Source organism: Sus scrofa, chromosome 13 (genome assembly GCF_000003025.6).
Source record: "Sus scrofa isolate TJ Tabasco breed Duroc chromosome 13, Sscrofa11.1, whole genome shotgun sequence".
NCBI lineage: Eukaryota > Metazoa > Chordata > Mammalia > Artiodactyla > Suidae > Sus > Sus scrofa.
Genome location: NC_010455.5, coordinates 49150981 through 50141757, shown reverse-complemented (window position 1 = coordinate 50141757; position 990777 = coordinate 49150981). Strand labels below are relative to the sequence as shown.

At 37.8% G+C, this 990777-nt stretch overlaps 1 protein-coding gene across 3 annotated transcripts; it reads right to left on the bottom strand.

Annotated features, from left to right (window-relative positions):
* FAM19A1 (family with sequence similarity 19 member A1, C-C motif chemokine like) lies at positions 170998–698032 on the bottom strand. Of its 3 annotated transcripts, none has more exons than XM_021070830.1 (5): positions 697078–698032; positions 695014–695323; positions 292669–292809; positions 179727–179851; positions 170998–174277 (listed from the first exon to the last, which is right to left on the bottom strand). In XM_021070830.1, the coding sequence occupies exons 2-5, from the start codon at positions 695129–695131 to the stop codon at positions 174260–174262; spliced, it is 402 nt and encodes a 133-aa protein (XP_020926489.1). In that variant the 5' UTR covers positions 695132–695323; positions 697078–698032; the 3' UTR covers positions 170998–174259. The 3 variants fall into 3 exon arrangements, with proteins under 3 accessions (XP_020926489.1, XP_020926490.1, XP_020926488.1); XM_021070831.1 differs by having other exon boundaries at positions 695014–695134; positions 697078–698030; XM_021070829.1 differs by having other exon boundaries at positions 292669–292806; positions 695014–695134; positions 697078–698029.

The following is a 990777-nucleotide window of genomic DNA, read 5'->3' as shown; positions in this document are numbered from 1 at the left end:
GCAGGCCCAGGGGCATGAATACTACAGCCCTGTGTTCTGACCTCAGTGGATCTGCACTGGTGGCCAGGTGAAAACAATGCCTGAGAGACACCAGGACCAATTACCAACACATATATGGTCAAGGTAGGATCCAAAGCAGTGCCAACAGCAGTATACTTTGTGAGCCCACAGAATGAGTGAAAAGTGACCCAACAAAACACACACACAGATGGACAGCTCCAGTGGAAGAATACTTAGTGGCTCCTATCCCACTGGGAGTGCTGTAATCCCTCCTACCTCACACCTCAGGTCAGTAACATAGTTCAGAAACAGATCTGGGGGCTTATACTCCAACAGCTAGGGAGCAGACACTGCACCTTATAGGCCAGTGACAACCACAGATCAAATAAGAGGCCCTGTTCAATAGCCAGTACAGGCTTTGATCACCACATATTCAGTCACATCTCCTGTCAGGAGATAATGGCCAGCACACACCGAGGGAAAAGGTAGCAGGCATCTAAACTAAAAACAGCCCTTGCATCAACAAAACATTAAACCCAGACAGGCTGCCTTAAGTCATACTGAGCCAACAGCTACCTTTAAATACACCCCTTGACATAGCCCTGACCGCCAGAGGGACAAGTTCCAGCTCAACCCACCAGTGGGAAGGCACCAATCCCTTCAACCAGGAAGCCTGCACAATCCCCTAGACCAATCTTACCCACCAGAGGATAGACACCAGAAAGAAGAGGAAATAATACCCTGTGGCTTGCAGTAAGGAGACCACAAACAGGAAGGTAGGCAAAATGAGATAATAGAGAAATAAGTGTCAGGCAAATGAACAAGATAAAACCCCACAAAAACAACTAAATGAAGAGGAGATAGGCAATCCACCAGAAAAAGAACTCAAATAATGATAATAAGAATAATTCAAGATCTCAGAAAAAGAATGGATGCAGAGATCAAGAAATTATGAGAAATGTTTAACAAAGAACTGGAAGATTTAAACAGCAAATAAACAAAGACAAACAATACAATACAATATCTTAAATGAAAATACTCTAGAAGGAATAAATACCAGAGTAACTGAGGAAGAGGAATGAATAACTGAGGTGAAAGAAAGAGTACTGGAAATCACTACCACGGGAAAAAAAATAAAAAAGAATGAAATGAGGACAGTCTAAAAGACCTCTCAGACAACTTTAAATGTATCAACATTCACATCATAGGAGTCCTAGAAGGAGAGAGAGAAAGGTCCTGAGAAAATATTTGATGAGATTATAGCAGAAAACTTTCCTAATATGGGAAGGGAAAGACTTACTCAAGTAGAAGAAGCACAGAGAGTCCTATAAAGGATAAACCAAAGGAAGAAATGCCAAGGCACATATTAATCAAACAGAAAAAAATTAAATGCAAAGAAAAATAATAAAAGAAACTAGGGAGAAGCAATACATAGCATACAAGGGAACCCCCATTAAGGCTATTAGCTGATTTTTCAGCACAAACTCTACAAGCAAGAAGGGAGTGGCAAAATATATTTAAAGTGATCAAAGGGAAAATCCTTTAACCAAGGATATTCCAAAGAGCAAGTCTCTCATTCAGATTTGACAGAGAAATCAAAAGCTTTATAGACAAACACATGCTAATAGAATTCAGCACCACCAAACCAGCTTTACAACAAATGCTAAAGGAACATCTTTAGGTTGAAAAGAAAAGGCCACAACTAGAACATGAAAATTACTAATGGGAAAGCTCACCAGTAAAGGCAAATATAAAAAAGTGGAAAATCATCCATGGACAAATATGATATCAAAACCAGCAACTGTGAGGACAAATGCAGAATTTTGAAAATGTACTTGACATTAAGAGACAAGCAACTTAAGATAATTTTATATATATAGAGAGAATGCTATATCAAAACCTTGTAGGAATCACAATCCAAAAAGCTACAATAGAAACACTCATAAAAAAGAAAAAGTGATTCAAGTATAACTTTAAAGATAGTCATCAAATCACAATAAAAGAGAACAAATAAGAAAAATATCCAACAATAACAAATCCAAAACAATCAAGAAAATGGTAATAAGTACATACATTTCGGTAATTATCTTGAACATAAACAGATTAAATGCTGCAATCAAAATACATAGGCTGGATGAATACAAAAACAAAACTAGTATATATGCTGTCTATAAGAGACCCATTTCAGATCTAGAGACACAGATAAAAATGAGGGGATGGGAGAAGATAGTCCACACAAATGAAAATGAAAAGAAAGCTGGTGTAGCAGTACTTATCAGACAAAAATAGAATTTAAAGAATATTACAAGACAAATAAGGACACTACCAAATGATTGAAGGATCAATCCAAGAAAAAGATAGATATTTGTAAATATATATGCAGCCAACATAGGAGCACCACTATATAAGGGAACTACCAAAAGCCATAAAATGAGAAATCAACAATAACCCAGTTGGGGACTTTAACACTCCACTTACATCAATAGATCACCCAAACAGAAAATCAATAAAGAAATACAGGTCTTAAATGACACATTAGACCCTTCAGACTTAATTGGTATTTATCGAACATTCTATCCAAAAGCAGCAGAATGTATTTTCTTCTCAAGTGTACATGGAACATTCTCCAGGATAGATTACATCTTGTGCTGCATATCAAGCCTCAGTAAATTTAAGAAAATTAAAATCATAGCAAGATTTTTTTCTGACCATAAAGTTGTGAGACTAGAAATCAAACACATGAAAAATACTGCAAACCCCACAAAAACGTCAGGGCTAAACAGTATGTTACTAAACAACTAATGGATCACTGAAAAAATCAGAAAGGAAATAAAAAAATACCTAGAGACAAATGGGAAATGAAGACATGATGATCCAAAACCTATGGGACATAGCAAAACAATTCTAGGAGGGAGTTTATAGAATTACAATCTTACCTCCTCAAACAGGAAAAATCTCAAATAAACAACCTAATTTATACTTAAAGCAACTAGAGAAAGAACAAACAAATCCCAAAGTTAATAGAAGAAAAGAACTCATAAAGCAACTAGAGAAAGAAAAAACAAACCCCAAAGTTAATAGAAGAAAAGAACTCATGAAAGATCAGAGCAGAAATAAATGAAATAGAAATGAAGAAAACAATAGTAAAGATCAATGAAACCAAAAGTTTGTTCTTTGAAAAGATCAACAAAGCTGATAAATCTCTAGCCGGATTCATTAAGAAAAAAAGGGGATAGGGCTCAAACTGATAAAATTAGAGGGGAGTTCCCATTGTGTCATAGCAGAAATGAAGCTGACTAGTATCCATGAGGATGCAGGTTAGATTCCTGGCCTTGCTCATTGGGTCATGGATCCAGCGCTGCTGTGAGCGGGGGTGTAGGTTTCAGACACGGCTCGGATTCCAAGTTTCTGTGGCTGTAGTATAGGCTGGCAGCTAAAGCTCTCATTTAACCCCTAGCCTGGAAACTTCCGTGTGCCACAGGTGTGGCCCTAAAAAGAAAAGATAAAAGGAGAAATTATAACAGATACCACAAAATTACAAAGGATCACAAGGGACCACTACAAGCAACTATAGGCCAATAAAATGGACAACCTAGAAAAAAATGGACAGATTCTTAGAAAAGTACAACCTTCCAAGGAAGAAATAGACAATATGATTAGAGTAATCATAAGTACTAAATTGAAACTATGATGTTAAAACTTCCAACAGCAACAACAACAAAACTCCAGGGCCAGAGGTCTTCATAGGCTGTCTCTGAAACACTTAAAGTTAACATCTATTCTACTGAAACTATTCCAAAAAATTGCAGAGGAAGGGACACTCCCAAGCACATTCTATGAGGCCACCATCACTCTGATACCAAAACCAAAGACACCACAAACATACACACAAAATTACAAGCCAGTATCACTGATGAACATGAATGCAAAAATCCTAAACAAATTATTGGCAAATCAAAAATTCTCAACAAATTATTGATCATACCACATGATCAATTGGGATTTACTCCAGGGATGCAAGTTTTCTTCACTATTTGCAAATCAACCAATGTGATACATCAAATTAACAAACTAAAGAATAAAAACCATATGATCATCTCAATATACATAAAAATGTTTTGACAAAATTCAACACATGTTTATGGTAACCCTCCAGAAAGTGGGCGTAGAGGGAAACTATATCAACATAGTAAAGGCCATACTTGACAAACACACAGCTAACATCAATCTCAATGCTGAAATGTGGAAAGCATTTCTGCTAAGATCAGGAATAAGACAATGATGTCCACTCTCACCAGTTTAATTCAACATAGTTTTGGAAGCCCTAGCTAACTGCAATCATAAAATAAATAAAAGGGATCCAAATTGGAAAGGAAGAAGTAAAACTGTCACTGTTTGCAGATGACATGATACTGTACATAGAAAGACTTAAAAATTCTACTGGAAAACTACTAGAACTTATCAATAAATTCAGTAAAGTTTTATGATACAAAATTAATACACAGAAATATCTCACAATGCTATATACTAACAACAAAAAATCAGAGAGAAATCAAGGAAACAATCTCATTTATCATTGTATCAAAGAAAATAAAATACCTACCAATAAAACTGCCTAAAGAGGCAAAAGACCTGTACTCTGAAAACTCTGAGGCACTGATGAAATAAATAAAAGATGACACAAAGGGATGAAAAGATATGCCATGCTCTTGGATTGGAGGAATCAATATTGTTCAAAATGACTATATAATCCAAAGCAATCTACAGATTCAGTGCAATCTCTATTAAATTATTAATGGTATTTTTCACAGAACTAGAACTAAAATTTTAAAATATGCATGAAAACACAAAAGACCCCAAATACCCAAAGAAATCTTGAGAAAGAAAAATGGAACTGGAGGAATCAGGCTCCCTGGCCTCAGACTATACTACAAAGCTACAGTCCTGAAAACAGTGTGGCTCTAGCACAACAATGGGCATATAGATCTGTGGAACAGGATAGAAAGCCCAGTTATAAACCCAAGAACCTATTGGTCAATTAATATAACACAAAGGAGGCAAGAATATACGATGGAGAAAACACAATCGCTTCAATAAGTGGTGCTGAGAAAACTGGACAGCTACATGTAAAAGAATGAAATTAGAACATTCTCTTACACCACAAAAACAAACTCAAAATGGATTAAAGACCTAAATGTAATGCAAATATTATAAAACTCCTAGAGAGAAACATAGGCAGAATACTCTTTGACATAAATTACAGCAATATCTTTTTGGATCTACCTCTTAGAAGAATGAAAAGTTAATAATAATAACAATCAACACATGAGACCTAATTAAATTTAAAAGCTTTCACACAGCAAAGAAAACCATAAAAAAGACAACCCAGAGAATGGGACAAAATATTTTCAAATGAAGTGACTATGGATTAACTCCAAAATATACACACAGCTCATACATTTTATATATATAATATATATAATATATAAACCCAATCAAAAAATAGATGATCTAAATAGACATTTCTCCAATGAAGACTGACAGATGGGCAAAAAACACATGAAAAGAGGCTCAACATCATTAATTATTAAATAATTGCAAAATAGAAACTATGATGAGGTATCACCTCACATCTGTCATATAAAAATCTACAAACAATAAGTACTGAAGAGGTTGTGGAAAAAAGGGAACTCTCCTATACTATTGGTGAGAATGCAAATTGGCACAGCCACTATGGAGAGCAGTGTGGTGATTCCTTAAAAAACTAAATGTAAAACTACCATATGACCCAGCAATCCTACTCCTGGGTATGTTTCTAGAGAAAACCATCAATTTGAAAAAATACTTGCACCCCCATGTTCATTGCAGCACTAATTACAACAGCCAAAGCGTGGAAGCAACCTAAATGTCCGTCAACAGAGGAATGGATAGAGAAGATGTGGTACATATATACAATGGAATATTACTTGGCCATAAAAAGAATGAAATAATGCCATTTTCAGCAATATTGATAGAACCAGAGATTATCATTATACACTGAGTCAGTCAGAGAAAGATATCATATGAGGTCAATAATATATGGAATAGAAGAAAAATGATACAAAATAACGTATTCACAAAACAGAAACAGCCTCAAAGCTTTCAGAATTACACTTACCATTTCTAAAGGGGAAATGTTGGGGAGAGGGATAAATTGGGAGATTGGGATTGACATATTCACACTGCTGTATTTGGAATGGATGATTAGCAAGGACTTACTGTACAGCATAGGGAAATCTACTCAGTACTCTGTAGTGACCTATATGGGAAAAGAATCTGAAAAGGAATGGATATGTGTGTATGTATGACTGATTCACTTTGCTTTATACCTGAAACTAACACAACATTGTAAATCAACTATACTGCAATAAAATTTAAAAAATAAATCCTATATTACCATCAGAAGGGGCTGTACTTTATGATTCTGACCACAGTGCATTCCATTTTACACCTGCTGATTTCAACAGTAATTCATGCACAAACCACATTCAAAACCTGGTAGTGTCAAGGATGGAGGGCAGGCAGACTAGCTAGGGACCTTGGAACTCAACTGCCAACTGAAAATTGTCACTTGCCATCTGATTCTTTAAGATTGAAGTCATTAGCCACTGCAATTGCCTAACCTTGAAAGGAGTGCAGGGCAGAGATCAGGAAAGAGCACTCTGTGTTTTGGGAAAAACTGGCAGAATAAGCCTTCATAAAGTTGAATATTTTCAGGAGATTTTATGAGCCCAATTTCTGGCATCTTCTTGTATCTAGAAAACACTAAAATCATTAAGGGAAACATCTGCTCCTCATGACTAGCAGCAACCTTCTGCCAAAATGTGTGCTTAATTGCATGTATCCCCCTTCACCAAAATCACATATATACTGACCTACCCCCTTACCTCACCAGAGCAGTTCCTCAGAACTACTGGGAGGCTATCTCCTAGGCTCTAGTCCTCATTTTGCCCCCAATAAAACTTAACTCACAACTCTTTACTCTCACATTGAGGTTTTTTTTTTTTTTTTTTTTTTTTTTTTCCCCCCAGTCAATACAAGGGGCAACTCAGCAATGAGGTTCTGGGCTTTTTTTCCCCTTATGTTGTGTGTAGCCCAGCTAGGGTGTTGGAAAAGCCTGGAATGGAGAAATGCCAAAGGGTGCTGAAAAAATATAGCACCTCCCCCTGCCAAAAATAAACCTATTTTCTTTCACACAAAAGATTGAGAAAAGGGATCCAACAGAACAAAAACCTTTAACCATATCTGCCTGTTCGTGAGTGAATGCCATGAAAAGCATCTGCAGCCACCCTCCCCCCAAATAGTTACGGCAGCTGGGGGTCTTCAGGTGGAACTCTGACCTGCATTCCTGTCTCCCAGTGTTGAGTCTGTCCTTCCCATCACGGGTGATGGATGAACTTAGACTTCCTTCACTCTCTTGTAGTGTGGTCAGGAAGTGTGCCCCACTCCTATGTAGCCTACGGGCAAAACCCTGCCTCTCACATTCCCTATGATAATCAGACAGTACTCCATCCCCACAGAGCCTGCTGGTAAAAATTTGATCCTATGGATTCTGCTCTAAATAAGAAGGCAACTCTCCTCTTTCATTAGCATATATCTGACTTGTAGCCTTACTTTACCACAACGGGAATGAGGAGATACTTTGGCTCTGTGGGCAAGATTGTGATTCAATTCTCTCTGCAGGACGAAGGTGACACACCCCACCCCAAGTATGTCATCACATAACACTCTGTCCTCTTTCTCCATTTGGCAAGAATGAGACATGTCTCTCCCCTTCCCACGTACACCCACAACTGAGGATACTTTAGGGCTGACTCCTGTCATCTCAGTAACATTCAAGTGGGGGAAAGAGAAAGGCACTACAGAGGCTTTATAAACTAAACTGGCATTTAATTCACGAACCACAGAGGGAACTGGAATATTTATATAGAACCTAATAGGCTGATTAGAAGATTTAAATAGGGACCAGAGTCTAATAGTATAATATTCAAAAGTCCATAATGCAGTCCAAAATTACTTATCATATTAAGCAAAAGGAAAATATTCCATGAGAAAATGTGATCAATAGATGCCAATACCGAGAAGACACAGATTTTGTAATTTTCTGATGTTTTCCAAGCAGCTGTCATAAAAATGCTGCAACAAGTAATAATAAACACTCATGAAGCAAGTTTAAAAATATCCTATTTCAACAATAAAATAGAAGATGTAAAGAAGAACCAAATTAAAATTTTAGAATTTAAAAATACATTAGATAAAAAAATTTTTAAAATATCATTGGATAGGTTTCATTGTGGAATTGAGATGAGACAGGAGACTCAGTGAATTTGAAGACCGGGGAATATAAATCATCTAATCTGAACAAGAGAGAGCAAATTGACTGAAATAAAATAAATTGAGCATCAGGTACTTGTGATACACTAACAAGAGATTTAACATTCATGTCCTCGGAGACCTATAAGGAAAGGAGAAAATATGGAACTAAAAAAAACCCCTAAAATATAGCTGAAAATATCCCCAAATTTGGCAAGAAAATATAAAATGACAAATTCAAGGGTACATATGTGAATGTAAGTTTCTGTTTCTCTGGGATAAACACCCAGGAGTACAACTGCTGAGTTGTATGGTAAATATATGTTTAACTTTATAGTGAAAACTGCCAAACTTTTTCAGAGTTTTGGTACCATCCTACATTTCCACCAGCAATGTGTGAGAGATTCAGTTACTCTATATCCAGGACTGTCCAGGTAACTCTGATTATTCATGGTAGGTCTGATTTACAATGTCACTAGGAACACTGAATTAATGAATGCTGAATCAATGCTCCTGTGAGTGATATAACACTACGTTCCTATGAGCCTCACATCACAGCATTTTCATCAAATGATCAATACAATGCCTTGCTTTACAAATATTTCTCTTTACGTACAACTCATGTGACACATTAAGATTGGTCTGTTAACATTAAACTCTTGGCCAACAGTACTATACCTTGTGCTCGAACGAAGCTTATTTAACAAACACGTTTTCTCCATAAGGCTTATCACAGCCTTCTTGTGTGTAGGAGCATGAGCCAGCACTTGAGCACTATGCTAGGGGGCCCTCAAACAATGAATTAACCAACAAAAAGCATAAGGATACAAGAGAATGTGCTGCTAAATGAAGTGAATAAAGGACACTTGTTTACAGTATGAGAGCTGAGACAAGAAGGCAGAGTGTCTTCATGTTCAATCTCTGCTATGAACATTTGGTTTGAACAACTAAAATTTTTCACCATTCTGTGCAGATCCATGTCCATTTGGACTGTGAAAGCATTAGGAGTACTACTGAGATGGGGTGACAATATTTAGCCAGTTGACAAATTCACAAATTTGAAAACTTCATTATTCAGAACCCATAAATACTTTCTGGCTTTGACATGGTATTATACTTATGTCAGACATCATTAGTGGAAGAATCTGGTTACAAGCTACACATAAACTCTATTTTTGATAAAAACAAAAATAAACAAATGGGACCTAATTAAACTTAAAAGCTTTTGCAAAGCAAAATGAAACCATAAAAGAAAAAACGGAAAAGACAAACCACAGTATGAGAGAAAATCTTTGCAAAGTGACCAATAAAGGATTAATCTCCAGAATGTATGAACATCTCATACAGTTTTATTTTAAAAAAACAAAACAGCCCAATCAAAAAATGGTCAGAAGATCTAAACAAACATTTCTCCAGTGAAGACAGACAGCAAAAAAAAAAACAAAAAACAAAAAAACAAAACGAACCAACCAAACAAACAAACAAAAAAAACCCACACGAAAAGAGTCTCAAAAACATCACAAATTATTAGAGAAATGCAAATCAGAACTACAATGAAGTATTACCTCACACAATTTAGAATGGCCATCATCAAAAAGTCTACGAACAATAAATGCTGGAGAGGGTGTGGACAAAAGGGAACTCTCCTGCACTGTTGGTGGGAATATAAGTTGGTGCAACCACTATGGAGCATGTGGAGGTTCCTTAAAGAACTAAATGTAGAATCACTATATGCTCTAGGAATCCCACTCCTGGGTTATATCTGGAGAAAGCCATAGTTTGAAAGGATACATGTACCCCAATATTCACTGCAGCAGTATTTACAATAGCCAAAACATGGAAGCAACCTAAATGTCCACTAACAGAGGTTTCTATAAAGAAGACATGGTACATATATACAATGGAATATTACTTGGCCAAAAAAAGAACAAAATATTGCCATTTGTAGCAATATGTATGAACCTAGAGATTATCATACTAAATGAAGTAAGACAAAGACAAGTATCATATGCAATCACTAGCATGTGGAATCTAAGAAAAAATGGTCCAAAAGAACTTATTCACAAAACAGAAATAGACTCAAAGATTTCAAAACCAAACTTATGGTTACCAAAGGGGAAATGTTGAGAGAAGGGATAAATTGGGAGGTTGGGATTGGCATATACACACTGTCATAGACAAAACTGATAGATAATAAAGACCTACTGTATAGCTTGGGGAAATCTATTCAATATTCTTTGATAGCCTATATGGGGAAAGAATCTGAAAAAGAATGGATATATATGTACATGTATGGCTAATTCACTTTGCTGTATACCTAAAACTAACATAACATTGTAAATCACCTATACTCCAATAAAATTTATATATATAAAATTCTATTTTTGTGAGTCAAACCATTTCAAAATAAGAAATTATAGGAGCTCCCACTGTGGTGCAATGGAATTGGTGGTGTTTCTGGGACACTGGGACACAGGTTCAATCCCCAGCCTGGCACAGTGGTTTAAGAATCTGGCATTGCCATAGCTGTGGCATGAGTCTCAACTGTGGCTTGAATCTGATCCCTGGTCCAGGAACTCCAAGTGCCATGGGGTGGCCAAAAAGGAAAAAAAAGTTATTATAAAGAAGGGGTGGCTAAATATGGTATCTCCAAATAATAAACATTGTAGAGCCATTAAAATGGTATTAATGTATACTGAACTACCTATTATAATCCCAATTTATTAAAACATGCACCAGGATCTCACATATAAAATGCTCTAAGGGGGGATTTCCCATTGTGGCTTAGGTTAAGAACCCAATCACTGCTGTCTCTGTGAAGATGTAGGTTCGATCCCTGGCCTTGCTTGGTGGGTTAAGGAACCATTGTTGCCACAAGCTGTGGCAAAGGTAACAGAAGCAGCTTGGATCTGGCATTGCCGTGGCTATGGCATAGCCCTGCAGATATAGCTCTGATTCAACCCCTGGCCTGGGAACTTCTATATGACACAGGTAAGGCCATAAAAAGATAAATTAAAAAATAAAAATAAATTTGTCAACGGGGGAATGAAGGGTGGTTTTAAGTTCTTTCTTCATATAATCTTTGATACAGGTTCACTAATACATTTACTCTCAAACTGGTATCCCTTCAGATATTCTGTTGGTTTACCGAGTCATTCTAACTTAAACTCAGTTATTATTCCATGGCAGGGAGAACAGTCTGGATAGCAAGAAATGACATCTTGTTTGACTGTCAAAACTCTCCAACAAGAGTGCTGCAACTTGATCTCTCAAATGTGAGTCTCACCAACCCAGAGATGTCATGTACCAGCATGTTTGGAAAGATATTTGTGTAGCCATCAGAATGCATCCATTACCTTTCTGTATGGTCCCTCACATTCTAGATTTGGATGCAAGCCTAAAACATCTTTGGCTCCAGTGTACAGAAGTCCCTAGAGAGAGAAACAGAACTGGTATTTCTTGAACACCCAGTATGTGTAAAGCGCAACACCGCAGTTCACCAGTATTTCTAAGTGAAAAGAATGTCTTAGGAAGAGTGAAAAGCTATCCTCAAGACAAAGTATCAAGCTGAGAATCACACTTTTGTCAACGTCAACCCCAGGGAAGGCATGGTAAAAATAAAGCCACACCAGGGTGGTGAAAATAGAAATCAAAAGGAGAAAGATTTGGAGCCTAATGCTGTAATTAGTTTTGTAATTACATAAGACTGTCCAGAACTGGGAATGTGAGCTCTTAGAAAGTAAATAAATTTAAATGAGAAGTGCTTAACTAAAAATTTTATAAGACACTAATTGATTTTAGTAAAAAGGCATTATGTAAAGTGTAGTCAGCAGGATTACTGAAATGGGGAAGTTCGCATCTTAGAGTTTAATGGAACATCATTCTAATTGCAGAAACCCAGTCTCAGCAGAAAATAGGAGCCAACAGTATGTGATTAGCTAGAAGGAGGTTGTTTTTCATGGCTGAGAGGAAGAGAAGGCAGGGCCTGGGGGAAAAAAATCTCTTCTGGTTTTGCAGCTACACAAGTGATAACCAACTGATTTCTGACCTGAACACCAAACTCAAGAATTCCATAATCAGTCAAACATTTCTTGGTGTTAGAGAAAGGTATCCCTTCAATCTGGGCCACTGGTTCAAGCATTGGTCCAGAGAAGCAAGGACAAAGTCAAGACGTGAGAGAAAGTGAGGCATATTTTTACTTTTTCTCCTATAAAGACTTGAAGCCATATTTATTTTCCAATAAATATCCTCATTCTACTTTCTCACAATCTTTCTCTAACAAAGGATAATTCCCTGTTATCTTTTTATCTAAAAAGTTCCTCTCAAAAAGGTAGTAAAATTGTTGTGTTAACATGAGCAATACCAAGTCAGTTCTAATGATTGAGTTTGAAATGAAATATAGTTATTCAGAAGGACATATTACAAAGCCGAGCTCTGTTTTATGGTATCCCTAGGGAGAAACCCTAGTGGATATTGATTTAATGAGTCAAAGTAAAGGCTTTGTAGGTAAAATTGCCTAATGATATAATTAGGCATTTGATCAAATGTAATGTTTGAGCTCTCCTTTAGTATTGCAATGGACATGTAGAAACAATAGTAATTCTTTGGTTCTCAATTAAAAAACAGGATGGGTCAATAAACAAAAACGTTTCCTTTTGTTTTCTTCTGATCTTTAGAACATCTGTGATAAGGTATAGATCAATTACTAGAGATGCCTTTAGACCTGACATGTGTTCAACAGGTACACTGATTTAATCATTCAGGATAATTCTGTGCTCACCTAGTGCAGGTTAGGATTCAGATTGATAGATACACACTACTAATAAATAACAGATGGGTAACAAGGACCTACTGTATAGCACAGGGGAATTTACTCAATTCTATGTAGTAACCTATATGGGAAAAGAATCTGAAAAGGAATGAAATATATCCATATATAATATATGGATACATATATACTCATCTATAATTTACTTCACTATGCCTGAAATTAACACAACTTTGTAAGTCGACTATTTCAATAAAAAATTTTTAAAAAGATACTACAATCTTCATTCTTTCAATTGTATCCGAAACTTAATTGTCTGGACAGCACCAAGATACCAAGGAGAAATGTACTCAATTTACCCGTTAGACTCTGAGAGGTTTTGAAGGGTAGGCAGATTAAGCTCAGGAAACTTGACTCTTTGAATAATGGCGACAGTTGTTAGGAAAATTGTATGTTGACAATCTAGCCCCTCCAGGGTGATGAATGGTTTTCCCTTGGATTTATTTTTTAATTTATTTTTTAATTTTTTTAATGATTTTTATTTTTTCCATTATAATAAGCAAACTATTTTTTCACTTTGAGATCATTACAGGGGTTACCAAGATAGCAGAGATCTGGGTCCCTTCTATCTTTTACCCAGATTATACACAGGTTCCATCTAATATCTAACACATCGAAAGCAGGAATTTCACATTGGCACAATGTCTGTGTGTGTGCACTGTGTTAGATAGAAAACTATTCAATTACCACAGATCTGCCACTCTCCATTCCTAATCCTTGACAGCTGCTAACTTCAAATTCCATCTCTATAAAAATTCAGCCTGATGCCCTTGAAATCCATCATGTGTCAACAGTTCAGGCAATTTTATTGCTGAGTGGTGTCCCATGTACAATGATACACAGTTTGTTTAGCCTATTTATCTATTAAGGTGTATTTGGATTGGCTGTTACAAATAAAATTGCCATGACCAGTCATGTACAAGTTTTTGTGTGAACATTTTTCCATTTGTATGTGACAAATGCCTAGGAGTACAATTGCTGGGTCACATGCTAAGGGTATGTATAATTTTTTTTTTCAAGAATGGTTACACCATTTTACAGGGTGAGTTTTGAGTGCTCTTTATGCATTATAGATATGAATCCTTTGATAGCTATGTACTTTGCAAATATTTTCTCCCCATCCGTAGCTTGTCTTTGCCTAACTGTATCTTTCACAGAGTACAGGTTTTAAATTTTGATGAAGTCCAATTTATCAATTTTTCTGTTTGATCATGCCTTTTGTGTCAGGTCTAGCAACCTTCCATCAAGCCCTAGGAGGTCCTAAAGATTTTCTCTCATGTTGTCTTCTATAAGGTTAATAGTTTCATGTTTATATTTAAATATATAATCCATTTTGAGTTAATTTTTCTGTAATAATATGTGAGGTTTAAGGTTCATTTTTTTTTGCCTATGGATGTCTAATTACTCCAGTACCTTGTGCTGAAAAGACTATACTTCCTCCACTGATTTGTTTTTGCAACTTTCTCAAAAATCATTTGGCTATAACTGTGTGAGTCTATTTTGGGATTCTATATTCTGTTCTGTTTATCCATGTGTCTATCCCTCCACCCAACATAAGTCCTGATTGGCATATGCATACTATGTTATATGGAATGATGGGTCAGCAGGGAACTTCTGAATAGCACAGGGAGGTCTACCCAATATTCTGTGGTGGTCTCTAAGGGAAAAGAATCTGAAAAAGAATGGATGTGTGTATATGTATAACTGAATCACTCTGTTGTTCAGCAGAAATTATCACAACATTGTAAATCAACTATACTTCAATAAAGCTTAAAATGTTGTAATTACTACATAATCTTGAACATGATAAAGTGATTACTTCCACTTTATTGTTTTTTTCCAGAATTATTTTTAGTTATGTTAGTTGTGTTGCTTTTCCATGTAAATTTTATAGTTGTCTCTATCTACAAAACTATGATTTGTTAAATCTGTATGGTAATTCTAGGAGAGCTGGTTTTTACTAATGGGAGTCATATTCTGTGAACATGGAGTATTTCTCCACTTATTCAGATTCTTTTGTAGCATTGTTTTTAGCTTACAAGTCCTATACCGGTTTTCATAGATTTACACATTAAGTGTTTCAAGTTTTTGGAAATTGTAATTGGTATTGTATTTTAAATTTCATTTTCCATGTATTCATTGGTAGTATATAGAAATATAATACAGTTAATTTTTGTGTGTTTATCATGTATTTAACACCTCATTAAACTTATTGCTATTAGGAGGTTTTGTGTTTGTTTTATAGATTCTCTGGGGTTATCTATGTAGAACATCATGCTTTCTACAGAAGAGACAGTTTTAGTTCTTCTTTTTTGATACATGTGCTTTTTCTTTTATTTCCTTATCAAGCTGGATAAAAATCCCTGTACCGTGGTGAAGAAGAGTGGTGAGGTCAGTCATCTTTGTTTTCTTCCTGATTTTAAAGCACAAGCATTTAGTCTTTCACCATAAAGTACAATATTAACCTTAGTCGTTGTTGTTTTTGTAGATGTGCTTTATCAATTTGAGGGCGTTCATCTCTATTCTTATCTTTCTGAGAGATATTTAAAATTATAAACAGGCACTGAATGTTGTCAGATGTTTTCTTCCTGCCCTGACTGATACGATCTTGTCATGTTTTCTTTCATCTGTTAATAGGGTAAGTTATATCAGCTGCTATCTGAGTATTTTGACAACCTTGCATCCCTGGAAGAAACTGCAATTGGTCATGACATATATTTCTTTTCATATATTACTGAAGCCTATTTGTAAATATTTTGTTAAGGAATCTTGGGTTTATGTCCATGAGGGATACTGCTGTATACTTGCTCTTTTATATCGCCTTTGTCTGGTGTGGATTTATAATAACACTAGTTTCATAAAACGAATTGAGAAGTGTTCCCTTCTGTTTTGTGTCAGAGACTTTTTTGTGTTGATATTAGTTCTTTTTAAAAACTTGGTAGGGGGAGGTCCCGTAGTGGCTCAGTGGAAATGAATCTGACTGGTGTCCATTAGGATGAAAGTTTGATCCCTGGTCTTGCTCAGTGGGTTGGGAATCCGGTGTTGTTGCAGGCTGTGCTGTTGGTCACAAATGCAGCTCGGACCCTACATTGCTATGGCTATGGCATGGCCGGCAGCTGAAGCTCTGATTTGACCCCTAGCCTGGGAACTTGGTGGGGCACTTTAAAGCAAAAAACAAAAACAAAAACAAAACAAACCCAAACAACAAAAAAAACCCCCAAAAAACTTGTAGGCTTCCTAGTGAAACAATGTGGGCCTTGCGATGTCCTTGTCTGCACCCATTGGTGTACCCAGCTTGCTGGCTTCTCCAACAGCCAGTATGAGATGTATGTGAGGCAGAGAGAAAATGCAGGGAACTCACTACCACATTCCTGGATCCCATGCTCCCTATTTTGTTTGCCTTCTTCTTTCTACTTTCTAGACTTTGGTTATATTTTCAGTTTTTATTTATACATATTGGGAGAAATAAGGAAAAGCATATATATTCCATCTTCCAAGAATTGGAAGTCTCCCACAGGATTTTAACCTGATGGGTATCCTAGAAGAAATATGTTTATAGTAAGAGGAACAATGTAAATTGTTCTTAATTATGTATAAATGGATGGTGAGGCTTCGAGTCCAATGATGAACAACTTTCTCCACCTGCTTTTTTTTCTAGTAAGATACAATTCATATACCATAAAATTCACCATTTTAAAGATGTAATTCAGGGTTTTTTTTAGTATATTCAAAGGGTTCTATAACTACCATCACTATCTAATCCAGAACATTTTGTTACTGTAGAATGAAAACCCATATCCATTTATAGTTACTCCATATTCCTTCCTTCCCATACCCCCAAGTAACTTGCTGTCTTCAGAATTGACTGTTCTGGACATTTCCTATATGTAGAATCATAAAACATGCCAGGGTTCTTTTATCTAGCATAATTTTTGAGGTTCATCCATCTTGTAACATAAATATTTTATTCTTTTCATGGCTAATTAATATTTCATTGGACAGATACTATTTATCCAGATTTTTGTTTATTCAATCAGTTGATGGACATTTACATTGTTTCTACTTTTGACCTGTTATGAATAATGCTGCTATGAAGATCTGTGTTCAAGTTTTTATTTGAACATATGCTTTCAGTTTTCATGGGTGTGTACCTAGCAGTGGAACTGTTGGGTCCTGTGGTAACTCTATTTTTGAATTTTTTGAGGAATTAGAAAAGTGTTTTCTAAAGTGACTTTATTATTTCACATTCCCACAATGTATGCGGGATCCAATTTCTCTACACATTCTCATTTTCCTTTTTTTTTTTTTTTTTTTGATTATAGCCATACTCATGGGAGCGAAGTGGTATCATCTGTAGTTTTATTTGCATTTCCCTAATGACTAATCATGCATTTTTTCATGTGCTTATTGGCCATGTGTATATTTTCTTTGGAGAAACATTAAATACTTTCAGCCATTTAAAAAAACAATTTTTTTTTATATTATTTTCCCACTGTACAGCAAGGGGGTCAGGTTATCCTTACATGTATACATTGCAGTTACAGTTTTTTCCCCCACCCTTTCTTCTGTTGCAACATGAGTATCTAGACATAGTTCTCAATGCTATTCAGCAGGATCTCCTTGTAAATCTATTCTAGGTTGTGTCTGATAAGCCCAAGCTCCTGATCCCTCCCACTCCCTCCCCGTCCCATCAGGCAACCACAAGTCTCTTCTCCAAGTCCATGATTTTCTTTTCTGAGGAGATGTTCATTTGTGCTGGATATTAGATTCCAGTTATAAGTGATATCATATGGTATTTGTCTTTGTCTTTCTGGCTCATTTCACTCAGTATGAGATTCTCTAGTTCCATCCATGTTGCTGCAAATGGCATTATGTCATCCTTTTTTATGGCTGAGTAGTATTCCATTGTGTATATATACCACTTCTTCCGAATCCAATCATCTGTCAAAGGACATTTGGATTGTTTCCATGTCCTGGCTATTGTGAATAGTGCTGCAATGAACATGCGGGTGTATGTGTCTCTTTTAAGTAGAGCTTTGTGCGGATAGATGCCCAAGAGTGGGATTGCAGGGTCATATGGAAGTTCTATGTATAGATTTCTAAGGTATCTCCAAACTGTTCTCCATAGTGGCTGTACCAGTTTACATTCCCACCAATAGTGCAGGAGGGTTCCCTTTTTTCATGTGCTTATTGGCCATGTGTATATTTTCTTTGGAGAAACATTAAATACTTTCAGCCATTTAAAGAAACAATTTTTTATTGAAGTATTGTTGCTGTACAATATTATGTAAATTACAGGTATATAATATTGTAATCCACAATTCCATTTTTAGTTATTATAAAATACTGGCTATATCACTTGTGTTTTACATTATATTCCTACACCTTGTTTTACACATAAGCGTTTGCACCTCTAAATATGCTACCTTTAAATTTCCCCTCCCTTCTTCCCTCTCCCCTTTGGTAACCACTAGTTTGTTCTCTATATCTGTGAGTTTCTTTTTTGTTATATTTACTATTTTGTTCTTTTTTTTTCCAGTACGGTGATATCATACAGTATTTGGCTTTATATTGCCACAAATGGCAAAATTTCCTATTTTTATGGCTTAGTACTATTCCACTGTATATACATAACACATCTTATTTATCCATTCATCTGTTGATGGACAAGATAAGTTTGCTTCCATATCTTGGCAATTGTAAATAATGCTGGTATGAATACTGGGATCCATAAAATTTTTAATTGTGATGAAGTTCAAATGAAGTTCAATTTATTTTTCTTTTGCTGCTTGAGCTTTAGATGTCTTATCCAATAAACCATTACCTAATAAAAGGTCCCCAAATTTATGTCAGTGTTTTTTATTTATTTTTCTATTGCTTTTTAGGGCCACACTTGCAGCATATGGAAGTTCCCAGGCTAGGGGACAAATGAGACCTACAGCTGCCAGGCTGTGCCACAGTCATAGCAAGGTTGGATCTGAGCCACGTCTGCAACCTACACCACAGACCATGGCAAAGCCGGGTCCATGACCCGCTGAGCAAGGCCGGGGATCAAACCTGCATCCTCATGGGTGCTAGTTGGATTTGTTTCCACTGTACACAATGGGAACTCCCTACGTCAGTGTTTTCATTTAACTGCTAAATAGTCTGGACTTTTGTATTTTAGTGTTTGATCTATTTTGAGCTAATATTTGTACATGATGTAAGATAGGCCTAGTTGTTTCTTATGGCTTCTGTAACAAGTTATCACACTCTTGGTGGCTTAAAATAATAGACATTCTATCCAGAGAAAACTGTAAATTTGAAAAGATACATGCACCCTAAAGTTCATGGCAGAGCTATTTATAAGAGCCAAGACATAGAAGCAACCTAAATGTCTATCATTATAGGAATGGATAAAGATATGGTACATATATACAATGGAATATTACTCGGCCATAAAAATAATGAAGTGATGCCATTTGCAGCAACACAGATAGACCTAGAGATTATCATATTATGTAAAGTTAGTCATATTGTGAAAGATAAACACTGTATGATATCACTTATACGTGGAATCTAAAAAAAGGATAGAAATGAACTTATTTGCATAACAGAAACAGACTTTTAAATCCTTATGGTCACCAAAGGGGACAGGCAGGGAGGGAGGGATGGACTGGGGGTTTGGGATTAGCATACACACATTGACGTATATGGAATGATTGGCCACTGGGGACCTGCTGTGTAGTACAGCGAATGCTACCCAACATTCTATGATAATCTATATGGGAAAAGAATCTGAAATGTATGTTCATGTGCAACTCAATTACTTTGTTGCACAGCAGAAATTATCACATTCTTGTTAATCAACTATACTTCAATCAAACTTTAAAAAATAAAAAAACACAGAAATGTATTCTCTTATTGTTCTTGAAGACAGATGCCTATAATCTGTTTTTCTGGGCCAGAATCAAGGTGTCACCATGTAGTGCTCTCTCTGGAAGCTCAAGGACAGAATTTCTTCCTTTCTCCACCTCTGGTATTTTTTGGTTTGTGACTGTGTCACTTCCATCTCCACCCTCATGGTCTCCTGCCTTCTACTCTTCTGAGGATGTCAAGCTTCCATCTGCTGCCTTTTTTTTTTTTTTTCCTTTTTAAGGCCACACCTGTGGCATGTGGAAATTCACAGGAATGCAGGATCCATTTGAACCACATCGCTGACACAGACCACAGTTCACAGCAACACTAGATTCTTAACCCACTGAGCAAGGCCGTATCTTCATGGATAGTAGTTGGGTTGATAACCCCCGAGCCACAATGGAAAATCCCTCATTCTGTTGCCTTTTTATAAGGATATATGTGATTGCATTTTGGGCCACCCTGATAATTCATAATCTGCACATCTTAAAGTCCTAATCACACCTGCAAAGACCCCTTTCCCAAATAAATAACATTTCCAGATTCCTAGGAACAGGACTTGAATTCTTTGGGGGTCATTATTCAGCCTACTACAGTAGGGTCACTACTTCACTGTTTTTGCATGTGGATATCCAGTTGTCTTGGCATTTTTTTTTCCTTGTTGATTGTTTTGTCATGCTTATTGATAGCCAGTCAACCATAAATATGTTTATTTTTCTGATCCCTCAATTCTGATATACTGATCTGTATGTCTCTCCTTATGCCCATACCACACTTGTCTTGACTATTACCTAGATTTTTATTAAATTTTGAAATATGCAACTGTGAGTCTTCCAATTTTGTTACTCTTTTTCAAGATTTTTTTCCCATTTTTTTAAGGTCCTTTTCATTCCCTTATGAATTTTTGGATCAGCTTGTAAATTTATGTGAAACAGTCAGCTGAGATTTGATATACAAATTGAAAGCAGATCTGATTTGACCCCTGGCCCAGTAACTTCCATCTCCCACTGTTGTGGCTATAAAAAAAAAGAAAGGAAGAAGGGAAAAAATTGAATGCAATCTATCAGTTTGGGGAACATCATCACCTTATTATTAAGTCTTCTAATTCACAAATATGAGATCACTTTTCATTTATTTAGGTCTTTTAAAATTTCTTTCAATGATTTTTTATAGTATTCCATGTAAAAATCTTACACTTCTTTTGCTAAATTTATTCCTAAGCATTTTTTTTCATTTTCATGCTGTTGTTAAGTGAAATAGTTAATTTCAATTTTTTATTGTTCATAACTAATGTATAGAAATACAACTGATTTTGAATAATGATCTTGTATCCTACAAACTTTGTTGAACTTGTTTATCAGCTATAATACTTTTTTGTGTGGATTCCTTAGTATTTTCATTATTTAAGATTTTGCTAACTGCACACAAAGATAGCTTTACTTCTTTCTTTATAATCTGGATGCCTTTTATTTTCTTCCCTAATTGCTCTGGCTAGAGCTTCCAGGACAATGTTGAACAGAAGTGGAAAGAATAGACATCCATGTCTTGTTCCTGATGTTACGGGAAAAGCTTTCAGAGTTTGATCACTGAGTACCATGTTGTGAATTTTTCATTTGTGCCCTTAATTAAGTTGTTTCCTTCTATTTCTAGTTTGAGATTTTTTACATCATGAAGCAATGTTGGAATTTATCAAATGCCTTTTACATATTGATTGAAATGATGATGTATTTTTATCGCTCATTCTATTAATATAGTATAATTACATTGATTAGCATATGTTAAAGCAATCCTGTATTCCCGGGGTAAATCCTGGTTGGTCATGGTATACAATCCTTTTTATATATTACTGGATTTGGTTTGCTAATGTTTTGTAAAGTATTTTTACATGTATATTCTTAAGAGATTTTGGCCTGTTAGTTTTAATTTCCTGTGTTGTCTTTGTCTAGTTTTAGTGTTAGGATAATTCTGACTCAAAGAATGCGTTGGAAAGTGTTCTTGTCTTTTCTATCTTTGGAATAGTTTGAGAAGTGTTAATTATTCTTTAAATATGTGATAGAATTTACCACTGAAGCCACTTTCTCTTTGACTTTTTACTGTGGAAAGTTTCTGAATACTAATTCAATGTCCTTACTTGTTACAAGTCTATTCAGGTCTGTTTTCTGTTTCTTCTTGAGTTAGTTCCAATAGTATGTTTCTTTGTAGGATTTTTAAAAAAATTTCATGCAGGTTATCTAATATACTGGCATACAATTATTTATAGTATTCTGTTATAATCCTTTTTCTATAAATTTCATAGTGGTGGCCCTTCTTTTATTTATGAATTTAATAATTTCTTTTTTTTCCCCTTAAAGCTATACCTGCAGCATATGGAAATTCCCAGGCCAGGGGTAGAATTGAAGCTGCAGCTGCCAGCCTATACCACAGGCATGGCAATGATGATCCAAGCTGAATCTGTGACACATGCTACAACTTGCAGCAATGTGGATTCTTAATCCACTGAGTGAGGTCAGAGATCAAGCCCACATCCTCATAGACTCTTAGTTCTTAGCCCACTGAGCCACAGTGGAAACTTCTGAGTCTTTTTTTTTTCTTGGCCAGTCCAGAAAAGTATTTGTCCATTTTGTTGACCTTTTGGTCAATTCTTGGTTTTGTTGATTTCTTCTCTGTTTTATTCTACTCTCTATTTCATTTATTTTGGCTCTTATCTTTATTTTTCCTTCCTTATGTTTGTGTTGGGCATAGTTTGCACTTCTTTTTCTATAATCATAATGTGTAAGGTGAGGTTATTGACTGGAGATTTTTCTTTTTTAATATAGGCGTTTACAGCTATAAATCTCTCTGTTGAATTCCATAAGTTTTGGTACATCCTGCTTTTGTTTTTATTCATCTCAGGATATTTTCTCATTTCCCCTGTGATTTCTTGTGACCTCTTGGTTATTTAGGAGTATGCTGTATGCTATCCACGTATTTATGAAGTCCCTAAACTTTCTTCTGTTAATGATTTCCAATTTCATTCCATTGTGGTTGAAGAACATATTTTGCATGATTTCAATTATTTCAAATTTCTTAAGATCTATTTTATTGCCAAGCATATGGTCTATACTATACATTAGATTTCATGTACACTTGAGAAAAATGAGTATTCTTTTCTTCTTGGTGAAATGTTCTATAGGTATCTCTTATCTTAGTTGGTTCATAGTGTTTTTTTCTAGTCTTCTATTTCCTTTTTCATTTTTTTTTGCCATGGCATGGCATGCAAAAGTTCCCAGGTCAGGGATTGAACTTGAGCCACAGCAGTGACATTGGATCTTTAACCGCTAGGCCACCACAGAACTCCTCCTTGTTCATCTTTTGTCTAGTTATTCTATCCATCCCTTAAAGTAGAATATTGAAGTCTCCATCTATTATTGTTGAATTTTGTCAGTTTTTGTTTCATATATTTTGGGGCTCTGTTCTTAGTTCACCTGCCTCCTCTCAGCACCTATTCTGTGGTAAATGACCCTGTTGTGGCTTAAATATAGATACTGCAATATTTAAATGTATTTTTATGTAATTATTTATACAACAATAATTTAATAACCAGTGTTCTAGATCAGGGGCCTGAAAAACCTTTTCAGTAAAGGACCAAATATTATTTTAAGTTCTGCCAGGCGTATGGCTTCTGTCACAATTAACTCAACTCTGTGGTTGTAGTGAGAAAACAGCCATAGATAACATGAAAGCAAGTTAAGTGTGATTATGTTCCAGTGAAAAATTAACAAAAACAGGCAGTGGGCTGAGCCATATTTACCACCCCCTGGTCTAGATAAACAGTTTTTGGGAGCGTGATTTATTACCAGAGTCCTTTATCACTATCATTCTCTCTGTTATTTTGGGCTATTTCCTCTGCATAATTCCAGGAAGTAATTTGATTTTGTAAAATTTACTGAATTGCAGAGATTCTAACCTACCAATTAGTAGTGAGTCTGTTTATAAGAACAATTCTTCCTTCTATAGTGTCTCCAGTTTTGAAACATGGATGTGAAAATACATTTCCATTTTCTTTGCAAGCCATGTCTATGTTACTGAAAATCTGCATATTGACATTTGACATATAATGAATCTGAGACAACGTAATATTCTCATCTCAAACCAAAACATCCTTATGTGTGGATTTGAATGAGTCGCATCTGTTTTCAGAACAAATCCCAGAAAATCAATTACAAAAGAGCATTCTAAGATGCAGCATATTTAGCTGAGAATGCATGAAATCATGTGTTAGAAAATATTTGGCAAGTACTGAGCCTTCAAGATTCCAAGAATACTCCTGAGGTTTCAGAGGTGCAAGGCGGGGAAACTGTGCCCATTCCAACATACAGGTGTGACAACAGGAAAATTAAGTGCTAATTGATTACTTGCTGTTCAGCGGTATGAAGCAGTCTGTAGCAGAGTCCAAATGAATAAATAATCAAATTCCACCTATCAAGTAATGGGATGATAGATTGCTCAGGAAGTTTCTGTTATCAAGTCATGTTAGAGCAGCAAGAATACCTTTATGCTTTGGGAGGAAACTAGAGACATGGATACTTAACACTACATGATTATCCCATGACATATTTTTTCCTTGAACTTTGATCTGCTGCTGCAAACTTCCTCAATGAAAGGAGGTGTAGGGAGAGGCTGTCTCAGTTTAACAGACTTGAAAATGAGAGCCCATGGAGCTTAGCGACACACTGGAGAGCTTATTCACTTCAGGTCTGGAGCACCTCCTGGGACAAAACCTGGCAGCTTTCCAAGCTACCTGCCTTATGTTACAGCAACAGGTATTTATCTGGCTTTAGCTGTGCCTGGTGTAAAGGGTAAGGAGGATGATGGCCAATACCAGTTGTTGCTTACCTGGTACCAGGTCCCGTGCTAAGGGCTTAGCTTACATTATCTCACTTGTTCCTGTATAGTGAAGAATAATGCTGTATAGTGATGAAAATGATCCCCATTTTAAAGATGAAGAGACTGAGGTTATGAACAATTAAAAGATTAGAGAATGTTGGAACTTTCTCTCAATTTCCAAATTCTTTCTGCATTTACCTCACACAACACAACAGTTTTGGTCTGCCTGGTGGTATTATTTTGTGCCAAGATAGTGATGTCATTCTTGCTTACTCTTGTGAGCCTGGGTAGCCTACATTCCACTTTCAGAGACAAAGAGATGACTATATTATGTTGACCCAAATGGTAGCCTGTGGCTTCTTATGACCCACATGAATGAACTTGTCTTTAGGGATTAAGAGCTGCCCATTTGTTCTCTCTTTTCCCTTGAGTACTACTGTGGGAAGTTCTCAGATGCTAAGTGCTGTGTAAACTTAAAAGACCAAAAACTCAGGACAGGTAGAATTCTGCGATGGTACCACACCCCCAGGTGAGATTCCTGCCCCTGGTACACACACCCGGTACAACCTCTGCCTTTGCATAGAAGCAAGATCTGCGGATATGATGTAATATCACTCCTGTAATTACCTTATGTGTCCAAAAAAAAAAAAAACAAAAAGAGAGATTTTACAGATGTAATCAAGGCCCTGATACAATTGGTCTTGAATTAATCAAAAGGGAGATTGCTCTGGCTGGGCCTGACTTAATCAGAGGAAAGAACTTAAAAGAGCTTCTGGCCTGTTCTGAAGAGACAGATTCTCCTGCTCATCTTGAAGAAGTAAGCTGGCATATTGTGAGAAGTTCACACAGCAGGGACTGCAGGCACTGAGGATTAGCCCTAGCTTACATCCATTAAGAGAATAGGGATCTCAGTCCTACAATCAAAAGGAACTGAATTCTGGCAACAAGCAAATGCACTTAGAAGAATACTCTGAGCTCCAGAAAAGAATGTAACTCTGTCAACACCTGAATTTCAGCTTGGTGAGACCCTGAACATAGGACTCAGATAAGCCATCCTGGGATGCCTGACCCATTGAACCTGTGAAATCATAAATAAGGTTGTTTACAACCACCATGTTTGCATACTTTTGTTACGCAGCAACAGAATATGAATACAGAAGACTTTTTGGATGAGAGGTGTATTAACCAAGGATCCCCAGAGAAAGTCCTTTAATCTGCTGTTTTCGAGCGGGAGGACCAGGAAAGCAGGTGGTTCTCAGACTGAAGACTCAAGACCAGAAAGGCCATTGTCCCAGGGCAGGAACAGATGCACATCTCAGTTCACACAGAGGGCAACTCTGTCCTTCCTTCACCTTTTTGTTCTATTCAGGTCCTCAACAGATTAGATGACACCCACCCACATTAGTGACAGTTATTTTTATCCAGTCCACCAGTTCAAGTGCTAATCTGTTCTAGAAACACCCTCGCTGATGGCATCTGGAAATACACTTTGCCAGCTATCTGGGCATCTCTTAGCTCAGTCATGTTAATACATAAAATTCACCACCACAACTGGCTTTCTCCCTTGTCTCTCTCCAAACCAAATGTTCAAGCATCAGCCAGAATGATGTTTCAAAATTGTACAAAACACCATTTCTCTCCTTGCTTAAAACTCTTTAATGGCTTCCCCTTGATGAGAGTCAACTCTCAACTCTACACAGCTTATAACTCAGTGTACTACATGGACCTCTCTCCACCTGCATTCATAATTCCATCCCCTCCCTGGCAATTCCAACCTTCCAAGCCTTCCATCACTCCCTCTAAGGCACTACCAACTGCTTTCCTTCACACCAGTTCTACCCTTTGTCTAAAACATTTTTTATCTAACTCTGAACCACTCCATACTCATCATTCAGTTGTTTTCCCACACTTTCCTACTTCCCTAGCTAAACTATGGCCTTTATTTACAAGCCAGTTATTTTGACCCAAAGATATGTAACCACACCTTTAGGTGTGCATTTTTTATTTTTATTGATTTTTTATTGTTTGCACTTAGGGAAAAAGAAATCTGATTTATTACATAAAGGTAAACCGTATCCAAAGACACAGAATCATATAGTCTGAATTAACAGTGACTATAACCTACCATTGAAACTGTAATGAAATAGCTTAAGAATGTAATAAAATTTCATTAAATTAATCACCCCCATTTTACTTACTCAATATAGAACTAGGATTTGAATCCAAGTCAGTCGGCTTCAAGAGCCCAGTCTCTTAATCACATTTAAAGCATGGTTAAGGAAGTTGTGTACTTTAAATGATCCTCTTGTCCTCTTTCCTGTATTTGACCCTAAGCTCCAGGAGTGCTGGCTCATGTTTGTTTTACTTTGCACTGAATATCCAGAATGCTGAACAGTGGTGCTGTGTAATTCATGAGTGCTTTCCACTGATACTTTTGTTTCTCCTCCTCCAAGGGCAAGATGGAACAGCTCTGTCTTCACCCCTGGAAACTAGATGTGGACATGGGTCTTTGGCATATTAAATGTGAGACAGTGTGGCAATTATTACTTCTGAGTGGAAACGTTTAAGGACCAGAGTGTAAGTGTCCATGTTTCACTCTCCCATAGTATCACATGATGATTAACACCCACACTTGATAAAATAGTAGCCACTAGTCAATAGTAGCTGCTGAAATCATACTGAGTGAAGTAATCCAGAGAAAGACAAATATCATATGCTATTGCTTATATATGGAATATAATAAAAATAATACAAAGGAACTAATTTAAGAAAAAGAAACAAGTTCACAGATTTCAAAACCAATCTGATGGTTACCATAGGTGAAACTGTTTGGGGGAGGGAAGAATTGGGAGGATGGGAATATCATATACATAGTATTATATAAAATAGATTAACAAGAACCTACTACATAGCACAGGAAAATCGACTCAATAGTTTGTAATAATCTATATTAGAAAAAAGAATGGATATATTTATATGTATAACTGATTCACTTTGCTGTATGCCCAAAACTAATACAACATTGTAAATCAAATATACTTCAATGAGATTAAATTAAAAAGTGAAATTAAAGTAAACAAAGTAAAACAAAAGTAAAATTCTGTTCTTCAGTCACATTAGTCACATTTCAAGTATTGAATTGCCACCTATGGCTAGTGGGTACCATTTTGGGCAGTGCAGATAGAGATCATTCCCTTCATCACAGAAATATTTACAGAAAACAACTGCTACGGATATTGAAGACTGAGTTTCTGAGTGAGGAGGTCATGGAGCAGAGCCCCCAGCTGATTCTAATATACATTTTATATGAGTATGAAATAATCTGTCATCAGCCTCTTATATTTTGGGCTTGTTACTGCCGCAAAATCCAGCTTATTCTAACTGATAAATGTAGTTGTTAAATAAGAGCACATTTACTAATTTGATTATTGCTTTTCTTCTGGGGGTTTTGGGAGAAGAAGGAAGGGAGAGCTTTTAAGGGATGTCAGCCACATAAGCAAAGGCTTGGATCTTGGAAATTAATAATAAGATGTCCAAGAGTATCAGGGTTTATATGAAGAAGCTTCTGACAAGAGAGAAGTAGGGAAACTAAGAGTAAGAACTGGCCCATAGAAAATGAGGAGAGGTAGATCCTCAAACTTCCATCTGACTTAGATCAATTGAGTAGTTATAATTTACTGAGCCTGCTACTTGAACCCAGTCTGACACTGCTTTGCTCATTTAACAGCTGGAATATAGACATCAGAGTGTGTTACCTCCCCAAACCACAGCATCTAATTAAGACAACAAGCCTAGTTCATAAAGTTAGTATTTGCTGAGAAGAGCATATATATAGAAACTGGATGATGCTTGGTACCTAGGAGACTGCCCTCATCATGCCAGCAGTATGACTAAAGCCCACAGCTGCAGAAGACTCTGGAAGTATATTATGTACTGAAGTCAGAATTGAAGAGAGCAGCTATTTCCATGCAGCACTTGCTTAAGGGCATTGTGGTGGAAGAAGTGCTCTTTTTCTCCACCTCCTCAGCTGTGTTACCCCCCTCTGTGAGACAGGTACAGCAAGAAGAGCTATTTCTGGGGGCGGTGGGGAGGGATAAATTAGGAGGATGGGATTAACAGATACACACTACTATGTATAAAATAGATAGCCAACAAGGATATACTGTACAACACAGGGAACTCTTCTCAATAGTTTGTAATAACCCATAAGGAAACAGAATCTGGAAAAAATAAATATATATGTATATATAACTGAATCACTTTGCTATACACCTTAAATTAAGACAACATTGTAAATCAACTACACTTCAATTAAAAAAGAAAAAAAAACACCAAAAAGCTATGGAAAACAGTATGGAGGCACCTTAGAAAACTGTACCTAGAACTACCACATGACCCAGCAATCCCATTCTTGGACATATATCCAGACAAAACTTTCCTTAAAAAAGACACACGCACCTGCATATTCATTGCAGCGCTATTCACAATAGCCAAGACATGGAAACAAACCAAATGTCCATCGACAGATGATTGGATTAGGAAGATGTGGTATATATATATATATATATACAATGGAATAATACTCAGCCACAAAAAAGAACAAAATAATGCCATTTGCCGCTACATGAATGGAACTAGAGATTCTCACCCTGAGTGAAGTAAGTCAGAAAGAGAAAGACAAATGCCATATGATATCACTTATATCTGGAATCTAATATATGGCACAAATGAAACTTTCTGCAGAAAAGAAAATCATGGACTTGGAGAATAGACTTGTAGTTGCCAAGGAGGAGAGAGGGGAGTGGGATGGCTTGGGAGCTTGGGGTTAATAGATGCAGACTATTGCCTTTAGAATGGATTAGCAATGAGATTCTGCTGTGTAGCACAGGGAACTATGTCTAGTCACTTATGATGGAGCATGATAATGGGAGAAAAAAGAATGTATACATGTATGTGTAACTGGGTCACCATGCTGTATAGCAGAAATTGACAGATCACTTTAAACCACCTATAATGGAAAAAAATAAAAATCATTATATATAAAAAATTTTTTAAAAAACCCACCAAAAAACCAAAACCACCAGAAACCTAAAACAACCAACAACAAAAACAATGGGGTTGTGGAATGGAAATCCCATAAAATTGGATTGTGATGATCATCGTACAACTACAAATGTAATAAATTCACTGAGTAATAAAACAAAAAAACAAACAAATAAAACAAAGGAACAAAAGAGAGCTAATACCTCTACTTTTCACCAGGGGTGGGTGGTGGAGAGTATTTCCTCTCTGTGGAGTCAAGAGACAGTCCTTCAGGAAAGTACTTTTAAAACTTTTGAGCAAAAGAACTACTTTCTTTCTAGATTTGGGAGAGGTTCAAGACAGAAGTTTCTCTCCTAAGGCTGGTGAGATCAGGACTGGGACAAAGAGAAAAAAAGATGAACGACACTTTAAAGCAACCAGGACTGAATCTCCACACAAATCCCCAAGAGACTGCTAGAATAAGTAGAAAATAGCTCCTATGTGTGGGATTCAGCTTAGATACTAAGGGAGATGTTACCCAGCTTGGAAATACTAGAAGAGGTTTTATACCTGCTCCTTGAAGGATACTATTAGGGGAAAAAAGTTTTCCCCTGAAAGTTACCCCAATAACCTGTAACTCTTCAATAAGCCAATTTATACTAGGGTGATGCTTGAAACATAGAAAGCCCTCAAGATATTTCCAGGTGCTGCTGCTGGAGAGATATTTTAAAAATTGGCTCTTGATGGCTCTTCACTCTCATCCTTTAAGCTCTGAGTTGGTGAAACAAAGTTATTATTAAAGGAAAATGTGAGGGATACAATTTGATATTCTTAGAGTATTTCTAGTTTTATAATTAATTCATGGATGAGAGAGCCATTATCGGATAGCATCCAGAAACGAGGAAACTACTCGTTTCAGACAGGCACCCCTGGTCCTGTTATAGGTTTTGATTAAAATGAAAACTTACCAAGTTTTATTTCTCAAAATATGATAGCTTCACGGGCAATTGGAATCAGCTAGTTCCATTGTTGGGTTTCTAATTCCAGGGCTTATAATAATATTTTTTGGAGTCAAACATGACATAATTGCTAGGACTCCTGGAGGTAGCAAAGATGATAAAATGTTTTAGCCTCAGCAGGTGCTCTGCAGAATCCTTTATTAAAAAGAGCTGCCACACACAGGCTCAGAGTGTGATGGATTGTATAGAAATTAGGAGTGACATGCTATGAATTTACAACATTAAATTTTTCCTCTAATTAAAGCAACAGGAATGGCCTCCAAACAGAATCTGGCTGGAGCTGGACAAAGAATGATTGTATTCCCCAGCACTCTAGAGTAAGGATTCTTGACCCAGTGTTTTCACAATGAGTGCTTGAATTAAACTATGAGCTGACGGCAAAAGATAACGGACATTATTTAATTAAAATCCTTGCTTTTCTGTTATACCTTGACTTCTCTTTCCTCTTGATATGTGGACATTTTCCTTTTTTTTTCATGTGTGTAATTAGACTCAGTAATGTAGCTGTCCTGTTGACAGAGCAAACTCTCCTAACAGTAAGGGTGGCCAACTTCCAGACATTAGAAGGATTCACAGAGTAATTCAAACTGTGCCAGTGTGTGCATTAGCAGTGACTAAGAAAAGCGCCATGGTTGCTGGGGCTGGTGTTGCAAGACTTGGCTTCATTGGCATGTTTTTTCACAGAGGGAAATGAAGGTGTATGTATGTCCCTGGGAGAAAGTATTTAATGAGCTGCAACTATGACGCAAGAACAGACAAATGTACTTTTCGAAGGTTTTGGAAGAGGTACTTGTACCAGGTAGATCATGTCTGGTACAAAAGTTACTCAGAAACAATAACTTTATCCAAGAACAGACTGAGACTAACGAGCTTACTTCCCCTCTCAGTTGTGAATCTCCTAATTGTTTTTCCCAGACTGATGCATTTGGGGACACCAGAGTGTTTCCTTCATCCAGCAGATTTATAGTCTTTTTTTCTCTTCCTCAGAATTCTGAAAAGAGGATCACTAGGGAAACACACTCTTAAAATCTTCCATCCACTCCCATCCACATACACAGTAGATTTTAATTTCTCACTGTTCCTTAAATACATCTATATTTCTCATCATGATAAATCATTTATTTAATTACCTTTCTCTACTAGGATGAACAGCATTATTATTCATAGCATGGATTTCAGGGCCAAGAATCTCCATGGTTTTCTAGCTAGATGATCTAAGGCAAGTTACCTAAGTCTCTTTTGCAAAGGAGGGATGCTAATAGTGACTATTTTCAAGGAGTTGATGAAATAAAGTTACACAGGTACACTGAACATGTGGGATGCACCCACTAAATGTTAGCCCTGAATATTTACCATTATTATAATTATTAATAAACTGAGACCTGAAATCACTCAAACTAATAAAAAAATTACACAAGAGGAATGCTGAAATTGGTAATGAATTATAAAAATAGTTTAGGAAGATGAAGAGAGGCCTCTGACTTTATTCTTAGGCCTCTCTTTTCAGTAGTTTCATTGTTAGGGATGGGTGATGAAAAGAGAAGACAAGAAAAATTGGAAGAAAGAAAAGGGGGAAAAATTGAGAAGATGACTTGGATAGGAAATTCCAGAATGTGGGGAATAAGACGTGGGAGTTTCTGCTATGGCACAGTGGGTTAAGAATCCATTATTGTCTCTGTGGTGGTATGAGTTCAATCCCCAGCCTGGTGCAGTGGGTTAGAGATCCAGCATTACCACAGCTGTGGTGTACATTATAGCTACAACTCAAATTTGATCCTTTGATCAATGTGCACCCCCTCCAAAGAAAGAAAACAGTGGGGGTACATAATTCTAAGACTACACTCTGATACTTTCTTCAAAACTGCAACTTCTCTGATTGGTCACTTGTTTTAACAAAACCCCAGATTCTCACGCACATGCTTTTGAAATCTTCTCTGCATACACTCCATTCACTATCATTTTAAGGTGTCACTCTCAGACAAACAATATCCCTCTTGCTACCAAACCCACACCTACCCATTAGGCTAGTCTCTCCAAACCTCTATGACCTCTGCAGTCCAAGGATGGCAAAGAGAGTACATCTCAGATATGTTTTCCCATTGAGTGGTTATGGCCACTTGCATTGCTTTGTTGCAAAGATTTCTGAGTCCATGTCTGGGTACAGCAGGAAAGAGTAACATGACTCCTGTTTTGTCTGCCTCAGGCATGGGAGTGGGGAGTGAAGGTGACATTGTTAAGTATTATTGTCCCTCTTTTGACCCTTACCATCCATTGTTATCACCTTAATTGGTTATAAATCCCATCCTGCCTTGAGCTTACTCTTAGGTAAGATCATTTCACCTATTTCTCAAACTTGGAAGAATTCAGAGAAGAGTTTTTCCTCCCTTGTATTGAGCTCCACATGAATGCTTTGCATGTTGTAAATAGTTGGCAATTATACATTAGGTGATTGACACCCAGGAGCAGAAATAAAGTGTTTGAGAGAGGAGAGGCAGCCATATGACATCTATTCCTTTCCTCTAGAATTTGTTCTCTCTCAATACCCAGAATGTAAAACCTTACCAGCTCCCTTGGTGCTTTTCAAATGGAAGATACCTACCTCATACCTGGAAAGAAAGATATTTCTGCCACATTCTGCAGAATTAGTCTCTGGAACACAGAGTTACTGATTCTGAATAGTTCAGTGCTATTTTCTCTGTCCTGTAAGCCATCGGGAATGGCAGGGAGAAATGTAAATCTCCTTAAAGAGGGAAGTGACATACACTCATCTCCACAGGAACCACACTGAAAGGGTATTCAAAAGCGAGGGGTCCATGAGCTGAAGCTTGGCAAGAATCACAGCTAGCCTTGAAAAGAAGCACCTACTTACAGTAGTGTCACTGTACTTTCCCTATTCCCCAGTGCTTCTCTCACTGGGTTCAATAAAAAGTCACAACCAAAACCAAAGATACCACAAAAAAAGAAAACTACAGGCCAAGTTTACTGATGAACATTGATGCAAAAATACTAGCAAACCTCATCCAACAATACATTCAAAGGATTGTACATTATGATCAAGTGGGATTTACCTCAGGGATGCAAGGGTTCTTCAGTATCCACAAATCCATCAGTGTGATATACCACATTAACAAACTGAAGAATAAAAACCATATGATTCTCTCAACACACACGGAAAAATCCTTTGACCAAATCCAACACCCATTTCTGATAAAAACCCTTCAGAAAGTGGGCATAGAGGTAACCTACCTCAACATGATAAAGGCCGTATATGACAAACCCAGAGCTAACATCATTCTCAATGGTGAAAAGCTGAAAGAATTCCCACTGAGATCAGGAACAAGACAAGGATGTCTGCTCTTGCTGCTACTCTTCAACAAAGTTTTGGAAGTCCTAGCCACAGCAATCAGAGAAGAAAAAGAGATAAAAGGAACCCAAATTGAAAAGGAAGAAGTAAAACTATCACTATTTGCAGATGACATGATACTATACCTAGAGAATCCTAAAGACTCTACCAGAAAACTGTTAGAGCTCATCCATGAATTTGGGAAAGCTGCAGGATACAAAATTAATACACAGAAATTGATGGCATTTCTATATACTAACAATGAAAGGACAGAAAGAGAAATTAGGGAAGCAATCCTGTTTACCATCACATCCAAAAGAATAAAATACCTAGGAGTAAACCTACCTAAAGAGACAAAAGACCTGTACTCTGAAAACTATAAGACATTCATGAAAGAAATCAAAGATGACACTGATAGATGGAAAGATATGCCATGCTCATGGATTGGAAGAGTTAATATTATCAAAATGGCTATACGACCTAAGGCAACCTACAGAGTCAATGCAATCCCTATCAAATTACCAAGGGCATTTTTCACAGAACACGATATTTTAAAGTTTGCTTGGAAGCACAAAAGACCCAGAAGAGCCAAAGACATCCTGAAAAAGAAAAATGGAGCTGGAAGAATCAGGCTCCCGGACTTCAGACTATACTACAAAGCAACAATCATCAAAACCCTATGGTACTGGCACAAAGACAGCAATACATATCAGCAGAACAAGATAGAAAGCCCAGAATGAAACCCACGCACCTACAGCCAACTCATCTATGACAAAGGAGGCAAGGGTATACATTGGAGAAAGGACAGCTTGTTCAATAAGTGGTGCTGGGAAAACTGGACAGCCACATGGAAAAGAATGGAAGGAGAATACTCCCTAACATCATCCACAAAAATAAACTCCAAATGGATGAAAGACCTAAATATAAGACCAGACACCATAAAACTCTTAGAGGAAAACATAGGCCAAACACTCTCTTGACATAAACAATAGCAACATCTTCTCAGATCCACCTCTTAGAGTAATGACAGTAAAAACAAAAAAAAATTCAAATGGGACCTAATCAAACTTTAAAGTTTCTGCATAGCAAAGAAAACCCTAAACAAAATGAAAAGACAACCCACAGAATGGGAGAAAATCTTTGCAAGTGAATCAACTAACAAGAGATTCATCTCCAAAATTTATAAACACCTCCTACCACTCAATACCAAAAAAAAAAACCAAACTACCCCGTTAAAAAATGGGCAGATCTAAATAGACAGTTCTCCAAAGAAGACATACAGATGGCCAAAAAACACATGAAAAGATGTTCAACATCACTCATTATTAGAGAAGTGCAAATCAAAACCATTATGAGGTACCACCTCACACCAGCCAGAATGGCCATCAACAAAAAGTCTACAAACAGTAAGTGCTGGAGAGGGTGTGGAGAAAAAGGAACCTTAATACACTGCTGGTGGGATTGTAAACTGGTTCAACCACTGTGGAAAGCAGTATGGAGATTCCTCAGAAAACTAAACATAGAACTAACCATTTGATCCAGCAATTCCTCTCCTGGGCATCTATTCAGAGAAAACCATGACTCGACGAGACACATGTACTCCAATGTTCATTGCAGCACTCTTTTCAATAGCCATGACATGGAAACAACCTAAATGTCCATTGACAGAGGAGTGGATTAAGAAGAAGTGGTACATATACACAATGGAATATTACTCAGTCATTAACAGGAATGAAATACCGGCATTGTTAGCAACATCGATGGACCTAGAAATTATCATGCTAAGTGAAGTCAGCCATACAATGAGACACCAACATCAAATGCTTTCACTGACATGTGGAATCTGAAAAAAGGCCAGCCTGAATTTCTTTGCAAAACAGATGCTGACTCATAGACATTGAAAAACTTATGGTCTCCGGAGGAGACAGTTTTGGAGGGTGGGGGGATGTGCTTGGGCTGTGGGATGGAAATCCTATGAAATTAGATTGTTATGATCATTATACAACTACAGATGTGATAAATTTATTTGAGTAATAAAGAAAGAAAATTAAAAAAAAATTCACAATGAACCAATAAGGCAGGAGTGAGCCATCAGCAAGTCAGAATAATCGTAGCAACTTTTGGGCCGCCTGGATGTAGGTAAGAGAGATAGGCTCTATGATGGGGTTCAGTGTTTGTGTGTGTGCACGCGCATGCACATGTACCAGTGAAGGTATAGATTGGATCAGATCAACCACTTCTGTTTCTCAGGACATTGCTAATTTAGATCATGCCAGAGAGGGATGCACCATCCAATATGTAGCTGAGATGCTGCTTGGGTAGCTATGACAATGGGTAGTAGCTAGAGGAATATGGATGTCCACACTTCAAGTATATGAAGGAGATCTATATTCTTCAGATCAGACAGGGGTTTCTCATCCTTACTGCTACAGGTGGTTTTGGACAAATAATTTTTTGTTAGGGTGAGGAGCTGTCTGGTGCACTGTAGAATGATGAGCAATATTCCTGGTGCCTCTACTCAATGGATGCAGTAGTACCTACTCCTTAGCTGTGATAACCACAAGTGTCTCCAGATTTTGCAAAATGTTCCCTGGGGTAGAAAATCATCCCTGTTGAGAACAAGTGGACCAGTTCTCTTTTAGTTACCCAATAGGGAGAGAGACACCAAAGCAACACAGGTTCCTTGGTGATAATTTCATAAATTATATACCTCTAATTTGTATTTTACCACCCAGTACTGCCTTAGGAGAAATTTGAATCTGTTCCAAGCAGCAATTGCGTTAAAAATGTCTTTAGCATATTAAATACTTGCAAAGGACATGACATTTTAATTTTAAAACATATCAGCCTACATTTATCAGAGCATTTTTTGTGCAGATAGAAATATATATCCCAAATACAGAAGTTATAACCATAAATTATGGGAAAGATGGCACTGTAACTAAATTGGAAATGAGTTTACAAAATAAATGAAAACACAAAAACATATTATAGAATAAGCATGTCCCTTACTGCATTCTTTTTTGGGACTGTTATAAATTGGAAATAAAAGAGAAATGCCTACAGTAGGAGTTAGCTTACAGTACATTCCACCTGTCAAAACTCATTAACACAAATACATCTATAAGCAGTTGTAGCTAACTGCTGCTGTCATTAATCTGGATTTACAAACATCGTGACTTTCCTATGAAAAGGTGAAGAAAAATTAGTGAAATCCTCATCAGTATTAGTTGAATGATAAAGTAATGTGACAGTTACACTATATTACAAACTTTCAATCAAAATCTGTCTCCCTTTCATTACTAGACATTCATTCAAGTTCTTTAAAGTTTGGCTATTATTAATTAACTTACTAGACAGGATGTAAAAAGAGGATGAACATAGGCAAATGACTTGAAGGAAGCTTTTTAGTTCACTGATACATTTTCTCTAGTATAAAGATAAGCATTTAGTCAAACTGTTTTGCCAAGTAAATTGACTCTTAATTTAGCAGATTCAAGGCTTGGATAATGGTTGTTTCAAATGTAGTTCTTATCACTAGAAAAAAAAAAAAAGGGAAACACACAAAGTCACCTGAACATTATGATGAAATTGGATAATTTAACTGAGTAACAATTCTATCAAATTCAATCTATATTGTTCTTTCCCATTCTAAAACTAAGGACATTTTAAAAATCTAAGTTGAATTTTTTCTTAAACTCCCAACACCTCTTCTGTGCTCACAGTTTAAATCTTTAGTTTTTTTTTTTTCCATCATAGGGGAAAGGCTTCCCACTTTACCTGATTAAATTATAGACTGTTTTATTCTTGTAGTGTTTGGTATGTTGCTTGATAATCAGGCATCTGTAATTTAAGGAAATAATCCCTGTACTACACTGGTAATCTGTTTATGCTCTTATTATCCCATGTTTGCTGAAGTATCTCCTATGCCTCCACTCCAGTTATCAGTATGTGAAACTATTAACAAACTCTTCCCTTTTTCTAAGAATGCAGCCAGCTAGTCCAATTCAACTGCTAATGTACGTGTGAAATTTCATTTTATTTTGCTGACTGATGTAATGTCTTCCATGAGTCTTAGCACATGACCAAATGACTGGAGTTAGAAATGGAAGTAATCCCTCCAGACTGAGCTCAGAGAATACTGTCTCTACAAACCACCAGGGGCAGCGAGCTCATCTTCCCTCTCACTGTAGCATTTTGAATACAACTCCTGCTAGCATTTAGCTAATGGTATCAGGACTATTTATTTTCATGTCTATCTTCCCTAACAGGCTGTCAAGTCCTTGAAAGCAATGAATATATTTTATTCATGGGTGTATATCTCAGAAACTTCCTAATGGTTAGCATGATTATGGTAACTTGTCTAGTGCCCCTCTTCTCTGCTGCACTATCACAAGATGGCAGATGCTGAAAATAATAACTTACACTTACATGGTACTTAAAATGTGCTAGGCATTGCTAAAATATGTTGATACATTTAATTATATTCTATGTAATACAACATATGAGATAAATACTATAATCTTTGTGTTATTATTAAGAAATCTGGGTCCAAGTAATTAATTAACTTGCTTAAGGTAGTGCAGCTGCTAAGTGACAGGGCTAGGACTTGAACCCAAGCACTCTGGCTTCAGAGGAAACTGTGCATAATCATTGCATTATGCTACATACCAGGGTCCTCAACAATACTTGGGAAATGAATACAAGAAACAAAAAGAAAGAAAGAAAATGAAGAAATAAAGAAAGGAGAAAGTGAATAGGAAACAGGTAGTTATTAAATCTTGGTTTACATACATTAAAAAGATCTTACAACATCATCAAGTAGCATTTATCTCAAGGATGCAAAGATTTCTCAATATCTACAAATGAATGTGATACACCACATTAACAAATTCAAGAATAAATGATCACATGATCATCTCAATATAGGCAGAAAAGACTTGTGATAAAATTCAATACCCATTTATGATAAAAACCCTCCAGAAAGTAGGCATAGAGGGAACATACCTCAACATAATAAAAATCATACATGAAAAAACCACAGCTAATACCATACTCAATGCTGAAAAGCTGAAAGCATTTCCTCTAAGACCAGAAATAAGACAAGGATGCCCACTCTCACCACTTTCTTATTCAACATAATTTTGGGACAGGATTACAATGGCAGAATAGAAGGACTGGAGCTCAACATCTCTCCTAAAATCAACAAAATTACAACCAAAAGTTGAGCAACCTTCAACCAAATGGCCTGGAAACTTTCAAAAAGATATCCTACTCCAGAAGACAAAGAGGAGGCCACATCAGGAGGTAGGAGAGGCGATTATGTGATATAAGCAACCCATACCTCCTGGGTGGGAAGCCCCACAGACTGGAAACTAACTGTATCACAGAGATTCACCTACAGAAGTGAGAGAAAAGAGTCCCACATCAAATCCCCATGCCTGGGGATCTGGCATTGGAAGAAAGAGCCCCCAGAGAAACTGGCATTGAAGGCAAGTGGGGCTTGTGCACAGGAGCTCGATGGGACTGGGGGAAATGGAGATCTTCTTTTTGAAAGGTGCACACAGACTTTCATGTGCACTGGGTCCCAGGGCAAAGAAAAGGCTCCATGGGAATGTGGGTGGGACCTGACTTCAGTTCTTAGATGATATCCTGGGAAAACAGGGGGTGACTGTGGCTTGTTCTGGGGGAAGGGCATTGGAGACAAAGCTTTTGGGAATATTCATCAGTGTACATTACTCTGGAGGTGGCCATTTTGGGAAAATCTGGCCCCACCCATCAGCACTGAGAAGCCCCAGGGCAAACAACCAACTAGGTGGAATCACAGTCCCACACATAAGTAAAAAGGCTGCCTAAAGACCCCCCCTACACACATAGCTGCCTCTAATCTCACCCAGAGACAAAGCCCCACCCACAAGAAGGATAGGAATCAGCCTCACCTAACAGTGGGCAGTCACCAGTCCCTCCCATCAGGAAGCCTACAGCAAGCCCCCATACTGACTTCAGCCACAAGGGGGAAGACACCAGAAGAAAGGCTACAACTCTATTATCTATAAAAAGGTCACCATACCAAAAATCTATAAAAATGAAAAGACAGAGAACTATAACTCAGATGAGGGAGAAAGAAAAAACCCCAGCAAAACAGTTAAGTGATCAGGAGATTCTCAGCCTCCAAGAAAAAGACTTTAGGCTGTTGAAGATGATGCAAGACATTGGAAATAAACTGGAGGCAAAGACGGATAATTTATAGGAAACACTGAGCAAAGAGATACAAGATATAAAACTTGAAGAAGAGATGCAAAATATAATAACTGAAATAAAAAAATCATTGGAAGCAGCCAACAGCAGAATACAGGAAGCAGAAGAACAAATAAGTGAGGTGGAGGACAGATTAGTGGAAATCAAAATGCAGAACAGAAAAGAGAAAGAAGATTGAAAACAAATGAAGACAGTCTCAGAGAATTCTGGGACAATGTTAAATGCACCAACATTCATGTTATAGAGGTGCCAGAAGGAGAAGAGAGAGAGAAAGGGACAGAAATATTCAAGAGATAATAGCTGAAATTTTCCCTAACATGGGAAAGGAACCACTGACTCAAATCCATGAAGCGCAACAAGTACCATAAGAAATAAACCCAAGGAAGAATACACTGAGACACATATTAATCAAACTGACCAAAATTAAAGACAAAGAGAAAATCTTGAAAGCAGCTAGGGAAAAGAAACAACATACAAGGGGCCCCCAATAAGGTTATCAGCAGATTGTACAGCAGAAACTCTGCAGGCCAGAAGGGAGTGGCATGATATACTTAATGTGATGAAAGGAAAAAAACTCCAAGATCACTTTGCCTAGCAAGGGTCTCATTCAGATTTGAAGGAGAAATTGAAAGCTTCACAGATAAGCAAAAGCTAAGAGAATTCAGCAACACTAAACCATCTTTACAACAAATACTAAAGGAACTTTCTAGGCAGGAAAGAAAAGGCCACAACCAGAAACAAAAATTCCACAAATGACAAGACTCAACTGTAAAGTCATATATACAGTAAAGATATGAAATCATCCATGCAAAATTATGCTACCAAAATCAGAAATCAAGAGAGGCAAGATGGCGGAAGAGTAGGGGGACATGCTCGCCCTTTCCCACAAAAACACACACAAAAAACCACATCTACAGGATAAACAACTCACACAGAACAACAACCAATCGTTGGCAGAAGAACCTAAACTCCAACAATGGCAAGATTCCGTGACATTACTAGGTAAAACAAGAGAAAAGAGGAGAGTGAGAGAAGGTGAATCTGAGCTCGACGGGTGCTCCTGAAAGGGAACTGTGGAGGAGAAAGGGATCCCACACCCTGGAAAGTCACCTACTCAATGGAAAGATCAACCAAACCAGAGGAATCTCCAGATACAGAGAAGAGTGCAGCAATAAGTCTGAGATCTGAAAAGCAGAGTGAGAATTGAACAGATCATCTGAACTACTGGCACAGTCAACAAAAATTGAGACACCTGGGTGGGGGCTGGGCACTGAGACCTCACCTCCGGAGGTTAGTCCCCAGGAAAGGGCTGGGGGTACGGAGTGGAGAGGAGACTGCTTGGGAGGTCTATAAACTGGTCTGTCAAATTTGACTGGGCAGAGACTGCCTGGGAAACTAGAAAACAGAGCATCACAGCAGGAGGGAACAATATGCTAAGGGCGGGGAAGTGGAAAACCACATCAGAGGGAACCTGGGAGAAGAGCTGAGTCTGCACCAAGGTTGGGGAGGGGAGAGAAGAAAGGGTGGGCCCCATAGAATACTCCCCATGCCACAGCAAGCTTACTGGCCCACTAACTATTACAAAGCTATGCTTCCCAGTGCATCCGCTCCCCCCGCCCCCGCCACCCCTTACACACACGCCCGATCTGGGTCGGCCTGCCATCCAGGAGGGCTGGCCTCAAAAATTTCTAGAAGACTACCACTGCAGGGGCTGTCCCTGCCCTGGCCTGCTTGCCCTTTGGAGGGGCTACAACCCGCAGAGCAGCACCAAACACCGCCAGCCCGCAGGAAAAGGCCTGCAGCCCAGAAAAACTAGAACAAGCTTGACCAGGCCATGAAAAGATCTGCCTAATTCTCGGAAAGTCCTTCCCAGTCTGGATGCCCTGAGGAAGAGCCTCTTGGGTTCTCAGTGACCCAGATAGCTGCTCCAGCCCTTGGAGGGTGCTGCACTCCTGTGGAACAGCTGCCCAGCACCACCAGCACCCTGCAAGAGTCCCACAGACCAAAAACGCCAGAGCGAGCTCTGCCCAGCCGAGTGAAATCTGCTCCCATAATGGTGTGGACCTCCCAGTCCTGTCTGCCCTCAGGAAGTCCTTCTTTGCTTCAAAGAGACCCTGTTAGCCCCACCAACACTCCAGAAAAGCCACACGGCCTCAAAAAAGATTGACCAACAACGCCAGCCCTCAGAAACATTCCACAGCAGTGACAAGGCAAACCCTGCCCAGCCACAGAGTGGACAACTCTACCAGGAAAAAGAAAACAACAAGCAAGATGAAGAAGCTGAGAAATCACCCCCAGTCAAACCAACAGGAGAACTCACCTAAAGCAGTCAACAATGAAACAGACCTCTGCAGTCTGACAGACCTGGAGTTCAAAAGGGAAATAGTGAAAATACTGAAGGAATTAAGAGAAGATATGAACAGTAATGCAGACGCCCTCAGAAAGGAACTAGAAAATATAAGGAGGAGCCAAGAAAAACTAGAAAATTCATTTGCAGAGATACAAACTGAACTAAGGGCAGTAAAAACCAGAATGAATAATGCAGAAGAATGACTCAGTGATATGGAAGATAGAATAATGGAAATCACCCAATCAGGACAGCAGACAGAAAACCAAATCAAAAAACATGAAAGCAATATAAGAGACCTATGGGATAAGATAAAGTGGGCCAATCTACACACAATAGGAATTCCAGAAGGAGTAGAAAGAGATAAGGGGATGGAAAATATATTTGAAGAAATTATCACTGGGAACTTCCCAAATCTAAAGGATACTGAGTTCAAGATACTGGAAGCACAGAGGGCCCCAAACAAGTTGAACCCAAATAGACCCACACCAAGACACATCATAATAAAAATGGCAAAAGGTAGTGATAAAGAGAGGATCCTAAAGGCAGCAAGAGAAAAGCAGAATGTTACCTATAAGGGAACCCCCATAGGGTTATCAGCTGATCTCTCTACAGAAACACTACAGGCCAGGAGGGATAAGCCAGAGATATTTAAAGTGCTAAAAGGAAAAAATATGCAACCTAGAATACTCTATCCAGCAAGAATATCATTTGAAATAGAAGGGGAAATAAAAAATTTTTCCAACAAAACCTAAAGGAATACAGCAATACAAAACCCAGGCTAAAAGACATATTGAAAGGGCTTCTCTAAACCAAAAACAAAGAAAAGAAAGAAAGGGAGGAAAAAAGAAAAAAAAAAAGAAGAGGAAGATCTAGGATTGAGGAAACCACAATCAGAGAGCAGTCACTCAAATAAGCAGCATACAGATTTAATTATGAACATGTTTCAAACAAAATAAATTTAAAAAGAAAAAAATAAGAGTCATCAAAATCATAAAATGTGGGCAAGGGATATTAGGAAATAAATAACCCTTTTTGTTTGTTTTGTTTGTTTCATTTGTTCTCTTCTTAATTTTAGTATAGTAATGAAATGTTTGAACCTACAGACCATCACATTAAAATACACAATTATAGGAAGGAGTTAGCATACTTGAAAAACAGGGCAACTCAAGCCAAAACCAAACATTACATTCGCAAAAAATGAAAAAAAAAAAAACCCACTCAAGCAAATAATAACCAGACACCATCCAACCAAAAAAAGAAAGGAAGAATGGAGAACCATAGAATCAACTGGAACACAAGGTTTAAAATGGCAATAAATAATCATCTATCAATTATCACCTTAAATGTCAATGGACTGATTGCTCCAATCAAAAGACACAGACTGGCTGAGTGGATAAAAAGGCAAAAACCTGCAATCTGCTGCCTACAAGAAACTCGTCTTAGACAAAGGACACATATAGATTGAATGTGAAAGGGTGGGGAAAAATATTTCATGCCAATAGACATGATAGGAAAGCAGGAGTCGCAACGCTCATATCAGACAAAATAGACTTTAAAACAAAAGACATAAAGAAAGACAAAGAAGGACACTATTTAATGATTAAGAGATCCATCCGAGGAGAGATATTACTACATCAACATATATGCCCCAAATACAGGAGCACCAGATACATACAATATTATTATAGCCATAAAGGGAGAAATTGATGGCAATACAATCATACTAGGAGACGTTAATACCCCACACACCCCAATGGACAGATCCTCTAGACAGAAAACCAATAAAGCAACAGAGATCATAAAGGAAACAATAGAAAAGTTAGACTTAATTGACATCTTCAGGACACTACATCCAAAAAAATCAGAATACACATTCTTCTCAAGTGTGCATGGAACATTCTCAAGAATCGACCACATATTGGGACACAAAGCTAACCTCAATAAATTTAGGAGCATAGAAATTATCTCAAGTATCTTCTCTGACTACAATGCCTGAAATTAGAAATCAAGCATGGGAAAATAAATGAGAAAAAACCTACTACATGGAGACTAAACAACATGCTACTAAAAAACCAATGGGTCAATGAGGAAATCAAGAAGGAAATTAAAAAATACCTTGAGACAAATGATAATGAATACAAAACCTCTCAAAATCTATGGGATGCCACAAAATCAGTGCTCAGAGGGAAATTTAGAGTGACACAGGCCTTCCTCAAAAAGAAGAAAGACCCCAAATTGACAACTTAACCCTCCATCTAAATGAATTAGAAAAAGAACAAAAAAGACCTAAAAGTCAGCAGAAGGAAGGAAATTAAAAAGATCAAAGAAGAAATCAATAAAAGAGAGATTCAAAAAACAATAGAGAAAATTAATAAAACCAAGAGCTGGTTCTTTGAAAAGGTGAACAAAATTGACAAATCCCTGGCTAGACTCACTAAGAAGAGGAGAGAAAGAACCCAAATAAACAAAATTAGAAATGAAAAAGGAGAAATCACAACGGATACTGCAGAAATACAAAAAAACAAAACAAAACTGTAAGAGAATACTATGAACAACTATATGCAACAAGTTTGAAAATCTGGAAGAAATGGACAATTTTCTAGAATCTTACAGCCTGCCAAAACTGAATCAAGAAGAAACAGACCAACTGAAGAGACCGATCACTAGAAATGAAATTGAAGAGGTCATAAAAACACTCCCTACAAATAAAAGCCCAGGACCAGATGGCTTCACAGGTGAATTCTATCAAACACACAAAGAGGATCTGGTGCCCATTCTCCTTAAACTTTTTCAAAAGGTTGAAGAAGGAATACTCCCAAAGACATTCTATGATGCCACCATCACCCTCATTCCGAAACCAGACAAAGATACCACCAAAAACAGAAAACTATTGGCAATATCTTTGATGAATATAGATGCAAAAATTCTCAACAAAATTTTAGCCAACCGAATATAACAACATATCAAAAAGATCGTACACCATGACCAGGTTGGGTTCATCCCAGGTTCACAAGGATGGTTCAACATACGCAAATCAATCAGCATCATACACCACATTAACAAAAATCAAAAACCATATGATCATCTCAATAGACGCAGAAAAAGCATTTGACAAAGTCCAACATCCATTCATGATCAAAACTCTTGCCAAAGTGGGTATAGAGGGAACATTCCTGAACATAATCAAAGTCATTTATGACAAACCCACAGCAAATATAATACTCAATGGAGAAAGACTGAAAGCCTTCTCACTCAAATCTGGAACAAGAGAGGGATGCCCACTCTCACCACTGCTCTTCAACATAGTTTTGGAAGTCCTGGCCATAGCAATTAGACAAACAAAAGAAATAAAAGGCATCCGTATAGGAAGAGAAGAGATAAAACTGTCACTATATGCAGACGACATGATACTATACATAGAAGACCCTAAGGACTCAACCCAAAAAACTACTTGAACTGATTAATAAGTTCAGCAAAGTAGCAGGCTATAAGACTAACATTCAGAAATCAGTCACATTTCTGTATACCAACAATGAAATGCTTGAAAAGGAATCAAAAATACAATACCTTTTAAAATTGCTCCCCCAAAAATCAAATACCTTGGAATACACCTGACCAGGAGGTCAAGACTTATATGCCTAGAACTATAAAACTTTAATCAAAGAAATCAAAGAAGATGTAAAGAAATGGAAAAATATTCCATGTTCCTGGATTGGAAAAATCAATATTGTGAAAATGGCCATGCTACCCAAAGCAATCTACAGATTCAATGCAATCCCCATCAAATGACCCACGACATTTTTCACAGAACTAGAACAAACAATCCAAACATTTGTATGGAACCACAAAAGACCCAGAATTGCCAAAGCAATCCTGAGAAACAAAAACCAAGCAGGGGGCATAACTTTCCCAGACTTAAAGCAATATCACAAAACCACAGTCATCAAAACAGTGTAGTACTGGTATCAAAACAGACAGACAGACAGACCAATGGAACCGAATAGAGAACCCGGAAATAAACCCTGACACCTATGGTCAATTAATCTTTGACAAGGGAGGCAAGAACATAAAATGGGAAAAAGAAAGTCTATTCAGCAAGCATTGCTGGGAAACCTGGACAGCTGCATGCAAAGCAATGAAATCAGAACACACCCTCACACCATGCACAAAAATAAACTCCAAATGGCTGAAAGACTTAAATATAAGACAGGACACCATCAAACTCCTAGAAGAGAACATAGGCAAAACACTCTCTGACATCAACCTCATGAATAGTTTCTCCAGTCAGTCTCCCAAAGCAACAGAAATAAGAGCAAAAATAAACCCATGGGACCTCATCAAACTGAAAAGCTTTTGCACAGCAAAGGAAACCAAAAAGAAAACAAAAAGACAGCTTACAGAATGGGAGAAAATAATTTCAAATGATGCAATGGACAAGGATTTAATCTCCAGAATGTACAAGAAACTTATACAACCCAACAGCAAAAAAGCCAATCAATCAATGGAAAAATGGGCAAAAGACCTGAATAGACATTTCTACAAGGACGACATACAGATGGCCAGCATCACATGAGAAAATGCTCAACATCGCTGATTATAAGAGAAATGCAAATCAAAACTACCATGAGATACCACCTCACACCAGTCAGAATGGCCGTCATTAATAAGTTCACAAATAACAAGTGCTGGAGGGGGTGTGGAGAAAAGGGAACCCTCCTGCACTGTTGGTGGGAATGTAAGCTGGTACAGCCACTACGGAGAATAGTTTGGAGATACCTTAGAAATTTATACGTAGAACTTCCATATGACCCTGCAATCCCTCTCTTGGGCATCTATCCGGACAAAACTCTACTTAAAAGAGACACATGCACCCGCATGTTCATTGCAGCACTATTCACAATAGCCAGGACATGGAAACAACCCAAATGTCCATGGACAGATGACTGGATTTGGAAGATGTGATATATATACACAATGGAATACTTCTCAGCCCTAAATAGAATGACATAATGCCATTTGCAGCAACGTTGATGGAACTAGAGAATCTCATCCTGAGTGAAATGAGCCAGAAAGACAAATACCATATGATATCACTTATAACTGGAATCTAATGTACAGCACAAATGAGTATCTCCACATAAAAGAAAATCATGGACTTGGAAAATAGACTTGTGGCTGCCTGATGGGAGAGGGAGGGAGTAGGAGGGATGGAGATCTTGGGGTTATCAGATACAACTTGGAATGGATTTACAATGTGATCCTGCTGAGTAGCATTGAGAACTATGTCTAGATACTCATGTTGCAACAGATCAAAGGGTGGGTAAAAAATGTATACATGTAAGGATAACTTGATCCCCTTGCTGTATAGTGGGAAAATAAAATTTTAAAAAATCAGAAATCATGAGAAGAGGAGGGTACAAATCCAGGACACTGGAGATGCATTTGCAATTAAGAGAACAACTAAACACAATCTTGAATATATATAGCCTCCTATATCAAAACTAAAGAGCAACTGCAATCCAAATATCTACAACTGATACACAAACAAGCAAAAAAATCAACTGAAATACAACACTAAAGATAGTCATCAAACCAAAAGTGGGGAGAACAAGAGAAGAAGGGATGAAAAAAGAGCAACAAAAGCAAAACAAATTAATAAATAGTCAATAAAATGGCAATAATAACATACATCTCAATACTTACCTTGAATGTTAATGGACTAAATGCCCCAACCAAAAACAAGATCCATATTTATGCTGTCTTCAAGAGACCCACTTTACTTCTAGGGACACATACAAATTGAAAGTGAGAGGATGGAAGAAAATATTCCATGCAAATGGGAATCAAAAGACAGCCGGAGTAGCAATACTCATATCAAACAAAATAGAGTTTAAAATGAAGAATATTTTAAGAGACAAGGAAAGACACTACATTAATGATCAAAGGATTAATCCAAGAAGGAGATACAACAATTTTAAATATCGACTTCCCAACATAGGATCACCACAATATATAAGGCATCTGCTAACAACCTTAAAAGGACAAATAACAATCCCTGCTTACAGCAATGGACAGATCATCTAGACAGAAAATCAATAAGGAAACATAGGCACTGAATGATGCATTAAACCAGATGGACTTAATAGATATCTATACGACATTCCATTCAAAAGCAGCAGAATATACATTCTTCTCAAGTGCACACAGAACATTTTCTAAGATTGACCACATCCTGGGCTACAAATCAAGCCTTGGCAACTTTAAGAAAATTGAAATCATCTCAAGCATCTTTGCTACAACAACACTATACAACTGGACATCAACAACAAGGAAAAAACTACAACAAACACAAACACGTGGAGACTAAACATGCTGCGAAACAACCAATGGATCACTGAAGAAATCAAAGAGGAAGTTAAAAACTACTTAGAAGGAAATGACAACAAAGATATGACACTCCAAAACATAGTGGATGAGGCAAAAGCAGTTCTAAGAGAGCAGTATATAGCAATACAAGCCTACCTCAGGAAACAAGAAAAAGCTCAAATAAACAAGCTAACTTTACATCTAGAGCACTAGAGAGAGAAGAACAGACAAGACCTAAAGTTAATAGAAGGAAAGAAATCATAAAGATCAGAGCAGAAATCAATTAAATAGAAATGAAGAAAACCATAGAAAAGATCAATGAAATGAAAAGCTGGTTCTTTCAAAAGATCAAAAAATTGATAAACCCTTAGTATGACTTATCAAGAAAAAAAGAGAGAGGATTCAAATCAATAAAATTAGAAATGAAAAAGGAGAAGTAACAACAGACATCACAGAAATACAAAGGATCATAAGAGACTCCTATATGCAACTATATGCCAGTAAAACAGAAAACCTAGAAGAAATGGACAAGTTCTTAGAAAAGCACAGTCTTCCAAGAATAAACCAAGATGAAATAGAAAATATGAATGGACCAATCACAAGTACTGAAATTGAAAATGCCATTAAAAAACTTTCAACAAACACAAGTCCATGACCAGATGGCTTCACAGGCGAAGTCTATCAAACATTTAAAGAGCTAACACCCATCCTTCTGAAACTATTTCAAAAAATTGCAGAGGAAAGGACACTCCCAAACTCATTCTATGAGGCCACAATCACCCTGATACCAAAATCAGACAAAGATACCACAAAAAAAGAAAACTACAGGCCAAGTTTACTGATGAACATTGATGCAAAAATACTAGCAAATCTTATCCAACAATACATTCAAAGGATTGTACACATCATGATCAAGTGGGATTTATCCCAGGGATGCAAGGGCTCTTCAGTATCCACAAATCCATCAGTGTGATACAACACATTAACAAACTGAAGAATAAAAACCATATGATTCTCTCAACACACACGGAAAAATCCTTTGACCAAATCCAACACCCATTTCTGATAAAAACCCTTCAGAAAGTGGGCATAGAGGTAACCTACCTCAACATGATAAAGGCCGTATATGACAAACCCAGAGCTAACATCATTCTCAATGGTGAAAAGCTGAAAGAATTCCCACTGAGATCAGGAACAAGACAAGGATGTCCTCTCACCACTACTCTTCAACATAGTTTTGGAAGTCCTAGCCACAGCAATCAGAGAAGAAAAAGAGATAAAGGAACCAAATTGGAAAGGAAGAAGTAAAACTATCACTATTTGCAGATGACATGGTACTATACCTAGAGAATCCTAAGGACTCTACCAGAATGTATGTATGTATGTATGTATGGAGATTCCTTAGAAAACTAAATATAGAGCTACCATTTGATCCAGCAATTCCACTCCTGGGCATCTATTCAGAGAAAACCATGACTCGACGAGACACATGTACTCCGATGTTCATTGCAGCACTCTTTTCAATAGCCATGACATGGAAACAACCTAAATGTCCATTGAAAGAGGAGTGGATTAAGAAGAAGTGGTACATACACACAATGGAATATTACTCAGTCATTAACAGGAAGGAAATACCGGCATTTTTAGCAACATCAATGGACCTAGAAATTATCATGCTGAGTGAAATCAGTCAGAAAATGAGACACCAATAGCCATTGCTATCACTTACATATGGAATATAAAGAAAGGACAGACTGAACTTCTTTGCAGAACAGACAGTGATCACAGATTTTGAAAAACTTGTGGTTTCTGAAGGAGACTGTTTGGGGGGTGGCAGGATGTGCTGAAGGTCTGGGATGGAAATAGTATAAAATTGGATATTGATGATCACTGTATAAATATAAATGTAATAAGTTCATTGAATAATAAAGGAAACTGAAAATTAAAATAAAATATATTTGAAGAAATAATTTCCAAAAACTTTCCAAATCTAAAGAAAACAAATATCAAGATACAGGAAGCACAGAGGGCCCCAAACAAGTTGAACCCAAACATGCCCACACCAACATTAAAACTGCAAAAGTTAAAGATAAAGAGAGGATTCTAACAAACTGAAGAATTCAAAAAAACCAAATATTTTTCTAAATATAGTTTCTATATGTAATAAAAGCTTTAGACAAAATTCAACTCCCATTTTTGATAAAATTCTCCAGAAAGTGAGCATAGAGGGTACAAACCTCCAAATAATAAAGGCCATATGTGACAGCTAACATCATTCTCAATGGTGAAAATCTGAAAGAATTTCTGCTAAGATCAGAAAAAAGACAAGGATGTCCACTCTCACCACCTTTATGCAACACAGTTTTAGAAGTCCTAGACATGGCAATAAGAGCAGAAAAAGAAAGAAAAGAAGCCAAATTGGAAAAGAAGTAAAATTGTCATCGTTTGTAGACAACATGGCATTATACACAGAAAATCATAAATATGCTATTAAAAAACTACTGGAGCTCATCAATGAATTCAGTAAAGTCACAGGACACAAAATTATTACACAGAAATCTCTTGCTTTTCCTATACACTAAGAATAAAAGATCAGTGAGAGAGACATTAAGGAAACAATCTCATTTACTATCTCATCAAAGAGAATAAAATACTTAGGAATAAATCTACCTAAAAAAGCAAAAGACCTGTACTCCAAAACCTATAAGGAAATTATGAAGGAAACTGAAGGTGACACAAAAATATGCAAAGAATTACCATGCTGTTGGATTGGAAGAATCAATTTTGTCAAAATGACTACACTATCCAAGGCAATCTACAAGTTCAGTGCAACTACTGTCAAATTACCAATGACATTTTCACAGAACTAGAACAAAAAATTTTAAAATTTGTATGGAGAACAGACTTGTGGCTGTCAAGCCAGAGGGGTGAGGGAGTGGATGGATTGGGAGTTGGGGGTTAGTAAATGCAAACTATTACATTTGGAATGGATAAACAAGGTTCTACTATATATCACAGAGGACTATATCTAATCTCCTGGTATATAAATGCGTAACTGAGTAGTGTTGCTATAGAGCATAAATTGGTACTACATTGTAAATCAGCTATAGTTTCCTATAAAAAATCCAGTTAAGAAATTAGAGGTTCTCATTGTGGCGCAATGGGTTAAGAATCCAACTGCAGTGACTTGAAGCATGGTTTGATCCGTGGCCTGGGAATATCCATATGCTGTGGGTGTGGCCATAACAAAAACAAATAACTAAAAATTTTATTTTTTATTTTAAAAATAATTGTTATTTTTTCCATTGTAGTTGGTTTACAGTGTTCTTCCAATTTCTATGGGACAGCAAAGTGAGCCAGTCACACATATATATACATTCTTTTTCTCACATTATCTTCCATCAAAAGTGACTAGATATAGTTCCCTGTGCTATACAGTAGGATCTTATTACTTATCTACTCCAAATGCAATAGTTTGCATTTATTAACCCTAGACTCCCAGTCCATCCCACTCCCTCCCCCTCTCTCTTGGCAATCATTTAAAAAAAAATTGTAAGGAAACACAAAAGACCCTGAAAAAAAAAAAGAAATTACAGACCAATATAATTCAAGAACATATATGCAAAATACTCAACAAAATATTAGCAAACAAAATACAAACGTATATTAAAAGGGTCATACTCAACAAAGTATTATCAAACAAAATACAAACATATATTAAAAGGGTCATACACCATGATCCAGTGGGATTTATCCTGGGGATCCAACAATACTTTAATATTCAAAAGTCGATCAATGTGATACACACATCAAACTGAAAAATAAAAACCATATGAGCATCTAAGTAGATGCAGAAAAGGCTTTTTGACAAAATTCAACACCTGTTTCTGATAAAAACTCTCCAGAAAGTGGGCATAGAGGGAACCTGCATCGATATAATAAAAGCTGTATATGACAAATTCACAGTTAGCATAATTTTCAGTGGTGAAAAACTGAAAGCATTTCTGTTAAGATCAGGAATATGACAAGGATGTTCACTTTCACCACTATTATTCAAAATAGTTTTGGAAGTTCTAGCAACAAAATACAGAGAAGAAAAATAGATAAAAGGAGTCCAAATTGGAAAAAAAGAAGTAAAACTATTACTTTTTGCAGATGACATGATACTATATTTAGAAAATCCTAAAGACACTAAGAAGAAAATTGTTAGAACTCATCAATGAATTTGGTAAAGTTGTAGGACACAAAATTAATACATAGAAATTGATTGCATTTCTATATACTGACAATGAAAGATCAGAAAGAGAAATTAGGAAAGCCATCCATTTACCTTCACATCAAAAAGAATAAAGAACCTAGGAATAAACCTACCTAAAGAGGAGTTCTCACTGTGACTCGGTGGTAATGACTCTGACTAGTATCCATAAGGATGTGGGTTCAATCCCTGGGCTCACCCAGTGTTAAGGATCTGGCATCTCCATGAGCTGTGGTATATGTCACAGAATCAGCTCAGATCCCATGTTGCTGTGGCTTGGCATAGGCTGGCAGCTGCCGTTCTGATTCAATACAGCAAAGGAAACCATTAAAAAATGAAAAGACAACTCACAGAATGAGAGAAAATCTTTGCAAATTATGCCACAGGCAAGGGCCTAATATCCAAAATATGCAAATAGCTTATACAACTCAACAACAACAAGAATAACAATGACAACCCAATAAAAAAATGGGCAGTAGACCTAAATAAGACATTTCCCCAAAGAAAACATGTGGTTAGCCAGCAGGCACATGCAAAAATGCTCAACATCACTAATTATTAGAGAAATGCAACTCAAAACTACAATGAGGTACCACCACACACCAGTATGAATGACCATCATTAAAAAGTCAACAAATAACAAATGCTGGAAAGGGTATGGAAAAAAGGGAACCCTCCTTCACTGTTGATAAGAATGTAGACTGGCACAACTACTGTGGAAAACAGTATGGAGGTACCTAAGAAAACTAAATATAGAACTACCATATGATATAGCAATCCAATTCCTGGGCATATTTTCTGGACAAAACTTTTATTCAAAAAGATACACGAACCCCATGTTCATTGCAACAATAATCACAGCAGCCAAGACATTGAAACAGCCTAAATGTCCTTTGACAGATGAATGGATTAAGAAGATGTGGTACATATATATAATGGAATACTACTCAGCCATAAAAAAGACAAAACAATGCCATTTTCAGCAATATGGATGCAATTAGAGATTCTCATACTAAATGAAGTCAGAAACAGAAAGGCAAATACCATATGATATTATTTACATGTGTAATCTAAAATATGGCACAAATGATCCTACCCACAAAACAGAATCAGATCACAGACATGGAGAGCAGACTTGTGGTTGTCAAGGAATAAGTGGGGAAGGAGTGGGATAGATGGGGAGTTTGGGGTTAGTAGATGCAAACTATTACATTTAGAATGAATAAGCAATGGGATATTACTGCATAGCACAGGGAACTATGTCCTATCTCTTGGGTTAGAAAATGATGGAATATTATATGAAAAAAAGAATGTATATATATGTGTGTGATTAGGTCACTATGCTGTATGGCAGAAACTGAAGGAATAATTGTAAATCAACTATAATAAAAATTTAAAAAATCAAAGAACTAAAAATTAAAATTCTATGGAAACACAATATACCCCAAATAGCCCAAGCAATCCTGAGAAAGAAAAATGGAGCTGGAAGAATCAGGCTCCCTGATTTTATACTATACTGCAGAGCTGCAGTCATCAAAACAGTATGGCACTGGCCACAAAACAGAAATATAGAACAATTGAAGAGGATAGAAAACTCAGAGATTAACCCAAGTACCTATGGTCAATTAATCTAAATCAAGGAAGGCAAGATTATAAATGGACAAAAGACAGTCTCTTCAATAAGCATTACTGGTAAAACTGAGCAGCTACATGTAAAAAATGAAATTAGAACATTCTCTTAAATGAACAAAAAATTTCAAAATGGACTGAAGACTTAAATGTAAGACTGGATAGTCTAAAACTTGGAGGAAAATTTAGGCAGAATACTCCTTGACATAAATTGCAGCAAGTATCTTTCAGATTCACCTCTCAGAATAATGAAAATAAAGAACTTATACAACTCAAAAGCAAAAAAGCCAACACCCAATGGAAAAATGGGCAAAAGACCTGAATTGACATTTCTCCAAGGAAGATGTACAGATGGCCAACAAGCACATGAGAAAATGTTCAGCATCACTGATTGTTAGAGAAATGCAAATCAAAACTACCATGAGATACCACCTCACACCAGTCAGAATGGCCATCCATTAATAAGTCCACAAATAACAAGTGCTGGAGGGGTGTGGAGAAAAGGGAACCCTCCTGCACTGTTGGTGGGAATGTAAGCTGGTACAGCCACTATAGAGAACAGTATGGAGGTGCCTTAGAAATCTATACAGAGAACTACCATATGACCCAGCAATCCCACTCTTAGGCATATATCTGGACAAAACTCTACTTAAAAGAGACACATGCTCCCGCATATTCATTGCAGCACTATTCACAATAGCCAGGACATGAAAACAACCCAAATATCCATCGACAGATGATTGGATTCGGAAGATGTGGTATATATACACAATGGAATACTACTTAGCCACAAAAAAGAACAAAATAATGCTATTTATATCAACATGGATGGAACTAGAGACTCTTATCCTGAATGAAGTAAGTCAGAAAGAGAAAGATAAATACCATAAGATATCACTTATATCTGGAATCTAATATATGGCACAAATGCACCTTTCCACAGAAAAGAAAATTGTGAACTTGGAGAATAGACTTGTGGTTGCCAAGGGGGATGGGGAGGGAGTGGGGTGGATTGGGAGCTTGGGGTTAATAGATGCAAACTATTGCCTTTGGAATGGGTTAGCAATGAGATCCTGCTGTGTAGTACTGGGAACTATGTCTAGTCACTTATGATGGAGCATGATAATGTGAGAAAATAGAATGTGTACTTGTTGTGCAACTGGGTCACCATGTTGTACAGGAGGAAAAAAAATTGTATTGGGGAAATAACAACTTAAAATAAATAAAATAAAAAAAGGAAGGCTATCCACAAAAAAAACCCCTGAAAACAAACAAAGAAAAAAAAATGGGACCCAATTAAACTTAGAAAGGTTTGTACAGAAAATAAAACCAAAAAGACAACCCAAAGAATGGGAGAGAACCTCTGCCAATGAAGTGACCAAGGGATTATCTCCAAAATATACAAGTATCTCATATAGCTTTATATTTAAAAAAAAGCCCAATCAAAAAATATTAAAAGGTCTAAAAAGACATTTCTCTAAAGGAGACAGACAAGTGGCCTAAAAACTCATGAAAAAAGGCTTGACATCACCAATTATTAGAGAAATGAAAAATAAAACTATGATGAGGTTATTGCCTCACACCAGTCAGAATGGCCATCATTAAAAGGTCTACAGACCAAAAATGCTGGAGAGGGTGTGGAGAAAAGGGAACCCTCCTTCACTGTTAGTGGGAATGTAATTTTGTGCAGTCACTATGGAGAATAGTGCAGAGGTTCTGTAAAATACTAAATATAGAACTACTATATGATCAAGGAATTACACTCCTAGCATATATCCAGAAAAAACCATAATTCAATAACATACACAAATGTTCATTGTAGCAGTATTTACAATAGCCACGGCGTGGAAGCAAACTAAATGTCCATTGATAGAAGAAAGGATAGAGAAGATGTGTTCCACATGTATGATGAAATATTACTTGGCCATATAAAGGATGAAACAATACTATTTACAGCCACACGGATGGATCTAGAGATTGTCATTCTAAGTAAAGCAAATCTGAGAGAAAAAGACGAATACCATGTGATATTGCTTATGTGTGGAATACAAGAAAAAATGATACAAAAGAACTATTCACAAAATAGAAACAGACTCAAAGATTTTGAAACCAAACCTATGGCTACTAAAGGGGAAACTTTTGGGGAAAGAAACAAATTGGAAGTTTGAGATTGGCATGTATATAGTGCTATATACAAAACTGATATTGCTTTTGTAAAGCACAGGGAAACCCAATCAATACTCTCTATGTATATGTATGTATAACTTATTATAATAATAATCATTATATATAATAAATTATAATAATTATAATATGTATAGGTATAACTGATAGACTTTGCTCTAACATAACATTTTAAGTCAACTATACACTAATAACATTTTTTAAAACTCAAAATGATTACAGATCTAAATTTAAGACCAGTTACAATGAAACTCCTAGAAGAAAACATAGAATACTCTTTGACATAAATCATAGCAATTTTTTTAGATCCGCCTCTAAAAGTAAAGAAAATAAAAGAGAAAATAAATGGAATCTATCTAAAAGCTTTTGCACAGCAAAGGAAACTGCTGACAAACAAAAGGACAACCTACTAAATGGGAGAAAATATTTGCAGATGGTGCTACCAACAGGGGATTAATTTCCAAAATACACCAAATGCTCAAACAACTTAACATCGAAGAAATCCAACAACTTGATTAAAAAATGGACAGAACTGAATAGACATTTTTCCAAAGAGGAATTGCAGATGGTCAAGAGGCACATGAAAAGATGCTCAACATGACTAATTATCATGGATCAGCAGATGAATGGATGAATAAAATGTGAGATATATATAGAGATGACGAAATACTATCTAGCCATGAAAAGAATGACATTTTTGCCATTTGCTGCATTATAGATGGATTTGGAGAGCATTATGCTAAGTGAAATTGAAATAAGAGAAATACAAATACTCTATGATATCACTATATATATGTAATGTAAAAATACAGCAAATTAATAAATACATTAAAAAAAACAGACTTACAGATAAAGAGAACAAATTAATGGTTACCAGTGGGAAAAAGGGAAGGGTAAGGGCAATATAAGGGTAGTGGATTAAGAGGTACAGATTATTAGGTATAAAATAAGCTACAAGGGTATATTGTACAACAGAAGGAATATAGCCAATATTTTATAATAACTAAAAATGACTTTTAAAAATTGTGAATCACTATATTATACATGTGTAACATATAACATTATATAGCAACTGTACTTCAATAAAGAAGCCTATAAAATTCCTAAATTTCTATTAAGTAATGGATAATTAAATTATAGAATATTCCTAATTAAATTGATATGAAGCTATTAACAATGTTGAACTAATTCTACAGACATCATCAGGGAAATTAATTGTTCTTCCAAGTTAAAAAAAAACAGGTTAACAAGTATTATCAACTTATTTATGAAACATACATTACATCTGCATACCAAGTCTAAAAGGAGATATTTCTCACATATAAGAAGTGTTTGGAGTTAGGAAAAATATCAATACAGCAATTATTTCTATGGCACTGTACTGTTTCCTTTTTTCTTGTATTTTCTGATTATTCTTTAATAAAGTTTATAGAAATTATTTTATATAAAAATCTGTTTTAACAGTAAGAAAGGCAGCAAAAAATGATGAAATATGCTAGGAAATCAGTTATCTCAGAATATAGCAACCTTGTTAAATATACTCAGAATTCAGGCAAAATAAACAGATAAAAATGGGAGAAAAGGTTAGAAACATGGAGCAAGACATATGAGGATTCCCTGAAAACAAGAGAATTGCTGAGGCAGAATGAGTAACAAAGACAACAGTATGTAATTTTCCTGTCTTTAAGAAAGGCTTGAAGAAAAATTAATGAAAAGAGCAGAATGTCTAGGCTTAACCTGTGACATCTTTTGAATTTTATAGATTTAATAAAGCATCTTATAAATAACCAGGAAAAAATGTCAGTTACAAAGGAATGAAATGGTAGCTGTATACAGACTCCATAATACTAACATTAGACAATAGGTGAATCACCTGCATTTGAAATAAACAATTCAAGAAATCTACTTCTGCTTAAATTATTTTTCATCTCTGAAGACAATAGCAAGATGGTCTTAGATATTTATGGGCTCAGGAAGTATACCCACACATACATCTTCATTTAAAACAATTACATATATATATATATACACACACACACACACACACACTGTATATATATATATATATACACACACACACACACTTAAATTTAGATGTATATGTAAAATTTACACATATAGATGAAAACTTGAAATGAATTACTTATGGTATACAAACAATTAGCACTGAAATAAAGCAGGAATGCTACATAACTAACCTTAATGTGGTCACAAAACAATGGAGTATTAAATATAAATCTTGAAAGAGAAGATGTATAGTATTTAAAAAATCAATTTAGTAGGTAGTAGATAAAGAGAAGATATAAAAGTATGCTTAGCGATTCATTTCCATAGAGCCAGGGCTTTTTTTCATTTCCAATACTGGAAAAATTCATAGTAATAACTTAAAATTTTTTTAATGTTAAAAGTAATAATTAGTCAGAGGGCAGGGCAGAGAATGAGGAATTTACATTAGGCCATAAAGAAAATGTTCGCTGCAGCTTTATTTACAATAGCCTTGATATGGAAGCAACCTAAGTATTGAATGATGGATTAATGGATACAGTGTATACACACAATGGAACATTAGCCAAAGAAGAATGAAATCTTGTCATTTGCAACAACATGGATGGATCTAAAGGGTACTATGCTAAGTGAAATAATTCAGAGAAAGACAAATACTATATGATCTCACTTATATGTGGTATCTAAAAAACAGATGAACTAAAAACAACAACAACAAAAAAATAAAAACAGACTCATGGATACAGAGGACAAATGGGTGGTTGCCAGAGGGGAGAGGGATGAGGATGGGTGAAATAGGTGAAGAGAATTCAGAGGCACAAGCTTCCAGGTATAAAGTAAATAAGTCAAGGGGATGTAATATACAGCATAAGGAATGTAGTCAATAAACTATAGTAACTCTGCATGGGGACGGGTGGTTATGAGACTTACCATGGTGATCATTTTATAACATATTTAAATGTTATACATGTGAAACTAACATAATACTGTACATCAATTATATTTAAATCAATAAGTCAGTCATTTCCCAGAAGTTTTCTAAACACCTGTAACTACACAATAGATTTAATCCAACCAAATGGATGAATATTTATACTTTTCCTCCCACTTGTAATTAGAGTGGACTATAGTTTTTCCATCAGATTTATTAAGCGAGTTGAGAATATAGGGATTTTCCACCGACCACAAATGATGGAAATGATCTTACACACTCCATCATGGTTTATTAACAGTGAAACATCCAATGGGGAAACACAAAAAAAGTAGAAGACAAAATTGGGTGATTTGCTTAGCTGACCAGTTTTTCTTCCAAGGTCGACCCAAATTAAAGTTGTGTCTAGAGCATAATCACGAAAGAATGACATAGAGAATTATACATTTAAAACAACAATAAATCAAGAGGATGTCTGTATCAAGTTTTCTATTTCAGTCTCTTGAGGCCAAAGAGCAGGTGTTTCTGAAATGGCTAAGTAAAAAATCCAGGGATAAAATTTCAGACAACTCTTCTCAAATTCCAAACCTTTTCAATGCCACAGTTGTTTCAGGGTAAGTAGTTTCTATCTCTACAGAAGTGAACTTCCCACAGATATTTTTTTTAATGCAGAGAACTATTATATTGAATTCACACAAATGGGAGCATCACTTAGAAAAGCAAGGCTTATACTTAAAGAATAAAGATCATTCCTAATTATCAGAATGCCAATTAAATACATTAGTGTCTTATATAAATGAGAAAGGGCACTGATTTTAAGGATCTAAATTTTTTTGTATTTTGGAATTGCAAGCTCCAAGCCCTGGCCTGGGAGATTTGAAAGTCCCAGGGGTAGGAGTTCGAAGGCTGGCCTCAGTTTTGGGGCCGTCATTGGGTGGACATGAGAAAATTAAGTCGCCTTTCAACACCTTGGTTCCTAAATCCCTGTTATTGTCTGCTTTCCAAAAACTCCCAAAAGGACCAATGAGCACCCATCAGTACATGGTACTGGATAAGAGATCAAGAATTTTGTTCAACAAGTTTAGTTCAAATCCCATTTGACCACAGGGTAGCTGTGAGCCAAGAGCAGTCATATAATTGATCTCTTTGCACTTCATTGCTCTTATTTGCAAAGACAGCCATCACCCCAATATTATCATTACATATGGAAAAAAACAAATATTACACATTATATAGATTGAAAGTTAGCTGTTTAATAATTTAGTCTCTATCAGAAGGAAAATATTCTTGAAATAAGAGAAAATCACTCATAAATTCTTTCTTATGTGTAGGCCAGGCACTTAATTATTACCTAAAAAAAAAAAACCCATTAGAAATTCTTATCATTTCCATTTTACTTATCACAAAACAGACTGGAGGGGATAAGAAACTTTCTCAAACAGTAAACAGAGGCACAGAGTTTCTATTCTACTCCATGGCTAACTTATTCCAGAGTTCAACTTTCAGTTACTACTATTTAATGTCTTAATAATTACGTATGTAAGATTTCTGCATACATTACACATTTTTACCTAAAATGACATTGCTGAAATAAAGGCTCAATTTTCCTTTCCTGATCTTAAATTGAGGCTGCTAGTTCAGTGGTATGCAAAGCTGGTTCCTTAGAGAGTTAGGACAATTACAAGCCTCTAAGGAATCAGTAAATTAAATTTGCCAAAAAGTAAAATTTTACAAAGGCAGTTGCTATTAATTTTTAAATAATTGCTGGGTCCTAGTTCCATCAGCAAGCAGCTCCATATCTATTCTGCCTAATTTGATGGGGCTGAACTTCAAAAACAGATTAAGTCTCTTTGGTTTTTCACCTCAAAGATAATTAGCTTGAAATATAGGAGATGAGAATAAATCTCAGATACTGTTATTTCAAAGACATTTCCTTTCACTTGATCCTGATTTGCTTGACGTTTCCATGCCTGAAAAATAATGTTCCATCTGTAGGCAAGTTTTGCACATTTTGCTCACAAATACCATTCTTATATTTTAGCCCTAGATGGTAATCTCTAAGGTTCATCTCCTCTCATTTGACAGCTCTTCAGCAATTGCTTGGAATCTCAAGAGTATAAACAGCCAGTAAGGAAATGTGGTACATCTGAGAAATATCAGGAGGTCAAAGATGAAGTCAGGGGTTTTTCTCAATAAGCATGAGAGAAATAGTGCAATCTCCTTTCTGCATGGGAAGACCAGGAGCCATTCCCAAATCCTTCTCCTGTGGTCTGCTTGTGTCAGCCTGAACTCTCATTGGCCTAAAGGAAGTTCAAGAGGACATATATGTCTGCTTGAGAGTTTCAAACAAAATTTCCCCCAATACACCAGCAAGACATCTGGGCAGTGCTTGGAAATTGAAATGAACATTTTGTCAACAAAGCCCAAAGTGTGCCTTAAAGGACTACATTTTTCTTGGCTTATCTCATTTCTAGAAAAATCTCTGTTTTGAGATTATGTTTAGGGGCCCTAGACAAGTTCAAGTCAATTTTTCTTTGTCTCTTTGCATCATGCTCTCTCCTCACTGTTCACCCCGTGTGAACAATTATTTTAGCCATTTCAAGAATTACTCTGAACATCCTTTATGTATTTGATCCTAAGGATCACTGCCAATAACAAAATACCAAATGGAGTAATTTTCTCAGTTTGTCATTCCAGTTGGACTTACCAGCCACATGCTTACAGAAGTGTTGATATTTGGTGGCAACAATGGACAAGAAGGGGAAAAAGTAGCATATATTTGCCTTGGAAAAATTATCCACCATTTTCCCAATTACAGACTGTTTGCCTGCCCTTTAATGCAACATTTCTAAACCTGACCAAACTGCTGCAAAGAAATCTGTAATAAAAGCTTGCCTTTTGTATTTTTTCACCTCATTATTATGAGAAAAAGTGTCTTAGTGTCTGAACTCTCATCAGTTCTGGGAAATGTAGCTGCAGGCAGTTCATAAAATGGAAACTGGTAACTGGTTGGATTCCTTATTTGCATGTATACCACACCAAGTATATAATTTGCATTGAATTTGCACACTTTGTGCTCAAATCTTATACATATGTACCGGCTGCAGGGATGGGATTGGTTGGAGTTGATGGAAGGAGGGTTTTTTTTTTTTTTTTTTTTTAAGGCCACAGCCCCGGCACATGGAAGGTCCCAACCTAGGTGTTGAATTGGAGCTGCAGCTGCTAGCCTACACCACAGCTACAGCAATGCCAGATCCGAGCTGTGTCTGCAACCTACACCACAGCTCATGGCAACGCTGGATTCTTAAACCACTGAGTGAGGCAAGGTATCAAACCCATGTCCTCATGGATACTGGTTGGGTTTGTTACCACTAAGCTACAATGGGAACTCTGGGGTATTTTAACATATAGTTTGAGAGTTGATTTGGTGTTGCATATACAATAGGCAAAAAACCAAAACATACAAAATATCCTACTATTCTAAAGTAATATCTTATGTGTCCTCTTCTTTTATCACTGGTAATTATATTTTAACTTCCCCAATTCATTTTAAGGCTGCATTGAGTGGATTATTCCCCTGAGTGGATCAGATAAGGGAATTGTTGCCTAATTGCCTACTTGAAGTGTTAGGGTAGAAAAAAAATTGATCATGATCAGATTGCTCTGCATAAATCATGGAGGCAACTCTAAACAACTCAGTTTTTTGCTTCTGTGTCAGAGCTCTAACCAGACAGGTAGGGCCACAAAGACCTTCACAATTCTCTCTCTCTCTCTCTTTTTTTTTTTTCCTTAGGGCTGCACCTGTGGCATATGGAAGTTCCTGGGCTGGGGTTGAATCAGAGCTGTAGCTGCAGGCCTATGCTACAGCCATGGCAATACCAGATCTGAGGCACATCTGCAACCTGCACCACATCTTACACCAAAGATGAGCAAGGCCAGGGATCTAACCTGCATCCTCACCGACACTATGTTGGGTTCTTAACCCACTGAGCCGCAATGGGAACTTTCACAACTCTTGTAACACAAGGTATGTTCTTTTTCAGCAAAGATTTTCTATAGGATGGCAGACAGTCACTGTGGTATCTTTACTACCTCCTACATGGGACAGGCTTTGCAGACTGCTAAAATGATACACACATTTCCTTACATCTTCTTTGATTTCTTTGATTAAAGTTTTATAGTTCTCAGCATATAGGTCCTTTACCTCCTTGGTCAGGTGTATTCCGAGGTATTTGATTTTGTGAGGTGCAATTTTAAAAGGTATATCTTTGTATTCCTTTTCTAATATTTCATTGCTGGTATACAGAAATGCAACTGACTTCTGAATGTTAATCTTATATCCTGCCACTTTGCTGAATTTATTAATCAGTTCAAGTAGTTTTGGGGTTGAGTCCTTCGGGTTTTCTATGTATAGTATCATATCATCTGCATACAGTGACAGTTTTATCTCTTCTCTTCCTATATGGATGCCTTTTATTTCTTTTGTTTGTCTAATTGCTGTGGTTAGGACTTCCAAAACGATGTTGAAGAGCAGTGGTGAGAATGGGCATCCCTGTCTTGTTCCAGATTTGAGTGAGAATGCTTTCAGTTTTTCCCCATTGAGGATTATATTTGCTGTGGGTTTATCATAAATGGCTTTGATTATATTCAGGAATGTTCCCTCTATACCCACTTTGGCGAGGGTCTTGATCATGAATGGATGTTGGACTTTGTCAAATGCTTTTTCTGCGTCTACTTACAGAATGGGAGAAAACAGTTTCAAATGATGCAACCGACAAGGGCTTAATCTCTAGAATATATAAACAACTTATACAACCCAACAGCAAAAAAACCAATCAATCAATGGAAAAATGGGCAAAAAGACCTGAATAGACATTTCTCCAAAGAAGATATACAGATGGCCAACACACACATGAAAAAATGCTCAACATCGCTGATTATAAGAGAAATGCAAATCAAAACTACCATGAGATATCACCTCACACCAGTCAGAATGGCCATCATTAATAAATCCACAAATAACAAGTGCTGGAGGGGGTGTGGAGAAAAGGGAACCCTCCTGCACTGTTGGTGGGAATGTAAACTGGTACAGCCACTATGGAGAACAGTTTGGAGATACCTTAGAAATCTATACATAGAACTTCCATATGACCCCGCAATCCCACTCTTGGGCATCTATCTGGACAAAGCTCTACTTAAAAGAGACACGTGCACCCGCATGTTCATTGCAGCACTATTCACAATAGCCAAGACATAGAAACAACCCAAATGTCCATCGACAGATGATTGGATTCGGAAGAAGTGGTATATATACACAATGGAATACTACTCAGCCATAAAAAAGAATGACATAATGCCATTTGCAGCAACATGGATGGAACTAGAGAATCTCATCCTGAGTGAAATGAGCCAGAAAGACAAAGACAAATTCCATATGATATCACTTATAACTGGAATCTAATATCCAGCACAAATGAACATCTCCTTAGAAAAGAAAATCATGGACTTGGAGAAGAGACTTGTGGCTGCCTGATGGGAGGGGGAGGGAGTGGGAGGGATCAGGAGCTTGGGGTTATCAGACACAACTTAGAATAGATTTACAAGGAGATCCTGCTGAATAGCATTGAGAAATATGTCTAGATACTCATGTTGCAACAGAAGAAAGGGTGGGGGAAAAAATGTAATTGTAATGTATACATGTAAGGATAACCTGACCCCCTTACTGTACAGTGGGAAAAAAAAAATTATAAAAAAAATTCCTACCTCTAACAGAAAAAAAAAAAATGATACACACACCTATATCCAAATATAAGCTTTGGCATTAGCTTTCCAAAAGGCCCAAGGTGGGGTGATTACCCTGACTTATGTTCTGGTGAGTAGGCCTGTATTACTATACCATCTCTGATAATTCCAAGTGATTATGGAAGGTCTCAGGACATGGATGTGTTCTCCCATGGTTTCTGTTCTTTGCTTGCAGACTTGTGGCCCTTCATCATATTGTTTGTCCCATCAGCAAAGTTGCAAGAGTTGTAATCAATCTAAGCTGTTGCCAATCACCAAAACTTAACTTGTACTAAGCTGGGGGTAACCTCATTCCCCTCACTTAAGGGTGAGTGAAGAAGACACTGCATTGCCAACTTACTGACCAACTTACTGTAGAAGGATGGGGACAGGTGGCTCTGGGGGTTCAGGAGCCTGAGAGCCACAAAAAGTAGTTACTAGAGTTATGCGGGGCAGGCACTCATGTGTCCCCTAGATGCCTCCTTTGTGTGTTAGGGCAGCTCAGGAAGGTTCAGTGTTAGACCATAAGTGACGGTGACAGAGATAGGGAGCTCTGAGCAGCTGAGAACTTCATAGCAGATGAGAACAAGATGGATAAGTTGGTAATAAATTTCCCATTGAAGAAACTGGTGATTGGTTCCGCTATTTTTGCTTTGGTAAACCCTCAAAAGGAGAAAAATCTACCCTAGTGAAAAGACTTCGAAAATATTAGTATCGAGCTAATCACCCTAAGGGGGTTGGGCCGGGTGGACTCATGTTTTGGATGGACACCAATCTATCTCAATGTTTAGAAAGTATTTTTTTCCCTTTCAATTTAATTCTGTCTTGCTTTTTCCCTCCTTGACAGAGGAATAAAATTTATTCCATTCCATATCCAATGAGCCCACAAGTACTACATGACAGAGCTTTCAGTGGATTAGCCTATTTACTCCAGAGAATACAAGATCATGATGCTCAAAGGGATGGATAGATGAATAAAGAAAAACTTGATACTCAGGAAACAATGAATTAGAGAATAATAATTATGATTTATGGGTATTTCCAGAGATAACTGCATTCTGGGGCAGTCAAAAAATATTTCATAGACTGTTGGGAATTGAGCTTTGAAAACTAAATAGAATTTAGGTAGGCATTTTATTGCTCTATTTTAACATCTGGCTGGCTCTACTGTAATTTACCTGGTAACACAGTAATTTACCAAGTTACATGTTTCTCACTCCTAGAAAAGTGATCTCAAACTTTGAGTGTTAGGGTCATCTGAGGAATGGGTTAGAAGTACAGTATGGGGTACTCTGATATTGATGTGCCTTCTCATATTCAGAAGCATCTCTGAGCCTCTTCTTGAGTTATAATCTCTTAAGAAGACACGAAATATAAAGTAAAAATTTCTCCTCTTAACAGAAATACAAAAATATTAATGTATTTCCAATGGATTGGAAATCTAGTATTCAGATAAAGATCCTGACTCTGGGTTGCTCATCTTGCGTAGCTGGTTCAAGGCTGAGCAGGGCTCTCTGGGTGGGTTGTTGCTGAGAGGCAGAGGAGATGTGCCAACTGTGAATAGATGGATCAGAGAGGGGAAAGGAAGGGCCTAAGGGAATTTGGTGGGACACATTTTTATTGGGAAGTGTCAAAACTCAACTCTCTATGTGAATACAGACTGCTGCATCCTAGCCATGTGACCCTGTGCAAGCTCCTGAGCTTTTCTGGAAGGTAGTTCCTTCAAAAACTGGATTTCCATGCTGCTTCTCTGAAATTAGTATTAATATGAGCAACATTTCCTCAAAAGTCTTGTTGTGCCCATGAAATAATGTAGCATCTAGGAAGCTTGGTGGAATGAAAGTCAATTATATTTACTTTGTTTATTTAGTTCATTTTAAAATTTTCAAATAGTCTATATCAATGCTTTTTATTTCATTGTATTATTAAAAATGTTTATATGGCATGCAATAGATGTGTTCCGTTTTCAATAATTAAAAAAAATTTAAAGTAGGAAAAAGCAAGTTCAATTTCTTGTTGATAAAATATTTAGCAGCATCTCTGACCTCTGCCACTATATGCCAGTAGCACCCCCTCCAGTTTGATAACCAAAAATATTCCCATGTATCTCCTGGGGGTGAAAACATGCTGAGCTTAAGACCACTGTCCTAGACTGATGCACAGCAAAAGGGAAAAACCCCTAGCACAATGTGTGTCACCTAATAAACATTAAGCAAACACTGGCACCATTGCTCAAAACTATTTGGGATGTTGAATTACTGATGAATTGGAGGAAGCTCAGACTTGAACATTCCAAATGGAAATTGCTATGTGGTATTCTGCATGGTAGTTCTGCAAGCCTTCTTATAAGGTTATGTAATAATTTTCTCCTTCAGACTGGTTATCTGAGTATGGTCATAAGAAAAAAAATAATTTTATTTTGAGCATCCCTAGTGGATGTCTAGTCCTTTATTTAAAAAAAATATTATGTTGTAATTTACCAGTGTGATTCTTATTAAGTCAGTGGGGAGTCAATGAATAAATCCATACACAAGACTTGAAAATGTAACCTCAGATGTGATCCACTTGTTATATTCATCAGAATTATAACGGATTGCCTGCATATGGACACCTGTTTCTCCACCTTCCCCTTTAAAAATTTAAAGCCATACATGTTTTGCCAAAGGAATTCACTTGGTTAAGAAACACAAAATTGAAGTAGAAGAGATTAGTGTCATAAATATTTTCACTTCATTCTTAAAACATATGGCCACTCCAAGAGTTTCAACCAAACATACAAGTTTCCCTGGGGTCAGGGCAACTGACAGCTGAGGGTGTGATGTGAGCTTCAAGGAGGTGTGGCTTTGTTCTTGTCCATCACAGGAGAACAATGGTGATTAGGATCCTTGTAGAAGCACACACGGACATGGATCTCAGAGAGAATTCTGCCTTAAAACTTAAGAGTTCAAAATAATGAATTTGCAACTCCAGTAAGACAGGTAAAATGCAAGAAACCCTCAACAGAGAATTGAGCCTGAGTTCTGCCCAAACTCTACCCCAAGAGGAGTGACTGCTAGAACTACAATGATATCCCAATGATATCAACAGCAACTGTGACATCAACAACCACCACCAACAATGCCTATTTCTCTTACAAGAGCTACCCCAGCACTATAAATTTCTCCACTACAACTGCTGTTACTAACACAATCACAACATGCACTATCATGACTGTAGAGCTGCAAAAGCAGCAGTTGCAATGACAACAATAACCACTCCTCTAAAATTGCTACTACTTTTTGACTACTGCTGGGGAAAAAAACCTATTGAGAAGGCATTATATTCCATTCATGGCTGTTAAATAATACTGCGTTAAATACTGTAACTCCATTTTCCAAGACTGAGTCTTAAGAATTTGACTACTGAGCTCACAGAACTCAGTTAACCAGTGTCCTGGGGAGTCCAATCAAGAGGTGATCTTGGATCTTCAGTTCACAGAGGTGCTGCTGCAGACTGGGGCAGGATGACTGCAATTTCCTGGAATGTGGTCATCTTGTTTATAAAATGCAAAGGATGGATGAGATGATGTGTTAGTAGTTTCCTCTTTTCTCTCAGGTTAACTGCATCACATCATGTGAGCTCAGAGCACATGGCATTACACAGTGACACAAAACTGCATGTTTTGCTGTGTCCCCCAGGTTGATCAGAGTCCCCTGTGTCCACACCAAGGCTGTCTGTAGACCGTTTTTATTTCAACTTTGAGAGTAAGTAATGATGACTATGGAAACATCATAGACACCCTTCAAAAACATGTTGTCTTGAGAAGAAAGCCTCTAAAGGAGGATTGGATAGTTGGAAGAGAAAGTGAAGGCCTGTTTGTAAATAACAGAATTGGGAATGACAGCAATATTCCTGGTAGGGTTGTTTATAATAGCAAAAAAAAAAAAAAAAAAGGATACCACTTAAGTGCCCATCGTAAGGGGAATGGTTAAATTATGAATCCTCTCAATATTGCACAGCCATTAAAAATGATGTCTAGTTTTACATTTGACACAGAATGGTACTCATTTTACACAAACGACAAGAGCAATTATCGTAATAATTCCATTTACAAAGGAAAAGTCCTCATTTCATAAGGGGTATGAATAAGTAATAATTTGTAAAGATATACACCCGAATATAAATCAGAGATCCCTCTTTGCAGTGGGAAAACACTGGATTTTTATGTTTTCTGTATAAATTTTAAGTAAGCAGAAAAAAGAAAAGATATAAAACTATCTCTAACTAGGGGGAGATCTAGATGTCAAAGATTACAATTACATTTTGTGATGATTTTCCATCATATCTCAATTGTTGTAGATTTAAGCCTTCATAGAGAACAGACTTGTGGTTGGCCAGGGTGAGAGAGTGGGATGGACTGGGAGTTTGGGGTTAGTAGATGAAAACTATTACATTTAGAATGGATAAGCAATGAGGTCCTGCTGGATAGCACAGGGAACTATATCCAGTCTGTTGGGATAGACCACGGTGGAAGATAATATAAGAAAGGGAATATATACATATGTATGACTGGGTTACTTTGCTGTATAGCAGAAATTGGCACAACAATGTAAATTAAGAATACTTAAATAAAAAAGAAGATATTAGTAAAATTATTCCCATACCCTTAAAAAAATAAAAAAGAAACCCTCTTTTCAAAATTTCAAATCTCCTAACTGATCAGCCATGTTATTTGCTAGCTTTGACTCTGAACAAGTGGCAGCTTCTCACTGACGTCAAATCCCTCAAAAAAGGAAACATACTGTGAAGCTGAGAGGTACAAAATGATGTAACCTAGTAACCTATGTTATGACAACATCTTACATGACCATCACTCAAGTAATTGCTCAACTTCAAAGGCGACTACTTTGAAGGAAACAGCTTATTTGGATACATATATTACAAGGGGTGAGGTAAGAAAAGCATTCTTTTAAAGGACATAAGGAATACACAAAAAGATAGTCAGCTTTTTCAGCCTAAGTTTTATATGATTTTCAATCTCTAGTCTTGCCTCTCAGACCCGATTTGGTTTGCAGATCTATTTTCATCCATCAATTTTCTCTCTGACTACAGCGTGTTTGGGGCTTAGCTCTTAGAGGCCTGGAGGCATTTTAATAGGATGAGTCAACAAGTGAGCTTAATTGATCCTGTTGGGCCTTCCTTTATGCAAGGATGCTGAGAAGCTGCTGGCTTAGACCTGCTCTGAAAATGATAACTTTGGAAAAATGCATTTCCATGTCATTTTCTTTGCTGAAGGGAGAGTCATCTATTATTCAACACATATTGACCACTCGATTACAAGCATCTCCCACTTTAAAAGACAAGTTGCCCCAATCCTGTTGGTATTAATGCTGGAACAGCCCTTGGTGATGTACAGCAGTTGTTCTCCAAAGAGAGTCAATGGCATTCACATCCCTTCCCACAGATACCCCTCAAGAAAATTTTGGCGTTGTGAGGGCAAGGAGGAAAACCTTATATCCCAGAGGATTAAGAAGTAGCCCAAGACCAATAGCAAACTTAGCCCATAGAGCAGAGCAGAGCAGGATATGTATATATATATATATTTTTTTTCAGGGGCCTCCAATTCTAATTTTGCCTGCCAGTGTTTGCTCTCCCCACCATACTTTGCCAAAACTCAATGAATTCCTTAGTGTGTCTGGAACACATTCCTCAAACCAAAGCCCAGTACCAAAGCCTTTACCCTGTCCCTGCCTTATTCCCAACACAACACAGAAGGAAGTGACTCCATCACTTTCTTATTCTTTGACCCACCTTCTGGTGTTAAGCCATACTCCTGGCATTAGTACCACATCATTATCACTCCCAGTTGCCTCCTAACATCTCCTCCCTTCTCAAAATGCTAACATCTCTGTCTGCTCATCATTCTTAGCAGATGACCTGGCTGTTTCCTCCTTTGAGAAAATTAACACAATAAGAATAGAACTTGCACAAACTCCCAGGGCCACAGGCACTCACCTTCAGTGTCTTTCTTCTTGTCCTTGCAGGTAAATGTCCCATGCTCCTCTCCAAAAACAACACATTTCCTCCTGCACAGGAGCCCCGACCCTCTCTCCTGCTTGAAAATGCCGCTCCTGCGACTCCCTCCTCCCTCCCTTATACGTCATCAGTGCGTCCCTTTTTACTAGATTGTTCCCAGCTGTGAAAACATGTGGACCTCTTTCCCACCTTAAAACAGTCTCGCTCGACACCATTTCTCCTTCCCCCTTCACTTTTCATTCCCTTTAGCAAGCTTCCTCTAAGAACTGTTTCTGCTTATGGTCTTTACTTTCCCTCTCAACTTATTCAAACAGTTTTGCCAGGCTTTTGCCCAGATCAGACACTGAGAGCACTCTCAGTGAAGTCACCCATGAATTTCTTGTAACTGCTTCTCATAACCTCCTAACTCGTCTGGCTTTTCCCACTCTTGCCTCCCTTACAGTATTTTAAACTTAGCAACAAGACGTTAAGTCATATCATGTCACACCGCTGCTCAAAACATGCTGCAGGCTTCTCATTGTGTGTTGTCCATTTAATTTTATACAAGGTTCTATGTGATATTCTTCCTGCCCCACCAGTAACTCTCAGCCCTCATCCCCTCCTCTTCTCCCTCTTGCTCACTCTGCCTCAGCCATTACATCACCTTGATACTCCTTGAGTACGTCAGGCACACACTCACTGCAGGGCCTTTGCACTGGCTCTTTTCTGTCTGATCTGCTCTTTCCTATGGTGCATGGAATACTTCCTCAAATCCTCCAGGTGCCTGTTCTCATGTTACTCTCCTGTTGAGGTCACCCGTCTACTCCATTATCTCTACTCCTGGGATTCCTCTCTACCATCACTCCTGCCCCCCATTAGGTTTAATGTTTCTCCATATCACTTACCATATTTTATTATACTACATAATATATGTGTTTATTAGGTTTATTGCCTGTCTCCTCCACTGGAATGAAAGCTCGCTGAAGGAAGTGATATGGGTATTTTTTCAGAACAATTCTTGGCACAGTACATGCTCAGTAAATATATCTTGATTGGAGGAACTAGTGGCAAAATGCCCAATAGTGCTCTATAGAACTTGGTCTCAAAGTGCTTACAAAAAAGGCAAATTCACACATGACTACTGAATTATGGTCTCTGGAGGTGGACCCTGAGAATCTAATTGATTCTTATGCATCATGATTCCTTATAGTGATGCTTCTAAGAAGATTAAAGATCCGATCCAGAGCTACAGGATTCTGAATGGCTATTTGGTAGTTAACCAAGGAGATGAAGGCCACTCAAATGGCTTGACTAGGCCAATGATTCTGAATCAGGGGCAATTTTGCCCCCTAGGAGACATTTGTCAATATCTAGAGACAATTTTAGTTGTCCAGCTAAAAATGGGGGAGGTGGGAGAGGAAGACTACTGGCCTCTAGTCAGTAGAAAGTCTAAGGGCAGACCTATGAATAAGGCTTGACCAATGAGCATCTTATTCTGCTGACCACAGTGACTGAAACTAAGCCAATAGAAATCTTGGAATTTTTGCTGATGCTATTGGAATACTGAATCTTGCCTATTGCTGATGAAGCTGGGACCATGTGACACTGTGGCTGTCAGGTGTCTTCACATATCCGCCAGATAGGGAAGCAGAACTGAGAGACAAACTTAATCCTGATGACTTGTAACCAGTTAAGTCCTGCCTCTAATTTCCTTGATTATAAAATATAAAGAGGTAGATTTATACTGCACCTCAAAACTGATAGGATGCATTAAACTGCATTGAAGAGCCAGTAGAACTAATAGGATCACAGGCAAGTTGAGCTTTGGTCCTGAAGAAATGATGACCGGGGATCAATTTTGAGGCATAAGGTGGGGATTCAAAGACATCCCAGGATTCTACCCTTTGGTGATGGTTAAATTGGAAACAGAAGGGGCTCTTGTAATATACACAAAAATTAAAGTTCAGGTGGTGAGGAAAGCCAACTCTGGCCTGTGAGAAGAATAAAGGAAGGAGGAGAAGAAATACAAGAGTCAATTATTATTTAATGTGTGGTAGGCCAACTGGTGGTACTGGTAAGGAATCATGTATTACATACCTTCCATGATGGAGCCAGTGTGGAAAGATGGTTTATTGGCCCAGAGAGAAGACAGTCATAACTCAGAGCTATTAACAAGAAAAATAGGGCTGGGCCCCAGAGAAGATTTTCTTAGAATGCCTGCACACATTCTACCTAACCTAATTTAAGCAATGTCATGAGTCAGAACATATCCTCATCATGTCTGTCATGCTTGTCATAACACGGCGTTTGAAAAGAAGACATCCCGTCCCAGGAGATATTCCTGCTAAGGAACTGTGTTATTTAATGGGGTTTAAAGACTCCTTTTAAATTTCAGGGTCTGTTTGTATGAATCTGTATTGGAAAAAAAAAAAAAAGCAAATTTGGGCTGAACTCCACTTAAATGGAAACAAGATTTTTCCAGTCTAGGGTTCAGAGGGCAAGCTCTACAGCTCTAATGAGCTAATGATGGCCAGGGAACGGAGTGTGGAAAGGAATAGGGGTTTTGGTTTGAATTTGGAATTATAGACGTGGATTTTGAAAAGCTGCCATCTGTGATTCTGAATTACTTCCAAAATTACCCTGTGGTTATCAATTATGATGTTTGTATTTCCAGGTGTCGCCCATCTTGATGAGTTGACTAGATCAGAGGTGAATATCTAGCCCAGTTTGGGGCATCAGATTCTCTCAGGATTTGGAAATGAGACCCAAGGCATGCTGATCTGTTTAAGGTTATCGTTTCTTGAACTTGAGACATACACATTTCAAGAGACATGGGCTGATGTTGGCTTCAGTCCTGCAATTCCATTTAGCTTGGAGGAAGAAACAGAATTAGCTTTGGAGCCTTTGCAGGAAGCCCTGGAAAAAGTAGAAAGGGTTCTAAAGAGAGAAGGTTCCAGTTACCCTTAGAAACCATAGTCTCTGGTTTCTAGACACATAGCAGATTACTTACTAGGTTAGTGATTTTGAAACTAGTCAGTGTTGAGGAAAAAGAGCCTGTCTAATGATCAAACACACTTTATATTTTCACTTCAAAAAGCACCCTTCCAAATTCTTTTTTTCTTTTTATGGCCACACCTGAGGCATATGGAAGTTCCAGCCACAGCTGTTACCTATGCTGCAGCTGCTGCAACGCCAGATCCTTTAACCCGCTGTGCCGGACAGAGATAGAACCTATGCCTCTGCAGCAACCCAAGCCACTGTAATCAGATTCTTAATCCACGGTGCCACAGAAGGAGCTCCCCAAATTCTTTCTTTGCATTCCTATTGGCATAAAAATGATAGAGTGTTTGGAGTTACTTAAGCAAAGAATTATGGAGGCATCTACATCTTACCCATCTTTCCTTCTTATCTAAACTTTTTGAAAGGATAGTTACTCAGTCAGGACACACATACACACACACACACTTGCTTAAAATGTAAATTAACCAAAGTTGTACCTAAGTAAGAAATATTGCCAGAATAGAACAGCAGAATTCATCTGACATAATTCATTACATAATTCACAGAGAAGGGTATCCAGTCACAGAAAGGTAGATATTTATGGCTTGGTAGTCAATCCTGGACCCAAATATTGCTGATTCCTAAATACCTGCACTTACCCTGATGTCTTGGGCTGGGTCAGTATCCAAGTGATTCATTATTCCTATGAACATGTTTTTCAAAGTTTATCTGGTAGTTGAGTAACAAGATGAAGTTACACTTTTCACATCAGGAAAAGTACATGAATAAAATGAAACCTCTTCTTAGCAACTCTCTAAAGGCTATGTTGCCACATTTATCACAAATCACAGCAGCACATCCTGTAGACCCTATGCTCATACTTCTGCTTCCCTTGCTTGCTTTTCTGACCATTGTGTTATCTGTTTGTGTCATCTTTTCTGTCCATTGTTTAACCTCTATTATTAGAAAAACTTTCAAATACTAAAATAGAAAAAGTGCTGGCTGGGCCTTCTGAAAGAGACGATGGTTGAGTAGAAGGGAGAAAAGTAGTAACCCCTACCGTTTCATGTTTGAGGGACTTCAGGCAGCAAATAATAGCTGGAATCTTTGTAGATAAATAAAATTATGCTATCTCTCCATCCTCTACTCAGTGTCACATGGAAGCAAGGAGACTTTTCCTTGTTTATTAGAAAGAATGCCTTAGCCTTAATAGTTTTGAGAGGGTCAGGGCATTGTTTGTCTGACAGTGAAACTTTACAACTAGCACTGAGACAGTGGCTGTGGGTGGTTTCCCAGCCATATTAAGGTGGTAGTAGGAGCTCAGTCATTAGTACACACTCTCTACAAATTAGCCCTGGGGTGGTTCTAAGTGCATTTCAACAGGAGCTATAGAGTCTACTTTTGGCTGGGAAAACAAATTTCCGAACACAGGTAATCTTGCCCCAAGATGAAATCCTGAAACACTTGTGGGGCAGTATATTTATCAGGAGGCTTTCTGTAGGGAGTGAGAGATAGCGAATTCATTCTGGCTTAAGCCTAAATTGGTTCAAACCCCTGGGAGATCAAGGGACCATCAAGGCTTCAGGAATAGCTGGATCCAGGGGAATAGTTTCTATTAGTTTCTCCCCATCTCTCAGTTCTGCTTTCTTCTACCATGACTTTTAAGTTTCATACTAGTCTTCTCATCATGGTGGCCCCAACAACTCCAGGCTCATGCTGCAATTATAATGAGAAATCCCAGCAGAGAGAGATCTCCACCTCTTTTAAGAGTTCTAAAGGTTTTTTGGTAGTGTCTTAAGGATTTTCTAGGTGTGTTATCATGTCATCTGCAAACGGCAGAAATTGGCACAACAGTGTAAAGCACCTCTAATGATAGATAAATAAATAAATAAATAAATAAATAAATAAATAAATTCTAACAGTATTCTTGAGATTGGTTCATTCTGGTCTGGTTTGCGTAATGATAAATAAACTCACTGGCCAGACTCACGAAAGTGTTCTTTCCTGGAGTTAGGGGTGTGTGTGTGTGTGTGTGTGTGTGTGTGTGTGTGTGAGAGAGAGAGAGAGAGAGAGAGATGGATGTCACCTTCACTGAAGCCCATAGACAGAGAATGAGTAAAAGGACTCTTTTCAATGGAGAATCAAGGTAAAATTACCAGGAGAATGGGGCTAGAAAATGGATTTATAGAAGCAGTGTTTTCAGATATTAACCACAAGAAGACCCTTACAAGAACTACCCTTCATACCTGAGTACAGTAGAGTTGATAACTATCCAAATGAGGCATAAATTTTCATACATATGCTCATTCACATTCACATGGTAGCTAAACCTGCCTCATTTAGGTTTGACGTGTTTTAAATGGACCAGGATGAGGCTAGATGGAAGGGCAGCAGTCTTATCTTTACTGGCTGTCTATCACATGCCCATCACTTTCATACATATGATGTCATTCTCTTCTTATGATGCTCTTTCAAGACAGGTGTTATTATTTCCATTTTAATATGGAAAACAAAAAGGGAAAACAACAAAGTGACCTGCCCATGTTCACACAGCTAGTGAGAATTTAGTCCACAACCTAGCACATTCTTCTCATGCTTGCATAATTCAAAGAATGCAAGAAAAAGCCAGAGGTCTTATGTTTGGGAGTGATGGTATGGGTCCTGCCAAGAGACTCCAGTGGGTTGGTATCTTTCTAGTGCTTGATAAAATTTCTGTGGTTCGGTTGCTCATCTTAGTCTGCTCAGGCTACTGTAACAAATAACAGAGAATGGGTGGCTTAACAATAACATCTATTTACCACTGTTATGGAGGCTGGAAACTATGTTGGCAACCAGGGTGCCAACATAGTTTTTTCTTGGTGAGGGCTGTCTTCCTGAGCTTGTAGGTGGTCAACTTTTTGTGGTGTCTTTGCTTGTTGGGGAGTGAGAGAGTGAGCTCTGGTCTCTTATAAGGACACTAACCCCATCATGGGGGTTCCACTCTCATGACCTCCTGAAAAGCTAATATCGCCCAAGGGCCACATTGCCACATACCATCACCTTGGGGGTTAGGTCTTCAACAGGAGCATTTTTGAGGGGATGCAAATATTCATCTATAACATCATTCTATGCTCCCATCCTAGCTGATCTTAACTCAGAGTCATTTATTCTCTTATCCTTTCCCCACTCCTGACTGACTTATCTCTACCAAACCTATCCATGGCACAATATGCATTTCTTTTGGAAAATGAATTATTTCTCCTTCTCTCTTTCCTATATTCAGGCATTCTTTGGCAGATATGTGAACCCAGATAAGGGAGAACTGGCTTTCTAGAGGCTGCTTCCTTCCCCATCCAATAAGGCCCACATATACCTTGGAAGCAGGGGATGCACAGACCCCAACCTCTCCTTTACTCAGACTTTATCATGTTTCCTCCCAATATATTTTGGGATTTTTGAACCAATAATAGTTATGAATTGGATTTCTGATTAACTGCCAGGAATAATGATGAGGGACACAAAGCCACTTCATTCAATTTGATAAAATGCTTCTGTTTGGCATTTACTGAGAGTAACAGGCTTAAAGTGTTAGCTGGCTGGACTGAGTAGATTAATAACTGACCTTGGGTTATCAGTGGAGTTTTATCCACCTAGAAATCCTGTCTGATCTCTTGGTACAAGCCATGAAATTATTCTATATAGTCTAGAGGCAAGGATTTTTTTCCCTTGTAATAGAGCAGCAAAATGACTGATTAAAGCATATTTTGTGTGTTTTAGAGTTTTGCTAATTTATAAATTAGGATCATGAGAGAATGATGGCTTGTTCACTTTCATTGGAAATTTTACAATCAAGAACTATAGGACCAAGCTAGAGCAGTGGTTCTCAGCCTGAGGGCAATTTTGCTGCTCTTCCTCTCCCCAGGGGGGCTTTGGAAATGTCTGATTGCCATGATTGACAGGAAGAGGTACTATTGTCATCTACTGGGTAGAAGCAGGGATATTGCTAAGCATCCTACAACACACAGGACAGTCCCTCAAGGAATTATCCAGCCAGAATGTTAATAGTATTGAGGTTGAGGTGCTTGAGAACCTTAAATCATAAATAACCCAGGATAATATTCAGGCTTCCAATCAGATAGAATATTTTCTGAAGCTTATATCAGAAAATACCCTCCTCCTGCCCCCTTCCCGCCCTTGGGGTATTTTATCAGAGGCTGCTGATGAGGGTCTTAGCTTTTTATGTTAGTTAGTTTTTATATTAATTAGTTATTAGTTTTCTTTCCTTCCTTCCTTCCTTTCTTTTTCTTTCTTTTCTTCCTTCCTTCCCTCCTTTCTTTGTTCTGTCTTTTTAGGGCCGTACCCATGGCATATGGAGGTTCCCAGGCTAGGGGTTGAATCAGAGCTGTAGCTGCCAGTCTACACCACAGCCACTGCAGTGCCAGATCCCCGCCATGTCTGTGACCTATAGCATAGCTCACAGCAATGCTGGATCCTTAACCCACTGAGTGAGGCCAGGGATTGAACTCGTGTCCTCATGGATACTAGTCACATTTGTTTCCCCTGAGCCACAATACAAACTTCTTTGTTTTTTTTTTGGGGGGGGGGAGAATTTAAAAAAAATTATTAGTGCATAGTTTATTTGCAATGTTGTGTCAATTTTTTTCTGTACAGCATAGGGACCAGTCATACACATATATACATCTTTTTCTCATACTACCTTCCATCGTGTTCTATCCCACGAGATTGGAAATAGTTCCCTGCTGTACAGTAGGACCTCATTGCTTTTCCATTCTAAATGTAATATTTTGTGTCTACTAACCCCAAGCTCCCCATCCATCCCACTCCTCCCTACCCCTTAGCAATCACAAGTCTCTTCTCTATGTCCGTGAATCTGTTTCTGTTTTTTGTAGATAGGTTCATTTGTGCCAAATTTCAGATTATACATGTAAGTGATATCATATGGTATTTTTTTTTCTTTCTGACTTACTTCACTTAGTAGGTGAATCCCTAGTTGCATCCACTTTGCTGCAAATGGCCTTGTTTTGTTCCTTTTTGCTTGTCGTAACAAATTACTATAAATCAGGCAGATTAAAGAATACATGCATTATGTTATACTTGTGGGGGTCATAAGTCCCACTATATTCCACCTGGAGGTTTCAGAGGAGAAACCACCTCTTGCTTTTCAGGGCTTCTCCATGCTGCTAGCATCCCTTGGCTTGTGACTCTCCTATCCTCCAATCTCATCTCTCTGACCTCTGCTCACATCACCTTCCCTAAAATTTGCCTCTGTCTTAGAAGGATCCTTGTGACTGAGCCCATCTGGATAATCCAGGAAGATATTCCCATTTCAAGACTGTTAACTTAATCATCTTAAATCCTTAAACATCTGCAAAATCCTGTTTGCCGTGTAAAGGTAACATATTCACAGGCTTAGGGGATTAAGACATACATATCTCTGAGGAACAATTAATTTGCTTACTTTTCTCCACTGAAAGAATCTATAAACAACCCCTGATTTTTCAGACACCTCTACCCCAAACTCTCCTATGTTACTAGAATCCTTTGATAACAGAAAAATGAAAAGAAGTTCTAGAAAGACAAAATCAAAACGACCACACTCCTAACCACAAAAAGGATAATTCTCTTATAGAAGTTTCTGGCCACTGGTCCAAGCTGCTAAGCCAATTCCACATAAGGGTGACTAGAACAATGATTATAATTTCAAGATTTTAAGATGATGGGAGAATTAAACCATTCTTTTGAGCTTCCACCATTTCTAATTTCTGTATATGGATTTGCAGTAAACAGAGTTTTGTTTTTGAAGTTTCAGTCTCTAGTCTTTATCCTCTCAATCCTGCTTCATCAAAATTGCCAAGAATTCAAGCCAACTGAGTGAAAGTTTATGGAGCATGTACTTTATACCAGCTTAGCATAAAACACTAGAATGTAAAGATAAATACACTGATGCTTCTCTTGAATTTAGTCCCCAAAGGGATTTTCCCTAATCTTTATCATTGGGTCCTCTTTTCTTAGATATTTCCATAATAGCAAGGCTTCGGTGTGTCCCTATCTCTAAAAAAATTACATCACTACCTAAATGTGACGTTGTGCAAAGAAAATCAAAAGCCATTTCCCCATAATCGGGGCTTCATATCCTAGACTTTCTCTTGTTGTCTCTTTTTAGAAAGGCAGCATGATGTGGTGCGCAGTGTGCTGGCTCTCACATACACAGACCCCAGTATGAACCCCACTTTGGCCTCTTACCAGGAAATAGGACCTTGGCGGGATCACTTACTATCTCTCAATACTAGTTTCCTCATTTGTAAAATGGGGTCCATAACGGAACTAAAGCAATTTAGGAAGAACCAGAAAAGATGTTGGGAAGGACTTTACACAGAACTAGGCACACAGTGGGTAGCGGATGAGTAGTGACTAACCATCTCTGGTCACCAGACACACTGCTTACTTACATGCAGACTTAGCGAGTTTAAGTCAGGTGGCTTGCTTATCCTTCATGGCTTCTTCACCTCCCCATAGGCTTGGGAAGAGCTTAATATGAGGAATAGTAACAACTACTCACACTCCTCATTTCACATTTGAAATCACTATTTTCAATACCTTTTAAACGTAACTCACTTGTCATGTAACCGACCCCATAAGGGCCTCCACTATTTTTTTTTTATTACCAACTGAGTGTTTTCTGAAAGTGCTGACTCTGCAATTTTTAAAGCCTATTACTAATAGAGTAATTTTTCACTTTGAATATGAGCTCTCATTTTCATGGAGCACATAGGGTTGGCCTTATGGCCACCTGGGAACATTTATGATTCTCATTTCATTTATGCAGTGCTTCATGTGGGATTATTTTGTTTTGAGAAAAAATGGTATTGGCATTTTGGATCCATCCTATGTTTCTAGAAAATTTCAGCACCGACGTCTTCATTTTATGGTGCAATATTTGTGTGGTTTTCAGTTGTTGGGCAATTGAAAGCTTGGGGTCTGGAGTTGGGAGGATGGAATTTGAACTCTAACTCTGCCACTTGCTAGTTGTGTGACTTTAGGCATAATGTTTACCCTTTATGTATCTCAGTTTACACATTTGCAGGATAGAGATTATAACAGAACTCACTAATAAGGTTTTGTCAGATTAGACATATTACTGTAGTGTTAAGTGCACAAATTATTGTTATTATTTTGGCCATTATTATTAATACTTTTATCATTATTGTTTATTATTACTATCACACTACTGTTTATGTTTGGGATAAAATTATCTGTTAAGTGCAAAGTGCTTAATATAAAGTCTGGCACAAAGTAAATTCTTACTAAAAGGCACATATTATAATTATTTATTACTATTCATACTTACTCATTGAACACTATAATAAACATTAACTTGTATAATCATTACCCTATGTGTATGTTCCATTATCCCCATTTCAAAGATGGATAAACTTAGGCATAGAATGGCTAAATATTTTCCTCAGAGTCACACAGGTATTAAGTGACAAAGTTAGGATTTGAACTCAGGTGGTTATTAAACAGAGATCCATTTATTCACATGGCTGCAATATTCTGCTCCAAATAAGATCTCTCTGCTCATCATCACTAATTATTAGAGAAATACAAATCAGAACTACAATGAGCTACCTCCTCACACTGGTCAGAATGATTATTATTAAAACATTTATAAGTGATAAGTGTTGGAGAGGTGTAGAGATACTGTTGGTAGAAATGTAAATTGGTATAATCACTATGGAAAACAGTATGGAGGTTCCTCAAAAAACTAAAAATATAGTTGCATATCCAGCAATCCCACTCCTAGGCATATACCCAGACAAAACTATAGTTTGAAAAGATACATGCATCCCTATGTTCATAGAGGCACTGTTTGCAATAGGCAAGATATGAAGCAACTTAAATGTCCACTGACAAATGAATGGATAAAGAAAATGTGGTACACATATACTATGAAATATTACCAGCCACAAAAAGAATGAAACAATGCCATTTACAGCAACATGGATGGAACTAGAGTTTATCATACTAAGTGAAGTAACTCAGGAAGAGAAAGACAGATACTATATGATATTATTTATATGTGCAATTGAAAATATGACACAAAGACAAAACAGAAGCAGACTCACAGATGTAGAGAACAGACTTGTGGTTGGCCAGGGGGGTGAGGGGGTGGGAATGATTGTGAGTTTGGGATTAGCGGAAGCAAACTAGTATTTATAGGATGGATAAATAACAAGGTCCTACTGTGTAGCATAAGGAAATATATTCAAATCCTGTGAGAAATATAATGGAAAAGAATATGAAAAAGAATATATAATGTCACTCTGTTGCACAGTGGAAATTAACACAACATTGTAAGTCAACTATACTTCAATACAATTAAGAAAAAACAAGATCTATTAGGAAAATGCCCCTGGTGTCTCACTTAAGTTGAGCTATGCTGAAGGGCCAGTTCAATTATCTCGGGCCAGGCAAGAGAAATTGACCATAAAAATATTACTGGACTTAATGTGGTCCCTCTCCTTCCAGGGAAGCACACTGTACAGATGGCCTAGAGAAGATAGGATGTCATCATCCTTAAAAAGCTGGCACCCTCAGTGTGGAACAGCCATGAGTTAAGCATCCATGGAAATGAGTCAAACAGACCAGTTCTTTAGTAAGAATGACTCACCTTTTCATTTTTTTTTTCTTTCTAGGGCCGCACCTATGGCACCTGGAAGTTCCCAGGCTAAGGTCGATTCTGAGCTGTGGCTGCCAGCACACGCCACAACCACAGCCACAGCCACACCAGATCCGAGCCATGTCTACGACCTGTACCACAGCTCATGGCAATGCTGGATCCTTAACCCACTGAGTGAGGCTAGGGGTTGAACCTGCATCCTCATGGATACTAGTTGGATTTGCCTCCTCTGTGCCACAGCAGGAACTCCCATCATCTTTTAATTGTTTTGATGGCAATTTTAAAAACTCAAACAATAGCAGCCTCACTCCTTTAGAAGAAAAATGTCCTTAAAGAGGCACGTGAAGTTTAGGAACACAGCTTTTGATTGAAGCTGAGGGGAGAGATGACTCATGATGCTGATTGGAGACATCTTAGTGAGAGTGATTGGCTGAGAGAATTCAGAGGGCTCCTGAAAATCAACAGGCTGGGTAACTCTGCAGGATGGAGATGCTGCTTTTCCCAGAACACTGCTTGGCTTGATGTAATCTTCTGTGGGCACAGACCCTGCATTTTATTTTATTTTTGCCTTTTAAGGCCACACCTGCAGCATATGGAGGCTCCCAGGCTGGGGGTCAAATCGGAGCTGCAGCAATGCCAGATCCTTAACCCACTGAGTGAGACCAGGGATCAAACCTATGTCCTAAAGGATACTAGTCAGCTTTGTTTCCACTGAACCATGACAGGAACTCCCTCTGTATTTTACAGTGCAGTAGCAATGATTAATTTCACAATATTATTTGTAATGGACATCATTTAAAGAGTATTTACCAAATGCTTGGCCCTTTCTGTACTAATTCTCACTGAGCCCTCATACTAGGGACTTGAAGAGAGTAGGACTGTTTCTACCATCCCACAGAGGAAGAAATGGAGCCACAAAAGCTAGAACACTCCCATGTAGCAGAGTCAGGATACAAACCTAGGTGTGCCCGACACCATCACCTGCAGGTCTAATTATTACTCAGCTGCACAGGAGGCAAAATATGGCAGAAAGATATCAGAATTTTAGCCTGCCAGGAGGTTTATGGGATGGTGCTTTGGTTTTCTCATCCCTACAAGAAGGAGTTTCTGTCATGAACATCTTTTCTCAGTCTGTCTGTTCTTTAGAGAGCTGTTCTGGGGAACAGAAATCACCATATAAGTCAGTTGTTATGGAAATATAAAGGAGGATTCTTTTTTTAATTTAATTACGGTTGATTTATAATATTTTGTCAATTTCTGCTGTACAGCAAAGTGATCCAGTCATAAGTATATATACGTGTATTTTTTTCTCATTATTTTCCATCATGTTCTATCACAAGTGATTGGATATAGTTCCCTGTACTATACAGCAGGACCTCATTGCTTATCCATTCTAAGTATAATAGTTTGCATCTACTAACTCCAAACTTCCCAGTGATCCCACTCCCTCCCCTTCTCCCCTCCTCCTTGGTAAACATAAGTCTATTATCTATGTCTGGGAGTCTTTTTCTGTTCTGTAGATAGGTTCATCTGTGCCATATATTTAGATTCCACATAGAAGTGATATTGTATGGTATTTTTCTTTCTTTTTCTGACTTACTTAGTATGAGAATCTCTAGTTGCATAATTCTAATTAAGGCAACTTAACTAATTTTCCAACTATTAGAACAAAATGATTAAAGTTAGAATGAGAAAAATAAGAACCAAATTTGGACCATCTTTACTAAGAAAGGCATAGGTGGGTTTGTACACTGAGGACCTTGGAATAATTGTACTTGAGTTGAAACAGCTGACTTCCCATTAGCATGCTCTATTGGCCAACAGCAGTGCTTCTCCGACTTTAGTATGCATCCGATCCCCAGAAAGCTAATTAAAATGTAGATTATAAATCCACACAGAGTTCAGAGTCAGGAAGCCAGAAGTGGGTATCAAATAGTTTGCACTGTTAGACAAGTTCTCAGAGAAGGCTGACTTTGCTGGTCCAAGGACCGCATATGGGAAAGCACTCATTGAGAGACTGTAGTATATTCCAAATGAGGTTTCATGCAAAGGCAGAGACAATGTCACCACCACCCAAATGTCTCTCCTTGGTCTGGCACTTCGCAGAAATTTCTTCACCTTTGGACTCTGCATTTGCCTTTAGCACCTTTTCATGCTAACCCTAACCCCAGCAGGGTTTCTATAGCAGAGCTTGATTCTACCTGCTCACACCTTATTTTATAGGGACTGAGAAAGCCAGGGTTGTCATTCCCAGAAATACCCTCTCTCCCTCCAAAATACTTTCCTATATCTTGTTGGCTCTGATCTGGTCAGGTGCTCAAACTTGAGCCAATCCCTTGGGGGTTGGGGAGTTGATCTAGGCCAACCAGAGACTCTGATTAGAAATAAAGTGTGAGGTGAAGCCCACCTAAAATAAGTGACTGAGAATGGCTGAGGGATAAAATCCCCAAAGAAAAATCAGAGACTTGATTTTTTGTGGAGTAAAGTAAGAACGGAGAGTGGAGAGACAAACAACATATTCCCACAGTTTTATAACATGATGAGATCCCTTGACAAAGTCAGAGCTAGTCCTTGCCATGCAGGAATTCCATCAGGGAACACATCTGACTCTTCTTAGAACACTAGCTGTGCTCAGGTGAGATTCTGCTGCATTTTTCTCACTTATTAACTGGGTATCACTGGCTCAAAATAAACTTTCTCTTTTCCTTATACAAAGGTCCAGAGTACTAGAAAACAGAAAGAGATTTTCTGGCCAAAAGGTACAAATTTCTAGGTATAAGATAAATCCTGGGAATGTAATGTACCACATGGTGACCCTAGTTAATAATACTGTATTTTATATTTGAAAGATGCTAAGAGACTAGATCTTAAAAGTTCTTGTCACAAAATTAGTAGCCTAAAGAAACATATGTTCATTATCACATAGTATCTGTTGGTCAGGAATTGGGAGCAGCTTAGCTGCAGATAACGTAATGACCTGTGCTGCAGTAATCTGAAAGCCTTGTAGTGAATGGAAGATCCATTTCTCAAATTACACACTCACATGGTTATCAGCAGGAGGTCTCACTTCCTTGCCTGTCCATAGGGCTACTTGAGTTCCCTTCCAATATGGCAGTTGGCTTCCCCTAGGGTGAGTGAGCCGAGAAAGAGCAAGACAGAAACCACGATGCTTTTTCTGGTCTAGTCTCGGAAATCATACTTCATTCTTTCCGCAGTATCCACTGGCACATAGGTGGGCCCAATTCTCTGTGGGAAGGGACTACACAGCAGGGTCACTGGAGGTCATCTTAGAAGAGTGTCACCACATAGTATGAAACTACCTACAAGATAAGCTTTCAGCAAGTGGGAATGAATGGTAGGCAGAATATGTTGTCATTCGTCCTAATTTTATGGATACACATACATACATACCTGTACACACACGTGTCTAAAAATCTCTCTGAAAAGACATCTAATAAATTAATAACAGAGGTCACCTCTGGAGTTGGACTTAGAGTAGCAAGGAATGTACATTAAAAGAGTAATACCTGGGAGTTCCCTTCATGGCTCAGTGGTTAATGAACCTGACTAGGATCCATGAGGATTCAGGCTTGATCCCTGGCCTCACTCATTTTGCGGAGTGTGTATAGGTTCGATGCAGCTCAATCCTGCATTGCTGTCTGTGCATAGTCAGAGCTGTAGTTCGACTCGATAGCTGGACTTCATATGTGATGTGCACAAAAAAAAAAAAAAAAAAAAAAAAAAATAATACTGATTTTTTTCAAAATTTTTACTTTTGATTTTACATATACTGATATAATGAAAACTCACTATTTTTTTCACTAAATATTTATAGACAGTGCACATATATAGATGTAGCTTATTCATTTTCAAAGATGTGTATTTGTTTATTTCTCTAATTGTGGACATTCCCAGGGTCTCATTTTTTTTTCCTATTATAATTTTCAAGGTTTAATGGCAAAATTTTCTTTAACTAACAAGTTCTTCTAGAGGCCTGGCATGACTTCAGCCAGTCACTTAAGCTAGATTTCCTTTAACTTAGTTTCTTCTTTGGAAAATTATTCATATGAACCATGTAGTGCTCCAGCAATTAGCTAATTGATTTTGCAAGTGTATTAGATTCTACTTCCCTCTATTTTAAGCAGAGAAGGGAAGGCCATATAGTCTCTTTTGTGACTATAGTTTCAATGACTTAATAACATTTTCCTATTCATAATAGTAATATCTTTCATAATATATAATTTTATACAATTGGATTGATGGATCTATTGACAATGTTTAGTGAAATGAAAACACTATTTTTATTAAAAAGCCAACCAAAAATAATCAAATGACAACAAAGCAACCAAAAACTGTCATCCAAACTTGAGTCCAAGATATAAGCATTCCTAAGGAAGCAAGCTAGTGTTAGAATTTGAGCTTGCTCGTTTTGTTTTTTTTTCCTCAGACTAATAACTGAGTCAAATAGTATGTTATTTCTACCTAAAAAGCAGTTTCCCAAAGCAACAACTTCCTTGCAGAGTTAATATCTTTGCTGTAATGCACAAATAATTGAAAGTTGAAGTCGGAAGTGCAGGAAAATACATGGTGTCATCAATAGCAAATATGTTCAGTATGCAGATATAACTAAGAAACATAATGAAACTTTTAGAAGAACAACTTCTATGTCACCAAAGGCATTTAAAATGCTCTTAATTGATACGGTTTCCATCTTGAAACAAAGCAGCCCATGTCTACAGAATTGCAAAGTTATTTGCAAACAATGAACAAACTCTGTTCCCTGAGAGTTTATTTTAGATAGTGTTCTTCAAAAGAAAAAGGGAGATCTTGGAATTATGCATAATACTTAGTTTGCAGAAAGAATATCAATTCTTTGTTTAGGACCCAAGGGCTGGGTTATGTAAATAACTAGGGAAAATTCTGAGATGGCAAACTTTTTTTTTTTCCATCTGTGACAATTCACAGCCTGTTAGTCATGTCAGTCATCTCAGATGACCTCTGAAGTCAAAGTGTTTTAAAACTTTCCAATCCATGGTATGACCAGGGCCACAATTGACACACCAGATCAGTTCAACAACATCCAAACCAGCCTATTGCCTTTAAAACAAAGTCCACTGACTACCTCCTCCAAGGCAATGGAAATGGAAATGTCTAGATGCTGTGGAAGTTTCTAAAAGCTTAGTCTATTTCTATACTTATCATGTCCAAGACCTAATCAGACAATTCATAAAAGGCATCTGTCACCAGGCCAGACACTACGTAAAAGTGAGCTAACTCACGGTTAAATGGCTGAGGGGTGATTTGGCCCAAACAACTTATGGTTGGATGTGTTGTGTTTGTCTTCTATAAACTCTTGTAGGTTAAATTGCTTGCCCTGAAAAGATACAGTCAAGTCCTTACTTCCAGTACCAGTGAATAAGACAATTTGGAAATAGGGTCTTTGTAGCTATAATCAAGTTAAGATGAGGTCATAACGAATTGAGGTGGGCCCTATATCCAATGATGGGTGTCCTTATAATCAGAGAGATGAGAAGACAAAAGGAAACACAAGGACAAAAGCCAGGTGAAGGCAGAGGCAAAGAATGAACTGATGTAACAGCATCTCCAGGAACACCAGGACAGCTTTTTATGGCCAAAAGAGTTTAAGTAAAAAATTAAAGATTTAATCTCCATAACATTTCAGGGCTTTTTTAAAATTTATTTTTTATTTTCCCACTGTACAGCAAGGGGATCAAGTTATCCTTACATGTATACATTACAATTACATTTTTTTCCCCACCCTTTGTTCTGTTGCAACATGAGTATCTAGACAAAGTTCTCAATGCTACTCAGCAGGATCTCCTTGTAAATCTATTCTAAGTTGTGTCTGATAAGCCCAAGCTCCCCATTTCAGGGCTTTTTAGCATAACATTAGCAGCTTCTGTTGACTAAATTCTCTCTTCTCAGAAGGTGTGTCACAAATGCTACGCATGTTAACTCATCTGATTGACCCTCTGAGGTTGTGGAATATGAATCTCCCCATTTTAGAGATGAGGAAAGTGAGGCACAGAATGGGAAGATGACTTACTTAACCACTGAGGGACGGTGGAGCCAAGATTCAAAGCCAGCAAGTCTGAGTCCAGAGTCTGGGCTATCCTGGCATGTAAGTGGCATTGGGTTTCCTATGGTGGTGGCAGAATCTTTTTATGTGTGTGTGCAGAAGATTCATAGGCTGAATGTTCAGTGGGAAATAAATGCAGCCCTGTTACTGGATAAATGCTCTACTGCTGAAAGCATTCCAGGGATCAAGCAGTTTAGTATCTCTGGGAGATTAAGTGAGATGATCATCAATGGCCTCCAGTGGTGCAGACATATTAAAAGAGCTGAACAATTTATTTTTATATCTAAATATTCCTGTTTGGAATTAGCACTTTTTTTTTGTCTGCAGGATTTGGGAATCGAACAGGGAGGCACATGTTGGTTAGCAACATGTACATCATGACAACAGCATAAGAAAAAAAAACCTGCTCTAACAAATGGAAGAAGGAGCTAAAGCAATGGGCCATGAGAACTGGAGGAAAGTGACTCTGGTATGAAGAAACAGCATGGGTATGAGTCATGCCACATTGTCAGTAGGTGAGCTCCTAAGAAAACATGAATGAGGCAAAAGAAAACAGGGAGACCTTGATGCCTGACCAGGAGGATACAACTACTGCAAAAGGGAAGTAAAGTGAGATGTGGCCAGTCTCAAACATTTCAAAATCTACCTGTTCACTGAGGAGTGAAGTTGGGGGGATGACTACAAAGGAGAAAAGGATGGCATTAGAAGGTCAAGATCTTTTCCCCAGTCTCAGATGATGACCTTGCTACTTAATTCATTAAGCATAGCAGAGAAACCAGAAAACAAACCCCTCATGTTTCCACCATCAAGTCTACCACCCACCTGCATCTGTACCTGTTTCCTTTCTTTCTCTCCTGATACATGGGGTAAACTGTCCCTTCTCACATTCAGTCCTTCTATCTATGCACTAGCTGTGGTTGCTTTTCGCCCACCCTAGGACTTTCCTCCCATGATCTTTCTCTTTTCCTTTTGTGTCATTATTTTCCCACTGCCTGCAGGATCATACCTATCAATTTATAATCACACTGAAATTATTTCCTTCCTTCAAATGCTTTCCCTTAATGGAGTTCCCATTGAGGATCAGTGGGTTGAGAACCCAACATAGTGTCTGTGAGGATGCAGGTTCAATCCCCGGCCTTTCTCAGTGGGTTAAGGATCTGGCATTGCTGCAAGCTGTGGTGTATGTTGCAGATGCAGCTTGGATCTGGCGTTCCCATGGCTGTGGCATAGGCTGGCAGCTGCAGCTCCGATTTGATCCCTAGCCTGGGAACTTCCATATGCCATGGGTGTGGCCATAAAAAGAAAAAAAAAATGCTTTCCCTTAACTTTACTTCTCCTTTCAGCCACAACCCCACTCCTCTCCCTTCCTCTTTATAGCAAAGGAAAAGAATTCTTCCTACTCCCCTTTCCCACTTCTTTATTTCCAGTCTATCTTGAAAACACTTAGACTAGGTTTTCTATCCAAACCATCCCCCTGAATCATTCTTGTCAGGTTAACCATGATTCTGTATTGCCAAATCTAAGAATTACCTCTTGTTCTCATTGTACTCAAACTCTCAGCATACCTAAATGGCTGATCACTTCTTTGAAACTATTTCTTTCTTGGATTTCTAAAATACCAAATGCAACCAGTTTTTCTTCTAATTCATTGGTTGCATCTTTTTGTTTCTTTTAAAAAATTTTATTGGAGTATATGTTGCTTCTTTTTCAATCTCCTTAGTTGGATTCCCTTCCTTCTGACCTCTAAATGGTAGGGCTCAATCCTTAGAACTCTTTTCTTTGCTATCTATACTTACTCTGTAAGAGTTCTCATCTAGTCCCATGGCTTTAAATACCATCTATTAAGTTGTTGTTTTCCAAATTTGTTTCTCCAGCCTTGACCTTTCCCTTGAGCACCAGGCTCATATATAGAATTGCCTCCTTGGCCTCCCCCCACCCTCCAGCTGTCTAATAGATACTTTGCACATATCCCACCTAAAACAGAACTCTTCGTTTTCCTCCCTCTCTGCCCTCAAACCAGCTCATACAGGTTGCATTCTCTGTGATGTTGAGATGGAGTTTGGTGAGCAGGGTATTTATGAGGGATCCATGTCTGTGGGTGGGAAGGGAAAGAGGGTGAGAGAAGCATGACTGAAAAAATGGAGAAGTTATGCTGTGAGGCAGGCCCAACAAAGTCTCAGCCCATCTGGTATGGAGCTTTGGAATGCTTGAGACCCAGAGGCATTGTGCCAGGCTGGGCCAGGCCTTTATTCTCCCACTACATCCATCACTGAAGGTCAGCTGCCTGTCCCTTTGGATGGGGCATCTCTCTGCAGGTGAGCAAAGCATGAAGATGATGACAGCTGCTACTTTGTATCTCTCACTCACTGTCTCTGTCATCACTAGAAACATTTTGGGTCACCTAACACTTTTCTAGAATATATCACCTTTGTAGCTTAGTTTAACAGGCAGCCCATGGACAATCCAGATACTTTGCTAATTTTGGATATTTTATCCCAAGCTATAAGAAGTCTTTGCATACTTAGGTCACTGCACTGACTACACTTGGGATTTCCTCAATACCACTACTCTACTTTATTTTAAAGAGATTTTTTTAAACATATATTTATGACACTGAAACTTTGTTTTCATGAGGGACATACCTCCAGAAATACTCAATATGGGTATAAAGACAATCAGAAATTAAATGTAAGAAAGTAACCTTGCCTAGGGACCTCTATAAGATTCTTAAACTAGAAACAACTGAGTGTCTTTCAGGATAGGTTTTCACCAAGTTATACTTGGTTGCTTTTTTTTTTTTTAAAGCTATTTAGAAACATTGTATGAACTTGTATTGTAGGGTGATTCCCTATTTTCTGAATGGTGAATTTTGAAGAAAATACCTTGCCTTATATTCAGGCACATATGTTATTTAAGGTTACATAAAAACCAGATAGATAGATCTGTCATAGTAGATGAAGTAAACTTTATATACTGAAGTTGATTCCACAGACCCAAATAACAAAATCACTTTTCTTCAAAGCAGTACATCTGAAGAAAATCCTTCATTCCTGTTTCACCTCTATTTCATTTGCCACAGAAAGCCTCTCTTGAAAACACAGGCATCTGAGGGAACCAGTGACAGGCCCTTAATTCAAGGCCCAGATTTACTATTCCCGTAACACATGGGCCCAAGAAATCAATTTCATATTTTATAACCTGCTTTTAGAAAACTTTGTCTGTCCCTTCTCTTCTGGGGTTGGTCTCCTCATCTAGGACATTCAGGTTGTCTTCTGAAGTCAAGATATAATAATGAGAATGCCTGGGCAGGGGGGAACTCCTGGCTTTAGCACAGGTCTCTGAAGCCCACACACAGTACACTTGGTTTCCCAGGGAAGTTATGAATATTTTTGCCACCATACTCTGCCATCTCACAACTTGTCAAGACCTCAGAAAGGGATGAATATAGAATTGAGAGATGAACATGTAGAGTATATATGTTCCTGATTAGTAAGTTTTATTTTTAAAAAGTTAACACATTAAGAACTTTTAAGCCATTCTCTGCTTTTTAAAGCTTTCTCCCAAAAGAAATAATGTTTTTAAGTGTCATTCCTGGACTTACCCCGACTTCACTCTGCCTGCTGTTACTAAAAATTTAAAAAGTAACACCACAAATAAGAATGGGTTATATGATGTAATTTACCACATGATTTCCCAGGATGGCCTGAGGTCACATGGACCACCATGACGCCTGACTGGGAGCTCACCACTGCCCAGCATCCTTTTCATATGAATTGTCTCCTATTTTATTTCTCTTCCATCGCATCACTGGTTCTAAAAACAGAAATCAGTCATTTTTACAGAAGGACTGAAAGAATATCAGCTGTTATTTATTGACTATATATTATGTCTCAGGGGGCTTTAGGTAAACTATTTCCTTGTGAAATGGATGCAATTATTAAGCCCATTTACCAGTAAGAAAACAAAGTCTTAAAGAAGTTAAGAAACTTCAAGACAAAGCTATTTAAGTTGGAAGGCTTGGCCTATCTGCCAAAATCCATGCTCTTCTGCTTATTGCCCTGTGCTTAGAACAAAAAGGCACCCAGCAAATCATCTATTCTAGTTGCCTCATTTTCAGGACAACAAAATGGAATCCCAGAGGGATAGAATGTCTCATTTCTGGTTACATAATAGTGAATTCAGACCATAGCCTTTATCTTTTTTAAGTCCAGTGATCGAGATACCATATGATGCTGCCTCCAGCATGGTTAGGATTCTGAAATAAGGGACTCATGGCTCACACTGGCTTGCGACTCAAAGAAAAAAAATGACTTGGAATTGTCATAGAGTTAAGTACAGGCAGACACTTAGGAGAGAAAGTAGTGACTATTCAGTTCTAGTGAATGTTAAGCTTCTTTTAGTTCATTCCCATTGTGAAATGGTAAAATGGTACCCTGTGGTGATGCCTATATAAAGTGCTCTCACTGATTTAGTATCCTAACTGTGGATGTTTGGGGACAACTAGGAGGAAATTCCTTTTGCTCATCTCATCCCTTATGGTTTTGCTCCAACTTCATTCATTGTGCTTGTTCAGAAAGTGAGATAAGTGGAGTCACTAAAATGAATTTTTGATATATTTTATATGCTGCATCTTAATGCTAATTTTCCAAGGTTATATAAAGTGTTTTCTCCCTCCAAGCTTCATATCGTGTCCATCCAATATCTATCTATCTATCCATCCATCCACCCATCTACTGATATATTTCCTAACCTATCTGTGTGTAATTATATTTATATTTCTGTGATGGCCAGATGAGAAAACAGATTCATATACAAGACCAAGTATGATTAAACGAAAATTGGTTGTCTCATAGAATTAATAGTTGGCTTTCTACACACTCTGATTCTCCTATGTTTTTGCTAGGCTTTTGCTGGAACATTTCACTAAGCACGATGCAGAATTTCAGAACCACTTGTGAGGATGACTGCCGAGCCCACAAATTAATAAAATTAACAAGGACAGTGACTACATGCAGTGGTGGCACAAGAAAGGCAGTGTCACAAAGTATGCCACAGATTTTCATCTGCAAAATGTTGCCTGGATGGAATTTCAATTCTTATTTGCCATAGTGTGAACACATACTATTTTTCATGGATGAAAACAAATGATTGTGTTGAAGAATGATTTGCCATTTCAAGTGGAGTTTGATAGAACTATTCAAAGCCATGTGATCAATGAATTATTTATAAATGACAGTACTAACGTCTGATAGCAATGCTATTGTTAAGGGTCTCTCAGGCTTTCCAAAAGAGCTTGGCTTTATTTTATTTTATTTTTCTCCTAGAGTGGGGATCACTTGCCCATTTTAAATTGTAACAAGGGGAATCTTGGTGGAGAGAATGATATTTTATAACAAAAATCACCAATGGCTCAAGAGATAGCAAAGAAAAATTGCCCCCCCCCATCACATTTAAATTCCCAGGCACACAATGTTTTTAGGTAAAGGAGTTGGAATAAGCACATGTTTTCCTTAAAATAAAACCAAGTTGGTTTATTATCAAGGATAATGATGCAATATGTTTTTATATAAAATTTAAGGTAAGGTGAATATTCAAATAAAATTCTAGGCAAACTCATTCTCATGCTACTCTTTCCACATTTATAGGGATCATTGTCCCCTAACAGAGAGTCAGACCTACATCCTAAATTCTCTCAAGGCAGTATTCCCTAACAGCCCCTTTTGTGAACACCTTGAACTGCTCTTCTTTAGGAGGAGGAAAATGAGATGCCCATGGCCATGACAGACATTACTTATCAACTGCAGCACTATTACCACCTTTGCTGCTGAACATGGCTTGGCCAGAAGGTAATTAAGCTTTGTCAGTTGTCTATGCACTGGTATTCACTGAAGATGCACTCCACTACTTCCATTTTATAAGAAGGGCAAACAAAAATTTAAAAGTTTTACAGCCAGGACTGGAAGCAATGTCTAAATCCTACTTTAAGTCAATTTAACAACTACCCTAGACACTGTGAAGATAGGCACTGTGGGGATTATGGGAGAAGAACAAGATATTATCCCAGTGCTCATTAGCACTACATTATTGTCTATATCTGAATCTCTACCTATATAGATATGGATACATATATAGATCTATTGTTTATGCTTGTATGTATGTGTGTATATATGTATGTATGTAGCTATCCATCTTACCTTTTTAGAGTAAAGCACCTAATTCCTGACCTTAAAATCTCGGATGCTCAAATAATAATAGGAATAAATAGGATTTGGACATAAAGGCCAGGCCCTTGGGAGTCTGGTTTCAAAAAAGAGTAGCCAGGTATATTAAAATGAACTGAGTTTCCTTCATTGCTCCCCGAATTCTACCAAACCAACCATAATCTAGGCCATCATCATCTCCTACCTGGAATAATGCAATAGTATTATAACTCATGAATTCTTTTTCTTTTCAGTCAAACAATTTAATTTTTAAAATTTTATTTATTTTCACCTTCTCATCTATTTATTAGCTAGTCCCAGTAGAGTTGTGTGTAATTCAAGGTCTTTTTAAAAATGATATATTGATATTTTATTATTATTATTACTATTTTAACAAGATGACCTGTGGTTTCTTTTTTATTTTCCTGTTTCATTGAGATATAATTGATATATAAAATTACTCTTGTCCAAGGTACACAGCATAAGTAATTGATGTATGTCTGCATTGGGCAATGACAACCACAATAAACTGAGGTAACATCAATCACTCATAATTATAGAAGGTTTTTCTTGTAATGAGAATTTTTTTTGGCCATGGCCATAGCCTATGAAAGTTTCTGGGCCAGGGATCAAACTCATGCCACAGCTGTGACTCAAACCACTGCAGTGAGAATACTGGATCCTTAAGCTGCTGTACACAAGAGAACTCCATTTCTTATAATAAGAACTTTTAAGATCTAATCTCTTAACAACTTTCAAATACATGATACAGTATTTTTTTAATTTTTAAGGTAATAATCTATGGATAATTATTGTAAAATATGAGCTATATTTCCTGTGTTGTAGAGTAGGCCCTTGTAAGTTATTTTATACCAAATAGTTTGTAACTCTTAATTTCTCACTCTTACATTGTACCTCTCCTTTTCCTTCTCCCTGGTGGCAACTACTAGTTTGTTCTCTATATCAATGAATCTGCTTCTTTTTTTGTTACATTCATTCGTTTGTTGTATCTTTTAGATCCCACATATAAGTGGTAGAATATAGTATTTGTCTTCCTTTATTTGACTTATTTTACTTAACATAATGCCCTCCAAGTCCATGTAGGTTGTATAAATGGAAAAATTTCCTTTCTTTTATGGCTGAGTAGTATTTGAATTGCATATGTATATCACATGTTTTTTATCCATTCATCTGCTGATGGACACTTAGCTTGCTTCCATATCTTGGCAATTATATATAGCACTGCTATGAAAATTGGGGTGCATGTATCTTTTCAAATTAGTGTTTTCATTTCTTTTGGATATATTCTCAGGAGTGGAACTGTGGTGTCATATGGTAGTTTTATTTTGAGCTTTTTGAGAAACATCCACACTGTTTTCCACAGTAGTGGCACCAATTTATATTCTCGCCAACAGTGTCCACATCTTTGCCAGTATTTGTTCTTTGTCTAACTCATGGATTTTTAACCTAGGTTTATGCAGAGAATTCATAAGGGAGCCCTTGAACTTTAATGGAAAAAAAACACATCTTCATTGTTACTAATTTCTAAATGAAACTGAGTAACCCTTCTATCATGTCTCTAGATGGCAAACCACAGTACTACAGGTAGAATCTGTGATTCGCTATCAATGAAAAACACAGAAATTTTCATATGTTACAGATGTTGAAGATCCCATGAAATAATCTTTATGTATATCATGTCTCTGAAGGTGTGGTAGACTCACCACCATATTCAGTTATTTAATGTCTTCATGAAGAGACATATATATTTCTCAATGGCAGTTTTCTTTTAATATTTTGCTAACTTCATTTTGTAGAACAGTTTCCTTTGGGAGCCTATGTTTTGTTCTGTGTGTGTGTGTGTGTGTGTGTGTGTGTGTGTGTGTGTGTGTGTGTGTGTTTGGTCTTTTTAGAACTGCACCTGTGGCATATGGAAGTTCCCATCTAGGGGCTGAATCAGAGCTGCAGTTGTCAGCCTACACCACAGCCACAGCAATGCAGGATACTTAACCCACTGAGAAGGGCCAGGGGTTGAACTCATGTTTCCATGGATACTAGTTGAGTTTGTTATTGCCAAGGCAAGACAGAGACTCCTGAGCCTATATATTTACAAACAAGTAAAAACATTTTTCTGAGAGCTCAGATGTCAAAGGGACACATAAAGTTCAGACCCTTGTTCTTAATGGTTTCCCTGTTGTCATCTCCCTTCTTTGTTGTTTATGCTCCATGCTGCAATCTTGGTGAATTATTGTAAAAAGTGAGCTACATCATATCTTTCCATTGCTTCTGTCTTCTAATGGCTTCCCACCAGAGAATGAAAGCTCGAATCCTGGCCATGTTCTACATGGGACCCTATGTGACCTACCTCCACCTTCCCATCTTCTCAGACTCCATCTACTGTGTCTTTTGCCCACAATAGCCACTCCACCTGAGATCCCCGCACTGACCCCTTAACTTTTCCTTTGTTCTTGCCTCCAGCTGGAAACCTTGTCTCCTGGATATCCTCATGGCTCCCTCTCTATTTCCTTTAGATCTCTGCTCAAATATCTCTTTATCAGAGGGACCGCTCCTGACAACCTTATTTAAGGTTCTTCTGCCAGCGATTGGTTGCTGTTCTGTGTGAGTCATTTATCCTGTAGATGTGTTTTATTTTTGTTGTTGTGTTTGTGGGAGAGGGCGAGCGTGTCCCCCTACTCTTCCACCATCTTGTCTCTGAAAAATCACAACCTTATTTAAAATAGCCCTTCCCACCCCATCACTATCTTTCCTCATCCTTCCTAATTTTCTTCATTGTTTTATCACCCCCAACATATTATGTATTCTTAGTCTCATCCGCTGGATGCCAGGAACTCAACTTTATGTCAAAAAAAAAATGAAATGGTAAATAATGTAGGGAAAATAAACAGGTCAGTAATGTACAGGTCAGACACAGCAATGGGATGCTCAAGGGCCAAGAAAAACAGTCTCACTATTTCTGTAGAGTGTCCTCCTGCCCAGGAGGAAATTCAGGTGATATGATGGTTCTACGACAGACCATTTTACCTCGGTCCTTGGTATGGGGAATTCTGAAAAGTCTGGGCTGGATGAGCATGTGGCCTGGGGAAGAACAAGGCTTAAAAATATTGACTGGGGGTGAAGTTATAAAACCTTTCAAAGGCCCTTTCTCTCAGTTGAAAAATGGGGATAATAACACTACCTAATCCTCTAGGGAGTCCAAAAGGGAGATAAGGCAGGTAAGACGTTTAGCCTGGTGTCTAGCATGTGGCAGGTGCTCAGAAAAAGTTTAGTTGGAATTTTATTGTTGTTTTTATGAAGGAAATGAATAGTCTGTCTACTCCACTGTAAGCTTTAAACCAAGTATTCTTCACCCAGGAACCTGCAACAGGCTTCATAGAAGGTCGCATACTTATGGCATGAGCATGTCTAGATTTATATAGATGGAGTTCCTGTTGTGGCTTAGCGGTAACATACCCAGCTAGAATCCATGAGGACTAGGGGTTTGATCCCTGGCCTTGCTCAGTGGGTTAAGGATCTGGTGTTGCTGGAGATGTGGTGTAGGTCATGGACACATCTCAGATCCCATGTTGCTGTGGCTGTGTCATGGACAGGCAGTTGCAGAATCAATTTGACTCCTAGCCTGGGAACTTCCATATGCCACAGGTGCTGCCCACACCTCTTTTTTTTAGACCAAAAAAATAGATTTACCTAGAAAAGAGAGTATAATCAACCTCTTACCTTTTCTGTCCTTTCCTGACCACTAGAAAGGTCCAGAATCAAGATGAAGGCATAGAGGGACTGTCAGGAATGGCACAGTAAGTGATGCACAAAACTGCTGACTCAGAGAGTTCCTTGGTAGTCTGGTGGTCTAGTGGTTAGGTTTTGGAGCTTTCACTGCTGTGGGCTGAATTCCATCCCTGGTCTGGGAACTGAGATCCCACATCAAGCTGTTACACACAGCAGCCAAAAAGAAAAAGAAAAAAAAAAAGAAAGAAAAGAAAAAAAAAAAAAGCTACTGACTCAACGTAGCAGATGATCATCAATTTAACTAAAAGACTAAGAGAAAATACTTGTCTTTGATGTATCAAATATATTGTGGAATAGAAGGCTAAAAATACTCACTCCAGGAGTTCCCGTCGTGGTGCAGTGGTTAACGAATCTGACTAGGAACCATGAGGTTGCGGGTTCGGTCCCTGCCCTTGCTCAGTGGGTTAACGATCCGGCGTTGCCGTGAGCTGTGGTGTAGGTTGCAGACGCGGCTCGGATCCCGCGTTGCTGTGGCTCTGGCGTAGGCCGGTGGCTACAGCTCCCATTCAACCCCTAGCCTGGGAACCTCCATGTGCTGCAGGAGTGGCCCAAGAAATAGCAACAACAACAACAGACAAAAGACAAAAGACAAAAGACAAAAAAAAAAAAAAAAAAATACTCACTCCATAGAGAAAACACTAGAAGTCAAAGAAACTTCCTTTTGTAGAGCTTTAGAATGATGTGCCTATTTCCTCAGAGAGTAGAGCACCCCTCATGGTTGCTAAGGGGTGGTGACGATGGGTGCAACTGAATATAAGAGTGGGAGAAGTAACAAGGGTGCTTTGCATTTTATTATGCATCAAAATTTTCTGTGATATCCAGACATTCCAAATCAGTGGGTGAGAGGTTAGACCCAAGAATCTGCATTTGTAATAAGCACACTAAAGAATTCTGATACAGGTGGTCCAAGGTCCACTCTAATAAAGATGAGCTGGAAGGAAAGAGTTTATAAAGCAGGAGTCTCAGCATATCTCAGCTTACCAGAAACAGACACAAAAGAATTTAGGGCAAAATCCATAGGTAACAGTAAAGAGATGCATTTGCATGGAGTATCTTTCGTCTCTACAGTGTTGGAAATCTGCAGTAATGAGAGGCTAGGAGATCTTTACCCTCTCCTCAGTGGGGACCTAGCTCATATCCACTGCATTTCTACAATTCATTTGTAGTCCTTTTTTTCCAGAATACCTTTTGCTCTGTGTAGTAATCCACAAGTAAGGTCTGAATTATTTCCCAGAATCCTGGATTTAGGATTCTAATTCTGAATTCTAGCATGCAAACGCTACCAAGGAAACAAAACAAAGTGTGGTAGATAAGGTTATTATTCAACAGAAATCACTTGTTTTTACTCTTCCCTGACATCCATGAGAGCAGTATATTTCCCAGCCCTGTTTTGTTTTGTTTTGGACCATGCTTGAGGAAGGAAGAAGTTCCTGGGCCAGGGATCGAACCTGAGCCACAGCAGTGACAATGCTGAATCCTAAACTGCTAGGCCACCAGAGAACTCTCAGACCTATTAATGCTGGGTTTGACTCAGGGACTTGATTTGGCTAAGACAAGGTAGGTAGATGTGATGTGTGTGAATACCAAAGATATGCTCTAATATTTGGTATGTTTCTACTCATTTCTGTATGTATTAGTTTTCTCTGGTTGCAGTAATAAATAACCACAAACTGAGTGTCTTGAAACAAAAGGTTTTTGGTTTTTTTTTTTCCTTTCACTATTTTGGAGGTCAGAAGTCTGAAATCAAGGCATCAGAAGGGATAGCTCCTTCTCAGGTTACTAAGGGAGAAGACTTCCGTGCCTCTTTCTTGGGGCCCCAGGCGTTCATTGACTTGTGGCTGCATCACTCCAGTTTCTCTCATCTTCACTTAGTCTTCTCTTTTGTGCCTGTGTCTTCTCTTTTCTTGTGTCTTATGAAAGGTTAGGACATGGACTTGTTGTTTTGGGGGCCACATTCAATTCACTATATGCTGGGAGCTTCTTATTTCTATGATGACTATGAGAATATGACTCAGTTCTCCTGTCTAGGCTTCAGGGGACTTTAACTTAACCTATAGTTGGAGTCAAAGCACACCAGATCTAGGAGTTCTTACTGTGGCTCAGCAGAAATGAATCCAACTGGAATCCATGAGGATGCAGGTTCAATCCCTGGCCTTGCTTAGTGGGATCCAGCATTGCTGCGAGCTGTGGTGGAGATCACAGATGTGGCTTGGATCCTGTGTTGCTGTGGCTGTGGCTGTGGCCAGCAGCTTTAACTCTAATTTGACCCCTAGCCTGGGAACTTCCATATGCCCTGAGAATGACCCTAAAAACAAACAAACAAATAAACAAAAACCAAACAAAAACAAAGCACATCAGATCTGCTGAAACTGAAACAAGAGATAATTGCTAATTCTTGTGTGCCACTGAGACACTATGGTAACTTGTTATGCAGCAAAAGCTGACTAATACAGGAGGCATGAAAAATATAGCCACTTCTTTCTCTCTTGCCAACCCAGAATTTATAAATATGCCACGACATAGCAGCAGTACAAAGTGACTTTGTGTCATGGACGTTATTAGGGAGCCTGGTTTTGGGCACCAATAATTTTTTTTTTGCCAGATAATTTGCCCCCAAGGTGGCCTGAGAACATTTATTCTGCCTGAATATTCATGTAAGATGATATAACTGCCAATTTGGTGGGGGTGGTGGAAAAAGTTATTTTAGCACTCTTGCTTGCTTTGGCAAAAAGCTACACTTAGGTACAAATAGTGATAAAGTCCCTTTGGATAATTCTTTACAGAGAGAGAAACTTGCCTTTGAAATCTGATTAAATATGTTTTGCTTTTAGCTGAATATATACCAGTCCTCGTTCAGCCATAAGAAAGGAGTTATTAGTCAGATTAGGGAAAGTAATGGATGAGACTGTGAAAAATGTGTTTGCCAGCAAGCAAGCAGAAGACAATATATAGGAATAGTGGGGGCACTCAGCAGTGGACTAAAATTATAGCCTCACTTATTCACAATCCATGTTCTTCCCATGGACTGAATTGAATAAGATATTTACTCATTTTCATAGCAACTTGTATAAATAGCTGCTGCAGAGTCCATGAATTGAAAAAAGAAAACAGTTTTTTTTTTTTAAATTTGTCCCTAATACATGGCCTTGAGCCCGATACTAAATGTTTGCTCACTAAGCATTTTTCAAATAAACACATAGGAATCGAATGAACTTCTTAAAATATAAGACCTAATCTGTCTCTTTTCTGCTCAAAACCTTTTAGTGCCTTTCATCTCATCCATGGGGACTTTCAAAGCCCTGTGTGGTATGACGTTGAACTCCTATTCTAGGTTCATAAACTCATTCATTCTTCCCCAGACACACATTCCTACCCTTGTTTCTCAAACTCACCAGGCTTATTTCTGCTGCAGGAACTTGGTCCTTGCTACCTCTTCTACTGGAATTGCTCTTTCCTTAAATATGTGCATGGCTCACTTTGCTACTACCCTGACATCTTTGTCTTCCATTTGATCTTCCATGGCCACCATGTATAAAATTGCAACTCCTGGCCTCACTTTCCAATACTTCCTGCTCCCATTGACTGATTTGCTGTTTTTCCTTTTTTCTTACCCAATATAATAGATACTGATATTTATCTTTCTTTCTAGCTAAGTTGTAAGATTACCTAAATGAAGAAATATTTCTATTTTTTGGTTTATTGTTAGATCCTAAAACAGTCCTTGACCTGGAACAGTCATACAATACATATTTGTTAAATGAGTGATAAAGTAGCAGTTTATGCCACAAGCTGGAGGTGATTCTGTGAGCAAATAATGCATTTTGGCAGTGAATTCTATTGCCTTAGCTGAGGAACAAGACTGTTTCTGCAGAACTCAATGTGAAAGGAATGCTGGCCATTTTGTTTTTTTTGTTTGTTTGTTTTTGCCACAGCATGTGGAAGTTCTAGGGCTAGGGATTGAACCCATGCCAAAGTAGTGACCTAAGCCACACCAGTGACAAGGCCGGATCCTTAACCCACTGAGCCATGAGGGAACTCCAAAAGGAATGCTAGTTTTAAGACAGGTGGAAGGTGTGTAAGAGGTAGTTATTCAAATTGTTTGTGATTATTGAACCCTGACAGCTGGAATAATAAACCAACTTGGTGCTAATGTGCAGCGTAGTGGCAGCAAGTGTGTTTTAGCTCAAATTACAGATCAGTCTACAACTTTTCACCAGTCAATGGGAAACAGCCAGGTGAATGTTGTGACTTATTAAATGAAATAGTTAATGCATTAGTATTTTCCCTCTCTGCTACCTGAGTTTTAGGAAGAAGAAATCCAGTGAGAAATAACCACATCCCTGCTCCAGATTTAATGAATTATCCTAAGATAGAGACTTTTGAAAAGCTGATTCTTTTCAGATGGAAAAAGTAGTTAGAGACACCCTAGAAATTCTGAGCTCTGTAAGAGATTGTGGTTGTATCTTTGCTGTTATAAGAAGTTTTATAATAAGGCTCTAAGAACTGATGTTACTTTGCTGGATCTCTCTGAATGGAAAAGATGGAGACTCAGGTAAATGGTTCAGAAAATGCATTAATGTAGATTTCTCCAAGTCAAACCAAACCTGAGGGGAAGGGACCACAGAGCCTTGTTTACCATCAGTGTCTTCTATCAGTTTCATCTTTTTCTTTTTCTGTTGCATATATATCCACACATTCCTTGAATTAGCTTTCTTGAATATTAGGATTAGAAAATGCTTAATGGGCTAAAGAAAACTCAAAGACACTGTAAAGTAATTTTGAAATAAGCCAAATGATACAGTATAAAATGAACAGTGATGTAGTATGCAAAGAGAAAATTCCAATCTATCAAATCCTGGATCATAGACAGGAGATTTCTCAAGAATTCAGGGGAAGTATCAGCACTTACATTTATTGAATATTGGCAATGTATGGGCCAGGTGCATTCAGCACTTTATCTAGCATAATTCTCCTTATTACAACCTCATTAAGGAGATAATATCATCTTAATTTATTGATAAACAACATAGGTTAATTATAACTTGGCTAAGTTATTATAATCTTATTTTTTTACCAATTAGTAAGCATTTGTAGTGAAGCTAGGTAATTTGTTAAAAGTCAAACAGTTGGAAGTGGCAGAGCCATGATATAAACCTGGGTCTTTCTCTCCTCACCTTCTTGTCACTATACCCCATCATTTCATGGCAACGTAAGAGGACTAACTTGACAGAAATTAAAAACAACAACAACAAAAAAACCATTACATAGAAAATTGTCCATTATGAAACTCATCTTTTAAAAACAACATTATTGGAAAGTTCAAAGTCTCAAAAAGTGTTCTGAATAAATTCAACATTTATCTACATCTTTGACCATGTGTCGTATCTTATTTAAATCTCTAGCTGAATACTGTTCCCACAGGACTTACCATCTCTATGTCACTGTATGGAAATTATTCTTTCACACAGGATGGCTCAACCTTCAATCCAAAGGCTACATATTTTCCAAAACCCAGATAAAATGTCTGTCTTTGAAGCTGTCCTATATTTACTCAGGAACTTAGATACTTGCCTGTTGATATACCTGATTGAGACCCAGATTTCTTCCCCTGATTTATTGTTGTGCATAGTAGACACCAAGAACATGGTTATAATATGAATGTATGAAAACAGATGCAATACTATGCTGCAAAGAGAGATGAACCACAGCTGTTTTCGTGGACATTCCCCCTGATCAGCACCTTGGAGAGCAGCCAGAATGTTTGTGTGGACCACTGGCTTCATCTCTATTTACATCTGTGCGTGCCCTTCTAAAAATTCTCATTTGTTATTAAGGAGGTACACATAAAATATTGACTATAATTTACAAAGTTTTTTTTCCCCACTGCAAAACATTGCATCTATTGATCAGTGTTTTTGTTGCCATGGTTTGGTTTACATCAACACATGAATCAGAATTCAGAGAAATGCTCTTCTCCTAGAAGAATGTGAAGAAATTTTGTAGAAGGGAAATAACACAGGTGTAGTAGTCAGGAGTTATAACTGCAGATATGCAAGTTTGAGCAATCATTTAATCTTACTAAACTCAATTTCCTCATTTGTAAACAAAATTAATCATAATTTTTTCCTGCCTACTTTAGAGGATGATTCCAGGAAGCTTATAAAAACTTATCATGTTTGTTATGCTCTGTATAAGCGTAGTTTGTTTTTTTGCCAAGTAGTAAAACGCCATAACTCTTGTTAAGACAATCATGATCCTGTAAACGCCGACATGGATTGACAAGCCAGTCCATTAGACAGTTGGGATTGTGTGGGTGGGAAGAGAATAATTAAATCACAAATCAGACTTCTTTCAAATGAAGCACTGTCTTATTCCCAAAATTGTCTATTGCTAGTAATACTACAGCATTAAAATTCAAAGAGTTACTCTTTTTCTTTTTGTAAGTTTTACATATCTCACAGGTGAATTAAAAGGAAAAACAACTCCATGTTTAATGTAGTTTCCAAGCCAGCATTTAAGACCTTGTCTCAAATATTTCAATGGAAGGTGAAACTTTGCTAACTAGGATGTAGGGAATTTAGTTATATAAATGTAAGGATCTTTTCAGGAAAGGGAGATGCTTCCTTGGGAAGCTCTTCACTCAAGTGGGAGTGGAAAAAAATACATTGGGAAAGTAATAAAGTTTTACTGCCTTATGAAGCTATATTTAGAAGGCACTATTTCCCCTTCTGCTTGAGGAAGATTTAAAGTTGTGACCAAGACTCTGAAGGATTTCTCAGGGGTCTGAAATCAATTGATAGTCCCCTATCCCTCAATCTGCTGTGTAACTCTTCCCTTATACACACACAGACACAGACAGACAGACACAGATGTCCCTCTGCAACGCCTTTGATCTCATTTTCTCCATTAAGCCTGTGTGCATGAGGATAGCCCTGCATGTCATACAGAACTCATCAACCTTCTTTATCACCCTTTTTGTTGCTCCTCCCAAGAAAATGAAATACTCATTTTTTTTGTCTTTTGTTTTACTAGGGCCGCATACATGGCATATGGAGGTTCCCAGGCTAGGGGTCTGATTGGAGCTGTAGCTGCTGGCCGGCACCACAGACACAGAAATGCATGATCCAAGCCTTGTTTGTGACCTACACCACAGCTCACGGCAACACTGGATCATTAACCCACTGAGCGAGGCCAAGGATCAAACCCAAAACCTCATGGTTCCTAGTAGGACACGTTTCCTCAGTGCCATGATGGGAACTCCAAAATGGAATATTCATTTTATTGGTCAGATTCTAGATTATGTTAAGGAAATTTATCAGCAGATGGAGCTACTGCAAAATAAGAGGTTACACATATGATACTGAGGAAAAGTAACAAAATTCTATCAAAATGGGTACCTGCTTTATAGCACAGGGAACTCTACTCAATATTCTGATAATCCGTATGGGAAAACAATCTGAAAAAGAATAGATGTGTGTATATGTACAGCTGAATCACTTAGTTGTGTAGCAGAAATTAGCACAATATTGTAAATCAATTGTACTTCAATAAAACCTTAAAAATAAAAAAAATTATGAAAGTTCAATGTTAAAATAGACTTTGAATGAACTAAGGCAGATTCTAAATCTCGAATTCCTCCCATACTATTTCTCACACGTCTACAAAAGTGGATCCCTTATAGCAGCCAGACGATGGCAAAATCAGTTTTCTTGTTTTCCTTTCCTTCCCAGATAACTGAGTTTGATTTTCTCCGTTATTCTTATTTTCAGTCCTGAGACTTAATTACAGGCCACTGTAAACAAGGGTTTAGGTGTTAAATGTGAATATAAGTAAGTTTTCCTGCTTGAGGAATTTATTTTTATTATTTTATTTTATTTGCTTTTTTTTTAGGGCCATACCTATAGTATATGGAAGTTCCTGGGCTAGGGGTTGAATCAGACCTACAGCTGCCAGCCTACACCACAGCCACAGCAACACAAGATCCAAGCTGCATCTGCAACCTACACCAGAGCTCACAACAATGCTGGATCCTTAACCCACTGAGTGAGGCCAAGGATTGAACCTACATCTTCATGGATATTAGTCAGATTCGTTTCCTCTGTGCCCCAACCAGAACTCAGAAAATTTTATATTTTTGAAGTTTTATTATTGGATTCCAAGGAGTTTACTCTTCTATCTTTGAAATATTAAGTGATAAGCTATCTCAGGCTTCCTCTTCTCATTCTGTCTTAGAGATGTGGGCATTTACAGTCTTTGGCTGAAGGAATTAGTGGGAACAAGTATGTTACTTGCTATCAATGCAGAGTTTATAAAATTCTTGTGAAAATCTTTATTTCAGAGTCAGCCTGGGATTGGTAATTTTCTTGACACTTATGATGCAGGATATGCCACTAGGAAGAGCAAAGTCCAACTCCTGCTAAACTCGTGGTCTCTTTCTTAGGGACGTCGACTGGAGGGGAAAGGGTGGTACATGTGTTTCCTTAGACATGACAAGTGCTTGCAGCACTCTCTCTGTTTTTCTCTCTCTCCTCCTCCTCCCTCTCCTCCTTCTGTTCCTCCTTCTCCTCCTCCTCCTTCTTTTATCTTTGAATGGCCTCACCTGCAGCATATGGAAGTTCTGACAAATGAGAGCTACAGCTATGGCCTACGGCACAGCCACAGCCACACCAGACCTGAGCTGCATCTGCAAACTATGCCACAACTTGCAGCAATGCTGGATACTTAACTCAATGAGTGAGGCCAGGGATCAAACCCATATCCTCACAGAGACAACATTGTGTCCTTAACCTGCTGAGCCACAAAGGGAACTCCTACTTTTCTCTCTTCTATATCTTACTCCTGAAATAAATATGTATACAATCACTGCAGGGATCTTGTTAAAATATAGGTACTGATTCAGGAGTTTTGTGGGGAGGAGAAGGATTCTGTATTTCTAACAGCCTCTCATGTGATGCAGATGCTACTCATCTGTGGACTACACACAAGAACAGCCCAAAGCTTCAGCTGAGCTTGCCAGGAAGTGCAGCTCTCTGCTAGGGTAGCAGGCACAAATTCACTGACCAGGCATTTTGTATGCTTCTTTCTTCTGCTTCTATTCCTTGTATGTACAACTTGCTCAAGCTCTTTTTGTTATTGGGAAGGTAGGTAGGGCCTCCTGTTCTAAGTACTATACTGTACTTTCAGGATGTTACTACTCTTCTTGTACTTCACTATTACATTAAAAATACAGATATAAAATAGCAGTAGTGAAGTACTTACTATCCAGAGGATGATGGCCAATGGCCAGAAGGATGTCATTGTTACTTTTATTCTTTTTCGCTTGATTTACATTTGTTTCTTAAGACATCCAGTCTCCATGGAAGCTATCATCAGTTAAGTTGCTGATATTTTTGGAGAATCCTATGCAAGGGCTAGTAAAGCCTTTTTCAAATTAATGGCACCTGAATGAAAATAACATTCACAAACACAGCTTTAAACAAAAATGGAAACTCAGCAAAGCTGTAGAGGCACATTAACCTGTTTAACGAGGCAGGTGGGGAGTTAGAAAATTATTCTCGTTGGACTGAGAATGTTAGCAACCTCCATCAAATGCATTTTCCTTGGTACCAGTAATAATAATGAATGCTATTTCTTTATGGGGTGGTTCTTTTCATAAACATTACTGAGATTTGCTTTGTGTCAGGACCATGAAGTATTATGGGAGTGAAAAATATAAATAAGACAAGTACCTGGTTTCGAGAGATCTACATGTGGGCCAGAACTAACATATTAATAACATGAGTTTTTAAAGGATTTAGTTGGACATGATTGTATTCATCTAATAGATGTTTATTAAGCCACTACCATGTGCCAGGACACATTAATTATCATCATGTCCCTTATTTTCCTTTATATTCTGAGATCAGGTCCTCTGAGGAAATGTGAGTTGAAGAAAGAGTTTTAGAGCATGTCCTCCAGTAAAGAGTGTGGGTTTTGGAAATGACTTAAATACACAATACATTTTAAGCTATCCTTTTGGGTAAGAACAATGCACTAAGTGTTGGGGAACTTGAGTTCCCATTCTCATTCAACCATTTGTTCATTGTAACCTTGGGCAGAATACTTCTTTTTCTCATGTAAAAAGGAAAAATATTGAAATAGGTAATCTCCAAGGCCCTACTCAGCTATGAGTTTTTTCTGTGGAAGTCAGCAAGGGGTTTGGAATCAGAGAACCTGATACTTCTGCTCACTAGCCTGTGACCTTGGCAAAGTGACCTGAGGTTCCTGAAACCAGGCTTCTCATCTAAAAATGAAGAGAGAATGACTCTATCTAGAATTGCAGACTCAGCGTTTTTGCACAATGCCTGGCACTAAGAACTACAAAGCTCTTTTCTTTTCAACAGATGGTCGCTTTTCCAGCTTGTGGAAATTAAATGAGATCATGAAAGTGAAAGAAGTTTGGAAACATTCTAGCACTGTTTCAATAATGGCCATATACTTATTATTAACTCAATTTACATTATTTATTTTTTAAAAAAACCTCTCTGTGTTCTGAGCTGAGCATGGCTCTTTATACAGCATTATTTGCTAAAATGAGGGTGCATCTCCAAATTCCACAACACACATTGAAAGAGCAAAAAGTAAGGGTAGGAAAAAAATGACAGGCTTTGCCATTTAATGAGCTGCTAAACTTCCCATCAGAAAGCCAGAAACTCAGAGGGAGTCCAAAATAGCAACTTCTGCATAACTAGCCAAATAATAAACTATATTTAAAAGCCAGCAATCCATTCTTAACATGTTTACAAGATAAATTAAACAGGAAAAAAAAAGCCAGCTTTGACTCAGAGAACTCCCTGTGAGGTAACTGTATTCATCACCTTTAACTCTTCCAATTTCCAGGTAACGGTTTCTTAATATGAACTTGCAGGTCTCATATGAGAATGACAAGAAGTTTAAGGTATGAACAGTCGTTTCTATTGCAGAGACTTTGTCTGAATGGAATTTTTCTGAAATGATGGTTTGAGTTCAGTCTGTCAGTGTTAGTTTAATGCTGGGGTAGTTTTATACCCTGGTCCCCACCCCCTATCCCACCACTCTAGTGTTTCAACTGCTGCTTTCGTCTTCTTGAAAGGTTTATAGGGGGAACCAGCTGTAGTTTGGTCTGGCTTTAATGTTCAGTAGACTTCCCATGTTTTCCATGAATGATTTCTCTCATCGAGGGTTGCTTTGAGCTTGAGGGAGAGTTGAATGGTCTCAAAAGACTAAAAAAAAAAATTCCCTTAGGTATGTGTCATAAAGAAAGAACATTACCTCCTTATTTCTGCTCCAGTTCATCTATCTAGAAAGGCAGGCCAGTGGGAAGGCTGGAACAAAAGTTAGGCTAAATAAACACTGGTTCCAATATTCACTATTTATATATTGTACCAGGAAACCAGCTGGGGGCCTCATGGGGTGGGCTGGAAAGGAGAGAAGGCAAAGATGGCTGTGAGTAAAAAGGGCATAAGAGATAAGAGCTAATGTTTCCTCAGGGGGTAGTATGGGCTAGATATTTCACTGGTAAGAACAGCAGCAAAAATAGAAGCTACCCCAGTAACAACAAAGCAGCTACCATTTAACTGAGGGCCTACTATCAGTCAGGTACTATAACAAGATTGATTATATACATTGGTTTGCTTATTCAAGAAAAATAAAAAAACATGAGATATTTTCACAGATGAGGAAATGGAGGTAAAAAGAGGTTAAGTGATTTGCTCCAAATTATGTAACTAGAATAATATAGAATTAGACCTCAAGCCAAAGTCCATCTCAGTCTATATAGCCCAGGGTCTTTCCATTTAATCATGCTATAAAGTATGAAGAAGGGTCTCTAAAACTTGTACAGTGGCCTTATCTTTCTCACGCCTTTGATTTTCAGGGCTTATGTGAGAGAGGAAGGAGTTGCCTTTTTGCTGACAGAATAAGAGAGCTTATATATTTTTTTCTTGTTTACAGCTGAAACTAATCTAAAAGATCAGATTTTAGCAAAAGGAAAGAGAAGTGGTAGTAAAAGTAGAGAGCATCTTGATGATGTTTGCAATATAGCAGCAAGTGCTAATATACCAAGTGTACATATGCTTAAAGGGGAGACACAAAGCCCGTGGGAGCATTAAAAGCACAGAGATAAATTATATCTGGTTAAGTGAAAGTTATGAACTACCAGAGGAAGGCAAGATGGCAGAAGAGTAGGGGGACACTCTCATCCTCTCCCACAAACAAAACAACAAAAAACACATCTACAGGTTAAATGACTCACACAGAACAGCAATTAATTGCTGGCAGAAAACCCTAAACTCCAATAACAGCAAGAATCTCATGATAAATGGGTAAAACAAGAGAAAAAAGGAGAGTGAGAGAAGGGGAATCAGGGCTGGATGGGTGCTGCGGAAAGGGAACTGTGGAGGAGAAAGGGATCCCACACCCTGGAAATCACCTACTCGACCAAAAGATCAACTGAATTGGAGGGATCTCCAGATGCAGAGAAGAGTGCAGCAATAAGTCTGAGATCTGAAGAGCAGAGTGAGAATCGAACAGATCATCCAAACTACTGGCACAGTCACCAAAAACGAAGATGCTTGGGTGGGGGCTGGGCACTGAGACCTCAGCTCTGGAGGTTAGTCCCTGGGAGCATGCTGGGGTGGGCGGTGTGGAGACTACTTGGGGGACTAGGAACCAATTGGTCAGGTTGGGTTGGTAGGGCAGAGAGATCCCCAGGGGACTAGGAAGCAGTCTGTTGGGTCGGCCGGGCAGAGACTGCCTGGGAGACTAGAAAGTTGAGTGTCATGGGTGGAGGGAGCAATACCCTAAGGGCTGGGGAGTGGAAAGCCACATCAGAGGGAACCTGGGAGAAGAGCTGGAACTGCAGGAGAGACAAGGCGTCAGTGTTGGGGAGGGGAGAGGAGGAGGGGTGGGCCACCATAGAATACTCTCCACAGCACAGCGAGCTCACTTACCCACCAGCTATCAGAAAGCTGTGCTTCCCAGTGCATCCCCCTTCCTCTACCCTGTGCATGCCCTGGACCTGAGACTGCCTGCCATCCCTGAGGGCTAGCCTCACCATTTGCGGGAAGCCGACCACTGTAGGGGCTTTCCCTGCCCTGGCCTTCCTGCCCTCTGGAGGGGCTACACTTCTGCGGAGCAGCACCCAGCACCGCCAGCCCCCTGGAAAAGGACTGCAGCCCAGAAAAGCTAGAACAAGCTCGTCCCAGCCATGCAAAATATGCCCTCATTGCAAGGCGGTCCTGCCAAATCTGCCTGCCCTGGGGAAGAGCCCCTTGGGATCTCAGTGGCCCAGCTAGCTGCTTCCACCTTTGGGGGGGTACGTCACTCCCATGGAACAGCTGTACAGCACCACCAAACCCCTGGAAAAGGAACGCAGCTCATAAAAGCTAGAACAAGCTCAGCCCAGCTGTTCAAAATCTGCCTCCATTTCGGGGCAGTCCTGCCAAGTTCAGAAGCCCTGGGGAAGAGCCCCTTGAGTTCTCAGTGGACCAGCTAGCCGCTCCCACACTGGGGGTTGCTGCACTCCCATGGAACAGCTGCCAAGCACTGCCAGCCCCCTGGAAAAGGAATGCAGCCCAGGAAAGCTAGAACAAGCTCAACCTGGCCATGCAAAATCTGCCTCCATTTCAGAGCAGTCCTGCCAATTCTGGCTGCCCTAGGGGGGAGCCCCTTAGGTTCTCAGTGGCCCAGCTAGCTGCTAAAGCTCTTGGGGGGTGCAGCACTCCCGTAGAACACCTGCCAGGTACCTCTAGCCCCCTGGAAGAGCCTCACAGCTCAGAAACACCAGAGCTAGCTCTTCCTGGCCACGTAAAATTAGCTTCCATCTTGGTGCAGACCTCCCAGTCCTGTCTGCCCTTAGGAAGTCCTCCTGTGTTTCAGAGGGACTCTGTCAGCCCTGCCCACCCTCAGGAAAAGCCATGCTGCCTCAAAGAAGACCGACCAACAATGCCAGCCCTCGGGAAACATTCCATAGCAGTGCCAAGGCAAACCCTCACTGGCCATGGGGAGAACAACTCCACCAAGAAAAAACAACAAGCAAGATGAAGAAGCTGAGAAACCACCCCCAGTTAAACCAACAGGAGAACTCACCTAAAGCAGTCAACAATGAAACAGATCTCGGCAGTCTGACAGACCTGGAGTTCAAAAGGGAAATAGTGAAAATACTGAAGGAATTAAGAGAAGATATGAACAGTAATGCAGACACCCTCAGAAAGGAACTAGAAAATATAAGGAGGAGCCAAGAAAAACTAGAAAATTCATTTGCAGAGATGCAAACTGAGCTAAGGGCAGTAAAAACCAGAATGAATAATGCAGAAGAATGACTCAGTGATATGGAAGATAGAATAATGGAAATCACCCAGTTAGGACAGCAGACAGAAAACCAAATCAAAAAACATGAAAGCAATATAAGAGACCTATGGGAGAAGATAAAGTGGGCCAATCTACACACAATAGGAATTCCAGAAGGAGTAGAAAAAGATAAGGGGATGGAAAATATATTTGAAGAAATTATCACTGGGAACTTCCCAAATCTAAAGGATACTGAGTTCAAGATACGGGAAGCACAGAGGGCCCCAAACAAGTTGAACCCAAATAGACCCACAGCAAGACACATGATAATAAAAATGGCAAAAGTTAGTGATAAAGAGAGGATCCTAAAGGCAGCAAGAGAAAAGCAGATTGTTACCTATAAGGGAACCCCCATAGGGTTATCAGCTGATCTCTCTACAGAAACACTACAGGCCAGGAGGGAAAGACAAGAGATATTTAAAGTGCTAAAAGGAAAAAATATGCAACCTAGAATACTCTATCCAGCAAGAATATCATTTAAAATAGAAGGGGAAATAAAAATTTTTTCCAACAAAAGCTAAAAAATACAGCAATACAAACCCAGGCTAAAAGACATATTGAAAGGGCTTCTCTAAACCAAAAACAAAGAAAAGAAAGAAAGGGGGGAAAAAAGAAAAAAAAAAGAAGAGGAAGAACTAGGATTGAGGAAACCACAATCAGAGAGCAGTCACTCAAATAAGGCAGCATATAGATTCAATTATGAACATGTTTCAAACAAAATAAAATTAAAAAGAAAAAAGAGTCATCAAAATCATAAAATGGCAAAGGAAGTAAGGAAGTAAATAGACTCTTTTTTTAAAAAATTTTTCTTTTCTTTTTTTTTCCTCTCTCTCTCTCTTTTTTCCTTTCTTTTTCTTTCCTTTTTTTTTTTGGTTTCTCTTCTTAATTTTAGTATAGTAATGAAGTGTTTGAACCTACAGGACCATCACTCTAAAACACACAATTATAGGAAGGGGTTAGCATACTTGAAAAACAGGGCAAGCACAAATCAACAACAAACATTACATTTGCAAAAAGAAGAGAAAAACAGTGAAGCAGAAAATAATCAGAGACCATCCAATCAAGAAATGAAAGGAAGAATGGAGAACCATAGAATCAACTGGAACACGAGGTTTAAAATGGCAGTAATAATCACCTATCAATTATCACCTTAAATGCAATGGACTGAATGCTCCAATCAAAAGACACAGAGTGGCTGAGTGGATAAAAAAGCAAAAACCTGCAATCTGCTGCCTACAAGAAACTCACCTTAGGACAAAGGACACATATAGATTGAAAGTGAAGGGGTGGGGAAAAATATTTCATTCCAGTAGACATGACAGGAAAGCAGGAGTTGCAATACTCATATCAGACAAAATAGACTTTAAAACAAAAGACATAAAGAAAGACAAAGAAGGACACTACTTAATGATTAAGGGATCCATCCAGGGAGAGGATATTACTATCATCAACATATATGCCCCAAATACAGGAGCACCCAGATACATACAACAAATATTAACAGACATAAAGGGAGAAAATGATGGGAATACAATCATAGTAGGAGACTTTAATACCCCACTCACATCAATGGACAGAGCCTCTAGACAGAAAACCAATAAAGCAACAGAGATCCTAAAGGAAACAATAGAAAAGTTAGACTTAATTGACATCTTCAGGACACTACATCCAAAAAAATCAGAATACACATTCTTCTCAAATGCTCATGGAACATTCTCAAGAATCGACCACATATTGGGACACAAAGCGAACCTCAACAAATTTAGGAGCACAGAAATTATTTTAAGTATCTTCTCTGACAACAACACCATGAAATTAGAAATCAAGCATGGGAAAATAAATGAGAAAAAACCTAGTACGTGGAGACTAAACAACATGCTACTAAAAAACCAATGGGTCAATGAGGAAAACAAGAAGGAAATTAAAAAATACCTTGAGACAAATGATAATGAATACAAAACCTTTCAAAATCTATGGGATGCCACAAAAACTGTGCTCAGAGGGAAATTCATAGCGATACAGGCCTTCCTCAAAAAAGAAGAAAGATCTCAAATTGACAACTTAACCCTCCATCTAAACGAATTAGAAAAAGAAGAACAAAAAAGACCTAAAGTCAGCAGAAGGAAGAAAATTAAAAAGATCAAAGAGGAAATCAATAAAAGAGAGATTCAAAAAACAATAGATAAAATCAATAAAACCAAGAGCTGGTTCTTTGAAAAGGCAAACAAAATTGACAAACACCTGGCCAGACTCACTAAAAAGAGGAGAGAAAGAACTCAAATAAACAAAAGTAGAAATGAAAAAGGAGAAATCACAACGGATACTGCAGAAATACAAAAAAAAAAAAAAACTTTAAGAGAATACTATGAACAACTATATGGCAACAAGTTTGAAAATCTGGAAGAAATGGACAATTTTCTAGAATCTTACAGCCTGCCAAAACTGAATCAAGAAGAAACAGACCAACTGAACAGACCGATCACTAGAAATGAAATTGAAGAGGTCATAAAAACACTCCCTACAAATAAAAGTCCAGGACCAGATGGCTTCACAGGTGAATTCTACCAAACATATAAAGAGGATCTGGTTCCCACCCTCCTTAAACTTTTTCAAAAGGTTGAAGAAGAAGGAACACTCCCAAAGACATTCTATGATGCCACCATCACCCTCATTCCAAAACCAGATAAAGATACCACCAAAAAAGAAAACTATCGGCCAATATCTTTGATGAATATAGACACAAAAAGTCTCAACAAAATTTTAGCCAACCGAATATAACAACATATCAAAAAGATCACACACCATGACCAGGTAGGGTTCATCCCAGTTTCACAAGGATGGTTCAACATACGCAAATCAATCAACATCATACACCACATTAACAAAAGTCAAAAATCATATGATCATCTCAATAGATGCAGAAAAAGCATTTGACAAAGTCCAACATCCATTCATGATCAAAACTCTTGCCAAAGTGGGTATAGAGGGAACATTCCTGAACATAATCAAAGTCATTTATGACAAACCCACAGCAAATGTAATCCTCAATGGAGAAAGACTGAAAGCCTTCTCACTCAAATCTGGAACAAGACAGGGATGCCCACTCTCACCACTGCTCTTCAACATAGTTTTGCAAGTCCTAGCCATAGCAATTAGACAAACAAAAGAAATAAAAGGCATCCATATAGGAAGAGAAGAGATAAAACTGTCACTATATGCAGACGACATGATACTATACATAGAAGACCCTAAGGACTCAACCCAAAAACTACTTGAACTGATTAATAAGTTCAGCAAAGTAGCAGGCTATAAGACTAACATTCAGAAATCAGTCACATTTCTGTATACCAACAATGAAATGCTTGAAAAGGAATCAAAAAATACAATACCTTTTAAAATTGCTCCCCCCAAAAATCAAATACCTTGGAATACACCTGACCAAGGAGGTCAAGGACTTATATGCCTAGAACTATAAAACTTTAATCAAAGAAATCAAAGAAGATGTAAAGAAATGGAAAGATATTCCATGTTCCTGGATTGGAAAAATCAATATTGTGAAAATGGCCATCCTACCCAAAGCAATCTACAGATTCAATGCAATCCCTATCAAATCACCTACGACATTTTTCACAGAACTAGAACAAATAATCCAAACATTTATATGGAACCACAAAAGACCCAGAATTGCCAAAGCAATCCTGAGAAACAAAAGCCAAGCAGGGGGCATAACTTTCCCAGACTTAAAGCAATATCACAAAGCCACAGTCATCAAAACAGTGTAGTACTGGTATCAAAACAGACAGACAGACAGACCAATGGAACCGAATAGAGAACCCGGAAATAAACCCTGACACCTATGGTCAATTAATCTTTGACAAGGGAGGCAAGAACATAAAATGGGAAAAAGAAAGTCTATTCAGCAAGCATTGCTGGGAAACCTGGACAGCTGCATGCAAAGCAATGAAATTAGAACACACCCTCACACCATGCACAAAAATAAACTCAAAATGGCTGAAAGACTTAAATATAAGACAGGACACAATCAAACTCCTAGAAGAGAACATAGGCAAAACACTCTCTGACATCAACCTCATGAATAGTTTCTCCAGTCAGTCTCCCAAAGCAATAGAAATAAGAGCAAAAATAAACCCATGGGACCTAATCAAACTGAAAAGCTTTTGCACAGCAAAGGAAGCCAAAAAGAAAACAAAAAGACAGCTTACAGAATGGGGGAAAATAGTTTCAAATGATGCAACGGACAAGGGCTTAATCTCTAGAATATATAAGCAACTTATACAACTCAACAGCAAAAAAGCCAATCAACCAATGGAAAAATGGGCAAAAGACATGAATAGACTGTTCTCCAAGGAAGATACTCAGATGGCCAACACACACATGAAAAAATGCTCAACCTCGCTGATTATAAGAGAAATGCAAATCAAAACTACCATGAGATACCACCTCACACCAGTCAGAATGGCCGTCATTAATAAGTTCACAAATAACAAGTGCTGGAGGGGCTGTGGAGAAAAGGGAACCCTCCTGCACTGTTGGTGGGAATGTAAACTGGTACAGCCACTATGGAGAACAGTTTGGAGATACCTTAGAAATCTATACATAGAACTTCCATATGACCCTGCAATCCCACTCTTGGGCATCTATCTGGACAAAGCTCTACTTAAAAGAGACACGTGCACCCACATGTTCATTGCAGCACTATTCACAATAGCTAAGACATGGAAATAACCCAAATGTCCATGGACAGGTGATTGGATTAGGAAGATGTGATATATATATACACAATGGAATACTACTCAGTTATAAAAAAATAATGACATGATGCCATTTATAGCAACATGGTTAGAACTAGAGAATCTCACACTGAGTGAAATGAGCCAGAAAGACAAAGACAAATTCCATATGATATCACTTATAACTGGAATCTAATGTACAGCCCAAATGAATATCTCCACAGAAAAGAAAATCATGGACTTGGAAAATAGACTTGTGGCTGCCTGATGGGAGAGGGAGGGAGTGGAGGGATGGAGAGCTTGGGGTTATCAGATACAACTTCGAATGGATTTACAATGTGATCCTGCTGAATAGCATTGAGAACTATGTCTAGATACTCATGTTGCAACAGAACAAAGGGTGGGGAAAAAATGTATACATTTAAGTGTAACTTGATCCCCATGCTGTACAGTGGAAAATAAATAAATAAATAAATAAATAAAATAAATAAATAAAAGAAAGTTATGAACTCTCAAAGAGCTTCATGGAGGAGGTATTATTTGAAGTGTTCTTTTAATGGGAGGCCGAATTCTGGGAGGCAGAAATGGATGTATTCCCCAAATCTAATAATGGGACTCTTAATTGCATTCCAAACAACAGAGTGATTTTAGGTAAGAGAAACTCATATCATTAAAGCAATTTTTTTTTCTCAACAAAAAGGTAGTCCTCAGCACCCTGAGCTCACACTCCTTGCACAGCAGCTGAGCTGCATCTGGGCCAGGTGAGCACCCAGAAACTTACCATCCTTAGGCAGCAACTAATTCACAACCAGGCTGGGCAGGTGCCTCCAGCCTTGCTCCTTCTTTGCAGCTGGCAAGCCATTAGTGGGATGGGCAAGCAACTCAAACCCTGCCCTCTCCCTGTAGTGGCTGAGCTATAGCCAGAACAGATCAGCGCCCTGAGCCCCATCTGCCTTGTGCAGCAGCTACAGCCCTTTAAGCTGGTGGGCACACACAATGCACATGAGTGCCTAGCCCTGGTGGCCAGGGAAACTGTGCTTCTAGGCCACATGGAATAACTCTTACACAAGAAATGCTCACTGGTATCAGAAGAAGAATGAATGAATACAGAGAGAACTTCAATAAAGATAAAATATAAGAAAGTAGCACACAGAAGTATAATTGAACTTAAAAATACTCTAGAGGTGTTCAATAGAAGAATAGAAGAAATAGAAGCATGAATTAGCAAGCTGGAAGACAAAGCAAAGGAAATCACTCAGAGCAGCAAAATTAAAAAAAAAAAATAAAAGAATGAGGGTACCTTAAGGGATCTCTGGAACATTATCAAGTGGAATAATATTCACATTATAGGGATCCCAGAAAAAGACAGAGAAGAGGCCAGAAAAACCATTTGAAGAAATAATGGCTGAAGAGATCCCTATTCTGGGAAGATAAACAAATAGCCAGGTTAAGGAACTCCATGTGTTGCAAATAAAATGACCCCCCCTGCCCCCCTCCCAAAAAGCAACAAAAAAATAAAATTACAGGGCAATATCCCTGATGAACACAGATGCCAAATTCCTCAACAAAATTTAAGAAAGTCAAATTCAACAGTACATCAAAATGATCAGAACCATGATCGAGTAGGATTAATTCAAGGATGCAAAGATTTAACATCTGCAAGTTAATCAACATGATATACCACCACAACAAAAGATAAAAATCATATGATCATCTCAAAAAAAGCATTTGACAAAATTCAATATCCGTTTCTGATAAAAAAAAAAAAAACTCTTAACAAAATGGACATAAGGCATGTACCTCAACAAAACAAAGCATACATGTGACAAATTCACAGCTAACATCATACTCGACAGTGAAAAGCTGAAAGCTTTTCCTCTAAGATCAGGAATAAGATGAAGATGCCCACTCTCACTACTTTTATTCCACAAAGTACTTGAAATCCTAGCCATAGTTTTCAAATGAGTAAAAGAAATAAAAGGAATCCAAGTTGGAAAGGAAGAAGTAAATCTATCACTATTTGCAGATAACATGGTACAATATTTAGAAAATGCTAAAGACTCCACCAATAAACTATTAGAACCAATAAATGAATTCAGTGAAGTTGAATACCAGCAGGATACCAAATTAGTGTGAGCTGCAGTGTAAGTCACAGATGCACCTTGGATCCATCGTTGCTATGGCTGTGGCATAGGCTGGTGGCTACAGCTCTGATTCTACCCTAGCCTGGGAACCTCCAATAGGCCGCGGGTTTGGCCCTAAAAAGCAAAAAAAAAAAAAAAAAAAAATCCCGCTGAAAGTATTTTGTGTGTGTGTGTGTGTGTGTGTGTACGCGCGTGTTTGCCACTTCTTGGGCCACTCGCGTGGCACAGCCACAGCAACAGCTGCAGCAATACGGGATCTGAGCCACGTCTGCAACCTACACCACAGCTCACAACAATGCCGGATCCTTAACCCACTGAGCAAGGCCAGGGATCGAACCCACAACCTCATGGTTCCTAGTTGGATTCGTTAACCACTGAGCCACGATGGGAACTCCTGAAAGTATTTTTTTAATGTGAGTAAATCTTTAGACTCTGGCACTGCACATGAAATGGAGCACTGAAAACAATGCAGGGGCATAGGGAACATGAATTGAAATTATTTTATTTATTTTTTAAGTTTTTCTGTGTTTAGCAGGTAAGATAGGAGTTATGGAAAGATGGAACATGCATGTATTTAATCTACAAGCTGAATTTTGATCTTTTTCCCAGCTCTACCTCCCCTCCCCCACCATAACCAGATTCTATTCTATAATCTCTTCAAATAGGTTAATGTTAGGTAGTTTTAGTGGGAAATTGGCTCAAACTTTCAACAATTATGGGCATTTTAGAGGTTTTTTCCCCTACATATCTCACCTTCTGCTAAGGATTTTTTCTAGTAGTATTAAATGTGAAGGGTTTGAATGTCCAGGGATCTACACAGAACCTTTTGTTTCTTCCATCAGGGGTTCTTGGATTTTAATAAGTATATAATTAGAGTGTGTCATCTAATGTTCTTAACATCCAGATATGGCATCTGGAAGCACTCTCACTTTCCTACTTGATTTTGCCATGCTTTGAGCATTACAATTTTGGATGTGTTCATTAGTTTGGATTTCTAAAAAGTGTCATTCCAAGAATTTTATTCATAATTCACAAACCTGTCTAGACACAATGGCTTAGGACCTAGACAGCTCTCAGAAAATATCAGCTCTCTTTGACTTTGTAAAATTGTGATCAAATGCTAGGTTGGGAGTTTTGTGCACCAATATTACAGTCTATGTGGTCTAATCCCAGAAGCAATAATTGCTGTTTGAAATCAAAATCAGGAGTCTGGTGACAGTCTTCAGTTTAGAAGATATCAAAGCGATGTCATAAGATTACCAGTGTGCCTGACTCCTTCACCTGTTTGCCTTCAATTTTTTTTTCTTTTTAGGGCCACATCCACAGCATATGGAAATTCCCAGGCCAGGGTCAAATTGGAGCTACAGTTGCCTGCCTATGCCACAGCCACAGCAATGCATGATATGAGCCTCATCTGTGACCTACACTGAAGCTCACAGCAATGCCAGATCCTTAACCCAATGAGCGAGGCCAGAGATCGAACCTGCAAGCTCATGGTTCCTAGTCAGATTCCTCTCCATTGGGCCACAATGTGAACTCCCCAAATTGTATGTACAATTAATTTTGGGTACAAGTGATGGCTCACGTGCATATAGCGATTTCTGTCAGATATAAGGTTGTGATGAGTAAAACACTTAGGAAGCTTGTAAGTAGAGAAAACATGCTGACAGTCAGAAGAGGCTAATCATGATATCAAGTCAGCATGAAGAGAAGAGCTTGGGTTTCTTAGACTACTCAAGAATTTGCCTTCTGGGTCTATTAGGGACCTAAGTCAGGTAAGTAAACAGTCTGCATGAGGTGGAAGAACAATCAACAAAGAGGAAAAAGCAATGGTTATTTTGGTATACATTGAAATAATATCTAATAGAACCACACTGTAATTATTACAGACTTATTGTTGTCCTCAATCTCTCTCTCTCTCTTTTTCATCTTTTTTTTTTTTTGTCTTTTCTAGGGCTGCACCCACAGCATATGGAGGTTTCCAGGCTAGGAATCTAATCAGAGCTATAGCTGCTGGCCTATGCCACAACCACAGCAATGCCAGATCCGAGCCGTGTCTGAGACCTACACCACACTCATGGCAATGCCGGATCTTTAACCCACTGAGTGAGGCCAGGGATCGAACCCACAACCTCATGGTTCCTTTTCGGATTCATTAACCACTAAGCCATGACAGGAACTCTCCTGTCTTCAATCTCTTAATTGCTTTAATATGTGGCCAGAATTTCTGGGATTTTAAAGGTTGAGAATCACTAACTCACTACCACAAAACCTTTTTCTTCAAAAACTGTAGAGAGTAGCTCAGTATTTACCCAGTGAATTGGGGATGTATGATTTTGGTGCTTATGTGTGGAATATTCCAGATTCTTAGGAGGGTTTAGGGTTTGAGGAAATGCAGAAGTACTGAGGAATGGCAAGTTTGGAAATTCCTTGTATTAAAAAGTTGGGAAAGTATGACAGGAAATCAACTGCTCAAAAACAATAGAAAATAATACATAACTAATAAAAATTTCTCCATGCAGGACTTTGAAGGGGCAGAATACCAATGGTATAATATGCAAAGAAATTAGTGAGTGTGTCAGTGAATAAATAAGCTTTACCATGTATTGTGTATTTCCTATGTACCTTACATGTGTATGATCTTACTTCAGGAGGGAGGTATTATTATGTTCTCTCTGCTGTCATTAAGAATGTAAGACAAGAAATTATGTAACTTGTCTAAGGTGAGCTAGTAAATGGTAGAACTTGGATCTGAACTCAGAACTGCTTAATCACCAAAGCCTATTCTATCAAGCTATTACACATTCGGCATAAGCCAGAGATCTGTTTACTACAGATCAGTTACAACTTATTAAAAAGATTAAACTGGATCATATCCTTCTCCCACTAAATGCCTGTGATGATTTTCCATCATTTGGAGAATAAAACCCAAAACCTGATTGTGGCCGTGAAGGTCATCCACCTCTGAGTCCTAATTTTTTTTTTTTTTCTCGGCATTGGATGCTTTTTGTTTTTCTAACCAATCAAGCTTGTTCCCACCCTCAGAGGGTTGCCTTTGTTGTCCTGTCTGTCTAGAATATTCTTCCCCCAAATCTTTTCAGATCACTGTACAAATGTCACCTCTTAGAAAGGCATTCTATGGTTACCCTAATTGTACACTATATTTCTTTTTCACTGTATGAAATTAGATGTTTTAATTTGCTTGTTTATTGTCTTTCACTTTTAGTGGTAAGTGATTTCCAAAGATTCCCTCAGTATTATCGCTGCAACTGTAGGGTCTAAAATAACACCTGACATATAGTAGGTACTCAACTAATGGTATGCATTAAATGAATAATGAATTCATCCTCTCAAGCAAAGACTGAATACTGGTTCTAGTCCTAAAGACATTTCTATTGTCTAGAAGATAGATAATACCTTGTAAGCTTAGGGAGGTGAAAAATAACGTCTGGGTAAAACACTGTCACTTTATGAAAGCACAAGATTGATCAAGGAACATAACTCCCCAGCCTGTAAGAACAAGGCAGCCAAAAGATGAAGTTGAAACACCGAATTGAAAAGGGTTGAAAATGTGTGGTTATATTCTCACCTGTCAGGTTAAACTTCATGACCTCAAAATGGTGCAAGTAAAAATGAATTTTGACCAAAGTTAGCTGATGACAAATTTGGCCACAGGTTCACAAGGCAGACATCATTTTAATGTAAACAACCTTCCTCAGAGAGTGCAGTGTCCTATTTGTGAGTGTGATGCCAATGTAATATTTTAAGGAGGTGCAGCAATTTTGGCCGGACAGAACTATACATCTCTAGTTCAGTTGAAACAACTGCAGAATGTAGAATATGCCGTATGAGTGTCAGTTTGTGAACTCTTAGCATTTATAAGTTTTAAAAGATGACAAATCAATTCCCATTCAGCTACCCATCCCAAGGTTAAGGGATCTCTGAGGCACGATGTCCAAGACTCAGATAGAGTTGGAATTTAACAGTTATTGTTTCAGGTTAGAGGTATAATCTAATGAAGTGTGCAGTAATATCCTGCGGTGAGCACCTGAACGTTAATCTGCTTGGAATAAGGCAGTGGGTCTCATCCGACCTTGTCATCTCTATTGAATTTAACACTCCCAATGAACACATTTTGAACAGCCCACCTCAAATGGATGCGATCTGTTTCGATTTTTATTCTTCCTCTTAATAGTTTAATACAGCTGAGCAACTCCTGGGGCCTTGGTACAAATCAGCAGTGTTGCTCCCTGCTGCCAGAGGCTGGTGCATGATGTAGCTAGAAATTGACCTTCATACAATACCTCTCTATTTCTGTCTCAGATCCTAATTCCAGGAGGTGATTGAAAAACCCAAGAGAGAATTTTCCCTCAAGGGTCTCCCCCCACCAGCCCGTGGAGGGCCTTAGCAGATGTAAGATGTGTGGGAGATAGGAACGGGCAACATCTGTTTCCTTTTATAATTAGAGCTAAACTGCTTGGAGAAGGGGTTTAAAGCTGTGGGGTAACATTACACAGTAGTGTCTGCTTTCCGTATTTGGTAGAGCATAGAGAATAAGGTATAATTTAACACGGATCAATTTCATTTTCCTAGATGAGCTGGTTACTGCCAAAGGCTAAGACACAGCATTTACTTTTTCAGGATATTTGCATGCATTCTACAGGACAGACTCCATCCAAAGTGTGGGAATGATAGCTTTTTTCTACCTCCCATCCCTGTAATTATTAAAGAATTTTTTAACTAATCTTACTGCATAGGCCAACTGGAGAATTCAGGTCTTAAGAAAGAGGCTGCTTATATGAGTTTTGTTGAGAACAAATGTCTTTTTTTTTTTTTTTTTTTGTCTTTTGTCTTTTGTCTTTTTAGGGCCGAACCTGTGACGTATGGAGGTTCCCAGGATAGGGGTCAAATCAGAGTTGTAGGGGCCGGCCTGCACCACAGCCAAAGCAACATGGGATCTGAGCCGTGTTTCCAACCTACACCATAGCTCATGGCAATGCCGGATCCGTAACCCACTGAGTGAGGCCACGTCCTCATGGATACTGGTCGGATTCATTAACCACTAAGCCATGATGGGAACTCCAAGAATGAATGTCTTAATCTAGAAAGTGGAATGAGTAACTTTGGCCAAAATTCCCTCTTGGGACTTTAAGGGGGATGTGCTAGTCTCTTTGTAAAAATTAAACTGTATACATTAAAAAACCCCAAAAAAACAGAAAAACAAAAAAACCACTTTTCTTTCTGATATACATTACAAAGGTTTACTCTCTCAGGGAAAAGCTGTAATCTACTTACTCAAAAAGACAGCAAAAATGGGTTAAAAGGTCACCCTAATCATTTAGGGAGAAACTGTTTTGGGCTAAACTATGTTGGATATGACAGGGGAGAAGTCTAAGGCTGGGAAAGGTTAAATGACTGCCACAGTCTCATAGCTAGTCCCTGGTAACACTAGGATTTAAAGCCAAGTTCTTTCTGACGCTAAAGTCCAACATTTTCCCAATATCTATCTGCAATTGAGTTTTGGAGTTCTATCTACTAACCATGATCTGAATCCCTAAAAAGATAAGCTGTTTCTTAGGAGGGGGTCTGAAATTTCTTTCCCAGGTACTACTGTCAGGTGCATTAGGCACTGAAATATTTCGAGAATAGTCTCTGTATACTCTTAATTTCCATTCAAATGGAACTCACATCTGTTTTACCCACTATATATTCCTCGTGTCTGCCACATAGGAAGTGCTTACTAAATAAGCACTAAATAATTGTGTGCATGAGTAAACAAAGGAATGAATAAACAAATGGTCCACACAAGCAGAGTCTAAAATACCTCCCTAAGTAGGAAGAAGTTACATGATCAGATCTGGGTAAGGGGCACTCAAAGTTGAAAATGAGAAGAAATCAAGCATATCCTTAGATCAGGCTATTGGCTCTACCCAGATAATTGTACAAAACTTTGCATATCTTTACTTTTGTTTTTTATTTTTATTGTTTATGGCTGCACCTGCAGCATATGGAAGCTCCTGGGCCAGGGGTTGAATTGGAGCTGCAGCTGCTGCCCTATGCCACAGCAAAGCTAAATGAGATCTGAGTCACATCTGTGACCTACACTGCAGCTCACAGCAATGCTGGATCCTTAACCCACTGAGCGGGGCCAAGGATTGAACAGGTATCCTCATGGACACTACGTTGGGTTCTTAATCTGCTGAGCCACAACGGGAACTCCAAACTTTGCATATTTGTCTCGTTCTCTCCCTTTAGAATGTATCTCTAATGCCATCTCCTCAGAGTTCCTTTCCTCAACTCTGTCTCCATGTTACCTCAAATTTAGTTGCTTGATGTACCCTGCCTGATTCACTTGCTTTAGAAAGCTCATCACCAGGTGTCTTTCCTTGACTATTGTTTTCCTACCTTAAGAAGACCAGCTACCATAGTGCTTGTTTTTATTACTTTATCTCCAGGGCCTAGGCACACAGTAGGAAATTAATAATTATTTCTTGAATGAATGAAGCCAAATTCTGGGAAATGGGCTCAAATATGAATTTCAGAGGTCCAAGAGAAGTGTTCATTTCCAAGACACTGAAGATTAGCTAATGCTGGAGTTCCTGTCGGGGCTCAGCAGTAACAAACACGACTACTATCCATGAGGATGCAGGTTTGATCCGTGGCCTCACTCAGTGGGTTAGGGATCTGGTGTTGCTGTGAGCTGTAGTGTAGGTTGCAGATGTGGCTGAGATATGGCATTGCTGTGGCTGTGACTGTGGCTGGCAGCCATAGCTCCGATTCGACTCCTAACCTGGGAACTTGCATATGCTGCAGGTGTGGCCCTAAAAAGAAAAAAAAAAAAAAGATTAGTTAATGCCTTCAAAGCCCTATACAGCAATCTCTCTGGGAGCTGGGGGACCTACGCTCCATCTCACACCCTCTTTTGGAGCTGACCTGCTCTCCAGCACCTCCTTCCCACCAAGACTGCTTGGCCTAAACCATTTCCATCAGAGCCTTTCCAATTATTCCTCAGTAACTGAACACAGGGATGTGAGAACAGATTTCACCCCATGACATCAGCATCTTCCTACGTCAGTCCAAAAGGGATAAGGTCTCCCACTGGTCCCTGGCTGGAGAGAACTAAAGCTCTCTTAGCAGACTGCTGTTTTTGCGTTCCTGAACTTCAGGAGGTATCACCAGGATGGGTTCATCTAGAATCATCATCTCTGACCATTGTTGCCATTTTGGTATTTTTGTTTTCTCTTTATAAAAATCCCTTTTTTTATTCCCCACAATAACCCCCATTTTATACAGGGAGAAATGGAGACTCAGAGAGGGAGCAGAGCCTGGCTTACAGTCACCGGGAGGAGTTTGAAACCAAGTTAATCTAACTTTAAGAATCATATTTTTCTACATCAACCTGTAGATTAAAGGCTGCCCAATTCTGTGATAATCTATGTGGGAAAAGAATCTGAAAAAGAGTGGATGTGTGTGTATGTATAACCTAAATCAGCTTGTCATATAGCAGAAATGATCATCACATTGTAAATTAACCATAATTCAATAAAACTTAAAAAAATAAAAACAAAACAATAAACCTGAAAACAGACAATGGGATGGGGGCTGTATAAAACAAAAAATGCATAAAATAGACACTTTGAAAAAAGTATGTTATATATATATGTATGTGTGTATATATGTATTTGTACATATATATATTTAAAATATGTAAAGTATATAATATATCTATAGTTAAAAGAAAAAGGCTGCCCAGTGCTGACCTTTCCACTTAGTCCCAGTTGCTTCAAAAGTCTGGTAGACTTCATCCTGCTTTGTTCTATATCCTTTTTGGAAATGTAAATTGAATGGCTTTCTGTGTTTTCCTTAGCCCTAAGCTCCCTAACAGTAGAAGTCATTACATATAACTAGTGTTGAGTCCAGGATGCTGAAAAGTGGGTGGTTAGATGACTAAATGTTCCAACACTGAGTAGTCAGAGGGTAGATGGGAGACATTTTCCAGGGGCTGAGTGACCTAACAGATCCCACATCAGGGCTGCCCTTCATGCAGTGGAGCCTGATCTTCTCACTTCCCCATCCTGACTCCTCAGCCAGATGGATGGCCTCATCTTCCACTTGTGTTACCATGCTGCCTTTCTCACCCTGGGATTCAATAAATGAGTCTAATCCAAAGAAATTTGATGCAGGATGGCTGGGTTGACTCAGTATTAGAGAAGCAAATGCCACCGTCGATCATCGTTTGGGCTTTTCTTGAGAAAGGCTGCAGGTTCGGGGGAGAGTTTTATCATTTTCTAAAAGGCACATTCTGTTCTTCAAGGAAAGAAGGCAGGTTTTTCTAAATCTGGTTTCCCCTCAAGATAGTTTTATTTTCCTGGAGCCTGATGGTCTAGGAACAAATAGGACTGTGTCCGTAGCGCTTTAGTCATACAAGGTGAATTGATAATAATAATGATTGTGATTAGTGTTACCAGTGCTGACGTTTATCAAATGTTTATTAAATGCCAGACTGCACATTACATTACTTTATTCATTCTCAAACTGATCTTCTGAGGTAGGTATTATTGTCCCCACTTTTCAGAAGCTCAGAGATGCTAAGGAATTTTCTCAAGGTCACACAGTGGTAGATGTGAAACTTGATGTGAAATATGCTATAGCCATGGTTCTCAGCTTGGGACTCCTCTGCTTCCCATTGCAACATTTGGCAATATCTGGAGACATTTTTTTAATTAGTTTTTTTTTGTATTTTGTAATTGTTTCAAATTTGTAGAAAAGTTTCAGAAATAGTAAGAAATTTCCCATATATCTCATGCCCAGTTCCTCCTGTTAACAACATCTTTCATTTTAATAACAAGTATGGTACATTTGTAACAGTTAATGAGTCAATATCAATACATTATTATTAAATAAATTCTATACTTTATTCAGATTCTCTTTGCTTTTATCTGATGTCCCTTTTCATTCCAGGATCCAATATTAGGTTTAATCATCCCACAGAGATTGTCCTTGTTTGTGATGAACTTGGACAGATTTGAGGAGTACTAGAGAAACAGTTTGTAGGCTATCCCTCAATATGGATTTGTCTGTGTGTTTTCTCATGATTAGATGTGGGATGGACTTCAGAAGGAAGACGACAGAGGTAACATTCCATTCTCATCATATCCTATCAAAAGTGCATACAGTCACCACGACTTATCACTGCTGATGTTGACCTTGATTCCCTGGCTGAGAGGTGCCTGTCAGATTTCTTCACTGCAAAGTTACTCATTTTATCCTTCCTTTCTTTATTGTGCTCTTTGGAAGGAAGTCACTAAGCACAGCCCATACTTAATGAGGGTGGGAGTTACACACACCATCTTCTTGAGGACTTGAGGATGACCTAACTTATTTTATATATATACTCATGAAAATGAGTGTCAACATAAATTACTTAAAATTCTTCTGCAGAGGAGACTTATCCATTATCTCCATTTGTGTAATTGTTCAATCATTTATTTATGTCAATATGGGTTTAGGAATATTTATTTTATAATCTGGGTTATAACCCCATACTACTTTACTTTGTTGCTTATATTGTTCCAGCTTTGGCCCCTGAGAGCTCTGCTGTGTCCCTATGACATACCCTATCACTGATTTTGTGTGTGCGTGTGGGTGTGTGTGTGTGTTTGTATGTGTGTGTGTATTATTTTTTGGTTTTGTTTTTTGTTTTTTTCCTTTTTTTTTTTTTGTCTGTGTCCACAGCATGTGGAGGCTCCCAGGCCAGGGATTGAATTTGAGAAGTGACAATGCTAGATCCTCAACTTGCTGCACCACCAGGGAACTCCATGTGTGTGTTTTGATAACTATCATTTTTCCCCCTGATGCTATGAGATGCACTGGACTCAACATGTATATTCCTTTCCTGGCCATAGAATCACCCATTTCTGCAGAGGCATTTTTGATGGTCATGACTGAGAGGAGGGTGCTGTTGGCATCTTGTGGGTGGAAGTCAGGGGTGGGTGGAAGCCTGTGTGTCTTGTGATACACAGGACAGCCCCCACAGTTAAAGAGTGATCTGGTGAACATGTCAAGAGTGTCAAACTGAGTAGCCCCAGTCTACTTCCAGAAATCAAAATGTATTGCATTGACAATTACTACCTACTCTATACAGTCCTTCTAAGTGAAAAGGCAGGAAAGGTGTGCTTGTAATCCATGGACACCACACACTGTTCCAATGAAAAGGAAAACATCAGGCTGATTCAAAGATTCTTTTGCATTTGCATGGATTTTCCTTGCATTTTGGCTTGTCTTGAAGAGTGAGAATGTATCTGACAAAAGGAGAAAGGGTTTTCAAAGAAAGCACAATGAGGAGTTCCCATCGTGGCGCAGTGGTTAACGAATCCGATTAGGAACCATGAGGTTGCAGGTTAGATCCCTGCCCTTGCTCAGTGGTTTAACAATCCGCGTTGCCTTGAGCTGTGGTGTAGGTCGCAGATGCGGCTCGCATCCCGCGTTGCTGTGGCTCTGGCGTAGGCTGGTGTCAACAGCTCCGATTAGACCCCTAGCCTGGGAACCTCCATATGTCGCGGGAGCGGCCCAACAAATGGCAAAAGACAAAAAAAAAAAAAAAAAAAAGAAAGCACAATGAATGGAAACGTGGATTTAGCATCTGCTAAATTAGAAATAAAGCTGTGTCCCTGGGCAGCTCTAACTGCCTGTCCCTCTTTCCTTCTAAAAAATTCTCTCTAGTATGAAGAAGTAAGACTCCTCCTCCTACAGAGGAGGATATTTTAGAATTTACTCTGGGGAAATCAGATGGCTTGGAAAATACAACCCAGTTCATGGTAAGAGGAACGGACACATTGCTTTTCTGTGCCTTCTCTTGATGAAGTACCATTAGTATAGAGTGAGCAATGATAACCTCTTTAGGTTTGCTTGTCACAAGTTCCTAACACTTGTTCATGTCAAATTTGTCTTTGTAATTGATTTTCAGGTCCTTACTTTTGGCTGATAGAGCTTATGAGTTCTCTCCTTTGTGTGCGTTCTCTCTCTCTCTATAGTAAAGGATGGGTGCTCCATCTCTTTCTCCATCTTTCTCCTACCACTACTTCTACTTATAGAACATGAAAATTCTTGCAAAGAAAAGGACAGAAAACAAAACTACAAATGAAGACAAAGCTGGGTCATTCAGAGAAAGCTCATGAAGTTCCATCACAGGGACTTCCACACGTGTCTATAGCAGATTGAAACAGATTCAGAGAGAACAAATTACCATCTAATGTGGATAATCCTTACCCTTCACCCTTACTCCAACACATGTGATGACTCGTGATTAGAAGCTGTCTATTTGGAGGGAAAGGTCCTGAATATAGACACATTTCTAATCCTATGATTCTATTAAATATGCACTGAAGTAATGAACATTAGCTACTTATGACTGATATATAAACATACATATATAATTATTATTTCTATTATTTATCATAGGGATATCCATAGATCTTACCCATCCTTATAGCTGCACCAAAAGAATGCATAATTCCAGCTCATATTTTCTCTTTACCACCCCCCCCCTTCTCCACTTGTGATCCACTCCTTGCCTTTCAGCTGGGAGACCTGGGGATAGAGATTCAGCAAAGGGCAGAGGAGGAAAGACCCAGAGGGGTTTGAAGGGAGAAGCAGAACTTGGTGAGAGGTTCAGTGAAATCATGGGGGAGAGGGAAGCCTGGGTTTGCAGAGGGTGGGAAGAGGGTAGACAGTAAACAAACGAGAACTCCAAGGAATCTCAGGTGTGGGGAGAAAAGAAAACATGGGATATAGAAAATGTTGAAAGTTTTGGATTGGATCTCTTGAGTCTTATGGATTTAGGTATGGGCAAGGCCTCTCACTTTGAACTTCAAATAGTATATTTAGGAGCTCATTCTGTGGTGCAATAGGATCAGTGGTGTTTCTGGAGCAATGGGATGCAGGTTTGATCCCTGACCAGCATACAGTGAGTGAAGCATCCAGGGGTGCTGCAGCTGTGGTCTAGGTTGCAACTGCAACCTGGATGTGATTCCTCCCTGGCCCAGGAACTCCATTTGCAATAGGGTGGCCAAAAAGGAGAGAGAGGGAGGGAGGGAGAGAGAGGGAGAGAGAAAGAGAGCGAGGAAAACAAAACAAAAGAAGAAGAATATATGACGGTTTGTTCTACTGTCTTAATTCATTTGTGCTGCTATACCAAAATATAACAGACTGGGTAGTTTATAAACAGCAGAAATTTAGTTCTTACAATTCCAGAGGCTGAAGGTCCATCAAGGTGCAGATATGATAGCATTCTGGTCAGGGCCCTCCTCCTGGTTCATTGCTGCACATTCTGGCCATATCCTTATTCAGTGCAAAGGGAAAAGGATCTCTGTGGGGTTTCTTTTATAAGAATGCTAATCCCCCAAAAAGCGGAAAAAAAAAACCCACAAAAAAACTAATCCCATTCATAAGGGCTGCACCTTCATGATCTAATCCTTAAGGCTCTAGCTCCCAACATCATGACAATAGGCATTGAAATTTCACCATAGGAATTTGGGGGAGGAAGAAGCACAAATTTTTTTTGTAGTTATTTTATTTTTTAATTTTTTATTTCATTGTATATATATTTTTTCTACTGCACAGCAAGGTGACCCATTTACACATACATGTATACATTCTTTGTTCTCACATGACATGTTCCATCATAATTGACTAGACAGAGTTCCCAGTGCTACACAGCAAGATCCCATTGCTAATCCCTCCTGAAGGCAACATTCTGCATCTATTTACCCCAAGCTTCCAGTCCCTCCCAGTCCCCCCACCTTCACCCTTGGCAACCACAAGTCTATCCTCCAAGTCCATGATTTTCTTTTCTGTGGAAAGGTTCCTTTGTGCCATATATTAGATTCCAGATATAAGTGATATCTTATGGTATTTATCTTTCTCTTTCTGACTTACTTCATTCAGGATGAGAGTCCCTAGTTTCACTGATGTTGCTACAAATGGCATTATTTTGTTCTTTTTTATGGCCAAGTAGTATTCCATTGTGTATATATACCACATCTTCCTAATCCAATCATCTATCAGTGGACATTTGGGTTGATTCCATGTCTTGGCTATTGTGAATAGTGCTGCAATGAACATGCGGGTGCATGTGTCTTTTTTAAGGAGAGTTTTGTCCAGATATATGCCTAAGAGTGGGATTGCTGGGTCATATGGTAGTTCTCTGTATAGATTTCTAAGGTACCTTCATACTGTTCTCCATAGTGGCTGTATCAGCTTACATTCACACCAACAGTGCAAGAGGGGTCCCTTTTTTCCAAACTTTTGGACCTTTGCCTCTACTTTGCCACTTGGGTGTCTAATAAACCTTTTAATATCATCTGTCCAAAACAGCCCCTATTCTTTCCCCTGAACCAGTTTCTTTTCTCAGTTGGGGGCAACTTAGGACAAAGTCTTAGAGTCCATCCTACTGTAATCATTCTTCCACAGTCACAGGTAATCAGGAAATTTACTCAGTGCTACTATCAAAAACCAACTTAATTATTGCTCAGAGTAATAAGAATCTGGTAATTTATCACCACCTCCACAGTTACCAACTTTGTCCACACCACCATTACCTATTTCCTGGAAAACAGAAATAGCTTCATAGCTGGTCTCCTTATGTCTATGTTGGCTTACCAGTTAGAATGATGTGGTTAACACATAAAGCAAATTTTGTCATTTCACTGTTCAAAACCCTTTAATAGCTCTTTATCCCATGTAAAATGTGGTTTATTTGATGTGTCAATTTGACTGATTCACATGGTGCTTAGATATTTGGTCAAACATAATTCTGGCTGTTTGGTGATGGTATTTTTGGGTGGGTTTCACATTTACATTGGTAGACTGAGTAAAGCAGATCATTGTCCTAAATGTGGGTGGGCCTTATCCAATCAGTTGATGGCCAGAGTAGAATGGAAGGGCTGATCTCCCCTGAATGGAGGGAATTCCTCCTGTATGACAGCCTTCAAACTGGGTGAGATATCAGGCTTTCTCCTGCCTTTAGACTAACATTGAAACATTGAGTCTTTCTTCAGTTCAAGGCTGCTGGTCTTCAGACTGGAAATATATCCCTTGCTTTCCTGAGTTTCAGGCCTTTGGATTTGGTTTGGGGTGATACCATCAGCTCTCCTGGATCTTTGACTTGTCAACTGTAGATATGGGTACTTGTTATATTCACACACACACACACACACACACACACACACACACACACACAGATCCTATTGGTTCTGTTGGTAAATTTCTCTGGAGAAACTAACATACAAAGTAAAATCCAAAGTTATTACCATGATGTATATGGCCCTGCACATTCAAACCTCATTACCACCTACCTATAACTTTAGACTAAGGTCTGTTGTCTTTGGCAGCTTTCATACCACAGTGCTTGGGTTGAGGGATTATTATGGGGACTATATTGCCCTCAAAGCTGAAAATCTTTTACCATCTGGTTCTTTATAAAAAAGTTTGCTGATCCCTGCTCTAGTTGTGTATTAGCCTCCTTGCAGTTCCAAGAAAGGTCCAGCACTCTCCCACCTCATGGCCTTTGCACTTGCCAGGTATCTACACGACTAGACTCACCCCTCACCTCCTTTGGGCTTTTGCTGAAAAATCATCATCTCAAAGAGGCCCTCCCCTCCCAGAACTCCTGAGTCATTTTTCTTGCTGTATTTTTCTACATATCACTTACCATCATCTAATTTATTACACATTTTATTTATTTTGACTATCACCTGTCTTTCCACAGTCAATGAAAACTCCCTGAGGATATGATTTTTATTTAGTTTGTTTACAGTTGAATCACTAGTGCCATGAGCAGTGGCCTTCATAGAAGATGTTCAAGAGAAATGTGGCTGCATGAATGGAATCCATCTTAATCTATTTCTACACTGATGAACTGTGACTGCTGAATAAGACACCATAGATTAAACCACACGGGTCACAGGTTATAAAGGGTTTCATACACTTAGCCTAAGTAAGCATGGATAAGCACAGAATCACATTGAATGAAATGGCAGTTCAAATAAAAATATAAAAGAAATGTACTCAATTTCCTGAGAGAACACACAAAAGGGGAAGTGTGTGCTCAAGGCATTATAAAAATTTTTCTTTTGTCTTTTTTTTTTGACCCCGTTACCACTCTCATAATTGTGTGTCATCTTTTGCTTATTCCCTTGACTCTCTGACTTTCCCTGAAATGACTACATTTGGTTTTCCTGGTCTTATTATCTTCTGATCCTCTTCTATTTGTCCAGACCATCTCAACTCTAATCCTTTAATTCCATTCGGCAAATAGGAATGGAAAAATGAGAAAGATAAACCCCAAGCACAGAGGTTGTGGACAAAAATAAGTGCTCATGAGGAATAGATATTTATCTCTTTTATTAAACAGTTTCTGAGAGTCTGTGGGGCAACTTTGCACAGTTCCTTCTTTTCATGGAAGCAGGCATTGATGGGCTTTCGGTTGTGTATAGATGGAAGGATTGCGGAGATGTGTGACTTTTCTCTGAGCTCCCTCATTAATTATTATTTAACTCTTTGTGTACCATTAAAAACCAACATATTTATGTATCTCTTTCCTGGATGCAGCGCTGACCCCCTCCATATAGATATAAAAGCAGATAGAGATGCTATATAGGCTGTATCTATATGTAATACTGATGATACATGTGATCTATATTTGTATATCTATATCTATATATACTCTAAGGAATATTATATACCCCCAAATATTTATCAGACTATGTGATGAATCAATAGCAGTAGAAAATAAATGACAACTTCCCATGTGTTTTCTTTAGTCCTTGATTTATACAATAAGAAGCTTGGCTCATGTTGATTTAAGCAGTTAGGAAATTTGTTGGCTTATGTTGCTAAAATGTCCATGAAATGACTTCAGGTACAGTGTGATTCAGAGGGGCAAACTGAGTCAAATAAGGCCCTGGTTTCTTCAGAAACCTAAGACGGAGACTAATGAAATTCTATGGTAGGAAAAATGTAGATACTCCACCCAGTTCCCTATGGATCTTACATCAGTGCAATAAGCCCTGACTTCCACATTCCAGCATCTGTATCTCTTTGCTTGCATTCATCCCTTTGTGGCTGAAATATCCACTCTGTTAGTGCTCAGGGCAGGTCAGAAGATGTAGGGATGAACCCCTGAGGAGTAGCCCTCAACCAGTGACTCCTGGGGTTTGTATGTGCACCTGCAGTGGGTTATCTCTGAGGCTCCTGTTCTACACTGGCTCTCAGGGTCCCCAGCAGAATGAAGCACCAGTCCCTTCAGTGGTGCCTTGCTGACATCAACCTGCATTTCCTAGGAGTACTTCTCAACAACAACGACAAAAAAAACCCAAATAACTTACACTCAAACCTTTGTCTCTGGGTCTGCTTTGGAGAATTCCTCCTGGTTGAACACATCACATCCCTCACTCTGATTGGACAAGTTGGGACCACTTCCCCATCTCTGTAATAGTCACTGTGGTGAGGGGGATAGTTGTGTTCCTTGGTTAGATTTGGATCATATTCTCTACCCATGAGGCCAAGAGTCCAATCCAAGCAAAAGCATGAGGGCTGAGAATGGTGTAATCATGGTTCCCAAAGGGCAGTAAGGAAAATAGATCCTAAGGAGGCAGTGAAACAAAACCAACACTGCCACTGTTACCTATGTCTGCTATATTCACCTATCAGTCAAGTACATGCTTCTGTCCACACTGTTATCTAGGCCAGACCAATATACTTCGGTGCAGGTAAACAAGTCTAGAGGTCAGAGGTCAGCAAACTGACTTGTGAGCCAAATCCAGCTACTGATTGTTTATATTTTGCTTTTTTTTCCTGTATTTTTGGTAAATAACTTATTATTGGAACACAGCCATGCTCCTTTGTTTATACTGTCTATGGAAATTTTCATGTTGAGTAGTCGCAACAGAGGTCTTATGACTCACAAAGCCTAAAATATTTACTACCTGGCCTACTATGGTCTGAACATTTGTGTCTCCCCTCACCCCACCCCATCCAAATCCATATGTTGAAATTCCAACCCCCTTATGAAAGAGGCTCCTCAGAGCTCCCCAGCCTCTTTTGCCATATGAGGATATAAGAAGTTAACCGCTACCCAGAAGAAAGTCCTTACACAACCACCACGGTGCTGGCACCTGATCTTGTACTTCAAGCCTCCTGAACCATTAGAAATAAATGTCTGTTGCTGACAAGCCACCCGTCTGGGATATTTTATTACAGAATCTCAAACTGACAAAGACATGCCCCTTTGCAAAACAAAAAACAAAAAACAAAAAAAAAAAATTGCCAATCTTTGAGGTACATAGTAACCACTTTGATTTCTAGGAGTTGTCTCCTAGGTTCCAGAGCAAGCACATGGACAATTGTTATTCTTGCCCTTTGTTTTCCTTTTCAGTTCCTTCAGACTGGCCTCCACCTGAGGAGGAACACTTGAACAAGAGGTGATTAATTTTCCAGATTCCACTTGTCATATTTCTCCAAGCAAAAACTATGCCTTAAGTTAACAAGCCCTAGTGAGTCTTTTCAATAACCCAGTACCTATGTACTTCTAATGGAATATACTGAATCTAAAATGAAACCTGAATGCTTCTAAACACAGCTGTCACAAGTACAATTAATTCAGTGAAGTCCCCCATTTTTAGCCGGAGAAAATGAGTTGCAGAAAGGCAAATGTTGGTGGGTTATTCACCTGAGGTCATGATCTCAGGTGTGTAAAAATGAACTTTATTTAGACAAAAATTTCTCATTTTATGATTCAAGAATTCCCCAGTGAGAAAAATTAAACTAACCCTTCCCAGGGTTTTCTCAGGCCAGTCCACAGATTTTTATTTACATTACCTCAGGGTTAAAACTCAGGATCATTCAGAAAATCCCACACAATCATCTTGAGGTTCTCTCATTCTCCTTCATTCAATACTGATATCTTTTTTCCCTTCCTTTTCACAGTTGCACCTCTGGAATATGGAAGTTCACAGGCTAGGGGTCAAATTGGAGCTGCAGCTGAGGTCTACGCCACAGCCATAGCAAGCATGACCCAACCCGAATCTGTGACCCATGCTACAGCTTGAGGTGACACTGGATCCTTAAACCACTGAACGAGGCCAGGGATAAAACCCACACCCTCAGAGACAACGTTGGGTCCTTAACCTGCTGAACCATAATGGGAATTCGCAGTACTGATCTTAAATATCCCAGGGCTAAGACAATTGTTGTAAGATGCCAGATCTTAGACATATTCTATCTTGGTACTTTGTTAAGAGTTTTTAAATATGCAAAAATTTGAGTCCTGGGTGTGCTAGCCAGTGTATGATGACCTCCATAGCTTATGGTCATTGGTTTCTAGCAGCTCTATCCCTTGAGATCGTCAAAGTTTGCCCTAGCTCTGATCCTTACCCTTTCAGGTCACTCTCCATTCTTCATGTCCATGACTCCAGAGTCATTCATATTTTTCAGCCTAACCTCTGTCTTTTGGAATCTCTCCTAAAGGTTTAACGGTTGTCCTTTATCTTTTGGAGGTTCCCAGGAGATGGAATTACTCTTTCCCTAACTTCCATTTTCAAGTATTTGAGACAATTAATGACCTGAGTTTAGAACAGAATTGGTAGGTTGCCAATCCTCTCCATCCCAGATCCCAGATTAAAACACATTGTGAGGTCGGTTCCCCCCCCTCCATCCTCAGGATTTGTTCCAGTGAGGGGAGACAGAGTAAATGGCATCTGCAATGTCTCATCTCCCTTCTCATCCAAATTTTCTTCTCTATCTGCAGCTTACAGGAGGATCTTTTAAAGAATGGGGGGAGGAAGAAAACATTTTTTCTGCTCCTTCCTCCCTTTGGAGGCTTAAGTAGTGGACTGTGTGTCTTCTATCACTGGTGTTCATCTGTTGGGCTCCTAACATGGATGGTCAGCAACTATACTGGAAAGTAGTAAGTAGTGCTTTGGTAAATACTTTGAAATTTTATTCTCTTATATTGAGTAATGACTTATTTTTAACATCTGAAAAAAGCAAAGGATTATCCTAAATGATAATTATAATTAGCATTTCTTTGATGCAAAGAATATGCTAGATCTTAAGCTAAGCTCTTCATAAATCTCATCTAATTTTCATCAATCCCTGTGGGATAGGTGTGCTCTTAATTCCCATTTTCAGAGGGGAGGGTTTTTTAAAATTCAACTTCCTCTGGCACTTGTTTTGTTTAATAAAATACCAAAATGTCAACCAGATTTATAAAAATACATGTATCACTTGATAAATAGTAAACATAGATTATTCACAGGCAGATACGATGCAGAATAAAACAATCCGAATTGATATGATTTTTGTTTTCTTCCCCATTACAGAAGTAGTTAGTATATGCTTATAAAGTTTAAAAATATATATTTTTTCTTTTTTTGTCTTCTGTCCTTTTAGGGCTGCACCCACAGCACATGGAGGCTCCCAAGCTAGGGGTCAAATCGGAGCTGTTGCTGTCAGCCTACGCCAGAGCCACAGCAATGCCAGATCTGAGCCTCATCTGCGACCCACACCATAGCTCATGGCGACAATGGATCCTCAACGCACTGAGCGAGGCCAGGGATCAAACCTGCAACTTCATGGTTCCTAGTCAGATTTGTCTCCGCTGAGCCATGATGGGAACTCAGTGTTTAAAAATTTATTTTCCAAGTTGACTAAGGCATAATTGGCAAACAAAAATTTTATGTATTTAAGGTGTATAACCTGACGTCTTGATACTCATGTGCATTGGGAAATAATCACTGCAATCAAGCTATTTGACATATCAATCTCTTCACATAGTTGTCATTTTCTTTTTTTTTCTTTTTTTGTGGTGACAGCACTTAAGATCTACCTATGACACTGTTAGCAAATTTCATGTATGGGGTATATTGTTGTCAGCTAGAGTCACACTGCTATAGGTTAGGTCTCCCGAACTTATTCATTCTCTGCAAGTGAAATTGTGTGCCCTTGACCAATATGTCTTCATTCCCCCTGCTATACCTTGGAACCATCTTTCTACCCTTTGCTTCTATGAGTTTGACCAGTTTAGATTCCACACATGCAATATTTGACTATCTGCTTTTGGTGTATTTTATTTAGCATAATGTCTTCTAGGTCTACCCATGGCACAGATGTCAGGATATCCTTATTTTTAAAGGGTGAATAATATTCCTCTGTGTGTGTGTGTGTGTGTGTGTGTGTGAGAGAGAGAGAGAGAGAGAGAGAGAGAAGAGAGAGAGAGAGAGAAGAGAGAGAGAGAGAGAGAGAGAGGTTTGAATACATTCATCTGTTGATGAACATTTAAGTTGTTTCCGTATCTTAGCTACTGTGAATAATGCTCACGTGAACATGGATGTGCAGATATCTTTTTGAGATAATAATTTCATTTCCTTTGGATAAATGAGGAGGATTTTGAGAACATTAAATTAGATCATTTAAACAAGACAGCATGACTCCTATGTGGCAGAGATAGGGCTTAATCCCAAAGCTCTGGCTTTCTAACAGGTGTACTTAACCACTACATGGCACTACCTCCTCAGAGACACTAACAACCTATAGTTCCTCCCTTCTTTATAGAAGCATGGCTTTTCAAAGAGCCTTCATGGATTCCAGAAAGGCATGAAAAATGGTTCTTTCATTTATGAGAACAGCACCTATTACTTTTGATCATTTGCTGAGTTCATATATGTCTGCCCTTAAAACAGACAGCTCCTGAGTGGCAAAAATGTAATTTCTCTTTATGGCCCTTGGACCTGACACACAGTAGGTAGATAACATTAGAGTGTTGCATGACTGAGAAAATCAAGCACTGGTAGGAAAAAGGCTCTATGACCTGCAATCATTCTTACCTCTTGCAGAACAGTGTTTACTCTTGGTGTATTCAAACTGTGCAAACATCCTTTTAGTCACATTAATGCATTTGTTTAAAATGGCTATGGACACTATCATCTTTGAATTGGGATAGCAATAGTTTTCAAATATGTGATCTTTTACTCCACCCACACAACCTTCAGCAAATGCCTACTATTTACATGGTTCTGGGCTGGGTGCTGAGAATATAAACCTTGCCCTTTAGAAGCTCTCATTTGATTTGTGGAGCTAGAAAGTAAAGAGAAATTTAAATGCAATATGATAAGGGCAAAGGAGAAGTATAAATTGAGGGTTATGGGAACCCAAGAAAGGAGCAGCTTCTTGTTCATGAAAATATTCATAGGAAAATTAAAGAAGGCAATTTCCTGTAGAAAGTTGACAAAATAATACAGAAGTTAGGAGAAGTACTGAAGTGGGCTTCCCAAAGATGTCCATTTCTATTCTTCAGAACACGTGAATATGTTTCCTTATGTGGTAAAAGGGATTTTGCAGGTGTGATAATTTAAGAGATGAAGTGGGGAGAGTATCCTGGATTATCCAGTTGCACCCAATGTAATAACAAGGGTCCTTTTAAGAGAGAGGCAAGAATGTAGAAGTCACAAAAAGGGATGTGACCATGGAAGCAGCATCAGGGAGAGAGGGAGAGAAAGAGAGAGAGAGGGGTATGCTGGCTTTGAAGATGGAGGAGGATATCGTGATTTCATGAGCCACAGAACCACAGGCAGTCTAGAATCTAGAAATGCCAGGGAAAAGGTTTCTCCCTTAGAGTTCCAGAAGGAATGTTAAGTGATGCTGTGTGCCTAGCACTAAGATGATCAGTAAAATCATCTTAACACAGTAAAACTCCCTTTGAACTTCTGCTCTGCAGAACTGTAAGATAACAAGTACATGTTTTTTTAAGCTACCTAAGTTTGAGGTACTTCTTACAGCAGCAATAGGAAACTAATACAGCTACTCTGGAGTCAGAATCCCTGATTTGAATTTTCACTGCCCCTTCCTGAACATCTGTATCCTGGATGTGAATCACTTTGTTGGGTTCCATATTGCCAAACCTCAGACACCTTCTTACACCTGATAATTGTACTACATCATAGAGTTGTTGATCATCTTAGTGCTGGGCACACAGCAGCACTTAACAAATATGAGCTAATAAGGTGACCCTTGACCAAATCTTTGAACCCTCTGCAGGAACATTCTCGGCAAAGAGAAGAGAATATAGAGGGCTTGATGAGCAAGTGGGGTACAGTGAAAAATTTTCTATGGCTGCAGTAAAACACTCAGGGTGGGAAGAATACAGATATGCAGCTGAAGAGGTGGGAGAGGAACAGACTGTAATGCATTGTATGGCAGCTTAAGGAATTTCAACTTTACTGGGTTGACTAGGAAGCTAGGAGTGATTTTTAGAGAGGGAAAGCCATGATGAACTTGGGTATGTATTTGGAGAGATGGCTCTTTTGTCCACAAAGGGTGTAGGTATGGAAGAGATTTGTCTGAGGGAAATAAGAATGTAAAATACCTTACAGTTTTACAAAAAATGATGATGGTAATGATGATCTGATGATGGTTTGTGTCACCATCATCATCAATATGCAAGTATTTCCTGAGGGCTTCCTCTGTGCCAGTCACTGTACTAATTCCTTTCCAAAGGTTATCTCATTTAAAGATTCCCAGCAATCCTAAAATTTGGTACATTATTACCCTCAATATACAGAAGGAGAAATGTATATTTAAAAAGATTAAGGAGTTCCTTTCGTGGCTCAGTGGTTAATGAATCTGACTAGGAACCATGAGGTTGCAGGTTTGATCCCTGGCCTTGCTCAGTGGGTTAAGGATCTGGCGTTGCCGTGAGCTGTGGTGTAGGTCACAGATGAGGCTTGGACCCTGTGCTGCTGTGGCTCTGGTGTAGGCTGGCGGCTACAGCGCCAATTGGACCCCTAGCCTGGGAACCTCCATATGCCGCGGGAGTGGCCCAAGAAATGGCAAAAAGATAAAATAAATAAATAAATAAATAAATAGATTAAGTGATTTGCCTGAGGTCACCCAAGTAGCAAGGAATGGAGAGAGAATTCAAGTCCAAGTTTTCTGATGCCAAGGGTTATTATTTTGCCTGCTGTAAAATTTCACTCTCCTAAATGGAACCATCTTTTGATGAAGTCCTTGGGTCCTTAAACAGTAGATCAAGGCTCCATGAAGGACCCTCATTCCTTATATTGAATCCCATTCTTCTGAGAACAACATAAGAGCCAGGTTTCAGTGTAATAGTTTCTCTATGAGCTCATCCTTCAATCGAGCAGTCATACATTCTGGAGAATATTTAACCACTGCACACCTTTATTGCTGTGGATTTATGCCCTCCTCTGCATTCGGCAGATGAAATAACAGCCATTGATGAACCAGCAAAGCACTGCTGATGGTGGCATTCTAGAAATATAGCCAATTAAATTCATTGGGTATAAATGAATGCTATCATAACAGTTGATGGTGACAGAGACTGCTGTTTGTCTTAGTGTAGGAAATAAACATAATCAATTTTGTATTATAAAAGTGCATCAAAGATAGCATCTGCCCTTCTGGGTGCAGAAGATGCTGTGACAGTAACTTGGGATCTTTCCTTTGGTAGAATGTGTAAGACAGGAGATGAATGGAAGCCCTTGGGTTATAGGGATCATATAAGATGCCATTTATTAGGGGTTATTAAAGATAACCTACCCAACTTCCATCATATGGCCTTAAACAGTAAATGTACCAACCCCCAGATAATCAGAGGAAGAAATGACAGTAGGGAATCCGAGGTAACAAACTTAAGGCCTAAATATTGAAGAGTGACTTCAAAAACAAGGGAAGACACTTGTGGTTCCTAATACCAAAACAGGTAGAATGCATTGAAAAAAGAGAAATAGAAGAAAAGAGAGTGAAATATGGAGTCATGGACTTTAGAATTAGGAAATTTGAGCTAATCCAGTCCAGGATTAGCAAATAGAGGACATTTGGTCCATCCAATGCAACTCTGCAGGGAGGGATCTGGGGATTAATACTCTAACCTCATTTTTCTCCTTCCACTTTCCTGTTCATGCTGTTGGCTGAGCCAAATGACTGCCAGAAATTAGGTAAATGTACAGGTCAGCCTTGAGGCAGAGATGTGGTAAAAAGTAGACAGGCAAAAGTGGGATATCTACAATACTGTAGTGGGAAATTAATCTCTACTCTAATAATTAGGATAGATTCTTGAGCCCCTAGTATAGTGAAAGGGCTGTGTGAAGCCCTCTGATGACCTGTGTATCTCAGTTATGTAAGCTGGTCACACTAGGATGGATAGTCAGCATTTTGGTAACATCTCCCTCCCCTTGTAGAGAAGCATGTAGTACTATGGTGCCTCTCTTTTAAGACATTCATCTTAATAAATAATTGGTGACCAAGATTTTACTGTTATTCATGAAATAGACCCAAAGTCTGACCCATGCTAAATAAGTTACAGAGCCTGCTTGCCTTGAAGAGTTGATAATTCAAGAGCTACAGACATTTAGTCCCTGTTTCCATCTCCCCTTAGCTCTACCTCTTGAAAATTTCCTCAATACATTTCTACCAAACTATTGTCTTCTTCAGGCTAAGCTGTGTAGCTGTTTTTGAACATAGAAAGCACTTCTTAAACTTATGGGAAGAAATGAAACCCTACCATATAATTTACAACTATGCATTTGTGAAATGTGTACATGGATGCATATGTATACATATTCTGCCTCAATAAAAATTTTAAAATATTAACTTGAAAAAAGTGATGCTTCCACATAAAATGTATGTACACATTGTTCTAAACCTTAAATGTGGGTATTTTAATGTGGGTTATCTAACAGGATATACATCTGTTAGAATCAAGAAATATGGATATTAACTACTCATTGGTCATATTATTTGCAAATATATTTTCCCAATCTGTAAAATTAGTAAAAATGTCTTTTCATTTCATTGATGATTTTCTTTGTTGTGCAAAAGCCTTTTAATTCAGTCCCATTGATTTATTTTTGCTCTTATTTCTTTTGCCTTAGAACAGATAAAAAAATATTGCTAGAATTTATGCTGAAGAGCATTCTGCCCATGTTCTCCTCAGATTTTGTGGTTTCAGATTTTACATTTAGATCTTTAAACAATTTTGATTTTAGTATTGTATATAGTATATGGAAATGTTCTAATCTCATTCTTTTGCACATAACTGTTCAGTTTTCTCAGCACCACTTATTCTTGCCTCCTTTGTTGAAGATTAATTGACCACAGATGTATATTTCTTGGTTTTCTATTCTGTTCCATTAATCTATGTGTCTGTTTTTGTGTCAGTACCATGCTATTTAGATTACTGTAGCTTTGTAGTATAGTTTGAAATCAGGGAGCACGATAGTTCCAGCTTTGTTCCTTTTTCTCAAGATTGCTTTGGCAATTTGGGGTCTTTTTTAGTTCCATTTAAATTTTAGGATTAATTTTTCTAGTTCTGTGAAAAATGGATATTTGACTGGGATTGCATTAAGTCTGAGATTGCTTTGGGTACTATGGACATTTTAACAATATTAATTTCTGGTTAAGTTTATTCTTAGTTTTTTTTGATGTGATTTTAAAGGGGATTGTTTTTTGCCTTTTTCTTTCTTATAGCTCATCATTTGTATATAGAATTGTAACAGATTATAACATATTTTTATATTAATCTTGTATCCTAGAACCACACTATATGCATTTATTAGTTCTAATAGGGTTTTCTTTGTGGCAACAACTCAGTATAAAAAAATCCAAACAACTCAATTAGAAAATGGGCAGAAGACTGAATAGACAATTTTCTGAAGAAGACATACAGATGGCTAATAGTCACATGAAAAGATGTTCAACATCATTAATTATTAAAGAAATGCAAATCAAAACCACAATGAGTATCACCTAACACCTATAAGAATAATTATCATCAAAATGTCTATAAATAACAAAAGTTGGTGAGGATGTGAAGAAAAGAGAACCTGTGTACAAAGTTGGTGGGAATGTAAATTTATACAGCCACCACGAAAAACAGTATGGTGAGTTTTGGGTTGCTAGATGCAAACTATTACATTTAGAATGGGTAAACAATGAGGTCCTACTGTACAGCACAGGGAACTATATCTAATGTCTGGGATAGAACACGATGGAAGATAGTACAAGACAAAGAATGTATATATATGTACGACTGGGTCACTATGCTGTAGAGCAGAAATTGATTGGCACAACACTATAAATCAACTATACTTAATAAAAAAGAAAAAAGAAAAAAAAGTATGGTTGTTTATGAAAAACCTAAAAATAGAACCACTGCATCATCCAGCAATTCCTGTTCTGATTATATATCTTAAAAAAATGAAAACAATAATTCAAAAAGAAACATTCACCCCAAGGTTCATAGAAGCATTACTTACAATAGTCAAAATATGGAAGCAACTCAAGTGTCCATCAACTTATGAATGGATAAAGAGGAAACGGTATATGTACTTATGATGGAATATTACTCAGGCATAAAATATAATAAAAATTTTCCATTTATAACATCATGGTTGGACCTGGAAGATATTATGCTTAGTGAAATAATTCAGACAGAGAAAGACAGCAAAATAGAAGTAGACTCACAGATATAGAAAATAAACTAGTGGTTCCCACTTGGGAGAGGGAAGGGGGAGGAGCAAGAGAGAGTCACAGAATTAAGAGATAGATACTACTATGTGTAAAATAGGTAGGAAACAAGAATATATTATATAGCACAGAGAACTAGCACAATTATTTTTAATAACTTTAAATGAAATGTAATCTATAAAATATTGAATCTCTATGCTGTACACTTGAAACTAATATACTATTGTAAATCAACTACACTTCAATTTAAAAAAAGAAAGACAGTTATAGTGGACCCTTATGTTTTTGTCTTCTTAGTTCCACTTTCTTGTGGGACCATCCCTCTCTTTTTCTATGCAATTTTGTGTGTGGCTTCCTCTGTGTTCTGTGCCCAAGGATGACCATATTATCTAGTTCTGGACAGCACAACTTCTCCCTCTGACTGCAGTGACTGGTGTGGAGATAAATATACAACTTAAGTAGGCCAATAACATTTCTCCTTGGACATCTTTGCTGAACTTTGAAGAAGATGCATCCTCTTATGCAGGGATCACACATTGTAGAAATGAATGATCTACACCTAGGAATGCTGGGTGTCATCTATCCAATTATGTGATAGGAGAATAAAAATGAGGCCAATTCACATTGGAGGTAGAACTAGAGATGGAGAGACAAAGGCAAGTGCACATAATCTGAGCCCCTGGAATCGACTCCCTAACATGTTAATATACTCTATGCCTATGTCCTCTCCTTGACTTCAAAACTTAAATGAGTTAATACACTCTTTCTCTGAATTAGAGTCATTTATTTCATCAGTTTTAACCAAAAGAATCCAATCAATATACTGGTATCAGGAGTGTTACTGTACATAAACTTATTAGCTTTATCCCCCCAAAGTTTGAAATATATCTCGGGCCTCTACTTTTCCTTGGAAATAAAAATTAAATAATAATTGCCCCCATATCATCTAATCTCATTGTGCCTCACATTGAAAGGAGAGTGATCTTAAATATATTAGCATAAACTAAGTCCAGTTTCCATACCCCAGCATCATTATTGTTTAAAGGTAGATAAAACCCTAACAAAAGCACAGAGCCTTTGAATTTCAGATTCCATGAAATATTTTTGAGACTTTTGACTTAGAACTTGCCTCTGAGACCATGCCTCTCAGAAGCCATTCAACTCAGTAGAACTTACCTCATGTTTCTGAATTTGTAGGGAGAAAGAGAAAGGAATACCCTTCAGTTGGAGAAAGAGAAGAATGCTTATAAGTGGCCTCCACTGACAGCATGAGGGAGTCAAGCCCCTAAGAGGAGAAGATGCATGAATGATCAGCAAAGATATCCCAATGTGTGGAAAAATCAACCCTTAGGATCTGACTAAGAGCCTTCATGACAACAGCTGGCTGTTTCCTTAGGCTCTTCCCTCACCTACTCATGTCTGCTCCAAAAATCCCTAATTTCTTGGAAATCCCTTTGTTCTTTGGCCTACATTAACCCCTTAATTTTTCTGTTTAAAAATTGCACATATTATTGGATTATTTCTTAGAATAATTGCAAAAATAATTGCAAAGAAAAACTTATTTCTTTCTCACAGTTTGACTGTTTTCGCAACAGAGCCTACAAATAAATATCTAAGATGGCAGTTCATGAGAACATGGTTTTGATCTTAAAATAATTCATAAATCCTTATCTTAAGGGGTTTACCTATATAGAATGTGATTTCAGATATTAACATTTATTTTCTGACCTTGGCCTTTCTTTGAGATCTGTAGATTCTTCTTTTAACACATTTTCATCATTTTTGGAATAAGATGATGTTTCATATGGATCGGTATATTGGAGGAGTTTCAAAACTGGTTTTATCCTCCTCTGGCTTTTTATAGCCTCTGTTTCTTACTACCCTGTATTAATCAGTTTAGACTGCTGTAGCAAATTAACATAGACTGGGTGGCTCTAACAACAAACATTTATTTCTCTCAGTTTTGGAGGCTGAGAAGTCTAAGATTAAAATGCTGACAGATCTGGTGCTTGGTGAGGGCCCTCTTCTTAGTTTGAAGATGGCTGTCTTCTAATTGGATCTCCCATGGTAGAGAGCAGGGAGAGAAATCTTACATCTCCTCATCTTTTTATAAGGTTAATCATGCCATCATAAGGTCTCCATCCTTATGACCTAATCTAACCCTAATTACCTCCTAAAGCCCCTACCTCCAAATATCATCACTCTAAGGGCTAAGATTTCAACATATGAATGTGGGGTTGGGGATATAAACATTTACTCCATAACACACCCCCACACCTACCCCTCTATTCTGGGCCAACATTCTATCTCACCTGGATTGGATCTTAATCTCCTAACTGGTCTAACTGCTTCTATCCTTATTCTTCTCCCCCTATAATCTCTTTTCAACAGTGAGACTAGAGTGATTTTGTCTTCAAGAAACTCAGGCAACATCACACTTCTGCTCACGACCTTTCCACAGCCTCCCTCTCACTTGGAGTAAAAACCCAAGTCCTCATTATAACCCACAGTTCACATATAAAGAAGGTCCTCTTGGCCTTCTTGCTCTTTTTTTCCTTTTTCTTTTTTTGGCTATACTTGCGGTGTGTGGAAGTTCCTGGGCCAGGGATCAAACTGAGCCACTGTCACTGCAGTGGCACAAGCAGATCCTTAATCCTCTGAGCCACCAGGGAACTCCAGATCCTCTTTAACTTCTAAATGCATCTGTGCTGCTCTTTTCCTCGTTCACTTTGCTTCTGCTACATAGATTTTCCTGCTACCTTTGATCTTGCTTAGACTTACCAAGTATACAGCCACCTCAGGGCCTTTTCACTTTGTACTCTCTCTATTCCAGCAAGTCTCCCTTCAGATGTTCTCAAGTCCAGCACCCTTATTTCCCACAGGTCTTTCCTCAAGGCTCTTTCTTCAAGAGTCACTGTCTCACTGAGCCATCTACCACCAGATGATCTCAATTTCAAGCCCTACTATTTGACATTTCCTTCCTTGCTTCATATTATATTTCACTTGTTGGTTCTGTTTCTTCTACTAGAATGTAAGCTTTATGAAGCAGGAATTTTGGATTCACTCTTGAATCCTCAGGATTTAGAAGAGTACTCAATGTATAGCATGTGTCAAAAAGAATTTGTAGAGTGGATAAACAAATGGATAGATGTTGAAAATAGAAGACAAAGACAGACGGTTGAAAGCTAAACTAAGGACATGTGTGGGAGAGTCTTCAGAGAAGGTGTTGCTCTAAACTGAAGAGAAGGCAATGACTTTGTAGATACGAGGGATAGAAAATATATATGAAATACTACTAGGAGTCAAAAAAGAAGTTGAGAAAATATACTGACTTAGAACAGTCTTTAAGATATACTATTAAGTTTTAAAAAAGAAAGTTGCAGAGCAATGAACAAATACAACCTCATTTCTATAAATATAAATATATAAATATAAATGAAACTGTGTGTCCATTTGTGTCTTTATATGTCCACACACAGATACACACCTAGAGAAAGGTCTGGAAGTCTGTATCAGTAAGCAAATATATTTTCTGTTAAGGAACAGATAACTACTTTAGGCTTTTCAAGCCATCTAACAGTTTCTTTTGCATATTTTTATGTTTTTGTTTTTAAACAACTCTTTAAACATGTAAGAAAAGTTCTTAGTTCAAGTAATATATAAAAATAAAATACTATGGGTTCACTGGTTGTTGACTTCCAATCTAGGTTTAATTAGTTATGATGAGGGCAGTGGCATTGAAAAAAGTGAATGGAGATTCTATTTTTTTTTTCTTTTTTAATGAATTTTATTATGGTTATAGTTGTACAACCAGCATCACAATCTAATTATCTTTTTTTTTTTACTACCGTACAGCATGGTGACCCAGTTATACATACATGTATACAATGATGGAACATGAAGGGAGATTTTAGAGTTTTTTCCATCATATGCTTTCTATTGTTTCAATTATTTTTTTTCAAGGAATATATTACTGAAATGCATGGGCAAATCTTATGTGCGATGAAATAAATGAATGGGGAAACGCTTGGTGTGTAGCAAGTATTCAAATAATATTTGCAAAAAAAGTGAATGAATTTTGAATGAATGAATAACTAAATGTTCACAGGAATAAATGAATTCATAGATTCGTGTGTTTCTGGTTCCTTTGCTATTCTCTGTGTGGAAGCAAGGAAGTGGTATGTGAATGTCTTGGACTAAAAGAGCAGGCCTTAAGAAAAATCACACAAGATTTACAAGTCCAAGCTACCAACTTTACATTTTTCATCACTATCAGTTCTTCTACTATTAATATTGGAAAACCTGTTAAGTCAATTCTGTGCAATAAAAACCCTTTTACCTAATGCATTGCATTAACCTTTGATTTGCATCAAGTTTTGGTAAAAGACACCAGAGAAAATCTTATAATAAATAATATTTGGTTACTTTCACATTTTGTTCCAGGCTTAAGTGGGTATTGGTCCATGAATATTTATTCATATTAAACCCACTTGTCTAGGTATGAGCTGCTTTATAGGCTCAATATATCAAATACAGTGTAAAATAAACATTTAAACCTTAGATTTTTGCAAGAACCTGTTGTTCAACAGCCTTTTGCAAAGAAGCAAAGCAAATCACATACACATCTGTGTCCTTGTGGAGAGAGGAGTTTATCTTCATTTTCACTTTAAAATGCTGTTTAGATTTTAATAATAATATAAATTTAAAATTGTCCTTGAGATTAGTGTCTAAATTGCTCATAACTGTATAAAACATCCCTTTACCATGCTTTAGTATCTATTCCACATGGTTTCACAAAATAGCATATTTATCATTGTCAATATAAATCTAATTAAAAACACACATTAGGCACCCATCTGCACTGTTCCAGTACTGTACCCAAGGATTTGGGGCAAAAGAAAACCAATAATAAGTCTGGGGAGGCCTTTAAAAAAGTCACTATCAAGATTTATTTTAATTAATTAATTATTTATTTATTTATTGTCTTTTTGCCTTTTTCTAGGGCCACTCCCACAGCATATGGAGGTTCCCAGGCTAGGGGTCTAATCGGAGCTGTAGCCACTGGCTTATGCCAGAGCCACAGCAACGTGGGATCCGAGCCACATCAGCAACCTACACCACAGCTCATGGCAAAAACAGATCCTCAACTCACTGAGCAAGGCCAGGGATTGAACCCACAACCTCATGGTTTCTAGTCGGATTCGCTAACCACTGAGCCATGATGGGAACTCCTCAAGATTTATTTTAATTTCTGAAGGATTTTAGTCTTTTAAATATATTTAGATCCCCCCAGCTCTACTGAGATATAATCGACATATTACATTGCATAAATCTAAGGTATATGATGTCATGATTTGAAAATTAAATACCTAGATTTTCTTTCCTATATTTGTACAGAGTTTTCACTTTCTATTCAGTTGAGTTCCTAATTTCATTTTCGAAAAAGTGTTTGATTAAAGTCCACATTCCACTGTTTTAGGCTAGAAAGTTAGCATTGTCTTATGAGAGTTTCCTGTGGCTTTAACTGAAACTGCCAAATTTGATGCACTGAATTTCCCTCAAGATAAATGCTAAAACACAGTATTAACTATCTATGAAAAAATATCCTACTACAATATGTGAACTACTCAAAATTTTCTTATCATACTAAAAAGTATGAATTAAATTATAATATAATGAAAAACTAACAATTTGTTGTAATTCCAAATGTGGCAAATCTTCACCAGTGCATAAACATTTTCAGTGACTGTGAAAAAGCAGAATGGTTTGAGCCTTGAAGCTTTCTCCCAACAACCAAAAAAGGACCCAAACAAGCAAGCATAGCTAAGCATTTCATCCTGGAAGCCGCTTACTGAATTAATAAGACAAGTCAATTAATGTAATACTCTGCTGCTTCTGGATAAAACATGAAAATGGAAAAATGTGGAACTATTTACCATATTGAGATCAAGCCCCCAGAAAGATTTTGAACAAAACATCCTCTTTTCTCTTAGTCTTAAAGAAGAACTTAGCACGGCTTCTGCTACGGACTGAAATGTTTTCCCAAAATTCATTTGTTAAAAGACTAACACCCATTGTGACTGCATATGGAGATGGGGCCTCTGCAGAGTAATTAAGTTTATCTGAGGTCCTAAGAATGGGGCCCTGAACCCGTAGGATTAGCGTCCTTCTCAGAAGAGATACCAGGAATCTCATTCTCTCTATTGTCCATATGAGGGCAGTGAGAAGGTGGTCTTCTACAAGCTAGAAGGCGGGTTCTTACCAGAAGTTGAATAGGTAGCATCATGATCTTGGACTTCCAGACTCCAGAACTGTGAGAAAATAAATTTATATTATTTAAGTCACTCATTCTGTGACATTTTATTATGGAAGCACAAACTGACTAATACAGCTTCCTAAGGTCTTCTATTTAGTGCTTGGACAAGATGCTGTGGTACAGAACAGCTGAGGGTTCACCTAATGAGTTTCTTCTTGCCAGAATGGGACTGCATTTCCCAGCCTTCTTTGCAGGTAGGTGATCCATAAACAAGAGCTCTGCTTCATGGAATGTGGGCTGTTGCATTTTCTATCACTTCCAGGACTGTCCTGTGCTTACTCTCTCTTCCTGACAACTGGTGGGAAGCAGAAGCTCAAATGGGAGTTTCTGTGGGCCCAGAAATTCTCTCAAGAATTTTTAACCTTGAGTACATGGATGTCTGATTTATAGACAAAGTTCAAGAATACATGAGCTTGGCTAGAAAAACATTACATCTCTGTTTTCATGAAACTCTTAATTTAAATTTAGCATTATTTCCTATTATGAATGTTGATAAATAACCCTAATGATTTAAACACTGTCCATGACTTGGTCATCTCAAGAAAGCACAGATTTTTCATCTCATGTTGCAGTTGCTACAGACATTTCAAATTTTTTTACACTTATTACTGTTTTAAAATTATGATAGTTATTAAACCTGTGGATAGATTTTGTTACTTAATTCTTTAGTAGAGAAGAACATATATAATTGGCACATTTCAAAAATATTTAGATTATTGGATTATGGGATAATTTTCTTAAATCCTGTGTATTTTGTTTTATGTATTTAAAAACTATTATCTTGAAAAAGGGTTGACAGACTCCATCAGACTGCTCAAAGGGTCTGAAGCACAAAAAGTTTAAGAATCTTAATGCCACATGGAAGGAACCTGTAACATTAGAGAGTGGTAAACATTTGGGTTAACCCAACGAGACTTTGAAGTAGTTTATTACATTTGTTAGTCTTTTCACATAATAGCCTGCACCCTCCAAGATGAGGGTTGGCAAAGGTTTTCTGTAAAGGGTCAGATAGTAAATATTCTGGGCAGTCCACACAGTTCCTGTTACAATGATTCAACTCTGCCCTCTCAGTATAAAGGCAATCACAGGCACTATATAAATGAACAGGCATGGCTATTTTCAAAAAAATTTTATTTGTAGACAGTGAAATTTGAAGTTCTTGTGATTTTGATATGACTAATATTTTTTTAGAATATAGTTGATTTGCAATCTTCTGCCAATTTTTGCTATACATCAAAGTGACCCAGTCATACGTATTTATATATACATTCTTTTTTTTCATATTATCTTCCATTATGTTCTATCCTAAGAGACTAGATATAGTTCCTTATGCTGTACAGTGAGACTTCATTGCTTACCCATTATAAATGGAATAGTTTGCATCTACTAACCCCAAACTCATGTTCCATCCCAGGCCCTCCTCCCTCCCTCTTGGCAACTATAAATCTGGCCTCTATGTCTGTGAGTCTGCTTCCGTTTGTAGATATGTTCATTTGTGCCATATTTTAGATCCCAAATGTAAGTGATATCATATAGTATTTGTCTTTCTCTTTCTGACTTACTTCACTTAGTATGAAAATCTCTAGTTCCACCCATGGTGAAGTAAATGGCATTATTTCATTCATTTTAATGGCTGAGTAGTATTCCATTGTGTATATGTACCACATATTCTTAATTCATTTATCTATTGATGGACATTTAGGTTGTTTCCATGTCTTGGCTATTGTAAATAGTGATGCTATGAATATACAGGTGCTCATATCTTTTTGAATTGTAGTTTTGTCCAGATTATGTTACTAATATCATTTTTAAAATTTTTTTCAGCCATTTAAGAAACCATTCCTAGATCCCAGGCCATACAAAAGCAGACAGTGGACTGTAGTTTGCTTACCCCTGATTTAAGACATGGGTCAGATGGCAATTTTGGGAAGGATTAGGGAGTGTAATTATGTTAAGCACTGAACTTGCTGAATGATGCCTCTAAACAACATCTTATTATTGGAGACATCCCTGAATGGCAATCTGAAACAATTCTGCATTGCCTGCCTTTGTAAACCTAAATATTCTCTTAATAGAACATTTGCCCCTAATGTTTAGATAGTATTCTCTACCTTGGTTGTGCTTTTGAATAACATGGAGGGCATTAATGAAATCTAGAGGTCTGAGACTCACACTGGACCCATTATATCTGAATCTCTGAGCTCTGACTGCACAGTGAGGTTCTTACAAAACTCCCAGATGAGTCATACATGGCAAGGGAGAGAATACTATTATACATGCACTGAGGCTGAATTTCGATGTTAATGTCCACCATGGCGGGCATACACAAAAATGGAAAAAATCTCCCCCCAGGGCCTTGGTCTTCACTTTATTTCATTTCTAGGAAGTTGAAAACAGAACACATCAAGACATCTCTTTTCCAACACATACCTTGTCATCAGGCCAGTGCAATTGCCAAATATGAATGACTGGGCTGTAGCTCAAAGTTTGAAAACTGGTGGTTTAAGGAATGGTGGTGTTCACTTGTCTCCTTTTCATCTTTTTCTGCATTTTCCCCTTTCTCCCCCCTCCCCTACTCTCAGCCTCTCTGCCTCGATTCCTCTTTCCTTGTTGGTTTCCTCTACTTCCTGCCCTTTAAAGATGTATTTATTTAGAATCTATTCTGTGTCTAAGAGATACTTTTCTGGATGCCCTGAGGTTTGTTTGGGTTTGCCATTGCATTGTCTTAAAAATGTTTATTTTTCCAACATTTAAAAATAGGGAAATTCCACTGAACCATTAGAGGAGATGGAGACGATAGAAATTTCCACATGGTGACAGTCAGGTACAGCTGAATGACAGGGTCCCTTTCTATGGAGAGAAAGAGTCTTTCTCCTTAGTCACATACTCACCACTTCCAAAGATTTTATACATACCTATCTATGTCTCTTCGTATAGCTGAAAGTTTTCACCTTGTGGAAGTTTGAGCTGTGACCTCCTACCTGAGCCATTTTAAAAAATTTCTATAATCTGCACCTTCTCACTCAATGAACTGCCAAATTCCCACATGAAAGCAAGATTTCTGTCATCATCTATATCAGAAGTCTGCCAACTATAGCTTGCACATCAAACCTAACCTGTCGCTTGCTTTTGTAAATAATTTTGGAAATCAATAATATTGGGATACAGCCCAGTCCTTTTGTTTATGCATTGTATCTGCCTCCTTTCCTGCTCAGACAATTCAGTAACTGCCTGCAAAGTAATCTAAAATGATTACTTTTTGGCTCTTTACACAAAAAAGTGTGCTGACCCATGATCAAGCTATTTGGTGTGAACATTTTGTTTATCTAAACATCTGCTAAAACCTGGTTGGTTTCATTTTTAGCCTTTTCTATTTCATATTGTGTGATATCCACTTTTTTCCATGTAGCACATTAAGCAACCCAGAGGTCCCTGGTAGGAGATGCCAGCCTCACTCTCCCATTTATTAGGAGATGGTTTTAGTAATAGGGAATGAATGTGGAGAGACATTAGTAGCATTTGTTGTCATTCTTTTCCTGAACTACATTTTTGCCTTCATATTCATTTGTCACAGTTATTTTCTTCAGTCATTTGTTCCTTCAAAGAGTCATTAAAAGAAACATTTGATTTCATCTTATTATGTAAATGTTACTTTGCTAGAGGAACAAAATCATTGCTTGACTTGACAACAAATTCCCACTTACTTCCAAACTCGTCTAACCATACTGTGTAATAGGAACTGTGATGGAGGAAAAGAGCTAATGGTTGAAGAGCATTAGACCATTTTAAACACTAGGACAGCGGCTGATCTACTTGAAACACAGTTAAGATATTGTGCTTACTTTATATCTCCAGTCAGCAGGGAAAAATTCTGTTTATTGGGTTAGAGCAAAATGCTTGACACTGGTATGAGACCTATCATAGGGCTTAATCCTCTCCCAGAAACAGCTAGTCTGACCTAAAAAAATTAAAGTATTTTTTTTTTTATCATCTCCATCTTCTCTCTACCTCTGCTCAACCAAAAAGGGCTTGCGAAAAAATTATTTGTTCCCTATAAGTGCTGACTCAGTAACACATTCTCAATCTTCTTCCATCCTAGGGAATGGGCTTTTTGATGAACTTCATGGTCTGCGGTTCTAATTAAAAGAAAGTATAACAGGCTATAATCTACCATGTTCATTCACACCAACCCCCCACACCAATTAGTTTGAAGCAAATCACACCTTCAATCAATTGTCATGGTTGTAATTCTTTGAATCTAGACTCAAGCAATTTAGTGAAAAATTAGAAGACAATCAGTAAAGGACAAATATTGATGATATTCCATTATTTTTTAATTTATTTTTTGAGGAAGGCTTGCAATTTTATTTTCCTTTTTTTGATTATATTTTTAACTTATTTTTTAAACTAAAGTATATAGTTGATTTACAATGTTGTGCCAATTTCTGCTGTATGATGATATTAATAGCATTAATTGTTTATTAGTTTTGATAACCTTGTGATTGTTTTTTTAAAATAAATGCCTTATATAGAGTCTGATATAATTACAAATGAGATGATATGATTTGCTTCACAATAATCTGGGAGGAGGAGTTGGTGGGGATATGGCTGAAACAAGATAGGCCATGAAGCAGGCCTTGTTAAAGCTGGATGGTAGGTAAACAAGTGCTCATTATATTATTCAATCTTCCTTTGCTTATGCTTAAAATTTTCTGTAATAAAAAGTTAATATAGAAAAAGAGCTCTAAATTGATTTTGAAATCTGTTTGGTTATCATAACTGCAACCATTGGGGAGAGGGAGGAATTGGGTGGGAATAACATATACACTCTGCTCTATAAAATAGATGATTAATGAGAGCTTACTGTGTAGCAAAAGAAAATCTACTCAATAGTTTGTAATAATCTATATGGGCATAAAGAATAGATATATTTATATGTACGATTGATTCACTTTGCTGTACACCTGAAACTAATACAGCATTGTAAATCAACTATACTCCAATAAATTTTTTTTTTAAAGACAGAAAAAGAGTTTCAGCAGGGAACAAAATGGAACTAGATATCCTTCACCATATTCAGGGGCTTTGGCCTTAGAGATGGTAGTTTTAAGACCATACAGGGTAAGGTAAGGACTTGAAAGACTCACTTTTTTCTTTTTCTTTTTTTCTTTTTTTTTGCTTTTTAGGGCCACACCCATGGCATATAGAAGTACCCAAGCTAGGGGTGAAATCTACAGCTGCCAGCCTACACCACAGCCACAGCAACGTAGGATCTGAGCAGCATCTGTGATTTACACCACAGCTCACAGCAACACCGGATCCCCAATCCACTGAGGACTGAAACAGCCCATCCTCATAGATGCTAGTCAGATTCGTTTTCACTGTGCCATGATGGGAACTCTGGAGAGACTCAATTTTTAATCAAATGCTTGATTTAGATTTTCAGTTGCCAAATCCAAAACACATGGAGTTTCCAAATCTCCTCTGTAAAATCCATGTACACATATTTCAAATGTCACTGAAATCTGTTAACTATCTCAGAAGTTATAAAATCCACATAATGATCACTGTTTTCTTACAAATTGAAAGACTCTCCCAAGAGACCTTCAGCCTATTTTGAAATTCTCTAAGAATGGGTTTGATCTGACCCAAATCTTTACTATTTCAGAAACATGGGGAAGGAAGTGGGATGAACAGGGAGTTTGGGTTTGGTAGATGCAAACTATAACATTTAGAATGGATATGCAGTGGGGTCCTACTGTACAGCATAGGGAACTATGTCCAATCTCTTGGGTTAGAACATGTTGGATGAAAGTATGAAAAAAAAAAGAATGTATATATATATATATATGACTGGGTCACTTTGCTGTGTAGCAGAAATTGAACGAAAAAATTAACCATAATAAAATTTTTTAAAAAAAGCAGTTATCTTGAACAAATGTGAAATGCTGAATGAGCAATTTGAAAGCTAGATGTCACCTTATTCAAGGAGGTAATGAATTACATGGTCAGATTAAAATACTTAACAAAAATAGTTCTTATTTCCAGGTGTAGAATTCATAGTGCTTAGGTTAGGCACCCAAATGGAATTAGCATTGAAAAATACCAGTCTGGTTTCTAATCCTACTATGGAATTTAAAAATCCAATATATGTTTAGAAAGAGAATGACATTTTTTAATGCAATGCCTTCTTTTTTCCCTCTTTGGAACTATAATCAATGTGTAAGCTGAATAAGAGTTTCATCAAAATCCCATCCCTCAAGTGGAAATTGTTCACAGGAAGCTGCATTCTCACAGTGATTTCAGTCAGTGGCCAGCAGGCTGGGATATTGCTTTTGAGAAAATCTGGGATGCATTGCATTGCCCACCTCTTCTAAGTTTCTCTGGGGCATATTTTATTTTGAAAATGATTGCAAATGAAAATGAAATATTTTGAGAAATTTATTTTATTTTGCCTTTTTTTTTTTTTTTTTTTTTTTTTTTTAAGAGCTGCACCCATGGCATATGGAAGTTCCCAGGCTAGGGGTCAAATTGGAGCCAGCCTAAGCCACAGCCACAGCAACAGCAACACCAGATCTGAGCTGTGTCCATGACCTACACCACAGCTCTCTGCAATACTGGGTCCCTGACTTACCAAGCAAGGTTAGGGATCAAACACACATCCTCATGGATACTAGTCAGTTTGTTATCACTAAGCCACGATGGGAACTCCAAAATATTTTGAGAATTTTAGACTCTCCTTGAAACCATTGGAGATCTCCTTATGTGTCTCAAAACTTGGTTGGGAATTGAAGTTGAAAGAATCTGACTTCAATCCTGATTTTAAGCCTTCAGCAGTTGGAAGGGGCCAATTCATGAAACAAAAACCTGAAAAATTCTTTTCTTTGTGTGTGTGTGTGTGTGAGGAGAGAGAGAGAGAGAGAGAGGAGAGGAGAGAGAGAGAGAGAGAGAGAGAGAGAGAGAGAGAGAGAGAGAGAGCAGAAGCCTCTGGTGCTTCTTCATCTCTGCAAATAGATATAAATTCAGTTTCACAATTAAAGCCCTTCCCATGCCTTGAGGCTCTCTTAACTGCTGGTTTAAATGCAAAATCAAGTAAGAATAAAAAATCTTAGAGAAACAAAAAAAACACCCTAAATACCTGGGAAGCTTTGTTTTTTTATCCTTCTACCTCAAAGCACCATTGAACTATAAAGTTGCTGAGCACCTTCTTGAGAAACACAGCATCACTGAACTATAAAGAATGTTGCAAGTTCTGAGAAATACCACACATAATATTAATTTAGAAAAAAAAACCATACAGAATCTTGCAAATTATTTCATGGATCACCTGGCTGGGGTATATTTGGGACTGCTGCCTTAAAAGTCAGAGGGAGAGTTCCTGCTGTGGCACAGAGGGTTAAGAATCCAACTGCAGCAGCTTGGTCACTGCAGAGGTGTGGGTTACATCCCCATCTGGTTCAGTGGATTAAAGGATCCAGCATTGCTGCAGCTGTGGCAGAGGTTGTGACTGTAGTTCGGATTCCATCCCTGGCCCAGGAATTTCCATATGCTTTGGGCACAGCTATAAAAGGAAAAAAAAAGTCAGATGTAATGGGAAGGAGAGGCAGGTGAAAGCACCAACTAATACAGCTTGAATAGTCCTTGAAGTGATTTCTAAGTGATGGTGAATGATGACTGTCAGTTTGGAAACCCAGAAAGTCATACTTCAAATTATATGGTTTGATTATTTTGCCTGCTATTATGACTGTAGTTCTCATCCAGGACAGTACCTTACCCTCAAGGGACAAGTGGACATTTGTGCAGTGATTTTTTTGGGTGTCACAAGGGTTGTAGGCTGCCACTGATAAGAGGTGGTCAGGGAGAAATGCTATGTGCCCTGAAGTGGAAGAGATACTTCTGTTCACGATAGAATTACTGCCCAATGAATTATTAGTGTTGCACTGAAGATTACTATCAGTGAAAAACCTGTTTATAATGATCTGAGCCCAGAACTGGACTCAGATGCAAAAAGGAATATTTTTGCATATTAAAGAAAATCAAGGCATAATTAGCATTCTATAAAATTCACTCTTTTAAAGCAGTGTACAAATCAATCGGTTTTTAGTATATGTACAATATTGTTCAACTATCACCGCTATTTAATTCCAGACCGCTTTCATCAACCTCATACCATCAGTTAGCAGTCACTCTCCCATCCTCCCTTCTCTCCATCCCCTGGAAACCAATCCACTTTCTGTCTACAGATTTGCCTCTTCTGGGCATTTCATAAAAATAGAATCATATAGTATGTGACCTTATGTGTCTGGTTTCTTTCACTCAACATGATTTCCAAGTTCATCCATGTTGTAGCACAGTAGTTCATTTCTTTTTACAGATGAACTGTATTCTACTGTATGATAAGCTACACTTTGTTACATCTCTTCATGAAGTGACGGACATTTTTGCTGCATGATCTTGATATATACTAAAATTACTCAGAAGTGTGACTACCCTGTAAGTGAGGGAAAGACTGTTCTGTTTCGCTCTGAATTTTACTAAGAATTAGTCACCATTTTAGAAAAATCACATTACCAATAGGAACCTGGATTATAGATTTGAGTTGGTAATAACACTATCTGTTTCAATTTATATTTCTAGATGTTGTAGTTTAGTTTAAGGTATGCAGACCTTTTCTTTTATTTAGTCTGTATTTAAAAGTAGATGTACACATCTGCTTTCACTTAGCCTGTATTTGAAATGTAGTATGTTGACAGTGTCTGGATAAATTTTACTTCTCTTGAGTCTAAACTTACTATGCTCAAATCTTTAAGCATTTCATTATGTCTTCTGATATTATATGTTAGAGCATTTACCCATTAAAAGAAATACTTTATTATAAATCGATTTTATTTCATTTCTATTATGTTTGTGCATTACATCATTTTGCATTTCCCACTATCCATACATCTTATTGCCTTTTAAAATCTAGTATGTAATTAGATGATCTCTATATTCTGATAAAACACTATAAAAGGTAGTAGAGACAGTCTGGGCTAAAATATTCAGTGACTTTCTCAGTTTGACATTTTTAAATCAATTCCTGCCTGTAACCATTTTGTTTTTAACCTATTTGGTTTTGGTTTGCTTCTGTTCTTAACCTTCCAGCTGGTTCCTCCTTGCAGTTGTAAGTTTTACCTGACAACATCCCTGGAGTCTTCTGGCCAGTCTCCATAACAAGGACTGCTGATTTATTATAAAATTCCTATGACTTCAACTCATTTCCATCAGCACCCCATTATTGCTCTGACTGATTCATGTCGAAGCTGGCTTATTCTATGTGTGGCCAGCTTGCTTTGCAGAAACAGATGCCACTGAAAGTGGGAAGGTGGACATTTTTTTTTTTTTTTTTTTGCTGGTTAGCCATGCTTCTGAGGCAGTTAAGGGACATCTGTACATCTAAACCAAGCAATATGCATGTAGGCAGTTTGAGCTACTCTTCAAAACTTAAGAATTTGTTACATCATATGTATCTGACATTACAGAATATTGCTAATTCTATTTTCACTCTATTCATAAGAAATCAGACTCAGATAATCACAAATCCTGAGAAGTACAAGATTCCTTAGGCATGAATCCTTCCCCAGTACCCTACAAGTTCTCCTGGTCTGTATTTGAATACCATTCCTAACAGGAAATGCATTACTTACTAAAGAAAGTCAACTGGGCAAATTGTTCTTAAACTGATATGTTTAGTTATAAATTCCACACATTCTCTAGAAACTAATTTATTCCCTCTTCTAAATGAAAGACTTTAGTATTTAAATACAACTTCTCATTTTTGATCCATTATTCTTTTCCCATGAATGTAAGCATAAACTTCCTTCAACTGCTTCTAATCACCACAAATGCTTTTCTCTGTCTACTTGCTTAAACTTGATTTAACCATGCTAGGTCGTCAATGACCAGTTCAACTGTGGATCATCTGCAAAACTAGTCTACCTAATATGTCAATACTCTCTTTTACACAGTTGATAATAATACAATGCACAGAACACAGCCAGGACAGAACCTAGGATTCTGTGACTAGAAATCTTTCTCTAAGATACAATTATTCTATAAATTAAGAACATGTAAGTATGACTATTCATTATGGTTATGAGCTCACACAATTTTTACTATCATCCAGCCTTCTCCAGAATACACAAGCAAAATATAAAGAACCAAATATAAATATTTTAGACTTTCTGAGCATAAGATCTCTGTTGCAGCCAATCAAATGCTTGTAGCGCAAAAACAGCTATAGCCATTATGTAAACAAGTGACTGTATTACAAATAAAACTTCATTTACAAATCAGACAGCCTACTAGACTTAGTGTAAGGGCCATAGTTTATTGGACTTTAGCCTAGAATCACACCTTGCTAATGTCTAGCCATCATACATCTATTAATTTTTTAAAATAATAAATGCTGGAGATGGTATGGAGAAAAGGAAACCTTCTTAGACTGTTTGTGGGAATGTACATTAGTGTAACCACTATGGAAAACAGCATGGAGTTTCCAAAAAAAACTGAAAATAGAACTACCATACAATCCAGCAGTCCCAGTCCTGGGCATCTATCCAGAGAAAACCATAATTCAAAAAGATACATGCAACCAGATGTTCATTGCAGCACTGTTTACAATAGCCAAGACATGGAAGCAACCTAAATATCCAGTGACAAAGGAATGGATAAAGAAAATGTGCTACGTATATTCAATGGAATATTACTCAGCCATAAAAAGAATGAAATAATGCCATTTGCAGCAACATGGATGTACCTAGAAATATCATATTAAATGAAGTCAGACAGTGAAAGACAAACATCATATGATATCACCTTATTTGCAGAAAAGAAATAAACAGACTCAGAGACTTTGAAAAACGTATATTTACCAAAGCAGACAGGTGGGTGTGGGAAGGATGCCTGGGGGTTTGGGATTGGCATATGCACACTGAGGTATATGGAACAATTGGCCAATGGGAACCTGCTGTGTAGTACGGAGAACTCTGCCCAGTATTCCGTGATAATCTATGGGGGTAAAGAATCTGAGAGAGAATGGATGTGTGTACGACTGGGTCACTTTGTTGTATAGCAGAAATGATCACAACCTTGTAAATTAACTATACTTCAATAAAGCTTAAAAAAAAACTAAAAAAAAAAAAAAGTTTAGGCTAGTTAAAGAAAACAGTGAGGTTAATGAAAAAGTTGTCTGGCCTGATAGTTTTTCTCAGTGAATCCAAGTTGGCTCCTGGTGATCGTTGTTTTTCTAATTATCCGAACTCCCCAACCTCGCCAGCCTTTCCTTAAATGATCTGCTCTGGGATCTTTTTGCCCTAAGGTTGACTTCAGGCTTCCTGGTCTACAGTGTTCAGAATCCACTTTCTCTTTTTCACTATTGTAACTATACTAACCCATGCTAGATTTCTGGTATGCCTCACCCAGATAGTTCTCAGTTCCCTAGCACTATTGTGGTGATTTTTCTTTTTGGTCCTGAGGATGTGATTTCCTTTAGGCAGACAGTGATATGCTGAAGCTGGCCCTCACTAGCTTGTGATGGCCAATTACGTGATCGAAAGTTGGTAGCTTTAAATCAGTCATAGTGGGAGTATTTACAGCTCAGAAATCCTAAAGTGTACAAATCTGGGCTTTATTCCTTTTCCTGTCACTGCACCCAGGATACTGGCATCACTAGGAGAATTAGATGCTGTCTTAAAAATCACAAATCTCTTCCCCAGCACGAGTTTATTTTTCTCTCTTTTTGGCTGTGCCCAGAGCATGTGGAAGTTTCTGGGCCAGGGATCAAACCTGAGCCACGGTAGTGCCAACGCTAAATTCTTAATAGCTAGGCCACCAGGGAATTCCTGTTTCCCTCTTAACTCTATCCCTTTCAGATATTTTAGCCAGAAATACATTTTACTGACATAGAAAACAAAACAACATACTTGCTTGAGAAAAATCTGAATTCTCTATAACCTATACATTATCAGCTTCACGCAATACGTGTCCTCCTTGCTTTGAAAATAGCTACAAAAAGATTTTTATGCTTACGTTAACATTTCTGATAGTCAATTTAAGTCATAAGTCAATGTAACTGTCTAACTACTATATTCTTAGAGGTCTGTCACTTTTTTTTTTTTGGTCTTTTGAGGGCCCACCTATGGCATATGGAGGTTCTCAGGCTAGGGGTTGAACTGGAGCTGTAGCTACCAACCTACATCACAGCTACAGCAACGCCAGATCTGAGCCACGTCTGCAACCTAAACTGCAGTTCATGGCAATGCCAGATCCTTAACCCACTGAGCAAGGCCAGGGATTGAACCTGCGTCCTCATGGATACTAGTCGGGTTCGTTAACCACTGAGCCATGATGTGAACTCCCTCTGTCACTCTTACCCATAGTCTTTCTGATTACTGCCTTTGTAAAATCCTTTGCCTATGTCCTTTAAAATTTCAAACTGGTTTAACTAGTTCACCTTTCCCCCTGTTGTGAGAATTTGCAGTTGCCTGCACACAATGCTATTTCTGAGAACCAGTTCAAAGTGTTTAAGTAATTTCCTAATTTATGGCTAGAGATCAGGGTTCTAAAACATGTGTTTTAGAATGTGGTTTTTAGAAAATACTAGGATTAGAGACAAATGAAATTTTCTCCTTAATAATTCAATTTGAAATTTTTTCATTGGCAGTGATGCTAGGTATGTGGAAAGAAGCAGAATCAGAAAGGACTAAAGCTTTCCCACTATCACTTACTTCTAAGAGATGCAGTACAGCCTTACTCTTATTTCATCCCGATGGCCTTGGAGGACTGGGTCGATGAAATGGCAATTGACTGATGTAGCTGAGACCTGAGTCTAAGCTATCAGCTCCTTCATGAGAGGAAAACATGATTCAGGGCTTTGTCTTTGGGTTCTGACAAGGAAGTCCTTCATATTTGTGTACTAAATACTATAAAAACCTCCTTAATGGCCCTCTCAGCTCCATGTATGTGTCCTGCCCATTTTTCTCCATTCTGGAAATAGAGTGGTCATGGTAAATGATTATGTTATGTGAATCTCTTCCCAGGAAGGCCTTGAGACAGAGATTTCAATGTAAGTGGTGCATTTGAGAGGTGAATCCAGGCAGCACTGGTAAGGTGGGAGGAAGTGAAACAGGAAATAAAAGGAAGCCAATACATCAAGTCCTATCTGCCAGTGGTTTCTGGTGACTCTTCTAATTCCCTGCTACATCTAGTGTGATTATGGGCAAATGATGGTTTAGGGCAAGTAGGGCTCAGTCTCACTTGGTCCCTCTATAAGACAAAATAGAACTGTGTTGTCCAATAAGAAAGCCACCTAGATGCATCTGGCTATTAAGTTAATAAAACTAAATAAAAAGAAAAATCACTTATGTCACAGTTGACACATTCCAAGAGCTCAGTAGCTGCATGTATCTAGTGGCTACCATGTTGGACAGCTCGGCTATAGAACATTTTCACTCCGCGGAAAGTTCTACTGGACAGCCAGGGTATAGACCATGCCTAGCAGTGGGAGTTGTCCCACTTGGGAGCATGGAAGCTGGGCAATGTATACATCAAGTCTGATCTGCCAGTAGTTGCTGGCGGCTCTTCTAATTCCCTGCTGTATCTAGTGTATGGGCCTACATGTATATGGGACCAAGGAGTGACTATGGGTGAACACTAACAGTGTTTGCTATACGGATAAATCATATTGTGTCTCTCCTTGTTTAAAAACCCTGTTTAGGGAGTTCCTGTTGTGGTTCAGTGGTAACAAACCTGACTAGTATCCATGAGGATGCGGGTTTGATCTCTGGCCTTGCTCACTGGGTTAAGGATCCAGTGTTGCTGTGAGTTGCAGTGTAGGTCACAAAGGTGGCTTGGATCTGACATTGCTGTGGCTTCAACTTAGGCTGGCAGCTGCAGCTCTGCTTTAGCCCCTAGCCTAGAAACTTCCACATGCCTCAGGTGTGGTCCTAAAAGGCAAACAACAAAAACAAAAACAAAACAAAACCCCCAAAACCAAAAAAACCCAACCAACCAAAAAACAAACAAATGCCCTGTTTAGAGCTTTCTGCTACAATTCAGACAAAACTCACACAAGTTTATCATGCTCTATGTTGTTCCATGACTCCAAGGTTATTTCTCCAATCTCAGACCACACTGCTCTAATCACACTGCTTTGACAGTAAACTAAAAGAGACTTTCTCTCAGTCTGGAAAATACACTGCAGTCTTCATTGGCTAGGGTCTTGGCACATACTAAACTGTGGTCTGGCAACATGCTCACTTCATCACTCCCCATGCCCTCTTTACTCTCTGCATGGCTATTTCCTACTGTTCTCTTGTTTTCAGACTAAATGCCACTCCAAGAGATGTTCCCTGACTATCCTACATAAGATTCATGTCTCCCTCACAGTATTTACTTTCCTGGATCCCTTTGCATTTCTCTTATCATGATTTATGATTATTTGTTCCCTTGCATTTTTGCTTTATTCTCCTGGGATAAAGTCCGAAATCATTCCCAATATCTAGTACTGTGCCTTACACATAGTAGGTGGTCAGCAGTGTTTGGTTATGGAATGAATGAGCAGGTGAATGAATGAAAATCATCTTTACCAGTAAGGTGGGTGTAAGATCTGGCATAAAAAGTCATACCTCTTTCCTGATAAGGTGAATTTGCATGGATATTTAGCCTGAATGACAAAAGGACTGGGAGTGGGAAAAGAGAGGCCTGGTGACGACATTGTGTATAATTGCCGAACATTGTCCTACATGCCAGATGGCTCAGGCCATTAGCAATTTGAGTTCTGAATAAACATTCTGGACACAAGCAGGGTGTCTTCTCCAACATGCAACTACTTGCCTGTGTCAGTGGAAATGCTCAAATATGGGTTATGTTGTCATTTTCTAGTGGTTGAAAAACATCAGCAATAGTAACAGCAAATGGAAAATTCTATAAACCAGAGCAAGGATCTGTCTAGTTTTTGAGCTTTCTAGAAAGAGAGTGTAAAATAATATTTGTGCAGTTTCTTTTAAGTTTTTCTTTCTTTTTTTTCTTTTTTCTTTTTTTGCTTGCCCCAGGTGAAGCTAGCACTGACAAAGGGAGCTTCTAGGTGACACATAGCAGGGGTATTCTGAGAATAATAATAATAATAATAATAATAATAATAATAACAATCAACTTACCTATTGCTTTATGTTTATTGAACATTTCTATTTTCTCTATTTTCCTAGTCTTCCCATAATGTTTATACTATGTACAATGATCTGCTTTTTTTTTTTTTTTTTTTTTTGTCTTTTGTCTTTTTAGGGTCACACCTGAGGCATATGGAGGTTCCCAGGCTAGGGGTCTAATCAGAGCTGTAGTCACCAGCCTACACCAGAGCCACAGCAACATGGGATCTGAGCCGCGTCTGTGACCTACACCACAGCTCACTGCAACTCCGGATTGTTAACCCACTGAGCAAGGCCAAGGATCGAACCTGCAACCTCATGGTTCCTAGTCGGATTCACTAACCACTGTGGCATGACGGGAACTCCTGATCTGCATTTTATAAATATGAAAACTAAGAGAGAGTGGTTATAAGCTTTTCTATGTTGTAAGTGGAAGGCAAAGACATGAATCTTTGGGTGGGGTAGTTGGGTTACAATTCTAGAACTCTTTTCAATAGGCATAGTGCTTTTCAGGACTGCCATGTGAAAGGGAGAAGAGGAAATGGGACAAGGGGTAAGCTGAATGACACAGGTGAGAGGGAAGGAAGAGAGGCCTGGGGAGCATTGACAATGAGCCATCCTGAGGAAGATCCAGATCAGTGGACAAGAAATCAGGAATTCACATGAACGGGTGTGGGAGGGTATGTAGAATGAGGAAGGTCATTTGAAATGGGCAACAAGTATCAAGTTTTTTTTTTTTTTTTTAACTAGATGTACAAGTTCCTCAAGCCTTTTAGTAGCAGCTGGCCTTAAACACTTCTTCCTTCCAGTCCCTAAAATTGGCTCCCACACTGGATTGGTGACCCCAAGTGTAGAATCTATGGAAGATGAACCCACTTACTCTATTCTAGCAAAGTGGCTGATCTGTTTTTGTGACATTGGTGTGACCCAATCAAGCATTACTGCTATCAATTGCTGCATGCAGTGTTCTCAGTGGCCCAAAGTAGGAGAGATTGCAGATTATATGCAATGGATTAAAAACCAGCTCTACCTCTTTTGTTTTATTCTGGCCAACAGAGGAAGCACATGAGGATGCAAATCCATAAGAAAAATGTCTAGGAAACTGAACTTTGCCACTGCTGCATGGATCCTGAGTCCCCACATTCCTTAGGATGCCTTTTATCTTGTTTTCTTATATTTATAAACTAGACGGAAGTGGCTTGAGCCCTAGAATTTTCTAGACAATAAATCTTTTATTTAGAAGGTAGATAGCTCATGAAAACAAACATGACACACTTCTTTGTCAAGCAAACCCGGATAGAATTTGAAATGGGACTGTCAAATTTAATTAAAAGAGAACCTCATATTATGACACAATACAGAACCTTCTAGGAAGAAGTGCACACACCCTGTAGGTGAGGAAGGTGTGGATCTCCTCATATAAACAGCTTTTATACCCTCCATAACTTATTTTACCAGTGACAATGGCAGGATGGCAATAACATACTACACTATAAAATCACGGTATTGCTTGGTGAACGTTACACTAGATTTGATCAGTAAAAGATGTGAACTGTGGGTTGGTGAAACCATTCTTCATCATTCTATGATGGAAAAAAACGATAGTAAGCTTTGCAATGTGCTTTCCAAGTCCACTACTGGATACATGTAATTACATACAAAAAGTCAACAAATAAGCTTTCCCTTACATAAAAATCTTTGTCTTAAGAAATAAGCCATATTTATCTTTTTAACCAAGAGAAAGGCTCTGGATGAAACCCTTGGCATGTGCTGTAATTATGTTATAATATTATTCACCGTGCTTGACGCGAAAGCTCGAAATCAGTATTAGTCATACCACACTGAGCTCTTTATTAACTAGAAATACGTAATACAAGTTTTTAAACCATAAATGTTCAGATTCAATAGGCAGATGGTAGCTACTGAAAATTTCCTAAACTGGTGCACATTCAATTTAAACACAAGTTGATGGTTCACACATTTGTGTTAAGTGACTCGGATAACTTGAAACTGAATTTGATGACATTTACAAATATTTGCACAGTTTTATTGGATGGCTGCTTGATTCTCATGTGGGCTTTTTTCCTCTTCTCTCTTCTTTTGGGTCTTTCCAGGAAAGCTATTGCATCATGTGACCAAAAGGAAATGAACCAACAGACCTGGATTTCTAGACTAGCTCCTCCATTGACTTACAGGCTTTGCTTGCAGAAAAGAAAAATCTGTAAGCCCCACATATGGTAAATTATAAGAATAGCCTATATGTTGAGGCCATAGAAAAGAGAATATCCTTTTTTCTTGTCATTGGATTTTTATTCAGGATCAACACTTTTCAAAGGGTATTCTGGAAAACACTCATCTCATAGAAAAGGCCACATAGTCCGGACATCTTGGGCAATAATAGCGCTTGCAGAGGGTTTTTTTTTTTATGGAAATAATCTCATTTTGGTTAATCTTAAGGATGTTAGGATGTTAAATGTAAAAATCAAGATTTCTGATTCTCTTGAAAAAGTCAAGGCATGACAATGCAGTGAATAGATCCTCATACAGAAATAATACCTTTTTCTTTTGACTATTCCTGTGGCATATGGAAGTTCTTGAGCCAGGGATCCCCAAGCCAAAGCAATAATCCAAGCCACAGCAGTGACAATGCTGAGTCCTTAACTGCTAGGCCACCAGGAAACTCCCAAAAATAATTTCTTGCAGCTTCCCATTAGGCAGGCAATGAATTTTCTATTACTCAAGAAACCATCCAACATGCCTGGATTCTGGAAGTTTTTTACTAGGCTTCCCCTGATTTAGTCTTTCTTGAAGACACACAGGATATTTTGATATATTAAAGGCTCTGAGAATCCCTCAGTAAATATTACTATTTTGCCTCCTAATATATTTGATTGTAAATTTTTTTCTTCTACATTTTAGGATGTATGGTTTTAGATAAGACTTTGGGTTTAATATTTCACTTTTGGAGTTCCTGCTGTGGCACAATGGGATCAGCAGTGTCTCTGCCACCAGGATGCAGGTTTGATCCCTGGCCCACAAGGATCCTGCATTGCCATAACTGCATCATAGGTCACAACTGCAGCTTGGATCTGATCCCTGGCCTGGACAACACCATATGCCACAGGGAGGCCAAAAAAAGAAAAAAAAAATGATTTCAATTTTTATTCTCAAATTTACAGATGAAAATCAATATTTAAAGTATTACTTGATACATGGATAAAGACCATAATATTTAATGAATTCTGGTTTGTTGATAAGAATTTTACTGGCCTTTTGGCAAATATCTGTAAAAGTATTTGTGAAGCTCAGATTTTGCAATGAGGATTCCATTTCCATTTTTGGTTACTTTTGTAGGCATTCCAGATGCAGAATAAATCTACTTTGTGAGAATGTTTATACATTCAATCAGACTTCAAGGTATATTGATAGAGATGAAGGAGCTTCTGGATTTACCTGAAAGTTTAAGTTAAAAAAATCCATCCTAAGGGACCCACTGAGCTGCTTGATCTAATAACAGCCCATAATAACATGTATTCTGGAGAAAAATATTTGGAGAACAATCACATACACTTGCAATATGATAGGGTAAACAACAGGAATGTTTAGTACTATCACACTTTACCAGGTCAACTAGAACACTTTTAAGTAGATAGTTCCTTCTTATAAGCATCAGCTGAGTAGTGCTCATAAAAAGAAGATGGACACATTTATTTTTTGGAAGGTGAGCCTAGTGTATATCATCTAAGTGATCACTACAGAAGCCTGATAATAGGAGTTGACATTTCATCTTGCTGGCTGGAGACACTGAACTTATAGTAATGCACTTCTAGTTTTCAAATTATTAGAATTGCAAACACTGCTTGTAATAGTAGCAGTGACTCATGCAAAATATTGTGGCAGACAGCGTGTTCCTAGGTGGGTGTTCTCTGGATCTGGCTAAAGTTGATTCAGGAAAAACAAATGGCAAATAAAGAGGACAAGTAGATTTATAAAGAAGTTATTTACCACTTTAATAGGGCTGTCCAACATTTGGTCACAGAGATCATTCTGAAACCTAATTGCTTTAATGGTCTTCCCATCTTACCAGAAGAGATCGGAAATAGTCTTAGAAAAAGCGAATCAAACATAGAAAGAGGTGCCATGAAAAGACTTGTTGCTACAGCACTATGTACTTAATGATGCCAGACTTTGGATTTAATCAGAGGACATTTCTGCAGTCTAGGACAGCTATACAAAGCCTTAAGACATTGTATTTACAAAACTTAATGCAGGGATCCATATTCTACCATAACTCTGCCAGAGTCTCTATAGCATCGAGCGGCTCCCTCAAAAATCCTCATTTTTTTCTTATCTGTGGAAAAACTAGTAGTTCTAAAAATATTTTCCTGGAAGAGGTTAGAATGGTTATTATAGATCAATTGAATATAAAGGATGGTTATGTAAGCCAAGCTTGCATGCGGATATTGCACAGGGTAGAAAGCAATAAAACAGGATGATGTACTTCCTTGAGCCATCTGGTAGAAACAGAAGGACGCTCTTGATTCATATTGTTATGACGCCTCAGATTCCAGGAGTCCACCTGTAGCTGGCCTTCCCGTGTGAGTGCCAAGTTGACCTCTCAAAAGGGCACATGTTTTCCTTGCTGATAGAAAAAGAAATGACAAGAAAACAAAACAAAACATCCCTAAACTCAAAGAGGTACACCAGCCGCCTCAAACTGTGGTACTGTTCATTTTTTGAAGAGAATATATAATATTTCAAAATATTATATATATACATATATTTCAAATGGTATAAAGTAACTATAGATCCAAATTAGAAGATAGTTGATCATTCTTCATAATCCCAAAAATTTGCATTGAGAAAATCCTTTTTTTTTTTTAACCTACTTTCCATGGTGTTGCCCCAAACTCTGGGTCTTCTCACTATAGGATACTTTGTGACACACAGTAAAAGCACTGTGATTATCTGGTAATCAGTCAAAGTGCAAATAAGAAATCCATTTGGCTTCTAATGTATAAGATGTTTTAAATTCTTAAAATGTATTTTCCGCAGAGTTGGTTTTCCTTTGTTACTATAACAAATGCTTCTGTTAGGTTCTTGGGTGAATCTGAAACCAAAGAAAGAAAGAAATTTCAGGGAGAAAAGAACAAAATGAAGGCAGAGAGAAAGGTGATTAGGCAGAAAAAGAGGACTCCTTGAATTTTTAGGAGGTTGCTTCTTTCAAGTGAACTGAAGTAAAAAATATTTAAGTCTACAGCATGAGTTCTCAAATGGTAATCAAAGCACATAGACAGGCCAACATATATTTTTATCAATTTGTTAAATTAATTTTTCCACAGTTGAGGAGACAGACTCTTGGAGAATGTCTAACCAGGACTGAGGTCATGGGCATGTGACCTACATAGTTGCAGGGAACCCTGTGCTAAAAAGGGTCCCACATTTGGTTCAATGATCTGTGGTTGTCATCTTGAAATTATTAGTAATTTTTGAACCAGGGGCGCTGTGTTTTAATTTTTCACTGGGCTCTCCCTGTAAATTATATAGTCTTTCCTATGTTTGTCTGATGAGAATTTCATGAGTAGAAAATTCCATGGCCTTGTCATGTTGGTCTCTTGGAAGATGTAGGGGGCAGCATAAGGTGAAGTCAATATCAAGGTAAGACCACATTTGTTGAGGAACATGAGACATTTGTAAAGTGAGAAACTGTTCCACTCAGACGATGACACAGTGTTGAAGGGCAATCAAGGGTATATTCCTATAACTATTGATGTTATTTAACCCATTCAAATATGGTGCCAAAGAGTCATATTCAGAAGGATGCATGCACAATCACTGGTTTAGAGCATGAATGATGGTTCTATAGAGTTGAAGGTTCTACTTTAGAGTTCTAGGACATAAGGCATTTTTCTTCATCATCTCAATTCTTTATAATCTTATTAGAAATTGAGTTTTCTGAGCCCAGGAGTGAAGTCCATTTTATAGCTTTCAGGGTTAGGTAGGAACAGAAATACATTCAAATTTTGCATTGAAAATTTCGTTGGGCCAAGAATGTATGAGAAATCTTCACACATTTATTTTTTTATTCTCTCTGTATAAATAACAGATCCTTCCAAATCTTGGTTTCCTATATTCCGATGGTGTTTATTGCATTTTGTTTTCATTGTCTTCATTTTCACCAAAAGGAGGAAAAAGTGACATTTCCAAAACTGAGCTGGAAATTAACTATCTTTTATCTGTATTGACCCTCCACATCCCCTGTCCCACCCAACCTTAGACCCTAGCCTCCAAGAAAGACCAGGGGCTATGTCCAGTCCACCACCACATTCCCAAGACTTTAACTCTAATAGTAGAGTTTTAATATTATTTATTAACTAAAGAAATGAATGAGCACACTTAGATCCAGGGGCAACTGTGAGAGCATAGTTTATTCTTTAAGATAGTTTACTTTTCCTTCCTGCAATCTCAATCTCTAAATAACCCCTAGATCTCTCTCTCTCTCTCACTCTCAAAGGCATTTTGTATAAAATGAATGGACTAGAAATCAATATCAGAAAGGCTCTCAGACCTGGTGGAATTTTGAGTGAAGAAGCTGGAATGTGTCAAAGCTGGTAATTTACCCTTTAGAAATATAAAACATAAAAAGCATAGCAGTGATTAGAATGGGCAGATATATATAATGTCAGAGTTGCCATTAAGAAGATGGCCCAGGGAGCTGTGGACAAATGATTATGGTGAATTGTGTTAGGCTAACCACACAGAACACCAAATTTCACAAGATGGGTATTGTGGTTAGGCATGTAATCTGAGGTCTATAATTTACTCTTTTAGAGAATGAAACTTGACTCTGTGCACTAACTGTTGATTTTCCTCATTAGTCTGAAAGGTAAAAACATATTGGGTTGAAGGAAATCCCAAAATGCTTGCTGCTTCACCAGGTTTTGGAATAGATTATGTTCTGGTCTCTTAACCTGCTAATTTTTCTTTCCAAGTAACTTTGGTTTTCTCCTCATTTTATTTCCCTCCTCTTCCTGTTCTCAAATAACCCATGTTCACTTTTTACTTGTAAATTATTACAGCATTGCGAAATAACCTACTTCCTCTACAGGGAAGTCTATCTTTCTAAATTAAGTCATTGTTCCTACCTATACAGGGTATAGAATTGTTCCAGAATGCATGGAATATAACCTCCCTACCTTTGGAGGGAATATAGCCTCCCTACCTTATTTTTGATATATAAGTTTAAAAAAAAAAACATATAAACCAATGGGTAACTAAAAGTATAGGAAAAAATCTCTAGTCAGTATTTAGGTTAGTTAGTCTTGCTACAAACTACCGACAAAGCAATTTAATGAAATAATTAAAGCCATGGTCAGGTAGGACAGGGTTAAAATGTAGTCAAGAAACTTCACCCAAATGTACCAGGCTTCTCCCTGGAATGTATATGTAACAAGCTTAATTATACCCCAGGTTGGGTTTTTGGGAAACCTCTCAAGCCTGTCTATTTTATCTCTGAAGGATGGCATTCAGAAAGCTTCCCTTTTCCCTATTATTTATTCTTCTGTATCTTCTGAAAAGGAAGCCCTTGCTTAATTCCAATTATCTTTTCTCCTTCCTTCTGAGTTATACCATCACTCAGGTCCAATTCCCCCAAGGCTTTCTCCTTCGGATTGTAGCCAGAGAGCCTGCCAGTTCACCTTGCAGAGCCTCTGGTTATTTAAATGAAACACTGAATTTCTACTCTCCTCCTTTCTTAAAAAAATGAGCATCATAACAATTTAAATTAGGCCACATTTTGAACCATCTTTGGTTTATCCAGTTTCAAAGACTGCTGAGAATTTTGGCTTAGGGTGATTAGTTGGAAAGTAACCCATTATAACAGGAAGATTTTAGAAAAAACGACCTAGGGAGAGAGAATGACATCTTAGGAAATTTTCTAGCACATTTCTTGACATTGGAGTTATTTTTAAAAAATAGCAGTGTGAAGGAAACTCCCAGTCAACATTAGCAATCTGGGCGTGTTTCTTCAGTTTTTGTTTTGGTTTCTGTTTTTTTTTTTTTTTTTTTTTTCCTGAGAAAACTCTTTGACTCAGTCTTACACATAAGAAGAAAAGAGGTGATTTTCTTTATTCTTCCTTTTACTTTAATAAGATCTTAAGTTTTTTACCCTAAAGTCCACCTCTTAAAGAATAATGAAAACATATAATTTATAATTAAAGTACTCTGTGAACTAAACTGTTTTAAAAATTAAATTGCTAGAGTCCATATCCGAAGTGTGTGGGCATATTTTTACTCTGACAGGGAAAAATACACAGGGCATACTAGAAACATTCATATAAAACCTATTTTTAGATCATATGACCTAAAGGCTGGTGTTGGCCATTTATATAGAATGGACCTCCTGAGTGTATCATAGGGACTCAATTAGTGCCTTTTGTATTTAAAAATGTTTATTTCATTGTGAATTTCTTTGTAAGGAAGTGGGGAGAGAATGTGAGTCAGTGGTAGCATTTGGGTTTTCCTCAAGGCTTAAAAAAATACAGATTTTTCCTTCTCTATAGAGAGGTGAGAATTCTTAATTGACTGATGTGCCACTCTCATAGCTGTAGAGTCCTCTCTTATTTCCTTGCCTGAAATATATGCATATGTCAGAACAGGTGCATCCTCTGCATTTAAACTGGCTGCAAGATTTACTTTTGCTCACTTAACTGTCTTGATTGTGTTCAGCCCACCCAGGGCTGTAGCAAACAGTGTGTATTGGCCTCTGTTACCCTAATCAGATTCCTCACCATACTTCTATGATGCTGGAGAATGTCCAGGATATATTCACAACACACCTGATGGTTTGAAAACATACTCGACAAAGGCCAAATAAATAAAGTGACAGGGGTCACAAAAAAAGGAGCACTGACAATTTCTGTGTTTCGTGTGTTTACTTTCTATCTACCACAGAGTCTTTGGAATTTTCTGTATCTAAATCCTGCAATATTTTGACTAGCATTATTGCTCTTTATGGAGTTTCAAGTCTGGAGGCACCGTTTTAGCAGGGCTGACCATCTATAAAAGGTGGTCAGTTATCATTTGGAATAGGGAATAGAGGTTTGCAGAGGATATGTCAGCAGTGTCTTTAAAACAGTGGTGACTGGATTCCAATGATAATGGCCAAAATTCAGAGTAGCTTAAAACTAACTTGTGAGGATATCTTCCAATTATTTGGTAAAATCATCTTCAGGCAAAATATTACCAAAGGGAAATCTAAAATCCATATTCCACCAGCTAATTAAGGTGATTTGGGGGGTAAAAAGCTCAAACTGGGCACATTTTTGAATACTCTCTTCTGTAGGTGTTTCATTGACATACAATAATCCAGGCTGAGCCACTAGGCACAAACAATTTACATGTTAACAAGCTAGAGTGGTTCAAGCTCCTCTCCTGGCTCCAAGCCAGGGGGGTATGGCCATTTACTGGCTAATGTGATCAATGCAGGCAACTACATTTGACACACAGAGTCTCCACTTACATGTGAAAAAAATGTTTATTGTTATGTTTTCTGCATCACAAAAATGCAAGAACCAGTGCTATTTTTTGAAAAGCCAATGGTGAGAAGAATGATCAAGTTAAGACTCATAACACAGGGACTAGAAACAGAAATGCCCTTTTAAATTTGGCTCACCCTTTTAGAAGCCTCTAAGTTCAACATATTGGAATTTTAACCAGTGGATCTTGCTTTAAAAAATACCCAATACTTAAAACACATAGACATAACAGGGCTGATATTCACATGGTACATGTACATATCATCATATTAGTTTTTAAAATATTGATGTATTTTTGTATTAGTGAATAAAGAGTTCTCTCTGAAGGGCCCTGAGTAACCTCCCTGCATGTCCCCATTAGAGCTTCCAGACTTTCCTATGGTTCAGTATCCATAGGGTCAATGGCTGGCCTAGCTGGGCTTTGCCATCTTGTTCCAGCCTCATGACACCAATTCTAACAGGTTGGGTAGACTCCTATATATATTTTGTTATATATTTTGAAGCCAACTCTCAGTTTAACCACAGAAAGCAAGGGATGACTATTCACTTGAGAAAAATCTTTCACTTCCCTAAAAGAACATGAAAGTATTACTTTAAAGAATTTAAAAAAAAAAAAGATGAGAAAAAAAAAAGAATCTTTAGAAGATGACTGTACTTAAATGCAGAACTTTTCAGCAGACCATCTGGATGAACAGGCAAGACCCTTATTTAATATCTATTCTGAGCACCATAGATGTTGGATGAATTATCCAAATTACTCCTCACTGCTCCTCTTCTATTTGGCTTTGGCAACCTAGCTTATTCATGAGTCAGTAACAGAAACACTAAACCCTTCAGTGTAGAAAAGTCAGGTTCAATCTTTAACTTCTCTTTGAAGGATAGATGCTGATCTAAATTATTAAGAATAGTTTCTGTTGGGATAAAAGCTTCCTTTTCTTCTGTTTGTGGGTGTTGTTTGTACAACACAAAGGCAAACAGTACAGTTTGTAACATGCATGAGACATTTGAAAAAAATGGACTTACTCTTGTGGTCTTAATTTTATTGCCTGTAGCACACATCCATCCAGAATTATCAGGGAGTGTTTTGCATTCTTCTCCTTCTAGACAAGGCTCCATCTCACACCACCATTTCCCAATCACTATGGAGGCTGTGTCAAAACAGGAAACAGCTGTGTTTACAATTCATCCAAAACACCTGGGCACAAGGCTCTTTCCCCCTGGAGATGTTCACGTTCCTTGAAATACTTTAGGTCATTTTTAACCTTTTATGATTGGCTAAGTACACTCAGTGTAATAAATTCATTGAGTAATGAAAAAAAAAGAAAGTTAAAAAAAAGAAGAAGATTTTTAACTTACACATCTACAGTGCAAATCTAATTATGCTGTTTGATTTTATCCCAAGTCTCTTTGTATGACAAAAACATACTGAATGGGGACACTTACTTTTTGAGAAACCTCTGAGCTCATTTTATAGATAAAGGACCTGGTACTTCAGTGAAAAGGACACAAGTGCTAAATGTTCTTCAGAACCACTGACTAAGCTATTCTTTTCAGAAAGGTAGTTTATCCACCCAGCATTAGGGTTTATCTCCCAGTTTATGGCCTTTGAGAATTTCAAAGGTCTACCAAAAGAAAAAATGAGTTGACTGCAAGGACAAAAGAAAGTCTGCAAAACAACCCAATAGTCATAATAAATGAAACTATTTGTTTATAGTCAAAAGTATATTAGATATGAGCTGTGATTTCCTTTTAATATGTTTGATGTGATATGAATGGAACTTTCAAAATTTGACCCTCTGATAAAACAGCCCTGCTTTTTAGGGTGATATAAAGGGTGACCCCATTACAAACTGACAATGAATTGAGTGGATGTATTTATAGCATGCTGTTTTTGATATTGAGATTTTATAAAACTATTGACTAGATTAACCCAATACAGATAAAGCAGTTCCACTTCTTCCTTAATGCCTTGCATGGACATTATTTCTGCATAAGCACTGGTCACTTCTGAAGCTACCTAAGGCATTTGTTTTTCACAAATCCACCCTGGCTTTTTTGGCAAAATCTTCAACATGTCTGTGAGTGTTTTCTTCTGTGATATCTTCCAAATGGCTGTCATTACACGGGACTGGAAACCTAGTTCTTTAGATTGTCACATTCCAAGCCCTCCCATCTCAAAGATGAGTCTCTTCCATGATGTTTAATTCTCACAACAACAAAGGACTCAAATGACCTCTCTTACCATCACTGAGGCTTGATATTAAAATGAAATGGAGTCCACGTTGTGGCGAAGAAGGAGTGCAATAAAATTCTCTATCTACTTGGCATTCACTAGAGGAATTAGATTGCTACCTTAAAAGCAAGATGGTTTAAACATCCAGGTATCTGTATTCAGGTTTCTTCTTTTACAATTTTCTTATTTGTCTTTCCCTATTTTATTTATTATTATTATTATATTATTATTATTTTTTAATGGCTTCCCCCTCAGCATATGGAAGTGTCTGGTCCAGGGATTGTATCCAAGCTATGGCACAGCTGCGGCAATGCTGGATCCTTTAACTTACTGCACTGGGTTGGGGTAGAATCCACACCTCTGCAGTGACTCAAGCCACTGCAGTAGGCTTCTTAATCCACTGTGCCATGGCAGGAACTCCTCTTTAGAATCCAATCTTCCTTAAACTTTCTTTTGAATAAAAATTACTCTGCAGGACTATATATGCAAAACCATGTCCACTCTATTACATGGTCAATTTAAGGAAATTTTCAAGGGTAACTTTACCTGTAGCTGATGTCCACCTTTTATGTGGACCATACCAAATCACATAAAATGCAACTCCATTGGATAGGACAAACACAGGAAGTAAAATCTTGCAAATAATCCTATCCATATGCAAGACAACGTCATATTTTGGTAAAACACAGACTAATAACAAAAAACACAAATCCTCCACAGGGCATGAGTATGAACTTTTTATTTTTTTATTGTTGCACTCTTGTATATGGAAGTTCCTAGGCCAGGGACTGAATCCGAGCCACAGCTATGACCTAGGACCTATGCCACACCAGATCCTTTAACCCACTGCACCACAATGAGAACTCTGAGTAGGAATGTTTTGAATGATTTTCTTTGTAATAGCAGGGCTCAGGATCAGGACGTGGAGTAGAGAAGATTCTAGTCTTGAGTCAAGAGGCCTTATTTGTGTAAATGAAAAGGTGACGATACTAAATAGAGAAGCATATATTTGGACAGCAAGAAAAACATATGTAACACCAAAGGGGAACAAAGGTAAATGGCAAAGCTTCCAGTAATGTAAGGTACAGTCAGTGTTTGGCAGTGTTTACTGAGAACCTCCAGTTTGAAGTTCCCTTCCAGCTAGAGCTCAGTTACAAACAAACCCATCGCATTTGCCACACTTGTCCCCTTAAAGCTCAATTGATATTTTGATATTGCTGTCCTGAATTTAGACCATCCAGAATGGAAACCCTCTGATCTTAGCTCTGAGGGGAAACTGCCTTTTCCAAGGTCTTGCATTTAGCATTTGTTCCTCTCTCTCTCTCTCTTTTTTTTTTTTTTTTTCAGAGAGACACACAAGCAATGAACAACTGCTGGTAAGGTCACGTGTTAGTATCTCTTTCTAAAGGACTCCATTCCCTACTCTTTAGGCTGCTTTCTGCCCTCTCACAGCTGACCTGCTTTGCTGTAAGCCAACAAAGCAGTTCCTCTTCTTTCTCTCCAGCATTAATGTCTCCTAAATGAAAACATAAACAGTTGGGCAATTTCCCATTGTGGCTCAGGAGTAATGTGCCCTACTAGTATCCATAATGATGTGGGTTCAATCCCTGGCCTTGCTCACTAGGTTAAGGATCCAGCATTGCCATGAGCTATGGTGTAGGTCCCATATACAGCTGGGATCTGACATTGCTGTGGCTGTGGCATAGGCTGGCAGTTGCAGCTCCAATTGGACCTCTAGCCTGGGAACTTCCATATGCTTCAGGTGCAGCCCTGTAAAGCAAAAAAACATCTCAAAGCCTGCTATAACCTTTAATTCACATTTATAAAGACCCACTGGTTTAGGGGGAAAGAGAAAATGCCTTCTAAGAATTGAAAGTGTCCCAGACCTGCCTTGAGTCTCTAAAAATTCATATCACTGTTGTCTTTCCTCAACAGAGTTTGAGGACTTGGTACTACCCTCTGACTTATTAGCCTCTAGTTCATTTTTCCAACGTTGGTTTTTCAAAGATGCTATTAGACCTACTTTGTTTCTGATTTGGGCATTACACAGCCATCTTCATATACATTATTTTATGACCTGTAAAACTAGAGTCTCTTATCCTATTTTTTTTTCTTGTGCTCCTATTTCATGCAATCTCTTCTGTAAAAATTCATGGAAAGTGGATTTAAAAATTGTTCCCTATTTTTCCAAATTGGAAGCTACTGAAAACTTTTTGATTATTGAACAAGGATTGATCAATTGGATTTAATAAAAAAGAGCTAATATTAATGCTATTTAGTTGTTTTGTAAAATATTTTTTCTTACATGGATAATTATAAGAAAACTGTAAATACAAATAATTCTAAAATAATTGGAATTATAATGGTCAGTTCAATTCTGAAAATGGTAACTGACATTTCTGAAAATGCTTCTCATGTATTTCTGTATTAGGTATTTTTAAGTGTGTTATCTCAGTCTTCAAAGCAACACTATAAAGTTGATATTATGAGCCTTTTTTTTTTAGATGAAAAATCTAAAGCCCAAAACAGTTAAATAACTTTCTTAAGCTTACACAGGTAGGAAGCTTGGCAATTAACACAAAAACAGACTGCTTAATCAAAAAATCCATGTTTTCCAACATGATAGTTCTAATTCTAGCTTTGTGTTCAAAATTCACAGGTCTCTTTTAAACAACTATTTACTGCTGAGTGGACAAATTCTATCTGCTCTATTGTTTTTGAAGATAAATTTCATGTCAACACAAACATTCAGTGAAAATATAAACATTTAGTTTCTTATAAAATTAATTTTAAAAAATAATTTGTGCAAGAGACAATTGATCACACTCATTTCTTTCTAGTCTGAGTATTCATTGTAGCATTTTAAAATTCTCACCAGTGAACACTTTCTGAATCCATGAGATATTTTTGAGGTAGATGTATAACAGCTCAAAGAATTTTATACTTTAGAAAAAGATGAGTTAATTAAATGTCAGCTGCAAAACTCAACTCTCTCTTATCTGTAGTGATTATGAAAGAGGGTCTTAAAAGTTCCTTTTAACCCTGGGTTCTGGGATTCACTCTATGAATGTACCGTGTTCAGGAAAATATCTGATCTTCAACTTTATCAAGAATGTTCATCTTTCTTGAGAGATTCTTAAAATCATGAGGACCACTTTAATCATGAGTCTTGATTTCGCCCTTATACCAGGTCATTGCTGTTGAGCAGAAGAGAGACTGTAAAAGGAGAGTCAATCCATCTTCCAGTGATAAACCCTAAATTGAGCAGAAATCCTTTTTTTTTTTTTTTTTTTTGGCTGTTGTTCACTTTGAAGAAGTTTCCCATGGAAAGAGAACAAGATATAATAAGCAATGGGCTTAATAAACGTAGAAATAAATATCATATTATCTAAGAACTTGTGGTCCTTTTTTTATCATTTTAGTAGATAACATCTGAGATGCAGTTCAGCAAGTAGTTATTAAATGCTTTGCATAGTCAAAGCACAACCTGATTACTGAGAGGAATAAAATAATGACCATGACATTAGTTCCTGCACTCAGAGCTTACAATTTAGCTCAGGGTTTCTCAATATGTACTATTGGCATTTTGGCATGAATTATAGTAAAGAGATCTCAATGAACAAAACGTGCTCATCTAGTAGTAAGTACATTACTGTGCTAGAAGAGCAGGCTAACAACAGAGATTAAGAAGAGAAACCCTTAATAACACTGTAGAAATTCCTAAAAGCATGGACCTTGAGCTTCACAAATTTACTGTTAATTAATTTTTTTAAAAAGGAAAGTAATTTATTGAAGATTCTGTATTCTGGGCAAAGGGAGGATATGATGACAGAGGTAGCTGGGGAAGATGAATTTGGCAGTGATGTACCAGACGGAAGAAGGAAGAAGCAAACCACCTGAAATGCCACATAAGCACCACTGCATTCGAAAAGACAATGGGGGAGTTCCCGTCGTGGCACAGTGGTTAACAAATCCGACTAGGAACCATGAGGTTGCGGGTTCGGTCCCTGCCCTTGCTCAGTGGGTTAACGATCCAGCGTTGCCGTGAGCTGTGGTGTAGGTTGCAGACGCGGCTCGGATCCTGCGTTGCTGTGCCTCTGGCGTAGGCCGGTGGCTACAGCTCCGATTCAACCCCTAGCCTGGGAACCTCCATATGCCGCGGGAGCGGCCCAAGAAATAGCAACAAAAACAACAACAACAACAACAAAAAGACAAAAGACAAAAAAAAAAAAAAAGAAAAGACAATGGGTAGGTCTTGAATTTTGGATGCCTGTTCTAGAATTGTGAAGAAGGGCAGAGCTGAAAGCAATATGAAAAACAATGGAGGAAACATTGTTGCCAGCTCCTCAACCATATTCACTGTAACTCTAACCACACTGAACTCAAATTATTAGCTCATTAGCCAGGTGCCTGCCTTCTCACTAAGTAGTGACCTCATCCAGGGCATAGATCATATTGCATTCATCTTTGAATGACATAGAGTAGCTCAAGACAGGTTTGCTTTTGGTAAATGAATGAATAATAAAAAGAGACAAGGAGTTCCCAGGTGGCTCAGTGGGTTATGGATCCAACATTGTCACCAAAGTGGCTGGCTTGGGTTGTTGCTATGGCAAGAATTCTATCCCTGGCCCTGAAACTCTTGTATGATGTGGACACAGCCAAAAAAATAAAAAAATAATAAAGAAGAAACAAACATAAGAAACAAAAAGACAAAGAAAAAATAGTGCCTCTATCAAAGTATTGTGAGGATCACACGAGAAAATCCATATCATCACTTAGTAGAGTGTCTGGCATTCAGCAAATGTTTAATAGTTAATAAACATTAGCTATTATTGTCATCATCAGCATCATCACTTTTATTATTCTAAAGGTAAAATCATTCCCAAAGAGAAAAGGCCATTCTTCACAATGTTTGTGAGTACACCATTTTTCTTTGATATTATAACCAACTCTCAGCTCACTTCTATGACTTATGAGTTCGAGCATAAATTAAATGATTGAACATATGATTGCATTCATATTCCCAGAAGTAGATTATAAGTACATCAATCAAGACAAATTTCCAGGCTCATTTTTGTGCAACTTGTCATGCAATTTAAAGCAATGGCTGGATTTCCACAGAGGAATGGGACAGCTCTCCAGCCTCCCTTTTTGCATAAGTTTTTGGAACAGCTGTTTCCATGTTCTTCTTCAAAAGACCTGCAGCGACTCCTTGTGTGTGATTGTTTTTATCAAAACAAACAGAAAATTAAAGGCATTGAATAACATTGCCTGTAGAAATTCCAAACTCCCCTGTTCCTGTGAGCACACATTTAAGGATAGGATCTAGTTTGGAGGCATTGTGAAACAGTTAAGACCCTGAGCTCTTGGGGATGTGATAGAGGGAGCTAGGTTTGAATCTTAACTCTACCTCTCACTGGTAGAATGGCTTCAGAAAATTCTTTGGTTCAAGTCTTGGGATTCTGAGTTATAAATGGAGTTAATAAAAATCACAAGTGGTTTTTGCAAATTTTAGATGAAATAAGGGCACTAGCATAATACCTGATAAACTTTATAGTCAGCACATGACAATTATTCCTTCAGAGGGAGTACGTGCCTTATTTTTAATAGATGTATATCCTAGTTCTGGGATGTATAAATATATTTTTTAGCTGATTAAATATATTGTAAACCTTTGTAGGGTTTACAATATATTTCAGTATATATACACAATATATTAATTTAAGGAATCAATAGATGAGGATAAGGTTGATTAGTGTTGATTCTCTTGTACAAATTCTATTCTAGTGCTTTTCAAACTGGGGCAATTATATCTTAGTGAGGGTGTAGGTGGGGATGTGGATTGTGAAATGGGTAGTACTTAAAGCCCCAAGATAAGTGTGGTACAATTTTCCTGAGTGATAGTTCTCCTTGAAGATATTTGAAACAACTCTTCTCTTTTATTCATTCAAAAGCTATTCATTAACTACTGTGCAGGACATAAAAGAGGCACAGTTCCTACATGAAAGTAGCATACAATCTTTGGTGGGAGATAAACATTATATGCAATGATGGGATAATGTGTATTGACAAAGTGTGATTTGTAAAATGTAGGATGTGCTTTAAGGGAAAGTAAGTGGATCTGATTTAGAGTGTCAGGATGATGTCAGTAAAGAAGTCCTCAGTGAGGAAGTAATTTAACCACCAAGTAATCAGCCAAATTATTTTCATGTTAAAACAAATAAGCATATATATTAATATTATGAGGTCAAGGGTAACTTCACATGAATTTTAAGATAAAACCCAAAACATAAAATAATATTTTACTTGTCCTGGGTTATCTTAATAGAAGGCAGGGTTACAGTTCCTACTGCTTTGATAAAAGCTGTGTGCTGGGTGAGGCAGAATTTCCAGACTTTTTGCCAACTTAAGGGAGCACTCTTTATTCTTGCCAACAACAAAATTCCTCTTTGTGTGCTGGACACTAGGGCTGGAGTCCCTGGCTTAATTTGCACATTTAATACGTGTTAATTCTATTCATGTGTCCACTCATAATTCAAACACTGGATATTGGTCTTGCTTTTACTAAATTGATGGTTTTATTTTAGAATTAAATTCAGGGTTTTTTTTTTTGCATTTGTGTACATACCTAATTAAAATATCTGTTTAAGAAGGGATGCAAATAATCACAGCTATTAGACAAATTTCCTACTGTCCATCCCTTGTATTTTCAAATTTAACATTCTATGTTAAAGAGTAACCCTAAAGTTTACAGTAGAAAGTAAGTGTAATTTTGTTGAGACAAAAATATTTTGATGTTCTTATTTTTGCCAACCATAGAAAACTTAACATTTTTCCTCCCATAATTTAAAAGTAATATATATTATTTTCCAAAATTCAAAGTATGTGGATAATTAGTGAAATAAAAATAAACATAATTGCATTAGGTAGAGGTAAACTGCTATATTTGGGTATGTTTTTCCCAGATTTTCTGATTATTCCTGACACAGCTTATAGAATGGTCTTTAAAATTGCAAATAATTTCATAGCACTCATTTGCTTAAAACTCTCCAACCATTTCCATCTTTCTATTTTATTCCATAGACTAAGTTATTTTTTTATTTTTTATTTTTTTGGCTGTGCCTATAGAACTTCCCAGGCTAGGGAATTGAACCCACACCACAGCAGTTACAATGCCAAGTTCATAACTGCTAGGCCACCAGGGAACCCCAGAATTCTTAATGATTTCAGTGATACATGAATTTGGCTTGTCTTTCCGAGGTGCAGAAACATGTTACTTGGCTAGTGAGCCCAGCTAAACAACAGCTTTCATATTCCAATTTGCCTATCAAAATAGAGACCTAATATAGTGAAAAGGCCTCAGTTTCTTTTTGAATAATCCCTCCTCAAAGAAATCCAACTGAGAGAGCTGTCACAGAATAAAGAGAATAAAGAGGGCAGGTGAAGTGAAGGCTCTAAGACAAAACACTATGTGGTATTCCTTAGCTGTATTGATATTTCTTGGAGGTCCCTAATGAATGGGATGTACCTGATATATACATGGATCTCTCAGGTTTAGTCAACTCAGTGTGGAGAATCTTGCTATTTCAGAATAAAGGCATTTATGTGCTTCTGGAATTCTGTATCCCTGTGGATGTAATTCTCTTCTGTCCATTTGCATTCATGGCAATAAAATGGGGAGGGGGTTAACCTTGATGTGAGTATAAAGAAGAACTCTAAAATGACTGTATATGTTATATTATATTATTAGTTTAGTTGATTTATAACATTGAGCCAATTTCTACAGTACAGCAAAGTGACCCAGTCATACATATGTATGTTCCCTTTTTATGTTATCTTCCATCATGTGCTGTCCCAAGAGAATGGATGTAGTTCCCTGTGCTACACAGTGGTACCTCAATGGTTATCCATTCTGCGTGTTAACGGTTTGTGTCTATAATCCCAAACTGCCAGTCCATCCCACTCCCTTCCCCCCTCCCCTTTGGCAAGCACTTATCTGTTCTCTATGTCTGGGTGTCTGTTTTTGTTTTGTAGAAAGGTTCATTTGTGCCATATTTTGGATTCCACATATACGTGATATCATTGGCATTTGTCTTTCTCTTTCTGACTTACTTCACTTAGTATGAGAATCTCTAGTTGCATCCTAACTGTACAATTTAAAACAAAGGAAAAATCAAATTTTAAAATGATATTTACAAGCAACTTTTAAGCCACGTATCAATCCATCTATATACATTTTGGGTGCTAGCGCTCCATGTTCTTACAACTTCAGAAATGGCTCCTTTGAGGTATGTGTTTATATCCAAGTATTTTCTTCATTTGAATAAGCACCTTATACGGTTATTATTAGATTCTACTATACAGTTTTTTTTTCCCTATAATGGCTATAGATTTACCAGAATCAAATAATATTAGTTAAGTACCTGTTTTTCTTTTCATGTAATAGGTAATCACTTTTATAGTTACTTATATATAATATCACTTGTGGTTGATTCATTTTGCAACCAACCCCAAGTATTAAATTATTTCCAGGAAATTCTTGGCATCAAGTGCCTTTGTGAAACCAATGGTTGCAATCTTGGCAGTAATGGGAAAGTTGTACACTGATTTTGAGGTCTTTCATTTTAATCTTGCTTCCACTAGAGAAGATTGATATAAATAAAATTTAAATAGAAAACACATTTCAGATGCCAGCAGTGAAAAAGACCTTGTCAGCCTAATCAAAAGGTATCAATTCTCTTGATTTTATTCCATAAATTGTGAGTCATTTTCTAAATGGATTAGATTAAATGAAAGTTCAAACTCCCAGTGAGATGCTCTTGGTGCTGATGAAAACTAGACAAGGCAGAGAGAACAGGGCACATGGAACCTCTTGGGCCTCTTAAGATCTATAAAAATGGATGGCAAGTAGAAGAGAAGTGTCTCTAACCCTGAATTCACCTACTGCCTTAGAAGCCAAATCCTGTGGAATTGAATGGAAACACTGTTTCTTTTATTTTATTGGGATGTCATGCAAGGTTGATCAAATTACAACTGAGAACATGGAAAATTTGGAAGGAGTGAGGTTTAGATGAAAATCCTGTGGTTCTCAGTGCCTTATATGCCTGTCTCACAGATGTTTGATAAAAATAAGACAAAAACACTCTACCATGCTACTATGCTCACAAAATCTTCCAGGAAGATTTGATGCCTTCTGGTTAATTACAATTAATTTTAGCTTTAGAAAACATAACCCAACTTTTATATGAGGAGGAAATGTGTAAACCTTGATCACAAAGCATGCTTGACTCTAATTTTATTTGGGTGTATGTGTTTGAAATGGAAAAATAATTAGATAATTGGTTACTTGCATAATTTGGCAAGAACTATCCAGGATCTTTTTGGCTTATGCCTTCACTCACTAATTTCTTGAGAAATGGAAAATAATAATTAAGTGCTTCCTTTATTTTCTCTTACACAATGTCATACAACTAGCATGGTTATTTCGGTGAAACTGTCTGGATGGTTTGGAAGAGTTCAACTTTACTTATTAGAAAATATTATAAATATTATCTGCTCCAGGCTTAGCACCACTTAATATAGGCAGTCTAAGTGACATAAAAGCATGTCAAAGCTTTCACATGAGTTTTAAAGTAGATGAGCAAATGAAAGATGATATAAAGTCCTTAAGTTTTAACACTTAATTTCTACATCAGACAACTTTATTTAAACAACCAGATTGAGCCTTGAGAAGCTGCCAATATACATGGGAAAATTCACCTTATTGGCACTTTGCAAACTATCTTGTTCATGTCAATGATGGGATCAGGGAAAGTAAGAAAATCAAAGAAAGCCAGGAACATAAACGTAACAATGTTTTCAATGCATCTAATTTTAAAAAGTTCAGTCAGAGTTCCCGTCATGGCGCAGTGGTTAACGAATCCAACTAGGAATCATGAGGTTGCGGGTTCGATCCCTGCCCTTGCTCAGTGGGTTAAGGATCCGGCGTTGCCGTGAGCTGTGGTGTAGGTTGCAGACGCGGCTCGGATCCCGCGTTGCTGTGGCTCTGGCGTAGGCTGGCAGCTACAGTTCCGATTAGACCCCTAGCCTGGGAACCTCCATATGCCGCGGGAGCAGCCCAAGAAATGGCAGAAAGACAAAATAAATAAATAAATAAATAGTCCAGTCAGAGTTCTACTGCCTCAAGACACATATTCCCTACTCTTGCAATTTAGCAAGAAATTTAGTTTCTTTCAATTTAGAAAAACTCTTAAGTTTAGCTAAATCAGAAGCAGGGTGTAATGCATTCCCAAAGTTCAACGGCAAAACCTAGAAACTAGAACTTCCCCATCTGAGGGCCAATTATCTCTGAAGAAGGAGGGGAGGATTATGGTTTCCATGGTAGTTTTAAAAGCTTTCTTAAATGGCAATAGTCCCTTTGTGATTCTGATTCAGTTTTATTTTTGTATTTTCCTTCTCTTTATGTCAAGTGATATTAAATTTTCATTTTCCAATATGGAAATGGTCATACATTCATCCTCTCCCTCTCTGTCCATACCTTGTAAAGTGACTTTGTCTTCATTAGGAAGTGAAGTCTATTTCCCCAGTCCTTCTATCTGGGTTCGGCCATGTGCTTTGTTTGACTAATTAGAAGTCAGCAGACATGACACAAAAAGAGGTTAGACAGTATGTTTGCTTGAGATTGCTTCTCCTTGGAACCATGAGCTGATCATGAAGAAAGTTCACATGGAATAGAGAGTAGTTAGCCCATCTGATGCCCTCCTGGACTAATTAGCCTGCCAACCATTACACACAGAGCTGAGGCCATCCTAGACTCCAGCTCTACAAAATTCATGCTAGCCTGGTCAATGTTCCCACTTCCTGTCTTGAATATTTATATGATAGCTGCAGTGTGAATGGCTATCATGAAGGGAAGTTCAGGAAAATGCCTGCAATCCTGCACTTAGGTTGTTAAATCAATGTCAACAACCCATACCTCTGGACTTCCTGTTATCCAAGAAAAATCAATTTCTATTACTTAAGCTATTACACTTGGGCATTCTATTACTTGCCACCTAATACAACCCAAAGTAAGACTGAAGATACTCAACAAATATTTGTGGACTAAGTGAATGAAGGAATGAATCTACATATTCGTACCAAGGCCAGATCACTGCCATTTCTATCCAGTTAATACTAAATACTCAAGAAGGTTAAAGAGGATTTTTTTTTTTTTTTTTTTTTTTTGGCATTCAAGTCCAGAAATTCAACTGACCTATAGACAATCCTGAGAGTGGCTTCTGTCCTCATTATGTGTCTCTCCAATTTGCATGCATAATCACACTGCACCAGATGTGGAAGATACAGAACTGTCATAGCTGTATGTAAATTAGGCATTTTCCCAGAGCATTTCAGTGTCAGTGGTAATGCCAAGTTTTCTTAATTACAATCCAGATATGCTCACAATGGAGTCATACTAACTGTTATGGTCTAGAGAAGCTAAATTCAATTTTACTAAACTATTAAGATTCATTTGGAAGTACTGTTTGGGCAAGAATAGGACAGCATATAGAAATTGCTCTCATGGTGAAGCATTTTCTGAAGCTTGCTGTAGCAATGAAAGAAATTGGGAGAGGCCTGAAAATCAGCCACCAAAAGAGAAAGGGGAACAGAGCAACTAAAGCAAAGGCTTTTCATATTTATTTTTTGTTGATTTAAAATCATCTCTGTTCTACCTGCAGCAGCCTGAAATATATCTCTACCTGAGTCTGATCCATTGGGTCAGAGTCTGAAAATCTTTTTGAATTGATATGATTTTGGGAAAAGACAGACCTCAAGAAATTTTTTTTTCTTACGCTCTGAGTTTTTAAGTTAGTTCTAGCCCAAGACCCAAGCTCAAAAACTATTTTTGTTCCACTCTCTGAGATGACAAGTTTTCTCAAAGAAAAAACCAATCACTGGAACAACATAGCTTAACATGAAATTTTGAGTAAAGGCCTATTGCTTTGTATTACAGGATTTTTTTTGGGTCATAAGAGCTCTTTTTCACAGGAAGGAATATACCAAAATTATCTCCTTTCAATTATGAATCTTTATTATGCAAACTTTCCTGAATGATTTCTCCCCTCAATTCAGAAAAGTAAAGCACATAGAGTACAGGCAAGCTGATATCAATTCATTTTTCAAATGCATCAGGCTATGCAAAGGAATGATACAAAATGATGAGGCAATCACTAATCTTCTAATTAGCCTTTTCCCATTTTGTAACTTAGACCAAGAAGCTCAACATCTTGAAACATATAGACATGTATGAACTATTATTTGCTAGTTGAGAAGAATTATTGATATTCAGAAATTAAATTCAGTCTCATCATTTATATGTATTACTAAAGCTGTTACCATGTAAAGATCCAAGAAGCAGGCTTTATGAAAAAACAAAAATTCATCTGAAACCAGTGTTGTTTCTGTTATTTGGCCTCCTCAGCAATAATTCAACATTTTCCCCCCTGATAATGATGCTTGGGTTTACCGTAGGGGAAACAATGTTCTCTTGCTTTTTCAGTTCATGTGGTCATGTGACCTAGTTCCAACCTCTTCGCATATTCCCTTCTCTTTTGCCTCAGCAGCGGGTTCAGATGTGAATGAAGTTAGTCAATGAAGTGATTCTGGGACTTTGACTGGCCCTTTTGGGCAAAAGAAGCTCACTTTCCCATAAGGTTGCTAAGCTAATAAGTCATAAATCAAAAGTGTACTGGACCCCCACTTAGAATGATGCTACTTGAGAATAAAAACATACAGGAAATCACAGCCAAGAAATGGTGACTGTGAAACCAAGTATTGAGCTCTGCTTGATGGCCTGAGTGCAAATATACCTGAAGATATCTTGACATTTGGGCTTTTTAGTAGGAAGGCACTGAATTTCCTATTTTGCTTAAGACTGTCTGGTATCTCTGTAACTGACAAATTGGAAAGAATCCAGACGAATATAATTAGGACATGCTTTTGATGCAAATAGTTGTATCACTGTGAGCCTCATTTAAAAGTTTATCATCTGAAAAGTTGACAACAATCTGTTACATATACTCACATAGACATCTATGTATTCTTTGAATTTCCTCAGTAGTAAATCGTTAAATCCTAGTTGTTTAGAGTGAAATCTCTGGAATTAGATTCTCTTGCTTCAGATCCTGGCTCTACTGTGTAATCTTGGGAAAAACATTAACTTCTTTCTGCCTCAGGTTTTTAAATCTCTAGGATGGGGATAAAAATAGAATCTAGCTTAAAGGGTGGTACAGTTGAAGGGTTTAATAAGGTGTCCCCCAGTATCCTTGGAAGATTTATTCTAGGAATCCCCAGAGATAACAAATTTATAGATGCTCAAGTCCCTTATATAAAATGTATATTCATGTAACCTACACATATCCTCCTGTATACTTTAAATCCTGCCTAGATTACTTATCCTAATACAGTGTAAATGCCACTTAAATAGTTGTAAATACAATGTAAATACTATATAAATTCAATTCTTACATCTTGAAACTTTCTGGAATTATTTTTCTGGAATATTTTTCATCTGTGGTTGGTTCAATCCATGGATGTGGAATCCATGGATATGGAACCCATGGACATGAAGGGCTGAGAGTACACATAAAGTCACAAATCAATGCTGATAAAAAGTAAGTGCTCAGTATTTAAACATAAATATTTTGGATTCCTGGTAATATACTGGGGCTGAGGACAAAATGAATATATCTCAGTTCATGCTGCTAAGGAGTTCTCAGTTTGATAAAAGATAGTATAACTTAATTGCAATCAATGTAGTCAGTACAGTGACAAAATACATATTTTGAAATCACAACATTTATGGAGAATTTACTGTGGGCCAGGCGCTGTGCACATTGAATTGTTTGGATTCTATAATTTAATCTCTGGGATGTGAACAATGTTATTATTCCATTCTAGAGAGGAGAAAATTAAATCAAGGAAAACTGACATAATTCGCCTATGCTCACACAGTAAGGGGTAGAATTCTGAATCAAATGAAGCAACTTTCCCAGAGCTGATTAAGGGTTTGGGAAAGTGATGTCTGAGATAGGTACTGAAGGGTGAACACTAATTTTCAAAGTAAGCAAAGGAGAGATGGGTAATCTAAGTGGAGGCAAAGCTGTGTGCAACCCAGAAGTGTGAGCTAGAATGCTGAATTCCAGGGACTATTGGTGATCTAGCACTTCTTGGGTGAAAATGCATGTATGTTTGTGAGTGAGGGAGGGAAAGTGAGGCTGGGTTTGTTTTAGATAGTGCAGGATTTGATTAAGGTCTTCTTAATTAAGTTGGCTTTTCAAAAATGCAACTGTAGGATGTCATGAGGATAACGGAAAGGATCGATCACTTTTATCCAGAGCAAGCTCTCTCTCATTTTAGGTGATATTTTTTCACTGTCAGATGAATTTCTTCTCCTGGGTCATTGTTCTGCATTTGGAAAGTACAATTTAGTAGATGGCCCTGGGGATGAATTAATTCCTTTGGCAGAAACAAGCAGCCTGCCCTCACCAAATATTTCCTTCAGTTCAGATCTCCATCAGGAGTAGCCTGGAGGATGTCTGTTCAGCATCTGTACCAGGCCTCCCATTTGAAGTCACATGACCCCAGGTTTCCACGGCTTCCCCTGTACCCAGGATGCAAAACAAACTGGATATCCTTGGATTATAAACAAGGAACCAGGAAAAAAAGTGCAGGAGGCCATGACCAAGTAAAGAGCTCTATCTGAGTTTTAAATCATAGGGTGTCACTTTTAGGAATTACTCCTTTTATTTGAATCTATATAAAAAAGTAAGTTTATTTACTTTCTATAAGTGGTAAACTGGTATCATTTCTTTTAAGGTTAAAATATAGACTCCCTTCTCCCCCCCGCCCCCCGACTGCCAAAGAAGTTTACTGCATCCAGTTAGATACTACTGCTGACCTAAATGTCATGGTTCGTGCATGTAGGTTGGAAAAAGAATTTTCCAGCATGGCTGGGTAAAGAGAAAGAAGTTTAATGAGATAAGAGATGCTGCTTGTGCAGTCTTATGATTTCCTTATAATCAGGGAGAGCCAACCTGGGGCTCCTGGTTGTGTGTTTGTATAGCCCTGGGACAAGAAGAGGTCTTGCAATACACCTGCTAAACTTCTCCACTTGCTGGGGAAAGATGGGGTCTTCTGATACACTTGCTGGTTGGTTGGGGTGTATAAAGCCCCTATGGGGCAGGGTGAGGAGTGGGCCACATATCTTTTCTAGTAAAGGGCAGAAAGGAATAGGCCAGGTTGCTCAAGGTTGGGGAGAGGGGATTACAAAGAGATGGGTGAGGCAATGACAAGGGTATGGTAATTCTTGTCTTGGCCAGAGGCTTTGAGTTCTACCTCCTTGAAGGGGCCTTAAAGTCCACACTAAACTGAAGGCTTCAGTCTGCTTTTGAAAAATTCGTGATGAGTCAATTTTGGAGAGGTGTTAAAGGCACATTACTACCAAACTGAGCTCTTCTCCTTCGAGATATTGGAGCAACAGAAAGAAACTGAAAAATGAGTATTAATTACACTTTCTTCATTTCTATTTAGTGCTGAATCTGTTGTTACCTAAAATGATATCATTTATCATCAGTGGTGTGACCCTTGTACACTAACACAATGAAATAATCTCTGTCTCTCTATTTCAGTCTCTCCCCTTTTATTGCCTCTTTCAGTAGTAGGAAGGAGAAAGAACTCCTACTATTCTAAAATACCTTACAATATCCTGCTTTCTTTCAGTACAAGACCACTTTTATTTAGATCACATTCAAGAACTAGACACATTAATTAGAGAGAGAAATAAATGAAATTGTAAACCATGAAAGAGCTGCAACATAAATAGCTTAAGTTTTTCAGCTGGCATTCACATTAAAAAATGGATTAACCAAGGCTAACATTTCTTGAAGGACAGCTCAGTTTCAGCCCTGTCTCCATGATGAAAAGTACCAGACTGAGAAGTCATTGGAATGGTATTTTAAGACACATTTAATCGCTGAATTTTGAAGACAGCTTCTACTACCTGAATGTCTAGGAAAAAATATTAATCAATCAAGTTTTATTAGTGATGACCAATAAAAGAGGAAAACTAAATTCAGCCTTAAAATTTCATTATTACAATGGGTTGAGTGGCCTCCAATATTCCTTAAAAGACTGATGACCTTGGATGCTTAGGATTCTGACAGAATGGATTTTGAGGATGAAATAGGAAATAGTATGTCACTGCAAAGATGCATAGAGTTACTCTCTCACATGAACAGAGACCAACCTGTATCTGCTTTTATTGATCAAAGTGAACAATGTGAATTAGATTTTGGAAAGTAATGGCTGGTGTAGCCTGTAAACAATGCTTTGTTTCTATACATTTGAAACTCCTTAGGCTACTGTAATCTACGCTACTCTCAAAGGGGGTACAAATTTCAATAGAAGCTCATGTCCGCAGTTGAAAAGGTTTCATCAGAAAAGAAAAAGAAGGGATAACATTTGTTTAGTAAATATTAAGTACTTTTTACACAACATTTCATCTAATGCTGGTAGCAACTATGGGGAAGTTGTTATGACCCACATTTTACAGATGAACAAGGTAAGATTCAGATTTTAGGCAATTATCCCAAGTTAATGACTGGCCAAGTTATGACATAAATTCAGTCTTTTATGTGAGCCAACATTTGATGTAATTTTTAAATTCTAGAATATCTATTGAAATCACAGATTTGGTGGTTCCAACATCAATATGTGATAGAGCTTGTGTTTCTACAAACATAGCATTTGCTTCTCTGACTTCTGGCAAAAATAGCCTGATTTTCCTTAGGGAACTAGTCTCCTCACAATGTTAGTCTTCTGTTTCAGATGGAGCTGGCCCCACTCTTTGGAAACAGAGACGGCCCTTGACCAAGTTTGTCCAATCACGTCACTCCACCTCACTGGAGGTTAAAGATTGCTGCAAAAAAATTAGCTACTTCTTTTATTGGGAAGTAAAGTATCATTTCCCTTCTGCTGAACCTAGGATGGCCTTTTGTAACTTGCTTGACTAACCAAATGCAGTGGAAGTGACATTCTAGGATCTTATAAAGTGGTCATCAAAAACCTTTTACATTCTATCTATATTTCTTGAATCTTGCGTCTCATGTCCTGAACCATCCTCTTAGAAGTTCGCCTACCCTGAGAATACATGTTGGAAAGGGCATAGACATCATGTTGCTAATCCCAGCTGAACCATCCTTCCAGTCATCCACTTCAAGCCACAGTAAATGAGCCATTTTGGAGCAGACCAGTCTAGTCTAGTCACCAGCTAAATGCCATGGAGTGACCTCTGTCATGCCATGTGAAACAGAAGAATCTACCTACTGGCACATCCAAATTATCAACTATTAAAATCATAAGAGGTAATAAAACTCTGATTGTCTTAAGCCACTAATTTTGGGGGTCATGATGCACCATTAGAAACAGTGTCTTTGGCCACAATGATTGGTTTGGAGATGAGCTGTGACCTAAGTCAACCAATGACATTAATTCCAGGAATTTTGTTAATTCTATTGGGGATAAAGATATTCTCTTTTCATTGTGAGGTGGTGATCTGGTAAGATATGAAAATGGGGCTTCTGGCAGGATTTTTATTACTATTGGAGCACCACTTATTTGAGACTGAGGCCAATATAGAAGAAAATGGTATGGAAAGAGACTGACGTCTGAAGAGAGTCACAGTCTGGACCTATTATTTCACAGCAAAATAAACTTTTGGTTTAACTCAGTTGAATTTCATTTCTTGCCACTGAAGAAGTTTCAACCAAGAAAAGCTGTACTGGGATACAGGCGAATGAAAGTGGGATACAGGCGAATGAAAAGGAAAGGTTGCCAACAAAGAAATTAAGGACCTCTGTGTGTATATTGGTTCACATATTTTAAAATTATAGGAAGGGGGCATTCTCATTGCGGCTCAGCAGAAACAAAGCTGATTAATATCCATGAGTATGTGGGTTCGATCCCTGGCCTCGCTCAGTGGATAAAGTATCCAGCATTGCTGTGACCTGTAGTGTAGGTCTCAGACATGGCTTGGATCCAGTGTTGCTGTGGCTATGCTGTAAGTCATCAGCTGCAGCTCTGATTCGACCCCTAGCCTGGGAACTTCCATGTGCCATGGGTGTGGCCCTAAAAAAATTAGTGTGAGGTCAGAGTGTCAGAGGGGGAGTCATTTTGCCAGGCCTACATAGGAGGGCTCCCAGTTCAGAGGTCATTTTGATCTTTGCAATTGTACTCCTAAACAGAAAAGTATAGATGCAATGTTTGATCAAAAGTTATTGGAGGAAAAATAAACAAGTGCGATAGTAGGATGGTGAAAGCCATTAGCCTATGTCTCAGTAGGCAAGTTACTTGGATGATCTACTCAGGCAGGATGGTTAAAGGCTGTAACGGGACTTCAGATGGTGGGTAAAGAAAATTACAGACAGCTAATGAAATGAGTATCTACTTTTTTATGAAGTACATTTTCTTAAGCTGCTTGCTGATTATGTTTCATGTTGATAAAAATCTCTACTTTTAAAAGTTAATGAATGATGTTTTTTAAAAAGTAAGTTTTTTGAAGTCCCTCAGTTCTATTCTCTAAGAAGTCCACTATATAACAAAAAGAACGGGATGAACTTTTAAAACAAATTGATACAGGTCACACGCTCTGTGGCAGCATGTGAAGTGGTTGAAACTTTAATGTGGAGTCAGTGAGGTCTAGGTTTACATAACCTAGGTTAAGTTATATGACTTCTATAAACCTTGGTGTCCTCTTTCATTAAATGGAGATACTCTCAGTATTCTTACCTCATAGAATTATTTGAATGATTACATATTAAACAGTTAATATAAAAGAATTTAGAAGGAGCCCTGCCATAAGTAAGTGCAATATATGTTATTAATTATAATGACCACCATAATGACTTATATTTCCTAGAATCATTCCTGGTGTATAACATGTGCCCAATTAAACAGTGGATATCACTTCCAATTATCTATCATAATTTTACAATAATATATTTGGTTTTAATTTGAATAAACCATATTGAGAGTTGTAATAAACATAGAAAAATGATTTCAGCAAGTTAAGTTTTTCTGTGGTAACTAAAATGACCAGGAAAAATTTAAAAGACTGTATATTTGGGCAAATATTAATCTATATTTAACTAATAATATTCTTTTAAAATTTGAAACTATGTATATTTTAGCATAAAATTCTTAACATCTATTTTCTTAGGGTAATTAAGAGAGTCCTGTGAACCGTTCTGCAGGATGAAAATGCATATTTACCCAGACCACACACCATTGCCTCTGTTAAATTGATTTAGATTTTATTGTTCTGATAAAAAAAAAATGGTTACCTTTTTTCAAGTATTTCTAAGCAAGTTCCAGAAGAAATAAGTAATTTCAACTTGTCTACTAGTAGAAATATATGGTTAGAAACTTAGTGAAGCTATAAAGATAATTACACTAATAACATTTATGGCAGCTGCATTTGCTAATAGTATTATTTCTGCATTTGTTTTCATACCTATTCATGTTTAAATTTGTCATTGCAAGAGGCTGAGCCTTATTTCCATATTTATTGCCATTCAGATATTTATACTATATGTTTATTTAAAAAACAGCAATGGGTGTAATCTTGAATGTGCAAAGCAAATGAGATATGATTACAAAAGATCTAATGAGTTTTTTCCCCTTTCAGGGCCAGGAAATAGCTGGCAGGGTAGAGAAAAGCATTTGCATTTGAGTCTTCTTAATATATGTTCTGGAAAATCAATACGATAGATACCTGACCTTCCTCTTATTCTGAGTAAACAAGAACACAATGACATCAAAAGGTATAATAGCTTAAGGACTGCAATGAGCTGATTTACATCAGAGAGCAAGTTTCTAATGTATATTTACCTGACAGCCAAAGAAGAATAATAACTTGCCTTTTTCTTCCCTTTACTCTCTTGTAGAGCTCAATAAATCTGTCACTTCCCTACATTTTTATTTTTGTTTTATTAATATTTTCTCTTCATAAGGCAAAATGATATAGTGGAAAGAATATTGACTTGGGAGTCAAAATTCCCCAGTGTAAGTCTATACGCTGTTGTTAATTAACTCTGTCACCTTGTTGACTTACTCAACTTTGCAAAGTCTCCATTCCTTTATCCTAGAAGTGGGTGAATGTGAAATTTTAGATGTAGTATAAAATTCGGTAGCTTCATATGGATAGTTGGGTGCACAGATGCTCTGAAACACAGAAGTGGAACATGCAATTGTGCGGAAAGTCAACCATGTGTGGCTCTCTGGGTTAACAAGAAAGCAAGCTACTTATTAGGAGACAGGAGGATTAAATTGTGCTTCCTATAGCTCAAGGTGGCATGGCTTGGCCAGAATTTTCTCTTGAGAAGTCTCCACTTTCCGAATGGAAGGAAAAATAACAAAAAGGGCTATGTACATGTGTGTCACTGTATTAGTATGTATGTGGTCAACTGATCACCTGAAAGCCTACTAGTACCAGGAAAATTATTAAGCACTGGGAATACAGTGTTGGTCAAAACACTGTTTTCTCTCTTTGAGTTCCTCAAAGTCTAATGGGGGACAGTCAAGTTAATGGACAATTGTGGTTTAGTGCAGTAAGTTCTACAGCAGAGTAATCAGGACAGATGAAGGGCACCAAACTCAGCCTTGGAGGGTGATTATGGAAGATTTCCACTAGGAGATAGTTATGCAAAGGAGGAAAGGAAGGAGAACTAGAGGCAGAGGGACCACTTTCACATATGTTTGCATGTGAGAAGAAGCATGGAGCAAGGAGGTGAGTACATATCATTAAGGATATGAAAAGGCAGGATATGGCATTGGACTTTATCCTAAGATAATATATGTCTTTCCCACCTTGAGTCCAGAAAGAACATAAACTAATTGTAATAGCCCTCAGAAGCCAAGTGCCTTGGCAAAATGGCTCTACTTCCTTTCTGTTTCATTTTATTCTCCCTTTCAAGACCCTATTTCCTTGTGGTTTATCTCCCATTCTGGGGACCTTTCTTTGCTTTTCTTTTTATAGTTATCTGTCACTTTCTGAAAGGGAATGAACCAAGAAAATACTCTCGTGATAATGGCTGATACGTCTAGATAAGTCATATTTACAAGGTGCTTTGGGTTTTTAAAAGATACATGCACCCCAATGTTCCATTGCAGTACTATTTACAACAGCCAAGACATGGAAGCAACCTAAGTATCAATTGAGAGAGGAACAGATAAAGAAGAAGTGGTATATATAATGGAATATTACACAACCTTAAAAAAGGAAGAGGAATGGATAAAGAAGATGTGATATATGTGCAATGGAATATTACACAGTCCTAAAAAAGAAACATTGCCATTTGCAGCAACATGGATGGACCTAGAGATTATCATACTAACGGAAGTTAAGATAGCAAATGACAAACATCACATGATTATCACTTACATTTGGAATCTAAAAAAAGGATACAAATGAAGTTATTTGTAGGAGAGAAACACATTCACAGAATTTGAAAGCAAACTTATAGTTACTAAAGGGGACAGGTGGGTTGGGTGGAGGGATGGACTGGGAGTTTGGAATTGACATATGCACACTGTGGTATATGGAATGACTTGCCAAGGGGGACCTGCTATATAACACAGGGAACTCTATCCAGTATTCTGTGATGATCTATATGGGAAAAGAATCAAGAAGAATGGATGTGTGTACATGTATAACTGAATCACTTTGTGGTACAGCAGAACTTATCACAACACTAGAAAACAACTATACTTCAATACAACTTTAAAATCAATGAAAAAATAAAGCAATGAGGATAACATCAGTGATGATTTTTTTTAAATGTCCCCTATTTTTCATAGTATCTATTAGTCTTTGTCCTTAAGTGTATCTAATTTTCACATGACTTAAATTGAAATTCAGATAATTCCATAAATCTTTTCCTGTTTACCTAAATTTAGGAATGTTCTAATATTGTCTCACTAATGGCTTAACCTAGTGGAGAGTGAAATGTGAGATTCCAGGGAGGTACACCTGGATAGGACCGTGAGGGAAATCTGTCCAGTGGCCTTTGGTGAAATTTACAACTGCTTTTCCCACGACCTTGGAAAAGGGTAGAATGGACATGACATGAGATTTAGTAAGGCTACATATACTGATGACATCTCACTGATTAACTTGTGTTTTTTTCTTTCCCCAGGACTATATAACACACTTTCCTCCAGGCTCTCCTGGAGACTTGTTTGTGAAAAATATGAAAGAGTATATAGAATACTTAGCACAGTATCTGACACATATTAGGTGCTCATTAAATCATGGTCATAGAATAGAGCCATGATATAATAGTCTAGGATCCTTATAAGAAGAGACACCAGAGAGCTCACTCTCTCTCTCTACCTGGGCATGCATGGAGAAAGGTCATGTACAGATATAACAAGAAGGTGGCCATCCACAAGCCAAGGAGAGAGGCCTCAACAGAAATCAGAACCTTGAAATCAGTAGAGGGGTATTTCTGCCTCCACCCCATAGCATCACTGTTTTCCATCAGGCTATTTGCTTCAGAGCAAATTTAAGTTATCTTTAATTTAACATAAGGCCCAGAGGTGGCTCTATAGTAATAAGGGTTAGGTGGTTGTCTAGTCAACAGGTGTCCAAGAGGCTTAAACTCAAGTTTTAATCCGGTCATTGCTAGTGGCTGCTGGGGCCACAATTTAAGACCCCAAAGGGGAGTCTAGACTTGAGGAGAAAGAGTCCTGTGATTATCAGTGTCTGCCATGGTGAGAAGGGCAGAAAGGAAGCAAATTCATAGCTCTGGATTGCCACGCATGTTCTACAATGTCAAATATCTGAGACCCTTCCTGGATCACAGGTCTTATGTGAGGCCTTAATAAACACCCTTCCAGCTCATAAAAATAAGGTAGAGTATTTTACTGCCACAGGAATATATATTTCTAATTCATTTGCAGAACAGCTGATTTTGAGAACAACTCAAATGAAAGGAACAGGCATATTTCAGTCACTTATAAAGGACATTTTCAGGAACATTTCATCTGGAAAATTCACAAAAATGGTCATCATCAGGCACTAAGAACAACCTACAAAACTAACTTTTATGAACAATATTTGAAAACATACAACATTTTCTCAATCCAAGAGGAATTATTTTATCCCAAATTACTGGGCATTATCCAGTCAATCAGATCATAGCCAGATACAGAGCAATGGAGCTCAGTGTTGCCCTTATTATGTCCACAGAGGGTTTACACCACTTATCAGCTGGTGGAAACTACCATGGAGTGTAAGCAGATACAGCATATTTGCTATATGTGTGGTGTGTAGGGGACACACCTTAAGGTGACCGCTAATGATTCATGTCTTTGTGCAATCCCTTTTGCTTGAGTGTGGGCCTGACCTGAGACTTGGTTTTAAGAAATAGAATATCGTGGCAAAAAAAAAAAGGATTTGTATGCCACTTCTATGACTGTACTTAAATTCAAAGGACACTATTTTGGCCAACTGGAGAGAGAAATTCAATCCTGACCTGCCTATGGAATTGCCACATGGTAGGGAACTACAATTAACTTTTAATATGCAAGAGTCACTTCCATGTGGTATCCATCAAGAGGATAGGTAGGTGGAGTTCCCATAGTGGCGCAGCGGAAACGAATATGACTAGGAACAATGAGGTTGCCAGGTCAATCCCTGGCCTTGCTCGGTGGGTTAAGGATACACCGTTGCCGTGAGCTTTTAAGGATCCAGCTTTGCCGTGAGTTGTGGTGTTGCTGTGGCTCTAGCATAGGCTGGCGGCTACAGCTCCGATTAGACCTCTAGCCTGGGAACCTACATATGCCTCAGGTGAGGCCCTAAAAATACATTAAAAAAAAAAAAAAAAAAAGAGGCTAGGTAGGGTTCCCTGTCAGACAGCTGTAAGGAAATAAATTCTCTCAACAGCCTGAATAATCTTGGAAATGGATTCTTCCTTAGTTGAACCTCCTAATGAGAACAAAGGCCAATTAGCACTTTGATTGACCCTGATTAGACACTGAGCAGAAGATCCAGCTAAACCATGCCTGAACTCCTGACATAAAGAAATTTTGAGTTAATAAATGCATGTTAAGTTGCTAGATTGTTAGGCAGAAATAGACAATAACATAAGGTAATCGAGGTAAATTTAAAATGTAGTTCTTGTAGTTCACTTTGTGGTGCAGCAGAAATGAATCTGACTAGGAACCATGAGGTTTCGGGTTTGTTCCCTGGCCTTGCTCAGCAGATTAAGGATCCGGCGTTGCTGTGAACTGTTGTGTAGGTCACAGACGCGGCTTGGATCTGGCATTGCTGTGGCTGTGGTATAAGCCAGCAGCTGTAGCTCCGATTGGACCCCTAGCCTAGGAACCTCCATATGCCACGGGTGCAGCCACCAAAAAGCAAAATAAAATAAAATTAAATAAATAATAAAAAATAAAACTCAGCTCTTGGCGTTCCTGTCATGGCTCAGTGGAAATGAACCCAACTAATATCCATGAGGATGCAGGTTCCATCCCTGGCCTTGCTCAGTAGGTTAAGGATCTGGAGTTGCTGTAAGCCGTGGTGTAGGTCAGAGATGTGGCTGTGGTGTAGGCCAGCAGCTGTAGCTCATAGCCTGGGAACTTCCATATGTAGCACATGTGGCCCTAAAAAGTGAAAAATACATAATGAAATGCAGTTCTTGAACTTGAAAAATGTGATTATAAGGTAATGGGTTAAGGTTGAATCAAAATGTCAGGGAACATGAGAGAACCTGTTAAAAAGTAAAAGACTCTGGAAGAATATACTTGCATCATGTGTAACTAACTTCTGGGCATAGGTTCTTAACTTTTTGTGTTTGCTAAACACTTTTAAACACTAGACATTTTGGTTAAACACTTGAAAGGATTAAACTGACTCTGCCTCTGCAGTTTTCTCATTTTCCTCTTGGGCATCCTCCAAAATCTTGTCAGTGTTTGGGTAAAGCCACTTGCTGCCCTGACTCCCCTCTCTTACATCCAAAGGAGGTGGATCTCCCATGTTTCAGGAAACACACTCTGACCTTTGGTGTATGCCTAACAGAATGCCACACTTATTTTTCTCTTGCAGCAAGATGCACTCTGTTCTTACCATTCCATACAACCCACACATTATGCAATATGACAGCCCTTCTCATTGTCATCTGTGTTTTTGAGTATATATTCTCAGTTTAAGCAGGAATAACATTTGTATCTTGATTGTACGTCAATTTTGAAGGGACTGTGATACCTGTGTACCACAGCACAGGGTTCAAACTAGCATCCCTTGCCCCTTCTACCTTTGGAGAGACTTTTACTTTTACTGGCCTTTTGTATTTTTGTTGATGAAGATGGGAAACATTTTAAAGTTCATTAACTTAAACATTAAGAAATTGGAAGATAACTATGTAATAAAAAAAGAATTGGTAGCCACCAATCAGATTTGGTAGAGGATTTCCTTTTGCTTTTTTGGGGGGGGAGGATTTGAATCAAAAAATTTTTTTATTAAAATATGATTGATTTACAACATTCTGTTGATTTACAATGTTCTGTCAATTTCTGCTGGACAGCTAGGTGACACAGTTATACACAAACATACATTTTTTCCCTCATATTATCTTCTACCATGCCTCCATTATGTTCTATCACAAGAGATTGGATATAGTTCCCTGTGCTATACACTAGGAACTCAATGCTTATCCAATGCAAATGCAACAGTTTCCATCTACCAACCCCAAACTCTACTCCATCCCCTCATTCCTTCCTCCCCCTTGGCAACCACAAGTGTGTTCTCTATGTCTTTGAGTCTGTTTCTGTTTTGCAGATAGGTTCATTTGTGCTACATTTTAGATTCCTCATATAAGTGATATGATATGGTATTTGTCTTTCTCTTTCTGACTTGCTTCCCTTAATATGAGAGTCTCTAGGTTCATCCTTTTAAAGAGATTGAGTCAATCTGAAGACACTGATACACAGTAACATGGCAAGGAGAGTGGTAGGTCTCTTGTGACTGTGCACTTAAACGGATTGGATAAAACTAATCAAGTCAGTTGAAAGTCCCAGTTGCAGACACTGCAAGACAATGTGGCTTCCATGCTTAGAATCCTGGTTACAATCCTAGCTAAGATGTTCCAGGAACACAACCTGAGTGCAGAGAGGTCCTTCGCATTGTGGTGGCAGACAAGCACGTATGGCCTGCTCTGTGAACAATCTGGTTGCTTAGAGCAACCCAGCTTAGGAGGGCAGCAAGGGAGCTCTGCTGGTTTTCAGAACAAAGACGTAGTATGCATTTTCTCTTCGGCTCAATGTAGAGAGCTGGGCAAGGAAAGCTTGGATGTATAAGAAAAAATCCTTATGGGAAGTTGCCTATGGCTGACTAAGAGGATATACAAACTCCAGGACTAGAAAGATTTACCCTTTGCCTTTTATTTGGTTATACATAAATGAGACCTAAATATGATTATTCTTATTTTCCTTGTCCCTTCACCACAAATTTATGTTTTAAATATAGAACACTCAAAAAGAAAGGAGTCAATTAAGTATGCACTAAAATTCAGTTTGCTGGGAAGTGGATTACTTTGTTGTGTGATTTCAAGTTTATCCAGATTCTATGATGATGGTGATGATGTTATAAAGATGATGATTATGACCACTGCCTTCGCTGTCATGGTGGTCAACGTCATCATCAACTATTTACTTCATCGCTCTTTCTACACGGAGCTTTTAGTTCAAACACAAAAACAAATCCATTAGGGCAGTTTTACTGACATCCTTTCCATATTAGAAAATGATGTCTCTTTCTGGGAAAATGGACACATATTAGTTTCTTGCTAGAAGGACCTCCCTAGCAGGAATGATTTTTTTTAATTCTTAGAGTAAAATTCACTTAACTAAAACACACCATTTTACAGTGGATTTTAGTGCACTGATAATGTACTTAACACCACTATCTAGTTCAAGAACATATTCAGGATTCCCAAAGGAAACCCTGTACCTATTAAGCATCATTTCCTATGCCCCTCTTATCGCAGCCCAGGACAACCCCTAGACTTTTTTCTGTCACTAGGGATTGCCTATTCTGGAAGATAAACAGAGTAATACAATATATGGCCTTTTATGTGTGGATCTTTCAAAAAACTTTCAAAGTTCATCCATGCTCTCAAAGGTAATCCATTTTGTAGCATGAATCAGTACCTTATTCCCTTTTGTGGCTGAATTATATTCTATTCTAGGTTATATCACATTTGTTTATCTGTTCATCCATTGATGGACATTTGGGTTATTTCTACCTTCAGGCTATTATGAATAATTCTACTAGGAGCACTTGTGTAAGGAATTTGATTTGAATATATATCTTCAGCTCTTTTGGGTCTTAGAATGATTTCATGGTTTGATTTTGAGTATTTGTATATAGTCAACACCAGTTTTGGGAACACTGACATTTTTTGCATGTTTATTTCTTTTTTTATTTCTATTTTTAAATTTTATTTATTTATTTTTTCTTTTTATGGCCACACCTGTGGCATACGAAAGTTCCCAGGCTAGGGGTTGAATCTGAGCTGTAGCTGCAGGCCTATGCCGCAGTCATGGCAACAATGGATCTGAGCCACATCTGCAACCTACACCACAACTTGCAGCAATGCCAGGTCCTTATCCCACCGAAGGAGACCAGGAATCAAACCCACATCCTCCTAGAGACTATGCTGAGTTCTTAACTCATTGGGCCACAATGGGAACTTCACATGTTACATTTCTAAAAGGATCAAGAAATGCTCTTTGGACATAAAGAATGGACTTGTGGTTGCTGGAGGCTGGGGATACAAATTATTATATATAAAGTGGATAAACAACAAGGTCTTACTGTACAGCACAGAGAAATATATTCAGTATCCTGTTATAAACCATAACGGAAAATTAAAAAAAAAATAGGTAATAGAGAAAAAAAAGGAGCTAAAGAAGCATTTGATTTGGCAGATTGAAGGTAGCAGGTGAAACTGCATGCAGAGGAGTCAGGAAAGGAGGGAGAAGCATGCAGAAAAAGGAGTCTGGGACCTTTATGAATAAATATAATTTCTCATAATCTGCCATAGTTGTAGTATTTGAGGTAGTATCTACTTGCCTATGAGAATTAGTTTGACTGTCTATATTCATTTGTGTTTCCAGGAATGTGTTCTATTTTTATCCAGTTACTCAGTATTTAGTAATCCACCAGCAGTCTGAGATAATTAGAATTAATAATCACAAATTAGGATTTTAGGCACGGTAGCCTATGTTCCATTAACAATGATTTTCTGTTTGATGGCATTCTTGGTTGTATGTGTTCTAAAGCATAAGAAGACCCATGCTGATTTTTCCTAGCAGGCAATAAAAAGTGTAATTATAATACTTATTTGTAAGTGGAGTTTATAATAGGGTTAGTGTGAGGATTAAGTAACTTAATACTTTTCACTTAAGAGACATTGTCTTTAATGAATCAACCATTATTATCATTATTATTACTCATTCAATACACAGCAATAAAAGTGATATTTTTAAAGTAAATCAAAGCATGTCATCCATTGGCTTAAAACCCTTCAATGCATTTCCAGTTTACTGACTGAGTAAAGAATTTGCATGTACTAAAGAACTGCCTGAATGATTTGGCTTCTAACTTCTGAAATGTTTTTGGAGTACTTTTCTTCTTGCTTACTCTGCTCCAACCACACTGGCTTTATTTCCTAGAACAGATCAAGATTTCCCCACCATGGGAACTTGGCTCCTGCCTCTTCCTCTGCTGGGAATATTTGTACTCTACTCATCTCTTGGCTAGTTGTTCCTTTTTCCATGGGACTTTGCCTCAATGCCATTTTCTCAAAGATGCCTTTTGCTAAAGGAGATCCTCCATTGTTAATCCCCATTTCTTCTTCCTTTTCCTATCATCAAATGATAGCTGAATTATAACCTGTAATTATTTTACTTAATTACCCACTGACTACACTTTTTGTTTGTCCTTCCAAAACTCTTGAAAGGATTAATATCTATCACAGTGTTTAGATATTCATGGTCTATATTTATTACATTTTTTTTCATTTTTAAAGGTTTTATTGAATTAGAGTTGATTTACAATATTGTGATAATTTCTGCTGTACAAGTTATTCAGTTATACATGCATCCAGTCTCATATATTTATTACTTAATTTCTAAATAAATAAAATCTCCAAATAGTTTTTATTTCTGTTTCTGAAAATTAGAGTTAAATAAGTACTTTCTAAGTATAATTACTTTACACATGGTGGGTCTCATTCCTTCTTTTATTATGATAATATTATTTATTTATTCCTTGGCATATTTTATTCTTTTTCAACCCTCATAGGATTTGAGATGACAATTCCTTCCTCCCATCCCTCTTTCCCCCCTTCCTTCCTTCCTTCCTCTCTTTCTCTCTCTTTTTTTCCATATCTGTGGCACATGTAAGTTCCCAGGCTAGGGGTTGAATCCCAGCTACAGCTGAGCCTAACCACAGCAATACTGAATTCAAACCACATCTGTGACCTATGCTGCAGCTTGCAGCAACTCCAGATCTTTAACCCACTTAGCAAGGCTAGAGATTGAACCTGCTTCCTCAGAAAGACTATGTCAGTTCCATAACCTGTTGAGTCACAACAGGAGCTCCAAGATGACAACACAATTTACTTAAGGCATGTTTTGACTTTATAGTATTCACTTTTAAGTAGAATAAAAAAAAGAAGAAATTCAGGGTAAAAAGATATGAATTTCTGTAACAGATATTTGAAGGCACTTAGCTTCCTAGAATAATATTCCCATTCTTCATTTTGGCCATGTCCACAGCATACAAAAGTTTCCAGGCCAGGGACTGAACCTACACTATGGCAGTGACACAAGCTGCTGCAGTGATAATAGATCCTTAATTTATTGAGCCACAAGGGAAGTCCAATATTCCCTTTTTTTCTGGGAGAATTTTCTTTGAAGAATCATCCCATTGCTATTCCCCAGCCACATGCTTCAGGCATGGGCATGTAACTTTTTCTTGGCTGATCATTAATCATGGTACTGTAGTCACAGTGACTGTTTAAAGTCAGAAAGAGGAATTAGGGAAGCAATCCCATTTACCAACGCACCCAAAAGAATAAAATGCCTAGGAGTAAACCTACCTAAAGAGACAAAAACCTGTACTCTGAAAACTATGACACTCATGAGAGAAATCAAAGGTGACACAAATAGATGGAAAGATATACCATGCTCGTGGATTGGAAGAGTTAATATTATCAAAATGACTATACTACCTAAGGCAATCTACAGAGTCAATGCAATCCCTATCAAATTACCAAGGACATTTTTCATAGAACTCAAAACAAAATATTTTAAAGTTTCATTGGAAGCATAAAAGACCCAGACGAGCCAAAGACATCCTGAAAAAGAAAAATGGAGCTGGAAGAATCAGGCTCCCAGACTTCAGACTATACTACAAAGCAACAATCATCAAAACCCTATGGTACTGGCACAAAGATAGCAATATAGATCAGTAGAACAGGATAGAAAGCCCAGAATGAAACCCACACACCTACAGCCAACTCATCTATGACAAAGGAGGCAAGGATATACATTGGAGAAAGGACAGCTTGTTCGATAAGTGGTGCTGGGAAAACTGGACAGCCACATGGAAAAGAATGGAAGGAGAACACTCCCTAACACCATACACAAAAATAAACTCCAAATGGATTCAAGGCCTAGATATAAGACCAGACACTATAAAACTCCTAGAGGAAAACATAGGCCAAACACTTTCTTGACATAAACGACAGCAACATCTTCTGAGATCCACCTCTTAGAGTACTGACAATAAAAACAAAAAAAACCAAATGGGACCTAATCAAGCTTCAATGTTTCTGCACAGCAAAGGAAACCATAAACAAAATGAAAAGACAACCCACAGAATGGGAGAAAATCTTTGCAAGTGCATCAACTGACAAGGGATTCATCTCCAAAACTTACAAACACCTTCTGCAGCTCCATACCAAAAAAACAAACAACCCCATCCAAAAATGGGCAGAAGATCTAAACAGACAGTTCTCCAAAGAAGACATACGGATGGCCAAAAAACACATGAAAAGATGTTCAGCATCACTCATTATTAGCGAAATGCACATCAAAACCACTATGAGGTACCACATTACACTGGCCAGAATGGCCATCATCAAAAAGTCTACAAACAATAAATGCTGGAGAGGGTGTGGAGAAAAAGGAACCCTATTACACTCTTGGTGGGATTGTAAATTGGTGCAACCCCTGTGGAAAACAGTATGGAGATTCCTCAGAAAACTACACATAGAACTACCATTTCATCCAGCAGTCCCACTCCTGGGCATCTATCCAGAGAAAACCAACCAAGACTCGCAAAGACACATGTACTCTGATGTTCATTGTGGCACTATTTTCAATAGCCAAAACATGGAAACAACCTAAATGTCCATCGACAGAGGAGTGGATCCAGAAGAACTGGTACATATACACAATGGAATATTACTCAGCCATTCAAAAGAATGAAATACCAGCATTTTTAGCAACATGGATGGACCTAGAAATTATCATGCTAAGTGAAGTCAGCCATACAATGAGACACCAACATCAAATGCTTTCACTGACATGTGGAATCTGAAAAAAGGACAGACTGAACTGACTCACAGACATTGAAAAACTTATGGTCTCTGGAGGAGACAGTTTGGGGGGTGGGGGGATGTGCTTGGGTTGTGGGATGGAAATCCTGTGAAATCACATTGTTATGATCATTATACAACTACAGATGTGATAAATTCATTTGAGTAATTTAAAAAAATTAAACAAATAAAAAAGTAAATAAAGTAGGACTTGGCAAACTTTTTTTTTTTCTGTAAAGGGCTGGATGGTAAATATTTTCCCCTTGCAATCTACACAGTCTTTGTCCATTTTCAACTCTGTCATTGTATCGTAAAAGCAACATGGACAATATGTAAAAAAAAGGGTATGGCTGTATTCTAATAAAACTTTATTAACAACTGGTAGGGGACCAGATTTAGTCTGTGGATTGCAGTTTGCTGGCTCCTGGCTGAGAGCACTGGTCCCTAAAGTGTGATGGTATGTTTCAAGTCTACAAGAAAATAAGTGCCAAAATCGAAAGTAAATGTTTAGAAAATTTTATGTAACTCTGGCAGAGTAATTCTATGTTTGTGAAATCTAATAATAATTTGGGCTTATATTTTATGTCTATTTATGTTCCTTCTCTTTTCATGCTAATTCATTTTTAATTATATTTTATAAAATTATTGGTCTATGACATATTGACTGTTATAAAAAAACATAATAAAAAGGTCCTCATGATGGCAAGTTTAAGAAGTACTGGCTTAGAACCCAACATAGCTTAAGCCAAACTCATCAGCCTGAACCAAGCTCATCCCAAGACTTAGATGAAGAGACTAATTTTCCCCCTTGGCACTTAAACCCAGAAAATGTGAGCCTAGAGCTGTCCAGGGCCACTTCAAAGAGCCAAGCAAGGAGGGCAAGATATTGGGAGACACAAATAATTTTCTATCCAGAAGTTGACCATGATGACATCATTTGAAACTTTGATAAAAACTGCAGTTTGTTACTGTTTACTTGTGCTTTGTCTGTTTTCCTAATAAGTTTTACCACTGAACATTACTTGTATATAAGCCAGTACATCCCTCCACCTCCTTAAAAAAAAAAAATAGCAGTTTTCATAGGGGTTTTGGTCGCTTGCTACCAAGAAAATCCTGACAAATGTAAGTTTGCTTACCTTTCATTTCCATGAACTATGAGCTATTGGGAGAGTCACCTCCCTTATTCATTTTTTGTTTCCCCAACTATAAAAATAATGGCATTTTACCAAGTTAGTTCTATGAGAACTCTAAGATATATTATCACATTTACATTTTTATGGTTAAAGTATTTATGGCCAAAATTTAAGATGTGAACTTAAGAATTTTGGTTTGTAGTGTGTATTCTAAGGAAAAACAAGGAAGGAGGAAGGAAGAAAGGAAGGAAGGAGGGAGGGAGGGAAGGAAGGGAAAAGGAATCAAGGAAGGACCTCAAAACAGTAAACAAGACAAAAATAAAAATAACCTCTTTCTGGAGAATTTAAGTTTCAGTTTAGTCATGTAATTTCCAAAATATATTAAGAAGGATTTGAATTCTTCAATAAACAATAGGCTTAAAAATTAACATACAAAGAGTTTCCAGAGAAAATACTGCTCCAGATATTTGTTATTTCTCTCAGTTTAGCCCTAACAAGTAAAATGAATTTCTTAGTATAAGTGAAAATTCTTCATGGATCTTAAAAAATATTTTAATATCCAGGCTGCTTTATGAGAGTTGGAAGAAAAATGTATCTCCTGGATAATTTCTCCAGTTCCATTTTAATGATACGACATTGACGATTTGGCTTCTACCTGGATAAAGGGGAAAGATTGTGGCAAAAGCAGGGGAGAGAAATTTACTTCTAGGCTCCAGCTAATATATGTCAAAAATCCCATTTGCTGGAGACAGGCTTTCAAGGCCCCAGTTCCCAAGAAATGTTAAAAAATATCTCCTGTACTCATGAAATTCCCTAAAGACCATTTCAAAGTCAATCACCCTGGCAGCTGACCTACTAGACTCAGGCTCAACTTCAAATGTTTCCTTCTCTATGGTGGCCACTAAAATAATTTTCTCTTAAAAAAAAAAAAAAGGCTACCAAAAAACTTTCGGAGGCATTTTATAATCCAAAATAGCCTTTTAAAAAATCCTCCTCTTGAAGCAGCTTTTGAAAGAAAACCATCTTCATGTCTTGACATCATCTCGCATTTCCAGTGACATCTTGGGCTTTGCAACTACCACGTTTTCTTAAAATGATAAACTCTGCCTTAGAGAGATGCAGCCTCTTGGACCTACATAGTTACAACGTGCTTTTCAAACTTGGTATTTCTGGCAAAGCTGAAGCAGTATACTCGGCTCCCAGCACCATGCCTCCCTGTGATTTATTACCCCACATTTGTAGACTGTCAGCATCTTTGAGAGTGAAGACATGAACTAATTCATCTTTGAATCCCAGTGCCTGGCTCAAGATATAGAAGTAGAATGAATGATAATAAAATAATAATACTTATCATTGAAGATTCTCTCCATTCCAGGTGCTATTACAAATATTTTCCATACGTCTAATCTTCACTGAAACCCCACTAGGTAGACACAATTCTTATTTCTTTACAGATGAGGAAACAGGCACTGAAGTGATTTTTCCAAGGTCATATAACAACCAGTAATTGCTGAGCCAGGATTTAATGCTGACTCAAAATCTTTCAAACGTTTCATAATACCAAGGACTGAATTTCAGCCATCATTAGTGATGAGTGTGCTTAGTACCAAGCAAGGGACTAGTAATCAGAATCACTAATAGGTGATGTTGTCTTGAGTAGCATCATATCCAAGTGGATCCTTTGGAAAAATTACATTAGTCAGCTACCAATTGGGGATAATTGTCCACTGGCAGGGGACTCCTAAGTATTTCTCTCTGCCCATGCCGACGCTTACTAGTCCAAGCTCTTATCCTCATCCTCCTGGGCTTCAGCTATTTCCTCTAGTATTTTCCCCTCCAGTCCTTTCTATATACAGGAACCAGAGCCATTAAAACACACAAACAACACACCATTCTAGATCACTTTCCTACTCTAAAAAATTCATTACAATGGACATACCCTTAGGAAAAAGTCAAAATCTTCATCTGAGTGTAAGAAGTCCTATGTTGAATGATGCTGTTTACTTCTCCAGGTTCCTCTCAAGCTTCTTTTCCTGTATTCAGTCACACTCTACTTTCATTTCCTGGAGGAAACACGCTCTTTCCTAGCTGAGGATGATACTCAGGCTGCTTCTTCTGCCAGGCACACTACCACTTGATGCTTCTGTCTGCCCAACTCTGTCACCTTGACCTGCTCTCATATGTCTTTTCATCCTTCCTTTTGGTCTCAGCTTGGCCAGAAAGGACCAATCTTTTGATGCATTCCAACCTCAGGTCATATTAGAGTCCTCTAATTTATAAAAGCACAGATTTGTCTTACTTCTATTTAAAAAAAAAAAAAACCTATCATTATACCCTTATAGTTACTTGTTGATTATCTGCCCCCTTTCCTTTCCATATCTTCAGTATCTACCCTAAGGTCTACCATCTTGCTGATTCATGGTAGTTGTTAAATGAATTAATGAACATATATTAAATAATTAAACTGTGCCACTTCTAAGAATCATTGCCTTAGAAATGATAAAAGGTTTAAATACATGTTGAAAATGTGAATATTTGGTAGAGTCCTGGATTGGTTTACCCAGGAACATTGACAATTAGAAAAGAGTGGTATTATAATAATGGCTACATATACCAAGCATTTACTATGTAAAAGTTACTGTTCCAAAAATTGAAGAAAATTGCCATTTTGGTTTATGTTCTCACTGGCTTTTTCCTGCAGACCACGTCAGAGATCTCTTTTTCCCCCTAAAAGCTGGTAAGAAATGACAACGATATCAACAGTAGTGGTATGTTGTTAATAGTAAAGATGATGATGATGGTGGTGATAATGATTGTGTTATTGTTGGCATCTTCCAATATGATATGCTATGTTCTTTATATGCAGCATAATCATATGTAGTCCTAAGGGTCACTTTGATATAGATAGTATTATTATCCACACCATTGAGATGAGGAAACTGAGACACAGCAAGGTTAAATAACTGTATTTACATAGATAATATGGGCAGAGTCAAGATTCACATCAACACAGGATTCCCATAAACCCAACATTCACTTAGTAGCTGAAAGCAATGATGTGGTATTTCCATTTTGTGGGTTGACTGGGCCCAGCTGCATGGCTCTGGCTTAGTGTCTGTCATGAAGCTATAGTCAAGTGGGGTCTTCAGTCATCTAAAGGTCTTGACTGGACATACAGGATGGCTTATTGGGAGGACCAGCCGCTGATGCTACTGTTGGTTGGGAGTTGTCCTTGAGACAGTTGGCTGGAAGACTTACACAAGGCCTCTTCATGTGGCTTTGGCTACTCACAACACTGAAGCTGGACTCAGACAGGGATCATCCCAGTGGGGGTATTCCATGACAGCAGGGAAAGCTGCAAGGTTTCTTATGACCTGGCCCTGCAAGTTCAGAACATGACTACTTTCATGTTCCATTGGCTAAGCACACACTAAGGAAACCCTAGGTTGAAGGGGAGAAGAATTAAACTCAACCTCAGAAGATGAGGAGCAGCATAAGTGCCCAAAGAGGGAAGAAAGTGATGAAGACTGTCTTGGCAACTATCTACCTTAACATGCTATGGTTTTTCCTAATTTATTTACACTTAGTGCTGATAATCTTAAATACCGAACCTGTTGGATAAGAAGGCAAGCCTTTCTACCCTTCTTCCAGGTTTCACAGGAGAACAATTTCAGGCATCCTTTAGATGAGCCATAGACACAGTGGTATTTGATTTGAGAAGGTCTGTTGTCTTTTTTTTTTTTTTTTTTGCTTGAGGGAAAGAAGTTTCATGATCATTCTATTTCAAGAGGCAAGTGGGAAAATCCTGCAGAACAAACAGGAGCCCTTCAAAGGATGCCTCTTAAACCACTGTTCATGGAGATCTCTTTTTCCTTTAAGCCTGTGAAGAAAGTTTGGCATTGCCTAACTTGCTTTGATGTAAATTCCTTTCTCAGTTTCCTTTATTTCTTGATCCACAAGGGAGCTCAGGGAGCATGTGTCTTTCTGAACCCTCGTCAACTGTGAGTTGCTTTAGATATCTGTCCTCGGGCAATGCCTACAGCAGTGTGGACTCTGGATGGGACTGAAAAAATGTGCCCCCATTCAACATGATGGAGAATGGCAGTTAGTAAGTGGGATGAAAAATTCAGTGAAAGCTATAAATGGCAAGTTGATACACACACATCATATACATCTCTGTGTAACTCAACAAATTTGGAACTTATTTACCAACTTCAAAATGTAAAGCCAAGGATTTTCTGGGATTAAGAGTCCAGATTTCAAGGTTCCAAGGAGTCATTCTTGCATAAATTACATTTATTTTGCATCATCCTTGATGCCATTTTTGTTTTAACATGACAACTTAAGGCAGAACACAAGATACTTCCAAGTTTTTAAAAGTTTCCCATGTGCAAAAGGATAATGTTTCTCTTCAATGTCACTTTTCCAAAAATTATGTATTTTATATAAAATTCAATTATGTATTTCAGTAGCAAATGCAACAGGCATGAACAGATTTGGAAACACTGAATCTTGCTAAGTAAATAACTCATTTGGTGACAAAAGCAGTGCTCAGATGAGCTAGAAAGGGACCTGCTAGTCAGAAGTCTCACTGTGTTGCTGGTGTCTGTTGGGATTTTCAGAGAGGGAATGGAGAGTCTCCATTCACTTGGTGTTTGGGTTAGAAGTCAGTAAAGAGAGCTTCTGCAGTGTTCTTCTGTTTATCACTGTGGAATCAAGGCCTAGTTTAAGAAAAAATTTTCAGTTTCTAAAGCATGTCCTAGAAGTCCCATTTTGGCTCAGTGGTAGAAAATCTGATTGCATCCATGAGGACTTGGGTTTGATCCCTGGCCTTGTTCAATGGGTTAAGGATCCGGCATTGCTGTGAACTGTGGTATAGGTCAAAGACTCAGTTGGATCTGGCATTGCTGTGGCTGTGGCTCTGATTTGATCCCTAGCCTGGGAATATCCATATACCTTGGACATGGCCCTTAAAAAAAAAAAAAAAAAAAAAAAAAAAAAGCATGTCCTATATGCTACTGTTCTAAGTGTTTCACATGCTTTATATAATTTTATCCTTACAAAAGCCCTGCATTAAACTCCTAGTGCAGGAATAACAGGGGCTGAAAAAGAAGTTTGGTTGTCTTGTAAGGAAAGTAACTTAAAAGGTAAACAACACAGGACTTGGAATTAGGAATTCATTCATCATGGATGACTTCCATTTTCAAGATTATTGCATGAATCAAGATGAAAATTGGTATCTTACTATCTGTTTTCTGGCAGAAAATGGTAGAAGAGAGGACAGTCCTTTGGGAGAACTATCTAAGAGTTATCTACTATCTCTGTTGTACAGAGAAGGGAACTGAGGCTTATCAATTTAGATCTTGATCACCAAGGCAGTTAAGCGAAAGCCTGGATTTATACCAGGCGTGGTATTATATTTAATCCTTACCAACTTTGTGCGTTTGATAGTATCACCTCTAATTTTCAGGAAACCTAGCCTTAAAGAGGTTAAGTCCACAATTACATGCCAAATAAGATCAGAGATGAAAACAGAATCCTGGAGGATCAGATTCCAAAGTGGAACGCTAAACCATTATATTATACTAATACCATTGGGTGCTTTGGGGAAGAGTGAACAAAAATACCTGATACCATCTCATCCCTCTGTGCATGAAGCACCCCTGCCCCGAGCATGTTGCTCAGTGCAGGAAAATATTGTGCATTTACAACATGCAATTAGCAATCTGGTTCATTATCCTTAAATCTGTTTTCAAACTTTCCAATCACTCAATGTCCAAATTTCTCTGATCAAAAAAATCACCTGAAGTATTTTTTCAAAATATTAATTCCCAGTTCTTTTTCCGTAGAAATATAGTCAGTAGATCTGGGATACAGCCAAGAAATCTATATTCAAAAAATGCCCCAGCTCATCCATACGATCAGGCTAATGTGGGAAATAGAACTTTTACATGGTTTAATCAAATGCTTTCTCTTTTACTGCTATATCTCAGGAGCTTGAAGGTGAAAATGTCTTCCCAGAATAGATTTTTTTTTTAAGGCTTTCCTTCCAACAAAAAGAAAATAGCAACAAAATGTTGTTTCTTCTTGATCCTCTGTTTTCTCTACAAAATAAAAATAAATATGGAAACATCATAAGCAAACTGTCACTGAAACTCCAAAGTCCGCTTATCTTGAAACTTCAGGATTAAAAAGTCATTCATGAATAAAGTCAAGAATGAGAGACTAGAGGGAAACAAAAGAGAACTTGAGAAAACACTCCTTTCTGATTCATTCATGGGTTTCTTCTTTCATTCATGGAGAGATCAGATGAATTCAGGAGAAAGGAGGGAATACAGACTATCAGAAAAGCACCTTACTCTGAAATTCTCTGTGTAGTCTGGCTTCTCTTTGCTTTGTTGCCTTAACTTTTTATAAAACAGATTCTCAGTGACAGAGAAACCTCCTCTGACTGTTTTCGAAAAGGCTTGATGCAAAAAAGGGCATTGGTTGAAAAAGAACAGGGTCAGAAAGGGGCACAGCTTCTTAATTTATCAAGACTCAAGAGGAAAGGGAGTTTTTACAAATTCATTTATGGAGCAATGCAATTATAACTGGGCACCCACATGGATCAATCTCTATATAGAGCTGCAAAATACAGAACAGAAAATATCTCATTCTCTGATTTCTATTTTTGTGTGTGAATGTTTCAGTTTCTATCTGGCATTCATAAAATATTAGTACAGAAGTGCTATTCTATAGACTAGATAAATATATACATAAGTATACATAAATTGACAGCATGTCCTCAAACTTTTTTTTTACTAATCAAGTAGGTGACCAACATGGTTTGATGCATAACAATGCTTCATCCAAAATGAGCTTCAGCATCACCTGAAAGTCTTGTTAAAATGCAAATTTCTGGAACTCACATCCAGAGATTCTAATTTACTAGGTCTAGGATAGGGCCTATGAAATTAAATTTTTAACAATTTCCTAGATGGTTCAGATGCTGCTCGTCCATAAACATTTTGAATAACACTATTCTAAAGTGGCAGTTATATGATTTGGTCTCAGGATATTTTCATATTCTTATAAATGGTTGGGAATCCCAAATAACTTTATCTACTGCTATTTATTCCTACTTAATGAAATAGAAATGAAAACTGAGGAATTTTCAAATATATTAATTTCTTAATTCATTTAAACATAATAATAATAAATTTCATGTTAAAATTTATTTTAATGAAAAATCACATTTTTCAACACAAAATAATTAGCAAGAAGAGTGGCTTGTTTTCCTACATTTTTTTTTTTTTTTTTTTTTTTTTTTTTTAGGGATGCACCTGTGGCATATGGAAGTTCCCAGGCTAGGGGTTGAATCAGAGCTGCAGGGGCAAGCCTACGCCACAGTCATAGCCATACCAGATCTCAGCCACATCTGCCAAATATGCTACGGCTTGTGGCAATGTGGGAGCCTTAACCCGCTGAGCCAGGCCATGGATTGAACCTGCATCATTACAGATACTACATTGGTTTTTTAACTCACCAAGCCACAACAAGAACTCCAGTTTGCGAATCTTTTTAATGTCTGGCTTAGCAGAAGAAAGTTGTAATTTCCTATCTGCTTCCATACTCAATCTGTTGTGAAATGTTGTTCTGCTTGAAGCAGAAAAAGAAAATCTGGCTTCCCATAGATATGTAATAGGAAAGGGTGAGACAGGATATTATATAATACTATCGTAACATCAGAGCCTTTAAAGATAGTTTTGGATATCTTTGGATAATCAAAACTCAGAAAGCAGTTATTTCTTAAAGTTAAATTTCTCTATAGCTCTGGAACTGTGTCATTGAACTTCCCATACTCATGAACAGGCTCCTTCATCTATCTTTCACTTTGAATGATCTTACCCCCATGCAAGATTCAGTAGCAACATGAATTGTTTACGGGAATATATTCATTTACTGAGTTGAGAAGATTTTCCAAATGTTCCTGTATGTCATTATGCTATATTTTAAAAATTGCATTTCTTAATAAAACCAGCAATCCCACCAGTAAAGTCTTTAAGTATTGGGAATCTGCCAAGCTTAACTTTTCCAAAATTTTAATTTTTCACTTGAAAACTTGAGCTTTAGCATTGGCAACAAATATTGTCAGTTGTTTTCCTTGAAAGTGACAGGCTCATTTTTTTTTTTTTTGAGAAAATATCTACCAAATATCAAATCTGAATGATCATAATTTGTCAACATTTTGAGTAAAAATATTGTTCCATAAAAAAGGTGATTAGTTCAGCTTCCTATCTGATCAATTACTTTAGTACTTTTCCTAAATAATTTTATATAAACTTACCATTTTATCACATGGAATATTTATTTATTTATTTATTTATTGTCTTTTTAGGGCTGCACCTGTAGCTGTTCCCAGGCTAGGGGTCTAATGAGCTGTAGCTGCCCGCCTACGCCACAGCCACAGCAATGTCAGATCCAAGCTGAGTCTGTGACCTACACCACAGCTCACCGCAATGCCAGATCCTCAACCCATTGAGCGAGGCCAGGGATCGAACATGCAATCTCATGGTTCCTAGTCAGGTTTGTTTCCACTGTGCCACAACAGGAACTCTCACATGGACTATTTAAAAGATATGTGCTCAAGGGTTTAGATTAAATAAATAAATAGTTTTTGCAACTTTACTAGTGGTATTCTTAAGCAAAACTGGCATTTAAAAAATTTTACTGTGAGCATGTTGGTGAATAAAACAATGGTTACTCATATGTTCTGGTGAAATTGTTTTAATTCATGCTAAGGCAACACCAATTTTACCCATGATTTCTTTTGTACTATTAATGCAAATGTAAATGCAATAGAAAAAATATTTTACTGATACTGTGAAAGAAGTTTGGAACATGCAGTCACCCTAATACGATCTAGGGGACCATCAGTGGAGCTTCGCAGATCATACTTTGAGAATCACCATTCTAGAAAGTAATATAGTGCCAACATAGCAAATTGAATTTTGCCTGCAGATGTATTTTCTTTGGCCATCATGATATTTAAAAATAATAGAAATAGTCTGTAAGCATTTAATAATCAGGAGATTTCATATCAAAACTTGAGCTCAAGGCTTTTCTTGAAGGATCACAGACCTGATAGCACTAGATCCTCATTCCTTCATGGTGATAATGAATTGGTTACCACTTTACATGTAGCAGGCTCCTTCCCATTTGCAATAATCCCCACTCAACTTACTTCATTCATTACATTTACCTTCCGAGTGACAAAGCAGTTTGAGCCTGTAAATCCAGGTATTATGATAAAATGGTAAAAACCAAAAGCTTCGAAGTTGTGTATGCAAGAGTTAAAAATCCCAGTTTTTCTATGGACTAGCTATGTGACTGGTGAGGTTAACTCAGTCTTTCTTGTCTCAGTTTTTTTTTATCTTCCAAATGGGGATAATCCTGTGAAAGTTGTGAGAATAAATGAAATTATGAAAGTAAAGAATTTTCGTCAGAGTCTGTCAAATCCATAAGCACATAATTTAATTTAGTTCTATTGGTGGCACCAATTATGACAGAGCCATGTACTCAGTCTTCACAGGAACCCTATAAGGTATGTGATCTCATTTTAGAGATGAGGAAGATAAGGCACAGAAAGGCAGTCAATAACCAGTAACCTCTCTAATACTCCTGACATAAAAACCAGATGAGAATAAATGCCAAGAAGTGAGCACTAACAATATAGCAGGTATTATGCTAATTATATTATATCCATCATCTCAGCTAATCTTTTTTTAAGGCCATACTGCAGCATATGGCTGTTCCTGGGCTAGGGTTCGAATCTCAGCTGCACCAGCCAGCCTACGCCATAGCCACCATGCTGGTTCTGAGCCACATCTGTGACCTACATCACAGCTTGCAGCAACGTCACATTCTTAACCCACTGAGCAAGGCCAGGAATGGAACCTGTGTCCTCAAGGACACTATGTTGGGGTCTTAACCCAATGAACCACAATGGGCACTCTTCAGCTAATCTTTACAATACCCTGTGATAGAGGTATTTTATTGCCGTTATACAGATGGAAAAAAAATGAGGCTCAGAGAATTTAAGGAATCTGCTCAAGAACAACAGTAGAGCCTGGTTGTTAACTCAGGGCTCTGAAGTTTTTGTTTTTAAGAGCTCTACACTGGTAGGTGTTGAATATATATCCATCTATCCAGTGTGCATCCATCTCTACTGGTCACTGATGATCAATGTTGTGGGTGCTTATAAGGAAGAAATCTGTGCTAATTACTGCAGGCTTGTGGAAGTCAATCCGCAGAGATTTTTTTTCCTATAGAAATTCTCCAACACACACCAATGAAAAGAACAAGCAGAAACATCTGAAAGACTCTACATGTTCCAGTAAGATAGATTTATAATTTATCGCATCATCTTTTTTGGTAGAGAGAACAGTTTGACACTGACAGAAGTTTCAACATTTATAGAAATAAACACACACACTTCCACCTTCACAAATATGCCAGTTTGTGAATCATATAACAATGCATAATTAATTGGCTGTGAGAAATTAAAACCATGAAGATGCTTTTGTGAAATAAATAATGGAGGGAATTCACAGTATGTTAAAAAGATCTATCTGTAATTACAATCACCTGAACTTTGTTGTCACGTACTATCAAATTTCCCAAAACCTTTCCTGACATTGTAATATTTTGGATTTATGTCACATTCCTGGGCAACTGACATTCTCTCTTATTTGCAATTAAATTCTGAAGTTTGCAAATATTCTCTGACCCATCATAACATTTCCATCTTTTCATAAATTTAACAATAACTTTGCTTGGGTTAATTGGATCCCAAAGGGTTGTAATTTTTTGGTATTTTATTTCATTTTGTCCTTGGTCGCTTGTCAAAACTTACTGGAAATAAAGCATTATGATAAAGTCATATTTAGTTGTAAATGCTTTCAGAAGCATACCAATAACACATAGGGTAAGACCAAACAGCTTCTGAAAAACCTTGTAAAAAGCCCTGGTTATGATGACAAAATGCCAAGTAGCCAAATGAGAAATAGGTAGTTCAATTGTCCAAATGCCCAGATGTCAAGACATCTGAGTAATTCACTAAATGTTTAGTGAACGCTTAATTCACTAAGTATTATTGCTGTATTGACAGCCTTAAACACGAATCTGTTTCACAGATTTGAGAGGTCATCATTGTTAGGCGCTTTGCTATGTGCCCCGTATTGGGTAAAAACAATGTACTCTCTCTTATAACAATGACCTTCCTGCTAAAAAAAGGTAGTTATGATCCCCACTTGATAGATGAGAAAACTAAGGCTTAGAAAGATGAATAAAGTTTGCAGAAACCACTGAGCTAGTAAATGGTAAGGCTTAGATTTGAACCTGTGTCTATTCAATTTCAACGCCCAGCATTTGCTTAGGGTCAATGCATGGTGTGACTCAAGGGCGGCCAATGGAAATGCTCTCATGGTTCAAACAGATGGCCTGAACTTGGTTGGGAACATGGTCATGTTTCAAACTACAGAGAATGGCCAGAACTTTAAGGAACTGGAGATTTCATACATTGACTAATAGCTTTCAAATCCAAATTTCGTAAAATCACTCTGTAGGCAAAATAAAACCTAATCTTCCCAGTTCTTTAGTTTGTTGCTCTGAAGTAGATAAAACAAAGCCAAAACAATCTCATAAATATGAGCTGCTTTTTTTATTTAGCAATTTTCACTTAGCCTAACCTAGTTGTTTAGGCAACTGAAATCCATTTTAATAAGAATTTAGCAATGAATAAAAGGTTTTCTTGCACCACATTTGAATGAAATGTAGGTTAAACTTTTTAAAGCAGTGCCAGGAGTGGAGTCAGTGATAATGAGCTCTCTTCTTAAACCCTTGCACTAATTTTTTTTTTTTTACTGTAGCAAAAAGCCTCTTTCTGTATTTAAAGTTTCAGGGGAAATTAGAGTTCAAGGTGTTAATCAGTGGTGAACTGCCCTCAGGCAAGCGACCAATGAGGGGGCCTGAATCAACTAATGAATGAATAACTGGGCATTCTAATTTAATGGATTTGATAATGAATTCTCTATCTGGGAGATACAAATCCTTTTACAATAATTCTAGTTTGCCTGCATTATTTGGAGTGTCAGAAAAGAATGAAAACATCTTAGATATTCCCTGATAAATATGGTAAGTATAGACTGGGTTTCAAATGTAATATCAAGACTAGTTCAGTACATTTCCATCAGGTACATCAGTCTTAATATCTAAATCCTGGCTTTGTCAGTAGGGGGAAAAAGGATTGACTTTTTCTAATTCTCTAGCCAAGCAGAAGCCCTGTAGCCAAGCAGAAAACAAAACAAAACAAAACATGTTGAGATTTATTTAGGCCATGGTTACAAACGCAGTGGCAGTGTGTCTGGGGCTAGAGTGACTTAATTTTAAAAAGTGGTTATTTTGAAAACAACTGGCTGGGATCAGTTAAACATCTGGTTAAACCAGCTGGTGGGTTGACAGCTTTTACCCTTCTCCCCTAGCTGGCTTCTGTGTGATAAGATAGTGGACTTGACTATCAAGAGAGATTTTGTAGCCTGAAGCTGTGGAAATCATTAAGAAAAGAAAAGACAGTTATCTGTTCTGGGTGGATTAGAAGCCCTAGAGACTGGGAACTGTAACCAAAGAGGCCTTTTATGGTTTCTTCCAGTGGGTAGATCCAACTGCATCTTTCTCCTGGAAATTTCAATAATCCCTCTACTTTAGAGAGGGCATGAGTTGCCAAGGAAGGCAATCAAGGGATGGGTGAAAATAGACCTGGTATGAGTCTTGCCGGCAAACAAATTGTTTCCTTTTTCCCTCTGAGAAGATTTTTAAATCCAATTTATTTGAGGTTTCTATTTAAATGGAAAATACTGTAGAATCTCATGCAAAGTGAAATCAGCCACTTTAGGAACAAGAGGAGGAAAAGGGAAAAGGGGAGAAGGTGAGCCAAGTATATCTAGATTAAAACTTGCTTTCTCAGAGATTTTTGAAATATGAGAAACCACCTCTGCCTCTAAAATTAATGATGGATCTTTGGGACAGAACCACTCTGTTTAACTGCTGTCCTGGAAGCCTAATAGGCATCTGGAACTTAATATAGCTAAGCCTAAATTCTTCATTCTACTTCTGCCCAGCTTCTTTCTCTCCTTGGCTGTGCTTACTCAAGAAAATGGACCCAACAACCTAGTGGTTTATACCAACCCCTACAGAGCATTTTTGATTCCTCTCTTCACCCCACTCCCCAAATCCAGTTCCTTAGAACTTATCTCTACAACACATCCCAAATTAATCTCTCTGCTGCTATAACCCTGGACCATCCCTTTTCCCCTTTCATCTGGACCAGAGTAACAGCTTTCTAACTGAGCCCTTCCCCTATGACTCTTGAGAATCCATTCCCTGCCCAGCAGTCAGAGTGGTCTAAAACTGTACTATTCAACATGGTAACCCATGTATAGAAGTGGCCATCAAGCCCCAGAAATGTGGCTAGTTCCACATGGGATGTGCTGTAGGTGTGAAATATACTGGATTTTGGAGAATATGTACAAAGGGAAAAAAAATGGAAAATATCTCAATGATTTTTATATTGATTATGTGTTGAAATTCTAATATTCCAGATATGTTTGGACCAATAAAACTATATTATTCAAGTTAATTTCATATGTTTCTTTTTACTTTTTCCTGTGGCTAGTAGAAAATTTAAAATCATATATTTCTATTGGATAACACCATAATAAAATAGATCAGGAGTTCCCACTGAGGTGCAGTAGAAATGAATCTGACTAGGAACCATGAGGTTGTGAGTTCAATCCCTGGCCTCGCTCAGTGGGTTAAGGCTCCAGCATTACCCTGAGTGTGGTGTAGGTTCAACACACAGCTCAGATCTGGCATTGCTGTGGCTGTAGTGTAGGCCGGCAGCTGTAGCTGATTTGACCCCTAGCTTGGGAACCTCCATATATTGCAGGTGCAGCCTTAAAAAAGAAAAAAAAAAAATAGATCATGTTCTTATAATGCCTTCCCATGGCTCAAAATTCCAAGCCATATCACAATCTATAAAGCACTAAGTGACCAGACTGTTGACTTTCTCTTTTGTCCCTCTATGAACTCTCAGCCCTAGTTACACTGGCCTTTTTCCTCCTTTTTATTTTATTTACTATTATTCTTACTACTTTTTTTGGCCTTTTTGCCTTTTCTAGGGCCGCTTCCCAAAGCATATGGAGGTTCCCAGGCTAGGGGTTTAATTGGAGCTGTAGCCGCCAGCCTACACCATAGCCACAGCAACACAGGATCCGAGCCGAGTCTGTGACCTACACCACAGCTCACAGCAACGCCAGATCCTTAACCCACTGATCAAGGCCAGGGATCGAACCCACAACCTCATGGTTCCTAGTTGGATTCGTTAACCACTGTGCCATGACAGGAAATCCTTGCCTCCTTTTTAAATGTGTGAAAGATATTCTCTTAAAGTTTTCTTGCCATTCTCTCTACTTTTAAGGTTTCTCTCCCAGGCATTCACCAGTCTGAACCCTAAAGAACTTTTTTTCAGAGAGTTAATTTTCCAAACCATTTCAGCTAAAGTAAGCCCTTGACTCTTCCAATCATATCACCCTGCTTGCCCTTCTTCACAACAATCAGCATTATCTCAAACTATTTTGTTGGTCATTTGTTTGCTGTCAAATGAACCAGAGCCCAGCCCATCCACAACCCATGGAAACTGGGACAAAAAGCAGGACATTGTGTGTGATAAATGTACCTTCACAGCTAAGGGCTACACAGAATCTGTTGTATAGCAAGTGTTCCAACAATACATTCGTTTAATGGATTAATGGACCATTTGTAAATGTGCTTTGTGCCCCATGAAGTGTTATGAAGATCAGGGGTTGATAAATTATGACTCACAGGTGAACTCTACCTTGTCATGTTCCCCTCTAGCCAAGCTCATCTGTTTACATATTCTTTAATGGATTCTCACCTGCTGCCAAGGGGAGTTTATTACTTGTGAAAAAGACCACGTATGGCCCTTGGACTGAAAATATTCACTATCTAGCACTTTACAAAATATACTTTTAAATAAATTTTACCAGAGTATGGTTGACTTAGAAAGTTGTGTTAGTTTCAGCTATACAGCAAAGTAAATCAGTTATACATATGATAGGGATGGGGTAGGCACAGGTAGTTGTAGAAGTCCCAATAAGGGACCATAAGATAGGGAGGGAAACCGAGAGAACTTTGGGAGATCACTGTAAGTTAATAACTGCTCAAGAGGGCCATCAGAACAAGGCAGGCTTGCTTGACTAGTGAAGGTGTGAGATATACCTTAGGTCATTGGGTCGGGGATGGAGTGAGGCCTGCGTTCAGATTCAGATCAAGGGCAGGAGTTTAAGGACCATCGTCCTTCTATTGATTTGAATAAGCACTGTGACAGTCCTAGTCTGACCTCATAGGGTCAAATACTCTCTTCCAAGATATGAAGGAGGAGCTACTACTAAAAGAAAGAGGAAGAGATGGTCTTTTCCCACTCCCACTCCCGTTGGATGATAAAACTGTAGCCCACCGGATCCTCGGGGCAGAGCCTTCCTTCCTGCCAGCTTGCGTGTCTCACAAGCATCCTGTCTTAATAAATCTATTTCTTGCCTATCACATTGTCTCTTGCTGAATTCCTTCAGTGCTGAGGCACAAAGAACCCGAACCACAGTTAAGTCAGAAACCAGGTGAGTGATTCTAGTTTAAAAACTGTGGATTCAAGTCCCAATCTGGGTTTAGGCTGTGTTCAAGACCCAGCTTGTGGGTTCAAGTCCCAGTCCAGGTTCTGGCTAGGTTCAGGTTATTAGTGCTGTCAGTTTCACATATACATACATCGATTCCTTTTCAGATTCTTTTCCCATATAGATTATTACACAGTATAGAGTAGATTACCCTGTGCTAAGCAGTAGGTTCTTGTTACCCATCTACTGTATACACAGTATTGTGTACATGTCAATTCCAACCCCCAATTTATCACACCCCCCCACACACACACATTTCCCCTTTGGTAACCATAAATTTGGTTTCAAAATATTTGAGCCTGTCTCTGTTTTGTAAGTTCTTATAAGGTTTTGCCGAAGTCCACATATTAGTGATTTTAAATGATATTTGTCTTTCTAGGTCTGACTTACTTCACTTATCATAATTTCTAGGTCCATCCATGTTGCTGCAAATGGCATTATTTCATTTTTTTTCTATGATTGAATAGTATTCCATTGTTTATATGTACCACATCTTCTTTATCCATTCCTCTACTGGTGGACATTTAGGTGGCTTCCTTGTCTTGGCTATTATAAATAGAGCTGCAATGAATATTGGGGTGCATGTATGGTTTTGAATTATGGTTTTCTCTGTGTAGATGCCTAGGAGTGGCATTGCTGGATCATATGGAAGTTTTATATTTAGCTCAGATAATGTATGTTGACTGCTAATACCTATTTTTAAATGTAATACAAGATCCTTTATGAGCTGGCTCTGTCTCATCTGTGTCTTTTCAAGTCACTTCCTCTCTTCCATCCTATGCTGCATCCAACCTAGACCACTCACAGAGGCTACATGTGCTATCCTCTCCCCAGGTGTAACTTTCCAATCATTTCTGAAATATTTTTCTTCCCTACATCTGGTAAAGTCCTATGTTAGCTGCAAGAGGCAGCAGAAATGATTCTGACTGGTTTAAGAAGCAGGTTGAACTTAGTGGTTCCATTAAACAGTCTGGGAATAAGAGTAACTTGAGGCACCAACTGGTCCAGGAGTTTAAACTATGTCAACAGGAGCTGGTTTCTTTCTCTCATCTGCTGTGTTTTTCTTCCTGTGTGTTGGTTCTCATCTCAGGCAGGTTTTCCTCTTGTGGTTGCAGAAAGGCTTCAGAGAGCTCCCACAGCTATAAGGTTCTAGAAGTCCCAGGGAGTGTGTTCTGAATTGGTTCTAATTGAGCCATATGCCCACGCCTGGACCTGGTGCCCATTCCTGGACAAAGAATGCATTTCTTTAATTGGCTCAAATCTAGGTTAATTGTCAGCCTGCTGACTGAGGTCTGTGGCCCATTCCACCTGAAGGGGGAGAGTAGGGAGATGATCTTCCTGAGGAAATATCAGGATGGTGTAATCAGGGGAAGCAGGAAATGAAAACTGTGTGGCAATAATCAAGAACGTTGTTTTTGAAGTCTTAGTGGAAATGCTATCACCTTCTTTTGAGTGTTTTCATGAAGTCTTTAACCACTGTTCCAGCTGACTCCTAAACCCAGTCCAGTCTCCTATGGCCCTGGGCTTTCCTCTGTGTCAGCACTGCTCACCCTTCATGGTAATAAGTAGTTAACTGGCCTGTTTCCTGCAAGGGCTTCCAGCTTCTTGAAACAGGACTTTGCTCTTTGTATCCAGAGTTTCCAAACACAGTGCTTAGTATACAGAAGGAGCCCAATACATGCTGATAAGATATTTATAAATATGTACTTTAACCACTCTTTTCTTATGGCATATATGTGCAAAGATTGTATTTTAGGAGAATCACTCTAGCAGTGACTTGCACAGTAAATTTGGCAAGATTGTAGCTATAAGACCACTAATAAATTATGGACTGAGATGAAAAAGGGATGCGAGAAGCTGGGCCATGACAGTAGGAAAGGAGCTGAAGGAACTTGATGTCTAGAAATTCTCTTTATTTATCACTCATATAGAAACAAATTTTCTAAATTCTTGATCTAAAACTTAGACCAATGAAAAAAGCTGCTGTTCATTGGTATTTGCCTATGTGTTTGACACATGTATTTGCTTTATGTAAGCAAATAATTTAAAGTCTCTTGAAACCTCCATGGGCTAAGGAATTTTAGGGAGTTTCTGTCATGGTTCAGTGGTTAACGAATACGACTAGGAACCATGAGGTTGCAGGTTCAATCCTCGGCCTTGCTTAGTGGGTTAATGATCTGGCGTCTCCGTGAGCTGTGGTGTAGGTCACAGATGCAGCTCTGATCCCGCGTTGGTGTGGCTCTGGCATAGGCTGGTGGCTACAGCTCTGATTAGACCCCTAGCCTGGGAACTTCCATATGCCATGGGAGCAGCCCTAGAAAAGGCAAAAAGAAAAAAAGAAAAAGTAATATTCTAATTTTAGAGATAGAAAGAGAGTTTTAGTAACTGTCCAAAGTGAAGTGGGGTAAAATCTAGATCTGAATGAAAATCTGCCTCCAAAGATTGCATTGTTGATAAGGCCAAAAGAGGTATGCAATTCTTCTAAAAATCTAAGTTCCAAATTAAGTGACTCTGGGATTGATAGTCCACACTAGTTTCAATAATTTGAACAATACATAACTTGTTTGTGGTAATGTTCTTTGGAAGATTGATCAGAACATCCACTGCTTATAGCCTCCCCAATAATTGTTGGTATAATAAGACCTCAGTAGATTTCCTTGATAAAGTCAGAATTCAAAGACTGGTGGTGAGCTTATCCATTCTTTTTTTTTTTTTGGCTTTGCGGCTCATGGAGGTTCCTAGGCTAGGGGTCGAATTGGAGCTGTAGCTGCTAGCCTACATCACAGCCACAGCAATACAGGATCTGAGTTGCATCTGCGACCTACACCACAGCTCATAGCAATGCTGGATCCTTAATCCACTGAGCAAGTCCAGGGATCGAACCTGCATCCTCATGGATCTAGTAATATTCATTTCCACTGAGCCATGACAGGAATTCTGATTATGAGCTTATTAAAGAGCTCATGGTTTGTTGTCACAGAATCTGAGACTGAGTATCAGATCCAGCAATCAAAGAGACTCTGGAAGTCAATTACACAAGTTCAAAAACATAATTTTTTTATGAGGTATCCAAGTTTTTATATTATATTTGCCTTCATTATTTGCTATGTAAGGGCAATAGTTACTAACAATTAATGGGATTTCTGGCCCACTTCTTATTCTCATAAAACTTTTAATCTAAAAGGAAGAAAGAGACATTTAGGGTCTTGAAGATTTGAGAAGTTTATAGAACAGAAGAGCTGGAAAGTATTTTCCAGATCATTTAGGCCAGTGATTCTCAGACATCAATGTTCTTAAGAATGACCTCAGGATTTTGATGAAACACAGACTGGGCCCCTGAGTTTCTGACTCAGGTGGTCCTGAGCAGACCCTCCAAATTTATACTGCTAACAAGATTCCAAGTGATGCTAATGTTACTGGTATGCAGACCACTCTTTGAGAGCCACTGATTTAAGCTAAATTTCTCATTTTGCAAATGTGATAATCCAAGCCCTGAGAAGTCTAAGACTTGTCCCAAACTATATTAGCTAATGTCACAGATGAAAATGAAGCCAATGAAAATGTGTGCTTCTCTCTAACACGGAGATGTGTGTATATGAGTTTGTGTATGTGTGTGTGACAGTTTGAATATCAATGTACACATGTATATATGCATGTGCTTATTATTTTTTGGCCTATGAAATATCCATTACTCCTTTTGGTCAAAACAATGCCTCTCATTCTCTTTATTCCTACAATTTGAGTGGAGCTGATATTATGCCCATCAGCATGGACAAGCATGTGAAGAAAGCCTGGAAATATCTCTAAAGTTCATGTAACTTCTGATAGAGCATGCAAGTTTTTCAAAATCTATTCTGAAAATAGTGTCATCCTATATAAAGATATCAAGTATAGAAGTTCATCAGAGCATTGTTTTAATAGGAAAAAAACAATAAAGAACCAATAGGTCCATCAAGAATAGTGTTCAGATGGATTATGACAGATGCCTGCAATGGAATCTTATGCAGCCACTTAAAAAATGAGACATGTACTGACACTGATTTCTAAAAGTCTTACAGAACTCTTATTTAGGGCATTAAAAGAGCTATAAGATCTAAGAGGTGAGAAAAAGCAAGATATAACAGTGCATAGAGCTATCATTTATACAGGGTATAGAAATACATGTATTCACATAAATACATAAATAACATCTAAGTGTATATGTATGTATGGAGCTACAATTTTGTAGGGTAGAGCATACATATTCTGTTTTTTCTTTTTTCTTTTTGTCTTTTTAGGGCTGCACTCATGGCACATGGAAGTTCTCAGGCTAGGGCTTGAATTGGAGCTGCAGCTGCCAACCCTACATCATAGCCACAACAACATGGGATCCAAACTGAATATGTGGCATACACAACAGCTCATGGCAACACTGGATTGTTAACCCACTGAGTGAGGTCAAGAATTAAATCACATCCTCATCGTTAATAGTTGGGTTCGTTACCGCTGAGCCACAATGGGAACTCCCATTTCTTATAAGCATTTTTATATGTATATGTATGTGTATGTATATATACACACACACATACACACATACTTACATAACATAATATTTGTGATTCATGTGACAATGTATTTCGTGAGTTAATTTTATTTCTGGAATCTCTTACAGAAGTACAGAGTTTGGTATTTGCATACATGACATTTGCATGCATTTTTCATTTAATTATTCACTCATATATATAGTATTTTTAAGCTTTTGTATGCTAACATGTTAGAGTTCAGGGTGTCCTTCCATTAGTGAAAAAAATGTACTGGTTGCTTCAAAGCGGAACAGAATTTGAGGACCACTTGTAATAATGCCTTAGAATTCCTAGGTTCAATCTACATAAACGCATATTTATTCATTATTTCGTATAGCTTATAAACTACCATAGCACAGAGATGATTCCAGAATTTGAGGGACGAATGATTATTTCAGCTTTTGGCATCTTATGGGAGGTGAATAAATATACATTGAGAAGAGTTCCGTGCTTTGCAGATTCTAAGCCTAACTGAAAATAATTTTCACTTGTCTTTTTTTCTCACTTCTCCTTCATGTCCTAGAAGTTGCTAGATTTTTTTTTTTTTTCCTCAAAAAGATTGCTGAAAGTCTTCCAGATCTCTCATTTAGGAAGGGCCTGCTGACTTTCTTTCTGAGGAGCATTAGCAGACCAAATAAATATGCACAGGTGTCCTGAGCATATAATAAGCATCACTGAGAATTCTCCTGAACATTACTGTGAACGTGCCATGTTCTAATTTGTTAAACAAAGAAAGTGGCAAAGTTGGGAATACCTAATGAGAAAGTTCCCCCAGTCACCTGTGAGAATCCAGGAATCACAGGGAGTGGGTTTACTCAGACCTCCAAGTACCAACTTCAATCTTCATCTCTGAGGTTCCTTCTAGCTCTAAAATTTCATTTTATGATTGAAAAATTCCCTCCCTTTTCTGGTGACTCAAGCACAAGATCCAAATCTCTAACAGACGAATGTTTCCTAAGCCATTTAGTAGAATGGCTTTTGCATTACTGATGGTCCATGCACATCATTCTAAACTCCAATTCTAAAACTCAAATTAAAATGACAATTGGATACTGTTATACATGACCAATATGAATAATTCCTCCCAACCAAAGTGGTTAAAACCAAGTATTGGCAAGTATGTGTGGTAATTCGAACTCTCGTTTACTGCTGGTAGGACTACAAGTTGGCAAAAGCTCTTCAGAAAATTGTCTGGCAGTGTCTTTTATTTTTAAATTTTTTTTATGACTGTACCCTTGGCATATGGAAGTTCCTGGGCCATACATTGAATACAGATCCTTTAACTCACTGTGCTGGGGTGGAATCAAACCAGCACCTCTGTACCTCTACAGCAACCTGAGCTGCTGAAGTTTGATTCTTAACTCACTGCACTATAGCAGGAACTCCAGGTAGTATCTTTCCAAGTTGAAAAAAAAAAAAAAGTGTGTTTTTTTACCCATAAATTTCACTCTTGGGTTTATATCCAAAATAAATATTTACATATGTTTGCAAAAAGGCATGATTGTCTCTCAACGTGCTATTCATAATAGTCTCAAAGTGGAAATTCCTTGAATGTCCAAACAAAAGTAGAATAAGTCGTTAAAACATGGTGTGCTCATTTTCTGGAATAATACTACAGAGCAACAAGAATTAAGACACAATTACTCTCCGTAACATGGATGGATCTCACAAAGTTAAAAAAAGACATAAAAGAATACATAACCTCATTCATATAAAATTTTAAAAAGAGTTAAAAGTAAAGTATGATGTTAGAAATCGGGAGAGTAGATAGTCTGGGGGAAGGAGAAGTTGAAAGGAGACACAGGAGGCTGATAATGTTCTGTTCTTCACTCTGGAAATATGGTTGTGTTCACTTCATGTAAATTATAGCCGCTTTTTAGTATGTATGTTATTAATTAAGATAACACAAAATGTACTCATTTCTAATAACCGTTAATAACATTGGTATAACATTTTTCAGGTTACAAACATGTTTTATATCTATAGCAAACATTTTTTTTAAATCCTGACCCCCCCCCCAAAAAAACTTTCTATGAACTTTAAAGGACAGATATTAGGAAACAATCTACTCCGGGTTAATTTAGGTGAAGCACAGGTCATATCACATATTCTAGCCTGAATTCTGAACAAGAGTCAGGTATCTAACTATGAAGCCATCCTAAGCTAATTCAGAAAAATGGGATTTATTGGGTTTTCTCAATCATGTGAATATATTTATTCTTACTGTATACTTTCAGATATGTAGTGAATGGGAAATAGGTATAAATTTTGAGATGGTTAAACTTGAATACTTGGCATATTTGCATTTCATCTCCAATTCTCTGGTGCCTGGTCTCTATTTTAAAAGGCCAGTTGCCATTTGCAACAATGTGGATGGACCTTAAGGGTATTATGTTAGGGAAATAAGTCAGATAGAGAAAGACAAATACTGTATAGTATCACTTATATGTGGAATCTGGAAACAAAAAAAAGACATAGAAACAGAAAGGAGAAAAGTGGTTATATGGCCTGGGGAGGGGGAGGAAGAGGGGAAAGCGGTCAAAGGGTACAAACTTTCAGTTATAAGATGAATAAATTCTGAAGGTCCAATCAATGTAAAACATGGTGACTACAGTTAATAACATTGTATTATATAATTAAAATTCGCTAAGTGAATGGAACTTAAATATTCATACCACCAAAAAAGAGATATTTATGTATATCAAATTGCCACAACATTCACCTTAAATTTCTTACAATTTTATTTGTCAGTTATACTCAGTGAAGTTGGGGAAAAAGACTAGTTGAGTTCCATGCTTCTCTTTTATAACCTCTGTGCCAAATAGGACAGGTTCTAAGCACTTTCTTACTCTGTTGAATGGCTGCATGTTTGTGAAGACAGCAGTTATCTCAGACTTACAAGCTTAAGGTTAGCCTTTTCAAATGAGAAACCAACATTGAAAAAGTGGCTCTAGCAGGTGGTACCAGAACCTTTTCACATTTGTCCCTGAGCAAGAGAGATATTTCAATTTCAACATAAATAGTAAGTCAAAGGCACAGATATGTACCTTTATGATATGAAAGTAGAACCTTGGGTACATGGTTCATCAGATCACATCGTGGCTATGAGAAACTCTCCACATTTCCAATATTCAACAGGAAAAAAAACCAAAACACAGTCATGCAAACAAACAAACAAAACCCCACAGCCACACTAATGTGATAAACAAGACTTGTCCTAGGAGTCAGTTATTTTTGCTACTTATATTGCTTCTCTCTCTTGTGCTATTCCCCCCCCCCCCCCGCTAGAGACCCTATCTTAAAGATGATTTATTTGGCTCCTTTGTCTTAATATTTTGTGTGCCATTCTATGAATGACCCCTGTCTAAATTGGTTTTCCATGTGGATATAATATAAATGGTTTGAAATATAGTTAGGGAAAGAATCTTTAAGGATTTATGAAACTAAGATGCTCAACCTGCATTATGTCCATGTAAACTTGGTTCTCTGGACAACCACTGCTCCCTGGAAGCTGCATTTAACTATTTCTGATTAATGAAGACCAACTTTGCACAGTGAGTTCATATCTTACTCAGCTTGACCCTGGTAGTGCCTATCAATGTCTAAAGCTTCTGAATGAGGATAAACTTCTGATATCTGGTTAGCTCTGAGGTCTGCCTATGGATGGTACAGACAACCACTGCTTCAGTTTTAGGACACAAGTGTAGAAATAAAAACTTAGACCAAACCTCCTATTCCAAATGGATGGCTGGACAAATATTTCATTCTTAATGCAATCCCTATTTCTAGCCCCTTCCAAGAAGTGATGCAGCTTGGAAAAATGGTGAAAATACAGGTTTTGGAAACATACAGACTCATATGGTGAGTAATTTTAGTAACCTTGATTTATTTAATCTCCTTAACCTTTGTTATCTACATATGGGATCAATAATACCTACATAGTGGTACTATGATATTAGAAAACACCTGTGTAAAGTACCTAGGAAATGGTTAAGCACTTACATTGCAGTTAAGACTTATAATCATAGCTTTACATATTATTTATTTGGGTGGTACATTTTCTTGCCAGTGTACCACTTCATATTAGGCCGTCAGCCAATCCACCTTGTCTATGGTGACTTTTCTTTATGCAACAAATATTTATCTTGTACCTCCTATGTTTCAGGTGTTCTAATCACTGGAGATTTAGATTAGAAAAATTTAGAAAAGGTTACACCATTCATGGAAATTATATATAAGGGAGGACCTGAAAACTCAACACACACATAAGTAAATAAAATGATTACAGATTGTGATAAGCTCAAGGAAGGGAATAAACAAAAATAAAAATTAAAACAAAAAAACTATTGTATTTGATAGAGTAACTGTGTTGGGGAACTTAAATAGGGAGTCTTCTCTGTGCCTGTAGCAAATTGAAAGCCAGGTAATTGAGACTTGGAAAAACATTTTCTTTGCCTGAGGCTCTTTGCTTGCCCAGTTTACCATGGCAGGTAGATTATAACCCGAGGTTCCTTAATTCAGATGATCATTCTACTTTTGACCAATTCCACTTGGGAAGGAGGCTAGCCAAACAGGTAAGGCTATTGCTATGTGATGACAAATCTCATTATGGAAACAATGCCATCCACTAATAAGACCACTAGATCCTTGGTATCTGGTGATAAATTCTAAATATGAGAAGAGATTGGAAAGTAAACAATCCACTTACCAAGTTATGCCATTAGAGACATGGCAGAAAAGTCTTCATTTTCTATCTGTCCTAGACTTCCTGTCATTTATTGACATCACAATCATCATCACTATCATCATCATCATTGTTGTCCTTGCCTTTATTGTCATCACCATCAATTATCATCATCCCTTTCTACATTTCCTATTTGTCACTGGGAAGAAATTTAGAACACTATGTTTTAGAAGTTCACTTCCTATATGTGTTCTAATTAGTTACACTCAGTGAGAGGCATTTGAATGCATTTATGAAGGTGGAAGAGAAAGAGAAGCCATCATTGTCTGGTGGAAGTTTCAGACAGACAGTTCAGATCAACAGCTTTCCTAGGCTGCTGAGGATTCCCATGTAGCTGAGGTTTGCTTTATCAACTATGGGTTCTTCTGAAAATCAACTACTTTATCTTGAAAGCAGATGTGATTTTTGGCCTGCTTTATCAGCTGTGGGTTCTTCTGAAAATCAACCACTTTATCTTGAAAGCAGATGTGATTATTGGCTTCAATTTGTTGCAAATATTTCATGATTTCTTGCAAGTGGTCTCCTAATCATTCCCTCAATCCCTGCCACATGTCCCTCACATCACTTGGGTAAGCCTAAAATTCCTGTTATTAAATGTCTAGCTAGTCAAAGTACCTAGAGTGGCTTCTATTTTTTTCTTTCTTTTTTTTTTTTTTTTTTGTCTTTTTAGGACCACACCCACGGCATATGGAAATTCCTAGGCTAGAGGTAGAATGGGCGCTGTAGCTACCAGCCTATGCCACAGCCACAGCAATGCAGGATCCGCACCACGTCTGTGACCTACACCACACAGGTCAAGGCAATGCTGGATCCTTAACCTACTGAGCGAGGCCAGGGATCGAACCCATTTTCTCATGAATGCTAGTCAGATTCATTCCCACTGAGCCATGATGGGAATGCCCTATTTTTTATTCAAAGCCTGACTGCTAGATAGATCATTCCTCATTATTTGTGTTGTATCCCATATATGAAGTAATCTTAGTGAAAGTAATTCATTTGACAAGCAGACACTTGGCTTAAAAGTAGCTAACATTAACTGAGGACTTAGGAGGTTTCAGGCATTAAGCTAGTTACTTTATATGATTTTTATTACTTTTTAAATTATATAATTGTATATTTACATGCACTTTGTAAAAAAATAATTGAAAGAGATCCCATGTATCCACTATGCAATTTCCTCTAATAACAAACTACAGTACAATTTCACAACCAAGATATTGATGCTGATACAATCCATAGATCCTATTCAGAAATTCCTAGTTTTTACTTGTATGCATGTGCATACACTTGTGCATTTACTCTAAGCAATTTCAGCATATGCTCTAGGCTTGGATATCCGCCACTAGAGTCAGGATAACAAACCATTATCTCCATCACTATGAGGACTTGTTATGTACTTTCAAAGTTCAATCCTTATTGTGTACCTATAGATGCTCTTATTATCTCCATTTTTCAGGTAAGAAAACTGAAACTTAGATACTGTAAGTCAATGGTCTAAGATTATATAAATAAAAAGTATTAGAACTGGAATTTGAATCCAAGTGAACATCAGATCCAATAGGAGAGTGGAACTGCCCCTCTAAGACAGCCAGTGAAGCTCCTAATACCTCCCTGAACATCTGACTTCTCAAAAAAGAAAACAAGAGAACAGACTTGAAAGTGAGCAACAAGCGATGGGTGAATAAGGCTTCATGGTTAACATTCATCTTTTCTATTTGGAGAGCAATTAAGTCTCCTGACTGTTCTTTAACAAAGATTTCCTTTCAACATCCTTTACTACCCAATCAAATCAAAATGAAACATAAAAATAACCCCAATATACTTTTTTCTCTGACTTCTTAAGCCTTTTCCAGCTTTGATCTTAACAACTGCTTGGGAAAGCATTTCATCTTGAGCTGTTGCAGTGTATTACTTATTTCATCTTCTTCTTTTCTTTCTGTAACTTTCCAATGAACCAATCACTTCAACAAGGAATAATTTGACACTTTGTGGAATTCATTTTTTACTAAAAATGATGTAGCTCTTGATGAGTTGGCAGTTTTCAAAGTCATGCAGGCAGCACACATATGTCTTTCTTAGAAATCGGATTTGAGGACAATAGAACTGTGCTGGTAATATGGGGCCCAGCCTGGGTGTAGCTAACCAGTGAGGAAGCATCATAAATCTCAACAATATTGCCAACTTTCAACTACTGATGGTAATAGGGGTCTAGGAGAGCACAAATACTGTAAATGAAATTCAGTGATAATCTAAAAACTTCATTTTATTCAATAGTTTCAGTGCCCTCTTGGGCCAAACTCTTGACAGGAATGGATAATAAGTAGTCAGAGTGACCGATTTGAGTTTCATCTTCTTCTTCTTGTCTTGGCATAACCTAGCAGAGGAAGTACTTAGCTGAAAAAAAATGCAAAAAGCAGGAAGAAGGGTCTAGTGTTGAGGGACTGGGAGCATAATTTGGCTCCTATCCTACAAGTACAAAAGTATCAAGAACCTTAATATCAACTTTTGAAAACATCTCTGAATAAATTTTTGTACACATAGTCACAATGTAGGATTGTAAGAAGAAGTAGGTTTTTTTGTACATATTTAAACTAATATGCCCTTTCCAGACCACCACCTCCCTAGTCTAAGTACCATGAATTAATGCTTTTTATATTTCCCATTATTATGGTGTGAAGAATACAATTATATTGAATTACTTTCATTTTGCATTTAAAGTTTAGATCATTAAATAAAAGTCTTTAGGGTATTCTAGAAATTCTGAAACTCTTTCTTAGTATCTATTTTTTCATGTGTCATAACAATCATAAGATAAAAGTGGCTTGTGACACTAGAAGAAAATTTAAGAGAATTTAAGAGTAACTGAAATAATTATTTCTTGGCATCACTGGAAGGTATATAGTTATCTTTGCTTTTCCAAAGATGGAGGCTACCCATTATATCTTACTATAATTAATGTAAGATTTATAAAACATGTGCCAACTACATGTTGGTTGAAGTGTCTGTTCCAACTCATTGTTGTTCATACTCTAATCATCAGACCAAACAGAGCAGCCATCCTCTAGGATAACTACCATGGCAGAGGAATATGCTCTCTGTATAATCTTACATCAGTAAATGGTGCCTTCTTAAGAAGTGAAGCATGTCACTTCAGACATACCTTTCTCAACCTCAGAAGTGTGAGGAAGTTCATAAATCTACCATATGCCCAGAAATAGAGAGAGAAGTCAAATAATTGGCAGCCAGTTCAAGTACAGACAGATTCATCTATGGTAGCTATTACCATAACAGTTCCCCAATATAATCAGTTCTCAACATATTGATAATTGCTAGCATTTGATACAGGTGTCTGTGGCAGAAAGACTGCCTGCTAGCCCCCTATTCCCTCAATATGCTATCTTATCCTTCCTTTTAAAATCAATTCTCCAAATATTACTCAATACATAGCTTCCTAGCTAAAAGACAACATTTTCCAGCCTTTGCAGCTTCATGTGACTAAAGGCAAATGGGATGGAAATGGAAATGATTTCTCTTAAAGGTAAAGGCCATATCTTTTCTTTCTCTGTCTTCCCTCTTTTCTGAGAGTTGAAATATGGACCTGGTTTCTGCTGCTGGAGCAGATACCTTGTTCCACAGGTAACTTTGGAAGAGAGTTCAGCAATGGTAGGAGAACAAGATAGAAAACCCACCATTTTAGCTTTGGAATATTTACATCTAGACTTTAAATCACAAGTAAACTGCTATATTTTTTAAATCACTACTCTCTGGGGCTTCACTGTTCCATTCACTGTCAATTATAAAGAACTGGACAGGGTTTAGAAAATTTACTCACAGATATACCAACTAGAAAGTATTTGGCAGAGTGATGTAAGCATTATAGCAGTGTGAGTTTTTCCTTTTTTTCTCTCCCCTTTGATTTACAACTGCACATGCATAACCAAAAAACAAACAAAACACGACAACAACAAAAAACCTGGTACAGCATATCAGGTCATTCAAGAGATCATACATCTATGAACCTAAAAGTGGACCATGAAGGAGGCAGTGGAACAGGGGGAGTGGTGGCATAGCTGGAGGTAGCAAAGTTAACAGTGGCAGGTCCAGCAGCAGGAAAGTACAATCTTTCTGACAGAGGAGGTGGAATGTGAAGGCAGTGAATGGGGTCTATGTAGTCATATGCTTTGCAGCTGGAGGGACCTATTGCTATTTCTGCAGTAACTAGGGGGAGGAAAAAAAAGAGAAAGAGACAAAGAGATCTAAAGTAAAATGTCTCTTGCTGTCTGCCCCAGCATTTGGGCCAATGGACTTCTGGGTTCTCCCCATCAGAGGATTCCCTGACTGGACAAGCCTCCAGGTGCTAAATAACACCTTTCTCACTGTGCCACCACTCTTTATTTTAAAAGTGCACTCCCGCTCCCAACTTCAGCGGTAGGTCAGCTCTGGTAAGAAAAACCCCAAAATGTGCCATAGCACCATCTCCTATAAAATAATATAATATAATGATAATTCATCAGCAATCCGTCCAACTGTAAGAATCAAAATAAACAAAACTTTGCCTAAATACGAAAAGTGTTTATTACTTCAAAAACAAAGAGATACTTTTCATCAAATAACATGAAAAAAATTACAATAAAATATCACAAAAATAATTTTCTAGCAATTGAGCCCTAAAAGATGGAGTACTGCAATATTACTAATAAAGAATTTAAAATGTCTGTTATTAAGAAAAAAGATAATTATAAGAAAAGTCAGAAAAGCAATGCAATGACCTCAGGAATAAAATTAATTAATAGGAGGAGATAGAAATTCTAAAAAAGAATCAATCAGAAATTCTGGAGCTGACAAACTCAATAAATGAGAAGAATGCAACAGAATGCATTGGAGATAGAGCAGATAACATGCAAGAGAGGATCAGCAAACTGGAGAATAGAAATATAGAAATGCTTCATGAGGCAGAGGAGAAAGATGTGGGGATTTTAAAATAGCAAAAAAACCCCTCAGGAACAAACAGACTCCATTAGAAAAGTCAATACAAGAATAATGAGTATTCCAGGAGGAGAAGAGAGAGAGAAGAGGTCAGAGAGTTTATTTTAAGAAATAGCATTTCTATACACTAACAATGAAAGAGCAGAAAAAGAAATTAGGGAAGCAATCCCATTTACCATCGCATCCAAAAGAATAAAATACCTAGGAGTAAACCTACCTAAAGAGACAAAAACCTGTACTCTGAAAACTATAAGACACTCATGAGAGAAATCAAAGGTGACACAAATAGATGGAAAGATATACCATGCTCATGGATTGGAAGAGTTAATATTATCAAAATGACTATACTACCCAAGGCAATCTACAGAGTCAATGCAATCCCTATCAAATTACCAAGGACATTTTTCATAGAACTCAAAACAAAATATTTTAAAGTTTCATTGGAAGCACAAAAGACCCAGAATAGCCAAAGACATCGTGAAAAAGAAAAATGGAGCTGGAAGAATCAGGCTCCTGGACTTCAGACTATACTACAAAGCAACAATCATCAAAACCCTATGGTACTGGCACAAAGACAGCAATACAGATCAGTGGAACAGGATAGAAAGCCCAGAATGAAACCCACACACCTACAGCCAACTCATCTATGACAAAGGAGGCAAGGATATACATTGGAGAAAGGACAGCTTGTTCAATAAGTGGTACTGGGAAAACTGGACAGCCACATGGAAAAGAATGGAAGGAGAACACTCCCTAACACCATACACAAAAATAAACTCCAAATGGATTAAAGACCTACATATAAGACCAGACACTATCAAACTCTTAGAGGAAAACATAGGCCAAACACTTTCTTGACATAAACGACAGCAACATCTCCTCAGATCCACCTCTTGTGGTACTGACAATAAAAACAAAAATAAACAAATGGGACCTAATCAAACTTCAAAGTTTCTGCACAGCAAAGGAAACCCTAAACAAAATGAAAAGGCAACCCACAGAATGGGAGAAAATCTTTGCAAGTGAATCAACTGACAAGGGATTCATCTCCAAAATTTACAAACACCTTCTGCAGCTCCATACCAAAAAAAAACAAACAACCCCATCCAAAAATGGGCAGAAGATCTAAACAGACAGTTCTCCAAAGAAGACATACGGATGGCCAAAAAACACATGAAAAGATGTTCAACATTACTCATTATTAGCGAAATGCACATCAAAACCACTATGAGGTACCACATTACACTGGCCAGAATGGCCATCATCCAAAAATCTACAAACGATAAGTGCTGGAGAGGGTGTGGAGAAAAAGGAACCCTATTACACTCTTGGTGGGATTGTAAACTGGTGCAGCCACTGTGGAAAACAGTATGGAGATTCCTCAGAAAACTAAAAATAGAAGCATTTGATCTAGAAATCCCACTCCTGGGCATCTATCCAGAGAAAACCAGGACTCACAAAGACACATGTACTCCGATGTTCATTGTGGCACTCTTTTCAATAGCCAAGACATGGAAACAACCTAAATGTCCAGAGGAGTGGATTAAGAAGAAGTGGTATATATACACAATGGAATATTACTCAGCCATTCAAACGAACGAAATACCAGCATTTTTAGCAACATGGATGGACCTAGAAATTATCATGCTAAGTGAAGTCAGGCATACAATGAGACACCAACATCAAACGCTTTCACTGACATGTGGAATCTGAAAAAAGGACAGACCAAACTTCTTTGCAGAAGAGATGCTGACTCACAGACATTGAAAAACTTATGGTCTCTGGAGGAGACAGTTTGGGGGGTGGGGGGATGTGCTTGGGTTGTGGGATGGAAATCCTGTGAAATCACATTGTTATGATCATTATACAACTACAGATGTGATAAATTCATTTGAGTAATAAAGAAAAATAAATAAACGAATAATAAAAAAAAGAAATAGTAGCTGAGAACTCCCCAAATCTGGGGAAGGAACAAAATATACACATCCCTGAAGCTAATAGAATGTATTATCTCAATGCAAAAAGACCTACTCCAAGACACCTTATATTAAAATTGTCCAAAATCAATAATAAAAGACTTATTTATAATGGCAGCTCAGGAAAAAAAGACAGTAACCTATAAAGGGACCCACATTGGGCTACCAGCAGATTTCTCAGCAGAAACTCTATAGACCAGGAGAAAGTGGAATGGCATATTCAAAATGCTGAAAATTTATTTTAAAAAATGCCAGCCAAGAATAATCTTACCTATGAAATTATCTTTCAGATATGAAGGAAAGTCTGTTCTGAACAAAAAAATCTAAGGGATTTACCACCACTAGACTTGCCTTATAAGAAATATTGAAAGGAGTTCTTTAGCTGAGATAAAAAGATGAAAATACACAAAACTCTTATTAAAGTGATATGGTCGGAATTAGAAAACTGCAACTATTTTTTAGAATAGTATATTAAACTCTTAACTATAGCATAAACATTAAAAGAAAACAGCATTAAAATAACTATAGCTACTATAACTTGTTAATAAAATCACGGTTTAAAAAGAGAATTTTAGAAAACAAAAATATAAAGGGTAATGAGTAAAAGAATGGCAGCTTTACACATAAACAAAGGTAAATTGCTATCAGCAGACAAAGGACTAGTCTACCTATAAATTTTCTTTTTCCTTTTTTCTAGTTTTTTTCTTTTGGTAAACCTCATGGTAACCACAAAGAAAAAAATTTAGAAAGAGACATACAACCCTGAAAAAAGGGGCAGATTGAGCAAATCACCATGGAAAACCACCAACTTACAAAGGAGGACAGAAACAGAAGAAACAACGAAGAGGAAAAATAACCAGAAGGCAAAAGGTAAAATGGCAGTAGTAAATCCTTACATATCAATAACTACCCTAAATGTAAGTGGATTAAACTCACTAATCAAAGATATAGAATGGCTGGCTTTTTTTTTTTTTTTTAAAGCAAGATCCAAACCTATGCTACCTACAGAAAACTCATCTCAGCTCTAAATATATACATAAGCTCAAAGTGAAAGGGTGAAAGATAATATTCAGAGAATATCCCAAAGAATGCTGTGTAGCCATACTTATCAGACAAAATAGGTTTCAATCCAAAAAGGGTAACAAAAGACAAAGAAGGTTTGGATATAGTGATAAAGGGGTCATCAAGAAAATATATATGTCCTCCAAACTGAGCATCAAAATATATTAAGCAATTAATAACAGATTTTAAGGGAAAAATAGACAACACAGTAATAGGAGAGGACTTCAATACACCACTATTAGCAATGGATATATCATCCAGACAGAAAATCAACAAGGAAATGTTGGAATTGAACCACAGTTTAGAAAAAAGAGACTTCATAGAAATAAACATTTCCTCTAAAACAGCAGGTTACACATTCTTCTCAAATGAACATGGAACATTCTCCAGGTAGAATCACATGATAGGCTACAAAAGAAATCTTAACAAATTTAAAAAGACTGAAATCATACCAACTATCCTCTCTGACTACAACAGTGTGAAACTAAAAATAAAAAAAAAATTGGAAAGTGAGAGGATCTACAAATATGTGGAAACTAAAAAACATATTTCTAAATGACCACTGGGTCAAATAAGAAATCAAAAGGGAAAAAGATTATCTTAAAACAATTTAAAATGGAAATACAACATATTAAATACTGTGGGATGAAGGAAAAAACACTTCTGAGAGAAAAATTTATGGAAATTAATATTAAGAAATAAGAAAAAATATTAAATAAACAACTTTATACTTCAAAGAACTAGAAAAAGAACAGATTAAGTTCAAGTTTAGTGAAAGGAAAGAAAATTTTAAAATAAGAAAAAAAAATAAATGAAATAGAGACCAGAAAATGATAGAAAAGATCAATAAGACTAAGGGCTAATTATTCAAAAATATAAACAAAATTGACAAACCTTTAGGTAGACTAAGAAAAGAAGAAAGAAGACTCAAATAAATAAAACTAGAAATGAAAGAGGTAACATTACAACTGATACTACAGAAGTACATGGAGCCATTAGAAATTACCATGAGCAGTTATATGCAATAAAGTACATGGACTAGAAGAAATGTGTGCATTTTTAGAAACACATGACCTAGTAAGATTGAAGCAGGAAGAAACAGAGAATTTGAACAGCTTGCTAATGAGTAAAAAGATTGAATGAGTAATAAAAAAAAAAAATTCCCAACACAGAAAACCCCAGGATTAGACAGCTTCACTGGAGAATTATATCAAACATTTTAACATCAATGTTTGCAGAATTAACATCCTCCTCAAACCCTTCCAAATTATGGAAAAGTAGGTAACACTTCAAAACTTATTCTACAAAGATAGCATTACTTTGATAACAAAACTAAATAAAGATAGATACTGAAAGAAAAATATAGACCAATATCCCTGAAAACAGATGCCAAATTTCTTAACAAAATATTGGCAAACTCAGTTCAAGAATACATTAAAAGGATTATACACCATGACCAAGTAATATTTATCCCTGGGATGCAAGGAAAGTCCAACATACACAAATCAATAAAGGTAATACATCACATTGATAAAATGAAAAACTGGAAATCTCAACAGGTGCAGAAAAGTAGTTGACAAAATACATCATTTCATGATTAAAAAAGCCTTAATGGATTGGGTATAGAAGGAATATACCTCAACATAATAAATGCTATACATGACCAACCCACAGTTAACATTACACCCAAGGAAGATCAATTGAAAAAATTTTCTCTAAGAGTAAGGAAAAAAAAACCCACTCTCATCTCATTATTCATTATAGTACTGAAAGTCCTCATTGGAGTAATTAGGTAAGAAAAAGAAATAAAGGTACCAAAATTAGAGAAAGAAAGAAGTAAAATTGCCACTATTTGCTGAAGATATTATCTTAAATACAGACTATTCTAATGAATCAGTCAAAAAACTGCTGAAAGTAACAATTTATTAGAGTGGTAGGATACAAAATCAATATGCAAAAATAAACTGCATTCCTTTACACTAATGATGAAACATCTGAAAAATAAATAAAACTATCTCATTCACAATAGAACAAAAAGCAGTAAAATATTTAGAAATAAATTTTACCAAGAAGTGAAAAATCTATACAATGAAAACTACAAGACTTTGCTAAAAGGAAATGAAGAAGACACAAACAAACGGCTAGACATTCCATGTTTGTATGTTGTAAGAATTAATACTGTTAAAATGGCCACATTACCCAAAGCCGCCTACAGATTCAACTCAATCCCCCATTGAAATATCAAAGACATTCTTCAGAGAAATAGAATAAACAATCCTAAAATTTGTGCAAACCACAAAAGATCCCAAATAACCAAAGCTATATTGAGAACAAAGAACAAAGTTGGAGGTGTTATGCTTCTAGATTTCAAAAAATATTACAAAGCCTTATCAATAAAAACAATATGGTACTGGCACAAAAGTACATCACTCAGTGGAACAGGAGAAAAACTTGAGAATTAAATCCCAGTATTTAGAGTCAAGTAACATTTAACAAGAGAACCAAGAATGTCTCATGGGGAAATGATAGTCTTTTCAGAAATGGTGGTGGGAAAATTGGAGAAGCAGAATGATAAAACTGGATCCATATTTCACATCATTGCACAAAAATTATCTTGAAATGGATCAAAGATTCGATTAAACATAAGACCTGATACCGTGAATTCCTAGAAGAAAATGTAGGAAGAAATCTCATCAATATTAATTTTGGCAATGATTTTTTTGAACATGATGACAAAAGTACAAATAACAAAAGCAAAAATCAACAAATAGGAATACATCAAACTCAAAAGTTTTTCTACAGCAAAAGAAACAACAAAATGAAAAGATAACGTACAGAATGGGAGAAAATCATATATTAATAAGGGGTTAATATCTAAAATACATAGACAACTCAGTTAACAAAAAACACACACACCAATCTTATTTAAAAATGGACAAAAGAACTAAACACATTTTTCCTAAGAGGACCTCAAAGTGGCTTATAGACACAAGAAAGGATGATCACTATCGCTAACCATCAAGGCAATGCAAATCAAAATCACAATGACCTATCACCTCAAACCTGTTAGAGTGGATATCACCAAGAAGGCAAAAGACAATAGATGCTGGCAAGGTTGTGGTGAAAGGGAATTCTTATATTTTGTTGATGGGAATGCAAATTGGTCCAACCATGATGAAAAACAGTATGGGATTTCCTCAAAATATTAAAAATAGATTTACTATAAGATCCAGCAATTATACTTCTAGGTATATACTGAAAAGAAGTGAAAACAGGACTTTTATGAGATATATGCATTCCCATATTTATCTTAATGTTATGTCCAACAGCCAAGAAAGAGAAAAAACCCAAATGTTCATCAACAGATGGATAAAAAAGATGTACTTTTTAAGAAAACTATTCAGCCAAGAGAAAGGAGGCTATCCTTCCATTTGAAATAACATATATGGACCTTGAGTATATTATTTTAAGTGAAACTAGAAAGAGAAAGACAGGGCTGTATATCACTTATATATGGAATTAAAAAAAGTTAAATCTGTAGAAAACAGAAAGCAAAATTGTGGTTACCAGGGAAGGGAGAAAAAGAGTGTTTACGGGCACAAACTGGTAACAAATAGTAAATAAGATGTAGAAATCTAATGCATAGGGTAATTATATAGCTAATAATAGTGTACTTTTAGTAATATAATAAAATATTGCTAAAATGGCAATCATATTATAATATATACATGTATCAAAGTAACATGGTATACATTTTAAGCCTCTACAATGTTACATGTCAAATTTATTCAATACAATGAGTGAATGTATAAATGCATTTTGTTGCAAGTAATGCAACACTCAAATCAAAAATGACTTATATAAGAAAGACAATTAGAAGAGTCTGGATGTGGACAATTTCACAGTTTTGATGCTCCATGGATGCCAATTCTTTCTTTCTGATCTATGAGCCTCAACATTTGAGATTTGGTCACTGTATGGTTATAAGATGGTTGCTGCAATGGCAGTTATTTTTTAATAGTACTCAAGGCATAAAGAGGAAGGGGACCTCTTGTTATACATATTTTCCAGGAAGCAGTATCCTTTACAGGAGTTTGTTACTGCTCTCTGCTCCTCTCCTTTCCACCTCACAGGAATCTGCTTTCATATTTAGAATGAAGCTACTTGGCTTCCTCTAAAACAATTATTAGCAAAGGGGACTGGAACTCCTCTATATGGCTTAGGGCATCATGACTCATCTCCCAGGCTGGAGAATGGATGCAGCTCCCTGAGCAGACAGATGTTCAAATGAAATAAGGATTCTCTAAACTAAGGCAGGGGGGGAAACTGCTGCCTCAGCAGTTAGAGAAGCTCTTTGATTCTCCTCTCCTACACTTAACAAGTCATATATCTATTGTTTTTATTTTTTCCAAATACAGAGAATGACAAGAGAAGACAGAGACTTAAGTTAGACTACCTCATTAGTGCCTTTCACCCATCCTCCTCCCTTTAACTTATTCTCAAACAGCAGGCATTGGTTACATTGGGGTTTTTTTGGTTTTGTTTTTAAATCATATTATCTTACTGCCCTTGCTTAAAATCTACCTAAAACTTCCATTTCCTGGATGAGAACAGCCTCACCTCTGTGTCCTCCAAGGTCCTATACCATGTGACCCTGGCTTCCCTCAATCCTACATCTCATGTGCTCTCTCCTTCTCCCACTGTGCTCCAAACAGCAAGAACTTGTGATTGTACTTCAAAAGTTATGAACTCATTCCAACCCTGGAGACTACAAGCCTGCTATCATGCCTCCCCACAAACTTTTTACTGACTTCTTGTGAATTCACCTCTCACTTCAAATTAACTTCTCCAAGAGATCTTCTCTGGTCATTCAAGGTAAATTCTCTATGCCACAACATAGAGGTAGTGTTTTCTTCATGGTAATTTCAGGATTGGAAATAATATTAATTATTCACTTATAAATTGTTTTGCATTCTTACTTATTGTTCTATCCCCACCAGACTGCAAGCTAAGAGAAAGCCAGGGTGTGTTCAGTTTTCTTTACTTACATAACTCAAGCACGTAGACCATTCCCTTGTATGTGGTAGGTCCTCAACAAAATGAACAAAGGAATAACAATTTGGCTGCTAATGATGGTTTTCATAGATCATCCCTATCTGGCTAAAGAAAATTGTGTGCAACAGAGTTTCCTTTGCTTACACAAATGAATTGACACACCCTTATCAAAAGTGTGCTGACTCAAATCTATAAAGGGTTAGGTGAAGCACAGTGTTTTTTTTGTTTTGTTTTGTTTTTTGTTGTTATTGTTTTGGTTTGGTTTATGGCAGTGCCTGCAGCATGTGGAAGTTCCCGGGCCAGGGATTGAACCCGTGCCACAGCAGTGACCTGAGCCACAGCAGTAACAACACCAGATCCTCAACCTGCTGTGCCACCAGGGGATACTCAAGCATAGCTATTTTTGAAGTAAAGTGAAAATCATAAGCCTATCCATTCACTTAAGAATATTTTTAATACAGGTATCTCACTGAATTTGTTTTCAGCCCAATAATCTTTTAATTACTTATTTTTAATAGCAGATATCTTATTTATGATGGCCATTCAAGAGACTATGAGATTATTATTAAGCTATACCCCATAATTCAGCAGGAATGGCTCAGGGAAAGGAAACCTGAATGCCAATTCCACAAATAAAAATGAAATAAGGCGAGTTCCCGTCGTGGCGCAGTGGTTAACGAATCCAACTAGGAACCATGAGGTTGTGGGTTCGGTCCCTGCCCTTGCTCAGTGGGTTAACGATCCGGTGTTGCCGTGAGCTGTGATGTAGGTTGCAGACGCGGCTCGGATCCCGCGTTGCTGTGGCTCTGGCGTAGGCCAGTGGCTACAGCTCCGATTCAACCCCTAGCCTGGGAACCTCCATATGCTGCGGGAGCGGCCCAAGAAATAGCAACAATAACAACAACAACAATAACAACAAAAAGACAAAAGAAAAAAAAATGAAATAAGATTTTAACTTTACCAGATACCACCAAATACCAAGTGGCAGAGTGTATTCTTGGGTATATGGACATGCTCAGTATTTTATATTGAGCTGTCCTTTTCTGTGTCAATATGGAACACAGGACACAGATTCAATGTGGAGATGGAAAAAGAGACTACTTGGGACAAAGATAGAGAAGATTAAGTGGTACAGTCCAGCAGGCAAGCATAGCTGGGGGCAGCTCTGAGGAGAAAACTGATTATACAACTAGAATTTCCATTTGCTTGTCAAGAAAGGAGATGAATTAAAAAAGCAACAACTAAAATGAAACTTTTTGATAAGAACCTGGTAAGTCACTGAATTTGAAATGCAAGTTGTTTGCATCAACTCTGAGATGAAACAGTGGTTTTTCCATTATGCTCCAGGAAATAGATGCTTGGTAAATAACTCCTTTAACTTTTCTCTGGCATTTATTGATTACATCCATAGAAATTAAGAAGAGAAGGCAATTAAGTTTAAAATTTAATGGTGTTCTGCTGCTGTTAATTTACTGGCTGACTCAATCAATGCGTCACCGTGGATAGAAATCTATGCCCCCTCCATGTACTGGAAAACTCTATGATGCCCTTTCAGCTAAAATTATAATAATCACAAGAAATCAAATAACCAAGAAGCAGGTACCACATAAAGAGGTGAGAGAGTGACTACATTTGCTTACAATAGTTTAATCCATAGTTTTAAAGAGGCCAGTTAACTTCAAAATAACAAACCTTTGAGTGGTTTTGTTTACTTAAGTACCTGCCACTTTGGAATTCATGAAACAGTACCTCAGCTACACTCATAACAAAAGGTAAATTTTCTCTACCAAGGAGAGTTGAAATATATATGTGCCATGAAGTTTCAATTTGCTTGTCAAGTAACAAAAAAGAGTCCTGGGTGTATGTCATGATTTAATCTGGTAATGCATGGTTACTCTCAAAGGAGATTATTCTATTTATGAAAAGATATTAGCATATTAGATAAGCCCAAAGCTTAAACAATTCATTTTGTGAAATTAACTTTCCTCATGATGAAATTTAAGACAAAACTATTGGTAATTATAAATAACTAGAATATCTTACTTTCTACAATGTGAATCTATTATCTATTAGGTTTACCTAAGTTTTATTTTCTACTTAATTATATTTTATTAAAAATCAAGTTTATGTTTCTATGTGTATATATTCATGAATATTCAAAAATATACAGAAAAAAGAAAAAAATCATCTAGTCTCCTAAGCTCCCCTTTTTACCTACCACTGCATTGAGAATTTTTCCTAAAGTCTTTAAAATTTTACCTTCCATGAGCCAAAATTTATTCTATCTTTTCAATGCCTCATAATCACTAACTTTTCTACTGCTGCACAGTGTGGTTTTTCCCATTTTTTCCTACCAGGAACTTCCTTATTGCAACCCAGAAAATGGCTCTAGGAACAACTGTTTCTTTTCTCCAAAGGAATTAACCCGTTATGCATTAATAGACAAATGTGCCCCCAAACCTCTGACTGTCAAAGGAAGAGCAGGCAGACAACCAACAGAGATGGATATATCTACTGTTCTGCTCTGAGTCACAGGACAGCACCACTGGAACTATCCATGATTCCATTGGAAGAAGGCAAACAGGACTGTAAGGGCAGCTGCCTCCTGCTTGAGAACAGATGAACATAACAACCAAGAGAGTTTTCATTCTTTACGACCTCATGCTGATATGTTGCCATAGGTTTGTGCTCTGTCTAGCACCAGAGTTTCCACAAAAACCTTAGAGGCTATTGTTACTGAAGGGACATAGAAATAAAGTGAGGGAGGTAGATGGTTCAAGGCTTCAATCCCTCTTCAAACTGTCACCCCATTGAGATTTGGGATTCAGCAAGGACAACCAGGGAAGCTGACAGTTGGTTAGACTCCAGTGGGGGAAAAAAAAAAATAAACAGACATAAAAACTAGGTCTCACAACACTAGCTAAAAACTTTACATGGATGTGTACATATAAGTGGTGAAATTAGTGTAGAGCCTTGAGGACATCCTTGCCAGGTTATTTTTAATTCTTTTTTTTTTTTTTGTCTTTCCAAGGCTACATCTGTGGATATGGATGTTTCCAGCTAGGAATCAGAGCTGTAGCTGCCTGCCCACACCACAACCACAGCAACATGGTTGGAATCCAAGCATCTACACCACAGCTCACGGCAATGCCAGATCCTTAGCCTACTGAGTGAGGCCAGGGATCAAACTTGCATTCTAATGGACACTAGTCTGGTTCGTTACCACTGAGCCACAGTGAGAACTCCCATACTCATTTTTCCCCTCCTGTCTTGGACCCTGAAAGTAGATCTATATCTGTTTTATACTTCGGGTTTTGGAGAAAGATTTCCCTTTAAGATATCTTTTTATTTTTAAATCTATCTTTAAATTATTTGGAGAATTTCTAATACACTGGTTCTGTGTGGTCTCAGGCTGGAAGCATCAGCATTGCCTGGGAACTCTTTGGAAATGCAAATCCTTGTTGGAAATGCAAATTCCAGCTTTTGGGGGAAACAGAAACTCTGGCAATGGGTCTCAGCAACTTGCCTGTTAACAAGCCCCTCAAAGTCGTGTCTTCCCTTGTCCCTGGCATCTCTGTGTGTTTCTGGGCTCCACTCTTAGACTCTTAGGAAAGAGCTTGGGATGCTTTGAATCCAGAGCATAGAGGAGAGGAAGACATTCACACAGAGATCTCGCCTCTGAATGGAGCATCTAAAAATATAATTCAACTCCTTTTACTGTAATTGTTATGCTCCCACTGGCATCTACCTTGTACCTTATTATGTGAAAAAGTCAGCCTCTTCCCTGTGACAATGTTGAAAAATAAAAATCCCTTATTTGTGGAAGAACTAGACCCCAGAAAGTGAATCATGAGGGGAAAAAAAAATCATCCTGCAATCCTTACAGTGATTTCTTCTGTGAAGTTATGAGGGAGAAGCCTAATGCATCAGATGGGCTCCAAGGTTTCCTTCCAAATCGGAAATTCTGAGATTTGAAAATGGACATTTTGTTTCTTTCCTTATTTAACTTCATCAAATCTACCACTAACCATTTACCATCTAAATTATTTTTTAAAACATTTTTATTAGACTATCGTTGATTTACAGTGTTGCATCAATTTCTGCTGTACACACAGTGACTCAGTCATACATACATATTCTTTTTCCCATACTATCATCCATCATGTTTCATCCCAAGAGACTGGATATAGTTTCCTGTGCTATAGAGTAGGACCACATTGCCCATCCATTCTAAAGGAAATAGTTTGCATCTACTAATATCAAACTCCCAGTCCATCCCACTTCCTCTCCCCTCCCCATTGGCAACCACAAGTACCTTCTCTATGTCTGTGAGTCTGTTTTGTAGGTAGGTTCATCTGTGTCGTATTTTATTTATTTATTTATTTATTTATTTACTTATTTACTTATTTACTTTTTATGGCCACACCTGTGGCATATGGAAGTTCCCAGGCGAGGGGTCAAATCAGAGCTGCAGCTGCTGGCCTATAGCACAGCCATAGCAACCCTGGACCCAAGCCACATCTGAGACCTATGCTGTAGCTCATTGCAACACTGGATCCCTAACCACTGAGTAAGGCCAGGGATCAAACCCATATCCTCATGAATACTACTTGGGTTCTTAATCTGCTGAGCCACAGTGGGAACTCCCTATGTCATATTTTACATACCACATATAAGTGATATCATATATTTGTCTTTCTCTTTCTGACTGACTTCACATAGCATGAGAATCTCTAGTTTCATCCATGTTGCTACAAATGGCATTATTTCATTCTTTTTATGGCTGAGTAGTATTCCATTGTATATATGTACCACATCTTCTTAATCCATTCATCTGTTGATGGACATTTAGACTGTTTTCATGTCTTGTCTATTGTGAGAAGTGCTGCAATGAATATAGGGGTGCATATATTTTTTTTAATGAAAATTTTGTGTGGATATATGCCCAGGAGTGGGATTCCTGGATCATATGATAGTTCTATATTTACTTTTCTGAGGAACCTCCATACCATTTTCCACACAGATTGTACCAGTTTACCTTTCTACCAAAAGTGAAGGAGGATTCCCTTTTCTCCATACTGTCTCCAACATTTACGCTTCCAACTAAATTTTTGCTGTAGGTAGAAAAGGCATGAAAAATAAGATTCATTTCCCTTTCCTCTGAGACCTAAAAAAGTTATTTCTAGGAGTTCTCACTATGGCTCAGTGGGTTAAGGATCTGATGTCTTGATGAGGATATGGGTACAATTCCTGGCCTCACTCAGTGGGTTAAAGATCCTGCATTGCTGCAAGTTGTGGCATAGGTTTCAAATAGCAGCTAGGATCCAGTACTGGCATAGCTTTCGTGTAGACCTCATCTGCATCTCCTATTCAACCCCTGGCTCAGGAACTTCCATGTGTCACAAGTACAGCCATAAAAGGAAAAACAAAAATTCTAAACTGGCACAACAGTGTAAATCAACTATACTTTAATTTTAAGAAAGTTATTTCTTAAACCCACTTTGAGATTTGGAGAAAGGCTCTGAAGTAATCCTTTCAGAGGTTATGGAAAAATTGTTCATTTCTCAAATGCCAATAAAGGGCCTTAAGTGCATTTGTTTACATAAATAACAAAGCAGGGGTTAATTACTGTGTGAATCTGAACAAACTAATTCTGAAAACACAGAGCAGGTTTAAAGATAATGAGTCTATCATAGCTTCATTATGTTTTCCAGAGCTTTAGGTATTTCTGATTACACATGAGAAGTTCAACTTTATTTATCATTTTCTTTTATTTCACCGGGGATGATATTACTTCGTGAGCATTTGACTGGGGCATCTTCAAATCAAAGTCTTATATCGGCAAATAGGGAATTAGGGAAAAAGCAGCAGTGAGATTTCTTCGTATTGATCTTATCACTCATTTCAAAGATGAGATAATACTTTCTATCAACTGCAAACACTTTCATTTAGCTCCCATAAAACTAGTATTAGTTCCATTTATTTTGTCCTCAGAACTAGGATTTAGATATATTTATTCAATTCTCAGAACTTGTATTTGGCAAAAATGAACATTCAAAGCTGAACCATTGCTTACTTCTCCTAGTGCGTTAAAAGACAAAGAGAAAAACAAACACACAAAAACTCATGCCTTTGAAATTAGTCCCTGCTTTAAAATATGTATTTATTTGTCTCTAAGATGTAGATTCTGAACTCAAGATCAAAGTATAGCATACAAATTTTTCAGTAATTTCAAGGGCTCAATACTCTAAAACTTATCTATTATTTTTCTATTTAAATGTGGTTAATACTTACTGTTTAAAGATTAGGGACCTCTTACTTGGGGTGGATACTGGGCCTCAGCTTCCCCCCCTCCAGACCAAGAGGTTCATTCACTTGGCTCCTGAGATGACTGAGAATTGCCCTTGGCTGAAGAGAGCTTCCTTACCCAAATTCATACTTCCTCCCAGGAGGCAACCTACATTCAATGCCTGGCAAATAAAAGGGCCTGCCTGATTCCTTGCCTAAGAAAGTACACTTCCGAAGTGCTGTCCCTGTGGGTTGGCTAAGGCTTTACTATGGCTGTCTTGCCACCTAAGTGCTCCTTCTGCCAGTCCTGCTTCTTTACCCCACCTCTCCCACAGATGTTGATCCTGAAGACATTACTTCAAACACCTCTTGCAAGCAATTGTGTCTTAAAGTCTGTTTCCCAGGGACCCTACCTAAATTATTACTAAATATAACATGATTTACCCTTTCTTAGAGGGGTAGGGATAGCATTTTGAAACAGTGAAAAACACTATTCAAATATGTCTCTACTGCAACCATATACAATTCTTACCTAAGAAGCTCTAAGTGACCTGCAGCTCTAAGTGACCTACATCTCTCAGTTTGCATATAAAACATCTGGAAATGGCACAACATTTGTTATCATTATGTCAATAATTCCCAGTTGAGAATCTATAGAGCCTCTTAGGAAGACTGGTGTGAATGATAAACTTAGAAGCAAAGTTCTGGGTTCTGGTACTCAGAGACATAGAGGATAGACTTATGGTTGCCATGGGGGAGGAGGGAGGGAGAAGGCTGCAGTGGGAGTTTGAGGTCAGCAGATGTCAACTATTTTACATAGAAGGGATAGGCACAAAGTCCTACAGTATAGCACAGGGAACTATATTCAATATTCTGTAATAAACCATAATAGAAAAGCATATAAAAATGTATATTTATGTATAACTGAATCACTTTGTTGTATAGCAGAAATTAACAGAATATTATGAATCAACTCTATTTCAACAAAAAATTAAAAAAAATTTAAAAAACCAAAGTTCTGTCTCCTAGTATTGAATTGAGTTGATGCCTTTGGAGAGAATATTAAAGACTATTTAACTTTCCTGAGCTTTCTTAGAAATGATAAAACAGCAAAAATGTATGTTATCCTTGGGAAAAACAAAACTATTCTAGCTTATCAAATATCCATTTACTAATTCATATAATATGCTGCTATTGTAGAATAAGAACAGATGACTAAAATGTTTCATGGGTAAGAAGCCATAAGGGTGATAGGGTAAACTATTTCAAAGCATAGTCCACAGGAAAACTTGATCATAATCTTTCAGCGTGTTTGTTTAATATGCATATTCTTAGATTGTGAGCCTACTGGATCACAATTTCTTGGTGGTTGTGCTAGGGAAATAGCATTTTAAGTAAACATTCTTGATGACTCTTAGGCAACCTGAAAATTTACAGAACAGGCGAAGGTGTCCTGGCTTAAGGAGGGAAAGAAGGTCAGAAACAACTATTAAGGATTAGCTACAAAAATAGCAAAGACTTGCCACTGAGAGCAGAAGTGAGGATAGATGAAATCCTTTTACATAGTGTCCAATGGGTTACTATATCAATAGGATACAGTGATAGAACTTAAATATGGGCTGCCACACTCATAGTTCTGGTGCAAGGCTGATGAAAATAGCTGATGCTGAGATTAAGACTGACCAATTGGGAGCTGATAGATTGGGGAAATCCAGAGGGGCCAAAGGGCCTCAGGAGTGGTAAAATCAAGTACAGTAGGAGTGACAAAGGAGATGAAAGGAACAGAAATTTAAAGCCAGAGGAGAATATCTAAGAGTCGAAATACATATGGCAAACACTACTTCTTATACACATGATGCTAGAAGACTGGAAAAGCTCCCACTCTTTTGTTGCAGTTCCTGGGTTAAGTAGATCTCACATTTTGAGGTTGCAGAATTCTCAATTTAAAACATGATTGCAGCCACCATTATAAATTTCCAAATTGCTACTGGTTCCCCGTTGTAATGAACATCTGTTAACCTGCTTCTACTTCCATGGGATGTGCGAAGAATTAATTTTTCATTTCAGTCCTTCTCCCTAAGCTTCATTTATTCAGATGCACCTGAGAGATGGGTTCAGATTTCCAGCAGAGTGCCAAGGTGAGAAACTATAGAAATTATGGCATCTTTATGAAAAAAAAAAAAAAAAAAGCAAGCAGAGGACCATGGGAAATGTGCAGTACTCAATTGCAATGTAAACCCGGTGGCTAATTGTCATTTAAATCATGGGGTTGATGAATAACATCCCCAGAATAATGAGGATTCAGCTTGACAAACAGTTCTTTAAAAATTATCTAACACGGTTTTGGCATATTGCTGTTTGTCAAATTATTCCTGTGCCAGATGCTTACACAAAATCTGTTGCCTGTTGCCAAATGGCCTAGCTGCACATTTTCTCATTAGATAGCATTGATCGCCTATGTGGAGAATTTATCAAAATATAATTGAGGACAAAGAGATTTGTATTTGTATTTGATACTGACAATGCCTGTTGTCACTCTACCCCTGTACTCACCTGGGTGTTCCAGCACACAGCCCATCTTCTTCTCATTTGGGGCATCCAGAATGTACCAGTCAGTGTTATAGGGCCATAGTGTGCATGTTTGATCAGAATTGGAGTGAAAAGTGGCTTGAAGAAGAGGTGTGTTTATAACGTGCACAATTTCTGTCATTTTTGAAACATGCTGTACTTTCTGATTGGAGATGTTTTCAGATCCTCACATAGGAGCTGTCACTCCCCAGCACAAATTACACAAGGGCAAAGCAGTCTGCAATGGCTTTCTTGTCAAGACAGAGGATTTGGGGCACTACATCCGACCCAGTCAAACCCCATCACTATTAGAAAGAATTTGAAAATCTTGAGTTGGGTAACTCTCAGGGTTAGCAAGCACTTAGGTCTCTCTAGAGATTAATTCATTTCTCCAATCTTGGTGAAATAAAGCAAAGCCATAGCAAGGAGGGGAAAAAAATGAGTATCTGGCTACCAGAGTATTTCAAATGAATTTATATTATCATTCAGAGGTAAGTAGATGAGCCCATGATTGACAACTACAGTATTCAACATTTACATTTCTCTCTTCAGGGATATTCAGAATCAATTGGGAAGGATGTAATGTTTAGGAACTACTCAGGGGTACTCTCAGTAAAATACTTTAAATAATGACTTCCCAAAGCTTGCTGGACACTTTGCAAATGTTAGAAACACATTAAATATGTTGAATGGGCAAGTTCAATATCTAGGAAAAACGCAAGTGATTTACAATTTCACACTTGCCCAGGAATGGCTACTCAATACACAACAGGGGGCATTATCTGGAGAGTAAGATTTATGCTTTGGAACTGAATAAAATTCGAGCTTCAGTGCACCCTCCACAGCTAAGTAAGAATAGTAGTAGATACATTCCACTGAAGTAGGGTGTGAGAGAAAGTCACTTGCCCCCTTGGAGTTAAATTCCTATTCTCTGACCATAGAACCTTCTCCTTAGGGCTTTCTCAGGCTCTTCCTCTCACCATTCCTCCTATTCACCATCCTCAAGACACTTGGGTACTTGGTCCTTTTGTGTTTTCCAAGTCCATCATCCTTTCTTCTGGCTTCTTCTTTTTTTTCTATTTCTTGGGCCGCTCCCGCGGCATATGCAGGTTCCCAGGCTAGGGGTTGAATCGGAGCTGTAGCCACTGGCCTACGCCAGAGCCACAGCAACGCTGGATCTGAGCCGCGTCTGCAACCTACACCACAGCTCGCGGCAACGCCAGATTGTTAACCCACTGAACAAGGGCAGGGACCGAACCCGCAACCTCATGGTTCCTAGTCGAATTCGTTAACCACTGCGCCACGACGGGAACTCCTCCTCTGGCTTCTTAATCTTTCTTGGGTGGTCATATAAGCCACCCTATCATAAGCCATCTGGATTCCTTTGCAGTTCTAATCTACCATCACATGAAAAACCTTGATGCAGAAAAAGCATTCAACTCATCTTCTTACCCTAAAATATTTGGTTTCCCTCCCCAGGCCATCAGAACTGCCCTTCATCAGTCAAATCTCCATTTCATTTTGCAGTGGTCACTGACTATTCTTAACAACCCCTCTCTCTCCTCAAGCACATATGACTCTCTCTTGGCAAATGGCTCTAACCCCTTTCTCATGGAAAAAAAAAATGTAATTTATCAGTATGGTTTTCTTCAGCTTTCTTTCCTGTGTCTTCATATGTCTTTCCCTGTTTTACCTGTTGCAGAAGTTGAGTTTTACTTCTTTTTGATGTTAAATCCAACCTCTCTATGCTTAGAATATTATAAGTACTCAATAAATATGTTTTGAATTTATAGACGAATGTACACATGAAGAGAGAAAAGTTCAGAGATAAAGGTCTAATAGCCTTTATTTTCTTTGTGATGTAAGACAGCCTTTGTCACCAACTCTTTCTCCCTTTGAGAAATCATGAATCAGTCACTCTCTGGTGTATTCTCACTAGTTTCTCCTCTACTGACAATTTCCTTTAAATCTTAATATGGTCAAGACTTTATCATTCTAGGTACCAATTTCTCTTCTCTTGTAATTGACATTTCTCACACATTGCTTTAACAAATGTTTCTCGAGAGCTGATGAACTGCGACGCAGCATGGTTTAAAGAGCCATCAAGGCTCACAACACTTATTTCCTGACTGCCCATTCATTTCATGAGTGATGTGACCAGATGTAATTTATCATCTCAATTTGGAGAGTGCTGCTTCTTAGATGGACAGCAGCCATAAACTGAGTCGCCCTATTTATTACCCACTGTGGTATGAAAAGATGGTTTAGTGATAGGGATGGAGTAAGATAGTTACACAGGTAGTTGTAGAAGTCCCAATAAGGGGCCATAAGATAGAGAGGGAAAACTAGGGAACTTGGGGAGATCACTGTAAGTTAATAACTGCTCAAGAGGCCATCAGAATGAGGCAGGCTTGCTTGATCAGTGAAGGCACAAGATGTGCCTCAGGTCATTGGATGGAGGATGGGGTGAGACCTGCATTCAGGTTCAGACCAAGGGCAGGAGTTTAAGGACCACCTTTCTGCTGATTTGAATAAGCACCATGTCAGTTCTAACTTGAACTTATAGGTCAAATACTCTCCTACCAGATACCAAGGAGGAGCTAAGAGGAAGAGGCAGTCTTTCCCCATCGCCAACTCCCCTTGGATGATAAAACTGTAGCCCACCTAATCCTTGGGGCAGAGCCTCCCTGCCTGCCTGCTTGCATCTCTCACAAGTGTCTTATCTTAATAAATTTATTTCCTGCCTATCAGTTTGTTGCTAAAGTCCTTCTATGATGAGGTACAAAGAACCTGAACCTCAGTAAGCCGGTGGAGTGATTCTAATTTAAAAATTGTGGGTTCAATTTCCAATTTGGGTTTAGGCTGGGTTCAAGTCATAAGTGCTGTCAGTTTCAAAAGAACCTGGACTCTGGAGTTATACTACCTGAGTCTGAAACTTCACTTAGTTGTTGTTTCCTTAGAAAAATTACATAAACATCTCTGTCCCTCAGTTTCCTTGCTGTAACATGGGGATAACCATAGCACCTCATAAGCTTACTGTTTTAACTGGGTTAAAATGTAAAACACTTAGGATTCTGCCTGCCATGTATTAAGTGCTATGTAGTTATTGTTATCTGGCATTGTCATTGTAATGCCAATGAAATTGCTTTTGCTAAGATTAGCAAAGAACTCCAAATTTCCAAAATGAATGAATCATTTTCACTTCTTTTGGCATTTGACACTTCTTAAAAATCTACTTCCTTGGCCTCCTCAATATCCTCATGTCTTGATTCTTTTCGTTCCTTTTTTTTTTTATCCTCTGGGTTTATTTTGTGGGTCCTTAAATATGAAGTTTCCTGGGTATGGGCCCACGAGCCATTCTTGAATCTCAGGCTCTCCCTGGCAGACAGAAATCACTCTTAGAGCTTCACCTACCCATAATATGTTGCTGACTAGTTAAATCCAACCTTTAACCTGAACCCTCTGCTTATTTCATACTCATATATCTAACTTTCTACTCAATATCAGTACTGCGTGACCCAATTTACCTCCAACTCTATCTGTCCAAAATGGATCTCATCTTCTTCACCCTAAATCTCCCTTTCCTTTCTTATTCCCTGAGTTAACTGAACCACCAACAACCTCAGTGTACAAAGTAGAAACTAGAGAAATCATCCATTTCTTCTCTTACATTCAAAGCCGATGGATGATGAATCCTGTGATTACATCACCTGTGGATTTTGTTAAGCCGCACCTCCTTTCCAGGCTCAGCACCATAGTTTTAACTCTCTTATCATTCCTTGCCTGCTTCATAGCAATCAGACAACTGTTCTGCTGTCTCCAGTTTTGTTTAATGAAATCCATCTTTGAATCCATCAGTCCACTCTGTCTTAGGGGCTGCAAACTCAAGTGTCAAGCTCAAAGGCAGGTACTGTGAGTGAGTGAAGCACACTAGGATAAGAAAGGAAATACTGTATCTCCCATATTTCTTGAAACTTATGTTCCTCTTGATCTATCTTTCACTTTCCTCCTGTTGACACAGACACGAGTACGGAAAAATATTTCTTCACTATAAGAAAAGCATGCTGTAAGCCTGTTGACAAATGGCCTTACTTGTATGGGCTCAGTGTTGGCAAGGATACAAAGACTGGTGGGAGTAACGCCACCTGGAGAGCCCATGTCCAGTCTAACTGTGACAGTTACTAGTTACCTAAGGTCAATAGATGCTGTATGGAATAGGAATTCAGGGATGTTGGATCTTTCTATTTTTTGGAGGGAGGGTAGCCTTCTGGTTTTTAAGTATAAGAAGAATTTGAGGCAGTTCCCATTATGGCTCAGTGGTAATGCACCTGACTAGTATTCATGAGGATGTGGGTTGCATCTCTGGCCTCTGTCTGTGGGTTAAGGATCTGGTGTTGCTGTGAGGTGCAGTGTAGGTCACAGATGTGGTTCAGATCCTGCATTGCTGTGGCTGTGGAATAGGCCAGCAACTGCAGATCCAATTCAACACCTAGTCTGGGAAATTCCATATGCTGCACATGTGACCCTAAAAAGCCTAAAATAATAATAATAATAATAATAATAATAATAAATTTGAAAAATTCAATATACTAAATTCATATGTAAGCTAGATTTTTCCAGAGGGTTACCAATTTACAATCTCTTTCTAAAATGTAAATTTGACTATGTATTTCATTTATTCAGAAGACATGGTCTATGATCCTCAGCACATCAGGTAAAAACTTCCATATTCTGATCTCAACCTCTAACCTCTTATTTCTCAAGAATCTCTCACTAGAACTTTATGCTCTTGCAACAGCAAAATGAGTCTAACTTTCTGAATTCATAAGCGCATATCTTACTTCTCTGCTACTTTTTATGCTCTCCCTCTAACAGTTATGCCAATATCTCTTTTTGTTCCCCTAATTTCTATTCAATCTAAGTCTTGGTGCATTCCTCCTACAGGAAGCCTTCTCTGCCTTTTCTCTGTGCATTTCCTCCTCACTGTACTTTCTTCACTATTTAATAGAGATGTGTCTATATTTCCCTCAGTAGACACCGACCTCCTGAAACAATCTGTTTCATTCATTTGTACTTGAGCATGAAACTTAACCCAGTGTGGACACACAGTAGCCATCCAATTAAAACTTTTTTAAATTGTGAGAATGAAAACTGCATAATAGGTAACTCAAATTCTTATACTACCTTGTAGTTGCTTCTCGAGTAATCATCAAGATATCTTAGAATTAATAAAGGGATTTATACCTGATAGACTCATTTTCAGCTATGTTTTTTTCTTTACCACAGTCCTGTGAGAGAGGTTTATTCCCATTTTACAGTGAGAAAATGAAAACCCAGAGAGGTTAGGAGACTTATTCAGGTGATACAATTACAAAGAAGTTATTAAATTCTACTTCTTTTGCTCTTCATATTTGGTTTTCCTTTTATAGCATCAGAGATACTCTTAATGTAGTTCAAAGTTTCAATGGATAAAATTTAGAGTCTGTGACCCTAAGTGGGAAAAAATGGTATCTTCACTTTCATTAAACTTTAACTGAAATTTAGCACCTCCTTAAATTATCTAAGCAGGAAACAAATCAAACTAGACTCAGCAGCCTATGACTTTGTTGCAAATGGAAAAATCACAAAGACTTTCATATAGTACAGTTGTTTCAGATTCTTTGAGATACTGTTTTATGCTCTTCATTATTCCAATTATGGCTGCTATTAGATTCACTGATGGGTCCGGAACTAAATGCATTAATGACTGTTTCACAAATTTACTTCTTAAGATAAAATGTATGGAATGAAATAATGGCATTTGTAGCAACATGGATGGACCTGAAAATTACCATGCTAAGTGATGTTAGTCAGACAGTGAGACAAAAACATCTTATGCCATCACTTACATGTGGAATCTAAAGAAAAGGATGCAATGAACTTTTTTGCAGAACAGTAATGACTCACGGACTTTGAAAAACTTGTGGTTATCAAAGGAGACAGTTTGAAGGGATGGGGATGGGCTTGGGGTTTGGGATGGCAATTTTGTAAAACTGGGTTGTGATGATAATTATACAACTATAAATATAATAAAATTTATTGAGTTAGATGTAATGTGTGTTACTCTTTCACAAATTTATTTCTCAAGACATAATTCAACACCTGTATTTTAATATGTGCGACTTTCTTAGCTGCTCCCTGTGTTTTGTTTTATGCATTTAAAACATTATTCTGAGAAAGTGAACTGTGGGTCTTCCAAGATCATTCAGGGCTCCATGGCACAAAGCTGATTAGGAAAGCCTGAAACTTCCTTCTTTTGTTCCCTCTTCATTATCAGGGTACAGCAGAGATGCATATCCCCCCACTCCCCACTCCCTCTGGCAGAAATGATCACACACTCCAGAGACTGCAGCAGAGTTTCTGGGCTCACAGCCCAGCTCTGCTACTTAATACGACTGAATTTGTGAACTGGGCAAATCATTTAAACTTGGTGCTTCAATTCTCTCATTTGTACCTATTTTATAGGATTGTTTAACGATTAACCAAGTGAATATGTTTAAAGTGTTTAGTCCCATACCTGGCAAGTTGTGTTTTATGTTTGATTCTTCTGATTACTAGTTATCCTGCTCTTTCCTTCCAAGCCAGACCATAGCTTCAGAATCCTTCTCAGTACAGCATTGCATCAGCCATGAACAATTGATCAGAGGTGACTGGAGAAGTAGAAATTACTTGTCAGCCTTGGAGTTACTCTGTTGGTAGGCCTGGCTATACTTCTCCACATTTTTGAGTTCATATTTTCAGTCTATGAAAACACACACTTTTATAGTTTTCAACTACCATCTACACTCATCTACATACTACCTCCATCTTTGAAATGAACTGTTGGCTTGTTAATGATCGGTCCAGAAACTAGAGAGTTTAGGGGCAAAGGTCACAGGGGTCTGGGGCCAGATATTCCTGTAGAGTAGATAAGAGGCTCACTAGTACAACAAGGAGAACTAGAGAAAATAATGCATTGTGGGTGAATCTAGCTATCACATCCAGAATATACAGGGTTGGAAATTTTCAGTGGATAGAGCAGAACAGCTGTAAACAAGCAGGACCCTGTGGGGCTCCTGGGCACAAAAGTCATTCTGTTTCTCCCATTTCTTTTGAGGAAATAGGCCTTATCCTGCCTCCATGACCTTCCTTGAGTTCAAGAGCAGGTTCAAAGAGTTGCTGATCAGGGAAGGAAGGAGATGCAGAGACCAGGGAGGAGCAGTCAAGAAAAAATAGTGCAGACTTAGGGCAGGGTCCGGGTACCTCATCAAGGAATATACATAACAATATCTTTGCACTCTTCTGTAGAACTACAACCCCTAACAAATGGAAGATTTAACTACTTGATGAAGCATTCTTCATTCCAGAAAGAAGGAGGACCATCAGAACCAATCCTGGAGCCACTAAACACCATCTTCGAAAAATAATAAAAGCCTGCATCTACCCTGATCCTTATCTGCAGACCAATTTTCTACTTCCAAACTATGAAACCACTTCTTATTCCCTTCCAAAGAGGGCACAGTCTTTAAGGCATTAACTGCCTCCTTAGCCTGGCAAAATAATAAAAACCATCTTTTTCTCCTTCACCCTAAAATCTGTCTCCTCATTTCCATTCGGCACTGGAGGACAGAGGCTGAGTTTTGGCAACACAGCCAATTGTTTTGTTGTTGTCAGTTTGTGGTTCAATCTGGCTCTGGCATTCACTTGTGGGTGAACTTCAGGAAGTCCATTGAGCAATCTAAATCTCAGTTTTCCTTTCTATAGACTACAATAATAATTCTACAACAAATGCATCATGAGGCTGCCATGATGTGTGTTGGATTTGATATCCCAAGTACAAGAAGAGGACATGGCATATTTAGGGTTTTTCAACCAATGCTTGTTTCCATTCCTACTCCTCACTTCAAAGCATGGACATAATTCCACATCATAAAATCCTCAATTTTTTTTTAAATTCAAATGGCAAGAGCAGATGAATTAATACCACCAAGAAGAATCTGATTCCTCAATGTTTACTGATAGACAATATCAAAAATGCAATGGACAGATATTTGATGTCTATAGGTATGGCAATCAAAAGCCAAGAAGTCACCACAAGGAAAAAATACCTCCCTTTTTATTACCCACACCACCGAAGATAACCTCATAAAGTAGAGATTGTCAGATTACCTATTCTGTCCAATGGACACCTTGTTTTACTTCTTGTGCTTCAGCTAGAAATGAGCATGTGTGTCTAATTAACTGGACATGGCAATGAACCATTTGTCATCTTGTTGGAGCCCCCTTGTCATTTCAGGAGGGAAATTCAACCACTGTGTCTTTTCCATGAGAGAAAGGATTGAAAGGAAGGTTGACTTTGTGATTCTTTTTAGATATCAGTTTTCAATCCATCTAGTAGAAATTGGGTACTGAAGTGTGTAATTCAATTCCCTTTAATTTTCCCTCCTTAATGACAGGCATATATAAATGATTTGTCCTTATAATTGACTGTGCTGCCAGGAGCTCATAGATATTCCCTAAGTCAAGGCAATAAAGGGAACTTAAATGAACTGGAAATAAAGGGGCCAGGTCTCTCGCCATCTTCTTCTACACCCGCTCCTCTATTCTTTAGCCAGGGCCCAGCCAACATTCTGCAAAGGAAGTGATATTAAACAGTTTTGGATTTGCAGACTGTATGCTCTCTGTTGTGACTATTCATCTCTGCCATTGTAGTGTGAAAACAGCCCTGGACAGTGTGTAAACAAACAGGAGTGGCTGTATTCCAGTAAAACTTTATTTACAAAAACAAATGGTGGGTCACACTGTGGGTGTGAGATGTAGTTTGCTGACCTTGGCTTCAGACTAGTCTAGAGAGATCTCCAGAGCAGCAGAAGTAACATCACTTGAAGAATTTTTTAGAAATGTGCATTTCTGAGTCTAGATATTTAGAATCAGAAAACCTGAAGGTGAGGTCCAGCACCCTGTGTTTTAAGAAGCCTCCTAGGTAATCCTGATGCACAAGAATTACTGCTTAACCTAGAGAACCATAGATCTGATCCAGATTGAATCGCCTCTTATCCAGTTTATAGTGAGAATTCATTTCAAAAAATTTTCATGCTGAATGATAATTTTAATGTCTGTAACTGCATCAGTGTTTTTATATTTGTTCAATATAAATTATCCATGGAGAATTCCTCAGGGAAAATTAATTTGCCCACACTTCATTGCATAGATCATTTGTTCATTTGTTGACTGATTACAACAATAATCTTGTAAAGCAGATAATCCTTCAGTGCTAAATTTTACAAAGGTACACATCTTACCACCACACAAATTTGGACCAAATTATTCACTGGTGTGCAGACAAAAGATTTTCTTCTAACTGGCTTGGAGTTGTTCATACCACTTTCATAAAATGCAAAATTAAAAATGGCAGAAATAGACCATATATCATACATAGTCTGCTGAACAGGTCTTAGTAAATCAGTTAGTTTTGCAGTAAAGGAAATAAAATACTCAAAATGAAAAGTTTATGAAACATGAAATACCTTAAAGATGTAAACAGCACATCAAAGTCTTGTCTAGTTATCATTGGGTTACTACAAAAACTAAACACAGATAGTGACTATAGTTATCAAGATAATGTCACATTCACTTAAAATTACTGGAAGTTACTTGTTAGATAAAGAGATCATTTTAATACATTACTCAATAAAACAATTTTTTAAAATATGTGATATTCAGAAGGGATAGAGTAAAGCTTAAGCTTTTAGGGCTTACAAATGGCAAATATGGAACTTGAACCCAGATTCATCTAATTGAAAGATGAGCTAGCAATAGTAGCATCTTCTATTACATGTACATCACAGAGTATTCTTATTCCTGCAAATATTCTTAGATATGGTTCATTGGTAGGCTCTTCACTGAAGATTTGTACTCCCCTCCATGGTGTAGCACTGTTACAATAAAGCCCAGGCAAGGACTACATTTCCCAGGTTCCCTTCATTTACGAAGGGTCATGTGACTGCTCTTGGCCAATGGCATGTGAGTAAAAACAGCGTGTGTCACAGGAGGGTGAGAGAGCAAAGAAATAAAGAAGACTTAAGAACTATTTCTGGGAACTAGCATTGGAAGTAATTACTGAGTGTTTGAGGGGAAAGTATTGCCCCCAACAAGAGCAAGCTCAGACTAAAAAATAAATTTAATTGTTTGAATTTAAAACAATTCTTGGGCTCCCACATTAGTGTGAATAAGACGTATGCTATAAAAGCTGCAGAGCCCCAAGGAGAACATGTGGCCTGCCACTCCCTTCAGATAAAGCCATGGAGGATGATGGAGAAGGAAAACCTGCCAGAGGGCAGGGGCAGGGCCATGGAGGAAAGGGACCAGGAGGTTTTCCCACACTCCCAAGGCAGGCATCCCAACAGTGCCCACTGGGCAAGATTTTAGATTATTAGGCAATAATGATTACCTTTTTTCTCCTTTATTTTCTCCTCTGAAAGGGAGTTTTTAAACTAATTCTGCTCCTGCTCCAACATCTATATAGTTGGATGCGTGGTGGGGTGGGGTAAGGAGCAGGTCCCTGATGTTAGGGTTTCTAGGAGGCCAGCCAATAAAAGGCATCTCATTTAGACCTGATGAAGAAGCTACTCATGACTTGGAGACTCTGAACTTTGGGCTGTCTCTCTCGGAGAGAAGAAGGGTGTGCTGTGTATATGGGGAGACACTGGGTGGCTGGAGATAAATATTGTGAAAAACACAGACAGCTGCCTCCCAGAGCCCTTGTTCTTATTCCATAGTGGAGGGATGTGACTGAAAGAGACTGCCTTGCTGGGGACTCTATTTTCCAGCTGCCTTGTGGGATTATTCACCAAGGCAATGTGAAGAGAAATGAGGTGGGTCATTTCTGGGCCAAGGTGGCTTAGAAGTTGGTGGGCCTTCTTCCTTGGTTGTCACTTGATATGGATGCCCCAGCAGCCACATATGATAAAACCACAATGGGGAAAGATGGAGGCTTCCGAATCTCCACGTGGCCGAGAATCACCTGTCGTTCAAGTACACATGAAACATAGACAACAGACTTGTGGTTGCCAAGGGGGTGGGGGTGGGAAAGGGATAGATGGGGAGTTAGGGTTGGTAGATGCAAACGACGTTGTTTAGAATGGTAAGCAATGAGGTCCTACTACACAGCACAGGGAACTATATCCAATCTCTTGGATTAGAACTTGATGGAAGATAGCATGAGAAAAAAATAAATATAGATGTATGTATTACTGGGTCACTATGCTGTACAGCAGAAATTGGCACAATACTGTAAACAACTATACTTTAAATAAAAAATACATTAATGGGAAATTTCACATGCCATGGGTATGGCCCTCAAAAACAAAACAAAACAAAACAAAACAAAACACTACATTAAAAAATACACATGAAGCAGGGGTGATGTGAGTGAGAAGCAAACTGCTATCACGTTAAGCCCATGAATTAGGCACCTGGAGTTGCACAGGAGTACAACATCTAATTACTGCCCCTCAACCCTTACTGGCTGCCTGGCAGAAAGTCTTGAGGGAAGTCTGTGAGAGACTTAATCTATTCCCTCTTCTAGGCATTCAAGTCTCTCTCTGGTTTCAGTCAGCCTAGCTGACTTCTGATGCCTGCACCGGGTCCTTTTGTGCACACAACCTGTCGAGAAATATTCTTATTGACCTGTGGGGGGCCATCAGCCCACACTGAGGAATGTTGGCAAAACATCCTTGAATGTTGTGATATATAGAATAGGTTCCCTCCCCACTTCTCTTTCGTCTTCCTTTTATTCACTAAAAGTGTACTGGCAGCTTCCACGTATCATGCACTTTACTTTGCGGGTGTTGCGGGTGGTGTTGGGATGTGATGGAGGTATTACTATTTTACACAGTATCCTCTTGATTTAAACCCGGAGTGAGTTCTCTCCTGCATTGTTCCAGAAATAGCTGTTTCTCTCTTCAGCAATTGCCCGGATTAAGCTGGGAACCTTCTAAATCTTGTAAGCAATCTTGTTTCCCTCTTTGCACTGCCTGTTAGAAGTCTTCGTGCCAATTTGTGGCCCACTGCTGGCAGATTGATAGGTCCCTATGGCCTACTCTTCAGCACATTCACTTCCCTCAAGGCCTCCTCTTACATCTCCTACCCTCAGATTCCCTGCACCCTGACTGCTTTCACATTTGTATTACATTTTATCTCTCCCTGCTGTGCTGGGTGCATCCCCTTTACTCTTATTTTCCCCCCAGAAAGTTTATAAATGAAAAAGGAGAACAGTAGCAATTTTCAGCACCATTTAGAGTTGCCAATGAAGTGGGCTGAGTCTGGACAACAGAAGTGGAGTAGGCTCTGTCTGTGAATGAGAGCTGAGGTGTCATGAAGATTAGCATCTGCCTTCCTGGGCACCAGGGATTGTGAATGCCCAGTGACTAGCTATTCAGTTTGGAAGCTCTTTGTTGACTTAATGTCAACTTTTCAGAGATATCTGTTGGTTCTGCATTTGCATTATGGTCATACCAGAGCCCAAGTTTTGGAATGGACTCTGAAGAGTCCTTTAATTTATTCTATCTGGTAGCAGATACACCTACTTGCCTCCTATTTGGGGACTATGTTATTAGATGATCAATTTATGAACACTTGCTCAAATTTAAACCTTAGCCTGGAACTCAAGAAAGCAATTTGGCCCCAACTTGCCATTCCAAATGTTTTTTTCCTATTACTCCCTGAGGCACCAGCCAAACTAATTGGTGTCCTTGGAACATGCCTTATGATATCCATCTCTCTGTCCTTGTTTCTCCTATTAACTGCATCTGGGTTAAGAACAATAGCTTACATTTATTGAGTACTTGTCTGCCAGATACTGTAAATTACTTTACTTGTTAACTCATTTAATCCTTGCCTTGACTCTCTCAGGTAGATGCTACTGTTTTACCCATTTTTACAGATGAGGAAAGAAAGGGCAGAGGGGGAAGAGCTCAATTCCTTGCATGTCTCTATTGCATTTTATAATATGTTGTGTTGGATATTTATATAAGCTACTTTTAACGTTTTATGGAATGTTTACAAATTAAGCAAATTAAAATTAGAAGAGCAAAAAAATTTGCATTTCCAGAAAGAGCTGGAATTCCAACTCACACTGCCTGCCTTCCCAGCCCATGTTCTTGGCCACTACATCTTTGATTCTCAACTCTGGTTATATCCCTCGCAGAGCTTTAGAAAAATACAAGGGACCCACTTGAGCTCAATTAAATAAAAATATCCAAGGATGTGGTCAAGACACTGATATTTTTAAGACCTTCTCTGGGTGATTGGAATGTGCAGCTGAGTGAATTTATTGCACTCTTCATCCTTGAAGCATGAAGAGTCTCCCTTTCCCATGGTTAAGACATCTTCATTTTAGTCCTTCTCACATTTCCTAAGTGGAATCAACTCTCTCCTTGACATAGTGATTCTGCTGCATTATCAAAAGTTTTCCTGAAGAATTTTGGAATCTTTTACTAGACCTTCTGAATATGCACAAGGTAGGGCTTTCCAGTCCTGCGACTAATTTGATGCTAAGAGTTTCTTCTGGGAGGCACATCCTCTTACATAATCTTCAGTCTGAGTTTTTGCCTGCAGATCTGATGTAGTTTGCTGACTGAGCGCTGACTTAAATGTCAGAATTGACCTGCCTTTTTTGGGCATTTCTTGGGTTTATTATCTCTGTTGCTTAGAAATATAAGCCTAAGTACAATGAATACCAGTTATAGTAGAACCAATTTCTTTAATTCCTTTGTTAGGCAATGATAAGCTCTAATTATGTTATTTTCTAGTTATGTTATTTATCCACACAAAGTGTTTTAGTGCCTAAGTCTATTGCTTTTGGACAGTTTTCCAACATCTCAAAGTGGCTACCAGGGTGCTGCATGAGCTCACCCTAAAGACTTTTCTGGTTTTACCTCTTCCAGATCTATCAAATGCTCTTCTCTCCCCAGGCTCATTGAACATCTTTCAGTTCCTTGGACTCATCAGGCTCCTTGTTGACTCCAGACTTTTATATACACTACTCCTTCTGCCTTAAACGATCTACCATATCATTTTTTTTTCCTTTGTATGGCTGTACCTGTGGCATATGGAAATTCCCAGGCTAGGGGTCGAATTGGAGCTGCAACTGCTGGTATATACCACACCCACAGCAATGCTGCAATCAAGTTGCATCCTCAATCTACACTGCAAGTTGCAGCAATGCCAGATCCTTAAGCCAAAGAATGAGGCCAGGGATCAAAGCCACATCTTCATGGATACTATTTCAGGTTCTTAACCCACTGAACCACAATGGGAATTTCTCTACTGCATCATCTTACCTGGATACTTAGGGTCTCTGTTTGGATGCTAATTCCGCTGGGAAGCCAGCCAGAGTCTTCCCCTGTGATGAATTAACACCCTCACAGCTGTGGTCAGATCATCCTGGGCTAATACTATGGTTTTAAGATCACAAATTTAATTGTCCTCTCCCCTGAATCTCATCATCATTAAAGTAAGGACAATATCTTGTTGGTCACTCTGTCTCTGAGGCTCAGCATCAAAGAAGATGAGTCAGTATTTGTGGAATGATTCTTCTGATTTGGGAGTTTTCTTAGGCCCTTTTCTCTTTTATTTTTGGTTTAGACAGGAAGTAGTATTAGATATTTTGCTATTGAATTCTACAGATCCTGCAAGATGACATCCTCAAAAGTGACAAGATTTTGACAAATGCTGTTAACTCTGAAAGACAATCCAAAATTCTGCCTGTCAGTCAGCAGGCTGCAAGGCCATTTGTAGGGTTTACCCATCTGAACAATTGTTGAGGATATTGAATAATTCCACCTTTGATCAAAATTTCTGCCTAAGTTTTATCTTTGTATTTGTTTTGTCTCCACCCAGAACATCAAGAACAGTCAATGATGGAATATACTTCTGCTTGAGATCTTTTTTTTTAAATTTGCATTAAAATGTAATAAAAATTTTCAGCATAGGAATACAAGAAAAGCAGTAAATAATGTCACATTCCATAATGTCCTTTAAAACAGCCATGTGAAGTTCAGGATCTGATGAGGTTCTATGGATGAATCTTTAATACACAATTTCTTTTAAGTAGTGGCCAAGAGAATATTTACACCATCTTCTAATGAGCTTATAATAATCTCATATCTAGAAGAGGCTGCATTTAGACAAATGCAGAAGCAAGGGATAGACAGACCTTCCACAGAAAAAATCCTCTAAAATTGCTGCAAAACTAGTCCACACTTACCCAAATTACCACAGCACACAACACTAGCAACTTCAAAGTAACACAACATATAAACTCAAGTTTAATTTTATATTATACAAATATTTAAAAGAGTTTAAGTAAGGGTCAATTTAGTTTTATTGATAGTGATTATTATCATCTCTACAAAGTTAAAAAAAAACACCTTGGCTTCACCCAGTACAAAGACTTGGTGTTTCCTCTGCTTTCACAAGGGAGAAAAATTAAAAGAGTGGAAGAATTCATTTGAATATGTACACTATTCAGGCCAAAAGAATGTCCTATATTGCATAAAGAGCATATCCTCAGCTATAAGTCTGGGAGTTGCTGTGTTGTTTTATCTTTCCATACTAAGAGTAGAGTGCCCCAGAGGTTGACCCCTAAATTTCTACCAACCAATCCTCTCAATTCTTAGAGCTACTATTTATTGAGAACTAGTTTTTTTCATTTATAATGATTTTTATTTTTTCTATTAGAGCTGGTTTATAGTGTTCTGTCAATTTTCTTTATGTATATATTTTTTCCCCTACTGCACAGCAAGGTGACCCAGTTACACATACATGTATACATTCTTATTTCTCACATTATCATGCTCCATCATAAATGACTAGACATAGTTCTCAGTGCTATAAAGCAGGATCTCATTGCTTATCCATTCCAAAGGCAATAGTCTGCATTTATTAACCCCAAATTCCCAATCCATCCCACTCCTCCCCTTCCCCCTTGGCAACCACAAGTCTGTTCTCCATGATTTTCTTTTCTGTGGAAATGTTCAAATTGTGCCGTATATTAGATTCCAGACATAAGTGATATCATAAGGTATTTGTCTTTCTCTTCCTGACTGACTAGACATTTCTCCAAAGAAGATATACTGGTGGCCAATAGGCACATGAAAAAATGCTCAACTGATTACTAGAGAAATGCAAATCAAAACTAGTATGAGGTACCAACTTACAACAGTCAGAATGGCCAGCATTGATAAATCCACAAATACCAAATGCTGGAGAGGGTGTGGAGAAAAGAGAACCCTCCTGCACTGTTGGTAGGAATGTAAATTGGTACAACCACTATGGAAAATAGTATGGTGGTACCTTATAAAACTTATACATAGAACTACCATATGACCCAGCAATCCCACTCTTGGGCATATATCTGGACAAAATTTTACTTGAAAAAGACACACGCACCCAAATGTTCATTGCAGCACTATTCAAAATAGCCAGAACATGGAAATAATCTAAATGTCCATCAACAGGTGACTGCATTAAGAAGATGTGGTATATATATACAATGGAATACTACTGGGCCATAAAAAGAATGACATAATGCCATTTTCAGCACCATGGATGAAACTAGAGACTCTCATACTAAGTGAAGTAAATCAGAAAGAGAACTAATTCTATCTTAAGTGTGTTCTCCATGTATTTCCTCAAATAACCCCCATGATCATACCATGAAGTTATATTCTTTTGAATCCTGTTTTCAGATATAGAAACAGGTTTCAGATCATAGTAGAGCCGAGACTGGGACAGAAATCTGTCTGATTTTACTACCTAGGTGCAAAAAGGCACGAATTATTGGAGGATTTAAGCCAGGCATTGTGTTAGGCACTGGAGTATAGCCATGAAAAAGACATTCGCATAGCGTCCATTGTACAGCAGTGAAGATAGCATTGAAATTTAATTTAAAGTAGGAATTATGTGACAAAAAAAGGACAACACTTCATACATCAGGAGGAATTAGATTCCTTTCTAGAGGTCACATACAATAAAAAGTTTCAGGCAATAAGAAGGAAAATCTCTCAGTAATCACAGCGAGGGATGACAATGGCGTGAGCTTGGTTGTTGGAAATGGGGATGGAAAAAAAGAGAAAAGACTGGATAGATGTTTAGCCATGGAATCAAGGAAGTCTGATAGAATGGAGGTGTGCTATAAGGAAGTAAGAAAAGGCAAAGACGTTTCTCATGAAGATCACTTGAGCAAGGATCTGGTGATCTTAGCCCTTTCAGGCTGCTATAAAAAATATCATAGATTGGGCATCTTATAATAGCAAAAATTTATCTCCCACAGTTCTAGAGGCTTGAAGTCCAAGTCCAGGGTAGAAGCATGGTCAGGTTCTTGTGAAGGTCTTCCTCCAGGATGCATTCTGCTGACTTGTCCTTTTATCTCATGTGGCAGAAGGGGTGAAGCTCCCTTTGGAGCCTCTTTTATAAGGAACCTAATTCCATTCATGAGGGTTCTGCTGTCATGACCTAATTGCCCACAAAAGACCCTGCCTCCTAATACCATCACCTTGGAGCTGAGGATTTCAACATATGAATTTTGGTGAGAGGACAAAAACATTCAGTCCATTGAAATGCAGGTGCTAATGTGAGAATGATGAGTAGGTTACCAGGTTGATAAAAATATGTGCTCTATTTTGAATATCCTGAATATGGGTGTCTTTGTGACATCCAAATGGATATGTCTAATAATTGCCTGTACAAAGGACCTGGAGTTGGAAAAATGGATTAGATTAGATGGGAGCTGTTTGGGTCTCTGAAGCCATGAAAAATGAATGGATCAAGTCACCTAGGGACAGTGTCTATAGTGAGAAGAGAAAAGACAGCTGTCCTGTGAGGGCTGAGAGAAAACCAAAGGCAAGGGCAAGCCAGTCTATACCAAATGAACCTCGTTTCGATGAAATGCACCCTCCTTGTCCCTTTCTGAAATCCATCATGTATATGAGATTTTTTGATGTCAGAGATGCTTGGGTGTATCAATAGGCACTTGGAAAAATGAGTGTCTTCTTTCACTTGGATTGGGATTAGAAAAAGATGTCCTCAATATATTAACTTCTTTTTTCTTTTTATGGCTGCACCTGTGGCAAATGGAAGTTCCTGGGCCAGGAGGTGAATCTGAGCTGCAGCTGCAAGCCTGCATCACAGCCACATCAATACTAGATCTAAGCTGCATCTGAGACCTAAGGCGGTTTATGGCACTCCACTGAGTGAGGCCAGGGATTTTACTTGCATCCTCACAGTGACAACATCAGGTCCTTAACCTGATGAGCCATAAGAAGAATTCAAATATTCAAATATTTTCCCTCCCTTTTTTTTGGCTGTCAGGAATCAGATCTGAACCACAGCTGTGGCAATACTGGATCCTTAACCCACTCTGCTGGGCCTGGAGATCGAAACCTTGCCCCAGAGCTCCTAAAATGCTGCCAATCCCATTGTACCACAGTGGGAACTCCCAATATCTTCACTTTTGAATGGAAAACAAGCATATGACACAGCTTGTCTTCTCTAGTCATGCTTCAATGGAGACAATGTAATATATTATGATCCAACATGTTTTTGTATCCCCGCACACATTTTTAGATGTTTGAAAGCCTTGCTTATGGTTGCAGTATTCAAATGAGGAAGAGATAAGTAAGTAAAAGTGTTACAACAAAAACTGCCATTCTGACTCGTGGTTTCTTAGCTCCAAATCTAGATGTGCATGCATTAATGAAGACATCAATTTAATATTATTTTCTTAAAATAATCATGATTTCATTATGGCTAATTAAGGACTCACTATATGCCTGGAGATTGAATGACAGATTTGTAGTTTTTATGAATTATTTAATATTCCCATAGACTCTTTGACCTCACACTCTTTTCATTTCCTTTTTATAGGTGAGGAAACTATAGTTCCAGGGGAATAACTTCCTGAAGGACTAATGAGTGGCAAAACCAGGGTTGAAATCCCACTCTGTGTGTTCCAGGGTACAGTGACTCCATATTGCTGTAGAAATTTCCATCTGTCTATTTGGGAACAAATGCCATCTTAACATCTTCCATGGATGCTTCTAACAGATGTCCTAGTTTGAACCCTGGTGCTATGTTCTGGAGCTTTGTGACCATCAGCAAGCTCCTTCTCATTCAATTTCCTTATAAGTAACATGGTGCTAATACTCACAGAATCCATCTCATGTGTTGTTGTAAAGATTAGATGTGAAAAGGCTGGTAACATTCTCAGTGGGGTGCTTGAGACACAGTGCTCCACAACTTTGAGTTCCTGTAGTCATTATCATTTTTCTATAAGAGATGTTAGTCCAGTAGAGAATTTTTATAGCATGGCTTTATTACATTGTTTCTTTCTTTTCTTTCTTCTTTTTTTTTTTTTTTTTTTTTTTTTTTTAGGGTCTATACCACAGCCACAGCAACACAGGATCCAAGCGACTCCTGTGACCTACAATGCAGCTCATGGCAAAACTGGATCCTTAACCTCCTGAGTGGGGCCAGGGATCAAACCTGCATGCTCATGTATACTAGTTAGGTTCATTACCACTGAGTCACAACAGGAACTCCATTACATTGTTTCTTAGCCACATGTGCTTGAGGAGTCTGAAGGGAGCAGGGCTTGGCAATGTGAAAAATAACCATTTTTCCATTATTTCCTTCACAAAATAGACTCATATAAAGCTGCATACTCATCTGAATTTTACACAGTACCCTGGATTTCAGGAATGGGTTTGTCAAGCATCCTTAGGAACAGACGTTATGGAAGTTTGTTTGTTTGTTTGTTTGTTTGTTTTTTTTCCCCCTGCATAGAACGCGATATTGTCAGTTAATAAGGAAATGAATTGGGAGTCAAAGAAGATACATGTTTATCAGGAAGAAAACAAACTGACATGAACATGTAGTTATCAACCATGTTTAAATACATCTCAAGTTATCAGTCCTTTACCCTGATGCCCTTCACTCTATAATGAACCTAGTAGTTGAAATGTTATCTAAGGTCAGGCAGCAGAATTGAGAAGCAGTGACTGAAAATTTCTGTCAAAGAGTTTGGCTTGTTTGATTTGGGGGTGGGTGTGAGCATTCCTTTGCAGCAGTGTGAGTGGCTGAGCTTAGAGATAGCATGGGACATTTAGGTGACAGCAACCATGTGGATGGCTAACAGTGTGTGTGGAAGGTGGTGATATCAAAAAGGCATTTTGATGTGCTTTGCCTTGGCATTGACTGAAGTGCTAGAATAGGGGTTTTGAAATCTGTTGTGAGACACTACACAGGGAGATTTTTGTCTGTGTAGAGGGCTCTCAATGCTCTAGCCTCACTCACAAAATTCCAAGTTGACCATCCCATTTCCCACAGCAGATTCCCACATTGCTACCTCCTCTAAGGACTTGATTAGCACATCTCACTTGCAAGAACTCTACTAGGAACTGGAGATGCACAGCTCAGTTCCAACACTATTCTTTGCTCCCTGCCTATGTTTTTAGCCTCTTCTGGTAGATTATTTCATTGTTCTTTGAGTTTCAGCCACCACAGTTTTCTCAAACTATTGATCAAAACCCAAGGCTTTTGCCTATGCTGATCTCTACCTGGAACACTTCACCCAAGTAGCTTAAGTCATACCTCACATCTTAGACCTCTTGGCACTTCTCCCCAGAAGTCTCAGCTTCCCGGCCTCCTTCAGAGTCTTTGTTATTACATCCTTTCCAAGGACTGAATTCCTTTGCTTCAGAACATGTGGTTTCTACTTAAACAGTTTCACGTATGATTAGAGTATGGTCTGTCTCCCTGGCTGAACTGTCGGCTCCAAGAGAGAGAAGATCTAATTTTGTTCATCATTATGTGACCAAATGTTTGGCAGAATTCCTGGCACATGGTCAATTCTCTGAAAATACCTGCTGAATGAATGGGTGAGTCTCTCTAGTAGCGAAGATCACAAGTCAACAGAAGATTACACTACATTAGGGTAAATTATTATAAATATTATACAGGCTGTGCCAGGGAGGTGGGGGGAGGGAGCATCTGTTCATTTTGAGTACAGAGGTTTGAAGGAGGACCTCTGGAGTGGGTGATGAAACTTGGTGAATGAAGTGGGAGTCAGATGGAGCAGGGAAGCAGGGTTGAGGGTGCATGTGAATCAGAGGGATTAATTAGGGGCAAGAGAAGAGTCTGCATTGCAGCAGCATTAAAATTAGGAAATGGTGAGAAAATGATGGATCTGAAATATATGGAATGTGAATGAGGATATGTTGCAGAGGATCCTTAAGTAAGAGTTAAGCATACCTGCATGGTAGTGTCATTCTCCAAGGAAGGGAAATACAAGAAGTGGCACATGTACTCTGAACATTTGCTACCAGTGTTTCTAATGCTACCTTGTACCCATCATTTCTAGCAGTTCTTCATTTGAGGTCTTATATATCCTGATTAGATGATTTAACTTCTCTAAGGCATGAAGTTCTTCCATAAAATGGAGATAAGAATAGTATCTATCTTATAAGGCTGCTGTTGTTAAAATTACGTAGAGGAATACATGTAATGCACCAGGTCTGGCACATAGAAAGGATTCAATTATAAACCAGTACAATGATTACTTTTAAACTAGTGCTATAAGTAGTATCCCATGTACTTGAAAAGACCACTGTCAGCTGACATGGGCAGACTTAATCTCTCTCATTTTCAGATAGAAGAATGAGGCAGATATCAAGAAAGCACCCAAGCAGAAGGGTAAATATCATCCATGACTACTACAATAATGAACACTTTAGGTCAATTTTAGCAGCTTATAGGTCTTTTATTGTGCACCCTCCACTCTTGGATACCGTGACCCCTGTGTATTATCATGACAACTTCTCTTTTCACTGGAGCCACTATTGAGAGGGTAGATGAGAATAGGTACCTAGTATAAAGTGCAGTTAGTATGTAGGCACTAAAGGAGATCATAAATTATCCTTTCTGAGTTGGTGCAAGTATGCCACTCTCAATTTGAAGACATGCGATTGTCCTTTGAATTGACCACCCAATTATTTAACCAGAATAAGTAATATTAACTGACACTGAATTTGAGTCCACTGAATTTTGCCATTAAATTTTTTAAATGATGCAATCATGAAAGTACTAAGCAGCGTCAGTAAGGGGAAGGTGAGAATGTTCTTCCAATGTCCTAGCTCAAGTAGAGATCTTGACTCCATCTGGTCTTGTTTATTTGGTACATAGAATTTCCTTTCTATGTCCATGACCCCATTAAGGAGCCCAGATTCCTCTTCTTACTTCCTGGACTTCTTAAGGATCTTAGAGGTCATCTACGCAGGATGGAAAGGTAAGGAGGCTTTAGGATAATGGTGGTTAGGACTCCTGGTGGACAATCACTGTGCAATATGCTAGCTTCTATTCCTAGACAGTCTTCACTGGAAGACAACCAAAAGGATATAAAAAACATGTTGATCTATTGTGTACAGGGCTCTCTTCCTGGCTGGAAGCAGGAGAGGTGGGTCCAGAAGTGGTAACACATGTCTGTGGTAGAAACGGCAGATAGCCTTTGCTCAAGTGGACCATATTTTTTCCCACCCCTATGGTCCTTCCTTTCTCCTTCTCCAGGCTCATGGCATCCATATGAGTTTGGGGGAAAAAAATCCTAATCCTTCCATTTTTACCTCAGTGTCTAGATAGATTTTGAACTGACACACTACATATTTGGGCCTTATATTCTCTGATTAGTGGGTAATTCCTGTCTTGTTGTTTGGTTGGGAATAGGCCCTCAAAAATTCAAGGAGCTTGAGAGGATAGAAGAATGCATTATTGCATTTTTCAAATATTATTCATCTGCATACATTTCTACACAGGACTCAGAAGGGGACATAAGTTTTACCACTTCCTTAGATGAAGTTATCAAAATCTTCCACATCAAAATGGGCCAATATCCTCAGCAGCTTCTAAGGGCTGTTGCAGAAGGACAAGGCTATAGATTTTCCTAGAAGTGTGAAGTAATTCACAAGCCTTGCTCGTTATTCATATGGACAGCACATTAATAACACAGGGCCCCTAGATCTTGCCTTATCTAGGCTAGAGCCCAGCTAAGGGGATGAGGAGCTGACTCCTTAGATTTAGAACAACATTTTTCCCCCTTTCTGAAAAAAAAAATGATTAAAAGTGCTCTCATATCAGACAAGAACAGGTCTTTGAAAACACCTGAGCTCTTTGGAGATAAATGGAAACCAATAACTCTGAAGCTGTGTTAGGGAAATTTTCTTGTTGATGAATTTGGAGTTCTGTGTGACCAAGTCAAGATCAGTGACAAGGATTTGGGATGAGATGCACCATAATTAGACACACACACACACACACACACTCACTTACACTATATACACCATGATAAATGTTTGTGCACAGAGTTTTGTATGCTCAAGTAGCTACATAGACAGGTTTTAGAATGGGGCTTAATATATTTAGATGCAAGTATATGCACTAAATATACTTTTATATTTACTTTCCTCTCTGAAAAGGACATTGAAACCCTTAGAAGATTTCTTAGATAATATCCAGATTCACAAACCCAATCCTACTGAGGGAACACAGGGAATTATATGCCTAGGAAATGTGGCTAAATAAAGTCACTGTAAGGAGTTGTAATGCATGTGATTTGTTTTATGCTCCCCAAACATCCAGTCTCATTACAAAATCTCCAATTTATCTTCTTCCCTTTCGGTGAACCAAATAAAGAAAAGTGGCTAACTAATTGAGTTTGTAAGCCGTTTATCATCAAGTATGATTTATATGTAATTTTCTTCTCCACCCTCCTTAGTACTGGGTATTACCAAACTTTTCATCTCTGCATATATTTGACTGATGAAACATTACATTTCAGGGTTTAATTTACATTTCTTCACTTGAGTGATGATGAGCAATTTTTTTTCCTGTGTTTACCAGCCATTCTTTCATGAAAAGAGTGAAGTATATAAGATACTGCCTTATGCTGAAAAAAAATATAGGTTCAGAGCATTTTTTAATAAGCTGACATCATTTTGGCTTGTTGAGTTGTGTGTGTATGTCCATAGGCCTGCATGTGTAGATATTCTCTGTATGGCTGCACAGAAAGCTGGTAATGATGGTTCCCTCTGGCAATCAAGATGTGAGGATTAGTAGGAAAGGAGAGGAGAAGGAGGGTTGGCCTTATTCTCATCCTTTCTTTGCTATTTTGGCATTCATGTATTTCCATTTACAAGGGGTTATAACTTTTTTGAAGAGAAATTCTTTTTCAACAAATTAATTTGCTTATTAACTTGAGAAGAGTAGAAAAATGACTGTGTGAACCAAGAAACACACATGACACTGTCTCTAGGAATCAGGTAAGTGACATTGATGTTCCAGAGCCAGGTGTGTAAGGGAGTGGTGAGGCCTGCGGGAAACCGGACTGTTCCATCTTAAGAGCATGCAAAGTCAGTTTTTCCATTACTCTCCAACCTAAAGAACAGGACTGACTGTAGTTTCTGCCAGTGGGCTGTCAGTTGTAGCCTACTGCTTTAAACTGAAAAGAAAAAAAAATTACATCTCCTCTTAGATGTATGGGAATATATGAAGACTGAACTCCCATTCTTTTCATCATGACAAGGAACAAAGAGAGACAGCCTTTTATTAGACAGTCTAAAAAGCTTTTCCAGTTCTTACAAATCCTTCTTCCTCTTACTAATGCAGACTTGGATGTCTTATGTACCTGGGTAAGAACAGGTGCCAGTAGGGAAGCAAAAGAAAATTTATATATACTTCAGAAAAGATGCCTGAAATTCCACAATTTTACTAATGGTGCCATAGAAGATCTTCATCTAATAAGAACAATGGACTCTTAGCGATGCCTTGTGATGGAGCTGTTGAGCTCAGCATTCCATCTATTAAACAAGGTAGAGTTTGCCTTGAAAGAACAAGGTAAGTTTCAAATAGAGATGGTAATAAAGGGGCCACAGGCAGTTATTGTGGCATATGGCCCTGACTCACCATAGCAATTCATTATCTTGGTATTTTACTATATGTGGATGACTAGTAATAAATGGTAGAACCAAAACAGGTCATCTTCCCAGTCCCCTAAAACATTTAATATTTGTGAATAAAAAGGCATAAGCTTTTTCATACTACATTCCTCTGGAAGATCTCTGGATGATTTGCAAACTGCAGTTGCACCTGACCTTGCACTAAGATATTATAAATCACATTAGTACTGGGACCCATTGGGTAATGTTTGGTCAGCTAGTCTTAGGAAGAACACTGAGCTCTGGGCACAGGAATTACCAGTAGGTCTCAGAAGACCACTGGAAACAAAAATAAAACCAAAACAGAGTCCATATAGTCTACTATTAGCATAGCGAAGTCCATTTCATGGAACAGTGGTTCTGCAGGATGTGAATATATGTTACATAAGAAAAGGTTCTATTGTCAAAAATGTTTGGAAAATATTGGACTAAAGTTCTACAAGTTTCTTCTCAGAGAAACCGCAGAACTTCTCAGAGCCTAAAATATGCTATCATGATTTGAAGGCTAAGAGAGAGTTATTATGTATTTCTCATACATAGTGCATGATATTCTATAGAAAACTGTTACTGATTTCAAATTTATTTCAATTCTCAGACCTTTTGTCCACCGTGGCCATCTCTAGGGAATACAATGGTATGCAGTCAAGAAAATTTTATTATGTATTTTCCAAAGCAGCAATCTTCAGAAACAATTGTTGTAAAGACTCTGGTGCTAGAATGTCATACAGTGCAACTTGAAAAAAAAGTTCCAGTATCAATCTACCAAATACATTTTATTTTGCTAAAATTAATTATATACTATGAGACTGAATGTAGACAAGTTATCTGGAAAAATGAATAAAGTCATTTTATGGGCAAATGCTTTAATATTCCTGCTAAGGATCCATTGTTTTCTTGCTCTCTTTTATCCCTTTCTCTCTAGTTTCTCTTTCTCATGCCCTTCTTTGTATGTCCCTTTGTCTCACTGACTGTGGGTCTCCTTCCCTGTAATTCTGTCTGTCTTCCTGGGTCTCTTTCTGTATCTTTCCTTTTGTTGCTTTTGTTCCTGTCTTGGAGACAAAGTAGGATAAGCCAGGAGCAAAATATCCTGGTGTATTGCAGGGGTTTATGTTCACATAAATATCCAGGAGTATGATGGCTTTTTCATTATATTAACTGTTTATTTATGGTTAAAAACAAAAAATCTAGGGTTTCTACAGCTGTGGAAGTTAGAAGGTTTTTGTGATGTAAGCTGATCTCTTCTTGCTGCCCTCTCTGGCTGTTAATCCAGCATAAGAACACAAGAATATCAGGTAAAATTTGCTAGGAATCAAAGTCATTGAGATGGACATTAAATTCTACTGAATGAGAAGGGAAGGCCTATCAGCTTATTATGGATATTTTTCTTAATTAGACAAATGTTGAAAATCTACAGTGAATTAAAAGACCTCCTCTACTCAGCAGTAGTGGTAATGATTTTTTTTCACATATTTGTCTAAGTTAGGCCTATACATAAATTATATGAGAATGAAATCCTAAATAGATAAAACTGCATGAAAATTTATCCAGCAAACTGTCATTTTATCCCCGAATGCCTTAAACAATGATACTACTGTCATTCTACAAAACTGAAATCATTATTTATAAAAATGATTCCAGTTACTCAATGACAATGACTTTAGGAAGGGGAACCAATCAACATACTCTAAGACACAGAAAGGGAACAGGCAGGTATTGTCCAAAGTACAGAATGTTTCTGTAAGTAGACACATGGGTGGACTTCCTTTCTCTTCTCACCTAATATATTGGCATCTTGCAAGAAAGCCTTTGGACTGGGAGTTCCCACCATGGCTCAGTGGTTAATGAACCTGACTAGGATCCATGAGGAGGGGGGTTCAATCCCTGGCCCTGCTCAGTGGGTTAAGGATCTGGTGTCACTGTGAGCTGTGGTGTAGTTTGCAGATCCAGATCGGTTGCTGTGGTTGTGGCTGTGGCCGGCAGCTGTAGCTCCTATTTGACCCCTAGGCTTAGAACCTCCATATGCCATTGTGTGGCCCTGAAAACCAAAAAATAAAAATTAAAATTAAAAAAAAAAATCTTTTGGACCACAGCATGCATTTATGTTAGAACTTGGTTTGCCTATGCTTGATAAATGGAGGCTTGGAGTCCACCCAGGTGAATCTTCCAGCTCTGCTATAAGATTTTAAGGAAGTTATCCCATCTCTATGCCTCAGTTTCTTGGAGAGTTAAAATGGAAATAAGAGAATGCTACATTTTATGGGGTTGGTCTTAGAATTAAGTGAATAAACAGACTTGAAGGACTTATAAAAGTGGTTTAAGGTAAGCCTTTAAGAAAATGTTAGTCATTACTTTTATTACTGTTATCATTATGTTACTAATTATATTCCATTATTTTTAAAGCTGAGATGGATACTCTTTTGATGCTATCAAAGATCAGTTAGAACAATAAAACATCACTAACCCTAGAAATTTTTTATTTATTTGTTTTACATCATCTGGCTTCAAAAAACTCTTCCCTTAAATAAATAATTATGTCTGAATCATCATCTTCTTATTTGTAGTTTATTTTAAATGTGGACCCTGGAATAATCAGAAATTATGGAAAGACTGTACATGATATTCTTAGTTGGTATCAAAGATATTGAGTAAGATAGTCTCCCTTCTATTTTGAGTTATAGAATAAATAACAAAACACAACTTAATAAGAATTCAAGTATGACAACCTATATTCCCTCAGAATACTGCCAGGCACACCTCCAAGGGCAAAAACCTTTTTAAAATATTTGTAGATGACTACACCAAAAATTAAGTTGTTGTGAATTTTTTGGTATTTTCTGTTATTAGGTAACAGAATATCACTTTTAAACTAAACATCCACTACTTATGCATTTCTCCAAATATCATGTACTATAAGTTTCTAAGATTATACTTCAAAATATATGTCCCATCTGAAATAATCTAGTCTCAGATTTTGAATCTTAAAACAAGTCAATACAAGCTTTTTTAAAAAATCAAGCTGTTCTTCTGTTTTTGGAATCACTATAAAAGGCAACTGGCCTGCAATTTCAGAGGAAAGCAAATAACAGTAATTGGAAAACTTACTATGGCAAATGCAGTATATAGAACCGAATATATTTAGGACAAATGTGGTATATGGATTGTCAACTGCCGTCATGGAGAGAAACTGGTTTCTATCTGTTCTTAAGATAAATAGGAAAACGCATGAAACATCATAAATGTGTCAAACTGGAGAGGATAATTAGATAAATGAAATCCTATGTAGCAATTAACAATAATGTTCTTTAAGGGTATGTATTAAGTTGGAAAATGTTCACCATGTATTAAAGGAAACAAGCTGTCTATAAAATAGTACCATAATATTTTGGTTCAGTAAAATACCTACTATGAGAATTTCTTTTCAACGATGGGTTAAACGTCGAAGGACATATATTTTTTTACGAAGCAATGATAATCTGAGCATGGTGATTTTAATGCATGGATGTATTTCTGTACTATTCAAAGTCCCTATAATGAATGCACATTCTTGAAGAAGATTACCATCATTACTGATTCCCAGGCTAATTAGTTAGAAGCAGTTCCAAGAAAAGATGGTGGATAAAATGCTACTGTATTGAATTCATAGGAGAAACAACTTCAAAAAATAATGTCTAAGCATTACACATACTTATTATATTAGTGAGATAAAAAACTGTTACCATCATTTATTAAGCACTTGAGGAGAACTAGATACTATGCAAAAACACATTATACACAGGTTTCCTCCATCCTCACTACAACCTCATGAAGCAGAAACAATCGTTATCCCCATTTTACAGATGAGGAAACAGGTTAGTAAGCAAATGTGACTTGCCCAAGGTCATTTTATTAGTAACTGGTACAGCTGGGATTCCACTCATATCTGTCTAATTTCACAGTTTGTGGTCTTAATAACTATGCTGGAATTGTTCATTTATATACCTACTTCATATTTAATTTGCATGTGGAGATCTAGGCCATTAAAAACAGTTTTGATCAAAGCAACACATAGACTTTTCCCACATGTGCCAATGGATTTCCAAGATTTTGGAGGAGTAGAATGCTATGGAAATTATAAACAATCCACTTGAGACTACAGAATACTCTACACTTTATTGACTTTTGCCTGGAAGATTGACACTAATAGCTCTCATGCATACACCTGCCACACTAAGCAGCTCCGAGTTTGCAAAGTCAAACTTGTTCTGAGAGACAAAACGTTATCATTAGGTGGCTTAACTTCTCACAGGAACATAGAGCCAGACACCATTTTCCCCCTCTGCCAGCATAGACAATGCATCATTCTCTGTGCCTTGCATCCAAATCCTGAAGGCAATTCTATTTCTAGATCATTAGTGATAAAAATGAACTGGAAATAAAATGGAGATTTATAGCTAACAGACTCAGTGCTTTCTTTGGCAGAGAATAGGAGAAATAATCATGGTTTTATAATGTTTATTCGCTTCTAGGGCCAAGAGTTTCCTCCTAAAAGATGGTGAAATGGCTTTTCTAGTTTAGCCTGCCTTCCCCACAGTGGAAGTGCTTTATGGCACCAACTGTGACCTAGAATAAGTAAATAATTGTAGTGCAAGTTTCTCAACATCAGCTCCACTGACATTGGAGGCAGGATAATACTTTTTTGCAGGGCTGCCCTGCACATTGTAGGACATTTAGTAGCTTTTCTGGATTTTACACACCAGATGCCAAGAGCACCCCGCTTAGTTGTAGCAAATGTCTAGGCCGAAACTGACTCCAGACATCGCCAAATGATCCCTGAGAATTGCCCTGATTAAGAACTACTGATCACAGCGTATTCCTAAACCTGGCTTTTCCACATTTTTCAGATGTATAAGTATGTATAAGTAACATGCACTAACCGATTGGGGCACTGGAACTGCATTTACATCTTTTTTAAAAAAGCTTGACCTTCCAATGGTATAGAATACCCTAATCGGTTTGTCCCTCTGGCTGCAGCTGATTGAGCAAAAGTGAACCAATGTGACCCAAACTGGGTCAATCCTATTTAGTCTTTCAGGAGAAGGCATTGGAGATACAGGGAGTGAGTCAGGTCTATTTGGGCTATACCGTACTGCTGAGTGAATTCCAAGTTGATACTACAAAACAAAAGCTTCACACACCAATTCCTAAGTTATGTGAGAGCAAAAGCTAAAATGCTTAAAGAGGGAACCCATCTACATGGAGGAGAATGAGGGCAAGAAAGATCAGAAACAGAAAAAAGACGAAAAAAAAAAAAAAAAAAAAAAAAAAAAAAAAAAAAAAAAAAAAAAATTCTTAAAAAAAAAAAAAAAAAAGAAACAGAAAACAAGACGGAAGCTGCCAGAATAGTTTATGAATTCAACGAGGTTTGACTGAATTTCCTGTAAATGGGTTCCCTAGGAATCTTCTTTGTTTTTTTAAAAAATAACTTCCTCCTTCCTTGGTCTAGCTTGAATGTGTTTCTTTTCTAACCACCTAATGATTTATAATAAAAATACATAACACAAGCCAATCTAGAAGATATCCTTCTCTTTCTATATCTAGAAGTAGAACCATGGACCCTCAGTCAAGAGATTTAGATTCTAATTCCTTCTGTGTGACTGACTGATCAAGTGACTCAATTCTCTGCGTCCTCATTTTCTTACCAAAGAATTTGAAAGTCAGCTCATATCTGGATCTGAAGTTATGAAAGATGAATTTGGGGAGAGATATTTGTTTTCCCTTTGAACTTTGGACTCTCTGTTTGACAGGGCATATAAAATTGTTTAAAGGTAGTAGTCAAGCCATGGTATTAGAGTCATTTACCTTCAACTCCCATGCTGACTGATAGGGCTGACTTAAATAACCAATAAGACATTGTAGAAACAATGAAGGATAACTCCTGAGGTGGTATCACAAAAGAAAAAGTCACTGTGGTGTCTACATTGTTCTACTGAACCACTCACTCTGGGGGAAGCCAGGCGCCATGTTGCGAGGACACAAATCTCCTTTGAAGAGGTCCATGTGGCAGGGCACTGATGCCACCTGCCAATAGCTATGTGCTTAAGCCATCTCAAAACCATCCTCCAGCAGCACTCAAGCCTTCAGATCTTGACTGTACCACAGAAGGGACCCTAAGCCACAACCATTCGGATAAGCTGAAGTCCTGACCTATGGAATTTATGAGACAATATTTGCTGCTTAAAGTAGCTAATTTTGGGGGCAGAGCGTCAATTGGTATTGTTACACAACAAAAAATAGCAAAGACGGGGTTGGGATGAATGCATAAAATAATGTATGAGAAAAGTTTAGGACAGGGCTTGGCACATGGTGAACTCTCAGAGCACTTCTATCTGTTCATGAATATATGTGAAGCCCTGGAGCAGTGCCTGGCACATAGTAAATGCTCATAAGCATCTGTGGGATGAATATTAGATACCAGATCATCAGCATTATATACAAAATCAATTCAAAATCAATTCCCAAATGAAATGGCCTCTCAAATTTATTGACTTGAAAAAATTCCTTTACCTTATGTTTTCTAAAAAAAAAAAAAAAAAAAAAAAACACACAAAATTTCACATACAGCTATTAGAAAACACCAAAGCCAGAAGAACAAGAATTCAAACCCTATGCAGAGGGCTGATATCTGTCTAACTTTCCAGCACTTTCGATGCACCTTCTTCATTATCTTGAACAACATTTAGATGAAACAAAGCATGCATATTATGCATGGTGAAGATGAAGATGAATCCCCAAAAAGAGGTGTGAGACCAGCTACTTACCATCAACACAGGAAGGTCGGTTTCTTGTTGTTCCAGCCACTTTCCCAGGTAGACAGGAACACTTGACTGTTTGTGACCGCTCCTCAATGCGATTCTTATTACAACATCTGTGTGCGGCAATCACTTCACATGTCCCTCCTTCTGGCAAGAGAGAAAAAAACAGGATGCTGTTTAGAAATAATTCAGTGGCTGTTCAGGCCTGTAGGGGTATGTGTGGAGGGCTTGGGGAAAGGGAGTTGCAATTGCTATGGGATTCTCTCCTACAGCAGGTATATATACATGTATGTAAGATTACATACAATGGATGTGTAATCTCGAAGATAGGCATCACAGCACAAAACTTTAAATATAACAAAGAACCCCAAGGAAGAGCCCTCAAGAGGCAATACTTTTGGGCTATAAGTACTGAGAGACAGCAGAGCAGTCAATGCCTGGGGTTAATACAGAATAAAGATGCTACCAGATTTAAATGCACTATATTTGGGGAGCTCACCCCTGTGTTATCTTTGCATTTGGAATTCTCTGCGCTCCTGTTCATGACAAGCAACTGACACTCAAATGATACAAAACCTGCAGTGGCAAGGAAAATGCCCAGAAATGAGCTCTCCCTCCCAGCACCTGCTCAATCTCAAGGGGATTGAAAAGAAAATCTAGTTGGGGAATCATTTCCCAAAGCCAGATTTCATGCAAAAGTGATAGAAGGAATCACTGGAGAAATTCCTATGTGCTTCCAGTGGAATCTCAAATGACAGACAGAGGCACTGAGCATCACTTAATTGTTAGAGGTCAGCCATGCATTCATCAGCATTTAGTGACAACTGAATGTATGCCACTTTCTGCTAGGTTCTTAACAGGTACTCTGCTGACTCTGTCCAAAGGCTGGTAAGAGCCAGGCAGGTCTTTCTGGCCTGCGGGACACCAGCTAAGCCAGTTCTCCAGGGACACAAGAGATGTTCCAAGTGGTCAGAAACCAGGAATTAACTTTCCCAACATCAAATTTTGCATTCAGGAAGGATATGTATAATTTGACAAGAATGGGTCATAACGCTTATGATTCATGTCATCCAAGAGTCAGTTGGCAGCAATTCCTCAAGCATTTGTCAGGCAACCACTGTCTGCAAGGGATTGTGTTATAAACTGTAAGGAATATGTATCCAGCTTGTATATCGAAGGCACTTATTAAACATTGAAAAAAAAAAGAAGAGGGGTGGAAGACAGGAAAGAGGGAAGAATTTAAATATAACTCCATTCCATCCTGAGAACTTAAGCGTGTTAACTCAGTGGTTCTCAATGCGGGGTACTGGATGGGGTGATTTTGTTGCCCTTCACATGCGACAAAGTTGGAAGATATTTCTAATTGTCATAACTGGTAAAGGGTGGGAGCTAAGGCATCCTGTAGGGTCGAAGTGAGGCAGAATATTAACTTAGGTAGGTATTGTAGAAGCATGGCTCGGATACATTCTTTGATATGGATCTTGATTAGCATTTGTGACTTAAGGGCTTGAGGGAGTAACACCTCCACAGGCCTTGTTTTATTATAGGAAATGCGCATTCCCCACAGGCTTTGTTTACTATAGGAAATTTTAATCTCTAGCCCACTCCTCAACTGATTAAAAGAAATGAGAGGAATGGTGACTTAATCTAAGGAAAGAAAAGGACAAAGAAACCATAAAACTTACAGGACATTTCCAACCCTAAAAGCCTCTGTTGGACCAGGACTGATACAGGTAATTGAGCAAGGCCAATGGGAGAAAATTACATCTTTCCAGGCCCATGTTGTTGCCCCTCCCCACCTTTAAGAGATAAAAATCCCTATAGGACAATAGAGAAGGGGGCTCTTCTCTCCATCCCAGCAGCCCTGGGAGCTATTTGCTATTCTTTAATAAAGACTTTGCTTGCTTGCTGCCTGTGTGTTCATGAACAAGAACCTGGATTCCGGTATCAGAGGGCACTTCACCAGGTATGCTCCAACATCCCACAATACACAGGACAGGCTCCACAATAAAGAATTTTCTGGATCCATATGTCAATAGTGCCAATAACCCTGGTTTAATATGAAGGGAACACTCATAAGAATCTCTGACTGAAGGCAGATTAACTGTGCATCCCTAAACAGGAGGGAAGAGCTTGGGCTTTCACACCAGCCTGTTCTAGTCTGAATCTCAGCTCTGTCACTATTTAAGTTCCTCAGTTTCCTTATCTGTAAAATGGAAAAAAAAATAACACTGCCTCCTTGGGTTGAGTGAGTGTAGACCAAGATAATACAAGTATAGGGATTAGAATTGAGCTTGACACACAGGGAGAGTCCACAATGCTACCTCTGATGATAATACCCAGTCACGCTGATGTTATATTTCTCTGAGGGTGCATCCTTCTTTCTGCCTCAGAAATGGGCAAATAGGATTTTTTCTGGAATGCTCTCTCTTTCCTTCCAACCAACTATCCCCAACTCAAACACGTATACTTAGTTCTTCTTTGAACTGACAGCAAGTTTGTTCCTTAGAAAATATCCCCTAACTTCCACCATAGTTCATTCTCTTAGCACACTACACATTTCCTTGCACAGTTGTAAACATGTGTCTATGACCCTAGGCAATCTGTAAGCTTGGTCAGGGTCAAAGTTGTTGCTCATCTCCTCACAGCCCTATTGTCAATAACTGGTATAGGTAGTCCAGAACTGCTGGTTAAATGAATGAAAGAATCAGTACATTAATGAAAATTAGCACCGTACCATAAAGATCAAGTTCTTCAGACACAGAGGAAAGGAGAGATCCATTCATTTTCGAAGAATTATGAAGGTTTCTTAAGTTATGAGATGAAAGGTAGGGCTTCCACAGGGAGTGAGGAAGGGGAAGCATTTCATTCATGTGAGAGTGTGGGCATTATTTTAAAACAACATTTTTTTTTTTTTTTGTCTTTTTGCCATTTCTCGTGCCCCTCTTGCGGCATTTGAAGGTTCCCAGGCTAGGGGTCGAATCGGAGCTGTAGCCACCGGCCTACGCCAGAGCCACAGCAATGCAGGATCTGAGCCGCGTCTGCAACCTACACAGCTCACGGCAACGCCAGATCCTTAACCCACTGAGCAAGGGCAGGGACCGAACCCACAACCTCATGGTTCCTAGTCGGATTCGTTAACCACTGCGCCACGATGGGAACTCCTAAAACAACATTTTAAACATGGAACAGTTTTAGATTTATAGAAAATTTGTGAGGATAACTCTAGGAATTTACATATATGCCACACCCTATTATATAGTTCCTATTTTTATTCCCTTAATGCTAACATCATGTGCTACATTTGTTACAATTAGTGAACATATGTTGAAATATTATTATTAAATAAAGTCTAGGCTTTATTCAGATTTTCTCAGCTTTTGCTTAATGTCCTTTTCTGTGCCAGGACCCCATTTCAGGATCCCACATTAATTTTAGTTATTTTATCTCCTTAGGCTCCTCTCGGCTATGACAGTCTCTCAGCCATTCCTTCCTTTTTGATAACTTTGACAGTTTTGAGCAGTGTTCATCAGGTATTTTAGAAAATGTCCCTCAATTGGGGTTTATCTGATGCTTTTCTCATGATTAGACTGAGGTTATGCTTTTGGAGGAAGACCATGGAAGTCAAGTACCATTCTCATCATATCTTATCAAGGGTACATACTATCAACATGAGTTATCACTCTTGATTTTGACTTGATTTCAAGGCTGAGATAGTACTTCTCATATTTCTCCACCATAAAGTTACTCTCCTTCCTCATTCTCCATACTGTCCTCTTTGGAAGGAAGTCACACCCTTAGAGAACAGAGAGTTATGTTTCATTTCCATCTCTGTGAGGAAGCAGTATCTGCTAAAACCTTTGGGAATTCTTCTGCATAGAAGATTGGTCTCTACTCTCCTAATTATTTACTCATTCAGTCATTTATATCAATAGGGCCCATGACTCACTGATATTTATTTATATTTTGGGTTATAATCCTATACTGTGTTGTTTATTTTGTTGCTCAAAAAGGTACAGCTTTGGCCATTATGAGCTCTTTCAGTTGGTTTCTTTGTCTTTTTTTTTTTAAAGCACTTCCTTACTTTCTGGTCCTTTAAGAGGCTCCTGATTCATCTTGTCTATTTCCTGCCCCAGTCCTAAAATCAGCTATTTCTCTGAGGAGCCAAGCCAGGGCATTTGAAAGAAGACATTGGAATAGACAGAAGTGAGGACCTGACATAGGATTGAACAGAAGAGGGTTTCACTCTCAAGGGTGAGGCTGCAGTGTGATTCACAAGCATAAATAGGGATTGTGAAGCTAAGCACTGTTATATGGATATTGCTCTCGAGTGATGACTGTGTCCACTGCATTCAGGAGGGTTCAGAGAGGGCAAAGCAGAAGAAACAAGAGGCTGCAGCAAAATTCTGAGCAGAGGGTAAGCAGGCTTGAACTTGGATCATGGGCAGAGTATCTCCCTCTCACCACTTGCCCATCACTGGGATGACAGTTATGGAATGACAGGGCTAACTGCATATTTCACTCTGTAATCCAGACATCCACAAACAGGTCACCTTAGCTTGTAATTATCAGCTGCAAGTATCCCCAATCAAGTCAGTAATAGCTGGTTCTATACTTCATGAAAATCCCTCCAATTTTAAAGTCACCACTTGGCTTTAATACAAGACAAGAGCAACATTTCTGATTGAAAATGGCATGAGGCATAAGAAATCTCCCTGGATGTAACTTGAATCTCATTTGATTTATAGTCAAGCCAGCTGACGCAGAGACAGATATGCCAGATCATCTGAATTACTGACTGAGTTAAATAATTTGGAATATGAGGTGGCCACTGGTGGCCCAGAGTCAGTTCCTCACTGCACTATTGCAGATGACCATGAACAGTTCTGAGTCATCTCAGCCCTCACTGCCATTTTCTGAGTTCTGATTTGCATGTTGTATGTGGGCACTTTGCCTATATTAGCTGTAAACCTCCTAGAAATTGTACAAGGCATTTCCCCGCTTTACAGATGAAAGGGAAGTTGAATAACCTGCCCAGAATCACACACGTGTGACCCACATCTGCTGGACTCCAAACTCATACATTTTTTACACCTTGTCATAAGCAGTCATTCTTTGTTGATGCTGAATTTCCAAAAGGAAGTCTCATAGTTTTCTTAGGATAGATATCAAGGTTAAGTATCTAACCTGCCCCTTCTTCCCTAACTGTGCCTTTGACTGTGTTCTTCCACCTTTCTCTCCATTTCTCTGCTCCAGGGACAATGGTCGTGCAGGCTATTGCCTGAACATGGCAGGCAGGATCCCCCTTGAGGGTTTCTCTAAACCAGGTTGCTCTAAATAACAGACTCATCTGGTTTCAATAAGTTGAACCATGTACCACCTAGGGTACCCTTCTAGTGGGTCTCTGGCTCATTCTCAACTCTTCCACATCTTTTCCCAAATGTCATTTTATCACAGGCACATTTGACCACCCTACTGAAATCATAATTCCTTTAGTCAGCAGCCATGATTTCACTTTGTGCTGCCCCCATAACCCCACCCCCACAGTACCGTTAACATTCAAATTTATTTATTTATTTATTTATTATACTTACTGTGTCTTCCTCACTGAAATGTAATTTCCCCAAAGGTAGGAATTCCTATTGTTTTCCATTAACATTGCCTGGCATATTATAATGATTTCTGAAGTACTTTTAATACATATTTCATTTAAACTGCAAATTTATTTGAGGACAAAAAAAAAGAGGACCACTATTATCTGTACTTTTTAGTGAGGATGAGGATTTAAAGCAGCCAAATGACAAAGCCATAAAACTAATGGTGCTAATAATAGTATTATAGGACTTAACCATTTGTTGAATATTTACCAAGTACTTAACATCATGGTAGATACTATATAAACCTTCATTTATTTTATGCTCACAAAAGCCCAATGAGATTGTAATTACCTTCATTTTACAGAGAAGGCAACTGAGATCAAGAGCAGCGAAAACACTTTCCCCCATTTTACTTAGCAAGTACCTGGCATTGTCGGGACCAGAACCCATATCCTCTGACCCATATAAGTGTTCCTTCTGCAGTTCCACCCTGGCATCCATACTGCCATTTCCCTGAAAGGGAGCCCAGTGACTGGGAATTTACGAGTGCTCCATTTTCATTAAAACCTTGTATATAAAGTCAATGACCCCAGACCACATCTTCCTCAGGCTCATGGATGATGGATTTGCACACTGGAAGCCAGAGAGGTGGTGCTCTAAATAACAAGCTCATCTGGTCTTGACAAGTTGAACTATGGCTTCAATTACATCTTCCTCTCAGGTACACCAGTGTGAAGCCCAGAGCCTAGTCTTAGAGGACCACAGGACCCTGCCATTTAGAAAGTCTGATTGGCCCTGTCATACCCAAATCTCCTGATTCCCACTTTATACTTGTGACTGACCTAGCCATAGTCAATCAGAGAAATTGAATCTTTCAATTTATTCTAACTACAAAACCCTAGTCCACTGACTTATAATGACAAAGAAAAAAATAAAATAATTAGAACTTTGATAGGAAGAATCTCATATATGTAGTCCTTTGATTAGAAATTTTCAAGTCCCTAGTGGGGCTTCACAGAGAGATAATCTATGACAGGGAGGGCTTAGTTACACCCACTGGAGGAAAGGAGAAAGCAACTCGAGATAATTTATTTTTGAGATTCAGTATAGGACTTCAACATTTTGTTTAAATATTTATATAATATTCAGTATACTCCTTTCTCTATTTTTTAACATTCAGTATTATCCTTCAAAGGGATTCCTCGCCTAAGGAAAAGTGAAAGCAACTATACTTAGCTAATGATCAGCTCTAAAGCTAATATCAAATGAAAGTACTTGTTGGATGGATGGATGGATGATTGATCAAGATGGAGAAGGAATTACAAACTTGTCGTAGATTATTGCATAATCAAATAACAATGAAACACTGTTTCTTGAGATGCTTAGATATCTAGTATAGTAGTATATAGTAAGCTGGTAAGATACACACTTCCTTTGCAATTTCCATGTGTTTTTTTGTTTTGTTTTGTTTTGTTTTTGTTTTTACTTCTTGGTTATATCAGAAGCATATGTTTACTTTTGTCCACACAAGACACTGGACTTCTGTAATAACACAGGGATACAACTTTTCAAGACCCTCTGGTACTGCCTATAATCTTACTTACCTATTGTCCTCAGTTAGCTGGCTGCTTGAAAAGGGGACTAGAAATCAGAATAATCTCAGTTTTGTCCCCCACAAAAGACAGGAGTTAGGTTGGTCACAAACAAAAGTTTTGCCACTCTTTCTGGGAACCAAGAAAGTGTTCCTATAAATCTATTTTATTTGCATTTTCAGAATTACCTAGTGAACTGTTCTTTCAAACCTGACTGTCAAGGTTATTGCAAAATCAGAATGATAATATTTGTCACGTAAATGCCTTTCAGTCTTTTCTTTGGTACCAATGCCTGTCCATTCCTAAATTTTATCTCATCCAAGTCAAAATCATTTCAAAGTGATCTATGACCTCTCAAAGCAAAGTCAGTTAAGTGCTCAGAAAACTGAGCTTTCCTCTCCTGCATATGGATTACCTGGAAACTCACATCTTTTCTGGATTTCACCCAGCATCTGTAGATATGGCAAAGATGACAAGAAGTAACGTATTAGCTAATGGCAGAGAATGTGTCATAAATACAAGTCAGTATAGAATTTGTCTACTATTCAGTTTTCCAGACGGTTGTTTATATCTTCACTTTTCTTTGTCTATAGAAAACACACTTAAGGTAAAATATAAGAAATTACCCTTATACCCTAAATCTGTATATTAGACACTAAATCTATTCATTTTACCCTATAGTTATATATAATATCCTAAATCTCACCGTATAAGGGGACCCAGTATTCTTTCAGATTAGAAGGTAAATACAGATTACAAGGTAAATATAGATTTGAAGGTAATTATCTGTCAATAAGAGCCAGTCTAAAAAGTCAGATGTGTTTGATATCAATTTGACAGTTGTCCCTCCATCACAAATTTTTTAAATGGTAACCTTGCTTCCCACTCCCTTTGCCTGTGTCCCCAGGTGGTGACAGGAGAGTGCCCTGCAGGGAAGGAAACTTTCCACTTCCCCTTTTTGCTCTTTCTCTTGGATTTGTCAGAGCTCAGAGTATATTATCAAAACTTATTTTTAACAGAAAGAGAAAGTTTCTAATATTAAAAAAAGACAGCATTTCAAGATTATTTCTGGCAGCAGCAACTCTCTGAGTTGAAGTTAAAAAAATGCCAAGCCCAGTATGCTCCCAGCCCTGATCCCCCCTTCCCACTTCAATGAATCACTGTCTTGCCCTGTGCAAGTGAGGAAATACAAAGAAGATGAATTACTAAGGATAATATTTCTTTTAAAAAAGAGTCCCCATGGATGACAATTATATGTCATGATGGAAAAGAAAGATGAGATGGGGATTGACTGGCAGGCAGATGGCTAAAAACTTGAAGGCTGGCATCGTAAAACAGTTTGGCCCACAAATGAACATCTCATAGAAATAGTTTATCCCAGCCAATGTGCTTGCTCTGAGCTGCAAACTGGGTCAACCATTTGAAAATGGACATTTGTGGGAGATTGCTCATATCTGCCATGGAATTTGGCATTTGGTAGTATCTTTTGGTGTTGATAGTTTCATGTCCATGACCAAACATAGCCAAGCAATTCAAAATTATCACAAAATCAGGTCTTCTAGGAAAGAAGATGCTAGGGTAGAATGTAAAGTTGAAATGGAAGAGAATTATCTCTTTTTTTAAAGTTAACATGAGTCCAATCTCTGTATTTTTTTTTGGGGGGGGGTGGTCCCTGTATTCACTATTCAGGTCTTCTTTTGTTGGTCCCTGTACTCGGGTCTTGCTTTGGTGGTCTCCTTGAATTAGACTGTAAGTTAGATTCCCCCTGCTATGTAATCCTACGATCTAAAATAATTATTGCATAGTAATATTCACCATGCTTATTTTGACATTTTTAAAAGAATGTGTCAGTTTTCTTGTAGAGGGTAAGAAAAGAAAGTGTTCTGTTCCCCAATATTGAGTCTACATTTGCCCTATAAATATTTGTTGAACGAACTTTTTCCCTAAAGGATAGCTTTTGGGCCCCCCCCCCCGCTCCCGCACCCCATATTCTCTCTTAAGTGAGCTAGAAATTTTCTGTTTCAGCATGTCTCCTAATTGGAATGATTGGTTCACTACCTTTCCATCTTGTTGGGCTGGATACTCCATGATGGCAGGGAGCACATATTATTTACTTTTTTATCACTAGTGTCTGGCATACATTCACACACTTGCTAAATTACTGAAAAGTTATATGACTGAATGATGGATAGAAGAAAGGGAAGAAGCAGAATAAGAAAGAAGGAAGGAAAGGAATGAGATGAGAGAAAGAGCAAAAAAAAAAAAAAAGAAAAGGGAAAAGAAGAGAAGAAAGATTAAGAATAAATTAGTCCTCTCTGGGGAAATTTTCCTGAGTATCCATTATGTGGTCTTTTCAGAAAAAGAACTCGAATGATAAATGTAGCTTTTGCAAAGAAGTGACCTTCTAATACACCTCAAAAAATCAACTTGGAACTTTGGTTTGGGGGAGAGCCAAAATGAACAAAGGAAAAGCTTTTTATTCTAAGTGAAATGACTGGAAAAATGAAATAGCAATTAAGAGTAACCATAAGGAAACTTCAGCCCTCATTAATAGTTAAGCCTATATATCTGCTTATAGCCAAGGCCAACTTTTGGAGGAAATGAATAAAATGTGATTACAGATTGTTAAGACTGACATGATTATTTGGATCCTTGCATTTTCACTTTATTGCAAATGGTTGTTTTCTGTAAAAGCTGTTAAGTGTAAGAAAAAGCACAGGTGCTTTTGAGATTCACTTTTATAGGACTTCTTGATCAAGGCCTTATAAAAAGCTCTCTTGGAATCTATTGTAGCGGATGTCAGAAATGCATATTTAAGACTGTGTTAAAAATGCTTTATTGACCCAATGGACTGGAAGGAAGCTCCAAGTGTCTTTGTAAATCATTGACAAGAGAGACACTAATGGATCTTTAAGCATGCCTTGGTGGAGGAGGGCAAAATGTCTTCTTGATTTGTTTATGCTTGAGATTAAACAAATTATCATCTCCTCTGTCCTAAACATCTGGGGTATACAGAGGATAAACAAATGTTGGAAAAAGCAACAAATTCTAGGCTGGTGAGCCATGTTTGAGGCTATATAGCAAAATGAATTTTATATATATATAATGTAGATTTGGGCCCCCAAGTTTCAAGTCCTAAATCATCTGCTTCCTCTTATTTTCCATCTGATGTTCCAGGGTTCTCCTCTGTGAGGTGTGGAAAGTAATAGCATTAACTTATTAAAGTTGCTTTGAGGACTAAATGGGTCTGAGAATTAAGTGAGCACAGGCGAATTAACTATAAAAATACTTGGTTCAGAGTAGTACTAAAACATATTCTGTTGTTCGTTATATAATTGGGATCATTATATTTGACTAGACCAGGATTATTTGTAGGAAAAAAAAAATTGGACTGTTCTAATTTTCCCCTTCTTTTGACCAATGTGGACCATTTCCTATATCCTACACCTTACTCTTACCCCAGGCCAGTCGGGGGAAACAACATTTAACCTTACTATTCCCCAGAGATAAGATTGCTAAAAGTAATGTATACTGCAATAAACTGAACACATATCCCCTAGATTTCTCCTTTATGGTTTTTGAAAAAGAAAATGGTTCAAGCATTGACTATGTTAACTCTACTGTAGAAATTATTTTTAATAACTGCTCTAACAACATGGAAGTATATTTTGCTCAAAGATATATTGATGAAGTTACAAGAACATTTCTGAATCATTACTGTTCTTGGTGTACTACAGAACTTTTACTTTTTTTCAGGAAGGATGCCTTGGGTAGTAAGGAGGGGAACCCAAGTAATGATTTGAGCATCTGACTGTCGATGTGCTAGTCTCAGGTCTACCTGAGATTTTTTATTAAAATCAGCGTGAAAATGTAATATCTCCTGTCTACTTTCTGGTCCCAAATTTGCTTGCCTGATCTGGATTTGCCTTTAATCCATTGCAAATTAATGCAATCATGGGAATGAATTGCTGCCCAGTAGGGAAAGCCATTGAAAGGCTGGGTGGCTGCTGAAATGAGTGAAGGGGAAGTTTCTACCTCAAATTCAGGCATTCACCCCAGATGATGATGTAAGTTTATGGAAACTAAATCACAGTATTAGTGCCCTTCAGCTTCCCTGGGCCATGATTTAAAAGAATCATCAAGTTCTATTATTATGATTAGGGAAAGAGTTGGAATGAGATAAGGCTCAGAAAGATAGCTATGTCCACTATTCCCCTCTAAAGTAAAACATACTCAATCTAAATCCTGCTTGGATTTCTCCCAACATTATCCTTCAGCTGACATCATTGATCCAGCTGGGTGATAGTTTATCAGGTTTTCCTTCTCCATTGCTAGCCTTCAAGACTAAAAACAATAGGCAAACAATTTATTGGAAAGAAACAGGAAACTCTCTTTTCTAGGAGACATAGCCCTGCCTATGTTAATTTCAAATTACCTGAAACACTAACATGAAAGGTTGATTATAATCATATTTAAGTGATATTTCCAATAATCAACATCACCCGAGTTACTAGCTGGGTAATTTGGAACACGATGTAATCTCTAAGCCATGGTAGTTTATGACTAAAATGCCTAATTTAAGGAATGTTGTGAGGATTAGAGATGGTGTATTAATATTAACTAATACACTGAGGAGAACACAGTATATATAAGAGCTAACATTCTTCTTACTGTTAACATAAAAAATGAAACCCAGTTTTAAAGAAAATACCAGAGGCAATTACATGTGACATGAGTTTTGATGGAAGGCTAGAATTCTGAAAGGCTGGAAAATAGAGGCATTTACCTTTCAAGCTCCAGAACCCTTCTGTCAAATGTCTGAACTCTTTGTGCAATGGTGGGTGGTCTAACATGCTTTCCACTTTGCATCTTTTCCTCATCTGTTTTATGTCTTTTTTCATTTTTATTCTATGTTTCTCTATGATGTTTACTTAATGGCATACAAACAGGAATACATTCTGTGGAGGGAGTGTAATAATAACTATAAACTTTAAAAAATTCTCTTGAAATGAGATTCTCCTACTGTCCTTCATGGGTAAGTGTCGTGGATGTTAAAAGGAACATGGATGATGTTAATACACAAACTCCATTATTAAAACCTAAAAGAACAGCAGGCAATGTGATAACTTGAAATCCATCATCTCTAAACCATAACTATTGTATGACATTTTCCCCTTGAGCTAAACCAAAATATACACCCATGGAATAGATTCCTGAGTTGGCTTCGAAGGAAGCAAAGACGAAAAGATCAAGGTACAATTTGAGATCATCAAGGGAGAAATGGCTGTAAAGTACTATTCCCTGAAAGAAACATTTTCACTTCAGGGTCTGAGGTGCCCTGGTGTGTTCGCTTGCTGAGTCTTCAACTGATCTTAAATTCTAACTCCCTTCTTGGATACCCATAGGAGAACTGCATGAAAATCCACTGATAGCAACTTTTACTTCTGTCTATGGTCTAATTACTCCCAAACTCCTAAGTGAATTATTAAGTGTTATGGAAATCTGTTATACAAACACTAAAATAAGTATTTTGTTTGTGTCTACTAAATTCTATAATTAAGGGTTTTATGAAGAAATGGTCTCCACAGAGGTCAATGGCTTGGACTTTTGTAGGTCCAAGAGGGTTCATGTGTGGGAGGAAGGTTAAGAGCTTAACATCTGAGATTGCGGAGTTCCGTCATGGCACAGTGGTTAACCCATCCAACTAGGAACCATGAGGTTGTGGGTTCAATCCCTGGCCTCCCTCAGTGGATTAAAGATCTGGCATTGCTGTGAGCAGACATGGCTCGGATCTGGCATTGCTGTGGCTCTGGCACAGGCTGGCAGCAACAGCTCCAACTAGACCCCTAGCCTGGGAACCTCCATATGCCATGGATGTGGCCCTATAAAGACAAAAAAAGCCAAAAAAAAAAAAAAAGAGTTTAACATCTGAGATTGGATTTTGGAGTCATAGTGAATGGATTTAAGTACTGCCTCCGCCCTTTATGAGCTGTGTTATCTCAGGAAAATCATTTGAGCTTTCTAAATTTCCTCATCTGTAACATGGGGAAAATAACAGTCCTTTTATAATGAGGTTCCTCTGAGTGTCAATGAGTGAAAACTTACAATACACTTAGGACAGGGTCTGAATTCTAACAACAATTCAAGTATTTGCTATTAAATATGTTATTACAGACTCTATCTTTTGTAACCTGAGGGCTTCTCAATGATTATCTCTGATTTCCTTCCTCCTGGCTTATGGTAGTTCTTAGTCCCTTTGGGGTGGGGGATATGTGACTATTACTTTGGTAAAGGAAGTGATGTGTCACCTTAATACCAAGCTTTTAATTCCTTGTGGAAGACTCTCAAGGGCTCTCTTCCTGCCAGTGTGGCAACTAGAAGTATTTTCAATCAGGGATCAGCAAGCTTTTTCTATAAAGGTCCAGGTAGAAAATATTTTTGGCTTTGTTGGCCAACTCATCTCTGTGGCAACTACCAAACTCTGCTGTTGGAATATAACCATAAATACATATAGACACAAAGTGTGACTATGTGCCAGTAAACTTTTATGTATGGAAACTGAATGTTGAATTTCATGTAATTTTTAGGTATCACGAAATATTCTACTGATTTTTTTCCAGGCAATGAAAAAGATCAAGATCATTCTTAGTTTATAAGCTATAAACAAACAGTGAAACAGATATGGCCTATGGACCATCATTTGCTCATCCCTATTTTGGATATCGGCTGCTTCAGCAGTTCTAATTCCTGGGTATCTTCTCCAAACAGAAACCCACTGATGAACCACAGTGGGAATGCTGCTTGATGAAGAAATAAACCTTCATTGTTTTAAGCCAATAAGAGTTGGGAGTGGTGTGTCGTTAGAGCTTATTACAGTCTCATCAGACTAACATATTATTCTTTAAGGTGATGGGAATAAAAGATGTCTATTACACCTTTAAGAGTGGTTAAATAACTTCTGTAAATATGTTTAATGATAACGAGAGTGGAACTATTCCAAGACTTTTACCTGTGAAATACAATCTTTCAAATCGATGCCTTCCATGAAGAAGTGGAATGAGATATAGCTGATCAGCTCCCTCCTCTGTGCACATACCTCATCCAAACCAAGGATCTGGCCCTTGTCGTCTTGGTATTTTATTGGTTTAGCTGAGAGGTAATCATGAAAGTATATATTTATTTATATCATGAGATTGTGCCTCTTATCCACAGTCAGGGAGACCAGAAAACACATATTTAGGGGAAAAGAAGGCAAACAGAAATGCTGATTTGTGTTACACATTGTAGAAGTCATTAACTATGACTCAGGTAGAAAAACATATTACTTCTCTTTTTTGACAGTGATGACAATTTAATAGTTTTGACTCTACTGAGTTACATAAAGCGTCCGGAGGCACTGAAAGGGACTGTTTATCAAGATGATAAACAAGGTTTCATTTCTTCCCTGGCTGCATGGATGTGATCAGAAGTCTAAGGGCATCCGAAATCACAGCTGAACTACTTGGGGCCATCTACACTTGAAATGAGCTTCACTTAATGGACCTGCTCCATCAGGTCAGCACCAAGGGAGGTATATTTGCATGCATGCATGAAGGAGCACTGGGGCATTCAGTGTGGACCTGGGGGCAAGGGAAGGGTATTTGTCCTACTAAAACCTTGCTTTCCGGGAATCTCATACTCACTAATATGGAACCATAGAGCCAGTTTTATTTTCTGGGTTGGATAAAGTAGGCTCCATAAATTATCAGCATGCTAAGAATGTAGAGTGAGTTTCTATGGGTAAGTAATAAAAAAACACATAAAATATTTTATTTATAATAAAAAAACACATAAGTATTTGTTCTTAGTGTTATTGTTATTATTGCTATTAACTGTGGCAGTCATTAATGCCATTAGTTGTTTTTACTCTGTTGTAGGTCCCTGTTCTTTTCTTCTGCCCAGCAAACACTCCCACCTCTGTTGCTGACTGCTTCTTTGTTTTCCTCAGGGAGCAAGGGCCTTCTTCCTATTCTCAGCTCATGGAGTTTTAAAGTTGTTCATTCTACCCCTGATCCAGGAGAGGGCACAAGACTCAAGACTAGTTAAGTGAATTATGTGCTCTCTAGTGACCAAGTGATTGCTATATGGACCCAGTACCGAATTCAAGCTGTACATAGTGAGATCCAATTGTAAAACATTTGTTCTTGGGAAAACAAAATTATTTTCTACAAGTGTTTCTGATGAAAAGATATAAATATGGAGCTTGCCACTAGCTTAGTACCATGACAGAAAAGTGTGCAAGTGAATGAAATCAACAGAAGGAAGCCAAGTTGAAAAGTGGAGAGCTTACTGCCACTATAATTAGTGCTACTTGATATAGCTATTCCTGAAGCTGGGAAATGAACTTTAGCCAAATAAATAAATAAAATAAAACTTTTTTTTGAGTTTGAATTATTTTTCTACCACTTGAAATAGCCATGAAGTAGTTATACTAAAGGCATTAAAAATTTTCTGCAATTATCCTTTCCTCTATTCTACAAATTTTATTATATGCAGAACATTATGGAAGGCACCAAAATTGAACTAGATATCACCCCATCTGAGTGCTACTTCCTGAGAGAAACATCCCTTTACTTCCCTTATTATGTCACTCACATACCATACTTCCCATCCTAGATTCTCAGAGCACTGTGTCCTTTCCCACTTCAGCACATTCACAATTGAAATTTTACATGTGTTTATTAAATACTTTTTATTATTGTCTATATCCTCTAAGTAAAATGTTTTCTGAGGCAAAGATCATATGTACTGTCATTGATCATGTTACCCTAAATTCCCAGAACAATACCTAACTGGGAAATCGATGTGGTACATTCAATTCTTATTCTCCTCTTTTTCATAGAGTGAGAATAACAAATTTTTTTTTTTTTTGCTTTTTAATTTTTTTAGAACTTCACCTGAGGCATATGGAAATATCCAGGTCTACACCACAGCACAGCAAATGGATCCGAGCCTCGTCTGCCACCTTCACCACAGTTTATAGCAATGCCAGATCCTTAACCCACTGAGCAAGGCTGAGCAGGGAACCCACATCCTCATGAATACTAGTCAGGTTCTTAAACCACCGAGCTACAACAGGAACTCTGAGAATAACAATTTTGATCAGAATGACCAAATACCTATACATTCAAAAATATCCTTTTCTTCCCCTTATAGATATGATGGACACAAGGCACAGTTCTTATCAATGGGATATAAATGAAAATATACTGAGACTATCTAGGAACACTTTGTTTTCTTTACATAATAACTGTTCCTTCCTATTTGCCATTTTTTGCTTCTTCCTACCTGAAATGCAGGCTGATGGCTGGAACACTCAGTAGCCACTTTGTGCCAATGAGAAAAGGAAGGTCAAAGAAAAAGGCCTCTAGCATTTTAGAGTTTGGGGCAACTGAGCCAAAATACCTCCAAACTGTCTATTTCATGAGAAAAAATAAATATCTGCCAATTTGCTTAATTCACCATTCAGTTCAGGTTTCTATTACTTGCAACCAAATGTAGTCCTGATATATGGTTACATGTTAGGATTTTGGTAAATACCTTTAAAATATATGAGTAAATAAAAGGAAGGAAGAGTCCTGGGCTTCAAACATCTAGACAGAGAGTTAAGACAAAGAACAAAGATCTAATCAGAGATTTAAGACAGAGAGAAAATAAAACTCAATAATTCAACGTAGAAAGAAATAAATAAATGTTATGAGAGTATAGACTCTCTCCGTTATTGGAGATTTCTGCAGAATTAGAAGATACTACCTTTATCCTAATAGGTTAACTAAGACTTGTTGGGGTAAAAGAATTTGATTCAGGTACTCTGTCTTTCAAAGACGATTTGTTCTTGAGGTGATGGGATATGGACTCTTTGGGTATAGAGAAAACTTTGATCAAATGCCCAAGGATTGAGCCTGTGACAGACTCTAGAGTGGTCCTCTGTTCATGCTCTGTCTAATCCCCTCCCCAGAGTGAGGGAGTGAGAATTCAATTCTGTCATGAACTGCCTGGAGTTAGAGCAGACCCCATAGGTTGAAGGGATCAGTCCTACAACACTGACCTCACTTGAGACAAGAGATGCAAGTGGGGTGTCCAAATCACCTGCACTTGTGCCTGACTTTGTGATAAACTCAGGAGTTACTAGGACCTGCCAGATTCAATAACTTGCCAGAACAGTTCACAAAGCTCAAGAAGACAGTTTACTTATGCTTTCTGGTTTATTATAAAGGATTCAACTCAGGAAGAACCAAATGGAAGACATGCATAGGATAAGGTATGGTCCAGGGCAAGGGGGAGGTGGTAAGTGGAGTTTCTATACCTGTTCCAGGTGCTACTCCCTCCCAGCATCAATGGATTTACCAACCAACAAGCTCTCAACACTTCATTTTTTTTTTTTTTTTTTTTTTGGTCATTTTAGGGCTATACCCTCTGCATATAGAGGTCCCCAGGCTGGGGGTAGAATCACAACTGCAGCTGCTGGCCAGCACCACAGCCATAGCTACATGGAATGTGAGCCACATTTGCAAACTACACCACAGCTCACAGCAACACTGGATCCTTAACCGACTAAACAAGGCCAGGGATTAAACCAGCATCTTCATGGATATTAGTTGGGTTCATTTCCACTGAGACACAATGGGAATTCCCACCTCATTTTATAGAGTCTTTATTACGTGGACATGATTAATTTCAATACCTGGCAATTGGTGATAAACTCAATCTCTAGCACTACTTTTCTCCAACACTATACTTAAGCCTTGATCTTTCTGGTGATCAGCTACTGTTCTGTACTATCTAGGGGTCCCCAATCACCAGTCATCTCATAAGTACAGAAAAGACATGACTTACTTTAGCGAATCCAAGGGCTTTAGCAGTTATGTGCCAGGAACCAAGTACAAAGGTAAAACATTTTTCTATAATAACCCAGGAATTACGTTTTAGGGTTCTAACATTTTAATTTATAGAATCCATGTAAAACAGAATTTTTAAAAACATACATAAAACATTTAGAACTGGGTCAATATGCTGTAATGGAGAAATTGACACAACATTGTAAATCAACTTTAATTAAAAAAAAATAAATTCCAAATAGCCGAGCCATGAAAGGCAAAATACTAGAGTGAGGACTCCCGGGCTCAAGAACCTGCCAAACACAAGTCCCAGTCCCAGCTCTAAACTTACAGGTCTTTTAATGGATGCATTTCTTAAATTTTCTAAGCTTTGTAAAATGGGCTTTCAGAGCAACTTCATAAGATAATTGGGAAGAATAAAAGGAGTAATAAATATCAACAGCTCAGTACAGTCTGATTCAAATTATAAAACTTCATAATCATCACTTTTTGATGTTTTATTATATTGACTGACAAGAACACACTAGTGCAACTCTAAAGTGATGTAAATGAGACCTTAACATTTTTATAAGCAAACAATATTGATTAACTGTCATTTGAGCAATGTAGAAGGACCATGTAGAAATAGATTAATTTAGACTTTAAGTTATTTAGATTAAATGAGAGAGAAAATTTCCCACCAAATGTAAAAGAATGCCATCTTTTAGAGTCTTGACTTAGGTCTCTAGAGAAGTCGTACATAAAGAATTAGTGACCTTGCAGTGAGAAACCTGTAAAAAAATCACCATTTTTCTTTGGTTAGATGTCAATTTGTCAGCAAACATTTTATAAGTGATAATCTGAACAGCAGAATGTGGTTATCGAAGTTTGGAGCTCCCTGAAGAAATAGCCATGTAAGGTAAGGATCATAATGAAATTAGGGAAAAGCTGGCCAAAAAGTACATAAATTTCAACCTAAGGCTAAAGTTTTCTTCTTCACAGCAAATTATATTCAGTTTAATGGGGTCAACATGGGAATTGAAGCTATTGAGGAGGCCTCAACAGCACATACTGAATTTCTGCTGCATTCAACAATGCATGAAAGACATTTGGAAGGAGATGCTTTCCAGATGGTGCATGTGTGAAAATGCAAAGTCTTCAGAGAAGAGACTTACAGAGGAATGTCTTTCTCCTTTTTCCCTCCATAGATTTGCTTAGACCTTTGTCTTAGCCTAGACTGTCTTCCTGTTCAATTACTTCTTACCTTGTAATCTCCCTCCCGCAAGCTCTCCACTTCACTTGGTCCTCTGTTCAATCCTTTGTCTTTGGATGCTTAGAGAAGCATTCTAAAATGGTAGCCAAGAGAAGAGATTCTGACTATTTGAGGTGTTGTGTTCTCCTCAGTCTGGGGATTAATTTAGCTAAGGAATCCTTGATAAACTACTCTAATGGTTAGTTTCCTGAACTGTTAAGAAAAAAGTTAATTTTAAAAGCACACAGAAGAATAGCCAAAAAGAATATTAGGTCAAAATTACCTTAGAAAATCATTAAACTGGAGAGATGCTAACAGAGTAGGAGGCAAAAAGAACTAAGAAATAATCCCCTAGTATACAAAAAACTCATACAACTCAACAACAACCCAATTGGAAAATGGGCAGAAGATTAAATAGATTTCTATGGAGAAGACATACAGATAACCACCAGGCATAAGAAAAAAATGCTCAACATCACTAATTATTAGAGCAATGCAAATCAGAACTACAATGGGGTACCCACCTCATACCAGTCAGAGTAGCCATCATCAACAAGTCTACAAATAACAAATGCTGGAGAAGGTGTGGAGAAAAGGGGACCATCCTACACTGGTGGTGGGAAGGTAAATTGATACAACCACTATGGAAAACAGTATGAAGGTTCCTCAGAAAACCAAATATAGAACCACCATATGATCTAGCAATCCCATTCCTGGACATATATCCTGACATCTTTATTGAAAAAGATACATGCACCTCTATGTTCACCACAGCAGTATTCACAATAGCCAAGGCATAAAAACAACCTAAATGTCCACTGACATATGAATGGATAAAGAAGACATGGTATATATATATACCATGTGTATATATATATATATATATATATATATATATATATAATGGAATATTACTCAGCCTTAAAAAAGAATGAAATATTGCCATTTTTAGCAACATGAATGCAACTAGAGATTCTCAGACTAAGTAGAGTAAGTCAGAAAGAGAAAGACAAATGCCATATGATATCACTTATACAGGAAATCTAAAATAAGGCACAAATAAACCTATCTACAAAACAGGAACAGACTCCCAGACACAGAGAACAGACTTGTGGTTGCCAAGGGTGGTGGAGGGGCATGGTAGAGAGAGTGGGATGGACTTGGAGTTTGGGGTTAGTAGATGCAAAGTTCTACATTTAGAATGGATAAGTAATGAGGTCCTACAGTACAGCATAGGGAACTCTATCCAATCTTTCAAGGTAGAACATGGTGAAAGATAGTATGAGAAAAAGAATGCATCTATATCTATATCTATCTATATGTATGTATGCCTGGTCACTATGCTATACAGCAAAATTTGACACAACACTGTAAACCAATTATACTTTAATGAAAATTAAAAGAATAAGTGGAGAAGAGTAGACTCAGGCCTACCATCCCTTGACCACTCAAGTTTACATTCATTCCTGAAAATAATTCTAAGAGTGAGCACTACATAAATTGTTATTCATTTCTGTTGGCTCAAGTTCTTTTTCTTGACCAGATGCGGTTGAACTGAGTTAAGTTCAGTGCATGTAGAGAGGCAGTGAGGCTATTTGTGTAGGAAAATTACAGAGAGAATCAGTTTTACTCTTTCATTGTATTTTACATTTCTCCAATAAAGGTTTTGTGGAACTGTGGTTTCTCTTTACCACATTACTTAAACATCTACTTAACTATCCTCGCTTTTGCTTTTGGCCCATAAAGCCTAAACTATTTTTATCTTGCCTTTGTAGGAGACAAAAACTTTCTCCTTCTTTCCTTATAGGTTTTTGGGCTAGTCTAACAATTAAATTGGCATAGGAAGATTAAGAGGAGAAAAACAAGTTTAATTTCATGTGTACAGGAGCTCATAGAAATGTGAGACTCAAAGGGCAACAGGGTAATTAAGGTTTACAAAACATCCTGAGCTAAGGAAAAGGGTAGGGATCTGGAGTTACAAAAGGAAGCTACAAAGGGCCAGTCACAGGACAAAGAGAGAAGTTATTTTGAAGAGAGAGAAGTTGTTTTGAAGACAAAGCTCCAGCAGGTAAATTGTCTAGGTGAACAGGTCTCCCTGGTGACTGCTCTCTCCCTGGTAAGGACCCCTTTCAATGTAAATTTAGGCAGTTAATGTTGAGGAGGTAATGAGCTGTTCCTGAATCTGCTGAGTTTTGATTGCCTTAGCTCAAAATAATCCTTATGCAAAGGTGATATATTTGGGAGTAGCCAAATCTAATCCTTTTTACCCATTACAAACAAAATTTTGCTGTTTCCTGTTCTAGGTGAATTCAAACTCAAGACTTTTCCTTAGGCATTGGATAACTGGAGTATAGACAGAGGGAAATTATCATTTTTGCTGTGGAAAAAACCACCGATCTGCCCTATTCTTCCTCATTTCAGGGTGTGTGCCTGAAGCTAGGAGAGCAATGGTGACCATTAACACTGGTAGATGAGGGTGGTTTAACTATTCAGACTCTAATTCTTTTAATACTTCAACAACCTGTAGACTTAGTTACTGTTATTATGTGTTTTGTAAATGGGGAGACTGTGACTCAGCAAGACCGACTCAAGGACACAGTCAAGATTAAAACTGGGATTTTAACCCAGTTCTTCCATCTACAGCCGTAAACAGTAGTGAAGTGGTACAAAATTATCTCTTCACAGTGGTCTAAGATTTTTAGCACTTACTTTGTATGGGGTATATTATTACATTCGGTTTAGTGAGAGAGGGTTGGGAGCTACAGAGCATAGTGAGTAAGCAATGCTGGAGGGGAAAGTAAAATACAAGTGAATGCACATTGGAGTTCCCGTTATGGCTCAATGGAAACAAATCTGACTAGGATCCATGAAGATAAAAGTTTGATCCCTGGCCTTGCTCAGTGGGCTAAGGATCCAGCATTGCCATGAGCTGTGGTATAGGTTGCAGAAACAGCTCAGATCTGATATTGCTGTGGCTATGGTGTAGGCCAGTGGCTATAGCTCTGATTCTACCCCCAGCCTGGGAACCTCCATATGTCATGGGTATGGCTCTAAAAAGACAAAAGATAAAAAAAAAAAAAAAAGAAAAAAGAAAGAAAAGAAGAAGAAGTGAATGCATAGAAAGAGGCACCCTGGAAATGTTTTCAGAAATTCAAGTAGAAGAATTAAGATGTTATAGGTCCTTATTTTATCCAGCAGTTCTAGGCACTGAGGCATGTAACTAATTTTTGCCTGTTCCTTTACACAACCATTCACTCAGTATGTTATAGCAGGAAGATAGTTAGGCATGAGGAGACAAGGTGGGCATGGGGCCAGGTGGCAGGAAACTGTGCATCATACAAACTGCACTGTCCATGGGCAGACAAAGAAAAGCAGAAACGTCCAGACTTACAGGAAACTGCATATTTTGGAGTGATAAATGCCATAGAGGCAAAAAAAAAAAAAAAAAAAAAAAAGGTAGAAAAGGGCATGAATCTCCAGAGTCCAAATGTAACCTGCTGCTCCTTATGCCCTCCTTATAATAAAATTATAATAAAATTAGCTATGCAGATAAGAAGCACCAATCATGCACCAACATGCATCATGACACTTCCAATAAAAGCTAAGTAAGTACAAAAATCCCTCCTTTCTTTGAGAAGGTGGAGCTGGGATAGAAATTAAGAAATATGATCTAATCCCCAAACTCCACCTTCCCAGTGAATATCCCATCCATGCAATTGGATGCCCCTCATAACTGGTGTGCCAGAAAAATACAGGACAACTGCTTGCCGCTCTCCCACCTCTTTTTAAGAGGTGTATTTCTCAATTAAATAAATCCTCACTTTTCTTTTTCAATTTCCATCATGTCTCTGAATTCCTTCTGTGACAAGACAAGAACCTAGACTTTGGAAAAAATTCAACCACTATCTTGATGATAAGCTACTCTTTGCCCTCACTGTGCTAGGCAGGAGGATACAACAATATAAATATCTCCAAAGTATTTTTTTAGTTTAGGGGGAAATACAGACAAGGAAATCTAATACAGTCATCTAAATGCTATGAATGTATTGGGGAACCAATCTGTTGGTTGGAGAAAGACATTTACATATCTTAAGACCTGAAAGAAGAGCCAGAACTTCTAGGCAACAGGGTAAAAAAAAGAGATGGGAACTTCCTAGGAATGGTACCAAGTGAGGATTTTTGTCCTGAGAAAATTGGTATGGCTGGAGATTAGAGTGCTGAGGTCAATATGAGGGAGGTGCTATCAGAGATGAAACTAAGGGAAGGGATGAAAAATTGACTTGGTATAAAATCCTTAAAAGCCTCGATAAAATGTTCTTAGTTTATTCTAAGGACAGTGAGTAAAATGACCTGATGGAAGTAGTGTTTTAATAGAATTGATTAAACTCCTGTGGAAAATTGTTATCTGTCTTCTAGGCATTATATGGGAAGAGAATTGGCTGCTCCAAAATATGCCTCTTTGGCATATGGATTGTTTTAAGAAGGTATTTTTAAGAAACTGGAGGCAAAGAAAAGTTCTGAAAACCAAGTAGAAATCACTTCATAAAAAAATAATTACAATTATAAGAGAAGTCTCCACTTGTGGGGGTGTCTTCTTTGCTGCACCAGGAAGGAGAAGATGACTCAATCTCTAAAAACTATCAGTGGAGAAGGCAAGAACTTGAATCAGTGGAGAAGGCAAGCACCCTTATCCTTGCTTATTGTGCTTTTCCTGGTAATCTCCCATATCTTTGCCCCCAACCCCAGTATCTTTTGTCTTTAGCTGAAGATGTTATGAATGTGATGGCTTTGACCATCTTGGAAAATTAATCAGTTTTCCTGGGTCTCTCCCAGGTATACAGGAGGTACACATGTAATTAAACTCAACTTTTCTCCTGTTAATCTGTCTCAAGTCAGTATGGTTATTAGACCAGCCAGAGAACCTAGGAAGGCAGAAGGAAAATACTTCTTCCCCAATAGTATATACCCAAGGATAATTAATGCATCCATCCAAGAACTGTTCAAGAATGTTTATAGCAACTTTATTCATTATAGCCTCAAACTGAAATAACTTTAATGTTCATCAGCAGTAGAATTAAATTGTGATATATTTATACAGTAGAAGTGATCTCAGAGAGATGGCAGTGAGTGATGGCTTTAAGAGAGATCTTAATTCCCTGCTCAGGAATTGAACCTGGACAGCCTGGGTGAAAATTGGAATCCTAGCCACTAGACTACCAGAGGCTAGAGGCTAGAAGCAGAGTTGCCCTGATTTTTGCCCCCATTGAGACCAAGAATGATTCAAGGAGGCAAAGACTATAAAAACAGGTACAAAGTTTATTACTAGAGACATAATACAACGTGTGGGAGAGTACACAGGGAAGCAGTTTAGAAGCAAAACAGGAAGTGTGGATGCTCCTGCTAGTAGGAAGCATGCCAAATTGGTGATTTAAGTCACTTATATAGGGGCAATTCTTCTGGGTCTTTGTTTTCCTTTGGTCAATCATCTTGCTTTGTTTCTCACACCTATTGAACCCAAGACCTTTCCTAAAATGCATGTGCATTTTTGGCCAAGATGGATTCTAGAGCAAGGTCCTCTGGGAAGGTTACCAGGACCTATCATGGTCTGGTGCCCCCTACATTTTTGACCTCAAAGACTCTATGTGCACATGTGTAATTGGGGGTCTCCCTGACCCCAAGGATGAGAAATATGTGACCTCTTGATCTTAGCCCCTTTCTGCCCCTGCCATTACCACTATTTAAAGGGTCCACAGAAGGCAAATACCAGTTATTTACTTTGTGCCTATTGTTATTTCTATCTTGAAGTATAAACAGATGGCTAGTTGTAAATGTATCCTGGAGCCCATCTATCTCCTGCTTCAGGAGAGTGCAGAGAAATGAGAATAAGCCATCTACCACTGCATGCAACAAAGTCAATGAAAGCAGCCAGACAGCAAAGAGAATGCAGTCTATTAAATGAATTTAAATTAAAAGTTTTTTTTTTTTTTTTTAAAGACAGCACCTTTTGATGTTAAAATTAGGAAAGTAGTTACTTTGGGAGAGGGAGAAGTGACTGGAAGGAGTCACTAGGGATGTTTGGGAATTGCCGGTAATGTTCTGTTTCTTCATGCAAATTGTTGTAAGCAGCTTTTGGTAGGAAAAGGCTCTCTACAGGGGAACCCCTTTTGTCTTGTCAGTCTTGTCACTAACCTTAAGCCAGGCACTAGTGCACCTTTCAAATCCTTTGATCAGAGAATATCTTGCCTAACATGTTGGTTCTTTTTATAGATCAAAGTAGAAAATGAGAATACGTGAAGATCGCTTTTCAGGCTTCCCCTTTAGTAATCCCACAAACAAACTGTGTGAACAATATAGAATCTAAAGAAAGATTCACAAGGAGTTAACAAGTTTGCACACACGACTGCATGCAGTGGGGGATGGCGAGGACTCTGACTCTTCATCTCAGTGATTAACTGAGGTTACCTCCCTCCTTCCCTATAAAGCTTTCATGGTGGAGCAGAATATTTAGAGATGGTTTTGGGGGGAAGCTGAGTCCCCATCTCCCCATATGTGCTGGCATTCTGACTCAAGGCAACTTTCTGCCAACATTGTGAGCATTCATTTTGTAAGCAGTGAGCAGCAGGGCCAATTCGACAATATTGTGGCATCATGGATGAATTCAGTTAATTAAAGTTCATTGAGCTGTTCACTGGTGACTTGAATGCTTTTCTTAATGTATAGTATGCTTCAATTAAAAAATTACTTTAAAAGGAAGCAAACGCTGGAGCCTTTTAGATTTCCTACTTATAAGACACCACACCATCTCAACAGAGTTTTTATTCTAAAATAAGCAAAAATAAATAAATAAAAAAGATCCACACTTATAACAAGGAAACATAAAAAGATAGAAGTATTTTTTCCTAATCAGTTTCATAAAGACAATAAAGAAGGCTAATATCCAGACTATATGAACTTATGTAAAAATACATACTCTCAAACACAGCTACAGATTTATTAACAGACATTTTGTGGGTGATATTGACCAATATTTAAATGGACATACTCTTTGGCCTCATTACATCAATTCTAAAAGTCTCTTCTACTGATAGACTTCCAAAAGTTTACGGAGCTCTGTGTACAAAGTTATTCAATGTAGGCTTATTCATCATAGAAAAATGAATAGTGATTAAAGATAATATAAAAATGAAAAGAATTATGACGAGGCCAGACTGATGAAAACTTTTTATGTTTCCTCTGGTAAAAAAAAATATGAGCTTAAGAAGCCCTGTCAAATATCTACTATGTTTAGGCACAGGTGGAATAGTTAATAAATCAAGGCAAAACCAAACACAGACTTAAAACTATACCCAAGGTCTCCTTGATGCAAGTAGAGATCGTCCAGGCATACTTTGAAGGATACATACATACATACAAGTATAAACTTTAAAAATGTAGAACTGTCCTTATCAATATGGATTGCAGGCTAGTTGGTAGAATCCACAATGTTATTTTTAATTAAAAAATTATTTGTATCTTTTGACTCCTGATCAGAAATCATTGTATTTTCATTATAGAAAAAAATTAATGTAAAAATGTAATTAAAATGACCTGTATTACAGTTCATTAACTTGCCCAATTGAAAAGCCTTTTCTAAACTACCAATGTGTAGTAACCCACTGGGCCAGTTTCCCAGATAAGTAAATATCACTTATCAATGCAAAAAAAACAATAACCCAATTTTCTACAAAACAGATTTTCTAAGTAAAGCTAAAGCATCGATGGATAATCACATGGAGATCTATATTCCACTGTGATAACATTGTTGGCTAATTATAAAGCTTTAGAAACACCATTCAAAAGGCCACTTTGGCCACTTAAATCTACATTCAAAAGATAACATATGGCCATAAACTCTAAAAAGGAGCATGTTTTTATTTATTAAAAATGGTTTTATCTAGTGGCATTTTTTGTCAATTTCACAGTTTGGGGATATAGGCCCAAAGAAGTCCAGGACTTGATGTGATGAAGATCCAGTTGCCATACTATCTAAATCTGAAGATGATGGCCATCTATGAAGGGAAGCAAATAAATAGGATGCTGGTGGTAAGATTTGAAAAGAAACTCATAGGCGGGATGATGAGCTGAACATAGAAAGAAGAAGTGATATAGAAGAATGTTAGATATGACTGTGTTAGAAAAAAAGGTGTGCATATAAGGGGAAAGAGGCTTAGCAACACCCTTAAAAAGAGAGAAAGAGAGGTTTAAACTGACAGTGAATTCAGAATGAGGTCTCTGTGTTACATGGTTACTAAAATTGCTAGTGTGCTTTTGGGCTCCATTAATGAAAGTTTAGGACCTAGACTAATGATTCCAACCACTTTTCCCCTTAAATTCATATTACCTTTTTAAGTCTAGTGATTCTACTATGCATTGATTCAGGGGCATATTTCCTGTGACCCCCGAATCCCTTCTAAAAAAGATTTTTTTTTTTTTGCTTATTTCTTCCAGCTAAGATTTATTTGACCCTAACTTTTTGTCAAGTTAAGACATTAGCAATTGTATTTGATTTGAAATAATTGTGCCTTTGAAAATTATATTGAATATACTTAATTTGTGATTAATGTTTACTCTTTTTGTTTTGTTTTTTGTTGTTGTTGTTTAGGGCCTCAGGTATGGCATATGGAATTTCCCATGTTATAGGTCAGATTGAAGCTACAGCTGCCACAGCAATGTCAGATCCAAGCCTCTTCTGCTACCTACACCACAGCTCAAGGCAATGCTGGATCCTTAACCCACTAAGCGAAGCCAGGGATCAAACTTGCTCCTCATGGATACTGGTCAGGTTTGTCACTGCTGAGCCACAATGAGAACTTCCAATGATTACTCTTCATTAATAGAATAACACGAGTTTCTTTCATGGAATGAGGAAATGTTTTCTTAATTCTAAAGCATGAGTTTCAATGAAGGAGTCAGAGAGTGTGTAATACTTTAAGGAATATCCTAATTGTTTTGCATGAAAACCCAGAGCTGAAAGAGGTGCGTATTATCAATAATGTTCCAAGGCCTGTGGTTTCAGAAAGCAACTGTTAAGCTCCTTCACTAAAAATAGTTTTGTTTTGTTTTTTTAAGTTTTTTATATTACTGTCAAAACTAATAAAAAAAAAAAAAAAAAAAAAAAAAAAAAAAAAAAAAAAAAAAAAAAAAGTTTTTTTTTATATTACTGTCAAAAACTATGTGTGTTACTAATGACCGGGTCAAGGAATCCTTAACTAAGGAGAGTCAAAAAAAAGTGATTTTGAGGCAGGAGATAGCTGGGCTCCAGGCCAGATATTTACAACTAGCCACCTATCTATACTTCCTGATAGAAAGAACAGGCACAAGACAAATAACTGGAATTTGCCTTCTGTGGACATGTGAAATAATGGTAATGGCAGGGGCAGAAAGATCAAGAGATCACAAACTTCCTATTTTCAGGATCAGGGAGGCCCCAAGTCCACATGTGCAGAAAGACCTGTCTAGGTCAGAAAGTGAGGGAATGCCAGACCATAAGAAATCTAGTTAACCTTCCCACAATGCCTTGCTTTGGAATCCATCTTGACCAAAAGATGTGCACCCATATCAGGGAGGGCCCTAGGTCTCACCTGCTGTGAGAAATAAAACCAGGTAATTGGCCAAAGGAAGACCAAAGACCTGGAAGAACTGTCCTATATATGGTGAGCTCCTCATTCAGGAGGATGCATGCCCCACACTCCTCCTTTGGGTGTGTATTACTGCTTTGTTTCTGCTCCCATACGTTGCAATGTGTTTTCAACAATAAATTTGTACCTGTTTTCACAGTCTTTGCTCCTTGAAATATTCTTGCTTTCAAAAGGCAGCAAGAATCAGGGCAATTCTGCTTTAGGTCTCTAGTTGGTCTAGTGGCTAGGATTCCTGATTTTCAACCAGGATGCCCAGGTTCAATTCCTGAGCAGAGAAATAAGATCTCGCTTCTAAGCCATCACTCACTGCTGTGTCTCTGAAATCAGTGCAAGTTTCAACTTTGTTACTTATCAGTTGTGTAAATGGTTATGATTTTACATAATAACTCTGAGCCTTGGCTTCTTCTTATGCAAAATAGGGATAACAATCCTAACCACCTAGTGTTATTAACAGAAAATATTTTTTATGCTGTGGAGATTAAATTTATTCAGTGCCTTGTTTATAGCAGAGGGCAGCAAGCTTTCTCTGTAAACAGCCAGCAGCCAGAGAGTAAATATTTTAGGCTTTAGGGTCCACGTGGTCCCTGTCCCAACTATTCAACCTGCTCCAAAGCAACAAGACAATACATACATGAATGGTGTGACTGTGTTCTCATAGAACTTTATGTACAAAAAGAGAAAGTAAGCTGGATTTGGCTCAGAGGCTTTAATTTGTAATATTAATAATAATATTATGAATAAAACTGATGATATCACATCTTTGAAATTACAATATGCCACATGCTAAGTGTTAATATGCTAAGTGCTTCACCAGGACCAATTCAGTTGTCATAAGGTAAAAACTATTACTGTCTCCAATTTGACAGGACGAAACAGGCCCAGAGATGTTAGGGAACCTGCTTAAAGTTATACAGGTAACAAGCTGAAAAGTCTGGGTATGAACTCATATCCTCAGGCTTTGGCGTCTGTCCACTGTGACATTGACTGTTATCTAGTAACTCCTCTAATAGAATGCAATTAAATGCCAGGGAAAAAGCTAGTTTGTAATTGAAGTTCAAGCAAAACACTAATGTAGTTCAATTTTGAAAAAGTGCATCACCCATATTTATGATGATCAGGCAGGTGACTAATTTTGATGAATTTCAATTAGCTTTATCTTTGATTTCTACCACCATTACATAGTTTTTATGGGAAGGCAGTCTACCTGTAAGTTACTGTGTTTTCGCTCAATGCTGCAAAATTAAAGGAAAATGAACTCATGATGATATTAATAAAGATGGAGAGGGCTAGTCCAAATTAGGCCAAAGAGAACTTTAAAATGATTTATTATAGAATATTTTCACTTGAATAAAACAATGTTTAATAGTTTAGAATTCATTTAAAAACACATAATAACATTTATTTACCAAGTGCTTGATTCTTTGACAAGGATTTATCCTAAAGAAACATGAGAGCTTTTACAGCCATTGGAAATGTTTCAAAATATAAAAGCAAAACATTCTCCCTTCTGTGGGCAAACAATGTGGAAGTTAGTTCTTTCTTTTTTTTCTCCCTGCATCCACAGCATGGAGAAGTTCCTAGGTCAGGGATGGAACCCGCGCCACAGCAGTGACCCAAGCTGCATCAGTGACAATGCCAGATCCTTAACTCATTGAGCCACAAGGGAATTCCCCCTTGTTTTTCATAACAGCTTATGTGCACACATTATCTCATTTAATACTCAGGCTCTCTTATTATCTCCATTTCACAGATGAGGAACATGAAGTTCAGAGAGGTGAACTTGGCCAAGTTCACATAGTAAATTACAGCGCTGGGACATAACCCCAAGATACTGGGTTCCAAAGTTAAATGTTGAGCACTTAAACTCCGCACTGAAGTGTCTCTTTTCAGTTCAAGAATTTCTTAATTGATAGAGATTGAGAATTTGCCACCTTCCACTTAAAACCAGAAGACAAATTAAAGATAGTTTGAAATGGAGCAAAAGATCAATGCGAAAACATCACCTCATTAAGACGGTGGTTCTTAAGCACTCACTGGGCAATGTCTCTGAGAGGCTTTAAACATATATTGATGCCTGGGCTACGTGGCCGGAGATTCTCATTTGTTTTGGACTGGGGTGGAGTTAAAAGCAGAAGATTCACCCTTGATGATACACTGGAATCATCTGGAGGATTTATGTATTTAATGTATACAAATGGGCTACCACAAAGGTCTCAAACTTGACCACACATTTGAATCACTTGTGTATGTAAAGTACTTGGCACAGAGCCTGATACATAGTGCTCAAAAAATATTAGTTAATATTGTTAATTAAAAAGGTTAAAAATGAGGAAGAAGATCTCATATCTGTTTTAATGAATCAAGTTAAACCAGGAAAAATAATTCATAGTTGTCCTTAGAAATTGCCTATAAGTTAACCCGATATTGACTATTTCCAGACAGGAGAGTTGACTGGACTTATTTATATATACAGAAGGTGTAGATTATGATTGCCTTAAGGTCAGGGACAACATCTGATTCAACTCCATTCTTTTTGCTCAATAACCTGTAAGGCATAAGTACACAGTACATACTCGTTGAGTTGATTCAAAATGTGCTTTATGTAGGGAAGCCAGAACCTAGGATTTTAATTAACTATATCAATCAAAATAGGTTTAGAAATTATTTACAAGGTACAAGAAAGTCCTGTTAAGAGATTACCATCTAATAACATTGGTGTCTGGAGGAGCATACACAATGGAAAGCTGTCCTTTCTGGAACAAAAGGAAGCTCTCAGCTTAGATGATATTAGCTGATCAGAAAGAGAGTGAAAAACAGATGAGAAGCCTAGTATGTTTGGGAGGATTAGAGATCAGCTGGGTGCACCTTTTGAAAAAAAAATCTGGTTGGTAGTGTCATGTCAAAAGAGGATCTTCCACAAAGATTCAGTTTTGATAAGATCAGCACCATATAAATTTATCCCTAAATACAATGATTCTGAAACGAGATTAGCTTGTGGAGTCGACTGCATCATCATGAGAATAAAAATGTAGTTGTAGATAAGTTTTTTTCCTAAGCTTTTCTACTGAAGGGGGATGATTTTACAGGCAGAGAGATAAGGAGATGTTGAAAATAACAAGATCCATCCCAAATATACAGAGACAGAACTCCTGAGATCATAGAGAAAACACTAAAAGGCTGAGCTAGAATTCCTAGCAGGGTTAAAGACATTTATCTCACACAAAAGCATGGTAAGTAACATAACAACTAGGAGACCTGGAAGTAAGTGATTCTCATCAATACAAAACCAAAATGCATGCTTACTATGATCCTGACTCATTATGGTGATTCTTAGAAATGGATGAGGGGTAGTTATATATATGGTTGTGGAGGATTTTTAAATAGTTATTTTATATATCAAGGCTCACTAAATCCTAGAGTGTTCAAAGAGCCAATTTATCTTAATGAATATTAATCTGTAAAAATCTTTACAATCAGGAAACTCTCCGAGTTCCATTCTGTATTTGATTGGACATTGTACAGATATTTTTCTTTTTATAACTGCATATAGATAACAGCACAGAGGGCAACAGAATCCATTCTCCCTCGCTCCCCTCCTTTCAAGCCCCAAGCCCCTTATTCTTCTACTCTATCCATAGGGTTACAGTGCAAGCAAACATATTCATAAAATATGACCTCTGTCTCCCCAGTTGATTGGCCAGGAACGGGCAATGGACCCAAATAGACCAAAGGGAAGATGGAATTCTTATATCCACATGGTTGGTCTCTTGAATAACTGGATTTAATCACAGAAGGTGTGGGTTGAGAAGCAGAGAAAGCTAGTTTATAGAGTAGAGAGATACAGAGAGGAGGGTGACCCCATCTTTATTCTATTTCTGAGTCTTAGATGCTTCCTGCCCTTGGGTTTGAGGAGACACTCTATTTCTTTATAATAAATTTCCTTCTTGTGTTTTATTCTTGCTCAAGTGGGTTTCTATTCCTATCAAACAAGAGTCTGAATTAACACAGAAATGGGCTCTAGCTGTTTGCAGAAGTCATTCGTTTCTGCTCATGAAAGAGGGCCCCGAAAAAATGAATGTTTGCCAGGCAGAGTGACCCAGGTTTTCAGTTTGAATGCTGATAAGTATTTCCCTCATACTAGAACAAGATTTGAAAATTCAGTTTCAAATTAAGATTGGCATATCTGGTCTTCCAGATGGTGGTTCGTGTCTTAATGTAAAATGAAATGACTTCTGTCTCTTATGGTAGCTCTGACATCAACATTTATTACACAGCCAGCGTTTGCTCGTGGCTGATGTTTATTTACAACATGCTAAAAAGGTACTGTTTGCTGGGATTTCCTTGAGGAAAACAAAGCAGCTACTGGGTCTAGGATTTAAGGGCAGATGGGTTAGAATAGATTACCTGGATTTAAGTCTTAGTCTCTTTCAATAGTTTAAGCCACCCCACCTAAGCTTATCTGAATGAAGCTGAACAGAATGGTGTAAAGAAGTATGCTTTTAGAGTTAGCAAGTCATTGGTTTGAATTGCACTTCTACCATTTACTAGTAGTCATGTGACTTGAATTCAGTCCCTCACACTTTCTTAGCCTCTGTCCTCTGAAAATCATAATAAGAAACACAGGGGGATTTGGGCCCGTAGTAGTTATTCATCACACAGTAGTTACCATTATTAGGCCAGATGGAGCTGTTGGATTTATTTTTTTAATTCATTTACTTATTCATTCCACAAGTTTGTTTTTTTTTTGTTTGTTTGTTTTTGTTTTTCTATACCCTCTATGTGTCAGGCCCTGTGTGAGTGGCTGGAATTGAATCAGTGAGTGAGAGCAACACCTGTGTCCTCTTGGTACTTAAAATCCAGGAGGCAATAGAGACATGAGATAAATGTAATGAAAAGTCAAACTGCTTGGTCTTTGGGGACCCCTATGAGATTCTGTCTGAGCAGGCAGTGGTTTCCTTGTTTGTCACTTTTTTTTTAATTTTAGTGAAGTATAGTTGATTTCCAATGTTGTGATAATTTCTGCCATACAACAAAGTGATACATGTACACACATCCATTCTTATTCAGATTTTTTCTCCATACAGATTATCACAGAATATTGGGTAGAATTCCCTGTGTTGCACAGGAAGTCCCTGTTGGCCAGTCATTTCATATACTACAATGCATATGCCAATTCCAAACCCTCAGTCCATCCTTCCCCACAACCTATCCCATTTGGTAACCTTAAGTTTGTTTTCAAAGTCTGTGAGTCTGCTTCTGTTCTGGAGGTCTGTTCCTTTATATCCTTTTTAAAGATTCTACATATAAGTGAGATCATATATATTTGTCTTTCACTGTCTAACTTCACTTAGTATAGTCTCTAGGTTCATCCATGTTCCTGCAAGTGGCATTATTTCATTCTTGTCATAATTTTAAAGGTGATGTGTACAAACTTTTTTTCCCTCATGCTCATTTTCAAGCACCTGCATGAGGGTTTAATCATTTGGATGATTTTCTCTTGACGACAGTTGCAAGGCAAAAATCTGTATCTTCTTTGTAGGTAGAACCCTGGTACTTAATAGATAGTAGTGGAAACTTGCAATTTAAAATGGGAAAGATACATTAACTGTGAACTTTACATATTGAGGGGCCAATTTCTTCCCACTGCGATGGAAGCCAAACAAATCCATTTCCACCCCTAGTGGGAGATTTGCCTGCCGGCAGATTGGGGACCTTGCACACTCTGCTTCTTTTATAAACTTTGACAGTTTTTCAAATAAGTTTTGTATTTTCCAATATACAAACAGCATCCCTGGGTTTAGCTTCTCATTGTGGTTATTCCTTTGTGTCTTCCACTTTTTTTTTTTCTAATCACCGATTTCTTCAGTGCTGTGTTTATTTTATTTTTTTCCCATCTGATTGGCTGTGCTATTTCATTTCCTTAATTCAACCTTTGTTGTGGGCAGGTCTTTGCAGTTTATTCCCCAGATTGTGTTTTTCTTGTTCAGCTTTGATCTGCCTCTATCTGACAAGGCTATCCTGTGTTATGCTCTCAAATCTCTCTGCCTGGCAATTTTGCATCACCTGCTGGTTCCACATGAGGCTATTCATCATGTGATTAGCAATTAGTAAAAATGGCATTTTGAGCACATGCCCAGAGGAGCACCAAAGATTTGTAGTCCATCTCCAAATCCACCTGGCCCCCTTCATCAAAGTGCTCATTAGCTCACAGTTTGGGGTTCCAAGCCGTCAGATTCTGGGATTGACTATTTTTCATTTGTATCTAGATCAGCATCCATGACAATCTTGCTCTTTACTTGCATGTACATTTTCACCTGTGGTTGACCCATTACACTGCCACCAGAGTCTAAAGGATCCCCCAATACTGCAAAGTTATATTCTTCTATTGGGAGTTGGCCAGACCACAAACATTCCAACACTGCCCTCATATTTCCAAAAGCAACAAACATCCTTTAACTTGTTTGTATTTCTGGTCTCTTATTTTTAACATAGAGGGACATCTTAAATAACTTAAATATTTAGCTGATATTCAAATAAAAGTGAGAGAAATAAGGAGAAACTTTAATTAAATACCTTTTATGTTTTCAACCTCAGATCTCCAACTGCCTACATAAATTGGTCCATTAGATACTGGCTTGCTTTGACAGTTTTGAATGATTTGGTCACAATCTAATTTCACCTAAGAATCTAGATTTCAAGTTTCTCTAAAAAAATATCTGAATGTTTGCCAACCTTGGGCCATTATGCCCTCAGGGGAATCATTAGCTGGTGCTGAAGCTGACTAGCAGCCCCCTCCCAAAGAAAATTACCATGTGCTCTCTTGTTTGCCATAGTCTCTACCACTCCCTTCTGTCTTCCATTTGGCCACTGGGTTTACCTTTTAATTTTTTGCATTCTGTATGCATTTGAGGTGGCAATATCTGCATTAGGTAATTTCAAGCATTTCAACTTAGGCTCAGGGAGGATTTGTTTCTGAGAACAGTGGACTCATGCTTATTTATATTTTATCAATGGGGAGAGGAAAAAAATTACAATCTTCTCTTAACAGAAGAGTCAATAAAGAAAAATAGCATGTTTTTGTCTTCCTTAGCCTGCTTATGTGTATTATTCACCAATTTCTATATTATTACACTAGTTTAGTATTACTGTTACAGGAACAAATAACTAAGAATAGCTAAAGGAGGGAAGATGAAAAGGGCAGTTCTGGAAGATTATAGCCACATATATCTTCTTCAAACCAGAAGAGTCAATCACATGATGAGAGCCAATTAAGTTAATAGTTTTTTTTTTTTCTTCCTCCACTGGGTCAGACCACTCTATTTATTTCCTCATTGGTTAGAAATTGGAACTGACTGAAAGGCATTTCAGCAAACTATATAAGAGGAATAGTGTTAGCCTCAGTTCTAAGTGTTCCCAGCCTTCTCCCAAGCATTCCATAACTTATTCAGTGATCAGGAAATTCAGGCAATTAAACAAACACAAAAAAAGGAAGGAGGTTTAACAAAGAGCCATATTCTCCAATTTCCTAAGAGAATTTTGGTGGTTCTTACATGTGGTTTCGTAAACACAATTCCTAATTCCTGTAAGGTTTTCGATATCACTTCCCTTCTTTCTCACACTTGAAAAAGAACTCCACTATCCTGTATATAACATCTATTTCCTTTAAGTAGTCAACAATTCATTTAGAGTTTTTGGTAAAGTTCAGCTGTTTCTTTTACTTTGGTTAAATTCATACCACAAAGATTAAAAAAAAAAAAAAATGAATGGTATAGGAGTTCCTGTCGTGGTTCAGTGGTTAACAAATCTGACTAGCATCCATGAAGATGCAAGTTTGATCCCTGGCCTTGCTCAGTGGGTTAAGGATCTGGCCTCGTCATAAACTGTGGTGTAGGTTGCAGACTTCAGATACAGCTTGGATCCTGTGTTGCTGAGGCTATGGTGCAGGCTGGCAGCTGCAGCTCCAATTTGACCCCTAGCCTGGGAACCTCCACTTGGCAGGAGTGCAGCCCTAAAAAGCCAAAAAAAAAAGAAGGCTCTATAATTTAAAACAAGTATGTATTCAGCCACTAAATCTCATGGGTGTTTTAAAAGCATGTGGGTGGTCTTATCTTCTTTTCTATCATCTTAAGGAAGGATTTCTTTTATCTTTTGAAGGCATGGCACTTGCAAATATTTTGAGAGGGAACCTAACTTGTTCTCAATAAGAATTCTAGAAACCAAAGCCCTTGTTTAACAAGAAGACTATTTGGAGAAACAATGCAAGAGGCAGAACCAATTTATACTGAGATTGAAAACAATGTGAGAGAGAGTGATGGAAAATCCCTAAGAAATTGAGGATTTAAATGGAACAAGAGCTATAAAAATAGAATCAGCCAAGGTACAAAGATCACTCAGAAACCAGATAGGACAATATCATCTTTGATCTGTGACTACTGTTTGGCTAATAACCAATGGCATAAAGATGTCGATGGTACTGATTTTTAAAATCGGATCTTATAAATATTTTTCCAATTTAAATAACTTGTTTAAATACTTATAATACCTTCACTGAAGGCATGATTTCTTTGCAAAGAATAAACAATTCCATTTATTTTTACACAATTGTGCAACTGTGTTGAACTTCACCATTAATGTATTGACATATAATGTGTGCCAATAATCACCTTTTTTCTCACAGCCACTATGAAAGAAATTCAGACTGAAGGATTTGTCAGAAGCTCATTAAAATGTTACAATGGCTGTTGATCTAAAAACTTTCCATTACAAAACAATTTATATATCAGATGATTTAGTTCTATTTTTTTGGGGGAGCGCATATATGTGTGTGTGTGCCTGTCTCTGTGTGTGTTGTGTGCACACATGCATGCTATACTGATGTCCCAGAATGTCTTTCTCCAGATTACACATGCAGTTTTAGGATTACAAAACCTACTTTAAGAGAAGTGAAGCATTTGCCATAATAAAAGCTACATATTATACATGGTATCACAAGTTCATATCAAGTAATAAAATAGCCATTTGTGTATAAATGATGGCCTTGGTGTCTCCTACACCATATTTTTTTTAGCTTTTAATAGAGCTTTTTTGAGATATATTTGGCATATAAAAACCATATATATTTAAGGTGAGGAATTTTATGTTTTTTTTTACTTGCATAGTTTACAATTTCGTGCCAATTTATGCTGTATAGCATATATATATATATATATATATATATATATATATATATATTCCTTTTCTTAGATTATCTTCCATCATGGTCTATCACAAGAGGCTGGGAATAGTTCCCTGTGCTAAAAAGCAGGACCTTGTTGTTTACCCATTCTAAATGTAATACTTTTCATCTACCAACTCCAAACTCCTGTCCATCCCACACTGTCACGAGACATGTTTCTACAATATTTTCTTAGCCTCTTTGGTGAAAACTCCATCTTGTCCTGCTTTACTTTACCCCATATTCCTGCTTGAAAAATAGTCACAGTGCTGGTAAATGACTTAAGCTTAAGCACAAAGACCTAAAGGATAAGTTATTCATAGGGTCAGCTGATGAGGACATAATACATTGGTCTAGGCACGCTGGACCTGTGCAGATTGGCACACCATTTGCACAGCATGATATGTCCTCTTAAGAATAAGAGAAAGAGGGACCTCATGGCCCCAAGTAGTTTATGAGCGGTCATTAGCAGAATATACATTAGCAAAGAGAACCATGGTGCAAACCTAGACACACAGGGTTGCTGCAGATAGGCATGCCTTTTCAGAAGCACTGTGATGACTCTCTGGAATGCTATGCATAGATAGCTAACCAAGCTTCCTCAAATGCTAATGATTGTTAAAAGACTAAAGGTCAGAGTAAAAGCTTAACCATCTACCAGCTATGTGACTTTTAAAATAATAACAGAACTTATAAAATAACTAAAAAAACTATATCCTGCACCTAGAGACCCCTCCTCACTTGACGCAATCCTAAAGAGCACAATAAAAGCAGTGTGGTTTCTTGAGGCGGTGCTCTTGGTCCCTAAGACCTTGAGTCCCCCTGTTCCCACCTTTACTTAAGATAAATGTCTGTGTCTTGTTTTATGTTAAATTTTTTCCTTAAGTTTTATAGCACCCGTTCTTCAGCCCCAACCTGCTGAGCTGGTCCCAGGACCACACCCTCTCCCCACCCCCTGGGCAACCACAAGTCTGTTCTCTAGGTCTCCTACACAATAAATTAATTTTCCTCAGATACTTTTCTTAAGTCAGTTTGTAACTGTTCACCACACACGTGTTCTGGATCTAATACAAAGTTACTCACAGGGGAAATATTAGCGATGAATAGGTGCAAATCAAGAATTCAGAATACATTCATGCATAATGATGACTTCTAAATTTCAGCTGATGCCACTGATGTGTTGCCCCCCATTTCCATGGGTTTGGAAAAGGGTTTGTTGAAGAAGCTTCTTGTGGCACAAATGGAATAGATTATTATTTTGTGTTCTTCCATTTTTACCTGTGCAAATAAGTAGATCTAAAACTGATTCTGAGGAAATGAAGGAAGGAGTATAAAAGACAATCTAGAGTTCCATTTTTTCATTACAAAGAACACTAAAAATCTCAAGATATTCTCAGATTATTCATAAGCTGGACATTCCAACTGTCCTTAGAAAGTACTTTTTTTGACCTTCTGTATAAAGGGGTTTTATTTCCTCAGACTATATCAAAAAAAGGAAGGATGTTTAACAAAGAGAAGAGCCATTCTTTAGGGGATACAGAAACATAAGGGCTTTAAGGCACAATGGAAATGATTTCAAGGTCTAGTAATGAGGTCATTGATACTTGTGACTCTAAATATTATTTCTCACCAGGAACTAAGAAACTTCTGCTCTTTTCATTGGACCAAATTCTGTTAATATTCAGTGCTTCCCTAGACAGAAGGATAAGAAACTAGAGAAAATCTATGTTAATGTTAATGTACTAGATTCATTTCATCTAATACATTTTTGGGGGGTAATAAATTATAAGAGGAGTTCCCGTCATGGCACAGTGGTTAAGGAATCTGACTAGGAACCATTAGGTTGCGGGTTTGATCCCTGCCCTTGCTCAGTGAGTTTACCATCCGGCGTTGCCCTGAGCTGTGGTGTAGGTCTCAGACGCGGCTCTGATCCAGAGTTGCTGTGGCTGTGGCACAGGCCGGCGGCTACAGCTTCTATTAGACCCCTAGCCTGGGAACCTCCACATGCCCCGGGAGCGGCTCAAGAAATGGCAAAAAGACCAAAAAAAAAAAAAGAGAGAAAGAAATTATAAGAGACAATAATGAGGTTGAACACGTTTTCATAGACTACCCAGGTTGTCTGTTACTTGGGGGGTAAAACTCTGAGCTGTTTCACTTGGGAATGTGGACAACATGAAAATTCCAAGCAGTGAACCAGCAGAATTGCACGACTATATTCACAGACGGGATGGCTTCTTTTTCATTGTAATTAGCTTTTAGAGCATCACTAGGGATTGAAATAAATGTATGGGAATGTGTACATGTAAATAAACTGTTTGCGTTTGAGTTCATTTGCTTCACTATAAGACATAGTAGCTAAGTGAGCCATTAATGTTGAACATTTGTTTTGCAGACAAGACAATCACTCCCTCCATCCAAGCAGTTTCCCTTTGTTGTTTTGTCTCTATCGTAGAATCTGCCTTACTAGGACTCATGTATCCCAATTTGTAACTTTTTCTTAATCACTGAAAGCACCTGGGAGCTTTACAACAAATAAACAAACCAGCAAATGTAGGTCCTACCCCAGAGAGCCCTGTGTTTTGTTTGGGCTGTGGTTGGGCTATGGTATTTCTTAAAAAGCTTCTCAGGTGATTCTCATGTGTGTCTGAGGTAGTAGACCACAGAATCTCACTTTGAGTTTCATCAGATTTTAGAAACATCACCTTGAAAAGCACAGTCCTTCCATTCTAGTCTCCTCACTTGGAGGTAACTTGTGTTGTCCTTGACCAGTTTATCCTTTGCCTCCTCATGGAGAAAAATCATAGCATATGAACTGAAGGACACTATAAGATATAACTATACTAGATGGTTAGAAGCTTGTTTGAGATAATTTTTGTTTCCTTTGTCCCTATTTTAATCTAACCATTGCAACATAATTAAAGCTAAAAGAGATCATGCATGCTTGTTAAGACAACTGTACCCAGTTAAGCAAGGGGCTGCTCAATGGATTGTGATGACTCAAGACTGGCTCCAGTCATTTATGAGAATTTCCATTTACAAAGGGGGATCTATAAGACACTAGACTCTGAGAGACTTCTATGCCAGAAACATCCCATTTAAACTTCAGGTAGGACTTTAAAACAGACAACATGACCATTCACATGCTGGCATTGTCTAAAGTACTTTATATGTTATAACTAACTCAATATTTACAACAACTTCCAGAGGTAGATTGTCTCTGTTCTAATTCCTCTTTAAGAGGCAATGAAACCAAGGTTAATTCAGAAGAAGTAGAAGACATAGTAAGTTCCAAAAGTTTGGCTGAGTCATGGTCAATGTTCAGGGTGTAATAACTGACAGAGAGGTCAGAATATAAACACTCTTAAATATATCTGGCTTCCTAGTTTTCCCTTCTAAATCTTGCTGCTAATAATTACAGTGGGTCCTACTGATTGAGCATGTACTATTCCTTAGGCACCATACTAAGCACTTCATATTCATTATTGTATTTACCTCCACAAATCCTAGATAAGTAGCATTATTCTTCTTAATATACTGAAGAAAAAAATTTAGGTTTAGAAGAACCAAGCTACTTGTCCAAACTGCTCAGTTGGGTTTAAACTGTCTGGACTTGAAACTTGTATTTGGAAAATGCCACAGTCTTGTATTTTGAAACTGCTATAAAGGAAGGGACTAAATAGATCTGTATCCATTATATTTCACTATTTCCTGTGTCTTTACATTTCCATCCTGTGAAGTCCTTATTTCCATTCTGAAAATGTCTGCTTAAGAAGAATCAACACAACATTGTTTAATAGTCTGAAAACAGGGAAATGATGTAAAGATGTTAAAAGAGGGCTGTTAATTTCTAGGTTTACACCCAGGTCATAGGGCTTGTTACCTTTTTCTGGAAGTGAGGATTCAAGCCTTTACTTCATGTTCAGTCCTGCAACTACTTTGTGAGGCTCAGCTACCAATGCCAGAGAGAGACTGGAAAGGACTCTGACCATCTTTATTTGAAATGCCCTGCATGGTAACTTACATCCTTGATATTCTGGGTCATTGTCCCCTCTCCCTCCTTCTACAACCCTCCCACGGCCAAAAGGTTTCCTATATTGTTGATAGAGCATCAAAACCACACACCCTACCTTCTTCTGTTATTTGGAAGTTCCACAAACTCATTCAGATATATAGATGCCCTTGGTAGCCATGGTCCTTGCATTAAAAGTCATGCATAACTCTTGTGTCTCAAATCTTTTCAGTGCCAGTATTAATTCTTTAAGAAGCAGCAATATAGTGTCTGAGAGAGCATGAACTTTGCAATAAAACAGACCTATATTCAGAACCTGGATCCATCATGACTACCTGTGTGATCTGAGAAAATTTACTGAGGATCTTAGAAAAAAAGTCTCAGTTTCCCCATCCGCAAAAGAGGCCTAAGCATACTTACTTCACTGGGTAATTCATAAGACAATGCATATGAAGTTGTTAAGTATAGTGATTGTTTAGCATATTTTAGATGCTAAAACAAAAATGACTACAATTGTTATTATCCTCCCATCTCCACCACTAATAAATGCGTCTTTTAGCTTTATGATCAAAATTAAAAGCATAAGATCCTTTATAAACAAGAGGATGATCATCCAAACTAAAAATTTTATGCAGCAGACTCCAGAGCTAGATGTCTGGGTTTCAATCTCTGCCCTGGTTCTATGTGACTTTTGTTTTTTTGCTTTTTAGGGCCACACCCAAGGCATATAGAAGTTTCCAGGCAAGGGGTCAAATTGGAGCTACAGCTGCCAGCCTCCACCACACCCACAGCAACACAGGATATGAATCGCATCTGTGACCTACCACAGCTCACAGGCAATGCCCAGACTCTCAACCCACTGAGCGAGGCCAGGGATCAAACCCACGTCCTCCTGGATACTAGCTGGGTTTATTACCACTGAGCCATGATGGAAACTCCCTTTCTGTGTAACTTTTGATAAGTTAATTAAATTTTCTGTACTTTAGTTTTATCATCTATTTAATGAGGATAAAAATACTTACATCATAGGGTTGTTCTAAAGATTCAAAACCTAATATGAAAATTAACAGGATTAAAGGCACATGAAAAAATGCTCAACATCACTAATTATTAGAGAAATGCAAATCAAAACTACTATGAGGTACCACCTTACACCAGTCAGAATGGCCATAATTAACAAGTCAACAAATAACAAAGGCTGGAGAGGGTGTGGAGAAAAGGGAACCCTTCTTCACTGTTGTGGGAAGGTAAATTGGTACAGTGTGGAGGAACTTCAGAAACCTAAATATAGAACTACCATATGATCCAGCAATCATACTCCTGAGCATATATCCAGACAAAAGTTTCATTTGAAAAAGGTACATGCACCCCTATGTTCATTGCAGCACTATTCACAATAGCCAAGACATGGAAACAACCCAAATGTCCAACGACAGATGAATGGATTAAGATGTGGTGTATATACACAATGGAATACTCCTCAGCCATAAAAAAAAAAAAAAACAAAATAATGCCATTTGCAGCAACATGGATGGAACTGGAGACTCTCATACCAAGTGAAATAAGACAGAAAGAGAAAGACAAATACCATATGATATCACTTATATCTGGAATCTAATATATGGCACAAATGAACATTTCCACAGAAAAGAAAATCATGGACTTGGAGAATAGATTCATGGTTGCCAAGGGGGAGGGAGTGGGATGGCCTTGGTGTTTGGGGTTAGTAGATGCAATCTATTGCATTTGGAGTGGATAAGCAATGAGATCCTGCTGTATAGCACAGGGAACTATATCTAGTCACTTGTGATAGAATACGATGGATGATAATATGAGAAAAAGAATGTATTTATATGTACGACTGGGTCACTTTACTGTACAGCGGAAACTGACAGAACATTGTAAATCAACTATAATAAAATTTTTTTAAAAAGAAAATTAACATATGTGAAGTCCTTAGAATATTACCTGGCACATAGTAAGCCATATGTCAGTGTTAGCTATTTTTATTATTTCAGTTACTTTCACTCCAGATTTATACTGCAAGAGAGAATTGAAGAATATATAGTCTATGATATTCTTAGGTACATATCTAAGTTTCCCTAGAAACCTGTATGTTTGTAGGTTATAAACTTTTATGCCTATACATTTATAAGCTTAAAATTTCCCTAGAAATATTTTTCCCTTGAAATGCACCCTTTTCTTTATTATCCTTACTCACTTTAATTAAGTCTTTGTTCCAAATTATTCTTTAAGGTGCTCATCCCTGTCACTTGGTAACTTATTTTCTGAAATGTTGGAGATGTGCTCCAGGTGTCACACACAAGATCCAGCCTATGAAATGCATATTAATTTCCATGGATCATTGTTTCCTAAAATTATCTGCCAGGAATCATCAAAAATGCTTGTGTAGTCCTCAGATTACCTGATCTTTCCCTGGAATATCTGACCTCAGCAAGTTCATGTTGGATCCCAGGATTTTTTTTGTATGTGTGTGACTTTTTAGGGCCACACTCCTGGCATATGGAAGTTCCCAGGTTAGCAGTCGAATATAAGCTACAGTTTCCAGCTTCCACCACAGCTATAGCAATATAGGATCCGAGGCGCATCTATGACCTATACCACAGCTCAAGGCAATGCCAGATCCTTAACCCGTTGAGCAAAGCCAGGGATCAAACCTGCATCCTCATGGATACTAGTTGTATTTGTTACCACTGAGCCATGAGAAGTACTCCCCAGGAATCTGTATTATAAACAAATACCCGAGGATACATATTGCTAGATCTTTCTGTTGTTAACTGCTAACACAGAGCTGAAGTGGGAAATGGTGACAAGACCTCCAGTTAGAGTAAATCTCAATTCACTCTCTGTTATTACTCATCCCAGCCCCAATGGGTATATTTCTCAGCTTTTTTCTGTGAGCAATTACTCTCAAACACACTGTGCAATCTTCGTTTCTGAGCATCTTAACCTCTGGTAGCTCATGCTTTTGAGCCCCTCAAATCCATCAGGTGGAAACAGTTTTCTTGGCATGTTGAACAAGACTGAAACAATGTGACTCCCAAGGCTCAGAGAGGAGGAAAAATAGGTAAAAGTCTTATGTTGGCATCATTGCAACCTTGACAAATCCAGCAAGTTTGCCTGTATCGAATTGGGTACCCATAAGGAAAAAAAGCTATCACTTGCCTTCTGTTCAGGTGCACTGGAAAATTTCATTGGTTATTCTAAGCAAGAAAAAAGACAAAACAAAACAAAACAAAATAAGCTAGTGCTTTCAAGAGAAACAGGATAAGAACTGGAAGCAATCTTCTCAAGAAAATCAGTCAGAGGCATTTAAAAAATGGTGAAAAAAATCTTTGTTGTTTCCTTCAAATTGCCTTTTCTAATGAAATGATTGGAAGAGGCAAGGATTTCTTTGCCTTGCTCTGGGTAAGACAATTTAGCTTAGAGATCAAGAGAATGCCATGATTCTATGCATTAGCTATGAGACCTTAGAAAAGTCCCTTGGTTTCTCTGAGGATTGGTTTGCTCATCCACTAAGTTGGTACAGTATTATCTACCTCAGAAGATTTTGTTCAAATTGGATTTTGGATTTAGACAAGTCTGCAGCTCACTATCTCTGCGCAAAATTCATGATCCTCTCAGAGACCACATTTCATGTGTCAGATGAGAATAAGAAGACATACTTCACAAATGCTTTATATCACAAGTAAATGAAGTAATGTGCAAAAATCATCCAACATAGTAGGTCACAAATTGTTCATGCTCATTATATGTTGGCTCTTTTGCTCTTTTTCTTATGTCTTACCCAAGTCTGATGTTACAGTTTAAACATGTTTATTCTGACCCAACACTTACTAGAGGCAACCAGTGGATCTGACAACTCTCCTACAATTATTTATATACTTGAAGACTGTTGGGAGATCATTCTTCAGAGATATTAGTATTAATTCAAGTTTCCAGGAAAAGTATATTTTGCTGTATTCCTTTTTTAGCATAAAATTCTACCACACTTTTATCCATCACCACAATAGAAAAGATGGGAATCTTATTTCTTGTGAACATTCAATGTAGTGATTTAAAAGACCTTCGCCGGCTCTTTCTACTCTTCAATGAATAATAAACTGATATGAATAAATTTCACTTTTCATGAGAGTACTATAAAATATTTTCAGGGTCGCAACAACACGTATGGTACAGTGATTTCTGATTTAGTGTAAAATGTAAGCATTTCCATGAGTCAGTGATTAGAGCATTGTTGTATCTTCACATGAGGCCAAGCTGTGAATTTAGATAGTAGCATATGCCATACTTATGTGTACAGATAGTATTTCAAATGACTAACTGTGACAATATTAGTGGTACCCATTTGAAGTTTTCAACACTAGTCAATATTTGTGATTCAAAAAATCTACACTAAATGACATAGCCAATGAGAAACTAATAAGGTGAATTTTGCCCTTTTCCTTCCACTTACAGCTTCTTTCTCTGTAAGTGTATGTGGAGTTACAAGGGGAATTGGCATCCTACTCTGGAAGGAACACTGGAATTAGTGAGCCGACAATAGTCATGGGATGTCATGATGTCTGGCTTGTTACAAATTATGACTGTACCTAGGAAGACAGACTTGGAGAAAGGATAAGCCTGATATTCCACAAAGCATTTAGATTGTTAACCATATAAGCTTTGCATTTACTAAAGTGGTTGTTCAAAAGGGCTGCTTTTAGTTGTGCAGTCAAGATTCTCTGGATGTTGTGGGCTTCAATGAGGATATGTTGAATAAACATTCTTTGGCAAATGACCATGTCAGTTAACATCAGGAGGCATGGAATTGAAGAGTCATTGAAGTGGTTATCCACTCATATCATTTAAGGAGGGAATCTGTACCAATATGCAGTCATAGCTGTGAATAATACAATGGCATGGATTGAATTCTGAAAAATATAAACTGGGGTCTAAAAGACATACACAGCTACCAATAAGAATGGCAAACTCACAGTCTTGATGTAAGATTTCATAAGAGAGAGAAGACTTGAATCTTCTTGTTCAAGTTATGTTTTGTTCGTACATCTAATATCAAGGTCTCCACTAATGGGATCCAGAAAATGGCTCATTACAAAAACAGAAAAATTCCTTGGCTTTGACAGTAAAATAATGTTTAGCTCTTGTTATGGTCTGGTAATCTATGAAGGGGTTGTCTTACTTTCCTATTGCTATTGTGACAAAGTACTTCAAACCTGGGTGTTTAAAACAACATGAATTCATTATTCTACAGTTCTGAAGTTGAAGTCCATGATGGGTCTCACTGGGCTAAAATCAAGGGGTTGGCAGGGCTGTGTTCCTTCCCAAAGCCTCTAGGGGAGCATCTATTTCCTTATCTTTTCCAGCTGTTGGATGTTTCCTTATTCCTTGGCCCAAGGCCCCATTACTCTATCACCAAAACTGGCAGCCACACAGTGAGTCTTTCTTATATCTTATTACTCCCATCTTCTTTTCTGCCTCCTTTCTCTATTTTCAGGAACATCTGTGATTACATTGGTCCCACCCAGAAAATCTAGAATAATCTCCCTATCTTCAAGCCACTTGATGAGCAACCTTAATTCTACCTGCAACCTTAGTTTCCCTTTGTTGTTTAAGGTAACATACTCACGGTTCCTAGGGTGAGGAGGTGGACATTTTGAAGCGGAGGGCACTATTGGACCTACCACAGTGGGCAACCTAAGAATTACCAGAATCTCTTTGACAATTTCTGATAAGCATGATTTTATGAGTATGCAGTTTTTTCCACAATACATAGGGAGAATTTCACATATATGCACCATATGTGAACAATAAAAAAAGGGGATATCTTCATGGAGAAGGGTCCAGTAATGGATATATATCTGGTCCAAAAGTCATCAGTGGTGCATTGGGCACAAGATTTATGTTGTCAACTGGATTCATGCAAGAAAAAGACTTCTTTAAAGCATGAGACCCAATTCTATTTCAGGGGTGGATTAGACATAACCTTTACAGAAGAGAATACATGATTAATTCCATATGTTAAAGGAACTTCTTCCTTAGGTGGGGTTAAAGGAAGACTAAAGTTGAGAAGAAGAAAAATCAATTCAAAGAACTAAATGGGTACCAACAACTTAAAGTAATGATTGTGGAAGGATTCTCATTTTCTCCATTAATGCTCCTGTACATTTTCTACATCTATTTCTAAGTAACATAACAATATCACTTAGCTATGTCACAGGGGCTGTAATTTTGAAGGTCATGAGATTTTATTTTAAAAGAAAAACAGCATTCATTTATCAGCAGTAACTGCAGTTCAGAGTGGCTGCACTGATGTGGGCAGAGACTGAAGTATAGAGTTGACTAGAGATTTAGGGGGTGGGAGATGAGGGCAATCAGGTGGGGAATGGGGTTAGTCCAAATCATGGGGTGAATAATGAGACATCCATATATATGATGGAATAATATTCAAACACGTAAAAAGTAAAGCCATGTCCTATACTGTTTGACGGAGTCCATCAGTTACTAGATAGATGTGTCTTTGAGCAAGTTACCCTACTATCTAAGCTTCAGTTTCCCAGACTGTAAAAGAGAGATGATAAAACTGGGATAATCCTCAGATGTACTAAAATGTTAATGAGATATTTGATGTACTTATCTCAGTACAGAATCTGACATATGGTATGTCCTTAATAATTACTGGTTGTTTTGGGCATTATAATTATGAATATTGTTATTAGCTCAGTAAGAAGACACGAAAAGACACTCAGGATAGGAAAGTAAAGAAACTTAATGTAAAGAACTAGAATAATTATATTTTTTATAAAAACGACTTAAAATTATGTATACACAAAGCTCATTTATGTATAGAAAAATGTCTGAAAATATACACACCTGTTAATAATAATCCTTGAAGTAGTGTTGGATACAGACATGTTTTTATTACCAATATAAGAATAAACAGCTTTGTTGAGTGCTAACTCCCTGAAAATATCACCAAAACAACATAGATAAGACAATCTGTTTAACATGCACATAATACTTTTGTAAAAACAGTCACAAAGCACATAGACCAATATGTAAAGTATATCTAAAAAGTTTTGTGGAATATTTGAAGTCTTTCAGAATCTGATATCCTTTTATCATCTTTCAAAGAAAAACCTCTCTTCAATTTACAGGATTCAAAATCTAAAACAAAATGGAGCACCTTCTTCATAATTCCTTGGGAACCAGAACAAATATAATTGGAAATCCACAAGTTGAAAGAACATTTGCATCTCCATCAAGGATATTAAAGTGCTTGGTCATCGCACCCTCAGGCTGCCTTTTGAACAGCAAACAAAAATCAGAATGCTTGGACAGAATGAAACTGCCAGCAGCCATTTTCTTCCCTTGTGTTCAGTCTCAGCAACGCCTCTTTAACTAGCCAATTGTGTAGTTTATGGCTGATTTAGCAAAGAAACTTGCACTGACTAGCTTGGAGAGATCTATTTTCACAATAGAAGGGGTAGAAATTGCCTAAAAGTAAACAAATGGCATCTAGTCTTTTTTTTTTTTTTAAGTCTTTTTAGGGCCACAGTCACAGCATATGGAAGTTCCCAGGATAGGGGCTAGGGACTAGGGACTAGGGGTCGAATCAGAGCTATAGCTGCTAGCCCAGACCACAGCCACGGCAATGGCAGATCTATACCATGGCTCATGGCAATGCCAGATCCATAACCCACTGAGTGAGTCCAGGGATAGAACCCATGTCCTCATGGATGCTAGTTAAGTTGGTTACCGCTGAGCCACAACTGGTACTCCTGGCATCAGAGCTCTTTAAGGAATTAGACAACAGCAATAAAATAAAACAAAAAAAGTGCCACCAGGTCCTTTAAATGCTAGGTGTTTTCCTCCTTATACATAGCCCTAGTTTTCTTTCTGAGAACAGACCTTTCCACCTCGATGATAGGCATCTATCAACAATTAAAATGATAACAAATATACACATAATGAGTGCTGCTTTGCTGAATAAGAAACATTTCTTAGTAAATCTGTCCTTTTTTTGAGAATTTACCTGCATTTAACTAGGAAAATATTCAATTTGTGAATGTTCTGCAAAGTTCTGGGACACACTGATGAAACAAACGTTACCTATATAATTCTAGTCTACCAAGAGTTTGCAGTACCATGACAAAGTCCAGAGAGACATTGCCCTTAAAGATTTTTTTGCTCATTTATCTTAAAAACAAGGAGGTTAGGCTAGGGGCACAGTGGTTATACCCCTGATACTAAAGAGGTTTGGGTCCATATGCCAGCAGTGCCAGTTTCTCTATATAAATTGTTAGACAGGGTATTTACAACTCCAGAAAAAAAAAATTGCCTATAAAATAGCTAGAGGAACTAAGTGAGATGACACATTCACTGAGGTATATGGAATGATTAGCCAACAGGGACCTGCTGTATAGCACAGAGAATTCTACCCAATATTCTGTGAGAATCTATGTGGGAAAAGAACCTGAAAGAGGAAGGATGTGTGTACATGTATAACTGAATCACCTTGTTTTACAGCAGAAATTATCACAACATTGGAAATCAACTAAACTATAATAAAACCTTAAAAAATGAAAAAAAGATGATGCAGTAATATTCTTAGCACAGAATCTGTCATATGTAAAAATCTATGCATATATCTTGATAGTTATATATTGCAACCCCTTGAGTCAAAAAAATCCACATTTGAATTCTGTATCCAGAATTGGGCACATCACACAGCCTTGGGTAGATCAGATTATCTCTCTAAACTTCAGTTTCTTTAGTATGAGGATGGTATGATAGGCCACCTCACAGGGTGGTGTGGGGAATTCAGTGAAATAATAATATAACAAAGAATTTAGCTGTGAACCTGGTATGCACTGATGATAGCTAATGATTCTGGAAACATCTTGCTCTCTGGGAGGTTGGCACAAAGTGGCTGCTTTGCTGGACTGGAGATCACTGCCTCTACAGGATTCCTTCCCTTCAGCTAAGGAACGAAGGCGAGCATCTGTGTGTCTTGCTTGTGCCAGACGCCGAGTCTGACTTTTCTCCACTTACACTTATAACCACGCTCTGGGGCAAGTTTTAATTATACAGCTGGGGAAACTGAGACTCAAACAGTGCTTTACCTGGAGCCATGCACCAGTATGAAATCCAGGAGTCCATGAGCAAGTAAGCTTCATAGCACTCATGATCTCAATTCTTAAACCAAGCAGGGGCCCGCGGGCTCCTGGGTGCACAAGCCTTTCTGTGTCCCCCATTTATTGTTTCTGGGGAATAAACTTCAGCCTTCATGACCTTTCCTGAGTTCCAAAGAGCAGGTTCAAACAGTTTCTAATTAGAGAAGGGAGGGGAAGCAGAGACTTGGGAGGAGCAGTCAAGAAACAATAGTGCAGCTTTGGGGCATGGTCCTGATGCCTCCTCAAGGAATAGAGATAACAATATCTTTGAGTTCTTCTAAATAAGTAACCCTCCCCCTCGACAAATAGAAGATGTTAATGAAGTATTCTTTATTCCAGAAAGAAGACCACTGAACACCAGCTTTGAAAACAATGAAAGATTCTCTTTATCCTGAATCTTATCTGTGGCCCTATTTTTTCACTCCCCAAACTATAAGATCACCTCCCAATCACTCTGAGGATGGGGGCACAGTCTTCAAGACATTAGTCAGTTGTGACCCTCCTTTGCCTGGCAAAGCAATAAAGCTATTTTTTTCCTCCTTGGCCCCAAACTCTGTTTCCGAGTTTCTATTCGGTGCTGGTGAGTAGAAGCTGAGTTCTGGCAACAATTCTTTCTTTATTCCTCTTCCATGCTCCCTAAACTGACCTTTACCAAATTGACAATTTCAGAAATCCAGTGCAGGACATCCCTCTGCAATGTGCTGTTCCATGGAGCTTTCTGTGATCACGGAAATGCTCTATGTCAGTTCTACCCAATAAAGTAGCAACAAGCCACCCACGGCTATTTTTATTAGCACTCAAATGTAGTTATTATAATTGAGGAGCTGAATGTTTAATTTTATTTAGTTAAAATTTTTAATTTTATTCAATTTTAAACAACTAATTTAAATACGCAGATGTAGCTCCTGGCTACCAACTTGGAGAGTAGATCCACAACATTCCTGGCAGACAATCATCCAGTCTGCTCAAACAGCATGAAGGATGGGTTGTTCATCAGCCTGACAAAGAGCCCATTCAAGTGCTGTCTATCTATGAATGTAAGAAAGGCTTTTGTTGGGTTAAACCAACATCTGTTTCCCTCTAACTTTTACCTACTTGGTCTGAATTTTCCCCTGGAGCTACATAAAGCATGCTCTATCAACTCTGCAAAATAGTAACCCCTAATACTCTTCACCATGTACATAACTTCATAATGACAAAGCATTCTGGGATCAGGACTTTTTATGGGGTTACTGTGGGGTTTCATCATCCTGGGATGAGGATGACATAATGAAGGTAATAATCATTACCATGTCCTAAGCACTTGGTAAATGCTGGCATTGTTTTGATCCCTTTACATAGTTTAGCTCTTCCATCTATTACAACAACCTTAGAGGCTAGGTCCTTTTTCTTAGCTCAATTTTAAAGAAAGGAAGTGAGGCAAAGAGAAGTTAAATGAAGTGACCAAAGTCATACCCCTTGGAAATGCTGAAGTCGGAATTTGAAACTGGGTAGTTTGAATTCAAAACCCATAGTCTCAACCACACTGCAATCTGGCTTCTTGAGACCCAAGTTAAAGGAAGTAAAAGAGTACAAAAATCACACTGTGGTGATTTAGGGCTTGGAACTCAAAAACTCCTATGTTCAGTAAGAGAGGGTTTAAAAAGAAAACATAGATTCAGTGTGCAGGAAACTTATATTTCCCCAAGAACTCTGGCCTGACTGAAAGCACTACTCTCTCAAATGGCCACAATGAAAGGAACTAGAAAAGTTTCATTTGCTCAGGGATTTCAAACCAAAATGCCTACAGAGGCCAGGAAGCTTGAGTACATGAGGGAAGTGGGTTGGTTATTTAAATGTGTCTTTATTTTTGTCATTTCATTTTTGTCATTTTTTTTTTTTCTAGAATCAGGCTGTCTTCTGAATTCTCACTTTTCATAGAGTTATGCGTACAATGAATGGTCCATAGCCTTTGATTATACTAAAACTGGAGGTGGCAACTGATGGTAATGGCTACTGTCACATTGCCCCATTGCTCTGGAGGCAACAGAGAGTAGAGTAGACTGTGGCAAACTAGAAGGCACATCCCCTGCCTACAGGGGCAGTGGCAATACTACTTTAGCTTATCATTTATATGATTAAGCTTATTAAACCTTCTGCACAGGCTCTTGACATTAGATCAACTGAGCTTTCAAGGGACGTGTGAAATCTGGATCTTTTATGTGAAATATTTCTTTTTTTTTTTTTCCTTTTTAGGGCCACACCTAAAGCATGTGGAAGTTTTCAGGCTAGTGGTTGAATTGGGGTTGCAGCTGCAGTCCTACAACACAGCTATAGCAATTCAGGATCTGAGTCACATCTGGTGACCTATATCACAGCAATATAGGATCTTTAACTCACTGAGTGAGGCCAGGGATCAAACCCATATCCTCATGGGCACTATGCTAGGTTCTTAACCAGCTGAACCACAACAGGAACTGTGAAATATTTCATTTTTAAATACTGATAATTCCACTTAAAAAAACCACCCTGTTCTCACTGAACGCATTGTGGTAATCTAAACTAGATATTGGGATAGAGAAAGGACACTAGTAGAAAAAAAAAAAAAGGAATTTGTATTAAGTCTGGAGTTTAGTTTTTAAATATAATTAAACAACAACAACAAAAAGACCCTGTGGCCAAAACTTGAGAGTCACTGCATACATATGCAGCCCTCGGGCACTAATATGTCATCTCTAATCCAGTCCAAGTGTCACATTTAATGATGAGGAAGCTGAGGTCCAGAGACCAAAAATACTTCACTCAAAGACACATGAATTAGCTGCAGTGTTTTGTCTAGAAACCCTATTTCGTACTGCTCAGACCAGGCCTGATTAATTCTGGAATTGTAATAGAACCTTCTCTTTTTTATTCTACACTAGGTATAAACAGAGCCTTTTGCATTTCACTTGTGAAGTACTTCATGCAAGGTAAGACATTATGTGACCGAAATGTGGTGCAATTTTGCTATAGTTGAAGATGGTTCCTCCTCTTCCTTCCCCAGTGGCCTTCCTCCTCTGTTCTCCGCCTCAGGCTTGATTTTTCTCTTTACTACAATTTTGTGAATATTTAAAATTTTCCTTCTATTGTTCCCTCTTTCCCTATAGCCACTGTTGCATGAAAAGCCAGATTATGCAGCAAATAGTAGCTATGAATACAAAACGATGTACTTATCCATAAACATAGTTCAGAAACACTCATTCCATTAAAGTATCAAGAAATTTTCAAGCCACCAAGAATTATTACTAGAGTGCTCATGCTACAAGAGTCACAACATATGCCTAGGCAACTGAGTATAAAATGATAAGGTCGGGATCAGCTATAAATGGTTAACAGATATATGCAACTTCACTTAGGATAGAGAAGCTTGCCTGCAACTCCATCTTGACAATGTGACTCCTAGGAAACAGAGAGGACTTCAGAATATAGACTTCTCATTTGTCCAAAGATGGAGCAGAGGATTTAGTGAATTGCCCAAAGCAGGTGGGAGACAAGAGAGGGAAAATGCAGAGCCTGGGGTAAATGGCTTGATTTCAGTGGATGAGAGAAGCAAACTTATGGAGCCAGTTGTTCTTCTCCACTGGGCACAATTCAAGAACAGAGAAGGGATGAGAGGATTAAGATGGCAGATTAAAAGGACTAGAACTCAATTTCTTTCCTAAAAACAACAAAACTCACAACTAAAGACTGAGCAATCTCCACCCAAATGGACTGGAAACCTTAAAAAAGATATCCTACTCCAGAAGAAAAAGAGGAGCCCACATCAAGAGGTAGGAGGGGCAATTTCATGATATAAACAACCCCATACCTCCCGGGTAGGAATCTCCACACACTGAAAACTAACTGGTTCACAGAGACTCACCTACAGGAGTGAGAGTTCTGAGCCCCACATCAAACCCTCATGTGCAGGGATCCGCACTGGGAGAAAGAGCCCCTGGAGCATCTGGCATTGAAGGCCAGTGGGACTTGTGTGCAGGAGCTCCATAGGACTGGGGGAAATGGAGACCCCATTCTTAAAAGGTGCACACAGACTTTCATGTGCACTGGGTCCCAGGGCAGAGCAAGGTCTTCTCCATAGGAATGTGGGTCAAACACGACTGCAGTTCTTGGAGGACCTCCTGGGAAAAGAGGGGTGAATGTGGCTTGTTGTGAGGGACAGACATTGAAGGCAAAGCTCTCAGGAATATTCAGCAGCTGCCTTTCTCTGGAGGTGGCCATTTTGAGAAAATCTGGCCCCACCTGTCAGTTAGCCCTGAGAAGCCCCAGGGCAAAGAAAAACCCAGGTGGGAACACAGCCCCCCTCCTCAGTAAATGGGCTACCTAAAGACCCCTCAGCACACAGCTGCCTCTAATCCCAACCAGAGATAAAACCCCACCCACCAGAGGAATTAGAATCAGCTCCACCTACCAGTGGGGAGGCATCAGTCCCTCCCATCAGCAAGCCTACAGCAAGCCCCCATTCTGACTTCAGCCACAAGGGAGGCAGACACCAGAAGTAAGAGAGGCTACAACCCTATTATCTGTAAAAAGTTCACCACACCAAAAACCTATAAAAATGAAAAGACTGAGAACTATAACTCAGATGAGGGAGAAAGGAAAAACCCCAGAAAATCAGCTAAGTGATGAGATTCTCAGCCTCCAGGAAAAAGACTTTAGAATGCTGATGCTAAGGATGATGCAAGACATTGGAAATAAACTGGAGGCAAAGATGGATAACACAGGAAACACTGAGTGAAGAGATACAAGATATAAAACTTAAACAAGAAGAGATGCAAAATACAATAACTGAAATAAAAAATTTGCTAGAGGCAGCTAACAGCAGAATACAGGAGGCAGAAGAACTAATAAGCGGGATGGAGGACAGATTAGTGGAAATTATGGATGCAGAACAGAAAAGAGAAAGAAGATTGAAAACAAATGAAGAGAGTCTCAGAGAACTCTGGGACAATGTTAAACGCACCAACATCCGTATTATAGGGGTGCCAGAATGAGAAGAGAGAGAGAGAAAGGGACAGGAAAAATATTCCAGGGATAATAGTTGAAAACTTCCCTCACATGGGAAAGGAGCCACTCACTCAAATCCAGGAAGCACAAGGAGTACCATATAATATAAACCCAAGGAGGAATACACTGATTTACATGTTAATCAAACTGACCAAAATTAAAGACAAAGAGAAAATCTTGAAAGCAGCTAGGGAAAAGAAACAAGTAACATACAAGGGAACCCAATAAGGTAATCAGCAGATTTTTCAGCAGAAACTCTGCAGGCCAGAAGGGAGTGGCATGATATACGTAACATGATGAGAGGAAAAAACCTCCAACCAAGATTACTCTACCCAGCAAGGCTCTCATTCAGATTTGAAGGAGAAATCAAAACCTTCACAGAGAAGCAAAAGCTGAGAGAATTCAGCAACACTAAACCAGCCTTACAACAAATACTAAAGGAATTTCTCTAGGCAGAAAAGACAAGACAGCAACAGGAAACAAAAATTCCACAAATGACAAGGCTCACCAGTAAACGTATAGATACAGTAAAGATACAAAATCATCTATGCACAATTATACCACCAAAGTCAGGAATCCTGAGAACAGGTGGGTACAAATGCAGGACACTGGAGATGAACTTGCAATTAAGAGAACAACAACTTACAACAATCTCATATACATATAGACTCTTATATCAAAACTTCAGAATAACTGCAAACCAAAAATCTACAATTGATACACAAACAAGGAATCTCTCTCTGGAGAAGAAATACATCTCATCGTAAATAAGTGCATAATCCACCATGAAGGAGGTCATTTGACATCATTCTTGGAATGCTGAAGTCTTCTTAGATCTGATTCTGATTTCCTCTCCATCAAAGAATTTATGATAATTATAATTAAATAATGCAACTGTACAATTAAATAATACAGTTCTACAATTGTATTATTAATAACCATTTCTCTCCATGGTACAATGTAAGGTCTATAATGTTTTGTTTATCACATCACCTAGAATGGTGTAATGCCTATATTGAAGAATCAATAAGATGTAACAAATTGCGTGGACATATTTATATAGTTACACTGTTTTTTAACCAATTTATGCATTTTATATTTTACTTATTTTCAGTGGGTGTATTATTTTTGTTATTCTTACCAGCTAAGTTATTCTTTTTATTATGGTACATAAAATATTTAATGGTATATAAGGCTTTCGTCTTTATAATTTTAGTTGCTTAATATACACAATTTTAATATAATGTTAATTTTTAAAGAAAAATTGAATGTAATAGATAATACTAAATAGTAAGGATGAAAACCATACAAAATGGGATAAAGTATAGAATAGATTTCCCATCTGTCTCAGCATATTTTCCATTCTACTTCTCTAGAGGGAGTCACTTAATCTGTTTCTTAAGATCCATGATACAATAATCTGTATGAATGTAATTGTGTTTAAATATATGTATTTTATTCTGTAAAAAAATTAAAAATAAAATTTCAAAAAATAAAAAATAAAAAATCATAAAAGTCAGCATTTTGACCTTTTTAAAGTGAAAAAAAAAAAAAAGAACAGAGAAGGTCATGAGGCAGGGGATAGGTGGGCTCCAAGATAGACATTTATAACCAGCCACCTATTTTATACTTCGAAATAGAAATAACAACAGACACGAGGCAAATAATTAGTATTTGTCTTCTGTAGACATGTTATACAATGGTAATAAAAGGATCAGAAGAGGGGCTGAGCCCTGCTTGGACAAAAGACCAAGAGGTCAAATACTCCCCAACCTCATGTTCAGGGAAACCCCAACTCTACATGTGCAGAGAGATCCCTCTGTGTCATAAAGTGAGTGGATGCCAGGTCATAATAAGTCTGGACAACCTTCCCACAAGGCCTTGCTTTGGAATCCATCTTGGCCAAAAGATGCACAGGCAGTTCGTGGAGGCCACCGGGTCTCTTCAGATGTGAAAAGATAAAACAGCATAATTGGACAAAGGAAAACAAAAACCTCGAACTGCCTCATATAAGTGGTTTAAATCACCTTGCTGGTGTGCTCCCTATTTAAGAGGTTGAACATACCCCTACTCCTCCTTTGGGTGTGTATTACTGCTTTGCTTCTACCTTAGATAAATAGACTACTTCTCTCTGTGCTCTCCCACATGTGGTACTGTGTTTCTAACAATAAACTTTGTTCCTGTTTTCATAGCCTTTGCCTCCCTGAAACATTCTTGCTTTCAACAGGGGGCAAGAATCAGGCAATTCTCCTTTTAGCCTCTAGCTGGTCTAGTGGCTAGGATTCCTGGTTTTCAACCAGGCTGCCCAGGTTCAATACCTGAACAGAGAATTAAGATCTCACTCCAAGCCATCACTCACTGCTGTCTCTCTGAAACCGGTAGTAACTTCATTTGTGAAAAGGAGTGAAGTTAGGGTGACAAAGAAGGAATTTTCTAAGTGTGGTGGTTTAGTGCCATGTCACCTTGGTTAATCTGGAACTATATTTTCCAGATTCTCCTTTGCTTTTTGACTCTAAGTCACAGTTTGTCAGAACAGAAGTATGAGTGAGATTCTGAAGCCATCATGGCTAGAGGTCATCAAAGACAGATGTGGACTCCTGGTTGTCCTTGCCCCCCCCTGCTGACCTGGATGGTCATCAGTGACTCAACCATGAGACTCTGGGACCACAGTCTTTCTTCCATGGGCTTCACCAGTGCTAAGGGAACCTGCCTTCCCATCTTCCCATGCAAGTGCCTCCTTGTTCAACTTCACAAGAGCTTCATAAGAACTGGTTAGTGACTTTTCTCAGATCTTCCAACTCCTTCAAACCCTGACCTCTCCAGCTTCTCCCACAATTGTGTAGCCATATTCCTATTACACACCTCTTATCCTCTAATCCATAAAGCAGTTCTCCCTCTCACATTGAACTCTGCTTGATACACTAGTGAGAAATAAAATATTGCCTGTCCCTATAAGTAAACAAGGGATGTCACAGTCATTGGCAATTGCCAGCCACCTCTGAACTGGTGAGCCCTGAGGGAATTCAGGAAGGAAACAAAGAATATCTGCCATCTACCAGACATCAAATGGCAGTCATTCCTTACAGGGAGATCGTAGGATGTGAAAAGTACAGGACACTGTCCCCAGAGAGCTGAGGTGCCTATCAAAGGAATGATTTCAGTGAGCCCAAACTTTTGCATCTTCCCATAGGTAGAAGAAAAGTGTTAAATTTCTTACCTTGAGATGTCTAGTTTGCTTTTATTAACAGTAACCTTTTGTTCCAACTACTTACCTAGCTCTCTGCCTTGCATTCTCAGAGCAGTTTTTTCAGGGTTGCTTGAGATGCTGCCTCCTGACCTTGAGTCTTCAGTTTTGCCCACCAAATAAACCAAAACTCCCAACTTTTAGGTTGTACATATATATATATATATATCTTTGGTTGACACCAGACAATTCTCTGGATGATCCTTCCTCACATTCACTTGACCATAACAATCACTTCAGCTACTTGTTTATAACACAGATTCCCAGGACCCATCCCCCACACAAGGGATTAGAATGTCCAGGACAGGGGTTTGTGTATTAAAAGCATCCCAGGTAACTCTTGTCATCAAATAACCTTTTGGCTGTACATTCAGTACCTTTGGCTGCACATTAAAACCACCAGAGGATATTTACCAAGAAATATTGTTGCCTGGGTCCCCTGCCCAGTGATTTGGATTGAGCTGATCTGGAGCATGGCCTGGGCATCAGGATTTTAAAGATCTTGTGTATGTCATTGTGAGGCCAAGGGTGAGAGCCCTGTTCTGCTAGAACAAAGGTGAGATACTTATTAAGAGGGAATCATTTTTTTCCAACTTTCTAGCAAAATATGACAGGCACCATATGCTCCAACATGGGATTTCTTTTATAGAATTTCAAATTCAGTACTCCAACTACACAGGGTCTCTGTGGTCATTTAGCAAAGCCCTCATTTCTGCCCTCAGGTTAGAATAGTGAGGACAGGGAGGTTAAGGGGCTGTTCCAAAGCCACACAGCTAGTTATTAAAAGACCCAGCACAGAGATCTTTCTGCCACAGGTAAGCAACCTTTTCATCAATGCTTAATTGTGTCTGGAATAAATGTTCTTATATGTAATTGACTCTGTTCTGAGAAGTGCTCTACTGTTTTTCTGTTAAAAGTCAGTTTAAATTACATTTAATAAACAAACAGGAAGTACGGTACCTACATTTGTTTCATAGGAGCAGTTTTTTAAATCCTGCCACATATATAAAACACCTTGGGACTTTTCAAAAATGCAGATCTTGGAAAGTTCTTTCAGAAAATCTGTGTTGGGCCTAGGAATCCACAATTCCTCTCCAACTATAAGCAAAACCTTCCCAACCTTCCTAATTCTGATGCAAATAGTCCAAGGGCCAGATTTGGAGAAGGTCTCTCCTGTCATTTGATTTCAAACACTGGTATAAAATACTTAAATAAAAAGAGCATCTATCTCATTGTATATCATACAATAGTCAACTTTCTGTTTTGCCAAATTTGGGCAGAATGTTAAACTCTCAGCAGTTCTAGATTTGACAATATAACCACAACTTCTAAAGTAATGCTTTATCAAAAAAAACCAATTAAATCACTGAATGAGTATATATAAATTTCTCCCTAACAGCATTTTTGCCATCATTTGTACTTTGGCTCACCAGCATTTTAAAATAATGTTTGCTATTTATATACCAGTATTTCTGCATATGCATGATTCAGTTTGCAACTCTTAAACCAGTCAGAGACTTCAAATTCTATGGAGGCCAGAGAAGCATTGCTAAAGAATCAAGCCAACTGGGTTGGGAGTTTCATAGGAAGTAGTGGGGACCGTGATAAATTTACAGCTCAGTTGTGTCTAAAATGAAGAGTTCATTGGCTCAGGGCTGTTATAGTACTATGGGAATACAGACCCAGAGGTGTTGATCTTTTAGTTCGTGCCCCCAAAAGAAAGTGATAATCTAAATTAAGAGTGTACAAACTCAGGTCTTACAGCCAAATCTAATACTCCATCTTTATTTTTGAATAAAGTTTTATTGAAACACAGTCACACAGCCTATGGCTGTTTCCTCCCTCCAATGTCAGGGAGAAATATTTGTAGCTGAGAACTATGGCCCTCAAAACCCAAACTGTTTACTTTCTGGCCCTTTGCAGTTAAAATTTTCTGATTCCTGACCTAGACTTTTTTTGTGTGTGAAAGTTTTCAATGCCAGGTCAAATTCTAAAAACACTATATGGCCAAAGAAAATAGATAAAATAGATATGCTAAAGAACTAAATATAGGTGATCCTTAAACAATTTGGAGGTTGATTTACATATAACTTACAGTCATCACTTCAAATCAACACTTCCTCTGCATTCAAAGATTCAATCAGCCTCAGATGGTATAGTACTATAATATTTCTATCGGAAAATATCCACATATAATTGGACTCATATAGTTCAAACCCATGTTGTTCAAGGGTCAACTTTAATACTCTTCATGAGAATGTAAATTGTTATATCCACTATGGAGAGTAGTATGGAGGTTTTGTAAAAAAGTTAAAACACACAGCAATTAGACAAACAAAAGAAATAAAAGGCATCTAAATAGGAAAAGAAGAGATAAAACTATCACTGTATGCAGATGACATGATACTATACAAAGAAAACCCTAAGGACTCAACCTAAAAAATACTTGAACTGATTAAAAAATTCAGCAAAGTAGCAGGATATAAGATTAACATTCAGAAATCAGTCATGTTTCTGTATATTAAAAATGAAATATTAGAAAAGGAATACAAAAATACAATACCTTTTAAAATTGCACCCCCAAAAAATCAAATACCTGGGAATACACCTGACCAAGGAGGTAAAGGCCTTATATGCTGAGAACTATAAAACATTAATCAAGGAAATTAAAGAAGATGTAAAGAAATGGAAAGATATTCCATGTTCATGGATTAGAAAAATTAATATTGTAAAAATGGCCATACTACCCAAAGCAATCTATAGATTCAATGCAATCCCTATCAAATGACCCATGATATTTTTCACAGAACTAGAATAAACAATCCAAAAATTTATATGGAATCACAAAAGACCCAGAATTGCCAAAGAAATCCTGAGAAACAAAAACCAAGCAGAAGGCATAACTCTTCCAGACTTCAGGCACTATTACAAAGCCATAGTAATCAAAACAGTGTGGTACTGTACCAAAACAGACAGATAGAACAATGGAACAGAATAGAGAACGCAGAAATAAACACTGTCACTTTTGGTCAACTAATCTTTGACAAAGGAGGCAAGAACATAAAATGGGAAAAAGAAAGCCTATTCAGCAAGCATTGCTGGAAAAACTGGACAGCTGCATGCAAAGCAATGAAACTAGAACACACCCTCACACCATGCACAAAGATAAACTCAAAATGACTGAAAGTCTTAAATATAAGACAAGACACCATCAAACTCCTAGAAGAGAACATAGGCAAAACATTCTCTGACATCAACCTTTTGAATATTTTCTCAGGTCATTCTCTCAAGGCAACAAAAATAAGAGCAAAAATAAACCAATAGGACCTAATCAAACTGACAAGCTTTTCACAGGAAAGGAAACCAAAAAGAAAACAAAAAGACAACTTACAGAATGGGAGAAAATAGTCTCAAATGATGCAATGGACAAGGGCTTAATCTCTAGAATATACAAGCAATTTATACAATGCAACAGCAAAAAAGCCAACAACCCAATGGAAAAATGGGCAAAAGACCTGAATAGACCTTTCCTTGAGGAAGATATACAGATGTGCAACAAGCACATAAAAAAATGCCCAACATCCCTTATTATTTGAGAAATGCAAATCAAAACTACCATGAGATACCACTTCACACCAGTCAGAATGGCCGTCATTAGTAAGTCCACAAATAACAAGTGCTAGAGGGGATGTGGAGAAAAGGGAACCCTCCTGTACTGTTGGTGGGAACATAAGCTGGTACAACCACTATGGAGAACAGTATGGAGGTACCTTAGAAATCTATACAGAGAACTACCATATGACCTAGCAGTCCCACTCTTGGGCATATATCCAGACAAAACTTTCCTTGAAAAAGACACATGCACCCGCATGTACATTGCAGCACTATTCACAATAGCCAAGACATGGAAACAACCCAAATATCCATCAACAGATGATTGGATTTGGAAGTTGTGGTGTATATACACAATGGAATACTACTCAGACCCCAAAAAGAATGACATAATGCCATTTGCAACAACATGAATGGAACAAGAGACTCTCATACTGAGTGAAATAAGTCAGAAAGACAAAGATAAATACCGTATGACATCACATATCTAGAATCTAATATATGGCACAAAGGAACCTTTCCACAGAAAAAAAATCATGGACTTGGAGAATAGACTTGTGGCTACCCAGGGGGAGAGGGAGGCAGTGGGAGGGATCGGGATTTTGTGGTTAATGGATGCAAACTATTGCTCTCGGAATGGACTAACAATGAGATCCTGCTGTGGGAGTTTCCGTCATGGCGCAGTGGTTAATGAATCCGACTAGGAACCATGAGGTTGCGGGTTCAGTCCCTGCCCTTGCTCAGTGGGTTAAGGATCCGGCGTTGCCGTGAGCTGTGGTGTAGGTTGCAGACACGGCTCGGATCCTGCGTTGCTGTGGCTCTGACGTAGGCCTGTGGCTACAGCTCCGATTGGACCCCTAGCCTGGGAACCTCCATATGCTGCAGGAGCGGCCCAAGAAATAGCAAAAAGACAAAAAAAAAAAAAAAAAAAAAAAAAAAAAGATCCTGCTGTGTAGCTTTGAGAACTATGTCTAGATACTTACATCACAACACAACAATGGGAGGAAAAAGTATGTATACATGTATATGTAACTTGGTCCCCATGCTGTACAGTGGAAAAATAATAAAAATAAAAACAGGGCTACCATATGATCTTGCAATCCCACTCCTGGGCATATACCCAGAGAAAGCTATAATTCAAAAAGACATATTCACCCCAATATTCACAGCAGCACTATTTACAATAGGCATGACATGGAAGCAACCCAAATGTCCACTGAAGGATGACTAGATAAAGATATATATCACACACACCACACACACACATACACACAATGGAATATTAACCAGCCATAAAAAGAATGCAATAATGCCATTTGTGCAACATGGATAGACATAGAAATTATCATACTAAGTAAGACCAAGACAAATATCATGTGATATTGCTTATATGTGGAATCTAAAAAAAAAAAAAGATACAAATGAACTTATATACAGAAATATACCCACAAACACAGAAAAAAAATTTAAGATTATCAAAGGGAGAAGTGTTAAATTAGGAATTTGGGATTAAGATCTACACACCACTGTATATACAATAGATAACCAACAAGGACCCACTGTATAGTACAGGGAACAATACTCAATATATTTTTTAATAATCTATAAGGGAAAAGAATCTATATACATAAATATGTATAACTGAATCTCTTTGCTGTACACCTGAAATTAATAGAACATTGTAAATCAAGTCTACTTCAATTAAAAAAAAAGAAAAAAAGAATTAACTGTAATTATTATTCACCCTTCCCTTGTCTACATTTATTCAAATATGACTCTATAAGGTATAGCAAAGATAGTATATTTCTGTAACATCTTTTCATAAGAGAGTGTCATATCCAGAAAAATGGGCACTTAAGTACTATGCTATTTAGTGGAAAATTTTGGCAATTAGAAAATATTTTTCATGTGGAAACAAAGAAAAATCAAGTAAAAAGGACTTTGTGTTTGAAGGTAGTAATGACTGATTTAATAAAAAAATTAAAGAAAAGGTAAATTTAGATAACAGAGCCTGTGGGAGAATTTACCTCAAATTTTATGATGCCTTAGGAAAATTGGCAAAATTTCCTGAGTACATAAAAAATGACTCAGGAGAACTTTCCAGAGAGTAAAAAAAAAAAAAAAATAAATAAAGGAACAAGAACAAGAACAGGTTGGTATCAGACTTCTAATAAGATTTTAAAATATTTTTTCCAGTTTTATTGAGAAATAATTGACATACATCACTGTATATATTTAAGGCATACAGCATGATGGTTTGATTTATATATTTTGTGAAATGATTACCAGTAGTAAAGTTTAACATCAGAAATCCAGTCTGGTTTTAGACAGAAAAGCCTCCTAGAACTTTTATCAACCATGTTGTAAAATGATTAAAAGTTGTTCCTATTGCTTTACCTCCAACCTTCTATTTTATAAGAGTCCTTGATCTTTTCTGCTGCAGTTTTTCCACTCATGCTACTTTTCATGAAGGAACGTGATCCCTGTGGCTGGTGGGGGATTGCAGTAATTCATTCTTACATTTCATGTGGAGTTTTAAAAATTACTTTCAGAGGTTTTAAAGGTGGAGGAGAGAGGAAAGAAAACCAGGGTTATAAAGAAGCTCGGGTTGAACTATTTCTGAATTGTAGCAAGAAGAAAGTCCTTAATAATACTTTCCTGTTTCAGGATCCAAACTTAAATTTAACTAATAGTTAAGGGAAAAAAAAGTCTAACTTAAGACTTATAGTCTTATGTCCCTCTCAAATATACCCAAGTTTAAAATTAGGAATAAAGATCCCAGGTAGCTTGAAAGAAGTATTCCATTCCCTTAATTTCTAGCTCAAGAAAGCATTTGAATATGACAAAATAAGCCCTGTTATTCAAGAAGTCAAATATATTTGATGGTAGAAGATAAGTTAAGCAGCTGAAAGTATACCAGCTAGAAAAAATCTAAACAAGAGGAACACTGAGAAACATGTCAAAATCTGTTCTCTGACTTAGAAATTATGAAGCATTTCATCATTATAAATAGAATGACAAATAAAAATAAGTTCTCTTAGACTTACTATGTATAAAGCTCTGCAATAAGCACTCTACATATGGTATCTCATTTAATTTTTACCAGATATTATCCTGTGTTATTGGCAATGACACTGAGGTCTAGAGAGGTAAAGTAACTTTCTCTAGGTAGAGCTTGCAACAGGTAGAGGCCAGAATAAAACAAACAAACAAACAACAACAAAAAAAAAACTCTTGCCCTTCATACCTTTACTTTTCCACTATCCTAAGAAGTATGTCTGTTTTACAGATAAAATATGCAAACACTCTGAAGCGTCAACATTGTGGAGTTTGTAAATGGCAGGACCAGGAATAGAACCTACGTCTTTTGACACTGGTACCTTTTCCACAATACCACCCATTTCCCACCTGAAAATCTTGCAGGCAGCCATTCAAAACAGAGAGGGGTAGAGAGACAGAATTTCAACAGAAGATTAGCTATTCAGAGACATGACCTGTGAAAAAGTTGCAGAGAAGGATAATAGTGGAGATTCCAAAATAGACCCTTTCAAAAGGCAGATCATGATGTACTGTTGCTGGAATATATGTGATTAAAAAGTAAGACTCTTACACATACACACAAAATAATGCCAGAGTCAGTGATTCTAGAGAGGAGATCAGCAATCTGTAGTTCCATGAACCAAATCATCTCCCTGGGCCAAATGAAGTTTCAGATCTGCTACTGTGAATAAAGTTTTATTGAGCTGTTCATTTACATATTGACTGTGGCTGCTGTCACACTACCACGACAGAGTTGTGCAATGGCAACAGAGAGCATATATCCTACACAACCTAAAATATTTCCTGTCTGATCCATTACAAAATAAGGCTACCATGCCCTGTCCTAGAGAAATTCTAAATGTGTCACACAGGAAGTGTAATGGTACTGCACAACAGGGAAACAGGAAGTGTTATGGTGCCCTATTTCACAGGAACTGTTTTCAGCTTGGATTGAAGCCAGAAGTGAGGTCTCCTGCAAAGAGGAACGGAAGCAAAAACCTCATGTGCTAGTGCTGGAGCCATGGAAAGCACTCCGTCTTTGTAGGATGAGTGTGAAAGCAGAAGCGAGCATGCATGAGGCATTCCTATTAATTGGTAAACAGACAACTAGTATTTGCTGATTATGTTAAAAGAAAGCAAAACCTTTCATAAAGGCTCATAAAGTAAAGATTGTACTTTCTGCTAAAGTATAAGCACCAAGAACATTCTAGATGAATATGATACACAATGATGGCTGTAATTTTAGAACTGGACATTTCAGGGCAGGTGGCATGGGATAAGGGTAAGATCCCAGAACTCAGTGGAGAAAATAGACTGGAATACTGCAAAGAATCTTCTTTAGTTAAGGAATGATAGTTCTCCCTTGGAAGATCTGGGGATTTTTACCAGGATATTTTCCCATGCTCTCTATAGTCTAAAAGGTGACTCCATACTCACCTTTTTGTAGGTGAGTATGTAAAGTAAAATGTTTTCTGTTCTTCCCCCTCAACTCCCCACCCCAGCCTGAACTGAGAACTTGGAAAGTTACATCACACAGATCTTAGTAATGATACTGATTTCATCAGCTTAATTTTGTGTGTGTGTGTGTGTGTGTGTGTGTGTGTGTGTGTGTGTGTGTGTGTGTGTGTGTGTGTGTGTGTGTGTTTTTAGGGCTGCACCTGTGGCATATGGATGCTCCCAGGCTAGGGGTCTAATCGGAACTCCAGCTGCTGGCCTACGCCACAGCCACAGCAACACCAGATCCTGGCCGTGTCTGTAACCTACACCACAGCTCACAGCAACGCTGGATCCTTAACCCACTAGCAAGGCCAGGAATCAAACCCGCAGCCTCATGGTTCCTAGTCAGATTTACTTCCATTGCATGACGACGGGAACTCCCTTATCAGCCCTTTAAGCTTCCTTTATTAACTGAATGATTTTACCCTAACTTGTTATAAAACATATATAAATTATATAATACACACACAGATTATACAATTACATGTTTACAAATTATAAATATATATATTATAATTTACATATAATAAAATGTAAAGTATATATTTCTAAATAAAAGTATATAATGCAAATAAAATATGTAAATATATATTTTATATAATAAAATAAATAAATTGTACCAATATACATAAATATATCAGGGAAAGAAGTTGGGAAGCAGGTACGGCTCATAATTTAAGACAATGGAACAACTCTGGTCAGAAAAGGTAAACCTGTGGCAGTTATTTTGTGGCTTGGAGCCTCTGAAGGCTGGCTTGGCATTTACATGAGATGATGTGTACCAAGCGCTGAGTACAGCAATGGTCAGAAAACAAGGGTTGAAAAAATGTCAGCAATTGTTGTCAATCAACACATCTACTGTCTTCAGAAAATCGTGACTTAAAAGAAACTTGCCAAGGACTGTTGCTTGGAGATGTGTATGCTGAGAGGCCCCTTTGTGTCCATGGTGGTAAGGATTCTGGGGCTCAGAGAAGAAAAATGTCAGGTAAAACAGCATCCCTGCTGAAGAGTGATAGATAAAATTAATTCCATTTTGGTGAGTTAACCATTCCTCTAGTTCTTTTAATTATTTTACCTTCTCAATTAGACAAATCTATGTGTAGCTAAAGAACCCAGAAACTGTGTGTAAAGAAGAGCAACTAAGCAGCCAGCCATTCCTTCTAAAACAATTCTAAGCAGATTTTTAGTTGGCTGGTAAAGCCAGATATGTAATGTAACAAGCTACTCTCTCTGGCCAATATTTCCCATCTTTGTCTCAAAGAAGGAAAATGTACATTTCATTATCTTCTAACTTACTTTTTCTTACTTCTACCCTCTTCCACCCCCACCTCTAAAGGTACAAATTTCCAACAGGATACCTCTAGTTTTCTCAAATCTTCATTAAAAAAAATTTCAACACAGTCATTTAGTAAACACACTTTTTGACTGAGGCCTGTTTTTTCTTCTTTTCTTTTTCTTCCCCCCTCCTCCCCTGCTTTTTAGGGCCACACCCACAGCATAGGGAAGTTCCCAGGCTAGAGGTCAAATAGGAGCTACAGCTGCAGGCCTATACCACAGCCACAGCAATGTGGGATCTGAGTCATGTCTGTGACCTGCAACACAGCTCATGACAGTGCCGGATCCCCAACCCACTGAGCGAGGCCAGGGATTGAACCCACATCCTCATGGATACTAGTTGGATTTGTTTCTGCTTCACCACAATGGGAACTCCTTTTTTCTTTAAAAAAATATTCCAGCTGTAAGAGTATATTCCAGGACAGAACAAAAATTTGAAGGAGATGGTATCTCTCTGCATTAACGAAATGCTTGAACATGACCTCCTGGGTCTCCTTATCAAGCGTAGATGTCACTCTACCATTCTTGTCAATGTACGGCTGGTTTCTTACATCCTTCAGTTCTTCTCTGAATTCTTATCTCTGAGTGCTGTTAATCCCTTTTCTATTTTCTTTGAGTCTTAGGCTTTTCCTGTTTAAAAGAACAGCTCTCTTTCTATACCGTCTCAGTATGTAAGGAAATGTTGCAGTGATGAAAACTATAGGCAAATGGGAAACAGCAGTGATCACCTGGTCCTGGATTCAGACTTCTTCTCGGCTCTTTGTCTGACATCCAGTCCTGCTTGCCCTCCGTGTTCCAATCCATTGCAGCCTCCCGCCTGGATGACATGTCCATGGGGAAGCATCAGGATGCACTGTCTAGAAAAGTCATCACTTGGTCTCATCCAAAATGATGATCTCTTCCAGGCCCTACATACAGACTATAAGTGAAGCTAACATTTTATTAGACTCCATGTGCTATCAGTCTCCTGAGATCTAAATATTAATGCGGCACACGATTTTACTTTTTCATTTTAAAAACCATAAGGGAAGCTAAATCAAAATCAATTTATGTATTACTCTAATAGTCAGGGATTAAGAGCACATGTTCTGGTGTGGAGGAGCTTGTGTTAGCTATACATCTCTATTTGCACGTGTGTGAAATAGGAATAATAAAAGAACTGAATTCAGGGATACTTGAAGATTAAACAGAAATAATGACACAAAGCATTTAGCAGAGAGCCTACCAGGTACAGGCACATAAAATGTTTATCACTCTTCTCTTTCCTATCTCTGTTATTAACTAGGATAGACTCAACTATAATCTAAAAAGCAGAGAGGCTAAGTGACTTAGCCCAAGCCACACAGCTAGATAAGAGCGAAGTCAGGGCTAGAATCAAGGTTACTTGAAATTCAGTTCAATCTGACCATTTGTGGTAGATGGGGGAAATTCTTATGTTAATGGCCCCTCAGAGCCAGCTCATATACACACCTCTACTCTGGAAACCCTTGGTGAGATTATGATACTAAGAAGCACTGGCAGAGAGACAAAGCATGTAGAACTAGGTAGGCTCAAGTTCATACATCTTTTTCCACAAATTCATGCCTTAAACCAGAGGTTCTCAAATTTGTCAGGTCATGTGGTAGCCACAGTATCTTAATTGTTTCCCGACAATTCATGCTAGGTCCAAAGAATACTTAACATTTCCATTTGTAAGTAGTTAGACCAAACAACCTAACAGATGTTATGCCACAATGGCTTATCAATCATTTGAAAATATAATATTCATAATCAGAAGATAAATATTATGAAGTGTTGTATTTTATATACAACAAAATAAGTATTTCACATATTTTAATATGTAAACATATATAAATATACCCAAATTATAACATATGTACACTATATGTAGTATGTGTGCAATATTATAAATGTATATTATATAAATATGTAAATATTATAAAATGTAAAATAATATTGCTGCCTAATTTCTCAGATGTCAGAATCAGATTAGACCACATCACTTTTATTTCTTGTCCCACATTCATTTTCCCATGGTATGTGCTTTGGATTGTACCAACTACTGAAAACAGAGCTATACAAAGATCATCAAATATATGCAGCAAAATATACAAAAGATGAAGTTTGAAACAGAACTACCTTGAGCTGGCAGTTGGTTCAATATTCAAGAGATGTCAAGTATCACTGTATCTTTCTGGAAAACTTAAAATATCCTGCAGTGGCATTCCCATTGTGGCGCAGTGGAAATGAATCTGACTAGGAACCATGAGGTTGCAGGTTCAATTCCTGGCCTTGCTCAGTGGGTTAAGGATCTGGTGTTGCCATGAGCTGTGGTGTAGGTAGCAGACTAGGCTTGGATCCTCAGTTGCTATGGCTGTGGCATAGGCTGGCAGCTGTAGTTCTGATTTGACCCCTAGCCTGAGAACTTCCATATGCCGAGGGTGAGATCCTAAAAAGCAATAAATAAATACATAAATAATAAAAAAACTAAAATTAAAATAATTAAAATAAAATATCCTGTAGAGTCTATGAGATCAGTGCAGTGCCCAAGGGTGACTTGGTACACAGTTTGCAAACCATGGACTTGAGCCCTTCTTGACCTCATTGTCCTTCCTATACAAATATGTGTGCATGTATTTGTGTGTGTGTGTGAGTGTGTGTAGTGTTTGTGAAGATAAAATTAAATAATGAAACTGCCATGTACAGAAACTAGTGTGTCTCAGCTGTTAATGTGCCTAAGAATCCCAGGACTTCTTTTTTTTTTTTTTTTTTTTTGTTAAAGTGAATTATTGGCGCTCTATCCCCAGAAATTCTGACTCACTGGGGTTGGGAGTGATGCCAGGAATCTGCATTTTTATTCTCACTAGGAGATCTCTGGGTAGGTGGTCTGAAGACTATGCTTTGCAGAAAAACTGGTTGAGATACCGCATTTATTTGGGATGCATGAAAATGCCAGCCACTTAAAGAAGAGAGTTAGCCGATGACATTTTCTTCTTAATGGGTAATGAGAAAGCTCAAAATGACTCCAGGGGTTTGCTAAGTAAGTTTCTTTCATCGCATTCCCCAGGTAATCAATCTATAGATTCTCACCCCCTTCTACATCATTCACCTGATAGCACTTTGTAAAAACAACTAACCTATAGGAAATTTGATCCGTGAATAAGAAAAGGCCTTGAAAGAAAAAAAAAAAAAAAGACACTTTGAGTGTGTGAAGAATCTACTATGAAATCTTAAAGGCTGCACTGCATAAAGCAAAATTATTGTTATTAAATTTGCCACAGATTACAAGGTAGCAGCGGCTCCCATTGTCAAAGCCAGATTGGGCCTTTGTGATGCCTAACACTTTAAGCACAAGGGAGGGGACTTGGCCTCTTGAAGGATATTTGCCTACAGCGTAATAGCAATAATGGAAATAATATCAGATCATATAAAGTTGAGGCTTTTATTCTCCGCAGAACTGAGAAATGATGAGAGAAGCTCTCTGGGAATTTTCCCTTTAGATTAAATATTTGAATCATGACTGTCTGAGACAATCACATTCAGTTTGAAAATTACTTTGCTATCTCAAGCATGCTGAGAATAAAAGATACTTTCGGTATCACAATTAAGACATGAAAATCTTATTTTCTACGGGATTTGTACAGTTAAGGAAAGAGAAAAAAAAATACTTGAGTGGTACTTAATGTTTTAGCTAAATTTAACTAGCTCTATCTTGCTGCTGTGATATGGGAATAAACAGGCTCGCAGGCTTTTGGAGGTGATTAAGGATATTCTGCTGAAGCTCTTAGTTCTAAAGAGGATCAGACAAGAGAAACAAAGGCCAAAAGGTTAACTATTTTGCTTTTTCTGCATCAAGGTGGCAAAACTTAGATTTTCTAGCATCTTGTCATGTATACTCCCAAATTGGATTGGGTCTCCAACGCCGCTGATATTGCTACTGAGGCCATGGAGGGCTGGAGCAGCACTTACATCCTGGGTTTATCCCCTTTGTCATATATACATATACATATGTAATATTTTTTTTGCCAAGGTCAGTTGACATTGCTTATAAAGACCAGTCGCCTTGCAGAAGAATTGGTCAAAAGTATAGAAACATTCCATCTATCCATCTGTAAGTGTGACTGGTTTTAGGACAAAGTGGTAACCTTACATGATGTGATTTCTTTAGCAAGGTACATCCCCTTCCCAAATGCACCCTTACTCAACTATCAACGCTCAATGTACTCTGTTCCCAAATCACCTTGGCATTAAAGGTAGAACTTTAATTCCACATCTCCCCTTTGCCTTTAGGCTACAGCCAACTTGAATAAACAGAATTTCTTGGTCTTTACATGCTAGTCTCCCATCTCTGGACCTTTACCTCTGCGACTTTCTCTTTCGGAAGACAGTTGTTGTGCAGTGGCTTGATATGACTTCAAATCCCCTTGTTGATGACCAAAACCATGTTGTTTTTACAAGTAAAGTTGTTTTGATATAAAAGTGAAATTATTTTATCAGAATATCATCACCAACAGGTAAAATTGCTGGTCAGCACTCGTTAGCTAAGCTGCTGAAAGGCACTGCTAGGGCCTTATCAATTAGAACACATGAAGAAGCAACCATGGTGAGAAGACATTGAAACTATAAATACTCAGATGTTTTGAAGTCTATCTAGGAATGTTCAATCTTTGCAGATCTAGATAGCTCTCTGAACAACTTGGGGCACTAGCTCCTACCTGGGAAAGATGACTGCCAGCTAGCGGTGAAAACCACACAAAAGCCCCCACAAATGACATCATCCTATCTTGCCCATCAACACATCTTTTTTTCCCTAGAAACATGCTCTTAGCAATAGAGGGGCTTTTGCTTTTGCACTGCCAACTGGATGTCAGCTTTTGGGTGGCGAAGCTATCTCTCCTGAGAACCAACTCATAAAAAGGTACACCTCAAACCAAATTTGGACTTTATTCCTTCCATTTCCTTGCCTGGAACAGGAGTGTAATTGATCTATCATTGGTTTAAAGTACATTATTTATTTATTGGCTTATTAAGAGACATTATCATTTATGCTATTAGCTTGTGAAATTTTTATAATTCCTGCAGTGAACCTGTACTAGACAAAACATTGGCAAAGACAATCTCAGTCTGTGAGCATAATTTGCTTTGAAACAAAAGTCATATCACAGTTCTGCAGCTTCTCTATGTTAACATCTTACCCATTATTAATGCTACCTCTTCCAGGAAGGCTTCTCTGACTCTCAACAACCCCATGATGAAGTCTCTGATTTCTTTGATCTGAACCCAGAGCCCTGATCTCAATGGGACCACTGCTTTCCTCTGGATATTATGGAAATATGGGTAGAGGTCAGATTTACACCTCCTCCATTGGATGATAAATTTTTCAAAGGTAGAATTCACTTTTGCATCTTTTCCAACAGATAAGACAGGGCATGCAGTATGCTATCAATAAGTGGTCAGTGAATTAATGAATTACAGAAAAGAACTGATCTGCAGTTACCCCTGGAAATCCTTCAAAGACTCTAATATACCCAAGCTATAAATGAGTGAGCTTTCCTGTTTCTGTGCAAGGAAATACTAATGGGAAGAGAATAGGAGGAGAATACAAAGAGTATGAGGCCAGAACTCAACACCAGGAAGTGTCTGTAGAAGGAAATTGTCATAGGGAGAATGTTTAAATGTTAAACTTAATCTAATTTAGTTCTTTTTCTTATCACCTGGCAAAGAAGTGATTATTTTCCCCCATTCTGATCTATGTCCGTTCACATAAAAAAAGGCAAGAAGGCGTAGATATATATATCTATAGTACTGACCACATCCCTCAATTTAATCAGAATTAGTGATCTGGATTTCACATGGCCCATCTCAGATGTAAAAAGCAGGTAGAAAAGGAGAGATCCTCTTTTGGTCTCCTGAAACCTTGGCTACTCAAGTTCCAAGAGAACATTAGTTTCTTTCTTACACCATGAGGAACAGGTACCAAATTTCATGCCACAATATTTTATAATTCTAAATTACCTTCTACCAGAGAATATATAATTTGCATGTATATCAAAAACATAGTGGCTTATTTGCAAGGCTTCAAGCACAATACTTTATACTGATTTTCAAAAATCACTTAAGCCCAATGCAGTATTTTGATGGAGTGTGGGAATAAACTCGGGAGATATGAAAGAATAATTAGAAAGAAATGAAAGAGATGAAAAAAATTTCTCAGTGGAATAAGTAGTATTATTTATAATAGAAGAGGTTTGTGAGCAGGTTGTTAAGTCATTGGCAAATTGAAAGCAGCCATAGTGAGAATATTTACACCATAGAAATTAGCAAACATTACATTTAAAAGTCTATTTTTAAAATTTTTTGGAGAGCTGGTTTACCATCTCTCCATCACTGAGAACAGGCTAGCAGAGTCATAGTTTGCAAAGAACAAAGTAGATAAATATTCTTACTGATGTTTTGTTTTCTCAGAAATCTCCATAAAGAACAGTGTCAGTGATTACATATTTAAGAATACTGACAATGCTTAATTAAGCACAACTGTACACACTGCAAAAGTATGATTCTATTTAAAACAAGAGGATTATGTCAGCTGTAACAAAATAAAGCATCAAAAGAGCTTTTAATAAAATTCCTTTTTTAGTACTCAAATTTCCTATTTTTCTTGTTTTATATATATATTCAAAAAAAGAATGAAACATAAATTAACTTTCCCTATCAAATTTAGTTAGCCATTATCATGCATATTGTCATCATCATCTTTGTGACAGTAATCATGGTAGATACTGAATTTCTGTTTCTAATAATACAATTCTTTATATCTTTGTAACTAAATTTTCTGTGGTAAAAATGCTATAAAATTATGATGGAATAACTTTAATAAGAATCACAAAATAAAAATCCTATTATGCCTTATAGGCAAATACAGTTCTGGTAATGCTAGGCTCGTTAGAATCCAATCACGTTTCTTGAACAGGGAGGAAAAAGAGGGAAGGGTCGTTCTGGTATATTTCCTCATTTCTGTGATTCTTTCAGACCTGCCCCTCTCCCAGTATTTACATTCATGTCCCTATTTCCCATCACTCTGATGTTGTTCTTGACCGTATTGAAGGGGGGAGCCCCGGTGGAGCTTACAGTGTGTTTCTTCTTAGTCCAAGTCCTCAAGAGCCATTGTGTATTTATCTTCTCTTCCTACCAATGACCATGAGAAGACTCTGCCTTTGGAAGAAGCCATCCTTTATCCTGAGCCCCGGAGTGAGAAACATGGCATAGACATAAATCCAACTGACAGCGTGGATCCAAGCTTAGACAAGACTAGCTAAGATCAAGGAGACTTCAGGCAACTCCATGAGCTTTGAATGTCCAATAAATACTTATTTACAAAAATATTTATTTTAAGCAGATGAGTTTTGAAGTAAAGTGTTATGTAATAGTGTCATACCAACAGCTGATTAATATAGTTACCAGACACTAGGTGGAAGTACAAATTACTTGAACATTTTTTTTAATGACAGGTTATAGAAATCAGCCCTGTTCAGGTTTTGGAGGGCAAGGGCAAAGTTTTGGATCCTCGTTCAAATATTTATAGCTCGTCTAGCCTTTGTTTTGTCATCAATTAAAAGAGGACAATAATACTTATTTTACAGGTTTCTGGAAAGGATGAATGGAGAATCCTCACCAAAAAATGATCCTTAATAAAGGGCTCAACATACAATATAGGACATAATAAAAGCTGAAAAAATTGAGAGCTGCTAAAGTATGATTTTTATTAAATAGCATTCATCAAACATTTACTATTTATAAAAGCACCAATAATAACTGAAATCCGGAAAAAGCAAAAAGGATATTTTTGGTTTAGAGTCAGAAATCACTAATAAAAAAATCACCTACAAGGCAACATATTCCGTATTGACTGTAGAACATGGCCAGAGGCAATTGCTTTGGAATTAAACACAGGTTTGGAACAGGAATTTATTTTTTGAACACTGCTAAGCACTGACCATATCAAAAAGTCTCTGTGAAATGTGATGGATGAGTTCCATTATATAAGTAAAAATTAAGGCATGGCCTTGTCTGAGTATTGTTAACAACAGGCACTAAAGATCCATAACAGGTAGCCCAGAGCTCACCAGGGGAAGAGAGTTTTCTGCACAAGCTGGTACAGCAAAAACAAATACCCACATCATTAAATGAACTCCAAGCCAAAGGACTTGAAGCTTTTTACTTGAACATAGACTAATCTAATTTGACAGAAACCCACTAGGTGATTAGAAAACCCAACCATGTGGTCTTCGGTGAATTAATGAAATTGGTCAGGAACTCCACATCTCAGACTTGCCCTAATGCTCTTTTTCAGATGGAGGAAAGAAAATACGTAAATAGGAAAGAATGTAAATTTAGGTGGATGCGTGCCTCATTTAGTAACGATTCTCCTTAAAAGCCGCAATGTCCCCTGTTCCTGTCTCCCAAATCCTGTTTTGTGATTACTTTTGAAGGGCAGAACTTCAACTAGTCTAAGCTGTCAAACAACAGAGGGCATAGGATCACCTGAAAGTTTATTTAAAATACACAGCCTGCCCAGCACCTGGGTATCCTGATTCAGTGGTCAGAGTTAAGTGAACTGGAGTGATGATGGGGACTTCCTTTTCTTGCCACATGTACCAGGTAACTGTCAAGCAGATAGTTTCAAGGCTGTATTTCAAGGAGTACTGAACTAAACTTAATTGGGGGTCACAAACTAGAGGTCCATGAGCCTAAGTTGGTTTTTTTGTGCCCTACAGATCTGGTGTTTGTTTGTTTGTTTGTTTGTAATGGGTGCCAAAAAGTAGGAAATTTTACAAAAACCTATTTCTGGCTTTTCTTTAAAAAATAAGGAGATATGGCAACTCTCGAGCCAGGTTTTTGCATAATAAATATACACTGAAGGTGAATAGTGTCAAGGAGGTCAGCTGGGAATGTACTGAAAGCGTAAAAATGAGAGACCAAAGGTACTGTCCTGCTATAGGATGTCAGGGTTGAAAGCCCAGATCACATGACACTAGAATAATAGCTACATTTAAAGATTGCATGTCATGAATTGGACCTTCTGCTACAGGGTTTATGTACATTGTTTCTAATCCTCACGACTGCCCTGGAAAATAGATATAACATTCTTTATTATAATATTAAAACTCAATCATCAGAGAGATTAAGTGTTTTACCTAAGGCCACACAGCTGACAAAGGAAGGTGCTGGCTAGTCTGCCTAGATCCAAGACTCCCTTTTCTTAATGATCCATTGCTTCTCTAACTCAGTATATTAAGAAGAAGATCAATGCAAACCAAATGTTGAAAGCATTAGGTTGGAATTTAGGAACTGCAAAAAAGGTTCACAAATGAAAACTTGAAAAGGCAACTAGGAAATATTTTCCGTAACTAAATTTTGTTACGGTCATGTGATTTTCTTCCCTTCTACCAGCATTTCTGTTTAAGGAAATAAGTCAAAGGCAGTTTGGTGCTCATTCTGGGTAGTGACGTCATCCATTATTATCATGCAATTTTTAGAATGAATGGAAGTTCTTAGAATAAGTAGACTCAAAGACCAGCCAAGCTTGGAATATGATTATGTGCCTTCTGATGCCATCATGTGTGTTTACCTGTGTGTGTAAAATCATTTGTTTAAATTCTTTTTTTTTCTCTCTCTTTTTTGGCCACACTCACAGCATGCAGAAGTTCCCAGGCCAGGGATTGACCTCTGTGCAACAGCAGCAACCTGAGCCACAATAGTGACAATGCCAAATCCTTAACCCACTGGACCACCTGGGAACTCCCATATGTCTTAAATTTTGTAGGATATCCTCCAGTTAGAAACAGTTAGTCCCATCATGCCCATAAACCATTGGAATGACCTGGAAATTTCAGTAATTCAGCATCTAAAGTCCATTCTAATTCAACTATTCTAAAATTAAAAGGGACACAAAGTTCTTTATAAGATCATGTGTTCTAACCACGAGTATGGAAAAGTTGGTCTCTGTTCATTCAATGCCACTGATCAGAGTTATAAATTGGTGAGAACTCAAATTGCCAAAGCAAACCTGAGGGAAAAAAATAAAGCAGGGGACCTAACTCTCCCAAACTTCAGACAATATTACAAAGCTACAGTAATAAAAACAGTGTGATATTTGTACAAAAACATACATATGGTTCAATGGAACAGAATAGAGAGCCCAGAAATAAAACCCAGACACTTACAATCAATTAATCTTCGGCAAAGGAGGCAAGGATATAAAATGGGAAAAAGACAGTCTCTTCAGCAAATGGTGCTGGGAAGACTGGATAGCTGCATGTAAATCAAAGAATTAAGAAGACACCATCATGCCATGCACAGAAATAAACTCAAAATGGCTTAAAGACTTAAACATAAGACATGACACCATAAAGCTCCTAGAAGGGAACACAGGCAAAACATTCTCTGACATAAATTATACAAATGTTTTCTTAGGTCAGTCTCCTGAGGCATTAGAAATAAAAACAAAAGTAAACAAATGGGAACTATTCAAACTTACAAGCTTTTTCATAGCAAAGGAAACTTTAAAAAAAAAAAAAAAACTCTACAGAATGGGAGAAAATAGTTACAAATGATACAACTGACAAGGGTGTACTCTCCAAAATATACAATAACTCAAAAAAAAAAAAAAAAAAAAAAGCAAACAACCACCCAACTGAAAACTGGGAAAAGGACCTAAATAGACATTTCTTCAAAGAAGATACATGGATGGCCAGAAGGCACATGAAAAAATGTTCAACACCACTAATTATTAGAGAAAAGCAAATCAAAACTATAATGAGGTATTACCTCACACAGTCAGAGTGGCCATCATTAACAAGTCTACAAATAACAAATGCTGGAGAGGGTGTAGAGAAAAGGGAACTTTCCTACAGTGTTAGTGGGAATACAAGTTTGGTATTTTTTTTCCTCTGTCCAGAGTCCCTTCCTTCTTTGATTATAGAAATCCTCTGCACAGTAAGGAATACATTTTATGTAGTTTGATGAGACTGGCCTCACACTCCAGTAAAAGGAATAAATACCTGAACAAGCTTGGCCAGTCCAGGTACTATCACATCAGGGAATGGCCAAGCTGAATGGGAGTCTTACATGAGCCTTTTTTTTCATAAGGACTCTGGCAGAGAAAAGCATCTCTAGCATCTCCAACCAGAAGAAGAATGTAACATGTAACTTCTTTGGGTCATGTGACTATGCTGCATGGACAAAGCCAGTTGTGGAAAGAAAGAATTAGGGCAACACACACTTACAAGCAGTACTGAAGGATGAAGTTGGAGAAGCCATTTTCAGAGTCCTGGAACCGACTATGACTAGCTATGCAATTAGACACTAAGAGATACCTCATTTACTTGAGTTTATGTATGCATGTATTTATTTATTTTGTTTAAGTCAGCTTGAATTGAGATTCTGTTACCTTGAACTTAAAAAGCCAAGACTAATGAAAATTTAATGCAGAAGCAGTAAATTAGCCTGTTAACATAATTCTAAATTCATGAGGAATGAGAAACCTGCTATCTCTCCATCTCTCTGCCCAGAGCATCATCATAAACTTGACAGTTCAGAGATCATCACACACTGCCACAGCCTATGGTTCTCCTGTTTTCAGCTTTACAAATGTAAAAGTCTTCCAAAGTAAAGGGTGTAGCTGCAGCTAGTACTGAAGATTTGTGCCCAAGGCTTGTGGAAAGCCAATGGCATCATGTGAGAATGAGGGCATTAAAACTAAAACAAAATAGCAAATATGCAGGAATTTTGGTTAAATAAAGGAAAAAAAAAAAGATTTTGAAGGTCACTGTGGCTTCTGAGCTTTCAAGTCAGTCCTTTTATTTTATTATTTTTTTAAGTCTTTTGTCTTTTCAAGGCCACACCTGGGGCATATGGAGGTTCCCAGGCTAGGGATCAAATTGAAATTGCTCCTGCCGGCCTTTGCCAGAGCCACAGCAACATGGGATCTGAGCCATGTCTTCAACCCACAACCACAGTGTGATGCCAGATTCTTAACCTGTTGAGTGAGGCTAGGGATCAAACCCACAACCTCATGGTTTCTAGTCGGATTCATTAACCGCTGAGCCACAACGGGAACTCTTTCAAGCCAGTCTTTAAAGCATCTATCGCCATCGCCACCTAGTGCAGACTTAGCCAGTGACAGGACCTGGTTTGAATGACTGTGCTGGTGCAGATTACCCACAGGGCAGAGTTTGGAAGGTGAGGCATCAAATGTGGTAGATTAAACCTTAAAAATGGCCACAAGTGAAATTATGTTCTGTTTCTCCAAGAATAGCATCATAGTATCTAGCAGCATCACAATGTTCTAGTTTTCCCTTTTTGCACAGCTTGGAACCAGCCTGCCATTTTGTTTTTGCCTTCCTACATGGTTTTTATTTCATTACATTCTCTCACCACTTTGGTTTACCACTAACTCTCTTATTTATTGGCTTCCACACCATACCTTTGTTTCTTACCATTAAGTTCTAATTTCTATTTCAATTTTATAGAATCTGTAAGGCTATACACTCTTTCATTATATATAACAAACTTATTCTCTGAAATGAATGAAGAAATAAAAAGTGCCCAGAAATCATTGTTATCTGTGAGTTGATGTTGAGGCCGAGAGAATTCCAAAGCAAGCTGCCCAATAAAAACTAGGTAATGTTAGCCTGCTGGTTTCTGCGAGTTCCTGGAAAATGCTCTAAACAATTTGTGATAATCCACCAAAGTTGAAATGTGTACAGGGCAGCCACACTGGTTTGTTACCTCTCAGCAAACAGCTGAAATGCTTCAACTAGCTTCCTGACCCAGCAGACACTTTCCTCAGCAATTTCAGCTCAAGGGGCTTCAAAGCTATGTAATAACTACTTTCCCCAAATACAAATCTGAAACTAAATAGGATCATCAAGAAAAAGAGACTGTCCTTCTGAAACTGGGTAGCAATTGCCATATTCAATAAAAATAGCATCTTACCCAACATCAAAAGCAATTTTATGAAATTGGTAATTTGAACACTCCACACAGCCCAGGCCTGACACTGGGGAATGTATTTGTGACCATGGCACAAAACCCCAGTTGATCACCAACCAGCTGATTCATGAAAATGAGGCATGTAGAAAAAAAAAGTTGAGGATAGATTTGCAGTTAACCCAGATAAGAAAACTGAAATCTTAAGCAGCAAAGGGTAGCATCTTTCCATACCAACAGAGTCATAGGTCAATAAACTATGTTAACCGAGATAAGTGGTGAATATGCCCTTGAAGACACCATATTTTTAAAAAGTTAACACTCTATAATCAGCTATTTCAATATCCAGAAGTGGCCATTTAAAACTTTCCTCATATTACAAAAAGCTAAAGTGATAGCTGTCAAGGATTTGAAGGATGTCTAGTTTGTAGACTATCTTTGTCCATTTATTTTTCCTGATGGAGACTGTTAGTGGACTAAGGCAGCCTCTGAATTGCTTTAAATGATACAATCTATTTTAAAAGAACTCTTCAATGAAAGTCCTATCATTAATGAGAGGTTGGAGATTTTCATGCATTTTAGCTAATTACAAATGAATGATATCGAACTTTTCACAGAGCAATAACAACACTTCAGTTAATACCCTTTGTTGAGTACTTATTTTGTGGCCAGCATGGTGCCAAGGAATTACATGAATTAACCCATCTAATCTTCTCAACAAGCCTATGAAGTTAGTATTGATGTCTTCAGCTTACTGACAAGAGAGTTAAAGCCTGGTGATGTTAAGTATTCTGACCTGAGTTTTACTATGCTAATAAGTGGTAGAGCCAGTACTTGAACGTAGGATGGTCTAACAAAAAGCTTTTGTAAAATTTACTTCTAGCTAAGACCAAGTGGTAGTCCTCAAAGGCTTAAAATAGTTTCCCCTTTAATATCAAAATACTCTTGAGGAAGATGGCAATTTTGGCAACGTATCCTCTGGTCTAACAATTGGAACTCTCTCTATATTTTTTTTTCATCTTTTTTTTGAGGGTCACACCCATAGCATATGGAGGTTCCCAGGTTAGGGTTTAAATAGGAACTGTAGCTGCTGGCCTATACCACAGTCACAGCAAAAACAGATCTGAGCTGTGTCTGCAACCTACACCATAGCTCACGGCAACGCTGGATCTTTAACCCATTGAGCAAGGCCAGGGCTCAAACCTGCGTCCTCATGGATGCTAGTCAGATTTGTTTCCACTGAGCCATGATGGGAACTCCTGGAACCCTATATTTGAAGTATGGTATACAAACTCTGTTTTAAGGTTTTAGGGTTTGTCACATAACGTCTCTCAGCCCTATGTCTTCATCGATTCAAAGGAAATGATAATACCTGCTTCCCAGAGTTGTGAGGATTAAATGAGATAATATTCATAAATATATCTGATAATGTGTGTATCTGGTAATAAGAAACTCTTTACATTTTAATTTTCTTTCCTTCTGCCATGGCCACTCCATGATTAAAAAGTTCATGTATCTTTTTAAACATCAGATTCTGATGATTCGCTGGCCATGGACAGGGGGCAGTTAGCTAAAGGGTGGCATAGACTGAACAGATATACAGGGCAGCAGAAAGGGTATCTTCAACATAAACTCTCAAGTAATCTTACCCCAGGCTGATGTGAATATAAGGATAATTTGAATGGGAAATAACTATGTGGTACAGATAATATTAGTGAACCCAACAAAGTCCCAATTATTCTTATTCCTTCTATTCTGTTTTAATCCCTCCCTCTTCCCAGGCTTACTTTCCAAATGTGATTGTCAATGACATAAGCCAAGCATTGCAGGAACCAAAGCTCATTTAAAATAATGGAAAATACTTTTAAATTCAAGCATGTAATACAAGAGGCACTTCACGAGTTGGTTTTATTCAACACTGGCATCAGCAAATGTGAAATCCAGTATTCTCTATCAGCCTGGAAATTTCAATTTCTAGTTTGTCACATGAAAATAAGAAAATAAGCAGCTTCAGAAAAACAGCATTTGGGATTTGGATGCACGATAAATTCTGCTAAAGCTTTCACTTATATTTTCTTTGAAATGGCCATTTTCTTGCATTCTCAGACATTTTAACTTGTCCTAAATCTATTTCAAGTGACCTTCTTCAATGCTATGACCAAAAAAGTCATATCAATTCCCCTGTAATGCAGCAGCATCATAGTCACAGAGGCATGATTGAGAGCACGGGATGTGAGTTCAAGACTTGTTTATCACTTGCAAGATGTACGTCATTGGAAAGATTATTTAACTTCTTTCAAGTCTTAGCTTCTTCACTCAAGAAAGCAGGCTTAGAGGAGCCTTTGGGGTGCTCACAGAGTTATGAGGAAGGCATAAAGAGATGATTGCAAAATATGTCAGATATTACACATGATTAATACAACTATGATATTAAAACCTCAACTAGTTCATCCTAAAGCTCACTGCCATTGTAGCTTCCAGAGGGGAATTTGCTAGGCTGTCCAGCCCAGCACTTGAAACATAATAGGTGCACAATTAATAACTACAGTCATCTACATAATCACCATCGTAGTAGTAGATGCAAATGTATTCTGAGCCCTTAGTGCTAGGCACTGCTCTAAAACCTTTACATAGTCACCTAAAATCACCTAATTAAATCATCAAAACAATCCTTAGGAATAGGCACTAATGTTTTCATCAGTTTAGAGATGAGAAAGAGGTTAAATAACTAGTTCAAAGGTCACACAGTGTGTGGGGGTCAAGATTCAGTGTAAACAAGGGCTCTTCCTCACACTCTTAACTACAGGAATTTACAGGGAATAATATATCTTTAATTCAACTTCCTCCTACAACAGATGACATCCAGTGCCATTAAATAACTATCCTAAGATTACACATCTAGCAAGGGACAGAGAGAGACTCAAACCCATCACTTCTAAGATCAGACTTCTCTAAAGCAAAGTATCCCAAACTTGGATTTCATGAAAAGTTGTAATATTGAGAGTTGAGAAACAGACAAACAGAAAACCCTGGGTCATATTCACGTCAACTTGAATAGATCTAGCTCTAAGTGTTAGACTACATGGTTTTCCTGCTGAATATAAACAATTCCATGGAATACCAGCCAACATTGGGTAAATGTACTCTGTGACCATGAAGAACAAGAAAGAGTCCAGCCTCTCATCACACCTGATCACAGATGAAAACAAGAACATGATCTAAACAATTGTCATGGCCAAACCTGCCTTTGCCTGACCCATATGACTGCTATTTCTTTACTGACTACTACTTTAGCCCCACTTTGTTCCTCCCATCTACTTATGCAACTTTTCGGGATATCCAATCATAGAATGGCTTGTACATTCTGAATGGACCCAATCCAGAGCAAGACCATGAAATATGCCCCAAATAAAATACCTAACAAACCCAGTGTTAGGGCCAGCCCTTCTTCCCAATCCTGCTGCAATGCCCTGCACTTTCCCCAAGGTGTGTGGTCTCCCAAGAAGCCCAGGTTTTATTGCCATAGTATCCTGCTATCCTTGGGTGCTCTTTGGCTGTACTGACAGAAAATTTTGAAATAACAGTTGTCCCCTGGAATCGGTGATGCTACTGGCTCTAGGATACCCTGAGGATACCCAAATCCCCAGAAGCTCAAATCCCTTACATAACATGGCATGGTATTTGTATATACCTTAGGCACATTCTCCCTAACCTCTTAAATCCTTCTAGATTACTTATAATATCTAATACTAAATAAATGCTTCATAAATATTTGTAAATAAAATGTAAATTCTATGTAAATAGCTGCCAGCACATATCAAAGTTATGCCTTTTGAAACTTCCTGGAATTTTTTTTTCCCAAATATTTTCCCATCCATAGTTATTTGAATCCATGGATGTGGAACCCCTGGATAAAGAAGGCTAACTGCCTATTTTCTAGTAGGTGAAGATAGGTTTAAACACCTTACATTTCCTATCTCTGATCCTAATTCCTAAAATAGAGCACATTTATCATCAAAACATAGTAAGCAAATACTGTCTGCCTGCCTCAATTAAAAACCACTGCAAAATTATGGTTAATATTATTAGCATAGCTTGATGACAAGGTCTCTATATTATTCTTATTTTTCCCATTTCATACTGGCAGAGCCAAATCCTTATCACAGACCAGCACTGTCAGGAAGGGATCTGGGTTTTCAGAAATCTAAAACTAAAATTTGGGGGTGGAGGGAACTCTTTAAGAAAAATACAAAATTAGATAAGAAGGGTGATGTTTACTGAGAATGAGAAAATAAGTACAAGAATTCCTGGGGTCTTGGAGATAGAAGTGCCCTTTTCCTGATATTCCTTTAGTCATTTCATCAAAGATGCTTAGATAGAAATTACTGCTGGTGGCAATGTGGCAACCCTGCCCAACCTGGAACACAATACAGGGGTCTGTGCAAGCAGAGGTTCCAAAGCTAAAGTTTCATTTGTTTCATAGCAAATCCACCAAGTACTGGCATTTGGTAAACATTGCCTTATGTCATGCTGCTTTTGAGAATTATTTTTCAAGAAATGAATTCCAACTGATCTCACAGGATAAAGAAATAAACAAATATCTGTACCATTTGATTCACTTTCAGTCTCAGATACTTGGCTTTTCTTTCCCCTTCCCTTTCAGCTTAAGACAACCATAGGCATTTCAGTCTTGAAAAATGATAATTTTGACAGCCCAAATTACCTAGTTTCATATACGAGGACAAGAAATTCAATAAATTTTGACCCGCAAACTGTCAATCACTGACCCATGGCTAACTTGGATGTTTTTGCTTCTTTTCTTTGTAAAATTCCACAAGATTTTATCTTGTTTGTTTTCTAACTGCCTGCAGTTTTTCATTGCATTTGTGTTGGCTCCTATTTCCTGTCTCTTCAACCTGTTTCCAAGTTCTGGCCATTTAAATCTATTCATTTCAGTGAATTTTACACAGCTGGGTAGGTCTGCAGGTGGCAGCTGATGTATTATACAGGTGGCTGCATAAATCCTGATTCATTTCATCTGGAGGAGACAGTGTCTCTCACTGGGATATGTTTAGTTCACTCAGATCTAGGGCAGACAGCTCTAGTCAGAGTGAAGCCAGTGTTCAAGGTGAGCTGAAACTTGGCAAAATTGCATTAGGATTTTATGTATAATTAATTTCTCAAAACACCTTTTCATATCAGTACTAGTGATATTTCATATGAGTACCACTTACATTATATTTAATATAAATATCATTTCCCAGGCATTATCATGATTGATTATGGATTCCAACTGGTTCTGATTTTCCTTGAAGCAGAGAGGCTCTGTGATGTAATGGGAGAAATTTAGAACTTACTTAAGTCACTTAATGTACTTCACTCTTGTCCAAACTTTGTCTCTAGTCATACGAACTTGATTGGGCAAGCCACCTCACTTCTCCAAATCTGCAAATGCCAATAAAACAAAGACAATGGCACTGATATCTTAGGATTATAAAAAATTAACTGATATAATGCTTCTTTGGATTTCTTGAGGGAAGTGTGCCTTTCTAAAGGAATATGATGGTTTTGAGAAGAATAGGAAGACCTGGGTACAAACTCAGTAGAATCTTATTGAAGTATTAATTGTACTTAAAAATGGAGCTCTAGGTCATTTAATTAGTAGGTAGGTTGAAATCCTATTTTTGTACTAAAACAATTATTATTGAGCTTGAAGCAAAATGTGAATGCTTTCGATAAATATACCTAGTAGGTAACTTGGGTTTATGGCCCCAGGCCCATGAAATTAGATAAGTAGCCTTCTCTGCCCTTAGGCGTTATTTGTGATTTGTGTTTATAAGGTACTATGTGAGGTTCTGGAACAATCTTAATGTATACGTGGCTGTGGAAAAAGATCTCTCTGCCTTTGATAATGGATAGAACTGAAATGCATGGGAACTCATTTTAAGATGGAAATATATCTTTTATGCTTGATATTACCCAAGGGGAGGAGAAAGTGATTATTCATATTTCGGGCTTTTCAGAAAATCTTGGAGTTTGCTGTAGGTTATTTCCTTTGAAATGACAAGTGACATCCTCTTGTGGTTTTCATAATCTCTAAGTCCTGATAAAGACTAGAGTGGCTGACAGAGGTAATAAACTTAGAAGACAGGTGGGAGGAGGTGATGGGGATGGATTAAAAATGGGGGAGAAGTTGTGGGGTGAGGGTCAGAGAAGGAAGGACCTAGAGAAGAAAAGAGAATAGTATCAATAAATAGTAGCAACACAATGTCTTCCTGTTAGTCAAATGCTTAGAAAATGTGCAGTTCCCTGGAAATCCATAGGATTTTTTATTTTATTCTTGTTTTATTATGATAGACCATTCTTACCTAATGATTCTGAGATAAACCAGGGATGCTTTCTTACACCTCCAATGTGAATGAGTAAAAAGAAAAGTGTTAAATATTCAATTCTTATGTATTTAAAATTTTAATTAATCAGTTAATTATTATTTTTTGCTTTTTAGGACTGCATGTGTGGCATATGGAAGTTCCTAGGTTTGGAATTGAATCAGAGCTGCAGCTGCTGGCCTACACCATAGCCATAGCAATGTGAGATCAAGCTGCATCTGCAACCTACACCACAGCTCACAGCAATGCTGAGCAGAGCCAGGGATCAAACCCGTGCCCTCATGGATACTAGTCAGGTTCATAACTGCTGAGCCATAACAGGAACTCTGTAAAATTTTAATTTATTTATTAACATACTTTTACTTTCCTATTTTTTCTCTTCACCATCAAGAGGAATATATAAATATTTTTTGTCTTTTAAGGGCCACACCCACAGCATATGGAAGTTCCCAGACCAGGGGTCAAATTGGAGCTGTAGCCTCCAGCCTATACCACAGCCACAGCAACTCAGGATCCAAGCTGTGTTTGTGACTTATACAACAGCTCACAGCAACACTGGATCCTTAACCCACTGAGAGGCCAGGGATGGAACCCACTTCCTCATGGATGCTAGTTGGGTTCATTAACCTCTGAGCCATGACAGGAACTCCAGGAGGCATACCGATTAAAGACATTCCCCAATGAGGGGATAATAATAACAGCTCATTTACTGAGTACTCATTACATGCCAGGCACATGCATTATCCCATTAAGTCTTATAAATAACCTATGAAATAGGTACTATTATCATCCCCATTTTACGGGTATGACCAAGAGGGATACTAGAAGCTTATTTTATAGGGGTTCGCATGTGCCAGGCAATGATCTCATTGCCATTGTGTAATAGATTATTAAATATCTTGAAATAATCCTGTGAAATAGGCCATATTATTCCCTATTTTATAGAAAGAGACTGAAGTAAACAAAGATTAATTTACTTGTCTATATAACATAGCCAGTAAGAGGCAGGTCAGAAGTCTGAACCCAGATAGTCTAGATTTGGAGGTCATTCTTGTCTATGTCTTGACCATAGACTATGGTCTATGTTGTCCTCAAAGCAGAAGAAACATGCAAATTTCCAGCTCACTCTCTAGGAGGAGATCAATAGAGCAGAGCTTCTTCAGCTTCACCGTAGCACCTTCTCTCTTTGTCCATGCATGAAGAGGGGTTCTTATGTGATTGGAGAATCCAATCTGGGGTAAGAAAAGGAGCAGGCACATTTCTTCTGGCTCCCAATGAGAAAGAGCCTGTTCTCAGGTTGTACACTTTCTCTTTTCAAGATGCTGCCTCTGTGGGTGCAAACTTGAGATCTGGGTGAGTGTAAGTGAGAAGCTGTAGGTGAGTATAGGTCTGAGACAGTCTTTAGCACATGGCTTTTACCAGAAAACTGGTTAGAGAAGAGAGAGAAGATGTGTGAAGCTACAAGAGAGATGGGAAGTGGAAGCAACAGAGAGTCCCCTCTGGTCTTGGGTCCAGAGAGTGAAAGGAAGTGCTTTTATGGGGGCTTGAGTTCCAAAAGCTCTCAGTGGCAGGTGGAACCATGCAGGGTCTAGGGCTGTGGAAGGGAAAGAGCTGCTGAGGAAAATACTACAGAGGCAGAGAGGGAGAAACACCTTTGATTTTCTTTTCCCAGCACTTTCCAACCTCCTATCAATTGGATCCAGTTGGCCCAGGAGCCAGGTAAATGTATCCTCACTACACAGAGCAGAGCAAGGGAAGGATGAGGCACAGAGCTGAGGGTAGAAAGAACCTGGACCCACACACTGGGCAAGTTTAACGGGGAAGGAAAGATGTAAAGAAGGCTGACTGTGGCCATGTACCTAAGATCCGTGTTCTGAATGTGGTTTTACCATTAATAAAGCTAAAGTAGTATTATGATTTTCATTTGTATAGCTTATTTCTCAACTGACTTGGAATTTAGGAGAGAAGAGATAGAGTTTAATTATTACTCTCCATCCCCAAACTTATGGTTAAACTGTAAGCATTGAAGGATTTATTTTGCTCAAATATACACACACACCCACACACACACACACACCACACACACACATACATCCACACACACACACACACACATATATGCACATGTATATATATTTAAATTTGACATGAAGTATTTAGGTGAAATCATTTTAGAAGAAACACTGTTTTAGCAGTATTCTCATTACTTGCTTTATCAAAGCTAGCAACCATTCTAATGTCACTATGAAAATACCAATTATTTTTATGATAATGAAGAGTTTAAATAGCTCAGTAGGATAAATTGGATCCAAACTATGGCTTAGCTAGTTCCTTCCATCTTTGGAATGCTAAACTAGAGTGAGGATTTAATCCTTCTAATATAGAAATGTCTCTTTTGAACTATAAAGAAAAGAAGAGCTACTTCTCATTCTGTTTTGAGGATGATGAATTCATTGTGAGATGGGAATGTGAAAAATTGGTTTTTACTTGAGGGACAAAACTCAGAAGGATTTAACTTTGCCACACCCTCAGCGGCAATAATGACAGACATCACCAATGCATATCCAGGTGGTGTCACTGGATACACTTTGACAGCCTTTTTATAAGCTACTCCTTGATGCCTCAGATGGAGCCTCTAGGTCAGGGTTTCTCAACCTCACAGTAATAATAATAATGAAGTCATTGCATACTCCCCGGAGGCTGGAATGTGCTTTCTTGGTTCACAATTAGGTCCCCCAAAACTAGCATAGTAGCTGGAACATGCCAGATGCTCCATAAATACTTGTTGATGACACAGTCAGCTACATTTTCAATTGTTTGTGTTGCCTAGTGCAAAATGAAAATGCAGGGCCCTTTACTTCCAATCTGGGGGGTAAAATACTGTTAGAGTTATGAAAATATAAAATAATTTCCTTTCTCCCCACCTCTCTCTTTATCAATCTCTGACATGGTGATTTTACCTGCTTTTTAATGTCAAGGTTACTCAGGCACAGGGATTATTGCTGGAAGTAACAGACTTGCACATGTGCCTGGGAAACCAAATCCATAACCAGAAACTGCTCAGTTCCCCTACCTACAGTATTTGACTTTGACTTTCATCTTACTGCTGAGGAACCAAAATCCACAGAAGAGTAACATATCTGCAGTCCTACTATAATGCTATGGATAGACTTGACAAGGATACAGTTCTCCTGACCATCTATCTAATGTTACACTGTTTTTATTTCTTATTCTGTTTTTCTTCCTACTGGAGTATTAAATTTGTTTCTTTTTATTTCCAATTTCCATTAGAAGTTACAGGAGAGAATAAATATTTTTTAAGCCATTTGAGAAATTTGCTTTACATGAAACCTAGTTCTTTGCACATCTGAAGAATATGCTTTTCCTTATGATTGCTTAATGGATTCTAAGTTAATCTGGTGTGTATAGGCTTGTTTCTCTGAGAATTAATTGAATTTAAGCCTTTTGAATTACATCTTCCTCAGTGGACATTTATCATGTAATGTGCCTACTAATAAAAGAAATGAATCCAAACACTGCAACTCATAGCTAGGAAAGAAAACACATAACATGGATAAAAGTCCACTTTTGTGAGGAATTACTCCAATGGAACTATCTCAGAAGACAGCATTTTATTTGAATATTTCTCCTTCTCTTCCTTTTCCCTTACTACTTAAGCATCCTCAGCACATGCATACTTTTTACATGAGGTACCTTGGGTACCATTAGGCACATTCAAACTAAAATTTTGGTCCACTTTAACAAATATGGGGTAATTATGAAAACATTTAATCCTACAAAGAGATTTCTTCCTTGGATAGTACATCTGTAATTGTAGAATCCAGTTCAACATGTAAGATTTTTCAAGCTAAAAGCTGAATTAATGTAACAGCCAACTATAACATGAATGAGATCACTATAAATACCTAGAACAGAAATTCTCAACTGGGGATTATTTTGCCCCAGTCCTCCCACCCTCATGTCAGGGGACATTTAGCAATGTCTGGAGACAAGGTTGTCATGGCTGAATGGGGAATACTACTGTCATCTAGTGGGGAGAGGCCAGGGATGCTGTGAAGGATCCTGTGTTATGAAGGCCAGCCCTCATGGCCAACGAATATCTATGTGACCCTGAAATGTCAATACTGTGAGATTGATAAACAGTGACTTAGAGTTCTCCTGACACTCCTGGTCAAGATTTCTGATAAAGACATTCCTTCCATGCTGATGAGAAATTACAAAAATACATTATGGTAGACTGAATTACTAGCTTATCAAATACTCCATTTCCATTTCTGTGTATCCCTCCCAGGAGCAGGAATTTACTTCCTCTCCCTGATGAACTTAAAAGTGGCCATACAGCTTGCTTTGACTAATGAAATGTGGGCAAAATGTTGTTGGTCACTTAGGGACACAGGCTTTAAGAGCCAGCACATAGTTCTCCAGGTCTCTTTTATTTCTGCTGTGGTGACCGACAATATTCTTAAAAGGTGTTGGTCCTTTATCCTGGGTCCTAAAGGGAAGAGACACAGAGCAAAGCTAGGGATGACATGTAACTTAATTGAAAAGAAAATCTTGGTCAAGGCAAGTAACTGAGATAAAAGGGTTATTGGTTAATGCAGCATAACCTAGCCTACTCTCACTCATCTATGGCATTTCACTCAGAGAGAAGAACCTCTATAAAACCCCCAGAAATTTAGCACAGAAAATGGGACCTCTAAACACATCAGGTCTCTAATATAGTAGAGAAAACAATAGCCTTTTGAGTAGAGCATCGAAATCCTTTTTTCCAAATAATCACTTCACATCAGTCATCTTTATAGGCATCTCTTTCCACACCTCGTCACCAAATTACTGATTTCTCAGTGGATATATATTTAGTTTATTTTTTTTCTTAGCTAGCACCATCTATTTCAAATGTTAATTTGACTCTGGGTCACACACATGCCACTGAGATGTTGTAATGGAAAAAATACCAAAGGAAATAAAGGAAGCATAAGGCTATTTTCCCATTAATCAAAATACTTGTGAAATGTTTATTTATTAACTATGTTCTCTCTACTTTTTTCTATATCTTAAAAAAGCAGACCAATAATTGATTCAAGTTGTCAAATTCAAATAATGACACAGAGTTCTACTTCACTGATTCATTCCATACATATCTACTGAGACCTACTATGCACCAGGCATTGATGTACACATTGAACACTCCAGCCCCACCCAGTGCCCAGTGCAGCATCATGTGTGCACAAAGTGGTCAATAAATATTTGTTTAAAAACTGAGAACTGAATGAATTTTAGTATATAATTAAACCACCTCATGAAAACTAATATGGTTTTTCAAGATGTTCTCTAGAAACCTTACTTTTCCTTGTCTGAAAAAAGACAACAAGAAACAGGAGAGAGAAAAGTCCAGAACATTGCAAGATAGTAACCTAAAAGGCAGAGCATTATGAAAAACCCAAACATTATGAACACATTATTCAGTGGAATATTTACATCTAAAGCAACATGAAAGAGCACTGGCAAAGAATTAGTTTTGTTTCCTTTCCACCTGAGGGTAAATTGTGAGTTATTTTAGGGCAGGTGAATTTTCCAGGCCACTGTCATTTTATTTAATCATCTGGATTTTTTCTAAGGAAGAGCATTCTCTCTGGGGGATGGGGGGTAAATTGCTCCACCCCCAAGGAATTGTTCAGTTTTTTCAACTTTACAAGCCAAGCAGTGCAAGGCATATTTAAAATAAACCATCTTAAAATGTGCATTAGTATGGTGATGGAACAAAATAGTCTTTACTCAGCTTAGATTAGTGAATCCCTCATTTAATTACAACTGGAAAGGTTAGAGACTTTTTATCATACACACACATTCTCTGGGAATTATCTGGCTCTGAAATATAATTAATCATTCTCTGTCATGCTTTCACTATATGCACTAATCTCCAGAGCCATCGCTTTCTTCTTTCTTCATTCATATTCCTCTGACCCTCCTCCTCACTGTTACCACAGACCTCAGGTGAATTCTGTCAACAGCTCAGAAATGACTGGATATTGTTAAACCCATTTGTCAACCACATTATCAGCTCACCAACACGAGATTTCTGCATATGTTTAGCCTTTCCCATATAGAGCAGTCCAACTATTAACATGGATGGCATCTGTCAATGTTGACAAAAATTAAATTTTGAAACTACTGTAAATAATAAAGCAGTCATATAAAGATTATTTCTCTGGAGCATAAGCTACTAGTAAACACAATTTGCATATTGTGCTTACAGCTGTTTCAACACTAGCTGTTTGCTGTGGTTCATTAAAATGATTTGATTTGTCAGATTCAAGGAGAGGTGGAAGTTTGATGTGAAACTCTTTAAGGAAGTTCAGTGAAATTTTTGATTTTTAGAGTTGTTCACATCTGGCATAAGAAGAATAAAATGAACCAAGCAATGGATCTCAGGGAGAAATCATTAGAGTTTTAAGGCATGAAGATTCATTATTAACTTGATTCTGAAGTTTCGGGGAAAACCAGGCTCATCATTGAGCAAAACTCATGCCCTTACCACACACAGTTCATGGAGTAGGATGGCTGAATTTTCCACTCTTACCTCAAGGTGAAAGGACACTTTGGCTTTTCAAACCAAGCACTGAACCTGAAAGAAGCAAGCCTGTGTTCACCAACCTGGGAACCACATAAATTTTTCTCTGAGTGTTTTGTGTGAAACTGATTTAATGTGACAATTCTGTAGCTCTCCTAATTCTTCACTTTCCAATCAAAAATCATAAACTCGAATTGCCCCCCGTAAGCAATAAAAGACATGTGGGTTGACATTCTCTTCCAGGAAGAACAGAACTAACTTTTTTAGAAAAGTAATTGAAAAGTCTGGTTCTCCTCATTTTCAGGGAAGAATATTCCATGGTTTCTTACTTACTGAAGTCCTCTTTAACACAGAAGAAAGATTTTCTATGTCTAATGGATGATTTTCTTAATATATTTTATTCTCTTACTCAAATGTTGATATATATGTAGGTGTATATAATTATCACTGACACTGTTTATTTAATTATCCTGAGACCCAAGAATAATCAGATTAAGTTTAGTTTTAGCCAACTGTTTCAAACTATGGACCTGAGTATATCTTTATTATTTGTGGTCTTCTTTAATTAGAAGATGTAAAGAAATGGAAAGATATTCCATGTTCATGGATTGGAAAAATTAATATTGTAAAAATGGCCATACTACCCAAAGCAATCTATAGATTCAATGCAATCCCTATCAAATTACCCATGACATTTTTCACAGAACTAGAACAAACAATCCAAACATTTATAGGGAACCACAAAAGACCCAGAATTGCCAAAGAAATCCTGAGGAACAAAAAACAAGCAGAAGGCATAACTCTTCCAGACTTCAGGCACTATTACAAAGCCACAGTCATCAAAACAGTGTGGTAGTGGTACCAAAACAAACATACAGACCAATGGAACAGAATAGAGAACCCAGAAATAAACCCTGACACCTATGGTCAATTAATCTTTGACAAGGGAGGCAAGAACATAAAATGGGAAAAAGAAAGTCTATTCAGCAAGCATTGCTGGAAAACCTGGACAGCTGCATGCAAATCAATGAAACTAGAACACACCTTCACACCATGCATGAAAATAAACTCGAAATGGCCGAAACGCCTAAGTATAAGACAAGACACCATCAAACTCCTGGAAGAGAACACAGGCAAAACTTTCTCTGACATCAACCTTACAAATGTTTTCTCAGGCCAGTCTCTTCAAGCAACAGAAATAAAAGTGAAAATAAACCAATGGGACCTAAGCAAATGGATAAGTTTTTGCATAGCAAAGGAAACCAAAAAGAAACCAAAAAAACAACTTACAGAATAAGAGAAAATAATTTCAAATGATGCAACTGACAAGGGCTTACTCTCTAGAATATGCAAACAACTTATACAACTCAACAACAAAAAAGCCCACAACCCAATTGAAAAAATGGGCAAAAGACCTGAATAGACATTTCTTCAAGAAAGATATGCAGAGGACAAACGAGCACATGAAAAAAAGCTCAACAACTCTGATTATTAGAGAAATGCAAATCAAAACTACCATGCGATACCACCTCACAGCAGTCAGAATGGCCATCATTAATATGTCCACAAATAACAAGTGCTGGAGGGGGTGCGGAGAAAAGGGAACCCTCCTGCACTGTAGGTGGGAATGTAAACTGGTACAACCACTATAGAGAACAGTATGGAGGTACCTTAGAAAACTATATAGAGAACTACCATATGACCCAACAATCCCACTCATGGGCATATATTCGGACAAAACTTTCCTTAAAAAAGACACATGCACCTGCATGTTCATTGCAGCACTATTCACAATAGCCAAAACATGGAAACAACCCAAATGTCCATTAACAGATGATTGGATTTGGAAGTTGTGGTGTATATACACAATGGAATACTACTCAGCCATAAAAAAGAATGACATAATGCCATTTGCAGCCACATGGATAGAACTAGAGACTCTCATACTAAGTTAAGTAAGTCAGAAAGAGAAAGACAAATACAATATGATATCACTTGTATCTGGAATCTCACATATGGCAAAAATTAACCTTTCCACAGAAAAGAAGATCATGGACTTGGAGAATAGACTTGTGGTTACCAAAGGGGAGGGGGAGGGAGTGGGATGGATTGGGAGCTTGGTGTTAATAGATGCATACTATGGCCTCTAGAATGTATTAGCAATGAGATCCTGCTGTGTAGCACAGGGAACTATGTCTAGTCACTTATGATTGATCATGATAATGTGAGAAAAAAGAATGTGTACATGTATGTGTAATTGGGTCACCATGCTTTACAGTAGAAAGAAAATAAATACAAGGTAAAAAAAAATAATATTTGTGGTCTTTTCTGTACTAAATCTTCTGTTTCATTAAGAAGAAGAAGACAGGCTGAAGACTTTTATTATAGATCATGCATTTAAAAAGAATGTTAATATTTTGAATATAAAAGCACTTGATAAACACATTGGCAAATGAAGTAACTAATATTAGTGACAAAATGACTGTCATTAATTGACTAGTAGTGACCTAAATAGCGACTTTATGTGTGCACAGTCTCCTACTTACGTGCACAGCAATGCTTTCTCTTGTAAAAATTGATCTCATCAAAAGAAAAACTTAGCAACATTTTCTTACCCAATATTATATAATTTTGCTTGTAGACATTAATTTATGGAACATTAATAGCAGGAGAATCAGAGGACAAAGGACGGAGGAAGTTGCAGGAATGGTTAGGTGTGGACAGGATGAGTTTGCTGTAACTCTACTCTAAAAAGGCAGATATTGATTTCTTTTATGAATTAAAGTATCCAAATAAAACTCAGCTCTGAACACATGACCAACTCCTATGTGAACAGGAACAGGTGTTCCTATTTGAATTTTATAAAGAAACATGTATTTGCCTACTTACCCACATGTCAACTATTGCTGTCTAATTGGACCAGGTGTTCAATGTACAGGGTCGTTTCTTCCTAAAGATCTTTCAGAGTCTATCATGGGAAAAACAATGCTCCAACAACAAACTAAACAAAACCCTCAAGTCTAGGAAAATAAAAAAGAAGAACTGGAATCATTTTAATCCCATGCAGGGAGACTCAGAACTAATAGAGTGGAAATTGTGGTTTTACTTCATGTCGAAAAATGATTCCTTCCTCATTTCTACTTATTTTTGTAATCAAAGATGCAAGGCACATTTATTATTTCTGCAGGCTAATATTTATGCCCCTTTCTTAAAATGAGACCATCCCTCTACTCCTAGGCCTTGGGCTTCTACTAAAACTGACAATGACTCCAAACAGAGTAGAGACAAGGGATATCACAAGAGTCCATGTCCCAGCCTTAGGGATTGATTTATGCAACTGACCCAAATCAGCTAACTGGGGCCAAAGAGATTGAGTTGGGGGGCTTTTTATGCACTAATTTCAGTGCAGTTGTATACACTTACCCAGGCTGTACAATGAAGAAGGACATTAGATCTGAGGGGGTACCATTTATATTGATACATCTTCTTTAGTTTGACTTTAGATAGTATTTTATCCTAACTTTGTTAACTTTAGCGTAAGTGATTTACATATTTATTTTAAAAATTTGTGAGGGCAGATGGTGCTAGGATGCCTTGTTCTAAGAAAAGTAGCATATTAGGGTAATTTTTGAACAGATCAAAGTAAGACTACAGTTCCAAGGGTGTAGATATAGATCATTATGCTTTGACTTATGAAGGATAAGCAAGTATGAGAATTAAAAGACTACAAATCTAGCATCAGCAAAAATAATGTGTGATTTTAAGCAAGGAAGAATAGATTTAAAAAAAGATAGATTTGGGGATGTAAGACAACACTGTACTGGAGTTCCCTTAGTGGCACAGTGGAAATGAGTCTGACTAGGATCCATAAGATTGTGGGTTCAATCCATAGCCTTGCTCAGTGGATTAAGGATCTGGTGTGGCCATGAGCTGTGGCATAGGTGGCAAATGTGGCTTGGATCCCACATTGCTGTGGCTGTAGCTGTAGCCAGCAGCTGCAGCTCTGATTCAACTCCTAGCCTGAGAACCTCCACATGTCACGAGTGCGGCCCTAAAAAACAAAAAAAAAAAAAAAAAAAAAAAAAAAGACAACACTGTACTTCCAAAATTATTCACTTACGAATATATTTGCTTAATATTAACTTGGTATGTTATTTTATCTTATTATTTTATTTTTTTATCCTTTTGCCTTTTCTGGGGCTGCCTCCCGCAGCATATGGAGGTTCTCAGGCTAGGGGTCTAAACGGAGCTGTAGCTGCCGGCCTACTTCACAGCCACAGCAACGTGAGATCCGAACTGCGTCTGCAACCTACACCACAGCTCATGGCAACACCGGATCCTTAACCCATTGAGCAAGGCCAGGGATCGAACCCACAACCTCATGGTTCCTAGTCGGATTCGTTAACCACTGAGCCACGACAGGAACTCCGGTATGTTATTTGAAACAAAAATAAGGTGATAAGCAACATGAGGAAACCAAAATTCAGCATATATAAAGCATATAGAATCACTAAAAGAAATGAATTATTTGGAGAAAGATGAAGTAATGTTTTAAAAATACATACAATTGAAGGTACATATGTGTCAAATGTTTTAGCATTAACATTGACTTTTTCATCATAGAAAATGTGAAACATTTCAAATATGAGTATCATGATTATAATTTCTATGATTCAGAACTAGATTTTAAAATATATTTCTCATTATACTATATTTTACCTTTAAAACACAAATGTGTAATAGTTTATCATACTGTTTGATATTGATATAATTTGAAAACTTGCAATGAATATGAACCATTATAATGACACAAAGTATAAACTTGAAATTGAGGAACAGAGAAAGAATGTGATAATGAGGAGACATCAGAATAAGAAAAGCTAAACTTAAACATAGTTCTCTAACATTTGGAATGGATCTTGTTACAGTAAATATTCATGATAATAAATCACCAGAAAAAAGTTCCAAATGCTTTTATTTTAAAACATTTAGGATATAGTTAACTTAGTCAATATTGGTCACTGGTTAAGATGGTGACTTCCCAAAATGAAAACTACTTAGTCTCTACTATCACTAAAACAATGGTGAATCATGGTTTGTTGGTATAGAGAATCTCTGAAACTATCCTGTTTTGTTCTTCTGAAAGAAAGACACGTAATTGAGCATACTAATTAATATATGGTAGTGTCTTTGGATTTTTCATTTTGGGGATTAAAAATTTATACCTTCTACTGTATTATTTTCAATAGTATGGTTTGTGTTGCTTTTTAGAGGGTTTTATGTATGTTCCAATAATTATTATTGATAAATCATTCACCACTTTTGGAAATTTGAGAAAGGGGTCCCTGTTTTCTAATTTGCACAAATGTGCCATATGGGCTGGCAGCAGTCTTGGCTACTGGAGAAGCAAACTTCCTCCTTCCCACTGTCATGAAAGGGAATATCTAATGCCTGAAGCTGCTGGAACTACCCACCTGCCATGCTAACACCAAGGAAGTGGAGTGTAGAAATGAAGAGAAAAACTGGGTCCTGGTGATATAATTTGAGCACTAGATCAAGCCTCCTTTAGAGCCATCCTTCCAATCTGTTCAGTTTTCTGGGCTGATACATTTATTTATCTCATTTTATATTTTAGCTCAAGCAGATTTAAGTGGAAAATTCTGGCACTGTTCACAAAAAAATATGAGACAAATTCCATAAAGAGAATTCATTCACAAATAACCATCTCTGGTGGCTGGAGGGAAAACTGTTAGGTATATTTCTTTTTGAGTTTCCTATTGTACGTATGCTAGTTTTTCTTTTTTTTCTCACATTTAATGACATAGTTTTGTCTTAAGACAGACATGAGTTCAAATCCCTGTAAGCTATTTATTAGTGCTATGGCACTGAGATGATGTAAAAATTAAATGAGATAATTTAGTCATAATACCTTGGTTTTAGTAAGTGGTCAGTAAGTGTTAATAATTACAGTTATTTCTTTCTTTCCTCTTCAAGATACTAATGTATTTGGACATACTAGGACTGATTATTTTACTACTAAATTATAAGTTCATTACTGCATTTGACAAATATTCCATGAACCCCAACTATATGTTTGGTATGTTCTAGATTGAGGATATAGCGGTGAACAGAACAGACAAGACACACTTTCCATGTTCACAGAGCTTCCATAGAGTGGGTAAAAATGGATAAGAAAGCAAACTAACAAAACTTCAAAGAGTGATAAGCATTATAAATATAATAAAACAATTATGTGATATTTAGAGTGTCTGGGGTAAGGAGCCCTTTAAAGTGCAAAGACTTTTGAGCTTAGATATAAGTGGTATACAAGAATTAGCTAAGTGAAGATCTATGATGAGAGTATTTCAGATCAGTGTCAAAGGCTCTGAAGCATGCTTGGCTTTCTAGGAAGAGTAAGAACTGGTGTGGCAGTTAACACACTGAGAAAACAAGATGATAAAGATTAGCATTGTAGGGAGATCATCAAAGCTGTATAAAGACCAAATTTTGATTCCATTTTAGTACAACCAATGCTTCTCAACAATTTGGTATTTTTCATAATTGTAGGTGTATGTCTGTGTGTGTGTAGGATGGTTCAGATAACTTACTACTTTCTAATAGCACTTTTTTTTTTTTCCTATGTGGGAGTGACAAGCTTCTATGCCTATGTGGAAAGTGATGGGAACAGTCCCATTGCTGCTGAAGGTAGAGTGTATCATGGGGTTTTATGAAAAAACTGGTAAATGAGAAGCTTTTCTTTTCTATATTGTTATAAAGGCATCAACTTACTACACTACCCATTTTATGCAGTCTGTACAGGAGATAGAAAAATTCAGTAGGAAAGGCATGAGGGAGTATGGGGGGAAAAACACAAGTACAAAAATATTCTTTTTATTACAAAATGAACATAAGCTCCTCTTTAAAGAAAAAAAGACAAAAGATCAGTAACTCAGAGTATGACCACTTGAGGGGTGGGGGCATTTTAATGATGATAGAGTACAACAGAGAAAGTAGATTTTAGATATCAAGCAGTATATATGAGATGGTTACCTTGTTATGAAATCTTCATGGGGTCTCTGAATTCACACAATATTAATGGTTTGTAAATCCTAAGTTTTCAGTACATAAATGTTCCATTATTTTAAAGCTCATTTCAAGTTAGAAAGTAAAATTTCCATTCATGTCACCCAATTTATTACTATATTTGATATTTTGGGGAATGACTTCACATGTTTATCCAACACATCAATATTAAAAATTAGTACTCTCTTTTTAAAGTAGATAATTATTTTGGAACATTTAGTAATACTAACACAGTCGTATTAAAAACCAATGAAGTAACAAGGGCAATTATGGGTCTCTGGTGCAATGATTAGCCATTTCTTATGCCTCCATACATATTTCTAACCCTGACCTCAAGCTCACCATCTCATATGGAGTTCATGCCCTCATTATGTCTTTCCAGTCCTGGGGAAGCCACTCTCATGAATGCTTAAATTATCCAGACTGAAACTAATATGCTACATCAGGAAAGGAGTCTGGGGTGTACTTCAAATTTCCAGTCCTTTCAAATGTTTTGCTAAGCAAAGTAATGATGAGGTAAAACAGATAAAATACAAAATTGTTTTTCAAGGCAAAGTGGAGTCTCATTTCCAAAACATTCCCACAAATGGGAACTGGATGAATGATAATCCAGTAAATTTGAGAAAATTAAAATGCTGTATTATTCAGATGTATCAGTAGAAGTTACCACTAAATGCAGTAGATGTTACTGATCCAAACATCATATTGGTGGAACTGTAGAATTTGTAGCTATTCTATATTTATATACTTGGAGATGAATTTACAAGACCACTCTAGAATGGCAAAGGGCTACTAGGAAAATTATTCAAACTCCATCTTCTTTCTCATTTTGCATTCCAAAATCTGGCAAAATTTCTTCCTCATACCAACACAAATAATTCTCAATTTGTGAATAATGATGTAAACATAAATACTATAAGAAATATGCTTTTATCATTATGTCATAAGGTGGACTTGGAAAATGTGGGATGAGAAATAATAAAGTTAATGATGATTAAAGGCACATTACTATGTGCTGGGGCAATATTTTAAACTTTTAACATAAATTATTACAATTACATGATTATTATTAGAATTTACAAATAGAGAAACAGAAGCCCATATAAATTAAATGGCTTTCCAATCTCATATGGCACAGCTAGCATTTGACCAGTCCTTTCTGGCTCCCAAGATTATATTCTTAACCACTATATAAATGCTGCCTTGAAATGTCACCAAACATTTAAAGAAAGGAATGTACAAATATTTGGCACAAAATACTTGAAAATATGCAAATTAACCATAATTGGTCTTGTGGGGAAGCTTGAGGTGAGGCTGGTGCTGGAATGTGGAACCACTAGAGAAAGACCCCTTCTTATACAGTGAAGATTCAGCACCAAGAATACCAGGGCTGCACTGGGCAGGCTGGTCCACAGGAGTCTGCAATGTAGTTCAAATACTGGAGACAAATAATGCTGTTGTTGGGACAGGTTTTCACATAATATGGCTCCAGGGACTATCTGTATCTCCTCTGTTATCTTGATGTATCCAGTCAATGCAATTAATTAACTTGTATGAGACAAAATTTAAAATGTTCGGTCAAAATATATTATTGACAGCAGGTAAATTTAAACACATGCACACACACAATAGTATGTTTGAGTTAAAAAAGAGTGTTTCTTCAAGTATGAGCATTAAGCTCAGGCAAATTTAGAGGTACAAAAGTCTTGGATGTTTCAAAGTTAATAGCAGCCTGATAATTAATGTCATTTAATTACATTTTTTGCAAGGTCAGACGCACAGAGTTACTTGTTATTTCCCTTTAGGCACTAAGTCCACTGAAAAAACAAATCCCACTCAGTAAAAATGAGGTATATTGTAATACAACTTAAAAAAAATGCAACCACTTAGGTAACGAGCCATGAAGTCCCTGACTAGACAATTATCAAGTACAATTACACTATCTCTAGTGAGCTCCCAAAAGCTGGATCTCCGCTTGAAATCTGCAGTTTTCTAGTTTATATTTTCTCTGCAGGAAAATCTTAAGACTTTCAGAATTTTCCTTTTCCCTAAGCCTTTGTTACAGGTTCAGTTGTGATCTATCACCACCCCCGCCCCTGCAAAAAAAAAAAAAAAAATGGTATATTGAAGTCCTAACCTCTGGCACCTGTGAATGTAATTTAACTTATAAATAGGGTCTTTACAAATAGATTCAAGTTAAGAAGAGGTCATTAGGGTTGGCTCTAATCCAAGATGATCAGTGTCCTCATAAAAAGAGGAAAACAGCAAAAGAGACACATTGAGAAGTTCCCGTAGTGGTGCAGTGGAAACAAATCCAACTAGGAACTATGAGGCTGCAGGTTCAATCCCTGGCCTCACTCAGTGGGTCAAGGACCCAGTGTTGCAGTGAGCTGTGAACAATAGACATGGCTTGGATCCCGCCTTGCTGTGGCTGTGGTGTAGGCTGGCAGCTATAGCTCTGATTTGACCACTAACCTGGGAACCTCCATATGCTGTGGGTGCAGCCTTAAAAACCAAAAACAAACAAATAAACAAACAAACAAAAAAAGACACAAATAAAACAACATGCAATGACAGAGGCAGAGATTAGTGTTATGCAGGTACAAACTCAGGGATGCCAACAACTGATAGCCATCACTAAAAGCTACAAAGAAACAAGAACAAATTTCTACCCAGAATCTCAGAGGGAACGCGTCCTAGCCAACATAATGATTTCTTATTTCTAGCCTTCAGAAGTGTGGGAGAGTGAATTTGTGGTGTACTAAGTCACCCAGTTTATGGTACTTTGTATTGGCAATCATAGGGAAATAGTACAGTCTTTTTCTATTTTTGCTGGTTTGCATGAGAGGTAAAATGGAGACATCCTCTTAGAGGTTAGCTACTATTTTATATGGTCTTCTCCAGTGACTTTTTGCTTGGCCAGCCAAAACACACAAAACCAATGAAAATAGCCAAACAACCAAATAACACCTTCTTTGGCAAACTTTTCCCCCAGTAACATCATTTTTACTTCCTGTTATGTACTGACTAAATGATTCATTAGCATCAAAGATAATTTTATTTTCTTGGTTATCTATTTTAAAATTGTGACCTTGCCATGTCTCTCTTCAACTTATTTAGGTAGTTAAGTATTCTTCTATTATGTTTCAGTGGATGTTTAAATGTTTGAAAAGAATAAACCATAACAATTTTATACAAGATTTATCTCATTCCGGGATACCCTAGGAACAGTTATCACTCCATTATTAGTACACAATTATCCTCAAACTCCATGGATATTCCAGTGTCTAGAGGGAGCACAGACATACTGCAGATCTAAATCCCATCCCTAATTTATATTACTTATAAAAGAGCTACATACTGAAAGAACTAGCAATAATACAAGTTAAAATGGTCATCAGGAAGAATTTTTAGCTCAGCTCATATATAAAGAAAACTTCAAAAACCTTTCTCACTATGGTTAGATATTGGCTTATGTTAACTTGGGCTTTTACAAATAAAACATGAAGCATTTGGATTTTAGATGGTTTATTCTAAATGCAACCTTCTTCTTTATATATGCTCACATCAGGTATATATCATTTAAATCACGTAGCTATTGAATACTTTCTACTTTAACATGAGACAGGATGAAAACATGGTAAGAATGCTGCCACATGTTTTCAGACACCTTCATTTGGCCATATTTAAATATCCAATTTCAGATTTCTATCACTTGGAAATAGCTTTGCCTTATTTTTTGTGGGTGAAAGTATTATCATACACCTCAATTTTTCACTAATGTAATGTATACCTTTGTTAAGCAAGAACTATATTGTTGGTGCAGCCCTAATGTTTAAAATTCTAGTAGGTATATTTTCAAAATAATACAAGGAAATTAAAAAAAATATTTTTTTCTTTAAAAATGTTTTAATAAGAGGAAGGACTATGGTTTTCTAACTGCTTTTCAAATACATGTCAGCAAACCAGGGGTTTCCTGTGAGAACTTTGCCTCTTTGTAACATATTTTGAATTTTTCTTAAGAATCTCCATAGCCAGCAGAGTTGGATCAAAAGGCATTTTTTTTTGTAGCTCTTTAGACAGGGTAAATGGCTACCTTTGAAATATTACATTAGAGCTGATCAAAAGCCCCTTTTTCTAAAATTTCACACAATCAGTATGCCAGTATTTGGAAGGGTCTTCATTACACCTACGAGTTTTGTTAAAAGCACTATGGTTCTAGAAACCTAGTACTAGAAGACAAATGTGTGTCCTTGAGAGGGGTAATGCAGTCATAATGAAATACAGACCTGTGTAGTTACTTACATAGTGAAAACACTTTCACTACATTTCATATGATTCTCACAATAATGTTGGTCATAGGAGTGGCTCATATTTATGGAGCATTTACTATATTCCAGGTACCTTGCAACATATGGTGAAGGGACGATATGGTCCTCCCAATAATCTTATGAAGCAGATTATTCATATTTTCTCCCATTTGAAGAATGAGACAACTGAGGTAGCGAGTTTTAAGTAGCTTGCTTACATTCATACATAGCTAGTAAGGAGCAGAGTTGCGATAGAACTTGGATACTCTGGTTCTAGAACCTGTATTTTGGGCTTGAGTCATTGATCCCATTTTATAAATGTGGAAACTGAAGCTTACTTTCTTTGTTGGTTTATATAGTTCACAAATGTCAAAAAGGGGATGGGAATTAGGTTGCCTGGAATGGAGGTCTTTTCTTCAGATAGACTGCTGCCTCTGTCTTATTAATTCAGAGGGACTTATTGAGTGCCTTTATGTGCCAGACTTTGTCCTAGATGTGGCGGGATGGGATAGTGAACAAGACTGGAATGGACTTTGTTCTCTTGGAACTTTCATTTTCATGTGTGGGAATAAATGATAGGTAAATAAATGAATAAGAGAACAGAGATTAAAAAAAAAAAGGCTACAAAGAAAAATTTAAAAGATGATGTGTTAAGTAGCTGGGAAAGCTCATTGCCATTGTCACCCACCAGCACATAAACACCACTCATTTGCTCAGAGTCGTTAGTTATTATTTGGAAATAGCAGCTCTGCTTGAAAAGGTCGTGCTAAATTTTGGTGGAAGAGACCTGGGGATTCTTTGAATAAGAAATTCCCCCTTGGACATGTGTAAATGCAAGAGGTGCTCACAAAGATTCATTAAAGTTAACTACCTTTCTAGGGAAGTGTTGGAATCTCTACAGCTGTAAACAATCACTGGGCTGGGCTGAGAATGAACATCTCTCTTACTATAGTCTTTAATTAATGAGTTGAGGTTTAATAAAGTATTACCTTACCCTTTCCAACTCTAAGAATATGTATCTCTTCCTTTCTAACAAGATAAAAGAAAACATCTGATCTTTGGTAGTGATCACCAAAGGTTTTATTTTTTTTTTAATTATACAATTTTAAAATATTACTTTCCATTTTAGTTATTGCAAAATATTGACTATATTCCCTGTGTTGTATAATACATCCTTGAAACTGTAATCCCAGCAGTTTATACCCTCTACTCTCCCAACCCAAAGTGGCCCTCCCCCAACTGGTAACTACTTGTTTTTTCTCTATATCTGTGAGCCTACGTTTTTTTTGCTGTTGTTGCTATAGTCACTAGTTTGTCCTGTTTACTACATTCCACATGTAGGTGATATCATATAGTATTTGTCCTTCTCTGAAGATATTTGAAGCAGATTTAAGTTCATGTTAACTATAAATATGCATATACATTCAAGAAAAGCTTTAGAATAAATCCTGAACACCTTTTATCACAAAAATATAGTAACAAAATTAAAGTGATTAAGGAAAAATGAACTAGGATAAGATGAAAAAGAACACAAAGGGACTAAATGTACCAAAAAAGTCTCTCTCTTAAATATGTACATTTGTTTCATCCTATCTTTCTGAAACACAATCTCTCTTTCAACTTGGCCTAGGGAATGAAGTGATATTCTTTTCTGCTTTCCCACATAAGCACCAACTGTCAGTCATCAGCCAGACTTCTGAAAATGTTCAGAGTGTTGGCTGAGTGCCCAATGCCAATTCTTAACTCAGTTATGATCCCATTGTCTTAAATGGTTCAGGTGATGTTCTCTTTGATTTTAAAAAAAAATCATCTTTTCAGTACAGGGATATATTCTTGCCTTTAATTCTGCTTTACTTTTCCTGTTCCAGCCAGGTAGCCACTTTGCTCCTCTCCATCTGACAGAGTTGTCCTAGTTTACTAGGCACATTTGGACAACTTCTCTTGAGCATTCCTGAGACTCTTATTTTGTCAGATGTACTGCATCTTGGTTTTCTGGCATAAAAAGCCACTACAAGTCTACTTAGGTAAATTCAAGGTGCAGTGTACATGCAATGGGATACTGTGTACCCATAAAACACACAAGGAACTCTGTATAAAAATATGAAAAGATCTTCATGGTACATCAACTGAAAATAGTGAGGGGCAGGATTGTTTCTATGAGTGAGATAGCCATTATATAAGGAGGATAAAAATAAAAATACACATTATTTGGCTTTTTCTTTCAAGAAGAATGAATGGCAGGAAAACAATAGAAAATAGTAAAATTGACCATTATGGCAGGGAACAAGATGAAAGGGGGTGGGGGTCCAGTGAGGATTTAAACGTTCCACTGAATATCTTTTAATGTTATTTTATTTTGTTTTTTAACCAGGTGAATATATCATCTTTTTTAAAAAAACAATGTGACAGATTTTAATAATGGTTACATGAATCCACGTCCTATTTTTTTCCAATTTCATGAGTCTAAAATTATTTCCAAAGAGAAAGTGAAAACACCCAATGTTACAGAGTTAGCTTGGAATTTCAAGACAAGTGATGGCTTAAGTGGTCCCAACAGCATTAGTCAATGAGAAGGAATGCCTTATTAGAATGGTTTTGGAATGAAAATCAGATTAGATTTAGATGAAGACTGAGAATAAAGATCAACATTTGAGACAGAGACGACCACATCTTGCAGAGTCTCATCCCTGCCTACCCCTCTGTGTCATCCTGTGTCATACTTCTTCTTGCTCCCTAAATGCCAGCTATCTGGGCTTTCTTTGACTTCTTTGAATGAGCAATCAGGCTCCATTCTACCTCAGAGCTTCCACGCATGTTATTCCATGTACCTGCCAAGATCCACTCTCCTCCTTTCTCCTTTGACCTAATTAGCAGTTTTTCATACTTTGGATCTTAGTATAATCACAGAAGCTTTCAACATCACTGTTTGCCTCACCTTTTGCGCTACTTATCACAGCTTCATTTTTCCATTTGATTATTTAATGGAAAGGTCCACCAACAATAACAAGCTTCCTAAGGGCAGCAGTCATGTCTGTCTGTTCACTATGTGTCCTGAGTACCTAGAACAGTGTTTGCACATAGTTAAGTGCTGAGGACTTAATGTTCCCTCAAAATTAATATGTTCAAGCCTAAATCCCCAGCATGATGGCATTAGGAGGTAGGGGGTCTTTGGAAGGTAATTAGGTCATGAAGGTGGAGACTTCACTAATGGGATCAGTGCCCTTTTAAGGAGAGGTCAGGAGAGGGATGACTGCTCTCATGCTCCCACTATTTAAGGGTACAATCTCCCCACCAGGAGGAAGGCCCTCACCAAGAACCTGTTCTTAGTGGTACCCTGACCTCAGACTTCTAACCTCTGAAATCATGGGAAGTAAACTGATGTTGTTTAAGCTAGCCACTCTATGATCTTTTCTTAGAGCAGCCCAAACCAAGGCAGCACACAATTTTGAGTATATTAATATGAAGGAACACAGGTGAACAACGTGTATGGTAAATGTGGAAGAGTTTTCATCTGGACAAGTTAGTTCAATAGAGACCAAAGGGCAAAATGGCTGAAAGCCAATGCAGGGGGTATTTTTAAGCAGACATTTTCGTCCTTAGAAAACACTTGTTATCTTGTATTCTTTTCAAAGATAATCTAAATACATTAAGTTGATTTTATCTTTCTGTAGCTGCTTAGCATGAAAACACCTAGGTGGATTGTCATCAAATTCCAATGTAAATGTTTGGGATTATGTGGTCTAAATAGAGATTTCAAGGTACATGTGACAGAAATCCATTTAGCAGGCTTTAGGGAGCAATTCAGCTCAATAGGTAATAACTCTCCAGAGAGGCAAAAACTGAAATTCAAGAAGATATACACATGGAGAGACATGTCACATGCCTTAAAAGCCTGTAGTGAACAAAAAACATGGATGTCATAAAAACTCAAAGAAAAAGTTAAGAGGGCAGGTGATCCAAATATTAAAATTATACATTTGGCTTACATTTTACTTCTCTTGGGTAATGTTATTCTGAATTACACTGTCCTATTGATTCCTTGACCACTTGGAGAATTATGAATCAAGTATTAAAATTTGAATTTTTTTGTTTACTGCATACTTAGACAAGTATAGATATTCTTTTTTTTATTAATTGTTATGTCCCCAATACAATTTTTGTTCTACTGCACAGCATGGTGACCAAGTTAAGTATAGATATTCTAATGTGCTCCCTAAAGTAAGAGAAGATTGATCCAAGCCAGAATCAAATCAGAGGCAATTTTCTAACTGCTGAGAGGATGTTTTAGTAACATTCCTCTGCACCTATTTCATGAAAAATCAGCAAAAAATAAAAAAACTCTAAATCTTAATTGATAGATTGCAGAGAGTTTCTCTGTGCTTTGATCAAGTTCTGCTTCTTTGCGTTTTTCAACAAGGTTCGTTTTTCTCCCTGACTTTATTCATAAGAGGGCTACAGGGAGAACCCCGTGGTTGGCCTGGAAATGAAATGAAAAGGGCTTTTCCTACCACAGTTCTTGACCTGGAAATTACTCTTCAGATTCCCACAGAAGTCTCCAAAGACCAGTTTCTTTGCCCTGGCTTCCATTCCTACTGAAAAGCCTGAGACACTAAACAAATACAAATGCTTTATGAAGGGAATAATAGCAAACAGAGATTAACCCCTGTGCCCAGCAGCAGCTATGCCCTATTATAAGCAATATCTCACTGAATCGTTATGGAAACCCAAATACACAGATGCTAATATTAACTAGAAAAATAGGAGCAGATAGTGTATCCATGATCACATATCTAGAAAGAGTAAGGAGGAAGCTATAGTCCTTGTCTGTCTAATATTTTTATGGCAAATGATTATCTTTCCCTAGGGAGAGGGCCTATGACTTTCATTATGCTATTATAGCACCTTATCAGCTAGGGAGGATTAAGTACCATCGGTCTATGGAGAAGTGAATCTTCCAGTCAACTCTTTCCGCTATCAGGTTTCAGTCATTAGTACCAACCCAAGGCATTTAGAAAAAAAGAAAGGCATCCTTTTATACCAAGAGTTTAGGGAAGTACAAAACTGAATATGTAGATTTTTGGAATTCATGAGGGAGCAGAAAAGAATTAATCAACTACACAACCTCAGATGTTCTGAAACATTTCTGGGACTGATGTATGGTAAATGAGCAAAAGAATTCCAAAAAGAAAAGCCGTAGAGAAGATGGTATGGGAAACAGATGATGCCTGGTCAATCTTTCCATCTCTAGGTAGGCAAGAATAAACAAGTGCACACAGCTACTAACAATTACATAAACAGAAGTCAACTGTGAACTAAGTATGCTTAACTGGGTATTTAGAAATACAACAACTGATGTAACTTGTATGGAAGAAAACCACAACTGATGCCTAGGTTGATTTTGGCTGGCAGAGAAAATGATAATTAGAGAGTATATAACATGAATGAAAATTGAAACCATATTTGCACAAGTGCAGAAATAAGGTTCTAAAATTTTGAAGGGTATATTTCTCTGGAACATTGCTGAAATCTGTTAGAATTCTTACAAAGTTACAAGTCAGGGACATTGTGCAACTTAAAAAAACTTGAAGAGCTGGTTTTCCATGAAGTATGAACTCCCTGTCTTGGAAACTTCATTTTTGCTCTTGCCTCCTAATGGATTTACCCCCAGGCAGGCTGATTATCTTGTTTCCTCAGGACTAATGATAAGTCCACACTGTAGACACATTCTTGTGTACAATTACAGCCAAACTGTCCAGTTAGCTTACCTATTCTAATTTCATTCAGATGAAGGGCCATCTATTCTAAAACACTTTTAGAAAATACCCAATTTCTCCTTGTTCATGTTCTGCTGAGAGGATGTTGACCTAGAGAAGGGTTTCTCTACCTTATTATTATTATTTTTTTTAGTATTCCTGCATTTTTAAATTTTATTATTATTAGAGTTGATTTACAATGTTTCATCAAATTCTGTTGTACAACAAAGTGACCCAATCACACACATTTCCCTGTGCCATACAGTAGGATCCCTTTGCCCACCCATTCCAAAACTAGCAGTTTGCATCTCCAAAACCCCAAAAATGCTCATTCATTCCACTCCCTCCCCACCCCTCCAAGCCCCAAGTCCGTTCTTCTTGACCATGATGTTTCTGTTCTTTGTTTGTTTGTTATTTTTAGATAGGATCATCTGTTCCATATTTCAGATTCCACAAATAAGTGATATCATACAGTATTTGTCTTTTTCTTTCTGGTTTACTTCACTTAGTATGAGAGTTCTTAGTTCCATCCATGTTGCTGCAAATGGCATTAATTTGTATTTTTTATGGCTGAGTAAGTTTCCATTGTATATATGTACCCCTCTTTTTAATCCATTCATCTGTCTTGGCTATTGTGAATAATGCTGCTATGAACATAGGGGTGCAGTATCTTTTCAAAGAAAGTTTTATCCAGATATATGCCCAGCATTGGAATTGATGGGTCATATGATAGCTCTATATTTAGTTTCCTGAGGTACCTCCATACTGTTTTCCATAGTGGTTGTACAAATTTATATCCCCACCAACAAATTTTCCTCTACACTCCCTCCAGTATTTGTATTTGTTGACTTGTTAATGACGGCTGTTCTGATTGGTGTGAGGTGGTACCCCATCATAATTTTGATTTGCATTTCTCTAATAATTAGTGATATTGAGCATTTTTTTGTAGGCTTTTTGGCCATCTGTATGTCTTCTTTGGAGAAATGTCTATTTAGGTCTTCTGCCCATTTTTCAACTGGGTCTTTTATTTTTGTTGTTGTTGAGTTGCATGTATATTTTGGAGATCAGGCTCTTGTTTGTTGCCTCATTGGCAAATATTTTCTCCCATTCTGTAGGTTGTCTGTTCCCACTTTTTTTAATGGTTTCCTTTGCTGTGCAACATCCATTGAGTATGATAAGGTACTTTGGTTTATTTGTGCCTTTATTGTCATTATTCTTGGAGGTGAATCAAACAAGATGCTGCTGTGATTTATGTCAAAGAGCATTCTGCCTCTATTTTCCTCTGGGAGTTTCATAGTGTCTGGCCTTATATTTATCCCAGGGATGAAATAATACTTCAGTATCCACAAATCAATGTGATACACCACATCAACAAACTGAAGATTTAAAAAAAAAGGTATCATCTGAATACATGCAGAAAAGGTTTTTGTTTTTTTTTTTTGTCTATTTACTATTTCTTGGGCCGCTCCCGTGGCATATGGAGGTTCCCAGGCTAGGGGTCGAATCGGAGCTGTAGCCTCTGGCCTACGCCAGAGCCACAGCAATGCGGGATCCGGGCCGCATATGCAACCTACACCACAGCTCATGGCAACGCCGGATCGTTAACCCACTGAGCAAGGGCAGGGACCGAACCCACAACCTCATAGTTCCTAGTCAGATTCGTTAACCACTGCGCCACGACGGGAACTCCAGAAAAGGCTTTCGACAAAAGTCAATACCCATTTCTGATAAAAACTCTCCAGAGAGGGGCATAGAGGGAATCTACCTAGACATAATATATATATGTGAAAAACCCACAGCTAATATCATTCTTAATGGTAAAAAATTGAAAACATTCTCACTAAGATCAGGGAGAGGACAAGGATGTCTACTTTCACCACTATTATTCAACATAGTTTGGAAGTTCTAGCCACAGCAATCAGAGAAGAAAAAGAAATAAAAGGAATCCAAATTGGAAAACAAGAAGTAAAACTATCACTGTTTGCAGATGACATGATACTATACTTAGAAAACCCTTGGAGTTCCCATCATGGCTCAGTGGTTGACGAGTTTGGCTAGCATCCATGAGGACACAGCTTCGATCCCTGGCCTTGCTCAGTGGGTTAAGGATCTGGTTTTGCCATGAGCTGTGGTGTAGGTCACAGATAAGACTCAGAATTCCACATTGCTGTGTCTGTGGTATAGGCTGGAAGTTGCAGCTCTGATTTAACCCGTAGCCTGGGAAATTCCATATGCTGTGGGTGTGGTCCTAAAAAGCAAAACAAACAAACAAACAAAAAACAAAACCCTAAAGACAGCACCAGGAAACTGTTAGAACTCATCAATTAATTTGGCAAAGTTGCAGGATACAAAATTAATACACAGAAATCAACTCCATTTCTTCATACAAAAAATGAAAGATCAGAAAGAGAAATCAGATAAACCACCCCATTTACAAACATGTCAAAATGAATAAAATACCCAGGAATAAACCTATCTAAAGAGACAAAAAATCTATAATCTGAAAACTGTAAAACGTTGATGACAGAAAACAAAGATGACACAGATGGAAAGATATACCATGCTTTTGGATTGGAAGAATCAATATTGTCAAAATGACTATATGACCCAAGGCAATCTTCAGATTCAATGCAATCTCTATGAAATTACCAAAGACATTCTTCAAAGAACTAGAACAGGATATTTTAAAATTTGTATGGAAACACAAGAAAACCCGAATAGCTAAAGCAATATTGAAAAAGAAAAACAAAAATGGAAGAATCAAGCTTCCTGAATTTAGACAATACTACAAAGCTAAAGTCATCAAAACAATATGTACTGGCACAAAAACAGAAATCTAGACCAATGGGGAATTCCCATCATTGCTCAGTGGAAGTGAATCTGACTAGTATCTGTGAGGATGCAAGTTTGATGCCTGGCCTCACTCAGTGGGTTAAGGATACGGCATTGCCAGGAGCTATAATGTAGTTCATAGACATGGCTTGGATCTGGCATTGCATGGCTGTAGCATAGGCTGGGAGCTGCAGCTCCAATTTGACCCCTATCCTGGGAACACTCAGGTGCCATGGGTGTGGCCCTAAAAATACCAAAAAAAAAAAAAGAAATATAGACCAGTGGAAGAGGATAGAAAACCCAGATAAATCCCCCAGTACCTATGGGCAACTAATCTATGACAAAGGAGGACAGAACATATGGTGGAGGAAAGATAGCCTCTTCAATAAATGGTGCTGGGAAAACTGGAAAGCTACATGTAAAAGAATGAAACTAGAATGCTATCTAACACCATATACAAAGATTAACTCAAAATACATTAAAGACATAAATATAAGTCTAGACTCTACCTTATATTTTACATGTGTTTATATTCTTTTTGTGTGTGTTGGTCTAAAATGACCACATTCATATATTTATGGAGAAAATAATATGTGTCTAGCAATGATATACATATCCCTACTAGACTATTAACTTTTCAAAGGAAGGAAAATATATTTTATTTATGTTATTCCTTGTATGGCAGCTGACCCAGAATTTTCTAAATAAACATGTATTTATTTGAAAGGAAGTATCCCATTGAGTGGGATTTGTGGTTCTATGGATAACAATATCATTCCGGTGTATAAAATTTTAAACATTCTTTAGGCATGATCCAGATTCTTTTTGTGGGTAATGGACATAGTCTTTCCATTTGCACTATTTGAAAGTGTAGATCCTTCTTGGCTTCCACTTCCTCTTTTATACAATGACTTATTTTCACAAGATTCTTTCAGTAGTAGTAAGGAGAGGGGTTGAGAGTATACGGTTTTGCAGGCTGAGAGACTTAGGTCAAAATCTACCTCCACTACTTACTAGCTCTTTGGTCTTGGGTATGTTACTTGGGGGTATGAGTTTATTGTTCTTGTTGTAAGATGGAATTAGTGATAGTGTCCATCTCATAGGGCTCTTGTGGATATTAAGTGAGACCATGTCAGTTAAGGGCTTAGCACAGCATTAGGCAAGTTAAAGTACTCTATATGCAGAAGCCTTAACATGGTTCTCAAAAGCATCTTCCAGATCCACTAATTGTTCCTGATTACATTGCCAATTGTGTCTAGGGCTAGATAACATCCCCATGACTCTGGTTCTAAGTATGTCTTAGTTTACTAATGTAATAGGGGAAACTTCCAGGTGAGTTTACTATTATTTCCATTGAATAAATATTTATTGACTCACATTACTGTCAGATACAAAAATCTTGATAACCGAGATAGACAAAACTAACATTCCTTGAATGTTTGTTATGGGCCAGATTCTGTTCTAACCCTTTTACATGCATCATTTTTACTTGATGTTCATGGTCACCCTAAGATTATTATTTTTCCCATTCTACGGATGAGAAAAATAAAACTTAGCAGGTGAAATGAAAGATGTAAGAATATATAGCTCTTAAATGGAAAATGAGGTAGATATTGAAGGAAAAGGGGAGTTTGCTTAAAAAAAGGATTCAATGCACTGGAGTTGCAGATTTTAGATTTATCTATTATTGACATCATCATGGTTGATAATATGAGTAATTTCTCTTTATAATTATTTCTCACAGGCAGATCAAAGGTTACAAATTAATAGTTAAACATAGTAGAGGAGTGCAATTTCTTTTTAAAGCAGCAATACAGATATCAATTAAATAGCAAATTAGATATACCTTTTGACTTATGTGCAAAGAAGAGAATTGCTACAGTATTAAAGAGTTCTTAACTACTGGGTAGTCAGGTAATTAGGAAGCTGTCAAAGCTTGTTATGTTATCTTGCAGCTGTTGGCGTTCAGAATATTTCTTGCTACTCCTGTCTGAATGGGATGTGGTTAATATGCAGCTTCAGTCAACAAAGGTTCAAAGGGGACAATTTAATTATAACTCTGTAACTTCTTAATTTTCAATTATTATGACATAGAGGAACTGCCCTTGAGAGAGGGAAGTTAAAAGACGTTTCACCACTTGCATGAGATTGCAGAAATAGACAAACTCAAACAAAAATGATGTTTACTGCTTGCACATTTTTTTTTGTGTTGCAGTAAGGACATAGTCTCATGTATGTGTGCATTTTGACTGTTATCATGGTAGCAAATTGAGGCAAAACTTTTCCTCAATGTCATTCCATAGAACGTAGAACATTAATACTAGTTTTGTGGAGATTTTAAAATGTCATCCTCTAAAAATGCCTTTATGGAAAAAAATCTGAGAAATATTGGGTGAAATGAAGACAAAAAAATATTTTTTCTTGCAGAATTTCTTGAAGATTTAAGTAATGTATATATGAAATCATCAATGGACTTAATATATTAAGTCCATTAATTATCACAAATTAATTGACTATAAGAACTTTACTTTGTTTTTCTATAATACTTTGAAACTAGACTTCAATGTAATAGTTTCTGGATTATGTTGGGATAATGGATAAAAATGAAGCACTTGGCTACTCTAGTTCTACCAATGACTTGCTTATTTATCATGAATGAGACCACCCGTTCACTCACTCATTCACTCATTTTTTCATTTCCATTTAGAGGAGTCATCTCAAACTTACCTGAACAAAATATAATTCTGCAGTTTCTACACATCCTTTCTTTTGGTCTGTTCAATGACAGTCAATAATAGTATCACTTACCCAGTTACTCAAACCAAGAATCAAGGACACATTCTTAATCACAATTTCTCTCTCCCTCCTTCTATAAAATCTGAAGGTTCAACTTGTCAACCATACAGCAAATCAGGCCAGTCCTTTCTACTTTCAATGCTACCACCCAGTTCCTACCCCTAGTCATTTCTCACTTGAACTATTGAGGCAGAATATTCAAAATGTTCTCTGTGCCTCAAATCTTGTCCACCTTCCAAGTTGCAGGCAGAAAAGTCTTTATAAACTAGCCATGCCAAACTTCTTCTTCGAATATTGTAGTGTCATCCTGTGCCTCTCACACTAAAACCAAAATAAATTTCTGGGTAAATGAAGGTCTAACTACAGAAGTCAGGTAGTAAATCTTCTAGAAGTAATAGTGAAGACTAACTTCATGACTATGACATAGGGAAAGATTTTAAATACAGGATACAAAGAAAACAAAAAACAAGCAAAAAAAAAATCACCCACTAACCATAGGGGAAAAGCTTGATAAATTAAATTACAATAAAATTAAGAATTTCTATTCATCAAAAGTCACCATTACAAGAGCGAAAATGCGGTTTACATAGTGGGGTTTTATTAACACATACAATAGACAGAGGATTCATATCTAGGGCTTATAAAAATGTATAAAAACACCAGCTATAAATCTTACAAAAAGCAGAAACAAGCCAATAAAATATGGGCCAGAGACATGAACCATGCCCCTTAAAATATGCTATTTATTGACCATTTACTTTATGATAATTCACTGAGCAATATACATTTATGGTATGTGGTTTTTACTTTGAAAATGTTTAAAAAAAAAATTTATGGAGTTCCCGTCACAGCACAGCAGAAACAAGTCCCACTAGGAACCATGAGGAGCGGGTTCAATCCCTGGCCTCGCTCAGTGGGTTAAGGATTTGGCACTACCATGAGCTGTGGTGTAGGTTGCAGATGCAGCACAAATCTGGTGTTACTGTGGCTGTGGGGTAGGCCGACAGCTGTAGCTCCAATTAGACCCCTAGCCTGGGAACCTCCATATGCTGCAGGTGTGGCCCTAAAATGCAAAAATAAATAAATAAATAAATAATGTACCCATATACTTCAAGACATGAGTTAACTTCCTCGGAGACTGAACTAACTTGGCCTAGTTTCAATACTTAGTTATCTCTACAATGGTCTTCACAAAGCAAGTCATTTTTTTCTTTGAAAAGATAGACATATTTCATTTTTTCCCTACAGGGTAGTACTAGCAGAGCATTTCTGAATAAGAATTGCATGATTATATAAAGCCCTCGCTCTCCATATGAGGGAAAAGTCATTAATAAGTCATTGAATCTGCCCATATAGTAGCATTTAATACAGATGGAGGTCTCAGTGTTGTGTTTTGCATAAGATGAATAAACAAAGAATCAAAGAGCAGGGGATATTAATATTTTAAGTACAATATTTAATTTGAAAAACAGGACAGGGAGGCATTAGCATTGAAAGCAGATAGGGAAAAATGTCTGAGTGAGAAATGGAGTAGAGACATCATTAAAAACATGGGCTAGGTAAGAATACAAATACAAAGAATTCTACCCTCCCTTGACAAACAGCTGCTCTAACTTCGTGCAAATGGCAGCATAATCTTCCATGGGCCAGCACTCTGGTAAGCAGAGCCAAGAAGATGGAAGTTTCCCAGAATCGATCTGCATTTTATTTGCCTCATTTCTGCTTTCGCCGACTGCTTTAGCACAAACACTGGCCCAAGGAGATCGCCATCTTTGCAAAGCTGCTTTAAGAAAAATAAATGTTCTTTCTGTGCCTGTGGCAATGTCAGGGATCACACGTGGGCCTGGAACCACATTCTCTTTTGCACTGTGACAGGTGAGCAGCCTCAAACTGCAGAAAATGATTACCTTAAGGAGCCTACTTTTCTATTTCTGCTAATTCCGAATTAGAAACAGCTGCGAACTCTCAGCCCTTCAAGGAGAGGAGAGATCACCCATAACCAGAGAAAAAAGTAACAGGAACTGAGACCAAAGGGGCTTTCAGAACCCAAGGAAAGAGCTTCACTAAAGGAAGTCTGCAGTAGCTCCTACAGTGCACTATGAAAACTGGTGTTAAAATAAGTGAATTCTACTCAATATTCTATATTAACCTATATGGGGAAAGAATCTGAAAAAGAATGGCTATATGTTTAACTGAATCACTTCACCTTACCCCTGAAACTAGCAACATTGTCAACCAACTATACGCCAATATAAATTAAAAATCAAATTAAAAAAAGCTAAAAATCAATCAATCAATCACTTACAGGCTCTCAGAAAAATAAGAAAAATAATCCTCTTCCTACAGGAAAAAAACATAAACAAAATCACTATCACCAAACAAAAATCTTCCAGACATGAAAAATGGACCTGGTGAAAGATCTAAAAATGTCCTTCATTTTCCAGGAATAAGCAGATACAATTAGATTTCAAAAATAAGCCTTGCTTCAGGGCACGGTGGAGGGAGGGATAAATAGTCCTAATTGGAAGTATATATAGTGTGCGACACAGGCCGGGGAACACCCACTCTGCAAATCATTTCCTTGGCTATATTTTTAACATACTTAAAATGCATAGGAAAACATCAGGAGGGATCCTTAAAGCCTTCAGCAAGAGGGACCATGCAAAGCTGAGGTCCTTTGGTCTGAGTGTGTGATAAGATGGTCTCAGAGGGTGCCTAGTAGCCAGGGGCTCTGTTTTGGACTTTTAAGGGACAGAATGCAGTGCTTAATTCTTCCTGTCCAATCAAGGCCAAGGAAAAAAGTCCCCTTGCCCCTAAATGTGATTTTCATGCACAATAACTTCAGCTCCAAATGAAACTTATCTCTTTTCTTACAAGCGGGGTTGGGGGGCAGGAGAGGGGGACAGCACAGGTCAGGGCAGAACAGCTGTCCTTAGAACAAAGTGGCTTGATTAGGTTTTCATAGTTAGCAAGTGATGAATGAAGGGCAAACAGAAGCCTGTTCCTCGGGTAATTGAGTGATAACAGGAGCCTCATTTGGGCTGCTCCAGTCCACTTTGGCTGGTGTCAGCTCTTCCATTACACTGCGCAGCTTTTCGGGGAAGGTGATGATCATTCAATCAGGAGTAAGGAAAAATAAAATGAAAGTAAATTAACTGTGGGCTGGTGCTTAGCAAATAGGGTCTCTACTTGGGCATGCAGAGCCCAGGGAAGTATGAAAGCAGGTTACTTTTAATTCTCTGCTGGAGAAAGTACTGTTTTGTGGCTTTTTTTTTTTTTTTTTTTTTTTAATGTGGTGTGTTGACTACAGGGCCCTCGGATGAGTTTCCCTGTTTGGAACACAGTGAGCCTCTGTTCCAACTGTAGCACACTAAGGATGACCCTGTGCAATTGCCAAGGGGCTCAGCCCTTCCAGTAATGTGGGCTCTTCTTGTATCAGCTCAAGGAGTAGAGACCACTTTCAAATTTCCATCACCAGCTCACTCTGCTTTCTCTCTCTGATAAGAGTTAATATGCCATGTCTTAATAGCTCGGTATTGCTGCCACTCCATGCTTGTCCCTTAACAGCTCACTGGGACGGCTCTGGGAAGATGTCAGTGGTGATCTTTCGACAGCCTAATTCCAGTGCCTAGATAGTAGGTGCTCAGATAATATTTGCTGAATTTTGGAAGATAGCCTTTTTGCAATTCCTCACTTTGCTGGGCTTTCTGCCTTCTGCCCACCCCCACACTTGTCAGTTCTTCCTCATTAATCCTTCTTAACATCCTTGAGGGGCTCTTATCCCCATTGCCTACTCATTGAGTACTGAGGGGCTTCAGCATCTGCTTGCAATTTGTTCTCCGTATTTGATTTCCTTCCTTCACAGAGTTGCACCGTGAAGGACTGGAGATCCTACATCTTCCTCTCTAGTCCAGACCTCAGTGATGAGCTCTTGGTCCATATAGCCAAGAATCTCCTCTTGAATGGCTCTTGGGAACATTAAGTTCTGCCTCAAAAAATGGACTAATTCACCCTTTGTGCCACTTTGATACCACTTTATAATTTCTGTGCCACATATTTTAGTCACTCATGTCATATAACTGGGCTTTAATCCTGAAATTCAACATTTGGCCCTTCTTGTTTCATTTCTCTGCCCTCATTTGGTGAGTTGAAATATTTGGTGCAAATCCCAGATAAGCTACCGTCTCACCTTGAGTCACACTACCATTATCACACCCAAACAAAATTAATTCTATACCCTTTATATCATTTAGTAACCAGTCTATGTTCTACTTTCCCCAACGAATCAAAAGTAACTTCAGTTTAAACAAAAATTTGGAGCCAAACAAAATCTACATAAATTGCATTTGATTGATGTTCATGAAACAATATTTAATCTCTAATAGTGGTACTTTATCCTTTTTTTTTTTGGGCAATGTATTTGTTGAAGAAACTGGGTATTCAGAGGGTTTTTCATATAAAGTCATTAATTCCCCATGATATATCGGATGTTAACAAATCTCATAGTTCAATGTATAAGTTATTTGAATTTTTTGAGATATAATGTGGATATAGTAAAACCTACAAATCTCTAAAGCACATCTTTATGAATTTTTACATACTGGTACCATCTAGATGAATATTTAGAACATTTTCATCCCCCAGAAAGACCTCTTGTGCCCCTTCCCAGTCATTAGCTACCCTCCAGAGCAGATATTATTCTGACTGCCAGCAGTGTAGATTGTTTTGCCTGTTCATGTAATGTTAATGGGATTATTCAACATGAACTCTTTTGTACCTTCTTTCCTTCAACATAACATTTTTGAATTTCATATATGTTGTTGAGTGCATTTGTAGTTTGTCCTTTTTTACTGCTGCAGAGTTTTCTATCATAAAAACACATCATCATTCCGTAATGATTCTCCTGTTAGTGGACTTCCGGATAGTTTCCAGTTTTGGCTATTGTGAATAAAGCTGATGAAAACATGCATGTTCTTTTTGAAATCATATTATTGACATCTTGTGGACATATGCTTAGTAGTAGGATTTCTGGGTCATAGGGGAGGGATAGGTTTTGTTAAAGATTGCTAGTTTTCTAAAGTAGTTTACCACTTGAAAGTCTTGCCAGCAAAGTACAAAAGTTTCAGTGATTCTACATCTTCTCCAACAGGTATATTATCACCTCTTGAAAAATTTGTGCATTCTGAAGGATCTGCACTGCTTAATGTACGTAGAGTGCTAGCATTTACTTTTAATTTCCAAAGTCATAAAAAATTAAGAAAAACCTAACAAATTTCTTAGGTGTTGAGACTTTAGTAGGAACATACTCTTTCAAGTGATGTCCTCTGGCATTAGTAAAAGTGCAATTAAGGTTGATGGGGCTGAAAAACCCAGAAAGACAAAAACTCAAATCTAATCTAATTCTTCCCTCTCTAAAAATTCTTTGGCTGGGAGTTCCTGCTGTGGCACAGTGGGATAATGATCTGCCATTGTCTCTGTGGTGGCTTAGGTTTGCTTCCCAGCCTGGTGCAGTGGGTTAGGATCTGGAGTTGCCCCCAGCTGAGGCAAAGCTTGCAGCTGCAGCTTGGTTTCTTTCCCTGGCCAGAGAACTTCCATATGCCATGGGTGCAGCCAAAAAAAAAATTATTTGGTTGACATAGGCTTCTATGCAGAATCAGTATCAAAAGCTGTGAGCCTGGTCAGCTGTAGAAAACATTAGACAGAACAGCAGGTGTTCTCCTGGGGAGATCTCAGGTCTTGGCTTCTGGTTAGAGTTGTTGTGCCCATTTTTTTTTGTTTATATAGTGTTTACCTATCTTGAAAAGATGTGCAAAAATACAGAAATATTTATCCAACAGGGGATTCAACTAAACAATGAGTATTTTGCAACTTATGCAGTTGCAATTTACAGGCAACTGAAAACAGCTACATGCTCTTGAACCCAGGAATGACTCCTGCTTTGTGGCACTGAATGGATTGTAGGGTGTAAACTGGGAAGGGAATTAATATTTGCTAAGAACATACAGTGTGCCAGCCATTGAGCAAGAGCTTTTATTTAGATCTAATCTTGATTCTAATTCTAATCACTAAAATATTTAAGGGGGGTTTTATTAATCCATTTTACTGAAAAAGTATCTGAGGCTCAGAGGTATTTAAGTACATACTCAGGCCAGAATATACCCAGGAATGTGGTAATTCCATGGGGTTTTTATTACAAGGAGGATGAAGTATAAATAAATTCAGAGATTAACAAAATTATGCATAAAGTATTTTTAAAAATCCTACAAAGTAGGGCAAAGTGGCTTGGTAGATATAAACAGTAATACTTAACACATACTAACTAGCTTACTGATTCTCAAGTTGGCAGACTAAAAAATCAAAAGATATCATATGAAGTTTCAAATCTCTCTGCCATTTTTTATTTTAAGGGACTTATAAAATCTTTGCGGTGAACAGGTATGGCAGAAGAGTCTTCAGCATTCCTCTTTGTGGGCAAGGTTTACTCATTTGGTTTAAGTATTTATCCTCTATAATCACAAAACTTATTTCACCTATTTGTTATTCTAAAAATTTTACACTATAGTGGAATCACAGCTGCAAAGAAGATTATCTTCCAAAATCAGCCCAGAAATAAAATACGCACACAATATGATTCCTTTGTATTGCTACTATATTATGATTAAAACTGAGGTTCGGGGAGATTTAAGTTATGCGCCCAAAACTTTAGTACATACTAGGTGAGAAATTGATCCCAATTATCTACTGTAAGCTCAAATTGAAGGCCCTTCCCAGGAATGAGGCAAAGCTGGAATCAATTACCCTAGAATATGATACACCTCAAACCATCTCACCAGAAAAAAAAAGGTGGTAGAGGAGCTTACACATGGAATGATGGTGCACATTGGGCAAACACTTGACTGATGAGAGAATGAGGACCTACACCTCTCTGGACTGATTAGATGCTTTGGGGCAACTCTTCCCAGCCTTGATTCTGCTATGAGGCTTGCAATGGCTGGTGCTATTCAGGGAGCAGGATATGGCTCCCTGGGTTGCACTTAGGCATGAGTTTCATGACTTTGTGCTAACTTTGAGAACAGAGTCAGACTGATTAGATTAAATCTCAGCTCTGTTTTGGACTAGCTGTTAGACCTTTGGCGACTCAGTTCAACTTTTAAGCCACAGTTTCCTCATCTGTAAAATGAGGATACAGTCGTGCCTACATTGCAAGGCTGTGGTGAAGACTAAATAAAATAACACACATAACATGCTTAGAGTGCTTAGCACACAGAAGTGTTAAAAGTGATGAGGAAGAAAATGGCGCATGGCAAAAACAGAGAAGCAGAAGGAAAAATTGGACAGAACCTGGCCATCTTAAGTTATCAGCCTTAAAGAGACAGCCCACACATTGAAAAGAACCTTAAGACAGTTTTTATTTTCCTGATGCATGAAGGGGTGGTTAGAATGACTTTGATAAGAAAGAAACCAAGAAACAAACATATGATCATAGGATACCAGAATCAGAAGAGAATTTCTTTAAGTACTGAAAAGGCCCACAGCTTTGTTTTACATTATATCAGGAGAGGCAGCACAATCTAGTCTCTAAGAGAATGGGTGCTGGAGCCAGAAAACCAGGGTATGAATCACAGTACTGTCATTTACCTGCTGATTCAACTCGGACAAGTCTCCGAGTTGACGCAGCAACTACCCCTTAGTCTCCGTTTCCCCCTCTGATACCTGTACCCCAGAAAGCAGTTGGGAAGATTAGGTACACATATAAACACAGCAGTCAGAACAGTGCCTGATCCACAGCAAGTTCTCATCATCTGTTGTCCATGTTCATCACCATCAGGCATCAGAATGAGATGCTAAAAAGTGATCTCACTCCTTTCCAAGGATCAAAAATAATACCAATAATTTACTCTAATGGAAATCAAAAAAGTAGAATTATGGTGCCACACATCTATCTGCACTTATAAGTATCATGAGCAATAGAAAAACTTACCATGAAGATGAAAGCACAAATTTATCTACACAGAGATACCCCATTAAATAAAAGGTCCCCAGGCCTTTAATTGAATTTCAGAGCTGATGACAGATTCTTGTGATCAATGGCCCAGATGATTGGAAAATCTGACTATGAATGCAATGTGTATTGCAGTTCACGTCTATCGCTATTGTGCTATACATAGAATAGAATTAAATATCATAATTGCATTCTCATGTTCTTTCTTTCACAACAGTAGCTGTATGCTTCATTAGAATGGCTAACGTGGAAATTGGTGCCTAGCAAATCAAAACATCTTAAATGATTCTAGGGCTTGATGTCGCAGCATGTTTTCAGGATTTCTGATTTGAAAAACACTAAATATAAAATCTCAGTATGTTGGAAAGTTAACCTCAAAGGCAAAATTGTCTCGTGAAAAAAGCACTGAGTCAGAAAATGAGGGTTTTAGCCTCATAACATCATTTCTTCTTGTGCAATTTTTAAGTTGTTCTGTAATGTATTTGGCTGCCAGTTTAGTACCACTCTTCTCTTTAACTTCTCTGAGCTGCAATTTTACTCATCTGTAAAAACCTCAATTAAAACATTTATCATGCCTATTAAATAGGGCTGTCATAAAAATGGGAGACTGTATGTATAAACTTTAAATACTAACATAAAGTGTTTTATGAGAAAGCCCTGGGTTTCTAATTCTTTAAGAATATTCCAAATATTAAGAAATAAGTGCATACCAAGATCAAAATCTTTCTGACCATATGACTGTGTAGCAAAGAAAATACAACCAAATCAAGGACTTGATCAAGACTAGGTCAACTCCTTATCCTGCTGTGTAGCACTGGGAACTATATCTAGTCACTTATGATGGAACATGATAATGTGAGAAAAAAGAATGTATACATGTATGTGTAACTAGGTCACCATGCTGTACAGTAGGAAAAAAAAAAAAAAGTAAAAACTCAAAAAAAAAAAAAAAAAGTGGAGGCAGAATTTTCTAGTGATGCTTCCTTTTAACTAGAAAAATATTCTGCCTACACATCACTCTATACCACCTGAAGAATTTTCCTAATTCTCTTACCAGGCTGCATTCCTTCAGACAGAGCATTTAGACTGCCTAACACTGAGAAAAACAGGGCAGAAGGAATGCCACTAACATTGTAACCTACAAAGAGTGATTGCCAGCCAATGCCGTTAAAGGGATCAATGGTATTGAAAGAATGAATTGTGGCGAGTGGAGTATCGACCATTGAAAAGAGTGATGGACAATTACAGTCCCAGACCAACAGCAGTGTTATAAAGGTCAGTGCTGAAAGATGTCTCAGTCCCCCTTTGAAAACTCCTTTGATGCTTGATTACTGGTCTTTTTCCTCTCCATTATTCTGTTTTCTCACAATCTCAATGACAGTGAAGAATATCATCCAGGAGATGGTGACCATATCACTTTACATTATTAGCATTTCGTGATTTTTATCACCTTGTATAGAAAGCTATGTAAAAAGAGAATCTGAGAAAATAAGAAGATATGCAAGACTGCAACTGACATATTACTTAAAATGCAAAAACTACGGTCGTACATTATTAACACTAAAAATTGAAATTCTCCCAAAGTCAAGGAATGAAGGAAGTTATGGTTCTCTAGGTGGTATTCATTTCTCCACTGCAGTATGTGCTAGTAATGAACAACATGTGTTAGACTTCCAAGCCTAGGTAATAATCAGGAATACAACTTGTGTGTAAACCCCATATTATGACTTAATGTCACATGAAAAACTATCCCCTTGACATTGCTGTGCTTTTTGTGACATTTATTTTTGTAATGGGAAATTTTCTATTAAATGTACTGAATAAAATTCCAAAAAGGAGGAAAGCAAGAAAAGATTTTCTCTTCCGTGATTTCTTATATGTGTTGTGTATATATTTTTATGTTTGTATCTTTAACTAGATAATCAGATATAGAAAAAGAGGGACATCTCTGATTCAACTCCTGATTCATTTCTGCATGGCCCACAGCATCCAGCATAGTCATGTAAAAGGTTAATGCAAATACAGGTGTCTTGATAAGATGGATGTTTTGGAGAGGGATCAGATGAATCCAAGAAAGAACACCTGTGCATCATCATCTATGGCTTGGAACTCAGTGGCTCAAATACTTTATCTGTGCCCCCAAATTGACAAAAGAATGAAAAATAGATCCTCAGGCCCCACTCCAAACTCCATCAAGCAGAATTTCTCATTATAGAGTCCTGCAATCTAAATTTCAAGAACATTTCTAAGGTGAGCATTTTGTAGCTTGTTTGGTTCCGGTCTGCACAGTAATATTTAGGAATCTTTAAGATCAAGGAGGCCTTTTTGTTTAGGTCAGGCATAGCCAATTGTGTCATCTCAAAAGCCATCCCTGATAATGGCCATTGAAGACCTAGATACTCAAAGTGGTTCTCAGGACCAGAAGTATTACCCGGAAGCTTGTTAGAAAAGCTGAATTTTAGGCTTTGTAGCAGACCTACTGCATAAAAAACCCCCTGCATTTTAACATGACCCCCAATGACTATATACACATTAAAATTTGGAAGCACTGCTTAGAAGAGTAGACAGGAATTATCAACACTATCCGGCGGGTTGTTAAAAATGCAGAATTTTAGGTGCCACCTCAGACCAACTTAATGAGGATCTATGGTGGAGGGATCCAGTTCTGCATGTTTTAACAAGCATTCCAGGTAATGCTTAGACATGTTAAAGCTTTAGACCCACTGGCCTAAAGCACTGTGCCAAAACGAGTTGTAAAGATACATTTGGGATTACAGTGAACCAATGGACTCATCTGTTAATGACAACTATCCCAGTGAAGAAGGGGAAAAGTGGTAACACTCATGCTGCATGTTTATCTCTGCTCTAGAAAGAAAGCTGGCCTCATGGATATGATGCTTTAAAATCGAATAGGACTAATCAGAATTGGTACCAGGATGAAAAGTGAAAGATGAACAACCCCACCTCCCCACAAAAAACCCAACCCAGAAGAAATAAAGAATATGGCAGGAAAATTAAGGAAAGGATTAAACATGAAGAAGACAAAACAAGTATGACACTGTATTAATAATTGTTGAAGCTGGATAATGGGTAATGGAAATTTATTATATTATTTATTCTATTTTTGAGTATATGTGAAGTCCTTTGTAAGAAAAAGTGTAAAAAAATATAGTCATCCAGAGACACATTATTGCCTATATAGTTAGAAAACAAAAGATTGATAATATCCATTGCCAATGAAGGTATGAACAAAGCAAATTCATACACTGTTGGTTGGAGTATTCATGATTATGACCTTTTGAAAGACAATTTGACAGTAAATGTTAGATTGTTTAAAAATGTTTCACACACGTTGATCCAGTAACTCTATTTCTAGAAAGTGTACCTACAGAAGAAATTACCCATTTGCATAGGGATACAGTACAGAGATGCAGATGATGGCTTTATTTGTAATAACAACAATTTGGAGTCTATATTTCTAATAAGAAGAGACACATTCAGTGAGGTCTATTGTACAATTGCTATTCCTAAATGGCATATCCAACTGTATTGATCTACAAGGTGACCAATGATATACTGTTGAGCAGATGAAAATGTCTATCATACCATTTTAATGGGGGAAAGATCCTACTGCTTAGGTGTGTGGCTCTCTTGGTATGTAGATAGGCAAGCACCTGGAAGTCTAACACTGAACAGCTAATGATTAACTTGGGAAAGGAACATTACTTTTGGGAGGATGTCTCTATTGCTTTTGACTTTGTACTATTTTTACTTTTGGTATCTTGGTCTATGTGCCAGTGTTCCTGCCCATGAGATAAATGGATGGCAAAAAGAAAGTTTTCTTCAGTTCAGGGAAAGATGGGTGATGGGGTCAAATTCAGGTGACCCCTGCCTTTTTCTCTTTGCCCTTCCCCTGTCTTCCAGTTTGGAATGTGAAGGCATACCTGAGATGGAGAGGCTGTTTTGTAAGCATGGGGATAGTGGATCTATGCTTAGAAATGGCACAGTGGAAAGCCAGAAGGAGGCTCGATTGAAGTGTAGAATGAATCTGTCCTGAATGGTTCTTTTTCAAACTTTGTATTATATAAATAGGAGAAAGCCATTAACTTGTTAATAATTTTTCATATTTCTGTCACTCACAGTCAAACAATTCTCCACTCAAGCACTATTTACCAATTCGTGTATCCAGGTACTTCTGGTAAAAGTAGAAGCAGGATATATACAAATAGGTTTCACCTAAAGAGATGACTTGTACATCTGATCCACCATGAATTCTCAGCCTCAGTGCAGTGCTAGGTACATAATTTAGTTAAAGAGTAAGGGAAATATACAAGAGTAATGCACATAGTTACCTCTAGATTGTGGGATTATGGATGATTTTAATTTTCTTTTGTATATGTGCCTATATTTTCTGAATATTTAAAATCAGAAAAAAAAAAACCCAAACTATTTTTAAACATTATTAAAACTGTATAGGAAAGCTGTGTGGTACAGCTTAATGATAAGAACTGTGTTATTCCATACATTTCAACATATTGCAAATCAAATTTTTCCCTGCTCCTCCCTCCCTCCACAAAGTACTTAAAAAATAGAATAGAATCCTGATAAAACTCAATATACAATACGATTATTGGAATGATCCCCCATCAGGATGATAGAGGAGCTTTACTTTACAATTATATTATATATTTATAAAGAAAATTTTTGAAAGCGGTTTCTTTTACATTGATGGATGTCTGAACACTCACCATAAAAAATAATAAAAAATTAAGCGTCTTTGCTTTTTGCAGCTACAAATGCATGTATAATGTACAGTATTTCAATTCAGGGACATATTTATCATACCTCTTGGGAAAAGTTTGCAGACAAATCTAGTGAAACCCCCTGGGTAGTATGGCAACTTACGAAACATTTCAAAAAGCATCATGGCACGAATAGTTTTACATAAGTGGTCTCAACTGGGCCATAAGGCACTATCTGGAGATACCTGAGGCTGTCACTACTGAGGGGATGCTATTGGTAGCCCATGGATGGAGCAAACAATGCTGCTAAACAATGCATGGGACAGCCACAATGACAAAGAATTATTCCATAAGTTTAGTAGTACTGAGGTTGAGAAAGTCTGCTTTATATATATTTCTCCTTGTCTTGTTGTTTAGGCTCTATTTACACCTAAAGCTTTGACGTTTGGATTTTTAATTCGGTTATTAGATTACTGATTTTCAACATCGAAGTTGTTTTCCAGTCGTAGAATCCTAACACTAGATAGGTGCCCACTTTAGCTTAGAGATTCTTTCATGCAACCTACATTCTTTACCCAGTGTCTGGAAAGTACTAGCCAGTGCTCAGGCACTGAGCCTATAGCTATGTGTAAGCAGACATGGCCCAGTGTCCATGTATTGAGCATGCACTAGGACAGGAAATGCTCCTCAATCTCAGGGGGCAGGAGGCCCAGTCAGTTGATGGTGTTTGGGGGTAGTAAAATGAACTCTGAATGTGGACTCAGGGCCTAGGTCCAAATTCCAGTTAACCGTTTCCTCATTTCTGTTTATTAAACACACAGGGCTGTTCAGCCCATGTCCCGGGCTTTGCACCCTTTACACTTCTGCTGGAATTACTCTTTTTCACATTTCTTCTCTGTTGAACCTTCTGTGCCACTGAGGTCTCTGTGCATATGTCAGGCCCTCAGAGAGGCTGTTCCTGATCATCCCAGCTACTGTCTCCTCTAAGCTTTTTTGTCCCACTGCCTTGTTTTGTATTCTCTATCTAAAAATCATCTTGCGTGGTTAGCCTCTCCATCAGTGACTTTTCAGAAAAATGTTGTTCCCTGATCCTTCAAGCCCTTGGATACTGTAATATCTGAGGACTTGGATATTAGACTGGAAGGCTCTGCTGCCTTCCTTCTCTCTCCTTTCCAGCCACACTGGTCTTGTTCTAGTTCTTCATCCGAACATGCTGTCTCTGAAACTTTGGACATCTCTTCTCTCCTCCAAAAACTCTCTCCTCATCTTCTGACTGTTATCTATTCAGCAATTACGTTTCTTTTTTTAAAAAAATTAAAGTTTAGTTGATTTATAATGTTGTGCCAATTTCTGCTGTACAACAAAGTGACTCAGTCAAATATGTATATACACACTTTTAAAATATTATTTTCCATCATGGTCTATCCCAGGAGATTCAAGAGAGTAGGACTTTATTGTTTATCTGTTTTTTTTTGTTTTTTTTTTAGGGCTGTACCCACGGCATATGGAAGTTCCCAGGCTAGGGGTCAAATAGGAGCTATAGCTGCCAGCTTACACCACAGCTACAGCCACAACAACATGGGATCCAAGTGGTATCTGCAACCTACACCATAGGTCACAGCAATGCCAGATCCTTAACACACTGAGCAGGGTCAGGGATTGAACCTGAGTCTTCATGGATATGAGTTGTGTTCGTTACCACTGAGCCACAATGGGAACACCTGTTTATCCATTCCAAATGTCATAGTAGCAATTACCTTTAAACATGACTTCTTCCACTATCCACAAAGATTGCTCTCTACATTTCTCCCAAACATTACTTATTATGCTTTAATATTTGGCCCCTTTTAATTGTCTGCCCTATATTCTGGCTAGAAAACCTTAGGAAGGCCTGTGCCTTTGGGTTCACTGCTGCCACCCCAGTTTCTATCATAATTATTTCCTTATGTTAAGTGCTCAACAAAAATATCCTGATTAACTTACTCCATCTTGCAGATCTGAAACTGATTTTTTAAAAATAAAAGCTAATAAAGCATTAAGTAACACTTTTATCTAGTCTGCTTTTCTCATGAAATTATAACTCTATAGACCCACTTGTACTGCAATTCTGTAAATCACCTATGGACTAAATATTAATTTTGCAATAACAACAAAAATGGTAAAAAGGTCCTTTGCTAAAGGAATCTTTTCTAGAGAATATAACTAAACAAGAGAGAAAGAGAGTGCATATTGAGTCATAATCTCATTAAACTGAAGCAGAAATATATAACTAAACTTACAAGGCTGGAGCCACACACACAAGTTATATGCGAAAAAAATACAAGCAACAAAACCCTAGCTATTTTTGTGTGGTTCTGATGATTAAGGAATGATGTAATTATATAATTCCCCAAAGTCCTTCCACTGGAAAATATCACTTCCCATAGCAATCCAGGCAAACTCCTGGAGTAGTCACATCTCATCCCTGAGGATATCAGTTGCAGAACAATTTTCACAGCACACACTGAGAAGCTCCCATTGATCTGCCAAGTGTTTGAATCTGCAGGCAGAAATGAACTTTGGCTTTTTCTCAAAAGTATTGGCATCCCATACTGTTTTGCTCTTCCATTAATTTACTATTTTCATCTGAACACCAGAAAGAGAAATACTGGAGGAGGTTTGGAGAATTTTCTCTTTCGGATCCTTCATTTGATGAAACTTTCATCGTGGCTCTTTTTCATCTTTTGCTCTTCCTCATGAAAACAATCATCCTAAATACCATGAGTGGAATTTAACATTCATAATCTGGATATACGAAACTTATAGTATGAATTTGGAACTGGAAATGCATTTGTGTATGTGGCATAGTGGACTGTTTTGAAGCCGTTTCAAGTGTAACAGAGAAGATAACCACATTTCAAGGCCAGCTAATTCCCACAGTTCTCAGTAAGATGTACTGATGATGATGGACACATATTCCCACATCTGTGCCATGGCAAGGTGGGGGGTACAGGCAACTGGTCATAGCAAATCACTGTCCGCTACCAAAGTCAAACGGATATGATGGAAGTGTTAACCTGGCTTGGAAATATCCATGATCTGATACAAAATCTTGATCTAAGAGTCTTTAGAGGTTGCATTCTACGTGCTTATATTACGCTAAAACTGAGTCCCAGATATGGAAAGAAATTTATTTTATTTATTTATTTATTTTTTTGTCTTTTTGCTATTTCTTTGGGCCGCATCCGCGGCATATGGAGGTTCCCAGGCTAGGGGTCCAATCGGAGCTGTAGCCACTAGCCTACGCCAGAGCCACAGCAACGCGGGATCCGAGCCACGTCTGCAACCTACACTACAGCTCATGGCAACGCCGGATCGTTAATCCACTGAGCAAGCGCATGGACCGAACCCGCAACCTCATGGTTCCCAGTCGGATTCGTTAACCACTGCGCCACGACGGGAACTCCCGGAAAGAAATTTAATCAAGTCACAGACAGAGGTAAGGCTGAAACATTTGTTCCTATGCATTGCATTGTCACACTTAATGTAATCCCCCACACTTTCTTCTGCTGCTTTCCAACTGGTCTCCCTGCTTCCACTGTGTATATGTTCCCATCTGTTTCTCTATAGTACCAAGAGCAGTTTTATTTATTTATTTATTTATTTTTAGGGCCACACTTGCAGCTTATGGAAGTTCCCAGGCTAGGGGTTAAATCAGAGCTACAGCTACTAGCCTATACCACAGCAACAGTAGTGCAGGATCCAAGCAACCTACACTAAAGCTCACAGCAACACGGGATCCTTAACCCATTGAGAAAGGCCAGGGATCGAACCCGCATTCCCATGGATCCTAGTTCAGGTTCGCTGAGCCATGAAGGGAACTCCCCCAAGAGTGGCAAAGAGTATTTCAATGCAGAAAGAAAACAGTGCAAGTTCTTGACACCACCACAAGGTCAGGTATCATCTGGACCCTTCCTTTCTCCAATCATATATCACATATCATATTACTTTGTCTTCCCAACTCACTACCTTCGGCCATTCTTGCTGTTCAGTTCTTCAAATATATACAGATCTTTCTTACCCCAGGACCTTTGCACTTGCATTACCCTTTGCTTGGAATGCTTCTTTCTTTTCTCTCTTTTGCATGTTTGGATTCTTTTTACTTTATATCTTAGCTTAAGTAGCACCTCCTTTTAGAAGCCTTGCTAAATGAACATAAAGCTGTCCCCATTATTAATATTTATTTCTCTTGTTTTCTTTCATAATATTTAACATAATTTATAATTGTTTTCTGTTACATATCTTGACTCTCTTACCCTTGTTAAAATATAACACCTGTGCTTATCACCGAGTGAGGGACAGAGAGGCCCTTATTCACCCTTGTAGAATAAAGGAATGAATGTGATTTGAAATCAAAGCTTTGACTTCCCAAACCAAGGCACATCCAACTGCATGGGGGCAAAGGTATTAATAGAAATGCAATTATAATATTTCAGAAACCCCAGCCACTACTAAATCAATGCTTAACATGACATAAATGTTAACTCTGTTTCAGAAACATTCAGCATGTTTTTACAATGCACAAAAACTAAAGCTATCAAAACTTTTCACTGAGCATCTTAAGAGTTTTAAAGTCTGAGAGTTCCTAAAGGTCATATTTGAATCTCTCATGTCATAGATGAGCAAACTGCAGTCCAGATAGATGAATTACAAGTGTCACAAAATCTGTATACTCTCTTAATCACTTTTAAAAAAATATCTAGTCAGTTTCTGAAAAAAGAGATTGAAAGTACTATTTTTCCTAACTTGGACTGAAATATTGTAGTCCATTTACTGCATTCCCATACACCTAATCATCACATACTCATCCATTACCAATAGTTTGTGTCTTTTTAATATGCTGCATCCCATGTTACATGCTTGATGGGTTTTATCTTGTTTCTGTCCTCATGACTCCCTTTGGTTTAGGTAACTTGATTGTAATCATTGAAAAGATGAGAAAACTGATCCTTATCCAGCTGAGCAAGTCCTTAGGGGAGAAAGGAGCAGTTGGTACCCAAGTAGATAGTTCTAAACTTTCTACTCCCTGCCTCATTGAATGGTGCTCCAGTGGCTCACAGGAGCTGATGTGCTTTTCCAGAGTAGTGTGCTTTATTATAAAAGAGAAGTTTTTCATCTGGTGAGAATAAGGCTCTTTTTATGTAAAGTGATTTTTATCTTTGGCAGAAAGTAACTGCAATACAAAGTCATATTTCACTCTGCTCAGAGCTCAGATCTCCTCATACATCTCCATAAGTCAACAGGATCGGGGAAAGAGAATTCTCCCCTGAGCACCTATTTATAGTTACATAGCACAAATCGCTGTAGACTTGAAAATCACTTAACCACATTTCAATCATTTGGGTAAAACCCACTGGCTAGCATCACATGGGGAAAGAGAATTCTCCCCTGAGCACCTATTTATAGTTACATAGCACAAATCGCTGTAGACTTGAAAATCACTTAACCACATTTCAATCATTTGGGTAAAACCCACTGGCTAGCATCACATTCCCATTTCTGTGGTGAATAAGTTTTTTATATACATTAAATGTATATATACATGTATGTATGTATATATACACATATTACACACACACACGTGTGAGAGTAAAATCTGATATGGAAATTGACAGACAAAATACAGGGAGTTGTTACCCAAATATTTCCCCCACCCTCATCTTCTGAACTATTAACTCTTTGCAAACACTAAAGTACTTGCTAAAGACAAGGCCTTTGTGACAGACATCAAAGAATGCTGCTCATTCTCCTGGTCAAAAAACCTTGGAATCTCTATCTCTTGTCCAAGTTCTTTAAAGGAATATACACCTTTATTCCCTTTTGGATCTTAGAAATGAATTGTTTCCTACCACAATTCATTCTTTTTTTCTTTTTGGAACAATACCCCCATTTTATTAGGAAAATCATCTTTGTCCCATTCTTAGTGATACCATTTATGTGGCCAAGGCCTGGCCCTCTACTACAGGGAAATAATTCCATTTGCTGATCCACAGAATTAGTTCAGGGATGCATGTGCGACAAAGCCAGACCTACAAAACTTGATCTCAGAACTTCTATGAGCCCCTCGGGAAGCAGGAGTTCTATGTTTTGTGGGAATTTTATGACCTGGTGGAAAATAGACCTGGAGTGGCTAGTGGCCATTCCTTCCACTTCATGAAGAGATCATTCCTGAAGTTGAAACCAATACAAGAGATTGAAAAATAGGGCAGAAGTGGGTGGTGATAGTGGAGAGAGAGATGTGTGTGTGAGAAATGGAACATGATCTGTTTGATCCCTTACATTCTGCATTATCCAAACCAGAGAACCTACTATGTAATCTCAACTAATTCTACATTCCTTTTTTTAAAAAAAACTTTTGGCTCAAGTAGTTTTGTTTTGGTTTATATTATTTCCAACCAATACTCTTAATATAGATTGAGAATCAGTGTTTTAAAGACATCTTCAATAGAAGAAAGAAATTCAGTTATTTTTTTTATCACTCTGAGTTAATTTCTAAAAAGCTCATATATGCTCAATGGCTCCTAGGTACTTCCCTATTGAGTTTTAAATTGTGCAAATGTTTCTGTTTAGTCCATTGATATATCTTACAACAGCTGGTAAGTTAGTGTACCACATCTCCCAGGAAATAAAATTATTTTTGACCTTCCTTCTGATGCCTTTACCTAAAGGATCAGCTCTAATAATGGAACCTCCAGGCCAAGGGGAAGGGTATTTTTGGTTGGATGAGCCTTTTGATAGTCTCACATTATACCTTTGTACTTGGTCCCCAGATACTCTGGTCTTCTTGATAAATCCTTTACATCTACACTAAGCAAATTTCAAATAATTGTACTGACGGGCAATCAATGACACATAAAAATATCCAGATAGCTGTAATACATTGCAAATTATCTAACTTTTGGTTCACGGAAGATAACACTAAATCTTTTCTTCAAGTATAGTCAACATGAATTATTTTTGGAATGTTCTCCAATCATCTTAACTGGACACAAACGTTATCAAACATGAAAAAAATCACTTCAAAATAGTAACAGTTTGCATTTCTGTATTCTGATGCTTGCTAACCCTTGAGGCCCTTATACAACCTTATTAGGTAATAACTACTTTCATCCCTATTGTTAACAGGTGCTTAAGTAAGAAAGTAAGAAAATGATGGAGCAGAGATTCAAATTCACCATTGTCTGCATCTAGACATCTCAGATGCTTCCATTCTGCAGCACACCAGAAGGGAAGGGTACATTTGACTGGGGTTCCCTGTAGCCTGCCCTCAGCAGTGGGGAAAGGAGGCACAAATTTGCCAGGGTTGGCATGAAAATTGTTTTACCAGATGAAAATGGAGCATGGGTTTCAGCACAGTGTTTGGTTGGGTTAAAAGTGGTTATCTCCAACAGAACTAGACATGAATGGAGAACTGTCTGAAACCTCTCAAAGTCCAGTCCCAAGATCATTGTCACCATCATCATTTCCTGGAACATGGATAGAAAGGCAGAATCTCAGGCCCTACTCTAGATCTACTACATCAGAGTCTGCATTTCAATAAGGTCCCAAGTGATTCACATGCCCATTCAAATTTAGAATAGACTGTTCTGGAACGTGCTGCTCAAGTGTGGTCCTTGCACAGGCAGCATCAACTTAAATGGGAGCCTGTTAGAAATATGGAAGGAAGGAAAGAAGGGAAGGAGGGAGGAAGAGAATTATAGGGTAGTGAATGGAAGATAGGAAGAAATAGCTACATTAGCTGAAAATTCTTAGATGCCTAATGCTTGGGTATGGGAATTAATGTTAGTTCAGTCAAGCAAAGCAACTTAGTGTAATGAGTTAGTGTCAGCCACTCTGAAAGTTTACATCTTTTTTAATTATCATGATTACCCAACTGACTGGTTTCTTTCTAACAGCAGGAAAATGCAAGAAACACATGAGTTAAGGCCCTACAGCACAAGGAAAGCAGAGTGGAAATGTCAATCAGGCAAGAGGTGGCTATTTTTAAGTTTCTAGAAGAAAACCAAAGGGCTTCATTTGACCCTCCTCTCCTGATGTCAGGGTATTTGGCCTCTACTACTATTCATCCATTCTCTTCTTTTCTATCGCTTTCACCTTTCATTTCCTTCACTGTCTATTCTCCCAGTGGGGGGAAAAATGATGATAATGCCCATCAAAGAGAGGTCAAGTAGCACAGGAAGAAAATACCTCAAGGACTCTAATATTCAGCTGACAATTGAACTGTCCACCCACCCTCTCCACTTCTCAGAACCCACAGCACACTGAGTCTTCGGGGCCAGGTGTTTTTGGTCTCTGGTTTGGATCCGTTAACCCTCAAAATGTCAAAGTTTAGGCAGCACTGGAAAGTATTACCTTTCCTCATTGAAACTGCAATGGTGCTCCTTCTTATTTTCTTATATCTTGACCTGGCTCATCCATTTTTAGAATATTATCTTTTGGAGACCAAACTTTAGACCTCTTTTCACAATAACAAGGACTCATAATGGCAGTCAAATACTTAAGAACTCTATTTTTGGAGCTGGTGTTATAAAAGTGAATGATTCTGGAAATAGGCCTCACCTTTTAACACCTCTTCAACAGAGTCAGAAAATTCCAACACAAAGAGCAAGTAAAATGCATTGTCTGGACTGCCAATGCCAAGGGACTACAGCTTTTCTAATGAGTTCATGACCATGAACAACTCCAGAACAAAGTGATCTTTGCCAGCTCATATGCATAGTAGCACCCAGAAATCTTAATAATACCTGACAATTGTCTAGCAGAGATTGATCATGTGCTAGAAATGCTCTCATTGCAGGCTCTGTATGTGAAGAAATGAGTTGCAGAAAAGGCACTCAGAGGAAAACAAAAGGTAGAATGAAAAAGTTACCTATACAAAGAGTATGGTAAGCCTTGGATCTTCACTCCTCTGCCTTTAAATATTCAAAAAGAAATCCTTCAAAGAACATGTGCAGGATGGAACAAAATTTCTAGGGTCAAGAGATAAATTGCAACAGAATTAATTAACTTTTCATGAAGCAAAGTCTGCATAAATATACTACACAAACTCACATAAATCAAGGTGGTGATAGAAAGCTTTCCAGCCTTAGGGTGGAAGCATTCCTGTACACAGGCTCTAAGATCCCACAGCTGCACTTCAAATTTTGGCTTCACTTTTGATTTTCTGTGTAACATGTGTGAGTTACCTGTGGTTCTGAAGATCGGTTTCCTCATCTAAAAGGATAGTATTGCATCTGCCGTAGCTCTGATATGGGATTGTTTTGACTAAAATAATACACATGAAATGCTTAGTCTCTAAGTATGAGTTCAGCAAGTCCTTCCCTATGTGTTCTGATGGATGAGTTTACACTGATGCATGGGAATAAATATGGGTGAATGTGAGGGGGAATTCAGCTTTCTTTGGTTAATATAACCCCTGGGAAGGAGGATCCTTTGCATGCAGGAAGTTATCAACGACAAATACGTTTTTACTGCCACCCAACGCCCCCCACCCCACCCGATGCACCTTTGCAATATTCACAGGAGAAACTCGGAGTATATTAATCCACAGAAGCCTCTTTTGCTTGACTGAGCCCAAGAGTGGATGTGCCTCATTAAAGACTAGTCAGGCAGGACACATAGCTTCAAATTATGGTAACAAGCCAATTAAAACCACACACTTATTCTTGGGAGCTGGGGAGCATTCCCTAGAGAGGAGGGTTGCAGAAAGCAGATACATTGCAGGACGAGGGCAGCCAGACCCTTTGGCATTTCTTTTTCCATCCTGTGTATGACCCCACACATCTGGGAACTGTGATTTCCCCAACTTTCCCCATGGACTGCTTCCTGTGTCACTTGGAATATCCCAGGCTCCCAATCCACATGAAAGTGTTTGCAGTTCTACATCCTAAAAATGCAGACTTTTAAACCTGAAACAGATCTTAGTAAAGAGAGACTAACAATACTGTGTGTACTAAAGAGGTGTAAAGTGAAATAAGCTTTTGTTTACGAAAGCTCTCTGTAAACCATTAAAGAATGAACCAATTGTCAGCACCATTAAAGATGAGATGAATGTAGGGCAGAGAGTTACTTAGGGCAACTCTTAGGGTTGCTTTTAGGTAAAGACGGTAGTTATTTGTCTTATAAAACTCTCGACTTCACCACACATGCAATCCACTTCTCTTCAATTAAAGGTTTTTTTTTTTTTTTTTTTTTTTTTTTTTTTAATCTCAAGCACATCCTTTAAACCAAATATCAAACTTCCCTCTCCACCAACTGCAGGGACAACTTTATTACAGGGTATAAAAGTTTAAATGATCACCCTGGCCAAGGATTAAATTGCACAACCTGAAAAAAATGCCGTTCTGTTTCCGTGTCAATTCAGTCTCAACACTGACCACTTTTTAAAACCATTATCCTTATCTTAGGTACTCTCTTTTCCTTATTTAGGAAATGTTTTATGTTTCAAGTGCAGCATCCAGGCACATGCAAAAGCAGTAAGAACTTGCTGATTATGTCTAGGAAGCCTAATCTAAGGACGCTATTCAGTTTAGAAACTCAAGGTGTTAGCATTCCACTGACTGCATAGTTTTTTCCCTTAATATTCATAATTTCTACTTCCAGATATAAACCTTTTAACAGGACACTCTAGGGCTGTGAAGAGTCCTGGAGAAATAGCCTAGTGCTACTCAGTGCTACTGGCACTTTAATTAGACATGTCCTGGCCAGGCAACCCATACCTTTCCAGAGGGCTGAGTTAACTTCCTTGGCACTGGGTAGCACACACAGACCAGGGGAATAAAGGGATTTGGGCATCTCAGACTAGTTCTTTAATAAGCCTCACAGAGACACTCCTTCCCACTGTCTACAAAGCAATGCTTTTCTGTTCCTGTGATGTTTCCCAGGTCTGGAGATTAACCCAGTTAGTTCAAGCTTGATGTTGCACCTGTGCCCCAGGAAAGTTCCTGTCCCCAGAGGGACAGACCAAAAATATCTTCTCTCTCTCTCTCTCTCTTTTTTTTTTTTTTTTTTTTTTTTTGCTTTTTAAGGTCATACCTGCAGCATATGGAGGTTCCCAAGCTAGGGGTAGAATTGGAGCTACGGCTGCTGGCCCATGCCACAGCCACAGCAATGCGAGATCTGAGCTGTTTCTGTGACCTACACCACAGCTCATGGCAATGTCAGATCCTTAACCCACTGAGCAAGGCCAGGGATTGAACCTGAAACCTCATGATTCCTAGTCAGATTTGTTTCCGCTGGGCCAAGACAGGAACTCCCAAAAACATCTTTCAGAGACTTCCAAAATCAGAGAAATTCCCACCAGGAACATCAAGTGTGATGTGGCCAAAGGGTCAATAGGCTAGTCTCAATAGGATGCAGGGTTGGTGTGCATAATCATCTTTAATTAAGGGATGAGTTGCCCTTGATAGTGGGGAGTCATTTTCACATGAAAGGACCTCTCAAACGAGGTTGATGCTGAAAGCAGCAGGGCCAGGGCCCCTTTGGAATACACAGTGAGAATGCGTGGTTAGATTTCCTAGAAAGAAATGATTAAGACAAAGAAAATAAAATCAATGCATAGTAATAATGGCTGGGGAAAATTAAATAGAGATCTAAGTGACCAGAACCTCTGAAAGGGGTTTTGATGAGACTTTGAAAAAAAGGTTCCAAGTTCAACAGAACCATGATGAGATGAAAATAAAAAAACTGGGGTGATGGAAATTATCCTAAACTGACCAAGTTTCTTATATTGTCAGCTAAATAGCATGTGAGTTTCTAACTTCAATATTTTATAAAAATGCCCCAATTTGGGTTTACATTTTCATAGAAATATGCTAACTTCATATGTTATTATGCAGATTTTAATAATTATCAAAAACTCTTAACCTTTTTCCCTAGCATTGAAGTATAATTGATAAATAAAATGCTAAGATATTTAAAATGTAATGATTTGATATGTGTATACACTGTGAAAGAATTCCCCTATCACATTCATTATTATTTAACATATTCACCACTATACATATTCATACTATACATCTGTATCTCTTTTTGTGTGTGTGCAGGAAACATTTAAGTTCTACTATCCTAGCAACTTTCAAGCGTACAACACAGTGTTAATCAACTATAGTCACACATTATACAGTAGATCCTCAGAACTTACTGATTCATTGCAGCTTCTGACTCAATGATTACAAGGTGGGGGTCTGAGGTTCTTAATTTCTAGAAAGCTCCCAGGTGCTGATGGTGGACTCTGGAATGCATTTGGAATGGAAAGATGCTAGGATATCTTTCGTAATATCCTCAGCAAAGCATATTGTAAATGATGTTGGAGAAGATGCCTTCCAACATTTGGCATACATTTATATAGTTGTTATATAACTTTGAAACCACACCCTCAGCAGTTGGTTTTTCTTGTGCCCTGGCATTCACTTTATTAGAAATTTTGATTTAAACACATCAATTGAACACTTAGATTCACCATGACGACCACTCTGTTAAAGAGAATGACTAAAGTCATGTAACAGTTTATTGTTCTGAACAATGTATTTTAAGGAAAATATCTATAGTAAATAGAAAGTTGATTATATATATATATTTTTAACAAGAGATAAAGTAGTGCATACTTGTAATATTCAAAGTCAGGGACATGCTACACAGGAGCCATGATTAATCATAATCAACATGAACATCAACTTAAATCATGGCAGCCAGAAGCAACTGGTGTATACTAACCAAAGGTCACCCCTAGCTTCTGACTCAATTTAACTATTTAATTTTTTTTTTTACTTTATGATAAAGCTTAGATTTACAGAAAGTTTCAGAAAATACTAGAGAAAACTCTTCAATAACCTTTTGTGGTTTGCCATCATATTGGCATTCTATGTAACAGAGTATATTTATCAGAACTAAGGAATTAACATTGGTACCATACTGTTAACTACAGATTTTATCTGGATTGCATCCGTTTTCTCACTTTTGTCCTTTTCCTTTTATAGGATCACACACAGTATTTAGGACCTATGTCTTCTTAGTCTCCTGATCTCTGACTGCTTCTGTCTTTCCTATTTTTCATGATTTTGAGAGTTTGCAAGAAATATTTAGTAGAATGTCCCTAAAGCTGGGCTTGTCTGATGTTTCCTCATGATTAAGCCAGGGTTATGAATTTGGGAGAAAGATATCTAACAAGTGAAGTGCATGATTATCAACACATTAGCACTGATTCTGCTAAGGCAGTGTCTTTCTGATTTATCCACTGTGAAGTTCCCATTTTACCATTTTTTCCCTTTACATACTCTATTCTTTGGAAGCAAGTCACTAAGTTCAGCCCATACCCTACAGGTAGGGTGGTCACTTTTTAGAGGGATCTAACAATCCCTTTCAATGCCCACCGTGTGAAGATATGTTATCACTAGTAAAATGGGGTGGGTACAACCACTACCCCATCTGTCTGCTGCCTCCATCTATAGTGGTAATTAACTCAAAAGGTTACTGTGTGTGTGAAATCAAATCATGAGTGTTGTGCACTTTGCCCAGTGCTTGGCACACAGCAAACATTCATGTATCTGAGGCATTATCCTGGGAGTCAGGATACAGGTTTAAAAAAACAGATTCAGTCTCTGCCCTTATGGAGTTAACTGTCTGTATTAGAGGAGACAGATGTTAGCAAACACATAGAAAAGCATAGCACTAAAGATTAGAATAAGTCATACAAAGGAAAATGTCAGAAAATTAACATTATGGGGGGACTAGGCTTCAAAAAAGTACTAAGAAAGCTATATTTAGCTTAGGACCGAAGGATGAGCAGGAGTGAGAGGTAGAGGCATTGGAAGACCTCCATATAGAAGAACAGATGTACACATGTGCTGAGGCTAGAACTGGGACCAGGTCTTCTTCCAAAAACCAGGGAAAAGGATGGGAGATTCAGAGCTTTCTGATTGAGGGGAGATGGGAGATGAAGCCAGAGAAGAAGGAAGAAGCTTGCTGCTTTCTTTTTATCCAAAGTCTAACCAACGTGTGATATGTGATGCCAAGTATGGTAGTGATATGAGGTGGGGGACAATCATAAGAAACTACACCAGCTGCTGTGTGGGAAGCAGGGTGGAGGAGGAGATGTGACCATTGGGCGAGTACAAAGATTCACAGGAAAGATGGAGGCAGAAGAAAGAGAGGGAGAAGTGGATGTACCCCCTTGATAAACATCCATTAACTCTCCTCCAATCGTCTTTTCCCATATCAACTAGCTTGACTTATATTATTATTAACCCACTGAAATTACAGCCCTGCAATTAAAGCTGCTGTCTTCCTATCTCACAGTCTCCAAATAACATTCTTCACAAAGCCAAGGCCATCTACATTTAACTAGATATAAGACCATGTACTTGAAAAAACTCAAAAAGAATTTTACAAATAGGATGCTCTCCATGACATTTTTATCTCTTAGAATAGGCACCTGAGGCTTTTAACAGAGAGTCCTGTTCATCATCTCAACAGAGAAATTATTCTCCCAAAAAGACTGTAACAGCACATAAAAAAACATTATAGGTCAAGCACTGTTTTAAATGTGATTTTATACTATGATACAAGGAGATGAGTACAATTATCACTCCCAGTTTACAGATGTGCTGAGCTACAAACCTGGGAAAAGACATAATCAATGTCTTGATCTTACAGCCTGTCTATTTGCTCTGAACCAGTATGACCTATCTCAGTGCTAAGGGAGTTTTGGTTTGAGAGAACCCCTAATATTTCCCTGTGGCTAAAAGTAGACATTCTAAGGTGAGAAAGTATATTTAGAAAATGTGGAAACAATGTAGCAATTGGGCACCAAGACATCAGGCTGGAAGTCATCTCCAGACCAAGGGAGAATAAAAGTCCTCTGATTCTACTCCACACCTGAAAGGATTGTTCTAATATCCCAGCTTAAAGGTAGCTGGTATAGCCATCTGGCCTGATGTTGGAATATAATATTTGGAAAATATTTTCATGAAATTTTCTAGCTTTGAAAAATAGGAAGCATTGTAGCAGAGGTAGTATTCTGAAAGTGAGTCATATTAGTAAATAAATCATTTACAAATGGATTCATTAGCCACTTCTCTAATAATTAAAAATATGTTTGGTGAAACTGAAATTTCAGGGGTTTTGGGTTTGTTTTTTTGTTTTTTTTTTTTGTTTTTTTTTTGTCTTTTTGCCTTTTGAGGGACACTCCCCCAGCATATGGAGGTTCCCAGGCTAGGGGTCTAATCGGAGCTTTAGCCACTGGCCTACACCACAGCCACAGCAACTCGGGATCCAAGCCGCGTCTGTGACCTACACCACAGCTCACAGCAACACAGGATCCTTAACCCACTGAGCAAGGCCAGGGATCAAACCCGCAACCTCAGTGGATTCGTCAGCCACTGGAGCCAAGATGGGAACTCCAGGGTTTTTTGTTTGTTTGTTTGTTTTTTTAAACAGATTTAACTACCTTTGTCAGCCGTAGAAAATGGATGACTGTTTCAATTCCTATCAGCCTGCCTCCAACCATTTCTTCTGCAGACACATCAGACAAAAGCAAATTCCAATAAGCTCAGGGTTCCCTCACAAGTAAGTCATTATCCCTTACAAAACAGGCAAACAAACAAACTGTAAAAATCTCTAGCATGAGCTTTACTTTTTCTGCAGTGATTTCCTATACATTGACCCTAGTAACCTCTAAAGGAACCTGTAGATAAATGGATAGCTTCTCAACAGTAGAAATAAAGTGGGGTGTATAGGTTCCTTCCCAACAGATATCACATTTTAGAAAAAATAAAATACTGGAGACTGATGATGACACATCGAGACCTTAAACAAAGTCCTCAATTCACAATTTTTTTTTGGTTCACTGAATAATGGGCCAGTGTCCTTAATTATCTAGATTTCATGTCCACTTACAATCAGAATCAAGCCAATAAATGTAAATGGATTATGTTTCTCTAAATTATACATAAACCAGATTCATAAATTCATAGAAGATATTAAAAGAAAAAAGAAAAATATTTATTTAATAGACAGTTATTTGAGGACTAGAGGGTTTTCTTTATTTCTACCCAATCATACTTCTCAGACTGGACCATTCTATTTAATCTAGTAGTTTGGGGTTATAGACCTAAACATGAATGAGTATTCTGCATCTGTTTCACTAGCACTTATTTGATTTCTTGCTTACTTTTTGGCAAAATGACCTCTCTTTGGAAGGGGTTATTATTTCCTACTGTAAAACCAAGTATCTTTTGAGTGACAAGTAATTCATTACAAACTTCATTTTCTCCCCACCTTTTCAATGGGGTCAAGTAGCTGTCATTTCCAGAACTAGGTTTAGCTAGAGTATAAAATTACCTTTTTGATTTATTTTGCTATTTAAGTTGGCAATGTGGGTTTGGATTGCTGCCAGCCGGATTAATTGGGCATTCTCTGATTCATCAAAAAAGCTCATTACTCCCTTCTCTCTGTATGGTACCATGACCCTTGACAGAGTCAGACATGAACATTCTAGAAGGTCACTTTCAGAAAACGAGGACTTAATTGTGGAAGACCCACTGCTAAAACCTAAGGTTATTTGTTTATTCCTGTATATATTTCACTTTCCTCCACAGAGGTAATAACTGTTTATCACAGGATATCTTTAGTTCCCATATGGATAAATTCCAGCAGTAGCATTTAGAAAGTGGCCCCAGTAATTACAGCTCCACTCCCCACCATTACGGCATATGGAAAAGTGTTTTATTTCAGAGATTTCTGCAAATGATGGCACATATCTTCCTTTCAGCTTTAAATAATTCTTCTGAGAGTTGACTGAATTTTAGGCACTCATTCACTGACATGAGTGAAAAAGTATACTTTGAAATTTCCATCCCCACTAACAAACGTCTTGTTTGGTCCAATCTTGATATAACTGATTTTCACACTTTCCCAGTAACTAATTTCATTATCTCCATTTTATAACCTATTGTATGTTGAATTCTCATCTTTTGCTTTTATCCATGTTGAAGACCAAGGCTTGAAATGAATCATACTAATTGCTCACCATTAATATACTGTTTCCTGTATAATTTTTAGATCTCAAAGAAACTCATCCCCTGGTCATTCTTACAGATTTGCCAATTAGGTTTGTAGCTTTTATAAGGTGGGAAGGAAGTAAATCACAACACAATTACTACATGATGATGACCTTCGATTTAGTAGTGTTACATAGAAATGACCTTCAATTCACATCACACTATATTGGAAGTGGTGAAAAACTGTTTCAACCTCATAACTGTGTTATTTATAACTGGCTATTTCACCATTCCACTGATTGGACAGAAACCTGACCTTCTAACTTCGTTTTGTTGCCCAAGAAAAATGTCATGATAAAATTCCTCTCATGAGATTTCAGAAAATAAATTTTGTATTCTGCAACATTGGTGCCAACTCTCTGCCAGCAAGTTGAAACATGACCTAATCATCACCTGTCATGCATCTCCATTAAGATGCTCCAATCTGGTTAGAAAGATAAAATATCAACACATGACAGTTAAATGCTAGTGCAAAGGAATAGGTGAGTGTACAGTGGGTAGCACACAAAATCAGAGGTCAGGCAGTGAGCAATGATGAACAGCTAGAGTGGTCAGTGAATGCTTCATAAAGGGGAGAAAGTTGATGTAGATTTTAAGAGATGGATAGAATTTGGGAATCACAGAAGATTGGGTAGGCCATTTGGAATAGAGGATTAAGGTACACAAGGATAGAGAGATGTGACTGTAAAAGGTATATTCAAAGGGTCAAGTACACCAACTTATATACAGCAGGAATTATAAACAGCAACCTATAGAATACTTTCTATGTCCATCCCTTGTTCTAAATGTTTGTATTTGTATTAACTCAATTAATTGTCACACCAGGGATGTGAAGTAGATATCACATCACCTACATTTTACCAGGCAGCCGCAGAGAGTTTAAGTACTTAGTCAACTTAGGAAGGTTACTAAGTGTTAAAGGTAGAATTTGAACCCAGGCATTTTGGCTGCAAAAAGTACTTAGAGCCTATTGCCAAAATATGTGAGAATGCCTATGTATGATCAGGCCACCCAAGATATTCTCTTGCTCTGTTTACATCCCCTGCTCAGCCTTACCTACACCCTACTCACCTAACTGAACTTCCCTCTTAAGCATAGAGACTAATATATAAATGCCTATGCACTTGCCCCTAGTCCCAGCTAGTGTATCTTCTAATCTTTAGATCAGAACATCTCCATTGCAATAGCTTATCAAAGAGGTGGTAATGGGTATGACCCTCTCCTGATTCTGTGGTAACCAATGAGCCAACCTGAGTCAATTCCTTCTAAAATCAGTGATTTCCTTCTCCCCTATAGTTAATACTACTGTCATGTCCTACCTCCCATGCCCCAACCCCCATATGCCACACACAGGTTTCCAGACCTTGCTTCAGACATCTAAGATCCTCCTATCCATTAAACTGCTGATGTCTCCAGGCTCTTTCTTTGGTCCTAGGGCTGGGCAAGCACAGAGCAAGTATGTCTGCAGGGTGCAGCCCCAACAACCAGTGAGGACCAGAGAGATTATAAGTGATACCTGTGGGTGTCTGACTATGGTCAATGGGGAAAACTGGAGAGTTCCTGTCCACACAAAACTGGCAGCCATTGCTCAGATTTGATCTTATAGGAACACGGCCTCAGTATTGTTACATCTGATTTTTATCAAAAAAGAAAAGCCAGGAAATCTAATTTTGTATGTGTGTTTTTTTAAAAGAGCCTAGGATCAGAATATAGCCTGCAGGTGACCAATATGGGACATCAGGCAATAAGGAGGGGTGACTTTGAAAAGGTACACTTGTACCAAAATTTTGAGAGTTCAGAAATCTTGAGAAGATGGGCATATACACAGCTTGAAGAGTAAATAGTGGGAGGGCCAATGGAAAATTTTCTAAGAAAAAAATTGAGCCTGTGACTGGAGGAAACTTAAGTAATGAGAAATAAGCCAGGTGAGATTTGAATAAGAGATTATCAATAGAAGAACTAGTGAGTTTCAAGGGTTAAGCTTATTTTTATAGGCAATAACAGAGCACATATACATGGAATTACCTCCTGAGTAACTGCAAAAGTTATGCTGTGGTTAAAAATGACTAAGGCCTTAGTATTGCATAGATCCTTTCTCAGTTCTCAGTTTCCCCAACGTGTGCTATCAATGAGTTATTTAATATTTCTTTAGTTTCAGTTTCCTCATAGGTAAATCACATCACTCCTTTGACATCAGCGATGTACGGCTTCTCATTATCCTCAGAAAGAAATCCAGAATTTTTAACTGGCCTATAAGGCCCTGGATGATACCTTCTTATAGTTCACATCCCTCCCACCTTCTCAGCACATTTCATTCACAGAGGCTACATTCTAATCTGACCAACCCTGTCTCTACCTCAGGACCTTTCCACATGATGGTTTCTGCCTGGAATACTTTCCCCTTGAGTTCATGCCATTGCTCCATGTAGGCCTCTACTCAGATAGCCTCTCTCTGACTCTTTCTCCCCCTCCTTCACTTTCTTCTTCATCTTCCATGTACTGCCTTTCTTCCCAACTGAAATGCAAGCTTTAGTTCTCATTGCTCTATCCACAGCACCCAGGGTATGGCCTGGCATTCTGTGAATATTCGGATGTGTATGAATGAATGGAAGGAACATGCCAAAGAAGGGAAAAATAGAAATCCTAACAGAAGAGTATGTAGATTAAATCAAACAATGCATGTAAAGCATTCAACAGGTAGCCCAAGAAAATATATGTATTTTTTAAAGTAGGTGAAAAGGATAGGAAAAATCAAGATGGGGGCAGGGAAGTGGAGGTGAGCCCTGGAGCTTGGAGTCTGAGATTGTGAACAGGCTTCTGGGCAGCTCAATCTGGATTTTCTGTTGCCACCCAAACTCTCCAAGGCCTATCTTCTGAATTCTGGGGGATACTTCTGAATATATGTTATCCAATGAAAAGTGGATTAGCCACAATGTTGTTATTAACTAGTCATTCTTTTTGTTTTGCTTTCTTGTTTAAAGATAACCTACAACCTGCCACTTATTACTGCTTTGTGGTAAATTGGAGATTTGGGAATGATATGGTATTAAATTAAAAGCAATGAGAAGTTGAAGCAAATGGCATTTCTATCACATGCATTGTAGTTCTTAAAAAATTACTATTACATTACCATAATAACAGAAATTTGGTTCCTTTTCTGATTTTTATGTAATTATGCCCTTCATGAATAGTAATTTACTTGAGAGAATTGTGCCTTGTCCTACAGGGTCCGGCTCAAGAGAAGAAAGAAATTGCTAAAAAAAAAAAAAAATTGGTCAAAGGATCACTTAGGCTTGCCCAATTTGACTAAGAAACTCCCCTTTCTCTTCCAAATTCCTACTCAAGCAATTTTCTTTTTGCCTTAGAGGCTAGTTGCCTGAAAAAGAAATAAGAGGTAAGAATTTTAGAGTAAGCAAGATAACTTATCATTGAGTACTTGAGAACTAGTCTCTTGAAACTAGGAAATACCATTGACTATCCCTAGGAAGCCCGGGCAGATAAGGTGAGGGCAAACCTTGGGATAAAATAGGTGTCAACAGTCAGGTTGAGCTTGGAGTAGTTCAACTCTTGGTGAAGTTATCAAGACCCTAAAATTGAACATCAGTTTACTACAACTTCTTGGATAATAAGCAAGTATGATTTATTAGTTCTGAGACCATTTCCAAATGAATCTGAAATGCCTCAACAACAATTACAGCTAACACAGGATTACCCTCTGTCAGGTACCATGATAAACCTCTGCAGGGGGTATTATCATTATATCCATTGGATAGATAGGCAAACTGAGAGCCAGTTTTCTCACGGGTTACACAACTAGCAGGTGGGAGAAGTTTAGAATTTGGGTTATTACACAGACAATGAGGAAGGAATAAAACTAGAGGTGATGGAGTTCCCGTCGTGGCGCAGTGGTTAACGAATCCGACTAGGAACCATGAGGTTGCGGGTTCGATCCCTGCCCTTGCTCAGTGGGTTAACGATCCGGCGTTGCCGTGAGCTGTGGTGTAGGTTGCAGACGCGGCTCGGATCCTGCGTGGCTGTGGCTCTGGCGTAGGCCGGTGGCTACAGCTCCGATTCAACCCTAGCCTGGGAACCTCCATATGCCGCGGGAGCGGCCCAAGAAATAGCAACAACAACAACAACAAAAAGACAAAAGGACAAAAAGACAAAAAAAAAAACAAAAAAACAAAAAAACTAGAGGTGATGAGACTTCATTCATTGAAACAGTTTTACCCTATAATGAATTTATTGTATGCTTTAACATGAATAAAATCATCTCAGTATACATTTGGGAGATAGAGAGAACTGAAGGAACAATAAATGTTTAGAGAGCCATTTTTCATAGTTAGTGTTATTAAGATATGTGGCCTTCAGAGGATATGTGCTGGATACAAAAGTGGTCCACAGTTGACTCTGGAGGGTACTTAACAAAATACCCAATCAATCTCCTAGTCATGGATTCACTTCAGGACAATAGTGTGTGTTCTATGCTTTCAGCAACACTAATTTAATTCTTTCCTTTATTTCTAAGTAGGTGAAATGATCTTGAGGTCAGGGGGCTTCCTGTTTCTCTCTTCTCAGTTTTATTTTCCTTTATGTGTCCTACTTGCTCATAGCCTTACCTTCTCCTGAAGTCTGCCTTTCCAATCCAGCCTTGACAGATGGGGGGTGGAGTTCCATATTGTTTTATATCCTGAGTGGCCCATTCCCCCCTTTCTGATAACAGAACCTTAATTTTCCTTTGGCCAAGCACCATTCTTCCATTCTTATGCCATTAGTGACAAGGGACAAACAGCATTGAAATCAAGCCTGGGCATCTATGAGTTTCCTGGGGATGGTCACTTGACCCAAAAGAGTTAACTGACACTCAGGCTCAGAATTGTTACTAGCACACATGGGAAAGATATCTTTCCCAAGTGGGATTGCTCAGCATAGTAGTAATAGTGGGGTTTAAGTCTCAAACTCCCTGAGTATCTTGACTTGAGAGGAAGGTTCTTCCCATTAGTGAAACCCACATAAGGAAGGCACACTTAGGGAATGGAAGAGGTCAGGCCCCAATGACATCATCTAGTTCCTAGGTCTGGATATGTTTCTGGTTTCTCTTAGTTACTTGAGCTACTACATTCCTTTTGGTGCTTAAGCTCTCTTCACTTGGGTGTTGGAAGGCAAGGGGCTTAAGCGTGGGTGATCTTTTGACTAGGCACGCTGATTTTATTTTATTTTGTTTTGTCTTTTTTGCTATTTCTTGGTCCACTCCTGCGGTGTATGGAGGTTCCCAGGCTAGGGGTCTAATTGGAGCTGTAGACGCTGGCCTACGCCAGAGCCATAGCAGCGTGGGATCTGAGCTCCGTCTGCGACCTACACCACAGCTCACGGCAACGCCGGATGGTTAACCCACTGAGCAAGGGCAGGGATCGAACCTGCAAACTCATGGTTCCTAGTCGGGTTCATTAACCACTGCGCCACAATGGGAACTCTGGCATGCCGATTTTAAAAAGATGTTTACTTTGAGGTCTGGTTTCAGTCACTTGATGAAGTTCTTTCTTTCCAAGTGATTTATCTCATCCTAAATCTTTTCTCAATAATTTAATTCTAGAAATGTCAAGCCTAAGGAAAATTGAAGTCTTCTCTCTGCTAGCTACAATTATGTAGCTTTATCAAGTGTTTTCATTTAGTGGTTCTTATTAGAGTTTTGAATGAATGGAACTGGGAATTTCTAGGTTTTATACGGAAGTAGTCCCAACCTCAGACATTACAAATAAATCTTTATGTGATACTGCCACTACATAATGGTTGTTAGAAATTCATATGAATATATTTAGTGTTTTATAATCATTTTAGCTTTTCTTTCTAATAATCATGCATTGATCGTTATGTTCTAAAGGCTCACATTTACCCTATGCTCAATATCCCGATCTTAAAAGGATTTAAAAATGAGGTCTCCCCCTGCCCCAGTAGTTTTGCACCTAAGTACTCCAGATGGGGTCATTCTTAATGCTTTCCAGTAGCCATGAATGGTATGAAAACCAAATTATCTTCATTTTATAAGGAATATAGACCACAAATCTGAAATTTTAAGTCATCTTTCCAAAGTTACCTGCATTATTAACAAGGACAGAATTTTGACTCATTTCCACACAAATGAAGAGAAAGAGTGATCAGTTTAATTGATTTGGACTTAGTGCACAATACTGCAGAGAGCTCAGAGCCCAAAACACCCAGCAGAACTTGATTTAATCATCTGGTTGAGATTTCCACCCCACCTCCCACTTCCCACTCTTTGGTAGAGTCACAGATGTGTTGATTTAAAAATAAAAACAAAACCCAAGACACTGTACTATGATATATCTTTCTCCCATAGGGCTGTGTTCTGACCCTCGCTAAATGGAACTTGTAAAAATGAAAAGAATCTAGAAAGTTCATAAAAAAATGGTGATGGGGGTGGGGGTGTTAGAGAGTAGAACAGGACCATACTTAAAGCACTGCAGAAACTGGTCCCCGTGGGAGTGGATCCTGATGGGCCCATCACCTGGCTGCAAAAGCTCAGCAAGACCTGGGGAATGAAGGATTTCAGGTGGCTTCAGGCAAAAAATACTGCGGAAGTGACAAAGTCCCAAATACGGTCCTTTTGAGGAAGTCCACCAGAGTTCCCTAGAGCTGAAACAAGGACAGGTGTGTGTTCTTTTTTTTTTTTTTTTTTTTTTTTTTTTTTGTCTTTTTTGTCTTTTGTTGTTGTTGTTGCTATTTCTTGGGCCGCTCCTGCAGCATATGGAGGTTCCCAGGCTAGGGGTTGAATCGGAGCTGTAGCCACCGGCCTACGCCAGAGGCACAGCAACGCAGGATCCGAGCTGCGTCTGCAACCTACACCACAGCTCACGGTAACGCCGGATCGTTAACCCACTGAGCAAGGGCAGGGACCGAACCCGCAACCTCATGGTTCCTAGTCGGATTCGTTAACCACTGCACGGATTCGGGAACTCCTCCAGGTGTGTGTTCTGATGATGCTTTGAGAAAAGAAATAAATAATCCTTGAATATAATTTTTTCTGTTTTTTTTTAAAGCAAAATAAATTTGAGAATTTCTAACATAAGGGAGAGAATTTCCTCCAAAGAAACCATGAAAGAAAGGGAATTAGTTAGTATATGATGGAACATTCCAGGTGGGCTTTCGTCAAGATGATACACAACAGAATTCTCTGTGTTTTGAATCCCATTCATCTTGCAAGTTCCAGGGAGGAGGAGAGAGAGCCAGGAGGTTTTAATAATGGTAGTATCATAACTCATATTTATTGAAGTTTATTTGTGCCAGGCCTTCTGCTAATCATTTTAGGCCATTTCATTTCATGCTCAGGTCAACCATGTGAAGAAGCTTATCATCTGGGACTTCACTGACAGAGGAACGGAGAAGCTCAGTAAGCAGCAGGGCCAAGCTTTGAACACAAGCAGCCTGATTCCATGTTCTAATATTTATCATCCTTCTGAATACTTAGGTTTATCCAATCTTGGCAGTATTTTACATCTGGGAAAAATGAGACTTTACCCATTTTCAAAGTATTTTAATACTGGCCTTATAACCAAGATGTGAACCAGTCAATCTGAGTAGAAACATGGTTCTGATGCTACGTCACTGTCACAACAGTGACAGTCCTCTTTAGAACTGGGGATAGCACTTTGTCATTTGGAAAATCCTTTTGCTGCACAATCTCATTTCATACTTTCAACAGACCAGTGAAGTCCAGAGTCATTTCCTCTCTTTATAGGCAGAACAATGAGACCACTGGAGGAAAAATTGATATGACTAAGATCATCCAAGACTCCTTTGACTTGGTTCAATTTTGTTTCCTCAGGAAGGTCAGGACCACTTTGGAGGTTTTGAGGGAGGGGGCACAGTGAAGGCAATAGATATCTGGGGAATGGAGGAAATGCCTAGGGATGGAGTGTGTAGTTCTAAGGCCCCTGTGGCTTATAAGAACAAAGGTGAAAGAGAAGACAGAGGGGTGTGCCTGATACTGTTGAGGACTCTGGAGGTAGAGCAGGGAACAGAACAAATGGATCTCTTGTCCTCAGCTTCCATTACTGGAGACTCTTCTGTGCCATAAATATATTTTCTTTCCCCCCCCCATGTCTTGCTTGCTGCCTAGACTGGCCCTCTCTCATGGCTCTTATAAAAGACCCACTTACTTACTTACTCTTGCTTCCAAAATTCCACCTTATCCATATCGTAAAACAAGCAAGCAATCAAAGCTAACTCTCAAAGGCAAAGCATTTATTTCCTCTGTGATCCTGCACTGGCAAGATGAGCAAGTGTAGAATGGGAGGTTACTCAAGGTCACTTTAGCCAATAATCAGTAGAGGAAGCAAAGCAATTCATCTTCTGATTTTTTTGCTTTATTCAGGAGATTTCCTATTTGCTAAAGGTGACCAAGTACCAAATGTTTATGAACGAAAGTAGAACCATGATTAAAAAAAAAAAAAAAAAAAAAACCTGCTAATCCCCTTCCAAGCAACATATGGCAGTAAATGACCCTGTTGTTCACTTTGCTTTAATATGTAACATCTAAGCAAGCCTCCATGAAATAAAGAGTAGCACATCAGAAATGCATGTAAATTGAGGGTGTAACATGTAAATCACAAAGAAATCATTACTACAGGTTAATGTCCAGGAAAATAGCCTATCAAGATTTTTAGAGAAAGAATTAGACTCAATAAATAAGGAAAGTCATCCTTAGCTATGACCTTTGTTAAAAATAAAATGACTCTGAAAGAAGTTCTGTTAAATTACAAACTGGATAAAAAGAAGCCAAAATATATCAGATGCTCTGACTGTCCCTGTTGGCATAGCAAAGAGTACTGTTAAAAAGTGATACTGGATGGAGGTACCATTTCATTTTCTAAAATGGTTAATATGGCAAATGCTTGGTCAGATTTCATGACCGGACTCCAAACTTCCAGATCAGTTCTTGAGCTAGAGAAGCATATTTTTAAGTGTCTGCCAAGAAGGTCATCGATTTTTACTATACAACATAGTAAGGACTTGAAAGATGAAAAACTTTGAGCTTCCTTTGGTGAGAAAACATTTTACCATTAAGGATGGTATGTGCTTTCAAGTCAGACAGACCTAGATCCTAGTTCTTCTATCTGTACTTCACATCACCTTTGTGACCATGAGCATGTCAATTAATGTTTTTCAAACCTTTTTTTTCCATATCTCTAAATGAAGATAATAACATTGTCCATATGTTTTTTTCCCTACAAATAATAAATTAGCAATAATGTAAGTAACATGCCTGCACAGTTAATATGCTTGGCACAGAGTAGGTGTTCAAACATTTCTGTTTGTCATTATGTACTACATGTAAATTATTTAAGGTTTTATATATATATATATATATATATATTTTAAAAAACATGCTAGAATTCAGTGGAGGAGGAATAGCCTTTCAACAAATGGTACTAGAGTAATTAGATATCATAGGCAAAAATAAATTAGCTTAAGCATAAACCTGATATTGTATATAAAAATTAACTAAAACCGGATTATGGACTTAAGTCTAAAACATAAGTCTTTAGAAAAAAAAAAAGAGGAAATCAGGAGTTCCTGTCGTGGTGCAGTGGTTAATGAATCCGACTAGGAACCATGAGGTTGTGGGTTCGATCCCTGGCCTTGCTCAATGGGTTAAGGATCCAGCGTTGCCGTGAGCTGTGGTGTAGGTCGCAGACGGAGCTCGGATCCCACGTTGCTGTGGCTCTGGCATAGGCAGGTGGCTACAGCTCCGATTAGACCCCTAGCCTGGGAAACTCCATATGCCACAAGAGTGGCCCTAGAAAAGGCAAAAAGACAAAAAAAAAAAAAAAAAGAGAGAGAGAAAATCTTCAGGACCTAAAACTAGGCAAAGAATGCTTAGTTAGACTTGACATCAAAAGAACAATCAATTAAAGGAAAAAATTTAAAACTTTTGTTTTGCAAAAAGACCTCTTAAAAAGATGAAAAGAAAACAGAGACTGAAAGGGATTGTTTGCAAATCACATGTGTAGCAATGCACTTGTATAGAGAATAGATGAAGATGCTCAAAACTTAACATTAAGAAACAATCTAATTAGAAAATTGGTAAAAGACATCAACATACTTCACTAAGAGAAGGCTATCCTCTTCAGTAAAATGACAAGTAAGCACATGAAAAGATATTCAACATCATTAGCCACTAGGAAAATGCCAATTAAAACACCAGTGAAATATCACTACACATCTATCAGCATGGCTAAAATAAAAAATAGTGATCACACCTAACACTGGTGATCACTCAGAGAAATTGGATGACTCAAACAATCCTGTTGGGAATGTAAAATGGCAAACCCATCTGTAAAACAACTTGGCAGTTCCTTTAAAAATTAAAAGCAGGCTTACCATATGATCCAGAAATTGCACACTTAGATATTTTCCCCAAAGAAATGAAAAAAAAATTTTTGAGAATGTTCACAGCATCTTTATTCCTAATAACCAGTAACTGGAAACTACTCCAAAGTCCTTCAAACAGTGCCCCATCCATACCACGGGATGTTACTCAGCAATAAAAAGGAATGGATTATTGATACACATAGCGTTCTGGATAAACCTCAAGGAAATCATGCTGAATGGAAAAAGTCAATCTCAAAAAGTTGCATACTGTATGATCCCATTTATGTAATATTTGTGGAATAACACAGTTATACAGATAGAGCAGGATTTGAGGTTGTGAGAGGCTGGGTGGGAGGAAGAGTGCCTTGACCATAAAGGGATTACATTAGGGAGCCTTGTGGGGACAGTGCAATTCAATTAAGCATCTTCATTGTCGAGGTGGTTGTTAGTGAAGCTATATATGTGATGAAATGGCAGTGATTTCTACACATATACACAAACACAAGAGTATTATGTAGAACTGGTGAAATCTGGATAAGCACTATGGATTGTAGCAGTGTCAGTTTCCTGCTGTTGATAGACTATAATCATGTATAAGGTGAACACTAGGGGAAGCTGGGTGAAGGGTCCATGGGACCTCTCTATGCATTTAGTTACAACATCCTGTGAATCTATTATTATTTCCGAATACAAAGCTTTTAAAAATTATGTGGCTTTCAAAGCTATCCACATTATGCAAAGTTCCAGTATGTAGCCTGAAGCTTCCTAGGAAACAGGAGATAGAAAATGCAGCTTGTTTCATTACACCTCTTCCACTGTACGTGCATACACATCTCCACACCTCACATCGTCACTTAAGTGTCACCATATGCTCCATATGCTCCATGTTATGTACAACACATACAAAAAGATTTTATGTAGTCTATATCAAATTACAAAAATTACAGTTTATATGACAATACACGCCTGCACTTAATTCTCACCAATAACACTGACATAGGGGAAAGAAACCACATTTTCAGTTTTATAACTCAATTTGTGATGATAGGTGAATCACTTCAGCTCTCATATAGTTTCAATGTGGTAATTACATTAGGTGATATTTAAGATTCTAACTGTAATTAAATAACACCTAATTACTAGGACTGAAAATCCATTAGGCACAAATACCAGTGATATACTATACTTAATGTACAGTAAAAGCTCATTAATTAGGACTTCCATAATTTAGAACTTGCAACAAGTTATGGTGGTTCCTATACATACCACTCTTTTTAATGTTTAAGAAAAGGATTTACTATCTAAACAGATTGTGCACAGAAGTATCTAAAAAGAATTTTTAAAAGGAGCCAACTTTTTAAAGAATCAATGAGCACTTTAGAAGTTCCTATGTGTATGCAAGAATGGAGGGGTTATTAGAAACCCTTCTTATTTATTCATTGGGTCATAGTGTGACTTAGGAAAATAAAAGAGCAGGGACCAAACTTTAACAAGATATTCCCCTAAACTCCTTCATGCCAAAGGAATCCCTTACTCTAAAAAGCATCTCCAGGTTACCAGTGGACCAACACGGCCTCAGGCTCTATTATTGCACATTTGGGCAGAACAAAAGGTCTGTCAGGCCAAAACTCAGGGCTGGTGGGATAAGAAACAAAAATGACAGGACAAAAATGACAAAATGAAATCTCTGAATCCAAATTTGTAATGTGGCACTCCTTGGATAATTAGAGAAGTTGCAAGATTTTCCAGTTACCAATTTTTTTCTTTCCTTTCCTTTCTTTTCTTTTTTTTTTTCTTTGTCTCCTTTTTTTTTTCACAGGCACCCATGTCATATGGAAGTTCCCAAGCTAGGGACTGAATCAGAGCTGCAGCTGCCGACCTAGGCCACAGCCATGGCACACTGGATCCGAGCCACATCTGCAATTCATGCCACAGCTTGCAGCAACAATGGATCCTCAACGCACTGAGTGAGGTCAGGGGTGGAAACTGCATCCTCAGGGAGATTATGTCAGGTTCTTAACACTGAGTCACAACAGGAACTCCAGTTACCAATTTGTTTATGTCTTTCTCATACTCTACGCTTCCTATTGGTCTTGGTTTCAACTTTGGCTTAAATTAATTGGACTTGTTATGGGGGGGTTCATTCTGTTGGGGGAGAAAAATAAAATTTTTGAATCAAGCGTTACGTTGTTAAATTGACAGTGCTGCCCACATAACTTCCACACTCTTTTCTCTGCTCAGTCATAGATTTGCCTAACTATTGACCCCCAAATAGGAACAAAGTTAGGTCCTTCTCTGAAAAAGAGTCCTCTGAAATTTGAATGGTCAATTCACAGAAATCTAAGATGTTAACAACCCAAGTCCCACCCAAGCCATGTTGGAAAAAGACTAATTATATCCCTGGAAGAGCACTGTCAATTGGAGTTTAAGGTCATATTTTGTTTCAGTTAAAACTGCTATTATCCTTTGCACTAATTTATTTGTGAGCTGAAACCAAACTAATTAAAATTGTGAAAAGATGGGATTCTCAACGGTTTCTTCCATTACATACTGCGTCTAGAGAGTCTTAAAATGTCATTGGAAATCAGTGTCCAAAAATATCCCCAAAAGATACTTGTGCAATCTCAGGGTATCTGGAAAAAGACAGAAGATCACCAAGAAGCTGCTGCATTCTTTTTCTTCTACTGAAATCTATAAAAAAACAGACATCACTTATTTTGTGCTCTTTCCGGTAGAATTAAATAGCACATTTTTATAGGGAGTAAGTATCCTAATAGGCAATTTTATGGAAAAAAATAAGGTTATTTGCAACCCCAACTCTTTCCTTATACGTTTGGAAACTGATCTAACTGTGGTGAATCTGTAAAAATTTCATACTAGGCAAGCCAAAAATAGACTATGATGGTTTATGTCTGTGGAGATCTTTCCCCCATCCCACTCTCATTCAAAGAAAAATATGAGAATATCCACACCAGATATGATTTTATAATCTCAAAGCTTCCTTAGGCAGAGATAAATGTGGCCTAAACTCAGAATTATTCAATGTGTCTTACAATTCTGTATCTGTGGCTAAGTTGCTTTCTGTCTCTGGGCAACAAAGCTTAGACTCAGAAATAGAGGCAATTCTGTGGGTTTTTGTTTGTTTGTTTATTTGTTTTTCCCTCCAGGCTAGACAAATAAATAAGGGACAGTCTATGAGTCTTTGGGGGGAAAAAAAAGTCTTATAAAAATACACAGCATCTTCAGAAGGTGTGCTGAACTCTAATGAAGGGATGCAACCAAGGTTTTTCCTCTCCTTATTTCCTGCCCACCTTGTTCCTCATCAGAGAATGATACACAATCAATAGATCAGATTTCGGGACATACTATGTGTATGTTACAGATCCAGGACTCCTGAGCTCCAATAACTAATAACCTTCCTAACATTAGCTTAAGTTAGCGCTGAACCAATTCATGAACTTACTTTCTTCTTTATTACATTTATTAATAGTAAATTCTTACCAAATAAAAAGTGAGGTAAAGGGGAGAGATGGAAAACTAAGAAGACTTGTTACCTCCTGTTTGATTAACGTCTTCATTCAAGTTAATTTTTGTTCAAATAAGTATAAATACACACCTTCTGCTGTTATTCAAGTCTGTGCCTCACAAAATCCCTCTCTTGCAAAAATTTAATATGCCAAAGGCAATATTTAGCTTAAGTATATTCATCTGGGAAAAACTTCTTCAAAATTAGCCTAAATCAAGCCATAAATAAGAAAAAGTGGGGCATGTCTTAAAGTTTTCACCCCCAAAGAACTCCACAGACCATTAATTTCCACATATTTCAAAGCTAAATATCTATCTAAGGCAAATTAACCTTAATCTATGGATTTAAATCATCATTCAGAAGGTAATATTCCCTTCGGTGTAAAATTTTCTCTTACAAAAATTAGGAATGTTTTAATCTGAGAGCCATGGAGAGAAGAGAGACCAAAAATGGATTGAACATTACAGTTATCTGAAATGTCCATGGTTCTGTTAAGATATTACAAAATATTTAATCACCAACCATCATTTTGGCAAAGAAAATGATTAACAAAAACCAATTCCACTTCTCTCTTTGGTATTTAGTCACTTTCTGCCAGCATCTCATTCTGCCACAGTCTCATGAAAACCTCTATCCAGTTTTTATCCTCAGAAAAATGAAATTTTCAAAAATTAGCTGAATTACTGGCTCACATAATGTATTACACATGCAACATAAAAGCTTCATTTCTGGACAATTCACCTGAAGGAAATGCTTTAATTGGCGGTAGATTCTTACTGCCTGTCATGACATTTAGCATCAACTTGCCAATCCGTCAAAGAGGAAATCCTGAGTTTCTACTCCAGCAAGTGTATGTAACGAATAAGGAAAATTAGCTGCTGAAATTAACAAGGGCCATGAAACCCAGAAAGGTCTAGATCTCAGCCTGTGGGGAGGAAGGTTCTTCCCTGGTGCTCTCTCATAGCCCTAAGGGTGCTGAATGTTCCTTATGTCTGCTATTCTGATATTAATTAGGATTCTCTTTAACTCTTAGTAACAAATCCCTTGATACTCCAATCTCCTCTTACAATGCATAGATTTTTATATTAAACTTCCTGTTCCAATTACTGTGTGGTTTCTCTTTTCTAATTGGACCCCTACTAATTCAACATCTTTGGAAATATTTTTTTTTTTTACAGTGAGTAAGGATATATATATAATTGAACAAAAACCAAGAAAAAATTTAAAGCAAAAAAAAGGGGGAGGTAAGAAAAATACAGATTCTAATTTTATGTTTATTATGAGATAATTTGCCTCTCAGAGGTGTCATTCCCCAGAATGTCATGAGTTACCTTTAAATACACATGAATTCCAAACTATATTTAGAATGCATAAGCAATGAGATTTTGCTGTATAGCACTGGTAACTATATCCAATCACTTGGGATAGAATATAATGGAAGGTAATATGAGAAAAGTAATGTATATATATGTATGACTGGGTCACTTTACAGCAAAAATTGACAGAACATTGTCAATCAACAATACTTTAAGTAAAAAATTTTAAAAAAATCCATGAATTCAAACATACATCCTGAGTTATCCTTAAGTACCTGATGTGTGGGTGGCATTTAAAACAAAACAGGAGAGAGGACAAGATGGCGGAGGAGTAGGGGGACACGCTCGCCCTCTCCCACAAACACAACAAAAAAAGCACATCTACAGAAGAAATGACTCGCACAGAACAACAACCAATCGCTGGCAGAGGAACCTAAACTCCAATAACGGCAAGAAATTCGTGACATTATTGGGCAGAACGGGAGAAAAGAGGAGAGTGAGAGAAGGTGAATCCGAGCGGGACGGGCGCTCCCGAAAGGGAACTGCGGAGGAGAAAGGGATCCCGCACCCTGGAAAGTCTCCTACCGGGGGAAAGATCAAACGAACCGGAGGAATCTCCAGATGCAGAGAAGAGTGTAGCAGTAAGTCGGAGTACGGAAAAACGATCAAGAACCCAACGGACCATCTGAACTACGGGCACAGTCACCAAAAATTGAGACGCCTGGGTGGGGGCTGGGCACCGAATCCTCGGCTCCAGAGGTTAGTCCCCGGGAAAGGGCCGGGGGACGCCTGGGTGGGGGCTGGGCACCGAGACCTCAGCTCTGAAGGTTGGTCCCCGAGAGGGGGCCGGGGGACGCCTGGGTGGGGGCTGGGCACCGAGACCTCGCCTCCAAAGGTTAGTCCCCAAGAAAGGGCCGGGGGACGCCTGGGGGGGGGGGGCTGGGCACCGAGACCTCGGCTCCAGAGATTAGTCCCCGGGCTAGGGGGGCGGGGAAGAGCGGAAACTGCTTGGGAGGTCTCTAAACCATTTGACGGGGCAGAGACTGCCTGGGAGACTAGAAAACAAAGCTGTCGCAGAGGAAGGGAGCAATACTCTAGGGGCGGGGAAGTGGAAAGCTGCCTCAGAGGGAACCTGGGAGAAGAGCCTGGTCTGCGCCCGTGCTGGGGAGGGGAGAGAAGAAGGGGTGGGTCCCCATAGAATACCCCCCACGCCACAACAAGCTTACAGGCCCGCTAGCTAGCAGAAAGCTGTGCTTCCCAGTGCATTCCCTCCCCCCACCCCCGCCACCCCCTACGCTCTCGCCGAACCTGGGGCTGCCTGCCATCCAGGAGGGCTGGCCTCAACAATTGCCTGAAGCCTACCACCGCAGGGGCTCTCCCTGCACAGGCCTGCTTGCCCTTTGGAGGGGCTACACTTCCACAGAGCAGCACCAAACACCACCAGCCCCCTAGAAAAGGCCTGCAGCCCAGAAAAGCTAGAACAAGCCTAGCCAGGCCGTGAATAGATCGACCTAATTCTCCGACGGTTTTTCTGAGACGGGCTCCCCCGGGGAGGAGCCTCTTGAGTCTCCAAGGGCCTTGCTACACGCCCAAGACCCCAGGGGGTGCTAAGACCTAGTGGACCAGCTGCATAGGACTGCCAGCTCCAGGCAGGACCCCCTGCAGCCCAGAAAAGCTGCAACAAGCCTGGCCGAATTGGGAAAAGATCTCAGACGGTCTTTCGGAGTTGGGCTGTCCTGGGGAGGAGCCTCTTGAGTCTCCAAGGGCCCTGCTACCCGCCCAAGACCCCAAGGGGTGCTGAGACCTAGTGGACCAGCTGCATAGGACTGCCAGCTCCAGGCAGGACCCCCTGCAGCCCAGAAAAGCTGCAACAAGCCTGGCCGAATCGGGAAAAGATCTCAGACGGTCTTTCTGAGTCGGGCTGTCCTGGGGAGGAGCCTCTTGAGTCTCCAAGGGCCCTGCTACCCGCCCAAGACCCCAGGGGGTGCTGAGACCTAGTGGACCAGCTGCATAGGACTGCCAGCTCCAGGCAGGACACCCTGCAGCCCAGAAAAGCTGCAACAAGCCTGGCCGAATCGGGAAAAGATCTCAAACGGTCTTTCTGAATCGGGCTGCCCTGGGGAGGAGCCTCTTGAGCCTCCAAGGGCCCTGCTACCCGCCCAAGACCCCAAGGGGTGCTGAGACCTAGTGGACCAGCTGCATAGGACTGCCAGCTCCAGGCAGGACCCCCTGCAGCCCAGAAAAGCTGCAACAAGCCTGGCCGACTTGGGAAAAGATCTCAGACGGTCTTTCTGAGTCAGGCTGTCCTGGGGAGGAGCCTCTTGAGTCTCCAAGGGCCCTGCTACCCGCCCAAGACCCCAGGGGGTGCTGAGACCTAGTGGACCAGCTGCATAGGACTGCCAGCTCCAGGCAGGACACCCTGCAGCCCAGAAAAGCTGCAACAAGCCTGACCGACTTGGGAAAAGATCTCAGACGGTCTTTCTGAGTTGGGCTGTTCTGGGGAGGAGCCTCTTGAGTCTCCAAAGGCCCTGCTACCCGCCCAAGACCCCAAGGGGTGCTGAGACCTAGTGGACCAGCTGCATAGGACTGCCAGCTCCAGGCAGGACCCCCTGCAGCCCAGAAAAGCTGCAACAAGCCTGGCCGAATCGGGAAAAGATCTCAGACGGTCTTTCTGAGTCGGGCTGCCCTGGGGAGGAACCTCTTGAGTCTCCAAGGGCCCTGCTACCCGCCCAAGACCCCAGGGGGTGCTGAGAACCAAGTGAAATCTGCTACCATCGTGGGGTGGACCTCCCAGTCCTGTCTGCCCTCAGGAAGTCCTCCTTTGCTTCAAAGAAACACTGTTAGTCCCATCAACACTCCAGAAAAGCCACACTGCCTCAAAAAAAGATTGACCAACAACGACAGCCCTCAGGAAATATTCCAGGGCAGTGACAAGGCAAACACTACCCGATAACGGAGAGTACAACTCCCTCAGGAGAAAGAAGACAACAAGCAAGATGAAGAAGCTGAGAAACCACCCCCAGTCAAACCAACAGGAGAACTCACCTAAAACAGTCAACAATGAAACTGATCTCTGCAGTCTGACAGACCTGGAGTTCAAAAGAGAAATAGTGAAAATACTGAAGGAATTAAGAGAAGATATGAACAGCAATGCAGATACCCTCAGAAAGGAGCTAGAAAATATAAGGAGGAGCCAAGAAAAACTAGAACATTCATTTGCAGAGATGCAAACTGAACTAGGGGCAGTAAAAACTAGAATGAATAATGCAGAAGAACGAATCAGTGATATGGAAGATAGAATAATGGAAATCACTCAATCTGGTCAACAGACAGAAAACCGAATCAAAAAACTGGAAAGCAATATAAGAGACCTATGGGATAATATAAAACGGGCCAATCTACGCATAATAGGAATTCCAGAAGGAGTAGAAAAAGATAAAGGAATGGAAAATATATTTGAAGAAATTATCGCTGGAAACTTCCCAAATCTAAAGGATACTGGATTCAAGATACAAGAAGCACAGAGGACCCCAAACAAACTGAACCCAAACAGACCCACACCAAGACACATCATAATAAAAATGGCAAAAGTTAGTGATAAAGAGAGGATCCTAAAGGCAGCAAGAGAAAAACAGAATGTTACCTACAAGGGAACCCCCATAAGAATATCAGCTGATTTCTCTACAGAAACACTACAGGCCAGGAGGGAATGGCAAGAGATATTTAAAGTGCTCAAAGGAAAAAATATGCAACCTAGAATACTTTATCCAGCAAGAATATCATTTAAAATAGAAGGGGAAATAAAAATTTTTCCCAACAAACAAAAACTTAAAGAATACAGCAACACAAAACCCAGGTTAAAGGAAATATTGAAAGGGCTTCTCTAAACCAAAAAGAAAGGAAGGAAAGGGAAGAAAAAAGAAAAGAAAAAAAAAAAAAAAAGAAGAAGAAGAAGAAGAGGAAGAACTAGGACTGAGGAAGATACAATCAGAGAGCAGTCACTCAAATAAGCCAGCATACAGATTTAATCATGAACATGCTTCAAACAAAATAAAATTAAAAGGAAAAAAATAAAAGAGTCATCAAAACCATAAAATGTGGGCAAGGGATGTTAGGAGGTAAATAATCCTTTTTGTTTGTATGTATGTCTCTCTTCTTAATTTTAATATAATAATGAAGTGTTTGAACTTACAGGACCATCAGGCTAAAACACACAATCATGGGAAGGGGTTAGCATACTTAAAAAACAGGGCAACCACAAGCCAAAACCAAATATTGCATTTGCAAAAAATGAAAAAAAAAAAATACACTCAAGCAGATAATAACAGGAGACCATCCAACCAAAAAAAAAAAAAAAAAAGAAGAAGAATGGAGAACCATAGAATCAACTGGAACACGAGGATCAAATGGCAATAAATAATCATCTATCAATTATCACCTTAAATGTCAATGGACTGAATGCCCCAATCAAAAGACACAGAATGGCTGAGTGGATAAAACGGCAAAAACCTTCAATATGCTGCCTACAAGAAACTCACCTTAGGACAAAAGATACATATAGATTGAAAGTGAAAGGCTGGGGAAAAGTATTTCATGCCAATAGACATGACAGAAAAGCAGGAGTTGCAACACTCATATCAGACAAAATAGACTTTAAAACAAAAGACATAAAGAAAGACAAAGAAGGACACTATTTAATGATTAAGGGATCCATCCAAGGAGAGGAGGTTACTATCATCAACATATATGCCCCAAACATAGGAGCACCCAGATACATACAACAAATATTAACAGACATAAAGGGAGATATTGATGAGAATACAATCATAGTAGGAGACCTTAATACTCCCCTCACATCAATGGACAGATCCTCTAGACAGAAAACCAATAAAGCAACAGAGATCCTAAAGGAAACAATAGAAAAGTTAGACTTAATTGATATCTTCAGGACACTACATCCAAAAAAATCAGAATACACATTCTTCTCAAATGCTCATGGAACATTCTCAAGAATCGACCACATATTGGGACATAAAGCGAATCTCAATAAATTTAGGAGCATAGAAATTATCTCAAGTATCTTCTCTGACCACAATGCCATGAAATTAGAAATCAACCATGGGAAAAGGAAAGAGAAAAAACCTACTCCATGGAGACTAAACAACATGCTACTAAAAAACCAATGGGTCAATGAGGAAATCAAGAAGGAAATTAAAAACTATCTTGAAACAAATGATAATGAAGACACAACCTCTCAAAATCTATGGGATGCTGCGAAAGCAGTGCTCAGAGGGAAATTTATAGCAATCCAGGCCTTTCTCAAAAAAGAAGAAAGATCCCAAATTGACAACTTAACCCTCCACCTAAATGAATTAGAAAAAGAAGAACAAAGAAGTCCTAAAGTCAGCAGAAGGAAGGAAATTGTAAAGATCAAAGAAGAAATCAATAAAATAGAGACTCAAAAAACAATAGAGAAAATTAATAAAACCAAGAGCTGGTTCTTTGAAAAGGTGAACAAAATTGATAAACCCCTGGCCAGACTCACTAAAAAGAGGAGAGAAAGAACCCAAATCACCAAAATTATAAATGAAAAAGGAGAAATCACAACGGATACAGCAGAAATACAAAAAACCATAAGAGAATACTATGAACAACTATATGGCAATAAGTTTGACAATCTGGAAGAAATGGACAATTTTCTAGAATCTTACAGCCTGCCAAAACTGAATCAAGCAGAAACAGACCAACTGAACAGACCAATCACTAGAAATGAAATTGAAGAGGTCATAAAATCACTCCCTACAAATAAAAGCCCAGGACCAGATGGCTTCACAGGTGAATTCTATCAAACATATAAAGAGGAATTGGTGCCCATCCTCCTTAAACTCTTTCAAAAGGTTGAAGAAGAAGGAATACTCCCAAAGACATTCTATGAGGCCACCATCACCCTCATTCCAAAACCAGGCAGAGATACCACCAAAAAAGAAAACTATCGCCCAATATCATTGATGAATATAGATGCAAAACTTCTCAACAAAATCTTAGCCAACCGAATCCAACAACATATCAAAAAAATTATACACCATGACCAGGTTGGGTTCATCCCAGGTTCACAAGGATGGTTCAACATACGCAAATCAATCAACATCATACACCACATTAACAAAAAAAAAGTCAAAAATCATATGATCATCTCAATAGATGCAGAAAAAGCATTTGACAAAGTTCAACATCCATTCATGATCAAGACCCTCGCCAAAGTGGGTATAGAGGGAACATTCCTGAATATAATCAAAGCCATTTATGATAAACCCACAGCAAATATAATCCTCAATGGGGAAAAACTGAAAGCCTTCTCACTCAAATCTGGAACAAGACAGGGATGCCCACTCTCACCACTGCTCTTCAACATAGTTTTGGAAGTCTTAGCCACAGCAATTAGACAAACAAAAGAAATCAAAGGCATCCATATAGGAAGAGAAGAGATCAAACTGTCACTGTATGCAGATGACATGATTCTATACCTAGAAAACCCTAAGGACTCAACCCCAAAACTCCTTGAACTGATTAATAAATTCAGCAAAGTGGCAGGATATAAGATTAACATTCAGAAGTCAGTTGCATTTCTGTATACCAGCAATGAAGCATTAGAAAAGGAATACAAAAATACGATACCTTTTAAAATTGTACCTCACAAAATCAAATACCTCGGAATACACCTAACCAAAGAGGTAAAGGACCTATATGCCGAGAACTATAAAACCTTAATCAAAGAAATCAAAGAAGATGTAAAAAAATGGAAAGATATTCCATGTTCCTGGATTGGAAAAATCAATATTGTGAAAATGGCCATCCTACCCAAAGCAATCTACAGATTCAATGCCATCCCTATCAAATTACCCATGACATTTTTCACAGAACTAGAACAAACAATCCAAACATTTATATGGAACAACAAAAGACCCAGAATCGCCAAAGCAATCCTGAGAAACAAAAACCAAGCAGGAGGCATAACTCTCCCAGACTTCAAGAAATACTACAAAGCCACAGTCATCAAAACAGTGTGGTACTGGTATCAAAACAGACAGACAGACCAATGGAACAGAATAGAGAATCTGGAAATTAACCCTGACACCTATGGTCAATTAATCTTTGACAAGGGAGGCAAGAACATCAAATGGGAAAAGGAAAGTCTATTCAGCAAGCATTGCTGGGAAACCTGGACAGCTGTATGCAAAGCAATGAAACTAGAACACACCCTCACACCATGCACAAAAATAAACTCCAAATGGCTGAAAGACTTAAAGATACGACAGGACACCATCAAACTCCTAGAAGAAAACATAGGCAAAACACTCTCTGACATCAACATCATGAATATTTTCTCAGGTCAGTCTCCCAAAGCAATAGAAACTAGAGCAAAAATAAACCCATGGGACCTCATCAAACTGAAAAGCTTTTGCACAGCAAAGGAAACCCAAAAGAAAACAAAAAGACAACTTACAGAATGGGAGAAAATAGTTTCAAATGATGCAACTGACAAGGGCTTAATCTCTAGAATATATAAGCAACTTATACAACTCAACAGCAAAAAAACCAATCAATCAATGGAAAAATGGGCAAAAGACCTGAATAGACATTTCTCCAAGGAAGATATACAGATGGCCAACAAACACATGAAAAAATGCTCAACATCGCTGATTATAAGAGAAATGCAAATCAAAACTACCATGAGATACCACCTCACACCAGTCAGAATGGCCATCATTAATAAATCCACAAATAACAAGTGCTGGAGGGGCTGTGGAGAAAAGGGAACCCTCCTGCACTGTTGGTGGGAATGTAAACTGGTACAGCCACTATGGAGAACAGTTTGGAGATACCTTAGAAATCTATACATAGAACTTCCATATGACCCTGCAATCCCACTCTTGGGCATCTATCCGGACAAAGCTCTACTTAAAAGAGACACATGCACCCGCATGTTCATTGCAGCACTATTCACAATAGCCAGGACATGGAAACAATCCAAATGTCCATCGACAGAGGATTGGATTCGGAAGATGTGGTATATATACACGATGGAATACTACTCAGCCATAAAAAAGGATGACATCATGCCATTTGCAGCAACATGGATGGAACTAGAGAATCTCATACTGAGTGAAATGAGCCAGAAAGACAAAGACAAATACCATATGACATCACTTATAACTGGAATCTAATATCCAGCACAAATGAACATCTCCTCAGAAAAGAAAATCAATCATGGACTTGGAGAAGAGACTTGTGGTTGCCTGATGGGAGGGGGAGGGAGTGGGAGGGATCGGGAGCTTGGGCTTATCAGTCACAAGGTAGAATAGATTTACAAGGAGATCCCGCTGAATAGCATTGAGAGCTATGTCTAGATACTCATGTTGCAACAGAAGAAATGGTGGGGGAAAAACTGTAATTGTAATGTATACATGTAAGGATAACCTGACCCCCTTGCTGTACAGTGGGAAAATAAAATTTAATAAAAAAAAAAAAAAAAAAAAAAATAAATAAAACAAAACAACTAGGGGTCTTTAGCCACTTTAAGATCAATAGTCTATCTTAGTTACCCTGTATTACAATGCTAACATTTGCTAGTGCTATTATCGAATGGTTTACTGTTTAGTGAACACAATCTAATTTTGATTAGAGCAACTCATTCATCTCTGAGATTCCTGTTGAGGCCACATTAATTCCACCACTCATTTTATAAGCTCCTATTGATGTGATGTCAATAATCTTCCACCGAGGATTCCATGGCCATGATCTCCTGAGAAAGCACTGTGTTTCCCAGCATTCCTCAGCTCAGAGGTTCAAGGAAGCAGTTTAAGCATTGACATCCTTCCACAAAACCACATTTATGCAACTAGACAGGGACAGTCTCATGGAGGAATAACTAAAATCCACTTTAAGAGGCACATTTTCCCATGAAAAATATTAACTTGCTCCGAATATGAAAGACTGCAATTAAAATATCTGGTGCAATGAAGAGGTTTTCAGCAGTTCCACCCTATCATATTTTCCCATCATGGTACTTTGTTAGCAAATATCAGTTAGCTGAGTAGGTTGGGTCCATTAAGATTTCCTTTCAGCTCATCTTGTTGTTCTATAACTCCATCACAGAGTATATTATCAAAAAATGAAAGGGAATGGGTTTAACTGATCTCAACACAGTATTTTAGTCTACGTAAGAATGACCTTTCCGAATTCAAGTAATCATACTAATTACAAATTCATTCTGAATAAGCTAGTTTGTGGAAATAAACTTTTTTAAAGAATGAACTATTGAAATCAACCTCTAGCCAAAACAATCTTTCCAGTTTTTCTTTGGTTGTTGCTGTTAACCAAAAGCTTAGAGTATTATCCAATATGCCTTGAGGAATTAGAGGTATGAAATATTAAGGGGCTCCAGAATTTCCACCTTTTTTTTTTTAAATAATGTGATTATTTCCCTTGGTTCTCCTCTACTTAACTAGGAGGTTTTAGATGATCAGACTTTATGAATCATCAATCTTGCAGAAGCCAATAGGTTGACAGAGGCATGTGATGCTGTGGTTGGTTCACTATTAGTAAGTAGAGCAGTTCATTAATGAAGAGTCCCAGTTGCAGATGCCCCAAACCCAAATCAAACTAACTTAACCAAATGAGGTAAATTATTTACTTATTTATTTTTGTCTTTTTGCCATTTCTTGGGCCGCTGCCGCGGCATATGTAAGTTCCCAGGCTGGGGGTCGAATTGGAGCTGTAGCCACCAGCCTACTCCAGAGCCACAGCAATGCAGGATCCAAGCTGCATCTGCAACCTACACCACAGCTCATGGCAATGTTGGATCCTTAACCCACTGAGCAAGGCCAGGGGTTGAACCTGCAACCTCATGGTTCCTAGTCGGATTCGTTAACCACTAAGCCATGACAGGAACTCCAAATGAGGTAAATTTATAGTGATCAAAATGAAAAAGTCATTTAATGTTTCTAATTTTCATGAGTGACTCTAAGACACTTAACCCATGTGATATGGAACCCATCTTTCTCTTGGCCATATCTCAGCTCTAATTTTCTGTGCTTTATCTTCACTCTGAAGAAGTTTCAAAGTATGCAGTGGTCCTTGGAGGCTCCAGGGTTATGCTCTCCCAGTTTTACATCCAGTGGAAAGACAGTTTTCTTTTGCCAAGATATCAAGGAAAAGTCCCAGGACTGAGTCTCACTGAGCTACTATGGGTCAGAGGAAGATGCAATTGGCCAGGTATGCTTGATGAATAGAGTGCAGGTATAACTGCACCAACCAGATCATAAGGTCTACCCACTCTTTGGAAAAAAATGGAAACAGATTTTGTAAAAACCTAAACAAAATTCTCAATTTCAACCAGTTGTAATTTATTTTAGCTAAGTATCAATTTACAGGGCAACATTTAATCCTCACAATACCACCTATTTCTTAGACTCATTCTATGTGATTTAAGGATGCTCCAAAAATATTTAAATAACATATCCAGAATTTCATAGCTGGTACATGTTAGCATTGCCATCAACATCATAGAGGCAAAGTGATTACTCCTGAGGAGCTCTAGTCCATAAGGGCCTGATCACCAAAACACTTTCTGCAACTAATATGGTGCAATATGAGAGGGAAAGGTGTTTACTTTAAAATAATTCACTTATATTGATTTCAATAAAAGAAAGCTTCTATCCAACTAACTGAACTCAAAGTCTTTCTATAGAGTTGCCATATTGAGGCAGTCAAATACTATGACCCTAACAAAAGCAGCAGACAGCCCCTTCACCTTAAACTGAGATGAAAAAGCATACTGGCCTTTAAGAGCTAGACCTTTAAAACTCCAGGGAGCGTGTGTGTGCACACATACACCCACATGCACACTTGTGGGGCAAGGAGTCAAGAGTGATTCAAGTGTTTATTCAATACAATGGAATGTTCATCTGTAACTCTCACTCATTCCTTCAAGGGTGTTTGCTGAACATAGATGCTATGCCAGAAATTCAAAACCAAGTGGCACAAAATAGACACTAAAGCAATACTGCTTGAATCAAAATTGACTGGTTCTGCCACTTTGATTTTCACCCTGCAATTTTTCAGAGGCTAATTAGTCAGAGGAAATCTAATTACACTGATCATGACCATCATAAATACTGTTTTTGTTTGTTTCATGAGACTTTTGTAGGTTCTCAAGGTTGAAAAGAAAATACGGGAGACAGAACATTGTAAATCAACTATACCCTTGATAAAAATTTTAAAAAGGAGTTCCCACTGTGGTTCAGCAGGTTAAGAACCCTACATAGTATCCATGAGGATGCCAGTTTGATCCCTGGCCTTGCTCAGTGGGTTAAGGATTTAGCATTGCCATGACTGTGGCATAGGTCACAGATGTGTCTCTGATCCAGTGTGGCTGTGCCTGTAATGTAGACCTCAGCTGCAACTCTGATTTTACCCCTAGCCTGAGAACTTCCACATGCTTCAGGTGTGGCCATAAAACAAACAATTTTAAAAAAGGAAACTATGGGGAAAATTAACCTGTTAGTGAAAATGTGGGCAGAGATGACTCTATCTTGGAAGGTAGCACTTTGATGGGCCAGGTGACAGTCATGAAAGGGAACCCGGGACAGGGTCACCTGTGAATGAGTCAAGAGCCAATATTTTGAGAAATAGAAAAATGGGAACCTTGGAGGCACAGTAAGCTGGAGGGATTGGTGCTTTTTTGGACGTTAATGGCATCCAGAGCTGATAAATCCTAAATAGTCTCCTTTGGGTTAGAGCTGACAATTTTATCTCCAAAAGAGAAGATACTCAACCTGTGAAGTTGATATTCCTACAGCTCCCTCTCTCCCCCATGCCTATCTTGGGGGGATTTTAATGTAAAAGAAATCTAAATCTGTCTGCTTGGAATCCTGCCACTGCAGTAACTGCCCTCTGAGAACACCATCGACATCCCTCATCACCCACCAAGTCAGCATCTAGCTCCTTTCTGTAGGAAGACAATTTCAAATGCCATTTCCAAACACCTGCCACTACTGTTCTTTGACTTCACTTGCAAATACCATCCTGGGCAATATGTTCAAGCAATCACCACCCCAGCCAATAACCCACAGAAATATCAGCAGCTGGATGATCTGTATACATTCCCCCCTCTAGTGATGCTTCATAGAAGGACAATGATACTCAGCAAAGCAAGCTTCAGAGTAGTGAGCAAAGTGGTAAAGGAAAGTCTCCTGGCTAGATCCCACCACTACCGAAGATTTCTGGCCACTTTCCGTCTTCCCTACCCCGCTTTCTTGACTTATTATCTTCTTATCAGTAAAATCTGCAAACAGATTTTTCCAAATACAACCTCTGATTCATGAAAAAAAAAAAAAAATGAGGTCCCTCTGGTTTGAGACAGTTTCTTCAAGATCTTTGTAATCCTGGGAGTCATAGCACAGAAGTGCCCCACAGATCCTTGTTGTGTTGGTTGAAACTTATGGCCTTTCAAATCTATAGAGATGAGCAAAGTAGATGAGCAGTTGCCTGGGGCTGTGGCTGAGAAGAGGAAGCAGCTGCAAATGGGTGTGAGAGATCTTTTTGAGAAGATGGGAATGTTCTAAAATTGGAGAGTGGTGATGGCAGTGCACTCTGAAAATTTGCTAAAAATAATTAAGTTGCACATTTAAAACAAGTCAATTTTATGGTGTGTAAATTGTATCTCAATAAAGCTGTTAGCAAAAATAAGATGGATTGGGGGATGGATAGATTGACCAAAATGTGGTAAAGCGAGTTGAATAAAATGTTAATTGTGCAAGCTAGGTATTTGTAGTGGTTATTTATGTTATAAATTTTGTATTTTATGAGTATTTGAAATGTTCATAATGAAAATTCAGGTAAAATATATTATAAAAATTGGTGTCTCTGCACTTGGTGGAAAGTATTGGATCATCTACTTTTTATTTCTATGTAAATACACAAATACATATACTTAAAGATGTAAATAAACAAAACTCTCATTGTCTGAAAAATACAGTAAATATTGTAAGATGTTTTTGTGGTTAGAGATGGCACTCAATAAAGAGAGATTGACAGGTTGAGGGAGGGGTGGACTGGAAGTTTGCAATTGGCATATGCACACTTAGTATAGGGAATGATTGGCCAATGGCAACCTGCTGTATAGAACAGAGAACTCTACCCAGTATTCTGTGATCATCTATGTGGGAAAAGAATATGAAATAGAACAGACATGTGTACATGTATAACTGAATCACTTTGTTGTACAGCAGAAATGATGACGACTTTGTAAATCAACTATACCTGAACAAAACTTAAAAAAAGTAGAGATTGAATGATACTTAAACAGTTACTTATTACAGCACTGCCATATCTTCTTTGCTGTTCCAAGGATTTTACATACATTATCACATTAGTTGCCATTAATAGCTGTTTAGGGAAGGCACTATAAATATCTCCATTATACAGATGAAGAAGCTGAGGATTTAAAGCCGAGGTTTAAAAATGCACAAGTAAGTGGAGGAGTTACAATCAGAAGATAGATCTGACTCAAAAGAATTAACCATACTCTGTTCTAACGAATGCACCCTGGAAGCGGCTAAAATCATAATGATCTCAATTTCATCAGTCTACTCTTTCCCCGTCCACCAAAACTTACGATTAATAATGTGAAACAGAGCCTTGTCACTGTATTATAATGATTTTGGTCTTGCTATGGTTCCAGCCCATGTTTCTATGTGTGAAAATGTATTTTGCAACATTGCCAATTACTTTGGTTACTGTGGGGATTTCCCCCTATTTCAACCATAAACCAGGGAGAATGGTAAAGAGATATTTTAGACGGTGGAGCATCAGGGGAGGGGGTTTGTTTGTTTTAGAGTAAGATACCCTAGCAAGAATTTACATTTTTCCATCTAGCATATAAAACTATCTTATACATATTTATTTCACAGATGTAAAACTGTTGTTTTTGAACTTTGCAAAAAGATAAGGAAGAGCAATGAGAAATCCTAGTTACGGGCCTGACTGCCAATAAAGAAAACCAGTGAAGAAACATTCAGTATGACTTCCAAATCTACTACCACACAAAATGTTGCTGAGACTCTTGTGTCTACTTGGTTCAAAAATCTCAAGTCAGTAGCCAAGATTTCTCGCCTATGATGAATATCAAGCCACCTGTTTTTCAAAAGTTAAGTCAGATGCCATATTTGAAGGGGGCAGAGAGTAGGCGGCCCTAAGGTTAGAGGAGAAAAAGTGAGTGGTAAACTATCTTGGAGAAAACACATTCTTCTGAGGCAATCCTTCTGCACACAGTCCCGCACAGTGTTCCTTTTTCCTTCTTTCTCTCAATTCTTCTCCTTACTTCAGCTTTCACTCAACCATAGGTCTTCAAATGAGACCCAGGGTAAGTAAAAGAAGGGATGCCATCTTGAACTGTTTCCATTTCAAGCTTGACATCAGATCAGATGGTTTTATTCCACTCTTGACATGTTTTCCCAAACCAGTTTTACTCAGAAGGAAAGAATTGCTGCTTTCAAGTCCATTAAACTTGAGTATACTGGGAATAAGTAAATGCTAAGCCCTGTGCCAGGCAATGGGACTGGAGAGACAACAGGAATAAACCTAGTTCATGGAACATTCATAGAATAACAGGGGAGTTGGGCAGATCAACAAATTACTAACCAGATAAGCCAGAGCAAAAGAGACAAAAGTGTAGAGCTATATGATAGTACTCTATAAAACAGAAAATATATGGTAATAATGTATTTATTTCCTATAGAACTATTTTTGAGTCTAGTTATCAGGCAACTTTGATTTACTATCAGTTAATATTTCTCAAGGGCTTACACTTCTCAGGTGATGTGATGATGCTTTACATGCATGACCTCATTTTATTTCCACAGTTACCTCAATAGGTCACAACTTTTATTTTCTTCATTTTTGCAGATGAGCAAGCCTCAAATATGCATGCTGAATGAGGCTGTGTTCTCTCCAGCCAACCTGGAGGCCCAGTTGCAAGCTGGATGCTAGTGCACTCGGTCAACCTGTCTCCAAGTTCAACCCTTTGCTGTTTTCCCCACAAAGCAGCCTCCAAAATAAAGTATGTGCTCAACTCTGAGTTACAGCTCATGATAAAAGATTTCCTTCTGGGGATCACTTTTCACTTATAATATACAGACCTTGCTCCATGAAGTGTCTGTCTTGGGGAAAAAAAATTATTTTAATAAAATGAAAAGCCCCAGATGCTCCCAATATTGAGTGAAAAATTACACCTGTTTGGGAATTCACCAGGGATTTAAGCCAGATCTGAAGGGAGAAAGTTAATATCTCTGACCAAATTTAGAAGAAAAAATCCAGGAGCTCCCACTATGGCTCAGTGGGTTAAGAACCTAACAAATATTAATGAGGACAAAGGTTTGATCCCTGGCCTCACTCAGTGGGTTAAGGATCTGGCATTGCCAAAAGCTGCAGCATAGGTCACAGATGCAGCTCAGATCTGGCATGGTTGTGGCTGTGGTGTAGGCTGGCAGCTGCAGCTCCCATTTGACCCCTAGCCTGGGAACTTCAATGTGCATCAGGCGTACCAGTGAAAAGAAAAAATAACAAAATTCAACACTCTCTTCTATAATACAAGTGATCAGTATTATTTTTTTCTATTTTCCATTCAGCCCTTCACTTATTCCCCCCCTATCTTGTAGTCTTTTTATGATTCAGAATTTCCCCCAATTTGCTCTATGGGGTCTTGCTGTGTGGGAGGTGGCATTCTGAGTTCCAAGTACTCATCCTCCGAGTTCACCTGGAGATTGGCTGTCTCCAACCAGGCAAAGCTTGAAAGGGCCTGGCTGAATCCCAGCCCCTGAATTATCTTCTAATCTGTCTTTATTCCCTCTGTTCATTCTTCATGTAAGGTTCTTAACACAGCTAAAACCACAATTTCATTGCTTTTTAGCAGGAAGGGAAATTAATGGATGCTGTGAGATTCTCTAATAACATATGATTTATTTTTAGTCCTACTCCTGTTATATGAAACCTAAACTGAGCTTGATAGGATACAAACTAATCCATGTTGAAAAAATAAATATTTTTCTATATGAACTATATTAACATTGCATATAACTAAGATAATATATTATACAATATATGCAATTATATGTTTTATGATATGTGCCCCCCCGTTTTAAAAAAATCTTAAAATATTTAAGGAATAAGTGATACCACTTGACTCCAGACTTACAGCAGCTCATGGTTCTATTTGTGTGCCTCTTGGCTTCCTCATAATAATTCTCTAAATGGCAAAGGCCAAATCAGTTTGTCTCATGTGCCCTGAAGAACCTAGGACGAGGCTGGGTACCATCTGCTCACCTTAACTTCCAGTTGACTTCCTGGAGGCACTCCTTGGTGGTTGCTGCCCTTTGAAGAAATCATTTTCCCAAGTGTATAGGTGGTGGGTGTGGTAAAATAAAGATGCACTGGCAGCAGGAGGGGCTGAGTGGGGACGTAACCAGTCTCTTTGTGTGAATTATCAGTTCTATGACTTGGACCAAAACACAAGTTTTTCATATTTCAAGACAAAGATCATAATTCATCCTCTGTTTATATCTCAGTGCAATTGAGAATCTTAAGTAATAGCATATACATCAGGTAGCTTGTCAAATGTGCTCTACAGTAAAAGTTACTCTGAAGAAGAGGAGGGCGAGGGAGAAGGGAAGAAATGGTTAAGATCTCCTCTCCTATTTAAATTACAAGCTCCTTAAGGTCAAGGGGAATATAGTTCACACTTTATTTTTTGTTAATGCCTTGTGTCCTGTATTTGAATCTCATAGAAAGACATGATAGAGATGGGAATAAGTGGTGGTGGTGGGGGGGAGCAAGGAGGGGGCAAGAAACATTTTGCAATGATGATTCATAAGCCCATATAAACCTACATCCCTCAGAAGCATGGGAGTCATTTATGTGGATATGTAACACAGGAACATAAATCCTGTGGTTGTGAGAATATGGTTGGATCCTCTCTCTCTATAAATGGGCAGGAAATGTGGCCAAGCACTTCTTACATCAGCCTGCCTAGGAGTGGAAAACATGTGTACGTGACACAATCCTTTCCTTCTGAGCTATAACCTGACCCTTGCTTTTAATTGTTTGATCAAAAAGTGCTAAGGGACAGTGGGGAAAGGTGGGCCACTTGAGACCAAGAAAAAATCACAACGGGTTGCCATCAATTAGTCTATCTTTCTTTGAAGGCAAGTACATTGAGCTCTGAAAATGAAACCTGAATTATAATTCTCTCAATGACAGCCGGCCAAGGGAGTGTTTTCATATAACTACTCCTTTTTGTGAAACAGCTTTCTCCATCATGTTACCACTATATGCTATCAACAGGACAATATTTTCTCTCTCCATAGGGCTGGATGGTTTTCAAAGAATTTTCACATGAATTATATTGATTTGATGCTCATAGTCACACTGAGATGCAGGTATTATGGTTTCCCTTTCACAGATGGTTTATCTGATGCTTAGAGTTATAAGAAAGCTGGCTCAAGATTCCACAATTTGCCCACAAAGAATGAAGACAAATTGGAGATGTGGAAAGTCAAGCAGAGAGAAATGGTAGACTCATCGGTAGTAAGTAATAGAAGCAGGACTTGAACCCAGAGAAACTGATTCCATGTCCTACTCTCTTCCCACACTTCTACCTACTCCTGAATCCTGGAGACTCGATAGGCACCCAGCACACAGTAAGGACTCAGGAAATAGGCATATTCTATCACTACCGGCATCCACACCCTGAGACAAAGAGGGCAGATCTGTTTGGAGGAGATATAACATCTTCAAGGTCACCAGCTGGCCCTCCTTCTGTGGTACCACATTGCCACCACAGGAAGGAACTCTAAGGTGATCTATTTGGACTGTTGCCCTCGATGGATTTGTTTGGTGGAGGTAAATTTATTTTAAAAAAGATGACCCTGTATGAGATGCATAGGATCCAGATAAGACATTGCAGATTATTGCAAACTCCCCCGGTAAGTAAGCCTACCTAAGTCAAACCTAGCAGTGTTCACTGCCACCCAAACACAAAGTGTCAGAGCCCAAAGATCTCTGAAATGTGAAATACCCAGGAGCATGATCACAGACCCACTCAGCCCTGTCCCCCACCACCTGCCCCATTACAAGACTGAGATCCCTTCTTTTACTACTGATTATCCATAATTTCAAGGCCTTCCTTCCCAAAGTCATCTGGGCTAAATGGCTTATTTCAAAGAGGGAGAAATTGAGGCCCAGGGCAATGAAGGGAAACAAACCTGACTAGTATCCTTGAGGACGCAGGTTTGATCCCTGGCCTCACTCAGTGGGTTCGGGATCTCGCACTGCTGTGAGCTGTGGGATAGCTTGCAGAAGCAGCTTAGATGCTGCATGGCTGTGGCTGTAGTATAGGCCGGCAGCTGTAGCCCTGATTAGACCCTTAGCCTGGGAAGCTCCATATGCCAGAGGTGCAGCCCTAAAGAGCAAATAAATAAATAAATAAATAAATTAAATTAAATTAAATAGAAACAGCCTGTGAAACTCAGCTGGGAGGGTGACTGTGACCAGTCTCTTGGCCTGATGCTCCTACCAGGCTGTTTGCTGTACCTTGCGACAATAACAAAAAAAAGCCACAGGCCACAGAGTTATCAAGATACATTGGGATCAGCAGTGTCTTTGGAGCACTGGGATGCAGTTTCTATCCCTGGCCCAGCATAGTCGGTTAAGGATCCTCCACTGCTGGCCTGGGAACTCCATATGCTGTAGTGGGGCAGGGGCAGAAAAGAAAAAAACAAATAAAATAAAATAAAATAAAGAAACAAGCACATATCTCATAATACCTCTTCAACTTCTAGATTTCTAAAATGTCCAAGAGTTTGCCACAGAACCTCAAATTAAAGAAGTCCCCCTTGTGGCTCAGCGGGTTAAGAATCCAACCAGTCTCCTTGAGGATGCAGATCCTATCCCTAGCCATGTTCACTGGGTTAAGGGTCCACCATTGCTATGAGCTGTGGTGTAGGTCACAGATGTGGCTTGGGTCCCTCGTTGCTGTGGCTTTGCCTCCATTCTGACCCCCACCCCCAAGAAACTTCCATTATGTTGTAGGTGTGGCCATGAAAAAAAGACTTAAAAATTTTAAAAATCCCTAAAATTAAATTAGTAGCCATTCAGCTTAGATTACAAATTTTTTAAAGCAGAGTTAAAATTTATTCAAATGACGTGATTGCTTCTGTCACAGCTGGGACCCTCAAGAATTGGAAGATCAGTGTAATCTTTCACATGTGAAGTTGAGCTAAATGAGCTGGGGGTCAGTGTACTGGGAAGGTAGAAACCCACTTGAAGAAGAATCAGTGCTACTATTAATCTTAATTCTTTTGTATAAGCTGGTCTTAAACTTGCCTACATTTACCTTTATTTACTGAAGGTGATTTGGACATGCATTTAAACCTTTCTAAAGTATTTTAGATTTTATGTTCAATGTGAGCAGTAAACCAGCAAACACTGGTCAGGGAGGGAGATATAAAACACCCTAAAATACTAGCAGTTTGTCAAGGCTCACATGGTTAATGGCCATACAATTTGTGCTCAATAAATTTTATTCTCATTAACTACATCCTGGAAAAAGAAAACAAGGGATTAAGGTCTAGTCAAATTAATTTCCTTGATGTTGAGGCATTCACATAAACATAGCCTATACAGCCTTGCACTCAATTTTAAATACAGAAGTTAAAATAAACCAGGGTAAAACCCAGAATGCCTTGATCCATCATAAATTTCAGTCCAGGATTGCTAATAACTTGGGTGGTATCATGAACTACGTTTTCCCTGACCAACATCCATCACAGCACAAGATGAGTAACCATTATTGATAAGACTCTGCCATTTGTCTAAATTTTCTCATCCCATCAATGTTCATGAGGGAAAAAAATATTCTTGGATGGCTGCATGTTTGGGACATCATATAGGAAGCTTGGGGTATCTCTTAAAAATTACATGCTATCTATCTCTTTGTAGGTGAAATTATGCAAAGACTTAGATTTTTATTACAAGAACATGGCCATAACATGAAATGTACATAAGAGTCTTATGTGTGTATATATATATGTGTGTGTGTTCTATGTATGCACACCTTGAAAAAAATTAGTAATGATTTTAAATTTGCTCTGTTTCTATGGTTCAGCTACCTTGGCTATAAATGCTAGATGATACCAAGAAATAACACAATATGTATAAAAAGCTTGGCATTGTGTCTGGGACATTTTAAGTACTTGTTTATTGAAAGAACACTTTGGGTGGAAACTATAGTTTGCTTATCAGCAGAGATTTCCTTCCAAGTGCATGTGGAAATTTTGAAAGGCTTGGGAAGTTATCTCGCCTTAATGTATTTTGCAAGTACCTAAAAAAATCCTTTCATAGGCCCTCAAGAAAATCACACTGATTGATCACCCTTCTTGATTACCTATGTTCATCACCAAACTTGGCTCTGAAAGACTTGCTTTCCTCCAAAAAGGAAATCAAGCCTTAAGGGTAAAAAATAATGCCATAATTAAGGATGCTCAAAAGAAACTGTAATTGTAATGTATACATGTAAGGATAACCTGACCCCCTTGCTGTACAGTGGGAAAAAAAAAAAAAAAAAAAAAACATGAGTCCTATTTTAAAAACCAATATTCTTTACTGCTGAAAAAAAAGGAGTAATTCTAAAGATATGGGTTAAAGTAACAACCTATCAGGGAATTAAGATTGCGAAGGAAAAAGGATCCTCTGCAAATAAACTCAGGTAAGTTAATTCAATGACATTAATGGATCAAATAGATATTGAATACCCTCTAGGTGGAAAAAAGAAAAAAAAAAAAAACTAGGCTAGGAACAGCAGGGTTAAGATGGCATGGAAATACAGAGAAATGTAGCCCCACTCATCATAGAACTCAGAAGCTGTCAGAGAAGGAGACAATCAGGTAAGGACATACTTTAATTGCCTTACTTGAAACTCTGCAAATAAAGATATATCAGAAGAGGCGATGGGAAAGACAGTGGAGTGCTTTCCTATCTGGCATGAAATTTATCTTGAGAAAAGAACAATTATCTAAAGGCAGACTTCTTTCTCAATGACATCAGATAAAGTTTGCTCTTAAGGGCAGGAGGAACCATGTCAGCCTTTATTCCTCAAGTTTGTGGCAGTTCTTCTAAAAATGCCTGGCACTGCCTGTGTTAACTTTTCCCTTGTAAATCACAAGCATAGCCTTAAATAAGTCAGGCTTTCGCTTGCATTCTTGACACCCTTAATATAATCATGAAAGTAAAATGAAAAAGTTAGAGTGTTTGAGGCTTGCTCAAGACCAACAGTTATTCAACTTGAGAGAATAAGCTCTCGACAATTGGCCCCAAAGCAACCTCTAGGTGTCATTCCCCATCAGAGTTCCGTGTTCAGCAAATACACTGTGAATCCTCATTCTGCTACACACATCGGTAACAATTCTTGTGTTCAACTTCTATGGCAAATTATTATGATTTTTAGTGGTGCATCTTACGGCAGTGGAAGAATCAAACAGCACAGTCACACCATATTTATTCGATATTAGATTCACTAAAAAATCTCCACACTGTGGATTTTCTCATTCTGCTCTGGCTCCCTAAATACTTGGCTAGATGAGATACTATTTACCCCTCTTTGAAAGCATTTTCAAAAATATGAATCTGCTTTTCCTCTTTTCACTTTGACTTTTTTTTTTTTTTTTGCCTTTGCTCTCAGTTGGTTCCAGTGCATCAGATTATTTTGAGGTAAAAGAGGAGGGGTGTTAGGAGTGTAAAAATAGAAGCCAGACAGGGAGAAGTTTAACTTTTTGCTTCTGTTATTAAAAAAGAAAATCGATGTAGTTGCAGAACACTTGTCTTCCAAGCCAGGCTATTTTCTTGAGAAAATATAATCAAAATTATTTTATTCCTCCTTTAACATACCAAGAGGCAATCTAGTTTCTTTGTGGCAGGGTTTTATGAAAGGAAGATTCAGACAGAGGAGGAATAGGGGCAACCCTACCCCTTTTTTAGGCCCTAAGAACGAATGGGAAAGAGAACAGATAAGAGAAGAAGAGAAAAATTGGGCCCCAGTTATTGTTACTCCCGCCAAAGCCCAGTGAGGGGAGGTAACCAGATAAATAAATGAAAAATTCTGACAGCACAGAGAAGAATGTGAATGGGAACATTGATGATCAAGGGAACCAACTGTGGAGTTCCCTGGTGGCTCAGTAGGTTAAGGATCTGGCATTGTCACTGCTGTGGCTCATGATACTGCTGAGGCAAGGGTTCAATGGGTTCAATCCTTGTACCGTGAACTTCTGCATGCCTTGGGCACAGCTAAAAAAAAAAAAAAAAAAGAGAGAAAGAAAAGAAAAATGGCATTCCATACTAGAGGCATTTGGTACTAGAAGAAGATGGCCTATGGGGGCCTTTTCCACACCATTTTGAGGACATTGTGTGACACAAGTGAAGGTAGAGAGAAGTCTTGAGGCTTAGCATCCCTGAGCCACATTTGATTCTTGTGTGGTAAATATAGGACTAGAGGCTGCTAAGGGTGTGACTGGGGATGCTGCTGTAGTGGGGGTGCAGTAGCAGGAATAAGAGCTCTATGGCTAGGACTCGAATGCAAACTGTTAAAGCTGGATCTTGATGGAAGTTGAAGCTGATCTGCTCCTTGGTGCCAGTGGAAATGATATAAGGCTAAGTCAGCCAAGAGCACCAGTCAAGCTGAAAGAGACCTTGTCAAGACGACCATCAACCACTCCCCCAAGCCAGAAGCACAAGCAAGAAAGAGATGAAGGACTGTTATTCTGTGGAGAGAGGAGCCTGAGAACACCTGACCCAAAGGCTTCAACGCATCTTCTTCACACGGAGACTGAGTGAACCATACCCCTCCATCCACACACCAGGTATCATCTTGGAGAGTATCTTGGAGGTAGTAGTGGAGACCTGAAAAGCTGAGTATTTTTCCCCCTGGTTATTTCTGTACAAGATACTGAACCCTCCCTACAGAAACTGTTTGAACAAATAAATCGGATAGACCTGTAAACTTTATTGGACAGTCACCTGGGGTAATTTCTTTTGCACTTCACTGAGTGGGTAAAGGATTTAGGAAAAAAGACCATATTAATTATAAACAAATTAAAGAAATGACATGTTCTCTGCACATTCAAGGTACAGTGAATATTACACTTGTTACTCTGTTCTGTTCCCAGCCTCAGCACAAATGTCCACACCCCCATCACCTGTGGGAACTAACTTAGTTTGAATGAATCACTTTCTCATCTGAGAACCACAAGATCTTACTTTACCACTGATTTCATTCAGCCCTGTATTGCAGATAATATTTATACATTTATGTCACATAATTATAAGCTCTCTGAGGGCACTGATCCCAGTGAACATACAGTATTTTGTCTTACTGAGTTAATAAATTAAGTGAATTTAAAAGCTAAATGTCATTCTAATTAAGAATGTTTGGTTTCAAAGGTCTAATTCATGCTCTACTACAGTTCACATTGTGACTTGTATAATCAAGCACCACATAAATGATATAATTAATAAATAATTAATGGGCCACATGGAACTTATAAACTGATTTATCATACTAAATCCACCAATGATTGGGAGAACAAAACCTCCTTATGCTTTGATAACAATTGTAGCTCTTGTTTACTGGGTTTGTGCAGTAGGTATAAGGTCTTCTATTTGTCTGTTAACAAATTATAATTCCCAGACTCACAAGCAATGCTGAGCCAAACCTGGTGCCCATCTGAGACAGGCAGCATTGAGACTGGCCTCTAAGGTTCCTGCACTCTGGTGGATACACCCTGTATAATCTTTCCCTTTGAGTATGGGCAGGATCAGTGAATATGATGGGATAGCATTCCCTTATTAGATTACTTATCAGTTGACTCTGAATTGATCCAAAGGGAGATTACACTGGATCAATCTGACACAATCAGGTGAGCCATTTCAAAGGCGAAGCATCAGAGACACTTTCTCTGGCAGGCCTGGAGACAGACAAACAGCCCCATGTGAAGAGAGGGACCCCCTAGGGGCGGAGAGAGACTCCTGCATTACAGTCAATGAGAAAGCTGGGTGAATGGACCCTGATGTGGAAGTAGGGCTAATGTGCGAGGTTATGAGGGCACCTGCATTTATGGACAAGTGCTGTTGGCAGAGCTGACAAACCAGAGTCCAAGAGTGTTATGAAATCACTACTTCCTAAGTACTGTGCTTTCTAAATTATATTTTGATACTCAATAATGTCTGTATTAGTAAACTACATTCACAGGTGGATTTAACTCCTTTGGGTTTTATTTTACTATAGTTCTTGTCAAATTAAAATACTTTTAAAAAAATGTCTTTGGGTTAGAAGGAAACCTATTTTGGAGAGGAATATAAATTCATCTCTCCCTGGCAAGCTCTGCCTATGATTTATTTTTTTAAGATATAATAGCTGCAGCCATATTTCCCTAGTGAAAAAAGAAATTCCCTTAGTAATCCCTACAAAATCCTAAAGTGCTAAAATGCAATGAAGAGGATTTCTAATGGTAAGTTATAAATCCTTTTAGAGAACATCTTGGTTTAAAATAATTTCTGAAAAAAAAAGAATGCTTAGAAATTGAGTAGTACTATTTAGACATCCTTCAGCAACATCAAGGACGCTCAAAAGGATTTCACATTCCGAGTCAAAATGATGAAATGAAGTTGTATTTGTGATAGTCATGGGTAGTAAGAAACTAAAGTTACCAGAGAAACACAACTGTGCACTCAAAGCTTGAAGAAAAGCAGGGGCCATTCTTCAGTTCATCCCAAATTCAGATAATCCTCTATACCTGCCACTTCAGGCAGAGATCTACACCTCATAAGTCAACATATTCCTCAGGTTAATTAAGTGGAAACTTAACTCAATGTAAGCGCTAAACTTTATATATAAATTTTGCTCTCTGGCACTTGAGAAAGTTCTCTATGTGGAAGCACTTCAAATATTGGAACGTAGCTGTTACTAACCTTCATCAACTGGACACCTATAGAGCCAGGCAAGAAATTAAACACAGACAAAGGTACAAGATATAAAGATTCAAGACAATGGGAGTGACTAGCACTGTGGCAAACTGTAAAACCAACACCACCTTCTAAAGGAGCAGCTGCTACTCATTCCCCACCCACAGGTGGTAATTCAGGGATGAATCACAATAAACCAGAAATCTGGGTTATCAAGAATAAAATTTTCCCTTTAACAACAGTCATAATTAAGGAGTTCCTGTTGTGGTGCAGTGGAAATGAATCCAGCTAGTATCCATGGGGATGTGGGCTCAGTCCCTGGCATCCCTCAGTGGGTCAGCAATCTGGTGTCACCGTGAGCTGTGGTGTAGGTCACAGTTGTGGCTGGGATCCCTCGTTGCTGTGGTTGTGGTGTAGGTGGGCAACTACAGTTCCAGTTCACTCGCCTAGCCTGGGAACCTCCTCATGCCACAGGCGTGGCCCTGAAAAGGCAAAAAACAAACAAACAAACAAAAACAACCAAAAAACCTGTCATAATTAGCCTCCATATATGGGCAACAGGGCCCTACTCTACAGCACATGGAATGGTGTGTGATTGGTTCACTTTGCTTTACAACACAAATTGAAGAAATATTGTAAATCGACTATACTTTAATTAAAAAAAAGTCACATATGGTTCCCCTAAACACAGTATTTCATCAAAACGTCCTGTAAGCTGAAATTTTAGAACACCATTTATATCTTTTTTTTTTTTTTTTTTTTTTTTTTTTTTAATGGCCAAACCCATGGCATATGGAAGCTCCCAGCCCAGGGATCGCATATGATCCATAGCTGCGAACTACACCACAGTTGTAGCAACGCAGAATCCTTAACCCACCATGCCACAGAGGGAACTCCACCATATATACCTTAAAGCTATTTGTCACCCAAGGTGAAGACAACCTGAAATCTATATCTATTTAAATATGTAGAAATGGAAACTTTAGAAGCCTTCATTAGGTTGCTATGTGTAAGACCTGGAAAGCAGGAATTTTCTTTTCCTTTTTTTGTCAGCTTGCAGTTGTGGTCTACGGAAGTTCCTGGGCTAGGGAGTCAAATAGGAGCTACAGCTGGCGGCCTTACACCACAGCCACAGCAATGTGGGATCTGAGCCATGTCTGTGACCTACACCACAGCTCACGGAAACACTGGATCCTTAACCCACTGAACGAGGCCAAGGATCCAAACTGCCTCTTTAAGGATACTAGTCGGGTTCGTTTCTGCTGAGCCACAACAGGAACTCCCTGGAATTTTCTACATTGAATTAATGCTGAAAATTGAAACATCAAATCCTGTGGATCTTTAAATTGCAAGGGAACACATTATTTAAATACCTGAAGACCTGCTAAGTGCTTTGGGCACTCTCCCCTGAAAGCTATACAAGTACACAGCCTCTAGCCTATTTTTGGAGATTTACCTTAAAGGGTATTCATTTTCTTCAAGTGGCAATACTCTTCAAAATAAAAAGGGTAATAATAATACCTCCTAACACATGTTAGGCAATGCAAAGTGTTATCATGAAGGTTACATGAGATATAAGTTCGCTTAGATTTTGCATGAATGAAATAAATCCATGCATGTAAAATATTTAGAAAATACGTTTTATTAATTATACTCTCTACTTGTTTCTCAAAATTAACTATTTTTTGAACAGAAAAATTATGACTATAGTACAGAGTTCCTACATGGTCCATATCCAATTTTCCCTCTTATAATTATCTTTCATTAGTATGGCACATTTGTTATAGTTTATGATTCAATATTGACACATTATTATTAACAAAAGCCCAAAGTTTAATTAAGTTTCCTTTGGTTTTCCCCCAATATATCTTCTGTTCTGGGACACCATCCAGGATCCCTAATATTTAAACATCCTATCTTCTTAGGTTCTTCTTGGCTGTGACAGTCTCTCAGACTTTCCTCGTTTTTTGATAGTCTTGACAGTTTTGAAGAGTACCAGCCATATAATTCATAGAACACCCCCAATTTAGATTTATCTGATGTTTTTCTAACGATTCAGCTGGCTACAAAAGCTCCTATTCCACAGTGCTGGCACAAGACTGTGAGATCAAGCTTCCTGATGGCATGGTCCAACCAGACCCATTCCTGACTGCTTGTCTCTTGCCACCAGGTAAGAGACATCTGCCTCTTACATCCCCTTGTTCTCAGGTTCTTTTGCTCCCTCCTGACTAAAACCCAGGAAAGTCCACACATTTCAAAAGATGGAAACCCATCAGTAACTGTTAACCTGACTATGGACAAGGAAAGGAAGCTGTGTGCTAAGCATTGGTTCCCAGTGGCCTCTGCTGGACAAGAGTCTGGAGGTATGGTGAGTGTCTTCCTGAAAGAAGCTATTTTGTCTTTGGAGAGTCTTTCCTTAGACTAATCTTCTTATCTTGCCCCGACCCCACCAGGCACCACTCTGCGTGTCATCAGCTGTGTTGCTTTCCAGCGAGCCTCTTCGCCCCAGCATTAAATGATCCTGTCTCACCCCACAGTTTGTCCCCTTATCTTGTCTTCCATTGTCAAAAAAACTTTCACGTTCTTTCATTTTTAATCAGATCTCACTTCATTTGTTTATATTAGTATGGACTCAGGAATATTTATTTTAATCTTCGGGTTATAATTCACTACTATTTTGTTTTCTTGCTCAAGTTTTTTCCAGTTTTGGTCATTGGAGTTTGACTCCGTTAATGCGGGGTGTTTGCTTCTTTTGGCACGCTTCTTTACTTTCTAGAATAAGATGTTCTAGGCTCATCTTATCTATTTTTCTGTCCCAGTCCTTGGTTTAGCCAATTCTTCAATGGGCCCTGGATCCTTTTATCAGAGAGTGGTATAAAGAACCAAGATCTGAGCATTAAATGTACTCACTGCCAGGGCAAAAAAAAAGTGTTTACAACATACACCTATGAATATAAATATTTAACCATAACTCGTGTGTATATATATATATACACACACACACACACCTATATACTAGAATAGAATATAGCACTTTCATATTTTTTTTTATAAATTTCACTTATTTCCAATATTCCTTAATGTTATTTCCCTCAATCCTTTCAGTGAGGCTTTTTTTTTTTATAAATTTTAATATTAGTTTTTAAAATCGTTTCTATAGTCATCCAGGATTACCCTGACCTCTCCAATGATGTCTTTAGATTTGCACACATTAAGGTTTACTCTTTGTTTTGTAAAGTTTGGTAAGTTTTGACAAATATGTAGCTTAATGAATCCACAAGTAGAGTATCATACAGAATAGTTTTAGTGCGTAGAAGAAACAAAACAAAAAAAAACCCTGTGCTTTACCTGTTCAATCCTCATCCCTCCACAATCTCTGTCAACCACTGACCTGTTTACTGTCTCTAAAGCTTTACTTTTTCCAAATACCATATAGTTGGAATCATGCTTATAACTTTTTCAGACTAGCTTCTTCCATTTACTAATATGTATTTAAGTTTTCTTCATATCTTTTTGTAACTTACTAGCTCCTTGCTTTTTATAGGTATGGCTTTTGTGGTATGGACATAACATAGTGTGCTTATACATTCATCTGTTGAAGGATATCCTGGTTGCTTCCAGTTTGGAGTGATTGTGAATAAACTGCCATAAACATTTATGTGCAAGTTTTAGTGTGGATACAAAGTTTCAAAACAGTTGCGTAAATATCTAGGGGCATAATTTCTGGGTCATATGGTAAGACGATGTTTAGATTTCTAAGAAACTGGGTCATATGGTAAGATGATGTTTAGATTTCTAAGAAACTGCCCAACTGTCTCTCCAAGGGGATATACCAGTTTTTACTTACACCAGCAATAAATAGAGACTTCCTATTGCTCCATGTACTTGCCAGCAGTTGCTAATGTTGATTCTTAGGATTTCAGCCATTCTAATGGTTTGCTGTCCTTCACTGGATATTTGTTTTGCACCTATTTTCTCTCAGTCTGTGGTTTGTCTTTCTATTCTTTCAACCAACTCTTTCATAGAAGACAAGTTTTATTTTAATAAAGCCGAGTTTATCAATATCATCTTTCATGGATCAAGCTTTTGGTGTTTCGTCTAAAAACTTGTTGTTAAGCCCACTTATATTTTCTTCAACCCTCCATTTTTCAAGAATTATATACGCCTTTGTTCAGATGGCAAAAATGGAATATGAAGAATAACTGGGCCAATGCTACAAAGCCTGAATTGCAACTCAGATCACCAGATCCTCAAATCCTATGTTCTTAGTATACTTTTATATCGTTTGAGAAACATGTCACTTAGTGTGGCTATTAAGTGAGATAATGCATGGAAAATACTCTGAGTACAATCTGTCATTCTATTTATTATTATGTTTGTTTTGTTTTGCTTTGTTATTATTATCACTCCTCTTATGCATGTACATTACCTCTGGTTTTGATATCAGTTATAACAACACTAATTCATAATGAAAGTTCCTTGGCACACCAGACTAGTAATGTATCTCTGAATTTAAAGTAGTTTTATGGAGCTTTATATTGATACAATTAAATAATGCAGAAATCTGAGTGCCCTTCATTTCACAGATCAGCAACAGTATATACAGCCTCTAAGCTAAACTCGAACTTTCCTTCTTATTATATGACACTTGAGTTAAGATTGCAGCAAAGTCCTCACTAGGGTCTCTCTTTCCTCATCACTATCCAAAGAAAACATCTGGGATTTATTATTTAAAAGACTGGGGCAGTGGATTCTCTGAAGAGTGTAATGAATAACCAAAGACTGTTTGTCTAAGAGAAGACTGGGAACTTCATGTGAAGCATGTTATAAGGGAAAACTGAAGTGGCTTCTGCTAACTTGAAATATTTTTTGATCTCTCACTGTGTGCTAGCCACAGTAATAAGTTAACATACATACTATTACTCAGTCTCAGCAATATTATTTTTATTTGACAACTAGGAAACAGAGGCCCAGAGAAAGTAAGTAACTTGCCCGGGGCACACTGTGAGAAAGAAATGGCTTAAGGATTTGAATTCATATCTCTCTAAATCCCAAGCCTGTACTCTGAAGCACTCTGTTCTTCTGCCAGTGGATGTCATGTTGTTAGAAGGTTAAACATTTATGATCCCAAGGTTTTTTTTTTTCAAAAGGAAATATCTCACAGTGCCTATGGAATCGAATGGAGCAATTTTGGAAACTATCCAGAATGTTTCACTAATGCCATGTGGCCAAGAGAGTGACAAAGCACAACAGCTTCTATACACCAACTTAATTCCTAATTGGCTTTATAAGAGAGCTATATTGTTGCAAGAATGCTTGGCAGGTTAGAGAAACAATTATATTCTACAATTAACTAGAAGGAATGAGAAGGCAAGCAAAAGGACCTGGGCCATGTTGAATGGTGAGTTGTCAATGTGTGTCAAAGAAAGGATTAAGAGCCTAGCTGATCTATTCTTTCTAACAAGTGAATCCATGAAATCAATCCTCATGTGTTTGACTGGGATAGTTAGAATCAATTGAGAAACTGCTTGAATACAACCCCATGGTATAACACAGTAGACACATGTATAGATGATACTGAGAATAATATTATCTATTTTGAAGTTAACTCTTTCTCAGACACGTTTTATATATAATAATACCCATCTGAGGTCAAGATAGGAAAAAGTCAAATACTTTTTTATTGAAGTCAAAGTTGAATTGATTCAATATTTGAAGAATGTGCTAAAGGCTCTTCTGGATTTAAGGAGAACTTTTTGGGTGGCTGTAATGGTAAGAAGATTTAAGCTGGGCACACCCTCTGGTCTCAAGCATTTACTGTGGGTAAAATTCCTAAATTGGAGGTTTATTGCACAGAAAGTGTAGCATGTGACTTTTTTTTGTAGTTTACTAATCAAATTACCTTGAAATGTAAATTGTGCATCTTCCTGGCTGGGCATGGAATGAAAAGAATCCATAGCCTTGATGACATTTTCCCTAAGTTTTAGAGTATTTTATACACCCAATATCCTACCTCCTTAACTTGTAGGCATTTAAAAGTAGAAGGTAGCAAAGTAAAGGAAAAGTATCACTTCTGGTAACAGAACCCTGATTTCCTTCTGAAACATGGCTTATCTAAACTACATACTGCCAAGCTAAATAAGTTCTCTATTAAGATGTTTAATATTAAAAAAAATGATTTTAAAAAATGACAACAGGACATTCCCGTCATGGCTCAGCAGTTGGTGAACTCAACTAGCATCCATGAGGACATGGGTTCGATCCCTGGCCTCGCTCAGTGGTTTGGGGATCTGGCCTTGTCCTGAGCTGTGGTGTAGGTCACAGATGTGGCTGGATCCTGCATTGCTGTAGCTCTGGCTTAGGCCAGTGACTACAGCTCCAATTCAACCCCTAGCCTGGGAACTTTCATGTGCCATGGGTGCGACCCTAAAAAGACGAAAAGACCAAAAAAAAAAAAAAACAAAACAAACAAACAAACAAACAAAAAAGACAATAACAGCAAAAATGGTGGCATCCATTCATTCCAGAAATGACAATTTCAAGAGATGAAACTAGGTGTTATATCTTAATTCTTGGACAGAGGCTGATTTCTGGCTTATGTTTTTTTGATTTTTTTCCCCCCCTCAAAGTTGTATTTCCAACACTCTCTTCAATTTCTCAAGTCTCATGGTAGTCATCCAATAAATTAATTTTCTACTTGTATTAGCTAGAGTTGGTTTCTTTTATAACGGCAACAAAGTACCAAAACTGATTATATCACCCGACAGTATCAAGTAACAATTTCTGTTGAAGTGCAGAGTAATTAGTAACATAACTAGGTTTGTGTCATATTTTTCTCTGCCTAAAATATTTTTACACCATTTGCAATTTGGAGATACTGAACCCCAAAGGAATGTTATTGAGGGAGAGTATGGAATACCCCCAGAGCTTCTAAAGATGACACCTCCCCCTTGGACTGGGAGGGTGTGCTATAATCTCATTTTACAGCTCAATGTCTGATCAGCCACAGGGCTGAAGGAACACATGCAGAACCAAGCAAAGATGCTTACCTGGTTAAGTGATGAATATCTCCATAGCAACCATCTCCTTTCTCCAACCTCCCAGCATTACCACAACTTCTCACTTGGACTGGCCTCATTTAGTGACTGATTTTCAAAAGTGATTATAGATATAACAGTATGCTACTATCAGGAGGAAAGGAGTGACTGCACATTGCAAGGTGAAGATGTCTCATTCTAAAGCTAAAGACACATGAACCTCTAAGAAGACAAAAAGAAGAAGGAAGATAGCAGCTGAAACTGACCATCTGTTTTCTACCTGGTGGCAAGACTATCAATCCAAAATATAAAAAAACATTTTATTAAAACTTCTCAATGTTTCCCATTGAATTTAGAAGTGGCCCACAGTGTCCTGTGGCACCTGGCCTTTTTCTCCAGTCTTATCTCTTCCCATTCTCCCCTCCATGCAGTGTACTTTAGCCACCCTGTTAATTTTTCAGCTCTTGAACAAAGCTTTTTCCCAGAAAGCACATGTCTGTGCTATTTTCCCTGACTTGACCCTACTCCCCTAAGCCAGAGTTGCCTGTTTTTAGATCATAGTTTCCATAATGATGATTTTCCTCTTGGGTTAAGTGTTACCTATTCATCTATGGCTATCCTATTTCACGGAACCTCCACTTCTCAGTTATTTCCTTTCTTTTTGTCTTTGTGTGTGTGTGTGTCTTTTTAAGGCCACACCCATGGCATATGGAAGTTCCAAGGCTAGGGGTCAAACTGGAGCTATAGCTGCCGGCCTACACCACAGCCACAGCAATGCCAGATCCAAGGTGCACCTGCGACCTATACCACAGCTCATGGCAATGCCCGATCCTTAACCCACTGAGTGAGGCCAGAGATCGAACCTGTGTCCTCATAGTAGTCGGATTTGTTACCACTGAGTCATGATGGGAACTCCCATTTCTCAGTTATTTTCTATTTCAGCACTTATTTCTTTTCATTATGATCCTCATCTTAACATCTGTTTACTTGTTTAGATTCCCTCTCCCCTTAATTATAAGCTCTATGAGGGCTGGTGTCCTGTCTACCTCAATCATCGCAGTATCTCTGGTGCCTAGAATGGTGAGTGGCAGTCAAATTTCAGTAATTATTTTTAAATACCCAGGTTTACACAGATTCAGGCATTAGTATCATGAAAGAAAAGCTGCTAATTAGTATGTTCAGAATATGTTTTCTTAGGTACATCCTTCAAGCCAGGGAAACTATCTAATCATTGAGAAGAACATGCACAAAATATACTCTGTAAGCAAAAACTAGGATATATCTACATCTGGTAGTCATCTTCCAAGATGGCCCCAGTGAAACTTGCCACCCAGTTACTTGCCTGTGTTCTCTTCCACACCGAGTACAGCTAGCTCATGTAATATTATAGAAATGGTGGTGCACTATTTTCAAGGCTAGGTTACAAGATATAGAGCTATGACTACCTTGCTCTCCCTTGGATCACATGCTTTGAGGGAAGCTAACTGTCACATTGGGAAGAGCCTCCAGTAGCTCCATGGTGAAGTCTGTCAATAAGACCTTTTCCCAGTAACTGACATCGACTTGCCAGTCAGGTGTGTAAGTGAATTTAGAGTTGGATTCTCCAGCTCCCATCAAGCCTTCAAAGGACTGTGGCCCTGGGCTCTCTCTTGACCGCTACCTCTTCAAACACCCTGAGCTATAACCACCCAGCTAAGCCAGTCCAGATTTTCAACCCAGAGTAGCTGTGTGAGGTAGCAAATGTTAGCTACAAGTTTCAGGGTGATTATACAGGGATTGCTGATTGGTATACTACCAAAAAGTGTCTGGAACATAATAAATATTACAAAAATGGTAACTAGCAGCTGCTGCTGCATTAGATAGCCAGGACAGCAGGGCAGCTACATGAGACTGGGAAAGAAGTGGATGTGTGTAGGGCATAGAAGTTTTATAGTCCTGGTCAGTTCTAGGAAGCTGAGACAGTACATGGCAGACATCACATTGGCTTCCTGCATTATGCCAAGTCAAGGGATAGAAAGAGGTGATACAATGGAACCTCCATATGGTTCAGTCTATCAGGTGATCCCACAGGACATGATCACCTGGGGAGAAAATGCCAAGATGACACCCATGAGATTCCACCAAGGGATGAGCAGCCAGACAATCCCTTGATCACACAAGTACCCAATGACTGTTTATAAATGTTGACGATCATGGTGCTAAAACCTGGACTCAAAGGATGGTCCCCTGAAGTGACATCTCTTTAGACCAATTGTCATTTTAGAGAAAAGGCCTGAAGAAATAGGCCTTGTGATGAGCTTGGTTTTCCTGACTTGAGATATTTGTGATGAAATCTTCTAAGATTCAATTTCTTCAGATTCTGATAACTGAACCACACTTATGAGGTAAAAACAAATGGAAGGTGATAAATAATAGAAAAATCTTCAGAAATCAGACTTGGTGGTAAAAGGAGGGAGACCTCCAATTATTTTCTCCTTTTCTTCTTCTCTCAAACATAAGCTCATTACAAATACAGGGCAGCTAAATATAATGGAGTATGGTACTTTCAAATCATGGTTAACCATGCTGAATGAAAAAATTAAAAACTGATAATAAACTTAAATTCAGGCCTTACAACTTCAGAGTATAGGTTTCACGTCTTTTAATTTGGACTAGGATTTTTGAATTTCAATTGGAGACATTAAATTATACATAAATTGTGTTGGATTTTATACTTTTTATTATGGTTTTCTCTGTATTACAAAACAAAAAAAATAAGTTCTCTAACACAGATAATATAAAGGAAAAAAATCTTAGGGATGCTAACAGTAATTGTTGGTAAAATGACAGCATTTCGACAATTCAAAAAATCAGAATATAATACTGCAATTTTGAATCATTTCTAAACACCATGTTGGAAGCCAGAAAATCACAAACTGAAACTGCAGAGAACAGACATATAATGTAATATTGCATTGGGAAATGACAAGTAAACAGGTTAAGAACCAGGAAGGGACAACAGATAATATGATGTGCCACCCTCTTAACTTAAGTATCTATGAGAATCACAACATTTCTGTGTTGCATTCCATTTGTTACAAAACCACATTATCTAGTTTTTGTCTAAGAATCTTAGAAATTACTGCTACATAATATAATATTCTGGATTGACGTTTAAGCATGGTGAACACTGTATTAGTTTTCCATTGCTGTGTAACAAATTACCTCAAATATAGCAGTTTAAAACAACACGCATTTATCACCACAGTTTCTGTGTCAGGAGTCTGGCACATTTCAGCTGGGTCCTCTGCTCAGGGTCTCATACAGAGGAAATCAAGGTATTGGCTGGATGTGTCCTCATTTGGAAGCTTGACTAGACTAAGGTGTGCTTCTAAGCTCCCAAGATTATTGGTATAAATCATTTCTTTGCAGCTGTATGATTGAGGCTCATTTGGGGACCTCAGCACCCAGAAGTCATAATCAGGTCATTTCCACAGGAACCTATTCATTAAATAGTACTTTAAAAAGCATATGTCCCCCTAGCTTTGAATTCTCAATTTTTTTACTCTGAAAATTAGATCCTCTTTTAAAGGGCTTATCTCATCAGTAAAACCTACCACACTTTGGGGGCATGCACATGGGGAGTGAGGATCTTTGGGAGCATCTTGGAATTATGCCATCCACATAGGCATATAGCTTGGAGGGAATTCTGCACATAAGGGCACCACATGCAAGCAGGAGACCTGGCTTGGCCCTTTTTTTATTTAGGGTGATAGGCTTCCTGGGACACTGAAAAGATGGAGGTTAAAATATTATTCAGGGACAAGTAACATTGCTTTCTTCTCACAATAAGAACGAAGTTCTGGGGGAGCTCAGGTCAGCTCAAGAGCTTACCATTCCCCAAATGAAAGAATTCAAGTTGAGTTGCTTCTCCCCATTGCTAACAAAAGGGCAGTGGTGCAAAGTATCCTTGTCTTTCCGCAAATCTGGCAGGACCCTACATGCACAGAAGGGGTTCTCTGGAAATACACACCCTGAAGGGGACTAGGGCCAGAAGGAAAGCTATGTGCAGATACACTGCACCAATGCTGCTTGCTAAAAGAATGTGGGAATCTCCTTGTCAAAAGAAGCGGGAACTTGGCTAAACCTTTGCTCCAGGCAACATGGTGCACCTTATTACCATAAATGCACAGTGGGCTCTGCTGATGCTGCATGTTGCTTAAATAAAGTGACTAAGTTTGTACTGATGCACGGGTCACAGACACATGGAAAGGGTGGCTCTCGACTTCTGCATCCTCTCCACAGCAGTGACTGCCATAGTGCATCTTACAAAGGAAAATAAAGTGTTTACAAATAACTCCATCTTCTCTGTATCCATACAACTAAAAAGATAAGTGGACAAGGTTTACATTCAAGTGAACATAAAGAATAAGAGTGAGGGATCTTTATACCTCTAAAAATCTGAGTCTATAATTACTCCTTTGCTACTTGAGGAGAGTTACCTTTCCAAGGGACAAAATTATAGAGTGGATGATAAAGAAATGATATTTGCTAGCTCTGTGATCTTGAATAAGCACTTCCTTTCTTTCCCTCAATTTCCTCTTATGTCAAATGGGAAGAATAAGAGTAACTAACTTCTACAGGTGTGCTGATCAGATGAGATATGCACCATGTCTGACATACTGTGATATTAGTAATGAATTACTACAACTGCTACTGTACTATCAGAAAAAAACTAATGGAATTTTTATTGCTATAAAATTGGTGATAATAAGTTGCTTGTTGATGCTCAGTTGGTGGCTCTTAAACCTTCATGTTCAGTGGAATTACGTGGAGGTTTTGATTAAACAGAGATTAGGGAACTCGCCTGGAGTTTTTGACTCAGTAAGTCTGAGGTGTAACCCTGAGAACCAGCAAGACATGTTCACCATCACTATCTTACTCTTTAACATTTGTCTCTTTGTGAAGGGAATAGGAAAAATTCCAGTAGTCAGATGATATTCTACTGCACAGGTAAACTTTTATCATGTGATATTTTTCACTTGTATTAATTTTTCTGATGGTGTATAGAAACAGTACTAGTTTTAATTACCTTAACATTTTAGTATCATTTAATTTCAAAAAAACACAAAGCAAGTCTAGTGCACTGGCTCTTGAAGCCCTGCTTAAGAATAGAAAAATTTCAATGGTAAATTTAAGGATCTTGGTTATCAAGAAGTCACTCTATATTATCCCATAGAGGGCAGCATCCTCATTTTTGGTAACATGGGGCTGACAAACACCTATTTTCTAAAAACCATCCATCATACAGTTTGGTAACACTCAGTGTAGCTGTTACCAGACAACTTGGTATTAGCTTTGATCTTAAATGTTTAGTTTACTTTACACTATATCTAATTTCTGGATTTTATTGATGGGAAACTACTACACCTTCTTGGAGAAAGCATCTCTATCACTTTGAGAAAGTCATCTCCACTGTTTGTCCATATGATTTGTGTGTGACTGACCCCAGCTCCCAGCTTTTGTGGAAGTTATGTGACTTATGTCTGACCAATCAGCATAATTCATTCTTCTAACTACAGTAACTGGTTCAGGCACGTAGCCCAAGTTGGTTCAATGAGATATAACACCAGTACTCTGGTTAGAATACTCTGAAAAAGAGAAGTTCTCTTAGGGTCAAGTAAATTAAGATGATAGGTTGTAAATCAGGAACTGAAAATAGCTGTCTTGTGTTCATACAAAAAGACCTCACCAGGTAGCAACACTAACTGAGAGGATAGTAGAGCTCAGAGATGGAGCATGATTCATAGTAACATTGAGTAACTGGATCCAACTATACCTGAAGTCATGATATCAGTTTTATTTTTTTCATTTATGTGTATCAATAAATCCTTCTTATTAAGCCATTTTAAGCTGATTTTTCTATCTGCAACTGAAAGGTCCCTGAATAATATCATTTAGAAATTGTTTTATCGTTTATAAAACATGAGTTGCTTAATATCTATGCATTAACAACACTATTTTATAGCAACACTGGGTCCTTAACCTACTGCCCCAAACCAGGGTATTGAACCCATGCTTCAGTAGTGACCTGAGCCCCTATTGAGACAACACTGGATCCTTAACCTGGTGTACCACAGCAGGAACTCTGTGTATCTTTTCTTATGTCATAAAGGTAGACCTATTTTAAAACCTACCCCCGAATTCTTTACTACTCACCAAAGGCTTCTGGTTATTTATGTGTAAACCTGTGGTTTTAAAATAAAACACAGAACAAAGAATGACAACACTTAAAATAATTTCAATATTCTGGGGACATGTGGAACAATAAAAAAAATTTGGACCATATCCTTAATCACATGGTTTCTGTGTCAGGGTGACAGTATTCTCACTTCTGTTGCAAAGAATTCCAATGGACTGTAACCACAAAATGTTTTTGCATGTTTCCTGAAAGCTGAATTCAACTTAAGAGCAAATCTGTACATTACTTAATTTGTACCCTTTCTCCATCTTAATATTTTGCTACTCAATGTTTTTATTTTTAATGATTTTTATTTTTCCATTATATTTGGCTTACAATTTTCAGTGTTCTGTCAATTTCTACTGTACAGCAAAGTGACCTAGTCAAACACACACACACACACACACACACACATATAAATATCATATATAAATAAATAAATATATAAAATATTTTATTAGAGTGAGGAGGAAAATTTATGACTAATTACTCTTTATTTTATCCATCCCTGGGTGAATGGCAATGTTGGTTTTATGGTACATGGCTTGTAATAATTTATGTTATTCATAATCTATTTCTGTGGAAATTCACATCAATTACAAACACTTACAGTGGTTTGAGGAAAAAATAAGCTAGGGATACTTTCCAATTGCCATAAGTCTAAAGTCAGACTAAGATCACCTTTGCCTGATAATAGGAATTTAGCTACCAAATACTGATGCCCAACATGTGTGTTTAAATATGCACATTTTACAGATGGAAAAGTGAGACTCAGAGGTGATGTGCCTTGTCCAGAGTCACATAGTTGTGAGGGACTCCCAGCCCTACCTTCTTTTCCATTCCCTAAACTCCCTTAGTTATCTACTGCTTCATAAAACTTTGAGGACAAAGTCTAAAATATAGCCATGGACAACACAGACTGTTAAGAGGGGCTGGAAATGAACACAGCCAGAGCCTTGTTCCTTGCAATGATTTCCATTGGGTTTATCGACTAAGGGTTTCAGCTCATAAAGCACAAACTCCCATTATTGAACCAATTTAAATCATCTCAGGAAGAGTGTGATGTCTAAAAACCACCCATATCTTATAGAATAAGTTAAAAAGAAATCCTCCTTCACATAATCCTTGCACAGCAGTATTATTAAGTCATGGTTCATTTTCTTGGGCTTACCCAAGTTATGGAATTCCAACACATTATATACAAGGTCAGTTTTATACTGTATGTGGAACTGCAATTGGACAATCTACTTTATAATTCTGTAATAAGATATGATTTACTAAATGGGAATAGTTATGCTTGAAGTGAAAGGAAAAAAGGGAAGTGAGTTTAGAGGGCAACTGGAAGGCCAAGTGATACCATGGGAATAGGCTTTAGACAGGAAAATGTAGATGTTGGTTATCTCATAGATTAATCATTAACTTACTAGATGACCTTGAGCAAATCACTTAAGCCTTGACAATTTTGGTTTGTTCATAAGGCAGTTGGAAAAGTTCACCATCAAAATCAATGACAACTTTACACGGGGAGCTTATTAGAGGGAATATAATGGACATCTGGACATTTGTGGTTGTTGCCTTTACTTTGTCCTTACTTTTGGGATCGGCCCCTTTCTAATCCCTACCCCAGTGATGACACATGATTTAGGCTGATCTACCAAAGTACCCCACCCTTCCTCCCTCTGGACATAGTTATTGGTTCAGAGGTGAACAATGTCACAAAAGAGAGCCAATCAGAGTCGCTTTTGGAAAGGCACATGTATCTATGGTATGAAGGACTGGGATAATTTCTCTGAGATCACTAACTGCAAGGCTACTATAAGCATGGACAGTCCTACCACCATCTTTGCTATCAGGTGAAGAGATTCTATCCAATAATTAAAACAACCCAGAGAAAAGTAGAAAAGAAAATGGAAAGAGAGAATCAGAATCCAAGTTCTATCATTAGGACCTCTGGACTCAGCTATACCTGAGGTCATTTGTTCCTCTCCAGATTTTCCAAAATGCAACCCATAAGCTCATTTTCTTCACTTAAGATAATGTGAATTAAGTTTTGGCCTCTTGCTTATGATCAAGTTCTGATGGATATGTTCAGAAATTATGTTATTTAATCTGTAGAAATGAGAGCCCTGCTGCCATGAAGTAGTTACTCATTAAATATATGCTGATAAGTGGAATTAATTCAAATATGCTATGAAGGGGTCTATGGATCTAGGAAATATACATATGTCCAATATTTAAGTCTATGTTATTAAGTAGCATGTGAAGATCTGTGTTTTAAAAGACTAATCAGGAGAGAGGATTAAGATGGCAGAATAAAAGGACTAGAACTCAATTTCTCTCCTAAAAACAACAAAATTCACAACTAAAAGCTAAGCAATCTCCACCCAAATGGACTGGAAACCTTAAAAAAGATATCCTACTCCAGAAGAAAAAGAGGAGGTCACATCAAGAGGTAGGAGGGGCAATTTCATGATATAAACCCCATACATCCCGGGTAGGAAGCTCCACACACTGAAAACTAAGTGGTTCACAGAGACTCACCTACAGGAGTGAGAGTTCTGAACCCCACATCAAACCCTCACGTGTGGGGATCTGGCACTGGGAGAAAGAGCCCCTGGAGCATCTGGCATTGAAGGCCAATGAGGCTTGTGTGCAGGAGCTCCATAGGACTGGGGGAAACGGAGACCCCATTCTTAAAAGGTGTACACGGACTTTCACATGCACTGAGTCCCAGGGGAGAGTGAGGTCTCCATAGGAATGTGGGTCAAACGTGACTGCAGTTCTTGGAGGACATCCTGGGAAAACAGGGGTGAATATAGCTTGTTGTGAGGGACAGACATTGAAAACAAAGCTCTCGGGAATATTCAGCAGTGTGCCTTTCTCTGGAGGTGGCCATTTTGGGAAAATCTGGCCCCACCCATCAGTCAGCTGCTGTGAAGCCCCAGGGCAAACAACAATCCAGGTGGGATCACAGCCCCGCCCCTCAGTAAACAGGCTACCTAAAGACCCCTCAGCTCACAGCTGCCTCTAATTGCATCCAGAGACTAAGCCCCACCAACCAGAGGGATTAGAATTAGCTCCACCTACTAGTGGGCAGGCATAAACTCCTCCCATCAGGAAGCCTACAGTAAGCCCCCATTCTGACTTCAGCCACAAGGGAGGCAGACACCAGAAGTAAGAGAGGCTACAACCCTATTATCTGTAAAAAGGTCACCACACCAAAAACCTATAAAAATGAAAAGAAAAAAACCCAGAAAATAAGCTAAGTGATGAGGAGATTCTCAGCCTCCAGGAAAAAGACTTTAGACTGTTGATGCTGAAGATGATGCAAGACATTGGAAATAAACTGGAGGCAAAGATGGATAACACAGGAAACACTGAGTGAAGAGATACAAGATATAAAACTTAAACAAGAAGAGATGCAAAATACAATAACCGAAATAAAAAATTCACTAGAAGCAGCTAACAGCAGAATACAGGAGACAGAAGAACAAATAAGCAAGGTGGAGGACAGATTAGTGGAAATTTCGGATGTAGAACATAAAAGAGAAAGAAGATTGAAAACAAATGAAGAGAGTCTCAGAGAACTCTGGGACAATGTTAAATGCACCAACATCCGTATTATAGGGGTGCCAGAATGAGAAGAGAGAGAGAAGGGGACAGGAAAAATATTCCAAGAGCAAATAGCCAAAAACTTCCCTCACATGGGAAAGGAGCCACTCACTCAAATCCAGGAAGCACATGGAGTACCATATAATGTAAACCCAAAGAGGAATACACCGATGTACATATTAATCAAACTGACCAAAATTAAAGACAAAGAGAAAATCTTGAAAGCAGCTAGGGAAAAGAAACAAGTAACATACAAGGGAACCCAATAAGGTAATCAGCAGATTTTTCAGCAGAAACTCTGCAGGCCAGAAGGGAGTGGCATGATATACGTAACATGATGAGAGGAAAAAAACCTCCAACCAAGATTACTCTACCCAGCAAGGCTCTCATTCAGATTTGAAGGAGAAATCAAAACCTTCACAGAGAAGCAAAAGCTGAGAGAATTCAGCAACACTAAACCAGCCTTACAACAAATACTAAAGGAATTTCTCTAGGCAGAAAAGACAAGACAGCAACAGGAAACAAAAATTCCACAAATGACAAGGCTCACCAGTAAACGTATAGATACAGTAAAGATACAAAATCATCCATGCACAATTATACCACCAAAGTCAGGAATCCTGAGAACAGGTGGGTACAAATGCAGGACACTGGAGATGAACTTGCAATTAAGAGAACAACAACTTACAACAATCTCATATACATATAGACTCTTATATCAAAACTTCAGAATAACTGCAAACCAAAAATCTACAATTGATACACAAACAAGGAATCTCTCTCTGGAGAAGAAAGATATCTCATCGGAAATAAGTGCATAATCCACCATGAAGGGGGTCATTTGACATCATTCTTGGAATGCTGAAGTCTTCTTAGATCTGATTCTGATTTCCTCTCCATCAAAGAATTTATGATAATTATAATTAAATAATGCAACTGTACAATTAAATAATACAGTTCTACAATTGTATTATTAATAACCATTTCTCTCCATGGTACAATGAAAGGTCTACAATATCTTGTTTATCACATCACCTAGAATGGTGTAATGCCTATATTGAAGAATCAATAAGATGTAACAAATTGTGAGGACATATTTATATAGTTACACTGTTTTTTAACCAATTTATGCATTTTATATTTTACTTATTTTCAGTGGGTGTATTATTTTTGTTATTCTTACCAGTTAAGTTATTCTTTTTATTATGCTATATAAAATATTTAATGGTATATAAGGCTTTCTTCTTTATAAATTTTAGTTGCATAACATACACAATTTTAACATAATGCTAATTTTTAAAGAAAAATTGAATGTAATAGATAATACTAAATAGTAAAGATGAAAAACATACAAAATGGGATAAAGTATAGAATAAATTTCCTATCTGTCTCAGCATATTTTCCATTCCACTTCTCTAGAGGGAGTCACTTAATCTGTTTCTTAAGATCCATAATATAACAATCTGTGTGAATGTAGTTGTGTTTAAATATATATATTTTATTCTATAAAAAAATAAAATAAAATTTCAAAATAAGTAAATAAATAAAAGACTAATTGCCATGCATTCATTGAGTACTGAACAACTTACATATGCTACATCCTGAGGCTACAGTACTGAACAAAATAGACAGTCTGTGCACCTACTAAGCTCATATTCTGGCAGGACCAGACCCACACTGTATTTAATTGCATACAGTGCACATCTCATAAACATTCAAGGCATCCATATTCAGGAATAATTAAACCTAGAATACATAGCAACACTATATGATTAAGCTTTTGAAATGATTTTCTTTCACCAGTGAATTTGGAACCAAGTTTACCATCAGAGCCTAAAGGTACAATATTTGCTATATTTTTAAACAAAGAACTCCTGTTTACCATTTTTACAAAGATATATTCATGCCTCTTCTGATTGCACATTTCTGTAGGATAATCTTGAATAATTTCTGTCAACAAAGTTAGATTTAATACAACTACCCTGCCAACAACAACAACAACAACAAAAAAACAAAAATGACCTCTCCTTCTTTGTCATTAGATGTTGCCATTGATATGGAGGACAGGGACACAATAGTTCTGAATTTCAATGGTTGCCTGGTAAAGTACTCATTTCATTTCATAAACTCCAGAGGAGCTTGACCTGGTTAACTGTCTAAAACCTATCAGGTAAAAATCAAATAACTAAAATACCCCTGATCTGACAAAGGCAGATGTTCCATCTCATGTCCACTAAGTTTTCTTCAATTTCACCATTGCATTATTAAGAAAAGCAAAACAGCATGCTGAGGAAGACCTGTTTTAGCAGAGCATAAATGTTCTATTTATGGGCTAGAAAATTTTTCATGCACTATGCTGGCAAAACATCCTAAATAAACCACTGTGTTGGCAACACCTAACAGAGTAAATTATTACACATTTCTTCAGTTGGTGGTTATATATATATTCACCAATTACTGCTGGGGAATAAAGTATGATTTCAGGCTTTGCCAAAGGCATCCACTATGCTTTCTTGTCCAGCAATTTTGTACTTTCTCCTAGTGATGAACACCTCTTCCTTCTCTGAAATCCACTCCAAGCACTTGGCTAGAGTTATCTCTACCTGTCCCCACTACCAGTCAGAAGGATGCTCCTGTAGTTGGCTCTGACCCCATGATACCATCCTTGTGGCCAATGTGATTGGCACAACTGCTGATGAATGACCCACATTGGGTGACTTAACCTTCTTCTTAGGACCGTTCTAAAAAAAGTTATGGGGCATTATTACTGAGCAAGGACTGACCATCTTGCCCACTAGGTAGAGAGCCAGTCTGTGAGTTGGGCAGAGACAAGGAGAACTGCCAATAGCAATTTGAGCCCTTTGTTCCAATTAGAAATAAAATGTAATATAGAAAACCAGGAGGAGAAGGAGAAATGAGAGACAGAACTATGGCAGCATCATTTTTTGCTCCCCGCATGCAATCACATGCTGCGTCTTCGAGAACACCTGAAGCAATAATCCTCCCTTTATTTTTCCCTTTGGTTAATTGGAACCTTCTTTCCTCAGCCAAAAGAGTGCTGAACATACACTGGGAAACAGGTGAGCCAGAACAAATAAAGACCCCATGTAAATATCATCCAAATTGATGGATTCATTTACAGATTGAATGCCTGCTTGATTGATTCACCCATTCAAATATGCACTGATCACCTACTTCCAGGTACTGGAGAAAATCTTTACTTACAAAGTTAAGTAAGATACAAGCCCTTTAGGAGTTCAGTGTGGAGAGGGAAAGGCAGACATACCAATAATTCATTTTAATATAATGTGATGACAGCTTTAATTGCAGCGTGTAGAGTAGACTGAGGACTTGAGGGTCTGATGAGAGTGTTTCTAGAGGCGGAGAATGCTTCTAGGAGGACAGAGGCACAGGGCAACCAGCTAAATCAAAGTTATCCACTGAGAGGAAAATATTATTACCACTGAACTCCTGTTGAGGGACTGGAGGAAAGGAACAAGTTATATATAGCAGAGGAATGTTTGGGTGTGATGGGAATGACTTCCACAGACGGGAATAGGAGAACCCCATGCCTGATATTTAATTTACCAACTTCTGCCCTATCCTTGCTCAAGGATCATTTTCCCCCTAAAACCTCAGCTATGTGATGGTGACCCACCTTCTAAAAATCCTGATGCTCTGAAATTCTATGCACTTATGATGCTATTTAAATCCCAAGAAGAGAGAAAATTGTTTCTCTATCTGTGAGTGGCCCAGTGTTATGGGCACAGGTCATTTTCATAGCAGTAAATCCCATCTATAAATGATTACTGAAATCTACAATTTTCCAGGACCAGTGCTAGGAGCTAAAGGAAATACACAAATGCATAAGATATAGATTTACACAGAGAGAAGGATGAAAAAAATCAAACACATGGTAATGACCTTAATGAAAAGTAGACATCTCTAATGGCCCAACACAATCAAACACAAATTTATCATCCTGGGCCTGGCTTAGAGAAGGGTTTCTCAAACTTAGCACTGGTGACATCTTGGGCCACATAATTTTTTCTGTGTGAGACCATCCTGTGCACTGTCAGATGCTGTAGAGAATCTCTGGCCTCTACCCACTAGATGCCAGTAGCATTCTCAGCTTTAACAACCAAAAAAGCCTCCAGACATTGTATCTGTCCCCTGGGGAAACCAAGAACCCCTGGTTGAGAGCCCGTGGCCTAGAGGTACTGATGTTTATAAACAGAAAGGTCATAATCTGGAATTCCAGTTAAGACATGATCATAAACTTCTATAGAGAAATTCTCAAACGCTAATTACCTAACTAGGATGTTGATAAGCCCAGGAGTTTACAGCAGTGCACTAGGGGTAGGTGGAATGAATAGGAAAAAGAAGCCTTATATTATAACTTCCCAGGGCCTGAACACTTCCTTTGAGGATTGAAAAAGAAATTAAGCAATTTAGGTAGTTATTCAGAGTGCCTGTATTTATATTTAAATGAATGCACATACATTATAGAGTAAACTCTTACTTACCTGAAGCTTGAAAGATGATTTCTAAATTCTGTGGGCTATTTCTGACCATATTCCAAACCCCTTCAAACACACACTCATCTCCTCTGCCATCAAGAGAAGCACATGAGAACACAGACATAGATTAGCACAGAGGGGACAAGCCTACTTTCCACAGATTGGTAGGAAAGTAAATGGTTGTACTTAAAGACTGATTATCAGAGAAAGGTCTGGGAGAAGGTAATTACCACCAATTGATGATGATGGCTATGGTGATGATGTTGATGACAGCATCAAAAACTTCACCTGTAATGAATATTTCCTATATGCCAATCTCTAAACTATGCACTTGACCAACAAAACCTTACACCAACCCAATGGGTTAGCTACTGGTATCACTGAAATTTAAGGAGAAGAAACTAAAGTTTCATGTATTGAAGTGTGAGCCCTAGAGCTTCTATAGCAAACCACCCCAAACTGGGTAGCTAGGAAAAACAGAAATGTATTCTCTCACAGTTCTGGAGATAAGACATCTGAAATCAAGTTGTTAGTGGGGCCATGCTCCCTCTGAAGTATTTAGGGCAAAATTCTTTCTGTATTCTTCCTAGCTTCTGGTGGTTGCCAGCAGTTCTTGGTGTTACTTGGCTTGCAGCTTCAACATTCCAGTTTTTCCCTCCCTCTTCACACAGGGCCTTCTTCCAAGTGTGCATGTCTAACTCCAAATCATGCTCTCCTTATAAGGACATTTGTACCCCTGGAGTCACTGGACATAAGTCCCACCACTAATCCAGTACAACCTCATCCTAACCTGACTACATCTGCAAAGACTATTTTCAAATAAGATGTCATTCATCGGTACCAGGAGTTAGGACTTTAAGATACCTTTTGAGGGGACACAATTCAACCCCCAATAGGAAGTCAAGGTCAGAACAAGGACTCCCACTCAGAATTCGTCTACAACCTCTACCTGTAAGCCTTACTATTTAACAAGTACTTATTTATTAAGAAACATTGCGTGTGAGACGTTTTCCTAAGTGTGTTATAAGAATTCATTATATTAATCCGTGCGATAGCTCTGAGACCCGGGTGCCACCATTATCACCACATCACTCAGGAGGTATGTGACACACAAAGAGATCCAACACTTAGCTAAGGTCTCTCTTAGTCTGGCTTATAGCCATTCTCCCATCCTGATTGTTCAATTTGCAAACTAAATTATAAATCACAATTGAAACCTGTGGAACATAATTGAGGGTCACTGCAGGTAAATGATATAGATATTTGCAAAATGTAATAAAATAGTATATAGGTAAATGGAATCCATGACTAACACGCAACCAAACTTAATTCCCTCTTTTTTTTTTAGATCAGTTTATCCGTAAGGTGACTCTTAGTCCTGACCACCTCATCACTACTTTTAAAAGCTTCCACTCTCTTAAAGAGAACTAGGAGAGTGAATTTATTGAGTACTACAAGAGGCTACCCATGTCTGCCCCTTCAAAAATAATCTTGATTTTATTATTCTTCAGGAATCCTAACTCAAACTCAATCTTCGTAAAACGACTTACATTAGCTTAAAGTGACAAGCTTCTTATTTGAAAAACTCTCCTGATATTACATCATTTCTGAAAATGATTCAATTCTGATTTTACATTTCTAACTGATTTACAGCACACACATATTCTTTATTCTTGGAATAACATACTTTTTAAAGTGGATATTATGTGGCTGCAAATCAAGCTGTTAGATCATAAGATTTAGTTAAAATTTTTGAGTGGAGTGTATCTTTGATAATGATTAGCACAGCTTTTGTTATTTAATCATTGGACATCAGATTATCCATTAGCATACCTGTAAAGATAATTCTTTGATTAGTTAAATCTCTTCATTTTTTTTTCATGGTGGTTAAAGAGTTCCAGTGTGTGCAGTGGGATAACCTAAGTGGAGAAAGCAAGAGAAACTTCTATTTAAAAATACTTTAGTCACCAAGGTAGAATGGGTTATTGTTATCAGTGCCTCACTTTCTCCTTGTGATAGAATTGTACCTGCTCTTTGTCATATGACTTAGTAGTGAGTCACCTTACTGGAGACAGTTATTATCCCTGTCCTACAGATTTTGAGTCTGGCCATTTTAATTGCTTTAAACCAGTGGTTTAAGCCATGGTTTTAAGATGCACTGCAAGATTCCATCAGCCCTCTTGAGCGCCAACACTTTGCCAAAGGAAAAAGCATATCCCAGATACATGTTAATCTTTCCTAAGTCTCAGAACAAAGACACATAAGATCGATTGAACTTGAAACCAAGCCTGAAATACAGCCTAGCCCAGTCATTGTCAACCAAAACCAGCTGAATCACAACTGAACTGCAAAGCTATGAGCCTGTAAAATAAATGTTCACAGCTGTCAGAAATCGGGATTCAGAAGATTGTTACACATCATAAGAACAGAAATCTGACTTATAAGTAACTGTATAAGATAGATACAGAGGTGACTTGCTCACTTTTTGCAAAGTGAGCTTTAACGCCTAGGTAATCTGAGAAACTTAGGAAAAACAGAATTTCTGTAAACAAAATCATATTTTCCTATTGACTCACGTAATTACTATGGAAATGTTTTTGCTTGGGGGAAAATGTTGTCTTCAAAATAACTGTGAGAGCCATACTCTCAAGAATAAAGAATACAGTCAACTCAAGAACTCTGCCTAAGTCCTTGACCTTGACAGTGCAGAAAAAATAAATGCTGAGAATCAAAACATGCAGAAAGGAGAAGGCCCAATGAAAGAATACATAGTCTGACTTTCTTTTTTTTTTGTTTTTCTGCTGTTTAAGTTTCAGAGGAAACTTTGGGGGGGCAAGTTTTCTCTGAAAATTCTATTTAACTTCTTTGTTCCTTTCTTGACATTTTGGTGAAAATGTTGAAGCTAGGGGACAATGATTTAGTATCTCAAACTTGACTTAAAGTTTTTTTGATACAAAGATAATACATATTTGAAACATAGAAAAGTGCTTAAAGTAAAAATTTCTCTCTCACCAGATCCCATCCACCAAGTGCCACTATTAATACCATGAGGCACAGATTTAATACTTGTCCAAATCTCCTGTTACCCTGACATACACTGAAGTTTATTTTCTGCTTAGGAGGAAGAGGGAGGTTTTGTGACTGATGCCTCATGCTTAGAACACTTAAATAACATTTCTGCCCACTTAAGACAAAGCTTAGCATCTTTCATAAAGTTTAAGAAGCCCGCCCACCACGTAGACCCATCCCAGCAGAGTCTTTGCTATTCTTTGTACTATGTGCTTTTCAGCCACCCTGGACTTCTTTGGGTATACTGTTATGCCCTGTTCCCTCTGATGGACTATATCATAGCCCAGTCCCTCCATGCCCGAGTTAACTCTTAGTCAAGATTTAGCTGATCAATCACACCCTCCAGAACCACATCTTTCATTTCTTTGGTCTAAATTAATCCCCTTGTTATCAGCTTTCAGAGCCTCTTCTACTTCCTTACTAAAGCATCCATTATAATTGTAATCATATTTGTTTACTTTTTTCAAGCTTTATTGAGGAAAAATTGACAAAAGCCTATAGTATATCTAAGTGTACAATGTTATTTGATACATGTATACATTGTGACATGATTCCCACAATCAAATTAGCACACCCATCACCTTACAATGTAACCTGTTTCTGTAAGAATGCTTAAGATCTTCTTTTAGCAAATCTCAAGTACAAAGGACAGTTACTGGCTATAGCCATCATGTTCTACAACAGATTCCCAAAACTTGCTAATAACTGAAAGACAGGTTTTTAAATTATAATTGCCCTCATGAGAATAGAAGCTATGCTGCTTATTCCCTTATAGTACCTGTATTTAGTACATAATACTAATAAATAGTCATTGCGCCAGAGGGAAGAGAACCCTCTTTGCTCAGAAGACAAATACAAATTAAAGTGAATGATACTTTTAGGCAGGGCTTTGTAAGGAAAGGGGACTCAAAGCAAAAGCAGAGAAATAATACAGAAGGAGGCAATGAAGGAACAATGAGAATTCATCTAAGAATGACTGAGGCAAAGGAAGTGAGAAATTCCTTCAACACTGAAGAGATGACTCAACACCATCAATTCAGGCCCTGAAAAATGATTACCATGATCAGTCCTCCTAAATTGCTCATAGCGAAAACCAAGTGCCCATTACCATGTACCTTATGGACCCCAAACCAACATGACATAAAGTTTACCTGTCATGTTGGGACTTTAAGCCAATTAGAAGCCTTGTGTAATGAACCTTTTCTACCCTTGTTGATTTCTACTGTCTCAATGTAATAAAACATACTGTGGTGACTAGAGAATTAGGCTGAGCCAATGAGTAAAGTCCAACTCACTAGAGTGGAACCTGACCTGTCTACAAGTGTTTCCTCAGATGTTTCACTCCATGAGTTCTGCAGTCAACTACACTAAACCTAAACCAGTATAGATACAAAAAAGGCAAAAATACTTAGATACAACACTAATGTGGCATCGTTAGTGTACCGCAAGATACAACTTCAGTTTACCTGTGAAAATGATTCACTTTGACTGTAGTCATGGTTTTTTCTGCTTGAACAGGCTTAATAAATGCTTCCATAGCGATCATGTGGAAAACGTTTTTAAACTCCAAATTATTGATACATGCTATTCTGAGTATACCCTCTGTTCTTTGCTTTGTCATCAGATATTCCATAAGAGGGATATTAGAAAAGAAAATACATCATACAGGTAAAAAGCACTCATACATTTGCCACTAAATTTAGAAATGAAGAAACAGAATGAAACAAACCACACCAAGACTCATCATCAAACAGCACCCATTATTCCATTTTCTAAGTTAGTTGGAGGACCACTCGCTGGGGTTTTCTCTGGGGCATGTTTGAAGGTCCCACCTCAGACTAGCTGAATCCAATTCTTAAATTCAACCAGCTATATACATGAGTTTTTAAGGTCTCTATTATGTGTATGCAACAATATATGCAATGACTGAGACTACTAAGAAGACAATGTGAGGTAGAAGCACTTGATAAAATTGTATCTTAGGATATGTACTTTATGTTATTCATAATGCGGTCTCACTGGAAGTTCTTATTACTTTGAAGAAGCACCAGATACATATAAAATCAGAAATAAATGAAGAATTAATATTTCCTGATTCACAAAGATATATTAAGAAAAATATTAACAGCCCATGTGGTGAACTTCTCTCACAAAATCCTCTTGGTGCACAGAGATTTATTTACTACTGTCAAGGGTTAAGGCTTTAGTTCTCAAAATTAATCTGCAGCCGATTGCATGGTGTCTACTCCCACTGACAAAAAGCAGAAATGGGAAGACTGGAGCACAGCCTAGAATTGGGGCATTTCACTCCTATCCCAAATGACCCTGAGGCAAGTGGCGTGAAGAACGTACTGTAAGAAACGCAGACTCTCTAAGAGGGTAATAATATTCCTATCTCAGTATTTTCTCTTCAGTTCAAAGGGATGAGTGGAAGCACCTGAAGAAAATATTTGGAAATGTTTTCCCAATGACATGCTGGTATCGTCTAAAGCTTATCCAAAAGTGTAGAGAACCTCTCCATATCAGAAAGGCTGCCAGGCTGTAATGTAGTAAATGCTAGATAAGCTGTGATCTAATTAATCATTTCTTTCACTGCAGAATAATGTAGCCACAAAAGAAACTGTGGTGACTGACAGTGAATACTGAAGGGGTAAAAAAAAAAGAATGACAAAATGTTAGGATCCGTTAGTACCTCTTTCCGACACAATTCAAAGCAGAGAGCTGGCTGATTCCACATGAGTAATAGTTGTTCTTTTGACAGAATCTCCTTCAAGTGGAGGAAGGCAATTTACTTAGTCACCGTAGCTTGATATAAGTATATGTGAAGTTTACCAGCTTCCTTTGTTCTAATCCATGCTCCCCAAGCAACCTTCTTTGTAACTGGGTCTTCAAAGCTCACTTACATGCTAGGAGAAATTCCCTGCTACAGATGACTAATTATGCCAATGGTGCCAATAAGAATTACCAAAATGACAAGAGCAATATTAATAGGAGCTCCCTTTGTGCCAGGGAGCCATATCTTGCATTATCTCATTTCATAGTCAATACATCCTCTCTGAAGAAGGTAAAATTATTATCCTCATTTTAGAGATGAAGAAACTGAGGCTCAGAGAGATTAAATAATTTGAATGAAGGTCACATAGTAATTAAATGGATGAACCAGTGATTCAGATTATTTTTATCTAAATTTAGAAAATACCTAGCTTAAATCTTAAATTGTTTCCCCTTCCTTAATACAGTACTGGTCATTGACTCATTCTGTGAACTTCTAAAGGGCCAGTTCTGGAAGTAGGAAGCTTTCCCTGAGGCTAAAAAGTCAGGGTGTTGTGTAGAGCCTTGTATGGGAAGCCATATTTGATACATGTAATGGGTGGCCAACCCCAGAGCTAATATTTAAGCTGGGAGTACAGAGACAAGAATTAATGGGAAATGGACATAAAAAGAACAAGAGTGTGTTGTTATTAAAAATCAACACAAAGCAACATTTAAAATAAAAGTTGCTCCGTGGGGCTAGATTTCTTTGCCAGAAAACAGTTGCATGAGAGTATGTTGAATTTAAAGAGTGGAGGATAGGATTGGCAGTGCTAGTACATCATGCTTTCTTCCTTTCATTGAGCTAACACTTACTGACCACCTGCCACGTGACTAACTATTGGAGATATAATGCTGAATAGGACTTGGGCCCTCAACTTCTTGGAACATCCATCCTATGATTTAATTTTCCAAAATTTGAGATCATTCTACAAGGATTATATCTGGTATAAATCAGCTCCTGAATACAGATTCACTAGTGGTAATCCAATATGAAATTTGTCTAAAACTGATAACTACAGCCAGGACCTAGAAAGACTTGGACATGGTTATAAACCCCCACCTATGAATCTCATGGCATATACCTGTCCCATATCCATTAATGAAATAGAAATGGCAGACCAAAAAGTATGTATTTGACTAAAATTACCTTGGACAATAAAATTAACCAGAATAAGCATCACATAAGATGTTGGTCAGTGTCAAAAGCTCATCTTTCTCTACCCATCTGTGATTTTGTCCTTGACAGGTAAGAGTATGGAATTTAATTTGTAGTTTTTTTTTTTAAAGAAACCTATCCTTCTTTCTCTCTAAACCACTTAACGTATAATGGACATCTGAGGACTGCTTTGCAAGAGTCAAGATTACCTTTAACAACATTAACCAATATGAGACACCAGTTTCAAGTGACTATATGGAAAAATATTAAGAAAGATTTCTTTTATTTGCTTTAAAACTCAAGAAAGAATTTTAAAACATGCAGAACAGGATTCAAGGGAAAATAGTCTATTTCAACATTCAATTTTTTAAGGCAAATGACTTTCATCACCTAAAATAATTAACCTACTAAATGATATGGGGGACAAGCATTGTAAACTTCCTCTTACCCATGTCCAAGAAAGTTAGGCAGTGTTCAAATTAGTTTTTCCTAACACAGAATTTCCTACACAGGATGTATAGAGTACTTAGAAATTTAACTGCATTAAAGTTAAAAATTTTTCATTTATTTTAAAAGCAAGCAAGCAAGAAAATACCCTTAAGACAATGAAAAGGAAATCCACAGAATAGAATATGCAACACAGATAAGAAAGGTCTTATACCTAGAATATAAAGTAACTCCTACAAATCAATAAGATAAAGCTAGACAACCCAAGAGAAAATGGGCAAGAAATTTAAAAAGAGATCTCACAGAATATTCCAATAGCTGATAACTACATCAACAAGTGCTCAACTTCATTAGTAATTAGTAAAATGTAAATTAAAGCTGAAATACCACTGTAATACTCACTAAAATGGAAAAAACTAAGACCGACAGAACCAAGCACTGACAAGAATGTAAAGCCAAAATAATTATAATATTCTGCTTCTAGCATAAAAATAAACTTGCACAACATGTTAGAAAACTGCTTCCCATTTTCTACTAAACAAATGCTTATCGCACATAATGACCACAAACCCCACACCTAAGTATGCACCCAATAAAAATACATAATTCTAATACACATACAATAAAGTTCATGGCCCTGTTATTTATAATAGCCCCAGACTGAAACTGAATATTATGGAGGGTATCTAGAAACTACTATGTAATCATAGCATGCAATGATGAACTGCACTGCTCAAGATAATCAATTTCACAAACATTTGGCTGAACAAATGGAGCCACAGTGTGTTAGCCCATCATATAAAGTTCAGAAATAGATAAAACTCATCTGTAGGGTGAAAAGTTATGATAATACCTTTGGCCAGGGCTGGGGGGTGATTAGGTGGAACAGGAGAAAGGTTTCAGAGTCATGAACAGTGTTTGCTTCCATGATCTGTATATGCTTACTTTATTATCATTCATTAAGCTTTATGATTGATACACTTCTATGTGTATTATATTTCCATAAAAAAATTTTAAAGATATCTTGAGAGGCCGCTTATATAGCGAAAATGATGTTAAATTACGTGAGAAGTAGATGAGATGGCAATGCTCATGTTTTATTCTTTATCCATACCAAATAACAGTAGGCAACATGAATTAAGCATGGGGCTGAGGGCTTCATTATTGCAAACATACACCTCATTTCCATGAAAGTTTGGCCTGAAACAAAAAGGGAAGACTTAAAGATAGAATGGATAGTTGGGCAACTGGCCTAACTGGTTGCCTTCCCAAATTTTACACATTTCAAAGATCTGCTAATTACACACAGAGGCAAGGGTGACAGATGATTTTTAGGAGTATGCTTTGTGGGCTAGGTTGACTGGTATGTTTTGAAGGAATCCATGCCTAGCAAAGGGGAAATTAACATGCCATTTCCTAAAGCTTGAGCTTCCTTGGCAGCCAAAGAATTCAACACATCCTGAGCACTTAGTAAAGAGTCTGGCATATGTTAATATTTAATGAATGAATTCATGAATGAATGAACTTGAGACAAGGAGAAAGGCAGAGAGGGAAGCATGGGAAAAGGAAGTGAGAAAGACAGTAGGAGGAAGAGGAGGAGAAGGAAATAAAAAAAAGAAGAAAGGAAATAGCCCAGGCAAGTTAGGTCCCTGAGTAAAAGAGGAAAGTGAACAGGAGGTAGACACCTACAGCAGACTCAACAATGATTTCCAGCTCCAAGTGGGGGTGAAACAAGTACGCTTTTCAGCAGTGGACACCTGATCCACAATTCAATATGTGAAACATAGAAGCTGAGTTGCTTTGGTTAGAGTGAATAAGGAGATAGGAGAGTTCTGCTTCCTTAGTAATTGAAGCCACCAAAGACTGCATAGAAGCATATTTTAAATATAGAAGTATCAATGTACTGACAATACAAAAGCATGTTTTCCTTCAGTATGAGAAACCTAAAAATGTATGTGTTACAGATCTCTAAAACTTCTCTCTAAACACAATGAATGTGTCCACTTATTAACATCTATTCACTGAACACTGCTGTGTGCCTGTCTCTGTGCAAGTGATGAGTGGTACATTGGTGAAAGATCTCTGTGCTCACATTTAGCAAAACAGGTTTTACTCAATGGTTTATTATTATTATAATAAAAATGGCCTGTCTTGTGCTTTAAAGGACAAGATCACATGTGAATATTGAAAAGAGAGCAGAAAGCATGAGAACTCAAACATTTCAATTTGCTTCTCTGGCTTCAGGCTGTTCTGGGCACTTCTCTGGAAGAGTTAGAGAAGCATACCATGAACTGTTTGAAAATCCTCCAATGGTTTCTAATTACCTTTGGGACAAAATTCAAAATCTATAGGATTTATAATAATTATGCCCCCATAGTGAGAAATGTATTATAGAAGACCTTCAAGCTAATAGTCCTCCAAGGGGGTGTCACTATTTATGAATTGCATGATGAGAAAGTTGTTTGGTTTTCAGCTTTCTTTTACATGCACAAAGTCTCCTAGTGGTGTTGGGATAACCTTAACTCCTTCCTTACACTTACTTGCTTTTTGACAAAGAGCAGCCTCCATGCTCAGCATCTTCCAACGGTGACAACGTTGAGTTACAATTTAACACCTCTGTTTTAGATGAGTTCATATTAAAAGTGACCTTCTGTTTATATGAGATGATACTGGTACCACATTAATGTAGTGATGTGAAGCTTTCTTTCCAAATAAATTCATTTAACAAGAGATGCATGGACTGGGGTTTGGGGGCTGGCATATGGACACTGTGGTGTATGAAATGATTGGCCAAGGGGGAACTGCAGTCAGGCACAGGGAACTCTACCCAATATAATGTGATAATCTATATGGGAAAAGAATCTGAAAAAGAATGGATGTGTGTACATGTGTAACTAAATCACTTTGTTGTACAGCAGAAATTGTCACAACACTGTAAATCATTTATACTTCATTAAAAAGTTTTTAAAAAGTAGATAGACAACAGTATATTAAGGAAAATACAAGTGGCACTCAGATGGACCAAGACCATGACAATGTTATGAAAGTACCCAACACTGGTGAACACAGGTTTATAATCTCCAGTAGTTTTCACCTCTATCCAATGCTTTTTATGCCTCTTCTACTCTTCTTTTCCAACCATTAAGGCTTTCCCTCTTTCAAATTTACTGTTACTATTAACTCTGACCCATGAATGTGATTTTCTCAATTTGGCAAAATCCCTTTTCTTTCTCTTCTCCTCCTTGCCTTCCCTTGACTGGCTTCTATGCATCCTTCAAGAGCCCTCTGAATGTCACACCTTTAAGGCTGCTTTTCCTGCTGTCCCAGTGAGGATTAGTTCATGTTCATGTTTACTGTGTGTTCAGATGTTTCTCTTCCCTAAGAGCCTGGGAGTTTCATGAGAACAGGGACTTTGAGACTACTCTGGGGAGAGTGCCTGTTACAAAGCAGAGTTAAATATTTATCAATTTGAATTGAATGGGGAGAAACAGCACCTCAAGGAGGAAGTGAATTGATACCAATGATTGCTCAAGTGAAGGATACAGAATGATTTCCTTGGTATCTGATTAGAATACACATTTCCAGACTTCTGTCCCTCTGAATCTGCTTCATTAAGTTGGGTTCAGTGACCAATGAATTTTAGAAGTACAACAATGGCCCACCAGCCACTGTGGGAAATGTTAAGTCTATACATATCACAGTTAACATACTTTGGGCTTGATGTCTTTCTTTTCCCAGAGCAATTCCACATGACGGAGTAGTTAATCTTTGCTCATTTACTTAAACCTAATATTTATTCAACACCTGCTTTGTCAGCCAAGGGGAGTTTCTAGTTCCAGGTCTACAGTGGAGCTAATCAATAGTCCTGATATAGGGATAGAAGAAAAGACATCCCTTGAAATAGCATTGTAGCATTTTAGATGACTTTCTTGGGGTAAAAGGTAATTTTTATACATACAAAGGATAAAATCAACTCTCATTCTGTCTTTCTTATACTGACACATACATGCACACACAGAGATCTTTTCATCTTAAATGTGAAAAAATATCTTCTAGCCATGGTGTTTCTAAAATATCAACTGTAATAATTTCTAAGCCTCCAGCTGAGCAAGGCCCATCAAACCCAATATTTGCTTTTGTGTAGGATTTAGGATGAGATTGCTGTGATGTATCTTGTGGAAGTGATCTATTTCACCAGCATAGCCATCCTCTGTCAATCATCTGAGTTATAAATGTTGGTGTCAATTCAGCCATTTGATTCCTTATTCACAGAAATGCATAGAAAAGTTCAGGGAGACCATAGCACATAAAGCACTTTTTACTGTCCATTTACTCTCTGAGGCATATGAATGGAAAGTATCATATTGACATCCTGGAGAAAAGCAGCTTAATGTTAGTGTTTGGATAAGATGTTTGCATATATTGTTCAGGTTACGGATTAGGAGTAATTACACTAAACTGTGATGAAGGGCAGTATCTTTTCGAGTCTATTAGCTTTGCATTACAGAAGGCCAAGATTAGCTCATTATCCTGCATTGGGTTTATCTCTGAGGCACATGGCTCTACACTACACATTTGTGCATCCATTTCCCCTGACATGTTAACTATAGTTATGACTGTTCTCTATGCATGGATTCCCATTCTCAGAGCAAAGGGAAACTACAGCACTGACTCTCATCTAAATAGGATGTGCTCAGCAGCAAATACTCTATTTTAATCCCTTGCATTACCAAACTGGGCTTGAAATCACCACACAGGAAATGAAGAAATGGACAGTCGCTAAATTCAAAAGTGATGCATGACCCCAAAGCTATGTCTCATGTGAATGGCACAAGCTCTGAATGAGCAAGTAACCTTGTCTCTCAAGGTTGAGGGCAGCAAATAAATAATAATAAAAGGTCAACAAGACCCAATAGCATCTTCCAAAGAATAACCATTCAAGTCAGCAGGTCTTCATTACACCAAAAAATATAGTTCATTCTCAAAGTGGGAACTTGACCAAGCTATTAATATGCACCTCACTTTATACCTCACTTGAGACAATACACCTGAAACATAATAAGGTGCTCGAGTGTTCTAATGCATGATAATGCATGCCTTCCAGTTCATTATTTCCTGATGTTATGACATTGCTGTCCAATTGCTGTCCAATCCTGGGGCATAATGAGAAGCTCGGGATCTTATATTATCACTTAATGAAGTCCAATTAAGAATCGTTAACCTTTGATCTACTCTGCATACTTAACAGACAATGAGTGGTCATGGGAAAACTTTAAAAGGTGAACTTGGGCACGATTAGTCAGTAGATTTTTTGAAGAGTGAAAGCCCTCTCAAAGTACCATTTTCACCCAAAGTAAGTGCCTGATGATGCTGTTGACTGATGATAAAACTACATACACACCCTTCAGGTCGGATGTGCTGAATACTGCAAGGATATTATGGTGGGATAGTTATTTGGGAGGGTTTGTAAAACCAACTGATAATACAGAAGCATGATTTTGATGATTTATATTTTTAAACTTTTATCTGTGAACTGCCTGCACTTATATACAAATCATATTTCTTTTTATTTTCAACTAAACCCACCCATGTTTATCACCACTGCATATATGCATAAAATAATAAATACCATTCATAAAACATGATACTATTACTAAGTTAGAAATGATTGGTCAAAATTACTAATAAATATATATAATGCATAAAACAAGATGCTTTTCATAATGTTTATAGGATTGCAAGGTTTATACAAGGAAATAGTTTGAGGAGTATAAGACACGGCATTAAAATACACATTGAAATCTGTGTATATGAATATCATTGCATCTTAAAAGGATGTTCAGATAATCTAAAAATTTCAATATTCTATAGGATCATAGAAATTAAGTAATAACAGAGATACAACTGAAGCAACAACCTAGCACTAATAATTCCTCTCCAATTCTGTATTCAAATATTTGTAGCTGTTGAAGTAGTTTTAAATAAAATACTACTGCATTGTATGCAGCCTTTACTCAAATATCACAGCCTCATAAACTGAAGACATTATACAATGTGCTCTATATCTTATTCATCTTTATCTCCAAACTGAATACAGTTACTTGTACAATGTGGGGTTTTTACAAAGCTTGCTAAATACAAAAATGAACAGCACCCTATTTTCCAACTGAGAAAGTGATACTGAGTAATCCACTAGGGTTACTGGGCTTATCAGCAAAGAATCACACCCAGATCTTTGTCGACTGTGTTTTAGCCTGATCTCCTTCTTTCTTAACTTAGATTTTACCCTATTCTACAGACTGAAGGAATTGCAACCTCCACTCTTCTCCCAGTGCTTATAGCATGAGGCCATCCCAGATGTCTGGACCGTTTCTAGGAGTCTCCTGGAAGAGTCTGGTATTCTGAGAATTGTCATGATCAATAGCTTCCAGCCTTTTTGTGTCTGATACATACTTTTGATCATTGGAATATTTGGAAGCAAATTTTAAAGAACTTAAAGAACAAACTCAAACAATAATGAAAAAGTAATACTTACCTCCAAGCAACATTTTAGTGTAACAATCTCTTGCAGCAGTTAACTCCCCAATGGTCCCCCTTTACTCATTTCATAGTTCCTATAAGCAACATTTTATTGTAACAGTCTCTTGCAACTGTTAACTCCCCACTGGTCACCCTTTTCTCATTCCATAATTACTCAGTACCTCCAACATCAGCCATGATACAGTCATAGGAATAGAAAAATTTTCTGCTCTGATTTATATAATCCTGAGGCAAGTTTTTTGGTCTGTGCTAGTCAATGCAATGCCTACCTCTAAACTATTTCTTCTTTATCTATTGTTGCATAACACATTACTCTAAAATTTAGCAGCCTGAAACCACACAGAGTTTCTGTGGGTCAGAAATTTGGGTTCTCTGTTTCAGGGTCTCTCACATGGCTGAACTCAAGGTATCAGCCAAGGCTATGGTTCCATCTCAAGGCTCAACCAGGGAAAGGTCTGCTTTTCTGTTCACTCATGTGGTTGCTGCCTAGATTCCATTATTTGTGGGCTGTTAGACTGTGGGTCTGGATTCTTGACTGGTTCTTGGCCAGAAGTCACCCTCAGACCTTATTTAGTGTGTTTCTCCAACAGGGCAGCTTGCTTCAAGAAAACAAGCCAATCGCTTCTCGGCCTTTTGGCTAAGATCAAGTGAAGAAAACAAGCCAGCTGCGAAGTCAAGACAGAGAAAGCCAGTCAAGGCCTTTTATTGACTAATCTCAAAAGACAGATCCCATCACTTTTGCTGATTCTGGTTTTTTGTTTGCTTGTTTGTTTGTTTTTAGAAAGTGGTCACTAGGTTCAGCCTACACACAAGGGGAGGGGATTATACAAGGGCATGGCAACGAAGAGTAGAGAATTGCTGGGGGGTCATGTAGAATCATAGGTGGTGTTAGTGTTCTGTTGGTCAGACAAATACTGTAAATAATTAAAGCCTGTCAGGTATTAAGAGAAATGAGGGGTGGCAGAAACTATGGCAAACTAGTGGGTATGTGCCTCCTCTAGAGGGGGCCCATACTACACAGCTCCTGATGATGTTAGCCAAGTAGGAATCACGGCTCGTTTTTGCCAACTGACTGAATTTTCTAGGGAGACTGTAAATCCTAACTGCTGTCTTAAATCATCTCAATCTCAAATGCTGGGACAGTATGGGCTGGCCAAACAAAACTTGCCAACATGTCCTTGTTCAGCATTTTTTTATCTTGTATGTGCTACAAACTCCTCTGACATTTCTGCTTACCCATTTACCCAGCTCAGTATGAGTTTCACAGCTATAATTAAAATCTATGTCCTCAGCTCTAGTCAGGAATAAATCTTAACTATCAAAATTTGATGTATTGTTTGACTTGCTTATAGTGCTTAAAAATGGTTGATGATTCAATTGCGTTCACATAAACACACGAAAGAATGGGTAAGTTAGATAAAGAACATGCAGGAGGCGTTGTCCCAAATTTCAAGAGGATTTCTCCAAGCAAACTGACCTTATTTGACTCCCAACCCAATTCAAGAGAAGCCATTTTCTACTCCAATGAGGAATATCATATAACTCAGGTATCTGATAACTAATAAATGGAAAATTCTAACATTGTGGGCACTGCATCAAAAAGAGAGTGATTAGCTGATGTGCCTTTGGAAACTATGAAGAGAAAACATTTTCAGTGTTCTCCTGCAAATAAGAAGTCCTAGAATAAAGCACTAGATAAGTGCTTTTATTACATTATTACTTAATAATTCAGTGACCTAGAGTACAAAAAAAGAAAACCCTCAGTTCAGTTTTCACAACTTCAGTTTCTCTAAAAATATGAGCCAAAGTAAAATAAGTAATGAGGAAAGACAACAAAATAAACAATGAAAATAAACTACAGTAAAAGAACAAGTTACAAGCCAAAAAAAAAAAAAAAAAAAAAAACCTAATGACTCCTAATATGACTATGTGATACTTACACACTCAAATTAAATCTTGAAGGTCATTGAATAACAGAGTTTTGTAACATGCCTAAAAATATTTTTGACCTAGAGAGGAGAAAATCAGAGGAATTGGCTGGTCTGTTACATGTCCTTGAATTTTAAGTTAGAAAAAGCCCAAAGCGACGTTTCTGTGCAGGTAAGATGGGGGATGTAAAATACAGTTTTCCTGGAAATAAGATATAATCTAATGAAATTATGAATGATGTGTTGAGCCTGAAAACAACAGTTAAGAACAATCTTCAGTGGTTCTGTTATAAAAAGCTGCTCTTACTTACTAAGTAAGTGCCTTCTGAGCACCACCTTCCCCATTTCCTGATACGTGCATAATGAAAACATCTAACATCTGAGAATTCATCAGCTACAGAATAGCCCCAGGCATGGAAGTTTGAAGATCTTCTCTGTGATCAGTATGGAGAAAGCCCAGGGAGACATCTTTGAGGTTCTCTAATTTCTAAAATTAAAGTATAGTGGATATACAATATTATATGTTATAGCTATGTAAGAGTGATTTACCAATTTTAAAGGTTATACTCCATTTATAGTTATTATAAGATATCAGCTATATTCTCTGTGTCGTAAATAGATCCTTATGGCCTACTTTATACATATTTGTTCATATCTCTCCCTACTGCTGTATTTTCCCTCCCTCCCACAGATACACAGTTTGTTCTGTATATCTGTGAGTCTGTTTCTTTTTTCTACATTCATTAGTTTGTTGTAGTTTCTGGAGTCCACATACAAGTGGTATGATATAGTATGTGTCTTTGTGTGACTTATTTCACTTAGCATAACAGCCTCCAAGTCCATCCACATTGTTGCAAATTGCAAAATTTCATCCTTTCTCAAGGCTGAGTAGTATCCCACTGTGGTGTGTGTGTGTGTGTGTGTGTTCTGTGTCTGTAAAAGAGAGCGAGCGAGAGAGAGAGTTTGCCACATTTTATTCATTTGTTTATGGATATTTAGGTTGCTTCCATATCTTGGAAATAGTGAATCATGTTGCTGTGAACATTGGGGTGCATGTATCTTACTGAATTAGTGTGTATAAACTTCTTACATGGGTAACAAAGCCCTTGGCTATCTTGCCCTAGTTTCCCTCTTCAAACTAATCTCATCATTCTGACTTACCTTCACTGTGGTAGGCCACCTGTTCTTCTTCTAGATCCTTGGGGATACATGTAAGTTCTTTGCACCTCAAGGCATACACACATGCTGATCCTTTAGCAGGAATGCTTTTCCCTGAGCTGTTTTTCCAAGCATTCTTTGTTCCTCAGTTATCAGTTTTATAGATACTGGAAGTCTTCTCTGAAAATTCAATTAATTATCATGGCTCTCTCCCCTTGTTAATTTCCATCTTAACCCCTTGCCTACCCTGTTCACCCTTGAACTAGCATCTAATCAGTATCTGGAACACTGGAAACAATTGATAAACATGTGAATGAATGAATGAATAAATTACATACAAAATGCTCACTTTGTTTAGGCTACCAAATAACAACATAACAGCCCTTGTGTCCCAGGCATTCTGCTTTGCAAGGTTATCTTTTTAACTTTTTTAACCACCCTCCGGAGTAGCTACTATTATCACCAATTACATTATAGAAACAGAAACAGAAATTTAAAGGCTGTAAGTTACTTGCCCAAATCCCAGGCAGACACTAAAGGGAGTAGAAACAGCGTCTGAAACTAGTTCTGTCTTACTCAAGATTTCCTATTGTAGCTACTACACATGCCATTAATGTTAAATCCCTCATGGAAAATCAGGAGTTCCTAATTGTTTAGATTGGGACTACCTTTTAGATAACCACATTTAAACTTGTCCCCATGATCACAATGTGTCTAATCACAAATTGATTATAGTAAGAGTTCACTCCTATTATATTCTTCATTACTACAGATAGAAGTCTCAGGATGCCAAGTTTCTCTCTTCAGAAGAGCAAAATGATAGCCAAGGAGCACAGAACCCCAGCATCTCTCTTATTTAGTGAAGTTTTCCTTTTAGTTACTAGCTCTGTAACTACATCTAAGGGAAGTCAAATGTGAATAAGCAGTTTTCTTAAAAAGCTAGATCTAAACTTTTCTAAGAATTAATGTTGATGTACCAATTAAATATCCCCAAACAGTCTATAGGAGTACGCCTTGGTATCTCCTTGGCAGAAAAATACAGGCAACTAAGGAATTAACTGCAACCTACTTCAATGAAATATGTTACAGTTTCTGCCTAATTAGAATTAGTCCTTTTCCCTTTTAACTGCATTCCTATGCACATTCGTCCCCATGTATGTACTATAAACAGTGGCACCGTCTGAGTTACTGTAATATTTACAGTTTGAGTAAGGTCTAGGAAGACATTCATGAAAATACCAGTTCATGATGATCACCAGTCCATAAAACATCTTAATTCAAATGCCATGGAGAATCAGATGAGAAGTATAGCGAAGTATAAACAAGAAAATGAATTTTCCTCCACATTCCTCCCAGATCTGGCAAACAATCTACTCCCAGGTGGAGCCTTTGTGCTGAGTTTCATTCTAGATTACAACTTTGCAGCAGAGTTATAAACCCCTAAATTGCTGATATAGCCTTAATTATTGCTATGCTGGTGACATTGTTCTAATGAACTCTTTGCTATTTTATGTGGCCAGGGTATCCCAGAAGGAGCATTGTCTAAATGTATAAACGCACTGGTGAGGGTTTAGTGGGATATTTTTGGAATAGAGTATTGGTAAGAGTGAGTGTGGGCATGGATGTGTAGCTTTTAATGCAAATATGAGTTATGCAAATTTTAATAAGTGATATCAAAATGATGACAGTGTTCACCATTATAGAAAACACTTGAAATAATATAAATCCCCTCAATTAAAAAAATTTACCAAGATTAAAAAAGAGACTAAATGATCTGTAGATTGTATTTATATTTCCATCATTTTCTCTATTGCCATCGACAGCAATAATTTAGCTTTCAAACTGTAACACCAGCCACCATTTTTCAGTTCCATGCAAAGCAGTACTTCTCAAAATGAAATGTGCTAACCAAGCACAATCTGATTAAAATTCAAATTTTGATTTTTGCTTGTCTGTAATGTGGCCTTGGACCATGCATTACTCCCAAGTAGCTGGTCCATATTACTGTTTACTTAGAATGTAATTTTTATAGGAGATTTTAGTTAACTGTTGTACTATTTTTATAACATTCAAAAGTCACTTTGGAAATATGATAGGTCACAGATTCACAAGGAAAAATACATTTTATTGAAAATTGGAGGCACTTTTTTTAAAAAAAAATTAAAATCTTACAACTTGTTACCTAGACATTAGTTTAGTGATTCTAGTATTGTTTTAAAAACCCACATTTTCTGAAAATCAGTGACTCTGGAAATGAAAGGAGTTACTTTAAAAAAATCATGAAAAAAAGGCCAACAATCAGTATGACACAACACATTGCTACATAGGAACAGACTCCTAAGAAAAAAATTAATGTCAAGATGACAAAAACAGGACGAAAGCAATTATTTGAGGATTCCCATCCCCAATCCCTTAAATATACTCTCATAGGAAAATGAATCTTGAATCCTTGTAATCTTGAATCTTGTAGGTTTATTAAGTATTTGAGGTTTTCAAAATATACTTTCTACATAAATACATGGGCCCTTATAGTCTGAAAATCCAGCTAAAGATAAAATAAGGAACCTCACAATATACTCTTTCTCTGGTCCTCTTTGTCTCCTTTCAAGTTTGATGTCTCACAATGATTAAATGTTCTTTTACAACCTTAGGATATCCCACTGCCTTTAAGGAAATTTTAGCAGGTGGGTTGACTGAAAAGCTATAGTCCTTGAGCTCAGTGTGAAAAAGCATCACATTGAAATGAGCCCACATTCTGTAACTACTGATTCTTTCATTTCTACTCTGAAGAAGAAAAATAAAATGGAAGCAATGAACACAGAACACTGCTTTTAAACTTGAAGGGTTTGTTCCCACTATGTACCTTTATTCACAGATAACTAGAAGATTCAAAAATCAAGCTACACAGGAATGTGAAGAGGCTATTAAGTGCCCTATAGATATGAATATGTGTTATGTTGTATTTATTGGACGGATTACATCTCCAACTTGTCAGGAAAACACAGAGATTTCTAGGTGTGAACTGCCACTCAAATATTTGCAAAATGGCTTTCAAATGGTTTGTGTAATTCACAGTGTTGACACTGCATCAAATGACATGTTAGTGACAGAGCAACACACACATTAATTAATATTATATGCATTCAAAGTTTCTGGCATTTCAGATAGTTTAGTTTACCTTTCAGGGACCATGCACTTTTGTTGAGAAGGAATGCAGGGATTTCAAGGAAAATATTCGAAAGTGTACAGATATATTTTTTAAATAGAAAGTCCTTATAGAGAGACTTGAGAGTAATACAGCTGAAAAATACTTCAGAAATTATCTAGTCTGGAAGGTCTTTTTTTTTTTTTCCTTTTTTATTTTTCAGGGCCGCACCCACGGCATATGGAGGTTCCCAGGCTAGCAGTTTGATTTGGAGCTGTAGTTGCTGGCCTATGCCACAGCCACAGCAGTGCAGGATCTGACCCTACACCACAGCTCACAGCAACACTGGATCCTTAACCCACTGAGCAAGGCCAGGGATCGAACCCATGACCTCATGGTTACTAGTCGGGTTCGTTATCCACTGAGCCACGATGAGAACTCCCTAGTCTGGAAGATTTTTAACTTTTTTTTCAGCCAAGAAAAACATTGTAGGATACCTACAACAGATAAAATCGGATTTTCTTTGAATGGAGTACCTTCAGCTCTCTTGCCCTCTCATAGTTTTCCTAGAATGTGACATCTTCTTCAGCTGCTAAAGATGACAACCTGGAATACATTGTTACACCACTAATCTAATGCATCCCCCGTATTTTACTACAGAACTATGAAATGAGTTAACCAATAGCACAAATGTACTTGCTGTCAAAACTTAAACTAGAATTCTTTGCTGGGTTGTGCTTATTCTTGGTCTACAGCTGTGATCCACCTTGATGCTACGTTGCACCAGTGGATAGGACAGTTTTAAGTCTCTATGGAGAATGTTCAGTAAGGCAGTTTGCTCAATGTACACATACACCAGGGCAGTGATTTCATAGCTTTGTTCTGGTAACTGAATGCAAATGGTTACACAATCCAAATTACTGGTTTTAGTGACATATTAGTGAAGAATTTTAAAGGTTTTTCTTTTTTAATAACAGCTTTATTAAGATAGTCAGAAACCATAAAATTCACTCTCTTAAAGTATAAAATTCAGTAGTTTTTGTATAATCACAGTTTTTCATCCATCACTGCTATCTATTTATAGAACATTACCACCCCCAATAATTGATTGGCCCCTTATCAATTACTGCACCAGTCACTCCCTATTCTTCCCTACCTTCAGCCCTGAAAATCTACTAATCTACTTGCTATCTCAATGGATTTGCCTATTCTAGGCATTTCATATAAATGGAATCACATATTATGTAACAGTTTTGACTATGTTCACTTGTCATAATGTTTTCAAGGATTATGCTTATTATCATGTATAACAGCATTTCATACCTTCAGATGGACAGTTCATATTTGTTCTAGGATAAACCACCTAAACATTCAGTAGTTGATGGACATTTGGTTTACTTTCAGTTTTTTACTATTATAAATAATGCTGCCATAAATGTTTGTGTACAAGATTTCGGGTGAATATATATTTTCAGTTCTCTAGGGTATACACCCAGGAGTGGAATTGCTAAGTCGAAAGGTAACTCTATTTTTAACATTTCAAGGAATTACCCACCTACTTACAAAATATCTAACCATTTTACAAGATAATCAGCAATGTATGTGTGGATGAGGGTTCCAGTTTCTCTACATCCTTTCAAATCTTTCTGTAATTGTCTTTCTTTTTATTTTAGCCATCCTGATGGGTATGAAGTTGTATCTCATGGTAATTTTTACTTCAATTTCCTGAATGACTAATGATTTTTGATCATCTTTTCAAGGGCTTACTGGTAATTTGTAAATCTTTGGAGAAATGTCTTTTCAAAGACTTTACCTATCTTAAACTGAATTGTCTTTTTATTGTTCTCATTGATGAGTTATGTATTCTCTCTATATTTTATTTTATTTTGTCTTTTTTGTCTTTTTAGGGCCGCAACCACTGCACGTGGAGGTTCCCAGGCTAGGGGTCAAATCAGAGCTGCAGCCACTGGCTTACACCATAGCCATAGCAACATCAGATCCGAGCTGCATCTGTGACCTACACCACAGCCCATGGTCAATGCCAGATCCTCAACCCACTGAGTGAGACCAGGGATCTAACCTGCAACCTCATGGTCCTAGTTGGATTCGTTGCCACTGCACCATGACAGGAACTCCTCTCTCTATATTTTAGATGCTAGGCACTTATCAAGTATGTGATTTGAAATTATTTTCACCCATTCTGCAGTTGTATATTCACTTCTTGCTGGTTTTCCTTAACCATAACATTTTATTAATAAAAATTGATAAATTTCATTTTTTTCTTTGGTTGCATGCATATCTGAGAAAATATTGCCCAACATAAAGTCACATAGATTTACTCACATTTTTCTTCTAAAACTTCTGTAACTGGTATACATAATATATATGGCATAAGGATGGAAATTATGTAGTAATTCTGGAAACACACTGTCTTGTTTTGGCTATTCTGGATCACTTGTATTTCCATATGAATTTCAGGAATCAAATACTTGGAATATACCTCACCAAGGAAGTAAAGGATTTATATGCTGAGAACTATAAAACATTAATCAAGGAAATTAAAGAAGATGTAAAGAAATGAAAAGATATTCCATGCTTCTGGGTTGGAAAAATTAATATTGTAAAAATGGCCATACTACCCAAAGTAATCTACAGATTCGATGCAATCCCTATCAAATTACCCATGACATTTTTCACAGAACTAGAAAAAACAATCCAAACATTTATAGGGAATCACAAAAGACCCAGAATTGCCAAAACAATCCTGAGGAACAAAAACCAAGCAGGAGGCATAACTCTCCCAGACTTCAGGCAATATTACAAAGCCAAAGTCATCAAGACAGTGTGGTGCTGGTACAAAAACATACATACAGACCAATGGAAGAGAATAGAGAACCCAGAAATAAACCCAGACACCTATGGTCAATTAATCTTTGAAAAAGGAGGCAAGAACATAAAATGGGAAAAGGACAGTCTTTTCAGCAAGTATTGCTGGGAAACCTGGATAGCTACATGCAAATCAATGAAACTAGAACACACCCTCACACCATGCACAAAAATAAACTCAAAATGACTGAAAGACTTAAATGTAAGACAAGACCATCAAACTCCTAAAAGAGAACACAGGCAAAATACTCTCTTGACATCAACCTTACAAATGTTTTCTCAGGTCAGTCTCCCAAAGCATCAGAAATAAAAGCAAAAATAAACCAATGGGACCTAAGCAAAGTGACAAGCTTTTGCACAGTAAAGGAAACCAAAAAGAAAACAAAAAGACAATTTATAGAATGGGAGAAAATAGTTTCATATGATGCAACTGACAAGGGCTTAATCTCTAAAACATACAAGCAGCTTATACAGCTCAACAGCAAAAAAGCCAACAATCCAATTGAAAAATGGGACCTGAATAGACATTTCTCCAAGGAAGATATACAGGTGGCCAACAAGCACTTGAAACAATGCTCAACATCACTGATTATTAGAGAAATGCAAGTCAAAACTACCATGTGATACCATCTCACACCAGTCAGAATGGCCATAATTAATAAGTCCACAAATAACAAATGCTGGAGGGGGTGTGGAGAAAAGGGAACCCTCCAGCACTGTTGGTGGGAATGTAAACTGGTATAATCATTATGGAGAACAGTATGGAGGTATCTTAGAAAATTATACAGAGAACTACCCAGCAATCCCACTCTTGGGCATATATCCAGAAAAATTTTCCTTTAAAAAGAGACATGCACCTGCATGTTCATTGCAGCACTATTCACAATAGCCAAGACATGTAAACAACCCAAATGTCCATTGACAGATGATTGTATTAGGAAGATGTGGTATATATACACAATGGAACACTACTCAGCCATAAACAAGAATGAAATATTGCCATTTGCAGCCACATGGATGGAACTAGAGACTCTCATGCTGAGTGAAGTAAGTCAGAAAGAGAAAGACAAATACCATATGATGTCGCTTATACCTGGAATCTAATCTATGGCACAGAAAAGAAAATCATGGACTTGGAGAATAGACTTGTGGTTGCCAAGAGGGAGAGGGAGGGAGTGAGATGGATTGGGAGCTTGGGGTTAATAAATGCAAACTATTGCCTTTGGGATGGATTAGCAATGAGATCCTGCTGTGGAGCACTGGGAACTCAATCTAGTCACTTATGATGGAGAATGATAATATGAGCAAATAGAATGTGTATATGTATGTGTAACTGGATCACCATGCTGTATAGTAGAAAAAAATTGTATTGGGGAAATAACAATTAAAAATAAATTAATTAATAATAAATAATTAATAAAATTATTAATTATAATTAAAATTTATAATTAATAAAAATAATTTCAGGAACAACTTGTCAAAATACAAAAAAATGGTAGCTTGGAATTCTGATAGAAATTACATTAAATCAGTAGATTAATTTGGACAATGACTTTCAATCATGAACATATAATGCTTTTAATTTAGGTATACAATTTCTTTCAATAATATTTTTTAATTTTAGTATACAAGTCTAGCACTTCTTGTTAAATTTATTTCTAAGTATTTTATTCTTTTCATTGTTAGTGTAAATGGAATTTTTTTTTTTTAGGGCCACTCATATGACATATGAAAGTTCCCAGGCTAGGGGTGGAATCAGGGCTACAGCTGCCATCCTACACCACAGCCACAGCAATGCAGGATCTGAGCCACATCTGTGACCTACACCACAGCTCATGGAACTGCTGGATACTTAACTTGCTGAGTGAGGCCACTGCATCCTCATGGATCCTAGTCAGGTTCATTACCACTGAGCCACAATGAGAACTCCTGTAATTTTTTTTTTAATTTTATTTTGGGACTCTTCATTACTAGTACATAGAAATACACTTGACTTTTTAATATTGATCTTATATCCTATAACTTTTCCATACTCATTTATTAGTTCTAAAAGGTTTTAATGGAGTTCTTAGAAGTTTCTATATGGAAATCATATCATTTGCAAATTGAAATAGTTTTACTTCTTCCTTTCCAATCTATATGCCTGTTATTTCATGTTCTTATATAATTTCCGTGGCTAGAACCTCTAAAACAATATTGAAGAGAAGTGATGAGAACAAATATCCTTCTCTTATTCTTCAAGGAGAAATATTTGATCTTTGGTTATTAAATGGGCCGTCAGCTGTGGGGGTTTTGTGTATATAGTTTATTAATTTTAGGAGATTGCTTTCTATTTCTAGCTTGTTTTTTTGTTGTGAAAAGGTATTGACTTTTGTCAAGTGTTTTCTTCCTGTATCTTTTAAGATGGTCATATGATGTTGGCCTCCATTCTATTAATAAGGTTTATTACACAGAATTATGTATATTAAACCAACCTTGCATTCTCAGGATACATCCTGTTTTGTCATGGAGTATAATCCTTTTCATATGTCCCTGACTTTTGCTTGCTAATATTTTGTTGAGGATATTTTCATTTCCATTGATATGGAAGATGATGTCTCCTCTTTGATCTATGATTTTCATAATTTGAATTTTCTCTCCTTTTCTTGACCAGTCTAACAAAAGGCTTGTCAATTTCATTGACTTCAAAGTACCAAGTTTTGATTTTTATTGATTTTCTCTAAGGTTTTTATCCTCTCTATTTATTTCCACTATAATCTTTATTATTTTCTTCTTTCTAGTTACTTTAGGTTTAGCTTACCCTTATTGTTCTTGTTTCCTAAGGTGGAAAGTTCGGTTGTTGATTTAAAATCTTTATTTTTAAATATAATTTTTGTCTTATTCCTGATCTTAGCAGAAATTCTTTCAGGTTTTCACCACTGAGAATGATGTTTGCTGTAGGTTTGTCATATGGGCCTTTATTATGTTGTGGTAGTTTCCCTTTATGCCCACTTTCTGGAAAGTCTTTATCAAAAATGGGCATTGAATTTTGTCAAAAGCTTTTTCTGTATCTACTGAGATGATCGTATGGTTTTTATTCTTCCATTTGTTGATACAGTGTACCACACTGATTGATTTGCAGATACTGAAGAATCCTCGCATTCCTGGATAAATCCAACTTGATCGTGGTCTATGATCCTTTTAATAGATTGTTGGATTAGATTATATACTCTGAGAATTCAGAGGGTGAGAAATGGCATTCATCTTCTTTAATGGTGGATTTGGACTGAGAGAGATTTTGGCTATGACTGAGCAATCAGAAAACAGTTGTCTATGTATTAGTCCAAATAAATTCCTTCTCAGATAGAAAAGAAAATGTGCTTATTTGAATTTCTTGGGTCAGAAGCAAATTTAGATCCCTTGAACTAAGGTTTTGTCAAATGACTTTCAACTTCATCGTAGACAAGGAAACTTCAAACTACCACACATAATTTTAACTAAATCATCGATACCAGAAGTCATTAATCTGCCACCAGGATCTAAAGAAAAACTAGTATCTTCTGAATTTCAACTTTCCTAGACTGGAGTAGAAATTAACCAGGTATTGTTTATAACCAATTAATATCAAATTATGACACTTTCCAGAAATGTAAGGCTGTGTAGTATTTAACTTTTTTCTTGGAAGCTTGGAAATTATATAAATAAAAAAATGGAGAATGAATGTGTGGTTATGACATTATCAGTTTGAACATTCTGATACTTCAGTAAATGGTTTGTTCCAACAATGTTAAGTTTATTCACAGGCACACACGTAATCATCCAATTTTGAAATAAAATAACCTGTAGTTACAGCAAACGCTTCCAGACTAAGAGAAACAGAGCTCAAAATAATGTGTAGTGATTGTTACAATTTGCTATTGAACGTGGCAAATCAAGCCTATTTTCTTTAGTATCTAAGGAGAAGTTCATTAGGACCAATAGACAAAGTATTTCAAATTCATAAGAGTAATCAAATGCTCCTAAAATCAAAAATGTTTGTCAAAAAACTGAGTAAAAGAGGACTCTGTTCTCTGACTAATGACATGGAAAGGAACCTTTAGGTCTACTCCAAGTTGACTGCCATTTTATAAGCTTCTCCTTGTTTTTTAAGATTTATTCTGGGAATAATTTTAGACTTTTAGGACTTTCACTAAGTATCTCAGCCGATGTTAGGTGTCTTTTGGTACAGTCGTTCTCAACATTTTCTATGGTAACAATTCTTTGCAGTGTTGTTTTTAAAAATGCAGATTCCTGCGACCCTATATTCATAGAGGTTGTTAGGTGAGGGCCTCAAATTTGCATTTTACCTCCTACCAGGTGAAGCAATCTTCTAATCATCTACTGTATAGCAGACACCCGCAGGGCAGAGAAGGAACATCATATATACTTTTTTTATTTTATTGTCACACCTGCAGCATGTGGAAGTTCCTGGGCTAGGGGTCAAATTGGAGCTGCAGGCCCACACCACAGCCAAGGCAACACTGGGTTTGAGCCACAACTGCGAATTATACTGCAGCTTTCAACATCAGATCCTTAACCCACTGAGCAAAGCCAGGGATCAAACCCACACTCTCATGGAGCAACATCAGGTCCTTGACCTGCTGAGTCACAATGGGAACTTCCAAGGATCATCTTTTATTTTGATCCAGCAGACCTGAGTTCATGTCCCAACTACAGTACTAATGAGCCATGTGACCTTCAATGGTTCACTTAAACTTTCTAGAACTCCTAACCATGGGGAAAATTTCTGTCTTTTGCTTGTTACTGCTGAAGTCAAAACAGACAATGTTAATGAAAGCCTTTGTAAACTGTAATGCTTCCCTAAACAATATTAAGAATATTCTTACTGCTGAGGCATCTGCTGTAAGTGGCCAGTTTACATCCTTGATCTTATTTATCATTTAGAAGGTATTTACTGCCTGTCTTCTCTGCATAAGGCTTCATGGCGGATGTACTTCCCCTGGCCTTTATACAACCCCATAAGGGGATTTCAGGACTCACAAATGGGCAATTAAACCCCGGCCTCTTCCTGTGAGTTCTGTCTTCCATTTGATATGCAGAACTTCCCTTTAATGATTACATTGGCACCCTAGTAAGAAAACTTTCCTTTCCTATCCTGCAGGGAGGGGTGCTTTCTCCCATTATCAGCTCCACAAGGGAGGGGCGTGGCAAGCTTTGCTGTATATTGCACACTGTTAATATTTAATGTGGCAAGCCAGACTCTGCCAGCTTTCTTTATATTGGCTTTCTTTATATTACTGATTGTGCTGTGGACCTTTCACCCACTATGTGATTCATTCCTTTAGCTGTTCCAGAAAGGTGGCTTTTCCTTGCTAGAGATCTCAGGATGGCAAGTTGTTTAGTTATTGTCCAAACAAGTGGACACAGGGTGGGACTCTGGGTCATTGCAAGGGAATGGTCTGAAAAAGCCTCAAAGGAATGATAGGTTGTATAAGTGGCTGAGAATAGAGAGAAAAAAATGCGCTAACAGAGAGGAAAAAACACCACCAACTATTATGGGTAGAGTGACCCAGGAAAGCAGGAACCCTTAAATGTAAATAGGTTCAAGATACACCCTACTTAAAAACCTTCCGGTGTCTCCAATCGCTGTATAATAGCAAAAGCTAGTTCCTGGCAAGTAAGACCTTCACAATTAAGTTGCAACCCACCTGTCTAGCCACCGAGCTCTGGTCGCAGTGAATTTTAGTGACTGAAATGAGCTATAGTCATTTTTCCCCCCTTTTATGGCTGCCCCACACATATGATCCTGTGCCAGGGGTCAGGTCTGAGCCGCAGTTGTGACCTACGCTGCAATTGAAGAAATGCTGATCCTTTAATCCACTGTGCCAGGCTGGGGAATGAACCTGATGGTGCTGAAGATATGCCACCAACCCGTTGCACCACAGTAAGAACTCTAGAGTTATTTGACACCTGCCTTTGCTTGGACTTTTCCCTCTTCCATCAGCCACAGCTATTTCCACTTTTTTTTTTCTCTGGCCCCTGCAGACAAAATGGACTGTTTCCACTTCAGTCCTCCCCAACCACCTTCACCAGATCAAAAGTTCCCCTTCTGAAGCACTTGTAGCCCATGTTTTACTCATAATTATGTGTATCCAAATTTTCCAAATATCTGCTGAGTACATAATATGTGCCTGGCACTGCCCTAGGTGCTGGGAATATAGAAGCGAACAAAACAAAGCCTCTTGCTTCCCAAACAATGACTTCTGTCTTGCTTGTTTTTCCTGGGAGACAGGAGAGCAGGGTCTTGCTGTTTAGTGTATCACTGTATTGCCACAGCCTAGGGTAGTGTCCAACACATGAAAAACAATGAATTTTTGCAAAATTAAGAAGCTTTACTTTAATACTAAATTGCACTAAAAGATGCTGGTCAGGTATCTGTTTTGTGTAACAGACTGCAGGCAATTTGAGGGCAGAGGCCATGTATTCTTTACCTTTAGCATCTGCAGAGCAGAGTCAAGTACCTGGCCCAGATCAGATGTCCTTGAATAAATAAACCATCTAAGCTTATTGTTTTACTTACATGCATGCCCTTTATATTCAGAAGTTAGTTGGCCAAGTTAGGTGATGATTCATCCTGAGGCAGCTTAAGATCAAAGTGTTACCCTAGAAGTCTTTTTCTAAATTTAGGATTTCAGACAGATGTAGAAATAAAGAGAATCTATGTGTGTGGGGGGGGGGAGTGTCACAGCTGCCAATTAGGCAGCTTGGCTAGCTTAGGGCTTTGGGGCTTTCCACCTGTTGCTCTAGAGCCTGCTGCAAACTCATCACTATTTTTCAGTGTTAAGAGGGGTTTCTAGATTTGGGGCATCACTCATTCCATAAAAGATTGTAAATTTCCAACAGGCGATGGTTCTCCATGAATAAAATTACATTGACTTCTTGGCTATCCAATTATCTTCAAACTCTTTTGCCCTGACATTTATCCTCCTTCCTATCCATCAGGAACACTTATGCAAAGAGTTCATGTATGATTGGTGTAACCACCATGGAGAACAGTATGGAGGGTCCTTAAAAAACTAAATATAGAACTACCATATGATCCAAAAATCCCACTCCTGGGCATATATACAGAGAATACCACAATTTTTAAAAAATACTTGTACCCCAATCAATGTTTGTTGCAGCACTAATTATTTTTTAATTGTTATGTCCCCAATACAATTTTTTTTTCTACCGTACAGCATGGTGACCCAATTATACATATTTTCTCTCACATTATCATGCTCCATCATAAGTGACTAGACATAGTTCCCAGTGCTACACAGCAGGATCTCATTGCTAATCCATCCCAAAGGCAATAGTTTGCATCTATTAACCCCAAGCTCCCAATCCATCCCACTCCCTCCCCTTCCCCCTTGGTAACCACAAGTCTATTCTCCAAGTCCATAATTTTCTTTTTGTGGATATTTAACATAGCCAAGACAGGGAAGCAACCTTAATTTTCAGCAACAGAGGATTGATTGGATAAAGAAGATGTGGTACTTATATAAAAAGGAATATTACTCAGTCATTAAAAAAGAATGAAATAATACCATTTGCAGCAACATGGATGAACCTAGAAATTATCATAGTAAGTTAAGTAACTCAAAGATAAATATCTCATGATATCACTAATATGTGGACTCTAACAAAAAATGATACAAAAGAACTTATAAAATAGAAACAGACTCAAAGATTTTGAAACCAAATTCATGGTAACCAAAGTGGAAATGTGGGGCAGAAGGAATAAATTAGGGGACTGGGGTTGACCTATACATGCTATTATATTTAAAATAGGTAACAAGGACATACTGTATAGCACAGGGAAAACTATAAATACTGTGTAATAATCTATATGGGGAAAGAATCTGAAAAGAATGGATATATGTATGTGTATAAGAGATTTACTTTGCTCTACATAGGAAACTAACACAAAAATTGACTATACTCCAATAAAACTTATTTTAGGTGTTCCCATTATGACTCAGTGGGTTAAGAACCTGACGTAGTATCAGTGAGGATGTGGGTTCGATCCCTGGCCTCACTCAATGGCTTAAGGATCTGGCATTGCCACAAGCTGCAACTTAGGTGTTGCTGCATAGGCCAGCAGCTGCAGCTCTGATTCAACCCCTGGCCTGGGAATGTCCATGTGCTGCAGGTGTAGGTGTAAAAAGAAAAAAAATATTAATAAAAAAGAGTTCATGTATCAAAGTCACCCTTTGGTTGTCACAATATGTAAGGAAGAGGACCCAAATACTACAAAGTAGTGGCACATACACAGCAGCATTTGAACAAGTGCCTTTCAATGCATTTTATGGAGTTTGGGGGACAAAATATATTCCTGAAATAGTACATCTCAGACGATCTACAAAGGTCTTTTCAACCACTCAATGTGTATTAAAGAGGTGATTTGGTTACAATCCAGATAAATGGGAAAAGTAAAATTGCAGAAAAAAATACACCATAGACATTTCACCAAGTGGTTAATCATATGTGGACATTAGAGAGCAGACCATCAGCACTATATATTAATTTAATTCTCCATGTAGAGACCTCTTCTACACACATTTTGCCAGGAGAATGAATGTGGTAGGTGCGATCATTAGGAAAAAGCTGACTAAGAGCAAAAGCCAATGGAAAAGTGAGAGAGAATGTAATGAAAAAGAAGAGATTTTGCAAAAATGAGAATCTGTTGAGTTAACAAAAACTGGACATAGTCTACATAATAGACCCCAGGCAATGAGCCAAGAGGGTAGAAAAAGATCTATTCAAAACTTGCCTGATGACACCCCCATGACAAAGTGTCAACGTTTCAGCTAACAGTTTAAGTTACAACACCTTAAAGGTCCTTTTCAGAATTCCACTGGAATGTTTTTGAACCCCCCAATAGTTCACATACATTAAACAAAGTGCTTTGAGATTCTATTTGGAAAAAAAAGTTCAGAATAAAGACCTCCTATGATAAGTTCCTACCCTGAGTGAATTTTTTGTTTGTTTTTTGTTTTTGTCTTTTTGCCTTTTCAAGAACCACTCCCACAGCATATGGAGGTGCCCAGGCTAGGGGTCCAATTGAAGCTGTAGCCTCTGGCCTATACCAGAGCCACAGCAACACAGGATCCGAGCCACATCTGTGACCTATGCCACAGCTCACCTCAACACCAGATCCTTAACCCACTGAGCAAGGCCAGGGATTGAACCTGCAACCTCGTGGTTCCTAGTTGGATTCGTTAACCTGAGCCACGACGGGAAATCCCTGAGTGAATTTTTATGGCCAAATTAGAAACCCTGGAAGAGAGAGACTGTAGGGAAGGTGCTGACTCAGGAGTGAATTGCAGAATGCCAAAGGGATTGTAGTTTAATGATGCCAGAGCTGAAATGCATCATCCCCAAGATTAGCATATCTGTTAAAAATTAAAAAATAAGAACATTCGGCCACCCAAGCTAAAGCATTTTGCCAGCGGTCAGCAGAAAAGGGATTTTTGCATAAAAAGAAAAACTAGGAGATAAGGTCAGGAGATTTAAAAGGGATTATACAGTTTATACACCTAAGCATTTAAGCTGTGAAACTCCAGATTGGATTTAGTTTCTTTTTGCCTAATATGCTCCAGAAGGTGTTTTTTAGCACAGTTCTTGACTGATTTTCACACTGCTTACATGGTCATTCCTATCCTTACAGTGGCTCTTCCTATTAGCAAAACCACTCACTTTATTCAGCTCATCTATCTGAAATTTATTTAGCCTCTGCCATATCCCAGATACTTGGGATACTCTGATAATCACAATTAGCTCCTCCCTTCATGAACGTCATGGTTTACCAGGGGGAATATAGCCAAAACAAGTGATTTCAGCCCAGAGTGGACTAGGCAACAAGAGCGGTGAGTAAGCAGAGAGGACTATGGGAATGCAATTAAGATACTTGACCTGGTAGGTCAATGAACTGAAAATTTTAAGCCTTGACTTAAGGACCTTAGGGTTGACTTGGCCTTTAGCACACTTTTCTAGAATGATTAACAGGTTCAAAGTGCAGCATCCACTTCAGACTTTAAAACCAGTTTAACACCTATATATGGGTAGAAACAGTGATGAAGAGGAGGAGAATATGCATTGGCCTTAGAATCAGACCATGACTGCAACCTGGTTCACTATTTACTAGTTGAATGATCTTCAGCAAGTTTCTTAGGCTTAAGTTCCTATGAAATAGGAAAAATAAAAATACCAATAACACCAATTTTAAAGAAAATAATATATGTGATGCACCCTATGGAGAGCACTAAGAATGTATGCAATAAAATGGTAGCTGCAGTACTGCATCTGCTACTGAAGTTGCTATGTTAACCAATAATATTAAGACATAGGTAATTGTGGTTCTGCATGGTGAAGTCACCAGGTGCAGGAGAATTTTTAGAGCTCGCTTCTACTCCTACATTTCTTAATGTAGGGTGGAAGGACACTGCTCATCAAAATAGTTTAAGGCAGTGCTTCCTGATAAGCTTTCTGCTGATAAAATTATTTGAATAGTAGTTATTAGCTACACATGGTTACTGAATGCTTAAGATATGGTTACTGAGAATGAGGAATTGAAGTTTTCATTTCATTCATCTTAATTTAAATAACCAAGAATGATTGATATGTTGTAGATCCCTCCCTAATTCACTTGTTGAAATCCTAATCCCTAAAAAGAATGCTTACAGGAGGTGGGGGCTTCAGGTAGGGGTGAATTCATGAGGGTGGAGCCTCGTATGTTGCATTATGCCTCCTAGAAGAGGCTCTAGAGGGATTCTCATCTCCCATGCTGCTATGTGAGGATACAATGAGAAATCTGCAGCCCAGAAAGGGGGACTTACTGGATCACGTTAGCACCTTGATATCAGACTGCCAGTATCCAGAACTGAGAAAAATTAATGTTTATTTATCAGCCACCCTATTGGGAGGTATTTTGGTACTATGACCGGATGAACTAAGAGAAATCATGTGTAGCTACTGGCTACCAAAGCAGACAGTGCAATTTTGGGGTGATTGTTAAACACAGACATACTCAGATCCCACTGTAGACTCAGTCAATCAGGAAGAATGATGAAAAATGTTTAATTAAGCACACCAGAAAATCCTTAATCACCCAGATATTCAGGACCACTGCCCTCTGGTTCCCTGTGGTTTTAATGTCATAGCCGTGTCTTTGTAGAAAGGTCCTGAGGTTATTAATTAAAATAAATATTTTTCCTTGAAGGGTATTCCTATGTCACATACTGTAGGCAGAACAGATCTCAGTTCTAAGATCTGTTTGCTATTTTAAAGGAATTATTGGTATTCCATAGCCTAGCTAAGGCTTATGCAGGTGGACAGATACTCTGCTGTGAAGTAATGAGAAAAGCCATCTCAAGGAGGCAAGAATGAAAACAGAAACTCAAAGGGCATGAGTGAGTGTGATTAGAAAGCTAATTCAGAGACAAATGCAATAATACTAACAGCCTTTATTGTCTCAAGTAAATAAATGGAATAATTATAGTAAATATTAATTGATCATTTACTTTATACTGAGACACTTCACATGTTCTAACCTCATTTCCCCAATGACCCTAAGTGTAGGTACTACTATTTTCCATTTCACATCTGAGGAACTGAGCTAAGTAACTTTCTCAAGATCATAGAGTTTGACCAGTAAGAACTATCAAAGGCAGCCAGGGAAAGCAGTAGACCCAGAGTTCAAAGGAAGCCATTAAATCTTTTTTTTTTTTTTTTTTTTTTGTCTTTTTACGGCTGTATCCATGGCATATGGAAGTTCCCAGGCTAGGGGTCAAATCAGAGCTGTAGCCTCTGGCCTACACCACAGCCATAGAGACGCAGGATCTGAGCCGCATCTTTGACCTACACCACAGTCATGGCAATGCCAGATCCTTAGCCCACTGAGTTAGGCCAGGGATTAAATCTGCATCCTCATGTATGCTAGTCAGATTTATTTCTGCTGAGCCATGAAGGGAACTCAAAGCCTTTAAATCTTAAATGTGCTGAAATGAAATACCAGTCGAATACTTGTTGCAGAAGAGATAATTTAAAGACATAAAAAAATGGAAATGGCAACATTGACAACAAAATAATAGCTTCCACTCATGGAGCACTCACTACTGCAAGGCACTGTGGTAGGATTTATATTCATTATTCACAGATTTCTCCCAACAATCTCTAAGATAGGAAGTGAACAATCAGAGAAATCAAGAAAATTAGCAATTATGCACCACAATTGACATGGACGGGAACCATTTCAGACGAAGGGAATTTTCTCTCACAGTAGTGGACCAACGTGTTCCTTGATGTAGGACTTCAGTATAGAAAAACACACACCAGTTAAGAAAAGCATGTACTCATTTAATAGTGCTGACATTACAGCTCAGTTCAAGCTTTTGTGTTCAAATGATACATCTTGCTGACCTTTTAAACATTTGGTGTATCTGTCACCTCTGGGTCATGAGTGAATTCAGGAACCTCTGGGAATTTCTTCTGTTATACCAACATCTGCATGTAGTTTTCCATCATTTGATAGTAAGGGATTCCTCTGCATCCCCACCCAATCCAATAAAGAAAACTGGGAATAGAGACATAACTATAAAATAGATTTTGGATAAATTGTATTTTTTCAGTAAGTACATGACTATTTATCTTAAGCTATGGTCTGTATAATAAGAAAAACAATTTTACCGAGACACTTAATATAGCTTGGGGTTAGTTTCTTCATCCCCACAATCTTTTCAACATTATACAAGATTCTCCAATATGTTAAGCACTGGGCTTCAAACAAAATATATAATATTTAATCAGGGATGCGTGCCAGGCTCATGCTTCAACAGCAACCAATGCTAAGTCTATTTTAACAACTGTAATTGCTGTATCTCCCACGGCTCCTAGGAATTTCTTTTAAGGACCAGGCAAGGTATAAGCTTTCATTGTAATTTTCTTCTCCCCAAAATAACTAAAGAATAACTATTCATTCTTCTGGTTTCTATCCCCATCTTTACAGTCTTTAAAACATGCGATTATAAGCAGAAGGTGAAACTAGAGATTATAGATGAGAAAAAACACATTCTTATGATACACCACATCATCAGAGAAACCAGAGACCATTTACATTTTATTGGCAAATGGTTTCAGTTTACATAGTAGCTCCTATTCCTTTATATAAGCTGCTCACAACACACAATGGAGAAAAATATCAAGATTGGTTCTGTGGAGAAAAAAGATCTTGGTTATCAATGTGTGATATCTGCCACGGTGAAAGCAATAGAAATGGTGTGCCATTGTTTTATTCTCCTTGCAACTGTATTCACACCTTTCCTTACAATTATGAAATGACTATCACATGGAAATGTAGTCTAATCAAGATTCTAGGGCAAGACGACAGCAGAAATGGTATAAAGATCCCTGATGACAAACACTCACAACAAAGTCTGGCCCACTGCATCAAGCGGTAGTCAATCTTTCTTTTTCTTTTTTTCTTTTTTTTTCCAAAATCAACAGTACTTTGTTATAATGCAACTAAACACACTGGAAAAGGCTGATCAATACATATACAAGAACAGTCCTTTAGAAGATTACACAAAAAGGAAAATAAATTGCTATGCCCTTGAAAGAAAAGCTACTTTTATTTACGTTAATAAAGCTTTATTTGTTCTCTAGCCGTTAAGTTTATAGAAATTAAAAGTCTTGACTATTTGTCTTTTGCCAACATGAATTTAAAAGTGGCTTTAAAAAATCTCATTAACATTGTGCTTCTTTTTTCTGTCCCAGGCTGATTCAATACAAAACAGATTACCTCCTGTCTGTGCCACTAAAGTGCACATAAATATTTCACAAACCAATTTATCCAAAAATTTTGTCATTCCTCATTCTGAGTCTGGACACAGAGCTCACTATAAAACACTTTAGGTTTTTCAGATAACATAATCATTGAAGCAGGAGTATATTTCCTTATTTGATTCTTGCCTGGGCTTAAAATATTCCTCTTGGAGTGTTTTCAGAATTTCACTCTGTTGGATTAAGTCCACACATAGTTAACGATATAATTCCAAAGAAAAAAATGGAAAAAACTGAGGTCATTTGATGGTCAAAATGCTGATAGAGTCCACACTACCGAGCAATATGGGAAGCAGAAAATAAATTTAGCTGTTACTGATTGAGGTGGAAAAAAAAGATAGCCCTTACGTGAACACAGTCTCCCAGCACACTGAGAAACACACAGATAAGAGCTGAGGAACCTTTGTTCCTGAAGTTACCATCAGGAAAGTGTCACTTTTTTCCTGCTATTTTACCTATCAAAAGTGATGTCAGATTATCTGCTGCCCCAGACTAGTGATTGGCCAACATTTTTTTTCTGTAAAGGTCAAAAAGTAAAGAATTCCTTATCTGTTCCAACTATTCAGTTCTGCTCTTAGTTATGGTGTGTAGCTAACATGAGACAGTTGCTCACGATACATACAGACTACTGTATAAAAGAGGTAATTAACAAGAACCTAATGTTTAGCACAAGGAAATCTACTCAATAGTTTGTGGTAACCTATGAAACAGAATGGATATATTTCTATGTACGACGGAATCACTGTTGTAAATCTGAAACTAATACACATTGTAAGTCAAAGATCAAAATAATGCCATTTTCAGCAGCATGGATGAAACTGGAGGTTATCATACTAAGTGAAGTAAGTCAGAAAGAGAAAGACAAATACCTTATGATATCATTTCTATGTAGAATATAAAATATGGCACAAATGAACCTCTCTACAAAACAGAAACATACTCTCAGACATAGAAAACAGACTTGTGGTTGCCAAAGGGGAGAGAGGAGGGAGTGGGATGGCCTGGGAGTATGGGGTTAATAGTTGTGAATTATTATATTTAGAATGGATAAGCAATGAGGTCTTGCTGTATAGCAAAAGAAGTATATCCACTCTTTTGGGATAGACCATATTGGAAGATAACATAAAAATTTATATATATGTATGATGGGATCACTTTGCTGTATAGCAGAAATTGGCACTTTGTAAATTAACTATATTTTAATAAGAAATAAACTATACTCCAATAAAATTAAAAACAAAACAACTGCTCTTAGACAGTTCTTACACAGATGAGTGTGACTGTGTTCCAATATGTCTTTATTTACAAAAACAACTGGGGAGTCAGAATGAGTCTGCAGAGCTGCCATTGGCTGACTTACACACCTGAGGACTAAATGTCATGAATTTCTAGGGGTCCACTCCAGCCCCAGGCTCCTACTCTTTACTCTTTATCCAGGGCTCCCCAGACTAATCTAGTCACATAGCTTTCTTGCTGTCCACCTACTCTTTCTTCCTTCAGAAAAGACTGTGAGATCTTGGGGACCAGAGTTTTTATCCTTCTCCCTTCAGTCCCCACCTAGCAAACTCATCAAAGCTTACAGTATGGAAGGTGCTCAGGAATTGCTTACTGAGTGATTAGGTGATTGAACAAAACCAAGCCAATATTTGGGTTTTCTCCCTTCAGTCAGCAACTGGCTCGGCTAACTTCAAAGATGCACATATTCCCCACGCAAACTACAAGATTCTCTCCTTACCTCAATGCATGCAAAATACCCTCTCCTGATATAAAATACAAGTATCAAGTTATAGCATATATTTATTTAAATTACATGAAATCAAAAGCTCTTACTTTGTAAAAGAGCAAAAGAAATCGTGAGTGGAAGAGAAAAAGCAATGAGAAAAGCAATTTAATTTGATTGCAAAAACCTGAACTCAAATTTAGGCCATCTCATCAATGATTCCAAGGCTTAAGGGTATATTTTTATACTGCTTAACCCTCTGTGCAAGCCAACAATGTCATCTTATATTTAATGGAAGAAAGAGTAAACTTGACTGACCTGAATATTTTTCTGGGTAGGACTTTCTGACTGATGAGCTTTCATAGACATTTCCAACCTGGCCATAATGAATCTAGTATCTATGTCATCGAGATTCAATAAGGAGAAATTTACATCACCTTTATGAGCAATTGATTTATTTTCCCCATTGCAAGTTGAATTTGAAATCGACAGCTGCAAGAGAAGCAATTTCACAATACTATGTGCATCATATGTTCAGGGTTGGCTGAGGTAGGAATACCACTTGGAATTTTGGAAAGCTAGCTGCTCGGACCACGCAATAGAGTGGGTGACACTTCTGAACTGGCAATGCCGCAGAGCAGCTTCAGCAGGATGATTGCCAATGTGAAAGATGTGCTACATACAATCTGAAGCCTATTTCCCATCAATCTCAGTAATCTGTCAGGAGAAAAAAAGGACCGACCAAACCATTTGACTGGAGCCTGGAACTTTGGGCTGCTCTTCAGGGCTGGTTTTGTAAGGGGGGTTGGGTGAAGCCTCAACACAGATTTTAATTTCAGCTGATGCTTACTGAAGCTATTGATCTTTGGAACTTGTTAAATCTAAGGCAGAGAGGATGCATCTGAGAGTGAAAATGACTCAAAAATGTGAAAGCTTTTCAGGTATCATGGAGGCTCCCTGTGGACCAAAAAAAACAAGGCACATTTTTTCAAGATCATAACCCAAAGTTTCGTTATTTTTATAAATAACGAAACTAAAGGTGATGACTTGCTATCCACCAAGCAGGTGATGGGGGATAATGAAAGGTCTAAAATGAAATTTGCAGCCAAAGCCATTTGGAGATAAACTAAAGATGCCAGGCCTATTTGGAATGATTGAAGAGACCACATATGAGTTTTTATTATCTTGGTTAAATAAATGGGGAACATAAAACCTGTGAGATGAGACCATAGGATTTTTTAAGTCATTTCTATTGATTGGAAGACAGCACCAAAAGGACTCCAAACTATTTAAAAACAAACTGTATTTTTCCAGTTTATATGGCTTCTAAACAAGATTCCACTCCCCTCTCTACAACAGTTGGGAGAATTCCATTTCCAGTAAAGAAAACATTTATTTATCAGATGTTCTTGATAGAGCAATGATCACCTTTGTCACAGTTATTTTTAACATTCTGGGGCAATGACTTTCTGATTTAAGATCACAGACCCAGCAAAGTTTCCGACCCATCACTGAATACTGACTTCAGCAGGTGTTTCGATGGAATGATCTTTGTTTTAAAGCACAAAGATAGCAAACAAAAATAGAGAAAATAAAATAAATAAAATAAATAATTTTTCACTAAATAAAAAGAAATGAAATGAAAATAAAATAATAATCTCCCCAGATCCTTTCTGAATATATTCTAAACATACATTTTCAAAACCATACTGATTGCCTGTGAAGTCAGTCTGAATTAAAATATACATGTTAAGCTAGCATTGTCTGTCACCTCATCACAAAAGCTTGCTAATACTGCAAAAGAGAACTTGAGAAAAAATTTACCCAGGATTTATGAAGTCAGATAAGCCCAATAGTTAATGGTGATGGACTTGAGATATATAAATTGTAACTCATCTTCCTCATTTAGTACCTAAAAATAGGTATAAACCTGAGGAAAATAACAATCTCTCTGTACCTCAGTTTTTCATCAATAAAATGGAGATGTTAAGGATAACATGAATTAAATGTAACTATACTTAATGTTTTCCTTGGTACAAACTTTATACTTAATAAATTATGGCTATTATTATTTTTAAAAGGAAGAAGCTAATATTTGGTATTTCAAAGTTTCAATTTATTCTCAGTCAACTTAGTTCCAACTATAGGTCACTGAACTGTTTTCTCTTTTAGAGAAAATATAGGTAAACAGGTTAACATTAAAGGATCAGTTCACTGGACAGAGGATAGCAGTCAACGTGCTAAGCAGTGTTTACTCATTTTCTCATTTAATGGGAAGAACAGCCATATTTTTCCTTTCCATTTTGCAGATGAGAAAACTGCGGCATGATAAAGTCATGCAATTTGCCTAAAATCTCACATTTAATACAAAGCCAATCCAGGAAGGAAAAAAAAAAAGCCTCAAACAAGGGGACAAGCAAACAAAATTCTGCCTGATTTCAAATCTGACATATATGACCACTAAGTAACATTGCCCATAAAGTCAGATTATATGCCTACCTTTGAGTCTTCATCCTTCCTTGCTCCCCAGGCTCTGCTTTGAAGGGGGGGTAAACCTGAAGGTCGAAAACTCAGAGATGAACTGTCTGCTGGTCTTGTTGTTTCTCCCTTCCTCCAGACCTTATCTCAAGATCTTCCCCAATCTGTCCCATAAAGCCAGTTAAGTATTTGTGCTTTTTTTTTTTTAACCCTATTCTCATCTAGTGGTGTGTTCCACCACAGCTCTTAGTTTCTTCAGAAGAACTCCAGAAAGAGAAATAGTACCCTTGGATCAAATACGACCTGCCTGACCTGGGGGATTGGGCCACGTGATACTCAAAGGGGCAGGGGGAAGTAATAACCTAATTATTGCAACCACCTGCCTGCCATCATGGTTGTGTTTCTGACTGCTGCCAGGTGATAAGCTGGCAGGCTTGGATCACTCAGTAATTGTAAATGAAGCTGAATGCAATTAATCATATAACTTTTGAAACTATCAGTTTATTTTTTTAATTTATTTTTTATTGTTATTTCCCCCAACACACCTTTTTTTTCCCCACTGTACAGCATGGGGACCCAGATACACATACATGTGTACATAATTTTTTCTCCCATTGTCGTGCTTCATTGTAAGTATCTAGACATAATCACTTATGAAACTGAGATGTAACATAGCATTGCAGCAAATAAAGGAAGATAGCTATGAATAAATCTCTTGTAAGTATTTTCTTCAGGTTTGCCTCTAATTTAATCCTCATATATCTTGTGCTTGCCCAACTCATAGTTTAACTCTTACTGATAAAATGATTTGTTAATTTCCAACTTTTGGCTCAAGACTGAAAAAAGATGTAGTTATTCCTCTCATAGATATGAGGGAGGGTGACTTCTCTCTTGGGCCATGCTGTGATAGGTCTTCAGGAAAGTACAGGTAGGTGGAACTGATTACAGACAACAGGTCATAGAGTTTAGGGTTTGAGCCCTGGCTCCAAACTTAAATAAGCAGGCAAGTGATGACTTCACTCAGACTCCATTTTCCTCCTCTGTAAAGTAGGGATAATACTAACTCTGGAGAAACTAATCAAGACAGAGTCTACAAATTGATTGACCCAATGTCTGGCAAAAAGTCAATACCTGACAAATGCTAAGGTTCTACCACTGTCTGCTAACCTCTGCATAGTTCAGGGGATTGGCAAGCTTTCTATTGAGGCTTTGTCATTGTTATAGCTTCTACACTGGCCAGGTACTATAGTGTGATAAAATTATTAATGACTCAGGAGTCTAGTATTCATGAGTTCTTGCCAACTAATGAGGTGTACATCCAAGGACCAGTAACGTAACTTCTTCAAGTCTCAATTTCCACATCTGAAAATGAAGAGGAATGTTACCTAGTTCTGAGGGTTGGTTTGATGATTAAATGCAGTAGGGCATGGGCCTGATCTATGTAACCAATACATGCTTATTTATTGTATAATACTTTACTAGAATTATAATGTACATATTTTTTCCTTTTGGTATTTTCCCATCTTCATTCCACAATGGGAGCCAAGGCCTTCTGTGATTCTTCCTTCAAGGCTTTTAGGACAGAAAATAGAATTCAAATTAATTGTCCCAAGTGCCCAGGAGAGATGTACTAGAAGTGTGTGTGTGTGTGTGTGTGTGTGTGTGTGTGTGTGTAAGCCTTGGGGAAAAGTTATTTGAGAATGTCAATAGTTCAAAGAGAGACAGAGATAGGAGAAATTAGCTTCAGGACAGTAAAGACAAAGGACATCTGTGGGCCGCCAAAGCAGGCAAGCACACACATTTTCCTTGGCAAAGCCTAGAGCAGCAGCAAGAAGACTAGATAGATTGCTACATGGCTCCTATAAGAAGGATGGACCAAGAGGATCGTAGTTTCCATCCTTGGCATGAATCTCCACATGGGGATGAGAGGAGAGAAACATGAATCTCAAGAAAGTAGCATGGGCTTGGATCAGAGGATAAAAAGTTTTCTAGCTGCAATCATAATAGGCTACAGGGCCCCCATTTTGAAGCTAAATTCCCTAGATTTCACTGTAATCTAAAAACAGAAGAAAGCCCCAGTAATAACTACAGCAGGAACTGGCTGAATGCTCACTAAGCCCATTTCTTTTTCTTAGATGGACAGAGACATTAACTTTATTAGCTTTCCTTGTAGTTAAGGTGGGCCTTGCAGCTAGATCTGTCCAATGGACTATGGGCAGAAGTGATGTACACAATTTCCAGGCCTCTAAAACTCTGAAGGTGATGTACTATGCTCTCTTCGCTCTTTAGCTGACTGAATGCCTAAGATGCAGTAGAGGAATCTGAGGATGTCTTAGAAAATAAATGGAAGGATCCAGGGTCTCTGAACCACAACATGAAAAGTCATTTGCCAAATATGCAATCAGACTATGATAAAACCAAAACATATAAATGTATATGATATTAAGCTACTAAGAATTGGATGCTGTTTATAAGAATGGCTAGCATAATATTATGACTAATAAAATGCCTGACATAGAATTTTTCATTGGCCCTAAAAGGTGGAGGATAAAAAAACAGAATTAATTTAAGGGAAATGTAGACTATAACATGACTTACATCTAAGTTTGGGTATAGCTTTATTATTACAAAAACTAGATTTTTCGTGCAGCGATCTGAGTAACAGGTAGGCAACAGGCATTACAAAAGGCAGGTTTCTGACACCATGGGTTGTTCTAATAATTACTTCATTAAAGTCATATGAAAGGGTTCTCTCACTCAAGAAAAATGTCAAGGTTAGAGTGGGCTATCTCAGCCATCTCAGCAGGAGAACACCATCCATTGCTCAGACCAGCATCTGAATCTTAACCACCCCATGAAGTCCTCTCTGCAAATATGCATGATGCTAATACCTGGAGGTTTAAAATAAATAAAATATGAACAAACAAAATCAACCTGTCATTGAGAGCTCAATTCCAAAGCCCTTCAAGGCTATAGGAAAGCTTTTCAAACACATCTAAGAAACACTATTCTCTGTCGTTGTCTTTCAGCTTTCACAACAAAGTTCCCATTCTCTCGAGCCCCTTAGCTCCCTTCTTTCTCAGCCTCTAGTTATGACCAACCTGTTCTCAATCCACAGCAGTTTGTACCTGGTCTATGAACATGTCCTCTGTCCTGTCATAAACCACTTTATCCATGTCACTGATTTGAAGCATCTGGGACATAAATTCCATTAGAACACTAATCAGTCTGCTGGGAATTGTTCACTATTGATATATAGGGAGACACCTCATAGAGCAATGAATCACATTAGATTTTATGACATTTTAAAATATTTGCTAAGAAAATCATGCTACATCAAAACACCTAGGAGTGGAGCAGTGGAGCTATGAGCAGAGTGTAGCTTATTTTATCCATTCAGGGATAAGAAGGATATCTGCTGATTAACCTTCCCATCATTCCCCTTACTTGCAGTACTAAGACTCAAGTTTCCTTTGTGGAACCAAGCCTTCCTCATTCTCATTTGCTATGGTTCATGAGTGACTGATCTCATCTTTCACTGCCTCTTCCTCCCAGTTTCAGGACGGTGGACAGGACCCAAGTTTGGCCAAATGTGGGGAGCATGCCATCCCTGTCTTCTCTTTGGTTCAAGGAGTTTTGGGAATAATCCAGCTTTTGAAGGAATTAAGTTGAAAGATGGACTCTTCCAATCAGAAAGTCTATAACCTGGCAGAGTGAAAGCCTGAAGGTAGTGAAGGCCACCTCATTACTACTGGAAAGGGGCTGCCTAAAGTGAAGTCAAAACAGAGGAGAGGTGAGCAGAGGCACAATTCACAGTGATAGTGTTTGAGCACCTGGGTCTAGGTTTGTTGTATGGAAGCAAATACAGTTGGAATTAGGTTTCCCTAAAAACATCAAGTCTAATATCAGGGGACTGAATTAAACTGATAGCATCAGGGTCTGATTTTCATGGCATGGTGGTGTGTATTAGTCATTGTATATATTATCTGTCCAAAACTGGTACTACTTTGTACCACTGTAACCAGAGTAGTAGTTACTTTTGAGGGACTTTCCCAAAAGTCATGAACTCTTTGCCTGAGTAAAAGTTATATGGATTCCAGGGAAACTAAAATTGCAGATTTCCTAAACCCTTTATGGATAGATTCTGACTTAGGAGGTCTTTTGAGCACCCTACCAGTCACATTATTAGCAAGCAGCCTAGAAGATTCTGATACAGTTAGCCACACTTCACAAAATCATACTGTGACAAGCAGATCAGAAATCGGTGACTAAAATGATATACAAATGAATTTAAAATTGTTTTTCTACTGCCTACAGGCTATACTTTGGACAAATGGTTTAATCTTTCTATGCTTCAGCTTCCTAATTTACAAATGAAGATAATAAAGCCATCATAGAGGGCTTTGCAAGATAAGGTTTATGAAGTATTTAGCACAGAGCCTATCACACTACAAGGCACAATAGATGGTATCTCTTGGTAATTAATTTACATGGATTATCCTCTCAGATAAACCAATTATTATTAACTACAATCTAGAAACATATAAGGCCTTGTAGCAATGACCCATAGGATATATAGGTTTTGGCATGGAAAATAAAAAGCAGACTCTACCTCTCAGCCTGCTAAATGTTCTGGTATACAAAGGACAGAAAATTACCAAGAAAAAAGGTGTGCCTTACCTATTATCTTTCCTAAAGCCACTTAGGACATTAAGCTTACCAACATAGATTTAGCCCTGAAAAGACTGAAAAGTTTTGTTCATTAAATAACAATGGCCTAAACATGGAAGTGAGTAAGGCAATGGAACTTGTTTAGCAGCCTGTTTAACAGGCATAGCTAACTATGGAGGATGTTGATGGCAAAAGCTGTGGAGGAAATAAGAATACCTGAACAAGGTACACAGCTACACAGCATTCTGATATGGAGGGCAAACTTTGAAGGGGATCAGTTGTCCTGGGTTTAAATTACTGAAGCCCCATTTACTTGATGAGACATCACATGGGTGAGTCACTTAGCTTCTGGTTCTCAGTGTATAAACGGAGGAAAATGAAGCCAATCTTGTTAGGTTGTGTTGAGGACTCAACGAAATACCTGGTATAAAAGGTTTAATAGAATGCTTGACATAGATGCATGTGCTAAAATGCAATCCATTATTATCACTTGTTGTTGTTACTGTGGCTTTATGCTGGAGATCTTATTTAAAATAATAACTGGGACAATTAGGACAAGTTTTCACACAAAAAAATACAAAGTATTTCATATTGAACTTCCCATGTGGCTCACAACATAACTACTTGGCGTTGCTTCTACAGTGGATGTGGCTTGATCCCTGGCTCAGGAACTTCTATGTGCCGCAGGTGAGGCCACCTGTTAGAAAAAAAAAAAAAGAACAAAGTATTTCATATTTCTACAGACATGTTAGTGAGGAGAAAAAACAATCAGAATGAACCCAACCCATTCATTTCAATGAATGTCAATAAGTAGAAAAAGAAATGAAGAAAAGGAAGGCTTAAAAGAGTACTTCCAGCTATTCCAGTGTTGCACAACCTCATCTCCTAGGTCACCGTTTGCCTGGGGGCATGGTGGAGCAGCAAGAATCCACCAGCACCAACACTAGCTCTGATGTTAATGGACTTCCAATGGTTATTTCCAAAATCCATTTTTTAATGATTAGTCTTCACTGCATAACAGTCGCAAAAAAATCAATTCCACAATTTTCTCCTTTTCCAAAATGCCTGGGCTTTGGCTGATAAAACAATGATTTAAGTCAAGGGCTGAGGTGGGAATTTGAGTATGTTCTTAAAGGATAATCACAGGCTCCTTCTTGGGATGCATCTGTTTTTAACCAATTTCTCAACCTCTTAGTGTGGTAATTAAACACAGAGGTGTATGAAACATAAATAGAGAAAACAGAAAACCAGATTCATTAGTCTCTGTATCTTAGGTAACTGCAGGTGCGTGTTAATGAATTACGCGACTTGTAAAATAAAATTAAAGGCAGCTGCGTGTGTTTACAAAACTGCAGCCGCAAATTACAGGTATCTGTAGCATCCATAATTCATCAGTAATTGACAATTTGCGTATTACTGGAATAAAGAATCAAGTCATGCAGATGATTACAGTATTTGCCTCTCAGTGCTAGAGAGTTTGCTTCATTTCTTCTGCAGCATCTGCAATGAAATAAATCACAGTTTTTCAGGTGGCAGCGAATCTCAAGGTAAAGAACCAAGATATTGCAGACAACCTGGACCCCGTGTTTGTCTGTCTCCCATGCCATCAACTTCTAGTTTCCCTTCAAGAGAAAAGTGAGCTCACACACAAACTTTAGAAACACACAAGCTGGGTCCCATTTTGACCTTGCTACCTAGCTCTGGAAATCTAAGTTTCCTATTGAATAAGATTGAATTAATGCATTAAGGTGCCCCAGAGTAATGCCTGCACTGAGTAAGCAACTCAGTGAATATTTAACTACGAATGACCCTAAGCCTCAGTTTCCTTAAGCATAAAATGGGGGCAAAAACATCATTTGTCACATATAGTTGTCAAGACAATGAAAGGGCCTAGTTTACTTCCAGGTATATGTGAAGCATGCCATATTCTAGTCAGTAGCTGACACCATAGTAATGGCAGAAGCAGTATCTCAAATAGACAAAATAAAATAATATTGCTAATTTATTAAGTGTGTAGATGTGTGTGTGTAAAAATCCAAAGTCTTGGACTTACAATTTACTTAGAAGACTTCTTTCATGTAGGTATTCGGATGCAGATACTCTTGGGGGATTGGGGTTTTACAAATTTTATCTTTGGCTTGAATAAATGCAATCTTGGTAAACATCTGCTGTGTGAGGGATTTCCTGTGCATTGCTGGGAGGCCTTCTAGCCCCACCTTCCCAGACAAGGCTGACCAGAGTTAAACACAGGCGGCTCTGCTACTTTATGAGGATGAATCGGGAAACTGTTATAGAAAGGCTATCAGATTTGGAAGGAAAGCTGAACATAGTAGGAGATGTGACAGAGACAGAGCTGAGAAGCCAGAGGAACACAGGCCAAATGTTTTTCTGAAATCTCTACAACATTCCCTAAAACTGACTTTCTCAAATGCCTATCATTTCATAGATGACAGGTAGAGGGTCTGCCTTGATGTTCAGTGTGCTGCTTCCTATCCCTGAAATTTAGGAAGAAAGGATAACACAAATACACAGCAATGCCAACACAAAATTTATTAAAGTAATCTGAACATGCGTCAAAGTTTATTGCCCGGTAATGAGGGACCCAGCAGGTAGAGAATGCTTATTCAAAATGACCTTGAATAGAGAGGTTAAATATATAAGGCTTCTAGCAAGGTACAGACTGCTGTGTTACTTCAAATGGTCATAAAGGGTCATATTTTTGTCAGTGGTGAGGTAAATCTGTGGCACAGTATAGAGCTATCTTGGGACATGCCATCAGTCAGAAACCAGTAATCTATAAGAGAAGCAAGTGATAAGCAAATCTAACTATGGCTATTTCTTAGACACACCAGGTAAAAAAATTATCCTGCCTATTCCACATAGGGAAGATTTGTTCCCCAAGCACTGGGCAGAAATCAATTACAAGAAGGCTGGCAGAAGCAGAGTCATGCCTTTTTTTTTTTTTTTTAATGGCTGCACCCACAGCATGTGGAAGCCCCTGGGCCAGGGATTGAAATCGAGTCACAGCTGTGACCTATGCCTCAGCAGAAGAAATGCCAGACGTCTTAACCTATTGCGTTGGGCAAGGAATAGAACCCATGGCTCTGCAGTGACCTAAGCCACTGCAGTCAGATTCTTAAGTCACTGGACCACAGCGAGAACTCCCAGAATCCTGCTTTTACTCAAATACCTGATGTATATAATCAAAGATATCAAACAGTGTACTTAATTCTCAGAAAGGAATATGAAATTTTTCTTTCATGATAGGAAGAAAATTTCTTAACATTTTACATGTGCTTGGTACAATATTTTACCAAGTGTTTTCTTTGCACAGGGTCACACTGACTTTGTACAATAGGTCCGAGAAGCAGACAGGGCAAGTGTAAGCCCTACTGTAGACCCAAGAAACATGACACCAAGAGGAGCACTAGGTCTTTGATAAAAGTCTACTGTTAAATGGATAAAAGAGCTGGGAGAGCTTATGTCCAGTATAGCTATGAAAAGTATTTCTCCTTCACATGTTTTAAAGATGGTAAGGAAATTCTCAGATCAGAGCCTAGAGTAAACCCAGAGACATGCATTCAATAGCATAGAGGGTTTTGAGGGTATTTAAAGGTCCTTGTGCTCTTTCCCTACCTAATGTGTCAGCTCCAGGGTCCCCATATTCCCAGCTTGATTTAAGACATCTGTCTCTGTTTAAATGACACCTATTGTAGAAACATAGGCCTAACACTTCAGGAGTTATCATCATTCACTTTTGACCAACAATATGTTTTAGATGAAGTATTTCAGCTAATGGGCCACCCACAAGTGAGCTGTCTTAGTAGAATCACCTCCTCCTGCCCATTGTCCTTGCCTCACAATGGAATTGTCTGGTGAGTGTTCAAACACAAGAGATGCCTGGTGCCACCCCTAAGACTCTGATATGATCAACTGAGTCTAAAGATACTTGCATTATATGTAAAGAAACTCTACATTAAACTATGTACAATGTGTTTGTTTGCTACTTTCTTCCTAGTAGGATTTCTCAGAGCTTTTAATAAATCCATGCATCAAGTAGGTTCCTGGATGGGAAGTTTGTAATGACTGGCAAATTTATTTCACTGTAGAGTCCTTTGGGTGATGAACATCTCCTAGGATTCTTGTTCCACAGTGACTTAAGGAATTCTGGCAGAGGAGAAGGGATGTTTTGATGGTGTTAGAATTCAGTAAGAGCCATAAGGCACCTCCTACAAATCTGGACTGCTTCTAAAGAAAAAAGATAGGATGAAGATAACATTTCTAGTCTAGAATCTCACTACACTGTATGGTCCCTGCACCAGCCTCAGTGGCACCCAAGAAAATTATTAGAAATGCAGAGTCTCAGGTCCCATTCCGGACCCTCTCAACCAGACTCTGTATTTTGACAAGATCCTCAAGGGAGTCAGAGACATGTTAAAATTTAAGAAGTGTTACTCTTCCACCATTTTTAAACCCCTTTCTTGATTTCATCACCCTGGTTTTGAGGGCAACTTTATACATCAATGGTAGGTACCTCTGCAGCTAATCTTCAACATTTCACCAAAAGGTGGGAAAAGCCATAACTGTGGCTGTACAACTCCAGGGGGCACCAGTAACATAGAACATCATGTGCAAGGGGTCCCTAGAGTAATATAAAGAGTTTATATAAACCAAAGAAATATGCTGTGTGGAGGATAGAGACTTTGTATATCACTTTTCTCAAGGAGTTTTTACTAACTCAAATTTATCAATAATAAACACTTTTTGAGTACTTAATAGGGTTCAGGCATATTGATGCCACTTTACAGTCTTTATATTATATTATTAACATAACACTCTAAGATATAATTTATTATTAACCCTGCTTTCTAATAAAACATGTGGATTCCAAAGGGTTTATAAAAGATGTCACGCTCAAATTCAAAGAGCATAAAAACAGCAGAGTCAGTATTTGACCCTAAATGTAACTCTAGAAAGTATGTTCTTACTACAGAAAAACTTGAATTTTTAAAATCTGTAGGATAGGGAGTTCCCATTGTGGCTCAGCAGATTAAGGATCCTACATAGTCTCCATGAGGATGCATGTTTTATCTCTAGCCTTGCTCAGTAGACTAAGGATTTGACATTGCCACAAGCTGCTGCACAGGTCGCAGATGTGGCTCAGATTCACTGTCGCCATGGCTGTGGCACAGGCCTCAGCTGCAGGTCTGATTCGACCCCTAGTCTAGGAACTTTCACATGCTGCAGGTGCAGCTATAAAAACAAAACAAAAAATATCTGTAGAATAGATTACTGAGGTGGGAAATTACAGGAGAGTTTAAGAATTACATTTGGCAATAGTGATTGATTGTAAAAAAGTGTGGCAAGAATGTGTTCTTAGGGGACATAATCTTGCTTTTCCCTAATTTTTAATGAATAAACTTTCATAAATAGATGATGGGGAAGCAAGCATTTACTACATGATTACAATGTTTAATCTTATTGATGAATAATTTGCATAGTCACTTTGAAATCTACAAATAGCGACAGTTTTATGCTCAAAGCGGTCTGATGGAAAGTTTTGCCATCTCCATTTTAGGGACGGAGTAAGGCAGAGAGATTTAAGAACATTTCCTAAAATCTCCATCCACATGTGTTGGTGATAATGTTCATAACCAGGTCTTTGCTTTTGGCCACCTTGTGGCATGTGGAGTTCCTGGACCAGGGATCAGATCTGTGCTGCAACTGTGACCAGCACCACAGCTGCATTAATACAGGATCCTTTAACACACTGTGCTGGGCCAGGGATCGAACATTTGTCCTGGCACTGTAGAGATGCCACTGATCCCATTGTGCCATGAAAGGAACACAGTGGAAATTCCCATAACCAGGTCTTAAAACTGTAAAATCTTGAGCTTCTTGCACAGTATCACAACCCTCTTCCCAACCACTGGATAAAGGTAAGGACCTTAAGAACAGAAAACCATAGGTACACTTCTCATATTGGCCTGCCCAGCCTGGACAGTGGAGAGACAGCAAACAAGAGGGTCCATGGAAATGAACTGAAACAACAAGGACAAAATTTAGAAAATGCCTTCCAAGAATTTTTCACACTTTAGCAGACGTTTGGTTCTAACAAATGGTCGATTTTGGTACCTAAGAACACAGAAAGTTATTTTTCCACAGCCCTTAGATTTGATTTTTTCTCTCTCTCTCTCAAAAAAAAAAAAAAAAATGTTTCTGCCAAGTTTTCTCAAAAAATCAAAATAAAAAAAAAAAAAGAGAGAGAAAGACTCCTCCGGGCTTCCTGTCGACATAAAGGGCATGCTGCATGGTGAGACTGCCTGACAAGCACCATCATTAGTATAGGCCCGCAGGGATAGAGAGAGAGGAGAATTAGGCCAGGTCATGGGTAAACAGTGTCCAGGACTAGAGTCAGCAAAGATCTTGGGAGGTCAGTTAATCCACCCCTCTGTCTCCAGGAATGACTCCCCTTTCTCCATGAATTTCGACCACCTGAGAACAAATTCATTCTCTTTTAGAGAATATGGGAAGCAGATTTTTCTGTGAATCAGCACTAGAAAACTCCACTCTTACACACCCACTCGGGGTCTTAATTCTCAGCTGGGGGTGACCTTGCCTTCCTCCCCTCAAGCTAGGGGATGTTTGACAATGTCTGGATACTTTTTTGATTGTTGCAACTGGAGAGGAGATTGCTACTAGCATATAATAGATAGAGGCCAAGGATGCTGCTCCACACAAGACAATGCCCAGGACAGCCCTACAAAAAGAATTATCTGATCTCAAAGTGAATATGCTGAGGTTAAGAAACTTAGAGAAGAGAGAAAGGGAGGGTGCATTCCTGGCATATTGCTATACAACAGAAGTACCTAACTAGTGTGGGAGTAAAGTACTATGGTTCAGAAACACATTGCTTCATAAAATAATGTGAATTCCCTTCTTTTGTTTTTATTTTATCTATTTGTTTATTTTTGTAAATAGAATGATGTAACTCTCTACCGACTAGCTCTTCTTAGCTATTGGATGGTAAGTTTCATGAAGGCAGAAACCATATATGGTTAATTTCTATTTCCCCAAGGCCTATCACAGGAAATGGCATAGAACAGATATTTTTTGTACCTCTCTATGCAAAAATTCAAATCGCCTAGTTATATAAGAACAGCCAGAAAGATTTTCACAAAATTAAGGGCATGTGCTAGAGATGGACTATCTTACACTTACAGGCTATTTGGCAGACAGGATGTTTTAGAGGTCCCTGGGCGAGGCCTGTCACAAAGATGGATAGTTGTCCAGAGCAGTTAAAACCAAGGAATCTTTGTGATTGTAAATGGGGTACAATGTGCCATACATATGAAAATTTTGCAGAGTAAAAAATAATGGTGCTTTCCAAAGTGAGTCCCAAAATTAAAATCACAGGGCCAGATTCTCCAAATGTGGACACTACTCTGCTTGCCACAAGGGCAACCCTATTTAGTTATGAACTGGTCTACTCCTTGGAAATGAGCCACCTCTGAGAGGAATGACTTAAAGAGAATCAGAGCTGAGCAATTCATGGCACGGGGTATATTTAAAGTGCTCTTGGAAAGCTACCAACTACCAATATCACAGACACAACCCATTTCTGTTTTAACAGGAACTGCTTTAGCCCATCCTGTTAGAGTAGGAGGTTTCGCCAACTTCCTTTAGACTTTAATTGATAACACACAAATCTGTTGCCACAGATGGTTGGGTGGGCAGCAGCTGAAGCTGAGGTCTGGAGAAAGCCTTCCCACCCCCAGCAAACGCCAGAATGTTCAAGGAATGTAGGGTGCACCATGGAAACAGAAGTGGGGAGAGAGCTCTGGGCTCCACACTAAAGCATAAGGTCTGGATTAAAGGTGCCCCTGCATGAGGAAGGTTATAGGTTTCCAGCTTGCCTTTCTGTCACATGCAAATAAGATTATATGGTTTTGAATCCCAAACACACCAGCTAGTAACTATGTCATCTTGGGTAGCTTATTCAACTTGTTTCAGTTCTGCTTTTCCCCACATGACATAGAGATGGATATTCATACTTCTCTTTTGAGACATTAAAGACCTTAAATGAGATACAAAGAAATTTTCTATTAACTATTAGTCTTTCTTCATGTATGAAATAGGACTATCTCTATTCTTTTTATCATAAAGACTTTTCACTTTTTCCCAATATAACTTGTGTGAGCTCAGAAATACTGAGCAAAGTCCAAGAGTCAAGAAGCTCAATGACCTCAGATTCTTCAAAGACAACTGATAGAATCTCATAATTCCAAGTGCTACAAGATAGAAAATTACCATGGAGGATAGATATCTCAGAATGAAGGTAAAATTTGCTGAACCAGTCTCTTTCAGTGGCAGGTGACTGAAAGTCTACTGAAACTACCTGAAGGAATAAATAAGACATCTATTAACTCTTATTGTAGACGAGAAGCCCACTGGAAGGTTTCAGCTAGGCAGTATTCATTTATCTGCCTTTCCCTCTCTTGGATTTTCTTTATTTGGGGTTGGCTTCACTCTCATCAAGGCCCTCTGTGGTGGGGACCCACATGAATTCCAAACACACATTCTTCTACTATCAAGGCCAGCAGACCTAAATGTATCTTTCCTAAGCCCTCCAGTGAATGTCTCAGGACTTGGTCTGATTTGCGCAGGCCTAGGTCGTGTGCCTAACCCTGTGGTCGGCACCACACCTGGGCCAGGTAAACTGCGAGGGGAGAGGAGTAACCAGAATAGATGTTAGGCAAAGACAGAGGCTTCCCCTGCACTTTCTGACCACCAAAGTTCTCCTTCTTGATTAAGGACTTACCTCCTTTCATTCCTCCTTTTATACAATGTGGGTGGTTACAGAATTGAGTTGAGCAGGAGAGAAAATGAGAATAGATTATGCAAAGCTGGACTGGAAGAAGTTTCTTGTGAGCTATTTAAGTCTCACTTTATACTGTCTTCCTTGGAAATCAGTTTCATGGGACATGTTGCTTGTCTCTCAAGGAGCAGTTTGGCTACATGGGAAAAGTAGACCCTTGCAAGTTCCTGCCATTCACTTACTTTTGGCTTCCCTTTGGTTATTCTCAGACTCTAAAGGGCTCAGGCTATCAAAACAAGAGAGGAGACTTAGCTTAGGTACAAGATGCCAAACATAAATTCATGGACTGATAACCTCACAAGTAAGGAGGTATTTGAACTTGTTCTAGAATGTTTCTGCTATGTCTTTCTCAAACATAGGTTTTACGCATTTCTTCTTAAGCTCACTGGGGTCACTGCAACTGGCATCAAGGGCCTTTTAAGGATGGTAGTCCCTGGATTCTTAGTTACTACCATGAATGCTAGGAAGCAGGGCAGTAAAAGAGCTAAATGCTGAGATTTTAAAGGCAAGCAGAGTGGTCTCTAAACTCCTAAGCAAACTCTCTAACTCTCTTGGGACAATTTTCTCTTCTTTAAATAGCAACCATGGTAATAATGATTACTGCCCCCAAGCATTTCCAGTGTGGCCCCCACTACTCTAAAATGTGCTTTCATGCATTCAATCTCCTACCAAATTCCATGAGATAGGTACCATTATTATCTCCATTTTACAGATGGTGACACGGTGGGTTCAGGAACTTGACCAAGGTTGCACCTCTAGTAAGTGGCAGGAAAGTACTCAGCACATAGTAGGTGATCAACAAAAGGTCACAAAAGGGAAGAGTTAGTGATACACACACTTCTCATTAAGAAATGTACAATCCCAAAGTAGTAGATATCATTTCAGATGACCGAGGAGCAAAGGGTATGATTCTTGATTGGGAAATGTGGCAGTTTAATCTGGAAGTGTTTTCTGGAAGAAGAGATTTGTTTGATATTCTAGTAAGACTGAATCATACTCAGATGCCTCTGAGAAAAGCCTTGTCTTCTTCCTTCAAAGTTTGAGGAGCATATCCCCTTTATATGCAGTGAGTGAGAGGGGCACTGGCCCCCAACCTGGCTGCATCTTCTGAAGCAAATTTGAGGATCAATGTCAAGCACTGCTGTCACCATATATAACCCTCCCACCTAAGTAGTGAAGAAACAGATGGTATGGCAGCTGAAACATGCGACTGCTTTCAATCATATCTTGTGTTATTCACTGGAATTAGAGATCCAAATCTGAAACTCAACCCAGTATATAATAGGCAAGCAGCATTTGAGTGGCACCTAGGGTTTATGGAGGACTTAGTATTTCACATGCATCATTTTACTTAGTCCTGAAAACTGCCCCATGAGTTAAGTACTATTATCATCCCCATTTTGCAAATAAGAAAAATGAGGCTCACTGAGGGATCTGGTCAAAAGTTACCTATAGCTAGCAGGCATAGGAGCCAGCCAATCATGAAGAGGTTGTACTCTTAACTACTACGTGCTCAACTTCCCACCTTGATATCAATTAAGCTAGAGTAGGAGATGAGTGCAAATAGGTAGAGTCTTGCTATTAGGATTCCTAGTCCAAACTCCAGGCATAATCAAAAGGTAAAAGCCAAATCTGGGATAATTGTGTGAGCTCAACTTTTTCATGACCTTAATATATCCAAGAAAATTTCTAGTTCATTCCATCAAAGGAAGCAATATAAATGTTCCAATTACAACAGGTAATTCCAAATATTCGGTTTTTCAAAACAAGAATAAAATGAGAGAAGAAATGGCCACAGACTCTGTCTTTATCATAACTAAACTCTCTGTGCCCACAGTGAATCAATATTTTCCCATAATGTTACTTGTCTCCCACTGAATTCCTGGCAAATTCTATAGAAGAAAACAATGCTTACAGTCCATTATTACTTTGGTTCTTTCAAGGGGAATTATTCATTCCTACATATTACTGAAACAGTGTTCACTTTACAGAACCCATTCCCAACTCTAATTTGCAATGGTGCATATTACTCCACTTACTGCTATTTAAATACACAATTAATTCCCAAGGTTAATTGAGTTGGTATTTGGTATGTCAATGTTTGCATATGTTAACATAAATAAAAATGATATATAAGATGGATGTAGTAACAAAGAAATTCATTTCCCAGCAGAACTCCTTAACAATTGAAATATGTTGACAGTTCCCAGAATTCTACAGATACATTGGTGCAAATCTAAAATATAAGACAAACAATCTGATTCTACATAGCTACACTCAACAGCAGGAACTTAAAATGCAGAGGAACTATTACATCCTGATTAGTTCAAAATTTCTCCCTTTGACAGTAGCATTTAGAGTCCCAATTCCACCAGTTCTAGAAATGTCAATATATAACAATGTCAAATATATACTAATTCTACACTGAAAAGGTTTGCAGTGATTGAGTTTTTGATTAAATGCAATGTCATTATAGAAACAGACTAGTGAAAGTAACAAGGACAACTACCAATATAACAATACACACCACATGTTCAGCACTAAATTCTAAGTGGTTTACACTAGTTATTTCAAATAAACTGCTCATGTGTTAGGATTTTCTATATTATACATAAAGTAACTCAGGCCCTGAGATAGTAAATAACTTGTCTGTGGTTGATCAACTCATAAATTCGGATTCCAATCCAGCTCTGTTAAACACGTTTACAATATTAACAACTGCTCTATGCTTCCTTTATACAAGTGGCTGAAGAAATTCAAACTTGGTAACAAATGTTTCAGGTTTATTAGTGAATAGGAGAAACTGTGCTATGGTAACAGGGAAGCTCCAGAATCTCTGACAACACAACCACAAAATCTGATGCAAGATAGGCACATTTTCCAGACTTCTGTATTCCATACTCTTATGTCTGTATTTTCAACCTTCTACCTTGGGGCTACACCATGTGTCATGATTCCCATGGCAAGGGAAGTAAAACCTGGAGGATTTTGCATTAGCTCTTAAATGCTTCAGCCCACAAAGAACACACTGATTCTGCCTTAGCCCATCAGTGGAAACTAGTCACATGGTTCTGCTCAACCCAAGGAGATTGGAAAATATGGGTATGGGGCATATGGATATCCAATGAACATCAAATGTCTCTACCATGCAACTCTTCATGATCCCTAGGTAGGAGGAGACTTATTCATTGGGCACATGCAAACATATTCCATTATGCATGTTCAAGTTCTTTGTCCTAATATTTGAGAGGTAAATATCTGTTCAACGAATTCACATTTTTTTTTACTCTAAATGTTAGCTTAGTCATGTGGGTTAGGATATTTGGTGACAAGAAAATACCTGTAATAAAGGTATTGGTGAGGAAGCAAGAAATGGGTTTGGACATCTTTATTACTCCATTACCAACGTAGCAACAGTCCCATTTCTTGCCAAGTATCAGAGATCCAATTTTCACTCAACAGTTTTTATGGGAAAATATCAAGCTGAAGTGTCAGCAAGATGTAAGGATGACCCAATTGGGCCTTTCTTACATCCCTCCTATGATTTACTGTTCATACCCTCCCTTTCTAACTATACACAGCAGACCAGCATGACTACAGGTCCAAAAGACATTCATATCAGGGAGATAACTTGTATAATAAGCATCTTTTCCATCTATTCTACCATTTTTCACTCTAGAGCCAAGTATTCCAAGTAGAAAAACCTCTGCCTCCATCGATTTGCTGATTTGAATTTCTTTTGCTTTTTGTATACCCCAGGACTTCCTATTTTCTAGAAATTTCTACCGTGCAATATTGCATCTCCCACTGCTGTTGTTACTTACAAGCATGCTGTAATGTGGGATGCACATTCTTGCTTTAAAATCCAACTCTCTTTCACTGAATATAATCTGATAGGATAAATTATTTAAGAAAGCTATAGTATTGAAGGAAGGTCAAAACTGAGTCAATGCTTGTTCCTCCATTTAATCATAAAATTGAAAGACTAATGAAAAATAGAAGATTTGGAAAGAAAAAACCAGGGCTATTTCACTGATTATATGCAATAATTTGAAGTGACTGAATTTCTTGAGGGTTTTCATTTGTTTTGTTTTTCTGTTTAGAGAAGCCTCTTAACTTATACCATGTGAGCGACAAGATTTTCCTACAAAGTACTCCTATCTCTAGACCTTGGGGAAAGAGTTTAGCAAATATTCCCCTGACATAATCAGAAAATCATTCATTACGGTGCTGTTACTTTTCTCTTTTGAACACTTACATCTTTGAAAACACCAGTCTAAGATGTTCCCCTCAGCGAGGTGCTCTGGGACTGAGTTATTGTCCTTAATGAAGAGGTGAAAAGGAGACTGAATATCCTTTGAAATATCAGCAAACCACTGGGCCAAAGCTTAGTATCAAGAGCAATACAAATTAATTGATCCAAACCACATCTCATCAGGAAGTTCACTGATGGAAGAGAGAATCCAATGTTCCAGGTGATTTTTAATCACTTTTTTTTTTTTTTTTGACCCACATCAATTCAAGGAGGAGGAAAACTGAAAGAAAGAAAAAAAAAAAAACAAAAAAACCCTCTGTTCTTTCCCCAGTGTCTGTAGTTCCCTCCCTTTCTCCTTTATGAACTCAAAACATATATATTCCACTCCCTTTCCAACGTGTTCGTTTTAAAAAGAGAAGAACTGAAGCACCCTGTGAATGGGGTTGCCATGGAGAAGCTGTTCCAGGTGAAGAATAGTCACTACAAAAAAGTGGCGTGGAACTTGTCAGCAGAAATGCTGGAGCAGCCCCAGAGAGATCATAATTTCTGCCCCCACTCATTTAACTAAACATAATTCTGCAGGGCTCCAGAAAAAGACTCCTTCTGTGAGTGTGCCTTGCTTTACAGAAGAGTCTGTGTCCTGACAATTTGGATTTAAATCAAAGCACACTTCAAAAGCATGTACACAGTGTCATATTTATCAGAATCCTAATGGCAATCCTTTGTTTCAAGACTTTTCCCTTCCTAAATAGGGTTTCAGTGTATTGGGTTTTCTCATGATGAGATTAGCCTATTAAGTTGCCTCCTGACCTTTCTCAGCATGAAGAAAACATGGGCCCATCATGTGCTGCCTCAGTTATACTTTTTTTTTAAAATTTAAAGCATACTTCCTTTTTTAACAGAAGTATAGTTGATATAAATATTATGCAATTTACAGGTGTGCAATCTATTACTTTCTCATTTATCATTATTATTACTATTATTTATTTATTTATTTTTGCTTTTTAGGGCCACACCTGTGGCATATAGAAGTTCCCAGGTTAGGGGTTGAATCAGCTGCAGCTGCTGGCCCACACCACCGACACAGCGACATCAGATCCAAGCTGTGTCTGTGACCTATGCCTGTTTGTGTCAATGCTGGATCCTTAACCCACTGAGCAAGGTCAGGGATCAAACGTGTGTCCTCATGGATGCTTGTCAGGTTCATAATTTACCAAGTCACAATAGGAACTCCCATTTTTAAAAAAAAATTAAGTCATAATTTTAAAGGTTATATTCCATTTATAGATGTTATAAAATATTTTCATTGATCTCCATGTTGTACAGTATGTCCTTGAAGATTATTTTACAGTGCTTTGTACCTCTTAACCTCCTACCCTATATTACCCACTTCTCTCTCCACACCACTAGCCACTAGTCTGTCTCTCATTCTTGAAAGGAGGTATCAGCCAAAATCAGAGCAATATATACAAGGAGGCATCAGCCAAAATCAGAGCAATATACACATGTTCATCTTTCTGAAATCTTATCTTTTCTCTGCTGGTTGAGACATTTAAAGAATATGTATGCAAAACTTTCCTTTATTACATTTCAGCATAACTGCCTGGTTTTAGTGAAATATATTTAGGTGCACATGAGACACAGGCATACACCCCAAATATGTGTGAAATATCCATCTGTAATCATGCCTATGGTTGTCTAAATATAAAATGAAACAGAGAATCTTGATAGATTGAAAGGAAAGAGGAAACGGTGATTGTGATTCAATAAGAACTCTTTAAATAAACAGCTATTCAGTCAGTTCAAAAGATTTCAGCAAGCTTAAAGAATCAGCTTCCAACTCAGAGCATTCAACAGATACTACTGAAATTTCTTAAGCATCTATAACATTCCAAGCACAAGGCCAGATCCTTTACATTCAGAACTGCATCTGCTCCTCAAAGTAACTCTAGGAGATGGTGAATTATACATAAGAAAATAGAGACTTTGAGAGGTTAACCAATTGGCCCAAGTTTATTCTGTACTACAGTCACACTGCAGGTTTGAACCTGAGTCTTGGACACTCAGAAGTCAGTGCTTCTTCCTCCATGCTACCTGGAAATCAGGAAATGCCCAAATTTAAATGCAAGACCTCAGAAATGCAAAGCATGTATCGTGCCCCATCACTGAGTATTGGGACAACATCAGAGATGAAATTATAGCCTTTGTTTTGACAGAAGTAAGTACCCATGGCTGATATTGGTAGAAGACTCTCCAAAACCATCCCCCCTCTTTTTTTAGTAAGAGGTGGAAATGCACCCAACTAAACAACTGCCTTTACCAGGCTCCCTGATGCACATGTTTGCTGAGTGAGATATAATCAGAAGCTTTGAAGTAAGTTTTTCAGCAAAGCTTTTTTTTTTTTTTTTTTTGGTCTTTTTTTGCCATGTCTTAGGCCACTCTCATGGCATATGGAGGTTCCCAGGCTAGGGCTCGAATCGGAGCTGTAGCCACAGGCCTACGCAGAGCCGCAGCAACGTGGGATCTGAGCCGTCTGCAACCTACACCACAGCTCATGGCAATGCCGGATCCTTAACCCACTGAGCAAGGCCAGGGATCAAACTTGCAACCTCGTGGTTCCTAGTCGGATTCGTTAACCAATGAGCCACGACAGGAACTCCAGCAAAGCTTTCTAAAGTGTTCTATTTGGTGGGCATGTGCCCTTTGAACTTTTCCACCTGCTTTGGTCTTACTGTCTAGGACACCCATGCAATGCTGAAAGGTGAATCATCATCATCATCATCAAAATCATAAAACAATAAGGTATAAACCACACAATAAGAAACTATACAAACCTGAGGACAACGATTCTTCAAGTCCAAGCTTCAAGTTACACAAAATAAGATTACCTCTATCTTATTTAAGCCACTATTATTTGGGGTTTCTGATAGACAAAGCCAAAAACTGATCCCAAGTAAAATGTATGTTAGAATAGGAGAGAAAAAATTAGGATTCATGTTCTTGTCTTCCAATTCAAATGATACTCTCCTGGAGGTAAGAGACCTGCCTCTTACATCTACCTTTATATCTCTCTCAGCACCTAGAACTTTCCATGGAAACCATATGGGGTCTACGGTTACTTGTTTACTTAAACCAGGTAGATAGGTTAGAAGCAACATTGAGGAAGGTCTAACTTTCTGGATGTCATTTTTTAAAGCTAAACCCAATTTAAATACTCTAAGAAAACATATTCTGGACAGATTCAAGCAGGCTGCTAACACTGACTGATCGTAAGAACCAACTGTTCCGCAACCTGAAGATAACACAGCATCAGATTTTCCCCTAAATGACAGTGGCTCACAAAGGAAGTCTTTGGATCTTCAAATTACACCTGACAAAGAAAGAACATTTTATTCACACACACATATACACACCAGAGGTCTTTTCAGAAGCTCATCTCATTAAGAATTTTAATGCAACTTGAGTATTGGTCTCCTGGCTTAACCCTCTCCTTTCTTCAGACCAGCAGATCTATTTGCTGTTGAAATCTCCAAATTCTCCTCCACCCCAGTGCCTCATTTGCATTCTTTCTCTTCCATTTTGCACATGCCATTCTAGAAGGATTTCCTCTACACTTATAGAATCTTCTCAAAAGCTACATTATCCCCAACAGTAATGGGAACACCAAGAATACAACCTCATCTCTTTGACGGGAAGATTAGATGAGGTCACAGATGAAATTGCTTGGCATTGCATCTGCTACATGAAATCAATCAGGAAATATGGTGGCCTTGATTATACAACTCAATTAAAATCAATTCTACTGGGTCAAGCATTTTAGCTTTCTTCAGCTCCAACCAGTCAACTTATCAATCAATCATATGTTCTCTACTAGTTATTATCCTGCATTGCCCATTTCAACTAATTCCCACCCCTGTTCTGAGGTTCAGCCCAAATCCAGCACTCTCCAAGAGGTTAGTTCTGACTACTATAACCTCAGAAATCTGTCCATCTTTTGTCATTCCTTCTTTCCTTAACTCTCTGTCCAATCAATTGTATTTTTACTTAGACCTGTCCTTTTCCCTCAGAAAATATTATGTCCCCTCAGCTGGTTTCTAAGGCTTTTGAAGGGAGGACTGTCTGCTTCACATCTTTGACCCCCACTATCTGGTGTGGTGCCTAATAACCCAATAAACTTTGTTAACTGAGAGCAATTTGATTGTTTGCTTTGGGGTCTTACTTTCAAGATTGAGAACAAGGTAGCTTTCTGTGAGTGGGAAGTAGAAACACATATGATCCAAAGAAATGTCTGTTCACTGCTTCCTAAGTCACATTTTGAGTGCTTAGTGTATGCTCTGTACGGTGTTAAATGTTTTCTTTCATATGCTGCCTCTCAGCAGATGGGGAGAGGCACCCCCCCATAATTACAATTATTTCTGCTTCACAGAAGAAGAAACTCAGGCAGGAAACTAAGTAACTCACCCCATTCCACACCTAGCAAATGGCAGAGCCAGAACTCCCATCCAAGCCCTTGGGTTCTAACAAATGATCTCTAACCACAATGCTATAGTGATTCTAAGGTAGGAGCTTGAAAGCTGAAGGTTTTGTGCAGCCCAGCGCCCTGCACTGGGACTCACAAACCATCCCAACCAGCCTGCTCTATAGCTATGCCTGTACTTTTTGTGGATTTAATAGCTCAGAGTAACACCTAAAAAGTTTGCTTAATCTACTTCAGAGCAGCACTAATAAGTACAGTAGCAGATTAAAGAAGGGCAACAGCATGGTGGTGAGAAGTCTAAAAATAAAAATAAGGATGCAGAAAAGGTGAGACTTGGAGGTAATTAACCTATGCTCTTCCTCTGGGGAGAACAGATATCAACTAACTGGCCAACTTTAACAGTCCTGACAGCCATCTTAAAGTCAGTCTCTCCTTTAGGGGGATGAGTGTGTTTCCAGGGATGATTGTGGAAAGATGACACTATACATCACCCAGGGTGTGGGGAGAATGAGGATTCCCCTAAGAGGAGCTATAACAGAGTCATCGATGAATAAGAAAAATAACCACCACATAATGATATTTTCAAAGATAACATGTATGACCAGTCATATATATATGGTGCAAGTAATTACCTTGGGAAGTCATAATTCAGCAATTCATTCATTTAAAATGGATTTGTTTCCTAAAATATTTATTAAGAGCCACAAACTATGTAGGTACTTTGATGAAATGGTGAAGAGTCAGAAAAAGTCTCTGCCTCCATGGAGCTTGCCTTTTCTTTGGGAGAGGTAGTTAACAAACTAGCCAGACAATGGATGAAGAAAAATAATGCTGTTATGAGGGAAGGTACAGGGCAGTGGGCTAGACAGGGCCTGGGGAAGTGACAGGCAAGATTTTATGAAGGAGGTAATATTTGAGCTGAGATGTCTAGTATTCAAGGGAGCCACGTGTACAAGGATCCACTGTGCAGAGAACCTTTCAAGCAGAGTGATGCAGAGGTGTAAAGGCCCTGAGGCAGAAAATCAGATGTGCCTAAGGAAGAGAAATGTGAATTGAATAGGAGGACAGGGAAACTGACATTAGGGGAGTTGGAAATGGACAGGAGCCAGATAGGAAGAACTTTGTAGGCCGGGGAACAAAAGTAAGGGTTTATTCTAGGAAAAGGGAAGTCTTAGAGAGTCATATGGGAGAATACCACACTGCTGTGGACCACTATTTAGTCTCCGGATGGAAAATGAGTATTCAGTGGAGAAAGAAGAGAAACATGGAGACTCATTAGGAAGCTGCTGTGGAGGCCCAGGTGGTGTGGGTGACTGTGGCAGCAGCAGAAGTGGAAATAAATGAAAAGGCTTTAACTGTATCTTGAAGAAAGAATAACTTGTATCTTTTGCCCAAAGGCTTCACTACTCCAAATGTCAGCAGCAAGCTGCTCAAATGCCTGAAATTTAGGGAATTAAATAATTAAAAAGATAATGAGTTATGTTCAAAACTAATTCAAGATAAAGATGTTAAGTAGTTTTGCTTCTAGCTTCAGCTTCCTACATGAACGGCTGCTTTGTTGTAGGCTGACTCTTTAACCTCACTGAAGCGCCTTGGGCTCTACATCTACAATCCTAGTTACCTGGTAGGGTTGTTGAGAAATTTTAATTTAGGAATAATAAATAAAGTAAAAACCTTGAAGCCTCCATGCCAGTATTTCTCAAAGTGAAACATGTTTGCTCAAAGAAATATGAAAATAAGAATTTTAAAATCAGGAGCTCCCATTGTGGTGCAGTGGTTAACAAATCTGACTAGGAACCATGAGATTGTGGGTTTGATCCCTGGCCTCGCTCAGTGGGTTAAGGATCTGGCATTGCCGTGAGCTGTGGTGTAGGTTGCAGACGTGGCTCAAAAAGAGAGAGAGAGAGAGAATTTCAAAATCAAATACATGTCTAGGCTTCCATGTTTCAGGACTTATCAGGGCCTTTAATGAGCTAATGAGTATGGATTTTTAATGAATTAATGAATGAGCAATAAGGTACTTCATTTCTCACTTATTTCAATAAGGAACTTTTTTTTTGTCCTTCAGACCAGCTGGTTAAAACTTCTGTGGAACACATCTTGGCAAACACTGTATTATAGAGATATAAAAGATTCTTAATGATACAACAGGGGATCTTCTAAAATTCAAAATCTTCCAGCAGAGGAAATATATCCCACATATATTATAATCTTTTTTTGTGCTTTGGAGAAGAATTACTAGGTCAGGGAGCCAACATCTTGCCTAGGTACCAAAAACATAAGGTACTGATCACAGAATGAAATAAAAAGGGAGGCTAAGGTAAGATATCTTGGGAATTCAGCCTTTCCAATCTAATAAGAAGCCATGAAGTAGGCATTATGATCTCCATTTAACAGATGAGAAAACTGGACTTAGAATAGGTTGAGTTCCTCACATAATTTCCTCCAACTGATCGGCAACCAATATATGTAGTTCTAAGCAGAATACCAGATGGCTCCTTTTAAAGTCTGGGACTAGATATGGCAATACTTAGGTGAGTGTGACTTCTGTTCTAATTCTAACCACAAGAAGCAGCAGAGAGCAGAACAAGGCAGTCAGGGCTTTAAATTCTAGTTTTAATTTAAAAACTATCTCCTGTGTCATATTAGGTGAGTCACTTAACCTCTCTGATCCCTGGCTAACTTATCCCCACCTGACACATGACAGCAATAACCCCACGCACACTTAAATTTGTCATGAGGATGACAAATCAAACACTTAGCCCTGCTTCTGGCCAAATGGAAGCCCCTCTTCAATGTTTGGTCTTACTATTTTCTACAGCATCGTTTGCATTAATTTGGTATTTTTGAGGGGATGATAAGCCTCAGGTTGGGTACCAAAAGATGAGGAAAATTTCTGTCCTTTGGAGTGTCTTAATGGAATTTATTCTGATGTCAAATTCTGGGCTTAAATGACAACAGACAAAAGCTGCACAAAATCGCTTAATCTGGTGAAACCACCTTTTGCTAGAAATCAGCCTTGAGTAAAAGCCTTTCTTTTGCTTTTTTCTGTTCTTCTTTTTTCAAATCTGGGAGTACTTTGTTTGGGGTTAACTCTCTGAGCCTGAGTAATATGAGGAAAATTGGAATCCCAGTGAGAGTTAAGGGCAGAGCTGCTGATGGCTAAGTGCTTCCCAAGATATGGCTCTAAGTACCACAGATTTCCTCTCCATAGAGGGATCCACATTATCTCAGGTGGTGATAAGAGCAGGGAGGGCAGATGATGAGACTTGCCAGACAATCAGGAAGGACACCTGTGCCTGTGTGAGGAGGGGGGAGTCTGCTCTGACTATGAAGAAAGCTGCTGATTTCAAATCACACTTTGTTCTTGCCTTTGTTCAATCTACAGGAAACCAGTTTTTGACCTTTAAAACACAATACCGTCTTGCTCACAGTCCCTCTGCACGTTGCTTATCTGCGTAATGATTGTTGCCTGGATAATAAAGTTTTGGTTGAAGTCCTGCCTTTTAGCCATTAACTTCAGGGTCTGAGCATAGTTTTCTATTCATGACACTCTTAAATCCCTTAGCTGTGGGATGTAGGGTCTTGCTGAGAATTGAATTTGGATGGTCTCTGATCTTGATGAGTTTATATTAGAGCACAAGATGTTGATTTGTATAAAGACTATGAGGTTTGGTGTTAGTAGATCCAAACTATTGCATTTGGAATGGATAAGCAGTGAGATTCTGCTGTGTAGCCCAAGGAAGCATGTCTGATCAGTTGTGCTGGGACATGACGGAGGATAATGTAAAAAAAAGAATGTATGTATATGTATAACTGGATCACTTTGCTGTACAGCAGAAATTGACAGAACATTGTATATCAATATTTTTTTAAAGACTATGAGGAATTAAATGTCTGGCATCTGGAGTCAGCCTGCCTAAGCTTGGGTCTTGGCTCCATGATGAACTGTGTGACTCCTCCAAGCCTGTTTTTTAAACTTTAAAACTTGAACAATAACAATAATAATGATGATACCTATATGCTTTATAAAAATTATAGGAGAGACAGTGGCTGGACTGTAAACACTAGCTGTCACTGTTATCACCACCATCATCGTAACCATCACACTATCACCATCACTACCACCATCATTACCACCATAATCAGCATCAGCATCATCATCACTACCATCACCTTCATCACCACCATCCTCATCATTTTCATCATTACCATCATCAGCATTATGAGTAGCAGCAGCAGCAACAAAAATGTTGTGGTCCCCCCAAACCCATTAGATCAATTCTTCATGACCCACTTAATGTCTTTTTCTCTTCTTCACCACTGTCAACAGCAGCAGCAGCAACAAAAATGTCATGATCTACCCAAATCCATTAGTCCAATTCTTCAAGACCCACTTAATGTCTTTTCTGTTCTTCTTGAATCCAAATATTTTTCTTTTCTACCAAATCCATTTCACCTATGCTCAAATTTTTCCACATTACAACTAAAAGCAGCTTTAAAGCTAACAAGACATTAAGCAAAAGCCATTGTGACAGCTAGCTGAGGTCATTTAACTCATCCAATTTTTGTCACTTTAAGATAGCATACTTCAAATGTTCTGCCCTTGGTCCACTTTCTGTCTCTCATATATTGTCAATGGCCTGAATATTTTATTATAAATCACGAAGTTAGACTCATTCTCTTTTTAATGTTTATCTATAAAGACTTAGACCTCTTCTTCAGTAACCCAGTGAGTCATAGATCTGCTCAGGAACTCCAGAATTCTGATTTGCGTGTGTTTCCAGCAATCTGATCAAGGCAAAAGTCAGTTAATAAACCTTACTAATGGGTTTCCAGTTTATCCGAATTGTTCGTTCAGTGAAGCTGTGTTGTACACATTTTATATATTTGGGCTAGGTAGAAATGTCATTGTTTGCAACCAATATATAAAACACTGAGCTCATCAGATTCTGAAGATTAAATGTTCTAAAACCTAAATCTTCTCCATTTAGGAGAATGAAATTATGACCCTATTGCATCAAGGAGCTCATGCAAATGAATTTGTGTAAAGAAGCAGGGACATCATGACCACACATCGCAGAGTATTCCACATTCTCAAGTAAAACTGGGAGGGCTGTTATTATAGTTAGCAAGTGAGTTATGTGGTCAAATAAGCTCCATAGAACATGATATCCCTTATATTAGAACCTCTTAGTGCCCAAATATTGCCCCATGATGTAGTATTGACTAGGTATTTGAGCTATAATCTCCCTCTTAAAGTGTGCATCAAACAGTCCATCCTTGAAGATAATATAAAAAAAGGAAGGTATACTGTCTATGTATGTATGACTGGGTCACTTTGCTGTATAGCAAAAATAGGCATAACATTGTAAATCAACCATTCTTTAATTAAAAAGTATTTAAAAACAAACAGCTCATCTTTTTCTCTTATCCCAGCCCAGGGTGGGGCCCAAAACAGAAACCTGATGAATATTTGTTGATACATAAAACACTATTATCTTTAGAAATATATATAGCAAGAGGACCATCAAATTCACCATGTTTTTCCTTCAGGATTTCAAGGGAAAATGGAACGTTTGCCAGGACTAAAGATGGAAGTAACCAGTTAAGACATTAGAAGTCTCCAAGCAATACTCTGACAATTCTGTTGCCATGTTTCTGCCACAGTCTTTAGTAAATAAAATTCAGTATTACCCAAACTATGGGTTCATTATCAAGTTCTAAGAAGAAAGTTTATTCATTTGTTCACTGATTCTGTTATTCAACTACCATTTACTGAATGCCTGTGGTATGTAGATGCTGTGCTAGGCACTGGGAACTTAGCAGCAAAGAGAAGAAACAGAGTTTACAGATTTGCACAATGACACTGGCTTCAGTATTAAGGCTTTAGAAGAGCACACGTCTTAGTTTGGATCCCAGAAATCAGAGGCTAGACAGGACTTATGTGCAGGTAGTTTATTTGTAAGGTAATTCTGAGAGACAGAAGGGAAGTAACGGGAGGTGGTACAATAAAAGCACAAACCAGTATTAGGGAGTGTCTTGGGTTTGGGGATTTTTTTTTTTTTTTTTTTTTTTTTTTTTTTTTTTGCTTTTTAGGGCTACACCTGTACGTGCGAAATTTCCCAGGCTAAAGGATCAGAGCTGTAGGTGCTGGTCTACACCATAGCCACAGCAAAGTAGGATCCAAGCTATGTCTGCAGCCTACACAGCTCATGGCAATGCCAGATTCTTAACCCATTGAGTGAGGCCAGGGATAAACCCTCATCCTCATGGATCCTAGTCAGGTTCATTACCACAGAACCAAGAGGGGAATTCCCTTTTTGTTGTAATTTTATGGTCTCACCCACAGCATATGGATGTTCCTGGTCCAGGGACAGAATCTGATCTGTAACTGCTACCACAGCTACCACAGCTATGGCAACACCAAATCCTTTCAGTCACTGTGCTGGGCCGGGGATTGAACCTATACTTCCACAGCAACCCAAGCCACTGCAATTGGATTCTTCATCCACTGCACCACAGTGAGAACTCCTATTAGGGAGTTTTTTGAATGTCTCAGTCGCAGACAGTGGGTGCCTCTTAGAAGCATGCAAGCACCTTCTAGAATTGTCTGTCTGTAAGGTGGGGAGTAGCCCCCTTGGTGAAGGATTGCTTTGGGCTACCCTTACATACAGGCTCCCTAGGTGTAGGAAATGACCTTGCAGCAGACAATCTGAGCACCTGTGGCAGGTGCTGCCAGTATGAAGTGATTCTGAGACCCCAAGGCAATGCCCATCACAGCTTTGGCTAAAATCAGGGTTAACCTGAGGGACTGAGACATGGGACACGAAAGACAGAGTGACAATCATTCTTGCACCAAGATTTTAATGAGGGCTGCTTCACTGACTGGCCCTGTGCCAGGATCCTGTATACAAGCTTAAAAAGACAAAGGGCTTCCATACCTCAGATCCTACATGTCCGTGGGCAGGGACCATGTTTCTCTAGCCCATTTAAAACACTCTTCAGCTCACAGCCATGGACCAAATAACCAGGTTTAGCGATAAGATTCACTTTCACTTTTTTTTTTTTTTTTTTTTAAAGAGAAACAGGTTTATTTTTTTTGCTACTTGTTAGTCTGGCTTTTTCTATGTACAAAAATATCAAGACCTAAGCCAAACAGAAAAATACAAGAAACCAAACACAACTTATTTTTAACCTGATTTTCACAAAAGCAAAACAAAAGTAATAATAATAGCAAACATAAAAATAGCGGCACAAGTCTCTCTATGTACCAGGCTCTGATCTAAGTGCTATACATAGATCGTCTCTTTTAATCTTCACAATAATGCAGTGACATAAGTACCATTATTAGCATTCCCACTTTACAGATGAGAACACCAAGGCATAGCAAAATTATAGATAAGCCCAGGATGAAACCGCTAGTGAGATACAGGGCAAAGTTTCAATCTCACACAGTCAGATTCCAGATTCTATACTCAATACCTCTTTCTATTTGTCTAAGCCTAATGGAAAACCCAAGCATCACCCCTATTCCAATCACCTGCATCCTTTTCCTATCTATTTCTAGTATATAACCAAGAGTTTTCAGATATCACAAGAGCCCCAGTCAACATGTGGTGAGGGCAGATTTAGTTTGGTTTTATGCCAGAACTGAAAGGAGAGCTCAGTGAGCTCTTCCACTGAGATTGCAACCAACCCTTCACCCCTTATTCTTACCCTCACATCAATATTAACAGATGCTACCAGAAAGCAAAATTTCTGCTCTTTTGAGTAGTGACGCATCATAAGTGGGTAGTGTCAGAGCAGGTGCCAGAACCTTTGTTCTATTAAGGGGCTAGGACCTCAGGCTCTAGACTCACATTTTCTGGGTTCAAAGCTTGATTCACATTAAGTTATCCAAAGCATCGGTTTCCTTACCTACAATATGAGCATTATAACAGTGCCCAATGTATTAGATAATATTTGTAAATTCTGCAGCACATTGTCTTAAATGTGGAAAACATTGGCTATTATCATTTTTTCCACTGCCACACATTCTTTGTGGAAGAAGCTCATGCTCTTAACTTAGAGGGCCATGTCTCCATTTAAGGGTTCATGATGCTATGGACAGGCTTCCCTCACAAATGCACATATACACATTATTTTGTACAGTCTCAGAGACACCGCAACTCACTAAACAGCCCTGTGGTCCACATAAGGATATTTGCCTGTGAAGACATTTCCCATAGTGGCCAGTCCGCAAGAAATCTTACCCAGGGAAGTGCTGCAAAAAATACAGGATGACCAGAGTCTGCAACTGCTAAAAGCAGTGGGAACAGTAAGGAAAAAAAAAAGAGAGAGAAAGAAGAAGCTAAGAAGCTTCTCTCATTTTTTAGTCTCTACTAATTATGAAACCCCTGTCGCCAGTGAGTGGTGAAGCCAGCACAATTAAAATTTTAATTAATTAAGCTGAAGGCTACATTAACTTATTAAAAAATACCCTCTTTACATAGTGATTAACATAGGTCAGCAAATCAGTAAATATTGCAAGGGTTTCAACATTAAAAGGACTCTGAATCCTCACACTTGACTTGTCCAATAGTTTGACTTAAGGAAATTATGACAAACTCAAGAGAGCTAAAGGACAGCAATTCCTAAAGTTTCTAGTGAATCAAACACACTTTTTAAAAATGTTGTTCTTCATCAGAGTACAAAAGCAGTGTAAATATTCCTATAGCATAGCTGGTTAAGAAAGCAAAGTTGGTCCAAGGCAGCAGTACAATCACTCTTTATTATCAAATTTACAACCAAATTTCAGGCAAATATCTCTATGGCTTTAGAAGTATTTCTAGTGGACATACCGTTAGACCAGCTGGTTATTAAACCAAGTCTAGACAAGCCATTATATTAATTGGGAATTGATGAAATGAAATATATTCAAATGTCGAGTTAAAATTATCATCAAAAACAGACCATCTGCCTTTTCAGACAAGTAAAGATGTCTTACCAGACCTGGAGGTCACCACAAACATGACTATCCATCATACTATCTTGGGCATACAGTATGGAAAGTTCTGTATCACTTCAGACAGGATCCCTCTAGGCCTGGGCAGGTTGTGCAAGAGGACATGACTGTTTTCTATTCTCCCTATTTTCTCTTTAGTTCTCTTTCCATCTCTCCCTATTAGACAATATCCCTCTTGGTTCTCTGAGAAATATTTAATCTACATGGAGCCTTTGTTAAACCTTTAAATGGTATCCTAAAGGCAACAGCACAATTTTTCTATGCTTCCTGTCAACCTTGCCCCCCAGTGAGTACCTCTTACCATCTTAACTTTTCTGCACTCAAAACACATTTTAGCATCTAAGGAAAAGAACCTGAAAATGAGCTTGATGGAGAGTTGACAAGGGAGAAAAAGAACATACTTTGCTACAGCAAGAGGAAAATCTTGTGCAAGAGTTGTCTGGGGGAAGGAGGGGAGGAAGAAAGGAATAAATCTACAGAAATATTTCTGAAGGAGAAGGTTCTAAGCCTTGTTATTTTCTTTACTGCTGTATCTAGTGGGTCAGGACCCACTATCCAATGAGTCGTGAAATTTCAATTACACACACACACACACACACACACACACACACACACCATGAAGTAAGTCGCAATGAAAAAGAGCAGCTAAAATCAATATAAAAATAAATTTCTCATTTATTTCATGTTCTGCTTATGGAATTTTAAGCAGCTTGCTTTTTTTCGGGCTTTGCATTTTACAATAAACATATAAACTATGCCAATGGCAAACTACTAGGCTTATCTTGACACTGGTTTTCCTTAGAACACGGTCCTAAATTCCCATTTAACTCATTTGCTCTCCTCACTCAGGAGTAAGTGTCCCTGCCATGTGGATTGCTTAAGCTGCACATTACATTTAGCTCCATATAATCTTCTCTTTCTATGATCTTCATCTCATTTATAATTCTTTTCCAATCTGTGTTTCTCCAAGACATATGGGATTATTTAATCTTTTTCTAACGTAAGTTGCAAAGAAGGAAAAACTCCCTCTGGGCCAGTGCATCTATACAAAAGATGAAATTTATAAATGATAAGGATAACTCCTCTGAGTACTGGTATCATGAAAGAGTTGAAAGACTGGCTATATACTTGAATGGGAAATCCTCAAAGTCATTAGGAGAGTTAAATTATGTTGAGAGACTCAGAACTAAATAACACAAAGAAAAGTTGTATCAGAGACCCAGATATAACTTGAAAATTTGACTCTGGAGTTAGATGAAATTAAGCCTGAATTCCAAACCCATGATTATGAGCAGACCTCAGTTTTCTTCTTTATAACATGGAGATTTAAAAGAATGCTTACTTCATGAAATAGATGTGAATATAAAAAGACTAAATACCTAAGGGCCTAACAGAATGCTTGGCACATACTGAGTACCCTAGAAATATTAGTTGGCATTATTACAGATACAAAGGGCCAAAATATTAAACATCCCACAATTCATCTCATCTCTATGCTTTCAAATGATGATTTCCTACAAAATTCAGGCTCATATCAAGAATCATACTTAAGCTTCTCAAGTGAAGGACACTCCATTTTAAATGCACTGTCATTTGTTGTTAGAAATCTCAGTGCATGCTGTATTATAATTGATCTAAATGACAAAGGTGTAATATTGAACTAAATAGTAAATTATGTCCATTTGTGTTAATATTTTCATATTCAACCATAAGCACTGCCTCATTTTGAAAGAAATGGAAAACACATGATTATTGAATTAGGGACACCATGGAGAACTTTGTGTCCCAGCTGGTTCATTCATACTCCAAACACATACTGTTCTTATTCAATTACAGCCCGTACATTCAGTTCAAGAGTGTTCTTCAAAAATCTTGTTAGTGAACTTCAGATTTCTTGGAACACTGAAAATAAGCTTGCATATGTGAAAGATCCACTGACACGGAATAATGAGTTCTGCTAGGGTTTTAAAAAACAGATGGAAAAATTTTTATTTCTTCACTATCATTTAATAATTATTGAGCCAAAATGTCCTAAATTCACTCTTATGAGGCCCCAGCTCTAGTAAGGTCTGTATGTCAACATTCATGTACAACATGTGAAAATTCTAAATCAAATCATATCCTAAGAATAATTAGGACGAAACACATTATAAAAAGCATTGTTAGCCTACATTGAAACATTTTTACAAGGGAACTAAAATAAATAGTTCTTTATTAAGACTTGGATAAATTTGCATCCTGGTTTGTTATTCCAATAGTGCTAAGCTAGTAATGGAGATGAGCTGAAACAAAGCAAAAAGCTACTGGAAGAAAGAAGAGATTATTGACTCCATGCAGGATTCCAACTGTGACTTAGCTCTCAATCCAAGCTGCAAATAAAGTTCTTAAATGGTCTTTAATTAACTTTTCAAGCACTTGTCAATAAAAAAATGGAGCCAGACCCTCACATTCCTAAAGGTGATAGATAGGTCTTTGGGAAAGTGTGTTAACCCTTTTGGTACTTCATACAGTCCTTTACATTCTCTTAGGAGAACCAAGTCCCCAGAAAATATCTATTATCATAGGTTCTAGAACAATGCTCCCCAAAGACTCATGGAAAAATAAGCTCCCTCTAAGAATTTTCATAAAAGAGTAAGCCCATCATAAATATCTGTTGTCTATAAACATGAAGATGGACAGCGATGTCTCAAAAGGTACTTTACCCCAAGGTTATGAACTTCACTTCACTTAGGGTGGAGTTATATCATTTCTATAACCCAAGCTAGTGTAAACAGATTTAGACAAATGTTAAGTCTTGGAGGCTTAGTATGAAAACTGACTTTCAGGATTTTGCAGGCAAAAAGGGCTACTTGAGGACACTCTTCACCCACAATTGGTATTAAGGATTTCACAGTTCTCTTAAAGGAAAAATGAATTGAAAATTCCTACTAGACATTTGCATATGGACCTCCCTTTTCCCCCTTTTTAAATTCAGGTCAATAGTCCTATAAAAACCTAAATTTGCCTTATAGGTTTGCAAGAAACTATGCGGATTAAACTTATGGGTGACTCCAAATATCCAAAAATAATAGTGAAAAAGAAAAACAAAGAGGTCGCATGCTTACTGATTTCAAAGTGTATTACAAAGCTACAGTAAACAAAATGGTGTGCTGGAAAAAAGAAAGAAAATTCTGACACATTCTACAACATGAATGAATTTTGATGACATGATGCTAAGTCATATAAGTCAGTCACAAAAGACAAAAATAGCATGATTCCTCTTATAAGAATGGTTCCTAGAGTAGTCAAATCCATAAAGAGAGGAAGTGGAATGGCTATTGTAAGGGGCTGGAGAGAGAGGGAAATGCATATTGTTGTTGACAGCATGGCATTTCAGTTTTGAAAGATGAAAAAGTTCTGGAGATTGATTACACAATAATGTGAATATACATAACTGCTGAATCACACAGAGAAATTGTTACATGGTAAATTCTATGTGATGTATCTTTTACCAAAATTAAAGAAAAAAACTTTGTGGGTCACTTATGAAAAAACCAAAGGTAATTTTGACCAAATGAAAATTTCCAATATGCAGTAATGAAAACCTCTACAATCTAACCCTTACACCAAACTGTGATGCTGCTATATTTTCTGGCCATTACCAAGTTTCCTATTTATAAAAAAATAAAATTATAAGGAACTATAAACATAAACTAACCTAGAATTTTATAGTTCCTAAAGAAGAAACCAAAAACATTCACTTGGAGAAATGGTATATAGCCCAAATTTACAAGCAGCTAATGAGATTACAAACCCAGAAACCAGTCCACGTGGTACTTCCTGTTAACTACCGATTAAAGACACTGTACTTCATCCTGGATGTTCATAAACTATCATTAAATACAACTGGGGATTAAAACAAATGATACTTACCACTCAAACACACCACATTCCATCCTTATTAACTTGGCTTTCCATTTAACTCATAATCTGATACACTATTGAATGATACACTTCTGAATGTAAGAGAGGTAAGAGCTGGAACAAAACTCATATAGAGTGTCATTAATGTGCTCCTGTGAAGTTGTGTTTAAACTGATTGACATACTCCCATATCTCATTATACTTGAGCTCAACCAAAACCCCAGATTGGCTCCAAGGGAAAGTGAAAGGCACTTAACAACCCAGTGAAGGGAGTAAGTTTCCAAAGAGAAACCACAGTATAAGAAAGCAATTAATTGAGGGTAATATGTAAGAAACTTATTTGGGGGAAAAAAAGGAGTTGCTTAGAGACACTAAGTAATTACTACATTTATTCAATATTTAACACCTATGGAGAACTCACTGTAATATAACCATTTTTCTAGGTCAGGGATCAGTAAACTGTTTTTGTAAAGGAGCAGATAGTAAATATTTCAGGTTTTTCAGACCAGATGATATTTGTCTCCAATTTATTCAATTCTGCTACTGTAGCATAAAAGCACCCATGGATAATACTTAAATCATTGTGCAATTCTATATTTCAATACAATTTTTTTATAAGAATAGGCAGGTGGACTGAATTTGGTCCATGGTCCATAGGTGCCAATTTCTGTTCTACATATTAGAAAACAGTTGTGAACTACGTCCAGAAGACTTTTTTTCTTGAAGCTTATACTTCAACAGAAAGATAAGGGGAAAGCAGAAATAGGGAGCGGGAGAGGGAGGAAGGAAGGAAGAAAAAGGAAGGAAGAAAGAGAGAATGAAAGAAACAAAGAAAAGTTTCAAATAATATTAAATGAAATGGAGTTACCTCCTTTTAAAAAGAGATTGCTCCAAAATCTTCCAAATGAATGGTTTTCAACCTGGCAATTCAATAGGCTGTCAGAAATTCACATTAAAAGACTTCAACTGGGAAAATACTTCACTTAATCAGTTCAGGGTAGAGCTAAGGGAGCATTACTTTTTAAAAAGTTCTGCAGGTAAGAAATCTGAGCAAACAACATTTGTTTCTATAGGTATGGTTGAGAATGATTAAATTATTAATGCTAATTTCACTGATGGAGAAACAGAGAAAAAGCAAAACTGAATCAATGATCTACTCATGAATTAGTTTCCTTAACACACAAAGGACAATACATCTGCACTGTAAATAACATGGCTAAGCTAACAGGAATACTTACACTTCACTTACATAAGAAAGCTAACTATATTTGCATTACATGTATGATGTGAACTCCATGTTAGTATTTAAGATATTTAAGAATTTTGCAAACTGAGATTTTTTTTCTTTCTTTCTTTTTTTTTTTTTTTTTTTTTGGATGAACCCACAACATGTGGAAGTTCCCAGGCCAGGAACCGAACCCATATCAAAACTGTAACCAGAGTCATAGCAATAATAATGGCAGATCCTTAATACACTGAGGCACAAGGGAACTCTGAGGTATTTTTATTAGATGGTAATTTTACATATAAATATTAGAGCGTAATCACCCCCACATTTTGATTTTACCAGGACTGTTTTATGGTGATGAGAGGACACATGTTATGTAAGTATTAAAGGCAGTTCTAAATCACCCCTAGATATGCTGAGAAGATTTTATCTTTTTTTTTTTTTTTTTGGTCTTTTCAGGGCCACACCCGCGGTATATGGAGGTTCTCAGACTAGGGGTCTAATCGGAGCTGTAGCCACTGGCCTACGCCAGAGCCACAGCAACGCTGGATCCAAGCCGCGTCTGCGACTTACACCGCAGCTTGTGGCAACAATGGATCCTTAACCCGCTGAGCAAGGCCAGGGATCGCACCCGCCACATCATGGTTCCTAGTTGGACTCGTTTCCTCTGAGTCACAACGGGAACTCTAGTACTGAGCAGATTTTCAATTAGAAAAATAAAAAAATGTTCTTGTCACAAAAAATAAAATAGAGGAGCAGCATGTGGGGAATGAACTATTCAGCTATAGGCACCTTCTGATATGCCTCCTGCCAGGTTTTCTGCTGACAAGTTGTGAGCCTGGAAGGCAGGGAGGGACATAGCTGTAGCATGACTCAATCCGCCCAGGAAGCATGGACCAAAGCCCTATAAGGACCTTAGCTAATGAGGTTGTTGCTCAGATCACAGCAAAACCTCAACCTTATCCATTAGACGTCATTTCTCACTAATTCTGGGGAGAATTTTTGGATTGTGTGTTAAAACAGGACCCCCCACAAAATTTGTGGATGCTGAAGTCCCTTACATAAAATCATGTAAAACTGTCCACATGCCCTACCCACAGATTCCACATCTGAGGGTTAACTGAATCCTTGAATATGGTGAGCCAATTGTACTAGCATTATACTTGAGCACTTAACATCCCAAATGCTAAAGACAGACTTAAATCCATCTGGTCAGCCAAATGTCTACTTGGTGGACAAAGTAGTAGTGGTAACAACACAGGGAGCACTCACAAGGTGGTTGGGTTTCAGCAAAAGATGTACAACTGCCACTCGTGAATTCCCGAGAGGCCTCTCTGTCTCTAATATTTCAGGGATATAAAACACACTGACAGCAAGTGCCTAAAACATTACTGTATTAATTAATAAATTACCATATAGCATGTCTTCATGAAACTTGCTCAAATTAAGAAAGAAAACTTTGCCAGCATCCCAGAAGGCTCCTGGCTGTCCCTTCCCAATTACAGCCCTTTCTCTCCTTGATAAATATAATCACTGTCTGACTTTCAGGCTTACCATTTATTTGTTTTTCTTTATATGTTAATCTCCTATGAATTATAAATTATACTACAGTTTGATTTTGCCTATTTTTGAGCTTTATGTAATTGGAAGACTATATATATATATAAATAACTATATACATAAAATATGTATCATAAATATATAGTATATGTTCTTCTAATTATATAATATATAGTATATATCTGATTTCTTTTACCCAGTTCAAGTTTCTGATTTTAACAGCAGTTTCCTTTTCCTAGCTATAGTTTTTTTCATAAATGTATAGTATTCTGCTGTAACAGTGTATCCCTATATTTTTATAAATTGATGTATACTGGGTTCTCACTTTGAGACTATTATAAATTATGCTGAATTAAACATTTTTGTGTATGTCTCAGTATACAAATGCATGTTTTTCTTTTAAATATGTATGTAGAAATGAAATTGCTTATTCACACGACATTTATATTTTCAGTTGTGTTAGGTAATGCCAATCTGTTTTTCAGTGTTTTTTATGTCAGTCTACACTCCAACTAGGGCTGTATGAAAACTGAAGTGCTGGAGTTCCCTTCATGGCTCAGTGGTTAACGAATCCAACTAGGAACCGTGAGGATGCGGGTTTGATCCCTGGCCTCACTCAGTGGGTTGAGGATCTGGCGTTGCTGTGAACTGTGGTGTAGGCTGCAGACGATGCTTAGATATGGTATTGCTGTGGCTGTGGCACAGGCCAGCAGCTACAGGTCTGATTAGACCCCTAGCATGGGAACCTCCATATACTATGGGTGCGGCCCTAGAAAAGACCAAAAAAAAGACAAAAAAAGGACAAAAATAAAATAAAATAAAATAAAATAAAAAATTACAAAAAAAAAAGAAAAGAAAGAAAACCGAAGTGCCTACACAACTTTATCAGCACTGGCATTGTTCTATTTAATTTTAGCCATTTTTAGTAGGACCCTCACTGTGGTCTGGTATTTCCTTGATGAGTAATGAGATTGAGCATCTTCTTATGCTCAATTGGACATATGCTTATTAGTCATTATAATGCTCTTTTGTTCAGCACGTGTTTAAGACTCTTGCCTTTTTGCATCAGTTAACTCTTTCTGAAAAACGTCTACAACTTAGTAATTTAAACTCAAAGGAGACATTTTCATCCCTTACCATTTAGTATACATCTACTTGTGTTTTTTGTGATTAGAATGTATTAAAGAAATTCTCTTTTTGTTATTCCCTAAGAATTTTTTAAACGATGAAATAACATTTGATTTTGTTTAGTTTCCTTGATGCCTGGGTTCTTTCATCAAGTAAATCAACCAAACATTTAGAAAAGAATTAACAGTCACCTTAAACAACTTATTCCACAGAATATAAGAGACGGCTACAATACCCAGTTCCCAAAGGAGGCCTGTTAAACTAGCCAAAACCCCAAAAAAGGAAATTGCAGAAGAGAAAAATTATAAAGCAGTCTCATTCATAATACAGATGCAGAAATCCTAAACAAATATCAGCAAACTGATTCTAGCCATATATCATAATTAAAACTTGTTAAAGGTAAATTTTTTTTTTTTTTTTTTTTGCTTTTTAGGCCTGCATGCGCATCATATGGAAGTTCCCAGGCTAGGGGTCGAATCAGAGCTGTAGCTGCCAGCCTATGCCATAGCCACAGTCACACCAGATCTGAGCCATGTCTGTGACCTACACCACTGAGCAGAGCCAGGGATCCAACCCGAGACCTCATGGATACCAGTCGGGTTCGTTACCGCTGAGCCAGAACAGGAACTCCAGTTGATTGATTTTTTTAAGAGTAATATACCGTATCAGCAGAATAAAAAAGGAAGTGATTTTAACTAATGCAGAAAAGTGACAGAATTAAATGTTAACTCACAATTTAAAAAATTCTTAGGAAACAACAAAAAGAGATCACCTTTAATCTCATACGTAGATCATATTTGTCTAAAGCACAAGTATATAATTTACTTATTGGATAAGTGCTGAAAATTTTCCCTTTAAGTTTGCTACCATTTGGTTCTCAATTTATATGTTAATTAAACTCTAGGCAGAGGACATATACCTTATACATTTATTTTTTGAAATTTGTTAAGACAGTATAAAATAATGTATATGTTATAACTGTATTACATGTGCTTGGAAAAATAAGGTTTCCTGTAGTTATTGGGTCCTGAATTTTTCAAATCTTCTTTACCCTTACTGATCTTTGGTCTGCACACTATATTAGTTACTGGGCAAGAGGTGTTAACACTTCCCACTATTTACCAGAACCCACTGATTAATCATATGCCTCATGAGGAGTTGCAATAAAAAATATACAGTACCAACCAAGAAGCAATCTACTGTAAAATAAATTGAGCCTGAGTCAAATCATGTATCCAGAACTATCTACCTACTTACTTGGAAAAGAAAGGTAGAAAAATAAGAGTGAACAACATTATGAAGAAGTAATTAGTCAAATACAGAATATAGGCATTTCAGAGGATGAAGAATGCTGTTTATTCACAAGAACAATGGCATGGAAAACAAACAAAAAGAACAAGGATTGTGAAAGAATAGAATACACTTGAGACAAGTTTTTAATCACTTACTATGATTATGAGTGTGATTATTTCTGCTTGTAATTGTAACCATTCTTATGTATTTTGAGCCATGTTCCTAAGTGCACACATATTTAGAAATGTTATATCTTCCTGGTGATTTGAGTGTTTTATTATGCTACTATTCCCCTTTTTGCCTCTGGTAATGTTGTTTTATAGTTAGTTTTATATTTATGATATTACTATGGCTTATACCAGATCAATTTAATGTTTTATGAAGTATCTTTTCCTATTGTTTTAGTAAAATAATCATCCCCAAATTTATTGCCCTTTAATTGGGTCACCTAATGCCATTACTGATATATTTGTGCTTAAATAATCTACTGTCTTGTTAGTGCTTTAAATTTGTCCTGTCTGGGAGTTTACATTGTAGTTCAGTGGTAAGGAACCCAACTAGTAACCATGAGAATGGGGGTTCAATCCCTGGGCTTGCTCAGTGGGTTAAGTATCTGGTATTGCTGTGGCTGTGTTGTAGGCTGGCAGCTGCAGCTCTGATCCCCTTCCTCTCTTTCCTTCTTTTTGTGTGTTTACTATTCTTTTTAAACATCATATTTTTGCAATTATTTTAATGGTTACCCTAGAGATTAAAACATATATTTTAGCATACTTTAATCTAATGTTAATTGGTATTTTAATTTGTACCTTCTTCCACAGAAATTCCAGAGTTTTAGAACACATTAACCCAACTAACTCCCCACATAACCTAGACACTATAATTACCATTTATTTTAATTCTATATATACAGTTTATTCTCATAATATATATACCACTTCACTTATTCTTTATGCCTTCTTAAGTCTCCAACATTCTCTCTGGGAACATTTTTTTCTGTCTGTAGAACTTCCTTTAGCTTTTAGTTTGGTATTAGTGACAAAATCACTCACTCTTGTCTACTAATATCTTTATTTTGTTTTTCCTTTGAAGGCCATTTTTATTTGCTATAGAGTTAATTATTGTCAGATTTTTTTTTCTTTTGGCATTTTGAGGATATTATTTCACTGTTCTCTGGCTTCCATTATTTCTGTTAAGAAGTATGCTGGTAGACCTTTCATTCTCAAAATGTAGCCCAGGAACAGAAGTATATCATATCTTCCTATATGTTTGGTTATTTTTTATTGTGTTACAAGTTTTTTATTTAAAATGCAATTTGTAGAGATGATTTGGGCTTTCGAAATATCCTCTATTTCTATAGGAAAGACAATCATTTTTTTTTTCAGCCAGGCATCTGGACCATAGAAATTTAGCAGCCTGTTATTTCCAGTGTTAGTGACTGAGATTTGAGGGGTGACTCAAACATTTCATACTATGATACAGTCTATGTGATGTCTTATGGCTCAATCCTGGGATGCCACCCTTCAGGATTCCAGTCCAAAGTAGAAAGGGTTTGCAGTGGACTCCACCCCTGGTGGATTCTGGACTCTGACTCTTTCCATCTCCTAAATACTATAAACTTTTAGAAGTACTTCTCTATCAGAGTAATTCCTTCTTGAGATCGAAGAAGGATACAATTCATCTCTGTCCATCAAACTTCACAATCAGTTCATCAGCAAGTCCTATCTAACGCTTGCAAGATATATCCTTAATCTTTGACTCCCCTCCATCTTCAACGCCCCCATCCCCTCTTTGCTGCATGACCTCAATATCATCCTTGTTTCCACCTTGCCTTCCTTGACCATTCACCAAACATGTAAAATCAGCTGCACAGTCACATAAACCAGATTACGATGCTCCCCATTCAAACATCTCTAAGAGCTTCCCACTGAACTTGGAGTGACTTGTTTTTCTAACATCCAAACTTTTTACTCTGGTCTTCAAGACATTCCATTGTCTGGACCCTGTCTTCCTCTCTAGACATATTACTATATTTTTTTCTACCAATAATACAAATTAGTTCCTGCCTTAATTGTACTCATAATTTCCTTTATCTGAAAAAGTAATTTCCTTGTATAACTCAGGGATGCTCCTCTTGGTCATTCACTTTCTACTTCAATGTTACCTCTTAAAAGAGGCCCTCACTCACCATCCCATATAAATTACTGTTCCCTCAGCAGCTCTTATGCATTATTTCATTTGATTTTGTTCATAGAATCTATCACTCTCTGAAGTTATGCTTTTTGGTTCATGTAACAAACCTCAGCCAAAGATAATGTGAAAAGATGTATTTTTTACATAGAGAAGACACTGTTGAAAATGTCATAATTATTTATAAAACTAAGTCAACAAAAAGAAAGAAAAGCATGTGACACAAAATTGGCACATAGAAGATATTTTAAATACATTTGCTGAGAACACAAAGCTCTGTATATCAAACATAAACATGAATCCAACCATGGTCTTAGGAATTCATTCTTCCCCTTTATCCTTCATTCCAAATCTCTCTTTTGATACCACCCAATTTCTTTCTCAAGAAAACACCTTTTTTTCAACCTAAAAGGGCCTGCTACTAGTAATATATCCAAAGAAAGAGTCACATTAGTAAGCAAATAATTGGTACAAAAATATATACTGTGATAGGGAAAAATGGAAAAATTAAATCTTTTCTAACAGAGGTTCAGCTAAGTACATCATAGTGTATCACAGAGCTTAATTATATGCTGCCTTGAGGAAGACCTGTAGGTATTTTTATGAAGGAAGTTAATAAGTTGTTCTCTGAAAAAAAAAAAAAACTGTAGCAGTAGATATACAAAATGATAAAGCTTTTATTTTAAAACAGATTTCTCTATATATGTCTGTATATGTAATTTATGTCTACTGAGTGAAACTGGCATTGAGTAATGATGAATATTTTCTATTTCTACATCTCTGTTTTGTTTCCATAGTTTATTCTACGTATTTTTTTATATTAACAAAAGACCAAAAGCTACTCAGAAATTTAAAATATCCTATCCTAGTTAATTTTCAACATCTTATTTAGCCGTATTTTTACGTCTTCATCTAATCAGTAATGACACAATTCTCAAGGTGTTAAAAATTACAAATGCACTTGTAATGCTTTTGCTGTCTAGATTAATTTGTTCTTCTCACTTCACATCTAGTATGGTAACCTCTTCCGGGAAGCTTACCACTCACCAACCAATGCTGTGACATTCCAGACACAGATACATAAGCATATTGTAGTGCTTAAAACTCTATTGCATAAAAACATTCAACTCAGATATTTTCCCTACTACTTTAGCTTTGTTTTATTACACGGATATTCCAGAGGGAAAAGTTACCTAATTTCAACATATTTTGATCTATTTGTGGGAACTAAAACATTAGAAAAACACATTACTTACTACAAGTCAGTTCAACTGGTATAGCGCATTAAAAAATAGCTCCCACTTGTCTGAGCAAGTTTCTACATCTTACGATTTTAAATGAATACTTTAGAGAACATAAATAATAATCTAGCATATACTATCACATACATCCCATAGAGCTATCCAATCATCATTTACTAAAAGTGACTTTGCTTTTATTAACACAAAATTCTTGAAAAACTTGGACAAAAATATTAAAACACAATATGATTGGGAAAATCCAATCACCCTGTTAATCTTTATATCCGTGATCCATACATTTTAGTATTGAATCACCAGGGTTAGGCATCAATAGATAATTTGGTTCATAATAAGTGTTCAATAGAATGAGTATCCTAATAACTAAGACAGAACCACCCAACCACCCAAGAACCCCTGTAAAATCTATAAAAACACAAGCAGTAAACTGGAACAGACACTAAATTATGGGCTAAAATACTTTAGACCTTTGAATTTAGATCTGTAAATAGATTTTGTTATTTGATACTATCTTCTTAGTATCAGAAATCATATGAAATCAAATCACTCCCAGAAACTTGATAAAGGAGAATTCTGAGCTCTCAGTTTGATATAAGATGTGACGTCTTTAAAAACCCACTTGAGGAGTTTCCACTGTGGCATGGGGGGGTAACCTGGTGTTGCTGCAGCTGTGACCTCTACCACAGTTGGCAGATTTGATCCATGACCAAGGAGTTTCATAAGCTGTAGGTGTGGACAAAAATTAAAATTAAAATTAAAAAATAAAAAAAAACTCACTTGATGGATTAATAGCAACTATAGCCTGTCTGGTAGCTTAGGAATATGTTTCATGCTCAAAGAATTGGGACAATGTGGAAACTATTAGAAGAAAATATTGTAGATTCAAGTCCCAAGGGCAATATTTAGCTTAATTTATGTTTGCAGTTTTATTTTTAAATCAGAGGGGCAAAGACAGATTTCATTATCAAATTCTTGACTTTTATTATGCATTGTGGTTATCATGTAAATTTGCAGAACAGTTTCTCTGCAAGAGAACCAAAAAGTACAACACATATTTTTACAAAAGAAATTTGTTTTTTTCTCAAAGTGAGATTTAATGAGAATATACTTTAGATATAATAAAATGCACCTGTTTGAAGCATACAGTTCTTTACATTTTCACAGAGGTATAGAGAGTATATTTTCATCACTCCCAAATTTCTTTGTGCTCCTCTTAGTTAATCTTCTTCCCTGACTCCCAGACATTGCAACTACTAATTTGATTTAGGTCCTTATACTTTGGCCTGCTCCAATAGTGATATAAATGGAATCATAAAAAATGTTATCTTTTGTGGCTTCTCTCACTTAGCCTAATCCTTTTGAGATGCATTTATGTCATTGCATTTATCAGCAGTTCATTCCTTTTTGCTGTTGAGTAGTATTTCATTTATAGATATACCAGAGTTTGTTTATCCTTTCAGCAATTGATAAATATTTTGTTTGTTTCCAGTTGGGGGCAAGTATGAATAAATCTGCTATAAGCATTAATGCATAGGCCAGATTTTTAATTTATCTAGGATTACAATTTCTAGGTGATATGCAGGAACATGATGACAGATATTTAATAATGGTTTCCCTTCAAAAAGACTTTTATTTGTAGCATTTGCTAATTCCTACAGTGTAAATACTCCCACCCTAACCTATATCAAGCTTCCAAAGTGGCATCTAAATGTGGAGTTGGATGAATGGTTTTCATGAACTGGTAAGGACTGACTCCAACCTAGCACTGGTAATTTAATTTATGAGAAACTGACCAACTATTTTCCAAATGGGCTTTGACATGTCATTTACACAGCAATGTGACAATTCCAGTTGCCCTACATTCTAGCTGGCATGTGTTATTGTCCAGATTTTTAAACAATTTATTTTAGCCATTATATCAAGTATGTAATACTATGCCATTGTGGTTTTAACGTGACTTTCTCTAACAACTAATGATGTTGAACATTTTCTGTCATGCTTCTTTGATATTTGTATCTCTTTTTAAGTGTCTATTCAAATCATTTTCCCATTCTGTTTTCTTATTGAATGTTGAGAATTTTTTATATATTCTTAATACAAGCCTTTATGAGGTATTTTGTTGTAAATATTTTTTTAGTTGTGAATTATTGTTTCATTTCTTATCAGTCTTTTAAAAATCACAAGTTTTAGTATTGATAAAGTCCAATTTGACATTTCTTTCTTTTATTTTTTCTGTTTTTTCATCCTAAAAAAATGTTTGCCACACATCAGTTACAAATATTTGTTACTGAAGTTTCTTCTACAACTCAGATGTCCAGTATAATAGCCACCACCCACATGCAGATATTTTAAGTTCAAATTCATTAAAATTTAATAAAGTTAACACTTCAGTTCCTGAGCCACACTAACCTCATTTCAAGTGTTCAGTAACCTTATTGGTTAGTGACTATGATATCATAAGAGTAGCTATTGTACACTTCCATCATGATTTGCTCCTCCGTTGGACACTGATTTTCTAGAAATTCCACAGTTTTAGGTTTTACATTTAGTCTCTGACATTATTCAAGTCATTTTTGTATATGGTGTGAAGTATGGATAGAGTTTTTCTTTGGTTTACATATAGATTTCAACATTTTCGAAATCTACTTTGATTTTTATTACCATAACAATTTATGCATGTGAAAGTTAGACACAAGTTTTTAAAAAATTTCTTCCAAAAAAGGAATACCTGAGGATAAAATATTAGAGACCAAAAACTGTGCCTGTGTTAGGACCACCAAATTTACTAGGTGAAAATTGCATTCTCTACTGCTTTCTGTGTCCTGAACCAACATCTTTTTCTGATATCTTGTTTTCTAGGCTTTTGGGGATTAATCTGTGAATACAATTGAGGCCTGCTAGATAAGGCCTGGTTGACATGGGGAGGTAACTCAAATGCAAGGGAAATCCTACCTCTTGAAAAGAAACTAATTGAATGATATAATAAAACTTGGAAAATACCACTTTGCCCCTTCATTGTTTAGAAATGGGCTTCTGCAAACGGACTTTTATTATTGGGGAAAAGGTGCTTATTTACTTTAAATAAGTTTATTTAATAGGAAAGATCTACTTCTTACATGAAATAGATTGGTATTTATCTTTTCCCATTTTAATTCTGCTTTGGAGAAAAAAGTAAATACTGGATTCTGGTTTTATCACAAAATTTCCTATGGGTTTTATAGCCTTTCATTTCCCTTTAGTAAGCAATTTGATAAACATATTTTTGCTTAAAGAGCAGCTGTAGGATTGAGGTAACCTCACCTGGATTTTGCAAGGTTTCTAAGATCAATGTGGCAAGAAAATAAAACATGGTTTTTCTTTTTTTAAAACTGGATGAACATCTGAGAGTCCAAAATTTGTTTTGACACAATTGTGTTTTAGCCTATTTGGAACACCACCTCCTGTTGGATGGGAGTTTTACATCAGTACTGAAATATATATCAACAAACATTTCAGTTTGGAATGTTGTTTAGAATATGAGTCTTCAAAATTTTCTACAAAGGACTGAATAGTAATATTTTAGTCTTTGGGTGCCATATGATCTTTATCACAAGTACTAAACGCTGCTGTTGAAGAACAAAAGAAGCCAAATATGATATGTAAACAAAGGAGCTTAGTTTTTTTTCCCCCCATAAAACTGTATTTGTAAAAAACGGGCCCATGGGCCTGACTTGGCCCATGGTTCAGAGTTACAGTTCTTCACTTCTACTCCATCAAAAGATAGAAAACTCATTCCAATGAAATTTAGTATAAAATAAATGAAATGTAAAGGTAATTAATTTCATTGAAAGGTGACTGTGAATATTTTGGGACTATGATATTTTTAATCATAATATAAAAATAATGAATTTTTCTGTTAATGTATTTTTACAATTTTTACATATCTTTTTCTGATACAAAAATTCTATGTTTCCCCTCCACATTTAAAAACAATAAAAACTTAATTGAATAATTCTTAGGGAACTATCCTTAGAAAATTTTTTTTAGTCTTTTTAAAAATTTTTTATTATGATTGATTTACAATGTCCTGTCAATTTCTGTTGTAGAGCAAAGTGACTCAGTCATACATATATATACATTCTTTTCTTCCATTATACTCCATCATGTTCCATTACAAGTGATTGGATATATAGTTCCCTGTGCTATACAGCAAGACCTCATTGCCCATCCACTCCAAATGCAAGAGTTTTCTTCTACTAACCCCAGATTCCCAATCCATCCCACTCTCCTCCCCCTCCCCCCAGCAAACAGGAGTCTGTCCTACATGTCCATGATCTTTTCTGTTTGTAAATTATTTGTGCCATATTTTAGAATCCACATATAAGTGATATCATATGGTGTCTGTTTTTCTCTTTCTAACTCTCTTCACTCAGTATGAGAGTCTCTAGTTCTACCCATGTTGCTGCAGGTAGCATTATTTTGTCCTTTTTATGGCTGAGTAGTATTCCATTGTATATATGTACCACATCTTCCTTATCCATTCATCCATCTATGGACATTAGGTTTGTTTCCATGTCTTAGCTATTGCGAATAGTTCTGTGATGAACATACAGTTGCATGTATCTTTTTCAATGAAATTTTTTTATGAATATATGCCCAGGATTGGGATTGGTAGGTCATATGGTAGTTCTATATTTAGTTTTCTGAGGTATTTCCATTCTCTTTTCCATAGTGGTTGTACCAATTTACATTCCCACCAACAGTGTAGGAGGGTTCCCTTTTTCCCACACCCTCTCCAGCATTTGTTATTTGTTGCTTTGTTAATGATGGCCAGTCTAACTGGTGCAAGGTGGTTACCTCATTGTAGTTTTGATTTACATTTCTCCAATAATTAGTGATGTTGAGCATTTTTTCATGTGCCTGCTGGCCATCTGTATGTCTTATTTGGTGAGATGTCTATTTGGGTCTTCCTCCCATTTTCAACTGGGTTGTTTGTTTTTTTGTTCTTGATTTGTAAGTGGTTTTTGTATATTTTGGAGATTACACCTTTATCAGTTGAATTTGCAAAAATTTCCTCCTATTCTGTGTGGTTTCTTTTAGTTTTTTAATAGTTTCCTTTGCTGTGCAGAAGATTTTGAGTTTAATTAGGTACCACTGGTTTATTTGTGTCTTTATTGTCTTTATTCTTGGAGGTGGATCAAACATGATGTTGTGATTTATGTCAAAGAACATTCTACCTTTTCCTCCAGGATTTTTATAGTGCATGGCCTTACATTTAGGTATTTAAACCATTTTGAGTTTATTTTTGTGTACAATGTTGGACAATGTTATAATTTCATTCTTTTACATGCAGCTGTCCAGTTTTCCCAACACCATTTATTGAAGACACTGTCTTTTCGCCACTGTCTCTTCTTGCCTCCTTTGTCATAGATTAATTAGCCATAGGTGTTTGGGTTTATTTCTGGGCTTTCTATCCTGTTCTGTTAATCTATATTTATGTTTTGTGCCAGTACCATACTGTCTTGATGATTGTAGCTTTGTAGTAGAGTCTGAAATCCAGAAGCCTGATTCCTATAGTTCCATTTTTTTTTCCTTTTCAATATTGTTTTGGCTATTCAAGGTCTTTTGTGTTTCCATATAAATTTTAAAACGTTTTGTTCTAGTGCTACAAAGAGTGTCATTGGTAATTTGATAAAGATTGAATTGAATCTGTAGATTGCCTTAGGTAATATCATCATTTTGACTATATTGTTTATTCCAATCCAGGAGCATGGTAGGTTTTTCCATCTATTTGTGTCTTCTTTGATTTCTTTTATCAGTGTCTTATAATTTTCAAAATACAGGTCTTTTGTCTCTTTAGGCAGGTTTACTCCTGGGTATTTTATTCTTTTTTGAATAATGTTTTTTATTTTTTTCATTATAGCTGGTTTACAGTGTTCTGTCAATTTTCTACTGTACAACATGGTGACCCAGTTACACATACATATATAGATTCTTATTTCTCTCATTAACAACCTAAATGTCCATCGGCAGATGATTGGATTAGGAAGAGGTGGTATATATACACAATGGAAAACTACTCAGCCATAAAAAAGAACAAAATAATGCCATTTGTAGTCACATGGATGGAACCTAGAGAGTCTCATGCTAAGTGAAGTAAGTCAGAAAGAGAAAGGCAAAAACTATATGATATCACTTATATCTGGAATCTAATATACTGCACAAATGAACCTTTCCACAGAAAAGAAAATCATGGAATTGGAGAATAGACTTGTGGTTGCCAAGGGGGAGGGAGTGGTGATAGATTGGGAACTTGGGGCTAATAGGTGCAGACTATTTTTTTTTTTTTGATGCAGTGGTAAATGGGATAGTTTCCCTGATTTCTCTTTCTGATTTTTTTCCTTGTTAGTATAGAAATGCAATTTATTTCTGTGTATTAATTTTGTATCCTGTGACTTTACCAAATTCATTGATGAGTTATAATCATTTTTCTGGTAGTGTTTTTAGGATTTTATAGATATGGAATCATGTAATCTGCAAACAGTTTTACTTCTTCTTTTCCAGTTAAGATTCCTTTTCTTTTTTTCTTCTCCAATCACCATGGCTAGGACTTCTGAGACTGTGTTGAATAACACTGATGAAAAAGGACATCCTTGTCCTGTTCTTGGTCTTAGTGGAAATGCTTTCAGTTTTCACCTTTGAGAATGATGTTAGTCATGGGTTTGTCATGCATGGCTTTTATTATATTAAGGTAGTTCTCCTCTATGCCCACTCTCTGGAGAGTTTTTTTCAGGAATGGGTGTTAAATTTTGTCAAAAGCTTTTTCTGCATCTATTGAGTGATCTTATGGTTTTTATTTTTCTGTTTGTTGATGTGGTGTATCACATTGATAGACTTGTAGATATTAAAGAATCCTTGCCACCCTGGGATAAATCTTACTTTATCATTGTGTATGATATTTTAAATGTATATTTGTATGAGATTTGCTAATATTTTATTAAGTATTTGTGCATCTATGTTAACCAGTAATACTGGCCTGCAATTTTATTTTTTATGGTATCTTTGTCTGGTTTTGGTATCAGGGTAATGGCTTCATAGAATGAGATTGGGAGTATTCCCTGCTCTGCAATTTTCTGGAAAAGTTTCAGAAGAAGAAGTATTAACTCTGAAGGTTTGGTAGAACTCAGCTGTGAAGCCATCAGGTCCTGGACATTTTTTTTTTGGAAGGTTTTTAATCACATTTTCAATTTCAGTACTTGTGATTGGTCTATTCATATTTTCTATTTCTTCCTGGTTCAGTCTTTGTAGGTTGTACCTTTTTAAGACTCTGTTTCTTCAAGGTTGTTCATTTAATTGGCATACAGTTGCTCATAGAAGTCTCTCATGATCCTTTGTATTTCTGCAGTGTCAGTTGTAACCTCTCCTTTTTAATTTCTAATTTTATTGATTTGAACCCTCTCCCTTTTTTCTTGATGAGTCTGGCTAGCGATTTATCAATTTTGTTGATCTAGTCAAAGAACCAACTTTTGGTTTCATTCATGTTCTCAATTTTCTTTTTCTCTATGTTATTAATTTCTGCTCTAATCTTTATGATTTCTTTCATTTTACTAATTTTGGGCTTTGTCTGTTCTTCCTTCTCTAGATGTTTAAGGTGTAAGTTTAAGTTGTTTATTTGCATTTTTTCTTCTTTCCTGAGATAAGATTTTATTGCTATAAATTTCCCTCTCAGAACTGCTTTTGCTGTGTCCCATAGGTTTTATAGTGTTGTATCTTCATTATCATTTGTTTCTATGTATCTTTTAATTTCCTCTGATTTCTTCAGTGATACATTGATTGTTTAGTAGCATATTGTTAGGCTTCCAAGAGTTTGTCGTTTTTGCTGTTTTCTTTTCTTGTTTATTTCCAGTCACATAGCATTGTGATAGAAAATGCTTGAAATAATTTCAGTGTTGTTTTTTTAAAATTTATTGATGCTTGATCTGTGGCCCAAGATGTGATCTGTCCTGGAGAATGTTCCATATTCACATTGAAAAGAAACCATATTCTGCTCCTTTGGTGTGAAAAGTTCTATAGGTATCAGTTAAGTCTATTGGTCTAGAGTATGATTTAAGGTCTGTGTTTCCTTGCTGATTTTCTGTTTGGATGATCTGTCCATTTCTGTAAATGGGGTTTTATTTTATTTTTTTTATTTTCCCACTGTACAGCAAGGGGGTCAGGTTATCCTTACATGTATACATTGCAATTACAGTTTTTCCCCCACCCTTTCTTCTGTTGCAACATGAGTATCTAGACATAGTTCTCAATGCTATTCAGCAGGATCTCCTTGTAAATCTATTCTAGGTTGTGTCTGATAAGCCCAAGTAAATGGGGTTTTAAAGTCCACATTGTTATTGTATTACTATCAATTTCCCCTTTTATGGCTGTTAGTAGTTGCCTTATATATAGTGCTGCTCCTGTGTTGGGTGCATATACATATTTAACATTATTATTTCTTCGTGTTGATCACTTAATCATTATGTAATGTCCCTTGTCTCTTGTGACCTTCTTTATTTTAAGATCTATTTTGACTGATATGAGTATTGCTACTCCTGCTTTTCTGTATGTGTGTGTAATATTTTATTCCATCCCCTCACTTTGAGTCTATATGTGTCCTTACATCCGAAGTGGATCTCCTGTAGTGAGAGTATGTGTGTGTGTGTTTGGTCTTATTTTTTTTTTTGTCTTTTGTCTTTTTAGGGCCACACCCACAGCATATGGAGGTTTCCAAGCTAGAGGTCCAATTGGAGCTTTTTTTTGTCTTCTTCCTTTGTCTGAGAGATGCTTGTTTAACATCTCAGAGCCACAGTGACTTGGGATCCAAGCCACATCTGTGACCTACACCACAGCTCACAGCAACACCAGATCCTTAACCCACTGAGTGAGGCCAGGGATCAATCCTGCATCCTCATGGATGCTAGTAAGGTTTGCTAACCACTGAGCCATGACAGGAATATATATATATATATATATATATATATATATAAATTTTTTGTATATAATATGTCTTCCTTTTGAATCCATTCAGTTAGTCTTTTTCTTTTAGTTGGAGCAATTAATCTGTTTACATTCAATATAATTATGGATAACTATGTATTTATTGTCATTTACTGAAAAAAAAATTTGGATTGCTATTTTGGGTCTTTTTTCTTCCCTTCCTCTTTTTGATGTCTTTTCTTGTGATTTGCTATGTTTAGTGTTATGTTTGGCTTTGTTTTTCTCTTTTATGTGTGAGACCATTATAGTTATTTGACAATCATTCCCCTTATATATATATATATATATATATATATATATTTGTCTTATTGCTATTTCTTGGCTGCTCCTGCGGCATATGGAGGTTCCCAGGCTAGGGGTCGAATCGGAGCTGTAGCCACCGGCCTACGCCAGAGCCACAGCAACGCAGGATCCGAGCCGCGTCTGCAACCTACACCACAGCTCACGGCAACGCCGGATCCTTAACCCACTGAGCAAGGGCAGGGGTCGAACCTGCAACCTCATGGTTCCTAGTCGGATTTGTTAACCACTGTGCCACAACGGGAACTCCCCCTTATGTTTTGATATATCCATCTGTATGTGTGAGGAATTGACTTGTCTTGCTTGTCTCCTTAATTTCAAATGCATTTTCAATGTTCTGCATTTGTACTCTCCTCTTCTCATGCTTGCTAGTTTAGATATCATATTTGTTGTTGGGTGATTTCCTACTTTTAAATTATCTTCACCTTTACCAGTGAGCTTCTTCATTTTCAATATTCTTGTTTCTAATTGTGGCATTTCCTTTTCTGCTTAGAGAAGTTCCTTTAGTACTTGTTGTAAAGCTGGTTTGCAAGTGCTGAATTCTCTTTGGATTTGCTTGTTTATGAAGCTTTTGATCTCTCCATTAAATCTGAATGAGAGCTTTGCTGGGTAGAGTATTCTTGGTTCTAGGTTCCTCCTCTTCATCACCTCAAATATATTTTCCCATCCCCTTCTGGTGTGTAGTGTTTCTGCTGAGAGATCCAACTGTTATCCTTATGAGAATTCCCTTATATATGATTTGTTGCTTCTCACTTGCGGTTCTTAACATTTTTTCTTTGAACTTAATTTTTGTCAGTTTGATTAGTATTTGTCTGGCTGTTTCTCCTGGGGTTTATTTTGTTTGGAATTCTCTGTGCTTCCTCTACCTAAGTGAATATTTCCTTTCCCATATTTGGGAAATTTTTAGTTACAATCTCTTCAAATATTTTCTCTGTCCCTTTTTCTCTCTCTTCCCCTTCAGGAATCCCTGTGATGTGAATGTTGGTACATTAAATGTTGTCCCAGATGTCTCTTAAATGCTCTTCAGTTTTTTTTTCATTCTTTATTCTTTTCCTTAGCAGTGATTTCCACCACCCTGTCTTCCACCTCACTTATTTGTTCTTTTGCCTCTGTTAACCTGCTATTGGCTCCTTCTAGATTATTTTTCATTTCAGCTATTGCACTATTCATTTTGGTCTTCAAATCCTCTATCTCTTTGTTAAACATTTCTTTTAAGTTCTTGATTTGTGTCTCCATTCTTTTTCTAAGATCTTAGATCATCCTTATTATTATCACTCTGAATTCTTTTTCAGGTAAATTGCCTATCTCCTCATCATTTAGTGGTGTGTTTTTGTCTTCTTCCTTTGTCTGAGAGATGCTTGTTTAACATCTCAGAGCATCTATCCTTCTGTTTATCATCCCCTTGACAGTTGGTATGTAAATGTTGAAGCAAGTGCCAGTAGTCCTGGAGTTCTCAGGGATGGTAGTGCTTCATGTGTACCTCTTTGCTGGGTAGGCTCTAGGGACTATTCTCACTAGATATAGGAGCAGGTTACACTGTTCTGCCAACATTCTCCTTGCTTGGCCTCTCTAGGGATCCCTCTCTAAAGCCTCAGGTGTGTGTGTGGGGGGGGCATCTCCCTAGTTATTGCTCACAGGTTCTCTCTGTAGCTGCAGGACATGTGTTTCTGGCAGTCCCTCCCTCTGCCTTACTGCTGGTAGGAGTGCTCTCTGTAGCTCTGCAGATTGGAATGTGGGTTAATGGGCCTCCACTGGCCCCCCTGGTGTGGTGTGGAAAGAATGCCAATGATGTGAGCCTTCACAGGACCACTGGCAGAGGTTCTGTATCTTGTGCTTTTTGCAAGGTGGGCAGCCCACAGCTCCATCAGAGAGCGGGCACTGGCACATCTCTTGTGAAAATGGGTGTTGCTACCGGCAGTTTTTCTGGCTCTGTTTTGCTGGTGCAAGTTTCTGTAGATGCTCTGGGCAGAGTCAAGGTGCCTGTGTTTTCTGTGATCAATAGGGAGTGGGCACCAGCAGCCCTCTCATGGAAATGGGCACTGTCGTGCTTGTACGAGCCTCTATAGATTCTCTGAGCAAAGCTGAGACACCTGTGTTTGCCTGTGATTTCCCTGCTCTAGCAGGCCACTGCTTTTGCAGGAAGTAGGCACTGCCATCAGCAGTTTTTCTGGCACTGCTTTGCTGACATGAGCCTCTGTAGAATCTCTGGGTGGAGTCAAGACACCTGTTTTCCCTGATCGGCAGGGAGTGGACACCAGCAGATCTCTTGTGGGAATGGGTGCAGCCTCTCTGGGTGGAGCTGAAACTCCTGTATTTTCTCTGCTAAGGCAGGTAGTTGCTTTTGCAGGAGGTTGGCACTGCCACCAGCAGCTTCTCTGGTGCTGTCCTGCTGATCAGAGCCCCTGCAGATTCTCTGAATGGAGCCAAAGCACCTGTGTTTTCCCTGATCTCTCAGGGGATGAGCGCTGCCACCACCAGCAGGTCTTCTAGCTCAGGTTGGGCTCCACTAGTGCACCCCCACCAGGAGGAACTGGGAATTTGTGTTATTCTCCCAGGTGGTTACGCCACCTGCTCTAAGAAGTCTGTAGCCCTGCTTCCCAGCCACTATGGCCAAGTAGCTCCTGAGCTGAGGAAGTCAGGGTCCTGCAGCTTAAGAAAGTGGGCATAGGGAACAAGGCTGTAGGGGTGGATCCTGTCCCTTCCTTCAAGCACCCCCAAACAATAGCATCTAGTCTCTAAGCCCAACTGGGTTGACTCTGCTTAGATGCTCTCCATTGTGGTCACTTTATACTCTAGTCCCTCCAGGCTGTTTCCACATGGACAACCCTGTTTTTTCCCCCACATAGTCAGCCCCAGCTCCCTCTTTGGTTTGATCTCAAAGGCCAAAATTTTAGTTCCCAACTCCTGCTAGCACCCACCTACAGTTGCCTATTGCACTGACCCTTTGTGGAGAACTGTCTCCTTCTTAATTGCTTCAGGCTATTTGTCTGGAATTTCTCCTCCATTTTCGGCTGGTCTCATTGCAGATGGGGGAACTTCCTGGGGTGCAGGAGCTATCCCTTTTTCCAGGTCTCTCCTGAGAGAGGAGGTCCCATCTCATTTCCTTTTGCTACTTTTTCTCTTTTTCTTTTTCCTCCTTCATTCTTATGTCCTATCTGGTTTTATAATGTTTTTCTTGTTCTATCATAATCTTGAGGTCTTTGGTCAGTTTTCCTCAAATTTTCTGTGCAAATAGTTCCACATATAGTTGTGTTTTCAATGTATTTGTGAGAGTAGATGAGTCTTACATCCTGATACTCTGCCATCTTAGACATCCCCCCTCCCTTGGAATTGTGTGATGCCAGTCTGTCACTGTGGTGGTTAGCAAAATAAACACAGCACACCCATATTAGTATAAATGTTGGCAATCTCCCAAGCCTCTTAATGACCAAAATAGGAGACTGGTATAACAGTGGCTACTGAGTTTAGAATATGACAATTATAATAATAAAGGCAATAAAAATTATTATATGCAAGATGGCCTAATGTTAGACTTTAAATTCCCACAGTGCCATGGAGACACATGAAAGATAAATCAGTAAGTTGGGTTGTCAAAAGACACACGCAAATAAAGTGGGAGCCCTAAGCAGACAGAAAGGAATAATTGAAGATGTGTGTTCAAAATTTGACACCACTACTTATTAGCTCTGGGATTTTGCAAAATCATTTATACTCTCTGTACCTCAGTCTTTCTCAACTTTACACTAGAGGTAAGAACCAACCCTTAGGTTCCATGAGGATTGAAAGATTCGAGGCATGTAAGGTTCTTAGAACAGAACCTGATACATATCAAATCCTCAATGGATATTAACTACTGGTGCTCCTAATCATCTTAGTGCTAAAGCTGCAGCTTAGAAATTCAGGAAATTCCAAACTCTTCCAGATACATTACTTCACCACCAATAAAATTTACTAAACCTAGAGCATTTCCTCTGAGCCTTGACAGGGGATTGGTTAATGGGACAAATACATACAAAAATGTGAATTACTGCTGGTGAGAAATATAGATGTATTTTCACCCCTGAAGAATTATCCGTTTTTCAACAAATAGTCAATGTCAAAACTCCAGGAATGCATTTCTAAGGCTGGCATCACTGTGACATGTAGTTAATATGCATATGTGGGAACCAGAAAATTTTTAAACACACCCCATAACACTTCCTCCACTAAAGAGTCCGGCTGCCCTTCCTGCTGCTAATTCCCCTTCATCTCCTCCTAAAGGGTGAGCACCTTCAGGGCTGAGCATGCTCATCACCACCCTCACAGGGCTAGATACAAAAGTACAAATGGAAATCTCCTCTCCCACCCACCTCCTTCCCCTTCTCCCTCCCTAATAACAGCCTCCACTCTACAGAGTTGAGCACGTGATTTCAGACACCAAAGCCCTTCATCTCTGCTCCACTCAGAAATATCTATCCTTTGGTCACACCATTCATGAACACCCTCAACCACCTTTCCTTACCTTGAGATAATAAACTCAGGGAGAAGAGAGCCTGAGAAAAGGTTCAGGGCCATGTGTACTGAGACTCCTAGAATCTCAAATATCCAGAGCATGGTGTGAGAGGGAGAGCATGGTTCTAGATGGACACAGTCCTTGGCCCAAAGATTCCCATGGGGATGGGCACAACTGGAAGAGGGCAGAGCTAGACCCTACAAGCCAAAGCTAGAGCAGGGCTAGTTGACCTTGGTGGGAGGGTGGTATTGGCTATAAATAAGTGATGAAAAATCAAAGAACCAGAGAATTATATGACCTTTTTCCTGGCAAGTTGTTGAAGTAATTACTAACTGAGATGGCTTGCAAGTCCAGGCATCTTTTCCCCTATCTTCCAAGAAATTGATCAGTAAAGATTTGATGTAGAAAATAGCAAATTACAGATTTTTAAAAATATAAGTATGGGTTTGAGACTCAGTCTTAGCTAAAGTTTTATGCGTGTATATAGCAATTTAGTATGAGGGAGAAATAATGATAGTCAGTTTCCTATGTATATTAGTAGTTAACTGACATTAATGCTTCTACCCAGTTCCCCTATTAGTTAGAATAGTGTAAAAAAATCCTGTCATATACATAACTGAATGCTTGAAGAGAACTATAGGATATTGCAGGATTGTACTATCACAGTTACCTGAGAGAGAGATAATTAAATGGTAATAAACCAGCAGGTTTTTAAATCCTGAGCACAGGATATTTAAAAAATTGGAAAGTAATTTTAGAACTTTTGTTGGGGGAGAGTATCTAAAGCTTTCTAAACTTGAAGAGATACCATCAGGCTCACAGTTCAAGACAATCCTAATGTTTCTACCTGAAATTAATTAGTACAAAAGGAAATAAAGAGAGCATTTCCACTGTAGCTAAGCCATAACTTTAGAAATGAGGAAAAAGTTAGTAGTTACTGTAACACTTTTTATTTTTGTAAAAAGTAAAACAAAGTCTGGGATGCATTTTTATCTTGGACAAGGCATTTGATGCTGACATTAGTCTGACCCTAAATTCTACCCTGAAGAAAAAAAAAAAAAAAGGCCAGGGGAGTCACTTAAAACTCCTCAGGCAAGTTCAAGTTCCTTCACTTCAGATTTGACCACATTGAGATCTCTGTGAACCTGGGCCCCAGAAATGTGTTCCAGGAGGAACTGTCCAGCTGGGTATTGGGAGCTGTCCAAAGATGAGAAATCGTCTGCTTGCATGTAGGGAAGTTGCCCAAATCCAATATGGCTCTACTTGGAAATGCCTAAAACTCCCCAAGAGAAACCCCCCCCCAAACAGGACTTAGCAGTGACACTATTCTTAGCTGTACTTCAGCCTTGGCCTTCTACAAGAGCTGAGCAATGCTGCTTTCCAGCTCCACTTTTGCTCCTCTTTCCTCTCTGCTTCAAAAATGTGGGAGACTCTTTCTACGGCATAACCTGTCTAATTTGGCATCTGATGCCTTTGAGATCTCCACTGCCCTAGGGCCTCACCTGTCTTCTTTCCCATAGCCAGAACCGCACCTACCCTTCCAGGTGACTAAGCACATGGCACAGGCAAGATATGAAAACACCAGCTTATGTTGTTTCTCGACCTTCTGCTTCTGCTCCCAGTTTTACTATATTCTGACTTGGGCTGTAACAATCTGAATTTTCCTACATGATTTCTTAACCTGGGAGCTTCTCAAGGAGAGCGACGGGATTTTATTTAGCCCTTATTTCAGAGCAAAGTATGGGAAATGCAATACATGCTCAGGAAACATCTCTTTATTGATTCATTGAAAGGAATATCAGGAAATATCCCTTTATTGATTAATAGATTGATGTTGGGTAAGAGATAGCTGGAATAATTAATGATAACCAGGGAAATAATTGCTTAGCATTGAATTGGGCTGAGTACAGTCTAAACATTCACAGCAGATCTACTGACAAGTAGTATCAAACACTGAATTTAGGGTTGGGATTAGGAAAGTACAGGATCCATTTGGTGAACCTGACAGTCCCAGGCTAAGCCAAGACCCTTTTTACATATGTCTATCACTCTTAGGATCTCTCTCTGCCATAATTATCCTCCCTTATAATAATGTACACGTGTCTGTTTCCCCCACCTCCCTACCACATGCTTCTTCAGTGCATGTATCCCATCTTATTGTGGGCATGAAGCACTGCATGGAATTAGTAACCAGTAAAAGTTTAATGAATAGACGAGTCAATGAAAGAGACCCTAGGCAGACAGAGGTTCCTAAAAACTCTTTAAGATAGAGACATAAATGCCTTTATACATTTATTTTTATTTTTTGTATTTTATAACTTTGGGAACTGAAGCTTAAGGAGTTCTGGTAGCTACCCCCAAATCACAAGGGGGAAGCCGCCTAGCATAATAGAAAATTTTGCTCTTCTCAAAAAAACGCTAGTCATTTGGATGCATTCAACAGAAACGTTTAAAAAACAGTCACACTTGAAAATATCTTGAGTTGGGAGGTTGTGATTTTTTTTCCTATCTGATGCATTCAATTATCAACCTCTATCATGAGTCTGTTAAGACACGGACTCCACTGCAAAGTTTCACTGAAGGGAATAACATGATTCTGCACAATGAGAACTCAACCAATCCTTTGTAGTCAATGGCAATTATGAGTATTGACTACTTGGCATATGCTGGCCACCTAGGGCATCACATGAGTCATTTGCCATTCTACATGTGAGAAAATAGGAGGAGCAGCCTGTCAATGATTTCTTGCCTAGCATGTGGGGAATCAGGATCTGGATCCATATTTTTCTGACACTGGAGGCATGTTCTGGACCGCCATGCCATAGGGCTTCTCTTCCAGTAAGGCTATCAAAAATGGCAAAGAGACCTTCTGCCTGGGACCGCTGACAGGGAAATTGGTCCAGTACCATACATTTTGATGGCTGTCTGGTCATCCTTCTATCATAGTCCTTACCATAGTTCACTGTGAATATACTCATGCAACAAGTATTTAATGAGCACTTATTAAGTGCCAGGCACTGGGCACAATAGTCAACCAATAAAATTTCCTGATCTGTCCTTCTGCTACACTATAAGCTACATAAAGGCAAGAGACACACTGAAGGAATGAGATGATTCATTCTACATATTCAAAGCACCAAATAACTGTTCTAAGACAACAGAATATAAGCCCAAACTGAGCATAAAGAGGCATTTCATCTGATGCTCCTTTTAGGACAAAGGTGAAATGTTGACTATCTGTGTGTCATACAACGAACACAGGATCAAACACAGATTGTGATGGAAGACAGAGAAAATTTATTGTGTTTATGCAAACATAAATAGAAATGAATTGTTCTTCAACCTGAACCTAACTGTTGTGGCTGTGTGGCCAAAAAGTGTTTGTTTCAAATAATGGTTATTAGGGCAAAGAAGCAAAAGCATGGTGTGTGTGTGTGTGTGTGTGTGTGGTGTGTGTGTGTGTGTGTGTATGACAAGGTCACTATGCTGTACGACAGAAATTGACACACTATTAATCAACTATAATAAAAATAAATATTTTTTAAAATTAAAAACAAAGAAAAAATCCACTGTGTTAATGAAGCTGAAATCTGTCATTATCTTCACAAAAAACCCACACAAGACCACACTTCCCACTGTGCCCTCTACTGTGCTTATGCATCAGGTGATCACATCTCTGAAGGTGCACAGACCATGAACACAGGCTGGGAAATGCATATATGGTGACGAAAGATACAACTCTTTTGCTATAATAAGAATGATCCCAGAGCTTCAGTTTTTAAATCCTTCAGCTCACAGAAACACGGTACATAGGGAAAGGCACATTTGGGTAAGGAAGTCTTTGCTCAGGTCCCCAGACACCATTTTACCTACTGAGTGTGCCTGGGGGTATACACCTGCTGGATGGGAATTTGATGTTCTCAAAATCCTCCTCTTCACCATTATCTCTGAGAATCACTTCCTGAAATGTTCACCTGTAACCTACATAAAAGTCCTCTGTCATTAAAATTCTCTGAAGGTACAGGATATGTACATGTGCAAACATACTATTTAGACATGTTCCACGGTGATACGGTGTTTTTAAATTGAAGTATTGATGTATAATATAAGTTATAGGTACCCAAAATAGTGATTCAATTTTTAAATGTTATACTCCATTTATAGTTATTATAAAATATCAGCTATATACCCTGTGTTGTAAATATACCCTTGTAGTTTATTTAATGCATAGTAGCTTGTACCTTCTAATTCCCTACCTCTAAATTGTTTTTCCCCCTTTCTCCTTCCTTCTCCCCACAACTAACAACTGGTTTGTTCTCCATATCTATGAGTCTACTTCTTTTTTGTTACATTCACTAGTTTGTTTTATTTTTTATATTCCACATATGATATCAAACAATATTTATCTTTGTCTGTCTGACTTATTTCACTTAGCATGACATCCTGCAAGTCCATGCGTGTTGCTATAAATGGAAAAATTCCATTTTTAAATTTTTTTTATGGCTAAGCATGTTGTGTGTGTATATATATATATATAAATAAATATAAATAAATCATCTTCTTTATCCATCTTCTTTTTCCATTCATCTGTTGATGCTTCTATATCTTGGCAAGTATAAATAATGCTAAGAATAGTGGATTGTTTTTATGGAGGAGTTAGACTTCAAACTCTTATAATAGTTTAATCTAACTTTTTTGTTTGTTTTTTAGGGCCATACCTATGGCACAAGGAAGTTCCCAGGTTGGGGGTCCAATTGGAGCTGCAGCTTCCAGCCTATGCCACAGCCACAGCAACTTGGAATCCGAGCCATGTCTGTGACCTACACCACAGCTCATGGCAACACCGGATCCTTAACCCACTGAGTGAGGCCAGGGATTGAACCCTCATCCTCATGGATCTTAGGTTCATTACCATTGAGCCATGATGGGAGTTCCTAATCTAAAATTTAAGATTAAATTTTAGGCTTTGTTGTTTCAAATTCTAGCTCTGCCATATAAACTGTGTTATCTTGGAGGCATTATCTAACCTCTCTGAGCCTTAGTATCCACAGCTAGAAAATGTAGCTAATTATCCTATCTCACAGAGTTGCTGGAAGAACTGAATAAGATAAAGTATCCAAATCATTTTTAGTACAGTGAGAGGCAGGACATTCTCTGAAGTCTGCTCTACTATTTTGGCAAGTTATTTAGCCTCTTTGAGCTCAGTTTCCTCATCTGTGAAATGGGGCACTAATATCTAATGCATTGGCCATTTTGCCAGGATTAAATTAATTCATGCATGGAAAATATTTAACAGAGTGTCTGAGACACAGTAAATGCCCCATTAATACTGCTGTTAATGTTACTATCATCATCATCACCATCACCACCAACATTATCTGATAATCTTCTGGAGGGCAGGGACCATGGCTCACAAAGGTTTCTTCAGCTCATATCTTGGGGAGTTAAGATTTTTGAATGGTTATCATGGGAAGTGGAGGGTGAAATATCTATGGAGTGAAGGCATGCCACTGGGGAAGGAGGGCCCTGACATTAAATAATCAGACATTAAAATCATAATATGAAAGCCAATGAGTTCCAGGACAAATATAACAAGTCTGAGTGCCCACAGGCTTGAATAGCATAAGGCAAAGGTATCTCATTGCAAAAATACCTCTAATACTACTCTTTGAATTAATAAAAACCTTTTATTTGAATGGCAACACCACTTAAAAGAAACTCAAGCATCTGTCCATTTGAACTAATATCAAGATCCAGGAATTTTACCTCATGGGAAGGGAGAAACAGAATCTGCAAGCAGTAGAGTTCAGAGCTAAGAGCACTATAAAACATGGGCAGAACAAGAGTGTCCAGGGAGCTGTAAACACACTGTGTAAAACAGCTAATCAGATCTTTCTGGCTTGAAGATGAGCAAGAATGCTGCTTGCTTGAGGCCAAGCCATTGAGGAGCTTATGAGAGGGTCACAGCGCACTGTCTATGATGGGTGACCTTGTTCACTGCCATAGAAGTAATTCTCTGAGATCAACAGTTACACTACAGGACAACTCCTCATGAAACAGAGAAAAATGACCACTAAGTGTTAAAAGCAAATTCCAGTTATGGTTAAGGACAAGAGTCCATGTTCAACTTTTTTCCTCCATTTTTTCCTCTGATTTTTCATATCACTTTATAGACTGATACTAGGGAATATTAAACAAGGAAATTAAAATTTACTGAGTACCTGGGATATGCCATGTTCAACACTATAGGATAGATAACCCTACCTTCAATTTACAGATTCAAATACCAAGGCTCATAGGGTTCAATAATTTGCCTGGTATCACAGAGATCATTACTGGCAGGGCCAGGATTAGCATAACAGTCTCTCCTTCTCTTCTTCCATGAGAATTGGCACGTGTCTGTTTCACATTGTAACTCCAGTACCTAAAAGACACTTTCTAAACATCCTTCAATGAGCATCATTAAGCAACATACTTTATCACCTACACACAAGTGCTGACTTTCATTTTAAAATTTGTTGCTAAATGTGCATAGGGGAATCTGTTTCTTTTTTTTTTCTTTTTTCTTTTTTAAGGCTGCATTTATGGCATATGGAAGTTCTCAGGCTAGGTGTCTAATTGGAGCTGCAGCTTCCAGCCTACATCACAGCCACAGCCATGCAGGATCCAGACCTACACTACAGTTAATGGCAATGCTGGATCAGATCCCTTAACCCACTGAGCAAGGCCGGGGATTGAACCCACATCCTCATGGATACTAGTTGGGTTCATTACCGCTGAGCCACAACAGGAGCTCCCTGTTTCTTTTATTCAATCATTATTTATTCCACAAACAGGTATGCGATCCCACTATGTTCTAGGCACCAGAGATACATCAGTGAGTAAAACAAAGATCCCTGCCCTTGTGGATCTTATATTCTAAAGGAGGAAGTGAGACAATAAGTAATACTCAACAAATTATTAAGACTGTCAGAAAAAGATTCATTGACTCAGATGAGATGAATGATTTGAACATCCATGAACCCATCAAAGTTGGAAATCATGACTGGATGGAATTAGAGTTTTGATAGATATAACATTTTTGAAAATATTAAATTAATGTACTTTTCATTCATCTTAAATCACAATACCCTGGGGCTCTCCTACCCTAATGGGTTTCGGTGCCTCAGAGAAAGGGCAGGCACTATCTAGAATAACAAAACCCATGCTTCATGTTGACTGTCAGATTAGATTTATTTTGAGTTCATAACAAGATAATAGTTCTGACAGTCAGGCCTTGTCAAAACAGAAAGAAAAAATTCTCAAAACTCCCTCTCCACATCAAGAGACAAGTCTGGTGACTATATCCATGGGGTTTTCCATACTCCTTGGGGAGAGAAAATTCAGGCTAGAACATGATATAAGTCTCCATCTAAGGGGAAAGAGAATGTTTTCAGGGAGATCAGAAATTAGGGTTCTTATTTCTCATCAGCCCCTATCTACCTTTGGGGACCATTTCACAAGGAGAGTAAAAAAACACAAGATGTATTGACATGGAATTTCAAAAGCAGATTTGTACCTGCAACTTGAAAACATACAGCTAGTAAGGTACACCCTTCTGATAGGCAGAAACTGCAACAGAATATAAACGGCCACATGGCACAGTTAGTCAGAAGGTAACTTCTTGGGGAGGAGATAACTCCTTGGGGAGAAGGTAACTTCTGGAGAGGTAACCACTTCCCCAGAAACCACCACGGTATATCAATAATTGCTTATGATATAGGAAAGATCTGAAAGTATCTCTTGAGTAATAACAAATGGTACTGATATTTAAGAACCAAGAACCTGCCACGGATCTGCTAAGGTAATTTTCAGGGTCTGTCTTAGAGTTGAAATGAGGTGGATGGACATCAGTTTAACATTATCATGGCAAGAAAAATCACAAGAGCCAGCAGGAGCTAAATGGGACCAAGTTGTAGGGTGGGAAATTGAAAGTGGAAAGGAGAGCCACTAGGGCCCAGTGCATGGAAAGAAGAGTTTTACCAGCTGAGAACTTTAAAGACATACAAAGAACAGTGCTCAGTCACCAGGCTGGACAAGTATGATCTCAACAGAGGCCAACCTGAACCCAAGGGAAATGTGGCTACATATATTCACTTCAGCCTTCCTTTCTCCATCACCGTGGGTACCCAAAATCTTTTTATCTATACCTAATAGCACCTTGGATGTGGAGGAAGGAGAGAGAAAACTTTTGAGAGAAAATAAACATATATAAAAATGACTTTCAAATATTAATTGGTGAATATTTTGTCTAAAAGAGACTGTATAAATCTGAAAAAAACTGTTGAAAATTAGCAGTGAATGAAATACCTAAAATTAAGCTATTCCTAGCCAAACTTGTTCAGCTAGAGACAACAGAGACAACAAAGCTGAGTTATAGTATATAAATCTTTTGTTTGTTTTTTGGCCACACTTGTGACATATGGAAGTTCCTGGGCTAGAGGTAAAATTGGAGCTTCAGCTGAGGCCTATGCCACAGCCACAGCAAAACCATATCTGAGCTACATCTAAGGACCTATAACACAGCTTGCAGCAATACCACATCCTTAACCTACTGAGCAAGGTCAGGGATAAAACCTGCATCCTCTTGGAGACAACATCGAGTCCTTAACCCACTGAGCTACAACTGGAACTCCTGTAACATATAAATATTGCTCCCTGGATAAAAGAGCTACTTACTCAGCTATTATGATTTATCCTGTCTTATTCTGTCTGTGGATCTAGCTGATTTTATTTTGGCACATTTGGGGAGTGCAATTGCTATTCTGGTAGGTGTCCAGATATTAAGAATTTCTGTTTATGACTTCTGAGAGATGTCTTCTGGAAGGAAGAAGTGCTCTTGTGCCTGTCAAAGTACTTATAAACTCTGAGAAAAAAAAATGCTTAATAAGCCCCATGAAAGATTTACTTGAGACAGAAGGAAGAATATACAGGAAGAATGTGGCTCAGTTCCTTTCTTCTCTTGCTTGTTTGTCACAAGAGATCTCTCATTGGTCTAAAAACTTTTCTTTGAATAAGTTGAAATCTTTTCCCATGCTGGTATCTATTCCTCATAGTATTTACCTACACCCAGGCCAACTTCTTCTCAAATCATATACTGGTCTCCACCTGCTCAGAGCCTTCCCTTCTAAGAATCACCTAGGCCTTCAGGTCTTTCTGACCTTTTTTTTCCTATAACAAGTTACTGTTGACTAAGCTATTTGCTTCTTTATGAATATTTACACTTTAGTAGGTTTTATTGCAAATCTGACTCAGCAATTCAATCAGTGAAGACATTTTTGCGCATCAGAAAAAAAGTTCTGTCTTGCATTTATCAAAGACTTCAAGGCAAAGAGCAGCAGGAACACATTTTATTTTATTTTATTTTTGTCTTTTTAGGGATGCACCATGGCATATGGAAGTTCCCAGGCTAGGAGTCTAATCAGAGCTGCAGGACCATCCTACCTCACAGCCACAGCAATGCAGGATCCGAGCCGTGTCTAAAACCTGCACCACAGCTAACAGCAAGGCTGGATACTTAACACACTGAGTGGGGCCAGGATGGAATCCACATCCTCACAGATACTAGTTGGGTTTGTTACTGCTGCACCACAACAGGAACTCCAGGAGCACATTTTAATTGAACAATGTTAGGTTCATTATCTTACTGCAAGGAGAGAGTGCTCAAATTATTGGAAACACAACAGCTAAGTGGGGTGGGGAAGTTGTTGGAAAGGGCTTATTATAGAATTTGGAATTCAGTCATTTGGGAGATAATTCCAGGAGCTGGGACTTCGCTTTGCACTGGGAACTGTCAGGATGCTGGGGGTAATTCTTTGAGGTATCGTAATAATTATTATCTAGAATGTGAGAATCCAGTGCAAGGCTAAAACTGATTTGTCAAAAAGAAGCGGTCACTTACATTAAATATTATAGAGAAATATTTCATAATTTTTGTGATTTGGACCATGTTTGTGATTTTGTGTTCAAAAATGATTACAGGGCTATTGCCTTGATCAGTTACAGTCATGGAAGACCTGGCCAGATGATGTTTTATGTAATTCTTTATGTTCAACATCAGCAAACCAAAGCCCACTTGTGTGTTGAGGCCAGTTCCAGCTTCCCAGTGCTACTGTTCTTTCTGTGTTTTTATTCATTCACTCACTTGTAGTAGTTTATTAAAATTGATAATTATTTAATTTCTTAGTCAGATTATTTGATATTTTGTACATTCTTTATTCTAGAAAACAAGCTCTTAGATACCATGTCTCACTGGCTCTTCATTTTATCCCAAGTGACTGCCCAGTGCAAAGGAACAAAGCACCCATCAGAGAGTAATCTTGGAAGGTCTCAGATCAGATCCAGATAATCACATTAAATCTGAAGGCTCAGAGCACTGAAGAAATGATAATGGCTAGAAAGTCAGCCAGTTACTCCACACTCCCAAAAGCAAAACTTTTCAATGCAAAGTTTTTAAGATATGTTTTTATTTATTTATTTATTTATTTATTTATTTATTTATTTATTTTATTTTATTTTATTTTTGTCTTTTTGCTATTTCTTGGGCCGCTCCTGCAGCATATGGAGTTTCCCAGGCTAGGGGTCTAATCGGAGCTGTAGCCACCGGCCTACGCCAGAGCCACAGCAACGCGGGATCCGAGCCACATCTGCGACCTACACCACAGCTCACGGCAACGCCGGATCGTTAACCCACTGAGCAAGGGCAGGGACCGAACCCGCAACCTCATGGTTCCTAGTCGGATTCGTTAACCACTGCGCCATGACGGGAACTCCAAGATATGTTTTTAGAAGCTAGCTATTAGGGTATATATTTTTTATTACACTATTTGTGTCAGATAACCTGACAAGTTATTTAAAATGCCAAATTATCAATGTTCCCCATAATCCCTAGAGAGAAGCCTGTGGGTGCCCTGGATGATCATAAGGAAGATTTGAGGTTTTAAGTTATATTGACATTTAAGAGAGGAAACCATTAAGCTATGATGGGCAAGCTGATTAGAACAATACTGGAGAAACAAACCAAAAAATCTTCATCATGAAAGCTCTTCTGGGATAGATTATTTTTCACACCTGATTTCAAGACATTTTAGTAGTTGGCAAATTGATATTTAACTCTGATTATATTGTTTTAAAGAATAATAACCTTTTCCCATGTATTAGAATACATATATATTTTGGTTGTTCTGATGGATGTAAACCTTTCTGAGGACAGATTTGAGATCTGAAAATCAAAGGTCTTGAACTGATCCTTTTATCATCAAATAGTATCCTTCTTTGTCTATTTTATGGCCTCCATTCATGATAAAAACTCTTAGCAAAGTGGGTATAGAGGGAACATACCTTAACATAATAAAAGCCATTTATGACAAAACCACAGCAAATATAATACTCAGTGGAGAAAAGCTGAAAGCCTTCCCAGTAAAATCTGGAACAAGACAAGGATGCCCACTCTCACCACTGTTATTCAACATAGTACTGGAGGTCCTAGCCATAGCAATCAGACAAACAAAAGAAATTAAAGGTATTGAAATTGGAAGAGAGAGGTAAAATTGTCACTGTATGCAGATGACATGATACTATACATAGAAAACCATAAGGACTCAACACAAAACCTACTCAAACTGATCCATGAATTCGGCAAAGCAGCAGATACAAGTATAACATTCAGAAATCAGTTGCTTTTCTGTGTACCAACAATGAAATATTAGAAAAGGAATATAAAAATATAATAGCTTTCAAAATTGCACCCCAAAAATTAAATATTAAATATTTAGGAATAAATATGATCAAGGAGGTGAAAGATTTATATGCTGAGAGCTATATAATATTAAGGAAATTAAAGAGGATTCAAAGAAATGGAAAGATATTCCATGATCCTGGGTTGGAAAAATCAATATTGTTTAAATGTCTATACTACTCAAAATAATGTACAGATTAATGTAACCCCTATAAAATTACCCATGGCATTCTTTACAGAACAAGAACAAATCAAAAATTTATATAGAACCATAAAAGACCCAGAATTGCCAAAGCAATCCTAGGGAAAAATTAAAGCAGGGGACATAACTCTCCCAGACTTTAGATAATATTACAAAGCTACAGTAATCAAGACAGTGTGGTACTGGTACAAAAGCAGACATGCAAATGGAAAAGAATAGAGAACCCAGAAATAAACCCCGCCACCTATGGTCCATTAATCTTTGACAAAGCAGCAAGAATATAAAATGGGAAAAAGGCTTTTAAGCAAGTGGTGCTGGGAAAACTGACAGACACATGTAAATCAATGAAACTAGAACACACCCTCACGCCATGCACAAAAATCATCTCAAAATGGCTTAAAGACTTAAACATGACAAGACACCATAAAACTCCTAGAAGAGAACATAGGCAAAACATTCTCTGACATCAACCACACAAATGTTTTCTTAGGTCAGTCTCCCAAAGCACTAGTAATAAAAACAATAATAAAGCAATGGGACCTAATCAAACTAACAAGTTTTGCACAGCAAGGGAAACCATTAAATAAAAAGATGACAACTTACAGAATGTGAAAAAGTAATTACAAATAATGCAACGGACAAGGGCTTAATCTTTTAAACATACAAACAACTCATACAATTCAATAGGAAAAAAAAACTACAATGAGGTACCACCTCATATCAGTTTGAATGGCCATCATTAATAAGCCTACAAATAACAAATGCTGGACAGGGTGTGGGGAAAAGGGCATCCTTCTATACTGTTGGTGGGAATGTAAATTTGTGCAAACATTATGGAAAACAGTATGGACGTCCCTCAGAAAACCAAAATAGAACTACCATATGACCCACCAATCCCACTCCTGGGTATATATTCGGACAAAATTTTCATTCAAAAAGATAAATGCACCCCTATGTTCATTGCAGAACTATTTACAATGGCCAAGATATGGAAGGAACCTAAACATCCATTGACAGATGAATGAATTACAATGTGGTACATATATGTAATGAAATACTACTTAGCTATAAAAAAGAACAAACTAATGCCAATTGCAGCAACATGGATGCAACTAGAGATTCTCATACTAAGTGAAGTAAGTCAGAAAGAGAAGGAAAAATACCATGTGATAAAACTGATGTCTAGAATCTAATATATGGCACAAATGAACCTATCAACAGAAAAGAAACAAACTCATGGACATGGAAAACAGACTTGTGTCTACAAAGTGGGACAGGGAGGGAGTGGAATGGACAGGGAGTTTGGGGTTAGTAGATGTAAACTATTGCATTTGGAGTGGATAAGTAATGAGGTCCTGCTGTATAACACAGGGAACTATAACTAATCACTTGTGATGGAATATGATGGAGGATAATATGAGAAAAAGAATATATATATATGTATATATGTATATATATATGTATATATGTATATATGTATATATATGTACATATGTATAACTGGGCCATTGCAGAAATTGGCAGAACATTGTAAATCCACTGTAATAAAAAAATTTAAAAAAAAGAAAAGCAAAGGTCTCACAGACATGCATTTTGAAGTAGAATCACTACTCACATCCTAGTTTTCTGTGACCTGTGACAGGATTGACTAAATGATTCTTTCATTCAAATAAAACTCATCCAGACTCTCTTAGGGCCAGATACTTATCCAGACACCATAGAAACAGTAGTGAATAGTAGATATAATTTCTGTCCTCTGAAGTTATAGTCATAAAAGAAAGCAGACACTGAACAAGGAATTACCTGTGAACTGAGTTTACAAAGGGAGAGGTTATAAAAGTCTACTACCACAGCCCATATTAGAGGCCTGTCCAGATTCAGTTGCACAGGTGGAGGGGAAGAACATAGGGTACAAAACAGGGAAAACTGCATTAGCTAAGACGTCTTTTCATGTATTCAGAACTATAGACTTATACCTTACATTTGTAATCCCAACAATTCAAGTCTTAATGTAGTATTAAGATTCAATTTCTTTTTTTTTTTTTGTCTTTTTTTGCCTTTTCTAGGGCCACTCCCGTGGCATATAGAGGTTCCCAGGCCAGGGGTCCAATTGGAGCTGTAGCTGCTGGCCACAGCCACAGCCACAGCAACATGGGATCTGAGTCACGTCTGCAACCTACACCACAGCTCATGGAAATGCTGGATCCTTAACCCACTGAGCAAGAGCAGGGGTGGAACCTACAATCTCATGGTTCCTAGTCAGATTCGTTAACCACTGCACCATGACAGGAACTCCAAGATTCAATTTCTTAATGTAAAAAAGAATTGTCACTATCCTGGCTGTTATATTATCTAGAGTCCTTCAAGATGTTATTGCTGGGAAAAAATAGGTAAAGGATATGTAGGACCTTTTTGTATGCAACACTACAAGTATCTCAAAATAAATGTTTAATTTTTTTAAAAAATGAAACATCTGTCTTGCAGAAATGGGTTTGTTTCATGTGTCAGTTAGAAGACTTTTTTTGAGTGATCAGCCAATGACAACTGGGCTATCACGACTTCCAAAACTCTGAAATTCTCAGGAGGCAGGATTATGGCTCATATTCATTACTCTTCACAGTTTCAATGATTGAATGAGAGTGAATTCTTACTAGGTCAACAGACTCAGGCTGCTAACTTCAACTGCAATGTCTTGGTCATTATAGTGAAATATTCACTTAGTGTTTGAGAGGGGCTCTTAGGAGGTCAGCCAGCCCAATCTCATTTTCAGAGATCGCATCTATAATAGCTTCTGTGAGTCATGAACACATTTTTTAACTAGAAATTTTAATTCAAGTCAGGATTGTTTATATTTCTCCCTGTCATATTTTATCCTGTATTCCTAACAAGGCCTAGCTCAGGCATCGAGGGACCATGTAAATACCATTGGCTGAATTATTAAAAGGAATCTCTCTGAGCACCTCAAGGACTACACAAGGCTTTTCTAGTTAACATTTCTATCTAGGTGAGGAAGGTCAGGACCGCACATCAACCACAAAGATTACAGTTGGCATAGTCACTTGTGACAATAGGAACCCTGGGATAGATTCATGGCTCAGTGTCGCTGGAAAGTGTAATTAACAACCCATATTACTGAACCTCTAATTTTAGAATCTGATTTTTCCTTATACCCCCCCCATACCCTACACTAAAACTGGATGAACCCACTATTTTCCCACATTCTCTGAAATGGGTTGAGCCTCTGAACTAGGTTTTAAAAGTGTCCATGTTAATTAATTAAACTATCAACAATGCAGCCATCCACCTAATCATCCATTTATCAGCACAATGAGGAAGAGGAGCTAATATTCATTATCTACTTACCATATAATAGGCAGTGTGCTGAAAGTTTTATAAAGTTTACATTATTTCATTTATCTTTCACATAAAAGCATTATACCTGTCTCATAGATGATTAAATTGAGGCATAGAAAGACTAACTGCCTTAAGATCACTTAGCCAATGCTGATAATTCCACAGTTTAAATTGCCAGCTCTGACCTTTCTCTCTCGAGTTTTAGACTCACATAGCAAATTTCACACTTGAACATTTCCAGTTCTATGTCTGGTAAGTATTTCACAACCAAACTGTTGACCACTCTCCAGAGTTCCTATCGTGGTGCAGCGGAAACAAATCTAAGAACCCTGAGGTTGCAGGTTCGATCTCTGGCCTTGCTTAGTTGGTTAAGGATCTGGCATTGCCATGAGCTGTGGTGTAGGTCGCAGACATGGCTTGGATCTGGGCTTGCTGGGGCTGTTGTGTAGGCCAGCAGCTACAGCTCTGATTAGACCCCTAGCCTGGGAACCTCCATATGCCACGGGTGCGGCCCTAAACCACCCCCCCCCAAAAAAAAGCCAAAACGAAGAAAATGTTGACCACTCTCCTCTTTACCTCTATGAAATTTTTGCTCCCTCCTATCCTCCAATTCAGTGTTTGACAACCAGCCACTGATAACCCAGAGACTTTGGCCGAGAACTATAGAGTCCACTTAAACATAGCTTTCCCTCTCACCCTACATTCTAGCTATCAGCGTGTCCAATTATCTCTACCTTCAAGAAAGATCCAGAATGTGACCATTTCTCACCATCTCCTGTGATACCAGTCATCTCTCAACTTGTCAAGGGTAATTGCTTTCTAACTGGTCTTTTCATTTCCATGTCTGACTTTCTACAGGCCATTCAAATACACATAGTGATAATAACCCTTCAAAAATAGAAAAATCAAAATTACTCCTTGGTCCAAAGCTTATGCTGTATTTATTACTTTGTCATCCCTCTTAGTGCAGCTCTGAAAAATGACATCAATATTCGCAATAGGGCCCCGGACCATTTCAGTAGTATTACTATAGGACACTTAATACAATTCCCTGAAATGCCATGTTTAAAAAACAATAATAGATGGATGGACGGACAGGAAGGAGGGGTGGAAGAAGAAGGAGGGAAAAGAAAGGTAAGAAGGGAGACAAGTAAATGAAGAAAAACAGAAAAGAAGTCTGAGTGTTCCTGCTGTGGCGCAGTGGGTTAAGAATCTGACCACAGTGGATCGGGTCACTGTAGAAAAGCAGGTTCAATCCCCCAGCCCAGTGAGTGCAATGGATAAGGATCTGGCATCACAGCATTGGCTCAGATTCAATCCCTGGCCTGGGACTGGGACTTCCCAGGTGCCTTGGGTATAGCCAAAAAAAAAAAGAAAGAAAGAAAGAAAGAAAGCAATCTGGAAGGGTATTTTTGAAAATATTTTTCTCTAAGTGATAAGTGTAAATAATCTTTGGTTTATATTTATGCTTTTGCATTAATAAAAAGGATTACTTGTATGAACATTAATCACTGCTCTAAAAAATATCTAACATAGACAAATTTTATTGGCAACCTCATGTCTTCTAAATAATATATAAAATATTAACAGTAATTATTTTCACTCATCACCACAAATAACACCAACCAGAAAAAAACCCTCTCCAAACAAAATGAACATCTATTTCCCAGTATTTTCAACTATTATCTCAAAGAAATTTCTGCTAAAGTACCTGGGTAAAAGAGTTTTATAGATTTTGCAAATCAGATTCAGTTTCTTTCTAAAAGCAATTCCTGTACAACAGTAGGCATCCAATGATAACTAAGCAGGGTTATTTGAACAAGGCATAAATATTTCATAGTGTGCAAAGAGCCACAAATGCCAAACTAAAATGTCTGCAAACATGCAAGATTTCCAGTTCCGAGAGTATAATTATTGGCTTGGGATTTGTGGGGTGTCTTGTTGAAGACTCTTTTTGTTTTGATAAAACGATGATCTTGCAAGAATAATAATGCTCTAACATCTCACCTTAACCTCAGTGATCCTGATCAAGGAGAAAGCTTCTTTTTATAAATCATTTAAGAGAACACTACCTAAAGCCTTTTGTTATCTGATAACATCAAAGAATTCCTCTCCATCAGGTCACTATCTGGGAAAATGGATTTCTTACACAACAGGCTATGTGGCCACAAATCTGACAATTTTGAAATCACATATTACCGGCAACAAGCTGCCATCACCCTTTAGGCTAAATTAAAAGTAAATAATGGTACTTCATCTCCCCTTCACAATACAGAATTAAAGATTGTTTTAAAAGTAAGCCAACAATTCAGATACAAATTTTGAAACGAGAAGGAGAAATTGTAGTCAAAATGTTTTTTTTATGCAGGTGGTCAGTCTTACGACTTAAGAAATGAACATGAGAAGCAAGATTTTTTTTTTAACATGCAATAGTCAATAAAAGAGAGACACTCAACAAAAATGGGCAATAGAGACATATAAAATTCATGGCTCACACTGCTGCATGAAAGAGCAAAGAAAAGTTGAGAAGTCCCCCACCCAGAAGACTACTCGCATCTCCAAGACACTCCAAACACACCCAGGACCCTGGACAGTTATTGATGTCTGACTCTGGTGAGGCCCTTTTCCTGGATGAAGGCCATGATCGGGGCCCTCAATGTGGATCATATTCTAGAAATACTTGTGACCACAGAACACTTTGGGAAAGGAGAGGAAGTGGCCTTGTGAGGTCTTCATTCTGGACTACCAATCAAATCAGAACACCAGATAATCCTCCACTACCAGATGTCTTGATTGATGACTGGCCTTTTTTGTTCTTTTTAGGGCCTCATCTATAGCTTATGGATATTTCTAGGCTAGAGGTTGATTTGGAGCTGCAGCTGAGAGCCTACACCACAGCCACAGAAATGCCAGATCCAAGTCACATCCATGACCTATGCCACAGCTTGTGGCAATGCTGGATCCTTAACCCAATGAGCAAAGCCAGGGATAGAACCTGCATCCTCACAGACATTACATGGGTTTCCTAACCCACTGAGCCACAACAAGAACTCCTGACTGGACATTTTAGTATTTACAAGTGGGCTATGCCTCTTGTGAACAGAGAAAATCTCTTCAGGGCAGAAGGGAGGATTGTGAATATCAAGTATCAGATGTTGGGTTTGTTTCCCCCCCCCAAATACCGGAATTACTGCTCAGCTTTGCAGTAAAGATCAACACTTGTGGCTACAGCTGTCCATGCCGCACACATTTGCTCCAGCAGGGATGTATGTGATGCTGTAATTGCAAATCACCTGATACACCGAGTGTGGAAAGAGATTGAGGGGAAATCACACCCCCCATAAGAACGCTTTAGAAGAATGATTATCAAAGTTCACACATTGGGGGCATTTACTGAAAACTTGCTCAAAGTACCCTAGACTCTGAGTGGATAAGATTTCTAGTTAATTTGAAATATGTGACAGATAACCCTTGACCCATCACTTACATTTCTAGGACTTGACCTTACATTTTATTCCCCCCAAAATGTACAAAGTTATGTGTACAAGGATGTCTGTTACTGCAGAGTTGGTTATGATTTAAAAAAAATAAACCTGAAAATGGAGGATGATTGTGGCATAATCACTCACTGTGACTATTCTGTACTGACTTAGAATAAAAGGTCCATTAGATAATTATTAATTTTAAAACTAAGGTGTAGAACAGCATATATAATATCAGGGGTTTTTTTTAAGTATGAACAGGAATGTTTCTGTTTATATATACTGAGAAAATGTATGAAAGAATACCTCACAAACTGTGACTAAATTTACTTCTGAGGAATGTTTTGTTAAAAAAAAATATGTGACAGAAACTTACATTTATTGGCATAGGGAGATACACTCTTTGAAATGCATAAAAGTTAAAAACAAATAAAATTCACCTTTAAGCTCTGCAGAAAGCAGGATCTTTATCTTCAGTGTCTTATAAGGGTCAGAGGTTGTGACAAACAGCAAGAGCCATATCTGATGACTAACTAAGGAACTCCATTTTGGTGAGTGAGCTGAATTAATGAAAAAGCAAAGGCCATGAGGACACAGAAGCCAAGAGAGAAAAATATCAAACAAAAATTGAATGAAGGCTGGAGTTCCCACTGTGGCACAGTGGGTTAAGAATCTGACTGCAATGGCTCAGGTTGCTATTGAGATGTGGGTTTTAATCCCTGCCACAGTGGGTTAAAGGATCCAATGTTGCCATAGCTGCATGGAGTTTGCATCTGTGGCTCGGATTTAGTCCCTGGCCTGAGAACTTCCATATGCCTTGGGTGTATTAAAAAAAAAAAAAAAAGATTGAATGAAGGCTACTTGATAATGGACCAGAAGCAAGAATATACCAAAAGAAGCCAAGAGCAACCAAGTGGTTGAATCTTGTAACTGCCAGAGAGAAGAAGGAATGACCACAGAGGTTTGCAGTGATGCTTTTCATTCATTTTTATTTCCTACGACCTCAACTCAACACAAGTTCAGATGCTCAGAACAGACCCATTGCCCTCGAGGCCCTAAGTATTCACTCAGTTGCTCCAATCTGAATGAATATGTTCCCAGCCACTCAAAGAGCCTACATGAAAGCAAGTTTAGAATAAGAAAGAACAAAGAAATCACTTATAATCTCAACTGTTCATACGTAATGATCATTTAGGGGTCTGCATCTATGGTCTTTTTGTCATATAATTTTATTTTAAATGATTTTCAAATAAAAATCACAGAAAAATCACATACAAGTCTACAGAAAGCAGCAATTAAAATCTAGATAATGTAAGTGACAATAACCTAAAATTTTTAACTACTTAGAAATTAATAGGTGAAGTTTAGGGTCTTAGTGCAGTTAAGTGCCCTGATTCATTTTCTTACAGCTTGAAATGCTTCAGTGCTTTTCCTTCATAGATAGAGCTCTCCTTTGATTGAGAGGCACTCTTTTATTTGGTATGTGCATGACTTAAGGCATGGCCTTCACTCTCTTTCATTCAGACTCCTTTATGCTGGTAAACATTTTGTAACACCAAAAATAAATGAATGAATAAATAAATAAATAAATAAATAAATAAAGTAAAATGGAAGGCTATAAACTTCGTTAACACTAAATATTAATCCCTCATAAACTAAGACACAATTTTCCTTTAAATGTTAAATGCACTCTTATAACATGGCTGAACAGCAGGTAGGACACCTCCTTTTTACATATGGAAAAATGGATAAACCAAGAGTGGCAGTGGTTTCCTCAATGTCAAACAGCAGTGTCATCAGTAACAACAAGCCAGGCCTTAACTTCTCTGAAACTCCAATTTATTCAATTCACTCCTACATTTATTATATGCCCCCCAAATAGACAAAACTATGTCAGTCTCTGGGGACACACATAAACACAATTGCCCCTGACCTTTGAGGCTGTCACTGTTTAGTAGGACAGGTAGACAGAAACAAATTATTATAACACAGTATACAAAGGAGATTATCATCATCATCATCCTCACCATCATTCTCAACAATGTGAGTATGCTTTGAAACTGTCCCCTTTTCTTCACATGAATTCTATCTTTCAATCCTTATGCAACCAAAAGAGTTTAAGCACTATGAACAGCCCCAGTTTACAGATATGGAAACAAGACTTGGGGAGATTATTAACTTATCTGATGTCACAAAGTTAGACCATGTCATGCTTAGAGCCTGAACCCAGGTTTATCAGCCAGCAAAGTTCAGGCTTAGAAGCACTATACTGATGTGTCTTCTATATTTAAGGTTTACATAAATTGCTCCAGGAACAAAAATGAGGAATATGTTTAATGAGGAAATAGGAATAATGCAAAGACTCCAGATAGCTTATGGGTTTTTGTGAGGGCATTTTGTTGTGTTGCTCTCTTCTAACAAATTCTTGATCCCCAAAGACAGCTTGACTGAGACTCAAAAGACTTGGGCTACAGTCTCAGCTCTTCCATTCTACCTTCACTAAGAATACTCAAAAGGGAATGAAATAACAACAAAGATATCACACCACATTCCTATGATGCTCATTGAATTTTGCTGATGTAGATTTATCTTAAAGGATTGAGAAGAATTTTTTTTCAATGAGAGATAATGGTTCTTGGTCCATCAGCAGTAATGTTGACAGTGGCTTTACTTTTCAATCCATTTGAGAGAATTGGAAGATGTCTACGGGTGAGAATGTTAACTTACTTAGACAACATCTTAATTGCTGCTTCCTCACAATGTGTAATAAAATAGCATTTACTTTTAACAACCCCCTTGTTAAAGTCCTTGGAACTTAAAATGGTATAAAATGAAGGCAATTCATTAGAATTCTACAGAAGCGATCTTTTCTTCGTGGAGTTGAATATAACATCCTAGTTAGGTTTTCAATATTCTTATCACAAACTGCAAGTTGGTTTCTGAATCAGCTTATGAAAAAAGAACAGAGAGGAAGAAAACTCATTGAAGGGGACTAATAGTCTATTAGCTTAGGAGTAAGAGTCAGAGTCACAGGGGTCCCAGACTTCAATAGAAAGCCAAAAAGCAGCTAATTTTACCCCCAGTGCCAATTAGTAGGGAAGGCAGTGACTATGCAGCTCCTATAAAGCAGAATCAAATGGGGACCAGTCTGGATGCAATGCTGTACACAAAAAAGTAGTCAGGTTTAGTTTTAAATACTGTTCTAACAACAGTATTTATTGACACTGGATCTATCTTCTGTTAACACTTCAGTGTCTACCACCTCAGTTTGCATGTTAAATGTGTACTTTTCTCAACTGTTAGTTTCCTGGGAAAGGCCAATCACCCATGATCGAAGAACTAATGTTTACAACGGAGGAATTTGGATACAACAATTCAAAAGAATTCAGAAACGGAACGCTACATTTTAAAAAATGTCCTGGAATAACAAAGGCAAAGATGCTCAAATAAGAGGTTTTTTCAAGATTTACGAAGCAATATTCAAAATTCAAGACTGAAGTAAATTAGTCAAAGAACAGGTACAGTTGTTATGGACAAACTCAGAGGTCAGATAGACCTGGATTTGAATTCCAGTTCTGCCTTAAAGCAGATTGGGGATTATTTCACTTCCCTGAGCCTCTGTGTTCACATATGTACAATAGGGGTAATAATAAAGCCTCTCTCACAGAATTTGGGTTATAAGCTTTGGCAGATGCTTTATATATATTTTATATTTTCCTTATTTTCAATGGTGTGGAAATGGAGACTTCAAGACTGTGGAGTAAAAATTATGGCACAAATGACCTATCTACAAAACAGAAATAGATCATGGACATGGAGGGCAGACTTGTGTTCGCCATTGGGGAGGGGGGAAGGGGGGGGGCTGACAGGGAGTTTGGGGTTGTTAGATGCAAACTGTTACATTTAGAACACATGGGTAATAAGGTCCTGCTGTATAGCACAGGGAACTGTATCGAGGCTCTTGGGTAAGAAACTGATGGAAAAAGAAAAAAAAAAGGCTATGTATGGGTGGCTGGGTCACTTTGCTGTACAGCAGAAATTGAAAGAACATTGTAAATCAACTATACTTTAATAAAAATTAGAAAAAAATAAAGATTTATGATTTGCAAAAATAAGAAGTTAAGTATTTCCTCAAACTCATATTGCTAGGAAATGTTTGCACTGGGCTAAATACCAGGAATTTGAACTTGAGTATTCAAGTTTTCAATTATATTCTCTACAGCCTTTTATGTATACAGTGTCCAGTCTATAGGAAGTACTTAATAAATATATGTCATCATCCTCACCATCACCATCATCATCAACACTGTTATTACCTCTGCTAGCACCATTCTGCTATAGTTACTACTATTACTCCTACTACTGCTCAGTATTGTTTCTATTGCTATTGCTACCTACTATCACTAATACATATTCATGGAGGAGATTGGGACATTCATCTTTTAAATATAGAAACTTCTTGGAGTTCCCACTGTGGCTCAGCGGAAACCAATCTGACTAGTATCCATGAGGACACAGGTTCAATCCCTGGCCTCTCTCAGTGGGTTAAGGACCAGCATTGCCATGAACTGTGGCATAGGTCACAGACATGGCTCAGATCTGGCGTGGCTACAGCTCTGGTTGAACCCCTCACCTGGGAACCTCCATATGCCGCGGGTGTGGTCCTCAAAAAGATAATAAATAAATACGGATAATTTTTTTCTTTTTTTTTTTTTTTTTTTTGTCTTTTTTCTATTTCTTTGGGGCCGCTCCCACGGCATATGGAGGTTCCCAGGCTAGGGGTCGAATCGGAGCTGTAGCCACTAGCCTACACCAGAGCCACAGCAACGCGGGATCTGAGCCGTGTCTGCAACCTACACCACAGCTCACGGCAATGCCGGATCGTTAACCCACTGAGCAAGGGCAGGGACCGAACCCGCAACCTCATGGTTTCTAGTGGGATTCGTTAACCGCTGTGCCACGACGGGTACTCCAATTTTTTTCTTTCTGTAGTCACACCTATGGCATGTGGAAGTTCCCAGGCTAGAGGTCAAATCAGAGCTGTAGCCACAGCCTACACCACAGCCACAGCAATGCCAGATCCAAGCTGCATCTGCAAACTACACCATAGCTTGCGGCAACACCGAACCCTTAACCCACTGAGCAAGACCAGGGACCCAATTCGCATCCTCTAAGGACTATGTCGGGTTCTTTTATTTATTTATTTATTTATTTATTTATTTTTGCTTTTTTTATGGCTGCACTTGCAGTATATGGAAGTTCCCAGACTAGGGGTCAAATCAGAGCCGTAGCTCCCGGCCTACACCACAGCCACAGCAATGCAGGATTCCAGCCACATCTGTGACCTACGCCATAGCTCTCAGCAACTCCACATCCTTAACCAAGTGAGTGAGTCCAGGCATCGAACCCATGTCCTCATGGATACTATTAGGTTTCGTTTCTGCTGGGCCACAACGGGAACTCCTGTGTTGGATTCTTAACCTGCTGAGCCACAACGGGAACTTTGAAACATTTTAATCCAACGGAATTGTATAACGAAACCTTATTGGACAGTTTGAAACAAGTGTGCTATGGTTTGCTGAGAAAAACTTTCCAAGCCAACATGTCCACCCTGGTAATGCTTGATGCCTATTTTTATGTTCTCCTTAGATATAAGATAAATAATAGAAAAGGATGAAAAGAATCAAGGGGTGTAAAGATAGATAGACAGAGAAAGAGACAGACAGACAGACAGACAGACAGATAGAAAAACTCCTATCAATAGTGAAAGATCAGAATTAACACGGACCCCTGGAGAAACCCAGTATCCAATCAAATGGACTTCACACCCAGAGCTTCGTCCTGTCATATATTTGCTATGAAATCGAAAGTAAAATCAGCCTCAGGGGTCCTCTGTTTTTTGGGGGTTTTTTGTTGTTGTTTTTTTACCTATAATACCAAATCAGTTTGCCTCTAACTCTAATATTCTGTAAATCCATTAAAATGCCATTATCTTATAATAAAGCCATAGGTATAAGTAATCCTCCTGGAAGCCCATAACAAATGGAAGAGTCTACCCAAAAGTGGTCTCCTCTGGTGGTATATCTTATTTTCTAAGTAACCAAAAACGAGGATGGCCTGTCTGAAAATACCCTTTGGAAATCTAGAATTTAGATGTGTGTCACTGGGCAGTGTTTTCTCTTCGGAAATCCTTCTGATGAGCTGGGGGAAGACTGTATTGTTCCCTTTCAGAAAAAATTTCACTGGAGTTCTTTGTATTCTAGTATAAACTAATTATTTCTGAAAACTGCAAGAATAGGATAACATGCTCTGAATGCCTTATATTTATTGCATTCTTTTCAGTTTACTCAAGGTTTCATATATATTAAGTCATGTGTTTCAAACTTCAACCAAGCCGGTGACTCAAACTTTATAGACTCAAACTTAGTCCAGCTGGGTGTAGACATCCTTATGTGGACATCTTCCAGGTACCACAAACTGCACAGTCTGAAACTCACTGAACCTGTAAACACGCCTTAATGCTTTAGCTCAATTAGTGGCATTGCTGTTCACCCAATTCTCAAGACAAAAACCTGACTTTTAGCCTTGTCTTTTTCTTAACTTGTCCTCAATCAATACCTGTTTATTTTTTTTATATTTTATTAGAGGATAGTTGACTTACATAGTTGTATTAATTTCAGGCATACAGCAAAATCAATCGTGTGTGTGTGTGTGTGTGTGTGTGTGTGTGTATATATATATATATAGGCATACAGCAAAGTCAATCAGTTTTATATATATATGAAAATACTTGTATGTATATATATATTCATTTTTTAGATTCTTTTTACATATAGGTTATTATACAGTATTGAGTAAATTTCCCAGTAAGTCCTTGTTACCCATATATTTTATGAATAGTAAGACTTGCTTATTTAATCTTATGAGAATTCCTTTTTATTTATTTTTATTGAGTTGCATTAACTTCCAATGTTGTATTAGTTTGAAGTGTACAGCAAAGTGATTCAGCTTTATATATATTTATATATATATATACACACACACATATATAAACATGTATACATGTATGTATACATGTATAAACACACACACATATATATATGTCTTCTTTTTCAGATTCTTTTCCATTAATAGGTTATTACAAGATATTCCATATAGTCCCTTGTGCTATACACTAGGTCCTCGTTGTTTACCTATTTTATAGGTAGTAGTGTGAATATGTTAATCCAAAACTCCTAAGAATTTCCTACATATCCTCTCTCCATCCTTTCACTGGTGTTCATGTTCCATCTCTTCACCATCTGACACATGGATCTCTGCAGGACCTCCTTAACAGTCATTTGGCTGGTCATCTTATTTCCTTGAAACCCAGGATCCACAAACCCACCAGAATAATATAAAAATATCATCCTCTGATAGCTCTGTGAAATAATCCACAATATAAAACTGAAAGACCTTCATGACCTGACCCTTATCTACTTCTGTAGCCTCACATCCCCAGCTTTCTGCTCTAGCAACAGGAGTCTGCTCCCATCTCTACATTTTTGCCCATAATGTCTGCTCTGCTGGAACTGCTACCTGCTGTTACCACATCTGGTAAGTGACATGGCAGGCTCCTCCTCATCCTTTAAGCTTCAGCTCAAGGATTATACCCTTGAAAATAGAGTAAGCAAATAATTAAATAGTACTGATAATATACTAGGCTAAGCAAATCACAGACATTAACTCATTCAGCTCTTCCAATGACCACATTAGTCAAGGACTGTTTTTAATCCTCATTTTACATGTGAGAAAACTGAAGCACAAAAAGGCTAAGTGACTTATTCAAGGTCACACAACTAGCAAATGGTTGAGCTGGAATGGGAATTTGGCCTGCCTAGCTCCAGAGTTCTGTTCTTAACTACCACACCTCATCTCATCTAGTAAGCCTTCCATGATTTACCAGTATCACTCTACCCATCCTACTGGTAAGACATAGTTACTAGCAGTCTCAGGATCTTATTTTCCATCCTAGTGATTCATGGTGTATACATACCAGTGTTTCCCAAAGTGAAGTCCTAGCAACACCTTCATCAGAATGGTCCTGTGTATGTGTTCAAAGTCCCAGAGTTCAAGTTTCTCTTTTTCTGAAAATCATCCAAAAAAATCAGAGTCCTGCACCTCACTTCAGATTTGAAATCTCAAAGGAAAAGAGCCTGGATATCTGCACTACAAACAACCTACATAGTAGATTCCTGTGTGCAAAAACATGGGGATTCAATCAGATAAGGCACGTAAGACATTCAGGCTATGACTTTTCACATAGCAAAGGCTCAAAATGTTAGTTCCTATTATTACCATGGTTGTCTTTACCACTGTGTGATCCAAGGAGAAGGAAAAACAACTTTTCTATTCACTAAGAAAAAAAGGTGGAAGAGTGAGACAGCAAGCCATGCCACTAAAACCATAACATGTGGGATCTTCTTTGATCAAAGACTGATTTGGAAGGAAATAAGTTTGTGGCTTCCAGTTCCATGTTCTTTGGGGTTTGTTTTCGGGAAACCACAGGGGAAGAGAAGACACAGTTACATTTTTATTTTAGCGGCTCTGTTCCTGAGAATAGTGGCGCCTACTTAAGTAACATGACCTTCTGTACAGGAATTGGAGTGATTAAAGATTTAAAAGCTTAGAGCCATCAGCATTGTCATACTATGATGTCTCAAGCCTCAGAACAGCAGAAATAGCCAGCTAATACACTAAAAAGAGGAATCTGTCTGAACTAGAAATAGGTTTCTGATTCTTAAAAATATACAAGAAAGTTAACCCTATGAGGGCATTAAAGTCCCTGATGGAGGGAAATCCCATTGTGGCACAGTGGAAAAGAATCTGACTAGTATCCATGAGGAGGCAGGTTCCATCCCTGGCCTCACTCAATGGTTTAAGGATCGATCCTGCATTGCTTTGCCATGAGCTGGAGTGTAGGTTGCAGATGTGGCTTGGATCCTGAGTTGCTGTGGCTGAGGTATAGGCTGGCAGCTACAGCTCCAATTTGACATCTAGCCTAGGAACTTCCATTTGCAGTGGGTGCAGCCCTAAAAAGTGAAAAAAAAAAAAAAAAAAAAGGCTTTGATGGACAGACTGACGTCTGGAGCAGAAGTTCAAAATCTTGCTCCATGTTGTATTTATTTTATATGCATCCTTTATTTAACTTATCTAACTTATCTATGAACTACTAGTGAGTTTGATACTTTTTTTTTTTAAGTCAGAAGTGTTCATACAGTGTGAATTAGTTCTTAATCTCTAGTTACCAGTGTCCAGAGCCAGTGGCCAATAAACTGTGCCTACACATTGAAACCTCCACAAGAATCTTTAAACAACAGGGTTTGAAGACCTTCCCATTTGGAGAACACAGGCATGTGCAAGAAGTGTGGTACACTCCCACATGGGGGGGAGAGTGCTTCTGTGCTGGAGACACTTCTGGACTTGGCCCTGTGTACTACATTTGGCTGTTCATTTGCATCTTTTCTAATAAACTGATAATAGTAAGTAAGGCGTTTCTCTGAATTCTGTGAGCCATTTTAGTAAATCATAGAGTCTAAGGAGGGGGTTGTAGGAACCCAATTAATACACAGTTGGTCACAAGTCCCAAGACTTGTGATTGGCATGTGATGCGGAGGGGGGAGGGGCAGTCTTATGGGACTGAGCCCCTAACCTGCGGGGAGGGGGGGGGGTCTGTGATAACTCCACGCTGTCAGTGTCAGAGCTGAACTGAATTAAAGGACATCCAGTTGGTGACCAGAGTTAGAGAATCAGTTGTTGTGGAGAAAACTATCTCATATAGTTGGTGTCAGAGGTGTGGGTAAAAATACTTTGAAAAGAATTAAGTTTGAAAGACTATGAGTCAGATTTAAGCATTAGGCCAAAAAGGTTGCTCAATTATCACATTGGTATCTTTTTATTTTATTTTATTTTATTTTTCCTAAGAGCCCTCCCTATCTCTTTATGGTTTTTTTTATTATTTTTTTATTAAAGTATAGTTGATTTACAATGCTGTGCCAATTTCTGCTGTATAGCCAAGTGACCCAGTCATACATATATATACACATTCTTTTTCTCATATTATCTTCTATCATGTCCATCCCAAGAGACTGGATATAGCAGGTCCTCACTGCTCATCCATTCTAAATGTAATAGTTTGCATCTACTAACCCCAGGGAGAGATACTTGGTGCCATTGTAGTGGGCTCCCAGGACACCCAACACATCACCCATCATAGTTAGTTGCTCTCATTCTAGTTTAGAAAATCTGCTTCCAGAGATATCATGTTCACATTTATGTGATCAGATAAGAAGCCAGTTGGCAATCACCCTTGGTAATCCCATAGTAAAACAAACTGAGACAAACAAAACAGCTACAATATACCAGGAAGATAAACCAAAACTGAAAAACTGCAACACAACAACAGAAAGTAATGGACTCTGAGAGGTGTTTCCTATCCCTGGTAGAGAGAGCAGCTTTCTGGTCTCCTTAACTCATTCAGTGGATGTTATGATTTGGTTAAAAGACAAAAACTAAGTGAATATACAACCAATAGAAAATTATCCACTAAGTACAAAATCCATAGCTTCATACCTATTTTTGCTCTACTCAGTGGCTCTGGATTCACTCATGACCCCAAAGCTCTGGGAGCCAAGAGTGTATATGTATAACATACACTTACCACGGCAAGTGATAATTAGCTAAGATGTACATCCCAAGGCAATTTTTTTCTCTGAAAAATGCAGATACTTCCCAGAAAGAGTAAGGAAAAAAAAAAAGAGTCTAAATGAAGAAAACAAGGCACTCCTAGAGCTTGCATCTTTGTCTCTCTTGTTAATTTACAATGTGAAATAATTTTACCATCAAAATTGTGTAATGGCATAAGCCACAATAGGATACTTCTCCAGCAGAAAATGGAAAAAACATACACACAAAAACACATGAAATGTTTTTCAAGGAGTTAAGAAGGTTTCTTGGACAAGTTATGTTACAATAAAATATTAATGTGTGCTCATTTGTCATGTGTTAATTAGCAGAATAAGCTGTAGGAAGTCCGGATTACCATGCAAATGTTAATTAGGTCATAATTTATGTTAAGCATTTCTAAGTTTAGGAGCACCGCGTCTCATTTAGCAGCAGTTGAACTTTAGAAATAATTTGCATGTGCAACTGCTCGTTTTCAATTTTAATATGACAGTCACTTCATTTTAATAAATACAAGGAACTGCATTTAAATAATAGCAAATTCAAAGCTAATTTGGTCACAGTCAGTACATTTTCCTGGGAGATGGAAACTCTGTCCTTTAATCACCACTCAGGTGAAAAAAAAAAAAGCTTCAAGAGATACTTTTTCTAAATAGCTAAGAGAGCCCACCTCCCCCGACCCCGCACCCAACAACTGCCCAGAATATTGATGTTCTACTTCGTTTTTAGAGAAATTGTACGCTTCAATGATTTTTACATGGTCCAGCTTGACCAACTTTAGATCCCGTGTGATCACGTTTTTATCTCCTTATTTTGGTTTGCTACAGACTCAACCACATAGCAACATTGTCAGTTCTCCCTTATTCTGGTTTTATGTATTTGAACTTAATTTTTTTCAAAATTCTTTATTATTATTATTACTATTATTATTACTTTTTAGGGTGGCACATGGATGTTCCCAGGCTAGGGGTTAAATCAGAGCGGCAGCTGCCAGCCTACACCACAATCACAGCAATGCCAGATCTGAGCCTTGTCTGTGACCTACACCACAGCTCACCCAATCAATGAGGCCAGGGAATGAATCTGCGTCCTCCTGGATACTGTTTGGGGTTGTTACTACTGATCCACAGTGGGAACTCCCCCAAATTCTTTATTATTTAATTCTTTGTTATGGCGGTGGTATTGTTTCACAACAAAGAATGATCACAACTACTCTTGAATTTTTGTAAGAAAGAGGAAATGCCTGTTGGAAATATTGTCCTTATCCCAGGTATGAAAGCTTGAAGAAAAAAAAAAGCAATCCTAGCATCTCTAGGGTGAATAACCTTTCTATCTACTGGTTCAGAGCAGGGCTTTATAACCTTTCCTATGTCATAAATCCCTTTGTTGATCTGATGAAATCAATGGACACTGCTCAAAGTAAGGTTTTTACACTTAAAATATGAGAATAAAAATGGAACTAATTATAGGAAGATTTTTTTTAATATGTGATATAGTAGTATATGCACTTTTTTTTTTTTAATGGCTGCACCTGTGGCATATGGAAGTTTCCAGACTAGCAATCCTATCAGAGCTGTAGCAGCAGGCCTATACCACAGCCACAGCAACACCAGATCCAAGCCTTATCTGTGGCCTATGCTACAGGTTGCAGCAACACCGGATCCTTAACCCACTGAATCCACATGGACCTGCATCTTCATGGATGCTATGTTGGGTTCCTAACCCGCTGAGCCACAACAGTAACTCCTATACTTCTTTATTAATGCATTGAGGAATATGATCCAACAGCAGGTCTGCTAACTTCTGTGATTTTAAGTATCTGTAGTAATAAGCCTAACTGTTATATCCAGCCATCTGCATTACAACAGTATGAAAATAGCTGGGATTTCTATTGGTAACAAAGTCACAGGGGTACCATTTATGCTTCTGTGGTTTGTTAACTATTTCATAATTGAAGGAAATGTTACACTTTAGGTAGAGGCTAATGGAAATAAAGATATAATTATGTTCAAGTTCACAAACCTGAATTCTTGCTGGTTTTCAACTACTGAAGGAAAAATTTTTCATAGCGTCTAAAAAGATATTCATTAATGTTTTTCTAATTTAAAATTCTACCCAACATTTGGGAAAAAAAATCATCTTTTTATGCCCCAAATCTATGATTATTTTAATACTTCTTGTCCATATGCATGCATCTCTTTACATGTTTATAATTATAACACATACAGATTTATTACATCTTCAGGCTTTTACCTTTACAAGTATCAGTAATATTTAACAGCCACTCTAAGATAAGAGACTCATTATGGACTCAAGAAGGAAAGAATTTAGGCTCATGACTAGGTCATGGATAACCTTCCCCTCATTCCCCAGCAAGTTTATTTTACACATGGGCTTCCAAATAAGCCTTGATTCACACTTTTCTTTTTTAATGTGAATATGCTGCCAACATTTAAAAACCGTAAGTTTCAAATAAAAACTGAGATTTCAAATTTCTCATTGCAATGCTGGCGCTGCATTTATACCTGGCAACAATCCACTGGAATTGAGCCTACTTTCTTTTTCTTTTTCTTTTTTTTTTTTTTTTAATCTAGATACAGTAGCCTCCTCTCCGAATTAATTTCTCTTTTAGGTTACCTGCCTGGCCCTGGTGGACATTGGAGTTGGCCACCATCTGATAGAGGATGAAACTCACACTCCTTGGCCTGTCATTTAAAGCTTTCAACAACTCATGCTTGCAACTAATTGTTTTGGTTTTGGGTTCTCTAGGGCTGCACCTGCGGCACATGGAGGTTCCCAGGCTAGGGGTCTAATTGGAACTGCAGCCACTGGGCTACGCCAGAGCCACAGCTTCTTGGAATCCAAGCCGCATCTGTGACCTACACCACAGCTCACGGCAACGCCAGATCCTTAACCCACTGAGCGAGTCCAGAGATCAAACCCGCAACCTCATGGTCCCTAATCGGATTCATTAACCACCGAGCCATGACTGGAACTCCACAACTAATTGTTTTCATGAGCATTTTATTTAAATCAAAATGGTGTTACCAATGTCCCAGTGAAGGAATTGATAACTTTTCCAACCATAGGCTTTCTTTGCTTCATTCAACTCACTAGAACTGCTTCTTCATCATCATTTTGCTCTTAACGAGTGCATAGCTATATTTGAAGTCATAATTCAAATATTAATCCCCCATGAGTGCCCCTCTCTACTCGAAACTGAAATATTTGACACCACTCTCAATACATAACCAGCTCAGAGTACATATATTGGCTTAGGGTTTCACATGTTCTAGCAGACAAAATCTATGGTTTCTGCATATATAGAAAGTCCTCAATTGTTGATTTTATTTGAATTGGCTTAGTCAAAAGCCAACTCTTTGTTTACAGTTAATTTTCTCTTTAATAGATTGCTCTCTAGGAGTTATAAACTATCGTTTTGGGGCCCGTGCATTATTTCAAATGACAGAAAACTGCATTTCTTTGACCATATTTCTGGCATTTCTAGAAAATATTAAATTCATAACGTTGGGCCTTCAGCCCCATTAAATTCATAATGTTGGGCCTCCAGCCCCATGTGGCAACTGTTGGCTGAACCTGAATGCCAGGAGCCTCCCTGAACAAAGGAATACAACCTCCAGTTTGCTCCGGTCTCCACCATTCCCTACTGTACATACTTGATTCACCTCAAAGTCTATATTACTTTCCTGTCCCTCTCCCAAAAAACATCTTGGTTGGAGATCATCTAGTCTACACAATTATTAAAGAAAAAAATAAGTAATAATCCACTAAGAGGTCTTGCCTGTTAGAAATATAATAGCAGAAGATAAATTAACAGCTTCCAAAATAAAATATCACTTTCTTATGCCTAGTATATGTTTGCTGAAAGTATTGAAACCCCCACCATGAATTTAAGAACAGAGACTATATTGCATAAGTTGTCATTTCTACATTTGCCAAAAAAGAGGAAAATCCCATTGTGCTCAAGGATAAATGTTATAAATCCAGGAACATAAAAAGAGAGAAACCATGCTTTAAAAGTGGTTCAACTTCCCCCTCCTTCCCTGAAAGGTGTTTGGTGGAGAAAAAAATGACTTCATCCTCAAAAATAGAGATATTTCCTGAATGTCCTTAATGCACCTTTAATTGTCAACTACAGTTTTATTCTTTGCTTATTTATCTGTTCCTCTTTGGAATTTACTTCTCTTTTGAGCCACTGTACATGATCAATAGTACTCTTGACCTATGCAAAATGAATCCATTATTTTAAGTCCTAAATTGCCACTTTCAGGCTCAGAACCAAACACTTGGTATTCAGGGATGTGATGAAAAAAGGCACATTTATCATAGTTGGCCCCTTTCTAATTTTGTGGGTGTATGTGCTTTTCCTACTCGGGCCTAGGATCCCTATGCTAACTCCCACTGAGCTTTTTCCTCTGTTCTCATGGAGAAACCATCTCATCACATTGACGTTATTCAGTTGCTGTTCTCAGAACTTCTGTTTTCCCCACTCTCCTTGAAGCATACAGACTAAATGTAGAATTGTTGTTATGGAAGGTCCATATGAACAGAGAAATTGACTGCACACCATATTTTTTTAAATTGTATTTATGACATTGTCAAGATGTCAAACCTCTTAACCTGAGACTTAATAAATGTCCTCAGCTTCTGGCACCAGACCCATATCATCTCCACACAGCATTGGAGAGCATGACAGACACACACATGCCACATCACAGGGCTTTCCACTGGGAAGGGTTCACAGTCCCTGCACTGGCTCTTGTCCGCTCAGTTTTGTTTTATTTTTTTATTTTTTTAAATTTTCTTTTTGTCTTTTTAGATACACATCCACAGCATATGGAGGTTCCCAGGCTAGGGGGTCAAATCAGAGCAGTAGCTGCCAGCCTACGCCACAGCCACAGCAACACCAGATCCACACCACATCTGTGATCTACACCGCAGGTCACAGCAACGCTGGATCCTTAACCCACTGAGTGAGGCCAGAGATCGAACTTGCGTCCTCATGGACACAAGTCAGATTTGCTTCCACTGAGTCACAACGGGAACTCCTTTGTCCATTCAGTTTAAGCAGATATTTATTTCGTACAACTGTTAGCTCTATTGCCAAAAAAAGAAAAAAAAAAAATTCCAGGGAGAGAGAGAGTATGCATACAGACACTGCCGAAGAGGAATTTGAACCCACGTCAAAGATGAACCTGTGTCCAAGCAGCTGATGGGATCAACTTGAATCATCCATCTTGACAAGATGGCTTGTGACAGTAAGACTTGAGGGATCTGCATTTTCATTATATACAGCCTACCCACTAAGAAGAGCAATCAAAAACCAGCTAATTGAATTATCCATGAGCCCATTTAAAGAAGAAATATTGCTCAATAAAATTATACAGCCTCTCTCAAGCCCGCCCCTCCAACTCTTTTATCTTTCCTCTAAGACAGCTATGCCTGACATCCATGACAAAGACCCAGGGCTCAACAGAGAATAGGCCCAGGATGCAGTCACAGTTGGAGCCAGTTTCTCTACCTTCGCAGGGACTAGGGCAATGCCATTCATAAGCAAAAAGGAAATTCACTATAAAAATACAATACACATTTTGGGGTACAGCAGAAATTGGCACAACATTGTAAATCAACTATATTTTAGTTAAAAAAATATAAAAACCGCAATGAGATATCACCTCACACCTGCCAGAAAGGCTATCATCACAATGGCCACAGTAACAAATGCTGGTGAGGATGTAGGGAAAGGGGAACCCTCTTACGTTGTTGGTAGGAGTGTAAACTGGTGCGGCCACTGTGGAAAACAGTAAGGGGGCTTCTCAAAAAGGAACTAAAAATAAAACTACCCTAAGTCCCAGAAAAAAAATGCACAGAGTTCCCATGAAGGGTCCAGAATCTCACTTGCTGGTCCAGAATATTCCCTTCACAAATCTGCTTCTCTGCCTGAAACCACCCCCCTCCCATTCTAGCTTCTGTCCTACAAGGTAAGGTATCATGGCCTCCCACAATTCCTTTTGAAATAAAAATACCCATCCCAATAACAACTTGAAGCTGTATTAGTTATCTGCACAGCCAGCATCTGCACATGGGCATGCCAACCAGCTGGTGTAAGAGCAGTGACAGGGTGGCGGGGGGTGGGGAGGGCAGGTGGTAGGGGATGCTGTCTTCATGTAAGCACACATGCATATGGTTTCAAAGGTGGACTTCTGAGGTAGGGGAGCATGTAAATTAAAGGATAATATGGAGGCATCAAAGATAAACTCTTCCTTCCCAGTTTTGCTTGGGCAAGCCTTGGTTATCACGGGTACAAACACTCTTAAGCATTCAGAACAAATTCTCCCATTTTAGTCTCTTAAATGGGATGTCAAGACCCCACATGAGGAAGCCAGGAACAAGTTCATGGAGGCCCCCCACCCCCCCACTGCCTCATAGCAATACATTTATTTGCACCCAGCAATTTAGGCTCAGGTGCTCTACTAGGTAAAAAGAGTGACCTCGCTCTGCCGTGGCACTTGGGTTAATGATTCCCAACTGAGTCAGTAAATCAAAAGAACACATTTTTACCAAGACCTTATTTCCTCTGACTCTTTCATGAATTTGTTTAGGGCCATCCCTTGGCTACACTGTGGAAAAGCTAAAGATTATCCATGTGGCTTCTTTTCTCAATTTATTTCCCCACCTCCAGGGCCCTTTCTGTCTCTGACTACCACAAAGATTTCCCTGATTACCACAAAGATTAGGGACCATGCATGTGATGGTACCTTATCTGAGTTTGTACTCTCTGCCCAACATTCTCTCTCTCTCTCTCTCTTTTTTTTTTTTTTTTTTTTTTTTTTTGGTTTTTAGGGCTGCACCTGTGGCATATGGAACTTCCCAGGCTTGGAGTAGAAGTGGAGCTATAGCTGCCAGCCTACACCACAACCACAGCAACCCAAGCCACATCTGCAACTTACACCACAGCTCACAGCAATGCCAGATCCTTTAACCCACTGAGAAAGACCAGGGATCAAACCTTCACCCTCATGGATACTAGTCGGGTTCTTTACCACTGAGTCACAACTGGAACACCAAATATTATCTCTTTTTGCTCTAAAAATTCACCTATCCTGCATTCTGCTCTCTCGGCAATTTGTTCTCTACCTTTCAAAGCAACTTATTACTGGGTAGGAATGTAGGCTCTGGGCCAGGTCATGTGAGTTCAAATCCCACTTCTGTCACTTATTAACTCTGTGACCTTGAGAAAATTATTTACCCTCTCTGACTCAGTTTCTTCAGCTGTAAAATCAGACAACTAATTCCTCCTACTTTACCTGGTTGTTGTGAGAAGTAAATGTGTTTATATTTGAAAATATGATTGCAGTACCTGGCACTTGCTGAACCCTTGGTAAGTGGTAGCTTTGCTACTATTGTTATAAAGGGCCTCAAGTACAAGATTCCTTTTATCATCTGGTTTTCTTTTTCAAGCCATTAGCACGAATACTCTCCAATACTTTTTCTCAGCTTCTGTAGGAAATATGAGGTTGCAGGAAAGCTGGCACTCTGATATCATTCATACACTGAAAGTAATAGGAACAATTACTTATTACTCAGCATGTAGGGATTTTATACATAATAGCAAACTTCTCTACAATTTGGTCCAATCTGCAGCAATCACTGGGTGGCTTCTGATCCTGAAACTTCTCAATTTATGACATTTTTTCTTCTGCCACCAGAGCTCAACTCTCTTGGTAGTCAGTGACTGCACTCAAAGATAGAGCAGCCATTTGCAATATTATATGAGCCTTTTCCCATGGACTATTCATTTAAAATTAACTAAACCGTAAAGTTTCAAAAGTCATAAAACTTAGTACACATCTCTACCCAATAAGTAGAAGCCAACTGTATTCTAAAACAGTACTAAACAGGTGAGGCTTTGCACGTGCCATTGTTGAAGCACAGATGTGTTTTCTTTACCTCTGGGATTTTTCACCTGTTTTATCATATTTTCAGCATCAACCCTGGAGTGAAAAAGAGCACCAGGTTCAAAGCCATGTTCAGCTGTGTCTATTAATGACCAAAATGCCTTGTGAACATCCATTACACCCTCCACCATTCTATGTGTCCATCTGGAAAATGGTGATGGGGGAAAAAATCTCACAGAATTTACTTAAGTTTAAGGTTATAGGAGAATACTTTGAAAATCCATGGGGTAAGGTGGGATCAAGATGGTGAAGGAATAAGACATGGCATTCACCTTCTCCCACAAACACATCAAAAAAAAAAAATCTACATGTAGAACGACTCACACAGAACATCTACTGAATACTGGCAAAAGATCCTAAACCTCCAAAAAGGGCAAGAAACCCTCCACATAACTGGGTAGAACAAAAGGAAAAAAAAAGAGAGAGAGAGAAGAGGGGGAAAAAAGGAATAAGGATGGGACCTGAGAGGGAGATGTGAAATAGAAAAGGAACCCACACCCTGGGAAGCCACTAAGTGACAGGGAGATTCACCAAGACAGAGGGACCACAAAGCCTTGGAGAAAAGCACAGCAGCCAGACTGGTGAGGGCAAAGCAGAGAGAGATCTGCACAAACCATCAGCACCACTGCCTCAGATATCACAGCCTGAGATGCTTCGGCGGGAGCTGGGCACTGAGAATCAGATGCCATAGGTCAATTCTGGGGAGAGGATTAGTTGGCTGTGTGGAGACAGACTGAGGGGGGCCTACTAGGGAGCCACGTGCCATGGGCTGGGAAGGGGAGCACCACAGCTAAGGGAGCACATGAGGAGGCCTGGGCCTGCAGGAGAAACAAGGCACCATTATCAGGGAAGGTGTGTGCGTGGGGGGGGAAGACCACCACAGGAATATTTTTCTCTGCCCATATGCAGGCTCTCAGTGGTGGGGTGCCTCTGGTGTGGGCTACAGGTAGCTGGGAGCCTCATGTGAAAGGTAAGGGCAGCAGGGCAAGACTCTTACATAGGCTATGGGCTGTAGGGTCCCTCTTGTATGGGGGTAAACCACTGTAGTCATCTCAGGCTCCAAAGGTGGGCATGGCCAACCACCACTAGGGGTCTGTGAACAGGTACCACCTGCGGCCCCAGTCACATCAGGGATCAGTGCAGAGGAGGGTACTGCAACCAAGCACTACCCTTCTCACTCCCCTGGGAATGGAAATGCCCTACTGCTACTATTGCCAAATGCTCTGGTGTCACTTACCACCTACACCTGCCTGAGGGACACTGCCACTTCCCAGAGCTTGTGAACCAGGAGCAGCCTGCATGACCTCTCCATGGGTCCTTGCCACTGTCAAGGGCCCAACATCTAGGCACTGGCTACTAGCCCTGCCTCCATCTCCGCAGCAGCATGCACAGGCCATACACCAACATAAGGAAAGAGAAAGCAAGCCTCCAAACCAAAAGCAGCCCTCATGCCAAAAAAAAAAAAAAAAAAAAAAAAAAAAAAGTAAGCCCTCACAAAATACCCTGGGGTGCTCTTGTATAGAAATAGCCCTCCAGGAGGACTATAATAGTTGTTTTCCCTACAGTAATTCTGTTTCCCTGGTTGCCCCTCCTTAACAAGTCAACAAATAAATGCTGGAGTGGGTGTGGGGAAAAGTGTATCCTCCTTCACTGTTGGTAGGAATGTAAATTGGTAAAACCACTATGGAAAACAGTATGGAGGTACCTCAGAAAACTAAATATAGAACTACCATATGACCCAACAATCCCACTCCTGGGCATATATCTAGAAAAAAACTTTCATTGGAAAAGATACATGTATCTCTATGTTCATAGTACCACTATCTATATTCGCAGTAGTCAAGACATGGAAAGAACCTAAAAGTCCATCAACAGATGAATGGATTAAGAAGATATGGTATATATACACAATGGAATACTACTCAGCCATCAAAAAGAACAAAATAATGCCACTTGCAGCAACATGGATGGAACTAGAGACTTTCATACTAAGTGAAGTCAGCCAGAAAGAGAAAGACAAATACCATATGATATCACTTATATCTGGAATCTAATATATGACACGAATGAACCTATATACAGAAAAGAAACAAACTCATGGGCATGAAGAACTTACCTGTGGTTGCCAAGGAGGAGGAAGAGGGAGTGGGAGTTTGGGGTTGGTAGATACAAACTATTGCATTTCAAGTGGATAAGCAATGTGATCCTATTGTATAGCACAAGGAACTATACCCAGTCACTTGTGATGGAGCATAACGGAGGATAATGTGAGAAAAAAATGTATGTATATGTATAACTGGGTCACTTTATTATACAGTAAAAATAGAACATTGTAAATCAACTATAATAAACAATAAAGAAAAAAATTGTAAGGTCATCACAAGCATAGTTATTTTTGTTATGACAATAATAGTCAAAGTTTTGAGTTTTTCTTACAAATTCTTTTAAATGTATTATATAGATCATTCTGTTCAATGCTCACAATAACTATATAAGACACATACTATTAGGATTCCCATTTTACAGATGAGGGAACCAGTACTCAAAATTGTTACAAAGCTTCCTGAAGGTTACATTGCAAATAGGCCATGGTGTCATGGAATTTGAATTCAGTCACTAGATTCTTTAGCATCTTATTAAGATAATTACTTCCACCATAAACAGAAACATTCCTGCCTGCCTCCACTTTAGCTCCAAAAATGACTGTAATCTGTTATACTGAATATATTAGTTTCCTATTGCTGCTGTAACAAACTGCCACTCACCTAGCGGTATGAAACAGCATCAATAAATTATTTTAGAGTCCTGCTTTGTAATCCACCTTCTATTGACTACCTTTCTTGTATTACTCCCACTCCTAAGGTGTGTGTGTGTGGGGGGGGTTCTTCAATGAAGAAAATATTTCAACCCAAAACCTTGCCTGAGAGTCTGCTTCTCAGACAGCCCAAACCAAGGCATGGAAGCAAATATCTCATGACTAAAACTTTAGAGCACATTTTTCAAACTTTCATTTCAACAATTCACAGAAAAAAGAGAAACATATTAAGCACCAGATTAAGAACTTGAAGATCATAAAACTGTTTCTCCCACTATTCTGCAATCCCAGATCTTAGAACACTCTGGCACACAGCAGCTATTCATCAAATATCTGTTCAATAAATGAATAAACAAATGGATAAATGAAAAGATTAACTCCTACTAATCATGTAGCTCAGGAGTTTGCAAAAATTTGCCTTTAAAGGTCTGGATCATAAATATTTTAGGCTTTTCAGGTCACACTGTCTTCACCACAACCAACAATCTCTGCTGTTGTCATATGAAAGCAGTCATAGATGATAAGTAAACAAATGAGTGTAACTATACTCCAATGGAATTTTATTTACCAAAAAAAAAAAAAAAAAAAGTCAGCAGGCCAATTTGACTCATGGGTCATAATTTGCCAATCCCCCTTCAAATAAATGAAGAGAAGTTCAGAAGAAATTCTCATTCATCTGATGGCAATTAGGATACTTTTTTAAATATAAAATTATTCTTTTTTAAAAACAGATTTGGAGCTCCCATCTTGGCTCAGTGGGAACAAACCCGACTAGGATCCATGAGGATGTGGGTTTGATCTGTGGCCTCAATGAGTGGGTTAAGGATGTGGCATGGTCATGTACTGCAGTGTAGATTGCAGACACTGCTTGTATCTCACATTGCTGTGGCAGTGGTATAGGCCAGCAGCTACAGCTCCCATTCAACCCCTAGCCTGGGAACTTCCACATGTTGTGGGTGTGGCCCTAAAAAGATTATGTAAATAAAAATAAATAAATAAATAAATAACAGATTGTTCTCGTTTTTGGTGGCCCTCCTTTGCTGTAAATTTAAGTTGTCATTTGGGTAATTCTATATCACACAAACTGCTCTAAAATAAAATTTTACAAAATAAAGAGCAGAGACAGATTCCATTGTATAAAAATAAAATAAATACACCTGAAACTTATATAATATTATATATCAACTATATCTCAATTAAAAAGTACTAAATAATTCTGAAAAATAAAATAAACTTTAAAAAATAAAAAATTAAAACTTTCCAAACAACTGAGATTTAAACATGCATCTTTTTTACTTAGAGGCAGCTTGTTCAACTCCTCCATCTCCAGTAGAGATAAGATAATTAAAATAGCATTAATAAGACAAAAAATAAAATTTAATAATTTTTTAATTTTACAATTAAAAAGTCAATATTTTAATTTTATACATTAAAGTGGTAAATTATTCTATGGAAAACATGCTCAACCTTATAAGCAATCACTATAATATTTAAGACAATTTAAGACACTGCTATATATTAACTAAAGTACCAAAAATTAAAATAAAATAAAACTGTGTTAACAGTTATAAAAAAAACATGGACGCCAAATTTTGGGAGGAGAAATAAGAAGAGATGGAGTAAACTTGGTGAATCTGAATTTCTTCTTATTTGTATTGGTAAAAGTACCAGTGGAGTCCACCTGCAGCCTACACTTATACCTTAAATGTCAACATTGTCCACTTGTAAACTAAGTTCTTTATCACATCTGCTAAAGTTTAAATAGGTAACACTAGCAGTATTACCTTAAATAACTCTCAGTTGGATCATCTCTTGGCTATCCCAGCTAAAAATTGTCTCACACCCACCCAACAACCCCTTCACAGCACACTGCTTTGTTTGTTACTAGACTCATTAATATCTGAAGTGATTATGTATTTGAGAACTGTTCCTGCTAGTGTTAGGAGAAGTTGTATGACTCTGAAATGAACCAATAACTACTGTAGAGTGTTGGGGAATATCTACCGGGTCCCTCAGAAATAATCTGGTCACTAGGTGTGTTCCTTTGTCTTTCACCAACATGTTCTGCAACTGTGAGAAGAAGTTAAATTTTAGATGATGCTGGTAATATAAAATTTTCCATTAGTGAACAAGGCAAATTATTCCTGCTTATATAAAGGCAAATGAATATAATCCAGTAGGAATCATAAGTCTTCATAAATCCAATTCTCATTTGAACCAATTGTTAAATATTATTGGTTCCCTCATTAATTAATGAGTTAAGTAAAATCTTTGGCATGTGTATATTTTTTACTTGTTTAACACGTGTCATGGTTTCACCTTTTTTTTTTTTAAATGCATTATCCTTTACCACTAGACACAAGATTCAAAAGTAAAATAGGTCAGGAACTTTGTCATGCTCAATGTTGTGCCAGGCACATAGACGGAACTCAGTAAGTATTCGTTGGAAAAATGAATAAATGAGCAAATAAATGAACAAACAAATTAAATGTGATGCCCCAACAGAAGAGAAAACCCAAGTACAAGCCCAGCTAAAATATAACTTTGAGGAGTGCCCTGAAAGAGTGTACAAGGTTGTGCATTGCCCAAGAGCACCCAGCCAAGGTTCTGTGTGCTAATCGATGGGGATGTATTTTCTTAAAGTAAAGGATGCCTTTCTTCCAGTCACCCAAAGTTTCCACATGGACTGGGGGAACAGTGTGAGGACACTGGAAGACCCAAAGTAGTCATAGAAATCTGGGGATATTTAGGTAAAAGCTGAGCACTGAAACAAAAGAGAATGTCATTGTGAAGAGATGTTAGGATGTTTTGATGGAGATGACCTATTTAGAGCTGGTGTTTTTTATTTTTTGTTTTTCCCTGAATAAAAATTCTCCAGAAAATTCATCTGTCAAGTTGAAAAAAGATCTTAACACTGAAAAATAAGAGAAAGAGGAGGTCATGGTGATTTTTCAACAGTGAAGAGATATTAACAATCACTCCAGTGTGGTGAAATTTAGAATAGAAAGCATTTTGAATTGAGACAGTCCGTTTCAAAAATCATGCTGTCATAATATTGAGAGTTAAACAGGTATAAATAATAGCCTGGCACATTTCTCATTGCCAGATACCTCAGTAATTTATGAGGAAAAGGCTTCCTTAAATCAGTACAAAGATGACGGATTTGGGAGGCTGTCCTCCACCATCTCAAACTGTCCTAGATTGATGGAAAGATGTGGAAGGTAAAGAATATCATTTGTATTGTTAAAAAGATTCTTCAACAGTTAAAATTGCTTTAGAAGAAAATAAAGGATGTAGTTTTGTCAACTAGGCACCGAGCATATTTTTTAAAATGATAATGTCATTCAAAAATCCAGTACTCACACCTCAATCTAGTTAACATGACAAAATATTTCCATGCATCTTTCTGAATGCCTGTGAACCAGACAAATCATGATGACAATTTAAAACTCATGTGGAAAATTGTAATATACACAGTGCCAAATGTTAGAGGGTAAAAGTTTAGAAGTGATGTATTCTATCCAAACCAGGGTTTCTCAACCTCAGCACTAGCTGCATTTTGAGCCAGACAAGTCTTTGCTGTATAGAGCTACCCTGTGCATTGTAGGATGTTCAGCAACCTGCTTGCCTTTACCCATAAGATGCCACTAGACCCTTCCCTCCTAGTTAGGGCAACTCAAAAAACTCTAGACATGGCCAAATGGCCCCTGAGGGACAAAATCACCCCTAGCTAAGAACCAATGACCTGAGCTCACGTAGTTTAATATGTTATTCAAATTTAACATGTGAATATTTGTGCCAGATCTGAATCTTAGCAAGGATCTCAAGAACTATTTTGTTATCTTTTCCCCAACAAAATTCTAGTGGATTCTCCCAACGGAAAAGCAGACAGTAACAGAAATCAAAATTAATGTAATGGAAACATTTTTTGAGTTCTGATGACATGCCAGACACTATGCCAAGCCTGGGATAAGGATTAACTCATTTAATCCCCACAACTCTATGAGGCAGGTGTTCTAATCATGCCCATGTTATAGATGAGAATAGAATACTGAGGGTTACAGAGAATAAATACTTGGCATAAAGTCATTGAAGTAGAAAGTGTAGCAGCTGAGATCCAAAACAAAGCAGGTCGACACAGACTCTACTTTTACCAAACAGTGGTCTCTGAGTCAAATTTAGCCCATCACTTGTTTGAGTTAAGCAAATTTTTATTGGAACATAGCCAAGCCCATTCATTTACCTTTTGTCTCAGGCTGCTTTTATTCTAGAAAGTTCCAGCTGAGCCATTCAGACTGAGACTATAAAAGAAATTATATAACTGAAAAGAATTACCATCTGGCTTTTTTTTTTTTTTTTTTTTTTTCTTTTAGGGTAGCACCCGCAGCATATGGAAGTTCCCAGGCTTGGGGTTGAATCAGAATTGCAGCTGCCAGCCTACACCACAGCCATAGCAATGCGAGATCCGCTCCTTGTCTGTGACCTACACCACAGCTCATGGCAATGTCAGATCCTTAACCCACTGAGTGGAGACGGGGATCAAACTGGCATCTGCATGGATACTAGTTGGGTTTGTTTCCACTGAGCCACAAGGGGAACTCCACCATCTGGCTTTTTAAATACCAAAAAAAATCAGTTGACCATGGCTTTAGAGGTTGAGAAGCCAACCCCTCCATGGTGAGTGGGAGAACAACAACTTGAATCCAGCCCAGTTCCCAGGCTCTAACCCATGGGGCTCTGATGCCACAGGAATTGCACCGGCACAGGGCCAGAGCTTACTATGAGACAGACACTTCTCTTAGTGTCTGTATGTGTAAACTCATTTCATCCTCTGAATAACCCCATGAGAAACTGCAATGTGCCCTAGCAGATGCTTATGGTGCCCAACCCACATCACCTGTGTACATTCATCTCTACACACTGTAGAGAGCACATGTGGGAGCTCTTGGGAGCACATGTGGCTCAAGCACAGAGAATAAATGACACAAAAGCAAACTTCCAGGGCTAAGCAATAGTCTTCAGACTCTTTACCCCCTGTTGCGGGATATATATGAGTTCTCTTAGGCACTCAATCCCTAAGTTCCCTGTTTCCCGCAGTGATAACTGGTGTGATAACACATATTTTATGGGCTTTTTTCTTTCCCTTTCTCATTTCCCCATTTCCCAACGTATGTTTCCTGGAACCATTTCCCACATAAACAACTTGTACTTGAATTCTTATCTCAGATTCTATGTCTGAGGGAATTAAGATTTCTGCCATGTTTATAGGCAGAAAACTAAGACCCAGAGAGGTTAGGTAACTAGCCCAAAGTCACACAGCTGGTAATTGTGTTATCAGGATTTGAATCTGGCCATCTGGCTCCAAAGTTCACATTCTTAATCAAATCACTTCCAAGTAGTAGCCATTTATGGGTTCATTGCGGATATGCCTGTTCTCCTTTCTCCACCATACAGGAAAAAGAGTTACCAGGGAAGTATTTTCAGGGAACGATTAATGTCATTTCAGGGGGAAACACACACACACATACACAAACAGGATGCCTTCTCTTTGCATCTCCCCCTCCCTATTCAGGAGGAATAGTCAATTTCCATGCCAATACCCAAGATAAAGGCCCTGGCAAACTTTACTCTTTCCAGTCTTAGAGTGTACCATCTATATGGTCTCTTGGCTTGTGCTCCATTTCCAGCCCTAACCCAGAATATTCTCTCAAGCTCCAAGCAAACAATTGAAATTTCCATTTCTCTAGGACTTATAATAGATGTGAATCTCTGTCCAGATTCCATTACTGAGATGCACAATCCATGTGTGCCCATCACAACAGATCACATTTTTATTCCTCTTTGATATGGGAAAACAAACAGACTATCATTCTCTTTTCTCTTTGGAACTGAAAAAAAAAAAAAAATCACACATTTGATTGATATACCGCTACCATAACTTCTCATGCACAACCCATATAATGAGAAGCATGGAAATCATGCTGTCTTTCACACATGCATTCTGCCTGGGGCTGAGCTACTCCCTGAAGGGAAAAGTCCTTCTCTAATAGATGCCCCTGACTTGTCCCTACCCCCAGGCACTATGGGCAAAGATTTGGGATTTATTTTCTTTTAATAGCCAATGTGTTGTGAAAAGCAAATTTCTGAGAACATGAGTGGTCTCAGAAAGAGAAAATAAGGAATTAAGCCAGGGCCAATACATAGAGTTGTAGACTGTGTGATTGGTGCTCCTTAGAAATGTACAGTGAAATATCTGTCCAACTAGACATGGCAGCCCCACCTGAAATCCATCTCCAAGGTCCATGACCTCTGTATGTATTTGTATTGCCCAATACATTCATATAATCATAACTATTATATTATTTAGTAATAGTACTTTTTAGAAAGACTATCAAAATGCTTCCACCTGACAGTAACAGAGTACTCGATTAACAAAAGTTATATTTCAGAATGCAGGAATAAATGAAACAAGGTATTCTAGAGTTTGTTACCTTAATGATTCCACACTATCAGCACTCTGAGTTGATTGCCCTGCAATTACCTTGGCTTCTGCTTCTTAGTCACAAAATGACTATTGCAGGTCTCAGCATCATCTATCAAAAACACCTGGCCAAATTTATCCATTCACTTAACCTGAGAGGCCTTTACAGTAATTGAGTGTCCCTCTTTTGTAGAGCAATAAAGTCAGAAGCTTAGGTTTCTGAAGTTGGTAGGACTATCACATATTTAGAATCACCCAAGAGGTGCTATCTGCCTGAAGACTGGTAGTTTTGTTCCTTGGTTCTGTATATGCGAATCTTTCTAAAACATACCCATCCTCTGTTACTTAGTATAACTTAATGATTTCTGTTCCTTGTAACCAAATTACTATAACAACTTAGTTGGCTGCTACCAGAAAGGAACATTTTTCCCACTGCAGTCTGAATCCAGTGAAATTATATGGCATTCCAAATGAAAGAATAGAATCCATGAATTCTAATGCATTGCAGAGATGAGGGCTTTGACTTATTAAAAGTACCTACTACCTATAAAAAATAAATTTTCCCTTGCGGACTTCCTGAAAATTTGGTTGGCCACTGTGTTAATACTTTGTGATAAGCTGTGTCTTGAATTTATGCATTTTTCTCAGGTTATCTGTGTATTTTATTTCAACTGGAAGATTGTTTCAAAATTGTTTCACACCTGAGTTCAGGGGCATGAATTTATGTTGCTATCAGTCATTTTGAATCTGTACATGAACTTCCTATGTTGAAAGATGTAACAGTACCCTATATCACATCCTAGAATTATCTGAAGGAGAGGAAAACTTTTAAGTCTAAATAATTAAATGAAGCTAATGAGTGCAAATCCACAGCTTGCTTACTTTCATGAAGATGGAGGTATCAAGGAGATAAAACTCTTTTGAACATTAAAACACTTCTTCAAAGATCTAACACTAGAATGACTAATGAGGTAAAAAGTTCTAATTTTTAAGTTCAGCACTAAAATAATAGCTAACAAATTGTGATTCAATTGGTGTACATTTACCTGTATTTCTCGTTCAATAATCAATATGCTATATTGATACTACTTAACAAGGATAAATTCACATCAACCTGTTTTACCTTATGGTCATGTTACCTAGTAGCAGCATCTACAGCACAGCTGAGGATCTGGAATCAATCTACCTCCATTTAATTCCCAGCTCTACTACTTGTTGGCTATCTATCCAGGTAAATTATATAACCTCCATGGACCTGGCTTTACATATAAATTCAACTGTTGTACTTACCATCCAGAGGGCTATATGAATTAAATGAGATAATGCAGAGGCCACATTTATCATGATGCTTGAACTCAGTACACGCTTAGTCAATGTTTACTGTCATCAAAGATTCAACATACTCATCATGGATTTTAACAGTAAGACAATTTGATCCTAATTTGGTCAATTTTGTAAATTTATTTCTAGAATGTTTATTTTATAACCAGTCAACTGCTTAAAAGGCTGAAAATGAATGATTGAAAACTCAGAAGCAGTTATGGGAGATTGTTCTAATAATGAAAAGAAAGTTTTAAAGTTGGAATTAAGGAAATTCTTGGATTAAGGAAGCTATAGCTTTCAAGAGTCTACTTAGTTATGCCTTTGTTTTAAGGATGAATTATTTTATACCCTGCAATCAGAGTCACTTAAACATAACCCTATCATTTTAGGCAGCAAAACAAAAAAAAAATTATGTAGACCTGTAATTGAATTTTTCATGTAGCAAGGATATTAAATAAAGATATGGATTTGTTTCAAATCCTGAAAACCACTGCCAAAATAACTGTATCCCATCCAACTTTTGTGGCTGCAAAAGCAAATATTCTCAATAGGAATATGGCTTACACAAATAATGGAGATAAGAGAAAAATGAAGGAATTACTGTAAGCCTAAGAGGAACTGTAAACCTATTAGGAAAAATATGCTGCCAATGGGGTAAGTTAATTAAAACATGTCACTCAGCTAATTCCCAAAACTTTAGTAATTAATTTATGACAATACCAATAGAACACTACTTCAGATTATTTACAAATCATAGTCATTTATGAATGAAACTTCCTCTAGAATACAAGGTTTTTGCACCATAAGAATGTTCCCCTTTCTTAATTTGGGCACATTTTCTCAATGGACTAAAACCTGGAATAATAATAAGACGAATGATTAGCGAGCTGAAAAGGATTTAAGACATTATGTAGCAGCCACATGGTAAATACATCATAATAAATAATAAATACAAATTACCTGTGCTCTCACTCCCCTCTCCAGTGCCCTTGTCAGACATAATCAATCTGAGTAGAACGGTTCCCCAGCTCAGAGCCAAACTTCCCAGCCAAGATCTACTGACTCCCAATTGCATAAGTGAGCTAGCTAAGACCAAGTGTACTGTGCTCACAGTCAACTCACAGAAGCTTGAAGGGGGAAAAAATGCTTATATTTCATGACCTGAGATTACGTGGCTATTTCTTACACAGCAGTAGCTGATTAATATAATTATGGTGCATATGATGATGATGATGATGACTATCTCAAATAACTCGTCTGTGCTAGGCATTTTGCCACTTTATGTCTAATCCTCACAATACTTCTGCAACAACAGTACCACTATTCCCATTTTAAAGTTTGGGAAATGAGACCCAGAAGGTTTTAAAAATGTGTCCAAGTTCCAACAACCAGTAAGTGGCTGGTCTATGGTTTGAACTCTGGTCCAATTCCAAAAATCCATGTTCATTTTTAAACACCAGACTTAGACTCTTTTTATCTAGCTATCAATATCAATATATCAAGATGAAACAATACAATCTCCCTGAAAAAAACACAAATGTTTCTTTAACCATAAGAAAACACAGCTCAAGGTTGAAGTGTTCAAAGAGGAAAATAAATAGTAGGACATGAGGTTAGGGAGATGCCAGGGGCTAAGTTACCCAGGGCATTCCATGTCATTGTAGAAAGATCAAAATTCACACTTTGAGCACAATGAAGGGCCAAAAATAGGGAACACAGAATATACTCATTCATGTATTTGCTCAGTAGTCATTTAATAAGCCCCACGATAGACATCAGATTTCCAATGGAGAGCAATAAAAAACACAAAAGTCCCTGCCATCACTGAGTTTACAGTGCAGGAAATGAAAGCAAGATATTAATTGAAGAACCAAAAATTAAGGTAAAAATAGAACTTTCATAGTGATAGAAGGAAGAATAACATAATCCTTTAAGAGCTTGGAGTAGACAGTGGTTGAATGAATGAATAAATGAATGAACAAACTGATAGAAACCATTCCCATCCAAATCTCAGGGCATGACATGTTTGTCATATATGGTACCAAATGTGGGTCTTCAAAGAGTAGAATCCTAATATTGAGCGCTGTGAATTTTCACACCTTTATACTTGAGTGGAAAGAGTGGCTGGGATGATGGGGAAGGGATCCAGGTCAGAAGACAGGAATAAGATTTCCTTGGAATAATGCCCATATGCACCCCTTAGAAATTGCTTACTTCAAAATAAATACCATCAGCAACAGCATAGCCAGTTTTTTTCACTTATATTTTATTTGTTAATTTATTTGTTTATTTATTTATATATTTATTTATTTATTTTGCTATTTATGCCCAGACCCCATGCATATACTAGGGGTCTAATCAGAGCTACAGCTCCCGACTTATGCCACAGTCACAGCAAAGCAGGATCTGAGCCTCACCTGCAAATTACACCACAGTTCATGGCAAGGCCATATCCTTAACCCACTGAGCAAGGCCAGGGATCAAACCCGCAACCTCATAGTTCCTAGTCGGATTCATTACACCTGCACCATGACGGGAAATCCCAACATAGCCAGTTTTTGACTCTGAAGAGCAGCATCCTATATAGAATGGCCCAGAAAGAAAGAAATCTAGAAGAGAAAAAAATGTTTGACACCTACAAGTAGCACTAGCCTCTTTTAGCATTCAGAGGGGGGAAAAAAGAGAAACTTCAGCCTTACTTTTAGATGCTGGAGCGAAGAACTCATAGAAAATTCTATGAATAATGAACTTGCATTTTTATTTTTCATGTTGTGAATTTGGCTTTTTCTTCAGAAGCAAAAGCAAAATCAATCCACTTTGAAGAATTCTGATACATATTAAGGGAAATGAGCTTAGTTTCTAAAATAGACTAAATGCTTATATCTTGGCTTGGCTAATCTTTTAATCATCTTTCTGAAAACCATAATTAAAATAAATATCTCACCAAATATATATTTCACCAAAAGTAAAAATTTGTGAGTAATTTCCTAGAAAATGAATAATATTGTATATTCTATCTGATAGCTCTTTATTTAGGAAGAAAATTCTTTTAGCAAGTTAATCTTCCAATCAATTCCTAAAACAATTCTTCTCTCACCCCAAAAATAACTCAAAGAGGATCAGGAGAGCTAGGTGGATTTAAAGTAAACAGAGATGAGAAAATATTGAGAAGACAATGTTAGCAATTTCTTCTCTCCCTTCATATCACCACTTTCCCTTTTAAGCAAGCAGTAGGAGAGTCACCCAGCAAACAGTGAGGACTACAAACTCTGAGCAGCACAGCATAAATGGTGATTGAAATGGAAACTAACATACACATGAAATTATAGGGACTAAACTCACAGTCATAAGCCTTGGTACCTGTCATGTGTAGGACAAGAGAAAAAAAGATCTGTTAGAAGAGATGTGTAATGCTTACATACATAGGTCATGCACACTATACCCAATGCTCCACTTAAATACAAATATATAGAATTCTATGTTTTCACTAATCAAAATTGAAAACAATAACTGTTATGCATAATTCACAGGAATGTAGTCACTAGATAAACATAAAGGATTATTATGGTCTCAAGAAACTATGAATATTACATATGGGTTTTGTTTCCAGATAGGAAATTAAGGCTACAAACAGAATACTCTCTAGGATCAAGGCAGGTGGTATAACTTAGGTTAAGAGAAGAGTAGTCATTAAATAGGAGTGGTGGAGTCTATAGTGACTTGGCCAATTGTGGGGAAATAAAATTCATTGTTGCCAGATCTGCTCATTTTTCCAGAAGTGTTAGAACTCTGATCTTTCCGGAATTTTTAAAATATTGGCAAAGAATTTGAAATTTTTTTAATGTGCTGATAGTATCCAGCAAAAACCCTCTGTGAGATATGTTTGCAACCTCCAGGCTAGGTCAATAGTTTTCAAACCATCTTCCACAGAAGATCAAGAACTAGCTAGGAGATTAGAAATCACAATTGTGATCAACAAACCATTCCTTCTTAGGTCCCCTAAAATCCCCTTTCTCCGGAGTAATTCAAATTTTGTCTTCTAGAAATTGAATTCTAGATAAGATACATTCCGAATTAATGGGTTCCACTCCTGTAAGTTGGAAAAACATTGGGTGTAGAGGGGGAAGGTACTTGGGAGCATGGTATTCATCCATCTTGGACTGGAAGCTCACTCTGTGTCCATTCTTTCTGCTAATGCAGCCTCAGTATTAGCACAATGACTAATACAGGAGACATTCAATATTTTTCAATGACTGAATGATATAATGAGCTGTTAGGTTCCAAACCTTTTCTATCCAGGTTCATTTTCTGAACCTCCCCACAATGAGTTGTCCCTATCTATTCATATTAGGAAACTGGGAGATAATTACATATCTGTCACAAAGACTGAGAAAAGATTTAAGAAATAATCTTGATAAGTGGCTTCATGTCCTCAATAAGAGTGTTTCCAGATAAACTCAAGGCCATATATGTGTTTCCTCTCACTTTAATCCAAGTATAAATTTTGGAAACACATAAATTGAATTTGGGTAAACCACATCAGTTACATTCATTATTTTTTAACCAGATCAGTCAGTTTATAAGCAAGAAGTATATGTTTTATGTTAAAGAACCTCAACAAGGCAACTATAGGGGATGTGAACAATTTCATATGATGGTGGGGAAAGGTTCCAGAATAAAAGATTTTTTTGTTTGTTTTGGATTGTAGATTTCTTTTATACTGAGGCACATGCCTTTATAATTACTAGCCATGATATGTGCAAATATAATCATGTCATTCTATTAAAATAATTTAAAAGATATAATCATGGGATAATTAATTTTATGGTTACAATAATCCTTGATGTGCTGGAAAAAACACTGGAAAAATAACACTGTTTTCACAGTTGCATAGTCTGTAAATGTTCAGATATTAAAGGTATTGTAACATTTATTATAGATGTGCCATTAAAGAAAAAAAATGAAGCCTGGAAATGAATGTGCCATTTTTCTCAAAAAGAAAAAATTTATTTTGTAAAAATTAATTGGCATAAACCCTTGTACAAATGCAAATTGTAAATGACTACAACTGTGGTTTTACTTTTTTTACTTTTTAATTTGTGGGCCACACCCATGGTATGTGATAGTTCCTAGGGCAAGGATCAAACCTGTGCCACAGCAGTGGCTTGAGCCTCTGCATTAATGATGCCAGATCCTTTACCCACTGTACCACAAGGGAACTCCTACAACTGTGGTTTAGTGTTTATCAGAATCTCCTGGAGGCCTTATTAAAACAGATTGCTGACTCCTACCCCAGGAGGTTCTGACCTGGTAGATGTGGAGGAGAGAGAGCTCAACTATGTGCACCTCAAACAAAGTTCCAGATGATAATGACACTGCTGGTTTGATGACCACACTTCACAAGGCCTTGGACTGAAGGAAACCTAAAACCATTTCCAAAATGAAGCTGTGGAGTATAAATCATTAATCCACTACTGAAACACCAGCAAAAATTACATTCTGCTTAGTCAGTACTAAAAAATACATTTTCTTGGACACATAGGTTGAATTCAGCTTCAGAATCATTACAGCAGTGACTGCATTTCTTGAGTCTATTCACTTGAAGCCCACCTATAGAGCAGTAACCCTCCCCCGGGAGAAAGTTACAGAGTTAGATTGTTTATCAGGGGATCCAGAGAGTATTTTGAGACAATTAAAGTGAACTGCTGACTCAGCAGTGGAGGAAGCTCAAAGGAATAGAAAGAGTTATGTGTAGAACAGAACAATGCATCAGGTAAATCTGCCTTGCAAAGGAATGTTTTCCACAAGGAAACACAATGAGCCTAGACACAGGGTGCAGTTAAGAGTGTTAAAAGAATAATTTTTAAAATGTCCCCCCAACATTTACTAAGATATGGATACAAATTCACAAGAAGGCATGCACAGAAATGTTGTAGTAAATGTTCTCAATGCCCTGCCCATATTCTTTCAGCAAATGCCATGCTCTCATGCAGATAGCTTCCTCCCATGAGCACGTGATAGAGAACTCTCTGCAGACATGAATCAGAGGCATGCCCAGCCTACTCATGGGATAGGTTATAAGTGCTCTGGGGCCAATACCCCCGGGAACAGCCTATAGGTATTGGAGTTGATGGATTCATATCTGTTTGCTCACCCTTAAATAAGACTTATCTGAGGCATAGTTTACACCATCCCCCAGAAGGAAGCAGTAGAATTGAGTCCCAGTTGTCTCAAGCAATAATCTGCTTATGGGAACAACATTGGTTTCCTCCCCTTTCTTGTCTCCTTTCCCTCACTCCCTTTTTGGTGTTTTCTGAGACAGTCAATCATCTTCAAGGAAATTATCAGTACTCTAGACTTTGTTTCAAGGTCTGTATCTGGGGGAATCCAGTTGTTCATTGAAACACTGCTTAAAAGAACAAGAAAAAGGAGTCCCTCTGTAGTTCAGTGGGTTGTATATCCAGCATTGTCACTGCAGTGGCTCGGGTCACTGCTATAGCATGGGTTTGATCCCTGGCCCAGGAACTTCCACATGCTGTGGGCATAGCCAAAAAATTTAAAAAGTAAGAAAGAAAAATGAATTGTCTCTCTCAATACAATCATAAAATGCTAATGAACATAATCATTGAGTGGGCACAAATCTGTCAAATAAGAAAGATGACATTCTATTAATTATATAAAACACATACACACAAAACAATAGTATATACACTATGAGTATACAGCTATTATGTAAAAGCCAAAAGAGCAATCTACAAAGCTTCAAATTAGAGAGGGGCCCAAGATGGTGGTGTAGGAAGATGCCAAACTCAACCTCTGCTGTAGACACACTCAATCTATACCTATGAACAGAACAATTTCTCTTTGAAGAAGACATGGGGGCTGACTGAACAGTTTTGAAAAAAAGAAAAAGAAAAAAGAGGAACCACAGGGAGATAGGCAGGAGAAACAGAGACACAGTATTAATGGAACACCTCCCCTGTCTAGGTGACTTGCAGAAGGCAAGGATATTATTGAGGGAGACTTATGTAGACTTTCTTATCCTGGGGCACAGTGAAAAAATAGTAGAAAGGGATAGCTAGATTATACATGATGTAAATTTATTTACTAACCATATAGCACCTACCAAATGGGCAGGGAAATTCTGGAATTCTATTTGAAGTCAGAGGTATTATAGGTGGCAAAGAGCACCATTTTTTGCCTTCTTCCTTCACCTTGACAGCACAGACAGGAACACAACCCAGGCACACTGGTTAGGCTGCCAAGGCTGTTCCACTACCCCAGGGGCATGGCTCAGACAGCTATAGCCAACCCCTACAAGGCAGCCTTGGCATGCCCACCTCAGTTCCAGCCATGCTACTAAGGCAGCCTGGGCACAGCGCCCTTCTGGACCTCCCAACATTAACTCACATCTGTTCCAACTCTAGTAATTCCGCCAAGGCAGTCCTATCACACTGTTCTCCAGACAACCTCCTCCATGCCCTGTATTGCACTCGTTCCAGTTCCAGCAGACAACTGAGGCTGCTTAGCACACACATAGTCTACACTGAGGATGCTCCCACACAAGGCCATGTCTTCAAGTCTAGTAGAGGTATCTATTTTACCTAATTAATAGAAACAAACACAGAAAAGTAAAAAAAAAAAATAGAGAGAGAGACAGAGTAATGTGTTCCAAATGAAAGAAGATATATCTCCACTCCCAGAAAACCATCATGAGAAGGAAATAGGTAACTTAACTGATAAAAAGTCTAAAGTAAGAAACATAACACAGAACTTGGGTGAAGAAGGAAGCAACACAGTGAGAAATCCAACATAAATTTAGAAAATACAAGAAAGAGATAATCAGAGCTGAACAATATAATAAATGAAGTAACAATACACTAGAAGGAATAAATAGCAGAATAGATGATACAGAAGAAGTCAGTAATCTAGAAGACAGAATAGTGAAAAATACCCAATATGAGCAGTAAAAAGAAAGAGGAATTTAAAGAAATTGAGGATAGTATAAGGAACCCCACATGACAACATCAATCATACTAACATCTATGTTACAGGGGTCTCAGAAACAGAAGAGAGAGAAAGGGGCAGACAACTTATTTGAAGAAATAATGGCTGAAAAATTCCCTAACCTGGAGAAAGAAATAGATATCTAGGACCAGGAAGTACAGAGAATCCTAAACAAGATAAACCCAAAGAGAGCCATAACAAGACATGTCATAATTAAAAATGTTAAAGTTTGAATCCCCCCATAAGACTGATTTTTTTTTCACCAGAAACATTGCAAGTGAGAAGGGAGTGGAGTGATCTATTTAAAATTCTGAAAGGAAAAACAACAACAACAACAAAAAAAAACAAAACCAGTTACAGCCATGAATACTCTGCCATACAAGTCATTCATGTGAAATGGAAATAGAGAGTTGCCCAGACAAGTGCAATGTAAAGAAGTTTATCACCACTAAACCAGCCTTGTAAGAAATGTTAATGAGTCTTCTTTAAGACAAAAAGAAAAAGCTATAAATATAAATAAAATACATGAAAAAAACTCACTGGAAAAGGCAAATATATAGCAAAGGCAGTAGATCAGCCACTTGAAAATCTAGAATGAAGGCTGAGATAAAAGCAGTAAAGTCAGCTGTAACTAAAATAAGTAGTCAAAGGCTACACAAAATAAAAAAATATAAAATATGACATAAAATACAAAACATGAGGAGAAATAAAAATGCAATGCTTTTAGAATGCATTCAAAGTAAAGCAACTGTCAGCTTAAACTCCTAGATACATACATGATATTAATGAAGTCCGTGGTTACCATAAACCAAAACCTATAATAAATATGGAAAAAATAATGACAAGGGAACCCGAATATAATACTAAGGGAAAACATAAAACCACAAGGGAAGACAAAGAAAAAAATGAAACATAAAAGAACTACCAAAACAATGAGAAAATAATTAACAAAATGACAATAAGTACATATCTATAAATAATTAAATGTACATGGACTAAATGCTCCAGTCAAAAGATACAGGGTAGCTGAATATATTGTTTTTTAAAAATATATATGCTACAAGAAACTTACTTCAGATCTAAAGACACAGACACTGAAAGTGAAGGTGTAGAAAAAGATATTTCATGAAAATGGAAGCAATAAGAAAGATGGGCTAGCAATAGTCATATCAGACAAAATAAACTTTTTAATAACCACTGTAACAAAAACATAAAGAAGAATATTGCATAATGATAAAGGTGTCAATCCAAGAGAATATGGCATTCATAAATATTTATGAAACCAACATAGGAATATCTAAATACATGAAACAAATATTAACAGATACTGAAAAAGATCGAGAATAATACAATAATAGTAGGGGACTTTAACACTTCACTTATACCAATGGATAGATCATCCAAACAGAAGGCGAATAGGGAAACCTTGGTCTTAAATAACAGATTAGACCATATGGACTTAATATCAACAGAACATTTCATGAAAAATTACAGAATACACATTCTTTTCAAGTGCACATGGAACATTTTCTAGGATAGATGACATGTTAAGCTAAAAAACAGAACACAAATCATATCAAGCATCTTTTTCTGACTACAACAATATGAAATTAGAAAGCAATTAGAAAAAGAAAACTGGAAAAATATAAACACATGGAGACCAAAAAAACACGCTACTAAACAATCTGTGGGTCAATGAAGAAATCAGAGAAAATAAAAAAAAAAAACCTTGGGAAAAACAAAAATGGAAACCCAACTTTCTAAAATCTATGGGATACAGCAAAAGCAGTTCTAAATAGAAGTTCATGGTGATACAGGCCTACTTCAGGAGATAGGAAAAACCCCAAATAAACAATCTAACTTTACACCTAAGGAACTAAAAATGGGAAAACAAAGCCCAAAGTTAATAGAAGGAAGGAAATAACACAGATCAGAGAAGTAATAAGCAAAATAGTAACAGAAAAGCCTCACAAAATGTAAATAAAACTAGAAACTGATTGTTTGAAAGATAAACAATGTAGGTTAATCTTTAACCAGATTTATGAAGAAAGAAAAGAGAGAAGGTCTGAATAAATACAATCAGAAATGAAAAAGCTAAAATTAACACCACAGAAATGCAAAGAATCACATGAGACTGTTACAGTTAATGCCAGCAAAATGGACAACCCAGAAGAAATGGGTAAATTCCTAGAAACATACAGTCTTCTAAAACTAAATAAGGAATAAATATAAAATCTGAATAAATTAATCACTCGCTAGTGATAAATTTGAATCAAAAAAAACCAAAAAATTCCCAACAAGCAATAGTCTTTGTCCAGATAGTTTCGCCAGTGAATTTTGCCAAACTTTGAAAGAACAGTCAATACATACACCCCTCAAATTATTTCCAAAAACTAAAGAGGAAGGAACAATTACAGATTCATTTTACAAGGCCAGAACTGCCCTAAAACCAAAAACAAAGACACTATGAAAAAAAAAAATTACAAGCCAATATCCATGATGAATGTGGATGTAAAAAGCCTCAACAAAATATTAGCAAACTGAATTCAACAATACATTAAAAGCATCATATTTATGATCAAGTGGGATTTATTCCAGAGATGCAAGAATCAGTCAATATCAGCAAAACAATCAATGGGAGAGTCCACATTAAGAAAAAGAAGTGTTAAAAATCATATGATCATCTCAATAGATGCAGAAAAAACATTTGGCAAAATTCAGAGTTCCCACTGTGGCTCTGTGGGTTAAGAACTCGACATAGTGCCCATGAGGATGTGGGTTTGATCCCTGGCCATACTCAGTAGGTTAAGGATCCAGCACTGCCAAAAGTTGTGGTGTAGGCTGGCAGTTGCAGTTCTGATAATATCCCTAGCCTAGGAATTTCCATATGCTGCAGGTGTGGTTGTAAAAAGAAAAAAAAAAAAAACCTCAATATTCATGTATAATTAAAAACTCTAAACAAAGTGGTGTAGAGGAAACATACCTCAACGTAATAAAGGCCATAAATAACAAGCCCACAGCTACCATCATACTTAATGATAAAACCTAAATGTTTTCCTTAAAGATTAGGATTAAGACAAGAATACCCACTCTTACAATTTTTATTCAACATAGTACTGGAAGCATCTACCACAGCAATCATAAGAAAAGGAAATAAAAGACATCCAAATTAGAAAGGATGAAGTAAAACTCACTATTTGCAGATGACATGATGTTGTACATATAAAACTGCCAATAAACAATTAGAACTAATGAATGAACTCAATAAAGTTTCAGGATACAAAATTAATATGCAGAAATCTATTGCATTTCTATACACTAACAATAAACTATTAAAAAGAGATATTTAGGAAACAATTCTATTTACAAGTGCATTAAAAATAATAAAATACCAATGAATGAATTTAACTAATGAGGTGAAAGATATATACTTTGAAAACTATAATACATCAATAAAAGAAATTGAAGATGACAAACAAATAAATGGAAAGATGTACATATTCATGGACTGGAAGAATTAATATTACTAAAATTTGCATATGATCCAAAGCACACTACAGATTCAGTGCACTCCCTATCAAAGTATCCATGTCATTTTTTACAGAACTAGAACAAATAATACTAAAATTTGTATGGTCCACAAAATCCCAAATAGCCAAAGCAATCTTGAAAAAATAGAGGAGTTATATGAGGAATCTGTAGTATCAGACTCTATGATTTCAAACAATACTACAGAGCTGTAATATTCAAAACTGTATGGTACTGGCACAAAAGCATACATATAGATCAAGAGAGCAGAATAAAGAGCCCAGAAATAAACCCACACTTACACTAGCCAATTAATCTATAGCAAAGGAGGTAAGAATATATAAATACAAGACAATCTCTTCAAAAATGATATCGGGAAACTGAATAGCTACATTCAAGAGAATGAAACTAGGCCACTTTATTATATTGTATGCAAAGATAAACTCAAAATGGATTAAAGACTTCAATGACCTAAAATGAGGATCTTAATGGACATTTTTCCAAAGAAGACATGCAGATGGCCAACAGGGACATGAAAATATGTTCAACATCACTAATTATCAGGGAAATGAAATATACAAATATAATGAGATATCACCTCAACATTTCGAATAGCTATTGTCAAAAAGACAAGAAATAACAAATGGATAACAGAATGTAAATTCCTCAAAAAGTGAAAAATAGAACTACTGTATGATTCAGCAATTCCTCTCCTGGGTATCAATCCAAAAAAAATAAAAACACTAATTAGAAAAGATATATATGCCACTATATTCACTGCAGTTGTATTTACAATAGCTAAGATATGGAAGCAATGTAAGTGCCCATTGACAGATGAATGGAAAAAATGGTATATAATATCCAGTGAAGTAATACTCAACCTTTAAAAAAAGAATGAAATCTTGCCATTTGCAAAGTCATGGAGGTACCTAGAGGATATTATGCTAGGAAATAAGTAAAGGCAAATACTGATCATTTCACTTATATGTGGAATCTAAAAAACAAAACAAAATAAACATAGCAAAACAGAAACAGACTCACAGATACACAGAATCCTGGTGGTTGCCAGAGGGGAAGAAGGTGGGGGAATGAGTGAACTACGGGAAGAGAATTAAGAGGTCCAAACTTCCAGTTAAAAAATAAACAGGTCGCAGAGGTGTAATGTACAACATAGAGAATACAGTCAATATTGTTTTAATAGCTTTGTGTGGTGACAGATGGTATCTAGACCTATTGTGGTGATATTTCAGAATGTATAAAAATATTCAATCATTATGTGGTATACATGAAACTAATATAATGTTGTAAGTCCATTACATTTAAATAAAAAATATTTAAATTAAACTGATACTACTACCTTCCCTTCAAAGAGAGGTGGATGGTAAAAAGTATTTAGGTGTTATTTACAATATACCCATTTTTATACAATGAATGTATTCATGCATTATTCTATAATTAATAATTACTAAAATGATTGTAATACTGTATTAAATAATGTGTAATTCCTAATATTGATGTGAGAGTAAAACACTCATAGATGCGCCCGTGAAAAATGTATTTTAAAAGTCTAAGATTCTAACAACAGAAGATTAAACAAATGAATGACAGTATTTTCAGAAACTAAGAAACCATGCAATCAATACAAACAAAACAGTAGTCATCTGTTAATAAATGCTGATGCTGATGCTGGCCTTGGACAGAGACAAGGAGATACATTCTTGTTCACCTAGAGTTTTTAGTCTATTAAGGAAGACACTGAGGCGGATTCACATATAGTACAGGTTATATATGAGTTACATGCAGATATATGTGATAGATTGGTACAAAAAAATAGGCTACTAAACAGTAGGCACAATAGCATCCCATTTTCAGGAAAACAGATGTGAAAACAAATCTGTGGATGTACTGTAAAGAAGATGGGAGGTTATATAATGATATGATAAGAATCATGGTCCTGGGTAGTGGGATTAATTCAAAACTATTTTTCTTAAACATCTACACATCACTAGAATTATTTCTTTTTCTACCTTTTAATAGAAGTTTTTTCTACCTTTTAATAGAAATTTTTTCCTACAAGCACTGACCCTTGGGTTTTAAAGGTTTTTGTTGTTGCTGCTTTGTTTTGCCTTTAAGATAGCTTTTACTTTAAACTACTTGTAGTTCAGAGGATTTGAACAACTGCCATCTTACTCCATCTCAGATTCTAGCTTTTCCTTTTCTCATTTCATCCTTGTTTTGAACCCTTCAGTAGTTAAAGCAATAATGTAGCCCTTTAGGCCTCATTCATTCATACAATGGACATTTACTGAGTTTCTGCTAGAGTCCATGCTCTTTGCCACATGCTGCGGATTCAGCTATAAGCTGAGAGAGATATATACTAGCTTCATAGAACATACAGTCCAGGAAAGAAGACTGAATATGCAAAACCCTACATAAATTATTATACTGCCCTCAATAGAGACTCTATTAGACTTTCCAACAACACTGACTAAAGATTCCTATGACATAAAACTTTGGTTTTCAAAACTTTTTAATTACTTGTCTCAATTTTCTAAATGCCTTCTTTCCCATCACCTTCCCAGAGTGACTCATTAAAAAAAGTACAAGGAAGACTGTTCAGACTCAGTGATCTATTGTTCTTAAATGTGACAATGATGGTCTTTAAAATTATGATAAAATATGGTAAAGTATTCTACCAGGCAAAACAAGAGTACATTAAGCTAAATATACTGTAGGCAAAATTCAGCATTGCTCTGGAATTTCCTAATGCTTCTTCTGTGGTCTGTTAATGGTACAATCAGTTGAGAATCACGTATAATATAATAATTCAAATGACATCAGGCTTTTATGCAATTACATGGAAAGGTTCGTTGTGGTTTTCTTTGTCTTTCTTTCCCTTGTTTCTGTGTTTCAGAAAGAAAGTACAAGAGACCACACAATTTTGTTCTGATTGCATTCCCCCCGGCTTAGGATGGAATATAGTAAGAATATGTTTTCTTCTGTCATCCTGTCTGGCCATAAGATGCTTAAAAAGGATTTGCTTAAATTAAGCCTCCGGAGCAGTAAAATATATCTTGCCAGAGACCTTCCCTCTTCACATTGCCTCTGGAGTGATCTTTCTAAAATGCAAATTCCACTGTGTCTCTTCCCCGCCAAAAACCATTTACAAGGAGCCCTTCCACCTACTGCAGGAAAAGATTAAAATATTTACGGGCTGATTTTTTTTTTTTCCACTGAAACTGAAAATAGTCTTACTGAAGCCCATGCATGTACTGCATATTCTTCCAAAAACTGGATTACCTACTTTACTGAATAGAAGAATGTCACTGAGAAAGATGGAAGCTGTAGTTTTTCTACAAAAAGTTAAAACCCAGACAGTTTTGGAAGGTAGCTTTCTAATCTTTCAACCTGAAACTGGATTGTGGGCTCAGGTAGAGTCATATAGAACCTGTGGCTTGTGAGTGACTCACCCAAGACTTGTAAGATGCAAGTACTAATTCCTTGGCATGATAATACAAGGCTGTATAAATCTAGCTTTCACCTCTTTGGCGTCATCTCTAGACACAAGTCCCTTTATATGTCACCTTCCAGCAATTTTGCTCTATTGCTTTTCCCTGAACACATCATGCTTGGTGCTTCCCTACTGGTTCTTCCCTCTGTTTCAAGTACCTTTCTCCCACCTCTCTCTGCCTGGAAAAAAATGTACCCAAGCTTTAAAACTTACCACAGCTACCAACATTTTGGAAAATTCTGGCGTAAATGATTTGAAGGTCACCTGCACCCAAACAGTGACATATGCAATAATGGGTAGACTCAAAAAGAGTTTTACCCAATTCAAAAGATAGAAAGTTAAAAAAGAGAGATGTCAGACTCCACGACTTGAGGCAAAACATATAATCAAATTATAAATCATACAAAGGCATCTTTTTGTTTTATATTTTATTCACTATTTCCATACTTACAGTAAATTTATTCTTTTTGCTGAACTTTTCTGAGTTTTGACCAATTTCAAACAGTCATATAACCATCACGACTAGCACAATACAGAGCATTTCTATCACCCACCAAAATAATTTCCTCATCCTGCCTCCTTTGTAGTTAGAAGAGTTGCCCCTACTCCCAACCCTGGCCCTGGACAGAACTAAGTTTTTTGTCCCTTTATTTCTATCTTTTCCAGGATGTATTACAAGTGGTATCGCACAGGATTTTGCCTCTTGTATCTGGTTTATTTTACTTAATGCAATGTTATTGCATATTTCAGTAGTTCATCCCATTTCACTGCTGTTCCCTTGTGTAGATGGACCACAGCTTTATCTACATCCTCCCACCCATTAAAGGACACTGGGAGCATTATTCTTTATCAGTTACTATGAAGAAAACTTCTATAAATATTCATGTATGGTTTTTGTGCAAACATAAGTTTCATTCTCTTGGGTGAATACCTAGAGGTGGGATAGCTGAGTCGAGATGGGTTACTTGGAAACAGAGGGTGACATTTAAAGAGGTAAACAAAAATTATGTTTCATATGATAAAATAACTTACTGGGATAATGATACAGTAACAAAAGAGAGTATTCTTTTTTATAACATATGTTAATATTTTAAAATATTAGGAAAAATATGAGGAACTATAAACACAGAGAGTCTGGAGTTTAGGAAAACAGAGCATATGATTTAGGTGGAGTGGGAAATGACTCTCTGGGTGTTTAGGGGATTTGGGGGCATTGGAGGGGCTTACGGTGAAGTTGGAGTAATATACTAAGGAGATGGGGCCAGATTTGGTTTGTTTTTTTTTTTTTTTCCTTTTTTTTAGGGCTGCACCCATGGCACATGGAAATTCCCAGCCTAGGGGTTGAATCAGGGCTAGAGCTGCTGGCTTATGCCACAGCTCAGGGCAACGCTGGATCCTCAACTCACTGAGCGAGGCCAGGGATTGAACCACATCCTCATGGATCCTATTCGGGTTCGCTGCCACTGAGCCACAATGGAAACTCCAGGGAGCCAGATTTTGAAAGGCCAATAACAGGAAAAAGATGATAAAAGGTGTATAGGCAAGGAAAATTTATAGTAGATTTTAACTTTAAGTCTGCACTTATGCATACAGAAGTTCCTAGGCTAGGGATTGAATTGGAGCTGTAGCTGAAGGCCTACACCACAGCCACAGCAATATGGGATCCAGGTAGCATCTGTGGCCTACACTACAGCTCACAGCAGTGCTGGATCCTTAACCCATTAAGTGGGGACAGGGATAGAACCCAAATCCTCATGGACACTAGTTTGGTTCATTACTGCTGAGCCACAATAGGAACTCCCGTGTTTAGGAACTCTCTTTTTTCCCATAGAAACAATAAAATACTTGGATGAGAGCTCTCTAAATTTTTTTTCAAGTAAAGATGTTTTTCCAATTCAAAGGGAAAAAATAAGTAAGAAATGCTTGGTTTCTTAAAATCTGTCTGAAGATCTGGGAAAAGAATTGCAATTAAAGGCTTTAACAACAACAATAACAAAAGACAAGCTAGAATCTGTTGGAATAAAGACAATGTCAAAATCCACCACCTCGCAGTCTTATCTGTAAATGTTGGATGGGTGTGTCAGAGGGATAATCTTTAGGTAAAAATAAAGAGAGTGTATGAATTAGCCCTAAGATGTCTCCAACCTGGGTACCAGTTTAAGGAAGGATGTATAAATAATAATTTAAAGATAAGACATCTTGGTGCGTAGATTTTTTTTTTTTTTCTAGAGGCTCTGTCTCCTTTTATGCTAAAAATCCCATGGCTTTATTTCTCCTATAAGTTCAAGGTTCTATTTTTTGGCTCAATCTGTAACTATATCACAACTGCACTAAAACTAAGTATGGTCTAGTGAGGAGGCAGTGCTATACTTACAAAAAGACCCTGAGGTGTCTAATTTAGATGTCAAAGGTGAAAAGTCATTTTGCATCTTTACTTCTGACTATATTTGCTCCTCTTTTGCCTGATTATGTTCTCATTTGTTTTATAGTGATACTGTCACTTGTCTACCCTGATATTAAAATGACTGACTTGAAAAGTACACCAAACTCCAAACTGAAAGATTTTATTGGAAACCCAAAGAGAATGTCTATTTGTTCAACTAGTCTCACCCAAGATAAGCTGTAAAGTATATTTCCAGCATTTATACAATAAAGGTGTCCTCTACTAAAGGTTTTTTTCACAGGGAAACATATTCCAGTTATACCAAAGAATAAATACTGCCTGCTTTAAAAAAAATTCATTAAATGCTCATTTTTCTATTCTATCTATTGCTTTACCAAGGCAGCATCCAGCATACACTTAATCCAGCAAATCATAAAATGATCTCTGCCATATCATGTTGGCTTACATGTCTATAAAGTACTATGCTATTTGAGGGGCATTAAAATTGGATGGAGAATATTCTTGTTTAAAAGAGAAATGCCTAATATATAATGCAATATCCATATAAATGTCAGAAGCTAAATACTTACATTAGGAATGCTTTAAAAATACACATGCCAAAAAAAAAAAAAAAAAAACCACACAACTACAAAATAAACCCCTAGTAATCCAATACTCCTAAAAGAAAGATATAAAGATGAATGACTTTGAGGTAGTTGTTCCAGATATTTCAGGTGTTAAAAGTAAAAGTACAGTCCCCAACTGTGAGCACAGAGAGAAGGTGAAGATTGGAATAGCTGAGAAAGTTGGCAGAAAAGGAAGTGAGTATGAAAGCTCAGCCACCAAAAAATATATGTCTCCACTTTCATACAATCAAATGGCAACTAGGTCAATGGAAAAATGTGGAAAATTACAAGAGATGCTATCTATTTCAGCTGAAAATTGAAGGCAATTTAGTCACTTTTACATTATTGTAAAAGTGTTTCACAACTAGGCATTGCCTTCCTAAATGACTGTTAAGTATATATTTTTTTCATTGACTCTCTGTATAAATGTCCTTTTCACTGACTTAATTTTGGAGGAAATGAAAGGATATTACACACAGGAAGGAAAAGGAATGTAATGAAGTGGGCGGGGGAGGAAGAAGGTGCAAGGTGAGAAAGTGGAAAAGAAAAAGCAACACAGCAAATGATTGATTTACAGGTATTAACATTAAACATATACATCCTAAGAAAGGTCCTTTGATTTTACTAGGCAGAATGGTATGGGGTTAGTCTCTAGAGGAGGAGATTTCTATACCTGAGTAATGGCTTGTGGCTCCCTGAAGTAAACCAAGAAGCCTGGAGGGGAGAAGCAGAGGCAAGAGAGAGGAGGGAGGTGGAGAGCCAAGCAGAGCCAGGTGAAGGGAAGCAGGAGTGGCTTGGGTTTGGAAAGACATGGACAAAGTCATAGACAGCTCCTGGGAGGACTGGGGTGACAAGGAGGATGTGAGCAGTCTCACTCCTTGTTAAAAAATGTGTTTCCAGAGTTCTGGTTGTGGTGCAGTGGAAATGCATCTGACTAGTATCCATGTGCAGATAGATGCAGGTTCAAACCCCTGCCTCACTCAGTGGGCCAGGATCCAGCAATGCCCTGAGCTGTGGTGTAGGCTGACAGCTGTAGCTCCTATACCACCCCCTAGCCTGGGAACATCTATATGCCATGGGTGCAGCCCTAAAAAGCAAAAAATAAATAAATAAGTAAAAATAAAAGCTTTTTTTTAAAAAAATGTTGTGTTTCCCTTTGTATACTTCTACAAGAGGCTATCAACAAAGATGTATGTTACCTTCTAAAACTTTTTCTACCTGATTAGCATTTCTTTTGGATGTTTTAGGGGGATGAAACAGGGGCTTTGGGGTGGGAGCTAGATGTCCACAACTTAAATCAGGTGAGGGACAGAAGGAGGGAGGAGATGGGAATAAGAGATTAAAATAACAGCAACCTAAACTGGCTCCTGTTCCATGATTTTAGCAAGCATTTTCTCTTGCATATTATCCCTTTGTGTGCTCTTGCTCATATAGAGAGAAGATATGCCTACCTTCTAGAATGCTGTAAAAGTACAACAGTATTTTGAGAGATTCAATTAATACATCTCAGATACAGACCAGATAACCTCATGGTTTCTTCTGCAAAGAGGAGGCTGTCCAAACCCCAGAAGAGTCTGAACAGATACATGGGATACCTGCCTGGGGCTTAAGATTAAAAGCACAATCAAATCTCAGAGAAGGAAAAAATACCAAGACTCAATTTTTCATATGTCCAATGAGTAAATAAGTAAATAAACCCTGCAGCTTGGAGAAGGAAAATCTATAAGAAGATTCAAATAGGTATAATTTAGAGATTAAGTATGAAAACTGTGTTCCCTCAATTCTGGATCAGTTTATCACAATGGGATATGACTCAAGCAGTATTTAGATGAGATCTGAAAACAGAGGCTGCAGGAAGACACAAGTCATTGAAAGGAACCCTCTGACAAAAGAATATAGCTCAGCATGATTTGGAGCAGATGTTTACACAAAGATATGCTGCTTTTTTAAAAAATAAAACTTTGTAAATCGCTAGTTTCATTTCTTCACTTTTTTTTTTTTTTTTTTTATAATTGGCTACTCTGTGGTGCTAGGTTTTGGGATTTTCTTTTTTTTAATGGCCACACAAATGGCACATGGAAATTCCCAGGCCAGGGACTGAACCTGAGCCACAGCTGCAAGCTACACCACAGCTGGGGCAACGCCAGATCCTTTGGCTCACTGCGTGGGGCTGGGGATCGACTCCACACCTCCACAGTGAACCGAACCACTGCAGTCGGATTCTTAAACCACTGTGCCACACCAGGAGTTCCAGGTTTGGGGGTTTTTGACAAGCACCCAAATAGGTACAAGAAAAAATGGAAATGATTATTCCCATCTAACTGCCCAGCCCACTCCTCTGCCGTCTATCCATGAATTGGGTATTCCCTCTAACATAGGTCCAACCCTAGGTTAGAATCGTTTTCTCCTCTTCACACCTCTACTCAGCACCTCCTTCTCCTTGCTGTATCTAATTATTCTTTCTTTATGTATCCTTCACTGCATTCTAAGAGCTTTGGTGATGAGGTCTACTTTTATTCATCTTTTCTTTCAGTACCTAACAGTGTGAGCACATATCTCATAAACCTTGGAAGGATGAAACAGAATCCAGGTAGGACATAAAATCAGTCACCAGCCATTCTACTAGAAAATTACTTTAACATCTGTCTTTCCAAATGGATAATTCCAGGCCCCAATACAGACTAAATATCTAGCCTTTTCTAATAATAATTGTATTAAAATATTTCCAGCTGAGACCTAAAGTTTTCTGCTCCTACATCAGCATTTTCCCTCTAAAATTTGCTGGAAATTGATTCTGAATAGGAACTTCTGAGTTAAGAAACAATTCCAAAGTTTGGCATTGATGCATACCAGCCAAATAGTAGCAACATGTTTTAGTACCCCTACCATCCCAGAAGCCACAACAATTTTTGTTGGTGCAAAGCTTTCTGGAATTGAATCTGAGGTCTTATAATGTAATAAATGAGATGACTTGTGGTCTTTACCAAACCACTAAAAAGGGGACATCTCTTCTCTTCCTAAGAAGGGTACATTTCAGCCAAAGATTGCTATTACAACAATCAACATCTTATTTCAGAAAACTTGCAGGCAAGGCAATGTATTTTATAAAAGATAGAAAGCTCCACTAAATTATGGCTAGTCAAAAAAAAAAAAGGCACAAACTTGTTTTATCTTTATAACTTGTTTTAGTGATGTGACATTACTGTTTGCAGTTATTAATAATGCTATCCATTTTATTTCGTTACATTGCTTCTTGACATTTTAAGTATATTCTCTTATTTCTTCATCTTATAAAACATCAAGTCAACATCCTGAAAAGAAGTTAATCAGAGGAACTTAGAGGGGCATTCAAATCATGATTGATGGTAAGTTTGAAACAAAGTTTTGCCAAGGTTCAGAGCACAGGATTTCTTTAGACTAAACTGCCTTCATAGACAAACATTTTCAGATGTATTTTCCATTGGTTTTCTTTCCAATTATCCCATACCAACTTCTGTCAAATGGGAACATACGCAAGGTAAGAAAACCAATGGGAATTCAGACAGAAAACCCCATGAGGGAGTGATTTTGTCTGTCTTATTTATTATTGTATTTCCAAGTCCTCACACCCTGTGGGTGCTCAATGACACTTGCAGAGTAAATGACAAAACTCAGTGCTACTTAGAAGTTGTCAGTACTTCATAACAGTATACCAGCTATTAGGCATTCCAATTAATATTAAATACTTGAAGCAAGCTCTAGCACTGCACTGCGTAACACAGTAGCCACTAGCCACATTAGCTACTAAGCACTTGAAGTGTGGCTAATGAGAGCAAGGAAAAGGATTTCAAATTGTACTTAATTTATTTAATTCAAATTTAAAAACCGATATTTGATTTCTTACCAGAAACCTTGATATACGGGTAGAAAAATTCAAATATGTGAGTCAAATTTTTCAGCTTCAAACTTTATAAAATTTAAATAGGGATCAAGTCTTTACAATGAAAATTCAGTATCTGAATTGAGATGTGCTGTCAGTATAAAACACACACTAGGTTTCAAAGACATTACAGAAAAAAAGAATGTGAACTATCTCCTCAACAAGTCTTTGTATTTATTCCACGTGGGCATGATAGTTGTAGTGGGCTGAATGGTGGTCTCCCAAAAGATATGTCCATGTTCTAATCTCCAGAATCTGAATATCACCTAATGTGTCAATGAAGCAACACTACCTTACATGGCAAAACACATGTGGTTAAGAATCTAGAGAGGAGGCACTTATGCTAGATTCTCCAGGTGAGCTCTAATTCCAAAGACACGTGTCCTTTTAAGAGTGAGCCCAAGAGATATTTGACAGACAGAAGGGGAGGAGGCAAGGCACATCAGAGAGATGTGGACACAAGGTCAATGACACCAACATCCATGAGAAGCTGGAAGTGCAAAGAAGGGATTCTTCTCCAGACACTCTAGAGGGAGTGTGGCCCTGACAACACCTTGATTTTGAACTTCTGGTCTCCAAAACTGTGAGAGAAGAAATTTCTGTTATTTTCTAGGTATATATTGGATATGTTGGGTTAAAAACACTATTAAAGCTAATTTCCTTGTTTCTTATAAATTTTTTAAAATGTGGCTACTGGACCATTTTAAATTACTTGGTGGCTCTAGATACGTTTCTATTATACTGCCCTTATATAAAATAAGCTATCAGAGATTCTCTATCTTTCTAAACAATATTTTTCCTGACATTTACATCTCTTAGGTCACATATGTAATAAGAAGCTTAAAAACCTTAAGTTCATAAAATGATGAAATGTTGGAGTTCCCATCATGATGCAGTGGTTATGGAATCCGACTAAGAACCATGAGGTGGCAGAGTTGATCCCTTGCCTTGCTCAGTGGGTTAAGGATCCAGCATTGCTGTGAGCTGTGGTGTAGGTTGCAGACTCGACTCAGATCCAGTGTTGCTGTGGCTCTAGTGTAGGCCAGCGGCTACAGCTCTAATTGACCCCTAGCCTGGGAACCTCCATATGCCGTGGGAAGCAGCCATAGAAAAGGCAAAAAGACAACAAAAAAAAAAAAAAAGGGAAGGAAATCTTAGCATGCCTGATCAGTCCTAGAATGCGGTAGTGTTCAATTCATATTTAGGAATTAATTTTTATATATTTAATTTGTAGATTCTCTACAAATTCAAAAACATTAAGCTAGGCTGTGTAGTTAAAATGTTAGATGAGAAAACTGGAATCTTGAAAGTTTCCAATTAGATGAAATGAAGGTTGAAATCTAACAAGATAGAAAGTAACAGGAACAAATTTAAAGTCCACACATAGGTCCAACTGTGAAAACGGAGATTTGAGGAGATGTGACTTTACTGTGGTGTGTGAAAAAGACCTGGGGGTGTTCATGGATGATAAACTCAATCTGAATTGGCAGCTTGGTAGAGCCCCCAAAACAGCTATTGTGACCTTGGGCTGTTTGAGTAAAAATTGGGGTTCCACAGCGAGAGTCCTTTCCTAGTTCACTGCCGTACTATCTCATATGACAATAAATTAGCCTGGAAAAGGATGACCTAGGAGAGATACACCATCTTTACAACTAAATGACGCTTTTATGGAAGAAATACTGAGCTTGCTCTGAAGCCTGCCACAGAACTAAAAACAATCCAGATGTTCTCCCCTAGGATTCTGCTAAGCATTACAATGGGGTAGAAATCTAATCATTTCTCTATCCAGTATTGAAACAGCCTACTGCAAAAAGGTAATACACATTCCAGGTCTTAGAGAAGATATGAAAAAGTCTGAGATTATTGTTCATTTTCCATGAGAGTGACACCCCAAGGTAACTGTATACCCATTTCCAGAAACAAGGTTACATTCGTGAGAGTTAGGACAGTAGTTGTGAGCTTAAAACTGTTGTTTGGGTTTGAGTCCTATCTCCGTCATTTGCTAGCTGTGTGACAGTGCATAAATTATCTAATCTCTCTGAGCTTCTATTTCCTCATCTAGAAAATTGGGATAATAAAAGTTCTTACTTCCTCAAGTTCTTGTTGCAGGGTTTGGACATGGACTATGGCTTCAGGCTACCCTGTGGCCGAGAAAGTCATACCAGTTCAGAGGGACAGGACCACTGAAACTCAGAATTTTCTTCTTAGCAGAGGCCTAAAGGCTGTAGGGGGCATATATGAATCTTTATTATAGAACATTTGATGGGGTGTAGAAGGAATGTCTCTATTGTATGAGGTCCTAAAATGTCTTTTTAATTTATTCATTCATTTAGTTAACAAATGTGTCTTAAGAGCCTTCTTTGTACCCAGTGATACATCAGACACTAAAATTGATAAAAAATACTCTGCCCTTGTGGAACTTAGATTCTAATGGGGAGAGACAAATAATAAAGTTGACAAATAATAAAGTTAGCAAATAAGTAAATAATACATTATGTTAAAAAGCAACATGTATATATTATTTTTATATGTGTATGACTGGGTCACTATGCTGTGCAGCAGAAATTGACCCAATATGGTAAATCAACTTATACCCTAATAAAAATAAATTTCAAAAAAAGAAAAATAATAAGCATACATTAATTTCACACACACACACACACACACACACACACACACACACACACAGAGCAACAAGTGCTACCACAAAAGGAGAGCAGGTTACAGGATTCAAAGCACTGGGAGGAGGATGAAATTAACATAAAGTGGATTTTTTGAGACTTGAGGAGATATTTGAGAAGAGACTCAAATGTAGCCCATGTAAACATTTTGGAAGAGATTTCCGGGCAGAGCAAGAGCCAAAAAACAGAAGTGTCCATCTTTGAAGGGACAACAAGAACGCCAGTTTGGACATAGGAAATGAGCAAGGAGGAAGGTAGTAGAAGCCATCACAGAATTTATGGGGGAAGCTGAGGAGCAGCTGGAATTTGGATATAATCTAAAGTTAGGGAAGTAATAGTCTTGCTGATGGATTGAACATGAATCAGAGGGAAAGAAGGGAGCAGAGGGTGATGTCAAAGTTTTTGATGTGAAGAATGGGGAGGATGGAATTGTGAGGAACCGAGACAAAGACAGCTATGGATGGAAAAGGTTGGAGGATGGGGGAAGATGGGTTTTATGATTAAAACAACTAGCCAAAGAAAAGATGCCCAATTTCAAGAGGGCCCAAAACAATAAGTCAGAAGATTCAACAAGTGAAACCACAACAACTTGGCAGGGCTTGTTTTGAGATAAATGAAGTGTCTGATAAAACTTTGATCTAGATGACAACTAAAGTAATTTCTAATTCTTAAGTTACCTATGTATGATTTTTTAAGTAACTGAACAAGGTATAATGGAATGTGGGGGGGGGGAGAAAGAGATAGAGCACCCTTGCACATGCATGCACATAACGTGCGTGCATGGGCCTAGGAGATGGTCTTGAAAGTTCTTCAAAACCTTGACAAAATAATTACCTCAGACTTATTTCATCACTCAGAGGTGGGAGGTTAGATGCCAAAGGCAGGTTTAACAGAACTAAACCTGACATGTGAATCCTCTTCCTGAACCATCCATGGGAAGCAACACTTGCTAATGACATTTGTGACAGATGTGTTGATGGACTAAGCTAGTCTTGCTATTTTTTCTTCTCTTCCTTTAGACACACAGTGGTAAATTACCACTTTCTCTACCCAGTAACACACATTTATATTTTAGCTAATAAGAAAAAAACCCAGTTTGTTAAAAACAGCTCTCAGGAAGCCTAACTCTCTCCAAACAACTTTTCTTCAGCTAAGGTCACCATGGATTATGAAAGCACTTAATTTAAGGAAGGAGAGGAGCAATATTACCATACTTCTAGGGTTTGAGAATGTCATTTAGCACCTACAATTGCAGTGCCCTTTGCTATCACTGTTTTCCCAGCTTCATTAATTTTTTTCCTTCCAAAGTTAGTGTCCATCCTTACAAACCTTTTTCTCCTGCTGTCATCAGAGCATTTATATGCATTAATCCATGACACACAGGTGCATTTGATCCATAACTGTTTTCTGCACCTGCCAACTAGAAACAGATACATTTCTGAAAATAAAAATAAGTAGAATAAAAAATACCTGGGATAACATAAAAATAACATATACTTAGTTAATATGCCATATAAATGTTTCATCTAAAGCAAACAGCGGCATCCCAGATGGTACTGAATGTGTTGACCTTTCAGTCACAGGAGAGAATTCTTCATAAAACAGGGATCAGTTCATAGATTAGACTCACACAAATGAGAGGGTGGAGAGAGGGGAGATCGAGTGAGCAAGTAAGATGTTTGCTATGGGAAAGACTCAATGGAGAAAGTGCAAGATCTCCCATGGCCTCCAATATTTGCTTCACATTCACTCACATAAGGAGCTGTGCCTTGTGACGTCAATGCATTCCAAAGTTGGCTACATGGGATTTCCCACTGTGGCTTAGTGGTAACAAACCCAACTAGTATCTGTGAGGATGCAGGTTTGATCCCCGGCCTCGCACAGTGGGTTAAGGATCCTGCATTGCAGTGGTGTAGGTCACAAACGGGGCTCAGATTCCAAGTTGCTGTGGCTGTGGTATAGGCTGGTAGGCTGGCAGCTTGAGCTCCCTTTCTATGCTAGCCTGGGAACCTCCACATGCCATGGGTGCAGCCCTAAAAAGACCAAAAAAAAAGGAAAACAAAGAAACAAACAAACAAAAAAAAAAAAACCACCAAAACCAAAAAAAAAAAAACAAAAGTCAACTATGTGAAAACAAAATAACAAAACTGTATGCTTGGTGTCGCATCATATTTTGTTTTGCATTTTTAGATTCACTAACTGGATTATCCTCTTCTTCATAGACTGAATAACTGAAATTTCAGGAGCATTATCCAAATACTCAAATGAGCTAAGCTATCTAAGCTTGAATATCAAAGAATGAAGAGAACTGTAACAAAGAATATAGTATTTCCTAACCACTAAGGTATTTATGGTTGCCGTGAATGCTGTTCACCAAATATCTCCTGCTAGCTGCCTTCTGGGAAAATGGTAGGATTGCATTTGGTGGTCCCTTGCCACTGGGTTGGTCGTAACGATCAGGTCTGGCAAATGAATTGAGATGTGTCATTTGCAAGCTGAAGCATTTATTTCCCAGTGTACCCTCAAACTATCCTTTTCTGCCATAATGAACAGCAGATGCTGCTCCTAATGCTGGGCGGCTGAAGATAACATGGAGCATAGGCTCCAGCCAGCCCCAGTGGACAGTACCTTTACGAAGAAATAACTTCTGTTGCCTTAAGCCAGTGAAATATGGAGCCAGTCGATGACCACAGCATCACCTAGCCCATTCTGAAACATGTATGTCCTGCTTAATTTTGTCCATTACAACTAAAACTAATGATATTGCGAGAGGCAAAGCATTTTAGTATTATAGTCGTTAAGAACATGGGATCTATAACCAGATTACCTTGGTTAAAATCTCCACTTTACCACCTATTGCACTTGGGCAAGTTATTCACACTCTATGAGCCTTATTTCCCTCATTGGTAGAAAGAAGAGAACATGAGTAGCTAACTTCACAGTGTTAAGTATAAAGATTAATAAAACAATACGGAGGTGCCAGGCACCTACCTCTTAGTACTTAGTAAAAATCTATATTTAATGTATGTGAAAATCTTCAACACAATCAAGAAGGAGTGAAAAATTAATATTTCTCTTCCAAAGTCAGCTTACACTGTTTGTCTTCTATTGTGTTCAAAGCATTTACATGTATTAATCCACAACAAAGAAGTGCCTTTTCACTGGTCTTCTGATCTCCTTCAGATTTTTCTATTGTATCCTCCCTTCTGTCTCCAGAGCACCTTAATGCTATTATCTTTGCCTGAAATTTACTGCTGTTCAAACTCCATCCATAACTTGGTCTGGCCCTTCCTACTTTATCAGGTCTCATTTAAATCATTTTTTCCACAGAAGACTTGACCCAGATCTTAGACCCTCCCCCTAACTAAATAATCCCTCTAAAGAAAGGAAAGAGGGGTGCATAGATGGTCTTGAAACTCCTCAGGGTGCATAGTAGAAAAACAGGAATGTCTGTCTTGGCAGGAACTCCACTATATTTATCAAACACTGGATATAAGATTCCAAATACTATGTGAAGCTTCCACTTCCAAATGTTCTATTCTCATGACAACTTTCTTGAATTAGCATTTTTATATTGCTTTCTGTTGATGAATAATACCATACCCACTAGAAAGAACTTTACATCAGATCTTATTCACACAAACGAGTACATCAATAGAGCTCTCTGCTTACAATAATAATAAACCATCCTTCCTTGTTTTCAACAATTTAATTAAATACAATTAACTCTAGTTTGTTTTGGCAACCTATTAATGTCACAATTGAATATAAATAGGCTCATGAAAAGATTATAATTAATAAATCCTTTATACTACTGTAAAAGTGCTCTGATGCTCTGCTTGCTAGAAATACTTAACAGCATTTTTTAAGTATGTTAATGAGGATAGTAAAAAAGAGATAATAAAGTTTTATCAAATAACTCGTCATGACTTCTATAAGGCTTTGACCTCTTCTGTTGGGAGCTCATGCATGTTGGATATGGTTCTTAAGAGACTCTAAAACACTAATTGCAAATTCATCATCATTTTATAATATCTTTAATCCATGCTTCTAACTGTATAGGCTCTTCGCTCATGCTAACTCAAATTCCTCAGAGTCTTAAAACATGAAAAACTGACTGTTGGCACTTCATTTTTGTGGTTGCTTTTGCTAAGTCTCAAAATATAGACATCATGCTACTTAAGGAATCCAAAGATATCATTTTTGTATTCAGAGTAGAAAATATGGGGTATACATAAGAGCACACAGAAATGGTACCCTGGGCTGAAATCCAAGGACAATTAAGTACTGATGTGTTTTTCAGTGTATTCCTGGGTTTCTTCCTTTAGTAGTTGGGTCCTATGATAAAGAGGTGGTGGGTTATTGTAAGGACAACACTACTACTAGAAAAAGAAATACCCAAGAAGTAGGGATAAGTGGTATAAGATTTACTATTATAAATATTAAAAAAATTAAGATTTAAACAATGTTAAATTAACAGTTATGACTCACTCTGAGACTCACAAACTACCAAACTTATTGACTACAATCCCTTCATCAGTAATTACCTACTTATCCTGCTTCTGGAAAGAAGGATACAGTGAGTATTGACCTGATCATGATGACTTAGGACTAATTGCCGACCATTACATATTCCAGAGTGAAGACTAGCCATAAAATCCCTACCTCCTGTATATTCTGAGTACATGGCTTTTATTAGCAGAAGACTCAGATGTGATCATAAAGTGAGTCAATTAGTACAAGCTCTAAATTTTCTATATGCGCCATTTTATATAGAATAAAACATTATGGGTATTATGTGCCAATATAAAGCAGTCCTTATATGCCATCTTTGCTTTAACATGCACATATTTACATAACAATATAATGAGATGCCTTGTGCCAGACACCTATTGTACAGCAGGTATAGAACAGACACCATTTCTATTCCTCAAGCTTGCAAGGTGGGAATTTATTTTATTTTATTTTATTTTATTTTATTTTAGGGCTGCATCTGTAGAATATGGATGTCCCTGGGCTAGGGGTCAAATCAGAGATGCAGCTGCTGGCCTACACCACAACCACAACAATGCAGGATCTGTGCTGTATCTGCAACCTATGCCACAGTTAAGCAGCAACATTGGATCCTTCACCCACTAAGCAAGGCCAGGGATCAAACGCACATCCCCATGGATACTAGTCAGGTTCTTAAGCCTCTCTGGCACAATGTAAACTCCAACAAGCTGGGAATGGGGATTTCATAGATGGGGATCACCATTTCATGAGTGAGGCAGGAAGAGTTACAATGACTTATCCACACCTGGAGTTAATATGATAGACCTAGGATGGAAACTCCTGGTTTTCCTAGTACATCAAGTTGCTCCAATTCATACAGCTTCTTTGCTAAGAGTCACTGGTGGCAAAGAGGGTAAAGTTAGGTAAAAAAACTTAAAGCAAGTCAGCTCTTTACCTGATTCCTGAAGATGATGTAGATGCTACAAACATGGGTGTCATTATGCTGTTCCAGGAACTACTGTACATACTTTGAATGTATTAACATGCTTAACTATTTAAATCACTGTTTAGGTAGAAACATGGAAGCAACTAGAGATTCTCATACCAAGTGAGGAAGGTCAGAAAGAGAAAGACAAACACCATATGATATGTGGAACCAAAAATATGGCACAAATCTAAAATCTAAAATATGGCACAAATGAACCTATCTGCAAAAGAGAAACAGACTCAAAGATATAGACGACATAGAGAACAAACTTAAGGGGCGGGGGGGAAGAAGAGGGATGAATGGGGAGTTTGGGATTGGTAGATGCAAGCTATTACATTTAGGATGGATAAGCAATGAGGTCCTACTGTATAGCTGAGAAAACTATATCCAATCTCTTGGGAGAGACCATAATGGAAGACAACATGAGAAAAAGAATGTAGGAGTTCCCGTCATGGCTCTGTGAAAACAAATCTGACTAGGAACCATGAGGTTGAAGGTTGGATCCCTGGCCTCGCTCAGTGGGTTAAGGATTCAGTGTTGCCGTGAGCTGTGGTGTAGGTTGCAGATGTGGCTTGGATCTGGCATTGCTGTGGCATAGGCTGGCAACAACAGCTCTAATTGACCCCTAGCCTGGGAACCTCCATATGCCATAGGTGTGGCCCTAAAAAGACAAAAAAAAAAAAAAAAAGAAAAAAAGACTATATGTATATTACTGGGTCACTATGCTGTACAGAAGAAATTGCCTCAACACTGTAAATCAACTATACCTTAATAAAAAGCAAATTAAAAATAAATTACTATTTTAAATGAATAACATGGCCCACCTAGGTGGGAAATTCAATTACATTTATGAACAGCTTCAATCAAGAGTGGAGAATATGTTTCATCTTAAAATTAAACAGGTAACTCCAGGTAAGGTACTTGGCACAGTATTTGACATTACAGATGGTGGATGATGATGGTTCTGGGGATGGTGGTTGTGGTTATTTTTGAAATCATTCCTCCCGCTTTTAACAACTCAATGATGGGAGCACTGTGCTTGGAAGGATTCAGAGGTTGAGTTTAGGTTCAAATACAGAGAGTGACAAAGTTGATTAGCAGTGTCTGTAATGGCATGATCATAGGCAGAGCGGGCTATGTGTCAAGAATTTACTACCACTGGCCAGGGGGATATTTTGGAACAAACAAATGGATCTGTTTTGATGATGAGAGGAAGTTTGAAAGGAAGACTTCAGGTCTCATTATGTATGCATTTTCTGCCAAACATATTGAGTTATGAGTCTAGCACATTTTATTTGAAAGAGAGCAAATTCCTATTTTTGCAAAAAGATACTGCTACAAATGATCAAACCACTTACCAGAAAGGTCAGCCCACTTTACAATATTCTAGATAATTTATAAAGTCTCAACATGATAAATGCCAAAAAATCTTATCAAAAAGTTAAATTGCAGTTAGAATTCTTTTCCAATGTGAATGATTTATAACTTCATTTTAAGTAAAACAGAAAATCTACATTGAGTCTTATAAGTACATATTCATCCTATGTTGCTGCTCCCCCACCAACAGCACAAAAAGGGCCTCCAAAGTCTAAAAATAATTTATCAGGAGACAATAGCCCTGTAAAAAATACTTGAAAATGAGGTGCTGTTAATCCAATAAGCAAAAGGTATGCTGTCAGCCAGGCCTGTTTGCAAAGCAAAATGAAGATTAAAGCATTATTCAGCCACAGTACTTAAAATTATTTCATGATACAGCCAAGCCCAAGACACAGTTGCCTGCTAATGCAGAACAGTGCCCCCACAACATAGAGATTTGTTTTGTTTTGTAATTGAATTAAACCAAGGCTACCTTACTGATATTCCTAAAAGTAGCACTCTGTGGTAATGCAAAGAGCACCTGACTGAAAGTCAAGGCATAACCCAAGTTTTCCTCTCAGTTTTGTAATCCACCCTTTGTAGAGTTTTACATGAGAATAACTGAATGTCTATGTAGTGTTCAGCTCACGTATTCTATTGGAAGGAATATTCCACATCAGGGCCTACACACCACAGAGACTCAGGAAACCCAGATGTTATTCAGAGGCTGACAGAATTTCCATGTTTACACTCCCAAAGTAGATGACCTTGAACACACAATTGTCTTATTATTTACAGTGTTCTTTATGGGTAAAATGGAAAGATGTTCTACTTCATAAGTCCATTGTGAGGATTCTTTGTTAGGATAACCCTAAACATAAAATGCTTAGGGCCATTCATTTGTTCACTCGTTCATCAAGTATTTATTTGGCCCTTACCATGTGCCAGATACTGAGTCAGACATTTCCAGACTGCTGGCTTTCCTACCCTCACAGAGCTGACCATTTGATAGGTAAAGCAGTGTTAAACCAGTGATTATTAAAGAGGCATCACTAATAGTACTATTGGGGAACTGTAGTTTTCTGCACCATAAACATTTGTCAAATAACAAATACTGTATTTGCTGTGTTGAAAATAAAAATGATTATCTTTAGGTTTTGACTTAGAGACATGCAGTTTCCCCTAATATAATAACTAGTTTTAAAAATCAACTAGTTGTAACATATTGGTATTAGATTACACAAAGTTAACCGTAATTCAAAGGTGCGAAAGGCCCCTTGGGATACAGAAAGTTGGCCCAGAACACTGTTGCTGCATTTAGTTAATTAACTGATTTGATTTCCACAGAGACACAAATTGTGGATTTTGTAGCTTCTTTCTTCCAATTTAACTAACTGCCTGTGATCATCAGTATACACTAAGGCAACCTTTATAAAGCAACAACAACAGAATCTTGCTTTCATTTTAACTGCAGTGATATAAGTTTTCTGTCTAACTTAGGGCCTGTACCCACTTAGGACACTGCCCTGTTTTATTCTACTTACCTGCCACTAGGACTTTAATTGTTCTCTTCCTTTTTGATCAATGAGCTACACTTGACCCTTTCCTATCAGCTGACTTCCTATCCAACATTCAAAGCCCAGCATAAAATCCAGCACTTCATGAGGGTTTCCCAAATCCTCTCTGCTCAGAATGAATTACTTCAGACTCTATGAACAAGAATACCTGTTTGGTTAGAGCTCATATGACAAATACCTTTGCCTCACTGACATATAAGTAAGAGAAGAATGGAGAAAGGAATCAAAAATTTCTGGAGGTATTAAAAAGAAATTTCTGCAACTCTTAGAGGCTGACAGAATTACTAAAGATCTACTATCTTAAACAGGAGTTCCTAGACGTGTGACTATTTAAACTTTCAATTTGATTTAATCACACTTTGGTTCTTTTTCTTACTTTTTAAATGAAATGTTTCAGGGCCTGCCTTTTTGCACAGGAGAGGGATTCTAGAGATGGTCAGTCAATGAAGCAATAGGGACAGCCAGTCAAAGACTCTCAAATTGCACGCTGGAGTCAATCAATTGATAGGTGGTGCCTGGAGAAGGATTGAAAAAGACTGTGAAATCACATCCAGACTCTGTGGGAACAATCACTGTGATTGATTCCCTGGGCCTGTGATAGATAGAGGGCTGGAGATTGGCAGCATGTAGGCCATAAATCTGCTCAGACTTCTAAACAATCCTGGGAATAGCTGTCAAAAATATTGCCCTACAAATGTTCACCCAGTGACCTAGTTTCGCAAGCACATGTCCAGTGCATGGCATCTTGCATTTTCATCAGATAAAGAGATGTAAGAAGCTACAAAAACAATTCAACTTAGTAAGACCTCACCAGGAAACTTCCAAATAGCATCTTCCCCTGTCTTATTGCTTAGCATTTTATGGCAGAAAAAAAAATGGCTTTGATTTTTTAATTTTTATTTTTTGCTATGTCACAATTCCTTTTTAATTCAGGGTCCCAGTAAGGCTGGTTTCTAGTTAAAATCTCTAAGTAAAACAGTGGTGTTCAAACTTTCCAGATCAGAGCACCCTGAAGAGGTAAAATAGCCAATTCCTACCTGTTTCCCTTCTGATGGGAAAATACTTAGGTAATAAATACTTGGAAAGACTCATTTATGAATCACTTATTATTTTTATAAAATAAGATGAGCCTATTAACATGTTCATAGATTATAAAACAATGGCATAGAGACATAAAAATAATCCAAAAATGTTACTGACATTAAGAATTTATGTTGTATAGGACAAACACATGAAAAAATGCTCAACATCACTGATTATAAGAGAAATGCAAATCAAAACTACCATGAGATACCACCTCACACCAGTCAGAATGGCCATCATTAATAAATCCACAAATAACAAGTGCTGGAGGGGCTGTGGAGAAAAGGGAACCCTCCTGCACTGTTGGTGGGAATGTAAACTGGTACAGCCACTATGGAGAACAGTTTGGAGATACCTTAGAAATCTATACATAGAACTTCCATATGACCCTGCAATCCCACTCTTGGGCATCTATCTGGACAAAGCTCTACTTAAAAGAGACACGTGCACCCGCATGTTCATTGCAGCATTATTCACAATAGCCAGGACATGGAAACAACCCAAATGTCCATCGACAGATGATTGGATTCGGAAGACGTGGTATATATACACAATGGAATACTACTCAGCCATAAAAAAGGATGACATCATGCCATTTGCAGCAACATGGATGGAACTAGAGAATCTCATCCTGAGTGAAATGAGCCAGAAAGACAAAGACAAATACCATATGATATCACTTATAACTGGAATCTAATATCCAGCACAAATGAACATCTCCTCAGAAAAGAAAATCATGGACTTGGAGAAGAGACTTGTGGCTGCCTGATGGGAGGGGGAGGGAGTGAGAGGGATCGGGAGCTTGGGCTTATCAGACACAACTTAGAATAGAATTACAAGGAGATCCTGCTGAATAGCATTGAGAAATTTGTCTAGATACTCATGTTGCAACAGAAGAAAGGGTGGGGGAAAAAATGTAATGTATACATGTAAGGATAACCTGACCCCCTTGCTGTACAGTGGGAAAATTTAAAAAAATATTAAAAAAAAAAGAATTTATGTTGTATAGGTTCACCGGGACCATATAAACAATGTCACTAGACTAGACCAGAGTCACCATAAAAATGAGTTTGAAAGTGATGACATACATGTTTTACAATAAGGATATAGAGGAATAATTTCTGAACCACAACTCAAAAATGTCTTTTTTGTTTTGTTTTGTTTTGTTTTTTAGGGCCAAATCCTTAGCATATGGAAGTTCCCAGCCTAGGAGTTGAATCAGAGCTGCAGCTGCTGGCCTACACCACAGCCACAGCAACACAGGATCTGAGCCACATCTGTGACCTACACCACAGCTCATGGAAATGCCTGATCCTTAACCCACTGAGTGAGGCCAGGGATTGAACCCGAGTCCTCCTGCATATTTGTCAGATTTGTTACCACTGAGCCACAACTGGAACTCCCAAGAATGTCTTAAAGTCTAATCTTTAGCAAATTTTAAACCCCAAATATGCAAATACGAGTCATTACAGACTACAGGGTTAATGAAACAGCCCACAGCAAACTTAATTGATAATGATGAAACTAAACCAACACTAATTTATAATTAAAAAGCAAGGACCACAGCAATGGAAAATCAGTAACAACTCAAACACTCAAGATACACTGATAACAAATTATCTCCCTCAAAATTGCATGAACTCTAATTATTTGCATGCAGGCACTTTGCAATGTTTCCAAGAGCTGGCAGCCAGTTTTCTTAGCAGAATACTGAATTGAGGAAGCTCAGTAAACCTTAGTTGCATGTCATTCCGGTAGAATGGTAACTCAGTATACTCATAAACACCCTGCATTCCTATACAAAATGAATGCACCTAAAATCTTAAATCATTCAGCCAAAAGAACAACAACAAAATTCTTGCATTTTAAGATAAATTTATAAGGCACTAGTGGACTGCAAACCTGATTTGAAGAACTTCAATAAAGTATTAGAGAAAGGGTTTTCTTTAAGAATCACTGTGATATCTGATGCTTCCCTCATGTTTTATTACATTTATAGATTACCCTTTCTCCCTAGCTTTAATCTAAAAGAAAGTTCATTGATTTTGAACTAAGATTCAAATGAAACTTCTGTTTAGACCACTGCCTTCATAATACTAACACTCTCTGTTTATCAGACCCTGCAGTGATACCAGTCAGTTGCCTACTAAAGGCTTAGAGACACACAGTGTTTTAGAATGTTGGATATAATCTAACGCAGAGTAGGACTCAATCATAGGCATCATTTGAAAACAGGCCAAAGTAGCTCTGCATAGATGTTCCCCTTTTGGCCCACTGGCTTCACCTCTCTCCACTGTATTGCATCAACTCATGAGGAATCATCAAATTCTGGAGCTGGAGATGATCTTGTCTGAGGTCATTCACATGCAGCCTGCAAGTGGGATGGAGACCTGAGTCCAGTTTTGTTTGGCCCTCTGGACATTTAAAAGATAAAGAAATTACCCATAAAGTTCTAGGTTTCTGACTTCCCTTGAAATATTGTATGATCTGGTCACACTGACCCCATCTCAGGTATAGCTAAGGCTGTGCTATGCCTTCTAGATATGCATGTGCTCTTAAGGCACCACAGTTTTCAGCATTTTGTAATGTCTGGCCTCCAGGCTGATCCAATTATTTTTGTTAACTACTTGGTATTTGCCCTCTCCATCTATGAAGTCATCCAAAAAAACTTTTCAAAAGAACTCTAGCAGAAGGCTTTTTAACTATACAAAAGATATTTTGTATCACCTCTTGCTCTATCAAGTAGATGAAGTCAATGAATCAGTTCCTTGGGCAGCTTTAGGCTTCCTTACTTGGCAGAATACACTTATACTATTTGTGGAATACATGGATCGCCTCCTTGGAGCTGCTAGGCACAATATGAAAACCGAAGCTTCCTTCCAACCTTCTCATCTGGAGCCTTGCAATTGACAACTTAAGTGAGATGCCAAAAGCTCCAGTGTCCTACTTCTACTCTGGTGCTCTTTCCTCATCATTCTTAGATATAAAAAGGGCATGATGTGGTGCTTTTTCACAAATATTTGCATTTTTAAAGGACATTACACCTTGCCTAGTTGATCAGGAAATATCTACTGAATACCTACACAATTTTATTCACTGAGAAGGAAGATCTGCGGTCCTGCTGACCCTCATCCAGGATATGTCATCAGTTTCAGGAGCACCTGAAATACTCCTCTCCACACCCATTGTGTGGCAACTCATCTAAATATGGGAGCTGGAACTCATTCACTTCAAAGCATATGACTTAATAGGTCCATTCTTCATCCACACGAGTGGGAAATCAGGAAAATCCTCCGGATGTGTACAGACTCAGCTTGTATTTATTCCTGGGTATAAACAAAGCATGCCTAGAAGAGCAGGTCTGGTAAAGGCATGACAAAGGTAAACACAGGTAACTGAATCAAAAGAAAACTTTGGCCTTTGCTGAGGATGGAGGTGCTCCTTCTTCTAGACTGAGGGCGAGGTTTGGTTGGACTCCTTCCAGACAAGGAGGAAGGATTCGCTTAATGAGTAGGCTGATCACTCTGCACATCTATCCATCTTCTGAGACATCACTCATAATATCATTTCTCTTTTCTTTCTCTGGACCTTTATTATATAAAGTTGGGGAAGGAGAAAGAAATAGTGGGCCATGAGAGTTCCCTAAATGCTTTGGGGACATAATCTTTGGAGAATGCAATTAGTTTATACAAATTGTTAACAAAACTCATCTTGTCTTTATCTCAAAGAAAGGAAAGGCTTGCCTGGTGTTATTTTCTTCCTGCTGCAAAGATGAATTGAATTTTCTCTTGATATCAAAAGATTTGAAAGCAGGAGCTCCCGTAGTGGCTCAACAGGTTAAGGACCTGACATTGTCTCTGTGAGGATGAGGGTTCGATCTATCCCTGGCCTCGCTCAGTGGGTTAAGAATCTGGCATTGCCACAAGCTGCAGTGTAGGTTGCAGATGCAGCTTGGATCTGGTTTTGTTGAGGCTGTAGCATAGGTCACGGCTGCAGTTCCGATTTGACCCCTAGCCTGGGAACTTCCATATGCTGCAGGTGTGGCCATAAAAATAAAAAGAGATTTAAAAAAATTAAAGGAAAAAGGCCTTTCCATATTTGCTAGGTGGAGTTCTTTTTTGGACCCTCAAGACCACACCTGTGACATTTGCTAAATCCATAGAAAAGAAAACTTACGCTATGACTGAAAACCTTAGGGACTTAAGTTTTTACTGCACTTCTAAGTATATTCTAAGTATATACCATTTTGATTTATGTAATGGCTATCAAATATTAACTAGAGTTAAATATCTATCCAAAGATACTGCATAGATATATCACATACATATATATGTATGTCATATGCATATGTTATACTGACAATTTAATGTTTCTATCATTCACTGTCTCAGTTATCCTCTAATTATAAACACACACAGATACACATGCATCCAACCATATACAAACAAACACTCACACACAAGTAGGAAAAATAAGGCAGAGTTTAAGATTCTACTGGAACAGTCATTCCTTGTTTCCTTAATAATTCAACACACTTCCTGAGTATCTATTGTATGCTAAGTTCTTCATAGAAGTGAGAGAAAAAAAATGAATTTTATAGGATTCCAAAATTACCTTGGCCTATACTTCTCAAAGCATGTGATAGGAATAGGCTTTGTAGATGCTGTCCAAATTAAAAAAAAAAAAAAAAAAGGAGTTCTCGTCGTGGCGCAGTGGTTAACGAATCCGACTAGGAACCATGAGGTTGCGGGTTCGATCCCTGCCCTTGCTCAGTGGGTTAACGATCCGGCGTTGCCGTGAGCTGTGGTGTAGGTCGCAGACGCGGCTCGGATCCCGCGTTGCTGTGGCTCTGGCGTAGGCCGGTGGCTACAGCTCCGATTCAACCCCTAGCCTGGGAACCTCCACATGCCGCGGGAGCGGCCCAAGAAATAGCAACAACAACAACAAAACAACAACAAAAAAGACAAAAGACAAAAAAAAAAAAAAAAGTTTAGAAAAGTTTAGTTAAAACAATCAGGCTTCCTATCTACAAATATTTCCAGAATGCTTGCACACTAACAAGCACTGCAAATCTCCAAAAGAAGAAAATATCATGCAGTGAATGTTTCCCCAATAGTTACTAGCTTTTTTCCAAGGAGCATATTGAGGGGACAGTGTTTTGTGAACTGGGAAATGCTGGCCTAAACATTTTATTGGATTAAGTCTCTTAGAAGGAAAGGGCCTCATAATACTTTGCTACCTGTATTTTCCACTCTTTCCTTAAACTGGCAACCTTGTTTGATACATTTCCAATTTTACCATAAAACTCTATATTGCTACTATATTGAGCTTTTCATTAAAAATCGGTATATACCCATACTAAATATGAAACCCCAAAATACAGAATTACAGCAAGTACAAAGGCTAAGTCATTCCAGGTCTCCCACCAGATTTAACTAACACTAAATAAAGAATGTTTATATCCTTTCTGACATTTTTTTAAATGTAGGTGCAAATATTTATTTTCTCCAAACCATTGGAGGCTGAGTATTCTGTTTCTTGTTTCCTTCACTCAGCAGCAAATCACAGGCACTTTTCCTCAAGAGTACATATAAACATATCTCATTCCCTGCAATGGCTACATCGAAGGCCATTGAGCAGATAGACCATGATTTATTTTACCGGATCAAACTCTCTTCTAATTTTTTGTCATTAAGATTATTGTTGCAGCGATTAAACCTTAAACATATTTTTTGGCCACATCCATGGCATATGGAATTTCCCAGCCCGGGGATGGAACCAAAGCTGCAGCTGCAAACTACGCCACAGCTATGGCAACACCAGATCCTTAACCCACTGCACTGGGCTGGGGATCAAACCCATGCTTCAGCAGACACCCAAGCTGCCACAAAAACAACGCCAGATCCTTAACCCACTTAACCACAGCAGGAATTACAAATATACATCTTTTTAAACTTGTCCAATCCTTTCCTTAGGATAAGCATCTAGATGTGGAATTGTGTCAGGATTTGTACATTTTACATTTTGGGAAAAACTGCAATGTTGTTTCCTAAAAACTGGTTTGCCAATTTATGTGCTCAAGCTTTGAAATTTTTAACAGAGTTCAAAATTGGAAAAATTTAAAAAGGTATTAAGCTTTCATCTTAAGTGAACTTTAAGAAAAGAACAATTGAAGGCTAGTGCTCATTAGTGCCACTTCTAAAGATTTGCTTGCAGTGTCATAAAATTGAGGCCATAGGCTTGAGCTCACATAAATAACATTAATTATATTGCATTGTAATAATTCTCTTATAAGTCCACAGGATTGGCAGGAAATCATTATTTGCATCTCTGCCTGATTTTGATATTTGGGGGTCTTATCAAATGCCTGTAGCTGCACTCTGACTCTGGGATTAGGTCAATATCATCAATCAGAGGATCAATGGATTATCATCAGCACCAGTTACACCAAATAACAACCTGTCTGCTCCAATCCTTAGGCCAATTCGCTACACTTAGCAATCTGGTATTGGTAGACATTCTTCAAAAGGCAATATGCAACCACTGTTGCTCTCATGATTTCTTTTACCCTACAATTATAAAGCCACCCTGTGTTGTAATGCACCTTAGTATGCCAGTGTATATTCTTTAAGCATCTTTCAATAAAATAATTATTAAACAGTAAGGTAAAAATAAGTATAAGGGACACAAGGATGCTTTTTAATATTTTAACAAAAATCACACCTTAAAATGGATGATGATGGTCACCATGAAATAACTAAGTCACAAATGAATACCTCTAAATACCTAGTTTGCTTCATATACCTTTAAATCAGGCCAAGTATAAGTTACATAGCTAATTCTATTTGGAGTCATCTTTTCATATTTCATACACCCTTGTCAATAAAATAGCAATGACTCAAGAATAAATGATTCATTAGGCACTTATAACTTCTTGTCTCACATAATTTATCTTTATAATTTTAAATTACTAAAGAATTCCAAAGATCCTTTCTCAGTAAAGTATTCTGAAATGATCCTTAGTTTATTAAGTTTCAAGGACAACCCCCAATACCCAAACCTACACCCCCACACACTTGAAATTAAGTAACCATTAAAATTGCTGTCATCATTCATATTCCCATAAGGGGAAAAAAACTAATCCTATATTAGAAAGCTACATTTAGCAAACCATTCATCTTTTTTTTAATCTATTATACAACAACTGGTGACTAGAAAGAGTTGAAGCTGTCTGTTTTAATATCCTGAAACAATAGAACACCACTCTGAGTTTTCTTTGTTTGGTCTTTTTTAAATTGTGTCCTTCTTCAAACTTTACCACATATGTTAAAAAAAACCATGAGTATTCTTCAAGTTATTATGGTAATTTCCTACATCGTCCCCAAAATAAAAATATAATTTATCCAAATATTAAATTATTGATATTATGAATCTGTTAATCTATACCACATTTTACTTATTTGTGTAATTTTAAAATTCATTTTCATTTGATTGACTGTTTTAATCTTCCTTAACTAGTGAGTAACTGAAAATAAATGGTGCGTTCCTAATACTATAAATATGAAAAATAAGAAGCACTTAGGGACTGCAGGGGGATATATTAAAATCACTCCATTTTCTAGTTAACATATTTTCATTCTGTTTGTGTACAAACCCACCGCATTGAGAAGACAGATCACAAATTCCCAGCCTCACAGAAACATTGCTCCAATATCATGTTCTGACAGTAGAAATTGGCCCAAATCTCTTAACTATTTCCCCTAAAGGACCCCGGCTGGCTGGTGCCGTCCAGGTGCAGCCCAGTCTGAATGAGGGGAACATCACGTCAAATTCCACTCATCTGTCAGTGTAGTGGATTATTTCTTGAGAGACTGAGATTGGCTGCTTAGGATCGCAGCACCATCAATCTTACTGTATAGGGGCAGTGGCTCTGCCTCTAAGAGCAGGGAGAGAGGGGAACCAGCCATGCCTCAGCAGGTGAGGAGGCAGCTGGAAAACCTTTCCTCTCCCTCTGTTCAGGGCTCTGAGTGAAAGATGTGTCATTTTTCACATTTCCCAGATACTTGCTATGCACACCGTGTCTGTCTGCTTCTGCTTTATGAAAGAGGCGATTTTTCAAGCTTAGGCAAATGTGGCAAAGCTCAGGGTCTGCTGGTGTCTCATTTTTTCTCATCATGTCACTTGTTTTAACCGATTTGAGAAAATGAGATTATGTTTTTCCTTTTTGCTCATTTATCCGGCTATTTATTTATTTATTTGCTCACTTAAGGGGGGGGGTTGTCACAGATAACTGGCCCTGATTTCTCTCTTGTTTTCATACACATTTCATTAGTGTCCCTGAAGATTTAAGACTCACCAAGGGAACCATCACAACTCTCATCACAAAAAGCATATATTTACTCTTAAAATCAAAACAGAAGATTGCATTAAAGAAGATTGTATTCCTGACAGAAATAATCTAGACTATTGCTATGTCCAAGATCTATTGCTTTAATCTTTGCAGCTATTGTTGAAAAACCCAACAAAGTTGAGTAAACCTAATATAAAGAACCATTGGACTTTAGTTTAATATCATTTTCATCTTTCTGCATCTAGAAAGGAGTATTTATAGTTTCTTCATTTCATCAATGAATCTAAAATAGGTCTCAAACATATAAGCACTTGGGGTTGAAATTGGTTTCAGTGATGCAATTTCTTGGGGTATCTGAGGTGGAGATGGACACTGTACTGGTGATAAAAAGCAATATTAAAAGTAGACAATGGAGAAAACAAATACTGAGTTTAATTGCAGCAGAAACTAATGGTGTATTTCCCAGTTTAAAATCACTATATATCTATACATACCTACAAACTTACATATATACACTGTATACATATATACACTTGTCTTTTTAGGGCCACATGTGCAGCATATGAAGTTCCCGGGCTAAGGGTCGAATAAGAGCTACAACTTCTGGCCTCTACCACAGCCACCACAATGTGGGATCCAAGCCGCATCTGCGACCTATACCACAGCTCTCTCGGCAAAGCCAGATCCTTAACCTACTGAGCAAGACCAGGGATCAAACCCATGCCCTCGTGGATACTAGCCTGGTTCGTTACAACTGAACACAATGGGAACTCCTAAAATCATTATATTTTGACAATAAACACCATAAAGATACAAGTTGCTATAAGTAGCATAGACATACCACCCCACCAGAAAAACCTAATATATTTACTGATTAAGAGAGACCATTTATGTGAAAGCTCAGTGCAAACTATGCTGTATTTCTTGACTGGGTATATGGGGCACAAAATAAGATAGGTGGCATTTGGTGGTATATGCTAGCCAGGTACCACATAGCTAAATACAATAGCAGGAGCAAAAACAAGATTGTTGTCAACTATGTTGATAATTAGCTGTGAACAGCAAAATGTCACTCATTCAACATCTATGACATGCACATTTGCAGTCTATTAGGTGGGGATACCAGTAATTCCTGATATTCCTGAAGAGTTTTACAGTTTACAGAGCACTTTCAGGAAGTATTTTTATTTGCATTCCCCGCAATATTCCTAAATGGGACACTGGGCCCAGAGAAGAAAAGTGACTTGACCAAGGTCATGCCACTAATGTTTTTAAGTGACAGAGACAATGACCCAGCCTGAGTTATACCATAAACTCCTTTCAGAATGGGTTTGCTGTTCAAACGAGCTCAAGTACTGACATAACTTGAAAGTTTTTGCAAATAATGTGAAGGTGCTCACCCCTCAAAAAGGCCACTTGGAACCCTTATTCTTGCGCTGGGAGACATCCTCTTGGGAAACAGGCTGTAGAGGTGAAATCCGAACAACGACTGCAACGGCAGTTATTAGCTATGTAACCTCAGACAAGTCACCCAGACCCTCAGAACTTCAGTCTCCTGAGCAACAGGGTGGGAAGTTATACCTATTTAGATAAGAATAGAGCCAAGCAATGCAAATTAACCTTGAAAGCCAGCCTAAAAACAATTCACAGGAGCTGTTTGTGTTACGCATGCTAATTGTTAAGTATTACCATGAATTCAGATTTCTCGCGTTATTTGTAGGGCTATGTAACAAGTAAAAGTATATATATTTTATATTATACTATGTTACAAAGCAGATTGGTGATCTACTGATTGCAGTTAATTTAGGGATTCCCAAACACACTTTTTCTTTCTTTTTTTTTTTTTCCTTTTCTGCACTGGAGCCTCGGACTCTGGTGTTGGCAGCTCCAGGCTCAGGACACGCGAGAAAGAAACACCAGCGCGCAGCATCTGCGGAGCGGTTTTCTTGCCCACCTGCAGGGGGACCAGAGGCCCCTCTCCTTCCCTCCTGACCCGGGGCGTGGAGAACAAGGGCGACTGGGGCCCAGAGGCAGACCCGGGCCTCTGCTCCGGAACACAGCCACCGCCAAACCCCTCCTCTCTGAGCGGCTCAAGGTCCAGCATCCTGCACGCTGGCGCGCTCGCCTGCAGCCCACGCTGGAGGACCCGGGCTGCACCCGCGCTGTTTCGATCCTACCCTGACTCACGAAGCGGAGCCTGGGAGGCAGCAAGCAGCACCCCGAGAGGTGTGGCTGGAGGATAGTGCCGAAAAGCCCAGGATCGGTGCCCAGGCTGGCTGCGGAGCCAGGGAAAGGCAGAGACGTAGATGCTGGACCACGCAGCTGGAGGAAGCCGGGTGGATGGGAAGAGGCCAGAAAGGATTTGGAAAAAGGTGGAGGCTGGGGGGTGGGGTGGGGATAGAAGTGGGGCGGCCGGGGGCGGGGGAAAGCTAGTTGGGAGTACTGAAGAAGAAAGGATCAGACCTTGGGCGCGCAACTGGCCCCCTGAGCCCAGGAGACGGACTTGGCGATCGGGTGGGAGGGGTGGCGGGTGATGATACGAAGGTGGAAGTGGAGTAAATGGATACGGAGGCTGAAGCTAAGCAAAAAATGGAAGGCAATCTTTCCGAGAACCAGGGCCGGTGAGGTTAATTGAGCTGGGGGAATGGTAGTGAGAAAGCTGGAGAGGCAAAGGAGTAGAGAAAGATCCAGATTGAAGAGTGAGGCCATGGAAATGCAAGAAGTATACTTTGAACAGAAAAACGAAGGAAGCAAAATGCGTCTGGAACTCAAAATTCAATCTAGGGAGGAAAATCACTCTAAAGGGAACTTGTCCCCAAAACTGCGGAAAGAGAGGGGGGGAAAAGGCACTGAGCACACCGGAAGAACAGAAAGAGAAGGAAAGGAGAAAGGAGAGGAGACAAATTAAACCAGACAAGAAATAGTAAGTTACTTTTTAATTTCTTTTTCACTGACAAACTACTTCCAAAGTTAATTTTGGCACTAAAATCTCCACAGAATCCTTAGCCACATACACACAGAGATTACGGTACCTATACTAGATAAAAATGCATCCCAGGAACAGGGACACATTATTTTGTCAGTTGCAAAGATCATATTTTTGCCTCTTTAAAAAAAATCCTCAAGCCTTGGAAGTTATCCCACCTTTTTCAGAATATTTCACTATTGGTCAAAATATCCAGAAACAATTACTACTTATAAGGTGTGTGCAAGGGGTAGGAGAGCCTCAGAGAAAACCACCTTTTCTGAGAAGTGATTAGAAATACTTTCAAGGCATTTTAGTAGGCACCCCCCCTTCCCCAAAGCATCAAGCTGACAATACGTCTTGGAATTCATAGGCAAACTGCCCACACTGTAGCATTTTCTGTCACTTGCCTTCAATTATCTGTTGGAAGACATCAGTGAGACTGGAGGCTGCTTCAGAGCCAGCTTCTGACTTACCTGGTCTGTGCAGGTGATGCTGCTGGAAAGTATGCTGAAGGGATCCATGGCAGAGCAGCATTGCACAAGTACTTATCCACAAATACAGGACCCAGGACATTGCAGAGACCATTGCCATTCTCTAAAGAGAACATTAGACAGGAAGGATTACCCCCAGCTCCGTCAGTCCCACTGATGAGAAAGGGGCATCTCAGACGTCATGGCCCTTTGCTACTTTGCTGGCTAGAATGAATGACCCAGCAGAGGTCATGCCACGAAGTGGGATGGGGAAAATCACTGCTCTGGAGATCATAAATCCATTTTTGAAATTCTGCAAAACCAAATGCCTAGAATTACCAAAATATAGAAATAAAGTTTTAAACAATCAAGGAGTCTGAAACATTGCATCCTGACTAAACATTCTTAAACTATAGTTATTCCAGGCATTGAAAAGCTGCATTCATTCTAACTCATTGCAAGTCTGACATAAGCCTGGAAGGAAAGAGTGGATTTTTTTTTTTATTCTACAATCATAAATTTTTAATTCTGAGGCTGTCTTCTAAACTAAGTAATTGTTTCTCAGAGGCATGTTGTAATCTCCTGATAGAAACCAGTCTTTTGGGCTGGACTTAAAATCAGAAAGAATTGTCTTCAGCCAGAATGAGTTTCAGATCCAAGATTTATGCTTCTCTCCCAGAGCGAGCCATAATTTACAATATTGCTTTGCCTCCTAAGGTTCTATTGTGGCATTTGTTGTAGTGTTGATGAATATGCATATACAGGTGGTGTTATATATTTATGGATGAACATCCACCTTTTCTCAGGTGCTGAAACTTTGACAGCCTTATCTGCACCCATAAGGATCTTAGAAGCTACAAAGGCTCAACTGCGCTACATATTGTCCAATTTCTCCAACAACACCTTATGCTTCATTTTATATTTGCCAAATTAATCAAACTTGAAGCATCATCCTTACTCAGCCAGTGATACAGAAGCGTTTTCTACACAAGAATCCAGTTAAGGATATGTTTTTCTTTTAGCCAGAGAAAGCTTCGGAACCAAGATTGTTTCCTTCTTTCTTTCTTTCTTTCTTTTTTTTTTCTTTTTCCTATTTTTCCACTGTCAAATCATACACTTGAAGTATTTCAACTCTAGATTTAAAACCTCCAAGTGACCTCCCAGTGTGGCTTCTTTATTCATAGAAATTGGTACTCTTTCAAAACTATGATGTTCAGAAAGCAAAAAATATACTGTGTGTGTGTGTGTATGTGTGTGTATTCAGATAACACAAGATAATTCATGGCTTTAGGAGTAAGAGGTAGTGTTTAAAAAGGGTTTTAGTACTATAATAGACAAATGGTGACAACCATAATTAAGCGCAAAGTAGGAAAACATTATTTTAAACAGCATGGTGCCTTTTGAGCCTGGGTCTGTGACTCAGATGGACTATTCACTTTATGATTAGTTTCACAGCCCACTGTTTACTTTTGTGTACAACAAATTTGGCCTCATTGTCTTCAGAACCCTCAGTAACATAGATGCATTCTATTCAGTAAAGATAAAGAGAAACACCCTTCCTTATGAATTCTGAACTGAATGCATTTGGGGGCCTTTTCAAAATACCCTGCAAATTATAGATAGACAAAACAAAACAAAACAAAAAAACAAAATAGAGGTGACTGTGGCATGCAATGATTGCTTGTGATTTTCAGTTAAAATGAACTAAGAATTTGTCTAAACTTGGAAAAAAGCCTACCACAATCAAAACTTAACAGTTTTCCCATGACTGCTTCCTTTTCTTCACCCCTTTAGATCTTGCACTCAAAAAGACGGCTGTGGCTTGACATGTGCAGCATTTTCCTTCTTTTTCCTTTTTTTCATTTAACTTTCTTTAATTCTCAGCATTAGTTCCAAGGCTCCCGCATATGGCCCTCTGTGCTCACTCTCTTATCAAGAGATTGTCCCTATGTTAATAGGTGTTTTCTACCCCCAAATAATGCATTCAGCCTTAACATAGTTCTCTAGACATGACTGAATAGCTTTCAAATCTGCTTTCTGAATCTTAAATCCTTAAAGGCTTCTTACCTGAAAAATCCAGCCAGGAGCAGAGTACTCTATTAGTGTTCATTGGAAAGCTCTAACACTTTCTAAAATCCATCTGTGCCACAATTCGAGATTTTTTTTTTTTTTGAAAGAGCTTCCCAATAATCTTCTTTATCAGGATTAAAAAAAAATATATGTTTTTCTCTTCCGATGCTATTTCCACAGTAAAGAAGACATTGGGTTCGTTCAGACTGTATTGTCAGAAAAGGAACCAAGGTTTGAGGGCTGGAAACCTTGTCATTTTCACCTTTAAATCATCTCTTGGCGTCACCTCTGCCTGACGAGACCTTTGAAGTGATGGTGAGATAATGTGCAGTTTCCTGATGAGAATCAGTTTATAGTTAATGACGGACCATCCCCACTCCAGTGCATTCGGGGCAGAGTAAGGCAGCAAAATGTAGGAGCAGGGCTGCTATACGGCACTCTAAGTAGCAATAGTCTCTTTCAATACATCCCTCCTCTGTAAAGTATCACATGTCTTAAAGTGACATTACCCTCTATTACAGCTCCAGTGAATTGTAATACCTGCCCACTAACTCCAACAACCCCAGCAGCACTTTTAACACTGTAGTGCCCAGTATGTGGTGTGTTCTGTTAGAGGTTTAATGGATACCATTCCTTTGCTGAAAGAGTAAAAGAGGAAAGGGGAAACAAAAGAAAAAAGCATTCTGCAAAATATTGATAGTGTTAGTGGGTGTTAGACTTCTAGCAGCAAATGGGAAAGTGAAATGTAAGCCATTTCTTACCTCTTAATGTTCTTTTAACCAGTAAGTTAACCCCACATATTGTTGAGTTGATACAAATTTAAGTCTGTCGATTGTTTTGGCAGCTAAATCTGGGAATATGGTATATCCAGAATACAGTATAGATATTTATATGCATAAACCCAAAACAAACCTTCAGAGGTTTTTTTTCCTAACATGTTTGAAAAATAGAAATATGTCATTTTCAGCATCGAAGGCTTGATTTTGACAATGAAATATGCTCAAAGCGTTTTTCAAAATTTTTCCTCAAATATCATGCTGGGGTGGGGAGAAGAAATACTCCAAAATTCAACATTCTGTTTCTAGCAGTATGGTTTAGATATTTCCTTCTGTGGAAATATATTATGATTGTATCTAAATAGCAACAATGCATATAAGGTGATCTAGTTTTCATTTACAGACTGTATTAGCGAGGGTCCATGCAAATAACTCAATCAGTTATTTCATGAATCACTTATAAAGCACCTACTATGTGTTAGATGCTTGGGGACAAGGTAGAAGACAAGATGGCTGTGATCGCCACTGTCATAGATCATACTATCTAGTCTTTAATTTTTTTTTCAAAATCAAGGTATTTCTCATAATATCCTTTCCTCAAAAACCTTTTCTAATGCCTCTGAATACTCTCTTGCCTCTCACAGGCATCATAAGGAAGGTTTGAGGCTGTAAGGTGACTTTGGAAGCCATTTTCTTCTCTCTCATTATACAGAGTGAGACAGTGAGAGAACCTTCAGACTCATCCACTGGTCTTATGTAGTTGTGCAATACACACAGAAGAGCTCCTCTTAACAGAACTACTATTTGTTCATTAAACAAATTTCCAGATAACAGTAAATACACATCTCAGACTGAGAATAAGTCAAGAGTGCCAAAGCTCCAGTTGGTACTGTGTGTTTCATTTCTGTGGTTCATTATTTTTGTGTGGGCATATACATAAAGTTGAGTATATACATAAAGTTTACACCGACTGTTTAATATCAAGGCAAAAATAATAGTAACAGTAGCAGCAGCTCAGGTTTATTAAAGCTTTAGCATCAGCTAGTGCTAGTCTATAGTATGTTGCTTATAAGGAATAATTTAATCCTTTTTACCAATCTCATAAGATAGGTATCATTATTATTATTGTCTTCATTTCATGGATGAGAAAACAGAGGGTGAATAGGGAGATTAAGAAACTTGCTCAAGTATCATAACTACTAAGTGATAGAGAAGATTTCAAACTCCAATGGTCTGGGTCAAGAGCCCATTTCCTAAGCACTAGAATAAAGCATTTCATGGAAAAAACAGCCCTCCATTATATTTTCTTAGGTCTTCACCATTAAGACAGTTTAAAACAATATTATATATTCATTCAAGACTCATATACTGAGTACATTCCAGGCATTTGAAATACAGAAGTGAAGAAGTCAGTCTTTAACCTATTGGTTGGTTGTTTGTTTTTGTGGTGCTAATGCATTAAAATTAAAAGGAAGTTCACATTTGCTTCTAAAGTCTACCATTTTGAAAACTGTACATTTTATTTTTCATTTCTAGGGATTAAACTAAGGCTCAGCATAGTTTCTTATCTACACTTCAAATTAATAAACTTGAAACACATACCAATAGATTATGTTCAAGGAGCTCAGACACTATTAGATTTTTTTTTAAACTGGAATAAAGAATTTCTCTTTCAGGTTTAATGTGGCTTTTATATATGTGATGGAACAAGAATATCAGCTTATTTTCATTATTTTCTTCTGTATACCTTGCTGGCCACTGTATTGCGGGCAGTGACCACTTTCCCTAAAAATAGAAGTTCCAATAGATATTGACATTTAAGACAATTCAGTTCATTCTCCTAACTCAAAGCCAAACTACTCACACCTTTCAAAGAAGTTAGGTCTTTTCACCTTCTGGCCTTGGTAGAATTCCATCTCCTGATCACTTTATTGCTGCATGGGCCATAATGTTCTAGCCCATGTGGTGTTAGCAAAACTGACAGTATCTCTTTGAGGCTGGACCATTTAATTATTGAAGCAACACCCTCCAGATGTCTCTTTGCCTTTGGAAAATGGACTAGCTACACTATCTGCCTGGATCCTTGAAAGCCTACAAAGAGCAGAGGCCATCTCTTCCTCTTACCCACCCACAACCGATACACATATTAAGCAGGTGAAACTTGAAGGTTATTTATTGCAGTAGAACCTAGTCTATCCTGACTGATGAAGACTTTAACCCATATTAATCATATATTATTCAAATATTTATGTCCCATGTATTGCACCAAGCTCAGAGGAGTCAGCAGTTTACATATCAGACCAGTTTTGACCTTCACAGAGTCCTCTGCTATGGAAATCCATTAGAGATTTTTGACCAGAGCAGTGACAAATCCAAAGCATTGATGATTGCAGCTATAATCCCCTAGGGTTCTAATAAGTCAGGAGTTATAAACTGACCACTCATGTGGCCCATGGCCATGGCCCACTCAGTCATTTGGTTATACAAGGACAACATTGCAAAAAGGCAAAGGACTACAACACCATTGTTTTAGCCCTTCTAGTTTCATGAATTCAAGATGCCTACTCAGTTGAGCCAAACTCCTAAACATGCACATGTCAAGTATCCATGTATATGAACATTGGTTTATATAAAAAAGGAGAAAATCCTATTCATCAGAACGTCTCCCCACAAAGAAACCCACATTGGTCCAGAAAAAAAGCCCCAATGAAAATAACTGAGGATGAAAGAGAAAACACTCAGAATGCCTAAACTGCCAGGAATGTTCAGCGTATTGTCCTATGTAATAAAAGGTAAGGGGAGGGAGGAATAAAGGATAGAGGATGCAAAAGGGTGAAACCTGGAGGGAGGAAAAATGGGGGCGGGGGGAGGTAAAGAAGCAGAGAGAGAGAGATAATGCAGAAGTTCTGGAAGAAAGGTCTGAGCATAGAAATGTTCAAACGGGATTTGCCTGATGGAAAACTATACTTCATGGAGTGTGGCTCTTCCCTGTGTCTTGTCAAATGATTAAAATTTTCAAATACCAAAAAAAAAAAAAAAAAAAACAAACAAAAGACCTCACATGTATTTCATGTTATTAAGTTAATTGGGAAACCCACTGAAGGAACAAAATCCTGGATCCAGGCCCAAAGTACCACCAGAAAATCCCTCATTCCCCTGATTACCGTACTTTTTGTTTCTTGCCATTAGAAATAAAAGCCATCCTTTAGTTTAAGAACAATCCATTTAATAATTTGGCTAATTGGAATTCACAAATGGGCAGGAAAACCATATTTGAGACATGAAAGATTTTCTGTCTATGCATATTTCTAAATTGAAAAACAACTAGAGGAATTTAAATAAATTACATCTGGACTGAGAAAGATGCCAAGTTTCAGTCCAATGCAAAGGAAAATGCCTTAGAAGTATGCCATTTGAAACAGTTCTGAGTGTTTCTTAAAATAACACATTTTGGTTGTGATTTCACAACGCCAATGTTTTTTCTTGTTCCATTTCAATTGGCTAATGGAAATGAAGGCATGGAAGAGAGGATCGCTGTCACGGCACCCTGTCTCTAATCTGTGTGCCTTCTATAGCACTGAAGCCCAAGTCCTCTTTTCTACAGGGATGGGAGCTACCCACCAGTTCGATGATAATGTCTCTTTCAAGCCCTGATCATAAGAAGACAATATACCTTTTCCCTTGTCTAAGTAATAATGTCATTCTATCTTTCCCCAGAGCCCAACTGTATAAATCATGTGTGTTACATCACTCTTTCTGAAGTTCACTTGAAATTTTCCTATCTACCATGGGATCCTAGGATGGGCCCCATAGTAGATGCACAGCAACATCCCTAGCTTGTCAGTCTTATTTAGGGACCAAATAAAGTGTATATGTTTGCCTTATTTACTTCTCTATTCTGTACTCTGCATTGTTTCAAAATATATTTAAACTAAGATGAGGAAAAAGATAATGAAGAGAAAGCAGACAGGGTACAATAAGAGAATGGAGTGAAAATAGTATATAATATTGATGATAATTGATGATCATATAATAATGATATGATGCTATTGTATTAATACCCTTTAGGGGGGATGGGGGGATTCTACGTGCCAAGCCCTGTCAGGGTCTCATTTAATACTCACAAAAATGCTAATAGGTCTATATCACAGTGACCTCAATTTTATTGGTAAAACCCCAAATTTTGGAGAAATTAAGTGACTGAACTAATGTCACACTTCTAGTAAGATTGAAAAACTGGGATGCAAACTCATAGTTGATTTTCAGAGTATAAGCTCTAAGCAATCAAATTCTAGGCAAGAATATTGGTAAGAAACAAACAAACAAAAAGTGCTACATAATGAAGATAGAAGGCCAAATTAAAAAAAAGTAAGATGAGCCTGAGGTTTGAACCTGAACTGTAAGCCATCAGGAAACATTATTACAAGGAAGTACTACTGACTCCAAACTTCCTAGCAGGAGAAGTGAAGAAGAGAAAAATTACTTCTTAAAAAGTTATAGCATCCATAAGGTAAAAATACCAAACAGAAGCACACAAACAAACAAAAAAGCCAAATAATCAATAAAGAACAAAAATTAATGGGAATAGAGAATGAGCAGAGACTGAATCATTTTCTATAAAACTGCGATTCTCAGTTACATAATTTGGACATGGATACATAAGGGAGAATATTCAGTAACTGTAAGAAAAGGGAAATGGAAGGCAAGATTTCTCTTTGGCTGGAAGAAAAGATAACCTTCATGTAGGAGCCTCATTTTTCACCTCCAGCAGCCTATCTCTATAATTACTTTATCAATTATAATTCCTCATTGCTTATCTTGTCTGTCTTCCATGGAGAAGAAAAAGAAAGAGTAAGGTCATTTCTTTTGTTTTTCCATGTCTCATCTCTTTACTCTCCTTTGAGAACAGAAAGTTGAAACCACAAACAGCTTCGCCTCTGTTGCAATAATCAAAGTAATACATAAACTGTCCTTTTAGAGACCAAGTGGTCTCTTTATTACGTGAATATGAATTTATGTTATAAGCACATAAAGGTTATGGGAATGACTGCTTTGATGATAACATTAAAACAATAACAGGATTTCTATAGTTTACAAAACTCTCAGACTCATAGGTAGATTCACAATCACCATCCCTCATACTGACCCTGATCTAAAAAATGACACTTCACGTACTCAATGGTTCAGCCAGAAACGAAGGCTGCCATCTCTGGCTCCCTGAACTCCTACATCCAATCTGTCACTGCCTATTAATTTGACTTCTGGTCTGTATCTTAAATCTCTCCACTCTCTCCCCCGCCATTCAAACGTCTTTACCCAAGCTACCACCATCTTTCACCTGAACTATGATAATACTTTCCTGATTGGTTCACTTGCCTTCAAATGTATAATTTCCACCTGTCTCTTCCCTAGTCTACAGCCAGAGGAAGGTGTCTGAGATGGGTATTGATCATGCTGGTCATACTATTTAAAACCTTTGCAATGGTTTCTCATTGAACTTGAAATAAAGCCCCAGTCATGACCATGGGTGACAGGGCTATGCATGAGTACTTGTATACCTGTGTACTTCTCTAGCCTCATCTTTTTTTTTTTTTTTTTTTAAGGCCACACACATGGCATATAGAGATTCCCAGGCAGGCTAGGTGTTGAATTGGAGCTGTAGCCACTGGCCTAGGCCGCAGCCACTGCAACACAAGATCCCAGCCTCATGTGTAACCTACACCACAGCTCACACAATGCCAGGTCCTTAACCCACTAAGCACGGCCAGGGATGGAAACTGTGTCTTCATGGATACTAGTTAGATTCGTTTCTGTTCCCACTCCATTCTTCTCTTGGGTCTTTGAGTGAGATAGGGAAATTTTTTCCCAGTTGTCTTCTGGAATGCTCCAAACTAGATCAAATCACTGTGGCTTATGCTTTTACATCCCTCAAGATATCATCTCTACAGGCTTCACTGCCATTGTAAATAACAATTTCTGGAATTATTTAATTGATAGTTGATTCCTTACCAGAATTGCCATAAGAGATGGAGGACCAGCACCTTGTTCACACCATACCTGGCATACAGTGGACACTCAAATGCTTGCATGAGTAAATAAATAATAATAATAATAAAATGAGGGTAGTTCCCATTGTGGCTCAGCGGGTTACGAACCTGACTAGTATCCATGAGGAGTTGAGTTTGATCCCTGGCCTCACTCAGTGGGTTAAGGATCTGGCATTGCCCTGAGCTATGGTGTATGTCAGAGACATGGCTCAGATCTGGCATTGCTGTGACTGTGGCATAGGCCACCAGTTGCAGCTCTGATTCAACCTCTAGCCTGGGAACTTCCATATGTTGCAGGTGTGACTCTTAAAAAAGATTAAAAACAAAACAAAAAAAAAAAAGAGTTCACTATCAAGATGGCATGCATGATAAACTGTTTTTCTATAAATAAATAGATTTTGTACCCTCCTCAGTAGCCTTTCTTAATTCTTTATAGTGGTATGCATTTATGAAGTGTCGATGTATATTTGGGATGATTTCCCTGTTCTCTCTTGAGGCTATGGTTATGACACTAAGTCAAGGAAATTGGCCCATAGGCTGTTTAAACCCTTACCTACTAGCCACTAATATGTGTTGGATTTTTTTTTTTTTTTTTGGCCAGAAGGAAAAAAAAATGATATTCTCCTGAATTTTCATTTTCAGTCCTGGTTCTTAGTATTTGATATCCAAATATGATCTGATGGTAGAGCTAGAGCTGATCCCTGAAGGATAAAGTCAAGTCTACGAATGTTAAAAATCAAAGGAAAGTACTTAGAATTTCACTATACTGAAACTAGAGAAATGCCCCCTCCCCCACCCACACCAAAAAAACCTCCTAGTCCAGTCTCTCTGTTGTAATGGAAATAAAAAGACCCAAGAAAGGTAAGAGGCTTGCCAGAAGGAATATATTGTGTTCACTGGTATGGGTCGCCTTAGAATACAAGTTTCCTCATTTGATGGTCCCTCCATAACCCACCCCCAACACTCTCCCCTCTCTCTGCTTCTCTCTTTCTCTCAGCACTGTCCAATAGATCTTTCTGTGATACTGGAAATGTTCTATATCTGTGCTGGTCTCAATGGTAACTACTATCCACAGGCACTACCCACAAGCACATGGTGGCAGCTGCAACCAAGGAAATGTGTTTTTTTTGTTTGTTTGTTTTTTAATTTTTCATTTCATTTCATTTTACCTGATTTAAACTTAAATAGCCACATATGGTTCCTGGATACTGTACTGAACAGCACATTTCTAAAATATACCAGCTAGGCTTAGGAAAATACAACCTGTAACATCGAATAATCTTCAGAAAGCTAGAAGAAAAATTTGAATTATCTGATAGTAAACTCCCAAAACAAAGATAACAAAGAAGAAGGTAGAATGCACTTGGTTACAACAGAAACAAACAGATAGAAGCAATGCAAACTGGAGTAGATAATAAAGAAGATGTATGGTTTCTTACAGGTGGGACTCACCTCCAGGGGTGGTTTGACTGGGTAACTCAACTAAGCCATTAAGATCTAGCTCATTTTCCTCTCTCTCTTGTATTTTAAGATGTCATTTCAAGGCAGGCTCCCCACCTCAGATGAAACATAGCTGCCAACAGATGTCTGAGCCATGAGAGTCTTTATCCACATAATAGCAACAGAAAGGTTGTTTTTCAAAAAGGTTTCTCAGATGGAAGATTCTTCCTTAGCTTCCCCCAACAAACCACTGCTTATGCTCCTTAGCTTGATTTGGGTCACTTGTTCCTCCTGGAGCCAGTTACTTTGTCGTAGGGGGAAAAGGTCACACTGTTAGACTTAGAGCCGCACCCATATCAAGAGAGATATCATCTTCCTCCGACAGAGATGTGTGGAGTAAGGGAGGTTTGTTACTTAAATGAAGATCAGGGCAATAATGACAAAGAAGGGATGAATATTGAAGACGGTCAATGTGGACAAAAGCTAGTAATGTTTTCCTGTGTCCTTTTGGGACTAAAGTACTTTTCCTAGTACTTTTTGTAATTCTCTTTGTATAATTACAAATTTGTATAATTTGTTCTACTTGTAATGTATTTGTATTTTTGAAAGGTAGAAAACTTCAGATCTAAATATGAAAATTTTAAAGTCATCTAGAATCTGTCACACAAAAGCTACCAGTACTCATATTTAAGGGCATGTACTCCTAAAACTTTCCAAGCACACCTATGTGGTTTTGTTGTTTTTATATATATATATATATGTGTGTTTGTGTGTGTATAATATATATACAAATATATATATAACATATATACATATATATTTACATATATACAATTATTTCTTATGATGTGCTTCTTTTTTCTCTGAAAATACCACATTTTCTGATGTCAATAACTATCCCTCTAATGGTGACTTTGATCTATACAACCAACCTAAAGTACTTTTCTTTTTCCCTTTGTTGCTTGTAAATTGTGGTTAATCTTACCTTTGTGGCAGTACATTTCCTGCTACATAAGACGGAGAATTAACAACAAGAATATTTTTCTTTTCTCTATAGGATCCTCTATGATATTAATGGTTAACTACAACAGGAAAACATAAATCCCCTTTGTGGGCTTAAATCCTATTCACTTTTCTGGACACCCTAGGTTTGTATCTGATCTGCCTTCAAGTAAACTTCTCTTCCAGTTTTTGTCTTATTATTAATATGTCTGATTATCTCTTGTTTTTTTATCAGGTTTGAATTTTAATTATGGGAAAGAGATAATTTTCAGGAACAGAAAAAATATTAAAAAATAGAAATATCTATTTTTTAATCCATGTCTCCTGGGGCCCCTCTCCTTTTATTTATCCTTTGACTCAGTTGGTAATGCAGCATCATAGAAGGGCTAAGAGAAGGGACTCAGGGGTCAGACTGCTTAGGTCTTTCTCTCAGCAACGCCACTAAATAACTGTTGAATCCTATTCAAGTAACTTCCCTGAGTTGCCTCACTGACACCTAATTCAAAGTATTATAATTAAGATGCATATCAGAGTGTCTGGCATATTATAAGTTTCTCTGAACTTTTCAGATTAAATTTGCTATCTATGTTCTAAGATCTAGCTAAAAATTTTAAGATGCTTTCTCACCTCTGTATGCCTTTGCAAACCCAGGTTTATAAATTGAATCATTCTTGCTCTCCTTCCCTTTCTACTTCACTTTTCTCCTCCCCTTCCTTCTCCTAAACCGACCCACTTGTCTTGATTTGATTCTGGTGCATCATTATCCATGGAGTTTTACTTGGCCAAGTCTAGGGTGGACATCCCTCCTCTCCACCTCTGTGAGACTCAGGGCCCAGTGCATCTGCTACAGCATCTACTGCTCTGTTCCATGTTTGTCTATTTACTTGTCTCTTCACTTCACTGCATTATCTTTCATTTCCATATTCCCAGATAAAGCATAGTGCCTTTCTGTCCTTCAAACATAATGCTTTCTTGAGTCAAGGCTTTTGCACAATTTTTTCCCTCTTTCTGAAACATTCTCCCATCTATTCCTTTCCCAGAGGGCTCATTTTTATCCCTCTGGTTGGTCTCAGAGACATTTTCTCTGACCTTATCATTCTTGTTTGAAAACATGCAATGGTTTCCCAATGCACAGAATATACTGTGGTTTAAAAACCACAGACCACAAGAGCCAGCACAACCAAAGTCTGCCCATATTTTCAATCTAAATATCATTCCATTCCTCTATACCTATGCCCACATTCACCATGTCTGGTCACTCTGGTCTTTTCTCAGTCAAGCATTCAGCTATTTATTCATTAAGCAAGCATTCATGCAACAAGCTGAGGACAGAGAACAGATCTCAAAAACCAGTACAAAAGTAATCACTGCCTCATGTCACACATGCCAAATTCTTTCTAGATTCAGGGCTTTGTACGTTCTCTAAACTCCTGTTTTATTCATCACTGTTCTCTCCACATTTGGCAGTGTACCTGGCATACAGTAGGTGCTCAATCAATATTTACAGAATAGTTGAATAAGTGAATGTGTGAGTGAATGAATAAACATAGCCATTTCTCATTTATTCATATTTTAGGTGTCTTATGAATTTGCAGCAATCTTCCAAGCAAGTGGTTGGCAGTGGGCTGAGCAGGGAGGAGGCTAGGAAGAATTTCAGATGATGTGTCTGTATGTGCATGGGTGTTTGTGTGGGAACCTGAGTCTGAGAATGCCTAAATGTGCATCTCCAACCACAGCCCTGTGCCAGAGAAAAAGGCTTTTTGCCTTGCTTCTTGTTCTCTCTCATCCACCCTTTTGTATCCTGCTCCTAACACACCATATTGAAAGTAGGCCTTTCCCACTCTAAGTTTCCACCCTCACATTCATACTGTAATAGAGCATGTGGTACCTCTGGGAGTCCCAGCTAAGAGAGGAGAATCTAGCAGTTATTAGTTTAGAGTAGAGGAAAAGAGAATTATAAAAAGGAGTTCAAGGGAAATCTTGGACAGGACTGAAGAGGGTAGGAAAAAGTACTGCAGCATGTCCATACTTGGATTCCCCAAACCAGAGGTCCTCAGTCTTGACTGTGAGTTACAATAACCTGGTAAAGTTTTAAAACTCTCAATGCCCAGGACCCTACCCCAGATCAATCAAATCAGGATCTCTGGATGGGGGGCACTCAGGCAACAGTATTTTTCAAAGCTCCCTGGGTGGTTCCCATGTGCAGCTGAGGTTGAAAACCACTGTACTAAAACAAAATCTTACTGTAGTAAATCTCTGGTCACTATGGCAACCCCATAAATACCTGTGATTTCTTATTAATTAGTTGCCAACTAAATGGCATGTTTTCTGTGTTTAATAGATTTAAGGCTAGCCCAGTATGTGAATATTTATTGAAAGCTTATTGGGTGTTGGATATACTAGTTACCATATAAGAGCTCTATTTCAATAACTTGAGTTTTTCCCTGTCTCTTTTTTTTAAATATATAATGATTTTTATTTTTTTCCATTATAGCTGGTTTACACCCTGTCTCTTACTTAACTGCATAGATGATGTGAACTGTAGGTGTCCCAGGCAATGGTTAGTAAACTTCATGATGGCTCCCCTTACATATATCCTCCCCTCCTTGATTTTCTATCATTTAGCCTCAACACCCCATGCTGAGCTAACTGTTGATTCTAGGAGTCTCTCCTATGGCTCATGGTAGCCCTATTTCCTGGCCATAATTAGAGATGAGCACAAAAGTCAATTTGTGCCAATAACATGTGAGGACAGGTTGATAGAGATCTCTTGGAAAGGCACTTCTTCATTCATCCAAGACAGCTTTAGGAAGTGAGATTTTTCTTTTTGTCCAGACCTGAACAAAGAAGCAGGTCATTGACTAAGAGTCATTAATGGGCATTTGGAGATCCTGAGGGGGTGTCAAGCTTAGCATGAGGTTGATATCATGGAAAGCAAAGTGAACAAGTATGGAAAAATGTCTTTCCCTGAGTCAAGCAAACTCTAAAGTCCACTCATAGTTGTCCTGTATTAGTTTAAGGTAGCTTTCTGTTAATTGCAAACAAAAGCAACCTAATTGAGCATTGAGAGCCAGCCTACAACAATGGAAATATAAAACTAAAAATATCACAATGGTGATTTAACCAAAACTCTCATTTTAAAAATAAGATCAAGACCCAAACAGCCAAAATGACTCATGAAAGTTAACACAATCTACTTGGCTTATGTTACCTGGAATTGGGCCTGGATCTCAGGTATCCTTGTTTCCAGCCCATTGTTCATTCTATTAAAAAAGAATAAAGCCTCCTTCATTGTAAACATTCACTTTAGTTTTCCAGTGTTGCTAAATTAGCTGAGATGACCCTAATTTTTAAAATGTCATTAAATTTCCTTGGAAGGAACTCTCTAGAAATAGACATTCTCACCGCTCTCTCAAAAGACATACTAAAAGCCTATAGAGACCATTTGATTTTCAAATGCAGACGTCATGAAAGAATATGCAAAACTGTAGAAAATATATATCACACAAGCCACCCCCAACCAAAAAAGAAAAAAAAAATTAAAGTTCTATCCAGCTAGGCTGCTTCAGTAAATGATGTTGCTGAATATATAAAATACTTGAATCTAAATTTAAAAATGCTCCCCCCACCCCTTGATTAACCAGATTGTTCCCCTCCCCTATATATAGGAACGCTATGTGCCTGAGCCCACTTGCCATCTGTCACCACATTTTCCAAACTTCTCTTCCACCCCCTCCTCTTACACAATCTTATCACATAAAAATATTAGATTTCAGGGTTTTGTATAATTTCATTAAATTCTTCTGAGCCAAGTGAAAACAGAGGAAATCCTGGCATATCAAATGGACTCAGCTTTTTGAGTGCCCAGCACATATCCATGGTAGCCAGTGATGCCCCTTAGGCAGAACTCATGTGCCCAGGAGTCACAAGACTACGTCTCTTCTCTTATTATGGCATTTCATATTAGGAATTTGCAGGTGTTCCCCCTACTGCAGAGAGGAATTTGGATAGCCTCCAGAGAGACCTGACTCATATACCATCATATTGCTTTGTTTATTACCTTTTGTTAAGTTTTGTGAGTTTTCTCAGATCATTAGAAAAATACTTACAAGCCATTTGGGGATTATCCATGTTGCTGCTTTCCCATCCACAGTTTGGGAAGTGATTTTTAACCACTGAATACAGGGCACCTCTACTCATCCAGTGCTTAAGACAGAAGTTAGAGAATCTTTTTTGTTTGCTCTCTTTTCTGCTTCTCGCAGACAATCCACCAAAAGTGCCAGCCAATGCTTTTGTTTCCACATTGCACAGGAGGTCTTTGAGGAATGACCAGGGAGACTGGCTATAAAATATGAAGTCTACTACACAATGAAGAATAATTAGGGATTGCACTCTGAACTAGAATCTTTCCTGTTTCGCTGTATATGAAGAAGAAATGAGGCTTGCAATGAGCATCCTATTATTTCCAGCAAGCATCCCTCTCTCTTCCATCTCTACCCATGGTGGTTGCCAAGGTTTCATCCATTACAGTGCCTCAACCATTCACTAAGCAAGGTGAAAGTCACATGATGCAGGCTTGACCAATCAGGAAACTTTATGTCCTTTCAACAGAGATTGGTCCAAATGTGGCATATTACCCAAGAAGAATGCCAGGAAGAAAGGAATTTGCTCCCTTTATAACATAGACTTGGGGCTACTGGTGGACTTTTCCATCTGCCATAGGAGAAATTCTGCCTGTGGCAACAGAGAGCACAGTCACACCCAGAAGAGAAAGAGACAACTAAAACTGAAAGACAAAAAAAGGAGAAGGGCAGAGGGGTTAAGAAGACAATCTAAGTCATAAGTCGGCAAGCTATAGTCTGCCTACTTTTTTGGTAAATTAAGTTTTATTGGAACACAAATATACCCATTTATTATCATATTATCTATAAATCTATTTTTGGGGCCTTTTTAGGGCTGCATCCATGGCATATGGAATTTCCAAAGCTGGGGTCAAATTGGAGTTACAGTTGCCAGCCTAAACCACAGCCACAGCAACACAGGATTCAAGCCACATCTGTGACCTCTACCACAGCTCACAGCGATATCAGATCCTTAACTTACTAAGTGAGGCCAGGGATCAAACCTGTGTCTTCATGGATACTAGTCAGGTTCATTACCACTGAGCCACAACAGGAACTCCTGTCTATAAATTCTTATATGCTAAAATGGTAGATGTTAATTGGAATAGATACTAAATCTAATTGAAAATGCCTGAATGAGGACATATGAAGTATTTCGCCCTTTTCAAAGATCTTGTAATTTACTGAAGGGCCAGAAATACATATACGTATTTACAGCACATAATATAAAGGGGAAAAAAACAAAATACAGACTAAAAAGAACACATAGAATCTAACAAAGTAACAATGGTAATAAAGATGATAATATATACTAGTGATGATGGCATCTACCTTCATTGATTGCATATGATATTGATGCTCTACATATATTTTCATTCATCCTCCAAACAATCTTGCAAAGGAAATGTACCAGTTAGAATAGGGCAGGTTTTGTTGCAATACAAGCAAACCCAATATCTCTTGCTACATATCCTTGGTGGATTAGCAGAAAGCTCCATTTATCATTTGTTTGCTTTTTTTAGGGCTGCACTCATGGCATATGGAAGTTCTCAGGCTAGGGGTTGAATCAGAGCTACAGCTGCCAGCCTATACCAGGGCCACAGCAACATGGGATCTGAGCCATGTCTGTGATCCACAGCACACTTCAGGGCAACACAGAAGCACTGACCCACTGAACAAGGCCAGGGATCGAACCCGCATCTTCATGGATACTAGTCGGATTCATTTCCACTGCACCACAATGGGAACTCCAAAGCTCCTCTTACTGTTAACTTCCAAGATCTCAGGATAATGGAGGTTCCTTCTCAACATGTGCTTTCCTATTTGCCTAATTGAGGGAAGAGGCCATAGCAAATCACAAAATGCTTCTAAAAAACTTGTGTCCAGAAGTGAAACACAGCACTTCCACTAAGATTGCATTAGCAAAAACAAGTCATATAACCATGCCTAAAATGAAAAGTACTGGTGAAATGTAATACTACCATGTACTCAGAACTGGAAATATTTAGAGAATACAGGAATGTTTACTCAAATAAGTGCTGGGTAAACACCTTTTCAATGAGAAAACATAATAAGAGAAGTTAGGAGACTTCCTCAAAGCCAGAAGTAATAAGTACTAGTATTTGAATTGAACCCAAGTCAGCATCACTCTAAATTCCAAGCTTTTACGTTCTACCATGCCAATGTCCTTTCTCATCACCTTTGTGTTAAAAAAGAGTAGAGTTTACTGATGAATAGTAGGTTTACATGATTGAGGGCCAAGAAAGAGATGTAAAATATTTAGACTTGTTGAGTTTGCAAAAAGGAAACTCATCTTTTTGATAAGGACATTTACATTATGTAAGCAATATTTAAGAAAGATATGGATGGACGTTTTGACTACAGAATTGGGTCTTGGGTGGAATGATTAGGGGGAGGGAAGTGCAATATGGAAATAGGAAAGAGATAATGCAGTTTGGAAAAGAAGGGATTGAGAGAGAAAAAATGACTGAGACCAGCCCTGTTCTTGAGTATGTTAAGTGTAATTCTTTCCTAAAAGGTTCAGGTTCAAATATTTATGAGACAGAGTTACTATTTCTTTTAGAGGCTTGTCAAGTGTAAGAGAGGAGGAAAAATCTGTTTGTGAAGGGAGTTTACAGTATACTTAAAGTTTATTTTAAAAATAAATAGGACTTGATAGATAGGGCAATAAACAACAGGCCCCACCAGGAACCTGCCAGGAGCACTAACAGGAAGCATCTGTAGGCTGCCAAGAGCCAGAAATAAGAATGAACAGTTCTTACTGTCAGAGAGTCACAGGGAACATTCACAAACCAAAAGGATATTTGGGGTACAGCATCTCTAAGCCAAGTTACTCTCTGTCATCAACGCACTCACAGTTTATATAGCATACACCCACACAGGTAAGGCCACATCTGAATTAGATGCTGCTGGCTCCCTTTGCTGGCTCCCTTTGCTATGAATTCCAGGTTTTCTTTTATCCTGAAATTGTGACATGGCATACAAAACTACGTAGAGACCTTTAGGGAAATTTAACACCATAGGGGTATGATATTTTGCATAACCTCAACAATTAGGAAGTATATATGACCAGAAAAGAGTCCATGTGCTTCTCCCAAATAGTTATCATTTTAATATTTATATCTATTAAATTCAAAAAGGTGTGATTAGCATAAAGGTGCTTGCCATGGGTTGGGTAGGATCACAGGAGCTAAGGATACAGATGTGAAGAAGAGAAACAATTTTGCTTTGTGGAATCTCCTATTTTAGCGAAGAAGGAAAATGAGAAAGATAAACAAGGTGATAAAGACTAGAATAAGTTATATAAAGCTATGAAAATAATGATGCAATAGAAAACCCACAAGGAGGTGGGATCAACCTTAAGCAGTGTTCTGGTAGCCCTTTGGGATGGAAAACTCAGAGGTAGGACTTGAAAGGTAATAAGTGAACCATGTGATGACAAAGCATGATATATGTTTGGTCCTGTTTCAATTAATAAGGAGTTTTTTCTGGAGACAAAAATATAATAGACCTGGCTTATAAAGTTCATTGGGTGAGGACTCGAGATCTGAGCCTCTTTTCTGCCACTTAATAGGTGTATGCCCTTAAGCTGGTCATAGTACACTTTATGAATCTGGGGTTCTTCATCTGTGAACTGTGTGGGTTGGGCCCAAGGATCTCTAAGGTCTCTTTTGGCACTAAATGTTTATACCCCTTCTCTCCTGTTCCTACTGCATGTGTGTGCGTGCAAGCATATGCATGCATCCACGTGCACGCTCTTGCACACACACACACACACACACAAAAAAAAAAAAAAAACATAAGTCTTCTATTTTCAAACTGTTGTCTGGAATAATCCCTAGTCAAAATAAGAATTTATCATGCAATGTGATTTCAATATGAGTGAAAACCACCATGTCTACCTTTAGCATCTTCCTCAAGCTCAACCTTTGTTGAAATAATGCCTTAGCTATTCCAAGAAGGTCCCTAGGGACAAATTCAGCCACCTTATTTTAGAGGATAGATCCACACTCCTCTCAAACTACCTGTCGCTGTCCATAGCCTCTGGTACTCCAAGTGTGTGTGGCTCTTCCTCCATACTCTCCTCCCAGCACAGCACAATCCAACTTCAGCTGATTGGACCAGAAGTGAAAACACAGTTCAAGGAAGAATCAACCACAGGGCTGACTACTGACCAGGGAAAATGAAGGGAAAAGGTGAGGTCAGGCCAACCAATCTACTTCCAAGGAATTTGGATTTGGGGTGGAGAAACTTTGGATAGGGTGGTGTCAGAGCAAAAAATTAAGGACACATAAAAGGCTGACAAAGCATAAGGTTGACAGAGCATTTGAATGAAATCTTTGGACCCTGTGACTGTTGAGGCCCCCAGAGCTATTGAGATCCAGACTTACCCTCCAGTTTGATCTCCCAGGAGCACTGGCATTACAGTATTTCCTATCCCCAATCTCTGTGAAATATCTCTGTGTCCTATCAACAATCTCCATTTGCAATGAACTAGCTTAACTGGATTTCTTTCAGCCAAATTGCATTCACTAAAACAAAGGGTGGCTCATTCAATAAATAAGCTTGACTCCATGGAGATTTTAATGGTGACCAGATTTAGAAGCAGGGGTAATAAATGAAAATGAGGGAAAGGCTCTGCTTTCAGGAAATAGAGGTCATGTGAACGGCACCTGAAGCAGAAAATGGATTCCAGAAAATATACAGTTTGGAGGATGCTCCAAAATTGGCCTGGAAGGACCTAACAGAGATGAATAGGATGAGAAAATTTGACCTACGATTTTGCTAATGAGCAGTGCTTAACTCCAAGAAATAAACAACCCCCCTCCAAAGCTCAAACATGTTTGTCTTTCTCTCAATTCACCTTCCTTCCAGTACAAGGCATAATATGTAATAAAAAGAAAAATTAATACTTATTAGTAGAGGCATAAGATTCTGTCTTTCAGGAACCACACTGGGAATATATTTTCCCCCAGTCTCTCTTTAAAGAACACTGGATTTTCCCACCCTGAGTAACTCTTGAGAAGTTTTTTCTTAATTTGATGTCTTATGCTCTTCAACTTAGGGATCACAGGGAGGCACATCAAACTCATTTTTAAGAAGAGGATGGTATGGAGCGATGGTCCAATAATCACTTCCAACTGCCATCTGTGACAAGTCTGTAAAACATACCATGTGCATAATATATGGGAACTCTATTAAAATACAGCACACTGCTACAAGAAGTGGGAATATTCTAAGTCAAATTATGTCTCCTCATAAAACCATCCCCCTAGTCCTGGCAACAAAAGCAGAGTTCTCCTGCATTGCTTTAAATAAGAAAACCCACTGCTCCAGGAATTACTGAATAGACGCTAAACCTAGTTTAATCCAGTGCTTCAGACATGTTGGGAAGCTGAAATGAGAGTAAGGCTAAGCAAAGGTCATTGAGAAGAAAGATGCTGGTTTGGATTGAGCATCTTCTCTGCCCTAGGGTAAGCAAGGACAGAACAGCAATCAGTTTATAAAAGCAGGCACTGGGTGCCATCCATAATGTAGACCTATATATCTGACCTAAAAAGGCCACTGCTCGTGTTTTCAGAATAGAAAAATGTTTATCAAACACCCTACCTGGAAGAAAAGATCTTTATGTTTAGTCAGAAATGGGCCAGCAAACTGATATCTTGACAGCATGCTGGAGAGTCTAGCAAAAGAGGACAGCAGCTACTTGGATTTTTCTTTTGCCCTGCCTGAGTCTAAAATACCAGTGACACTCTTGCCCAAAAAAATGACACTTTGTCTATGTCTAAAATTTCAAAAAAAAAAAAAAAAACCATGCTTTTATTCTCACAGCATCAAACATGATTGTGGCTGCAGATGTAGTTTTTCAAAAGCACCAGTTAACCAAAACCATGGCTGTTAATTAATGACCATTTGCATCACCTCAACATCCTAGCCATATTTCACTGTCTCTAAATCTCCAAGGGACAGGACAGGACAGGATGGAAGAGGGTTTCTTGCCTTCAGGGTTTCAATTGGCCCAGTCTAACACAGTCATTTGAATTATCAATTAATGCTTTAAACTTCACTATCAAAGCATTTCTATTGAAATACAATCTACAGTTGGAGTTCTCATCATGGCTCAGCACTAATGAACCTGACTAGTTTCCATGAGGATGTAGGTTGGATCCCTAGCCTCACACAGTGGGTTAAGGATTGGTGTTGCCACGAGCTGGGTCACAAATGCGGCTCAGATCCCACATTGCTGTGGCTGTGATGTAGGCTAGCAGCTATAGAACCAATTCAACCCCCAGCCTGGGAACTTCCTTATGTGTGTGTGTGGCCCTTAAAATATATATATATATATATAATCTCTAGAAATAAAATTAGGGCTTAGGAGACTTTTTTTGGGGGGAGGGGGAGAGCTGTACCCAAGGAGGCATATGGAAGTTCCTAGGCCAGGGGTCATATTGGAGCTGCAGTTGACAAGTTGACAGCCTACATCACAGCCCTAGCAATGAAGAATCCCAGCCACATGTGCGACCTACACCACAGGTCATGGCAATGAGGGGGGATCCTTAACCCACTGAGCGAGGCCAGGGATTGAACCCACATCCTAATGGATACTAGTCAGGTTTATTACCACTGAGCCACTATAGGAACTCCCATGGAGGAGACATTTTTTAATAGTTTGTTTCCAACTCTGTACAGGGTGCTCAACCCAAGGCTGGAAAAACTTATAAATCGTTTTCCTTCCCAAACAGTCTGAATGACAGCCAGTCCTATGTCATACTTCTCTCAAGACAGATGGTGAAGCACAGTTTTCTGTTCAGTTTCAATTTACTGCTGTTTTTTGGTAAGACAGCCTCTAAAGAGAAGGGCTAAAGCCATTCTGCCTCATTTTAGCAATACCCGGACGAAACCTTGTATTTTAATACCACAGATCACTTTCCTGTAGTGTTTTATGAAACTGGCCTTAAATTGCTCACCCAAAGTTCATAACTAATCAAATTTAGACAATTTCCTAAACAAATAAATACAAGAGAAGGTTATAATTCTCTGCCATTCCTGACACAACTGGCCACCTCTTGATTTGGGTGGGTGTTTCACATTTTCAGATCCCTGGCTCATGTTGTTTTCATGGCATCATTTCCTTTAAACCTTGATGTCCCTCAAGAGAGCAAAGAGCCACCACATTCTTAAATATGCCACAACTGGATTTGTATTTTCCTTAAGTAAGATGAGTGAGTGAATGCTTCCTGTGGACCAGCCATTGTGCTAAATGCTTGTGTTCTTTACCTGTGTCCACTCCACAACACAGAAGGATTAATGCCACTGTATAGACAAGAAAATGGAGTCTCAGACAGGTTAGGTACCATTTTCCAAAGTTATGTGGCTCACACATGGCTGAGCAGAAATGCAAACTTACAGGCCCACATTCTAACCCACCTCACTAAACAGCTCCTTCTTTAATTCCATTACTCAGGGGTATGTGTTAGTACTGAGTCTAGACACAAAACCTGATCAACAGCAGCCTTACCTTTCTAGCCCAATATAGGCTTCTGTTTTGGAGAATTCCCACTGGCCAATAAATACATATATTATTTGTGCCTGGACTGGATGAAAGAAAATTCATCCAACTGGATGAATCATAGACAGCTCAGGTAGGCCTTGCTCCACCAAAAAAAGGGCTACAACCATATGTAGTACAACTATGCGCTCGCTTACAGTGAAGCCCTTAATAGAGTACAAATTCCTTAAGTCTAGAGACCTAGACTTATATCCTAGAAAGTGGCATTTAGATATCTAAGTACTTGCTGAGTGAATGAATAAATAAATGAGTGAGTGTATGAACAAAGAGTTTATGACCCAGGCACAAAGTACCCCAGTGTAGGAGCCTTTCAATCCATGCCCTGCTTTTACCCTCTATACTGCTGATATTGGCCCATCCCAGGTTCTCTGTTGCCAGGTTATTAACCCAATAAGATGCCCAGCTCCAAAGTTTTTCTTAGGTCTTTCCCCCTGATAAAAAGCCCAGTCTACCTAGAAGCTCACCATTATTTTCAAAATGAACTTAACTTTTCTCAGGGATTGGGGCTAGGGTTTTCATACTAGCCTCTGCATACATAGCCTCCAGGGGATAAAAAAAAAAAAAAAACAGAAAAGAAAAAGAAAAGAAAGATCGATTATGTGCTTTAAATTAAAGATAGGTAATGCAACATAACATTGAAATGGTCGTTTTAATGGCCTATGATTTTTATTCATTCAGAATACATGTAATGAGCTCTTACTGTGTGCCAAGTATGTTATAAGAACTGTGGATTTTTTGAGGATTTAAAACAAAATGGACAAGAACCTTTGCCCTTATAGAACTTAGATTCCAGAAAAGCAAGCCAGACAATAAACTAAATAGAGAAGTAAAACACAGGATATTTTACAAGGTGATAAAGGGCAAAAAGAAAAAAAAAAAAAAAGGACAGAAGTGGGATAAGAAGTATTTAAAGCAGGATGCAATTTTAATAGGGTGGGTATTACAAGTTTAATTGTATTCCCCAAAAGAGGTATATTCAAGTACCAGCCATCAGTACCTCATATTGTCACCTTATTTAGAAAGCAGACACATAGAACAGACTTGTGGTTATCAAGGAGAAAGGGGAGGGACAGGAAGCTTGAGGTTAGTAGATGTAAACTATTACATTTGGAATGGATAAACAACAAGGTCCTACTATAGAGCATAGGGAACTATTTCCAATTTCTTGGGATAAATCACAATGGAGAAGAATGTAACCCATTTCACTGTACAGGAGACTGAGTCATTTTGCTGCATAGGAGAAACTGGTACAACATTGTAAATCAACTATACTTTAAGAAAAAAAAATTAAAATAAAAAATTTAAAAAAATAAAAAAAAATTAACGTGGGTAAAGAGCTGGGGTGGGGGGAATAGAATTTATGCAGATGGAATTAGTCACAAGGAAGACATGCTGGAGTGGGGTGGGCTCTCAATCCAATACGATCAATGTACTTTGATAAGAAGACCGTGTAGGAGTTCCTGTCATGGCACAGTGGAAATGAATCTGACTAGGAACCACGAGGTTGTGGGTTCAATCCCTGGCCTCACTCAGTGGGTTAAGGATCCAACGTTGCTGTGAGCTGTGGATTGCAGATGTGGCTAGGATCTGGTGTGGCTGTGGCTGTGGCATAGGCCAGTAGCTACAGCTCCAATTAGACCCTAGCCTGGCAACCTCCATATGCTGTGGGTGTGGCCCTCAAAAAGACAAAAATGACCAAAAAAAAAAAGACAGTGTAAAGACACAAAGGGAGGGAACTGTGTGACAACAGAGCCAGATACTGGAAGGATGCAATTACAAGCCAAGAAACACCAAGAATTTCTGATCATCACCGGAAGCTAGGACAAGACAAAGATTCTACCTAAAGTCTCAGAGGGGAAGTGGCCCTATTGACACCTTAGCTTAGACTTACAGCCTCCAGAACCCCAGGAGAATAAATAAATATCTGTTGTTGTAAGCCATCTAGTTTGGTACTTTGTAATGGCAGCCCTAGGAAACTATTGTAGCAGGCAGGGAGGTGTCAACTATGAGGATGACATCTGAGAGTAGCCTTGAAGCTGGTGAGAGAGCCACCCACATGGCTTTCTTGGGGGGAAGAAGGAATGGCAAGTCCAAAGGCCCTGAAGTAGGAGTGGACCTAGCAGGTTCATATGGCTGCCTGGAGCCCAGAGTGGCTGGGAGAGGATGAGGAGAGGGAGAATATTCAAGTATAAGTGCAATAGGATTTAAAAACTATGGGACACAAATGTTAGTTGACCATCATAATTTTCTGTCAGAATTGTTAAAACGTGGAAGTTTTAATCAGCTTCTCATTCAATAGATCTCGGGTAGAGGCTGAGAATATGCCTGTCTACCAAGTTCCTGATGCTTATATTATTGGTCCAGGGACCACATTTTCAGAACCCTTGTAGGACATACAGGGCAGCATGATGACTTAGATCTTTGTTCTGCCTAAGGGGAAAGCTTCTGGAAGGTTAGAGCCAAGGAGAGACATAGTAGGACTTCTGTTTTAGAAGGACACTGCCTACTGGGTGGAAAAGAGAGTATAAGGGGTGACAGGTAGAAGCGGAGAGAGATTATTGGAACCAAAAGTACATAATGCGAAGCCCCAGTTTAAAAGTAAATATGAATCAATAAATGTTACATTATCTCCCAGGGTGTTTTGGGGAGCAGGGAGGGGGGAGCATTTGGGTTAGTTCACAGAAAACAAATATATAAATAAGAGATCTGAGTTATTTGGTGTCTTACAAGCCTGGCATTCTTGGAGAACAGCACTTATTTAACAGGAGCTATAAGACCTCAGAGTGGCAACAGTTCCTCCACTCATGTTCAGGCACAGCCAATTCAGTGATGAAGCACATGTCATATCAGGAAGCTTTTAATGGGCCTTGCCGGCCATCCACTGGATTTTCTTTGATTGCTTTTGAAAAAGAAAAAGAGTCCCTTTACTCCATCCTAAGACCAACTCAGAATTCTTTGAATTTTAAGAATTTTTGTTTGAGTAGTTAATGAGGGCTTCGGTTTGCACGTCCTGGTTAGAGCTCACGGATCCCTTCCAGAGTGACCTTTAAGAAGGTCCTAAAATAAATTAGAATATATATGATCTTTTTATATAAAACCTACATCTGACAGTGGAAGAAATTTCCAATGTGAAGAATCAAACAAATACTAGGGTTAATAATGACCAAAAAAGGTAAAATTTAGAAGAAAATCCTATGTCCAACCTTTTTAAAACATTTGATTTCTATTAACACTTTCTCTTTCCATTTCCTGGGAGCTTCCACCTTCCTGTTATCTATCATCATGATGATACGTTCACAACAGCTACCTGGATGGCTTCAAAAAATAATGGTTTAATTTCTGAATTTTGAAATTTGGATTTAATCAATACCCTGACATTAAAAGAAGGTAATTTTTTGAAATAACCAAAATCCTGGAGAAAGACACACTCTATAACCTTTTTAGTCCAAGGGAAATGTGAAACATCTTTAAAGTCTTAGACCATTTTAGTGCTGATACACTATATCATTAGCTGATGACCCTAAAGAGAAATTAACTTCTCTGTTCTTCAGTTACCATATTAGTAAATTAAGGGAGTTTGGATCAAATTCCAAAATCCCCAGTAAGCTGTAGAATTAGTTACTCTAAATTGTACCATTGTATCTGAGATTTATTTTGGCTTTAAAAAAGGAAGTTACTTTATTTTGTGTCTTTTCTGATATTAAAACTGAGATGCAAATGCACATCTTCTGGGGGTCAGGCTGGTAAATTACATGAGAGAAGCAGAAAAGCAACAAGGAAAATAAGGTCAAGGATCAAGAATTGGCCATCTGGGAGGAAAGCATGCTGCCCTATGAGGAAACCGTAGTGATCCCTGACTAAAGGACGTTGATGATGTGCTTTAGCCTATGAGTGCATTGTAGAAATGGAGATCTGGGTTTGCTAATGCTTCTAGTATTTCACAAAATTATTTAAGTAAACTCAAAATATTCATATTTGTTTACACCACCTTGATCTTTAAATTGACAAGGAATTCAAATTAAAAACATTATCATCACTGGGCAGGCCAAACCAACATGTCTTCCAGCACAGTTACAATCTAAAAGCTACTAATTTACATGATGAAAGCCTCAATAGATAAAGATTCATCCTTTGAGGGGTTATCGTTGCATGATACTTTTCTATAACGGAAGGATCGGGTAGCATGAGTCCTTAATCAATTTCTTCTCTAAAAAAATAACTACTAATCTTATGCATGCCCCTAAAAGAAAAAAGTTAAGTAAAGCATTCATAATAACCAAAAGTAGACTGACAGTAAGAAAGACAGATATGGGATGTTGTAAAAGTGCCTACAGGGCAACCAAACTGGTTTTGCAAAGGTGGCTTAACCAACTGAGATTGGTGCTGTCTAGGCCTAAATCAAGATATTCTGTATTTTGGTCAGTTCCATTGGCCAAATAGTGAATAGTGGAAGTCACATCTGGGCTGACTGGTCAATCAACATGGCCACAGAATGAAAATTTATTTTCTTTTCCTCCCCTCCAATGTATATCTCCCCATAGACTCCATTCATTTCCAGATTTTAAGTGAAATTACTCATTGGCTATAAATCACAAGAACTGCCCCCAAACCCAAATCTGGAAAATAGGCAAATGATGACATAATTAACACTATAAATAGGATTGTTTCCTTTATGGAGAGATTAATAGAATAAAGAAGTTAAGATATTTATGATATATAAGTATTTACCTACTGATCACTCATTTAATACATGGATGCCCATAAAAATGCCAAGAAAAGGTACATAGGTTTATGGGTGGTCTTTTTCTTTTCTTCTTATGGCTGCACCTGCAGCATATGGAAGTTCCTGGACAAGGTGTCCAATTGGAATGGCAGCTTCAGGCTTAAGCCACAGCCACAGCAATGCTAGATCTGAGCCACATCCCTGACCTATGCTGCAGCTTGAGGCAAGGCTGGATCCTTAACCCACTGAGTAAGGCCAAGGATCAAACCCACATCCTCAAGGACACTGCTTTGGGTTCTTATCCTGCTAAGCCACAACAGGAATTCCATAGGTTTTCTATATAAATAAAATTAGTTTTATATCAGTTTGTCTCCTTGCTACTATGTCACACAAAAAATACCTGCATGAATTTCCACTAATTTTGGAGAATACAGTTGTGATGGTCCAAGTGAAAATACAGGCTATGTTTTACATCTAAAGTTGAATTCTTCCACAAAAGGACCTGAGACAAAGTCTTGAGAATTTATTCTAGAGATGATTCTAGGAAGCAGGAAGGATGAAAAGAGAAAAAGCTCTATTATTGAACTAGTGATTGTTTTAAAAAGCCTATTAAGCTGTATAATTGAACTGGTGATGGTTATAAGCAACTAGACTCATTCCTGTGGGGACCATCAAGAGCAGTGTAAAACGTGTTTCAAAACGCTCCCACCAAAAACCAGACAGTCTAGGACATGTAAACATAACCTCTTATCCTCCAGTATTTGAGATGTGCCATGGGTGTTATCATCCCTGCATAATAAAAACAGTTCATGGTTTTAGGAAAGTCTTGAGGCAGAAGAAGAGAGAAATCCTGGGGGCATTAGAGGTAGGATGGGCAGCATTATAGGAACCACCCACCAAATCTGCAGCTGTAATTACAGGTAGACTATACATACATATATATATATATATATGTGTGTGTGTGTGTATATGTGTATATATTTAGTATGTATACAAAGTTGGACACGCAAATAAGATAGGATGCCATCCTTCAGAGAAGCTAGACATGAATTGGAGTATAAAGACAGATCTCCGATTTTGGCAGTCAAGAGAGAAAAGCCATTATCCTCGTATCATGACTACCAGTCCTATGGGATGCTGCTTATGTGCCCATGTGTCTTCCAAACATTGATTCATTTCATCCTGACTACAACTTTATGCCACAGGAACTATTTTTATTCCATTTTATGATGAGCAAATTCATGATCAGGGAGATTAAATCACAGTATTTAAATATACCAAGGGAACAAAACACTAACCATGATTCCAAAACATGCCCAAATCACAAGTCATCATGGAAAACATATTAATCTCAGGCACAGATCTGCTGCAAACAGCTTCACGCCTAGACAACCCTAGAGAATATTCCCAAGCCAGCAGCTATAAGGATATATTTATTTAATTATGGTTTCTGATTCTCTTAAGCAATGATCATCCCAATAGCAAGTCACAAAAAGTTTTCTAAACATCTAGTCAAATTCTCCCGGAAAACAGGACTCAAGTCAGAACTGTCTCATGGCTACTGAACATTGTCAAGAAACATACCTAGTGTATATCAAAAGATCCACTCATATAAAACAAGTGCTTATGCAAGTGTACCTGAAGAGAAATTCACACTAAAGGGAACTGTGTTCTTTTTAAAGTGTTTTTCTCTCCTGCTGGGTGTTACCATTGTGGGTCTCAAAAACAGAAGCAGGCTCTTACAGTTCTTTAACTCAATACCACCACTTGAGTGTCAAAGACGTGGGTGCCCCACGCAGAGACATGACTTCTCTTTCATGGTAACTAGTGACTCCTCCACCCTCTGCTTTCTTGGCTTCCAATACAGGTTTTGAATACCATGGGGAAGAAAATGGAGAAACGAGAGAGAATGGAAAAGGAACTGCTGAAAAATAATGGGTAAAGTTATATCATGTCACAATGAGCATTTTTATTCTGATTCATTTAATTTATTTAAGCAGGTCAGGTGGGTGAATGTTGTGGGCATGATTGAATGAGTCCCAGTAGGTGATACAGTAATTTGAAATCCTCTTAACGATGCCAAATCAAACTGTTAAAATGCAATGCTTGGCAATTAAGACATTTATCCACCCAGATTGTTATTATTTTCTTCACTGTTCATGATAGATCTTTTTGTGATTTGAGCTGCAATTTTGGCTCAACTAGAGGGATTTTGTTAAATTGCATTCAATTCTACTCTATTAGTTACCTAGTTAATTCGATTTCCTAGGAGATGAAATCATACTGACACATAAATATACACACCATCACAGAAATTCTTTCCATGTTGCTTAAAAGTATAAAAGTTAATAAAAGAGAAAAAAAGGAGACATCTAAACATTGTAAACATAAATGGCCATAGACTTAAGGTGCAATATGAAAATTGACTTGTTCAACATGTTAACATATGGTCAGAGATGCCAGTGTCTTGCCTGTTTCCTTAATTTTTCTCAGAAGGTCTTAATTTTCTAAGCATATGGTTCTATTAATAACTAGCCAAAGAAAATTCACATGTGATTTTTTTAAAGAGCATACAACAGTGAGTATATTTCTCTCTTTTTCATGATATTATTTTTTTTTGGCTGTACCCGTGGTATGCAGAAATTCCAGGGCCAGAGATTGAACCCACAGCACAGCAGCAACCTGAGCCATAGCAGTGACAACATATGGTCCTTAATCAACTGCACCACCTGGGGACTCCTCATGATATTATAGTAAGGGGAAAATGGATATCTAGGGATTTTTGCTTGGTCTTTGGAAACTCTGTGACACTCTGATACTGAATGCCCAATTGGGGGTGGATATAATCTGGATACAGTGTCCACAGCTTTCATTAAATTCTCAAAAGGGTCTGAGACATTTCTGGACAGCACACACACACACAGACACACACATGCTAACATGCAGACACACAGACACACACACACACGCACACACACACACACACACACACACTAAACAAACACAAAATACAATAAGTCCAGGATAAAATGAACAATTAATGCTGAGACAATTTAATCTTAATTACTATTGATGACTAGGTATTCACTGATGAACATCTGGCCTTCATCAAGAGGTATCGAAGAATCATCTACTCTATGACCCAATATCTGATTCATACCAGAAAAATTTCCTGGGTCTCTGGTTCTTCTCCTGAACCCCTTGATGCTATTCATGTTTTGAAGATGGCCAATCTTAACAAAATGTATGAATGTTCCTCAGTACCAACCAAGTTCATGGCTGACATGCAGCAACTACACCAGGCTGTAAGATCTCTATTTCTGTGACTTAACTTAACCTTAGCATGTAATTGCTTTCCTGGCCTTATATCTAACTCCCTTGAATATTTATATCATTATTCTGTACCCTGTGTGTTTCCATAAGTGCTTTAAATTCTTAAGCAAATTAAAATCATAGTAAAATTCTTTGTGAGGTGAGTTAACCCTGGGCAATTAGGTCACACTCCTATCATTTTGGCCGTGACCTTGCTTTAATTTTCCTCGTAGCACTTACAAGTAACCACCTGACATTACATGACGTATCAATTTGTTTATGAGTTGTGTCTTTCACTCTAATAGTAAATGCAATCAGGTTAAGTCAGAACATTGCCTCATGTGTCCAGCATTGTATCCACAGTGCCTGGAACTAAGTGTGGTCATCTCAGTGGAGAAGATGTGCTGAATGAAATCAGTTATCAGAGCTCAGAGAAAAGATGAGTGACCAACTGGTCCCCAGAGCCTAGTCAGCTCATTCACTTCTTTGTGCTGTTTTGATTCCTCCTGATGAACTGTCCAAAGTGTTCAAATAGAATCAGTTTCAGTTCTACCATCCCCTAAGTTTAGACGGAAATCTGTTCTTTATATATGAATGTTCCCTACTTAAATAACAATATAATTCTTACCACTTGTTTTAAGTGAGTCTAAAAGGAGGAAATCATTGGCTTTACAAGAATTTTATAATTGGAAATCTGGGTACATTTCAGCAAAGGCTAATGGGTACATATTTATTTTTCTGTGGGGCTGCTTTTGTATAGTGCCTTGAAAAGAACTCTTATTAAACTTTTAAAGATATTCAAAACAAGCTCTTTTATATTTCTAAAGAAAATTAACATGCTGTTTGTAGCCTTATACCAACTTCAGTTTCAAAGCCCTTAAATCATCATTTATACACTCTCACTGTTCAGCAAAGAACAAAATGTGTCCCATAGAATTTGTGGTTTGTTTTAAGGACACATGAGAGTACAATTGAGAACCATGCAATTCATAACAAATTCAATCTAGACAAGACAGCATACCATTAAATGCAGCTCCACCTATTTTTCCTTTCCCACAAGAGACTGAAGAATGGAAGTCATTCACTCAAATATGAAATTCATGAAACACTTTAATTCTATGACAGCCATACACCAAGGACCAGAAAAATCATTTCATCTCATAATGTTTTAGAGACCGCAGGCAAATGTAAACAGTAGATGCTGTTAGACATTAAGGATTCATTACGAGCACTAAACAGCTAAACTGAAAATCAACTGATTTATTTGGAATTCCATGGGATTCTGGTGAGAGATGTATTAAATTATTTATTAAACTTCAATAAAAATTACCATTTGTTGAATGTGAATATAGCACTTACAGTCTTACTTATTTCACACCATGGTTTATATTAAGTCATAAAATACAAGGTAAAATAACATCAAGTGTCTAACATTAATTTACCAGTAGTGATTCATTTCAATGCAAGACTGCAGTTCTTCTATAATCTGACTCCTTAGTGATTAAATATTCCCAGGATCTTTTGATAAGATGTACATTTTGTCAGTGGGACTTTTGTGGGTCCCAGAGACCATAGTTTTGTTTCTATACAGAGAGAATAGTCCTCTGTCAACCAGTGTCTTCTGAGAAAACGATCTACATATTTCATCATAACTTCTTCCATATAACTCATATTACAAACTTTCTGAATACATAGCATAAGCCCTAGATACAATTCTTCTCTTACATGAGTGTGTTCTTTCCAATTATTTATGTCTATAAACTATACATAATTATAGGTGTGTGTCTATATGCACATTCAGATACTGTGCACATCTGTCTACATACCCAGATGTATATATCCAGACATTCTGTGTGTCTGTATACACACAGACAGTGTAAGCAACCATACACGTGGAAAAATGAAAATGGGAAACTAGGATAAGTCCAGGTAACTCTATGAATAGTAGGAATTATATGAGAAGATGGAATGGACAATGTCAGTGATGACACATTAATCATGCAAAAAAAGGATCCAATAGTATTGTTGCAAGATTATGGGTCAGTCAAAAGTATGAGGACAGATGACCAAACACATCTTCTCTCAGATAAATCTGGTGGCTAAAACTTCTAGAGTGATAATGGAGTAGAATAAAATGGTAAGTTATCTAAATGAAAACAACAATAATTTAAAGCAGGACCAGTGGCTATTAAGATTTGATGACTGAAGAGATGGGAAGAGAGGGATGGGTAAAGCTGATCACAGGAAAGACAGGAACAAGTAAAGCAACAAAACACAAAGTCAAGCCACAAGTTCAGGAAGCAAACTAGAGTTTAAACTGGTTCTCTGCCTAACTGCCCTGTGAGCTCGAACAACTAAGCCCATCTCTTCCAGTTCCCATCTTCTCCCGAATATAAAGGAGAAGTTACAGTATTTATTTTAATTGCCTATTTAGTTGCTTAAATGAGAGTTTGTCTTCAAAGCTTTCACACAGCCCCAGCCTGTAGCAATTGCTCAATAAAATGCCACTGTTATTTTTGCTTCTCTTAAATAACTATTTGAGTGCTAGAATGATTTAAATTTGGGGGTGTTGCCCCTTCTTCATCTGTTAAGTAATGAAGTTTGACTAGATAATAATCTATCATTTTCCCTTTAGTAGTGAAATTCTAAGGATAATATAAGCATAAAGAGCACAGTTGTAAAACTGAAAGGGTAATTAGGTAAAAGGATATAGAAAGACAAAAATGTTAAATGCTTCTGTAACTGTCTTTTATTAATAATCACTCCCATATTAGATATGAAGTCCTACTGTGCCATAGATCATCTAGGAATATAATGATCTATGAGTTTTCTTTAAGAAAAATTTATAATAAAAGAAAAGCTAATATATATTGCTATGGCTATCACTGTTCTGTTGTATGCATACTAACTCATTAGATCCTTAAAAAGCTTTTATATATATATATATACACACACACATTGGGAAAGTAGTATGTGTGCATTTAAAGAGTAATATACGTGTGTATATATAATCTCCCTAAAATAACACACCAATATATACTACATATCATATTATATCTGGCAGAGGGGGAGGGAGTGGGATGGACTGGGAATCTGGAGTTAATAGATGCAAACTATTGCCTTTGGAATGGATTAGCAATGAGATCCTATTGTATAGCACTGGGAACTATATCTAGTCACTTATGATAGAGCATGATAATGTGAGAATAAAGAATGTATATATGGGAAATGGGATTAAGATGGTGGAATAGAAGTACTGGAGCTCAACTTCTCTCCTAAAAACAACAAAATTCACAAATAAAGGCTGAGTAATCTTCAACCAAATGGACTGGAAACCTTAAAAAAGATATCCTATTCCAGAAAACAAAGAGGAGGACACATTAAGAGGTAGGAGGGGTGATTACACAATATAAACAACCCCATACCTCCCAGGTGGGAAGCCCCAAAGACTGGAAACTAACTAGTTCATAGAGATTCACCTACAGGAGTGAGAGTTCTGAGCCCCACATCAAACTCCCAGGTGTGGGGATCTGGCACTGGGAGAAAGAGTCCCTGGAGCATCTGGAATTGAAGGTCAGTGGGGCTTGTGCACAGGAGCTCCATGGGACTGGGGGAAATGGAGACCCCATTCTTAAAAGGTCCACATAGACTTTCATGTTCACTGGGTCCCAGGGCATAGCAAAGTCTTCATGGGAATCTGGGTCAAACCTGACTGCAGTTCTTGGAGGACATCCTGGGAAAACAGGAGTGAATATGGCTTGTTGTGAGGGACGGACATTGGAAGCAAAGCTCTGGGGAATATTCACCAGCATGCCTTTCTCTAGAGGTGGCCATTTTGGGAAATCTGGCCCTACCCATTAGTCAGTGCTAAGAAGCTCTGGGCAAACAACAAACTAGGTAGGATCACAGCCCCACCCCTCAGTAAACAGGCTGCCTAAAGACCCACCAGGCACAAGGCCGCCTCTAATCCCATCCAGAGACTAAGCTCCACCCACCAGAAGGATAAGAATCAGCTCTACTACCAGTGGGCAGGCATCAGTCCCTCCCATCAGGAGCCTACAGCAAGCCCCTGTACTAAATTCAGCCACAAGGAGGGCAGACACCAGAAGGAAGAGAGGCTACAACTCTATTACCTTTAAAAAGGTCAGCACACCAAAAACCTATAAAAATGAAAAGACAGAGAACTATAACTCAGATAAGGGAAAAAGGAAAAACCCCTGAAAATCAGCTAAGCGAGGAGATTCTCAGCCTCCAGGAAAAAGACTTTAGACTGTTGATGCTGAAGATGATGCAAAACATTGGAAATAAACTGGAGGCACAGATGGATAACTTACAGGAAACACTGAGCAAAGAGATACAAGATATAAAACTTAAACAAGAATAGTTGTAAAATACAATAACTGAAATAAAAAACTCACTAGAAGAAGCTAACAGCAGAATAAAGGAGGCGGAAGAATGAATAAGCAAGGTGGAGGACAGATTAGTAGAAATTAAGGATGTGGAACAGAAAAGAGAGAGAAGATTGAAAACAAATGAAGAGAGTCTCAGAGAACTCTGGGACAATGTTAAATGCACCAACATCTGTGTTATAGGGGTGCCAGAAGGAGGAGAGAGAGAGAAGGGGACAGAAAAAAATATTCCAAGGGATAATAGCTGAAACCTTCCCTAACATGGGAAAGGAACCACTCACTCAAATCCAGGAATCACAATGAGTATTTTATTTATAAAATAAACCCAAGGAGGAACACCCCGAGACACATATTAATCAAACGGACCAAAATTAAAGACAAAGAGAAAATATTAAAAGGAGCTAGGGAATAGAAACAAATAACGTAAGGTTATCAGCAGATTTTTCAGCAGAAACTCTGTAGGCCAGAAGGGAGTGACATGATATACTTAATGTGATGAAAGGAAAAAACCTCCAACCAAGATTACTTTACCCAGCAAGGCTCTCATTCAGATTTGAAGGAGAAATCAACAGCTTCACAGATAAGCAAAAGCTAAGAGAATTCAGCAACACTAATCCAGCCTTACAACAAATACTAAAGGAACTTTTCTAGGCAGAAAAGAAAAGGCAGCAACAGGAAACAAAAATACCACAAATAACAAGGCTCACCAGTGAAGGTATGTATACAGTTAAGATATGAAGTAATCCATGCAAAATTATGCCACCAAAATCAGAAATCCTGAGAAGAGGTGGGTACAAATGCCAGACACTGGAGATGAACTTGCAATTAAGAGACCAATAACTTAAAACAATCTCATATACATATAGACTCTTATATCAAAACATCAGAATAACTGCAAACCAAAAATCTACAATTGATGCACAAACAAATAAGAAAAATCAACTCAAATATAACACTAAAGATAGTCAACAAACCAAAAGAGGAGAGAATAAGAGGAGAGAAGAAAAAAGAGCAACAAAAACAAATCCAAAGCAATTAATAAAATGGCAATAAGAACATACATATCAATAATTACCTTAAATGTGGATGGACTAAACACCCCAACCAAAAGACATAGACTGGCTGAATGGATACTAAAACAAGACCCATATATATGCTGTCTTCAAGAGACACACTTCACTTCTAGGGACACATACATATTGAAAGTGAGAGGATGGAAGAAAATATTTCACACAAACGGGGAACAAAAGAAAGCTGGAGTATCAATACTCACATCAAACAAAATAGACTTTAAAATGAAGAATATTTTAAGGGACAAAGGTCATTACATAATGATCAAAGGATCAATCCAAGAAGAAGATATAACAATTTTAAATATCTACGCACCCAACATAAGTTCACCACAATATATATAGCAACTGCTAACAACCTTAAAAGGACAAAATGACAATAACACAATCATAGTGGGGGACTTTAACACCCCACTTACAGCAGTGGACAGATCATTCAGACAGAAAATCAATAAGGAAACACAGATCCTGAATGATGAATTAAACCAGATGGACTTAATAGCTAATTATAGGACATTCCATCCAAAAGCAATAGAATACACATTTTTCTCAAGTGCACATGGAACATTCTCTAAGATTGATCACATCCTGGGCTACAAATCCAACCTCAGTAACTTTAAGAAAATTGAAATTATATCAAGCATCTTTTCTGACCACAGTGCTATATGACTGGAAATCACAAGAAAAAAACTGCAAAAAACAAAAACATGTGGAGACTAAACAACATGCTGCTACACAAACAATGGATCACTGAAGAAATCAAAGAGGACCTTAAAAAATACCTAGAAGCAAATGACAACAAAGATACGACACTCCAAAACCTATGGGATGCAGCAAAAGCCATTCTAAGAGGAAAGTTTATAGCAATACAAGCCCACCTAAGGAAACAAGAAAAAGCTCAAATAAGCAAGCTAACTTGACATCTAAAGCAGGTCAAGAGAGAAGAACAGACAAGAGGTAAACTTAGTAGACAGAGAGAAATCAAAAAGATCAGAACTGAAATCAAAGAAACAGACATGAAGAAAACCATAGAAAAAAATCAAGAAAATGAAAAGCTGGTTCTTTGAAAAGATCCACAAAATTGATAAACCCCTAGCCAGATTTATCAAGCAAAAAAAGAGAGAGGACTCCAATCAATAAAATTAGAAATGAAAAAGGAGACATAACAACAGACATCACAGAAATACAAAGGATCATAAGAGACTACTACATTCAATTATACGCCAATAAAATGGAAAACCTAAAAGAAATGGACAAATTCTTAGAAAAGTACAATCTTCCAAGACTAAACCAAGATGAAATATAAAAGATGAATCACAAGAACTGAAATTGAAACTTCAATTAAAAACCTTCCAACAAACAAAAGTCCAGAACCAGATGGCTTCACAGGTGAAATCTATCAAACATTTAGAGAAGAGATAACACCTATACTTCTGAAACTATTTCAAAATATTGCAGAGGAAGGGATATTCCCAAACTCATTCCATGAGGCCACCATCACCCTGATACCAAAACCAGACAAAGATACCACCAAAAAAAGAAAACTACACGCCAGTTTCACGGATGAACATCGATGCAAAAATCTTCAAACAAATACTAGCAATCTGCCTCCAACAATACATTCAAAGGATTGTACATCATGATCAAGTGCGATTTATCCCAGGGATGCAAGGGTTCTTCAATATCTACAAATCTATCAGCATAATATACCACATTAAAAAACTGATGAATAAAAACATAAAATACTCTCAATTGACACAGAAAAAGCCTTCGACAAAATCCAACACCCATTTTTGATAAAAAAAAACCCTTCAGAAAGTGGGCATAGAGGGAACCTACCTCAACATGATAAAGGCCGTATATGACAAACCCAGAGCTAACATCATTCTCAATGGTGAAAAGCTGAAAGAATTCCCACTGAGATCAGGAACAAGACAAGGATGTCCATTCTTGCTGTTACTCTTCAACATAGTTTTGGAAGTCCTAGCCATGGCAATCAGAGAAGAAAAAGAGATAAAAGGAATCCAAATTGGAAAGGAAGAAGTAAAACTATCACTATTTGCAGATGACATGATACTATACCTAGAGAATCCTAAAGACTACCAGAAAACTATTAGAGCTCATGCATGAATTTGGCAAAGTTGCAGGATACAAAATTAATACACAGAAATTGATGGCATTTCTATAGACAAACAATGAAAGAACAGAAAGAGAAATTATAGAAGCAATCCTGTTTACCATCACACCAAAAAAATAAAATACCTAGGAGTAAACCTACTCAAAGAGAGACAAAAGACCTGTACTCTGAAAACTATAAGACAACTGATGAAAGAAATCAAAGATGACACAAATAGATGGAAAGATATACCATGCTCTTGGGTTGGAAGAGTTAATATTATCAAAATGACTATACTACCCAAGGCAATCTACAGATTCAATGCAATCCCTATCAAATTACCAAGGACATTTTTCGCAGAACTCAAACAAAATATTTTAAAGTTTGTTTGGAAGCACAAAAGACCCAGAATAGCCAAAGACATCCTGAAAAAGAAAATTGGAGCTGGAGGAAACAGGCTCCCAGACTTAAAGTTATACTACAAAGCAACAGTCATCAAAACCATATGGTACTGGCACAAAGACAGAAATATAGATCAGTGAAACAGGATAGAAAGCCCAGAATTCAACTCACACACCTACAGCCAACTCATCTATGACAAAGGAGGCAAGGATATACAATGGAGAAAGGACAGCTTGTTCAATAAGTGATGCTGAGAAAACTGGACAGCCACATGGAAAAGAATGAAATTAGAACACTCCCTAACACCATACACAAAAATAAACTCAAAATGGATTCAAGACCTAGATATAAAACCAGACACTATCAAACTCTTAGAGGAAAACATAGGCCAAACACTCTCTGACATAAACGGCAGCAACATCTTCTCAGATCCACCTCTTAGAGTAATGTCAGTAAAACCAAAAATAAACAAATGGGACCTAATCAAACTTCAGAGTTTCTGCACAGCAAAGGAAACCCTAAAAAAAAAACAAAAAGACAACCCACACAATGGGAGAAAATCTTTGCAAATGAATCAACTGAAAAGGGATTCATCTGTAAAATTTATGAACACCTTCTGCAGCTCCATACCAAAAAAAAAAAAAAAAAAAAAAAAAACAAACAACCCCATCCAAAAATGGGCAGAAGATCTAAATAGTCAGTTCTCCAAAGACACACATATGGCCAAAACACACATGAAAAGGTGTTCAACATCACTCATTATTAGAGAGATGCACATCAAAACCATGATGAGATACCACCTTACACCAGCCTGAATGGCCATCATCCAAAAGTCTACAAACAATAAGTGCTAGAGTGGGTATGGAGAAAAAGGAACTCTGTTATACCATTGGTGGGATTGTAAGTTGGTGCAACCACTCTGGAAAACAGTATGGAGATTCCTCAGAAAACTACACATAGAACTACCATTTGATCCAGCAGTCCCACTCCTGGGCATCTATCCAGAGAAAACCACCACTCGCAAAGACACATGTACTCTGATGTTCATTTCAGCACTATTTACAATAGCCAAAACATGGAAACAACCTAAATGTCCATCAACAGAGGAGTGGATCCAGAAAATGTGGTACATATACACAATGGAATATTACTCAGCCATTAAAATGAACGAAATACTGGCATTTTTAGCAACATGGATGGACCTAGAAATTATCATGCTAAGTGAAGTCAGCCATACAATGAGACACCAACATCAAATGCTTTCACAGACATGTGGAATCTGAAAAAAGGACAGACCAAACTTCTTTGCAGAACAGATACTGACTCACAGACATTGAAAAACTTATGGTCTCCAAAGGAGACAGTTTCAGTGGTGGGGGGATGTGTTGGGGTTGTGGGATGTAAATCCTATAAAATTGAATTGTGATGATCATTGTACAACTACAAATGTAATAAATTCATTGAGTAATAAAAAACAAAATGGGGAAAAAAAGGAATGTATATATATATGTGTATGTGTGTGTGACTAGATCACTTTGTTGTACAGTAGAAAATTGACAGAACATTGTAAACTAGCTATAATGGAAAAAATAAAAAATCATTAAAAATAACATATATTTGTAAATAGTTGATATAAAACTAACATAAATATACGTGTATATAGAGAGAGACACACAGAAAAGGTATATATAAATATCTTTGTATTTTTTAATTCAGACAGAACTTTCCCCAATGTATTTATTTAGTAAAATTTTGCATTATTAAATTTTTATCATTCTCCTTTATCATTAAATTCTAATCTTGCAGGATAAAATTGATTTGTGATCTAACCCTCTCTACCTTTATACTTAAAAAAAAAAAACTGGACTTTTAGGATGCATATGAAATTCTCATTAGAAAAATCACTTCAATATCTAGGATGGTTTTAATAATTTTTTTCTTTTTACAGCTGCATCTGTCATACATGGAAGTTCCCAGGCTAGGGGTCTAATCAGAGCTGCAGCTCAAGGCTACACCACATCTTGCAGCAACAGTGGATCTTTAACGCAATGAGCAAAGCCAGGAATCAAACCCACAACCTCACAGAGAAAACATCTGGTCTTTATCTGCTGAGCCACGATGGGAACTCCTTAATAAATTTTTAAGTAGCATAGCAGGGTCTTCATAAATGTGTAGATTGGCAAATATAGGAAATAACAGATGACTATGTTAACATGAGGCTTAAATACTAGCATAAAAGATTCAATTACTTTAAAAGTGAAATCAAGTTAGGTAAAGAATGAAAATCAGGAAACTATGCCCAAGAAAAGTGACAACACTTGAGCAGTTTTGTCTAATAAAAATACAGTGCAAAGTATACATAAGAGCCATGTGTATTATTTTACATTTTCTTGTAGCCACATTAAAAGCATTTTTAAAAACAGGTGAAATTAATCTTAATATGTTAAAAATGTTACATTTAAGAGTTTAATTACAACACGTAGTATTAAAAATTACTCATGAGTTGTTTTTTTTCTTGTCCTAAATATTTGAAGCCCAGTGTGTTTTTGATACAGCATATCTTAATTCAGACAATCAACATTTTAAGCGCTCAGCAATTACATAAAACTAGAGATAATACAGTTGGACAATACAGGTTTAGGTCTGTCTAAATTATGGCTTATGTCTAAGGTATAACAATAGGTTAATTACAAAAATCGTACATTTAATTCAATATTGGGAATCCAGAATTGTCTTAATAAGGTCTCTCAAGTTTACACAGAAATCACTGCCAGTGGAAGTTCCTGTTGTGGCTCAATGGAAACGAACCCGACTAGTATCCGTGAGGATGCTGGTTCAATCCCTGGACTCACTCAGTGGGCTAAGGATCCAGTATTGTCCTGAGCTGTAGTGCAGGTTGCAGATGTGGGTTATATCCTGCATTGTTGTGGCTGTGGTGTAGGCCAACAGCTGTAGCTCTGACTCAACACCTAACCTAGGAACTTCCACATGCCACACCTGCGGCCCTAAAAAAAAAAAAAAAAAAAAAAAAAAAGATTTAAATAAATCACTGATGGTTACAGAGGATAGAGTTCAAAACAAGTACTGAGATTACAAGAGGAAGGAGAAAGAATACTAGACAGAGTCAGAGGGTCTAGAATCAAGTCTTGGCTTGATTAAGTCATTTGAACTACAGAGAGCTCATTTTTCTCATCTCTATATTGGGGGATATTACATATTCTATGTACTTCTTGGCACTGATTTGAGGATTAGATGAAATAATTTAAGTGAATTTGCAGGGAATACGATATAAAGAATGGCCACAATGATTGTTCTTGAGAAAATGGTGATGACTAATTTTTGGTAATGAGGGTGGTAATGATGTCAGCATTCTTGTTCCTTTTTAAACTAAAATTTATATTAAATAATTCTTCCATATGAAAACAATGCTAAAACGACCTTAAGTCATTAAATTATAAAAATTGTTAAAAGTAGAATAGTCAAGCAGTTACATAACTACTGAATTTGCTTATAGTTGTTATTATTTATTTTATTTATTCACCAAATTAGATCTTTAGTTCTAAAAATATGTCAGGAGACAAATGAAGTAAGCATAAAGAACATAACAAGAGTGGTGATTTTATTTCCAGGAGTTGAATGAAATGGAGGCATATTATAGGCAAGGGAAAAGTCATTTTGACTATATTATCACTATAATAAGTCACTATATCAACATTCTGTGCCAATGAAACAGGTAAACAAGATGGACATTATATTTTACTAAGGAGCAGGAAATTTTAATAAGAAATGGTTTAATTAATTAATTATTGTCAGCTGGATTGCTAACACTTCGTTTATTCTGGACAGGTTTATTACAATCATCAATTCCTCTTCTAAGTAAAAGTACATGATTGTATTTTAGAAAGTAGATGAAGAATTTTAGGAAAAGCATACAGGTAAAGATATAAATTGTAATTAGCCTTCACTTTTGTTGAGAGAAATGTCAGACAAAGCATGAGAGGAGTCTGGATTAACTCACACTTTTGTAGAAGTTTGTTTTTTTTTTAACTTTTATGTCTATTAGTCAAGGTAAAGCAGAGAATACATACTCCTGATTTGAAAAACAGACATTAATATAGCTTAAGGTTCTATATCAAACAATAAAGACCAGGTAAAGAATTATTTATCCAAGGACAAAATACATCCTTTGGTTGAGTTTAGTTAAAGGAATTTTGTCGTCAAATGAAATATTTTGCTGAAACATATGTAAAACAAACCAAAGTGATATCTTATTAATGTACATTAATTTTAAATTCAAATTTATATTTTCTTATTAGTGTCCATCATTAAGAAGGCAATTCTGATCAATTAAAACATTTAGAATTAAAGGTTTTTTTCAGGGTGACATTTTATTATTTTTATTTTTATCTTTTTCCATTATAGCTGGTTTACAGTGTTCTGTCAATTTTCTACGGTACAGCATGGTGACCCAGTTAAACATACGTGTATACATTCTTTTTTCTCACATTGTGTTCCATCATAAGTGACCAGACATAGTTCCCAGTGCTACACAGCAGGATCTCATTGTTAATCCATTCCAAAGGCAATAGTTTGCATCTGTTAACCCCAAACACTCCATCCATCCCACTCCCTCCCCCTCCCCCTTAGCAACCACAAGTCTGTTCTCCAAGTCCATGATTTTCTTTTCTGTGGAAAGGTTCATTTGTGCCATATATTAGATTCCAGATATAAGTGATGTCATATGGTATTTGTCTTTTCTCTTTCTGACTTAGTTCACTCAGTATGAGAGTCTCTAGTTCCATCCATGTTGCTGCAAATGGCATTATTTTGTTTTTTATGGCTGTGTAGTAGTAGTAGTCCATTGTGTATATATACCAAGACACCACCAAACTTCTTGAAGAGAATATAGGCAAAACATTCTCTAACATCAGTCTTACAAATGTTTTCTCAGGTCAGTCTCCCAAAACAACAGAAATAAAAGCAAAAATAAACCAATGTGACCTAGTTTAAGATTATTATCAATCTTGGGTTCTCATTTTCTGTATTTATACCTTTATATATGAATAGTTATAAATATTAGGATAGACAATTTGAAATGCCTGATATTGACCTAATATAACCAGCAAATATGACAATATCATGTAGTTCAAGGTAACAGGAGTAACTGTGTATGTTTTACTAAAGTACTTCCATCTGTGATCTTTCCATTTTCTTTAAAGAATCTAGAAACTTGAAATATGATGAAATTTGTTTTAAAGTTTAGTCATTAAAAAAATCAAGAATTTGCTTACATGTACTATCCTAAAGGTAAAAGTCATATAGCTAAAACTTAGTAGGTGTTTTATTGAAGGCTCTGACTCTCACTAAAAGATACTATAAAGGATTATTTCAAGCAGAAGTAAGATTATGCCACATGGAAAGGCTGAGCCACAAGAAGAAATGTGATAAATAATGTGATAATGTGATCTACCCACTGGCAGATATGTGGGTAAATAAAAAAATCACTAACACTATAAAAGATCATAATATTGTCTAATTTGGGACGAATTAAAACTGAAATAGTAGATAATGGAAATATTCAAGTTGAGAGCAGATGACTGAAATAACATGCTATGAGGTCTTATGCTGCAGTGTGATAAAAATATTCATTAATTTCAGGTGTCGTTAAGATAATCAGGCATGTTATAACAGCTTGCGTAATTACTAAAATGATAGACATACAACATAGAATCTCCAAACTAATAAAGTGATAAAGTAGAATGAGGGGAAAATCTATCATCAATTTAAAATGAGAAGAAATTAAAGGGACAAAAAAGCAAGATCTACAGCACATAAGATGACAACGATAAATGCATATATATTAGAAACCATATGAATGTATATAGGCTAAACTCTCTAGCAAACTCTCTGGTCTAGTTATACAAAATTTTCATACTGAATTTTAAAAATTCTGCAGCTCTCTGTTATTTCCAGGAGGTGCTTCTAAGTTTAAAGATACGGAGGAATTGTAAGACAAGGGCTCTGTCAGGTAAATAATAAAATAAAATGGTGTAGAAATAATAATATTAGACAAAATAGGAGTCCCTGTCTTGGTGCAGTGGAAGTGAATCCAACTAGGAACAATGAGGTTGAGTGTTTGACCCCTGGCCTCACTCAGTGGGTTAAGGATCCAGCATTGCCATGAGCTGTGGTGCAGTTTGCAGATGTGGCTCGGATCCTGCATTGCTGTGGCTGTGGCGTAGGCCAGCAGCCGTAGCTCCAATAGGACCCCTAACCTGGGAATCTCCATTTGCCCTGGGTGCAACACTAAAAGAAAGCAATAATAATAATAATAATAGACAAAATAGATTTTAAGACAAAAATAATTCAAACAAATAATAGATTAATACTACGCATAATAGCAATTTAATTCACTAGGAAGGTACACAATTCTAAACTAGTATAAAAATAGGCAAATTTACCATCAGAGTGGAAGGATGATGTACCTTTTGTACAGGCAGAAAAAGACTTACTTTGGATATAGAAATTTTGAATAACACAATTAGCAAGGTTGATCAGATATACCTAATATCTACCTGGTCTTCTTAAATTCCTGTACCTCCTTTCCAGAGGAAGTGAGAAAACCTATAGCTCCCTGTTTCCTTGAATGCATCTAGTCTTCTGCATACATAGACTCCAGGAGAAGTGTGGAAATGATGGAGTCAGTCCTCAACAAGCATCACAAGGATACCCCTTGCTGGTTTCCTTTTGAACAAAGGAGTGCATAGCACCCCAATTACATGGTAAGTCCAATTCCACATTCTAGTTTGCTTTAGAGAATTGCTGAGACTATCGAGAACAGGACAGTGCCTGAACATACCACATAGATTCTTGTCACTACACTGTGTGCTGTTCTGCCCTTAGAACTATGCCAAAGAAACATCAAAGGCATTTCATTGAGCTTGTTCTCACCTGCCTGGTTTTAAGTGACCAGACAAGTGCACTTCTGAATTTTAATCCAATGCCACTGTGCAGAGTTAAATAATCCCTGATCATGAACATGTTCTCAAGGTTTTAAAACACTTTCTATGCACAGAAATAGGGCATATATGTCAGAGGGTGGTGGTGGTATTTCAAAGTCTGCACAAAAAGAGTTGATGAACCTGGAATTTCAATGTGTTCAAAACTGGTTCTCAGGTATTATGAGAGTGTATGTTGGGTTTTGTTAAATTTTTAGGTAGTTAAAAGTATGATGGAAGATAGTATCAAGAAAAAAGAATGTATGGCTGTATTGCTTTGCTTAGTGGAAATTGAAGTTTGTAAAAAAAAAAATAAAAAAATACGAAAATAAAAAAAATAAAAATCAGAATTAAATATACTAAGAACCACTGAAGCACCCACAGCAGAGCACAGTTAAGAAAATAAGCAGAGTTCCCTCTGTGGCTCAGTAGAAATGAACCCAACTAGTATCCATGGGGCAAGTTCAATTCCTGGGCCCACTCAATAGGTTAAGGATCTGGTATTCCTGTGAGCTATGGTATAGGTCATAGATGCAGCTCGGATCTGGAGTTGCTGTGGGTGAGGTTTAGGGCAGCAGCTGTAGCTCCAATTTGACCCCTGGCCTGGGAACTTCCATATGTCCCTAAAAAGAAAAAAAAAAAAAAAGGAAAGAAAGAAAACCACCAATGATACTGAAGATTGCCACAGAGATACTTAGACACACAGGAAAAGCAAAATATGCTTATATTGGGTACTTCCTACTAATGAGTTCATTTCAGCCATCATATGTTTATTCATCATGCCAGTCAATGTAGGGTCATATCCCTGCCAGCAAGTATATAATCCAAGGACATGCACAACCAACCAACACACACACACACACACAAAAACACACCATGCATGACTAAATGTGGTTTGGTACTATGCATAGTAAAAGTTTCTTCTGAAATTTGTTCACTGATTAGTTTAGTAATTTAATACTTTTAAAGTTCCTACCAAGTGTTAGGCACCATAGTAGACAGTGGAGATGCAATTCTGGTTAAGACAGTTAAGATTCCTGCTCTCATGGGGCTTACACCCTAACTCAGGAGACAGTCCAAATCAAGAAAAGAGTGAATGAATGAAATAGCTTAAAAGACTGTCAAATTCCTTGAAGAAAATAAAAATATCATATGCTGGATGCAGTTTTGCGACTTTAGCCCTATTGTCTCAGATATTTCTTTGTTGTGGCGGCTGTGCTGTGCACTGTAAATGTTTAGTAGCATCCATGGCCTCTACTCTCTAGACCAGTTATCACAACCAGCAAGATCTTCAGATGCTGCCAAATATCACTTGGGGGGCAAATTCCTCCCCAGTTGAGAACCATTGTGCAAGAGTGACTGGAATGAGTTTTTTTTGGTCTGCTTTGTAGGATTTTTTTTTTTTTCTTTTTACAGCTGCATCTGTGGCACATTAAAGTTTCCAGGCTAGGGGTCGACTGGGAGTTGCAGCTGGGGCCTATGCTACAGCCATAGCAACGCCAGATCAAAGCAACATCTGCAACCTATGCCACAGCTTGAGGCAATGCCAGATCCTTAGCCCACTGAGTAAGGACAGGAATCAAACCTGCACCCTCCTCATGGACACTATATCAAGTTCTTAACCTGCTGAGCCACAACAGGAACTCCTGTAGGTTTTTCTTTTTTAAAAATTGGAGGATCAGGAAAGACCTGTTTAAGGGGGAAAATGAAACCAGCCAGGATATATTTTGGATGAAATTTTTCCAGGCAGAGCTGAACAGCAAGTACTAAAGCAATAATGTGGTAAATGAACTTGAAGTCCTAAAGGAACAGACAGAGGTTGGTTTGATTAAAGCATGATATCAGGGAGGGAGACAAGAACAGACAGCGCCTTGCAAGCCATGGTAGAGAGCTTAGATTTGTGTGTGTGTGTGATAGGAAGCTTAGGGGGTAGAGAGAATTTCAGATTAACTGAGAATAAAGAAATGTTTCTAGCTAGACCTTTAAAGGGGGAAAGGCCTCAATTTTGACAGGCTAGAGTGAAAGACAGATTTATTCCAAGTATTGTTGAAGAATCAGAGAGGAGGGAACCTGGCTGGGTGGAGCAAGGGATGTGCAGAAATAGAATTTCAGAATTGTCAAAACTGTAGACTCTAATGCAGGAAGAAGAGACTTTTGAGGCTATTCCAACCACCACTGGATGACAACTCAGAAGAATGCTCTCAAGGAGAATGTTCTATACAACATATTGATACCAGCTATGAACTGTGGGACCCACTGCATGTGCTCAGCCCCAAACGTGCCCCTTTAGGGAAGGAGAACCCAAAGCCAAGTGTAGTTTGAATTGCATAAAAGAACCCAGAAACCAACAATCCCAGTATAGGCAACCGACAGCACAAAGATGTCAATGGCTTGATTCCAATGTATTCTTCTTAAAGAGGTTTACTAAGGCAACACTCTCAAACCAGTTAATACAAAGGTAATAAACTTTTTTAGCCCTTTACTCCAACTCCCTAATTGGTGTATGACTGCTACCATTTTTTTTAAGTATGACATATGTGAGGCACTGTTCTAAGTGATTTTCTTTTTCTTTTTTTTTTTTCTTTTGTCTTTTTAGGGTCACACCTGCAGCATATGGAGGTTCCCAGATTAGGGGTCTAATCAGAGCTGTAGCCACTGGCCTACTCCAGAGCCACAGCAATGCCAGATCTAAGCCGCGTCTGCGACCTACATCACAGCTCATGGCAACGCCGGATCCTTAACCCACTGAGCAAGGCCAGGGATCGAACCCACAACCTCATGGTTCCTAGTCAGATTCATTTCCACTGTGCCACGATGGGAACTCCAAGGATTTTTCTCATTGAACAATTCTATAAAATAGACTGTCTTATGTTCAGCATTAAAAAAATAAATAAGTAAGGCATTGGAGTCTTGAGATACTCTGTTACCTGCCCATGGAATCTGAACTTCAAGTCCAATCTCTTAAGAAAGTGCTAGCATTTGAACATCTACTAGTGCCAGTTATTTTTCTAAGGTCTGTATGTGAATTATACTGTTTCCTCTTCACAAAACCCACGAGAAAGGTCTTATTGTCTCATTTTATAGATGAGAAACCTGAAGTCTAGAGAGCTTAAGTAACTTTTCCAAAGTCACATAAACTGCAAATGGTAGAATTAAGATTATAATTTAGACAGTCAAACATTCAGGCCTTCATCACTAACACTAAATCATAGAACACAGTTATCGTCTAACAAGAAACCTTTCTAGAAACTCATATATTTCGATTTGGTAAAAATAAGATATATGGGAGTTCCCATTGCAGCTCAGCAGGTTAAGAACCTGACTATTATTCATGAGGATGCAGGTTCGATCCCTGGCCTCACTCAGTGGGTTAAGGATCCATTGTTGCTGTAAGCTGCAGCATAGGTCATGGACGCAGCTTGGATCTGGCATTGCTGTAGCTTTGGCATAGGCCAGCAGCTGCAACTCTGATTCTAACCCTAGCCTGGGAACTTCTATATGCTTCAGGTGTGGCCCTAAAGAGAATTAAAAAGATATATGATTTCAAATAATGCAACATTATTTCAAAGAGTTTCACAAACAAGGGCATCTGATAATGTTCTAAGCAGACACGATCCCTTGGAAAGCCTCTATTACTGTTTTTCTGTTTGTGCAGAAGGGCTAAAAAAAATATGATAAAATCACTTAATTCCTTTCACAGGATACTGTAACTAAACAAAGGAAAAGAAGGCTTGGTGCACTGATTCTTCAATCACTTATTCATGCATAGACTAGTTAATGAGCTCAGACATGTCCAAATTCCTTCAGGTAAAGAGCTGTCCCTACCGCATCTGCACCTCCACTCCCAGATCCTCTCATCAAGTACAATTTGAGAAATCAACAGAGACCTAGAGCTGCAAAAGCTACTCTTTTGGAATCTGCATATTTGTCTGAAGTAGGAGTGACAGACTCTTGCTATCTATGTGCCAGAACACTTCCTGTGGCACCAGTGTGACATAAGACACTGACCCAAACTATTGAAAAGTGTGTATTCTCAAATAAGAAAATTGAAGGTATTAAAAGGCATCTCTGAAGCAGTAAAAGAAAGCCAGTACTTGGCATCACAAGTTGCAGGTTTGAGTCCAATATTACCACAATCTTGACCCTGGCACCAGGCAGGTTGAAGTGTAGACCAAAAAAATGATTTTGTGCATGGGTGGCTTATGGACTATTTGATGATGCTCTGATAACAAAGGACAACAGTCATAAAAGAAACGTCAAACAGCTATCACACAACTGACTCTAATGAACTAGGAGAGTATGTCTCTTCTTTGTTCTCAGATCATCTTGAACAATGGCAGTGTGTTACAGCCAAGCTGACTCAAGTCTATGTGTTCTTGAGCTAGAGGAGAGACAAGGTCAATGACAGTAAGATATGTATGCTTGTGGCAGATGTTCAAGAGAGAAACTGAAAATTCTCAGTTTTTTAAGGCATTAAATTCAAACTGTCTAGGTACAACTAATGTGAAAGAGATAATTTTGCAGACCCAGTATCAACTACCTTAGATATCTTTAATACTAATAATACCAATAACAATAATAGCAGCTTATGTATTAGTTAACACTCTGACAAACAAAATGCTCTAAGACTCATAGGTTAAGAGCAAATATTTATTCTTAGTTCTCCAATTGCATACTGGCTGAGTTCAGAGAGGCAGCTCTGACTCAGAATGAGGCCTTCTGGGGCTTGGCTTTTCATCTTGGGCTGGGCTCAGGGGTGTTCATTCTGGAGCCCAGGCAAAGCAGGCAGCAGCTATTGGGGGCAAGGCTAATGGCAGAAGTGCAAGGGAGCCTGTTTGTTAGCACATTTCAGGCCTCTAATCAAGACTGTCTAGGTCATATACAATAGGCACTTACTATACATTCAAGCAAGTAAGTACTAAGAGATTTACTCTCTTTCACATAATTTTCACAATAGCCGTGTAAAGCAAGACCTATTTTTATCCTCGTTTTAAGGACAAGGAAACAGGGGAGTTTCTGTTGTGGAGCAGTGGAAATGAATCTGACTAGTATCCATGAAGATGCAGGATCGATCCCTGGCTTCTCTCAGTGGTTCGGGCGTCAGGCACTGCCCTGAGCTGTGGTGTAGGTCGCAGACACGGCTCAGATCCTACATTGCTGTGGCTGTGGAGTAAGCTGGCAGCTGCAGCTCAGTTTTGACCCCTAGCCGGGGAACTTCCATATGCCACGAGTGTAGCCCTAAAAAGCAAGAAAAAAACAAAGAACGAAAAAATGAGGAAATGGAAATAAATTAAAAAACGTTCCCAATATCCTGCAGCTAGGCAATGGCAGGGTCAGAATTCCCATATAAGCAGTTGGACCCTGAGTGTACAAGATATGTCAGAATATTCTATGGTCTTTTTAAATCCTTCAATTAAAATGGGACTAGTTTCAAAGTGTTGAATATATGAGTTCCCATACAATGACACTTAAAAAACACATGAATTTTGCATTATTTATGTTATGAGCTATTTGCAATGCACAAAGAAGACATAAAAAGCACCTACCCTATAAAATGTAATAAAATTAACACATAAATCTATCACCCAGAAACTAGAATACTGCCAATATTTTTGTGTATTTTTTCTCTATATCGACTTTCTCCCTCTTCCTGAAGGTAACCACTTTCTTGAATTTTACATTTATCATTCTCTAATTTTTTAAACAGATTGATCATATTTCTTTGTGCTAAATTATTTTACCTAGTTGAAACATTCACTGTGCTGTCATATCTAGAGTTAATCCATTTTTTATTGTTGCATTGTTGTGCATTTAGTGAATATATCACAATATATCAATTAGCCTATCGATGAATGTTAGGTTTCTTCTAGTGTTATGCTAATAAAAATAAGCCTTCTTTGAACAATCTCACTAGTAATGTATGAACAATCTCACTAGTAATGTATAAGAGTTCCTACTATGCCACATCCTTACCAACACTTCATTTGTCAGATCTATAATTTAAGGCGAGTAAAACATTTTATTCTGATGTTAATCTGTATTTCCCCACTTAAGAAGTTTTCGCACATTTTTCTTAGGTAACCTACCATATATGGTTCTATTTCTGTCCTCTGTGAATTCATGACCCTTGTCAACTTTCTCACAGTTGTCTTATTGATTCACCTCAGTTATTTACATATTATATTTACAAAAAATTATCTACTAAATGTATTATTATCTTCTCTCAGATTTGTCTTGTCTTTTTATTCTCTTTTCGGTAAATAGTGAAAAGACGTGTCGATTTTCCCCTTCATGATTATACTGACTTGTATGGTGTCCCCCCAGAATTCATGTCCACTCAGAACCTGTGAGTATAATGTTATCTGGAAATAAAGTCTTTGCAGATATAATCAAATTAAAATGAGGTCACCCTAGCCAATCACTGGTGTTCCTGTAAGAGGAAAATCTGGACACAGAAAAGAGGCAGGGAAGAAGACCACAGGACAACAGAGGCAGACACCAAAGTAGGCCACTGCAAGTCAAGAACACCAAGGATTGCTGGCAATGACAGAAACTAGGAAGAGGCAAGGAATCATTCTTCCCAAGAGCATTCAGAAGGCACGGCAGACTGCAGGCACCATGATCTCAGACTTCCAGCCTCCCAAACTGTGAGGGAATAAACTTCTGTGCTGTAAACCACCTAGGCTGTAGTAATTTGATACAGCAAGCACAACAATCTAATACAGTGGATGATAATTTTTTTGTTATAAAAATTTTTCAAATCAAAAGCATTTTATATATCATCTTCTAAAATTTTAAATAATTGTCTTCACATTTAATTTTTTAATTCATCAAGTACTGATTTTATTTATGGGTATGAGGTAGGGACCCCATTTTTATGTTTTCGTTTTCTTTCTTTTTTTTTTGGTCTTTTTGCCATTTCTTGGGCTGCTCCCAAGGCATATGGAGGTTCCCAGGCTAGGGGTCTAATCGGAGCTGTAGCTGCCAGCCTACGCCAGAGCCACAGCGTGGGATCCCAGCCACGTCTGCAACCTACACCACAGCTCATAGCAACGCCAGATTGTTAACCCACTGAGCAAGGGTAGGGATTGAACCTGCAACCTCATGGTTCCTAGTCAGATTCGTTAACCACTGCGCCACGACGGGAACTCTGATTTTTAAATTCATCTGTTTTCGTTTTCTTGTTGGTTTTTCTATTTGGGGAATGGATGGTCCCAACAGCACTGATTAAAAAGTTCATTTTTTTCTCTCCCCAATTTTGCAAAGATTCCTCTACATACAAGAATGCCACATAATTCTGGGTTTCCTTTTGGGCTTTCAAGTCTGTTCTTTGGTCACATTGCCTAGCACACTATTCTGAGCTAATTATTATAAATTTATCATAGTTTTTCCCATTTGGTAAAGCTAATACTTTCATGTGCTCCTCTTTATTTTCTTCAGGAGTCTCTTGATTGTTCTCAGGCATTTGATCTTCCATTAAAATTTAAAATAAGGTTGTAAAGCTCTTTTTTAGAAGTCTGTTGGGATTTTGATTAGAATTCTATATAATCCAAAGATCCACTTGGGAGAACTAACATTTTGATAATAGTAAGGCTTTCTCTTATTTAAGTGATTATGAATTTTATTTTATATTTTAAAGTAAAGTAATAAAGTGTTATAATTTTCTTCACATAAGTCTTGCACATTTATTATTGAATTTATTCCTAAGTACCATGTATTTTTTGTTCCTCCTATAACATCATCTTTTCATAATTGTTTTCCAAAGAGGTTGCACCATTTTACATTCCCACCAATAGTGCATGAAGTTTACCTAACTCCATATCCTTGGCAATACATGTTATTTTTTGTTTTTTTGTTTTTTAAATAAAAATCATCCTAAAGTGCACAAAGTGATATTTCAGTGTTCCTTTGATTTGCTTGTTCCTGGGGAGTAGTGACTTTGAGCTCCTTTCCTTATACCTGTTGGCTATCTGCAGGTCTCCTTTGCAGATGCATCTATTCAGTTCTTTTAACCTAGTTATTTAGTTTTTTTGCTATTGAGTTATAGCAGTTTCTTATATTCTTTGGATATTAACCATTATCAAGTGTATGGGTTACAAATATTTTCTCCCTTCCCATGGGTTGCCTTCTTATTTTGTTGATTGTTTCCTATGCTGTGCAGAAGCTTCTTAGTTTTATATAGTGCACTTGTCTATTTTGCTTTTTGTTGCCCATACTTTAGTATCATACCCAATAAATCATCAAAGAAACAATATTAATTTAACCTCTGAATTTCTGGAATAAATTCAACTTGGTTTTAATGCACTGCTTTTGGTATAGATGGCCAAATTTTATTGGCTAATATTTTGACTTCTATCTTTGCATTTACATTTATGAGTGAGATCACCTCTTGTTTCCAGTTTGGCTCCTAGAATGAAATTTTGGAGTAGTCTCTCCTTTTGTATTCTGTGAAAGAGTTTTCATGAAATGGGAATGATTTATTCCTTGAGAATGTTGTAGAATTTTCTCATAAGGCCATTTGGGCCTGGTGCTTCCTTTGTGTGAATGAACGTGTAAACCTGTACAAAACTTGAGGGATGCAATATAATAAACCTGACTCTATAGAAAAATACATAATACAACTTGTGCCTAACAACTACATAGGACACACTCTTAAGTGAAATGGAATTTTGTAAACTATTACCATGTTCTAGGCCAAAAAGTAAGACTCAATCATTTTCAAGGAAATACTAATATTGAAAAGATTAATAAAATAAATAACACCCATTAAGACAGACACACGACAGTCCTTTCATAAATGACAATGCTATAGAAATATCCCAATGTGATCTTAGATATCGCTCTCTGTGATTCTAACAGCTTTTGCTTTTTTGAGGTTATTTTGTGAAGTACATACATGTTTAGAAATACTGTGTCTTCCTAGTAAGTTGAGGCTTTTTGTTTAATGCCTTTTTATGCTTAATAATCTTAATTTGTACATTTAGACATATAAGCCATTCTAATGTCAATGGGCTGATCATACTGGATAGAAAAATAAAGTTTTATTTTTTAAATATCTGATTATTTTTGAAGACTTCAAAAGTTCCTTACTCACTTTTATTCCATTTTTTTCTTTAAATAGTTCATAGAGTAATTTATATTTTGTATGTGATATTGCTACAGCAAATAATTAGGTGCTTAAATGTGATTGCCACTTGCCTTTACTGACTCTCATTCATAGTGGTTTATGAGTTCCTGTTAGATGACATTAATGAACTGGGAACAAGGGCAGGGACTATGGTAAGGATTCTTTGCACCATGCAGAATGTGCTTTTGCTTCTGTTGAAACTCAGGGGATACTACTAGCCTGGGACAACTTTAGACACTTCAGGGGTCACAAATTTAATCTAAGAATCTCAGGCTTGACTTGTCCTATTACCCTTGACAGTCATGTTCTTGTAAAATCTGCAGATAAACAAGTATATACATATATAATCTCTGCTAGTATCCTACACTACTTTATATCCACCTTGTCCCATCATTCACTCTAGCTATGATGTTATGATGATTTTCCTCTAAGTTGTGACCAGCTTTGTGACACAACCTCACATTGACTCATTCCTTTTGAAGACTGGATCAGTTACAAAATTTTACGCTTTGCACTTTCATTATCATGAAATAATTCTGAGAGTTCCTTAAATGTGAAATTCTGTTAGACTTCACATATCTCTTGCTTCCTTCCCCAAAATTTACCTAAGAAATCATAGCATGGGGTAACTACAAGAACCTGCTTATTCCTAGACCTGTGAGGTATTTAATGTCCACGGGGCTACTTCTGATCTTAGAGACTGGGAGCAGAGGGATAATTGTGTCCTCATCCATAAGATGAACAGCTGAGGTGAGGTCCTAATCTATTCAGATTATTAAGATTAATGGCATTATAAGAAGAGAAAGAGAAAGATCTTTTTGTCTCCCTGTGCACAAGCAGAAAAACAAACATGCGAACATACAGGGAGATTATAGCCACCTACAAAACAAGAAAAGATGCATCAGAATGAAATCTACTTTGCTAGCACCTTGTTCTTAGACTTCTCAGCTTCCAGAATTGTGACAAATAAATTTCTGTTGTTTAAATTACCCAGTCCATGGTATTTTGTTATGGCATTCCAATCTGAGTAAGACAAGGTGTTTTATTGCTTTGTTAAAAAAAAAAAAAAAAAAAAAAACCTGTATCAAGAGTAGTTTAAACTCTGCTTGCCTTCTTTGCATCAAAGAACTTATGATATTGAGCCAGCATCTTTTTCATGCCTCAGAAAACTGCCATACTCTTTCTAAATATGAATCACCTCCCAACATTTTATCTTTGAATTTCAGTGTCATGAACTATCTCCAAAAATTCCTTTTTTTTTTTTTTTGATGATGTCACTTCTTAAACAACATCATGTTTCCATCACAACCCCATTCCTCATTTATGTTGGTAAATTTGCCTTCACCAAGGTCCTCTGATTGTACATGTAAGTAGCTTAAAAGATTATATGTCTATGTTTTTAATAATTCAAATCCTATACCTGAAAACCATTAGCTATGTGATTTGACAAATTACTTATTTTAATTTTTTTGTCTTAACATCTTCCTTGCTAAAATAGAGCTAATAACAGCACTAAACATTTTCTTTTGTTTTATTTTGGTTTGGTTTTTTTATTATTCATTAGACATTCATTTATTACCTATGTACAAGGTAAGATGCTAAAAATGTTAATATGGCAATGCCTAGTAAATGCTACATTTAATTTTTCCCTTCCTTTATAGATGTTAGTGTTTTCCACATAATTTGGTAAATGTATGGGGTTTTTTTATTTTATTTATTTATTTACGTATTTACTTGGCCATGCCCACGCACGTGTATAACCTCCCAACCAGGGATAAAACCCACACCACAGCAGGGACCCTAGCCACTGTAGTGACAATGCCAGATCCTTAACCCACTATACACAAGGATAAAATCTAGTTTTACCAAATGGGTAGAGTAGCATTTTCATAGCATTTTAGTAGCATTGCTATAGCTATGTCACTTATTTTTCTGATAGGCTTGACTAGATTAAGGAAATCTGAAGATTGCACACCTGAAGACTGAAGAATAAATATCTGTACCCCACTTTAGAAATGCATTTTATTGCATGAATATTAAAATTCATTCCTGCAGAAAATATAGCACTGTTAACTGGATTTGCTTCTTATTGAGGATTAGGGTCAGAACTTTGCTCTTAAAAAGTACATAGAGCTGAAATTCCCTTGAAAATTCTCCAATAATATGGCATACCAGAGATTGAGTTACAGCTCACAATATCTATAAGACAGATGATTTTTTTCCTCAAACACTAATTTGAACATTTTCTTCTCTATGAGATAAAGGAGCTGGTTTGCATTTAGGCCCATGTCTCTAAAAGGAAACAAAGATATCAAAACCATATCAGCCTCAGAGGCATCTGGATGTGTAAGTACCTGGATGTGTAAGCACCTGGATGTGTAAGCTAACGTGGATTTAGAGTGCTCATAATAGAGTTCCTGTAGGACACATATTCATTAGGTAAAATAGCTGTCTGAAATATCCATGGTAATTAAATTATTTTTTCTTTCATTCTCTCCCAATCCCCATATCTGGTCCCTCTGTGGCACACTCATATTTGAATTCACAAATATTAATTGCAGATATGGAACTCCACGGCACTAGGGAGAAGCCTGAATTTTACAGCCACATAGATCTAGATCAATGGCCTGTTCTGCCACTCACTGTCTACTGCTGAAACTTAGTTTACCTACATGAAAAATGGGAATATCATCTTACATTGTAATGGTAAAACAGAGAGATAAATGTATATAAAATATTTTATGAGCTTTATAGTATCAGGCATGTTAGGAGTTTTCAGTAAATTACAACTATTATTATTATGGTAGAAGATATGAAAAAATAAAAGATAGGGAATTACTATGACATATTCCCAAAGCAATGTTAAAATTAGTCACTCTTGTTTAAACTGCTTGGGAAAAAATTTTATTTAATTTTAAAGGTATACATTTCACCCAACTCAAGGTCCTTGCCATGTAGTTCAAGACCACGTAGTCAAAGAGGTTTCCTTTCCCAGACTCTTCCTTACAGAGAAATGGTGATGAAGGCTCTTCAGCATAGGGGTGAAGTCTATTTCCTAGCCCCTGGATCTGGGCTGGCTTGAGTGCTTGGCCAACAGAATGCAGCAAAAGGGGAAGAATGCCCATTCCAGATTTGGGCCTCAAAAAGTCACGTGAGTTGTCCCTTTGCATATTCTGCCTTGCTGAATATTCAGCCTGCATAAGTTGGGGAGACCAGTCAGCCTAATTGTGATCCCAGACATGTGTGAGAGTCCAAACCAATGAGCAAAGCCACCTGCTCGAATGTGGTCACACCCAAATGGCTGCAGACATGTGAGAGAGACCAGCCCACAATGAGACTGCCCAACAAAGCCATGAACCAAATAAATGCTTGTTACTTCAAGTCATCGTATTCTGGGTGGTTCTTTACTCAACCATACCTGACACAGACCATTCTTGTTTCCCATTGGGTCTTCAAAATTTTCTTTAACCCTAAAGGAATTACTTGCAATTGAAGTTTAAATACAATGGAGTATTCAAACATATATTATGTAATATGTTCAGACAGACCACAACAAACCTAGATTTGTTCATAGTACACACAAAGCCAGAGTTGGTTTTGTAAAAATGTCTCATCAACTTGCATCAAAACCTTCTATATTTCTCTCTCAATGGAATTCTTGTGGTTTTACAGTGACAAAGCCAATGCTTAGACCCTAATCAACAATGTGATTTGGTCATTTTTTCCATCTGTCACATCATAAAAAATTATTAAATGAATATATGTACAAGAGATTTTTGTCAAGGTATTGGGGTAAGCAATACATTATTTTAAACTTTATATATAATTAGGAGACATCTAATTGAGAAGATCAGCTGTAACACTAGTTTAGTACTTGAATAGTCATATAGGAGAAGGTATTTTTATCTTATTTTTAAATTTAAATAGTCACATAGAGTGATAATGAAATTCATCTTCCCTCTGTCTCATTCTAAAGGCAATCTCATTGCCAGTTCCTATGCATCTTTTCAGAGATATTGAATGTTTGTATACATAATGTATATGTATACACAAAAGTCTGTGTATATATATATATTTATGTGTGTGTATGTATGTATATTTGCTCCCTTTCTTGCTCCTTTGAATTTTATGGTTTATCTTGGGAATCACATTGTATCTGTATAGACCGATTTTAAGGGAGAAGCTGAAACGAGACAAGCCAAGTCAAGGTATACCGAGGTTAATGCTATTGAATGACCATGATGACAAGGTTGTTAAAAGCTTCAGATTTTCTATTCCACTTTCAAATTTTTGTATTCCTATCATTGAAGAAAGAGACAGGGTATGATTGCCAGAAAGTTGGAGGCCATTAGAAGCCAATTCTCCCCCTCTAAATAAACCAACATTGAATGAACTTAGACTATGTGTTGAACCCTGCAGGAGTCACTGATTTTAATAAGATCAGTCCCAGAATTCAAAAGGGCAGAAAGGACTGAGCATCAAAATGGATCAAGTTCTTTTAAGTGTATAATTCTTTTTTTTTTGCATTTTATTGCCTTAATGTTATTAGCCAGTTTTATATTGTCTAAGAATGCCTATGTGAGGAATCAATCTTCCTTATATGCTAAGGAAGGCAGCTGTGCTACTGAATGTCCAAATGTCAGATATATAGACCCAAAGCCGGAAATAATTAGATCATGCAGGAAGTGATGGTGCAGATACAAGCCCTCAGTTCAAAGATCAAAGGCCAAGCCTACTCAGAACACAAGTTATACAACCAAGAATGCTGCATCATTTAGAGTTATGTTTGTGGCTTGATGACCGCCCTTCTTGAAATTAGGTGCATTAATTTAATGCTCCACATGCACATTTAAATTCCTTTAAGCACCCAGGACAGAAAAAAAAAGAAATCAATGGTATAATGCCTAAATATTTGAAAGAGCTTTCAGTCTGTATTATACATTGAAGAAATACAGGTTAGTTGGATTTTTTTATTTGTTGGTTTGTTTTCATTTTACTACCCACTTCAGATGATGCTAGCTAAATCCTAAAGACATTAAGTCAATAAAATAGTAGCAAGTTATTACAAGAAATTGAATCTGCAGTTCTTTCGTAAATAATCAGATTAAATTTTGGGTACATTTTCTACCATAAAAGTTTCAAAGCATTTCAAATCTGGGACAGATTTTTTCAGCAATGTTACAGGAACTACTGTGGAAGGAAGAAAGGGAGGGGAAGGTGGAAAAAAAGAGAGGAGATGGAGGAAGGGGGGAGGAAAGAAAGGAGAAATAAGAGGGGGGAGGAAGAAGTGGCAGGATGAAGGTCGGGGGGAGGGGAGGTGGGGAGGCAGGAAGGAAGAGGAACTAACCGAAGTAACTTATTCCCAACATTTCCTTCCATGAAGAAGCAATTCTATTAGAGTGAGACTCTTAGATTTCTTCTGGGGACTGGAAAACATTCTTATCCGGACTTTTAAATTGGAAGATTATTGTGTGTGCTGGTTTTTTAATCACAGATGAGGCAGCAAATTTTCTTAGAACACCCAGCAAATGGGCTTCAGAGAATTGTGTACTGAAGACACAGTGACTGCTACAAAAATAAACTTAAGCTTTCAGTTTATTTCTGATTAGAGGAAAGCCTATAAAACACTGACCGTTTCAAAAAAGAAATCTGATACAAAAACTCCATCTAAGGAAACAATTAACTTGAACATCCTGGGAGGTAGTGATGGTGAAAACAGTTCACATCATTTTTTCCCTCTATTATATTTTCTCTTACTGATAATTTCAGGAATAATATAATGACCTATATTCCTTCACTTACTGTTAATGCTCTGTTTTCTGTTTCTGCCTGGCAGAGATCCATCAATCCACAATCTTTCTTAATTCCACAATAGAATTAAGTCTATTTCTCAATACAAGCTACTTGCATCAAAATTACTCACTTATGGTTAAAACACAAAGCCTCCACTAGAGGGACATATTTTTATCTCAACATTCAAAGATTTGCCTTCTTAACATTCCCCAGTGTTAGTGGAAGTTCCAACTCATAACTCTTTTGGAAGAGCCTATAATTTAGAAATCTACTGTCCCCTTGATAATTAATGATTAGGCATAATGTCTATTAATAGAAATGAGAATGATGTGACTTAGAAGAGGCAAGAGCAGAACTAATGGTGAAAGTTCTGACTTCTCGATACTGAGAAAGTCTCCTCTGAAAATGTACCAGCATTTATGAAAATGCCATTACTGCCCCTATAGCTGTTTCCTATAGCCCAAACAGTGAGGAAAAAATTAAAAGACGCTCTACATCAAGCCCTGTATATTGTCAGTGTCACTGAATATGTCTCACCCTTTATTTTAAATAATGGTTTACTGTATTTCATAGTAAGAGAGATTCATTTTGATAGTATACAGTTGACCACAAGTGACAGATTTATTTTTTTTATCATTACCTGTTGTTGTTGCTTACACAATGGCCCAGTGAAGCATTTACATTGAATCCTAACTTAAATTTAAATCACTATAAATATCACCTATTTTACACATTTAGCGAGATATAAATGCAGATCTGGGCATCTACCAGATGCTTAGTGAAGATCATAACACTTAATTCTGATCAAAAACTAAGTTTTTATAATATTGAAAAATCCACCACATATCCAAGTGGTATATTACAGACATTATTTAGGAACTATTACCTTTAAATCTTCATGTTACCCTATTCAAATGTTACAAAATAAAAGATAAGTCATATCATCCTTATCACAATTTTAAGAACATTAAATAAGTCTCACCAATTGAGCCCATGGATTTATCAGACATCTATGAGAACAGTTCAATCAGACAGAGAAACTTGTTAAATAAATATGCATGTGGAATTCAACTGGAGGACTCAGGTAAAAAAGACCCCAAACAGAACTCAGAGGCACTAAAATGTATAAAATAAATTAGTTAATGTATTTTACTCCTAGGAAACTATATTCACTAATGACTGACTTACTCTTATTTTAGACATACTTTGAACAATATTGGTTTTCTCATTTCCCTGTACAGAAGCTATTGTAGAAAATAAATGAGAAAAGGAGGGGGAGCTGGTAAGATACACTTTCAGCAAGAAGAGGTGTCTAACACTGAAGGAAAGGAGAGAAAATAATATAGCATCTGACACCAAGTATTCAAAAGTATAGTTCTCAGGGATCAGGAAGGGCACTCACACCACCACTGCTGTCCACAGAGTTCGATAACAGAAAAAGATAACCCTAAGTTATCTTATGCAAAACATAAAATTCTGTTCAAAATACTGTTTAAGTTGGCAGAGAAAGCTATAATTCACTGTAGAGAGGCTTTCATTTTATGGCTAAGTTTTTGCTGTCGTTAAGGTTGTACTTAGAGAAGAAATAATTATAATTATCAAGCAACTCGCCTATGAGGACAAAGAGTTTCCAGTATCATAGGGTCAACAAGGTTATTGAGTATGCTTTGATCATGAACTATCAGCAATCTATTCCTTTAGCTTTACCCCAGGAAAGACACCTGCTAAGGAAGATGCATTGGGAATGGATAATCTTATTAAAAATACTAGTTAAAATTTCTCGTCCATTCAACTTAATTAATTCATCAACCAGTCACCAATGACAATAGCTATTAGAAATGTTTTAAACCTATGTCTTATATACTCTTCTTCATCCTTTCAAAACAAAGCTTTAGCAAGGAAAATGGATTATAGATGACAGCAAACACTCAGCTAGCAATAGGTAAGTTTCAGGCACTATTCTAAGCCCTTTACATATTATTTCATTTAATCCTTACAAACTTCCTACAAAATAGAGACACTTATCATTCTTATTTTAGAGATGAGGAAATAGACACAGAGAAATTAAGAAACTTGCTCAGGATCTCACAGCTAGTAAGTAGCAGAACCAGGAATCAAATGCAAAAGTTTCCTACAGGGAGGAGATAATCAACCTGTACATGGATAAGGATTTTTAAAGAACATCAATGAAATATTTCAAGTAACATGAGTGCTGATTATTCTAGATTTGGAACTATTAACATAGAAGATTTAAGTTTAAATAAATACACAAAACACTCCAAAATTTGTCAAAGTTTGTTCCAAGTAACTGACCATGAGTGTTCACATTGCATATAATAAGTTCAAGTGCAAAGTACCTCAATGGGCTGGAATGTCAGCAATACCAAATAGCCTTGTATGCAATGGTGTAAGAATATTTTCTGTTAAATCTGGTTTATCATGAAATATTCAAATTTTATCACCAATAATAGATCATGGGAACTAACATTTCAGATAAGTAGGAACTTATTTGAACCATAAGAAATGAAAACAATTATACGCATGAGAGTCTTTCTCAAATCAGGGTTTCAAACACTGGATTATTTTGGTTGCAATTGGCAGACACCTAAATCAAACTAGTTTTAGGCAAAAGGAGGTGTGCAAGACATGTTTTCTTCACTCATGAAACTACAAAATCACAGGTTCAGCTAGTTCCAGAAGCACCAACAATGTGCCCAGGGCTCTGCTTCTGCCTTGGTAAGGACAGCACTTGAAGGCTTTTCCATCAAGGCATAGAAAACAGCAACTCACTCCAGCACTGACTTACATCATTGTGTTGCTAAATCTCAGGTAAGTTTCTAACTGGCCTGACTTAGATCAAGAGCCCCTCTCCATCTAATCACTGCAGTTTAAGAATCAAACATGCCACCTGGGCCTGCCTGAGTATCTTCGGGGGATTAACTGCCCTACCAGGTCCCCATTGACTGGGAAAAGGGCAGTTGTGGGCAGGACAAAATAGGGTGTTTTGCTACCTGAAGAAAGGGGAAGATAGGATGAATAGGCTGCTACTGTCTGGAGACACATTTCTCCAAGGTAAAAGCTCACATTTCATAAAAGTAACCACTGGCAGTCACAGCTCAGTGGTCATGAACCCGACTCATATCCATGATGATGCAGGTTCAATCCTTGGCCTTGCTCAGTGGGTTAAAGATTCAGTGTTGCTTTGAGCTGTGGTGTAGGTCTCAGATGAGGCTTGAATCTGGTGTTGCTGTGGCTGTGCCTGGCAGCTGTAGATTCAATTTGACCACTAGCCTGGGAACATCGATATGCCACAGGTGGAGCCCTAAAAAGCAAAAACAGAAAAAAAAAAAAGTAACAATGCTCTTGTATCAAGAACTAATCAGACGTCAAACACCAGCACCATGCTAAGTGTTTCTCATACCTGACATCATTTAATTCCTCTAATAATCTTGAGGGAGACATTGCTGTATCCAGGAATGACTTCTAAGAATTATACAAAATGATGCATCATTTTACCTATATCCACTATTCACACCTGGATGCTATAAGTAGCTATGTTCCTTTCAATTAATTGGTTCCCATGCAGAAGTTGATCTATTCTGAATGACCAATCTTGGCTATTTCCAACACTTTTATAAGGTACCTGAGACTCACAGGGTCTCATAACTCAGAAACACAAACCCAGTAGCAGGAACTCAGTAAACATTACAGTTTTATTATCTATTTTATATTGTTTAAGAATTTCACTGAGATATTCTTTATATTTAATACAATGCACTCATTTTAAGTGCACAGTCTGACAAGTTCTGCCCAAATACACAGCCTTGTAACTACCACCCACCCAAGACAGAGAACATTGCCCCCATTTCAGTAAGTTTCCTCTTACTCATTTGAGATCAATTCTCTCCTCTCACTGCTGGCAACAGCTAGTACTCATTGTCACTATAATTTTGCTTTTTCTAGCATATCATATGAACGGAATCATAAAGTACATCATCTTTTGCGATCTATTGCTCAGCATAAGGATTTTGAGTCATCTATATCATTGCATATATCAATGTTTGCTCATTTTTACAGTTGAATAGTATTCCATTGTTTGGATATATCATATTCTGTTTTTCCATTCACCAGTTGATGGAAATTTTGGTTTGCTCTAGTTTTTTGAGATTATAAATAATGCAGCTACAAAATCCCAGGGTAGACCTATGCTTTATTATTCTTGGGTAGATACCCAGGAAAGGATCTGACGGATCATAAAAACAAGTGAGTATTTAACTTTATTAGAAACTGCCAACCTGTTTTCCAAAATGGCTGTAATATTTTTGCATTTCCATAAGCAATGAATTAGACTTCCACTGGCTTCAAAGTCTTGCCAAGATATAGTTATCATTAGCCTTTTTAATATTAGACATTCTATATACTTGCCTCTTTTATCAAAGATTAATTGACCATAGGTGTCTAGGTTTATTTTAGGGCTCTCTATTCTGTTCCATTGGTCCGTATATCTGTCTTTGTACCAGTACCACATGGTTTTGATCACTGTACCTTTGTAGTACAGTCTGAAGTATGAGAGTTATATGTCCCAATTTGTCCTTTTTCCTCAGGATCACTTTGGCAATTCTGGGTCTTTGATGTTTCCATATAAAATTTTGTATTAGTTGTACTAGTTCTGTAAAAAATGTCATGGGTAATTTGATAGAGATGGCCATTGAATTTGTAGATTGCTTTGGGTAGTATTACCATTTTAACAACATTAATTCTTCCAATCTTGGAGCATGGGGTGTCTTTCCAATTCTTTGAATCCTCTTTAATTTCCATGATTAAAGTTTTATAGTTCTCGACATATATTAGATTCCAGATATAAGTGATATCATATGGTATCTGTCTTTCTCTTTCTGACATACCTCACTCAGCATGAGAGTCTCTAGTTCCATCCATGTGGCTGCAAATGGCATTATTTCATTTTTTTTATGGCTGAGTAGTATTCCATTGTGTATATATACCAGATCATCCTAATACAATCATTTCTCAATTGCCATTTGGGTCGTTTCCATGTCTTGGCTATTGTGAATAGTGCTGCAATGAACATGCGGGTGCATCTGTCTTTTTCAAGGATACTTTTGTCTGGATATATAAACAAGAGTGGGATTGCTGAGTCATATGGTAGTTCTGTGTATATATTTCTAAGGTAACTCCATACTGTTCTCCACAGTGGTGTTACCAGCTTATATACCCACCAACAATGCAGGAGGGTTCCCATTTCTCCACACCCCCTCCAGCCTTTGTTAATTGTGGACTTATTAATGATGGCCACTCTGACTGGTGTGAGGTGGTACCCTGTGGTAGTTTTGATTTGCATTTTTCTAATAATCAGGGATGTTGACCTTTTTTTCATGTACTTATTGGCCATGAAATCTTCCTGTACATCTTCCTTGGAAAAATGTCTATTCAGGTGCCCATTTTTCCATTGGGTTGTTGGCTTTTTTGCTGTTGTGTTGATTAAGTTGCTTGTGTGTTCTAGAGAGTAAGCCCTTGTCAGTTGCATCATTTGAAATTATTTTCTCCCATTCTGTAAGTTGTCTTTTTGTTTTCTTTTTGGTTTCCTTTGCTGTGCCAAAGCTTGTCAGTTTGATTAGGTCCCATTGGTTTATTTTTGCTCTTATTTCTGTTGGTTTGGGAGACTGACCTGAGAAAATATTCATAAGGTTGATGTCAGAGAATGTTTTGCCTATGTTCTCTTCCAGGAGTTTGATGGTGTCTTGTCTTATGTTTAAGTCTTTCAGCCATGTTGAGTTTATTTTTGTGCATGGTGGGAGGGTATGTTCTAGTTTCATTGATTTGCATGCTGCTGCCCAGATTTCCCAGCAATGCTTTCTGAAAAGCCTGCCTTTTGCCCATTTTACACTCTTGCCCCCTTTGTCAACGATTAATTAACCATAGGTGTCTGGGTTTAGTTCTGGATTCTCTATTCTCTTCCAATGGTGTGTATGTGTATTTTGGTACCGGTACCACACTGTCTTGATGACTATGGCTTTGCAATAGTGCCTGAAGTCTGGGAGAGTTAAGCCTCCTGCTTGGTTTTTGTTCATCAGAATTGCTTTGGCAATTCTGGGTCTTCTGTGGTTCCATATAAGTGTTTGGATTGTTTGTTCTAGTTCTGGGGAAAATGTTATGGTTAATTTGATAGGGATTGCATTGAACCTGTAGATGGCTTTGGGTAGTATGGCCCTTTTGACAATATGCATTTTTCCAACCCAGGAGCATGGAATATCTTTCCATTTCTTTACATCTTCTTTAATTTCCTTGATTAATGTTTTATAGTTCTTGGCATATAAGTCCATTACCTCCTCGGTCAGGTGTATTCCCAGGTAATGGATTTTTGGGGGTGTAATTTTAAAAGGTATTGTATTTTTGTATTCCTTTTCTAATATTTCGTTGTTAGTATACAGAAATGCGACTGATTTCTGAATGTTAATCATATCCTGCTACTTTGCTGAATTTCTTGATCAGTTCAAGTCGTTTTTGGGTTGAGTCCTTAGGGTTTTCTATGTATAGTATCATACAGTCATCTTCACACAGTGACAGTTTTACCTCTTCTCTTCCTATTTTGATGCCTTTTATTTCTTTGATTTGTATGATTGCTGTGGCTAGGACTTCCAGTACTATGTTGAATAACAGTGGTGAGGGTGGACATCCTTGTCTTGTACCAGATTTCAGAGGTAAGGCTTTCAGCTTTTCTCCATTGAGTGTTATATTTGCTGTGGGTTTGTCCTAAATAGCTTTGATTATGTTAAGGTATGTTCCCTCTATACTCACTTTGGTAAGAGTTTTTATCAATGAATGGATGTTGGACTTTGTCAAATGCTTTCTCTGCATCCATTGAGGTGACTGTGTGGTTTTTGACTCTTGTTAATGTGGTGTATGACATTGATTGATTTGTGTATGTTGAACCATCCTTTTGCACCTGGGATGAATCCCACCTAGTTGTGGTGTACGATCTTTTTTATATGTTGTTGGGTTCAGTTGGCTAAAATTTTGTGGAGAATTTTTGCGTGTATATTCCTCAAAGATATTGGCCTATAGTTTTCTTTTTTGATGGTATCTTTGTCTGGTTTTGGAATTAGGGTGATGGTGGCGTCATAGTAAGTCTTTGGGGTATTCCTTCATCTTCAGCCTTTTGGAAAAGGTTAAGGAGGACGGGTATAAGTTCCTTTTTGCATGTTTGGTAGAATTCACCTGTGAAGCCATCTGGTCCTGGGCTTTTATTTGTAGGGAGTGTTTTTATGACATATTCAATATTCAATTTCATTTCTAGTGATTGGTCTGTTCAATTGGTCTATTTATCCTTTTTTTTTTTTTCATCCTTTTGCTTTTCCTAGGGCTGCTCCCGCAGTATATGGAGGTTCCCAGGCTAGGGGTCCAGTCGGAGCTGTAGCCACCGGCCTACATCAGAGCCACAGCAACACAGGATCCGAGCCACATCTGCAACCTACACCACAGCTCATGGCAAGGCCGGATCCTCAACCCACTGAGAAAGGACAGGAATCAAACCTGAAACCCCACGGTTCCTAGTCAGACCCGTTAACCACTGCGCCACGATGGGAACTCCTGATCTATTTCTTCTTGATTCAGTTCTGGCAGGCTGTAAGTCTCTAGAAAGTTGTCCATTTCTTCCAAGTTGTCAGATTTGTTAGCATACAATTGTTCATAGTATTCTCTCAAGGTTTTTTTGTATTTCTGTGGTATCTGTTGTGACTTCTCCTTTTTCATTTCTTATTTTGTTTATTTGGGTTTTTCTCTCCTCGTCTTGGTGAGTCTAGGCAGAGGTTTGTCAATTTTGTTTACCTTTTCAAATAACCTGCTCTTGGTTTTACTGATTTCGTCTATTGTTTTTTGAATCTCTATTATATTGATTTCCCTTTTGATCTTTATCATTTCCTTCCTTCTGCTGACTTTAGGTTAGGTTTGTTGTTCTTTTTCTAATTCATTTCGATGGTGGGTTAAGTTGTCAATTTGAGATTGCCCTTCTTTTTTGAGGAAGGCCTGTATTGCTATGAATTTCCCTCTGAGCACTTCCTTTGTGGCATCCCACAGATTCTGAGTGGCTGTGTCTTCAATTGTCTCGGGGTATTTTTTAATTTCCTTCTTCATTTCCTCATTGACCCATTGGTTTTTAGTAGCATGATGTTTAGTCTCCATGTAGTAAGTTTTTTCTCATTTCTCTTCCTTGGTTGATTTCTAGTTTCACTCCATTGTAGTCAGAGAAGATACTTGAAATAATTTCTATAGTCTTAAATATGTTGAGGTTAGCTTGGTGACACAGGATATGATGAACTCTTGAGAATGTTCCATGTGCACTTGAGAAGAATGTATATTCTGATTTTCTTGGATGTAATGTCCTGAATATATCAATTAAGTCTAACCTTTCTGTTGTGTCCTTTAGGATCTCTGCTGCCTTATTGATTTTCTGTCTAGAGGATCTGTCCATTGATGTGAGTGGGGTGTTAAAGTCTCCTACTATGATTGTATTCCCATCGATTTCTCCTTTGATGACTATTAGTATTGGTTGGAGGTACCTGGGTGCTCCTATATTAGGGGCATATATATTGATGATTGTAATAATCCTCTTCTTGAATGGATCCTTTCACCATTAAATAGTGTCCTTCTTTGTCTTTCTTAATGGCCTTCGTTTTAAAGTCGATTTTGTCTGATATGAGTATTGCAACTCCTGCTTTCCAGTTTTGTCCATTGGCATGAAGTATCTTTTCCCATCCCCTCACTTTCAATCTATATGTGTCTTTTGCCCTACGGTGAGTTTCTTGTAGGCAGCAGATTGAAGGGTTTTGCTTTTTTATCCAATCCGCCACTCTGTGTCTTTTGATCGGAGCATTTAGCCCATTGACATTTAAGGTGATTATTGATAGATACATATTTATTGCCATTTTAAACCTTGTTGTCCCGTTGATTCTATGTGTCTCTTTGCTTCTTTTCTTTTTTTGGTTGGATGGTTTCCATTTATTTTATGCTTGAGTACTTTTCTTTTCAGTTTTTGTGAATGTAATGTTCAATTTTGATTTGTGGTTGTCCTCTTTTTTTTTTTTAAGCATGTTAACCCCTTCCTATATCTGCTTGCTTTTGCCTGATAGTCATATAGAGTCAAACACATGATTAAAATTAAAAAAAGAACCTATATGTTCTTATTTTCCTTCCCCACATTGTATGATTTTGATGTCTTTTTTTTTTTTAAACATCTTCATGTTTAAATATGTATGCTGGCTTATTTGAGTAACTGCTTTCCAATTGTGGTTTCCTCCATTCTAATTCTTCTTTTTTTCTTTTTCTTTCTTTTTTTTTAATTTAGAGAAGCCCTTTCAGTATTTCTTTTAGAATGGGTTTTGTATTGCTGTACTCTTTTAGATTTTGTTTGTTGGGGAAATTCTTTATTTCCCCTTCTATTTTAAATTATATTCTTGATGGATAGAGTATTCTAGGCTGCAAATTTTTTCTTTTCAGCACTTTAAATATATCTTGCCACTCCCTAATGGCATTTAGAGTTTCTGTAGAGAAATCAGCTGATAGCCTTATGGGGTTCCCTTATAATTAATGCTTTCCTTTTCTCTTGCTGCCTTTAGAATCCTCTCTTTATGTTTACCTTTTGCCATTTTTATTATACTACATCTTTTTGTGGGCCTGTTTGGGTTCAGCTTGTTTGGGGCCCTCTGTGCTTCCTGTATCTTGATATTAGTATGCTTTAGATTTGGAAAGTTTTCACCCATAATTTTCTCCAAATATATTTTCAATCCCCTTTTCTTTTTCTTTCCTTCTGGAATTCCTATTATGCATAAATTGGCCTGCTTTATATTATCCCATAGGTCTCATATTGTTTTCAGGTTTTTTCATTTGGTTTTCTGTCTGCTGTCCTGATTGGGTCATTTCCATTATTCTATCTTCCACGTCACTAATTCATTCATCTGCTTTTTATTGCCTTTAGCTCAGGTTGTATCTCTGGAAATGAATTTTCTAGTTTTTCTTGGCTTCTCCTTATATTTTCTAGTTCCTTTCTAAAGGAGTCTGCATTACTGTTCATGTCCTCTCTTGATTCCTTCAGTATTTTCACTGTCTCCCTTTTGAACTCAGTGTCAGTCGGACTGCAGGGTTCTGTTTCATAGTTGACTGCTTTATGTGAATTCTTCTGTTCCTTTAACTGGGAATGATTTCTGTGCTTCTTAATCTTGCTTGTGTTTATCTTTTTCTATGAGTTTGGGGAAGCCAAACTGTAGTCTTGTGAGTCTACTTCTATGCAAGAATAACCCTTTGTATTTTTTGGGGGGGTACCATTTATTTTTGGTGTGGGAGTTTGAATATTTGCTGTCTCTTTCTTTGGTGTGAGCAGGTTGTTATTCCCAGGATGCTCAGTGTGTTTTCAGGGAGAAGGAGGCAATGGGTGGGGCCAGCAGTCAGTGCCTGGTTGTTGGGCTTTCAAAAGCAGCAAGTACCTACAGGAAGGTGGCACAGGCTGTTCCTAGTTTCAGGGCTCTGGAAAGTGGTGATAAGGTTTAGGCTGATCTTCAAGGTGACCAGAGCATTTGGCAGAAGCAGCAGCAGGGTGTGTGAGTTCCCAGGCAAGTGAGAGCAACAACAGTTTGTGTTCAATTGCAGTGCCCTCCTCTGTGGTGACTGGAACTGCAGGTGGTGCCTGTTTAGGGACCTCTATTGGGAGCAGGACATGATCATCTCTGGAGTCAATGATAACTGTGGAGGCTTGCCCTCTCCACCTGTAGACCATGCATGAAGCAGCCCATCTCACTTATTCCACATAGGAGATGCTGCACAGGCTGCTCCTAGTTGCAGGATCCTGGGAAATGACAGAAATCAGGCATGTGGGTACCGCCCAGAACATTTGGCAGTGGCAGCACCAGAGTGGGTGTGTTCCTAGGGGTGCAAGAGCACCAACAGATGTTGTTTGGTCACCATGTCCTCCTCTGTGGTGCCTGTGAGGTGAATGAGGCTGTGAGTGGTGTCTGTTCACAGACCCCTAGTGGTGGTGAGCCACTCCCATCTCTGGAGCCAAAGATAACTGCAGTGGCTTGACCCCATCTCCTGTAGACAATGCCAGAAGCACCTTGTCTTGCTTAGCTCCTACAGAAGGTGCTGCTCAAGCTGTTTCTTGTTGCAGGTTCCTGGGAAGGAACAGGGAGCAAGCATCTGGGCACTGTGGAAGCAGCAGGGCAGGTGTGCTCCCAGGGGAGCGAGAGCAACAACAAGTGGTGTTCCATTACAGTGTCCTTATCTGTGGTGCCCTCTGAGGTGGTTGGGGGCTGCAAGTGATTTTTGTTCAGGTATCGCCAGTGGCGGTGGGCCATGCCCACCTCTGGAATCAGGGATAACTGTGGCGGTTTGCCCCTGCTGCCTGCAGACCATGCAAGAAACACCCTGTCCTACTTAGCCCATGAAGGATATGCTGCACTAGCTGATCCTAGTTGTAGGGGTCTTGGGAAGGGACAGTGGCCAAGTGTCTGGACGCCACCCAGAGCATTTCGCAGTGGCAGCTGCAGGGTGGGTGTGTTCCCAGGGGAGTGAGAGCAACGGCGTATGGTGCTTGGTTGCAGTGGCCTCTTTTTTTCTTTTTTGCCAACCCCTGTGGTGACTGTGGTCACAGGTTGAGCCCACTCACAAGCCCCTAGTGGTGGCAAGCCACGCCTTCCTCTGGCCTCTGAAATGACTGCTATGGTCTGTCCCTGCCACCTGTAGATCATGCAAGAGGCACCGTGTCACAATTAGCCCCCTGATGCCCTTAGGCCACACAAGAGGTACCTGGCCACCTGTAGCCTGCACAAGGAGTGCCCAATCTCTCCTAAACATACAGGAGGCTTCTTGCTGCCTGTAGGTTGCACCCAAGCCACCCTGCACTCTGAGAACCGGGGGGGGGGGGGGGGGGCATGCGAATGCTCCAGCATAGGGAGTTTTCTAATCTTATAGTTCTTTATGTTAGAAGTACAATAGAGATCTCACAGAGTCAAAATCCAGTTGTCAACAGGACTGCATTCCTTTCCAAAGCTCAAGGGGAGAATTCAATTCCTTCTTATTTCTAGCTTATAAAGGGGGCACACATTCTTTGGCTCATGGCCATCTTCCTTCATGGTTCCTTTTATACCAGGAGCACTGGGCCCAGGCTTTCTCATATTGCCACCTCTTCAGTTATTATTATTTTTTTGCCTCCTTCTTCCTCTTTTAAGAATCCTTTTGATCACATTGGACTCACCTTGATAATTCGGTATAACCTTCCAATGTTATAGTTAACAAAGTTAATTTCATCTGCAACCTTTATTCCTCTTTGCCATGTAGACCAATATATTTGCTGGTTCTGGGGATTAGTATGCTTGCATTTTGGAGGACAGGAGACATAATTTTGCCCACCGCATCAACTATACCAGGACCATTTGTTGAAAAGACTTTCCTTTCCTCATTGAATTTGCCAACTTTGTTGAAAATCAGTTGACCATGGATGTGCAGATCTGTTTTTTGTCTCTATTCTTTTCCTCTGATGGATCTCTTTTAAATATGACCATGATATGTCTTCTTCTATAGATTTATGCTAAGATTGATACTAAGTCTTGACGAGGTAGTATAATTCCAACTTTATCCTTTTTCAAAGTTATTTTGGCAATTTCGGGCCCCTTGTATTTCCATATAAATTTAGGTACAGCTTGTCACTTTCTACAAAAAGCCTGACAGAATTTTGGAGAGAATTGTACTGAATCTACATGTCATTTGGAGAAGTGACATCTTACCTATATTTCATCTTCAATCTGTAAATATAGTTTCTCTCTCTGTTTATTTGTCATATTTATCTCAGCAATGTTTTGTATTATTTGGTATATGGGTCTTAAACATCAGTCTTTGATAAATTCATTACTAAATATTCTGCTTATTTCAGGTATCATTGTAAATGCAACTGTAAGCTCAATTGTGCTTTTAATTTCATGTTCTAACTGCTTACTAGTATTAGAAATACAGTATATTCTGTATATCAACCTCATCCCCATGAAGTTACTAAACTTACTTTTTTAGTGGTTTTTGAAATATATTTCTCAGAATTCTACCTACATGAATATCATCTGCAGGTAAAGATAATTTTCTTTCTTTCCATGGATGCCTGATAGTTCTTTTTCTTGTCTTGTTGCACTGATTTGGATCTCAAGAGTAATATTGAATAGAAGTGGTGAAAATAAACATTCTTGACTAATTCCAGACTTTAGATAAAACATGCTTAATCTTTTACTAACTTTGTTGTTTACTCTGAATTTATTGTAACTGCTCTTTACTGAGTTGAGGAGTTTTTTTCTAAGGTTGGCTTTATGAGAATTTCTATCATGAATGGGTGTTAAATTGTTTTTCAGATATTTTTTCTACAACTTTTGAAATGATAAACATTTTTTTCTCCTTTATTCTATTAATACGTTACATTTATTTCTATTGCATGTTAAATTAAACAAATCTTGAATTCCTGGGATTCAATTTTATTTTTTTTTGGTAATGACTATTTTTTATATATTTCTGAATTTGATTGGCTAACATAATGTTAAGGATTTTTGCATCTATAATTCATGAGAGATATTAGTCATTTCCTTGAGATATCTTAATCTAGTTTCAGTATCAGTGCAATATTGGCCCCATGAAATGTATTGGGAAGTGGAGTCTTCTATTTCTTCTATTTTCTGAAAGAGGTTACGAAAGATCGGTATAATACTTTATTAAAGGTGTGATAGATTTCACTAGTGAAGCTACAAGGCCCTAACTTTTTCTTTCTTGGAGTATTTTTATTTATTTATTTATTTATTTTTGTCTTTTTTCCTTTTCTAGGGCCACTCCTGCGGCATGTGGAGGTTCCCAGGCTAGGGGTCCAATTGGAGCTGTGCCACCAGCCTACGCAGAGCCACAGCAATGTGAGATCCAAGCCACATCTGCGACCTACACCACAGCTCACAGCAACGCTGGATCCTTAACCCACAACCTCATGGTTCCTAGTCAGATTTGTTAACCACTGTGCCACGATGGGAACTCCTCTTAGAGCATTTTTAAATTATGAATTTCATGTCTTTAAAGGACATACGGCTATTTCTTCTTGAGGTTGTTTTGGCAAACTGTGTTTTTCAAGATATCTGTCAATTTCATCTAAAGTGTCAAAATTAATGGCATAAAATTGTTCATAATATTCCCTTTTTTCTTTTTATTGTTTCATCACTTCTTACAAATTTAATTTCTCTCTTTTGCTATCTTCCTATAGTGTGTTCAGCACTTGATGTGAGATGTTTCTTCTTATAAATACAAGCATTTAAATCTATAAAAGTATTGCTGAGCACTGCTTCAGCTACATTCCACAAGTTTTAATATATCTTATTTTCATTTTTATTAAATTAAAAAATTTTGTAATTTTTATTATTTTGATTAACTGTGGTAGGTTTTACATAATATAAAATTTGCCTTTGTAAAACTCTTTAAATGTAGTGTAGCTTATTCTACTGCACTTTTCATTATTGTGTTTTACAGATACTGAATTTTTTACAAATTGAAGGTTTGAGACAACCCTGAATTATTAGATGATGTTTAGCATTTTTTAATTAAGGTATGCACATTTTTGACATAATGCTATTGCACACTTAATAGACTACAGTATAGTGTATAACATAATTTTTTTTTTCTTTGGCTTTTCTAGGGCTGCACCCACACATATGGAGGTTCCCAGGCTAGGGGTCTAATTGGAGCTGTAGCCACCGGCCTAAGCCACAGCCACAGCAACATGGGATCTGAGCCACATCTGCAACCTACACCACAGCTCATGGCAATGCCGGATCCTTAACCCACTGAGTGAGGCCAGTGATCGAACCCTTACTCCTTGTCTTCAATTCTCCTTTATATGATTTAATATATCATCCTGTTCTTCTTATACTTACTATTTGAATACTGTATGATTTTCCATCATTTTACTTACAATATATATGTGTACCATATATATTTCTTGTGGACAGTTAATAGGCAGATATTTTTCTTTAATCCAACAAGCTTTACCTTTTAACAACAATCTACAGATTCAATGCAATCTCTATCAAATTACCAATGGCATTCTTCACAGAACTAGAACAAAAAATTTTTAATTTGTATCAAAACACAAAAGACCTCAAATATCCAAAGCAAGCTTGAAAAAGAAAAATGGAACTGGAGGAATCAGGCTTCCTGTCTTAAAACTATACTACAAAGCTATAGTCATCAAAATAGTATGGTACTGGCACAAAAACAGAAATATAGATCAATGGAACAAGAGAGAAGGACCAGAAATAAACTCACATACCTATGGTCACCTAATCTATGACAAAAGATCCAATAATATAAAATGGGGAAAAATAATCTCTTTGGTAAGTGGTGCAAGGAAAACTGCACAGCTACATTGTAAAAGAATGAAATTAGAACATCCTCTTATACCATATACAAAAATAAATTCAAAATGGATTAAAGACATAAATGTAAGGCCAGATACTGTAAAACACTTATATAGAGGAAAGCATCAGCAGAACAATCTTTGACATAACCCACAGCAATATTTTTTGGATCCACCTCCTAGAATAACTAAAAACAAAATTAAACAAATGGGACCTAATTAAACTTGAAATTTTTTGCACATCAAAAGAAACCATAAACAAAATGAAAAGACAACTCTCAGGATGGTAGAAAACCTTTGCAAATGAAACAACCAACAAGGGATTAATCTCCAAAATTAACAAACAACTTATGCAGCTCAATATCAAAAACTGTACAACCCGGAGTTCTCGTTATGGCTCAGTGGTTAACAAATCTGACTAGGAACAATAAGGTTGTGGGTTTGATCCTTGGCCTTGCTCAATGGGTTAAGGATCTGGCATTGCTGTGAGCTGTGGTGTAGGTCGCAGACATGGCTTGGATCCCAAGTTGCTGTGGCTCTGGAGTAGGCTGGCGGCTATAGCTCCTACTAGACCGCTAGCCTGGGAACCTCCATATGCCATAGGAGCAGCCCTAGAAAAGGCAAAAAGACAAAAAGAAAAAAAAATTGTACAATGCAATCAAAAAATGGACAGAAAACCAAAATAGACATTTCTCCAAAGACATAGATGGCCAAAAAACATATGAAAGGATGTCAACATCATTAATTACTATAAAAATGCAAATCAAAATACAATGAGGTATAACTTCATACCAATCAGAATGGCAATCATTAAAAGTCTACAAAAAAATAAATTCTGGAGAACGTTTGGAGAAAATGGAATACTCCTACACTGTTGGTGGGACTATAAATTGCTGAACCCATGGAGGTTCTTTTAAAAGCTAAATATAGAACTACCATATGATCTAGCAATCCCACTTCTGGGCACATATCCAGAGAAAATCATAATTTGAAAATATACATGCACCCTAATGTTCACTGCATCACTATTTACAATAGTGAAGACAGGGAAGCAACCTAAATGTCCATGGACAGAGGAATGGATAAAGAAGATGTGGTACATATATACAATGGAATAATACTCAGCCATAAAAAATAATAAAATAATGTCATTTGTAGCAACAAGGATGCACCTTTAGATTACCATACTGAAAGAAATTAAGTCATACAAAGACAAATATATCACTTATATGTAAAATCTAATAAAAATGATACAAAAGAACTTATTAATAAAATAGAAACTAACTCACAGATTTCAAAGCTGATGTTATGTTTACCATGGGGGGAAACATTATAGAGAGATGGAATTAGGAGGGTTGGAATAACATGTACACTCTACTGTATAAAAAAATAATTAATAGGAACCTACTGTATAGTATGGGGAAATCTACTCAATAGTTTGTAGTAACCAGTATTGGAAAAAAGAATGGAGATACATACATGGCTGATTCACTTTGCTGTACATCTGAAACTAATACAACATTGTAAGTCAACTATACCTCAATAAAATTTTTTAAAGCTTTGCCTTTTAATTAAAATAGGTAATACATTTATATTAATGTGATTGTTGTAGATCAGTATTTTAATCTGCCATTGCGCTATGTATTTCCTATTTGTCTTAACTCTTTTTTGTTCCTCTTTTCTTTCTTTCCTATCTTCTTTGGTTTTCTGAAAATGTTGTTGTAGGGTTTTTTTTTATTTGTTTTTTTGTGCTGCATCTGCTGCACATAGAAGTTCCCAGATCAAGAAACTACTCAAATTGGAGCTACAGCTGCCAGCCTACACTACAGCCACAGCAATGCCAGATCTAAGCCAAATATGCCACCTACACCACAGCTCATGGAAACGCCAGATCCCAGACCCACTGACCAGGGATGGGATTGGCATCCTCATGGATTCTAGTCAGATTTGTTTCCACTGCACCACAATGGGAACTCGTGTTGTAGCTCACTTTAATCCCTATTTACTTTTGCCTGTATTTCTACGTTTTTTTATTTTTAAAAAATTTATTGCTAATAATTGCTAACCATCATCTGAGCCATACTTTTTTGGCTGGTAAAGGGTTTGAAATATCACAAGAATTACCAAAGAGTCACACAGAGATATGGAGCTATTGGAAAATTGGCACTGATAGACCTGTTCAAAAAAGGATGCCAAAAATCTTCAATTTGTAAAAAAAAAAAAAAACACAACATCTGTGAAGCACAATAAAACAAAGCACAATAAAAGTGATATGCCTATACAAGTTTTAGGGTACCTTAACCAGGTTTCAAAGTCCATGTGCCGGGGCAATATTTTTCCTTAAGATAAGAGGATTGTGATAACATTTTCCCCTCCAAAATGATGCCTTCTCTCTTCAGTTCATTTTTCCTTCTAATAGCTTCAACCTCCCACCATGATAAATTACACTTGGTTATAATTTTTTATTTCATTTTATTGTAGTTGACTTACAATGTTGTTCTAGTTTCATGTGTACATCTTTGCATCATTTTTTATTAGTTGCTTAGTAATAATAGCATAACTCATGACATTCTACTTATATTTAATACTGATTTTTGACTTATTAAAATATCAGAATCTCGAAACAGTATAATTCAATTTATCTCCCCTCTTTTGTAACATTATTGTCATATATATATTACTACACCTTGTAAATTCTACACTGCCTTTTTTAAAATAAAAAAGAGAAAAAATTACTTTTATAGTCTTTTTTTTTAACTTTCCACATTTTATTACCACATGTAGGGTTTTTTTTATTACTTGAATGAATTTATCACATGTATAGCTGTATAATGATCAACAATCTGATTTCACAGGATTTCCATCCCACAGCCCAAGCACATCCCCCACCCCCCAAACTATCTCCTCCAGAGACCATAAGTTTTTCAATATCTGTGAGTCAGCATATACAGTCTTTTAGATTTCACCAACATATGCATCTTTTCCAGTGATTCTCATTTCTTTCTCAATACACATGTCACCATCTGGTGTCATTTCTTTTGAACCTAAAGAAACTCCTGTAGTATTTTTTTGAAATGCTGGTCTGCTAATAATGCATTTTCTAGGTTTTTGTTGAGAAATTCTCTTATTTTTATGTTTATAGAATATTTGTACTAGCTATTGATTTATTGACTGCATGGGTTTTTGTTTGGTTGATTGGTTTGGTTTGTTGCTTTGTTTTAATTATTCCACACTTTGACTATGTAAGCCCAGTGTTTTCTGGTCTGCATCATTTCCAGAATGAGAGATGTTGATCATACTACTGGCTCTCTGGATGTAATGTGTCTTTATTCTCTCACTACTTTCAACATTTTCTGTTACTGGTTTCCAAGTGTTCTATTATGGTCTACTGAGCTTGAACTGGTGTGTGTGTGTGTGTGTGTGTGTGTTTATTTGTGCTTCACTAAGCTTCTTGGATTCTAGGTTAATGGGTTTTCTTTAGCAAATTTAAGAAGATTTGACCATTCTTTTTTTTTTTAATTCCTTTTTTCTCTCTTTGATTGGTGGGATTCCATTTACACGTATATGAGACTGTTAAATATTGCTCTCTATTTTTTATAATTTTGTTCATTTTTGCTAAATATTTTTCCACCTGTTGTACAGTCAGGGTGATTTCTACTGAAATAACTTCAATTTCACTGATTTTTTTTCTTTTGCTATTACAAATTTTCTATTGAATTAATACAGTGAGGTATTTATATCCAGTATCTTAATTTATAGCTCTGCAATGTCCATTTGCTTTTTTTCTTCCAGCTTTTATCTCTCTGTTGAAATTTCCTGTTTACTCATTAATATTATATTTTCCTTTATCTGAATGTATTTTAAATTGCCTCTTTGTCCAGTACATTGTCAGAACCCAGTTAGTGTCAGTTTCTATTGACTGTTACTCATAGTTAGACAAGAAACACTTTCTTGCTTTTTTGCGTATCTAGTAAATTTTTGCTTTGAAACTATATGTTGTAGATTATACTTGTAGTGACTCTGGGAAATTCTGAGGATGACAGGTTTGATTGTTCATTTTTATTTTTGTTATTCTAGGAGGCAGTTTACTTGCCCAGAATCAAACTGTGAAATAGTCTTCTCTGCAATGTGCAGCAGCTGGTATTTGATCAATTTTCCTTGGCTTCTATCTGCCGTTTGCTTGACTTGACTCGTGGGAGTCCCCCTGTGTCTGCATAGTCAGCCAAAGATTTGGGTATACTTTACATTTAGATTTTAGGGTTCACTCTCTCTGTGGTTATTTTGTTTCTGGGCATTTTCCTCTAAATTCCCAGATATTTTTCCAGCCTTGACTTCATATCTCTGAAGCTTAAGATAAGGAAGGGTTCTGCTCTCTGCCACTTGAGTTGCGTGTGATTTAGAGAACACACACAGTCAAAAATGGAGCAAACTCATAAAACTCACCAGCAGTGCTTCTGAATTTTAGTGGCAGCTGATTTTCTGATTTCTATCTCATTTTTTTCCAGGCTCCCTTAATTCCAAGCATATGTATTTTAGTGATCAGTGAGGAATTTGGGGAGTTTATACTCAGATTTTGAACTTTAGCACTTTTGCAGCTCTTCTATTTTCAAAAGTTCCTGCTTAAAGTTCAGATGTCTCTGTGCTCTGAATTCTACCAGCTACTCCTTCAAACTGGTAGGAAAGATTGGAGTAGTTTTAATGAAATAATTGTAAATTATATGAAGTTGTAAGAAATAATAGAGATTCCAGGTATAATTTACTCAATTTCCCTCAGTAAGTAAGAACATTTTGTAAAACCACAAGACAATATCACAATAAATATAATGGCCCTGATACAATGCTTTTATCTTATTCACATTGCTCAATTTTACTTGTATTTGTGTGTATGTGTGTATCATTTTATAAAATTTTATCACTCGTGTTGTAGGTTTGGGTATCCACCATCATAATCAAGATACTGAACAGTTCCATCACCACAAGGATCCCTTGTGTCACCCTTTTATGACCACATCCACCTCCCTCCTACCCTATCCTTCTTAACCCCTGGTCATGACTAATCTATATTCCATCTAGAATATTATAATTTGAAAACATTATATGAATGGAATCATACATTATGTAATCCTCTGGGATTGGCTCTTTTCATTTAGCATAATTCCTCATCCAAGCTGTGGGCTATATAAATCATTATTTTCCTCTTACTGTTGAGTAGTAATCCATGGAATAAATACATAATTTGTCTTTCACCCACTGAAGGACATTTGGCATGTCTCCAGTTTTTACCTATGATGAATCAAGCTGCTATAAACATTTGTACATAGTTTTTCGTGTGTGTATGTACAGAGATTTTCATATCTCTGGGATAAATGTCCAAGAGAATAATTGCTTTATCATATAGTAATTCCATGTTTAGTTTTTTTTAAAAAAATGCGACCTGTTTTCCAAAGTGACTGTACCATTTCTCATTCCCATCAAGATGAGTAATCAAATTTCTTACATCTTCTCATCAACACTTTGTGTTTTTACTCTTATTTATTTTAAAAATAAATAAAATAAAGTAGTATATAATGTATATAGTGTTATCTTTTTGTGGTTTTAATGTGCATTTCCCTGATCACTCATACCTAGAAAAAAAAGATAACTTTAACAATCAATTACAAAATGAGCAAAAGACATGAAAAGACATTTATGGATGAGGATATTTAGATGGAAAATTCTAGATATGAATCTTTTTAAACTACTTACTGTAGCAAGAATTATCTGACACATTCATGTTGCCATTACTGCACTTAAATTTCATAGAAAAACATGTATAGCATAAGTATAATGTAGAATTTCTTTATATATTTAGACATAGCACTATTTGAAACAATAACAGCCTCTGTGCAGATAAAAGACCAAAAATAAATATAACAAAAGATACAATGATTATCTCTGATGATACTAACATAAGTACTTTTTGTCTATTTTTCATTTCTCTGTACTCGTGGGTGGTTAGAAAGTTATTATCTATAATTACTAAATTATTTCAGCATTTTTATTCGGTAACAACTTAATCAGTGCTCAAAATGTGTTTTTCAAAAAGGTTAATGAAAATTTCCAACTTGAATATTATGTACAGTCACAGAAATTTCTACCTATTCCTGCATTCAACTTCGAAAAGGTAATAAATTACCCTAAATCTCTTAGAACTACAACTTCAGATAGGAGATCATACAGCTCTTCTATTACTAAGCAGAGGTATGGGCAATGCTTCCTAATAGAGTTAGTGGTATCATCATACAAATAACAGGTGCATAGCATATTAGTAACTATAGCAGCACCTCATTAATAATTTGGGCAGGTTTTAATCATCTTTTAAAATAAGGATTTTAAGGTTACACTCCTAAAATACTGCAATTAGTATGCAATCAATTAAGATGAATCACATGTAAGGAATATTATCCACATATATTTTTTGATGTGAACATTTAAAAAAGTAGTTCTATATATGATAAATAAAAATTAAGTAATGAACTAAACTTCTCTAAACATTTAGGCAAAGTCTCTTAGAATAGCTGTGCCCTGGGCAACTCTTTCTACATTTGCTAAAGATGATACATTCAAGTTACAGTGAGTCAATTAGAATTTCCTGTAAATGCAGCTTAGACAAATCTGCATAATCCATTTAAAATTTATTTTGGCTCGTTTTTCCCCCAGGACTAACAAAAAATTACCTCCCCCCAAATCAGTAAATCCAGCATATTAAATTCAGTCTTTTAGGCTTAATTATTATACACAACAGTTCCAGAAAGTTTTGCTTTTAAATTTCTAAAAGTTCATAAACATCTACAATTAAAAGAGAAGTAAAAATGACTTATTAGATAATCAAGCCATTCCCATGCCAAGATTGCAAAATTCTGAAATCCCAAGGTAGAACACATAAACCTTTTATCTTCACCATAAGGCCATTAACATTTAAAAATTGGCAAGGTTGGCATTTCATGTAGTAAATAACATCTTATAATACTACTGTCCACACATCAATGCCAGTTGCCCATATTCCAACCTGACCTGCCTGTTTATCGAAGTCACTGAATATTACTTTCAAGAATGTTCTTTTTGCCTGGAATAGGAGTTGGAGGGAAAATCCTCAGAGTACACTATTAATAGTTAGTATGCCAATGATTAGTGTCGCTTTAAGTGCTCATAAATTAGAAGTTCAAGTCATGAATACTGCAAGCATTCCTCTAACACACAAGCTCCTAAAAACACAGTGGGCCAGAATGAGAAAGTTGAGAAGGGGTAGTTTTTAAAATGTATATATTATTCATTTCCCATTGGTTTTCATAACAAACAACTTTTCAAAGGAAATAAGCTGTCAAAGAAAAGTTACAGTAATCTTGGAGCTGGGACCAAATCAGGGAACAAGAAAAATATTTATTAGTACTTTGCTCCCAACAGACAGAGCAGTGAGCAGAATGTGGGAGCTGTGGTTTGCTTCCTCAGGCCCCAGGGGATGAGAGTTTGGCATTTAACTTACTGCTCCTGAAAGACGTTTTAAGAGACTCGACAGGAGTGAAAATTGGCCATATGGTTATACTGATATTACATACCTCAGACAGTCCTTCAAAGATTTTTCAGCAGCCAATATCTTCAATTTAGTTCATCTAGTAAAATGGTAGTTTCTGCTATAGGGACCTTATTTTAATTTGAAAACATACCATTCAGTATTAAGCATGCATGATGATTCTATCCCTGAGGATTTTTCCCTCTTGGTGCCATTTCCATTTAGGAAAATTTGGTTGAACAGGTATACGCTATACCTTAATAGAAATACCCAGTTGGCTGCTTGAAAGGTAGGAGGCACCAGTATGATGCATTGGTCTTCTCACTTTTGTCAGTGATACATTTTTCAGGGACAGACACAGGACTGGGAATATGTGCAAGCTCACTGCCAGCACACTGAACTCTCTGACTATAAACATTTATGTTTCTCTCCAACAGGGGTACCCATTGACCTAATGCTAGTATCCTATAACACACCTCTCTAAGACACTCCAAGTTCAGATGGATGGTCTTTAATTTGAGTCCTTTACTTTCACCCCAGAGGCACTACGACCTTGTAGGCGAACTGCTGCCACTAACTCCCTGTTAGTTACAGTGTCGCCACTAGTTTAAGGTGAAATCTGTTGTTTTGCCATAGTGTTCATGGAGATGGCCTACAAATTCCTCATGTATGTTTTTGAAATTAGTGATTATTCAAAATTAGGAATTATCTGTAACTATCCAATCACAGTTGGTAGAACTTACTTTTTTAAAATGTGTTCACACTTTATGGAAGGATGTTGAATTCCAGGGAAGTGCAAATGAGAGAAAAGGCAATAGAAGGCAGAAAGGAAGGGAAATCAAAAATAGGTAGTGGATCACCAAGCTGGCCTCAGCTTCCCAAGAGAACATGGTGCAGTTGCCCAGCCACTCAGAAGTCAGACAGGATGGCTATGAAGTAAGAACAGTCCATCGAGGACAATAGAACCAATGCTTTATCTACTGGCTCATTTCCCTCTCCTGTTACTTATTGGCCAAAGTTCTCCCCACAGGCTATAACCTTCCTAAAGCTTTGGGTCATGGTACAAAGCTCTTCCAGAGAGCTACTGGGAAAGTCAGAGTTCTGTGGGTCCAGACATGGGGCTGGAACTACTGTGGCTTCTACCATAACGAACATAGTGAGGCTCATATGATGAGAAGTCTGGCTTTTGTCCCCAGAGGAAGGAAGTCCACAAATTGTCCACAAAAGAAGTCCCCTAAGAACAAGAGCTCCACTGGGGCCTTCTAATGGAAAGGCAAGCAAACAACTGACACCCACTCCACAGGGAGAGGGGGAAGGTAGGCTAAGCAGGAATGAGAAGCATACACCCAGAGCTCATATTCTCTCCCATGAATCCACATAGAGAATACATGATGCTTCCTCACAGATGAAAGACTTCAGTCAAAAATACTTTTCAAGGTACTTTGAGCAATAAATGTCATCATGATTATATGGCAACTAGAGCTAACTATAGTACTGTCTAGCCAGTTTAAACTCTAGATGTGGAGAATCGCAGTAAGATGTAAACAGGTTTCCTTTCTTTCAGGATTTTGACCTTCAGTACTCCTTTCACACTTCTAATGAGTCCAAGTCAAGGATGCTGTTTGTGATGGCTGCCAGGCATGGTTGCTTGGAAGCAGGGGATGTATGCAAATGACTTCTGCAATGATCCTATTTTTAAGAAATGGTGCAGATAGTGAAATCTAAAGCAACAGGTAACATTTTGCATAAAATATGTTCCTCCAGCTTGTGCCACTAGTTGGTCCTTCCCTCTTACAACTTGTTTGCTTCAAAGCCTCTCTGGCTGGGCAAACAACTGATTGTGCTGTGCCTGTAATAACTTTTCTAGTTCTCCTTCCAGTAAAGTACTGACCCCTGCCTTCTTTCACAAAAATGTGCTTGTCTTTAACCTCCAATTCATGTCAACATTTCACTGTTGTGTCTCAGACATTTTCAGCTTCCTGCCTAAATCAGTCCTTTATGCAATCAGGAACTTAATGCCTAATTTTAAGTAATGACAAAAAAGCAGCTTCAGTGAATACATTCATTTGTATCTTTTTTTTCCATTGAACTTGTTTACAAAATGGAAACAGATTCGCAGATATAGAAAACAAACTTACAGTTACCAAAGGAGGAGGTGGGGGAAAAAATAGGAGTTTGGGATGAGCAAATATAAACTACTTTATATAACATAGATAAACAACAGGTCTTTCTGTATAATGCAGGGAATGATACTCAGTATCTTAGTGTAAATGATAATGAAAAAAGAAAAAAAAGCAACTTCAGTAGCAACTACAGCAATGAAAATGGCATTGACATTATTTATTTCTTCACGTGTCTCAGCTTGAAAAGTACCTCAGTGGCAGGAACAATCTCCTGCTTAACTGTGTATCCTCACCTAGTGCCAAGCCAGAACCTGCCATGTAGAAACCACTTAATAAATACCTGTTGAGTAAATGAATGGCACAGACTGGCCCTAAAGAGCACACACTTAGAATACTGGGGGGAAAATTTACATTTTCATTGTAATAATACATGGAATATTACATAAAATACAGCTATGTGAATAAGCACTATGAAATCTACATGCACACAAACAAGGAAATGTGGTTTAAAAAAGCATATAACCACAAATACATGCATGCACACGTATAGAAACATGTCCAGGAAGATATTTTTTTTTAAGTTCGGCCAAACATAAACAACAGATATCTGTAGTCAGTTGGCGTATAGGTAATTTTTCTTGTATTCTTTGTATTTGGGGGGAGGGGATCTAAAATGAGCATGTATTACAATTCATAATTTGAAAAGTGATGCTATAAAAAGTCCGCCCAAAATTCAATAGGGAACAGAGGACAGGGAAGTAGAATAAGAAATAGCTATTTAATGATTTATCAAGATATAAAAACAGTATCTATTAAGGCACAACAAATAATAATCATCATAAAGAAAACAATGTGCTGGACATCAGGGTGAGGCAGTGGGAATTCTCTGCCTAGACTATGTTTCTGCTATATGATTTTCTAACATCCCAAGACCCATCTCGGGTGAGGCTGGAAGAAACTCCTCCAAGAAACCAAGGATTAGGATTAAGGGCAGTAGTATGGTATGCTCATTCCCTGCTCACTTTACACATCCAAGTAGAAGGAGATTCAATCTCCCTAAACAAAGCCATGCCATTCCAGTAATAGAAGGCCATGCTGTGATCCTTGTTCCAGATTCATGCTCTGTGTAAATATTTGAAACCTTCATCCTTTTTTCAAATCTTAACACAGAACAAAACCAAACAAGAGGATCAGAAGGGCTGGAGAATAGGCTGTATGACTTTAGACAAGTGGTTCTCAAAGGGAGTTGATATGAACGCCTAAGGGATATTTGGTGATATCTGGAAAGATTTCTGGTTGTTAAAGCTGGGGAAGGGGATGAGTGCTATGGGCATCTAGTGGCTCAAAATCCTACATGGTATGGTACAGGCCCCGGGACAGAATTACTTGACTCAAGATGTCAGGCTACTTGGGTATATGAAAGAACAGGTCCAAAATGAAAGGTTACTGCCTATACCAGTGTCATGGAAGTGGGGTACTGAAAAGCCACACATTGGAATGGCCAGTTCCAGGCAGGGACAGACAAAGTATCAGAAATCCACTGCCATCACAACTACTGGTTTCAGAGCCACAACCAGCTTCCTAGATCTATAATGCCAAGATGAATGGGATGTCCTTTAATCTAACCTGAAACCACAAGCTCATGATCACTCATTGCAGCCTCTCAACAGAAAACTCCAGGCTTCCCAGGGTTGGAGTTGGGGGAAGGTCTGCAGGCAGAGAGCAGTCAGGAACATTAGCACAAGCTAAAGCAATGGATACTGGGGAAGGAAGGCCCCATTTGCACAACTTCGCACTATCAAAGGAGGGTGGAACAGAGACTGAGTCACTGTCTTCTAGCTACAAGATTTCATACTTACAGTTAAATGCAATCAGTGTTTCCAGTAGGATTTTGTATCCTTCCTGGCTTTGTCAGTCCTAAATTCTTAGTCTGATTGGTCTCTCAGTTGGCTGGCTTTAGTTTTCAAAGTATTTTTCATAGAGAATTACATTCTCTGATATCTTTTATGTTTGATAATATCTCTCTGTAACCATGAGAAATAAAATGACTTTGCTAGGTAATATTTCCTTGGGTGGTATTCTGTGTCCAAACACAGTAGACAATGTTTTCTGTTTCTGGCACTGGACATGACTAGGTTATCATGGAAAGATGTGAGGTCAGCCAGATTTCTTACTCCAGTACATGATTTTCTTTTTTATGTATAGAAAGATGAAGGATTAAATGTGTTCCTGGATCAGCATATCAATGTTCTGGTTGATCTGCAGGTGTGGTTCTTTCTTCATTGTTGGCTTTTTTTTTTTTTTTTTTTTTTTTTTGAAAGAATATCTACCTCAGACAGATAAGCTCTTCTCAGACTGGTTGTTTTTTTCTCATTTCTCGGTCAATATTCTTACTGTTTTACTCTTATCAGGATTTATCATGATTATGCCTAGCTGTCCCTATATCAATAATTTAACTTTTAATGTTGATTCTCTTCCTATTTCTAATTACTGTGTCTGTTCTGAGATGACACTGTTTTAGTGCTAGATTCATTTCCTTGGGTCTACCAATTATTTTGTCGTTTGTGTAAACAATATATGAAAAATGCTGGACTTGACCAAACACAACTATGAAAAAAGCTGGGCTATTTCCTCCCACTCTCTCCCTGCCTGTACTGGGTGCTCATCCTTTCTTGTCCCATAGCTGCTCCCATCCCTTTAAGTCACAAGAGCTGTCTCACTTCAGTAACTAGAAAGTCCAGGCTAAGGTGCATTATAACCATTATACTAAGTTTTACACTGCTCTTCTTTCGCAGTTCAGACCCCCTTCCAGCTGAGAGTCTGAAGGTAACACAGAAAGTGTGGTTGATGTTTCTCGTTCCCCTGCTCATCCTCTGCAGGTTCCTCACCAAACTGGCACCTAAGGTGAGGAAGGTGTCGTGGATTCATAGCTGAGCCTGGGGCATTCTCCTGTGGGAGCATCTGACTACAGGTGCCATGACACTAGCAGTGCCTGTTGCCAGCTGGCCACTTTCAACTTTCCTCCTAGCCCATGACTTCCCATGATGCATCCCTATCCTGGGGCATCTGGCCCTTTGTGGAAATTCTCCTGGGTGGATTCTCTCTCATAATGCCTCTGTGAAACCATACACAGTGAGCTTCTCTTTCCTCTACAATCACAGGCCTAATCCAAAAGGGACGGGCATCATATCATATCACTTATATGTGGAATCTAATAAAAATGATAGGGAAGAACTTATTTATAAAAGAGAAACAAACTCACAGATTTCAAAACCAATCTTATGGTTACTGTATGTGAAACCATTGAGGCGAGGGAAGAATTGGGAGGGTGGGAATAACATATACACATTACTATATAAAACAGATGATTAGCAAGAAACTACTATATAGCACTCAATAAAATCTACTCAATAGTTTGTAATAACCTATATGGGAAAAAAGAATAGATATATTTATAAGTATGACTGATTCATCTTGCTGTACACCTGAAATAAATACAACATTGTAAGTCACCTACACTCCAATCAAATTAAATTAAAAAAAACAAGGATGGAGGGATGGATACCCCTCCCCCTTTAGCATTCCCCCTGCCTCACACCACATTTGGGTTTAGGTAGAAGAACACATAGCCTTCCAATTCCTGGTGGGTAATGGTGTGAAAACAAAACAATCCATTAAACCCACACTCTTCCTCATCCTTCCTCCCAACCTTAACTGCCTAGATAACTCAGAAGTAGGTATTCTTAAAATCAGGTTTGTCATTGTTCTAAAGTCATACCCAGGATTTAATTTAGAGTGGTGTGACTGAGTGACAACAAAGAAAGGCCAATGCCAGGGAAAGAAGAATTTAGACTTAGGTTTCCCAAGAAAAAGGGACATACCACACCACACAGAGCCAAAGAGGGAGCATCAGGATGGGCAGGAGGCAGAAGTCAGAGAGGAGCAAGGGGAAGCCTTGGCCAGAAACTTTACTGGGCTTCTGTGGTAAAGGCAAAGCAGAACAGTCAACAGCTTAGGATTGGTTAGTTTGAGTAACTGCAGTAAGATTTGCAGCCCAACTAGATGTGGTCCCTAGGTGTCTGGCATTTGGCCCTGAGATGATTTGGGGCAGAGGAAATCTTTGCTTGGTTTTGAAAGTCAGATAAAGGAGGTGGTTGGGACTATAGCCTTGGGATTAGTGGGTTTGCACATGACAGATGTGCTCCTGGTAGAGCCCTTTGCTTCCCCTAAGAACTGATCAGTACTGGGAAGGGCATCTCTCCCTGGGGCTATAAGGCTCCCAGATGCCAGAGCATTAAGAATATATAAAATAGGGAGTTTCCATTGTGGCTCAGCAGGTTATAAAATCAACTAGTATCATTGAGGATGCAGGTTCCATCCCTGGCCTCACTCAGTTAGTTACCACATTGCTGTGAACTATGGTGTAGGTTACAGATGTAACTCAGATGCCACATTGCTATGGATGTGGCATAGTGTGGCAGCTACAGCTCCAAACTGACCCCTAGCCTGGGAACTTCTATAGGTCCCTAAAAAGAAAAAAAGAAGAAGAAGAATACAGAAAATAAGAAAGTACAGTTAACTCAATTGGTCCAGTAACCTATGGATTCCAAACAGACAAATACATAATCTAAGAAAACACAGACCAACAATCTTTCAGTATGTTTAGCTTTGGTGAACTAGCTCCACATTTTAGGTTACAGCTATAGTCAGGATTTTAGCTGACAGAACTGCAAACATTTCTGGAGACTGGTGGGAACCCCAATGTGAGGAACAACTTCTCCCCATTGTGAACACTGTTAATCAAGATGACCTGCCCTCCTCCTCCAGGAAGGACAATCAGACAGTTTTCCCCAACTACATGAATTTTAAGTGAAGTAATTCAAAATTGGAATCCAATGGAACTATTCTATTCCATTTGAGGGGATCTGAAATAACTGGTCAGTGCCTCACAAATCCCTTTTTTTGTCCTTTTCTAAAGCCTGGGTATGACATACTCTCTTGATTCTTTGAGCTATACCTTATCTTTCCAAAAAGTTTTTATTTTATTTTTAACCCAAGTTAGCCAGAATCCATCTCTATTCATTTCTATCAAAGAAATGTGATATCAGGTATTAAAATTAGGTAGAAGCAAAGGGAATAAAACTTTAAATGGTAATTCAGCCCTGTCAGTTTCTCAGTCAAGTTGTGTTTCTCATATATGTGACGTGCTGGATGCTAAGAATTGCAGATCCATAATATCTTAATAAAGTATAATCCTTCATTTTGGTGCACTCAGGAAGAATTCATTTTGTTTGGGAGAAGTCAATGAAAGAAGGTAGCTAATAAAAATTCAGTGTTTCCTTATAGTGATTTAGATTTTTGCTGAATTTGAAATTTTTATGCCAATACTCCGTGGGTCACTGATTTAGACAAATTAAAGGCATAAATCATACGCAAGCTGTAATTGCCAGAGTGGTTTGCTTTTCACTTTATATTTATAAAATCTATTTGTTTTGCTGTATTTTATTGTCTGTGCTTTACTTGATTTTGTTGTTATGCTAAAACAGTTTCTTCCTTGGGATATCTATTTTTCAAGGCACTGCTTAGAAACTATTTTGAATCATCGTAGGGACATGCTGGGCTTTCCCTGTTTGCCAAATAGCAGTGACATCTTTAAAGGGAAGCCAGTTTTTCTGTGGTAACATTCATGATATTATCAATCCAAGGAAAAGACCCTTGGGAGATATCTGGATTAACAAGTACCTAACCAGCCTATTACAATGCAGAATTATACTTTTAAGGGATTTGTTTCTTAATTCACAAGTAATTATAAATTATAGTTGCTTTATTAATTTCTTGACATTTATTATATGCTAGGTAATGATAAAATTAAATTTATTTTTCATAGTAACCATATGATTTAGGAATTCCTTATGCTCAATTTATAGATAAGGAATGTGAAAGTTAAGGACTCGAAGCAATGCTTCATCATCACACAGAGACAGAGCTAGGATTTGAAACCAGATCTGGGTGACTCAAAACTCACTGCTTCCAACAATTCCAGGATTTTGGCTCTGCCTCAACTTTCCATTTACCTCCTAAATGATTCAAACTGTGTGTATATTCAGATTGTATACTTTCAACAAAATGAAAGTACACATCTTTCTATGCGTTATCATAGAGAACCCAAAAAGCTCAGCTGGAGGATGACTTTTAATACTTGGGGCTATTGAGCCAATATCAGAGTAGTCATTTGGATATTTACTGTGCACATGGTAGAGTTTTTGCTAAATCAGCCAATGAAGTAGGATGCTGAAGAAGCCCTTTGAGCACAACTCTCATGAAGGTATGCTGTCCAAGAATCTGTGAATTGGAACCATTGGTCCACCCAAGCTCTCCTGTAAGGCAACAGGTACAAGAGTCCAATGAATGAGACCGATCCTTTTCTTAGCTGAATCACATGTATCTTAACAGAGGAAAAGAAAAAAACAAAACAAAAAAAAAAAAACATTTAATGGTAGAGTTTGAGCTCTAAGACAACTCTCAGTATGGTCCATCCTGTTATTTTCCATATGATGAAACTAAATCACATTCAAAGATATACATTCTTCTTAGCATTTTGTAGCTGTTTTCATTTCTACTTCTGTCTACATATTTGTGCATGTGTAAATGTGACACAATGGAGTATACTGGTTAAATATGGGTTCTGAACTCAGAGCATCTGGGCTGAAATTCTGGCTTTGTCACTTATGAGTTTTATTTCCTCAGCATGCAATCTAACTTCTCTGTGCCTTAGTTTCTTTATCTATAAAGAGGATATAGTAGTTCCTACTTAGTTTCACAAAGTTTTTGAGGATTAAAAGGGTTCATACTTGCAAAGAATTTATAATAGTCCTGAAGTTATTATAAGTAATTGATAAATGTTAGCTATTATTTTTATTTTGCATATATTTTCAGGTATGTGTCTCAAACTGGTAAGAGAACATATGATACTGAAAAAAATACCCTCATAAATTGACTTCCAAAAAGAATCATTATACACACAATTACCTATTGGCACTGACTGAGATATTGGTTAGCTTAGGCTAATTTTTTACGACTGTGTAAATCAACATCAAAATCTCATAGGCTTGCAACAACAAAGTTTAATTTCTGGATCACACTTCACATCAGTGTCAATATAAATAAGGCTGAGCTGCATGGCCTCTCACGTATGCTTCCACTTTGAAGGAGTAACCCACGTCTGGGACTTGGCCAACTTCATGGAGGAAAAAAGGGAGCACTGGAGAATTAACAACTTTTAAATTTTCAACTAGAAAATGATACATATCATTTGCATTTCACTTGCCAAATAAGTTTCAAGGCCTTACCTAACCTCAATGGGTCAAGGTTGTATAATCAGTCCACAGAAAAGAGGGGAAAACATTTTGAAGAATAGTACTATTGCTATCATATCTAATAATAACTAGTATTTATTGAGCAATGACTATATGCCAAGTATTGCTCTATATGGTCTTAAATGCATTATATCTCATCTTCACAAAATCCCAGTAAGATAGTTGCTTTTGTTCCTTTTGAATAAATGAGAAAATTTATACACAGAAAAGTTTGATTCATTCAGCCATTTGTTGTCTGTTATCTCCATTAAAAAATGATATGAGAAAAATAATATATATACTACATATATGTATACACACACACATATATATGTATATATATATGACTAGGTCACTTTGCTATACAGCAGAAATTGGCACAACATTGTAAATTAACTATAATTTAATTTTTAAAAATGGGAATAGAAACAATGCCTATTTTTTGTGCTTTTTTTTAATTCATTTTTTATTGTTATTTCCCCCAACAGACTTTTTTTTTTCTACTGTACAGCTTGGGGGCCCAGTTACACATACATGTATACATAATTTTGTCTCCCATTGTCATGCTGCGTTGTAAGTATCTAGACATAGTTCTCAGTGCTACACAGCAGGATCTCATTGTTAGTCCACTCCAAAAGCAATAGTTTGTATCCGTTAACCCCAAGATCCCAATCCCTCCCAATCCCTCCCCCTCCCCCCAGGCATCCACAAGTCTATTCTCCAAGTCCATGATTTTCTTTTCTGTTAAAAAGTTCATTTGTGCTGTACATTACATACCAGATATGAGTGATATCATATGGTATTTGTCTTTCCCTTTCTGAATTACTTCACTCAGGATGAGAGTCTCTAGTTCCATCCATATTACTGCAAATAGCAAACCTATTTTTTAACCTTGTTAAATGAGTTAATTTTCGTAAAGCACTTAAAATGGTACCCAGTACACAATTAGTATTCAGTAAATCTTAGCTTTTCTTCTTCTTGCTATTAAAGCACACAGAACAAGAAACACAGTGGCCTATCTGTTGAGCAGTCAGGTGTCAAGATAGTCACTTAGGACAATGAGCTAAAACAACAGCCACCCTCAAGGCTCCACTCACTCACTGTGACAATGCGAGTAAAATGCAAAAGAGGGGTGCTGGGTTCCCATAGTTCTACTGCTCCCATGGAATTGTACTGGCTGAGAGTCAGATGGACATAATGCATATGGAGTGAGGGGAATCATCTTACTCTGGAGCCCCAAACAAAAACTCCTGAATCTTTAAGGACCCATGTGCCAGGTTTGGGGGGAGAGAAAGCAAAAGGGTTGGCATTAGAAAGGTGCCAAGTCTAGAAGAGTCTCCATCATGGCCCCTGATTAGGACGTCATGTCAGCAAAGGTGTCTGGGATGGGAATGGAGACATGCACAGGAGCATGCAGAAGACTGAAGTGCATGCCTGTGTGCCAAGCCTGGCATGTGGACAGCAACAAGCTGCCAGGAAAAGCCTTGTAATTTCCTATGGTTGGGTCTGAGAGATCATATATTGAATCTGGCTTGGAACTAGACTTGTTAATATTCAGTCAGAGCTATAAAATTTTTTGGCTTAAGTTTGCTCCATGAATTTTCCCAGCTGCTGATCATACTGCGATTGGAGTAAGAATTATAGCAGGTCAGCTGGAAGGGTCTGTGTTGGCCAGTCTCATTTTTTGTTGGTTTGTTCATTTCAATAAGCATCTGTCTTATCTCAATAGTTTTGAAGACTGACTTTCAAGCAGGTGGAAGTCACTGCTAAGGGCACCACACCTAGCTCAGTATCACATAGGATGAATTCCCCAGGTGAATCAGCCTCCTAAGATCTAGGGTTTCAGGTCCTCAAGAGACAAATCCTGTAACGTCTTTCAAATAAGCAAGTAAAAGGCCAGTGTAACTGAAGTGAAATTAAATCACAGCTCAAGATGAGGCTGGAGGACAGAAAGGGACCAAATCAAAGTGTAAATGAATCCACCAATCTCAGGTGGCTAAAGAGGGAGTCAAAACTCAAAGCCGCATATGCCTGGTTCCAAAGTTTTGTTCAGTGTACTGAGCCAGATAAGAAAAAAAAAATCATTTGAAGATGATGGCTGAGCAAATTGTCTTAGCATTTCTATAAAGTTGTACCTGGAACAAAGGAAGAATGTGCTGCTCTTAAACATAGGTCATTGTCACAGAGAACATATTTGCTTGAGATCCTTAAATCAAATTTGATCTTTTGGTCTTAACAAGGGAGAATGAAGCTCAGGGCTATCGAGCTGGTGAGAGGTGACAGACTAGATGAGCAACCAGAATCCAACAGTCTCTTGGTGAATATGTGGCTAATACCCTCTCCAGCATCAAGCTTGTCCATTCAACACAATGACGGAAAAAGTAAATCTGAGTCAATGACACATCTGCTCACAAACTTCCATTTGTTAAAAACGAAGCAAAACTCTGACAGCCATAAAACAGGGTGAACAGTTGTGTGTTTGTATTAAAATATCATTGAGATAAGCAATAACTAGCTATCCGAGCAAAGGAACATCTGCGATATTATCATGCTATTTCTAGCTGAGTCATCTCATGCTGGGAGAAAACAGGGAAATGGAGATATCACTGTGGTGTTCTTAATTGAGTTAAGAAGGGGCACTGTTTTTTATCTTCCCAGGGTAGATCCTAGAGAGGCAACAAGTACCATTTAAAAATAAATTTTTAGCTGATTATTTTAGTTCTCTATAAAACAGGCATCGCAATCTACTTTAAAAAAATTTTTTTTTGCCTTGGTGAGTCCTGGAATAAAATGTGAGCACTTAAAGTCTTGTAATTAATGCATCTGCCTCTAAGTTTTTAGTTTGGGAAAGGATTTTTTTTGTTTGACCTCTGGAGAGAAGAGCTCTCTAGACATATTTGATAATGCTGTTTCTCAGGTTCTTGCCATGAAAAAGTTGAATTTACAGGCTAAACGCTCTCTATAACAAGTCCTAATAAGGTGCTTAGTAATATATTAACTCCCTTGAATAGATATGAGACCAAAAAGACACCCATTACACTGAATTACATTCTGTAGAAGAATATTGAATTAATGGAATCAAGATTTTGCATTATTGCAAGAAGCCTCAGAAGTAACTTACTGTGGACCTTTCATTATATAGGTGGTAAAACTGTACCAACAGAAATGAAACCTATGCCAAATCTGCACAATTGGCAGAGAGAACATTACTGAAAAGTTATAGTAAAGCTTTGAGGTCTAACATTGCCTAGATTTAAACATTGCATTCATGACCTTGAACAAATAATGTAATCATTCTGATCTTCAGTTTATTCATCTATAAAAGGGGGAAAACATTACAGAATCTTCTTGCATAGGATTCTTGCATAGAATAAATTAACTACTATATTTAAACTGCTAAGTCACAGTACTCTACTTATAGTCAATACTCAATAAATAGTTCTTATTGCCTTGGGTAGAGCTGAAAAAAAAGTAGAACCCACATAGCCAGTTCACTACATCAAGTTATTTCTGCATATATAGTAGAAAAAGAAACAGGGGAGTTCTGATCATGGCGCAGCGGAAACAAATCCGACTAGGAACCATGAGGTTGCAGGTTCAATCCCTGTACCTCGCTCAGTGGGTTAAGAACACAGCGTTGCAGTGAGCTGTGGTGTAGGTCACAGACGCAGCTCAGATCTGACATTGCTGTGGCTCTGGTGCAGGCTGGCAGCTGCAGCTCCAATTAGACCCCTAGCCTGGGAACCTCCATGTTCCGCAGGTGTGGTCCTAAAAAGACAAAAGACAAAAAAAAAAAAAAAAAAAAAAAAAAAAAAAAAAGGAAAGGAAAGAAAAGAAAAAGAAAAAAAGAGAGAGACAGAGAAAGTCAAAGAAATCTAGATCCTGAAACACTTTTTCTGCATGTTTTTACCAAGCCCATGAGAAGCATGTTCTGTTAAGAGTTACCAGTATGCCTAAGAGAGTCTACAGTTGAAATCACGAGTTATTTAGGAAGATGTTTTTTCAATCCAAGCAATATAAAGAACAAAGCAAACTTAACCTGAAGATTGCCTGAGTGCAAAGAACTAACTAGACTGATCAGCTGATCCTGCCACTTAACTGAGTGGTAGAGAGGAAGAGATATTTTTATACTTATGCCTGACAAAGTAAATCTTACCAGGTGGTTTTGGTACAGCCATCTTTGTATTCAAAAGGTCTGATTCACAGAAGTCCTCAGCCTCCCTAGATGTCTAATGATAGCAAAGCCCAGAGCGCAGAAATCCTTCATGCAGGCAAATTCAGAGTCAGACATACAGATAGAATGAAGACCAAAGTTTAAAGATAAAGATCTCAGTGTTCCTGCATTAGATATGTGGATGCCTTTGAAAATTACCTTCTAACAGGGAAATACAAAATAAGCAGCTGGTGACTTGAAACAAAAATTTACTTTTAAGTAGTACAAACTCAAGTCATCAACCTAAATGTGTGTTCTTTAATAATATAAGCTGTAACTTTGTACAGTACTTTTTATCTATACTTTATTGATCAGAGAGCACATTAGAAGTATAAAACATTAAACAACTCATTAGAAATACTGGAGGCTTAGAAGGGTTTCTATACTTTGAGTATCACACTCCTATTTCAATATAAACTACTCGATATAAATCTGTAATAAATTTATACCTTCCTCCCAAATGCTCAGCCCCTTTACCAATAAATTGATCATCATGACATCTCTATAAAGACTGAATGCACTGGTGTTCCACCTTCATTTTCTATATTACATACCACGGGAAAATCACTTCCCAATATGAATGATGATTGTTGGAACACAATGGAACTGGCAATCCCCCACCCTCAGAGGTGTGCAGTATGACAGCCCTATATATTTTCCAAATGTGGCTTCCTTTTGGACACATTATCTAAAATCATTTCAAGATTTTGTGGCCTGTGGTTTTTTTTCCCCCTATAAACCCTTGCTTTGAAATGTACAGCATCTTTCTTCTTGGTTTGCATGCATTCTTATAGGTGTTAATTTAAGCTTGCACATGGCAGATGTCCAGCCCTTCATGTTTTAAGAGCCCCATGCACATCAGAGATCTTGCTGCCCATCCCACAGAAAAATATCAGAATTATGCAACCCTATCAATACAGCAACTGGAATATAAAGACTTGGCTAAAAATGAGTCATCCCTACATGAAAATCTAAACTACCTTTAAAATATCACAGGACTCATACTTCCAGCATCTGCAGCCCCATAAGGCATTTATAGTCAGTTGCTGGTATCCATAAAAATTCATTAAAAAATTGGCAGGAATGTCACCAGTATGCATCCTCTAGACATTTTGATGGTTTGGTTTTTAAGTATTACTTTGAATTTTTATTTTTATAAATACATTATTTAATGTCATACAAGAACCTATTTGTCATCCTTAATTATAGTTTACATTAGTGTCTATATTAATTGGTTTTTGATTGACTCTGAACTCTTTGTCCAGGGACAAAAAAGTAATTTCCACCAGAAAGTGCCATTAGTTTCTTTCTGCGCTATTTAAAATATGCTTTTTAAAAATGCATGCTTTTATGATAACTGTGACAAAAATCATTTCTAACTACACTGAAACTTTTAGTTATGTGAGTGAAATAATATAAACTTTACATGTAATTTCTAAAACAATTTAGAGCCTATACTTGCCAATCAGTGTTAATGTTTTACAAAGTCTGGTTTTCCCAGTAATAGAATTTTTTGTTTACATTATCTCAAAATGTATGAATTTATATCTACTCCCCATGAAAAAGAAACATGGACTAACACTCCATTTCTCCAGGTGTGATTTGCAATTCCATGGAGGTGGTTAACTATAAAGGTTATTGTGATGAACTATTGCTTGGTTTTAAAGATGGAACATAAATATGATGATGATGATGATGGTGATGCTCAATTTAAAAGCAAAGATCACATGGTGGTTCTATAATTAGTTTCCTGAGGTTCCTCCATAATGTTTTCCATGGTGATAGTACCAATATACATTCTCACTAACAGTGTAGGAGGGTCCTCTTTTCTCCACACCATCTCCAGCAGTTGTTATTTGTAGACTTCTTAATGATGGTCATTCTGACCAGTGTGAGGTGGTACCTAAGTGTAGTTTTGATTTGCATTTCTCTAATAATTAGTGATGTAGAGCATTTTTTCATGTGCCTACTGGCTAACCTTATGTCTTCATTGGAGAAATGTTTATTTAGGTCTTCTGCCCATTTTTTGATTGGGTTGTTTGCTTTTTTTGCTGTTGTATTTTGGAGATTAGGCCCCTGTCTGTTACATCATTTACAGAGATTTTCTCCCATTCTGTGGGTTTACCTTTCATTTTTTTTTAATGGTTTCCTTTGCCATGCAAAGCTTTTGAGTTTAATTTGGTGGGTCCATTGGTTTATGATCCAATTTATCCATATAAAACATTTCTGAGCATATATCCAGACAAAACATTCATCCAAAAAGATACATGCACCCTTATGTTCATCACAGCGCTGTTCACAACAGCCAAAACATGGAAACAACCTAAATGTCCTTTGACAGATGAATGGATTAAGATGCGGTACATATACACAATGGACTACTACTCAGCCATAAAAAAGAACAAAATAATGCCATTTACAGCAACATGGATGGAACTAGATATTCTCATACTAAGTGAAGTAAGTCAGGAAAAGAAAGATAAATACCATTTGAAATCACTTATATGTGGAATCTAAAATGTGACTCAAATGATCCTATCTACAAATTGAAATAGATAACAGACATGGACAGCAGACTTGTGGTTGCCAGAGGGGAGAGGGGAAGGAGTGGGACAGATGGGGGATTTGGGGTTAGTAGATGCAAACTGCTGCATTTAGCATGGATAAGCAATGGGGTCCTACTGTACAGCACAGAGAACTATGTCAAATCTCCTGGGTTAGAACATCATAGAAGACAGTAAAAAAAATGTACATATACGTATGACAGGGTCACTTTGCTGTACAGCAGAAATTGAAGGAATATTGTAACTCAACTATAGACTAATAAAAAAATTTTTAAATAAAATAAAATGTATTCATAAGTGATAGATAAGATAGATAGATAGATAGATAGATAGATAGATAGATAGATAGATAGATAGATAGATAGATAGATGGATGTAAGGAAACAGAGGTTCAGGAGATTAAGAAACATGTCCTGGAATTCTCTTGTGGTACAGCAAGTTAAGGATCCAGCATTATCACTGTAGCAGTTCAGTTTGGTTTGATCCCTTGCCCAGGAACTTGCACATGCTGCAGGCATGGTCAAAAAAATAAAATTAAATGGGACAAAAATATTTGAATCTTTCTTAGCTCCATAATATTAATGAATAAAATATTACTATTTTTAAAAAGTAACATGTCCTAACTCACTTAAATATTTAGCAGCAAGGCCAGAACTGAAACCCATAAGTGACAAAGCCTCTAACTTTCCCCACAGATCTTTGAGATGTACAAAATTTATATGAAACTTTTAAATGAATGCAAACTTATATGAAAGATTTATAGAGAACCCAGGTAAGACACACAAGGGACACAATAACAATATGAAAAGGCTGGACAAACAGAAAGGGAAGTGTTTTCAGGACACTAAGAATTCCTATTGCTCCCAATTGTCAGTTTCTGTGGGTTTTAGGGTTTAACTCAGAGAGCAAGCTCTGTATTGGAAAACATCTTCCATGTCAGGGCGGGGAAAACGCCAATAAGCAATATAGTGGTTTCCGACTAAGGATGCTCATCTACCAACCTCTCCTGACAGCCTCACTTCAGAACACCATCACTTCTCAGTAGGACCACAACAACACTCTAAACAGCTTCATTGCCCTCAGTCTTGCTTTTCCAATGTACCTGTCATGCGTTGGTATCATTCAGAGTGTGAATTTTCCAAAATGAAACTCTGCTTAAAACCCTTCTTGAAGAATTCCGGTTGTGACTCAGAAGGTTAAAAATTCGGCATAGTCTCTGTGAGGAGACAGGTTCAATCTCTGGTCTTGCTCAGTGAGTTAAAGATCCAGTGTTGCTGCAAGTTGTGGCATAGGTTGCAGATGTAGCTCAGATCTGGTGTTGCTGGGCTGGGCTGTGGCATGGGTCTGAAGCTGCAGCTAAGATTTGACCCCTGGTCCAGGAACTTCCACACACCACAGGTGCATCCCAAGAAAGAAAGAAGGAAGGAAGGAAGGTAAGAAAGAAGGAAGGAAGGAAACCTTCTTGAAATCCCGTTACTCTCAGAATAATGGAACCCAAGGTATTCACCATGCCTTTCCCAGCCTTTGAAAGTCAGGGCCAACCACAACTCCTTGCCTCTCCAGCCTTCATCTCTATCATGTCTTCCCTCCAATTCCATCTCCGCCCAGTCTCCCACCCACTCATTATACTCTGACAGCAGACATGATGATCTCCTTTCATTTCTTCTCAAAGCCATGGTCTTTCCTCCTACATGGCCTTTGCATATCCTGCTTCCTCTGCGTGGAACATTTTGTTATCATCTCTACACATTTCACAGCCAACTGTTACCCAGCCTTCCGATCTCTGTTTCTATAATATCCACCCCCACCACAACCCACCTGTCCAGGCACACTTACATATTATTCCCCTTTTTATTCTAACATTTATCTCACTGTGTCAACATAAGCTTTGTGATTTTCCAAAAATCCCATTAGAGGTAGTATTCCCTTAGGGTGGATTCAAGCTCTGTCTTATTTACTAGGGAATCCCTAGTGCTCATAACCCTGCCTGCCAGTAAGTGCTCAACAAATATTATTTGTCAAATCACTGAACAGTTGGGAGGATACCTGAATCACATGCAGGAATATAATGGGACAGATGACAAAGGGTAGACATGAAAAACATAACAAAGCAATTTAGTCACCTTGGACACCAGAAACAAAGAACATCATATTTAAAATGACTATATAAAGGCCCCTTTTAAGGAGAAGTAAAATAATCAATTTCTTCATATTTCTCAAAGGGTATCCATAGAGTCTGGAAACACAGATAATATTTCATTTCCTTTATTTTGACAATTTCTTTAATGACATTATGTAATTATAACGATATATTTTTTGTGTTTCTAGATTTTGGGAGACAGCCATAGATGTAAGCAATATGCAAATAACTTTCACAACCCCTGCTGCCCCAACTTCTGATGTGGGGACATTGGCAGCTCTGTTAGTCAGTTAGTAAAGGGGAGAATTAGTTGATAGGGAAAGGTGGATCCAGGGTATTGTCTTTATCTGGAGCACACTACCTATTGGATGGCCTTTTCCATCCATGACTTTGTCCCACCTCTGCCTCTAGGGAGTTCTGTGACAGGTAGGAGAGCACACTGTTCAAGGGAATGTCTTTGCTGTTATACAGACCCTAGGTTCAATGCCCAGCATGGTGAGCATAGCTTTGGAATATTCTAGGCATCAGTTTCTGACACACAACCCTCCACACCCAAATGCATGTGCTGGGAGGTGGACTCATTCCCTAAGAGTGCGCCAATATAAAATGTCCACAAGTGATGATTTTTCCCTGAAGCCTCCTCTTGCTTTTCAAAAATCATACCTAAAAATGAAACTCTAAGTTACTCTACACTAAAGAGATAACATGGAAGAAAACAAACTGAGTAACAAGCATGGCTACTTAGAAATCAGATCAGGTGTTGACTGCAGAACTAGAAGCAAAAGGGAAATAAAGATCTAGAAATTTCCAATAGTGAAAGAGAAAATCTTATGCATGAAGAAAAGTATTCCTGTATGAATGCTGCAAACCCAGTACAACCATCTAAAAGTATATACAAATCACTGCTCACTATAGTTATCCTAGTGAGGGGAACAATTTTCACATTAGCTTCATGCACCGTTTACATTTGTTACTTTGACAGCATATTACCATTCTTCAAACAAATGGAAAAGTGCTATGGTGAATTGCTTTATAAAGGTAGGGACCTCAGTCTATTCTTAGCCCTTTTGCTCCAGGCCTGGAACACTTTCCAGAGTTTCTTATTTCTGTAATTTTGTGGCAGGATAATCACTTTGAGACATTATGCTCTTGATTAGTTTCTTTGAGAATAACATTTTTTTCTATCAAATATTAAATTCTTCAGCTTTTTGTTAATTTTTTAGAATATTTCAGGAGTGTGGGTTACACCACCCCTTTTCAAAGGAAAATCACTCTGTGCACATTTTGCATTTAGAGCAAGAAACATACTCCTCTTCAAATTGCCTTTCTTATTTTTTATTGTTGTGTTACAGCACAATCTTCTGTGTATAGCATACAAATGATAGGTGGTAAAGATATTGTGGTTTTGCATGCATAATAAATATAGTTTCATTTCAGTAGCTGGTGAACATTTCATGAAGCAAGAGTAGAAAATGAGACAATTTGAATATTTTGGGAGGCTTCAATATATATTCACTGTGCATGCATATACATATTTACATACAATTTTCAACACTCTTATTTATAAGCAAATAGCCAAAGAGGCAATTATTTGTATGTGGGCCAATATGACACAGTCAATGGTCTGGAAAATATAGGCTAGTTAACGAACTCATTATTGTAAGGAGAAAAATGCAAGTAAGGTATATCAGCATATCAGCTATTTGAAACACAAGCCACTGTAGACAGAATGGTTCCCCTAGAATCAAATTCAGGCACTATGTTTAGATCTAAGTCCTCTCATTTTTGCAATATTTAAGAGAACATGGAATTATGGAACAGTGAAAAAAAGACATTTTAGAGTAAAACGTGACCTGGGACCTTTCTATAAAACGAGCCAGCCTATCAAAATCACCAGATTCCTTTTGAATTTACATTTTAATTCCTGAACATATCATGTTAGTTGGGCCGCAGCTTCTAATGCAGTTAGTTACTTGAATCACAAATGGTCATACCTGGGGAGAATATTAAAATCAGCCTAATGAGCCCTTCTAATAGTGTCAGAGTCTCTGCTGAAAACAAGTATTTGAAATCACTCAAAAGACATACCTGGAGCAGACAGGCATACTCCAGGATAGGTTGTTTTGGCGAGTTAAGGTGTTTGTGCACAACAGAGGCAGCCATAGCTCCATCAGTGCCCGTCCTGCTGAAACAGTGAATGAAAAGGACTGGTCTACAATTTGCATCCTCTTTTCCGTCCATCAACGGAACATTATTAAAACCAGTCAGCCAAAACCCATTAGAACGGCACTCACGTATGAAACAATGCCCAGGTCCTCCGCTTGTTCTCCATTTTTATGCACTGCTACAGGACTATAAATATTCATCGTAATGTAACTGAAAATTATTGAAGTGAGAAAAAAAGAGAAACAGGGAAGCCATTTGCTTCAATTCATAAACAGCATCTGTTGGGAAGTTATTCATAGATTGCTTCAGGGCCTGCCGAGCTGCAAGCCCACGGAAAAGGATGCCATTGCAAGCAAATTGGCACAAACTGCATGGAGATGCTATTAGACATGATTCACTGACAGCCAGGGAGAATGATCAGGCACCGGGTTGTTTTATGTGTTCTTTTATCACCAAGACACAGAACTACCCTCCAGCCCAAGGCTCCCAGAGTTCAAATTAGAAGAGCAACCTTCTAAGTGTATTAAGGCCTAACTAGTGGCTAGAGAAAGTTAGAAGAAGCAGTTAACTCCAGGTGAAAGAGCCTGTTCATGTGCCCACACCTTAGGCATCCTTCAAATTCTGCCTGTGTGACCTGGTGGATTTGACTGTCCCTGCTAATGCCCTATCTATCAAAAATTAAACATTAAAGAAAAAACGTTTACCCAGAGGTTGAAGCTAAATGTGTGATGTGTTACCCTGAATGGAATGAAACTGAATGCTTGGTAAGTAAAGACCAAACCAATGTTAGGTAAATAAATTAACAAGGAATGTTTTCCAATCTGGCATTAGTAGCAGAGTCGTATTTCATCGAAAAATGGATTTATGGCTTCCTAGTCAAAGCCCCAAATTCAGTTCAAAGAAAATAAACACAGCAAGAGCTTTAAAATGTGAAGTGATCATGAATAAAGAGATGGGTTGATTTAGCAACTGTTTGTACTTGTATATTGATTTATGTCTTTGTGGGGGAAAAGCATGTTCAAGACTGAGAAAGAAAATATTTATCTCAGATTTGGGGTGTCTTTTGGCTACATTAAATGTTATCCATTTCAGGCTGAACTCACTGATCAATCTTATTATTAGTAAAAGAGAGAGAACCAGACACAATGTGTCCCTTCATAAAAAGACCTGTGTGTGTGCACACACACATACACACACAAAGAGAACCTCAATCAGATCAAGGCTTTTGAGCTAATTACCATTTTAGAAAAACAAACAAACAGGGGGCAAGAGAATATGTTAGGAACACCATGGAAGGGATACCAGCAAAATCCAGAATGTGGAAAACTAAGTGACCTGGTTTGCCCAGAAAATAAACTACAAAAAAAAAAAAAAAAAAAATGAAGGCGGTTGGGAAAGAAAGAGCAAACCTACAGATTACGAGAGATTTAAGAGATAATATCAACTAAATACAATGCACAGATCTTGTTTGGCTCTTGATTTGAATAAACAAACTACACCCTTTTCCCCCAAAATGAATACATGTAATTGGGTAAATTGGAACATGTTCTGGATAGTTGATGGTTTTACTTTTAGTACCGTTTTGTATTGTGGTTATATTTCTAAAGAGTCTTTATCTTTTAGAGATATACTGCAATACAAGCTTCAAAATAATCCATTTGGGGATGGAAGGTGTAGGTACGGTTTGGATAAAGCAAGAATTTGCCTGATTTGATCATTACTGAAGGTAGGTAATGGGAACAGGGGAGTCTGTTAGCCAATTCTCTCTAGTCTTTGACATCTTCCATAAGTTTTTATAACTTCAAAGCTAATTTATCTAGTGTTTTGCTGGAGTTGGCTCACACTGGCTCATGGGAGCTGATTGTTAAATTTTTGGAAACTTTAGAATTCTGTGTTAAACCACTGATGGGCTTACATCAGCCATGGTGGGTTATTGATACCATGGAAATCAGTTAATGCTACCATCAGGGCTTTTCCTTTTTTTCTCAATAATTGATGGTTCAAGTTTAACCAGCAGACAACTGCTCGTGATCCCAATGCCTAAAGCATGGAACTTTTTCTAAGTTGGAAACTTTCTCAAACATAGTATAAGAAGCTGACTTTTCAGCTTAGGTTTTTCTCTGCTCTCCCTCCCCACTGCCACTGGTTTTTAGTTGCTTCAGATCCCAAGTTATGTCAGTCCATGGGCCCACCCTGGAATATTCCTGGGCCCCCATGATTTCTTCCTTCCATAAACCCTTACCATCTCTTCATCTATCAACTTCTCCAATCTATGGCCCTCTCTTTTAGGACTGACATAGCTCAGTGCTCACATGATGAGATTAACTGATCCTGGCTAAGTAGGAAAAGCCTGAATCCTTCAGAAATAATTCCCACTGGAAATTTCTGATCTTTTGGCAGGATTCATTCTCTTCAGTAATTCCATATCTATACATTTCTTTCATACTCACTGGTTCATGGGCTTATTTATTCTTGATATTTATTAAGTGACTGCTTACTACATATAAGATAAACCCTTATTAGCACATTGTCTTATTAAAGCCTTAGAATAAAAATATGATCTAACAAAGGAGCTGGGATTTTCCTCCTCTTGACAAGGAAGGACATTAAAAACATGTGAGAAGTCAACTGCCTTTATTTAAGGCTACATGGCTGGTAGAGACAAACTCAAGACAAAGCCTAAAAATATTTTCTATCATGATCCAAGAATTTTTTAAACAAATCAGCAGCTCATTGACTGGGTGAACAGAGCAGATTTTCCTCTCCTCTTCAAAGGCAGATTTGTATAAACATGTGGACCACAAAGGAATTTTTTTTGTTCTCATATACATGAGTGCAAAGGCTACAAGCCACTCAAATCAAGTCCATGAGTATTTACTGAATGCCTGCACAATGAAGTACCTACCATATGGATCAGGAAATGAAAACATCATAGATTTTAAGAGAAAGAGATGTTGGCTCCCTTTATTTATAGTTAGCCTGAATTGCCAAAGGGGTGTGTTTTGTTTGAAATGCTATGATTTGAAATATTATGTGTTTGTCATTACTCGTTTCTTCATACATTTCAACAGAAGCCATGCCAAGCCTTCAGCGGACACTTTAGGAAGCCGGGGCCATTGTCCCATTAACACTAATATCTAAATTCACTGCATTTGTGTCCTCAACCAAGATGAGTAAGACAAACAATTCCATCAGCTCTTGTGGTTTCCTTCTGCTTTTCCATGACAATTAATTCTAACTCAAATCCTTGAACTGAGTAAATGGTTCCATGTGGGGGTCAATATGTGCTCTCCATGCTAACACTGAATAAAGAAAACAGATTCTGGCCCTATGTGTTCTTGGCAGCAATTTGAGTAGAAATTAAATGTTCCTAATTGCTCATTAATTCCATTACCTCTTTTTATTGGTGCATTTGTCTATTTTATTACTGACCACCTGTACATGCCAAGGACTGTGATTAAAAACTTGGGGGATATGGCAGTGAAAGACCTTAGTCCCAAGGAGCTCACGGAAATGCCAAAAGGAGACAAAGTAAAGATACAAGCATATTAGAGCTTGCCAAGCGCTAATTACCAAAGAGCTCATGAAATGGAGAAACATTTCACCTTTATTTAGCTTGGGGGTGAAAAGAAACATTCTTAGAGACTGGGACATTTAAACTAACACTCAAAACACAAAGAATTTTTCCAGTCACGTCACTGACCTATGGGAGAGGACACTGCAGGCACTGGGAATAACATATGGTGAGTTTGGTAAGAGCCCACCCTGAGATGTTCTGCAAGTCTGAAGTGACACCCAGGAGAAAGAACTTTTAACTAGCACCCCGAAAGATTTGAATGCAAGTGATCAAAAACTTTGAGAAAGTTGGAGACATAGTAGCTATTTTAAACAGTTCAGAAGGTGGGCATTGTGGAAAATTTGGAAAATGTGGCACAGTTAGCTATGCATCCCCTTCTTTGCCACCATTTATATGATCTACTCAAGCCACATGGATTATGTATTTGTTGTATGTAAGTGGGGGAGGCTAAGAGTATAGCTCTAGAAGAGGACCAGATGAATAGTACACAGGAGGAATATACCATAAGAGGTAAAACATGAAAGGAAGCCTTTCTGGGCTTCAAGATGCTGAACTGGGCTTAAAGAAAGGGTAGAACATATCAGGGGAGGATATAAGCATTTCAGGTAATTGAGATTTGCAGCCTTGAAGTCTGGATTAAATCTAGGTTTGGTTACTTCCAGCTGTGATGTTCAGCAAGTTGTATAACTAGTTTCTTCAAGTGTAAAATGAAAATAATAATCATTTCGACTTGGTCCCACTACTGTGAAAAGTAAATGATCTGTCAGGTAAAATATGTATGGGTTCTGGTACATTCTTAAGTACTCAAATACTTACTGAATTTAAATAGTGAAAACTAGTTACTATCACTTTTCTTTCTAGGAGTCCCAATTTTGCTACAATCTCAGTACATATCTTTGCTGATATGTACTGACTTGATATTTAACAAAGATCTTTTAAAAGCTTGTACGTTATCACGGACCCTCAGCTTTCTGCTTCAAGGCACTTCAAGACCTCATTTGGTTCCAGGAGCTCTATCTTTTGCAGTAGGGAGTATATGGTGAAAAAGGCAGAGTTTTTTATAATTAGATGATCTCAGTTTGAATCTAGTCTCACTATTTCCTAACTGTATAAACTTTAATAGGTTTCTCAAATTCAATAATACAATAAAAGCATAACTCTCAGGAATGTTAACAAGCTTTATTGATTCATTCATTCAAACAAATAAACAAACAAAAAAAGAACTGAGCATTTGCTAAATGTGAGAAACTGCTTCAGGATCTGGGATTGGCAGTGAAAAAAATGAGAGGCCCCTGGCTGCATCTAGTTTACATAGAAAAGAAAAGGTAGAGTATTATTTCCTTAGGGCTCTATAACAAATTACTATAAACTGGGTGGCTTAAGTCAGGAAAGGTATCCTCTTATTTTCTAGTGTCTAGAAGACTGAAATTCAGGTGTCCAGAGGGCCATACTCCCTCCAAAGTCTCCAGGAAAGGGTCCTTCCTTGATTCTCCTAGCTTCTTTAGTTAATAGCAATACTTGGTATTACTCAGTTCATAAACCAATCACTCAAATCCCTGCCTTAATTTCTATACAGAACTCTCACAGTGTGTTAGTGTGTCCAAATTTCTCTCATCTTATAAGAACACCAGCCATTGGATTCAGGGCTCACCTTAATCCAGTATGACCTTATCTTGATTATATCTGAGAGACACTATTTGCAAACAAAGTCACATTAACAAGCATAAGGAGTTAAGAAGTCAACATATCTTTTGGTAGAACACAATTCAATCCATAACAGTAGGTGATGGATAATGTGACCATTTAACTTGTGGAAGGCCATCCCAGGATCATGGTTTCCAGGAGGCCCTCAGTAAATGACAGCTAATATGGGATAAAACATTTTGCTCACATTTTTCACATAAGGTTCCTGAATTTACCTTGTTCAAAAAGATGACAAAACTAATATAATAAAACCGGTCAAATAACTCCTTATAAGATGAAGGCTCTCTCCAAACAGTGTCTGCTAAAATAGTCATATGTCTTACAGCTCCTAAAAAAATTTTAGGGGTTAAGTGTATTTTTAATAATTATGTCTTTATTAAATAACTAGTCAAATAACTCCTTATAAGAGGAAAGCTCTCTCCAAACAATGTTTCCTAAAATAGTCATATGTCTTAAGCTCCTAAAAAAATTTTAGGGGTTAAGTGTATTTTTAACAATTATGCATTTATTTTAATGTGTGTTAGAAGAAATCTACCAGTACATAAATCCATGATTCCACAGATAATATTTCTTAGGATGTGCTTCATATAGAGTTGTCATTTAAAACAATTAGGTATTTAAAGTGAATCAATCCACAGAAAAGGAATAAGAAAAGAGTAGGTAAGTGACCACAAAAAAATACTACAGTGGTATTTGGGTGACTCAAGTTTCCAAAATGCCATACTCCCACATGATGTCAGTTCAGTCTGTCATACAAGCTAGTATTCTGTATGTCTTGACATGGACCCAAAGATTAAAATGCAGTTTGGGAAATTCCCCGGTTGGGACAGTGAACATAAAGACTACACTATATCTTTGTTTAAGTTGCCTGTTAAACTTCTCTCAAGTCCACATTTTAAAGGCCTCTGAGTTTAAATTTTAAAACGTAGCACTAAGCTACAGTAATCAAAACTGTGTGGTAATGGTGTAAAGGCAGACATACAGATTGGGGGATAGAATTAGGAGTTCAGGAATAAACATATAAATGTCTGGTCAACAAATTTTCCACAAAAGTGCCAAACTCACAGTTAACATCTTCTGAAAAGGAAAAAAAAAAACTGAAAGAATTTCTTCCACTAAGATCAAGACTAAGACAAGGATGTCCATTCTCACCACTTTTATTCAACATAATTTTGGAAGTCTTAGCCATGGCAATCAGGGAAGAAAAAGAAATTTAAAAAATCCAAATTAGAAAGGAAGTAGTAATATTGTCATTGTTTGCAGATGACATAATACTATACACAGAAAATCCTAAAGATGCTACCAGAACTGCTAGAGCTCATCAATGAATCTGGTAAAATTGCAGGGCATACAAGACTAAGACACAGAAATATTTTTCATTCCTATACACTAATAACAAAAGCTCAGAAAGATAAATTAAGGAAATGATCCCATTTAACATCACAGCAAAAAGAATGAAATACCTAGGAATAAACCTACCTAAGCAGGAAAAATACCTATGCTGTGAAAATTCTATGATGATGAAGGAAATCAAAGATGACATAAACAGATGGGACGATATACCATATTCCTGGATTAGAAGAACCAAGACTGTCAAAATGACTATACTATCCAAGGCAACCTACAAATTCAACGTAATCCCTATTCAATTACCAATGGCATTTTTCAAAGAACTAGAACAAAACATTTTAGAATTCATGTGGAGGCATTCCCATTGTGGCTCGGCAGTAAGAAACCCAACTAGGGTCCATGGAGACACGGGTTTGATCCCTGGCCTCGCTTAATGGGTTAAGGATCTTCCATTGCCATGAGCTGTGGTACAGATTGCGGATGCAGCTCAGACCCCTCATTGCTGTGGCTGTGGTGTAGGCTGGAAGCCACAGTTCCAATTTGATCCCTAGTCTGAGAATTTTCATATTGCACAGGTGCAGCTCTAAAAAGACAAGAAAAAATTGTATGGAAACAAAAAAGATCCTGAATAGCCAAAGAAATTCTGAGAAAGAAAAATGAAGCTGGAGGAATCAGGCTCCCCAACTTCGGACTATACTACAAAGCCACAGTCATCACACCAGTATGGTACTGGCACAAAAACAGAATTGATCAATGGAACAGGATAGCAAGCCCAGAAATAAACCCATGCACCTATGATCAATGGATTTTTGACAAAGGAGGCAAGAATATACAATACAGAAAAGACAGTCTCTTCAACAATGGTGCTAGGAAAACTGGACAGCTACATATAAAAGAAGAAAATTAAAACATGCTTAAACACCATACACAAAAATAAACCCAAAATGGAGTAAAGACCTAAATGTAAGGCCAAATAGCATAAAACTCTTAGAGGAAAAACAGGCGGAATACTCTTTGGCATAAATCGCATCAGTATCTTTTCAGAACCATCTCTTGGAGTAATGAAAATAAAAACAAAAATAAACAAATGAAACTAATTAAACTTAAACGTTTCTGCACACCAAAGAAAACCTTTAAAGAAATTATAAGACAGGAGTTCCCGTCATGGCGCAGTGGTTAACGAATCCGACTAGGAACCATGAGGTTGAGGGTTCGGTCCCTGCCCTTGCTCAGTGGGTTAACGATCCGGCGTTGCCATGAGCTGTGGTGTAGGTTGCAGACGCGGCTCGGATCCCGCGTTGCTGTGGCTCTGGCATAGGCCAGTGGCTACAGCTCCGATTCAACCCCTAGCCTGGGAACCTCCATATGCCGAGGGAGCGGCCCAAAGAAATAGCAAAAAAAGACCAAAAAAAAAAAAAGAAATTATAAGACAACCAACAGAATGAGAGAAAATCTTTGCAAATGAAGCAAGTGACAAGGGATTAATTTCCAAACAGCTCATGCAGCTATATATAAAAAAATAGATAAAGCAAAATAAACAACCCAATCAAAAAATGGGCAGAAAGTCTAAATAGACATCTTTCCAAAGAATACATACAGATGGCCAACAGGCACATTAAAAGATGCTCAACATCATTAGTCATTAGAGAAATATAACTCAGAACTACAAAGTGGTATTGCCTCACACCATTCAGAATGGTCATCATCGAAACATCTATAAAAAATAAATGCTAGAGAGTGTGTGGAGAAAAAGAACCCTCCTATACCATTGGTGGGAATGTAACTGATACAGCCACTAGGGAGAACAGTATGAAGGTTACTTACAAAACTAAACAGAGAATTACTATATGATCCAGCAATCTCACTCCTGGGCATACGGCAAGAGAAGACCATAATTCAAAAAGAAATAGTTACTCCAGTGTTCTTTGCAGCACTCTGTACAATAGCCAAGACATGGAAGCAATCTCAATGTCCATCATCAGAGGAATGGATAAAGAATATATGTATATCTATGTATATCAGATATACATAGATATACGTGAATATATGTATATCTATGTATATCAGATATATATACACAATGGAATATTTTCCATAAAAAAGAACATTTATAGCAACATGGATGGAACTAGAGGTTATACTACATGAAGTAAGTCAGAAAAAGAAAGATAAATGTCTTATGATATCACTTATATGTGGGATTTAATTTTAAAAGATACAAGTGAACTTATTTACAAAACAGAAACAGAATCATAAATTTTGAAAACTAACAGTCACCAAAGGGGAAATGTGGCAGGGAGGGATAAATTAGGAGTTTGGGATTGACATATACACACTACTATATATAAAACATAATGAATGAGGACTTTCTTATAGCACAGGGAACTCTACTCAATATTCTATAGTAACCTATATAGGAAAAGAATCCAAAAAAGAATAGATATATGTCTATGCGTAAATGAATAATTTTCCATACATCTGAAACTAATACAAGATTGTAAATCAACTATACTCCAATAAAAATAAAACAAAATTGTCAATATAGTTCAAATGGAAAAAAAAAAGACTTTTTAACAAATGGCACTAGGGAAACTGGATAAATACAGATAAAAGAATATACTCATATCATATATAAAAATTATCCAAAAAAGCCATATTATCCTTATTGTTCTGTGTGTGTTCATGTGCACGAAATTTTTTTTTCCATTCTGAGACTTTTTCACTTTCTTAATGATGCCCTTTGATCTATTTTTTCCTTTGGTTCCTTCTCTTGAGGTGTCTTTGCTAAGAAACCATTACCTAACACAAGGTCATGAAGTTTTAGACCTGTGTTTTCTTCTATTTTATAGTTTTAGCTCTTATATTTAGGCCTTTGAACCATTTTTTGAGTTATTTTTGTGTACCACGTTCTCTTACATTTTTATTTATGTCAAAGTGACTTAATTTCTCCTTTATTTTTGAATAATAGCTTTAATGGATTTATTGGTTGACAGTCTTATTCTCTGAACACACTGAATATATCACCTTACTGCCTCTGGTATCCATACTTTCTGATGAGAAGTCAGTGTGTTAATCTTTTCAGTGCTAAGTCACTTCTCTCTTGCTACTTTCAAGACTCTTTGTTTTTGCCTTTCAAACAATTTGATTATGTTTTGCCTAAGTGTGAATATCTTTGAAGTTATTCTACTTGGAGCTCACTGAGCTTCTTGGACTTTTAGACTACTGTTTTTCACCAAATTTGGGGATTTTTCAGCCATTATTTCTTCAGATATTCTTTTTACTCCTTTTGCTATTTTCTTTCCTAGGATTCCCATTGTATGTATGTTTATACACTTGAATGTAACACTGGTCACTAAGTCTCTGTTAGTTTTTCTCTATTCCTTTTCTATTCTCTACCTCTTCCTCAGACTGTTCTCAATGACCTTTCTTCAAGTTCAGTGATTCTTTCTTCCACTTTAGCACATCTGCTGTGGACTCTTCAATTTTAAATGTCAGTCATTGTACCGTCTGACTCCTGAATTTCTATTTGGTACCTTTGTATAACATTTATATATTTATTGTTAATCTTTGGTAAAAAGTTGATCTCACATCTCCTTGCACATTGCCTCAGGCAACTATAAAGTTAAACATTTGTCTGTACATGTTTTTGACAAATGTCCCCAGGGAAGGGCTTTCTTCACCCAGTGAACTATAAATCAGGCCAACTAAAGACAGCTGTGCAAGTCGAGTTTTATTAGGAACCATCAAACAGGTCTAATAATGACACTTCTCTAGGAGTGTACCTTAGAAGCAGCCCTAACCACATTCTTTTTTTCTCATTATTTCACCATGGCTGTGGTATACTAGTTTTCAATGTTCTTGTGGAGCTGTAGGAAGGGAGACAGGAACAGAGCAAGTTAAAATGCAACAAGGTGGCTCATTCTTCTAAGGAAGATCCACCTGTTTTTCTTGAACGAACACGCCCCAGATTTCTAGAAACTTTTATTAATTTCCAAAGTTCTGAAAAAGTCAATTCAGGAAATGTATCCAGTCTTCTCACTGTTTTCTTTAATGAGGGAAATTTTGGAAATGCTTATTCCATCATTTGCAATGATGTCACCTCTCTCCTTTATCTATAAATGCAGGGTTGTCTCCTAACCTGCACTATGCTGGTTTTCTCCTCTTTTTTACTTTTTAATTTTCCCTCTTATTTTACTTCTGGAAAATACAAAAGTGTCAAACATGGGTAAAGATGCCAATGTCAGATTTGGTAATTGTTTAGAAGATGAGAATCATTGAAGATGAAGTCCTTTTTTATTCACTTTGTCCCATCCCAAATAGTGATTATCCTTCTAACTATGTCATTATTTACACTAAAATAAAACTGCCTAAAGCACACACATTAAATGACATTTACGTCCTGACACTGGAAAAGAAATACATAATAAGACCATCAGAAATTCTCAAGCTGATAAATACATGTTGACTGGTTCCTTTCAATCACATCAGGAAATGCATGCTTCCTCTACATGGCTTCATCCCACCAATAACCCATTTTACATCTTTTCTCGAATTTACCTTCACTTGGTAGCCATTTTCCCAAAGAAACAAAGTTGTTATCAACTTTAATCTATTGATTAAAGTTAGGAAACATCAAAGATATCAAAGTCTCATTGAGCTTAGCTGCTGGCCTTAGCTAGTTTCACTCACTAGCTAAGTATCACATTTTTTACCTTATCTGAGCAAGTTGAAAATGATCACCAGTTATGAACCTTTGTGGTAACCAGTAATATTTTAAAAGTCTGAATTTTAAAATAACAAAAACCAATACTTTATGCAAACATCAGAAATTTTTATAAGAATAGAAATGCTTTTATAATATGAAATAGCCAATAATTCATAAGAGCAAAAGTAGCATTCACCAGCAGTTTCATATGCACTTTCTCATTCAACTTGAACTTTTCCTCAGTGCTTCCCCAAATTCCAAATTCTTTTCTGCCTGAGGGAAGGAAAAGCATTTCCTCCTGCCAGAGACAGCCAAGATACTACAGAAGCAACAGCTGGCCAGAAGCTATTCTCCCTTCCTGTGGAGCAAGCCAAGTCATAGAAGTAGATCATTATGCTTCTAGGTGAAAATCCCAGATTGGTAATTCTTCAGGCTTTTTTTAACTTCTCTTGTTTGATGAAAATTTAGCATACCATTTCTCTATACTCAAAGGTTTAACATTTATGTAATATAACCAGAAATACATCTGACCAAATAGGATGATGAAAATTACATCAATTGAGGCTACAGTGTCAACATTAAGACAAAATGTATACCATAGTACCTTACTAAAATTACCCACAGAAACATATACGAATTAAGGATGGTTATAGTTCTGAGGTCTCACTGGTAGTTGGGAAATGAGAATTTGTGTTTTAGCATAAAAATTATTCATCAAGTGGAAACTTGGTGTTCCAAATTTGACCATAGTTTCTAGTCACATTAAGGAATTCATTTACCACTTGTTACCTAAATATTTATGATTTAGGAACTCTGAGTATTCATTTTTTATCTTGGGACTAAATGTGAACAAAATTTATTTGTTGGTTTTTTTTAAGTCATTGTGTTAAAAGAGGTGTTGTGATCTCTTATCCCAGAGAGTGGTCCAAGCATTTCCTAATTGCACAGTGAGGCTATTTTGATCTTCCAAAGACAAGGTCACCAGTACAAGTGGCGATTGCTCCACTGGACACATTTGTCTGCCTCCAAGGGTGGCCTAAAACATCTGCCTGGGACAGAAACTCACAGCCACCTTGCTCATGGTTGCAGATGGGTTCTGAATGATATGGGTCTGAGGAGAAAACACACACCAATGTCCGGGCCACTTAGCTGAATTCAAAAGAGAGATAAGAAAATAATAACCTTTCTCCTAATGCGAATTACAAGGAAGGAGGTAAATAAATTTTACCTCTACTCTATCTAGACCACTATTAATATATAAATACTGCTCAGTTAAATTAGATTACATTTAAAAAGTGCTTGGCACCAGGGCCCATCACATAGTAAGGCTTCCAGTAAATCTTAGTGGCAATTAATAATAACTCATATTCTGAACTACTTAACGAAATTTTGCATGCATTTCAAATTCTAACAGAGAAAATAACCTCAGTGCAAAGTCACTAACACAAACTACTTTTTGTAAATATACAAGGCATCATGTAATATGTCACATGTCTGGCGATTTGGGTGTTCTGCTTTTGCACATGTATGAACATTATGTGAATGTCTGTTTGGAGAGAACAAAAAACACCAGCAACTAAAAAGGTGAGAAGGTGAAAGCATATGATCACTTGCTGAAAGTGCAATGAGAAATACCTACTTATCTCCTTTGTGGATGCTATATAGCCAATGAACAACCAATAACATTTGGATCTTTGAACAACTATGGATTAAACCACAACATACTACTTCATCTCAATATCCTTTATGTAAGAACCCTAAGATAATTTCTGCTTTGAGATTTGTTTCAGGAAAACCACTGCCTTTATAGATTAATATATCTGCTTTCTATTTTCAGAAATCACACTTGAGTCACTTGTTATCTTTCTTTTGTTACTTTAGCAGCTTTAGAGTTATACCTAACTTTATCACCCAGGTGGGTAAAATCTGCTCAACCAATATATGAAGTGCTAAAAACATCAACTCCTTCTGCCTTCTCCAGATGGTTTAGAGATATCTTACCCTACCCAGTGCTTGAAATTGCCTTAGTATATAAAGGTATAAAAATGGCATAAAATAGCATTTATAGGATTGCATTCTTAAGAGAGCACTGTGGCATAATGTTAGTGTTATTCACGTTCATAAAACTGGGGTTCAAATCCTACTTCCATCAGTGACTTGCCTCTTTACTTTCTCAGTATCCATAATCCTTTCCTTCTCTTTGCTCCTATAGTTTGCCTGGCCAGAATGTATTCCTTTGTCTCTTTGTACCTAAACCAAGTAATAAGTCAAAACCTTCAAGTTCCACATTCTTGGTAGAACTTTTGTCTGTAGACAGCTCATGTCAATTACTAGATTTTTGTCTTTACAATGACAGTAAATTGCTCAGAACATGTGACCACACATAGACTCATGAAAGAGGGGTGTTTTGGTAGAGGGCACTTAGGCTGAAGCAACTGAGGATGAGAAACTCTCTTCTTAGTAAGTATGAGGCTTGCTGGTCACTGTGTCGCCACCCAAAAGGAGAAGTTGTCTGATATTAATACCAGTACTGAGAGAAAAAGGCTCAAGATGGATACACATATATTTTGAGTACTTGGGTCCAATCATGCTTGAAGCCATATTTCAAGAGACTTTTCAGTCACAGTGAGCAGTAAATTAATTTTTATGGTCAAGCCTACCTGGGTTACTTTTCCCTCACTTGCAGCGAAAGGTCTACTGACTGACACATCTATAGTCTTCTCAGTCCTGGGAATTAAATAGTAACTCTGCCTCACTGAATCAACATTTTTGTGAGAGATATCAATAAGTCAATGAGTCATAAAAACTGCTAATAGTAGATAAATACAGGGAGCTCTAAGAGTGCTGAGCCAGAGCACTGACCCAACTTAGGGGAAATCAGGCAGCAGAAGACTTCTCAGAGGAGACAACATCATATGGCTTCCCTGTCACCTGTTCTCCAGGGGTTAAGTTAAAGATGTTAGATTTTCATCCTCAAACTGAGTACACAGTGTGGAATTATGTTGACAACTAGCCATAGATATTATCATTATAACTCTAAAACTATTACTTTTCCTTAACATTCCACCCAGTAAGATGTTATCCCCTCATTCTATTTTAATTGCTAAATTTGCATTATTCATGATTATTGCCTCAAAAACATAGATTATCACAGCTGTTCAGCCACCATATATATATATTTCCAACCCCATCACCCACTCCCAATCAGAATTTTGGCCATGGCCCCAGTTGGTACTGAGAGAGAACACATAAACATTAAATACTATAACAATCTGTGGTAGAGGCTGGAGGGGGGATGAGCAACTAACAGTGCTGCAAAAATTGTAACCAGGAAGACAAAAATATCTTCTCCAAGGGCCCATTTTTTTTTGAAGTGTTATATCTGACACAGCAATTCTTTGATAGGTTTAGTAAACCCATCAAAAAGCTGATGAAATGGACTCAATTAAATCCTTCTTTCATGACTATTTTACTTTAAAAAATAGAGTTGGTCAGGATTCAAGCAGATTAAACATCAGTAACCATGAAGGACAACATGAATTTCCATGCCTTTATTAATTTCCAGAATTTATTACATACCAGAAATTATAAGAACTGAAAATGTTTAACCCTTAGTTAAAATTTCCAAACAAATAAAAGTTTCTAACAATAATAGATTGTTCAATATCTGATCTTACAGGTTTTTCCCAATCCATTTGGCCATTGGTAGTTAAGTATAAAAGATTTTTTGAGGGAGTTCCCATCACGACTCAGTGATTAATGAACCTGACTAGTATCTATGAGGATGCTGGTTTGATCCCTGGCCTTGCTCAGTGGGTTAGGGACCCGGCCTTGCTGTGAGCTCTGGTGTAGGTTACATATATGGCTCAGGTCCCGTGTAGCTATGGCTGTGGCATAGGCCAGCAGGTACAGCTCTGATTCAACCCCTAGCCTGGGAACTTCCATATGCCACAGGTGGGGCCCTAAAAAGACAAAAGACAAAAAAAAAAAAAGAATTTTTGAGAAAATATGCTCCAATATATCTAGGATGGAATGTTATCAAGCTGTCCTTCAAAATACCCTTCTGAAGACTGAATGAAAAAAATAAAACTTAAAAACCCTAAAACATAGAATTATGATGCTCTCCTTAACTAAGATATTTCAAACCTGGGGTAATATTTGAGACATGTATCCACAAGGGTAAGGCTGATGACATGTGATACTCAGCCTTCAAGACAGTCCGGAGTATTTCTTGCCTCCTGGCAAGTGTTTTATGCCCTTGTGTAGTCCCTTCCCACAGTGAATGGGACTGGCCTGTGAAACCAATAGAATGTTGCAAACTTGAAGTATGACTTCTGAGTTTAATAAACATGTTGTGGCTCCTGCCTTGCTTTCTCTTAAACCAGTCACTCTGTAGAAGACATTCAAGCAGTCCTCTGGGAAATCCATGCTAGCTATGTGAGTAAACTACATTAGAAGCAGATCATCCAGACTTAGTTAAGCCTTAACAGCTACAGTCCTGACAGACATCTGAATTATGACATCGTGAGACACTGTGAATCAAAAATGCTCAGCTAAGCCATTCCCAGATTCCAGATGCACGGAAGCTATGAGATAATAAATGATTATTGTTTTGAGCCACAGTAGTCTGGGGTCATTTATTATATTATAATATATAACTAATTTACTATGCACTTGGGCATAGTGGACAAATAGCCCACTTGCTCCATATGCAAGAAACTGTGTGTGAAAATATGCTCACTTATTCAGGCATTCAGAGTGGCTCTCTGCACCTTGACCTTCAAGTAATCATGAACTAGAAGAACTGGTAAAGGGTCATAAATATCTTCCATTTCAACCCCTCTTCCACTTGCAAGCTCCAAGTTTTTCTAGATAAGTGTGAACACTTTCAGTGATGGGAACTCATTACTCATCAAAATTCAATCAAAATCTCAAGCAAATGTATTCAAGCAAAGTCTCTCTCTTCCTCTGAATTCTAAATACTGACTTCAAACACTACGTGCCATTTCCCTCGTCCTGTTCCCCTCTGGTCAGTCCATTGGCTAGCTGAAAAAAAAAAAAAAAAAAAACTGTATCTTCCATTTGAGTCTCTCTTAGTGGGATAAAGTAATAAAGTATGCAGCTGCAACTATTCCTCCTAAGACATGACCGAACACTTTATATTCATGATACTTTTTTCTGAACTTGCTTGAATTTCTTTTTAATCAGAACCCAGGTCTGTGAATGCCGTTTTGTTTTATTTTGTTTCAGAGATTTGAATGTGGGATTTTTTTTTTTTTTTGTCTTTTTAGGGCCGCACCCATGGCATATGGAGGTTCCCAGCCTAGGGGTTTAATCGGAGCTACACCTGCTGGCGGCTTGCCACGGCCACAGCAACGTGGGATCCGAGCCACATCTGAGACCTACACCACAGCTCACAGCAACGCCAAATCCTTAACCCACTGAGCAAGTCCAGGGATAGAACCCAGAACCTCATGGTTCCTAGTTGGATTCGTTTCCACTGAGCCACAACAGGAACTCCAAATGTGGGATATTTTGTTTTTTCCTTTTTAAAGTTTTATTGAAGTATAGTTAATTAACCATCAACAGAGTGATTCAGTTGTACAGGTGCACACATCCATTCTCTTTCAGATTCTTTGCCCACAAAAATTATCACAGAATATTGGGTAGAGTTCCCTATACAGCAGGTTCCCAGTGGCCAAGCATTCCATATACTACAGTGTGCATATGTCAATCCCCAACCCCCAGTCCATCTCTCCCCACCACCTGTCTCCTTTGGTAAACAAAAGTTTTTCAAAGTCTTTGAGTCTGCTTCTGTTCTGCAAATAAGTTCAGAGGTATCCTTTTTTTAGATTCCATCCTATGATAAATCATACGATGTTTTTCTTTTAGATGTTGCATATCCTCTTCAGTTCCCACAAACCCTACAATTCCTTCCTGTCTTACAGATCACTTTCTGTCACCCATTTCTTTCCTGTCTGGTCATGCTCCCAAAACACAACAAATACTTCTAATGTAGAGAGAGTTACAAGTGCCGCTTCTCATGTTCCATATGCCACAGGCAGGGCTGATTCAGAAAGCTTCTCATGGTTATTACTGTGAGAGAATCAAGGCTTCATCATTTTTCTTGCCTCATTGTTAAGTATATAAAGTTAACAAGTAGCTATTAAGCATTTTCTGAATGTCTCAAACCAGAAGTTGTGTCAAATAATACAGGAGGAAACTGGTCTATCTATTCCTCAAGACCAGGAGGAGGTGCCCCGCATTAAGTGAGCATATAATGATTACTCAACACCATGTGATAACAGAGAAGAAAGAGCAGATATACTGCTTTAACTGGGGGATGAGGCCAACAACCAGCAAATTTCAAGAGGCAAAATACAGGCAGTAAGTACTTGAAGTTTTAAGCAGAGGAAAGATGTCTACCCCTTGTTACAGTGAAAGGAGGGGACATAGAGGAAGTAAATTCTTCACTGGGCAACTGGGAGTCTGCCCAGTCAACCCCATGAGGCTCTTAAGAGAACAACCACTTTGGCTGTGTTTCATCTCCTGCCTGGCAATGGCTAACTGTGCCTTTGTTTCTTTGTGTTAGCAACCTAACTAGAAGATTGGGGGGGGGGTGATTAATGTGTGGTTTTCTGATGATATAAGTTTAAGGGAGTTGGACCTAAGATCTCTTTACCTTTCTATTAAGGAGAAAGTTATAGCTGGTCAAAAATGTAGACAGTTGTTCTCAGTGAGGAGTATTAAAGGGAAATAAATACTCCATGGCATCCTCAAGAGGTCTGTCTTTATTGTTGGTCTCACAGTACACATATCCTCACAAGCCTCAAGGAGAATAATTACTTCTCTAAGTATCAGCCAAAGGTGGGACAAAACCCATCACACAATAGCACTCCGCTTTGAATTCCAGTGACAGCTAAAACACCATTAACAGTACTTCAAGTCTTTGAAGTGCTAAAAAATTCAGTCAGAAAATAGTATATGGCTAGGTATCCAATTTAATAGCTAATGCAGTTCCCTCTCTGTCTAGTTGAGAACATTCAAATTACAAAGGACTGGTGTGGGAAGCCTTAAAGACCCAAAGTAAAGTTATGAGCCTTTCAGCACAAGTTAAAAGAGAACATGGACATCATAACCTGTTCCCACTTCATTGCTATCATCCAATCACAGAGACTCTCATGAAAGGGAGTAGAGGTGATTGGTTAAGAGTATAAGCTTGACATTTAGGGGATTAAGATGGCGGAATAGTAGGACTGGAGCTCAACTTCTCTCCTAAAAACAACAAAATTTACAACCAAATGGACCAGAAACTTTCAAAAAGATATCCTATTCCAGAAGAAAAAGAGGAGGTCACATCAAGAGGTAGGAGGGGCAATTATGCAATATAAATAACCCCATACTTCCTGGGTGGGAAGCCCCACAGTCTGGAAACTAACTGGTTCACAGAGACTCACCTACGGAGTAAGGGTTCTGAGCCCCACATCAAACCCTCAGGTGCGGGGATCTGGCACTGGGAGAAAGAGCCCCTGGAGCATCTGGCATTGAAGGCCAGTGGGGCTTGTGTGCAGGAGCTCCACAGGACTGGGGGAAACCGAGACCGCACTCTTAAAAGGCACGCATGGACTTTCACGTGCACTGGGTCCCAGGGCAAAGCAAAGTCTCCATAGGAATCTGACTGCACTACTTGGAGGACCTCCTGGGAAAACAGGGGTGAATGTGGCTTGTTGTGGGAGAAGGACATTGGAGACAAAGATCTTGGGAATATTAATCAGCGTGCCTTTCTCTGGAGGTGGCCATTTTGGGAAAATCTGGCTTCCACCTGTCAGTCAGCACTGAGAAGCCCCAGGGCAAACAACAATCCAGATGGGATCACAGTCCTACCCATCAGTAAACAGGCTGCCTAAAGAGCCCCCATGCACATAGCCACCTCTAATCTCACCCAGAGATGAAGCTCCACCCACCAGAGGGATAGGAATCAGCTCCACCTACAAGTGGGCAGGCATCAGTCCCTCCTTCAGGAAGCCTACAGCAAGCCCCCATACCAACTTCAGCCATGGGGGGTGGGGGGGGGGCAGATGCCAGAAGTAAAAGAGGGTACAACTCTATTACCTGTAAAAAGGTCACCACATCAAGAGTATAAGCTTTCTCCCAGTTCAGAGATACCTTAGTTTGCCTCCTACTCTGAAGCCTACATATTACATTGCTTTGGCTCAACCACCAAACTTCAGTGACACTCAGTTTTCTCAGCTAAAAATGCAGGTAACAGTAGTAGTGACTTCAGAAGCTTCTCAAAAGGCTTAAATGAAGTGACTCAGAGTAATCATTTTAACTCCATGCCACTATTTATTGAGAGCTTACCATGTGCCAGTCTCATAGCTAAGTGACACAATATCTCTTTTCATCTTAACAATGGTATTCCCTTTACCACTTGATAGAGAATATTGCACAAAAAGTCAATTTGAGAGGAAATGACCTTTGATTTCATTTATGACATGTTAAGTTTGAAGTATTATCAGGTCAGAGAGAGAAAACCTGGTTTTTACATTGGTTTTCACATCTCTAAACAACATTCCCTAGTCTTCCTTAGATAAAGCCATCCTAAAATATTAGACTTTCCTCACCTTCCTAACTGCTTTAAGAAAGGAGCCTATAGATATAACCTGACACCACTGTATGCAGTGGCTCAAGAATTCACCTACGACTGCATCATTTTTCAAGCAGCTGCATTCTATAAGCAGTACTTGTTGTCATCTAAAAACCTCTGCTTTTCCCTCATTAAAATCTACTTGATTTTAATACAGATCATCCTGATATCATTCTTGGATTTTTGATGCCTCCAAAACTTCATTATCATCAGGATTAATCTTCATGGAATTATTCACCTATTTAGCTTATGACATTAGATATTTATTTCTATTTTGGCATTTTTCAGATTAACTTTCCCTCCCAATTTTGATACGGGCACTATATTGTCAGGAATCTTTCATGGTGGACTTTAAGTTTCCCCTACCACTCCCCCTAAAAAAACCTCTTAGTTCTTTATGTAAAGAAATGGAGAAGCATTTATCACATTATCTAGCATGTCACAGCAAGTGACATACCAGGTCTACACAATTTCCAACCTTATCCAATGTAAAGCAACTGACATACTGTCTATATCAGACAGCAGTATGAAACACTTGTACCTCTGTTTATCCAAGCCCTTAATACATAGGTCATGAAAGAGAATGTACACTATAAGAATTATAAGGAATTTTTAAAGTTTTTTTTTTTGTTTTTTTTTTTGTTTTTTTTTTTGTATTTTCTAGGGCTGCACCCATGGCATATGGAGGTTCCTACGCTAGGGGTCTAATTGGAGCCGCAGCCACCAGCCTACGCCAGAGCCACAGCAACACAAGATCTGAGCCGTGTCTGCGACCTACACCACAGCTCATGGCAATGCCAGATTCTTTAACCAATGAGCCACGACAGGAACTCCTAAGTTTTTCTTTTTCTTTTTCTTTTCTTTTCTTTCTTTTTTTTTCTTTTTAGGGCCACACCTGAATCATATGGAAGTTCCCAGGCTAGGGGTCAAATCGGAACTGCAATTGCCAGCCTATGCCACAGCCACGGCAACTTCAGACCTGAACAACATCTGTGACCTTCACAGCAGTTTTCAGAAATGCTGGATTCTTCACCCACTGAGCAAGGCCAGGGACCAGACCCACATCTTCATGGATACTAGCAGGGTTCTTAATCCACTGAGCCACAACAGGAACTCCACGAACTTTTAAGTTTCATTTGACTCAAGTCAGCAAAGACATGTGGTTGTATGGCAACAAGCTGGCATCAGACATTCCCTTATTTGAAGATCTAACTTTGTGTACAAAGCAAGGTATACTTTCTGCAGCTGGAAATTGCTAATGAAAAGCAGATTTCATTATTATGCTTGCAAGTTTTTCCTCTGCAAGTTTAACCATGTATAATTAACTGTTCCACTTTGGATATGGCCAGATTCTCTGAGGATATTAAATACACACCTGTTCATTCCCTGTATTCTAACACAAGAAATAAAACAGGAAGATATGTCAAGAAAAAGTAAAAAGAAACTTATTCATCAAAAGTGTTCTTGTGCAATGCAAAAAGCCAAAGCTTTTTATGTGGAAAGACTAGTTTGCATTTTCTGTAGGATCCCAAAGTCCTATGTTCATAGCTATTACATAAGGACAAAAGTTATTTAAAATACTCCCATAGTTCACTATATAATGAGAAATAAAGCTATGAATGGATTATAAACACGTATTGCCTGCAAAATTCAATCAGTAAAGTTACATATAGAACACATCAGAGTTCTTATTTAAACTTAGAGCAAAAACAAATGCCTAGGAGTTTGCCTGTAAGCTATGAATTTCAGAGTGTTCATTGTCAAGGACTATAATGGGTTATATATTTTTTTAGAAATTTAGAAATTTGCATGGATGTTTACATGTTTTATTGGCTCATTCCTATAATAAACTGTAGATAGAGTATCCCACAAAACTTGTGACTTGAGGTTTGTTTGTTTGTTTTTCCTGAAAGTCAAAATTTGTGACATTTTCCATTTTCCTAGGATAACTCTCCTATGAATATTTCATATTATCCAAACCCGCCTATTTTCTCTGAGTTCAATGAATAATAGTAGGGTTTTATTCTCAGTCCTATCGAGCTTTGACCCAGACCTCTACAGCTTCCTAACTATGTGATCTGGCGCATTGCTTAAATTCTCTGAGCTTCAGTTCCCTAATCTGTAAAATAAGGAGAGAGATGGGTTTAGACCCTTCACAATATTTTATTTGAGAAAGTCAGTTTTTTCTCATTTTTTCTCTGTGAAACTTAAAGATTAATTCCAAGAATTTCCTTTCACTTCCTGACATTGTTTCAAGTTTAAGCTCATAATTTTGAAGAAAAAGCAACTTTTGGAGGGGTGCCTAATCATCTGCTTTGTAGATTTTATACCTTCTTGTCAACTCTTAAAGAAAAAAAAAGTTTACCAAAAAAAAGTAAGAAGAAAAAGGAGGAAAAGAAAGAGGCAGCAAAGGGATAAAAGGAGAGTATAAGAATTAGATAAAGTTTCCAAACGGCTCTGGAAGATTAAAATCTGATCCTAGCTACAACGACCTTAAAGACTGAAGATCACCTACCCAGGAAAATTCAGGTGTGCAAACTCAAACCAGAGGGTCATGTGAGAGATGAATTATCACTCTCATTACCAATTGTCTAGCCATTGCTAATGGAAGAACTTTTCTTCCCTGAAGGCCAAAAGAACAGGCCTATAAACAATCAGCAAGAGTGATGCTTACTTATGGAAAAAGACTCGGTAGATTTTACCTCATGGGCCCAGTGACATGCCATGAATATATCTGTCAACTCCTTAGGGAACTAGGGAACCTGTAAGCCCCTCAAATAGTAATGCAACACTGTACATTAATTAGGGTAATGATGGAGAAATTATACCAATCTGCACCTGATGGGTAGGTAAGGTGAAGTTATATCAAATAAACCCAAGATTCTCATGCTAGATCAGTGATTATATATTTCATATTAATTCCTATATCATTAAGATTTGGGGAAGATTAAGTTAAATGACGTGAATTTCTTGGTATTGTGAGGATTCAAAATGGTAGATATTTTCATCATTATCACATCTGCAGTGCCTCCTTGTGTTATGAGGCATTAGAAAACATAAGCAGATAAGAAAGGAGGTTGAATGGCAGGGTATACTATGGAAAATGCTGAGAGCTAGTCTTTGTTGTCAGGAGCTGCCAGCAAATATGAGAAATCAAAAAGTCATTGCAAGAATGTCTCATAATTTTATACTTTGACCTAAAAATAACTTGAGCTCATCTAATTTGACCACTTCTAGCAATAAGAAGTACAAACATTGATTACAAGTTTTCTAAAGATGTGTTTTCAATAACTAGTTACCTAGAATATGGTTTATGCCACATACTCCTTGACTTTCACCAGCCTAGGTCTGAGGGCTTTCCTTTCAAGAAGAAATTCCATGGAAGAGCGTTTTTTTAATCAAAATGAATTAATCAAGATTGTTTTGAATGCAAGGGAACTCCTACTCAAATTAAATGAACTAGAAATATACTGCCTAAGTGAAATGGCTAGGCTTGAAGAGCTTTAAGGAAGAAAGGATTCATGTACCAAAACATGAGCTCCAAGCCTGTTTCTACTAGTTTCATTTCCTTTGTATTGGCTTCTCCTGGGTAGGTGCTCTTCTTTGGGTGATAGTCTAAGCAGAAACAATGAAGAATGACTTCTCACTCACAAAAGTTAGACCCCAAGCCCCAAAGTGAATGACTTTGCCTATCGTAGTCTTTGAGCTCCATCTCTGAGTTAAGCATTATGACCAGAAAAATGGTCTATGTTGATTGCCTTGCCCTGGGTCACATGGCCATTCCTGGAGATGGAAGGGTGGTATATCTTACCACAAATCAAATGAACAAGGCTGGGAAGTGATTCCCTAAAACAAACCAGGATGCTGTTAGGTTGGGGGGAAAAAAAGGAAAGAGATGCACGGCAAGCAAAACCAACTGATGCCCACTAAAACAACTTTTAGGAAAATACAGAGAATATGAGGATGGACAAAACCCAAGTATAAATTCAAAGTTATTTGGGATAAATTTTTATTGTTTTCAAAGCACAGGCAACTGTCCAATTCTTAAAGCACTTCTACAGAATGCAAAGGGTCAGAGATCTACAGACTCTTGTCTCTCATCTCTCTTCATAGATTTAGAAATACTAAATCAAGCATTTACAGTTAAATTATGGTTCCCTTACTATAATAATGACCAATGTTACACAACAATCAGATTGGTCATTCAATTGATCCCACTTAGAAAGACAAGCCCAAACATCAATCTGACATTTTCAGTTTGGGATTTTTTTTTAAGTCCTAGACAATGTCTTCTTTATACTCATTTATGGTTTTCTCATCTATTTTTTCCTTCTGCTTTTTTCTTTTTCACTCTTCTCATATATAACCTCCTCCATATATATGATCTCATGTCAGATTCCTGAGTTTAACTTTATATTCTTTTATTTTCTCTGAGTCAAATAAAGATTTGATTAAATGTTATTCTATTCCATTTTTTCAATAAATATCTGAGTTCCAGACACTATTTTAGGCAGTTGGTTCACAATCATTAACAAGGCAGGCAAAATTCCCGGTATCTCATGATTCACATTCTAGGATGGGAAAAGAACAAATCTATCACCCACTTGTGATACCTCCTTGTCAGCCACTATCCATCAAGACCTAGGGTCCCCATAAACCCTGATTAGCTTTTCAAAGCACATCTGATTTAATCTTTCCAACTCACTGTGGGAGGCAGAGCCCATTCTGGTTAGCCCATTTTCCAGATATTATTGAACAGAGAGGTAAAGCAAGATCGTGAATTTAATCATTCAATAAATATCTACCTATAATAAATATGCCAGAAACCATTTGAGGGTTTTAGTACAGTCATATTGACCTGAGCCTTATTGGCATGAGCTAGTAAAAGGTGTCAATAAATAAAACAGCAACTTAAAAACATGTGAAGTCCAAACAGCAAATTAATGGTGGACCTAAAATAGTTTTTAGCATTTCTGACTTGAGTCTGCTATCCTGACATAGAGATAGTATCGCTTCTCCCAGCAAATGATCATGTGACCAAAGCTCCTACGAGGATGAGACATCTGCAGGAAAAGCTATCCTCAGTGCTTGCTACACAGGGCAGACATGAGAAAAGAACTGCATAATCCCCAGTCAAGACAATGTTGCCACTTCACAAGGATCTCCACTGATCCCACTGCTTCCAGCCACCTCTACTGTTAACACTGCACTGAAGGTCATGAATGGGATATAATAAGATGGAAAGGACAGGACAGGATAGAATGGGAAAGTGGCAACTCAGCTTTCATCTCAGGCCATGTGGCTCCAGAGACAAAAAATTCTAACCATTCCACTGTGCTGCACCAAAGCAACTCTTAGTAAAGGAAGAGTACAATTCACAAAAAAAAAGAATCAAATTCACCCAAATGGAAAGAATCAACTTACAGATAATGTAAGATACTATAAATAAGTGATAGAATACAAATAGTTGTTTGTAAAGTATACACAAATAGGAAACAGTATTCAGACCAGACAAAAATTTTGATTAGGTTGGAAAATACGAGCCAAACATAAGAAAAAACAAAAAAGGTAGAAACCCAAAAGGAAACATATGGAGCTCAACTAGCAACCAAAAGCATCACCTGTTAAAGTAACAACAGAATACCAATTCATACAACCCAAATCGGTAGAAAAAAAGGTCTGACCTCACAAAGTGATAACGTGTACACTTCTGGAAGGGACTGCATTGCTGCAACCACTTTTAAGAACCACTCGGCAACACATCAGAGCTTTTTATTTTTTTTTTATTTATTTTTGTTGTTGTTGTTGTTGTTGTTGTTGTTGTTGTTGTTGTTGCTATTTCTTGGGCCGCTCCTGCGGCATATGGAGGTTCCCAGGCTAGGGGTCTAATTGGAGCTGTAGCCACCGGCCTACGCCAGAGCCACAGCAACTCGGCATCCGAGCCGCCTCTGCAACCTACACCACAGCTCAGGGCAACGCCGGATCGTTAACCCACTGAGCAAGGGCAGGGACAGAACCCGCAACCTCATGGTTCCTAGTCGGATTCGTCAACCACTGTGCCACGACGGGAACTCCCATCAGAGCTTTTTAAAACAACAGAATCTATTACCCAACAACACCATTTCTAGGTATATGGCCTACAGAAATTATTGTATTTGTGTCCCAGAAGACTGAGAATGCTTATTCTAGCAGTTGTGAAATTGTATTATAAACAACTCAAATAGGAGTTCCCATCATGGTGCATCGGAAACGAATCCGACTAGAAACCATGAGGTTGCCAGTTTGATCCCTGACCTCACTTAGTGGGTTAAGGATCCGGCACTGCTGTGAGCTGTGGTGTAAGCCAGCATCTGGAGCTCCAATTAAACCCTAGCCTGGGAACCTCCATGTGCCTCAGATGCAGCCCTAAAAAGCAAAAAATAAAATAAAATAAAGTAAACAACTCAAACATCCATCAGTAGTATAATAGATAATAAAGATGGAATGAAGTAGAATTTTATTTATTTATTTTTTGTGTGTCTTTTTGCCTTTTCTAGGGCCACTCCCGCAGCATATGGAGGTCCCCAGACTAGGGGTCTAATCAGAGCTCCAGCTGCCGGCCTACGCCAGAGCCACAGCAACGCAGGATCCAAGCCGCGTTTGTGACCTACACCACAGCTCACGGCAACGCAGGATCGTTAACCCACTGAGCAAGGCTGGGGATCGAACCTGCAACCTCATGGTTCCTAGTCAGATTCATTAACCACTGCACCACGATGGGAACTCCGGAAGTAGAATTTTAAATGAAAAAGCTATACTTAGGGGATTTAGCATGGACAGACACCCAAAACACAATGCCAAGTGAAAAACTTACACTGTAGATTGTTACACATAGCACAGTATAATTTCTAAATATTTTAAATACTAAACAATACTATATATAGGTATATATGCACTTACATGTATAAAGTTTTTCTAGAAAATTATTTTCCAGAAATAGAAAAGCACGACCTGAAATATACTTCCCTAACTCAGGAGAGGGTGGAAGAGGAAACTGGAATAAGAATGGGTAAAGCAAATGAACATTACCTGTTATGTTTTTTCTTTTAGATTAAAAAACATGAAATAAGACAGACAAAAGCAAATCTGTATCAATGTGAAAATCCCAAGGTTCGTTATTCAGTTTTCCATAATTTTATATTTTCTGTATTCCTCAAAATTTTGAAAACACTGTATGCTTACTACTTCCTATCTCTCCATCTTCAACATCCTCTGCTTTGTGGTTCCAGAATCACAGAGAAGCAGAAAAGTAGGGGTTCCAGTTCCCACCAGGGTTTGTTTTTGCTTTTTTTAGGGCCACACCCACGGCATATGGAAGTTCCCAGGCTAGGGTTGAATTGGAGCTACACCTGCTAGCCTACACCATGGCCACAGCAACGAGGGATCCAAGCTGCATCTGAGACCTACACCACAGCTCATGGCAACGCCGGATCCTTAACCCACTGAGAAAGACTAGGGATTGAATCTGTATCTCATGAACACTAGCTGGATTTGTTTCCACTGCACCAAACTCCCCCACCAGAGTTTAAAGCACATGTTTTCTCCTCTGGACCATTTTCCTACAGCCCTACCATAAAAAGTGGCAAGAAGGAGATTTAAAAATAGTAACTCTGTGCCATGTGACCCAGCAATCCCACTCCTGGGCATATATTAAGGACAAAACCATAATTTAAAAAGATACATGCACCCCTATGTCCATAGCAGCACTATTCATGATAGGCAAGACATAAAAACAACCTAAATCTCCATTAAGGGCTGAATGGATAATGATGTGAGATACACACACACATATATACATACATATACATATACATACACAGTAGAATATTACCCAGCCATAAAAAAATGAATAATGCCATTTGCAGCTACATTGATGGACCTAGAGATCATGACACTAAGCAAAGTCAGACAGATAAGGACAAATATCATATGACATTGCTTATATATGCAATCTAAAATATGACACAAATAAACTTATCTACAAAACAGAAACAGACTTATAGACATAGAGAACAGACTTGTCAAGGGTGGTGATGGGAAGGATTGGGAGTTTGGGACTAGCAAATGCAAACTATTATATGTGCAATGGATAAAAAATAAGGTCCTACTGAATAGCACAGGAACTATATTCAATATCCTGTGATAAACCATAATGGAAAAGACTGTGAAAGACAGATATAAATCATTTTGCTGTACCACAGAAACTAATATGACATTGTCAATCAATTATATTTTAATAAAATATTTTTAAATTAGCAACTCTGTGAGTTCCTGCTGTGGTGCAATGGGTTAAAAGTACGACTGTAGTGGCTTGAGTTGCTGCAGAGGCACGGGTTTGATTCCCAGCCTGGCACAGTGGGCTAAAGGATCTGGCATTGCTGCAGCTATGGCATAGTTGTCAGCTGTCACTTGGATTCAATCCCTGACCCAGGAACTTCCATATGCCATGGGTGAGACCATAAAATAATAATAATAATAATAATAATAGCAAATCTGATATTACCACACTGCTTCAAATCCTTAATAGTTGCCCAGTGCTTTTCAGATGCAGGTGAAGATCCTGCTTATACAGACTAGACTTTTGTTAATTTAGCTACCCAATCTCCTAACTTCACAATTCTCTCCCTATCCCTCTCCAACCCTAAGTGGCTTTTCAATCCTTTCAACACACCACCACTGTCTGGCCCAGGCAACTTTTCACACAGTCAGTTTTCTGCTAGGACTGCCCACCCCTGGCCTCAACTTCCCTAGTCCAAACCATATCAGAGCCCACTCCAAGCATGGTGGCTTCTAGACCAGATTCTTTGGCTCTGTGCTGTAGGAGTGCAATCTTTCTTCTTTCAGAACATAACTTGAGTTGGGGGCCAAGGGGAGGACTTAAGTTCTACTGCCCCTGGTATATCTGCTGATTCACAGTCATGGTGAACTGCTTCCTTTATGTGCTCTCTTTGAATATTGCCCCTCTTGCTCCACAAAGTAACCAAAACTTTTAAAACAGCCTCCATTTGTTTTCAGTGTGTGGTTTTTTGTTTTTTTTTTTTGTTTGTTTGTTTGTTTTTTTTTTTTCCTGGTCTCTGAGAATTTCATTGACTTTTGGAGCCGCTCAGTTCCACCTGCGAAATGTTTCCTATTTCATTTCGTCCAATTCCTGGGATATTTTGAAATGGGAGGATTTCATTTTATACTAGTGCATACCATTACAAAAAAAAATGTAATTTCTCTACCTCAGAATGTAAATGTGTACTTACTCTATTTAAGAAAACTTAATCTCCTTGAGAGAAGGCACTATGTGTTTTGACTCATCAGTGTTTTTGGGGGGTGGTGTTGGTGGTGGCACCCAAGGGATATGGAAGTTCCTGGGCCAGGGACTGAATCCGAGCCACAGCTCTGATCTATGCCACAGCTACAGCAATGTTGGATATTTAACACACTGCACAGAGCTAGGGATCAAATGCGGGCCTTGCAGTGACTCAAACTGCTACAGTCAGATTTTTAACCCACTGTGCCACAGTGGGAACGCCTTCAGGGTTTTTTTGTTGGTGGTGATTTTTTTTTTTTTTTGGTAGCAGTGCTGGCACAGAGTAGGTACCTCAAAAATATTTGTTAAGCGAATGAATAGATCAGAGCTGGAGGGTAGGGGTTTTCCTTGGAGTAGCTTGCTGAATAGAAGGCTGATAAAATTTAACCATAGGTGATATGACGAATTCCAAGATGTTCAACATTCTCCCAGGCACTTGCAGATAAAAGCCTCTGAGCCTTTGATCACCAGAAAATGTGGCTCTCCCACTAGTCTAATGTCATTAATCTTTAATGCGTTTTTCACTCCATCCATCCCACACTTAAGTTTCCATATTCTTCATTAATTCTGACATCAGCAAGCTGAATTCCTCTGAGGCCCCAGGCACTAAAGTTCTCCCTTCAAATACCAAAGGCACATTTTTTAAAAGACAGGCATAATTTTTGCCCACAAGATTTTGTGTAACAATATTACCAATTAGCCTCTTGTACCATCCAAATAAATTGCCTACTAGTCATCACTTTAAGGGATTAATTGACCATGCAAATACTGAGAGGCATAAAATTCTGCTGCCAAACAGAGACCTAGTTAAGGCCTCTTCAAGTGTTTCTCCTTGGGAACAAACTCTTTTATATTTTAATCATATGGTATCATTTGAATGAAACTTACAAAATCCACTTAAATTTTCTGTCCCTAGGATTATCCTCAATTTATTTGTTCTTTGCCATCTGAGATTAACCTTTTTTCAGAGATTTGATACAAACAAGGCAGGATGTTAAAGGTCAATGTTAGAACTCCAGCTGTCTTTCCCTCTCTCTCCTTGAATCTTGGGGAGACCAGCCATGGCAGAATTCCCCTCGACTTATGTGAGCCATGAATAGAGTCAGAGGGTTGGTAACAGAGAGTTCCTTAAAGATCCTCTAAGTCCAAGCAAAAGTTAGGGAAGTGGACAAGGCAGTATCCATTAGGTAGGGTCCCCACAGGGAATAAACGGCCCCATCAAATATAATAATGAGGAGAGTTGATAAAGGGATTGTTTGCAGAAAGTATGTGAAAACCATTAAAGGCTATAATAGGACCCCAATGTTAGCACCAACAGAGCTGTTCCCTCCTCTTAGCTGGAAGGGGCCAAGACAGAATAGTTATGAGAACTTGGAAAGAAAGAGGCATATGCAGCAGACCACTTTCCAAAGAGCTGTGACCTTTGGTAAAAGTGATAACCAGTCCAAAGGGATCCCCTAAGGAGAGGACCAAGGGAATAAAATGTCCCAGCCTCCCCAGCCTCCCCTTCTTTCCTGCTCTCATACCCTGCCCAGGCCTTCCATTGGCTGTTCCCATCAGGAAGCCCAAGAGCAAGGAAGTTCACGTTGGCAGTCTATAGACCTTGGCCTCCTGAGAATAGAGTATGGTTTAAAAAAAAATAAAAACTAAACAAATAAACAAAAAAAAAATGGAATATGGTCAATTCAGCCAGGATCAGAGGCATCTAGAGAGTATTCGAAAAACACAGATTCCAGAAACACACTCCACTCTTACTGAATTCAATCCTAGGAATAGCAAAATTCCTAGGCACATGAATTTGGAGAAAACTTCATAGGCCTTTACGATACACACTTATGATTAAGACTGTGTGGCATTTTTAGGTTAAAGCCCTGATTTTAACCTTTATTTTACAGCTCTTACTATCCCAGAAAAAATTTTAAATCTTGGCACAGCAAATTTGACTTTACATCACTGATGTCAATTTTTATTGATTTTCCAAAGGAATGGGGGTATTGTGAAACCCAGGCTTTCAACCTGGATCCATTACTACCCTGTTCACACTGGTATTGCTGTGCCAGTGGTTAAAGTATTTAAACACTTCTTAGTTGGTAAATAACCACTACCCTAAGCTCCCAGGTATCCTCGCTGCCCAGAACACCTTCAACCCAGCAACCAAAGCATTAACCCTTAGACAGATTCATACCCCAGCAACAAGCCTAAGTATTTTAAATATAACATCCCCATTTTCAACAAAAGATCTGTCTACTCTTCAAATATATTTTACCTTTTAACCAGGAATTCTATATTACAAACTTGAAAAATCTCCAGCAGAATTATTAATGAACCCAACAGCCAAAGACTATTATCAAAGAGCCAAAGGCCTCTACCAATCAATCAGATGGATGATTTAACCCTAAGTTACAGGAGTTACATATCAGTTTTCAACACCAAAATCCAAAAACCATCAACCTTGAGTCCAAGAATAAATGGAGGAGCATAAATCCAAGAAAATGACATTTGCCATCCAAATCAAATTCTATTCTGTAAGAGTTGGTTGACTTTGGTCAAGTTATCTAAACTCTAGGTCCCAGTTTCCTTATAACTTAAAGATCAAAAAACCAAAACAAACAAAAATCTACTCATGATGTTTCTGGTCAAAGCACTTATTCAAAATAGACTGCATATTGATGGTTCAGTGAGGAAGACAAAAGGGGGGAAAAAAGATGAAGACAGAAAAGTTAAAATGAGAAGGGAAAAAAAAAAGACAACCCATCCCATTGTATAATCAAATAAATAATAAAACACCTGTCATGTATGAAGCAATTATGTATCACCAAGCACACAGTAGTATTTGGCACAAATTCTCACCAAAGTTATGATAGGTAGTATTATTAAACACAGTGCACCAAAGGTGAGATTAGGCCTGGAAAACAACATGTCTAAGACCACCCAGCATCTCCCATCTCTGGTTTCTTGGACTCCCAAGAAATGCTCTCACCTGGTACCTATGACAATAAAACCATCAATGTGTGGTCCCATGATCACAAACAAGACTTAAAACTGCTTGTCAACCAATCACATCTCACTTCAGAAAAAAAAAAAAAGGAAATGATTTTGAAACTTTAATATAGAGAAATTTTCTGAAAACTTCTGTATTTACCCAGCCTGGCTAAATTCTAGATATTTTTAATGTGCCAGAAAGGGTCAGTCTTTTTTTTTTTTTTTTTGAGGACAGGTTATTTACAGTGTTATGTCAATTTCTGCTATACAGCATAGTGATCCAGTAAACATTCTTTTTCTCATACTATCATTCATCATGTTCTATCTCAAGAGACTGGATATAGTCAGAAAGTGTCAGTCTTGTAAGTGATTTAGAGAATTGTTAATTTTATAAAAAAATGCTATAGATTTCTCTTTCTGCAAGACTATTTTTTACATGTTTATCAAAAGGACCAACATCAAAGTAACTGGTATCTAAGGAATTCTCATTGTAATGCAGTTTCTCAAAAGACTGAAAGTTTGTCACTTGATTTTAGATCCTTTCAACTTTTTTCCATCCCTTAAGATTTGATCTTCAATCCCCAATCACATCTGGGAAAATGGCCTCATGGATCTAATAATGTACTATTTAACAAAGATAGCTATGGTAACAGTTCACTGACTCTCAAGAATAGACTAAGGAAAGTTTTTTCTTAAAAAAGTCAGTGTTTTCCTGGGAGTTCCCATTATGGCTCAGCGGGTTACAAACCCAACTAGTATCCATGAGGATGCAGATTCAATCTCTGGCCTCACTCAGTAGGTTAAGAATCCAGCATTGCCATGATCTGTGGTATAGTTGCAGACACAGCTTGGATATGTCATTGCTGTGGCTGTGGCTTAGGCCAGCAGCTACAGCTCCAAATTGACCCCTTACCTGGGAACTTCCATATGCCATGGGTGCAGCCCTAAAAAAAAAAAAAAAAAAAGAAAAAAAAGGCATTTTCCTGTTTATGAAAATAGTGACTTTGTTTCCTACTGTTTTTTTGTTTGTTTGGTTGGGGTTTTTTTTGTCTTTTTTGGTCCACACCTGCAGCATATGGAGGTTCCCAGGCTAGGGGTTAAATCGGAGCCACAACTGCTGGCCTATGCCACAGCCACAGCCACGCCAGATCCAAGCTACATCTGCAACCTACACCACAGCTCACAGCAAAGCCAGATCCTTAACCCACTGAGTGAGGCCAGGGTTCAAACCTACAACCTCATGGTTCCTAGTCAGACTCATTTCCGCTGCGCCACGACAAGAACTCCTGTTTCCTATATTTTAGAACTTGTAGAAAATGTATCACCAAAACTCACTTTATCGAATATAGGGCTCTATTGTTCCTGAGAGCTTTTGCTTTCGAATCTCAGGAAATCCGTATGTAACTAGTACCCTGCTCTCCAGGGAGGTTTAGGGATTCGTCTAAGGTGCTCTTCTTAAAGATGGCTACTTATTAGAAAAGCAGAATCTGGAACTCTGCCTCAACCACCTGAAACAGAAACTTGGGGTTTTAATAAGCTCTTCAAGTGATACTGATTCCTGCCCAAGTTTAAAAGTCATTGCCCTACCAGATGTTTTAAATTTGCCTGATAAAACTTACCTGGGATATGCTTCTTCAACTTGTGCTTCCAGCTGCTGAAACTGATCAGCCTCTGAAAAACCCCTCCAGCAGAAATATTTCAATGATTCTCAGATTATGTTACCAACTGAATTGTTTCACCCCTCAAAAAAAATCCATATATTGAAGCACTAAACCTTAAAGTCCTTCCGAAGGTGACTTTATTTGGAGATGGGGACTTCAAAGAAGCAATTAAGTTAAAATAAGGCTGTTAGGGTGTGCCCTAGTCTGATTTAACTGAATAGGACACACAGAGAGACACCAAGGACACAGGGGCACAGAGAAAAGACTCTGCAAAAAGGCAACCAGAAGGCAGCCATCTGCAAGACAAAGAGAGAAGCCTCAGAAGAAACCAAACCCTGAAAGTACCTTGATCTTGGACTTCCAGCCTCTAGAAGTATGAGAAGTACATTTCTGTTGTTTAAGCCACCCATCTGTTGTATTTTGTGCTGGCAAAGCATCCATATTTTCAATCAGCACCACAGATAACTCTTCTAATCCAGCAAGCATGAGAAACTCTACCCTTCACCCCTTCCCCTCAGACGTGATCCTCAGAACAGCAGCCTCAACCTCGCAACCACTGAATCAGAATCTGCGTGTTAATGATACTCCCAGGTGATTTACATCCCTAGTAAAGTTGGAGAAGCACTGGCCTGGACCACAGCCTAAGTTTACCATATTTAGCTAGTAAATATTTGCAATATTGAATACATACTCATCTATTTATATATCTATGTCGATATATAGATACGCACATATTTATACTAAAAAAATTCATTGTTTACCTGAAATTCAAATTTACCTGGGCACCTTGTATTTTATCTAGCGGCCCCACCACAGCAGTCTCTCTCAGGGTCCAGACGGAGACCAGATAGGTTGACCAAAATAAAGTCAGGACAGAGTAGCCATAGACTCAACTGTGGTTTTGAAAAGCATCCTTTAGGATTGTGTTTCTTAACCCAAAATTGAATAATGCATCACACAAAAGGACTGACATTTCCATTAGTTGAAAGAAGAGAAAATCTCAATGATCTTGTCTAATCTTCAGGTACTGAAATTTCTCACCGGAGACATTTCTATCAATCCTTACCCTTAAAGCTGACAGCTTGTTTCTAGAAGGCAACCCTGAGTCCAGAGCTCCTCATGCCCCAGGCAACCTCACAGACATTACATGGGGAAGGTTGGGGGCACATCTCTCCAGGTTAAAAGGGCAGGTCATTTATTTTGTTATTTGGTTTAGATCAGGAAAGTTAGGACTGAAAAAATTCATGTAAATTTCTGAGCATAACATCATGGTATAGTGGTAGTAGCCGTAACAATTGCTGTTTATGGAGCAGTTACAAATGTCAGAGTAATTTAAAAACATTCTTTCACACTCCCAGAAGAGTAGGTATGATGACCTTGTTTTCATAGTAATAACATGGTTAACATTAATGACTACTTCCTTTGTGTGGGGCACTGTACCACAGTGCTTTATTACTCATTCTATCCTCAAACTAATCCTCTAAAGTAGGTATTATTAGTTGCTCCATTGTGCAGATAAGGCAAGTCATTTTCACAGCATTTGGAGACTTGGTAAACAAACAAGCTGGGATCCTAACATAGGCAAAATATCTCCAAAGCCCCCACAGCTAATTACTGACATCCTATCATCTGATAGAGGAGGTGTTTTGCATTCAAAGAACTGAATCCATTTCCCTGATTGCAGAACTGAAAACTAAACCCAAGCCTATGCTTTTAAGCATCATTTTCCTGGGAACAAACTGGAAGCCATAAGTGACTAAGGCAGCAGACTCCAAGGGTCCCAGTGACCAGTGACTCAAGCAATGTTAGGAGTCTGCCCTGAAGAGCTTAAGTTTGAATATTTCCCCATCACATCAACATAGTAGCCAGAAATGAGACGACAAAAGTAGCAAAGTCACTTGGCCACGCACGGTTGCTGCAACTGATCAACTGGGTCTCCAATTGGTGGTTTTGTGTGGACAAATAAGAACTGAATCAGGGGGAAAATCAAGAGAGGACACGTAGAAATGTGTCATCAGTGCATGGGTTCCAGGACTGACATTTGCCAAGTATTAGAATTTCTTCAGTCATTCATTCAACAAGCATGAGTGCTCTCTAAATGCCAAGCATTCATTCACTCTCAACTAGTGAACCTGTTTCCATAAAAGGGTACTTCAGACATAGCTCTTGGAGCATAATGGAAAATATTCCTTGCACATCACCAAACAGTTCTAACAACCTGTTCCTCTGAGAGCTTTTGAATTCATGATTTAATGAAAGGTTACACTTTCATTGAAGTTTTATACTACCAGCGTCCACATGTTATTACCACAGCTTGGCTCTACACCTACTAGTTATGTGAACCTTGGGCAAGTTATTTAACTTCTCTGAGCCTCGATTTCCTCCTCAATGAAGCATGGGTACAAAGAACATCCAGCTCACAGGGTGGCTGTTAAGATTGAGTTAGTCAATGTGTGTAAAGTAGTAGGGTGTCTAGCACATACGAATTGCTGTAATGTGTTACCTTTTACTGACAATCAAACTGAGGTTCCCAGATAGGATTTTTACAAGCATGGTTCTAGACCACCTGAGTTCAAATCTTTTAGAGTTCCTGTTAAGTAGATCCCTAGGCACTGCTAACTAATCAAAATTTCCACTGGTTATTACAAGCCCACTCTGCCCTCCAGATGCATCTTCTGTACATAAATGTTTGAGAAGCACTGTCTGGGAAGATAAGGAAGCAAGAATTTGCCACCCAGCAGTATGTAAAGCAGACAGGTCCATCAGAAAGGGCTCAGTCCCCGCACATATGAAAGTATCAAACACAATGAAATTTTAAGTGGATTTTCCAAGGTAACCAGTTACCCTAGTAACAAGCAGAACCAGGATTTCAAGGCACACTTGTGACAGTTTAGGTCTTCTCTCAGCCACCCCACTAGCATCAGTAGAAAAGTACCCAGGGGAGACACACCTACCTCTGAAGCCAGAGTGGAACAAAATCTCACAAAGCATCTTGTTTTCTCATGCTGGACTTTAGGCCACCTTGTCCATTAAGCCAGAGTGTCATTTCTGGCATGAATTTAGAGTGGTCCCTCTTCCTCTGAGGAACCTGGGTGAACAGCCAACCCCTGAGTCTCTGCTGGAAGTGTGGAGCTCCACAGAGGCTGCCAAATTAACCTTTACAATTCAGGGCACCTGTCCATTGAGCGGGCTGTCACTGTGGAGCAGCCCAGACTGCAGGCTAAGTGCTCACACTGGGAGGGCCGCCCACAACCAGAATGGCCTTTGGCCCAATTGTTTCATTTCTGAGACTTTTTTTTTAAAGGAGGATTATTTTTAAGGGTCATAAAGGGGAAAGGTCTACCAGCTCAACAAGTCAATGTTAAAGTTGGGAAACAAAGGTGATAGGGGCTGCTTTAGATTAAAAAACACCTAAGAGATTTTAACAACAAAAGGTAATTCAGGATCTTGATTGGGTCTTGATTTGACCAAAAAAAAAAAAAAAAGGTAACAGATCTAGGAGTTCCTCTTACGGCTCAGCAGATTAAGAAACTAACAGTGTCCCTGAGGATGCACGTTGGCTCCCTGGCCTTGCTCAGTGGATTAACCATCAGGCGTTTCCACAAGTTGCAGTGTAGGTAGCAGAGGCGGCGCTGATACAGTGTTGCTGTGGCTCTGGCTGTGGCTATGCCAGCACATTAGGTAAAAACTAATTTTTTCAAAAGCTAAATATTCAACAATTAGAATCTTTTTTTTGGGGGGGGGCCCACACTCGCAGCATATGGAGTTCCCAGGCTAGGGGTCAAATTGGAGCTACAGCTGCACAGCCACATCAACACAGGATCCAACCAGCATCTGCGACCTACACCACAGCTCACGGCAACACTGGATCTCCAACCCACTGATTGAGGCCAGGGATGGAATCCACATCCTCATGGATACTAGTCAGATTTGTTTCTGCTGCACCACAACAGGAACTCCCCAAACATTAGAATCTCTTAAACGAGCTATAGTTCATTTATATAATGGGAGGTGTGCATCTCATAAAGACAATGATATACGTATCTGTTTCTAGACTTCTAAAGATGTTCAAGATAAAATTATGTAGCAAAAAAAAACAGATACAAAACAGCATGCATGCTGTTTTTGTGAATGAGATAATTTTTATAAAAAGAATGATGTATTTATTTAATAATGATTTTACAAGCTAATGTGCAGTGAAATCATACTATCTTCTAGTCCCTGGGCCATATTACAGAATTATTTCGTAATTATCAGCATTTTCCAGATCAGGTCATTGAAGCACAGAGAAGTTATGCAACTTATCCAAGATCATCCAGCTAAAAGAGAATTAAAACCTTAGTCTCTGGGGTTTCCAAGCTGAAAATTTTAATGCTCTGCAGTGGGCCTCCACCCAGGCAGACAGCAGAACCCAACATCATCACATGTACATGGGATGATGGGTAATTGTTCTCCTTTTTCCCTATAGCTTTTATTTTTTCAATAACATTGTTACCTGGAGCTCCTTTTATAATTTAAGAGCAAATTATAAAAATGATAGGAAAAAATGCAACAATGAGCAGAATTTTCTTGATCTGGGTGCAGACATCCATCATCATCTGGCTGCATAATGCCGTCTGCTTACTCTGCTGCAACCATAGGAGGCTGTCTCTAGCTACCTGTTCTAAATTTCTCTCTCTGCTTACTCATCCTTGGGTTAAACCCAGAGCCCAATCTGTCTAATTTTGTCAAGATTTCTTGCCTTGGTGAACTTCCCTTGTAATAATATCTTCCAATTCCTTGTAGATCGTGTTTTCCAAGATGGCTATAATAACATCCCTCCTCCCACCTGCTTTTTTAAATATGTGATTGATATGTGACTTTGCTACTCCCCCAGCAAGTGGTGGTATCTAGATCCCTTCTCTTGAGCCTGGTGGAATTCTGGGAGTGCCTTGATCAAAAGAATGGCAGAAGTGATTCTCTGTGACTTCTCAGGCCTGATCAATAAAAGACAATACAGCTTCTGCCTGATCCTTTCCCCTAGGGATGCTTGCATTTGGGACCCAGCCACCACACTGTGAGGAAGCCCAGGTCACATGAAGAGGCCATGTGTAGATATTCTAGCTGAAAATCTCAGCAGAGGTCTTAACTAAGAGGCAGCATCATCTACTAGGCATGTGAGTAAGAAAGGCTTTAAGATGATTCTGGCCCAGAAGTATCTGACTGCAGCTACATGAGAGATCCAAGCCAGAACCACCAAGCTGATCCCTATCAACCTCCAAAAACATGAGAGATAACAACAAATTATTATTATTATTTAACATCACAAATTGTGAGGTATCTTGTTAAATGGCAATAGACAGCATAAAGAAGTATATAGCATGTTATAGTTTATAAAACATTTTTACATTAATTCTCATAAAAACCCTTACAATCCTGTGGGTGTAAGTATAACGAGATCTTCTTTTACTCAAGTGAGAAACTGGACTTTGGGAGTTAGACATCTCGGATTATAAATATAAGAGAGCTGAGTCTAAATCCTATTGGAGGTACTTATTAATTACATGACTTTAGACGGTTTACTTAACTTTTGGAAGGCTCAGTTTCTTTATCCATAAAATGGGTGTAATAATATTGCCAGCCTTACAGGGCTAAGCTGTGGGTTGCCTAATGCCTGTGAAGTAATTAGTACTACCCCATTTCAGTAAAATACTTCCAATTTTCAGGGCCAAACCTTAGCAGTATCCTTGACTCCTTACAATCAATTATCAGCATTTTTTTTTTTTTGGTCTTTTCAGGGCCATATCCATGGCATATGGAGGTTTCCAGGCTAGGGGTTGAATCGGAACTGTAGCTGCAGGCCTACACCACAGCAATGGGATCCAAGCCACATCTGCAACCTACACCACAGCCTATGGCAACATCGGATCCTTAACCCCTGAGTGAGGTCAGGGATCAAACCCACATCCTTATGGATGCTAGTCAGTTCTGTTAACCACTGAACCGGGATGGGCACTCCTATCAGCATATTCTAATAGTTCCAGACTCAGAATACATGCAGCACTCCATGACTTGTCCCAGCCTCCTCTGCTCCAAGTCTGAGTCATCCCTCTCTGGCATGAGGTTAACAGTCCCAATGGCCTCCTGTCTCTGTCCTCACCTGCACATGAGTCTCTTTTCAATATGGCTGCAGAAGTTACTCTGCAGTCATGCAGCCACATCCTGTCATGCCTCTTCTCAACATCCCCAAGGGCTCCTTATTCCACTCAGAGCAAATGTCCAAGTCCCTACAGAGTACAGACAGATGGATGTACCTAGTCTGGCCTGTTACCTCTCCCACCTTAACCACTTCCCTCTTGCTCACTCCCCTTCTGCCTGGCTGGCCCATCTACTCATGTTCCATTCTCCAGCCTCAGACCCTTTGCACTTGCTATTCCTTCTACCTGCAAGACATCTATCAAAACTTTTCCCAGGCTCATGCCTGCCCCTCCTTAAAGACTTTGCTCAAATAGTAGCCTTAATAGGGGCTTTCCTGAACTATCCCATTTAAAACTGCACTGTTCTCTCACCCCAGCACTTTCTATCCATCTCCCATAATTTAGACTCTCTATGGTGCTCACTAGCATCAGACGTACTATGTACCTCAATCTGTTGTTTGTCTCTCTATATCCACCCCTACTAGTATGTAGCCTCCATGAGGACAGGGAACTCTGCAAGTTTTATTTATTGCTAAACCCCAGAATCTACAATAATACTTGGCATATAGCAGATGTTCAGTAAATATTTGTTGATCATTGCCTGACCAATGGTAAAAACTTCAAGTGTAACTATCATCATACAAAAAATTGGGATTAAATCCCAAGTTTTCTGATTCTGTTATCTACTGTAGTAGGTTGAATAGTGGCTCCAAAACCAATATGACTCAGTTCTAATTCCCAGACATGTAAAGTTGATCTTATTTGGGAAAAGGACTTTGGTAGATGTAATTAAGACTCAAGACCAGCCTGAATTTAGGGTAGACCCTAAATCCAATGATCTTATCAGAAGAGAATAAGATGATGTGAAGAGGATGGCAGAAATTACAATGATGCAGCCACCAGCCAGGGAACCCTAAGGATGGCCATATGGACACCAGAAGCTAGGAGAGTGGGAATGGATTATTTCTCAGAACCTCCAGGAGAAACCAACCCAGTAAACAACTTGATCTTATACTTCTAGCCTCCAGAGCCATGAAAGATTAAATATCTATTGCAAGCCATCAAATTTGTGGTAATTTGATCCAACTGCTCTAGGAAACTAATACATCTCTTATAACCTGATATCTCCCTGGACACCAAGTTGGTAGGCAGTCTGGCTCAACAATCTGGACTTAAATGTGTTTTCCCAGTAAGCCTCGTAATAACTACACATCCCTTCCATGTGTGGACAGGTACCCTGGCACAGCCTCTGCTCTGGCCTGGGCACTGGCTTGGCCCCTTCCCTCCCTAGCCCAGCCTGGCCTCTGGTATTGACAGTTCCGAGACTGTCCCGACTATGACTTGGTGTTGCTGCAAGATGCTGATAAGGCTGTTTGGTCTTGTCTCTCTGCCAATTTCCAATTCCTGTCTCCAGACCTAAGTGGACTAGATGCCATGCAGCACCCAGAGCCAGATCAACTGCTCTCCTGAGACCCAGCCTGTCTGTGGGGCTGCCTAGGAATTGCCCAGGGCCCCATACCTGCTGGTGATCTCACTCCCATCAGAACCCATTGGCCATTAATCAAGTCTGTTTTTTCCAGCCTGATGTCTGCCGTACTATTTAATTTATGCTATAAGAAATCAAAGAAGTGCACTTCCACCTGCTTAAAATGTTTACATCAGCTGAGATTTAGCACTGCTGTTCCTGTGCCATGGAGGCAGAGCATCAAGAGGAAAATCTCCTGGATGAATCCTAAAAAGTTTAACAGCATCATCCTCCCAACAGGTTGGAACAGCACTATTTCAGAGTCCCCCAGACCTCTACATAGATGAATACTCCCCTATGCAGGCAGGAAGCTAAATTTTAAAACACCTTTCTTCTCAACCTGCCAACAGGGATTGGGAGCTACACAGACAGATTTAAAAGTGACTTTTGCTCCCCATAAATCAATCTACTATGCCCTCCTTCCCAACCCACCCTAATTTATTGAGTCTTCTCTCAATCCAGACACAATGAAGTAGGGACCTCAACCTCCTTCCCACGATTCTTCACACATTTTCTGTGAGATAAGCCAGTTACTTCATAAAAATAAATAGATAAGGGAGTTCCCGTCATGGCGCAGTGGTTAACGAATCCAACTAGGAACCTTGAGGTTGCAGGTTCAATCCCTGGCCTTGCTCAGTGGGTTTACAATCCAGTGTTGCCATGAGCTGTGATGTGGGTCACAGGCACAGCTAGGATCCTGTGTTGCTGTGGCTCTGACATAGGCTGGCAGCTACAGCTCCGATTAGACCCCTAGCCTGAGAACCTCTCATATGCCGCGGGAGTGGCCGAAGAAATGGCAAAAAGACAAAAAAAATAAAAAGAAAAAAACAAATAGATAAGCAAAACACTCATCAAAGGGAAATCTTTATCATTTTGAGTACATGAAGGCCGAGAAAAATACTTTCTTGTTTGTGTCAAAGATGTTTCAGTCCATAAAAGGGATTCCATTCAATGGAATCAAGATGGGTTGAGGACTGCTATGTACTCAGCAGAGTTCAAAAAAGGCCAGCTCCCTCTCACATGTAAACTTTTGAAGGACAAGATTTTTATCTGTGTTCAATGTAGCCCTAGGGCTTCGAATGGTCCTGGCCCGTAGTAAGTGCTCAATGAATACAAAATGAATATTGACTCCTAGGAAAGGAAGCAACTGGAGATTCTGGGAGAAACTTCAAAAATTATCCTACAATTCCAAAGCAGCAAGCCCTCTGAGATTATCTAGTCTTCATTTGAATTTTTGTTAATCATCACAATAGCCAACACTTCTTGTAGAGTGCCAGGCACTTGCCTGAGAACTTTAAATTTATTGCCTTATTTAATCCTATCACAATTCCCAGGATACATATGAGGAGATGTAAGATCAGAGAGGGTAAACAACTAACCTAAGTCACACAGCTAATGAATGGCCAAGCCAGGATTCATACCCATTCTTCAAAGCCAAGGCCTGTGCTTTGTAATTCTGTGCTGTTTAGTCACTCTCTACAGTTCAGTAAACTGAAGCCAAGAAAGAGGAAGAGGCTACCCTACTTTATAAAGCTAAAAAGTAAAACAGAAAGCTTAAACTTAGCATTACTGGATTTCTAACCTGGTTCCTGGCACACCACCAGAATTGCCTATTATCACTAGTAAAACCAGGAATTTTAAAACTTCAGCTTTTCTCAGAAAAAGTGCTTTCTCATCTTGATACTCTTCCCCCTGGTGTTGATAAAGAAATCTCCCTGGTGCCTTTAAAGAAGAAATGTTACAAAAATCAAAAAAATTCTTGGGGAAAAGGTCACATGTTTGATCAACAAAAGAAAAAAAGACTTTTATTCACACAGAAAAAGTTAACCTGTTTAAAATATTAATATCATGTTTATATACTGCCTTTCTTCCAGGAACTGAAAGAATTTAATATAGCTCATTAATCCTTAGACTATTTCTGTGAGGGAAGAAAGCAAGCATCATTATCTACATTTTAATATGAGGAAACTCAAGCATAGAATCAAGAGGAGAGTCAGGAAATAGAGCAAATTCAAATTCTGAGCCAAATGTGAAAGACAAGATCATTTAGTCAAGCTATATCTGGAATGTTCACAGGATGTGGATCACTTCTCTGAAGTATGTTGATCTTTGTTAACTAGTACAGGCCTTGAGAAGCCCTTGGCATTTATCAGTGAACCCTCCAATTTATAGCATTTTTCTTGAGGTGAATGTCAAAATAAGTGATTCTCAAGATTGAGCATGTATTGGAATCACCAGAAGAGAAAAACACACATCTCTGCATCTCTGGGCCTCTGCCCCTAGAGCTTCTGATTCAGAACATGTGGAATGGGATCAAGATTTGATGTTGCAGTGTTCCTGTTGTGGCTTAGTAGGTTAAGAACCTGGCATAGTGTCCAGGAGGATGCAGGTTAAATCCCTGACCTCACTCAGTGGGTTAAGGATCCAGCATTGCTACAAGCTGCAGAGTCTAAGTCGCAGATGCAGCTTGGATCCGGTATTGCCATGGCTGTGGTATAGGCTGACAACTGCAGCTGAAGTTCAACGCTTAGCCCAGGAACTTCCATATGCCACAGTTGCAGCCGTTTAAAAAAAAAAAAAAAAGAGGAAGAAGAAGGAGAAGAACTGAAAAAAATGATTTGACCTTTCCACAAATCCCAGTCCATGGACCATACTTGAGAAGCACTTGTCTAGAAAGGTGTGCCTTCACAGAAGGTCCTATGAGAATACACCATTTCGACCAGAAGCAAATCTGTGCAAGTTTGAACACTGGTTCTTCTAATTTACATAATTAGTTCTTCTGTATTTCAATGTTTTTCTTTTGAAAAAGAAAGTGATATAAAGATAGTGATAATACTAACTTCACATGGTGTGTGGCAGGCAGAACGCGTGCTCGGTAATTTTGGGCTATCCTTCCTCATTTTGTCATGACTCAGGCTACAAGTGCTTAACAATCTTCCTTGATGCCATAGAGCCCTCGCTAACAAGGTATATAAATGAGGAAATATCCCTTCTAAGAAGCTGGGCAGTCCCTAGGGAAATTAACATCAAGCAAAAATCTCAATTATGAAAATGATCATGAAACTTGCAGGTCCGGGAACTTTGATCAGTGGGTACCTTGCTTTAGGACATAAGCTTCCAAGACTAGTTTTAAAAGTCCCATTAGCCAGGGTAGAGACCCTAACTCTGATACATTTCCAGAGAGTTAAGTAACAAATTGTCAAATTTTAATGATGCTGGAGAGGATAACTGTGTTTGATGGAGGAATATTCTGTAATACTTAAGTCTGAATCTTAATAGAAGAGATTTTCCTCCTCTCCTAAATTACAGTTGTCCCCCCACACACACACTTAAAGAAAGGATACTATGTACCTGCTGAAATTTTTACCCAAATGTCCACAATTCTTCCAGAGAAATGGAGGAGTTAGTACAGTGTATTTAAATCAAATCACTTAGGATCTCCACTTCTTGAAAGCATAGTGGGGGAATTATTCAAATAATTTATGCTAAATATTTATTTCAAGTAGTTGATGGACCTCAAATTTTTCCTGGCATTTTACATGTGAAGAGGTAATACTGTGGATTTTTTTAAATGGTTTTTCAAACAGTGCTACCTCAACATTTTGTCAATGTCCAATTCTACACCTCTTCCCACCTCGCGTCTTTCTTCAGCCTAGAAGGATGGCCGCACACTCTGTCCCAGGTCACTGTGGCAGGGCATCGACTTTGCATCTTTGCATACAAATTGAATTCCTAAAGGAAAGTGCATAAATTGCTCCTAAATTATAATTCACAGAGCTAATGTAGTATTGGCCCCTAATGAAGAGCACTCGAGGTATTCACACCCATTTGTAGCCCCCTCCCCTGGAACCTGGACCAGCTCTCTGACCAAAAGACTATAGCAGAAAGGATGATGTGCTTGTTTGAGTCTTGTCTTAAGAGAGCCTTTGGCTTTGGCTTCAGCGCTCTGGGGAAAGCCTGCTACTGGATAAGATCTGATAATCCCAAATTTGCCTTACTGGAAGAAGTCCAACCTAGCCACCTGGAGAGGTGCAGGTGGAAGAGAACCAAGGCCCCAGCCAGCATCCCCAGTCAAGCTTCGAGCCAACTGCCAGCACTGACTTGCCAGCCATGTGACTGGGGCCATCTTGGAATCAGACTTTTCAACCTGGTAAAGCAGCCCTGCTGTGATTTGGGAGCAAATAAAGTGCACTTTGTTTAAGCCATTGAGTTTGGTATATTTCCTTAAGCAGTAACAGAACCCAAAAGACCTAACTGAAAGAATGGCCCAGTGCTGCTCAGCATATGTGTGCAGTGTAAAAATGCGTCTTGATACAGCCTTCACCAGATCACAGCATCACTTTCTGGTGCTTTGTACAACATACTGATTTTAAATGAGCAATTATGCATACATTCCTTGATACCAGCTTCTAATAACAGTTTTACTGTTCTGTTCTCACCCTTTTTGGTTTGGTATTTGTATCAGGAAGAACCCCAAGAGGAGCTGTTTGTTATCTGATTCTGACAGCCCAATAATCTAAGCCTGCAATTTAATTACTTCACAGATTCTTTGTTACAATGGGAGCACAAAAAAAAAAAATTGCATGGTCAAATATACAAAGGTTATGACTTAATTAACCCAAGGGTTTCCATGCATTTAAAATGGGAATGTAAATAGATGTAGAACTGGGTCACTTTGCTGTACAGCAGAAATTGACAGAACATAGTAAATCAACTGTAATAAAAAATTAAAAATAAAATAAAATAAGATGGCATGCACTTTAGTGCATTTGGGGACTGATGACAAAAAGAACTAATTCTAAAGTGACCCATTCCACCCTTCAGCCTTACACCACCAGCCTTGGCCGAGTTACACATTTCTGTAGGTTATGAGGACCACTGTGTACAGTCAAAATTTGTAACATTTCATCTGGAATGCTGTTTACTTCTAGCCCTAGTCTTTCCAAACTGAGAGAAAGTGCACAAAATCCAAAAGTCTAAATCAGCAAACTGTCACTAGGTAAATACTCTGTAAAATCTAATTTTGTTCTTTTTTAAGCCCTAAGGAAATACTAGTAGATATCTAGTTGTAGCAACAAGAGACTTCCTTTAAAAGGGTCTTAATTCTCTATGGAAACATTTCTCCAGATTTCACATCCCCTTGAAATTTTTCTTCTCTCCAGAGAATAGCAGGTGGTTACATCAACTGTTTGCTAACTCCATCCTGCAACGAGGGAGGCTGAAATATGCATTAAGGTTTTGTGTTTACCTTTGCAAGAGTGGGGTTTTTCAAAACTTATGCAAACATATACTTTAACCTTATGAAAGGTTTCATGGGAATTGAATACAGAGAGGCATACAACTACAAGGGAAACAAACTGTACTGTTTGCACATACATTTGTCTTCTGCTGCCTATAGGGAGGCGGAGGGGGGGGAGAAGAATGCTGGGTAGAGACACAGACAACTTGAATTTGGACTGAAATGAATGCCATAGCTTCCTGGTCAAATCACTGCATACTGGACCCTCAGTTTCCCCATCTGTAACAAGAGATGGGGAATGCTAAAGCTACTTCAGCAAGACAGTTGAGAAAGCATATTGGCATGAACTCTACAAAGAGTTCAGATTATCACTATCAATATTATTATAAGATTCTTCATTTCCTCTACATTTTAAGAACAGCCACTATTTGTTGACTATGGATTATGCACTCTTTGAATGGAAATATCTTTTCTTGTGAGAGCAATTGCGTGATCATGGACAAGCTGTTTTCCTCCTTCAGGCTTTGTTTCCTCCCCTCCTGATGTGAAGGAGTCATCCTGAGCATTGAATGAAATGACCTCAGAGCAGATCACTGATGACTGTTGCATTCTACTGTGGGTACAAATGCTGATCCAGGATTCTGAATGCTCAGCCAGGGCCTCATCACCACAGAAGATTTTCCTACTATTTGGGGTTTTTTTGACTTCGAGGTTCTAACATGTAGCAGCTGTGGCTGATGCCCCCACCCTGCCCCATAAACCCTTAGCCCAGCTCTGATTTCAACTGACACTACAGCAGACAATTCCTAGCATGGTGGTCATCTCCCATCTCTCATGGCTTTTTACTTTGCCTCTTAGGATGTTCTTTGGTACCGTGGAGCTCAATTGGCTTGGCACTGGGAAAAACCTCAATCAGTGATATATGGAATTGATGGATAAATAGCCCAGCTTCTCACTGAAGTTCTCCTGATCCACTTTCTAGAAGATTTCTCCGGTCAGGAAGATTGAGATTCAGATTTATAGGTGAAATCTCCTTACCATTATTCTTTTTAGTGGGTTTCTTTCCATCCTTTCTCTCACTTTCCCATTCCTTCCCCTGAGCTCCTTGGGATTACCCCCCAAATAAAAAAAACTAACCAAAAACCACGTCACAAGATGAACTCTCAAGAGATCCAAAACTAAGAAACACACAAAGCCTGGGGTGACCAGTCTGATTTACCTAGCCTGTCATTAGCCCATGCAGGAGCTATAAGGCAGACTGGAACTTGAGTGCCTTGCATTTTTGGCTTCTACAATGAGAGTAATTACATCAGTTCTACTTCCATGGCATCTTTATTTTCTCTTTTCCCCAAGTAGCTGAAATATTTTTAGATACACATACTAAAAAAATTTTTTTAAATGTCTACTACCCAGTATTTCTTTTATCAACAGAAGAAAGTACATCTAACTTTATAGCCCTCTGGCTTGTGAAGAGGTTTTGAAAACTTAATCATCTTTATTTCTACTATTGTGGTTCTAAAAATCTGTTTATGAACCTTCATAGTCCCTCAGCTCCCTCCCCCAACCATATAGATTCCTGGAGCCTTTATTATCTGATGATGGAGTCAACCAGCAGACCTCTTTGTGCTAATCCAAAGACTAGAAGAACAAAGGAGACAGTGCCTTTGGCCCTCAACTTACCTGCAGTCTAGTTAAGGAAACTGCCATGGGCATAAACAGCTCTAATTCAAGGTGGACCTTAGCTAGTGCTGTCAAGTAGATCCAGAAGGCAGGAAACTAGAAGAAAAAGAGGTTTGTTTCCAATGAAGAGAGCAGAAGAAGCTTGAGCATTTAGCCATGTACAGACCCTGTGGCATCTCTCAGAGATGGGCAACATGGTCAGAAAAAGCGTTAAGTACTAACCTCAAAGGGGAAGGGGAGGGAGTTGGATGGATTGGGAGCTTGGGGTTAAAGGATGCAAACTATTGCTTTTGGAGTGGATTAACAATGAGATCCTGCTGTGTGGCACTGAGAACTATGTCTAGTTACTTATGATGGAGCATGATAATGGGAGAGAAAAGTATGTATACATGTATGTGTAACTGGGTCCCTATTCCGTACAGTGGGAAAAAAAAAAAAAAAAACTGTGTTGGGGAAATAACAATTAAAAAAAAAAAACATGCAAAACGTATTTTTCCTTTCTTTCTTTCCTTCTTATTTTTTGCTTGTCAGGGCCACACCCACAGTTTACAGGAGTTCCAGAGGTGGGGTCGAATCAGAGCTGCAGCTGCTGCCTATGCCACAGCTCACAGAAATGCCAGATCCCCATCCTCGTGGATGCTAGTCAGATTCATTTCCACTGCACCACAAAGGCAACTCTGCAAAAGGTATTATTAGGTCCTATGAACAATGTGTAGTTGCAAGAGTGTTTATGTGAGTGACAGTTTGTCATGGATTTACAGGGAGTTTCTCTGCACAGTCTTGCTGAGTGGTTACCTAAGTATGTCAGTGATTAAGTGCAAGGTCAAAGCCAGGTCAACAAGGGAAGATGGCTCTGTAATGGACACAATGTTGAGACTCCGACAGGACACGGAATTATTCAGGAGATTCACACTGATGGTCAAACCCCATGGATTTTCTTTCTGCTAGGGGTAAACAGCATTTTGATCATAAATGTAGGGTTGGCTACCTTCTTGGTGTAGCAGTATTTTATCTGTTTTACCAGCTGTAGCTTACAAGCACAATATCAGGATCTGGTTGCCCATAATATTTTGGCTACCCCTGCATATGCATTCCTGGTCCTAGTGCACTGTCATGTATCCTGTCAGTTGCAAATCTATGGTGATTTTATCCCTATGATGGACACATACCAATTCTCCCCCAGCCATTGCTACCATTATTCCCTCATTTTAGATGCTGGTGGATTATATTTGCAGTCTGGTCTCCCTGTGTCTAAATACCAGTGTCTTCTTTTCTTTTCTTTTCTTTTCTTTTCTTTCCAATCTAGCCATCACTCTTCTGTTGATGTTCTTTCTGAGGCTATTTTGAGTAATATAACGGTGTGATCAAGAGAAAGGGCTCTGGTATAGACAGAATTGAGTAAGCTCTGTTGATTAAAAAACATTAATGGAAGTAATATTCTAAACCCAGAGTTGGCAAATAAAGTTTTATTGGAATAAATCCACTCATTTATTAACATCATCTATGACTGTTTTCCTCTACAAGGGCAGAGATAAGCAGCTGTTACAGGGATTGTATGGTTAATGAAAAGTCTAAAATACGTATGATATGGTCCTTACAGAAAAAGTTTACAGACTCCTGATCTATATCACCGAAGTGCTGGAAGAATTAAATATAGAAATACATGAAAACACTGAAGTAACTGACACACTGTGAATGCTCAGTAAAAGTGAGCTTTTGTCATTGTCATTATTTTGGAATTTCTATTGAGCAACCTCCATGTAATCAATTCACCCAAATAATGAGTGTTCTCCAAGGCTTAGAAATAACATAATGACACGTTCAGAGCATACTGAAAATTCTCACTAGTAGACTGCTCTTTATGTCAAAACTACATTCTCCTGGAGGAGAGGAACTTGAGAACCACATTTCATCTATATCTATTCTAGTTTATCCCTTATTTCCAGTTGCCTCCTAGGTAGTTCTGCTTCAGTGTCCAAACTTCAAACACAATAGGCCCCAATAAATTCTTTTTCATTTCTTCCAAATGGGCTTTCTATCCTGAATTCCAAATTTCTATCAACTGCACTACCATTAAGGCAGTCTGGAACAATGCTTAAAGAGTGACAGAATATTAAAACTCAAAATTAGAATTATGGGCTTTTTTTTTTTTTTTTTGTCTTTTTGCCATTATTTGGGCCACTCCTGTGGCATATGGAGATTCACAGGCTAGGCGTCGAATCGGAGCTGTAGCCGCCGGCCTATGCCAGAGACACAGCAACATGGGATCCGAGCCGCATCTGCACCTACACCACAGCTCACGGTAATGCCGGATCCTCAACCCAGTGAGTAAGGCCAGGGATCGAACCCGCCACCTCATGGTTCCTAGTCGGATTTGTTAACCACTGAGCCACAACGGGAACTCCTAGAATTATGGGCTTTTTAAGACAGAAGAGAAACACATATTTTTGATGTTATTGTTCTTTGAAAATTGGGAAGTTTCATTCCTTCTTTTAGTTCATCTATTTGTAGCCAGGTTGAATTTACCCTTCTTTGTGTTTCTTTTCCATATCCATTTATGCACTTCCATGTGTCCTGGCCCCTTTCATGCAAAGATTCATTCCTTTATCGACTTGTTCATCGTTCTTTTCTTCCTCTGATATTTATTGGGTACCGTTAAGTGCCACATATTGAGGGAGGCAGTGGGGAAATGATACTAAGAAGCAGCACCTGCCCTGTAAGGTTAAAATAAATATTATGCAACCTAAATTTTCATTAGGAATAATGAAAACAATTAAATTCTAACATCAGTAGTCAGGCATATCATTCATGCACTTTTCCTCCTTTCTAGTACTGAAATTCAGTATTGGGGTGGGGGGTTCCTAAGCTTTACATTGGTTAGGCTATTTTTCTTTTCTTTTTACTGCCACACCTGTTACATATGAAGGTTCCTTGGCTGTAGTTGAATCAGAACTGCAGCTGGGGCCTATGCCACAGCCACAGTGACACCATATCTGAGCCACATCTGTGACCTGCATCACAGTTTGTGGCAACACCAGACCCTTACCCCACTGAGAGAGGCTAGGGATCAAACCCACATCCTCACAGGCACTATGTTGGGTTCTCAACACACTGAGCCACAAGGAAACCCCAGGATATATTTATTTATCTCTAGTTAGATGTAGCCTGTGGGGAAACAGATCTACTTGCACCATGAGTTTCTCACAGTTCACCTTAAAAATTGCCACTGGTGATTTGGTTTTATCTAATGGTTTTCAAAGGGCAAACTGTAGATTTCCTGGCATTCTATATTATTTCTTTGAATAACACCTTATGGTGGGGAAGGAATAGAAGCAAGTAGGCAGGCTTCTCCCTTCAACCACAGCAACTTTCTATTAATCACTTACAAGAGCTTAAAGAGTGGTTTCATTATTTTTTTAAGAAAAGTTTTAAAATAACTAAATGTCCCATTTATAATAAAAGCTTTATTTTTCACTCCAAATGTCTCCAAAGTAATCCAAATTCAATAAGAAAAGTGATAATAAAAGGTCTTTTATGAGCACTTGCAATGTGATTTTTAATCCTCTCAGCAGTAATATGCAATAGGTATTGTAATTAGACCTCTATATTCAGATGAATAAGTTTAGGGTCAGAGAAATAAAGCCACTTTCCCTGTGTCCCACAGGTGGAGGGAAGAGCCAAGAAATTAGTCCCAACTTGTTTGACTCAACACCATTGCCTTTAACCATCCTGCTTTCCTGCCTTGTATAGTTTATATACTGCTTTCCCCTTTTCACCACTCTGTACTATTCACACCTTTAATTTTTCCTTTTAAATTTTTCTTTTGAAACAGTATAGGCAGCAGCCCCTTGATTTTCATTTACTCTTTTTTGATTTGTTTATTTGGTTATTTTGGAAGTTTTTTCTTTTTTTTTTTTTTTAATTTTCCCACTGTACAGCAAGGGGGTCAGGTTATCCTTAGATGTATACATTGCAGTTACAGTTTTTTCCCCCACCCTTTCTTGTGTTGCGACAGGAGTATCTAGACATAGTTCTCAATGCTATTCAGCAGGATCTCCTTGTATATCTATTCTAGGTTGTGTCTGATATGCCCAAGCTCCCGATCCCTCCCACTCCCTCCCCCTCCCATCAGGCAACCACAAGTCTCTTCTCCAAGCCCATGATTTTCTTTTCTGAGGAGATGTTCATTTGTGCTGGATATTAGATTCCAGTTATAAGTGATATCATATGGTATTTGCCTTTGTCTTTCTGGCTCATTTCACTCAGGATGAGATTCTCTAGTTCCATCCATGTTGCTGCAAATGGCATTATGTCATCCTTTTTTATGGCTAAGTAGTATTCCATTGTGTATATATACCACCTCTTCCGAATCCAATCATCTGTCGATGGACATTTGGATTGTTTCCATGTCCTGGCTATTGTGAATAGTGCTGCAATGAACATGCGGGTGCATGTGTCTCTTTTAAGTAGAGTTTTGTCCGGATAGATGCCCAAGAGTGGGATTGCAGGGTCATATGGAAGTTCTATGTATAGATTTCTAAGGTATCTCCAAACTGTTCTCCATAGTGGCTGTACCAGTTTACATTCCCACCAACAGTGCAGGAGGGTTCCCTTTTCTCCACAGCCCCTCCAGCACTTGTTATTTGTGGAGTTATTAATGATGGCCATTCTGACTGGTGTGAGGTGGTATCTCATGGTAGTTTTGATTTGCATTTCTCTTATAATCAGCGATGTTGAGCATTTTTTCATGTGTTTGTTGGCCATCTGTATATCTTCTTTGGAGAAATGTCTATTCAGGTCTTTTGCCCATTTTTCCATTGATTGATTGGCTTTTTTGCTGTTGAGTTGTATAAGTTGCTTATATATTCTAGAGATTAAGCCCTTGTCAGTTGCATCATTTGAAACTATTTTCTCCCATTCTGTAAGTTGTCTTTTTGTTTTCTTTTGGGTTTCCTTTGCTGTGCAAAAGCTTTTCAGTTTGATGAGGTCCCATGGGATTATTTTTGCTCTAATTTCTATTGCTTTGGGAGACTGACCTGAGAAAATATTCATGATGTTGATGTCAGAGAGTGTTTTGCCTATATTTTCTTCTAGGAGTTTGATGGTGTCCTGTCGTATCTTTAAGTCTTTCAGCCATTTGGAGTTTATTTTTGTGCATGGTGTGAGGGTGTGTTCTAGTTTCATTTCTTTGCATGCAGCTGTCCAGGTTTGCCAGCAATGCTTGCTGAATAGACTTTCTTTTTCCCATTTGATGTTCTTGCCTCCCTTGTCAAAGATTAATTGACCATAGGTGTCAGGGTTTATTTCTGGGTTCTCTGTTCTGTTCCATTGGTCTGTCTGTCTGTTTTGGTACCAGTACCACACTGTTTTGATGACTGTGGCTTTGTAGTATTTCTTGAAGTCTGGGAGAGTTATGCCTCCTGCTTGGTTTTTGTTTCTCAGGATTGCTTTGGTGATTCTGGGTCTTTTGTTGTTCCATATAAATGTTTGGATTGTTTGTTCTAGTTCTGTGAACAATGTCATGGGTAATTTGATAGGGATTACATTGAATCTGTAGATTGCTTTGGGTAGGATGGCCATTTTCACAATATTGATTTTTCCAATCCAGGAACATGGAATATCTTTCCATTTCTTTACATCTTCTTTGATTTCTTTGATTAAAGTTTTATAGGTCTCGGCATATGGGTCCTTTACCTCCTTGGTCAGGTGTATTCCGAGGTATTTGATTTTGTGAGGTACAATTTTAAAAGGTATCGTATTTTTGTATTCCTTTTCTAATGTTTCATTGCTGGTATACAGAAATGCAACTGACTTCTGAATGTTAATCTTATATCCTGCCACTTTGCTGAATTTATTAATCAGTTCAAGGAGTTTTGGGGTTGAGTCCTTAGGGTTTTCTAGGTATAGTATCATGTCATCTGCATACAGTGACAGTTTGATCTCTTCTCTTCCTATATGGATGCCTTTGATTTCTTTTGTTTGTCTAATTGCTGTGGCTAGGACTTCCAAAACGATGTTGAAGAGCAGTGGTGAGAGTGGGCATCCCTGTCTTGTTCCAGATTTGAGTGAGAAGGCTTTCAGTTTTTCCCCATTGAGGATTATATTTGCTGTGGGTTTATCATAAATGGCTTTGATTATGTTCAGGAATGTTCCCTCTATACCCACTTTGGCGAGGGTGTTGATCATGAATGGATGTCGGACTTTGTCAAATGCTTTTTCTGCGTCTATTGAGATGATTATATGATTTTTGACTTTTTTTTTGTTAATGTGGTGTATGATGCTGATTGATTTGCGTATGTTGAACCATCCTTGTGAACCTGGGATGAACCCAACCTGGTCATGGTGTATAATTTTTTTGGTATGTTGTTGGATTCGGTTGGCTAAGATTTTGTTGAGAATTTTTGCATCTATATTCATCAATGATATTGGGCGATAGTTTTCTTTTTTGGTGGTATCTCTGTCTGGTTTTGGAATGAGGGTGATGGTGGCCTCATAGAATGTCTTTGGGAGTATTCCTTCTTCTTCAACCTTTTGAAAGAGTTTAAGGAGGATGGGCACCAATTCTCTTTATATGTTTGATAAAATTCACCTGTGAAGCCATCTGGTCCTGGACTTTTATTTGTAGGGAGTGATTTTATGACCTCTTCAATTTCATTTCTAGTGATCGGTCTGTTCAGTTGGTCTGTTTCTGCTTGATTCAGTTTTGGCAGGCTGTAAGATTCTAGAAAATTGTCCATTTCTTCCAGATTGTCAAACTTGTTGCCATACAGTTGTTCATAGTATTCTCTTATGGTTTTTTGTATTTCTGCTGTTTTTTCTTAATTAAAGACTGCAAATATATTTGCATGCCTCTTTGGTCTCATCCTTCACCAATATGTCCCATGCAGATTAATCCACTCCAAATAGCATTTTCTTTATTTCTTTGCAATATTTCCTTACAGTCTTCTAATTTTTCCTACTTACTGTACTGGCATTAGTTTTCCTTCAGGTGCTGGCAAATATTCTACTTAAACAAAAGAAAAAAATCCCCAGTAGTACTTGGTATGTCCGGTTTCTTTTCTTGGAGGAGAAAGAAAAGAGAGAAGAATTTGGATATTTTTAAAAATATTGTAATTCCATAAAGAAAATGGAAGAAATGCTTTTTGGAAACAATGTGTTTTTCTGAATCAACTAGATGTGTTTGTTTTTATAGCTGAAGCTTTCCGAAGAACACTTCTGGAATCATCAAACTTAAGTGTTACTATATTTGCTATTTTAAATATTTAATTAGGAAGCCTAAAGTGTTACATATGTTACAGCCTAGGCATTTTGTTGGAAGCTAAGAATTTAGAATCAAAGAGATAAATTTCTTCCATTATTATCCAAATTAATGTTGTAGTCATTTAGTGGGGTAGGAGAAAAATAAGAGGAAAAAATTCCACAAGCAAAGAATAGCCTTAGTGTCAAAGACAGATCCTCATGAAGGCAATGGTGTTAACCATTTTAAAAATTCTAAAATAGTATTAATTTGAGACTATATGCTAAAAATGGTGAGGCTACAATATGGAAAATTAGAACCCACCTCCCACTGAGGTGGGTGAGGAAGAAATTTTTATTGTGTTAAATCACTGAAACTTTGAAGTTTTCTGCTATTGCAGCTAACATTACTTACCCTGACAGAAACTGAGGCTCAGTGATGTGGCAACATGTTTAAGATGCCACAGTGAATTAAGGGCATAGCAGTTTGGTGCTAATTTCACCAAATGATACTGCTCTAATTATAGGAGGCTCCACCTTCTTACCTCTCTTATTTTTTAAAGCTAACTTGTAAAAGGTGCCTGTTTGCAAGTGATCACTTGTTTCCTTTTACAGCTTACCTCAGGTAAATGTACAAACTTCACTGTATGACCGTGACATTAAACCAAGTCATCATATCATAAAATTGTGGTTGCAACTACTCCAAAACATGGAGAGCAGCTCTGTCATAGAGCATATTCAGATAAATGAAGAGACATTGCTTATAATTTCTACTTTTGCCCAGTAATAGGAGAGGACAGCCTGACATGACACAGTCAAAGGTTTCCAAAGTCTCAAACAGCAAGAATTTTATGTACTTTAAACAATGCTCTCTCCTCCCTCTACCAATTTCTCTACAATAAATTTAATTATATGAGTATATCTTACTTTAACAACCCCACAGTGTAGAGCATAGTGTCTTTAAACAAAGCCCTAAATAGAAACCCTAATAAATCACAGTGTTTTGGATAAGAGCCATGTCTACAGGAGAAACTGGGATGGAAGATAAATGATACTTCAGAGGGACATTCTCCTAAATGGTTTTATCCTCAGTAAAAATGACAGTCCCCTACCTGGGTTGGAAGAATATAATGGAATCTCCTGGGAAACTGGAAGGGGCAAGAGGTCACTAAATTGAAGTCAGTCCCTTCCCACCAAACAACCATGTCTAGACTGATCTTAACCAAGAGTAAAGGACCTCAAAAGCAAAACACTGAGCAATGGAGACATTAAGAAGTCCTTTCTTCCTTTCTTTTTTTTCTTTTTTTTTTTTTTTTAAGTGTGACTAAGAGTAGAATTAAAAAAAAAAAAAACCATAAAAATTAACATCAATGCAGGGAAAAGTCAGTAAACAAAGGCAAGAACAGGGACACAAGAGGTCAAATTTTAGGCCAGACAAGAGAAACACAAACTTCAGGTCCAAGAGACTGACCTTGTAATGAAGAAATAAAGATGCTTATGGGGGCAGAAGTTAGGACTTTAAAAATCTAGATTCAAGACCTAATTCTACATCAGCTGGAGTTTGGGGATGTCACTTGTTGAAGCCTATTTTTCACATATATAATAGGAACACAGAATTGCATCTGAAAGGAATTTATTTTAAGCAAATTCAAATTAGGCACTCAGCAAATAAAGAGAAACAATTTAATTAGTGCAAGAGTTTTCTAATCATTAATGGCAATGGCTGTGGGCTTTAGGAGGCCTGGACCATTGTTCTGGCATCGCCTGTGCCACTCATGGTGTGTGTTAGACTGTAAGCCTCATGAGGTCAAAAACTTATCTCTTGTTCATCACTGTATTTCCAGTGTCTAGAATAATATCTGTCATGTAGGAGGACATAAAATTTTGGGAAGGGATGGAGAGAGGGAGAAAGGGTAGCAAAGAAAAAAGGAAGGAAGAAATAGTGAGCATCTTGCTGCACTGTGTCTCTATTTTTTTGGCATGGTATGACCCCAAAGAGAAGACACCCATCTTACCAGTTGTGAGTGGAACAAACACCGGTGAAGTCTCATATTTGTGAGAAAACTAGCTCTATTAGACTTTTTGAAAAATAGAATTCTCAGGGATAGTTTTGACTATACACAAGATTTTGCTTATGTACTTCACAACTCAACTGCCAAATAAGATGCAACTCTCCTGTAATATTAGTTATAAAAATTCTTCTATAACCCAACTCACCAGGCTCATTTAAGACCTCAGTAAGATTCAAATATAGAATGATATTCTGTATAATAATGTTGTAGCAGACAAATGCCAGGTCAAAATAATCTGTATCATTATCTGACTTCACCTACTAGTATATGCTCTTATATTGAATTCTGTCACATAACACAACTACTGCATATAAATTCTGTAGTTACCTGAAGAAGGAATTTCTGCAGTTGAACTACTGGAGATGATAATACCCAAAGGACAGGAAAATTAGCCAAGGAAGTAAATATCTGCTACTCATTCCATCAACCACTTTAGTCTTGTAGCACTATTGACATTCCCATCTTGGCTCTGTGGGGTTTGTCAATAGAGATGCTCACAAACAATTAAAAGCTGTTGCTACCATTGTGAAGCTTGTAAGCATGTATTCACTACTATTTGTGAGGTGTTTGATAATCTTGTGACAACTAAATTGGTCAGTCACTGCTAAAATCATGCGGGCTCATGGTTAAGGGAGCCACCTGTGTCTTCAGACACTCCTGAGTTCAAGATCAGTTTCTCCAGTTATTTATTTATCATATGACTTTGGACAGATCATTTACCCCCCTTTTTGTGTTCTCTCTCTCTCAAATGAAAAATAGCACACCCACTGTGCAACTCAAACTTTACAGGTCCTGATAAGAGCTATTTAGTTATCGTTCTAAAGCTCATACTACAGTCCTGCCCATGCATATGGCATCCCTTGACCCCAGGTGACGAAGACAAAAACTTAAGCGTCATCACTGATGCCCTCCTTCCCTAGACTCATTCTTAACATCCAAACATCACCAAGTTCTGTCCTTTATTCTTCCAAAATACATTTGCTTTCTAACCACTTCTCTTCTTCTCCCCTACCACACCACTGTAGCTTTTTGTGAACTTCAGTAGCTTCTTAACTGGGTTTATTTTCCTCTTTGCCCTTGTCATGATTCTTTTTCAACCTCCTGTCAGAGCTGCCATTACTTTGCTCAAAGACTTTCAATGGTTTTCCCTTCCTCTCTATTAGTATAAAATTCAATTTCTATACCATACCCCACCCAAAGATTTTTGTGGATTCCAGTACTTGCCTTCCTTTGTGAGTTCATCTCCTAACCTTTCCCCAAAACTCACTCCTGTCCAAGTAGATGGTTCTGTTCCTCACACACAGCAAACATATTCACAAGTGATGTTTTTTCCATTACTGTTCTTCCTTATGTCTAGAATGCTCTCCTGGGCACTTATCAACAGATTAGCTCAGTCACATCCCTCAGAGCTCAGAAAATCTTTCCTTGACAACTTTCATTAAATGTCTCCTGCTCCTTGTGGATCTCAATAACCCCAGTCTTTCTAGAAACCACACCAGTCTATAATTATCTTCTTTATCTATTTAGTAATTTTCTCCAATACTAGAAAGTAACTTTCATAAGATCAGAGAACTTGTCATGACTCTGTCAGTATGTGACACTAACTAAATATTTTTGACTTATAGAATGAATGATGGAACAAAGAGAGAAAAATACATATTAAAGGCTTGGATTCCCAAAGGTATCTTTGATTATACATAATGTTACCCCTATGTATTTAGAACCCATCTCTTAAGTAGGATAAAATTCTATTGCAAACTTACCCGCATAGCTTAATTTATTAGGCTTAGAGAAACTCAAAGAGATCCAAATGTATAATAGGTACTTGTAAAAATATTAGGCACTTTACAAATTTTATATGTATTTTTATTATCATATTTTGATTCTCAGTGTATCCTTTTATATTAATACTGGTACATAATATAACAGAGTATTCCTGTAATAGAATGGTTTTAGAGACAAGAAACATAAAGGAACAGGAAGTCTATTTGAACCCTGCTTACTGATAAAGGAATTTATTGGCTCAATATCCAAGAAGTCCTACAGATAAGGCAGACCAATCAGAACCCAGAATCTGTTTCTTTGTGATTCTCTTGTACCTCCCTTTTTCTCTCTGTTGACTTCATCCTTGAGCTGGTCTTGGAGAAGCTGCCACATTTTGCCATGGCAATGTCCACAGCCAAGGGAAGCCATCTTTCCATGACTTTCTATTCTAAATATCCTCAGCAATTCCCATCCTGTATCCTTTACTTACATGGAGTCATTTGACATTTCCTGAACCAAATCTTTTTTCCAGGAAGTGTTAGCTCTCTTAGGCGTGAGTAGCTACACCAATTACCATCAAAGAGATAGGAAACAAATCAGACTCATTCTGTAACTAGAGACAGGCTTGCTTCACCTGAAGCACTGGTGTTACAAGGAGGAACTATAAATGCCAAAGGGTAAATCAGGCAGGAAGGTGCAATACACCCACTATGTTTATGAAGATTGAATGACTTAAGGTAGGTAGAGCACTTAGACAATACCTAGGATATAGAAAAATGTTCAGTAACATTAACTGCTCTTTAATTGGATGAAAACAAATCTGTTTTTCTAAATAAAATTCTAGAAATTTGGGCAAAAAAAGAATTGATGTCAAATCAAGAGAAATTATGGTTTCATATACACTATTTTGTAGATTTTTTTTCTTGACCTGAGATTAAGCATTATTGTATATTTTTCCATTTGGATTTTGGTCAATCAATATGTTTTAGTATCTACACCATGAAAGACATGATTTAAAGTGCTGCATAACACATTAAGTCTAAAATACAGCTTTTTTCAGGAGCTTGGAAGCTAACACATGACATATGTTCCAAGTCAACATACAATAATATTGTAAGTACTAAATAAGTTGAGCTATATCAACATGCAAAAAGTAAAATACTAATATTCATATGTAATACAAATAAGCATATATAATATATTTATATTATAATAGAAATACTAAATGAGTGGTTGACCACAGCAGTGTTTAAGAGACAGGACACTAGAGCCTTGCCAAACAGAATTTGAATCCTGGCTACTGATTTAGTATCTAGGATTAGTGCTCCTTCCCTTTAGTTCCCTCACCTGTAAAATGTACCTATCTCATTGGGTTGATGCAAATAAATACTATCAATGCATCAGGCACATCATGAGTACTCCATAATGGTAAGCTACTCTTAGAATCACCATTCTCATTATGATTCAATTTTATAGAATTCCAGAAAAAGAAAAAAATCGAAATAGATGGGTTTGGTCTTAGTCTTTTGTGTGTGTGTGCTTTTTAGGGTCACACTTGGAGCATATAAAAGTTCCCAGGCTAAGGGTTGAATCAGAGCTACAGCTGCTGGCCACAGCCACAGCCACAACAACGCAGGATCTAAGCCCCTTCCGAGACCTACACTACAGCTCACACCAATCCCGGATACCCAACCCACTGAACGATGCCAGGGATCAGACCTATATCCTCATGGATACTAGTCAGTTTCCTTTCTACAACAGGACCTCTAGTATTAGTCTTAAAGGGAATGTAGGATTCAAACAGGAGAGGAGATCTCTGGCCATGTAATCGCAACTCACACTTGGGAACTCGGTAAGTAACCCAAAATGTCTAACAGGTGGAAATCCACGTAATAACAGATCAACATATTGCATTTGTCCAACAGCAGCTCGCAATCCTTCTATTTTTAAGTTTAAACAGCTATTATCTTCCATCATTCCCATTCCCAACTCAGTTCACTTCTGTTGAGACCGGTAGTTAAATACCTCAAATTCCTTTTCAGAATGAGCTATGTTGCAAGAAGGAAAAGACCTGTTCTTATTTGCTATTGAAATTCCAGAAAGGCACATAGTACCTAACACACTTAAAGTGCCCTGTGAGTAACTACGGAATAAGTGATGATGGAGTAAAAATAATGAGTTAATGAAATGACTTGCTTAGAATTATCTGACAAGAAAACAGCAGGGATGAATCTGGGCAAGAACCTGGGTCTCCTAACTCCTGATCATTTTTAATTGTTTCCTGGGACACATGACTCCCTCCACATAAAGGAATTATGAGAGAGGAGATTGCACGGAGCATCTTTGAAGAGTGCAGTGGTCAGGAGCTCAGGTGAACACATAAGGAATTGGTCCATTAATTTCTAAGAGTCAACATAGTGTAGTGGGGAAGAGCACAGGTCTAGTTAAAACCTTAGTTCCTTCTTTTACGTGGTTCTGTGACCTTGTGAAGGTTATTTAACCTTTCTATATCTCATCTCCTGCATCCATAAAAAAGGGGTAAAATGATAGTATGTGTGGGATGTCAAGGCCTCTCTAATGAGATAAACTTAAATTGCCTCCGGCCGGGTTAAAAATTATCAGACCGTTATTACCCCTTCTGTCTTACTGCAATTGTTAGAGTGTCCTCAAGCTCCTCCTGAACAACCTGGCCTACTCCTTTCTGCCCCCTACTAGAAAAGGTATTTGGCCCACTCCTCATCCCACTCCTACTGGGGCAATATATGCCCCAACCCAACCAGCAAGTGTATCATAAGAACCTCTCCTCTCTCCTTTGTCCCTAGGCTATAAAAAGAGACACAACCACATGCTCTGGGTCAGCTCTCCCTGATCATTAGGAATTCATCACACTGTGCTAGCATCATCCCTTAGCTCAATAAACTTATCTTTCCTTTCACCCCTGCTTTGAGTCTGGAAATTTTTTTTCAAACCCATGCATAGACTCTGAGAGTATAAATCTCATAGAGTGGTAATGATTAAAGGAAACAATGCATATAGATTACATAAAACGGTGTTTATGACATATAAAGAACTCAATAAATGTCAGCAATTATTATTTAGAAAGATGTGAGAACCTATCTTTTAGAGTCTTACTGCTTTTTATTTGCCCCACTCCCCCAACCCTGTCCCTTTGCATAACAATGCATGCAACTCAGAGTTCTGTTGCTCTACTGTCAGTGCCTTTGATGTTGGCTTTTCCAGCTCTAGGAAAAGAACTCTCAAAGAAGGAGGGGGTAGTCTCTGCTTCATTGAAATTGCTGAAATCACTCCATGGAAGAAATCACCTACCTCATCAAACACATGATTCAAACTGAGAAAAATGGTCAGTATTCCATTTTATGAGTCTGAAACTCAGGACCAGCTACACAATTTGTGCACCCCAGTGCAAAATGAAAATTTGAGGCTTCTTGTTTAAAAGCATTAATAAATTCAAGGCAGAAACACAGAGCATTAAACCAAATATGAGGCCCTCCAGAGCCCATGCACAGGTTTTACACCCATAAAGCCAGGCCTGCAGATGCTCTAAAACTTTCTGCTTCTCCTTTCCTCTTCCTTTGTGGTCATCTTTCTGCAACTTTTTACCTAGATTCAGATTTGGATTCCACCCCTTACTGGCCTCCAAGCTCATAGACATGATGTTTAATTCTCTATACCTCTATTTTCTCATCTGAAAATTGAGGATAATGGATAATAATAGAAATCTTACAGATTTATTATGAAGATTCAAAGAGCTAATAATTTAAAAGCTTTTAAATAATATCTAACACAGTGGTTCTCAAACGTGGCTATCTATTAGAATCAGCTGAGAACTGTTATAAAATATGTAATTGCCTGGGTCCCACCCATATCCAATTAAATGAGAGTCTTTGAGGGTGGGGCCAGGAAAACGTAGTTTTAAAAAGCCTCTCAAGAGATCTGAATGAACAGGAGAGTTGGAGGCCACTGATCTTATGTATGATGAGTGCTCAATAGTAAATAACAAGAATAAATAATGAATGCTATAATAAATAATAAAATACAAATATAAATATAAAATAATAAATAATAAATGCTGGCCAGTTATTATATACAGCTTAGCTAAACAAAGAAATAAAATGTCCTAAATTTCAGTTCTTCCCCTGAATCAGCTCTGCATCTGGTTCTTTCTCCCATTCTCATGTGCTTTGATCTGGCATGTACCTGCAACCAATATAAATCAATACCAAAGATGTCTTACAGTGCTCCCACTGAGACAAAGGTACCTTTGAATACAGGCCTTCTCATTAACCCAGAGATGAGAGGGGAAATGTCAACTCCTCCAACAGGGGTATTTCCTTTGATATCAGGGTGGCATGTGTTCCAATAACTCAGCACTCTGTGTGTTTCGGGGGGCAGGGAGGACTTCAGTCAAGTCACCAGAGATCCCTAAATAATGCAAAGCAAAGAGAGACAAGACAGTGGTGAGAATGTTAATTTCTCAGGCTTGTATATCTCTCCCATCAGAGTGGATAATCATCTTTTTGAAAATGTCCTTGTCATATTTATGATGGTGACACATCCATTATGAATACTGTAGTTCATGTGCAACATGACCTGACAAATATTGAATATTCTAGGCTACATTTAATTCCAAAGTAACTAAAATCCTTTGTGTTTCTTAGTAACCAGGAAGGTTTTTGCTCACATGAAGCTTAAATAATAAGGCCCTTTATGACTTGTCCTTCATGGTCAATCTATCAATTCGGACCTGGACTGGGGTTGAGGAGGGAGCTGGAAGAGTGGTCAGCTGAGTCCATTTGGCCTTAAAATCATAAAGATCTCCATCTCCCGCTGAGGTTCACAGATACTTTATTGGAGGGTAGCTGGCTGAGTCAGCCACAAATGGTTTCTTAGCTGACATCAGCTGACCATCTCATCTAGCTAAATAATAGGGTTACAGACTCAAGGATCTTGGGATTCAGAATAGAAGATTTGTGGAGACCTTCAGAGGCCCCAGTTCCAACATCCAACTGTAAAATACCTGTTATGTTTGCTGAGACTGTGGGTTTTGGACAAAAAGCAGACCCTACTCAGAGCCATTTGGCTCTCTAAATTCTAAATACTCAACTCAAGGGCTATTACCAACTAACACAGATTTAGATGGCAAAATAATCATCATAGTGAGGACAGGATTTTCAATAAATTATGAAAGCTTTGTGAGTCAAGACAAATATATCTTTTGAGAATAGGATAGACTAGATTGAAGTAGACCTGATCAGAGTGTTTTCCTTTCAGTTAAATAAGCTGTTGGGATTAACTACTTTCTAAAAGTTAAGTTTATATATGTTTCTGTGTGTGCATATTAGGTCTCAATGTAAAATGGAATTTTTGCTATGATTCAAGGTCCAAAAGAATGAAATTCACCCTACTAGGGGGTTAGTGTCTGCTCAGAGCAGAGTTTATAAACCAAGGACTCACAGGATACCTATGGCCCATTAGGAGAGAATGCAGTGGGGGGTTTGTTGTTGTTGTCGCTTTGTTCTGTGGTTTACACACACACACCACACACACACACACACCACACACACAGGTTTTGAAAATATATGAGATAAGAGCCAGCAATTAAAAGTCTGGAAGTATTACCTTTTAAAAAGACAGATTTTTCCATTTCTCTTCAAATACAAGAATATCTGAAAATAATGAATCCACTTTCCCACAGACCAGGATAACTCAGGTTAACTTTTTTCCCCAAAATGAAAAAGTCTGATAGTAAGTCAAATAGATCAATTTCTATGCTATTTTTTATCCCTAGTTCTTTGACTTGTCAGTAAATTTTTATGTGCCATATGCTCCCAACTCAATCAACATTTTTGGCCTTATTACCCACTGATCTTCTGTCCTAGCCAAATCAGAGAATGAACCTTTCCCACCATCTTCTGACTATATGGTACTCTCTCTCCTCCTCAGCAACTTTGCCAATTGAATGAAACCTTTACAAAAGCACAGTTTAAATATGTACTGGGCTGTTATAATATTCTGTGATAATCTATGTGGGAAAAGAATCTGAAAGAGAATGTATGTGTGTACATGGATAACTGAATCAATCTGTGTACAGAAGAAATTATTGCAATATTGTAAATCAACTAGACTTCAATAAAACTTAAAATGTTGGGGAGAAAAGCCTATAACACACAACATTAGTATATAGGATCCAGAATTTAGGCAGATCTAGGATCCAGAATTTAGGCAGATCTTGAAGGTACGGTAGAAGGTGTCTCTCATATAATTTGTCAAGATCTATTGTGATACAAAAGTTCATCCTTTTGGGACAAAGGCTGAGTTGACAGTTTTATTGGCAAAGGGATGGAAATAAGAAAAACAAAATTTGTGTGACTATCCTAAGAAAGATATAATTAGACTCCTTAGATATATAGACAACCAAGTTATCTAAGATGCTTCTCAAAAGGGCTCTGTCTAAATGTGCTTTATTCTCAGAATCCATTAGCCAAGGTCATAGACACATGGAACCTATTTTCCTTCTTTTCTTTTATCAGTTCATTGTTAGATTTATTTTCAATTTTATTAACCCATTTATATATATTTACTGTATTTAATTAGAAAAAATAATAATAAAGAAAATCATGTAAAATTCCATCAGCAATGGAATTTCTGGTTCCATTGTCCAATTATAATATTATTTTATATACCCAGAATATTCCTAAATGTTGTATATGATTAATTATACTTACAGTCTATTCTTATGGCATTTACCCAGCAATTTTTCTTAAATAAAATATCTTATATTATAAAAAAATAAAATAATCTAAATATGTAAATCTTCCTGAAAGCCTCTTTTCTTCTTTCTTTATCTCTGGTAGTTCCTGTTCCTGAATTCTACTAATACATTGTATTTCTCTACTAGTCTTGCAACACTCAAAATTCTCTGAAAATATATCATCCTTATTTATCGTCATATGTCTCTCTGAGCAGGTCATAAGCTCCCTGACTGCAACAACCCTGTCACATTTGTCTCCTCTTTCCATCCCATTTCTCAGACCTCAAAAGCAGATACTCAAAAGCTGTTTGACAAGTTGGATTACAAAAAGACTTCAATATGAGGTTATTTGTTATAGCATTGTTTGATATAGAAAAAAAATTGAAAACAATACAACCATCCATCAGTTGACTTTGAATAAATCAATTATGCCACCTCCATATAATGGAATACTCTGAAGCTATTAAAAATGATTTAGATCTATATTTGGAGATCTAGAAAGATGTTCAGGACACAGTATTATGTAAGAAAGCAATTGATGGAACTGTAGAGAGAGCATTATAGAAATAATTTTTAGATATTCCTATGTACAGAAAAGATCTGAAAGAATATTGATTCATTCACCTCCCAGATGTTTACTGAATCCCCACTATGTGTCAAGGACTATTCTAAGAGCTGCATGTATAAACAAAGAAAAATTCCTATGCACATGGAGCTAGCATTCTAGTGGGGGAAAGGGTAGAGAGGAAAAACTGCATTTAAGACAATAATAAAGAGTGATAGGGCTGATTTAGGGAACATTTCAATATATAAGATGGTTATGAAACACTTCTCTGATGAGAAATTATTTCCCTGGAAACCTGAAGTAAGATAATAAGTCATGTAAGTATAAGGAGGAAGAGAATTCCAAGCAGAGGGAACAGCAAGTGTAAAGTGTACTTGATGTGTCAGGATAAAAACATAAGTAAAAGGAGAGGTGGTGGGAGATAAGGTCAGCAAATTAATGGAAACCATGTTATGTAATGCCCTATAAGGGACTTTGATTTGTATTCTGAGTAGAGTAAAAAGACTGGCAGGCTTTATAAAAATAATCAACAGACTGGTAATGACATGTTAAGTTTTGATGCCTATAGGAGTTCAAAATGGGAGGTAGACAGTTGGGTACATGATCTAGAGTCATCGAGTGAATTCTAGGCTGGTTTTATTGATTTGGAACCATATTTACATCCATTTTCTAGTTTGGTGAATCTACCTTTAAAATAATTGCAAAAGGCAAAGAGGTCTAAAGACTGAGTCATGTGTTATTTTGTCATTTAGGGAATGCAAGCTTAGGAGCATCTAGCAAAATTTAATTAGAAGGAGGGGCCACTGAGCAAAGAGATGAAGAACAGAGCTATGTGAAGGAAGGCTAGTGGTGAAAGTGTGATGACCTCAAAGAAAAGGATGAAAGAAATTCTGTAAAATTCTGCTGAATGTTTGAGTAAGAGTAGGGCTCAGAAATGACCCTTGAATTCTGTGACATGAAGAGCCCTGGTGACCTGAATAAAAGTAATCTTGGAAGAATGATTGGGAAGAAAGTCAGAGTAAATGAGGATTTCAAGAGAGAATGGGAGGCAGGGCTGACAGTAGTTTATACAACTCTTTCAAAGCCCTTTCAAAATTAAGGAATATCAGACAAATTGAGACTCACTCTAGAAATCAACTGTCCTCTTCTCTACAAAAATGTCAATGTCATAAAAGATAAAGAAAGGCTAACAAAATGTTCCAGATTAAAAGGTAACAAAGAGTCATGCCCACTAAATTCTATATGTGAGTCTTGATTGAACCCTGAATCAGGGGGAAATTGTTAAAAGAAACATTACTGTAAAAAAAAAAAAAAAAAGTCGAAATTAGAATATGAACTGCATTTTAAATTACGATATGTATCAAAGCTAAACTTCCCAAATTTGATCATAGAATTGTAGTTATATAATAAATATCTTTGTTTGTTTTTAGGAAATTTATCCTGAAACACCAAAAGATGAAGGGGTCTTATGGTTGCAATATTCAATCAAATGATTCAGAAAAGACAGTAAATATATATATGTATATATAAAACAATAGACATACATATAGAGACAATATAGTGTATATATAGAGTATATATAGAGAGAGATAGTATAGAGTACATATATATATATACTATATTCTCTCTATATGCATGTCTATTGTTAATAATCTAGGTGAGAGGTATTTAGAAGTTCTCTGTATTATGCTTACAAATTATGCTTACAGATTCCTAGAGGGAATCTGTGAAAGAAGGGGCAGAATAAGGGTAATCATAAAAGATCTGTTTAGTAAGATCCTCACACTGGGGAAAATCTGGTTTAACACCAGATGACTATCAGAACAAGCTTGCCATTATCACATAACAGATTTGTGGTAGAAACTCAATAGCCACTAGTTGATTAATTGTCAAGAAAGAGAAGAAAGTTTTTATCAGAGACAGCTTGACTTTGCAAGATCTAGCAAGGTCTCCATCAACTCTCACCCTACCAGAATGTAAAGTGTTAGCCATAGTGTTAGGAGGCTGAGTTGCATTTTTTAAAACATCAATCCATTTAATAAGAAGGATAAGATTGTTTCCATGTCCTGGCTATTGTGAATAGTGCTGCAATGAACATGCGGGTGCATGTGTCTCTTTTAAGTAGAGCTTTGTCCGGATAGATGCCCAAGAGTGGGATTGCAGGGTCATATGGAAGTTCTATGTATAGATTTCTAAGGTATCTCCAAACTGTTCTCCATAGTGGCTGTATATCACTTATAACTGGAATCTAATATCCAGCACAAATGAACATCTCCTCAGAAAACAAAATCATGGACTTGGAGAAGAGACTTGTGGTTGCCTGATGGGAGGGGGAGGGAGTGGGAGGGATCGGGAGCTTGGGCTTATCAGACACAACCTAGAATAGATTTACAAGGAAATCCTGCTGAATAGCATTGAGAACTATGTCTAGATACTCATGTTGCAACAGAAGAAAGGGTGGGGGAAAAAACTGTAATTGTAATGTATGCATGTAAGGATAACCTGACCCCCTTGCTGTACAGTGGGAAAATAAAAAAAAAAAAAGAAGGATAAGATAACTTTTTTGACCACAAGGCTTAAAGCACTTTATTGACTTAATAGCCAAATAAGAAAGAAAAATGCGAGGGGAGAAAAGTAACCAGTTAAAAAAGGTTAAGCGACAATATTTTGCTATCAAGATGTGCAAGTCAATTGAACAAAGTTATTTAAATAAATTCTTTAAAAATAATTATGGAGATATCTTTCTGGAATTATTATAGGTATTTCTGAAGATCCAGTATGTCAACTGCAGTTTCTGGCAGCATGGCAGAATAAATGATCTAACTGACCCTCTACTAAAAGTAAATGAAAACAGGAAACGGGATTAAGATGGTGGAATAGAAGGACTGGAGCTCAACTTCTCTCCTAAAAACAACAAAATTCACAAATAAAGGTTAAGCATTCTTCACCCAAATGGACGGAAAACCTTAAAAAAGATATCCTACTCCAGAAGAAAAAGAAGAGGACACCTCAAGAGGTAAGAGGGGCCATTTTGTGATATAAACAACCCCATACCTCCTGGGTGGGAAGCTCCACAGACTGAAAACTAACTGGTTCACAGAGACTCACCTACATGAGTGAGAGTTCTGAGCCCCACATCAAATTCTCACGTGTGGGGATCTGGCACAGGGAGAAAGAGCCCCTGGAGCATCTGGCATTGAAGGCTAGTGGGGCTTGTGAGCAAGAGCTCCACAGGACTGGGGAAACAAGAGACCCCATTCTTAAAAGCACACAGACTTTCATGTGCATTGGGTCCCAGGGCAAAGCAAAGTCTTCATGGGAATCTGGGTCAAACCTGACTGCAGTTCTTGGAGGACATCCTGGGAAAACAGGGGTGAATGTGGCTTGTTGTGAGGGAAGGACATTGAAAGCAAAGCTCTTGGGAATGTTCAACAGCATGCCTTTCTCTGGAGGTGGCCATTTTGGGAAAATCTGGCCCCACCCATTAGTCAGCAGCTGAGAAGCCCCAGGGCAAACAACAATCCAGGTGGGATCACAGCCGTGCCCCTCAGTAAACAGGCTACCTAAAGACCCCTCAGGCACACAGCTGCCTCTAATCCCATACAGAGACTAAACCACACCCACCAGAGGGATTAGAATCGGCTCCACCTACCAGTGGGCAGGCATCAGTCCCTCCCATTGGGAAGCCCACAGGAAGCCTTGAGCCACAGGGGAGTAGACATCAGAAGTAAGAGAGACTACAACTCTATTATCTGTAAAAAGGTCATCACACCAAAAACCTATAAAAATGAAAAGACAGAGAACTATAACTCAGATAAGGGAGAAAGGAAAAACCCCAGAAAATCAGCCAAGTGAGGAGGAGATTCTCAGCCTCCAGGAAAAAGACTTTAGACTGTTGATGCTGAAGATGATGCAAGACATTGGTAATAAACTGGAGGCAAAGATGGATAACTTATAGGGAACACTGAGCAAAGAGATACAAGATATAAAACTTAAACAAGAAGAGATACAAAATACAATAACTGAAATAAAAAATTCACTAGAAGCAGCTAACAGCAGAATACAGGAGGCAGAAGAACGAATAAGCAGCCAACAGCAGAATACAGGAGGACAGATTAGTGGAAATAACGGATGTGTAACAGAAAAGAGAAAAAAGACTGAAAAGAAATGAAGAGAGTCTGAGAGAACTCTGGGACAATGTTAAACACACCAACATCCATCCGTATTATAGGGGTGCCAGAATGGGAAGAGAGAGAGAAGGAGATAGAAAAAATATTCCAAGAGATAATAGCTGAAAACTTCCCTAACATGGGGAAGGAAACATTCACTCAAATCCAGGAAGCACAATGAGTACCATATAAAATAAACCCAAAGAGGAACACCCTGAGACACATATTAATCAAACTGACCAAAATTAAAGACAAAGAGAAAATCTTGAAAGCAGCTAGGGAAAAGAAACAAATAACATAAGGTTATCAGCAGATTTTTCAAAGAAACTCTGCAGGCAAGAAGAGAGTGGGATGATATACTTAACGTGATGAAAGGGAAAAAAACCTCCAACCAAGATTACTCTACCCAGCAAGGCTCTCATTTAGATTTGAAGGAGAAATCAAAATCTTCACAGATAAGCAAAAGCTGAGAGAATTCAGCAACAATAAACTAGCCTTACAACAAATACTAAAGGAACTTCTATAAGCAGAAAAGAACAAGAGAAGGAAAGAAAAAAAAAGAAGCAAAAACAAATCCAAAGCAATTAATAAAATGGCAATAAGAACATACATATCGATAATTGCCTTAAATGTTAATGGCCCCAGCCAAAAGACATACACTGGCTGAATGGATACAAAAACTAGACCCATATATATGCTGTCGTCAAGAGACCCACTTCACTTCTAGGGACACATACATATTGAAAGTGAGAGGATGGAAGAAAATATTTCACACAAAGGGGAAACAAAAGAAAGCTGGAGTATCAATACTCATATTAGACAAAAGAGACTTTAAAACAAAGAATATTTTAAGGGACAAAGAAGGTCATTACATAATGATCAAAGGATCAATCCAAGAAGAAGATATAACAATTTTAAATATCTACGCACCCAACATAGGTTCACAACAATATATACGGCAACGGCTAACAACCTTAAAAGGACAAATCAAAGATAACACAATCATAGTGGGGGACTTTAACACCCCACTTACAGCAATGGACAGATCAACCAGACAGAAAATCAATAAGGAAACACAGGCCCTGAATGATGCATTAAACCAGATGGACTTAATAGTTATTTATAGGACATTCCACCCAAAAGCAACAGAATACACATTCTTCTCAAGTGCACATGGAACATTCTCTAAGATTGATCACATCCTGGGCTACAAATCCAACCTCAGTAACTTTAAGAAAATTAAAATCATATCAAGCATCTTTTCCAACCACAATGCTATATGACTGGAAAACAACAACAAGAAAAAAACTGCAAAAAACACAAACATGTGGAGACTAAACAACATGTTACTAAACATCAAATGGATCACTGAAGAAATCAAAGAGGAAATTTAAAAATACCTGGAAGCAAATGACAACAAAGATACGACACTCCAAAACCTATGGGAGGCAGCAAAAGCCATTCTAAGAGGAAAGTTTATAGCAATTCAAGCCCACCTCAGGAAGCAAGAAAAAGCTCAAATAAACAGCTAACTTGACAACTAAAGCAGCTCGAGAGAGAACAGACAAGACCTAAACTTAGTAGATAGAGAGAAATCATAAAGATCAGAACTGAAATCAAAGAAATATAAATGAAGAAACCATAGAAAAAATCAATAAAATGAAAAGCTGGTTCTTTGAAAAGATCCACAAAATTGATAAACCCTTAGCCAGACTTATCAAGAAAAAAAGAGAGAGGACTCCAATCAATAAAATTAGAAATGAAAAAGGAGACATAACAACAGACATCACAGAAATACAAAGGATCATAAGAGACTACTACATGCAACTATACGCCAATAAAATGGAAAACCTAAAAGAAATGGACAAATTCTTAGAAAAGGAAAATCTTCCAAGACTAAACCAAGATGAAATAGAAAAGATGAATGGACCAATCACAAGAACTGAAATTGAAACTGCAATTAAAAACCTTCCAACAAACAAAAGTCCAGAACCAGATGGCTTCACAGGCGAAATCTATCAAACATTTAGAGAAGAGATAACACTATCCTTCTGAAACTATTTCAAAAAATTGAAGAGGAAGGGATATTCCCAAACTCATTCCATGAGGCCACCATCACCCTGATACCAAAACCAGACAAAGATACCACAAAAAAAGAAAACTACACGCCAGTTTCACGGATGAACATTGATGCAAAAATCTTCAACCAAATACTAGCAATCTGCATCCAACAATACATTCAAAGGATTGTACATCATGATCAAGTGCGATTTATCCCAGGGATGCAAGGGTTCTTCAATATCTACAAATCAGCATAATATACCACATTAAAAAACTGAAGAATAAAAACATAAAATATTCTCAATTGACACAGAGAAAGCCTTTGACAAAATCCAACACCCATTTCTGATAAAAAAAAAAAACCCTTCAGAAAGTGGGCATAGAGGGAACCTACCTCAACATGATAAAGGCCATATATGACAAACCCAGAGCTAACATCATTCTCAATGGTGAAAAGCTGAAAGAATTCCCACTGAGATCAGGAACAAGACAAGGATGTCTGCTCTTGCTGTTACTCTTCAACAAAGTTTTGGAAGTCCTAGCCATGGCAATCAGAGAAGAAAAAGAGATAAAAGGAATCCAATTGGAAAGGAAGAAGTAAAACTATCACTATTTGCAGATGACATAATACTATACCTAGAGAATCCTAAAGACTCTACCAGAAAACTGTTAGAGCTCATGCATGAATTTGGCATAGTTGCAGGATACAAAATTAATACACAGAAATTGATGGCATTTCTATAGACAAACAATGAAAGAACAGAAAGAGAAATTATAGAAGCAATCCTGTTTACCATCACACCAAAAGAATAAAATACTTAGGAGTAAACCTACCCAAAGAGAGACAAAAGACCTGTACTCTGAAAACTATAAGACACTGATGAAAGAAATCAAAGATGACACAAATAGATGGAAAGATATACCGTGCTCTTGGGTTGGAAGAGTTAATATTATCAAAATGACTATACTACCCAAGGCAATCTACAGATTCTATCAAATTACCAAGGACATTTTTCGCAGAACTCAAACAAAATACTTTAAAGTTTGTTTGGAAGCACAAAAGACCCAGAATAGTCAAAGACATCCTGAAAAAGAAAATTGAGCTGGAGGAAACAGGCTCCCAGACTTAAAGTTATACTACAAAGCAACAGTCATCAAAACCATATGGTACTGGCACAAAGACAGAAATATAGATCAGTGAAACAGGATAGAAAGCCCAGAATTCAACTCACACACCTACAGCCAACTCATCTATGACAGGATATACAATGGAGAAAGGACAGCTTGTTCAATAAGTGGTGCTGAGAAAACTGGACAGCCACATGGAAAAGAATGAAATTATAACACTCCCTAACACCATACACAAAAATAAACTCAAAATGGATTCAAGACCTAGATATAAAACCAGACACTATCAAACTCTTAGAGGAAAACAGGCCAAATACTCTCTGACATAAACGACAGCAATATCTTCTCAGATCCACCTCTTAGAGTAATGTCAGTAAAAACAAAAATAAACAAATGGGACCTAATCAAACTTCAAAGTTTCTGCACAGCAAAGGAAACCCTAAAAAAAACCAAAAAGACAACCCACAGAATAGGAGAAAACCTTTGCAAGTGATTCAACTGACAAGGGATTCATCTCTAAAATTTATGAACACCTTCTGCAGCTCCATACCAAAAAAACACACAACCCCATCCAAAAATGGGCAGAAGATCTAAACAGACACTTCTCCAAAGAAGACATACAGATGGCCAAAACACACATGAAAAGGTGTTCAACATCACTCATTATTAGAGAGATGCACATCAAAACCATGATGAGATACCACCTTACACCAGCCTGAATGGCCATCATCCAAAAGTCTACAAACAATAAGTGCTAGAGAGGGTGTGGAGAAAAAGGAACCCTAGTACACTGTTGGTGGGATTATAAATTGGTGCAACCACTCTGGAAAACAGTATGGAGATTCCTCAGAAAACTACACATAGAACTACCATTTGATCCAGTAATCCCATTCCTGGGCATCTATCCTGAGAAAACCACCACTCGCAAAGACACATGTACTATGATGTTCATTGCAGCACTCTTTGCAATAGCCAAGACATGGAAACAACCTAAATGTCCATCAACAGAGGAGTGGATTCAGAGATGTGGTACATACACACAATGGAATATTACTCAGCCATCAAAATGAACGAAATACTGGCATTTTTAGCAACATGGATGGACCTAGAAATTATCATGCTAAGTGAAGTCAGCCACACAATGAGACACCAACATCAAATGCTTTCACTGACATGTGGAATCTGATAAAAGGAGAGACTGAACTTTGCAGAACAGATTCTGACTCACAGACATTGAAATACTTATGGTCTCCAGAGGAGACAGTTTGGGGGGTGGGGGGATGTGCTTGGGCTGTTGGATGGAAATCCTGTGAAATCAGATTGTTATGATCATTATACAACTACAGATGTGATAAATTCATTTGAGTAATAAAAAAGTAAATTAAAATAATTAAAATATAAATAACTACTTTATTGTTGTGACAAATTGGCAAGAATATAAGAAATCTCCGGAGGCCTAAAGTTAAGGAAAAACAGAAGTTCAACATGGTAAGCAGAGAACCAGGCCTTACTTTTACCCCAAGGACATCTTCTGAGCTCAGATATCACTGAAATTCACTTTTTATGGCCTCGCTGAGGGTGGAGACATAAAAAAAAACCTTTCAGAGGTAAAAAGCTTACTAGGAGATTCCACTCATTAACCTGAGCTAGAAAATGTCACACTCAGCAGGCAAACTGGAAATAAAACTGTATCTCTCAGGAGTAGAAAATATAATTTGCCTTCTGAACCTTGTTTCTGGATGGAAGCCAGAAAGAAATATCTAATAATTAAAAAGAAAGAGCACACACATACAAAAAAATGTTTCCATATAGGATAAACATTTGAAATATCTAAATTTTTAAAAGACAGCATTTGCAATAGCACCAACAAATGAATCTAACCAAAGAAGCGCAAGATCTTAACAACATCAAAAGCCTGTGAAACTGTATTGGAACATATTAAATGGGAGCTAAATAAATGTAAAGGTTCATAGATGGGAAGACTCAATATTATAAAAATATACAGGTTCTCCTCCTCAAATTGATATATTGGTTCAATCTGAATAGTTTTTTCTTTAAAATTTGACAGGAAGATTGTGAAATTTAAATAGAAGACAAAGATCAAAGTAGTCAAAACCACCATAACAAGAAAACCATAATGGGGATGCTTATCTTACAAGGTATAAAGAATTTTAAAAATCTAATATTTAAGATAAAGTGGTATTGATCCAGGGATAGATAAATAGACTGTTGGAACTGAATGGAGAACTCAGAACATATTCACCCACCTCTGTTCATCTCCATCACTTACCTCCACCACCCAAAACTTCCATTCAATTGACAAATTAGTGGAAAATAGGGATTGTCCCATAAATGCTTCTGAAACAATATGATTGGCTCCTAACTAAAAGAAGACAATTCCATGTGAATTAAAGACCTAAATGTGAACAGCAAAAGTATAACAACATTAGAAAGCAATATAGAAAAAAAAGCCTTCACCATTCCATCCAAAGAATTCTCCATTCTTTCTGGAGTTGATCCTGTAGTGGAGATACATTTCTTAAATACAATAGAAGAGGAAACCATAAAGAAAGAGAGTTATTTCAATTACATTAGAATAAAGAGCATCTGTTCATTTAAAACACCATGTGGCAGAGACTGTGAGTACTCTCAAATCCCAAAGTGGGAGTATTCCACACTCCCCAGCCTCCTTTGGGACCACATGATCAGATGCAATTTGGACAAGAATGACAGAAGCCACTTCCAGATCTTACACTTAAAAATAACCTACAAACACTCTTCATCTCTTTCCCTTGATGTGTATTTTCTACGGACAGCTTCAAAATGGAGGACCATCTACTAATGTCAGACTTTATTATCCACTGAGGTTCAAGTTATTTGTTACATCAGTTCAGCCTATCCTATATAGATTAATAACAATCCTATAGAGAAACTGACAACTACATGTGGAAAATCCATTTTCAATACATCCCTTGACAAAATATGAGCATCCAACACAGTTTTTAAAGTTCTATGAATTAATAAGAAAAAGATAAACATCTTTGAGAAAAATGGGCAAAAGATTAAAACAGCCTCCTTCATAATGGTCAAAAACTACCTAAAAAGATAGTCATTCTGTTTAGTAAATGAAAAATGGTACCTCACCAAAACTCCCATTAATATGACAAAAATTTTTGAAGTTTGACACAGTGTTAACACAAATATGAAAAACAGTAATTCTTATTCACTGCTAATGGAAGTAAAAATCAGTATAACTACTTAGCTATATCTTAATACTTAAATACCTTAGCATTACATAATAAAGGCTAAGAAGCTCATACTCTTCCACAAACTGTGCTCTTAGGTATATACTCCAGGTCAGGGCTGCCCAATACAATTTTGATGATGATGGAAATATTCTATAATCTGCTTGTCCAATACGGCAATCACTTGCCATATGTGGCTACTGAGTTCTTAAAATGTGGCTAGTGTGACAAGGGATGTGGATATATTATTTTTTAACTCATTTTAATTTTAATCAAAATATTCACTTTCTGTAATTTAATGGAAAGGATAGGCCTAGGCAAGGCTAAAAAAAAAAAAAAAGAATTGGGCCACTTACACTTCCAGAAAGAAAGAGTAGATGAGTTTTTCTTATTCCTGCCACTTAATATAACTAAAGTTCTGATGGTGTTAGAGGAGACAATATACATAACACCACACAATATAGAGAAGGCAAAGTGGGACCTAGCATCTAAGATAAAAGACAAACTAAAGATAGGGAGAAAATATTTGCAAACCACATATGCAACAAAGGTCAGGTATTCAGAATACTTAAAGAACTCTTAAAAACACAACACTGAAAGGTGGAGCAAGATGGTGGAGGAGTTAAGAGGTCGTGCACACCTTCTCCCACAAACACATCAAAAAACACATCTACATGTAAAACTACACAGAACATCAACTGAATGCTGGCAGAAGAATTTAAACCTCCAAAAAGGGCAAGAAACTCTTGATAAAACTGGGTATAAAAAAGAGAGGGAAAATGAATCAGGACTAGCATTCCCAAGAGGGAGCTGTGAAGGAGAAAAGGAACCCACCTCCTTGGAAGGCACCTAACTAAGGAAAGATTGGCTGAGTTGGCGGGACCTCAAAGTCACCAAGAAAAGTGCTGCAACTGGACTGAGAACAGCAAAGCAGAGTGAGAACTGCACAGATCATCTGAACCCCCAGCCCAGACACCACAGCCTGAGATGCTTGGGCAGGGGCTGGGCACTGAGACTCAGTCTCTGGAAGTCAGTCACGGGGAGAGAACTGGGGATGGCATGACAGGCTAAAGAGGGGAACACCACAGCAGAAGGAACTCGGGAGAAGGTCTGGACCCACAGAAGAGGCAAGGGGCTTCTTGTGTGGTCTGCAGGCAGCAGGGCCAAACTGCCGCAGTTATTTCCGATTTCAGAGATGGGAGTGGCACACTGCTGTTGGAGATATCTGAACAACAATCACTTGCAGCCCCATTCACTAAAGGGCACCAAAGAGGAGGGCACTGTGACCAAATACCACCTGTTGCTGCTCTCGCACCCCTGGGAACACACCCGCCCTGCTACTGCCACTGCCAAACATTCTAGGCAGTATCCACACGCCTGATCTCTGTCACTTCCCGGGATCCTGCAACTAGCAGCACCCTTTACAACACCTCGTATGTGGGCTAAGTGAGACGGGTTGCTTCATGCATGGTCTACAGGTGGTGGGGCAAACCACCACAGTTATCACTGACTCTAGAGATGGTCATGGCCTGCTCCCAATAGGGGTCCCTGAACAGGCACCACCTCAGAGGAGGGCACTGCAATAAAATGCAAGCTGTTGTTCTGTCATTCCCCTGGGAACTAACACACCCTGCTATTGCTACTGCCAAATGCTTTGGTCACCTTGAAGATCTGCCTAGAGCTAATTACTACTTCCCAGGGCCCTACAATTAGTAGTAGCCTGTGCCACTTTCCTGCAAGTGCTTGCTGCTATTGAGAGCCCAATGGCCACTGACTGCTGGCCCTAGCCATGGCCTCCTTCTCCCTAAAAACACGCTGAGCATGCTGGGAACAACAGCCTGCTCACACCAAACAGAGAGACAGCAAATATTCAAACTCCCACACCAAAAATAAATAGTAACCCCACCAAAAATACAAAGAGTTATTCTTGCATAGAAGTGGCCTTACAAGACTAGAGTTTGGTTTCCCCAAACTCACAGAAAAAGAAAAACACAAGCAAGATGAAGAAGCACAGAAACAATTCCCAGCTAAAGAAACAGGAGAATTTGCCTAAAGCAGACAACAATGAAACAGACCTCTGCAGTCTGACATACATTGAGTTCAAAAGGGAGACAGTGAAAATACTGAAGGAATCAAGAGAGGATATGAACAGTAATGCAGACTCCTTTAGAAAGGAATTAGAAAATATAAGGAGAAGCCAAGAAAAACTAGAAAATTCATTTCCAGAGATACAAACTGAGCTAAAGGCAATAAAGAGCAGAATGAATAATGCAGAAGAGTGAATTAGTGACGTGGAAGATAGAATAATGGAAATCACACAATCAGGATAGCTGACAGAAAACCAAATGAAAAAACTGAATACAATATAAGAGACCTACAGAATAATGTAAAGCAGGCCAATCTATGCATAATAGGAATTCCAGAAGGAAAGAAAAAGAAAAGGGGATTGAAAATATATTTGAAGATATTATGGCTGAAAACTTTCCAAATCTAAAGCATACTAATATCAAGATACAGGAAGCACAGAGGGCCCCAAAGAAGCTGAACCCAAACAGGCCCACAAAAAGACGTAGTATAATAAAAGTGGCAAAAGTTAAACATAAAGAGAGGATTCTAAAGGCAGCAAGAGAAAAGGAAAGCATTAATTATAAGGGAACCCCCATAAGGCTACCAGCTTATTTCTCTACAGAAATACTGCATGCCATTAGGAAGGGGATATATTTAAAGGGATATATTTAAAGTGCTGAAAAGAAAAAATTTGCAGCCTAGAATACTCTGTTCAGCAAGAATATAATTTAAAATAGAAGCTAAAACAAAAGCTAAAAGAGTACAGCAATACAAATCCCATTCTAAAAGAAATACTGAAAGGGCTTCTCTAAATTAAAAAAAAAAGAAAGAAAGAAAAAGAAAAAAAGAAGAATTAGAATGGAGGAAACCACAATTGGAAAGCAGTTACTCAAATAAGCCAGCATACATATCTAAACATGAAGATGTTTAAAAAAAAAAAAAAAAAAGACATCAAAATCATACAATGTGGGGAAGGAAAATAAGAAAATATAGGTTCTTTTATAAATTTTAAACATGTGTTTGACTCTATATGACTATCAGGCAAAAGCAAGCAGATATAGGAAGGGGTTAACATGCTTAAAAAAAAAAAAAAAAAAAGAGGACAACCACAAATCAAAATTGAACATTACATTCACAAAAACTGAAAAGAAAAGTACTCAAGCATAAAATAAATGGAAACCATCCAACCAAAAAAAGAAAAGAAGCAAAGAGACACATAGAATCAATGGGACAACAAGGTTTAAAATGGCAATAAATATGTATCTATCAATAATCACCTTAAATGTCAATGGGCTAAATGCTCCGATCAAAAGACACAGAGTGGCGGATTGGATAAAAAAGCAAAACCCTTCAATCTGCTGCCTACAAGAAACTCACCGTAGGGCAAAACACACATATAGATTGAAAGTGAGGGGATGGGAAAAGATATTTCATGCCAATGGACAAGACAGGAAAGCAGGAGTTGCAATACTCATATCAGACAAAATCGACTTTAAAACGAAGGCCATTAAGAAAGACAAAGAAGGACACTATTTAATGGTGAAAGGATCCATTCAAGAAGAGGATTATTACAATCATCAATATATATGCCCCTAATATAGGAGCACCCAGGTACCTCCAACCAATACTAATAGTCATCAAAGGAGAAATCGATGGGAATACAATCATAGTAGGAGACTTTAACACCCCACTCACATCAATGGACAGATCCTCTAGACAGAAAATCAATAAGGCAACAGAGATCCTAAAGGACACAACAGAAAAGTTAGACTTAATTGATACATTCAGGACATTACATCCAAGAAAATCAGAATATACATTCTTCTCAAGTGCACATGGAACATTCTCAAGAGTTCATCATATCCTGTGTCACCAAGCTAACCTCAACATATTTAAGACTATAGAAATTATTTCAAGTATCTTCTCTGACTACAATGGCATGAAACTAGAAATCAACCAAGGAAGAGAAATGAGAAAAAACTTACTACATGGAGACTAAACATCATGCTACTAAAAAACCAATGGGTCAATGAGGAAATGAAGAAGGAAATTAAAAAATACCCCGAGACAAATGATAATGAAGACACAGCCACTCAGAATCTGTGGGATGCCACACAGGAAGTGCTCAGAGGGAAATTCATAGCAATACGAGCCTTCCTCAAAAAAGAAGGGCAATCTCAAATTGACAACTTAACCCACCATCGAAATGAATTAGAAAAAGAACAACAAACCTAACCTAAAGTCAGCAGAAGGAAGGAAATGATAAAGATCAAAAGGGAAATCAATATAATAGAGATTCAAAAAACAATAGACGAAATCAATAAAACCAAGAGCAGGTTATTTGAAAAGGTAAACAAAATTGACAAACCTCTGCCTAGACTCACCAAGAAGAGGAGAGAAAAACCCAAATAAACAAAATAAGAAATGAAAAAGGAGAAGTCACAACAGATACCACAGAAATACAAAAAACCTTGATATAATAATATGAACAATTGTATGCTAACAAATCTGACAACTTGGAAGAAATGGACAACTTTCTAGAGACTTACAGCCTGCCAAAACTGAATCAAGAAGAAATAGATCAATTGAACAGACCAATCACTAGAAATGAAATTGAATATGTCATAAAAACACTCCCTACAAATAAAAGCTCAGGACCAGATGGCTTCACAGGTGAATTCTACCAAACATACAAAAAGGAATTATACCCATTCTCCTTAAACTTTTCCAAAAGGCTGAAGATGAAGGAATACCCCAAAGACTTACTATGATGCCACCATCACCCTAATTCCAAAACCAGACAAAGATACCATCAAAAAAGAAAACTATAGACCAATATCTTTGAGGAATATACACGCAAAAATTCTCCACAAAATTTTAGCCAACTGAACCCAACAACATATAAAAAGATCGTACACCACAACTAGGTGGGATTCATCCCAGGTGCAAAAGGATGGTTCAACATACACAAATCAATCAACGTCATACACCACATTAACAAGAGTCAAAAACCACACAATCACCTCAATGGATGCAGAGAAAGCATTTGACAAAGTCCAACATCCATTCATTGATAAAAACTCTTACCAAAGTGGGTATAGAGGGAACATACCTTAACATAATCAAAGCTATTTAGGACAAACCCACAGCAAACACTCAATAGACAAAAGCTGAAAGCCTTACCTCTGAAATCTGGTACAAGACAAGGATGTCCACCCTCACCACTGTTATTCAACATAGTACTGGAAGTCCTAGCCACAGCAATCATACAAATCAAAGAAATAAAAGGCATCGAAATAGGAAGAGAAGAGGTAAAACTGTCACTGTGTGAAGATGACTGTATGATACTATACATAGAAAACCCTAAGGACTCAACCCAAAAACGACTTGAACTGATCAAGAAATTCAGCAAAGTAGCAGGATATGATTAACATTCAGAAATCAGTCGCATTTCTGTATACTAACAACGAAATATTAGAAAAGGAATACAAAAATACAGTACCTTTTAAAATTACACCCCCAAAAATCCATTACCTGGGAATACACCTGACCGAGGAGGTAATGGACTTATATGCCAAGAACTATAAAACATTAATCAAGGAAATTAAAGAAGATGTAAAGAAATGGAAAGATATTCCATGCTCCTGGGTTGGAAAAATGCATATTGTCAAAAGGGCCATACTACCCAAAGCCATCTACAGGTTCAATGCAATCCCTATCAAATTAACCATAACATTTTCCCCAGAACTAGAACAAACAATCCAAACACTTATATGGAACCACAAAAGACCCAGAATTGCCAAAGTAATTCTGAAGAACAAAAACCAAGCCGGAGGCTTAACTCTCCCAGACTTCAGGCACTATTGCAAAGCCATAGTCATCAAGACAGTGTGGTACCGGTACCAAAATACACATACACACCATTGGAAGAGAATAGAGAATCCAGAAATAAACCCAGACACCTATGGTTAATTAATCGTTGACAAAGGGGGCAAGAGTATAAAATGGGCAAAAGACAGTCTTTTCAGAAAACATTGCTGGGAAATCTGGGCAGCAGCATGCAAATCAATGAAACTAGAACATACCCTCCCACCATGCACAAAAATAAACTCAACATGGCTGAAAGACTTAAACATAAGACAAGACACCATCAAACTCCTGGAAGAGAACATAGGCAAAACATTCTCTGACATCAACCTTATGAATATTTTCTCAGGTCAGTCTCCCAAACCAACAGAAATAAGAGCAAAAATAAACCAATGGGACCTAAACAAACTGACAAGCTTTGGCACAGCAAAGGAAACCAAAAAGAAAACAAAAAGACAACTTACAGAATGGGAGAAAATAATTTCAAATGATGCAACTGACAAGGGCTTACTCTCTAGAACACACAAGCAACTTAATCAACACAACAGCAAAAAAGCCAACAACCCAATGGAAAAATGGGCACCTGAATAGACATTTTTCCAAGGAAGATGTACAGGAAGATTTCATGGCCAATAAGTACATGAAAAAAAGGTCAACATCCCTGATTATTAGAAAAATGCAAATCAAAGGGTACCACCTCACACCAGTCAGAGTGGCCATCACTAATAAGTCCACAAATAACAAAGGCTGGGGGGGTGTTGATAAATGGGAACCCTCCTGCATTGTTGGTGGGTATATGAGCTGGTAAACCCACTATGGAGATCAGTATGGAGATACCTTAGAAATCTATATAGAACTACCATACAACTCAGCAATCCCACTCTTGTTCATACATCCAGACAAAAGTATCCTTGAAAAAGACAGATGCACCCACATGTTCATTGCAGTGCTATTCACAATAGCCAAGACATGGAAACGACCCCAATGTCCATCAACAGATGATTGGATTGGAAGATGTGGTATATATACAGAATGGAACACTACTCAGCCATAAAAAAGAACAACATAATGCCATTTGCAGCCACATGGATGGAACTAGAGACTCTCATCCTGAGTGAAGTAAGTCAGAAAGAGAAAGACAAATACCATATGGTATCACTTATATCTGGAATCTAATACAGGGCACAAATGAACCTTTCCACAGAAAAGAAAACCATGTACTTGCAGAATAGACTTGTGGTTGCCAAGGGGGAGGGAGAGGGATGGGAGTGGTTCGGGATCTTGGAATTAATAGATACAAGCTATTGCCTTTGGAATGGATTAGCAATGAGATCCTAGGTGTGTAGCACTGGAACTATGTCTAGTCACTTATGATGGAGCATGATAATGTGTGAAAATAGAATGTGTCCATGTATGTGTAACTGGGTCACCATGCTGTACAGTAGAAAAAAAATTGTGTTGGGGAAATAACTATTTAAAAATAATAATAACAACAACAAAACAAAAAAACACAACACTAAAAAAGCAATCTAGATAGAACATGGACAGAAGATATGTCACCAGAGAAGACATACAGATGGTAAATAAGCAGATGAAAAGGTATGCAACATCATTAGCCATCTGAGAAATGAAAATCAAAACCATAATGCGATTCCAATGTATTCCTATCAGAATGGGTAAAATGAAGCACAGTGATGATACCAAAAGCCAGCAAGAATGAGAAGAAACTCAATTACTCAAGCACGCTAATAGGTATGTAAAATGGCACAGCCACTCAGGAAAATTGTTCATCAGTTTCTTAGCCAACTAAAAATGTAACTATGGAGTTCCCTCAGTAGCTCAGATGAAACAAATCTGACTAGTGTCCATGAGGATGCAGTTTTGATCTCTGGCCTTGCTCAATGGGTTAAGGATCCGGTCTTGCCACCATGAGCTGTGGTGTAGGTCTCAGACACAACTCAGATCCTGCATTGCTGTGGCTGTGGCATAGGCCAGCGGCTGCAGTTCCAATTCGACCCCTAGCCTGAGAACCTCCATGTGCCACGGGTGCAGCCCTAAAAAGAAAAAGAAAAAAAAAAAAAAGAGAGATGTGATTAGCATACCACTCAGCAAATTATCTCCTGGACATTTAGCATAGATGAATGAAGAATTTTTTTTACATCAAAACCTGGGCCAAAATGATCATAGCTGCTTTATTTGTAGTAGCCTCAAACTGAATAAACCAGGTGCTGTTGAACAGGTAAATGGTTAAGCAAACTATGGCACATTCATAGTATGGAATACAACTCGGCCATAAAAATAAATATACTATCGTTACATAAAATAAGCTGGATGAATTTCCAGAAAAACATGCTTAATGGAAAAAGCCAATCCTCAAAGGTTATATACTGTTTGATTCCATTTACAAACATTCTTGAAAAGAGAAAATTATAGAAATGGAGAATATTTTATAGGCTTCCTTAGGTTAAGGACAGAAGCAAGATTTGAAGAAAGTGAGTGTGGCTATCCTTGAGCTGATAGAAATGTCCTGTGTCTTGACTACATCAATGTCAATATCCTGGCCATGATATTGTACTAGAGTACAAGACATTACAAGATATTAAAATTTTACAGGACACTACAATTGGGGAAACAGGATAAAGGTTATACAGAGGTCTCCATATTACTTGTTACAACTTCATGTGAGTCTATAATTATCACAAACCAAAAAGTTTAACTTTAAAAATACTAGAAATAACTCAAATACTAGAGTAAACTGCAGAAATAAATTATGATGTATTCATTTAGTTATTGGAATGCAGGCAAAAGCAAAAATAATAAATTCAGCAGTTCCTGTCGTGGCTCAGTGGTTAACGAATCCGACTAGGAACCATGAGGTTGTGGGTTCGATCCCTGGCCTTGCTCAGTGGGTTAATGATCCGGCGTTGCCGTGAGCCGTGGTGTAGGTCGCAGACGTGGCTCAGATCCCAAGTTGTGTGGGCCGGCAGCTACAGCTCTGATTTGACCCCTAGCCTGGGAACCTCCATATGCCGTGGGAGTGGCTCAAGAAATGGCAAAAAAATAAGATAAATAAATAAATAAATTCAGTAAAGGGAATTATATCTGAAGGGGAGAGAAGTAAATGATTTCAGAGGTAGGCACTTAAGAAGGTTTCAAAGCAAAAGTAATATTTTTCCTGATAAACCAAGTAGGTGTACATAGGCATTCATTGTATCATTATTGTTTAAACCTTATGTACATTTTATAATTTTTATGCATATTTTATAAATTTAAAATTACTTTAAATTTTAAAGTTCTTCTCAAAGTAAGGGAAAAAATTCTATTTTAATCCATTTTTAAGAGCATTTTAACTCTACCAATGAGCCAGAAATTAAAGAGAAAGTCCATACCTCTCAGTTATATGTGCTAAATAACTTCAATAAATGTGTTGCATTTAGTGATTAAGAATTTATATTCTGCTTCTGAACAAATTGTGTCAGACACCACAAAATGATTTGATTGTAGTTAGAATCAAAACAGCAGTGAAATGTAGGATGAAAGATGAAAAGGGAACACATAATTTAAGGTTAAAAATGAGGCAATCACCTTCTAAATGTATGTAACATAATGATGTTGGGCTAGGTGTTAGAACAACAATTGGACAAGGGAAAACCTGTTGAAGCTCAAAAGCAGATGGGGCTTTACTATTTCAGATGGGGAGGACCCAGCAGGCCCTAGTCATCAATCAGATGTGTTAGCACTTCACGTGTGAATGGCTTTAAGGAATAGAAAGAATATTTTAGAATATAGCCCTCAATGAAGGAAGGGCCTAGAGAATTCTGTGGATGAGGCAACACCAATTCATTAGGACAGAGGCTACCAAAAACAGAAATTTAGTGGAAGTGTCTGTCTAATTTTGAATGAAGTTCATATGGAGGAGGGAGAAGAAGTCTACAGGTGTCACGGCTTTTGGAGTTAAATGGAAATTAACAAATAATAGCTGACTCTTATTGAGCGCTTACTGTATTTCAGGCCTGGTGTTAAGTGATGTTCATGCACTGGTTCATTTGATAATCACAAAATTCTGCCAGGGGCTAGTATTTTCCTGATTTTATAGGTGAGGAATCTGAGACTTCATGAGGTTTAGAGTTTACCTAAAATCATGCCACTAAAAGGTAGCAGAAGCAAGTCACAGACCCAAATCTGTCAGACTCCATCCAGAGTCTGTGCTTGAAACCACTGTGCATCCTGCTTCAGCATCAAGAAATGGGAGGAGCAAGAGTTACTGTTGTGGCCCAGTGGTTAACGAACCTGACTAGGAACCATGAGGTTGCGAGTTCAATCCCTGGCCTTGCTCAGTGGGTTAAGGATCCAGCGTTGCTGTGAGCTGTGGTGTAGGTTGCAGATGCGGCTCGGATCCTGCATTGCTGTGGCTCTGGCGTAGGCCAGCAGCTACAGCTCTGATTAGACCCCTAGCCTGGGCACCTCCATATGCTGTGGGAGTGGCCATAGAAAAGGCAAAAAGACCAAAAAAAAAAAAAAAAAAAAAAAGAAAGAAAGAAAGAGAAAGAAATGGGAGGAGCAGAGAAAAGCTGCAACTAAGGTTATCACCCTGCTTAGAAGTGAAATGAAGGCATGTACAGCAGACACACAAATAAGTTAGTATTAGTCTTTGTCAACTGCCGTGAAGTTCAGCTGACATAATCTTTCAATTTTTTTAAGTGATTTTATGACTAAGACTCCCATCCTTTGTTCTTGATCTTTTTCATTTGCTCTCATCTGTACCATGGCTTAGATGGTGGAAAAAATTATACTCTTTTCTTGCATGCAAGTTGTTTCACATAAAGCAAGTACAAAGGGAAGAGGGGAAGCTCTAAGGAACCCAGAAAATATCAAATTGTAACATTCTTGCTGACTGCATGACAGGATTTAAGGAGAGGAAGGAAATCCTGATGTAGTATAGGAAAGAAACTAGGATTTCTGAGGCAAAGAACTTGAGCATCTGTGTGAAAAAGAGCATATATCACCTTTCCTAAGTATTTTGAGGTCAAAACCCCAACTTTTTATGATTCTTTGGAAAACTGAAAAGCCATTTTTCCAAGCAACATCAGCATCCTGAAAAAGTAAGTTCTGCTCCCCAAAAGGGCAAAATGCTTTCTGACAGCACAAAACTAGGCTGCCCTTGGTGTAATTTAGCAATGCTCCTACCCATTGGCAGAAATAGCAACACAGTTCCTGTAGATCAAATTTGCAATTTCTTTCGGAAAATATCTTGGGTTTTGTATATGCATATTCATAAAATGAAAATAACTTTATTCGTTGGCACTATGGGCCTGGAAGCAGAGGGGTTTGGGGAGGAAATATTCCTAGGGGTTCAAGAAAAAGAGTAGGGCCAAAGAAGGCAGGAGAGTGAAATGAAAATGCAGGTCAGGTCTCTGGAAAGAGCAGGAAAATACAGATGTTAACAGTGCAGATGTACTAAGGAAAGAATACAGCTTTCCTATTCAAGATAATGATGGTATGAACTTGAAAACCCAGTTGCCTGACCCAGATGGTGGAGACTCTCGCGCCTGCCAGGGCAGAGCTGAAGGTGTGTCTGCAAGCAAGCTGGCTGGGATTCCAGCCAGGGAGACAGCAGTGAAGCTGGGGATGAGAGGGAGACATTCTGAGCTGTTCTAACAGAGGTGCCCTTCAGAACAGGGTTCCTGTCTACTTTAGGCAGCAGCGGCTTGTAGAAAAGCATGGGGAATATCCCATATTCTTTCTCTGCCCCTCCAGTTCACTCTCTGTACTTCTCTATTATTATTATTTCTATTATTATTATGGATGAAAAGAGGCATCTTCATCGTATTTATTCCCCAGCTCCTTTCCTGCTGGGCTATGAGGCTGCAGTGTCTGTATTCTTCTTCCAAGATCACAGCCAGAGTTGGGCAACAATAACTGCTTCCCGCTGTTGCTAGTCCTGGGGCACTTCACCATCTCTCCTGGTTTCTCTTAACACCACCCATACTTTCATAATGATTCTCATAATCTTCAACTCAGTTATCCCATTTGAATGTTTTATCCATTTCTTCCAGGTAGTGGATTTATTCTGGCTAGTAAATAGTTCCAAAAAGGCAATTTGAAGAGGAAGAAAGAGAGTAGTAGGGACAAGGGGAGAGAAACCTCCAGGACAACCTGCTGTTTGTGGTCCTTGGCTGTCCTCTAGGAAAGCAGCACTACTTCCTAAGCCATCTGGCTTAGGTTATGCTGTTGCAGAAATTAAGAAAATGACATTGGGTATCATTGGGAGCTTAGAGATGGGAGGCAGTATGAAGTTATGGGGGAAAAAAAAAAAACAGCCTTGAGGGTCATACAGACCTGAATCTGTTATTTAGTACTTTTGTAGCCCAGAGAAAGTTACTTAAAAATCTGAGCCTCAAGGTTTCTTTTTTCTTTTCTTTTTGGTCTCTAAAAAAATAATAGTACACACATCTTGAGGATTTTGTGTAATGATTAGTTATTAAGGTAATAAATATAATGCATCTAGGTTGGGGTCCAGGGCATTGCAGGTTCTACATCAATATTAGTCCCTTTTTCCTTTCTTGTTTCCCAGCAATAGGACAAGTGTTGGGAGGCCAAGGTCTGAGAAAGTAGATGCTTCTAGCAGGAAGAGGTGATGATGGTCCTGGACTATTGCTCTACTGGTAAAAGGCTGTGGCACCCACTGGAAACTTCACTCCACCAGCATCAGATCTGGATTCAAGGTTTAGATCATCCACACAGTCAGCTTACTCTATGCAAGATATTTCTCCTCTTTGAGTCTCAGTGTTCCATTAGAAAAGTTAAGCCTTTAGTCCAGATCAGCTCTTCCTAAGTTAAGATAACCATCTAGAATTGGAAGGGAGAGAGGGGGAATAAGGATGGGAGCATGTACACACAAAAGGAAAATATAGATGGCAACAGAAATGAAAACTGTGCATTGAATTCCCTATAGCAGAAATAACGTGTTGGCAGGCCAGAAGCTAGATCGATTCGCAGATGTGTTTTCTTTGTTTTTGTGTGGTAGTGTTTCAAAATTTCATGTTATTTAACCACCTTTGAAAGTCAGGAGACATGATACAATAATTCAGATTATCAGCTTCTTTTGATGATCTGGCTATACTATCCCACCCCCACTACTACCATACAACTTTCTATAGGGTTATGGTGGCCAGAGCTGAGGAACCTCTGCCACCATCAGAGAGGACCTGCACCCCCCTGTTGGTGACAACCTTCACCTGAACCACTTCATTCACAGATGTTACATGCCAGGCTTCTAGAAACATTGGGTGCTTGATACCTAAAAATTGAAAAAGTTAGTCTTGATATTAAAGGCTTTATAGTAGTTAAAGATTGCCTTTTATTGTCACTAAAACATAAAATAAAAATTAAAACCAAGAGTGCAGTGTTAAAATAAAACTGATAATTGACTCAAGGGACATTTCAATGATACTATTTTGCCAACAAGAGTTTGTTTGTATCACCTCTTATGATATTGGTCACTTTTGCTAAGGGAACAGTGACATTATTTTAAAAATTAATAAATGGGGGGATAATCAAAGTTTTGAATGAACTCTATGTCCAGGTAACCAATAGTTGATAAGGGGAAATTCCCCTTTATAGAGAAGTATTTAAGCTAAAAAATTGCAGAAGGAATGATAGAATTAGAATATAATCATTGTGTTATAGTTGATTAAATGATGATTTTTAGGAATAGAGTTATTCATTATTCTTTTATTGTCTTTTTAATGCTCATAGTTTCTGTAGTCATGTCCCCTCTTTCATTTATGATATTAGTAAATTATGTCTTCTATGTTTTTTTCCTAGTCAGGTTGGCAAGGAACCCATCAATTTTACTGATCTTTTCCAAGTACCATGACCAGCTTTTGGTTTCATTGATTTTCTCTATTGATTTCTTATTTTCAATTGTATTGATATCTGCTTGAATTTTTATTTTATTAATTTTCATTATGTATTTCATTCTAATCTATTATTTCTCTTTTTATTTTTCTGTTTTTCTAGTTTTATAATGAAGGAGATTAAATTACTACTTTAGATCTTTCTTCTTTTCTAATTAGGCATTCAATACTAGAAATCTCCCTCTAAACACCACTTTCACAGCATCCCACAAACTTTGATAAATTTCATTTTTCCTTTTCATTTAGTTCAAAATATTTTTTAATTTCTCTTGAGATTACTTTGTTGATCCATGTGTTATTTAGAGGTTCATTATTTAATATCCAAGTATTTGGGACTTTGTAGCTATCTTTCTGTTATTAATTTCTAGTTTAATTTCCACTGTGGTCTGAGATGAGCATAATATGCTTTCTATTTTTCAAATTCGTTAAAGTACGTTTTATGACCCAGAATATGGTCTATACTGGTGAATGTCAATGTAAGCTTGAGAGTTATATGTCTTCTGCTATTGTTGGATAAAGCAGTCTGTAGATGTCCATGATATCCGGTTGATTTTTGGTATTGTTGGGTTCAAATGTGCCCTTACTGATTTTCTAACTGATGAAACTGTCCATTTATCATAGAGGGGTGTTACAGTCTCAAACTATGAGAGTAGATTTATCTATTTCTCCTTGTAGTTCTAGAAGTTTTTGTTTCTTATATTTTGATATTCTGTTGTTAGATGCATATACATTAAGAATTACTGAAGAGAGGACAAGATGGCGGAGGAGTAGGGGGACACGCTCGCCCTCTCCCACAAACACAACAAAAAAAGCACATCTACAGAATAAATGACTCGCACAGAACAGCAACCAATCGCTGGCAGAGGAACCTAAACTCCAATAACGGCAAGAAGTTCGTGACATTATTGGGCAGAACGGGAGAAAAGAGGAGAGTGAGAGAAGGTGAATCCGAGCGGGACGGGCGCTCCCGAAAGGGAACTGCGGAGGAGAAAGGGATCCCGCACCCTGGAAAGTCACCTACCGGGCGAAAGATCAAACGAACCAGAGGAATCTCCAGATGCAGAGAAGAGTGTAGCAGTAAGTTGGAGTACGGAAAAGCCGATCAAGAACCCAACGGACCATCTGAACTACGGGCACAGTCACCAAAAATTGAGACGCCTGGGTGGGGGCTGGGCACCGAATCCTCGGCTCCAGAGGTTAGTCCCCGAGAGGGGGCCGGGGGACGCCTGGGTGGGGGCTGAACACCGAGACCTCGCTGCAGAAGGTTAGTCCCCGAGAAAGGGCCGGGGGGGCGCCGCCTGGGTGGGGGCTGGGCACTGAATCCTCGGCTCCAGAGGTTAGTCCCCAGGAAAGGGCCGGGGGACGCCTGGGTGGGGGCTGGGCACCGAGACCTCGGCTCCAGAGATTAGTCCCCCGGCTAGGGGGGCAGGGCAGAGCGGAAACTGCTTGGGAGGTCTAGAAACCATTTGATGGGGCAGAGACTGCCTGGGAGACTAGAAAACAAAGATGTCGCAGAGGAAGGGAGCAATACTCCAGGGGCAGGAAAGTGGAAAGCTGCATCAGAGGGAACCTGGGAGAAGAGCCTGGTCTGCGCCCGTGCTGGGGAGGGGAGAGAAGAAGGGGTGGGTCCCCATAGAATACCCCCCACGCCACAGCAAGCTTACAGGCCCGCTAGCTAGCTGAAAGCTGTGCTTCCCAGTGCATCCCCTCCCCCCACCCCCGCCACGCCCTACGTTCTCACCGGACCTGGGGCTGCCTGCCATCCAGGAGGGCTGGCCTCAACAATTGCCTGAAGCCTACCACCGCAGGGGCTGTCCCTGCACAAGCCTGCTTGCCCTTTGGAGGGGCTACACTTCCGCAGAGCAGCACTAAACACCACCAGCCCCCGAGAAAAGGCCTGCAGCCCAGAAAAGCTAGAACAAGCTTAGCCAGGCTGTGAATAGATCGGCCTAATTCTCGACGGTTTTACTGAGTCGGGTTGCCCCGGGGAGGAGCCTCTTAGGTTTCCAACGGCCCTGCTACCTGCCCAAGCCCCCAGGGGATGCTCTAGTGGACCAGCTGCATAGGACTGCCAGCTCCAGGCAGGACACCCTGCAGCCCAGAAAAGCTGCAACAAGCCTGGCCGAGTCGGGAAAAGACCTCAGATGGTTTTTCTGAGTCGGGCTGCCCTGGGGAGGAGCCTCTTGGGTCTCCAATGGCCCTGCTACCCGCCCAAGCCCCCAGGGGGTGCCCCACTCCCGTGAAATAACTGCTCAGCACCACCAGCCCCCTGGAAGAGCCCCTGCAGCCCAGAAAAGCTGCAACAAGCTCAGCCAGACTGTGAAAAGATCTGCCTACATTCTCAGGCTGTCCTTCTGAGTTGGGCTGCCCTAGGGAAGAGCCTCTTAGGTTCTCAGTGACCCAGATAGCTGCTCCAGCCCCCAGGGGGTGATGCACCCCTGAAGAGCAGCTGCCCAACACCGCCAACCCCCTGCAAGAACCCCACAGCCTAAAAACACCAGAGCAAGCTCTGCATGACCAAGTGAAATCTGCTACCATCGTGGTGTGGACCTCCCAGTCCTGTCTGCCCTCAGGAAGTCCTCCTCTGCTTCAAAGAAACACTGTTAGCCCCATCAACACTCCAGAAAAGCCACACTGCCTCAAAAAAGATTGACCAACAACGCCAGCCCTCAGGAAATATTCCACGGCAGTGACAAGGCAAACACTGCCCGATAACGGAGAGTACAACTCCCTCAGGAGAAAGAAAACAACAAGCAAGATGAAGAAGCTGAGAAACCACCCCCAGTCAAACCAACAGGAGAACTCACCTAAAACAGTCAACAATGAAACAGATCTCTGCAGTCTGACAGACCTGGAATTCAAAAGAGAAATACTGAAAATACTGAAGGAATTAAGAGAAGATATGAACAGTAATGCAGACACCCTCAGAAAGGAACTAGAAAATATAAGGAGGAGCCAAGAAAAACTAGAACATTCATTTGCAGAGATGCAAACTGAACTAGGGGCAGTAAAAACCAGAATGAATAATGCAGAAGAACGAATCAGTGATATGGAAGATAGAATAATGGAAATCACTCAATCTGGTCAACAGACAAAAAACCGAATCAAAAAACTGGAAAGCAATATAAGAGACCTATGAGATAATATAAAGCGGGCCAATCTACCCATAATAGGAATTCCAGAAGGAGTAGAAAAAGATAAGGGAATGGAAAATATATTTGAAGAAATTATCGATGGAAACTTCCCAAGTCTAAAGGATACTGGATTCAAGATACAAGAAGCACAGAGGGCCCCAAACAAACTGAACCCAAACAGACCCACACCAAGACACATCATAATAAAAATGGCAAAATTAGTGATAAAGAGAGGATCCTAAAGGCAGCAAGAGAAAAACAGAATGTTACCTACAAGGGAACCCCCATAAGAATATCAGCTGATTTCTCTACAGAAACACTACAGGCCACGAGGGAATGGCAAGAGATATTTAAAGTGCTCAAAGGAAAAAATATGCAACCTAGAATACTCTATCCAGCAAGAATATCATTTAAAATAGAAGGGGAAATAAAAATTTTTTCCAACAAACAAAAACTTAAAAAATACAGTAACACAAAACCCAGGTTAAAGGAAATATTGAAAGGGCTTCTCTAAACCCAAAAGAAAGGAAGGAAAGGGAAGAAAAAAGAAAAAAAAAAAAAAAGAAGAAGAAGAAGAGGAAGAACTAGGACTGAGGAAACCGCAATCAGAGAGCAGTCACTCAAATAAGCCAGCATACAGATTTAATCATGAACATGCTTCAAACAAAATAAAATTAAAAAGAAAAAAATAAAAAAGAGTCATTAAAACTATAAAATGTGGGCAAGGGATGTCAGGAGGTAAATAACCCTTGTTGTTTGTTTGTATGTATGTTTCTCTTCTTAATTTTAATATAGTAATGAAGTGTTTGAACTTACAGGACCATCAGGCTAAAACACACAATTATGGGAAGGGGTTAGCATACTTAAAAAACAGGGCAACCACAAGCCAAAAGCAAATATTGCATTTGCAAAAAATGAAAAAAAAATACACTCAGGCAGATAATAACAGGATATAAGATTAACATCCAACCAAAAAAAAAAAAAAAAGAAAGGAAGTATGGAGAACCATAGAATTAACTGGAACACAAGGTTCAAATGGCAATAAATAATCATCTATCAATTATCACCTTAAATGTCAATGGACTGAATGCCCCAATCAAAAGACACAGAGTGGCTGAGTGGATAAAAAGGCAAAAACCTTCAATATGCTGCCTACAAGAAACTCACCTTAGGACAAAAGATACATATAGATTGAAAGTGAAAGGGTGGGGAAAAATATTTCACGCCAATAGACATGACAGAAAAGCAGGAGTCGCAATGCTCATATCAGACAAAATAGACTTTAAAACAAAAGACATAAAGAAAGACAAAGAAGGACACTACTTAATGATTAAGGGATCCATCCAAGGAGAGGATGTTACTATCGTGAACATATGTGCCCCAAATATAGGAGCACCCAGATACATACAACAAATATTAACAGACATAAAGGGAGATATTGATGAGAATACAATCATAGTAGGAGACCTAAATACCCCCCTCACATCAATGGACAGATCCTCTAGACAGAAAACCAATAAAACAACAGAGATCCTAAAGGAAACAATAGAAAACTTAGACTTCATTGATATCTTCAGGACACTACATCCAAAAAAAGCAGAATACACATTCTTCCCAAATGCTCATGGAACATTCTCAAGAATCGACCACATATTGGGACACAAAGCTAACCTCAACAAATTTAGGAGCGTAGAAATTATCTCAAGTATCTTCTCTGACCACAATGCCATGAAATTAGAAATCAACCATGGGAAAAGCAAAGAGAAAAAACCTACTCCATGGAGACTAAACAACATGCTACTAAAAAACCAGTGGGTCAATGAGGAAATCAAGAAGGAAATTAAAAACTACCTTGAAACAAATGATAATGAAGACACAACCTCTCAAAATCTATGGGATGCTGCGAAAGCAGTGCTCAGAGGGAAATTTATAGCAATACAGGCCTTTCTCAAAAAAGAAGAAAGATCCCAAATTGACAACTTAACCCTCCACCTAAACGAATTAGAAAAAGAAGAACAAAAAAGTCCTAAAGTCAGCAGAAGGAAGGAAATTATACAGATCAAAGAAGAAATCAATAAAATAGAGACTCAAAAACAATAGAGAAAATTAATAAAACCAAGAGCTGGTTCTTTGAAAAGGTGAACAAAATTGACAAACCCCTGGCCAGACTCACTAAAAAGAGGAGAGAAAGAACCCAAATCACCAAAATTATAAATGAAAAAGGAGAAATCACAACGGATACAGCAGAATTACAAAAAAAAAACATAAGAGAATACTAAGAACAAGTGTATGGCAACAAGTTTGACAATCTGGAAGAAATGGACAATTTTCTAGAATCTTACAGCCTGCCAAAACTGAATCAAGCAGAAACAGACCAACTGAACAGACCGATCACTACAAATAAAATTGAAGAGGTCATAAAATCACTCCCTACAAATAAAAGTCCTGGACCAGATGGCTTCACAGGTGAATTCTATCAAACATATAAAGAGGAATTGGTGCCCATCCTCCTTAAACTCTTTCAAAAGGTTGAAGAAGAAGGAATACTCCCAAAGACATTCTATGAGGCCACCATCACCCTCATTCCAAAACCAGACAGAGATACCACCAAAAAAGAACACTATCGCCCAATATTATTGATGAATATAGATGCAAAAATTCTCAACAAAATCTTAGCCAACCGAATCCAACAACATACCAAAAAAATTATACACCATGACCAGGTTGGGTTCATCCCAGGTTCACAAGGATGGTTCAACATACGCAAATCAATCAGCATCATACACCACATTAACAAAAAAAAAAGTCAAAAATCATATAATCATCTCAATAGACGCAGAAAAAGCATTTGACAAAGTCCGACATCCATTCATGATCAACACCCTCGCCAAAGTGGGTATAGAGGGAACATTCCTGAACATAATCAAAGCCATTTATGATAAACCCACAGCAAATATAATCCTCAATGGGGAAAAACTGAGAGCCTTCTCACTCAAATCTGGAACAAGACAGGGATGCCCACTCTCACCTCTGCTCTTCAACATCGTTTTGGAAGTCCTAGCCACAGCAATTAGACAAACAAAAGAAATAAAAGGCATCCATATAGGAAGAGAAGAGATCAAACTGTCACTGTATGCAGATGACATGATACTATACCTAGAAAACCCTAAGGACTCAACCCCAAAACTCCTTGAACTGATTAATAAATTCAGCAAAGTGGCAGGATATAAGATTAACATTCAGAAGTCAGTTGCATTTCTGTATACCAGCAATGAAACATTAGAAAAGGAATACAAAAATACGATACCTTTTAAAATTGTACCTCACAAAATCAAATACCTCGGAATACACCTGACCAAGGAGGTAAAGGACCCATATGCCAAAAACTATAAAACTTTAATCAAAGAAATCAAAGAAGATGTAAAGAAATGGAAAGATATTCCATGTTCCTGGATTGGAAAAATCAATATTGTGAAAATGGCCATCCTACCCAAAGCAATCTACAGATTCAATGCAATCCCTATCAAATTACCCATGACATTTTTCACAGAACTAGAAAAAACAATCCAAACATTTATAGGGAACAACAAAAGACCCAGAATCACCAAAGCAATCCTGAGAAACAAAAACCAAGCAGGAGGCATAACTCTCCCAAGACTTCAAGAAATACTACAAAGCCACAGTCATCAAAACAGTGTGGTACTGGTACCAAAACAGACAGACAGACCAATGGAACAGAATAGAGAATCTGGAAATTAACCCTGACACCTATGGTCAATTAATCTTTGACAAGGGAGGCAAGAACATCAAATGGGAAAAAGAAAGTCTATTCAGCAAGCATTGCTGGGAAACCTGGACAGCTGCATGCAAAGCAATGAAACTAGAACACACCCTCACACCATGCACAAAAATAAACTCCAAATGGCTGAAAGACTTCAATATACGACAGGACACCATCAAACTCCTAGAAGAAAATATAGGCAAAACACTCTCTGACATCAACATCATGAATATTTTCTCAGGTCAGTCTCCCAAAGCAATAGAAATTAGAGCAAAAATAATCCCATGGGACCTCATCAAACTGAAAAGCTTTTGCACAGCAAAGGAAACCCAAAAGAAAACAAAAAGACAACTTACAGAATGGGAGAAAATAGTTTCAAATGATGCAACTGACAAGGGCTTAATCTCTAGAATATATAAGCAACTTATACAATTCAACAGCAAAAAAGCCAATCAATCAATGGAAAAATGGGCAAAAGACCTGAAGAGACATTTCTCCAAGGAAGATATACAGATGGCCAACAAACACATGAAAAAATGCTCAACATCGCTGATTATAAGAGAAATGCAAATCAAAACTACCATGAGATACCACCTCACACCAGTCAGAATGGCCATCATTAATAAATCCACAAATAACAAGTGCTGGAGGGGTTGTGGAGAAAAGGGAACCCTCCTGCACTGCTGGTGGGAATGTAAACTGGTACAGCCACTATGGAGAACAGTTTGGAGATACCTTAGAAATCTATACATAGAACTTCCATATGACCCTGCAATCCCACTCTTGGGCATCTATCCGGACAAAGCTCTACTTAAAAGAGACACATGCACCCGCATGTTCATTGCAGCACTATTCACAATAGCCAGGACATGGAAACAATCCAAATGTCCATCGACAGATGATTGGATTCGGAAGAGGTGGTATATATACACAATGGAATACTACTCAGCCATAAAAAAGGATGACATAATGCCATTTGCAGCAACATGGATGGAACTAGAGAATCTCATCCTGAGTGAAATGAGCCAGAAAGACAAAGGCAAATACCATATGATATCACTTATAACTGGAATCTAATATCCAGCACAAATGAACATCTCCTCAGAAAACAAAATCATGGACTTGGAGAAGAGACTTGTGGTTGCCTGATGGGAGGGGGAGGGAGTGGGAGGGATCGGGAGGGATCAGGAACTTGGGCTTATCAGACACAACCTAGAATAGATTTACAAGGAGATCCTGCTGAATAGCATTGAGAACTATGTCTAGATACTCATGTTGCAACAGAAGAAAGGGTGGGGGAAAAACTGTAATTGCAATGTATACATGTAAGGATAACCTGACCCCCTTGCTGTACAGTGGGAAAATAAAAAAATAAATAAATAAATAAATAAATATATAAATAAAATTGTAGGAGACCCATCTTCATTTTTCTGTGCATGTGACATTGTTTTGTACAGTTAGCCACCGCTATTTCATTTTCTGTCCTTTGCCCTCATTGCTCCTTTCTTTATCGAACTATTGGTTTTATCTTGTTATTATTGTTGTTGATTTGTCAGAGTTTGCTGTATATTCAGGAAACTAGCTCTTTGAGAATAAAACAAAAATTTTGCCCATAAAAAAAAAAAAAAAGAATTATTGTGTCCTCTTGGCGTATTGATCCTTTTATCATCACATAAAGCCACTCTTCATCCCTGATAAATTTCTTTGCTCTAAAGTTTTCTCTGTCTGAAATTAGTATAGCTACTCCTACTTTCCTGTGACTAGGATCAGCCTGGTGTATTTTTCTCCCTATTTATGATATCTAGTATTTCTTTCGGATTCTTTCTTGGAAATTTCTCTGATTATATTATCCACCTATTCATTCATGCTGTCTACTTTTCCAATTAAAGCACTTAGCATATTAATCATAGTTTCAAAATTCCTTCTTTGATAATTCCAACATTTCTGCCATAGTTGACTGATTCTGATACTTGTTCTGTCCCCTCACACTGATGTTTTTTTACTGAAAAGTGTACATAATGTATTGGATAAAACAGGCCAGTGTAAACTGGCCTTTAGTGATGGAAGGAAGTGAGGGAGAAAAATGTTCTATCATTCTATGCTTAGGTCTCAGACTATGAGAATTTTTGCTGCTGGGCTGTGAACTTTACAAGTACTTCTCCGAGTTTCCTCCCCGCTCCCCATCCCCAGCAACTTATTTGGGGCAGGATGGCTACAGAGAGCTAGAGTTAGGTATTTCCCTGTGCCCAGAGGAGTTAGGCTCTGATTAAACTTCTGCAGGTTAGGCTCTGGTAAGATAGCTTCTCCTGAGGGCAGGCCTCATTGAGAGGAACAGAACACTCTGGTGTATATCAAGGTGATTCCTTTACTTTTCTCTCTTCCAGAAGTACATGGGAATTTTTCTCCAATATTCACTGGGAGAAACTGATAGACCTCCAGGAGGTAAAACTAACAATAATGTGGATCCCCCTGGGTTCTTTGACACTCAGAGCAGTCCACACTGAGCCGCTAGCAATTCATCAATTCCTACCTGGCATTGGTTCCCAAGGGCACTTCTGCTCCAGTAAGCTATACTTCTCTGTATATACTAATTTGTCTCTCAAATTTTGAGGCAGTGGCTTGTCTTGTAACCTCACTTCTGTGACAGATATAGAAAGAGTTGTTGAGTTTTCAGTTTATTCAACTTTTGACTTATTGTTAGGATAGAGGGGCAACTCCTAACTTGCAGACTAGAGACTAGAAGCCTATTTTGTTAGTTTGTCTGTATGTTTCTTTTTCTTTTAATGGCTTCTTGCTTCTTTTTTTGTTTTTTTTTTTTTTTTTTTTTTTTTTTTTTTTGTCTTTTTGTCTTTTCTAGGGCCGCTCCTGCAGCATATGGAGGTTCCCAGGCTAGGGTTCTAATCAGAGCTGTAGCTGCCGGCCCACACCAGAGCTACAGCAACACCAGATCCGAGCCGTGTCTGCGACCCACACCAGAGCTCACAGCAACGCCGGATCCTTAACCCACTGAGCAAGGCCAGGGAACGACCCTGCAACCTCATGGTTCCTAGTTGGATTCGTTAACCACTGTACCACAACGGGAACTCCATGGCTTCTTGTTTCTTTTAATGGCTGCTCCTATGGTATATGGAAGTACCCAGGCTAGGGGTCAAATTGGAGCTGCAGCTGCAGACCTACAACACAGCCACAACAATGCCAGATCCAAGCTGCATCTGCAACCTATGCTGAAGCTTGAGGCAACAATGGATCCTTAACCCACTGAGCAAGGCCAGGGATCTAACCCACATCCTCACAGACATTATGTCAGGTACTTAACCTACTGAGATACAATGGGAACTCCTACTTTGTTTTTGAAAAGAGTGGCTATTTTTCAAAAATGAATGCAGAAATATTTATAGATAAAACGATATAATATCTGGGATGCCTCAAAATAATCTGAGAGAGTAGGGATACAGATGAAACAAGATTGGCCATGAGTTGATCATTATTGAGTTGTTATTCAGTATATTATTCTCCATATTTTGTATTTGTTTTCAAGTTTTCAAAATACAGTTTTTAATGTGTCTTATTTTTCCCTCTCTGATGAACTTCTAATACCTATTCCCCTCCAAAATTTAGGTCTATTTCTCTCCCTCTCCCCTTCCCTCTCTCTGCTCCCACCCTTTTCTCCAAATACTACATAAACACTGAAGACAGCTCAATAATGTCTTAAGAAAAAGAACAACAACTACACCTTAACAGTATTTCCCATACTTCATCCTTCACACTACATGCATATCTTGAATACCCCATGCAATTTTCTTAATATTTTACATTAACTTTTTTTAACTTTGCCTTAAGAATATTATACACGAGATCAAAAGAAAAGAGATTCTAGCAATACTTTAATAGATGTAAAAATTAATTGCTAACCAGTTAGTTAAAATGCACTGGTTAATGCCTCTTTAAATCAATTTGCATTTTACCAGAAAATATGTGTGGTATGCTCTGGGAAATACTGCACCAACTTGAGTGTTGGTCACAATCACAGAGAGAGGTACATAAACACACCCCAGAGCACCCTCAAAAAAATGTCAGTCATGTTATACCTCCCCTTTCCTGTTCTAACATTTGAAAGATGATTAAGCAGCAGAATTAGAATATGTTACTTCTCCTATTTGCCTTAAATCTGAATTTCTAATCTGCATCCACTTTACTATGCAGATTCCCAATGGTTTCAGAGAATTCAATTGTTCTAGCTGTCCGGCAATGAGAGAGGTATAAATACGTATTTGTATCTTGAGAGATATTTTGGAACTCTAACTAAAAGAGAGAACTGCTGCTTTGGATTCAATCTGTTTTTAATTTATCTGAAAAAGGAACTCAGAATGAATTGATCACAGAAGATGGTATTTTGTTTCTAAATGCAGTCATGTAAAAATCAATGTACATATAAATGTGGCAATCCATATCAACTGTGCCTGCAGTTTTGGTTTCCTTTTCACCTCCCAGATTGAGTTTTCTTTCATTGGATCAGAGCTTTAGAGACATTGAGGGGAAAAATAGAAGAGAGAGAAAGTTTAGAGTCAGATTAAATCTTACAGAACTTGACAAATGACAAGTTTTTCTTTCTTTGGTCATTGCAATGCAATAGAACCAGCATCTTAGTGATTATAAGAAAATAAATGCACCAATATATTGGTCAGGTACTACCACCACCATTAAAACCTGAGCATTTACAGCTGGGAGCCCAAAAAAATCCATGAAATCCATGTAAGAATATGTTTCTGAAAATTGAATGATTATTGAATACTGAAACTTTATAACAAGCAACCAGGAAAACTTCTGTAAATGCACCAGAGTATTTGAAATTAGCCTTAAAATAATAAATGTCAATTTTCAACCTTTTAAGACTATATTATATCAAAAAATGTGATGAATGTTGTAAAATCACTTTTTACTCTAGTGCAAAAAAATATTATTCTCTGTAGACATTACAACATAAAACAAAAATGCTTTTATTACCAGTAGCAATGATGTGACAAGCCTGATAAATACAAGTTTAAGATTCCTTTGGGTTTTGGCATCCCTTCACACTTATTTTCAAGTTACTAATAGATTCTGTAGGTTTGACTAGCCATCATTTAAGAGTGTCATTTAGTTTGAAATGACAGGAAAGTAAAATGTTCTTAAATGTTCAATTTTTCTCTATTCCCTGACCAAGTTGCTAATGACTAAGAGTAATATCTTTTATTCATGTTGTCTGAGTGATGAAATGGTCATTGCCAAATGATGAATATCAAGGAGAGATGTTTTCATTTAACACTCTTGAAAAAAACTTTAACAGGAACCTGGCTGCCCTATTTTAGGTGGTTTTTTTAACGAGACTGGAGCTGACAGATAAATTCTTCCAACTGAATGGGCTTAAATGTCCTCATGTGGAACTTAGATGTGTTACATGAAGCCTGCTACAAATGGCTTGGCTCATAGGCTAATTAGTGCATTGAAGACCAAAGCATGGTTTTACTATTTTTCTCTTATACAAAACAGGTTTCTAAATGGTGACAGTTGGGGACATACATGTAAATAGTTAATGACAAAACAATCTATTGCTTTCAAGAAGCATTTTAATTGTGAGCATATTTTATGTGATCATATTTGAAAAAATACATAACAGTCACATTGGGTATCTCCAGGGTGGTTATTATTAATTTCGAAATGTAAATAACCAGCTCTAATCCCTCAAGGTGTCTGGGAGGTTGAAATTTAACTCAAAATTTTGACTTGTCATTTGGCAAAATATAACTTTTTTTCTTTACAGAGAGTTCAAAGAAGCATTAGGCATCTCATTGATAAAAAAAAAGAAAGCAATGCTTATCACTGTTGGAACTTTTCATTTTTTCATTCATTTCTTCATGTATTAATTCATTCCAATTCTTTTTGTTTCAATTGTCTGTCAAGCACTGTTTTGCAGACAAGAGGAACAAGGGTGAAAAAGGCAGACAGACTTCTTTTCCTACAAAAACTATACCAATGGGAATTTTAATAATGAGCAATAAATAAGGCAAATTCATGTAATGAAAGAGTGGCAGAAAGGGATAGGAGGATGGATGCTACTTTAGAGAGAAGAGTCAATAATGAAATCAATGACCAGGACCAGTGATACTCAGAATGTATTCCCTGGACCAGCAGCATCTGCATCACCTGAGATCATGATGAAAATGCAAATTCTTGTGTCCCCACCCTAAACCTACTAAATCAGAAGCTCTAGAAGGAAACCCAACTGCCTTGTTTTAACAAGCACTGCCCCCCACCTCCCAAGTGATTCTGAAGCACAGTTGTGCCTTAAAGTTCAGGTAATTTAAGTAACATTCTGGCCTCTCTTGACCACACATCTCCCCCCCTACCCCCCACTTTGAGTCATGTCCTATTTCTTTGGTCCTCAAAGAGAATCAGGTTCCTTTTCTGCTAATCTTTCTCAATCTTACTCCAATCAGATTTATGTCTATACTATTATGTCAAAAATGATCATGCCAAAATCTCCACTGACCTCACTTTGCTAAAACTAAAGGATTTTCATTGGATGTCTTACTTGACATGCTTATTCACAGGACTGGCATAAATGACCAACTTTTCTTCTTGAAGCACTTCCTTTCCTTGGTTTTCTCCTACATTACTAACAGATTCTTTCCACCTGACCCCGTTATCTGCTCTATTTGTAAGTTGCAGTCCCCCAGAGCTTAGACCTAGGACTTCTTTTTTACAATGTCTACAGTCACTTCCTTAGTGATATCAGTTAGTTTCACAGGTTTGAATGCCATCTATATGTTTTCAACTCCCAAACTTAAATATCTATCTTTGAAGTTTCCCTAAACTTCAGACTTCCACTTTCATGTAGATATCAAAAGAGGCATCTTAAATTTAATAAGACTTTAATAGAACTGATTCTCTCCCTGAAACTTGTTTCTCCATCTTGATAAATGACAATTCCATCTTCTAAACTGCCCAGTCCTAAGTCTTGGAGACATCCTTGACTCTACCTTCTTGTTCACCCAAAAGGGCTTTGCCCTCCAATTATATCTAGGATCCAGCCACTTACCCCAACCACTACTACTGTTCCAGCTTAAGCCACCATCCTGTCACACTTGGATAATTGCTCTATCATCCTAATGGGAATCACTGCTCTCACACTTGATCCCACAGTCTATTTTCCACAAGCAGGGTCATCCATTTAACTTAAAGAAAAAGGCAACATTTTTACAATAAACTATAAAGCCTAATGTGACCTGGACCCTGCTACCTCTCAGAGCTTCTCTTCTACCAACTTCTCACTTCACAGTGACTTCCAGGCTTTCCTCAAACAAGCAAGCATACTCCTGCCCCAGGACCTTTGCACTTGGTTTTCCAACAATCTGGACTCTTCCCCCAGATAGTCTCATGGCTCATCCATGACTCCCTTCAGGGCCTGTTCCAATATCTTCTCAGCAATGACATGTGCCTTACTTTACTTTTCTCCGTAGAATGTATTGTCTTCGGAGATATTATATAATTGCATATGTAATTTTTATTATCTATTTCTCCTCACTAGGATTGAGGACAGAGACTGACACTTTTGTTCACTGCTTCATCTCCAGTACCTAGAACAGTACCTAGCATATAGCAGATTTTTCAATAAATATCTGCAGAAAGAATTAATTTTATGCATCATCTTGGATCAAATGCTCACCTTCTGATGGTGGATTAACCTATCCAAAATACCTTTCCATATCCCCAGTCTCTAGGCCATTACCTGTTTCTCTGTCATGATTATGAAGATCTGCACTATCTTATGTATTTGTACTATCTTATGCCCTTTAATTGTATATAAATGTCTTTCTCCATATATACTAAATTATATACCCAGTGACCTCATCCATCCTCACAATGCTTAGCATAGCACCTAACATAGCGGTGCGCCTCAAATATTTTTCATACAAGTGTGGAAAGAAATAAATTGCATTCTCTATTTTCTCTTAATATTATCCTGTTTAATCCATATATCAAGCCTCTAGGTGTATAATGCCATTCTATTAATGAGAATACCAGAGCTCAGGGGAAGCTAATAATTCACCCAAGGTCACTTAAAAAGCAAATCATATACAGGTACCCCAATGTTCACTATTTGCAATATTTACAATAGCAAAGACATGCAAAAAACCTAAATGTCCATTGAGAGAGGAATGGATAAAGAAGATGTGGGAAGTATGTGTGTGTGTGTATAGTATATACACATATATACACAATGGAATATTAGCCATAAAAAAGAACTAAATAATGCCATTTGCAGTTACAGGGCTGGATCTTGCGATTATTATACTAAGTGAAGTAAGTCAAAGACAAATATCATATGATATCACTTATATGTGGAATCTAATAAAAATGATACAAATGAACTTATTTACAAAACAGAAACAGACAGATTTTGAAATCAAATTTATGGTTATCAAAGGGGAAGCATGGGGGTAAGGGATAAATTAGGAGGTTGGGATTAACATGTACAGACTACTATATATAAAATAGATAACTAACAAGGACCTACTGTATAGCAAAAGCAACTCTACTCAATATTCTTTAATAATCTATATTCACTTTGCATACACCTGAAACTAACACAGCATTGGAAATCAACTATTAAAAAACAAAGCAAATGACAAAACCCAGGGCAAATTCTAAAGCCCACTCTCTCTCCATTACATTGTTCTACAGGGAAACCAGCCAAAGGGTCAATAGGATCTCTGTGACATAACACCCTAATTTGATAAAATAGATATTTTGTCTAAGATGTTAATAATCAATAATGTCTTTATGTCTACTCCTATTTACTGTTTTCAAAAAACTAATTCAATATTTTAACCCAAATGAATTATAAAGATATTTAGGCCTGTATTAGAAAGATATTTGGGGAAATAAAGCTTTTATTCATATTAATGACTGCAAAATGAGAGAAAAAATTTTTCGGACTATGTCCAGAGGATTCCATAGTGCAGGGAATATTGATTTGGAATCCAAGTCTAGCAAAGATTAGACTTTGAGAAGAATCACATCACCTCTCTGCGTGGCAATATCCTCATTTAAAAAGAGGATAAGATCTATTATGAAGAACTGCAGAACTAAAAGTAATGATAAAGCAGGCAAATTGTCTGTTGTCACCTTGACATCATTGTCACCCCCTTCTGAGCTGTCCTCTGCATTGCACAGAAGGAGCTAAAATAATTCTCACAATCCCCTTCTTGGAGAATCTCCAGGTTGGACTCTGCCAGGATCAATGGTAGGAGATGAGAGGAGCAGAAGGGAAAAACCTGTCATTGCTGCTGTGAAGAGGTGTTGCAAAAGTTGTGAGATTTGTAGCAGCTTCCTGGAGCACCCTGAATGTCCCCTGCTTCAGTGCTGTGGGTGCCTGAGGAAGCAAGCAGTGTCTTCTGGGACTTCCTCCCCTCATCAGGGCAGGCTAAGCTATTCAAGGGGGTTTCCTGGAGCTCTTAAGAGTCACAGCAGTTTTCAGTTAGTGTCCACAGCAGCCTGTTCAGGGCTGCAGGCTGAGGTGATTGGAAATGTCTTTCCTGACCTTTTCCCCCTCACCCTTTCCAAAAACTGCACAAGCCTCTAGTTCCCTAAATTCAGTCACTTTATACTAGAATACATAAAGTGATTTCTATTTACCCAGTGAAACCATGAATCCCAAACAATAGTAACCAGGTACACATATTGAGTGTTGTCCAGCACCAAGCTATGTGCTATTAGGTGCCCTTAGTCCTTGAATTCCTACAATAGACCTGTGAGGGAGAGGCTGACATTGGGTCCATTTAACCTCTGAGGAAACCAAGGCTTAAGGAGTCACTTGCACTCAACTGAAGCATCAACATGAGGATGAAATAAGTGTCTTCATTCAGGTTGTTATAACAAAACACAATGGATTATGTGGCTTAACAGTTTTATTTCCCATGGTTCTTGAGGCTGGCAGTCTGAGATCAAAGTACCTGCAGGTCAGATCTGGAGAGGGTTTCCTTCTGGACTGCAGACTGCTGACTTCATCCAGAACCCTCACATGGCACAAAGAGGGCAGGAGACAGAGCTCTCTGGAGTCCCTTTTATAAAAGCACCAATTCCTTTCATGGGGGTTTCACCTCATGACCCAATTACTTCCCCAAAAGCTCACCTTCTAATACCATCACACTGGATGTTGAGATTTCAATGTATGAATTTTGAGGAGGACACAGCATAGTGTACATAAGAAGAAAGTACATTATAAACAGAAAAGCACTGCACAAGAAAAGATGTGTGGCCATACATTCTTTCCCAGCAGAATTTCTCACAAGCATGAAAAGAGACACCCTCATTCTTCAAGGACAGAGTCCTCAAAGTTCTTCTCAATCCTGACATTATTGATGTTTTGGGTGAGATAATTCTTTACTTTTGTGTGTGGGGAGGTGGTTGTGTGTGGAGAGGTAGTTGTCCTGTGCACTGTAGGATGTTTCACAGCATTCCTGGCTTCTGCCCACTAGAAGCCAGAAGCACCCCCTACAGGTGTGACACCAAAAATGCCTCCAGGCATCACCAAAGGTTTCCTCACCCTCCCAGAACCACAGACTTGGACTCGGAGGCTTTCTGTTCAGGGACTAGAGTGTAAAAGCCATAGACTTAGCCTTTATTGTGACACCCTCACTAGATTTCTATGCTCTGCAAGAGCAGACAGGCTCTGCAGGGAAGTGCATACTTTTACAAAACCTTCAGGTTTCTTTTCAAAGAAGATGCAATAGTGCACCACTTGGTTTCGAAACACTGAAACCTATCTACAGCAGAAAATATGAAAGATGCTCACATGCATTACATCAGGTATGTGGGCTGGAGCAAAAGTAGGAGAGATGATGAGATTTTTCTAAATGCATTCCTGCTGTGATTTGACCTATAAGAATGAGCAAAACCTTTCCAACTATTTTTCAAATCGTTTTACTGTTGACAATTAAAAGGCAGTAATAATTAGAGCACCCAGTATGTGTAGATGCCAGTTAGACATGTGAAATAAACCAAGATGCAGTATGTAATGTCCCTGCCTGAAGCCACCAATCATTTCTGGAGAGATCAGGACGTTTGAAAAGCTAAAAGAATGTTCTTGGAATGGTCTAGGAATGTCCTCAGGTGTTCTGGAAATGGGCCCTCAAAGTTGAGCCCTAAAGCAAAGCACCAAGTGAGAAACTAATTCTGAGTGCATCAATTCCTGGCATCCTAACAGTCTGCAATCACATCTTTTCTTGATTTCCTTATAATCAAGGTAACCACCCTGCAAGCTACTCAAATCAGGCAATAGCACCTTCGTTCTCCATATTCAAAGAACTAACAATTCCCTCTCTCTACTTACACCTTCCTTAAACCATTTTCTCCACTTCTGCAAAGGCAAGGTAAGTTCTACCTGTCCCAATGAAAAGCAGAAAGAACTATTGGTTCAATTAACACCATCCACTAGCTATATAAGAAATTTGAGTCAAGGACCATATTATTCAACTCTGGATGCCTGCAAATATTCAGTATGTTTCTCAAACCAGCTGAATTAAAATCCCTGGGCAAACATACTGAGTCTGAATGTGGGGGCAGGAACAGTGGTGCAGAAATCTGATTTGCAACAACTCCACTGGGAGATACTTTTGCACAGAAAGTATAGCATTTTTTATACAGTATGCATTCAATAAATATTTTTAGTCATTTTAAATTGATTCAGATGAAACCAAGTGAATCCTTCATAGAATTCCAAAGAATAAAGAAATGTGGAGTTGAAAAAGAGTTTTTCAAGCTTGGCATTTCCCTTCCGTAAACCTCTGTGATTTGGGTAAAAGCAGGGTACCTTTCAAATTAAAGAGCAGTCTAAAAGGCCTTTAGAAATGGATATGACTTTAACATCATGGCAAATGGTCCCAAATTTCAGTAGACTTTGGAATTCAAGTCTAACATCTGGGCAAACTATTAGTCAACTCTATTCCTCTGAGAAGTGTTTGAGAGCAAATAATTATTAAAAACATCACTAGAAGGTCATTTCAGCACCTTCCTAATTTCATTTTAGAGGATCTAAATTTCCTTCTACCTGGATGTCTGCCTGGAGCAATCAAATCAACTCCGTGCCAGCCAGGTGAAGGGGATTGATATGTGAACATACTTCTAAGAGCATGTGAGCTTTCAAGTTTTAAGTCACTGAAGGTTTTAAGCTATGTACCAACTCAAAAGGGATGTGCTGTAAATTAGGATGGGCAAGGGGAAAACAGGAGTGTCTCTTTAAACCAACTCTAAAAGACGGCCAAAACGAATGAAAAGGAGCTTTTCAGCACCCAACCAACAGAAGGAAATAGGTTTAAAACAGTAAATAAACATTAATTAGTCTTTATAGGAAGGTTGTTAAATGAAATTTAGACTGAAAGGATGAAAATTTTGGAAAATGGCACACTAAAGACTTCATTTTAAATTATAAATTTTCATCTAAAGAGCAAATTGTATTAAAGGCCCCATTTTATTACTCAGCACTGTTTTCACTTTATGGAATATTCTGCATTATATTTTAATTAAAGTTATAATTACAGAACTAAATATAATTAGCTTCTTTCTTCAAAAGAAATTGGAAGTGAACTTACTTTATTAAATTTTCAATTTGTTTCCTTCAATGTTACATAGTTTATTTTAATTAATTGCAGAAGAGCTCATAAATATTTTATCAACATGAGAATATGATTAAAAACTCAAGAATTTTTCCCTTGATTTTTTTTTTAATTTTATACCTTGAATTTTGGGGCTGCACTCAGATGTATTCAGATGAAGTAGAAGAATGAAGCCCTCTCGATACAATTACCCTCCTGGCATGACACTTCCCATTCAGTCTGAGTGCAGCATTTATTCCTCCATTTCTTCCCTTTGGGGTTGGCATTTTTCGTTTGTTTGTTTTACAGACACACCTGCAGCCTACGGAAGTTCCTGGGCCAGAGCTTGAATTGGCGATGCAGCTGGGGCCTACACCACAGCCAAAGCAATGCTGGATCCATCCTAGCCACATCTGTGACCTGCATGGGCAGCTTGAGGCAATGCTGGATCCTTAACCAACTGAGTGAGGCCAGGGATCTATCCTGCATCCTCACAGAGACATCTGGTCCTTAACCCGCTAAGCTGAAACGGGAACTCCTGGGTCGGCATTTTGAAGTCTTCCCAAAGGAAAAAAAGAGTGTATATTCATTTTTCCTGAGTGGCTACAATGGTGGATACCATATTTCACCACCAGACATGACATCTCTGTCTGCCTCCACTGCCCCTACAAGCCCTCCTAAATCATAAATTCCACCAGATCAGGGACTTCATTTGTTTGGTTGCCTATCCATCCACACAGCAGAGTAAGTGCTCAGTGAATGTTTACTGAGTGAGTGCACAGACCCAAACTTACCAAAATTTGTTCCTCTAAAGATTAGTTCTAAAAGATAATGGAAATATTTATTCAGAGATATCTATGTCAAGTAAGTGAGCATATTTAGTTTCTTTTAGTATTTCTGTTTTACTGAGGTATAATCAATACAAACGAATTGTAAGACATTTAAAGTATACCTTAGGATGATTTGACATATGCATACATTCTAAAAGGATTCCTTTCATCTAGTTAATTCACATGTCCTCACATATTTTTTATTTTTCTGTATTTGGTGGAGGGTGGTAGGAACATTTAAGTTCTACTCTCTCAGTGAATTTTTTTTATTTAAAAAAATTTTTTTTAATTTTTTATCTGTGAATTTCAATTATACAAATATGGTGTGATCAACCAGAATCACTATATTATACATGTGACCCTCAGACTTCATTCATCTTATAGCTGAAAATGTGTATGCTTTGTCCAACTTTTCCTGTTTTCCCCACCAACAGGCCTTGGCAACTACTTTTTTACTTTCTGTTTCTGTGAGTTAAAAAAAAAAAATCAAACTCATAGAAACAGACTAAGTTTCTTAAACAGAAAGACTTCTAGGAAGGGACTCAAATGTGTAATGTTACCCATTCTTATCTAATCAGGAACAATTTTTTTCCTCTAATGGCTATCTCATAACACTAGTGTTTTGCAGAACATACATTAGGAAATGCTACTGTATGTCCGCAGGGCTTTGGGGAAAAAATGTTTAAGTACTTAAGTAGTCAGTTATGTCTCTCAGTTTATGTACATTATCTTCACTGCTCAGTCCCCATCTTGATAAACTGATTGATTGATTCACCTTTAACCCCATTTCCTCTTTTCATTACCCAAAAGGCAACCATATTATTATGTTTAATGTGTACACTTTTGTTCTTTTATATTGTCATTTTGGCCTGGAAAGTGGAGGAGAAAAAAGTGACCACTCTGAGTATTCTCTTTGGGGAGTTCCCTTCGTGGCTCAGCAGTTAATGAATCTGATTAGTATCCATGAATATTCTTTTTGTGTATAGCTTGACTTTCTGAAGCTTTTAATCTTCTACATATTAATGCATACATATATGTGTGTGTGTGTGTATATATATATATAACATATACATGTGTGTAAATATGTATAATGTGTATATATAACATGTGTATACATATATATGTATGTATATATACACATGCATACATACATATATACATGTGGAAGGAAAAGGGGACTAAAACTGAAAGTAAACTGAACCAGATAAATTCAATTGTATTTCTAACTAACGCCACAACTGCCCTTAAGTGGAATGGAAAGAGAGACAGGAAAGGAGGAAAAGAAGGGAGGGAGGAGAGGAAGAAGGAAAGAAGGCACCATATCAAGCAATTGACTATACACCCTCAGTTTGCAGAAGAATAGAGTGGAGTGGGGTGAGGGCAACAATTGCAAACAAATCCTGAACTGGTTTTCCTAACACTTGTTTTCTGTAATGGTAGGGACAAAGCAATTGTGAAACTATTAGCTGTATTATAAGATTGAGCAAGTGAATAAATTTGGGAGCCAGTTTTCTCAATCAGGAAGAAGGCACATAAAAATATGAAATGAGGAAAGAGAAGAAAGAATCCTAAAGGCATGGTTTGGAAACTGGGGATATTGATGTGAATTCATAATTTTGAAATATGCATATGTACCTGCATATGCAAGTATATCTGTACATGTTTAAGCATATACTTATGCAAATGTATGTGTATAAATGTGTGCCTGCATGAATACGTTTCCTACCTCTGTGCACTGAAAGGGCTCAAATGCCATACCTCAGGTGCAATGAGTACACCTAGTGCCAAGAGCTAGGATTGAATACCATTCCCCCTAAAACGAATCAGGGATCATCAGAGCTTAGGTGAAGAGGTATAAGATGAGTCTGGAACATCTTGTTACACTATGAAGTAAGTGTTCAAATAACTGATGGGGTCATGACCCAGACATAGCAGCCAGCTTAAAGATGCTCGCATTAGCCAGATATGGGGCAATTTCAGCACCAAAATAATTTAACTATATGCAGTAAACCACCAAAAGCCACTTGAAGAAAAAAAGGAGTTCATTATTCCATATTGATAAAAAGTAGATAAATTAAAAAATAGAAGGAGGAGGTTCTTGCTCGTAGAATGCCATGTGCTACCTAATAAATGTGGGAGGAACACTGGGACAGAAAAACAGTATTTTGCAATAATAAAAATTGGATCAAGCAAGATTTATGAATGGATGCTAAAATCAAGGGGGGAAACGATGAGAAGCAGAATCTGTGTATGCACTTAAAGTGTCCCCTCAGAGGTTGTTTATACATTGCAAGGGGGGAAATATTGACTACACAGTGGAGAAATCAGACAACACCTTGACTAAGTAGTCAAAATTAACACCCCTTTTAGGGCAGATGGGTGTTCTGTCTCTAAACCTGACATCTGAGAGTAACACATGATAACACCTATACAATGTTCTGGCCAAGAACACAATAATGAGGAAACATTAGACAAAGTCCAGATGAAGAACATTCTTTGAAACAAACTGGTAGAGAAGAAGAATGCCATTTTTTAAATTGTGGACATGATAAGTAACAAACAAGGATGGGGAAATGGTCCATATTACAGGAAGCAAAGAGAAGTGATAACTAAATGCCATACCAGACTCTAGACTGGATGCCATAATGGAGGAAGGAAAATGATATAAGACATCTTTGGGTCAAATGAAATACATGAAATACAAAAGGCTGTATCGATATAAATTTATGAGATTGGTAACTATATTATGATTAAATATGACCCTATCTTTATTCTTAGGAAATATAGAGTGAAATATTTGGGGGTTAATGTCCATGGTATGTATAAATTATCCTCATACTGTTCATAAAAGTAAAATGTTGCTTGAAATTTGCCTATTTGTATTACACTATTCTATATAGAATGTTCTTCAGCTGGACTGCCTATTCTATTCTTATTTGAAATTATTTCCAAATTATAATGTTTAAATTTAAAAAAAACAGTGTTTCTTAAAGGAATAGTCTTTCCAGATGGTGATAATATTGAGGCTGGGCAATGGGTATAAAAGAGGATCAATATTGTATTGTTTCCTTTTATACATTTAAATTAAATTTTTCATAATAAAGAGCTTTTTTGTCATTATTTAAGTTGTCATTGGTTTTAATTTAAATGCTTGGTTTCATGTGTTAACCATGAGGGCTACATTTTTGAGATATACAAACTCACAGGCACAGGGACAAGTGAACATCCATACCACAGAAAGCAGGGCTCCAAACCTGAAGCTGCACAGTCCTTGGGGTCTCTAGTCCAAGGCTGGGACTCTGGTCTTTGTTTTTTTCATTTGTTTTATCTTTTTAGGGCCATACCTGTGGCATATGGAAGTTCTTGAGCTAAGGGTTGAATCGGAGCTGAGGCTGCAGTCCTACACCACAGCCATAGCAACCCTGGGTCCAAGCCACATCTGTGACCTATGCTGCAGCTTACAGCAATACCAGATCTTCAACACGCTAAGTGAGGCCAGGGATCAAAGCTGCATCCTCATGGACACTATGTCAGATTCTTAACCCCCTAAGCCACAACAGACACTTCCCTGGTCTTTGTTTTTTTATCACTGAGTCCCAAAAAATCTCTCTCTTGCTCCCTCCCTCTCTGTGAATAAAATTTAGAGTCACTTGTAACACCGGGCAGCCAGTGCTCTAAAACAGAACATATTCTGGCCTCTCCTTCTCCAGCTGTTTTCTCACTTTCATCTAGGTTTTTTTCAGTCTCTCTCTCTTTTTTCTCTTGTGTAGATCACTTTATACCCCTAGAGCATAACTAGGCTTTTCCAAAACACTTTCACATACAGAATATCATACCCTCTGTAACCAACTGGGAACAGACATACATAAACATGGCAACTTGAACTAATAAGGGACCCAGAGAGGTAGATGGTGAGTCCAGTAGCAGGAATTAGAATCCAACCCATTTTCCTCTATGTGATACACTCGCCTGATTAACAGCATGCTACATCATGACGTTAAAGACAAATGGAAAAATTATTCATGGTCCATGCCTATTAATAGTTTTGGGTAAGATTTTAAACAACAACACTGGGCTTGTTTTTAGCTGATGATCCAGTCCAATACTCATGTCTTTTTCTGCTGTGACTATGCATAGCCCAGCTTTCCCAGTCTTGGAACTGTGTCTTTTGAATGTGTCCATATTGATTTCACTTCCATATGAAATATTTACATATGTTTATCACTTTGTCATCATTTAGCATGGCATCTGTTTGCTGCAAATGAGTCAGGTCTCAGCCACAGCAGCTTGCAGATTGGCGTGAGTATCTGGAGAGAAGGGGAAATTGCCTTTTGGTAGATTCCCTAAAATGTGGGTGACTTCATTAATTATTACCCGATGTTTCACTATTTTACACTCTCAAATGTGTTTCTGCATGTTTCCCTTCCTTTCAGACTTAGAGCAACCCTGTGAGATAAGTAAAGCAGCTTTTATTATCCTATTTGATGGCTGTGAAGTCAGAGCCTTAGAAGGTGAAATGATTTGGAAAAGGCCACAAGGCCGAATCCATGATGACCCAGGTCTTCTGATTTTTTTTTTTTTAAGAAACGATACTTTTACTTATTCATTTACTTATTTATTTACTTATTGGCCATGCCTACTGCATGTGTAGGTTTCCAGGCCAGGGACTGAACCCATACCACAGCAGTGGCCCAAGCCACTACAGTGACAAGGCTGAATCCTTAACCCACTGAGCCACAAGAGAACTTCAAACTGTCTTCTATATTTTTATGACTGTACTCCCAGCATATGCTAAGTTCTGCAAGCCAGGTATTGAACCCAATTTGCAGCTAAGGCAATGCTGAATCCTTTAACCCATCATGCTAGGCTGGGGATCAAACAGTTGCCTCTGCAGTGAGCCACTGCTCTTATATTCTTAACCCACTGTGCCACAGTGGGAACTCCTCTCCAAGGTCTTCTGCTTCTTAGACCTATGATCTTTTCAACAAACATGCTGAGTCACATCTTTAAACAGTAAAATATGATGGCATTTCAAAGATGCTGGGAACCAATTTTATAATTAAATTAACAGCTACAATTTAATGAATTTTTAAGTATTAATTTAAATACATATATAAAAGAATATTAAACAGAATATTTTTCTATGCTCCTGGAAATCAACTCAGTATCGAAGGAGCAATAGGTAACCCTTTATTCAAAAAAGTGACTAACCTGATCCTAACCCTCACCCCCATTACTGATTCAGCCCATATAAGCAGAAGACTAGAGTTACGAGAGATTGGTTGAATCAGCATGGTTGCTGGCCTGTTAGCCATCCCAGAAGCTAAGTGAGGAGGTTTCCAGGAAGTAATTGGAGGCTGAATATAAGATGAGGAGACTAATGTTTCATTGTGTAAGAGACTGCTTTCAGGTCTACAGAAACTCTTAGCATGCCCCACCACTTCCCTATCCCCTCTTTACAGAGCTCAGTGACAAGACTGTTGAAGTTTGGGGGCATTTGTGAAACAAGAAGCTTGTATTCATTTTCCATTTGAAGCTGGGAGAGAATGCTGGCTGGAAGCAGTCCCAACAACCAAGAGGGGAGAAATCAGTTGTGGATACAGCCTGCACACCCAGGATGGCAAGGTTCCCATGTACCAAGTACCTCGGTTATCTGGCTCAAACCAAGGCTCAAACCAAACTGAGGCGGTCACACCCAAGATCACTCCGCCTGGTAAGCAGAGGAAACCCATAAAATATCCTATGGTGTGGGCCACAGAAGGCAGTAGCTGGTCACTACTAGCAAAAATTCAACCAATGGAAGAAGAACAATGTTTCATAATTGCCCCCCAGTGACCCTGTCTTAGATCAAGCTCCCTAGAAGCTTGAAATCACTTGAAAAGGGATTCAGATGCATGAGATTCAGCAATGTAGATGCCTCATGAGGGACCTGTAAAGCATGAAATGAATGAATGAAATGAAAAGAATGAAACAGAATGAAATGAAAGAGATACAGGAAGGGGAAAGAATCAAGTTAGGTGTGGTCACAGGTAAGTCTAGCCTTGGCCTGATCCATGATGAAGAGGGCTCCGCGGCATAAATTACCCAGCAGAATTATTCCCTCAGAGGAATAAGGATGGTTTTTGCATCCCCATATCAGTCAGTCAGTACTACTGGCAACTGTAATAGAGGGTGAGCTTAACTAAGGACAATTCTCCAGGGAAATGGCAGGGAGGGCGACTATGAACCATACATCATTCAGAAGATATGGGCACTGGACCAGTAAAGTTATAAAGTTCAGGAACCAGATGTACCTACTATACTCCCCTTCCTCTAAAGACAGCATTCTAAGTCCTGTTCCATGGGGTATTTCAGAGACATTGAGCCCTAGTAACTTATCTGTAGTGACATGTTCATACATAGCTTTTATTGACTATCATTTCATTCACTTGTACTACCTGGAATCACCTCCCAGACAGGCTACCTGCACCCAAATTCTTGTCATTTTGTGGAGAAAAGCCAAACTAAGACCATTTCCAGGAAGAAATTGTTCTTATCCATAAATGTTACCTATAGCCATGGGTTCCAACTAGTTAACCTTAAGGAGCAAGGATTGAAGATGGTGGTTGGAGAAAAAAATAAAGGATGCTCTTTCCTGTGTGTACCTCCCTGAAATTTAATTTGGTTAACAAAGTGATACACATGCATTATCTCATTTAATCCTCATAGCAGCTCTCTGAGATTGATGTAATTGTCTCTACTTTACACATAAGGTAACAGAGGTTTAGAGAAGATGAATGTGTTGCCCAAAGTTTCTCAGCTGAGATTCAAATTCAAGTAATCTGATTCCCAAGTCGATATTCTTATCCACTAAACCAAATCACCTTCCTTAAGGTTTCAGAAACATGACACTGATATTTATTTGCTCATTTCTAAAATTAAATGTTGGGCTCCTAAAACAGCTCTTCAGATGATGGTGGTGGGAAGTACAATTTTTTATGTGGTGAAGGGGTGCATTTTTCCTTTTCTAATATAGCCAGGAAGATGAAAAGGGCAGATAGCATGTTCCGTTGTTAAACTGACAGCATTATTGATATTTTTCAAATTATTACAAGAAAGACCCAGCATTCACATGTTTTATTTAAGGCAGTTCCTGCATTGTTTGGATATTACATTATTTATGTCAAAAATGGTATATTGGATGAGCATTTATTCACCCAGTAGCATTTATTAGTTACAACCAAGCAGTTTTAAGACCAGAATAAAAGATTGGAGAATGGAGGGAAATAAACCAGTGTCTCATTTCTCTGGCACTCTCCCTGACACAGAGACATTTTATTCAAGTTATAAAATATATTTCCAATGTTTTCTCTATAGGGTTGACACAACTCCCTAGGCGGCTAGCTTCTAGGAACAACTATTAAATCAGTCAGGTGAGTGGAAAGATGTCAACCATGCTTTCCATTCAGGAGGCCCTGCTGTATAGTGATTAGGGAACAACCATTGTTATCTGACAGTCTTTTATTTAAACCTGGCCTTGAGGAGTTCCCACTGTGGCTCAGTGGGTTAGGAACCTGTCATGGTGTTGGTGAGGATGAGAGTTAAATCCCTGGCCTTTCTCAATGGGTGAAGGATCCAGCATTGCCACAAGTTGCCACAGCAATGCTGTGGCTGTGGAGCAGCCTACAGCTATGGCTCTGATTCAGCCTCTAGCCTGAGAATTTCCATATGCCACAGGTAAGACCTTGGAAAGAAAAAAGATAAAATAAATCAATTAATTAATTTAATTTAATAAACCAGGCCTTGATACTTAAGTGCTATGCAATCTTAGGCTAATTACTTATGCTCCTTAGGACTCAGTTTTTCCAAATGAAAACTGAAGGCAACAATATTTTCTCCCTGATGTGGTTTGGGAAGGATCAAATGTATCAATGCATGTAAAGGGGTTACACCGTATCTGGCAACAGATGATCAAGCAGTTGCTAAATGTTATCCATAATCAATAGAAAAATATTTCTGATTAGAGTAGAGTAGAAGGAGGGTACTTGAATGAAAATAAACACTATTCATTTCCCAAAGATTTAGCCTATGTAGGCACGCCATGCTTTCCTTCATCCAGTAGCTAGACGCCACACACAAATTCACTGTGCAATGTACATGGGAATGACTGCATTGCTGACACTCTCTACCTGAGACAATGCCACCTATAACACTACCCTACGTGGTGCTTTTTGGAGATTAACCCCCTCCCAAGGGAAAGCAGCAGGAGAGATGAACTGCAAACAGTGGAGAGAGAATGTATGATGATTTGGAGTGCTGTAAACTTACATTACCATGAATCTGGGATGACAGCATAAGTCATGGGTAGGGAAGTGCCAAATGAATTATACAGGCCTTCCCCAAGAAGTGGCAATAAAACAGTGGAGTACCCTTTGCCATCCCATATTTCATGTATGCCAGAAAAATTCAACTCGAGAATTTTGACTTAATTTTTCCCAATGTTTAGCCTGTTCTTATTCCCCTTGCAATGCGAATCTGAAATTTATTCTTTCATTTGACATATGTTTACTGAGTGCCTTCCCTGTTGTATAGAAGTCCCTACAGGGTGCTACCAAACTATAAGTACAAGCCATAGTGGTTATTTCCATGGATATCTCACAAACTTAAATTGTTTTCCTATTATAAAAGACAGACAATAGAGAGCCAGGTAAAAGTAAGTGTGTTTTTTAAACTTCATGTGTAGTCATTCTCTAGCCAATACCATTATTTTATGCAAAGTAAGAGTAAATGTCAACTGATTTCATGGTTGCACTTGTGAAAATGTTAACAGTCAAACAAGGAAAGACACTAGAAAATCATCTCTTATTAGTTTGCTGAAAACACAATGTTGATTCCTCATAGGTATCTGGGGGATTCATAATTATTTGAACATGAGGTGATCTAGCTTTCCAAGTCATTCCAGAGGTCCATTATATTTTCCAGATTGAGAAATGGTGGAAATGCAACATATGGTTCAGTGCCCCCACTGCACACACAACACATACACACACACACACACACACACATACACTACACACACACACACACAAAAACATACCTCCTAATAATGATCACTGTGTTTTTCCCAATGAATGTTGATACTGCTTCAGAATCCTTCTCAAACCAGCATTCCAGGAAACACCTTCCACTATCAATGTGGGCACATAAATTATTTCTACCAAGGATATAACAGTCCTTACAGCTAATGGGAGAGAGAAGTCTTTTTAAACTTTTTGTCAAACCAAGTCCTTCAACTCCTTAAACATGTGCATCTGGATACACGTTCCACCCACAATTTTTTTTTTAAATTAGTGCTTTGAATTAAGCAAGTTTGTATTTAATATCGTGATTTCAAATAATTTTAAGATAGCTTTGTTTATGTATTCCACAAAGATTTTCATCCTGCTTTCATTCTTCAGGGAACTAGAAAAAAGCTGGGGCAGCCATTGATTACAAAAGCAGGCATGTGTATCAACCACTCCTCACCTTGGCATGCTGTGGAAGTGAAACTCCTAATATATCAAACCCTAGATTCTGATTCTAAGCCCACAGTCTCAAAATCAACATAACATTTTCAATAATTTCCAGAACAAAGTCAAGGCATAAAAATACTTCCTTTTTAAGATAAAATTTCTTGCTTATTTATCTAAAATGAAAACTCTTAGTTATCTTTCAAAACTAGTTCAGATATCATTCCCTGTAGGAAGCCATCCTGGCTCATCTCCTTTGACAGTTAATTAATTGTTCTAAGGGGTTTTCTCCATTCCTTACACAGATCTTTATCACCCTGCATGGTGTCCTCCACTAGGTGGGGAACGCGTGTTGAGTGCCAAGTGATGTCAGCCATTTCCCTTCCCTGAGCACCTAGTGGAGTTTCTGGCCAAAAGGCTATACTCACTAAATGTTGTGACATTGAAGTAAACAGTATGTTCAATCACAAACACAGGGAGTCACTTTTCTAATCAAATATTCTTGGGAGATAGCAGAGATGGTGAAAACATTAATGAACAATTGATATATAGAGGTCAATACCATGGAAGAAAAGACCTAGTCATCCATTCATGACTCAGCAAATGTTTACTAAGTGTTTATTACAACAGAAAGTAGAGAGCATGGAACTTCTGCCTGGTAGGAAATTATCTACCACCACTGCATCACAAGTAAACAAATTTTTGATCATCAGCTACAAAGAAATTTGAGTAATAAATAAAGGTGAATGGTTGAGACTCAAGAGCTTGAATATCATGAACTAGCTATGTCAATGACTATAATACTATAGTGATCTTATTCTTGGATATCCTATTAATTTTTGAAAACAATTACCAAGCCTTGGTTTCAGTCCTAAGAGTCATAAATACTTTCACCATCACCTTATGTCTTTTGTTGGAGGAAGATGGTAAAGCGAAATGTTCACCTTAACACCATGAGAAAGTTTTTATACTGCTAAGTACATTTTATTTTTATTTTTTTTTTAATTTTCCCACTGTACAGCAAGGGGTCAGGTTATCCTTACATGTATACATTGCAATTACAGTTTTTTCCCCCACCCTTTCTTCTGTTGCAACATGAGTATCTAGACATAGTTCTCAATGCTATTCAGCAGGATCTCCTTGTAAATCTATTCTAAGTTGTGTCTGATAAGCCCAAGCTCCCGATCCGTCCCACTCCCTCCCCCTCCCATCAGGCAACCACAAGTCTCTTCTCCAAGTCCATGATTTTCTTTTCTGAGGAGATGTTCATTTGTGCTGGATATTAGATTCCAGTTATAAGTGATATCATATGGTATTTGCCTTTGTCTTTCTGGCTCATTTCACTGAGTATGAGATTCTCTAGTTCCATCCATGTTGCTGCAAATGGCATTATGTCATCCTTTTTTATGGCTGAGTAGTATTCCATTGTGTATATATACCACCTCTTCTGAATCCAATCATCTGTCGATGGACATTTGGATTGTTTCCATGTCCTGGCTATTGTGAATAGTGCTGCAATGAACATGCGGGTGCATGTGTCTCTTTTAAGGAGAGTTTTGTCCGGATATATGCCCAAAAGTGGGATTGCGGGGTCATATGGAAGTTCTCTGTATAGATTTCTAAGGTATCTCCAAACTGTTCTCCATAGTGGCTGTACCAGTTTACATTCCCACCAGCAGTGCAGGAGGGTTCCCTTTTCTCCAGAGCCCCTCCAGCATGCTAAGTACATTTTAAAAATTAAAGCCTAGTGGAGTTCCCACTGAGGCACAGTGGGTTAAGAATCTGACTGCAGCAGCTTGGGTCATTGCAGAAGCGTGGGTTCAATCCTTGGCTGGTGCAATGGGTTAAATGATTTGGCATTGCTGCAGTTTGTGGTATAGGTTGCAGCTGCTATCCAGATTCAACCCCTGGCCCCGGGAATTTCCATATGCAAAAAAAAACGAAAAAAAGATAAAGTTTAGTAATCTAATCTTGTATACCAGCAGATACGTTAACTTTCATTGTATTATACTTCTAAGACTTACATAATCATCTCAGTCATTTTTCAAAAAAATAGAGCAACTAAAAACCAAGGGGCCCCAATGTTTCTAATATTTGGAGCACACACACAAATCTGAATGCGTGTGCATGCGTGTGTGTTCACATCGGTATAGATACTCAGAAAAGAAAACAGAGCAAGGGCTTTGTAGTCAGGTAGGTCGTTGTTCAATTCTAACATGGTCTTTCTCCAGGTGTATGATCTTATGGAAAATTACTTCACATCCTCAAGCCTGTTTCCTTATCTATTTATATGGCTTTTTTTTTTTTTTTTTTTTTTTTTTTTTGTCTTTTTGCCATTTCTTGGGCTGCTGCCGCAGCATATGGAGGTTCCCAGGCTAGGGGTCTAATCAGAGCTGTAGCTGCCAGCCTACGCCAGAGCCAGAGCAACACAGGATCCGAGCCCCGTCTGCGACCCACACCAGAGCTCACAGCAACGCTGGATCATTAGCCCACTGAGCAAGGCCAGGGATCGAACCCTCAACCTCATGGTTCCTAGTCGGATTCGTTAACCACTGTGCCATGACGGGAATTCCTATTTATATGGCTATTTTAACAGCCACAATAACATATATCCTATTAGGTTGCTGTTTGGTATCAAAAGCTTACATGTTAAACTCTTAGCAGAGAATGTGACATATGAAAGAAACTCAATAAATGATTGAGTAAAAAAAATTACTATTATAATTACGATTATTATATTTATGTACCTAAGCCAGTCTACTTCTATCATCTATGACCCCAAATCTTTCTTCATCCCCCACAGTCAGTAATATGTCACAGTGAATGGAGACGTCATTAAGAATAGGCGAAAATGGGAATTAAGGATACCTTAGAATAGTGGAAACATGGATATTAATAATAACTTTTGGATTACTTTCATGGACTAGAGAGATAAAATATTAATTAGAGATAAAATAATGCCATCTTTGCAAGCTTATTTTAAAGATAGCATATAGTGTATATATTTAGCTCCTGAAACATAGCAGACACACAAAAATGGCAGTCATACCATAAATATTATAATTTATACTACATGCTTATTGTTCCTAGGATGAAACGATGATTAAAATCTATCATTTGTTCCAAAGAGTCTTTCCAATGGGCTGTGATGAAGAGGTGATACTTTTTTCTCAAAATCCTCAGCACCTTTTGCAGCCCAACTCACCCTGTCCACATTAGTAGTTGTAGGATATCAAAGCAGGTCTGGAAAAGCTAACGACCTCAAGGAGAGATTCCAGCAACTTTAGATGGAATATTCTATAAGCAGCTGTAAGCACATAAGAATCCAGGCATGAAGTGGGCTGTTCAACTCATAGTAAAGACCTTCAATTCTTTGTATTTTCTCCTTAATCCCCATAGTTTGGTTTTAAGCAGAGGTAGGTCATATAGAATTTTAACAAAAGCTTCTCTGAAAATCCAAAAAAACTACACTCTCTGAGTAATTATGTAGCGTCTTTTATGAACTTATTATAAAGAGGTGTTTAGTTAAACAGGAATTTCTCTTCTACTTTACTTTTTTTTATGTCTCAGGAGTTTCTTAAATGCTTCCCAAATTGTGGTTCATTTAGCCCAGTTATAATTCTATGAACAAGAGAAAAACCACAATACGGAAATAAAAGATTGGGAGTGTAGAATGGTACAGCCACTCTGGAAAACAGTTTGACAACTTCTTAAAGAACTAAATATACAATTACCATAAGACGCAGCAATTGTTCACCTATAGAAATTTCCCAAAGAATGAATTTATGTTCACCCCAAAAAAACTGCACACAAACACCTGTAGAAGCCTTTTTTTAAAGTTGCACCTGCAGTATATGGAAGTTCCCAGGCTAGGGGTAGAATTGGAGCTCTAGCTGCAGCCTACATCATAGCCACGGCAACAATGGATCTGAGCCACATTGCCACGTAAGCTGCAGCTTCTAGCAATACCAGATCCTCAACCCACTGAGTGAGGCCAGGAATCAAATCCGCATCCTCACAGAGAAAACATCTGGTCCTTAACCCACTGAGTCACAACAGAAACTCCATAGAAGCTTTATTTATAATAGCTAAGAATTAGAATAGTCCAAAAGTTCTTCAATATGTCAATGGTTAAATAAACTGCAGCACATCCATGCCAAGGAATATGAGTTGGTAATAAAAGAAATAAACTACTGGTACAAGCAACTGTTTCAATGAATATTAGGGAATTATGTTAAGTGAAAGAACCAAATCTCAAAAGGGTACATGCTATTGATTCTACTTTGTAACATATTTGAAATGATAAAAAGGTTTCAATGGAAAACAGATTAGCAGTTGTTAGGAGTGGAGGGAAGGTAGGGGGAATGCTGGTAGGCAGGGAAGGGTCTAGAGAAGGAGGCTAGCAAGAGGGAGTTCAATGTGGTCGTAAAAGAGCAGCATAAGAAACGCTTGTGTTTTTGGAACTGTTCTGTATCTGACTGAGGTAGTGGATACAAGAACATGTACATAAGATAAGACTGTATAAAACATGCAAAGGAGAAAAACTGGGAAAATGGGAATAAGCTTGCTGATTGCATCACTGTCGATATCTTAGTTATCAAATTATGACATAACTTTGAAAAATGTTAATATTGGTGAAAACTGAACATAATATACATAGAATCTTTCTATATTATTTTTTATAACTGTGTCTTAGTCTACAGTATCATAAAACCTCTTTTTTCAATTAAATTTTAAACTAGATGTATATAATAAAGATAATTATAGCCATTATCTTGTAATAAATTTTAATGGCTTATAATCTATAAAAATACTGAATCACTATGCTATGCACCTGAACCTAATATTGTAAATCAACTATATATACTTCAATACAAAAATTAAACTGACTGAAAGCACTAAGAAAAGAAAAAGGAAAAAAAAACTTTATACAATGTCAGTGTTGAAAGGAAATTATGCAGTTCAAACCCCTAGAAAATTCTTGAATTATTAGCTAGTGATTGCTTAACCTCTATTTACTTGAACCAAGAGAAAATTTACCTCCTCCTGAGGTAATCAGTAACAGTTTTCCTCAATCTGAAAAGCTCTTCCTGAAATTGAAAATGGAATATCTTTTTAAAGAGACTGCATCCATTGTTTCTACAGAATAACTTTAAACCTTCATGCACATGGTAGCCCATCAAAATCATAAAAAAGCTCAATTTTTTGCTCCGAGTTTGATTTTCTTTATGACATTCTCAGTTATTTTTCCTTATATATCATGTTTTTATGGTCCTTCCCCATCCTAAATACTTCTCTAAATGCATCCCAAAGTCACCAGTTTTTTAAAGCAAGTGTAGTGTTCCACCTGTGATATAAACAGCAGAAAGTAGAGGGGCTGAGGTTGCCATTAAAGACAGGAAGTGGAAGAAGGGAAATAGGTGTGGTTATAAAAAGATACCTAAAATTAGGGATATTCCTTGTAATGGAATTGTTTTGTTACCAAGGTTAGTATCTTAATTATGATGTTTTATAGTTCTATAAGATGCTGCTGTTTGGAGAAACTGAGTACAGGGTATATAAGATCACTGTATTATTTCTTACAACTATACGTACATCTGCAATTATCTAAAAAAAAACTTAATTAAAATAAGAAACAAGGAGTGGGGCAGATACTGCTTCAACTTATAAGCTATCAGAAAAAGGTGAAGACTTAAATTATCATGCTAAGAGAAGTCAGTCAGACAATGAAACATCAACTTCAAATGCTGTCACTGACATGTGGAATCTGAAAAAAAGGACACAATGAACTTCTTTGCAGAACAGATACTGACTCACAGACTTTGAAAAACTTACGGTTTCCAAAGGAGACAGTTTGGGGGGTGGGGGAATTCCCTGGGGGTATGGGATGGAAATCCTATAAAACTGGATTGTGATGATCATTGTACAATTATAAATGTAATAAATTCATTAAAACTTTAAAAAAGAAAAAAGAAAAAAAGGCTGAAGACTTGTGAAAAGAAAAAAAGCAAACCAGAAACATCAAGACTCCAAACAACTCTAAGGGGGTGTGTCATAACCAGATGTTAATATCTGCCAGTCAGTATGGTGAAGTGGTTTATACTTGGCTTGAGATTGCATACCCCCCAAAAAAAGTATATGAACTCCAGCATCTGAGTATTGGCAGAAGTACACAAATTTGTAGTAGGCATTTGGAGAAGTATTGCATTATCTTCATCCTTTAGCTTTCCAAAATCATACCTAAACACTCCAAAAGCTTTGAAGTCTGTCTTGATTGTTCTCATTCCTTGATACCTCATACAAATCTATCAGTAAATTCTATTGTCTCTGTCTTCAAAATATAACTCGAACTTTACTGGTCTCTTTGCTATTATTCAAAGATTCCAGTCAAGCCTCTGCCCCACAGCCTTTGCACTGGCTGTTCCCTCTACTTTGTATGCTTTTCCCCGAGATACCCACATGACTAATATCAAATGCCTACTAACTCCCACACCAGCTCTAGGTGTTTGCTTGAATGTCACCTTACTAACATTCTCTATTCCTTTCCCTACTTTTTTCCCATAGGACTTAATATCATCAGCATATTAGTTAATTTTTTATCATTGGTTGTTTATTACTTTTCAATTAAGTGTGTATTTTGCTCACAAGCTCAAGAACAATGCCTAGGACATATAGAAGACACTCTATATTTACTGAAAAAACTAATGAGTAGATAAAATGAAGGAATAAGGCATTTCCAGAATAGGAAATATTTGTTAGAAATTTTGATAAACTCCCCTTCCTTTAAATCTAAGCCAGAATCCCCTCTATCCCGCCTATTGCTTTCCACAATGTACAACTCCTTCACTGAATTCATAAACTCCTCCACAACACTAGCAGCTTCATTTCTGTTCTATTTGCTCCACACATGGCTTGTCTTCTCAAGTAAATCAGAAGCTCAAGAGTCATGTTTCACTTTCCTTAAAAAAGACACATGCACTTGCATGTTCATTGCAGCTCTATTCACAATAGTCAAGAAATGGAAACAACCCAAATGTCCATTGACGGACAACTAGATTAGGAAGAGGTTGCATATATATACAATGGAATACTACTCAGCCTTAAAAAAGAATGAAATAATGCCATTTGCAGCAACATGGATGGAACTAGAGACTCATACTGAGTGAAGTAAATCAGAAAGAGAAAGACAAATACCACATGACATCGCTTATATCTGGAATCTAATACATGGCACAGAAAGACAAAGACAAATACCATATGATATCATTTATAACTGGAATCTAATATCCAGAACAAATGAACCTTTCCACAGAAAAGAAAATCATGGACTTGAAGAATAGACTTGTGGTTGCCAAGGGGGAGGGGGAGAGAGTGGGGTGGTTGGGGAGCTTGGGGTTAATAGATACAAACTATTGCCTTTGGAATGGATTAGCAATGAGATCCTAGGTGTGTAGCACTGGGAACTATGTCTAGTCACTTACGATGGAGCATGATAATGTGTGAAAATAGAATGTGTCCATGTATGTGTAACTGGGTCACCATGCTGTACAGTAGGAAAAAAAATTGTATTGGGGAAATAACTGTTAAAAATAATAATAATAAAAGCAAAACAAAACAAATTTCAGGACTGATTAAAAATGTTATTAGTACCATTAAAAAAAGAGAGTCATGTTTTAGTTTTTCAATCCTCCCCCATTACTGGCAGAAAGCACAGTATATCATAGGTTTTCAGGAGACAAATGCTTCTTAAGTTAATTCTGTCCCTGGATTTCATGCTCTCTCCTATATTGTTCTCACTTTGATACCTTTTATTTTATAAAATATTTTAATCTTCTGATGATTATGTCTCTTTTTCAAATGTAACTGAGTGCCAACTGCACTCTGGCTGCACAAGGTTTTCCATTGATGTGATTAAATATAACCTTCACCATCCACCCCACCAATGTTCCCCAGCAGTAGAATCTGTCACCATGTTCTTACCATTTTAGAAGGTAAAGGCTGTCATCAAGACTGTGTAAGTGACAAATGAAGGAGATTTCTTGGGAAGTTCATCATCGGGGAAGGGGAAAATGTTTTGTAGCTTGCAGAAACAAGGAAAGGTTTTCGATTAAATCCTCCTGGCTGTGGAAATTTTACATTGCCATGCATAATGACTGAAGCAACCATTTCCACTAGGCTTTAGAAATGCAGATTCAGAGAATTCATTTTAGAGCAAATCAGAAACTTATCTTTTTATCTGACTCTTTCTATCCTTAAATGTCACTCCAAGTTTAAAGCTCTTGCATATTGTTTTATGTAGAGTCCTTAGAGATAACTTTGTATATTGCAAATTTGGTTTGTATAGCATTGAGTTTGAAGAAAAGGACTAGGGCAGTATGAAAAACGATAGGGAATGAAAATTCATAAAGCAGACTTTACTGATAGAAAAAAGGGAGCAGGCAGAAAAAAAACACACCACATTTTGGGGAAAGATAATAAAATACTGTAAGCACCAGTCTGGGGGTGGGGGCTCCTAAAATCATTTATTTCAGCCTCTTCATGTAACACATGCAAGTACTTCTGTCCAAAATAGTGAAATAAATTGCGGAAAGGTCACAGAGTGGTTAAGGACAGAAATATGATTAGAATTTAGCTCTCCTATTTCACTTACAATTTTTTTCTGTGTCATGAAGGTTTCTGAACCTTGGTACTGCTAATATTTGAGGTCAGATAATTCTTTCTCATGGAGGCTGTCCTGTGCATGTCAGGATACTTAGCAGCATCCTTGGTTTCTCTCCATCCATGACCCCTCCCCACCTGTAACAACAAAAAAATGTCCCCAGACCTTCCCAAAGTTCCCTGGAAGCAAAACCGCTTCCCTGTTAATGAACAGTGGTGCCAAACCAGTGTTTAACATGATCAACAAACAGGAATAATTGAGAGGTTTCCATTTTCAGTACAAGGAGTAGGTACATGTGCTAGTCAGAATTCTGGTGGAAGTGGCAGAAATTCATCTGAAACCAATCAGGATAATGCGGTAATTCACTGGCTTGCGTGAACAAAGCACAAAAGGCAGGTGCTAGGCTGGCTGGAAGTAGGCTGCATCCAGTATCTCTCCACTGATCCTTTGCTTGTTTCACTTCTTTCTTGTGACCTTATTGTCTCAGGCACTTCATTTGGGAGTGGACCCAGCCCCACAGATCTGGAGTCACTTACTTACTCCTCAACATCCACTCATTGTCGAGAAAGAAAAATCCTGCCCCCTTTAGTCAAGAAAGTTCTAGAAAGACAATGATGGGCCCAGAGTGGGTCATATGTCTGAACCTTAGGTCAGCATATGGTTTCTCTGTTTTCACCAGAATTAGAGTGGGCACCAGGGAGGGGTTGAGGGACTCTGATCAATAGCATAATAATAGCAATGATAATAATAATACCCTCTACTATGCCTTGAGAGTTATTAAAAATAACTATTCTAATTTACATTAGCATTTCCTTTAAATCCATATATATTGCTACTTTGGCTGGATGCTCTTTCAAACCAGATGGAACATTCATTCCGCCAATGCCCAATTTCTTAGCATGAGTATTTTTGCTGTTAACAAAGCCTGCCCCCAATACTGGCTGGGTCCAGAGTTAGGTGACAAATGAAACAAAATATTTAAATCTCACATAGCACACTAAGTGTTATATAAATGTAGTCTCTCTTTCCTCGTTGATGAATATGTTCTCATAAAGACCTGGAAGGTCAGATTTGAATTTAGAACTTTCAAAGTCCCGGTTGTTCTAAAGTAGATAGTGGTAGCATTGGGAGAGCCAGCCTCCATTCCCATGCCCCCTGCTCATCTTTCTTTCATGCCAGCAACTTTGTCTCACACTGTGATGGGCTACACAGCCAAGCCCTACCAGCACTCCCTGCAGATACCTGCTTCTGGTTCTAGTCTCTGGCAGCATAGTCTCTCTTGGGTGAAAGAGATTCATAAAGGAAATCACACAGGTTCTGTAAGTAGAATAAGGACCATGAGGGCAGGTAATTATAGGTCTAGGTAGATAGAGCATGTTCTAGAAGGTTGCACAAGGACCATGTATACACATACTTCTCAGGGTAAGGAGTTCATGTGATTAGGGGGATGTGTATACATGGTCCTTGTGCAACAACAATTGGTACCTTGAAAGAGAACCTAAACAACTAAGAAATCAGCTCCATGAGATTGCCTTAGAAGAACTAGAAGTAAAGAAGAAACAATACAATACAAATGCTGGTTTGTGGGCAGAACCAAACTGATGGAAAAAAAGTTCTGAATCAGTGTGGCTGCTACTAAGGTGGGCACAGTGAGAAGTGCATCCTGCTGAAGGATAAGGGCCAGGCAGGTTGCTTTTCTCTGGGGAGGATGTTGGATGCAGGCATTTACTTTCAAATTTTCTTTAAAATGGAGTTGAAAAGTCTCCTGCAGATGAACTGAAGGTCCCTCCTTTCCTGATGAAGGTTATCATTGTACTCCCATCCTTCCAGCTTCCCCTGCCCAAGTAAAGCACCTGTAACTCCAACATCACTTTTGGGTTAAATTGACATCATTACTTATTAACAATTGCATGTGAACTAATGAGCATTATGAAAACATGTAGTAACAGAAGAGCTCATTTACCTATGTTATTAAACTAATTATTTCATTGATAATTACTGAAAGAATGAAATAGAGTCTGTCACCCAAATGAAAAATGTATTTCTATCACACAAACACATGCCAGGCAATTCTGCTCTTTTTCAAGACCACATCCAAATGCTACCTTTTCCCCTATGCTTTCTTGACTCTTACAGTGTAAAGTGATTTCTCTGCTCCTGCAAACTTGAAACATCCTCTGCCTACATGTTCTTTACCTATAGAGCTATACACTCTATATTAGCTCACTCAAAAACCATCCTAAAGGTAAATGGCAGTACCACTCTTTCATAAATGAAGAAGCTGATGCTCAGAGACATTAAGATATTTGGCCAAGATGGCACAGTGGAGGTGATGGACCTCACAGGTAAATCCTCTGAATCTCAATTCCTAATTTATAAAATCAAGGAAAATACTTTCCCTGCTGACCTCACAGAACAATTGTGAAGTCGAAGTGAGTTGCAAAAACTCCAAGAAAATATAAATTTCTTACATCTGCAAAAAACGTTAGAGGTTTTTCAAGTGCTTTCACATGCATTAAGCATTTTAAAAGCCCTAGGGTTCTGTGCAAATGTAAAGTATTATTAATTTCTTATGCTGTTTTTAATCTCAAACATGTCTTAGGTACTACAAGATAATAATAGTATCAACAGCTAATATTAAAATATGCTAAGCTCAGTGTTAAGAGCTTTACACTGATTGTCTTAATTTATAGTAAGAAGAAAAAAAAGAGGTTACTATGCTTAATAACCTAGTTTAGGTAAGAAAATATATGGAAATTAAGCAATTTGCATAATTCATTTTTAGTACATTAGCAGGTCAGGATTTAAACTTAATAACACTACTTTAAAAAATAACATTTCATAACAGAATTCATCCAAGGTATCTTATAATTATAATACTGTGTAAAATTCAATCTATGTGTACTTATCATTGATAATGATAATCTACAAGTACGGATGGCTGGGATAGATGCCTAAACTTTGAATAAAATATGTCCTCTAAAGCACTCAAAAAAAAAATCTTAGCTTGATACTTGAAAAATTCTGTGCATGTCAATCATTTCCATTAGGGGATGTCTCAATTTGCCCCAAAGTTATAATACTATAAAATTATATATTTGCTAGTAAAATATTTGTAAATAAAATGCATTGTGGATATGCTATGTAGAGCAGTTCTTAAATAATAATTTTATGAAATAACAGCCAAAATGTAAATTATTCTTCTAAACAATACCATAAGTTAAAATTATCATGAATAAAATGTTCTCAATACATGTTTTTAATACTAAATTTTATTTTTTTGTAAATCAACTATATTTTAATAAAATGATTTTAGAAAATTTTTAAAATTACATAGAAAAGAAGGGACTGCTCTTTCTTTTGATGTATAGAGGTCTGTGAATAAGAATGTATACATATATATGTGTAACTGCATCACTTTGCTGTACAGTAGAAAATTGACAGAACACTGTAAACCAGTTATAATGGAAAAAATAAAAATCATTATAAATGAAAAAAATTTTTTAAATAAATTTTATCTTTAAAACAGCTTTGAAGTCACAGACACATTGGGCAGATATACAGGCAGTTTTCATATACTCTGCCCACCTAGCCTCTGCACACAGTTACCTTTATTGTTCATTGTTAGAATGGTATATTTGTCACAGTCAGTAAGCCAAAGATACATTATTATTAACTAAATCCCACACTTTATTCAGATTTCCTTAATTTTTCCTTAATTTTTTTTTTTTCTGTTCCAAGATCCCATCTCTGACATTTAGTATTCATATCTCCTTAAGTTCCTCTTGGCTGGGATAGTTTCTCAGACTTTCTTTGTCCTTATGACCTTGACAGTTTGAGAAGTACTTGTCAGACGATTTGTACAACATCCCTCTATTGGGCTTTGTCTGATTATACTGTGGCTTTGAGTTTTCGAGGGAAAGACCACAGAGATAAAAGGCTGTTTCCATTACATAATATCAAATTTACTTATTATCCACTTGATTTATAGTTGTTGATGTTGACCTTGAGTACCTGCCTAAAGTAACATTTGTCAGGTTTCTCTACTGTAGAGTTACTTTTTCCCCCATTCCATACTGTCGTTTTTTGGAAGGAAGTCACTATGCACAGCCCATACTTAAGGAATAGGAAGTTATAGTCCCATTTATTTAGGGTGTAACACCTACATAATTTATTTGGAATTCTTTTGCACAGGAGGTTTATCTATTCTCCCCCATTTAATCATTTACATTTAATCATCATTTACTGTGTGTGAATATTTATATTTTGAGTTATAATCCAATACTATTTTTTTTAATCCAATACTATTTTATTTATTTTCTGGCTCAAATTTTTCTAGCTCTTGTCATTGAGAGCTCTTTCAATAGGCTCCTGTGCTCCTTTGACAAATACCAGTGCAGTATTTCATGCTTTATAATAGAGTCAGATTTTCTTGTCAAATCTTCTCTGTTCCTGGGATCCCCTGACCTCCTAAATCACTTTTTAAAAATTCTTTTATTTTTACTGAAGTATAATTGTTTTACAATACTGAGTTAATTTCAGGTGTACAGTGCAACAATTCAGTTTCTCTCACACACACACACATGCACACACACACACATTCTTTTTCAGTATCTTTTCCCTGATAGGTTATTACAAAATATTGACTAGAGTTCCCTCTGCTATATTGTAGATCCTTGCTGGGTATCTAATAGTTTGCATCTATTAATCTCAACCTCCAAATTTTTTTTCCTCCCCCTGTCCCCTTTGGTAATAATAAATTTTATTTCTTTGTCTGTGAGTTTCTTTCTGTTTTGGAAATAAATTCATTTGTATCTCTTTATGTTTTTGTTCCACATATGAGATATAATATGATATTTGTCTTTCTCTGTCTGGCTTACCTCACTTAGTATGAAAATTTCTAGGCCCATGCATGTTGCTGCAAAGGGCATTATTTTATTCTTTTTATGGCTGAGTAATATTCCATTTTATATATTTACCACATCTTCTTTATCCATTCCTCTGTTGATGCGAATTTAGGTTGCTTCCATGTCTTGGCTACTGTAAATAACACTGCAGTCAACACTGGGGTGCATATATCTTTTCAAACTATGGTTTTCTCTGGATACATGCCCCAGAGTGGGATTGCAGGATCATACAGTAGCTTTATTTTTAGTTTTTTAAAGGAACTACTATACTCTTCATAGTGGTTGTACATTTATATTTTTTAATTTACATTATGGTCTTTTTGCATTGTAAAGTTCTACAGATTTTGACAAATAGATAATCTCACATACCCACCACTTAAGTACCATAGAGAACAGTTTCGTAATTCCCACAACCTCCTGTGCTTGACCTATTCTTTCCTTTCCCTATAACCTTGGAAACCAATGAACTTTTTGTTGTCTCTGTAGTTTCATTTTATTCTAGTTATATAATTGGAAATCATATAACATATAGCCTTTCAGACTGGATTCTTTCATGTAACAATATGCATTTGTTTCCTTCATATCTTTCCATGTCTTGATATCTCATTTGCTTTCACTGCTAAATAAAGGTCCATTGTATGGTGTATCACACTTCATTCATCTATTGAGGAATATCTTGGTTCACCTTCTATGAATACTATTTTATTTTCTGGATAGTGTAGGTGCCTTATAACAGTACTCTCACTTTTCCCTCCAGTCCCTTATAACATTTGTCATTTACTTTGCTTAGCTATATGGTATATTTTACTTCCATGTCCTTCCTTTCTTTACGTAGATCCAAGTTTCTGACCTACATGGTTTTCTTTCTTTCTAAAAACATTTCAACGTTTCAAGCAGGTAGATCCACTGGCAAAAGTTTCACTCAGTGTTTACATAAGAAAATCTTTAAATATGCTTCGCTTTTGAAGAACAATTTTGATGGATATAGAATAATTGGTAGTGGCATTTTTTCTTCCAACATTTCATATCTTTTATTCCATTCTCTACTGCCTTGCATGGTTTTAAGCCTTTTGACAAGAAATCTGATGCAATTCTTAGCATTTTTCTTCTATAGGTAAGGTTGTTAAACCTCTTGCAGTTTCTTTCAAGATTATCTCTTTGTCTTCAGTTTTCTCCACTTTGAGTATGATAAGTGTGCTTTTCGGTTTTTGGTATTTATCCTGCTTGGTATTCTCAGAATTCTGGATCTATGGCTTGGTATCCACCATTAATTGTGGAAAATTCTTGGCCATTATCACTTTAACAATTTCTTCAGCTCCATTGTCTCTTTTTTTCTCTCTCTTATTCCAGTTATGTATACATTATAATTTTTGTGATTGTCCTACAGCTCTTGGACTCTCTGGAGTGGTTATTTTCCATTTATTTTTAACTTTGTATTTAAGTTTGTAAAGTTTTTTTTTTTACATATCTTCAATTTTATTGATTCTTTTCCTGTGTGTACAGGATTCTGATGAATTTGTCAGAGGAATTCTTCATTTCTGTTATAGTGTTTTTTATTTCTTTCATTTCTTTTAGATTCTTTCTTAGCATTTTCATCTCTCTGCTGATATTACTCATATGTTCTTACATATCATCTCCCTTTTCCATTAGAATTCTTAGTATAATTAATCATAGTTATTTTATTTTTTTATTTTTGTCTTTTTAGGGCCACAGCCATGGCATAAGGAAGTTCCCAGACTAGGGGTCGAATTGGAGCTGCAGCTGCCAACCTATACCACAGCCACAGCAACACCAGATCCAAGCCACATCTGCAAATTACACCACAACTCACAGCAATGCTGGATACTTAACCCACTGAGCAGGGCCAGGGATCAAACCTGCATCCTCATGGATACTAGTCGGGTTCAAATGGGAACTCAATCACTTTTATTTTAAATTCCCTATTGGATTACTCCAAGTTCTGTCATATGTGACTTTAGTTCTCGTGCTTGCTTTGTCTCTGTATACTGTCTTTTTTTTTTTTCCTTTTAATATACAAGTTTTTGTTTAAACTCAAATGTAATATAACAGGTGGTGGGAACTGAGGCAAAAAGGCCTTTAGTGTGTGGGTTTATGTTAACCTGCATAAGAACTGGGTTATGCTTAATGTTTTCTGTAGATAGGCACACAAGATGCTTCAGTTTCCTCTGGTGTTTTGGTTGGCTTCTTAAATTGTTGGATTATTATAAGAACTCCTTCTTAAATAGAGTCTGCATCCTGCAGCAATTTCTGTTGAAATCCGCTGTTATTATTCTGGAGTCTGTTGATGTGATGGTAAGATGTGGGGTGGACGGAGAGACATTCTACAATCTTATTACTAAATCTTGGTCTTGTAATGGGTCTAAGTCTCTGGGTTGTGACTTCATAAATATTTCTTAGCATTTTTTTTTCCTTCCTTTAGGTGATACATGAGGACTAGCAGGGTCTGGGTTTCACTCACAGTGCTTTCCTCAAGTCAAACAAAGCTCTGATAAAGTTGTTTCCCTTGAAGGGTAAGCCTTTGTTGTGGAAAACCCCCTGAAATTATATCAAAAGGGTAATTTTTCCCCTTCACTTGAACAAAACAGAAAAGTTTTTTGTTTTTTTGTTTGTTTGTTTGTTTGTTTTGTTTTGTTTTTTTAGGATCATTGCCATGAAAACCTGGTGGACTTCCTGAAGGTGCCCCTGTAAGTTTCTTACTCTCAAGTTAGTCCACATTCAGTCTTCAGCAGTTCATTCCTACCAATCTGTGGCTCTAATGTCTTAAGTTGATCTTGACTTCTTGGTATTCCTTTGTCTCTTCAGATTTTCAAATACTAGTTTGACTTGGGATCTCAATTCTCTGATGCAGCTGAGAAAACTCACTGATTTTCAGTTTGTTTAGCTTTTGTTGTTGTTGCTGTTATTGTTGTTGTTGTTGTAAGGATAAGAGTGGTTGGTAGCGACTGTCAAGCATTTTACATGTTAGAGCTGAAGCTGAAACTCCATGCACTATATTTTTAGAGCACTCATTTTCAATTCTTTTTGGAATCGTTTTTGTGTATTTCTAATTCTAATTTACAAAGCTGTTGGTCTTTTGTAAGGCTTAGTAAGGGTGACCCTGATATTATACTCAGGTCTCTTTTAACTCCATCATTCTAACATTAAATTATGTACCATAAGTCTATGAAAATTTTACTGCAAATGAGAAAGTTGAAGTACAAAAAGTTAATTCTAGAGCAGAAACTTCAATCTCTAGGATCTATGGACTCTTTGTGTAGTGGTCTTCTCTCTGAATACTTCCAAGGTAAAACTGTAGTCTACAATTTCCTTTCAAAACAATAGAAGACGGTAACCCTGCTAAACCTAGTGCACTTTCTATTAATAATTTATTTTGATGAAAAGAATTGTGAGTCTACATGAACAAATATCATTCATGTTCATTTGGTTCCCTTCTTTGAAAAGTCTACTAACTTATAATTAATGAGAAAACCATTTGAATGTATTAAAAATTACTTTTGGCTAGAGTAAAAAGGAGTATGAACTACAATATAAAATTCCATTTTTCCAATTGACTATATCTCCACTTTAAATACTCTGGGGTCTGGTTTCATTCCTTTGGCTTTTAAGCAGTAAGTACTTCCTAAAACCCAAGTGACTATTTATTTATTTATTTAGTCTGTTACCATGGAAAAATTGCCAAAATGATAAGCATTCATGTTGGTAATGTTTGCAGTTTGTACATAGAACATTAAAAAATACATGGAAAAGCAAGTGAATTAAATCAGCAGTATGTCTTTGAAAGGAGAATGTTGATTTGGGGGCCTCTGATCTGTATGATACCTCATTTCTCTACTGACAATAAGGTTTTCGTTTTTAGGCACCTAAAAGTCTGAACTGTTACAAAGCTGTATTCCAGAATCAATGTTGGTTTTGTCTCCCACCCTTTCACAGACAGACTTTCTTTGAGATCAATTCCTCTTTGGGGCTAATTGTTTAAAAGCCATGACTTCATTTCCAGGTTAAATACATGTCTGTACTATCTCAGAATTAAAAGAAAAAAGCAAAGGAGACAGAAAAAAAAATCAGTCTTTGTGTACTATGTTCAATTTATTGAAAGATATCTGGAATACTAAAGTATCTCCAAAGGCAAATCTGAGGTGTGACAGATGCCTAATAACATCCATTGGCTGAAGGGTCTTAGAAAACCATCTTGTAGCTACTTTAACAAGAGTACTGAGTATCATCTATAATTCATGTAAGCATATTGAAACTTTCTGCTGCCATCCAAGAAAGATGGCTTTCAAAGCTACAGAGTGCAATAATCCAATACTCCTTGTAGAGCTTTCCATACATCTCATATAGATTTTACACTGGAGGTAATTTCCATGCTGAAATCCCCAGAAATACAATGCAATATTTTCAGAAAACACAGATTTATGCTATACATTTTGTCTAGAGGGTTGGAGGATGGTAATTAGACCACCAAACTGAAGATTGTATTTCTGGTTAGCCTTCCTCAACACTGCAGTGGTCACTACAAAACAGATAGGTGTCTAAATGCTCCAAGAACTTTGTTTTGTGTGTTCAATATATTGTTCAATGGGAAAATGAATTTGGCAGTCAGAGTATACTCCTGGTGAAAGGCAAAATGATCATAAGTGTAATTCAATCATTTCTTTTAAAAAATGGGACTTAACAGACAGTGAAAGACAAACATCATATGATGTCACCTATCTATTGAATCTTTAAAAAAAAAAAAAAGGATACACATGTACTTATTTGCAGAACAGAAACATACTCACAGACTTTGAAAAACTAATGTTTACCAAAGGGGACAGGTGGGGGGTTGTGGACTGGGGGTTTGGGATTGGCGTATGTACACTGAGGTATAAGGAATGATTGGCCAACCTTCTGTATAGCACAGAGAACTCTACCCAGTACTCTGTGATGATGTATGTGGGAAAAGAATCTGAGAGATAATGGATGTGTGTGTGTGTGTGTGTGTGTGTGTGTGTGTGTGTATGACTGGGTCACTTTGTTGTACAGCAGAAATGATCAAAACTTTGTAAATGAATTATGCTTCAAAAAATTTAAAAATTAAAAATGGGGCTTGGGAAATAAGATCAGGTTCTATTGAATTCTATTGCAGGCCCAAAGTACTGAGCTTCCTAAAGTGGTTTAATTATTTGTCACTCTTAGAAAATGGTGATGCCATAGTCAACCAGTAACTGGTAGTCTTTTCTCTAACACTGTGGTACAGTGAAAGACAATGTGGTCAACAAAAGCAAAATGATCTTCAATGGACCAGTGTATGCAATACACTTTATTATGAGAATCCAATCATAGGAAATTTGCTATTCACAGTAATCTTCAAGTAGCCCCCCCCCCACTTTCTTTTATGGATGTGACCAAATGTCATCAATGTATCACACTGCCTAGAATTTGGACTACCCAACATAGTATACAACTTCTTCTCAGGAGTGTGCTAGTCACTAGATGGAGAAAATGCCCCCTATGGAGTTGAGGAGTCTATAACCTAGGACTATCTTTGTCACAAAGTAGACATGAAGGAACATTTGTGGAACTAAAAGTATCAATGAATAAACAAAGAAATGAACAGATGAATTGAGTAAATAGTTGATAAATACATTTTCTTCTGACTGGTTTCTTTCCCCACTTTTCATTTCAATGCTATAGGTTTTTTTTAAAAAAATTCATTACAGAATACATTTAAGTTTAAAGAAAGTTACTAAGATAGTACCAAGTTCCCACATGTCACATATCCTTCTCCTATCGTTAATAGTTTACATCAATATGGTACTTTTGTCATAATTAATGAATCAATATTGCAGTGTTATTATTAACTAAATCCCATACTTTATTCAGATTTCCTCCACTTTTACCTAATATCATTTTGTCATTCTAAGATCCCACCTCAAATACTATGTTATCTATAGTTGACATGTCTACAGATTCTGAAGAGGTAGGCTCCTCTTGGCTGGGACAATTTTATAAAGTTTATAATGATCTTGGATGTTTTAAGGAGTATTATTCAAGTATTTTGTAAAACTTCCCTTTCTTGGGTTTGTCTGTTGTATCTCTCATGATCAGACTGGAGTTATGGGTTTTTGGAAGAAATACACAGAAACAGTGCTATTCTCATCACATCACACCAAGGGCACAAAGTCATCTCATGACTTACTACTCTTGTGCTTCATGCCAGGCTGAAGCAGTGCTTCTCAGGTTTCTCCACTGTAGTTTCTCTCCTCCTTACTACTTTACTTTTTGGAAGGAAGTCACTGTACACAGCCCACACTACAGGAGTGGGGAGTAATGCTCCACCTCACTGAAGGAGAGAGTCTACATAAAATATCTATCATTTTCTGTTCAGGAGATGTGTTTATTCTCTCCAATTTATTTATTTGATATTTATTTTTTCAATATATACTCATGGGTATTTATTTTGCACTTTGGATTACAATCCAGTATATTTTCAACATCACTATTTTGTTGCTCAAGTTGTTCTGGTTTTGCCCACTGGGAGTGCTTTCATTTCAGTTCTGTGTCTCTTTAACATACCTCCATCACTGTAGGGTTTGTTTGCTGTTTTTTAATTTTTCAGAACACTTCTTTACTTCTTGACTCTACAAGATGCTCCAGGCTCATCCTGTTTATTTCCTGTCCTAGTCCTAGAATCAGCCATTTTTCCAAGAAACCTTCCCTTTTTTGGAGACTACCATTAGAAACCAAGATCTTGGCACTAGGTTCTACAGGGTGTTGTTGCTGTTGTTGTTGTTAGCTTATGTGTGTGATCATAGGATATTGATAATGTCCTTCCAGTGGTCACCATATGTAACTTTTGACAAATTACTTGGAAATGGGTAAAATAATTCCTGTTTCATAGAGTTGTTATGTAACTTAAATTGGGTGACTAGGACAGTGAATATCGTCCAGTGTCTCCTTTTCTATAATAGGTACAATGGGATTTGCTCAATATAATGCCACAGGGTTAGTCCATAGGTAAAACTAACATAAATCAATGTTTATACAAATACATGGGTGGCAGTGTTCCTATGATTTCTGGCATTATCATTAACCTCCAATTCTTTTATTGCTATCTTGCAACTTCACTTTTTTCTCATTTTCCCAAAAAAGTATTTACCATATCTTGAATCCTTCTCTTACTTATAAATTTGGATGATTCTAGGTTTTTAAAAACTGGTATCCAAATTTAGATGTGACAATTGCTTTAAAATTCTGTTACAACAAATATATATTGAGCAACTACATTAGATGCTTAAAATTTAGCTAACATTTTCCTAATTTGTCCATAAACAGCATTTTAAGGTAATGAACCATCTCGGTTTCTCCTTAAGAAACTTTAATTAAACCAAGTGTAACTAAGTCCATTGAGTTACCTGGTCAAAATGAATGTGGAAAGATAAATGTTTGGCACAGCAGGGGATGACAGGAAAGTGTAGGATCTTGAAAATGCCCTCATATCAAATTACTGATGCGAAGCACTTGACTACTGTCCTCAGAGGCAGGGCCATCAACTGTCTAGACATGATCAGATATCAAAATCGACGGGTTTTATAATCGGATTGCCTTGTTCTCCTTTTACTGAGGTAAAGCAAGAGGCTTCAGGACACCTGATAGACTACAGGCAGTGTCAATATTAACCCCAGGGGTGATGTTGACCTCCTGAGGCTGTATCAATCTTAAGAGACTGATGTCATGGTTTACCAGTCTGTTTGTTGGGGAGGATGGGTAAGGAAGAAAGAATATATGTCTTTCAGTCCTCTGACCTCACTTCCTCCAAGATACCAGTCATATCACATGCGAAAACATTCTAAGTGATCTTAAGACCTAAGGAAAACTGAACTAGGTTTCCATACTTGATGTGTTAAAAGTCACTGACCCCTCAATGATTTACTCTTGTGAATAGCAAATTCAATTTTAACTATTTGTAGGCAGTGACCTATGATGTTGTTATTTATAGAAAATCTATTTGCAAGGCAGTAAAGTGGTTAATAAAATATTTCCTGTGAATTATCTGATCTCTTAGTCCTTCAGGATATCTGATTTCTAAGGAGTCAAGTATAGAAAAAATGCTGAGATACATGTGGTCTTATTTATTGATAGATGTTTGTTTTAGGTTTGCCACACTTACATGTGTACATTCTTTTTTCGCACATTATCATGCTCCATCTTAAGTGACTAGATATATTTCCCAGTGTTACACAGCAAGATCTCATTGCTTATCCACTCCAAAGGCAATAGTCTGCATCTATTAACCCCAATTTCCCAATCCAGCCCGCTCCCTCCCCCTCCCCCTTGGCAACCACAAGCTTCTTCTCCAAGTCCATAATTTTCTTTTCTGTGGAAAGGTTTATTTGCACCGTATATTAGATTCCAGATATAAGTGATGTCATATGGTATTTGTCTTTCTCTTTCTGACTTACTTCACTCAGCATGAGAGTCTCTAGTTCCATTCATATGGCTGCAAATGGCATTATTTTGTTCCTCTTTATGGCTGAGTAGTATTCCATTGTGTATATATACTACATCTTCCTAACCCAGTCATGTGTAAATGGATATTTGGGTTGTTTCCATGTTTTGGCTACTGTGATTAGTGCTGCAATGAACATGTGGGTGCATGTGTCTTTTTCAAGGAACGTTTTGTCCAGATATATGCCCAAGAGTAGGATTGCTGGGTCATATGGTAGTTCTATGTATAGTTTTCTAATGTACTTCCATACTGTTTTCCATAGTGGTTGTACCAGCTTACATTCCCACCAACAATGCAGGAGGGTTCCCTTTTCTACACATCCTCTCCAGCATTTGTTATTTGTGGACTTATTAATGATGGCCATTCTGACAGGTGTGAGGTGGTATCTCATGATAGTTTTAATTTGCATTTCTCTAATAATCAGTGATGTTGAACATTGTTTCCTGTGCTTGTTGGCCATCTGTATATCTCCTTTGGAGAAATGACTATTCAGGTCTTTTGCCCGTTTTTCCATTGGGTTGTTGGCTTTTTTGCTGTTTGAGTTGTATAAGTTGCTTGTATATCCTAGAGATTAAGCCCTTCTCAGTTGCATCATTTGAAACTATTTTCTCCCATTCTGAAAGTTGTCTTTTTGTTTTGTTTTTGGTTTTCTTTGCTATGCAAAATATTGTCAGTTTGATTAGATCCCATTGGTTTATTTTTGTTTTATTTCTGTTGCATGAGGAGACTGACCCGAGAAAACATTTGTAAGATTGATGTCAGAGAATGTTTTGTCTATGTTCTCTTCCAGGAGATTGATGGTGTCTTGTCTTACATTTAAGTCTTTAAGCCATTTTGAGTTTATTTTTGCGCATGGTGTGAGGGGGTGTTCTAGTTTCATTGATTTGCATACAGTTGTCCAGGTTTCCCAGCAATACTGCTATTTTTTAATTGATATTTAACTGTCCTACCAGCATGTAATGTCAAGGCCATACACAGATAAAAAAGCTAAAAACCCCACATTTACATGTTTCACCTGGAGATGAAGGTAGATTTCAGAGGACAATGGAAAAGACACATCCCCTCACTGATTATGAGTGTTGTGTTTGATTTATTTCTTGCTGCTAATGGCTTGGAAGAAGGGAAGAATGTGAGAGTTTCCGAGGTCAGGCAATTGCCTGAAGGATCTGAAAGCCTAGAAGTCACATTATCTGCTTTTTCACAATTGGAATTCGTGATGCATTGGTTTCTTTGTCTACCTTCTAAAAGATCATTAAAAACCAACCTGAGGATCACCAGAAAGTCTGGCAGACATGGTAGCAACATATGACAATGCAGTACATCCTAGTGCAACCTACTTTAAAGGAAATAGAGAAAATCAAATTGAGGGGTTATAAAATGTATGGAATTCATCCATGTAGCCCATTTTAAATGAAATATCCTTTGCCTCTCTAACTGGCCTACTTTAACAGAGAAAGGGGACATGACCTGTCACTCTATGTACTTGCCTGAGGATGTTGTAGTTCCTAACAAGAACTTTCTTAGGAGAGTTGGAAGAATTCTTCACTGTTCAACAGCCATAACGTCTGGGCCTTCCTCTTCATGTAAGAGCAAGCATATTTGTATCCAAACTGAGAATCTCATCCAAGCTATGTTCTTTATAAAGTTATGAAAAAGTCCCAATTCAATACAATTAAAAATGTACTGACATAGCTACACTTTCTTAAAACTAACACACATTTGGATATATAAAGAACTCTTTTTTTTCTTTATGAATGTATTTATTTATTTATTTATTTATTTATTATTTTAATTGTTATTTCCCCAATACAATTTTTTTCTACTCTACAGCATGGTGATCCAGTTATACACACATGAATACATTTTATTTTTGTACATTATCATACTCCGTCATAAGTGACTAGACATAGTTCCCAGTGCTACACAGCAGGATCTCATTGAATCAATGAGAAAAAGAGAGATAACCCAAGAGAAAAATGGGAAAAACACTTGAACATTTCATCAGAAAGGATGTCAAAATAGTCAATAAACATAAATAAAAGGTGCTCAACTTCATGAGCCATCTGGGAAATATTGCATTAAAACCACAATGCAATACTGCACCATCCCGAGTAGAAAAATTAAAATGAGTAAACTGAAAACTACAGTGCTAATGAGAAAGTGGAGTGATAAGAACTTCTCTACATCACTGGAGGAAGAGCTACTTGGGAAAACTATTTGGTACTATCTGATAAAATTTAACATATGCATCCTCAGTGAACTAGGATTTTTATTCTGAGGAACATACACAGTAGAAATGTGGGCATATATTTATACAAAGACATGTTCAAGAAGTTCATAGCATCACTGTTTGTAATAGACGACAACCAGAAATGTCCATCAACCATAGACTAACTACACTGTGTTAAAATTCACACAATTGAAAATTGTACAGATGTGCAAATGAGTAATCAAAATCCACACACAACAGCATGGAAAAATCTCATAAGCAGAAAGCTGGATTTAAAAAGTCAAATGAAAAACGGTACAGAGTATATGATTACAATTCTACAAAGTGCTAAAAGAAAAAGAATTAATAAATGCTGTTAAAATGCAAGATAATATGCATCTTGGAGTTCCCACCATAGCACAGCAGAAATGAATCTGACTAGGAACCATGAGGCTGTGGGTTCGATCCCTGGCCTCGCTCACAGTTGCTGTGAGCTGTGGTGTAGGTCACAGATGTGGCTCAGATCCTGTGTTGATGTGGCTCTGGCATAGGCCAGCAGCAACTACTCTGATTAGACCCCTAGCCTGGGAACCTCCATATGCTGTGGATGTGGCCCTAAAAAAAAGACAGAAAAGAAAAAAATGATAATCTGTATCTTTGGGGAATTGAAAGAAGGCAAGAGGCAGAGGCTTGGGAAAGCTATAAACGTTGGTTTTTTGTTTTTGTTTTTTTCTTTTTTGCCACATCTTCAGCATGTGGAAATTCCCAGGCCAGGGATCAAACATGCACTGCAGTTCCAGCCTGCACCACAGCTGTGGCAACACTGGATCCTTAACCCACTGCACCACATAGGAACATCCAAAACTTTGGTTTCTTGACCAGACCATGCTGGTTACATGGTTGTGTCCAATTACTTGAAACCCATCAACCAGGACTTATGATTTATGAATATATATAATTAACAATTGATTCTTATAACTGAAATACCCAGGGTTAATCCTCAGAAATAGCTCCATAGATGCCATATGTGATATCTTAAGCATTCTCTCACTCTCTATCTCTCCTCACCTGTCTCTCTCACTCTCTCTCTCTCTGCTTGTCTGCCCTAATTTCTTTACTAGTTATTGTCTTGGACAAGGTCTCTCTGTATGATGTCAAATGTCTACCAGCAGCCCCATGTTTACATGCTATTCAGTTAGAAACAAAATAAGAAGAGAACTCCTCCACTCTTTATTACTATGAAGATCAAGGAACAGACTCTCATTGGACCAGACTGCAATGTATGTCCATCCCTATATGAAGCAATATAGCCAGGGTGGTAGAACAGGAAAAGACCAGGACATCTTTTGCCCATGTCATATGCCCATCCCATCATCTCCCATATCCAGAGGTTAACTGCACTCAGCTACATGGGGAAAGGGAGGTGGAGTCTCATAATATGGTTACAGTCAGATAGAATTTGGCTGGGCTGGAATCATCTTGAAGACTTCCTCTTCATAAACTTGTGAGAAAAGACATAGACACCTGGGGCTACTTGGGCCTCTCCTTCTATCTCTACGTAGTCTTTCCTCATGGCCTGCCCAGCATGGTGGCTTCAGGATAGCTGGACATGGTGGTTTAAATGGAGAACTAGATACCAAAAAAAGACATACAGAGGGCAAATAAATATATGAAAAGGTGCTCCACATCATATACCATCAGGTAAATGCAAAATCAAACAACTGTAAGATACACTCCACACCTAATAGAATGGCCAAAATCCAAAACACTGATACCACCAAATACTGGCAAGGATGTGGACTTGCTGGAACTCTCATTTATTTCTGGTGAGAATGCAAAATAATGTAATTACTTTGGAAAACAGTTTAGCAGTTTCTTACAAAACTGAACATACTCGTAACACTTAACCTAGGAACCATGTTCCTTGATATTTATCCAAATAACTTGCACACAAATATTTATAGAAGCTTTATTCATAATTGCCAACATTTGTTCTTCAGTGGGTGAATGGATAAATAAATAAACGGATACAGCTAGACAATAGACAATTTTCCAGTCCTTAAAAGATATGAACTGTCAACCATTCAAAAAGACATCAAGAAATCGTAAATGCATATGACTAAGTGGAAGTAGCCAATCAGAAAAGACAACATACTGTATGATTCCAACTATATGACATTACGGAAAAGACAAAACTACAGAGACACAAAATATCAGTGAGTGCTAGGGCTGGGAGGGAGGGGAATGAAGAGATAGAGCACATGGGATTTTTAGGGCAGTAAAACTATTCTGTATGACACCACGATAAGAGATGCATGACATTACACATTTTTCCAAACCCATGAATGTACAAAAACAAGAGTGAGCCCTCATGTGAACTATGAACTTTGGGGGATATTTTTGTATGTTAAGGTAGTCCCATCATTGTGATATAAAAAATGTACCACTTTGGTGAGGCATGTTGACCATGGGGGAGGCTACGGATGTGTGTGAGCAAGGGCTATATGGGAAATATTTATACCTTCTGCTCAGTTTTGCTGTGAACCTAAAACTGTTCTAGAAAAATAAATCTGTATAGAGGAAGAGAAAAAGACAGCATGAGCCACATCGTCTTTTATGACCTAATGCCTACATTGGCAAACTATGGCCTACGGATCAAATCTGAGCCTCCACTTAATCTTATCAAGTTTCATGAGAATACAGCCAAGCTCTTTTGTACTACATGCTAAAATGGCAGAGCTGCATTACTATGGCAGGGACCAGACGGTTTGGCCAGAAAAGCCAAAAATATTTCCTATCTGGAGCTTTACAAAAAATGTTTGCTGACCTCTGACTTAGTCTCAAATATTACTCTGTCATTTATACTGCATTCTATTCACTACAGGTCAGTCTCTAAAGCCATCCCAGGCTCAAGGGGAGAATTTGTTGACATGGGCTAAACCACCCAGAGTGGGGCTACCTAGTATGTTCATAGTGAGGACAAGGATGGTGCTACTGGCTAAAGAAGGGCTTAAGGATGCTGGTCTGACCCAAACGTGCTCTGAGGTGAAACGGTATGTTTCTAATTCTCTGGGCAGATGAACTGAGTAGAGAAAGTGCTGATGGTGCATTAATTTTCCAAGTTAGTTAACACCATTGCCCACACAAGGGTGGTAAGAACAGAACTTGTTCCTTTCCAAAATTATACTTATTACTCAGGGGCACTTACGTGGAATCATTCTGACAACTTTTACAATGCTCTAATTGCACTGCCTGTGCACAGAAGAATTGCTTTTTGCAAAGGGAAAATAGCTGGGAGAATTACAAAAATGGCATATCAGAAAAAAATGCAACATATTCTTGGGCTTTTGAAATGTCAGACTTCTGGGCACCAATTTATCTGACTTAACATTACAGGGCTACAAATAGTCAGCAACTCTTATTCGGTCATTTTTCACAATAAAAATACATTTCTAAGTGCTATTTCGCTCAATAATGATTGTACAGATCTATTTATTTTGCATTTATATGTGTGTATGTTGGGGAGGGGTGGTTCCCTAAGTAATACTTTGCCTTTGGTGATGTTGGGCAACAGAGGAGAATGTATTATATTAATCAGATTGGACCACTTGCTTAGTGAGAAGAATGTAATCTGGATTTTAAACACAATACAAAGAATTCAAAATCCACATATAAAATTAAGCAGTCACTGAGTTCCTTCTACAAGAATATGTCACTGACATCATCTCTCCTGCTCCAGGGTAATCGAGAAGGCTCAAGGCCATTACTATAGTCATGAAGAGATTTCTCTTGATTGTATTATGCCCAGAGAGGCAGCTTAAAAGGTGGGCTGGAAATGGAGGGACATCTATCATAGCACAAGAAGAGGAGGCTCCTCTTGATCAGTCATACCTCTCACATCAGGGGGTACATACAGAGCATCTTAAGAAAGAAATACTGGGCAGCACAACTTTATGAAACACAGGCCAGACATTGGCAGAAAAGGCATTTTTTCACCCATATTTCAAGCATTGGTATGAAGAGATTTTTTTAAAAATTACCTTTCCTCAGCAAGCACTATATCTAATGAGAGATTTAGGCATGTGCACCACCCCTTATAATTCAAGTTATGATATGAGGAGGGCCTACCACAGTGCAGGTGCACAGCAAGTACAAGATGGCTGAGAATAAACATTTATTTAGGGCCTATGCATAGCAAGCAATATGGTAAAAAGATTTACACACATTCAAACCTCACAAAGCTTTTTTTTTTTTTCCCACTGTACAGCAAGGGGGTCAGGTTATCCTTACATGTATACATTGCAATTACAGTTTTTTCCCCCACCCTTTCTTCTGTTGCAACATGAGTATCTAGACATAGTTCTCAATGCTATTCAGCAGGATCTCCTTGTAAATCTATTCTAAGTTGTGTCTGATAAGCCCAAGCTCCCGATCCCTCCCACTCCCTCCCCCTCCCATCAGGCAACCACAAGTCTCTTCTCCAAGTCCATGATTTTCTTTTCTGAGGAGATGTTCATTTGTGCTGGATATTAGATTCCAGTTATAAGTGATATCATATGGTATTTGCCTTTGTCTTTCTGGCTCATTTCACTCAGGATGAGATTCTCTAGTTCCATCCATGTTGCTGCAAATGGCATGATGTCATCGTTTTTTATGGCTGAGTAGTATTCCATTGTGTATATATACCACTTCTTCCGAATCAATCATCTGTCGATGGACATTTGGGTTGTTTCCATGTCCTGGCTATTGTGAATAGTGCTGCAATGAACATGCGGGTGCATGTGTCTCTTTTAAGTAGAGCTTTGTCCGGATAGATGCCCAAGAGTGGGATTGTGGGGTCATATGGAAGTTCTCTGTATAGATTTCTAAGGTATCTCCAAACTGTTCTCCATAGTGGCTGTACCAGTTTACATTCCCACCAGCAGTGCAGGAGGGTTCCCTTTTCTCCACACCCCCTCCAGCACTTGTTATTTGTGGATTTATTAAAAGAAGATGTAAAGAAATGGAAAGATATTCCATGTTCCTGGATTGGAAAAATCAATATTGTAAAAATAGCCATACTACCCAAAGCAATCTACAGATTCAATGCAACCCCTATCAAATTACCCATGACATTTTTCACAGAACTAGAACAAACAATCCAAACATTTCTATGGAACCACAAAAGACCCAGAATCGCCAAAGCAATCCTGAGAAACAAAAACCAAGCAGGAGGCATAACTCTCCCAGACTTCAAGAAATACTACAAAGCCACCGTCATCAAAACAGTGTGGTACTGGTATCAAAATAGACAGACAGACCAATGGAACAGAATAGAGAATCCGGAAATAAACCCTGACACCTATGGTCAATTAATCTTTGACAAGGGAGGCAAGAACATAAAATGGGAAAAGGAAAGTCTATTCAGCAAGCATTGCTGGGAAACCTGGACAGCAGCATGCAAAGCAATGAAACTAGAACACACCCTCACATCATGCACCAAAATAAACTCACAAAGCTTTTATCAACTATCTACTATTATTACATTTATTTTAAATTCAAGGAAAATAGGGATTCATAAAGCCAAGTAACTTGATCAAGGTTATATAAGTTTGATTCTGGTAACTGATTTTGAACTAAAGAAATATGGTTTCAGAGCTTGTGATCTTAACTTCTATGCATTACAGCTAGTGAATGGATGGCTAAATATGGGTAGAAGGATGAATAGGTGGATGAAGGGATAGATGGATGAATGGGTGCGCAGAGGGATGGATAAATGGATGGATGGATAGATGGACTGAAGGATGGATGGACTGGAAGATAGATTAACTAAAATACAGTGATCATGTAGGGGAAGGAGTAAGTACATCTGACTACCTGGTAAAGAAGGATAAACAGAAAAGGTGACATTTTTTAACCTAAATCTTGAAGAAGATATTTGTTTCCAGGTGGAGAAGAGAAAGATGGACTTCCCAGCTTGGCAGAGGAGTGTGAGCAAAGATACAGTCATCCAAGTCTCCATCAGTCTAGAAGATAAAAGGCTCTCCTGCCTAACTAGGGCACAGGTCATCTGGACCAGCACCCAGAAAGGAGGTTACTGAGTGGGACTACTTGGTGAAGTAGTGTGGAATATCATGATGAGTTTGGATTTTATTCTTCTTCTAAGAAAACCTTCAAATATTTTTTTAAATGATGGATAACATTTATTGAGGACTTAACTTGTGCTGGCGTGAAGTGTTAAAATCCTCATAAGAACTCTATTGAGGTAGCTGCTAGCTATTATTTCTTTATTTTATAGCTAATGAAGTTGAGGTTAAATCACTTGCCTAAAGCCATAGAGTCTGGAACTATATGCATCTGTACTTGGATCCGGGCAGTCCTCCAGAGCTTCAGAGCTAAACAGAGGAAGAGAGTGGCATGATTTTATCTGTATTTAAAGAGAAAACCACAGCAGAAGTATGGATGAGGATGTAACTTAAGATAGAGAAACTAATTAGGAGGCTGTTTATGTTTAGACAAGAGAGCCTGGTGAAATGAGCTAAGGCAGGATTTCTCAGTCTAGAACTAATGATATTCTTTGTTGTGGGAGCCTATCCTGAATATTGTACAATGTTTAGCAACATCCCTGGCCTCTACCCAACGTATGCCCTACGGTACCCATCCCTTCAGGGTTCAGCAAAGAAAAACGTGTCACTGGAAGGCAAACTCTCAGTAGTTGTGAACCAGTGAGTTAGTGCATTGATAGGGGATTAGAAAACAGGGAATATGATATTTCAGAAATAGGATCAACAGGACAAAGTGATCAAAAGATGAAGAGCTTAAAGATATGTCTGGATGTGTAACAGAGTCCTGGTCATAGTCAAGGCAGTAATAATCCCAGTATTTCATCTCACAGTCTGGATTTGGCAGGCTTGGATTCAAAATTCAGTCCTACTATTTACCACTGGGTGAACTGGGGAAAATTTATTACACTCTCCAGGTCTTAAAAAGATCCTGAGAGCACTTATTTCCAAACATTGTTGTGAAGATTGTAACAGAATACAATTAATCAAGTGCTTAGCAGTGTTTCTGGCACTTAGTAAGGGTTCGATAAATGGTACTACTAGCAGGTAAGGGAAACATGGGGAAACTTCTTCAACTTGAACTTCTTGTGGCATTCATGGTTTGAGAGTTTTTCAGGGAGCTGGCACTGTGAACTCTCTAAACAATTTTCCACTCAATGAAATAATTTTCCCAATTCATTAAAGTTAATTAAAAAAATACATAACTGAATATTTAGTTTTAATTAATTGTGAGTGTCTGGTATATATGTATATATAAATGTGTGTACCTCTGGGTTTCTAGGTATACTGGTGCATGTACACATATACAAATGAGATCATTGGAATCACACTAAAATAATAATACTAATTATTACTGGATGTAAGATTATGGGTGAATTTTTTTTTCTTTTACGGTGCACCTGTGGCATATAGAAGTTCCTGGGCTAGGGGATCAATTGGAGCTGCAGCTGCGGTCTAAGCCATAGTAGCAGCAACACTGGATCTGAGCTGCATCTGCGATTTATACCACTGCTTGCAGCAATGCCAGATCCTAAACCCACTGAGTGAGGCCAGAGATCAAACCCACATCACCACAGGGATGTTGGGTCCTTAACCCACTAAGCTAAAATAGGAAACCTGATTATGGGTGAATTTAATTTTTTCTCTATTATTTCTAAGGTTCTTTATAAATTATTCTATAATGAATAAGTATTACTTTTATAAATAACAGACAAAAGTAAATGTTCTAAAATATCTTCCTCTAAAATATATGGATTGAGGAGTTCCTATCATGGCACAGAGGAAACAAATCCAACGAGGAACCAGAAAGTTGCGGTTTCAATCCCTGGCCTCGCTCAGCGGGTTAAAGGATCCAGTTTTGCCATGAGCTGTGGTGCAGGTTGCAGACACATCTCGGATCTGGCACTGCTGTGGCTCTGGTGTAGGCTGGCAGTAATAGCTCTAGACCCCTAGCCTGGGAACCTCCATATGCCATGGGTATGGCCCTAAAAAGACAAAAGATTAAAATAAAATAAAATAAAATTACATGGATTGAAATTCTCCTATATGTCAGGTATTGTGCTAGAAACTAAGGATACAATAATGAGAACCCCTGCCCCCACCCATACCATGTACACACACAGGGGAGCAATAAAAGCAACAAAAACAACCTTAAACATATGTGTGTGTGCCATAAAGCTGGAAGGTGAAAAATCAACTTCAAATGTAACTATGATACTCCAGAAGCAACAAAAATAGTGGGCTTTGGCAACATCATCCTAATCATGTTTTTAAGTCTAAAAGAAGATCTGAAATAATTTTCTAATTCTTTTGCTTTGCACAAATTCAGTGGGAAACCAAATATTCTCTCCTTTTTAAGATTTTACTTACCCTTATTTAGTCATTCCTATCCAGAAGGAATATAATACAGTTTTGCAATGTCCAAATCAACCTTGAATCTAATTAGCAGGGATTGCTCCCCCAGAAACTACAATTTTCCACAGGTAGACTTATTTCAGTAACAAAGGCTTTCTCTAGACAGTATTTAACAGATTTTCTATCTCAAAGTACAAATCCTTACCTCCCTGCACATTCAGGGAAATTTGGAACTGTATGTGTTTTTCTGAGTGTCCACAGACTTACGAAAACAATTTGGGCCTCAGGAAACCGCACCAGCATCCTGACTGTGTGTGTCAGTAAGATGGGAAGTACCTGCCTTTGACTCATTTAACAGGGAGATTCTGTCTCAGAGATGTCACTCTTAGTTTCAGCTGGTGTCTGCATGAAGAGTAATGGAAATGATCAATTAAGGATGCTCACTCTACCCTCTGCATCCTTTTTAATTAAGAACATACTGAAATGATGGACTTTATACAGATGACAGTGTAGGCCTTCTCCATCTGCCCCCTGTCATTCATTCCCACTGCTGTATTTCTGGAATTAGGATTCATGTTCTGTCATCTTGAATATTTTAATACTTTACTGATCTCGAACGTGTTTAGCCATAGGAGGACAGCAGTAAAATAAAATTTTATAGCCAACAAAGTCCTTTATACCTAAAGTTTATGGAATATTTTATATTTTGTTTAACAACACAAGGCTCCTTGAGACTCTGAAATAAACATAGCTTCCTCAAGTTGTATCTGGCTTGTGCTCTTTCATTTCTTATTGAAAGTTTATTCCAACATTAGGATAGAAAGCATTCCTGATAATTGGCCAGAGTGGCTACAATTCTAATAGGCAGGTACGTCTTTCTCTAAAAGTGTTAACATAAACTTAAAGCTCCTTTAGAGCTCTGTGTTAGAAAAATGCCCCATTTTATCTTTGCTCCCCAAATACAGATATTCTCCATTCAAAGACTTATTTAAGCAATAAGTCAGGGATAAGTCAATTGATTAAATTTGAAGGAGCACACTGACTCCTAAAGTAGTTGATATTTTCCAGCAAAAGTTTTTCTTCTTGTTTGGCTAGGGTCTGTAAAATTTTAGGATAGTGACAAAACTGCTGTTTTATGTAGTGATGATTTTTTTTAAGTAATTAGCACTTTCTTATTTTTGTTCTTTGGTTTGCAAAGTTGGCATTGTGGCACAAGAAATGAATAAAGAATTTTATTGTGGTACAAAACATCAGAGTAGTTTCTATTGTTCCCTAATTGTGCTAAATAACTGATTTTTAGGGTAGTGGGGGTTGGCTGTTGGTTTTTGTGCTTAGGAATAAAAAAGCAAACAAACAAAAAACCTCTAAGTTTTTCCACAAGACAAGGTGTAGAAAGACTGGCATCCCAGAAGAGTATAATCTAATTAAATATCATTGAACTGGTTTTGATTCTCTGTTCTGACACTATTATTCACAGGGGTTAAAAAAAAAAAAAAGCTAATTATCTAGTTGCCCCAAGAGTTAAAAACTGAATTTAAACAAATGGATTAGATTTATTTCTGAAGTGCTTTCCTATTCCAATTTTCCATAGTTCTGACCAAAATACATTAAACTTATTTGATCCCACCTGATTCATTGTCAAAATTTCATCTGTTCATTCATTTATAGCTCCTACCAAGATTTATTAAACAACCAACATCAATTCAGTCCTCAAATATCCTGAATCTGTCTTCACCGCTAACACTTCCCAACAGTAGATACTTCAGGATATCCGGGGGACAATGGGTTAAAGAGAACACTAACTGCCCTACAGAAATAAAACACTGATCTTGGTCTTACTGAGCCCTTGACCTATTTTCTTGCCTGGATGCCCAGGAAGAAATTTCAAAAGACTTTAACCCTCCTCAAACTTAGAAACAGAATCTAAAAATATACGCATCCAATAGAAGTTTCTGACCACCCCTCCTTATCCTCAAAGATGAGATCACTGAGTCTTAGAATGAGCATGGTGTTAGAGGGGTCACTACTTCTGGATGCTGACTTTGGATTTTCAAGACTCTTGGGTCATTGCTGTCAGATACTGAGTTTCTACAAGGCCATCATAAGGATTGAAATATACCAGAAAGAGTGGAGTTCAGTCCTGGGATTTTTTTTAATAACTTAATTTCCCTGACATCCTTGTGGTTAGGAAGTTCATTGGCTTATCTACATTTTTGCCCTTCTAGTCTATCTATTACTGAGATAAAAAATAATGCCTCCTGTGTCCCTTTAAGCAGCCCTTCTTACTCTTGAGTATATTTGTTAAGGTGCCCTTTAACTATCATTACTGTAAGCCATGTATCCTTTGTGGTAAACATAATTAAAAATAGCTCCAGGGTCTTCTTAGAGCAATGTGAGATTTTTATATTTTTATGCCTGGCGTGGGTGATGTTAAAAAGTAAGACTGGAATGGGAAGGTAGGAGTGATGTCAAAAGATACCCTCCATCCTTAATGCTCCCTTGATGGAAATGACAGCTTTATTTGTTTTGTTAACCAGTGCATAATTAAAAGTCAATATTCAAGATCATAATAAAAATCTGTATAACTACACATGTTGTGAGACTGAGGCTGGGAAGGAAAATCCATTAAAACACAGCCATGTGTAATTTACAAGAAATCAGTAATAAAATGTTTGCTTTCAACGTTATCTGCAAAATGGTCTGTATATTACCAGAATAAATCCATATTACTTGGAGGCTGTAGATAAACATCCATAGGCAAAGTTCACGTGGAGGTTATCTGACTCACTCTCTGAACTGGGGAGTGCTATTTAGAGGAGATAAATTGTGGTTTACTTCTCCAAGTTCAAGTACATTGTGCAGAAATGAGTTTAGATCCTGAGAGGGTATCTGTCATATCCAAAGAAGAAAAAAATACCATTACAGGGTTGCACCCATTGCAAAAAGAACATGGCTTTTGTCCTCAGTGAGAAACAGAAGGAAAATTCTTGATAATTAAAAGTCCTGAATGGAACTATTTGCTCCCATTTTGTATGTTGTCTTTTTGTTTTTTTGGTTTTTGTTTTTTTTATGCTTTCCTTTGCTGTGCAAAAGCTTGTCAGTTTGATTAGGTCCCATTGGTTTAACTTTTGCTTTTATTTTTGCTTTTGTATCTAAAATATACAAACAACTTATACAACTCAACAGCAAAAAAACCAACACCACAATTGAAAAATGGGCAAAAGACCTGAACAGATATTCCTTCAAGAATATATACAGATGGCCAACAAGCACATGAAGAAATGCTCAACATCACTGATTATTAGAGAAATGCAAATTAAAACTACCAAGAGATACCACCTAACACCAGGCCATCATTAATAAATCCACAAATAACAAATGCTGGAGAGAGTGTGGAGAAAAGGAAACCCCCCCTACACTGTTGGTGGGAAGGTAAATTGGTACGACCAATGGAACTATGGAAAACAGTATGGAGGTACATTAGAAAACTATACATAGAACTGCCATATGACCCAGCAATCCCACTCTTGGGCATATATCCAGACAAACATTCCTTGAAAAAGACACATGCACCCTCATGTTCATTGCAGCACTATTCATAACAGCCAAGATATGGAAACATCCTAAATGTCCATTGACAGATGAATGGATTAAGATGTATATATACACAATGGAATACTACTCGATCATAAAAAAACAATGCCATTTGCAGCAACATAGATGGAACTAGAGATTCTCATACTAAGTGAAGTAAGCTGGAAATAGAAAGCCAAATACCATATGATATCACTTACATCTGTAACCCAAATTATGGCACAAAACAACCTTTCCACAGAAAAGAAACTCATGGACTCAGAGAACAGACTCATGGTTATCAAAGGGGAAGGAGAGGGAGTGGGATGGACTGGGAAGATGGGGTTAATAGATACAAACTATTGCATTTGGAGTGGATAAGCAATGAGATCCTGCTGTATTATAGCACAAGGAACTATATCTAGTCACCTGTTGAGGATAATGTGAGGAAAAAATGTGTGTGTGTGTGTATTTGTATGACTGGGTCACTTTGCTGTACAGCAGAAATTGACAGAACACTATAAATCGACTATAATGGAAAAAATTAAAATCATTAAAAAATAAAGAAAATAAAGAAAAAAAAGTCTTGAATGAACCTTCTGTTCACCAAAAAAGGAGATGTTTGATGCTTTTTAAAACACTGATTCAGTGGCCAGTAGAGTGGTTGGATGTCTTATGTTAAGCCATCAGTGAATTCACTCCTCATGTATGTCATACTTTCATGAGGTTTACCTTGGATTCTGAGGTAGGAATATTTTTTTATGCATAAAAAATCTAGTAGCAATAGGAGGGAATACTGAAAAACCCCTAGCAGAGAAGTTTTCATGGAAGGACTAATATATTTCAAGGCAAAAAAAAATTGGGCACTAGCTTTGGATTTAGCTCATTATCAGATATTTGGATAATATCTTATTCTCCCACATTAACTAAGGATTGTTGGGTTGCTTCCTGCCATTTAAATGAGACTCTAAGGTGGTGTTAGGGAGAGAGTGTAAGAACACTTTCTCTATTGTCATTGTGTCTCCTTCCCACCCCTTTGTCACCTCTCTCCAGCAGCAGAAGAAATTTTTCATCTTGTCTGGTGATGCCTACTAACATCTATTTATGGTAAAGTCCTACTTTTAGAACTCCAGGCTTGGCTTTTGATATGGAAATAGAAGCTCCGAAATGTTTAAATCCCCTTTCTTTCTCAGTACACTTGACTTTAAGGAACTACTGTCCTCTCAAAACCAGTAGCATTGGCATCACTTGGAAACTTAGGAAAAAATACAAATTCTTGAGTCCTATCCCAGACCTCCTAAATGAGATAATCTGAGTGGGTTTCCATAATAAGGCCCACTAGTCTATCTCTTACCAAACCCTGCAGGTGATGATAATGTTCACTGAAGTTGGAGAACCATTGCTGTAGGGAATCCAGAATATTCTCTCTAAGACTGAGAGGCCAGCAATGATTTCTTTACCTGGGTAACATGTGTCCTTCCCTTAGGCCAACAAATGCTGTAGATTTCACTAATGGGGAATCACAGGGCAACATGATTTCTCAAACAGAAAATAGATATAATTTTATATTTCAGAAACATTAACTTCTTTACATATATCCTATCCTGAAAGAAAATTTTGGAAAGTCTCTTAGGTACATTTTCAGCTGGATTTCTTTTTCTCACAAACCTATGTCTCATTCTTCTTCATAGCTGTCAAAAAATACAGACATTCCAAAGTCATCTACAGCTCTAGACTAATTTTATATTACTTGGATTAGAGTAATTACAGTAATGATAATGAATATAAAACCAGCATTCTGATAACATAAATCTATAAACTGGGCCCCACTGAAATCACTAACCATGTTAGTAAATGGTCCTAGTGAGGACCTCAAGACACAAGTGCTTCTGAATTACGAAAAATAAAAATATACCAAGTTACATTCGTTGACTCTAAACATAAGTACTAAGTGTGTTCTCTTATCCTCCCCAGATTGAATAGTCTGTCACCATGGTGTGTAATGGATGTTGATTCAGTTTATCGACAACTGTCTGAGTCCACATTTGACCCGGCAAATCCCTGCATTCCCTGTCAGATCCAAGAAAACAGGACTTGGGGACTGAGGCCAGGGCTAATGCTAGGAGCAAGCTTCCTGTACCAGAATGAAGAGACAAAAGACAGCTAAGGTCTTTGGATGCCAGACTGTGTACACACACCACAACAAACAGAAGATTGCTATGTGGTATTTTAAATTTGTAAGAGAAAGAATGGTGCTCCAGATCTGTTCACATTGTATGAATTACCAGCTTACAGTAATTCACAGCTTCAGCATTATCTCCAGCTCCTTTTGAGGACACCCTGCCTTCACAAAGCTGGGTTTTCAGAGGTTGCTGTGATAAAAAGCTAGTGCCCTGCAAAAATCGATGTGGAACCTGAAATCAGAGTATCAGTGTCCAATCTGATGCCAAGATTTGAGAAGCTGTATAGTTCCCAGCAGGCACACATCCCATCAGTAAATAACTCTAATTTTATAAGAATGAAATAAACATTTTTTCACTCAATGTATGTGTATTTTTTTCAAATGGGGACATAAACACAACATACATTTTAAATTATTTGGATCTAGCTACTTAACAATCAAAACTATTAGGCAATTCTTTTGGCCTAGGAGTATTATGAACCAGGAAAGTTTGTGAACCTCTTAGTTAGGGAATTCTTCTTATCCAGAACTACAAAGAATAAGATATTCACCACAGAGGGGAAGGCAGAGGTGGTATGAGACAAAGACTCTCTGGCAAAAGCTCACATCCAGGGTCAACACTATGGGGCTGCAGCTCTCTTAAGTTCTTTCCTGGCCCAAAGCTTGTACTTCCATCATAGCCACTGTTTCTCACTGCCCTGTGTGACAATGAAATTTACAAAGCCAGCTTCATCCATTAGAATGTAAATTCCTGAGATCTTTCCTTATTTTCCCAGTACAATATCTAGCATGAGATTGTCTTAGAATCAAGCAACTTTTAAATACAGGTTAAACAGATATCCCCTCAGCCTCCTCTTCAGCTATATTGGAACACTCAGATTACAAGGGAATTCAGCATCTGTGATGAGGCCTCATGCTACTATCCCCATGCACACTAATGGATGAGCAGATGTCAAAATTCAAGGTTTCTTTAGCTTGAGGCATGGGAACCAATGGCCTGGCTGGCTCCACATTTCAGAGCCCTGGACTTGTGTTTACTCACTGAATGAATGGATGGATGGAAGGCTGGCTGGATAGATGGAGGGATGGAAGACATTCTCAAAAGGTTGAACTGTGTTTTAATAGCATTCCCATTAGTCTCAAGGTCAGGAAACCAAAGGTAATAGACAAGCGTGGCCAGAACAAACATTGCTTGTCCATACCCCTGGGGACATCTCTAGTGAGAATTATATTCTTTTAAAGAGCTTCTCCAAAGCTATCAGCCCAAAGATTTTTGCCTATCTTAAGAGGCATTAGAATTTTTTAATCTTTAAGGAAATAAGATTTCCTGATAAATTTACTGAACATGTGGACACTTTCTTAATCTCCTCCTATACTAACCAGGGAGAGCAGTGAGTTCTGTTCTAGGCACAGTCCTCTCTAAGTCATACATACAAATAAATGTGATTGACCCAGTTCTTGTATGTCTTATCATATCTGCCCTGACTTTGCTCCAGGAAGACACCGTGTTACTGAGTAGAGGAGGAAGACTAAGTTTATCAAAATGATTCCATGCAATTTAAGTTCACTGATGCATCTGCTAGATTTCTTAGCAATATATCCATGCAGATGGATTGTATTACAATGGTCCATTTGTAAATAAGTTGTATGGAACATGAAATCTATTTTTCCATTAAAAAGTAGTTTTAAAAGATGGCTATGTTTCCAGCCTAGCCCCCAAACTTATTTAGCCTATAATTTTGCTAGAATAAAATATATTCACAAATGGGTCCATATTGCCTTTGTGTTCATGAGTAAATAAAGGAGAAAAAAAATTGGATAATAAGTTTCTGTTTTTAAATGTGTCTTGGAGAGTCATGTTTTGAAAAAGCTAGTTTTAAATAAAAGGGTTAAGACAGATGAAGACTTAGATTCTGAAACAGGTTTTGGGGAAAATGTGAACCTGTAGGATCCTATTCCCAACTCAGAAGAGATATTTAATCCAGCAATAGCAGCAAGGATAGGCTTGCCATTCATGGGGATAATTCTCCCCTGCTCTCCTTTATTGCATTACCACTTCTTCCATGCATGGGTAAAAGATATACGTTGATATATCTTCCTTGCATCCCTTCCTCCTTCAGTCGATGATGGCACTCAATTTTCCTTCAGGCAATAAAATCCTACCCTACTTTTAGTTCAAGAAGTTTCCTAACTCCACTTCTGAATTTAGAAGGGTGACAGTTTGTCAGAGCATTTCAGCCTTCCACTAAATGATTTGTCCAGATATGAGCACGTGATCTTAGCAGTTCCAATCAGAACCAACGTGCGTGACTCTTACAGAACTCTTGGGCAAAAGACCTTCATTCCCATAGAATTTCTAAGCTTGTAAGATGCAAGCCTGGTATTGCTTATAAAACAACAATAATAACAACAGAAAAAACAACAATTGCTCCTACTTGGAAATTAAGCCAGCACATGAAAGTAAAGCCAAGGAACACAGAAAGATAAATTCCTACATACAAATTTTAAACACCTGTGCCTCCAACCTGTCCCTTAAATACATGAGCCAATGATATTTCCTTGATGTTTCAGGCGTTTTCGGTTGGCTGTCACTTTCAACCAAAAAGTTGATCTATTTTACAACAAATGTCAACTTAAAATATATGTTTTAGAGAACTTCTGTGAGAATACCAAGGAAGTCACATACAGCCTGTCTCTAGACTCATACCAGAGAGACCAATCCAATCCAGAGATTTACAAGGGGATTTGAATTAGAGGTTCGTGGTTATTTTGCTCATATTTCTTGATTTGGGTCTATTCCTACCATTGATCACTCCTTGTTAGCGATGTTTATTCCTTCCTCCTCTGCCCCAAGGAGATTGTAGAAATGTAACAAAAAGAGAAAGAGGGAATTATAGAAATATAACAAAGAATGTTCTTTGGTTAGTGAACTGGAGTTTCTGTCCTCTCTTTCCACAATCAATATACATATCTTAACAAAACCATTTTAATCTCTCCAGGTCTTTGTTCTCATATTTGTATAAGAGACCATGATTCTGAGATTTCTAAAAGTAACTGAAGCTGTAAGGGCAAGGAATTGTGGGACCCAAGTTAAAACAAAGGCATGGCTAATCCCATTCCTGAGCATATACATGGAAAAGGAAAAAACTCTAACTCAAAAAGATATGTGCACCCCTATGTTCACAGCAGCATGATTTACCATAGTCAAGACATGGAAGTAACCTAAGTGTCCATTGACAGATGAATAGGTAAAGATGATATGGTATTTATAAACAAAAGACTATTACTCATCCATAAAAAAGAATGAAGTAATTCCATTGTAGTAACACGGATGGATCTAGAGATGATCATACCAAGTAAAGTAAGTCAGACAGAGAAAGAAAAATATCACATCACTTATGCGTGAAATCTCACAAATGACACAATTTATTTATTTACAAAAGAGAAATATACTCCTAGACATAGAAAACAAACCTATGGGAGTTCCCGTCGTGGCGCAGTGGTTAACGAATCCGACTGGGAACCATGAGGTTGCGTGTTCAGTCCCTGCCCTTGTTCAGTGGGTTAAGGATCTGGTGTTGCCGTGAGCTGTGGTGTAGGTTGCAGACGCGGCTCGGATCCTGCATTGCTGTGGCTCTGGCGTAGGCCGGTGGCTACAGCTCCGATTGGACCCCTAGCCTGGGAACCTCCATATGCCACAGGAGCTTCCCAAGAAATGTCAAAAAGACAAAAACAAAAAAAAACAAAAACAAAAAAAAAAAGAAAACAAACTTATGGTTACCGAAAGGGAAGGGGGTGGTAAATTAAGTATTTGGGATTAACAGATACATAGTACTACATATAAAACAGATAAACAAAGACCAACTGTATAGCATAGGGAGCTATATTCAATATCTTATAATAACACACAATAGAAAAGAATCTGAAAAAGAATATATAACTTAATAACTATGCTGTATACTTAAAACTATCACAAAATTATGAATCAACCATACTTCAACTAACAAAAAAAACAGGAGTACCCTCTGTGGTTCAACACGTTAAGAACCTGATATAGTGCCCCGAGGATGTGGATTCTACTCCTGGCCTTTCTCAGTGGGTTAAGGATCCAGCATTACCACAAACTGCAGCAAAGGTCACTGATGCAGATCAGATCCCACATTGTTTTGGCTGTGGTATAGGCTGGCAGCTACAGCTCTGATTCAGCTCCTAGCCTGGGAACTTCCATATGCCACAGGCTCAGGCCTAAAAAGAAAAAAATAATAAAAATTTAAAAAACATAATAAATAGGTGAATTTTATGGAAAGCAAATTCTATCTCAATAAAGACATTTTTTAAAAAAAGGCATGGGTACTAGTAAGAAAGCTATTTCCTGAGTATAATGAACTGAGCTGAGAGCAGTGTAAGATGGGAAAACTGGGCCTGCCCTGGAAACAATCCCAGCAAAGGGAAAGACAGTGATTGGGAGGAGACACTGACCTACATGACTCCCTGTGGGAGCCCAGGGGACAGACATCAGCCTCAGGCATAATGCATTATAGATTCATAAGGAGTAGTCCATTGACTGAAGGCTGTAAGGTTCATTTTTGTGAATGCACCCAAGAAGTTTATGCTTAATATATTTCGTCATTTATATCACTCCTATAGTAAGCCCCAGATAAGGGAATACTTAAATTTTTATAACAAGGAGAGATATAACAGAATTTTTTTTCTCTGAAAATGAATATAAACCTAGTTAAAATGAGGAAGGTTTTTAAACTTACTGAAGTAAGTGGCTAAAATTTAGTTATAAAATAAACCAGTTTTAGAGAGCTGATTTCTGCCTTTTCTATAGCAAGTTAATGTCCACAGAAAGGTTTTAATTCCAAATGAAATGGGTTGTTGGTAGTGTGTTAACAAGCTACTTAAGATAAAAATAATAATAATAAGCAGAAATTTAAATGCAGCAGTAAAAGGTCTGCCTTGAATTGCATATGTAATGTATTTGTCAACATTTCCTTTTGGGAGACTATGATGCTAACGTTACTGCAAAAGGCTGCTTGACACCTGTTCTAGGGTGTTCTCTTAACTCAGGTGATGAGCACATGAAAAGAAAATCTGTGTTTGTTTTTGTCTAATCTAGAGAAGCCAAGATGCACACTGTAATAAATTAAAAAGCAGAAGCCATTAAAATGACAGAGTTGGAGGGACTTCCATGTCAGGAAAGATGGAGTACACATACTTTTTCTTATTCCTCCTGCCAACTACAACTAAAAACCTTGTGCATTACACATGAACAAAACACACAGAGACTCAGAAAAGTAGAGAGAAGACAAATGAGTTAGGAGCCTTGGGACCCAAGTGTTAAGTTCCCTGCATTTGTTTAGTTTGGGGATTTTTGAGATTTGCTTTTTAGTTTCATACATTCCAGGCAGAAGAAAACAGCAATCCAAAAATTCTAACAAGCCAAAAAAAAAGGCAAAAAACAAAAACAAAAAAAGAAGCCCCAACAAAATTCTGCTCTCTCCAGCCGAAGGGCAGTAAAAGGGCAGCCTAATAAAACAGGAAACTTTTGGAAAATAACTGCTCTACTCCAGCCACACACCACAAAAATATGTAAATAACCAAATAAACTGTCATCAGCAAAGGCTGATGGGGGAGCCTAATGTCACCCCAATCTGGCTGAACAAAGCACCCCCAAAATTCTGCTGGGGTGGCATGAAAATGCAGAGAAGATAGCTAAGGCTTTTATCCCACAAGGGCAGTATCCCCCTCCTACACTCAAAGATTAGTGGGGAGCTGGAACACCAGCATTTTTCCCAACAGTGTTGGGAAAGCCAGTTAAAACAGAAAGCTTAAGTAAGATTCAAAATCTCACAACATAAAATCTAAAATGTCCAGGTTTCGAGCAAAACTTACGCATCAAAATCAAAACTAGAAAGATTCCAAGATGAATTTAAAAATCGGAGTTACCGTCGTGGCGCAGTGGTTAACAAATCCGACTAGGAACCATGAGGTTGCAGGTTGGATCCCTGCCCTTGTTCAGTGGGTTAACGATCTGGCATGAGCTGTGGTGTAGGTTGCAGATGCAGCTCGGATCCAGTGTTGCTGTGGCTCTGGTGTAGGCCAGCAGCTACAGCTCCCGATTCGACCCCTAGCCTGGGAACCTCCATATGCCGCGGGAGTGGCCCAAGAAATAGCAAAAAGACAAAAATAAAACAAAATAAATAAAATAAAATAAAATAAAATAAAATAAATATAAAAATAAATAGAGAAGATTCCGTTGTGGCTCAGCTATAACAAAACCAACTAGGATCCATGAGGATGTGGTGCCAACAATGGCCCTGCTCAGTGGGTTAAAGGATCCAGTGTTGCTGTGACTGTGGTGTAGGCCAGAGGCTACAGCTCGGATACAACCCCTAGCCTAGGAGTTTCCATTTGTCATGGGTGCAGCCCTAGAAAGACTAAAATAAAATAAAATAAAATAGTAAAGTAAAATAAAATAAAATATAAAAATAAAATGAAATAGTTCCAACAATATGCTGACATAGATGTCAGAGCCATATGACAAAAGTTTTAAAGCAGTCACCATAGGAGTTCCCGTAATGGTGCAGCGGTTAACAAATCTGACTAGGAACCATGAGGTTGCGAGTTCGATCCCTGCCCTTGCTCAGTGGGTTAAAGATCCGGTGTTGCCGTGAGCTGTGGTGTAGGTTGCAGACGCGGCTCGGATCCAGCATTGCTGTGGCTCTGGTGTAGGCCGGTGGCTACAGCTCCAATTCAATCCCTAGCCTGGGAATCTCCATATGCCGCAGGAGCAGCCCAAGAAATATAAATAAATAAATAAATAAATAAATAAAGCAGTCACCATAAAAAGTTCTTCAGTGAGCAAGTAAGAACATACTTAAATTTAAAAAAGAGTATAACATCTCAGCAAAGAAATAGAAAGTCTTTCAAAAGAAAGAGAAAACGCATAGGAAAGCAAAATGGAAATTTTAAACCTGGAAAATACAACAACCAAAATTAAAAACCTCATTGGATGGTCTGAAAATCAAGATGGAGAAGATATATGAAAGGTCATTGAATCAGAATATTAAGCAATATAAATTACTCAATTTTAATGGAAGGAACACAGCTTTTTAAAAAAAATGTAAATGGCAGCTTCTGTCATGGCTCACTGGGTTAAGAACCCAACATAGTGTCTGTGAGGATGCAGGTTCAATCCCTCATGCTATTCAGTGGGTTAAGGACTGAGTGTTGCTGCAAGCTGTGGCATAAGTCTCAGATAAGGCTTGGATCAAGTGTCGTGGCTGTGGCATAGGCCTGCAACTGCAGCTCCGTTTCAGCCCCTGGCCCAGGAACTTCCATATGCCACAGTTGCAGCCAGAAAAAGAAGAAAAAATAATACAATGAAATAAAAAATAAAAATAAATAAACACAGTCTCAGGAACCTATGAAACTACAAAAAAAAAAAAAAAGAGAGAGAGAGAGATTTAGCAGTTAAGTCATATCATTGGCATCCCAGACAGATAAGAGAAAGACAGCAGAATATAAAAAGTACTTAAAAAAATAATAGCTGACTCGGGGGGTGCTACACACCTGCAGAACAGCTGCCCAGCACTGCCAGTCCCCTGCAAGAGCCCCTGCAGCCCAGAAAAGCTAGAACAAGCTCAGCCGGCCATGAGAAATCTGCCTACATTCTCAGGCAGTCCTTCCAAGTTGGGCTGCCCTGGGGAAGAGCCTCTTGGGTTCTCAGTGGCCCAGCTAGCTGCTCCAGCCCTTGGAAGGTGCTGCATTCCCATGGAACAGCTGCCCAGCACCACTAGCCCCCTGCAAGACCCCCACAGCCCGAAAACACCAGAGCAAGCTCTGCCCAGCTAAACGAAATCTGCTTCCATCGCAGTGCAGACCTCCCAGTCCTGTCTGCCCTCAGGAAGCTCTCCTTTGCTTCAGAGAGACCCTGTCAGCCCCTCCCACCCTCAGGAAAAGCCATGCTGCCTCAGAGAAGACTGACCAACAACGCCAGCCCTCAGGAAACATTCCACAGCAGTGACAAGGCAAACCCTGCCCTGCCATGGACAGTACAACTCCACCAGGAAAAAGAAAACAATAAGCAAAATGAAGAAGCTGAGAAACCAACCCCAGTTAAACCAACAGGAAAACTCATCTAAAGCAGTCAGCAATGAAACAGATCTCTGCAGTCTGACAGACCTGGAGTTCAAAAAGAAATAGTGAAAATACTAAAGGAATTAATAGAAGATATGAACAGTAATGCAGACACCCTCAGAAAGGAACTAAAAAATATAAGGAGGAGCCAAGAAAAACTAGAAAATTCATTTGCAGAGATACAAACTGAACTAAGGGCAGTAAAAACCAGAATGAATAATGCAGAAGAACGAATTAGTGATGTGGAAGATAGAATAATGGAAATCACCCAATCAGGTCAGGAGACAGAAATCCAAATGAAAAAACATGAAAGCAATATAAGAAACCTATGGGATAATATAAAGCAGGCCAACCTACACCTAATAGGAACTCCAGAGGAGTAGAAAAAGATAAAGGGATGGAAAATATATTTGAAGAAATTATCACTGGAAACTTCCCAAATCTAAAGGATACTGAGTTCAAGATACAGGAAGTACAGAGGGCCCCAAAAAAAATTGAACCCATTAGACCCACACCAAGACACATTATAATAAAAATGGCAAAATTAGTGATAAAGAGAGGATCTTAAAAGCAGCAAGACAAAAGCAAAAAGTTACCTATAAGGGAACCTCCATAAGGTTATCAGCTGATTTCTCTACAGAAACTCTACAGACCAGGAGGGAATGGCAAGAGATATTTAAAGTGCTAAAAGGAAAAAATATGCAACCTAGAATACTCTATCCAGCAAGAATATCATTTAAAATAGAAGGGGAAATAAAAAATTTTTTCCAACAAACAAAAGCTAAAAGAAAACAGCAATACAAAACCCAGGCTAAAAGAAATATTGAAAGGGCTTCTCTAAACCAAAAAGAAAGGGAGGAAAAAGAAAAAAAAAGCAGGAAGAACGAGGATTGAGGAAACCACAATCAGAGAGCAGTCACTCAAATAAGCTGGCATACAGATTTAATCATGAACATGTTTCAAACAAAATAAAATTAAAAAGAAAAAAAAGAGTCATCAAAATCATAAAATGTGGTCAAGGGAAGTAAGGAAATAAATAACCCTTGTTGTTTGTTTGTTTGTTTCTCTTCTTAAATTCAGTATAGTAATGAAGTGATTGAACCTACAGGACCATCACACTAAAACACACAATTATAGGAAGGGATTAGCATACGTAAAAAACAGGGCAACCACAAGCCAAAACCAAACATTGCATTCACAAAAAAAATGAAAGAAAAAAAAAAAAAACAACACTCAAGCAGAAAATAACCAGAGACCATCCAACCAAAAAAAGAAAGGAAGAATGGAGAACCATAGAATCAACTGGAACACAAGGTTTAAAATTGCAATAAATAATCATCTATCAATTATCACCTTAAATGTCAATGGACTGAATGCCCCAATCAAAAGACACAGAGTGGCTGAGTGGATAAAAAGGCAAAAACCTTCAATATGCTGCCTACAAGAAACTCACCTCAACACAAAGGATACATATAGATTGAAAGTGAAGGGGTGGGAAAAAATATTTCATGCCAATAGACATGACAGGAAAGCAGGAGTTGCAATACTCATATCAGACAAAATAGACTTTAAAACAAAAGACATAAAGAAAGACAAAGAAGGACACTACTTAATGAATAAGGAAGCCATCCAAGGAGAAGATGTTACTATCATCAACATATATGCCCCAAATACAGGTGCACCCAGATACATACAACAAATATTAACAGATATAAAGAGAGAAATTGATGGGAATACAATCATAGTAGGAGACTTTAATACCCCACTCACACCAATGGACAGATCCGCTAGACAGAAAACCAATAAAGCAACAGAGATCCTAAAGGAAACACTAGAAAAGTTAGACATAATTGATATCTTCAGGACACTACATCCAAAAAAATCAGAATACACATTCTTCTCAAATGCTCATGGAACATTCTCAAGAATCGACCACATATTGGGACACAAAGCTAACCTCAACAAATTTAGGAGCATAGAAATAATTTCAAGTATCTTCTCTGACCACAAATGGCATGAAACTAGAAATCAACCATGGGAAAAGAAACAAGAAAAAACCTACTACGCGGAGACTAAACAACATGCTACTAAAAAACCAATGGGTCAATGAGGAAATCAAGAAGGAAATTAAAAACTACCTTGAAACAAATGATAATGAAGACACAACCTCTCAAAATCTATGGGATGCTGCAAAAGCAGTGTTCAGAGGGAAATTTATAGTGATACAGGCCTTTCTCAAAAAAGAAGAAAGATCCCAAATTGACAACTTCACCCTCCACCTAAACGAACTAGAAAAAGAAGAACAAAAAAGACCTAAAGTCAGCAGAAGGAAGGAAATTATAAAAATCAAAGAAGAAATCAATAAAATAGAGATTCAAAAAACAATAGAGAAAATTAATAAAACTAAGAGCTGGTTCCTTGAAAAGGTAAATGAAATTGACAAACATCTGGCTAGACTCACTAAGAAGAGGAGAGAAAGAACTCAAAACAAAATTATAAATGAAAAAGGAGAAATCACAACGGATACTGCAGAATTACAAAAAAACCATAAGAGAATACTATGAACAACTATATACCAACAAATTTGACAATATGGAAGAAATGGTCAATTTTCTAGAATCTTAGAGCCTGCCAAAACTGAATCAAGAAGAAACAGACCAACTGACCAGACTGATCACTAGAAATGAAATTGAAGAGGTCATAAAAACACTCCCTACAAATAAAAGTCCAGGACCAGATGGCTTCACAAGTGAATTCTATCAAACATATAAAGAGGATCTGGTGCCCACCCTCCTTAAACTTTTTCAAAAGGTTGAAGAAGGAATACTCCCAAAGACATTCTATGATGCCACCATCACCCTAATTCCAAAACCAGATAAAGATAACACCAAAAAAGAAAACTATCGCCCAATATCATTGATGAATATAGATGCAAAAATTCTCAACAAAATCTTAGCCAACCGAATCCAACAACATATCAAAAAAATCATACACCATGACCAGGTAGGGTTCATCCCAGGTTCACAAGGATGGTTCAACATACGCAAATCAATTAGCATCATACACCACATTAACAAAAGTCAAAAATCATATTATCATCTCAATAGACGCAGAAAAAGCATTTGACAAAGTCCAACATCCATTCATGATCAAGACCCTCGCCAAAGTGGGTATAGAGGGAACATTCCTGAACATAATCAAGCCATTTATGATAAACCCACAGCAAATATAATCCTCAATGGGGAAAAACTGAAAGCCTTCTCACTCAAATCTGGAACAAGACAGGGATGCCCACTCTCACCACTGCTCTTCAACATCGTTTTGGAAGTCCTAGCCACAGCAATTAGACAAACGAAAGTAAAAGGCATCTGTATAGGAAGAGAAGAGATAAATTGTCACTGTATGCAGACAACATGATATTATACCTAGAAAACCCTAAGGACTCAACCCCAAAACTCCTTGAACTGATTAATAAATTCAGCAATGTAGCAGGATATAAGATTAACATTCAGAAGTCAGTTGCATTTCTGTATACCAGCAATGAAACATTAGAAAATGAATACAAAAATACGATACCTTTTAAAATTGCACCTCACAAAATCAAAGACCTCGGAATACACCTGACCAAGGAGGTAAAGGACCCATATGCCGAGACCTATAAAACTTTAATCAAAGAAATCAAAGAAGTAAAGAAATGGAAAGATATTCCATGTTCCTAGATTGGAAAAATCAATATTGTAAAAATAGCCATACTACCCAAAGCAATCTACAGATTCAATGCAATCCCTATCAAATTACCCATGATATTTTTCACAGAACTAGAAAAAACAATCCAAACATTTATAGGGAACCACAAAAGACCCAGAATTGCCAAAACAATCCTGAGAAACAAAAACCAAGCAGGAGGCATAACTCTCCCAGACTTCAGGCAATATTACAAAGCCAAAGTCATCAAAACAGTGTGGTACTGGTATCAAAACAGACAGACAGACCAATGGAACAGAATAGAGAATCCGGAAATAAACCCTGACACCTATGGTCAATTAATCTTTGACAAGGGAGGCAAGAACATAAAATGGGGAAAAGAAAGTCTATTCAGCAAGCATTGCTGGGAAACCTGGATAGCTGCATGCAAAGCAATGAAACTAGAACACACCCTCACACCATGCACAAAAATAAACTCAAAATGGCTGAAAGACCTAAATGTAAGACAAGACACCATCAAACTCCTAGAAGAGAACATAGACAAAACACTCTCTGACATCAACATCATGAATATTTTCTCGGGTCACTCTCCCAAAACAATAGAAATAAGAACAAAAATAAACCCATGGGACCTAATCAAACTGAAAAGCTTTTGCACAGCAAAGGAAACCAAAAAGAAAACAAGGAGTTCCCGTCGTGGCGCGGTGGTTAACGAACCCCACTAGGAACCATGAGGTTGCGGGTTCAGTCCCTGCCCTTGCTCAGTGGGTTAACGATCCGGCGTTGCCATGAGCTGTGGTGTAGGTTGCAGATGCGGCTGGGATCCAGCGTTGCTGTGGCTCTGGCGTAGGCTGGTGGCTACAGCTCCGATTCGACCCCTAGCCCGGGAACCTTCATATGCCGTGAGAGGGGCCCAAGAAAATGGCAAAAAGACAAAAAAAAAAAAAAAAAGAAAAGAAAAAGACAACTTACAGAATGGGAGAAAATAGTTTTGAATGATGCAATGGACAAGGGCTTAATCTCCAGAATATATAAGCAATTTATACAACTCAACAGCAAAAAAGCCAATCAATCAATGGAAAAATGGGCAAAAGACATGAATAGACTGTTCTCCAAGGAAGATACTCAGATGGCCAGCAAAAACATGAAAAAATGCTCAACATCGCTGATTATAAGAGAAATGCAAATCAAAACTACCATGAGATACCACCTCACACCAGTCAGAATGGCCGTCATTAATAAGTCCACAAATAACAAGTGCTGGAGGGGGTGTGGAGAATAGGGAACCCTCCTGCACTACTGGTGGGAATGTCAACTGGTACAGCCACTATGGAGAACAGTTTGGAGATACCCTAGAAATCTATACAGAGAACTTCCATATGACCCCGCAATCCCACTTTTGGGCATATATCCAGACAAAAGTTTCCTTGAAAAAGACGTATGCACCCGCATGTTCATTGCAGCACTATTCACAATAGCCAAGACATGGAAACAACCCAAATGTCCATCGACAGATGATTGGATTAGGAAGATGTGGTATATATACACAATGGAATACTACTCAGCCATAAAAAGAATGACATAATGCCATTTGCAGCAACATGAATGGAACTAGAGACTCTCATACTGAGTGAAGTAAGTCAGAAAGAGAAAGACAAATGCCATATGATATCACTTATAACTGGAATCTAACATACAGCACAAGTGAACATCTCCACAGAAAAGAAAATCATGGACTTGGAGAACAGACTTGTGGCTGCCTGATGGGAGAGGGAGGTCGTGGGAGGGATCGCGAGCTTGGGCTTATCAGATACAACTTAGAATAGATTTATAAGGAGATCCTGCTGAGTAGCATTGAGAACTATGACTAGATACACATATTGCAACAGAACAAAGGGTGAGGAAAAAAAATGTATTACATGCAAGAGTAACCTGATCCCCATGCTTTACAGCATGAAAAATAATAATACTAATAATAATAAATGGCTGAAAACTTCCTAATTTGGCAAACATAAACCTTCAGATTCAAGAATGTGAGTAATTCCCAAACAGGATAGATTTTTTTGAAATATCCACAACAAGTGTATTAGTCTGCTGAGGCTACCATAATAGAATACCACACACTAGGTTGATTAAACAACAAAAATTAACTTTCTCACAGGTTTGGATGCTAGAAATCTGAGAGCAAAGTGCTAGCAGAGTGGTATTCTGGTAAACTCTTCCTTCCTGGCATGCAGTCAGCTATCTTCTCAATGCGCCCTCACAGGGACTTTCCTCTGTGCACGCATGGAGAGAGAGAGAGAGAGACCAGGTATTTTTTTTTTATATATAAGGATACCAATTCCATCATTTAGGGCTCTACACTGTAACCTCATTAGACCTTAATTACCTTCTTAAAGGCGCTATCAGAGCTTCAACATAGGAATTTTAGAGACCATAGCACAAAAAACATCAGTCGAACTTTTGAAAATTAAAAACAAAAAATAGCTTGAAGGCAGCAAGGGAGAAAAGACACATAAGGGGAAAATTATTTGAATAATAATGGATTTCTCATAAACAGCAATGGAAGGCAAAAGGAATTCCCACATTTTTCAAGTGCTTAAAAAAAAAAAAAAAAAAAGAAAAGAAAAAAAAGAAATGCCAAGCCAGAATCCTAGGCAAGAGAAAAAAAAACCTTTATAAATAAAGGAGAAATTAAGACATTTGTCACTTGGAAGAAAACAGAGAATTTGCTTCCAGCAGTCCTACCATAAAAGAACAGCTAAAGGAAATTCTCTAAACAGAAAGGAAATTATTTTAAAAAGGGAACTTAGGAATATCAAGAAGGAAGAAAGAAATGGTAAGCAAAAATATGGATAAATACAATAGATTTTTTTCTTCATTTTTCTAATTTATATTTGATGGTTAAAGCAAAAATTATACTACTGATGTGGTTTTAAATGTATAAACAGGAAATATTTTAGAAATTATATATTAGAAAAGGTAAAGGGACACAAACGCAAATTTTTCATACATACTTCACTCAAACTGGTAAAATGACATCAGTTGACTGTAGTAAGTCATGTCTATGAAATCTTTTGTTGTTGTTGTTTTTAGAGCAACCACTAAAAAATCTATACCAAAAAACGCTCAAAAACACTATAGCTAAGTTAAAATTGAATGCTAAAAAATGTTTCAATAACTTACAGGAAGGCAGAAAAAAAGAAAACCAAGAAACAAAACAAAAACAAAAGACAGAACAAAGAGAAAAGAAAAAAGAAAATAACAGGCTTAGGTGCTAATGTATCAATTTCATTAAATGTAAATGGTCAAAATGCACAAATTAAATGATAGAAATTATGCTGTATATAAGAAACTTACTTTAAATATGACAACAGAGGCAGAATGAAAGTAAAAGTTATGGGAAAAGAAGTATCATGTAAACATTAAGCATGACAAAAATTACTCAAATGGATCAAGATGTAAATGTAAGAGCTAAAATTATAAAAGTCTTTAGAAGAAACTATAGTTGTAAATCTTTGTGAGTTTAGATTTGATTCTTAGACATACACTTAAACCAGAAGCAAAGAAAAAATAATTTGGACTTCACTAAAATTAAAAATTGTGCTTCAAAGGTCACTATTACAAAAGTGAAAAGACAACCTATAGAATGGAAGAAGATATCTACAAATCATATAATCTGATTAGAATGATAAAGGAAAAAAAGCAAGAGTGTACAAATTACCAACATTAAACGGAAAATTACTACAGACCATGTAGACATCAAAAGGAAAATAAAGGAATTCTCTACACACATAAATTTGACAACTTATACGAAATGGACCAGTTCCTCAGAAAAGCACAACCTATCACAACTCCTTCAATATGAAACAGGTCATTTGAAAAGCCCTATATCTATTAAGGAACCTGAAATTGTAATTTTTTTTTTTTTTTTTTGTCTTTTTTCCTTTACTTGAGCCGCTCCTGCGGCATATGGAGGTTCCCAGGCTAGGGGTCCAATCGGAGCTGTAGCGCCAGCCTACACCAGAGCCACAGCAACGCAGGATCCGAGCCGCATTTGCAACCCACACCACAGCTCACGGCAATGCCTGATCCTTAACCCACTGAGCAAGGCCAGGGATCGAACCTGAACCTCAAGTTTCCTAGTCGGATTCGTTAACCACTGTGCCACAACAGGAACTCCTGAAATTGTAATTTTAAGACTCAGAAAAAGAAATTTCCAGGCCCAGATCATTTCATTGGAGAATTCTGTTAAATGTTTAAAGAAAGGATTCACATTGATTCTGTACAATCTCTTCCAAAACACTGAAGATAAAGGAACATTTCCCAACTCATTTTGTGAAGCTACTATTACCCAGATACCAAAATATAATGAGTGAAAAAAGTCAATCCCAAAAGGTTTCATGCTGTGTAGATCCATTTATGTGACATTTTGGAAATGAAAAAATTATAGAAAGGGAAACATTTGGTGTTTGCCAGGCATTAAGAAGGGAGTAGCGGCAGGAAAAAGGTTGGTGTGGTATAAAAGGGAAACATGAAGAAACTGTGTCCATGGAAATGTTTTGGTTTTGATTATATCAATAAATATATCCTGGTTGTAATATTGTACTATAGGTTTGCAATATTTTATCATTGGGGAAACTGGAGAAAGAGTATATTGAATTTCTTGCAACTGCATACGAATCTACTTTTTGACATAATCATAATTATCTTCAAAATTAAAAGTTTAATTAAAAAAAGACACTGTTCTCTATTTAATGGTATATAAGGCTTTCTTCTTTATAAATTTTAGTGGCATAATACACGCAATTTTAATATAATGCTAATTTTTAAAGAAAAATTGAAATGTAATAGATAATACTAAATAGTAAAGATTAAAGCCATACAAAATGGGATAAAGTATAGAATAAATTTCCTATTTGTCTCAGCATATTTTCCATTCCACTTCTCCAAAGGGAGTCGTTTAATATGTTTCTTAAGATCCATGATATAATAATCTGTGTGAATGTAATTGTGTTTAAATATACGTATTTTATTTTGTAAAAAAAAAAAAAAATTTAAAGAACAGGCATTCTTCCTAAACCATGCAAACCAATCACTAGATATTTGAACATGAAAAGAAAATTGTATACAGTGATGAACATATTTGCTTTGGAATTGGTTAACTAGCTAGTTACCTACCATTATAAAAGAGCTATGAAGATACAGCTGAAGGGTAAGATTTAAAATGTTCTTTAATTACTGTATGATAGATAGTTTCTTACCACTATGCACTCAGAATTGTCAATTCAAACTGTTTCCAATTTGAATTCTACCAAGTTTTCTTAATTAGTTTCTAACAAGATTTGCTTCATTAATGGAGTTTTTATTATTGCTGTAATTAAAAATAATTATGGAATATGTGCACACCGCTCAAATAAAAAAATAAAAATTTAAAAAAATTAAAAAAGAAGACACTGTCCTTTAGTATGAATGCAGCCATCTGCTAACAATAGGAGTGTCTACAGAATGTATGCTTAGCTCTAGTTAACAATGAAATAAAGGACAATGTGATTTTCAAATATATACATCTATCTACAAATTAAATCCTGACAGTCCTGAGTATATTTTCAGCTGTTTTCAGCGGAGATTTGAAATATCTAGATCCATAAATTGTCAGTCCAACAGGCACATAAAATGGTTTAATTAAGACTTAAATCACCTCACTTTTCTTTTGTCAAATTATTTTAAAAAAACAAAGCCTATTTTCTAAATGACCTGCCATAACAATACACGTGTAATATACATTATCTGATTTCCCCATAATTAGAACAACCATGACTAACCTGTTCCCTTGACACAAACCTCAAAATTACACTTAATGGTAATAAGTCAAATAGGTTGATTGATGAGACCCTCTAAGGCAGAACCCTTAGGGAATAACAGACAGCAGTTTTCTCAAATATTCTCCCTACCTGATTCCTGGAAGTAGCCACAGGGAGAAACCAGAGTAGGAAAGAAGACACATTTTTCTCCATACCACACTGGCTACAGTATGCATCTCTTTAACCACCATCAAGCCTCCTTCTAAGACTGAAACTCTGACAGGAGTGTACTGGCTGATAACTTCTGAGCACTTACAATATGCTGAGCACTGTACTAAGCATAGATTTAATGTTAATAGTAACCGCATATGCCAGGTATACTATTATCTCCAATTTACAAAAGAAAAAGGAATGCAGAAAGGAAAGAAGGAAAGAAGGGAGGAAGTGAGGGAAGGAGGAAGAATAAAAGGAAAAGAAAGAACAGAATACTCTGTTCACAGGTCAAATAACTAAGCCAAAGTCTTGCAGTCTAGTGGTAAAGCTGGAATTTGAACTAGAATCTGTCTGAATTTAAAGCTCAAGCCTTTAACTATTATTCTAGTGGTTCTCAAACTTTGTTGTACATTAAATTGATGGTGAATTTAGAACAATCTTCATCCCAAGTCACATTCTACACAATGAAATTAGAATGTCTGGAGTAGAAGCTAGCTTCAGTATGTTTTCAAAGATCAAATGTGCATTCCAATGTGCAGCCCATCTGGGAATCACTTTTCTATTAACTAGCCAAAAGATGAAAACCCTGACTGCCAAAGTGCATCCCATTACCAACCTTCATCAATAAAGCTCTGCCTATTCTACCCCCAAGGTTCTAGGTACACCTTGCCCAGTGAATCCCTCATCCTGAATCTGGCCCCTGAGTAACTAACTGGTTAGAATTTATGGATTATACAGGAGACACATAGTAATGAATCATAGTAATGATTCAGACTATGATGCTTTAGCCCCAGAGCAATAGGGAAATATAGATATTTATGGACCCTGAAGCTTTATGATGGAAGGCAACTTCATAACTGACTTAGCAACAAACACATGTGAAGTAATGTGAGGCCCATTTATGAGACAGGACAAATTGGAAAATATGGACAGTGTCCCCACCATATAAACCACTGACTTTCATAAATAAAACTTCAATGATGATTTGCAAAGACTCACAGTATGAAATGTGTAAGGACAGAAGGGTTAATGCATGGCATTACTTGCATATATGCTCTCTGCATACATACTCTATACATATTTATCCATGGACAGTGAACATATGTCATTTGGGCCATTAAGTTTCTTTTTCCTTGTTCAGCATGCTTACAGATACTGCAAAATTGGAGGAACATACAGGTAATCAATGGGCACAAAAGATGGTAGACAGAGAACAGAAAAATAAAGAGATAATAAATTCCACAAACCCAAAAGCAATCAATAACAGTAAATGTGTATGGCCCCAAGTAAGTTGCATATGTAGAAGAAAAGGAATTTAGCTACTATTCTGTCTGAATCCAGCTGGGAAACAGGAAGAACACAAATTCATTCTTTCCTGTCTCTCACCTGCAGCAAGAGCAGTTGAATTCAGTAGCTTGTTAACAGAGGCTTAGAGAAATTTGGTATCTTGAAAATTTTCAGGACAGTATTAGCAACTGTTCCTTCACCAATTACCCTAGAAGCCATTTCTTAACTGGGTTAGCACTCCAGTTTTCCTTTTCCCTGTTAGTGACCATGTGTCCCTTTTAAAAATCTGTCAGATTAACACTCTTGACACTTTTTCTTTTACATTTAAACAACAATCAAGTCCTGAAAAGATGTCTACCTCTCAAGAACTGGACTTGCCTGGACTGGTGATAGGAGGGGAAAATTGTTTCCTTCACTCAGCTGGTATGTAGATGGTGTGGAAAGGGACCACAGACAGTGGGAGGATCAAGACTCACTGGCAAACAACCAATGGCATTGCTCCTTTGAGGCCAATGCTGGGAAATCCTGCATCAGAGGCAAGTCTCAGAGTTACCATCATGGCTCAGTGGTTAATGAATCTGACTGGGGACCAAGAGGTTGCAGGTTCGATCCATGGCTTTGCTCAGTGGGTTAAGGATCTGGCGTTGCCATGAGCTGTGGTGTAGGTCGAAGACGTGGCTTGGATCCTGCATTGATGTAGTTCTGGCATAGGCCGGTGGCTATAGCTCTGATTAGACCCCTAGCCTGGGAACCTCCATATGCCGCGAGTGCAGCCCTAGAAAAGGCAAAAAAAAAAAAAAAAAAAAAGAGAGAAGCAAGTCTCAGGCATAACTCTGCTCTTCTCAAGCAACTTGAGGCCCATCAAGTGACAGAGACAAAACTGAAGGAAAATGCTCCCTGGGTAGAGAGTAACTATTTGTAAAGGCACTAATCCAATGGGCTCATGAAGGAATGATTAACCCCACATCTGTCTCTTCAGAGAGTACGTACAATCTCCTTCAAATATGGCCAGTTTCTATATAGTAGAAGGATGAAATGTTCATAACAAACATAACACATGATGCATTGTTCTCAAGTTTCAATATTATTGTATAGAGTTAATAAACATAACCAATAGTTCAGACAATAAATCCACTTATTCTGAAATAAGCAGATATTTCAGTAGAGAGTATACTTATGCATCCTGAAAAGTGAAACCAACATGCATGAGTTATCTATTGTTGCATAACAAATTATCCCCAAACATAGTAAGTTAAAATAACAAGTGTTTACTATTTTATAGTTTCTGAAGGTCACAAATCTGGAAACAGGTCAGCAGGGTGCCTCTCACTCAGGGTCTCTCACATCTTGACTGGGGAAGAATCAATTGGAGACCAAGCTCACTCAGTGCTGGCCAGTCTCATGGCCTTGATGTCTATTGCCTGGGACACATCATTTCCTTGCCACTTGGATTTCTCATGGGGTTACTCATAATACAGCAGCTTGTTGGCCCCAGAGCAAAGGCTGCAGAAAGGAGTGTAAGAGGGATAGCAATACAGAAGTCATAGTGTTTTATAATCTAATCTGAGGTGACAAACCATCATATTTTTTTTCCTTTTTCTATTCACAGAAGCCATTAAGACTAGCCTAGACCCAAAGGAAGAGGAATAATTAAAGGTAAGAACACTCACAGGCAGGGATCACTGGGGCCATTTTAGAGTCTGCCTATCACACAACACAATTCCTCCTCCCCATATTAAATAATACTGAGGGAGTTCCCATTTTGGCTTAGCAGGTTAAGAAGCCAACATAGTCTCCATAAGGATGTGGGTTAAATCCTTGGCCTCATTGAGTGGGTTAAGGATCTGGCATTGCTGCAAGCTGTGGCATAAACCACAGATGTGGCTTGGATCCAGTGTTGCTGTGGTTGTGGCTGGGGCCAGCAGCTGCATCTCCAATTAAACCCCTAGCCCAGGAACTTCCATATGCCACATATGCAGCCGTAAAAAGAAAAATACTATAATAATACAAAGATGAGACATACTTTCCCTACATTAAATAATACCTTAGACAAACAAATATTACTTAGAGGCCAGAAAGCACCTGCTCCTGGAAGTGTAAACTAAGATGGCTCACTCAGCAAGATGAAAATCTTTGTCATCAAGGTGTCTTCAAAACCCTCACTTCACTGCACCCAGCAGTCCAGAGTTATGTCATAGACTCTGCCCAATTTCAAACACTATCCTTCCTGGAAAGACTGACCTTATAATCACCTAGTCTGTACCTTAAAATCACCTAGTCTGTACCTGAAAATGCTATAAATGTCCTCCCCTAATTTCACACTTTCAGACAACACAAAGACTACAAAGATGATCATCTCTCTTACTTCAGTACGTTTAATAATAGCTTTGCCTGACCAACAGATTTTTCTGTGGGTCTTTTGAGATGTCAAGAGTAGACAATTTAAAGTATAAGAATAATTATTTCAGTTTCCCATTACCAATGAAATGTTGACCCACTGTCACTGTAGAATGACAAGTTATTTTAGTCAAACTCCTGCCGAAATAAAAAGGAAGTAAAATTGTAATTAATCTCTTCAAGAAAAGTTACTGTGGCTTTCATACATTTAATTGTTAATGCTTTATCATCTTATTTAGAAGTATATACTGAATTAGGAATTCCTGCTGTGGCTCAAATGGAGCACTGGGATCCAGGTTCAATCCCTGGCCCAGCACAGTGGCTTAAAAATCTGGCATAGTTCGCAACTGTGGCTCAGATCTGATTCCTGGCCCAAGAACTCCATATGCCACAGGGCAGACAAAAAAAAAAAAAAAAAGAAGAAGAAGAAGAGGAAGAAGATGAAGAAGACGTACACACTGAATTAGATTTAGATTTATGGAGAACAAAAGATCCAAATTAATGCCCATATTTTTTTCACATCATTATGGTTTTTCTTATTTCTTTATTGGTGTTGGGGATTTTTCTGCCCTTCCCTACATATCTTGAACAAGGAAGTTGTAGAACTGCTAAACTGTCTTTTCTTCTACACAGGCAAAAATTTCACTAGATCTATCACAAGATAAACTCTCTCACATCCTAAAATGTCGACTTAGTGTTTCATTGTTTTTAAAATATTTATAATATTAATATATTTAGAATCTTTCCTAACTTTTTTCAAATGAAAATTAAAGTATCAAGCTCTCTTTCCTATACGCAGTGCCAAAAGCAAACACCTGTGCCTTTCACAGCACTTATCTCTAACATGCTTAATTAAAATGAAAGCATTTCGTGTGGTATGGTGTTTTGTTGTCAATATTAGCCCATGAAAATTAATGGTGTTATTCATGTGAAAAGTATAGTTGATATTTAGAGGTCTAACATGATTGTGAAATACAAAATACAAAAAATCTGATGTCCTTCAGACTACCTCTTATATTTAGATTTGTTTCAGAATATTCATCTTTACTTAGCAGTGGGCTTTCCTCTACCTAGTATCTGTCCTTACTCTGAGCTGCAGTGTTCAGTGGTAATGACGGAGAAAATAATTTTAACGTATAAGTCATCCTTACATGCACTGTTTGTCTTCTAATAATGATTAATGCTGCTAATCTGATGGCCAATTGAATTTATGAATTTTAAAGTTTAGTGTTACTGCTTACATAGCTACATAGACCAACATCGTAAAGTAGCACCCATACATTTAGCCATGGGGAATGGAGAAATATTTTCCTTATCTCTAGATAATCATGCATTTAATAGGTTAAAAAAAACTATATATTCCAAATTTTTAGCTTTAAAAATATATGTAGACAGATGGAAACATGTTATTTATCTCAAAGTAGGAAGTTTTGATTAAATAAGCATATACAAAAGAAAGGATTCATTATATTAGAGTAACTTTAGACTTTCCTAAGATAATTCCCCTTTCATTTTAGATCAAAACCATGCCCTTAAAGCTCAGAATACAAACCCATTGAGACTTTGGGACCTAGCCAACACTTTTAATGAAAATCACTATATTTTTTTCAAGTCCTAGGGTATTTTAGTCCTTGCATTCTAATGAGGAATTAGGACCATTACCAACCCATTAATCACACATATGGCTGCTTTAACAAGTAATTTTTCTGTGAATATAGCTTAAAGATTATGATTGAAATGAAAATGCCCCTGCTTTTTCAGCTTATTGATATTCTTGATGAATTAATTCAAGCCCTGTTTTTATATATTTGGAATTGATTTTATAAAATAAATTATGTCATTTTTTCATAAGCATTTGTATTCTTTTTCATGTTCAATATTAAATCTGATCAAGCATTACAATGTGAACTATGAAGATTCAGTGAAAGGTCTAGATATCAACATGTAACAGGGTATATCATTTTAAAAGCAGAAATCTTTATTTTCACGTGAATCACTGTGGATTTACAAATATGCCTCTAGACAGTTCACTACATAGATATTTAACATCCACATATGTATAATTCCTTCAACTGCAGAAATCCTGACCCACCAGCCTGCATTCCTTCTGGCTTCCAACTGAGGAATTTGATAGTCTGAAAAAAAAAAATCAAGTTCTAAACCTATTTTTTCCCAAAACAGAAGTTTAAAGGACAAAACCCTCTTTCCTTCTCTCCAAGCTAATATTTATCTGCCTCACCACAACTACCAGGAGAAGGAACTGGTGTAGAAATGAACAACTTTCCATTATAATTACTTTTCAGTGTCAAATCCCCAAATGTATTAAACTGTCCAAATCATAATTCTGAAACCAAGTCACTATTTTTAATCTTAATCTAATGAGTTTAAAATTTATTTTAAAATTCTAAGAAGTAAAACTTTGAGAAAAAATTAGTTAACTGAAACAGTGCATGAAATAAGCAACAAAACCCTCCTTAGCACATCCCTTTTCCCTTTCCTTCTCCATAATGGTAACCATCCTTATTTGCTTTCAAAGCTTTAAAATTAATTTTGAAATTATGTATATATATATATGCAGCATTTTTATTACTAGCAAAAGGTTAGGAAAAAACTTAATATTCATTACTAGGAGACTAATAAATGATTGATCCACATAATAAAATTCTCTGAGGCCATAAGAGATAAGTCAGGAGAACTTTATGTGTAAACATGGCCAATTCTCAAATATACTGTCAAATGAAAAAAAATGCATGGTACAGACCACTGTGTAAAGTATACATCTATTTTTTATTTCTAAAATGCATGAAAATATCTCTAAAAGGATTAAAAAAGATAAAGCAAACTTGATAATCTTCACAGAAAAGAATCAAGTGGCTGGGGCAGAGGTGAGAAAGAGTCTCAGTGTAGAAAATGTTTTCTATACGTTTAAGTTAAATAAGAAAATGTATAATTAAATTTTAAATTAATAGATAAATAAATTTTAATTGTAAAAAATTTCTGGGAGTTCCCTTTGTGGCTCAGTGGTAACAACCCAGTTAGCATCCATGAGGATGCAGATTTGATGCCTGGCCCCACTCAGTGGGTTAAGGATCCGGCATTGCTGTGAGCTGTGGTGTAGGTCACAGGTGTACTTCAGATCTTGCATTACTATGGCTGTGTATAGGTCGGCAGCTACAGCCCCAATTTGACCTCTAGCCTGGGAATTTCCAAATGCTGCAGATGCAGCCCCAAAAAAGCAAACAAAAAAAATTCTGTCTTATGGATTTTTCCCCAACATTAATGGAATTTTCAATAAATGGATTGTTCTGTATTATGCTTTTTGTCACATTATGTCTTATAAACTTTTTTCTTTTCAATATAGAAGAAGCTACTGAATTCTTTTTCAAAGATACATATTATTCCAACGTAGATAAAACCAAAGTTTATTTTAAAATTCCTCTACCAACATACTAAATCACTGAATTGGGGGCCAGGCAACAAATGCTTCAAGGCCCAATTTAAATAAGCTCTCTACTCTTAATTTACTATTAACTCCTCCTTTGGTCTATTAGTAGACAATAAATATGAAAAACAAGTATGTTCAATTTGACTAATACTAAAACAAATGAAAATTAAAATAACAATGGGAAAAATGTATTATTTGCAAAAAAATCAATCCACTGCTTGTGAATAACAGGGCATCATCATACATTCCTAGTAAAACAGTACAGAAGAGCAATTTGGTACTTTGATTGAAAGCATTAATATTTAACATGCATACATGCATATATTTTTCTTCCATTAATCCCATGTCCATGAGTTGTTCTTTTTTTTTGCTACAACTATGGCATATGGAAATTCCTAGGCTAGGGATTGAATTTGAGCTGGAGCTGTGGCCTATACCAGAGCTGTAGCAATGCCAGATCTTTAACCCATTTCACCAGTCTGGGGATTGAACCAGTGTCTCCACAGAAATAAGCTGGATCATTAACCCTCTGTACCGCAGCAGGAACTCCATCCACATGTTATTATTATTATTATTATTATTTTGTCTTTTTGCCATTTCTTGGGCCACTCCCGTGGCACATGGAGGTTGCCAGGCTAGGGGTCAAATCGGAGCTGTAGCTGCCATCCTACACCAGAGCCACAGCAACATGGGATCCGAGCCGCGTCTGCAACCTACACCACAGCTCACGGCAACACCAGATCCCCAACCCACTGAGCAAGGTCAGGGACCAAATTCGCAACCTCATGGTTCCTAGTCGGACTCTGAGCCACGACAGGAACTCCTATATGTTATTTTTAATGAAGCAATTGAACAAGTTGGCCAAAATAAATGTGCAGCTTTTATTACACCATTTTCATAAAAGTTAAAAAAGAAGACAATGAGAATATCTAATAATAATAGTAGGTGATCAGCTGATTTAGCACAGTAGGTCCATACAACACTGTAAAGCCATTTAAAACAAAGCTGCAGAGATTTACTTATTTAAATTGTTTTTAAAAATCAGATAGCAACAGTACATAAAAATTATCTCATTTTGAGAAAACAACATATTTGCAAAGAAAAATTCCTGAAAGAATATATACTCAAAACATTAAATGGTAACTTTTGCCCAAAGTAGAAGCACAGTTAATCTTTTATTTCTTTCCTAATAAACATTTTATATTTTTTCTGAAATTAGCAGGCATCATTTATATCACTAGCATGTATCATAAAGAAATAATACAAGGTTTAGTAGTTGTTTAGTAATCATATTCTAACATAAGTTGGACCATATCAAAAGCCAAATCATAAAAAGAATGTGTTTAATGATCTTCTACATTTCCATTTTAACACCTAAAACTTGCAACTATTTGTGTAAGGTACCCTTGTTGAAAAACACTTTAAAAATACAGTCACTAAAAAATACAAACTTTCAGTTCCAAGACTTCTAAGTTCTGGGAATCTAATGTACAGCATGGTGATTATAGTTAATAATACTGTATTACATACTTAAAGCTGCTAAGAGGGTAGATGTTAAATGTTCACACCACAAAAGGAAAATTGTAATTATGTGACATGATGGAGGTGTTAGCTATGGTGGTAATCATTTTGCAATATATAAATGTACCAAATCAACACTCTGTTCACCTTAAATGTACACAAAGTTATATGTCAATTATATCTTGATAAAGCTAGAATAAAGCAAAGTAAAATAAAGCCACAGTAGGGGAGCAGACAAATAAGGAATCCAACTGTAAGGATTAGGCTCAGCAGTCTTCACTACTCTCCTTGAAGTAGACAAGTGATAAGACCTATTTTTTGGAAGATCTTTAACTTATGTTGTAAAAGTAGAAAGCAACACAAAATTTCAGAACAGCAGAATTTGGCACAACATTGTAAATCAACTGTACTTTAATAAAAAAGAAAAGAAAATATATTATCCCTGGATCAAAAAGAATTTTTTTTCAGAATACCAGATATGCACAGCGAGTACCACATGAAAAATGTCTGAATTAGTAAGAATGTAGGTGAACTCTATGTGTGAGGCATACCCTAAGTAACCCACATGGTATGACTTTTTTTGGTAAAAATCCTCTGACAGTCTGTGAAGTCTTTATAGGACTCCCTTGCACACCAACATCACCCTAAGAGTATCCAGAACAGAGCATTTATCACACCATGTTTATTACTCGCATAAACACATTCCTCCCCAAGGACTGCATGTAGAGTTTTGTGAAGAGACCCATAACATGGATTTGTGCTAAATATTTTCTGAAGGCTTTATTTTTGCTGTCTAGTTATTCTGTTTCTATGTGAGGCCTTAGACAGATTGACAAATCATATTTCCCAGCTGGAATCTTCCCTTCACAATACATTTTTCAGGGGAAAAAAAAAAAGGGAACTTATAAACAGTATAGATCATAGGATCAGTAGGATGCCAATTTCTTTAAAGAGCACAGTAACCTGTACACAAGGATGCCTTGCTATCCAAATCTCATCTCTGTTAGGGGGAGTTTACACAGTACTTTTCAATAATAAGGCTTTGCAAGTTATCCAAAATCTATTTGGTAGCCCTTTGGATAGTGAAAGAATGATTGGAAAATATATCCAAATCTATTCATTTCGTGAGTTCAAATAGAGAATGTTCAAAATTCAATTTAATATTGGATGTTTGTTACATCTTAATCATAACCAGTCAAGATGAAATTTCAGGAGGTGGGGTGATTTTTACTTTCTTCTATATACCCTTTTTATTCTAGAAATTTTCTAAATCAAACTCGGGTGTTTCATTTTGATTTAAGAAAAGATTTGAAGTAATAACTCGCATTTTAATATTTCTTTAAGGAGAAAGATCAAGTCAGTTTGTTGTGAATTGTCTAATTGATCATTGGATTGTTGCTCATTCAACATAAAAAGCATCAAACAGTGAGAGGTATCTTGATCAAAATAAGCTTTACAATCAACTGAACAAAAAAAAAAGATACGTTCTAAGAAATGTGTTTTCTAACTGCCCCTAAACTATTCTGCACAATTCTAAATAAAATTCATTACCTTCTTTATTTACTATATTAAGCCAATAAATTTTTGAAGGAAAAAAGAATCTGTAATGAAATAGGAAGGAAAATTATTTTTCTCGTAACTACTATGATTTTTAATCAGGTCACTGAATTCAATAAAACCAATCTATTTTTGCTTCAACTGCCTTGTTGAGATCAATTCTTCAACCACAAAAGCAATTTAAGAAAAAACTTTTAAATGTCTGAATTAAAATCAATATAATTTATTCCAGAATCTGCTCCCATTTTCTTGAAATGATGTACCTAAGGTCTTTGGAGAATTCCTGCATGTCCAATGATGTGAGCGTAAAAATAAAGCTTATCCTAAACAGAGAAATGTAAATACAACAGTGGCAGAAAAAACAAGGAGACATCTATTATCTATACTATGTGGGTTATTTTAAGAAGCAAGAGAAAAGCAAATGTCTGGGATAAGAATGTGTAAGACATTGTTGCTTGGCTAAGCTTTCCCTCTGAATTTCTGACCAAAGGAGAGCTTCTCCAATTTCAAAGCTGTCCTCACCATACTTTCTTTCTAAGCTTCAAATCATTGTACCTAAATTCAAATTACATTTCCCTACATTGACAGGGATATGTCCCCAATGTTTATGCTCATGTGTAGGTCAGATGGACCATAGCACAAAAAGACATCATTCAGGGCTTACAGCAGATCCTGACAATAATGATCCCATAATGAGTCGCAGTGTCTGTGCCCATGCTCCTTTATCATAGCTTCTATCAAGAGACCAAGTCTATTTATCTACTCAGTTGAATTTTGGAAAGTCTTATGACTTTCTTTTACCAATAGAATCCAGCAAATGTGATGTACAGCGCGTTCCAAAGCTTGTGTCTTAAAAAGCTCTGCGGCTTCTGCTTTTACCCTTTTAAACCCCAGCATCACAATGCCTGAGTAAATCAAAGAATAAGAGATGAAAGAATATGGAGAGAAAGAGCCTCGGGCACTCCATTTGCCCCAGTGGACCCACCCAGACCACCCACAGAAATCAGAAGAATGGCCTCACTATCCACCACTTTAGACAAAGAATACATGGGTTTTGATATCAGCTTTGTTTTAGGGGTAGTTTGTTAGATAGCATTAAGTAAAGTATTGTTTCAGCTATTTATTCATCCAAAAAACATTCATGGAGTACAAACTACTTGTCAGTCACCAGCACTGGGAAAAAAAAGGTGAATAAAAACAATAGTCTTTTTTTTTTTTTTTCCTTTTTTTGGCCATACCTGTAGCAAGTGGAAATTCCTAGTCCAGGGATCAAATCTGAGCCACAGCTGTGACTCCAGCTGCTGCAGTGACAATGCTGGGTTCTTAACCCACTAGGCCACAACAGAATTCCAAATTGCCCCCTTTATCCATGGAGTTTATGTTCTAGTGCTTGAGGGTAGGGGAAGGGAAATACCAATAGTTAAAAAATGGTGAAACAGGCCTTCCTACTATGGCACAATGGAATTGGTGGTGTCTCTCCAGTGCCAAAACTCAGGTTGAATTCTCCAGCCCAGCACAGTGGAATCCCCATTCCCACAGCTATGGCACAGGTCTCAACTGCTGGTTGCAACTGATCCCTGGCCTGGGAACTCCATATGCCAAGGGACAGCCAAAAAAAAAAGGGAAAAGATTTAAAAAAAAAAAAAAAAAGGTGAAATATTTTACATTGAGAAAAATAAAGCAGGATAAAGAGTTGGAGAGTGACCTTGGTGGGCAGGGCGACAAAGAAGACCATCAGAGAAAGCTTCTCTGGTTTGATGATGTTTAATCAGAAACCTCAATGTTGAGAAGAAACAAGCCAGCCCACACCCCTCCAAAAAAAAATTAGAAAATAACAGCTTTCTATCAATAAGTGTTATCTATCAACAAATGTGGGATCAGGCATCCATGCTTGGGAGACATCAGGGGCAGGGGCAGGATGGCAATGACCACTGATGGGTGGCTGAAGCTGAGTTCTAAGAAACAGGTGCTGAAAAGATGTTGTGGACCATAATAAGAAGATCTGCTATATTTCAACTAGTGGGGATTTTCTTCACTTCTTTTTTTTTTATTCTAAGCTACAAATATCCATTGCTATATATGATTCAACCAATATAGCAACAGGCTCTCCTCTCTATCACTAATAAAGTCAGCCTACTGTAATGATCATTTTGTCCCTTGATTTAAAATTTTAAGAAATCTGCATCACTATGAACTTTAGAAGATATCTACTGCATGGATTCACTTCTATGAACAAACAATTCATTACTGGGTATCATGTCTTCAATATATCTTGTTTTTACCCCAGGAATCCCTAACAGTGGAGAGAAATGTAATTCAAATTTGGGTCCAATGATCTGAAGCTTAGAAAGCAAGTACGAGAGTTCTCTTTTGGTACAGTAAATTAAGGATTCAGTATCATCTCTGCAGCAGGTCATGCTGCTGCTGTGGCAAAGGGTTTGATCCCCAGCCTGGGAATTTCCACATGCCTCAGGGGTGGCCAAAGAAAGAAAGAGGGAGGGAGGGAGGAAGGAAGGAAGAAGGAAAGGAAGAAAGGAAGGAAGGAAGGAAGAGAAAGAAAGGAAGAGAGAAGAAAGAAAGAAAGAAAGAAAGAAAGAAAGAAAGAAAGAAAGAAAGAAAGAAAGAAAGAAAGAAAGAAAGAAAGAAAGAAGAATTTTGACAACAGCTTTGAAATTGAAGAAGCTGTCTGTCACTTGGTCAGAAACTCAGAGGGAAATCTTAGCCAAGTAACAAAAGCCTTTTCAGGGCTCCTCACACCAAGCAGTTGAAACAGTGGTTGATTTTACAGCTAATAAGGCATTAAACTGAATCTCTTAAGCTTTTCATATTGCAAGTAATTGTAAATTGAATTTGCTAAAACAATAACCTAAAGATGCAAGACTTGAATGTTGTCAGAACAAATCAAATGAAGATGCAGAATTTAAAGAGCCACTGAAACAAGTGTCTTTGAGTACTTTATCGATCAGCCAGAAGCAGCTACACTGGACCCTGAGCTTTGCTTGGCAAGTGGAATTATTGCGCATTGATTATTCATCGTGGAGTCAGGCTATAAGACTCCAGCTTCGCATGGGCTGGTCATTTACATTTCAACACTTTGACTGAATAGAAACAATGTGCCTTAGAAGGAGTGGAGAGATAGAATCTTATCAGGTTCAGGGGCTTCCATGGTTTGTAGAAACATTACTCCAGTCTCTGCCTTTCTCTTTGCATGGTGTTCCCTACACTGTGGGTGTCTGGCTAAAATATCCACTTTGTATAAAGATACTAGTCATACTGAATTAGCATTCTACTAATAATCTCATTTTAACTTTGTTACCTCTCTAAGGACCCTATATACAAATAAGCTCACACTCTGAGGCACTAGGGGTTGGGACTGAGGCATATAAATTTGGGGGT

Bases quoted from the DNA above. Each gene is read 5' to 3' on its own strand.
- FAM19A1 (XM_021070830.1), bottom strand. From the start codon at position 695,131: ATGGCAATGGTCTCTGCAATGTCCTGGGTCCTGTATTTGTGGATAAGT. The intron at 292,810-695,013 runs GTAAGTCAGAAG...CTCTCTTGCCAG, and splicing joins GCATCACCTGCACAGACCAG to AAGGAGGGACATGTGAAGTG. The intron at 179,852-292,668 runs GTAAGTAGCTGG...GTTTTGACACAG, and splicing joins CCGACCTTCCTGTGTTGATG to CCTCCATAGTGATTGGGAAA.